Here is a 1,130,298-nt window from a genome sequence, read left to right on the forward strand (position 1 = left end):
TAATCACGATTCTTGAGTAGAAATGCTATTCTCTCTGAATAGTCGCTCGTATATATAAGCGTGTTGGAACCACAAAGTACAGCGCGTACTTTGGAACTCGTATACCTTACTGCTGACGGAAGTACCGGCTACCACTAAAGCTACGAAACGCCACGAAGGCTGCCACACAATGGATTATCGTAAAATCCCCGAAGGAACGGCCGCGTTAGTAAACCGGTGCACGATTTCTGTAAAGTCTCGGGTTGAAAACGAACGATTTGCGACCGTCACGAGAGAATCGACGTGCTACATGGAATGTTTAGGAACTATCAGACTGAAAGCTGCTTAGAAATCTTGCATGCTGTCGCTAGGTTACATGTGGTTAATTACCAGAGGTTGTTTCTTAATTGTTATTATAACTTGGAGTAAATGATGATTTTGTGAAAAATGTAGGATAATGATCTTGTCCATTTGTAAATCAATCTGGAAGAATATTTAAAGACTATCATCCATACAAATTTTTCTCTGTATAAAATCTTGCAACTATTTCAAAATAAAACATTCTGTCATGATAAAAACAAGAAATCTTCCAAAAAACGCTAAAAATTCAATCGAATTTCAACGAACAAAAAGATCTCGTTAAGGAAGGAAGGAACGATATAGTGTTCAATTGACGATCCTTCTTAAACAGCGGGAAGTGAAAGAAACGGAAAAACAGAATGCAAATCTTTCAGGTTGAACGATTACCTCCACACCGCCTTATCGTTTTTACATCATAACGAACGTCAATTTAAAATCTACACTGCTACTTCAATAAACCTTTCATTTACAAGGACCAAAGCATCTCTCTACAGAAATCCTTGAAAACCTGCAGAGAAACCGCAACATTGACTATCTTTCATTGGTCACAAACGAATCGATACTTAAGTGAATAGTCTGCATGTTGTTGCTTGTGCACCGATATCGCCGCTAAAAGGGGGTGGAGATAAATCTGAGAGGTGCCCGATCGAAATCACGTACATTGCCGAACTGGAAACTGATAATCCGCCGTGATTTACAATTGTGAGCGATCTTTTCAATGCGTTGGAACGTACGACGACAACAATCTCTTTTTTCATTGGAGAAGGATCAGGTTATTTTTAAAAGTAATCCTAATAAAAGATGGTTGCGACGTATGTCGTATTGTCAACTTAAGATTCTAATAACAGCAACTTTATGGCGATTGCCGAGCGTACAAGTGCTCGCTCGAGTGGCGAACGGAGAAACAATTCGATTTCGTTTTCTTTCCGTTTGCGATATTACGAGGATCGTGAGGCAGGCTTAAAACGCAGAAACGTGACCGAATTTACATTTCAATCTGGACAAAGCTCGTCAAAAGAAAAGGAACGTTTCCTGGTAGCTTTCTAAATGATCTCGTTTAAGCTTTTGCTTTAATAATTGTTTCGTCCCGAAACGTTTTTACTTAAATATTCAAATTGAAATGATTAAAACGTTACTCGTTTATTCCGTTTTATATTGGCTACTTATAAATTACAATATCATTAAAACTGAATGTGTAACGTTTTATGTCGATGGATATCTGCAGCGTTTGGCATTAAGAGCAAATTCGCAGGTACCCTTGAGGGTAATTCTATTCGTTTATCAGAGCTTATTTTATTTAATATCGAAATTAATTTGATATTGCACGGGCGATGCAGTCTCTCATATTCAGAACAATTTCTAGAATAAAAAACTAACAGGTTGCTTTCGTTTTGCATTTTTATTTGAAACTGGAATTTTGGAATACGTGATTGAATCATGGGTAATAGCAGTGAGTATTCGTGTTGGCAACAGAAATATTACAGGCTTAAATACTCGTACGTTTGTAATCTCGAAATTCGACCGATGCATGATTTCATGATCACGATGATAATATACATGTATATAGTCTACGGAATTAACTTTTTATCAGAATTTTAATTCATTACAATTTGCGAATCACAAACGCGCGGAATTAAGAACGAACATATCTTCCTCTGTCTCTAGTTTCGAGAACATAATCGAGCTCGTCGTCATGTTCTTTGGCTTAATGACCTATTTCGAGATTTCGATATATTTGGCGCGATAGTTGCACATCCAGGACGGGGCGAAAGTTGCAGGTCGTCCTTCGATCGCGTGTCGTCGTATCAATTTCATCGTTTTAAATAATAAAATCTTCCTCGAGTGACTCGTTCTTCTTTATCGTTCAATTTAACATGGTCCGCGGAGACAGAGCCGAAACGCGAAATTGAAACCAGTTCCATGGCATGCCACGCCACGACGACCTCGACATCTTACGTAGAGAACAACTTTCTAACAATGTAACGTACATATATAAAATATATTAATACAATTACGAACGAACTCAGTTAAATAAATAATTATTAAAAAATATATAATATAATATAATAATAATAAAAATAATAATAAAATAAAACGAACATACAAAATGATTATACGTCGAGTATTATATACAACCGATATCGGTGAGCGAAACAATTGGGATGTTATTAGAACCTATCAATGGGTTCGTTTGGATGAGTTCTTAAATAATCGTAGAATAAAGTCGCATTAAATAAACATTTCACAGAGACGAATTCCAACTGTTCACTCGATCTTCGATCTCTAAGGTTTTTTCTTAAATATCGAACAAAAAAATCGTTTCTATTCCAGACTTTAGGACCTGTGAACTTACACCCGGAAGCTTCGAACAGAAGAAGAAGCTCGATACTTCGCTGATCTAAATTCCAGAGGATCCTTATATTTGACCTGTGTAGCCCTAAAATTCTCAAATAAATCATCGTTCGATATTTAAGCCGATATTGAATGAAAGAAAAAAAAAAAAATAAACGAATAAGGATAGAGAAGACGTATAGAATGAATGCGATCAAAGCTTGATGATTGTGAGGAATTCTATTTTAAGTATTCAGAGCAGATTTAAATAAATCTTAATAAGAAGCACGGTTAATTAATGATAAGTTAGCACGACGATTAACAGAATTAAACGCTATTTAGATAAAGGTTAGAAAAAGAGGAAATGGAGGAGAGGAGATATAGATGGGAATCTCTTCGAGTAACTTAACAGACGGCTCACGTGAGCCGCCATGATATTTATACGCCTAAAGTGAAACTTACACGCTAGATCGTTCATGGAACATACAATGTTTAATATATCATAGATATATGGGACCAAAATCACCAGAACCAGCCGCGCAAACGTATCAGCTTCGAGCTATTCACGACCGCCATTTTTCTACCGTTTCTTTGTTTTTCCTTTTTTCTCAATTTATTCCTATTTCTCCTTCCGTCTTTCGAAGAAACTCTATGCTCTCTGTTCAAGATAGGAAAGACGTGATCGCGCATCCTAGGACGAATCGATCGTCCGTCGATCGTTTCACGCCGCGCGAGTAAAATTTTCCGCACCGCTCGACGCTCGATGCTGCACGTACCTCAAAAGGACGCGTGTCAGATTACCGGGACTTTCTTCCTTTCTTTATCTTTAAGAACATCGAAGAAGGCACTTTTGAATGTATAAAAGCTCGGAAAATATGTTTAGAAAAATATGTTCTTTTTGTATATGTCTATAGTATCAAAAATATCCTTCTATCTATACATATACTACAATTTTAAAAATATTTCGCATCAAAAATAATTAATTGTTTTTATACAAGCGGAAAAATTCATGTTTTATAAACTAGCATTGCCTTGTGGAATATAAATGTTGTAAAGACGTTTGATAAAAAATATTCGATTCATAGCACCAAGCATAGGTAATCTCAACACTATCAAAGGATTCAATAATTCCCTTTCTTTCTATTCACTCCGATTTCCCATGAAAAAGAAAAATTAAAATGGCGGGACGAATCCAGCATGAGCGAATAGTTCCGCGCGCTGGATCGTCCATAGATCGTGGATCCGTGGATTGGATACAGCTCGAGGCTTTGGCGACCGGCGCTGGTAAGCAATCGTGAGAACAGAGAGGAAAGAGGAGTTTCTTCCCTTTTCTCCAACGAAATCTCCACTGACTCGCTTCTTCCTTGTTGTTCTTTCATCCTCGAACAACAACAATGTCGGCATCACGACGTTGCACGTTCGAAACTCGTAGGACGTACCTCCGAACGAGAACTCGGACGCGTCGATCTTCTCGCCTTTCGATCGCCGCTTTAATAGTCGTAGAAATATCGCGGGTTAACGTAACGTCGCGTTTAAGTGCATCGATAACGTGCTAATGATAATACAACGGTATATAATACCGATTTAATACCACCATCAGTACCTTATAACATTAACATTACGGTTAGTACATCGCTCATAATATTGTAGCAGTATTACTGATATCATGGGAATATAGTAATAATACTAGCAGCATTATCGTACTATGTATATCGTTATCGTTACGTTAGTAAAACGTTAGTGTTAGTACGAGCCATAATATACCGTTGGTGGTTAAGTGGTATCGATACGTTAACACGCGATTATCGATTACGTCGATATTATTATGAAATTATACGTTATTAAAAATTTGATAACAGAAGAAAAAGAATTTAAAAGACAAGTTGAAAACGAAAGATGATATTTTTACAGAAAGCGTACCAGTCGAAAGATTTGAAAACCGACTCTGCAAACGTCCCGACGCCTCCGATAATTGGAACGGGGAAATTGTGGATCGTGAAACGAAGGAGTAACTTACTTTTTAAGGGGTAATCGTTTATATTACAACGAGAAAAGTCGGGGCAGAAATGAAAAAAGGGAGGTACAGAGTGGGGAAGAAAACCTGGGGCGAGGGAGAGGGAAGGAAACAGGATCGCCCAAAACGGGCGTACTTAGTGGTACCCATCCGTGGCACGACGTTATCCTTGGAAGGATAATACACCGAACACGGTGGATCGTATCTTTTTATCTTTGACCTCCGTACTGATTCTTCACTGTTTTACTTTATCTTCTCATTTTTTTTTTTTTTTTTCTTCAAAAGATCAACCACACCGAACAGACACGCACGCAACGAGAGAAACAGGCACGCACACCATCGTTCGTCTTCGCGACGAGTCCTGTGAGAAAAGATTGCACACAGAAAGAGTCGGAAGCCCTTCGTCGTAACTCCCTTTGAAAACGAATGTCAGCCTCAAGGTATTCAACCTAGACGACCTTGAATCTCGAATCGGCGAGAAGGTGTTAAACTCTTTGCGCTCGTTCGATAAACCATCGATAACTAGAACAATTCGATCGTCCACAATGTCGACAAATTTATCGCCGATGTATATATTCTAATCATATAATATAATATTCTAATCATAAACGAGAATCGACGAGTAATTGCGACAAAGATAGGCGACGCTATTCATCGATGTTACCCCGACACGTATCGCGTTTACAATAAATAATATTATAAATCGTGCGATCGAACGAGATCAAGACTCGACTCGTCCACTCGTCACGTATTTCGTCGGGAATAAATATGAAACATTTTTGAAAGGCGTCGAGGTAACACGTTCGATGTCCGTGAGCGCAAAGGCTTAACGGAACCGGGATTTACAGACAGTAAGGATGGCAGAACTGATAGACCAGCCTCTGGCTACGTTCCGTCTTCTTCATGATCCCTTTCTTGTAGTACTGTCTGATGCTACGGCTAAGCTTGTCGTAGTTCATGGCCGGCCGATTCTTTCGTTTGCCCCAGAGTCTGGCCACGCGGACCGAGTCCTCGATCTTAAACACGCCCTTGCCACGGTCCAGCCAACGTATACAGGAACCGTGGATACCAGGGCTTTGCAGCAGCTCCTTCAGGAACTGCCAGAGGTGAATGTGCGAGCCACCGTTACGCATTTTACCACCGCCGCCGCCACCGCCCGTTCCAGCTTGCGAACCACAGTCCTCGTCCTCGTCTGCAAAAAGAAACGGCGTCCAGCCAAAACGCCTCGGTTTTGTGAATCATCTAGGACTTTCCCGGATGTGCTTCGTGCGGTGATAGTGTCCTGGTGATTAAAAGTTTTAGGATTTTCTTTTGGCGTGCTTCTACCGTGCGGTGTGATGGTTAAGTATATGTAGCTTGATATTCTTGGTAATCGGTGCGATGGTTGGTCAGCTTTATTTTTTGTTATTTGGTTATTGGATAGGTATACGGTTATGCGTTATGGGTATGTTCTTTTGAACTCGTTTTTGCTGTTAGCTGATTGATAAGTATACCGAGTGTTCGTTATAACGGTATGCACGATATTTTAGATAATGTAGCGAAGGAGGAAACATGGTGGAAGGACAAACATTTTATTGTCTTTGGGCATGCTCATTTTTAGAGTTATTCTAGGTATTAGGTGTGCGCGTTTGTCATTATAATCATCTTTCCAAGTTCTTGTTTACGTAATTTATTCCTAGATTAAAAACTGGAATGAAAGCTTTAGCAGTATCTAATTTGCAAGGTAAATTCTTTCGTTGACTAAATAAGTAGATATATTTATTAAGTTCATGCGTTAGATATTTGGTTAGTTGGTACATATACACATATACATATAACACGAAGTTATTTCTGATTAGCATATTAATATTTACGGACAATTATAGTTCGTAACTGGATGAGGTTCAGTGATAAGATACAGTGATAAGGATGCTTGATCCATTATAATGATATGGTTAATAAGTGCGCAAAGTTCGTTGCAATAAAATATTATAGTGTTCAGTCGGTGAATAGAAACCATTTACTTTTACAATTACCATATTAATGTTTACTTCGAATTCTAACTATTTCTTCAGGTTATTATAGTTTAAGGTAATTTATTAATCACATCAATGCAAGCTATCTCTACTGTGATGGTAATTTAACGTATTGAATGTTGTGTTTGTGGTGTATAGTTAATAAATGGTTATGACGGAATACATAATTACGGAGTGTATATAATTAATCATAATCAGACATCCTGATTTCTTGTAGTAAGCTAAGATGTTTAGAATATTAAAGTTGGCTTACTGCCATAGCCATTACTTTTTTAAACGTTAGCGGAGTTAATTAATCTGGACATATATATATGGTTATAAAGATGGAAATTTTTACGTTGAAAATTGTAGAGCATATTATGTAGAGAATTGTAAAGCATCATATGTGAGTATTATAATTTTAATAAATATGTGTAAGCAGCAAAACGATTCCATCGTTTGAGAAGTTTTATAATCGTCGCGTGTTTGCAAATGAGATTTTCGTATATTATTATTAACGAATCTCACTATCTTTAACACGAATGAAAACTAAGTTCTAGAGATATCCGAACCCTTTGCCTTCCTATTTCTTTTTTGGTTGTTATATAATATCATTAACTAAATCCTATTATAAAAAAATCCTTTTTCGTTAGATTGAAATTGACACGACATTGTAAGAGAAAAGAGGTTAAAGTAATCTTGACATATTAAAAGCAGTTATTCCATAAAATACTAGACAAGGTTTAAAGATTGACATACCATCGGAGAAATCTCCGCTGCAAGTGGAGCCCTTAACACTGGCTGAAGTTGTATTCGTAATAGGGGATGAGGTGTTATTGTTACTGTTAGATATTTGCACAACAGGGGGAACCCAGGAAACTGCCAGTGTGTTACGTGGAGATTCTTCGACTGTTGCTTTCCAAATTTCCAGTTGCGCGTGAAGAATGCTTCCACACTGAAACAAAAGAAGCCAAAAGATTGTATAAAAAAGTTAAATAATTATCTAATCAAAGAAATATATTATCGATCTAATCAATCATATTTCTCAAATAGAAATTTTTACTGTTTGACAGGAGAAATTTTCTGAAACTAAACTGTAAAAACATACATATAAATTGTTTTAGTTATGTTATGTTTAAAAACATACATATAAAATGTTCGACAAAAAGATTATCCCACGTTTTCCATCATTTAAAACGAATTGTTCATCGAAATTTCATTACCCACGTTATAACTCATCCGAGAATTTTCCCGTCGAATCGCTCGTGAGAGTCGTTTTCTCTCGCATTCTGAAAAAAATCGCGTTATCTCTAATGGCTCCATATGGAGCCCATTTGCATGAATACCTGTCTCTCGGTACGGTAAGGAGTTCCAAGAATGTACTTTTAGCGGTTGCCATTTGGCAACGGCAGGAACGAACGAGAGAAAAAGAAGGAACGATGGGAAGAGGAGAAGTCAAGAAGAGCCGAGTAGATAAATTTATCATAGCCGAAGATTAATAGCGGCTCGCACAAATTCTATAGTAATGTAAAACAATTAAACTTCACGGTAACCATATGCACTTAAAGCACCTGGTGGATGAACAGAAATGCAAATTGAAGGCAGTCGACAAAAGTTGCTAAAAAGAATTGGAGTATTCCATGATAACTGTAAATTCACGAGTGAATACTTTTGAAGATGCGACAGATCGTAATTAAAAGGATTTATGAGATTACCATGTACAGTAGAACCGCTAACAGGCGTACAGGAGCAGAAGAAAGGAGTCTTTTTATCAATGAAATGTATAATATGCTGATTATGGTAATTAAAATTCGGAATAATCTTTTATTCTCTGCATTTAATTACGTTAAAGCATGTTAGAGATTTTTAAGTACAGACGGGATTCTTTTCTTTGGCGACTCTATAAAGGTTCGATATCATTCAAATAATAATCGTACTTGTAACAATAAACCGAAAGAAGAAATTGCACAAACTCGATCCCTAACACATGTACGAAGCGATCTATAAAACGAACTCGATACGCGTTTCGATACTTAATTAAACAGCAGTAACGTATCTCTTCGACCCGGTTTCAAGGTTCCACCGGAAACCTTAAACTTCACGTACGCGCTGTTGAACCCGCTACTACCTTATCAAGGTCGACCAGCAACGTTCCGTAAAGTTGCACGTCCACGCAGCAGCATTCCTTTCTTAATTAACCAACCTAACCCAAGACCATCCAAAACGAGGTAGTACGTTCGAAAGAGCGATAACCAACTAATAGTTATCTGCCAATCAACTAGCAATGAACTTTAACAACGAAGAAATCGTAAATAACAGAAGACAAGAAAGAAGAAGAAGAAGAGAAAGAAGAAGAGTTTGGAGTGGGAGGTTGGAATACGTAAGCGTTAGAATTCCTGCGACGCGACGATGTCGTTGAGCCGCAAGAGAAGAGAAAGCGGCTTCACTGAGACGCAATAGGCAGTCGAGCGAGCCAGGCAAAAGAGCCAGGCATTCAGCCAGCCGGTGACCCACTTTTCGTTCGCTTCTGCTGACCAAATAGCGCGTCCTGTACACGTACACGCGCGATCACCAGTCCTGTTGCACGACTCGCTGGAAGCTGGAACATAGGATCCCAGAAGGGGAACCACGGGGATATCCAACGCACCTGGATGCATTTATGTGCTGCGAGGACCATGCATACGGTGACTATGTGTCACGCATACTGTAGGGACTCTATGCGCGACGTCAACGGACCTCTACTACTCTAGAGATGGCGATGGCGATAGGTTGCGTGCGTCGAAGTCATTGCACTTTGGGCAATGGAATGACGCGTTGGGACGGTTGCACTTGAGGTAGTGGGATGAAATATGGAATTAGAATAAGTTTAGGGTTGGTTTTAGGGTGATTATTTGGATCTCTTAAAATTTTGTAATTTGAATCAGAATAGTATTTAGGGGTTGTGTGTTCTTATGGTACCGTATCATGTTTGGTAAGGTTTTAAATTTGCGATTTTATCATCGATTAAGTATCTTTATTTTCATACTTCTTTTAAATGTCTACTTATGAAAGCTCTATATCTGCTGGTGAAAGACATATTTCTTTCATTTGGAATTTTTGAAAAAGTACATCAGACACGAAAATAGTAAAGTAATATCACATGATCGTTTCTGATCGCTAAACTACGGATGAACTCATCCATTGGAACACCAGAGCTAGTCAGAGAAAGGCGGGAAATACTAAGAGAGAGAGGAAAAGGGGATTGGATAAATTACATATTCGTTAAATGCAAATGCTCGTTGGTAATAGAGTGGTCGCAAATTTTTAAATCGGTTAGAACTATGTTACGTGGTCTGGTCAGAGGTTCGAATGGCGCACGCGAGCTGGCTCTGTGTAATTTTCAAGCAGTGAGATCGCGACGCGAGCAATGGGAACCCGGCACGATGTTCGATCCACGAAACGTTCGAAGAATCGAATTCTCAGCGGTCGATTATACATACCAGGCCGGGCTCGCACGCCGAACGAATATCCATAACGAATGCGGAATATTACGTTAATAACTTCTTCAGGATTCGCTGCGGCGCCGTATGAATTATTTAACCCGCGGGAATCGCGTTCAATTTCAGGTCAAAGGTAAAACAGTTTGCTTGCGAACCCACCATCTTCTTACTCTAGCCGCATCGCAAACCATAATGGACGAACAATGAGCGGCCACGCTACCGCGTGAAGATCATTATCGAAGAATTCGTGCGAGCACACTTTGATCGAAGCAGGGTGTGAAATTTCTGCCTGTAACGGTGCGTGACTGGATAAGAAAGCACTTTTGTACGAAAGGAATTGAAGAGTTATACGATGAAAGAAAGATTGTAAGAGTGCACACGCTACTCGACAATATATCTACTAGTTCTATATATTAGATTATTGACTTTCGCATGTCAGATAAATATTAAAAATTTCCTGTTAGCATCTGATTAATAGCGATTTTCACATTGATACCAAAGGGTACGCGACCGACGAAAGAATTCACGAAATTGGGAATAGTACATGACCGTGAGTTCGATCATGATTCTATGTTAAGAAGTCAGCGGTGGATGCCGTACGGTACAATTATCCAATTACAAGATATAAAGCTGAATCCATTATGCATGACCACTTCTATCTCCCTCCGCTAATGCAGGTATATCCAGTCTGTCCGCTATTAATTTCCATTGCGTTCTCGAGATACGATTTTAAGAGACAGGAGGGCTGCCGACGTATCGAGATCACCGGTTTCCGTGCTACGAGTCAGAACGTTAACCTTCGTTCACTCTGCGAAATTACGCTACGTCTCATCGCGGATCGTGATCATCATCGAGTTCAGCTTCGGACACTCGTTCGAGACGTTAACCGGGAGTTATTGCCCCCTTTCGTTTACCTATGGACACCGTTAGCGAAGCGTGACATTTTTTAAAATCATCCATATTCAATAATTTACAGAATGTTCTGCGTATATGTCTAATGAATATTCTGTCTCCTCGAAATCATAAAACATGACTAGATGGTAACAAACTATCTGAAAGGACATATCACGTGAACGTGACAACTCAAGCAATAATCAGTAAATCAAGACGAAGACATTTTACATTCATGTTAACAGGAGTTAATTTGTCTTCATCGTGGTTATTTAAGTGGTGCTAGTTGAAAACTGACCAGACATAAATCCGCATCTATATACCTATAGAACCACGCTAAACAAGAAAACAAGATTACATATTATTCTTCGTCAAGATAGGAAAATAAAGCCGGAAACTTTCTCATAAAATTTCATATACGCTACGAAAATACAAATATAGTTTCTTTCTCCCTTTTTGAAAAATTTCTTTATAGTAGACACTTTTTAAATTTGTGGTCGATCTTGCTAACACTCTCCTAGACAAAAAATCGCGAAGTTCAACTATTTTAATTCGTACGTCAAGTCGGAGAATTCTCGCTTTAGGCTCGTTCGACTCTACTCAATAACGGTCTATCGAGCCGAGTACAGAAATCTGCAATCTGTGTGAGGCTAAAAGCACGTATTCCAGCGACGTACAAAAGGTGTATCTGGAGAATTCTGGTTCCGTTAAGCGGCACAAACCGTATTATTACGCCAGTTGCTTACTCATACCGTCGCGTCGCGCCGTTCCTTCCAGCCCGTCCAGCATGGATTACGAGGAAAAAACGTGGACGCACATCGATTCCCAGGAAATTCACTTTCACCGGACCTTGTCCATGAGTGTTTCTCGAGTGACTCGCGCCATTAGTTTCTTCATCGAATGTGGTCAAGTCAGACTTTTTATTTCGTTACATTTCCCTGCTTTTCGCAACGAGAACTACCAAACTACAATATTGTGCGTACAAAATGGTGTTCGATAAAACGTAGTTTTGCATATTAGCTTCCACAGGCATGTATCGGAATTTTTGGGCACTTTCTGTCGAACATTGGAAATGTTTTATTCATATAAAAGTCGTTCTTTGTAGCGATGTAGTTGAAGAATTTTTTATGTATAGATCGGAGAAACTACCTTTTGGATTTGACGACTTTTTGAAACTACTTTTGCATTTTTACCTTGATTGATTGGAATTTGTGTGATATTAAACAGCATTGTTTTGAAAGCGTACACACTCTCCGTACAATTAAGACACTTTGGTGGATTTGATTTAGTAAGTTAAGTTGCATTAGTAGCATTTAAAATAACGCAACCACGTGCATTGTCTGTTAAAAAGAAATTCCGACAGCGATAACGCCAGAAATGAAATCCGTTGTAAATTCTTGGACCGACACTAGATAACCTTTTTTTAAAAATATCGATGCAGATGACATTGTCGACAGATAACGAACGAGAATATTGCCTATACGTAGTAATCGTAATTCATTGAAGCATTTCGCTATCGACATTATGTTTTTCTCTTTAATTATAAACAAGTGTTCTTTAGTCATTCTACTAAACCGATAAAAGAATTCATAAACGATTAAAAGAACGAATGGTTTATTAATTGAAATGTTATGTCATATTTTAAACTTGTTACATTATTATTACTTTGTACGTTGTGCAACTAGGATGTAATTAAGGATAAAACGATCGCTCATTCAATTTCCAAGGAAACAAAAGATATTTTGATGCTAGATTTATCATAATTTTATTCTGTATCGAAATGAATTTTTCCTCTTAATAAATATAATTTCCTTTTGAAGAAACAACAGAAAATCTTTCAAATCAAATTTTTATCTCCAATTACATTAATCGATATCTTTGGGATAGATGAACGAACTGTTTTCAAAACGAAACTCAAACTAATACTTTCATAGGAGTCGCTAATAACCAATTCTAGTAATTGACGCAATTATATGTAACCAGTGGATAACAACGATGGAACTTCCTCATCTCGCGGTACGATTCTCTTATTCAGCTCCTGAACGTCACCAGCAGGATGACGCGCGTTTATCGTCGCCGGCAATCACCGACGATGACGTTCAACCAAACATTTTGCACCGGCAATTTATCGAAACACCACGAAATTCCATTGACTAATTGCTTCGTTAAAACGGTCCGCGAATAATCATCGTTGGTTGCTGTCTCAAGAACGGCATTGCGTAACGGTACCCGTTGAAAGTGCGACTTATGCGCTGGCCGATTTAAAAGCAGACGAGTCGGCGAACGACAGAACCAGCAGAGCCGTAATCAATCTTTCGTAAGATCATTCTCGACTTACCTGAGGAGCACGCTGACAGAATTCCTCTTCCGTCAGGGAAGCTAACGTAGCACCGTCCACGTTGAAGCTCTCCAGTGGCACCGAGGGCAATTGCAGCTGCCTTCTGGCCCATTGGATCCAGGCTGCTACGTCTGCAGCACTCCAGCGTCGTGGCTCTGCAATTATTCCAATTGTTTCCAATAATTATCGATACACATGCATTATTAGATATTATTTCGATATTAAACTTTTTACTTTGTCACACTGTTAATTTATTTGTGAAGAAGAAAATACGTTTAACGAAGCATAATAATTACGGCGCTAGGTTTGACTAATATAAATACTGCAAAATAAATAAATTTCATTTTCATTAGTTTCAAACAATACATTTTTTCATGTATTTTTATTCTTTTTAGTTTCCAATTCCATATTATAGTTTTACTACTTGGAACGTCGACATAGATTTTATTTACGTACTCGATACAATACAATTTTGTCATACTTACGACATCTATTGTCATTTCTATTTGACACTTATGCCATTGCGTACACTCATTTCTCATATAGTCGAGACGATTTTTAGCTTTGAAACACACGTATCGAAGTTTCACGACACGCGATCGGTACAGTTACTTTCGATTTCACTGCCGAACTTTCTACGTCCCATCGCGATGCTCGTTCTACCTCGCGAACTCTTGTTCGTTGGTTGTAAATGATACTACAGCCATTCGCACTAAAATCGTGTCATCCCATTGTGACGCGATCACAGGTATCGAAAATTTTTTAGTTAGTTAGACAAGTTGCGGAAGAACGGTAGATGATCTTGGGTGAAGCTCTCAAAATTTCGTAACCGTGAAAGCACGGTGTGACTCCGTAACTTATTCCGAGCATGACATCATGCGACCAACTAATAGTCGAACCGGTCGCTCCTACGTCCACGAAGATAACGTCGAACGTTTGCCCGCGGCAAGGTAGCAAGAAGGTCTAAGAGTCTAATGGACGCTCACGCATCTTCTTATTGCTTATCGAGGTTACATCTATCCGTGGTTTACTTATTCATTACGTTGCATTAGTTCGCGATGATAATTTTTCGATTCTGTTTTGTTGGAAGTATGTTCTAACGACACCATTTAATAAGGCACAGGTCTTGCGCGATTTAATAATTATACGAAAAAGAATCATGTTATAAAGAATTAAAAACAGAAGTTCAGAAGTCATAATCCGAGTCAACTATCGCCACATACTTTCTATTTTATCTTTCAATTTTAAAGAACGTGACCGGTCATTATGTAACAACGAAGTATCGTATACTGTATACAGACACGTAAATTTTTTGAATATTAATCGATTAATCAAAGAAATCACTCACCGGGATGAATACCAAGAGCCACGCAAGTATTGTCGAAGTCCTTCTGGAGTTGCTGGATGGCCAGACTGAGGACAGGTTCGATCTGTTCTCTCGTCAGATCACCGACACATTCGCCGGCTTCCATGTCTTCTACGAACCCTGTCCCGACGCTACCCAGATCCACGGGTCTCAAATTGTACTTTCTTTGAAAGCTGGTATCCCTCAGAACCTCTCTGAGCAACTGATGATCGCTCTTTTGTCCGTCCTTGAACAGCTCCTCCTCCTTTTGCAGAGGATTTCGGACCTCGTCCTGTATTCTCTCAAGTTTCAAAACATTTGTTCTCGCGGCATCCGCGAAATCCTTTCTGGTACCTTTAAACAGCAAGTTTCTCAAAGGAGAACTGTTCTCGAGTTCCACAGGATCTGGTGAGGAAGAAGTGCTCGATGAGGAGGACGACAACGGGGAGGAGGAATTGCTGGTGTTGCCACTGGTACTGCTATTGCTGCTGCTACAACTGGATCGAGGCTCCTCCTTGAACAGGATTTCCTTCAGCAACGGGTGTCCTTGCACTGCGGTATCCTCTTTCTTTGCGAAGAAGTCCGCGTCAAGGCTGTTGTAAATATCCTCCTCTGTCCTGGGTGGTGTGCACGGCACTGTACAGTCAGTAGAATCCTCCCTGTAGCCTAGACTCTCGGCTAGGAGTCTGAAATCAGGATTGTGGAGACCGTTTGTTAATATAATATACGATTCAAATTGCAACTTTAACTTGCAACTGCAACTTTAAAACAAACTAGCATTTTATCGAAAACTGTCAAAATAGAGTTTCGTAAATTCGTTTAATTTAGGAAACTAATAAAATAGGCAGAACATAATTTACCTGGACTCCTGCAAAATAGCGAGAAGATCGAGGCTCTTTTCTCTCTTAACCGGTTGCTTCGCGGAAGGTTCTGGACTGGTCGGATAGAATTGAGCACTCTGAGGACTCCTAGGCACGTAGTAGGGACTCGTCGGGTATCCTGGTGAACCTTCGTGCGAGTAGTTAGGGGATAGTTCACCACCGGCACCGGGGTAAGGTGAACTCGAGTAAGCGGTCGGCGAACCGGGGCGAGGCGATTGTGCTTCCTGTTTGATTTGCGTTGCTTTCAGTGTGCTCTGCGTGTTCGTAGCGGCATAATCGTCCGACAGAAGGGACAAATCGAACTGGAATGTGCTGTAATCGAATGACGGCGAATAGCCGGCTGCAGTAGGTACTGTCTGTGGCATCTGAAACAAACATTTTATGATCGATTTTACGAGTTTTACGTTTCTAGAAGAATTTGTTGCGAAGAATGTTCTATATTTTTTGCAAGATGACCTTCTGTATTTTCGAATTTTGTTGAATGTGGCGGTTGAAATTAGATTAATAAAATACAATACCTATGCATTCTCATATCATTATAATACGCGTATGCATAAAAACTGATGAAATGGTCAACAACTTTAATGATCTGACAAGAAGAAAACGAACTGAACAGAAACTCAACCGAGGTTATAATGTTTTTACTTTCCACCCCCGACGACTCGCGATTTATTTCGGCGCGTACAAGTGAAAAAAAGATCTAGTCGAAATGCTATACTTTCTTCGAGAGTACAACGACGGACCAAGGGTCCATTTATCTTTCCGCGTGTTTATTGCCCGTCCCGTGCTTAAACTCGTGTCAGTTTGTTACGCTTCGTAAGTCACTTATGGCTTAAGGCGATCTTCCTACTCATCTCTGAAACTTGCGAACCGGCCGAGGTCGCGATATCGTTCTGTCAACTGTCTAATTCGAACGTTAACGTCATGATCATTTCGATATGAACGTATAATTGCGCTCACAAGCACTTTATCTCTCGTCTTTCACTGGAAATTTTCATACTGTTTTGAGAAAGTTGATAAAAAGAAATTTTACACTATGTAAGTGTAATCGGAATTTTATTATATATAACAATCAATAATCGCTATATATACATAGACTGGTATCAGTATGAAGGTAGGTATAGTGACGTAATAAACTAGTACAGTGATAAGTAAGTAAAATTAGACTTGAAAGAACACCGAAGAATATACTACTGAAATATAGTAAAATGAAAACAAGTAAAACAAAATTTTAAGAAATCTAATATATGAATAGCTTCTAAATTACATGAAGTTGTATAAGATTAAATTCAATGTATCTTGCGATAACGACGAGCGTTATAGATGCAGAATGCACAATAACATTAAATTAACCTACTAGCGAATGCTGGAAAAATCATTTTCATAAATAATATGAGACTCTTGGTATAAATATTTTATAAATACTTTTTAATCATTTATAATTATGTACGCTACGCCTTAGAGCGTCATTAATTCAACGAAATATACAATAAAAATTCCTCTTCTCCATCGGTGAAAGGAAGAGCACACGGTAATTAAAACTTCATCCGGTCGGTCCACCGTGCACGAGTTCACGGGATCAAAGGATTCGATAGGATCAGTCGCGGGATATCGTGGCGTGAAAATAGCGCGGCTTTGCTATCTGGTCTCGCGATCCTCGCTGTAATAATAAATATCTGCCTCGGTTTCCTTGTAAATAATCGTTAACGACTCGCTATTATCTCGAGTCTAGGGTCGAAAAAAAGGTAAAAAATAAAGGTAAAAGTGGGCGAGTAAAGGAAGTCCTAGTGGTTTGAGCCGAAACGAAACGAAACACTTTCCCCAACGTGGTATGCCTGTGCACCTTAAGGGCCCATTTATCTTTCCGTGTGTTTATTGCCCGTCGTGTGTTTGACCTCGCATCAGTTTGTTACGCTTTGTAAGCCCATTACAACGTTCCCAGTGCATCTTCCCTACGCTCAGGCGGGGTCGCGTCTGACATTTTGACGTAGTGCCCCGCAAAGGTCGACGCGAAATAAACGATTATACCCATACACGAGGCCGCGGATTTGCACGCTTACAGTGTATATACCAACGTAGAGACACAATACCATCCCTTCTCCATCTGGAAACGTGTAACATCGCGTATACCGTCATGGCTAGAGAAACGAGGATAGAGAAGAGTAGAAGGAAGAAAGAGAGGACAGCTCTAGGAGAAGAGATACGGGAAGGCCGAGCCACAAAAGAGGACCGCGTATTTCTCGACTTCTCTCTAGCCTCCTGCGAAAGGTCCCGGCAAGAAAGAGAATGTTTATCTATGCTGATGGGATCTATGGACTATGGAATCCCCGGCCGAGCTTTCCTGAATCGCCTGCGCAAAAGAATGGGTTGCTTTAACCCCTCTGCCGCACAAGCAGAACACGGACGGATTGGTATTCCGGAAACCGATCAACTTGTTGGAATGAAATCTTAAATGTTGTCGTTGCGATGTAGATTAGAACAGGTTTGTAATTAAGAATATCCTAGACGAATGACTGATATTTGGCACTTCAACTCCTTTTTTATAACATCTTGTTTAAGAAAATCAAATCCAATGTTATTTAACAAATTTTAAATAGTTACACGATCATCGATTAATTACTGACCAATTCACGCTTATAATTAAGAAGCTTAAGTCAAACGACATAAAAACAAACGGTATCGTTTGAACTGCTTAATTAACTGACAACATGGGTTGCGGTATATACCCGTTCGAACTAAAGTCTCGTTTTTACGTGATAGTTACCACAAAATTTTCTCCGCAATGACGAGTTTTTAAGGTTTCCTCAGTTTCCTGCTATCTCCTTAGACTTTGCTAGGGACCAGTCAATGACGTCACTGGTCATCGGTGCAACTGCGATCTTTCCTTTCGTGCATTAAACGCGGAATTCCAGCCGAGTTACGGATCCGACCTCATCATTTTCGAGAAATCAACACCTCTTAGCTCGATCGCTCTGTCCAGAAAAACCAGCTTCGACGAGCCGCGATTTAAGAGCTCGATAGATCGATGTACGGTTTTCTCGTCGTAATTAATTTTGCTTAAAAGGCTACTTTTTGCGCGACAAACGAGTATCTCCGCGAAGAGCCACGATAAAATGTCATTTTAATGGCTCGTGCTTGGCCATGAATCGACTCGTAGCTGTGTTTTTTGCGGAACTCATTGGGGATATTAATTGGGATGGCTGAAGCGTTTGATATAATAGGGCAAAAAGAACAGAGAATATATTGCTTGTCATTTTTTTGCTTCTGATAATATCTGGAAAGGTAACGATTTGAAATTGATACTGTTCTTGTTAAATATGTTTATAAATCCAATTTTTATTCTTTTCATAGTAAAATATATCGATTCATAATTCTAGAGTGAAAATGTTATTTTCATAGATCACGATGCTTTTCTATTGCGTCGTGATAGAAAGGCGATTTTTCTAACTCAACTTAAAGTTACGACTTCGTTATATGTACTTCGTATCTCTGTTTCATATTACATAAGCGATACAATTTTGCGACACATTTTCGTGATTCGTTTATATTTATAACTCGTAACAACTCTGATAAGACGGTAGTGACTCATTGATTCGCGCTGAATCATTAATTTAATAAAAAGCCTGAAATTTCTGGCGTTTCGCAATCATTGCGAAATAATCAATCTTCTTATTGTCAGCTAAAAGTTCGTATTCATCTAAGTTACACAATTGAAATAACAAAACGTTGAACAAAAGACACATTATGTCGTTAATAGATAAATTTTAAAAAATGTTACATACGACGCCCTAAATTATACCCTTAAACAGCTGTTTATATGGAAACTTTTAGTCCAGCTCCAAAATAGATAAAATGCAAATATCAAAGTCCAGTGTCGAATTTGAAGAAGATCGATAAGAAATTATCGGTTTCACGGTGATATGCACCTTCGAAGAAACAGTTTCCAGAGGATACCAGTTACCAACGTTTTATGATAACTAAGGGACTATCACAGTTGGGATTTCATAACGAACAACGTCTGAGCCAAATGAAATTTGCGCGTGATCGATAATACCCTCAGTTAAAAAATCTTGACCTTCGATAGCGTTCATCGAAGAAAGTCTCTTGTCGAATTCCGTTAAACTCTCTCGGCGCGGCGTTTAATTGATTTCCGTGTGTGCATTTGGATTTGTGTTCATCATCTGGCGGCGAATTTATTTTGACCAGAAATCCATATCTCGTGATCAGTCATTCACTTTTATTGCAAGTTTTTCGTCAAGACTTGTAAATAAGATATGACATTATACAACATTTCATTTTATTTTCACCTACCAATATAATTCTTGTACTTTGAACCGAGACCGAATTATATCTAAAATTCCAAGATAGGGTTCAAGGGGGGTTCTTGACCCGGCAAGAGAACAACAGCCGGGTTCAAGGACAATAATTTTACGGTTCATAGGATCATACGCCTTGGATTATCTCTAATCCATCGTGACGTAACGAAATTAGAAAGGAGAATGACGTCAGCTTTAACAATAATTCTTTTTCAACTTCTTTTTACCGTGATTTTTCGACGGCCACGACGAAATTGTACCTTACCAAGCTCCGATAAATCTTTTTTCTACTTTTATTTGGTTGATACGGTGGCTTGATCAGTCTGACAATCAATTGTACGAATTGGATCGTTTTCTCAAATACGTTTTTTCAGAGGAATCAAAGCAATTTCTTTTGATATTATGATATCTGTTATATAATAGATAACGATCTAACGATATTTTTGATGCTTGTTATTATGCACGTGTTTTTTTCTCCAGGTATATTTGTAATCGTTTTCATTGAAAATTCTAATCGTTTTTTGCGAGACGCGCGTACATTAATCTTTCATTAATCGTTTAGTCGTTCGTAGTTGGCATTGACGTTTGTTGTCAGTCTGCGTATCCACTGTGTTATACAGTGATGGACAGAAGAAAGGAAGGATAATACTTATATCCGAGAATGGATGACTCCATAAAAGTAGATCTGTATTCATAAAGTTTTAAGGTGTGGTAAAAGTTCTTACACGAAGATGAAGAATATCTACACGCTGTTTAAAAATATTGATGGTAAAAAATCTTGTGAATGAAGAAATTTAAATATCATATATCGATATATCTTTTCGTGAAATATTTAATTGAAACAAAATATTATACGTAGTATGTAATTATCGTCGTATTATATTCCCAAGATAAGAATGTTCTGATTTATCTTACACTCGGGTTATTATAATATATATTACTTGGTATAAAGTGTCTACTGATTTTGCAACAATCTTATTTTTTATATATTGATGTAAAAGTATAAATTACTGGCAAATTGTCTTCTCGAGTATGAAGTGATGATAACATCGTTTCATAGCTAATTCAACATTTTCATTTAAGTAAAGTCTTTCTATTATAAATATCTGTTGAATATAAAAACTGTTCTATTTTTTATTTAAACCATTGCGAATAATTTCAATATCATGTGTGAAACAACGAAAAATGGACGAGGGGAACCACAAGAATTCTATCGCGAGAACTTCTCACGTTTTCATCGAGTTCATTCATTCGCTCATTCACGCGCATCAGTTGCAAAATCCCCACCGTCACTTCATCTTTAAACAACCAGTCAAGTGAAGTTATAAACAATTATACCTCTCGTCTGGCTACTAGCCTTGTGTCAAGCACAAAGGAAAACCAACTTCAGGCATCCTTTTCTTTCCTAAAGAAGCAGTCTCAATGAGGCAAGCTCGGATATAAATAAGCAAATGACCATTATTCGCACAATTTAATCCTTCAGCCATTAATAGGCTGAATTTGTTTAATCCATTCGAGCCTGATATTTTTAAGCTGTAATTATAAAACGATTCCGGGGTTTTACATTTTTAATTTTTCAACAAATCTGATTGTGAACTATTCATTTCTTAGCTTTATGTTCCATGAATGATAGGCTTATTATATTTTATCTTTGCGCGATTTTATGGCTTCGAATGTTTCTTATGGGTCAATTGGTATTAGTATCTATGCAGGATGCATATACTTTCAATTAAAAATGTTGTCAACAATTTTTTATGTCCAAAGAGTTTGGAATCCAATTTTTATGTGACGAGTATTTATAAATCTAGTTTATATTTCACTTCCAAATGTTAAATAAAGAAGTAGTATTCGATTAAAGGAACTAAAGCGTTAAAATCGTAAAAATCGTCTAGACCATTATGGTTCTCTCGATTATACTCATTCGATAGGAAGCCACTGTACAAGGTTACGAACGAGCAAAAAATCGGTGATCGTAACTTTTTGTCGTAATACAGTTGCAAAGACAGGGTCTCGATCGCGATCGTTTTATCGTTCGAGAATATTTATGCCAGGGATTTCCCTTGTGAATTATTGTTGCTGTGACAACACACGAGTCGATCGTAATCGTCTATTCTCGCCAATTCAGCCATGTATGTGTCGTTTGCCGGTATTCTGCGTAATTAATTCCAGTTACGTTACACACAGATAACCGATGTCAACTACCCTAGTGTATGCGTAAATCATACTTCGACTGCATCACATAATTAAACATAACTCCGGAAATGTCATTTTCAGATCGTTGCCTGACGCTTTGTCAATTGGAAGTATTATTTCTGTGAATATGGATCGAATCAAAGAACGACGTAACTTATTGCGAAACGGTTGATCACTAGATTCAAAAAATAAGTAAATTTGCAATGTGTATGTACATATGATGATTATGATTAATGTTTTATAATGAAAATAAATACATATATCTAAATATGTTTCCCTATCATTGTTAAAAGTACCTGTATATTTTTTAATTTTGACAGAATTTTCTTTTGAAAGAAATTAACGAACTACGGTCGAAAATGCGATAGGTACTCGGTAATGGGCGAGTCGATCGAAATTGCTTTCAACTTCCTTCGCGTGTTTTTCTTCTTTTTTTTTTTTTTTTTTAATGGTAACCGCCCTCCACGTGGAAACGGCAGAGAGACGATTTCGTATTCAGGAATCCAGTTCGATACACTTCCATGAACGAACGAAACGCGCGGCAATATTAATACGCTCGAATGTCACAAGATTATACCGTTACCTGTCATGACATTCTGCGCCGATCCGCATACTTCTCGTTCAGATAATTACCATCCGAGGCGACGTGGAACGAGCCGCGAGCATAGAACTCATCGGGGCCAACTTAACGAAGCCAATCGAATCTCATTCGACACCGTTTGGTCGATCGACAATGTAGAAAAGAAGGTCCAGTCTCAATTAACCTTTGCTTTGTTTTTGTTCCTGAAATGATAGCCCATCGGCTAACGGTAGAGAAGTAGTTTTTCATTTGGAACGTTTAATCTGCGAGTATATTGTTTGTAATTGCATGGCAACACGTTGACGACAATCACGACGACAGCACAGATAATTGTATAATACTTGATGCAAAAAGAAGAAAAAAGTAGAAGAACGATCGATTAATCTTCTTTCTTCAGAGCAATTATGCGTATTCTATTATGTAACGCGATTATCAGTAGTTTATCTACAGGGTAGTGATGAATTACGTGGAATTAGATAAATAGAAAACTGAATAGTCGGAATTAAAGGATTTAATTGACTTTTGTTCTTTGAGAAATCGATGACGGAAACCGACTTTTACATTGGTACTCTGCGGTTTCAATCAGCTGGGGAATTAAATTAAATTTAATGAAAAGAAAAAATTAATAAGTTAAATCGTAATTTTTGTACTGTTCTTTTGATTTGGGTTATCGAGACTTCTGTTTTCTGATAATCGGAAGAATTGACCATTTCTACCTAAACTTTGAAAGTAGAGGAAAAACATTGATGAAAAACAATATTAAACTAGTGAACAGAATTAACCAATTGCAATTGTTCGAGTAAACTTATTAAATTGCACGAACAACACTATCCTCACGAATCTTTAGAACATTGTCAAACAACTTGAGAAATTTTAAAAATAATTTCAGAGTATGCTTTTCACTGAAGCACCAAGTACTGACGTGTATGAAATGTGGTGTTAGTAGTCAGATAATTAATGGAAAATAAAACGAACGTCAAAGAGGCTGATGTAAATCTTGCTACGAAGAAATGATAGAAAACGATGTAAATAGGAATCGTCGATTACAAAGATATTTTTCTGAAGTCACGTAACCGATGGAATGAATTATGTCTTTGAATCAAATCGATTATCTGTAGACACGGCGAGAATCAAGAAATAATGTTCCATGCAAGATTCAATTATTTTATCCTTGACAATCGATCGTAAATTTAAATAATAATATTAAATCACGTAGTCCGTTTCTTAAAAATTCTCACAGCATCGAAAGAGATGTTATTAAATCATCGACATTGAGAATCCACTTTAAAAAACACGGATTCGTAATTTCTTATAAATAATACACACTGTCATATAAATATCTTTTAATTTTCTATCAATCAGAAGCACTCGTAGCTATAAGATAATCGAAGAACATACTTTTTTCCAATTTCACATCACTGAAATAATCGTTGAACGAAGCATATTAAGTGAATTCAATGTTCATTATACAAAAAATTTAATGAAGGTTTGCATTGTTTTAATTTGTCACGTTATAGAAATCACTGAACCACAGATCACTCTAAGACTCACTAGAATTTTAAGAATTAAATTATTATTTATCATAAAGGGTTGACCAGCATCGTAAATGCCAATGTTTTTCTAAATTGTTGAATGACGAAAACACTCCTTGAAAACTGAATATTGTCTTAGAAATCTCACGTGACTACGCGGGCGGTCGAGTACCTGAAACGGACGTGAACGACCGTCGCTCTGAAACACGTGTACCATCCATGACAGTTGCGTACTATCTAAGATCATCGTCCCTCACGATCATCCTACCTCCCATTTCTCTTAGGAGGAGGAGCACAATTTTTCGCGTCTATGAACGGTCTGGTCCCCGACTTAAGTAAGGAACTGAAAAACGATGATTCCCACATACATTCCTCTCGATTAATTTTAAAATTTCTTCATCTCTTTTACAATTAATTTATACGGTCGTACTTTTATTGCATTGAATCATTGAATTTCTACATTAAGTTTTGATAAGCATTTTGTAGTTTATGGATATTTTAAACAACAACATTTCTCGAGCCTGTTAAGTCATCGATTTACATATATACATACATAAGTACGTTTATTTTCTGTTTCCGAGAAATATTTTTTCTACTTTACTTGCATCTTTTCTTAGAAACGATACTTATTCCTAGATTCTATACTACAGACGATGTGATTGTTAATTTTTACAATGAATTCTTATCTATTTGAGTATCACCAGTAATATCTGCCTTGAACTTAAGCACATAATTTATGCACAAAACATGACTCGAAATTATGAACGATAGCGAAGAATAAATTTAAAATTCTTTGAAGTCGGATTTGCATAGATTTTTACATAAATTTTTCATTCATGTTCCTTCAAATTTGCAATAAATGACTATTGATATTCCAAGTTTATTTCAATTTTCATGTTAACTTCTACAATGCTCTTGCTCATCTTTCCAGGCTTTTCTAAAAGGACTAAAATACTTTAACACCAAAAAAAAAAAAAAAACGCATATTTGTCTTTTATTCTTCGCAGCTATCTCTTTTCTCTTCCTCGATTACAGGGACGAAAAAATTCTTTTCTCTAGCAAGAGTTTTATGAGAATCACATAAATGTTACCTTAATTATTTTCAACTGCTCCCAGCATACCGTACGAACTCAATTATGATCGAAACCCTCGATACGTCTCGATTATCGATTCACCACAATCTATAACGTATAAACCGCGGTGACCTTACTGCAAAACCTTCGACACTTTTTAATTGTGGATTCCTAAAACTGGCGTTCACGATACTTCTACCGAACTGCTAACTAGATCGCATAAATAGGATGTCTGACTTAATAAAATTAATCTAAAATAAAAAAACATCACACACGAGTGGCTTATTTATAATTCAACCATATAATCCAACTGTGCTTAACTGTTCTGATGTTATTTCCTAGAAATAAAAAATTATCTTTTTCCCAACTAAATCAGCTTCAAATTTTGTTATAATACTCATATAATACTAATATAATATTAATTCTGTTACGCTAATACAGATATGGATATCATTCACAAAACTATAAACATTCACAAAACTTTGTCTCATTTCTTCTTAAAAGTTGTTTGTAGGAACAAAAATGAGCAAAGATCGTTCCGTATGTACAACGGATACGATAAATAAGAGCAATAAAAGAGTAGACGAGAAAAATTGGGTACAAAGAAAAGACACGGCGAAACAAGCCGGTCGACACACATAAAACAGGAATAAAGAGAAACAGGTGAAAGAGGGCTAGAGGGAAGAAACAGCCAGGAAACAGAAACTGAAATCAGAGTTCCTAAGTAACTTGTACGGAGTTGGTGCGTGTATACGAACCTCTTGAGAGGTGAAATTATGCTCGAACTGGCGCATAACGATAATGTGCATAACTTATGCGCATATAATGCCAGTATGCCGCGCGAACCATCGCAGCGTAGCGTTGCACCTTCGTGGCATTGCTATATGGAATGCCGCCACGGTAAACTAACTAAAGATTCCGAATGGTAATAATGTTGACTAAACACGGTCGCGGGAACGGGTCTCCTTATTCCTGCATCTTTCTTCGCTCGAGAAGGAATCCACACCTACATATCTGGTGGCTACCAATGTTCTTTCGAGCATCGGAATATAGACGGTTTTAGTACAGGCAATTCTTAGACGGTTGACTTTATAATTTGTATAAAAGAATTCTTCTTTTGTCAAAGTAAGGCTAATTTTATGAGTTCTAAAATGAGTAAAATTGTGGAATGAGACTGTGAGAAAATTGAAAAAACTGAATAATTTAAAGTCAGTCTAGCAGACAAATGTTATTAGTTAACTTGATAAGTGCATAATTAATTTAAGATTCGATACTAAATCCATTGAAACAGGATAATGATACCGAAAATTCGAATTTAGATTTTACGTATTCGATGTAGCAGAACAAGAATCGCAAGAACCGTAAACCCTTTCAAGTTCTCTGCATTCGGATAGTTAAACGACGTAGTCGCAGACATTAAATGACCAAACGTAACTGTGAGCCTATCGCAGTTCCTTATTCTCACGCTTGTCTTTCGTCGAGTTCACCAGCCAGACTTCATTACAATGCTGCTTCGTTGCATATAACAAAATAGCAAAAAGATCATACAATTTCAAGGCAATCAAGATAGTGGGATAGAAATTCTTGCCGATATGTAAAATACATTATTGAGATATTTGTAATTTATAATATAAAAAAAAAAGCGTGGGGTAATAAAATAAACCGCTAGATAAGGCATAATAATATCTCAGAGAGTAGATATAAACGTCATTTGAAAGAAATAATTTTATATACCGGTCGTATACATTATTAAAGAAGATATTGGAGATGTTCTTCAGTTTCAGAGCTATTTCACAGATAACGTGAATTCGTTTTGTTGAACAATGTTATACCTCACGTCGTTTTACTTCTTATCTAAAGAAATAACATTTTTAATATTTAATGTTCTTCATACCATTCGATTCATAAAGTTTCACTGCTTGATTTTTTAGACCATATCATATATATTATAAACATATAGTATATAGTTTAAAGAATGTTATAAAACAACGATCGAATATTTCAAAGTATTCGAGTTGTCCGCGTTTCAGGAAGGATCTTCTTTATTTTACAAATTTGATATCGTAAGAATGGCACCTGACCCGTAATTTGTAAATACAAGTTAAGCGGCGCGGCACGTCGAAAAATGGCGGAATCGGGAAGAAGATGAAGCGGGAAAAATGGTCGGCGAGAGAAGACAAATAAATAGGGAGTTGTAATAGCGTAAATAGTAACATAATACCGCATAATGGGGGCATAACGCAGCTTCGTAATGCCGTCGGTGCATCACCATGAACAAGTTACGGCAGGTCTGGCTTTGTCCGCCATGAGCAGCCCTTAAGGCCGCGTTATTAAGCGTTTTATAGAGCTCGTCGGATCTTCGCAAGGCCCTTGTCCTAGAACGGCTGCGTGGACGTTATAAATTTGACCTGTTGCCAGTACTAACACCTGGATGTTCGTACTAACCGGCTCAACCCGATATCGCAAACGATCCTTTCATGTTTTTGCCATGGAAAAACGATAATATGCCTCGTTTGTATGATGATTTTGCGTTTCTATCGTTGTTATGCACGATTTACCACAGTGCTGTAATTAAAAAGAAGTTTTGAAGAAATAGAATAGATATTTTCATTTATGTTTGAATATTGGACAATTATAAATGATATTTTAAAAGTTTACCTACGTTAAATAAGTTGTATCATTTTAATAGAAATTATTTCGTCTGTTCAAATTTAAGCCTTAGTTGTTTGAAACGATAGTACAGTAATATTAAGATTGCCTGAGATTGTAGTGATACTTGGCTTACGGAGACTTTGATGCGTGGATAGGAAAGATCGCCGCATGTACGTCCGAAAATAACATTTCCACATGCACATATGTACTACACATCGAAACAATGAGTCATAAGACATTACAACTTTAAGAAAACTCAAACATTTACTGCACCGTATACTACCTACAAAAATAAATTATCCGAATGGAGAATACCTGGCATTAGAATTTAAGCAAACGAACTGCCTATCGCCCACCGGAATTAGGTATATATTTTCTCAAGAAACAGGATGCTGCCTAAACTTCAAAGCTCAAGAAATGATACGTTTCTTCCGTTTACATATCGAATACAATTTTAACTGTTATCTTTTACATTTAATTAATACTTTGCAAGTTAAAAATAAAAATCACTGTACATGCAAATTTTATGATTTTAACAAGAAACGTCTTACAAAGAATAATAGAAAGGCACTTAAATACTTTCAAACGAAACATGTTTCTCTTCAATATGGTTGAAGATAGTATAACGAGGAGAGTGCAACCACGCTATATGTTACAAGATTTTATAGGAACGGTTGAAACTGAAATGTATTTGAAACCATACCGTTCGAGAAACGGTATGTAAGACGCACAATAACGCACCCTCCAGCCAGATTGCATTTAAAACCAAAAGTAAAAAGGTACTTCTCTTGTGTGATCGTAAAATCTCACAAAAAACAGAGCAACATAATTTAGAAGCTACTCAAGATGATTGAGTACCTCGATCCGGATAACTCGAGCGTATTTGAGACAATAAGTGTACATTGTCATGAAGAGAAAGAGAGAAAGAGAGAAAGGAAGAGAAAAACCTAAGAAGCCAATATATTAAAATCTTATCTCGGCAAAATAGAAAACATTTTCCATTGAATTTTTCAAACGTTATATATAAGTTTCTACATTTTTGAAAAATTTGCATTACACTTTCTCTTAATAGGAAAATAAATCTTTTTTCTCTGTACTCAATCTTCTACTTTTCTGGAAAATTTAGCGCCTACCGTCAATCAATTTCACCAACTCTGTTACTTTCCTGGGAATTTTATTTCCCGCATGAGAAAATGAAATGAGAAAAGAAATGAGAAAGAACAAGATACAAGGTGGGAGATAAATCTTGGTGAAAGACGCGTGAACAGACTAAACGGCACCAGTGCCGCTATTACTTTACGCGAATCAGCTTAAAGGTAAGCTTTTTGCCGCTAAAACGCAGTTCTGCGCACGCTACCTCGACCGCATAATCGAGTCTCGTTAATAATTGCCTCATTATTGCGCACCGTTGCGCCGCATCGCTTGTAGCCGAGATATTGGCAGTGTTCGCTATTAATAACACTTAGCCGCCCACGCATCACCATTGTTGCGAGTGGGTCCCGCGCGTTACACGTGTGCAACGCCGCGATCACGGTGCATACATTACGATCCAGCGTCGAGGATGCACACAGCGGTCCAACAAAGGCGCGAAAAGCTCGCGTTCCGCATAATCCAACGATTCAATTCTACCGATGCGGTGCGGGGGCCTCCGATCCAGACCGTATTCATCTGCCGCGCTGCGGGCCTTTCTTTCCACTTCTTCGCTCGTTCAGCAATCGAACCGACCGCCAAGGAATGCCACAAATCAGAGGAAAGGGGGCCGAGGAACGTCACCACTCGAATTAACAATCGTGAGAATAATGTAACGGGTCGAAATTGCTGTGTTTTGATAATCGAATGTGCAGGATCATTTTGACGATTCAAATTTCCGCATGGATGCTATAGATTTTTGCGAGGATAATGTTATGTGTATATTGTAATGGCATCACAGTGTATCGTATTTTATTGAGAAAGTATTATTCGTAAATTTATGTTTTAAGATATTTGAAATTTAGATTTGAAGGTATCCATAACTGCGTGGGTATTCACGAAAGAGTTTTTAGCATATACTTTTTTATTGTAATTGAAAAACACTAAATCTAAAAACACGAAGATTTTATATCTTTCTTTGCAAGGTGTCAAATGAGGAAAACATTCATTTAAATTTACTTTCCCAAGTTAGCTCTTACAGATTAATGCGAGATGAGCGTACCATGTTTGAACGAATAAGATACAATTTTGCAATCAACGATAACTTACCTAAACCCAGTATCCTCTCGATCTACTATATGCAATTTCACAAGATTTTGCGATTTTCTGCGATGCAGTCTTCGTTCATTATCTATAAATTTTCTCATTTTCACCCAATTGTATGAAACAATAGCTACTTAAACATTGTCCGGCAATCTTGTTCACCGTGCGCGTATATAAATAAACGAATACGACCATTAATTTTCTTAAATGGAGTAGTAGTTTGTATCGCGTAGTTAGTCGATCGTGATCGACTGTAAATCGCGACTAAGTTTGCGATACGTATCGATCGTAACGATCGTTAAATAAGAAAATCAGTGAATAAAGATTTGTATCGGGAAAAACCGTCTCATGAAGTCATGAGTCGTATATCTATTGTTAAAGAATCACGAGCCACGACGCCGATACAATCTACGACTTTTTATGCATTCCCCAACGTGATACGCGGTTTTTCCAGGCGAACAAATATAAATATAATTCTTGAAAATTGTTCCGCCTGATCGACTTTGCTTTGTTCTCTTTTTCTTCGCTTCTTACCTTCTTTATCTATCCTTCTGTCTTCTGCCGTTCAAAGGAGATCATAACTTCAATAGAAAAAAAAAAGCAAGACTCGAGAGCGAAAGAAAAAGATGTGTATACATAATAATGTGTATACATATTAAACGAGTTGCTTCGATGCCCGTCGAGTTCCGGATATAGGAGCACAAATCGTTGTTTACGATAAGATAAAACCTTGCTCTGCTTTTAAATTAACTACACGGAAGAATGCCGATCACCCACGTCCGTGGTAGAAAAAACCCAGGGAATCGAACGTATAACAATCGATACGATCGATACACATCAAACGAGCGCGTTTACTAAACGATTATTGATTCTTGATCAGGAAAAAAGAAAGAATAGTCCATGGGTGTTCCGGTATTCGAAAAATGGCTACTGTTTCTAGTCAACGATCTTTTCTTTTTTTCTTTTTTTCAGTTCGGCGAGTAATATTTTATTCGTGACGTATTTCTACTGGAGAGCGATATTAATCTTCCGTAGTTTGATTGTACAGTGTTTCTACAAATCGAAAAATTTTAAAGTAGAGGGACTGTTTCGACTTTCGTAGTTCAAGTCAAAATTTTGTCTTGTTGCTGTTTCATCTCCCTTTCGAGTTAAAATTTCAATTCGTCCTCTAATTTTAATTCAGCAATTGAAATCATCGAGTGATCAACCTTACCCAAATCACCCCAAAGAAAAATTGAATTTCCATGAAATCGAATTGAATTTTTTACCACACGACACTCTCGTCTATCTAACCATGATACTGTGTCGAGATAAAACGCTAGCCACCCAACTCTGATCCCTTGTTAAACATTAATATTAACACCCATAAAACATGATGACTAAGTTCACATTCGTCACTCAACCCCGATACGATCAGAATCACGGAAACATTACATATTCCGTTGATTCAGAACTATCGCATTTTTCATTCAATATTTGTATCAGTGTCCGTCACAACGCGTCGTATTACCATTAAAATGCACGTTGGCGAGCGGCTTCAATTTTATGTTCCCATCAATCCACGCCAGTTGATCGTGCATCTGTCTCCATCGCACACAACTTCTCGATTCTCGCGTGCTACAAGATCACTAACTCGTGCCATCGTAACGTCACTAACTCTCATATTCATGGTAAAAAAGTGCATGCGTAAATCGCAATCACAGGTGAGCTAGTCACTCTTTCTGACTCACCCTGTACATCAAACATGCGCGTTCTTTTTTCTTTCTGTTCGATTACGTTGGCACGCACGCACTCGCTCGCTTCCTCCTTCTGTTTTTTCTTGCACCCTGTTCTCAGTATACAGAGATATTCTATCTCGTTTACGTTAGATGGTACTTTCGATGGGAGGAAGAGAGACAGAGTTAGGAAGTCGGTCTCGTCATGTGGGACCGCGATTTGGAAAACCCGAAGTGGCCGACCTTGGAGGTGCCAGGCCGTTCTCCACGCGGGAGAAGGACAATCTCCAACCTCCTTTCTCTCTTCCTCTTCTCGAGCTTGTCTCTAGCTCTTTCTTGCTGCCTTATTTTTTCCTTCCCCTTCCCTCGTTTCTTGTCTCACTATTCTACAGTATCGTTTTGGAGTCTCTCTCGATCTTTTTTATTGCACCATGATCGTCCGTCTTCGTTTTCTTCTTTCTATAATTTATTCTTCTTCCTTGCCTTTATGGTTCCTTCGATCGCTCTTTTCTCATTTTTTTTTCTTCCTATTTGTTCGTACGGTGTCTATTTTAGTTCTTCTATAGCGCTACTATTTTTATATTCTTTTTTATATCCCGCGAACTTGTGTACATTCGTGTTGCTTGTTTGTTGCTCGTTTGTTTTTCTTAGTTCTTTTCTAAACCGTACAGCGAGTAGGAGGAGGGGGTATTTTGATTCATCATATTCTTGGACTGTTCTTCCGCCTCATTCAAAACGACATTCAGAACGACGAACAACGAACTATTTCGAGCGCTACGTGGCGAAGAATGTTATGAGTTACGGTTCTTCGCGCTGTGGCTTGCGCAATATATGTACCGATTGAAACGCTGACAGGGTGAAAGTGGTGAGGAGGGGATGGAGACCTCTTATTTGCGTCGAATTTCTTTGTATTCCGCGTATAAGATACGTATAACTTCTAATATCTCAATACCTTACCGTGACGAATCAGTTACATCTTTAACTTTAAAATTTTTGCTTCGTAATATGTTTCGTCTTGAATCTTGGTTTAATAATCCATAGTTGTTTCGCAAGATTGCTATCTTCTATATTTAAAATTTCTAAAAAATATTTTTAATCGCATATTTTAATCGCGTGTTATACTAAGCAAAGAATATATTATGCCACTATTACCCATACGAAGATTCGTCACCACACAATCCATGATTAAAATTCTAATCAGAGTAAATGAGGACTAGGAGAATTTTCACACAATGAACATTTCATTATCGTTCGAATAACATCGAACATTTTAATTTCCAATTGCGAACGAGCACGACTGTCTAAAATAATTCCAAAGGCAGTTAACCGGCCGGCAGAACCTGTATAAAAGATTAGACAGAGTAGTTTCTTTTCCTTTATTCAAGGAGGCATCGTGCGGCGCCTTTCTCTTTGCGCAACCGTTCCATTTCCAGACAACAAAAGCCAGTCGATGCTTCACGTATCGCTGAGAAAAAGGTTTAATAGGATTTGCTAAGCAGGTAAATGTCGAACTACATACTTGAATAATTTATTTCGCCCCGTGAACCGTATCTGGTTGATCTCGATTGAAAAAACTTCACGTTCGATCCAGCCATCGGCAGTCCAAATAATTAACAATTTTTCCGCGAACGTTTTAAATCAATTTACAGACGATAAACAGTTAATTACTCAACATGATCGCGGTGTTTAAACCATCTGGAGTCACATAAAAAATCGCATTGCGATAAATGATCGTTAAACAACGTGGCAAAGCGTTGAATCCCGTGAATCACCGCGTAAATTGTTTCGTGCAATTTTATCGATTTCCTAATAAACGCCTGAAAGATACGCTCATTAATTATCCATAGTTCGGTCAGAACACGCGTTACATTCGCACTGCTTCGCTCCTCCGGAAAATTAAAATGCATCATTTGCGTTAATTCCAAGCGACTTGACCGATTGAAATATTTATTCAACACACGACTTTCTCTTCGAGCCTTTCGACTCGCTTTAAATGGTCAAAGTTTCGCACTTTCCAATTTAATCACTCTGTAGATTTAATGACAGCAATCCGAAAGATTTAGAAATGTGAAAGAATCGAAACGGCCAGCGCAGGCTCAAGAATACTTGTCCAAAGATTAAATGAACTGATCGTTGTTGTCGATTAGTCGGTGTGGAAGTGGTAAAACATAATCGGATGTTATCGAGTGATTGACCATCGAATATTGTTGTTACGAAGATTCAGGATAATATCATACGATATATAACGACGTGAAGCAAAGTGCAAACAGTAATACAAAGCCTTTCTTTGTTTCTCGATTTTCGATTGATCAAGATTCAATGATATGTTGTAGATTCAAAGACCATAAAATGCACCTTGTGATTTTGCCGAACATGAAAGGTTTGAAAGACATCTTTTATGAAAAAGTATATTTTAAGTATTATAAGTAAGTAAAAGTGTATTTCAAGGTAATTATTTTAGGATTAAATTGAAATAAAAATTTACACGTAAAAGTTAAGTTTCTTCGTGGCCATTTCGAAAATCTATAAGTACATCGTGCATGGACATAAATCGCATCGCTATTTTATGCTTCACTGTTATTATTGAAGCGAGAATAAACTGTCGGAGGCGCAATCACCCGAGGATACATATTTCACTTGAGAACACTATTTTACGCGATGTGTTGATCGTGCCGACTCGTTTCGCGCCAGTTTTCAGAGTGGCACGATAAATCGTAACATCGAGCAATTGCGCATGTACACCGCAAGAAAATACACGTTGCTCAATCCTTTAATAGTTTTCGCGAAGTTTAACAGCAATAAGGGATAGGTAATTTCATTTTTCGTTATTACATTTCGTTATTACATGTTAAATTTATATTCCCGTTTAATTCTCCGAAGGAACTGAATACTTTATAATGAAAACATAATATTGACGAAACATCGTATTTTAACAAGTTTATTTGTACTTTAAATAGAAACAAACGATCCTTAATTAGATTAAATTCAACCCGCGTAACACGAAAAAGCTATCATCCACTCGCAAATCAATCACTGTCACTCGCAACTATAATAACAATAATAATTAACTCGAACCAAGATCAAACTAAAACAGTAGAACTAATTAAGGTCAACGAGATTTGGTTCACGAGAAACCGAATAATTCGATATCACGGCTAACAAGTAGTTGGTATAAAGCCAGTTTTATACATACTGGATTCGGAGAATTGCTCATCAGTGCAATAGCATGTAGCGTATGTATGTATGTATATAGCGTTTATTCGATAAATGACATTCGATGAACGACAATTAGTATTTAGGTTGGTATTGTTTTCCTTCCGTAAGTAGGCTGCTAATATTCATTCGAATTCATATGTTTGTATACACAACATGAATAGAGACTTGTTTTACACTCTAAATCTCATAACGAGCAACTTACTTGGACATATTTACATACTATGTTGGTTCTCGCTCGTTTAAACTTTTCACAAATGTACGAACTTCCGAAATCTACTCGTAAGGATACAAAAATTGTAACCTAATCTTAACTCTATCATGGATTCAAGCTTACTCTTGACCCTTTTCATGTCTATATGAGCTACTGCATCAATACAGACTCGATCTAGAAGTCACATTCGACGCATATGGTCCCTCCATGAATGACGAATATTCGTTATTTATTTATTGTTGAATAGCGAATGTATAAATCCGCCTTTGCGTGTTAGAACGCATAGCTTCGTCTGCGAATCTGACATATGAATTATGACCGACTCGTTGCTCCGACATTGAGTCAGGGCCGCCTTCGATTAGTACGGCTCGTAAATGGATTTAATTAAAGGATCGCGGCCGCTCTACTCTATTAGCCGTATGAAATTCATTGCTTTTACGTTTCTTAAACTGTGCTCGTTTACGCGCATTGTGCTCAAGCAACACGATGCTGGTACAACACGATGAAACACGCGTTTCAGAGCGCATTTGTCAAATCGGGGTTCACTACTCTCGCACACGACCGGTACATCGTGCTGGAAATATGGTTAATTAAGAACGGGATCGCGCATTGCGAACAGGACGAGAGAGACTTTTCTTACGAAGCTTCGCTTCGTGCTTCGCCGCGCAGCGCCGGCCTCGAATGTAGGCAAGTAGATTTGGGTGGGTGCACATGGACACGTATGCGTGCAAGAGGGCGAGTAAGTAGCGTACGGACGCTTCTACTTAACAAGCCGCGCGAATTACGTGATTTTACGCTGGGCTGCGCGTTAAAAATGTCCGAGCACCGGCTGATATGTGAAATTTGTATCGCGATATAAAGAAGGAGTTAATTCGACGAAGGAATACATTCGAACGGAAGATTCCTCTCCCTCTCTTTCTCTTTTTCTCCCCCTCTCTCTCTCTCTCTCTCTCTCTCTCTCTCTATCTCTCTATTAACTTATTAAATAGGAAGAACGAATTGACATTAAAAAAAATCGTAGAATATCATTTAGTACTACAATACTTTCATATGACTAGAAAGCTTTGATACTATGAAAATGAAATGTAAAATCTGGTATGACTGCATTGGAAAATAAACGTATGTGTCTATACTGTTTGAAATCATTTTATATAGTAGAGAGGATCAATGAACTATTTGTTCCACTACACGTTAACACCTGTCTTTGCATAATTAAAGAGATACGATGAAAACCAATTTGTGAATATAAACTATATGATTTATTCTCTTCCGTATTTAATAACCTTTTTTCAGACAAATTAATTACAAAAACACTGAAAAGAAAACGACTAAGAACTACATATAATTGCTGGACGGATTGCCTGTCGTGTTATCGCTGCGTTTCCCGTATCTAATTAACATAACCGCACACCGTGGAGCGGCACGTAACACGCCGAGAGTGTTCACAAAGCCCCGCATCTATTACCATTTACGCAACGGGTACCGATCAGACCGTTATGACATAATTTATTCGTTAATAAGCTGGTCGCAACGGCCGACGATTCGCCATGAACGAAAGGCGAGGGAAAACTCGGGGAAAACGCCGGGGAATGTTGACGCGCGTTACACGCCGTGCATTAACAACGAGCCGCGCTGTTAAGTCGCGCTGTTAAGTCACGTTGTTAAGTCGCGTTGTTAAGTCGCGCGTTTAATTGAGGATACCGTGAACAACGGTGTAACCAACGAAAGAAACAGGCATAGTCGGCCTGATCTCGAAATGTTGCCGTTCAATGAATACCGAACTTTTTGCATACGAAGCAACACTCGGTATTCGTCGTGCATTCGGACGATCCGCTCCTTCTTCGACCGAACATACGTAATTAGGTTATACATACGTTTCGACTGACGATCGTCAGTTCGTGCTCGATCCAGTTGATTGATGATACTTCCGATTTGGATATTTTCTATGCACGTTTGAAACTATGTAGGACCTTAAGCGTCAGCCTTCTGACTACTTTAGCATTTTTCCTATCTTCCGGTTAAAATACTGCTACAAATATATTTTCAATCTTCTACTTTGAGGACCGTTTCTTCCCCTTCGGTACAAATGATCTAGATACTTTTTCTTGTTTTTGCGAGTTTATCACCACGATTCTACAGATCGAGAGTCAAAGATGTTACAACACGTGAAATTTATGAAACGAAGGATCTATGAATCAAATACAAAGGAGCAGTGCATTAAATACGACATGTGATAAAATAATTCGAGGGATTTGTATTTTGCACGTCAAAGATCGATGAAAAGTTTACTTAAATTATATATATTGCAACATTATATATCCTACAAATTAATCCGAGAGCTTCGTAAGTGTGGGATAGAATTTTAGGTTAATATTGAATTCTAAGGAAATCTAGAATTTCTTATTCGCTAACGGTGTCAACTTTAAAGTAGTTTTTATCCTTTTACATTTCATTAACTTCTACTTTGCTTCTAGGTAAAACACAAGCTTCATGTAAATGAATACTTATAAATGCACATATATTTAAAATTTCTTATTTGAATACTCGTTCTTAAAAATATTTCGACGATTAAATTTCTCGAAAATATTTGTCCGCTGAAATAATGGAATATCTTATAGGGTAACAACTAGATGATATAAATTGACGCTATCATCGTTGCGTCCACCGATAGGTCTTTTATTCATTGTTTATACAGATATGAGTTCAATTTGTGGCGAGCTTTGTGCCCGTGTATAGCGTTTAATATCATGGTAATAAAGAAGCTTGAAGCATACGTTTATGTAAACTGGCAACTGTTTTACATATTTTTATTCGCGGAACGTATTTCCATGGTTACACTCTACAAATTTAACATGTATTTTAGAATCTTTTACTACGATATCTATTACCCTTAATAACGAAAAATTGCAAACCTGTCATCGTGAATAAAATAAATTTCTTTTTTTCAATTATTTATCAGATTACTATCGGAATCCTTCGTTGGCGTTAATTTACTACATATACTTATTATCTTGACATCGTGATATTACTTACTGGAAACTCCTAAGTAATTTTTTTATAATACATGCAGAAATACTATGTTAATTGACAACAAATTACGCGTAAAGAGAGATTGCATTTGGAGTATCATAGATGCATCATAAGTATAATATACATACGTGAATGTATTATTACATTAGTGAACGTATTATGTTGAACAATCTTAAATCTCTACGCTGATAAACCATGAAATCGTGACGCTTTCGATGAGCGTTTCCTCAGATGCACGTCCACTAGTTTTTCAGTTGATAATAATCGACATATTACAGAGAGCGCACGCTAGACGGAAGATCTGGGATTTTCATCGCGACATAGTTTACAACTTTGGACAGATCGATCGATCGATTTTCGGTGGAACGTAAAGCTTTTTCCGGGCTAGGGAAGAAAAGGTGGTATCCCGCGCATTCCGGCGGTGCACGTGGCACGTACACCTACCAACGAGTCGCGTTTTATATCTGCCGGTAACGTTCGCGGCATATTTTATACTCGCTGACTTATGTTTAATTCAGCGGAACACCGCGGCTCCGTAGCTCGCATACGGACAGAGAGAGGATCGGCGAATGCGGGAAGATTGAGCGTAGATTGGCCGGGTCGAGGGAGCAAACGTCGTGAAAAAAGAACGGCCGGAACGGGTTAAAAATTGAAAACGCGGCAATAATTTATTTTCGCTAACATCCGAGCGCGCCTTCCATGTCGACCCGCTCCACGCCTCGAGCATTTCGATGCGCGATCGCCTTTGGTCTTCTCGCCCCTCTGACTTCTCTCACCTACCCCCATGCATTTCCTTCTTCTACGTTCGAATTAGGCGAAGAATCTGTAGAAAAAATGTTCGACGGAGAAAAGATTCTAGATGAATGAAAATATTAATTGTATTGTATGTGATTTGCCCTTAATTGACTTAAAGGAGACTGACTAAGATTAATCCTTTCACAAGGTATCTCTCGTGTCTTTTCACTGACAGTGAGATTCCCAAGAACTGCTTACCCTATCCGAGCGACTTCACCTAAACGATCGGTCAACAATTCGACAGGTAAAATCCACGCAATATTCGCAACTCTTGGTTTATGACGTTTTTATTGGAGAGGTTCTGGTCGAGGCTTTGCCATATTTGCGGTCGGCCAACGCTCTCGCGCGCGATAAAGAGTCAACGGTTGAAAAAGAGCGATTCGCAAGAAAAGGGGATGACAAGATACGCTCTCGGAAACGTCTGGTTGTCGCAGAAAATTGCGAGCTGGCGTAGGAGGTTCTCTGGTCACAATTTTCTTCTGTTCGTCCCACGTTTCGCCGACTGTCGTCACACCCGCGCTTCACAAAACACCGGTGGGTGGACTGTAGTATTTGGTATATCGTCCGGTGCGTGCTGCTTTAAATATAACGCACGTTACACGCTCGCGAGACACACGATGTGTTGTCGTAGCGTGAATTCATGCTCGGATGATATAGTGACGTTCGCTCGAAAAGTCCGGATGATGAATTGATGACGCCGCGCGACGGTACTTCGTGCGACTCGTCGGCACTGTTTCCTTCGGATCGAGATCCATCTTACCGCGGGACGGTATTGTCGAGCCAGAGAATAGATGTCGTGGAAATTATAATTGGTCGGATAGGTTCCACAGACGCGTGAGGCTTTTCGAGAAATTGAGGTAGATCGGTGCGCCGCGGCCTGATGATTTACGTCCCTGATATTTCGGACGACTTTGGAAAAGTTGTAATTGATCGACGTAGCAATTTATTTGATAATCTGTATTGGTTTTTCTGAAACTTATCATCAATATTTTATATATATACTCATTTTATTATATCGTACACGAGTTCTGAAAATGTAGACTGTGCTATCTCTAGAAAGACAATCAATAAGATACGGGTTGGTGTGGTCTTATATCAATAGCTAGTATTATATGTATAGGTGATTATAAAAGTAACCTAAGCCATATATTTTTCGTTTCGAGATATTTACGATTTTGCGTCTGACGCATGAACTGAATTCAAACAACTAACTGCAGCGACTCAATTTCTATTACTTTGCAAAAATAGTTCCAGATTATTACAAATAGACGCACCGCAAAGTAGCTGTTAAATCCGTCTTTTTTAGATTCTTGATAAGTCACTTTTATAATCATCGGCATATATAAAATTTATAAAACCCATGAAACCTAATCTTTGCGCCAATAATATTATCTGTGTTACGTTATTACTTCTTTCTTCGTGTTATCGTCGATTTACGCGTCGATATGGGTTCGATAATTGAGAAGTTTCGTTGGTGCAATTATGCTCGAATCTTAATTACGACATATGCATGAGTCTCAATCGGAAACAATTCCTATTTGTAATTTTATTCGCAATTATAAATTACCCAGAGAAATCATAGTTTGCAAATGCAACTACCTTATCTATACGTATCAAACTATTTTATTGTCAAACAATAAAACAGAACGATGATCCCACTTTGAATCACCCCAATCTCCCACGGAGAAAGGAAAACATCCCTAAATTTAAATATAAAATTGGAAGATCATCCAAGAGAAATATAAAAGAACGTTTTGAGCGATAAAATCACCAAGAGGGTTCTACGAGGACCGTCATTCTCGTTTAATATTTTTTCACCGGGTGCTCGTTGTACCGTCTTACGAAAGTACGCGCGTATATGCATCGAATACGGCCCGAAGAGACGTTCACCGTCGTATTTTCTATCGTAAAATCGCGGCGAACACTGTCGCAAGAACGGTCTCGTTCGAAACAGCCGCGATACTTAGAGCAGAACAAGAGCCCCGCTCTACGATTGCATCGACATTGTGGAGGCGAATGTCTCCGCGACTGGACTATCGTTCCACCGACAACGATGCAATCGAGGGCACCGATCGATGTTTCCTGCGAGGCTGCTAAAGACATAACGTTCTCATGTTTACGATACCTGGCCGCGACGATAATTCGCTGGGTAAGGGCGTACGTAGCCGCGCGAACGTATTATTCGCAGTTTGTTCGCAAGAATATGCTCGCGCGACAGGCGCGGCCTTATTCACCGCGCTGATACGGTTTTTACGAACATCGAAAAACCCATGGCATAGGTGTTACGTGTGTGTATGCGCCTTCGCAAAATTTCACACTCGTTTAAGTCTCGATTTTGTGCACGCGCGTGCGATTCCTCGGAGGTTGAGAATGACTTGATCTTTGGATTCGTGATCGAAAGGTCAAACGAGGTATCGACCGAGAATTATGAAGACAATACGTAGAAGAATCTTATATTCGGTACGAGCTAGTATTTTGACTCGGATATAGCTGGATCCCAATTGTTTTATTCCAAGACGTTTGAGAAGATTTAACCTTTGCATTACGAAAATTAGATAAAAGGCGTTATCCATGTACCACGAACATTCCATCATGGATAGATTCTAGTAGAAGAAATTATTCGTAATTAGTAATGGCGCATTATTCAGAAGAGTTAGACGGACAAAGGAAACTTGAAAGCCTATAGAATATTTGATGAAAGTGGCCAGGAAGAATGTCTTTAGAATCGGTAGCACAATGCAACATTCTCCGGAACTCTCTTGAAATATGATATTTCTAGCTCACATTGGAAAGTAATATTAATTGCTCTCGTTTTTCACGATTCAAACGAGATGTAGACTGACAACAAAGTAGCAGGAAAAGGCAAAGAAGATAAATGATACGGCAAACGCGATAAGAGTGTGAAGAAACAATAAAAGCCAGAAAAGGTGTTCCTGAAATATGATAGGCTAATAATATATCTTTGAATTGGATATTTGCGGTTTCTATTCTTTGTGTAAAGTACGAGTTAAACGAGAGAAAGGTTTCGCGAAAGGTCAATGCGAAAATTTGTGCCAGAGAATCGAAAGAAGTAAAAATAGAAAATCCTCCGGCAACTTGATATTTTTCGTATACCGTTCGAAAATAATCGAATGCCATAACATTACATACTTTGGTATTGTCGTGTGCTATAAATAGACGGGGAGTAGCAGAAAAAAGATAAATATAAAAGTTGGAGTGAAACTATTGGACTAGATGTGGCATAACCGGTAAGTGATATAAATGATTTACATTTTACTTTTTCCGCGTATGTTTGTATACATTCGTTATTTACAATTAACATTTATATTTAAATAATATTAGCATGTGATAAAGGATGTACGAAAAAAGAAGTTGTGTAAAAGCTGATGTATATGAGGTTTTTAAATAGGGAGAAAGGTTTAACGAATTAAAAACATAAAAGCATCGGTAAAATATTAATATCTGTGTATTAAAAATTACACGAATTCCTAGAAAAGATAATTTGTGTTAATTACTAATTATGTGTTAATTTACTAATTTTCCCCAAACGTTATTTCACCCATCGATTTATCCGTCTGTATCAAAACATTCTGATACTTCCTGACATTTCAGACAATGCTGAAACAAAAGTTCTAATATAATATCTAAAATATGTAATACACAGAGAATCGATATATTTCTATTGGCTATAAAGTTTAATTAATCGAGTGTCAACGCAACGAAAGCGAGCCATGCATGAAAGAAACGAAAAGGCAAACACGAGAGAATTCATGTCTAGGAAAGAGAAAGGGTTCCAGCAGGCGTTCCTGGAACGTGGTATGGATGGCATCCTCGGAAGATAATACTGTATAGCCGCATACGTAGACGAGTACACGACGCGACGATTGTGCTCGCGTAGTCCGGCATTATAATGGATTCAAACTAAGGGTTTGTATTGAGATATCAGTATGTGGCCGAGCACCGGTAATGGCCTCCTGTTCTAAGAACCCGCCTCCTGTGTATCCAGAGCAGATAGAATATGCACGGTACTCTCTCTTTCTGCATGTGCAATGTGAGGTATAACTATCTATATATGTAACCGTGTAGCTGTAATCTTAGATTTCACCCCCTCTTTTCCTTTCTAACGATGCAAAACGGATTTTAATGTCGTTTATGGGAAACGCCGCAGAACATTATAATTGAATCATTCCGAAATCACCTCGAATTTAGATGAACTTTATTCTTCCTACATTTAATAATTTATATTACTATTTCTGTAGTATTATTCGGGCAATTCGTAGTTAAATTTCCCTGTATCTTTACTCTCGGAACACAATTTTCGTTCGCAAGGTATCCAGATCGCGTCTTTGAATAATAACAAAAGATGATACTATCTTCAGCAAATTTCTATCTATTACTAAGGCGATAAACATTAATCACATTTTACAAAAATGAATAAAAATGGAAGGGAAGATCTACAGCCGACGCTACGTTCCTAAAGTCTCACATTTCATAGACGTCGCGTGGAATCCAGGATTAGACTAGATCGAAATCGCGGATCCTTATTGAGATATCAGTGGGTGACTGCGGCAACGGTGGGCCTTGATTCTCAGAAGCCGTTCATGTAGCGCGGCTCGCGTGCCCTTCTCGCTTCTGATACGCTGCATCGCTCTCTATCTCGGCATCATAACTTATAAACTTGCATTCATGAACGAAAAGGTGAGAGGGAGAGCGTGGTGCTGTAAATTCTGGCCACGACGCCGTGTATGTGAACGTGTAGAATTAAAACTCGATACTATAACTCCTCGACGGATTTTTCTTTTTCCACCGACGGATCTGACGTTTACGCGTCGGCCCGCCGTTTGACTCAACCTTGATAAATATGAGTTGGAGCCCGCGCAATGCTAGGCTACAGGTGTGAACTCTTTCAGGATGCATTAAATCTTGCCAGGCGGAAGACATCGACCAGAGGGATTCAACAGATGGACTGGCGGTGCTGCTGGATCAAGGAAATGAATTTCACCAGAATTTATTAGGGTTGCTGGAGAACGATCGCGTTAAGAGATCGTGCGAATGGTCGGGATCGGGATTATTCTGAGTCATGTGAGTCAAAATTGTTCGAGTTTGTGTGGATTTGTGGAAATTTGCGAGAAGTTTGTGAAAAGAATCATTTGTGGAACGTTACAAAAATGTGATCAAGATTAGTGGGTATGAATTTAGAAAAATGTTTGGCAGATAATACTGATATTTATTTAAAATAATAAGAGATTCACGTTTTCAGATACAACTGCTAGAAGTAGTATCAACACACCAATTTGTCTATTATAGCATTTACGTATTAATCTATTACGCCCAAGTATATTAAACTTCGTATCATCTTTGATACTTTCATATGATTATAGAAATGTAATGCTCTGAAAATATAATGCAATATTTGATTTCAAAAAATGCTTCATTGGAAAATAAGGTTGTGCCAACACTCTCTGTAACCACTGCAATTCAGAGGCAGGAAGTACATGTTGCGACGAAGCAAAATCCTCCCTTTATTGAATATCTTGAACCCCGTGAAAAATGGCGTATATCTTTAAAAATGTTATGGTCTATTAACTAATAGACTCATTCGTAAATATCTAACATTGATTTCCATGGGAGGACATGGTTTTTGTACCCAGAGCGAATGAAGAGAAATAGAGAATGAAGTGCGGGAAGATAGGAGTACACGAATTTTGTAATGTCATTAAAAACAGAGGTCGCGGCGAGAGGTGTAGCATGGAAGAAAAAAAAATAAAGAAGAAGTGGAAAACAGTCACGAGCGGACGAGCCTCAGGTATCGTAAATCACTATCGACCTATTCTATTCAAATGAAACTCGTGTTCTCCCTCTGTGCAACGTCTTTTATTCCCCCCTACCGTTATTTCTTTCTCTGTTCGTACAATGTGTCCATGGATTTTGTTTTACTTGGAATTCCTGCGTTAACGAAAGTATTAGGGACTTATCTGATATTCCGAGCTGGCCGATTACATTTGCGATTAAATTGAAGCCATTTGTTTTCATTAAAATGGAGAGGACTAAACTATGTTGGGACACTACTAATGAAATCGCATAACCCTTTCATGGTTCGCGTAACAAAATAACCTATGAACAATTTTTAATGTATCATATATAATTCATTGCAGTGTCGCCTGTTAGTTGACCTCGTTACGTCCTTTAGGATATTTTCATGTTTTTCGACGGTTAAAAAATTTCTTACGTTTAAGAAAGATCTTTGTAAAACAACACAAGCTTTTTTGTTTATTAAAATTATCTTAGGAATATTTTGTAAGATACACGTATAATTCTAGCTTTAAATATTACACGAATAATAAAAAGATATAGAAAGCACAAGACATACATATATGCAAAAGCTATTAAAAACATTCATAGGATCAAAATACTGGTTACATAGTATGAGAAGGATCGACTATAACCGATAAGAGAAAAACGAGAGCAGAAATGCAGCGGTATAATAAAGGCTGATTCTAGGACTGAGAGAAATCATCCACGGAAGACTTTCTAGCTAATCCAAAAGCGTCCGTGATTTCGATCGTCTTAAATCGAGGAAACGCGTTCCGCGCGCGTATTCAAATTACCACCACCGCCGGATCGTTGAAGCGTGAGCACGAAAAACGAAAAGAACGAGGAAAAAGCTTTGAGAATCCGTCCATTATACGTACGTAAAGGCCGGCCCGTATGTAGGCGACTCGCGGACAAGAGTATCAAGCGGCCTAACGGTAAAGCCATGTACCGAAGAAACTCGGTTGCTGCACGACTGCCTACGTACTTACCTACCAGAGACACGTACGTATTACGTATATACCTTTGCATTAATGTGCGTGCTCGGGTGCGTGAGCACGGTCACTTACGCGTAGAAAATTCAACCAAACAAGAAAAAAGCTAATTAGCACGAATGTTAAATCTTCGCGAATGACCGGCTACCGTACATATTTTACGATCTTTGTAAAATAATGTGAAAGCATAATTAGACTAACACTTATACATACAAATATATGCGCACCAGTTAACATTGCTATCATCAGCAGCTCGCTTTGATTGTTCTTGAAATTCGTAAAATTCTCGAAATGTAATTCGCGCGTTGACCTACTTTGTTTTCAGCGAAATTTGTAATATAGTGTAAAATGTAAAATATTGCAGTTTACAGAGACCATTTATATGATTATGATTTAATCACAGATGACACATTATGTCGTTAAATATTCGATTTTATCATATATAGTACATTAATTAAAGTTTATCTACTCGACGAATTTTCATTCACCAAAACTAGTCTTAAGATACATACATCTACATAATTATTAACGTTATTACCTTCGACTAAACAGTTTGGCAAAACGACGCATAAAAATAATTATCACATTTTAATAACTATACGATTTTTCAAGATCAGAAAAATAATTCTTACGAAACCTAACACTGTACCGTGTAAGTAATATCGTCATCAATCTCTATTATTACAAACACGTTAATAGTATTTATATACATATTTATATCATAGAAAATACGTAGAATTTAGTGACATGAAAAGAAGAAGCTCCATTACCAACTTCCGCGACAACAGAAGAGTTTCCTGATAATTTTCTGATTAATAATGGGATAATAATCGCAAATGTCGTAACAAGAATTTATAAAAATGTTCTTTGTCTGCGTTCGCATTCATCCATCGTAATTTCCACGATTTTTACACTGTATAAACCAGAGAGTACGCAAGAGAGGAAACGATAGGTACAATGCAATCTCGAACGTTTGAAAAAATTACCGACATTGATATCCTTGGCACGCGTTACGTGATTAACAAGCTCTTGATGTTTGCAGTTTCACGTCTAACTCGAAAACGTATGCATTCGCGGTTATAAAAGTAGAACGAGGGGAAAGCCAATTACCGCAAGCGTTTCATTCGTACAAGCGTGAACATCCTCCTCGCGTTAGTTGCACTATCATGAAAGTTAACAAACAATTTGATCGGTGAATTCGATATCCGACACTCGATATAATATGTTTAACAGGAATCAAGGTAATAAGAGTTGGAAGCAATGGTCGACGCGTATGACGTATTGATTATTTTTACGGAATAACTCTGCCGAAACATTTTGAAAAATTAGATTTTAGCAGAAATGAACAGGAAATCCCATTTTGTACAATAAAATATATGATTTAAACTAATTTTAATGTAAAATGTATACAACTGTTAATAAATGTACGTAAAAGTTATATTCTAATATATAATATTTAACTCGCGTATTAATCATAAATAAAATTTAATTTTTATAATAATACATTCTTATTAGATTATCCTAGATAAAATCAATTTTACCATGTAGTCATAGTAAACAAAACGATTGAGAGAAAATTAACGAGCGATTATCATAATCTTTATTAATTACTCTTGTCGCGCGTCCACGAAACCCGTTACGTTTAATACTAGAAGAGAAAAATTCAACGACAGAGACCCTTGTAATTACGAAACCATCGAGGACGTGACACGGCTGTAACGCTTACGACGATCGTAAACGAAGGTTATGAGTTTCCACAGACGTTAGTGAATTTTTCATCGATTATTCTTTGCCTCTCCATCGAGTTGTAGGCGAAAATAGGATTTATAGACAACTCGCGAGCGCGTCAAACGTTTCGCACTGTCGAGCGTGGAAAAAAGGCTGATTATCATTAAAGGGTTTTATAGTGTAAGAGAAAATATAATTTCTACGGTATAAGCGCAGTAGTGTTAAATGAACATCTCCAGGCCGCGATAAAATGATGATTCTTCCAAGAATTTGCAAACTCTGAAAATATTTCATCGCACCCAAGAGGACATGAGCGATAATTAATTTTTCTGAACAATCACGTTGCATGTGTTTTCTTAGATTTACATAATTTGCTTAAGACGTTGACCTTTGGATACTGCTGATTCGATGTTATTAAAGTTTGATATTTTCCAAACTGCCAGTATTTATATAATTAATTTCGTTCTTCCGCAATAAGCAATTTACCAACATGCACAGTCAAGTAGTTGTATATTTTCCTTGATAGTAATGTTATTAAACTACTCGAAGATTTCTGTTTTCTCGGTGTTTGCGACTATTACTTTATAAACAAAATCAAAATTCTTAAATGTATGCAACGAAAAAGTGATATCGACGAAATGCTGAAAACACGTTGCTGAGTAGAATGACGAAACACGGTGAAATATGTATGGCATTCGTCAACGAGTAAAGAAATTCCATCATAGCATGGAGATTTTGCTGAACTTTCTTTCATGAAAACGGTACCTACTCGCGCAAGGAAAACCGTTCTAACAAAAACAGCGCGTCGTCATAAAATGGTAAAACCACAACACACTGTGGTAACTATGACGTGGTAACTATTTTGCATTAAGGCTGTTATGAAAATAAGAGAAGCAAATACAACAATATCTATTTGCTTTTAATCATCCACTTTATCGTCCAATTTCTCTAAGAAAATTAATTCAACAAAATTTTAAGATTGAAGAAAGGAAGAATGCAACTACAATTAAAATTTACGCGTGAACTCGATCGCCGTTAAAAATGTTTTCCAAATACCTGTTCTAGTGCTTTCCCCCTATAATATCTGCGCACAAAAATACTGGATGTTTTTTCGAAATTTAGAAAGTCGACTTTCATACAATCGCTGTAGTCCACCTACCAACTAAGTGTTAATAGAAAAACCTTGTCCTTTCTACTCACGTACGCTAATTTCAAACTAAACGTTGTTCGTCGATTACGTACTGGCATTCAACTAATAATGCCGCCCATTACTATTCCGTTCAGGTCGTGGCTTGAACCTTCGTCTCTCAGTTCAAGTACGAAGACGTAAAAACAAAATCAGAGAAGCAAAGAAAACGGGGAAGGGGAGAAAAAGAAGAGAAAAAGGAGAAGAGGAAAAGGTATACGGAGGAAAGAAAAAAAAAGAAAAAAGAAAAGAATGTTAGTTTTGTAGCAGGTACGGGACAAAAGCATGAATGGACGAACGGTCCCGCGACGATTCTTAATTATGTTTGCATGACACGCGAGTAGTTACGGATAACGTTAGGGCAGACTTGGGTAATTGAAATGCATCCGCGTAACGCGGTGTAACAGCTGCTTATTGTTCCTCCTTGGTGCATGCACTTTTGCTCCTTCTATCTTCCTCATCCGGATGTGCGTGAAACGGTCGCTGCTATCGCGGAATCCGGTCGCACTTGGACGTCTTACGTTCGAACGTCACAGAACATTAACCGTAAGTATTACTCACCGACCTATTCGCACGCGCATATTTGAGGTCTGGCTATTTACCTATATGCTTTCTAAAGATGATACAGGCTGCTAGAGCCGCGCGCGCGTCTTGCATCACGAAACTATTCATTCGATCAATTAATTGATTTTCCAACGTTATTAATGGTCCTTTCCTGACGCTTGGAATGTACGAGGGCTGCTCATTAACCTCGATCGGCTGGTGTATCTCGTATATTTTGCACACGTGTTCTGCGAATATCTTTTTTCACGTGATATAATTATGTTTGATGGTCAAACGACGCATATCGATAGGCAAATTCATTTTCAGTGGCGAAGTGTAAGGTTTCTGATTAAAGCGATTGTGGTAATCGATTGCTTGAGTTTTGAAATGGAACTTGAGAATATTACACGACGATGTGATGCAATTATGTTTGGAAAAATGAATGCGGCAAACAAGCTGTGTAGAAGGTTCATTAAAATATGTTGCGACCATTGTTTCTAGTTTAATTAGCTTAGTTAAACTGTGAGAGAATTCACTCGGTTCGACGAAGCATCCTACAATTAGTAGCACAATCACACAAGCTAACAGTAATTGCAATGGATTTATGAAATTTAAGTTGTAACGATGTCTGTTGGAATTATTCTATTTGAAATACATACATATTTAGGGAAATACAATCTAAATTGGAAGAGAGAAACGTTATTTTAGAAGATCTGCTGACTGACAATGAAAGTTATACCCTATTATGTTAATTAAATATCGAATGAAAATTCTAAAGCATCTAGACACGAAATTTTCTAATATTATATTGTATTATACATATTTTTTCATATTTCTTTCCAGTCAATAAATTGTTACTAGTAGCAACGGATGCAGACATTCTTACATAGAATATCTGATAAATTAATCAAAACTATACTTAAGATAACAAGTAAATAGTCATCTCACGTAATTATATGTACTTACTAAGTAATAGCGAACTGTTCCTAGGAAAGAAATTATTCAGTTATGTATAAAATATAGTTTCTCCACCGAGAAATTCGCCGTTATAAAAGTTCGAAATTATGCGTAAAGCCACCAAACAACGTTTCTAACATAGAAACCGCTACAGAAATCAAAATATATTTTTCACGTTCTCAATGTATAATCTCTATATAATTTTCCGAATTAACAAACAACACGGAAAATTATAAAACCAAAGCTAAACGAAAGTTAAATACTAACTGTTTAGTGGCTTTCTTGTAATTCTTTCTTCTAATCTAAAAATTTCATTAAAGCAATAACGTTCACAATATATATTTATAAGATATTTTAATCAACTAGTAATTTTCTAAAATCACGACATGTATTAGACACTACATATAGTGATATTCCATCGAAAATGGAAAAATTTTCAGCTCAATAAATAACTAACCAACGAAGCATATTTTACAAACTGAAACTTGTATGAAGCATTCATTAATTCTGGTATACGAGAATCACGTGAAAGGGATAAAGCAACGATGCTAGCTTCCAAGTAACTAGGAATGGATTTGTTAACATCGAATTAACGTCTGAAATCCGTTTATGAGATGCATCCACACGTACGCGAGCGTTTTGCTGGGGTCAATTGTTGGCAAGAATTCCGTGTAATCGTATAAGATGAAAATGTGTACGTGTAATAAACGAGGTGAAAGTAAGAGACGGGTGCCAACGTAGTCTAGATCGAGACAACGAAACCTTGAGTGTATCACGATTCGACGAGCAACGACGTTTCGTAAATGATCACACGCGGTATTAGACGGTATCTTATCGTCGTTGATTCCTGCAATTCCTTAATTAATAACTCCGCTATCTCACTACATACGACGCTGACAGGCACGAATCTACTGAATGATTGAATAAACATACAAATGGAGAGTACGAATTGTCCCCTTATACTCCTTTGATAATACGAAATTATTATTAAACTTTTCATATTTTTAAACTAGTTTTCAATATTCGACATTTTGAATCGACAGATACCCAAATTACCAATATCTAGAACACTGCATTGTGTCCGCCTAAAGTCCCTAACTATCTACTTTACCACCTCCATTGATTCCAGTAGTAAGGGTCAACGAAAAATGCTCGTCCACTAGAACACAGACATTCCACGCAACTCGAAGAAACTATCGCGATTTATCGTCGCTTAGGACATAAGCATCGCAGAAAATAAAGTGGAACAACGGTCCATTCTCGCGGATCGCGTATTAAGAGCGTGTGCACACACGAAGCGAGCAAATCGTTCTACAGGACGGGAATCCCCGGGAGGTAAGAGCGTTGTTGGTGCGCTGCTCGCCGCGGCAACAAAGTATATTTTAAAGGCGGTACCACGAGCCGAGCGGAGAAGAACGGACGAGGTTGAGCGACAAGACAAAGAATATCAGCTCGTAATGGCCGCTGTAAATTTCGCGTTACCGAGGCCGAAACGATACACCGGCCGACGGACAGACGGATGGACGTTCACGTACGACACAACGCGTGAAGGGACGCGTTCAGTCCCAATACAGTGGGGAAGAGATTGTGAGAAACGGAAACTGAGGACCATCTTCTCGTAACCTCTATTTTCTGCCGAAATCCATCAACCATCAAGGATATATCTCGATTCGTTAACTCTACCATGGCCCTTGTATCATTTTTAGTCATTCCTGGTTTTCTTTTGTTAAAGGATTCTCTATTTTTCAAAGAAATAGTAAGTTATCATTAACGTAGCCTCTCCTATTAGATACTAGAAGTGTTATTTAACAAATAAAATGATAAGGAAAGTTTCGTTTTCCATAAAATTCAAAAATGCTTTTCTCGTGGAACAAGAAGGCGATTGAGTGGAAGAAATTCCAACCACCATAACAGGATTAAGTAGGAATAATTCCCCGAAGGCGTTGCACGGGCCGCGATAATTCCACGGCGAAGGACACCCTCGAGAGCTGGCTTCTTGGGCGTCTTTTTGCCAACAAGTGTCACATGGACGCAATGCGGTTTGTCTGTGACGTGTATTATCGATACATATCGATGATATTGGGTTTTGTGACAAGTTTTTCGAACGACGTTTAATGTTAGCATCAACGTATGGTAACGATATGTTTAATATAAGGAGGAAGTGATGGACGGATCAATTGAACTTTTGAATAATGGAATCTTGATTACCGTAATTATGTGTAATTACAGAAAATTAGCATTATGACGGCCCATGTTCCATATTTATTTAAGAAATTAAAATTGGTGGTATTTTGGTTAATGGTTCCTTGACTGACCGTGTTGGGAACTTGATAAATTACCCATTTAAATCATTTTATTTCTGAATAAAATATATCTTAAGATCCCAAATACCGATTAAAACATAGTATGAATATTATTTCAATAATTTTTTACTCGGTACTTAATATATTACATGCAAATATTCAATTATATGCGTTTAAACAGCCGAACTAGAATATACAAAATGAGTACATTAATGAATAAGATTGAAATGAATGAATTAAATTTTAATAAAAAAATATATAGGTACTCTGCAACAATATTACTAAATATCGAAATCGTAATTGCGTTTATCATAAATTAACGTCAAAAATAAATCAATCGTTGTTAGCACACATTCAATTCGCCAAACTATCTCATCGTATCTTTATCACGATTTCCTTGCAGCCAATATCCAGGTATATCGCTCGTATTCATGCAACTGGCGTTTCAATATCATTTCACACGCGGAGAGTCGTGAGAACTCGCGTGTTTTCAAGTTCCTTAGAAGCTGCTTGCTGCTTTCTTTCTTTTTATCATTCCCTCCTCCTCTCTCGGTCGAGCCGATCACCGCGCGTAACTTTCTCGATGCGAACCGGAGAAATATCAAGGGGCGATCGACCTTTGAAAAGTTGCCTTTCGAAAATCGGCGCTCTCTAGCCTCGGCAAAGCCTCGACCTCGCTCGATTTATCTCTCTACTCCGCGGCATATAAAACGCCTGTGTATTGATCATTACTACTATTTGCGTCAATGCTGACCACCCACGTGCACGCACCGAACGCTGATTAATGCCTCCGATTTCGGGCTCCAGATCGTTGCTAGATCGTTGTAGATCGCGGCGGGCCGACACGCGAACCGGCGTCACTTTTGCTACACGTACCGACGTACCGCTCGATCGTAACGGTTGTGCAAGGCCTCGCGCAACCACTTTTCAGGCCTCCGCGAAACGGCCTTTCTATTGGTATTTAAAGATGCCATTGATATTCGTCAGTCAGCAATAAAATCGGGCGTTAGCCGATTTGATTTATACGAATAACGACAAATTACCTTACCGCATTTCATTTGACGATGGAATACGGAATTTTAGCAGAATTTTTTTAATCGGCTCTGATAATTATGTTAGAATACGACACGACTAACATAGTAAATATAAATAATATGATAAATCCAGTTTTGTTGATTTTCTCATCTTAATGTTATTTTATAACTAAGAAATAGTCTGTCAACAGACATAATTGAAAATGAGAGAAGATATAAGCCCGTTAAAAGTAATTTTCAAATTAACAAATTTTTGTAAAAAAGAAACTTAAAATACTGCTATTAAAACGAACAATATTTTAATATCGCCCATAGTTTATCATAATCTTTCAGTAGGTATTATAGTATTATGACAAGCAATATTTTTAAAATTTGAAAAATACGCCAGTACTAAATATCACGTGATCACTTTTCAGACCTTGGTCAAATGACCTTCTTATTGGTGTCTAGAGATACCATTGATCTTCGGTGTGGTTAATACCACAAACTCAGCCAGCATTCGAGTGGATTTATTAATATCATGTAAATCGATACGACTTTTCGTTTTGTCTTGAAATCGAAGCGATGATTTGCGAATTTCGTATGGAATAATGAGTAATAAATGTTTTTCAAAAACAATTTCATTTAAGTTTAAAAAATTAATAATGTTTTACTATGAAAATTGAAAGGCGATATTTGTGTAAAACTCAAACGATAATTATATTATCTCGACTATTATACTTTCTCGGGTCAGAATGATATAATTCCAAGGTACACGCTAGATTTCGTCGGTGATAACTACTGAAATGATTCTCGCGAACATTAATTTCCCAAACATGTATTTCCAAGCAAAATTAGATACGGAAAAAAAAGTGATAGGAAGCGAACAATTCTATATTATGTTCTCGATTCGTTATGAACACATTTCTTTTACTTTCTACATAGACTCTACATGCGCTAAAAAAATCTTAAAATAGGCCTAGATTGTAAGACTGCTATTTATTGAAAACTGATCCCTCATTTTTTCGTTTACTTATAAAGTATCAAGCAAAACAGCATTGTTTCGTATCTTTTAACGATCATATTCGAAGCAAGTATAACCACTCTTGTAAATATTCTGATCAGTGATATAAGTATATCGATGTATGTACATATATCAATGAATCTAGCGTTGGTAGAACGAAAAATCGACAAATCTCACGTATGTAAATCGGCATTGTTCGCAGGACGTTGCAATGATCGCTGTATTGTGCCGTATGCGTGTAAATCCATGCAACCCAACTGAAAAGTTCGCAACGTTCGCTGGAGAACAAAGGGGGTAGACACCTGAGTAGCACGCGGGGAAACGCGGTTCCGTCGGTGCACTTAAACATTTTTTCGTTGGAATAATACCGGCGAATTCTTTGGTCCGCTTGGCCCCGAAGCAGCGTAAAGAACGGAGGGTGAAGAACGAGCAAAAGGGCGAAAGGGGACAGGCGCGATGCGGTTCCAGGAAAGTCGAGAAGGTCACTCGAACTCTTTCTCGGCTACCAGAAACCAATGAAACAATGAATCCACCGAAAGAATCCACTCGAACTTTCGTTCTTACCATTACTTTACTCGAACAGCTGGTTTAAAAATAACTAAAAACAACGATCACACAACTATGTCAATTTCTTAAAAGAAAAAAGAAAAAAAGACGATTTGATATTTTTATTTTTATATTAAGATACTGATTAGTTAAATCTATATATGTCAAGTTTTCTATTATCTGTAAGTCTTTTAATCTGATTTCATATCTGTTCTCTATAAAACTCGACTAAAAAACATTTTATTATAGGCATAATTATCTTTTGTGTATAAAGCAGCAAAGACCGGATTTAGATAAATCATTGGTATTTCGTGAGGCAAATAAAATTTTAAATGACATACATTAAACAAAACATTTAATTCGAAGAAGCATCTTCTGATTTAGAGATGAGGAACAACTAGGCTCCAGTGTCTTATTCAGAACGCCTACTTGATCTTTCCTGTTTATATAGCGCTGCGTGTCTTCAGAGTTTGACAATACCTTGTTCACGTCGCGTCCTCTGAATACCATGGAAAATCCATTACTTTTTCCATCGCTGACTTCTATCTGTTTTTCCTCATATTATCAAGCGGTGCTTTCTAACTATAAGATATAAATTATTTCTCTAAATATCAAAAAATGAATTATTACGAATATACTTGCTATTCTTATGAAAATTTCCCTAGTCCTCTTATTTCTGAAAATACAGATTTCTGTGCTAAAACATAACATTTACCATTTGTACTATTTTTCCTTAAGCTTGTGCATCGTCTACTCAGGATCCAAATCGTTCGAATCGCCGTTCGAATTCGGTCACGCTCAGCTACGTGCAACTCATTCAAGGACTCCGGTTATATCGTTTATCAATACGGTCTAAGAGAACTCTATTAATAAACACGGCGATTTTCTTTTCCCCGTGCCTCGACAACGGTACTCCTCTACACTAAGACGCGCAAGATCGTAATTACAATCTCGCGAGTCCAGTTATATAACAAACGCGTCTAACGTTTCGATGTTGCGTATCTCTTTTGTTCCTCCATTACGTACTATGCGTCTGTTTGACACTAACTAAAATGTTAGACGAAGGTCAACACGCGAAAACAAGCTACGCGGATGGTGTTCTTCACATCTCGTGGTGACGCGGTATGCACCGTGAAAGCACGATCAAAAAAAAAAAAAAAAAAGATGAATAAAAGAAAACGAAGTCGAATCCGCAAAAGTCGCGTCATGGAAACGAGTCTGGTGCAATTACTACGAGGCCTGCTATCCTCGGACCAGGAACGAACGACCAACCACGCCCTCGCTAATGCGAGACCGGGACAGGATTTCGAATTGCCTCGGCAAGGACATCAACTATATACAACACCCGACACAAAGACCGGCTAGTGAGATTTTTAATTACACCCTGTTTACGTGGTCAGCCGCGAGAGAGTATGTCTGACTGCCTGTTTGTATGTCTGGCCAGCTCTAACCATCTCTTCTCCGACCAACCGATTTATGATGCACGAACGCTATTCACCATGCTTAACTCAAGTTTTGACAATCTGCTTTTCGGATAATTATCCGGGTGTTTCGCGGTTGTTCATGAACATGGAATTCCGCCAAAAATCCGTGTTACGTAGAAAAAGTTGGGTATGGATATGGTGAATCACGGTATGATGAAATAAACTTCTTTTTGACGTATACTTTAGGTTTGAGAAAAAGTTTTGCAAATGGTTGCGATGAACCATGATCGTGTTAGATCGTTTCGTATTCTATGGACATTCGAGACGTTGCAAACATATATTATGCGTAGTTCAAAAATATTCATTTTTCAAATTCAGGACCTTATTTATAAATACGGTGTTTAAATAAAAGGTATATCAAACGAAGGTCGTATGAATCAGGAAAGTATTTACGCTCTTAAAAATCGTAGCGAACAACGTACGCACCTGTGTTGTGTCGCTGTTTTATGAGTAATTTTACGAGCACAATAAGATACAATCTTCATTATAGGCAAAAAAGATTCGCGAAAGAAACTTGTACGGATATTGTGAAAGTGTTAGAATTGTATATCTATTTAAAACTGTAGAAGGTAACACATAAAATAATAAATGATAATAAATTAAAAAATAAAATAATAAATGATATGTATCGAATTAAATGATAATAGCGGATACTGAGAAAGCTTAATAGTGCGTATTATGACGTAAACGTTTCAATGCTATCACGCAACATTGCCAAAAGTCTAAAATAGGGTTGGGAAAAGGTGAATACGTTATAGGAATCATCACCGTTAGATGTAGATGCAAAATGGATCACTGAATGTATTAACGTTAAATATTAATGTATAAACGCAAATGTAATATTGTAACTACCATGGTAAAATATCGCATAAAAGAGATCGACAAAACTCGAAACACACCAAATCGATAAATCCATTACATAAACACAAACAGAGTACTTTGTTATTCTTAAAATTTACACATTAACTTTGCCAATGATTGATCGAGTGCAAATGTCGAAATGAATACGGAATGAAGTATGGTATTCAAGAAGAGGGAATATTTTAATAGGAACAACACTCCATTCTAACAATCCGTTAAATGATTTTAAAAAGGTTGAAAACATCGATAACGTACAACTAGGCTGACTTAAAAGAAAACTTTATACGCGCAATTGAAAGACAAAGGTGGCAATGCAGAGTAGCGAAATTTTAGATACATCTAATACGTGAATATGGTAATGTAAAATTCATGTCGTCGGGCTTTACAGACTTCTTTCATGAATACATAATTCTATTACAGAATATACGCATTAACCACTCGATGAAATGATTTGAGAGGCGAGATAAAGCAAACCCACACGCGAAATAATTGTCCGCGATATAAAAGCGGAACAACGATACAAATTTCCTATGAGTGACATATAGAGAACTGTAAAACAGAAATAGGTCGAACAGTTACGCACAGCTCGAGGAAGAAACTTCAAAGAAGAACTGCAATTACGTTTTTTTCGAGCGAAGTAAAAATAAGTTGTGAAAGCGAAATTCCTGACCGCTTCTTATTTATTATTATCTGCTATATATACTATACTATTACCTGCTATTTACAAAGAAAAAAAGAAAAGCACCGACGAGCAACAAATAATTTTAGCGACTGCATTACACGTCAAGTATATCGTCAAGTTATCAAGAATGAAAGGAACCAGATAAAAAGAAATGGATTAACCGTTCTCCCCTATCAATTCTCACCTACCGCTTTACCTCGTCTTCGTGTACATAACCAGATAAAAGTTCTGTATGCTTTGAAAATAATCCGAATATCGTGTCAACCAGAATACTATAACTGAAAGAAAGTAGCAATTTTTATATCGAGTATCCCAAGGAAGTTTTAAATTAATAATTAAATTTTTTATCGAAATTAATTATCTGTTTACTCTGCTTTATCCTGATCGAATAAAATAACAAATTAACCAAATTAAATATTGCAGTTACAAAAGTATAACAGTAGGGAAAACTTGACCCTAGTTGATCGAGAGACATCTAATTATGTGATTATATTATGACCGGTAATTGGTACAGTCGTAAAACAAAAAATGCGTCTCCTAATGAAATTTCGAGACAGAGAAACAGCACATTTTGCTTCGTTTTTACTGCAAAATTTTCCATTACGCACCAGCTGAGTGAATTTCTCGTACCTGACTATCAACTGTTTAGTTGTAGTAGATTCGAAAGTTAGCCTTCCGCGCGACCGTCTCCGACTGTTTGTATCTTTCTACAACAGGGCCGTATCTAGTTAAACAAACTGGGACAATGCGTTCATAACAGCGAAACTGCATTTTCATCAATCTGCGCGAAAGATAGTTGTATTGAATAATTTCAATTATACTCAACCTCGATTAAATTGTAGGACAAACACGTCTATTTTGACTCATAGGAAATTATGAAAGAAGAACGCGACGTTCATTTGCATAAAATTCAAAATACACTGGATGTGCTTTGAGTGACATATTATTCAAAGTAATTAATATGAATTTACATGTAGCTTTTGTTAGTAAAAGACAATTTTTTACCACAATAAAATTTATGAATTATTTAATATTAAATGGAGTATAGATTTACAAATATCTTCAATTCGTAACAGCATTGATTAATGAATTATGTTAGTCGTTTAAATGAAGCTCAATTGAATCATAAAATATGTGTACAATTACTTTAGAAAGAAGTACACTAGTAGAAATACTAATAAAAAAAACACTTTAAATAGAGAAGTACGAGTATGGAAATTCGATTTGAGTAATGAAACTGTAATCGTATGAAAATGCTACATTAATCGTAAAATTTCTAACGCATATACCAAAACAAATAATGATAAAAATTACGTATTTGTATTTTATATGCTGTTATATATTATTTACAATACACATGTCTGTATGAGCACGAAAACGTTCGTCGCGGAACAAAAATATTATGCAAGGTGTTTCCTAGAATCATGCCTTTTATCCATCGGTGTAGATATTCCAGTCAGATAAATTTATCTCGCTTATTTGCAAATACATCTCGAGAAGCAGCAATTTTAGAGGCAACTAACGAAAGGACAGATGTTACGTACGGACACAACTTTAATCTTCGCGGAAAAATTATCCGGGTCCTCGTTGACAGGTCGACGACGTTTTTGCTCATTATCGTCAACCAGACGGCTTAGAATGGCATTTCACTTATAAAACACCCGTTGCCTCTAAAGTGGCTCGCTTAAATTAATTCTAATTGCCGTGCGTACGCCTTGCGTGCAAATAAGTTTTACCTCAAAGAACCTCGAGAGTTTTGTCAGAATCCACTATTAAAAATCGCGTGAGTCCGTTAACCGATTGTCTTCGGAGAATAGCTAATTTTTGAGAACAATCATTAGTCAGTAAACTATAATATATTTCGTAACGTTTTATTAATTTTGAATGATGTTTATCCTAGATGATTATCCTAGATTAATTAAAATAACAAGATAGAAAGAAAATAAATATCGCGACTTCTTTTTCTAGTAAAAAATTTTAATGTTGTGTTTATTGTTCTACTGATTTGTAGCTTATAATTATATTTTAGTTGAAATTTTATCTTTTATTCTATCTTATTATACCTTATTTTGTTTTATATAATGAAAATATATTGTTGTACATCTTGAGTATCGAGTTAATGTATCAGTTAAAGTTATAGTATGTAGTATGGTAGCGGTTACAAAATTTGCGCTTAATTATAACTGTATTCATGGCGACGGTACTGTACGTTTAAACAGTGTCAGCTTTGGCGCGAATTCTCTCCCTACTATTACGTACGTATTCAGAACACGACATCTAATTCAAAACACTACTTCGCATACAATACAATTTCTTACATCTATTTTAGGAAAGGGTTTACATTTACGATATTTCTATTTAAAATTTGATAGCATATTTGCGTTTTTTTCTGACTGAGTAACATTATAGCCTAACAAAATTTGTCTTTCTTGAAAAATCAATATGATATTTACCTTTACTAACCCAAGAAATATCTTATAAATGAAATACAATTCTACATTCCTCAAAATGTTAGATAAATAACAGTAAACAATTGTATAATTAAGATTTATTCGATTTGAAATAGCTACTCAAACGCAATATACACACGCCCAAACTGTTATTGAACGTATCTATCCACATTTTATAGCTCGCAGCAAGTAAACAAAAACAAATAGCTCACCGTCTCCACCATGTCGAAGCCACCACTGTATACCATCGTCGTATTCGTCGGTGATTCTCTTTGCGCTATTACACTTTTGACGATTTTTTCTCCGTCTGCCAATTGACGCTGCCTCGAAGGGTAGCAGTCGATCTCTCGAATCGAACAGAGAGATCGACTCACTCGCTAGAGTGGCTCCAGTCTTCACGTGAATGTAACGCGCTATGTAAGATTCGCTGTATCGTCTTCTCACGTTTTGTTTTGTTTTTTTCGAGTCACTTATTGTTTCTTCTCTTCACCTTTTTCAGTCTCTGTCTCTTTCTCTGTTATGTCTCGTTCGTTGTTTCCTCGCGCGTTTACTAACCTCCTCGACTTCTCGAGGACTTCGTTTGTCGCGTGCGACTGACTGACTGACCGAACAGCGAACGCGCGGTCGCCGCGAACGAACTTCGAATTCGAGCGTATCGAACTTAGCCGAGCCTAGCCGAGTTTCATCGAACACGACTCGACCTACTATCGTGCGCGCGCCTCTCTCGCGCGCCTTCCTCGCAAAACTTCCGACAATCCTTACGTACTGGCACCCTCTGCGGAGCCGATCTATTCCTCTGGGTCACTTGACCGATTATCTTTAGAAGTTTCTTCTTCCTTTCTTATATCCCATTCCTTCAAGGCATTCAACCGCCAATTTCAACGTGATAACCTCGAGAAAATAGCAAGTACGGTACATTCACTTGACATATTCACGTGTTTTTGAAGTTCTATCAACTCACATATCACTTGATTTTCAAATTTCTCCAAATTACACTTATGCTATACGACAATTACACGAATTCGAGGTAGGTGAAGGTACTTGTTCAGTCGATTATAGCGATTTATACGCGTGGCATATCTCGAGTCACCTTTGGTATGACTGGTCTGAACGAACGGCGCGGGACGAGTTCAAGCCGTCGACACGACCTACTAAAGATTCCTACGCATGCGCAGTATCCTCTTCGTTTTTACCGATGATTTTACAACCGTAATTTCTTAATAATTTCTTAGCAATTTATAATTGTTAACTGTAATAATTTATGAAATAAAAAAGAGACCAATCTTTTAAGATAAGCATTAAGACTTCATTACAACAAATATATAGTTTAAGTAGAGTTATACTTAGACAATTACAAGCATCGAAACAAAATGTTATGACGTATTACATATTAACGTGGACATTACGATAGGAAAACGTAGGACACACGAAGAAAAAGAGAGATATGAAGAAAGATGGTATCATAAAAGGCGAAAATAAACGATGAAAACTTTTGTTATGCCATTCTTTTCGCACGGGGCGCTAGAGTAGAATCCGCTACCAGCCTTGATCCGACAGTAAATATCCCGGTACACGCGTAGCGGGCTCCTTGGAAACGCACTCTAACGATTCGCGCGAGAGCACGCAGGTATTTGCGTGGGCGATTAGTCAGCGATTAGATCCGCGACACGCTTTATGGAGGAAAAGTGGACACAATAGCCCTTTCTGACTTATGGCGGTGCAGGACGATGGCGCCGTTTGAGGATTGTGAAACGGATTCCAGGCCAGACATTTGTAAAACTTTGCGGAGATCAAACTATCAATAAAAAGCCGGAAATTACTAATTGCTTATGCTCGATCATGTAAATGCTAAAGATAATGAGAAGATGTTTTTCAAGAAAAACGGTGATTCGAATACAGGAAACAAAAGGGATTATTTGGAAAATGGGAATATAATCTATGATGAGACAAGAAATTAATTCGAGAATCACAATAGATTTAAGGAATATGTACAATAATACACACTGGTAAAAAAGCATAGAGATAATCGGTTACACCCGTACTCTACGACGAAAACCATTCCATTCAGGGAACTTTATTCTTTATTTGCAATGCATTATTCGATGAGAATTACAATTTGCTCATTCATACCATACTTTACGAGACCTCAAAAGACCGATTTGAAACGCGTAGAATCTTGTGAAAAATAATTTTACAAGATATTTAAGTATCATGGCGTCATTTCTATTATTCTACAATACGTACGATCCTACAAAAGACGAAATGCTCAGGATTCTTCAAATGTTTCGTGGCAACACTAACAAAGACGCGTGCCAGCGCGCATTATAGATCATGCGATCGTCGACTAATCTGATCGGAAGAAAACTTTTAGCGCGAACGTAAGAATGAGATAAATCGGTTTACTAAAAAAAGTAACGGATAAATTGCAAATTACCGTTACGCTTTTATCCACGGGAAAAGAAAGAAGAAAAAAATGATTAACTTAACATTTTCCTAACTTTGAAAGTACAAATTAACTTTTAATTATATCGTTCATAATGTAATTCTGATTAGAGGAAATGATCAATCATGTGGCAACGATCACTATTGGTTTTTGTATCTACGTGCGTCATATATGTAAATTTGTTCCTAAATTCTCCTTTTAAAAAAGCATCGAATGAACTAAGCTCGCACGAGAAATCGAACGATTACGTGTGTCTTTCAAAAAAGGTAGGTAGCATTCGTTTCTCACTTTTTCTCCTCTTAATTTTCTTCTTTCGACTGTCTTACCTTTACATCAGTGACTTTCTAACGTTTTATCCAATGAATCACAATCGGTTGTGTTTAATATTATGTGAATCGTTTGCTTGGATTTATACACTATAGGTTATTAAATATTTCAACTAATTAACATTATTTGGATTAAATGTATAAAATTTCAGCTACCTAATTATGACATTACGGGAATAGATTATAAGAAGATGATTATTTTTAAACGATTACAAAAGAATGGAGTGGTAGACGTTGATTCAAATTTTTGTTTCACGAGATTCTGTTTAGAGCAGGGAAAAAATTCTTATGCAAATATAGGAGATACGTACAAAGCGAGATGATAAATTTTACCGCTCTATTGATCTATCGATTTCAATGGCTCTTACTACCTAATAAAAACACTTTGAGCGTTATTGTAAAACTGTTCACGGGCTAACGATCAGGTCTACCACTCAAGTACGTAGTTTACGTGACTGTGCTCGAATCAGTCTTTCCCCATTGCGAAAGTCTGTATCCGGCTGGGAAATTAATTCGTTTGCATTTGAAAAAATCGACTTACGTTCATTGATGCAAATTATCACTCGCAGATACGCTTTTCTCTCAGGCATTTCGTATAATTTAACGATTCCTTTTTGTTTCCACCACATTTGAATCACCCTTGCTAATGTAGATTGATTAAAAAAGTTGTAAATGAGATGTTGCGTTAACGTAAAGTATTACCGTCGATCTTTAATACGTTAAGACAGCAAGATTAAAAAGGCTAAATTACTTTAATGGGAGACCATCTTACTTATGATTGTTTTATCGTCGATTTGATTGGATAAGCAGAATTGCGTCATTGGGACGGAAATCGGGGGAACTTGCTTCAGTGAAAACAGTCTCGGTCGTCTCGCGGTCTGTTTTGTGCAGTCTGTTTCGCAGGAGAGGATCGTGTGAGAATGGCAGAAGCGAGTAGAAAATAAAAGCGGTCGACTGGTAGTGACGTCGGTGTTCGCCGCGTTAACGTCGTTCAGCTGTGAGAAAGCATGAGAAAAGAAAAAACGAAGAGGATTTATGTCGGGAAGGAAAGAACTGCAGCTCGTATGCGACTGCTCAAGTACAAGGGCACGTACGCCCTATTCGCAATCTGCGACATTTGTGGCGGATATGCGGTATAAACTGACATTCAGTACATTTCTTCTTCTCTTTTTGGAAATGAACGAATCAGGCTAGAAAGCGTACAGACTTAGAAAAGTCGAAGGAACGGAAGTGATTTCGTCGTTATATACATCTTCTTTGATCGGAGATCAAAACAAAAGTAATAAAATAAAAATATTTGAAGATAAACAACTAATCTGTATTTTTTAAATGACTCGAATAAAAAATTAAAAGAAACAAATCCTATCCCTCTCCACGCTTCATTAAACGAAAATGATAAACGCCTTAATAATCAAGAAACCGTTTAAACCAACTTACCGATACATTAACCTGTAACCATTCGATTAAAGTTCGGAGCAAGCCATAAAACAAAACGGCGAGACATTATCGTATCTCAGGCGTGGCGAGGCTCGAGAGGAAAGTGAACCAGATCACTTTTCCTTTCTTCAAAATTTATCGTGCCCCGGTCATCTGCTAGAATCTTGGTATCCAATTATCGTGATGCCATCGGTAACCGAGGACAGAAATAATTTACGGCCGCCATTATCGTGGAATTTTCACATGTTTTCGTCCGGCCGAAAGAAAATCATTATTTCATCCACGATGAAACATTATCTTCCGGCAATCGAGCAATAATTGTCCACCGTAACCGAGTCGGTCCCGAAGATATCCCATTGTTCGAGGGATCTTGGCTTGAGATACCAGAGATTTTTCATCGTCCTGCATCTTCGTAACGTTCGCGTATTGCGACCACCCTGTGGTATCTTGCATGAGGTCTCCGTAGCATCTTTAGGCCCCGTACACACCCGTATACCGATACCTTCAAAAATTGTGGCTATTGTTTAATCGTAAAGAATATTTCCGATCTATACAAAAATCTTACAATCTATTAAAATCTTTACATTATTTCTTTTGATGACATATTTCGTGTCACATGGAGAGTCGATAGTACTTACATAGTATTTAACAGAATTGAAATTTGTATTTTTCAAATATCAAGAAAAGTACTCTTACGATTTGGTAAAATAACCATCTCACAATCGACCGCGTGGGTTTTTACCAACACCTGTAATCGTCTCGCAGAAAAGACCATTCCCTTTCACCGGGACTAAGTAAGCGTTATATCTTCTTTTTCAGGCGAGTTAATAGTCGACGGCGCGCTTAACAACCATTCATCTAGATAGTATTGCAATGATCGCCACGTCTAGTTTCTCTTAAGCAGCTAATTAACAAACCAGTCGCTTGTTACGCCCAGCAGATTCGCGTTTCGCGTGGTTCATTAGACGTTTACGTGTTCCTAGCACGACTGTTCCTTAACCGAGGTGAGCAACCCGGTGTACGCTTTGAACCGAACGAAAAACCATTCCATGGAAATGTTTCATGCCATGGAATGAGGTGAAACATAGCTACGATGACGCCAAACGCCATCGAAAGTTATTAGTTTCGCACCTGCACTCGATGACGCAGATTCATGGCGAAACGAGTCGGCCAGCTTTCGCTAGATAAAATCACCAACGACAGGACGCAGATCGAAAAATCGTGTATCGAACGGGCGTGAAAGCCAGGGCGAGGTAATTACAACTCAACAGATAATACCAGCCATTATCTGGCATATTCGCAGTGTACGATGCGGTTCGCGAAAGGTTACGACACGCGGCATTGCAATTCGTATCGTAACCTTTCGAAGGTACTGTTGCAACCTTTCAGAATATGCGTTCTTTCTATCGATGCACGGTTTATCATACAAATTAATGCTCTGCGACTTTTTAGCGATCACCTTAATTTATAAGTTGGGGCGATATTAGACTACTGTGACTGTGTTCCTTTATGGATGGAAGTGGTCTACATGCACTTTAATTTTATGTTCCACCTCGCGTGATTATTTTATTAACGAAGATGCTGCTAAGAATTCTCATTAATATCAATGAATACCTTCTCATTTTAGATTTATCAATTATTTACCCCATATGCTTGCGTTATTAATGAGAGTACTTTCATTTGGAAGCTAAATTAATCGATTCCAGTTTTAAGAAATACCTCTTGATCTTAATAGATTATTATAATAGATCTTAACAGAAAGCAAACGATTATCTTCGGTAAATGGATCAATTCTGCAAGACTGGATTATCTCGTGTAATTAAACAAATTTTCTAACCAGGAAGTAAAAAAATGAAATAAACGCAATATTCGTTTTTAGCGAACGGCTTTTAGTAATTTAGTAAAGAGCTGCATCACGGTTCGTTGGCAATGTAACAACATAGGATGTTATGGCATGTCTATCCGCGCGTGAGTCACCGGTGTTCGCGCATAACTCCTCGAATCATAAGTTTCTTAATGAGCATTCGGTGTTAGAGAACGAAGCATAAGAAACAGTGCGCTTTAATCTTCGTGTTATCGCATTAACATTAAATTTATCAGTGATTTATCGTATTCATACGAAAGTTAAACGTTATGTCTCATGCAATTTTAGGCTAAAGGCTAACGTGACAGTAATAGACTTACAAACATCCCAGTCCTATTACACCCCGATCGTACTCTGTCCTCTTTTAATAATAATCTACTGTGCGTAATCTTTTACCAGAATGATGTTTCACGCGAGTAAGTTTTCGGAAGACACGATAACTCGATCAAGCCGAACGAAACGAAGCATTGAAATGATTGTTGTGAGTCGATCTTAAAGCGATCGGCGCTTATTGAAGAGCAACCTGAGTAGGGGGTGGAGAAAAAAGATAGGAGGAGTACTGCAAGAAGCAGAAGAGGAGGAGAGACTGAGGGTGGGGGGAGAGAGGGGACAAGAGAGGAAGAAGGAGAGAGAGAGGCAATAGCAACGTGAGAAAAAGAAGAACGAGAAGAAGAAGAAAACGGCGAAGAAGACGAAGGCGGAGAGGAAACGCTGAACGAAAGAGGAAGAAGATAGAGAGAGGGGCGACCACCTCCTCTTCAGGGTGCTCTTACCGTGCGTAAATATAGGGCACACCACGTAGCCGAGTGCACCGTGGAGGGTGACCTCGATAACCCTTGGTACCCGAGGCAGCCGTACGATGAAGAGGAGGCTGAAGAAGCGGGACGAGGTGGAGGACGGTCGAGAGGGTGGGCAAGACGAACGGGAGAGAAACAAGTCGCCGAGCTAGCGAACAGAGGAAAAAGGAAAGCCAAGCAGGGAAGCTCGACCCGTCGAGCCGTGCGAGAAAAGGACCGCGCGAGAACGAACGAGGATAAAAGGGAACAGAGTTCGGAGGGAGGAGGAGAGGTAGTACGCTAAAGAGACGTACGTTCCCACACGAACCCCCCAAGATGCGTCCTGGCATCGTCGGGCCTGAACCCCCGATGCCCAGAAGCTGATAAAAACAGCTACAAAACTGCCTACCGGTGTTTTCTGCCTTTTGCTCCTGCATTACTCCCACCGTGATTCCCTCCATTCCCCTCGTCGCCGCCGTCTTTCTTCGCCACCTTCTTCGCCCTTCTCTTCTTTGCTCCTCTTTCTCGCCTTTCGGTAAAACACGAACCAAGGGGAGAATGCGATGCCGCTGGCTTCGAGCTTGCGGACCCCGAGTTATGCGCGCTGCTACCTCAATTGACTCGTTTTCCAAATGCCCGCATGATGCTAATTTCCTGTTTCATCTACCGTTTGGCGGCCGTTTCTTTGGAATACCTCCCTCGAGCCAAGAGATTTCCGGTCGCTCCTATTGTGGTCCGATTCCTCGTATGCTTGAAAAGACAGAAAGATATGATTCCAATTATTATTACTTGATTTGTTAGATACGTTATAATAATTTTAAGTCAAATGCATTTTGATGGGTAATGCATTTCGAAACGACAGAGATGAAATCTCCTCTATTGTTAAATTCACGATTCCAAACTTTCTATTCGTACAGGATTATAGCGACTGCGAGAGACGATAAATATATACGAGCAAGGACGTCTTTAATTATCCGGCGATTGGACAGATCGGCGAGCCAATTTGCGGTTCGATGTGCGCACCGAATCCTTTTCGTACTGAATCATAGAAAATGTGTAGCAATACACGTGGAGAGCTGAGTCACAGCCTGTCATCTCTGGAATCGTTGGTTAAAAAGAAATAGCCGCGCTGTTCCCGCGCATTCCCACGATAGATCGATGTCGCAATCGCTACAATGCGCGGCTCGATTGCGCACACATGGAGAATCGAATCGCAATTACATGGCCTCTGTTCAATCGTCTCTCGTATACGCTACACCGATCGCGAACTTTCGTGAAAATCTCCCCACCGATCAATGAAACGATAAATCGTTCTTGTCCGTTGATGGACGATTTTGCTCTTCGCGGCTTGATTAGCAGTCGCTCCGGTTTGTTACTTTTATCCCTTGAGATCGTTGTTCAATCGATGATACGGAGGTTTGAGTAGCCGTGAAACTTCCAGCCTTGATAGGGTGTCTGTTCGTAACCGGATCATGGTGACGAAAATTAATGTTTGGAAGCTTAATTAGACTGGCGTTGTTTGTAAAAGGATGTGTGTGCTTTGTACGAAGATGATCATCTTTGCTGAGATATCGAATGTTCATGAGGGTACTTAACACATTCGCAACTGCTGACGTAAAACTATGCCTTGTTACAAGGTACGGTTGATCGCTGTCGAAGTAAAATTGCGTCACCTTACAAGAATATAGAAAGATGGTAGATGTTTATATAAATATACGTTACAAAAAGAGGAAACAGGAGGAGTTTCGAAGAGGAATTCGAAGTAAATTTTAAACCAACCAAAAGGGAGAACCTTTCATCAAATCGATAACATTCCATTATACCATTATTAAGCAACCGATTAATATTTATCTACTATTCAGCCTTTTCTCCCAACGCAAATGAATCATTCGAACCGCGATATTCCCATAAATTATCCCCCTCCCACACCCTGTTACGATCCACCCTTTAACGAAGAGAACAAATACGTAGCAAACTGTGCGGCTATCGGTTCGCGAGGAGCAACGTGTACGACACAGAACGATCGGCGTAGCAAGCACGCGCTGCAGCAACAACAAGCCGCGGCACAATCTGTAAAGAGAAGAAAAGAAATGAGAACCTGACGAAAATAAATCTTTTGCTCGAGACGTCGGAAAATCCCCGTACAGAGCCGTACCTCTTCATCTTCCGTGGATCTTCCGTACGGTGCGCTCGTCGATCGATCCTATCTCGCCCGTCGCCGATCGTGGAAGTGAGCCAGCCTCGATAATGCCGCGTCTACTTAGCAATTCAACCAATAAATTAAATATCGAAGGAGCCTGCAAGGAACTTAAAACGTTATCGTCGAGTTCTCGAGCAGCATCATCGACCAGTACACGTACGCAGATCGGTACGCATCTCGCATTCTCAATAACTGCCATTAGCTGTAATTATCCGCGAGAGAAAGAAAAAAGAATTCGCGAAGGCATCGCGACCACGCGTGGGTGTTCCACTCTTACAATCATCCGGTGCGTACGCACACGCTTCCTCCTCTTTCATCGTCAACTTCTTCTTGTTCTTCTTATATTCCTCCTCCTCCTTCGGTTTCTTCTTCTTCTGCTGTTGTTACTGCTGTTGCTTCACCTCCACCATATAGGCAAACCGGGTCTGGATACGCTTGCTCTCCGTTAATTTATTTAAATTGCCGAGTACCAAGTGGCATGTGGTACCAAACGATTCGAGCCGGTATTGTCGGTGAGCTCTCTTGTTATTTATCGGCGCGAAATTCCGTTTCAGGGATTTTCGTGGCAAGTCTGCCGGTGAAACCTGCACACAGGTTTACCACGTTTTGCCTTTTATCCTCGAGCATGGTTCGCGCTTCCACCATTAAGCCACGGTGAACGCTATTGCTCATGGACCATGGTAGTAATGGTGATGGTGAAGTATAAACAGTAGTTCGATATCGAAAGTGGTAGACGCATTCTGGTTTCGATCATTAGGAACGTTCCAAAAAGAGAAAGATATGAAAAGTAGTAAATAATGAATTTTTATTTACGTAGATTTATAGTTTCATTTAAGGCAGAGGCATCGTCGTCGTATGCATAGGATGAAAGGTTTCTTTGTTAACGAACGGATTATTCCGCTGCTCGAATATGATATTTAATTATCGTAGTTCGTTCTTCAAGTACTAACGATGTAATACATTATTGTGATAATATTTTCCTGGCTAGTATATTCCTCTGGTAATTATTCTTTATTCAACTTGGAATAGTTTATTAAGCATTTTCAGTAGCAGTTTTATCAAATGATTGCTGATTATATATTTAATAGGCACGTTAAATTAAGCTACAATGCTCTTTTGTTATCTTGAATTCTTCACATAGGTTCTATGGAAAACTAATTATACAACTTTTATGATAAAATTTTCCTTACCTTTAAGGAATAATACTGAAATCGATTTCGGTGAAATTTATGTCACTGAATATTGCAGAATGTGCCATAAAACACAGAACGATAGTGCCACAGAGAATCAGATTTTCAAATGCGATACTTTGTAAATACTAAACGTCATTGATGTAGTTAAATGTAGTATATATTATTCGATTCGCATCAAACAATCAAGCACTTACGAGCGAAACTTAACTGTATAACGATAGTAACGTTATGCGAATACCACATTTATCTTGGAATGCAACATCGTACGTTTTGAACGCCAAATGGTACAAGTAAGAAAGGATGCACTGCGTTTAAAGTCTGTTAATTATTACAGTTAAATCCCTATATCTTTAGAACTAATTACACTTTCGTTCCAGATACACATATAAAAACATTTCGCTTCTTCTGCACAACCACAGTTTATTGTACGTTTCGAATCATCATTATTATTATTGCAAGTGACTACTATATCAAGGAATTTCTTCATAAAACTGAATGATATCTCTTTGTAATCGTTATAATAGTTTAACATATTATCATCCAAAAGCGATCGATTTGTAGATGAGAATCATCGTCGAAAAGAAAAAGTAAAAAGTTTTTCGATCTGGCCCGGCAATCTAACGATTAAATCACGAGCGATTTCGATAATTGCTTTCTGAGTATGTATATATATTCATGACGATGAACGAAGAATGTCTGCACATAGTAAAATTATAACGAATGCAACATGGATCGAGCGAAACAGGTTGAACAATAAAAAAAAATGTGCGCGAAGACCCCTATGATTCATCTTTTGAAGAAAGAGAAACAACGTGCCTCGAATTAATTCATTATTTTATTTGCTTTATTCTATTTACGTGCTCTGCCCATGCAACAGAATAAAATGAACCATTTTTATAAATAGAAAGATTGATCCGTTATTCTATTTACTTTATTTTACATATTTACAGTGTATATGCAACTTCAATTCAGGCGTACATGCAACGGCATAAAACGAACTGTTCCCATAAATACTTGGTAATTATATTGTATGACCTGAAAGGATTATTTATTGTTTCTGTCAGTAGGAGAGGAAGGTTCCTGTCACTTTCTACTTCTTCATACTTTGCATCCTATCTAGTCAGCTGTCCCTAATGACTGTTAAATACGTCATAGCGTGTGATTAATATTCCGGACCGACCCTCGATGTTGTTCTTGCCGAAGAAAGGGAATACGAAGCGCAGGAAAAAAGAAAGGAAAGCTACAGTCCCTTTCGTTTTCGTCTCTTTTTCGTCTTTTCTTTACTTTCGTTTTTTTCTTTCCCTTTCTTATAAAAAAGGCATATCCTGCAAACTACTTTGATCCAATTTTAAGTTGGTTGTATCGTTGTTGACAATAGTTGAAATCATATGTCATGCTAATCATGCTAGTGAAACAAGTTTATCTTCACACTCTGATTATTATGGTACGATGACGGATGTTGTATCTAGAATTATCCTGAATAACAATTTCCGTCCTGTTCTACGGTGACACGAATAAAACGGCCATGGTAAGAAAAAATGGCGGCGAATACGCGTCATAAACTTTTATGGATGAAAGCAATAGCATATATATATTATAGTTGTTTAGTGATTAAGTTCCCAATCGTGCATTTATAAGGAACTTGTATTGTAGTTTAGTACGAAAGATACCTGAACAAACAGTTAAAAATAATATTATTTATTGACTAGGAAAACCAGAAAGTATGTTCTATTTATATCTGCCATCAGAAATACAAAAAATCTACTAAAAAAGATTATTCTTTAAATCATTCTTCCCAAATTCCTCGTTCGTTTCATTACACTGTGAATGGGTTAAATAATACATATCTCTATAATTTCTATCTACTTATAAATTTTTATATATCTTTATACACAAAGCAAAAAACGAAAGCTTATTCCCTATAAATTAAACCTTATAAATTATTCAGAAGAAAGGTACGATTCTGGACTGAAAGAAAGGATACATTCGTTTCCCGGTTCTATGTTTCCCGAAACATTTTTATTATTATATTATCCATTTACAAACAAGGCTTCGTGAGTCCTACGATTAATTAATACAGCTAAGCCGGGAAATAAAGGAGACGAATCTCAGGAAAATTGGAATTCCATCGAACTGCTACGACCGATCGACGGAATATCACGCGATAAAAATTAATATAACAACGTCGTTTGCTACGTGGAATACGCAATGCCGCTAAATGTCCAATAGGAAAATACCCGTCAACGTTTCAACCCTTAACGCGGTAGTTAAGTAACCAAGCTTATTACTAAGCGCTACCATTATCACTGAGCTACCATACGTACGAACGAAAGTCAAACAAGACCCAAGGATCGTGCACCGTGCATACGCTTCCAGCTTTATTATATAAAAAAGAGAAAAGGAACGCGACGCACCAGCGGCGAAAGGTGCTCGCGAACCTTACACACAATGCTCCCTTCACGCTTCTCTGTATACCCTTGTTTTATTCTCTTATATTTTCTTTTTCTTTCTCTCTCTAACATTTTGTTTCTTTTATATACATACTCACACGTGCACACACTCTTTCTCATGCTCGCTCTCATTCAAAGATATACGTTTAAGTTACCACCTTCTTCTTAAGCAGCATCGTCGACAAGGTCGTGGTTAAGTCGATCTTTGTGGGTGGGCCCTGCAAATCGATCCGCGTTTCACACGTAGAACGCCGCGAATCGTCACTGTCTCGCAAATCGTGACGAGGCGCGTCGCCTCCAATTAATTACCTTAATTGCGACGAACGTTACAAATGTTTCAAAGAGGTACGGCTCCGTCGAGAGAGAGAGAGAGAGAGAGAGAGAGAGAGAGAGAGAGAGAGAGGGCCCTGTCGCGTCGTTCGGCCCTACCCCGAGAAACGTTTGCAAGGCGTGGAACTGATCCATCCCATCGCGACTCACATCACTCGAGACTTTGTATTGATTTCGTCTTTGATGTCGAACCTCTCAGCAGAGAGGTACTTTTGACGCTTAAAACACGGAATAGATATCATTGTTTGTCATTAGAGGCATTCAAATTGTAGCATATAATGAAATTTCCGAGAAACTAAACGATGCAGGATAAGAGAAATTTTGACACGCGATAAAGCAAGAAATTTCGATAACGGTCGTTAAGGAACCTCCGTGTTTTAAGAATCAAGTCACAGTTAAAATGTCATGTTCGCTATTAGCTAGATCGATTAAATTAAAGTATGTAATCAACCTACAACTATTACAAATAATGCAATTACAAATAACAGAGCAGAATTTGACAAATTTCATCCCAACATCAGGTAAACATTTAATCTACCGATGATATCTTTTAAAAAGACCTGTAAATAAATTGACAGTGAATACATACTTATCGAAGGTACTGCTATCACCGCATCCCTCGAAGCAAAAGTATTTCAAAGTAGATCGTTCTAAATTATCACATTTGCGTCATTCTAAATTTTCACGTGAGCGAATTAATTTTATTTTATAGATTATATTAAATTTCTTTTCTTTTCGTAAGCTTTACCCTACCACTTCGGACACAATTCTAGTACCATTTCTGACCAGTGACTGCAACTGTTGCGCAGCTCCCTGAAACATAAAGAATCAATAGGAATATCATCGAGCTCTATAGTTGAGAAGTATTATTTAAAAAAAAAAAAAACTGACGAAAACTGTGATAGATAACAAATTCATCTTTCTAAATTATGTGCGCTGATCGACAGAATTCAACTATGTTTGGGTAAACGTAATTGGACGTAACGTGACAGGAACGTCGGGCTGGTTACCATCTGTTTCCTTCATCATCTATCACCAACGAGCGTGAAAAACGCGAGCAGCGAGGAAGTTAATGAATAACGATAATAAGAAAACAACTTACGCTTATCGCAGCACCGAGAAATTGACTGAATGCTCTGGTAGCACCAAATAATGCGCTATCTCCAGAATTATCACCGGCTGACTGCGCCGGCGCGCCGTAATTGGAGAAAGAGCTAAAGAGAGGTGGTGGATACGTAGAGCTTGGTGACCACGTTGTAGTGCGTATCCTTGGTCCTGAGGTTGGTCTCGGTGTCACCGTCTTTTTCGTGGTATCCGTTGGTCGGGTTGCAGCAGTAGATGCCGGCCTTGTCGTAATTGTCGAAGACTCGCTAGCAGGGGACGCGGTCGGAGCAGAGGTGACGCTCTGCCCGAGACTCTGTTACAAGACCAGCAATTATTTTCTTTCATCGCGCCCCGCTCTTTGTTGCCTCGCGCTTCGCCCTTGTCATTCGATTAACTATCGCCGAGCTCGCGTCTAACTGGACCAATTTGTAAGAATTATATCAAATTGTTTCGTGTCGTTAAACTTTCCGTTATTACACTCTATACATTTTTGCAATTAGAAAAGAATATCATTCCAGGATATCCCGATACCTGCTTACTTTTTATGTAAGAAACAATTTGAATAATGTAATTTAATTATAAAAATTGATATTCAAATATCCTAAAGTTTCCCAGATCAGTTTAGTTATTTCAAAAGTTCCTTATCTTCAGGTTACTTAATTGAGTGAGCTTAAGTCAGATAAAAATGGTCGTTCGAAGTAAATTGATATAAAGACTATCGTGATTAATCAAAGTAATGTTATCTGAAATCAATAACTAAATTCTACGAATCGTATATTTGCAACATGTACTAAGTACATTGCTGCCAAAATTTCAGTAGGTTACAAACTATTTAATTGATAACACTTACGGCTAACTGGAGTTGCTCTCTAATATTATTGGCCGGAGTTGGTGGTTCTATACCTTGAGCTTTCAATAATGCCGCCAACAAAGCGGCATTACTGATTTCTACCGTCGGTGATGGAGTCGTTGTTGTTAAAGCTCGACCGCTTAAAATCGCTCTTAAAAAGGATTGATCATCCTGAGTTAATCCTGATACTTTCTTCGAGGAACCAGTTTTATTATCTGTAACAAACGTAACGCCACATCTGATACCAATCGTTTCCGTGATCGTATTATTACAGAATTTCAATCAATTTTATATAACATATCCTACCGTAATTTAACCTACTGTTACAAGTATCGTTTTACGACTTACCCTGTTCAACAGCTCGCAGAAGCTCAACTATGAACTTTGCATCTTCTTCGGGAGAATAGGTCGACGTCACCACACCAGGCAACCTCGGATTTGGATTATTAATCAATGGTTGATCGGTGGTCGAGATTGTAAACGGCGTGGTCACTGACTTTTCCTGTACAATTGAATTTGGACTATTTACTTGAATTTTCGAAATGTCCACAGCTTTCAGAGTCGCACTAGAGGGAATTGTTGTCGTTTCTAACTTTTGCGTGGTTTGGATTGGTTTCGGCATAATATTAACCGACTTTTGCGTGGTTTTTGGCACCGGTTTAGCTTTTACGGGCTTCGGAGTTGTCGATGATCCGAATAAACTTCCACCGAGGAGAGCCTGCCACAGAAGACCACCAAAGCCTAATGGCGCCTGGGTGGTGGTTCTAGGTCGAGAAGTGGTTGCTAGTTTAGCTTTAACAGTTACAGAAGCTTTAGTGGTACTTATCAAAGTCGTTTTAGCCGTAGTCGAAGGAGAAGCCGTGCTCGTTTCCACGCTTCTTCTGGTGCTAGTGGTTGTAACTGGTTTCCAAGTCACTTGCACGGGTGTCAAACTACTAATTACTGGTCTTTGACTAGTTGGTTGCTGTGTTTCTACTGATTTGCGCGTGGATGTTGAAACTGTAGACGCTGGAGACAAATCGATTATTATTGGCTCAGAAAGAGATGTCGTTGCTGATTTGTAAATCGAGTTTGGCGAAGCATTTTCGATACTGATAGCTTTTGGTGATCGAGTCGGTCCCGGATTTTTCAGTGCCAGTTCCAAAATCTGAAAATAAAATATAGAAAGAAAGTTAGGAAATGACAGTTCTGTTCTACACTGCGCAGATTTAATAATGCTTCTCTTTAGGACACCGTATATACGTGTATATGCATGTATATGAGATATTTAAAACTGGATACCCGTGAAGGTATGGTATGTTTTATTTTATTCATTGATCAGAACGTAAAACACAATCGAATCAAAGCAAATTTCACGTACAAAAAAAAGTTTCACTTTCCTGTACTTCATAAATCTACAAGAATATTCGGAACTTTAATACGGTCATATTACGACTACTCTTTTTATAAGTCAAATATTTCCAGGAAAAATATTCTCTTTATTTCCCACTACTAATTTCATTATACGATAACGATGTACGTACTAATAGCGTTATCGTCCAATGGGCTATTTATTGCTATTATATTAATGCCATCTACGCACGCATTGAGTTCTGTCGACAGACAACGTTAACGAGAGATGACATATTGAACGGCTGTTGCGAGGAATAGAGAAGGCCGCTGGCAAGGACGTTCCAGTCCATTCACCGTGACTGATCGATCATATGATTGCGATCGTCGCAGATCCGTCATTATGTCTTTCCGAGAAGGGCGTGACTAAAGATAATCTGCGATCTACCGAATTTTTCGTCTTGTACGACTTACGTCGTTGCAATTTTATTTATACGTTATGCAGAAACACGAGAAAGAAGTTTAGTCTAGAAGCGAGAAAAAAGAGAATCGACGTGATGTAGCTTAGAAGCTGGAGCTCGATCTTATTAGAAACAGAATACAATTCGTCGCACAGTCATATAAAGGAGTGAAAGGATCGTTTAACGTCAGCGACGCGGCTCATTCCTTGGTTTTCCCCTCGAACGATCATTGCATTTTGTTTTCAAGGAAGATCACAAGTTTACTAAGAATTTTAATTTTTAAAATTTCTTCTATTTCATATTTTTAAAGAAACGTGATATCCTATGTAGTATAACATATGTCGGTCGCAACAATTTATTCATTTATGTGTATAAAATATAGTAGTATCACATTTGATCAAGGTCGAAATACAGTAATATTGTTTCGATTGAGATTTATTTATTATGATATACTGAATACTTCGTTTTTATATTTTATGCACTATGTAATTTATTGTACACATTACTTACCTTATTTGCCAAGAGTTGCTCCACTTGTGTCAGTGTCTTCTGATTGGTACTCCGCGAATTACTCTGTAACTGTGTAAAAAAAAATATATGTATAATATACATAATATTTTACAGAAATTCGCGAAGTTATTAGGAATACGTATAAAAATTTATCTACTTACCAACGAATTCAGGAAGGCCAAATCATCGAACGTAGTACCAAAAGCATTCTGCTGTCGCGTATTCAACAAATTTTTTGGTAAATTAGATGAATTTATTTGAGAAGAAGTTGTTGCTTCAGAAGTAGCTCCTGCCTGTGACGCAATCATCACCCTTTGAACAATTGTTGGTGGCTCCGAAGTGATGATAGGTGCTGTCATCGTGGTAGTTGTTGGCGTCATTGTAGCCACTGTTGTTGGAGTCATTGTTGTACTTGTAGTGGTAGTTGTAGTGATAGTTGGCGCCATTGTAGTTGTAGTTGTTGGTGTCATCGTAGTAGTAGTAGTTGTTGGTGTCATCGTAGTAGTAGTTGTTGTTGGTGCCATCGTAGTAGTAGTTGTTGATGCCACTGTAGTGGTAGTAGTAGTTGTCGTTGGTGCCATTGTAGTAATGGTGGTAGTAGTAGTAGTAGATGCAGGAGTTGTAGGTGTAGTTGTAAATGCAACAGGCGTTGTTGGTGGTGGTGGAGGAGGAATGGATCCTATGTTACCTCTTGGAACTCCAATCGTATTAGAAAATGGAGTAAAGACTTCGACAAATGGATTGATCGGACGAGCTAAGGCTGGGCCATTTGGTTCTGACAAATCGTCCTGAGAACGAGAATCATTTATATAATTTCAACGAAATATATCTATAATAAGTAATATGATATAATTGAAGTATAGAAAAAATAATGTTTTTTCAAGGAAGTACGTAATTGTAAGTTGATTCTGAAAAACAGTGATTCGAAGGTAAAATTTAATGAATACGAACCAGTCTGTTTGATGCCACTGAAGCTGTTATTACCGGCGAGGAGGTAGTAATACCAAAGATTTGGTCCAAAGGATCCCTCCATGGGAATCCAGGCGGAGCTGTGACTCGACCTCCTGGTTGATTGTTGAGGAGATTCTCAAACGATGGTACAGAAGGTGATGGTCCTTCGTTTGCAGCAGTCTAAAGAAAATAATATAGATAGATATGTATATAATTTAGAAATTCAAAATTATTATTTCACGAATAATAGTAAACTTTGATTTCCAAATTTTAAATATTTTACAAACAAATCAAAACCACCCAAAGAATAATATTTCGATAAAATATGCAAGATGAAGATAAGAAGCCGTTGAATTCCTCTCATTCCTTTAACTTACAGCTACTGAATTTATATTCACACTGAGAACGCGCGGGTTAGAGGTGGAAGCCCCATCGGTCCAATAATTGACGAACTTGTCCTGAAACATTCGACGTTGCTCTTTTTTTTCGCTGCAGAGATATGTTGCAGCGCTGAAAGAATCAGCCGCAGCATCGTTGTAAATCATGTTCTGTCTCTCTTGCTTTCTTACCTGTCCGATGTACACGGAGCTGCGTTGACCTCCGGCCTCCTTCGTCCTGGTGGCCTCGTCCCTCTCTCGATCCTGGACGATACGACCGCCCTGTGAATCGGTCGGCGGTCGACCGGTACTTACTATCGGCGTCACCAACGCTGTCCTCATTTGCGTATTCAGCAGGGCATTGCTCTAAACAATGCGAAACCATACACGTTCTTTAAACCTTTCAAAACAAACTTACATCTCAAAAACGATACATGAGAAACTTGTAATAGCGAAACTTCGATCGATCGTTCCGATTTCATAAATAGTAAAAATTAAATAGAAAAAATAAATAATCATAGTAGAACATCATATTCTTTTTTTTTTTTTTTTTTTTCGAAGATGGAAAAATCCGTATAATAAAAGTGCAGTGGTTCTCCTCTGCTTACCTAGTAACGTGATAATAATAAATAAAAAACGATCGATTAATATTTCGCTATATTGGACGGGCCTCGCTAAGTAATCGGTGGGAATGAACGATGAATGAAAATGAAATATTTCTCAAATCCTGTTCCGAAGAGTTTATCGAATACCATAAAATTATTAATTTCTTTCATTTTTCTCATTTTTTCTTTCCCTACTCTACCATATTTCGCAAAGAGAGTTTAAATTTCAAATATTAAAATTTTCTGAACTGAAGTAATCGACAATGTAAAATGCACCTTCAACTTTACTAAACATAAAGTGCGTTTCAAAGTGCGCGGTGCATAAAAATAACAAACATGCGGCATATATAAATAATTATTCACAAATTTACAGTGAAATTATACACAACTCCCCATTATACAAATTAAAAAGTTTTATGTGGGATAAAGTAACACGTTGAAGTAGGCATTGGATAAATTCTTTTTACGATACCGAATCGAAAGAACGAATTAAAAAAACGTGAAGTAAGAAACGTAAAGAATTTAAAAGAGAGATAATAGATATAATTAATCGACACGAAATTGGAAAATTAGTAGTACCAAAAAATCTACTTTAACAAAACCAAAGCGTTAAACAAGAAGCAAGTGTTCTGTGCCATTATTACCATAAAAATTACGACATTAACTATAAGTAACGAAAAAACTGTCATAAAAAATTTACATACACATATGCATATTAATACAAGACATAAAGAACGAAGGAAAGATGTATATAAATGAAAAATAAAATAAATCAACAAATCGAATCTCAAATATTTACAGAAAACCCGATATGTCTAAACAATTGCTAATATTTACATCCTGATCCGTACACTGAAACGTTGTCAGAATTTTCCAAAAACAAATTTCACCCTTTTACACTTTATGCAACAATGACACAATAATTTTTGAAAAAGAGGCAAAAGTAACACGCGAAATGAGAAAGAGACGACTGGTTCATTTGGAGTAAACCGTATGTTCGCACGAGTTCGAGCGATGCACGCACGGCTAACGATCGATGATGATGAACAGGTGGAATAAGAGATACCATTTCGTTGGTGCTCGGGACACTAGCAGGGGTACCAAGTGGCCCCGTATTATCGGGTCCACCTCCATTGGGGCCGACGATCGCGTTACCAGTAAGGCCAAGATCAACGATGCTGGGACTTTGGACGTTTCTCATCGGTTCAGCGACAGGTCTATCGTTACTATTGTACACCGGGCCTCGATATTGATTGTAAGTGCCTTGGTTAGCCTGGTTATAATACGGTCTGGGTGGTGGCCTGTTAGTGGTAGTGGAAGTGCTAAGTGAGAACACAACCTCGACCGGGTTCCTAGGTGGATCCGGTATTATCGTTCCATTCGGGAATTTTCGAACCAGCCTGCCGTCCGGGAAGATACCAAATATCACGTACGGGCTGTCCACGTTTCTAGCATCGATCAGGTTATCCTCTGGCCGCTTTCTCACGATCGTTTTGTTCGGGTAGATTCCGTACACTAGGTAGTCTCGTAGAGGAGCTCTGGTAGTCGAGCTTAAGCTGAAACGTGGGGCAGGTGTCAATCTGCTGCCGCCGAAGCGACCTAAATAAGGCGTTGTGGAACTCTGAGAAGCTGGCCTAGGTGGAAGGCTAGTAGCTGTTGGCACTGTCGTTCCAGGGGTGGCTTGCATGGGCACGGTCGTTGCTTCCGTAGAAGCAGAAGTTGTATTCGTGGAGTCGTTCGTAGTACCTCCTGACATTGTGGTCGTACTTTCCGACGAAGCAGTTGTCGTCGATGTTCCAACTTCGGTAGACACGAGATTCTCTTCTATATTGACCGTAGTAGTTTCCGTCACAGGGGTGACGGTGACGACGTCCATTCTCGTCGTTTGAGGTGTCGATGTCCCCCCGTCAGGAACGCGTCCTGTAGTCGTCGACGTCGCTGTCTCAGTCGTGATCGTCGTCGTCGTCGATTCGACCGAAGATGAAGTTGTTGTAATGAGGGGAACGTCGGGATACGATGAAGTGGGAAATTCTGAGGACGTTGATGAGACGATCGAAGTATCTGGGATCGTAGGAGTTGTGATCTCGGTCGTTTGGCCGATTCCCGAACCTGCCGTCGTTTGGGCGGTTGCTGATGTCGTATCCTGGAAACGGGCAACAATAGTTGGAGATTTGTTTTCAAGATTTGGGGTCGTTTGGGGGACGTTTTCGCTGGGTGCATTAGTAGTGGTTTCCATGGCGGGAATTGTAGTCGATGTTAGCGAGAACTGGTTAGTAGTGACTCCCGTATCGTCAATAGAGTTAACATCCTGCTGCGCAGTGGTTGTAATCGATGACGCGGTGGCTTCGAGGGTTTCGTTATCAGCGCTTTCGGTGATCAAAGATGTCAACTGAGTCGTAGACTCTGTTGTTTGGTTAGTTTCCACTCCTACGTCATTTACACGTTCAACCAACTCTACGGTAGGTGCCAATGTGGTCTGTTCGAAGGATATTGAGGGTGTCATAGTGATCGTATTTACAGAGGAAGCGGTAGTTTGGAGAGCTACGGTAGTTACTTCGGGTTGAGTAGTAGTGCCAATGTCTGTCATAAGCCGTGATGTTACGGTTGTGAGACTGGTTAATGGTACGGTGACTCCTGTAGGTTCAGTGATACTTTCTGTAACCTGTTCGGAAACTATTTGAGGATTGGTTGCCGTGATCAGATTAGACGAAAACAAATCGAACGTGTCAGTGGTTAGCTCGAAATTCATGGCGAATGTGGTTGTCGTTTCTGAACTTTGTGTGCTGGTGGTTGTCTGTGTCTGAGTCGTGGTATCGAGGCCAGTGTCAGCATCGAACGATCCGCTAAGCGACAGAGTGACTCGTGGCTCAGTTTCTGTCTTAAACGAGGGGGTCGTCGATTCTACGATCTCGGCAAGGGGTCCTAACGCTACTGGTGTGGTTTCGGTCTGTACGCTCTCTACTTCGTCATCGGACATGTTACTCCGAGGGGTTGTTGTCAGTGTATCTGTCAGATTTTCAGAAGATACGGTTGTAGTAAGGTCTACCTCATTCTGTGAGGGATCAACCGGAATAGTAGAAGATTCTACATTTTCTGACATGGCATTGGAGGAAAAAGACGATGTTTCTGCAACTTGGGTAGTGCTGAGTTCGTCGCTGGACAAGCTCGGTCGGTATATCTCGTTTTCCATTAAGTTATCTAATCTAGATGTGACGTTTGAATTTTGCCCGGCTATTTCTTCCTGATTATCGTTTATCTCATTCGAAAAAAGTGTTTTGGCAATGGACATTAACTCTGTTAGTAAAGTGTCGTTGGTGGAAGTGATCGTCGACACAGTTGTTACATCAACGCTTAACGGGGAAGTCGAAGAATCGTTTGAATCGCCTACAGTGGTCGAATCTGTGTTCGATATTGTCTGAAAGTCTTGTGTGATTGTTGTAGATGTTATTGTTGCTGGTGTTGTGGTTGTTATTGCACTTATTTCATCCTGCGTGGTGGTTTCCTGAGTAAATACCATTGTGGGTGACGGAGCAGCAATTGAATCTGCGCTTTGGGTAGTTACTTCTTCGATCGTTCTTAAACTCGATTGCTCCGTTGTAACCGACGATAGGGTAGTCGTTCCCGATTCTTCTTGATTGATCGTCGTTTCATCCCTCAATTGCGACAGGGACTCCAAATTACGATTGCTACTCGAGTCTGGTATCACGTTCGATGTTTCCGTCGTGGGAGACAACATCGTTGTCGAATCTTGACTCGGTACCGTGGTCGTGGACATAGTCGCTTGCAATCGAAACAGGATATCCTGTGCGAGATCTATCAGCCTGGTTCGAATAGTGGACGTGGGTATCGCCGTAGTTGTCTCTATATCGATCATATTACTCGAATCTGCTTCGGTCGTTAGAGCATCGGTCGAGCTAATATCGGCTGTCTGAGTAGCAGTAGTATCAGACAGCGGTATGGTATTAGTCTCGGGATTTTCAGACGTTGTCGCTGTGTTGGTGACAGTTGTCGAAAAGGTAGTCGTCTCTATTGTATTCTGCGAAAGATCTATACTTGACGTAATATCGATATTGCCAGTCGTGCTCTGCGTTGCAGTACTAACAGTGGTGGAACTCGTATCACCCTCAAACTCGGTACTACTACCTTCGGATGTAGAACTAATAGTCGTAGAAGCATCCGTGATAGAACTCACGAGTTCTTGATTGGTCGAATTATTATCTGACGAAATGGAAGTCTGAACATCTTCCGCACCTTCGACGTTCATCGTCGTTGCATCTGTGGATCGCAGAAACGACACTTCTGTGCTGGTTGACTCAGTGACAGAAATGGAATTGATATTGGTAGAAGTTTGTTCCGTAGTGAAGGACGAATCTCTACCGATGGAAACTCGTTCGGTATTGGAAACCGATTCTGTACTGGTGAGAAGTTGTTCGGTACTGGAGGACGATTCTGTGCTGGTGGAAGCTTGCTCGGTACTAGAGGACGATTCTGTGCTGGTGGAGGCTTGCTCGGTACTAGAGGACGATTCTGTGCTTGCGAAAACCGGTTCGGTCGTTGAAGGGGTTTCAGGGGCTCCTGTGGTAACCGCGGGGGTGGAGTTGTCCGGATCCTCGGGTAATCTCGGGGTCTGTGTGCTGTCCTGAATAGTGTTCGCGGTGGTGTCTGATGTCTGTGGGCTGATGGTTGCTACAGTGGGGCTTGTAGTGTCATTGTTAGCGTTATCGCCGATATCGTTAACGGCGGTGGCGTTAAAGTCTACCTGGGAAACACTGCCAGCTTGTTGTTTTTGCAGCTGTGCAATCGCGTTTCCCTGTAACTGTTCGTTCCTGATGCTGGCCGACTCCAATGCCTGATAAAGGGTCAAGAATCTCGGCTCGCCAGGACTTGAGACATCGATTGGTGGGGCCGAACCAGAGTTCTAGAAACAGAAATTACGTGCGTGCATGGGGTGCTATACATTAAATTCGGTGCCGAATCGGAACTGGTGACTTCCTTTTATGTACAGTTTCTACGTTGAGTCAATCGGTGTATCTACAATGGAACAAGGGATCTAATGTACGCGTTGTTCGTTCATTAAGATCGACAGTTGAAAGATAAATCGATGTAAAACGAGGGATTATGAAAGTACATCGGTCATTTCGCAGATTAATTGATCTCATAATTGAGTGAGCATACACCATCTCTTGGTAGAAATACGAACTAGCTAAGGAAGAGGAGAAACCGAGGTTGCTTTAATGCATCAAGAAAACATAGCTATTAGCAAAGGAATGGTGAGCTAGAAACTCGTTCTCCGAGCGAAGGATCGTTTATACAGGCAATAGAGACTGGTTGCCCGCTCACTTCGATTTTTTCCTTTTTATCATAGCTGTTAATCCTCTCTCACAGAGGTCTCCAGTGATATATCTTTAACAACAGTATCTTCGAACAACATTGAAACGTGATTCCATTTAACAAAAATTTTAAATATTTTTAGAAATTGCTAAGACCTGATAAAGATAACAACGATCAAACCGATTCAAAAATAACATATATCATACGGTATTTGTAGATTTTCACATATCAGTTGACAAATGCATTAAGCAATATGAAACTAATTTAAAACCTGAATTCGGACAACTTTTACAGAAAACCGAGATCGAGATCGATCGAAAACCGATTCGTGACCTTAAGTCGCTTATCCTTATTTTCGTTCATAATGATTTTAATCCACCCACATGTCCTAAATACCATCCACGTTGAGACACTTTTAATGCAAACACATGACGCAGCGTTCATTTACTTTCACTCGTTAGCGCTTCGAACTCTGTGAAACGCGGATCACGAAAATTTGCCTATGTAATCGGAATGCGCTCGTATTAGAAAGTCAAGTCCCGTTACGTCGAATTTCAACAAAATGTTGCCTCGTTGGGAGTATGGTCACGTTACGTTTATTCAATTTTCATAAGTTCGTGGATATCATCGTGAGAGTATTCATTGAAGTCAGAATCGAACAAACCGACTTACATCGTAATCAGTATAGTGATATTCTTTCATTATGATTTTCTAGATTTATAGTTTAGAGATCAATAAAAAAAGTGTACTTTTAGAATGGCTATTGCTTCTCAATTATGGCATTTCTCTATCTACCTTTAATAATTCTGATAGTAATTTTGATATGATTCGAAAGAATGATTTATGGACGCGATTAAATAAGAACGAACAACTGCATGTCGCGTGCGATCCAAAAACCAAAATATTTATTATCAAAGATATGTATATATATATGTGTGTGTGTGTGTGTGTGTATAATCTTGTATAACACAATATATGCATTATGGTGTAAGTAAAACAACGTAAGTAGCTGTACATATTAGTAAATGCAAACCCATGATAACAATTAGCATGAATCACAAAACTAAAAATAAACGTTAATCACATAAATGGTTATGTATTTTTTATTCGTTTTCTTGTGTTACTTATAATCTTTTTTTATAATTTAACCATAGAAAAGGTTGCGTCTTCTAAACGAGAATTATTCACACTATTGAAACTTATTGTGCGATACTCGTATCTATGTGGACAATACAAAATTGTACTAGCTGTATGGAATGGATAAAAAGAGATAAAAAGAAACGACTTTTAACATTATTGATAATATTTTAAAGAAAGCTCGGTAAGTATGATAAACCTTTGCGAACGATCAATCGTTATAATATTAATGGAAAAGAAGATGATTAATAATTATTAGTAGCGCGTCTGACTAAGTACAATCCGAATGATTAAATCAACGCAGTTTATTCGTATCGATGTCATTAGAATCGAGACTTCCAGACGGAGTTGTGATGACACCAATGTGATCGGTCCACGATGGTGGTGCGACTGCTCCGATCTTCTCGGCTACCTTCGTGGTGAAAACCTTTTAAGCACAGAAAAAACGACCACACTGACTCACTGTTAACCACCTATAACTTTCTTCTTCTGCCACGTAATCTTACCTCGGTAATCATCGTCACGATCCATTTCTTTCACATATATACGACCTTCTATAATTTTTTAACGCTACTTTATAGTTTTCTTTTATCGAGAACGAACATAATATTCTTAAATTTTCTCAATAATATCCATTGAACTTATTGTGAAAATTAAGAAATTTGCGGTGCAATGAGATATGATGAGACTAAAGAGTATCTTGCTCGAAAAAGTTAGAAAATGAATTTGAAGAATGTAGGAAAGTCTAACATGTTTATAACGTTTAATCTTTTGTTAATACTTCCTGAATGTTGTTGATATCTTTTTAAACATTTAATATCTTAACGATCTTACCTCTAAGGGTGTAATTGGTGTAGTCGACGAACTAGTAATCGATGGCACGGTGGGCTGATAAATATTATTTTGTTTTCTAACGAATAATTCCGCTCCTTTGTATCTCGCACTAAAGCGGGGTGGTTGTCCACTGGGGGTGACTCTGGGTGGTGAATTCTGTTCACAAATAACAGGATCGATTACTTCAATTAAATAAACATTTTACCGACCTAAATGGAAATTCTTTTTTTAAATAAAGTTTCGAATTATTAACAAAACGAAAGACGATCGACATTTTATTTTTGCCAAATAATCAAGATCAATATTTACCACGTTGTTAACGTTACTGTAAGATCCGGAAAACACAGGCGTCTTGTTACCAAGGGAATTCAGCAGCGGTGCCACCGTGCTTCTCAGTTGCTCCAGTAGTGTACTGTTTCCGCTGAGAAACGTGCTTCTGGTCGGATTGAAGACATTCGAGTTACCACTGTCGCCGTTGCTGCTGCCGGTAATTCCTGGCGTCTCCTGCGCCGTCTCGTTCGCAATCTTCAAGTTTACCTGTGGTCCCTGTGCTACCGATCGAGGAGATACCGTGGAGGTCTTTAAAGTGGCGTGGTATTTTGTCGATCTCGGTGTGATGGCGATTCCTACACCGTCGACCTTCGTACTGGATTCAGTTAAAGTCGTGGGAATTTCTGAATGTCTTCGATAGGTCGCGGTTCTAGGACGAAACTCGATCTTTCTCGTCTGTGCAGATAAACCCTCCGTTGTCGCCGATTTATCATCGATAGATTTTACCGAAGACTTCTTCTTCGAATATCTGCTGGTAGCTACGGGTAGTTTCGTGGTAAAGATAGCTTGATCGTCCGTCGTCTTCTTCTCGAAAGATTTCTCGTTGTTTCGTTTGCTGTAACGAGGTCTAAAAATGGGCTTGGTAGCACTGGTAGCAAACTTCGATTTTTTTGTAATGTTCTCTTCTTGGGACGTTTGCGATTTGCTCTGTGTGGAGGAGTAGGATTTCTTAGGTGTCGACGTCGTGAAACTTTGTTCGATCGTGGCAGACTGCTCTCGTAATTTATTACGTGATTGATAGCTATAGGATTTCTTCGGTTTGATAGTAGTAACGGGATCGGTAGTCTCGATGCGTTGAGTGGAGTAAAGCGAAACCTTCATGTTCTTGGTCGGCGTCGAATCCTCTTCCTTCGACTTCTTTCCTCCACGATCACTAGCTAAACGAACCCTCGTCGAGTCGATGGTTGTCGCCGATCCCTGTTCAGCGGAGGTGATCACAGACGGGTTCGTGGTTAGCACGTACGGTTTGGTCGTTTCCTCTGCAATGGCTCTCTCTTCGATCGAGATCGAAGTGACCATTCGCTCCGCAATGACCCGCCCCTTCTTTAAACTATACGGTCTGCCGGTGACCTTTGAAGAATCGTCGTGACCTTTCCTCGAACTAGGAAGTTTCAAGGTTTTCACGCTGACCTCTTCCTGAGTGCTTTCTACGGAAGTGGAAGGCCTGTTGCGTCCCGATGCTGCGGCAGCGGGCTTAGAGTATTTGGCGACCTTGCTCGTCTCATCGACCACCGGCACGCCGGTTGGTTTCCGTTTGCTGAAAGAGGAGGCCGTGGTTGCGTCGAGATCATTCTCCTCGATGTTCAACTCTGGCTTCACTAACCTCCTAGCCAGCTCCAGTTTCATCCTCGATCTTTCAGCGAACAGAGCGGCTGACGATTTTTTCACCTGAAAGGGTCGTTCAAACAGCTCCGTTTTAAGATAGTGGAAAACCGCTGTCGAGACTGAAGCCGGCTCCGGAAGCTCGAGCGGGAACTCTGTTAGTGTGCCACGGTCTCGACGAGCTTTCCATCGACAGGAGACGTTCTCAAGGTCGCTCGGAAAGCATACACTCACAACAGGTCGGGAAACGAAGGACGGTACCGATTCGATTATGGGAAGACGACATAGCGCGCGGCCGATATTTTCCTACATGAAGAATAGGAGCTTGAGGAAGCGTAGAAACGAGACGATCCAGGCCGCCATTTGACTCGTAACGAGCTCGAGCCACGATTTCACTGTACTGGACAACAACTGGAAAGTTTAATCAATGTTATCAGCACACGCGACTCGAGGATACATTTCATTGAGTGCGAAAGAAGGAGAGCGAAGTGTGAAAACGACCATTTTGTGAACGATCCATAGAGACGGTGACAAACGCGGTGACAAACTAATCGATGTACAAAATAACGCAAGCCTGGCTCCAATGAAGCTTTTCTTATTTCCATTAATCGTATGCTATAAAAATGAATGGTTAACTTCGTACTAATGTGAAACTATCTATCGTTCCAGTGAGGAAAAAAAAATCATGTATCATCTAAGAATTATTCGAGGATGGTTCTTAAAAGCGCCGATCAAGCGATTAGCTGCGGTGAGGAGGTGACATAATTCAGTTTCCCGTACAGTCATGAAAGTTCTTCTGTGCTCTTTTTATACTGTAGTCTGGTTCGGTGTAAATTATAGCGAGTCGATTGCAGAACAAAAGGAAATAAGTTTGTAGTTCATAGATCTTTCGTTACTTGTTTTATTAATGAATAATGGGAATTTCGGGCATCGATCTTAGAAACGTGGGTTTCTTTATTGACGACGTAGAATGAAATCATGCATGTCCGAGAAAATCAGTTAAATTAATCGATTTAATGAAATGAAATAATTTTTCGATATACTATTTATGGAATTATTCTACATTCTGACCATCTATTATTGTTAATTTTGTTTGATATCTTTAAATACAGTTTTTACTTGAAGACAAAGGATCTTTACCACAAACTCAATTTCGATGTAATTACGAGACTGAAAGTCGTTCATTTGTTCATGGTTTCGAACAGAGGTAGAATGTATGATCCTACAGAATAAAAAATTTATTGACTCTGTAACAAATTGCGTTTCTCTTCTCTTACGTTTACTTTCTACCACGTTTAATTCTTCTTCTACCTTTCGTTCTAAAAAATTTACTGCTGAACCTCCGATATCATCGGAATTAAAGATAATAAAAAATGCAGAAAAGAAATTCCTTGAAAGTAAATCCAACAACTTCTGGTTGTTTAGAAACCGATGATGCAATTAAGAAAATTATTATTTTATGTGAAAAACGTCATTCATGTAAATTTTATTCTATTATTCTAATGTGCTACCTAGGAAATTTTCCCACTTTTTAAAATTTTTAAAGCATTTATTCTTGTTTCCATTTATTATCGTATGCGGTAAATATAAGAACAAATATAAGTGACAAATGTAGCAACGATTTAAAGTGAAAGTCACGAAGTTAAGACATCGTGGGATATATAGACGCTCGGCAAATACTTAAGATCATTTTCACAAGAACAAATTTTACTCTACATTCATGATTCATTATTTTCACATAGAATAATTTGTTTTGGTTGCTTCATCCCTGTCATTAACCATTCCTCGTGTCTATAATGAACAAGAAATTTAGAAGTCTAAGCATCAATAAAATAGATATCTTACGTAGAAAACCTCTTCCAATAGAAGACATAACACCGAACTCTACCTATCAAAGTTACCTTGCTGGGAATAAATCGGGACGCGTTATGTTCAGGTAAGTCGAACAAACCTTTACTTTCTCCATCGAGAACCCAATACAAAAGCAACTGAACGAAAACCAAAAACCAGTTTATAAACTGCGTAATGCATGTGAGTCCTGAATAAGTCGGGCTCGATAAGTAAACACATTTCCGCGATAAACGAAAGTAAAAATAGAAGTCCACTTCTGAAGAACGTTTCGATCAAAGTTTTATATTCGTTTGGACCTTGAGAGAACTCCACGTCGAGGATTCGTCGTTCCTCGTGTTAAAGGATATCGTTCGATCCAGTCGCGTTTGGAGGTGAACGATATCATCGAAGCAGTTGGTTACGATGATGTATCGCAAGATCTCAAAAGCATCTGATTTTACCAAAATCGTAGGAACGATGCAAATTTTTCACCAACCACCAGAGGAAAGCTTGTCTTTCAGTTGGCATTTCTTTCCCTTTGTTAATCGCGCATCATTGTCCAGTCTCGGTTGGTCGTCAATGATGTTACAAGCGAACGATTACATAGTTCGTAGCTTTTTACCTCGCCAACAAATTAGTGTTGATTCCAAGGCGAAACTTTAGTACACATATTCGTACGTAAGTTGTTTTGAAGCTTTTTAAACATTGCGAAAATAGTGAAAGAAGAAGTATCTTAGACGATCACAGCATTTGCGAATATACAACAGAAGAATTATTTCTTAAACTATTAAAGATACAGTTAACATATACATATTTACTGTTCTTCGCAAAACACTTTCAAGCGAATAATCTTTCTTAGTTAGGTTTGTGATAGTTTGAGAAATAATTATATAAATCAATCGTACTACGTTTACACATATATGACGTTTTCCTAAACTGCAGCATTTTATATAACAAAATAGTAGCTAAATAAAATTCACAATGACCAAAGCAAAACAGAACGAAACAACGTATTTAAGAATTTTCAAATACTAATGACATCGACATAAATATAGACCAAGCACTTCTATCGACAGATAATCGATAAAACGATCATTAAAAGCCGCTAATCGTTAGAAACGAGACGCATTAGAAACGTTTGCAGTTGGTTTCTCCTAAAAATGGAAGAGAAGCTCTACGAACGCATCGAGGAGAATATGGATACATAGAACACAAGCGATCACGTAATACAATGATTTATCTGTAGTCTTACGCGTCGCAATCCTGTGCCATTTATCAACGTTAAGGGATTCACGACTAAAGTTTCAGCCGTCAAAACATTTGCTGAAGCTGCGGTTTCGAGGTCGTCAGGATCGAACGCCATCGAGTTGTTCCTCGAGCGTCGACCATAGATATTCCTCTCTTGTTCCTACACGAATTGTTTTGACTTCAAAATGCAAATTACTGATTCCTTGACTATTACGATAGAAACAGTACTAGTGTCTATTTTATTGAGCCGTTGGAAAAAAATTCGCCAAAAGATAAGAACGGTAAAGTGGTAATTGTGTGGTTTGTTACGTGCATGCTGATTAAATTGTTTAGTGTTAGAAAATGTATAATACATCGTCCGATTTCGTCGCAGTCACCTGTCGTTTTTTAATTTTTTGTTTAGTCCTTCAGTGGTTTACTGTACCATTATTTTACAACAACGCAATAATATCAGTCAGTGTCAATGATTACAACGTCTACGTATTAAGGTACTGTCGTAATGAAAGCTGTAGACTGTTGAACTAGAAGAGAAGCATAGAAATGTATGTTACACTTTATTAATTAAAACACAAGAGAGTCTTTATTTAGATGCTGTAAGCTGATATGAAGGGCACTCTGAACTCTTACCTCCAATGGCGTTCTAGAGGTCGTTTTTGAGGCTGGTATTTTCGTGTTGGTATTCTTCTGAAATCATACTTTTCGATTAGGACATACCATATTCTTTCTAGAATTCTATCAATCAGGATTGTAACGCTAATCGTTATACGCGTATTAAGTTTTTGCCATATATTGCATATATCATATGTATATTGATTCGGAAATAATTTTAAATATTTCACAAGACATAGAAGAAACTATATGTGAAACGTGTTTAAAAAGAAGTAAAGTGTTATATGTAAGTATTATATGACTAGTCGTTCGCGTGTAAGACTTATTACTTATTACACAATGAAATTAATTGAAGTAATGAGACGGTTGAGAAATCGTTCGTTCGTAATGGGAGTGACAACACTTAAACATTCTTTAAAGCTGAAAGCATACAATTTCTTGTTTTAAGTTCTCTATTCTTCGATTGATGCAGTTTTATTACAAGTACTATTCATAGTGTTACCACTCCCTTTGTAATTCAATAATTATGTTCGAGTACACATATCTCTCTCTATAAAGCTATCTATATTTCTTTTTATCCGATAAAACTACAAACCTATAGGATATTTCGCTATTGAAATATAAGCTTAATTCCAATTAAAAAATCCAATTAAGAAATAGAACTCACCAACTGAGTTAACCTCGCCTTAAACTCAGGCGGATAATTATCACTCTCTTCAAACGCCGTGGTCACCTTGCCATTTCCAAAGGTTTTGTTGCCTCTTCTGTAACTCTTGGTCGTGGTTTCGGCCACCGTGGAACTCTCGTCCGTCGTTTGCGCCTTCTTGAAGCCTCTTTTCGTGCCAAACGTGGAACTTTCGATAGTCGTTATAGCTTCGGTGCTGGTCGATTGTTCGTTGGATGGTACCACTTCGTTCGTTTGATCCCTTGGCGAAGGCACGATCGTCTTCGAAATATTTTCAGAGTTAAAATGAGCTGGTCGCCTCCTGAGCGTCCAACCTGGATTTCCATGCGACTGGGAATCGTTTTTCCACGAGACAGTTTTTCTAGACTGTGTCACGTTTGCGGATCCTTCAGGCGAGGGTTTTCGACCTCTGAACCCTAGTCCGTGATTGAAGAAATCCTCTTTCTGTTTTCTACCGTGACTTCCGCTTCTGCCTCTTCCTCTACCTCGTCCTGATGCTTCGAGGGTTGAAGCAGTAGTCGATAATGGTCTTGATGTTGCTCTTGGATTTGGAGTAGTCGCTAATCTTATGGTCGTACTTGTTATTTCAGAATCGGTGACTGTTACGTCGGTAGAAACTGTTGTATCTGGTGCAACAGTTGTGGTAACATCTGTTTAAGGAATTTTTATTTAGATAATTTCTATTATAAAATTCTATTTTATTATATTCTTCTATATATCTTCTATTATAAATTATATTTCTATAATTTTTATTTATATTAGTTATATAATTTATTATTTATATAAACAATTTAATATTTTATAATATAATTTCATTCTTTACAGCTAATTCTAATTACTTAATTAACTGTTACGTATAAAACTGGATGTTTCACCTTCAAGTAAGATAAATGAACCTTTTTATGTACCATTAAAATTATTGCATTAAAATTCAATCTACAATCAGGTTATCAAATATTCTTTTAACAGCAAGACTATATTTAAATTATTATTAATGATTAACTAACTATCTCACCCATAGTAATAGGTGTGGTAACATCCGATCTCGACTTGCCTCTCGATCTTCCACGCATATCCTGAGTATCCTGTCTACGATTGTCGATAGCTCTTGGAGTATCATCGGGAATTCTCGGTCTCCTATCCGAAGAGTTTCTCTCCCCAGCCACCTTCCGCTTCACATTCCTTTCTGAAGCACCGCCCGAAATAGGTTTCGTATTATTTTCCACGTTTCTACCTCTAGATCTGGATCTAGACTCATTCACAGAATTCTTCTTGATCTCGGAACCTCTGGAACGTTCTCTGGAAACCGTATTCCTTCTCGAACTAACAATCTGTTCGTTAGCTTCTGTCGTCGTAGAATCACTGAACTTTGAAGATCCTCTTGGAGAAGCAGATCTGGATGAACCAAAAGCCTCGGAGTCGTTCGACCGTCCACGACTTTTCGATCTTTCGAATCCTGTCCGACTGGATTTGGATGACTCTTTAGCGTCCGATCTTCTCTGAGAAGCTACATCAAACCCAGTGGTTACATCCGAAGCTGGATTTCCTGTTTCACCTACAGTGAGGGGAATATCGACTCTTACACTTTCGGATTCTGATAAAAGAGGATCTGGACCTCTTAGAGCAATAGAATTATTCTCCGCATTGTTCACCTTCGATCTACCAGATCTGGTACTCCTTTCAATCTTCTCTGTAGTCGATCTACCTCTACCTTCTCTTCTAAACGAAGCTGTAGTGGTTTCAACGTCCCTAAATTTCTTACTGTTGTACCTTCTAGACGTAGGGATTTGTGTCTTTAGATCTTTCATCGAATAAGTCGTTTGAATCTTTCTTCCGGTTCTAGACCTCGAAGACTCTGTGGTTGCCAGGAACACGGATGGACCTTTGTTGTCCAATCTCTCAGTGACAGTTGAATTATTCGCTCTTCCATTGGACGTTCTTCGAGAAATGAATTTTTGTTCATTATTTTTTAACTTTGTTCCTTCGTTGCTTTCAGAAAAATATCTTTTGCCGTCTCGTCTGTTAATCGTTGGCTCTATCCTTTTAGTTTCCTCGAATCTTTTGCCTGAAGTTCTTCTCGGCTCGCTTATGACATCTGTTGCTGTTGAAACACTTCCCCTTTCGGTCGTTCTGATCGTTCTAACGGTCGAATGTTCGCTCGTGTCGAACTTCGATTCTGAATTGATCACAGAAGCTTGGACCGTTCTTTCGAAATTCGAGAGCGTTTTCGATTGCGCTGATCTGTCCCAATTCGTTTTGGATCTCGATGGCGGCGAAGATGATACTGTGGTTGCTTCCTCCAGTGATTTGGAATTGAATCTCAAAGTGCCACGATTTGTAGCTTTATGATCATCGATCTGAACAAATTATACATTATTACTAACATTTATTATTTTATACTGTTACTAATTTTTAATACAATAGTATTTTTATAGTACTGAGATTAGTATTAAATTACTCGCAGATTCAAAAAGTTTGCTCAATTTACCTAAGACAATTTTCCCTCATCACATTCAAGTCGCTTGGATGCATTCTAACGGTATAACACCGATACATCACGGCGATTTAATTAGTTACATTATCTGTTCAAACAGTGACCATTAACGCAACGTGCCTGCATTCCTTGTTTAAGTCGGTGTTTTAAATAAATTAACTCTACACTAGGAAATTCATTCACAATCAGACCCAGACTACTTTCGATTTAGTTCAAACATTCAAATTTATTCAAATATATGCATTACACGATCTCCATCTTCATGGTTAAACTTCATAATAATCGTCGCGATGACAGAAAAGAATAGATCGTTGATTTCAGCGTTTATTAGACCGACGTTCATTAGATCCTGGTTAGTGAAAATTGTCGTTTAATCAGATATTTCGCTATTAACTACCGGTTTTGAAATTGTAGAACGATCGATTTGCGGAGCAATTTGTAATGCATCAGAATGCGACGAATCTCATTATCTATTTCCATAATGCGACGATAACGCGACGATTTCGCGTGTAAAGGATGTTGCATCAGCGATTCGACCACGATCGCGATCGATGATTCTTTTGTAAATCCTGTTATGAAGATAGTCAACATTATATACATATACAAAGTAAAGTCGATATACAGGATCGCCGAGGAAGAACTTTATCGTGTTACAGGTGAGCTCCGATGAAGAATGTTGTGCCACGTAATAGGTGACATTTGCTTTGACGATCCTAACGTCGATGAGACAAAGTTAATATCCTTAATAGGCTAACAGATAATTTTAACACGCGCGCGCTTGTTTTGTTCCGTGTAATAGAATGTATTAATTATAGAAGGTACATATGTATATACAGGGTGCCTTAAATTCTTTTTCACAAACGATACTAGAGTGGTTTGCTATACTAGGGAGTAAAAGTAAAAAGAAGATATTATAATAAACATATGTATATGCCGACACTGTCAATGAAAAGTGCGAGGCAATACTGATATTTTTAGTTGGGAAAATATGTGGCAAAGAAAAAGCGGGAAGCGAAGGGAAACAAACTGCTGATGGATTATTACTACATCAGGAAGAGAGAACAGGTTCATGAGATAAAGTTAAGGTGAAAGCATCGTGCTTGAGCAAAATGCAGGAATATTTGCAACTGCTTTGACTTGTTGGAACAGATTATTGATGTTTCTTGGGAATGTTGCAGATTAGATTGTGAAATAGTAAATGGAGTTAATGGTTCTCTATGATGCTCTACTACATGCACTGTAATTATTTATTATTTACAGTGCATGTAGTAGAACATCACAGAGAACCATTAGCCCCGTACATAGAAATGTATGTACATCTTCGAAAATGTTAAAGGTGAATTAGCCAAGCTGATAAAAAATCTACAATATTTCCGCACTATGTTAAACTATTTCTACTGAAACTATATAATTATTGAAATTACAGAGGGGTGAATCGAAATTTAGACTATATAAGCTCGCATGAATCGATATTATTCTGGTTATAGTTAATCGAATAGTAGAAATGTCAGAAATTGAATTACTCTATTAAATCGTGAAAGAATATGCATTAAATAATTATCAGATATTCGCCGAGAATAGTTAAAAAAAGTTAACAAGTTGACGTTTCATCGCTTAAACAGATAACCGGTATTCATCTTGAATTACAATTCTTCCGTGTCTAACGACAATAAACGACGTTATAACTAGATTCGTGATTTCATTTACTAATCGTTCAGTTCGGTCATTGCTAATCGTACCTTCAGTCACGAAATTAATTTACCAAAAAAAGACTCAAATTTTGATTTCCAATTCCTAGAGAACCCACAATTTTTGTGAATTTAATTACACTTTCAGTTGAGAAGATTGATACAAGAAAAGACTATCTCTTTGATCTTTCCATATTAAACTGTACAAGAAATTAATTGACAAAAAAGATATCATGAAATAGAATTCTGAATGTAGTACTCGTTGCCGGACTGTTATTTTCTTTCCGAATAGTTAAACATAACATATCAAATAGCAGCAGTTACTATAATTTTCCGTTGTGTTGGCTACGTTAGTGGAAACTTTGTCTATTAGTTACACTCTTTCAATTGCAACAACAAATCGATGCGACTTCTTGAGATTTCTCAACAATAGTACGATAGATAATTAATAAATTTGACTTTTAAACGATACAATTTTCATAATTAGAGTTTAATAGATAACTTATTCTTCTAAGAATGAATCATTCCTTGGTTCCTTATACACGTGCAACATTGTGATTACATTAGCAACGATTCAGGGTAAACATTATCATATGTTAATATTATTCTATATAGATCCATCCTAAATCATTTCCAATAGAAACTAAGCTTAAAATCTAACATTGTTGATACTCAGAGTATCATCGCATCATACTGTTCTATGGAACTAATATAATTCTTTTTCTTACAACAAAATTTGAAACAAATATCGTTGCATCACGTAATAATGACGCATTGACGATAAAAAAAAAGATAGTTCTACCGTTTCTGCAATACGAATAACCTCCACAACCACGGGTCAAGTGGCTGTATTTACCTAAGAATTTTTTAAGCATTATAATACAAAGACAGTGATACTTCGACGTGGCTTGGTGTTCCAGTTTCGTTTATCCTTATCTGCCCATAAGGTAGACGTAGCGTGGAATCGACACTGAAAGTAAAAGTCGGTGTTTCACGTCACGTTACCTAGTCAAGCATGCAGCCGAACTCGAGAACAGCCTTAAACGCGGCTGGCTGAATGCGCGACTAACTACTGTAAATAGACCTGCAAAATAACGTCTCTGCTGAGTTTCCCAAGCACGAATCACTTCTTTTACTCGACATTTTTGTCAGACCAGCTGAAATCAGCTAGATAGAACGATTCGACGACAAACTGTTTTAGATAAATAATACTTCTCCTCCTTTAAACAAAAGAGCGAAAGGACAGGTATCGACAAGGAAGACGACCGAAAGAAGGGGTAAGAGGATCTATCGATCGATCTTCTCGATTGTGAAAGGTGTGTTCTCAAGTCCTGATAAAAGGAAAGACGAATCCCGATAGAAGTGAACGCACTTTCGCTGGATGAGACTCGTGACATAAAACCTTCCCATTCTCGCTCAATTAACTTGGCTATGATTCAAGCAGGCATAGTTACTTGTTAAATCTGAGAATCAAAGAATTAGTATAGATTACTGCAAATAAAATGATAAATTGCTACACGAGTTACACTCGTTGTTCCTCATTTGGCGCACGATATTAATTTCAGGGTTGAAAAACTTTGCCATTTATATCATGTGTGGAAGAATGCATTATGGAGCTGATTATGTTTTATCTGCTCTGAAATTTAGCACGCGTTTTTATTAAATTTTAGGCATATCTAAAGTGATTTTACGCATTTCGTAATTACGACTTTGTGGACTAGTTTTAATATTAGTTTCTAGCTGGTTTGGTTCATATATTCTAGAATACTACTTTCTATATGTGTCCTACTAAAGATCTTCTTTTGCTGCAACGGCTAATAAAAATTCATCAATCAAACTTTACTTATTTAACATAAAAAGAGAAATTTTATTCTGAGATGACCTCGATTTTAATACCATATACCGAATAAGTGACGTCTGATGAGAACGATAATCATCTGTCAACGAAATTCATCAAGTTAACTTTCTTCACGAAATGCAAATCGAGTATTGAAACTGAAGATTTGCAAAAAGATCACCATTTTCCTTCAATCTCTTTTTATACAGCTGAATCAATCCATTTTCAACTTGTGGAATGTAAATCACTAAATTATACTCTATGTACTCTATGAATTCTGAGAGGCCACTAATTATATTTTCACAATCTGCCATCAATAACGGAGATCCCGACGTATCACCCTCGAGCAAAACGAGGTGCACCCTAGAATCCTCTGAAACTGAGTGAAGATACTTAAAATTGCACAATGAGCGCGCAAGTGAAGTTGAAAAATCGCAAAACGCGTAGGAAAATTAACGCTATGAATAATACCAGGACATTGCCATTCCGGCCTACGTCGCAATTATGTCCGCGCTCGCTTTCGAAACAAAGCGAAACAACAATTTTCTTTATTTGGCACAAACCAGTCAAAATAGTGTCCAGATACATAATGGTGATATGAATATTCGCATAAAACTGTATCTGGATAGCGACAATGGTGTATCTAGCTAACAGGAGAAGCATGTGAGAAATACCATGAAGGTGGTAGTGTTATTTTCTAATCTCTTTAACTCTATCAAGTATGCGATTTATCGTAATAATTTTAGGAATTATTAAGCTAAATCCTTTTACGATATTTAACTTTTTAAACAAGTTTATATCTCCGACATTTTCGTGTTTGCTCAATTTCAGTATATTGACATGTACATAATGTTAACAGATAAACATCGGACATAACATAATTTGCCTAATTTCTATTCTTAAATATTAAGTATCTCTTCGTATTTCAATCGTCATACAATCGTAGTACAATTATTATATTCTGATTTCAAAATAAAATAACGGTTGTAATTGCCGCGAAATTCATACAAGTAGGACAAAATTAGATGATTCTCTATTATTGCACACTTTCTTACGCTTTTGTAATCGCTATTAACGTTCAAAAGGATTTCCCAAGAACTTTCCTACGAACCAATAAATTGATCCTTTAAAAAGCTGAAATCAAAGTGCAGTTTCTCCCGTTTCTAACAAACGTGTAATATTCGATTATTTTTTCCGATAAGATAAAAAATCAGCAAGAGATAATCTTGAATTTTTCCATTCGAACGGCTGTACGTAACAATGAAGATCCTTGCAACACGAATACCTCCCCTATGTAATTACAAATTGCCTGTTTATTTGCGTAATTGGAAGACACGAAACGAGATTCTTGCTAGTTAAGGGAATCTTCGGTCGAACTCTCGCCATTGGTAATTTCAAATACATCTCCGGCGATTATGAACATGCAATACAATATGTAACAGTCCTGTAACGGGAAATGGCAAACATAATTGGGCTTGCACGATGTTCCAGTGATTAGAAAAAAATGTAACTATAGTTCTGATGTGAAAGATTGGTTCGATTCGTATGTGTAATCTTTACGCGATGAAGTAACATTGTTACGCGATTAATAGGCCAGATATAATTTATTCCTGATAAAAGAAAAATAATAGATTCAACAATATGTTGCATAAAACAGTTAACAGGCTTTATGCACAAGAGATAAAGTAAATATCGTATAATAAAGTAAATAAAAATGTTGCATTCTCTATAATTCAGTTTCTATCAAAGATGTTTTTATATTTTTACAAACATTGCACTGAAAAATAAAACTTTATTACACTTAATTAGTACAAACGAATTACTAAATTTTATGTTCAAACGTTTGAAATTGACTGTAACCTAATCACTTAATCATCTAACAAAACAAAAGTAAACGGTTTTAACAATCTTAATCTTTGTCGAATAAACTTGAACTTCAATCGTAGTCAAATTACTTTTACAATAATTACGTCATGATATCGGTATCATATAATTCCCACATCTTTTCTCAAAATTTTGGTAGATAGCAAGAAGAATCTGCATACTGTACCATGTCGAAGGTTACATAACTTAGATATTGAAATGCATAAATCTTATTTGTAACCATTTGTATCATCGACAATATGATCGAATGAAAATAGAAATAATCCACATGGTCTGTCATTATTTATTTGAGGCCAAACTTTCCTGTTATCATGTCCTATGTTGTTATGTACGTGTTGTCGATATAGCAGCGCAATCGTATGTAATATCGCGCGTTGCAAATTATTGGAAAAGTGTATTACGCTGACAACGGTGAGAGGCCGATTCATATCCTCGAAGGTAGACCGCTTCGCCAGTGTCGAACCAACTCGCGAAGGACACTACCCGAGTGTCCAGAATCAACCAGAATTTTGTTCTCCTTGAAAACATGTCTTCGAACATTTTAAATCTCAGACCCTTATACGTATTTTCCTTTTTTTTTTTTTTTCTTTCTATTATTTAATTTATTTTAAACAGGCGAAATTGCCAGTTAAAGAGTGCAAATTGTTATTCCATTGAAATCTACGTACATCGGTAAAATAAACATATACTTCATTCTAGGTTTAAGAGAGAGTCAAAAAATATCCACCGAACTCGAAGCGTTGGTAAATATTCTAAAATCTTAAGCGTCTTAGGATTAATTGAATAAATGACGAATATACCCATTACCCTCTTATAATAATTTTTTTCCAAAACTGATATAACTGACTAATGCCTACTTTATTTTAAATATTCAGAATTTATAAGAACAAAACCTATCGTTCTGACAACTTAACTTTCGAATTTTTGTTATCTTTCCCCATTGTGAACAGAAGGCTACATATCATTTACATTTAACCGTTGAACGATATAAAGAACAAAAGTGTTCGTCGTCAATGATCGATACTTGAGCGTATTGTCCTTGGATTTCGACAGGGCTCTGATTTGCCAGTTTGCATCTCAATTTCGATCGAAGGTGTACTTTCACCGTCTAGACTTCCGACATCGGTGAATCCGTAAAAGACAGCTGATTACCTAGCGGTTAAGACTACGAAACCGACAGGCTCCTAAAGCCAGAGGACGATTATCACCGGTTCAACCATCTCGATTTAACCAATAAGAAAGCTCTGGCAAGAACGGTGAATTATTCATGGAATTATTAAATATTTTTCACGTCGCTTGACTCCATGATCCGAGACATGGACGCGATTTCACCTAATCAGCACTTCTCACTGTAACCAGAAAATGATGGAAGAACCTTGCAAAATCTTCATAATCATTTATTCAAATTCTAGCTAGATCCCAAATAGATATTATCTTGAAGAATAGATGCTATCTTACGGATAAACATTGAAAATGAATTATTATTAATCAATCGTTTCTACAGGATTGAATCGAAGCAATCAGTATTTAAATGCTAGTACTAAAGCTATTGTTCACATTAATACTATTGATCAATCACAACCGTTACAAAAAAAACCTCACCTGAATTTAAATATCTTTCTTGTATCTGACAACACGTACATGTGACTGCAATCAAGTTGGAATAAATGGAACGACGATAGTTAACAAAGAAAAACTTGGACAAAATCCACAACAGGGTTTCGTAACGATTAAACGACAAATCAGGCAACGCATTGGCCTAATAGATTTAATGAAATACACCTAAGGAAAGGTAGGCATAATTGCGCAAGAAAATGTAAATTTCAACCTCTTCATTGAGATCATTTGTACGAGTGACAGACGTTAATATGCAGAAGCGACCTGAAAAAACTGGTTCACAAACACCAGGGTGTGGTTCCTGTTGGCCCCGTAAAACGATCCACGAGATCCTTTCAAGTACGATTTTTTCAGTATCAGACTTTTATAAGGAACTTCGACGATTTCTCACTTCATACATACGTATACTCTACATGATACAGTTTAAAAATATCTTATAAAATATTTTTACTAAAAAGGTACGAATAAAAGAATTTATAATGGTTTAATCTGTCTTAATTACTATCTATGTAAATAAAATATCGTGACACGATACTTACAAGCGTTAAAGCAGTTTCGGCTTTTTTAAAATTCTATTCTATTGTCGTAAAATGTGCTACGTTTCTTAAATTTTACTTTATCTTATATCACTCTTTAGTTTAGCTTAGTCGATAATATAGTAATATAATTTCTCTTGAGAGAAACGTAGAAATTTCAGCTGACAATCTTAAAATTTGCACATTTTTAATTAAAATTCAAATGATATTGGAACGTTCGTTTCTCTTCGTATAATGAAGATACAAAACCCGTATTCAGAAACGAAAGAGAAATTGACGGAAGCGAATTAAGCATTTCTCTGATAGTGGTATTAAAAAAGCTAGATCCGTGGACTCGAGATGCCGCAATTTTTTATAATTCGAATTCCTCTGGCGCACGATCCGAGAGCAGAGCCCCGTAATGTCACAAAATGGATTCTAGAGTCACTGCGTTCTACACGCAACGTGAAATTGACAACTTAAGCAATTCACTTGGGACATTATGTTATTCTACATTCACTCTAGTCGTTCCGAATTTAAACCGTTCCTCGATCGAAAGATGATTTCATTTCCCAGTACTTCACCGTAGTAAGTAAGATCTTTTAAAGACAGTTGTTTTAAGAATGATAAATAACAATGGAATTGGACACGGGAACAAAATGATGATTCGATTAAACGAATTTTGCATTGAGTCGCATTCTATCAAAATCACAACGACCTTTAACACAATTTCAAACCGCAAACCAGAACGGCATCAACTTTCTACGGTGCCGCAGGCAACATAGGTCCCCTTCATCATTTACCTCCACACACGATTTATGAATCGTAAACCCACTAACGCTCCTATTATAGTTTTTTCACTAAGGAATAAGTTGATCGAAACCGCCACATATTTGCGATAGCACTGTGGGAACCAAGGTGCTTAATACAAAATTTATATACAGCATTGTCAATTAACAAACTAAAATACTTCTCATGTACATGAAATATCTAAGTATTCTATCGATTTTATCTGTTGTTCAAATCTAACTGCTTTTATTATTGTAATTTACAGACACAAACTAGTTAGAACTTAATTCAAAAGCTCGTGAAAAAGAAATTGAATATGAGTTAAATAAAATATGCAACCAAGAAGTAATACACACGTCTATTATTTGGTCGTTTCTGCGCTTAGCGGAGTCGATCGATACCGCAACAAGTGCAATTGAAACATTAAGCAAGATTCACGTTGGAGGACGCGAATTTTCAACGTAAGAAATTTAGCAAGACGTGAGCAGTAGATTAATTGACGTGATTTAACAAAGCGTTTCAATCGATTTCTTTCTTCAACATTGAGATTACTACACTGAAGGTATATTATACACAAACAAACATAAATAATTATGTACTCGATACTGCGATTATACTTAACCAGATGATTGATCAAACCATTGAATAAATTTAAATCCACTTTTTGTATCTTTCAGAGAAGTCTTCTTGACATTTGTTATTATTATTATGTCATCTCACGTTTGTATCATTGCTCGTGTCCAAAATTATATGTACTGTGTAAAATAGCATCTGTAAAAATCAAGACAGAAAGCAATATTTGCATTCGTTCGAAATAAAATTTTTTTTTAGTTTCAGAAATGTCTGTATACTACACAAATGTAGGAATCGTCAAAGAGTAGTGATTCGAAAATGAATGTGGAAGAGATCGATTGTCGCGTCATATTATGTGATCACTTTCGACTTAACTATCACTTCCGACGTGCAACTTCCGCCTTTTCTCTACATTTACATATCGCAGATCTTGGCCGAAAACCAGGAATTTTATCAAACATTATTATCCTTTTTTTTTTTTTTTTTTTTTGTAAGTAATATTATCATCGAATTAAGAATTTAAGTTCTATGAACTCTTTCCATTCGGATCTTTTAAATCTTATACATTTTACAAATTCGTAACTCATGTAAAGTGTTAAGTACGTTACGTTATTTTACAAACCAGGTTTCTTGATGCATGAACATTTAACTGCTTTCAGCGTAAAATTCACGAGTAGTCTTCCGATTCACGATCTTTAACGAAGAGTACTACAAGTTGCGGTTCTAAAGCAGCGAGGTCATTATGAATTATGGAAATCACAGCGTTAGCATGAATTATGCAGAGCTCGCTATTCACACGTTAGACCTAATTTCCAATCACGCTAATTTGGACTACAGATTATCGTGATTCTATGAATTATGAAACTACAATATGCTAATACTACAATTTCTGAGCTCGCGCTATTACTTGATATTACATCCATAATCATTCTACGTTGAAATTGACAACTAATTTACTTATAAGTGTAAGAGTGTACATCATTTCAAAAAAATGAAGAAAACATGCTGATTACTGACGTTCGTCAAATTAGAATTATTTAATCTTTTGTCATAAATGAATTCACTAAAACTTGATATACGTATACATATATATGATTTAAAGCACTCGACGCATGATGTGTAATTACATAAGAACTAAAAATCAGTTACACATGAACCAATCGAACCAACTTAATTACGAACAGCATAGTTGTCGAAGAAATGATTGCAAATCCAATCGGAGAATTCATGACGCCATATTGCACGATATAGTATGAAGCAATTTTCCAAGAAATGAAATGATGCAACGAATTTCTTATCTCTCTGTTATCTAAACATTTTACATCTATCAAAAACGAAATTTTTCTATTCGTTTCGTCGAAGAATTTCTCTCTATTGTGCGCAATGCTCGAAAAAATCTACGCGATAGATCTTTGCAAAGAATAAAACAATTTTAATCGTACAAGATACCAAGCCTATCGAGAAACCGGAAACGAATTTGCACGAAGAGGTGGTGTGCAATAACAGAGCGAATCCGTGATGAGAATCACCGATTAGCTTTGTTTCTGTAAAAAAAAAAAATAAAACTGAAATTAAAGGTAAATACCGTGGTCTCAACACGCGTGTGCTCAGCACGAAAAGTGCAGAATCGCACACGAGCCTGCATACAATGCGAGAAAAGAGAGTCCGTCGACAATGGTGAAAGAAGAATACGGAAAATTAGAGACAGTGCCAGAGGATCGACGTGAATCGCTTTTACATCGGTCAACTGTGGAGAAATCAAATAGAAGTCTGTCCGACCGTATGAAACGAGAAATAATTACGTCGGTTGTTTCTTTATTTCATCTTTATGCGGTGCCCTCGATTGCATGATTTCTGTGAAGTTACAAAGGAACGCGGAAACAAGCCGGTGTGTAACTCTTCTGAAATGCAAACATTTCTTTTGGTCAAATCGTCATAACTTAACGAGACATACGACAATTTCAGCAATAATAACTTTCAGAGTTCGCTTCAGGAAAAATAAATAATACTAAATTACAGACTAACTTGTTACGTAATGTTTCATAATGAGCGCTATTTATTGTTAAATAAGTGAGAATTAAGATAATTCGCGAAATAGATATTTGGTATACGTATTGAAATACATTAAACAAACGATGCTGGTACTTATTGCTTTGCTGAATTCAAAAATGATTAGTCTTAAAAATGTGATAAATCAGAGATAAAACGAATGATATAGAATAACATGGAATATCGCAAGATAAATGAAATGGCATAAGGTGAAGAAAAACGTCCTTAATGTTCCTAGTAAAATACATATAATACCTGATACACGCAAAAAGATAATTCCACGTTAAGGGTTTTCTACACTGACCAAGCCAAAGATAGAAACAAAAAAGACTACAACGACTCGTGGAGTGTGTGTAACACTTATTGATAAGTAATTATCCCAGCGGTAGCAACAGAAAAATCATAAGACGTAACATGGATAAAAACATAAAAAATAAATAACACCGCGGATTTCAGGAAGTCAGTCGAAGTAAACGATGCAGAAGAGACGCTTTCTCCGGTGGAAAATCTGATTTAGATTAGGCTTATGTATGCTTGTGCAATACATCGTGCTGCATACATCGGCGAGCACATATACTTGTATAAGACTTTACACGGCCAATAAACTTGCACCGGTCTAGATGGGTGCACTTGCTCAAATGGAAAGGTTCGGCAAACGCATCGCACTATTACTGACAAATGAGCGTCATTTGCGTTAGGACAATTAGGTATACGATATCTGGAAGGATGGAGACGCGAGTCTGTAAATAACTGTAAATAACTTAAGTATTCTGGAAGTACTGTCAATATTTATATTATCGAAAACGAATTTGTATTTGAGATATAACACGAAGAATGATATGTACCTAGAAAAATTTGGAAAATTCAAATACTGGCTTTCGAAGAATGGAAAATAAGTATAAGAAAAAAACGACTGAGACTACTTTATGAAATTGAATTATACGTTAATATACACCATGGCCAAGCCAACTTTTATTGCAATCGTTCATAATTTCCTCCTGAGTATAATTAGAACGACAATCGCCGGCAAACCACAAAATAACTCGCCTCAACAGTGATGCAACAGAATACACGGAATGTAATAGGTTAGTGTAATGAAACATATTGAACGTAACTACACCTGCAACAGGATTAAAGGCAAGAAATATAAGTAGGCATCTGCTCTTGGTTTCCAGCATTAACCGTCCTCAATGGTGAACAAGCCACTATAAAATTTTTATTTGAAGTATCATATCATATTTGTATCGGCAATTGCGTCATTACTACTTGAAATGGTTGGTAAAAGAATTCCAAAATTCTGAATTGAGAAATCAATATCACTATCTGAATAAGAAAATAGATGATAGAATATTTATCTTTCCTCGATACTAAAGGACATGGTTAATTAAAAAATCAAAATTTGTCATTTGAATAGAATTTTCTATCCAATGTGAATCATCGCAAGAGAACAATGACACAAGTCAGATTTTCGTATCACCAGTTTATCGAATAAAGCATCATAGTTAACTCTAATAGTACATAGATAACTCAATAAAATACTTCTATCTCTAATACCTATAATACCTATAATCTTTGATTATCTGAAAGCAGTTTTTATTAATATCGAAGGCCTTTTTCCTTTCACGCGTTTCTGACTTTTTCACGCTTAATTTCTATCGTTATGCGTTCCCGCATAGAGTAATTACTTAACGCTATTTGACTATATGTATATGTTGATTAAGGTTATTGTAGGTACCGTTATACGACATCGGAATACAACATTATGAAAACCAAAGGTCGTACAATGAAATATTAATATGTAAATATTCTAAGTTATAAATAATATGATAATGCTATACAAAAAAAAACCATTATATATGTATGTGCAATATAATTATTGTAGTTCTATTGAGTTACAATTTAGTAGCTAAAAATGTAAAGTGCTAGTAAAAATTTATGAATGAAACAACTATGTCAGGAAAAATACACCAGCTGTTTTTGTGAGGTATCTAAGTAACGTGTGCAACGAGTAAAGTAGATCTATGGGAATCGTGCCTCAGATATCGCATTATGATACTACTTTACGATTTAATTCAGTATTGCTACTTTGTTATATTATTTAATAGGTTCCATGATTAATATTCTCGGGATCCCAGTCTCAAGAACAAGAACGGCGTTCAATACGATCACCCTTATTTGTAATACAAATTAGAACAAATAGTACGCAATACATTTTTACATCTATTGTGTTTTTTTTAAATATAAAACGCTCGTTTTTCTCTTGATTTCTCTTTAACTCCTTCGCCTCAGAGAATTTATTCGGAATATACTCATCGTATTGTTACAAGAAATAAAATGTCACTATAAAAACTAGCTCCTTTCCAACTCTGTCTGCCTTGAATTTAAAAACTTTATTTTTATTGCCGTGATTAACCTAAAATTTTATATAATTAATCTACTTAATTAAATTAATTCAGCAAAGATGAATTTCGTTAAACCCGTTTTCACGATCGAGCGTTATGATCGCAGTTTGCTAAAACCTGTCAACAAACTAAAATAATATTCTTCGTCCAATCTATGGCCAATAAAAAACAACATTGAGTGAATTCAGAAATAGCTGATACGCTCTAATTTTTTTCGCGTCCAGCATTAATCGATCAAGGATCCTGCTATCCTTCCGATGAGACTGATAAGGATACTAGAAATCCAGTGGTAAGAGTAGACGACCTTGTACCGTGCACCTTATTCTACAAGACGATCTATAAATCCACGGATCGATGCTCGAAATGTTAATGTTGTTCATAATTATATGCAACCAGGGAGATGGATAATAACGGGATATTGCAAAGCATCGTCAAGCCTCATAAAAACCGTTCCAGATTAATAAACGTCTCTCTTTGCGCAATTTTTCCCTTATGTCTAACGCTCTGTCGTTTCTATATCTAAGGTTTACAAAAATTTCTCTTGTGCAACGACATATCGGTGAGTATACCCGTCTTCTCGTTAGGTGGATGAGTGAGATGAGCTCTTAATGCGTTTTAGGTACGAGATATGAAGAAACGATAGTTTTAGATATACGCAATATTTGTCCGCTTGGATGATCTTAAATAATGTTTGCATGTACGAAGGAAGAAAATATTTGTCCGCAATAAAGACTAGAGATCAATTTGTACTCGTTCATCGACAGAGAAACAAACGACAACGATCGAGTTCGGACATACTTCACGTTTGACGAATGATGTCGACTATAGTCTTCTGTCGCATTCACTACTCTTTATTTACAGATTTATTTTTTCTTCTGTATTTTTCCTAGAAATCACCAGACGAAATTTGCAGAATGTTTTAATTTCCTTTGGAAAGACATATGGTAATTTATAACGGATAAACGTTATTAACTAAAATTAGACATTCATAAGTTTAGTCATAGATAATTTTTTAAATAGATGTATAAAATGCTTACATGACAATAAAATATTCGAATAAACTGCAGAACATAGATAACTTTCGTTACAAGTTATTCTACGCGCAATTTTAATTTGGCTTGCCGCGAATCATCATTATAACGCGCGTATCCACAATTGTTCGACTTTCATTATTCAAGGTTTCACGCTCGTGTTCCCCTGATTATTATAACAAAGGTCCACGTTTTCCGTATTTCTATTGCATAATTTAAACATTCAAATACAGATATTTCTCCGTCTTCTTTAATCATTATTATCTCACGATAAGGTCAATCTTGTATAACGAAGGCACGCTATATTACATTATTGAAGTAGGCAGCCCCTTCGTCGAAGAAACGAAATCCGCTGACCTCATCCTACTGCTTCTTTTTTTCGCATTGCGATTCGATTACGCAAAACCGAGCAAGGAATACGAAGTGCCGTAACACGGGAAGCAACGCCTGTAATAGATGTGTAATTTAGATTAAGGATCGTGGATGATGTGCATTAACTTTCAGTAAGATCGGCCGACCTTCTCTCCTCCGAACTTCATCAACGAACAGTCAACGGAACCATTAATATTTCTAGACGAATTGCGTATTTGTACAAAAGGCATTCAACACCGTGACTGTCCTATTTTTTTTTTCTTTTTTTTTTTTTTTTTTTTTTATTCGAGATACGCTTAAATCTCAACATATTTACGAAATGCTAAATGAGTTTCTACTTTGCGCTAATCCTTCGAGAATCAGACCATCGAACTAAACTCAAGACTGGGAACTCATTTAACGTTGCAAAATACATTTTAGGACACGTTGTTGCTTGTCGATTAATACTCTATATAGGATTAATAATAAAAATCCAATAATTTTGCGTTACCCAATATTACATTCTATAATACGAAAGAAAACATCACGGAACAAACAGTTATTTTACTTCTTCATCGATCAACTGCAAATGAAACTAATCTTGGTGCTGGACAAAACTTGTAGATTTTTAGGCTATTAATGAAACATTATTTACCTTTAGAGAGACGTAAGTATAACCACCATGAAAGTCGACCACGGATTATTTCTGGTCAATTGCATTCCCGTTCGGAACGTATTGTACGAACGTTTAAATACCACATGAAACTTCCGCAACATGTACAATACAAATTGTCAAAATAAAATTAAATGATGAAAATTTCAACGTTTAAATGCTTATGTGCAGTGTAAAGGAGCGTATCGTCGCTACAATTGCATTTCTTTTTCCAAATGTAAAAATCATTTCTCATTTCAAATCTGCCTCTGTATATCTACTATGAAATTCTTTGGAACTAGGAAAAGTATAAAAACGATCAATTTTCGAGCCGCGTGTGAACGAAAATAATTAGGATAATTACACCAGAATAATTGATCGCTCTAAACCGACTAGCTGACTGTTTTCACGATCCTGGCGTATTTAGCGAGCTCAGGTAACACCATATCGAAATCTAAAACAGATAATCCTACAAACTGCGCGCTCGCTGTAACGTATAAAATTTAATAAATAGTTGATATCTGAGTAGCTTGTATAACGGGTGGATAGAAAACAATTCTCGGTGATTTGAGGGAATTTTAAGAAAACTTATAAACTATTAGAAAAATGGTGGATCCGCTGCGATTTAATAAATAATAGGTGTAGACTGTTTCCAAATTATTCCAATTTTAGTCGATGAGTACATAAGTATCTATATCAAATTTCTGCTTATAAATAGCGGAATAGAATAGTTAAACTATAATCAAAAATCTGACTCTCAAAGAAGACCGATAGGAATGTAATCCTATAAATGACTAATATGACCTTCAGAGTGTTGAACTTAAAATAGCAGACCGCTAGTTTTAATCGCTTCGTATTAATATTCACATTTTATTCATTAAATGAACCTGACATTAAATTCTAAGATCTAAATAAGTAAAAGCTTGGAACAACTATTTTCTATCACGCTCACAACAATGTCACTGTTCAATGACACGCATAATTGCGTCCGGTTGAACCGTTCTGTCCACCGTCCACCGCTCCAACAGGCCAAGACCGTGCAAACGCCAGCTGCCACAGGGTTCGTCATGCGAAAATATCTACAGTGATTGGAAAAGCACAAAATTTACGAACACCCGTTGTATTATTTGCTACGAAAGACCGGCGCACGACTAGGCGTGGTCCACGCGAACCTGCAGTTCTCTTTCCTTCCTTTCTTTTCCTCCGCGTTCATTTCTGTCCGTATCTCTCGGCTATCCGCTATCGAGCCGCTTTTCAACGATACACTTGCGAGCTCGTTCGAGGTAAGCACGCAATGTAACCCGCCGGGGTTCGTACAATTTTCAGTTTCACCCGTAGTTAATAAGGTGAACTTCTCTTTTATAAGATATCAGATCTCAACGATTTTTATTTTTGAACTAATTTTTAAAATGCCACCAATTGTCGTGTGTATCGATAGCTATTAACGAGTGTTTGTTGGATATTTAGTTTCACTAGTTTTTAAACAAATTAGCAAGTAGACTGCTAATGTTTACGCAAATTTACATTTTTATGAATACAACTAAATAATTTAAATTCAAATGGAGATTTGTTTCCTCTTCTAAGTAATGTAAAGGTTGCTATTTTTTATACCTTTTTAATTATTATTTCTGTCGTGTTCTGTGAATCCTACCATGCGAATTAAACTTGACTGCAATTCAACTCCAATATCGTAATAAAATGAAAATGCATGCCAGTGACGATGATTCCGGTATTTACGCGAGTGAGCTGAAGCGTTTCAGCTATGATTTCGCGAGAGAGGTGAGAATAGGAAAGTAATTACGACAAAGAACGAAAGGACGAGGTATCGCTGTCGAATTCGAACTAGAACGGACCTTGATTGATGGATTCGTTTATGTTGTTAATTTCAAATACTGTTCTAACAACAGTACGTGTATGACAATGCTATGATATTGAAGCAAGAGTGCTATCAAAGTTAGAGACACTCGATGTATGCGATGATCAGTGTAATTGATATTCAATGTTTGGCATTATTGATGACCATTGAAGAAAAATCATATGACAGAATTTTGAAATTCTTGTTATTTGATCATCTCGTAAAATTCAATAGTTTGAATAAATGTAACGTAATAGGTATATTTCCCTTTCCCTTTCCTTCTTCGAGTGATTTAACGAACAACTGAAATGCGTTTGGCGCAACGTTACAACCGATACCCGTTACTTCTACTTACGATTAAAACTTTCCAATCGTGGACACGTGACTAGGGGCCATGCTTATGACTTTGTTGGACGATGAAAGGATTCGCGACGGTCATTTTTGCAGCTGGCGAACACGTTCCGATAACCTTTGCGTTAGGGGAATGTCCGAGATGATCTTCGTCGTGATTGTACAGTGCAGAGCATCGGGAAATGGATTCGACGATCCAACAACTTTGATCTCTATCTCTTCCCTATATGAGGTGTATGTTTTGGAATAACAACAATGGGTTTACACAAGAATCTCGTTACGATTATGTTGTGAATGTTTATTTCAGCTTCAAAGTAAACCGTGGTACTCGAGTTACGTGTAAATTCTAATCAAGTATCAATAATCACTTCGTAAATCAGAATACTATTACTTTCTAAGTTACCTTTATAAGCTTGAAATACGCGCTTCGAATAAAATTTCCATTAGATAGATCTGACATAACTGTTAGAATAAAATGTAAAGTTTATTAATCTCTCAAATAGTTTTACTACAAGTCACTCTAAAGAACCATTTTTAAATTATCTATTCACAGAAAAATATCAAAATCTCTTAACTTGTTTAAGAATAAAAAGATTCACGACTTAGATTAAATCATTAACTGAAAATAAGACCAATAAGACTGAAAATAAAGAAAAAGCAACTAGATTCATCTTTCGATCGAGAAAACAAAATAAAAAAAAGAAGTCGCGGCTCTATTAACGCTCATTTTATGGAAAGTGAATTCATCGATACTTTCTATCGAGAAACCAACGCCACGTTTCTATCTTCTAAGTAATGTAATTAGTTTCTTTTCCTATTGCAATTTTCTTCTCTCTGCCTCTTTTCAACCGATTTTATTTAATCATTTTTTATGTTCAAACAGTTTCAAAATAACGACTACCAATCCCATAGACGTAAGTGGTATAGCGTAAATTGCTAACTTCCAACCATGGTTTACCAACTTAGCAACTCGCGTTTCTGCGCATTCACGTGACATTAAAGATTTTTTTCGATTGATAACCTCCCTAAATCGCATCACGCGATTAAGTTAACGTTACACGCGTCAAAGACCAACGGGAAACAGTGAAACGAGCACGATGAAGATGCGACTTAACGACAGGAAGCGAAGGAACGCGTCGCATTTTCCACGATAAAAATGCCTAGGATTTCCTTCTCGAATCACCGCTGTCATACAGGCCATTCATACAAATAACTTGCTTCCTCGATTACTAATTATCCGTATGCAGGTTCAATTACGAGACGTATACAAATAACAAGGATTAATTCGTTCCACTGGCGCGGTAGCCTTCGTGGAAAAGAAAATAAGAAAAAAGTAAATTAACACCGCCACCATACTAGACACGGTATCGGCAACACAGTATCCTTGACACAAAATTGAGATAGAGGTACTCTTGGATCGCATTTTTAAGAAAAAAGATTACTGATAAGTATCGCGAGTAAATATAAGGACAACTCTGTAACTGATTAAAAATTTGTATAACTAATGTATACGTGGCTTCGGTGAAAGTTTGAAACTTAACAATCTCTAAAATGAATCGATGTTTAAAATTATAAACAAAATTGTTATGAATAAATGTTCATGCAAAGAACACATTTAAAGAAACTGAAATAAAAAAAACTTATTAATGTATAAAGAGAATATAATCATTAATTTCTTAATCGGAATAGAATACAGATATAAATCATGTCTCGAATAAAATAAAACTCTCCAGTATAATTTATAGTTTCAGTAACAGTTACGAAAAATCAAATCATTCATAAATGCATTCGATAAAAAAGATTCTGTTATAAAATCTTCCATAGCCCCCTTTATATCTATTCTAGAATGTAATATCTATTATATGATCGTTAAATGACATATGTTATCACATAATAAATCATACTCTAAAGATTTCCTACATTTTAAAAGTAACTTTAATCAGTATAAAGTTATAATACTAAATCAACCGAAATCGTTTATTATGCGTTAAGACGTAATTCAATTTTCGCTGCTATCTAAATGTAATCTTTATGCAGAATTGATTCTTCTACGGTAATCATTTACTTACCTGAGTATTATGCTCACGAAGACCATCGGTTGTGACGAAAAGCAGCACCACCAATGCCACCACCGTACACCACGAAAATCTTCGTACCATTCTGCAAAACAACATACTTGCTTTAGTTACATTTTTTCACTTATTGTTTCTTGATGGATTAACGTAGTATCTATAACAATTATCTGTTTATATATTTTTATAGATACTATACTATATGAATCTGCGATCTTCATCCCCTTTCTCGGATCACCCTATACGCAAGAACCCATAATGCAGACGCGTGAAAGTCAAGCACCACCTTCTACATTTAAGTCTACTTTTACTCGTATAATTCTTGGCCTATTAACTGGTGAGTATATTTCTCGGTAACTGTACCATGACGTTAGAAAACACGTAGAAGATCATACTAAAAACTGAGTGATTTTTGTATATCGAATCGAAAAATATTTTTCTCAAAATTACCCCTGATATTAAATTATATCATCGACGTGTCTTATCTCGGATCAGATTATTTTTACGTCGTTAAGGATGAATACACAATTATCTCTTTTTCTTCTATATCAAAAAGATCGATCGGAACCTTATTTTTATCCCGCAACGTTGTACCAGAACGCCTTCGCCTCTCTATTCGTTCCATTAAAAATAACAGCACCTGACACGCTGTCATTTAATAATATCACGATCGTTATTACGTGGTTTTCCGAGAAACGTCAATTCAACTTCTAATTTCCGTTTATGTAATTGTAAACATCGTTAGACGCGTTAGATCGTTTAATTGAATTCGTTGGTATCGCAAATAATTCCGCTGCCTGGAAAAGTAACATCTCAAAAGGAGGCCAAGGTACGTTTCGTGTCAACTGGAAAGGTTTAAAAATGCCCATAGTTCCTCCCCACCCTCTGTACTGAATGGTAACCTGAATCGGTTGCAACGATGCTTCTCATACGCGACAATCGATACCAATTTAACTTTCATAGTTATCTTAAAAAAGTGTGCAGAGGCTCGACTGTAAGAACATATTTCTCACTTTGGGAAGCTTTGGGAGACTGAAGTATACGAATGACAATATTTAAGTATGTGTCTCTAATGGTCTATGAGCATATAGAAATGTTCTCGGAGAAGAGGAAACAAGTTTGACGAAAGGAAAAATTTCCCTCGAGATCTCGATCACTCTAGTAAATTGTAAATACCATTAGAAGCTGTGTAATATCAAAGAATTTTTAAGTTCATTAACAAATATAACATAATGTTCTAATGTAACATACATTGTGAACGACAACTCCTTAAAAACTTTTTTACAGCTATCATAACGTCAGATTGCTACGTAGAAGTGCATTTTTTCCGCATTTTTTTTCTTTTTTCTTTAAAAAATCAATTCTGAATTAAAGAATTGTAAAATTATAGAATTTAATCAGAAAAGCAAGAGAGAAAAGGACCTTCCCTAATTGCAAGATTATTCTAGTTGAAGCATTAATTCTACTTTATCTAAATTAGGAGGATAAAAAGTCGGTTTCTATATGCGGAGAATTTGACAAACGGCAGATCTAACGAGGTCGTCTCAAGTACGCGGCCAGTCGTGATGATCGTGAGCTCTTTCGATCCTCTTTCCTCTGTTGGCGCGAAGATCAGTAAGGAGAGGAGGAAGATCAAGATCAGCTATGGATCGGCGACCGTACTCGAAATACCGTTAGACTCAGCTGCGTTGCATTACGATTCATTACCATCGTTCATTCAACTTCTTGTTTTCTACCAGCAAATATGTCAACGTTTGTTGCTCGATTTCCATAGCTTTTTCTCGTATATTTGGGAAACATGCACTAATAAAAATTGTCAATAAAATGGACAAAATTTTTATTGCTTTAGTGAATTGGATTGAAGATCTAAATTTGATTTAACGAATTATTTTTATCAACAATTAAGGAAATTCGTTAATTCCTTTGTAATATTATGTATTACAATCTCTGACTAAAAACGTTCTCGAGAGAACAGTACTCCAGCGTCCGATTCCTTTCCACGATCGTTCGTGCGCACGAATCTGTTACGTGCCAATCGAAAGTAAATTCTCTGCTACGGTATATGCACGTATCAAGTTTCGCTCGCGATTGTAAAGCATATTCCGTAGAGAACTGTATCTTCAATAGAGAATGAATTTTTCGTAAAAGAATCGATTGTTCCTCTTAAACAAGGATATATGTATGTATATACAAGGGTATGGCCGCCTAGTACCATTTGAATAAAATACCAAAACTCGTATAAAGAAAATAATTATAACGCGAACTCGGGCTTAATATGACCAACTATACGCTTTCTTTCAATTGCTCAATTTTGATATATATATATTTATATATATTATTATATATTTATTATTATATATTTATATTTATATTTATATATATATATAAAACAAATACATACTTTAATTTCACAAAACAAAACAATATAGAAAACTGGCAAGATAAGGAAAGAAATTTCTCCGAGGCACGTTGCTCATGCATCGCTGATCTCGAGGCCAATTTTCAGTATTACTATTCGATTTAAATTTCTTTATCGTGCTCGACGAATGGACTACCGCACCGAACCTCATCGCAGAGAAAAGATCATTTCGGCACGGCCTGCTCAAGTAACTGAGTTTTACGTAAGAAATGCCGGGAACATCTGGAAGTTTGTGCGCGTGAAAGTGGACTACCAAGTTACAGGCAACGGTCAGTTAATTCCGCGACCGTTCGGTTAATATTCTGCAACACCAGCCAGTTCCCGTAGAGATTACGGAACAGCCAAGCACACAGATCCGATAACCAACTTTTTCATTAATCGACTATCATTCGAACGGGTTTTCAGATGTATTTTTATTGCAGCTACTCTCAGGAAAATTCCTAACTGACACATCAACGAGACCTTCTTCCCTCAAACACTAAGGTGTTTCGATCGATTCAAATTATTTTAGTTTCGCGTTATCGATGTTGAATACCGAGACGAAGCCGAGGTATTTTTGCACGACCCGATCATCGATATCACCGATTAAACGCACCGAACGATTACACAACTAGTTTAAGGACGATCGTTCTATGCTCCTTATTATCGTCCATCAACCTCGAGGATCGTCTCTACTACGTAACCAACCATAAGTCGACTAACGAAACGCAGAACACCAGAAAAAAAAATGAAACACAATCTAGGAGGCACATCTTATTTCTCGCTCATTACAACAACGACCTTGCCAAGTTTCATTTCAATAGACGACTCATGATTTTCCCATACCAAAACAAAAGAGCTGAATGTTCTGGTCGCACTTGAATTCCACTCACCTTGCAACTTCTTAGACAAACCCGATCCAATGTTTCATTTCAGTCCACCTGTCTTGTCGTGGTTCCTCCTACACGCTCAAAGGTGCCCTCGCTTTCAGCGCACACAAATTATCAGAATCAATCACAAGGATCACGTTTTACTCTGTATCAAACGTATAGCAAGAGAACATTCAACTATCGAACTATCGAATCAATCCATTTGTTGATTACGTTTTGCACGTCCGCAAGTACAAAACGAAAAAGGTTCCTCGAAAATCACTGAGAAGAAATCGAAGTAAGTTTGTAACGAGTGTATTGACCGTACACGTAACTCGATCAGGTCAGATGGAAGCGATCGACGCGCATCTTCGCGAGATATTCGGCTTTGCACCGGTGGCAACGCGTGGTAGTATGTTTGGGACGTTAGTCGACAGAATGCTCAGAGACAAATGGAAGTCGATCGAACGACCGCCGTGTCAAAAAACCTGCCTCTAAATGGGGGAGAAAAAAAGTGTTCGCCCGACTATTTTCCCTTTCGCCCGACTCTACGCCACCACCACCACCACCACCACCACCACTACCATCGCCACACCACCCAGCGCGTTTCTGTTCTCTGCGTCCTATACGCTGCCCCTACCTCCAGGTGCAGGTACTTCGAAAGCATCCCCTCCCGCGACACGTCGCCTCGTTCCTCTTACTGACTGATAGCTACTTTGATATGCGTGACTTCCTGCGATCCGAGAATACGTACTTACTTACTAACACGGATACGCGTGTTCGATTATGGGCCACTTCAAGAAACAGAAGACGGATGAAATTAAAAGTTGCTTGGACCAGATAATTTTAAAGATCGAATCTTGAAGCGATACGAATTCCCTTTTGTTTGCTGATGATCGAAAATTCAAAACGAGAGAATCGTATAAAAGCAAAATTATTGTAAATAGTATATAAAATTACTATTTATTAGGATCTAAGTTTAGATCAATACATAATAAGAACTAGTTACAGAATTAGTGAAAAATTAGATACGATATAGCTCGTAACCTCAGATGTCAAACGATTTAAATACGAGTCCTTTTAATTACTTCACATAATGTTATTCCATCAAAAAGTAGAAAGTATAACGAATGGCAAATATATCAATAAAGAATGGCTAATCGAATAAGTTCTTATGTAAATGACTATTTGCATGATTATTATGTTACGAAGACTACATATTTGTAATTTAGAAGATATTTTGATTATCATCTGAAAGAATGTTATAACGCTTAGTCCTGGTATTTTACACGAATGTAAATGAACTATAACAGTCTTGACAAGTTTAATAACAACTGCTTTTTTATGAAAATCGCATCATGCAGTCATTTAAAAAATAAAATATGCAGTTCAAAACATGCTAATTTCATCAATTAAAATTTCACTCATATTAATAGAAAATTCCATTTAAAAAATTCCATAAAAAATCAAAATTTTAGTCGAATTATTCACTTTGTGAATTTATATTATCCAATGAAATCTTTTTCACATAATACCAATATAAATATAAAATGAAACACTTCTAACTTTGTAATCTATTAATACAATTACATTTAAAGAGTATGTACTTACATGAAGCACTCCCTTATATTGTTTATAAAATGGAATACGTTTATTCGACTCAATAGACAAATCATTTTATATAATTAGTAATGTAGAATCGCGCTTACAAATGCCTTGATCCACCAACATTAATAACTAGATTTACGTAATTTATATGCTACATTACATATATTTACATTACGTATAGAACACACAGGAATAAAAATACCATTCCAACACGTAGTGTTAATTATGACGCAAACAATTCTAAAGCATCTTGCTCAAACAGTTCCATCCCCTATTATTTTGAAATCTGTTATTGCACAAACTAAACTATCATAAAAAATGTTGCGTTATTTGAAGCACGGTGTTTCGTCACAAATCCTTCATTAATTATCTAAAATCGTCAAGACCAATGATTTCCTAATTGTTTACAGAAGTGTATCTAATCAATGATTTACAATGATATTCGGCCTTAAATTACCATACTACCGCAAGCAAACGTAAGAAAAGAATTTGCAATAGACTTTTCTGTATCTCGATTAATAAGGAGATACAATCATAGGAATAGATAAAAGAATGGTTAAATAATAAGCTTAAATATTTAAGAAAGGTTTTATCATAATTCGATAAAAACTACAGAGAACGTCAAGTAAGTTAATAAAAGAATACAAAGAAAATAAAAAATGTTGCTTCTCCTGAATTATTATTACATTACGCGTGCATTGCATCGCTTTCCCTTGACATTCTAATCCAGGAATAAAATCGATCGTTTGCGTTCCAATTCGAAAGTAGATCGCAAAACTGAACAATTACTTTTCCTAATAATCACACGGCTGCGCGCTTCCTGCCTATACTCCGTAATATAAGAAATATCGAGTTTTCGGATTGCAAGCGTAAAGAGTACATATTATTAACGGAAAATGAGGTTACATGGAACCGTTTCATAAAACGCTCCACTTTTCTTTGTATCCGACACATACGCTATATATACGTTAAACTCGATTGTTCGAAATAATAATAACAATGTTTGACTGGTTATTGTTGTACAGTGAGTGTTTTTGCGATTTCAATGACATCTCGAGTCGAAGTTTTGTACATAAAAGAGCGATTCGATTTTCGGCAAGGAATTGTATCTACATGGATTGTCATGATTTTTAATCAATTCATTTTATATAAACGTATCTTTATATAAATACATTTTTATCAAGGTCAAAATACAAATTAATTTAATAGTAAGAAATTCTGAAAGGAAATTTTTTCTGTAGCCTTCTATAAATTACGTTTAGATTATTTTGACACAGACTTTACACAAATATCTTTATGTCTTATCAGTGTCTCCTTTGTTGAAACGTATGTATGTGTCAATAAATATCAACAACACGAAGTTATTGTTAAGTTAATTCTTAGAAAATAGTAACTGAAGAAAACAACAAATGTACTAACAATTATTTGATAATAGTTAAAGATTTGAATTACTTTGATGATGTTTTAGAAACATATTTAAAATTTTACTATTTGATTTTGAATTAGTATTGTGTGTATCTTACGTAAATATTACTCGCAATATAATAAACATGAGTAATGGTATATTCATTAATATTGATAAACAAACGAAAGAGATAAACATATTATTAAACTATAATGTCTGTGAAAAAATAATTTATCTACAACTCCACAAAGAAAAAGTAATATAGTAATTTATTGCGTCTTTTAAGTAAATCTTCATTTAGAAGTAAATATACATATTAATGGATCACGTATGAGAGAGAACGCTACATATATGACAAACAAAATTCACGTTACGAAAAGCAACTAAAGATTTCAGAACATTATTCGTACATGAAAAGAAAAATACAAGATTTTTATTTTGTATATTTGTAAGTATATACATACATATTTTTCTATGGAATTGCTATCTTTGTTGATAAAACAGAATGATCAAACATAGATCATGTCAATGTAACAGAAAATAATCGTCGTAGATAAAGTCACGTACTCGTGAAAATTTAGTTAGTTAATTTGTGAAATCTATTGGATATTTTTACTTCCAAAATGTAAAATTTTAATAGAAAAATGTTTTAATAGAAAAAGAAAACAATTTTAAGCTAACGCTTCACACGTTTCGGTAGAAAATATCCATACCGACAGTTCTTAGAGTCCGATCTACAATAGTCAACAAATGTGTATAAGAACAGACGAGATATGTATAAGTCGCTTAATCTGTCACATAATGAACAGCGATGAAATCGCTCGTGTAATCAATCAATTATGACGATACTACCTATGATAATGGAATTATTTGAGAAGTATATATCAATCTCTTACAATATCATGTAAAATTCATTACCTTAAAACTGTTTACGGAAAGAAGCGATAATATTTATAACCTTAATAACGTGACATGTGACATTTAATAAATAAATAGGTTGTATCCTTTTATTATATCGTTCATAATTTTTATCGTAACTTTAAGTTCATATTTTTAAAGTGTACAATATGGAAAAATTTTAATCGATAGATAAATACCGATAAACATGTAATGAAACAAGTCTGGCAATTTACTTTAGTCTTGTTCATGTGAATTACATCTGACTCGAATTTATAGTCAACATTCTATTCTAGTCAACACTCTCCTGCGTGCATTAGATCATTTTCTTAATCAAGAAAATACATTAGTTCTTTGTCATCATATCTTTTTTGTTCCACCATATTACTACTTATCTATTCACCTATCTATTAATAATATACATATTCGTCAGTGTTTTATTCTTAAATAACTTGTACTGTTGTATGTACTATTTCTCATTAATAAAGATAATTTGTGTAATGTACAAAAATTATTTGATATTGCAAGAAACAGGAGTATAATGTAAAAGTTATTATAAGTTGAAGGTAATAAAAAGTATACTGTGAAACTAGTTTAACTTAATTACTTATGTTTAGTTATCTATTGATAATTTTGTAGAATACTGTTAACAATGTCTGACAGTATTTTAAACGAAAAAGCTGAGAATTGTGTTTCTCATGATCCTGAATATGATGATACACTGGGTGTACCTGATTCATTAGAAATTACTATAAATGAAAATGAAAATATTAATTCTAATAATGATACTGATAATAGTGGTGAGTTTATGACTTTGGTTTGTTATTTCTGTGTTATTTAACTGACTTCCTTTACAAATAACATTCTAACTATGTTAGTAAAATGTATTGTGCATTGTTTACTTTATTTAAACTAGAACGTCCTGGTGTGATACCTTTCTCTGCTATACACGACTTACCAAAAAATTTTAAAAGCCAGTATCGTAATGTTTTTATTCCTGGTGAAGAAGTGCATGTGGACATTATAGACAATGAACGTAGCGTAACAACACATCCATTGAATCCAAATTTGTACACTATTGAATTTAGGCATGGACCATTTATTTGGACAATTAAGAAACGGTACAAACATATCCAAAATTTGCATAACCAATTGAAAATATATCGCACCAGTTTAAATATACCTTTCCCAACTAAAAGTCACAAAGAAAGAAGAACTAGTTTGAAAAGTTTGGGGGATACGAAAGAAGGGAAAGGTCGTAAAGGTGCACTACCAAGGTATAAAGATACATTTAAAAAGAAAATACGTTTATTTATTGTAAATGACCAAAAAATGGGACAAACTATTTTTTTCAGATTTCCAAATAAGCCTGATGTTTTAGTACCATATGAACAACTAGAACATAGGAAAAAAGTATTAGAGGAGTACTTAACTAATTTATTAAAAATAAAAATTTATTTGCACCATCCAGAAACAGTGAGTTAATAATTTGCATTTATTTATGTAATGATTACTAACAAGTATAAAACATTTTCAGGTCGATTTTTTAGAAGTCTCACATTTGTCATTTATAGAAGATTTAGGAATGAAAGGCAAAGAAGGAATTGTTTTAAAACGAACTGGATCAGGTGCAAGAAGTAGATGTAACTTTTGTGGTCTTCTTGAGGGCATGTGTTGTATTAGGTGTACTCATTTCTGCACATCTCTATGTAGGAAATGGCATTCTCGACATCTTGTTGTTAAAGATACTTTTGTTGCCTATATTGAACCAAAAAATGGTAGCATAAAATCGGTGATTTTAATGGATAATGGTTTCGGAATCAGTTTTGGTCTGTATACAACAGGATTAAGAAATGGTATACAAATAGTAAATCTCAGTAGGCACATACTAATTAAGTGCTGGACAAGAAGAAAGGCCAAAGAATGGCTGGAATTTATACAAGAAGTTAGTAACAGGGAAGGTAAGTACTTTGACTAGTGTGTAACGTAAAACTTTGAAAACTTAATTAATAAGTTATGTTAGTACAGGTCGAGACTTTATACAATCGAATCCACACAACTCGTTTGCACCTTATCGTTCCCCTATTCCAGCCACATGGTTTGTAGATGGATCAAGTTATATGTCTGCTGTTGCAGATGCGTTAGAAGATGCAAAAGAAGAAATTTTTATTGCAGACTGGTGGTTATCACCTGAGATTTATATGAAAAGACCAGCTATTCATAGTGATTACTGGCGATTAGATAACATTTTAGAAAGAAAAGCTGTGAGTATATCGTTAAAAACATTGTGTTTATTAATTATTCATACTAATATTTTTAACACTCTACCCTATCAATGCTGACAAAAGTTAGGGATTCTTGGTAAGGCTAACGTAATTTTGAATATAACATATAATGCTGTCAAAAATTGAAAGAAATCACGTGTATATGTTTATAATAATCAATTCTTTATTTAGTTTGAAGGAATCAAAGTATATATAATGATCTATAAAGAAGTAGAAGTCGCACTGGGCATAAACAGTTTCTATAGCAAACAACGACTAGTTGAAAAATGCCCTGAAAATATAAAAGTATTACGTCATCCAGATCACGCGCGAGTGGGAGTGTTTCTATGGGCACACCATGAAAAAATTGTAGTTGTTGATCAAAGTATTGCTTTCCTTGGAGGAATCGATCTATGTTATGGTCGATGGGACAACAATGAACATAGATTAATAGACTTAGGTACATGATACTTGAAATTAAATACCGATCATTGTTATTAATTGCATTTAATTTTATTGTTCTGAATTACAGGCAGCACTCATCATTCCAGTATTTATATTCCATCTAAAGGTAGATTTACCAATACCAGCAGTAAAAAGGTATCAAATGGCAATGTAAATAAGCATGTTTTATTACCATTGGCTATTGCAACTAACACAGTTGTGATGGCTACTACCAAATCTATACCTGTGTTGTAAGTTTTTTTCTTATTATTCTCCATAAATTTTATATTTCAAATTTTCTTTAAGTTTGGCTCAGCTACTCATTTTATTTTACTTTTTGTTTTTTTTTTTTTCTTTAGGCCAATTATAAATAATAAGACATCGATATCGCCATTCTCGACATCACAGTTAAATGCTGGTGATTTATTACTATTACAACCAATAGAAGAATCAGATACTATGAAATGTGATACACCTAATCTGGAACGTAAAAATTTATTTGGGATGGCAAAAAACACCATGGATAGAATGAAACACAGTATTAAGTTGAAAAGACAAGAATTAATTAATATGGTGTATAATCCACACGAAGAAGATAGTGATGAGGAGAATGTTATGACTACGTAAGTTTATACTTCAGAAAGATATCTAACAAAAACTGGATATATTTTTACATCAATTAGAGAATATCACTAACATTTTCAGCTATACAACACAAACTCCAATTGAAACTAGTCAGTCACTAGCATATAGCGAAAATGAAGTTTCAGAATATCCAGGTGTGGCTAAATTATGGCTGGGCAAAGACTATGTAAATTTTATTGTTAAAGACTTTAATGATCTCGAAAAACCTTATCAAGATCTAGTAGATAGGAGCAACACTCCCAGAATGCCATGGCATGATATAGGAGTTATGGTACAAGGTGCAACAGCAAGAGATGTTGCCAGACATTTTATTCAACGTTGGAATGCAATTAAGGCAGGTACTTTCTAATTTTGTAACAATCTAATAATTAAATAACATTTATATAATTTATATTTGTAGATGGAAAAAGCAAAATTAAATTCATGTTATCCATTTTTGCTTCCAAAAACGTACAATAATTGCAGTAGCTCTGTACCATTTATTGAGACATCTACTATACACAACGTCAACTGTCAAGTATTAAGATCAGTTAGTTCTTGGTCGGCTGGTTTTCTCGACTCACAAACAATAGAGCGAAGTATTCAAGAAGCTTATATTGAGGCTATTAGTAAAGCAGAAAGGTGAAATTAATTTTTGAAAACATGAAAAATGATTAATTGCCCTACTGCTATTATAATACATATTTTTCTATTTCAGGTATATATACATAGAGAACCAATTTTTTATAACGCTTGCATCCATGCAACGATCTGCAGTAAAAAATCGTATTGGAGAAACATTATTGAAACGCATTTTAAGAGCACACCGTGAGGGTGCAGTATTTAGAGTATTTGTAATAATGCCTCTATTACCAGGTTTTGAAGGCGAAGTTGGAGGACCAACTGGTACTGCTCTACGTGCTATTACTCATTGGAATTATGCTTCTATATCAAGGTAAAAATTCTATTATAGAATTAAACTACAACTAAAGATGAAAAGTGAATGAGTTGAAAAATTTGAAGTATTTGTATTATAAATAGGGGTAAAGATGCTATCTTAAGTCGGCTAATTGAAGCAGGAATAGAGGATCCTAGAGAGTACATTACATTCCATGGTTTAAGGACGCACGCAATGTTAAATGGTACATTAGTGACAGAACTAATATATGTTCACAGCAAGCTATTAATTGTGGATGATAATACTGTCATCTGTGGTTCTGCTAATATTAATGATAGAAGCATGACAGCAACAAGGGACAGCGAAATTGCAGTAATAATTCATGTAAGTATTATTTTAACTGACTCAACTGTGTAATTTTTTATCATGTTAATATTAACTATTCTATAATTTACAGGATCAAGAATTCGAAGAAGGAAGAATGAATGATATACCGTTTCCTTGTGGTAAATTTGCAGGGTCATTGCGGAAACAATTAATTTCTGAACATTTGGGATTATTTAAAACAAATGAAGATATAGATGTAACTGATATAATTAAAAAATCATTCTACAAAGATATATGGTGTGCTAGGAGTAATCAAAACACAGAAATCTATGAAGAAGTATTTCATGTTATTCCGACAGATAAAGTTGTTAATTTTTCTATGTTAAAGCAATATCAAGATGAAGAGCCACTTTCTTCATCGAATACACTTTTGGCCCAAGAAAAGGTTGAACAGATTAAGGTATAGTTTTAAAAAATTATTATTATTATTTTTATTATTTTAACAAACTTTATCTTTTCATTTTTAATTTTATTTTAGGGTCATTTAGTAAACATGCCATTGCACTTTTTATGCAATGAGGATCTGAAACCAGCTGCTGGTACAGTAGAAGGAATGATGCCAACAGCACTGTGGACTTAAATTTTTGATATTCGAAACCAATATTAATGAAATCAGTGATTTTCATATTTTCTACAATTGTATACAAGTTAATCTATTTTTAAGTATTTTATTAACCAAAGTACAAACGATCACTCTGTGCTTATGACTAGATATTTCATTATATGTATAAACTGCTAGAACTAAGGTTGTATATCACTATTACTTAAAAGCATTTAGAATATTTGAGAGCATAAAGAATCAAGACGAATAAAATGCTAATGAAAATTCAGGTCAAGATGATACTTGTATTGTTACTTATGCATTAAATTGATCATAATTGTACTTTAACATTCCATAAAATCTAAGTCTTTCAAAAAAAAAGGGGGTTATTAATGTTGATGTGGTAATAGTTACTAATTTGAAGATAATTTTATTTCATCAACCATTTAATATGCTCAAGCGTCTTTTATTAATAACATCTTTTATAAAAATGCTCGTATGAATGTTTAAGTTTTAACAGTGTGCCTTTTTAAAAGTTGAATTTTATGTTATAACATTTATTTTATAATACTATTTATTTGTATTAAACGATACATAAAATAAATATGACATATGTCGTTCTTTACCAAGCTAATATTCTTATTTTTTTATATCTCTATTACGATTATTCCATATAAATATTTAGTGAATCATTTTTGTATTTCAACTTATCTGAATAGCCAGCAGTTTGATAAATCGAGAGTTAAAGTAATCAATCTTGTGCTGTATAATCATGTGTTCGGATTCAAAGTTCCAATTTCTAATGTCAAATCGGTAAAACACGCAGGCTTAGAAGAGTATGGCAAAGTCATAAAACACCTGAAGACAAGCGTAAGCTAAATAATGCAACAAGAAAACTAACCAAAATCTTTAAAAATTACAAAAATGACTGTTTTCAAAAATATCTTGCTAATTTGTCTCCGGAGTTTTCCTTTCAACTGCCGAAGCGTATAAACGTGTGTCTAGTGTCCAGTGAAGTTCATAATACAAGTGACAACCCTTCGTCGAAAGTGTTCTTTTTTTTTGTTTTTTTTTTTTTTAATTTACAATCAACTCTCGTAGAGAATTATAAGTAAATTTATCTGGCTTGGTACTATGACATGATTAATAAGTGTTTAAGTATGATTCTACTTGAATCTAGTGCTTAGGTCTAAGGTATAATGTCTTTTTAGCCTGCGAATCTGTTTCAATGTGTCGAGTAGTTGAGTAATTAGAGGATTTTGGTGGTTGTTAATTCTTGTGCTATGTCTATTGCTGAATTTGAATATTTCTTCTTTGACTGTGAGTATCTTGAGGTCGTGATGTATCGTTTCGTTGGTGATGTACCAAGGTGCATCTATTAGGGATCTTAAGGTTTTCGATTGGAATCGTTGGAGTATTTCTATATTGGAATTACTTGCTGTTCCCTATAGTTGGATTCTATAGGTCCAAACAGGTTTTAATATGGCTTTGTATAATGTAATTTTACTTTGCGTGTTTAAGTTGGAACGTCGGCCGATGAGCCAGTAGAATTTTTTAAATTTTGCTTTGAGTTGTTTGGATTTATTTAAGATATGTTGTTTCCTTGTCAATCTTCTGTCCAGAATCATGCCCAGATATCTGACTGACTCTTTATCTGGAATAGGTATATTGCTTATTGTCACCTGTGGGCAAGTTTGTTTTCGTAGCGTGAAAGTTATATGACTGGATTTGTTTTCATTGACTTTGAAGCGCCATTTGTGGAACCACTCTTCCATGGAGTCGAGACCTCGCTGGAGAGTAGAGGAGGCAATTATCGGGTCTGAGTGCAAGGCTAATAAGGCTGTATCATCATCAAATGTCGCTGTGATTATCTATGTCGAAGTTGGTAAATCTGCAGTGTAGATGTTGAACAACAGGGGTCCGAGGACACTGCCTTGGGGTATGCCAGCTTCTATTGGAAATGTTGAGGTTATAGCATCTAAGTGTTTTACCATGAATTGTCTGTAGGTTAGGTAGGATTTTAAGATGGAGTAGTAGGTGTGTGGTAGGATTTTCTTTAGTTTGAACAAAAGTCCTTCATGCCATACTTTGTCGAATGCCTGTTGAATGTCTAGAAATACCGCAGTGCAATATTTTTTCTTTTCTAAATCTTGGGTGATCTTATGAGTTAGACGATGAATTTGCTCTATTGTAGAATGTTGCTTCCGAAAGCCGAATTGATGATCCAGCATTGCTTTCAACTCCTCTAAGAGTGGAAGGAGTCGTTTCGTTAGCATCTTCTCAAATAGTTTGGACAAAGTGGGTAGAAGACTAATTGGACGATAAGGCTTAGTTTCCTGTATTGATTTTCCAGGTTTAGGAATAAGGGTAATTAATGATATTTTCCAGGACTTAGAATAGTATTCAAGGTGAAGAATTGCATTAAAAATAGAGGTAATGAGAGCAATCCCTTCTTTGGGAAGCTCCTTGATAGCTTTGTTACTTATCTAATCATGTCCCGATGCTTTCCTGGGGTTTAGGCAACGTATTAATTCAATAACTTCCAGAGATGAGAAAGGTTCAATAGGAGGAGACATCTGGAAAGGACAGTGCAACTATTCCGTTATTTCGGCGGCAATAGTGAAGGAATACGGTTTGAAGACATTAGTTAGGTGGTTTGCAAACAAGTTGGCTTTTTGTATAGGGCTATGCGCCCACCCACCTTGCGGACAGCGAATGGGGGGAGGATTATTTGCGGAGGACGAGTGAGTTTTCTGGATGCCTTCCATAGTGAGTAGTTGGAGTCAGCTGTGGGAGACAGATTAGCAAGGTATTTTTGGAAACAGTCATTTTTGTAATTTTTTAGTGATTTTGGTTAGTTTTCTTGTTGCGTTATTTAGCTTACGCTTGTCTTCAGGTGTTCTATGACTTTGCCATACTCTTCTAAGTCTACGTTTTTCTGTGATTTTTATTAATATATAATGGGGGTATTCATGTTTATTGACAAAACACTTAGTAGGGGTGGAAGAACGGATCGCGTTTATTATGCTGGTGTTTAAATATTCCGTGGCTGCTTCTATATCTTCGTTTGTTTTTAGGGATATTGAGGCTGATGTTGAATGATTGAATACCTCTCTAAAGAGCTGCCAGTTTGTGAATTGGTTATGAATAAAGCGATTAGGTTGTTTTTCGATAATTGTTGAGTTTATTGTTGCTATGACGGGTTAATGATCTGAAGAGAGTTCCACAGCAGAGTTGATTTGTACGTATCTTGGCGAGATGTTTTTGGTTATGAAGAAGTCTAATAGGTCTAATAGGTAGTTTGTTAATGTCAGTGGGCCAGTAAGTGGGTTCGTTTGTACTGAGGCAGTTAAGTCTGTTGGCGTTTATGGATGTTAAAAGGTTTTTGCCTCTTACTGTGATAAGTCTGCTATCCCATTGCGTATGTTTAGCGTTATAGTCTCCTCCAGCTATGAATCTATTGCCCAGGTTTTCGAGGAATTTATCGAAGTTTTCTGTGAAAATAGAATATCTAGGAGGACAATATACTGCTGATGCGCGGTGATTGGACCATGCCAATCTTCTATCGCTACGTTTGTGGCTTGGAGGTAATCCTTTTGGAATGATGGAAGCTCATAGTGTTTTATGCTGGTCTTGATGATAATTCCGGTGCCACCGTGGGCCTTTCCACTGGGATGTTGAGTATGGTAAAAGTTATAACCATTTATTTTCAGATACTTTTTATCGGTGAAGCGAGTTTCAGATATGAGCATTATGTCGATTTTTTATTGTCTTAGGAAGAACTCTAGTTCGTATTTATGCTGAGCTAGACCGTTGGCATTCCAAAGAGCTATGCGTATTGGCTTTATTTTACGTCGGAGCGTGTTAATTTGTCCACGATGATTGTAAGTAATGATAGCAAGTTATTAATTTGCTCTGTTTGCTTGACGATTAATTTTTCAAGTCTATTGAAGTTACCCGTGTCTTGTGAACTGGGAACGCTATTTTGTGGTTGAGTACTATGAATTTTCGGTCTGCTTTGATTTCCTTGAACTGCCTGTGCGTAGAAGATTGAAGGGGTAGTGAACTTTTGTGGGTTAAGTGCTTTGGGTTTGGGGTACTTATTACTATACAAGGTCTTGTAGGCTGTGTAACCTTTATAGTTCGCAGGATGCTCTCCTTGACAGAGGATGCACTTCGCATCCTGGGGTTTCTGAAGATTTAATGCACTGATCTGTAGGGTGAATACCTGCACATTTAATGCAACGGTGGTTGTGGTTGCAGTATTTTTGCGTGTGGCCGTACCTTTGGCACCTTTTGCATTGGACTATCTTTTTTTTTTTTTATAAAAGGTGGTTCAATTTTTACTACCGAGTTCATTAAACGATTGATATTATAGGCTTCCTTGTTATTTGGTTTTTGCTTAAAGTCGATAAAGAATAAGGATAACGGTTTTTTTTGTGATTCTGCATCTTATATTGCTAATGTTGGTTACTTCATGGTCATGATTTAAAAGTTCAAGTTTTATCTCATCGCCCAATTAGTCTTCTACACACTTTGTCCAAACTATTTGAGAAGATGTTAACGAAACGACTCCTTCCACTCTTAAAGGATTTGAAAACAATGCCGGATCATCAATTCGGTTTTCGGAAGCAACATTCTACGATAGAGCAAATTCATCGTCTAACTCATAAAATCTGCCAAGATTTAGGAAAGAAAAAATATTGCTCTCTCGTATTCCTGGACATTCAGCAGGCGTTCAACAAAGTGTGGCACAAAGGACTTTTGTTCAAACTAAAAAAAATCCTACCACACACCTACTACTGCATCTTAAAATCATATCTAACCAATAGACTGTTCATGATTAAATACTTAGACGGTATAACCGCAACATTCCCAATAGAAGCTGACATAACACAAGGCAGTGTCCTCGGACCTCTGCTGTTCACCATCTACACTGCCGATTTACCAACTTTAACAGAGATAACCACAGTAATATTTGCTGATGATACAGCTTTATTAGCATCCCACTCAGACCCGGTAATTGCCTCCTCAACTCTCCAGCGAGGTCTCGACTCTATGGAAAAGTGGTTTCATAAATGACGATCCAAAATAAATGAAAATAAATCCAGTCATATAACTTTCACGCTGCGAAAACAATCCTGTCCACAGGTGACCATAAATAATATTCCAATTCCAAATAAAGATACAGTCAAATATCTGGGCATGATTCTGGACAGAAGAATGACATGGAAACGGCACATCGTAGATAAATCCAAACAAATCAAAACTAAAAAAATTCTACTGGCTCATTGGCAGATGCTCCAATTTAAACATGCAGAGTACAATAATGCTATATAAAGCCATATTAAAACCTGATCGGACGTATAGAATTCAACTATGGAGAACAGCAAGTAATTCCAATATAGAAATTCTCCAACGATTCCAATCAAAAACTCTAAGATCCTTAATAGATGTACCTTGGTATGTTACCAATGAAACAATACATCGCGACCTTAAGATACCTACAGTTAAAGAAGAAATATCCAAGTTCAGAAACAGATATGATATAAGAGTTAACAACCAGCAAAACCCGTTAATTATCCAATTACTTGACACGACGGATCATATCCGCAGACTAAAAAGATAATACCCTTTAGATTGAAGCATTAGATTCAACTAGAATCAAACATACTATAAACTCTTATAATCCAAGTTACAGTACCACGCCAAAATAATTTATTTATAATTCTCTATGAGAATTGATTGTAAATAGTCCACCAATTAAAAAGAAAAATCTTCACAGTATATTCCCAGCTAGCCTAAGGACCTGCTATAAATCTTAGGATTTATTTAGCTAAGGTTCTTCAAACGGACAAACAGCCTTTCTCTTAGCAGTCCCTAAATCTATCACCTACTACGGGAAGATAGGAGAAATCTGCTTTTCTCACGTACGATGCTTCTCGCTAGCAACTCTCTCTCTCTCAAGGGCGGTATGCTCTCATCAGCAACCACCAGCATAGAAATTAACCAATTAACAGCAACGTCCATTTCCCTCACTTTCCGAACGAAGGCTTTCCTCGACGAATTCAATGATCTCGTATCCTTAGACATATCCTATTATAGTTTTCCTCTGCAGCATCATCGTGACGGAAAGTCATTCTCGTGCAATCTTATCAGCGAGTTACACACCCTCTTTACGATCAGTGAATACTCTACGTTTTAACAAAGAGTTGAGTAATACTTGTACTGTGGGCAAGTAAGTTGAGTACGACTTAGACTTGGGAGAAGCTCACGGAACACAGGTGCTTCGGAGAATATTTGCGCCGAATCGGGAAAGAGGCGACCGCGCGTTGCCACCACTGCAACGCAAGTGTGGACTCGGCGCAGCACACGCTGGAACATTGCCCGACGTGGGCAGCATCGCGACACTCTCTCACCGCGGAAATAGGATGCGACCTTTCGCCGCCAGCGATTTTTGAAGCGTTGCTGACGAGCGAGAGGAACAGGAAGGCCGTAGCCTCCTTCTGCGAGCTAGTTATGCTACGGAAGGAGGCGGCGGAGCGGGTGAGGGAGCGGGTTTCCCATCCCGAGAGGATTGGCCGACGAGGGCGCGGCGGTGCCCGTGGACGCGCCTACACGAGGCGCGCGAGGGCCGCCACGACCTCCGAAGGGGATTGAAATTAGTGTGCTGAACCCTCCAGCACCCGGGAGCCATCAAGCAGTCCGATTGAGGATCCGGACGGCCCCTGGGAGAGGACGCGACGTGACATGGCAGCACGCCGCACCATTTACGGACAGAATGTTGTGCGCGGGGGGGGGGGGCTGGTGTGTCGCTTCAGCGGTTCACGGGCACCCCTCGATCGCAAGAGGGACGGTCATCGTGGAGGTTTTAGCGGCGGGTGCCCGTGCAGATTTCCTCCACGAAAAAAAAAAAAGACTTGGGAGAAAGCGCATTTGCTATCCCGCTGACCGTGGATTCGTTATCGAACCTAAGATCATTGTTATTAGTATCTCGAGTGTCTGATCACCACGATTACTTGTCAAATTCTGTAATAACCATATTCGCACCAATAAACATTATCTCTATTGTATAACGACGATGGCTAATCCAAATGAAAATTCGTTACACACTCGTAACCTTAATGAGAACTCGACATATAGATACAAGTAGTGTTAGTGTTTAGTGTTGGTTATAATATAAAGGTTCGTATTTACTCTTGCAAGACACAAAATTATAACTAGGATGTCAGTACCTTCATTTTTTTTTTTTTTTTCTTATGCAAGTTAGACAAACCTGTCTTTGATACTTGATGTTACGTCACGTGAATCGGTACCTGCGACGTCCCTCATGGTCAGGCCGCCGAGGCCTGCACATCGTCACACTGACCCGCAATAAACCCAAGGAACCACCATAGCCCACATCTGTTAACAATAAAATTGCATCCTTTGCACATATTCGGTTTATGAGTGGTCCCTTAAATGGGTCCTTAGGTTTATTGCACGCTCGTACTCATTACGGAGAAAGCGGAGGTTTGCCCAGCGAGGTAGTAGGTTTTTCCCAAGGACAGAAACAAACGTGATTCATATTTGCCGAGGACTGTGCCCTCGTATTTAATTCATTAACATTGGGAATACCCAATGGGCATCGCGGATCGTTACCCTCACTTTTCTACCGAAAAGTGTGAACTACGAATCCGCGTTCTTAGTTCATCAAGGATACACTCACGACGAGCTTTCTTCCTAAATAGTACGAGATGGGTCAATCACTGTTCTACTAAGCCTCAGACAGTCAAGCACTGCTCTAAGATCCCGTGGACAGTCAAGTCCACCGTTCTACTAGTCTTCGGACAGTCAACTTCAAGTTCTAACATGTCAGTCAAGTTCTCGCCTCTATAACTACCACGTCTAGCAACCTTCGGGTTCATCAACACGCTTTCCAAACACGGTCTGTTCACATCTAGTAGTGTAATCCAATATAAATAAATACATATATAATATAACTGTGAAGTCCAGTTATATTCCAACTCAATTACCCCTTATTCTCCCACAAGAAATAAGGGGATCGTCTAATTCGTGGTGTCGATTCGTGCAATCGTAGCGGGAATTTACGACTCCCGTTGACGCGCTATAACGCGACTGTCTCCCCGCGACTGGACGAAAATACACTTGATGTTGCCAGTAGGGTTGTGAATTTTTATACAATGTGTGTAAATTTTGTACAGTTGTATAGATGAATGTTGTGATTGTGGGTGATAGATGTTTTGTAATGTATGCTTTTTTCTTAACTTTTTAAAGATTCTTGTAAGCATTGTATGTTGAGTATTTTCCTTTGTAGTATTTGTAGTATTGAGTATGTTTTCCTTTAAGTTGGTAAATATCCATGTGAGCTTTGCGTGGGAGATAAATATTTCGCAGTTTTGACTATGAAATACCTATCTCTGCTTACGCAGACCTACAGGCAAATAGAATCAGAACTCGACTCAGTCGAATAGTAGAGAACGGTATACCGGATATATCCTAACGGTATTTGGATACCGGATATATGCGGCGCTCGTACCCACAGGTCATCTCGCGGGTGCCACCTATAAGCGGCATTCGAAGCGAAAGGGTTAAATGGTTTTTTGCAGGTTGATTGTATCCTTTTTCCAAAATCCCCCATGCTACCTAGTAATTAGTGGCTGTATTGCCTAACGATGCTATTGCGTTAGCAGCCCCCCGTGTTAGACAAGAGCGAAAATACATTAATCGCTTGCAGTCGTCAATACGTAAAGTCTCGTACTGTGGAGGGAAATCAATTCACGAATTCTGGCCAATCTTTGCAGAACCCCAAAAAGGTAGGTAGCTGAATTTTTGGTAAAATCTTGAGCACGTCCTTTACATATATTAAATGCTATTTTTAGGTTAATGCGTTCCTACATTGTCTGATCATCGTCTATATCGTCCAACTCGCTTTGGGTTGCAACTGGCTATTATCTTAACCGAAATAGGGGGTCGATCATCGTGTCCTAACGAGAATTTACGACTCTCGTTGGTGCGTTATATTGTGAACGTTTCTCCCCGCGAAGCGGTCGAACAATTGAGTTAAGACAAATATCTATTAAAGCCTCGTATATGGAACTGTGCACAAAGTCTTTATGTTAGCCTGACCATAATAAATGAACGTGATCGCGAGCAAATCAGTATATACCAAGTATCTACGAATTATCGATCAATATCTACGAGTTATCAGCGAGAAATTATACACTGTCTTAGCGAATACGTTTTTACGAGCGTCTCTCGACAGTATTTATATTTATTAATTTATTTAATTCTTTTAAATATATTTGACGGATTGCAGCAGCAAGTATTCGTTATTCTGTATTACAATCCTCTACAAGTCCTTTACACATATATATGTAAGTACATGTGTATATATATGTATATATATGTATAGTTGGAACTAAAATGAGAGACAAAAATTTCAAATGTCCTTTTTTTTATATTAATAACAATCATAGCTCCTTACTTTTACGCCTGTTTGCTACTCAGTGGAAGTAGCCTTGATTGTCTACAATTGAGAAAAATAAGAAAATAAGAAATTAAAGAAAGATTCTCAAATATTCTTTTATGAATAAATTATACACAAATTTTCTTTTATAAAAAAAATCTATTTGATTTTGTAAAACTACTTATGAATGTATTAAAACATTACTATCATTTAGAACAAAAACAAAATTACTATAAAAATACAAAAATATGTATAACAATCACTAAAACTTTTTTTTCTCAATAAATGAGCCTCGTGTAAATTATTAAATGCATTGATTTCCTTCTAGATTGAGATACAATACAAATTATAAACATGTATTAAATACACTTTATTTCTTAAAATACATACATGCATGGTGTATCTGTTAAAGAAATTTTTAAAGATATTTTATTAGTTTTAAATTATTTAGTTTAATAATATTGTGATGCAAATCGAACCTACAAATGCCCATCAGACGTCCTCTGTCTCTGTAACCACAGACGCATGAACACATAAGTTCTGTTGGCTCTTATTAGTATTTTTTTAAAAGTACTTTATCAAATGCTCATTGTTTATAAGTAGAGGACGCTAAAAACAGTATAGAATTTCTAAAAGGAATCATGTTAAATCAAGAAAATCCATAAGGTGATCTGTCTACTCTTATATATTGTCTATGGTTCAGCAGTTCTGTTTATACGACCGTGGTTATGTCTATTGTGTACCTCGTCCGCGGCCGCAGTGCGGCGCGCCGGCAAACAAGGGTAATACACTAACTTACCTACAGGGACGAAAGGATCACGAAAACAATTTTTTCACGTTGATCATTCCAGAATTCCGCTTCCAACAAGGCAGCTGTTTATGTTTTCCTCACATTTTGCCTTCCTTAAAATCAACGTCTTTTCTGGCAATGTGTTGAATACAAATTTTTATTCCTAATAGAATTATTAACGTACTATAATTTTGTCTGTATAGTTCTTGCTTTGTTACAAATAAAGATGACATATTTAAGTTCGTGGGAAGAATTTGAAAAAGGTGCTGAGAGGTTATATCTTCAAGACCCAATGAAGGTGTGTTTTAATTAAATTAATATTCATTTATACATTTTTTATTCATAAAATACATATTGAGATATATTCTAGTTAATAACATAAAGTATAGGTTATAAAACATAGGTTATAAATGGTAACTGAGATGGGTATGACATGACATGCATATTGGAAACTAAACTCTACTTAAACAAATTTTTTAACTAAAAAATATATCATATAGAACTGTAAAATTTTTAGAACGTGAATTTTCACTGTATTAATTGGTATATGAATAATACAAATGTATTCTGTGCAAAATATTTATTTATTTTAATATTAGATTACAGGTGAAATAAATAAAGTTTATAAAGGCAGATCACATTTATAAATAGTTCAATAATCATGAAGTCTATAATTTATTACTTTGTCATTTTAGGCTCGGTATACAATGAAATATTGCCATAATAAAGGTGTTCTATGTCTAAAACTTACAGATAACAGAACGGTAAGCTTTATCCTTATACAACTTACCTTGTAAGTCTTAAAAATCTACTTCAATAATACATTTATAATTTTCTTCCATAGTGTCTACAATATAAAACAGAGATAGCACAAGATTTAAAAAAGATGGAAAAATTTATAGGAAACCTAATGAGGCACATGGCATCTAAAGAGAACTAAATAAGGACTAGAGATTAGGGACACTTTTTTAATCAAGGAATAAAAGTGCTACGCATTTAATTCATTGTTTACGTTGTTCCATTTCATAAGATTCAGTGATTGATGGGATTATAGATATTTAATTTGAATGAGGTATAAAACTTTCTTAAATATACAATATGTGCATAAATGTCTATTTTGTATTTATCTAAAGCTTCATGCTCATTTCGGGCGGTTCCGTTGCCTCCTTGTTAAAGTTCTGAAACAGTATAAAATAAAATGTACCGTGGTATAAGTTTATTTAGAAATAAACTTATTTAAAAATAATTGTTCCAAATAAAAACCATTTCAAAGTACAAAAATATGGTATACTAAAATTTATTTGAAAATACCAATACTTTTCGGAAGGTGTAACTGTGTGCATATGTGTAACAGCAGCATGTAGTGCATTAGTTATTAATAAAGCCGAACTTAATTTTAATTTTTTACTAGATATTATTGTAAAAGGGAAGCACAAAGCAATGAAAAGAAGCACTTACGATATAATGGGCTGAAGAACAGCATCCAGAGTAGTATCAACAGGAGGGTAGATTTCTTGATTTGGAGACAGTTCATAGCGTACCTCTCCCCCTAATTGCATTTGCGGCTATACCAAACAAAACTATTTTACTAATTTACTATGCAGAAGATTGTACGATACAACACACTACATTCTAGCAACAGTATTTCATTGAATCAATTTTTCTTATCGCACTATGATTCAAAAAGAAGAAAAATGATGTAACAAAATACTGTGGCTAGCAGAGAAGGAAATAGCAAGCCTTAACCACATGTATGTATAAAAAGCGTTCAGTGCATCTAAAAGATTTTCGTACAATAAGTGCACAATCTTAATAAAGACAATTTATCTATCATTTAAGATTATAGTAATCCTTCTTTCTTTCTTAAAAGCAAAAAGCTTAAACTACTTGAAGCAAAAGTGTTACCCATTATTTTCTAGTAATATTTTGCATTTCAAGCAATAACATAGTGAAGTATAATTACGTGTAGAAAGCAGAAGTAAAGAAAATAATGAGTTTCACTCGAAACCAAAATCGATAAACGAAAAATTGACGTTGTCATAAACGAACAAGCGAAAAAATACGTACTACCCGAGTAGGCTTAGCGCTGTCGGCGGAACTTGAGCAGCAACTTGAAAATTCCTGCGGTGTACTTTCCCCGAGCCCACTGTCCACATTACTTCCTATTAATATTCTGTTGTTACGAGTATAATAAAAGTCCTTCCTCATATTGCACTCGCTCCTACTACCATCGTAGTATTTTGTCTCGACTGGACTCGGCCTGGTCGGCGGCAAATTATAACTTCCGTCGCGACTATGTTGTATCATTCTTCTGTTTCTTTTGCCAACGGGTCCGATCGTTCTGAAAGTGATTTCTTGACAATCTTGCGATATCACGGCAAAATTTAAGCACAGCCCTGATCGGACACCAACGACATCGATGCATATTTTAGTTTATCAAACGTTCATAACATGGTTAATACATACTACGAGCCATATTGCATTCCCTAACGATACATATTTTTATTCACATTACAACACTAAGTTTTACTTAACAATTTCTCCATTCGTCGATCACTTACATACGTACGCCAATGTATTTAAAAGTCTATAAGTGTTTAAGGAGAGAATAACATTACTGGCTACCTAAAGAGGGGTTCAGGAAATCGAGTCGACTGGCACAATGAAAATCTCGATCTGGATCGTTGACAATGATTATCTACCAGAACTTCAACACTCCCATATACCGATCACAATTAATTAACGATTAACACGATGCATTATACCATTACATAGAAAATACACAAAACATTTCAAAAGAAAACACACACGTACAAATGCTACAATTGTTTTTAGAACGTATTTTTATGGAACAGCAATGTGCTTTCATGGTATAGCGAAAAGCATCAGTATAGGTGCCAGCCAGGAAATAAATAAACAGGTGCGACAAGCTGTTAATCTCATCGATTTATTAAGGACCTATCATGCTTTAAATAAATAATAGGGGGCATGCTTAAAGTAGATCACGTACATGCTCTTAATAAATTAAAAAAAAAAAAAAAAAAGAACACCGCATGCAATGGGAAAAATTTCAAACAATGACTACGGATCCCGTCTCATCCTCCAGTTGCGGAGGATGACTCTGGATGTTGCAGGCCATCTTGAGATCATCGTACCTAGGTAGGGACGACGAGTCTGCGTCATCCAATCGAGAATTGCTAGACTGTAGCGTACATTGTTGTACGGATGTTTGCGATTGAACCACCGTATATGGTATCTCTCGTCGTTGCTGCTCAGTCATTCCGGAAGTATCGACTAGCCCAAACTCCAAGTGTCTGCAAAATCAGCCATTGTTTCATTGTTTTACATTATGTTGTCTTACACAAGGAAATTCATTATTTTTACAGAAACTTCCTTGTATAAATCATTGTGCAAATTGTTTGGTATAAATAATTCAATTTCATTCACACCAGAAGTAATTAGATTAGTATACATATATTACATGGTAATACTAAGATTGTTCGGTTTATATGTACACGGGATACAGTTGTTTCATTTGGAGGAAGAAATATAATACAAAGTATTTGTGCAATTTTAACATTAAATATGTACATTTGAAATTAGATAAATTACATTTGTATTGGAGATGACGAGGTAGATAAAATTCACTTTGGATCATTTGGTTTTTATGCATTTAATATCTAACTTTAACTAATTTAACCATATATCGCTATAAACACAATAAAATAATATTGAAAATTTTATACAAAATAATATTACAAAAAGTTTATACTTAATATTATACTTACCCCTCCAAATCAAACAATTTTTTCACGTGTTCCCTCTTATCTTTATTTTTACCGAACAAACAGCATAAAAAGATGAGAAAGGAAACATCTATTTGATAAATAATTATTTCAGTATTGTTACAATTTCATAAAAAAAACGTACTTCCTAAGTTCGTCTGGCAATGGTTGCTTTTGAGAAGGACTCCGGTGTCTACTTCTATGCCTTCTTCTTGGTTCCGTGTGGCTCACCTATTAAAATATTCATTTTAACCAGTTTACATTTACGATAAAAGGAGAAAACGCACGGGAAACTGTACGAAATAGGGAAGACGAAAGCATCGCTGAATATCGAATAAAAGAAATAATATTCAACATCTTATTCGAACTTACAACAGCCCGTTGAACTCCTTCGCCTTTCCGCTTCTGCGCTTCTTTCCATTGCGGTTCGGAATCTACCAATTCGTGTCTAAAAAGATTTACGCACGCATATGTAGAATGTTTCAATTCCAAAATATTCGTGCATAGTATAAAGTGTTTTATGATAAACTAAGTTGGCTCGTTCCACTTGTGATTTTACATTAAAGACATACTTCCCAGGCGCGTCGTCATTAAAATAATTATCACCTTTATATGCTCTACGTACCCTACCGTGAGAATATAATGAGTACAAGGGTCTCCTTCCCGTCCTCACGGTCGATGAACTTGCACAAGATGTTCTATCAAGATCTTTCGTTTTCACATCGCTGTCTTAGGGGCCTTTATTATACCGATTAATTACCAATTAGGCTAACTAACGTATATCTTAGAATTTAGACGTCTAATTGTCTCAATGTACGATAACAAATGTAACGATGCTGATCAACGCAGTTAAGTTGTTTCTTTCGATTAATGCCTAATCGTTGACGACGGCGAGCATAAATAAATACAAGAAAATCGTACCTAGATGATCGGGAGCTTCTGTGCTTTCTACGGTGCTTGCGATGGCCCGATCTTGTATCCGAACCTCTTGATAGTTCGGATTCGCAATCAGAGTGACGACTATGTCTTCGATGACTATGACTATGACTTCTTCTACGATGACCACCGCGACTATGACTGTCTCCTGAACTTTGGCTCTCTACAGAGCTACTCCGTCGTTGGAGTCTGCTCAAGAGCTAAAAAGTGAATAACGATATAGTATTAACGTTAAGAATATTGAAATTCAACTCATTTCTGGTACACAATACGAAAAACTATAAAATGTAATCAAGTTAATAACAAATAACAGATGTGAAAAACGTACTGCTGGTGCCGTTCCCGCAGAGCGGACCGACCGAGGACTAGACGAAGTGTAAAGACCACGAGGTTGGCTCTGAGTCCACGGCGCGCTCCTGGTGCTTCTGGGACTTGAATTATTCATTTGTCTCGCATTTTGAGTATTGCACAGAACATTTCCCCCGACCGAGTTGCTGCTCGGATTCGAATTCACTGTCGCGGGTGTTTCCACGAACGGGCCGACCATTTCTTGGCCTTCGACCACGCGTCGCTGTGCCCTACGACTGGGTGTCCTCTGGAAAATCGGCGGTGGATTCCGTCTGATCACTGTGTGTTTCTCAGAGCTGGACGGAGGACTGTACGAGCGGAAACGAGAGTAAGGACTCAAAGGTGGTGGACCGGTGGCCATCAACCGGAAGAATGCTTGGTGTTCCAAACAACACTTCCATAGATGTCTACAGGCACCTTTTGACGGTGACTCGAAACCGTGCGTTCTCTCCTCAGAATTTTTTTCGCTGACTCTTAGCATGAAATATCTACCCTGAAAGAAGTAATAAGATGATCTTTATGTATTTTAATGCTAATTATAGTAGCAATTTTGATATGTAAAACACATAAGTGAATAATGTTTCGAGAAATAACGTTTACTTACCTTATAATAGATTTTATTGATTCGAGGCCAGTAGTAATTTCCCACTTTGGACTTGTTACGTAGTAGAATTATCCCGCTCGGTGTCAGACCCAAAAAATACTCCACATTATCTTCGCCCTGCGGATCGAGATTACCGGTTTTCTACACATTATTGTGTTTCGTTAAGACATCGGTAACCTTTTTTCGTTTAAACAACAAGTACCTACCAAAACGGGATGCAAATCAACCCCGTACATTTCCAGCCATTTCACCTTGTCCAAATAATTCAGCTCCGCGGCAGAGGGTAATTGTCCTCTGGAAAAGGAGGTCATTGTTACTTTAAATTACCTTCATTATTGATTGCGTGTATTGTGAAATCTATCATTTTACTTTCTATACTATATGTGAAACAAATGAAAGCGGATATCTCCTTTACAGATGCTAAGGAATTGTGCTAAGGAATGTAATGTAAATGTAAACATACACGAGAGTTTTATGAAGTTCCACTATACGATTTTCCAATTCCGTAGTTTGGTTCGCCAAGAACCGAAATTCAGTAACGTAGCCCACAGAATGTCGTCTTGGATCGTAGTCTCCGAGTTCCGCTGAAACAATTATATTAATTCAATGTTATTTTAATTCAATTAATTCAATTCTGGGAGTATATCACTTATTTCTGAAATCTTAAATTAGTTTATCCGGGGAAACAATATGTATAAACTCTTCTTCATAAAAAAACATGCAATTACACCCTAAAAATTGATGACTCCCTGGTATATGTTGTATATTGTATACGTAACAGGTCACAAATATTTAATGTTTTCTCATTACGTAATTCCATACATTTTCTTTATACGGACATACGAGTTCATCGAACATACAAGACGTACACACGTGGAACATGTTCACGATTTATTTTTAAAGCATTAAGCAAATCGTCTAGTAACACGCATTCCGTCAACCGGATGCTTGCACGCATTATCTACGCTATGAAAAAAAAGTATGATAGCACTCTCATCCTGCAATCTACGTACGCACAAGTTGCACCTAGTCCACCCTTCTTTTTCCTCTTTCTCCTTAGTTTCTTACCCTGCACGATCTAAACACATGCAAGTGGGAGAATTTATGCCTTAAAGTTGCTGTCGCATTTTTCTTAGAATATCGTGCAATGCGAGTAAAAATTAAATGAGGTACAATTTGTTGGATTTTATTGGAGATAAATATGTATTGAGATAATTTGTGCATTCTATTGGAGATAAAAAAGATGAAAATTAGAAAATTAAACATTTTGTGATTACAATATTCAAATAGTTAGACACGTGTAATTATTTTTTCGATAACATAGGAAACGAATCCTATCTAAGTGATTGTATTACTCAAGCTTGTTTGAAATTTGAAATCTATATTTCTGATTTACCATTGTCTAGCTGTTGTCCTCGTTCCTTTTATCTTTGATGCACCTAGTTTATCAAGATATACGAGGTAACCAATTCAATTGTATAAGAAATTCCGTTTTGATGCACCAGTTTAGAACTTAATATATTAAGTTGTATGTCCTAAAAGTTTCTTTTGTTTTGTAAGGAAACAATAGATAATCCATTTTGTTCGAATAGAACCTAATACATTACGGCACAACATTGCATGTAAATTGCAACAGAGAAATTATTCGAACGTAATGCCACTTATGTAGGATATTAGTTTCTATAAAATGTCACAACTATAGATATTATTGCTCATATTATAATATACATCATTAAAATTAGTCATTATTAAAATATAAAAGAAAAGTATCTTTTATTTTATCGTTATTATTTTCTAAACTTTTTACTTTTTACTACTTTTCAAACTTTCACAAACCCAGTGACACATGCTGCTGACTAAATGATCGCAGTCTGCCCCAATATGCTACTTTCCATCGTAACGTGTAAATCCAAATGCAAAAATGCTTAACAACAGAACCAATTAAATTCACTTAGTCGCGTTGTGTAAAACTAACATTTCAATGTCTACGCAACTAATCGCATAAATCTAATTTACATAAAGGAATTTTAGCTCGTCGGAATTTCGCTTCTTTCGTCCTATCCCCAAGTTCTGCTTCTTCGAAACCTGTCACCGGCAATTGCTATAGGCTGCAGCACGGAAATGCCCTCCAGAAATCATCCTAGTCGCTTAATTGAATCACTGACTTTGATGAATATCGGCTGAGACCAGCACGAGGGGCACTTTATTTTCTCGCTGGTTTGGTTTCTCTCCGGTCCTTCGCCTACCATACAGAACAGAATTCCTGCACCTTGTCGTCGTCGATTTCTTGTATGTTCATTCGGTCATGTAATTACGAGACCGCTGATCGTAGACTACGAAACGATCGGAATCAAGCCGCAAAACGCGTTATCAGGGTTCCAGAAATTTTGTCTAAATCAAGAGGAATTTGTTCGATGATGAAAATGGTATGCGGAGATGTTCGACCATGTGGACGATTATGGAAGAAGAACTGTCTCGTACGTGAGGAAAGAAGTAATGAGTGGAACCGAGGAATGCGACTCGATCGATAAAAGTCGTCGCTCGTAATTAAAACCTTTGGATTCTACCTTTACATTTAACGAGACAACGATTTGATCGTTGATCTATGGAAATTGGTAATCGAAGGGGAATGAGGTGTATTGAATGGCATGAGGAGCAATCCTTCTTGGTATTGAAAGTTGTTGAAAGTTGCGAATATTAATTGTGCAGCTTGTTAGTTCGGTTTAAAAGGCGAAGGAAAAGTTCAAGTTCGTTGAAATTAAAAAGAAAATTTAATTAGACTTCGAACGACGTAAGGGAATATACGGTAATTTATATGTCGACTTGTTGATTAGTAGCTAACTATAATTTTCCTTCTTTGAAATTATTAAATCTGTAAGTATTGTTTTTCAGTTATTTTTCATTTATTAAATGTGAAATTTTTCAATAAATGCAAAAATAAAAGATGTAAAAGCGAATATTTTGTAATTGAAAAAATAAACAAGACAAAATGTTTATCGATATGGCTAATTGATCATTCATATTATCCTGGTGGCAATACCGATCGAATGACTTCACGAATACCGTGAGTTCCATAAAATAAATTGCTTAAAACGAAAGTCGTATCATGCTGCTGAATCATAGTCGATAAAGTACGAAACAAATTTCTTTTCAACTATCCAGCTATTAAAATGTTGCTAAAAGGTTTCATGCAAGGAACAATGTATTGCCATTTTAACAAAAATATTTATAATATTTATAAACAAATATTAAAAATTTTTATTTCTGGTTATTATTTGTCAGATAACTTTTATATCAGCTTTTATTAATAACTCTAGTTATTTGAGATTTTATTCCTGGGAGGAGCACAAACTTGTTCCAAAGTAATTTGGTACATCGTAAGCAAGAAATCACCCTTTTGATCTACGAAATTGAAATTATATTTTATAAAAAGATATGGAAATCCTTTCAAGTTACATTTCACTGTCATTTGACCGTCCTTTGTACATCTTTGATTCCTATCCGCTCGACCAATAATTTCCAAGGCCCTTTATGCTATTTCTTTTCGTATTTCCAATTACAGAAGTGAAGTGAGCTAGTCGAATTTCTTCTGTCAACGCAATTACTTCAATGGTGTTTTCGTTTACTAAAAATGTTTCAATCAAAAGTTATATATTCAGTTACGTAACGATATTTTTTATACAAAGAGATATAAAAGTACAAGTCGCATATTAAAATTAGCTCTGATTGAAAACTTAGTCGATTCAATATTCACTTTGAAATAAAAATCGCTTAAAATAGTAATTTCATTGAGTGGTATTCATCTATATGAAGGTACGCATCATTAAGAGACGACGGGAAGCAACGATAACAGGTTAAACGTACGAAACAATTAAGTTTTCAAATAGGATTCCATTGTTCGTGTTTCAATGAGGCATTCTCGAGAATTTTTCTTCTTGTTCGAAGAACGGAAGGAGTCGCGGAACGACAGTGGGAGTATAAATTAATTTACGAAGCGAAACAGCGCTCTAAAAATGAATCCATCTCGTCCGAGTGAAGGAAGCTCGACAGTGCAAGAAGAAATACGCGTGACAATAATGGAATTCACCCCAGCGAGGCTTGAAAAAAAAAAAAAGAAAAGAAAAAACGAAAGAAACGCCTAAAGGTGTTTTCGTCGCCGTTGTAATGGCATTGTAAGCTCAAAGCTCCTTGGCTATCTTGTTTGAGATCTCCGTGGAGTTGGACAACGCTTTTCGCTGGCGCAAGCACTATCTCCTATTCGTAAAACGACGACCGGGTCTACTTATTTCCAGAGTAACTCCAATATTTGTGGAAGCTGAGCGTAAAAGGGTTCGTCGCTGGACGAATCAGATTCATTGCTCGAAAGAAAAACGCGTTACCAAAGAGTGGTGCATTTTCAGAGGAGACATTGGAACGAGAAAGAGATAAAAATCATGTACGAGTGACTATCCTGGTTGGCGAGTTGATTAATATTCGTCGTTAAACTGTCTTCCTCGTAAAATTACTTCCCGACGCTGAACAAGCGCGTAATTGCGTACGCTATATAACGGCCAAGTTTCGCTCTCGTCCCTTCTTTTTCTTTTGTATTCATGGGAGAAAAAGGTTTCTTTAATTGCTGCGAGCCGCATGAACCAAGGAAAATGTGGAATTTTTCAAGGAGACGGTGCAATATCAAGGGTTTGATTAAATAGATGCGATGAATAAGTCATATGAATAAATTTGAAAGATAATTTTCCACGTATAGACATGAAAATATGAATTTCACAAAACAATTCCATTCAGACGAGCTTTGATTATGAAATTCGCTAATATCGTTTTTACTGAAAGTATTTCTTTCGTGCCTTGACTGTAAGAAATTTCTCGACTTTTACATAATTTTTCAACGTTAACTTGTTGTTTGTTATATATTCTCTGCTCGTTGCTTTGTATTCTTCCTGTTTATTCTTCGTTCTCTGGCAGTTGATTCTCTGTCAATGACTAGTTAATTCAAAGATCCTCGATTGTACTGTAGTATTTAAAACTAACAAACTCAAAATCAATATGTATTCTATCACGTATCTTCCCTATATACGTACTTACTCTATCTCTTTACACCATTCCAAGTATCTAATATTTGCTTATCATCCAACACACGAGACGTTCATTTATGTTGAACGTTACAGCAGCTTATTAGTTTAACCTTTACGATTGCCGAGGCAAAGAGAAAGAACAAAGGAGGATTAAAATTAAGATACAATAAAAAGGATATTAAAATCTTGAATTTCTATTAGACAGTTAAGAAGCTACTTTGAGATAACTCTTTTACCGCGGTAAAAGAAACAGACAGTGACTAGTATTTTTAGTGTTACGCAAATCGCAATCGCAAGATCTCTGGTAGACGAATCACGTTTCGAAACGAAGACTTCTGGTTCGGTAGTATCGAAGGAAAGAGCGCGTCTCGCGTGGAGAAGCGCGGAAAGAAAGGCAAGCAGGAAAGTCGAACACGTAAAATTCTGTTGCTCAAGATGTTGCAATCCATCGTCGCGCGGTGATCTCATCCGTGGCGAACCGCAGTCGCATTCAGAGAAGTTTATCTCCATTTCGCGAAGCAAAACGCGTGCCATGTCCCTTTTTCTCTCTCTCGTCAGCTTCACGCCTTCCTCGTTCGTTCCGCGTTTCGTTGTCAACGGGCAGAGAGACTGAACAAGAAGAAAGGGCATTCATTTCGTCCCTTTTGACGGCGATGAGACGCAAACACGACCGTATCTTTTTCTCTCGTTCTCTTTTCCTCTTCCACTGTATCTACCCTTTCTCTATTTGCATGACTTTGAATCTCAGCAGCAGATAACTAACGCGTGGATCTGAAGCTTTCTTCTGGTTGGCTCTTGCCAGCGTCGTCGTCTTTCCATCGCGTGCGTTAGACGAGAACGCGTCGATGTTTCGAAATCTTCAACCGTTAACTTATTTTTTAGTTTTTAGTATTTCTTTTGAGTATTAACTTATACGATATCATTTTCTCCTAAAATTTTCGTTCTTATCGTCATTTTCCTTAATATACCTAAAGTATATCACACGCTATTGTGCAAACGAGAACTTTGACTCAAAGATACAGGAAAGGAGTAAAATCTTTCACGAAGATTGATTACTTTCTCTATTCTACCTATGTTTGAACGGAAGTATTTCGGAATAGAAACGAGCATCTGCAAAGGGTGGAAAGTTAGAAACACTTTAGGAAAGTTTAACTCGTTACATGGCCGTCTCTTTTCACCGGCGATATTGAAATCACATGCCGTTCAAACGTTCTGCGAATTTTTCACATCACTTTCGTTGAATCGTATCTTGTCCGGATACTTTATCTGTACTCTGTACTCGGAGGACAAAAGATTCCAGAACTTTTTTCGAAACGTTCCTTCCATCTGTTGCTTTTAACGAACGTCTGAATTGTTTAATTAATTACATTTACGATGAAAATTTTTGTCACGACGTATAATTTTGTATAATCAATCAGAAATTTAGTAACACCAAAGAAATGAAATATAGTTTCCATGCTAGATATTTGCCTGCAAGAGTACTGGATTAATTCAGGTTTTCGCGATTAACATGAGCGAAAACGGGCGAAAACGTGGTGATTTTTCACATCGCCATGTTTTTACCATTGGCGAAAGTGCTCTCGTGCAGTCTCTTGATTTCAGACTGTGAAGTAAAAATGAGGATACTCTTTCGTATTTTTCTATTTCATGTTGCTTTTCTTGGGATTCCATTTAAAGGTGAAAAATATATTCAAACGTGCATATTATTTTTCCTTTTAACTCCTCGATTACGATATACAGCATTCCATTTAAATTAAGAAAATACAGCTTCTTTCAAGTACGAATTTAGTGAAAATTTAAATAAAAGGTAGATGGTATTATGCAAACTAAATAAAATCTGTGAAGAGATCAATTTTGTTCATTTCGAACGAAAATTCTTTCAAAATATATTCGACGACCAGTGAATTTTAAATTCTCTCAGCACGATTCGCAATTGTCTTTCGATTCAAGACATGTAAAGCTAAGTCTACACCGACAAACGATTGTCCCCAGACACGTGTCGCAGACAATCAGCGTTTATCTTTCGTGCAAAATCCGCAGAAAGACAGATGCTGATTGGAAATGTCGACTTAACTTAAAGCTAGTCGCAATTTCCACGTTTATTGTCATGCAAGTTCATAGAAAATAGAGAAAAGTATGTTTCGTGATTCTGAGCGGGTGAATGCGGTTCTCTAAAAAGATTCGATGGAACGTTGTTGCGCATTGCCTGTTCATCGGAAAGGCGATGAAAAAGAAACGATGGTGAAGTGTAATTTCGACGTGGCGGCTTTGTGCCGCGTGGGTGCATAATGTAGCACCTACCATGCAATTTTGTTTAGACTCTCTCGGAAATAAGCGTGCCCGAGCGTTAGGCGTTGCCCCGTGAAATTTCCACTGGCGCTATCCTTGTCTTGCAATGTTGACGACTCGGAACCAAGGCGGCGTTATCGCGATAAAAATTGCACACGTTTCATCGTTCTCTTCGTGTTTTGTCTACTTCGACCATAGGGAACGCAGATTGCCGTCGCGTAAAAATCTTATCGGACACGACTCACTTTCAAGCGGTAACACGGTGAAAAAAGATGGGGATAGAGAGAATAGTGCAACGATTCTTCATTTGAAAGCGTATCAGGTTACATGATGAATGATTCGAGTTACTCAGTTTCTTCCAGGTATATCGTATTTTGATAGAAAGATCTTTGGATTGAAAGCAATAGTGAAAAATCGGTAGAAATTGAGCAGCAATTCCAGGATATTTTTACAGTGAAATTTTTTGAACCGATGCATGTTAATAAGTAAGTTATTGTTATATAAATCTATTTTAGTTATGTGTCAAATTTAAATAAAAAATCATGCGAGTGAAATTGTAAACAAATAATTTTTTATCAATGTAGTAAAATAATTTTGATAAATAAATTTTGACTGCAAAAGAATCAAACTCCTTTTTTCTTACCGTTTCCGATAGAAACATGCTACTGTACAATACTACAGATAAATTGATTACACGCGAAATTATATGCGTTAATTGAATTACTGCATCTAAATCGTATCAAGTTAATTAAACAGGGTGATTAAACGTTAGCATAAATTTGTACAAATCACAGGAAATGAAATTTAATTGAAAAAGCAAAAACGATCGTTAGAATCAAGTTCTCTCTTATCAAAAGCTGTCAATACCACTTAATACTCGAAATACTAGAAATTTATGAGGTACCAAACAGCAGTTATTAAGCTAATTATTTTGGACGTTTATTAAGTAACGATGTGCAACATTAAATCTCAAATTATTACAAAATTCTTCAAAAAATTTTCTTAATAATAGTTTTTATTAATAATTTTATATCTACTGAAATCTTTCTGTTTCCTTAACTTGCTTTATTTTCCATCTCTATATTAGAAAATAAAATCACCGTAAGCATAATACCGTAAGCATAAAGTCACGTTTAATTTAGATCTAATCATTAACTGTTACATTATAAATTTATGTGATCGTAAAATCCTCAAAACCTGTGCCTGTAGAATCTTCTCGATAATTATCGACTGTTTATCGTCGATAATTGCGTGAAACTAGCCTTCCGAGATCAAGCATAACGTTATCATGGGTTACAAAAACCCGATTCCGTCTATTTTTTGCATAATATTATTCCAGATGAGAAAACCAGAACGACCTCTTCTTTGCATGCAAGATTCAAGGACAGTGCAAATCGTACCGGAAGATGATGCCAGGAAAGTCGAGTCGTTGACAGTGAAACAAAAGGAGTTACGCCTCATTTTCAGAATTATAGTGGCATCTCTAATGAGGAACGAGCACTCGGAGGCCATTTGTGGTTCACGTTGGTAATTGTCTTGGCAAGATTACTTGCTTAAGCGATTTTCCTTTACGCCTGCTTGCAACTCGACGTTTGCGCGTTCCCGGCCAAGAGCGCTCTGTTTCTTCGAATTGTCTTCCCTTAATTGGATGTGATTCTCGGTTTCAATTAGCGCAGTTTTTTTCGCGATAATTACGAAAGTGTCTAACGTGTTTAACGAGGATCAAAACTGATTTAAAACTATTTTTCTAAAGGTTTTGTTGAAATTCTTGGAACTTCCTTATTAAATCTGTTAGAGTAATTTCCAAAGAAATACCAATCTCTAGGGAAAATGAGAAAATATATTATCGAACTAAAATTAATCGGTACATTTCACGCGAAAATAATTTATCTCTGATTGAAATATTTTATGAGAATAATTAGTTATTTGTTTCCTTATATTTCGCGTTTTTGTTAACATATACTTGCGTTACCATTAAATTCCATAAATCGTGTAATGAAATTACATCTTGTATTTGGATTATTATATTATAATTCTGAAGGAATTAATTTGTGGACTTACGAAGAAAGCTACGATATTAATTAAGCTAAATTCCCCAGTTAGTTAAGAGTAGATAGAAGGTACTAAGAATTGAATGGTATAATAAAATTTATCTTATTACTCCACTGTTTTCGTCAGGATAGTCACCGCTAAAACTTCAGATTTACAAGATCAAAGCAGAATACCTGAAAAGATGGAATGTTCTAGCAGATAAAATTTGAATGAAATTTCCAAAGGAATTTATGAGAACTTTACTGACTGGAACTGGTATTTCACGAACCATTACTTTGCGTTCTTCGTTAAGCATTCACAAAGCCCTGAACGCGTATGTTTAGATTTTTTCTATTGAGAAAGATTATCGTTAAGATTTTAAATAGAAAGATTATCCCTGGCTTAATAGAAAATAACAAATAGTTATCTTTACCACAATTTTTTTTTAATTTACTTAAAGGAAAATATGATTAAATGCATCCGTTGCGTTTATTGATACTAAAATTAAGGCTCTGTTACAAAAGTAATTATTTAACCACTTTTAAGAATACAATTGCATTTCACAATGTCAAATACCGTTGTACAATCAACATTAATTAATATTAATTAACACGCTTTTCGGTTTATTTTTGCGATCAAATAGAACTGTGCAACGTTAGCTAGTGTCCCTGAATTCTTAAACCTATTCCTTTTAAAAGAATCGCTACTTTACGCCGAAGGAACAGATTCTCTCTTGAATTATTTCGTTCAATTAGCACAGGTTCGAGTTCCTTTTCGTTGAAAAAATTGTCTCGTTACTCGGGCCGAGAAAATAGTTAATCCAGCTTTGCAACGAACATGTTTGGAACTGAATGTTAATGCCGCAACGGTATTACCAACTCCTCCCATTCTTCCGCATGTACGAGTTAACTTTCTTTGACCTTGAGAAGATTAATACGCCGGGATTTAATTAAAGCTACCAATTTTAATCATAGCGTTCATTAGAAGCGGTAATAATCTTCGTGCTCAGTCGGCTGACGGAAGCCGCGTTGTGAAAAGAAATCGAGCGAACATTAACCATCTGATTGATTGCACTTGCCGCGTTCGCTTCCGTGATACATTTGCATAATGCATTTCCCTCGGAAAATTATAGCTTTACCGGTTTGAAAAATCTGTCCTTACTGTGAAATCGCAAGATAAACAGATTTTTGATCGTTTAAGAATAAGATCCTCCATTTTTATTTCCTGTGATCGAGTGACGTAATTTGTTCACGTCGACTATTTGCATCACATTTTTGAGAAACAAACAAATAAAAATCACGCCTAATTATTTCATATTCTTCTCCGGAGAAATAACTTGCATATATATATTTTTGTTGCGCCATAAGTTTACGTGATCGGAAATTGATGGATTTTAAGATCTTCGTTCAATTATTTATAGATACCTTTTTTCTTTTTCACCGATGTCGTCTTAGCAAAATTCGTTATCAGCTGAAAAGAATGTTTGCGAACTATGTCACATGTTACGTAATACTTTCTAAGACGCAACACGCGGTTCATAAGTAACGTCTATATAAAAATTCATTTCATATACGTTGAAAATATTTATACCTATTGTCAGTTTTGGTAATAAATCATACAAAACCTGCCTCTAACGAGTAACTATAATATTTATTAAAAGTGTATATATTTTGCAAAAGTAATGTGAAAAAGGTCATATTCTTACATTGGACGACGTATGCTCCTAATTCCGCGGCCAGGTCGAACGACACAGGAAGTCGTCCTTGAAGAATATCCTGCTTCACTTGGAGGAAAAACTGGTACCTTGAATAAAAAAGAACACATATTTTTATCGTGCGAATAAAAAGGAAAAACAAGACGACGAACTTTTCCTTTGATAGTTTTCGATGAAAATTTAATTTTAACACATCTGTTTTATTTTTAATATTAAAATTGTTTTATGTAATATATAACCACACACCTCGGAAGATAATATAATATTACATATAATACAATAATAATATATAATATAGTAATATAAATTTCTATGCAATTCTTCTTGCACACAATTTATCGAGATAATATTTTATAAACTAGGTAATAGATCTTTCCTTCTCTCAAAGATATGATAAAGGAAACGTTTGGCAGCCACTGTATGTATGTCGCGTATATAATTAATGACGTATGACACGTATAAACGTCTTGCACACGAGAGAAGCAAAAGAAACGAAGCAAGAGAAGCGAAGCAGAAGTAGCGAAGCAAAAGTGGAAAAAGGAAAAAAAGACGAAGAAGAATGGGAGGGAAAAAAGGAAAAGTTACGAGATGGGGTCAACTTGCGGCTCGATTCGCCGCGAACTTCGATTTTGCCATCGTTGCCCTCGCGGTTTCTTCTCTTGTAAAGTCGTCGTTAAAGGATTTCGTAGTTTCTTTTTCTTTTCTCGCTTGTACCATCCGTTGCCACGACCTTTCTCTGCCGATATCACTTGCCGTCTTTTTCCTTTCGCGCGCGTTCTCCCTTTCGTGCTCGTATGCACATGCCTTTTCCCTCGCAAGCAGATTCCTTTTCGCTAGCACACTTTTTCCCCACTTCTTCTTCCTCGCTTTTTCTTCATTTTCTACCTGCCAATCTCTCGTGCCTTCTCGTTCTTTGCTCATCCACCAGAATCGCTTTCACCCCCCGTTCTGTCTTCGAGAATATCTCACATTCGTCCCGACTGCTTTCCCGTTGTCCTATTTGCAAACACGATTTATCAGCGGCGAGCCTGAACAATATATTTTTATTCAAGTCCTGTTGACACGGCGTGAAAAGTTCACGAAGAGTTTTGAAAAGAGTTTGAAAGCGATTAAAGTAAATATCAGTAAGTATCTTCCTGATTCTTAGAGTCTAAAATAATATTTGATTTAAAAGTCTAATAAAGTTCTTTAAGAAACATAGTAACGTTATAATCTTCCCTCATATCCTTGAGCAGTATCTCTTTTCTTTAGCTCCAGCAATAGGTGTCTTTTATAGAAAACGACATCCTCGCTTAAAGCACCGTTTGCTTGGCTCGTCGCGCGATAAACTCCCTTTCTATTTCATTTTCTTGATATACACGATCCCCGAACGCTGTTTATTAACGCATGAATAATTCCCCGACCGGTTGTGAATCCTACACATCCTTCGAAGCCAGACCGAATCCCCGACAGACTTCTTCCTCTTTCATATTCCATTTCTTTCCCATTCCCCCGCGCTTTATCTTTTTCCTCCCTTAGTCTGCTGATGCAAGGATTACCTGCGAAATTCGTTTTAGGGTAATTCCGTAGGATTTACCATCGCTCTTCCGTTTTTCCCGCCTCTCCATCCGCGAATTCTCGTCGCGCGTATCGTTCGTCTCAAACACAAATATACACGCGTATATAACTCTCGTCTCGTTTGTACTCTCTCTCAACAGACTGCAGAAGAAATTTAATATATTATCCTGAAATCATTAAGATCCCATTTATTAAGTTCCTCTTTTTCGCTAGAGGGATTCTTCGTCTCTTCTTTTTCCAGTCATCGCCTCAATCAGTCTGCTTTCTTGTCTCGTCTTCCTCGCGTCCCTCCCTCGTTTAACCTCGTCCTTCTCTCTCCTGTTTTTTTTTCTCCTGCATACTTGTTCTTTTTTCCTGCTAGGTCCACGTTTTCCTTCCTCTTCTTCTTGCTGCCGATGCAACCTCTGCTCCCTTTTATTCTCGTTTCTCTCTTTCTCTCTTTCTCGGCAACCTCCTGCCTCCATCTCTTGCTTTCTTTTCGCCACCGTTACCCGATCGTGGGGAATACCGCTTATTAACACGCCACGTCAGTGCCTGCCGACTATAAATCTGCTCGCGTTATTAAGGAATTGTCAATTCGCTTTCCGGGCCGCTTTCTCATTTTTCAAAGTCGGATAAAGACGTCTTCGCCGCGTTTCCCTCTCGTTTCTCAGGTTCTCGCGCTCTCCTTCGTCTCACCCATACCACTTGAATTCTCGAGGAATTGCCAGGCGATTCAAGTCCCGACCTCTTCGTGCACCGCCTCCATTTACATCGCGTTTCAGGCGTTCCTGGTTACGTTAACTTTTTACGTTTCCGCGTAAACTATGTGGTGTAAATGCCGTGCGCACGCGACGTCAAATGAGATTCGGTTTCGAAACATTTCGACAACAGCTAACGAACTCTTCGCCAATCGTCTATTTTCTTCTTAATCTATTTTACACGTTACAAATTTTCCTTTATTGCCGCCTTTGCATGCCTTTCTTTTTATCATTTATATCGCCTTCTATCTTCATCCATTTTGAGCCATTTTATTTTACTCCTTTCCACGTTTTTTTACTCGTTGCTCGATCTTCGATCTTCGAAAATGTCAGTTCAATGAACATACAAGTATACTTTAATCGTATCAACTTTGAAACGAATTATTCGTTGAATTTCTTGAATCAATGTAACAAAACAGCGGAAATATATTACAGTTAGAATTACCAAAAGGAGTAAGAAAGTAGCGTTAATGCCTACATATGCAAACGGGTTAATCGTTAATTAATAAAAAGTCTTTGCAAAAAATTGTAAAGAAATAATAAAAGGTTGCAGAAAGTAAATCAAATTTTATACATTTTCTGCCCTTTGAGCGAATCTCTTTTTGAGAACACCTAATCGACTCGTCTTTCTTCACGGATTCCCTCGTTTCTTACTTGTGGAACTTTAGTTCGCTCGTTCCTCTGATTCGTTCGCGCGTGCAAGAAACGCTCGCCAAAGTGAGCGATAACGACACGGAGCGGGTCGCGCGCACGCACGAACGAGCGCAGGAACGAATAATTTCGACGCACTCGGAATTCTCAAACGTTACCGGCAATTCTGGAATTCCCTGGAATTTTGAGGTTCGCGATCGACCACGGATCGCATGCAGGCGTGACGTCGAACGAAAATTGTCGGCATTATCGGTGCATGCGCTAAATTTCACGGCAAACGGTGCGTTTTCGCGCTCTCAGAAAATCGATGATCGCTCGTGACTCCAAATGAAAGCACGAGTTCACCGAATACGTGCCTTGAAAAGTGCACAGGAAGAACTGACTGCCAGCAATTTGTTACAGCATTCTTTCTCTCTTCTTTCATTTCTCTCTGACGTTACCTCTACGGTAAATTATATTCTTTTCAATAAGTATTTCATGTTGTTAATACGGTTTTCTCTTCATCGCGTGGTTTCTCGTCAAATATATTAGAATCCAGTAAACCCGGGCTGACAGAATTCATGACGTTCCAGATGAAATGGGAAGTTTATTGGTTCAGGACGTATCTAAAATCTTGAATATTTCGAAATTAAATGTCTATTTAATGAAAATGGAAACGGTACCGAAAACGGAAGCTTTTAATAAATAGCGGAACAATAAACGGCGTAGATTTACTGGACGACCTAATATATAACTGAAGATAGAACGATATAAACTGGGCAGTAACTTATGACTCACCGAAGTAAATAGCTCGTCGTTTATCCTATTTAATCGTTTCGAAAGTCCACAACTACACCGAACAACGTGTCGGAGGTGAGCACCTCGCTGAGGAGCATCTGGGTGACGCGTATCCCATATTCAACGCGCCTTTTTATATTTGCACGCGACCATACACGAACAGATAAAAGTGGAGGATCGTTGAGACGACAATGTCTTATTCTCACCGCACGAACGGATGCGCTACTTCTTGAGCTACGATTTTATGTCACGCAGTCCAGTCGCACAATCTGTATCTGTATTTTATATCCTGTTATATCATGTCGGGGTACGCAGCCAGGGATTTTTGCCGCGTGTTAAGAAGCTTTCACACCGACCGGCGACCCGAGGATTTGTGAATCAGAACATGTTACGGAGCCGTGAATTTTTCTCGAGGAGGAAAGCTTTGGGAAAACGGGGAAAGTTTCGTCCGTCTCATCGGGGATTAGTCACAGGTATGATAACATGGAAAGGTAGTATTTCGCTTGGTAGAAAGAATTTTCTACGATGGATTCATATTACCTGTGTGATTGGCAATACTATGTGTAAAGAATTTTTCATTCATAAAAACTTCTTCCTTTTTTCGTCCATTTGATTTAATATCACACAATTCATCTTAAATTACATGGATGCATTAAATATGAATATTCAATAAAAATATCGCAACAACCGCCCCATTCTAAAAAAGAATCTTTACAAGAATCCTCTATGCACTTTATCTCGTTTAGTACTTTTATTCAATGAGAAAACTCTGGTAAATTCAGTTGCATACACATTCCAAGATGCCAATCGAGAAAAATAGTTCACGAAGTTGCGCGCTATCGATTTCCATATTGCGCTTGCAATTATAAGAAATTGTACCGGCAAATATCGAAATACAGCCGTGTAAATCGATGTACAAATGGTGCCCGGACATATAAAACGGTCCTCTGTGAGCGTGAGCGAGCGAGGTGGAAGCCAGACACGGAATTGCTACGTCAATGAAACATCGTCGAGGGCCTCTGGAACTCGAAGAAAAAGGAAGTTACGATCTCCTGGAGGATCGTGGGCGGACATTAGTAACGATAGGCAGCGGTGCGAGTTGCCTTCTAACGTTTCTGCGCTACCGAGATGAAGAAAAGCCACCTAACGAGATTTTGTGAGATTAAACGATCGTAAAACAACGCGGAGATATCATCGATTATACATGTAATGGTATTCTTGAACAAATCAACGAAACATTCATTGATATAGGAACAAATTAACGAAATATTCATTGGTATAGAACTGCGAATATAAATTAGAAATGATTTTGTAGTTCGTTTAAGATTTATTGAGAAATTTCGAATAGTGTTGCATTTTCGTGTTAAACATAATTGTGATCAGATCGGGAATATGTTTATACACATTGTTTATACTCATCTTATGTGAGAAGCTATTTTGGGTATAGAATTACCCTACTCTAAATCAGCATAACGATTTGCTTTATTTTCCTAGGTATACAACAGGAAGCAAAAGTTTAGAAAAGGTAGACGCGGAGAATAAAAGTCGTGAAGAATGGCCTACCGAAACGCCTACCGTACGGATTCAACAATGTTCTTTATAATTTTCATTTTCGGTAGGTAATTATTATCTATCGGTCAACGGTTAATTGCTATGGACCAGCGAGAAATACGCTGCCTTAGGGCTAAATATGCTAATCTATAGTCAAGAACCCGAAGTTAGTTGTTAGACGGAAACGAGAGAGGTGTTTCCGTTTCGATCACCGGAGGGGTCAATACTCTCGTCTGCGGTACTGGTACAGCGAAACGGCTATCAGACGTTTCGCGAACTTCGCATAGTTTTAGCAAAACTCGAACTAACGCACCGACTGATACCTGATCGCCTATTACATATTTTACTCGTTGGGAATTTCTAGCATTTTAGAACGATCAACATGCAATTTGAATAAAATTATAAAATCTCTTTTAATGCTTTCTACTCAACGATAAAAAGCGCCTACATGTAAAAGAAAATATCAATAACATTTTAGAATTAATATTCTAAAAATGCACAATGCGTGTTATAAAACAAGGAAATAAAAGGGACTTAGACGCGCGACACTTTTATTCGAAATGCATTACTGCAGTCGGCAGATGGAATAATTTTCTTCCATCAACCACTCCCTAAACACTCTGCCATTATACACAAATCGTTTATCCAACAACAGTCGTCGTATTTCCCTCGTTATTCGTATTCCATCGTGTAGCTATAAGAAGATCGAGACAACTACGACATAGAATTGGAACGTCTACGATTCTGCCTCGTCGTACAAGCAGAACGACGATGCTAACAGTCACATAAATTTTCACAGTTCGCGTTTTAACACCTTCGAATACCACGATATTGTGAAACTAAATAGTGCTTAACGTTCGTCATCTGCTCGCGAGAACAACAAAACTAACAGTGGTAGGACCGTAAAACGCATATCGCGAACGTGTATGATCGTATCTTTCTTTTGAAAAACTCGCTCCATCTCGGTGAACGCGCCAAAAATCAAGGACATTTAACCATTTTGCATCAGTGGCCGAGTTATCTTGCGACGCAACGTCATTTGTGCGACGTTTTAGGTGAGATGTACATTCATTAAAACGCGAGATATCTGACTTGGATGAAAATTAGTTTGCGAGAAACCTTCGAAGTGCACTGGATTTAAATAATGCCGAACGTAAGATGCGTTTAGCATGCACTTTCCACCTAATACGTGTACTCTAATATTCATACAGTCTGTCTTTCTTTATTTTACAGTCTTCTGCATTTGCTTCGAGATTTACTTAAACATTCTTTCACGAGCGTTCGATCCTTTCACGTATCTGTAGAGCTACAACCTCAGTCTCTCGCAATAAGCGAATAAAAAGAAGCAATTACACAGAATTCCCGTTCCAACGTTATGGTCTCGATACTGTAACGTTCATTTGGAAATATCGAAAAACAGATACGCGGGATATAGTTGTAACCAATCTGCATCGTTCTTGTTATAATTCTCGAATAGCTTTCAATTTCTGCGAAAACAAATATGCAATGATGGCGGGAGCAAACGCGCATCTTACCGGAATTATTTATAAGCGGTTGGTAGCGCGTAGATATTGATATCCCGCAGTTCGTTCATTGTGCAATGGAGTCGAAGATGCAACCACGACGGGGCCTCGACAAGCGTCCATCGATTGCTCATACTCGGGATAAAAGATGAACGCATTTGCATATAGATTGTGTTCGTCTGTTTCCAAAGACGCCTTTTTTTCCCTTTCCCCGGTACACCGGATCGTGTAGCTATACCGAATCAACCGAATGGGCGTCTTTCCCCGAGTTTTCATTTTACCGGGAAAATCTTGAACGATGGACGACAAGCTTGATGCCGTGAAACCGCCGAATTTTTCCGCCTTGTCGCGGTAATACATGGTCTCCTAGTGTGACAAATCCTTTTTCTTTGTTAATTTGTTGGTAGCTCTTAACGAATTACGAAAGGGACGATAATACATGGCGATGTTATTGGATTTCGTCGGAACAAGTCAACATCTTAGCAGAAGAAAGGATGGATAAAGGTGCGATAAAAGAACGGATAGTGCGGTAAAAGATTGATTAAGAACAGGATGTTTGGTAATTTGATAGAGCATTATATGACGAGATAGATGTTAGTAATTTATAAGTTAATTTCAAGCAAAATGATTACGCCTTCGATTCGTTATCGTTGGGCTTCATAACGAATAGGTAGAATTTTTACAATATACTAGGGATTTTTAATTAAGCACTTCCAAAGTATACAAAGGCTAATTGTATGTATATCGGTTCGATTGTGCATCGTTCATAACTTATAACTAATACAGATTACCATGATAAATTAAGACATCATAATGGAAAAAAATAACTAGAAACTCATACAGCTTGATAAATTTTAAAAATCTGATAGAAAGACAGAATATAAGCTAATAAGAAAAGAAATTAGATCCTACAAGAAACGGCGAGAACCTGTCTATCTAAATTACTAAAGTTTGGTACCTCGCGACTAATTTGTAATTATATTTGCAGTCTATATTCATAAACTAAAAACGACGAGAAGTTAAGGATAATACGTGATTTTAACGAAAACCTGCGCTATTCTAGCTTCAAGAAGAGCTAATAAAGAAAACAGGTTTCCTCTGTAATCACGATCATCTATGCAATGCAATGTTAATGTTGCTAGTTTTCAAAATTCTTCCGTACGACAGGACGAAAAAGTTTCTATAACTATCGTACATTGAGACGCACAATTTTCAGATTTCCATGAAAGAGCGATACTTTGCATTTAGATACGTAATAACAAAATTACCCCCGTGGAAGCCCTCGTGAAAGCAATCAAACGAGTCGACGAGTTTCATAGTGTATAACTTTTCACAAAGTTATACGTAGACACGCGTAATGTATGTATATTTTACAAAAATCAATGCTACGATGATGATACAAAAAACTTACTTGGTAAAAAAATCAACATTAATATAGTCAACTACTGAAAGCAACGGCTGCAATCGTTTAAAAAGAATTCGTTGTTAAATTTATATAATACATTCTAGGAAACTCTTTGTAGCCTTTTTCCTTTCGTACTACTAAGTTTTACGTTTACTGTCTAATCGCTAATTAATAATTTGCTTCGTGCATCATTTTGTAAGAAATCGAAAAAATAAAAGAATCCCTTACCGTGCTTCCATTACGCGGAAGCGGATCCGGAATATTCGAGATCGACCAAGGTGGTAGTTCTCTCCCTGGACTTCGCACGCGGTCGACCACAAAAGGAAGAAACACCGTGGATGATCGATACCAATCGCAGCGAAGTCGGCAGTCTCAGAAAAATGATTGTTTTATCTTGGGAGGTGGAACTTAAAGAGAAGTAGCGTTCGCAAAGCGGAGGAAAAGGTAAATGCTAGAATTGTACACAGGGGTTGTGAAACTCCCTTCAGCGAGCAACGAATCAATCGAGTCGGTTTATCGGTGACAGAACCCTCAATTTTTCTCTAGATTTCCATTAAAAAGGTCCGTTACACCCTGCCGTCGACATCGGCATTCGCTTATACTCTTGTCGACGCTCGATCGGCTAAATCGATCCACTCACGGATATATATTGCGTATAGGGCTGATAAAGAAATGACGGTGATTCCTCTCAGGAAGGTAATACCGTTCGTACGAATTTTCGAGATATTTCGCGAATCCGATGGTTGCATTGAATATCTTCGCAACATAGACATAAGTTTCAATTTAATTTGAAATTACTAGAATCTACAGAAGTTATCGATCAAAGGTAATTGAACAGCTGATTCCAGAGTCAGATATTCAAAGATATATGTACTTCGTCATCGTACCGTAACTTTATTAAGATCGTTAGAACTTCAGTACAAATCTCTCTGAAGATTCATAACAGAATGCATTGTAGGCTAAGTACAATAGATTCACTCGCAATTGTTGTCTAATAAATTTTAATTATTACTACGTGTTCTCATTAAAAGCGTTCAATACTGTAAAAGTATTGCTTTCAGTTAATATCTCATACAATGGATCAATAATAACATTGAAATTTACGAAGGACTCATACAAGAGATTACTCAATCTCAAAAGTCTAGTTCCAGTTCTACTTATTATTAATTTATTTACAAAAAATCATCGTATTTCTCTATTGCCTTTAATTCCTTACTTCCATGTTGTGCACTCGATTAATTTTTAATAACTATCGTCTGTGATTCTGTCGACTGACAAATCTTATACTGCACTAAACGATACATAAAACATAAGATTAACATCGAGACAATTCGTTCTTTGTCATTCAAAGGAAGAATAAAAAAAGAAAAAGGAAAAGATAGTAAGTTATATCGAGTGGAGCTATTTGTTTATCAAAAGAAGCGCGCTTGCTTTACTAGAACGAGTGCAATGTCGGAGAAGGAGTGTTTTAAATTCTTTTAACTCCTTCGCTGGAATGACGCTGAGGTAAAAAGATTTTCAGGCGTGCTTTGAAGAATTTTAAGCCCAACTCATTAGGATAACGAGACAGGCATCCAGTGCCTGTGACACGAGACCTATACTCGTGCAAACGTGTCTGTTTCGTATTCATGATGCGACATGCGACAGAACCGAGAGTTCGTCCGTGTATACAAACACACGTGAACATAAAACGGGAGGTACTTTGCGTTACCAGTGTTGGAACTGATTGAGAGATTACAAAACTTGCTTCGTTCATTAATTCAAGAATCACGACCGGACAATGTAAAACGATGTAAATTTTCGTCAGCGTTAACTACAAAATCGAATTCTATCTCTCCGACTATAATAGCCAAGGAGAACGGCGGGTACTGTTAGGTTCTCGTAATAAACGTGATACCAATCGACGTGTCTCTCGCTTGTGTTGTTTTCTACGCGATTAATCGTTTAGCAATTCAAGCCGAGAAGAAATAACGGAGTGGAAGATTGAGATGTTCACGCTATTGTATTTTAAAACGGAAAACGTGTGAATTTAAGATTAATCGTTGTTTCATGTCCTGGATATTATGAGAAGTTTGCGTGGTTCGTGGTGATGATGATGATAATGATACAGGATGAATATGTATAATTTAATTTCTATTAGTACAGCTAACAAGCATACTGACAGCATACATATTTCAAATTGCGAGTAGTATCTACAAAATAAATATTAATAATATAAGATACGAGGCACGATAATTTAATGACACGGTAAAGGAAGTTTCTCCACGACTACGTACATTTCTACCATTGTTATAACATTTTTAATAATTTACTGTAAAGAGTGTTAATAGTTTTCATATGTTTATTAATACAAGTTCGATGAATTGTATCTATGTCTGCATCTAACAACCTCGTTCGTAATACCGTTATTGATAAATTAAAAAATTCTTGAGACGGACCTCGACAAGGTAATAATATTATGAAATGTTTTTATAATCATCGATATTTTCCACGATTATTGATTTTAGTTTGTAATGGTTCACCAATAGCCTGATATATTTCATTTTATTCAGGCCCATCTTATGACACTTTTGATCCATTACCCTCTCCAATTTGACTCTTTCTGCCATGAGATATATCATATAAATAGCATTTTCGCTCCATTGCATTAATTAAAAAAATAGAGAAACAAAAATATGAACCACCGCATATTTCGCTGAAATAATTCTATCAAATGTATTTCCCTTAAGCATAGTATTCAAATACAATTATGCCAAAGCTTGGATCGATAAAATTATTTGCGAGAGGGTGGTTTACAGCATCGAGGGTAGTTAGTGGACTATTCGCGTGACAAGATAAATTCAATCTGCTCACCTTGTGATCTCTTCAATGAGCTTGCAGGGGTCCGCCGCGTAGAATTTCACACTGAAGTAGAGAGTGTAGACATCCGAGCTCGGATCTCCTTTTTGGACTTTCAGTTGCTTTCCGATCTTCTTACTCGGGTCGAGCCATTGCTATAAAGGTGCGCGAATAACACAGTAGAGAATTACTTCTAAATAATTAATCCCCTTCCGATCGAGGCGCGTCACGCTGAAACTGTTGATCAAGCAGACCGGAAATTGCAGGCAGCTCAACATTTCCCGTGGATAATAATCCTATCCTCTTATGGCCCGGGGCCGATGCAATCGACTCCCTTCGGGCCATCCTTCCTATGAATTTTTCATCATCGAAATCTAATTAACCGTTCGATATCCAGTTATTGCATTGATCATACTGCTGTTTGTTCAGAGTCACGCCAAAGACGTAGTAAAGACACTGCTTCGCGTTAGACCGAGTCAATTTGCCTTTGATTATAATTATAGAAGGGAACTCGTCTGTCTCATACCGTAATTGACAAAGCTTTTCCAGAAAGCGAACAGAATTTCTCACGCGCGCTACCTTGATCTGAAAATTAAGGTCTACAGAGCTTTCGAAACGATCATATGATATCTAATTCAATACTCGTGGAAATAAAAAGAAACTTCTTCACATATTTTCATGAAAACAAAAATGAAATTTGAAAACAATGGCGTAGTATATTTTTCAATGAAGTTATTATATGGTGAGATACAATTGCATAATAATTTTAAAGTATGTTAAAAGGTATAGTAGGCGCGGAAAGTACTTAATAAACGTTAGATCAAAAAGATGTCAATGAAAGATTTAATATCTTAATATCGCACCTATATAATCGGTACATAAATATCGAGGTAAACACATTTTGCTAGTAAAAAATTTAACATATCCGGAGTCACCCAACTAGTACATAAACATCAAGGTGAAAATGTTTGTAAATACTTCCTGCACCTACTACACGCCGTTCGTTGTCATTTCAATCAACTCGATACGGAAGGTCAATAGAAACAATATCCTTACCGTCTGATTGGTGTGATCCAGGTAACGTAGACCGAAGTAAGCAGTCTCTAATAGATTCAGGTGCCTGAACACCCTATCTAGCAGTTCCTGACCAAGGTTCGAGCTCTGGAAAATAGAAAAAAAGAGCAATGTTTGATTTATCCAGTCAATAACAATGCCGATGTTAGCGACACGAGCGGAATTACTTCCTGAACCGACCTACATTAGTATCACCGCGACGACTTTCGATCCGCGCTCGATCGAGCGTGGTGATTTAAATCGTGATGCGCACGCGTCATTGAGCACGTCGTTCGAACTGCATTAGAACGCGTTTATATGCCTTTGTGCACGAGAACCAACTATCTATCGACGCTGATTCAAGGGGAGGTTGTACGACACGTTTCATAACGGTTCCGTCCCAGCCGCAAAATCGATTTCCGTCTGTTTCCAGCCTGAGAATCTCGCGCAATCTGTCATTACGCTTGGTAGATTTCCTAGCTGCACGCGGAATAATTAAGTTCTATCCGTAGCGCGAGCAGCCATATCACGATCGGACATGTGGTACTTCGCAATTATTACACACGACAGAGTGAAATAGAATTTCAAATCGAGTTTAAAACAAAAACGAGTTTAATACAAAACCAGCTCGATCCTCTTGATGTCGTGATAGCGCGTCACTTGTTTTACTGTGATAAATAACAGGTATGCTAGATCGAAACGCTTTCGTTGTCGATCGATCTTGGTTTCTTGTCAATGCTTTGTGTTTTCCTTACATTTCCAACATGCGTGTTTCTATATTTTCGTAATACATCGTTTGGTTTAATAAAAACAGAAATATTTATGTTATACAAAATAAATAAGTAGGATAAAGACTGGTTTCCTGTATGTAGATTCGAGAGATCCGAGCAATCGCTGTTTTTTCCAAACAGATACTCGTTCCGTTTCTGTTAAATTACATTTTAACGTTCGTATATTCTTCTATATAAGAAGTAATTTTTATACGTATAACGAAATAATAGGTAGTCGTAACTTCTCGCACAAGGTTACTAAATGTTAATTCGTTGACGCATAACTTAAATATATATGTCCGTGATATACCGTTTAGTGCCCATATATTCAATAATCTCGCATAGTCCTCCATTAAACTTTCACTTCCAATGCTATAGCAATTAGCATATCAGGCTTCCAAGAGTCAGATATTCTTTTATAGATATTAATCTACTTAAACATTTTCGACCCGATCAAGAAACAGTGCCTTACCATTCCTACCTTCAAACAATATAACTCAAGAGAAAACTAACAAGGAACTCCAGGAATCAAACCAATTAAAAGGAATCTAATATTCTTCCTTAGTATTTCTAAGAATCTAATATAAAAGTTAAAAGTATCTTGCTAAAACCACCATGAGAAGTAATGCAGTCAAGAATTTATTTCCACGATACAGACCTTACAATTTCTCCAAGTTCCTCTTTGTGTGGTTAAGCCACCTCGATCGGAAAAAAGAGGATAGAAAGAAAGAAAAAGCGAAAAATTCGAGCAGAGACGCCCGATAAAAGAATCGAAAGGTGAAGAATCGAGGATAGTTTACTGCATCGACTCGGCGTCGATTTAACCGCGGGATATACAGTCGGTGAACTGAGATTGAAATCACCGGTTTCCGGTTCCCAGTTGGCTCCGTGGCTGAGCCATGACGCTCGTTTGTTCCCCTTCGGGGGAAACTAACGGAGATTCACGACGTGTGTTTTCGTACTCGATCGTTTGTTCCTTGAAGATATGGGCTGTGTACGTCCCCGTGCACGTGAATATACGAAAAAGGAAGAATATCCCTGAGTTTGTTCGTAATTAGCGTAGCCGCGTTACCACCTCTTATTCTTTACCCCACGTCCTTTCGTTCTACCGCACCGTCTTCGTCGATCTACTTACATACTTGGTTCTTCGGCGTGTTCTCCGTTTCTCTTTCGCGAGACGTTCGTTACGTTCAGCTGTCTCCCTCGATCGTTCATTACATACAGAAAGCGCCGTTTCTTGCGCGCACACACCACTGGAATTCGAGGATGATAATTGAAGCCGAGGCTGATGTCTCTAACGATCTTGCGGTGGCTCGACTTTGACAAGTTGCGCGCGATATGTATTGATCATCGCCACGCCGTGCACGTATTCGAGACAATTGTTAGTTTGCGGCGTTACGGCTGCCACGCTTCGTCATTTGTCGAAGGAAAGTGTTCTTCGGAAACGATGAAACCCGGGATTCGAACGCAAATTAGCGGTGTCTTTCGAGTGATCCGCGTAAATTTTGTTGATTTCCTTTCGTGGGTGTTGAAAGAAAAATTAATAAAAAGTAAATTTATAATGTCACGTCGAAACATATGATGTCGTAATATTTTGTTCGCAAATATAATTAAATTTTACGAAATGTCCGATCGAAGCATGTACTACTAAACGATAAAGTCATTTGAGTATCATCGTTTCTGCCATTTCCTTCGTATCATTTTCTCTTCAAATACTCGTTACACCATGAACATTTCGCACACAGGTCACAGAATTTTACGACGATAAGTAAAGGTATTGTTGATTCCTCTAACGATCGAATAATAATATATCATTCATATGAAAGATGTAAATACGTAGAAATAATCAGTATCTCCATCTTTATTATCCGTTAGTTAATATCAATGAAATAAATTTCCTTGAATATAAAATAATAGAATTGAAATATAAAATTGAAATCGGAGCGACTTTTTCTTAAGTTGTTCTTAAAATTTTTCTGCCATAAGATATTGGAAAACCATATTTTACCTTTTCTTATCAGCAGTTTTCAAGATTTCCCTTCGTCTAATACGGAATCTTTTATTCATCAGTTGATAAAATCACCAAGGAGGTTTAATCGAAAAAAATTTTACCTTATAACACATTTTTATCCGAATAATGAACGAAACAATAATCACAAACTACTGCACACGTTTCATAAACGTTCATCAATACAAAGGGCACCCGGACAAAAGACCAAGGGCCAGCCAATATCCAACAAAGAAATTCGTTAAGTAAAATTAGGTAATGATTTTCGATAGCCGGGGTCAACGACAAAGCATCGAGGCATGCACGAACGAAGAAAAGGAAGAAAAATGAAAGAGAAAAATCGAGAGAAATATCGAACGAGGCAGCTCTGTCTCGCTCTCGTTTTTTCTTCTTTCGTTCTTTTCAACTCTGGCTGTACTTGTATCTGGATCGCGGCGTCATGAAATTTATTGTAGGTGCCGTGAACCCATCCACGGCTCTGGCATCTATTCTACCTCTGCTGCACCTGCACTTTTACCACGACGAGGTGGTTTGCACCTTCCACGGATCAGGCCAGTTCTTCTTCTACCAGGGACAGGTATAATGACATTGGAATCGGTGCAACGAACGAATGCACAGTGCGCGCCGCTGCGTAATTTGTTGCAAGAGCAAAAACATATTTCCAGCGAAAAATGTGATTACTGCTCCTCCATAGTTTACTTGGTGCATGTCGAACGAATTTATTAATGAACGAGCACAAGGGTATACGAAGATTGCCACGACAAGTTCATAAATGTTGCACTTTTATCGGAACAAACGGGGACGTGTATCGTGTGTTCGGTACACGAAGGTAGAATTTGTTATATCAAACGAGTGCTCTTGTGGATCACACCATTTAAATGATTCACTCGGTTCCATGCAAAATTTACTTTTTTGGAGCAGAGCAGTTTTCTATGGAAAGATTTTGAAGAGTAAAGCTAATAACGCGCGGTTATAGCCTAGAATCGATTAAAAAGTTAACAGTTCGCGAATTATAGATTGTATTCTATAGAACTTCTGATTTAATAAAATAAGTGCTCCTAGTGGAACAAAGGCAGAAAATAGAAAAACGCGTGAAATTAAAAACAAATATTTAATCGATTTAAAAAAAAAGATTCGAATGTTCGAAAAAAAGCTCTAATTTAAAGGGAGTCCTAATATGAGTGCGACGAGCTTTTTCCCTTTATTAAGCTCCGATCGTAGACAGGAATAGTTTTTTTTGTAACGCTACACATGCGATGAATACGGGCAATTTTATTAAAACGTGCCCTTATCTTCTAGCTCACTCGTTGAATCTCCCACAACGCATACGAACGCGCGATCCAAGTGAAATATAGGGTTCCTGGACCAACGAAGTATATCGCGATTTTATCAGTCGCTCGAAATACAAAAAATCGCCACGGTTGTGCTGCAACCGGAACAATGTTATCATAGGAACATACCGAAACAAAGACGTAATCCGCGCGAAGAAGAGGGACGGCTGAAGAGGAAAGCAATAGTTCAACGAGAGGGAAAGAGAAGAGGAAGAAGACGAAGAAGGTGGAAAGGTGCAGAAAAGAAACGTCGATAGCCCAAGGTTTACTGCTCATCTCGACCGGTTACTCTCGTAAGTCCTTTTAAATCTCAGTAATCTATGTAGTTGGCACCGCGAACATCGAAGCTTTTCGAAAACAGTGACAACCATGATGGAAACGAGGATCCCGTCGACCAACGATCAGCACAGAGACGAGCACACTTTCGTCGTCCACGAGCTACGTGATTCTCGACAGACACGCGTGGCTTCTGAATATTTTGGATTTCGTGGATCGACTGATGCCTTCGTGGAATCGCAAACGAGGGAAATGAAAGGGCTGCATTTTTTAACGAGATTTATGTTTCCGCGTGCAACGTGACTCACGAAAGAAACGGTTGATGAAGAAGCTGGGGAATCCAACTTGCGATATTATGAGCACGATTTGTTCGTAATTCGTATCGGCGTTACGAAGTACGTATTATAAAATTTCGCGTTGTTATTAAAAAAGATTCGTGGTCGAGATAGGCACAATCGTCCCCAAAAGGAGTCTTCAGAAAGATGCAGAGCACCAACTGGTTCCTGACCAAAGGTTTGGCGGATCGGAAGATGGAAGAACTTCAATGTCCACAAGAAGAATCGACTTGGATCCCACTCCCTGGCCATATCCCAGACCCGCGATGAAATTCGCCCGGCTGCTTCCAGGATGCATTGTCTTCGCCTTTTTCTTTTCTCTCTCTCTCCCTCTCTCTTTCTCTCTCTCTTTCTCTCTCTTTCCTTCTCTTCCATCCCTTCTTCCCTCAGCTTACGAGCGCCAGCGGCTTGGTTTCGGTATATATATACGACGCAGCATCGGTATCGGCGGATACGTATGTATACTACCTGTACGTATAACAGAGCGAAGGTCTATGCCCTGATGCTGCTGGCCCGATGTTCGGGCTCAGGGGTACAGGAACACGCGGCAGGCAGAAGACCAGCAGAAGAAGAAGAGGAAGGCGCTGGAAGAGAGTAGACGGAGGGACGCGACTCGATAGAATCTGGTGAGGCTTATTCCACCGGTCTTTTTTCACCTTTTGCTTACATAATGTATTCTCAAACGTACATACGGCTCTGGGTACTCTGCTACCAGTGAGCCTTTACGTATGGCATCCGCATGGGCCCTCTCGTGCCGTCTGTGTGCCCTCGTGTTAGTACGCGCGTCCACGTACGTGCTCTCTCTACACGCTCTACGCTCTACACTCTACGACGGAATGGTCGTGTGGGTGTACGTGGACGTCCGCGGCAACACTCTTATCGTTGTCCACCCATACGTCCATTGCTGGCCGTTTCGCCGTGGCCGACGCTGTCGTCGTCGTTGTACGCCCGCAAACGTGACGGAGGCGTGTCACATCGGAATACAAAAGGTATAATACCCACATACCGATGCCGCTAACTCATACCTACCGGGGAATACCAATTTTCGAGCTACGAGCTCTGTTCATCGTCGCGGCCTCGACGCACTCCCTCGATCGCCCGCGGACAATTCATTCGCGATACCAGACTACCTATTCGAGTACCTACACGTGATGCTACAGGTGAATGTCGTCGCTTCGATGAATTAACCCTGCTGCTCACGCCAATCTTCACCGGTTTATATCAGAGGTCGGTTAAGCGGTAATTCAAATTGTTTTTTCGATATAGTTAATGAGTACTTTAAAAAAATTCTTTCTCGTCTGCGCGCATGACTGTTAGTAGCAAGAGAATTAATGTTTTCTCGTTGATACTAATGTAATTCTATATTTAAGTGGATGCTAAGCTAATTAGAACTTTAGAAATCTCTCCATTAGAATAACGCCCTAAGAATCGAAATGCATGAAACTTTTCATACTCGAAACACTAAAATTCCAACGAATTGCAAATTTTAAATATACTTTTTAAAATACCTTTAAATAAGCAACAATTCGACGAAACGAACGCAATAAATAGGAAAGCTCTGAAATTCGATTAACTCCCACGATCGATCACAATTAGCACCGCTCGAGACCGCCTCGTTCTGAATGACAGACCGGCACGAGCAAGCGAACGTAATCAGCAAAACGAAATAAACCGGGAAAGGGAAGAAGGGGAATCGGCTCGTTACGCGGTGAAAATAAATTACACGTTTTCGTGTCAGGAAAGGTAATCGTTAAGCAATTAAATAAATTAGTTAATTAAACACGCACGAGAGAGATAAACGCTGGTGGCGCATACACTAATGCCCTTCTTGCCCGGGCATAGAACGGTTCATGCACGAGGACGATACCTGCCCGGGTTGTTTGTCACTTTTTCCGAGCGTTGCGACGGCGAAGGAAGCCTCGAAGCTCCGATGGTTGGTCGCCTTGCGATCGACGGACTCTCGCGTAACTTATCGCTGCTGCAATGCACTGGAACGAAGCAACGCTTCGGTAGTTGCACAGTTCACGTTCATGCACGCGGGCCAGGCTATCGCGTGTAAGCTGGCTGTGGTTCTTGCCGTACCCCGACTGGCCATTATCATTTTTCACGCACAAATCTATGGTTACATTAACTCGATATTCCGCGAAGCACGGCGATTCGTCGACCGACACGGAATTATGAAGGATTCATTCATCGTGGAACAAGCGGCGACTGATTAGCGTTGCTCGATTCCATTTAGCGCGCTCGTTATCTCGGGTATATGTACACACCGAGGGAAAAGAAGAGAGAGAGAGAGAGAGAGAGAGAGAGAGAGAGAGAGAAGAAAAGGTGCGTACGGCATTCTCTGCAAGGCATTTCTATCAGGGTCGGTCGGTCTGTCGTCTATAAATAGTTACATGGTGGACGTAGCCCAGAGAGAGAATGCGTAGTCCATACTTAATATGTATGCCCATGGTAGGAGGGAAGGTTTCGATGACCGCAAGGACAGCACTTCGTCAGTCCATTTGTCACTTTTTATAAACCACGCTGCTAAACTTGACGTGAAACGTCATGTACCATTGCTGTTTATGCTGCGCGCCATGCTTAGGATCGATGTATTATCCGAGAAGTTACTTAGATGGAAGCAACGCTTCGATAGTTCTCGATACAGCGTTGTTGTTATTACGCGGATGCGAAGGATCAGTCGTTCTTGTTTCATCTTCCGCGTGCTTCCTCCATAGCGGTTTAAAGATAGAAAAATGCGTTTCAATCGAAAATGACACAAAAGATGTGGCGAAGTTAATAACGGTTAAACTAAACCGCACGAAATTACAACATATTCCAGCTAATTAACTTTCTTGTCGCTGCTATCTTCCTCTCGATCACGGTCACGCTACATCCGTATCACCTTGCGTTCACTTACCTCAAAGTGAACCGAATGATGTTACGTTAAGCTAAGTATCTCACCATTGCAATTTCTTAGCGAATTTCAAACAACTATACGTTTAACTTACAAACTTGCACCGAAGCAAACTTTGTTCCTTAATCTACTCCTAAACTGCTCAAGCAATTGTCTAGAAATCTACCTATCGATGAATACAAATGTCGGAAAATGCCCGATGAAAGAACGAATCATTAAAACAATGAGATTTTCTCCGCGAGTGGTAATACGAAAAGATGTTTCGGCGTTCTACGTCGTAATGGCTGCTATTGTGTAACTTCGAAGGCTATACCACTTCGAAAACGAAAGCAGGCGAGAAAGAGGGAGGAGTGTTACAGGCGGGATAGCTAATGGATGGAACGAAATGAGAACAAGCGTTGAATCCAGCCAGGAAAATCGAGAAGCTCCAGCAAGAAAATTGTGCTCTTAGAGGAAGTCGCGCTGCCACTGGCGAGACAAGCCTCCGAGCAACCGAGTAAATAGACACTCCGTGCGTACAAAAGGTACACAGTGTGCAACATTTCACCTGCAATGGCCTCGCATCCATAGGCTTTCAGCGGAAAATGCATCGTTGGCTGCACGAGCAACACCACCGACCCCACGGGGGATGAGGCGAGGGATAAAGAAAACGAGCACCGCGACCGGCTGGTCGCCCGCGATTCTGCGCTAGCGACTTACCAGCCTGCCGATCCATCCTCCTCCTCTTCCTCCTGATTCTCTTCTTCTTCTCCTCCTTTTTCCGCGCGCGACAATTTCCTTTCGCGTGTACGCTGCTCTCTTCGATTTTGCTCTGTGCTTCGCGGCCATCGTGGCGCGCGTACAACGATGACTATCGTTGGTAGATGTATGCAGTTCGTTACTGTGCATCTTGAAGGGAAAAAATTGATTGTCCGATAGATTGAGAATTGACGTTGCACGTTAGTAGTGGTTTTCAATGAAATATGGTGGATGAGGGATCGAAGGTAGGATTTCAACCGGTAGAAAAGTTTTTAACAAATTTTTAAAATGCCACTAGTTTGCCTCTTGAGCTTAAAGATTGCGTAGCAGCATTAAAAGTGCTCACTGCGCTATTCCCCGTACACGATGCAGGACTTTGAAGATATGTAAATGTTATTTATACAAAAAGTTACTTCACTGATTGCAAGTTGTTGGAAATGGCAGCTGCCGTCGTCCCACCCTACACCCCGCACACGGATCGAACGAGTGCTTTGAAGATAAAGTAGAAGAAATATACGTGATGTGAAAAAAAAGGAGTTGGTACGCCGGTTACAGAATGATTGAAAGGCATGACCAAGAGAGAGTTATAACATAATAAAACAAATGGAAGATATTCTCCGAATTCTTTTGTACCCTCCGATTGTCTTTAACGAAATTTTATTTCAATAATCCGGCGAAGAAAGCCACCGTTAATCCGTACACACAATCATCCCCTTCGAAAACTCTAAAAACGCTAAAATAAAAAGAAACATTTCAGTAAGTGTACAGTGTAATTAAATCCACAGAGACGTATTCGCCTTAAAAAGCGGCAAAAAATAAAGGAAGTGGTTGAACGTTATTAAATGACAAGTTTCGTTACACCGTGTTTCGTGAACGTACCTCGCGTGGCTAGAATACTAGTTAATGAAATCTACCACCGAGGCAGTGCAAAAACGAGGATTACTCTAGTAGATCTCTTATTTTCTTTCCCGTAAGCTGTAACTACGATGAAGTCGGACAGCTTAACGCGATTAATATAATATAATACGTGCGGCCTAACATCGTCCTACTTCTGCGAGAGCACGACAAGGGAGAGTACATGGTAAGCACTTAAAAGCGTGCTGCGTCACGCGGCCTAGAAAAAGCGAAAGATCGAACGGAACGTGTAAGTGTGTGGACCGAGACGGCACGGCATGGTGTAACAAAACTAATAAAAGTACAGAACAACCAACTTGAGAGGGAACGAACAAGAAGGAAAGTAGTCGAAAAGGAAGAGGAACAACGACGCGTCGACGACGTCGAAGGAGAAGATAAAGAAGAGGTGGTTCTCTTCCCTTCTGGCCTGAGGCCGAATGGACCTGGGTATAGGTCCAGGAGGTAGGTAATCATCTTCAGGTTGCGTGCTCGCTCCTCTGTTCACCAGTCACTACAATCGTGTTTCTTTCATTTTTCACATACGTTGCAGGCAAACCGTTTATTTAGGCATACCGCCCTCTCTTTCTGTCTTCCCGTTGATCCCGTGGTGGCCGCTACTTTTCAACACCCGGGGCTAGGGTTTGTCGTGGGAATCGGAACACGTAAACGCGAATCAGGGGCCCCCGAATCAGACGTTTCGCAGGAGAATCTCGTCGTTTAGCTACGAAACCAGCCCTGTAGGCTTCAAATTCTCGATAAATACCCCTTCCATCGCGATTCTACAGACTCGCAGAAAGAAGACATTCAGCGTAACGCCAATTGGTCGGCATAATTCTACCGTGGTGGTAATTGACTTTGGCTTGTTCTCTGTTACAGTTCGTTGGGGCTCATCGGCGATGCTCCGAGAAAAAGTGCTGATCGCTGCTTCCTCGTCTGTAACCGCCCGAGAAACGACCTAGCTGGAGGAGTCTGGTGGTATATTTCTTGAAGAAAACAACGAATTACTGATGGTCAACAGGCGATTATTAAGGGATTTAATTGCGTTCGAGGATGACAATTAGACTGGTCGACGATTCTTTTTAATTGCTTCTTGTTTGACGCGAGACTTGCACACTACCATCTGAAGGAAATCTATCGCTGCTATCGAATGCATGCATATATGCGACTGCATGTTGCTAAGTAACAAATATTTTTTTAGTCGTTAAATTCAGAACTAGTAAAAATTACGTTCCTTTTAATCAAATATGTATTTTTAGAAATAAGGTACAATATAATAAATAAACTTTTAAATTGGAAATATACGTCGAAAATTGTAATATCTTTTAACTGGTGTACCAAGATGAACTGCAATGTCACGAATTTAGAATCTCGAACGAAGAAGAAAATTATTTATTTCAGAACGCAAGAGATGACCTTAAAAACCTTATGCAAAGATAGATAGAGATTAGAAAGATTAGAATAGTACGAAGCAGAAAGCTTGTCACGGTGAAAATGCTGGTCGCGACTGTCATTTGACATCTCCAGAGCGATGGCTTTAAAGGTATCAAAGAGCACAAGAAAGGTACGGTGAACAACGTTAATAATACTTTGAGGCACGATTCAATCTTTCTTCTGCTTGGATATTCACTCTCATCTTGAGGACGATCTTCCATCGGGCGCGACAAAAAGAGCCGTTTGTATAGAGCGCGTTTTTTTGACGAAGTACTCCGTACGGAAAAAGTTTTAATTTCGCTATTAATTTACAAAAACGAAAAAATGCAAAGTAAAAAAGATTTGTTTAAAAAGTTTGAAAAACGCGTACATATTCGTTGTTTAATATTTTTTCAACAAGGCGGATTCGAAGATATTTTTATTATTCGAATTGCGCGAGGTAAAAGAAAGGAATTTACGATCTTGCGAAGGAACAAAGGAATCATGATGCTCGACTGCTTCGTTACAGTTTGTTGCGCTCAAGAGAAAGAGTATTTTCGTTAACTTTAACGACCAAACTTTCCCTGCTGCTAACAGGAGATATAAAAATCCGAAACTTTTAAACCACCCGAGCAACAAGAGCCATCCCATAAACGGGGGAGTTTACTTGAAAACGTAATCTTTATTCATAACGAATCGGAATCTGAATAATCAATACGTCTACCGTGAAGAGAAAAGGGGAGAGAAACGAGGAAGGAAAGGAAAAGCTACAAATGAAACGAAGGAAGAAAGAAAAGGAGAATGAAGGGGAAGGCCTTTTTACGGCTTGTTACAAAAATTATCCGAAACAACGATGCTCCCATCGTTCGCCGGAAGGGAACGAAAGCTCCGGGCAACAAAGCAGAAAATTTCAGACCGGTTTTTCTCTCTTCCTCGTTTACGTCGTTGCTACTTTTTGCAAACGACCGCAGGAACGTCGATGAAAAGTGTTGGCGAACAATGATCCTACTCGAAAAACTATCTCCTTAAGAGATTACGCCTCTGGTAAATTACATGAATAAGCATTGCTCGTAGATAATTGGTTCGAGGTAAAAAAGAAACCAAGGAAAGGTATGAAACTTGTTCGAAAAGTGAAAATTTCAACGAACCGATAGCCAAGAAGAAATCCCCTTCAGAGATGTTTCCGGCTCGCCTTCTTTTCATTCCCGGTCGTTTCAACTACGCGAACTTCTCCGCTCCTTTTGCCGAGAATTGGCCGCGAAATGCACGTAGAACGAGCTCTTCTAATCAGGCCTCGTTGAAGGCTCGCCTTCTACGGATGCCACGGATCGTGAACGTAAATTGCAGAGAGATGTCATAGGAGGTAATTGGACGATGCCTCGAAACGCTTGCAAATTATTCTAACGAGACCTACGAAATTTCCCTTGACCGGACGTGTTTCGTAAAGGTATCCTTCTTGTCCTATTTTATCTTCCACCGTTCTATCGTTTCTTCATTATGGAATATTCGTATTTTGTTCCTTCGCATGGTCGAACCTTTTTTTATCTCATCTAAATCAGACGAGCAAGTTTTTGTTTGGAAAGAAGCATGGCACGATATGAAGGAAGATCGCGGTGAAAAATTCGTTTTGCAAACAACATATCGCGTTGAAAAATTTATAGAACTTAAAAGTTCTATCCACTAAAAGTGATACAAACCGAGATACAGCGAGGCAGGATTTGTGAACCGTTTTCCTTGCTTTTACGTAATTTCTTGTCAACCTTCTACACCCCATATAGGAATTTATATCTCAGATAAACGTATCCCGAGTCGAAAGTAAATCGAATAAGAACAATACGGGCCTGACCATTTTCACTTCAACGCGTGTACAAACTTCCCGAGCTTGTTCCTTTGATTTCATTTTTACCCTCGTTTCCTATAAAACCTTAAAAGGTTCGATTTCTAGTAGCCTTTGCTAAAAGGTATTATCATAAAATTGCACGCGCACTTTTTAATATGTTCACAGCAAATTACTCGCATTACCCCGATTCCTCCGTACAGATATCCTTCATGAATCAGAAGCAGGGGCGTAAAATGCGTGGAACGTAGCGTCTGTAGCCACTCATTAACTAGCTCTAATATCCGAACAAGCGATAAACAATATGCAAATTCGATCGGATCGAGCAGAAGAGGCGCGATGGCAACGACACGGGAGCGGTGTATCGACGATATCTGGTTCTGCCGGAAAGGGTTACATTTATCCGGTCGCATTATCTTGACGCATGACCATTCTTCCAGGCTGTTCGGTTACGCGAGACTGGTTCTATGATCGGTGATATAAAACCGGGAAGATACCGACCGTATACTGGTATATCGATGGCGAGAAATAGTGTCTATAAGTATCGTGGTTACTAACCGAACGACTCGACCGTTCCAGCTCTAATAATCCGTGATATCACGCTACCCTTTTCTCGGTCTTTTCCCTCGCAGTCTATCCTTGCTCATCCATGCCTTTCCTTTATCTCTTCCTCTCTCTCCCTCTCTCTCTCTCTCTCTTTCTCTCTCTACAGATACATTATCGTGTTCCTCCTTCCTATCCTTGGTGCTTCTCTCCAATAATAAGAAACTAAGAACCCGTGCGCGTTCCACGAGAACAGAAAACCGAACAGAACGGTGCAAGCATCGCGACGTAGCCCGATAATTGAAATTGATGTAATCGCGGTGACGTTCCGACACACCGAGACTTTTGCAACCGGCCCTCGTGGAACTCTATTAATATACGCCGCGTTTACGCCCGGGAACGATAAGCGGAATGAAGACAGAGGCAGGATACGCGCGTTGCTTTTTTCATCGAGTGGACAGTAGGTTGCTATGTTCCACCGACATACTGCGAGTTCCAGCGCGTTCGACACACGGCTAGCCGTGAGTAAGCTCGGGCATAAGCTCGTAAATTGATTGCGAAACATTCTACGACGGAATCCCGATTGGTCGGGCCATTCCTTTCTAGGGACAGATGTCACGATAGCTAACGACTTGAATGACGAGTGGTAAAACGATCGATTTCAGGAAGTGGTGTGATTCAGAGTTTTTAAATGTGGCACTACTTGCGGTGGTATTTCTCCGTGTGACTTGACAACCTCCATTCGGCGAGCTTGTCGTAGTCATTCAGCGCGGTTGGAGGAAATAATACTTTCGTCAAGTAACTTACTCGCGCAGCTTCCATTAAAATTTGCGTTGCACTTTATCAATGCTTCGACACTAACAACATGTTAAAAGATTCAACGATTTTTTAAATTATCCTCGCGTTCCGTACGAAAGTGAAATAAATTATTGACATCTATTGTCATAGCAATCGATAAATTAATCGAATCGATCGAATCCACTAGAAATTTTGACCTATGAGAAAAGATACAATCGCAACACAGGTATTACGGAATTATATTTACGCGTGCTCGCTGGAATCAAGGGAACGACGATCAAATTTTTTTACACAAGAACTTAGGATTGTTACTCAAATGCCATTGTTGCATACGGAGCATCGCTGTATTCTTTCGTTAATCCCTGAGACCTTTCATTGTTGAAAGGTCGTCACGAGGCAGCCTTTGAACACTTTGGAAAAAACGAAGAAAAAAAGAATTGGTAACTCGATTTCTTTCCGAATATCCCCCAATCAAGTCATTCAAGTTTAAAATTCGCCCGGCATGTATAATATAATAGTCGAGCGACCTGACGAACGCGTAACGAAGGAATTTTTTTTTAACGACCGTTCCTCTCTTTCAGAACAAATCCATCGACAGTGAATTTAATATATACCTGCATCTATAGTGAAAGGGAAACGAGGATAACAGAGCGTGGAGAGGTGCAGGGGATTGAGGGGGGACGAGAACGAGAACGATCTACGGGTATAATTAGACTGGTTTCAATTTCACCGTAGAGAGAAACTTTTATCAGGATCGTCGCTCCAGACGTCACCCGGAAACGGAAAAGGATGGACGAAAATCGCTTGGAAAGTTCGGCAGAGAAAGCACCGTCGCAATTGGAGGAACGAGGTTTCTATTGTCCGTAATTCGCGCTTCATGCACCCCATCCTGCCCCATTCGATGGTTCGCGAATAGTCGCCTCCAACTTCCGCTTTTTGTTGAAACACGATTCTTCGATGACTTTCGTCCGACGGATTAACGCAAAGTCAAATCGAACTAATCGGGGCTGATTAAATTATGTTCCTCGAGGAAAGTCCAACCGGTCTCCCGCACCAACCTCGCTCGAATTTTCTTTTGTTGACCGTCACTAGATAGCGAAGGGTGAACGCTCGGGGCCAGAGGGGATGGAAGGTGCCTCGAAGGATGATAATTGTCGAACGGAGTAAACAACATCGTGCTCGTTCCGCACGAATCCTCTCGTTCCGAGACTGAATCTACCGAGAACCTCATTTTCTTCGGTCGTGGGAACTGTTTGCGGAAATTCCGCGAGCTACAGCAAACAATGCCGCGAAACAACAAACGCAGTCTGCTCGTTGTACTTCCATTCGCCAGTTTCGATTTCCATAATTCGCGATTGTCATCGCGAAGGGAAAAACGTTGATGTTGGCATTTCCTTGAACCAAGTTGACGGGGTTAGTTTGCACCCGCAACAATTAAGAAGTTCTAAAGATAAATCGTATAAGTGTAAGTACAGAGAGTAGGAAGGGAGTTTTAAGACATGGGTGAAAAGAGAATTTACTCGGAACTGTACTTGGCTCAATCGGACTTTTGTTTGTATTTAACTGCAACGAACGGTTTGTTCGATTTGTTGTTGTTTGCCAACGAAAACAGAACTAACTCTGAATTTGAAATTAAGCAAGACATGATTATGGAGTGTCTGTATTCGATTAGTAATACTTTTCAATTTCCCAGAAGATTATCGGTACATGCTCCACCCCTTATCATCTTCTTCCTAAAGAAATATCGCGCACTAATTGCGTACAACGTTATTATACGTACGCGTTATTACTCTTTACACTTCATAAACAGTTAGGACGATCAGAGACGAATGTGGCAATAACATGATAAAAATCCTATAAAACGGTATAAAAAGTACAATGGATATTTACTCGTACGTATAGTTCACGCTTGGGGTAGTCGGCCAGTGCAGAGATACACACGAGTAATGAAATATTCATGAAACTCGATGTAACGCATAATATAACGTATTTATCCCATGTAACGTTTAAATTAGTCGTATTTCCCACCCGGGAGTAAAGTTGCTTCGAATCGCATAAATTATACCCGGCGAATATATAAAACGTGTTTGCCTGATATCCGACTGTTAGTATCGGGTATCATTCACGTTTTGCTACTTTAAAAATTTAAATTTTTTTATCTCAAACATGTTTTAACTTAATTATTCCGCAAGTGTAAATTTTTGAATTCAAACTTTTCATAGAAATACGAGTTACATCTTATAATCATTTTAATTCTAATATTCGACGTATTCCCTTCCAACCAAAAAGTTTCGAACGGTATTTATTAAAAAAAGAAATCAAAGCCTTGGAATATCGCAGTAGGAAACACGCACCGAAAATATCACGCTGAGCGTCACGACTAAGCCACTTCAGATATTTTTAACCGATCGAAATTCCATCGCCGAATATCCCATAATTAGGGCTGCTTCGGGGTAGGATCGCTCCACCATATGAAAAAAAAAGAAAAAGAAGAAAATGGAAGAGAACGCAAAAATAAAAAAACAAGGGAAAAGAAGGCGGTTTGGAAACATCTCCTCTTGTCGTGGAAGTTTCGTGTCGGTCGCGGACTTTATTCCCGAAAAATTCAGCGGGCAAAAGACAAGATTACCCTTTCGAATCGAGAATCATCGGTCGACCGAACGTTTCATTCTAACAGCCCGAGGGAAGGCATTCCAGGGATCTCCTTCGGCGGAGCATTCCGAAAGTTTTCACGGTCGCTGTTAATCGGTACGGGCCCCCATAGACGGCGATTCCCTCTCTAGGCAATAATTTCCTCGTTTTTAATGTTTGGCGGTGGACTGCTCGCTCGGTTGCGCGCTTACACGAACGCACACGTGTCCATGCAGAAATCCGTGGTTGGCTATTCGAGAGCAAAATGTTCGCCAGGGGAACGAGAAAGGTACGAACTGAACGAAGGAGAAAGAAACCAAAGTTAAAAGCCGCGTGAATTAGTGTGCAGGGTGGATGAGGGAGTTACGGGGTTGCCCCGTGGGGAAGTGGCCCACCAATTTTAGTATATCGCCTAATAACAGACCAGCCAGAAGAAGAAGAAGATGCCCCGGGTACCTTTATGATACGTACGTCCCTTGTTCGTGCTGCGCCACCCATAACCCACCGCTGACTTAGCCTCTGGTCACGGGAGGTGAGCTTCGTTCAACCAAACCCGCAGACAAACGAAATATTGTTGAAATTATAACGCGGCGACGATGACGGCACGACTCCTTCGTCTGTTCAACTTAATGGAGGTACTAAGTAGTGATCGGGTTATTCGATGAATGATCCTCGGGTTTGGAGAGAAAGCGGATTCTTTCTCGTACATCTTGCGAAATTATCTGAGGTTTCTTAATTAACGAAGGGCATGTCAATCCCTATCTATCGATCCCGCCTGATTTAGATTTAAACATTTCTAGTTCTGTAAAAAAAAAAAGACTATATAATCACTATCATAATAAGAAGATTCAGATTCCAATTAAATGGTACACCAATAATCCATTCGTTTCCCGATTATTTCCAGAAGCACTGCATACATTAATTCTCCCATCTTACCTGCATCCATATAATATTTCCTTTCCCCTTCGGACTAACCTTCCCACAACACAAATTTCAATCTGCCGTTCTACCATTCCCACGGTCACCAGCTCTCGTATAACCAAAATCATTATCTTCCCGTATCTTCTCATTCGTATAATCATTTACGATCGTGATTGCGATCATCGAGACACCGTTCAACAGCTTCCTTAAATAGAAATAGAACAACGCGACGAGTTGCTCTCATCCGGTCACGCCGCATTACGCAATATTTTAAATATCCACGGGAGAACGCGCTTCTTCTTTCCTGTCTCGGTTAGAATCGCGCGCGAGTTCAATGAAACCGAACGTCCGCCGATAAGTACGACATTCCTGCGTGATTATGCATGACTTTGATTTAGCCGAGCTACACGCGATCAATAGTCCTAGCCATCAACCAGTCACAATTAAACGAAGGCACGGTCAATCGAAAAATAGAGTACTGTTACCTACATTTGATTATTTTAACGATTGCAAACGTATTTGAACTAGAATTTACTGTATATATTAGAAGAGTGAGATTCAATAAAATATTGAGCTTCTCGAACATCAAACTAATAAACTCCATGTTTCTTAAAGCTCTCCATTATCAATTATCGAGAAACCGATGATTTTTTTCTATAAGTTCATTTGTCGCAATCCTATGTAGAACTTTACTAGTTCACAATAATTTCTACAACTGCGACAAAGACAGCTTCACGATCAGCTATGTTGTTTAAGTGCAATAAATAGAAGATCAGTGTTAAAGATTCGATTCGACTATATTTTCTGTATTAAGACTCTCGATTTATCAAACTTAGGGGCTTATTAAAACGTTTACGCTTTCCCTTTCATAGCAGGTATTCGAATCATTAATATCTGTCATACAATGCTTACGATTCAACCTTCTGTACGACGATGTTCTCTCCGATTTTCCAGTCAACTGGGCCCTACGAATAATCGTTGTTGCGTACGACGCTCGCGCCATGGATCGCGAAAACGCAAGCATTACATCGCAAGGAAGGATGATTATAATTATAGGTAATAGTTAATAATTCATAATAAAAGTAATATTATAAATTTAATATAAAAGTAAGAATTAATAGGTAATAGATAGACGCGCAACTCGAAGCGCATTAATTAGAATTAATTAGAGACGTTTCACGAACGGCGGTCAACAGATCCTTTATACAGGACTAATGGAACCCTCCCCCAGACAACGCGATGAATATCGATCTTCGAGCAGCCGATTTAATACTACTCGCTGTTACCTGCGCGATACCGGTCACGGTTCCTTGCCCAAGAACGGGAAACGCCGTTAGAGCAGCAATTTCGCGTCAAATTCTTTCAATTCTGACGCGCTGTGAACTTAGAACGCTTAACGGGAGTTCTGATATACCGATTCCGGAGTTTAATTATTCTGATTACTTTTTTAATAAACGATCGATATAGCGAGATGCCGAACGCACAACTTTGGTCGGAATGGTTTTGATGACAGCGGTTATTGAAGATGGGGAAAATCTAGCATAAATTGCACGTTAATTTGAGAAGGAAACACATAAAGTAGTTTTAATTCTTGAATTTTCCATTTTGTAATATGAAATAACAAGGTAAACGATGTTTCGTGCCATATAAATTTTCAGCCCCAAGATATTTGATCTCCTATTTAGGAAAACCGTATTATTGTTTACTGAATGTCATGGTTGATAGAAACAACTGGAAACATCAAATTCTTTTCCTTAAATTATTAGACGTTATCCAAAGGTCAGCTCTTTTAAAAGTTTTTACATGCGCAAGATGAACTTTCCCATATTCGGAAGAGGGATCCGTAATTATTGCGCTGGAACGCGGAGCGTAGTTGAGAGCGGAGTTAATTACTTCTAGATTTTATATACGTCGTATCTCGTTCGCGTAACCACGGATGGAAAGTCAGAAGTCAGTCTTTAGACGAGTGAATGATGAAGCGCGTAGGCAGGCGTATTTTTTTCTCTTAATTGCACCATAATACACGGCACTATAACATACTACTTCCGGCTGATAAGTAAGTAACACTTTGTTCGTGGTGGCATAGCGGTGTATTGGCAGTGGTGTAACACGTGTTTCTTGTTTGTCATTAACGTCCGCCGTCGTAAAATGCTCGATTACCGCTGATCGATTGCTAAGAGCTGGTTAATTCGTGGTATAAACTCGCCTTTGAAGAATATCGATGTGCGCACGTCTTGAATCGCTGAATATCAATTTGTGAACGCTCGCGCACACTAGCAGGCAATTAGCCCACACCAATGACGACAAATTCCTCTCCACATTTTATAAATCGAGTCACTTATTAACCACCGCTGCCCAGAGTCGGCTGAAATATTAATCAGCAGTTGATTAAATATTTAAGATCGATTAATCTCTTTAATCCATCGATTACCGCGTAAACGATTTTCGATTTTTATCGAGAGGATACAATTATTGGCATATATTCTTTGTATACGTAAAGGTGAAAAATTCTAAGAGTAATTATTATACTTTGAATATTTGGTATAAATTATGAACTACATTTATATTATACATCGTACAAAGCATGACTGTAGCTTATACGTCAATCTTTTCTAGCTGTACGATCGTTCCCATATAGATCACTACAAATCACTAGAAGGAACGATCAAAAATATCATCCTGGAATAAGTGAAAACTCTTCGATGAACCTACTTTGTACCTTCAACATTTAGAAGACACGAAACTTTGAGTTCGTGGACTTTCCTTAACGAGACACTATTCGTCCAGCGATAAATCGTGACGAATATATTGAACACTGACGGACAGCTGGAAGTAGTAGATAAATCTAACAAGATCTAAACCCGCCTATCGTTACAAATTGTTGGAACATCTTTCGGTTGTCGAGCAGTCGAACGATGTTTCCACTTTTGACGTTACGTTCGCGATATCTAATTAAAGGGAGTCGCGAATGCAGGGATAATTTACAAGCAACGAAGTTCCCTGGGCAAACTGAAACCAGCGTCTGATAGACAGCGCTGGCTAGAATGAATAATAGGGCAGTTACGTGCGCGAAGTGTCTTGGACTTAATGACCCGACCGCATGGTTGTGATGCCGTGAGCTACACGGTGTTTTACATTTCACGAACGATGCGCCCAGGAATCAGGGAATTAAGGTCGATTCACATTTAATGATGCGACAACTATCGACCAAGGAGAACAGTGTCGAACAAGAACCAGTTTCGAGACGTTGAACACAACCAATAAAAGACGAAGAAACTGAGAAGATGAAGAATTTGATCACACCTTATTACTCGTACAAGTAACATTTTTAATGCCTTTTGCGTCACCTTAAGCAGAAATAATCATCCTAGATACAGGTATAAAAATGGGACTTAAGTCATCGACATGTTTTCTGTTACACTCATAAAACGCTGAATTATGCAGTAAAGTATGGAATTCTCATTTTAGCGTTATTCGGGAACATCTATAACACAGGTTATTTCTGTGTAACGAACATCATTGGCATATTTGATATACTTAATACCCAAAGATCGAGATAGGAAGGCAACCAATATCAAAGGAAAAGATCTAAATTAGCAAAATCTGAAGCGAGAAACCAAAATGTAAACATATGTATTTGTAGGAAAACCCTTGTAATTGGTATAGTAACGTAATTGCAACGACGATTATATTTGCATATTTGAGATAAGAACAAATTGCAAGGCAAGCCTGTCGTTTTGCGTCAAATGCAGCGAAAGAAATTGCTAACACAAATCCTTTATCATCGATATCAATTGCAGAAAATATTCACAGCCGACACGAATATCATTCAAATACGTAGTTCCTCCGAAATCAATCTTCGCGTGAAAAGGAAATTACTTTCGGTCTCGGAACAGCGACCTACCTTTCTGTCAGGATTGGCAAGCAGGCTATTGTGAATCGAGCCTTATAGTAGGTGTGTCAATCAGTAGCAAAGTAATAGCTGGTTTTAAGTGTCGTTTCGCGTGCGTTTAATGACGGACGGAGATGCAAAACCGCGATTCGAGGACTATGGGATCGCCACGAAAGAGGCGCGTCCAATGCCGCGTAAGCTGGCAGGCTTACTCTAACATCGCGTGATAGCATCGTCGAAAATATGCCGGTATCGGGAACCACCGGCGATGCTTTACGAAGGAACGTGGGTGAAAGGGTGTCCTTTTGAATGTAAATCAACTTGGCGTATATCTGTTATATATTACGGGTGTATGAATGAATTTAGCAAGAGGCAATATCTCCCAGCAACGAAGAATACTGGTTATTGTTGGGTGAAACCCTTGTGCGTTACGTGATGCAATATCTACGCGGCAATATCGACTTCGAATCATTCGAAGAGCAAATAAATTGGTTTGTATGTTTATGAAAATTAGTGTCATCGATTATACAGTTTCTACATAGTAATTATTAACACGATTATTATCAAATGTTCACTCTAAAACGGCAACGTAATAACATAAAAAAGGGAACTCCTGGTATACTAATAAACTCAAACTTCATTGTAAAATATCCCTTTCGAATCCTGTACAATATGGTTGATAGAACGGCTGAAATTAAAAATTAAGATCTACTGTATTTTTTGTCCAATCTCACAATCAACATTCGGAAGCGTATGAAACCGAACAACTACCGATCGACGATTTGAATCATAAAGCCAAGAGAGTAAAAGGTAAGCCAAGAGTAAAGAGAGGCCGTTCCACAAGATTAACCATGAATAAAGTAAATGAAAAAGGTTTTAAGTTTGAGTTCGTGGCATACCGTGCTCGCGGATACAGACATCAATGAACATCGAAACCGTCAATAACCGACATCCACCGGTGCAATCTTGATGGCAATTAAGCCGCATCACAGTGCATCATTAAATCATAAACCTTCGTCGGCCAGTTTATCCGCTGGATTTCGCTCTCCCACGCGCCAAACGGCCGTTAATTTGCCACCGAATAAAACTAAAGAGAGCCTCCGGCTGTTGGGTCTTCGTTCTCCGACCGATCTGGCCCGTGCACACCAACAAACAACCATCCTTAACTGCCCACCATGGCCTTCGATTAATGATCATTGAGTTGGCCAATTACGATCGATAATTCCACATTTTCTCTACGTACAATCGATGGTGGTCGTCGTCGATCGATCGCACTGTCCACAATCCTCGCCAAAATGCACAATCACAAGAGATAATATGATTTAAAATGTATATATGTTTTAAACTACGTTGAGTAACTTTCAAGTAATCGAGGATCCGAACAGATTTATAAGATTTATAAGACAGTTTTTAAATGCAATATACGATATAAGTCCAAATTTTCAAGTTCAAATTGAAAATGACTTTTTTTACAGTTGAATGAAAAGATGCGGATGATTGGTCCAATGTTGATTTAATCGCGAAGCGGTACTGTATGGTTCGTTTGATGCTGAGCTTTTACTTTGTAAACTTGTTAAATGCGTTAAATTACTTCGACATCTTGTATTCTCGATTCATCCAAAAAATTTACAAGAAAGCGTATCAAAAGTATACAATCTCAACGCTCGTTGAAAAGGCGACATTCGCTGCTGTGTAAGTACTTGCATGTACGCCACGCAGGAAAATTGAATCGTGGCGTGTCTGAGAGGTTTTTAGCGTGACGCGCGACGACGGAGAAATGTGTGCAACACGGGTGCGTTGCTGCTCTGCGTTCTTGCCCCTGGCGTGTTATAGTAGGTCGCGGCGTTAAATTTCGGACGATGATTTGTGCGCAGAATTGGTCGCGGTGCGGGCGTGCTTCGCGCGCGCAATTGCCGCGACGATGAAATATGGAATGCGTGAGGTGACCTGTTTTATGACCGGGCATCCTGCTCGCGATCGACGATGAATCTTTGAAAGGATCGGTATTTTTGTCGTGAATCTATATAAAATATTCAATATAGAAAAAATTATTGGATGAGAGATTCAAAGTAATTTGTGGATGTTGTTATTTTGACCGATGGCGCAGTATATTGGCCAACAGTAATTTTGGTATTTTAGAAACAGAAAATACGATTAAAATAATATGCCACATAACTATCCAGAAATAGCACTGAGCAACAAACTCAAAATAATTTTCTTCACAAATACTAGAAATTTACAGAATTTAATATTATCAAAATAAATGTACAAATGAGTCTTTCATCGAAAATGGCTTAGTAATCAATATAAATTGATAATTCTTAAATGTAAGTTATGCTTTAGCGTGTATTCCTTGAAATAAATAATACGATTTATAAAATGGCTGTAGGTTGATCCTTTGCGAATTCCTATCAGAATTGAGACATTTATTAAATCGGCATGTTTCGTCGAAAGAAGCGCCAGTCATTTCGCTCCCCTTAATGAGCGTACGTGATGAGCATATCGATAATAATTATCGATATATCGCACACGACAATATTCAGATACGTTAATCGTTTTACACCTGTGTTAAATAGCGACTAAATGTACATTTTCCACATTGTTACACGTATTATAAGACTGATAAATGTTTAAGTTAAAATATTGTGCGTTTAAGACAAAAAATGTTTTTATGCCTTATTATTGAGAGAATTGGGGGAACGGTTAAATAATCAAATTTTTATTAAACGCAATACGCTGTTGAAGACCTTTCTAAACATGAAATATTGAAGATAGAAAATTGTTGCATCGAGCACCAGTAGCAAAAAATATACGACTCTCTTCTGACTACTCATGCAATTAAAGTATGTAACCTATGCAGTTAGCAAAACATCCGTTATTTAATACTCCACACGTTTTTGCAAACTAACGTTAAGACTTCAACGTATTTGCTAAAAAAATTCATCAAACGGTTCATGCGCTAATGAGAATCAAAGAAAAATTACATTCCGTTTTCTGAATTACCGCATTTTTTCTCACCGTCGTTATTTACTACACTATGTTCATTCTAAAATATTAAGTCACAGATTTAGTCAAAACATTCCAACAAACCAGAGTAACAAATTTTACCTTCTATCGCACGGGAAATTTACGAATTCTGATGTAATAACATACTACTTTTCAGATAAAAACAACAATTTTATTTAATTCTTGTGATGTGAATAAGTATCACTTTCATCGATGAAAGTGCTAGATAGTCAGGAAAATCGTATCGAAAGAGAATATCTATAGCAGATAGACAATTACGAAACAGCAACACAATATCTACGGGCAAAAGCAATTAACAGCATGTTCATTACGTGACGCGTCTGCGCGAAATTGCCCCATGAACTGATAATCATTCTAAAATAGACGAATATCGCCCACTTTTGGTGATGGAGCTCTTAAATACTGAAATAAAGCGGGGTCTCTTGAAAATTATTTACTATTTTTACGAAATGCATTTAAATCCCGGGAAACAGGAAACGTTCAGATTGTAATTGGAATACCTTTCTGCCTTTTAGAATGTTGTGTAATTTGCTTACAACATTCCGTGTTATATTAAGGAGATAACGTGAAATAACGTATTTTCATCATGTTAACATGAAATGGTTCGTCCGAAGTCCCGTTCAAGCATTAATAATATCAGGCGGAATCTATCTTGTTAATAGTAATGGATAAAATTAAACATAAGTCATATTTTATGCTTCAAATCATAATATGCTGGAAACATGTAATGTAGCGAATTATTACACGTACAACATATACATCTCCTCTGTTTCATGATTCTAAAAATAATATAATAACTACTCCACTTATAATATTATTCTTTCGTTGAGTACACTCGTACGACACTATTTCTTCGAATTTTATTAGCATATTTTGCTAATTCGCAAATTTTCTCATATGCTTCATGGCTTCAAAGAAAATTGAGAAATTTAAGATGGTAATTCTATTCAGTACCTACATTAATTTAGCTTATCCGTAGAGCAAACCACAGTGTTAAGGGATATCGTGTATCGCGATTTGATTTTAGCACGAAAAAAGACACTTTTGTCGGACATAAAATAATTGTTAAGGATATACGCGAAAAGGAACACACGTTAGCAACACAAGTTCGCCCACATCGCCTACCCACCTTTTATATACTTGATTTCTATTGCCAGAAAAGGCCTATGCGTGGGTGTACGAAATTTCTGCGCTCTGTTACTAGGTTGTGCATAAAAAGACACAATTAATTTCTCGCAAGAATAATTTAACGATGTACTTTGTGCATAAAAAGACACAATTAATTTCTCGTAAGAATAATTTAACGATGTACTCGAAACACATGTGAGATCATAATGCATGTACTTACTCGTTATCGTAAATAGATGAAGCTCGCGGAAGGGCATTAATGGGTATCCATCAAAATCCAAGTCAATGAATATTCTAATTAAAAAAGACAAAAGATCGGATAGAAACTCACCAAAACATCTTGCAGTAGTTCATGTTCGTCGAGAAGTATCACTTTGCAATGAAGAAGACGGGGCCTACGGCTTCCGGCTGGCCGAAGTCCAGGGCAGAGCCACTCCACCACCATCTCTTCCTTCGGCAGCCCTCGTTTCCCTTGTGATTCCTTCCTGGCTTTACTCGTTCATCCGCTCATCGGTTTCGGTCATCCTGAAAGATGAGGACGACGCTGTAATCCGATCAAAACTATCGCCGTTGTAGCTCGTACACACTGATGCAGACGAACACGATCTAATCTCGACGTGTTGTCGGGGAACAAAAGACCAGAGTTGCGGGACATTTAACCCTTACGCGCTTAGTAACGCGCGTTCTTTTTTAAAGGGAACGAATAAATTTTCGATCGAATACAGCCTCCGTGGCATTAATTTTTATACTTAAAATAATTAATAGATCTTTGAAATACAACGAAAAGTAAAAATTGGTTCAATCAAATATTAGAAATAATAATGGGAATTCGTTGAACTTTTAACGAATTTAAATGATCAATTAACATTTCAATTACAAAAAAAAAAAAAAAAATGACGAATGGAAGGCGTCTCTGTTGTAAATAAATTGCATCGCAATCATTCACTAAGACTACAATTTTCTATCTATATTACATTCCCCTGAAATAAGTTTTCACCGTATTAATACATAACACTCGATGACTAAATCTAACACGCTCATTAAATAATAATCATTCATTAAATACTAACTCAGTTATAATATCATTATATTTGTAGTACCAGAATACTTGTTCAATGCTCGTTTTGTTAAAATAAGAAATACAATTAATAAACGAAATAAATTAATATCCGACGAATAATTCACTGCGATTCGGAGCGATGAATGAAGCAAACCTGAAAACATTCGGAGTTGTTCAAATGCGAGTTCAATGGGCCTAGGTTCAACGAAACCAATTAAAATTGCCCCGTACAATGAATGAATAAGTGGACGAATTAACTAATGCTTTTGAACCTAAGGGAATTACGTGTCCACCGCGACAATAGAATAATGAAACACTAAAGAATCGCAAAAGCGTCAGGCTAGATGGCCTAACGATTCGTATGGCGGAGGTTGGTCGAAAAGAAAACTGACTCGTTGATCAGTCAGCAGGAGGATATAGCAGGACCTGATCGTTAATCAGATAGATATCTATCTTATGTCTTCCATGAGATCCGTGGACGGGACACGCTTGTGCGACTAATAGAGTCGACTTCGTGAGCAACAAGAAGAAAACAAGGAAAAAAGCGAAGGAAAAAGAGTAGGAATAGAGAAAGGAGGACATGAAACGAAGTTGAATTATCTACATCTCTGTTCGAAACATCGTCGAAAAAGACGCGTATAAGAGTAGAATGATTGGCTCGGTGCAATTGATTTCGTGATTTATGACATCCAGACACAACCGAAGAAGATCGAAAGTTGCTGAGAGGAAGAGTTGATTTTTCGATCGCTTCGTCTCCTGCAACGTTCGATCTTTCTTTTTCTTTAAAACGACAACCACCATCTAAAACCTAGGCGAACGTCGAGAAGTCCTTCCGCGAAAACAACACAAAAAATATGTCCGATGAAAAGTCAACGAGGTGGTTCAAAGTGAGAACTGCCTCCATACCATTAAGATACATCACGCGATCATGCTAAGCACGATAAATTATCTACAATGCAAATTTCTACGGTACACAAATCCCGAAACGGTCTACTCCATCGACGCATTCGTTTTAAGTATATCAAGCAAATTTATGCACGCCTCTTTCCCGCGCATAATTACCGCGCTATAAACATTATTTACATAACAAGTTCAAGTAACAAATATCGTGGCGACGCGGTGTAAAATCCGTACGATGCGGAGCGGCACAGCTGAAACAGTGCCAGCCGGTTTCAACTCGGTTAAACGCATCGAACGCCGAAATACAACTCTGAGATTCAAACATGCCGCCGATGTGTATCGGGAACGTCGATCCTCCGCCAAACTAAATACTCACGTGCTGTATTGAAAATCAACTTATCAATTAAATTACTTGATAAATCAACGAAATAGAATAACGTGAATATCAATTATCCGTCTTCTGGTTTATACACAAGCCAAACTAGCAGCACGTGAACCGGCCGAGAAAATGCTCTCAATTGGAAATCCTCTCGACCACGTGCCAACAGGTCTCCGATAATGATTCAGATAATTTTTTTAATCCAATGCGACAGATAGGATCCTATAACAGGGAAGAGACCCAAGATGTAACATAATTTTTTTAATGAGTTTAGTGCGATAGTGACTAACGATACTAACGCTACGCATTGTCGTTGCAGCAAAAACAGAATTTAGAAAGAATTCTTGACGCAAAAGGCAATAGCTAGAATCGGCGAATCATTTTACTGGCAAAGTTTGGACAACAATACCGAGCATAACCGATCCACTATAACTAGACGATCACAAATTTATTTTCAACGCCTCGAACCGCGAGGTGCGCTTCCTACTCTGACTCTAAAAAATCGTAAACAGCTCGCTACTCGCCGTTCGGCTACTCGTCTGTACCGTTAGTTCATAGTTCCGACGTAAGTAACATCTCGAATACGATCGCCTGACTATTCGACGCGCGCTCGTCCGTGCGGTAACCCGCGTATATGTAGTATGTACACGCGCTAATACTATACGAGTGGCTGTCACTTAAAATACCTTCGCTTTGAGACCTGTTGGCATGCATTTCCACTTTGGTTGCTAGGCTGCAAAAAATTTACTAGCAAGCAAAACCTCCTGGAGCCAACGAAATCGATATGGAGATGAGAGGCGGCATTCGCTATCGCGATGCGGGTGTTCCATATTTATCGATGGAATATATTTAACTATCGATGGAAATATTAATTCAAAGGCAGAAGCAGGGAACGAGTTGCAGAAGTTGGCGATCGTCGTAAGACGTAGCGAGTTTAATTGTAGATATTTTAAAACGTTTGAAGCATGTAATATAAAGCGTGACGATCGTTGCATTATCATCGAGTTAAAGGAGAGTAATTCTTTTTTAATAAAAACATTGATCCAATTATAGTAAATTAGGGGAAAAGTTACGGTACTTTGAATTCTTCGAAACCTACGAGGGTTGCAGTATAACTTTATACGTTTTATATTTGTTCTGTTAGAGACTATGATTGTCAACGTAATAAAAGATTATGTGCACATATCGTTGATATTATTAAATTTCCAGTCTAATACTTTCAATACTTATATATGTAAAACTACAAAATTATATAAATTATTAAAATCTAAAGGTACGTTAAAACATTTTTCCACGACTTTTTCAGTCTCGTTTAAAATCGTAACGCCTACAGCTCTCCGACACAATGCATCTCTCATGAAACCCGGTTACCAAGACACCGAAAGCACACACCATTATTGCAATTCAGCCAGAACATATTCACGATACGGTATCTCATTGTCTCAGGCTATTTATATCGCGACGCTATTCGCGTAGGTCACGGTGATGCACGGCCGAACGAACCGATTAAAAAGCGAAGGTAGCCGCTGCGCCGCGCCGTGCCGCGCCATGATGAGTGCATGTACGCCGCGAGTGCATCGTGAGTACACCGCAAAAAGGATCCAAGGGTGTATTGATAAATGCGCCGGTATATAGGCGAGGGTAAATCATCGAAGAACTTCTTTCCCGTTGGACTGGCACGTCGGTGCAATTTAAATATTTAAACTCATTAAGCCGGCGCAAAATTACGCCGCGAGACTCCGACCATTTCGCCATCCATCCAATGTATTTCAATCGCGGCGATTTACAATTGAATATTTGTCCATTCGTTTTACAATGTTCGAGTGGCTGGTCTTCGATTCGAGAAAGAACGTTCGTAAACAGTAGGAGGGCTGTTTTCCTCTCTTTTCTCTTCGGTCTGCTACCTCTCTGTCCATCCCCTTCTTCGAAACTGGACTCAACTAAAAATTGCGCGTGAACGTTGACCGGCGCAGCGCGCAATATATCAACCCTTGAGAAGAATGTCCCTACGCTCGACGAATCGCTAAGAAAATTAATGGTTCGTGCTTTGCATTCTCCAGAGAAGCTTTGAATGCCGAAGGTATCCTGTCGTTTGGAAAGTAGCCTTCTAGGTTCTGGTAACGCGTTCACGCTCCCGAGTGCTATCGCACCCTCGGTGCGTTCTCCTCCTGGCTCGCGCCATCGTCTCGCCGCGATCGTCGCGGTTTTGTGAACGTGTTCACGTATTATTCATTAGCTGACGCCGTTCACCGCTGTCACGCCGCCTGATGAATTATTTTATTCGTTCGTACACGCCGCGCGTACCAGCGTCTCGATGTCGAATTCTAATCGAACACAGCTGAAATCTAGTGTTTTTCACGTACAATCAAGATAAGTTATTGTGCGTGGATTTTTGCAAAACGACCGTTGGAGCTGATGGGGTTGGGAAAGAATATTGCGAGACTTTCGAAACTCGTTGCTTGAATTTTGATCGTGTGGTAAGAATCAGGTCACTCGAGTCGATCAGACATACGAATCGACTCTGCTACTTTAACATATTAAAATTAATCCGATATCCACGTGATCATGCTGCGAATTAAACACAACAGATCACTCTGGCGTTAATGTTACACTCTCGCTCGCTTCACGCAAAGTATTCATACGAACATAAAGTTGACAGAAGAATAATCCTCGCGTAGCAATTAAGAAATCAATATTATTTTCTTAGTCGCATCGAACTATCAAAATTCCTTCTAAAAAGTCGACCTATTAATTTGAGATGTTATCGTCGATGCCTAACCTTAATCAATCAGCCATCACCCGGTCTTAATACCTCGTTATCCAAACCGTATAGTACTTTCTCCTAACGAAATAGGCCTACGTTTCTAAACGCGACTGCCTAAGACTGATATTCTCCTATATCTTTTTTTAGTAATAGATCTACGGAAATCAAGGCCAGGTGTGGTTCTGGCCGTCTATCGTTTCTCCGTGGCGACGAATGTAATTGTTTCCCGTCACGTAGAAGCAGAAACTTTCGAGCGATAGACGCCCGTGACAAGTCGCTCCGGCAGAAGGTCAAGAGACCAAGGTACACCTCGCGTCCTCGTGTCGCGGTGAAAAATGTCTGTTCAATGTGCCGAACTGTGGCGAGTGCCGTTGAACTCTGGCAAACGCGAGCTCCAATGTCTTGCTCGATGTATCGGTGAAACAGGTTTTGTATCCAGAATCCCCGAATCTGACCCGAGATAATAGAAACCGACGAAGCTTAACAAATTGCTACACGGTTGACCCTTATTGCGGAATTAATTGCAGACGAGGCTGCCTTGTTAGATTAACGCGTCCGTTTTGCTATTTGACTGTGACACGATACCCTTCCAAAACAAGAAAGAGAAAAGAAAAAAAAAGAAAGAAAGAAGTTCGATTCGCACGTTCTCCTTCTCGATTCACGAAATTCGGGCTCGGCCAATGATGTTTCATCAATGGACACCACGGTCACGATTACTTTGTTCCGATGGTTGCGACGTCCTACATGCCGTGTAATCGTTAAACGAAACAAACTCCTTGAAACTGATGCAGTTAACCGATACGAAGCTGCAATTTCTTGTGCAAATATCGGCAACGATAGTGCGCTAGCTTTGATTTCGTTTCTCGCTCTCCTTTATCCTTTTCAATTCGCCATTTTTATTCGGGAGAAACTGTCACTTCATGTGATTGATGATCAACTAATACCAAATGGCGGTTAAGTAAAAAATAGAATTTAGACAAGTACATCGAGACAACGGCGAGAACAACAAAAACAAATGGACTTGCATTGTCTAATTAATCCAGTCAAGCCTACGGGATAGAGTCTCGCGTGGTAAAACGAACGAATGGAGTCGTCCTTTGACTCCTTTGAGCCTCGTTTCCGGTTTCGTCTAGCCTCATCTTCTACGAACATCGACGGAGGACGCGACTCTCTCGATCCCCCTTACTTTATTCGTGCACAACTATTCGGGAAAAAGAAGCGCGCTCGTACAGCCCCATAATTGGTGCTTACAGCTAATAGCCCATTGTCTACCGTAAAGAAGCGGGAAAAATGTTTCATTTATCTGAGACGTTTTCAGAAGCAGCATTGGAAGAGACACGAACGTCGACGATACGTTTCAGAATAGAATGCGAAATGCGTTCTCGTCCCACATTAAGCATTCGTCGATCGGCTTTAAGGAGGCATTAAATTACGCCGACGATCAATTTTTCCCATTGCCCGTGCCTGGCCATTCTATCGTTCGCTCATTGATAAGACAAAGGGAAGAAACACACCGTGACGAAGTATTAGGAATATTATCGCATCGAATACAAACGGACTCCAACTTTTCTCGTATCGATAAAGAAAGCCTAACTGCAAGAAGTCGCACACCAAATAGAAAGAAATCAAAATAATAAACGAAACGTCTGTTTAAAAAGGCGTTTTCACCATAGAAGATTACAAAGGATAGAACAAAAAAAAAGAAAGTAAGATTGGAGGTAAAGTTGGTAAGAACAGAGTTGAATGATACACACCTTGACCGCGAAACTTAGATCCCAGATCGAAGGTACGCTGTCGCCGCGTTGATCGATGCAGCACGTCCCGCTAGAAGGATCATCACACTTCCGGTGTGTCGAATCACCGCAGGGTCCATAAAACGTCTCCGTATTGACGAACGCGCGCACGAGTCACGAATCGCAGACGTACTATTTATAAGTATGTGCGTTGAAAACGAAAAACTGAACAAAAACCGTGCGACGAGCGAACCCAAGCCAAGGAATCGAGCGCCGTCAGTAGTTCACTGGACGCGCGTGAACCAATCGACACGGTGCTGGTGCATGCACTGTGACATATCAGGCAGTGATTTTCGTCTTTCGGGCGAACTCGGCGAGAGCGGGAGCTCGCCACGGCTTAAACTGACCGCGCAGCGAGAATCGATGCGTAGGAAGCAAGTTGGATCGGTAATCGATGACACTAGTGGATTAGACCGCGGCTCCGAGTGCACTGTGCCGTGCTGTGTGTCAAGAGCAGAAGGAAGAATAGCAATGGATACAACCGCGTACAGAGCGAGCAACGTCGTGCCAGGGCAGTGGCTTGGCTCGGATCAGACTGAGCCGAGTCAACCGTAGGATTCAGATGTGCCTTTACCTTGCGCGCCTTTCCTTTCCTCTACCTTTCCTCTACCTTTCCTTCGCCACGCGTTCCGTCTTGCTCGCGCGCTCGGACGTCTCGTGCTGTTCACTCTGTTAATCGTGATCGCGTGGACAGTGACGTAGCTCGCCACTCGGGACTCTTCCTTTGCCCGTTTCGCTCAGCCCTCTTCTTCCTCTCGTGTTCGAAACTGCGGCGCGTCACGCGACTACCAAAACCTTTTCAACGCCGATTGTTACTTGGTTAAGTTGTTGCGATTATACGACCGATTCCACTGGCAGCCAGCCTAAATCGACAGCACAAATTTTTCACCGGACCTGTTGCCAGAATCAGATAGTTTCGAAATAAATCATAATTGCCAGATAGGTGGAAGTATTGTTGCCAATGCAAATCGATATTCATATAGACACTCATTATTGTACTATACATTATTGTACTAGTTCCTTCATCATGTTGCTGTTTATGCTATTATACTATTTATTATACTATTATATTCTTATTAGTTTCTAATTTGAAAATTATGAAATCGCCTGTTTCTAAGAAATTATTCGAATGCTATATTGTCTTGTATACCGAAAATACTACTAAAATAAAATACTACTTTGAAATAGCTGTTTATTCTTTTAAACGACTACTGATTTATTTCCTATGTATGTACCACGAAAGCATGATCTGTGCGTAGTTTAGGAATTGTATCATCTTCGCACTAAGTAAACGATCTTTAAAAATGGTAATAATTAAATCATCAATCATTAATTTTCTGTTATTCTGTAGAATTTAAAATACATTAAAATTCGAATAAAATGAAAATCTACATGTGATTTGAAAGTTACATGTAATTGAAAAATAAAGACAGCGTTTGTTTCAATGGAAAAGATATCCGGTTATTAGCAGAAAAACTGTAACTAACTTTTCACGTAACTAAAAACGAGCCCGTTTACTCTCGTGTACTCGAGAAAAACGATACGGCACTGCGTGTAAGCACAGCATAGCGAAGCGTCTGTCCCTTTCTCAACCGCTACTCACCTTCCTCTGTTGAGGATCTCGGCCTCGTGCCCATCATTCTTCCTAATACTTTGGTACACGCCGCAGCGAAAGGAAGCCCCGTAAAAAGGTGCTGCTCCATAATGCCCATGCAATCGGGTTGACTTCCTAAAAATAAAAGGAAATACGCGACACGTGAATTAAAAGAACGAGAAGAAAAGGAAGAAAAAAGAGGTAAAACAGAAGAAAGGTTCATTTAGAACAATCTCTGTTGAAAACTTTACCACTTTTCAAAATGATATGCCACGACGCCGTTCCGAGAAGATTTTTTATTCTCGAATTAACATTTATCAAACTGGATAGAGTAACTGAACAATTTATTTGCAAGGGAACGATAAAATAAATTGACGCGAGAGCGTCCTATTTAAAACAGGTGTTACAGGTACATGTTTCGTGGAATAACCGTAGAGCGTTTTCAAACAATTCCGGTGCTTCTCCTCCAGATCTTATCATGAATTAATATGTATTTTGAACATTCCGAATGACGAATTAAAATATTTATGCATTCACCTACAACGAATATGCAATATCGTATTAGATAAACACCGGAATATTGTGGTTAATACTAAATATAATAAAAATATTATTACTTCACTGATTAAAACGTCGTCGTAAGTCTATATAATACTCGATAAAATCAAAACGATTTTTCACTGATTGTATCAAATAGAAAGAAGATATCAATTACCTTATCATTCTTCTAGTTAATGATATATTGCGCATAATGATTTGGAATTGCTTGCACAAGAACTGCTCTGAAATGTTTCTCGGGAAAAAAGTGTCAAATTCAGTCGTTAATACTGCACTCTTTAGGTATATTAAAGAACTAAAAAACGAGTTCGTCGATAAGAAAAGTCGCTCGATAAAAGTATGTATATGCTTTCCTGTGATAACATTGTAACATTATTGATTGAATTAGCAAACTATTTTTATTGACGTCAGAACAAAATAAAAGGAGACAATATATCGTAAATATCAATAATAATTTCAATAGATCAGATTTTATACCACCATATGGTACACTATTATTTAAACTCAAAAGGTCCCGAGGAATCTAGTAATTTTTTACGTAACGTTGCCGACAATGCTAGTAACTAAACTTGTATGTTTTGCGAAGGTTACTACGTGCGAGGTTCCTGTTAGTTCATGTTTTGATATTTTTATGCCGTTAAGTAATGTAGTTTTGTCAAAATATGCAGTGCATATAAGTTCGAAAAACAGTGTTCATATAGTCCTTAAAAAGTACACTCAAGGATAAGTGTCGACGTGTAAAATGGCGTGGTTCGGTGACGGACTGCCTAGTTTGTCGAATTTAAAGGGACAGTTAACAAGCTTTACAAAGGAAGTCTTATCGGAGGGTATAGTAGAGGAAATAGGTACGTACAATCATCTCTAAATCATGTAATCAATGTAAATCATAACCTAGTATCACGTAACATCAATTACTGACGACTGTCAATGTAAGAGTTTATTTTATCGAGTGAGTGCGTGACGTAATGGCGGGAAATTCGAATCGTAAAGATATAAAATGACGAATATAACTATTTATAATTTCATCGTTTACAAATAATATTATAAACTTTTTGCATAGACGAACGATCGAAAGCATTAAAGGAAGCGAACGAAAGATGCGTTGAATTGCAAGAAATACTCAATTCGAAAGACGCTGAAGTAAGTATAATTTTGGTTTTTCAATTGTTGATTAGTAATTCATTAATTTATTAATATGTATTTTTAACTGTCTTAGCCTTGCATAAGAATGTCATTGAAAATATCGTTATACGGAATATACATATACATATAATGTCCTGCAATATGTAATATTCAATAGGCAATGTTTTGAAAATGGTAATTCTTTAAATGTAAAAAATTGTCTTGAGTGTATTTATTTTTGTATTTTACTAAGTTTTCATATTTTCACGGCATCTCTAACATTGTACTAATTTTGATTCTACTAATCGACCGCATAACATACTTTATTGCAAATTCTTTACATATAAGCAGATGTTGACTACTTCGATAAGGACACAGTTACCTTGCAGTTGGAATTATTTTAACAGATGTTGCTTTCCATATTAAACGGGATTGAGTACTATGTAAACACGTTTACCTTATCTCATATGACACCAACCCCGAATCCTTTCAATTCTCAACAAGGAGCGATAGGAAGCTGTCCTTTATTACATAAGCTATCAATCATACTTTTCACGTAATAAAGCGATACCATTATAATATATTTTAGAGCGTAAAAAAAAAAAAAAAAAGAAACCGTTTCTTACCAATCTTTCAAAAGAAGAAAAATATCATTCGATTTCATGACATTTTACACCTTAAATTCCCGTCTTTCTCGTTAAAAATTCATCTAGGAAAGAGCTTAAATATTCCATTTTCCTGGGTATTGTAGCATTGCTTCCATAAAATATTACATGTTCGACCTTCGAACAGCAATCGTTCTATTGTGCAAAAATAGTTTCATCAGGGGAGGGATGGCGAAGGGGGGCAGTGGGGTCATTGAAGTCTACACGGTCACGTCGTTCCGGTCTGTTATCGCGGACAATTTGTGGAAGCATAAGGGACCGAAAGCGTGCATCACGTTTGTTCGTGCTTTTGTGGTAAGCTTCAGGACGGTACCCTCCGTTGTTCTAGGTACCGATAGATAGCGATATCAAAGCCTTTGGCTCTGCATTAACAATACTCGCGTCCTATGCCCTCTACCTTCTTTAGAAATACCTATATGTATAACGTTGCAATGTTAACGCACCGATTGACTTTTACGTCATACCTGGGAGATACCGTGTATTTGCCACGAAACGCAACTATTCGTAAATTGATCGCGCAGCTATATGTATATGTATGTACATATGTACATATATAGGTGGAAAGAGTTTTGAAGAGGGTGAAATTTATACGATAAAATGAATTGACTAATTAATCATGCGAAGACAGGAGGGAAAGATAAAGAATTTGGATAGCGAAGAGCAGGGTTTTATTTTTTTTTGTACAGAACGAATTACATGGAAAACAAGGCAAATTTTCAATGTAACTTTAATTAGGGATTTATAATTTACGAGAGCTTATAATAAATAATAGCAATTGTATTAATCTTTTATTAATAATCGTGTTTTGTCTTATTGAATCATTATGTGTTTTAGACAGTCGTTCTTTAATTTCGTAAATCATTACACTCCTTATCACGTATGATCATAGAAAATGAAGTTATATTTTACATCAAAATTGTACGTAACTATTATGGTAGTGCAGGCGTATAAAACTGTTGAAACTCTGAAGCATCTGTTAATCGCGTTATCAACCTGCTGGAATCGTAATATCGTTTTCCAATATTAACGTTCGATATCCGAGCCGTGTTCCTAGAATATAAACTATATGGTTTAGGGAGTGTCTTTGATCGAATACGATGATAATTATAAATCGATCGCGTATTCTTTATTGGTTTTTTCGTTCAGTGTTTTATAAAACTTCATATCAAAACGTTTTAATGATAATTTCGTTAAATTCTTCCTCGAAACTTTATATTAAAGCTATTCTATATTAACTCACTTACTAGATATGTTTACAGTAGATTATATAACTTTGATAAATTTGTTGTATCTTTCTTCTAAATTAACTCACTTACTAGATATGTTTACAGTAGATTATATAACTTCGATAAATTTGTTGTATTTTTCTTTTAAATTAACAATTCTATTGAAATTTGAATAAAAGATGTACTTGTAAATAACAAATTTGACATTAAACTCTATGTATATGAGAACTCTTAGAAAATATTAATAAATAGACATTATTATTCTGTTGTAATCACCAAAATCTCTAAATATTACAAAATTCATTTTCTTCTCTGAAGCAGGCTTATCAAATTTTCGTTATTTTTCATAAAATATTTCTTCGTCGAAACCTATGCTTACAGGTCTAGAAACTATCGATAGCTCAAAAAAGATATGTAACCATGTAAGCGCATTACTTGTCGTCGATTTAGAACGTTTCAAATCGTTTCACTTTCGTTGCTCCCAGCTTTCGTAGTAAGATTGTGAACCGTATAGGTGAAATAACGTTTGAAGAAGGGGTTTGGTGGTGGTTATCGCAGCGCAAACCTGAGATAAGGAAGGCAAACAGAAACGCGCATCGTACGGTTCGTATACCCACGGCGTACCACCGGACTTCCTTCTGATTATGGTTACCAATATTTAAGTCCGTAGCGTGATTACCACGTTTCCCATGTCAACTGTCCTTTTTTCCCTCCATTTTTTTCTTCGCTCCCCTTCAGGTTAGGAGATACCGATTTTTCGTTGCTGCTTCAATAAAATCATCGAGTTCCAGAAATAAATACTTCTGACGCCATTATAGCTATTGAACACGTCACGAATAATCTTCGAACTCGTTTATCAAAATTTCAACATTATCATTTTTTTTTTATTGTTAGATCACGATGAAAATCCGTTCTAACTTGGATAGTTTGTGGTACTTTACTAATTAAGCTTAGAAATTCATTTTCAGAGTATCGAGTATTCTTTACTCAAGAAACAATCCAGGGTATCTTGAGTTTATCGCGTTCCGATATCAATACATAATCTGCACCAGGAATGTAACTCGATATATGTATGTAATTAGGCAGCAAATAATTTCAGCGATTATGATTATGTTTAATTCTCTATGCTAGGAGTATTAAAACACTACTAAAGACTACTTATCTCATTTTGCATAGATTTCGCTACTACGACGGCAGAACTGTGAACTTCAGAAGGCTGTCGTCGAATTAAACGCAAAACCAAAGGATTCGGTGAGTTTCTGAAATCTTAATTTTTTACTAATACTGTTATACAAGGTTATACGAGAAACTCCGTTAGGAATGTGGACACGTTTTAACGGATACCTTCGAATAATATTGTCTTCTTTTATACAAACTTGCATATTCAACGCTAGGACAGTCGCAGAATTTTATATGCATTCATGGCTCAGTAATAACACGTTGTTAGTTTAGTTTAAAAAGTAGAATATAATAAGGTTGAACGCTAAGCAATAACGTTAATTAAGTATCCAGTATCCATAGGTAATTATTGTGTTCGTATAAGTTATCAGAAAAATCAATTTCGTTATTAATTAGTACAGTTGAACATACATGGCCACGAACTTTCATTTGTTGTAATTAATCGGTCTTGATCGGTTCGCTTTCGTTGCTGTTACCGTTGCCAATGCCGTTGTCACTGCCGTTGCTGTTGCCGTGCACGCTGTGTAATGCTGAGTAGCAGCTGATGAGGCAGATACAAAACTGCTAAACACTGTTTCTTCTTCGCATTTCATTTGTACGCCTCGCGCTCTTCTACTCCACTCAACGCTTCCACACGCGTCGTCGGTAATATACGACGCTTAAAACTTCGCTAAGTATGTACATACTTGTATTGGCTTACAAATTCTCTTCGCACTCTGAAATATATATTCTTCTATCTCGTGTTACTCTTCTTTCTTTGACTTCTGTGCCACTTTTACGGGATTTTAATGCGATTTATTTGAAATAAGTTATCTATTTTCTGAAATAACCTTCATCTTTAATTAATATTTATAAAAGCTACTTCCAGATAATTGCAAACTTCACTAACGTCTAAATGAATGATTCAACTTGTACGCTTATCTCTGGTCGCTAGGGAATTTGGCTCTATTCTTATTTGTCGTAAAAATCAATAACGAAATATGCATATGCTAATAACATAAAAAAGTGCAAAGAAAAGTTAAACAGCCTTTTTTTGAACTTGATACTTGTTAAGAGTAGCTGAAGTCAATACGTAATTAATTATGCGGCGAAAAGATTAACGTTAGGAATATCCAAGTTTTTGGAGAAATCTGCTATTATATACATTTTTTATGCAGAAGAAAATATATGTGTTTAATTCAGATCAAATAGTTATGTGTAATGAAAATAATTATCGCTAATTGTCGCTAATTCAGCAATGTATCATTCTGATGCAAGTGACGTTTCTAACGTTAACACTTCTGCTGCGGTATTCTTGGAACTAAAAGCGTTCTTGGTATACAAACCGAGACAGCTTTCGTTGTATATAACACGAAAGAAATATACGTATAAATAATGATACATATTTAAATATGTACTTTGTACAGTCTGATGCGATAGATGTATAAGAATAACACTGACTTCGTATTTCAAAGAACACATACGTATATTGTAGCAAATTTTCATTACAACCTAATATGTAGATAGTTAAAAGACTAATAAATAAACGAAAAATTTCTGATTCTAATATTTTGTCTTTCCCATTATATTTACATTCTTAAATAGGGAAGAATACAATCATAGGACAATTTTTAACAATTATGTTGACTTATTCTACATATACAATTAATATCAAATCAATGGCACTTGATAGCATTACCGTAGTTACAACAAACTTTCTTAATTCGCTGTCTCGTAAAATAAGCATAAAACATTGAAAGAAGCATTTCACGCGTTTGAAAATTATTCAGCGTCCCATCTATCAATGGAATAGCAGGCAGTACGCGAGTTCCGTTTACAAATGTATTCCTGAATAATATTCATTAGCTTCCTGGTGTGACGTTCTTTTACCATAACCAACGTAACAACAAAAATTGCGTCGCAATAGGTAAAGCAATTTCACGTGGTTTTCACGCAGCTGTTGGGCGCGTACCATTTCATTCTGAGCTCACGAGCAACCCGAGTTCCCTGAACCCACCGACAACCATGTATGCAGAAACGACCGTGTAAGTACAAACGCGTCTCTCTCGAGTGTTACACGCCTCGACAAAATGGAAATGAAAAAGGAGAAACATGGAAATGGAAACCATCTGGACAATGAACGTATCGTAAAGAATCAGTTGCACGATCGACGAAGCACGTACCCTGCTTCGACTCGTAACTTTTACCCTGTTAACATTCGAAAGACGATAACTCATTGTTAGGTCATCGCAATAATAATCCGCGATCGAGTGTCATTAAATTGCTTGCCACGATGCGTTATTAAGTTTCGAAAGTGACGCAAGCGTTTAGACGTGAATGTAACGCGCCGTTGTGCAACCTGAATGAAGAGCAGCACCCATTTGCTACCGCTTCTCGCCCAATTCGAGATTATTTTTTCCGTGTGCCATTTTCGCCATCGTAATTCGAACGATTGAAAAGCGAGAAGATTGCAGTTTGGCACACGAACGTGGAAGGGTTTACGAAAGCTAGCGTTTTTATTTCTTTGTCCAAGGGAGACTCAAAGTATTACTCCCATTGCTTAAGCTATTAAGGATTAAATATTTCTTAAAAGAAATAACGGTAAAGAAATAATTTTGCAATTCCTTTTCACAACCACAGTGTTAAAAGACTATATTCAACTATGCAAATTGATTGACAGAGGGTTGCAAATGAATGGCTTAATGAGTCAGTAGGGTATTTTCCGTGAATCTAATGCAATCAAGAAGCAATTTGACATTGTTTAACATATGGCTAAATTATAGTATATAAATATTTAAAAGGACTATCGAGACCCAGAATTTCCGCATTTTCAACTAATGGTCAATTTGTATGTTTTTATTAACTAATGTAGGGATAATTTAGTCTGTTTAACTGCTCTTTGATGTCGTAAAATTATTTGAAAAAGCAATCTCACGTCTGCCATCACAAAAACTGCAGTCCTTAATTACAGTATCTTAGCATAATAGATATTCCGTTCCTATGTTTAATTGGCTAAACCACTTTTTATGCTAGATTATTTTCTTATAACCAGTAGCTCGTAAAATTATATATAACTTGAAGATTTTATACAAGTGAACGAAAATACATAGTATAAAGGTAAAAAATACATGTATCTAATTTTTATCTGAAGCGTGCCACATCGTTTTATTGAAAAAAATATTTACTCTTGTCCAAGGAAACGATAAAATTACGCGTTAAGGTGTGCATATACATTTTAGGACAAAACAAATTAAACGAGTGACTCTTTAAGTTTAATTAGTTGTCGCAGTAGGTACTTTATTAAATTCGTATTAACTAGAAAGATACATTGTTCGGATTATCCGAGAGGACAAATTATTCCGTACTAAAACAGTTACGTAACTTCGCGAATCAAGAAAGCAATTTCAAAATTAAACACGAGACGATCTAATCTTCTTTCTCGCTAATAACCGATACCATTAAAAATGATAGAAAACAAAATAGAAAATGAAAGAAGGATACAAAAATTATTGAGTGTTTATCGAAGTTGGCAGTATCAAGATATAAAGAATAAAAAATATCGTAGAAGGAGATGGCTGAAAAGGCCACTTCGATATTGCACTGTTTCAGTACCACGGCAAGAACGTTCGCTAGGAATGCGAGATAAGCTCGATAACCATAGCATCGCACTTTATTTCATATCTTGGACCAACAAAGGATTGGTCTTAAACCTCTCTCTGTTCATCCTCATCATCGTTGTGAGCACCGTTCAAAAAGAAACGTTTCATTCTGTTCGACATTTTTCTTATTGTCGTACCACTTCAAATTCGTGCCTAGCGGTTATTCGAATTAAAATTAGTCGTTCTACACGACCGCGATGGGGTCGGGCACGTGTGGCTTCAACGCGACCGATCACAAGACATTGTGCCACTCACGAGCACCGGATGTAGCCGGTGACCTCCGCCACTTCGGCTTTTAATAACTAATCAGATGCTGAAGCATCGTACTGTTTCCATCAGAGCGATCGCGTAAGAACTTGCGATTAAGCAAGATAAAATTCGTCGCAATGAGTCATTCCTCGCCGACAATGGTTCGCGACACATAAGTGGTCGACGCATCATTTTTAATCGTCGCGGTTAATGCATCGTAAATTACTTAATGCTAAGTTTATTTATAGTATGATACGAATTGTGCTCGTTTTCTATGTATGCTGAAGAAATTAAAAACGTGACCCTGTATCCGTATAAGTATGTGCAGGTGAAACATGTTACGCGCAGATACGGCCTCTTGAAGATGAATAAAATGCTGCGTTGATAGTTATTAATACAACTATCAGCTTAATTTGTTAACTATGAGACACTTTATCGTAGTCGCTTTCGTACTGGCTAAATACATATTAACTTAATAAAAGCACGTTAATTGCCGTTCCATAATGCCATTTGAACTTGCATTTAGCACTTATGTGTTTTCAAACGTAGCTCAATAAATGACCGACCTCGTTCTAGAACATCTTTACGAAATAGAAATAAGCGTTATCGAAATAGTCGTTGGAAAAGGTACGGTTAGTTTTGCTGCGTAAGTGTTTTGATAAAAAACGTGTAGATTTGATGGGAGTAAATTCCTGTGATATTTAAAACATCGTAAAATGATTGATTCTGGAAAAATAATAAACTTCGATACACAAAGTTAAATAACCTTCTATAAAACTGATTGGAAACTTGAAAGAGCAAGTCGAAAAACTTTGATCTATCTCGCTTTTCTCGTAATTAATTCGAATGAGTTAAACGTTTTATCTTTTGACGAAAAAAAGGAAACGCATCGATTCGATCTAACCAGCGTGTGCCAGCGTTAATGGTTCGTTTTCGTTGATAACGCATCAGAGCATGATAGGCTGAATAACGGGGGTACTTAGTCTCCGGGGGTGATAGTGTCTATGACTACCCTCCACGAATGGCTATAAATGTAGGTCGAGCGAGCTTTCACTTCGCTTACGTGTCTATCGTTACTCTGTTCGTCTAATTAAGAATTTCGCCAAAAGGTCAGTAGAACAAACCCTTAAATGTTATTTTTATTCGTTAATATTAGAACTACCGCCCCACGCTATCTCTTTGAACGCCACTTTAGTTGATAGCTTTTAATAATACGACCGCCATGAAATTTCACTCGAGAACAAAGTACTATTTACGAAACAGTATCGCTTTTTTTTTATTCCTTTATTCGAATAGTCGGTAGTACACGATTGAAAATTTCAATGAATCAAACAAAATGGATTAAGTTCGCTTTAACAGAGCCTGCTTCGCTTGCGAGGATATCGACTATCGGCATTATGTCGATAAAATTCGAAGAAAATCTGATAAAGTATGTTGCGAAACATTCGCTGTAATTGTGCCGAGATAGTGGAAAATAAACTGTTAACTAAATCCATCTGAAATCTAATTGTAATGTCTAATAGGTCTAACAAACTAATAACTATGCTCAAGTAAAAATTTTTTCCACCATTTTTGCAACCAAATTCCAACATATTCTACAACATATATGGATTTGTATATGAAATTAATATTTCAATAGCTTCAAAGCGATCTATTCGTTAGATATAGCTTTTGTTATCACCAACCTCCTCTTCATTTCCAAATACGATGATATCAATCGATGTTCTCAAAGTTATCAAAAAATCTTAAGACGCTTTTTAATAAAAAACGTGGACAAACGTGGACAAACGTGGACGAACGTGGACAAACGTGTTTTATCACGAATGACGTACCAGGTTAGTTTCCAGTCGGCGAAACAGTACTCTTTCGGTGAAAAAGGAAATTCCTTGTAGGTGGGCTCGTACCCACAAAAAAACGACGCTGACTGTGATGCCAGTGGGGGAAGAAGCTGAAGAGGGCAATCCCGTGATTATCATAATGTCACCGGTAATGTACCTTTTCCACTCTGGTTTCCTTCAGCTGCGCCCGCAGCACCCGTTCACATGGGGGCCGATAAAAATGTCCTGTCGTTAACAGTGACGCGTTATACATTCGTACACAAACATATCCCAACGGAAAAGGTGGTAGCCTGGCCTAATTACATTATTCATGACTATGTCTGCGGTGTTCTTTCGTCTGAACGACACATTTTGCCCGACAGAGGAAACTTTTTTTTTAATGAATCTTTATGCGCTCTGGAAAGTGCGGATTCGCGACGTGAAAACATTCCGTTACTTCTAGCAACGTACGTTTACAAGATTTTTACCTTTCAACTGGTTACTTCTGTTCGCTTCTTTCATTGCAAAGGGATAATGTTAACAAATCGAAGCAATATTCATAGGCATATCATAAATCGTAGAAAATTTAAATATTTGGTTTGCAACGCGTTGTCTAAAGTGAAGGTAGTACAAGATTCGGTATGGTTTCTTTTCCACGTTATAAATTTTTTCTTGTGAGTGTAACGATTTATGGTGAATACATAGAATGCAGAAGTTTCATTCAAAATGGTAATAGTGTGTATTCATTGTGAAGTTCATCTCGTAGAAGGACATCTTCATGCAATTTGTTCGTTTAGAAGGATTGTATCCTCGTCTGAACGTTTTGTATCTTGTAATGCAGACTACATTTATCACAAGGTATGATTTGTATCATCGTAATTTTATGCAATTTCTTCGGTCTGATTACTTTAGAATTTTGTTTCTAAATATTTATATTACTCAAAAACAGATTAAAGCGGATTAATATCTTGCTGAAATTAACCCTCGTTTATTAATTTTCTTCTTACTAACTGAAGGAGCTTTTGTCTAAAAAAAATTTATCCGACAAAAAAATTAACATAGATCGAAATGAAAAAATAAACTTTCTAGAAACGTAGATAACTTAATTGGCTCTCAACATGTTCATTATCCTCGACCTCTACTTCTGGAGCTAAAGCCCCATTCGTTTTCCACGAGTACTTATACCATAAAGCTAGATATTTTTCTACTTTTTCTTCCCATTTTAACTATTTAGCAATTTCATGTAATTCTGAAGTCTCTAAAACTTTTAACCAACGCGATTCTACCTTTGTACTCAGTCATACTTTCTCTTGATGATCCAAAATATATGAAAACAGATATTGAAGTAAACTTTTGACTCAAAGTTTGAATATTCTCACACGGAAGAGATGCACGCGGTAACCGAGCAACATTAGGAAATATCGTATCGTGTCTTGTCTCCAAGGCCCAAGGATCGTCATCGTGGTATACAAAGAGACTCGTGTACGATCATTTGCGTGCATACGTGACAGTGTCTACGACACGCAGTATGCGTGCAACGATCGTCCATCGCTCGGATGCACTTGCGTTTGTCATCGGGAAGCGAACTAATGGAATTGCATCGAGTGTGGCATACACACGTGCAAGCCGAATATATTGTTGTACAGATGCACCAACCAACGCATCGTATTAGACAAAATGATAACAATTTTAAAATGACGATTATTCATAGATCAATCACTTTGGTATTTTCTTTATTTAGGTTATCGTTGATTAACGAATTCTAGGGCTCGCGTTCGAGACTACTTCTGCCCTCGTCTTCCGCTCATGGCTAATATTAGGCTGGAAACTGTTAAAATAGAGTCGATAAAGCGATATAGATTTTTCGGAAAAATGGTCTATACTGACCCATCAGACACCCGCAAGATCATCAAACTAAACATTGCATTGTCCTTGGTCGCGCTGTTAAAAGGAGGTCCAGATATCAACTGACCACAAAATGACAATTACATTTTCGTCCAATGCCCTATCTGGTAAAAGGTAGGTAAAAGTAGAGTCACTGGGACATAAGCTTACGTAGCGTCAAAGTTTGGCTAGCGGCACACGTGGCCGCCGCGCCGCGCCGGTGTAACTGCGTTTTCTACCTGCATTTCTTTCTGTTTCTGTTCTCGGAGCCCGCGGTAATGCGCTTTTCGTTTACACAGGCCCGACTGTACTTGGTTCGGGTGTTTGCTCGCACACGCACACCGGATCTACAATGTACACCTATGTATGTAGCTGTAAAAACACCGTATGTACATACGTATCTTTGATATCTGCGTTCGCGGTTGTGGCGCGAGCGTTTGTGTGTCAGTAGTAGAACGTGGCCTCTTGGTGCGTGTGCCCTCTCCATGGGGAGGGTTGCTAGGTGGTAGGAGGTGGAGTAGTCGCGAACGCACAGTCGCTTCTCGACGATCGGACCGTAAACGTGGCGTTGCTGTCCAGCACGTGACGAACGTGCTCTTCCTTGGCCGCGAGCGAACTCCTTCGTGCCGCAACCACGCATCTACAGGGGAGTAACTTTTCCCCCCCTGACCTTCCATCCCTGGGAATTCTTGTGGTGTTTCATTCGAAGGCAAACGTAAGGAGGTGACTACGTTTGGTGATTCTCATTGGCAGATGAGCACAACTCATACAAGTAAGAGGATATGTCTTCTTTATTTGATTCTTTTTAAACAGACGTTAAGTAGGGTTCGATAGCTACCATTAACTTTCAGCTTCGATGGATTTTGTTAGTTTCAAATGCTATAAATATATACTCGAATTGAAATTCTAGATAAAAGAGGTTGGAAAGATAGTGGATAGAAAAAGTTTTAAGTCGTGACGTATCTATTTGATGGAGGCCTTGTCAGTAACGCATGGATTTGGAGCATAAACATATGTTTGTATCGAGTGTACGTGCACGCTCGCTCGTAATAGAGGTATCCGATAAGCGATATTTAGCTGGAGCCGATTAAGAGAACGAATCGAAACACACCGTGACAGGATTACCGTATCGAGCAGCCACTGCTAATATTTGTCACGATTCTCGATAAGAATCGCGTTACAATGTTACATATCGTTGATTCTTCGGTACGTTTAACTAGCTGTAAAACGAATGCAAGAGACACACGAGACACAGAGACATTGCGAACTTGCAGTATATTACATTTCCTCGTACTGTGTCTCAAAGAGAGCGTTCATGCTCGATCGTAATGACGCTGTGCTTCTTAAAACCTGCACCCGAACGATATTTAGACCCAATCGAGACGTACTATATGTTAATAATCATTCTTCACGATCGAATTACCTCATAATGAAGATTAATTGCACGACAGACCTGGATGGCGCAGAGGGTGCGCAACAAGTTTCCAACCGGGCACAGTTTAACTTCGCCCGTTCTAGATTGGAAAACATCCTCCATTAGAATCGTCGAGTAATTACCAACTTTTCTGCCCCTAAAACTATTTATCGAGACATCTAATTCGTTCCAAGTCTTTCTCGACTCGTTCCGAGTTTTTAATCAAATTGTATGATTTTTCTTTGAGACTTGCGTTTAGAAGCAAAAAGATCTCTCGCAAAGAATCCTTCTCGATAATCAGATGAAAGAATAGGCAACCGATATGTTACTTACACGAATACAAATCATGTTCGTACATGGTGATATTTTCCATAGAGTTTACCGTTTCTCCGTATCTTAAAATGGCTATTGCAACCGACTCGCGGTCCATTTGTCGACGATGATATTCAGTACGGCATAACAAACCGCTCGAAACGTTGCGAACATTATGAACAGGATTAACACTCGTTATGCAAATAACCCTATGAAATGATTTTCCACAAACGTGTTTCGAAACGCGAACGCTGCTGCACCTGATAAACACAGAGATTTCCGGCGTTGAATCGCGCAACTGCGTCATTGGTTCATATTTTGAGAACGTGGATCGATTGTTAGGATATCGATGGTCATATAGTTTCGTTTTTAGGACGGGTTATCGACTGAACGGCTATGACTTAGGCGATATTTTGGGAAAGCAAGTATCGAAGAATTAATACAACGGAGTAGCAAAAATATAGTACTGAATTAAATATTATCGTTTTAAATTTTCTTCGTTTAAGCTTGTACGAAACAAACAGTTCTTCTAAATCATCATCTTCCAAAAACCATATATCAAGACGAGTAAATTTTTTATACAAACACCTTAATCACGAGATATTTCGTGTTTTTTACCAAGTCTTATTACCAAGTCTTTAAATAAACTATTATATTAACATACATCCTATAGAATAGAATTACTACCAATATTTTCAACTGTCAATATTATCTTTCTGAAGAACTTTTCATCCAATATCAACTTTTTAACTTTTAAATAAAAAAATATTAGATTTAGTTTTACCTCGAACGACTAAAAATGAAACGCGAACGGTGAAACGCGAGCACGCTATCGGTAGATAATAGACGAAGGACGAACTTACCTATGATTACTTAACGAACGGAACGATTAGCCGTATACACGTTCGTTACCGTCATCTTTGTTGTAAAAGTCAGTGTATAGGCTATCGCGTGATAAAATTCACAGTGCACACTTATTTGAGTGCCATAGTGATTATGTGCACAAATACTGCGATGTTTTCCGTTTTTAACGTACTTTTTTTTTCTAATCGTTGACGTTTCGAATGAATTGTGGTCGTTTAAAATCCATTTAAAAATACGCATCCTTCACTAACGATAATTAATAGCGAAGATGAATTACAACCTAAAATGAATTTACAAAACAAGTTTCAGTGATTCGAAACTCGTCTAGATGTATAGATTCTTGATTGACGATAATTAACACTATGGAAAGTAGAACGTGGCACGAGAATGATATACATAGTATTTTTTCTACTCTGTGCCATCACGTCGTTATGCTTCTAAAACTGTGACTAAGATTGCGTATCGTACAATCGATAGATTAACGTACAGCCTAATTTATCGAAGTTCTATACAGACGCGACGTTATTCCGATCACGTCGATACAGCTGGCTTCTTTATCGCATAGAACTTATAACGTTTTCATTATCGCACGATGCAAAACATACGGAAAATTAATACTCGCTTGTATAATATTCACGTAAGCGAAACCGATATTCAAATGTTCGCTTAACATTTCCCTATTAAAACATGAATGAAAAAAGCAATTGGAATATTCTTAAACTTCGAGTTTACCGAACAAAGTGTGTCATTTATGAAGTACGTAAGTTATATGGAACGTACGTACATTACTTGCAATTAATTAAGTCGATCCTTGTACTTTAACCTTAGAGACAGTAGTTCAGAATCCTTTGTAATGTTCAGTTGCACCTGTGTTAGTCTGTTGCTTATCTATTTTTTTGCATGTCACGTTTCCAACATGTTACATTGATAAGTGATAAGCATTCTTAAAAAATCAATTCGTTACTGAAACTAAGCGAATTTGTACCTTTTAACTATTCTCCTAAGTACATTCTTTATTTTCATTTGAGTTCTAAGTTTACCTAAGAAAGTTCACAAACGTCGCTAAAATTTCATACGATTTCTATACGAACGCAATCGAGATAGCATATTATCGCGAAGGATCTTGTCGATTGGAAATATCTTCCAAGTTAACAAGTATTTTTCTAAATAACCAGATGAACCTCGCACCTGAATGAAAAGGAAAAGTTGTTCACAGCCGCGTGCCATGAAAATAAAAATGCCGGTAAAGATGCAAGCGTCACCAAGGCCTGCGTTCACCGATTGAGTTGCGCAATACGAGTCTTCAGAATTACAGTATTCATTTTTTGTTACGTTCGAACGATAGAAAAAACGCCACGTTACATGAATTTATTTTGTCAACTAAAAGCTACCGACAGAACCAGACAAAATAAATAAATTTTCCGTGTTGGTAGATTTTCAACGGAAAACTATATCGGTAATCTCGCAGAGAGCCAAATAGAAAATTTACACAATAAAAGCACAAGAATCGAAGGTAACAACGCAAATATAAAACAAGATTAATAAAGGCGTTTAGAAATTAAAATTTCACGTCACTGTCAAACTCACTGTTTGAAATATTTTCCATCAAGAAACGAGCGGAAACAAGCAGCAAATATCGATTGTTTCCGAATAAAAAATAAGTATCGAACGATTACTTGGAAAAAAAATGAAAAGCAAAAATATCCGTGAAGGTGCAAGAGTAATCAAGGTCCCCGTCCAGCGATCCAGTTGCGCAATAAAACCGTCACGTGATTGTTGTACTGTGCTCCGCAGTTGCAAGAGTCACGTCAACGTAACAAGACGATCCGAGATTCGCAGATTTGGAGTAACGATAGATGTGCGCAAAAAATTCAGTGTAATATTTTCCGTTCATTAATTCAAGAGACCACGATGCAGCGACGTGTTTCGACTTTACGTAAGTAACCGTTGACAGTCGTGTCCAAAGTTCAGACGATAATGAAAAAGGGGAAACGCGACAGTTTGAGAAACAGTCGAGAAATTTCTGTCGCGTCAAAATGTTTTAAGCCGTTGTCGAAGATTTTTATAAGTAGGATGTTCGATCATACGAACAACGATAAGAATACTAGAATATTACCAACACCAACACGTGCATCAACGTTACATTTTAAAAATTTTACATTTTTCCGATGTGTTAAATATTTTCACACTGAAGCAACAGAAAGAAATATACACAGGAATCTACCACGAATATTTGAAATTAAATCTTGGCCTTCCATCCTAATAAATGCAAACCAGTTTGCATAATTTCTCGAATAGATATTCAACAATCTATCATATTGCTTGTGAACATTCGCGAGGTGTTTGATTTCTACCGATTAGTTGCATGCATCTTTTGAGATCCTCTAGAAAAGGATCCGGCTAGCTTGTAATTTATTGCGAAACGTATAAAAGCAATGTACATACTTGTTTTGGAAGCTTGGTTCCAGATTTAAACTTCCAAAATGTGTTCTCTAAGTTAATTAAAGGAAAAGAAAGAAAATCAATACCAATGTCTTTAATTTTAATTTCAATTTCAATTTAATTTGCAACAATACGACCGTGCATACTGCACAGAAATTTCTAACTTTCCAAATCCTTCGTGTCGAGTCATTGATCCAAGGAAAATCATCATCTTCGGCCGACTAATCTGTACGGGAGAATGTTCAAATAACAGTTTCATTCAGAACGAAGTAAAGCGCGGCGAGCTTTTAGAAAACACGTTAGATCGTGCATTCCGGCGGCAGGAAACTGTTAAGACAAATAAATTCGTTAAGTATATCCGGGTAAAAATTTTCACCGGGACATATGTGGCACATTCAGAAGGAGAGGAAACGTACACGAACACACAGGCGAAACGTATTCTAGTGGCTTCGATGCTCGTCGAACACCAGAGCCCAGAGCGTAGGGGAGAAACTTAGGCGTGAATTGAAACATACGACGCACGGAATGCTGTAAACTCGAGTAAATTAACACCGACATATTTTCACTTAACGAAAGGAAAGGAAACAAATAAAAAAAAGCAGAAGAGAAAACTTAGAAGAAGAAAAAAGGTAGACTGGCAAAATTTACGGCGTTATTTGTTTCGAGTCACTGACAACTGTTTCGTCACGCATGAACCTCGACGTCAACCAGCTAAATGAGAAGTGCCAGAAGAAATGATTTTTCAACTGTTTTTATAACTGAAGATAGCGCTAATGCGCCATTATGTACATGTAATCTCGGACTGGAATCAAAGTCGTTGTTGAATTCGGGGGAAGTAATGTAATATGCGGGGGAAGGCAAATAATTAAAAGGTAAATTCGATGATAAATGTAGTTCATCTTTTCTGGCTGTAATTTTTTGTTTGTAGAAATGAACAGGAACTATGATTATTATACAACTCACTGTCAAAGAATTTTATTACGATATCTGTACCCTTTAAATGTAAAAAGATCATGACAATCCATGGAACTCGTAAAATACCAAACAAATCTTTCGTTTCTTTTCCTCTACTACTACATCCTTTCTGTAGTTTATAAAATCTAGCTCCAAAACATTAAACATCTTATTACATGAAACTTTCATTTATCGAGCAACGCATATGCCTACTTCAAATAAAAATAACAAAGAAAATCTCGACTCTTTTGAAGAACTTTACACTTGACATTTATCACTACAATTGGCTTTGTTCTTTGTTATCGTCCAACATTAACAACGTCAACGTTATTAACAATAATCCATTCCAACCAAATTTTTCTAAGACGGTGCGGTGCGTCGATCGAGCAGCGCGTTTCACTGATCCTGAGGTGTGGGAAATTACAGTCGTTCGTTTATTAACAGCTGATTAATTGGATAGACCGATGGAAAACGGAGTTCACTGGAAATAGTGAAGGATCGCGGCACAGTGGAGCAACGAGACGTCACGGCAATTATTTGAGATTTCCCGGGCGCGTTTAAAGCTGTCCGCGCAACGAGCCTCTCTAGAACCGATTTGAATCAAGTCGAGTCGAGCCGTTCAATCGGCTTGACTACACTGGAAACTTTCGTTTTCGCGAGAAACGGACCGATGTCGATAGCGGCACGAGGAAACATCGCAGTCGGAGTCGGAGCGATCGCGAGTTAAATCGAGCCAGCCCGGGGGGGACGTTACAATTTCACGGTAGCGGAACAGAGAATGAGATTACCCACGTACCACGAACCGCAAATGCGGCTTCTCCCGATCTCTGTGCTCGCATACGCTCGCATTTTTAAACTCGACGCGACGCCACGTGTAATGCACGGCCTGATCTGCTCATGGATGACCAAAGATCGATACGTGATCGTATATAATTGATACCAGAAAACAGTAAACCCGTGTATTTGATTTTTATCCGACATCCTCTGCGAAATGCTACTCTAAACTATGATAGAATTATCTGGTATATTTTAGGCCATTAATTAATATTTAAAGAGAACAACAAAATACGCTTTCGATTAATGAAAAAGCAATTTATTAAAATTACACTATCGTAGACGAAAATGTACTCTGGAAACAAGACTTTCGCAAAACATTTGATTCGATAATTTTTAGTTATAATATTACGGTTTGAGAAGAAAATGTATAGCAACCAGTTTAACGTGTGTATTATATTAATTGATAATTTTCTATCGATTTGTTAAAACGAGTAAGTGGCTGTAAATAATAGTTTTCATGCCACTTTGTACGAACTGGCTCGTTGCAAACCGATTATACACAACAATCGTAAATATCAGTAACGTTAATAACGCTGGTCACAGTTCGCCGTTCGTTGAATCAATCTCGTGCGACCGATACAACTTTGACAATCATTTTAAACTATAACAAGTACGGGCTTTGAAGTGTCGCGAATTACCAGCATCGCATAGGGGGACACCGAGATTGAGTTGTGGGTAAGTTGGCAAAGTTGTCCCGGCAAATTTGTCGCTACACATTTGCATAGGAAGGCAGTAATTCATTATTACGTTACTGTATTGACAGGCAATTAATCACGATTAGCAATTGGTTAAAATGTAATCAGATTTGCTTTGGAATCGGATCAAACGCATTGTTTCTTTCAAAAGTGTTAGTTGCAATATCTTGTCTCGATTCGCTGCATAATCGTTCGAAATTAATACGCTAATTTTGTTTTGCAATGTATTGTAAAGAATCTGTCCTGCTTATTCGTGTTTGCACGAGTCAGGTTTTATGATTTGAGTTCTGCTTCAACCCTTTGATCATCTTCTATCGTAATCATGTTTCATTTTTATGAAAGCATTTCGTAATTCAAAAAGCATATATAAGAGGAAATTCTAGGAAAGTCTTCTTCGAAATTAGAAAATTCCTCTAAAATCTCTAGAAATTAAAAAGTACCTTTAACGTAATTATTATACATTGAAAGCACTTCGAAACCTACGGTAGACGTTGAAAATTACAAACAACTTCAAATTCTTGATAAACGATGGAAATAATAGCAAATTTTGATTTCGTTACGTTAGCTAAAGTCTCGCTTTCCTATATCGTGAATAATAAAGGATAAACATAGTTTCTTCTATTTTAAACGAGAGGAATAAAACATTCAGAGGTATGGATGGTTTCTAGCAATGAAACATGTTTGAGCTGTTCAAAGAACACAAACGTCTGACGTCTTTAAATATGTCAATTCGTTCTTTCATTCCTCTTCCTCTCTTTTTTTCATTTTTTGCATAATACCAGTACTTTTCATCATTTACTATTATCGCTACTATTCTACTATTTCATGCACTCTTGCCTTGCTGAATAAATAATGCCCCTCAAGGCCCATTCTTGAATATGTCTAAAGGTTTCCTAGATAACGATTATCGCTTGTGACTGAATTTTTATTGTCGAATGGTTTAGATAGCGATATATCGCGGATCACTAATAAATATAGATGCGAAAAATTTATTAACTGTTATTTACAACTCATGCAGTTGACCTCATTAACAGAAAATAATGTCCCAACCTGACATTTCTTCGTTAACACCGCGAACGATAGTTTGCGTCCACGAACTCGAAGGGACTTGTGTTTGCCGACGCAAATTCTTAAAAGTTTGTAAAATTTCCTAATTGCGGCTGGAAAACTTTGCGATAATGATAATCTAGTTACGAAAGAAGGAAAGCTGTCAAAGGGAACTCGGAAAAATCGTTCTCTCTTGTAAGTATTTCCAAAAGCTGCCACAATGCTTTTAGGAAAATTTTATCAAATGTTCGCTAAGAACTACTACAAGTTTCATGGTTTCCGAGTTGCGACATAAGATTGGAAGTATTTAATAAGCCATTAAACAGTCACGTAGACCTACATACATATCTATATCACTAAGAAACGTCAACAGATACGTAACAGTGAACGATCATTTTATGAAACACTGCCATTTACATTACTAACGCAGGATGTACATAACGTAAGACTGATTAAGAAATAACTAAGAAAACATAGTATACAACAACATAGTGTAATTTATTAGTGATTCTAACTATCACTGTCATTAACACTGATATTAGCACACATTTCCTAATATCACCTTGTACCATTTACTCTCCCGTTTATAGGGAGACTGCGGAAAGTTTCTTTTTCTGGAACGGTGAGGTGTACCAAAGATCATGAACAGTCGATGAAACATTTGCCTGTCATGATACGACTATTGCATCAACGATATGCATTCAAATGAATTTTTTATGTAAAATGTTAAGTCTTATCCTGTAACTTTAAAGACGTAACTAAAGACGTACATAGGAATAAAGCAGATCAATTTCCTTTTAGAACAAGGAGATTAATATTCACACGAGACCTATTTATATTTTTAGAAGAAACGCTACTACTATGGAAATGCTGCCAAGGATAGCTGAAAGGCGTAATAGCTGTATCGAAAGAGAATCGAATAGAAAGCAAATCGAATCGGACGATTCGTAGGAATCTTTTTTATCGTACGTCGATGATAAAATTGATGAAATTCACATTAATAGTACACATGAACGCTACATTACACATCCTACGTCGTTAAAGTATTTGGAACGTATCGAGTTCTTTTTCGAACAGTCGATGTTTTATCAACTTGATGGAGTGAATAAGCGCTAACACGTTTCAAGTACCAGCCTGGTTGCCCTCTTTTTCACCAAAAGCCGTCCGTTACCTCTTATCGAGTCCGACCGAACGCCGCGCCCCGCCGGTGTGAATTTCCAACGCGTCTCGTTCATTGTTTAAGGTTTTACAAATTCCATGAACTGGATGCCGAGTTTCTCTAAGGTCTTTCACACATGCCAGTGTGTATTTTCGGTGCTATTATTTGTTCAAGAATTACAAAACGGGGAGAGACACTCGCTTCCCAGGAAGGAGAGGAAGAAACCTGCTTTCCGGTGAATCTCGACGACTCTCATAGGTGAGCTCGAGAACTCGACGAACTTCCAGCTTGTGTTGACTTTATTTCGGTTACGCGAAATCGCGCGACATATGAGATTTTTCCGTTCGCATTACGTGACGTGGAACACAATGGCACGTGTCGAATGAGTAATACACTTTCTGAAACAGCATCGTACCTTTTTTCTTCTCTCTCTCCATTTCTCGATGCGTCACGCCGTGTCGGCTACATTCTGTTTGCAAACGCTCGAACCAGATACGTATTCGACGAAACGGAAGGGAGTGTTGAAATATTTGAAGATAAATGCAGGACTGTAGAGGATAATACAATGAATTGTTTCGTTGTTGGTGACACAGACATCGTTAGGAGTTTCAGGAACTCGCGGATAGTTGTAACTATCTTAATCAGGGGAGCGAAAAAGATTGAAAAAAGGAATCTTTATTCGAGAGTTAAGCTTTAATAAACTGACATAAAATGTCAGCTACAAGCGCGTCTTTCCACACGATCGAGCTGATTCGTTCCCGCTTTTTCAATATTTTGAATCGCACGCGGAGCGTAGGCAACGCATTAATTAAAAAGTGGTCTGCGATATTGCGGCTAACTGCGAACCCAATTCCCTTATCTTCGACTGGAACGCGCTGAATGCTAACTTCTCAGTATCTAACGCGAGACACGGTGTACCTTTTCCATCCTGCTCGGCAATATCGCGAGAAGGGAACGAAGACACCGGTGGACTTACTCGGAAAGAGCCGAGGAGGCAGTAGAAAACGAAGAACAGGAAAAAAACGCAGCCATGGGAACGACGAGTCTCGTCGCAAACACACTTGTCACTTTGCTGACTAATCGCCGCTCGTCTCCTAACTCTGATCCTCTATTTCGTGATCGTGTGTCCTCAATGGGGAACATTCTCGCAACCGTTCGCGAAATTTAAGAGCCAAATTTGCTAATGTCACGATAAAACCGAGCGTCGGGTCTGATAAAGAATCTCGAAAACTGTGATAATTTATGGTAACACAAGTAGAATTCATACCATCGACGGCATTTGACGGTGATTCGTTTCTTTTCCAGGATTTCAATCGGTGATTGATTTTCTAGTAAAATAAAGAATTTTGAGAATGTTCTATGAAGTTCATTTCGTATTGGTTAAGCTTGAAACAGTTTTTTGACTAATGATATTGACTTTCAACGAGTGTTTTATTTTACGCCGAAACTCGTAAACTAACTTCAAAGAAGCTTTTGCCTGCGCTTAATAATAATATTTTGCAGGTAGATGCAACGTTTCGAAAGTCGGAAGTATTTAATCGAATATAAAATCGAATACAACGATGTATAATCACGAAGCCCACTCGACAGGGAGATGAAAAGAACGAAGCAATCGTTTTGAAATAAGCGTTTAAGAAGTTCGTGTTGGTGCAGCGAAAGGATTCAGAAATGAAGAGAGCGTAAAGATTCCTTTTTATGACTGGATTTATCGGAGACGATAGAACATTACAAAGATGACGTAACTTGGTGACCAATATTTATTATAATTATTCACTGACCCTTAAACCGCCATTATGGCGCCTATGACCGCTCTGCCCTGTACACTGTGTCCAATTTTTAAGGACTCGAGAACTACGTAACGAAACATTACAAAAATATGAAACGCAGAAAATTCTTAAAAAAACAGGGCGCTTATAAAGAGTAATCTGCTTTTTTTATGAGTACAGGCCTTTTTACAGACTGTAACGAAACATCCATTTTTATGTAAAATTTGAAAACAATATTACTAAATCTCGAGTTCTTGAAACGGTACATTTATCATAATAGGATCGAAAGCATTCAACTGGTTTCTACTTAACTATCTGTTTGCAGAAAGCAGGATTAGGTAAGAATATTAATGTTGTTAATAAATTTAAGTAACAATATTAATGGTATTGATAGAATTGAATAATAGTATCGACCTTTGACTATGTATGTCAAGGTACTTAGCCTTCGATACGTAAGACTAAAGGCTATTCATCGTTCAATAGTAAAGAAAATACAGAATTCTCAAAGTAATTTCTTTAAATCTATTTTCATCCATATTTCCTACATCTAATTAAAATTCAGGCACCCTATAGAAGCATACAGCCTGTATGATGGTCACCATCGAATTACGTCATTGACCTCGCTCGACGTTATTACGTTCGTACCGGTACAGGTACAATGCACCTCGCTGAGTATTGGAGATTAGGGCAGTACATGTTAAACTGAAACACTAACGACACAAACGTATGTAATTATGCCAGGCGATATGTCTGTTTCATACCGTAACAAGACTTGATAATTCGCGAAACGGTCATACCACGGCGTCCTCTTTATTTGTGAATTGCCGAGGATTTTTCGTCATAAATGATATACATATTTTAGCAATATTTCTTTCGGTTGTATTCTTGGTTCCTTGCGTGTACGTGATAAAGCAACGCTTATAACATTTTATGGTATTAAGAAATTCGAAGGTAGTGTTGCTTCATCACTGTGAAAATTGTACAGTTCTTTTCTAGTTTTTTAAAGTTACTAACCGACACTGGTAAAATTCGATCGCTGCCACGATTTTATAAAAGTGGAGATTTTAGACTTAATACTTTTTGCACCGTCGATAGGAGGTAAATGTGGTAGCAGAATTCCTCCTAGTCACATTGTGCGCATACACATGCCCGGACAGCATTTTAATTAAAGAGCTTAATGCAACATGATCGATCGTCTAAAGCAGAGCCGTTTCAGTGATGCAGGTGTTTGCGCTATCCATTGTTTCGGTTGGTACAATACGTCTCCCCGCTATTACCTTTCAGTTTCGTAAATTATATCGCGTTATCGACGTGTGTTTTTCCATCCCTCGTTACACAATACAATTAACCTACATGCACAGCAACGAGCAGCAAATTTTATGATATTTTGAACGAACATTAGTCGAAGATAATATTCATAATAAAATGTATCGGTGCATTGCGTTTAAAGAGCAATTAGTTACCGACTACCGACTAGCTAAAGTATTGTTCTACGATAAATATTCTTCCTGTAAATTATTTTTTCGCTTTTACGTTCCAGGCTGGCGCGCGTTCATTGTGCTAATTCGTTCGGCTGTTTGCCTTTTCTCTTTCCATCATGCACACTAAGTATGAATAGTTTTTCGAGTAACAGGAAAGTAACAACCCGCATTGTGTGCCGTATAAATTCTCTTCATTTTGTAATCTGCTTTACGCTTGTCCTTTCAATTTCAGCGATTTCACGCTTTTTATCGAATCTGCTGCCAATTCTTGTATTAATCCTCGTGCTATGTCGTCTCTCTTCGAATTACTAAACATTATTCTGCATCGGCAATTTTACATCAGCCTGCATTCTTTAACAATTATAATAACAACTTCATAAATAATATAATATATACCTAAACTTTCCATTCCTTTTATTTTTATGTTTCCCCGAGGTTGGAAAAGTTATTCGGAATTTTAAGCACCTACCCGCGTATTCCCCGAATTGCAACTTTGAGGATAATCCGAGAAATTTTGGCTATCAATCTGCTTTCTTTTACCCGTTTCATTCAGGAGATCATTTGATGTTGTCGAAAAGTGAAAATTAATCGTCAAGATGAATAACGATTAATGAACCGAGTTACAAAGTTTTCAATTTAATTTACTGGATTCGCGATCGTTCGAATTCAACCCAACCCGTGTATAGGCATACTCTTTTGTAGAAGAAAACGTTGTTTTTATTGTAAATTTACGCGTAAGACCATCGGTAGATAGAAATGCGCGAGCTGCACTCGAGACTGTGGTTAATATTTGCAGCGCGAACAATGCTCCCAGTGGCTGAATACTCGAACGTTCATTATTCCTGATACCTGGACTCAGTCCACTGGACTGACATATCTAGGTGGAGGGAACGGGGGAACCTTTGGTTACGCACTTCTTATCGTGACCTCCTTGCGTTGCTTGTCCGGCTGTTCTGGTGGTAATTCCCTTTCTTTTCCATTTTCCCTTGTTTTTGTCCGATATAATTGCCAACCATGAGGTGTCTCGCTGTCTAACATTGATTTCCGGGTCTCAATTTTGACAGTGAAATTGCTCATAACTTCATACCAATCTTGGAATACTCGAGTTTATTATTTCTTTTTTATTGTTATCTTTTTATTGTTATTGTGATAATTGTTATCAATTTGTTTACTGTACTGTTTTTTATATCATTTTATATTTATTTGTGGAAATGTCGCTTTGAAAATATCTTACCAAATTATATAAGTTTTTAGAATTTTAGAATCAGTGAAACGTAATTATATCGACAAGTTGTTCATTGCACGAAGCCTATAATTTTCAGCTAACCCATTTTCGACTAAAATAATCGAATTGATATTAACGTTCATCTAACTCGAATCCCGCGCGAGCGATAATTGCCTTTCCAATGGCAATCAATGAATGCCATTTCTAACCCCGACCTGCATTTTACTCCAATCACGCTACGTAAGAAATAATCATTCGGTATTAATTGATTGCACAATTTAATTTTCAATTGGTTTCGTTTATAACTAGCAGACGCTAACGTGTAAGCGAAAAAATATTACGCAAGTGAAATGTGAAAATTTTAATATAAACGGCCAAATATTTCGATACAGCCACTGCCATGTTTACAATATCGTGTTTAATTTATTTTGCAATCGAAATGATTCGATGCAAATATGAAACTCATAAAAAGATAGAGAATTTTGATTCAAATAATGCCTACCATATTTTCGCCAATTAACTTTTATACAACCATTTAATTTATCATTTCAAATGGCATAATCGAAAAACATGAGAAGTGAAAAGGATGCATTGAATAAATTGGTAGTAGTATTTATTTTGAATTACTAAACGACGTAACAATTCGAGAACAATTCGCGAAATCAAATTGTATTCCTTGACAGTTCGTAATTTTTATTGATAAATCCGATGACGAATATTTCGTAACGTAAGAGAGCTAGTATAAACCGGAAGCAAAACAGATCATTTGCTGGATAGGCTGAAAGGAAAAGTGAGGAAGAAGAACGAGGTATACAATTAACGAAATCTCGCGTTCCAGAATTGGTATTGATTTACGCGAGATGAAACGAAAGTGTATGTAAACGGGCAATCGTTACGCCGTGCCACACAGTTACGCGTACCTTGTACATATTTTGCATAATTGCATCCATGTTACAAAATGCGTTGATTATTAGATCCTCGCACGAGAGACGCAGTTAATAATTATATCTGATTATAAATGATAGGTATTATTAAAACCATTAGTAATTAAAAGTAAAACTTTTGTTCTTCGGTACCTTGAATTTTGCGTCTTTAATTCATACAAATTTCGAGAGTAATTAGAACTTGGACAAAATGTGGCTGTAGTATTGTAGCCAAAAGACTCTGATCTTTTAAGCCTACGATCACACCCTGACACTTTTTCTTAACCATATCCTGATATTTTGCTTCATGAGTTTTCTCGAATGAATAAACGTGGCTACGTATTCTTAATTTTTTTATTTCGTTTACTTTTTCTTGTTATAACATGTAGAATGATTTTTTATGACGACAAATGGTTTTATTTTCAATTTAATTATAAGAACTTGATAATATAGAATTGAATAACATCTCATTTAAGTTTCGTTTAACTTGCTGAACGTTGTTTAAGTCGATAAATGACAATGAAGACGCTCCATTACCAAGAGAAAACATAGTAAGTTTCTAGCTCACCACACGTCCAACGACAGTTCTCATAACTGTCGATTCTTGTCTTCACGTTTAATCGTTCGCTATCGAATAGAAATTTGCGCCTCGTGCAAAGAACTGCGTGATGAAGTTCCCTGCAATTAAAACAAAGCACGTGAACACATACAGACGGTATGACGCAAGTTTTATTACAGTCTGTGTTGACATAGCACGCGTTAGAATATCGAGTAGAGCATCTGCGTGGTTTAAACGTAGCGGTTCAACCGCTTCCTGCAAGTTTTCCATTCCAAAACGTCGAAATAGAAACATCGGTTGAAGACATCTAATCGATCGTAATTAAACGTTATCTGGTCATTGTTAGTCACGATTGTTTTTTGTGTACTATAGCATCATTCGAGTCCCATGGAATTTCACAATTTTACCGTATACATGAGTAAATAAGTACAAGATTATGATTCTGGAACGACTTATTTGTTAAATGGAATATGCTTATTTCTTGTCTCGTGTAGATCCCATAAATCGAACGAATTGGTTAATTTAGGAGATTGAAATATTTTTCCTAATTAAAATTAGTATAACGTACATTTCTATGAGTAAGTAATAGAGGTGCTTCCTTTCCCACGGTTACTATCAGTATCTGTAGCGTATAGTTCGCCACGTTACTTCGATAAGATGACATGGTTACACGTGAACCATTTAGAAGTAGGATGGTTCGAAGAAATTGTGTTCAAAACAGGCAGAACTGGTGTACTTTTTTTTATGAGAATCAATTATTCTCTGTGACCTTTTTATTTTTTACTATGTAATATGTCAGATGTTAATTAGAAATTAAATTTATTTAGACTCTTGCAAAAAGAAATAAGTATTATTTGTAGAACAGATTATGTCGCACTTATCCGTGTTACACGTCATTCACTTCAATATCTATTTAACGATACTCGTACAACTCGTCACCATGTTTGAAGTCCTGTGACGTCATATATCTGTACAAGACTATAATTACTGTTTAGAAGTACTCGAAGCACATCTACAATTCGTATAAAAGAAGATTTCAATCTTCATTTTAAGTATCTTTATTCATAATCCTTCGATGGATGATTTTACCTTCTCTTCCAAGTGTGCTTATAAGTAAATGATCGTACTTATCATCACAATAAAAAAATATATATTTTTTAATGTTGTAATTAAACTTTACTCGACGCGGCCGCAGTTTAATTCTAAACAACCAAAAATAGACAAAAGTGGTTATTAATTTGTCAATCTATAGCTTTTAACCGACAAGCATTGTTTTATTACTTCTTTGCTTTATTATAGAAATCGAATTTCAGTTTGAACTAGAAAATGCTGGGACTAGAACGTGATTAGAAATGAAGTACATAATTGACATTCATTATGTGATGTAATCAATTTATTGCTTATCATCATGTCCTGAATTCTATTCTCGTATGTTTTACCATATAACGAAGCTTGTAATTCTTAAAATTAGAATGACTCATACTTTTAGCCACTTGAGAATTTATTTTACATTTGAGTGTCTAATGCCCTTTGTTAAATTTAAATTCGAGTAATCTTTTTAATTTGTCAAAATCAAGCACGAAAATATGGATTCTAAATCTCTAATTCTCGAAATTAATTTCTCCAGAGAATTCGTAATTCTAGATAGGTAGAGTGCATAATTGAATAAATATTTCTGTGTATATAAATTTTGCTGTGGCACTTCTGTGTAAATTGTAACTTTGATCCGAATAATTATATAACGTTGCACTGAATTGTACAAATTGTGAAGTGTGAATCTCGCTTAAAGTTCACGTGCAACAAGTTCTGCAAATTCTGACAACGCAATCATTTCCTGAATCGGATTATCAGCGTCTCAATATAAAAATGTATCAACGCAACTTGCAAAATGGTGTGGTTTCGTGAAACTTTGTTTCATGCCCGCTAACAAATAGTTTGAATAACGATTTAAATGTTCTTCAATTTAAAATAAAAATTTATTATTAATAATTTAAATATCTTCCAGCTTTGACGTATTTATTCTTAACAGCTGCATCCTTAGATTGGAAGTTATAACTGACATGTATTGTAATGTAACTGTAACATTAAAAATTGTAACAAGATTAGGGTATTTGTAGCGTGACAATATCTTTCAAAAACAGAACACGCTGATGCTCAAAGGTCGTATTCTTCGCGTATATTTGAGATTTTCTCTTTAGGAAGCAATATCTTGGCTGTCTGTACTTTCTATGAGCGCACAAACAATTCAGAAATGGACACAGCAACTTCACATTATAATATACCGCATTTTGGACGCCGAAATTACCGATATTACGTATTTCGCATTACGTTTATTTGAAAGCGTCGTTGAAACGACGAGGCGAAGGCTGAATTTTTGTCAAAAGAAAATTCTTCTAGTCATTTGACACACTATATTAGTCTTTTTAACGACTTAATACGAGTGGTTTTTCCGCAATTAATGGAAAAGTCATTTTTACAGCGGCTTACTACAGGGATTAAGGAGTTAAGATTTTCAAGCATTCTGATAAAGCTAGATAATATACTAAAAAACGTATTATCAAAATTTCAAAAAAATTATAAGAAAGTCTACACAGCAAATACTCTAAAAGAAAAATACATGGTTTATTTTTATCTCGATCTTAGTGCAATCATTCAAATAGTTGCTGACTGTACGCTGTACATACATACTTTATCTCATATAGCGTAAGAAAAAAGAGGAAATTTATTGAATGATAATCGCATAAAAGTGCTTAATCACAGATTCCATTTCCTTATCCATAAAGGCGTGGCAAATGCAACGTTTATTACTTGCTGATAATTTCTTCATCGTGTTTATTTCCCCAGATAAATGCATTACTTCTATTTCAATCCTCCTTTTGCTGTCTTTTTTCATCTTTTATACAAACATTATATATATATTCCACTACTCAAACATATTTTTAATTCCCCTTCGTATTTCTTATGAACGCTTGCATTATTATTGATAATGAAGCCAGAAATTGTATGCCTCTCTCTGACTCTATTATAAGAAATAACAGATTCATCGCCATCATTAGCATAGAGGTCTCTGCGTTGCAATAATTAACGCTGCTTTTATCACGAATTAGTTTTGGAAGTAACCTTTGAAATCGTACAAATAATTACAAACAGTATATAGCGTAAATCTTTTATCTCTTTTCAAATTCACTGGTTAATACATTTATGAAATTCCAACCAAATCTCAACCAAGCTAACTTATAGCTATTTCATCACTTGGCTTTATCATCCCTATCACTAATGAGCTTACAAATGTCATGCCATCAAAGGCTTGCAGGGCAGATAGCATTCATTTTTGTCGAAATGTAGAAAGTAAAGATATACCGACCATCTTAGCACGATATCGGAAAACAGAAAATTATTGTGTGTTGCTTCAAAAACGTGAACGATTCGTTAAGATCGAAAAATTATTACTTTTGTGGCTCTTTGTGTGCGTATAGTATAGTATATGCTTTTTGTATAGCAAAAGAATTCTCGTATTTGCATATTTCTAGTCACAGTTTGATTTTCTTTACTTTTGTAACAATTTGATTCATGTGCAAAATAATTGATAAAATAATAATTAATAAAAACTTGGTGTAGAACTTGAATAACAACCGCGATTCAATCAAGCTGCGATCTCAATCGACGATATCACTGATCTCTTTCCACGTACCTTATAATTTAGCGTGTAACGCGAGGCAAGTGTCATGCGATCGTATCAATATACCATGTTCATTTCCTTCGCTTTTATTTCTCAAATGATACACGCGAACGTTTTTAATGAATTACATGCAACATCTTTCCGTAAAGGCAAACCTTTTCATTTACGATCGTTACTTTATAATCTTTTATGCTTCATTAAAGTACTCCGTATCAGGATTGAACAATATATTTTCTCTGTGTAAAGTAGTTAAACACTTTATATCACAGGTCTATGATATATGTGATTGAAAGATAAAGCTTCTTGACGAAGAAAATTCTGATGTTAATTTTTACTCTTTGTGAATTTCATATGTTCTTTCTCGTTTCAATATATTTACCGCTACTACACTATTTTGATACATAAATGCATCTATCAAAAGTTTATGTAAAGTTTCATCAACGACGACTCGAATTCTTCGGCTTATCACAAACAATATTCGCGTTGTATAACTATTCGCGTTATTATAATAAATCATGAAAATAAATGAAAATTGGAATATAGAAAATATCAGTACCATCGTCACATCATTTCTACAAAAAGACGACAATTTTTAAAATTCAAACAGATGACTTTAAGCCCTCCGATAACGAGGGTGGTGTTCGGTTAAGAAGCATATATTAATAGGACATACAAAGAAGCATATGCAAATGCACAGTCAACGTCGAAGTGGTGAACGTCGTGTCTGTTTCGTTCCCCTCTAATTTTCCCTCAAGAAACGTCAAACAAACGCTGCTCCCTGTTCAAACTATCTTCATAACTTGTGTGAACACAGCCTTGGAAGCCCGATTCTTTACCATAATAAAAGAAAAATGTGTTAATCGAGGCTATTGGAGGAGGATTTGCAAGGCAAGAAGAGCTCTAAGTTCAACTTATGACGTACGACCCTGAGATCCCGAACCTTCTCCGTGTCAGTTCTAAAGTATAGATTGTTCAAGGTGAAGTAAACGTATAAGCAGGCCGTACTGGAAGAAAAAAAAGGAAACTTTGGTCGCGCGAGTCCACATACATATATGCAAGTCAAACGATGCATTATTCCTTGACCTGACCTAACGGAGACTCCTTTCATATTTATTAGGAGAGTTTGGACCGCGAAAAGCGCCCGCATACTCTCACTACTCAATCGAATTTTTTTTCTTCTTAATTACTCCTTTTTCCTTATTTACAAATCATTAAGACATACAATACCGATTTTATATTAAAGTGATAAAAAATATATCTTGTTTGTATAGTAAAATGGATAAGCGGCGCAAGGAGTGAATACTAAAATACAAACGAAGAAACGGAAGGAATTTGACATTAGAATGATTTAAAAAGTAGAATGTTCTTAAATTAAAGAATGGAAACGGAAAGTTATTTAAATTTCTTACTTCCTCCTTTTCCTCGCTGTCTAAAACCGAGGTTACCGAACACCGCATCGGGACCAAAAAACAGTTTATCGCGAGCAGAATCGACTTAAAAAAATGTCAGCGGAGGCTGGAAAGACAAATGCATAACGCGTGTGCATCGATTAGCATTTGGACAGTGTGCATCGAAAGCTTTTCGGTATCAGTCGCATATCTAAAAGGGTCCTATGAATAATATGCAACGATGCGACACCAAACTGCTTCGACACATGCATCAACGAACGAACTTTTGTTTATTCCTCTCGTTTAAGTTTCCTCATAAAAAAACGATCGTGGAAACATTTTGAATTCAAAGTCTATTCGAATCTCGTACATCGAACTTTCGATAATTTTCAGGAATACGGAATAATATTTCATCGACCACTGCATCCACGAAAGGATTGGATTTCATCTCATGATCATCTTATCGCTATCAGATACCGACTTTATACATTTTAAACGTTGGAGAATTCTTCCCCAAAATGATGGCACGATCGCGCGATGCGCCTTTGCCAGAACAGAACTGTGAACGTTGACGCGTCTTTTTGTATTATGCGGGACAAAAAGAAAACATACGATCTGTTTGGAGTAGGCAAAGAATTGACTTTTAGATGAAAGAACTTTGAACGGCATGAAGCCCGGTCGAAAGATGAATCTTTCCTTTTTCTCCTCTTCCACCTTGTCCCCTCCCTTCTTTCCCTTATATGGGGAAACTTATGGTAGGATAAAAACCTATTTGTAGTCTTTTGTCAAGACGTGGCCATAATAACAGCTCATTGAATAATTTGTATAGAAGTATGGTAATACATGACGACGGACTTTCGAATCAATTGACGGGCGAAAGCTATTTCTCTATTGACTCGGGCCGAATAAATTTTTACGTTTTCAAAACAATTCCTTTTCCAAACGTAATTTCGTTTCTTACGCAATAATCTGTTTTACAGTTGAAGTGGATAATTATTTAACGAATTAACGAATTATTCCACGAAGCATTGTAAGTTGAGACAGTCGTCTCTTTTTTAACGAGCTAATAGTTCAACTTATTATGAACTTTCGTGACAAATGTCTGAATTACTTTTATATTCACGAAGCTGCTGTTTCATTAATTCCACTTTAATCCCTGCATAATTTGTATCATTACATTTTCAGAAACTGTTCAACTTTTACAACGTTTAAACTGCTTTTGTAGTAGCAGTTATGGATAAACTTTCCTTTCCTTTAACTGTCGACTAAATTACGTCATAATGCGCAATCGAACAAATTTTAAACTATCGAATTTGGAATGGCACATGACAAAAAAAAAAAAAAGAAAACAACGCGTTTCAATACGAATTCAATTTACCCTTCTGTATCAGTACAGTGGAGTAAATTGAATTGAATTGAATTGAATTGAATTGAGATATCCCCAAGTCGGTTCGTCCCGGAGTCGGGCGGTTTTTACGTGGATAAAAACAACAAACGAAATATACACGGAACACGTGAGAGAGTTTACGAGGGTTTACATAATCTTGGCAATTTCTATGGAATGACAAGGCTTTTATAAAGTCTCAATTCACCGTAAAATCTTGACATCCTTTCTATCAGGTGTGAGCAATTTGAAAACCGAATATGCCGTTTTCTTTCTCTTCCCCCAAGAGAACCGCAACTGATCATAATTTCGATTGCATAAGTACACCATCCCCACCATAGGTCCTTTTTCCCTAGATTTTTTTTCTTCCCTCTTTCGCGCCCGCACGGTTCCACGGCCGAGCGACGCCATACTACTTGCATTGTTCACGACATACGGAATACTTATGTAAACGTGTATAACAATACTAAGTTACATACTAATGATACGCTGCTTACCAGTCGGTCGCATCCTGCTTCGAGTCGACTCAAGCTTGCGAAGGAACGTCAACGTGGCACGACTCACGTGTATTTCTTTGGTAGTAGTTATTCGATCGATCGAGCTCACCTATGAAATCATTAAAATCGATGCGTTAATTGATCGTGTATTCAAAAAGAGATTTTGGATGAGATACGATCGAATAATCGCGAGTTTTCTTCCTCACAAAGATTGCATACATCCGAATTGGTTGCTGAAATGCAACTTTGCAATTACATTTTGACATTTAATACTTTCGATTTCGATAATTAATATCTTCTTTGATCGTGTAAGACTTACTAATATCAATTAGAATCAAACATGTAATCCTCGCGAGTTCGTTCACGCGACCACGATGTACTGTACCTTTTTACGAAAGTATAATACGTATATAGTTGGAATCTGAAACATCGTTATACGATAGTTTAAAATTTGTCACATTTAATCAGCAGATTCAAAATTCCCTTGATGCAAGTTTGGAAAGCGATGTAACCTTTTTCGCGCGATATAACGGAATAATCGCGAGTTTCCTCTCGGACGAAAATTACTCGCATCCGACTCGGTCGCTGAAACGTCGCGTTGCGACGCGGTATCTACCGATACGTATCCCGGTAAATATTTTCCCATCTTAACGACGTGTACGACTCTTTTTCCCCTTGTAGACGATCGCTCGTTTCACAACAATTGTTGCAAAAGACGTCGCTTGATGAATTTTCAATCGAAAGAGGCTGCTCGCGTTTTCTGATGCACTGATGCATTAATGCACGCCATGCTTTTGAAATGATCGGGATCTGTCTACAGGGCCTTCGTGAATTTTCTTAGCTCTATCTCCAACATGATCGTGTCTCCTGTATAATGTTATCATGATGGGACTTTACGTAATAAAACATAAAATTGCGACCAACCTTCAATCGTCGATATAAAATATAATATCCGTATAAAATATTGGGTTGTTCGGAAAATGCGTAGCATTTCTGATAGTCGATATACTTTGTTGCGTAGTTGGTGAAATTAAAAGGGGATTATTTATTACGAACCTCTACCCGTTTCTGGTTGAACTAATAAGTAACAATAGGTCACTAAAAAAATTATGGATATATTATTTCATAGAACGCTAACTCTAAAGATAAAAACCTTATAATTTTAATGATCTGTTTGTTTCAGAACGATAGTAACCACGATGACGAGGGCGAGGTATTTTTCTGGGATCCGCCGTCCACGAAAAATCGAAATTCAAAAAGTCGGAATCACGTGCGACAATTGCAAGAACAACTGGCACAAGCCACCGTGAAAATACGAGATTTAGAAATCGAACTTAAACGCATTCAAAAGGTAAAATATAAAAAATTCTCTATTATGTATAAACAAATATTTTGAACTAAGTTCCTTTTCTGAAAAATGATAATTTAATAGATTCAAAACTGATCGGCACTCGTTGCATATATAATATTTAAATTGCTTTGTGTACCTAATAATCGCATTGTCTTCTTTGTCCCACTAAACATAAAAGGGATAATTACCGTCGCAATTGTTTTCAGATAATTGCGTTTAATTTTAACTCTGTAGCGACGTCCGTTTCGCGCATATATACACGTGATAACATATGTCATTACGAGTTATCTTCAATCAATATCATATCATTGTCACCTTATTAGTTAAGATATCCACGTAATATACTTAATTCACTATTACCGTTTTCTAAACTACGCAATATAAATGTTAATATGTTGTCGACAGTTCGAATACATCTATCTCTTTCTATAGCATTCTCCGTAATATTTCATTTAAATATTTCATCTTAAGAAATTTTGTTTTATGATACATGGGATACTTTAGAAAACCTATTAGTTAATATTGAATAACCTGTTACAATTGTTAACTCCAGGGTAACAATTCCTCTTTGAAAGATGAACTCACCGATGGTCATCAAAAAGCGGAATTTTTAAGAGCAAAGCAAGATATGGTGAATCGTATAATACAAATGGAAGAAAAGGTAGGTATATATATCTTAGTAATTCTTAGTAAAAGTAAAACGAAGAAATAACTTATTTCGAAAAATCTGTACCCAAGGAAGCTAGATTTTTTTACTTAGAGGATATATTTCGACCTTCGAGTTTGTTAGCATGATTAAGAAACATTCCTAATGAATCACTGTGCTTAATTGGACGAACTTAAGATTACTAACATGTTAGTGTTAACAAATATATGACTATGAAAATAAGAAGTTTCATTCTGAATAAAACGAAACGCGATGTAATTCTTCGAGTTACTTAATTTTAAACGACGCGGTGTATTTGAAGACTTCAGTCTGATCAAACGAAGCAAATGATCAAGTACAAAGATACTTATTTTTTTCAACTGTTAATACTATAGTTGATACTAAAGTTAAACGCTAAATGTATCTATTCATAGTTTGAAATAAAATCTAACACATTTTTACGCTGTGAAGATCTCCTTAATGAAAATAATACGTTTCTTTTTTTAACTAGTTAATTCAGTCTTTCGATGACTTAAATATTTGTATATTATTTTCCTAGAATAAAGAGAGGCGTTCTTGAGTTTAAAGTTTCACAAAACATTTGAAAAATTTGCTTTACAGTATTAAAACATTTTATGATAAACGATACACAGTAAAAGCAAAACTATGTTAATCAGAGTCGAGAAACCGAGAAAAACACGAGACGCATGCAATCGGATGAAATAGCGTTGATCAACGATTTCCGTACGGTGCTGTCCAAATTGAACTCCCTCGAGAAGCTGGATTTAGTTCGTGGCGCGCTAAAAGCGCTGGAAACTGAGAACGAGAAATATAGCGAGGCTAATAAACAAGAAAAGTCTGACTTCGATGAGAAGTTTAAGAGGCCCAACAGCGTCAGCCACGAGATCGCCGCGTTGAAGCCTAATTTCGACGTGAGTTCAGAGAACCACATGCGAGATGAACTTATCAAGGCGTCAAGCAACAGAGAATCGGAATTGTACAAGAAAATCGAGGAACTTCAGGAAGAAAATAAAAGATTGTTCGCCAGTGTGGAAGAATTGGATCAGCAGCATGAACAATCGATAGGTAAGCATGTCTTTAATCCTTTCCATCTGATAATGCTAGTACTTTCTTCTATTTTCTTAAAAATTTGATATAAAATAAATAATTGGTCGTTTCCATTTTCCTTTTAACTCTTAGAAAAACTATTGTCCCTGAAGGAAGAGGTCGAAAAAAAACACCAGTGCCTTCAAAACGCTTACGAACAGCTTTACGTAGACTACAACCAGGCTCAAGATAAAGTCGTCCAACTGGAAAGTAAACTCGTGGAATTCAGCACGCTGATACGAACAGAAACTGTCGACCATACCGTACAAACTAACAGTTTAGAGAGCGTAGATAAGCATATGCAAACAAATGATCTAGAAATGGAAGAAAACGAATCGACCGACGAGCAGGATGAAGGAAATATGGTCGACGAATTAACCAAGAGGGTGAAGAATATTTTGAAGAGTTCCTTTGTAGAAATAGAACCGGATGAGTCGATTTTCGAGGCTCTGGCGAAGCAGTACATTGACGTGAAATGGACGAAAGACGTGGTGGAATCAGAAACTGAATGGTTGCACGAGGAGGTAAAGCGTCTTCAAGTAGAAAATTCCGCGTTGCGCAAGAAAAACTCGTTAAGAAAGAAAAATGCGATGCTACGAAGTACTTGTCCAAACGAAACACGATTAAAGAATCAAGGCCAGTCACCACCTGCATCTCGAACGAGAAAATCAGCAAAATTAGAAAATATTCCGGAAGATATAGAGGACACGTTTAATACAATGGAGAATCTAAATCGGAGATTGCATACGACGTTGGATGAGAATGACAAGTTACGAAAGAAGATCGATTTATTGGAGAACTCGGAGAAAGAAATGCAGGAACAACTGAGAATATCATTGGAGAAATGCAAGTATTTAGATGAGAACATCGAATTCGTCGAGGAGCTAAAATTCGATCTTGAGAACGTGAGACGAGAATTGAAAACGTCCGTTTCTAATGGAAAACAATTAGAAAACAGTTTGGCGATTCTGCGAGGTATGAAAGACGAAATTCAAAAGGAAAACGAGGAACTGTCTCGGAGAAATGAACAGTTAGAAATAGAGATCTCGCAGTGGCGTGAAAGTAATTCAGAGACAGGGAATAACGATACGTTAAAAGATCTTCAGGAACAATTAGCCAAAACTAATCGTGAGAAAGATGACTTAGACTACGACATATTAAACATGAGAAAAGAATTGGACGAAGCATTCAACCAAATAGAGTTGAAAGAAAGTTACATAGCGAAACTGAGTCAAGAGAACGAAAGTTTAACGAAAGAAAAGATTTCTTGGTTGGAACAGTTAACTGCCATTCAAGTCGAGTCCAACGATAAATTAGACTTGGTAAATACGGAAAAATCTTTGTTAGAGCAAGAACAGACGGAATTGAAGGAAAAAGTAGCGAATAATAAAAAAGTGATAAATGAAATTAGGGAACGATTACGAGAGTCGGAAGAAAGGTACGTAGAACTAAAAAGTGAATTTTTGTCGATGAACAAAACGATCGAGAAGCTTCAATTAGAAAAACAAAATTTGCAAAACGAAATAAAGAAACGCGAAGAATTAAAAAGTGAATTAGAGCTTAGCGAATTAACTGAAAAATTTTGTTCCATGCAGAACGATTATACTCAAATGGAGAATAAAATAGAAACATTACGTTTGAAAGAGAGGGAATTGATAAAATTACAAGAGAGTTTCGCCACCGTTGCCGAAGAAAATAAAACTTTAAAAACCGGATACGAAGTAGCCAGGGATAGTTGTATCAAGTTGGAGCATGATATTGCATGTCTACAAGCGGAGAAAAAAGAGTTATTAAATCGTATAAATGAAAATGTCTGTGATAAGGAAAAGCAACAAATTACAGCTATTTTAGAGGAAAAGATACGAGAAAATGATACCTTGAAGAATGATAACAGTAAATTAATGGCGGAAATCATCAATTCGCAAAAGAAATTACAAAAGGCAATTGATGAAAATACAGAATCAGCTGATATGGCCAAAGAAACGATAGAAAGTCTATCTCATCTTATTAGAGAAAAAGACGAAGAGATTAATAACCTGAAAAGCGCACTCTATCTTGCAAAGACTGATACAGAAACACTCGATTTTGAGACTATAAAGAACGAAAGGGACGAACTTGTAAAACTTGTAACCATCAAACACAATGAAAATGTGCAATATCATGACGAAATTCAAAGGTTGACACATCTCTTGAACGAACAAACACCGCGAGGTCAGAACTTGCTAAGAGAGAAAGACTTAAATGTCTCTGAATTAAAGGACATAGCTACTCTGCAGCATGAACTGCGGGCAGTCGAACAACGTTTGAGAAATGCCGAAGAATCGAACAGCAAGGAAACTTGCGGGATCGTCGAACACTCAACGCAAACAACGGAAATTGCGATTCTTAATGAGAAATGTAACGCGTTGGAAGCAGCTCTAATTCAAGAGCAATCGAACAACAGAATGCTACAGAATCAACTTAATGAAAGCCAAGGCAAAGAAGCGAACGCCGCAAAGGAGTTAGAAAGGCTACGAGCACATTTGGTTGAAATGGAATCAAACTATACGGAAGACGCTTTACTTGCAGAGGAAACACGAAAAGAATTAGAAGTGAAATTACAGCAGGCTGAAGAAAAAGTGAAAAGCAGTTCAAACGCGTATACGTCCGCAAGTATAAGAGCAAATCAGCAAGTGGAAACGTTACAACAACAAATGGCGTTGATTGTTCAGCAAAGGGATGATATACAAAATAAGTTAGCTATCGCTGAAGATAAGATCTTATCACAGACTACGTCCTTAACTAATTTACAGATAGTCTTGGAACAATTCCAACGAGGTAATTTAAAATATTTCATAATCTCTGTGCACAACGTGTCTTATACGAAATTATCGATTATTGTTGCTGTTGTTGTTCTTGTTGCTGCTGCTATTATTATTATTAATGGAAACTTGATAATAATTTTCATTTATAATTTTTAGATAAGGAAAAAGATATCATAGCGGCAACTGAGAGAATTCAATCTAAACTAATCGAATCCCATAAAAAACAAGAAGAGTTGGCCAATGATGTCACAATTCTTAAGGTATACTTATATAATTGTATGTTTATACATAAATATCTAAAAAATTGCTTATCTAATAGTTAATAGGGTAATATATAATTTTTTAATAATTGTTAATAGGAACAATTAGCTGAAGCTAAAGAATGCTTACAAGCAGCATCCAGATTAAGCGAACAACTCGATAAAAAAACAGAACGAATCGAACAGCTAAACCAAGAAGGTACTCGATTCTATTATTACTACAAAATATTACCTTTGCCTGCATCTTGTTTCTTTTATATTTCGCATGATTAGAATTTTTTGCAATTAATTCTTCAATCATTATTTATCGATAGCAAATTTACACAATTTTTATACGTTCACAAAGAAAATTCATATTTTCAAATTCACAAAAAATCAATACATACATTCGACGTAATTAGTTTTGAGATACATTTGATAATATAGTTTTCAAAAATTATTGTTAAATGCGAGGAAATAATATGCACATGTGCTTCTTTGGTGTGGATTATAAATATTCGGGATTTTTTCATGTGGTTTTTAATGTAATTTACAAAATAAAGTTTCAAGTATCAAGAAACTAAAAGTATTGTAATTAAATATCTAAATTTCTTAGGTAAAATAAAGCTTGGTATTATTTAATTATTAAAATTTGCAATATATATTGCTATGTAACATCAATGCTAAATATTGAGAATAAATTGAAGTATTGAGAATAATTTCCTAATTTTCATATTAATTTTCTTATATGAAGTATTTTATTTTTATTTACACTTTAAAATATGCTTATATCTAAATTTTTTAAATGAATTATTCTCATATGATTTAGATTTTACGAACTGTATTATACCTAGATTAAATTTATAAATATTTTTTAGCATGTTCTAACTTTTTACTAATATGCAAAATAATAAATATATAATCGCACAAATTGTGTATCATTACTGACCATATGCAATGAAGAATACAAAAAGTATTAATATTGGACTAAAGTATCGGTATAATGCATTTGATCAATAATATGTATATTGACCCTTAAAATCCCGTTTCTACATAAGGTATAAAAGCACTTGCAGTTTTTTTATGCAAAAGAATCTGGTGCTATAATAGCTTGCCTATACACAAAATATCACACATGTTCTAATTATAATTTATGCACTGGTGAAATGGTTAAATCCCACTCTATTATCATCAGTTTGAGTGTGACCTGTGACTAATCTGCAAAAAGCAAACACGTAAACAATCCGGTGATGTAGTCAAATATCAGCTGGTAATTCTGGGATTTTGACAATAGCCCAGGATTCTTGCTGGTATCCGGCTACGAACTGGACGATCGCCTTAGCGCACTAAATCACATCTTCGTTGGCTCATGCATTGCCACTGGTGCTGGTACCTTCTCTTGTTTTTCTACTTATAAATTCCTATATACTAACATATAAAATATTGTTAGATAGCAAGGGCACAAAAGTAAAAAGATTTGTTGTATGGTTTCTTTTCATCTATATGTAAATTATATTTTCTAATCTAATTTATGTCATAATATTTTGTTTATATCACCGAGGACTATATTAATATTGTTAAACACTCTTTTTATATATACATTACATCTACATTTGATAGCTAATTTATTTTTTCAATTTATACAACTGGAATGTTGGTGCACACATAGTATGAGAGTTATATAATATTGTAATCTTTTAATTTTTAAGAAACAATACTAACGACCATGAATTTACAATACTACTGCAACCATCACACTAAGTAATAGTAGTAATGTATGATGATATATGTATTTTTATAACTGTTATCTGTAACTATAATCTGTAAACTATAACTATAATCTGTAAACGAAATACAAGTGAACTACGTATTTCTCTAGTTTCCTCTGTAGTTAAAGTTAAGTTTAGCACTCAAATATATCACAGATAAATTAAGACATTTAGTCACACATATACATATGTTGAAATAATACGTAATACATAAACAGATCTATATAGACATAAAATTTGGTAGCGTTAGTGTGGGTAATCTCATGCGGTAACTGTGAGCGTGTGAATTGTAAAAGCTCATATTACCTCGTGGGGTTTCCCACCCGTTACCATTATCCTACAAGGATGAAAAAATGTAGTTAAAGGTTTTCATTCCACTATCTATGACGTACATTTTTTTATTTTATCTTTAATCATTAATACTATTAGAATTGTAATTTATTTAATTTTTGTCAGAGTAAATTGCCAGAGGTAAAATTAATGTAGCCATTGCAAAATTATAGTAATTTGTAAAATAAAGTACACAATCATTTATTTATAAAGAATTATAATGAAATCATATTAGAATAGCTATTGTACTTTAATGTAATGTATTGTAACATATTGAAGTACTTATTATATTAATATAGCTTTCTTACTTCTAGTGGCATGCGTCATAGTTTGCTAGTATGGCATGATAAATGAAGAATGCAGCATGAGCAACTAAGACATGGGTGTGAGTATTACATCAGGTACTGGTGTGATATTCAGACAACCAGTACTTGTGTTATACTTACGCTCATGTCTTTTCAACCTTCAAATCCGCCAACTTTACAACGCTGGAATGCACATGTCTAGAAATGAAACATCCAACATGCTAAACTTTTCCTTAAGCAGTCAATAATTCTACTGAAATTACATTTTTTAATATATAATTGATTCAAAGTATTGCAAAAATTATTTTGTGATATTTAATGATCTCTTTTCTGTTACTCCCTTTCATGATTAACTCAGAATATTATAATAATTATTTTGTGACATTTAATGATCTTTTTTCTATTACTCCTTTTCTTACATGGTTTGTCATATATTTCTAGTGGACCGGTTAACAAATCTTGTAAATACTGCTGATCACAGGATAGAAGAGGCAAAGCAAAGTGGAGAGGGAAAAATTGATAAGTTAGTATTTATTTCATATATCTATGAATATTTTTTGTAGAGAAAATTAGAATTTCACACTTTAGTTATGTTTCTAAATTTAAATTTATCTATTGTTTTGTATAAAATTATCGTAAAAAAGATTTTCTTTAATTGTAAATAAAACATTCACTTTTTTTAGGACTCTCATTAAAAACCTCTTATTGGGTTACCTGTCCTCGTCGGCAGCAGATAAATCTTCGGTGCTTAGAGTGTTTTCCACAATTTTGGATTTCAATGAAACAGAAAAGGATAAAGCAGGGTTGAGTAATACAGTCGGACAAAATAGCTGGTTTTCTCGTTTAACTGGTGGATCTACCGTTCCTAATAAGGTAAATTAATTTTTTTTTTAAACAGTTTTTTGCACTACATAATACAAGATTACTCATTAACAAATACATCAAATAAGTTTAATATTATTCTCCATTCCACGATACATATATTCGCGGGTCTTATAAATTACCGTTGCGAGATATCGAGATACCGAATTATTTGACGCTGGTTATACATATACGGTATATGACATCGATCATACCAGAAAAAACATTTCCTCTCTGATCATATACTCACTTATAAATATACATAATTAAATAAATATTTTTATAAAAAATATGAAATATAATATAGAAATGAAATAATTATATTATTTAGGATCAAGAAGCGTCTTTGTCAGCAGCATTTATTAGATTTCTAGAAAACGAATCGAAACCTAAACCACAATTACCAGCATTACCAATTCAAACATCGGTAAGGACAGTATTTCTTTGTTTCTTGTTTATACACATATGTGATGTTTTCCAATGAACTATTTTTTTCCTAGCCATTACCACGACCTGGTCATAGTAGGCAACATTCTACGTCATCAACACAATCTACTTCGTTACTTTCCAATGTAAATTTACCAACATTCCCGGATTTTATCCCAGCCAGAAATACAGGATCTATTTTGAAAGAAGTATTGAAGGACAGCTGATATTAATAATTCCGGTATATTTTATGCTTTGTAAATTCTAAGACTGTAGCAGAAAGCAATGTTTAAAGAAGACATTTGTTTACCAAGTTCCACTTAATAAAAGTAAAGAAAAGAAATGATTATTGGTAGATTGCGGATTGTTATGTATTTATGGCAAATTTAAAGATGCAGGAATGCATAGAATGAACATATATAAGATATCCAAAATGCAGTGCTTATTATAACATTTAGATCAAACAAATCTCTACATAGATCCTAGTCTTTTAGTTATGCTCATTAAAATGTGAATTTGCATAAATATCCGCAGTCTAATTACGAGATTAATTCTATTATTCTTTTATAAAAGAAAAACGTTGTTTTTAATAAATTTATCAATTAATTGTTAGTTACGATATTGCACTATTTCTTTAAAACATCGATTTTTCTAGTGTAAAAAATAATCCAAATATTTTTAAAAGGTCTTACGTAATAAAGTCTAGTAAAAATTATATGTAGTAATTCATGGTGCTTGCAACAGAAATGTTTAATGTGAATTAAAAAATTCAATTTTTCTGTTTTTTGACAATAATTTAGAAATGTAAATTGGTAAAAATATGTCATAATTAATGTAAAGCGAAAATTTTGTCAATTCAAAATAATCCATAATTACACCGTTTCATCAAAAATATTAAGATACAAATTTTTTTATCTCAAATTGTACAACGAATGAAATAGTAAATAGAATATATTTGCATTATTGGACTTGTTCATACTTGTTTTATGTTATTTGCAAAGATTATATTAAATTTGATGTAATCTAATTTAGAACTTGATAGGCACTAACTACAAGTTTTATTTATATCTCTATAATCTTAAACATTATAATGCTCTGAGATAAAATATTTAAGCTACTTCAGTCAATTTACATTAATTGTATATAAACTATTTATATTTAAAAAAACAAAGTGGTGGGCTAGCAATAAAGCTAACAATAAAAAAAAATTTATAATAAATTATAAATTAATATTACATATAATATATATGATATTGTAATTGTATTGGCTAAAACTCTTAGTAAGAGTTACAAATATACAAACTTTGTATATTACTTACTTCTATTAGATTTTACAGTTTATTTATATTGAAATATTTTAAATATGGACACATTAACACCTAAATGTAGCATAAAAATTATTGTTACATTTTGTAATTTATTTTTCAATACTTTTTTTTATTAAATTTCATCTATATTACATACGTATACAATATGAGCTTATAAAAGTTGTATTTTGATAGTTGTTCGATAATTTTCAATTACTATACATAATTTTTACAATTTAATAGCAGCTGAAACCTTTTTACAATTATGTATGTAGAACAAATTACTTTAACAATAATGTTCTAATGTTAATGTCTATAAGCTAATAGTGTAATTTAAAGTAATCCTCTCATATTTTTGAATAACTAAAATAAATAACAATAACTTGAAAACTAATACTTTAATTTTCATATGTTTTACATAGACATTTTACAGATTAACAATCTAGAAAGCACAGATTAAATATAAAGAATATAGATAAGTTTTTATATATATACATATATAGAAAGAGATTCAAAATTATATTTTATCGAACATTTCATTTTAAAAAAATCTGAACTTAAAGTACAAAAATCAAATTACATGACAAAATGCGCTTTGGCATGTATAAAGACGGAACAGAACACAAACAGAAGAATATGTATTAATAATTTAACACATTTTTTAGGCTTTATTTTTCTTCCTTCTCATCCTCCTTTTTCTCTTCCTGCTTCTTCTCTTCCTGCTTTTTCTCCTCCTCTTTCATCTCCTTTTCTTCTGCTTCCCTTAACGCTGGTTTACCCGTCTGCTCAATAGTAACAGTTCTTTCGTTTTGAATCTTCGGTTCGTCCTTTCTAGGCGCAGTGATATTGAGTACACCATCAGACGACAGACTAGATGTTACTTTATCAACATCGCATTGCTCAGGAATCAAATATTTCCTGGTAAACTGTCTCGAGATCCAACCATGCTCGTCTTGTTTCTCTTCGTGCTTTCCCTCGACGATCACAGAATTGCCAACGATTTTGACGTTGATTTCTTCCGGTTTAAATTGCTGAACATCTAAAATTACCTGGAACTTGTCCTTATCCGCTTTTACCGTAGATGTACCTCCTCCTTCGCCTTTTCGCAGGAGTTCACCCCATGGTCTATAGTACATCAGTGGGTTTCTCAATCTTCGATCTCGAAGGGGTAAGATGTATTGATCGAGGATGCTTGGATTCAATAATTGCTCAGGATACAACCCCAAACCAAAATTCTGATCGAAGAGTCGGTGTGGACGGTCCAGTTCTTCCCACCAGTCGGAGAACAGCAACGGTATCAAAGACATTTTGACTGAATTACTTGGTAGCTATATACGTTAAATAACGTATTCAGTTACAGATTTCTTCACAGGAATTCACTCTTGACGTTCACAGTTCAAATGTTTGTAGTATACTGTTTCTATGGCTCGCGACGCGCGTATTTATAGCTGCCCTCTACCAGCTGTACATAGCGGATAGAGTATCCAGAACATTCGAGATTCAGAGTTAGGAAGTTTTGAGAAAATTCCCTATTCTACTTATCTACAAAGATACTTTTACATATAGATATTGTTCCTAGCTGTCTATAGAATAATTTTGTACATATAGTAAGTACAAATATGATAATTAAAAAGATCTTTTATCTATAGCCGTACACCTGGCGAAAGTTAGTATTTTTGTTTATACAAAAGTAACATATATGTCTGAAAGATTTTACTTCAGAAGGAAGAGCTATTCGATTATTGTATTAATATAATCATCCTAGTTACATAAGAATTTATGAATATCATAATTGGAATGCATGAATTTTATAGTATTTCAACCGTACTTCAATGAAACTTTACATTTACAAAATATTTTCTAAAAATCAATCAGTTTATCACGTTTTTAACTTTATCATCATCAGTATCAATCACAAATAATGCAAATAATAAATATATATTGTCATACTTATTGATTTTTCAATAAAGTACATGATTCTATGGAAACATCTAGATACATATTATCCAGATGCAATTAGCGGCAATTCTGCACACTAATCAGTGCAATTTTAGTCTTATGACTCATATATAAATGCAATTGTGTGCCAAAATCTACGATGTTTTAATAAGAGTTAGTCATCGCAGGCGACTATCTATTAATAGTACAATGATTTTATGAAAAGTTTTATTCTAGATTTATCTATCAATTGTATCAATCACTTAACGTGTATTTGTAAAGGTTTATAAAATTTGTAAAGGTATATATATATATATATATATATATATATATATATATATATATACTTAATATATATATATATATATATATATATATATATATATATATATATATATATATATATATATATATATATATATATACTTAAATAGAATGTTGAAAAGATGTATCATACACCTACAAGATATTAAAAGATGTAAAATGTTTTAGGAACAAAATAACCAATGTTTCAAGAACTTATCGAAATCCATTAATTACATTTTATAAATATTAAACATGGTTTTATATTTTCAATATATATGTCGGGTTATGGTTAACACTTGGGTTTGGGGCGTGTAAAGAATCTGCGCCAGGGTCGCTCAACGTCGGTGTACAATCGATATCTTTTATTGTCACAAATACAAGATGAACTACCGGTCTCGATACTCGAACGATAATGACAACGATCGTGGGGTCGGTATAGCGAATCCACGGCCCACGGGATAACTGATCTACTTTACTTCAAAGTCTAAGTCGAACTCGACTTACTCCTCGTGATACAAGGATCGCTTGATTACAAACACACTAGGTATCTAACTAATGCGACTGTAAAAAAAAGAATGACTTTCCGTCGCAACGACGCTGCAGAGGAAAACTATGGTGGGATGTGCCTAATGGCACGAGGTCATCGGATTCGTCAAAGAAAGCCTCCGCTCGGAGGGTGAGGGAAATAGACGTTGCTGTTAATTGGTTAATCTCCATGTTGGCGGTTAGAAAAGGATGCTAGCCGCTCTCGAGAGAGGATTCCTAGCGGGAAACGTCGTACGTGAGAAAAGCAGATCTCCTGTATCTTGCCGCAATAGGTGACAGATATACGGGCTGATATAATAAAGACTGTTTGCCAATCTAAAGGACTTTAGTTAACCAGATCCTAAGATTTGTAACGGTTCCTCAGGCTATCTGAACATGAACTGCGAATGATGCGTCGGCATCTGGCGACCATCTTACCCAAAGAATGGGGTCTGTGTGTGGCCGTTGGAATGTTTTATTGTCAAGTGCCGGTACGGCCAATTCTTTAAAGGAAAGCTATGTAACTTCATATCTCTGTTAGGTGGAACGTTCATCCCGTAACCGTGGCTACACCTGGCGACCGGTCGTCACCTCGAGCCCAAGCTCATTGTCTCAAGTTTCGAATGGCTGTGTTTGGGTTATTTCGTGAATGCTATTGAGGTTTTTCCAAGTAATTCCAACGGGTGGCCCCATTGTCCTTTCATCTCCGACATATATATTTATATATTGACAGAATTTTGTCATTACTATTGAACATATTATCGATCAAAATGATTCAAATTTAAATCTAATTCGTTGTAAGATTGTAAATATTGAAAATGAAAAAGAAATTCACATGATTTGGGTAAAAATATGGCCTTGATACTTTTAAATATCACCTTATCTTTTAAATATCACCTTAAAAGATTGTTAGTCGAATTATATTTTGAATGTATTCTATTATGACACAAATATTCTCGACGTGCTCTGATATGTACATATGTATGTACAATGTAATTTGTAAATATAACATTACATATATATCGTAATAAATTCAAATTAAACGTTAACTAAAGTACATAGCCTTACAACTATCTATATTGAGTTGTAAATATCTTCATAAAATATTCGAGTAATTTATTAAAAGTTATTACTATTACTCAAAATAATCCAAATTTGAAAAATTAAGATAGTACTTGAGCAATTGCGATTTTTCTTTTTTCCAGCTGTACTTTCTTACTTCAAAAACAATAAAATTGTATACAAAACACAACAAGATATCTAATATAAACGTTTTATTTACTACGTGTTTGTAGACTATTCTTGTACGGTATGAAACTGATGTTTTTCAGTGCTTAAGCTGCTAACTTTCATGTATGTGTATATGTAATGTATGTGCTGGCTGCAAGCTCATATACTACACGTAGCTTATTACAGGTTAGTGTACTCTGAAAAATTCTAGACGCTTCTAGATGCAAATTAAAGTATTTTTAAATAACAAATAATTATATTAATAAATTTATGGATTTTATATAAAAGTAAGTTTCTAATTTGATCGAAAAATAATTTTAAAATATATATGTAGTATTTTAGAAATATCGAGAGAAGTATTTTTTCTCATATCTACTTCATTAAATGTTCTTAATTGTTTCATACTATGAATTGCGTCTTTTAGGGATAATTTAGATAAATTAAATTAAAGGCTTTATATTTGAATATATTTAGCATTTTTTTTATATTTTATATTAGATAAATACTCTAATACTTTATATTAGAATATTATTGAATATATTTTATTATATAACATCGCAATATGACTAGTGGAAAATTATTTAACATAAATAAATAAGCTAAACTGCAGAAAAATTGCCTTTTCTCCGATTTGGATGATTTTGAAATATGTTATAAAATATGTTATACTTTAAACAATTTTTTCCTACACATATAACCATCGGTCAGTTCCAGCTTTTGAGATATTCGCAAAAAGCTGCTGGTATCAGTACAGTGAATTCTGTCTATAATTGTACGTCCATGACTGTGTATGCGTCAGTTTGGATGCCGGCCGCCTCACGATGTAGTGTGACGGTTGGATAAAATAATATCTAACTCAAATCTAATTCTTGTCTTTTGTTTAGAGTTTATACAGGTTTATATATATATATATATATATATATATATATATATATATATATATATATGCGACAACCAATACTAACGCATATGCTACTATAACTGCACAATTATAAGCAAAATTCACCATAATTGTACCAACAGTTTTTTGCAAATGCCTGAGAAATTAAGGTTAACCGTCGCTTATATGTATAGGATATGTAAAGTTGTTCAAAATGTTAAGCTTTAAAACATGTTTCAAAATCATCAAAATCAGAGGAAAGGTAGTTTTTCTGAATAATGACTAATTTTCTGTATGATTTATTAAATAACGTGAATAAACATTGCATATTCTTCACTAAATCTAGTATTAAATGTTTAACAAATGGGAGGGGAAAAAGTAGAAAGAAACTAATGTTGTTTAAGTCAAAAAGAATCGTTTATTTCTTAAAGATAACAATAATACAGAGTTTATATTTTTAATACTTACATTTACACACAATGTACAAGTGTTGTCTTATAACATTTAATAAAAAGAAATAAATGAAATGGATAATTAAGAAATAAATGATGAAGATGATTTATACAGTTTTAACATTGCCTTTTTTACCACGATGATGTTGCTGTTGTGATTCTTATTGTTCTCGTTATAGTGTTTATTGTTCTCTTTGTGATTCTGATGTGTCGTTCGTATTATCATCTTGATTGGTCAAAGTTGGTTCATCCACATTTAGGTTGTAAAGTCTGTTTTCTAGGTGCCAAAATAGATAAAATATCGTAAGACTACAAATGTGATTCCATTTGGTTGCTATCGCATTGCATCGCATTGCGATGGTGTGATATATTTTCTGACAAATTGCGTGGACACCCATCCGTGCTCGTTCTTTTTTTCATCGTGTTTAGCTTCGATGATGACTTTTTGATCTATCACTTTTACGGTAATTTCTTCTGGTGTAAATTGCGATATATCTAATGATACTTGAAATTTATCCTTATTAGCTTTTGATTAAACTTTTAAAGAATGGATGATGATGATGATGATGATGATGATGATGATGATGATGTCTTTTGCCGCGTCTATGCGTTCGACAGACCAAAACTTCTGCGTTTAGAGGATCAAGATCATTGAAAAGATCATCTGCATCTACCGTCGTACCAAAATGCTGATCCCAGAGGCGATGAGGTCGGTCTGGACTTCCCACCAGTTGAAAAACAACATCGGTATTAGCGGCATTGCGTGATTATTTTCAATGTAAACTCACAATGTTATGTACATTTGATTTAGGAATGTTCCCGCACTTTTCGAATATAAGTAATTTAAATACTTCATCTACTAGAATTATTAGAATGTTTATTCTATGGAATTAATATTAACATTAATTGTTAATAATCGCTAGTAGGTTAGGAAACATTAACATTGTGCAATAAATATGAATTATTGTTGATTTACTTGCAGTTGATTGTGCCGTAGTACTGTTGCATCGTTCACACGTAAATCAATCAGTGGCAGCCAAGCAGTTGTCTTTATACAAGTCTTTATACAGTCTTTATACAACTTTATTACGTATGTATTCGTTATGCAAGTAGCGAATGTGATGGGAAAACACTAGGTTAAATTAAATATTACCGTCGTCTTTTTATCAAACATCAGTTCTACATAGCACACTTGCGCAACATGATGTAAATACAGCTCATAGCTTTAACGATCGATGAACTGGTTCTTTAATGCACAAGGGTTCAGAGACATTTAACCTCGAAATCGATAGCGGATTGCCTATTCATAAAATATGTAAAATTCATACGTATTTTGTATGATTGTACATATTCGTGCAATTTCGTGCAATCGAATATATTACGCAATACACACATAAGTAACTTGTTATGAGTCATAAACTTGATATTTGTATGTATTTGATATGCTTTGTCATGAACTTAAGATTAGTCACGAACAGTTCCGAATTCTTTGAGAATTTTAGATAGTAAGAAAAGCAATATAAGTCATTTATGTTTAAGTGTACAATATACGTATGTAAAATCCATGAAAATTTATGTTTAAGTTTTAATTAGGTGTGTTATCATTTGTGACGTTCATTGGTATCAAAAGTAATAGTGTTAACGACGATGTATTTATTATTCTATTTTATATTTACAAAAAAACAAATACAAATGTTTTTAATTTAGTTTACAAAACCATTCTAATGAAATTTAACGGGATAAAAATACAAAACAACGTTTATATCTCTTGTAATTATTTAATTTAGTTCTAATATATTTCTCATTAAGGCAGGAAAGAATAAAATAAAATACTTTTTTATCTTACAATTAGGAGTGTGCGAGTACCTAAGTTTATGGGATCGGGATGGATTGGTGAAATTCCGGTGGGATAGGGCGAGATCTAGCTAGAAAGTTTTTTTTTTGGACTAAAATTTGACTCAGATACTTATGCAGGATACTGCAGGTACTTGTAAGCATGAGACGACAGTCTAACCTCAGATCGGTTTATATGTAAACCTTGGATTAGTAAATACCATACTTAATTATTTATAGTTTTTTATTTTAACTTTATACATTTTATTGGTAAATTTTAAGAACACAAAAAGCATAATTGTTCTATATTTCCTGCTAACAACATTACATCGTCAGCTAAATTTATCATTAATGTTTGAACCTAACCTTCTTTTACACCTACCACACATACATACATAGATATACACATATCATAAATGCAGTCTCTATTCATCATGAAAATATTACACTATTCGATAGGATATGATTTCCTATTCAGTAATTTCCTAATACAGATACATCTAAAATTGGTATTACTGTTAATATCCTTTAGAGATAATATTGATTGAGTAGAACAACTAATAGTCCGTTTAAAGATGATTAAAATTTTAAACGAAATTATCATTTTCAATTGCTTCCTTCAAATAATTAATATAAAAATAAAATCTGTTTTCCTTACATTTTCTACTACCCTTAGATTTAACTTAGATTTCATCGGATCGAGCTACTTACATTACCTTTAAAATAAAATGTATCTCAACATAATATCTGATCTGTTGCCTGCAAGGCACATACAGCAGTTGAGGTACTTGCTTACTTACTTTCATACATGTATTACATAGGACAACTTATTAATTCCAGTACATGTAATTTAATGAATATTCATTCGAATAATACAAATCAGGATATATGTTAACAAATATATATATCTTTTCGCCCAATTAAATCAGTACATGTATTTAAAGTAGATTTATACTCATGAAAAGTTATTTACATATCTAAATAAATTTGCTTAAAGCATTTCGCTGATGTAAACACCAAATAAATACTCGCGATAGGAGCTACAAATAGTATCGAAGAATAAGATAATAAAAGTCGGTATATCACTCGGTGCTGAGCTTCAATTTTCCTGCGCCTCCTCCTCCTTGTCCTTGTTTTCTTCGTTTTTTTCTTTCTGCATGTCGCATACAGACAGTTTACCGGTCCGCTCGATTTTAATCACCCTTCCGCTATCCGAAGTTAATTTTTGCTTGCGTGGTACAATGATCGAAAGAATGCCGTCCGATGAAAGTTTCGAGGAAACTTGATCGATATCGCACTGTTCTGGAATTATGTATTTCCTCGTAAACTGTCTGGAGATCCAACCATGTTCATCTTCCCTTTCTTCATGACTTGCTTCAACAGTGACAAAACGGTCTACGACTTTAACATTGATTTCTTCGGGTGCGAATTGCTGCACGTCTAAATCCACACGGAATTTGTCTCCGTTAGCCAACACGGTTGATACACCCCCTTCTCCTTTACGCAGGAGTTCATCCCATGGCCTGTAGTATTTCATCGGAGATTTGCATACGTACATACACATAATTTTTGGAATCGGAATTTCTGGATTAATTCCAAGGGGCAAATTTTGATCTAAATGAGCACGCTCCACATTTTCCCACCAATTGGGATAGAATAATTGTTCTAGAGACATTTAGATTCGTAGATTTTTGACTAATTCAAATAAATTAGATTAATCGAGGTTCTTCGATTTTTCGTGATTTAATATTATTATAATCTCAATATTTGGTCACTTTGTGATAGATGCACTAATGCGATCACTGTTCAGAACAGACTGCAGTATTTTCCAACATGAGCGTAGCATGTAGGAGAAGCGCTCCAATCGAACGGACAAGCGTCTAGAAACTTTGCAAGCACGCGCAAAACAAAATTTGTTGAAGCTTGAAAAAATAGGTGGATAATTATACAAATGACTCGAATCCAATATCTTTTTATCCTTAATATTCAATCTCAGATAATTCTATATAAATAGTGCCAAATCTATCAATTTATAATACTTTTTAAGTTATATTCTTTTACTATCAACAATTTCACTATCATTTCAGTAAAAGAATACCTTTGTGCAAATAAAATTGAATCATTAAAGAACATAAAAAAATTAACTGAAGAATTTACTCAAAGGCAAAATATTTTTTAAGGATGTTTTGAAATAAAAAACCAAATATAATAGATGCTATTTTGGGTGTGATCAATAGATATAATGTAGGTACATATATACAGTCAATAAAATAGGATATAGTTCAACTGAAAAATAGTGACGTTTTGATTGTAATTTAAAATTTCTGAGTTAACCAGCATGTGGTGAAATTTTGTCGAAGATCCCAGCACCAGATCGCTGAAATATCTCAATATAATAAGTATAAAACTGTGCTATTTTATCACATATGACTAACTACATAAAATAAATGCATTCTATTATTAATAATATTAACTAATTAATTTTCTGTTCATGTTAGAAAATGGTTTTAATGGTAATTGCAGTATGTATTATATGAATGAAACATAAAACGTTAATATGAGCTATAATAATATGCAACAAAAAATATAGAGATTTTTGAAAGCTTAAATGTGACCTTCATCAAACTCTCTAACGTTATTTCAAGATTAAAAATCATCGTTATATGTCTCTCTTGATACCATATAACATTTATCTGAAACACTTTTTCACATTTCTGATACTGAAATAATCATTTGTAGATATTTGATAACGGATATAATGTACATATGTAGAAACGTTGTACAACATTGTGCGTGGTCAGTGTTTCCTTTAAAAATTCTTTCAGAAAATCGATACGAGTAGCCATTAATATCACATGTACCATGAGAATGTCAAATTTAAATAAAGAATGATAGTAATTTAAAAATATAAAACAATATATCAAACATGGTATAATTCATGCAAAAAAATTTATTACAATAACATGAAATATTATCTTATAGTTTAAAAATTATGTCTATTAAATGAGAAACAAAAATTTGACAATTTACGTTACAAAATTTACGTAACTAATTTAATTTCCTTTATTCAATAATATATTCAATATTATATTATACATACCTCTCTATACATGTATATGTATTATTATAATATGTATATACAAATATACGCATGAATCATTATTCGGTTCAATAAGAATATATGTCTTTGCCATATAGAGATCATAAAGCTGATGCAACATTACCGAACTTTAACTAACTAGATGTAACGAACTAGGTTGATGCAATTTATCAGAAGTTTTGAATAGGCAGCACGAGATTATTTTAGAAATATTTACAGAAAGATGCATTACACGATATTAAATTATGTAAAATAAAATATGTACATGAAATCTACCATTTATTTCGCGCCAAAATGTTTTAAGTAAAAATACTTTACTTTTCGCTATCAACAATTCTATTTATGTTATTAATTACTATAAATTATTAAATCGATCGAAATATTGATCAACCTATATTTTGATAGAAGTTTTCAGAATTTTCGAGAAAAAAATTTGACTGCCGTTTCTATTATCCTCGCATGTGCAAAGCTCACATTGAGTATATAAAGCATTGGGTTGCCGGCATGCGCTGTCAGTATACAGAGATCAAGCAAGGAATACGCACATGTTCTTGCTTCAATTGCAAAGTTAATTCTATCTTTATAAAAATATCGATAAACAGAAGAATTAAAAAATGAGAAGGGGAATGACATTAATTCCAAGATTGTTCTCCCATTGGTGGGAAGTGTTGGAGCAACCACACCAGTTATTTGATCAGCATTTTGGCAGAGGATTACGACCGAATCAATTTTTTTCTTCGGTATTTGAAAGACCATCTTTTAAATCATTTCCATACAGTTACTATCGACTACTGATGAATTGGGAACGAGACGAAGAATGTGGACGATCCATAATGAAAAATGATAAGGACAGATTTCGGATAATTTTCGACGTACGACAATTCAAACCAGAAGAAGTCGGTGTAAAAGTCGTTGACAATTTCATTATTGTAGAAGGTAAGTGTCTTTAAGATACATTTAATTAATATCCAGAATTTAAAAATGTTAAAAAGAAAATTATATATCATTTGTCCCTTTTATGATGTAATATTAGCATCTATAGAAGTAACTGCTAACGAGTCTTACAAAAATTAGCTACAATTATTAATAATTGTTACGATATTGTCGTATATTACGAGGTTTATAGAATGTTATTTTTACAGGAAAACACGAAGACAGAGCAGACGATCACGGTCTAACCTCCAGACACTTCGTTAAAAAATATTTAGTACCAGATCAATGTGATCCTGAAAGGGTTACGAGTACTTTGTCTACAGATGGTATTTTAACAATAACAGTACCGTTAAGGCCAGAAACTGTTGAAAGAAAGCGAGAAAAAACCATTAAAATCGAACAAACGGGAAAAGCGATGGAAGACGACGAATTTCTGAAAATAAAGCAAAAGCAGTAAAAGCTTGTATATATATTTAATATTTTTACCTGTTTTTTAGTGTGCGCAGATACTTGTGAAAATATTTTTTTATGTGTATTAAGAATTTGAAGATTGTGTATGAATAAATAATATATGTACGTACACATATTATACAAATTGTTTAATGCTTGTTAGCCACCTGTATCACTTGTATTCCTTATATTCGCTTGGACAGTGTAATTAATCTTTCCAATTATTATGGAAGTTATCAAGCTTAACAATAAGAAAAAATAAATGTTTGTGTGGAATGAAATTGAATCAGATAATATTATAGACAATAGGAGTATTCTATCGCATCCGACAACGTCGTAACATAAAGGTTATGCTTCACATTTTATTGATTGTTATTCACACATTGCAGAAGTATATGTACATATAACAGTAACTTGATTATGTTTCTCCATTTTGGAAACAATAAAATCATTAAGTATCGAAATTTCTTTCAAGCAAGAAGATCGTGTCAAACATTGCTTCTTTTTGTTACTAAACATCGTGTAACTGAATTACGATATATATAGAGAGTTGAGATACAGTGTTTGTTATGTAATATAATAGAAAGTTCATTTCATAATTTTATATTTGCTAACAAAAGATATTGATATAAATTTCCAGCATTCCATAGTATAATATAGTGTTAAATGCAAGATAGATTAAATTTCTAATTTATTTGTTAAATAAGTAAAGCCAATAAAACATCCCAAAGAATGTGACGAGTTAGTTACTTATCGCTACCTATCATTTTTTACGGATAAAGATAAAAAAACTATTTTATTGTAAAATTTTCATAAAAAATAAAGAGAAGTGCACCGCTTTTAAAAATTGTATTATTTTAGGATTGTAGGTAGAATTAAGGTAATAACAATTAAAAAGTAAAACTTATGAGTACTATTTACTTACAAATTTATTAACAAAAAAAATATATAAATTTTACATACTTGCAGATAATGCGTATTACATTCACATGTTTATGAAAATAAAGCGTATCACGAAACAAAAATAAAGTACTTACTCGCTATACTTATTAACATAATTAGCTATTAATAACTTATGTTAATTAATAACATTCATATAATAATATTCATATAATAGTTAATGTAAATGCAACGACAAGAATGTAACAATGTTGTTCGTTATAGTTTATATCGAACGATAAATACACGATTGTTATATTAAATAGGAAATATAATAAATGGTAGAACTTTACCATTAGAGATGGAATATGATAATAATGGAATTTTTAATTCTCTTCTTTTTCTTCAGTTTGCTTCTGTTGTTGCCGCTTAGGTGGCTTCGTTTGCATTGCTGGCTTACCAGTCTGCTCTATTTTTATTACTCGTTCGTTTTCTACGTTTTTTTGATCCTTTCTTGGAACGTTAATACTAAGGACACCATCTGCCGACAACTGCGATGTGACTTGATCAATGTCACATTGTTCCGGAATCAGATATTTTCTAACAAATTGACGAGAAATCCAGCCATGTTCGTCGCGCTTCTCTTCATGTTTTGCGGTAACGATGACAAACTTGTCGACAACCTTAACGTCAATTTCGTTTGGTTCAAATTGTTGAACATCGAGCACGACTTGGAACTTGTCCTTATCTGCTTGAACAGTCGAGGTGCCTCTATCGTTGTTATGGAACAGTTCAGACCATGGTCTGCTAACGTAAGTATTCCTTTTTCGTGGTTGTAGATATAATCCCAATCGACTTGGCGTTATTAATTGTTCCGGGTAGAGACCCAATCCGAAATTCTGATCTGGCAGACGATGCGGGCGATCCAAAGTTTCCCACCAGTCAGAAAACAGCAATGGTACCAAAGACATTTTGCGATGATTTAGCTTGATTAGTGGTAATGTACCAAGATATGTAACAGGATACTCTTGTTCAATGAAATTTCGTTAAATTCGCTCAAACTCGCGATCTTCACTGCTTAGTTGCTAACGAAACACTGACGAAGGCGTCGTCCACTGGCTGTATTTATCTGCGAGTATGCGCAGGGCATAGGTAGTCACAACGTTTCAGGAGACTTCGAGAACTGTCCGACTGTTGAGCATTGTATGTATGTACTTACATATAACATAAGTAATACGTATTATATATTGTATGTATACAATATTGTACATACATACAATTACGCTAATAACCTATATCGACTCAAAAGTTTATATGTGTATTTATATATTAGAATGTATGTCAAGGTATAGGAAAAGAAAAATATGTTTTGATAAGAATTTTCTAGAATTTATAGACTATTCCTTCAATAGAAAATTATGATTTTTACTTTACTTTTGTAAACATTTTTCATTTTTTTGAAATTGTAAACAATTTTGAAATCAGGTATAAAAATTTTATTACAAAACACTTTTTTAAATTTGTTTCCCTACTATAAAAAACGATTAGTTTTCCTGAAAATGACATAATTCTTCATATTTTGTCTTACATGTAATTTAATATTGTAATAGTGTGTTATGGAAAATTGAGAAATTATTAAAATTTTGTATATTTTCATATAAATATGCTTGTTTTAAAAGGAACATATATTAGTAATTAATTGCTTATTTAAGATGTTCTTGTTAAACAAAAATTTTTTTAATTCATAAAACTTAATAATTGTTGAGTATTAATAAGTTTAATTTCATTAACTTGATTTATTTTGAATGTTAATTTGTTCTCATTTGATACACGTTGTAACCGTTAGCATAAAATTAAGGAACACTGGATTTGGAACATTCCTTTAAATACGTTTGTAATGGAATTTCATTCAACAGAGCTGTCAATAGAATGTAAAAAGCGGTTAATTTCCAGGTGGGACTCATAATAATAATTAAAGATATACTAGATTATTGTCCAAAAATTATATAATGCAGATAGAGAATTCGTGTCTTTATAATTACGTATTTATCGAAATAATATTTAATAGCATTTATAGTACAATAAGCTACATATAGCACAATTTTTGTGATGCGATTAACAATGACATAAATTAAAGACTTTACATACATTATATACAAGAGTATCAAATATCATATATAATATCAATGTAGAAGATACGCGAAGGTTCGAACTTGTAGCCTTTAATTTGTATTATTAATCGCGCGTTATAGAATGTTCGCGCCCTTTCAGTCATTGAAATGACAGTGACGATACTTTTAAATATTTCTTATATTATTTAAAATTATACACGTTTCAATCAGACGTCACATATACTGAGTCATCGTGTTTTTCCATATCTTAATTCTTTATTTTGTGCCTGGAAAATTCGATTTCCAGAAAATTCTATACATTTCTCGATTACTGCTACGCCTCCCCCCCCCCCAAGTTTTTGAGCCGTACAAATATGTATATATGTATTCGCGCGTAATCTCAGTGTTAGCCTTTAGCGCTTGTTGGCGTACATAGATATGTATGTATTTTATTGTGTTCAAAGAGTAAGAGTGAGTGCAATTATTAAATCTCTTACAAATCAAGAAAAGAAAGTAAAAATTTGAAGTGGCAAGATTATATTTTAAAGGTTAAAATAGAAGTGGAACAATGTTTCTACTACCGATGCTATTCTCCAGCTGGTGTGGAGATTTGGAGAGACCGCAGTGTATTTTTAATCAACATTTCGGACTTCTATTGAGTTCTGATTTGCCAATGTCTTTAGTTCTTTAGGATGCTGACCTTTTGGTGATAAGACCTCGCTGCCGAGGTTTTAAAAAATTCCAGCCATATGAGAGAGACGTAGATTGCAAATCTAGTAGAATATCTACTGTACAAGCTGATAAAAATAAATTTCATGTTACTTGGACGTTCAATAATTTGTTCCAGAAAAAGTAACTGTAAAGGTTGTGGAAGGGAATGTAGCGGTTGAAGGCAAACATGAAGAAGGACAAGATGAGCATGGATTTATCTCGAGGCAATTTGTATGAAAATACCTTTTGCCAGAATAATTCAAATCAATCAATTAAAATCAAGTTTGTCTTGTGATAGAGTTTTGATGATTACTGCACCAAGGAAGGAACTTGATCCACAATCAAAGAATGAAAGAATCATAAAAATTCAAATTACAGGGCAACCAGCTTTGAGAAAAAATTCAAATCTAGTTGAAATACTAAAGAAAAATCAAATTTAGAAGAATTCTGTACCACAGAGAGGGCAAAAACATACAGTAAAGATTGCTTAAGAAGATAGTTTAATGTAAAATTGATTGGATTATAGTGACAAATGCCTATTCTTTTATAGTATGTGATTTAATCCGCTACATAAGTTCGAAGCATCTTTATTTGTTTCGTGCTAGTCAATAGAATAGTTAGACATTCTCATTTTGTTTAGTTCCTTACCCTTTTCATATAATCATAATTTGAATCTGTATATTTTAAATAAGTGCCAAGTTAGTTATAAAAATATGTATCTATAAAATAAATTGAGAAGAGGTCCAGTGTAAAAGGTAGCTATGCCACAATTGTAGTATCGTGAAATATTGAGACTTTCATGAAAATTTGTTTCAATAGAAATTGCATAATTAAAATTACAATTTTTTAATTTAAACTTATTAATATGAAAGCAATGCATTTGGTATAATGTTGTATCTTTTATTTTATTTTCTATATGCTTAAATGTGAAAATTGGATTAAAAAAGTAACTACATAAAAGCTATTTCAGTTATATAAAAAATCACAGCGCAGGTAGGAATTTTGCTACGTAGTTATATATGAACGGATAATAAACAAATACCAAGAAATTTCAAAATTAATAAAAACTTTTTCCACCTTTTGTGGCATAGCTCCCTCTTGAACTGAACCGCTCAATTTTCCCTATTGTTACATTTCATGTACTATTTAACATTCATCTATCATAAAGCATTCTTTTAAAAATAAAGCTACTCTTTTTGTATAACTATAAATTCTTAAATTCCCCTTCCCTTCCCTTATACATAAATCATATTTAAGCTGTAATTTATACTTTGATAATTTTCATAAATAAATACAACATATTTATAAAACATCAATTTTATTAAAATTTTGATACAATTCATTATATACATCTATCATATATGTGATAAAAATATAAAAATATAAAAGTTAACACTTGCTTTGTTAAATATACATTTAAAAGGCAGTTTTTTTCAAAAATGGACGGAATCTTACATATAAAAACATCTAATTTTTCCTGATTGGCTATTTAAAAAGACAGCAATCTATATGTTTTACATATAAAAATAGTTACTCTTCATATTTAAATGATTATTTACACTATATACAGCAATTTACTACTTAGATTTGTTGCATGCAAATGCTAATCGAAGTAAATAGACTGAATTTAATTTTCCAAAAAAGAGCCAATAAATTTATGGTACAAATTTAATATTCAGAACACATTTTGTGTTGCAAATTGTTGTATTATGATACCCAAAAGTAATAATACTGTTGATACAGTAATACTATCAGCGTTGTTACATCTATGGTCAAAATAACAAAAACACCATGTTACCTCATCATAATAGTCTCTATGAATATCTAATTGCCAAATAGAATTATTTACATAATGTCCTAATTGAACATCTTTTGCAGCTGGTCGGCAACCTTCATACCGATCAGCTGGAATATCTTTTCTAAAGCTACGAACAGAACTTAAACAATCACGTGTTATCATGGTTTCAGCTGAAATATATATTAGAAATATAATTAATATATTGATAATAAATTTATTTTTAGTTGTATCTAAGAATATGATACATATATGAAAAAGAAATTACCTCCTTTCCTCTCAATAATTTTTATACATTTATCATCATATTCTGGACAAGTTTCACCCCAGTACCATAGCCAATTTAAAGGAGTGCCACACCCAGGTTGATTACTATTACATCTGTAGCAATATAAACTGTCTCCTAAAATATAATGTATATTATAAAAATAATATCAAAAACTAGATTAATCATACTCTTTACACAATGGTGAATTTAATTAATTTTATTTTACCTTTATTAACAAGTACAGTCAATAAGACAGCAATAAGAAACATTCGTTTATTCATTTTTGTAATGTAATTGATACGAAAATTTTCGATCTAGCGTTTTCTATATTAAATTGATAGCTTTATTACTTTGATGCTAATCTATGATATGTAATACAATAATATATAACAAGTATCTTAAATATTACTGGAATGACGCCAACAATAATATTTACTGATACTAACTTTACTTCCTTAACATCTTTACGTATTCTGTATGTGTATGTACATGATATATTCTGTTAACCTAGACCTAGGATATATGTTGGTGGCTCTGTTGGTGACTCAGTTGGTGACACAGTGACACTTGTAAGATTCTAGTGATTTTATGTATAGCTTACACCTGGTGCCTTTTTATTTTCAGTATATTTTCTTTAAAATTATTGCATTTAAATTATTGCATCATATATGAAACTATAATATTTTTAATAATTATTTTTTTTAAGCCAATACTATTTTATTTTGTTACAATATTTCTTCGTTAATAAATTGACAGATTTGTCATAAATGAAGTATCGGTCATGGTTACGTAAACAGGTTTGAACACTCCTAAACCGGAAACGTAGAAGAAATCGTCTAAAGGTTGAGTCGTGCAAAATCAACATGGAAGACAAGAAAGGTCTCGTTCTGCGCATGCGCAATACATGTATGTGCATATATATAGATAGCATGAGTGTTCAGACGGAGACAGAGACACTTTGCTCATCTCTGTCTATCTCGCAAGAACGAGAACCTTGTTGTCTTCCATGTTGATTTTTCATGACTCAAATTTCAGACGGTTTTCCCTAGTGAATGTCGAGATCTGTTTATATTTTCGTGCAGTGAATTACAGGTTTATACCTACGAGGTGCAGAATAGACGTGATATGCAATATGCAATGCATTTTCATATCTCACATTATAGAGGTCATTTGTTCCTTATCATTTTTCTATCACATGCGACGTTATCGATTCAGTACAATACTGGTTTGAATTGAAACTAAAGTTTTCTATATGACTTACTGTCCGTAGAATATATGTATGTAGTTCTCTCAGCGATGATAGTCTTGAACAATGGATTTTCCTTAAATTCCTTCAAATTCTATAAGAAATACCCATGAGTAGAATCAAATGCTAGGAAATAGAAAAATATTTGTGCGAAAAACATATAAAAGCGGAAGAAGTTTGTTCTCTACATTTTGAACTGATGGTAAGTGAGTAAAGAGCTGTTCGGTAAGTGGGGACCTCTGGTTTACAAATATTAATATCAAATCTTTTGTTATGTATTTCTTTCAATTCTGTTTAATTAAAATTAAAATGCCTTCGTTTTGAAATCAAAGAACAAGTATTTTGCGCAACGATTATATATATTGAATACTGTATTTTTTAAGTTTAATTCTATAATTTGTAATTAAAAATCTTGTGAAAATAACTATAGTATTTAATAATTCAGCATGTTTAGAAAAATTGCAATTTTTATTTTAATTTTACGTTATGAGACAATTATTAATTTATTAATTACCAAAAACGTAAGGGCTTGGAAATATGTTTAATGTATTCTTCGATAGGAATACTTATTTCAGCATACCTCTCAAAATAAATTAATAATAATAAAAAATTAATATATATATATATAAATTGATGATTATATATATAAATGATTATATATATAAATTGATGATTTTGTATACTCTATATACTGCATTAATAACTATTAAGGTATGAACATAACTAATGTCTTGGATTACGAGACTCGTGCAAATCTAAGAGAATAAACAGGGAGGAAACGCCGTATCTTGTTGTCATTCCTGCTGCTGGAATCGGTGGCACTATATTACGATCGTAGGATATCGTTTAGAGAAGTCCTCATTGTCGCCGAACGAGATCTCCGGATTTTGTCCTTATCCTCGGACAACCGGCGAAAACTTTCACGATAAACTTGACGGGAATGTCCTCAAATCGCTGCTTCTGTCCCTGTTACCTCTCCCCTATCACCGTTGCTCGCCGCTTCCGCCACAATCGACCACTGGTGGGGTTTTCCCTTCGAACACTGAAAACGCGATTGCGTAATCTCGAAGAAAGTATATGTATAGTTGCACCTTCTTCTTCCTTGCATCGTTTCAGATACCAAGATATAGATACGGAACAGGACCAACGGTTCGAAGCGGAGAAAATATGCGAGAGACCGAAGGGTACGAGATATCTCATGGATTCCGAGAGTAGTCGCCCGAGGCGTTCAACCAATTAGCTAACTCCACAGTACTTCACCCTCGAAACCGCTAACGAAGAACCTAAGCGAAGGAAGAAAATCGAGAGGATGGAGGGAAATCCAGATATTCCTTGCGAGGTGGATCCTGGTTACAGCGTGGATTCGCCCGCGGCTCTTCCCGCCGTTACGACTGCCCTCTCTGAGGACGTATGCCATCCCCGCATCATGTTTTGCTCGTTTTTACTTGCCCTCCTGTTTATTTTGGTAAGTGTCTCACAACCAACTGGATTTCGAATTACTTTACCGATTCTATCATCGAACTGCAAAGATTACACGTGATACAGCTGACGTATAGTTGTCAAACTAGTTTTTAGTCCAGAAGCCAGAAAACCAGTTTCTATTTCGAGAACTAAATATTACTAAATTGAAATCATTAACTAGTAGTATCAATTTTTGCTTAAAATTTTTAAAATTTCAAACTTGAAGCTTCTTATGAAAAATTTCTTTAGACAATTTTTTGTTTTGTGGCGGAATAGATGTTTTACGACTACATTTCTATTCTGCTTACACTTTTGTAGGTAAAGGTCCCATATCGCGCAATATGCTCATTTGCTTTCGCATATTTACTTTTGTTTCAAAATTAGTCGAGGGAAATGTTTAGTTTCCCTAATGAGATATTTCGCCTTTCACTTGTTTGTTGCTGATGCGAAACTTTTAGTTTGAAATACACTTATTTTCAGTGAAAATTCTGTTTCCATGTCCATGTATTTATTTGCTGCGAAGCACAAAGCAACTACTGTACAATAGACGCAGAAATTTGTCCATAAACAGATATGCCAAGACGAATAAATTCAAAGGACTTAATGAAATAATAAAGACCATATGCATATTAAATTGGATACAGAAATTATTCAATTCGTTTCATAAACACATAGTGAAAAAATATAATAATTTTGTAATTCTTTGTGAATATTTCATAATTCATATTTCTTAAATTCGTAGTATCATCATCGTTCGAGTTTATTCACTAACAAATTGTTAATTTATAAGAAATTTTCTCTTTTTCCTCTTTTACGAATCTATAATACAATCAAGGAGTAATGTTACCGTATGCATCAAACTTCGACTTCGATTGGAATCATCTCGATCTTTTTCCCTTTGTTTTTCCTCCTTATTTTCCCGGAAGTTCAGGCCGCAGAACGTAAAGGGTAGTTCAACGAGATCGCTAAGTTTCGATCTTGGTTGCCATTTAGTGCTTTGAAAAGTGCCTGAAGCAGCGAAACCGGTAGACAAGCTACTCGAATGGAAAGAAGAGGGGGACGAAAGAAAGAGTGGGAAACAAAATAAGAAAAGTTTATAATAAAGCAGAGATATAAATATAAAAGTTGATAATTAGAAATCAATTTATAACCATTACACGAAGCAAGGGTAGTGAGTATTAGTTTTGATAAATAGAATACAGATAATAACATAAGAAAATATAAATAATGCTAGGTCAGAATTAAAAAATTGCTATTAAATAAAATTGATTTTTGTTTTTGATATGTCAACTTTGATGTAACTTCAACTCGAATGCAGGTTACGTTTCGCGCGAATCCGGTCATCTTGTCACGGCGCGTTTATCAAATTCTTGTTTATCGAAGCCTTGAGTAAATTGGCTTGGAAGGTGGGCACTACTCGGTCGCGAAGAGATTTATGGTTACCACTGACTTCCATGGAGTTTTCCACGCAGAGTGGCAGACTGGTGTCGGAGACGCGATGCTCTTACGTCGTTCGCAACGTGACGGCATAACTTTGCATAGACCGATATGTATGAGCCACCTACGCGTCATCCGTATGTACAAACACTTCCAGTCGAATCTTGTGATCGAGATAAGGCGTTCGGTTTCGAGCACGAAGCACGACTCGTTGGCATCCAAATCGCAAGATAAGTTACGACGCGAATACGAAAGAGTCGCTCCTCTGCAAATTTATAGGGAATCGTCTTCTTCTTCCTCTTATCGCGACAACTTGTGTAAATGCACCAACACGTTAGAATCGACTCGATCACGCGCCAGAACGTTTGTTCACGTCGCGTCGCAACATGTGGAAATTTTTAATTCGCCTGTGTCATGCTATATTTGTTGAATGTCGACGAGCAACAAAGTCGATATAGATTCATCGATGATTATATGTTCGAAAGGAATGGGCGACCTAATTCAGCTCCGGTTTCGATGACATTTTCCTTTTTTTTAATTTCCTTCTTCCTTTATTTGGTCAGTGAGGTTTTTCTCGTTAGAAACAATGAAAAATTACTGCGTATTTGCGTGCGTAATATGTGTTGACAAATGTATACAATGTTTTCCAGCGATTCGTAACGAACGATTCGCTATTTTTTCTTTTGCACCATTTTCGACGTGACATTGGAGCGTATAAAAATTGAAATTGTATGTAACTACTCTCTTTTTGGTATTTGGTGAGATATTAAGTTTCACGAATAATTCATAGTATAAAATTGCAGACGTAGATACTGAACTGAATTAATTTACATGTAGGTTACTTTTTCCATTTTTTAATTTTCTCGGAACTCGTTAAATCCTTTTCACACGAACTCTAATATGCAGCAATTCCTCAGGCAAAGTAAATTTACGTTTCCTTATGTACTCGGCATGTAAATCTTGACCCCGAAACAATTTCGAACTTAAAGCTGGTTCGCGAATGCAAATACCTCGCAATTGGGTGAACGGTATTCCATGGTAGAAATTGACTTTTGTAATTTTTATTGAATCGAAGCATCTCTACCTATCTAGCATGAAACGTAGTACAGAAAAGTTAAACGCGGAACATTACGAGTGAATTTTTAATGTACTTCTGCGGTATATTATACTAAAATATTAAGAATCTTTGACAGTTTGCTTGGGTTACGTTGATTATTTATCTTGTACTTTGAGTTTCGTTGGATAATTTAATCGTGTGAGAAAGTGTCAGAAAGTATGTTGTACGTAATTATGCTTGAGCAAGCTCGTAAATTGTTACAAGCTGCCTTTTTGGAAAGTATAGAGATAGCAAGAGATCAAACATCTTTGTACGTAAGAATTAACAAATTTTTAAATTACCTTTGTCTGCTTTAACATGACGTATGGTTATCCATAAACGGACAGTGTTAACAATATTAATCGCTGTTAATCCATCCTACGGTTCGATTAATCTTCAAATAATTGACATTGAGTGCATGTAAATTTCCCGATCGCTTATAAATTCTATCAGTAACGATTGCCATGCTGGGAACGGGCCGGCAGAACAAAATTTCTAGGTCGCCTCAATATTATTCCCTCTCTCGCGCGTAATTTACGCATATCGATGTACCGATGCAATTTTTTCCGGTCTCTCTTTTTTTCCTCTACCTCTTTTTTCTTTTTTTAGCTCTCGTTCGTTCATGATCACGGAATTTCTCGTAGATTTAAAAAATCCACTGTTACGTTGCCGAACGTTTCATCCGGTGTACAAAACGCTCGTAGTTTCGCATCTATCGACTATCGACACGCGTACACGCCCATCTCCTCTCACCCCTTTATACACGTGCGCGCTCGCGTGTGGAAAACGGAGATGCGGCTCACACTGTCATTTATTTCGTTCTGCGTACGTACGCTAGGTTTCCAACGTATAAAAAAAGCCCTTTAACACGGGTGCAGTTGAATTTGGTTTTAGCTGGTGTACTACGTACGCGACAGAGGGCAGAGGCAAGGGAGAGAGTTGAAACGTGCGTGTGTTCAAGATACGTTGGATATCGGTATTGAATGCGATGTTCATACCTCCGTACTCCTCGATAGTACTTTTCCACGCATCGCATCGTTCGGAGATAGAATTTCGATTTGCTACACATACGTGTACTATATATATATAGCTGTGAAAAAGAATGCGCGAATTGGGCCACTGGACCAATACTGCGTGTTCTACCTATTCTATCGGTTGCTCCTTTTTCTTTGTCTCCGATCCCTTTGCTAGATGATACATTGTTTTATTCTTTGAGTTGCTTAATTTTTTTTTCCGTTTCGATCCGTTTTATAGTCAACGGATTGTTAATCTGTTAATGCATATCTATCGTTGATCACGATTTAGACGAAAATGGAAAGATTACGTTCGATGTTTGAATATTTCAGAACAGCGTATTTGGAAAAGTGTCTACATATGCGCACATATTTTTGTTCGGAGATGTATATGCTGCATAGTAGCACTTCAACAGGCGATATACTCTTCAAGATAAAATAGTAGAATGCGCAATTTTTCTCACCAGCTTTAATTTGCGAGAGATGTTGAAAACACGCAGCTAGTACATGCACTTGGTTAAAGTTCGGTTCAATGATTTTCGAACGTGTAGGCATACGTTTGTCACGTCTACATATTATTGAGATAAAATCTTAATGATGTCAGAAGTCATGGTACATCTGAAAGATACATGTAAAATGTTCTTTTAAATATCTTTAAATAAACATATCACGTCAACAATTAATTAATTTTCTTGGAAATAATCATAATTTTTTAGTATTGAAACCGGTTACCTCTGTGAACAGTTATGGAAATTGAAAGAGGAAGAAATTGTCGACAAATTCCTAACGACAAATCAATTGCCGCTGATGTAATCGTAAGCATTGAAAACAAATCTCCGTGTGTTAGTAATCGACCAAACTTTCACTTGTTTCCTGTATTAGCTAGATTAATTGTAATTCGAATTCGATGTCGGAATGCGCGTAATCCTTTTGGGACACATAATGCGCGCTGGTGTACGATTGAAAACCGTAAATTAGTGATTTGCAGACAATTGTCGTGTTCCCCACTGTTTTCCTTCTTTTCGGGAGTGGTTGAAGAAAGGAGAAAAAGCGAGAGCGATCATTGTTCGATGACGTTTTTTCTCTCGTGTTTCGCAATCGTATCGAAATATCAGTGTATAGCGTGTATTGGTGTTAATACGAATATCGCAAGAAAATTGATGCGTTTGTATTGTAATGCACTCGACAATTTGCAACGACGTTATTGAAATTTTATGCTGAACGCCTACGATTTTTTCACAATTTTTCTCCTACGCTCGAGTGTCATATTAATGGAAAGGAGCTTTGCAGTTTTTTCGACATTTAACAAACATTAATATATACATATATGTATATTTCATACATAAAACGTATAAAAAATATGTTCAAGGTATTGGTTGGTATACAATATACGTTCTTTATCATTTAATCGATTCCCGAACGTGCGATAGTTCATTTATTTAAATTTTACCATGCCCATCGAAAAAGTCCCATTTCCCTTGTTGCGTTAATCATATTATCAAGTTCATATTGAATATGGTCTGCTCGAAAAGTTCGTAACTTATAATTTCCTTTCATATGGAGTAGAAAGGTTTTCATATAATGATTACAAATTTTCGTTCTAAAGCTTTTGGAAAGCTGCTTCCAATTTATAGTATTACGTTTATACGTAGAACCGATATTTTTCATTAGTTTATTCATGTCAAATCTTACTTATCGTTCCGTTTATGGAAATCACGAACAATTGTTAATTGTAAAGCTTATTATTAGCGGTACACCGTTGAGTCAGAGCATCGGCGCTTTAAAAGGATTATCAAGCAACATCGTAGCACATACCGAAGCACCGTACAATGAATTTTATAAATAGAATTTTAATCGCGCATCGTCCGTATGTACGTTAAATTGGTGGATCGGGTCAATGTGTTGCGAGATATTAAGCGGTTTTCACGCAGAAACGAATGGTCGTTCCTATGCATGCATTGGCATTATCGCATCGTTCACGTGAATGGACACAACGCGTGCGAATTGCTCGTATTCGCGATTAATTTTGTCGGTGCACCAATCATTCATCGTTCACCGAGATTACGATTTTTCAAGATTCCCTTGTTGTTTCGTATGTGCTAGTTAACCTGTCATTTTGATGTATGTGACGTGATATTCGCGTGAACTTTTTTGTCGATAGATAGTCAATCTTGTCAAAACCCGTTATATTTTGCTAGACATTTTGTTATGAATATTAATACGATGCGCGGAAGGAATAGTTAGCATTTTAGCGTTTAATTAATCATATCATGATATCATATCAGTAGTATGGTGGCTCTGAATACAAAGTTTCACAAAACAGAAAATGGGGAACACGTTTAGATGTTAAAATATTACATTCTCTAATTCGTTTACTGAAACGACATATCAATATCTTAAACATCAACCATACATTAATGACTTAATGAGTGTAAATATTTGCAACGAGAAACTTTGCCGGATCACGTTGTGTTCGTTAATTATCGAAACACAAGAAAATCTCTTTCGTCTCTGTGATCCTAGGAAGTATTGAAAGAATGCTCAAATGTGTGTAATTTGTTAGAATTTCTTGATTTGTCTTTTTATTTTTTACATTACTCTGTCGCAATTTCTCTGCTCTGTGAATTTTTATGGTCGGCTGGTGATTATACCGACTAATGATGTGCTGAAGTGCATCTCTCGCGAGCTTTCCAACTCTCGACGTGACAGTCTGCCGTACTTCAACGGCTCTGCGAACCTGTCGTTTCTCCTTATGTTTATTAAAACATTAATGAATGAAGATTATTTCAGCGGCTGTATAATTGAGTCGGTCGAGTGGCAGAATCTGCAGGGGGATAACAAGAATTATTAAAACCCTATCCGTACACGCACGCTGCCATCACCCCTTATCGCTACATGTCTCAATCTTATTCGTTTAATTGCATTATATAATTGCGTGTCAAAATACTATGTCGAGTTTATAGTTCGTTTTTTTTTCTGTTTCTGTTGATTTCTTGTATCATCATAAATATATCGTTATAGGTTTCCGAGGAAGGCATTGACATTAGAGAAAATGGGAAGGTTTTAAGCATTCTTTAAAATGTTTTCATGGAAAATTAACTATAAGCTGTAATGTAGAATATCTAAATCACATATAAAATATGTTTTGTATCGTACTAATTAATGGAGGTATTTAGGTGAATATCGCATATATAAAATATATCAAAATCGTCATTTTCATGTAAGTCTTTCTCAATCCCAACGATGTACACTTTTATGAGAATTAAAAATTTGTTCCGACTGCGTCCGTCTGAAATTAAATTCACACAGTTCGCACACGGAATAACCTTTATAAACGACTCGTTACAAACAGCGGCGAGAAACGAGAACACAGTAAACGCGTCAATTACCATTCCGTTCGTTCGTTTAATACAATTTGTCACGTGCGAATAAAACAATTCACAACTATCAAACGCACTATGCCAACTTAAGTGCGTGTATTTGATGCGCCTCCGCCCCCCGATACTCACCCACTCCCCCTAAAACACATCGACGAGAATTTGATTTTCAAGTGATACTCGTCCTGGCGAGGATTGCACCGGTGCATCGGTCAGCATGAATTTCTCGACATGTGTATGCGTATAAAACGGATGATTGTCAGAAGTACATTCGCACGTGTAGTTGAAATGATATGGAAATTAGCTGTAGGCTGCACATTGTGAAATGCCAGCTTGTGCCATTCATTCTTTCCTTCGGGTCGAATATATCTTTTTTGCCCTCCGCCGCGTAACCGCGTTAACGTCGTTAGGATATCGATGTTGCGAACAAAAATTCCATGTCGTCCATTAGGAGGTTATTTTGATTAATAATTATCGCGATCCAATGCAGGAAAAATGATCTTCGTCGAATTATCAAACTATTGTTATCAGGGAATCGATTTCTTTATGCAGGAGAATTTTGCAGTTTTTTTTTTTACTCGAAAAATCAAGATCTTCGGATCGATATTCGGATGACTGACCGTAAATGAACTCGAGTTTGTGAGTTTTGAACGTTTCTTATTCGCGAACTGAACTCTCTCGAAAAGAATGGGCGCGGTTACGTAGCATGGCGAGTTAACCGAATTATTCGTTCGCACTTGTAACTTATTCTGACGAATTGGCTTGGAAGCGGACGAGGAGAAAAGTAAAAATGAATTGGGGGAAAAGATAGATTGATAGGCAGCGGACAAAGAGAAGGGGACAGCTGGGGTAGTGCGCAAGGAAAAGTTAAGCGAGATATATTGAAGCTGAAACTCGCGCGAAAGAAGGGCAGTTATTTCAGCAAATTTTTCTTTGTGATTAAGTTATTTTATCGAGTGATGATGGTAGGATATTAATCGCAGTTATTAGTCATGTTGATATTTCCTGCAGGAGGTGAACGGCGAAAAATCGATCGAGCTGGTAATAGTTACACCTGTATTCGCGAACCTTATTAACGACGAGTACAAAAGGAAATAGAAGAGAGACACGTTATTTGCCTGGTGAAAATTTTTAGATTGCATAATTTTATTGGGTCGAAGGAAGGATTCGAATTAAAGAATCGTCAGTGTCGAAACCGTAAGTAGATTATTACGCTTTATAATTTACTTTGAAAATATTTCTTCAACTACTACCTTCTTCTTTTTTATATTTTTCCACCGTGAAACTTTTTTCTTCGTTCTCTCTTCTCTCTCGAAATGTCGATGCATTATTTTAACCGCGAATTCCTCCATAAAATTCTCGCAGCTCCCATTTATCCTCTTCCAGCCGCGCGTATGCAAATGAATGTCGATATATGTACGATGACCTCGACGAGATTGCAGGATGAGAGAATTGCAGAGCTTCTGGATGGGACTGAACCTGTGATACGTTCAAATGGTGGCGGTGCCGGTGCAAACCGCAATTCACTAATTGTTTTTCAATTCGTAGCAATCGATGGTTCGTGGGCACAGTCGCGGTTACCAGTTTGTCGTTGCTCGTGTTGGGAATCTAATTTTTCTCTCGGTCAACAGGACACCGGCTAATACAATATTTTCGCATAAATGTCTCGATCTATCGATTTTTGTATTTTTAACCTTAACTAAAAGTAACTTTGTCTTAAATATACTTAAACGTGTCACGGAATTAAACAAGTAGAAAAAATTAATCTTAAATTAATCCCGAAAAATATTGGAATTGCAAAGATTTGAAATATTTTGAAATATTTTCAATATTGTATTCAATACAATAAGCAATACTTTTCGTGAAGTAACTTTATCTTTCGACTTATATCGCGAGTTTTATTCTCGGATAGTTGTCCTATTTTACAAACTTGTGTTGTGTAATATACTTACACATTTAGAATAACATAGCCTGTGTATACAATAATTACTGCAAGATAACGGGAGTGGTTGCATTAATTAATTAACGAAATTCATCCAATTTCAACTCCATCTATACATCGAAAGTAATCAGAGTGATTAATTATTTGCCAGTACTTTACAAACTCTTCGAGTTTTCCATCTTGTTATTCTAATTATTCAGTGATGTTTAATTTTAACGAATTTTGAAGCAGTTATTCGATAAAGATATCGTATTTCTGCGGACAGTTCCATGATATGATAGAATATTTAATTAGCATTGAAATTTCGAATTTTTTCCTCAGAATTTTGTTCGACAAAATAAAATAATTGAACGAAAATTTCGTTAGCTTCCGTATTCTGTCAAATCGCTAATAAATCGGACATAATTTCCACATGGGCCGGCGTGTTAATTAGAAAGGGCATTTCCGGACGTTCGCGGTGACCCCCATGGATACTGCTGAACGCGGCACAGTCAAATTATCCTTCGTCAGTTAGCCACATCCGGACATGACCGGGCAACAATGGCTAATTTATAACATAATGCTTCGGTATACGAATAGTTGCCGGGCCATTTATTCGCATTAACCATCATATCCGTTTCCATCTTGCGCTTTCGAAATATTTATCGCATCTCGTTATGATAAAGCGTAAATTCCTCTGGGTGGCTTTCACTTTGGAACTTTACGTGTTCCCTCCTCCCTCTGCCATCTATATCGACATTTGGAATACATTGGCGTATTTCGAATCAATCGTCCGATCAGCTTAACTTATGACGTAAAATAGTAAACTTAATTTTTAGTATCTGCTCATATTTATTTTTAATATTTCGTTTCTTATTCTTTATTATTTCGTTCAAGGAATGGTTGACGGAACCTTAATTTCGCTTATAACTCAGCTCGTTTCAATCCTGATAATTTGACCGATTTGAACGAGACAGAAAGTTTTATTAAATAACTATCATTAACGATACTTTGAAAGAATCGTATCGATCATTTTTACTGAATATCGAACCAGATGCGATATATTCGTCCGCATATATTTTCCGCTAAATTTCATTTCGTATCAGGTATTCATATGAAATTGATCGATATTTCTATCCAGCTGGAAGGTACCATTTTTATCTCAATTTGCTGTCACGTAATGAACTTACCTTTCGATTACTCGATGGAAAAACGGAACAACAAAATTCAATTGTCGCAGCATCGTAGTGGAAACCTTTTCGTCGACTTTATAATCATTCCGGAGAAACGAACGTTTATCGAAACAAAGTCACCGATGTATATATGTAGGTCGAGGGAAACGACGAAAACACGATGATGGAAGCACGCTTGCAAAATCTGTCTTGCTTTTCGGGGCGAGCTGTAATCCCATCGATTTCGTACAATTCTGTAACGTTTTTCACCAGAGTATAAATTCTGCTGCAGATATTCGAACTGGCTTTCTCATCAAAATTCCACCTTGTGTCCATCGTAATCGCGTTTTCAACGCTTCTACGAATCGACTGAACACCTAGTGTATACGATGACTTTAACTTGAATCGACCGGAAGGTATACCTTTGTCCTATCTCGGTATTTGTCATTCTGCGATCTGTTACTGATAGGACGAATCCGAAGATCGTGTCGCCGAAAGTTTAAAAGCGTCGGTGAAATACACGAATAAGCGAATATGAATTCGAATGATAGGATTTAGATTATCAGGTTGTACACTATAATTTTTACTAAAACTTAAGAAATGCAGAACAATAAAACGTAGAAGATAAAATAACGACAATTCGAAGGTAATCATGATTTGATCATTATTTATAATAATACTGAAACGTATATTATAGGATATATCTTGTTTCGTGGAATCCTACGAAAAACCTTAAGAATGAAAAAGGACGGGATACGTCAGAAGAAAGTCAGCTATAAATCGCATGATTGGAATGATGTATAGCGTTGACATGGAATAGTTGTGACTCTAAAGTACGATGCACAGCCGAATGAATTCTGTTTAGTTTGGATTTAAGCGACGGAAAGGGAATTTCCATCGATCTAATATACCGTTAATAAATAGTACGAATATTTAATTACTAATAAGGAATGTGCAACGCGTTAATGCATCCTGGAGAGCAGTGCCTTTTAATTGGAAGAGTATTCGGGCTCGTTCCCATTATTTTCCATTTAAGTTTATATTTAACGCGTTTATATTTAACACGTTTCATTTTCTTAGAAAAATTTAAATTATAATTAGTTTTCATGTGGAATAATTCCAACGTTCGATTACGTTGAAAGATTTATATGTGTAAATTGGACAGAATACATTTTACTTTTATCGAATCCATTCCAACATTGAATTATAGAAACTAGGATCGCGAAAGACGTTCGATTTCTACGTTGCAAAGATTGAGAATAACATCGACTGATCTTATTCTTTAAAATAAAAGTTATCTCATATCTTCTTGCGCGAGAATTTGAAAGGATAACGGCGTTTCTTGTTTTCGTCACGTTCGTATGCTTTCGTCTTTGCTCCCTCTTTCCTTTGATGCATTATGAATTGGAAATTACATTAGAATATCCTACACATACATATGAGTGCATTAAGGGAACAGGTGCCGATATGGATTCTCTTAGCATATTTCAATAATCGTGACCGGTTTGATTTAGTTGGTAATCGTGGCCACCATATCATTAGCTTTATAATAATTTCCAGAAGGTGGAAAACTGTACGATAACGGAAGAGAGTAATCAATTCCCATCGATCGATCGTTTCATTGTAATTAGGTACTTTCTACGCCAGAGATTGCCCGGATTTCTTCCCTTTAACGTAAACTGCGTAATTAATCTTATTTTACCTACCCGCTTATTTACAGCTTGTTTTTAGTTAAATTTTGTATTCACTTAATTCACTATATCGTATAACGTTCATTATTGACTAACGTTTAATCGATAGCTAATTATAAACGAAAGAAATTAGTGGAAAAACTTTGGCGAAGCAGAAATATTCAGAAGCTTTTATATACGAGCATAAGACATTAACATTGAAATTCACATTCACGGTATATGAAACGTTTCCCTCATCGATCATTAGTGTAATAGGACCATCTATTACATAACATGACAGAATTCACCGGAACCGGTACGCACCGACTGATTAATACGTCAAACTTTTGCTTTATCTCGATTCGATCGGCGACTTCTTCAACATTCGCCTCCTTTTCCCCTTCGGGGCGAACTCCTCCCGGCAGAACGACTCTGATTATGGGGAAGACGGGCGCTAACTCTCAATCATTTTCGAAACTCGCGTGTAATCCGAGGTCGATGCAAGAGCATGACGGAGATTGGCTATACAAGCCGTTCTAATGAGATAAGTTCGCTCATTGTGCTTTACTTTTAATATTCCTTGCCCCTTCCCGATGCCGATGAGGTCCTTAAAGAGCAAAATATTATCTGACGTCGTTTTCAGCAATTTTACTCGTCGTATTTTCCAATCGCGCCACGTTCCGTCGATGTAGAGATTGCCAAACAAAAATTGGCTTTGTTGTAATGAGCAAATCAATCTTGAAAAACCATAGTAATTACATTGTTGCAGTTGAGGAGAAACGAATGCTACTTATATCAAAATATTTTCCAGGTGCGGTGAGCAATACAGCACCATGTGTCGCGAAATATCAGCTTAAAAGCATGCTTTTATTTTTTGATATATTGCATTGTTAATCGGCTCTAGTTGAGGTTAGTTCGCAAGCCCCCGGAGGGCTGAGCGGAGCCTGAAATCTGCTTCGCAGTTTTGCCACCGTTACCGATTTTTTCCCTCCCGTTTCTGTGTATGTATTCTCGTAAATGGGAATTTCAAGCGGTTCAGGTTTTTTTCTCGCTATCGTGCCCCCGCAGTTTTTCCGATTTGCGCCGTATTAAAGGACTAACGTATCGACGATGGTCATAATCGAAGTTAAAAGTGGTTTGCATCGGGTTAATTGACACGGAAAAATTTGATACTTCTTTGTTTCTATAACTTCCGTGACGGCTGGAACAAATGGTTAGATAATCAAGATGATACATCCAATTCAGAATATTAATTTCACGACTTGTATGTTGCGGGTTTATTACACGCCGTATAATTGTCAGATCAAATCACCTTTATCGACGTTCAATATAATAACAGTGAAATTTAAAAGCCTATCCATTCAAACCGAGGTAGCCCCGGATTTTCTTTGACATCGCTGCTGATACACTAAATTCCGAGAATAATTGAATTCGAAGATAATTTGTTTGATACAGTCGGCAAAAAAAGTTGTTTTCTATTTTGTTCGAACATTTATACTATTTGTTTATACCATTTTGTTAACATATAAGTTTTATTCTTTATAATACGCTGTGCATGCAGTCAATTCGAAAGAAGGACATTATTATATTATATTCTGAACGAAGAAGAAAATAATGATTGATTTTGGTAAATAAACAGGTAAAGTTAGCAATCAAATTTCGAAATAATATCATTATAGAACTGAGTATTGAAAACGTAATTTGCAGCTTGTAAATTGAAGAGAATGACAACGTAATTAAAATCAACTCGCTGATCGAAACCTTTCTCACGTAGGATTTCGTTAATGGTTGCACGTTGGTTCTGGCTGCTCGCAGTAATACCTATTAACGCGTTGCTACGTAATTATCGTTACAACTGCGATAAATTTCGTTGATCTGATACGTATCCCTCCAGCCTGATTTTCCTATGGATCGGCAAATGCAATAAATAATCAGTCAGATGCTCTTTACTCTCGTGTAATTCGTCAAAATTAGAAAAAATAGACGTAAATAGCTAAAACGTTTACTATAGCGTTAACAATGATTAATTTGCTGTATTTAATTTCCTTTAGTGACACGGTATCGAAATATAGTTGCTTGAAAAATTGAATTTTACTCGTTTTTATATATACTGATACAGGTACATATATTAAAATAACATTTCTTACGCACACTACATTTCGATCCGTCATGGTATTATTTGTTCGACGAGATCGCACCTCTTCATATTTAATCGATTTTCAGCAGTGCTTGAAACATAGCTGAAAATGTTTGAAAATGATACTGTAGCTGGCAGCTAGTATTCAGCCTTCACTCGCATGACGATCATCAGCGTGTTTGATAGAAAATTTTCAATGAGGCGAATCATTGTTCTACCTACTTCAAATTGCTTCATAACAGCCTCTGTCCATATTCGGGATTAAAAATTGTTCGGGTATAGTATACTGAAACATTTTCAAGCGCCCTTGTTTTGTAATGATTTTTTCGGTAAGATTTCCTACGGTAGGAATGATATAATATCTAAATATTATCGATATGATACTATTAAGTTGCTTACTTGTAATAAACCTTGACAATTCTAAGAACGTAATTTGTGAACTTAACAAGTCATCAAGCTTGTTATGAAAAGAACATTTCACGTCACGAATAGAACGAGCAAAGATGGACAAACAGATTCATCATCTGTAACGTTTATGAATTTAAAGTCGCGTCTATTAAAAGAGCTGCTGTAATCAAATCACAGGATTGGACGGAGTATAACACGTTTTCGAACGCGACTATTTGGAATGAAAGCGCGAACTCCTGTTAGCTTATCTTCCGAAATCGGTATCGATAGCTCTGGTTTTAGCTTTGAAGCTTCTACTTTCACAGTGTTGGAAAAATTCTACGCGGATTACGCATTCGCACTAACCAAGCTGTGCCCGCTCAAAAGAGATGAGGATCTAAAATAAATGAGAACCCTTTTTTCTCTTTTTTCATCTCCTTCTTGTTTTTTTGTTCGTCCTTTTTTTTGGTTAATATTCGATGTACGATCGCAAACACGCACGCACGGGCATGCACGCGCTTCATTTCCTTGCTGGGAAATTACGTTTCGAAAATCCATTTTCAATCCTTCATACGTCCGCTCTTTCCAACGCGCGTGTACACGCTCGTTCTCACGCGCACGAGTTGCAGCTAGCATGGCACATGCCGCGACGAATATCTATACTCTTACACGCAGATACGTGCAGTGCCTCACGATGAATTACCTCGGTCTATTGTTTTCGTTCTTTTCTGCGATACAATAAGAGACAGGCTGCCTCTAGCGCTGGATACTGGTTAATTTTGTAACAGATTCAGTGCATCTATCACGCGTTCCGCTTTTCCTTTTACGAGGTTTAAATAAGAAACAATGATCGAGGCACTATAAATGTTACAGAAATTAGCAGTAGATAAGCATCTTGCTACTTGAATAACAGATATCAAATTTCTAACTCTCATTTTTTATCACCCACGTTTACTTGGCACAAAAATCTTCATTATTTAAGGTCCAGCCACACGGTTTCTGAAAGAACGTGAGCCACTTTCAAACTCGCAGAGACTAAGAATCGTCCGATATATCATAAGAGAAAAACCGACGAAGCCAGCCAGATTATACAGCTGTAAATCTGTCTTGCTGGCAAAGAGTACAATGTTTAGAATAAAATACACGTTGCTGTCGCGCGCGGCGAAAATCTGAGCGAAGTAGCTTCCAGCTGCACGTTTTAAAGCGGAATAAGAGAAGTATTCTCTGTATATAAATAACTGGTAAAAATGTGTTTAATCGTATACTTATGAAGGCACACGTCTCATTTCGTGTCTCGAGGTTGTGGTGAACGAACTACGGAGTAGTAGATGGTTGGTGGGAAGCGAATGGCCGAGACATTCTTGTTATTTTAGTGGCAAACCAAGTATAGGCACTACAGCACGCTTGGCCTAGGTAGAGGAGGCCCTTTCGTCCAAAGTTTGAGGCCACTTCAGCAAGCCGACTCACAAATTGGACTCGCAGTTTGGTTAAAGTATAATTGGCATTCGTTCCTGATAACGAAGCGCTGTCGTCGCCGTAGCCGATGTGTTTGCTATTCCATGCAGGTGTAGAAATTCGGCCTTTCATCTTTCCACCCAGGAACATGATTTCTATGCAGTTAGATCGCCATGAGTTTGTATTTTATACGAGCGAAAAAATGGCTGAATGATAAAATGAGTTTCCTTTCCAAGTTAAAAGTGAATTATTTATATGGATTCATATAGATCGAGGATAAATTAGGAAGCGATATCGTTAGTTTAGTAAACGAGGTATTTGCTTTCATGAACGATGAGAGCTATCCTCTAATATCGGAGCAAACATCAGTCGGAGAGCATACAGATTTATTGTTGGTACATGGAGCAAAATTATTTGATCCGAGCAAGCAAAAAGTCGAAACGTGCAAATAAATCTAGCGTTTTATCGATTAAAAGAAGAAATGAAATTAAGCGTCTGACACGTGTCAACCTATGTGAAAATTCGTCACTTGTTTCTAGATGAGAGTACGTTTGCTTGTTTAATTGAGATTTCGATTGACTAGCTACCATAGAGACATAAACATGGAATGTATGAGCGAGCCGAGAGGGCGATATAGGAATAGAAAGAGAACGCTGCACAGAGGACACTTGTGTCCTTATTCAATAATGTATGCGTAATTGTATAGTAAATATACAGGTGTAACAGCAATCAATGTGCAGCGTCAGTGTACATGTCTAATTAGATAAGCAAAGAAGGCGCCTCGATGCAACATTCTCTTTCTATTCTTATATCGCATCCATTCACACTTTGCATGATAACATATAACTCTCGTACTTTATCTTTATATCTCTACGTTGGTTACCGAGAATTTTCATATAATGTTGCTAACCTGCCAGAGCCAGAGGTATATGGACTTGGTAAAGAATCTTTTCTATTTATATGTTCGTCGAAAGGTATCGAAAACTAAGAATATGAGTATTTGTAAAGTTTTTATTAAGGAAATGAGAATGAGATTTCGCGCGATCATTTCTATAATGTACTTTGTAGTACCCTTGAAGCAGATTTTTCTATCAAACACCGGATTTTGAGGAGTAGCCGTGTCGGATATCTCGTCTCCTACCTCGCATTTGTATGTATCTCAGACGACTCGATATGTTCTCTACAAAAGCAGGCGAAAGGTAATATCCTTTTGAGAATTCACAGAGGGTATAGAAGTCAGAGATGGTACTGTAGCAGAGAGAAATAGGCGGAAACGCAATTGTGTGGCATACAGTTCTCTTCACTTCGTATTTTCTATGTACACTGCCGGCGGTCTGTCGAATAAATTGACATCTGTCAATTTCCTGTTCGCGTGTCCATAAAAGTTAAATACCTCCTTTTGTTTTATTGTGGAATATGTTTACAACGAAATTACGTTGTGTTGTGGCGTTGTTGTACCTTTTTTTGAAATATTTATATAGCTACCTGTTTCATGAAATTTTTCTATTCTATTTAGAATCGATGAGAAATAAAGAAGATATTAGTTTATTCGGCGAATTAGTTCATCAATAAGAGAGAAAATTAATCATTTGATCGCAAAGTGATTGACAGTAAACGCAGTCCTTTGATCCACGGAAGGAAAATAAAGAGCAGATTATCAAGTATCTGTTAACGTATGTATGTACGTACGAGTAAGCTAGGAAAGTTGCGGCGCATCGTTACAAAAGTTGGAGAAAACCGGCAGATTCGCAGAAGCGGAGAAGAGGAAAGGCTGAGGGTATACCGAAGCGTGTTCAAGGCATGTTGCTGTCGGGAGTCATCTCGATGGGGATCGAGGGCCCTGCACCTGACTGTTTCATATTTAAAGTATATTTTCGTCGATCGTACATTTATTGACGCGGTTGAGGATACGTCTCATAGTACGTGCTGTGACAATATATCCTCGGTACCGAGGAAGCATCATTTCCGGTGACTTCTCCGATGAAGAAACCTGCCAGTCAGAGCCAGCCCGAGCCAAGCCCCACGGTCTGCTTCAGCTTACAGCTTACTTACGGCTTGCTTCATGCCTCTCTACACCTGGTTGGATGTGTATAGGCATCGAATACCGACAGACCGCTTCCTCCCCCCTCCTTTCCCCCTTCTCAAAATCTTCTGCCTGTTTCTATGAAAGTCGCGACTTGATCGATCGTGCCACTTCTTCGTCTTCTTTTTCTTTATCATCTCCATCCTCCTGCTTCACCTTCTCGCTCACTTTCTGCTTCCCTGCTTTTCTGCTTTCCTTCATTCTCTTTCTTCGCGCCCCTCTCTTACCAATTCTCTTTCAATTGCGCTCGAACAACATCGGTAACGTTAGGCTGCCACCGGTCTGCCGATCTGCGGATTTGGGTTACGATTCAATTACAAGTCCTTCGAGAAAGTCAGCTGCATTTTCCGAACCGACAGTGTTTTAAAATGTTTCGAGGGATGAATGTTAGACCGTTTCCTCAATCTCATGGCAAACCGTCATACCGCGTTCGAAACATTTCAGGAGAACGCATAGACTCTAATCTAGCATAGACGCTATCTAAATTTTCTGTATCGTAAGATATATACTCGTTGTAACATCGTAGTCCTTCATACGATCTCGATCACCAAGCTTACGTCTGATCATAGTCCAGCATCGTTGTACCGTATTGCAGTTTCGACTCGTTACGCGGTCGTATTAAAAGCCGTGATTATCATATCTCGAACGTTCAGCCAATCACTCGTGCAGTGGTCGCAAGATTCGTGATTTCGAGCAAATATTTGCTATTGGCCGCATCGTTGAGCTATACATGAACGTACACAGGTGCATCGGCACCAGCACATCGCACACGTTCGTACACGTGTACATTACACGTAGACGCATGGCGGGTTGAGCCGGAGAGCTTTGCGCGGCAAGAGTTCGGCCGCGCAATCCGCAGCCGGAATACTAACTCACCTAATACAATCAATTATTTCCCGCGGAACATTCTCTCCTTCTGTTTTACTTCCAGGTACTGGCGTGGCGCGGCATTGCCAACCTTCCTTCGTCCCTTTTCAACCTTAGCCACGACCTCATTCCCGCCGCCTAACTCTCGGATCTCTTTTATGTACGTGGTCACCGACACATACAGACGAACGTACACGTACATCGTCTGTGAATACTACGCTTATAGATATACATATATTCGTCGCTGCAACGAGAATTATACCGAGTTCGTGAATATGGTACACGTACGTTCACGATAGGAATTATTCTCGGTGTTGGTGAATGTCCGTGCGTTCGATGGACATTGTGCTCGCTATTGCAGTGTGCATGCACATGCAAACATCTACGTTATGGTCGACACTTGTACGGACTGTTTGGGGTGGGGAATTACCGAAGTCGTGGCATTTAATGAATTTTCTTTTGAAACCGAGAGCTTCTGCGAAGGCGTCGAACAGTTTCAATGAGATCGCGCGGTTGAATCGATTACAGAATGGATGGCACGTACGAGTCGTCGTCGGAGAAGCGAGTAGAAAATATACGTCCGTAGTCAGACGTACTTCGTATGGTATGTACGTGTCGAGATCCAACGCTTTCTGCGTTGCAGAAAGTTAGTTAATAGTACTAAGAAACGAAGAACACAGCACAACATGAATTCCCTTTATGTTTCTTTACATTGATTATCGAAGTTTTGAATTCAAAAGGTCACGAAAATTTTTGTGGTGTCCATCGAATCGACGAAACGAGAGTATTTGTGATATGACTGTGACTGTAAGTTGAGAATTTGCCATAGAATTACAATTCTACGCTTATTATGGTTACTTTCTGCAAAATGCATCGTGGACATCAAGCATCTCGAACAGGCGGTCGAAACGATAAATTAAGAAGTTTCTCCGCACATTTAAGAAACTCGCGCAACCAGCAGTGAGATGTCGAGGGGTACAGCCTCGATATATCGTGCATAATTACTTTCGTCTGCTCGATCTTTTGGATACATTCCCGACTCGCTGCAGCTGTTACTTCTCGTTACGCTCGCGAAACTAGCTGCACGCTTCAAGTTCCAACCAGCCAGCTCGAGAACCTTTCCACGAAGACTGGACGAAACAGCAGAACGATTTCGAGGTGTGAGGGCGAATGGTATGAGGGAGGATGAGGTGGGAACACATACATCATTACGTTTGTATCGTCGATAAGCGGGAACTGCTTAATCCCCTTTTCAGTTTGTCATGGACGACTGTTGCGTATGTTGCGTGGCTGGTAATAAAATATATAGCACCGAGTCATAATTAATGTAGTCGGATCTGTTGCTCCTTTTGTTTGTCTCGTTCCAAGAAAAGATGCTTTTTCGGTATTCGGTAAATATTTTGTAGCGCGAGTATGATGTTCTCGTATGTTTTTTCCTTGTTATTCCTTGCTTTTTAATTAGGTTTTATGGAGAAAGAGGTATTTATTCGGGAATTACTGGCATACTCATTATCATTGATGTTCTTAAGATTAATGCCTTTAAGTTTCGTAGAAAATTCAAAATTCTATCGTTTTAGAATCTAAATTAATAATTAAATATAAAAACAATTGATATATATATAATATATATGTATATTATATATATATATAATCTCTGAAATTTCCACGTTCCTTCATTTAACACTACTGCCGGAAATTAGCAGTTTCGCGAATCAGAAACTAACGGTGATTTCTTCGGAACTTGCGAAACGGACAGTCGCGGCTCGATTGCATCGAGAAAATCGAAGACTACCGGAGACATAGAGTTCAGGGAGTGAGCGAAAAGCAGTAGGGTAGAAATCAAAGGAGGGGCAGGAATTGGAGGAAGGGAGAATACAAATAGAAAAAGTTCAAAATGTGGAACAGTCCCAAGGACCTCCAGATTGGTCTGGAATCAATTAAGCTGCTGTGGCGTAATCAGTGTATTGGTGGTTGCATTCGCGTGGCCAAAAGTAACTTGGCAGTTTAGGGTAGTACATACGTGTGTACGGTACATAGATATATATTTACTCGGAAGATTCACGCCCCAATCAACGGTAGGATGCCTAGTATTTACGAGCGGTGCCACGACTCCGCTCGTTTTTCCTCTGGAGAATGCACACATATCCACGGTCCGTTTCTTTCTCTTTCGCTCTGTCCGGTTCTTTACGATTGTCCCTTTTCCTTATTTCTCTCATAGCCGTTTTGGCCGCAATCCACGACGACCAGGTAGTTCGAAGTACTAGCTGCGAATCACCTGTCGATCGTACATTTCGAGCAAAGTATGATCACTCGTGACTTTGGGGAGGATAAAAGTCGACATGACTGGATAGTCGTCTCGCGAGTGGGAAGTACGCGAAATACGAGCGTTTGCGTTTCGTTCTCGGAAGATTAGGAAAACGAAGGTGACGAAGAAAAAATATTTTTAAAGCTCCATGTTTCTAGAATGAATGTGTGATAAATAGGAGAACCAAGAATAGAACGTCATTACTCAATAATTTTTATCTTTATTATAGAGCAATGTCGTTTGTATAACAGCTCGACGCATTTAATTTGACGATTCATCTTATCCAAATATGATGAAAGTCGTCGAAGCGGAGCTTAAACCGAAATCTCAAGTATCGAGAATATTTAACCGAGCTGTGACCCGTCATCTCGGCACGTCATTCCGGCCCGTCTCCCCGGAGACGCATTAATTTCATAACGTTAACGACGCAACGCGGCGCACAACCTTACGGGGCTCGACCTCTTATTTCTCCTTTCCTACCCTTGTACCGTTCCCTCGGCACTGAGTATACATATACATCCTTCATCCAGCGCCTGTTTTTCTCTGGCATTGGGATCTCGAGTCGTGCGTCTCCGTCGAGCGTGTAGACGTGCAGGGTCAGCCGGCGCACAACTTTCCTGCGATCTTGATTTCATCAACGTGTCTCCTTTTATTGTTGCCAGTTTACCAAGAGCTTAAATATTTTGTCGTGTTGCCGGTGGTACGATTTGCTAGTAGACGGGACAATAGCTTCGCCCACTGGTCGGGCCAATCAAGCAGCTATGAAAGATCACGTTCAACCCCCAACCCCCGTAACTATCTGTGCAACCTTCGAGTTCACCGGCAGCCATCCCTTTACTCCAATCCACGGCTTCGTACGATGGGATAGAAGGAAGCCTGTTAGTCTCGAACCTAGGGGTTCGTAACTGTTACGAGCTACCTATATCCGCAAACTAGGCTGGCTTGTATCAGACCAGTTTTCTCCAACATGGAGCTATCCTTCGACTGCATCGGTTCCATCAGCACCTCTTTCAACCAATCTATCGGTCTATCTGGTCGCGTTAAAATCATAACCGAGGCTTGTTTGAGTTACCGAATGGCGTATTCGTTCTTCGATTCGTTTTCCCGTACGATTACCTCGTCGAACTTTGTTCACGCCAACGCTTTGATTTTAAGCTCTTCCTTGGATACGCTATAGCGTTATTCTTTCCAGAGGAAAACGTTCTTTATTGTTTTGTATCGTCGGATTTATCCAAGATTCGCGTGATGGTGAAAATCAAGTGTACTTTAGATAAGATTTCTTGCAAAGATTTTAGCGTTCTAATAACAATAGATATTACTTCATGAATGACGTTATAATGAAAATATCACTATTCTATAGTAAAGGTTTAATATTTTCGATATGAATTTGGTCACGTAAACATAATTTTGGATAAAATATGATTAACTTCGTTTTAATATTTTTCATCCAACTCACAAGGAAGTAAAATCTGCACTATCAAGGCGCGTCTTTTCGTCATTTGCATAGCAGCACCTTAAATATTTCCCTGTATAAACTAACGGTAAGTGCCGAGTAACATCCGAATTTCCGTAGTTTCAAAATCTCAGTCGAATTTACAATCGATCATATTTGTTGTTGCCTTCTTTTCTAAATACCTAATATTTAAAAATAATAACGTATGAAATCGGAAGAAATAAGGTGAAGTTAGCATAGAATCCTTTACCTTGACTTAAAATCGAAGTCCATTACCAATTACTTACTCCCGATTGAGTATCGATCCGGAGGAATCGGTCTAAAAACAGCAGCGAATCTTTCAATTTATCAGCCGGAATCGCGTTTTAAAGGTTGTCCTTTAATTCCATAATTCAATCCGTCTCGCCATCTCGGACAATTAAATATTCCGGGAAATGTTTTATTTCCCTTCGCTCCGATTCCTTAAATCGATGTTAAAATCAGCTTCTCTCGGAACGAAACGAATTATCGGGGCTCCAGCTTCGCAAATTCCACGAAAAAGACCTTTTGCTTTTCAGTGGTGCGTTTACATTGCATATCGTCGGCGTTTGCATCTGCAAGTTTGTTGGATAAGATATTTTTTGCCGATAATCAGGCAACACGAAGAAAAATAGAAGAAAAACGTGGAGAACGAAGATATTTTGCGGCATTCGCGGCGTTCGATATTTCGAGTAAACACGGCCGCGTTTGCATTCATTGCGACGCGATGGCAAAGAGTAATTCCTCGATTTTGTGGCCCTCCCATTTGGCCGCGCAGATTTCGTCGACTCGGCAAACTCGTCTTTTCGTCCTTCAAAAATTCGCTGGTCTCGGAACATCCGTGACTCTACTCGATGATACTGGCCATCCAAGATTTCACGAGCTCAGCTTTCTTTCAGACGCGACGTAATTTCTTCGTGCTTTCCGTTCTCCGCTGAAGCAACACCGCTGAATCAAAAATTATCCATTTTTACAGCGATGTCTTCGCTCCTCGATTTTTCTCCGAAAAATCGCGCAAAGACGCGAATATTTCGTTTTATAATCGTAATTAATTAATTCAAGTTTACAAAAATTTACGATTATAAGACATTCATCATTTCTTTGTAATCTGTTCTACATTACGTTTCATCAGTAGCAATAGTAAAATCGATATAGCCATAGAGTATTCACTACGAGAGGCAAATTCTTCTTCCATCAATATAACAAATAGTACTTAGAAATTTGTAAAAATAAAATTTGCGTAACATCGCATATTGCATAACATGAAAAAGAAGTAAGAAAGTCAAAAGTGTCTATAACAAAAAATTGAGGGAAAAGTTGACGTAAATAATTTTTCAGCGCAATCTGTAAAGTATAAATAACGGTTGCATATTGTTAATGATTCGAATATTTATCTCAAACAACCTTCTACAATTTTTTCTAGCACGTAACCACCCTGTCACGGTACGATCAATGGTTTCTTCGCTTCTTCCTCCTTTTCACCCGATACTTAACACCATGCGCGCGACGAAGGGAGGAAAATTTGCAACCACACTGCATGCAGCCTACGGTCGCGCGAAGATACGTGGCGAGGCTATATTTTGTAGATTCAGGATGTAAACCCTACACGTGAAAATGAATTTCATCGTGTGCAACTGCGACAGAGACGGGAGAGGATGTAGACACATGGTCGGGATTCGATATGAACACGAAGAAAAAGTGCTGCGTAGACGAGGCATTCGGAGGATAAGAGAGGGTGGAGGATGCGGTGAACAGAAGTGTGGCGGGAAAAAGGTAGTGGATCGAGTAGTTTGGTATTCCAGTGACTACCTGGGCTGCATTGCATCACGTATGGCGAACCTGAGCTATAACATAGGCCGTAGTTTATGTTGGATATCTGGCGGGGATGAACGCCGGTTAGACACTTTCATTAAGATGCTTTGACGATAGCGTATTTTGCAATTTCCCTAATGTATGCGAGATTTCCAGACACGAATGATTGATCGATTCTTAGTATTTAAAGCAACTTTTCTTATATATCGTGATAGAGATAGAGATGGCGATAGAGATATAGAGAAAAATAGAGAGAGAGACAGAGAGTGAATGAGAGAGAGAGAGAGAGAGAGAGAGAGAGAGAGAGAGAGAGTGGGAATCGTTTTTTCAAAAATTCGATTTCTTTAATTATATTCATAAAGATATATAACAGTAATTACTTTAAAAGAGAAACCACAATTTTCTTCGACGTCGGATAAGGGGATTTTCCACCGTGCTCGACGATCAGTATGTTGACCGGAACGGGGACTTCTTATCTGTGTCACTCTGTTCTTATCAGGGGCGAGTTATGCCTTTTAAACGAAAGCCGTCCGATACGGAGCCGGCTGTAATCGTGAATCGGTCAATCGAACGTTTTCGAACGACCGAAGGCCTGGTTTTGGCCGGAGCAAACGAAAGAATGAATCTGGAATCTAGGAATTCATTCGTTGCCATGCCCGATCCGGTTTCCGTAACGTCTGCTGGTACGATCAGACTTTTCTATACATAAATGTGGCAAGCTTCCAATGTCGACCGTCCACCTTGCTTAGGTGCACTGTGCTACCTTTACACCGATTCCACTCTCTGTATATACGTCTGGTGTCCTGTCCAGTGAGCCGCGTGACAGCTAATATCCGACCAGGAAACTAACACCCCGCCTTGCTGAACCACCCCGTTTCGTCCCTTCTCCTGCTGCGCTAGCTACCCCTCTGTTCGCACCTCCGACGTCGTCCTGCTTCATTCTCGTCGACTAACCTGTCGCATCCCACAATATTAAAGGAGAAAACTCCATTTCAAATATTTTCAAATTTCTTGTCTTTCTTTTTTCACACTGCCTTGTGGGTCTACTCCTCGATGCTTCTTAAGTTTCCGCTATTATCATTTTTCTCTTCTAATTATGTCACGGTCGTTTTGTTAACTCGTCAGTTGCGTATCCAGCGGCACGGCAGAACGTTAACATAGCATAATAGATAATAGATGATAATATCTAATATAAAATAATACAGAGAGAAAATAAAAAAGATTATTTTGTTATCTACGGAAATTTGCATCCACTGTATATATATAAAGGAAAAGGAGAAAGACAATGGATGGATAATTATTCGTTAATAATCTCTTTTTCTATTTGAATCTTTTTATAGCATGTGTCGTCGAGCGAATTCTTTTCGCGTGACTGATCAACGAACACTTACACGTCTATCGAAAACGTCGGTGAAAGGTGCGCGCAGTTATCGGATCCGTCATTCTGTATGTCCGATCGCGTCCAACTTGTAATCCTTTCGGATTCATTTCTCTTCTCCTCGAATGTTCATTTTAATGGACGTTGGATAGTATTCTCTCGATGCAGTTATGCCAGTATTTCGACGCCGTGGCATACACGATGTTACGTATGCATGCGTATCTCTATTAGAGCGCTTCACTGTCACCGTGAATTTTCGGCCGAATCTCGGTCGAAGGGGCTAACAGACATTCAGAATGACAAGTGAAAACGAATCGTGCAAATATCTAATAATAGATCGTTACTTTTCGCGAAGAGATTCGATCTGAATGAATTTTATCGAGTCGTTTCATCGCAAAGCGAAACGGTGGGGTTTTCCTCGCTATGCGATGGAAAAGTAGCAGTTCGGCGCGAAACCACAGGCCAGACGCTTGAATTATTAGTTGCGCGTTGATGAAGTTAATCCGAAACTTGCCGAATAGCCAACTACGGGTCACCGTTAATTTTAATGCAACCCGTTTCCGGAGTTTTGTCAACCGCTTGTTCGTTAAACTATATTCGTTGATACTTCGCGTGTGACGCGATGAGTGTTTCGTCGCGCGAATAATTTGGTCGACCACGGTGCAGCCTCTATACTGATTTTAACTCGTTCTGTTTAGCGTCAAATAAATCTAGATATCGTTTGTCGAAGAACAAACGCCATTGTAATACATTATGCTAATGTCTAGTACGAGTAATTTCATAAAATATATTTTTAAATACAGGAGCACTGGCAAATATCTCGTATCTTGACCTATCGGCCTTGACAATTTTGCTCACCCATGCTAAATGTACATACAAATGTATTTTTTTTAACAATGTAGTTTTACAAATGAAGACAATACATGTAATTGAATTGTTTCACAGGTCTGGCGTAATATTAACGTCCCGATAAGCCGCCATGCGGTGGGAGTTCGGGAAACGAGATTTTTGCGAAGGTTGAAGACGTAATAATCGAATCCAATATTCGTTCTTTTCAAACGGCCGTTCGTTGACAAAAAGTGAAATTTGCTTGAGAAGACAGGACTGTCAGCGACAGCCTCCGCGCGGCGATATACTCACACGTTCTCTTTCTTCCTCTATTTCTCTATTTCTTCACGTGTGCCGTCTGTACACACGTAAGGGTGAACACGCGTACAAACTTTTCCTTCTTCCGACGTTAAGTCGGACGTACACCAGCCAGAAGTTACGCGTTCAAATTGATTTTCCATATATAAATCTCGTTTCGACGCTACCTGTCGCTTTCTCCTTTAATCTTTTAAATATTTATTCAGAGTAAATTGTTTCTTTTCTACGCGTTGAACGCGGGTGGTATGTCGTTCCAATATTTGCACGTTAAATATTTGAAATAAAGAAAGTAAATTGAGCATTTGTGAAACATATCAAATGTTTACGTGTCTTTTTTTTGGAACGGTTAATTTTATTTACTTTTACAACAAAGTTATTTCCATAATACCAAAGAAGATATATTTCTAGAAACAATTTTCAATCCTTCGATACTTGTTTGCTATTTTCGTAAAACACTTCGTACTTTCTGAGACAGAAGCAGAAGAAGAAGCTTGACGCAAAGTTCTACCATTGATTCAACACACAGTACTACCTTTCAAAGATGATCTCTCTTCATATTTTTCCTACACCTGTCGAGTAAAGAGAAAATATTTCATACGCCAATAATATAGAAACTTCGTATACTATATCGCAGTTGCTACGATTACTTCTCATTTAACCATAGTACGATATTTCTTACTCATCGAATTAACACGTTTTAGTGGCACGTATACCCTGTCAACGGGTGATTTATGGAAAAGTCAGGACGCAATGTCGACGTTTATATCGGCAGATATTTATCGGTCGTCCTTTCGTTTACACTGGTTTAATCGAACCGATCAGCGAGCTTGTTCATTAATCAATTTTGAGGGTTGCTGTACGCCCACTCACCCACCCAACACGCTGAAGTCTTCATAAATCGTTGCACTATTAGCGAGTTCGCTATCCTGCCACCAGACTTACGTGATAGAAACACTTATAGCACCACGCTTCATCCTTGCACCATATGCTAACGTTGAAGCATTTATTAGCATTCGTTTTTTGTTTCGGTAGCTTTTCCATAGATGGTCGATTGGTTAATAGAAGCACATCTGGAAAGGAAAAACGCTATCGTATTTTATCACATACTTCAATTTTTCAGTGTTTATAATATGTCTATTTCATATAACATAAATAATTTGTCTATTTCTTCTCTCTATTCATCTGCTTTCCAAACGATCGATGGCTGTGTATCCAATTTTTTATAATCGACAACATATTGAATAAAAAATCGTACGATTATAAGATCGTGCTTAGTTAGTTTTCAGCGCGTTTCGTTATACGTCGTTTTTACAAATTCGAATGTTCGAGTAGTTGAGAGCTAAGCGATAGGCAGTTTAAAAAGATTTTCGTTCCTATTAAACAAATTGTTGCCTTTCTATTCGAACCGACTCGTACGAGGGGATGGCAAGTAAGAGGACAATCCGCGACAACGTGTATGCTTGGTATTCTGTACGTGTAGCGTTTTTTGTTTTCGCGATGTGAAAGCAATTTGGGAACAATGCGTGTGCGATTCGTACCGGCACGGAATGCGTAACTGTTAATACAAGCCGATGACAGATTTTAAAAGCTACCAGCTCAAAAGCTGTGCCAAAATATCAACGCTCGTGTTCTCCCTGATCTCGTTATAACGTCCAGAAATATTTTGTTTTTTCTTCACTTTAGTATCTTCTCCATTTTTCCCAATTTTCTCTCATCTTTTCCTCTTTCTCTCGGATTCTTTCTTTTGAATTCCAACTTCAACCCTATTTCTCAGCTGATATAATGATTTTCATATTCTGCCCTTAGTCTACATTTTCTTGTTTACTGTGTCAGGAGTCGTTTCCATTGTTCGACAAGAAGCTTTTTCCAGCCTTGTTCTTTTTTGTCTCTGCACTGTCTGTTTTTTTTTCGAAAGTGTTTTCGACGATGTCGTGTCTCTTTTTTTTTATGTAGGCATGCAACCGAGCCTCTCTGCGTAGCCTGGACGCAACAACAACGGTCTCGTCGGTGAATGGTCCTTGTCGTGCTCTATCTCTCTGTTTTTGGACTTGCTTGTTCCCACGTGGCCCAACACGGACATCGTCCGATAGGTATCACTCTTGTCAACACTCTAGAAGCACGTTCGCAAATTCTGCGTTTTTTATCGGTTTATTAGCCATTTGCGAAGTGCTCGCTCTGCGGACTGATCGGACATTTCTCTTTTTCGAGACTGCACCTCTTTGAATGTTAAATCGATACACGGATAAAAGATCGACGTAACGAAAAGATAATTAAATTGCTTGAACAACGAGTTTTATCGAATAAAAAATTACCTCTTTCAAGCCACGATATTCACAAACTTAAGAATTCAAATCGTGTGCGCGAAAATATTCGAACTTGGACATTTTTCTGCCCGACGCGTACGTCGATCCATCGCCTGTTCTCCATGGGGACCACCCTACGTCTCGTAATACCCCCCACGAAAGGAACGAATCGGGTTCCCATGACGCGTATTACTGTAATTTCGATTTTATTGCAGCCAATTTGCTCGATCGTCGGGGACCGAACGAAGAACTCTCGTTAATCATAGGAGCAAAATATGTTTGAAATATAAAACTGGTAGTTATGTGACAGGCTTCGTACGACAAGAGAGTGTATTGATACGTAGAAAGCTAAAAATTATAACTTTTGGCAGGGTACGTGGACTCGGTAAAAGGATTTCGTACGGACAAAAGAAGCGAAAGATGGGTAAGGGGGTAAAAAACCGAGAGGAAGAGGGACAAAGAGACTAGGAAGAAGGAACAAGCGAGAAAGAGGGTGGTAACACATTCTTTTGAAAATGAATTGCTATTCAGAAGGATCGGGACGACGCAATTACATTTCGATTGTTTCATCGTTTGAATAGTCGCTGATCAATTGTATTGAGTCTTAATTGGCTGTAAAGTCTCGGAGACTAGGAAGTGGGATTGTCTGCCGCTTATGCCGTAGTTTTGTTTGTCCAAGTCTTTAGTCTGTTCTGCCGGAGATAATGCTTCTGAGAGCTGAGACGATACGATTGGATCGATCCAGGACTCAAACGTCGGTCTCGGGGAAACGATACGTGATATAAGCGAAATAACGTTGAATCAAATTGTCTTTGAAATAATAAGAGAAAAAGGGAAAGGAGCGGAGGTTAGTCCGTGCAATTAATGGGGTAGTTTCAGATGTTTCTCGAGAAGGTAATTCGATTCGATCCTCTTGGCTGGTTATTAACCGAAATTGGTACTTTTTTTCATTCGCGGATAGGTCCGATTTAAAGTTTTGGCGACTTGGAAATTTTACTGACAGGAAGCAGTCTCCGTCATTATCATTCGTTGAAGGTGAACCGCGGTTAACTTGCAAAGTAAATTTTAACGAAGAGAAAAGAAGCCAAGATAAAAAAAGGTTTGGCTAATCCGTTGGAACTTTCCTCATAAAAGTTCTTATTTAATTGCTTTTTCGTGGGTTTCTTTAGCATGAGCGGATTGCAAGGGCTACGGTGACGCGCCCCCAACATGTCACGCGCAGAGTTTTTCAGTTAACGGAATGAAGGAAATCATTTGAGGGAGAAAATGAAAATAAGAGACCAGATGTGTCCCGGGCAAAACCTCTTCTCTGATTGTCACATCATTTTCTTCTTTTCGTTTCCATCCCCCCTCCCCTCTTGTAACGATACGCTCGACGTCTTACTGTATCTCCTACATTTGCTACAACGATTCGTTCTACAAATTTCAACATTTCATTTTAAACGCTGTCCTACATCAACTTTTACAAATTACGTTTTTATTCAATTTTTCAAAGCATTTTATCGTTTTACGACATATTAAACGATCGATCTTCTATTGCTCGTCATCTAGAGTCGCCTCTTCTCGGGATCAGAAGAATGATCAACGTCACAGCTATTAAGCGCGAATAAATCGTGCAACGATGACATCGATAACCCAGTGTTGAAATTATTGCCGACGTGACAGCGGTTATCATTTCACAGCGTTGTAACTCTCTTAAAGATATTACTGGCATCCGCGTCCCCGTGAAACCGCAGAAGTTTCTCTTAATGACGAAAGTGGAGCGAACTCGTATCAGAAGTCGATAGGAAGGGGTTGCACAAGGAATGGTAAAGGGTGACGGCTAATCGTTTCGCAGGGGAAAATTCCTTTTGCGCGATAACCACGGGGTTGCAGCTATACCAACGAAATCATGCGATCAAACGTTGAATCAATGCGGAATCGAAGATGTCAGAATCCGCAGAAACCTGTGGACGAAGAACGGAGATTACCAATGGCAATGAAAGAAAATACTTTACCCGAGATTGAGAGGGTGGTTTACCTTTCTTTCGCTCGGAGGCTATCTGCGGACAAGCCTAAAACGCGTTGCCCGTCAGACTTACGAACCTTCAAACTTACATCAACGAAATGAAAGAGCCGTGCTCCACCCTCTAACCTACCCTTTTTGCATCCGTTCTTCTTCAGTTGCTTCCACTCTTCGATCCCTACGTCTCTGTTTCTGCCAAACGCCGACGCCGATCCGACTTTACCTCCCTTTACTGCCAAAATTGTAGACATCCCTGGATTTGTGTCTGGAGTATTAATTCTCGTGTTAAGGGAGTTTTTCGCGTACTTCTCCAACGCAATATCTTCGCATGGCAGTGTGTCCTACCGATCCTATTAAATTATCTTCAGATGAATCTATGTACGCTATTACCATGCGTTCATCCATGCGTACCATTAATTTTACCCTAGTTTAGGAAAGTTTGCGCTGTGTGATATCGCAGTGAAGGATGGTACAAGTGCGTTGAAAACGATGAAGTTGATATTTTGTGCAGTGATTTAAAAATATTTTTATCATACTTATTTAGTCGGGAAGCTAAGTGACGTTAAATGTGTTAAAAATATTCCAAACATATGAATCTTTGCTACGACTGTTTTCTAAACGTCAATGATATCGAGACAATTTTTCTACAATGATTGATAAATCATAGAAACGATCGACGATAGAAGTAAAGCAAGATAGGGAAGATCTTCATACACTAATACACGATATAAACCAATCCGTTACAAATTTTCGTTCGAACGTTTTACATATTCGTATAAACAAATTTACAGAGATCTTCGAGGCATATATTTATAACTGGTTTGGCAAATATTTAGTTTCTATCCGGAAAAAGGATAAACTTCGGCTGGTTGTGCTTTTTCAAATATTTGAAAGGTCGCGCATATTTCCCGCCTACCGATTCCGGTTAATTTCTGCGCTATATTTTCGTTGCTCCAACGCGGACATACGTTGATAAAATATTATTTTGTTGCTACGTGTGTTCACATTTTACCGTATATTCGTGCTGTACATGTCGTTCACGTACTGCGATGGAAAAACCGAATATGCTTCAGTTCCACGCGGAAACTTCGACATCGAGTTTCAATATTTGGCAAAGTTTTTCGAAATACTCGTTCTATTCGTTGGTACTTTTCTAACAGGAACGAAATATTTTGTCTGCGCCGAACCAACAAGACGCTTCGATGGCTTTCCGCGCGAACTATACATAAAAGTTTAAGCAAAAGCATTGAAATCTTTTGACACATAATTAACAGCTTCGTACCGTCTATATCTGCTTTCAAAAATACAAATGTTTGATTATATGCTACTTTTTTCATAGTTGTTAGTTTTGACTTTACGTTTTACATGATCCCATAAGTTAATCATTGGCACTTTAAGTTTATGGTTATCGTATCTGATTAGCATTATGATAGAAATTATACGGTGCTTGAGTATAGATAAAATCTTCTTTGACAAGAAAATCCAACTGAACTGTTTTACTGAATTTACTATGTCTGAAGATACTCGATCCTTCTTGGTCCACGTTTCTCTCGATCGTTCGTAAACAGAATCATAACTCCCGCCATATCTACCGATAAGCCAATCTAAATTAACTACTGGTTATCGTGCGCATCTAGTCTTTTGAGAACACCATCTTCTGTTCCGAATTGCATCGCATTGAAGTAAACTTCAACTTTATTTTCGCAGGTCAAATTGTCGTATTTAAATTCGAAAACGTAATGTCCAAATTTTTTATGAGATACTCTTGCAAGTAAGTCGTAGAATAATTAGATCAGAACATTCGAGAATAATTTTTTCTTGTACAAACCCATGACACAATCGAATATGTATAACGTTTTTGTAAAAGGAGAAAAGGATATCCAAACGGTGGGGTCTGTAAATTTTCACAGCAAAATATATGAATGATGTAAAATCACAGTTTAAAAGTATCCATGACAGAAGTTTACGGTAGTTCCACGCTCTATTTCACGCGAGAAAACTCGCCGACGATTTTTCACGAAAATGAAACGTCATACGAAATAAGCGTACAGTAGGTACATCCGCAACTTGCTTTTGATAAAGGATGAGCACTATTACTCTAATGGTACCACAGTCACATTCTAGGCGATTCCGCATCAACTGTAAATATTTATCTTCGCTTTTCTCTTGCGTTTTCTCGTATTTCTTTTAGTTGCGAACAGATCATAATATCGTGGTATGGATTGTATCTTTCTCGATTTAGGCAATGCTTGCCTAATGTACTTTCGAATATTTGATAAAAGCGAAATTTTCTTTCGGTGCATCGAACATTGTCAGGTATCGTTAAATTATCTTATCAATTTTGTTAATTTAATAAGAGAACGTTCCATTATTTGTATGGAATGCGAATCCATGGTTAGTATTGTATTCAACGCAAACGTATGTAACAACAGTCGCCTGTCAATAACGCTGTTGGCTACGAGGTATCGTGTCATTTCCTGTGAAAATTCCCGGAGTTCGCTCGGAAGAAATATCGTCTCGCCACTTATCAAAATAGCCAGTAAGCATTCACGTTTCGACTGTCCGGAGACGTCCTTTCTTTGGCTGTAGTCTCTCGGCTGGTCTGTCGTAAATAGGATGGTCTGTCAGTGTACGGCCGCAGCCGTTCTCCAGACAAGTCAAACAGGGAAAAGCACATTTTCCGCAGGAGGTTGAAATTAGCCGCGTTCTTGGCGGTTTCCTTTTCCGCCGGCTGTGCGGTGGCACGTTGCTCGCATGTTGAACCGGCGCGGTGTGTGCGCGTGTGAAACGTACCGCGAAAGTCGGGGTGGTTGGAAAAAGGGCGTAAGAGAGAGAAAGAGAAAGAGAAAGAGAGAGAGAGAGAGAGAGAGAAAGCAAGAGACGTGGAGGCGCGGGCGACGCTTTGGTCGAAACGGGTCGAGACTAAGAAAAGTCGAAAATCTTAATTCGGGGGCGGTACCGGCTCCGTGATGCGATGGGCGGTGACTTCTAGGCGGCGATTGGCTTGCTTCGGTAAAGGGTGAGAGATCTCCTACGGGGGTGGAGGAGATATGCGCCGTGATGCCAGGACGTCGGCGTGTGCACGTCTGCCCGAACCGGCGGTCCCCTCTGTACTCGAGGACGCCAGTCGACGCCGGGCGTCCCGAGCGTACAGTCGGGGAACTGTCGTTGTCCTTTGACGATCGCGGGAACGTGTTTCGATCGTTCTTACATCCTGGTTGATCGAGGATCGCCTCGGTCGATTGACCGCCGTCGCGTTCATTCTACTGGACGGAATCGTTGGTGAACATTGTAACTTTTACATTTTAGTTGTATCTGATTTCGGATGTAAAACTTGGAAGTGGTGAAGACGGAGGGTTTGATCGGAGCAAAGTTAATCGATAGCGCGCGTGTTTGTTCGTTTCGCTATCGCGTGTGACTGCTCTTAGGATGCGCTGGAGGGACGTGATTTTTTATAAAAGCTTGACCTAATCAAGAGGCGCGAGTCGACCGAAACTGTGGTTCCACCCTGGAACATCGCGAGTTCTCAACCTGTGATCCGTTTCGATGGAAGGTCGTTCGGAAGGGTCTTCTGGAGAACATTTCCGGTGGATGCTGATCGACGCTCTGACCGATAAATCGCTTTCAGATCCGAACGGGCGTGCGTGCGCGGACAAACATCGGTGTGGACCATTTCGCGAGTGGGAGGACGACCTTGAAAGTTCGTACGGGCTGTCGGAGAAAACAAGGGACTCTGTCGGTGTGTCTGTTCGTTGCGGATGCGTATCTTACGCGGATCGTGCTTGTGCTACCGGGTTCGTCAAGTTGCAGCCAAAAATACTGGTGCTTGTTAACGGAAGCAAAGGAACGTCTTTCAATATCGTACCCAGGATGGCGACTATCTTCGTCGTCTTGTGCCTCCTGCTGTTAGACACTCGACCAACGGTTGCAGCTAATAATGGCAAGTGAATTTTCCATGTCTCTCGTCTTTTCTTTTCCTCAATATGTATCCAATGTTTTATTCTTGTTCTATGATACTCGAATATTATGATACTGTAATATTAAATATTATCATATCGCTTCATAATTTCTGACTTTTCCTAAAACATGCATACGATATATTTTTCGGTATTTACTTTTAGTTTGCTTTTTTCTTTTTTAAGAAAAAACTGTATTCTGCTTTGCCTACCGCGGGCGGTCAATTTGACCGGCCGATAAAATATTTTAGCTACTGTTATAATAAATGCAATCACTACAAAGAAAAGACTATCTCAAGGTCAGATGACAAAAAGAAATCAATACTAACAAATAATAACAAATGTTATGCCCGTAACTTTGTCATAAATCATAATCCATCCCTCGATCAAGATGGCCACCAGCTGTCAAGACATATCAATTCAGGGCCATAATAATCCTAATTGCTATAAAATTTAGCATTTTTTACAGTCCATTGTTACAAACATCTTGAAAGTCTAGAAGTTTCTTGGCGTTATCGCTCATTGCGATAAAACACGAGAAAAGCGGGTTTTTCCTAACTCCACACTCGAGTAACAGTTTGTTAGACAATCAGTTGACATTTAACCTTGTTATCTCTAAAACTTAAACAGAAAGCATCTGAGAGCGTTTTGTGTGAAGTTGTTGTAAAAGGAAAGGTAAAGCATATCAAATTTGACAATAATTTTGTATTCCGTATGTGGTGTTATTCTATGACAAATATTTACCCTAAGAATGTCAAGACTACAAAAAAAAAAAAAAAAAATTACAAAAGAAAATAACGGACATAGAAGAAGATTGTTCAGTGTGCGATGAACAAGAAACTTCAGCAACTGAAAACGGCATGGAAATACATAAAAAGCTATTTACAACCGAATCAGGGTTGAATATTATTTATAAATAAGCGTTCACGTCCAGAGCAAAAAGGAGAGAAATCATCGTTGACAGCAAAGAGTGAGACTGATGTAGAGAAACAACGTATCGATACTGGGCCCGATGGGACAGTTTGGAAAGAAATAGATGCAAGTCCCAAACCTGGCAGGACATCAGTTTATAATATTTTTGGGGATATGCTAAACGGAATATAATGAAAGGACAAGTAAAGACGGCATTTTATCTTATCATTGATCATCGTATAAGGGATCATATAATAAAATGTACGGAAGAAGAAGCATTTAGAGTTTTGGTGACTAAGAGGGAGTTAGATGCAACAAAATTAAATGCATTTATTGCTCTCCTATATGCCCGCGGTGTATATCAGGCAAAGAATTTAGATGGTTCATATTTGTGGAATAAAATTTGGAGACCTGCGTTTTTTCAAAAACAATGAGCAGGTATAACTTTGAAATTATGAGGTTTATACGATTTGACAAGAAGAACGAAAGAATCCAACGTTTACGAACCAATAAATTTGCAATGGTATCTACAACATGGGGCCGATTTATAGAGAATTCATAAAATTGTTATAAACCTGGTGCATACATCACATTTATATAAAGAATCGCGGGAAAAAATCATGCAATAAAACTATCAACAGATCAACTATCAGATTCATTACTACAAAAAACTTGTAAGTAAAAAATTGTAAAGATTACAAAATTACGAAAATTTGTTTTAAATGCGGGAAATATGTATGCGGCAAATGTACATTTGATAATGAGATAATTTGTAAAAAATGCAGCGAAGTTGAATAAGATATATCTCTATATAAATAAAAGTGTAATTTTATTTAAATCTATAATTGAAATTAAGCAAAAGTAAATTTTGACGAAATTTTATGAAAGTTTATCATTTTATATACATTTAGTTATAAATTAACCATTATCTAAGTTAAATTATAAAAATTATTACTTCTTTAATCATCGGTCATTTTGACCGCACACGGTAGGAATAGGTATACACGAAGTAGGTTTAATGTTAAATATGGTTAAATTTGTGTAGAAGTTTGAAAGCGACCCATTTGACCAACACTGGTAGGTTTAGTGTTAAACGCTTTATCAAATTTTGTTCACTCAGTCATAATTTATAACTCACGATTGAGACCTCGAATTTATAAAAGCACGATACATAGTATCTAACTGTCGATGATATCAATTTTATTTCATATATTTCCATTGATTTCACATGAGCAAATAAAGTCATACTTGAAGATCGTAATGCAATCGCTTTCGTAAGTCAGGCTAAATTGTATTATGGTTCATTTCGGCTAGTGACGAGAAAATTAGCTGTTACTATTGCTTTAACAGATCGGTGGTTGATCAGTGTTCTATCGTAATCTATCTAATCTATATCGTAAACTTCATCAAAATCGATGTATGAACGGTCCACTATATATTCTGTCCCTCTTATTCTCTTCGTAGTGCTATTCGTGCCTGATCGAGCGGCGATTTAAACGCATATGGTCCGATCAACGCGTAATCTCGGATTTCATTTTGGCTACGTTAAATCAGGAAACCGACAACAGCTAAAGTGTTCTAGGAAATTTAGCATGTCCAAATAACGCGCGTCAAAGCCGTTTTATCGACGAGAAATAAATGTCGCGATATCGCGCCAAATCGATAGCGATAAAAACAAAGTAGCCGATTCAGTTAATCAACTGTTTCTTTTTTCCGTAAAAATTGAACCGGAATTCGGCGAACGCGTGAGTGAAAATTATTTAAACCGTGATTGTTTGATAAAGCTATATAGTTGCGAAAGAAAAACGGTTGTTAAATTTATTTATTTCGAATAATTCTTTCAGAATTGTTTAGGATAATAAAATGTAAAATTCAATAAAAGGAATTTGCAAAAATTTATGAATTACGAGTATCACATGGGAATATAAGTCTATTTTTCTTGATTTTTTTATTCTTACACCGTTTGGTGGTTGAAAGTGCACCGTTTAATCGTTGAATATTGAATGATTGAATCTTAAAATTGTTACTGTGTAAAAAATAGGAAATACGACTTATTGTGCTCTTTTCCCTCGTATCTTTATTAATTACCTTTGTGATTTTCATATCGCTGTTTTAAAATACAATAAGTTGGCTCTCCGTGACAAAAAGAGGGGAAAATAAAATTTGTAGTGCAATGGCATACAAACACCTCGTAAACAATAAAAAAGCTATCGCAAAAGCGGCTTTGAAAAATTAAAATCCAAAATCGTTTACACCATACAGATTCGGATTTTTACGAAAAAAAGAGAGAGTCCTTCTGCCTGTTAGGATCCATCCACGCGAGAATAAACTCATCGAGTGAATTCACGCGCGACTGCGACGTAAATCATTCATTCGAAGTTTTACGTATCTGTATCACGTATGATTTTTAGCGGGAGAACATCATGATGAATGACGCTATAAAAGTACACAGTCACGTATTAATGTCGCTGTTCTTCACGCGACCAAATATGTACTTCCACTCGTAAATATGCAATCAAACGTTAAGCACAGGAGAGTATAGCGCGAAAAAACGTGTGGAGCTAAGCTTAAATATTTGAACGACTCTTAATGACACGTGGAACACGTCCCACATGCTCGTAGAATTATTCAGACGCGTGAAATAGCACGCGTAAGATAGATTTACTCGCTGCTTTCGCCCGAGCTTGTTGAGATTAGTTTCCTTTTCGACGATCTTTAAAATTTTACGTCTTACGCGTGTAACGAAACTTCCCTTTCTAAGTTTTTGCAGGATATAGAAGTAGAAGATCCCTGGAATATTGGTTTTTCGTTCTGAATCGTTTGTCTGCCGTGTAAACATTCAAAGAGTCATATCACTGGTGATAATTCGATGCAGCCACTTTCGCACGTTAAATACGTTTTGCGAACCGCGAAACAATCTCGGCTGGAGTCCTTTGTCCTTGGACGTGTCGAGCAAAGCTCCTTTGTGTTCTCCGTCGCGTAGATAGTTCTCTTATGTTAGTGATGGTCATGGTCGCCTGTGAACGACACCTTTTCTCATAGCCGTCGTTTATGGCGAGTCTCGGCGTCGCAAGAAACTCGTTTCGGTTCTAATACGAGACCGGTGAAATTACACTTCAATGGCGAAATTGCGGCCGGGAATGAGCTACTAGGTCTCGCGCATTACTATGCATAATTCATAAGCGAGGCGTCGCGTCACGGCGGAACCACGATCGATAAATATTTTTTGAAGGCGGAACGACGTAAAAGTGCATGCAAATGAATTGGCCCTAATGTAGCTGTAGTACTAGATACTTATACGCCGTTCTAAGCACACCTCGGACACTTTCTTTGGGATGGCGCGTGCGCCATCTCTCTTCATCCTGTAGGTTCGTGGGCGGCTTTTATTGTCTTGCACGCGCGACGTACTTACGTTCAACTTCCGACAATTAACATTTTTTGCGATCATAGGAACACGAACCAGCGCACGAATAAATTCCGTGGTAATATAGCGTCAGCCACACGGTGCGGTGGTTCGTCATTTAAATCCACCTTCTGTTTTCCTCCTTTGCTATCTTTTCCCTCGCTCCCTTACTCTCTTAGTCCTGTTTCGCTTTTCGTCCTTCGCCCGTTTTGCTTTATCGTTTGTTTTCTCGTTTATCTTCTATTTCGTTTCTCGTGTGCTTTGCTTCTCGATTCGCTTTCTCGTTGCGTTTCCGTATTCGCGGAACGATGATTTATTAACCGCCAGCAAAGAGAAACGCGGAAGCTGGCGTAGCAATTTTTATGTTTGCTTGTCGTGCATGCGTTATTCATACGTTATCGAGTAATATGCGATACATTGTTTTCGCGACTATTTCATTGACGTGTGTTTCACCGAGTCGAATTTGGCCTGGAATATTTGTATAGATTGACACGAATTACCGGAAGTAACATCGTTTTCCTTCTGCGTTTTCCACCTGCGTTAACCTATGGATCAAAACGATCGATCTCGTCCGATGATCTTTCGTTCTATGCGATTACTCCTTCATAGGTACTTGTAAATTTGATTCTGCTGGAATTATTCTAATCGAAAATGAATATCTCGGGAGATCTCGTAAATATCTCGTAACTTTATTTTTATTCGTGAATATATATCAAAGCTCATTCTTCAAATATCATGATTGTTCGATGGTCGCGAATTGAAAGAACTTTAGCAAAATAATGCGCATATATCGGACCTGTTTCGTATCGTCAACATCATCTTTGGCGTCTTCCAAATGCAATCGTTTTTATGGCTGTTTCACCGACTATATTGCCGGTTTTTGAAGTCGAAATGCAGAGACGCCATTATCATCCCTGCTGACCGCCGATCGAATGCGGATTTTATGCGGTGATTATTCAATTCCCGTGCTACTATTCTCTTGTATGCTCAATTTCACTGGGACGGAGCGAGAGAATCGAGCAACCAGAATACGAGAGAATAGATAGTTTCGAGAACAGATACATAATATGGAAAACCTCTCATTGTCTTGGTATCAGATCTCACGATGGTCGACGAGTAAAATCGTTTCTAGGATCGGTTCGGCCGCTTTGCCAGCATACATTTAATACGTTTAAGTAGGTAGACTCGGTCTATACGAGTTCTCCCTATTCGTTGCATGGCATTATCTAATTTCGATGAATTATTGAAGGAGTTTGATAACAAACGTCGGCTCGCGGTTTGGACCACGAGCATACATCTCTACTTCGGAATCTATTCTTAAGTTTGCTTATCTCGCTCACTCTCTTTTCATCCTTATTCGTTAAGTCCTCGTTCACGTCCCGTTCCTTTTTGTATCTTGTGCCTATAACAATTTCTTCAAGTAGCTATCGTTTCCCACCCTCCAACGAATCTCTCCATGGAATTATCTCATCGCCCGAGGGTTGCCATCTGTTTCGCTGGGGGAGCACACCCCTAATTAGGTACAGCGACAGTTGTAAGCGCGTTAAATCTAATATCAATATCTAATGTGGCTCGCCGGCGCATGCGCTCTATGTGGCAAAAATACTAACGACTTCTATACATATGGAACACTTATTCATCTTTCACGACACGACCCGTGAGTTAGTTTAACTCATGGATAATCGCGGACATCGCATAGCCAAAGGGAAAATATTTCGATGTTACGCCGGATTTACGACGAATGGAGCTCGTACTGGGGGGTTAGGAACGTTTAGAGACGAAGGGCTATCCGATGATCTGACTGTTATGATTTTCTTTCTGGTTTGTTTCGCGTAGGGTTCCTTCGTAGCTGCTCTCGGCGTTTATGTAATACGATTTAGGTTTCGGAAATACGAACACGAGCAGAAAGATAGTTTCTATTCAATGTGAAGCGTCTTAGACGAAAGAATTATTATTTCCTTTCTGCTTCTCTTAGTTTGAATTTAGAAAGAATTTTGTTCTTGCGTTTCTACGTTAACTTAAATTAAACTATACTGACGTGTGAAATATTACGTTATCTAACTTTTCAAGGAGAAAATTGTTTATAAAATTGCGAGATGTTCGCGGAACGTTTATTGTGGTATTTGAGACGCAATATTCGAATTCGATCGCAACATTCTCATTACGTTTACGTTTCCATATGTTGGATTAATCTAATGCCGTTCTTTGTCGAGAAACGATCGGAAAGAGAAACGTAACGACGACTGGGATTTTTCGCTTGGCCTCTAAATATTGTAAAATGCTAAAAATACAGAGTTGCGGGCCAGCTGTGGTACGGATTATCGTACTTTTCTCTTTGCGCACGTACACGTTCTTGAATATTCATCTGCTCTCATCCGATTATCGTGAAATATCTCTGTTTCGGCTCGCTTTTACCTTATGTTAGAAGATAAACGGTCAGACAAAAGAGGATGAAAACTCATGACTGAATAATGTAATTCTTTTTTTCTGTTTATGCTGATTACAACGCGAATTACAAACCTAAGACAAGATGATCAAAGAATGCGTCTAATTGATTATACGCGGATTGTCTTTTTCTATTGTTGAGCGAGCAGTTGGTAAGCAAACAAAAGCTACGCAATTTTGTTCAGGTATAATAGGAATTCTTTAACTTGGGATTCGATATCGTACCTACTCTAAATATAAGGAACAGGTTTGTTCAGGCTGTTTAAAGCTGAACTTTTTGTTAGAAAATTTTAACAGCGTCGCAGGTTTGAATGGGATTTACCTTGGTTCTTCGAGGGCTAATTCCTCATCATGAAATTACTTTTTTTTATTGTATAATTGGATGTCGTCTGTATATATATAACTGTATATATATATATAATATATCTGTACGATTAATAATTCTATTCTAGCAATTAATTTCTACAATTATTGAATTTCTATAAATATTATTGGTCATGATGCTCGCTTTTTATTTTAGAACTTTGTGCATATACACTAGTTTAGCAGTTTGGTAATTGTGAGCTAAAGTTATATTGTATTGTATACGCTTTGGAGAAACGTAGTCTGTATTCATGGGTTTAATACTCGGCGTGTGTTAGGTCATGTCAGAAATTTGTCAAGTCAATCTAACTCTCGAGTTCTCTCGTAATTTATGTTGCCATGATAATTTTATTATTTCTATAACATCAAACTAATAGAAGTTATTAAGATAACAACTATTCAGTGTGTGTCAATCATGATTCGTCATATATTAATTCTCAAAAGGACAATTGTCCTATGTAATGTTGTTCCATACAATCGATGTAGCAATTATTCGATGGAACGCATTCTACGAATGTTCTAGTTATTTTTGTCGCGGATTACACGCACTTCTTCGGACAATAACGCGTTCGCACAATTTATCGGTATTAATATTACAAAAATTGCAGTTTCGCGAAGCGTTCCTACCCTCGATCAAAAATTAGGAACACAGACGCAGTCGATCAAATGAGATAAACATTGGGATCTTCAGCGACGGCCCTGCGTTATTGGCATGAAGTGTACAACAGCCGTCTCGCGTGTCCGTACATGCGTTTATAGCGAACGCAATCCCTCTTGTTGGGGGTGGAACAACCGGGGAAATTGGGAGGGAGGTTTGCAGATGGTAGAGGGTATATACGCTAGTGGGATTCTCGTAGTGAGGACCCCTCGGGGTTTCTCGCTTCATGCATTTTATATTTCGTCGGACTTTGATTCCTAGACGGACCATGTGGCCCATGGGAGTAATCCTTAATCTTTGATCGGAAATTATCTTTGATCATGGTTCAGTCATCGGACGTTCTTTCACTTTTTCTTCTTATTCCGCGTCTCTGTTCTCCCTTGGGTCTGGAATGAGTGCTCATTCCATCCGCTGCTTGTATTCCAGGACGGGGAAACGTCGGTGAACGAGGATCGGGAACGGGGACACGCAGACAATGGGGAAGGAAGCCTCTGGTTGGTGGAACCTCTTAATCTCGTATCTTATAAAGTCCCGGAGTGGATACACGCGGACTTCGTAATGCAGACAATTTTCGGAGGAGCGAGGAGGCGATACTTTCCCAGAGCGAGGCGTGTCGTTTCCGGACCGGATTTACGGAGTTTATATCGTGTCGCGCCGCGTGCAACCCGGTTAGGATACGTGATGGACCCTGATATGTTGCGGCTGCTCTTTGATAGAAACCGGGCACCAATATCGCCAACTTTATTACTCGCTTAGGCTTAATAACTTTAGAGCGGTCGTTTTATCCTCGTCGCGTTTATTGCATTCTTTCTCTCCTTGCTCTCCTATTTCATTCTCATCAAAATTTAAACATATATCTTATAATCATCCTCTTCCTTTTCCACCACCCATAAAAATAATCCATAAAATAGTTTTCACGCATCGCACAATACTTACAATTTATACTACTTCGTGAATTTCAAAGTAGAACGCTTCGACGTCTCTAAATCGATAAAATTTCATATTTTCGTTTACCAAGAATCTCATTCTCCTCGTAAACCCTGTTATCCAGTTCTACATTTAAAACTCCAAAATACTTTAGCCAAGTAAACTCATCGATCGAGTACAGAGCTAAAAGTCACAGGAAGAATCAAACGGCAATGCTTGTAAATCGTGGAAAGTGCGCGTATCCTAAGACCCGTTCGTCTTCGAGTGGCGAAATGATTTTCCATTACCATTCGACGGGACTCGAACGGAGGAAACTCAACGGCAGCCCATATCTGTTTCCCATTCGAGTTTCCCGATTCCGTAGCCGTAAACATCAGCGGATCTCGCTGTGGAAGCACGACCACCTCTCCGCATTTCGGCGAGCGTTGTTGAATCGGATTCAAAATAACGGCACACTCGAAATAACGTCGTTTTCGCCGCTATCGCCCAAGTCGATCCACTTTCCTCTCTTTCTCTCTCGTTATCTTCCGCTTCTCGTCCCTGGTTCCGTGAATCTTGAATACGTTGTTTGCAGCGACTGTCGTCGACCAGTCTCGGTGTCTTTAATCTGTTTGCGAAATACTTGCATCCATGGCGTGACAAAGCTACATGATCGAGAAAAAGGAAGAAAGAAAGAGAAGAATTGCAGAAGGGTGGAGGAGAAGTGTGTGTAGTTCTCGAAAAGAAATCCTCGCGCGGACGATCTCAACTCGGCTTACCAAGTTGGCGAAATACTTGGGGGCTTTCTCATCCTCTCGTTTCCTCTTTCCCGTTCGCTTACTTCTGCCTACAGTCTTCCACCCTTGCGCCTCTGTTGACCAGCAGTCTCTCCTTCGTTTTATCCGTTTTCCTTCCTATCGTTTTAGTCTTTCTTCTTGTGTTTTTTTTTTTTTTTTTTTGTTTGTCGTTGCTTTGCCCGCCACACCCCGATTGCGTACGTGCGGCTAGAAAGCTTCCAGTTTCTCCTTCTTTGGGGATACCCCCGGCTCAACTGACTGCCGGGTACCTCAGAATCTTTGAAGTTCTTTTAGTCTCCAGTTGCTGTCTCTACGTCCTTCTTTGTTTTTCTTCCGGAGGCTTTTCAGTTTGGGCTGGATTCGTTTCTTTGTTTCACTTTGACGTTACGCGTTCTTGTTTGACTTGGAACTAACCGTGTGTATTTGCGAGAAACTTGATCCGAACGTACCTTGCCTGCTTTCGTAGATAACTTCGAATTGTTCGATTAGCTTTTATCATGGTAGACGGACGAAAATAATAGCTGATTTAGCATTCCGTTCGAAGATTCAGGATAACGATAAAAGTTTCTGCGCGCGATTATTTATGCCTTATTTATAGAGGTATTTCAAAATTTCACAACGATTTATGGAATAATATTCTCCTTAAAATTACGTTCTGCTTGAAATAAAAATTTATTTCTGATTCTTATTCATCATCAAAGTAAAATTTCAATGATAACAGTCGGCAAATAATTAAACACTGCCATCGTGGTCCAATAACAGCGTAGAAGATTGTATCGCGAAATTGCGACGATGTAAAACACCATGACGGCAGCATTACAGTTTCTTCGTCCACAAAGTACATCCAATTTAAAATAAATTTCCAGAAACCTCAGTGAAGTCTGTTAACAAAACTGCTGAATATTTTCACAGAGGTAATCACTCGTAAAATTATAATTCCTCCAGTCTCTGCGCCCAACTTCCTCGCTTCCTTCCTTTGTATTTTCTTATATTCGTTTCTCTATTATTCATTCTATACTATGTTTACTCTGTACACTTTCGACTGTTTAGGTCATCCGAAAACTACGTGTTAACAACAGACGACGTTCATTCTTAGCAATTTCAACGAAGTAATTTATTCGCAATAAAAACTGTTCGAGAATTAAAAAGTAGGCATGCTATTATAAATTATCAATCTCTCTCGGTTTTCCTCTTATTTCTTTTTTTTAAGAGCTTTAACGATCTATGCTTAGTCGACACTTTATTCCATTTAAAAATCTGTGGTTCTAATCTCTCTCCTCGTAAGACAAAGTCTGGTCCCGTTAGTTCGCCACAAGATGAGTCGAATTGAGCAAAAGGTCTGTGGGGAATCTTCGAATCCAGTCTCCGAATGGTGCAGCAATTTATTGGCTCTGTGAAAGGACGCAAGTGTTCTCCGGTCGTCATTCACCTTCTTGAAGAGTTATGTTCAAACGAGAGAGAAAACTTGTGTCCCCGGGTGCTCGAATATTATTTACAGTTCCATCCGGACCCGGCCGATGTTTGCAGCTTGAGTCCTTTGAATCGTACCCATGTATTTAATGTCGTTACATTGAAATTTCATGAAGTCTCTTTGAGGGTTCCGATTACATGGCTCTATACAGGCTGACCAATTAAAATATGTAGATGCCTCGCAAACACGAACCGCCCGCCTATCGAGTTCGTTTTATGAATCGATGAGCTTCGAGGGTGTTGCCGAAAGCGTAAACATTAAACACGTTATTTGTTTCTCGCCCAAAATTTTGTTATTTTACAGCAAACTTTTAATATTTTAAAGATCGAGTTGGTGTGTAGAGAGAAATTAAGGGAAACAGGTTGCGTATCTTTGCTCCTAATTAAAAAACCGAGAAATATGAGCAAAATTCGACTGATTATAATTTTGAAATTTATTCGAGAAAGTCGCACCATTTATGGCGACGCGATCGAGGAACGATATTTTTTCATCCAAAAGTACCTATCGACAAAAGTGGGGATTAATTTTTTCGACCAATTGGAAACCGTCGGCGGTACGTTTTTAATTTATGAAAAGCTACTACGTAGCGGGAATTAAATTACGAGGGATCATGATGAAACAAAAAGTAGCGGTAGCAGTAACGACGGCGCGACGGAGGTAAAGTATAACGGTTGACAAACATTAGGACGGCGAAATGAAATTTATCGAGACAAAGGGCACACGGTTAAAGCAATTACAAGAACGGGGCGTGACGTTTATAATTCGCGTCTCGAAAGCCGCTTACAAGAAAACCATTGATGCCGGTGGATTTATTAATTACACGCCATCTCCAGTCCGCCTCTTTTGTCTCGAATTCCGTCGCCGTCTTCGTCGTCGTCGTCCTCGTCGTCGTTGTCGTTGTCGTTCCTCTGTGGCGACGCTGAGCCAGTCGACACAATCTAACGTTTCTTCCAATCCGTGAAAGTCGAAGTACAGATCGCGAGATATTATACCGGCCAGAGGATATAATTCTTATTACGTCGTAACAGTTGGAACGGGGTTTTCGGGCAAAGGTAGTGGAAAACTGGCGGCGTTGATGATGGAAAACAGAAGGAGAAAGACCATGGAACGAGACTTTCCTTTGAAGGTTGCCGCCTCGCTGCAATAGCCGTTTCTAAGAGGGCAAAAAAGTATATTAATTGGCGTTGCGTTGCGGTGTTATTAAATTCTTATGGAAATACGAGTACGGCACAAGGCAGGATTATAAACTTCGCTATTGCGTTATAAAATTTAAATAATTTCGAGTTCCCAAGCACGGTATACGAACCATTGAACATACCGCCTTTTCTTGTTCCACGCATTTTTCACGATAGAAAGAGTCGATCGGACGATCGAAAACAGACCAGCGAAAGATTGAACGAACGAACGAGAAAAAGCAGGGAAAAGCTTGGGATTAAGGCAAGTTACACCAAGTAGCCGCGGAATACCGTAGAGACAGATACAAGCTTTAAAGGTACATGGCTGCAATCAGATATTCAAATCGTGTTTACTAAATCAGACTTCTCGTCGTGCTTCCTCCACCTTTTTTTCTTTCTTTCTGCTCTACTCTTTTTCTTTTACTCTCCCTTATCTTTTGCTTCCGTTCCCTCGGTTCCCTTCTCCCATTGGCTTTTCTCCTTTTTCTTTCTCTCTTGCCGTCGAGTTAACCGATAAGTTTGCTTCTGTCTGTCAGTACGATGCTGCTTGCTGCCGAGTTAACAATTCGGTTAGAAAGTTAGAGACCGTTGCTCCCATCCCCCTCTTTTTACGGCGCGAGATCTTTTCGGCGACGGACAGTTCGATGGTCTTCTACTTGAAAGAGATTGCCCTCTCGTTACGAGTCTGGCGGACGTTGGACTTCGTGCCACGAGTGAAAATCACAAAATTCGACGATTCTTTGGTCTTCCAGCGGAACAGGAGAACAACGAGCTACGTGTTGAATTTCAGTCATGATTAGACGAGGGACGGAAGCTTTTGTTATGTCATGAATTTAGATAACGTGTACGTGAAATTTGGTTTTAACAGAAGTACATATGCATATAAAATAAAACAGATGTTGGATGTAGAAGAAGGAAATATAAAATCTTTCGCTATAATCGAAAAAACTCAAGTGCCTCGTTCTAGATAAAGCACAATTAATTAGCTTTGTGAATAGCCTTATGAAATTTCGGTGTCAAGGTTCATTATCGTTTTATGACATAATTTTTCTCAAACTCTAAAAAAATTAATTCTCGTCGCGGTTCAATCGTTTCAGTCATTCTTCTTTCAATTTGCAAGCGATGAAAACTTTCTTTTTTACGAGCCGTGTCGTAAAACATCCTCCGAATCGCTGCCATAACACAGTCGCGTAGCACGTTTTCTTTCCTTCGAAATTGAGCACTTTTTTTATTCGAAAATAAGCTCCGATTCATATTTCTTTTTTTTTTTTTTTTTTTTTTGGCTATGGGATTAAACAATCCAGGAACATAATTCACACGTGGTGCCAGAGTCTTCCAGTATTAACAAAAATTATCTTTTGATTAATCTTCCGCTAGGGGCGTACAGATATTCGCGTCACGAATCTTATAGATATAGTTAGAAGGGATCTATCCCTTCTCATTGAAACACTCACCCTTAACATACAAGGCCACCCTCGATGGTAGCGTGTTTATCTTGCCCCTTACCCCTCTTTTATGGCAAAAGAACTTTCCTTAATGACGATCGTTTAGAAATCTGTCGCGTGTCGTTAAATTGGAACAAAGTTAGTTTTTATTTTTAATAAAATGGTTAAGCGATAAAAAACACCACTGAATTTTTGTTTAAAGATTATTTTAACTACAATATTTAATGTCTTTATCTTTCTATTTGCTATGTTTTTACAACTTTCTCTTATATAATATCATAATTCCTTTTATAGTATTAATGAATTCGAATACTTCTGTAACTTATCAACACACATAAAATTCCTGTTTTATTTCGTAAAATCAAACAAGGTTTGTTTCGAATTTTTTCAAGGTTGTTATTAATAATTATACAAGTTGAATTTTATCTGTATGATCTGCAGTTTCAATAAAAATACAGAATCCTCTTAATGAACTCGATAAACATTAAGATGTACTTAAAATTATCTGCAAAATCAATTTAACCCACAACATTGATTGTACTAAAATATCCATATTTAAAGAAGAGATAATAGGTGTATAGCAAAATTATATCCTAAATACGCATAAAAGATCCAAACTTTTTCTCTAGAAGAATGGTACCGAAAAATAATAAGGGAATTAATACATATTTCTCCTATAAGCTAGAATCTCCAAGTGGCAATAACATAAACGCATAGATGCAAAACTACTCGATCTCACAAAGTTGGACACTTTACATAGATCCTATCCTCTCATCGGGTCCGTGACGTGTTTCCCTTTTTTTTTTTTTTCTTTTTTTCGTATTCCCGAGGAGTCAGGCTAACTTATAAATATGATAATACTCGGGGAGACCAAGCAGCAGTCACGAAATAACGCCTTTCGAGTTTGGTCCTTCACATCCTCCTCCTGGCCCGGTCTCTTCCTTCGCTGGAGGATTCACCCTTATCGAACGTCAGGCATTACCCGGTGTCGCGTCTTCCTTCACCGCTTTACGATATTGGAAATCCGAAAATGCGAATTAAAGTCCGTCCTCTTCTTTCCTCGTCCCCCTGTTTGCACCCTCGAACCACCCTATTTCTCTTCGGTTTAACGGGAGGTGGATATGTACCGATGCAGTCACCGTCTGTGCTCACCGTCCATACAGAAGGAAGAAATGCGTGTAAATTGTTGGAGGCTGAAAGCCACGCGAGACGGCGACTCCTTGGTTGTTCGCAAATCGAATTCACCTCGGTTACGCGGTAATCGAAATTCGGTAGTTTGCTGCGTCTGCTTTCCAATCGGTGCTTTGCTTCACAATGATTTCTGATATTGCTTTTAAAACGATCGTAGGCAGTGGCAGTAGACTCTTGAAAAGTCTTAACCGAGCTTGCGATTGATAATTTGTACACGCGACAGCGGAATTAAAGGGTCGCAAAAATTTTGGTCGAAAAATTGCCATTTGTGAATCAATTATTCAACTTTGGATACGACAGCGACGACTAGAATTCGTTTCACGAACGATATGTAATTAGCAGAGCTTAAATAAAAAACAAGCTTCCCATTTTACATCTTCTTTCTTCGTTTATTGTTAAGTTGGACAGCTTTGATGATTTGTCACGTACAAGGTGCAAGCTTTTGTAATATTATCGAGGTTGCATAATTAACGAAGACAAAGACCATGCTTGCTATGCGACCGTGAAACTAATTAGTCTGAGAGCATGTTAAACTCGCGTAAAGGCGTAACAGGTAACTGGAATTATTGTCGTCGATGTCGTGGTTAAGAATCTCGGTTAATTACGCCACGCACGGTAAGCATTTTCCACGGTGTATATTATTTCAAATTACGTATATTCAGATACATATACTTTTCTCACCGAGTTCGTATCCATTCATTTTCGTTGTTGTCACTTGTTAATAACATTCGAATAATTCACGCGGAGAAAATTTAATTAACTGAAGGAAATGTATTTAATGTCCATACAAGCAAAGATTAGATTTAAAATACATGTTTACATGCATTTTAACGGAAACGGAATTTTTGATATATTGTAAAAAATCTTACAGCTAACTTTATCCCGAAGTCTATTTCCTTAACTTCGAGCTAGCTGCGAAATAAACCCACCTTCTCTTCATCCTCTTGAGATTCGTTTCCTAACTAAATCAATTGAAGTTTTCCCTTTAACATTCCAACGCGAAGAAAAACTTCCATATAACAGAGATCAGCTCTCTATATAATGTCCGATAACAATACAAAAAATCTATCTTGAACCTTATTTACATTTGTAATATCATTAAATGTTGCTTTCCTACAAAATGTATTAAAAAGATCGTTATTCTGTAGTATGTCGTCAAATCAAACTAAATATTAAAAACACAGGAAATAAAATGCATATTTATGGGAACGAAGGACAGCAGAAGCACAGGATCGATTCGATCATGCTTCCTCGAGACTCTGTGGCGGAATGTAGTCGAGATGGGGATGCAGAGAAACCACGAACAAGGGTTTCCCTGACCGAAGCTAATCCTCTGTAGGTAAGCCAAATGTAGTCGGAAACAAGCCACGGACTTTGCATCATCGTTTTGTGTCCTAGTTCGAAGTCGGATATGCTGATCTTGTCGACACCGCGTGTTGCCGTTACGGTTCATTGGCTATGAATAACGAAAGATATTTCTGAAAAGAAGCGAGAAGAAGTTATTGTCTATTTCCCAGACTTTTGCACTTTTACATTTCAATTTCATTTAAACATAGTTTCTATCAGTACTAATGGTAAGCGATGAAACGTTTGTTCGAATTGCGAATATTCATAAACATCGTAATTCAATCGTTCCCCATTTCAACACATGACTTTAGTAAAACGAAAATTCATTCGCAATCTTTTCTTTAAATTATTGTAACAAACACTTCGTGAATAAAACCTGGTAACAAAAAGCAAAACGAAAATAAAAATTTCAAGAAAACCGATTTTGATATGAACAATTAAAAAAATTGTTTGAATTATTTTCCTTGATCGATACTCATTTTTTCGAACGGAATTATCGTCGATGTTTCAACAAATGTGTGTACACACATGATAGGTCGCCGCTAGGGTTGAGCGCATTTTCCAAGCATACATAGAGGCTTGTGGTTGTGGCGATCCTTTGAATGCGCCATCGACACGGTAAATACAAACAGCGGCGGGCTCATTAGAATAATTATCCATGCTTGTCCACGTTGGCGGACGGCGACGACTTCTAATTAATCCGAGTACTTCACTATGGAAATTAATTCAACAGTATATCGGCCTCCTTCCGCGGCGGCACCTTTATAAGTTCTCCCTAAGGTAGTGTAGTCCTGCACCAGCAGCTGCTCTTCGTATGGAATATTTACGGACCACGGTTGCATTCGTGCAACGTCGTTTAGCATATCACTAGTATCATCGTTTGAACGTCAGCGTTAAACCTAGCGTTTCAAAAGTGGCTCTGATTTTGTCTTTTTCTTCTTTGTTTTATGACACTGGTCTTCGCTTTATAATAAAAACGATAAGTCGTTGTCATTCGTTCTTAATCTTCAAACAAGGAAAGAGCAAACACAAACAAGGAAGGAAGAAAGAGCATACACACGAGAATAATATTTTAGCGTTTCACGATACTTTCGAATTCATTAATTTAATATATATTGAAGAAATAATTTAGAACGCGTGAAGGTACATGCTTTTACTACGTTTTAATATTTTATTAAATTTGAAATTTTATAGCTGGGATTAATCTAGATTTCCTTGCAGATCGGAACTACCCATCTGAGCTACTTCTATACAACATCCCGTGAGGAACGGTAATCAATTACCGAGGTCGATAAGAATTCACTTATTTCAGGAGAATTTAAAAATGTTGCAACAAAGATCGTACCACTAAAATCCATTCTATTCCATAACATATTTAAATGTCTCTTTTGTTCTTTACTTGCATATTTACTTTTCACATTAATTATCACAGGAAAAAAGAATATAAAAATGACAAGAATAATGAACAAGAGAAAAAGTAACTTTTTATTTTATCACGTTACAGAAAGCTATTTAATAAATTTACTAAACGTCTTGTTATATAACACTATGACATTATCTTAAATTTGGTCTTAAAATTCATATGTCTTCGGAACTCACTGGAATACATTATTAATATTAATGGAAAGGAATTATTTAAAAAAATGTTTGTTAATGTTGCATCTAAAGCAACTATATGCGCTCGAACGCGACCGTATAACCAAGTGCACAGTCACAGGTCGTTCGTCACCGCGGACGAACGTAATCCTTCCTTTACCGTTCATTTCAATTTCATTAGTCGGTCTATATGAAGTCCTGCACTCGCAGTTGTAATATTCTCCTCGGCTGAAATAGCCACGATCCCCACTCTATTTATTCACCCGCGTAATTCACAACCGGAAGGTGGCCATCGACCGGAAACGCATACACGGATGTGGCCATTGTTATCCGACCTCGCGTCAGGATGCCCCACACCATCTCTAACAGCCACCAATCACAACCTTACACGTTCTCTCGTACGTTTTGCTTATTTTTAGAAGATTCGTACGAAATATCAATTCGTCCTGGACGTTAACGATCTTTCATCTTATTGTTAGTCGAGAACGTTTCGTTCTCCCATTTCCAGATTTAAACGTAGTCTGATAGCAGAGCGTTTCGTACAATTAGAATTACTCGTGCTTAATGGCAAGGAAATAACGAATCTTATAATATACCGGATGTTTCGCCTAACTTTCTCACCAAAATTACGGAGAGAGCGAGGTATCATTCTTTACGGGCTTAAACCAGAACTTGCAATTTAAACGTACAATAGAACAATATCGCAGCCCTTTATTCGGCTAGCTTCATAACAGCTCCGCTTTCATCTAGAAGATCCGGAAACGTCCACCATGTAAGTCACGATGATTCGTTAAGATTAAGCGTTTAATACAATTACACCAGGGAAATTGATGTGTTCAACGCCTTTTCGCAAAATTGCCTTTCCTCGTTCTCTTTATTTTATCGTATTTTATCGTTTTTATTAACGCATTGTTTTATTTGTAATAGCTTTTCAGAGATTTCTTTGTATCGTCGTTTCAGCGTAATAAGATTTAAATAAATGTCGATGCGTTTAATTAATTAAATAAAACACGACGATTAAAATAATCTGCTTAAGGAGATACTAATGTTCCTGTTCTTCGAAAATTCTTAATCTCCATTCATCATTTCATCCTACTTCTTATTTCTTATTCAACCTACAAGCATGCATACTTAACATATAAAAATACGAAAGTAAGTTCTAACGATAACAAGCTTCCTCTATCCAAAAAAAAAAGATTCAAAGTTTCATGCGTAAAGTATCTTATAGCTTTGTGAGAGTACAGAAATATTTCTTGACATAACGAAAACAGAAAGGAGAAGATGATTTTACTTGTTACGATCGTCATTCAAAAAAAAAAAAAAAAAAACCATGAATGAAACATTCCATCGGCGAAGAGTTAATGAATCCGAATCGGAAGAGGATACGAAGTCCAACATTCCGGGGTGTTCTTCGTGGATTTCCAGTGGGCTGGGTCCAAATCCCAAGGGCGAAAGGTTAATTATCGGCGAGAGGTTAGCGAGATGGGGAATGGAAAGCGCGACATGAATATCGGAGTATCTGTCTGCGATTCGCGGACCTTGGCAGTTCGATTTTGTCGAACAACTGGTGTTTACTCTGGTTTGTTCAAACAATGGACGTGTCTTTTTTGCTTCGCTCTCCCTCTTTGTCTCTCATCTCCGTTTCGAGCAGCAGAGGTTACCACGTCCAGCCAACTGTGTGTGCTAGCGGTGAAAGAGCAGAGGTGAAAGGGGAACGGTGGATGGAAGGAGAGAAGAGAATGAAAGAGGGCGAAAGAGAGCGCAGAATAGAGGCTAGAGCGAGGTACAACAAATATAACGGGTGGGCGAGCAGCTGGCGAGAGTCGCCGGGTGATTTCGCAGGATTTTGTAATTGAAACGCTTTTCGAGGTAGAGCAAAGCAAGGAACACGATGGATAAACGCCGCTCTTCTCCTCCGTCGTGGCTCCCTTTATTTCGCGACTCGGTTAGCTGCAGAGAGGCAACTTAACGAAATGTCCAACGCTATTTTGGTCCCGTCCCTTCCGTCCCCTTCCTTTCCCTTTGCCGTTACGTTGCGCTATATGCGTCTTCTGTCTGTTTCTCCTGAATCTTCCACTCCTTCTCTTTTCCTTCTTACTCCGCTTTTTCTTGTATCTGTTTCATCTCCCCCATTCCTGTTCTCGGTACCATCCTTACCATCTACGCTCGTTCTTTCTTCGAGAGTGTTGACACAGAAACTCGAGGTCGTGATCGCAAACGAAGTTTTTACCGAAATTCGTTGGTCGGAATGAAAAATCTTCTTCGCGGTTAACGTTCGATTCGTAGGTTGGTTAATGACGGCGACGTTAGGTACTTCGCTTGGAATTTACATCTAAATGAGGCTTTTGTCCGTTCTTTTCGGCCAGGATTCCCGTCTAAATGACTACTTTAAAGAGCTGACGAGTTGTTTTTCTTCAATTTCATTCTGTCGAGTTCGTTTCATTTCACTTAATTATGCCTCTTTTCTGGCTATTCTGTCGATACGTATACGCAAGCTGTAATAAATAATTCAAATTCCTCTTTGACTCCGTAAAAGTGATTATACATGTTTGATTCGACTTTGCGCGTTTTCTATTTTCAGTGGATTCTCAGACAATTATTGGTCAAAAATATTAAACAGTGTCTGTTAACTAGCCGTTAAGTAAGCAATAATTATTATCGTTACCATTTATACAAGGATTAAATAATTTTTTCAACGTATTTGGTCTTGTTTCGTACCGTTCAAAATTTTCACGTGTGCAATTTCATCTCTTTTGCTTGATATAAAAAGAAGGATAGTACTTGGCCAATATTCGTCGAATACTTGAGTTAGTCTGGTATACCTCCGAGATAGCAAAATATGCTGCCAATAGTTTCACTGTCAAAAATTCACTTCCAAGCCTGATCGTACTTTCCTAGCGCATTCTAGGCGATCCTATTTCGAGATATACACCTCATAAAATCGTATTGCGTTTCATTTGTCGTGCTTTATCGAAGCGAATATCCCCGGCATTGGAGTTCGCGACAACTCGATATTGTTCGTCGCATATTTTTAGAGCGTACACAGCTGTGCTCGAGTCTCCTCTGACATCTCTTCGCTTTCGATTCCCTCTTGGAATTCTCTTGTCCTTCTTTTGCTTCTCTTGGTGACGATGATAAACCACTGGTGCGCACTAGGGAAATCCGTACACAGAACAAAGACCGACAATTCCTTGGCACGTTGTCACGACTTGTCGCTAATGAACATCCCTCGCCGATTTTAGATGCTGGTCACTGACGAGCGCGAAACAAAAAGAAAGGAACAGAGGTGCGCACAGCAGAGCTGATGTCTGTATTTTCGTCTAAAATAGAATGCGCGTTCTTAATTTCTACGAACTTCTGTTTCAGGATCTGTTCACTGAAGCTGATCAGTGTGTTGAACGCAATCGGTGGAGTATTAATCACGAAATAATTATAATAATCACGAAGTTTAAGTACGAAATTGAGATCTGATAATTGAAATCGCGGTCGATGTATCCAAACGTAGCTAGGGGATCGAAGGTCAGATTAACTTTCCAACGGTAAAAGATCGACCAAAGATAAACCGAGTATTTGCGGTCCACTTTGGTAGCGTACACGATTGCGTGGCTGCGCGATAAAAAATAACGTAATACACCAGCGGAACGGTCCTTCGAAAGCGTAGTTACAACGTCGTAGTGAGAGCATTGTTCGTATCCATAAACGATTCGCGGAACAACGTTTCACCTCTGTGAAGCATAAACACAAAAACGTCTGCTTAAGCGGTCTGGCCGCACGCTGACGCCGCGCCGGTCAAAATGAACTCTCCATAATTAAACACAGTCACGGTAAATTAAAACAATAAATACCGAGGCGGCGCGTAACGAAAAAACAGAGGGGAAGGGAACGAATTTGTCGACGAATTTTCGCCGCGCTATGTGCATGTATTCGCGCGTATATAGGTACGACGTCGTGTGCTGAACTGGTTTCGCCGCACGGCATAATGCACGATCCTCGTTTTTCCTTTTTGCGCGATTTCTCGGTTCGTAAATCACTCTATCGGCGAACGAATGGCGGCCGATATTTTACGATCAATTCGCCGACGCGCGCCGATTAATTGCGAATTATGCCGCGCCTCGCAATCCATCGATCTTTCTATTCCTGTCGGAAGATGACGATCGATGGCTTGTATAATTTATCGTAATTAGTCCACGTCAAATTATAACTTTGACAGATTTTTTCATGATATCATCTGTATATAAAGTTTGGCCTTATTTCGTTTATATCGATATGATTTGATTTTATAGTATTGTCGTTCTCTGTATGATGCATTTATTGTTAAAATTATCTCGCACAAAAATAGTTTTGAAATTTAGGTTATCATGATGATATGGTTCCTAAAAATAAGAAGAGTTTTAAAGGTTTTTAAATTTAAAAAAAAAATAAAAAAAACATTTGTATTTTTGAATTTTCTATTTTGACTCCGTCCAAGATAATTTCTTTGATAGATACAAAACATAAATATGAATAACCACGTCTATAAAGCCGGAATTCGGAAAAGCAAAATTTCGTTACTCCTTATTTCGTTAAACCTTAATCTCATTTTTCTCTCTTTAACTTGAAAATCAACAGAGTTTTTCCACAATAACGATAAACCTCTCTTGTGGTTGTTTCAATAAAATTCGCACAAAAGTTTCAACCTTCATAAAAAATCTAAACCCGTCGAACTGGTTTCACCAGAAAAGCAGTCGGATCGAGCGATAAAAATGAATTTTTTAAACAACTCGCTACTAACAGCGTTACCTACATGTACACAAAGCTCACTTCCAGACAATAGTCAATTCGCAGTGGAGGGTGCAGCGTGCATAATTTTCAGGACATTTCTACGTTGCGTGATTTCACGCGCAGCGGTTGGCAGCGTTGATACATTTAATCGTCGGGTGTTTCGAGCGGTCGCTCGTGAATCTTTCATTATTCGATCGCGTCTCCGTGCGTGCATTTCATCGTGCCCTCGAGAATATTAGTGGTCCTTTGTCCAACGTGCGCCGTTGTAGCCGGAAAATCGACGTGGACTCGATAGCACAGCGTGTTGCGCTTTTCATTCGATTATCGATTTGCATTCTTGAATTGTCCGGCCGCGAAGTGTGGCGTTTTGTTCGAATGCGGATAACGCGACCGAGAGATTCGGATTCCGCGTGGATCGTTACAAGCTTTCGAACCAGTTCCCTGTGTATCTGGCCTCCCGCTCCTATTTCACCGTGCCAACGCGGTACGGCGTTCCGCTTTCACCGAAAATTTTCCAGGATAATGCAACGTCGTTTATAGGCCTTGATGCGCGTATTCGCGCCGCGTTTGTTACAATCTGTTGGACATTCGATGCTGGTTTATCTCGTCCACACTGGTCGCGGATAGCGAACCGACAAATAATGTAAGTTCTTGCATCACGATGTCGTTTATGAGGCTGATTTGTGGCCAGTTTGATTGTAGCTCACCAATTAAATTGTCCTAACCATTGAAAATATGTGGATATGGCGTGTATAACTAATTGCGGGGCTTGCGAGCAAATCGAGTATTCGTTGTTCGTATGTTCGTTATTTCTTTTCGCACAGATTTTGTTTTATGAAGATTATACTGTATAGTATGATCAAAAGATTATATGCAGATGAAATAATTAGTTATGGAAAGTGTAATATAATTTTTATAAAACTTAACTCACAAACCTATGATCGTTTTATATTCGCAACGATAGAAAAGCTACTTGTTAAAGTAAATTCGTTTAAAACACGATTACAATAATCATACGAATATTCGTATCAACGTTTTTCCTGCCCTTTTCGTTCAGCAAACGAGTCGTCAATTGGAATATAAACCAATTATTCTTCGATTAACCGGTGTAGAATATTTTCTACCATTAACACGTTGTACCGGTTCTCACAAACAGACCACTGTTGGCGATAGTAAAGGAATGTAGTTATAAATTGCTCGCTACGGCTGTCTCCGATTAAATCTGAATCGTCCTCGATTTCGTAACATTCGAAATTGAAAATTACGCTCGGGTCATCGACAGTCATGGCGTTTTTTCGGTCGCTGTACCGTCCCGATTCAAATTGGCCGGCCAGCGCAAACATTAATTTTCGTGGCTGGACGTGGGGCTCGGAAAAAAGAGGGTAGAAGCAAGAGTATTCGCTCCAAAAGTGGAACGACCTTCCGTTCGTTGGGCATTTGTAGACCACTAACCATTGAAATAGAAAAAAAAATTACTACCACTACTGCAGCCACCACTATCCATGCAATTACATTTGCGTGACTGCAAGTTTCTTCCGTTCTTTGTAAACAAATAACATTATTCATTAGGCGGCGTTGTTCGCTTCCTTTTAGAGAGAGGGCACTGCAAATTTTAAAGCGGATCTATCCTAACTTTTCAAGGAATTTTTTGATAGAGCGATTTGTTATGGGAATCAGTTGTCTGATTATCAAAGTATTGTTATTGTTTTCATGATATGGTAAATGGGGCGATGATAAATCTTATTTTTACCACAAAAAGGTACAATTCCCACTTAATTAAATGTGACAGCCATTTTATTCGAAATTATTTTCGTTATCAACTGCAAACAACATGGTAAAATAGTTTCAAAGAAATTTCCTTGCTAATTCTCAGCTACCTCTCATCGCGCCAATAATCCTACTTCCCCTGGGCAAAGAACGGTGGAAAGCAATGGTTGCAGCACAGTGGCCGTCCCGCAGGATAATTGTACCGATAACGCGGCGATAGGACGCGTACGCGATCCTCACGGGAAGATAGGGATCGCAACACGGCTGTGTTCTGCACCATTGCGATCCGTAGATCGTGAAGCGCGGCACAGTATAACGTGTCCACAGTGTTCTCCAACACGCGATTAACATTCTCCAGCAACCGTTCGCCTAGATGCCCCCTGGCCACCAGTTCGTCCTCTACCCGTATCCACCTCCCTTTAAAATACGGCACCGTTGGGTCTACTGACAGAGGGACCGTGTAGGCTCTCTCCCGTGTTCGCTATTAACTTCTCGCATTGGCCGATCGGATCGATAACGGCGTGCCGATGTACCGGCCGTTATCTTCTCACTAGGCTGCATTAATGCACCTCCAGTTATTGGACAAAATGGTTCCGGGCCGCTCTGCGAAACGCTACTCGGCCCTACGGCTCGATACATGCCCCGGTGATCTGTGATGCATTCCGCTCACCCAGGATTGCTTTCTCGGCTTAATAGGATATGACAGAACACGCAGAGACGCGGAAAGCCTGCCTTTCCATCTATCTACCTACGAGCGCATCGAGATGTCTCGAAAGGCGATGTATGCCGACCGTTTCGGGACGAAGAGGAAAAATCGTGGACACGGTGGATGAGATTGATACAAAGGAACCTGTATTTTTACAGAAATATCTGGCCGGAATGATGGAAAGTAAGAGGTCATTGGAAGGGGTAGTACATGCAAGATACGTGTTTAAAGATAAGGAAGTTCAGACAGATTCCAAAATGATTGGAGATTATCTAGACGGGAAGATATGTAAGACAAGGGGAATACGGGAGAATGTTCTCGATATGAATTTAAGAAATAAGTATTACGAAATAACATTTTCTTTTCTAAACGCACGTGGTGTTGCAAATGGATGCCACAAATTTTCCCTTCAGCCATGTGCAAACACAAAAAGGTTGATTCTTCAAAGAATTGGACACTATTTAAATCAAATTGTATGGAGATTCAGTGACTCTCTCTCTCTCTCTCTCTTTCTCTCTCTCTCTCTCTCTCTCTCTCTTTCATTTGATGAAGCTAATGCGAACACTTCAGAGTAGAATCACACCCAGCCTGTAAATCCTTCGTCAATCCCCGATCACAAACGGGTTCGTCGAATCGGCTTGATAGCAGTGCATTAGTTGAGTTATATTAACAAATAGGTTATATCACAGGACGATAGGTGGTGAGATGCTGCAGCCCGGTTCGATCTAATCAAATACGCATATGAGAAGTCTATACAACTGTTGACGTGAGGGAAGAGCGGGCGAACAGGAGAAAGAGGAATGAAATATCATCAATGATATGGGGGTAATTATTCAGTGTAGCCTGTTCCATAGGTAATGGAACCTCGGTTCAAAGCGGATCTCTCTTTTCTTGGATTTCTCAGTTAGCTACCTGTTTATCCACCTGCATCACGCATGTACGCGCAATTGTACACGTTGCAACGGCACTCTCGTGTCGACACGTTCTCCTCTTGGCGCGCATAAACTGGCTGCGCAATTACGAAATGCGTCGTTTTCAACGGGTCACAATGGGCCGCAAGAGGGCGTGGCCGAAGAGGAAGCAGCCGGCAAACTGAGGATCCCGGATCGTATCGTATACATGCTCACACACGTGTGTTCGATCCTCACGATACGATCTCGAACGCATCCGGCGCATCTACCGGATTCATTACGCACGCGTGACACCGAACGCCGGTGCACCGTGTGTGTCACGCGTGCACGCTGCGTGCATCCGTGCCACACCACGTGCCTCTGCTCTCTACCCGCCTGCACTCGCATTCATGCTCGCTCGCATGCTTTAACCTCGCCTGTATATGTCCGTATCATGCGAACGCGCTTGGCAGAAAGGTCCACACGGACCTGCACGTGCCGACCCGCGTACCACCTGATTGCCATTTCCGAGGAGCTTCGTTAATATTTAGGCTAACCGCGCTACCGAATAGCTGCGGCTGACTCCACACCGTTTCCTACCCTGGATATCATCGTCGTTTTCTTTATCCACCACCTGATACGTTGCATACCGAATGAGATAACGTTAGTCGGGGAAAGGTTGGCCAATATGTGAACCCCTTGGCTCTGGCACGGACTGCGGAAACAGTAAAGTAAAGAAGGAATGCAGATGGGGCTGTAGGATGCCGAGATGATATAATGGAAGAATGTTTAGCTTTCATCTTAGATTTACTCTTTCTCTTTCTTTTAGGTAGCGCTATTAGTTAGAAAATTTTACATTTTTATATGGATATCCGATTTTGATATTCAAAGTGGCACGCAAAAGTATTTATAATTACGGCCATGTTATAAATCATTTTACATGTTGTGCTACATGGAAACGAATTTCGTTAATTTCTGTGGAACTGATACAGTTACGTCAATCATAAAATATACATACGTATATTTCCGTTTTTCTAAAAACAGAGATACCATCCTATTTATACCAAATAAAAGGCGTATTTAAAAATAAAACACTTTATTTAGCGATTTTGGTTTGGTTTATAATTTTGACACAGTCGACTAATGGTAGCTATTGTTACAGCCGTTAGATAAAAAATCGTATTATACATAGATAGGAACCGTAGTGACAAATATCTGATATTCGATATGTTGTCGCGTAACTGCCACAGTTTGATAGATTTTTCATACTTTTTACCCGAAGCTTATACGAGCTTTTAAGATAGAATTTAAACAAACGAGAATTAAATTAGCTTTTCCAATTTCCAACCATACGTTCGAACCTTTCTTTCTGTCGTCTTCCACCTCTTCGGAGTTATTGAATTATTTTCCACAGAAATAGCAGAGGACTTAAAGAATCAAGATAGAATCGAGAAAATTTCGAGGTACGTAACGATTAACTATTATAATTTCATAATTTTTATTACAGAGGATAAAAAAAGAACACGGAGCAATAATCTGAAACAAGTTTGTTTTTTCTAAGGATTCATTTTCGAGAAAATTAAATTCAAACATCGCGTTGAATAAACGAGCATCGCCTGGCTACGTTATGAACCTAATTTATCGCTACAAAAATTATCTCTTTAAGCGTTGCAAAAAATTTACTTAAACTTTCGATGCGTTTCTACCATCGATCAAAAATTAATCCTCGACCGGGCTCGCTAGAATAATTCCATCCAACTCTGATACAACTTTCCTTACGTTTAAACCGACGCAATGGCTTATCTAGTCTTCGTCAAAAACTTGACATCAGACCTGACTGACGCGTTTTATTTTTTTTTTTTTTTTTTGCACCTTCGCGCAAGGATGTCGGTGGATGACGATAAACGGGGTGCCGATAAAGTGTTCGCCGCGATAAAACGATGAATTTTCAATGGACGCCGACGCAGATAGCGTGGTGGACGAAAATATACGACGGACAGTCTCCTTGCGATCGTTCTTACGTGGCTCTTTACAACAGGATAACCGAGCATCTTGGAAAGCGGTCACGTACAGTTAAGAATGACCTCGCTGTCCAACCCCACTCAACGTAGACGATTTATTCGCGACATCATAAACCAACGCGTCACACGTTACGGTGCTTGTGACTAATGAATTCTGTGTTGTCCTCTATGTCAAGGGACAACGTTTGGCAACTTTATCTCCTGACATTAGCGTAGGTATTGTCAAATATATATATATATGTATAATTAAAAGGAAAATGAAAAAGAATATGAAGGGAGATTTATAATTAACCGAGTCTTAGGGATATACGCGAAAAGATAATTGGTAGATATTGCGTCGTTTGATTTATTTTGTCGGAAAATATTTGAATGCAGATTTTTTGGGATGGTTTATAAATGTATAATAGGAGTAAGGTGGGTATAAATCTACGACACAATCGAGCCGGGGATGATTCCTCGTGAAAAAATGATTTGTGATGTTTCTCTGAGTCGTGCTTTTACGAATGGCATTTTTACTAAACGATCACGCACCCAAGGTTATTTGAAAATTTTATTTTTTGCAAAACAAAGCCATTATTGAACAATATTTATCTTTGATTATTATTCTATTATAAGAAATAATTTCTTTTCGTATTATGCCTCGTTTCTAATATCTTTCCATAAGATTTTTAATCTTACAAATTGATAGTCCCAATTTTTAAAAGTATGTCATTGTTTATTTGTTATAGTTTATCCATGAAAAGATGCTTAAGCATTATAGCCATATTGTACAAATATTGTTTCGACGAGACGCGAACAGCGGGAATTAATCAAAGAGGCATGCGTCGAGTAAATTCGACTCGTATTATCGTTCCATCGACGTTTATCTCTTATTAACCAGGATCATAGAGTTAACGGTTGTGTTATTAATCGCTCTGGCCATTATTTATGCATCACGTATGAAAGCATTTAACCTGTGCCATATCCACAGTTAATATCTGCACGTTGATGAGCAGAATATGTGATTTGCGAAACGTGATATATCATAATTGAAGAAAGAACATATGCTCAAGTTGTAAATGTTTTTATTATTAAATTATCCTTATATTAATTATATTCGTATATTTCTTTCTTTGCCATTAATTAGATTTTATCAATATACTTTTATATTGTATTAAAGAAACTGTATCTCTATGTTCAAGACAGATTGAAATATAGAGATGTCTTCACTTCAGTACAAAAGCATCTTGTTTGTTTTATCACGAATTTGGTAACTTTTCGTCGAAATGATTCGTACAGATATAGTTATTAATGAAACATACATTTTATTTGATACAGTAATATAATGTAATTTTCCAATTACATTACCGATACATTAAGAGATATATTTCATACTGCTATCATTAATTTAATTAATTAGGTATATCGATATGTTATACTATTGGTTTATGCATATGATTGTATGTATATAATGCACAGATACGTATATTTATCAAAATTACGTTTTCAAGTTTATTTCATCAACTTATTTAAAATGAAAATTAGCAAATACTTTTTATACGATAGTGATTTTCCATTACACGAGCACGTAATTCTAAGAACTTTGCTTCTAATTGTCTCCGTATTAACATTAAAAATGTTAATTTGAAATATGAATGAATGAATGAAATGGAGCTGTTTCACTTCGAGGATGATAAATGGTCGATTAGAGGTGACTATCGTTTCCATTGAATCGTCGTGCCGTTTTTTAAAGTTTACGCTGGTATGATCGATGATTAGAACACGCTTAGGCAAGGAAGGAAGAAATAATGTTTGGGCTACAATCGCTACGGCAAACATAGAGATCGAGTGCAATTCTACGAAACTCGTGTGCTTGTGTGTTATCGTTTTTACATCGGGATTAAAGGGCTGGGTCGGGTCATTCATGTGAAACGAGGCTGACATCGTATTATTAAAGAAGTATTACGAAATTCGTAAGTAATTTTCGCCTAAAAACGGTCTTTAATAATCCTTTATTGCCTGATATGTCTCTCAGACTTGTCAATGATTTATTTGCGCCATCTAATTTTACATTAATTTCTATCATATACGAAACAGTAAATACATAATTCTTATTAAAACTATAAAATTCTTATTCAGAATATATCTTTGTAAAATTATACGATAGATCATTCGTACGTGACTTTACCCCTGATGTCAACGCGATTCTTACTCGCCGTATTTTCTTCTATCATAAATCTTAATGAATCAACAAACATTGTATCCCTATCATGCGTATCGAATTCCTGAATTCTCCCCAGTCAGGAGAAGAGTGGGAAGATGGAGGGTGTATTCAGCAGATTTTGGATGCCGTGTTAACTCAGCGGCGGCTGCAATTTCTGGAAAAGAAGCAGTCAGCAGAGCGGAGAGGTGAAGCTATGAAAGGGAAGGCCGTGCCGCACGGTCATTACATGGACAATACCACATTAATGGTTTAAATCGAATTTAACAGCCTACGAGGCTGTACCGCGTCAGTCCCTCCGTTTCTCCCTTCGTCTCTGGCTCTCACGAGGGTTCGCCCCCCCCCCCTACGTCCACCCTACGGTACGGCCCTGCTGGCCATCCCTTACACTGACGTCAGGACTAACACATTGACTGCGATACCGCGGAGAATTTGATTGCTTTACGGGTTAGCCGTGATTAGGTAATCTGCCTGTCTCATCCGACCCACCATCGGCCCTCTAAGGGGTGTATCGTGGTATTGGCCGCGGATTTAGCCGAACGACCCGGCCGGATTTGCCGTTGATTGTTGTCGGTCCCTATGCAAGCAGCCGTTATGATTTGCGAAATATGGCCGATAAGGACCAACGAATTCGGATGGCGCTGCTAGAGCGTTATTTGGAAGATGTATCCTCGTGGATATATGGGGATTTGTTTTTTCGCTCCTGTTTCGCGAGTGAGCTTTTGGAGGGTTGTTACAGTAAGCGAGAGACATTCCGTTATTTGCCACAATAGAATAGTGTGTGGTAAGATTTAGGGACTGATCTAGGCGTCTGTGGGACGGGGATAAATTAAGAATTATACCAACGTCTCGGTGATGTTTTCTGCGCGAAATGGAAAATGAATTTCAATCAAGAAACGTTTTCTCTAATAATCAGCAGTTAGAGGGAAAATCGCGCGGAAAAACTAAACTGGAACACTCTTTATATACTATTGGCATTTTTTGTCCCGCCAATGAGAAATATTATTTCGTGAAATCAGCAGCGCGTGGAATGTAAGGTTCCAGTTTAAATTGAGCCGCATCGCTAGCCGATAAATTGAACGCGTAATATGCAACGTTGTTAGCATATCCGCGTTTTGATTGGATCCCAATGCGATCAGTTCGTGCAATCCAATAATTCTGCCACTTTATTCGTAACTGAAAAGTTCTCTATGCACGCGATCCGTGTTTTTACAGTATGACGAGCTGAATCTCTAGCTTTGTCATTTGGTGTACCAAGCATAAACACAGATTTGGCAGTGAACATTTTCCTTTTTTTCTTTTCTGTTTAATTTCCATTTTGAACATTAACACAACCGAGAAGTAATTTCGGGACAAACATTAAGATTAAGCGGATCGTTGAGATTACATCGTCGTACGTCTTGATCCCAACATATGGGGTAAGAAACGACACACCCTCATCTCACTTATAAATCATTTTATCTTCGTAACGCAACCCCTATGAAGAAAAATGCGCCGCGTGACGGAATACAAAGCCCATCAGTTTTTCATTTAACCGCGCTCTCTTTTCTTATGAGTTTTATGGTTTCTCGTGTAATTGTTGGATACAGTAGAAAAGCATTTAGCTGTAATATTAAAAAAACAAAATTGGTGGATGCGCGGAAAAAACGTTTAAAAATACAAAGAAATTCCAAATCTATTTTTATTATATTTCATGAATTAATTTTTAGTAACGTCCTTATACCTTATCCTAGATGTAAAGTAAATCACATAGAAACAAATAGAATCGTGAAAATTGTATTCTCAAGGACAAAGGGTTAGATCTACAGACGAAGATGAAAAAATTGAGGTTATAAAAGAACATCTCTTAGGAAACGTCTCATTATAACCGTGCGCAAGCAAAGATATATGAAAATATTCCATGAGACAACAGAATTAGATCCAATGGAAATGTTAATCTTTACAAAATGTACGCAACGTAGATAAAATTCTGAGGTTCACAACGCATTATCAAAGTTGCGAGGATTCGTGAAATGCTCGCTTGGCGAATTACGAGGCAGCGCATAGGTATTACCTCGTTTCATCGATGATCTATATGTGCCACGTTTACTGCAATGTGTTTCTAGTTTCATGTACCGCATCGCGGTAGTCCGAACATTTGAAAAATGCATACCCGCGCTACGATCGATCGCGACCGCTCCTGTTCGCAGCACCGACGTCACGCGTATCGACTTTTAAATTTTATCGATTCCCCATTCGCGTATGATAATGCCGATTCCGACTGGTGAACCCGATTGCGCTCTCGTATACCAGCAAAGTTTCCACTTGCTTCAACTAGCTCGTAAGCTAGATCGTGTTAAACGCGTGATTTATAGGTGATAGGATGTTCGCGGTAAAAGAAAGTATACGAGGGAAAAGTAAATAAATTACACGAATAATGTGACTCTATGACACATTGTACGAGGTTTGTATTGGTCACGGGTTCCTACGGGTTCCAGTTTGTTATTCATTTCTGATTCATTGTATTCCATCTCTTGATTTTACTCAAGAGAATAATCAAATATATACACTGACCGATACGCGTATTCAATCTTACAACACTATAATTTATCATCTTTCTATGAGATTTCGATGTTGTGATCAACATTAAACGTTCTCTCTAGTCCATTATTTCTACTGCTGTCCTTTACTCGTATTCAACGAAAGCAATCTTGATAGCTTTGGACCCTCGACCGCCTATTCAACCGCTTCATCAGTCTGTTATCAAGCAAGAAATTAATCCATATGCACATTCATCGTCCTATCCTGGAACGTTCAAACCAAACAGCCAACCGATATCTTTCGTTTTTGTCGATGGCTAATCTGGCCAATGCTGCGAATCGCGATACATCCATAAACATCAGTTCGGACGCTAAATTACACCTGCCAATGTCTCTCTTGCATAGTTGGCTGATTGGTTGGCTGTGTAAGTTGTCGCCGGTAGACAATGCGCAAAATCGAAAGCGCCAGTTAGGTATATTGCATTCCGTATACAGGTAGCACCAGTGGTCCGACGCATAGAGGGTAAATTCTTGTGTACACGCGTATAGCGGGAGAATCAGACGAGCGTATTGGTGGGAATATGTGCATGCACCGGAAATATATACCAGGGCCTCGATATTACCCCCGTCCAGAATACCGCAATGCATACTGAGTAGCCTTTCCCGTTTTCTCTATTATACGGTCATCTAACATACATAGCATATCAGATTCGCGAGTAATAATGAATCTATCACTGGTTCTATCATAAACAAACGGGCCGCTGTCATAAGTTCGATTTCTGGTAACGCGGGGCATCGAGGAATGAGGAATCGGGAGCTGGTTTCGATTTTGCTTCCTATGGTAGTGGTGTTCATCTCGCGCCTGCTATACTTTGAATGTTAATATCGAGATGCCGGTGGTCGGGTGGCGTTTGCCCGTATCGTTGTTCCACGCTTTCTGTTGCTACGTGATCGCGCCGGCAGCAGATGCCGAGCGTCTCTGTCGGCGTTTCTCCTTCTTTGGGTAATTTTCGAACGTCTGTGACCACAGTTTCGTAATAGGAGGAAATTCAATCAGTGAAGAGATTTCAGGCTTGTATTCGAGAATTTCATGGATTTAGAAGATGGCCTGAAATGTTTGCCTTTTAGATAAGACTTGGATAATGATATTCGGTATAAATTGAATTATGTAAATCGCGATAAGAAATAAATCAGACGATTTCAACAAAAATCGTATTTTTCGAATAGTCGAATTTTGTAAACTTAGAATTCCATTGTGTAGTTCAATGCAACATTTGTTTTACCATTGGTTAATTTCTTTGCAACCGCGAGCCACGCAATTTTCCGTAAAGAAAATTGTCTGTTTATTTCATCGAAACGGCAGATGGACGCGCGAACACCTGTTGAACGTCTGTTTACACTGTAAAAAGGTATAATCTTTGTCCTGAACTATAGATGCGTCGTTTATCGTTTTGTTTCGTCGGATAGTATGCAATGGTCGGAAAATTGAATTGTTCTCCACGCTTTTGTTTAACGATTGAGAAAGTTCGCTCGATGAGATAGTTCTGCAACATTTCGCGTAGATAACGAGATAATTCGGAGCGAATACGGACGTACCATCGTTTCGCAACTTTGAATGAATCCAAATTGGAAGTTGCTGCCTTCTTCTTTTCCAATCACAGTCAGTCGGAAATTGGAAATTGGTGTTCGAATCCCCATTAACATTTCTCGCCTGGACTTTGTTAGCATTGTTTGAATTTCGAACGAGGTTTGGCGGCGCATTGCATCGACGATGAACATGGAAAATAACAGGGCATGGAAGCGGAATTTTAAATTCCATCTTATGTAATCTCTTTCCACGATTTATACATTAGTGAGGGAATTTTGCTAAGGCCTGAATTTTGAATTTTCAATTCTTATTTTAAGGACGTATAAAAGAGGTAGATAAATCCTATTATGATTATATTTAAGAACAACGATAATCACTAACGACGCATGAAAAACAATAGTTATTCAGACAATTTTCTATAGTGTTTACTTATGAACGAAACTTTTTAATCCATTGTTAAAAGCTTCAGTCGTTTCAGAGGAACAATTACATGGAACAATAGGGAATATGTTGCGTTACGATACATAAACTTTATGCATCTTCTATACTACATAGAAGATAGAGAATACTAATGATCTCATAATTCTCAGACGTTGCTTTCAGATAAACTCAAATATATTTCGCTTATAAAGAAATAAATTTCTATACTCATACTCTTCCTCTATTTGTCTCAATTTTATAAATTTCAAATAAAATTTAAAAGTTGGAAGCATCCGGTTAGAGCGATATAATCTTATCAAATTTTTCCCATTTTCTGTTCTCGATTATATAGCCTCAATACGGATTCATTTTCGCTATTTTTGTTATAGATACCAGTCTCGTTATACACGCAGAAAATCGAATTAAGTCGGCATCCAAGCTTGGTCGAATGAATCATTCGCGATGGATCATGGTTTTATCATCTCGACGCTGTTAAAAATGCCACGTAGCGTGCAGTCCTGTCGGAACAGAATTTAATAAAAAGCCGCGGATCATCTATACGACCTCGTAACTGCAGCTCGCTCGTAAACCGAACCGAATGCCAAACTCCTTTTTGCCTGTTGTGATTCTCTAGAGGCGACGGTATAAAGCGATAATTAGAACGTTAGATGTGTTTTCAACGAATTTCATTACCTCTGCTATAACAAGACATAATATAGGAATGACAAATAAATCAGCGTTATCGTTAAATTTCCCGTGAAGAACGTCGATGTGGAATCGATACGAAACGATAAATGGTAGGGAGCATTACCTTGTCGATCGTTTAGTCGTCGCGCGAACAATGTTACTCTGTTTCATAAACATACGTGCACGCCAGGGCACATGGATAGCAATTGCAAATTTGAAATTATTCGTACGAAAAGATGGCGGATCGATGCCGACATGGACGAAGCGTCAACGTAGAACGTTATATGTATTTTTCATTCGCTCGTAAATCTCAGCGTTTGAATATCAAACGTGGAACGTATATACGTATGGGTGTGCATATATCGCGAGGATTGCAAAGTATAAGCGAATATAAGGGAATGCTAACAACATTTGCATTTTATGAGGCACCCAACATGCTCGCCGAATCCCACAGGGTGTATCACCGGTGGTCTTTTCGAAATGGTCCGTCGAAACAGTATGCTCAAATCAGCTTTCCCAGATTTCATCGTTAAATCACTATTATGATCGAACGGTTTATTGATTTTTCCACAAGTGAAAATATATAGGATTATAAGTGGATTCGTATTTGGATTTTTGGATCCTTTCATGTGTTTCTAACTGTTTGGACTTTAAGTGCTTTTTAATTTAATAATCGTGCGCGAATGTATTGTTTAAGATAGAAAGTACAAGGATGAAGATTTGAAAAGATACATTAATACGTAAAATTTTGCCTGACTTTATATAAAATTTATTAATAGGGTTGATATTCATTGACAAAATTAGGGTTTTAAAGTGTATATTGGGTGGTTATGCTGTATCTCTTATACACAACTTTGCACCAGTGTGTGGTAAATGAAGTGTTAAGTACCATGTAAGGACTTCATAACTTACAGGTTGAACTTAGGGAAAACCGTTGAGAGTTAATGGAGTAACAGTTATAGAAGTTTCAAATTTAAGTACAATAATTTACAGTGCATACGCCGTAAGCGTGCGCTCGATTCTCCCTTTGCAATCATTTTGAAGTCAGTAAACAAAGCTTTAAATAAGCTCCCCAAGCACGTTGGTGCTGCGTTGCTTAGCTTGTAAAAAGCGGGTGTATTTTAACTTTAGAGTTTTAATTTTAATCCCACCATTGCATTCTACGAGTAATCTAAAGCAAATTTTTATCTCGTATCAAATTTTTCAAAAAAGTTCACTTGTTCTTTGTCTCGAATTGCTATTTTGTTCAGCGAACTTTATTAACCATGGATACGTATAAACTAACTAAAAGTCACAATTAAAACAAAATGTAACAATAAAATAAAGTTTTCTTTATATTTAAAATGATGTACTCTCGTTACAACGAAAGAAGAAAATCTCCAAAATAATCTGACAAAGTAAAGTTTAGATTACCCAGTAGCAAACCCAAACCCTAATGTTCTCAGTAATGTGGGCAAAAATAAAAAGGAAGGGCATTCAACAGAAAAGTTCAAACGCTGAGGCGTCTTCATTTAGTAGATGCTAACGGTTGTAGTAAGCACTTACTCTTGAGCGTCTTTCTCCGTTGGTTTATCGCAAAGACAGTCGCTTAAACGTTTCACCGAAAATGTCAGAGTGAACGTGTTCCCTATGATTATTTATGGTTAATACGTAAGAAGCTTTCTGCAACAATACCAGCTATCAAAGCGAATCTCGAGCGGCTAGGATTCACCTTTAATTAGTGTACAAATGAATCGACAATACATGGCAATGATTGACACGGAATGGTTAGCCACAATGGGTGTCATGCTGATGCGGTGAATGTATAATTAGCGTCAAGTGAACTGTCAGATTGCTTTGATCTCTGGAACGTAATGTATTTTTTTCTACTAGCTGACCTTTGACACGGTGGTGATACAGCAAAGCACCGCGGAGTGTCGCGGCAAATATCGAAAACTTGCTTGAGGAAGTGTTTGGCCTGGTAGTGGATATGTGAGTGAATAATCCGTTTCAATTAATAATTTATTACCGTTATACAACATAAAATGGCAAAATGTTTTTACATTTTTGCTACCCTTAGAACTTGTGAAAGGTTATTCATATCTTTAATTGGATTCGTCTGATAATCGATTTGTAACTAATAATAATTTCATTTATCAAAAAGCCATTTCATCGGTATCGTAAGTCATGACGATGCATCGTTACCCAGTTCATGGGAAATTTGATGAATAATTTCTGGAACCAATGAAATCGTAGTAGTAACAAGTGAATAATAATCAGAAAGCGTGCATAAGTCTGACATTAAGTTTTGATTTCGCGGCAATGATCGCAGAATAACATTGCTTTACGGTTGACGTAACAGCTCTCTTATATATTGATGTCGAAGCGTGACACTGATTTTTATGAGTAGCTTTATGCAGGTAAAGGAAGTAGTTGTTAAGACGACAAGGGAATCCACAATCGAGATCATGGAATCAGGCCAACGACCGTAGTAAAACATTACTTGTAGAGAAGTTGGTTTCACGCACGTAGGTACGTCGTAAAGAAGGCAAGGGAGGAATAGACGCAGAAAGAAGTGGCAGGGAATTTACGTCAATTTGTAAAAAACTGTCGCTGCGAGGAAGCTAGGCATTAGCCGACGATTCTCGCGAGGATCCTACCACACTATTCCTTGGGTTTGAAAATTCGCCTTTTTATTTCGCTCCGCGTTCGCACGAAAGAGGATTCACCGCCTGGGTCACGTTCTTTGGTTTTGTAACCGCCTGTGACAATCACGAGATTGGTTAAGGATTTAGTTTGCGTATAACAGTGGATGTATAAATGTCCAATAAGATATTCATTGAATTTCGCGTTTGACAGATTATTCCGAGTAAAAAATCATAATGCCTACATACAAAAGAAAATAGAAAGAAAGAGAATAAAAAGAAGAAAGAATGAAACAACGAGGTAATTCATCGAATGAATTTTAATCATCTTTTCGGATTTTTATTATGGCAGGTTGTTACAATACAGGTACAATACAGGTTGTACAAATAAATTCGCGAAAAGCAAAAGAAGGTGGTAATTAATTTCTATGAAAAATTATGTTTTATCATATTACCTAATTTTAATTACATATTGCACGTCCATAGGGAATAACGTAATAATTACAATTTTCATTTCGGTTTGAGAAGGACTAACTAAAGAAGACGAAATGATAAAGTATCCTCATTGTGAAAAATGCAATATGTAAGATATCCGTTAAAATTCTTTTATTACATAATTTGAGATATCTTTTATGTGTCGTCGTAACATAGGTATATGCATGTTCAATCGAACAGTGTAGGTAGAAGCTTTCATTATTTCATAATTAATGATGAGGATTTCCTTTAATGAATAGAATCTTAGAATTACGATTTTCACGTTATTTTAGCAATTGCTTAATTAAACAAAAGCCCGGAGAAAGTTGGAAGAGGTCAGAATGAAAGATCTTATGAATAAATAAGCCCCGGCTCGATTCGCTGCAGCCAAGCGCGATACGAAGGAAAAAACATGGCTTTACTGCATTAAGTTAGCTGGTTCTATGGCTCGTTTCTTCTGCTGACTTAATTCTTTTCACAAGTTCTGCTTGCCTACATGCGAAAACGTAATACAATGGAATAATGTTATCATTATAAGGTCTGCGCTAATTTACGCGAATGGCGTGTATGTTTCAAAAATAAATATGCAGCCAGAAAAGTTGGACGCTTAATTGCACGCACTACGTGAAATGACAGCTGGTTTTCTGGTTCGTCTAGAGCGCGCATGGGAACGAAATGTCGTTGATTGTTGTTGGTCCTTAGCAATAATTCACGACGATAGAACATGTGAATGTCCATTAACAGCAAATTGAAGGTTCGTTTGAATGGTTAAGAGAAGAGGATAATTTATTTGGCGTCGCGAGTGCTTTATAAAGATTAATTTAATTCGATGATACTGATTAAATTAGTTTTGAAGAAATTTTAACCGCTTCGAAATGTCGAGTTTGTTTTATGCGAGTCTAAATTTGACTCGCTGATCCTTTTTTGTTAGATCGTTCCATAAATAACGTAGTTTTCTGACGAATGAGTGTAAAACAACGAAAGTCGTCGCAACTTTTGTTGATTCTACATTTTCCATTTAGCTTTAACCTCGGTAATCACATTAATAACAAGTACAATTCGTCGCAAACACTTTTTGTCGCAAAAGTCCCATAACAAATTGACGTTAAAAAAATCGGAAAATTCGGGAGGCAGAGGGCGGAACGTGATAGCCCGGGGACGGTGAACCGAAAGGTATACAGTCGAAGAAGGAGCACAAGGGGTTTGGCGGGGTTGGTATGCCGTTTTTCATTTCGTCCATTGACGAGGTACACAATTCAGGAGCCTATTATGGCTGTTATTCTTTCACTGGCCGACAGCTTCGCCCGCGGTGTATACGCGCCACGACAGACAGTCGCAATGACGTTCGCGCACCGATACGTTATTGCGTTTCGTTTCGGTGCAACAAGCGACGCAATATACTGCTTGACAGTGTGTTCCTCCAGAGCGCTGCGCATCCTGCGCGTGTTTATTTACTGCGCTCACAAACGATCGACGACTCCTTTCCTTTCCCTGGTTCCATTCGCGAGGCAATCACGATCACGACGATAACGCGCGACAGCGTTAGCGCAACCGCTCTCGGTGCGAGCCGCGTAACTCCGATTCGGCCCTTTTGTGGCCACTTGTAAATCATCCACGCGAGATCGTTTCGGCTAGCTTTCCAGCCTTTCATTGTCCACCCGATTTTTGAGGATGATTTGTCGCCAAAGAAATACCTTTTTGGTCTGTAGTCCATCGTTTCGATCGCAAGCTGCACGTTTTATAGACCAATTGTAACTCTCCGCGATCCTTTGTCAGGGTGTAATTGTTGTTTCGATAGGAATAGCCATGTCAAGCCTTTTCACGAGACGATGATGATTCGAAGTTTTGTGTAGCCTAACCAGAGATGCGATTTTGGCAATTCATTTTGTTTAGAATATTTTGTCCCGAAGGGCGTATCATTAAGATTCTCGTTTTTAATCACCCTTTAAAAGCTTCTGATAGAATCGGCCGTAATAATTTTGCGACCATAGGTATGATTGGTTGAATTTCACAAACTATCCTTGAATATCCGTGATACACTCCTGATTCTCGTTACTTGAAGGCGATTCACCAACAACACGTGTGTCTTATAATCAGCATAACGTTGTCGACGAACGAGCCGGTTAATTGTTTCGAGAGATGTACGAGATTGACCACAAACAGCGAACGGATGACGGTATCTTTTAGAAGGGCGTCATACAAAAGAGATTACCAACGACATGTCGGGCCAATTATTGGCCTGAAGGGTAAGAATCGATGTCACCGGCGTGGACAATCGTCACGGAACAGGCTTTTAACGTGGCGAACGATCGTCATTGTTGTCGTTTGCCGCGTTTCACCCACGGCTGCGCGTCGACAATTCTATGGAGTGTCGTTGCTTTCCTCTTTCTCTCTCGTCTACGCAGACCCTCCACCATCACCAACAATTCCTTCTCTCGCTTCTCTGTCTTCTCTCTACCAACGGTTGCTCTGGCACACAGAATCGTTTCAAGTTTAGCCCCTCGTCGTACCGTGGCTTTCTCGTTTCAACACGGTCTATGGTTCTACGGGGTAGCATCGGCCACAACGAGCCCGTTGTATCGGCGTATAAGCGTCGTACACGCCACGATGTGGTGTGAGGTGAGATTTACGAGCTATGCGGATCCAACGTACACACAGACGCGACTAGCTAGTTGGTGTTACGACTAGCGAGCCGACGTCGTTGTGCTTTTTCTATAGTTCGGTGATTAAACAGTTTAATATCACAAATACCGGGCTGGACAATACGTCGGTCTCGACAGGTTGGTGTGGGTACCGCACCAGCGGCCGCATTCGCGAGCACCCACGACACCCTTTGTTCCCGCTGCGTCTGGTCCATCACCTCTCCACCCTCTCTCTTGGACCACGCGAGGATTTTTGAGATATTTCGTTTTGCTGCATCTCTTTCCTGTTCTATACGCTCGCCTTTCCTTTTTTCACCTTTTGCCTTCTGCTTAAAAAGGCACGAGACCGGGTATGGTATTCAATTCTGTTGGCGTGGCGGAATCCTTTTTGGATAGTTGTTATATCGAATGGCGATGCGTTGGTTTTTCGGGAAAATAAGACCAACAAACTCGGAAATAGAGGCGGCGAATGAAAAATGAGATACGAGGAAGTTTGAAAGGAGAATTTATAATGCGACCGGACAGAGGTTTCCGGGGAGAAAGAGTAATAATGGAGGTTGTTAGAGGTGTTGTGGTAGGTTGTCGTGGTAGGTGAAATGCAATTTTGAATGTGTATTACGGTATATGCGTGCAATGTGTGTTTGCGGTGAATAGGTGTGTATGTAGATTTTAAAGTGTTAATAGCAGTGGCAGAATTGCTTAATACGTGGAATAATGAACTAGCGATACGTTTGTGGCGTACACATATTTGAAAAATGTGAAATTTGGTTTTGGGCAATTTCATAAAGCACATTAATGTCGAAATACCGATATTATTGAAACAAAGTTGACATAGGTTATACATCATTGCGGAATAATTGGAAACCGCATAAACAGTCCACGGCAGGAGACGTTCAAATAAATAAAAGTTGCTCCCTGGCTTCATTCATCTAGATATTTTTCTTCGATAACAAGCGATATTTCAAACGAAAAAGGCTTGTCCGGTTCTTGTTTTACCTATTTCATCAGAGATAAGAGCAATTATTTTGTAGAACGGTCTTTGTTGTTCGGAGATCGCTTTTCAATCCGTTTATTACTAAGTTTTCAGGTTTGAACTTCTTCCCGGCAGTGAATAGATACAAACAAAACGGGCTTGAACGTTTCTTTGGGGAAAATGAAATCGTAAAACTCTCGTCACTGTAAAAGCTCGAATCGCTGAATGCGGAAATCAAGCATGGAGATCTCTTGTTTCGTCAGAAAATAAGAGAGACGCAACGGCGCGTGCACAGTTATGCCAGGACGAGTTTCTTAAACTTTATCTTCTTCCTCGTAACCTTGGCTAAATAAAAAGTTTCAATCCATCGTGTCTCGTGCGTTTATGCTATAAACATGAAACTGTCTTTCGCCGTTTTAGTTTATTTAATTTTCATCGTGATATCATATTTCTTTTTTTTAATCTCGAAGGTCGTATGGCACAATGGTAATCTTACACAATTGAAAATTATGATTTTATTTTCTGTATTATATATATAATTACTTTTACGTAACTTGTATATAATTTCTCATTTGTACCGAGAACAGAATTAACAGGCGAAAACCTAACCCCAATGGAGAGAGAAGAATAGAAAATTCGTGAGAGATTGGTAAAGAAGGTGAGGAGGCAGCCGGTGACCATCTCCAATCAGCCGACACTGCGGTCGAATCGATTTTCGTAATGAATTGTGGCTTGGTAACTCCTACCGTCGAACCAATATTGCTTCTTCAGGGTTACAACTTCTTTCCGTCCTTCGAGTCGACCTAAAACACGATCACTTCTAGTTTTCGATTAAAGCTCCAATACTTTGACCACAGAATCCCTTGTTTCTGAAAGGATACTCGTTGCGTTTAAAATTCGGAGGAATTTCTGCTCGTGCTTAAACACGGTAAATGTATAATTATACGTTTCAAAATTATTGATGTACGAACAGAAACCATTCGTATTGACTATCGTCGATTTAGTTAACACATGTGCTACTTGCTAATATTAATAAATTGTTGTGTTAACAAACTGACATGCAAAGTGGAAAAAGTGCGGTTGCGATGTTACTTATATGAGTAAGCCAGTCGAATAAATGCGAATCCTACGGGACGGTATTTCTGAAGTATGCGAAATATTCCCGGAATGGAACGTTTATAATGTGTTCCTTCAAGCATGATGAAATGAGGTATCGCGGCCTGATTTAAGTGCGCTATCGTCAAAGAGAAGTCGTAGACGCAGTTCAACCAACGGTTCATCGACTACTTACTCTCGTTTCGTTCGATTTTTTCACATTGTATTGTTTTCAAATAGATTGAATGATTGTAGCGATACTAAAAAGATACTACATACTAAAAATATTAAACCAACTAATATTGTTATGTAATTAATCAATTAAGAAATTACATAATTAAGATTAAATTACTAGATATATGCATTGTTAAGCGTAATAAAAATTAGATGACACGACAGTCTGAACAGAATGGACAGGAAAATACGGAGAATGAATATTAGAAGCATCGAAAGATCTTGCTTGCTCGGCGGCTAATCGACTCATTATTTCAACGAATCACAACTCGATACGGGAACGACAAAACACTCGTTCGGTCTAAACAGCTGTTAAGTAGAAACTGGCGGTACCATGCGGTAAATGACCGATGTTTACCGCAGAAATTATCGCGTAGACGGCGTTCAGTACCGTGAACGATACTCGCATTCTTGACTAGATCCTAGGTTACATCCTAGGCTAGAGGCAGTGTGGGATTTGAAAAAATATGAATAGCGCATTCGCTTTTCAATGTAAAATCCTATACACGACTTATTCCGTTCACGCAAATCCCTTTGAATCGGACAGCGCCGCAGAATTCGGTTTGAAAAACCTTGCAATTCGTCCATCAAACCGGACGCTCTGCGCGACCGCCGCTGGCTGTAATTTCATCGCGCGAACAGATAGAGAAGAGAGAATCGAGGGGGAAAATGGCACGGCGCTGTCTCGGTGAAAAAACGCTGGTTCGCGAAATACGCATATAAGCGTGTCCTGAAGGTTGCGGACGTAGATTGTTAGCGGGGCTCAATCAACGTATAGGCGTGACACGAACGGCGAGCGTAACCGATGGAATGAGATACTGTGAAAAGCAGCGGGGAGAGCAAGAGGACCGAAAAGGAGGGTCGTTGTCGCGCGCGTCACTGGAACACAGAGGGAAAGGGGGCGTTCCGTGTGACCACTAGATTAGTTTTGTTCGAGGCAATTTGAATTTAGATTAGTTGTCGCAAATTGCCGCGACCGATCACCGTGCGCGCTCGCTGATACGTGCAACCGTCTGTAGCCTCGTTTCCAGTCACGCTTATTTCTACGATGACGCCGCTCTGATGGTGTCTCTAGCACTCGATGAACGATGAAGCGATCGCTCGTTCGGTGATTGGATCGCCATTTCGTTTTTCCGTTAGAAAGGTTCATGATGCAGCTGCGTTCAATTGTTACGTCGTCTTCTTCGCCCGGGACGCACAGCTGTCTTTTTCCTGAAGAATAATGACAAATCAATTTTTAGTAATCACGCTTCTGTGTTGCAATCAAAGAATGATTTCTATAAAGTTCTGCTATTAAGTGTTAAATTTCTAAAAGCAACGATAATTAAGCAAAAGAAATGGCAAAAATGTTTCGCTGAATTCAATACTACTTTCATTAACTGATAGGTCAAACACTGCTGCTCGAATTAGAAGAAATGGTAGCGTATGTAAATAGCCGCGCGAACAGATCGACCATTGGGGCATTGAGGCGCGAAACGAGTCGTAATTAACGCGCGGCATATCACTGGACGAAATAATTACGCATATCAGTATCAAGTGTCGAATCGGTCCTCGAATTTTCACAATTGGGCCGTGGCGTCAACACGTTTGTATCAGCGACGTCGCGTGCGGTTAGCCGCGTTTGACATTTTCCGTAATTGCATGATATTGGATGGATAGGCAGTCATATCGCTGAGGTCGTAGGAAAATGAATTTAAAAAAAAGGGAGCAAAAAAGTAGACGGAAAATCGTGCAATGCGTTTACGTGGACGAGCGCAGGCTGTTGGCAATAATACTCGATCGCTGTCGTCGGAATGGTTGCTATTTTGATAATCAACGAAAAACGTCCTATTGGATCGACAATGATCGGATTATTGCTGCAATTGTTTAGAATTGATAAGAGAAGAATCGTTTTATTATATTTACGTAAATGTTTTCAGTACCTATAGAATAGATACGCTAAAAGTGGTTGGAGTCGCGTAACCAATAACTCACCCACCGAACATACTGCACGTGTATGTATAGATCCACTTTAAAGTATAACTATACTTAGCACTCTTTCGTTTTATCACGATCTATACATCCAAGCTAACTGTACAGATGACAGTAGCAAAGACATTGAGTTCGCAAAGGAAGCGCGTAGTTTCACGCCTTGCTGTCGGTCTCGGTCTCTCCATTACTTTTCCGGTCAGCGTCGACATTAAAGTAGTTTTCATGAAAGTGTCGTCAGTACGTGGAACGTGGTGAAACGCGGATGATCGCGCATACACTGAAAGTCCGAGGTGACCAAGCTAAGCTCCTAGATTCGGTCCGGTGACGAGCCTTCAAAGCGTCAGGATGTCTGCGGAAATTAAATTTCTCCGGTCAAAGTAATTCCTCACACGTATCCGCACTCTGGATGACTGTTGTCCTGCAGAGGGTGAGAAACGCCGGCCACAGCATTCGAGAAAGGCTGTCCGTCCTGTTTCTTCGTCGCTGACCGTTGAAGGCGATCGAGGAACGCTGGAAGATCCTTCCATCCTCCCTCGACCGTGTGTCTTTTGAGGTTTCCCGATTCGCTTCCTCTTTCGTTTCTCGTCTGTTCGGTGGACCGTCACGTGTGGCTGTTTCCTCCTTAATGCGACGGTCATCTCGGAGATATGTAAATGGATCGCGACTTTTCTTGCGGATTTTTCATGCCTGTATCGTTTTTAAGGGATTGATATTATCTAGATCCAGAATTTCCTCAACCTGTGGATCATTACCCTCGTTATATATAAATAAATATATATATTATTCTTTTTTGGCGATCATTACGGTTGTTACAAAAAATTAAATCTTATATTGATAAAACATTAGACTAGAGTCTTAATAAGACTAAGATAGTCAGAATAAGATAGTTTATAATTTAGTTAATACGTAACTAGTAGATAAATAGCAAGTTACTAGAACAAAATGCATTAAGTATAGTGTAAGGCTCGGTGCTATAATTACCTCTGTAACTCGACTTCGCTAGATTAATTACTCGGGACGTGAACTAGCTCTATTGCAGCGAAATCATTCCCTTTACATTCAAAATTCTTGTCAAAAGAATATCACGCAGGAAGCTCATAAATATATGGGAGACATTGGTGTCGTATTTAAGCGAGAATATTCTTTTCATCCAGTGAAAAGGAGTGCTCGAGGCTAACAGTTGAAGAGAGGCGGCCATCCCCCCGAGAGTATCTCTTAAGACCGATTCACTTCACTCAGTTCAAGTCGTTTCCCTTTCTTCCTCAGCTTCCTTTTCTTTTTTCTTTCTTTTTCCCCCTTTTTTTTAAACGTCCTCCTCCGCTCGACAGCGCGTAGAATCCTGCTGGCCGCGCGTGCTAAATTTTTTTTTCATATGCTGCGTGGTCAGAATTTATGCGACCGAGATCCCAGGGCAATAGGGGAGCGTCCGCTTGGCGGACAGGAATGAATAGAGCGGCTGGCTCCCGGGTACTTTACAAATATGTGACCAGAAAACACATCGAGAACGTGCGTCCCTTTTCCTCTTCGTTCTCTCTCTCTCTCTCTTTCTCTTTCTTGTTAGATTCGATATCATCCCACTTTCGACTGCCCGTTGTCCTGGTGCCTTCACTCGTGTGAATTTTGTTCACTTCGTCTCTCGTTGTTGAATTTCACGGACGGTGCTCGTAGCTCTCTCTCTCTCTCCCTTTCCCTTTCTTTCTTTGTATATCCGACGATTTTTCTGCTTGGTTTTTAAGTGCTCTTCCCCCCTCCCCCAGCCCTGTTCGACAGCTTTTGTATTTGCTTCAGAAGGAGAGCCTCGAGTGTAGCGTTTGACAACTTTCACGCTTACTTTTTGCCTCGTTTCTCTGTGTTTCAGACTTTCCTTACTAGTGCTTTTAATTGTACTTTTTTCTTCTGTCTGAATATTTTTAGATAGTTTCACCATTTTCGCACTTTGTATAGGAGGATCATGGAGCGTATATAACCATATGCGAATACTGTTCTCTTAATTATTTTCAATTATATTCCATTCCGTTTTTGTCATCCGGCAGCTGGAATATTAAAAGCTAGGCAAAGTTCTTATATTTCTACTTCAAATTTCACTTTATACAAATTGTTACATGTGAAAATACTTGTATATTCGATATTTTGATAGGACAGAATAACATTTCCATTACATCAAAACTAACAGAAGGTAACGGCAATAATTAGCGAATTATTTGCAAAAATTAGTTTGCCTCCTACGATAAAGAATTAAATTATCGAATCTATTATATTAAACGTTACCTAACATTAAAATATACATATATAAGAGCACCTAAGAAAAGCACCTAAATATGAACGGCATGGAATCGATTAAATAACCATTTTTAATATAGATAGTTCACGTTTCCTTTTTCTATGTCACCTTTTTCTTATTTTCATTACCTTATCTTATCAACATCGTTTTCATTTCTGACCTCGTTGTTATTACTTTAGATATCGTAAACTAATACCAGTATTTTCGTGACAAGTTCCAAAAATCGTCTTATTCCCTCAGTCCTTTCTCTATAGATCTGTTTCCCTTTAGCCACCAGCCACAAGTCTCGCACGGTTCCTTTCGCAATATCGCGTTTGCGTTTATAAACTTTCCGGTCCCCGGATCCACATAAATCACAGTCGTTCGTCGTGCGCGTTTCGCGATGCTCCTCACGCGTGTATCCATCCTTCTTCATTTCTCTTCATTCGACCTTTTCTCTTCTACCCAGTTTCGCCAATTTCTCGTTTCTCTTCCCCGCAAGTTCTACTCTTTCGTTCTACTTTCCTCTCTACCCTGGTTCTTCCACCGTCTGAATCCCCGATCCGAGTGGAAAGAGAAAGTCTCGATCCCCGCGGCTGTCCCGTCACGAATTCCCTTGGAATCAAATATCTGCTGTTGTTCCGCGACCAAATTTACGTAGTCTTCCTTGACTCTGCCAACTCGATGAGTTATGATCTTCGGGAACCAGTTATTTCTACGCGATCTTTTCCTCTTGTATCCTTCGTTTCCCTTCCTTTTGCCACTCGTTTTCCTAGTTCATATTCAGTCCATGGAATTGAAATGGCGTTAGATGGACACGAAGACAAATTTTTCCCAGTAAATAAATTGCATTATGTTAGCACGCGCGATTGTGCGAGTACAGCCTCTCGTGATTTGCATGGATTGGGGAATAAAATATAGAGGTTTCGCGACGTTCCTAGGATTTCGACGGGAGAATATCGGCCAACGAGAGGAGAAATAAACAGATGGATTTCTTGTTTACCGAAAATATGCTGCTCTAAGAGCAACGAGATGGCGTGTGATCGATAAATTGTCTATCCTGCGAAGCGATTTTCGAACGAGATTCAATGGCTGCTCCTACAGCTGCTCCATATTGATGAGAACACTGTTGGAATAAGCAAATTATATAGTTATTTTTCCGTCAAGTTTGCAGCTGTCTACTCGTTGTGCAGTTATGAACATTGAATTTTCAACATCCATTAAAGATTTTAATTGAAACTCGTTCGACGGACGCGCTTTTCACTCAAATAGTTAAGTATTGAGTATAAATTCGATTGCGTAAATCAGGTATCTCGGGGTGTCTTCGAGGTATAGCGATAACTCTAATCTCTCGTTATTTATCGATTCAATATTTGAGTTTAGCCTGTGAATCGAACGAAACAACGGGGGAATATGGAGGAAGAAGCGATCGTTCCCTGTTTTAATACCGGCGTTTCGACGGTCGAAACGAAAGCACTTCGCGGCCCGAATGATCTGAAACTTATTGAAACGTTGATTGAAATTACTGGTTCAGCACGTAATTAAAGCAAAGCTTATTCGATATCCAATAAATCGGAATTTACTTTTAAACGGACTCCGGCTGTTATTTTCCAATTAAAAGTGTGATTGCATTAGGTTCAAAATTTCGAACGATCCTCGCACTGATTACATAATGAAACAAAAGCGTGATATCGAAATGATTATTGTTTCATCGGGGACATCAGAGCCGAAAATCACTGGAGCTTTCTCTTATAAAATATCGATAACTGAATCGCTTCTTTATAATATCGCGTTCTACGTATATTATAATACAGAAACACCTTAATTATTAAAACTTATTTGTAGATTTATCCGTGATTTTCGCTAAGAAAGGAGGAAAAATACCTAGGGTAGACGAAAAAAAAAGTTCTTCAGATATTTTATTTTTGCCCCTTTAAAAACCCCAGGATCTTTAATCTCGTTTTATAAAATTTCCTCTTTACAATCCCAAATATCCTTCTATTAAATTCATAACTGAACGATCAATTTTAAAAGTGCCAAATCCATAAACCCACAAAGAGCATGGAAATTGTGACAACCGTTCGAAAATATTCTAAACAAACGCGTTTCGCCGAGAGATTGTTGGGATTAATCGGAAGCAACATACAACGGCGTTACGTTCGTATTGTCGAGAGGATTTTGTTGACAATTCGGTTTTCAGAAAATTTGTCGCGTTCGCGAAGAAGTGTCGCGTTGACGTGTTCGTGAGGAATACCAACCATTTTCGATCATAAAGGCGGACGGGAAATTAAAATCGATTAACTGCCGTTCGAGGAGCGTGTGCGTGTATTCGCTCGTCTCACGGTCTCTCGAGATTGGCACGCGTGCAACAACATCGTCCTTTAAACTCCTATCGTTCCGTGGCATTTTGCTGGAAAACTGGCGCACCGTGTGACGAGTGGGCGGTACGATCGACTACGCACCTTCACCATCGTCGAGAGGTCCAATAAACTACATTCCACGCGATGAATATAAATCTAAATTGTCCGCGTTTTCTCTATTGCTGAATGGGTTGAAGAGATTGTTGATGAGTCGAAGAGATTGATGGAGTTGATTACTCTTTATGGCATATAGAAATAAAATTCATCGAAGTTCATGGAGTTTGTAACTTTCGTCGTAGGAGAATATTCGAAAGTTTGCTCTTTAGAAAGGACATCGAAGGGGAAGGAATCTATTGCAATTTATTTCAAATACTAAAGTAAAATCATTAAACCTTCATTAATCATTTGATTTTACAAATATTGAAAATATTCGATCTCTTTTCTGTAAAGTTCGTAATATCACTAAATAAATGAGCAAATTTATTAACTCGTAGACTAAAATACGTTTACGGTAAAAAAGAAAAAGAACAGTACAGTATTAAAGTGATACTTAAAATTTAATTTTTCCTCTTGAGCTGACCTTACGTTGGGTCGCAAAAGAGGGTGAAAACGTGATAACAGACGTGAATCTTTTGGTTGGTTTCCTGAATTTTACATAAACTCTGCATAAAACTGCTACGCGAAACATGTATGTATGTACGCGAGAATGCTGCTCATACTCTTAACTAGGAAAACAGTAACAATTCCTGTAATCTTGGCTTGTAAATCAATATTATCGTACATTTTCAATATATCCGTGCCCGAACAAGTTTTGTGCAATTATACAAAAATTTATATATAAATAATTTATTATTTTAAAATTAATTACGCCGAACTATAGATGGAAATAGAACCGAAATTTTCTGTTTGTTTCAATATCAATCATTTTTCAGTGAAAAGAATATTGTAAATTGGTAAATTAGTCACTAGTTACGTCCAATAAATAAAATGTTACGACGCATTCTTTACTTAGATTTTCTCTGTATTTTTCAACGTTCGAGTTTCACTGCAGTATTTCACGTCGAACTCTTTTATCTCGATATAGAGCATAAAAGAACGAATTACAGCAAATTGTTCGACCGTAAGCAACGACTGTCTTGTTTTCTGTACGTCACGCTAAACGCATTAGCGACTGCTCATTGTATGACATAGAAACGCTCGAATACCTTCTTAAACGAAGCACGTGCTTGATTAAAAAATTGTACACTCGGACGTCTGTCGAGATATCCAATAAACGACAAACGATTCGATGAATGCGAATCTAAATATCGGCATTTTCTTGTTGCTCCGCTGTCCGAACCAACCTTATTTCCAGCTCGATGCGAGAAATCGATGCCAGTTAGCTTCTTTTTCTTCTTCTTTTCTTGTTTCTTCATGTCTGATGCACAATGGTCCCATTACGGTCTCTATTTATACCAAAGGTGCGCTTAAAAATGCATCCAATATGCTGTTGTCGTTTTGCCTTACTTCTTATTTAATAAAGAATGCTGTTAACGAACCAGTACTTCCGACTTCCTTCCTCGGGAGTTGAAGAATATCCGCTATATGTATTTAGGTCAAAAATATATATATTCTGTAACCCTTTTAGCTCTTACAATTTAATTTCTATTATTACCCCTCCAAAAGTTGATACTTTGAAAGAATTACTAAATTTCAAATGAATCATATTCTGTTCATTTCCCGTTTCATTTCTTTAATATGGGAAGACAGATCATCGGAAACGTATCAGTGAATTAACGCGCATGACAGCGTTCCAATTTTGTTAATAATCATTGATATTAATGCGATTCTTTAATTTTAATTTAATAATGAGTAATATATATCCGGTTTCAAATGATCTAACGAAACACGGATAGCCACGTGTGGCTCGTTACAACAGTGAACTTAATACCTATTTCAATTTTAATTTGAATATTGATATCAACGGAAAATTCGATGAAACCCGCCACTCGAAATTTGTAACTTTGTGCTTTTAATTCCGTTTTAATCATCGAGCGCTATAATTGCCCGCGAATCATCGATACAAATTTTATGTGCATTTTTCGAGTAGAAACAAGTTATTCGATGAATGAGATCGATTTGATAATTGAAAATGATCGCATGCATTATCCAGGTATGGTTGTCGACGATTTGCATTTCAATTTTTGATGATCATATTAGTTGTCTACGTGTGTGTGTTCTGTGCTATGTGAACCTATCGAGGAAGGCGTAAATTCAAACATGGCGATTTAAAGGGTACAGGAAATCGAATTCAGCAGGGTATTAAACTACACAAATACTCAACATACTGCGCAGTATGATATGCATACTTGTGAATCACGGACTGCTTAATTCAGAGATTTTGGTTCTGTTTAGATTCCTGCTTTATACAATTATGAAATATGCGGTAAACTTTGCTACGTTCTATCTATCATGGGAGGGATAATTAGGGAATTCAGGTTGCATTTTAAGGAGGATAAATTTGAATAATATAAAAAATTGAATTTTGCAGTTTCTATGTACTTTTAGCTTGTGATCATAAAAATTTCAAGTTAATCATTTAACTAGAAACCAAGTATAAAAAGAATATTCAACGCAACGAGGGTATGGCTGAATCATCAAAAAGAAATTAAAACCCGTTATTGTTAGCCCAATATCTTATACGAGGCAGAGCTTAAACATTTCAAAAATAGCAAGAGAAAAAGGAATGAAAGAACTTCAAACATCTTACGAAGCCGTAATTCAAGTTGAAATATTAAAAACTACTCAGCTCCGCGAAGCTATGGGAAAAAATAGAGGAGTAAGAATTAAAAATCGGTGAGTTCTCGAGCCTGAGACGAGAATAAGGGAATAATGCGCGCCGCAAGTCAGCCACGGAGAGCCAAGCCGGCTTGCGGAAATCGCATTTTAAAGCGGCGACGAAAAGAAACAGCATCTGCAGCGTAAACAGGCTGGAGGGAGGGAAACACGGGGATGGAACAAGACGGGGCAAAAGGCAAGCAGAGCAGTACGTAAATCCGATATACTCACTCGCCGTCTTACCTTGCTCTCTCCTCTACCATCGTTCGCTGGGGAATAAATCCGTCTCATGATACGTGATTCTCGGCAGGATTTACTTTACGACGGATTGATGGACGGAGAAGTATCATTTTAGTACACCGTGAAAATATGACGAACAAACTGTGTCGTAGTTGTGTTTGTCAAGGAGGGGTTGTCTTCGATGCGATGGTAGAACGATCCTGACTGAGACTCGCTCGAGACTTTGCCGAGCAGATTCTTTCTGGTTTACGTGATTAAAAGGTGTATCAAAATACGTGGAAAGGCTGTTTAAGAGAAATAAACAGCGGTCGCAGAACCAGAGTTCTATCTCTACGTCTCTCTGTGATTAAAGCGAGCGAGGAAGAGAAAATCTGTGAATTATTATCTTTAAAAATTTGTATAAATTTTACGTGATATACATGCATGTATCAAACATCGAACGTTGCAATGGTACTAAAGAAATTAAGATTTTTTTCTTTCCCTGATCTCGAAATTTGCTTTGATCGTACAACAGGGTCTAAAGGAAAAAGAATTGACACACGATGTACGGTAATGAATAAGAAATAACAGAAGAATACAAAGGCAAAAAATGTTCAAAGAATCACTTGGGAACTCTTTTGAGGGTAATATTTCAAACAGTTTCCCTCTTGGGACGATCCAGTGAAACACAAAACCTTTATGGAATCGTTTAAAGCTGTTTTGAAATCGGTATTTCGTGCTGTGTTCCACTCTTTGGTAAACATGGAGAACACGAGCGACACGCACGAGCCGCGTGCAGGACAATAGCGTGTGCTCGGTCGGTGAACAAAAGATGGTGGAAACCCCCGAAATATAAGAGATATTTCGTCGAGGGAATTTATGAAGGGAGAACCGAAGAGGAAAATTGGATAAAAGTCGTTTCCCATGAAAATTCGCTTGTCATAAAATGTTATTCGATTAGGAGGACGCGAGATGAAAAATTAGAATCAACGTTGATGACGTTGTCTAACAGTGGTATATTATTGTCTTTATCATTGATTTGGCTGATAAGTATGTGATGATAAATTTAATTTTTTGGACTCAAAGTTTTGAATCCAATATTTAATCTTTGGAATCTTTATTTTGTATTTGTGAATTTCTTTATCATTTTCAATTATCACCAGAAACATTAACATATATTATTTCTACTACTAAAACTCACAGTCATGTTAGTCACTTCAACTCCAACAACCGACAAGAGTCGTCACGAACTAGTCGATATATTTGATACTTATTAACTCGGTTCTTGTTCAAACAACGAAGAAGCGTGTTAACATGGACATCTGCCAAGATCTTGAGAATTCGCGGTGAAAAGCAGTCAGCGTAATCCAATCTTCGACTTTTAGCGTCTTGTTTAATTATATTTTTCCCTCTAGAAAGAAACGTTTGCTAGATCGTTCGGTCGTTTACTAAAAGTACACACGATGTTAGGACGCGGAAGTTCATTTAGATAAGATTGCTGAATTACGCTCCGTTCGACTACCAGTTCTATCTATACGATGGTAGTTTCCGATTTTATCGCGGTCAAAGCAAAGAATCGTATCTTTTCGCGAGTGGCGGCTTTAACTGCCTTACGCGACGAAAGCAGAGGAAAAATCGCAATTCTGGTTGTGTATAATATCACGGAGCGAGGCGTGTGTTTTCTGTCACAATTTACCATACGTTTAAAGATAAGCAAATGAATTTACCACTATGAGATGGAATTCGGTTTTCTCGAGATTCGACGTGTTGTAGTTAAATATGATTTATTACAATGTTAGAAATGTGATATAAAATTTTCAGAAGAAGACTATGGAACTGATTTTTTATTTTTTTTATTATTTGTGTATGAGTTTCTGGTATGAGATATGATAAATGGTGTTATTCATTAACAAAATTGTGAATTTTCGTTATATTAAAATATTTTTGAGCGACGCGACGTTGGAACGAATTTATGACAGATAAAAACTGATGTGTTGAAATACTCCAAGTTAAAATTATGTAGATTAAAATTAGTGCTAATATCGAATTGCACTCTCTATAGTATAGTTCAGTGCATTTATTTTCTAAGGAAACTTTAGTATGCCCATCGCGTGCGAAATAATCCTGAAGTTCCAGATAACTATTTGTACCGAATGTAACGTTATATCGTAGTATTGGATTACTGTCTGATCAATTATGGATCGTTATTATTGAACATATTCGAGTACGAATTTATTAGTACGTTAATTAAGAATTAATGGGTACTGGATTGATGAAATCAAAAAAGTTAATTTGAAACCGAGAAATGCAATTTAAAATAAAATCGGCGGTGACTGTGTGTATGTGTGCGTGCGTGCGCGTGTGTGTGTGTCGAGTGCGATTGTGCGGCCAATGAAAAACGGAAAATAGTCTTCGATTGCCGTGTGAGAAAAAGAGACCTGTGTTGAAATATTCCTTCTTATTATTATATTTATATTATTTTGAAATCATTTCTGATTATTTCTTTGTCGTGAAACACCAATCATTCCTACACATAATTAACATGCTTTGTACGAAAACATATGGTTAACAGTCATTCGTCCTGCTAACCTAGTCGTTCCGCAATACCGCGAGTGATTTCAATAGCGGCATTTACAGTGACATTTGAACTCACTATATACACACATATGCATTTGTGATGAAATTATTTTCTTGTCGATTCAACGCGTTTGCGTTTCAATTTGTCGCGTCTCAGACACATTCTGTTCGGATAAGAATCTGTAATTTAATTTGGATTTTATTATCTATTATTTCAATGAAAAGGAAATTCTCGTCTTTTTCAGTTTCATAAGAATATCAAAAATTATCATAGTATCAGGATCTAATACACGAACGTCGCAACTTTTTACAAGTTCAAATTGTGAAACATTGCTCTCCGGCTTGGTCATCTTTACAAAACTTGCACTCGGTATTATAATTGTATCGAACGAAAATTAAATCCGGTATTTTATTAAGCCGAACTAATCTTTCAGTTTGCCTGGGTTCTCCCCGTTTCTTTGTTACCATAATGTATCCCGATTTGCTCGTATCGAGGTCCCTTCTCATTATTTCTGTTGTATCTTTAAACACACCGGTTCTCATTAGAGAATGATATCGCGTTTTCACGCGCGAAATCCGAGAAAGCCAACTTTTCTCCGTAATGCCTACATTAAAGTTCACAATTTCCTTCATCGTTTCAATTACGTTACGTCCCGGACATATTAATTACGATCTATTTCGAACGTTCCCAGCGATCGTGGAGATATCACCGCGGAATAGAACCGTTTCGTTCTTCCAATATCCTTTTTGTTTTAATATCCAGTTTCATTCTTCCTTTGATACGAGATATATTTTTTCAACGAGACCTCTTTTGCTCTCCTTCTATTTCTTTCGCAAACATAAAAGTAGTCTCTCTTAAGACTTTGTCGAAATTTTATCGATATTACTAAGCTTTCTTCTCACATCTTTACTTCTGCTCTTTTTCGTTTCGGTTTCGTTGCTTCTTCCTGTCGCGTGTAAAATAATACCGCGTTTTGCCCTCGGTGTCGAGGATATTTTTCTGGAACATCTTTTTATGGACGAGTCCTTTGTTTCTCTCTTCGTCGCAATTCCCTTGTTGCGAAAATAGTACATCGTAGACGTGGCCTCTCGTCGATCTTTGTTTTCAGGGAGTTGATGGAAATTCTGTTGCACCGTGTCATCTTGGTATTCTACGATATATTGCATTTTCATTTTTATCTTCGTTACTCATCGCTAATCTCTTTTTGATAAAAAAAAACCTACTTCCATTGTTGAAAATATCGTTACTATTAAATTCAAATACCAGGCTGTATCATCGCTGCTTCGTTATTTACGTTTTTGCTAGATATTTTTGCGAGTCTTTTACGCATTCATAACATAGATATACAAGTGTCCCAGCTACTTTTCTTACTATTCGCAGCTTTCCACCTTTACGTGGCACCAGTAGTCTCCTGAGGGGAAGGATGGAGGGTGGTTATAACAAGAAGGGGAATGTAGGGGGCGATTGTAAAAAGCTATACGAGGTAGAAGGAGGGGTGGAGTCCTCTCATTTGAATACTTAGATTGGAAGGGTCGCCAAGGGGGTTGGCGGTTCGCCGGAAAAGGGGGTGGATGGTGGTAGACGGAGGTAGGTGAAGCCGGGCGCAACCTGGGGCCGCTTAATCGCGTTTTCCGTGAAATTTATGAGATCTGAACCGATAAGGTGGGAAATAAGAGCGAGCTCCGGAGAAAGAAGGGAAAAGATTGGAGAAAAAAGAGGAGGAAGGAGAGAAAAGAGGTTGGGGCAGGTGGAGGATCGTGGCAAGAGTATAACGGCCTGCTTTAATACGTGGAATGTCTGTGATTTTGAAGTAGATAAGGGGAAGCCTGGCACAAGCACGGGGATGCTTTCGACTGTTTTTCGCAGATACGTACCGCGGATACGAGATTTCGCAGATGGGTTATTGATGTAAGTGTTATTGGGCACGAAGTTACACGGAGCTTCCGGAAGCCCTCAAATGAAACCGGGAATTGCAGTTTCCCGCCGCTTTTAGTTTCTCCTTTTGCTCTTGGATCCTCGAGGTCTGATTGGATCCTGCGAGCTGGGAAGATATCGTGTGGGTAACGAAGCATCGTATTCAAGGTGGGCCGATGCAGTTGGATAGCTTCTTTATCTTTTTGCGATTATGGGTGGGTATTTCGAAAAAATGTGATTCGGGCGATGGTCTTTGTTGAATCGTTGAACATATTTTCTTAAACCTTGCATTTTGGCTCGAGATTTTGTCACGATTTCGAGAAGTTTGGATTTTTCTCTGGGAAACAGCATGGTACTTGTTTTTCTTAACTTTGAAGATTTCATCGTGGGAATATTTAATTTGATAAATACTTTTACCGTAAAAACAATCGATAAAGTTATATTGGTATGCTATTAAATTTAAAGATCTATCAACCAAATAATCACCGAAATCGTTTCTACCCGCACGAGGCTAGGGCGATTATAGTTAATCGTCATTCAGCACTGGTCGCTTTTTATTTCTTTATTACGGCCGTTTAATCTTCACGGACAATGATAACACGTGGCAAAAAGGTAACAGTTTATCTACCCTTGGTGTTGTTTTTCCATCATCAGTCTACCACCATGGCAGAGAAGTGATATCGATAGATAGACTTGACCGGTTTTTTTGCCGTTTCCACCGGAAAAATCGAGAGGCTGCGCGGAGAAGCAGCTGATAAGAACGACTCATTGGTCTCAGGATAGACAGACCGCTGTCATTTGTCAGACCATCTTTCTTTGAAAGGAGGAACGTGGTTAGATCTTGCCTTCTCGAGCTTCTGATTCGATTGAGCCGACTCAACATATCAGCATTTCTACAATTTATTTTAGCCACTCTTCCGTGCTTTTGTCTAATCCGCGACAGTTGAGCGGAAGTGGTTGATGTCGATAATGATGGAACTTGCATTTTATCGATTTTGACTCATGCGCGCTTAGTATTTTAACTTTAACATGTAATGCATGGAATATTGACACAGATATCGGCACCAAGAATTCTGATTTAAATTATTTACATCCATCGTTAACTATTTTCACGGCTTTGACATAATTATTCAATCAGCTATAACAAAATATCTATAAACCCGAGGGAAGCACATTTTCAATATATTCTCGAAAATTAAATTAAGCTGAAATAGAATTGAAATTAAATTTCAATTAAATCATCTAAAATACAGATAGAACTTCGTTTATAATTGTCATTTGTCCAATATATTAAATTCATATCACAAGATGATCTATACTATCTGGTATTTCGAGCGTGTTCGATAAAAAAGAAACATTTACAGGAGATCGAATTGACGCGACAAGAGAAACCATTCACGTGTTCGTCATACCAGCCAGCTGAGCTGTTGTTGGCATTGAAAAATTCAGCTCTCGAAAATCTTTCCTGTGCACGTGCACATTCGCACGCTCGCGCCGAATTCCCTAGAACGTAGTTTTCCGGTGGATGGGGAAAAAGCCGTCGGGAAGAACGCATCGTTGGAAAATACACAGTCGAATCAAGATAAAGTGGATGTGAAGATGGCCAGACGGCACGACGGCGTTTGGATAAAAACGATATCTGTGTTCGTACGAAGTGTAATCCGCGTACGAGAATGATGCGAACTCGTCTGTCTGTGCGTGTAAAGCTTACGATTAAAAAAAGAAACGAGGTGGTATGATGTAAACGTTACAATGATGGATTTGTTGAGATGGAATCAAACGAAACATCAGGGTTCGATGATGGAATACGTCCCTTTCATATCAAAAGACAAGTTCTTCGTACGACAATTTTTTAACGTTGAAATTCTGTTCCTTCTGGATTCGGCTATCTCTCGCAAGCCTCAAGCAGCGTTAGACGAAGCAGTGTTAAATGTAACTGTACCAAATGTAACAGTGTGAATTGTAACTTTTCAGTATTTAGACAAATTTTGTATTCTATAGTTTGAGCAAATTAAATTGCGTTGTTATATTTTTACGAAATAATTTGTCAGTAATAATAATAGTGATACATAATGCAGAATAATACAAAAGAAGTAGTATTCACCGCTATTACGTATATTTCATTTTATTTTATATATATATAACTCTATTTATTTTTATTTTTGATGCGAATCGAACACTTCCTACGTAAAGCAAAGGTAAACACAATTCATATTTATTTTCGACCTTCATATAATAATTATTTTCCGCATTCGAGTGCGAATACATTCTTCTTAAACGATAAAAAATTGAAGTCGTGTGTTTACGTTCACGTCAATAGAGCATGTTACGTGCATCAGGATTTTTCTATAAATAACTTCATGAATATTCTATACACCGTAGCATGCATAAATAACATGTTTTCATTAATGTTTGCTACGTGAACAGACAATATTAAAAATTCGACCAGTATGATTATCTTTTTTTCAGTGTTCACGTTACGAACGATAAAACGTTTTAACTAACTTTTTTGTTACTTCCAATAACGTGAGAAACAACTGAATATATTTGCTTAAATTGGGTATATCAGCTTAAGACAATAAAATACGAACAAAGTAAGGAAGGAACCGAGGCATATAGTACGATTTCCACTCTACGGTTTCAAAATCTGAGAACCCAAATAAAGAAAAAGGGAAAGAAAAAAGGGACGAAAGTTAGGAAAAGTAAAAGGGTTCTCATTCGCACAGTCACCCACATCTGCACGTCGAATCTACACTTTAAAGCTTCGCAAGTTGCCGCGTGCAAGATGTTTCTCGCGAAACCACGGTGGAAGAAAAGCGAGAAAAGAAGCAGGGTCCTTGGCCAGGACACCGTGTATATGCAAATGCTGAACACGCGCTCGCTTCCACGGTAAACTTTCGTATCTCTGAGAGAGTCACGGAGCTATGCATGTGCATGTGCGCCTTATCTCGGATTTCGTTCGGACTTCCTACCGCGACGTTGGCGGAAACGTGAATACCGGGGAAACTAACGAAACAATCGGTCCTTTTTCTTCCTTTCGATCGCAAAATCGGATGCAAAAAGGGTCATACATTTCTGACGATTGCGAGATATATGCCAGCTCTAGCATTTTAAGCCGAATCGGAATCGGCTCGCGATCTGGTCACGATGAAATTCTGAAAACGAGAATATTCGATTACTTACTCACTTTTTGTCAATTAAAGATTTCTATTTGCGTGCACCGTCAGTCTACTTGCACCAATACTTAAGAATTTAAGTAGTAATTGAACTCTTCTCAAGGGAATAGTTTCATTGCATCTATAATATCAGATATTGAACAAATATCTAGCAACAAGATTTTAAAGTCTTTCAGTTAGTCATTAATTAACTTTACAAGCTAAGTTTCCAACACCGCCTAAGCTTCATTTGGTTTTGGTAAGCAATCCGGTTTAACTTGCACCTGAAGTTCAGATTATTTTAATTAGTTTCTATTACGTGTATACCTTCTTAATTTCAAATATTCATTAATTAATTTTGTTAGTATTCCTAGTAATAGTATAAAAGTTTGTTTATATGTTGAAAGGACGATTTCTATCTTATGAAATGAATTTCAAAGAAATTATTCGTATTTATTTTTCTTTAAAAAATTTAATCCGTTTTCTATGTATGGACCTGGACACTAGTTCACTCAATGTCGTCAACTTATTCGTTGTTACAATTATGTCTTGAAGAAAGACTGTCTATATTGGATAACAAAGAATATTTATTGACAGAACTGATCAATACATCGAAGTTAGATCTGCCAAATATTTAATTTTCATTTGAAGTTAAACGGATTGAGACGCTATGCGTACGTTCGGATGTGTCTTAAAATCGAATCTAAATCTCATTAAAATATATAGAGTCGATTTTGATATTAATCTTAATTAAGCTTAGTTAATTAAATATTAAACAATTAATAAAAAATTTGATCAAAAAATTTTTCTCATATTCCAGTAATTGTTCGTATTTAGCAAAGATCGACAACTGATTCGCGCCGCTCGAGGCAAAATTGAAATACAAGTCGATTATTAATAATGCAGAAAGAGAAAGAGCGAAAAAAAGAGAGGGAGAGGAAGATAGAAAGAAAGGGAGAGGGAGGGAGTGAGAGAGATAGAGACAAAGAGAAATAGACAGGTAGATAGATAGGTAGATAGAGAAAGAGAGAGAGAGAGAGAGAGAGAGAGAGAGAGAAACGGTGCCATAGGAAGTTGAATAACTAAAGTTGAAATAACAAGGTTGCCTGTCACACGGCGGACACCTTTACACGCGAAAATATTTCACACGCCCGATTGCCCATTGCTTCCGTAACAGCGATATTTTCAGGAGAATACATGTGCGTTGGCACGCACGCTTACGAGCGAGCACGATATAGTCGGCCCGTCTCGTCGCGAACCCCGCTCTCCTTCGAGCGGAAAATTGACATAAACTGTTGCTTCTGCTACTCCTACACGCTTCTCTCTGTTCAAAGCACCGCGCCGCGTCGTGCATGTCGTCGGTACTCGGTATAGACTTTCGTTGCAGCCGTTCCATGCGTTAGAACACACCGTCAGACGTATTCACAACGTGAGAACAGCTTTTCAGATTTACTGCCTTCTTTACACGCTTGACAAACGCTTGTCAAAACGTAAGAAAGCTCTGTAACGCCATGATAATAACTCATTGACAACGACCTGTTGGGACAAGTCGGAGAAGTTGTTGCGAAGAAGTTAATTAAAACAACTACATTCCTTTGAACTGGTAGCAACGTTTCAAAGATAATACGATACAGCCTTTGTAGAAATTTACCTTTGGATCTGAATTTTGGGAAATTGGCAGGCTTTAATTGTTAAATGTGATAACTTGTTCGTCGTAACGATGCCATGACAATTCGAGCTTAATTTTATTTTGTAATATGATTTGTAAGATATATGATTACACATATTGAAATAGTAAGATTTTTATATAAGAATAATGTGAATTTAACGCATACGATTTATTAAAGAAGAATGCTTATTATTATAGCGTGAATTAAGTAGACTTTAAATAATTGTTGCTTCGTTCTATTATTACTAACTGCGTGAGGTGTAATTATTTTTAGACACACATTATTCCTCCTGTAAGCGATAAGTTTAAGTTAAGTAGAACTAGACGTGGCAAGTCAGCGATTTCTTGCAGTAATATCAAAACAAAAACTTTTGGCACATCGTGGCACTTCCACTTCTTCCTAAATAAAGCTCAAATTTAGCGAAAGCTGATAAATTCATATTACAATTGGTTAATATGATAGTGTAGTCATGGAATGCATCAACGATTGTATTAACGAAAGAGTTACATAAAAAGTATCATATTCGTTTTGTAATAAGTAATCGACTAAAAATGATCAATCACATTTGTTTGATATAATAGAACAACCGATATAAATATAGATATTAATCGTCGAAGCGTATAAAAATTATTAGAAAAACACACCGAACGTGAATGAGTATATACGAGCTGGCTTCACAGATCCTCATTCTTTCTTTCGTCAGGTCGGGAATGCAAAAATTGTTTCACACCGCGCTATTGGTTTTATATCACACTGGATACGCACGAGAATATAGCTATTTGTTACAGCATGCAATATTTGCACAATTCCTTCTATCAACAGATCCCGTTTGGAAAAGCCTCGAATGCGACGCCGCGAAAAATAAAAATCTTTCTTTCTGCTACTTGTAACGCACGGTACATTGTGCTCCTGCACACTACTTGGTAATTCGCGCCCACGTCGTTGAAGGCGTCTTATGAATTGCATAAACAATTTGAGAACGTGCGCTATGTGTGGAAAATTTCGTCCAGAATATTCTATTTAGAGTAAATACTCACCAAATATAGAGATAAAACAATGTACGTAATTCCCAACGGTGATTTTTCATCTTCTTAAAATATCTAATATTAAGAATATCCCACACGCGAAAGTTTTCGTTTTTTAAATTAAAACGTTTTTAATATGAATTTTTTGCAGCCTTGTTTTGCAGCACTTAATTGTCTACTTCAAAATCTGGAATAACGTATATATATATAACGATAGAATAAAAAATAATGCATAAATATCAGACCGATCTTATTTTCTTAATAAAGAGAATAAAGGTAGCAATGACGTAATTGCACTCTGGTCAATAAGACTATGTCAGTATACCATTGGTAGTTTTCAACATTATATTATATAACCGTATCTATCTTATATTATGGTCCTATATATTTAACCTTATACACCATTTTAATAATCAATAAGTGATTTTGAAATTTGAGCAAAGAAGTTTTATATTCCAATGAAACAATTTAATTTCGAAACAGCCAGATGTAGCGAAATTACAGATCAGTCACTCAAATTAGGAAAGCTTTTGCCACAATTCTGACATTTCCTCTTATTTATAATTTGTTATAAATTTCGAACGCAGAAGAGGTAGAGTTTAAAAGCAAACTTAATTTGTTGTAATTATATTAAAATTCAGCACATTGCACAAAATGCCAAAATTAAAGATTTTACAAGCGGTGTTCGATGTACGCTATTACTTATATTTGTATGGTGATTTAATATTCCTTTCCACTTCACCTCTAATCCAGATATGACAATTAAATTGTGTCATCGGCCTCCAGCAATAATAACTCTCTTGAAATAACATCTCAACGAAAGAAACACAGGTTGAAGACATTCCCCAATTTTGCTACTCTCGAGAAGCATTCTCCAATCACCAGTTCCATCCACGATCGACGACAGAAGTGGATTTCCGCTGCGTTACGTAATTAATAATCTTCTAAAAGTCAGATAGCTAGTTCGAGAGCGATTTTTCTCTCGTGATACGTGCGATCGCCTCGCGTATGTATTAATTAAAATTCACAAAACCACTCGAGCCATATAATGAAGGAAACTCTCAAACTTTAATCAGCTAAGCACGTTTCGTGGAAGTCGACATGCTTAAAATATCACAGACATACGTGCACATTTAGGTGTATGTAAATGTTTGTATATTGGTCGTGAAAGCTATCATGTTTCTCGATCTTGTATATTTTTCATTTTCGTCCGCTCAAGGCTGCTCCAATTAACGGAAGGCGTTGGCTATTGGCGCGAAACGCGTCACGTTTCGGATCTTCGGAGCTCTTTACGATTTCTGACGGATCGTGGTCTCGAAGAAGCCACTCCTTTCGCTGAGCACCCTTCTTTCGGTCGCTTTGACCGCTCTCTTGGCGCTCGTTAATTCGAACGACAGCCGATACTCAGGCATCGTATTTTAATTATCCCCTGATAGAAGCTACGGCTCGTGTCGGACTACTTTCACCCGTAATTAATACTTCACGACCTCCCCTAAAGCTTTCTCTGCTAAGTATGACGAGATTCTTGCTTGAATCACACTTTCCTTCTCTTTTTATTCTTTATCTTTTTTCTAAACTGTAACGATCGCGCTCGTAATCTTCTATTTGACTTCGACTTCTTCGTTTTGCTTCTTCTTCTTTTCGTTTTTTAGATATTTTCACAAATTTGCTGATTGACATCTAACTGGTAAGTCAATTATTGGTTGTTGATGGAATCGCGTGAAAAGAGATTGCTTGGTTCGCAGTCGAAGGTGTAAGTTCTTTTTCTAGTGGTTATTATCGAAATTTAATCGAATGTACTCGAAGGTAAAATTCTATGAGTTAATAATTGTTGATCGTCACGTGGTTGTCATTCTAAAGATTAAATTAATAAGTGCCATAATTTATATTTCACGTAAAAGAGCGAAGATAGAATCATAAGTTTCTTCAATAATTAGAACCGTTCGCTTTATCAATTTTCTATTGCACCATAACAAATAGTTTCACGGTAACTAATCAAAGCGAAGATTTCTCTCACTCTTTCTCTCTCTCACTCTTTCTCTCTCTCACTCTTTTCTCTCTCGTGCGCTAATTATTAGCATATAACGCGTACTGCAAGTAGATTTAATTAGAAGCGCGTAAAAAGTACTTGAAGCTTCGTAGCTATATGATCACGCTTCATTCCGTTGATAATATTTGTTTATTGATTTCTGTTTGTCATATTATTCTGCGCAAAAATTGCAAATATATAAAAATAAAACATACCAGACACATTCTGCTATTGTCAAATGAGAACAATATTTTCTTGTTAACAACGAACGAAGAATACTTACCAACGTAAAACTACGCTCGTATTCTATAAAAATTCAAGAAAATTTCTATTCTTAATGAAGCCTGTTCTGCCGGAGCAGCCATTTAACCTCCGTTCGGCATGAATCTTTGATTTCTTCGAAGTTTGCAGTCGTTATGAACTGTGAAGAGGATGCTCCTGGCCGCGAGAAGCACATGCTACGTCGAGGATAGGGAAGTTGAAAATACAGTCTTAGACGAAGGTACACGCGTGCAGAGGTGCACGAGCGATGGCTCCTTTGGCCCGGTACATAGCGAAGTCGATGGCAGTGGCCCAAAGAGAATTTCCTAGTAGCGCAGGTCCTGCACGGTTGGCAAGCGGCAGTCACTTGGAGTTACCTTTAGAACTCACCTTTTCCTCCCCTCGTGTTTCTCCATTTTCTTTCCGTTCCATTTATTTGCTCGTGTATACGCGCATGTAAATCTAGGCTACACGAGAACCCGGAACGTGGCTTCTCCGCGTGGACGACCACGCTGTTCTGCATTTATTTTTATGGACGCCGTTGTAAACAAGCATCGTAACGCTTTGTGCTCCGGACAGGGAGCGGATTCTTACAGCAGAGCGTTGGAAGAATTCTGTAAGATCGTGGTTCTTGGTTTGTCTGTGAGTTGTATGGAATGTATAATACATGATTTAATTGTGTTAGTTTCAGTATTTTCTATTTTGTAATTTGTATAATACCGTTTTATCGTTCTCCAATCTTCTTTAGCTTTTAATTTAGCGTGGATGCCAATTTATTGATACGACTACCTACAGTATACGATTAAGAACTTTATATAGTTCGAGTTAAACCTAAGTTACAAAAGTTACAATTATATAGCTATATATGTATTTCATCGTTACTCAATCTCAAACCTAACTTGAAAAATCCGTATCATTAACTCGTTTAAACATTAACGTTCGACGTATCAAGAAAGGGAACACAAAGTTAGAGAAATGAGACGTGCATAGGACACGTGGAGTGTCTTCGAAACGTAAATCTTCGTTCAATGTCTTGACACAGCAAAAGGATTTGCTTCTGAAGGTTGGGACAGAGTTTAAGATAAGCGCGAAAGGTAGAGGAATACAGACGCTACTGTACAGTTCGTTAGAGAAATCACATTCGAACTCTCGAAACTAGTGTTCTCTCACTGTAGGAAATTCTTTGGAATGGCGGGTCTCTTCAGAGGTAACGATCTTTCTCATTTTTGCTAGCTCCGTCTGCCTCTTGCCCAGCCATTCGTATCTACGTTTCCGCCATCCTTTTCGTAGATCGATATTTCATGTTCCAGCGTGTAATTCGTAATAACGTTTGAACGGCGCGCTTAGATATTAAAGAATCGGTAAGTGTATCTCGCAAATCGGCTTTCTTGTTTATCGAGTATCTTCTGCAGGAATTCACAAGAAATTCTAAGCGAATCTTGATGTTTCTTTGAGAGGATTTATTGATTTTTATTGACTTCAAACAGCATTTATTGACTAAGATATTTTGGAATTTACCACGTATTAAATTTCAATGTATGAAAATCAGGTCAGATTTCAGAATGAATTTTTAAATAAATTTTAAGTCACTGTTTCCATTGTTTTAAAATTCCCCCCACAATCATTTTATACTTTTCAGAAAGGTCCTCCGCACAGCAACTTGCCGTTAATGTTTACTCTAATCTCTTTCTTTAAAGATTTCCTTTTAACTACTCTGTCGGAAATAAATGGAGGAAACATTTCTTCTTCTCTTTTCGAATTTGAAACCATTCCATGCCTTGAATAACGTCATTATCTTTCAACATCGAAACTCGTTTCGACCATGTAGCATCAGTTCGTATTTTTGTTCATTCTTTCTTCCATAGAACGTACTCCATGAAATAATGCTATTCAACGAAGAAGACGCGATCGAGAATTTCAGGATGGATCGCTGGTCCCGGTTGGACGAGACGGGTGTAGCTGAAAATCCTGGCGAGGATTCGATCAGTTCCTCGCGAGAAGAACGGTCTGTTACTTTTCAAGACTGGTTGCGAGTAGATGTACCGCGCGGCAGACTTGAAAAATTGCATTTTGTATTCAATAACTAGGCTGTCAGTCCGAGCGGCGGCCTCCTATAACTCGAAGCGCATCTACACATCCACGTAGACATTGCCTCTCTTTTCCGATCGATCGATCTCTCCTCTTTCTGTGCAATCCAACCTTCGTAGGAAATACTTGTCACTCGCGGTACCTTCGTCGAAAAGAAAGAAGTTTCTGCGATCATAGGCCTCCATTTCTTTCTTCGAGAACTAACATATACCGCTATGAACATTGATTGTGGCGCTTTTATATACCGACGAGTTTGGAGTTGTGTTGTTAGATGTACGAATTAATAGATTCGCGGCTGGCAATTTTATCTAAAACAGAAAGCTTCTTTTAATTAAATATTCAATGCTGCATCAACATTATGTTAACAGTCGTTTTATTTTGTTTCAGTTACAGTCGTTTCAGTTACCAGCGTACCGGATCCTGAGTTCATTGATGAAATAGGAAATATCACAGTTCCAGCAGGACGTACCGTAAAATTAGCCTGCAGTGTCAAGGACTTGGGGCCATACAAGGTAAATAAACGTATTCATTTGTACAAATGCTTCATTGCTACAGCGCGCCTTAAAACTTACTTTGCGAAATTTCCTTCTACTTGGAATATTTCGTACAAAGCAGGAGCCAATAAACGTGCGACGTCTAACAAATGTGCAGGGTGAAGTTTCTGGAGAGCGGTGGCACGTTCGCAATCGTAGCAAGGAAGATCCGCGTGTTTTGAGATGAGAAACGCGTTAGCCCGTCGGACGCGACGAGCGTCGCGATGTATGCTAAGTAAGTGGCAGCAGGCGCCTCGGAAGTTCTCCGTTAGCTCGACGCTGATTACGTGGCGTCGTTAGATCACGAGATCGAGCTGAAATCGTGCGGAGCTTTGATGAACGCGATTCATCAATGAAGGAGCTCGTTAAAATCGAAGCGCGCTCTACGTGAAACGTTGGGAAGCTTCGTGAACGAGCCGAGATATACGCGCGTATCCTGGTGGTAGGAAGAAGGTGTTCTTGAATAATTTTCTCATTCGGTGCACTTATATCCTGCGCGTGAATAAATTAATTGCTTTCCCAGCGGGCGTTTTTAGTCCGAATGTTTACGAATTTTTACACGATGAAAAATGATATTTAGGCAACGAGTTTCGCTAGAGATGTCGGTTGTCGTATATATCGAGAAATGATTGATATCTTGAATTAACTGTATCAAGGACAAGGAATGTTTTAATGACGCGATGCTACGTATTGAAGATTGTTCTCCAAAAATTCAAGAGCTTATAAGAAATTTAATTTTATCTTGGCGTTAAATTAACACATTGTAAAAATTAAACTTAAAATATAAACACATATACTATTAGGTAATGCATAAATCTCAACTCGATACTCATAAAGATCTCTTACATCGTACAACTCAACAAAGATTCGACTACCCGGCAACTTTTTATACGATTCGAAGGATATAATTAACTACCAAGAGCTGAATAAATTGAAAAAGGAAGTATATAGGTCCACTCGACACCAGTGTTATTCGCGAGTATGACTGTTAAGAAATGCCAAGACAGATGCTTAGAAACGAGTTGTTGAAAAGAAGGAAGAAACATACTCAAAGAACTGCAGTGGCTAGAAGGGGGCATAGAAGAGGAAACGGACGACGAAGTTCGTCGGCCACCTGAAATTTTCCATCCGCAGTAGGGAGGAAGATTGAATTGGCATCTTCTGGACTATCGCCAACTCGTACGTCGCGTAAGGGTCGTCGTGTCGTCGTCTTCTTGCCGTTTCTCGAATCTTAAATTCGGAATCCGTTCGATAGGATCTTTCGATGCGTTTAGGACGCGGTGACTTTTCTTTAGTACTACGCGAATCTTCGAAACTTTAATTTTACGTGCACGTTCAGAGCGAAGAAGTAGGATACGTGGAAATCGATTACTGAAACGAGGCAAATCGCTAATACTTCTTCTGGCTTATGGAATTGCAATTTGGAAAATTGAAAAATTCACGAAAATTAGTATATTATAAGATGGAATTTATTTCATGGAATATTTGATTACAATACCTTATATCGAAATTAATTAGTTGAAATTAGTTCGTCAATTCAAGAACTTGTGACGTTTTTCCGTGTTCTCCGTGTATTTGTTGGTCTTGAAGATGCGGTTATGAAAATATCCTCATCTTCAGTCACTAATGAGCAAGAGAAGTCAAACTTTGTGCATTTTAATTAAAGTTTGTCAGATCGTAAACCAACAACTCTTAAGTATAGAAAACATAATATTAAAAATAGAGAGGCTTCATTCTTTCTATAATTAAACCACGTGGATAGAAAAAGCAAATGTAAATTACTCGAAGGTAACGAATTAAATCAACGAATGTACCCATATCGATAATCTTTTTCCTCCAATAGTCAACTTTAATTATATCGTCTACTCTTAAAAATATGAGAGACATTTACCTAAATTTGACTCTTTTAGACACGTAAAATTACATTAGACTCGGGAAAATAATCTAAAGAGAAATCTACGAACAATAGAGTTTATGTCCTCCTTTAAGGGTGATTACACTTAATCCTTTTGATAGGATTCCGAGAACATCTAATAGCACTATAAAGACGGTGACGGTTTGTCAACGATCAGAGGGCGTGAAGTGATTCTATACCTCGTTATACAAGTTGCTTCTAGCGGGCAACCCTTCTTACGAGTCGTATAGCGACCCCTAGCGGCCCTTAGTATCCCGTGGAAAGGTCGCCTAGGGATCGACACCGCTAAACACCCGCTTAGATCGACCAAATCGTATTCTTTAACCTGGATGAATCTTTCCACTCCAATGTTCAGTCGGTTTACTATTCATTAAGTGGCGTAACGCAATTACATCGAAGAAAAAGGAATCAAATTTTGTTACAAAACTTTTGTCGTCGTCTTAAATAAAACACTTCATTTTCCAAACCGGATAATTTGAAATATAATGGTGAGACTCTATAGTGAAGAGACACCAGAAAAAGAATCTTAGCGGTGGTTCATTCATACAATGTTATCTGATTGGCCTTCGACGTTTCATAGAAAATCACCGCGGGAAGTGACATCGCTATACACGCACTTAAACCGGTCAGCTCGCACCCTCGAAGCGAGACCAACATTATTACCTTACGATCATCCGGCTCGCCACTCGTCGCATCCGGGATCGTCTCGACATCGTTGCCGACATGATTCGATATCGTGGTCACATTTATAGGTTTATTCGTCGTTAGATCGATTTTACAACTACACCGCCGTAAATTTTCGACATGTTATATGGTGAATAGGGAACAGGCTGCTATTTTCATGATTCGCAGTCCTCTAGTCTTTTTCCTTAACCTGGATCGTTTTATAAATCCTTGAATCGTCGTTAGTGTTATAACCGAATGGTGGAATATAATTCATGTTATATATTTTTCTTATTTCTAGTATGATGTTTCACTTTTCAAAAGACGTATTGTTAAAAAAATTTAATATTTGATCATTTTGCTCTTGACGACAAATTTTATTATACGAACCAGCAACGGCGCGAATAAGTTAACGCGCCTCGAGAAATATAAGCTGGATGCAAGAACAACTCAATTTCTTTTACGGTTCGATCGGGCTAGTTTGACATCACAAATGACGTCAATAATGCTTAGGATTTGCTGTAGAAATATTCGTAATATGTGAATCTGTGGCCGTTTATTCGTTTCCGCGGATGAGTTTGTGGTGAAAATCATAACTAAAAAGACATCTGTCAGTAGAATATATCTACATCGTACAAGAAAAGTACCACGAAAAAAAAAAGAACACGAGGTATTAAAATTCCTCAATCGCTGTTCCGCTGCGCCGTCAATATAGAGACAGTGAGAAGAATCGATTGCGGAGGAATTTCCCCTTATATTTATCGGCTTCTGTGGTGTAAGACATTCTTGTGAACGTAATTTGAAAATGTTTTTCTTCTTTCCTTCTTTTTCTTCTTTTCTCTAATTGGCTATGGTTAATTATACTAATTAGTTACATTTATGCTTATTCATCGTGGAAACGACAATTAAATGAAAGCTTGTTAACGAAAATCATCACGTGTTTCGGTCCCAAGTTAGATGGAATGATGGTGAATATTTTCAAAAACAAAATTCGTTAATCTCGATTTACAAATTCCTCAGAAATGTTATAATCAAAGGTATTAAAAGATCTTTACGCAAATATTCCCCTGCGTTAATAATTCTTGCGTAAAAATTTCCAAGAAACAAGTTCCGAGTACAACAGGAATTTTATTTTCGCGTTATGGATAGATATAAAGATTTATGCAATTGGGAGAACTACATATCAACTGGAAGTCAACCAAACTAGAACTCTTTAAATATTTATCTCAGAGAAAAATCGATACATGACATTACGAAAACAAAAAATTTGGATTGCTTGTACAAGATTGTTATCGAAGTTGCTCACGACGCGTATCAAGGCTTCATCTAACCGAGGATCTCTCGATTTAATGATATTATTTTGCGATACTGGTCACGGCCTACATGCGGTGCTGGACCTCGTAACGTGGGTAGATTGGCCGGAACGATCGACCTTTCTACGGAAATAAGATGAGGAAGAGATGCCTGATAAGAAAATGTATATTTCGATCCTGGCTCAGGATGATCTTTCCATCCGCTCCTTCATTTTACGATTATGAAAGAAAATTGCCCATGACAAGCTGGAAACATAGAAATTGACGACTCGTGGATATCTCTTCTGATACAACATACATTATATTCTATAAAACATTACTCGCAGCTTTCATTGTTCGGGTGTTTCGTATCTTTTAATTTTTTCTATTTCAATAATACGTAAAACTTGATAAAAGAGCAAGGAATTTTAGGTGTTAATAACTGAAAACTAATTTCAGTGGATATATTTTGGTTAAAAAACGGATTTTATAAGGAATTTATATTAAAATGAATAATGGAACGCGTAATGATAAAAAAAGAATAACAAATAAAATTCTTGGAATATTGAAATAATTCATGTGGAATTTATTGTGCGAAATAATTTGTAAAAGTGTAAGAGAAAAGTGATTTTATTCTATTGTCGCAGTTTATATAACGATGATGAGATGTTAAAAATATATCCAAATTTTAAAGATAATAGTAACGAGCAATAGAAAAATTTTCATTTCAACGATATTGCACCCACTCAAAACCATTTTTAGTGAACGATAAAATTCTACAAGTACTATTCATAAACATGCAATAGTCTTGTAGTTTTCCCCCGCAAAAAGAGAAGAAAGTATCTTTTAACGTAATGTACCATGAGCGATACCTAGCATAAACTTCACTACCATTTTGTTATTTATTTATCCCAGCGCTTCATCTATAGTAAAACGAGCGACTCCTCAGAATTTTTCATCGCGAGACGATTCTTCTTCCGCCTGTATTAAGTTCTATTCAGATTATTCTCCAATTAACTAGCCTGAATGATTTTTCAATTGATCCTTGGCAGACAGACCGGCATCGTCGCCGTCAACTTCCAAGAGGTTCGTTATCCACGATTTCCTTCTGCCTTTCTACAGGAATGGGTAATGAACTGGAGGGGTGGCAGGTTGTATTATTAAGATGTTACCCTGCGTGAAAGTCGAACCGACTGACTGCTACAGTCAGTGATGGAAATGAGTGTTGTTCGAACTAAACTAGTGGAAAATATATTTTTCTGTTTCACGTGTTACAAATAGAAATATTTTATTTAAATTTAGTTGGATTACAAAGATTTATTACATCATAGAAATAGTTCGTTTTCGTGAAAAATTCTTTTTCGGCTCTTTTCAAATATTTCAACGAATAGTCAAAGGACATCGGATTGTTCCGCAAACAATAGAATCCAGATCTTGGGTAGTGCTCTCTCTAAAGCTTTAAATCTTATCCTATTAAACTAATTCCCCTATCAATTGCTCCTATTCGGATTACGTTACAATGAAAGAACCCAGTATTCAAGTTCTGATTCGTGTTTTCTTCGTAAAGTTGAACCAATGAGTTAGTATCAGGATATCTATTTATCGTTATATCGATCGTTCCGCGGGCTCTGCTCAAACCTGTCGCCAGGACACAGAGTACGGTCCGTGAGTGTACAGTAGTGTACACACGTATATAGCGGAGGACTACTCCGAAGCACCGACAGCAAAACCGCAAACACGCGGCTTGGCGCGACCAAACCCCAAACCAAAGCCAACACTATGGCTGTGAGGGTAAGTAGAGCTTATGTAGTTCGAATCGTGAGATTCTAGGGGCAAGGGAGAGCTAGATAGGACAACGAAGGAAACGTGGCGCAATCATGAGAGCAGACACTTTCTAATTGGATGCACATAATCATCTGAGAAAGAACACTTTCGATGTTCTCGTTAGAGAGTTTGACAAATGCTGTATTATCGAGTGACTAGACCGCGTTATTTCCTAATCATGCTTAGGACGATTTTCAAGAATTTGTGATTTGGAACTTTTCGATGATAATTTCTTAAATATTATATTATTTCATGCAAGAACGTTCGTAAATAGTTGCGTATTACAATTGGGAAAAAGTAGAAAACGCGAGGATAGTCGATCGATTGAAATTTACATTTAATTTGCATTCGCGTGGATTATGTGTCGGAGAACATGGATCGATCTCGTGCAAGAAATTGGTCGATTAAGAAGATTTCGAGTGGACTCAGGAAGATTCTTTAGACGAGATTTATAGATCTTGTATTTAGCAAGTATTTGAGCTGGTTGGTTTATTTTAGGAAGTTTAACTAGGAATAGAAATTTCGCTTTAACATTAAAGGGCTAAATAATTGATTGACTAGATCAGACTCATAAAATTAAGTTAATATTAAATATTTCTTTCATTAAGACGGATAAATTTGCAACATTAATTAATTTTCAATAATTGATACTTATCTGACACATTTTTTATCAGAGATAGACCTCTAAAGATATTTTTGGACAGCTTTTTATTGGTTTTTAAAGAAGAGTTGGCAGAAAATGTTTGATAGCGGGTTATTAAAAAGTATAATCTAGAAACGAATATGAAATGGCGCGGAATAATTTAATGATTTGAATTTTTTACTTTGACATAGGTATACGTAAGAATTTTTATGTAACTTTTCTACAACAACATTCTTCTAATACTCGACCTATTTTATTTTTATTCATGTAAATGTTCATTTTTTTTTTTTTTTTTTTTTGTGATAAAAACGAAACCCTTGCTCCCAACACGAAATATTATTGTATTACCTTTAGAACAAAAATGTAATTTCATCAATATCAAAACCAGAAAGAAAAAGAATGTTGTGATTGTCGTAAAAAAGGGTATTTAAGTATTTGTATCTGTTAGACAGTCTTTGTCTCGCGTGGCTTTGACCCATTTTATTTCCTGACATTTTCGCTTTAAACTCATAAATTGCCACAGTCAGAGTTCGTACACTCCCTTCGGTACGCTGTTATTCTGCGTGTTCCTCTTTTTGTTTCTATCCGTTGGCGTAATCATTTTAAAAGCGTCGTAAGTTGCAATATTTTCTTTCGCGTATCGCTGAACGTAAATGGTTCTGGTATAAAAGTTGACAATTTGCGCGATCAATTTAATTCCCGCTTCACCGTAATCTTTAAGTATGCTGCACAATGTCGCAAACACGAACCAAAAGCATTATCAGCGATTATTATACATTAATATATGTTATTTAAAATAGCTGTATATTCTACTAAATGTATCTCAATTTCCAAATTAGTCTGGATTTACTATACCAAAGTATCTATTCCCTTAAACCATTAAAAAAATTTATTTCAAATAGAAAAATGAAATCTGAAAGAAAGGATATGCACGTGTAACGATTGTCGATAGTCTCCAAAGTCACTTCGAAGCAAAAGACGAAACAAAAATTATTCCGATACGAACAAAACCGTGGCGTTGTATTAAAACGGGTCGGGAAACGTTATTCGTGAACGATTGGTCAGCAGCGCACAAATCGGAACGTTTCTTTACGCTCGAATTCACGTCGAATTATTATTTCTCGATTTTCGCTGGTATACATTGAATCATGTTTCGCCTCGACGAAACAGATTGTACCGACGGTATACGGGGGCGGGAGTGAACACTGGTTCCAAACTCAACCCAGTCGACGTTTTTCCGTCGAAAACGTCGAACGATAAGTGTTCGATCGGCCGGGCAAACGATTAAATAAAAATAAATTTTCGATTTTGTATATGCCGTCAAAAATGCTGGACCGGATAGATTGTAGTGAACGAAATGAAAGGGCGCGAAAGAAACGCGCTATATGTTTCTTGTTTCGGGCCAAACGTTCGATGGTAATGGAATTTGTTGTTCGACGAAACGCAGCGTCGACGTCGGATCCTTTCATCGTCGGTACAGATCGTTACGATGTAAATATGGACGATTGATCTATAATAACGATTTTTACTGAGGAATATGAAGTATTTTCGGAGCGAAAATAACACAATGGGTGAGTACGTTTCACGAAGGAATGTCGAAATTTCCACCACAGAAATACTACTATACATTATTAGAATATTGCAAATACATATTTCAGAATGCTAGCAGAATCGATTACTAAGATTATATATCGATTAGTAGAAACGATTATGGATGAAAATTCCTTTCCTTTTTACTAAAAATCTCAGACATAGATGTATTATAATTGTACATTTTACGAAATTACAAAATATTACATAACAATACAACTGGAAAACAAAGATCGACCTTTACAAATGAAAATATACAATAAAATTACCGACTTTCTTCTTTACTTTTATTTCTTTTTGGTTTCTTCTAAAAACTCAAATTACAATTATTTATGAAAGTCAAAATATGAAGACACGCTGTGATGTTTGGAGTAGCTACTCGTGTTGCAACGTTTAATAGTAGTCGCAAATGTGTCTTAAGAAAATTGTATATTAATTTCACTCTTTGAGCATTATATAGATTATATTGCCATAACACATGGTTGAGAATTCCATTTTCAAGATTACATCTGTATTTGTAGTTGTTAATAATACCGACGTGAGCGAGACAAGCGGATAGCTGACAGTGATTTGCTCTACCTCTATTTACAGTTACAATAACTTGGCGAGACAATTTCTTATGTCCATTCGATTATTGCTGAAGAAATATTGAAAGTAAAATTTACTTTTACACATCCCTTGTTTTTTGGTTATATTAGCTGTATGCAAAAAAGCTCTTTTCTTGAATAATTCTGGTAAAAGAATTCAGTAAAAAGAATTCTTGGAATGTCTATAGAGCTGGGGACGATAGCACCTTTAGTTAAACCATCAACCTGATTACCCCAGATCCCCAAGTGTGGCGGAATCCAGAAGAATTTAATGAAATAATTATTCAAATTATCATGAACAAATTTATTGTATTTCTTATTTATATTTAGAATATAGATGTTAGTTTTGATATAAAATTTGGTAGATCGTAAACTTTGTAGAGTACTAAGAGAAACCAAGAAAAGATAAGACAGTTATGATTAATGTTATTTAATGCAATACCAAGAGCATTATTTAGAGCAACACATTCAGCTGTAAACACTGAGGCTCAAACTCTTTATGGAATAAATATTTAGATCAGGGCAGGGGCAAGCAGAACCGACACGATTAGAACATGAAATTTTACTACCATCAGTGAATATAAAGTAAGCGGAGAAATTTCTCACCAATCGTTCTATACTCAGATTAGGGTCTTAAATTTTTTTAAGTTCAAGACCAAATTCATAGTCAAACAAAATTGAAGTAATTAACGTTTTGAAATCGTAACAGTAAATATCGAAGTGACTCTGCGAATCAATTTTGTTATAGAAATTCATAAAGAATGAAATACATTGATTTAGAATTCCATTGTTAAAAGCTTTATTTTCGGTTATGCTGAAGTAGTATTTAATTGCATTAAGACAAAGAAAGTTTCTATTTGATAAAATTTTTGCAAGGAAACAATTACATAAAAACTTACCACGCTCCTTTAAAAGAGGAAGTTTAAATTCTGCTAACATCCATAGAGAGTTTCTACGGTAGTGAAGAGCTACTCTAATCACTGGGTAGTGAAATCATTCAAGCTTTTCACACAGTACTGTTGGTTTGAGAAGTATACGCAGCTCTTATAATCAAAAACAAAACAAACAAAACTTTCATGAAAGGTTCATGACATGACAGAATTAAAACCTCACCAAGAATTTTTTTATATTAAGAGAGTTGGAGCATTTTTAATTACACGATAAATTTGAGCAATGAAAGAAGAATGTTTTGTAGTCAGAAATAATGCCCAAGAAACAAACAGTTTCGTTGAATTTAATAGATAGATTATCAATTTCGATTGCAGTAAAACCAGATGCAATTTCTTTTTATTGAAGTGAAGGCAAGTTGCTAGGAGCGAGGTGTAGGCTCAAATCAAAGACTTCTTTTTATTACTCTGATGGCTTCCTCAATGACTCTTATGCCTTTCTTAATAAACACAAATTTGAAGTAAAGAATAAAATCATCAGTATTTTTTTGCAAATTATCAAGCCAGTATTGAGTAGTTATTTTAATCCAACTATTTTTAAAGATCTTGTACATGTTTCAAACATACTTAGGATCCATCTAAAGATTAACGCTTTTGGCAAAAAGCTTGTTGCACTCTCTTTTTCTCTTCCTAAAAGTTTTGATAAATAGAGCACATGCTTTTTTCTAATTTATCAAATCTCATAGTTTAACATATGCTCTCATTTTTTATTTTGTCACACTTGGCGTCCCACTAGAGAACTGGGTTGCGTTTTCTAAGATAAAGAACATGTTGTTTAATAAGAATACAACATTTAATTGCTTCAACTAAAATATGCACGAAAGTATTATATTTTTGTTATAGCTGGGAGATAATTGATTGTATTCGGTAGAAGGAAGTCGCGAGTAAGAATTTTCGAGTTCTTCATCAAATTTAACCAAATCAAAATTGGAGGATCATTGGTCATAGACATATTTATCAACATTACATTACCATTTATATAAATTGGAAAGTGATTAGAACTTCAGGTCTCGTCATATACTTTAACTTCTATTTTGACCGAAGAGCAAACGGTAGAAAAAATTAGATCAAGATTAGATTTAAGAGAACGATGAATATCTATATGAGTGTTTGAATTATCGTTCTATAAGAATAAATTGTTAAATTCGGCAATGTTTTCGAGTCTAAGTCCATTTCTATCAGAATATTGACAATTCTAATTTTTATTGCATGCATTAAAATCGCTCACAAGTATACAGTTATTGTTTTTATTAACATTTTGAACAATAGTATTCCAATGATCTTGAGAAAGAGTGATTCCCGGGGTTCTGTAACAAATTATCAAATCTAAAGGAATCTTCACGTTCAAGATGAGAATACCACAAATATCGATAGATTGATCGAGTATTTTTGCATTATTTATTTCGGAGAAAGCGAAATTTTTACATACTGCTATTAAGATCCCGCCATCCTCGGAATGAGTTCTGTCTTTTCTGATTATTTGAAAACCAGGAAAATTAATCCTATCCATTTGAGAGAATCAAGATTCTACGTAGATTAGGATATCAACATCAAGAAGCCGAATCCGAATTTCAAGTGTCCTTCATTGAATACTATTTATTGTTTATTATCTATTTTATTGTTTATATGAATGAAGATATAGTTGAAGTTACTAGATTGTGTTTCTTGAACATCTATGGAACACGAATCGGTATTGGAAGAACCATCATCCAGATCGGAATTTGCCAGTTTCTTGATGATTCTGACAATGCGACTTTTTAACCTGCGCTCAATAAATAGGTTCTTTATGTCAGATAATAGCAGGGGTATCTTTAGTGAATCTTAGTGCATTATACAAAATTTTAATGTAATGTAAAAATGAATGTAAACATTCAATGATACCGTCAAAATTTAGTGGATGTGTTTGGTAAAATTGATTCTTTAGCAGGTTGCAACTGAGCAGATAATTCTTGTATTGAGGATTCGGATGTTTCAAATTTTCTGATTTTTGTGGTAAATTTTTTCATTTTGGTAGGAGCTATATATTTGTGTTTCTTTTTCGTAGATCTGTCAGCAGAATCGTTAGTGGAAGTAACACTAGACAATGGCCTTTTAGTGACTGGGGTTGGAGGTGGTGGCATAATAGGCTTATTGGTTTGTTCCAGAGATGCATCCTTATCTTCAGACATAAATAGGCACAAATTCAAAATTTTGTTTTTTCACGTGATAAGATCGTAATAGAGATAGTTTCGCTTTCATAACACTAAAATTGGCGAGTACTGAAGAGAGGGATCAGTATTCTTATAAAATTTGGTTAAATGGTCCTCCTTTTGCAGAGAAAACAAGTGAGTTTTCAGTGAATAGTTATATCCAATAATTGATGCTATCATAGTTAATTTGCTATACACGAATGAAATTTACATCAAGAAGAACAAAAAAAAATGTTAATATGTATATAATATAAATATTTAAAAGAGAAAATAAGCTTTTCTTATCTAAAAATAGTAGTATTTCGATCACGTTACATGATATAGAAGCCCAGACAGACAGAATAGCTTTAAACATAGAATAGGGCGTATAAAGCAAAATTCTATTTCGAATTTTGCATTCCTATAGCAATATTAGACATTGCAATAAACTGTTATATATAGGCTTATCGTATATTTGATAGTTTCCCTTGAATTATACTTATACCCAACTATGCAATATGCAATACCTTATTGCAACACGTGCAACAATCCAGCGAAATCTTCTATTCCGTTGGGTTTCAATGTGAAATTAAAATTGCTCTTTTGCTATTAGAAAATATTTGAATAGTATCGTTCATCGTGTGATAAATTCGATGTTTATTTAAATTATATTTGAATATATATAAAGCGTGAATACTGATTTGAATGAAAACATTTTAGATAAAAATTGAATAGTTTCAAAGGGGACATAATTTGACATGATTAGTTTTTTGCAGGATGATACATAGAAGAGATATGAAGGTCCAGTTTATTTTTTTAAATGGAACTGTATATCTTTTTTACACACATATATTCTACATCAAAAGATATTAAGGTACAATATTAAAAAATCAGCAATTCATAAGATATTTCAAATTAAAAAGTGAAGTATTTCATGTAAAAATTTGAAATATTTAACGAATTATTGATTTTCCCCTACCTTGTGTATGTATAAATATCCACAACATCAATTATAGAATCAATTGCTTTATTGCACTTTCGGAACTTTAATCTTTCTCTTTTACGTATTATTTCAATCTTGCTAATAAAGGCATTAATGGATTATTCATAATACCCTTTGGAAAAAAATAATTAATTTTAAAACGCTTTGAAACTTTTCCTCGTTAATTCTTTCCGACTTTAAAAAAGAACATAAAGAATTCTAAATAAAATAATCTCACTTCATTTACCATATATAACGTTGCTATATCCGACAATATCACCTATCGAGTCCTTCTGCAACGGAAGAAATCGTCGTGTTCAGAAGCATTCAGTCAGAATCAAGATCGATCGGAATGGAGTAAGAGGTTTAAAATAGTCGGGATTTTCATCGCAGGCGTTTCCAAACCGACAAGTTGCAAGGTGCGCAATGGCACATAGGAAAAATTCGGCCTAAGCGCGGACCGAAGGCTGCTGGCTCTATCCCATCGTTTTAGCTGGATGAAGGACTGGACGCGGAGGAGCTTTTCGAATAATAAAAAGAACGTGTGCGGAGCGCACACGCGGCGCCAAAGTGCCGAAGAGTGTTCCATCGTGTTCGAACTAATCGATGCGTTAATCTCCTGGCCTTTTATCCCTTCTTTCCCTGCTCCTCGTCCCCTTTTCCCCACGGTCCCTTGCAGCGATAGGGTTGCCGCCCTTTTTCGATCCAAGCCCCAGAATGGGCCGATGGAATATTTTCTCGCTGCTGGAAGTCGAAGAACGACGTCGAGATATATCGGCGAATTCTTCGTCGACACGTTTTCCTTTCACCCTCCGCTTTCGTATAACGTCAACCGATAATAATCGCCGTGGCTCGGCGCTCGACGACGACGCCCATTTCCGGGGGAAAACTTCAGTTTCGAATTTTCTGCTCTATCCAAATGTTCTTTTGGGAATCGGATTTTCAGACACGATCGCAACTCTTTGCCAAAGTATAGCGTGTCGCATTGGGAAATTCATTTTCATTTTCCAATGATTCGGATTTTTGTCACTAGAGAACATACACGACGATGTAGTTTAATCCTTAGTTTAAAACAAACGACTTTTTACAACCGGAAGCTTTTATTACGAATCGAAGTTATTAAGTACTACAATTACTATTTTTCTCCAAGTATGACGGCAGATAGTAGAAAGAATCTTTCATGGTTCTATATCTTATTCACCCTAATATTATTACGGACGTTTTGCTTTCTGGTGAAGGCGTAATAAGTAGGTCAGACAGCTGGTTGCTGGTGCGATTAGAATAATTGGTAAACTTTATCATACTTTGGCTAGAAAGTAGGGTGTAATATCTCGTAAAACACACTTTTACGATTAAAGAAAGTTGGGATTGTCTTTAAGGATAAAGATGCATGGTATAATTTAAACAAGCGATATAAATTTATTGGCCTTTGCAAACAAATTTTATGTACCTGCTGTATACGAAGTTTGTAGGAACTTGTTGTTACGAAAGATGGATGTTTACAAAGCGTGGAATAATTAACAAACGTTAATCGATTAACGCTTTAATTTTATTCATTACGTCTATGCTGAAAGTATTAGAAAGTATATAATTAAATTTCAGTTGTAATAAAGCATTAAAATGAAACTAAGATATTAAGCGAACCATTAAAATAATAAATGAACAAGTAAATCTGTAAATAAAATATAAACGGAACGCGATCAATCAGCAGTGCGTTAGTATTCGAATGACTACGTATTTTGATGAATGAAACTTAAGAGATCTAAAAATTGATTCGTTCAAGGGGAAGAAGATTTATTAGTAATTAAATTATGACATTGAACAGATACCAATACTGGTATCACTACGGAGGATCAATACTAACATTAAATTTACATTTAATCATCATGTGTAATCGTCGTGAGCAAGAGCTGTTTTCAGTACGACATCGCACGATATCAAAGCAGAATAAACATACTCGCGGTACAGCTATGTATAATTACTGACAAATTTAACTTTTGACTGGCTAAAACATCGGTTACATAACCGGTTCTCTACATAAATGCGAAAAGACGACTATGACCATGCTCTTCGCTCGTCTATATATCTACTGTATTTACACTGAAATTAATATCTAATTAACTTGCTGTAAAACATACAACCTGTCGACCGGTGTAAGCTGTAAACTGTAATTTGTATAAACTGTAATTATTATATTAAAGGAATACCCGTAATTCCATAAGAAAAACAATAGCTTCAGTTAACATTTACGTCACAAATTGGAGGAATATTTTTTGACAACAATAATTGAAAGCAATGTTTGGATGACAGACAAAGAAACACGACTATTTTTCTGTTCAGACAATAGTTCCAGTTGTCCATTACGCTTTTACGGCGTTTCATTTCGCACTGACAATGAGAAAAGAACAACTTGTCAATGGTGCACACGACTGACCGTAAAAACGTGGATGTAACACTGTTGTAATGGCGACCACCCCAACATCGACGATAAGGCCATGGCCAAACAAAATTTACGCCATCAAGATGATTTAAATTTCGAGTTAAAGCGAACTAACCTTTGTTGTACCGAGCCGTGCGTGCATCTGATTTTTCGAGGAACAAACGTAAATCTGAGATGTGTACAAAATGTTTCAAGTGATAAGATAGATATGCACTTATGCTTGTATTTATAGTTAAAGACTTTTTAGGCAATAGATTTTTGATGACGATTTTAACTAATCATGGCTTAAAAAATCGTAATATTTCCTTTTATTCGTTTATTATATTTTGATAGACAAAAGGTAAACGCGAAAACGTCATCCTGATGAATATGTGATTGTACGAAAGGTGAATCTCGTAGTTATGAAACTCTAATCGCAGTTCGAAACGGATTCTATTAATTAAACGAACTCGGAATCAGCTTTAGCAAATTAATCGTGTAAGTGCATTGAGTTCTGGTCGTCGTTGGCGTTCGTCAAACATGCGAGTTACTTTCAATTAATGGTTAATCACATTTACTCGTGTCAGCACACGTGCTTTACACTTGTAGAGACACGTGGACGTGCTCCTGTCAAATTTCTTTTCATCTTGCATAGTCTGAAAACGCGCACATCTTCCTAATTAATCAGCAACTATGTTACATGATCTCACGGGAACTGATTGCTGCTTCGATTGGCCGTAATTCGTTATACAGCTGGCTTTTCCTCAAACCCGATCACGTTGCTTTGGATTTAGCCGTATTTTCAAACAGGCTTTGTAGTCACGTTCAGATTCCTGTATACCGTATATGATGTAAATAGAATATTGAACGGAAAAGAAATTATTATTTAGCTTCCATCGAGATCCAGCAACTACGTTATTGTGATTTCATAATTTATATAAAAGTTTTGGACACTCAAAAAGGTTAAATTCCCAATGAGGTCATCGAATGTACACTTGGGATATAAAGGCGTAATAACGATGTTTCGTTAATAAAGACAGTTTCTTCAATATTATTTACCTAAAGTATAACGTAACTTCAAATTATGGTTTTATCGTTTAATCCGATATCGAACGTAAAATATTTTCGAATTTAAGTCGAGTATTTTCGTATTAAAGAGAAAAGGAACCACACCCGATCGTCAAACTTAAAAAATCTATAATCCACAAAATAATAGGTCACGTATTTTTCGAATCTAATACCTTCACGCGGAACCGTAGAATGCTGTTCCATTAAGAAACTCTTGGAATAAAAATTCGCTCGATCGTGTTGGCAATAAATGCCGCATCGTGGCATCTTATAGCAATTATAAGATTCAACGAAGCAATTCGAATGTTTTCCGAAAAGAAGGTACCGCAGTTTCACTCTTAGGTTGCGAGCATCTAAGTCACGGAATTTCGTCACTCAGAGTCTTGACTCCGCTGTGAATTCCTCGTCCTCACTGGGATCTTCCGGGTGCGTGTTCCGGAAGAGATGGTACTCATTTTCCCGACCGTTGATTCTCGATGGCCTCACGAAACCTCTCGCCCGCTTTAAGAAAGCCACCAGACAAAGACAAGCTGCCACCACCCCCTCGATCAGCTGAAATTGCCTCGACGTAGTCGTGAAATTTTAGTGTCGCGAATCTCCGAATTGTTCTCCACCCTTTCTCCCCGTTCCTTTCTTCTTACTCTTCGCGTTTGTTTCTTCTTTCATCCTTCGTGCTCTTCTCACCTCTTTGTTTCCCTTTTTCTTTGAAAGTGGTGATGGAAGATGTAAGCGTGAGTTCGCGTGTAATTCTGAGAGGAGAGCGAGTGTGAAATTTTAGATTCGAGTTTTCCGTTGAAGCAGTCGAGATGGAATTACGTGGCAAGGTTTTGCGTCTTGTGAATTGCGAGAGAGTTTTATGCATTTATAAAGTTTAGTTTTTAGATTAGACGATTTACTTTCTTGAGTAGTAAATATTCTGGACATAAATGTTTTCTATAGGCTATGTGTGATCTGCTGCTAAATTCTAGTTCAAATAAAGTCGTAGAAAATACAGCATAAATCCACATACTTTAAACAATCCATGAATTAAAATAGTAATTTCGTAAACTACCGCAACCTTATAATCAGTGCTACCCGTATTTATTTCCGCATTTATTCAAAAATTTTCCGGAAGTACAACAAATACAAAGATTATTAATCGCGACATGGCAAATATATCGAGCAATTTTTCAGTTTCGTTCGCATTTGCTTGACAAAAGGCGGAATATCTGGTCCCTATTCCTATGCTATGGTAAACGATGTCTACCTGTTCGTTTTGCAGAAGAGCAATAGAGCTCGTTTGCATGGCTCCATCGATCGTCGGCCGCGAGGACTCACGATAATTGAATTGTGAATCCAATCAAGCGATATAGCCTGTCGAGATTACGAAAGAGATCACGATACAAGCTGCAACTGTGGTTCTGTGAAGAACATTATGAATGTCGATTCATCCGTCAATGCCGCGTACATGCTATAGTCATCCAAATAAGGTGCGCAGGTATATCCTCGCCTAAACCGTTTAACTCTATGAACGATCGATTTATCCTATCGGAGCATCCGACCGCGATTATCGGATAATGTTAAATCGAAAAGAAACTCGACATCGATGAAATGAATTCTTAATAATTTTATTTTCATTACATCCGCGTGTTCGTGAAAATATTTGTGTTCATGTTGAAAATATTTACTCTAATATTTACATTGGGGTATATTAGTTTGATTTCTGTTTAATTAATTAGTAGAAAGTTTATTAGGTTCGAGGCAGCATTCAGTGCTTGGTTCGTTAAAATCACAATTTAATTAGGAAGTTAGGAAGCAAATTTTTCAAAAATATTAGTTTAATTTGCAGTTGTTATGCTTCCAAAGAATTATATTCTTTGATATACGTTCTTGTTTATGCCACGTGACGTGTTTACTGTATCCGCAGCATGAATAATATGTAAAGATAGACAAATATTACACGTTCGTTTTGATGCTTTAAAAACCGGCAGTAGGTTCGAAAATGTATAACAATGCGAAGCCAAAGCGCAACAAAGAAATTCGAAACGTTCCCATTTTTCCAACAAAAGAGTTGGTTTCGTTCAGACACCTGTCGTTACATTTGTTTTCGAACGCGTTACAGGAATACGAGTATCGTTGTAACAAAATTCAATATATGTTCCATTGTTCCTGCAACTTACACAAAGACGCAATATATGCGTTTCAAATCACTCAATAACGTAAAATGCAATTTCCTGTAATGAAACAATAAATAGAATACTTTTTATGCTTTAAATAATTTATTCTGGCTATATCAAATTTTCTAAACAATTACTGCATAATTATTAGGCATGTATAGGCCATATCTTATTTTATCTGAAGCGGAGTCGGGTCTATTTAGTTATCAATTGTTTAATCCATCATTTGTTATTTAGTTGATCGAAGTTTCTATTCCTTTTGACATGCAGTAACAATTACTTCCATCGAGGTTCTGAACGGTACAAGGGTATTATCGACATTAATTTTAAGAAGAAAGAGGGGGATGCACAGAGTGTAAATTCGTATCTCTATTGCAGCACGGGATTGTATCAATCATAGCTCTCAAACGGGACGCAATGCAATCATTTTGGATCGCGACACCTCAACATGATGTGTGCAGCGTTTATACAGTGGCGATGCATTGTCCGCGCATGAGCGTTCACCACGGCGATATATCATTTCCATCGATTAATCGAAACCGCTAGAAAATTCCAAAAAAAGATCGTTGCAAAATACGTGTCGTGTAAAATACACTACGTTCACTCGAAAATAGCAGAATTTTTTTTATGGGAGATGATTGTTATAAAATCAATGGGATCCCGGCAATATGTAGCGTATATAAAAAATAAAAGATTAAAAAATAACTTTCATTCATATTGTACTCTTTCTACTATGATTTAAAATTTGCTTCTCTCTTGGATCACATTCTTGTAGTTTAAAATCTTCCAAGCAGCGTAAATTACCGTTGTTTCGTTAACTCAAAACTCAGTTATCGCCAATATCTAAAAATCACACGTGGAGTTAGCCACGGTAGAAACGACAGAGGAAAGAATTGCGTTGGCCGGTCACAGTAACAATCGATCGGTTCGCACCAATTGCCAGGTAACATATTCCCTTGTTAGGCACAAAGTCAAATCGTTCTCAGACGTCCATTGTTACGTTCAACCCCGATTGCGACGCTATAACATCGTGTATGCCCGACGTGTGTACATTCCTGCCAATGTATTGTCCGGGGTCGAGTGTCGGCCACAATGGATCCCGGTTGTGGAATCGATCGATCCTGTACACGAGAGTGGAAAGCAGAGGAGGAGGTGGAGGTAGAGTGGTAACAGCAGGAGCAGGATGGGATAGAATACGTGAGTTAGATAAAGGCAGAGAGCAAACAAGAGAGAGAAAGATAGAGGAGGGTAGAGAGTGAGAAGCGAGTATTGGGAGGCAAATCAGTGGCTCCGTAGATGATCACTATAGATGGGATGAGAGCATATTAAGGAAGGAGAAGCGGCAGCCAGCTGTTGGAAGTTTTATTAAAAATCTGGCCTGCAGGATGATGGATATTTCTAGACAGGAGTCGACCTTAAGTTAAGATAGTCGAGGCAAGGAAGAATTGCGCGTAAGACGGCGAACAAGAAAGGAAGTCGAAAACGAGGAGTCGACATGAAAGTGTGGCCCCTTCTCGGATCAAAGATATCGATGAATAGCGAATTACGTGTAGCACCGAAAAGACACAATCATGATATTAAAATGTATGGAAACTAAGGAGAAGTTAGAAGATGGAAGAAGGTTGGAAGTTCTTTAGTCGGAACAGGGTCGAACGTCAAAATTGTATGAATTGTATGAACCCTGTAAAATTTCAGGAAACAACTGAAGGAAGACGAAGCGCAAAGAGTGTCGCTTTCAATTCCGGAATGGAATCAGACTGTGTCGGTTCGTCATCTGCCGAGAACAAAAATGAACTTTTAATCGGCGGGTAGAAAACGGAGACGCTAAAAGAGGAATCGAAGAAGACGAAACAAAACCGTGGAACAGATTAACATCAAACTCGAAGAAGGAGATCTTCAGCGAAGCGTCATACTTGTTTCGTCTTCCATCTCTTCTCAACGTCACGTCACGTCACGTCATATAATAGAAAAAGCCACGGATGAAACCAAACCAAAACAATATATATCCATCGATCTTCAGATGGATAAGGTGTAAGCAGGCAAGATTGATCAAAAGAAACAGAAGAAGAGAATAACCGAGAAAGCTCGAGAGATGCGCTTGGATGCTTTGGTAGGATGTCTCAAGTTCGGAGTGCAAATGATAAAGGAGAGGGAGAGAGAGAGTGAGTGAGTGAGTGAGAGAGAGAGAGAGAGAGAGAGAGAGAGAGAGAGAGAGAGAGAGAGAGGAAGAGGGAAAGAGATTGAAGGGGGTAGTGAATTAAAGCGGCTCGTCCTTCCTAACGAAGTCAACACGCCGAGCGGTCGGATGAGGCTGCCTTGTCGAGCGGAGACTGCCGTAACAAGCGTAATCTTATATAAGGCGGCAGGTTGGGGGGAGGCGAGGGTCAATTGTAGGCGGTAGGATAGCGACGAAGGTAGAAGGAATCTAAAGGGAGTAACGTTAGGAAGAAACCTCAGACCACCGGCTTGAATTATGCCTTGTTCCCTTCTCGAACGAACGCGAGATTCGTCTCTGCGTCTCCTGCGATTTGACTCCTTCTTACAGCTACTTTTACTTTCTTACATTCCCATTCTATTTTAGTTTCTTTCCCTTCTCTATCTCCATTTCGATTTTCCGTGATACGTTCGAAGACAATTTTGAGTATGGAATCACTAGTCGACCGCGTTGGATTTTCATTGTGATTCGTAGTTTGCATGGACACGTTTGCCCGTTTTGGATTCTGTTTGCTTTTGATAGGGGTTTTTAGCTGATTTAGTTGGTTCGGTTGTGTCAAAGATAGGATTTGCCTGCGGTTTGCCTTTCGTGTATGTTTTCCAACAATTTTGAATATTGATTTGTCTATCAGTGATGTTGAACTTGTGCACAATCCGCAGGTATTTCCAACACGTTTCTGCAATCTATTATAATTCTTTTTTATCTTTAATGAAATAATGTTTTCTTTCTGTTTGTGTAATTACCATTTTCATTTGTTAAATATATATTTTCATGCAAAAAACCTCGCCCAAAACCGCTTACATCGAGTCCAAAGTTTACTTTAACCCCTAAGAATACCGATGTCCTTACCTACGAGTATTATTGATTCATTTAATTTTCTAACTATAACAAACGATTTCACTTATTCTTTATGAAAGAACGAATTTCTCTTTCTGCTATCCTCCTCGTCTATCGAACTGTCTAATTTGCCTATCATTGTATCCGACGTGTTTCCGTATCCCCTCGTCTTGCATTCGTTTTGCTCACCGTAGTCTTGCAACCCCTCTTTTCTCTCTTTCTATCTCGTTTCTTTAACAGGGTCCACCAGTCAACTCGGGTTTGCTCGGTCGCGCTCGGCCCACCCACTTCGGTTGCCATTAAAATGATAAAATAATGTTTGCGATGGTAAGTGCCACTAAAGCCTGCCGCTTAACCACACCCGCTGGCTCACCCCTCGTAAAGAAGCCGACCCTCGACTTTGTACCATCTTGTCGAACCACTTCTCGCTCACGCTCGTTCGCCCCGTTGCTAATTTACGAACGCTGTACTCGAGGCGGCGACGAGTAATCGATTTACGGTCACGGGGAACGAAAGAAACGAAAGATGGATCCATCGAGGGACACGTGACACGCGAATGATACGTAATTATTGTCCGCTCGTTTGTCGAAGTTGCATAGCGTGTGAAAATAGATGAATGTTCACAGCATGTAATTTTTATTTTCACACATTCGTTATTAATATCAGGTATTATGCCCATTAACACATTTTGCTTTTTTAAGTTTCATTTTATATGCACCTCGTAATATCGTATTTTATTATTACAATTTATTGATAATACAAATAACAAAATTGTAAATTTTTGTAATAACAATTGTAAAATTGTAAACAAGGACCAATTATTTCTAACAGAAGCTGTAATCAGTTGTAACTTATCTTTTGTCACAAGCGAATAAAATTCTAGTTAAAGAGGGCTAAGCTGGCACTGATTGTACTTGGAGGAAATCCTCTCATAATACTTTCGGAAAATAATGTTCTAATCAAAACTTCATACGAAATATACAGCGACCCCATACTCGAACGAATATAAGGGCTATATTCATAAAACATAGAACCACAAAGACCCTGTAATCAAATTGCGATTCTGCAATTCCATTCTTACCTTGTTCGTAATACATTATATTCTAAAGACGCCGTTTTTCCTTCCAAAGCTATTACGTCCTAAAAAAAAAAAAAAAAAAAAAAAAAAAAATAGTTAACAACTATCAAAACTCTCATTCCCAATTTCTTCCAAATTTAATCATATCCGCGTTACACACAGTCTCCACATGAACTATTTCAAGCTGAGTGCTCGGTCGAAACTTTGTGTATCTTCAATCACCTTATCTCTGCCTGCCAAAACTCCCATGTATTCGCACGATCATCTCATAAGGCGTTACTTCTATCCTCGTCGATCCCTCGATCATCCCGAGTCAGATCGACAACGCGACGTTAGACGATTAAGCTCAGTTCTGGTGAACGGTGAATCCTGTTTTCCTCAAAGGTGGCTAGCGAGATGAAAAACGAGGAGAGTTTTAATGGGCCGATTAGCCGCAGCACATCGAAGCACTTTTCAGCACTTTAACGACACAGATTTTCATACGCTTTTTGTCCCTCCCTTTTCAACGCGAAACTTGCTATGGATTGATAATACGGACGTGTGTTTCGTAGGGTTTGCTGTCACCTGATTTATAGCGATGAGTTTATGTTGAAGTTACGTGTACCTATGTATTTTGTTGAGACCGTATTGGTCCTACAAATTGCGCGTTAGTTGATGCTTAGAAGGAAGTTTGGTTGCAAACGTTGAATTATGCGAGAGTCGAAGTATACTCGTATTTATTGGATTCTGTGAAATATTAGTTGAAAGAGCGTTATTTGATGTTATATTATACAAGAATATTATATTTGTTATTATCACGAATACATTGTTAAACGAAGTAGCCTAGGAACAATTTTTGGGGTAGATAGCGAGAAATAATTGTAGAAATTTTCAATTTGAAATAATTTTACTATTTGTCAAAGGATTCAAAGAAAGACGATTCTCAGTAGTACTAGTTAATCAAACTCTACCAGGCAAAAGTTTATTTAACCTCTCGAAGCGATTAGAAATTAGTTCGATTAAATTTAAATTTGTCTTTGAATTTTTATATTTTCTTTCTATTCGGATAAATTGTGCTACAATTAATCGATCGACTAATTGCTACGATTTAATATTGTTGAGATAATAATTTTCTACTTTGAGAGATTTATGCTCATAAGCATTTTTATTCAAGAAAAGAGGAACAAAAGTATTTTGACACAAGAAGGAGGAAGAAAGTACAAATGTAAATGAACAAGAAGGTAAAGAGAAGAGTATTCTTCTTTGCGTGATTCAGTCTACGGAGGACCTCGAGAGCGTGGAGGGAAGGTGGATACGGGGCTCATTAAACTGGGAATGCTGATTGTGTTAGCCCTGGGCAAGTCATTCCACCACCTCTGCTTGCTAAATGACCGTGCATATCGGTTGGTTTCGCACACATCGGTCCGCTGACACACAACCGTAAACACGCACGTACGAGAGCAAGTGCGGTTACGCGTGGATCGTCCTTTGCGATCGAAAAGCCTGACGATGTAACGCACATTTATTACATGCATTAATGAAAGGTGAACGTTTCGATCAGAATTCATCGGTAGCCACGGGATTTGAGACGCATCATTACGTTTCAATATTAAAACAATGAAATTACGATGATTTTGAATGTCTGAATTTAGAAAATCATCGTTTCTTTTCACTTTTGTCTTGAGATTAAACTTCAAATATTTAAAGAATTAAACTTAAAAAGGTGTATATTTCAAACATTCGACTCATTAGCAGTTAATTATTTGTACGATTTGAAACGACTAGATAGTAACGTTTCTCACTTAGCTTTGCTCCCCTTTTACTATTGCGTGCCATTTCAAGTACTCAAAGTCCACCCCTTTGTGCGATTGCGAAACATATACGCTAAGGGACCCTTGTTTCTCTCCTTTGCTCATTCAACCTGAGTATATCTCTTTATATGACATACATAACACTCTTACGAGTCTAATTGAACGCTCGATGGTATTGAAAAAATGTTCGGTCGAGATTAGTTAGCATGTCAGAAAGGTCAGCGTCAAAAGTCGGGGGTAGTTCGTCCCTCTTCCATCAAGTTTCGACCTGTCGTTTTGCTCGGTCATTAAAAAGCTTTCAACCGACGAACCGCACCTCATTCCACGCGTCGGCGCGCATCCATGTCCATGGAAAAAAATGTTTCGCCGACCGCGAGAGCTTCCGGTGGTAGCAGCGGTGGTTGGAAAAAAAACAAGAAAGGAAAAAATGACGGCGGCAGGTATGAGAAAGAGAAAGAATCACGAGGGACGATCGAAAACCACGTTGGTGCTGTGTGCTTTTTTACCGCCAATCGACGGTCGCACGGTCATTGTCAACCCCTCGACTTCCAAAGATTTTCTAGCATTTTTTCGTGCTCGATATGCCATTGGCTCGTATTGATCGGCACATAAATATTTCACTAATTTGTCCTCTTTTCACATCGAAATTTTTATCAATTATACGAACGTTCCCATTCTTTTTATTTCAAGATCGGAAGAAATCGTGGTTTGCTAGATTTTGATTTTTAACGTTGAAAAGATTTGCAGGAAAATATTTTTAAATAATTTGTCTGACAGCAGAATTACTAATATTCTAATATTTTTGTTATCAATTCCGATTCGTGCTATCGATTAATCATATTTTCAATTTATCATCCGAAATTTATTTCGTAGGAAAGTATATTACCCTTTATACGATGTATCATTACCACGATCCCAAAACATATGATGTCGTTTCTTCCGTTCATTATCGTACCCACGATGTATAAAAATACAACTGGTCTGGAAATCGATATCGGCGTTCGTTTCCCAGTTTCGATTTGAAACAAAGGTATAAATAAAAAACTTCTCGCCCACCTGAATTTCGTCATCGATTCTTCATGAATATGCATAACGTAACAAGTCGTAAGAAAATAATGGTATTCAAAAGCGCAAGAGTGTGACACACGTGGAAACGCGCGTCGCGACGCTGACAATCTGCTCAATCGTGTACGTAAAAACAATTGGTTTCATGTGGACGATGTTTACTAAAAAGTGACGATTTTTTGCTTGCAACTCCAGTTAGCCGCATTTATCCGAGATAACTCGGCCAAAAGATACACGGTCGTTTCATTTCTTTTCTCCTTTTTCTTTCTTTTTTAAATATTTTTCTTGCATCGATGACGCCCACATAATCTAACCCGATTGAAGCAACGTATATTAGTATTAGTTCGCTTTACGCAATAAAAGTTTCCATTTGGCATGTCCGATCCATTTGATGTGGCTTGCACGTTTGCGATGCTGTTCTGCATTTCGCCACGGAACAAATTTGCGGATATTGTTTTCGTCGAAGCGTGAGAAAAATCTAACAGAAGAATCAAGTAACGATATATAGCGATTTTTGTTGTAGATATTCGCAGCGTGCAAGATTTTATGTGATATGGAAATCCAATAACATCTGATCAAATTTATTTCACTAGAATTTTATACTTGTAAGATAATTGAATTGTAAACACCTGTTACGAGAATTTTGCATAAGAGATAACATTTTAAATGCTATCGAAAATATGCATGAAGGTTTTGTTAATAAAGCTCATTTTGAATTCAATGAAAAATATGAATTAAATAATGGGAGACGCTGAAACCAGAATACTCTTACAACAAAAGATTAACTTTATATTATTACGGAAAGTATTATATTTGTTACCCGGCATTGAAAAAAGATTAATGCTGTGTTTTCAGTTAACAACGATGTAAATTAGTACGATATACTCGCAAACAGACAGGTGAGTTTAACGCTCCATCGCGTTATTCCTACATAAAGATATGCTCTTGACGTAAATTGTCTAAAAAATATGCAAATAGGGTTCCTCGTCATCTTTTTTACCATTTTCACAATGAATATCGTATTACGCGAAAGAAATGTTTGAAACTAAATTTATCAAGAGTTATATGTTAAATTGGAATAATATTAGTTATCTTTTGCCCTGAATTACTGTCGAGTCAGAGAAACAAAATATTTTATATTTTAGTGAACACACAGAAAGAAGTTAAACTAGTTTAATAGCTAATTATTTAAATATCTTTCGCACATTGGAGATTAAGAATAAAAAAAGAAAAAAAATCACGCACCGAAGTGAAATTGCAAGCCTACAAAGCTAAAGTCTAATGAGTCATCTTCATAATTCGTTTAAAATCCGTTCACAATCGAGGTTTTTGGCCTTTAAAAACGTGACTAGTTACGTTCGTTCGTTAGTTTCGTAAAATCCTCGTTTCGATGCAGAAGGATCAGGTATCGAATCGTGGTCTTGATCATCCAGCTTGCACACCAATTCACAGTACCTCATCTACATACTATTCCTGCCTTTTGTTTTCGCTGCTTGCATTACAACCGTCAGCATTACCCGCCTCCCTTCGGAATATCCATAAATATCGCATTTCTGGCGGCGATAAAATTTCAGGATTCATCCGTCGCGCTAAACGTTCCCATTCAAATAATTACGATTCGTCCATACAAGCTAGACGCGACCATTTGTCGATTATCGAATCGAACCGTGCGGATTATGATCCGGCCGTGATAAATGGCGTGCTAACGATTCGCTTAAATATTCAATGCTGAAAGTAAGCTGGTGGTGGTGCTATTTTATTTTCCCTCACTTTGTCTTTTTTGTTCCATTTTTTCCTATCCTGGAGGGATTTTCGTAGTCGACCCATTTCGCGCGGCGGACTCGCGAAACGTGTCAATATATGCGCCATCGCGTTACACTATGGATAGTATCGTGCATCCGTCCATTTTTTCCTATTTCTCTACCTTCTCTACCTCTACCTGCTACTTGTCCATGTATGCTTTTTCCTGTTTTTCGTTGTTGTTTCCTTTTTTAATACGAAAAATTGTACGTTGGTCATGTATTTATCCGTAGAAATTACCGAAGCGGTATGGCAAAACATGTTTCCTATCTCGCATACCCGCCGCGTTTCGCGTGATTTCTTTCCGTTCACTCCGACACGTGTTATTGAGATTGCCAGTGTATTGCTGGGGTTTTTTTCCGGAACGTAATATCCCCGTGTCTTTTGAACGAGATACTACGTATCGATTTTTCGAAGCTCCGGGCCGTCCATTCGTATACCATAATTCGGGTGATAGACTGGTAATGAGTGTCTCAGTTTCTTTTTGTCTTTTTTTGAAACTGTGACGGATTTACGTCATTACGTTAAGTCATCATTAATATTTCATTTATGAAACGATTTTATTGCAAACAATAATGTACAATAGTGTACAATAGAGGATATTTTCAGAAAATGGGAAAACGTATATAATGTTATTATTGGGAGTATTTATATATTTGAACAACAGAGTGAATATTACTTTTCAAAATGATTTTTATATTTGTAATTTTATAACCAACATATTTTCCAAAAAATCATGCTGGTGCTTTAAGCTTCCAATAGAACTGCTGAAATATAATTCTTGTTTTTCTTTGGATTTTTCTATTCAATAAAATACGGATATCGAATGCACCCAAATTTTAACTCCAGCTTCTGTGTAATTTGAAACTCTCAATTTATTCAACGTATTTTATGCGCTTTAAAAATACCATTATTAAAAATACTTGGTTGTCGCATTGAAGAATTAGTGAATCTGTGCTGTATTCAGTGAGACTTTCTATTAAATATACCACAAACAGTCAGATATTATAAAATTTTAAGTTTTCAAGCAAAGTACCGAAGGAATGTAACTATAAATTTTTTCGGCTACCATAGTGTTTTATGCAGTCTCTACAACATTTTCCAGCAAACTTTTCCGTAAATTCCTTTAAATTTTCGAAGCTGTTCACCTGAAGGTAAAATAAAACTTCGACACGAGGCAACAAATCAGCCAGTCTAGCACGAATTAACGTCAAAGCTTCTTCGTCCAATGTGTGTTTTTCTTTTAGTCACATTACCACAGTTATAGATATACTTCTTTTACAAGGGAAAATTCAAACAATTACATTCCCATCGATGCCATCTTAATAAGGCCATAATTAATCATGGGAAGAAATTATGTTACGCTTTCCGTTACCAGTTGCATTAAAATGCCATGTTAGTTGCTTGCCAGGTACCAATTAGAGTTAATGGATTAATTAATTCAACATGATAACATAGACTACCTGTTAAAATTGCTGTCAACTACAACCATCATCAAACCATTAGAGGAACTATTGAAGGAACGGAAACCAGAATCTCTCGTGATTAATTGAAGTACCTAATTGTTGATCATTGATAATAACAAGATTTCAATGTGTTCAATGTGAAAAAGCAAGTTTTTTCTAAAAGTTAAAAAATTGCAAATAGTTATATTCCTTAATGAAATTAATAAATTGTTTGATTCGTTAAATGTTGAAATGATCTGTCTGGTGCTACAATTATGAAGATAAAATCTTACGCACAAAAGAACATATACGAGTCCAATATAAAAAAATCAGCGGCAAAGGAGAAAAATTGTATGTTACGCTAATTTTGTTACAAGTTGCATAGAATCTAAATCAGCATATTGCAAGAGACTACGTATTGCAGAAAACGATGATATGATAAACGAAACGCGATGCTAGATGCAAGAAAAAGATCGACCGAAGAAAAAAGACGTAAAAATGCTTTGGTACATAGAAGATCGAGCCAACGGAGTACTTGGATGTAATCGAAATCCGCGTAGGAAAAAGGGATAATCGATGGAGAAAAGCATCAGGCATAGGGGATGGAGAAATCGTCGTAAATTACCGCGATCGAGTCGCCATCGATCCTAAACACGTAAGCTTTTAGCTTTCACTTTGTTCCCATCCCGACGTGCTCTATCTATCGCGGTCAGATCCTCTCACGTGGCCTCTTGACGTCTCTCACCACTCTCACCTCCTATGGTCAATCCGGCTGTTCCTCTTCCTGCCTCTCTTTTTCCTCCTTACGCTCTTCGACGGCTGCTTCCTCTATCTGAATCACCAACCGATCAGAAGGAATGATAAGGTTCGACGTTTGCACTCGTGATTTCGATCACGTGTGTTACTTCGCGTAGTGATTTCTGCGTTTTATGCGATGGGAATTTCATGCCAACGCGATATATTTGCATTCGATGGGAATTTTCTAATGTTCAGAAATATATAATATTTAATTGTAAAACAACTTTTATATGCCCTTACAGATTCTCTGATTTTCATAATCTCGTTCGACGCGATACATTGCAAATTTTTAACAAGCTTGTATTATTGTTATACAAAATATGGAGATTTTACGCGCGTAAACAACTCCCACTGTTTTCCACGAACGCGTTATTTGCTCGTGTCGTCGACGCGATAAATCACAGAGCCTTAACAAGCGTGATCTTTTGACATTGCCAAGCGAGGGGGAAAGATTTACACGAATTCCTTCGCGGATGGTGCGTGGTTTTACCCTGTTGAAACGGAATCGACTGTTTCTGCTGCGACCGCGCTGCTAATTTTTCCCGTGGCGACGCTGGAAGTAAATTACGTTTTGGCACGATGCACACTGTTGAAATGTGAAACAGTCGGCCGATGCCTTCGACCAAACCACGAGAAACATATATATTCGAGAATGTCCAGGAACGCAGGATGTATGCCGATGGGATAAAGCACCGTATTCCGCACACCTAGCCTCCTCCGTTCCTCTGGTTCGATAATGCTTTCGTTTTCCATTCGTTTCTTTTCTTTTTCCCCGTTACCATTCCTCGCTCGTTTCTCCATGTTGAGAATCGCGCGCGGAGAATTTATCGAATTCCCTTCGTTTATAGAGGACCGAGAACTTAAAGTCGCCGGACTATTCGTTTCCTCTGGAAGACTTAAGGCGACTAGTATTCGGTGTGAATCTCGTGGTCGAAGAGGATTTAACGAGCTTTGCACAGGATAAGGAAGGTTGGATTTTTTGCGAACTTGTGGGTTTGGAAGGTGTTTTAGATCGTTTAACGAGTGGTTTTAATTAGATATCGTTGGAATATCGGTGAAAGAAATCGAAGAAAAGTAGATTGTTCCGATATCGTGAAATTACGCGTAGGAAATCGCAAGGAAATAAGAATATTTGGGTGTACCACGTACATTAGCGTTCCTGTAATACGAGATTAATAGATGCGATACGCGAGTTAACTTCATTCGTTAGTATCGAAACGGAATACTGAGTCCTTGCGTAATGACGCAAATTATTGAAAAAATTTAATAAATGGACTTTATATCGTTATATCTCATAATCGATAATAATTGATAAAATGTTCAAAAAATGATTTATCGTTAAGTATTATGGATGATAAACATTAATTTATGCGAGTATTGCTCTAATCTCTTGAAGATTTGCAATACTTTTTACTGGGTTATTTTCCAAATGGCTCACGTATCCTGGTTTCTTCTCCCTGTCGATACATGCCTTTTATTTCGCAATCTTTACTTAAAATTATGATGCTAGATATACTTTCATCTACAGCAAGACTTTATTCAAAAACAAAACTATCAAATCAAATTTGCGTCTATAATAAAAATACGCATCACATCAATTGGAACCATCACCGATTCACTCTTTTCATTCATTTCCAATTCCTTTCGAATTATCTGTGCAGTGTAACGAAGTATGAATTTGATTATGAGAGTAAATTGCTTCTCAATTGGACTTCAGCTTCACAGACTTGGTTCTGTAGCGTTTCCAATATTCAAATGCATGCGCCAAGCGTGCAAGAGAACCTTTTACACTCTAACACGTTCTTAAAAAGCGTTGATTCGGATCGGATCTTTATTATTGTGAAAGTTGTTTCCAATTTTGTGATTTTTTAATTTGCATTCCACATCTGATACATCGGTATCACACGAAAAATATAAAACTTGCGCAACGTCGAGTTAAATCTTTCGTTCAACTTTACCAATCGATGTAAATCTGTTACTACCTGTTCAAACAAATAGGGGAGATACGTATCGTTTCACTGTCGGTCGTAAAAGCGCTTATAAACGAATGGCTGCTTACAATTGTTAAATGCACTACGTCTAGTCATCTAGATATGTACAATTAAACGTATCATAAGTCGGTGAAAATGTTTACTATCGTGAGCTGGATTTTTATATACGACTAGTTTGGTGATAGTACCTAAAAGTTCGAGCTGTAATTACTTCCAATTTATGTGGATGGTTGTTCGCGCAACGAAATAAGCGTTGTGCCCTATAAAGGAGTTACGTGCGTGACGTAAATCTATGTTGTAATTGTGCTAGATGCAAGACTGGTTGCTTCGTTTCCTCGGAATAACGTCCGAAGTTTCGACACTGTGGAAAAGTAAACGTGTGACGTGTGCCGCAAATGCTTTGCAATGGGTTGGGTAGCAATGCATTGCGAGAATAGAATTAATTGCTTTAGATTGAACTAGTTGTTCTGTTCAAGTGAAGTGCGTTGAATTTAACGTAAAGATCGATACAATTAGTAATTAGGCAGCCGTGAATTATTATAACGTAAAGGATGTCGAAAAATATCAATCAGAATATCCGAATTGATATTAACAAATTTTAATTGATCGTATAAATATGATATATTTCGAAATAAGTTAGAAAATATTGAAGTATAGTGGTTATTGCCTGCGCTTTTTAAAATCACGAAGTTGTAGAATTTCATTGTACAATTTTATAACGTGCCACATAAAAAAAAGCGAACACTGTGAAAAGCCTGTTCAGCGTCAATCGATTCTAATTTTTTCCATTTTCAATCGCTATTAATTGTCATCAATTGTTTACATAAATGCATTGCTACGGTCAGAAAAGGCAAACAAGAAATTTGAAAAATTATTTTACCATTTAAAAGTTAACAGAAACTGAAATTGCGGATTCAATTTTATTCCTGACAAATTAAACGGTCCACGATTATTCGGATACCTATCCGAAGTTCAATGAAAAATTTATTATTTCGAAGAATCGGTGATCAAGTACAAAACGTTCTCATTAATTCGTTACCACGTTATGAATAACAGCTTTAATCAGCTTTAAAATATCTTCAGTCTAAAGTTTCTACGATATATGTTAACAGCACATATTTGGTGCACAAAATGAAAACATTTCGTTTTCGCTCCAATTACGCTGTTTGTCCTCGCTCACGTTCGTGTAAAAAATACATACAGTCCCTAAGATGGGAGTTACGACTATTCTATGGAATACGCTAGTCTATCTTTTTCTTCAGCTTCATGCTTTTGTTTTTTTGTCTCCTCGAACATCTTCCGTAAACCGTCGACCAAAGTTAAGGACGAATATAAGGAAAGGAAACAAGTATCGAAACAAAAATAAAAAAAACCTTGGAATTCCCGTAAGGCAGAAAAATTAGTTTGCAATTAATTAGCGTTTAAGATCCCTTGCACAATCGAAACAATGTTACGAGCAACAAGTTACTATCATTATCAGTACACAAATAATAGGAATTTATTTTATTATTGAGAAAAATACAATTCTTTACAAAATAACTTTGGAATCTGTATATTTAGTAATTCGTAGTCACGCGAATAAACGGTTGACAAGTTATAAATGGTGGGAACAAAATATTAGATTTTCCAATTTTCACGCAGTGTTAACCTTTTACAATATTTGTTTATTTTGTCACTATATCTAAATTACTTTGATATTGTATTAACAAAGATAAAAACTATATATCATGGCGGCTACAGTGGTATCGCGATATAAAAATATTTCAGCGTGACGAATAGATTATTCTATGGAGAATAAAGCTTGTTATTAGGTAATCCCAGCGATTTCGTTTATTGAAAATAACGATGAACAAAAGTCGTCGGGATATACGGATTTCGCAAATATGGGGATCGCGTGTATATACCGTATAATCGTAGATACAGCCTCTCTAAATATTCATATCGCGTATTCCGAGCGAGTATACGCCATTCCCAACACATGGATCGTCGAACGAATATGATCGTGAGGCATAAAAACCATTAAATGCACGATGAGCGCTATTTATTTGCCATTTAATCGTTCTTCCGCGAACGTGCTGCTAGTCCTTGAAACCTATGAATACAGCCCCAATTGCTAAGACGATCATTTTCTGAATAACTCGCGCTCCTTACATCGAATAATCCGACAATAATATCATCCAATTTCTTCTACCGCCTCGTTTGCTATTGTTCTCGAAATTTTTACGCGTATTAGATACATCACAGTACTAAATCACGCGATTATTTTATTATATGTTCACCTTTTGTTTCGTATTCTTTATAACGTGTTGCGTTAACTTCTTTTTTATTCAGAAATAAAATTATTCTTAGAAAATTTTCAGTGAAATAACGTTTTAATACACGTTTGCGCGTCTATGCATAAATATGAGTTGTTTAAGTTAGTTGCAAATTGCTTTTCAATATTATTATTAAACCGCGGATGTTTATGCATTTATGAGAAATTCAAATACGCAAAAATGCAGAGTGTACATAGTATGTCACAATATACAAAATATCATAATATTTGCCATAATATTTAGAGAATCCCATTTCATAAAAGTATATATTTATAAAAATATGAATTTGCGTAAGTATCCGCAGTGTATTTATCATTGTTCAACGTTATTTCAATTAGTGAAAATTATTAAATATTCCAGCTTCCGCTTTCCGCTCATTTACCAATAACATAGTCAACAAAGTATTATTCAGATACGAAGTAAAATTAACGAGTCTTTTGCAAATCGTTTCGGTGAATTGCGTCTACCGTTCGATAATTAACGCGATCGTCCAATTGTATCTGTATAATTAATTGTAAAACAGTGTTTACGGAAACTCTACGGTAGCCTACGGTCATATTTCTTTCAGAGTTATCCAGGCGGAAGAATAAATTGCTCCGATTCACGAGCGGGAAAGTTCGAACACGTGAATGGTCGCATCGAATCGGAAGCAATATGTTAGCGTTAATGAAGCATCCCGCAGACGTTTCATGCTTGTCTCGTCGAACAGGGTCGCAAATGTACACGCGTCGTATTTCCACTGATGGATATTGGAAAAGTTGCAGGCGACACACCAACCAAGGAATCACCTTTGTCCTGTTTACTTCGTGCTCGTCCCGCCTATCTCGCAATCCCATATCTTTTCGTTCTTCCCGTGGCTGTTTCCCTTTTCCTGTTCGGACTCCAACCGGTAATATTCCGACGAATCTCTGGCATGTTAACGCGAAACCTGCGCCTGAACATCCGGATTTTACCATTTTTCGAGACTTCTCGAGGAGAGATATTTCAGAATTGTTGTGCGTTACATTTTGCTGGCTCGAAACGCTTAATCTCCAAAGTAAACCGAGCTATCCTACCTTTGAGCATCTTTATGTTGGATTTTGTTGATTTTTTTGCTTAGTAAGGACTTTAATTGTCGGTTTTATTGAGGTTCAGTGCTTACCTTCCTTGTAGTGCGTTTCGCTTTTGCATGAGAGATTATACTCTTAAATGAGAACATTTTTGCAAGATCAATATTTCAGCTCTACCTAGGTATACACAACCTCTGAATTTCGTGTTCCAACAGATTTTTACGTTCGATGGTTCACGGATGTTTCCGGCAGATAAGAAATTTTTCTTTGACAGGAACAGCGGACGGCTAGCTATCGATATCATCGGCTTCGATGTATACTTTTTCATTTTATTGAATATCCTGTACGCAAATTCGTATCTATCTTACACGACAAATATTCGATTCTACGAAAACGTATTTCCTTCGATCGCTATCGCGGCATGAAAACCACACACACCGTTACCCGTGCTTCCGAGATATCTCGTCTGGGTTGTGTAAATTTATCGACCACTTGGACAAGAGCAAGGTACTTGATACAGAGACGGTGGACGTATGTTACCACGGGTAACTTACCTATAAAATCGCAGCGCAGAATTTCTAATCAGGGATACGATTTAATTGCATCCTTGCAGTAGTAGCAAACAGATATCGATTTACAAAAGCTCGTTTTCTTGTCATCGAAAAACAAATATTACGAGATCATACATAGATAGAGGGTTTCGTCCTTTGCATTTTTACAAGAAATTCAGGATATGTTACTTTAATAAACTATATCTTTGCTTTTCTATTATGTAGTAAGCTGAATGAATTTTAAAGAAAGGATTTCGTGTAAATTGAAATTTATTTCTGAGGTACGATGATGGAAGTTTTTACAAAATCTTATTAACATGTCCGCAATTAAGTGTGGAATGTATATACGTATATGTGCAGCACATGGTTGTCGCCATAAACTATAAACCGCTGTTATATACAAACAATTTGTGGTGGATTAAATGGCAATATTTTTTAGCATGATGCAGAGATCCGGTATTAATGTATGATTTCGTTTACATATTATTATATGTTTAAACTTAGAATCTCATGTATATTTTCGCGTCACAAAAATTGGAATGGAAATTTTCATTTAAGTGGACGCTTTTTCATATTGAATATTTTGTCACATTTTCCATTTTAATCATAAATACGCTTTTGTATTTTTTAAATTTCTCTTTACATCGAGGGAAGAAAATATGTATGGCAATCTATCAGTATGATTAATTTTTCTCCGTGTACCCAATTTACTCAATCCATTAAGGGCTTCCTTTGATCATCTAGGAGTTTCTCCCAACTATTGACACGCTTGTCCCACACATAACCCTTTTTCGCCTATTAGCTTACCGCAGTTTATCGAAGTTTTTTAAAATGTTTATAATATTAGAAACATCTGTCATACATTAATTTGTACAATCCCACACTGCGTCCATCTTCTTCTTATTAATTATTTCCTATCTTTATTAACGTTTCGTGCGATTCTTAGCGTTTCTATTCCTATGTGTATGGACATGTCTATCTCCGACAGTTCCTTGGCTTCGACACGAACGTTGTGCGCTGAATAACTGCGGTTACCAGCCACGGTGTACGAATGTATAGGGTAGAACTGAAGTGGACACACTTGTTACTTCAATAATAACAAGGAAAGCTTGAACTTTAATAGAAACGTATGAAAACGAATATACCACAATATATGTATGTATCTGTTTGAATATATGCGTTGCTCGTACTAGAGTTGAAGGATGCCTGACATGTTCGAACGTTGTCTGAATGTCACGCGAAAATGTTTGAATTAGTTGAATGTTAGAAAGTGCTTGATTCTTGAAAAATGTTAGAAGGACGTCTAGTCCGCTCGAACTGTTTGAATTCTCTCTGGTTTGTTCAGGACGCACGTTGATTGGTTGTTGTCAAAATTAATTTTCCGATGAACGGCATCCTGAATGTCACAACTACCCCTCCGTATATCCTTGACACGCCTTTTCCCAGTAATGTTGGCGCGATACCTGAACTGACGCAAGGCGTTTGGTTTTTTGGGAAGGTTAGTAACTTCGGTAACTTGTACCATTATAATATGCTTCCAAATTACCCTTCGAAAATACCGAATTTATAACACGTTGCTGCCCATTGAGTGCGGAATAAATTACAATTTTAAAGAGTATGCTGTATATTAATAATTTAATAATTTAATAATTCTAACTGAAAAATAGCCTTTACCACGAATATATTATAAGCTTCATCGACAAGGACATCGTTCTTTTGTATGTTCCAGATGGAACATTATGAACGAATGTATTACACCTCATCTTTTCGACGAAATCCTTCGACCATTCAACCTTTATCTCTCATTCGTTAAAACTTACATCATTCGAAAAAAGCAAGCCACCCGTCCGTCACAACGAGTTTAATTCACTAAAAATCCAATTCCAGTTTTATGTTATTATTAAAGTAACACATTGATCGTTCCGTCATGTAAATTCATTGACCACTCTGTCGCCTTTACATGTCACACTCTAGATATACACACCCGCACACATACGTGTCTATAGTAACGTGACATTCAGCACACACTTGCGCTCGTGGCAACGTGTTGGATATTGGTAAAGTTGCACGCGACATCCTGCTACTCGAACAACCCCCGTTCCAACCTATCTACCAGAATTCCGAACTCCAGCTGCTGTTGCCTTTTCACTCCCGCTCTCTGTTCCTACTTCCTCGACTCTTCCCCTTTCGGTAACCTCGATGCGGTCTCTTGAGTTTCGTCAAGAAGCTCGGCCAAGTCGAAATAAAAATACCAAACGAGGGTAACTGCCAAAGGGTTGAGGTTGAAAGGGTGCGACGCGGTTCGATGCATGGCGATAAAGCGATACGATCGGCCGCTCGGGCTGCCTCGAGAGGCAAAGATTCTCGTGGATCAGCATCGGTGAAGAAGCTGACATGCCTTGATGCGATTGTATTTATGACTGTTGATTTATCGGCTGCGCATTTGCTGTGAATTGTTACGCAACTCGTCATAGGAAGAAAATTCGGTATTGTGGCGTTTCGTTGGTGAAGAGATTAAACCGAATGATTTGAAGTGATAAACATTCAACTGGTATTATAAGCAGTTCTTTGGTATTGCTATATTAAAGGGGAAATCCTCGAATCAATTATTTAATTACGTTCCATGCATTAATACTGATATCACGACATTAAACATTGTAATTATTGAACGTTAAGAGCAAGCCAAAATTTCGTATAGTACATTATACGCTATCAGACTCACAATGGATACATTCGCATTAATAAACAATGTATTTCGATATCATATGTACTGAGTTATCTATCTCGTAGTTATCTTTAGTAATATACGAGTACAACTCGAACAGGTTGAAATAATGACCAGATAACAATTAATTAATTCACTCTCCTCTGGTCCAAGTCGATCGATCTATTCTACGCTTAAATTGCACGTCGACGACTCGTTCATCAATTTTAATCCCCGATTTACTTTCGTCCCTTCCCTGCCTCACGTCAGTTCGTTGTACAGTGACGTACAAAAATCGTTGATCATATTACAGATCCTTTCAACTCTACTGTACCATCCTAAGCCTCAATTGTATTCAACTATATCGTTGAATCATAAATAACTACGATTATCTGAATTAAATTACTTGATTTTTAAATATTCAACCTTCACTTGTGTTTTACACATATATATTTACTGCAATAAAGGTAATTGATGACGATATATCAGAATATAAAATAATATCAAGTAACATGATATTTAAAACAATAATTGTTACAAAATTATCGGTATTATTAAGAATAATTATTTTATTTGAAACCTTAATCTATAAAAATAAATTTATTTCTTTGGATGAATCTACCGCGTTCCTCGATTATTTTAACCAATTTGGTGTACGTTCCATGTCGCTTTCTTCGTTGATCTCACGAACTTTATAAGCTCAAATCACGAACAATCCTTGTTTCTCCCTAGCTGGTCTTTTTCCTGTTTTTCTTTTTTTCGACGTCATTTTTATTCAAGGGAATAACGAGCGTCGCATTTCGTCGTCGAGAAGGCGAAACCGATCGCCGAGACTAAGTGGACCGAATGAAGACTAATGGGAATGAAAAATGAGAAACGAGAGAGCAGGGACAGGTAGGGATGATGGGTAACCGGAGTCCTGTTAGTATTCATGGAATTCCCTGCATTCGGATTATTATTGATTCGGCGCGACGCGACGCGTCGAAGAAATTGGCCGGACTGAATTGCGGTTTCCGCGACGAGCTTTTGCGCTTTTGAATGTGCCAACATTTTTGAGTTTGCTGGATTTGATTTGATTATGCTATTAGAAGAAATGGTTACGGGAATAACCAGCCAATAAAAATAATGGTACATTTCTTTTAGGAAAGTGATTTGTTCGATAAGCGATATTTTATTTTTTTGAATGAATTCAACAGATTAGTAGATTTTAGTTTGTTTCATTCGTAGCTAAAATAGTATATCTTTTCCAGCTAAATAAATATTTTATTATCGTTAATACCCTTTCGGGAAAAGTGTATATCGAATACAAATGTTACTAATTGCGTAATAGAAGAATTTCGATTTCAACTCTACCAAAGAATTGACCTACATATTTACCTACATTTGATCGTAGCAGTTAAAACAGATAGATTTAAAACAGATCAAAAGAATCTATTGGAATGACGATTAAAAAAATGGCAGGGAAAGAGAGAAAAGGGTAAAGAAATAAACAAACCCAGACAAAATTGCTCGATGACGTGGGCGGATGAACGAGAGACAAGGCTCGCTAATACCGGCGATCCGCGGTGGGCGAAAAACAAGCGCAGCACGGCGTGCTGCCAGATATATACGCGCGCCAGTAATTTTTTAATTGCGTTTCCATCGGACATTTTTATGGTCGACTATTCCTCGCTCCGCTATAGCCGTCGGGCATCCGCTCGCAACCATCCCCCTCTGAAACCATTTCACGCAACCACCGTACCTATATACCTACGTACGTACGTACGCGCGCCTGTGCGCGCTCGTTTTAAGCGGAGCGTTCTAAAATTAAATGAATCTGGGTTGCTTCGTGAGAACGAACGAAAACACGCGGTAAATACAATTGCTATGGAGTTCCCTCGCTGTGGATAACCGTGCATAGCTCGCTTCCAGTACTCCAGTCAGGGTCAATTCGTTGAAAATATCGAAAGTTAGCCAGAAGAATCGGACAATGAAGAAGGCATTTCGATTCGACATTATCAACTAAGTAGCTTGACGTCTCAGGATGACGGTGGATGAGACTTGGATAATTGTGATATTTTTATTTGTGTTACGTTACGAACACAATTGATAAAGTTAAAGTGATGGACAGTAATGGTTAAGGGTTTTGTGGAAAGTTGTATGAAGTGAAAGACAAGATGAAATGCATGAACAGAAATAATAAATTTGATATTTCTTAAGTTAACCTCTCAATTAAATAAATGAAAATTTTGTTATGGGAGGCAGTAGTCGAAATCGAGATATCCGTAGCAATTAGATTGTTTTGTTAAATTTTACTTTTAAATTTACGCGTACCCTCGCTGATGAAAGTTGGATTTGTAAAAGCGAACGTAGAATCTAAATCTCAATTTGTCTATGGTCATGTGTATCGATCATAATTAGTCGAGATTTCCTAGCAATCTTCATTTATCACAGAAGACTTAGGCTATTCGTAACCTTTGAATTCGATGTAAAGTTTGTTCGCAGATTTATTTTCAGCCATTTAAAGGTTAATTATCATCATTGATATATTTTTATGAAAAGCTGTCGAGAACTTGTTTTATTGTACGAATGTAATTTACAGTAAGAAATTGCACAATTTTACAGCTTAAGCTACTTGTTATTTAAAAAAACATGAGCCGTTGAAAACGCACTTTGTTTAAAATCTATACCTCTATAGATTTCTGACAAATAAGATTCTCTTTCCAACGGTTTCGTCGGTACATAATATAGCATCGCTGGAAGACTGTTTAAGAAAGACCGACAAAACATAAGCGAGGCCACGACAAAGCGTAAGTACTAACAGGCCTAATGAAGCCTCGACTAATGAACACGTGCGTAGTGGTGATATCGAAAGATGACAAAAGGGATTAAGATTAAAAGAGATTAAGATTTAAAGGGAAAACAGATCAAGCGATCAGTTGTCAGTAAGCAGTCGTCAGCATGTGCTGCGAGTCGAGAGTTGTGAAGAAGCAGTTAATAAACGAACTGTTAAATAAAACGCCGAGTATTTCTCTGGCACCCCACACGTTCTACGCTTCAAATGAATTTAAATGGACACTGTTATGCTGTCACAAGCATCATATGCTTGGGATAGGTCAGTGAAATCGTACAAGCGAAATGTTTGACTGTGTGAGAAATACGGAGACAATAAAATAATCAAAATTATGCTTCGCTTCAAACGACGATATCTTGTGAACCGATCGTCTTATTAACATAAAATACAAAGCACTTTTAAAAGGAAGCTTCTAATTTATACCAACATTGAAAATATATTTTTACAACTATTTATTATAAAGTTATCGTATTTTAAATGGTTGGTTATTACAGAGGCGTTCCATGTTAAATTGATTACTTTTGATGATGTCAAGAATTTGTTTTAAGGTAAAATACAATACAGTTGAAATGTGAAAATACAGTTAATACAAAGATACCTATGTTTCGTATTTATCGAACCCTTTTTAGACATTACTTCTAAAGTAATCTCTAAGGCTTCTCGATACATGCCTCGAACATTAAATTCACAGCCAAGAAAAATAACCTTCCAATACCGAGCACTCGAACGAGCAAAGACACTCGAAAGAATCCAATTTAAACCGAGGAGACGAAGGAAGCACATTGTATCGTACATCACTGCACCTACGCTACGATTCTACAAATGCAGAGAAAGCTTACAATCAACTCTCGTTTCCCGCGCTCTTTCGATCAATTTACATGCCCTTCCGGTATCGCTTAATAGCCTGTCTTCACTTTCGTCCCACTCGACTCATCACTTCCGTTCGTTTTCGTCTCTTTGGAAGCATCCCCGGTCCGAGTTGCCCTCCCCTTTCCAGCTATCCACCACCTAGGATCAACGAAGCTTTTATTAGTTCGACGCGGGCATGTACAACGCTCGTGGAACAGGGAGGCGTCGATGCTCGCTGGAAAAGCGGTGGAGACAAAAGGACAGAGGAGGACAGGGGGTCGAATTCCCAGTAGATCACTGTCAGGCCTGGAGAAGCCAATATAAATACCTCAACGCCTCGCCAGCTTTGCTTCTCGCGTTGCTGTACAGCTGGCTCGTTGTAACCTGTCTGTCCCGTTTGTTGTCTCCTCTCTCCTAGAAAAAGACTCGAAAAAGGCTGCTGAAAACATTGGGCTTTTCGTTCTTCCATGGAATATATTATAGTTACACGTTTCTACAAAATGTTGCTGCGTAAGATATTTAGAGTAAGACGTTTAGAGTAAATTGATAGATTTTTTCTAGATTGTTAAAGGAATGATTGCCAACGGAAAAAGTATTTTAGCTTTTTTACTTTTTCAAGTTAACCTGTCACCTTATTTATAGTGCATCTTAGTTATTTATTTTCATACAGCATCAAAAAGGCCCATTATTTATAGGATGATCTGATATGATTATATACGTAACATGGGAGAGTGGGGGAGAGGTGACGAAAGACACATGTTTCAAGAAGCGAAAAGTATTATACGCGCGTATCATCCGAGAACGTATTATTCCACGTACATTCGACTTCATTTTGTTATTCTCCGGACTGGCTTCCGCCTTAGTACTCCACCCAATGAACTAGTTTCCTTCCGGGTGGTACGTGAATTCAAATTTGACGGGAACTCGGCCGGCTCTTAGAGTATCGCTACGAGTTAGTTTAGTGGGAGTGCAACGACTCTCCTCGAGACGCAAGAAAATTTGCCACGGTGCGGTTTATCCTTGGGAAACTTAATCGCGATTGTTCCGCCCCTTTTCAAGACAAGACAAGGAATATCGTTGCTTCAAGAGAATCTTCTATTTAGCGCGGGGAAGTTTCTTTACTCATTAGAAAGACTATGTGCGCCTTATGCTTGTCTGATGATATTGTTGTTCTTTTAACCTGATTTGAACGTATTGGAGTTAAATTTTCGATGTAAAAGGAGAAATTGAATCAAGAAGAGTATTTTACTATGGAAAATCATTTTGTATTGTTCGTTTTCGAACAAAGATTTCTAAGGTAACATTCTTGTACAATAAATTATTCTCTTCATACATAGAAAGAGAGAGAGAGAGAGAGAGAGAGAAAGAAAGGGAGAGGGAGACTGTCTTGTATGTATTCACTATTTTACATTCTCTTGATCATTTTTAATTATTATATTTAAATATGATTTACATTACTTTACAACAGTTTCCCATCGAACTCATCTATTGCAAAAATTTAAGAACGAAAAAGAAGGAGGATCATGATATGCACTAGCAAACCAAATAAACGATCGCGTATCGTTATTCTCCAGGACTCTCGATTTCTCGTACCTTTGGACAAGAATGTGAGTATGTAACGTTCTCTTGACGCGTACGTATGTAGATTCCGTGTCTGCGAAGAGCAACGATATGCTATAAGTTATTCCACGTATAGTCAACTATTCCATTCGCCATCCGGGGGCTTACTTGTTCGGATGGGTCAAGCACGCGACAGCCTCTCTCAGACGCTCGTTTTTCATCTGTCTCTGGGAGGACAGAGGGTTGACGGCGCGGGGAATTGCCGTCCCTTCCAGGAACACGTACTAAGAACATACTGGAATATCTCGTCACGTAGGTCCGGCAACTTGAAGCCAGAATTAAGGGAAACTTGCGCTCAAAAGTTCGCCCCCTTTCTTTTGCAATGGCTGACCAAAGTTGAGACTGATTCCCGATTTCACGGTTTTTGCCGTGTGACGCCCGAACAACCATCGAGACTACGATCTTCTTCAATATCCGCCAAGTTTCCTCTTGTTTCTTGCCCTCCGTCGAGTCACGACTTTCGTATTTTAGTTCTTCTTTTCTTTTCGTATCTTCGCATTTTGTCTTCCTTTCTTCTTTCAATTTTTTCATTCCGAAGTTGAGGAGAGGTGTATTGATTAAAAAAATAGCCGCAGGTAAGATTTCGTTCTGTCGACGATCGCCGAGAAACGAGAAGTTTCTATTTTCGTTGATGAAAGGAATAATAGTTATTGAAGAGAATTTTGTAATTATGTGATTATTATAAATGTGAATTGGGTAGAACGCTTAGGTTGTTAATTTTCCTATAACTGGCATCGATCACACGATACGAGTAATTTTTAATGACATACAAGTTCTTTGTAGAACTATTTGTTTTACGTTCTCTAAAAAGATTCGATTCTTTTTTTTTTTAAATATTCAAAGAGGCGCATAAATTGTTTTCACAACGAAACGACGAAATGGCTTCAATTAAAAATTAAATTGTGGTGATTGTGTTCCGTCTGGATATTCGTATAACGAGTTGATATTCTCAATTAGATAATTTTTTAATCGATATAAAAATGGGTATAACAAAATTTTGCATAAATCGATACGACAAATTTACGATGTTATATGTGTATTTTTTACGATTTTTAGCTAATTGCATATTATCCTATTCATTTCACAAAAAGCTATCGTTTTAATAGAACATGTATTCGGTTCATCAATATTATTTGTAATTTTAAACGACTTTATCATCAAATAAATACAAGTAAATGAAATTTTAAATGTTGCGAAATTTTCGATTTTCGAAGCACTGTCTTATGAATTATTATTCAACGAATAGTACTGCCACATTTGCAATTGGCCAAGTGTGCTATATATCTTCTCGTTTGCCTCTTTAAACAATAATTCCGCAATTTTAATTTCAAGCCTTTACGAACTTAAATCCGTTGAGGGATTAAACCCCATTCACGGACAAGTATTGCTTCTTCGCAACACGTGTACACTGCAAAAAGGAATACAATGTTCAATCGGTCAATAAAAACGAACGCTTTGATGATTACTCCCTTAAGCTTAAATTCTCTAAACGTTCATTCCTTCAAACCTTCTATTTTTTACGTAGAAATATTCATTTAACGGTATTCAGGATTCTTACCTTTTAAGGATCGAACGCGGAGAAGCTCGTTTAATTACTTGCCGTGTTTATCTTTTCACGTGATACTTCTATTACTTTGATGATCGGCACATGATTTCATTGTCGATCTCGTATGCCATGTGAGTATGCTAGAGTGGCGTAATGAGCCCTTCCTTCATCCCCCCAGTCTCGTTTAGGACAGCTTCTCTCGTCCTCTGTCGAACGACCTCGGATTTCCAACTCTCCTTCCCCACCTTTGTAAACCTTCTCGACTCTCCTTTCTTCCTTCTGTTCTCTTCTCTCTTTGACCATTTCACGGCAGCTGTGTTACCAGCCTTTCGGTCTTGCACACCCTTCACCACCCTCACAATTACGTTGCGCGTGCTCTGACTAGAGAAACATACACCACAACTAACATCCCCTCCAGCAACCCACCGGAGACGGAGACGAAAAACGACCCCCTTCTCTCTTTTCCTTGAAAAACATCGTCTCCTGCATTTATAGCCGATTCTTCTTTCCCTTCCTCGCTTTCCTCTTTGTATCCTTTTTTTAATTTCTTCTTTCACTCTCCAGCTCTGCCTGGATGTTTGCTTTTGTCGTTTTTCGAATCTCTTTTCTCTCCGTAGAGCTTGACCTTTACTCACGATTCTTCTTTTGCATTTGTTGCTTTCTGTCCTCTCTCTGCGAGAACAGTACTTCTTCCGGAATTCCGACCTCTTCCGCGCACATTGTTGTGTTACACTTTTGTGTTCCACTAGTTTATTCCAGTTATTAATTCCATACCCTTGCTGTACATCTAACTTTGTTCATTTCGCTCGTTTTTCTCCGGAATATTTTCTTTTTCATTCTCATTTTTTGACGTTCGAGGCGTAGGAGTTCCTTCTTATGTTTTCAAGACCAACTTCTTCCGTAATCCCATTTCTTCCTCGTAGATCTCTTTCGTGTAATCTTTTTCCCTTCAATATTTCGTCTACTTGCTTTTTCTTTTCTTAATTTCTTTCAGAATCTTCCTTGTCTTCTTCTGCTCTGATTCCACTCTTTCAATGAAATTGTTCTTTTTACCCTTGTCGTTACCATTTTCCTTATTGAAACTTTTTGTACTGTTATTAAATTGCATATTTCCGCCATGTTCTTTCGTTTTTATCCTTTTTCAATCTTTTACCATTGTTGCCGTTTTCAATTGCATTATTACGTGCTATGTCAAACATTGCATCTTTATCGATCGCATATTTTATCGAGTGAAACTAATTAAAATTGAGGATTTACGTCATATTTATCTTTTTCTATTTTACTATGTGTAGTAATCGCAAATAGGACAGGTCGCTCTAATGCGACCAGTTTAATAGCTACTGTTCTTAGAGTAGTAATTATTCTCGTTACGTCGTAGCTTTGAATCGTGCTGGATTTCCATTTGGTAAAAATCTTTTGAGATCGAGTAGAGAATCAATAATCTCTAAAGTAGCTAATGAGCTCGAGTTGTGAATGAGCTCAATAAGAGGTTCAGTGACAATTTGAATTGAATCTTGGAATTTTGACATAGCAACTCGAATGAAAATTTTGAATTTGACTTCCGACCGACGAAACCGAAGTTTGCTAAAGCTTAGCTTATATGCTGAAACTAGAAACTTTACCTTTGAGGAAAGCATGAATCGGTATTAATTCGAGTGCACCGTGATGTTTATCAAATATAAACCGACCAACATTATCGCATATCATAACGCTGCCGCTGCATTTACGATGTTTACGAAATATTAACATTTGGAAATTTTATTTCGATATGTACAACGATATGATACGATAGGTATAATGCTCCAATTTCTTGGTTAACGTATTGGATTACATGTATAACGTGTAATTTAATAACATAAGAGTATAATGTTAGCACATACATAGCACCTGCGAATATATTTTCTTCCTTTTCATCATTTCTATCTTCTCCGAAATAACGAAGTCAATGTGTAACGTTACAAGGTTCTTCAAGCTTATCACAATTAATTCATTTATACGCTTCTCGTTTAATAATTGCCATGGCTTGAACTCTTATCCATAAAAGCAGAGGAGAACACACTGTTCCAGACTTCACGGAACTTTTGTAATCACTTTAAGTGCAGTCGCGTACGACTTGATGAGAATTCGAGCGAATGAAATGAACACGAAAATTCGTGACAGTTAGAATGCTGATGTTTCCGCTCGAAAATCGCATCGTTTAGGAAATTGATACCGATTCGTTTCTTTGATTCGATGAAAATTAGTAAAAGATTGGAGGTCGTTGCGAATAATTGGATAAGCTAACTTTTGAATTAATTTCATAGATAATTTAAAGATTATAGGTTAATAAAAGCAGCGATTGGCCAGTTTTATCTTTAATATATATTTTTACTATTTAGATCGCCACGTTAAACTCCTCTATGCTACGAAACGGAATTTGTTTTAAATTATCTTGGCAACCGCAACTAGACGTCGAAACAATGGTAAAACTAATAACCGTGCAATTACGAGAAGTTTTAACATATTGTCAAATATTCAATGCATACGTTTTCATGAAACTTTCGAGAGAATAAAACTTTCATCTATTTGCCTATTTCAAATCATTTTCTAGTGTTCACGCAATTTTTGAATAACTTCAGAAGTGATTTTTATTTTGTCGTAGAGCTCGTACCATATCGTTGCATCCGTTTTCATATAAACTTCGTCATATGTATTTTTTAATATGCGTCAGATAATTGAACCTGGAGAATACAGTAGCAAAAAGTATTCATGAATAATTATAAACAATTAATAATAATCAAACAAAAAATAAAAATCAAAAAATAATTTAATCATATTCAACATTCCACAGGAAATCTGCAATTGCAGCTCACAAAATTTTGTCAGTTGTGTAAAAGGATATATCGATACATGTAATGAATCGAACTCTACAACAGCTTTGTCTTGTTATCCGCGTTACCGGCATATTTAGGGCCGGAATTTGATCGAAAATTTGTACAAAATGTATAACGCAGTCTATTTCCATTTGTACACTTAAGCTCTTAGGTACGGTTGAATTTTGTGCAGGGCTGTTTCTCTGTACGACAGAGCTGGACGCGAATTACGCGTAAACGATACAGCACTGCAATGTGTGACGGATAATGCTGTTCTCTACGCAAGCACATTGGAATGAAGCTTTTTATAATTAAATTACAATTTTTCTTACAGATATGATGCATATACTTTAACTTTAATAATTTACTTTAATAGTTAATAATACAATTGAGTGTGATATATTTTAAATTGATATGTTTTTCAAATTGCTCTTCGTTTTACAATTTGAAGCGACATTTTGAGGTTGAAGATTCTAAAAAATGACAAGGATACGAGTCGGCATGTTAAAAAGAGCATTTAATAATAGTATGTTTATTTTAACGAAAAACAACAATTGATATCTGACACTGGCGTATCAAAAATAAAGACTATATATTCTGCCTGTATATATTGTTAAGACTGTTATAAAACAAGGCGAGGACAAGAAAAATGTGAAACAAGCAAATGAAAAAGAACGTTTAGTTCAAACGGTGACCGAATGAATAACCGTGGTCGCTGCTGTAGCCCCGCTCAGTATATAAAAGGGGTCCGATCCCCGGCGGAGCCAGAGCATCGTCCGACCTAGACACGTAAACTAGGCAGATCAGAATAGTCAAATATTGACATTCGAAATTTTTTCCAAAACTTGTGGAAAATGGAGATCTTGCAACGTACGAACGATCGGTTCCAAGAAGGGGTTCTTGTCCAAGTGGTGCGAGTCGAATCACTTACCACCATGTGGGTTCATTTGGTTGGATGGCCGAAGATAACCCAAATACTCAATTTGGAGATGCTCGAGCATCCCATGGCGTACTTGCCGAAGGCAAACAGTTTGAGGCCAGGCATACTCGTCGTCGTGCTAGCAAATTTCGAAAGTGCTACTTTCTAGGACAGAGCCATACTTTTACAACAAACGGCAACAGGCTACACCGTCTTTTTAATCGACTGGGGGATAGAAATCCACCAAACCCTCAATTCGATTCGTTTGTTACCACGCAAATTTGCGATGATGGAACCATGGGCCAAGAAAATCCGCCTGCTAGGCGTGCGAGACCAAGCAGGTCAAGCCTTGAAACACCGTGTGGCTCAAGTTAGTATGGTGAAACGGTCGGGACGCCTGGTGAACATCAACTCTTCTCCAGGAGAAGTAATGACCGCAAGGGTGCTGTTGGACCCTTGGACTTTTTTTTTTTTTTTAACGTGGGGAAATCCTCATGGACACTCGGCGCTGCGTAGCAACGACCGTATAGTGTCGGACTCTTACCGACTAAAACCCCACGGTGGTCATCCCGACGTTCAGAGGTGCACCCGGGGTCTCTTGCGAATCACTACCGAGTGCAACCTCGTCGTCTATCTCCCTGCCGTTGTAGTTGTCTAGGGAGGCGTCCCGGCTTGAGTTGAAAAGCTAGGGGGAACCACTCCCCCTAGCGCCACGTCCCCTAGTCTGACGCACCCGGGGCAGCGACGGTGGCGCCGCGCTCCTGCGTCGTACGGAGCCCCTGCGACGTCGATGCGACGATCTACTGGGATCGGCTCTTCTCTTCCGGTCCCTCTCTGCCCGCTCCTTTCTCTGCATAACCTCCTCGCAGTAGGTGCGGACAGCGTTAAACTCCCGGGGCCCTCGGAGCATGGCCTCAACGACCGCTTCCGGAGCCAACCTCTCGCCGATGTCGAGCTGCAGGACGCGCCGCGGTTCCGCCCACGCTGGACAGAACTCCAGCGTGTGCTGCGCCGTGTCCTCCTCTCCCCCGCAGTGGTGACAGGTGGACGTCACCTCCCGCCCGATCTTCAGCAGGTACTCACCGAAGACCCCGTGTCCGGTGAGCATCTGTGTCGTCCTGAAGGTGAGCGGAACCCCGCCTTGATCTTCCAAGCCTCCCAATTGGGAAGCACGGCGCGGACGGCTCGGTGTGGCCGCCTGGCGTCCTCCTCCATCAGCTGAGAGCGCCACCGCTCCCAGATCTCCAGCTTTACCTCTTCCCGGACGTTCGAGGCCGAGAGGCCGTCCGGCGACAGCGCCGCCGTCGAAGGCGGTGCCCTCAGGTGTTCATACACCCGACAGAGCTCAAGGGCCCGCAGCTCAAACGGGGGGGACGCCGCCAGCACTGTCGCCGACTCGTAGGATATTGTTCGATATCCTCTGGCTATTCGGATAGCGGTTGTCCTTTGCAGTCTCCTCACCAGGGTAAGACTGCGACGGTTGGCCATCAGATCTTGGGCCCACACCGGTGCCCCATAGAGGACCCGGGACCGGATCACTCCCTCGTAGAGTCGGCGGACTCCCGACCCTGCTCCGCCTATATTCGGAAGAAGCCCGCACAAGACGTTGGCTGCGGCCGTCACCCTCGGGACCAGGAGCTCGAAATGTGGTCCGAACGTCCACCGACTGTCGATGGTACCTCATACGGGTACCTGGGCCTCACCATCACTCTACGAGGGAGTGATCCGGTCCCGGGTCCTCTATGGGGCACCGGTGTGGGCCCAAGATCTGATGGCCAACCGTCGCAGTCGTACCCTGGTGAGGAGACTGCAAAGGACGATCGCTATCCGAATAGCCAGAGGATATCGAACAATATCCTACGAGTCGGCGACAGTGCTGGCGGCGTCCCCCCCGTTTGAGCTGCGGGCCCTCGAACTCCGTCGGGTGTATGAACACCTGAGGGCACCGCCTTCGACGGCGGCGCTGTCGCTGGGCGGCCTCTCGGCCTCGAACGTCCGGGAAGAGGCAAAGCTGGAGATCTGGGAGCGGTGGCGCTCCCAGCTGATGGAGGAGGACGCCAGGCGGCCACACCGAGCCGTCCGCGCCGTGCTTCCCAATTGGGAGGCTTGGAAGATCAAGGCGGGGTTCCGCTCACCTTCAGGACGACACAGATGCTCACCGGACACGGGGTCTTCGGTGAGTACCTGCTGAAGATCGGGCGGGAGGTGACGTCCACCTGTCACCACTGCGGGGAAGAGGAGGACACGGCGCAGCACACGCTGGAGTTCTGTCCAGCGTGGGCGGAACCGCGGCGCGTCCTGCAGCTCGACATCGGCGAGAGGTTGGCTCCGGAAGCGGTCGTTGAGGCCATGCTCCGAGGGCCCCGGGAGTTTAACGCTGTCCGCGCCTACTGCGAAGAGGTTATGCAGAGAAAGGAGCGGGCAGAGAGGGACCGGAAGAGAAGAGCCGATCCCAGTAGATCGTCGCATCAACGTCGCAGGGGCTCCGTACGACGCAGGGGCGCGGCGCCGCCGTCGCTGCCCCGGGTGCGTCAGATTAGGGGACGTGGCGCTAGGAGGAGTGGTTCCCCCTAGCTTTCCAACCCAAGCCGGGACGCCTCCCTAGACAACTACAACGGCAGGGAGATAGACGACGAGGTTGCACTCGGTAGTGATTCGCAAGAGACCCCGGGTGCACCTCTGAACGTCGGGATGACCACCGTGGGGTTTTAGTCGGTAAGAGTCCGACACTATACGGTCGTTGCTACGCAGCGCCGAGTGTCCATGAGGATTTCCCCACGTTAAAAAAAAAAAAAAAAAAAAAAAAGGTACCTCATACGACACTTCACCGGCACCGCTTCGCCATTTATGGCCACGGACAAACCATCGGGAGGGGATCCCCTGCGGCGGCGGTCGAAGAACCATAGGGCCTCCGACTTGGCCGGCGATACGCTCAATCCCAGTCGCTGAATAGCGTGCACCGCGCATGCCACAGCGTCTTCCGTGAGAATCACGGTCTCGCTCCACCACCGTCCCCCGGCTAGCACCAAGGTATCGTCGGCGTAACAAACCAAGCCCGTGCCCGGGGGCATCGGGCATCGACGGACGGAGTCGTAGGCCGTGATCCATAAGATCGGTCCTAGCACCGAACCCTGCGGGACGCCGCGCTCCACACGTCTTCTCTCTTCCCCGTTCCTCCCAGTGAAGGTGATCCATCTATCGTTCAGGTAAGCTCCGATGACCTCAACCAGGTACGCCGGCACCTCGAAGTGTCGCAGAGCCTCCATTATCCTCGCCCAGGGGATAGAGTTGAAGGCGTTGCTGACGTCCAGGGAGACCGCTACCGCCGTTCCGTAGCGGGAAACCATGTCCTCCGCCATGCTCCTCACCCGCTTCACAGCATCCACCGTGGAGCGACCCCGGCGAAAACCGTACTGACTGTCGTGCCATCCGGGAACCCGCCCCGAGATATGGGCCTCCAGACGGGCGGCGATCACCCTCTCGAAGAGCTTCCCGATCTCGTCGGCGAGTCCGGCGGACGACCCTCCTTTCGCAGCAGGACCAATCTCGCCGTCCGCCACATCCGCGGGTAGATGCCCTCCCTCAGGCATCGGGTAAACAGATGCCGCACGCGGGGGGCCACCACCTCCATCGTCTCCGCCAAGACTCGGCCCGGAACTCCGTCCGGACCCGGTGCCACGTCACGGGACGCCATCTTCTTAGTCGCCGCGAGAAGCTCCTCCTGAGTGACCTGCAGCTCCTCGCTCCGCTCCGTCGACGTCGTCGCCGCCGTTGCTGTTGACGACGTCTCGCCCCTGCCGGAGGAGAGGGACGATCCCGACCGCCCCGCGTCACTGTCCTGACGCGGAAACAGCGTCCCGATGACCTTGGCCAGCAGTACCGGATCCATGTTAGCGGTCAGCGGGGGGGGGGCGGGTCGTAACTTCCTCGTTACCACCTTGTACGGCCGCCCCCAGGGGTCTGACTCAACCGCCTCGATCAGCTCCTTCCAAGACCGAGCCTTCGCGATCTTGATCTCCCGCTGCAGAGTCCGTCTCGCCTCTCTGTAAACTCCGTAGCAGCGGGAGATCTCTTCCTCGTCGCGCGTCCTTCTACGGCGACGGGCCCTCAGAAATCTTCTGCGTGCCCGCACGCAGCTCGCCCGCAACTCCGCGATCTCCGGCGACTACCAGTGAACGCAGCGGTTGCGTCCACCGCCCGGGACGGAGCGCGGCATCGAGGCGTCGCACGCCGCGCTCATGTATCCTTGGAGGATCTCCGCCTCCTCGTCGACGCTTTTTAAACTGGTCGTCCCTTGGGCGTCCCAGCTCCACGCCGAGACGATGGCTGCCGCCCGCAACATCTCCCTGTCCCGCTCCTTCAGGCGCCATCTGGGTCGTTGTGATGGGCCAGAGCGGCTCGCACCACCTCGGGCGACTTGGTTGTTATTTTCGTCCACGTCCTCCGAGACCACCTCCATAAATATGTAGAGGTGATCGGACAGGGTCTCGACTCCCTCGGCCACTCTCGAGTCACGGATCCTCGGGTACAGCTCCGAGGTGGCCCACGTGATGTCGACCACGGAGGACCACCTCCACGCCACGCAGGTGCTCGCCGTACCCTTGTTTACCAGCAGGAGTCCGAGTCCCGCAGCCCAGTCTGTCAGCCATCTTCCTCTGGTGTTCGTCGCGGAGTTCCCTCACTGCGTCGAGTGGGCATTGAAGTCCCCGAGGACCAGCACCTGGCGGGGAAAGCACCTTTTGACACATTCACCGACATCGTTCAGAAAGTCCCCGAACGCGGCCAGGCCGCTGTTGGGGGAGACGTAGACCGCCACCACCGCTATTCCTGCCCATTCGACCGCGACGTAGCCGCTGCCACGGTCAAGCAGGGCGCCAAAGGCGCCCAGGGTCGGCGTCCAAGTTACGGCCGTCAATCCGTCTAAATCCCCGATCCAGTTGGGAGTGTCAGGGACGCGATACGGCTCGGCCACTGAGGGCGACCTCTCTCTCCCGGATGGTCTGGAGGAGCAGGTCATGCGCCCTTCTCGATCTACCCAAGTTGCATTGGAGGAGACGGTTAAAATCACTCAATCACCTCCATGGCCTCTTCCCGGCCATCCACCGCTGGATGTTCGACGGTGCTCCTCTCTTGCATTACCTCCGCGGTCGGTTCGCGGATCGGTGGCTTCCTCTTAGCTCTCGGCGGAGCACATGCCGCCCCGCACATCCTGTGGTTGGCTGGCGCCCCCAGCGACTCGCACAACGGGCACTTGGGCGCGGAGGCGGAGGTTGCTGTTGGACTGGGAGACAGGAGAATCGCCCAGAGACATGGGAGCACATTGGTTGGAGCTGGAATACCTCGATCCCCAATAATCGCTACTCTTGCCAGACTCTTTTTTTTCTATGTATAGTCATTCTTGTATGCATAGTTTTGTATGTATGATTTTGTATGTATGGTTGTATGTACAGTTTTATATGGATATTTGTATTTTTCTATATATATTAGTACTGAATTGTATATTCTTAGAACTGTTAGTGAATAAAAACTAATGAAAGCTTAAAAACTTGTAAACTCTCTCTTATCCTTCTTTCCCATTCACACGACAAGTCCTACAATATTAAATTTAATGTTCAGCTGGACAAATTGTAAAGCACAAATTAAGTAAAAAATAAAAAAAAAGAAAAAATAGAAAAAAATTAAATAATAAATAAATACAAATTAAATAAAGAACAAGAAAAAGAGAAAAAAAAGAAAAGAATATTAAATTTAAGATCTTTTAAACTCATTTTTAAACTCAAAATCATTTTTCGAATCAAGTACTTGTATACTCCTCTATAGAGAATTAAAAACTGCATCGAATCGCGTCTAAAAAGTGTATCTTACCATTTGCAAAAACAAAGACCACCCTCGAGTCTCGGAGGTGCAAAGATCTGCAACCATGGCCAGGTGGCCCTCTCGAAATAGGACAAGTTCTATCTGAAACACTTTTCCCGAATAACATACAGCTTGTATTTTACGAGATTATTTATCCTAATTCCATGTTATTTTTATACCATATTATGTTATATTTTATGTTAGATAATTCTATAAAAAATTATATGCAATTTTTTCATTTCATATTTTATATATTATAGTGATCCGAGTCTGTTTCGGAATTGTAGCAAATTGCTCTTCGTTTTCTAATTTGAAGCGACATTTTGAGGTTGAAGATTCTAAAAAATGACAAGGATACGGGTCGGCATGTTAAAAAGAGCATTTAATAATGGTATGATTATTTTAACGATAAGCAACAATTGATATCTGACACTGGCGTATCAAAAACAGAGGCTATATATTCTGCCTGTATATATTGTTAATATTGTTATAAAACAAGGCGAGGACAAGAAAAGTGTGAAGGAAAACGAATGAAAAAGATCATTTAGTGCAAACGGCGAGGGGAATGAATCAGTAAAGTGAACCACTATAGTGGCGTGTCGAAGTATAAGATGATATCCGCGAAAGCCAATATAGTAACGCATCGTACCTAAGTGATAAATTAGAATAACTGGGTCTCTGTAGAGAATGTGAGCAGGAGCAAGGGAGGGAGAGAGAAACGTTTGTTTTGCACTCGGACATCAGGTCAATACCGTATCAGTGTCAGGATCGTTCGCTTTAACACGTTTTAACGTTTGTAGGATATAAGCTATGCAAGTACACTGTTTAATATTAACGCTGGTTACGTGTACATCATATCGCGGATATTTACGTCATACCATGCGCACACACTACGCTTTCAGCACGAAAGGGTTTAATATTTATAATGCACCGGCAACTTACCATGGCAAGAAGTGTAAATGTTTTGTCAGTGGCTTCTAAAACTAACTTTTAGCGCGATTTACGGCATCCGGATAGGTGGAAGGTATTTTTGCCAATAACTAACGAACCGAAAGGATGTAGTTATTTATTAGGTTTGGGGTGAAATCACTGTAAGTAGGAAAGATTAAAATACTGCCTACAATAGCTAAAATAACTAAAGATAAACAAAACTAAAAGGTGATGTTATTCTTGACCGGAGATTTTAATTTTATACCTGTGTCAAGAAATTTCTACTGCTCAATTACAGATTGCGGAGAAATTTTGTACATTTACGCAGATTCACGGTACAGAGCTCGCAAATTACAAACGAGCGTTTTCTTGTATCAACCGATAAGATGCGTTAAGAAAGAATTTTATTATGTTCGCTTGCGATTCATGGCTGCACCACCATGAAATGGTTCATCCCCGGTTCCCATTACCGAGAAAATTTATCCTGGGCATGTATAAAGTTAGCGGGGCCGATTTGCTATCAGTCAACGAGCGGCAAAGAGGGAGAAAAGTGTGATCTGTCAGCGGACAAATGGCGACCGTCGACCGCCCATTTCCATTGGCGTACTTTCCCATACAATTTCACTTCTTTCCACTCACCTTATTCGATTTCACTACCAAATGCGAGAAAATATACGTTTACCGCGATGGTCGTCGGGCACATATCCTCCTCCAGTCTCCGATCCATCCCCACCTTCCTATCCTATCCCATACCATTCCTCGTGGTTCGTGGTATGTTTTTCCGGGACTACGAAGAGAGAAGAGATTCGAAGAATGAAACACGAATCAAAGTTTGCCGAAGGAAGGCAGACTGAAACAGCGAAGGATAGAGTAGAAAAGAGAAGAGCGGATAGGGTGAACGACGGAGAGGGATAGAAAAGTGCGAAAGGGAAAAAAGCCGCGGGCTTTTGAGTCTCGATGGCACACCATAATGTATATATCATTCCGATGATCCGATCGGTGAGTTACGGAGTTTCGAAGTACAAGAGTGGATTTACGGTAGTGCGTGGAAGTTAGCCGCTGATCCGGCTCCAAGTAGCGGAATTCACTCTTGCACTTTCGAACACCATAATTCACAAACCGGTGGAATATTCGGGATTTCAGAGCGTTATGGAATAATTTACAGTATTCCGTTCGAACTCTATTTTCTTTCTTTTTTTTTTTTTTTTACCTCGTTTTCATTTCACCCGAACGACACGACGCGACGACGTTAAAAGCGTGGTATTTTTTCGTTGACTTTTTGCGAAACTCTTCCGTTTCGATTCGACTGGGAGATGATTCGATCAGCTTTTCGGTTTGTTTAGTGCCGTAGTATATGCTCTGCCATGCCGATGCGACGGGAAGATTGTCATGCCGTAATTTGTGAACCACGGGTAATAGATGAGAGATTGTTCCGATAGAATGGAAATGTGCGCAAAGTTTCGTTATCAGAAACAAAAAATATTTTAGAACTATCGTCGAATGTTTTATAATTGCATATTTATTTGTTACATTTTGATCAATCATTTGAGAGTATATAAAATTCGAGAATGAAAAATTTCGAAGCACCTCACACAGTTAATTAATTACCTATGAAATCTATGAAAAACGTACGATTCCAACGATCCTATCATTGTAACATATCAACTTCCTTTAGAAAAAAGGGGGAAAGATCGTACTACGTAACGCGTATCGCAATCTGCGATGAAATTTGATCCAGGAGCGAACGAGGTCTGAAAACACGCGATATCAGCAGTCGGTGATCTGATATCGGTCTTTCGAAACAAATTTAAATCAATCAATCAAGCATACCCATCACAAGAGCGAGGTTTCTCAGAATCTCGGCGTTAAATTTCAAGCGTGCAAATGGTAAACATTTTCCGGAGTTGGCGGTGCTCGTAAAACCGATCGACCTCGTTACAAATCATCCCTCTCTCCTTGCTGGGACACGAGTCTCCGAGGATCGAACGGGGATGGATAAACGCGCAAACACTCTTTTCCCGCTGTATTTGCTCCTCTACCATCACCCCTATAACTCCATCTCTCTTTGCTTTCTCATCCTTCTACTTTCTTTCCTTTTTTTCCCTCCTCTTGTTACCCGTTTTTTTGCAGCCGAGGCGTTAAACCGGCTGACTATTAAAACCGCACCGGTTGCCAGTTTCAGGCGAGCGGCCATATTTCGGTGTCGGAAAGTCGAAAAGGAATTCATGGCTACTGCTGGCCAGCCAGGACACTGTGAATTAAAGCATGCCCCGGCAAATGGACGAGTGGAAGAAGCGCGTCGTCGATGTTTTCTCGTTTCTCACAAAAAAAAAAAAGAATGTCCGTTCCAACGGGCCACGAGCACTTAGCGAATGATTTTTAAATTGAATCATGTTTTTTCGCCGGCCGGCCGTGCAGCATCCACTCTGTCTCTGTCTAGTGTTCGGGGCTGCCTCCTTTTTTCTCTGTTCGTTTCATCAGATTCGCGAAAAAGGATACTGGAAAACCCCGAAGAAAAGAGGAGGAAGAACGCGTTGACAAGTGAGAACGGAAGAGTGAAACAACTCTTCCGGCGGTTTTCTTCGACGAAACAAGAAACAGCGACCGGTTTTTCGCTAGCCAGCAATTACTCTCGATTGTTTGGCCTGGCTGTCTTTGTTTCGGTGTAAATACCGCGATGGATGTACGTTTTGGCTTTTTCCTCGAGCAGTCTTCTCTCGTTCGCGAAGCTTGTGTTTCTTTACGGCGAACGTGTACGTTTTGTCCAACACTTTTATGAAAGGGAAACTGTTTCTTTTATCGGGCTAATATCGAATTTTTCTACGAATTTTCCTGTTGTCCTAATAGCTAATGGTAATTTAGGTTATCTTTATGGATTCGCTTTATTGGTTTGTTTTAAGATTAATGGAACCAAGTTTAAATAAACTTTGAGAAATTATACTCGCAATGCTGGAACGAACTATAATAAAGACGGAGTTTCTCTTTTTTAAAACAGAGACGAAGATTTCTTCAAATGATTAGTACCCTTTTTTAAATTCTAAGACAAATACAATTTGCCAACAAAGAAGAATAATTAAAAATAATTGTGAATATATATCATGGAACAAATTTCGGAAAATTATTTTTGAAATAAACTACAAGGAAATAAAGCTTTTCTGCTTCAAATCAGAAACGAAAAGATTTAACTTTTAGAATGTAAAATTTTAATTCTTTTCTTTGAACTTTAAGGTATGTAATTTAACGATAAAGAAAAATACAAGTTGAAATAATGCACGGATATTATCACATCTATTTTGCTTAATATAACTTACAAATGTAACGATTATGTTCGTATCGTTTTTAAATGGATTAAACTCGCTGTTCGTTTTGTCAGCTCGAAGAAAACTTGATTTCTGACGCATAAGATTCTCGAGAAATTTGACGCTAGTAAGTTTCACCGGCACTTGGTTTGTCAGACCGCAATTTAGATTAAAAGGAATAATTACAACAGCTATTTTGCACGAAACTTCACGTGCTCGTAAATCTGCTCGCTCACTTCTCAACCGCGAATTTTAGCGAGAACTTCTGCATACCGATAATGAAAGCAAATTAAGACATCTCGCTTGCCATTACGCCAGCAAAAAAGGAAATAATTGTACTACAAGAATGAAAAAGCAAGTTATTCACTGAGCAAAATATAAGATTTGTGAAATAATCAAAATGCTACCAAGAGACAAATGACTCTTTTTTAACGAATAAAGGGTTAAATTAATTCCAAATTATTCCACGACTATATTATTGAAATAGTATTAAAATTACCTTAATTTAGGTCAGTATGATAACCATTCAATAGTTCAAATTACAAACATATATAGTGTACTCATTATTGAAATTTACTAATATTAATAAGTTCCACAAGTTTTATAATTATAAAAAGATCAATAGAACTACGGAAACATCAGTCTCTTTTGAACGAGATTAAACTGATTGATGTTAATGATCGATGGGTAATCGGAGAGGATTGTGTGCGCGTGAAGTTTAAGCGAGCCATAAGCGGTGGCTGGTTAAATCGAGGGCAATCTTATTTCCATCGTAGTCGAGAATAGTTCTGGTTGTACGTACGTCGATTTAGTGTCTTCGACGGGAAGTTTCCAGATGCTTTTAGTGGCCTTGGTTCGCGTGCATACCTACTTTCGGCCTGCTGGCTTACGGGTCTCTTCCTATGCCAGTTAAGCGGATGTCTTGGAGGTTGGAGGACTTGACAGCTTGCGGGCTAAGTGGTTGTAATACCTTTAACCAGAATTTGCCCGAACTTCTGCGTGAGCATACAATCAGAAATCCTGTGCCTTTCTTTATGAAGATGAAGAATGCCAAAGGATCGGTCAATAAATTTCAAAGTAACGATTATTATTATTTCTTCTACGATTTCTTCTTCTTATCCCACCTGTATATGGATCTTCAACGTATATTGCATATTGCAATTAACATGAAAACTATATTACGAATAAAATGTTAAGTTTGTTAATGAAAAGTATTTCCACGGTGCTAAATGATTGTAATAAGTACTTAAACAGAGTGTAATCCTACTTACCGCATAGCTTGGAAAACTCGTCTCGAGTTGTATAGTAGCTTACTTTGAAATACTGGTACTTTGAAATTTTCTGTCGGACCACATCGAGTTTACGAAGTAAATTGAAACTAATTATGTTTGTCTGCATGATGTTTACTTTGACTACTTGAAATCTAATGAGACTCGCGGAATGTTTATTCTGTTATCACACCGGGAGAAAGAGTACATCAATTTTGGATTTTTTTTCCGTTTGATTAATTTTATTATGGAAAGTTTGCGATTTCTCGTGAACGAAATTTGAATTATTTCATATTCAGGAAAACTTTTCACTGCAAACATGTCTATTCATAAATAAATCGTTTCAATATTCTAAAGCAATAAAAAAGCTATTTAATTGATCGGATATTTAAAATGGAAATTATATTAATTAACATTAAAATATATTAATTACATTAAAACTGCACTGAAAACAAATTTTTATAATATGGATATTTCAAACTAATTTCATTTCATTTAAATATTCCTGAAATTATTTTATTCTATAAAAAGCTAATGTTCCGTACACTCTTATCATAACCTATAATTTTATAAACCAGCACAGGAAAATAGAGAAAATATGTCAGAAGAATAAATTTAGAAAAGGAATAAACTAAAAATTTCGCATCAAATAAGCTCAAATATCGATTCTTGAAATTTAATGATTTTATTGATTTTATTCGGTTGCATAATTAAGCACGATAATTAAATTGTAGCTTAAATATGGCGATTTTTCTCTCTACGTATATCAAATAAAAGTGACATATAAATTAAATATAGAATTATTTTGCATATTTATAAGTTATTAAGAAATCGTTCATGGTGTTCGAATGAGTTATGCCCGAAGATTTTTTCGGTGCAATAAAACTTTAAAAGTTCGATAAAAACCTTAAAAGTTCAAGTGCACACAGAAACTCTATTCCCATTTTGTATTTTATATCAAATTTTTGTTAAATCTTTCGCAATTCGAGAATAATTCCTATCACGGTTTTGAGATAAAAGAATCTATTTCCTAAAAATTTTATTTTATTTTATCCTATTTTTCATCTTTTTGTTCTGCTCCACGATGTTTTAGTTGAACGTAACGCTTTATAACTTCTCGCAAATTTCTTCTGGTTCGTGTTAATATATAACTGAAATTTATGAACTGTAATACTTTTGAAAATACCTTTACGAATATCTCCATAAATTTCTGAAAAGCTTCGGCACAGGAAAATGAGAGGGACGGTGAATGTTCCAGTGGAAACCAATGATCTAACTTAAGTATCTGTTAAATCGTAAGAACAAGCGGTCATTCCATATATTTCGACGGTGTGCTCGAATATCCTCCAAGTTTGCGCACAGACGAGGATGTACAGATGAAGTTGGAGGAAGTTAACTGGTTCTCTTCTCGGCTTTTCCTCTTCCTCGTGCTTTACTGCAACTGTGCAAGTCCCAGACGTGTTTACGCAAATGCGGTGAAGTGTTGCTTCCTCGGAAACTCGATTTATTCGATGAGACAATAAAGGAACGAGCGTGGACACCATGAGAAGTAAAACGGGGAAGTTACTTTCATTAATTATTTCACAGATCGACGAAGTATTTCGCTACATTGTAAAATTTGAGACAAAAGAAATCAATGTTTTTAATATTTTAATTGAGTATATTATATATACATGTTGAAATCTGCCAAGTTTTTTTTTTCTCCAGATTTCTTTACTCCAGATATCAATGCAATTGATGCAAATCGAGACAATGCAATCAATCAGAACATACTCGAGCAAGAAACAGGATAAACGATAAGAAGGAAAAACGGCTTTTTCCAAGCTATTTAACAGTGCATATGAACGCATCGGACAAAACAGCAATGTAATAGAAACATGCATCACAAAAATGGACATCAATGACTATAATAAATCGCACTTGTGTGTTTAATAGGAAAACATATCAGCGAGAAAATGAAAATCCCGACCAAATTTTTATCATTAGGTAGCATTTTTATTCAGATCCTCTTAGCGTTATTTCGAACATAATTTCTTAAAAAATAATATTCTACTTCACAAAAGCTTTATACATCACGTTTTAAAGATATGATTAAAGTGACGAGTATTCACATTGAGTATCATCGAAAAGAAAATCGAGCAAAGCAATTCATTCGACAATTTCGGTTGTAATCGATCTAGGGTGAGCTGTATAACAATTAAACGGGCCATGGGGCACGTCATGGCAGAAGGTTATTCGCCAGAGGGTCAGACAGCTTGCGGGTTAAGTGGTCGTATTACGTTCAAGTCTGGAACATGGTGAAACTTACCACATATGGCGACGAAGAGGGACGATTTAGCTGTCTTTAAGAGAATGTTAGGATCGTGAAGCTATTCTAAAGTTTGTTGTAATGCTAGTTATAGCGCGACGTAATGCCATGTCTAATTTCTTTTTGGAAACCTTTACAAAATGAGATAGGAATTTAATTTAGTATTGTAAACGTTTGATGTTGTAAATTAAAAATGTTTGACGATAGTATGATGGTTATTATTAATTACAGTATTATGTAATTTCAGTGTATGGAATGTTAAGGAAAAGTGTTTAGTAAGTTGAAGGAAAATAACATACATTGTATGAAGACAAAATTCAAATACCACTGTTATACTTAGTCCTACTAAAAGGACAAAATTTCAATTGCCAGTTCAATTTTATACATATCCTCTGTCATGGTATTTCACGAAGCTCAAGCGGAAGAAACATGCACGAGAAGATAAAGGAGGTCGATCCTGACGCGAACTATAGGCTCAGACAGCCGGTCAAAGAAAGAAGAGAAGAAGATCGCGGAAAAAGGAAACCGAAGGAAGAGATGGAAAAGGAGGTGAACTGGCGGAGAAAGAAGAAGAGACGGTGGCAATACAGAGAACCAGAGCCAGACTGGATGGCGCTGATCTCGTCGCCCGCGTGGTAAACAAAGCTGTAACTCTCCTCTCGTGGCAAGGAATCAATGCGCGCTAGCGAGCTCTCCGAGGTACAAGTACATACTTCGTTTTGTCGTAACGTGCATGTTGATGCACTCCAGTGAAACGCTGTCACACAATAGTACTATGTAACTGTTCTTTTTCTTTTTTTCTTAATCGATTGATCAATCGCTGTATAGTCTTTTAAACAGCTTGGTATCCTTCGTGGTTTTTGGGACTTGATACGAAGCAGAATGTGCAATAGTAGAAGCAATCTATACTCGTTATTACTAACTTACGATAAGCTCTTAATGACTTTCTCTGTGGACGTCATCAGATTTCCCGGAAAGCCAAGTAACCGAAACGAAAGTAATGATTCACAGCAGGGATTTTATAGCACGATATTAATGATTCGTGGAAAGTTTGGTGAATGCTTAGCATTTCGTGGATCGTCTGCCGCGAATCTCTTCTCAGACATCTATCTTACTTGCCGCATAAAGCAACTGTTCACTCTTTTGATAGATGAAGAAAGACGAAACGAGCCATGGAAAGTCGATTGTTGGTAGTTTTTGTAGTTTTTCTTGGATTTAACGGTAGAATATGTTCACAATTTATATTTTATTGGAATGTTTAACAGAAAAGTATAACATCTTATATTCTTTTGATAAGAGGGTCCTTTCACGAATATTGCACAATTGACATTTTCCACGAACGAATGCGAATATTTCGAATTGATGGAATAACAAGAAAAGAGAAAAATAAGTGAAAGAAAAACAAAGAAACAAAAGTATCGACGAATCAATCGGCGATACGATAAAAGTCTAAGACAGTAAATATAATCCTACTGTAGTTTTCGACACCCACTTTACATTTCATTCCGAGACAGAAGAGTAACATTCAGTTTAACAAGTCGACCGAGTCCCTTCGGCATTTTGTGGCTGTTTGAACGATGATGACGAGGTGAAAACCACCAAGGGAGAACCTGTGGAACACTTGGCAGCGTACACTAAGGTCAATCGCTCGTGACGAAGGTTTTACAAGGGTGGGAACGAGGGTCGGGGGCGATACTATTTCAGCGACCATGGTTAGCAAGCCCTCAAAGGTGGTTAAGTCGAGCCGAAGGTTACGTTTAGTGGCACTTCTATGATACGTTACAGACACGGGGCTTGTTGTCTGATCTGCGTCGGATGATTCTCATTCTTTTTAAATAGATCTTTTTAAACTTCTATTTTAAAATATATTCGTTTCTCCATGTGCTTCTTATTTGTGACGGTTGAGAATTAACTATATGTGATATATTTTATTGATAACGCTTTTCCTTCAAGTTAAGTACAACACTACAACTCCTTGCAAAGCAAAATAATTAATCTCAAGTACTTTACCTCTCCAAATTTCTGACATTTGTAACTTAGTCACTGGCTATAAAAATTCACATCATTTTTTTATTCCACATACACAATAACATTCATCTTCTAATTAAAATATCACAAGCTGATCTCCCACCTATCGACGAACGCCTACTGTTATCCCCTTTCGGTATCATTCTTCACTCGAAGAATTCTCATTTCCCAGTCACGCGAGGACACTAAAACGCGGTTGCGCGCTTTCGTCCTATCTCGCGAGCGACCGAATCGAGATGCTTGGCATCGATCAGAACGCCGTTCCCACTGTTCCTCAGGAAGACTAATGTCCGTTGTTCGTCTACGTCTGGACGAAAGTGCCGGGCAGATTTTTCGGCGCACTGGAGAGTGGAATCCTTTCGACGCCGGTCGTCTCGACGCGGGTCGTTGCGGCAGAGACATAACCGCTGTTACGCTGACAGTCGGCCCGGATAAATCGAGGTGAAAATTCCACTACGGAATACGAAAAACGGGGGTGAAACGCAGAACTGTCACGAGTCAGTGCCGACGTTGTCGCTGGTTATGGTCGCCAAGACTTATGACTATGGCAATGGAGTTGCATTCTCACCAGTCGCGACAGCGAATGTTGCGTGGCTTATCGATTGTGAGGAGAAGTCGCTCAGTCGTGGTTGTTTCTTCTCAAAACGATGGGTTTCTGAGTCGTATCATCGATGGTACAAATTTGACATTTGAAGAACCTTCTAAAAGTTTCATTTAGAATCAGAGTTATTGCTAGAATCGTAGTTGTAAGCCACCAGGAGAAGTTTTTGTACCACTGAACTTGATGAGCTGTGATTTAGTAGTTTAACATCCACTATGTTGTCTATTGAAAGGCGGATTTTAAATGAAACGGATCTTTTTTCTCCTTACTTCTCATTTTCTTTCTTCCCTTTCATTACAGCGTCACGAGAGCTTGTACATTAGGCAAGAAAAGTGAAAGAGATACACTGCTATACGAAGGAAAGCAAAGAGATTTTATTGTTGAAAATATAAACCAAAAAAGGTACTTTTGTGATGTATAAAGCATAAAGAGCGTATTACTGTAAAAAGAGAGACACAGCGAAAGACCATTTCCATCTTTTCACGCTAAGATAGACAAGACGAATCGAAGAAGGATTAGATAGACAGGACGAGAATTACACGGAATTAAACGCGGATTAAACTGATGTTTCTCCCATCTATGTGTTCTTCCCGTTTTCTTTCATTCATCCTTTTATTCCTGATCGTAAACATCGGTCGCTTAAAGAGGAATCGAAACCTATCGCAAAGATGTCGCGGAGAAACAACGTACTGACCTATTTCTGCTGCAAGGTGTAACTGTATCGACTGAATACACCGGAAGTAAACAGCGTCGTATACTTACACGGGCGAAAGAGACCTTCTTATTTCTCCAGGGACGATTGTCGGACATTTCGTTGCTCCAAGAGAAGTTTCTTTTTTTCATCAGATCGTTCTCTCTCGTGTCGGTCATTACTTCCTTTTGTATCGATCAAGCCGCGAATCAATCTTCGTGATTCAATCAGTTTTTCATGATTGTTGAACTAATCTCATTGAATTCTACTGAAATTTTGAAAATGTAACAATTGCCGCGTGCTTCTTCTCTTTGTTTTTCCCTTTGTAAATTAACTTCACGACAAGTTTGCAAAGTTGAATTTATGATGTCTAATTGTAAGTAGTTTTGAGTTGAAAAGACCATGGGTTTAAGATTGAAATGTGATATCTTCCTTCTGCGGAAAATGAACTTTGCAAGTTAATTTAACTTTTTAATTTATAAATGAACTTTGAAAAATGTACATTTCACGGTATAAATATTTTCAAGTCGGAAATACGTGGAATTTTAAAAGTAATCGAAATAAAAATTTATTTGGAAGACATATAAATGGTATGTCATTTGCAAACGTAGTATTTGTAAAATACAACTTTTGCTACGTACGTTTGATTTTCGATAGAAAAGGGTTTGAGTAGATTCTAAATTGTTAGTGGAAAATAGGAATTAGTAAACGATAATTGGATTGATGCGTCTGAATAAAAGACAGCGATTGGAAAATTCCTTGTCGTTGATAAAGATTCGTCTATGTTGAATGATATATCCAATTGCACTGACTTCTTAGAACAACGCGTTAAGGAGAGAGCAAGAAGAGGATCGGGTGAATGTAGGTTTCTAGATCGCGAAACCATCGCAGGTCACCCATCTGCTTCTGAAATTCCATGTTTGCTTTTCGCTTTTCTCTTCTTCTAATTGTCTCTTATTGCGTCTTACTGTCACTACTCTTTGGTTTTCTTCAGCCTCTCTAAGATATAAGATACACATTATAATAAAATTACGATTCCCGGCATAAGTCTTCGTAATGTCACAAATGAAAATGACTGATAAATTATTTATCGGTTTTCAAATTATTAATACGATGAAGAGAGATTTTTCGAACAATTCGGTGGTGCATAAACAATACCTTGATTATCCGTGACTACGCGAACTCTGATATCTCGATAAATGAGCCCCGTGACATTAGCGACGTTCCGATAGGAAACTGCAATTTTATGATAATCGATACGAGGCCGTAAATCGTGTTTATAGCATAACGGGATTGCCGTTTCATTTCCAGGTGGCCTGGATGCTTTTCGACAAGAGCGCTATCCTGACAGTACAAAGTCACGTTATTACCAGGAACCCCAGGATATCCGTGACACATGATAAGCATAGGACCTGGTTCCTACATATCAAAGATGTACGGGAGGACGACAAGGGAAAGTACATGTGCCAGATTAATACAGCGACCGCGAAAACACAATATGGCTATCTGCACGTCGTGGGTGAGTCTCTTTCAAATATTATTATTTTACTAGTAAAATCGTTCATATTGGAAAATGTACAAATGAAAAAACGATACTTAGAGACATTTTTATTTACATATACTACTAAATGATTGCATATGTAAGTAATTATATTATAATATGATATAATTATCGTATTCGTATACACGTATATTCAATTTGTATACCAATTGTGTTTTAAAATTTTATAACAATTCATTAGTATCACCTTTCTTTTATTACACTGAATATGTTTAAATTTGTTAACATGTTCATTGCGAAGGTATTTAAATAATTTCTAATTCTTATATTCCATATTATTTTCAAAATTGTTTTCAATTTCTTTACTGATTTTTCTTAGAAAACAGCTAAAATACATGTCGAATTGTTGTTCTTCCTGTTTTTCTTTGTCTTGGAAAAAAGTGTCCTATCTAAGAAAAAAACGATATATGAATTACAATTCCAAGAAAAATGGTATCTTTTGTACATATTCAACAGAAATGAATCCGACATCCGTATTATCGTTTAAATTTCTATGTTGTCGAATCTTTTAAAATTTCACACGGGCATCGGTCGTTTGTAAGTAAATAAAACAAGATGGTTCCTTCTGTTGACGTGTTAAACAATAATGCGCTTTGCCTTTGAACAATCCAGTTCCCACGAAAATAACGAGCGCACTTCATTCGATTCGAATTCGTTTACGTTACGTTCGATACGTTTACAAATAGAAACATACGTTTCTCGGAACCTGTTCAGTAAATCACAATCTCATTTCCGATCATTTTGTACTCCAATTTTTATACGAAGCATTATAATTATTTTGCTCTTGTTTCGCAGTTTGATTAACAATTACACCTCCACTATGTATGCCTTTTTAATTATGTAAACACAGTCCCGGACAAAATAATAACACATATGTACTATCTTTAATTTTTTGCAGACCATATAGAGTTTCTGAATGTAACACATAACGTCATAACTATTACGACGCAGGAAGTGGTGGTAAAGAAGTTCCTTCTTACTAACATTCACTATGTGCAGAGGAAATGCTTAAATTCCTGACGCGAAATGATAGCACATTTACCAAATTTATACATATATTTACACAAAAAGAAAAGTTGTGTAGCAATTAACAGAAAATTAATAATTGGTTTTATTATTAGTATGTTATTTATTATAATATTAACCCTTAGTTTCTATTACATCCGATTTTGTAAAGATTTTAATAGCTTTTTTTAATTATTAAATATCATCGTATGGCCTTCCATTCTTATATATGGCTAGTTCTCCCTAAGAATTTTCGATAATATCCAAATCAGGGGAACGTGTGGGACATGGTACAATCGATGTTTTTTGTTTCAAAAAATTGTTTTTGATTCTACAATTTTAGCTCGGTGAATGGAATCATTATCATGTTCAAAAATAAATTTTCCTATTGTAATTCGTTGTACGTATTCGTTAATTTCTTCTCGCATTAAATTTATATACTTCTGACTATTCATTTTTCCTTCAAGAAATCATACGTCGGTTTTGCCTTTATATTCGATTCTGTTCCAGATCATCATACGATTCCTATTCATTTGTCATCGTTTGTTTATAATTTCTACTTCTCTTAAGTCATGATAATAAAATGAAAATCTATCTGGACCGTCCATATTAAATTTTTTTTCATCGATAAATAAAATTCGTTTCCATTTCTTGTTCAAATAAATACTCAAATAAATTTTCTTGAAATTGTTAACCGTTCCTCTTCGTCTTGCTTCGTTAGAGGAGGTTTTTGTTTCATTTTCAGTCGTTGAATAAATTTACGTTTCTCAAGAACACGGAGAAAATTTCGGACGTTTGCCGTGATGCCTGCTTTTTGAGCAATTTCTCATGATGTTAATGTTGAGTTTGAGGCAACACGAATAGTGACCCGTTTTTCGTGCTCTGATAATGCTTACAGTCTTCCATAACTTTTTCCCACCCATAATTTACAGGATCTTTTTACAATATTTGAAATTACAGAAACAGATTCTGATTTTTTAGTTCAACAATTTTTGCAATTTCGGTTTTAGTCAATTTTTTCTCGCAATCCATGTCAACGTTTAACTCTAAGACTCGATATACGCTATCGATTGCTTAGCAATTCACAAACTACTGAAGGATATCAGCATAATGCTCGAGTGCGCTATCATTTCATCTTCAGTATTTGCGTTTTTCTGCTGCTTATTCAGAAAGCCAGCGAGGGCAATCTTATTTACTAACAGATTCCTTCTATCTGCGTCGTAATAGTTATGACGTTATGTGTTATATTAAAAAGTTCTAAGTGGTCTTCGAGAAATTAGAATTAAAATTAAATTATTATTTTGCCTGGGATTGTATATATAAAATTTACACGGTTTCATGGTAACCCTACAACGCGAAAGATACGTTACACATTATACGAATTCCGTGTTATATGGTGATCTACTGTATGTTTACCTCAATCAAGATACAGTTCTGCAACAAACTAAATTATACAACACTTATATTTTAAGTTAATTTTAAGATAAGAAGGATTAATAGAATTTGGTTGATTTATTAAAAACCGTTAAGTGCTTAGAGACTATTAGAAATAGGGCTCTGAAGCTTTAAACACGTTCGGTTGAGTAAGCTAGTATATCCGTCAGCTTGTTTGCGGTGAGAACTAGGTACCCATATCGGATGCTTTTGGTAACGTAATTCTGTCAGTGATTAGCAAGTAAAAAAGCGGTTAACTTATAGTCAGTGCATGTTACGTGTCACTTTCTTTAGTAAGTTAAGCTCCAGATTTAGTTTAAAGCTAATCTAGCTTTCCAGATTAAACTGGAACTAACGTTTATGTCCTTTACCAATTTTCACACTAATAATTGCAATCGTAATAGTAACGTACAACTATCTGTACTCTCTTCCTTATTTTCCTTTCTCATGTTTTCTAAAATAATTAGAAGAAAAAAGAAGAAGAGGGAAGAGAAGGATATTTTTCTCTTTTTAAAAACACGAGCAAAACATCGCTTCGTATAACGACGTCCCTGGACGATGTTTCTATCATCGAATAAAATATTTAAAAAGCCCGCTTGCGTTTCAACGATTGGTGAGACTCTCGGAACGCAAACCATTGGACACAATAGAATTCCGGGTCAAAGGAGAAAGTATCCCGGCTTGTTGAAAGGACAGAGCAACAATAATTTAATCAGCAGAGGGCATCCGTGAGGGTGGCTGAGTGTGTCGGAGAGAGTCAGTCTTCGTTCTGCCATCCGGGAGAACATATTAATATCTCGAGTTTTGACGTCTGAAGTCGTCGGTGAAGCGGAAGCTCAGTCGTTTGCCGAAGTGGAAGGAGGGCGGTGGATGTTTCAGTAGTCGGTGGAGTAATCAGAGGGCTAGATTAATTGTTTCCACGGGACTCTTGGCCCGACGTAGCACAAATACACGGAAGACTTCGAAACGGTACTTCGTGATAATACCGACGGAACAGACACAATGCAAGCCCTGCCATAACTCAAGCCCTCCATTCTCTCTTTCTTCTCTCTCTCTCTCTCTCTCTCTCTCTCTCTCTCTCTCTCTCTCTCTCTCTCTCTCTCTCTCTCTCTCTCTCTCTCTCTCTCTCAGTTCTGGGCACGCAAGGAGAAACATGTAACGTGTGTAAATATTCCATACGGACCGAATCACTTAAAGTTACCACCTGAGGCGTTTACCTTGCTGCCTGAGCTAATAAACGCTTTTCACGAGTTTGACGATTTCGACGGGCTGCGTTAGCTCTGTCTCGCGAGCGTGTACGCGCCACACTCTCTCCGCTTGAATTCCCGTGTAAATTATCCGAGAATCGTAACCACGCTGCGTTTCGATTGTTGCCGCGCTGTTTACCCGAGCACGCTAGAGCACGTTTCTCGCACGCTATCCAGTCGAACACCGGTTTCGAGGAACGGTCCAGAACATTCGATTTCACGGAATACATTTTAACATCCACACCGGAGAATAACCCGGCTTGTTTGACTGCTGGTGCTCGATCGTTTCAGGAGGTTCATTTCTTCGCACATTTCACTTTTGTTTGTTAACTCGAGGAGAAACATGATTCGTTCGACGGATCAAGAACGTTCGTGTAATATTAAGCAAGAGATAGGAATTAGAGATGATAAATGTTATGAGAAGTACGGTTTATGCGCGGGATTTAGAAGTTCTGACATGAATTAGAAGATTGTTACGAAAGGGTTTAGAACGGCACTAAGTATATATTTTGATAGGTTCGTTCCTTCGATGGTGGACTTTCCATGTTCTTTAGCGCGAAGAAAATTTATTGGTATATAAAAATCGCACTTGTTATTCTAATAATAAAAATGAAAATTAAATCGAGTATCGATTAACAAAAAATTCTCTTAAGAGAAACTTCTTTATGAGACTTTCCTCTCCAATCTAACAATTATCGAAATAAAGCACAATCCCTACACGTATAACATTGCTTTGTACTACCTCACAAAAACCGATTGAAACGATTCCACTCGATAGATACAAACTTCATCGTGTTATCCCAGTGGTCGATACGCTGCGAATGTACCGGCCAATCAATTTTCCGTAGCAGCGACATTCCATGAAAGATTCCCCTTAGAACGTGGCACGTACGTACCTAACACGTCGATTTCAAGCTCTCCATTGAATTCCGCGATGATCCATGAATTGAGGATAACGATAACTCGATGATCGCTCCGTTTTATCTAATATCGCGTATACACGGTCCTTTACTTTCTCCGTACCTTTTGGTCTCTCGTCAAATGATTGGAGATCGTACCGTTTCGTCTCCAGCCATTCTTTTTTTTTTTTTTAATCTGTCCTCTCGTAAATAAGGCGGAAGCCGGGAACTATCTGACTTTTATTCGATTTAAAGGCGAGTCGATGAGCTTAATTAGGAAAGAAGCTCGAATGGAGCTGAAAAGCGTACACTACGGAACGTGATGTCGAGCTTCCGATTCTTGCTGCACATTTTTCGACATTCCGGGTATTCATCCTTCCCTTTCGTCCCTTGCTTGTCTCCTTCACAGAGTATGCCGTCTCTCGACTGGTCTGGGATACGCGCGTCCGTCGCGTTTCTGCCGGTTATCGAGTTGCCGAGATCGGGACGGCAGAAGACTCGAAGGGTTGTTGTCGGTTCAATTGGCGTTCCTTCGTAACGAGTAAAAGGAGCATGTTATGATACTCGCGAGCCTGTATGCAATTTCATATCTGTTTCTGCTCTCCTTTCTCCGACCGTTTCCTCGAGCTCCGTTTTATTGGAAAGTCGATAGGAGTTAGTGGAGGTTCTCTCGTCGAGGACAGAAGACGATGAAATTCAAGCGGATCCTTTGAATTACGACGAGCAGCAGGACAACGTCGAGGACACAGTGTCGAGATATTTATCTACAAAAGAAAAAGAAAGGGGTGGAAAGAAAGGGTAAAGAGAAACGTAACAAGAAAAAATAAGAGACGGAATAACCTCCGAGCAAGTTCTCTTCGACGGAAGTAGTTTTTATACGTCCATTAACGAGGGAATGCATTTCTTTCTGTCATGAAACACAAGCAGCCTTGTTCACAATTTTTGCCCCGTACAGGTCTTTTTTAACACCCTGTTCCTCTACTCTCTGCCTGCCTGTTACGGCGTTTGTCCGGTCAAAAGACACGGCACCGTTGCACAGCTTTTATCCAGCCATCGAGTTTCACGAGTCGAATTCAAGAATACTCAAAGGCCAGCCGTATAACATGACACAAAGGAAGGGTCTCGCTGTGCTCGTATACGTTACGTATTGTATCAGAGAACGCGCGTGTCGTCTCGCGGTCGTATGTCATACGGTGCGCGAGCTCGACACCGCATTCCCTAAGGGGGACCGGCGTAATTAGTAATTTGTGGTTGCTACGGAGGCTTCATTCAACGGGCCGCATAACAGTCATTTCGACACGAGCCTCTAACGGGGCTTTGTGTTTGCGGATCGTGCTCCGTTAAGTTGCAAAACGCGTTACTCCATCTCGCACCTACTACCACTTAATTTCCGAATGTCTGTCAAAGCGTCGCAGTACTTTTTTCCTCTCAGTGTAGCTTCCACTTCCTTAGAGGCGAGAACGCGCGGAATTTCATTAGGATTTCAATCACACGCTTTGACTCCAAAGTAATGAGACTCGAAACACCTTTTGACACTGCACTACGTTAAGGAAGTCCAATTGTAAAATAAACGTGGAACTATGTTATCCGATGATACGTTGTTTCGATGAAGCACTATAGTTCGCTCTATTAACAGAAACCATTAAAACCCTATAAAATAATTTAGCATCGTAACTTAACATTATACTATTTCTACAATATTATTTAAGCTAAGTAAGTATTTGACCAAATCGTAACACCTGTTTACTCTTTCATTCTACACGCATGGTATAAATTACTAACGAAACTTTTCGATTGCTGTTGTAGAAGCAAAAATTGTCTCGCAATCAGTTCTTGCCAGCAAACGGTAAAAATTCGGCGTGTAAAGTATCAATTGTTTATAGGTTCGTCGCCGAATCGTCCATGCGAATCATTCCAACTATTGATATCCGCAAACAAAATATGTCCCGTTTCACCAGTCGATCGTGTTTCCGGTTCTGACGAGGACGCTGGTATTGTTTGGTCTTTTTCTATTTGCAATCCTCCATTTTGCCGAATAAACTCAGGTCCCTTTCCTTCCAAATCTCGTGGAGCGTACGAACATTTATTTTCCAAGTGCATTCTGGACTCGTCGATTTGTCTCGTTTTGTTCCTTGTTTTGACAACTCTTTGCTTACAATAAATGTTTGCCAAAGCTGTCACACTTCTCTATATTTGTCGACGACTGTTTTTACTGGCCTCTAAGATTGATTTGGATTAGCTTTGTGATATTTATTGGGATACTAAAATTGTAAGTACTCTTGTTTAGGTAGTTTAAAAGTTAGTATTTCAATCAAATTTCAAATTTTTATCCATCGGTCAACAAATATCTTTAATTATATACGTGAAGCATAAATACAAATAACGAGTAAATCTCATCCCGCTTTAGAAATAATATTAATACTATTTTGTTAATTTTATCCTACCTCGATAAGTCCGTGTTCCTAACAACTCATGTATCGACTTTCTTGTTATTAATCCATTCAAAGGAAAACTCCGCAACAAGCCAAGTATAAACGTCTAAAGGAATAAGTTTGGTCCTCTTCAGGTCTATATTTCGCACTGAGTGTCTGGCCCGTTTGTGAACGTGATTTTTTCACCGCTATTCCCCGGGAAATTCCCTAATTGGAGACTTTCTCCGTCTGACCCCATAGAAAAGCGTCCGTGAACACAATAACACTCGCTGATCATTAGGCTCGGTGAAAAGCAGGTTCGAGAAAAATTTGTTTTCCTACTCGGCACATGAAGGAAACTACTGGAGGCACTACGAGGAAATCGAACCGTGTTCGGCAGACGGCCGAGAAATGCACAAAGTTCGCTACTTGCTTAAGTCCTTATATATTTATTCGACTCGTGAAATGGCGGCCAGTATCTGGAGAATCGGCTGGTCCTTCACAAACATGATCTCTGCCGCTTTATTCTCTATTTCTCGAGTGGCCAATTACGGACAACGAAGATTTCATGGACTGCCGCGCCGTAGAGGGTAAACGAAGACTCGGTCCGGATATCGATCGGCAGCAAGACAAGATCCCATCGTTTCGTTATGCTGATTATTTAAGCCTTCAACGGAATAAATTAAACTATCGCTGTCCACGAAAAACGAAGACTTTTGCCTGAAATTTGTTATCCCTTAAATTCCATCCATAACTAATCCATAACTCTGGACAAGATATCTGGCGATTCAATACCAATTGTTTAACGTTCATGTGGAGATATCCGGCGACCCGATACAGATGTGGTAATACCAGTTACAAGATATATCATCCAGGGTTATAAAGGTGTTAAAATAGGAATGTTCATGGTATGGCGAAGTAGAAAAATATTTAATCCAGCGCGTTCTTTTCTATGAAAGCTATCCGCATCTAAAAGAGTGAAAAGCATTTCTATCATAGAAAATTTTACTGAAAATCTTTAAAGAGTCCTGTTTCCGATTTACATTGCATACAGGGAAACTTGCAAGTTACACATATACTCGGTATCCTGGAGTAGCACAGAGGGAAAACGCTAATAATTCAAAGCGCGACGACGTTTCCGCGTACATACATGTTCTCGTGGCTCGAAGCGCGAAGCACGGGTGGACCCTTAGTGTTAGCATGCCGTCGCGTCGGTCTGTTTCTCTTTCGCTCTCTCGTTGTCTGTCCTCCGTACGAACTGATGCTGGTGGAGTTTAGGGTAAGTTAACGCGCAACAACGCCGCGGCAGCGTACACGTGGTGGCGTTTGCGCTTGAATAATGCATCAACAGTCCGTACGCGGCTGCCGTATAACGGGCCACGCTGTTCAATCTGCGCTTGTTGAACAATTCGGTAACACCCCGCATTAGCATTAATGTAGCAGATCGTCGGACACCTGCGGTAATTCATAGGATTGAGTGGAACTTCGCTGTTGCTTTTCGAGACGCGCAATTGACTCGCGCCAACCACGGTTTTACTTAAATTCGATTCCTTGCTTTCCATCGACTTTGAGCGTTTAATTTTTAATACGGAGGTCTTGTTCTACAACTATCAAATAATTACATATTTTTCTGTGGCGTGAATGATGTAATATATCTAACCATAGTTTTGTTTGATGTTTTCTACGCCTGCTCTTCCAGTCTTGTAGAGATAAAAATTCCTATATTGATGATAATCCGGGCACATTGCTGAAATCAGGAGAACTTTTACGTGTTTCGGCCGTAGACAAATATTTGCTCGCGCACAAAATACACGTCATGGTTCATTTGGGAATGTTACGGAGGTAGGATTTCAGCGGGGGGTGGCAGGTACTCGGGCCAATTTATATATGAATATGTAGAAACGACCCTCTTCACTCGGCGTTTCGGCCAGCAAACGAACCATCCGAAAGGGGGGCTTCGTTGCTATTTCAAGCGAAAGCTGTACATCTTATCGGGATAACTCCTCGAATAAATTTCTAAAGGCTCGAATAATTGTCCCGCAGATTGTCGATTTATCGATAACGAGACGCAATGATAAATTGGCTAAATTTGCGACAATTCCCGCATTCTTACCGGTAATAAGCTTGTACCGGCTGCTACCGGCAGCATTGCAACGAATGTAATTATTTAAGCGAATATTTAAATTCGTTCGAATTAGATTAAATAAAATGAATTATGCATAGATCGGGCGCGAGTTTGCTGGTGTCTTTGGCAACGCCAATTACGATAGTAATCTCACGAACAGAGAGAAATGGATATCCTATTTCACGTATTTGCTATTAATTATTATTGTTATTAATTACATATTCGTTTGAAATTGGAGTCATAATAAAAAAGTCTCATAATTATTATAACGTTAATCATAATGAAAGTGCATTTCCTGAACTAAGGTACTCAAATTTCTGTCTCTAAACCCGTGCAGAAGTCAATTCGATAAAAAATCTCACTTTACGACTGCTACAAAATTATTATTCCTGCAACGAAATCAGAACGGCGTATTCCAATCCGATATAATCAAAGTACAAACAGTTAAAGAAAACGCAATATGAAATTTCAGCGTACCACCAGCCGTGTTCTTATCGTTCGTTACAACAATGTCGGTAGAACAGCTTGTTATACTATAATATAATATTCAGAGCGCAACTCGTTCCAACTGTGTCTATGGAAGACTGTAAAACTTTGGAATTCCGGTCCTGCTTTCGGGTAGCATGTTCGTGGAGAACCCACCACGAAGTAACGTGTGTCTATTCACGTTTCGTTTGAAAATGCATTAGTCATACGGTCGAAAGTGGAATCGAAGTGTCGCCTGGGAATCGCAATAACCGTCAGCGCGAAGCGGCGCGACACCAAATGCAAATTATTCTTAATGGTGATACGAGCACGTCCCTGGTGGTATCACATCGATCCGTGATTATCGGAAAAAGTATAAATCGCTAATAAGTCGAGCGACATTTTAAATATTTTTTCCCTTCGTCTGCTTTTTCGCCTTCCTTTTCTCATATTTTATTTCCTCCTCGTTTTGTCTTTTATCGCGACAGGACGACAAACGAATTCGCCTCGTTTGAATATACGCTTGCCTGGATATATGTATTAGTGAAACGAGAATGGTTCTTTCGTTCGATTGTAAAATGCAATAATCAGATTCGAGGATGGACACGCCTGGCCGATTATAACTTTCACGCGTCTCGCGAATTCGCGAAAAAACTGTGCAATTATTTGATCGGTTACGTTGGTTGCGTCGTGCGCGCTGGAAAATCTTTTAATTGAATTTTCGTTTAATTAGTCTACTTTCGGTAAAATCTACGAACAACGATACGGTGTTTGAAATTTTTTCGCCTGGATAAATTTTTCTGATGCTCGTCTATCGATTACTTTAAACGAATGGTATCAAGTTCCTGATCTATGATTTGTTTATTTCCTAAAATGTTGTGCATCTTAGGAAGATTTTAATGCAATTCCATCATATAAAGAAACTTTAAGTGTTATTACTGATTACGATTACTGATACTGTTAGCATTCCCTTGAACAGACAGCATTTATTCTTCTTCTATGGCGAAAACGACCTCCACCGCCTCAAATATTTAGCTTCGTTACTCATAAACGCTCATCAAAAGTATATTTAATCGAACGAAGCTTCTTCCGTCTCGAGCCATTGCGTACTTCACTGCATTGCGTTACTCCGAAATCGTTCAAAGACGGCCATTAATTCGTGTCCAAGCGCAAGGAGATTAAAAGCGTGCGCGATAGCGTTAATTTTCGACATGACATTAATCAATTTTGCCGGGTCAAGCCAGTGAAACTCGGGATTTGGAAGTACGTGCCAGCCAGGAGGAATATTTTGCCCTGCGTTAAGGTCGTTATCGTGACTCTACAATCTGGTAGAAAAATAGGAAGGATCAGTCCTGAAGGGAGAGTCGAACGCGAGCGATTCCTATCGACGAATACTTTCGACGAACATTTTCGACGTTTGATATAAACGACAAACGCACGAACGCTGATAGTGTTAGCTTCCGGCTTAACGATTATCGTATATTTTAGCTCGTCCATCGCCATTCTTCTGTCTCGCGTTACATCGCGCATCCCGCGGGGACAATTTTTTCTGTGATTTCCCGCTAGAGGAAGGGGACAGTCATAGCCATCCGCCTTTCTTTCGAAGAATCATTACGACTATCCAGTCAATGAAGCATCGATTTACTACATAGAGAAAATGATATATATACATAAATATGTATGTATACCATCGTTCTACGTTCACGGTCAGTCGACGCGCATTTGGCACTATCCATTGACATTCATGTTTCGGGAGAGAAAAGAGCTAGCGATGATTATTATTTTATGCATTTGTGGACCACAGCTGAACATTACATTGCATCGGTAATTCCACTGTATATATTTACATATCCTCGGTAAGTATCCTCCACATATTTCGTGACATAGATCAGAACACTATCAGAAGTATTCAAATATATGGTAGGATAATTACAACATAATTGTAAATCATTTAAAAATTAATGAAGAACATTAGAAAATTGTAATTATGGGATAATTCTCTTTAACGGTGAGTTAAGAGGAGAGTTAAAGTGCGTTTCGTTCAAAATATCTGATACAAAGGTAGTAAAACTCCGTTGTAAGTTACTGTTCGCTTTTACTCTACGAAGTTTGTACATTTTCAAAGTAGCAGTACTACAAATTCAAAGAAAAGAGAGACTAAAGTAAGACTGATGCATTATAAACAAAGTTTCGAGTGCAATTGCAATTTACTGAATTATAAATAGATCAGCTAGAAATATATATAAATCTGCTAGTTACCGTAATAGTGAAAATAAAAAATGAAATTTCTTTCGTACGATACATACAGTGTATAGTCTCCCTTGAGCTTAGTAAAGAATTTATCGAAATGATTCGTATCGATTTGTGTGAATTCAGTTGTCACGATCTGTCTTTCATTTATGTATTTAATTTCTGTATCAATACATCAGCCATAAAGGACAAATTCTTATGTTCAAATCTGTGGTAAGAGATTTAAGTACATATATTACAAATGGAATGCGAAATTTAAATAAATCACTTTTCGGTTAGCTACAAACGTATAAAAATTTTTTTATTTCGATTTATGTTTAGATGTCGTAAATATGTCGTCAAAGAAATAAGTACTAGACAAAATATATCGCCGTTGAATGACGATATCGTGTCACCATAGACGACGTTGAAAGAAACGATAATCGCGAATCGTATAAATACATATTTTGTTTTGTTTGTCGTTTGTTATCGACACGAAATTGTTACATGAATGATACGCGATTTAGCGTCGCGATATGGGTATTTTCGCGATTAATTTCCAGTGGAATAATTCAATATTCGCGTTACCGTATCTGTCGTGTGATCTTCCGCGTTCGACCTTTTCCTCTTTTCTCTTATTGCATTTTCTTTCACTCTCTTATTTTTATTTCTCTCTGAAAATGCGAGGCACCAATTGAATTCCGTTTCACGCTTTTGCTTAGTAAGAGAGATCTGCTCAACGGACAAAATCGCGTACGATTATCGCATGTTTGACGGTGTACTTTATAAATATAATATTACATATATTATTTGAATTACGTGATAAAATCATGCAGCGTTAGGAAATTACAAGCAACATGTAATATTCAGTGTTTGTACGTGGACGGATCAGCTCGTAAATCATTGTGATGCTTTGTTTTGCGTGTTTGTTTAATTTGTTCACTTGCTCGGCACACGAGACATTGAAATGCGTGAGTCATTAGGTATGTATCAATATGTCTAATTTTGACTGTTTTTAATGTAATATCTTTATACGAATAGACGATCGATCTGCGTTTAAGTCTCAAGAGAAGACAATAATTAGTCGTGGCGTGTTATACGAAAACTAAGTATGGATGGTCCAGTGAAATATATCTCATTGGACCGGCATGTATATACCAGTCATACGAAGAACCACGGATGTTGGTTTCGATCAACCGGTTTCGGTCACACACGGTGATGCAGACGACAGATGCCAATCTACTCCTCTTGATACGATATATATATATATATATATCTTTTCCCATAATATGACAGTGATATAATTGAATGGAATTGTCTTTGTTATTTATTTCCGTGAGTCGGCCGCATTCGTGTACCGCAGAATAACGATCGGCTGAAATTTCCACACAAACAGGATACGTTCGAGAGGATCGTCAAGGCTTTAGCCGGTTTGCCCAGGAAACGCTTAGATGCTCGAATCACATTTAGACTTTTAAATTAAGCCTCTTCCCCCATCCTCCCTCTGCAGTCTGACGCTTCGCGTGTTAATGGAAGAACACTCATGAAGGGTATTCGATCGGAAAGGAAGTTTTTTCCCTCCAGTCGTAAAATGCAGTCTGTCGATGCTCCGGACAAAAGAACCTATAGTGGAAGTGTGAATGCTGAGTTACAGCTTGATTCCAAAGCATATAGTAGGAATAGAGTTTTGACTGAAATATAAAATAATTATACTTTTAATAATAATAACACACCATTAAGGATTTCATTGAATTACAATTATTCGTTGCATAACAATTTTGTGGTGGATTTATATGTAGAAATAGTCTAATAAATCACAGCAAAAAAAAAAAAAATAATTAAATGATAAAAAGGATCGAGGAACGTAGTGTCTTCGTCTTCTTAGCTGTTACAGTCTGAGCATAAAAGCATGCCCTCCGTCTAGGACAATTTTATGCTCCTCTTGCGCTGTATTAATTTTTAATACCGTGTCCTTTTCAAGCACAGTGTATGTTTTGCGCCAGTGGTTTCTGGAACTAACGAGCCACGAACCTTCCATGAAAAATCAATCTACGTTGATACGATTTTAATAATGCAGAAGTGCTTCCTTCTATGCTGGATATTATCCGTTTATCTTCTTTATTTTATGTTGTTTCAGGAAAGAGTAATACTTTGAAAAATATTAATTATCCGAATCTTCGTTGAACTGCAGGAATAAAAATGAAAGTATTGCACGTAGAATTATTTCAATTATATATTCCTAAATACATATTCATGATTATTTGTAAATATTTAGTTCCATTAATATAATAATTCATGCGATCAAATGACACTAAACTAACGCAAATCACCGATGACTGACGCCAGATTGAATACATCAAATCATTAATGGTATTAATGGTAAATTGATTGGCAATCATACCATATAATATCTACAAATGAAAAACGCTACTATAATCGTGCACTAACCTAAGGAAAACATACGTGTGCATGTGTATAAACATATAATTTTTTAATAATTGAAAAGGGTTAGAAATCTTCTTGTGCGATGTCTTTTACCACGTTCGGTTCCGCTTTCACTAGTTAATTCAGTTTCGTGTAAAAACTCTTTCAGCCTGTAACGAATCACTTAGATAATTGTTAATGTGTTTATTCATTAACACTTGTCGCGTTTGTAAAATCTTCAATGAATAAAAATATTAATACTTTGCAGGTGGAAATTATTGAATTGTAAAAATGTCCAACGTTATTAATAATTATAAAGGTATATACGTGAATTTACAAGCTACATGTTAAATCCATGCTTCGTTCTTTAATTTGCTTTTATAACTATTGATAACGATTTCTAGATTGGGGGAATTAATATTGTACGATGTAACGTTGCAATGCTGGATATAGTATAGACTGAGAGTAAAATTTAGTTATACACTTTTGTAAATTTCAATTTTGCGGTTATGTTTTCATCGATACAATAAACGAAATTTTATGGAAACAAAGATTCGAGTTTCGTGCGGAAAATTTCATTTAGAACAGAAGACATACGCTAAATATAATTCAATAATATTTCTATAGAAATTTCTTTTTTATTCACTATAGGAGATATTTAAAAATTAAATATATTTCATAATTTTTCCAACTAGACCTTTCTAGTAGTTTATTTACTCACCACAAGTGGCTCGCTTTCGTCATTTGGATAACAATCGGCGGCGATTCGCATGGAAATTGGATTTGCTTGAGGTTTCATTATGGTCATTTGCCTTATCGTCGTTTGAATTATACGTGGCGATCTCATGGCCGCAATATCGATTCCACTTTATCACGTTTACCTTCGATAAACTGTTCGCATCTTTGCCAACGAGTATTCATCAGAATGGGGGCAGGAATTTTTGGTCGGTTACTAAGTACATTAACACAGGATCGTATATGTAATCCGGCCGCTAACTAGGTTTAGTAATTATCGAAGAAGAATCATGTAATCAGGGATGACACAGAAAGTCTTTATTGTCTTTGTAAAACTATCCCTCGAGTCCTCATAAATTTCCCTCACAACAAAAGAATCGACAAAAGGTTTATAATTTCGCGTGGAAGTCTTGTATTTACTGTAAGTAAGTGTTTTGTCAGAGAAGTATTCGAATTAAAAACTTATTTTTATGAAAGTAATTAAAAGAAAAATGAAAACGGTGACTTTATGCGAAGGTAACAAAGGATAAAACGAATTCAAAGGCAAACTAAAAAACAACCATTTTCAAAGTCGTTTTATATCGAACGACTGCGAATTCGAATAAAAAATTAAAAAAAAACACCTCGAAACTGTTGGTAAACAATAGGAGATTAAAAAAGACGAAAGAACAAACCCTTTCGTTCCCATAAAAACTAGGAATATTCGGCAAAATGCCTGTTGGAAAGCGAAACTGCGACAAAACTTTTTCGTCGCATCGTACGTTTTCAAACCGTAATCGTAGTCCCCGAGGCGACGAGCCTGTTCTCCAAGACATTTTCTCCTCCGCGGAAAGGGCCTCTTATCGTCAGTGATTACGACTTTTTAACGGGGATTTCCTCCCTCTTCGTCTCATCTGGCCGCATTTTTCGTTTCCTTTGCCCTTCTGGCTGTTCGTACCGGTCTCGAGCCGCGTTATCGAACGTTTCCGCGATTGTAACTGGATTCTCCGGTATCATCATCTTCAACCCCTTTGCGACCTCATCGAACCGAACTTCTTTTACCTCCTTAGACATTTCCTTTTTCATTTTTAACTTTGAATTCGATTTGCATGTGAAAGAATGCCATTCAGAACTTCTTACTCATCCTTGAGGTTGGCCTGTTCTTTGAAGCGTTCTTGACCTGGGTCCACTCGAAGCCGGCCCTGTGTCATGCAAATTTTATTATGTGACCGCTCTTGAATCTGACCAACGTCTTCGTCTTTTCGATGTCGCTCTTTTGCACGATTGCGGCCACGTTAATCGCGATTAACGTTGATTAATCTACTGTTTGATTTATGTCAAAGATTGTGGTGCCTTGCGCAGATCCAAGTATAATTTGTTCTCATAGATTTCTCAGTATTTGTTTGATTTTTATACCAAATTGACCTATGTAAAATCAATTTCTGAACTAATATAAAGTGGACGCTCGAAGTTCGAACAATTCGAAGTTCAAATAAGAATGTCAAGAAAATTCGACTTTTAAACTCAAACGAAAACTCGAAGCTCAAACAAAGGGACAAAGAATCACTTGTCGTCATGTGACCGTCACCTGGCTGCATTATCTCTCTGTTTAGGCCCAGGTTAGGCGAAATGCCAGCTAAGAAGAAAAAAGGAAAACAAGGCTATGTTCACTGATTGTGCAGTTCTCTTGTGACTTTATGATTGGTTCAACAAGCGTTCATAATAGCACTTTCAAGCGTTTCATTTATATCATTTAGTTATTTTCATATACATTTATGTATTTCTTTTTTTATGATTTCCATTCATAACGTTATCAATGAAAGATACCTAAGGTGACAATGCTAAAAAAGAAGTCGTATATATTTTATATTTTGGATAGAATATAGAAAGGAACTCATCAATAAATATAAAAGTATGAATTTGGTAGTAGTTTATCGAAACTTGTTTTTTTTTTTTTTACTATTTATCAATATGATCTTTTGAAATAGGCAGTTAAAATGTAAAAGATTGAGTAAATTTTGAATGTCTGAAACGGATTAATTAAATTAATTAAATTAAATAGTAAAACTTAAATCGAAATTCCAACAACTGAAAAATCGAACCGTTTCCTGGAACGAGTTATGTTCGAACTTCGAAGATCAACTGTATTTCATCTAAATGTAATATTCGCGGACATGTAGAGAACACGTATTTTGGCTAAGTATGCAACTCATTATGAGTGAGTTAATCTATGTAACTGTATTAATAGACAAATATTACACAAAAACATGTTTCTGTTCACAGTACCTCCAAATATAGAGGACTACCAGTCCTCGTCAGATGTCATTGTGCGAGAAGGTGCGAACGTGAGTCTAACGTGCAAAGCGACTGGAAGTCCTAAACCAGCTATAAGCTGGAAAAGAGACGATAGTTCAAAGATTTCAATTAACAAAACGTATTCTGGTAAGTACGCGTTATTATTGTCTTGTCATGAATAAATATTATTACAATAATCTAATTCACTGTAATATCGGTAGATAATACAATCGCGATGATAAAGTTTGACTTGAAACGATAATTTAATATCGCAATTGACCGTTATAGTTATAACTCGATTTTACAGTTTGATAATATTTTTATGTCTAAAGTTGCTCTCGTTATTTTCCTGGCTTTTCCTCAATGGTTATTTTCTCCGTATGTTTTTCATGTACTCTTCTCTTCTGTTTTTCTAGTCCTGTGTTCACTTTGTTTTCCTGTCATATATGAAATATCATATAGGGTGACTTTTAGTTGCTTTGTAAATTTAAATTACAGTGAATCAATGAATATTATTTGAAATATTATTGAAATGTTATTAACTATAGCATAAACTGTGATATGTTTGTCCTTTTCGCAAGAAGCCTGAATGATTATCACCTAAATCTAAGTTATCCGTATGTTCTTTTTCAATCTGCAATCTTTAGATGTGATGTTCTTTTCAGAATACAATCAACGTCGATCCGTAACCGTGTTTCGAAAAATTCGGGGGGTAGAAGCGCGCTGCAATTAAAAATAATGACATTCGTTTGACTTCTATCCGAAGATCAAACATGTTCTACCTCAAAAACTGTGTTACCGCAATCATAGAGAAGATCGTGCGGTAGAGTTGTGGAGAGAAGAGTAAAGAAAGATTGAAAAGAAGGAGAAAAAATGTAAACGTGTCAAAAGACAGTGGATTTAATGAAAAGAGGACGAAGGGAAAGGTATTTCTCATTAACACGTCACGTAATTCCGAGGACTCGAAGAACTCGCGAATTCGATGTCGTTAAACGGCTAGGGTGAGGATCTTGTAACGCGTAATTACGTTGGCCACGGATTTTGAAGAACGTTGAAGTCTTTACACGGTTTCACGGTTCAGAAAGCGTATTAATTTATTGGAGTAAATAAGGGATGCCACGGTGTGTCGGAGGAATTTAAAACGGATATGTGGAATTTCAACTTCGAAAAAATGGACGCATCAGAACCATCGGAGATGGCGTTCCTCTTATTTAAAGAAATCAAAAATTTAATTCTGGTTACGAACATAATAGGATTTATTAAATGCGATACAGGAAGCATTATATAGATATTGAAATTGGAAAAGTGTAATTAACGTGTTCATCAGGTGGCAAAATTAATTTTATGTTTGCAAATACGGTTAAATTATATTATAAAGAGGACTGGTATACTTCGATTTAAAAGTTTTACAATCCTCTTTTCAGTAAAAGAATTTCAATATGTTAGAAAGTAATGATTTTACTAATCCGTGACTACTAAATTATATTTTAATGGAATAAAAATTACGTGCAAATCAGTTTCAGTCTTTCTTTTTAAAAATAGTACACATAATTTTATAAGCAAATTTCACCGAGTTTAAAAATAACGCGAGACATACAGAAATATAATTTCTGGAATTAATAAAGGTTCGAAAAACTTGGAATTTGCGATAATAGAACGAACTCGCATGGAGACAAATTCATTTAGCATTTTTCTGCCATTTTTCCATCTCTGTTCGTTGGTTTGTCAATTAACTAAAATTAGCTTTTAGACTCTGTCGAGTGGTTATTCCACGACGTCAGACAGGGAAAATAAAAGCGCCAAAATCGCCTGTCACGCTAAAGTGTCGCTTATCATTTTTAGTACTGGAGTGGAAAGGCGAGACGCTGGAAATCACACGGATCTCAAGACTGGACATGGGCGTTTATTTATGTATCGCAACGAATGGCGTCCCTCCGACTGTGAGCAAACAGATCAAAGTTTCCGTCGACTGTAAGTGAATCTTTTATTTCAATTCATATATTGATAAATTCGCAATGATTTTCATTCTGAGCGGTATTGACTCTTTTTTTAATTTTCGATAATCAATATTCAATGGAAGATACATGTAAAAATCTTGAAAGCTTCAAGATGTCTTAAATGGACTCAAATTTGAAAAACCAGGAACTTCAACTCAAACATTAAAAACCAAATGCGGATTAGATTATTTAGAAGGTTTAAATAACTAACAAATTGATATTTCTAATTAATCTAAATAATATCGTCATCTACTAATCTTCTTGTCTATCTCTAAAATCAAATCTGTATTCCTAAAGTCTATATAAATTGTGAAAATACAATCGCAAACATTCTCCATCTGTCCGAAACACGCAAACGCGAAACACGAGGCGCAAAGATGGCTAAAGAGTTGAAGAACATACAATTTAATAATAGAGAAAGGTGTCCGGCGACAAAGCGGCTCTTTGCCGCTTACAAAGCGGCTCGTTCCTTCTATTCTCGGCAGAGCAGAAGCGAGGGGATATGTGAGAGACAAGGGTTGTAAGTGAGAAAGAGAAACACGTTTGACTCGTGCGAAAGAGTAAACGCGAATAGTACAGAGGGTGAAGAGTGAGGGTGGTGCGATATAAAAGTAAGCTCGGGATGAACCACGACACAGTGTTACTCCATTTCTATCCTATACGCTTGCCTATTGTTACGTTATTGCTCCTTCTAAATACTGAGCGTTCCCTGCGACATGTCAACTTTCTTTTCTTCAAAGCTCGATTACTACCGGCGAAAGATCGAATTAAACGGTTTGTCGCGACGCAACGTTTTGACCATTTTTAAGCTGTCGATAAAAGATTCTATGACATATCATTCGAAATTTTTATAATATGACATTATCGAAGGATAAATATTCGATTTGACGTTAATCACAGAAAAACGGGTTAACCAACAAGTTAATTAAACGACAGTTTAATATAACTTCTCTTCTTTCACATGGAATATAAGAAATTCATTGGCAAAAAAGAGTGTACAGCATCCTAAGTTGTCCATCGTTTATCAAACAGCTATGATAAGAGATACGAAAAAAAAAAAAAAAAACGAATACAAAAAAGCTGACAAAGGTTCACGCAGAATACCAGGTTTCGTTGTTGCACGTTCGCTCGTAAGAAAACCGAGCCACGTGCATGTGCGCGCGCGCCATCCAAGAGACGAAAACCAAGGAGTTATCCCTTTAGTTAAAGCGAGACTAATTAATTTAGCGGCGCTGTAAAGAAGCGTCGAATTGCGATTCAGAGCCAGACCGGGTCTGGGTGAAAAGAGGATGTTTTTGCCCCTGATCTCTCAGCGGATGCGCGCCGAGGATTATCCTTTTAGGCGTCCTTTAATTCCATTTGTAGCCGGTGCTCCCGGGCAAAGGCTTTTGTCAACGAGTATTACCCCGAGCCCTTTGAAGTCAAATTGCAATCGAGTAATGTAATAGTTCTGTCCGCGATATGCATTACCGGCGCGGGCCCGAATTCAAGAAGAAACTTGCAATGGAAGGAAAATATAATTTTCTGCGTGAAGCGTTCCAAGGACGCTGGAAACCAGCTTTTCGTAACGAGAAGATTATTTTTATGCTTATCGAGTTGTTCGGAATTCGTCACTTGGCTATGCAGCAACGAAGGAAATCATCATAAGAAGTACGAATTAGTTACGATACTGAAAAGTATCACGATAGGATATCGTCGTTATATTTCTCTGAACGAAAGTTCCGTGGATATAGAGGATCGTGAAATATCGCAAGGTGATTTTGTTTGAAACAGAAAGAATCAAAAAAGTTAAAGTGCTCGAACGTGCGCGAATCTCTATTTTAAATATTAAATACCTACGATTAAAACTCTAGTTTAACTTAGACTGTAATAGTCCATTAAAATGATTTATCTTTGCGTGCTTGATGAATACATCGTGACGATTGCGTTCGGTTTCTGGAAGTCTTGTGCAGATGCAGTTGAATCTTCTCAAATGTCAAAGGAACGCGTTGCTTAAGTTAAATGGAAGTGGGAATGGTTAATTCGCTGCAGAATCTGCGCATGCCACGTGCCGCTGAATCAACTTCTCTCGTTTTCGTATTGTGTAGCTGATCAAGATAGATTTTTGAGAATTGACTAAATTGGAATTTGCGTGGTTAGTGATGCGAATTACAATAGCTTACATTTGCTTTAAACATAGTAAGAAATTTTCAAAAGAAAAAAGGAAATAATTTTACAAACGAATCTTTCTCTATGTTTATACATAGTATATACGCGTGTACATTTGAAGTAGATCAAAGTGAACCAAGGTGACAATAAAATTTTTCATTACGTACTGTGATAATCTATTTCAAGATTAATACAAGATTTATTGAAACAATATATATCTTTTAACATACAATATAGAATATGCAAAGATCCGAGAAAACAAATTCACACGATTGCTCCCTAAATTGCCAATTTTCTCATTAACTGCGGAGTTTAGTTTCAAATATTCCTTACTGATTACACAGCTATATCAAACAATTACGAGTATACACGTCGAGCGCAGATCAAATGCTCCTTTTATAAATTTTACTAAAAAAGTAAAGCAAAACGAGGAAGACTTATATTTCTATTCGATAAAAAATGGACAATGCATTGTTTAAAAAACTTAAGAATTGTCAAAAAATAATAAAGTTCATAAGCCAATTCAGGGAAAACCCGATATACGCAGTAAAATACACGAAACAATTTGAGGAATATCTGATGCAGGGGGGAAAATAATTGATTCAATTTACAAAAAGCAATACATTATACGGAACATAAACGGTATACTAAAGAGAATAATCAAATAATCAAACTTTTTTTCAATCTTTTTGTCTTTTTTATAAAATATATAATAGTTTTACTGGAAGAATAAAGGAAACATACCACTAAATGTCATTTATATTACTTTTTAATAAAATTTTTAGTTTTTATAGTAAATGGTAATTTTTTATTTTACATAACAAGTGTACATGTGAACCGCACCGAAGTAAAGTTTTGCATTGACGTGTATATACGTCGAACGCAGTTAACTGGTTAACTCCAATATAAAACAAGGTTTCACCTTGGCGAGTCTAACGAATCGCTCTCGATCCGCCTCTTACCACTGTTCCCAGATTCAGTCACGAGGCGTAGGTGATAACGAGATATATGCCGCGGTTTTGCTTCTGACGCTTTGCCCTTCCCTCTCGCTATATTTTTTCTTTCTCACCGCGTGCTTTGCTTTAATCAATCCTTTATAAGCATCCCTCGAAGCGCGGCCCATTTATTCTTTCGGAGTGTGTCCATTCGTTTTTAAAAACGCGTATACGTCGGGACCGTGTGCATAACGTATCAAAGTAACAGCGGCAGCATTCTGAAAAGCACCCGTTATCGATCGTACGTAATCTAAGGAGTGCAGCGAGAGCAAGCGAGGAAGATAGAATGACAGAGGGGAAAAAGGCAGGAGCACGAGCGAAAGTCCAGTAAGTCGACGTTTTTTAATTTGGACATGGCCGCCACGGTTAATGACGGTTGCGCTTGAATTCACGTAGGCGAATCTGCCGACGGGACATGGTCATTTCTCGTGGGGCAGAAAGGTCACAGGACGAAACGGGATAAATCTGTTGGGAAAATGAGCTGAGATCTCGGCTCGGCTTTCACCTGTGACCGCATCTTTGCCCAAAAACCGTTTAATCATTTATACGTGGTTCGCCAAACGTTCGTACGCTTTGTCACCGCTGTTCGGGTTTTTAATCTTTCTCGATTCAATCTTTTTCCCAACGAATCTATTGTCACGGTTAATTGACGTTGAATATGGATGTACGTAAGGTTTTGTTCAGTTGCGCGAAGGTAGTTTGCAAATGAATATGCGAATCGACCTCTGGGTAGTTTTAATCGTTGACAAACAGAATTTTATTTCATTGGAGACTTTTGCTTTTCAAGTATACGGTTCCGATGTTATATATTGTATACAATTTGAATTCCACCGTTGACCGTAAGTTTTATCGATACATGTCATGTGCGCGTATTAGTGGAACAGACACGCTATTAGTTCTATGGATATAATAATTAATTTTATATAATAATTATGTACGATATTATTAAGAAACTATAAAAAAGAAAAATATTATATATAGTTTAACACTGTGTAAATTTGTAAAAATTACCAATTACCCAGTGCCTTGTACGTACGTTATGTGATTTCAATGTTTTTAGCATGTATACAAGTGACATAAATCTACAAAACGTATTTTTTAAATTTTCGTTACAGGTTCAGATAAACGAATTATAAGATGCGATCTTTACTATTTTCTTCACGATTCCTATCAATTGAAATTTTTAAAAATTTTCTTTACTTATTATCTAGTAAACTAGTCCTTTCAACTTCTCAAAAACATTCAAGTTGTTTGGTCTAATTTTAAAAAATGGTGTCCGGATATTAAAGTCACTAATTGTAGCTAGTAATGTACCTACATCAAGTAAATATCTTGAACGGTGCACTTTGCTTCCTTGTTCTTTATGAACCACATTAAAGGGTGACAAATCCCAAATGTACTTTACAGATTAGTACCTGAAAAAGTAGTCCTTTAAGTCGTTTTTCCTCTAATATCTTTCTCTACATATAACCAAAAACGGTAGACTTGTCTAATTACGTGGATTACATATATGTATAAAAGTATTGTATAATACAAGAACAGAAAATATACTAATAATAAACACAGAATACTATATAATGGCTCAGTATTTCGTACATTCTAAAATTATTAAAATTTCAAGCAAAAAGTAGGCCTTAATTATCCTAATCAATGTATTGATAAAAGAATATTTCAAAATTTATCTCCTTTATTATTTTAAACCTATCACAAAAAGGAAAATGTAAAAGGATGCTTCCAATCGAGCTTAATCTGTTCGAAAGAACTTATCGACTTGCGAATATCGGGGTCGAAGGTAACGAAACTGCAAGACATTGAGGAGAATGTAGAGGGGTTGAACCTAGAAAAGGAGCTGGAAGCGGAGAGGGGGCGGTTGTACCGATGCGGCGACGTAGTCACGTATAAGCAGTGACTCAGCCTCCGCCCTCCTCTCGTTCTCGGCACCCTTCGCACTCGGCTCTCCATGTCCTTCTTCCTTGCTCCTTGCCGTGGTTCCAGTGGCAATCTGTTATTAAAATCAGCAACGAGAAAAATTCGTGCCGTATCTACGTAGGACGAGCCGCGTACCGACAGACGTGTTGTGGCAAAAATTAAGCCACCTACTAACTCAAAAACAAAATTACCGCGAGGTGTATGGAGTTGCGTGTCAGATGCAATCTTTTCAACAAATTTAAACGTTTTTTTACACGTAATTGATATTTGTAGTTTTTGATTTCGGCTTAATTGACGGAAATATTCAAAAAAATTTTCTGAACGATTCTTTCATTATTTTCGTCATCCTGATTTTTCAAGTAGATTTTCTATTTGATTCACAATCGATCTATAAATTTGAAAAGTCCACAAAATTGCATTTCATTTGTCAGGTAAACGTTGACTGCGCATTTCCAAGCACTCTTTAGCCGTGGAATAAGCGACATCGATAACGCAACCGGGTCAAGTATCTTTTTCATTTTGTTTTCTGTTTCCTCTCTTCCTTTTTCCTCCTCGTTCTTGGTTTACGCCACAGCGCGGATTGACATTTTGATTTAAACGATGCCTCCTTGAAATATTCATTTTACTTTGGAGCGCCGTGCTTATCATGTTTGCCGATTGTAATTTAATAGTCCGGCAGCGAGGAAATTGGAAATCTGCTCGCAACGCATATCGCGTGTTCACCGATATTACAGATCGCTGTTTGAATCTATCGATTTCAGTTTATCCGGCTAAAGCCCCGAAATCATCTGCTCCTTGAACCAACGAAAATGTGATTTCGTGGTGGTACGCTAATCTACCGGTGAATTCGCAATCAATCGTCACATCCCGGCACCCTCCGAATAGATCTGGAAAATTTGCACGAACGATCCTTTCTAGGTCCGAAGGATTTTCGCCAGCGATTTATACGCAATCGCATAAAATGCTTTGGTCGACGGCCTAGGGATTTTCATGTTGTAGGTATTGGGCGGTTAACTAGATCGCGAGGTACATGTCTATAAGCAGGTTTGAGCATCGGTATTTGTTGGAGTATGTAATAGCTTTAAGAGGGATTTTTATTTGTATCCTTCAAGAAAGAAAAAGGTTTTTAAAAACTAGATAAAAATTGGTAAAATTTTACAGAATATGATATAGTTCTAAATACTTGAATTATAGAAACCATCTAATAATTTGGACACTAAAGAACGATACTTCAAATCCAAAAACTACGACTCGTTCATTATTAAAAATATAAACTCCTAACTTTATTCCCCTGCATAATTAAACCTCCACTTATCCCTCTATCGAAGCAAAAGAGCACATACAATATCGCGAGCACGTGAAATCCGCTTTGCGCATGCAAATCATAATTCGCGGGTGGAGCTTCCTCGTCACTCAAAGGATTCCATTATTCGATCAAGCGCCACAGAAGATGAATACCAAAAAAAAAAAAAAAAAAAAAAGAAAAAGAAAAAGAACGATGAAAAAGGGGGAGGAGGAAATAGGGCTAAGGCGCAAGTGGGGAGCAAAGGGGGATGGTTCTCTAAAAAATTTCAATCAGTTCTACTGCTGCGAAAGGAGCCCCGGGAGCTGCCGCGGAAACCTTTTAGGACTGAAAAGAAGCACAATAATGATCGGATTTTCCCTCGATATCGATCTCACGGCCGTGTTTCCACGTCTGTCGCAGCACCTACCCGCCTACCTAGCTACCTACGAGCCCGTAAGAAGAAATATTGCTACTGAGACTGCAAGATACGATAGGAGAGAAGAGCACAGAGCCTTATCGGCTACGAGCTGGCGTTTATTTAAATTTAAAACTGGAAGAGATCGATCTCGAGCCGCGGTCACGGCTTCGTGTTCCTTCATCCTCTGTCTCTATTTTTTCACAGAGGCCAGACGCGCGCGACCCTTTTCCCTTTCTCGAGTCTCACCGCCTCTAATTCCCGGCTCTTGTCGATCGTCTCCGCGCCCGGCACGTCCCTCGAAAAACTCATTAACGTGTCTCGCTGATTCTCCTTCCCTTTACCTTTCCTCCGACTCAGCCAACTTCTTGTACGTACTCTGTGTGGAGCGTGGAAAGGAAACGACGCGACGACGTGGTCCAGGTCGGAGAACAGATCTACAGATTCTCTCTTCGTCCCATTGCTGTTTGCCTCTTGAGGACGTGAAGAGCCGCGAGCGCGCTTTGCTCCAGGTTTTAAGAAGTGTTTGCGGGAGACTAGGAAGAGATTATGTGTGAGCAAATGTGGGAAGGAAACGAAAGGAGCAGGCTGCTGCGTTCTACGTTCTGATGTATAGGAAAGCTACCGAGGAATTTTCTGAGGAAGTTTGTACAGGAATGGGGATTGCTTCGGATGAACGAATGGTGTGAAGGTATGTGTTTGTTAGTACATTGGATGCAATGTGTTTGTCGAAAAGGAGTAAGGATCGTACAGTATAATGAAGAAGAAGTTTACTGTTTTTGGATATGTTTTTTCACTGAAAGTTTACAAGAAACATTATTATTATTATCATTATTATTATCACAGAACATATTATTTTATCAGACTATCTCTGATAAAATAAATAAAAATATTAGGTAACCTTTGAAGTATATAAAAATAAATGAATATGCGATATTAAACTTATAATCAGATTTTTCATTAAATTCTTAAATTTTGAATACGATGAGCACTCAAATTTGAAATACAAATACTAACGTTGTTGACCGAAGCGAAACATAGCAAAAAAAGCCTTAATATTCTCTCGTCTTCGTGAATATGTATATAGTACAACGTATAGTACTAAGGTTTTGGTAAATTAACGTATGCGGGTGCAAAAGGGATGCGATGTGAAAAGCGATGTACTATCTATAGAAGATACGTGTGTTCTTCGTCGTTTGAATCACATTATTCTTTCTTTTTCTTTTTTTACGATGTTAGGACATTACACGAGTGACCTGCAATTAAACGAAAGACTTGCCTGTTTTCTTTTCGCGATGGAGATTTCCTTTCGTCAATCGTCAAAGAAACATCCTCTTTGAGGCAAGGCACTGACTTTATCGCATGATTAAGTAACACCACAAAACAGAATTCTATTACGTACTTTACGGCAAAAAAAAATATTAGTCAAAAGTGCGAATCTATTTGACAAACTTTAATGTTTGTGTACCCATAATATTGTTTTATTCATTGAATAATGTTATTATCATTAGAGATTAGCTCCATGTGGAAACGTTTACAAATCAATTTAAGTATTATACGCAATAGAATAAATAATATGCTGATTCATACGTATGGCTGTTTATAATATCGCATTAAAATACTTATCGGGCATCCACCATTTTATTGGTCAGTTTGTAAGTTGTAATTTATTTTTAAAAATCTCGGAAGGAGACGAGCGAATTTTTTCGTTACTCGTTGCTTGTCCCAATTAATTTAACGAGGCCATTACAGATAAATTAAAAGCAGAATATTTAACGAGGATTATATTTAAATGAAATTCTGATATATTTTTCTTGTTTTTATAAAAGAAACTTTTATTTTCTTTGCACATTTTCGTTCAAGTAATTAGAATATTCATTAAAAATTGCGATATATTACCCAAGTAAGATTCTTCAGTACGAGTGTAGTATCTTATATCCAGGTAGGTACCCACTGTGATATAAAATTGATTCTGATTATATCTTATATTCGATAATCGATATTCTAGTTACTTTCCACTTCGAACGGTGATATCCCCCTTTTTTAAATCTAAATAAAAATAATAGAAATAGTAGAAAATTTTATTTCTTTTCCCTCAATGCCCTTTATGTAACAAACATACCACTTCCGTGCACGAATCTTGAATTCAACTATAACCAACTGAAGAGCCGGTGCGATACGCGATTGTTACTTTGTTCGCTTGAATTTTCCTAATTAATTCGTGTTGCTCGCGTGGATGCGAGGCGGTCGTTAAGCTTAATCGTGAAAATTATTCAGTTTCAGGGACGGCGTTCATTCGCGATAAACGTAAGAGAGCAGAGTAAGACGTTCCGTCCTATAATCTACCGTATTCACGGAACAGGAATATCCTTGCAGGCAAAATTTAGTCGACGCGCGGAAGTAGGGTGGGCGATTAAATAATAGAGAAGACGAAAGAAGAGTGAAAAAAAGGGAGGAAGGAAAATGAGAAAAGAACGACTCTTACCTGGGCATCTGGTGGAATATTTTATTAACAAGGCTAAAGTAGTTGTACTATATATCCGAGGGAACTCGAGAGCAAAGTGTATTACGACTCGAAAGAAACTATGTTCGCGCAGGAAACTACCAGCTGTTATTAGTTATGTAGGTTATTCAGCTTGAGTATTTAATTGCTATCAAAACAGCCGCGTGGGCGCTCTTCAATCGGCATCGGTATCTTTTGAGTTAAAATCGAAATAGACTTTCCCGGGCGACGATTACGAGTGCCTTTTACACGTTTTAAGAGCGCTTGAATTTTCGAGAGGAAACATTTTCATGTAAAGCGTTGTTTTGTAAAATAGAAAAGGAATTAAATTACAAAAGTCTTAGTTTTTATCGATTTACGTGAAACATGCTAAATCAGAGTTCTCTACGAAAGGCTAAACTTTTCTTTAGCAATAGGGAATTCGTAATTGGCTGAAATTTCTCATCGATGTTTCGAAGTAGAAGTGCACCCTATTGGGTCGAACACCCAGACTCGAGATGTATTTACTTACTTACAATGTTATTGAAGTATTGATACGTTCATTGTTCTTTCATTTTATTCTATTAAATAATCGTATATAAAATACATGTATTATGTACAACCGTATCTCTTATAACTCAATTATTCATATAAAAATTGTGTTATAAATTGTCCTTTAAATTAAAAATCGGCCGCTGGCCTATAAGTGGATCACATATGCATTATTATATATGTGGTATCATATATTGTTATGTACACATGAGTCACATAATTAAAGCTACAATAGAATTTTAAGGCTACCCACGCATAAAGTCAATGCAATACGTATCGCAAAATCTTTTCGCTATTATGAATTTGAATGCTACCAGCAAAGATCATTTCCTTTTCAATAATAAAATTATCGAGATATAGCCGATGAAAGTAATGCAATTTGGAATTTTACCAGAAATTATTTGATATTCAAAGATTACAATATATTGGACGGGAAATTGTCTTAATTAAACATTCTAATGATTCGGATTCACGTCAGAATTGTGACGCTGCTTACGTATCGAGTAAAAGAAGGAAAAGTTCCATAAGCGAGTGTCACGCGATACAATGAAATATCGGCGCTCTTCCGGTTCTTCTTCGCCGTGAAACGCGTTTTTGCACGGTGTCTGCGCCAACCGAGAATTATTTTTATGCTGGAACACGTTGCTACGGGTTCAACCCAGAAACCCCCTTTTTTTATTTTAGGTAACTGGATGTCGTAGTTTCGCGGTGTTTAATGCAGATGAATCACCTGTTTCTGACCCAGGGATGCACTGAGTTGTATGGTTATCGTTTGGTGGTTTCGGAACATATTTTGGATGATCATGCAATGTTATAAAATTTGAAATCGACACACTATTTCTTCTTACTTTATAGACATTTTTTCGCGTGTCTGATTTGCGTAATGTGCTTCTGTAAAGTGTCTATTATTCTAAAGAATGGATTAAGCAATCACATTTTTCAGCGACTGCGTATCCGAACAAACAAACGGAAAGTTGGAGAGCGTGCGAGAACAACGAGCGAAAGAAAGCGAGCCTCGAGCGGACCATTAAATCGGCAACAGGCGACAATGAAAACCAGCTCAGACATTTAACCCTGAAAGCATAGGGACTGACGTGCCACGATTTCACGGCAACGTTTTTGATCTCGAGCCTGTTGTTTCGTTGAAAATGCGAGCGAACAGTGCATTTTGTGCTCATAGCTCGTCCCCGTTGTGCGCAAAAAGCCGCGAATATAACGGTGGAAAAGGGTAGAACGGGAACGAAAACGAGAACAAGGGAGACGGGGTGATTTGCCAGAGAAGCTTTTGTTTCCTCTTTTTGAATACGGCTCGCCCGACGACGCGTATGAATTCTGAGAGGCGTTGAATTTTTACGGCTTTGCACGCCTCAAATTAGTTCGTAGCCTGTACACACGTTTCTTCTCATTGTTGCTTCGCTATTATTGTCGTTGTTTCTTTGATATCGCTGTAGCAAAGTGTAATGTAATAATGATGCTTTGAACACGTGAAAGAGCTTTCGTCGTTTTACCTTCTCTTTGTTAAAAATGTTTCGAAAGAAAGTAAATGAAAGTCGAATGAAAAACGAAACTATTAGTTTTTATTCAATTTCTTCTAGCTTTATTTCTTCCATTTTGTTCCGAGCATATTGCTGCAGTGGGCAAGTCGAATTACATGTCGAAGTAGGAAATAATACGAATCACAAACTTAAAAATTGTATTATTTCGATCCATTATGGCGAATACAATAAGGAAGTAAATCAGTTTTTGAGTCGTAGCGAATTTCAGTTTTCTCCGTAATAAAGATAAAGTTGACACTTGTCAAAAGTAGATTTACGCAATCGAGTCATGAGAAAAGTGAGAGTTGATCCGATATCCGGTCGCAGCAGGGGAAAAGTTAGCGCGTTCGGAATTTGAATATAAATCGAAAACCCGATCGCGATCAATCTCTTTTTACGTTCCCTGCTTTTAGAGCAAATACTGCGTCGGCCATCACCTTTGACCTCCATACTAATTAACCTCTTGGTTCTGGCGGTAAGTAATGAAAAAAGAATAAATAACCGAAGTAGAATGAAGGATCAATGAAGGTCAATATGACACTGTTCCTACTTCTTTTACTTTATCGAAGGCGTATCGATTAAGATCATCTCAGCGAGAATATCTGATAAAATAAAATTTATGTTACATACACGACTAGCTTCCTGTTCGTATGATCAATAATTTCTGACCAAATTTCTCCCTTTTTATTTTAAACTTCTAGAAGAAAGGAAAAATCCCGATTCTAATTAGGACGGAAATGCCATGGAATTCCTCCTCTATCCTTAATAATTGAGATCGTGATATCACAGTAGCTGGAACGAGATTTCAGTGTATCCGATCAGAAATGGAGTTCGGACTTTATTGTTAACCAGATTTTCGATAATTCTAAGTATAACAATATTGAACGAAAAGAAATAGCCATATCGTGTCTAGGAATGCTATGTTTGCAAAAATTATTAGTACATATAAATATATACATACATACATATATATATATATTAATAATTATCATTGACTTGTTAATCACACGAGTAAAATCATGTTCAATTTACTGCATGACTACTTTAACTGACTGAGTCGTTTAGCCTACTTATAGATTCTTTTTCCTACTTCTAGTGTTCTATATAGTTTCGTCCATAACAGTTCATGCGATAAATTTATATTGGGCTAAATTTATTAGATCCCAAGAAGAGGTTTAAAATAATCGGAGGTTCGAATAAATATGTAAAAGATTTAGAATATCAAAATATCAGACTAACCATCTTGATCCAGTAACATTTCGAATAAGCGTTAGAAGCCGACTATTTTCATTTAATTATTTACTCCTACGAAAATACCCATTTTATGTCGTCAGATATATCGTTTTTCATTCAATAAATCAATGTTTATGATGAACCGCGACTTACAAATGAGAAGGTCACATTACTAAAGAACAAAGTTCTTGAGACGTGATTCGGTCACATAAAATACTCAGCTGTAATCTCGCTCTATACTTTGAGAATCAACGCTATCGTCTAAGCAATCATCCCATTTTCACGCAGACACAACGTAGCGAGAAGTATACGCGCGATATCTTCCGGTTCGTGAAACAATGGCTCCATAAAAGCGGCGGAATCCAGACAGGTTTCTGCGGACTGTGCGAGGGCACTATCTCATCGCTACAGTCGCTGCAAGACTTTACACCAGGCAATGTGTGTGTCGCGCGAAGATCCGCGTGAAATAAATAAAGAAATAAATAAAAATGAGTAGACACGTGTCTCACAAATCACGCGGTGGTGCGCTGACGAGACCCACGGGACCTCGAGGCGGAACCGCATGTGTTCCTCTTCTCCGCGACGCGGGAACCGAGGATCCTCACGAGAAGGGATGACTTTCTGGATTATTCCACGCGTGTCTCACCTTTGCATGCTTCTTTCCACATCCTCAGCACCGTCCTGCCACGCTTTTATTTTTCCAACGGAATATTCTGGCGATGTTCCTCCGTGGTGTCTTCCTGTGATTTTTTTCTCTGACCTGCTCAAAATGGAGGTCGTTCGGAATGATGGGTCTATTCGAGGGTGTTCTATGATTGATATTTGGTCCCTGATGTCGGTGGCTGAGGGTATAGTTGGCTGAGATATGGGTATTTTTTGATGTTAAAATATTAGACATTTTACGAGAAATGTTACTTATATGACTACCGATGATTCTTGTCAGATTTTTAGATGACACTGTTGTCTAAACGATATTCTACATTGCAGCTTTGCTATGAAAGTAATGCAATTCAAAAATATTAATTGTTCAAACTAGTTTAAAGAATGCGGGAATCTACACGTAATCCAACGCACGATCTATTTATCGTAAATTTCCAAATAATTTCTGGAAAAAAGGAAAAAGCGCGAAAAGAGAAAATGACACGCTATACATGCGGTATCTGACCGAAACGGAAATTGAATTCGTGCAATATTACGCAATATGTTACGAAAATGCGTCTTTGGTGCAATTCGAAAGAACACGGTTTACGAAATAATGAAAAATTGTGAACTCAGTAACAACTTTTTTACCCTTCAGTGGCGCAGACACGGTACCGCCTTTTATGTCACGTTCACGAAGGAAGTATGATTTTTGAAATTATTTCACGCATGTTCGGGCTTCGTGTATGTCCCTAGCCATCTACTTCGTGTTACCGTTACTATTTTACGTTACGAGACGGAAAAAATTTCGTGTTCCGTACAGTACACGCATAGGCTGCCTACGTTACCGCATAATTAATTGCAAGGCGTGATTATTATTAACAGTGGCGTTAATTACTCATACGCATACTGCATGGAATAAGCTAACACCGCTCTTTAATTAAAGGATGTGAAAGAATTTTTAATTCTTAGCGTATTTTATATGTACAATTAGTGGATTCAGTTTTTGCACTGTGAATATGTTGAAGTTACAAATTAACGATTAATAATTAAAATGCGAGAAACTAAAACACAAGGTATAAGTTAATATGTGACTAGATAGCCACCAAGTAATACAGGTCAGTATATGATCAGACGTCTCGTAACTGCCGCGTAATATCGCTCACTAGATCATTCCGTTAATTCGCAATTTACTGATAAGTAGAACTAAAACTCGACTAATTAATAAACTTAAATAGAAGCTACAAATATTTTCAGAAAAACCACACATTAAATTTTCCCCTCCAAAGACTGATCAAAGCGTATACTTATTTTCCGTAAGTAGCATGATTCAATAAATCCCTATCACAGAAGAAAGCGTACCCCACCGTTTACAGGTGGCTGTCTTTCCAACGGCATAAACAAATATTGGAATTTGTTCCTCTGAAAATATTTACGTACGCTCGCCGAGCAAAAAATATGCAAAAAGTTCTCCCTCAGAATGAGAAAGTCCGAGATAGATACCTATAGGTTGAGTTTCAAACCTCTCTTCGTGGCCCGTAGTGACCTACGAAGAGGAGGCCACAAAGGTTCAGGATTATTCTATGTGTATTCGATCACTGTGCTTCTTTCTATCCGCTATGTTCGGTGATCGTACGCTTTCTGCGACCTTCCTTACTATTGCTCTCTTTCCTGTTCTCCTTGAATGCTCCCCCACAAAAGGCTTGATGTTTGTACGCATGAGCAGGGTGCACGTGCGACAGACGTATGAGTTGATGTATAGCTCGTGTATAGTATAGCGTGAAAGTATCGTTACAACTGGGTTAGAAGCCGCTCACAACATTTGTAATGCAATCCGCTTGCGTACACTTGCGACCATTGCCAGCTCTGCTTTCTCATTCGTTTCTACTCTACTGATCTTTGTTCGCAATTTCGGAGAACACGTAAGGGATATTTTCTTAAGAAATAGTATATGAAATTCTAGTTAGATTGATTAATAATTGCAGTAAGATAAGTTAAAGACGAACGCATTTAGTAGTATTTTGTCAAATTGCAAATAATCGTTTTGCTAATTCAAAATTATGTATCCGTTTAATTATTTAATAGCTATATAGTTCTAATAGCTCCATCGCATAGTGCAATTTATTTTCGACACAACTTCTGTTTACGTACCATCCTTGTGTGAACTTTAGGTATGAATGAATAAATTGTAACTGAATGTAATTACACACAACGTGAAAGCATATGTAAATCGTGCAACTCGTTATTCCAAAATGAATTTTGAAAGTGACGAGAGCTACGAACATCCAAGCAAGGTGTTCGACTTTTGGAACATACGAAAATGGAAATTTGATTTATGATTACATGTGAAGTTGTTCATCAAAATTCAACAAACGTTATATTTTTAATAAAATTCGTTGCAACGACGTTATCGAAATACTTTACTCTAAGTATTTTAAAACTAATTAAAATAAAAATTAACTGTTCGATGCAAGATAATGCGCCAATCCGGAATTCTCCGAATGCTCTCTCGCTTTAAGTTGTGAAAATGGGAAAGCGCTGAGCAATGAAACGACTATGAAATTCGAAGCAAGCTCGAACCCCACAGTGAGCATCCACCGTTAGAATTCAAGCACACAAATCGTGCGACGACGTTAAAAATAAAGTGAGCAGCACTCGTGGCAGTGCTATCGTGTCGTTTGAAGCTCTTCTGAAGAAACTTCGGCTTAACAGAATAAAGAGCTATGTACGAGCAGCACGATTTCCATTTGCGTCGTCGCTTTATGCTGGACTCGTGTTTTCCTCGGAATGATAATCCACCGTAATTGGTCACTGCGTGCGTGTGTTGCACGATGTGTTATTTGGAAAAAAGCACCATCGCGGCGATTCTAATTTTGAGATTGTTTGATAGACTGTAACGCATTACCTTTTTTAATATACGGATAGGTATATCTAGTATTTGAGAGATAATGAACATTTTTACCCGTAGACTTTCATCTAATACCGTTACTTAAATACAGATACTTGAAATAAGTACTCCGTAAAGGAATAATTTTATTAAATCAGACAAATATTGATAAGACAAGATAATAAATACAATGAAGTAAAGCGCCAAGTGCAGATATAATTGTATAATTATTTAATTTGATTAAATGTATGATCTTTGAATGATTAAGTCGGACAATTTAACAACGTAAACGACAAGATATAATTATATTTTCCACAGGCAAATCCCGATGGATTAACTGATTGACTAAAACATTCTGCTGACCCGATTTCAATGCGGAAATCCACAACGTGGATTAGAAATGATATATTAAATTCTCAGACTGTCAAGTCGAAGTGATCGAAGAACAATCTTTTCATATTCTCTTACATATGTTCGTAAAAGAATCAACTTCCTTTTTATAATATATAACTTTTTCTATTATCACCTAACTAAATCTAAATATTGCATAATGTAATCTTACTCTTCGGTTTATTTTATTTCTTTCACATTTCATGAATGCCATTTAAAAATATTTTATAACATCAGAATCAAACTTATAAAACTACACGAGTTTCTTTCATGTTTACCTAAAACAAGATTGCAACTTCAACTTGTTGCTATAATCACCTTATACGATACAAATTACCGAGTAAGCTTGAATAAGCAAAAAACAGGAAGACAGGACATTTTCTGGCTATCGGACAGTCATGTTGAACGTCCTAGTGTGGCCTTTATATGCATGGACGAAGCGTAACGCGCTGTAATTGCGTATGGAGTAGACACACTGCGTGACGTATCGCTGAAAGCTATATTGTCATGATGTTACGGTGTATCGCCACCGGCCAGGCCTACAATAATCATGTCATAATGCAATCCACGCGTGCTTCCCGCGTGTGTACGCGAGGCTTGCAATTATCGCCGCGCACGAGGACTCGTTATAGCCTTTAACGTGGCGTGCATCGGCTCCCAATGCGTGCACGCATAAAGTGCTAGTACAATTGCATCAACAAGCGTGCATCCTTGCTGCGGCGACGTGTCATCGCCAGGGAACTGGCTTTCGACAGTGCGTGTTACGCGGGTTATTCTAAATTCTAAATTTCAATTGCCATTCACTAAAATTCGACGACGACGCTCTCTCGATCACGATATTAAGATCTCTCGGTGATGACTCTCTCAAAGAACGTGACGATTTTGATTAGTTTTGAGTAGCTTTGTTCGATAGAATGGCTATAAAGGAAAGTAGAAAATGTATGGAATGAGAGAAAGTCTGGTAAGCAATCGATAGAGATCGTGAAATGAAGGTTATAAGTTTAATATACACAAACGTAGTATAGCGACATAAAGCAAGTTACAAGACTCAAATTACGGAACTAGATAGTAAGCTTAAAGTGAGTGAAGAATACTCGACAAATAAAGTCTTGATATGCTTCGTCCACAAATTTTAATGTAAAAATGCGAAAAACTTCTTCTCTTCATTGAAATAGTAAGATGATATGGATAATATATTGTCCACCTTTTACAATAATACAAATTGCACATGGATTACAGTATAAAATTGGTTATAATATAAAGCGTGTCAAGTAACCGTGTCACGTATGTTTAACATTCTTCAAGAAGAAAAATGAACCGTCCGTTCCTTTTGACTAGCTTTTCCGACATGGATTTCTAAATTACATTCACGAGTACCATTATTCTCGACTTATCACGAACATCTTGAATTCCAATCTATTAAAAGTTTACATTACGGTTTTCTATTAAAATTCGAGCTTGTTAATCCTGTGTGCCGTATACTCGACTAAAATAGCGAATCTCTTACAAATAAGAAAATAATCTTATCACGTTATATTCGTACGACTATTTTCGACACTTAAAAAATTTTTATCAATTACTTTTCCATTACTTTACTATCGTTTAATAGTTATTTCACCATTTCATTACTATTTCTTCAGACATTAAAGATTTTTATTAATTCATACCAAAGACGGATACGTTCGACAGTTCTATTAATTGAATTTTTCTAGGCTGCGATTAAAGCAAACTTTCGTAACGGCAAGTTCCACGAACTCCCGTTGCGTTCAATTCCCTTGCTTGCAAGCTTTTTCTATTGCGTAATCGATTAAAGTTTAATCTGGCCTGGAGATCGACGCAGGGAAGCTGACCGTGTTCGAACAAAATATAATCGATCGGGGATCGAGGAAACGCTATAGAAGGATATAGAATTCTCCTGTCGAAGGCGTTCCAAGTTTTCTCACGTTCCACGTTTTTGTCGGAACAGTGTCTTTTGGCTATGCCTTGCTATTTGTTAAAACGAACGTTATCCTTTGATACATTTTTTCATGTAAGTTTCCTCCTACAAGTTGTCAAGTGATTACCACGCGAAGAATGTTCCCAATAAGTATTGACTATTTTTGAAATGACGAATAAAAAGGAATAAGCTATCAGTTGATTTTTCATTTATTTGGTGTAATTATTCACACATTAAAATGTTATAAATACTTTTAATTGTCTGCTTTAATACGTTCTATCGAACAGATTTGGCTCAATTTATGAACGTGTTTTATATTTATTAAATATTTATTATATATTGATCATAATGCTCACTAAGTACAGAAATGTTAGTCCTAATAATAAACAATGAAATTTTATAATATGGAAAATAATAAAATGTTCCAATGAATATAATTTGTATTCTCATATACAAGAAGTTGAAATGTAATTTTAATTAAAACACAATTTTTCATTACACGCCATATATTGCAGATATTTCGATAATTCATAGAAAAATTGAACGTCAATCATGTTCTGCGGAAAATGAAAATCCATCGGGAATTGTTCAAATTAAAAGTAATTTTAATTTCAGACGTTTACCATTGTTTCATTGGAACTGATGTCTCTGGAATGATATTTAAAATTTAAAATACATGAGTGACACAGTGGCAGCTGCTTTTATTGTTATTTCAGAGAGAAAATTTGTAATAAATTACTGTATAATTTTTAAGCTCCGTAGAGTTTAATTAAGGCCAACGTTGCTATTAAAGAATCAACAAATTTAAAAATTAAACATTTGAGAAAGAAGAAAATTACATACTAAACGTGTGAATTATAACAATACTTATAAAAGAAACCACTTGACATTTTGTAAAACGATAGAAAGAACTAAACTTAGATAAACTCCGTACCTTTCTCATACATTCTCCTTCGTTATAATAATAATATTATCCATAATAACAATAATAATATTCCCCAATATTTTCTCATCTTTCATCATACGATTGACCTCGTGTTTCTGATAAACCACCGATCGAAACTCCATACGTCAATTTCGTGATTTCGACAAACTTGGTTGAAACGGCAATCGCTGGCCACGCCAGCAATTAATTATCGTTACCAATCGCGTCGACAAACAAAATTTTTAACGGTAAAAGACGGAGGTTCTAGGAAGGTTCTAGGAAGAAGCAGTGGTATTGGGCAAATGGGAATGAAAGTTTTCTCGGCGAGATCGAGGCGGGCGCAGGTGCAGCAGTCGAAGTCGTGGCGGCGTCACCGCGTAAGAATCGTCGAACAAAAGGAAAGTTTCGTATGCCTGGCACGTATCTATTGTCTCACCGGCATGTCATCCGTCTCTGCAACGGACGTAGACGAATGAATCAAAAGGAAACACGGAGTTCGAATTATCGAGTCGGCTCGAGTTAGGAAGATCCAGAAACAGTACTATAAAACTCGATGGTTAAAAAGCTACAGCAAAGGTACAACGAACGGTTCGTTTAATCGTCACTCAGACAAAGACAGCACTCTCTGACGACTTTTCTTGCATCGTCGATTTCGTAAATTTGCATTTGAAGAAACGATTTTAAGTGGAATGGGGTAATTAAAGGGTTTCTGAGTGATTAAAAGAAACGAATGTTGAGGATTATTTTTTAATACGAATAACCGAAGAATCGACAAATTTTCTTTAATAGTATTTTCTGACGAATAGTTTGTGAAAACCGGTAATTTCTTTGAAACGTGCGACTGATAGGAGTAAAATGGAAAATTAGTTTATGTTAGGCCATCAAACCCTACCCTCAGCAATCAAATGAAACTTAATAATCGCGACAAAGTTCAGCGCGTTCGATCGAGCCATCCAGGTTCGTAGTCACGGCACGTTTTCTTCTCGTAAGAATACTCGGTAGCCAGACTTTTGTCAGCGAGCGAAAGAAGAAATAGACGAATGAATCTAGGAATACGTCGTCGGTCGGGAAAGCGGTTCGTGCTAGGCCGGCAATCGACTTTTTATCACGGCCTCGAGTGCAGTACATTCCCGGAGCTCCTGCTCCGTTGGTCATGCTGGCTCCGTAAGGCACCATAAAATTACCATATAAGGTCCTGCTTTCCATTTGCGGACGAACAGTCAAGGATCACGTGCCGGCCTTTTCTTTCTATTTCGCCATTTCCTGTCGTGCTTTTCTATTTCCTTTTTACGAATGCTTCGTCGACGCGGACCTTCTCATTCGTTTTTTCGAGCATCCAGAGCGATTCACGACACTTTGTTCCGAGGAAAAGTTAAATTTTAACAGATAAAACTTGTCTCGATGTGTCACCAGATTTTTCAAAAGTCAGACGCGATTAGGAAGAGATCTTTATGAACGTATTCCGACGGGAGACATTTTTTCCTGCTTTGCATAGAATTTATTTAAGCTTCGCATAAAGGTGGCTACCTTTTATTCTTCCATAGATTTTGATTTGTGATAATCTCTCATTGAGAAACATCTTACTATATCTTGGGTGGAGTTTTCTTATTTCTTGCTTTTCAAGGAATGGATGTTCACATCGTAATTATCGCACAGAAAAGTTGCAGAATTTTTAAAATATTTTAATCATGCATTAACAAAAGAATTATTATTCTAAAAAGTGTATAGATTAATCTTTCTTGTTAGAAAACGGAACAACTCATATGCGCCGCGGTATATAATAAGTTCACGGAAAGAATATTGTGATTGGCCAACTGGAAACGATACGACGTATGCAGAGAAAACTTCCGTGACAGGACTTTGAGACTGTCTTTTCTCTGTCTTGGTTCGCTGTCCTCCTTGATATATCCAATTTCATTCTGGATCTCAGAGAATAGCTTAGGATTTTGCTTTTCTCCGGCACGGTATGCGTTTCTCTTTGGCTTAGGTTATATTCTATGCGCTTTGCATTTCACCCCTCCTTTTCTTTTTATTCACACAGCACCATTCGTGTCGCTACCCATGTTTAAACTTATTTTAAGTATTCCTCGGTGAACACGGATTTCTCCGTGCGAATACTACCATGTATCCTTTTCTTTAATTCTGTAGTTTTTGTCGCTGTATACATGCTATTGCTCGAATATATACGACGTATGGACATAAGGATATGTAGATAATAATATATACGTTATCAAAGAGAAGAAAAAAGTGAAAGAGATGCGCTGACAAATATTACAAATAAGAACTTCCATAAAGTGTCGATGATTTCACCAAATTGGCTGCATTTAACGATGGCCACGAAGCAGTACATCGAAACATCCGAACGTGTTCTTAATTTTCTACGAAGTTTCTGAAATCGATCATGAAGGATACTGAATATAGAATATAGGACGACGCTATGAATAGTAAAGCAAACATTTGTTTAATTGTTAAGCTTCCGTAAATGTATCGGGCAATAACTTGTAAGAACTTGTAATGTAACTTGTTACATAAAAATGTAACGAACTTAATAATATTCGTTCCTATACGACGCAAGGAAAGGAGGTGAGGTGAAATTCTCGACGGAGATGAACAGTGGTTTGTCTGAACCACCTTTCTTACAACTAAAGCTCACGAATTGCGATTTAGGGGATCTAAAAGGAACAGCGACATTGGCACATATCTAAATACGCTAACAAAATTTTAATATTATGTTACAGTGGATTGTAAATAAACGATAAGAGACAGAATACCTGAATAATTATCAATTATTAATGAAAATTATAAATGAAAATTCTATAATACCAATTTTGTGATTGTGAAAGTTTAATGTGAGAATTAATTTTTATGAATTGATACCTTTCTGCATAATGCAATCTAAATAATTTTGAGTGCTTTATTACAGAATTGATATACGAGGTCGTTGATAATGATATACATTATTTAGATTAATGTTATACCTATAACGCAGATTATATCGATCCATGTTACCACATGCTAAATTAATCTTGTATGACTAGTGATATTTACGAGTGTTAAATCCGCAATTAATACTAAGTTTAACTGGTTAGATGCGTTTTAATTAGAGATGTCTGTTAATCAAGGATCTGTAGTCTAAAACTTCCATTTATATGTCGGCCGAGGAACGCAGAACATTCTCTTTAATAAAAATAACAGCCTCACTGATCAATAATATATAAAAATTTCATAGAAAACTCATTCATTAATTGGCTTATATTTTTATCCTTTCTACCATACACGGTTACAAACTTTTAAATACAACTCTAGCTATTTTAATAACATAAAATAATAAAAATGAAGCACTAAGTAATTTGCTATACATGATGATTCGATGCATACACGATTGAAAGATTCCGTCGTCCTTAAAATACATTATCATTCATATAGGAAGCCTCTTCCGCACGAACTCCATGACTCGTGTCAGACCATCAATCTTTAATCTAATTAAAACAGCTCTCCCCTTTTTCCTTGAACGTTAATTAGATTTTAATTTAATGAATCTCCAACGTGCGCGCATCTTTGTCAATTTCCCTTTATTACTTGTGATGGGTACGTCATAAGCATCCTTTTTCTCTTCCATGGCTCCGACGCCGCGCGAATATAGCAAATATTTAGGAAGCTACGACGGATATTGTTCCTCTATTTCGTTTTTTGGACGACGCTGAATCGCTTCGTTTGTTCTGTGCAGTTGATATCGTATGCTTTGTTCGTGAAACGCGAGTTATTTGACGGTGAGACGGAGGGATTTTGTTTATTTAATATTATGTTAAATATTGTAGTAGCTTACTAAACAAGATGGAGGAAATACAGTTGGTTATATAGAATATACATAGTACCTTTTATGTAACGAATTAGTTCCTTTTTCGCAAAAACAAACTCGCTTTTTCCTGGATCGGATTCAAGAACAGCTTCACAATCAGGTACGAACGTCGCGGGAAGATAGATCAATCACTTAGCATAATTTCACAAGAACGTTCATTACTACCAACGAATAATTTTCCTTGCTGCCTTCTCCACATAAATCTCACCAAGTGTCATTGCCAATTCTTTCCTAAACGTTTCACCATCTTTGCACCCCGATCAATGGTATTCCCTACTTTTTCTTCCCTCGACCTCTAAATCTCCACAGCCATTTTTGTATCAGGAAATTCATGAGAAAAGAAACAAAGTTGTCATCTGGTATTTTTACAAGGCCCTTGGAGTACCGCGAGAATGGTAAAATTTACGTAAATCGTGCGAAAGAGGCGAGTTGAACGACCATTCAGCGCGGTTTCCGCAATTTTTCATCCTGGAAACTCTCAGACCGTTTCTTTTGCCCCTTCTTCCTCCTTGGTCTTTTCCGTCTTCCTCTTCCCTTAGCTCCGTATGAATTTGACTGTGTCATTACGTAGCTCTACCTCGCTGTCTGCCGTCATCTTCCTCCCTCAACACCCTCGCATCTCTTCTTCATTCCTCCTTCGAGCAAGCTGTTCCTTTTCTGACAATCTCTAATCCGTGCAAGATGTTGCTATTCTCCAACTGCTCGTCTCCCCTCTGATGCGATTTAAAGCGTGGAAAAGCTAACCTTCGTTCGCCGAAATGAGAGGGAAGTAATTACTAACCTCTGAAATAATTATTCTGTCGCATCCCTTCCGCGGATGTGTTATTCCCCGTAGTTGGGACCTATTTTATTCATCGTTGTTATGATCTTTGGCTTTTACCATTCTACTTTTTTTCTTGATGGAACAAAGGGGTGAGTCATCCAGTAGGATATAAAAGGTTGATTGCAGATTATCACAGAACAATACGGTGGAGATGTATTATAATAGGTTAATGTTGGGTTGTAGTTGTTGTTGTTCCGCATAGATGAGGTCTGTTTTCCGACTAATTTAATTAATACGAACAATAGTCAGCCGGATGAACCAACTACCTCTATTTAATTTAACAGAAGAATAAAAATTCACTTTTATAGTAAAGATTATCTTTTAATAGATAGTAATTGTTTATTACATTCCAGCCTTCGTCAGATTATAAAAATCGCGACTTTATTCCCATTGTTAACAATCGAGCTATTAAATTATAACTTAACTTAGTAAACATTGATTTATTAAGGCAATTATTCTCAAAATGATTGGTTACCGTGCGTGATATTGTAATCAATATTTACAAAATATAATTTCTCGGATATCGATATTATAATGCTGCATAAATTCATAGAGTAAATAGGTCAGACAATCAAACAAATTAGTTGGATATACAATATATTACTTTCGCATAAATTTTCATTCTGACCGGAAAATAATTTTTACTCTCATAATTTTCGCTATATTCCGTTACATAAAATAATCGATATATAAGATTGTTCCATTTACCTATATATATATAGGTAAATGGAACAATCTTATATAGAATATTATATATATATATATAATAGTTTATATTTATATTTATATATAATAGTTATATATCAAATATATATATATAGTTGCGTTCAAGCGATCAACATTATTGTCAATATTAGTGTCAATAATTATGGTACGTAAAAAGCCCTTTAAACGATCAATATATTGTCAATACAATGTTAAGAATATTAAATATTGACAAAAATATTGATCGTTTCAATACCCCTTTATGAATAATACGGGCAAAACTACGTGAGATGAAATTTTCAATTAATTGACTTTAATACAGATTTTTAAAGGATTATAATACATTTTAATCTAAACAGTGCAATAGCCAGAAGCGATAAATTTAAGTTAAAACAATCCAATACTTCATTAGATTAATTACAATGCCAGTCGATCATATGTAAATATCTCCAAAAAATGTTCACCAAAGTGAAAAGATAACGTTATAATAACGACAAAATATTTGCGACAACAATAGGTTATTAAAACCAACGAAACGTGAGAATAACGTTGTGGTTAAAAGTCGCACTACACTGTCACTGCAAAGCCGAGCAATGATTCTTTTGTTGTTATTCTAATTTTCAGCGCATTGATTAGCATACTGTTATATTTTTTATGTGGATTTTAATAAAACGTGGCGATCGCTGCCATTGGAAATAAATTATTCATTTTTTCATGTTTTTGCGTGCTGTAACTAAATCGATCATCAGCGCACCATTATCAGCCGGAAATAGTAACGCGATTATTGGAAAATAATTACAGAACTTAATTGATTTTCATGCAAATACGTAATGAAGTTAAAAAGGAGAAAAGATAAAATAAGTTTTTTGCCACGAATGTTCTCAGAGTGAAAATCGAATTTGTTGAGAGAATAACATCAGCAATTTCCATGTTGGTTAAATTTTAGTATTATATCTTTGCATTTGAATCATTTTTTAAACAAGAGCAATGGCATAAAAGTCGAATCGCGATTGGAATTATTTTCGCACGATTACTTTTTCCTTACAATTTTCTACCTTTTCAAAGATATAGTAAGTTGCATCCGTGATATGCTGGATGAAAGGATATACGAAAAGACATACAGTCGTCAACGGGTTGTATTTCGTATTCGAGCGTCGTCTGTTCGGAGCGACTCGTGTGTCTATCAGTGACGTACGTACGTGTTTAAAAACGCTCAAGTGACTGTTCGAGCGTGACTCTTTATGTTTATTTGCTGAAATATTTGCACGAAAACGTAGATAAACGTGTAAATTTAATGTGCTTTGACAGAATAAAATTTGAGAACCTAAATGATTCAAATACTACGGTACCTTCACGATGATCCCATCAACCAACAAAAGAGCTCTTAAATCTAGAACTAATCTAGAACTCGAAAAAATTACCATCGACCATAGACTATAAGATTACAGACTTAACATTTTGAAATACGAAGATACGTCGATAGTAGAACGAGTTGAAATAAAGAAGCTGCGCATGGCCAAAAATTCCGTATTCGACGAAAGTCCTAGAATAAAGTTATAAGGGTGTTGGGACACGAATATAACTGTTTATATGCATATACCTCTGCCAAGCTTTCTCGTTACGTAAGCATACTGCGTACCAGCGCGGCCCTTTGGATAAAAAGAACCCCGAAAGAGGGATCGAAACGGCTGCTTAGGATGAAGTACTTTTCTCAGAAAAAAAGAGAAAAATATCATCTTCTTGAGAAAAAAAAGTTAAGGGACACTGTCTCTGTTCCAATCGTCTTGTGATCAATCTTTTATAACTCGGTGAAAAAATTTCTCAGATTTGGTTAACCAGAAATGTTAGATTTAAACTATAAAGCACCAACATCGCAAGTTATATACATAGGTTCATGTTTACTGATATGAATAAATAGAGTTGCAAAATAAAAGAAAATTATTTCATCGAATTTTGAGGTTAGTCCATGTTACACAATAAAAATAGACATTCTGACATTTAAAAAAACGCGTTTATCGAATATCAACAATGTTTCTATCAAACTTCGTAGCTGAAGCTTAATCGATATAAAAATACTAATAACCTTTATAGATCACCACAATTTATTCAACAGCTTGTCTATCATAAATAGATCATAATGGCATTAAAAATTCTCAGTCCAGCGAACACGTTTGTAAACGTGTAGAAAATTTCAGTAAAATTTTCCTATTAGAAAATCCCGCATAATCAATACTTTTCGTTATTTTAAACTTATGTGAAACATTATTTTTTTAGTACTTGCATCAAAACCTATGTTCGCGTCTTAAATCTGCGGATAAGAAATTCCGCGGTACTGACAAAGTAGCAAACAATGCGATATAAATATTTATGTTCCTTTTTCCGCATGACATACGTTCACCCCTTCTGCGGCATCAGTCCATGCCCGAACAGTTCGTGTCCCTCGTGAAATAATCTAATGAAACTTTTTAATGTACCTACACGGACATGCTGCGTGTGTGCGTTTTCATCCACGTGATTCATATATTGAGTTCGCGAGAGGTGAACAAAGAAGAGAGTAGCGTGAAGGTATTGAACTCTTCCATTGAACTTTTCCATTTCACGTCTATATCGGTGTTTGATTTTGTACCTTTGTCGAGGGGGCGTAAAGTCGAGCGGTCAGCACAACGGAAGTGCACTTTATAAAAGTTACATTAATTCTGCTGAATTAATTAAAAACGAAGGAGTGGCACGAACTGCGACGAAACGCGACATCTTCGTTCATACTTTATATTCCGTAATTCCTTACTGTGCTTCGTCAGCTTAAACGTTTTCAAATCTGTTCCTGGTCGAGATTTGAAGGTCATAATGAAAGTAAAAAGTTACTCTTTTGTTTGGTAAATATTTGTAGCGTCACTCGACAGTTAACTTTCCAACGGTTTCTGTCCCATAGCTCGCTACACAAAGATCCTATCCTTCGGACAAGATGATTACCAGATATCGATACATCCTCACAGAATATTTTCAGCTAGCCTAAGGACCTGCTATAAATCTTAGGATTTATTTAGCCAAGATTCTCCAAAGGGACAAACAGTCTTTCTCTTAGCAGTCCCTAAACCTATCACCTTCTACGGGAAGATACGAGAAATCTGCTTTTCTCATGTATGATGCTTCCCTCTAGCGACTTTCTTTCAAGAGCAGTTAGCATCCTTTTCCAACCACCAACACAAAATTAGCCAATTAATAACGACGTCCATTTCCCTCATTTTTCGAATCAAGGTTTTCCTTAACGAATCCGATGATCTCGCATTAGACATACCCCATCACAGTTTTCCTTCGCGGCATTATCGTGACGAAAAGTCTCAGTCGTTACATATCGGTCCGAAGCAATAGTTAGCATTTTGTAATAATTGATCAGAGTTCCCCGGCATCTTAGGCAATCATTATCCAAACTTATATCGCGCATCAAAACGCATCGACCAGAAGTCGAACTTGTAATTGCGAATCGCGTACCGCTAATAATAATAATCGCGAGTTGTACGCAAAGTGTACACATAGAATATATTATAATAAATATCTATTGTTAAATATACTCAAGTGTTTCTTCCTATCACTATCACGACCCATCACCTCATATTTTTTTTCAATGTTTAATTTCTTTAAATGTCAGCTATGCAGATGCTTAAACTTCCAAGTACTTATCCATGAAAAGCTCCTAACACTCGAATATTTAAATATGACTTTAAAATTTCGAACATTGGAACGTTGGCGCGTTTAAAATGTGAAAATTTTCACATATCCATACATTCGAGCGCTCCAAAGTTTCGGAAACATCCCAGCATCCTACTAGTCAGAAACAGTCCTTCCGCTTCTTCGGGCAACTTCTTTCCGCAGATATAATTTTGAATCACAGCGCGCGTTCAAATCGTTCGACGCATTTGTCCACATCCATTTTTGTCAGCGTTGGTATCAGGTTTTTTTTATTGACTGTTTGTTTAAATTTTTACAATTTGTCCAGAAGGACATTTGGTAAAATATTATAGCTTAAAGAATAAAAATGTTGGTATCAGGTCACCGAGAAATGTGTAGCTCGATATTGACGTGCGTCGCGCCACGGTTCTGAGCATCTTATTTTTGAGCTGATACAGGCATAATCTTTTTGGAGTTTTCGCTAGACAGACATCTCGGTATTAGAATCGATTAATCGACTAGCGATACGGGAATTATGCGATGAGTTTGATGCATTTACCAACGCATGCCTGACTTGATACGGGCTTGAATTATTGCGCACGAGCCGTCTGACACGTGTGCGTGCAGTTATCTTCACAGAGATGTGAAAACGCATACGCACGTTTAACGTTAACGGTGTCGTCGTACTTGGATCCGCGATCGGATACCAGTGGTATCACCTTAATTGAATAGGCTTGTTTGACTCGATTATGCACATCGTGTACGTGTGGGTGGATCTATGCAAGGTAATTGTTGTGAATGGCTTTGGAAAATTGATTTATTAATGTATCAATTGAATAACGTTGGCTACTACGTTGTTTGAAGTTGCTTGTATATGATTTCCTTTTTATTTTGTTTTTCTAAATGGAATATTCAATTTGTTTATCTTGTATACATAGAATACGTTTATCTTGAAAGTCGCATTTATTTGGCGACAATTTTAATAATTTAAAATACAGATTTTTGTACACACACATTAAAATAGAATATCGATATAAAAAGAAAAATGCTAGAATGTAAAAAATGAAATGGTAGATGTACGAATCATATACAACGAAGAATACATTAAACGCACAAAGTTAGGCATATCGCGAATAAATTAGTGTAAATTGAAACATTGCAGAGAATCGTTGCATGAAATAGTAATAACATACATTGTCAATATCTTTATTTTCATTGCGATACGCTTCTACCTAACATATCGACCTTATTATAAAAGCGTTCATACGAAAAACTTTTATCAAGTATTCATATACATCAAGTATTTAATGCACAAAAAATTTAATTTTACAATTAAAAGTTGTTTGAGTAAAAGTCACATGTCGTGTACGTTGTATCGGCTTGCCAGATTCGGTTCATGGTGAAAAATATTACAAGATCGTCAAAAATCAGCCATTGCAAATAAATGTTCTCCTAGAGAAAATAGATGTTGAAATTCGTTGTAACTAGGCTTCCGTACTCGAGATACCAGAGCATCATTTGAAAACAAAATCGAGCGTTATCGTTTCACCGATTCGTTGGAATCCGACTTATGCGAGGGCTACGAGGACAACGAACGAGAGAGAGGAGAGTATGGAGCAAGGGAGGGAAGAAGAGAGAGAGACAGAGAGTGATAGAGAGAGAGAGAGAGAGGAGAGAGAGAGAGAGAGAGAGAGAAACGAGCAACGGACGATTTGTCGTTTGGATCGTCCGGCCGGATACGATTCGAAATGCAACGCGGCCAGCATCGGCACGAGAGGGTATCATTCGCAATTTCCGAAATATATTACACGGCTCCGTCCCCGCGGATGATCGGCCCGATTTGTCCCGCTCTTCATCCGTTCCCAATGCCTGCCACCCTCTGGTGGAATCGTTTCTCACTCGCGGCATTTTCTCAATTCCGACCCCCGTCATTAAGACGATGAAAATCGTAATGGGAGAAATCTGCGTACAGGGGGAACCGTAATCGGTTTAATGGAAATTTTTTGCTACCCACACTAATGGGGCGGACTAAAACAAAAGCTGTGACAGGATCGATGTAGTTTCTATGTCGGACTGCACGGTTTACTTCCTTTTTTTGGTTGCAAAACGAAGTTAATCTCATTGGTACACCAATCTAATCGCGAGTATTATTCGATAATTAAGATCCCTAGTTTAATCACAGGTAACCTTTAATCTTTAGTATTGTAAATCTCGACCACTTTTGTATATTTTATACAGTAATTTCGAGTTTGTATTTTGTACTTAGAAAACAGGCGATATAGTGTGCAAATCAATCACAGAGAAAAATTCGAGAGATAGAGCGACAAGATATAAATATAATTAGTTAGTTAATTTCGCTTGATCAGCTATAGCCTACTGACAAATAGAAATGTTCTAAAATATATGTATTTACTTAAATTCTATAATACAGGTGTTGTGTATCAAGTAATAATAATGCACAAGTATACTTCAACAAAAAGAAAACGATTATAAAAACTTAGTGTATAAGAAATTCTAAAAATTAAGTAACAAAATTCTCGGGAACTTCTAAGAATTACGCAGAGTAACTGTAATATTCGCGGCTGTTCGAGGCGACTTGATCTAGAAATATTATTCGCAATATTCGATACGTGGGACGTAGCAAAACATGATCGAGATTTATTCTTGTTATTTATTAATATCAAGCGCGCAAGCCCGCTGATGTTTTCATTATAAACAAGTCACGGATCGATGTGAATTACGAGGCTAAGAGAAACACTGTCAAATTGTTTGCGTTCGGTACGAGATTTGTTTCAATGCCGGTGGGTGGAGCGAAAATTGAATTAATTAGATGCGCGCCATAACAAGGAAATTTGATACGGATCCGAATGGGGAACCATAGAAATCGAAACGTAGGTGATATCGTACATAAATTCTCCAATAAAAACAGTCGCAGATAAAATTTATTGACGACCACTTGTACATTTGGCGTTTATTCAAATTACTAAAGTGATTATTAATCGTTATATTAAGTGGTTCATATTTTTACAACACAGATGCGCCTGCTTTTATTTATTAATTGTAATTTTCTGTACATGGGTTTATTTTCAAAATTCCATTCCCGAATTTATAAAATAGACTTGGGAAATTCTATCACCCTACAAAAGTAACAATGACCACCAAAATGGTATGCGATACATTGGAAAATATTGCGAGTCACATAAACCACTATCCTCTCGAATATTCAGCTGCAAGGATAACTAGGAAAGTGTGTTAATAGCAGTGAGATACTATCAGTGAATAGAGCAATCTGAAAGCGAGACAAAAAATTGTAACACGCGAGTTGAAAACGGGGAACATGTTTAATGGTAATCCAATCGATTGGTGCGATAACCGATGTACACCGTAGCAGAGTCACGGATTTATCAGTGGTGAGCGGCGAAGGATCGGGGACACAGTTTAATTCTCGAAGCGTTTTAAGGCCGAAAATCCAATCGGCGCGTACAATGGCCACCGTCGACAGATGTCTATCTCTCAATTTCCTGGATGAAAGTTTGCGCGCGTATGTATGTAAGCGTCCGCATAAACTATCGCTGATTCAACGCGTTCGACTCGCGATTGACGCGTCGAGCTGTTACGCTTCGATGTCGCCGTGACAGCGAGTTCTGATGGACAAACCGTCTCTATGCCGGAAGAATGCTGAAATCGTTCCGTTGATGGTAAAAAGATTTTTATTATACTCGTTTTGGAAACATATGTATACGATATTGCAAGACGTGCTTCGAGATAGATCGAGATTTTGAAAAATTTGGATACCTTCATTTTGTTCATACCTTCATTGATTTACAAATTTGATTATTAGTAAGAGATATAAAAGATAAGGGCGTGTAACTATAGAGAAATTAACTCTAAATACATTATATCATAGAAAGAAAAGGCACCTCTCTCCCTCTCAAATTAACATTTTCAATATTGTTAAATGTCAGGAACATATAATAATAATAACATATTTAATACAATTATTCAACTAGATGTCGATTTTTGTTGTGATACACGTGAATCACCAATGGAATTTTTATTGCGAACATCTTCTACTTACGTTAATCATAATAAAAATAACAGAGACGCCGTCAGAGTGGATCTCAGGCAGCGTATCATGGAGTGTATTAGTATGCGCAGTAAGCAGAGATACTGAGCCTCGAAAAATGGGACATTAATCTGTTACATTACCTGCGACAGTGAGAAAGTATGCCTTTAAGTAGCCTCGAGCTCCAGGAAAACGGTGCTATTTATTACATAGTTGATGTTCCTCACCTGAAAAATACAATAATCCAGTGACACGATGGAGGCAGAGTGCATTGCTGTGCGATTTTTCCTGACCTATACTACTTTCATATTGGTTGACTTCTGGACAAATTCGGGAATTTTTACGTCTGAGTTTTAGATTTAAAATAATACGATATTGCGCGCGCGCGCACACACAAAAGTAAACAAGTGCAAACTATGATTACAAATTACTTCTAGGTAAAATTGTTCATGGTCTTATTAAAAAATGAAAATCGCTGAAGTTATGAAAAATTAATAAAAGATATAAAATTATTAGAAGTACAATTAGATCCAAATTTTTCTCAGACAGGAAAATCTCTCGTACCATCAAAATCCATCATTCCATAACCATACCATCATTCTCGACTAATATTTGCTATTTCTAACACATGTAACTAAAGCGGTGCATCATGATTTTTACGTGTCCTGTCTTACAAATCCTCGTTACAAGATGCAGTTCACCTTTTTTTTCATCCCTAGTATTTACAAGCCGAAAGAAAGATCCAGCTTAATTCTCGTATCCTGCCCCATTCCGGGTCTCTATTTCTATCTCTGCCGATCCTTTTCTCTCTTAATGGATCCCCTAATCCTAGAACTCCCAGAGGGCCACTAGTAACCCTCCATAATCAAATCCTTTCCTAACCGCTGTCTCTCTCTCACTCTCTTCCCCTCTCTCTTCTCCCTATGCATCCTCTTCACACGAAAAGAATGTTAATGCGACAATACCTCTATTCTGACTCACCTCACTTTACTACGAGCTGATTCTCCCGCTCCCTATCTTCTCCCGTTCTCTAGTTCTTCTTTTATCCGTATCCTCACTTTTCTTCTTTACTCCACCTTTTCGTCTCTTTTTATCACTCTCTCTCTCCCTTTCTTTCTCTCTCTTCCTTCTTCTCGTTTTTTCCATAGAAGCACATCTTGTATACCGAAATGAGAGTTTTTTCAACTCGAAGCCACCCCGTCCTTTGCCACTGCTTTTCTTATTTCTGTTTCTCGCAATTCCAACTGCGTAGGTACCTCTGTCCCGCTCGATGTTTCGCATCCGTCTTCTTTCAAGTCACCAAGTTCCGATTTTACTCCCTTCTCTATGGGGTTCATCCTCTTCGCGCCACTCATGCTACGTTCTCTTCACTCCGCTTCGACGCTCATTCCTCGTCTTTTGTTCCGCGAGTACTACAACCTCCTCCGAGCTTCGTTCTGATTTTCTTGCCCGTCCTGATTTTCCATTCCTTTCCCTTTCCTTCTTTTTTCTTGTCTTGACAAGATTGTACTTCAATTTTGTTCGGTTACACATTTCTTGCTCTGGTGTTCTATTTCGCGCGCGTGTTGCTTTCTCATTTTTATGCTCAATACCTTCCATGCTCTCCTCTCGTCCTTCATCCGGAAAGACTTTCCGTTCTCGGCCGATGCATCCTTCCTCTCTTAAACACACATTTTCTCACATCCTTTCCCATCCTTTCCCATTTCATTTCCTCCTTCGGTAGTCGACATCTCTCCCGGCCCTGTTTTCCAGTATCCAGGAAATCCCACGAGGATTTCCTCTTTAGGTACCTTTTCGTTAACTCCGTTAAGTATTTCTGTTTCACTCTCTCGCTACCTCCTTTCACCTTCAAATCTTTTGTCTCTCGCGCTTTATTTTTCTCCCTTTCCTATGAAAAACTTCGCCGCCAACATAATGGCCGAAAAATGGAGTAAAGGGAAGTATAATCGATTCTCGCACAAGAATCTCTTTCTCCGCCTTTGCTCCGTTTCTTCTCTTTCACCTCGTGATTCCGCGGTCGCAATATCAGCAAGCATCTCGAGGCAACGAGCCTGCCCGTTCTTTTCCTTCCATTACTCTCTTTTGCTCTACATTGCTCTCTTCAGTTTTCTTTGAACCAACAAACCGCGTGTCCTTTGATTCTTACGGACCCCTGAGGCCCCACAGCCGTCAGGTTCAAACTGAAACGACGGGATTACGTGACGGACTATCTTATCCGACCGAAGTGGTTCACGACCAAGGAAAAGAGTTGCTCACGCTGCTGCGAAGAACCGCAAACTTAGCTACGTTTCGAGGACCTTCTTCGTTCGCGAACATGAAGAGGGATAGAATAACGAGCCACGGTTCGAGTGATCTTTTGCTCTTCCGCCGAGTTGATTGATCTGCGTGGTTCTCTGGGATTCGTTTCTTTACGTTTGATTACGTTATTTCGTGTACAAGAACAACAGCTACGATGTATAGTGATCGCACACTTTAGACATAGAAATAGTTTCTGTTAATCTTTACTGATTGTTAAAGAGTGCAAATGCGGTAACTTTATAATACAGCGAAGCATCGTACATATTTTAGTTGGCTATTCAACAAGTTTCCTTAGCAGGCTAGCCTGCAGTTCACATGCGGCGCTTGGTAAAATTTCGTCTTGTTAGAGCTCGATCACTGTTCATTTCCTTGCTATAAAAGTATCAAAAAGTGAAATCTCAAACGATCTTCTAGCACCCAGATTCTTGGTACCGAGCCTATTGGCCCTCGGTACTTTGTAATATCGAGCTTCGACCTGTCTGGATCACTTTGTTGTCAAACCGCTGTCCACCCTGAGATTAACTTCTTTATCACCGCTCACAGTATGTATCGCTACAGACACACTAGAGGGGGATGACTGCAAAATTGGTTGCTTCTTAGAGATAAGTAATTAGTTGTCAATCGCCATTCTTAGTTGTTAGTTGTTCTGATTAATTGTTACTCATCGCAGAATCGATACTCGTATTCGTCACTTGTCTTACCTAATAGTTGCTTGTTGTCTCTAATTAGATCTCGTCTTCACTAGTTTTTTTGGTATTCTTCTGTCTTTAACAATCGTTACGGTAGTTATTACCCACGTTAGTGTGTGGTCCTTCGAGCCAGATAGCTAGTTTTTACTTATTCGGCATACCGCGTGCAAAATCCAACAAACCCTGTACGATCGCAATATTCGATCAACCATGGCGATTAACATTGATTCTTACTAGTGAGAATCGTTAATTTGTAATAGAAATCAGTTACTTTTACTTTCAGGATATTTGAATTATGAAAAATAACTCATTTCTAATTTAGAAATATCAGAACGGTTTAATCTACCATCTCTTTTTGCGCACTATTGTCAGCGGGAGGAAGCAATCGTTCGAAATAAATAACGTTATATTTTCTGTTTTTCTGTTGATTTTCTTCGACACGAGAATAGTTTGATCCCTCCGGTACATATCATTTTGGCTGGCTCTGTATGATTGATACGTCGAGATGTAGTACCAGTAGCAACTTGCCAGAACGATGTTGCTGCCAGCTGTCGTTACGAAGATAGTTTGTACCAGTCAAGTTTCATCGCAGCGCTAACTTAGTTCAGTCGGCGAGAATCGCAGCAGAGCTAAACGGGTGTACGTACGATGCTTCGTTTATCCGGTCGATTTTGCTACAGACTATTTTGATTGGAGTTTCTGGACTGTAAATCTTGAACATTTTGTTTCTAAATCGTGCGTGCTCAGCAAATAATGCTGTGTCTTATAAAAAGAATGTCGTTTAAAAATGAACGTTCGTCCGCGTGAATAATACGAAACAGCAAGGTACCTGTTACGTATTTTTTATGAATACTATAAGCTCGTAAGGAACCAAGATCAGTGCTAAATACGAAATCCAAATGTTTGAGGGATTACGCTTAGATTTCTAAGGATGAAGACAATAAAGAAATCCGGGCTGCCTGTAATTAATACCGTTATACCATTGTTAAGCGGACCAGTAATGCGACCAACTGATCATAAGCTAGTCCTAGCTAAAGTCCTAACTGATATCTGCTCTGCAGAGGGGGGCTCGAAACCAAGAATCTCTTTCCCTCTCCACATCTCGTACTATTCCAACGAACGGGCATGTTCAGTTAGCACGAGTGTCTCTTACTCCATTCAACGATCGTTTGACATCCGAGGAAACGCAGACGCCAGCGGCGAATACCAGTCAAATTACCGTAAATCGAACTAGCAGGTAGCTCCGAAAGGCTCCCCCGAGACGACTAAGACTCGGTCTTAGTCCGTGCATTACCGGTTATTGAATTCCGAGCTCCGAAAACGAGGATCACGCCTCGTCGCGCGGTCACTGGACGCGTACGCTTTACTACACTTCCCCGAAGCTTCGATTGCACCGAGAGTGTCTTCTAAGCCCGAATACCGGTGACGCTAAGAACGAGATCAAGAGTATCATGAACTCTGGTTGCTAGTCGCTGCGAATCGTGTATCACGATTCAAAGGAATTCTCTACTACTACGAATCTTGGTTACGACCACTGAGTTCCTGTTAACGAGGAACGAAGATAGTTTCGGTCTAAGCACGAACGTTTTGCTTAGTATGAACAGTAAGAGAGAGAGAGAGAGAGAGAGAGTGAGCGAGGGGGGAGGGAGGGAGAGGGCATAGAAATGTGTTCTTAGGCTTCTATCGGGATGTTCGGATAGCGCTTGCAGCTTATTCGAGAGAGGCTGATTAATTAACACACTGTACTATCTGTTTCTATTAGGTTTCTAGAGACGTATAGTGGATCGAAGAAGCGTTTACGTATATAGACCATAAAATAAGCATGATACAATATAAATTGTTTTGACATTCGATTTAAAAAAATATAATAAAAGTTGACCGAAGAATGTCTATGATCTCGCAAATTCAAAATACTCCTTTATCTTTCTTTAGTTTCCAGTTGAGAAACAGTTGCTAGATTGAGATCGACTTCCAAATTTGAAGAAAGTTCGACAAAAGAAAGAACAATGAATTCTGTTATTAAAATGAGAGTAGCCCCTTCTGATTGAAGCTCGGTCTATCGGAGTGCAGCAATCAACGAGCGTCGGATTTACGGGTACATAGGGTGAACTGCATTAACCGGCGCCAACCAGCCCTGCGAGAGCGGCTGCGTGGAAAGTGCTATCACCCGAAACACATTTTCCACGTGCGACTGCCCGCCATTTTTCACGGTTCGTTTGCCGCGAAATCGATTTATCACAGAGCGCGCGAGAGCGACCCGGTGCCGTCGCTTCTCCAACGTCAGTTAGTCTCGCCCCTTTTCCGCTTTATTGGCCGTTCTTTAGCTCTGCATCGTCCGAATTACCCGAGCTTGTTCCGTGATTTCAAGGCGTCTGACTCTGATTAGAAAACACCTTCAACTGTTCGATGGACAAACTAACGGAATCGATTTCCGTGTTACTCAATGGTTTACATCGATTAGCTGCTTATGGTCTGAAATGCGCAATCTAAATTCAATAACTCCTAAATCACATCTTACTTGAAAATTTGCTCCACGCAGAAGTTGTATCTTATCAAGAGGATGTAATATGTGATATAACATATGTAGAAATTTATTTATTTGACGTGGCCAGTTTGTTTCATATTCTACTGTCAATTTTCCTTTTTCTACTCGAATGTATTCTTTCATGAAATTCTAAATGAAACTATATTTCGGTGGAGGATAAGCTAAACTTGACAACATCCCAATATCGCATGTCGAAGAAACCTGTATTACTATCAGGTTTCATCGACGCTGCTTATCAAAATTTATGAGAAAGTTCAGAAGTTGAACGCAATTTCGTTGAAACTGGGACCAAAGCCGTCGTAATTCTTTCCGAGTGGACCATCGGTGGTCGACGAAGCTATTAAGAAAGGGCAAGGTCAACGGTAATACCGTTATCATGGTTGCTAAATAGCTAAACAGCTGTTTGCTTATCGTGACCCGACATCCATCTCGTTAAACGTAATAGCTGCCGCTTCTGTCCGCGCCTGGTAATCTGATCAAGCGAACACTCGCGATTTGCCATATATGCTCGTAACCATAACCCTCGGATTCACGAAATAGCCACTTTTCGTAAAGTCCGCGAATTACGATCTCCCGAGGCATGCTCGATTCCCTATGCGAATGCATCAGACCGTATCTGGCGTTAATGCACCTTCTCTTGATCCCCGCTCGCCACTGGATCAACATTCGTTTTCCGTTATTGCAGTTATTTCTTTTTCTTCTCTATCCAATATTTGCAATTACTTTCATTTCGAAAATATAAAACGCTGATATTCCAATAAACTCTAGATTATAGCCTTAAATTAAGACATCGAAATATCTTTCGATATCGATAGTCACGACTGTCGCACGATCTCTTCCAAAGTAAATAAAAGGATGAAGAACCGGACTCGAAGCGTAGACGGTGCACAATGCACGTTGGTAACGATGCAGATAATATCAAAGTTGCATATCGGCACAGGTACAGAGGAATCCCGGTGCACAGGACAGCAAATTCACTTAAGGTGGGAAACTATGTTCACGCAGAAAGTTTGCCCGGAATCTCACGAAGGGGCCTCTAAGCATTTAACTTTGCTGACCCAAACAGCTTGCCAAACTGTTCGCATCAGCCAGTTTGGATTTCGGCACGGCACAGCATGTGCGTGCGCCAAATTGAACAACGTAATTGCCGAAAATTTAATCGACATTATAGCAACAACGCATAGCTATGCATTACGCGCTCGAAATCTCATCCTCTGTTTATAGCGAATCGCATTAACGAAAGTTCCTGTTTGTACACTGCCACGGCGGATCTAGCGCGGAAATATCGGTTCATCTCCAGTCGACTAATCATGTGCAACGAATTCGAACGAATTTGTAAATTGTAGACACGTGGCAGGCTTTATTTATACCTATGACGTTAGGTAGTAAAATTGTATTCTAAGAGTGGTTTTAAAAATTTGTTTCTTCTTTTCTCCTATATAAGCAAAGTATGACTTACGGGGAATATAAGCTACAGAGGTTTATGCAGAATGTTTAAGATCATGATCTTAGTCAAAATGAAACTTATAAGTTCATCCAGCTAGTAGTCTTGCCTTCACGTGTTCTAGCTTATCAAGATAAATGAATCCATCTCTACTAACCCACATAAAAGTCTTTAAACTAACTGTAGACACGCAAACCTGTCTTGTTACAGACCTACTTGCATTCTTCATTCTTCTCTTTCAATCTCCACTTTGCGCTTTGCAAACGATCGATGCACGTATACCGTAATAAAAATATTGCCACTGTTATTCTATGTTATAATTGTAGAAGCAAACCTTTTATAACAACAATTGATTATTTACGACAATAATCTCATAACATCTTTGAAATTAAACATATTCCAGAGAATGCTACATGAACTTATTACAATCACGTGTCGAATGTATTGTACTATAAATTCGTTTCAGTTAACTAATTGTGTTTCAGCGATCAAATATGTCCCAACAAGTCCAATAAGCAGAAAAACCAATAAAACTAATAAACACGTTGTAAGGAAGACGCTGCAAAGCATTCATTTATTCAAATAATGCATCCATTTATGAGATGAGTGAGAATACTGCATGTTATGGTGTAACTATTCTTCCCGCTTAATTCCGTCGCGGCCGAAAGATTCCAATCCATACATATTAACGTCGACTCTTATTAAATTTCGCTGCTGTCTATGAGAAGATAAAAATCCCGCGAGATTCCAACGCGAGGAAGAAAACAGCAAAACTTTCGATCAAAGAAACAAATTGTGGCCTGAGAATTCTGCGGCTTTCACGTTGGTCAATTTCCTCCGTCGCGTTGGTGCAACGACACCGGTTTTCTTTAATCCTGAACCACATCAAATCGCTAACGTTTTGAATTTTAAGCAATATCATTGTTAATTATGCTGGTAAGTTCGTGTAATTCAATTGCAACTGTACTTTGTAAAAATTTGCTTCGCTGACTGGTTGTGTCATCGTAAAACCTTTAACTTTCTGGAAATTCTGCTTCGTTCAGACACGATTTTGATTCTTTGCTGCTAAAGTACAAAAATTGTGGCAAGAAAAGTGTACAATTTGTTTTATAATTTATTAAGCTTTAAATAACTTGATACATTGTTTCTACAATCTTTTGAATTATTTAATCTGTTCAGCCAATTTGAAGATATAGTTTTTTGCGATCCTTTTAGCGGTCATGGTACATTCGGTTAATCGGCACACAATGGAACTCTATCTTACCATCAAATAAGATACCACGAAGATCTATCGTCATTTACGTAAAATTTCAATAAACGTTCTTGATCGAAGAATACGGGACGATTCAGGAAGCTGGTTGGCTTCTGTGATGAATTTAAGACCACGGCTGACAAACCCGTAAGCCAAACCATGCGGTCCTAACCCATCAAACCGACGGGTGTACCTTTGACACTGTTTAACTTCCAGCTGAATTAGCTTTTATCCACCTCCAGGCTTGTTCTCTGCACATTGTTCTCTGCACATTGTTCTCCCACAATCTAACTCGACGTCGTTTACATTTCGTGGTGGCTCCGGTTAATATTTAAACTGTACGCTGCTCAAGGTGAGTCATTTCACCCTCAGAGGTTTAAGCAAGCATGCACAAGGGAGTGAGCGTTCACAACACCAAGGAAAAATGCCCCGTGTCGATACCATGAGATATTCGAACGATTTCTCTCTCATCCAACGGTATTTGAGATCGTTAGTGTTCTCCGTGAAAGAAAGTAATACCAGTCTCGCGTGTGACTCGTGGAACGCAAGTTTCAAGGGTCCTGTGGCAAGGAGGTTTAACGCGGTAACTCGACTCAACTGCCCTTTATTGCAGGCTATTCGTCAAGGAGAGCAACTTACGAACCTCCTTTCTTCTCGTCCGTGAAAAGTGAATTATCCGTCTGAAACGATTCTCCATTGTTACGTTTCGTTTTTATCTTACCCGCTAGTCTTTTCGCGTGCCTCCAAATAACCAAATTCAAACCGGTGATGGTGTTTTATATCATAGTTTAATGTTACGGGCGTGATCGTTCGATTTGTACACAATAAGGTTTGGAGAAATAGTCCCCGTGAATGAAATTCAGTTTTGTGAAAAAGCGGAAAAACAATATATGAATGAAAATTGTGAATTATTTAAGACGAGATTTCAGTTTTGAGGCTCCGACTTAATAATCGACACAACTGATAACTAGTGAAGTTTATATTATAATTATAATATATGTTTTAACTTCTAATGCTTGCGAGTTTTACACGTGTTTATAACATCCGATATTAGTTTCATTGAGTTGCCGATAATTCCAATGTCTAATTAACGCCGTGAATAAGTATTTGTTTCCAGATATTTGGTATTTTCATAAAATCCACATGAGAATTTACGGGCTTGTCGGATTGCACAGGTAGGAATTATATCGACCGCAAATTTTATGGGGGTTGCTGGCTTAGGGGTTAATTTCGTTCTATAACGACTTGGCCGGAGATGTTGCGGTTCATGTTGTTTCGAATATTCCTCTTGGTACGCAGACAGTTTGGTAATTATTCTTTTTGTCGGCTATACGATTTGTACGCTGACAACAAACTTTGCTTTATGCGTTGCATAATTGTTCGGCCTTGAATATTAATTGATATAAATACTTCCTTTCCTTATCTTAAATTCGTTATATCCTCTTATTATTTTACTCCTACAAATTAAGTGGGAAGTGGAATCTTAAAAGTCATTGAAGATCAAATCCCCAACCAAAATACAGAAAGCCAAATCAAAGGAATAAGAAAAAGGAAAATCCTTAGTTACACGTACAATGAAGTGAACAGTGACGTATCTGGGACCTTCTGGCGTCGCATACGAAAGAGAACAGGGAAGAAGAGGACTGACGAAGCGTGGGTGGACTAAAAAACGATGGAACATCGAGTCGTAACACTCGTCGAAAGGTTTCGTATAGCAGGCCTCGTGCTTGCAATAAGGGTCTAAAGCGTCACGCCTGGAGCTGGATCTCTCTCCAGGAACCTTTCTGCTCCCTTCTCACTCTGAGACGGAATGTTTTGCATTTTAAGAAGGTGTCGGATATCCTTTGCGCTATCCGAAGACAGCAGTACCTCGTCGGCCGGCATCGGAAACCTGGGAATACTGCATAAGAAGAGGGTCGAAGGGATGGTTTGCCACCCTTGAAATCCAAAGTAATTCACGAGGCTCTATTACATGCTAGGACACTCACGCCGGGATAACTGGGAAAATCGGGGAGATTTCACGACGATCTATGCGATTGTATGTCATTCGTGAACGACAATGTGATAACGCCGCGACGCACGGCAGCGCTGACCATGATTCATGAAAGTTTTAGGATTGGTCAGGGATTAGATGGTTCATATTTTTTAAACATTTTCACTTTCTTTTGTTTATGTTTTGATAATTACGTTAGTTTTAGTTCGAGTTAGTTAGAGACTTAGTTAGAGGTTAGTTGCGTCCGAATTAACTTTTGAAATTCTTCCATTATAGTTGATCAATTAAAATGTCTTTCGTATTTACTAAAATAAAGCAAATCTAAATAAAATAGTGATGATATGCAAACAAGCATTCATTTAGTTATCGATGATATTTATAAAATATTAATATCGAACATTTGAAATCATACTGATGAAACTCCAGGGATGAAACATTTATAAATATATAAATACCGATTTTGCGTGTTCGATAAAACAGATAAAACTCATAATGTATTGATCTTATTAACGTATGAAGGCTATTTATTATTATTATTAGAATAGAATTAATATCTTAGGAGAGCTAGTCCATACTACAAAAATTTGTATATTTCAATTCAAAAATTTAAGTTACATAAAATCTTATGTGACTTTATTAAAATATTAAATTAAATTTTTAAATTCAATTATGGTTCAAATTACATTTCACAAAAAAATCACTATTATTCGGATAAAATGGCACATGAACATAATACATTTTTTGTTGTCGTTCACGATTTTCTTATTGGATTCAGTCTCATATTTAGAGGTTTTTCTAGTTACAATTAAATCACGTTTATCTCTAGTGACATTTACGCGCCTTTGGTTACATTCAAGGCTGTAATTTTCTTATAGCGTTTAATTACAACGATACATTCATAACGTGTAGTACGGATAAAATCTCGAGATCTACGCTGAACTTTTATCGAACGCGAGATATTTCGTGATCCATACACGACATATTAATTACTTTCAAATTACTTTAAAAAACGATAGTCAGAACGAATGGTCTGGAAACACGGACAGATTAAATAACTAGTACCTATCTTTCTCAATTATTTTGCAAATTAATCTAATCAATAGATAGATAGATCAAGATTGCAAAGGCCACTTGATATCGTTATGATATAAGGCTGTTCCCGACTCGCTGAATTCCATTAATTTTGTTCTGTTTCAAATCAATCAAACGGCTGTGATGCAATATTTAATATGACAGGTTTCAATTTTCTTCCTAGGTATGTATGTGTTGTAGACACGAATGTAATTGGTAAATTGTATCTTTACAACGATCCTATCGAGTTAATTCAATTTGTCAATCTTGTTCTCGAATAATATCGTTGAAACTAAAGGAGCTCGACGAAGAAAAGTTTATCGTTTTAAAATATAAATATAATATAAAAAGAAATTAATTAATAAATATTAATTTTGTTCTGCATTTCTGTCTTGCAGTTTCAATTAATAAAGAGGCATATTACGTGTTCACCTTCTCCCCCCCTACTATAGATTCGTTGTTTATCTGTATATGTTATTTTTGTTGTTTTATTGAAATTAACGACTACTATTATTTATATTACTTGAGCAAGTAAAACAAATCAGTCAGTTTAAACAAAAAAAAAAACGAACTTGGGCCTGCATAAGTCATCCGACAGCCCGCACGACGTTCGGGTGTTGAAAACGAGCAAGTAAAGTGATGATGTATTTTATTAAAAGAAGAAATAATCTGAAGTCACTATACATAAAAGTTCAGATACTTACCTATTTTCACGTTTCAACCGTTCCTCTATATTAAAAATTCCTTATTGTATTTGACGTACCAAAATAACGTTTGTTTCAACTGGTCAACGTCACTTAGAACCAGCTATAAATACAGAATTCTGGTCGAAGTCTGGGGCAAAGAACCAGCTCCAAAAACAGAGGAAAAATCCTCTGAAAACAGAGGAAAGGAGAGAGGATGCCAGGATCGTCGATGTGGTCAATTCTAAGGGAATAGCCGTGAAGAGAGTAGAATTTAATCGAGTCCTTATTTACCAGGGCCCTTGCTCAAAGAAGCCACCAGATGAAACCGATGTGGAGCCATTCGTTTCAATGCTCACCGCTTGGTAAACTTCGCTTTCTCTGCCATTGAAAACCGGAACACTAGCTTCTCGGCTGCTTGAGCGTTACATCCGTTCAGTTCTCTGAATTATCCTGACCGCAGATTTTTTTTGTTCAAAGTGACTGCTCTGCAAGTAGCGATAAACCGCGATTGTGTACTTTCCATCCTTGTTTCTACCGGGGTAGAATAGTTTTTCAAAGGGATGTTTTAAGTTGTGCGTGCCAATTGAAAGAATCATGCTACACACGACTAACGGGTAACAAAATTGCTAGTAAAGTATAAATTACCATATATGAGGAATATTAATAATCATATAAAAAAGAGAATATGTTTCGCTATTCCGTGGTTTCATATTTACACACTCGTAAAGTCGATGAAATATCAGTTTAATTGGTTAATCGAAATAAATTACTCGAAATAAATCCAAAACAAAATTCTCATTACTTTACGATTAGATTATATATATTGTATATTGTATATATATATACAATTGATTGTAACTTGAGCTCAATGGAATTTGAATAAAGACAGTTATTGACAAGAGGATATTTTCAGGATTTTAATATTAACGAGTATACCTTTGCATCGTTAGAATTGTAGCGGCACATGAGTCATCGGACGATTCGAATCGGGAATGACTCATATTGTTGTGCCTTAGAGTGCTAACGCTGTTTCGATCTGATAGATTCAATAACGAACTCTAGATCAAAACATCATCATCGTTATTTGTAATCGGCAACTGGAATTACATTCGAACCTTTTATAATAACAACTATAGTTATAAATAGACGAACGTGCTCTCTAGAAATCAGTATCAGTATTCGCATCGAGTTTTATCAGTCAGTATCATTACGAGCAGTATTATCAGTCTTTATAGCGAATCATTACAAGAGTCTTCATAACGATCAGCATAGCAAATTATCACAGCGAATTCTACGATAGAATCAAGTGAGAGACGATTGCGACCGACATACACTATTTCCGTACTTGTATTCAAAGTGATTTTAAAATACATTGACCATTACACTTTACCACTCGTCTCTTTAATACACTAACACGTTTAACAGTTCAGAATTGTCCTTGATTAATTACGACACAAACTCGTAAATGTTCTAATATGGAAAATTTATATTCTGTCGTTTGTCCACATCCCCTCATGTGTGTACATGTAACATAGCGCTGAAATGCAGAGAGAATGTCCGTGTGACAAAACTAGCTCATCCGCATCGAGTCATGGAAGTCCTTCTACAAATCTCACTTTCTCAACAAAAGGACACAGAAACAGGCAACCATTAAAGAACTGTTCGCTTTAAGAAGCTGTTCCAATACGTTCGAACGATTTCGTGCACTACATTGTAACTGATTTACGATATCAAGTCACTAAGACGCTAGCAGCGTGTGGAAAATAAAACTGCTATCGTATATAAGCTATACGAAGGAGACAAAAATCTAGAAGAAGAAAATCCGAAAGAGAATCCGCATCGGGAAACTTTATCCAATTTATATCGGACCAGACGACATTTGGATATTTTCACATTTACATTGCACAAACGTCTTATTTTAAGGATATTCCCATATTTTGTTTTTATTCGACATATACATGAATGATGAAGGCATATCGAATACAATGTTAATGTCTGTAAAAGTGCAATGACAGTTTATGATGGTTCCTATCCGTAGAAACTGCAAAGAAAATGGGCGAATTACTAATATTGTCATATAGGCGCTATCATTCTTCCCTTTAATATGTTTCAAAGAAAATAAGAAGAAAATTATTATATACAATTCTCTTCACAATTTGCATAACGATTTTTAATTGTAATTTTTCAATAGATTCATTCAAATGTGCAATCTTTTTTTCACTTCGATTTATTAAGAAAAAGAGAAAGAGAGAGGGAGAGAGAGAGAGAGAGAAAGAAAATGATAAAATGTAGAAATAATATAAAAAGAAAAATAATGGATATTTGCTTCTAATATTCCAATTCGTTTTTCAGTTAAATTTCGTAATATAGGGCGAGCAACATTAGTACGTATCTAATATTTTTATTAAAGTCGACGTAATGTAACATTCGTAGACATCATGTTCGCGCGGGAAGACAGTAGAAAATGAAAGCAATTTTAACAGAGGGAGGAAAATCAATGGAAGTGGTAGGATAAAGGAAGAAGGTTCAAAGGGATGCACTTTGTTCTGCTGAAGCAATTCAAGGAGGATGTTTATTTAAATTTTCAGGTAATTTACATCCACTTGCCGCACCGTATCACTTTTCTTCTTCTTCCATTCCATTCGGATGCACTTTTATTGAATTCAGGAAATTTGTATTCACGTCCCGTCAAAAGATTTCTTAATAGAAATAAATAAATTGCACTAGCGCAACTGCTTTAAAAATAGTTACACAAGCAGAAATAAGATACAAGATTTTGTGAAAAATAATAAAATAATAATATTTAATATTTCTTTTCAAGATGAAGAAATATAATATAAGTTACACAATATCAATTCACATCTTTTGAGAATACGTAAAAAAACCCTTTTATTTGATATTTCCAGTATATAATATATACTATATACTTATATATTAAAATTCAACACAGTTCGAATTCCAATAAATAATTTCCATGCTACGACGAATAAGTTAAGCGGAAAATCAAATCGCGAGCTCTTGAATAAATTTATTTAAGGATAAAAGGAAACGAAGACGAAAGTGAGTCCGTTTCCTCCTCTTTTGGTTGGAAATGAATTGAATTAAAAAAGAACGTTTTATAAAATGAGAGACCAGTTATTAAAAGATGTTCAACTCGTTTAACAACATAAATTATTTATCATGTATCCGTCGACTTCAAAGATAAGCTTTCAGCGTTCCTTAAATAAAACATGCCCTGAAGAATCTTAAGGGATCAAGAAAATCAAGCTTGCAGCCGCTGTTAAAGCTGGCGAGATAGGGAGCCATGTAATTCCCCGTGGAATGAGAAGGGTGAAAGTTGCTTCCTGAAACCATTCGACGGAGGATCTTTATTTAAATTTTAAAGCTCTTTACTATCTGTATACTTTTGTATCAGTCTTCGTCTTCGAGGTAGAATAAAATCAGATTTTTTCTTGGTTTCTTTTCCTTTCCACCTTTTTCTCTTTTTTTTTTTTTCTTTTTTGTTGTTACGCAATATCTGATATTCGCTCCGTTCTTTCTGAATGAAAGTTAAACAACCGCCTATAGGAAACATAGCGCGTGAAACTACCAGGAGAAACATTATCATCTAGATAGGATGTCGATCGCGAACGAAATAATACAGTCAACTCATTATCGATTTCAATTTAGAATTCTATATTCGCGGAGTATTTTTTAATATTTTTGAGTGGCGCATGAATTCGCGTGGTAGTAAAAACTTGGTACAACACGCGCGAGAACAGAAAGAGTACATAAGCTAAAAGGTAACGTATTTAATGCAGACGTTTGCATGATAAATTAAAAGCCTGGGATAGTTATGACTTCTGAATAATGTAATAGAAAAATATAGTTGCGTGTGAAAAAAATAATGATGTTATAAGAAAATATACAAATTTTTATGAGATTAACTGGACCCAAATAAATGTTGGTACTAAATATTCTTCGTCTATATTCGACACTAACTACTAACTAATTAAACTAACTAACTAATCCGTTTTTTCAGTATGTATTACAAAGTGTCTCATATAATGTTAGGTTAATGTTATACCTTGTTCGTGTTCAAACGTTAATACACTCCATTCTCATACTTCCTTTCTTTTTTGTCGCGAATGTTGAATTATGCTCGGGTCGTCTCGAACTTCATGAAGAATGTGATGGCAGGAAAGTTCGAGGTCTCTGGGTGTATTGTTACGAGGTTTAAGTTAAAGTGAAGCACTCCCATCCCATCGAGGCATTATCAGAAGCGCGAGGGTTCCTATGGAAAACCATTCGTTGTGGCGGAATTACTTTTTTATTGGAGGAACTCCGCAGGTCTAAGCGTGGTAAAGCCTGCATGACTTATTTTCTGAGATTTAACATGTCCAAAAAAAATAGTCGGATTAATCATGGTGAATGTATATCCTGGAATTTAAGTAATTCGACGTTCAACTGAAAAATAACGACAATCAACATTTATAAAACTCTGTTTTGGATATTACTACATTAAATACGCTTAATTTGTTTATCGATACTTAACATGTTTGCAGTACGAACTATTTTAGTGAATTATTTGATATGATTTTAATTATTCGATACAGTTAACTGTTCTGATATATTCGATTACAATCTTGCATTATAGGCGTTACATTATTGATATTACTATTAATATACCAATATATTAGAATCTGGTAGAACATTCACATAAATCTAAAACGCGAAAATCACATTTGGAATACCACAATGAGTTGTTGATAGTTGGGAATTATTTTAAGATTTTAAAAATTTAACAAAATTATAAACATATAGCTTATATATATAATTACTTAACTGATTTATTACTAAAATAATAGAAATTTATTTTGTAAAAAATTACAATATTTATTAATATATATATTAATTGTATATATATTGTAATCTTTTATCCTTTTTTTACCATTTTTTACCAGTTTTTTGTATTAATATATATACATATATATTAATATATATAATATTTATATAATATATATTAATATATATATTTATAATATATATTTATAAATATATAATATATAAATATATACATATTGTAATTTTTACTAAATAAATTTCTATTGTTTTAGTAAAAACTCAGTTAAGCAATTAATGGAGCGAAATACAGAGAAACATTCATAATTACAAAAAGACAAAGTTCAACGGCAAATATTGCAAAACGAATCTGTATTTCATATCACTTACGTTGCTTTTCAATCAGCATCGATCCATGCTGCAAATGAATACAGAAGTTTTCTCACCTCTTTCCTAACTCGTAAATACGCTTTAAAAGACTCAATTAACCCAAATGCAACATTTCGATTTCTGTTTAGGTACCTTATCGATAATTGTAACTATCCCCACTTTTTAGAAATTATAAGGTTATTTTATGGGTATCCGTGCATTTTTTGTATGAATTTTATTTTGAAAAAGACATACAAAGGAATGAGCTGAAACATACATATACCTACTGATATATACGATATAAATTTCTGATATTGCAACTTTGTTTGTTCGAATTTCAAAAAGTTCTTTTACGTCGATATTGTACATATATGAAAATTATAAGACGAGCAAAAAATATTTTGACGATTGTTTGAAACTGATGAGATAGTACACCTGCATGACATTTTAACTAATTTTTGGCTTCGATTATAGCCCCATAACTACGCTTTAAAAATAGTACAATTCTTTTTTTAAGTTGAAAAACAAACGAAAGAACAAAATAAATAGGTAACGTGTATTATTTAAGAACGCAATCGTTTGTCGCAGCTGCAGCGTATCGATGTTTTACATTCATTCGATGAACGCTGCTTATGAAATAAATGTTCGATTTCACGTCAGTAAAGTTAATACGCTGTTACGACACGTAACAGATTCCACCATTAGAAACAACAATCCATCACGGTGTTGTAAAGCAGCAAAAAATGGCTCGCTTCCCTTTTGTTCCTTTAATTCAAAGAACTTTATCGAATTTCCATAAAATATCACCGGCATCCGTCTTCATTCTTTTTCGTGGAGAACCAGGGCCGTATTCAACACGAGAATGCGGTCGAAACGTTGACGCACATTTTCAACCGCGGCGCCGCCGTTGTTCGAGCCCGTTGTCTTTAATCGAGCATCTTGACGCTAATTTGCTCTTAATTGCTCGGCGCCCGCGGCGCGTAGATCAAAACTTAACGGGAGAGTCGAGAGAGAAAGAGAGGAAGAAAGCGAGCGCGAGCTTGATGAATGAAAAAAGAAAAGCTACAGTAAGGAGAGCAAGCCGGTGTAAGAAACAGTTTGAAAACGAAAAAGATATACTAACGGGCAAAATAAAATTCTCCCTCAGAAAAAAATTAGACAGATAATTAATTTATCGTAATGAGTTACATTATATATTTTTCGTAGAGGTTTATAACTAAAGGATATTTAAAGTAGGGTATTCTTGAAATATACTTCTACAATAGAAAGATTTAAATTATCTATCATATGATACGAAAATAGTAAATATTGTCATGAAAATGTTTGTCTTCTCGTTGATACAACGCTAAATTTATTTATTCAGAAAGTAAGTAACTTACTTAGATGATTCTAACAGAACACTTAATTATTCAACTATTCCCGATATTTAATTAGACAGATAATCCTGGTTTATTTACTGTGGATATCTGATACGTTATTTGTAGTCGTATCATAATAAACTTATTTAAAGGTATGAAATATAAAAAGCTTCCAATCGTTAAAAAAGATTTTCATTGATCCTGTAACCGCTTTGTTCCCGTCTCATAAGAGTGTGATCGAGTCGGTGAACGCTTAGACGCGTGTTCGACAAACTCAAGCCAAGATTTATAGACGTGGACTGGTTATCGATCGCGAACTCCTGCTTGTATCGCTAGTAATTGGAACATTTATGAGCCAATCAATCACTTTTCTCGTTGCAGTTCCCCCTATGCTGTGGATACCGCACCAATTGGTTGGTGCACCCTCAGACCATACGGTTACGCTGGAATGCCACACAGAGGCTCATCCGACTTCTTTGAATTACTGGACCAGGGAGGATGGCCTGATGATTCAGGGGAGCAAGAAGTACAAGACTACTTCGACTCCGGAGAAACCCTCGTACAAGACGCATATGACGCTTACGATATACGATTTGCAGGTAAGAACAGATTTCATTGTTCATCTTTTGTATCGGCATTTCGGTATCCGTGAATTGTAAAATAATTTCGAAAAATAGTTGACAAAAATTATTTGGTAAATAAATATGATAAATAGTCAAATTTTGATCAACTATACTATACCGTAAAGGAATCAAGCTTAAACTCTATGCTTTAGTACGCGAGGAACGTTCGTTAATAATTAAGTAAAGTAGTTCACGCAGCAGACAAGACTTATTAGCCATGCAAATGTTCTTACGGTAACATTTATTAATCATGATTTGTGAATAAATCATTATGACATTTCATGAATAAACTACACTTATTTACTCACATTATTTATGTGGGTTCAAGAGGTCTGTGGTAATATAATGTTAAAGGAGGAAGAGGAGAAGAAAATTGAAGAAACAAGAAAAAGAAGATATTTTACCCAAATTAGATTCGTCATTGAAGTTATCTATCAGACCCCTATTTTATAGTTAGATGCCAGGTATGGACCGAGTCAGAAAACATACTAGTATAAAAGCGATGGCCATTGAAAATTTTTGGAAAACTGCGACATTGTCGCACATTTAATAAATTGATTACCAACAGATATTCTAAAAAATATAGATAATGTATTTTTCAGTAAAATTTTACAAAAATTAATAACACGACACCAATTAATTTATTGGAAATACAATAGATATTACGAAAATTTGATGAAATAAAACCATACCATAATGACAGAAGTTTCTTTAGACACATGCGGATCATTAGCTTTGTTCGTATTCTTGGACCGACTACTATTCTGTATAATAAAATGAATGAGAGCCAGAGATGGAATACTGTTCCCCATTATTTCCATTACTTCTGTTATTATTATTTTTCTATTTTTCTAAAAAATATGGAATAATTCTTCCAATTAGTCTGGTTCTCTGATAAACAATTATACTTTTTAATTATTATAAATATACTTTTGATGAAATATCACAGCGTCAAAATTAATACAGTAACACATAAACACAGGCATTTCATAGAAAAATTCGCAATTCTATTTTCTCGGGCAATCGTTTCAATCTCCATTCACCGCGTTCCGTCAAAGAATCGAGGAAGCAAAAACGAATGCTCACCGATTGTTAAACTTCAGCCGATGTCTTTTAATTATTTTAATATCGTTTTCTCGTCGATGGATCAGAAGCGAATCGTTACTCTTCGATGAAACAAAAATCCCAATGTATCGACGCGAAAAATTACCGATTGGATTGCAACATCTGGCAAAGACAATTCGTTTGTCGTGTTCGTTGAAACATGTCTCGAAGCGACGCGTCGAAAATCGTTTTCCAAGGTTGAAATAAAATCATCTCTTGAACGATGAATTCATCGAAACAAAATTTATCCGTTTATTTTTCGAGTAAGAATAGAGATAAATTAAAGGGACTAAAAATACAAAGTAACGATTTTAAATAGAAATCGTGTATCGATTATTCCAAAATTGTGCATAAAAGTATAGGCTGAAATCGATCATCATTAATATTTTAGAGATATAACTCGACGATGAACTAATTTTCTCTGCTAATTTTGCATCTTTTTATTTTAGTGCGAGTAGGTAGGTACGTATATCTCATGGCAGGTTGGTTCTTTCTTTTTGGGTGTTTGTTCATTTGTTTGCGATGCAAATATTCTTCTATTCTCCGGCGTTCCCTGAATTAAGAATTCCTATTTTTCCGTTTTTTCTTAAATAACATGGAACAAAGATCATGTGGTCTTTTTCCCTTGTTAAATAATTTCTTGCCGTATTTTTTCTCGCGCCGTTTGGTTATTCATGTATAATAAACAGCCGAGAAATCGATATTTTTCTTGCGAAAACATCTTAATGTTCGTAGCCTATTAAATGTAATTATTGTTGTTATTAGCCATCGTTATTAATTTTTTATATTTTTTTTAGAATCGTGTTTCGAGGGGTATTTACACGAGTCCTTTGTTTAACAAAGATATGCAATTCTTTTGTGAAAATATAGTTGCACCACAAAAGTGTTCAAGTAAGAAAAAAATACATAAAAAGTTTTCCTTCGTCACATCCTCAGCCAAGCAAAAAATACTTCCCTTGTTACATATACAGGGTATTAAAAAATAAATGTCTAAAACTTCATGGACGTATAGTACTGACTGGAAGGAGTAAAAGACATTTAATCAACACAAAACTTAAAATTAATTTTTTCGAAACAATTTTTTTATAGTAATGACGAAACTTCCAGTACCGCGATGCCTCTTCGGCAAAAACGAGCAGAAATTTTCAAGATTGTCTTTTCGTAAAATACTCTGAAGATTAGCTTCGATTCCAGGGGAAAATGCTCACCTACGGAACTCTGACTTTAGTCGGCACGAGGAGCCGCGAAGCCAACAGGTGATATTTGAAAAGTTTCGTGATATCTCACGAAATTTATTCCTAGATTATTTTCGTACATGAAGAGGATATCCTTAAGACAATCGTGTAAAAGAGAAATTTCTTCATGTCATCAGAATGACAGAATATATGTTCTTCTTCCTTCTTCCTCCTATTATTTTTTATCTTCTTTGTTGCATTTTAAGAGCATCGTCAAACATTTTTATCTATTTCTATTACTTTTATGCTACTCCTATACTTACACAAAAATCTGACTCATCGAACGCCACAAAACTTCATTGTGCATAAGGTAAGCACAACATAAGGAAAATGAAAATACGAGCAAATGGAATCGGTTCGATTGATATATTCGTCTAACCTACATTTCTTACCTCTATCGTTCATTTTCACATAACACTTTTTCGGACTTTGTTAAATAACTGACTATTGTGTAAACACAACTTTGGTTAAAAGTCAACTCTGATCGACGCTTGGTTCTGACGTTATTACTATTCTGTTTTTCAGGAGGAGGATTACGGTAGCTACAAGTGCGTCGCGAAAAATCCACGTGGAGAGACCGACGGCACAATTCGTTTGTACAGTAAGTGTCGTTTGTTTACTCGCATTTTAAAATATCCCGTGGGAACGTTTGTCGAGCTAATGACGGATCGTTGCGGTGAGCATACCAGTGGTTCGCAAACAAGATACAATTTTGTCGGCTCTCTGTGTAAAGAATTTTTAGGTTGTCTCTGCTATTTCGTATACCAAATAATCCTAATTAAATATTATTTATTTTTCCTACTTCCTCGTCTAGCACATTTTAAATTTCCTTCTTTTTGTAATTAAAGCGTTTTATTCGTTGACATATAGCCAAATTTTGTTTTCTTCATTGGAACAATTACACCATATATTTGTTAATATCATTTCTTTTATCAAATTTCAAACGAGTATCTAATATTTTTGATTCAAATACATGATTGATATTTAACTTCTTATAAAAGTTTTCCATAAATTGCTGAATGTTTAAATTTTCTCTGTAAAATTTCGTGCTGTATCATATCGGAGATTGTAAAGTGCAAAGGGATAACAAAAATTGAGAAGCACTGGTGTACAGTCGTTCTGCAAGGTGTTTACGAAGTAGACGAAGACGAGCCGAGAGGAGACATACTATTTACGGAGACACGCTGAGCGATTGGTTGCAGAACGTCCCTCGATCAAAACGTTCGGTTCTAAATCGGATTTCACTAATTCGGGTTTCCTCGACAAATATATACACGCAATTAATTAACCACCCTGGAAACCTCGAGGATCGCTTTTGCGGCGACCTATTAATCCGTGATTAAATCGCTCGCGAAATCGCGCGGAAGCACCACTATCCTTGACTACGGCACAGTTACACCATTAGATTTGGGATACCGAATGATTACAACTGATTTTCGTGATCTAGAAACATTATTGAGAACCGCTTTTAATAGAAAAACCAATTTTCCCAAAAAGCACTATTTTTTAAAAATGAGAGTTCATATTTTCTTATTAGCGATAGAATACCTAAAATGTAAATTATCGTGGAACATTTGAATAAGTAGGTATATTAAATACCAAATTGAGCAAAGCAATTTGGAAAACAACGAGGAATTAGAGACAAAATACTGATACTACAAAACCTAGCAAAACTTATCACGAAATCCTTACTTTTCTATTTATTTACCTTTGCTAGCACTGGAATTAGGTAACCATCACCGGAAATTGTGGAAATAGCGTATCTTCAATTTTACCGCGCAGCTTCTTCTGAAATGACGCGTATATCTCGCCTAATGTATGCATATGACATATAGAGCTGATGGAGAAATGGGCAGTCGCTGTGCAAACGTGAACGCCACGTACGAACACGTGCGCTCGGAAGGATGATTTCGGTGTGTTCAACCGGTATCTCCAACGAGAGAGGGTGAGAAAGAGCGAAGAGGCCGCTCTCCATTAGTATGCATCGGTTTTTCGCATTAGCGACATTCAAATGAAGCGAACGTTTAGCATAAAAGGCTACCGGCAAGAAAAAGGCTGCCAGTGATCCCTGCAGGTGATTACCTCTGTCCAACCGGACGAAAGCGGTCCGGATTCGTTGAAATCCGTGGCTGCGTAACTAGTTTCCCTCGTGGACCCACGAGCTTGTCCGTCAAACATTTCCAACATGTTCACAACGATTTGAAAGGAAGGTGTAAAATTTCGACAAAGTTGAAGGGAATTTCATCTTTCGTCAGCTACTCGTTTTATAGTTATTGCTAAACCTCGTCGATTTTTCTATAAATTTTAGATTCACATATTTTCAATTTACAGATTATTTCAAGTATTGCTCATTTCCTAACATTCTAAGCATTTTCAAACAATCGAGATATCAGTTTCTCTAGTTTTCTGTTACAAAACAGACGAGTTCGTCTTTTCCGCTTGGCTGCAGGTCTAATTATGACCGCGACCTAATTATTGCAACAGCCACAAGCCTACAATATACAAAGGTCAATAGGAAACTGATCAATATATCGGTAACAACAATAATCCATCCGGTGAACTAGCTAATGTTATTTGAATATGAACAAACATTAAGTGCCATTTGATCAAGGAAGGCGTATATGCGTTCAGTCTTTGACCATAGATCTCGATGTTAGCATCACCAACTATATGTATTCCAAGTGGTCGACTTGACACAATATAGGTATAGTTGTAATTTTGAATTATTGTATTATGTGATAGAAGGGACGCTGAAATTAGCTCGCCGCTGAAAACCACGTCGAACAATCGAATGCGTTATAGGACCATGTTTGAGAATCGTCACTGATTATTAGCAGCTATTGGACGCACAAGCTTAGTTGATTAAATATCGTAGAAGGACCATTAGGGACACTCGTACGTATAATCTAATAACGTAGGGATTTCAGAACAATGATATCGATATTCTGTAACACGCGCTATTAATCACTTTAACGTCTAAATAGGATTTTTAGAACAATATCATATTCAAAATAAGTAGCAGGAGAAGATGCCGTGCTTCGAATCTTACATTTCAAGCCTTACATCAAATTTAGATATATCGTTGCCTTCTACCCTGTCTAGAGAGTCGATATTTTTAAATATATGGCATAGTTGACTCATAAAATGTATCGCTAGTTTCATTATAATAGAAATATATAAACAGAAAGTAGAGGACAACTAAAAATAGTAAAAAGAAGAATTAAATGAACCACATTCCGATCACTGAGAGAATTAAGTTAGACCATCTGACAGCACAACGCCTAACCGGTGTTAAACCAACATCGATATATTCACAAGTATCGTCCATTTAACGGTACAGTACTAATCAACAACGTTCAGCTGTCCACGCATCGGCAGCGCGTGAGTCCATATTGCCAATATTCCCCACATTAATAAAAATATCGAAATTTACAATTAAAGAATTGACTATAATAGCATTGTTACTTGATAAGCAAGAAGATGGCAGAAAACGGAAGTTAGTAGAAAAGTTTGAAATTAAGAAAAAACGAAGGTAAATTTCATATACTATATAAAAAAATTAATTGGAGATGAACAAAGGTTCCATCAGTACTTTCGAATGTCAACTACCCGATATCAGATATTTTTTAAAAGTGTAGAAAATTTTATACACGAACGAAATACAAAATTTAGAGAAGCAATAACGCCCATTGAAAAACTGACAGTGTAGTCAAGGTAAATGCAAAACTATAAAATTTTATTTATAGTATACAAATTTTATAGATTTTAAAATAGAAATATTACGTTCCTCTATCTTTTTCTATTAAAAAGTGTGATACTGTTAAAACAATTTGTTTCTTTGTTATTGCTCTAATTCGGGATGATAGCTTTTTTTTACAGTTGCTGCTATACTTAAAAAAATGTATCTATTTCATCTAAACCATTATTTCTTCTCTTCTTCCTTCTAGGAGATATTGTATTAAAATTGCTGATGTCGAATCTGAATTATTTTTTTTATGTTTTGTTTTATCAATTTTGTTTGATCCATCCTATTCGTCACCAACGCGGTACCAGCAATGAACTCTCAGTTGTCAACGTGCCAGCAGCATACAAATGGCATACGATCGTCGCATAACCAGCAAAATATCCATGTTACTATCGATAAGGAGAAGTGTCGATACTGTGCTGTTGTCGTTAAGTGAACGCACTTCTATTAAAATACCTGTAATAAATAATGTGAATATGTCGATATTGAGTTTCATGCCGTTCAGCCGTTATAACATTAGATGGGCAATGTACTTTAAAGTGAAAGTTCAAGTAAAGTTTTAATGTCGAATATTAAACATCGGATGCGCAGCTAAGTTGCACAGGTTTCTGAGAGCGTAATTTGACAGCTATATAAAGCAGAGGTAATCAAAATAAAATCTTGAAAAAAAAAGAGAATAAGAGATACGTTTGTAGCGAAACCTTAATTTCGTCCGAGTGGAGTGTGAATGCATACGCAAAAATAACTTTGCTAGATAAAAAGAAACGGAAGAAAGCAGCGAAAGGGGGAGCAAATAAAACAGGCGTAAATATAGCGTCGGTATATACCAGAGAGAAATTCTCAGCGTGTTCCTGGAAATTGCTTTCTAATTGGCGAGATTTTTAAAAGTCACACAATAGCTCAGAGAGTTTTTGCCCCCTGGATACGAATATTACTTACTAATTGGCCGCTTTCACGAAACAAAGGGGTATAAAGGTATTATTCCTTGGGGTTGGCAAACACCGCACCAACCTGTTCGTAATTATTCAGACTTAGTTGTCTAAATTCTTCCCTTGATTATTCTGTCGTGTTTTCATTTGGTTCCGTCTCACGCTTATAATTCGGAGTATCTTTTCATGCAATAAAGTTCAATTTCGCCTTTTATTGTTTTCTCTTTGCATTATCCTCTCTTTCAGTGGCGATTATATGCGAAGTATAATGCTTAGGAAACGACAACGCATAAAGAATATTAATATCCATATTACCAATTCTTCAATAGACACTATCCGCAATGCCATTCTTACGAAGAAATTGTAATTGACGTCGGATTACTATAACAAATTTCCATTCGTTAAAAATTCCAAGTTAGTGTATATAAAATATATATTTATAAAATTTATTAAATTCTTCATTGAAAATCACGAATAGAGAAAAAGGAAAAGAACGATAACAGAAACAATATCTTTTCGTACTTTACGACTCCGACAAGACCTTTCGTCTATCCTCCGCGGTCTTGTCCTTCACGAGGAGATCGATCTTCCTCCTTGAAACATCGGCCACAAAGAGATACCGAGACTCGAAAGGAATTCGAATTCATTCCGTTTGTGGTAGAAGTAAAATAACCTTGCCGGAACCCATGGGAGTCCCAAAAGGGGTGCTCGTTTCCCCGCGAACGTTGAACGAGGACAGGTCGAGGTTTCAAACGAGTAGAATGAAGACAGACGTAGGAACAACACCAACACGTACGATGGTAAATACATCTCAGGAAAAAGATTGTAAAATGGAAGGAAATGAAGGAAGGAAAAGCGATAGAAAGTAGGGGAAATCAACGAAGAGAAAGAAAGAAGAAAATGCGAAAAGGGAGGAAAGAACGAAGGGAGAAAAGGTCGGCTCGATGGACAAAGGGGACCGAAATTAAGTGGTAGAAGTCAGAGATATGTCAGACGAGTTTTATTAAGCGGCATAAAAAAGAGATTTGTAATCTAACTGAGAGGGAGAGTTTGCTACTACCGTAGCCAAGGGTGAAATTCTGGTTGCAGGATTTGCCTTTGGTGGGGATACTGTATAGGGTGAACACCAGAAGAGACGTAGTGGAGGAGAAGACGAACGAAGAGCAGGAGGTCGTAGAGATATGAATTTATTATTAAGGACCGCCTAAGGGACAAAGTACCCCTGTTTCTTGATAAGCAACCATCCTATCCGTGCCACCCCATCCCCTCCCCCGTTCCTTTCTCTTGAGTTCGCATCCCTTCCTACGAGCTGCGATCTCTCACTTTTTCTGACGCGCAACTTCTCCTTTTCCATCGTTCGCAGGAAAAGCCGGAGCTCGGCTAATTTATTCCATAGTCGAGTCAAACTACTATTTGTGAGGGTGTAGGAAGCATAGTGGAGGAAGGACGAAGGAAGGGAGGGCCGCTGCAGGCTGCTGCAACGAACAAAACTTGCGGCCGTATTGCGGATAGCAACAATATCGTATTCATTCGGCTGTCGGCTTCTTCTTCCTCTTTCTTCTTTCGTGTTTTCTCTTTCTCTTTTCCTTCGACTTCGTTCTCACCGCCGTACCACACCGTCTGCTTTCCCTTCAAACTCCAAGCTTCGTATACATAATGCAACGCTTCTTCCTCTTTGGCCTCCGACTGAGACGGGGATTTAATTGTCGGTCGTTAGACAGCCTTCCTATAGGCATTTATAGCGTTGATTCCATTCCCTGCCTTATCACCAGCCATCTCACCTCCTTATTAATTGCGTAAAGCTACGCTTCGGCCTTGAAACGTCTCTGAGATTAGTCGAGGCGTTAACTCTGAATTTTTTAATTCCTCCAACTCGCGAAACTTCCGACGCGTATATTTGTTCGAAGAAGAAGACAGAGGTTCTACTTGGTAGTTAGTTTTCGAATAGTTTCCTGACTTTAAATATGAATATTTTCATTTCTGTTAAGAACAACTTTTTAATCAATTATGCATGGCTGAGTGTCGTATTTGAGAAATCAGAGAAATTAACTTTGAGTTTTGAATCTTGCAATTCTTTCAGATTTGCGAGGAAGAAATATTTATGAATTTTTATTTGGGATAAAAAATGTTCTGTAACTTTGATTAGCAATGGCTCAAATTTGTTTTTTATATTTCACGCAGCTGCTTGCTTTAACATATATTACGTATATTTGCAGTTTTAATCTCACATGTGACATTAAATCTTCCTCTTCGACCAACGTTCCGACTATTAACATTTTTTGCACCGCACCTATTTACCCAACGTCAAATTAGCCGTTTCTTTAGTAAATTATAAAAGCAAATTACTACACTGATAAAATATTCACGAAAAATTTTTGTCCGTGCATTATCATGACGCACGACAACGAAAAATATTTTGTCGCGAAAAATGATAAAAAATCGTTATCGATGTTTGTTTTGAAAATGCAAAGCACTTGCTAAATAGTTTATATTGGTATTTGAAAATAATACAATACCTTAATATAGCAGTATTACTACTGGTACAGTACAAAACAGGTACAGGAATACGTTCTAGTTATGAGCTATTATTTCGAGTAAGGTGAATATCAATCGAAAATCGAATCGAAATCAATATTCATCGTCAAGAAGTATTTCGTTTGACGTATTTCTGCAACGAACACCATTATAGATGTATCTGATAGACATAGTAACTATTAATTACCCGTATTAATTATGCTAATCCTGACACGCTATCGTAGAACGTGTATTGCATCACCGTACGCCGTATACATCGTGTATTAATTGGTATTATGTTAGGATGAAAAATTAATGTTCTAAACTACCGTCAAATTCATTAATTTTTCCTTATTTTATCAGGCTCTAGATGCGTGTGAATAAAAAAAGTTACTTATTTATGTTTGCTTATATTCTTCAAAATACTTATATTACGGTACAAGATATTATATTATACATGCTATATAAAACATATTAGAATATCCTAAACTCATGGAAGAAATTTAATGTCACGTAGTGAAATCATAATTCTCTAATAATTATTCCAATGAATGTAAATGAACATTATTTTGTAATATAATCTGCAAGGTACAACAGTTTGGTTCCGCAAGAGACTCCATTTTGTAATATAATCTGCCGATACCTAACAGCAGGATCAGGTTCAATATTTATTCACAAATTTGAATACTGCTATGAGTTCGAACAATCATCGTCGTTTCTCCGCTCGTATAACGTGATTTATACAGGCCGTTCACCTCAACCATCGCCATAATGTTTCACATTTCAAACAAAAATTCTACGGAAATACCTTGTTCATTAATCCTCGAGCTATTAAAATGATTGAAATAGTCAAACAATTCCTACTACCAGTTTCAGCATAAAATAATCGTGAAGATCATTGTTCTTCCAACGATTTCTTAATTTGCCTAAGGGGTTGGAGAGCTAATTTCATTTCAGCTAGTAATCTGTCCATCATAATTTTCACGTTAAACTACTTTCTGTGTAAACGGAATGCTACTCAGCGCCTGTGGAATTGGTCGCTTGAGTTGTCATTCCGAGACAAACTTTGAGAAAACTTCCCGCTTCCAATCATTTAGTTGATTAACATCCAATCCTGTGACAAGAGAACGGGTAACATTAATTTTATGCGGTAATTCTGGTAAAGTATTTCCACAAATATCTGCTCAAATTATTTCTGCGTCAAAGATTTATATATATTATAAATTTGTAAAAAGAAATTACAGAAATTATAATTCAGATAGAGAATACGTTTCGATCACGAGATTTTATTAAAAACAAAAAAAAAGAAAGAACAGGACCGCTATCTACTTAATGCATCTATCCCACCTACTAAAGGCAAAGAGAAGAAAAGGAAAAGAAGAATACAGGAAAAAGGAGAGAAAACGGAAAATGAGAAAATCTGCAGGAAAAAGAAAATTCGTTTAAGAGAGGAAAATCGTTCAACGTACAGTTAATACGTCGCGATCAATTATTCGGTAAGCCTCGCGCGGTCGGTCTCGATTAATTGAAGAAAAACACGAAACGGTTACTGGGCGTTTAAAAATTTAGCGGAAATTTCTCTGAGATTTTCATTTCGGTCCGAGGGTCCCGCTAATGAATTCTTTATCGTGATACGCGGGCAAACAGCTTTCCCGAAGGCTCTTTTACGCAGCGATATCGAACGCTCCGTGCCATTCGCGGCTTTAATTACGAATTGATCACGGTCTTTCGTTAACTTGCCAGACAACGATAACCTCACTGACGAAGACGACAATATCGACACGTCATTTATGCTACCTCTGCGGACGTGTAAGAATTTGTTCTGGCTTCTCGCGTGCTCAAAATTTGTGCGACTAATTTCCAAACTTTTAACTTGATCTGTAAATTTCGATTCGATAAATTATTTAGGAAAATCATATTCGCATTTGGGCGCTGTTTCTCGTTTGTTATTTATACGAAAAATATGAATTTCGTGGTTGGAATTTACATAATGCTGAAAAAAAAGTAATCTAAATCTTATCTCCTAAAAATTGTAAATAGGCATCAATCGTCGGCCACTAAAGGCGCATACATTTAACCCATATTGTAAACAATGCGTATCGGATTTGTAATTTGAGAACCATGCAAGCTTCTTCTTTCTCTCTCGATATTTTACTCTTCGACAATTTGCAATGAGAAGACTTTATCTTCAGAGAGGGAAAAAATTTTGTGTACGTCCATTAGTATCTATTGAACTATCGACAAAAAAAAAAGATATTCTAAAGAGCTCAATGTGAAAAGAAGCATTCGCGATGATTGAAGAAACAGGACAGTCAGGGAATCAAAGTTGTGCTTTCAATAGTCTTACAAATGAAGATGATTGTGACATATACTTATCACCCGATAAAAGTACTACACCATGCTGCAGCAATGTTGAGGCTGAGTTACAAGACATAGAAAACGATGTGTTTTCTATAAAATCAACGATTTTGACGAACAAATTAAAATGATGAAAAATATGGAAATATATTGTTCCCAACAAAAATTAAATGCAAATTACATCGCGTAATGGCGATTTAACTACCAAAAGGGAAAATATTAAATCGATAGAAGAATGCTTTCATCTTTTTATCAATGATGAAATTATTGATATAATTGTCAAATACACAAATTAGAAAGCAGTAGTTTATAGTACGACATTAAATAAGAAATGGAAACCTATAGACCGCATTGAAATCAATACATTTTTTGGAGTTTTATTGACTATAGTTAGATTCAAAAAATTTGGAGAAAATTCGTATCATTTATGGAGTCATTTTTATGTCAAAGTTACACGGCTGCAATGTCACGAGATCGATTCAGAGAAATTTTTATGCATTTTAATGATATGAATATTCGAAAAGAAAGGAAATCTACGGACAATTTAGCACCGCTTAGAGCTATAACAAATGTCATTTTGTTTTGGCTAAAATGTTTTGTGGCAAATTGTCGTGACTTATGTGACGCAACAAATGTCGGCACGATTGATAAATAATTAGTAAATTTCTACGAAAGATGTCCATTCAAAGTATACATACCTGGTTGAGTTATGGATATTGTGTAATGCGAAAACATTTATGCAACTTAGATGTTTAGGAAAAAGTGATGAAAAGGAAACGAAAGTTCTGCAAAACAGGATCAAGGACAACGCATTGTAAGACAGTTGTCCAATTTCTGGAAACAATCAGCAGCCGACCAATTGCAAACAACGATTTCTTCACAGATATTACTCTAACAAAAGAATTGTTACGAAAACAAATTTTTCTTGTTGGTACGGTGCGTGAAAATGGAAAAGATTTACAAAAATAATGTATTCAACGCAGCAGTGTTCATCTAAATTTGTATTTGCACAAAATCTTACACTTGTATCACATATTCCTAAATCCAAAAAATCTATCATTCTTCTTACCACATTACATAATGATCTCAACTTTTCTGAACTAGAAAGTTAGTATAAACCAGAAATTATTTCATTTTATAACGCAACAAAAAGTGATAGATTAGACGCATTAGACAAGATAATTAACGAATAATCGTATCGAAGATGTACACGTTGACCATTGTCATTATTTATTAATTTTACCGACCTGGCGACATACAATGCATTCGTTTTATGGTTGATCATATATCCTTCATGGAAGAGTCCTATACCAATAAAAAAAACTAAGAAGAATATTTTTGGAAATATTAAGAAGTGAATTGTATGGCGATAATATAGAATGCCATGCTACAGCATTGGAAAATCGACAGTTAGTATTTCATAAACACGTTATAAATGCAATCGAAGCAACTGTAAGAGGAATCACTCTCACATGAAAATATTGCTCCATGTTGTTCCAGGAAGCGATGTAGGTGTTACATCTGTGTAAAAAACGGAAATAAATATAGTATAACATATAGCACATGTTCACGATATATATGTAAGTTACATGCAATAAACATATCAAAAATACTATGCGTAAATTACCAACCTGTTACCAAGAACTAAAAAGAACTAAGTCGAGATTTAATCGACAAAGCGCTCGATATACGCGATGATTTTGCATACACGAGAGCGTCGCAAAACTTCTTCAATCGAGTAATAGCGCGATTACCCTTCGAGCAATATCAGCGAAGGTCCCGTAGAAAGTTCTCTCTTATTGTCATTGGAGAGAAGACGCCGTAATTTAATGTCACTATTGCCTTCTTCCGGAAGACAGATACGAAGTTCTCCCATTCTCTGGTGGTCGACGAGTACGGCAATCTGAGACCGACAGCCACGACACAAAGGGGTTTGAACGCCACCAAGAAGATCACCGAAAGAAAAGTGACGGGGATAGAGGATACATAAACGGCTTTTTAATTTAGCTAAAATATTGTCGAGCGTTCTCCTATCGAATGCGTAACCTCTTGGGAACTGCGATTCGACATCGCGACGTAATTAAAGATCGGAGAAGGGAGAAGCTCGTAATAACGAGAGCTTCTTATGAACTCGACACTGTCATCATCGTTGTACCCTTTCACCGACGAACTCGTCTATACTTTTTAATTCGTTCCTCTTTCGTTAAAATCACTGCATGAGTATTTTTCATCCCCCTTGTCCACGCTTCTACTCTTTTGCTATGTAGAGCTTCGGCTTCCTCGCAAATGAATCAATTAAGAATAATAAGAGAGATTACGCGGCAAATTAATTACTCGTTTCCGTGCCCTTCCTATTCGGTCATCGAAGAGTTTCAAGGTTTTCGAGGGGAATCGTTTATAGAGACCAGTTTCCCATTAATTGGGAAAGATATTGCTTCGTTTAAGACTCGCGGCTTTGCATTTAGCCAAATATCGAGTCAATCTTTTGAGATATTCTCTAACTTTCCTCGAAAGTAATAAATTGATTCAACTATACTTTTTGTCTTTAGGAATATTGCACAATGATACATTATACAGTACATTGTCTTCGGAAATAATTTAATCTTCGTATCTGAGATTTGTACTTCAAAATTCTAAGCTCGTAGAAAACTGTAAGTATAAAAAGCTTAAATAAAACAAATAAAAAAATGTCCACAAAACTCGAAAACCAGTAACGAAATTGATATATCCAGTTAGCTTCTCAATTTTTTGACATAATGTAATCATGGAGTTTTCGGTAAACTTTCCTTTCAAACTAGTCAAAGCCTTATTTGAAAATTTTAATTCGGGCGCCTGCTTGATGAATTTTTCATCCTCCATTTACGGATTTCTTTTCTTTTTTCAATCAATCACCCGCGGGGTTGAATATGGCCGTGTGCATAACGTATAGAAAAAAAAGAACAATTTCCCGTCCTCGAACTCACGATTGAATTTTTAATTTTCCGGTTTCCTGTCGCAGGATGCATTTCCTTCTACCTTTATCTCCCTTTTTCTTTTTTCCTTTTTTAAAGCATTTTTCATATTCACCGGAACAGCGAATTATTACAGGACAGGGAACATGGACAGTTTGGAAATTTTAATTATCCTGAAATATGGGATATTCGTAGAGCATTCGGGAATATATTTTTGAAGGGAAGATTAAAGACGACGAAGGACCGGGTGCACCTGTACTTTTCTTTCGCCGATTTTTGTCTCTTTAGCGTGCAAATTAGACCGACTATTTTTTTAAATAGGTCCACGCTTCCTCGCGGTTGAATTAATTGCGGCCCACGGACGTTGCTTCGTTAGTACCGTGGAAAGTAAATTCGTTAAATATCTCGTTCTCGCGGCAGCGTTGTTGCGCCACCGCAAAATACGTGAACATCGTATTTTCTGCCGCAGCTTCGTGTAAAAATGTTGGATTAAGGCGTGCTCCACGGTAAGATACCGTAAAAACTTTACGTCGTAATTATTGATTTTTTAATTGTCTTTTTTTCTTTTTTTCGTTAAATACCTAATTATATGTATTCGAAATGTTTAATACCAACATGAAGGTGGAGATATGAATTTTGCCAAAGACGAATAAATATTTTTAATAAGTGAAGAATATAATTCATATTTCATTTGTCAATATTACGATACAAAATTTACGTTAACAAGATCCTGATTTAATATCTCCGATAGATTTATCGTATTTTTGTCGAATTCACATTGTGCTAATTTATCTGCTTGTGTAATACTATAAATTCATTAATATTCACGATTGGTAGTTTACTATTCGCGATGGAGTTTTGGTTTCATTAATATTAAACGACGCCGCAAGTACATAATTATTAAGCGATGAATTAATTAAAGGTAGATTATTATGATCGTGATTATGTTATTTATTATGCTATTCGATAATTAACCGCACATTTTCTATTAGAGCAATTTTACCCATCATTGTTAACTGATTTGCTCTATCAAGTACAGTTCGTTTAAAAAGTGAACGAAATAAAATATTTAAAGTTATATAGATTTGTTTGAGAAGTGAGACTCTGACTGATTTAATAGACCTTGTTAACCTAGACCTTGTCAAACTGTAAGAAAAAAAATTCTATCGTAAAAGTACAAGTCTGACAGGTTAGAATAAACAAGATGACAAAAGGAATACACTCGTCTGACCGGCTCGATAAAGATCAATCCAAACAAAACCCGAGGAGACTCGATGTATCGCCAGAGCAGCCGTTCCAGAAAGCGATTTCGATTTACAACCACCGAAGCCTGTACATCGGTACAGCCGATAAAGCAGCACCGAAACGTACGTAGTCCGTAAATCCACCAGACTATCGTATCGTCTCGAATTCGACCGTCAAAGAGAAAAGCGACGCGAGAACAAAAACCAAGAGACAAGAAACCAACGAAATAATGCAACATCAAAATTATGCGATAAGTCGCAAATAATCTCTGCCGCTTCACATCATGAAAAGTCACTTAATAAAGAAAACAACAAAAAACGATACAGATAAAAGGAAATAAAAGGGTACGGGATAAAACAATGGTCAAAGCGGGATGAAAAAGGAAAACGGAAGAAGGAGGATCGTTTCGGGACGCATTAATTTAAGAAACAGTTTCCGGTGTCCTATCGTAAGCTGCCCTGAGGAATTCGAACTGAAAGTCTGCGGGGGTTACTGGCCGCTTGAGGAACGACTTTTAGAATCGACTTTCCTACCGGAGAGACGAGAAGTTTGGCAATTTCCTGGGGCTAATCTGCCGGTCGGTCAGCATTGAGATGCTGCAGGGTTACAGGTCGAACTGTTGGAAACCAGCGGGGCCAGGGGGCACTGTCTGAAACGTGGTTGGACCCATGGACCAGCAACCACTCAAAGTGGACCCATGAATTATACAAGCGACTCTACGCCTTTCCGTTCTTATGTTTCCTTCTCTCTCTTCTTTCTTTGTATCTCTTTCTTCTCTTATCTTTCATACTTCTCTTTACTATCGTTCTCCTTCGATCTCACCTTCTCACGCTGCTTTTTTGTTTTGTCTACTTCTTTTCCCTTTTCATCTCTTTCTATCTTTAATCTTGGTAATCGTTGGTGTACCTTGCCCTTCATTCGCACCAGCTAGCATCGTCTCCGATTGTTAATGGTAGAAAAGACACCAGAGGGAATAGAATGAGGTCGAAGAAGTCTGCTGGGACATCGAGAAAGAGACGTGGTTGCGTGCCAGAAACGACTCGATCTCACCCGTCGTCGTTGTCGACGTCCGACGACCCCCTTCGTGATTGAGCGCTCGCACCAATAAACGTCGCGGTTGATCGGCTCCCGTGTTTGAGTGGCTTTTAATTAGACCGGATAGCTCCAGCTCTTCTGGCTTTAATGAGCTGCTCGATGCCTTGGCCGAGAGGGAGAGAAGATTTTTGTACGCCACGTGCGCACGCACCGTTCATTGCTTCCTTCCTCATCGTGCGACGTTCTTGTGTTTTGTTTTCTTGTAAATGAGACTTGCTCCTATTTGTATAGTCACGAGAGCTTATTTGTCTTTAAGGCAAAATGTTATAGTTGCATATAATTTACGTTAGTACATTAGTGTTCGTGCTTATGTACGATAAGCTGAAGAATTTTATGTAAATCAAGAAGAGAGCTTACAAATGAAATTGTCTTTGTAAGGTTATGATGAATATAAAAAAAATTTCGATCGGCGGTTATTATCTGAAGAATTATCTGAAGACGTACTGAGAACCAATTATCGCACAAAGAAATTAAAGAAATCACTTAAACTGAATTTTGATTCGAGAAAATGTGGAGATAAAAGACGATAAGAAAAAGGTTTCCGAAGCGTGAGGAAAGCGAGTTTTAATTAGAGTGGATATAGCAATAATGAGTTTTAATGAATGGAGATAAAGATTTTATCGAATGCTCTGATATTTCATTCAGACACCAATTTCAAATCCTTTCCCGTTTCCTATAAAAATCCTTGTCTTCTCGAAGGTTATAAATAATAAAATATAAGGTTATTATTCGTATATGGTCAGATTTATTCTTTCAGGTATATTAAATTTCACATGAAGAAATATAGGTGCATTGATAAATATTTCTATCGATAAAGCTATGCTATACGATTGTCAGTTAAATTAACGAAAAATTCTAATTTCGGTTCCATTTTTATTAAAAACGAAACCTGAGTCATCTTACGATTTGGGACGAGCAAATAAAAACGGATCAAATTTCGGCGGATCTATTGGATCGAAAGCTCTATTGTCGTTTCTTCGAAAGCGTCGTGCCAAGGATCTTATGGAAATATTTTCTCCTCTCTCCCCGTGAGGATCTTCCTTTTAACGGGACTGCTTCTGCACCCTCTTTAATCGTATTACCGAACGTACAGACATATTTCCATTTTTCGAGTAGCTCAGTGTCAATTGGTCCAGTCACGACCTTTCCGAACCTTCTTTTTCCTTTAACCCATCTATCTTAACCTCGCAGTTCTTTCCTTTCATTATCGAGTTTTCACATTCGTCGTATTATTGCGACTGCAACTCAAATATTTCGAGAAAAGATTATATTGGCAATCTGTCGTACAGATCTTTATATTCTTATTTAAGATTTTGGACAATGATTTTGAGTTATTTCTATGATGTATGAGGCAAACCTATTAATACAAACAGTAACTTGCAGACATGAAATTTTATTATTTTTTTAATTATCGGAAAATGGTCCTACTTTTTGATATCACGAAGTATTGAAACAAAGAATAGAATAGGAAAAGTGCTAAAAAGTCGACGCGTGAAGATTGAGCGAAACAAGTTTCTGCAGGGGCGATCGATGCAATTACGCAACTTTCTAGAACGTAATTAATTTTCGCACCTCGTTCCCCTTTCCCGTTCCATTGTCTTTAAAATCCTTGGATCCAAAGATCTACGAGTCTTTTTCGTTCCCCGGATTCAATTGCTCGTCTCTTGTTATACATGAGAAGAAAACAGTTAATGTACCTTATATATATATATATACAAACATATATATATATAAACACATATAAAATTATATTAATATATAATATATATAATTAAGGTATATATCTATATATTAATATAATTATATATAAATATATATATACATATAAAATTATATTAATATATAATATATATAATTAAGATATATATATATTAATATAATTATATATAAATATATATATATGTAACTATTTTTCAATTATTCGTTTATAGATTTGTATCGATAGCATTCAGAAAAGTTAAGATAAAAGAATTAAAAAATTTTTAATGCCATTAAACATTGAACATCATTCATATTCATAAGTGCGAAAACAACAAAGTAGGAATTGTTCTCATGTTGAGATTCATATATTATGTAAACGTTACATTAAAAAACTCGAGGATAAAAGAAAACGGTTTCTCAATAAGATTTGAAGCGTAAACCTGTTTCGTTGTTTATGGTTCTCCGTATTTGATAAAACATGGAATCACGGTTGAAAAGGATAGTATCGAAATGAAGACAGTTTGAGGACGACAGAGTGGAAGCAAACTCGATAATAAAATTACGCTTTTGGGCAACAATTCCAGCGAATTAAGGACCTCTTTTTTACTATATGAAAAAGGATTATTTTAAATTGTGTATCATCAAATGTATTTGTATAAGTTTTTTTATTTTACTTCTAAACTTCTTACCGTTATACGGCGGAGTTATAATTTATAAAATTGTACTAATAACAGTACAATAGTTCGATTACGCGAGGGAATTTAGCTGAACAAAATCAGCATTTCCAGCAAAAACAATAACTTCCCTGAGACATCGTAAATGATAAAAGGAGATGTCGAAACAAGCAACGCTTCCTCTTTAACATGCGCGCGAAGGAAGCTGGAACGAAAGAGGTACGCGAGCCATGATTCAACCCGAGGCGTATCCGAAGTTTAACAACCAGCCGCTGTTTCCTCAACATGTCGAGTCTCCTATAACGTTACAAAAATTATGAATCCAAATTCATTGCGCAAACTTATTCGAAATCAGAATAACATTTCTACGAACTGTGCGTTCGTGGTTCTGTCATTTACTACCGTCAAAGATCTCGTGTTCTCCAACTTCAATCCATGCAGGAATTCATTTTCCCAAATTAGTCTCTCATTATTCTATTCCCTAGCGTGTTCCCCCTTTCTGTCTTTTTCTGTTTGTGAGTCACACTGCATACTCGTCAAACTTATTCACCGACAACGTTGTAGAGATGCAACTCTATAAAAGGTGCATATCTATAAAATTCTTTAAAATGCCTAGCATCAAAATTCCAATTGCTGCATAATAATAGTCTTATAATAGTTGCGCTTTATTAATCTATACATAATACTAAAAACATTATCGTGCTATGGAATCATTTGCGACTTATCGGTACATCGACGTATGGCAAAATTCTACGTGAAGACGACAACTGAACGATAACGACATGTCTAGACAGCGGCGGATATTGTGCCATGGTAGCTTTCGTAATTGTTGTTTCGAATGAGTTCAAACGATCGCTCGACTCGTGTTGTTCTTCTTCGTGCGTTAACTTACGACCTTTCTCCTTTTCGCATGGTGAGACAAAGAAATTTATTCGCCTTTGCTCGTCTCGATCGCCCTTTGTAGCAGCAATTCTTAAAATTACGCCGTTGCTTGCACACGTTTCGTTGCACGCCGACCATGAAAATCGATTCCCCGGTTGTCTCCGTAATAGCTTTTAACGGCTGTTTTGTAATTTCGTAAATCGCAAACGTCTGCCTTTCGCCTTCACGCAAGTATTCGCTACGATAATTTTGGTAATTTTGTTGTATTGGGACGGTTTAATGATGAAGTGAAATTAGTTGATGGCTGTTTTATTTTAACGTAAACTTTTTGAACAAAATAGCGAAATTCAACATGTTAAAAAGTGAAGTATTTCCTACATTGTACAAAAGTTAAAGAGTAATACAAAATATACTTTGATTTTATATAATTCGAATATTATTCCCTAAGCAAAATATTCATTTTTTAAAGAGACATTACATTTTTCTTTCTGTTTTTATATCTTTCGCTAAAAAATTGTCCGATATGATATAACAGATTTCTTTCAAGCAAAGTTTCTTGTAGATCTACAGCTTTCTTGACATTCGCTGTGAGCTCGGAGTGCAGGTGCGTACATGGTGTTAAGTAACCAGAACGAGTAATTATTTCAGCATAAATTACAACTTGCTGCTACGGACGTTTGAATCTGAAACCTTGACGTCTAATTTAGTAATTAACCTGTTACGTTTCCCATACAGCCAGCATGAATTTTCTAGCAGACTTTACCGCCGGAAACAATTTCGATTAAATAAAAAATCTTATAACGCAGAGATCCATCGAATGATAATTTCGAATATGATATATTCGTACGTTATATACGGATACACGATATGAATATGATAATTACAGTTTAATGTTGCGAACGAAATACAAGAAATGTTTAATATAAAGTTTGCAACCATTCTCGATCGAATCACAGGTTTCCTTACTCTCTCATTAAAATTCTGACCTGGTTTGAAAACTCTATATACGCTCAAATGAATTAATTTCATTCTTCTATCTTGCATCTCCCCTTTCCATTTCTCTCCAGATGCTTTGTTACTTTTCTGTTCATTGCCGCTTCGAGTGATTTCAGCGTGTCTTCTACCCGGACATTTTTATATAAATTTGTTGTATACGTCAGAAATCCTACCTAATCTAAATTGTCAGCTAAAAATTTGTACTAGGTAACTTTTGTCGTGTCAATCACCTTGGTTAAGCAGGACTAATAACTCGAGGGAACCTCCGTCGTTCGTCTTCCATCCTTATACTCGATAAATTAGACGAACCCATAGCGTACGTTCTCGACATCGCCGAGACGAAGTTATCTCTTTTCCGACTTTTCCGTGAATTATCTTCGCGTGTCCCGCAATATTCAAGGCGAACTTGGCAAAGTTGAAGAGACTCTTTCCACCTTCCTTCGTCTTCGCTCCTCGCATACTTGCGAAATTGGATAGCAATTACCTGGAAGGTGGAAGGTTATTCGGAACAATTTCATAATAACCGCTTTTACCCATGTTACTAATTTGTCATTTATTAAAGAGAAAAAGACTATCGAAAAAACAACCAACAAACAGAACACATAAAGTTAATACCCATTATTTATTTATTTGTGACGAATCTATTACACGAAGAACAACAATGAGACATTTAAAAGCGGCGAAAGATCTGTTTCTGCCATAAAATGACAGTATGCCACTATGCCAATGCGAGAAATATTGAAGTTTTGTAAGAGGATAGATGGTATTGTTGGTCTGCTGATGATAAGAAATGGAAGTAGTCAGACTTTGGTCAGACCGATCAGCGTTTGAAAGGAATAAGTGCAAGAAATATTTCCCAGATTATTTTGACAGACTATTGCTTTTAGTGACAAAATATACTTTTAGTACGACAATATTGCAATGGGAAGAAATTTCGAAGCTCCTAATTATGCGGATTACCATTAACTAAATTAATTTTCGGAATTTCCATGATTTAATAAAATAAACATTTAGTTATACAAAACACACTTGTTACGCAAATGCCTGGTTTTGAGCGAACTTTATATATGTACTTTATTATTATTATATTATTATTCAGATTATATTTATTATTATTATTAGAAGGATTTATATATTATTTATTATTATTTAGAAATGAACGCAACATTACATCATGCCTATTGTGTAATTCGTAAATGAAATTTGAAAGGAAAAATCCAATACAATTGCAATTTTTATAACATATATCGCAAGATCGGTCACTGCAAAACGGAAGTAAATGTTGCGGATAAATGTTGCGGATAAATATTGTTTCGTCGACGAATGAGGCGCGTCAGATGGTAGAATTGGTAATTAAACCCGAAAGTTCTGTAACTGTACCGTGTTCAATGAAATCCATTCGAAATGGAAAGCAAACCGTGTCGTCATAAACATACAAAGGATAGTATAAACATTTCTATGCGTCCTTCAAATGTTCACCGTTGATTGTTTATTGAATGAAACGGAAATAGAATCACGTGGAGAGACATCTGAAAACAAAAAACAGTACTTAAAACTCATTACTATCGATTGTCGATGACGCATTGTACCAGAGAATGGCGAAAAAGTTGGAGCAATTTTTCGTACGACGCACAGACCTTTCATATCAATAATTGGATTTCAGCAAACGCATGCAAACAACATGACAGAATGCGTTTTACGCTTCATCCACGGCCGTGTTCCCGTTGTAACGAAAGCGGTGAACGCATGATGAAAATCCAGATTGTAGGTCATAGGTGACTTATCGAGGTAAATGTGAGACACGGAAAAGCCATGTACTGTTAGGTCATCGAACTGGGCGAGCCATCGAATCGATCGTAGATTAAGCTAAAGAATTAACGGCGCGACACAATAATTGACAAACTATTTCTAGCCACGTGAATGTATTTCTAATTATTGCTCGGCCAAGTAGATGGAAACGAGAAACCGGTAGTTTATCAAGTTTCAAGTAGAAATTCGAAAGTAACAAAATAGTGAAAAGCTTGTTCACTAATTATTACTTGATAAGAGAAAAAAAGCAAATAAACATATTCTGAATGATTCTTTAAATGTTATCCATTATGCAATTGGTTGAATCATTTTTCAATATTTATTGTCAACGACTAACAAAATTATTATGCGTGATGACGCAAACGCAAACTTCTACGCCAAATTTGACCAGTTTGCCGCTTTATCTTTTTTCCATGTCCCCGATACTGCCGATGAGTCGTAACAAACGTTCAAAGTCCGACAATAAACGACAAGCATGAAGGTGTTGGAATGGATGGTCATTCGAAATCCGTTTCCGTGGACGTGTCACTACGGACAAACGACATGTCTTCGGATATTTAGCGAATTCTCTGTGACGGTGTCAGAAATCACGGCGGAAATGAGGGGAAACGGGGTGGTGGAAGGCGATGACGTATCAAAGCCGGAGGTGAGGCGACGAGGGCATCGTCATACGGGAGAGCCGGTGACGGCCGTAAGATTGATTGGAGTCATGGGATGGAAAATTAACGGTCTAGTCTGGCTGGTCCAGGGTCGGGCGAAAGGTGTAGAAAGCCGTTGACATCGCGTCGTCGCCATCGTCGAGGGGTGTGCGACAGCCGCCGCATACTAATTCCCCACCTTCTCGAGTGCGTCTCCTTCTCCCTATTCGGGACTATTTTGGCCTCTCTTAAGCATCCATCTATGCTCTTAGTTCTTCGACCGATGTCATTCGATGGGAATGCGCACTTAATCGCCTGATGGTGATAACAACTTGCACAGATAAAATTTGTCGCCGTCTGGGATGATCATAGGATGTAAATTGCAATTAAACCTCCTAACGTGATCTCTTGATCTTATTTGTTCTTTATGTATGTCTTTTCATCGATCAACGCGTTAAAAACCATTCCCATTTAGCAAACGTCGCAATTTCAGTAGATGTTCCGTCTAATCTCCATTAGCAAAGCCATGACGCAAATTTCGTGGCGATCTAATTCGTACCACAGATCCTGTTATCCATTCTCGACATCTTCGGCGTACACACTATCTTCGTAACGACTGCTAATAATTAGTTCACGCAGGATGCAGCAGCAGCTTCCTGTCACCTTTCGGTAGACACCAGTGACAAGTTAATAGATCGATGCGGCGCGAGGAACGTGAATAGGGACGCGGGTCGGTAATTATCAAAGAGGGATGTCGCATCGCGATCAAGAGATATTCGAGTAGCCATGATAAATACGACGCGACGCAAAGATATAATATAGATATAATATGTCTCTGAAATAAAAGTAATTTCCGTTTCACATCAAGTAATTTATTTCTTAATTTTAATTATATCGAGAATTTATAAATACTTATAGCAATACTAGTAACTAGATCGCTGGTGTACGAATTCACTGGTATAGCTAGTCGATATAATTGCTTTTCATCACGTATTCGCTGTCATTTAATTGAATGAAACAGCTATCTTCCGTCGATACGTCAACAGGGAATTCCGTTACGAGTAATTACAGACGTGAACAGAAGGCATCTCCATAAGGCAGCGACAATCCACTATTGTTCCGAGATATTCGATTACATATTTCGCGAGTAACGAAGCTGGCAATTTCCTGGTTGTCCTATCACGGCCGCTGATTCGATGACGACGACGTTCGGCCAAATTATTTCCTGGCGATCTCGTTCACCCTGTGCACGCTCGGGTTAACGATCGTGGCCTGCCGCTATTGCGGCATCATCGGACCTGGGAATTATGTTTCCCAATTGGGATGAGGAAGAAAATCAGCTGGTCCAATAGTTTGTACGTACCTTCATCAGAATGAAGGTTCGTTGATGATTTTGTGGAAACGTTACTGATGATTGATCGAAGGCAAAATTTGAGATAGACCCGTGCAAAGTTTAATAGTTCAGACTGATGATTGAAAGGGTCGAGTTTGTGGAAACTGATTCGAGGATATCTGTTATTGGATAAATAATGATATTTCATAATAGAAACGAATAGACGTGGATGAATAGATGAATAGATCACAAGTGTAGACAAAGTGGGAGAAAATGAATAACCGTCCAATCAATTAAGCGTCAACGTTGCAATTTTTTTCAGTTATTTTACATTATCAAATTCCATTGCTTAACATCGGTACTCCAGTAGCAAGTGTAAAAGACTCGTTCAACATTATAGTCAACATTAGTGCAAAATTCGTCTGTATGTTAGGGTTAACTGAACGTTTTGAAACGAAATTATAACTTTGGGTGGTAATAGATAGAATCAACATGAAAATTAAATTGATGGAAAGTAAAACAATCAGTTGGTAGATGACAAACTTTCCAAACCACTAAAGTAATTACGCATCACCGTATTCAATTTTCGTTTCGAAATCTAAATTCACTTACAACTTAACTATGCTTATTAAACAGAGCTTATGGTCACCTTTCCTGCAAACCTTCTAATTTCCAATTTATCTACTATATATCGTTATATTAGATGTATTATGCACGATAGTAATAAAATATATCTAGAGTGTAATATAGTTCATTTAGATTAAAAATGTCTAAAGCAATAGATGACTGAAGATGTACTTATTGGGATTACAACGAAACGAATGCAATTGATAATTTTTCGACTAACGCCTCTATAAATAGACCACTTTAAACTGAATTTTTTCTCGCCATTGCATTAAATGGTCGAAAATTTGGTCTCCGAAACGTATAATTTAGAATTGGTTTCAACAGGGCATCGTCAACATTTTCCGATTGATACATTTATTTAGATTGATATATCATTTAACTACGCAAATAGAACATCTGGATAAAATACCGATATGGATGAAATTCAACATAAAATCTATTCCCGAATCGCTTTTAACGTAACAGCTTATTAGAGAGTAATTCTGTACTAATTAAATTTCATATATAAATTTTATATTATATTTATGAATATATTGAAATACCATAATACACAAGGAATAGATTTAAGTAAACACTTTCAAATAAGGAATTTCCTACGAGAATATTAGCATATTGTTGACCTACAAGATATTTCATCAAGTTATAGTAAATCAAATATTAGTATTGCGTTATGAGATATTTCGAGTTTCGGAATTTTCCTCTAATTTCACACTGAAAGCATAATAAATTGCACGAAATGAGAGCTAACACTGTCAGATCTAATTATTAAATCATTAGAAAATCGCCAATGAACGCAATAGGAAAATTACCTACATATTGTAAATATGAACAAAGTTAATTATGGAAACTTTCCTTGATGATAGAAGCTTGTATAGTTTGTAGGTAGGAAACTAGGTAAATTTTTCAGAGAACCACTTATTATACGGTTCCTTTGGGAAGAATGGAAATAGGCTATTTACTCGATATTCGATCTTTCGACTTCCTCTGCTATCAAAAAACATAAAACTTGTTATATGTAATGCTTGACTACAATCTACACATTTCATCATTCCTCGTCGAAAATAGTTTGATCGATATTACTCAATCGTTGAAATAAAATGTGGAGATGATGACGAATGAAGTTTCAGATAGAAAAGTTTATTGCTTTCCTTTAGAAAAAAAAGACAACCGAACTTATCAAACAGTTAAAATTTCCCCATAATTTGAACTGTTGTTTCATGAAACCTCCGCATAATTTGATTCGTATGAACGAGGAAATTTGTTGGCAAGTAATGGTAAACAATGCAGAGCGAAAAAAGGGACAGACTAGTGATAAGGGGAACAGAGAGAATGGGATGAATTTCATCGGCCTGGCCGATAAAAACCGAGTTCCTGCACACGTACAAGGATAATGCAGTTTTATGAGTTCATGGCGGTACGTATGATAAAGCGCGGATAAAAGTGATAAATGTATGGCTTTTTATTAGAGGACCCGGCCGCCAGTTGCCAGGATGATACAGTTCCCCGTCCTGGACCGGATATTTATTGTACTTATTGAAATATTAGGAAGTCCTTTAACTGGTTACTTTTTTATCAATTGAATAGCCATTTTTTCGGTCGCGTTAAGTTCTTACTTTTAACAATAATTTACGTGAATTTAATCTGATAAAGATGTAAGACGATACTTGATTTTAGAATCGAATGTTGAAAATATATCTTTAGATATCTCGTTTATGTGTTTCTGTGAATAGTGTACACTTTTTAATTTCTATAATAGTTAACTACTTTTTCTTATTACCTTTATTTACTTGCAAACACCTCAAAAGAAAGAAATGCAAAAAGCAAAGAGAAAAGGGTCCATATCTTTCAGCCTTAGAGGTCCTTTTTTCTTCATCTTTCTCAAGCACGTCATACATTTCTCGACGTTCAACTGATTATGGCGCGATTTAATTCCCAATTTATATTCACTTAGCACACATAAAGTAACATTCGACTCTACCACATGCGCCGTTACTCTCCGTGTCCATGAAAACATTCTTGTCACTTTTCCTTCCTCTTTCCACAAAAGGAACGCGAGACAAGGGGTTCTGTTACAGACAAAATACACTAATTGGAATTAGTACACTGGGCAATATTTGAACAGATTCCAGATCCGTTGCGAGAAACGCGAAGAAGAAATTGAATGGAACGATGGTTGGAAAGTTGCTGATGGACCGACGAAAAAGGATGGTGCTATTAGACTAATTAAGGCGCCTTAAGATTTTAACGAGTTCGCTTACCTTACCTCGCCAGAACTTCGAAATAGTCGCGTGTGGCGTGTAAACTTCACGAATTGTCCTCTTCATTTTTCCTTCTTTCCTCAACTTTCTCGAATCTTATTCTTCACTTTATCTTACTTTTATCCCCGTGAAATTTGACCAAATACTAATATCCTAAAAATGTTTGAAAGGATTTTTCGATATCAATTCTTTCTGTGTTTGCAGATTATCAAATTAAAAGCTAGATCGTAACTGAATTCACATCGACATCGTGATAACATATTTTACAATCGAATAGAATAAAGCGAAACAAGCAACTGACAACTGCGCAAATTGCGCAGGGATGTAAAAAGAGAAGTATCAAATAATCTCAAATAGGTAGTTTTGTTTATTTGAAAGAAGGCGATTTATTAATTGCATCTAATGAGCAATTCAGTGCAACGAAAGAAGAGGACGTGTTGGCTGGTTCAATCATCAATCAGGTGGGCAAAGTTAAATTGCCGGGACAACGGGTTTTAATATCTCCCGGGAGAAATAGAAGTTGGCGCGATAAATCAAAAGTGAAAAGTCTCTGCTCGACTGTATATATTTCTCTGTCTGTCTTCTCTCCTTTCCATCTCCTTTTCTTCCGTATCTTTTTTCTGCTCCTTCCTTCCGTCTGCCACTCAGCCACGTACAAAATGAGAAGTCTTCACTCTATTTCTCTCGGCTTCTACCGTTGCTCGTTCCTCCAATGTCTTTCCGCGCCTGCCGTTTCCCTTTTCCTCGTCCTCGTCTTTCTCTCGCAGTCTAATGCCTCTTCTTCCCGTCGACGACTCGCAAAAATGATAAATGAATTTTTCCCCTTGCCTATTTATATCCATGCGTCGAAACGAGCCTGTGCTACCCTTCAAATTGGATAATCTGCCCATAATCATGGAAAACACAATCTTTACCCGAAGCATATATATATGCATGTATAACATTTCGTGCGTTGATTTTAATAATTTTGCATATTGAAATATTTCTTGTATTAATATTACCATTAGAAAAGACGAAAAGAATAAAAATAAAGACAAATTTCTTGCGGTTATAAATGAAATTATATCCACCCGCTGTTATCTTTGCGCGATTATAATTTCTTTTATTCTTATTACTAAATTAAACAGAAAACAGATTGCATTTAGATAGAATTCGCGTGACTCGTGTTGCTATTTCGATTCGTATTATACCCATAAAAATAGTACATTCAAAACTATACGTTAATTACTATTTATTTAGAAAATTTCCTATTAACAAAATAGTCAAGTAAAATATTACTATTTGGTCTTTTAAAATATCACAAATGATAATAATACCATATTTTTATAAACATATATTTGGTATTACACTAATATTGTAGTAGCACGAATATAAAGATATTTTCTATATAGAATTTTATATCGTTTGTGTAAAAATATTTTATCTTCGCTATGAGAATTCGAATTCGCTTCGTTTCTCGATAAAAAAACCTCCATTATTATTGGAAGCTTTATGATCCAAATATTCTGGTACTCGAACATATTGCGATTCGATATTTTAGTTCGCATAAAAATCAATATAACTTCTCAAGAATACATTATTGAATATGTTATTTATGTTAAAGGATATATCGAAAAATTAATAACTTATAAAAATTTGATATGAAGAAGAAAATTCTGTTATGAGATGAATTTCAGACAAAGAAAATTAAAGGTTTCCAGGTCTTCCTGTTAACAAAATTATGGGTTTGCCATTTTCAAACATTTGTAGGAAAGTTTAATACTGAAAAAAAATACCGATCTATATCTCTCCAACCTTTTCTTTATTCATTTGCGACAGACTAAAAAGTTTGGTAATGAGAAATCTATATACAATATAATGCAAACGAAAGAGTTGTGTTAAAGCTTTTCACACTCTGATACCCTTTTTTTTTTTTTTTTTTTTTTTGGAGTTGTGATATTATCCTGCACCGTTGTTTGAAAGCGCTTTTTGTGAAAATATATTATGGAATCAGGCCTTTAAAGTCATTAAAAACTTTCAGAATTTACTCTTTAAAAATGAGTAGCGTAGATTTGAAATTTTACAATACAAAGATTGCAAAAAAAAGTTATGACTGTACGTATTCGTATTATAGTTGAGTTTGAATAAGAAAAGATTTATCGTTACTGAAATTAACCTTCAAAATCACCATGAGACAATATAAATAAAACTGATTATTTCATCTCATAGATCTACTCTCCTTTTCCCTCGAACGATTACAAATCTTCATAAATCAATAATCCAGCCTATCCTTCTTATGATCAAGTCTTCTCTAAAAACAGTTTGTAATTACGATAGCCTTAGCGGATAAGAATTATCGAACAGCGTGCAATTAAAATTAAATAATTATTAACAATTAAAATAGAATAAAATAGAGTAAAAAGAAAACGGGATTACTATCTCTCAGTTCGAAGATATCATATTTTACAATTAAAGAACAGGTCGAGGAGGTACGATTAATGTTGTTAATGTTGTTAATGTTGTACGGTTAATCGCAAAGCTCGCTTTCCTGTTGCGTTGCTTAGGCTTATCATCGAGTGGCACGCGTCTATGCGATTATAAGTGTTACGAAAGAATCAACTCAGAGTGGTCAGTGCAACTGTTGCCATCAGTTACAAAGTAGGTCGCGTTCAACCAACTAATTACTAAGTAACTAAACGATCGATTTTTTCGCGATAAAAGGTTGACCATTGATCAAGCGGAACTGTTTCACCAACGACATCGACAGAAATCTGCGAGAGACACGATAATGCGCGAAAAAAGATAATTCATCGCGATGAATTCGTGCTTTGAACGTTCTAACATTATGGATAATAAGTATATGCATATTTCATGTTAATGATGTTAGTCGACATGTCGTACGAAAATATTCTAGTGGCCACGGCCATTCAAACTCGTTAATTTGTCTGTGAAACGCTGTCTGAATGATAAAACCATGCCTTTTAAAACGGAGAGGTCGATAATCGTGATGTGTCGCGATGAAAACTAATTGAAAGTGGCGAAGGGGATTTAAATAATTTTCTACATCGTATGTCTCCTCCATCTGTTCGTTTTGTTGCTTTTGCGATTTCGTTCCAGAATTAATCGAGAATTTCGTTTGTTCTTTTACTTGTATAGGTTTAATTCTTTTGGCCATATGCACGTCCGTATTCGTGAAGCAAAATCCATTCTACTCTAGACAGACATGTATGAGTGATATCATTTCTATAACTATATTATAGTTATTTAGATTAATCATGATTAAAATAGGGAAAATGACCATATTTTGTGTTAAGTATAGAAAATATCACTAAATTCGTGAAACAGAAAATTGAAGAAGTTATGGAAGAAGATAGTAAAAATGCCTGTAAACAAAATAAATACGTATTGATGTACGTACTTCTCCTTTCAAATAAAAATATAACCTTGAAATTCACTGATGAAGTATTTACCTATATATTCTAGAGTCCTAGAGAAACACTCAAAGTTACTCACTGCGTATGTATTGTACTAAAGCTTCAAAGTTTAAGCCTTAGATAGTTTTCAGATGATTTAACATCAATATTAATTCGATAAGTTTAATATAGCTCGACGCTAAATATGAAACTTGATGTACGTGTCATCAAAGTTCAAGTATAAAAACACACGAAATTAATTAATGTTATTAATTTTCTCATCACAGTTCTTTCAAATATTGAATTTACAATATCTAACAATAAGTAGGTAGTGTTATTACAGTTTAATAATTCTTGTAACTGTACGCCGTCGACCTACTGCTAGCTCGATGGAAATAAATTACCAAATAAAAATTCTAATCTATTTTACATCAAAGCTGAAAAATCAAATATTGATCGCTCTTCATCACAGGAAGAACAAGAGGATAAAGGAGGAAGACAAGGCACAAATAGAAAATGCTAAGAAAATATCATATTTTATTTACATTGTTACGAAAAATGAGAACAGGGCAATGAATAAACTATGGTCAGGAAATTGAACTGCTACTTCAAAAATCCGAGAAAATAATTTAATTTCAATTAAGCTAGAAAATAATTTGGGAATGATTTCGTGAGGAAAATAGCAACCACGAAGTTGCATTATGTATATTCAGGCGCGTAAATACGTTTCGCAAGAGGCATACTTCGTCATTCTATCCTATTTACCTTCTGTAGCATGCAAGTATCTCAGTGGCATGCACCTTCCACACACGGGCAATCGCTCAACGTTCCGTGACAAATAACGATGACTTTTCTGCGGTGAACGCGTCACTGTGACGACGCGGTAAGTTAGTTTGTTTGCGCCTAGCGCAGAATTCCGCACGAGTAATTCTGACGATTTCCTTCCACGATGTTTGATCGGTCTTGTTCAAGTTTCGACAACATTCGATAAAGAGCTTGACTCGAAAACAGTTTGCATTTATACTGCTGCACAAATATCGCAAAAGTAATACACAGTCTCCAGTTGCCAATTAGTTTTTGGTTAAACAGACAAAAAATGTTTTCATATTTGAAGCTCGCGAGCTAGATGATCGAATATTTAATTAGGGAATCGTTTCAAAAGTTGAAACATTTCTAAGTTTAAGCAAACGAGAAAGGAGAAAAGCTGAAAAGGATTTTAATATATTATACTAGTTAGAGATGTAAGAGACGTATCCGTGTTTAAAGTTTTATAAGCTATTTTTTATGCAGATGATAAAAGTAGAAAAAGTTTTCCTATACGTAAAAGACATTCTGAATAACTCGTAAAATACTTGCTCCAACATTTAATCCGTAATGATAAAATGGAAGATACTTTTATTCTGTACTATTCTTTAGTATTAAGAAATTCTCATTTTTACTATTAAGCAAATCATTCTATTATTATACTACTATTATATTCGATTTTGAAAAAATCCTTGTTTCGTTCCTACCATCCTCTGGTATATCTACATCTTGCAGATATACTATATTCCAAACTGTAGGAAATAAACAGTTCACAAACAAAATGAAACAAACATCACTGATATACAAATCTAATATATATAAATATATATAAATATATATTAGGTATATATTTAATAAATATATTTTCTCCAAAGGAGAGATACGTTTTTAGCTTTAATTCGAAATGAGTTATTTAGAGAATGTAATGACAACTCTTCCAACTCTGATATAATAAAATGCTATAATGAGATATTATAAATAAAATGGTATTCTTATTGCTACAATTACCAGATCACTGATGCGGAAGATAGCATAATCTACAACCAGATGCAATTCCTACTTAGATCGCGCGACTATTCTCCTACGATGACGCAACGTTACAACGACGAAAAACACACAGAACGTATGACGATATTAGGAATAATTATTCAACTATATTCGATACGGGCGACAAAGTTAGAGAAGCGCGGCAAGGGGATCTCAAGAGAGTAGGGTGGGTAGGTAGCGTGTAAGATATGATGTGGAGGTTGGGCGGCCTGGCCGACGGCACGGTGGCTAATACGTTCGAGGGTGAAGTTAGTAACAGGTGGCGCAATCCATAACGGTCCGTACAGGTTTCGAGTCAACCCTCATGCCATTCCACTGTCTTCTCTGCTTGCATCGCTGGTTGCCGACCAACTATCCTCCTCTTAACAGTGTTGCTTCAAACGGGCTACGCGCCTACTACCAAGGAAGAAACTTTAATTAAAAATAAAAACTTATTTCTTTCGTTGCAGTGTCTTCACCGCCGAGTACCAGCCCAAGCCCATCTACCACGGAGATGCCGAAGAAAGGTAAGCTCGTAAACCTCCCTTAATCGCGGAGAAAATAATATTTTATCCTGCGGACGAGGTCAGCCCCGCATGTTTTCGTTTTTCTTCGATACCGCTTCAAGGACCTTCTCCTTCGAGACATTGGATGTTTCTTCCCCATTTTTCGTTTCTATTTTTATCCTTACCCTCCTTTTCTATATGCAATCTACGTTTGCATTCCATGTCTTAGTGTAGGAATAAATGAATTGTAACGATTGAAGTAGATTTAAGTAGAATCAAAACTCAACCGATTAAGGATTAATCAATGCAACGTTTGCAACTTTTTTCGCTCGATTTAACTTAAACTTAATTTTTATGGAAACCATGCAGATCATATTCCTAAGCCTTACATTTAAAATTCCCTCTGGCATTAATAAACTTTTTAATTTCTACTCCTTCTGCACAGAAGCAGCTAACAGTCAAGACTGAATAAATTCCGCGTGACTAAATAGATTTCGCAAGAGAAATGTTGAAAGCATGGTCAATTGATGCGTTTGCCTGCACCTTTGCACACGGATCTCATAAGCGGCTTAACTTCTGTCAGTTTCTTTAGGAAAACTAATTTAGTTGCCAACCGCCATTCGAATGGTAGCGATCTATTATTTATACAACGAATGTCGCAAAGCTTCAACAACCACGTATATTTCGTTTAAAAGGCAACAAAGTTAGCGACCAAACGTTTCAGATATTTATTTCGCACAAAATCCCTGGAGGAACTGCTATAAAATGCCATTTTCTGTACAGATTGGGAGCTGATGGCTGAAATGAATAACTCTATTTACGGAAATCCAAGCTCGCTGACGATTCACAACGAGAAAAATATGAAATCAGGTAAACCCATTTACGAATTGTTCAAATATATTCGGATGTCAAATGCGCAATTGAAATATTATATAGAACTCGGAACAATGTTATATTTTATGTATCTTTTTCTTTATTTTTAAAATTAGGATACGATCAGAATCCTACTAACGATTGAAAACGTAAGAGACGCAATGTTGGATTAACAGATCAGACACATGCAAATTTCATACTATTTGGAGAAAAGTAAATGCAAATGACAAAAAAGTTCCTCCTCTGAAAGTCTACTGGCGAAACGTATTCTCTTCAATCTTGATCTTTTTTCGAAGAACACATCGATCACTCAGACACTTCCCGTGGGAAAGTCGAGGAAAAGAGGAAACGGGTGTAGCGAGGCGGAAATGCAACAAAAATGTAATAACGTGATACAGTTAGCAACGAAATGAGGAGAAATCTACCGGATAACATATTCGATAGATGGAATTAGATTATTTTTGCAAATGTTGTTTCAACATACTTCGACTTCCCTGTTTATGATATTGTAACACTTTTAATATCGAACAAATAATCAAAACGGATATGCAATCAAAATTGCAGATTAAACGACTTCGTTGAAGCGTAAGGAATTCCCTCGCGACGAGTTCTAAATTTCCAGTAATTAACTCGGCTGTTAACCAACGCAACCTGCACCGAAAATCCTTGAAATCGATCGCGGCTTTAATGGTGGCTTTAAGGAGTTAGGATGTTTCGAGACTTGCCGTATTAAGATAAATCTAACGAACGGAACAACACGCCTTAAGCGCCTCAAAGAAGCTCGAAAACTCAATTAACTCCGTAACCAATGGGGTAGTTTACCCGTGATTTCACTTTCCCGCTTTCTCTTCTATTCTGCAACTTCCTGTTTATTTTCATTATAATCACATTACAACGTCTCTGACCATGCTCTGCGATTTAAATCACCGTACCGACATAAATATCAAGAACTCTCTTTATGAAGTTGACAGTTTTATTTTATTTCCCCCCCATATAACTGATTAAAAGGATTAATTAGCTAGAAGTTTTAATGAATTTTAAATAAAGTAAAAGTAAGAGAGATTTATTTAATGCGTTCGACATCGAACATTTGGTATTCTTTCATATTTTATAGTCAGTTCCGCATCGAAATCGCTTAATGTAAATTAATTAAACGATTCTTAAATCAAATTAATATAAAAGGTCCTGATACAGATATAAATACAAGTAGAAGGTAAACCAACAACCTTGCGCGTGTCAAAGCCAAGAAATTCAATCCCTTCGACCGTGGAGTTCCAAAAACGGTGGTAAAACGACCAAGAAGCGGATTACGACAGCGAAGGGGCTTAAAAGCCGTAAAAATCGTCGACAAAGAGTCGACGAGAAAAGAAACGAGAAGTATGCGCGGACAACGAGTAAAAGAGAAGTCGCGAAAGTACAAGCGGATGCTCGTATACGTGTAAAATCTAAGGAGACGTGGGACCAAGGAGCATAGGAGATCGGAGTTGGGACAGCACGAAGGGTGGGCTCTCTGTAACATCAATATTTCATGTATGCTAACACGCCAGAACTAATAATGCTCCAGCGAGGAAGACCCAAGAATAATATCAGCCACCGGCGTACTCGGTGTTCTCCCTCTCTTCCGCCCGTTTTTCCCCTGGTACCTGGCATCCTTGTTCCGTCTCGACCGTTTCTCTTTCTCCTTCGAAGGATCATGGGCGACCCGCCGAACCGTCTAGCCTAGCCCCTTCCTCTTTCCGTTGTAACACCGTCGTCAACGACAAAGAAAGAGAGAACGACCGAGAGATCGTCCTTTTGCGCCTTGTGCTAAATTTAATCTAACAAAGTGCGAGAGCCTTTTCGAAAATTCGTGTCTCGTTGGCGGGCCGTGCTATCCCCACGCCTCCGGCGCTACATGTAAGCTGCACATACACAGAGAACTAAGTCGTCGTCGATGAGTGGATGGAACACGGGAGGAAAAGACAAAGAGCTGGAGGCAGGAAGATATGCGACATCGGGCTCGTAAGTCGGAATACGGCGTATTCCTCCGACTGTCGCGGCTTTAAGGAGCGAGTGAGACACTCAAGCGCAAGGGTGAGGTTTGTAATTGGCGCAACATCTGCGGTCTACGGGGTCGCATTAATGTTTGCTTCCCTCAACGCTTCTCCGCTAGAGCTTTCTCTGTTCTGCCGCGTCTCTTTGTTTGGCCTTGTCGTTGTCGTCGTCGTCGTCGTCTTTCTCTCCGTTTCACCGTGCTCTTCTTCGTTTAGCGAGCGTAGTCCTTTTAATTTGTTTCCTCTCCTTTTCTTTTGCTTTTTTCGTTGCTGAATTTTCTTTCTTCCGGTTTTGTTTTCATTCTTGGGCAGATGAATTGAGTCGTAAGCAATTTTTGCCAAGGAAAGATTGCATTCGGGATATTTAAGAGGCACACGCGTCGCGTTTTTAATTAAGACACAATTAGAATTTTCCAGGAGTTATGTTGTTGAATAGGAATTATCGGTTAGTTTCGTAAATGGGAAGAGAGGAAAGAAAAAGCACCTGAAATCTAGGTAAAAGATTCTGCGTTTGAAAAGTTAAACGAATACTGGTTTATAAAGGTAAAGCCACGGACACTTACTCGTGACTCACTTACCCGTGAAGTAACAAACGACACCAAATTTACATTAATCATGGCCTTAAACATAAAGTGATTGATATATTTAATGCATAAATGTCATAGTGCCGTAATTCTATCAAGTTTTATTACAATACATTTAAAATCTTTCTGTCTTCTAGATCTGTTATAGTTTTGCCATTTCTTTAATCTTTTTTTGTACCTTCAACGATAATTTCAACTCCATCCCGTATAAAATATTTTAAGTGCATTTTCTCGCGTTTATTATCTTTTTTCTTTGTATCGTGAAAATCGCAAAATCATACGAAGCATTTTCAGATGAGTAAACAGTAATTTCTTATTTACCCTTTAACTTTCGTTTCGTTTTCCTCTTTCTTATTTCATTTCCTTTCTTTTCCATTTTAATCCCAACATTTTTTTACCTTTCGATTTTTTATTCTGTTGTTTTACCGTATACGTCTTACACGGTCACCTCTTCCAATTTTTTTTTTAGCTTTTTTCTCACTACATGCATACTTTACCTTTCTCGTTTTCTATTACCTATAATTATTGATTTTCTATTTTCTTATTTTTCTTTTAACCGAGGACGCAATTTTTTCACATTTCCGTACAAAATATCTTTTTTCGTAAGAACTTTTTTCCACGTTCACTAACTAAAGTAAGAGATAAATCACACACTTTTAACATTACTATGTCGAATTTGTTATGTTAAATCATTAAACCGACATATTCTTGATTAAACAAAATATAGATAATAAAGACGAAGTAAATGATCTTTCAATTTCTATTCAAAAAGAGCAATCCTGTTTCAATCAAGCGGATAACGAATCATCGAAATCGCTAAATTGAATTGAAGTTTAACAACACAAATAAATGAATCACCTACAATACATCAAAATCATAATGCTTTAGAATTTTTGTTTTCGTTTCTCCTATTTGAGTAAGAACCATAAATTTGTCATCGAACAAATGCGGATTACGAATTCCATTCCTCGAAAATATTTATAACGAATTGCTTCTCGTTATGATCAACACAAAAAATAAGGGAACAATTAACAATTATTGTTGGATAGAAATCAAATACGTTTCATCTATTACATTCGACACGTATTAACCAACAGATCGTTGGATAATAACGAAATTATGTACCGCCGCATTAATTACACACCCATAACTGTTTGTCAGCGTGGCGATTGTTTAATCGAATAATTCAACAAATAAAAACTTAATTATCTACAGTTTCTCTATTTCACTTGAAAGCAGTTATACGAACTGGCTGATTGCTTCTTTCGCCTAAATAAGAAATGTAACATTTACACCTAATTTTACACGAAATTGAAAGTGTTCCGAACGGAAATTTACGATTTAGAAATTAAAATAGAAATTCTTGTAAGTTTCCTATTGTTCTAAACCGTCTTCTTTAACGTTATTTGTGATACGAACGTTTATTTATTTAGAAAAGTAGTGTATTCATTTCTGCTTCTTTTTTCTTTCTTTTCTCTAATGAGTTTTGGTTCTTTAGCGAGAGCTATATTGTTTTGTTTCAATTACATAGATCTACGCGTATAGTTCACGTTGATATTGTACCCCTTTAAAATAACAGTAAAGAGAATAATATTGTTTTAATTAAAGACGAATCATATTTCTAATTGGAATAGTAATAAAAAATGCTAACCTGTTGGACGTATTTACTTTTAACAAGCCACATTTTTCATCGTAACTTTTCATTGCAAGCGCTAAATAAAAACGAAAAATAGAAAATAAATGAGATCTAGTATCAGGTCTTCTGTTCTATTCTTCGTTTATCGTTTGTCGGAATTGTGATTTGACACGGTGTTCGACGCGGCGGAGCGACAGGAAACATGTATCAAACGCTAATTCGTCAGGGTAAAGTTACAATAGCAGATGTAGTCTGCCGTGGTTTCAGTATCGTGACATCTTTCAAACCACATACACCTCTAAGGTGTCCTTTAATTCCCTGGGGAACCGTTGTTCGCCTGTAATTCTGCGGGAGAACATAGAGAGATTGGCTTAGTCGCATGCTTGCATATAGATAAAGCGACTACTATCCTATCGTAAGCTTGCACATACGACGGGGTTGCTGGCAAGCCAAGAGAGAACGTGGCTGAAATGCCTCGAATGCATCAACGACATCAACACCGAGCTGATTAAATCTCTGGTAGGAAATGATCGTTGCGGAGGCACTTAGCACCTTTCTGCCGAATCATAATAAGCGACAACATTCCGCTGATCAGCCTGATTTTAATTCCAGCACGTGTTACGCGAACTGGGACTAACATAGAAGAAATTGTATTTCTCAGATGAAAAAGAATTATTATAATCGATTATTAATAATATATCGATTATTATAGTTCTCTTAGCCCTATCTTGATCTTTTCTACAAAATTGGTATTAAATCCAAGTATTTTTTTTTATGTAGCATCGTACAACTGATATTCGATAGATATTTACAGATAGGCAAGGCACCGACAAACAAGGGAAATCTTGAGGACCATCAATTAAATGACTTGAAATATCGTAAATTATGCACGATCGATAAGGAGCGTGAAATTTTAGTTCAGAAACTACCATGGTCCGTTGACAACCTAATTCCATCGATGCTCTCTGTTATCTTTGATTGCCTGGATTTCGAGAATGGTAGATATCTAGATTGACTTAACCGCGCGTGTACGCACTGTCAACATGTTCTACATACTATTGTGCGTGTATATGCGTACAGATCGGCTTAATATTCGCTAAATGGGGTTGGAGGGACGAGTTCAACTGGGTCAATTCTGCCACGAAGTCGATCATGGCGAACGTTGCAAAATTACATGTCCGAAATACGACGTGGAAATTACTCCTGTAGGCATTACGATGTTTGCATCCACAAATGTGTACCAACATTTCATGTTCCATCAGTAAATTTACCCTGACGTTTTATGCTCGAATAGCGGTTATAATAATAAACCTGTTGAAAAAGATAATCTCTAACGAATTATATAAATACCTAATAGTATACATACGCGATTTTGTAATAGAATTTGTATTTCATGGATATCGAAATTTTAGATACAAACGACATAGCCGATATTATTTTCAGGCGAAGAAGTATCTACTAAAATGTGAAATCTCTGGTTACATAGTAAATGATAATTTGTAGCAAAATTTTCATATACATCTGTGTCAAGAATTAGTAGAAAATAAAAACATTACAGAACTGATCTAAAAACAAAATTTCTGTTACGACCGTTCGCGGAGAGACGCGATCGCGAGGAAAACGCGTCAGCGAGGGGCGTAAATTCTCGACTCTGATAATCGACGCAGCGAATTAGTCGTTCCCCTGTTTCGATTAGGATAACAGAGGTAGTTCAAATGATTTTAATGCTGAATTAACAGGGTTAATATAAACTTGTATATTTAACAATATTTAAAATTATAATGAACACGTCACAAATGATTTAACGATAATACAATTAGTTTGTTACAGTAATTCGACCCGACTTTATGATATTTCTCGATGTATTCGTTAGACTAAGCGACCTGGATTTTATTCGTCTAAACCTCTCGATACATTTCGTTTGAATCCTCAAATGATTGCCCTTCGATTTTTTTCCTTTGCCTTCTCTGGGAGACAACCCCCACGACGCTCGAGTCACGCCACCATTCGCGCCTATGATCACCTTCTTTGTGTAGATAAGATAACGGACCGAATGCGAATCGGCGTTTCTAAAACTCGCTCCTTGATGACAATTATGCGCTTTTTTCGCTACATTGTATATATTTCATCGGTCATATAAGACGATCTATCTGGGACACTGTAGTACCACGAGCGACGGTTAACAACACGGCCTATAATAAGCCTCGGGGCGTAACAATTTCATTTGGTTGGTCATTTAAACATTTGCGAATATGTAGCATTGTTATAACGTGAATACAATTTTCGTGTTTAAAATTTTAAAATAACACAATTAATGCCACTGTTTGCTCTTGTTTGCGTATTTTTTAAATTATTACAATCCATTGATCAAATTGTTACATCTTTATGCCGTTACTTACTTCATTTCAATGTAATATCACAAGCTGAAAGCTGACAAACAATATGAACGTGTAGCCGATAAAACGTGGAAAACCTCTTTTGAAGACCTGTGTCAGTTATCTGCGTTCGCGCCGGACTTAACGCCGATAATCTAAACATACCCCGACATCCAACGGTTGATGATCGGTTTTAATCAGCCGCCAAGCAAACGTCAAGAGGTCCAGGTTCGAAACTTCGATCATCTTCGCCACATTAAATAGCAAAATAAAGGAACGTAATTCTTTTTTTTTAACTATTAAGCCCTCTCTCTACAAACGGTTTTTGTCAATCGTTTTACTATAAAATGACACATTGTGTATTAAAGCGAAACATGGATAAATGGAAAAATCGAAAAAAAGAATGCTTTTACTATACTAATTTAATCTTGGGTATAACGCCGTAAACACTGCTGATGACTCTAATATAACTTTCAGGGAAGCTACATTAAAAGAACAAATAATCTGCCGTTAATGTGAAAATTTTCATTTGGAAAATATAAATGAGTAATCAAAACAAAGGTGGTAGACCAGGAGATGTTACGAATAACGCTCGACTATAGATTCTAATTAATATAATAGTTATAGCTTTATTTCGTGGTGATTGAAGTATATCAAATTTCAAATGTTCAATGCGATTGACAACAATTTTCGATAAAATTCACAGTTATGAGTTACGAAAAATTTTTTCGAAACGATAGAACGTGTAGGTATAAAAGGCAAACGTAAATGTCGGAAATGGTAGCAAATAAACAGCAGCAGAGACAAAACATATATTACGGAGCTTTTCAATTCCCCTATGGTGTATTCTATATTCGAGAAGCTTCACAATTGAAATTGACTGAATCGCAAAATCTACCGATTATCAACACGCACTGCATGTTATTGAGTAGAACGCACTCGCAGAGTGGTTTAATATTCGTTGAATGGAGAGGTAGAGGCGGTTGAAATACGAGCTTCATGACATGCCTAAATTCGACAACGATTCGCGATATGAAACGTGCACGCCAGACATACGACGTATGAATTCGAGCTAAATACTTCGAAAATTCTTCCGTATGATTTTGAGTTTCACACAATTCCCCGAGTAGTTAGGGGAACTGTACGCTTATATAAATTTATTCGCTTGATGAATCAAATTTGACAATTTAAATCGAAGTGTTTTTCCTACGAGATACTCGACTGTATCTCCAAATTTCCATACGAGTTTTATTTTCTCATTTTCTTGAAGTAGTTTTATATTAAATATTATCGAAAGTGAAAATAATTGTTCGCTTTCTCTATTTACTTTCTGCAGTTATTTTCGTGCAATCTATTTAACTAAACGCCTAACAATTGGGAATCTATCTTCTTCCCGACACAATAGACGTTTGCAAGTAAATGTCCCTATTTGTCGATCATAGGGTATTAAGCATCGACTTAGCCAGCTGCCTATATAGGCTCAATGTGTACGCAATCACATGCGCATCGATGCTAACATAATACTCAGAGTACGAGGGAGGTGGCGGTTCTGTTGAAGCCTAATGATATGTTTATGTCCCACTTAGCTCCCTCTGCTCGAGGAGTACGCGTTCAAACGCACACTCGCGCCATAAATATTAGCAGCTATGCCATTCTAATTTGCAGTCTTGGAAATTCGTTGCATTTCAAATTTCACGTGTACCGCTGCTTTGCAAGGCAGAATGGATGGAAATGAAAGTGTAAAGCTGTCCGCTAATGATCCTGCAAAATGTGCACGGCCGAAACGCTCGTTCCGTTGAATTCCGAATCACTTCGTTGACTTTTTAAATTTCTTCTTTCGTATCGCCTTGCAAATCGAGGTTTCATCAGAAAACTTCGAACCTCGAAGGGAATTTTGTTTGGAAGGTAGCTACGCTCCTGGGAAAATGAGCCATAGGTTATCCTTTTTGGTATAAGAGAAAGTTTATACCAAACACCGGTTTGTGGTTTGTAGTCGAAGCAAGAATGGAAAGTTTAATTGCTCTAAACGGTGTAGGGAAGATCGACGGTGGACCTTTAAAATTTCGTTAACAAGACAATTCCTGTTTGATTCAAAATAATAGTTTGTGAGTATGAGCAAATATCGAAATGTCGGAGGAATTTTTCTTGATTTTTGAAGTTTAATACAAAAGAACCCAAGTAGAATTCGGAAACTGTATTCCTGTTTGGTCTTCCAAGCTGTTTTGATTAAAGATGTTTCGATTATACAATTCTTAGTGGATTACACTTTCATCATAGTAGCTACCTTGATAGAAGGAAAGCAATAAAATTTGTATAAAATTGTTAAAGAAAGCGTCGTGTAAATTTAAATCTATCGGGTGTTAGAAACGCGTGTTCGATAATAAAATTTAGGTACTACAATAACAAAATATAATTGTCAACAATCTTATTAGAACGTTTAATGAGGTTTCAACAGTCTACTGCGATTTTTGTCTCTCCTAATAACTACGAAATGTTAATCACCTTAACACGTTTTCATTGTTGACGTATTACACGGTTCCGTGCCACCTTACAGGCCATTTATACTGCTTAACAATCCTTGAATATAGAACAAGTTATAATGCCGCTTGCCCCTTACTTTCCACATTCGGCTTTGCTATACAGATTGTTTCCTGTTCCGAAATTTAACACAGTACGATGAGAGAGCTTATTGAAATTCTAGCCAGAACGTTCTCCGCGTTCATTGATAAACTTCACACGGCGCTACATTTTGCATCGTTGAACAGTGAATGCAGCTTAAATAACAAATTTATGTAAAAAGAAATACTTTTTATGAACTATGATTTGAACCCTTTCAAGGCGTAAGTCATGAACAAGAACATTAATCGTGTCTTTCGTTGGTTATGAAGACTTCCCAATTTTCAAAATTTTAATTAAATATTTTTTGTTATAATTTTATACTAAAGAATAGTATCCCTCGGGACTAGAAAGTAATTTTTAATTAAACGAAAGCATTGGAGCGAAAAAATTCCGTATACGTAACAGAGTTAATCCAAACTAGATAATCGCCTGAAAGAGTAAAAAAATGTAGAATCGTCAAATGTAAGCACAAGAGGGAGATCGCGAAAACTGAATATGAACTACTTCAAACGTGAAAAAACATGATCACGATATTTACTCGCCTAACTTTAATAAAGAAAGTAAAACTAAGTAAAATTCTTCTACCAAAAATATGCGAATTACAAAACCGATTATTGCAAATATTCAAAGTAATTACGAATACGTAATTCCAAGAAGCATCGACAAGCATTCTCCTTGAGCGTTCCATGTATACGATACACCACACGATATACTGTCGCCGCTAATGTTTGGTTGAGATTTGCATATGTCTGTCTGGCCTATCCATTCCTCGGTACGCCAGTGTGTCTCACCTTGTTGTCCCTCGACGTGTATACGACCGGTTAGATCCGACTCCCGTACTTCTGTATCGGGAGTAGACGCTATTATACACACAGCCGGCGAACAAGTGACTCACAGCGCACGCGTGTGTATCAGGATGATCGCCCATTATCTCGTCCGAAATAGGGTATTGTGTCAAGAGCCTGTTCCTCTGCAAGCTTTCCTCCACTTGCCAACCAGTACAGACATCGCGCGTTCCTTTAGCCGACCAACTTACAAAATCTAATCACCAGGTTACCAAGTAAAGCGGCGGGTTCGATCAGGCTATACCGGAGGCTTAAGTAGCGACTCTCCTCTCTCTCTCTCTCTCTCTCTCTCTCTCTCTCTCTCTCTCTCTCTCTCTCTCTCTCTCTCTCTCTCTCTCTCTCTCTCTCTCTCTCTCTCTCTCTCTCTCTCTCTCTCGGTGCTGACAGGGTTTATCGATATTGTTTCGACGAGGACGATTCTCGGGGCCGTAAGTTTCCCCACTATGCTTCCGGCTTTTATGGAATTGAAATACGACGAGCAGAGACGGCGATCCGGCTCGTCACATTCGAGTCCGAGCTTCTTTTCGAGATGGTTCGAGGATAGCTTGAGGGTTAGAGCTCGTTTGTATGGGGATCGAAAGCGGTAAGGAGCGCAGGATGGTTAGTTGCGATTGTTGGTACGGCTTCGTGATGCGAGAATTTTGAATGTTTGAAATCGTTGCGGAAGAGTTTCGACTAGTCAGCGTATTGTCTGACACATTTGTTACCGAAAGGAAGAAAGTAGAGAAGAAGAATCGACGTTGATGAAGAATTTGGACATGTGTCTATTATACTTCACGCCTCATTGTCGTAAAGATGATACGTACGATCGTAGAAAATTAGGTTCCGAAACGTGAAGGGTGGTAGCTTAAAAAGAAGCTTTATTTAATGGGAGAAATTGGAAAAAAATGAGATTTACTCGCAATGAAGATAAAAAATTCGCAGAAAATACATTGGAATGCAGGCTTCGTTTACATTCACGTCAAATCTGCATTCTATCAAGTTCCGAGCTGAAACTAATCAAACCAGTTCCAAAATTCCGACCCTAAACGCGAGATTGCGAGTCAGACGAAGAATGTGATCAAGCACGGACACGTTTTTTCCACGCAGGCGAACCCGGTGGAACCAGTCGAAACCAAAATCGGTAACGAGAAATGCAGAGATCCGTGAACGGATTCTGTTGACATCAGTGGGGCTAGGAAGCACGCGATGCCCGTCAATGAGATCCTTCCTGCGGGAAATTCGGTTCTCCCGGTCCGTTGGTTGATGTATGCAAATGGAACCCGCGTTGTAACTACAAAATTTCTAGTCGTCGCTGACTCCACCTGGTCGCGAGGTGCACGCGGCCACGAGGATTATACCAACGAAAAAGCTGTTCCCTGAGCGACTTCTCTCTGACAGAGAGAGATAGACAGTGTCATTCCATCACTCCCGCCTTTCTCTCTCTCTTTCTCTCTCTCTCTCTCTCTCTCTCTCTCTCTCTCTCTCCCCCTATCTTTCTCTGTTAGTTCCTCTCGGTACGTAGTCAACGTGTGCTAGTTTCATTACTTGATTTGATCCGGTGGACTGGCCCGTGACAAGCGCGCCAGCGTGAAACGGCTCCAGGACGATACAGTGGATAAGGGAATTGTGTTTACTCGTAGTTTGCATACTAGTTACCGCGTTTGCCACCCACTTTACGCATAACAGGCCCGTAAACATCTTCAACCGAGGGGCCACAAAGTACTAGTCCCTTTGTCCCCGTTTACTTTGCACCTCCGGCCACTTCCTTCTATTCTTTAACTCGCCGCGTTCTAACTCTGTCTCCTGCGCTTTCTCTCTATTCTGTTCGCGTTAACTATTGTTTCAAGTCATCCTTTGTCGCTGTTCGCAATCGCTCGCTATGCATTCCACCAGGACAGGATACTGGCTGGATTTAGATCGCAACTATGGGAAATTATATTTAACCATGCTTGACAAGAGCGAACGTCTCGTTATCGACTTTTCGCGATCGCGAAACTTTTTCTTTGGATTTCTAAAAACAGGCTATTAAACAATATATTTTCACATTTACTACGTATATTATTACATTCCATAATTTAAATAATGCCTGCTATTAGAATCATTTTTAAGTAACTGAAACGTGGAGATGAAATACGAAATGTAAATGTAGAAAAACAAATGTTTAGTCAAGAATCCTAAAGAATAGGCAAAAATATATTTTTGCTATAATCACTTTCTCAAAAAGAAATGTTTCGAAACGATTTTTCGATAATACTCTTGGATTTGAAATTGCACTGCCAACACAAATGAGAAATAATACAGATAAAAAAAGAAAATGTAAAATGTATCCAGACTTTCCAGTTCACGGCATACCCACGCGTAATCCGATTCCAACGGATAACAATTTAACGTTTCACGTTTCATCCATTTTCGACTCCGTTTTCAACGATCTCGAGCATATGGTAAACAACCGCCTCTGTCTTTCCTCTGTATCTCTGTTTCGTCAAATATTATTTCCAACGAAATTTCGATGAAACACCATGGAGTGGATAAAACACGAAACGAAACGGGATGGAACGAGACGAAACGAAACGGAACGCAGTAGCCAGGGTTCGTTCGGGTGCTAACGTTAAAACTTTTGATATTTGCATTTAATTTGGTGACCGCCATATTTTCATTTAAAACGGGTTCCCGGCTACGATACGTGGTTACAGCCCAGTGTAATTTCATTGTATGTCAAGCCCATTTAGAGCGGCCGGTTATTTTTGCTTGCAGGTAATAAATTCCAGTCGAACCTCAGCGAGATCGGCAAGTCTGAGCAAAAATCGAGCGACCTAGATAGGAAAAGAAACTACAATTGGACCCCAGACAGCGGTAAGCTCTGTTGTTACGTGCAACAATTGCGAAGTAATTTAAAACGAGACAGCCTGACAAACACGACTACCATTCTCTCCACTTTCTTGTTTCCCGGTTTCTTTTCTTCAAGCATCGACGATAGCAGTGCTTGACATTGACTTTCTCGACTATGTACGCCATCGTATTTGTAACGCATCGTATAGCGCATGATTTCTTATTATTTGGTTTAAACGAGGAAATGGACTTGCATGTAAATGGTATTTTCATTGACCGGGATTTATACGATTAATATCGTCGAAACTATTAAACCTGAATTTCGTGCTAAAGGGTTATCGCTTCTCGAAGCTTTTGTCGGGAATTCGCTCGAGATTAAGTTCCTGTTGAAGTTATCGTTCTTGTTGGATTAAGTTCTTACAAAGCAAAACGGGAATGAAATTTTGTGTCATACAACTTTAGGTGGTTTTATTTTTTACGAGGAAGTTACTCACCTCTTTAAAGTTTAATTCTAATCAAAGTTTTCAAAGAATATATAGAAGCCCTATTTATAAGCGTAAAAAGTTATAATTATCTAGGAATTAGAAATATCTACGAGTAATCCTGTATCATTCACTATAAACATTCGAAGAAAATTTCCATTCGCACGATAATTACAACGTGGCAAGTTAGTCCAGGCCACTGGCAATTTTTCACCACGATAAAGAATCATTCCATTCAAAAGTATTCAATGCCCAATCAACATTTACCCAAGCAGACATTGCCAATATTATTGAAAGAAATCGTCGACTTTCTCGATACAACCAAGAATACCCGAACGACAATAAGAACGACGATGGCATCAGTGAACGAACGACAAACAGCGTCTCGCCGATCGGGAATTCTTCCTTGGCTGCTCATTAATGGACAAAGTCGTTCGATGTCTCCGTTTCCAAGTCAGAAAAATTAATAATAACCTCGAACACCGATATCGGACGAGTTCGCTGGATGAACCGAACCGAGAGGAGCCGGTTCATGTCAAAATCGAAGTCTAATATCAGCCATAGTTGAACCTATTGAAATCTAACTTGAATAGTGGTCGACGTGGCAAATGAGTAGGCCGAAGGAAACAAAACCTCCGCAGCTCTTTTGCGAAGTTGCGGTTTATCCGGCATTTCGTGGCGCTACAGTGGCATTTAAATGACAGAGGCTGGAACGTCGGCTGCGGGTCAAGCTTAGCACCAACTAGAATTCCTCGAGGCCTGCGGCATTATTGAAATATTTCTTTCCGAACCGGTACTTGCAATTCCTCGGTCCAGGCTATCTTTCCATCTCGATCCAACCTGCTCTCTTCTAGAATGGACAGAGAGAAGTCGCCCTCCCCTTCCACTATCGATACAGCCGGTCTCTGCTCGCTCTCTGCAGCGGTGGTTTCTTTTTAAAAGGAATTTGCATAATGGGAAAGTGTGAAAATCCGTTTTCTCCGCGGGCTCGATCTCGATAGTCCTGTGGAAGTAGGTAATTTCGTTGGAGGAAAGCTAGAGGACGAAAAAGAGGAAAGAAAAGAGTGGAAAAAGAAGAAAGAGAGTAGAGAACGACGGGAACGCGGCTGTGGAACCGCGTCGCACAAGCTTCCACAACTTGATAAGTACTTCTAGTTCCTTGGTAGCTCGGGAACCTCGTTGTATCGAAGGTCGAACGCGACACCCTCCTCTCCCAGACTACCTTTACGTTAAATTCGTTTTCGAACTGCGAGTCAGAGCCAAACGATATCGAGCTGTTCCGAACTGTCTCGCGCAGCAATCGTCCAACCATAATACCTTGCTAGTTTCTAAAGACGAAGGTTCCATCCAGCCGGTTCTCAGCGCTTTATTAGATTTCGTTATGCATTCGATTTCGTTAAACAAGTCTTTTAATAGATTCCTTGTCGTGAATTTGAATGAACGGTTTACTTTTTCGTTTCTTCTATACCATATATAATAACTTACGTAATGGAAAAATCATACATAACCATTGCCACGACGAAGATAAGAAGACAAGTATTATTATCATAGCATGTGTATATAGCTGCGCAGATATATAAATTTGATTAAAAAACGGAGCAAGACTTTTCGATAAAATTCTACTCTTGTAGCCAGAGTATACGAAATAAAATTGTTACGGATAGGATATTCTGTGCACAGCTATTTTCATGATCAAGAGGATAACGTTGTAGCAAAAGCGTTAAAAAAGAAAATCTCAGTGGAAACAAAAGAGTACTTAGTATGAAAAATTGAAGAGCATCTAAGAAGAAATGCGATGTTAATAGATTTTTTAAATATTATTTTTTCTATAAATATATTTCTCAAGTCTGTTGAAATATATAGAAGCATTTGAAAATCAGTGGAGTAATTGTCATAGATAACTTATTAATTCACGCGTTGTAAAATTAATAATAAAATCGGAAAAATATTTTAAATAATTAAACAAAAATGTTCGTCATTTAAATTCCAATGTAAAAAAACAACAAATTTAAACGATCAAAAGTACGAGAAACGCTACTCATGAATTATCTATCTGATCGCAGGAAACTCGTGTTTCAAATGAAATGGTTGGCGGCATAAAAAAATACACCGAACAGACAAAACGAAAATGTAGAATGGATACGTTAGATTGGAACGAAATGTACAAAATCAACATCGTTTCGTTTATTGACAGTAGTCGTCGAGCTCATTGTTGCTCCAGCCTTTTCCTGCTTGCTAGTGTTCAAAACATTGTTTTTACCATTTTAGCCCAAATTATCGTGGTTCTGTCGTAAATTCAATTGAACCGACACGAGTAAACATAGCTTGCAATTTCAACATTTTTTAAACAGAATATTAACATTTCTCGATATAATACATTGCCAGCATGACTGCATTAGTTTTGAGTAATAAAACATTGTGATTATATTTACCGCATATAATGCTCAGCATGTTCCTGTCTATTTATGAATAAATACAATTTAATATCTTTTTCAGTCTTTTTTAAATCCCACTGATTTTTATTCACATAAAATGCTATCATTTCAATAATTTTCTAATTGTAGAGTGCTCAAATAAAACAGGAATTTTAGACTAATGATGTTTGAATAATGCTATACAACTTTACAGTATTAAAAAATAGATTACTTATTAATCACAAACGACTGACACGAACCTGTCTCAATCCGTTCGTATCAACTGCTTTTTCAACCGTTACTTTCGAAACGATCAGGCTTACATTCTCAAAGACCCTAATTCTTCAGCAAACATACACCACTGAAAATCGCGCATATTACCATTAAAAAAAAAAAAAGGCGTGGCTCGATTGGCGGCGCGGGAAAAGAAGGAGACCGCCGCGCTGCGGCAAAAACCGCAAAACCACGTTGTAAAAAGTCGACGAAGAAAAACAGAGAGGCGAGGCTTGGCAGAGAAAACGCCGGTGCAAAACCGATGAAATGAGGAACCGTCCCAAGAGGGATTCGTAAGGAAAAGGAGATAGGAGAGACGAAGAAACGTCAACGTGATGACTGCCGAGTAGTCCGAGAAACAAACGGAAAATGAACAGAAGAGAGCCTGGTCGGGGGATGATTGGGGCGAGGGCCCAGCGAGTTGTTTCTGATTTGTAATTAGAGATGAGTGGGACCAGAGGAATACATCTCCCTCGAAGCGAGTAATGGCTGAGAGTATGGGCCAGGCCAGCCGGAAGAATAACCAACTTCCCCTCCCTTGTTTGCCTCTCTTCGTCCACTTGGACTCGTCTGCTTTTTCCTGCCCGTTTGCCAGTACTCGTCCTTCATCGTCGGCGTCTCGTTTCGCCAGAAAAGATGATTCTTCGCAGCCCGTCTTTCCGCCGGAACAACGGCCGGATATTTTCAACGAGAATTTCTCGATTGTCGAGCAACCCTTTTGGGGCAACTGACGCGATTTTTACGGTCTCGATCCACGCCCGCCTACCCGATTTCCTGCGGTTCCTATCTCTTCCTCGGTCGTTTTAATACATCGAGAACTTCTTTTTTATTTCATTTTTTTTTTTTTTTTCACTTTCTTATTTCTTATGGGTAGTTAGAGAAAGAACAGAAAGATTCTATTTTAATAATTGTCAGATTTACGTGAGAAGATAGCATGATATTTGATTATTCGTAAAGCCTTTATTTTCGCCTCCGTAAGAAATCTAGAAACATATCAGACTAAATATATATCAGAAAGCAATGAAAACAACAAATTTTCATCTGGCCACATCTTATAATCTTGATTTTAAACGAGAAGGATTGCAAAGGATTTCTAAAAATGAATATCTTACTTTATTTTATTTTCCATTTATTCCTGTAGAAGTTTCTAATGATATCTACATTCTATTTTCAGACTCAGCCGTCAACATGACAACGACTGGACTGCTTCTGATGATCGCTCTGATCGCGGTGTCGATCATTCGATAAGCAAATTGAAATAGACGCGTCGGACGTCGATCATCTGGATTTCATTCGCGAAATATAAAAGAATAAGAAGTCAGAAACCAATACGACTGTAAGAAAGACACAGATGGCACACGACAACACCAGCACACATATATACACGTACATGAGAAAGAAGGAAGAATGACTGAGTAGTTAGTGTCATATTAAAACACGAATAAGGAAAAAGATTAATAATAAGAATAATAATTACGCGTGCCAAGTCAGTGTAGCGCAGTGTCCAAGAAGACAAATGAGATGGGAAATCGTGCAATAGGAAATGAATATCTATCGATTAATCGATATGTACGAAACATGAAAGGTAAAGAAGGGTGGGTAAATCACAAAGTGCAACGACTATCGCTTTCAGTGTAACATATTGTATAACGCCAAATGTCGCCACGAAGAACGCGCCAACGATCTCGAGCTCCGCTGAAAGTCTTCAACCTGTTCGGGTTCAAAACTAATCTCACGGAATTCTATTTTAGAATTTCTTTACTTGGACCTGACATTTTTTTTATTCCATACCAGAATAAAACTGATTTTCTTAAAGTTAATATTTCGTCTTCCGAACCAGCAACTTCAAAATTATTTTCATAATCGATGTTTCCTTCTGCACTGATAACAAAAGAACAAAGACAAGTGATGCAAGCGTAAACTGTCCCCGCCATCGATTTCGTTCTTCTATTTTTCCTCCTTGAATGATTCTCTCCCCCTCTTTATTCTGCCTGCGAAGTGTTCCTTCTCCACCATCCCTTACCTCAGTTTTTCTCTTTTCTTTCTACCAGCCGTTCCTTACACCGAATCGCGGATCCCATCTGGATAGTTGAGATTAAAACGTCAGATTCGGCATAGAGGACGTTCTTCCATGAAAAAACAAAGAAAGAAAAAAAAAAAGAAATGGAGAGTACAAACGTCAAACGAACATCAAAGGTAAAGGAATATTAAAGACGGAATATTATTAATTAAAAATATCTTTAAGTTCGAAGGATAGAATACTGACCGATAATATTTTTGGTACATTCTGGTCATATATTCTTATCTTCTTATCGAGTATTTTTTTATTAAGTTTTGAATATATTTTATTGATTATCATTTAATTTATTTTTCATAAATACAATTAGTAAACAATTAAGGTTTTGCACTCGCACAGGTTCGACGATGTAATTTTAGAATAAATTAAACCAGGGATCTGCGATTACCAAGGAATTAATTAAATGAAGGAAAAGAAAAACAGAGAAAAGCGACGCACCGAGGCATTTTTTCGTCATGATTAAATTTCGTTGAGGTGTCCACGTTGACCAGACAGCTGCTCAAATTCTACGTATAGTATCGAGATGAAAGGAATATCGAAACGCTTAAAACGGAAAAAAAGAAAAACAGAGTATATATAAATAACGTGTAGGTATCGATTAAGTGACGATGAAAACGTTTAGACATAAAGAAATTTTATTCTTACTGCCGGAGCTTCATTAGTTTTGCATTAGGACGTAAAGCGTTTTTATCGAATCCTAAAAACACCAAAATCCTTTCACGAATAATTTTGCAGGTTTATCGACGACGAGAAATACCACTCACAAAATTTCGATTTCAAACCAGCTTTAACCGTTGATTGTAATCACGAACGTTAATTTTGACGATTTACGATTGAAAAAGAAATGAAAATAAAATATAAAATAATGTTGCTGCCTGCTGGAGCAATTTTTAAAATGGAAATTAATAACGTGAAATAAAAGGTATCGCGTGGAACCTTTTAATCGATTTTAATCCATCAAGGGCGCTACAACCTCGAATATCCGGAAACGCAAATTAACTGTAATTCCGCACGCATTAAAATGCCCCTGAATAAGACCTTATCGAGGAATAGGTATGTATCGGTATTTCAATTAAAAGAAAAATAGCTAAATAATAACTATGAGTAGGAATGAAAATTCAGTTTCAATTACATAGAGAAATTACATATTTTGAAATTCAAATAGTTTTTAATTCTTTCTAATCGTAAAGATAATCAAAAACATACACGATGTACATCTAGAATGCTGCAAAAATTTCTTCAATACGAATTCCTAATATTAGGTTGTCCGAAAAGTTTCTTTCGTTTTATGAGGAAATAATAGACGCACAACGTTTTTTGGTTTTTATTATTTTGTTAAATTAATTACGTTAAATTAAATTACGTACGATCCATTTTGTTCCGTTGAGATAAACACCGCGATATTTCACAAACTTGGTTTCACGTTTGCATGACGGTGCATTGTTATAAAAAACACGTTTGCGAAAGAAAGACATTTTCCGGACAACCCAATAGTATAGTTGAGTTTCTTTTAAAGAATTTAACTACATAAATAAATAACCTTAACTTACAAGATAACGTAAATTAGAGCAGAAAATCGATTGAAAAATTAAACGAGATTCTATGATAGTTCCATCGAACAAACGATCTTTCACAAATCCTCGTATATTACGAATCAAGAACAACATTGACAAAGTCGCACCATACAGACATAACCTTCCGTTAATTCATCACGCGATTAATTTATTCACCTGTTAATTAACGAGGTTCGGAATTTCTCTGTAAACGCGCAACACCGCTGCGGAACTGCGCTAGTTTAAAGCGGACTTCGAACTACTTAGGAATATCCATTATTCAGCGTACATCTTGTTTAAAGCAACAGGTTCGAGAGTCCCGTAGCTCGACGCGAACGGGTTAAAGCCCATGATGGATTAAAGAAGGGTAGCTCAAGGATTATGCTGACTTACTATCGGCAGATCTTTAAATTTCATCAACTCAATGTATCGAGCTGCTTTCCAAACAATGAAACTCAATTTTGAACATTCGTGCTTCTATCTTCTCTTCTAACTAAACAATTTCATAATTTTTGTGTAGAAATTGTACACGCGTGGAAAATATACAATGCAATAGTAGAGCTGATAGACGAAACTCTTTGTATATAATACTTTTCAGCGATTAAAAGTACAGCTAAATTATTATCTTTGTTGATATAAAAAACAGGGCGAAAGGGAGAAAATATTTTTGAGAAAAATTTGAAGAAATTGTTCCGAAGATAAATAATACTTTTCTTTTGTAACGAATAAACGAATGTAGATAGCACGCGTTGAAGTTCACTTTTTCTTTCTAGAGGTCTCTATCGAACTGCGACAGGTTTGCTTTTCTCGCAAGAATATTTTGATCGAAACAGAGCGTTGTAATCTCTTGAATAGTTTGTATTGCTATTACAAGCCTCCGTGTGTCGATAAAAATTGAGAAAACTACCGACATTCCAATTGCAGATTATGAAATCCCACCCAAAGTATCACACGAAATAAGCATTATAGAATTCAAGTAGAATATATGCAATAAATACTGAACTGTGCTGATATCGCAGTTTTATTCTTATAATAATATTTATAGACGATTATCAATTATCATTTCAACCATTTTATTTTTAAACAACTCACCTCTTTTTGTCGAATTCAATTGCTTCGAAGAATTCGAAAGGAACGCGAAGTTTCAGTTAATTCGAATTATCTTCCGTTCATCCTGTTTCGATTTTTAGTGTAATTTCGCATATTGAACGAGCACTTCATAATTAACGCAGTTCAGCTTGCGGCGAGAAAGAAGAAGCGTGATTTCGCGCCCTGTATTCCTCTTGAACTAATTTCTACAGATACAGAGAACGATGGCGCATACTATACATTATACGAATATCGGCCTGAGTATAATAACGTTCGACTCGTCATGCTGGCGGATCCTGTAAATACGAGTACATAGACTAAATAAGTAAATAGACACGGGAAGAGAGAAACGAAACGAAGAGTTCTCGCGATGCTGTTGAATTCGTGACCATTTTATTCGTGCCTCGAGAGCTTACTTCGAGAAACACGGAAAACTGTTGAGAATTTTCTTGTATCGCGACAACTTTTTGTTCTGGTTTGCATTGAATTTAGAGTAAATATACCGAGGCGTTCGGTTAGGAATTGAGTTATGGTCGCCCTCGTACAAGAGAAACGATGCAAGTGACTTGAATTCGATTGTTCTTCGCTTAAAGTACATTGTTAAATGTGAAAATCTAAGTGGTATGTAGTTTTCTATAACTGAACAAGAAATAAAATATGGAAGCATCTCTAAAATATCGATAATTATAATTGTGTAATTATGAATCTGTCTAGAGAAAACAATAATCGGCTATCAACACGAATAAATATTGCGATTGTCATTTCATGTGGAGTAAAAAACTACTCCTTTACAATTATTTCTCAAAGAAAAGATGTTTCATCAAAACAAAAGTCAAAAGTTTCATGGCGATGAACGTATCATAAATCAACCAAAGTATTTGGAACTAATTAATATTTCGAATAGTGCTGTAAATTTTGAAATGAGATGCATTCGTAACTTTTATGAGTACATACAGTTTACAAATTCATAAGTAACTTTCATAACAGACTTTTGAAAAATAGTTAAATAATGTAAAAAGAACATTTACCAATCTTATCAAGCTTATCTACATTCCCGTTGTCCCAAAAACATGCTGAAAGAGGAACTTGCATTGCAGCATTTACATAAACCCTGAACTCTGTAACTTTCAAACTTGAGAACTGACGAACTTCAAATTCAGAAATTCTTCAAGTTAATGAACCCAATACAGCTTAAAAAGTTCGAAAGTTTGCATTCCTACCTTCCACATTGATGCACATGTCGATGAAAGTGAATCCAAGGAAAGAATTACGAAAAATATAATAAAACATAATGCGTCGTAAAGAAAAGCGAAATGTCGTGCGACTTCACAAAAATAGAAAAGAACATTATACGGAATTATTTTATTAAGTGGAACAAAATAGAAGCGTACACACACATGTAGATAGTAAAATTTAAAAATGTCATCAAAGCTGAATTTATTTTTAGACATGTGACTAAAAAAGTATCCGATACTGAAACGTAGCTACTAAAAGTAGCTTACAGCCCAAAAATTAATACACGATTTCCACTCGAATGTAAATACATGTTTTTTAGATTTTCACGATTGAAGAAAATACTTCGATGAGAAACAATCCGATTCCAGACTCTTGAATCGCATCCTTTGCAAGATGCTTTTGTTCGGTCGTTCAATTTTGCCGAATTTTATACGGCTATTGTAAACAAGCGTGTGTGTCAGGGAGGAAATAATACCATAGGGGAATATTTTGACCTTAGCATGTAACGTGTAACGAAATCGACGCGAAGAACGGTCGTCTTAGCGGTTAAGTTATTTTAAGTGGTCGGTCGCATCGTTTTCGCTCGAAGCTCGATAAGAAGCTCTAAATCTAAGTTAATCTAAAATTAAACGAAAACTCAACACGGTATTTTGTCAGGGTAACGTCGGAAACGGAAATTTGTACATCGAACTTCTCCCCTTTCGCTTGAACTCATTATGCTAGATGTATTAATTAGTCCGCTCCTCTATATATATGTTTCTAAAACGGTTAGTGGAATTGAAAGAAATTGTACCTACTAACGATTGTTGTTTAGTTAAACATTTTACGACCTAGTATTAGTATTCTCCGAAAAATAACTTTATCAAAATACGTGGATTATATTTATTTATTATATTTTATAGAAAATCAATAATAAATATTTGTATTTGTTTAATTGTAACTATTAGCAATTTATACATAACTATTTTCTAGGAAACGTAAAGACTGTGATTGTTTCGCAATTTAAGAGGTCAAGCGTGTAGTTAGTTGACTGAATAAATTTTTAAGCGGAAGGATAAAAGCCATGTACAATTTTTCCAGACCTGATACTCGAGACGTGCTTCTTTCGAATTTCGAGACAAAAAGATACTGTCGAAACTTGCGAATGCATAAAACGAATTAAACGCGAAGATATATATGTATACATAACACAGAATATAAATATATAAATATATAAATATAAATATACGAATTAAGAGGGACTATTGAGTAATGATATATCATATATATATGTATATATATGTGTATATATATGAATATATATATGTATATATATAAATATATACATACATATATGTATATATATATTGTATGTTACATGATATATTATTATAATATTATTATGCTTTGCGCCGTTGAGTTGAATGTTGTTATTTACATGAGAAATGAAGTGAGAGAAGTTCTTATGGATACACTCGACATATGTAATAAAATGTGGGCGAAGTAATTGCCTAGAAAAAGAGAGTGTGTTATTTTTTCATCATTAATACTATTCTTAACCCTCGGATATTTTCAAGACACCTTCGAGAAAAGCTTTTACAAATCCCCTTTTTTTTATATGTTGACTCTTCAATGTTTTGTAAGTATATCTTGATCAGAGAGAACACAATCAACTTCCGTAATTATCGGGGCTAAAGTTTTATTTATCGCAAAGAGAAAGTTCGGCTGAAGTTTTAAGTTCCATTTGAAAATTCTATTTGCATTCGAAGCATCACCGACAGCGAAAGCAGCGGATGCTGAGAAAATGAAATAATTAATTTCGTGATATTGCAGCAGCAGTGCCTACGTTGATTTGTATTTAACTGCTTTGCCACGTCAGCGAACATAAATCCTTAATTACTCCGTGCTTACGATCGTTGCTTCGCTTTCATGACATGCCGCTGATGTAGCGATACAAAAAATTTCAAACATGGAGAAATATTCTACATAGACATCAATTTCATCCTCTTAAAACGAAAATTTTTCATGTTACATTTATTTCGGAGATTCAGTTCGATACCATTATAACGAACATATCAACAAATAATTTTGCACGTAAAAATAATTTTACGTTTATTAAATAAATTATTAATTTGTTAATAAATTATAAATTATTAATTAAATAATTTAATTAAATAAATTATTAATTAAATAAATTATAAATTTGTATTATTATCCCTAAAAAATTTTTTAATATTAGAATTGCATAAAACGGAAAGAAACTTCAAACTTCAAATATGTAATATGTTCTGTTGAAAACAATGTTTCGCTTACCGGTTTTAAATAACAGCGAAAGTTAGAACATCGCACAAATATGACTGTATCGATGAATGGTACGATTATGTACCGAAACGGTACATTAAATTTACGAAATATTAACTGGATTTTATTTTTGTTGGCTCCGTTATTCCAGTAGTGATAGTAATGTTCCTTGAATATGTATAGATATGATGTACATATCTTGATAGCGCAATAACGTCACCGTGCAAATACGTTTAGAATCGTGCAATATTGATTAATTAAGGATATAATTTTCAAAAAATAGTATTGCTAATATTTCATATATTTTAATACTATTTAAATGCAATTTCAATAATAAAAACTTAATTTTTGCTAAATGTAGAAGGAAGTTGAAAATATGTTTCATCGAATTCAAACAGAAACTGAAATGAATGTTCAAATATACAAATATATAATTTTTTATTGTTGTACATATATTACATTTACAATTGGCTCTGTTGCATTTACAATAGTGTTTCCACTGTATTTCCTTATTTTTCATTTCAGTAACTTGTATGGTTTCGTTCTCTTCAATTGTCTGACTCTTAAAATTTGTGTCAGGTGTTTAGCCAATTCGTTAGGATGTATCCCTAGTTTGTTACTATATGCTGCTGCAAATGTTTGAATCTGTTTGTTTTTACGTATTTTATTCCTAGATATTTATGGAGAACTCCCCGCTGAGATACCGTGGGACACCTGTTATTGTTCTTAAGTATTTGTTTTGAAATCTCTGTATAATATTCGTATTACAGATTTATGTTTTGATTTTATAAAATTCTACCAAATATAACGAATAACATTTTAATATACCTACATAAAGAAAGTTTAATATCATAAAATAGCACCTCAACTCACAACTTGTTTCATAATATTGCATATTAAAGAAAATTACGCTAATTAAATTTTTAATATTTTAATGTAACAACATTGGGTATTATAATCAATTCCATGATATTTTGTTTCATTAATTTACTAATTAACGAAGATAAAAGAAGAATATTTTTCGCATAAAAAGATCTAACAGTGCTAAATACAAAACAGCAAGATCTCCATTAACCTAATTAATAGATTGGAAGACAAACAAATTAAATGGAGGCCCATCGAATGATGGAGATTTGGGGAAAATTGTACTACAAAGTCTCTTTACAGACACTCGTTTAATTAATTTTCAGTATTAATTTTGCACGACGTCATTCCGCAAATTATATATACTACTCGTATTGATCCCGTCATATATTAAATTCTTAATGCTGTTTTTATTCTGCACATTGGTTTTAACAATTTCCTCTATTTCATTTTGTACATTCTTCATACATATTTTTATCCTATTACTGATCCCTCAAAAATACCTTGACGAAAGGTTTAGGGCAATCATTCATAGCCGTAACCGAGGTATACATCGCTTCGTTTTGCGTTATGACGCAAGGTTGAATGACAGTGGACAAAATTTGTTGGATGAGACTTAAGGGGACTTTTGAATCACAAATTCCATCGTGTTGATGACGCGACTTTGTTAAAAACTCTTCTCTCCGAAAAGGGAGTCTTTCTACATTCTCGTTTTTTACACCTAGCCAATCAACCTCGGTGAGCGATAAAATTCAACGACAGGCGACAACCCTACGTGCACGGTCCTGAGTAGACTAACAGAGAATCGAGATAAGTGTCGTCGGGGAAAATCCACGGACGAGTCGAGTCTCTATCTAAGATCGGCAGATTAAACGACGAGGGTGGCGTGTGTTTGCCATGGCTAGAGATAGGTGCGTGAAAGTTAAGCAACGAGCACATGTCTGGCCAAGTAGCGGGTGTTGGCGCCGCCGGAAGGTATATCGCCCTTTACACAATATTTCGCAGGGTTATTGCCAGCGATGTTGTAACAGCCGGTTCACCACCCGCATACTAACCGAAGGATTAATTCACACCAGATCCAAAGTCGGCTTACTGACAACCGTCTGACTTTTCTCGGACAGCCGCTGGCTTTTCGACTTCGCCCTGCAGGGTTACCTCGCCGATACCTCACCGCGATTATGAGTCAGGCCTCGATAAACCAGGGGATCCCGAAGTTTCAACGTGCTTGGCTGTCTTGGTTCTGACAGAATTTCTTGTGTTCACCAGTAAGGTTATAAGAAGTATATCGAAGTTTTTTTTCTGAAGTTTCACCAAGTACTGGTCTTAATACTTTGAAATCATTAGGATTCCTTAAATCTTCGAATTTCCATGTTATACACCTTTTTTTACAAATAAAAGTTTAGTTAAAGGAAATGATATTTTTTAAAATTGAATACTATAAATCTTGATCCTATTACAATTAATATTATTAAAGTTATTATCGAAAACAATTTTATAGATAGAAAATATTTCACTCCAGGGATACTATCAACATTATCCAAACAACATATTTATTCGATTTATTCGAGTATAAAACCGTACAACTGAAAAGCATCGTATTCGTTCCAGCTGTCGTTCCAATATTTCTATATTCGTTAAATCCCTACACGGTATCGCGTAATTATTGCAGAATCAAGGATGAAGCTTCAATCAGCCCCGGCTGAAGTAATATGGAACTCAAAAGAAAAGCAAATATTCAGACACATTAGGACACGTGACATTGAGATTGGCGGAAGGTGCAGAAATCGGGGTTACATAGAGAAATGAAAGTTTCGCGCTACCCGTGCACGTCACGATCGGCCAAGTAACAACGCGTTTACGTGAAAACTGGTCGCGACACACGACATTAAGTGGCCATGGTAAAATTAAAAAATGATAACCGCCCGTTGCACTCTGACCCGCACAATCGCGCGTGCGCAGTTCGCTACAGTTTTACGATAAAATAACTCACGATTAACTATTACATTGAAATTTAAACTAACAGCGCGATGAACGTGAGCTGAAAATATAAACGTTCCGAGAATCGACACAATATTTCCGCCGCGGCACGTTTATCAGTACACTCAATATTTACGAGGAAACAAAGTCGCGTTGCAACGTAACGCCTACCCATGTGTTCTAATTAGATTTACACAACGTAAGAAGGACCATTTGCTCTGATTTTTTCATAAGCCTGTGTACAATGGTATTATTTATATAACCATGTATGGAATACCTGCCTTGTCTATGTATATACATATGCAATACCTATGTCTTTAACCTTTGATTACGCTTTCCGCTCGGGCAAAACGAAAGAACCGATTGCAAAGCTCGTGTATATTATTTACATTTATTTGAAAATTTATCATTGTACGAAATATCGAGTCGCCAAGTAAATAAAAATGGATTACTTACGGAAACAATTCATTCCAAGAAAGGTAAAGAAACTGATCGCTTATTAAATTGTACGCAAAGGCAATTAACAATATCGTAGCAAAATCGCACTCCGTGTTTTTCCAAACATTTACAGCTTCACCGTCGATCGCTCAAAACTCAGCAATTCCAACGAGAAAGCTTCCTCTGAAAACCTATAAATGTTCCAAATCGTGTATCGAATAACGTCCAACGAAAACGCAGCAATAAACACTGTATAATACATATGGTACATGTATGTATAAAAAAGAAAAAAAAGAGCAAGCGATTAAAATCGCTCTTTTCATTCGAGCAGAGTGAATTCGGAACGAAATGTCGGGCACAAATTTTGATCGACGTGAACAGACAAACGAACGAGAGATCGGTCGATTCCAGGCCAAAATTGCTTTATTTTCCGAGTGCAATCCATTCGAGTGGTTCTGGTTCGAATAGCTCGAACGAACAAGACAATGCGAATCGAGAAAAGATGATTCCACGTAACCATTGTGCCTGAAGCTCCAACGATTATCTGCTGTTTCACATTGTGCGAAATCGTCGAACACTCGACTGGCTCCATTCGATGAAAACTCGGCTAGCCACGCGACCGACCTTGATTACGGCTGTCATCTAAGCCATTCTAAGCGACAATTCGTTCGAGATGAAAGGGCGAATTTATTTTATTATATACATAAATATATTAGGCCAATCACGCGATTGCGTTCGAATTCGCTCGTTTGCTTCTTTTACCGAAACATAGTTAAAAAGTGCGGACTCGAAGAAAATTGTTCGCAAATGGCGCGCGCTAACTTTGCGATTAACGTTTCTGCTGTTTTCCTATGTAAAAAAATAAAGGACAATCTCTCACGATACTATAAAAAATAAACGTTTTAGAATAAGTATATTTTTTGACGTACGTTCCAAAAATATCCCATCCAAACCTTTAATTCCAAGAAAGAGAAATTCAACGTATTTGTATTCTCTATTTACGCTCATTTTGAGTTTCTGAACACTCCCATTGCGAAGTCTAATAAAGGGACATCGCAATTGTACGTACGCTTTTCTCTGTAGTCTAATCGCGTGGTAATTCCTCCCCCGATAGAATCGGAAAGTTTACCGAGAAACGTCTCCGGAAACTTTAGCTTTCGCTGTAGCAAAGTAATAAAACAGCCAGCTTGGGACGCTACGCTAAAAACAGCTACGGATAAGAAAATGCGTTGAAAAAATTGGCTTTGTTTCGGGGAAGAGATGTATGCTAGCGATTTCACTCGGACGTTACACGCATCCTGTATCGTATGTAACTACGAAAATGGTTGTTTCTGTGAATTCGAAGAGTCGTATAGACGCATTTAATCTACAGCCTCGTTAGATATTCTACGTTCCAATGTTCTAACGATATAAAGCAGCAGTTTATAAGGATTATGTGAGTACCATAAAAAAGCGTGTTCTTTTTTTCTACTCGTTAATAATTAGCGACCAGTTTTTACAGAATAATATAACTTCGAATCTCGCTTTACTAATTATGTACTTTCATCAAGCTATTAGTATGCATTAAAACGTAAAACGTGTAATGAAAATCTCATCTTTCTCTGAAGTCATATAACAATAAACCGTATACTTCGTCCAACAATATGCAGAATATTGAAGGTAAAAGGCACTATTAGCGATTCACCGGCGCGACGGCGATGCAAACAAATAAATCCAAAAAGCCGCTTAAAAAAAAAAAAAAAGAAAAAGAAAAAGAAAAACATAAGCCATTCATGCACGGAAGTATAAAAAGCAGCAACGCAAAGAAATTTTAATAGCATACAAAGAATTGCAATCGAAATCATTAGAAATAGTAGCCCGTAAACCTCGGGAGAAAACCATCGCGAGATGCGTCATAGGCGTCAAACACTCTGGTCTCTGGACTTTACGGTGCACCGCTTTCAACGCTACTTCTATTCTTTCCTTTTTTTTACTCCCATTCTTCCTTTTTCTTTCTTCTTTTTTTTTCAGTGAAAAGAATGACGCAATAGCTTCCGCGCTATCGATCTCCCTTTGTTCCTGGCGGCCCTCGGTTTTTACGTTTCCTTCTTGACGGTGCTAAAACGGGTTAACGAAAGAGAGAATAAGGAGTCGGCGGGTAACACAGAGTGCACTCGAAGCACCCTGTTACAATCCATAAAATCGAACCCCGGCCGCTCAGTGAACGACTTCGTTTACGAGCTATACGCAAATTTAAGATCCCCATCAAACGATCGAACACAGTAACCGCGGGACCACCTCGTGCCAAACCCTAAATCGTCCTAATAAATCGACCGTAAAAAAATAGTTACGCCGTCGTGGAAAATATTCATAGGTCCGATTTCATTTCGTGCGCCAACAAGCTTCAATTGCCATGCCATAGTTTTACGACTGCGAATTGGAGAAGAATGCACCGCATGCTTATAAGGGAATTGCTCGAATTAAGCCGACATGGAATCGCGTTGAAATGGGCTGCGAAACTAATTTTAAAATAAGGCTTCCCGTCGAAACGAGGAGATTATAGAAATCTCTGCGTATCTGTGATGTGATCCGCTTTATATAAAATATTCATTTTCTATTCTATCGTTCACAGAAGCTTGGAAACAGCGACAAAATCAATGTCACCAAACCGATTACTACATAAATACAACTACAACGACATGTGATCAGACTTTTCAAAGAGCCTAGATCCACGCATAACCCATATATGAAAAAAAAATCATACAACAAATAAATGCACCTTCAACAGGTATTCGAAAACGAGTTTGAAACGCCGATGATTAATGGTTTCGAATAAAGGAAACGAAACCGTGTAACGATATTATCTAGTGAAATAGCATATTAAATTGATTACTTATTAATGAATGGTGGGTCGATCATTCTATACAACAATAAAAAATCTCCAACCTCTCTCATCCCATAATCGAAACGTGTTTACATAACAAACCGTCATCTTCCCTGCTGTATTTTGGCCTGTACTAAAGCCGCGGCGTCGCGAAATCGCGGTCTTGTTTCATAGAACTCTCTCTTTCTTTCTGAAGGGAGAAAGCCGAGTTCACGGTCGGCAATGGCCGAAGAAAAAGGCCTCGTGAAACCTTGATGAGCCGTGCTGCCGGCAAGTAGGCATTGTGGCGGATTATGAATTAAATTCACCCTCGACTAGCTCCGTGCCAGCACTTGCTTCTCTTTACTTTACTCCATAATACGGTCCGTAGCTCGCGGCTGCCCCTTCGGCTCTTTTCCTCGACCATTCAGTCCCCACCCTATTTCTGTCTCGCTCTGTAACATTGCTTTCTCTACTCACCAGGTTCCTCGAGCTCTCTTCTATCTTGATTCTCTTCAGTTTCTTCTTCACTCTCGAGAGACTTCACCGAAAGTGGCCGCTACGAGCGGCATTAACCAGTGTCTGTGTACGCTAGTCCCTGTTATTAGCTCCTTTTTCCAGTTAAGCTCGAATCTTCCTTTTTTCGTTTCCTCCCGTTCTCTCCTTTTATTCGAAAGCAAGCTTGGCGATAACGCGTGCCGGTTAATAGAGCCGTCTACATTTTACAAAATTACTATTTTTTCCTCCCCTCTGTTGCCCATCCTTTACGTCCTATTCCTTTTGTGCGCTTAATATCACCGTGAGTTGTCCAAAGATTACGTTAACCGTGTTTGTATTCGAATGAAGTTCGCATTTACGCGCTGGTGGATTTCCCCTGGTTTTCCCTTAGGTTTTGGATTTTATAGGCAACGTTTCTAGGGAAAAATTTCACATTTGCTATTCGCTGCGAAATAAATATTTAGAAAGTCTGATGGTTTCGAGAAAACGCGTGCTTTTTATCATAAAATTTTTAGGATGGAAGCAAGAACGAATCTACGTTCAAATTGCTCGTGGAATTAAAAAAGTCTCTGTCTTTAAGGGAGTAACAGGTATGAAAAAAGTATACAAGAGAAAATTAAATGATGCTACGAGGTTTAGCCTCTTATGCCACCATAACATTATGCATTTACACGCACATATGTAGCTCTAAGGTGTGATTGTATTCTTTTCTTCAAAATTTGAATGTTTCAGATACCATCGAAGTATCAGATCTTATTTACAAAAGTCTCTAATTTAATTGTTTTATCCGATTAAGTCTACGTCTGACAGCATGACTTTGTTATAAAAAGAAACCATGAACAAGTAAGTAATAGATTAGTTCGTTCCTAAATAATAGCCACGAATGCCTGCCTGTGATTTTCCGTCATAATGCGTAACGTCGCCATTTAGATTTCCTTATAATTCTATGAAACGAACATGAGGCTACGTATTCACTTTCATATTCCAAATTGAAAAACAAATTGGTTTTAAAGCAAAGCCTTGCAACCGTCATGATCGACATTAAGCGCGTATCATACATTTCACGTCCAACCCTTTCGCAATGGAACACATGGGTGAGTTTACACGGCAACGCACGGCGAATAAACTTCTTCGAGTAACTAACTATGACGTTCTAACATTGAGAGTGCTAACTTCTTCCTTCATCAAATCCTAAACTCATCATCCCGTCGAAGTTCTGTCCATCTCTGGAAAAGAGATTTTAGTCGCCCCTTTACCACAATCGAGATAACGAATCCTCGCTGGGGAAGCGCAATTATATCGATCGTTTCAACGGCACGTACGTGACGTCCAGTAACTTCATATCCTCCTCTTCCACTTCGAGTTTCGCATCGAATCCGTGGTGTACTTTTTATTGGAAAAACTTTGACTTGTCTTTGTCTTCTTTTCTTATCCAGTGGGCGCGTGCTACAAAAACATCGTTTCTGCCTGGCAGCACGGCTTCGTGATTGAGAACGTGTGTAGAACCTATCCGCACTCATTTTTATGTTCTATTCAGCGAAAAGTTCCAATACGCTTCGCGCGAAGCATGCATTACGCGTATTGGATTTTTAAGCTTGAGAAAATAGTAACGTCTAATAAATTACGTTTTCTGAACATAATACTTTATTTATGACTTTTTGAGAAAAATTTGAAAATATAAGTTCTCGTACCAAATTCCTCCCACTTCCTCCGTAACGAAAATCGAAAATCCACCGTGCAATCATCGATATTCGCAAAACATCTGGCAGAAGCGGAAAGCACGAAAGCTCCTTTAACAAACGCCATCAGGACGCAACGCTAATTATCCTGAAACACTTGCAGCATGGATGATCCACTGTTCAACGGAATCATTAGTCCGTGCGCGCTGGGGAATTCCCGCGGCCCTCTTCCGCCGCAGTATTTGTTCGTTGAGACGTCTGGAGTCTTCATTATGACACATATCGAGCATACTTATCCCAGGAGAACATGGTCCGCGCGTCGAAGATCGTGGAAGCGCACAGGAATCCACAATCCGTTTACGAAATTTGAACGGCAAGGCAATCGTCCGCACGGAGACGCGCGGTTAGAAATTACAATTCGAATTCCAAAGCCGTGGCTCGGCGTGAGAGACACGGTCTCACCATTGGGGAAAGCTCGCCGGGGGTTGGTGGGTGATATACCTAGAGAATAGTAACCCAGGGTCGGACTGGCAGTTGACCCCCACACGGATATCACAGGCTTTCAACCCGATCGGCATTCTCGAATTCTAATCGCAGTTCCATTGGAACCCGGACACACGACTCTTCCCTCCCTCTCTCTCATTCTCTCTCTCTTTCTTTCTCCGCTTCTGTGCTGAACGCGTTCAACGAACAACGAACGCGTGCTCTTTCCACTTCCATCCCTCTCTGTACACACGTAGACCATTATGAACGGAGAATTCTCTTTTAATTAATTTCCTCAAACTATGTTCTTGAGAATACTTGATCGAAAGTGAAAGCAATGACCAGGTTCTTATCGTCACGATCCTATTTCATCATCACTTTTTAGGTTTTGTGTAAGTATTTAAAAAGCTGAATTTTTTATAAGATAAAAATTGTACTAAAACAAGTTATTCAATTATATCGTGTCTCGAGCTTTCGAAATCTACTGGTATTCATCGACCACGCTAATATGATTAATTGTCATTGTTAATTTCAAGTTTATAGGAAATTACCAATCTCGGCTCCTTTCCTACGAATTTAATATTTACTTCTCGCAATAAAACGCAATGAGACTGAAGTTCCATTTCAGACCTTTAGTACCTTTACAGCGAAGGAAAACAAATCTCCTAAGAACTTCTTTACGACTCGATCGTTCTGAAAACTCTTCGGCGTTTATTTTTCGATTTCCCAAATAAATACATACTTGTGATCTATAGCTTTATATTTATCAACTAATTGAACAAATTTCATTTCAATGAAAAAATCCGACCAACGGCACGTGTATTCATTCCTAGCCAGTAAAACCGAAAAATAGAGTTCTTGTGGGATGAACACATTCTCAACCGGAAGAGACCCGTCGATCCGCAAAACGGTTTACTTGATTTCCCTCGCAGTTGAGTGCAAATGTTTCCAGAAGTCGGCGTGAAAGTCCTACGGAGTTGTTGCGTTGAAATTGCTGCTATTTGTATACCAAACCCTGAATTCCGTTCGCGAATCAGGAGAACGAGAGAATGCTCGCATTAACGTGTGCACATATACGACTAAATGTGCAATAATCACAATGCAGAAAGCGGTAAACCATTCATGCGCGTAAATGATTGTGCTTGAACGGTGCTGCGAGCTTCCTCGTAAAGTGTGTACTTTTGATTTTCTGTATCAAAGGTTGACACGAAATGTGGAATGCGTGTAATAATTTACGACATTGATCATTTCTGTCTATTGGTAATATTAAAATAGAGTGATAGAAACATGCGAGTAATTACTAATACGAATCGCACAACGATCCACGAAATAAAAACGTACGACAACTAGGAGATAAATCGTCGTCAATGCAAAAGAAAGACGTTTGTCCATTAGTCGTTCTAACTCAATTCTATCCTCTTTTTTTCCTACCCACCGGAAAAATTTCAATTCACTCGGCACAGCCGCTTCTCATTCCTTTTAATCCTGTATCCTGATTACTGTTATTGCTGGCTGGCAGAAAGATAGAGAGCGAAGAAGATAGACTGGGAAAGGAGAGTGAAATAGTTGGTCGGTTTTAAACTCCGGGAATTGCATCTTCCGAAGGAAAGCCCGTAGGCTGTGGACGTTGGGCAATTACCCATGACCGAGGAAAGTAAACTAACGGACGCAGAAATAGATTTGCATTTTTACTAGAGACCCTCCGAGAAGTTACGCCTTACGTGTACCTCGAGGTTTCGTACTTCTCGCTTCGTTAGGCAAAGTCTTAATGACGGAAGGTCCTGAAACTTGATAGCGAAGCTCTTGAATATTTCAGTGGCAGCGTTTAACGCATACAATGCTTTTCAGCGAGTTTTTCGATGAAAACGTACTCTCGATGATTTTAAAAACGATTGATAAGTTTCTGTGACAGGGAGAACACCTGAATATCTGGAAATTAAAAAAAAATTATAATTCGCGATAAAAATATTTAATCTATGGTAAAAACAGCATTTTGCGAACAATGAACATAATCCTCGCTATAATTCCATCATCGAAACAGACTTAATACAGAGGAATAGCAAAATAAAGTTTTACGATTTAAGAGAGAAAGAGAGCAGCATTATAAGATAAAACAAAAATACAAAGTATACACGTATATTACGATACGCGTAAGTGGTTGATATACGCGGAACACGCAAACCTATATAACTTTTGCTTCGATGAAAATAAAGCGTTATTTTTACATGGAACAATACAATTGATATGCGCTCACACTACGATATAAATTTAATGGGAAGAAAGAAAAATCGAACAAAAAAAATGCATACACGAGAAAGAAAATATTCACACCGACGTATCTGCACTGGATATCGCTTGCCATAATATCAGTAACTACGTGGGAGCATCGCAATATGGAAAATTCATGAAAATCGCGGCGGACATTCCCAGTGTATGACATTCGCAAAAATTTCGTCGGATACTTTTAACGGCCCGTACCGCGTATTTTATACGTGAAACCATTTTGCCGGCTGCGTACGAGCGATTTCAATTAAATTAAATTCCAATTAAATTAAATTCCAATTAAATTATAGGCCAGCTCCGTTCCCTCCCGGCCGAGAGAACACATGTATTCGGCCTTGTGTTTCAAATGCTCCTTCTATATATAGGACAGAGTTTAAAGCGAATATAAATAATCCCAATTGCAACTGAGTTCATAAATTGCGAAATATTTCTTTCTCATCTTTTGTCGTTACCTATTTTCTTTTATTATATAATTTTCAATAACTTTGAATAGCGGTACGGAATTACAAGTTAAGAAAATTATCTCGCTTTATTTTAGTATTTCCTTCTTTCATTTCCAATCTGTATATCCGTATAAAGTCAACGACTTTTATCGATTGTTCGAAAACAAAAATGGGTAGCGAGAAGATGCGTAAAAATTTTCCCTTGAAGAAAAATACGATTATTTTATGTTGTTTTTGGTACTTTTCAGCCGACAAGCAATTGGTTGCCATTGAGACCGGGCAAATCTGCAAGTCGAAATAGACTTGCGTGTTTATCTGAGACTTGGTAAGCTACAAATAGTAAATACAACTTGTGTACCCAGTGTTTTCGGCAAGGCAGTACCTGTTTCAATTTGCCAAGAAACTATTTTGCTTTGGCAATAGCTGCTACTACCTGGTCTGAGTACAGAAAACAGGAAATGAAGCGCAAATTACTCGCGAACATTTGATTCGCTCGAAACAGCTTTTCCAGGAAGAAAAATTCCAGTGCTTGTCACCGCAATAACCCAAATTACTCTGTAATTTTTTGCTATTTCGTAAAATAATTTAGAAGTGTCAAGAAAAAATAATTCTCTGAAATGGTGTTAAAAATTTTTTGAATATACGTTCAACAAACCACAGCATGTAGTAAAAATATTCTATATCCTGCATATACATCTTATCCACTGTTCACACTTCACTGATAACGCCTAAATACCAAAAATAACTATCTTAGGAAGATTGATGTCGTGGATGCTCGTACACATTTTGAACGCCTATACATGCGCAGTATTCACAATTTCGCACTCTTCATCGGTAAAATCTACATAGAGAAAATGATTTCCCGAGTAAGATTGATGTCAATGTTCTACGCAAGTAATATGTACAAATATAAATTAAAGGTATTATTTAAATCCTTGACATACGATTATGTTAAAAAAATGCTCATATAATTTCATTTGAAATAAAATAATAATAATTCCGACATACATATATGATTGAAACACATATTAATAGCATAAAAAACAACAACAAAAAGAAGCATGAATAATCATAACAGCATACCTGTACAGTATAAGAGTATGTGGGGTTTTGCTTTTAAAAATGCTAAACCACCTTTCTACATACAAAACACAAAAAAGTAAAATAGAAGTGAGGTACAGATAAAAAGAACTAGATGCACTATATCTTTCATTATATTTCATAGAACATCTCAACATGGTTTTATCATGTCACCGACTACAACACCGACTACAACAATATAAATTGTGGTAATATAAGCAAGATAATACGATTCTCAAAAGAATTATCTTATCGATGAATCCCTCGCAACTCATAAGTCTAAATGTACTTCTAATCTTTTCAAGTTACAATTAAGATTTAAGGAACAGATTGTATATTGTAATAAAAATTTATACAAAGTATTTTCTTACAATACCACGAAAGTAAAGAACTCTGGAGCAAGTATAATAAGAATTTGCTATTATTCTGCAAGCAGTTTTATCAGGATTCTGATTAAGCTCGTACTTTTATTAAAGAAGAACTACGACGAATCTGTCAACTGTCTTTGAATCCGTAGATAATCCCTCCAAAGGAAAAAAATTTCTTAATTTCCAACTCTAAAAGCTTGTTAGAACTTGTTCCATGATTAATACTCCAAATAATCTTCGCCAACAATTAGTAATCTTTACTTACTTCACAAATATAAATCTAATTAGTTCGGGAACATTACGAAACATAATATCAAAATGTCAAAAGTTTTGTATATCTTATTGATTTTGATTAAACAATTCAATTATTTTAAATTATACAGTATCATATCCCAGAAATTTCTTTTACAATCCACATATTTAACAATTTAAAAAAAATCGGAAAAACAAGAGAACAAATCAAAACGCAATGTTCGAACAACCTTATCCGTAGATCGTGCCATCTGGAAAAGATTTTGTCGCGGTACGGCACAGACGCGCCGCGAACCTGCTTGTCGAGGTCCATTTGTTTATTAAAGATTATCTCTTGAAACGACATCTTTCGTTCAGGATGAAAGCACGGTAAAACGGTGGGGGCCGTACTTCCGAAAAGCAGATGCCCATACGGTCCGGAAAGTTAAGTTCGTTAAGTATCCTCGGAGGTCGTGTCTTATCGGGTAGACCTGGCTCTGATCCTCCACTTACCGTGCCGTAGCATAACAATTACCCTATTATTTCGCACACAACCTGTGCCAGTTCGCCACCCTGTATGCCGCGCGTTTCCGTTTCACGATACACGCTACTCTTTTACCTTTCGTGATCCTCGGCCCGAACATTTTTACCCTCGCGTGTCCCTATCTGGCGGTCTACAAGCATCGATGTTGCGTCTAATTAGCGGACAAATGGTTAACTACGTCTTTTAGCGCGCTATCTTCTAATTGACCCCGCCATTTAGATTAATTGCATGGCCGCTAAGGAGCATCTTTTATTGTCTTAGAGCTCAACTTTTCATGAATGGAGTTCCTATGCGATTTCGTCCTCTTACATTCAACATAGCTGAATACACTGGTTTATCGGCTTAAGAACAACCAATAATATTTTAAAGCATCTAAAATTTCACGTGAATCATATTTTCAAGTTGTAAGATAATTGAAACAATGCAGTCTTAACAAAATTTAAAATAGCAAAATTGTCCCTTTATTCGCCACGATATTTTCAGTAGTCTTAAAAAAACGTGGAGAGGATGTAATTTAAGTAATTTACGGAACGAAATCATGCAATTGGTAGTCCAAACAGTAACGTTGATTCCATTGAGGCTTTCGCATTTACCATCGTCCCTCAGCTGTTTACGAGCTCTACAAGGTTTTTATTGTTACCATTATCCTTATCTCACTTTGTAAAGCAATCAGCGACTTTACGTTTGCGTTCGTACTATAATTTCCATAGCCGTTTATATCAATTTATGAAGTATGTATATCAAAAAATGTTTTTAAATCGTTTGTGAATATAATTACATACAGTCATGTATCTGCCTCATTAGTAAAAGACTCTGCAATTACCAAGGATTATCTTACAATTTTTCAGTTTCTCCTTTTCTTCACAGACAGTTACATCATAAAAAATTCTATATTAGACGTCGATCATACGTCCGACTTTGTTAAAGCAGTATACGTCAGAGTTCGTTTTGGCACTATTCGCAGCGAACCGCAGTTGCAATTAGAACGAATTCGACTTCCAAAGGCGAGTTTAATTCGGCAGAATTAGAAGTGCGGAACCGACTCTTCCTCGTACGGAAAACTCCGGAAATTTCGAGAGTTCATCTGGACATCTTGAAGGGGAGCACTGAAAAAAGATACGGATAGAGAGTCGAAAGAAAAAGGAACGGAATCGAGACAAACGTCGAACTTTTAAAGAATGGCGGAAAGAACGAGTCGTTCGAAGAATAGCTAAAGTCGACCTCTCCGCGTTTGGGAATTCCAAGATCGGAGAAATTCGCATAATCCCTTTGTAGAACAACCGAGGAATGATTGTATAATGTTCGGAAAACAACCGATATCGCAAAACAAGAAGTCCTCTTCCTTAATTAAAGCAAGAATGTAGTGAATGTGAAAATGAGATATTATAACGACTTTTACGTGTAATGACATTTCCAAAATTTTATAGAAGTTGAGAAGCGTGAACCATATGCAAATGATTGATTAAATACCTTCAAAGAAACATAAATATCCGAATCAACTAAATTAACTTGAAAAAATATGCTTCCTTTCTGTATACATATAAAATATCTAATCGCATCCAAACCGTATCTCTTAAATGTCTATATAAAACTACAAATATTAATTTCGAAATAATGTTTTTTCTACATAAATTACCGGATACATTTTTACAATGAATGGCCGAGCGTGTTGTTTCAAGGAAAGTAATTTTTCTCGTTTAAAAGGTAGTAAAAGTTAACGCCGTTTCTTTCAACCTGAATACCGTTTATGTTTCTTCCTACGGTAAGTTTGTTTCAATCTTACGATATTCTGAAGTTTTCTGATCGTAGAAGATTGAGAGTTTTGAAGAAAAGTGAGCAAGGAAAAAGCAGAAAGGCAAGGTTGCGCCGTGTCGGTCATCGTTAACAATTTCAACGTACTACTTATCGGAACTGATAAAAATACTCCACGAAACTTAAATTTCTTTATTATTCAGTACTATTCCTTTGAGAATCGTTTTATATGCTTTATATTATTGCATTCTTACTTCAATATATATTAAATTCAGCTCAGTAATATTCTGTGAAAAGTTGTCTTAACAATTTCAGAAAGAATCTTGTTCTTGCTTAAAGAATATAGAATAAAGATCTAACATTTATAAAATGTTGTACTCATAAAAGGAAGCAAATAACGCAACCAGAATATTTTAATAACGCAAGGAATAAAGGATATTACCTGACAAAATTATCCTCGTGTAATATCCCACGTAATAATCAACTTTTACGATAGCGAGAAAAGAGAAATACAGTACCCGGAAAACCAAAAACGTAGTAAACCAAATAAGCAATCGAGCAACTAACAGAAGTGTCGTTTCCTCCATTACCAGCTGCTAAATTTTCTTCTTTCGCCTTTTTCTTTTCGCGTATGAACTCGATTAATGTGGTAGAACATCGCGGCTAACGTCACTGCAGGAACATCGTAAATACGTGAACCAGATGGCTAGCAGTAATTTCGGAAATGAACAGCGTAAAACGTCACGGATAATCTTGTTAGAAGGCAGACTGGTCGTCAATTAGCGAAGTCCTTTATATTTAGGAGTTATGTGCAGTGTTAAGCAACCAGAATCTAAATTTTATGAGTGTATAGTATTCGCGAAATACAAATACCCTTCTATTCGCTTAGTTTGTCGAAACAATTTGCGATTTTCTAGTCCGACAGCGTAGATGACTTAATATCTTTTAATTTTCAATCACTGAAGGAAATATTACAATATTATTACTAAAATATTTTTAGTAATTTGTTATATTAAAGTGAACATCGAAAAAACCAATATTTTAAAAATATTTCGAAAATTCTTTTTAGATAATTCGAAAATACGAAAATACGAAAATTAAATTTAATAGACGCATACGAATGTATCTTAATCCTCCTTCGTTCAATTACTTCTAAAATAAAAGATTTCCAAATTCCATTTAGAACTCGAAAAATATGTAGTTTTCCTCTATTGTACAATAGCAATCGACGTATCGTAAAACCACAGGAACATCAGATTTCAAGGAGGTGCTATGGTGTTGCAGATCAGTGTTTCAAGTCAAGAACGTGAACAACATCCCTAGAGTATCTACCTACCTACTCGGCACACTATGTATAAGGTGCATACAATTCGCCAACGATCACATAAAAAAATCCTCATTGACATTCTCACCTTCCAGGATGTATCTCAAAAAACGAGGGTTAAAATATATCGTGAATTGGATCACAGTGGAGAAAAAGATGTATCCTTGAAGTTATACCTTGCTCGATAACATACTAATTAATTTAAACAAGTTCTTTGACATTTCTCGAGGCACCACAGCATTACGATTAGGTGGAGCTTTTCAGACCGAGTACAAGAGAATGTAAATGATGGGAACTGGCAAGTTCATTATAACGCTGTAGTAGGACTGCACAAATGCTCGCAGAACTTTTGTGAATGGCAGTTAATTATAATTAATTCCACATTGTCTGGTCGACAGCTCGTACTGATTTTTCGCTCGACAAGGATCATTCAGAATTGCCGCGAACTTTTAGTTATTATCGGGATTAATATGAATACCAAATTGGTACATCATACCGGTAAGACAACTCCCCACGGTTATTTTTTTTCACCCTTCATTAAACATTATTTTATAGAGCATGAACTTCTCCCAATGCCATCAATTTACCGTTCCTTACAATTTACAAGTTCTTATACTTAGATACTTTAATTTTATAAATTAAATAGACAGCTTTGTATATGTATATCATGTCATAACATGGCTAGCGCATCTCTTAATATATGTGGAAGAATTACCTAAAAAGTAAAATTGCTTAAAGATACACATTAAACTTATAAAAATGTATATTTAAAAAAAATTCTATTATTTATATAAACCAATATCTGTATCTCTAACATAGAAGCTCTAAATATAGGGTCTAAATACAGAATTCTATAAACACAGATATAAAAGAAAATCCAACAATTTACAATCGAGGCACGCCGTTTAGCCACCACTAAAACAAAGCGCAACTCGATTCAGGAGAACATCGCGCGAGGCAATAAAATTTGACCCGTGTTGGCATCGGATGAATTTAGGTTCGCACATATTCGAACACGGATTTTAACTCGAAAATGTCGGAGAATGCAAGACGAACTAGCCGACACCGCTCAGAAGCATATTATCAGTTCGTTCTGCGCTCATAGGAAACCGCAATTTCCACGGATTATACGGACGAAAACTGACTCGCCTGACTGTATAGCGTCGGCCAGGCTAGTGGAATTCATGGGTCGCGGGTTATGCCGCATTCGGTGGTATGTAGTAATTAGCAACATTGCTTCCAGAACCCAAAGGTGGAAGGAGGACAACCGAAGTAGGATCGGGATATCGCCAACACGGATTTCATTCGAAGGAATACAACGCGGCAAATTACTGTTACTATGCGGCCTATCGATTGTTTCGGTACGAACCCGACTATCATGATCGACTGGATTTTTCTTCCGAGATTTCGTAACGTTTATTGGATAATATTATATTTTTTATGATAGAAATTTTTAAAAAAGTTTTATAAAAAAATATTTTAGTCTAAAAAAATTTTTTAATTTCGAATTTTTATAATTTTATAGATTATGTGATTTTTTTATAAAAATAACAAATTCTATAAAATAAAGTTTTTCGTTTTGAATCTGATGAATCATCAACAGTTTAAAAACGGCAATAGTGCTTCCCGTGATATTATAAAACCACTGGAGACAACGCCAGCTCAATTGTTTGAGCTCAGCTTAATATTAAATTTCATAAAGTCTCAAACATCTGTAGCTGAATTATCGTCCTAGTTTGTTGTTTCCTAGGAGAAAGCAAAAACCGAGTTGGATGCAAGAAGACGAAATAATTTCGAACTTCTTCGTCTGATGTCTTTTTTGCTATCAATTTCTACCTGCCAACTGAACTTCAACAAAACTGCAGGAACAACTGACGCTAATGCAACCTCGTAGATCGTTACAGAACAGCTTAAAATGCAGATTCGCGTGTTACCATTATAATATGGCATGTCGAAGAGCAGCGAGGGCAAAGATTAACCTTAGAATTGGATCCATGAATTTCACATACTAATGCTTAATAACCAGAATCAAGAAACTATTGCAGGAAGCAGAGGAAGTTAGCTGCAAGTGATTTTTACAAGAAAGAAATTTCATTTCTTAACGGAACCTCTTGACAAATATACAACGCGGGCATGTTTAACTACATAATAAACTTCTAGTACTTCAACGTAATATCTTCCGCATTAAACGCTTAATTTAAATTACATTCTGTTTTATTTGACGATACGTTATGTTTAAACAAATTAAACTAACAATCACGTACTTTTTATGACAATATGAGAATTAACAGAGACACGCAATCTAGCGTAAGTCTGTACAATTAATCAGAAGATAGACAATCGGTAACAGACGCAATAGATCTCCAAGTGAAATATTGTATGAATAAAATCATCTTGGGACCCCATCAAAAATGAGATTCAATATACAACAAACTCCGAAGCTACTTTTAGAAATCTGGATAAGATTGTTTATTTATATGAGCATCATACGATACATTATCTTATTACTCTCTATTTTTACATTTTGTCCTGATAAACTTGCACACTACGAGGAATACATTTATTCATGGATTCCAAAGGTGTAATTTATATTCCGTCGCTTTCTGCTTCTTATGCGAGGTTACATAGCTCAGTGGATACTTAAACTTTTGCTGATACTAGATAAATCAAATTTAAATTTGCCATTAAATTGCGTAACAACTTGACTATTTGTTATTGAAATTAATTAATCAATAGCCAAATAATGATCTGTATGTGAATCTCCTTTTCATATTATATGTAATTACTATATATTCTAATATATAATTAGTTCTTCATATGTATACCAAATATATGTATATATATACATATATATTCATAAATATTAAGAATGCGTAGGTATATCTTAGTTTTATGACATAAAAATGCAATTTAGTATTTTGGGAACAATACCTATTGTATCGTATCAGAATAAAAAGAATTACCAAAATATACTAGAATAAAAAAGAAATAATTGATCATTAATTCTACGAAATATCAATAATGTTAAGAATTAAATATTTTAATTCAAATTAAATATCGGTATTTCTATTGTTTGAGATATACATATGAACTGTTATGAATTATGATCAGTTTACGATTCACGTTATAAATTATGCTGCTTGCGTGTTATCAAATACGGAACAATTTACGCGCTCGTTGCTCGTTTTCGAGGTACGTGCATATGTATGCATGTGTATATGAATGATGATGAAACAGTATTCCGCAACACATACGCACGCGCACTGCACGTGCTTATAATTATATAGTAACACTTCGTTCGTTCTCTGCTGATCATAGTCTAGTTTCTGTAGAATATATCAAAAAAAGAAACGATAGCCGTACCAAAGATTGAAAGAAATAAAAGCACGAGGTATACAACAATCTTTATTTATTCAGTTACGTAATAAAAATTGTGAAGAAATATGAGATATCGTTGGTATTCGTTCGTATCTATTCATTTCAGGGTTCACTCTGTAGCCACAGCTGATTGTGATCTATTGCAGTCTAATAGTAATAGCAAATTTGAATAGTGATATCATGACCCAAAGATCAAATTCCGTAGACATTCGAGACCTACAAGATATACAGACACCCTTTGGAGTATGTTTATCAGGAATTTATAAAAGGTAGAACAAATTTTTTACTTCTATTTAACCTTTAAAGGAATAAAAATATTCTGAAATTTATGTACCCATTGTTTATTAATATCTTCTTATGTTTCTTACAGGAGCTTTGCTTATATAACAATTAAAGATAGATTACCAGTAATTTTAACAAAAATAATTGATACTCTCAGTCGTAACAAAGAAAATATTGCTGAAATATATGGAGAGGTAAAATACACATTTGAAGATTCATTTGATAGAGTCTAGTGACTTATGTATAACATCTATAACTTTTAAACTGTTTAGAACGCCACAGAAGAAATTAAACAAATAACAGGATTTATCAGTAAATTAAAAAATGAAATAGCAACAAATAAAACTTTAAAACCTCTGCAATTGCTACCTGATATTAAAGACAATGATGCTGAAGAATGGAATAAATATCTAATAAAAAGAACTGAAATAGAGGAGGGAACACCAACATGGTTCAATACTTCTTGGCTATATTGCGAATGCTATATGTATCGAGCACTTGCTCAAGAATTTGCTCTCCTGTAAGTTCTATGAAAAATTAATAATCGATAGTATGTAATATAAATATGTGAACTTTTTTATTTTCAGGAAATCTATGAAAAACTATGATCCTTTCGAACAACAGAAACAGAGTGCATTTACAAATTCACTGGCTAGCATAGAAGCACTTTCTACTTATACTGTGAACCTCATACATAAAGTAGAAAATCTATCGATAGTCGAAACCAAAGACGAACTTTTTAAACTTCTTAAATCAAATCTTTGGGGTAACAAGTATGCTTTATTTCTTTCACTACATTTGCTATCTTAATTTTATGCATGTAATTCTGTCATCAAATTTACCATAATATGTTCTTTGTAGATGTGATTTATCTTTAAGCGCAGGAGCAGAAGTTAGTCAAAGTACTAATCCTATAGAAATATTAAAGACATTAGATAAAGACATTCTTGTAAACAATTTAGAATTCGTTTGGAATTTATTAAGGAACAAAGACAGTGATGATACAAATATTGTAGATATAATACTTGATAATGCTGGTTATGAATTTTTTACTGATTTATGCTTAGCAGCATTCTTAATTGCAAGTAAACTTGCTGGAAAAATCAGGTTTTATGTAAAACGTTATCCATGGTATGTCAGTGACACAACAGCAAATGATTTTCAGTGGACTCTAACATACATGGAAAATTCACCAAATGAAAGTATACAAGAATTAGCTAACTATCTGAAGAATAATGTATGGTCTATTGAGGTAATCTGTTTCTTTTCTTTCCGTTAATTTAAAAAAATAATTATTACAAAATATTAATATCTTCCATATCTTATTTAGGTAGAACTATATTGGACAAGTCCTTATGATTTTGCAGAGATGAAAAAACGTGACCCAAAATTATATGCTAAATTATCGGAAGCTAAATTAGCAATATTCAAAGGTGACCTAAATTATAGGAAATTACTAGGTGATATAAATTGGGAATATACAACAGAATTTAGACAATCATTAAGAGGGTTTCATCCAACAAATATCTTAAGTTTGAGAACTGTAAAATCTGATGTATGTGTTGGTTTAGTGCCAGGTGTAGCAGAAGAATTATTTAAGGAAGATGAAAGTTGGATGTTTACAGGGCAATATGGACTTATCCAAACTACAATAGCTGGAACTTGTCAATGTTCTAACAAAACATGTTAAAATTTTATGAATCATGAGATATCAGAAACATTGAACTATGAACAAATTTCTATGTGCTGCTGCATATATTTTGTATTAAATGTGTACTATTCACAATTCTGATGCATTTCATCCATTGTATATTCAGTGTACAGAATTAATTGTATATATTATGTATAGTTTATCAATTTCCAACTACAAAAATTACATATATAATCCAATTATTATAGCAGTTAATGAACACATATATGATTAATGATTATTTAAATTGTATAATAAGTATGTGATGCAAGCTATGAAAATAATTATCAAAAGCTACTCTATAATTATATTTCAGTAATTATATCTTTAGTAATTGTCTTTTTGAATTTTTCATACAAATTTCTAAATATGTATTATATTTTGTATTATAATATTAGTTTTGTAATTGAAATTTTCATACTACAAACTATTTTTCCAAAATAAATGATTTAATTATAGATAAAATACTGTACACACATAAATATAGAACATAAAATAAAATTTTGCGAATTCTATTTCAAAACCTTATTCATGTTTTTTTATCTTCAGTTAAAATTTTTCAAAATCCATGTAAATAATAAACATTGATTTTTATGTTTCTTATATGTTATGTTATTTTATCCTATACTTGTATATATATCTCATTTCTATAAATACTTAAATAATAAATAATTACTTTATTATCATTATATATATTAATGATATACTAATAATAGTATACAATTAATCTGTATCATTTAATACAATTCCAAATGCATGTTTTAATATACCAATCCATATTATAAATTTATATTGAAAAATATACGCTTTCGTACTATCATTTATTAAAACCAAATTATACAAAATATTGGTTATGATAAAATAGTATTAGAATAAGGAATGTATTCTTTATCAAATACAATTCACTCTAAAACATTTTTTTTAATAAAATATACATAACACAATGAGTGACACGTTTCAACCGTAAAAGTATATAATTTTTACAGTCATGTGATATATAAATGTATTTGGAAAGGTATATTAATATAAGTATATTTATATACAACAAAAGAAAATGATGAATCAAAAATATCAAATATCATTCCTACAAAAATAATTTTCACAAAATATTAATACATCCATAATGTTATATTATAATAGCTAATATAAAATACTAGCTTTTGGTAGTTAAAATAAACATATATTAGATTGTTGTAATTATATCTAATTTGATATGATGAAAGTACTAATTGTAACATGTGTCCTTGGAATTAAAAGAATATCTCTATTCTATTCCTCTTATCTTAAATTTAAAAAAAAGGATAATAACAATATAAAGTATTAGACTTGAAATTTTTAGTGAATATATACTCCAAATATTTATATGTAGCACCATACTCTAGAATTAAAAGAACTTGCAAACATCTCACCAAGTGGCAGTAGAACTCGTAATAATTAAAAAATAAGTATTTTAATTTGCATGTACCCATCAATATGTAATATTCATGAATAACATAAATTTGAATTTATAGAAATTAATTACTTTACTATCAGTAACATTGTAATAATAACTGCTAAAAATGCTTAATATTTATGAAATGCGTTTGTCCAGCAAGCTCTTTTTTAAGACAATTTAAATTATCTTTTGAAACAAATTCTTTAATAATATACAGGTATAAAATTATGATATTTATTGACTATTTTGCTGTATTACAAGAAATTTAACAATAGCTCATACTTCTTAAATCTCTTTCAATAAATATTTATGTTATTTGAGATGCAGTATAATAGTATTCCAATATTGCAATAACATAAAGAAATCTATATATGTTTATAATTTTATAGTACTAAGGCAGCAATATTAAAAGATTTTAGAATATCTATTTCTTTTGCTCTTATTTATTATTTCCAAAATGTATGTCAATATATGTATGTATAAACAAAAATAAGTTTATTGTTCTATAATACATATTATCTAAACACATAAAATAATTTTGTTATATAAATTTATGTAGGGAACCCCTCAAAATTATAAACAAATTCAGTTGAATACATACAGGATGTTCCAAGAAATATTAATCAAACAAAGATAACATAACATGCTGCTTTAAACTAAAAACATCTATTATTAAATTAGTTAAATTAATGGTAAAGTTCTAATCCTACTAGTACGAAATTTTCAACTACTATTATAACCATAAAAGGTACAAATACATTTGAAACTGTTTAATCTGTTCTAATGCAGATACTGAAACTCTTATGTGTATTTAAAATATATGAACCTAAAATTTTTATAGTTTTTAAATAAAAGGTAATAATATAAAACTTATATATTCAAATCAATATGATCATCTTAAATATTGTCAAAAATAACAATATACCTTCCATTTAAAAGATCAATATATTTCCACAAATATAATTTGTGAACTAAATACTCAGAAATGCCATTGTTAAATACATACTAAACTTATTATAAATATTCAATTTTCGTAATGAACGAAGATTTGAGACCGAATATTAAGCAATTGCACAAGTTTACGATTTTATTAATCTAAGGCATATTTACGATGTATGAAAAAATAGATGAAAAAGTGAAATAATTGAATTGTTTTTCATACATTGATCATTCAAAAGTTGCTAGAAAATATTTAAATGTCCGATAAATAAATTGTTTCGATTGTACAAACATTTCAAAGAAAGATTAAATATTTCTTGATCACCCTATACACATTTAAAGATTTGTAAAAGACAATAGTATATGATACTAAAATTGGTAACAATTATGATTCTTGAAAATCCCTTATTCGTCTTTAACTTTGTTTGCCTTGATATAATAATTATAACAAACAGTCCCCATTTTATATTTTTTCTACTTACATAGTATCATATCACATCGTATAATGTTAACAATAGTAACATATATACGATAAATTAATAACAAAATTTATCGCGAACATACGAGCGTATCGCATATTAATTAAGAACATAACAGCTTTGACATATTCGTTTGCTACCTTCAACTATTCCCGCGTTACATTTCATCATAGATCATAGCGATGCATCGAGAAAGATTTAAGTTGGATAGAAATGACTTTCATAAACTATTTTTGACATCTGAGTACTTTACTGCCACCTAGTGAAACTATAAATATACACTAGTTTAAAAAAAATAAAAACAGATTTTGGAAGTATAAACCTACTATAATCCAGTTTTCTATAAAGAAGACGTAAAGAAACGATAAAAATTTGTCACCACTGTGCAAAGAATTACTTTCATTGCTTTCACATTTAGACAACTATCAGAAATGTGACATTTGATCCAACATTAAATGTCTGCCATATAATTGTCGCGTCTGTAAACATATGTATTTGCAGTTCATGTTCAGATAATAGACACAGAGAAGATATGGGACAAAATTCAGCACAGTGCAATCTTTTGTTCCTGAGCTGACATGGCACTACCCCACACGCAAAGTACTCATTCACACTTTAAATTTTGTTATTCTTTTTTTTCTCTTTATAATATTTAAATATGAATATTCATAATTCAGCTATCAAATGTATTAAATAACAGTAATGGAAATGACTGATATTCTAAGTCTGCTTTACACAGTTGGGTTCAAGGTATTTGGTCTGAATTATATGATCATTAATAACACTTGCAGCTACTCCATTTCAGATTGCAACAAAAATTTCTGTAAATTTGATAGTCCCAAGTATTCATACTAGTATCCAATATTTGCTTTATACACTTGTAATTTGTGAAAGAATTGTTACTTAGTGAATGCAGCAAATACTGCCCAAAGGACTGGATTAGCATTAGGTTTAGCAGCTTCTGCTTCAAAGTCAAGGTCCAATAGTGTTCGCACTCGTCGCATCGCTAGTTCATAGTCGTCATCTGAGAGAGGTGCAAACGCATTTTCTAATACATCAGCTGCATGAGCTAAAATAACTAAAGCTAATGTTCGCCTATCCATACGGCCAGCATCATTGACCCAGCGGCTTAACACGGCTTCTTGAATCTGAGAGATATAAAAAATACATTTTTTATATATAATTTCCCTGTCATTATAATTTTTTAATTTCAACAATCTTTTAAACAAGATTCATACAATCTAATCATGTTTACACTTTTATGTGTATATAAATTTATATATAGGTAATAAGATATTACTTTCACTTAAATATAATGAACGCACCAAAGATATGATGAGTAACTAAAACTGAAACTTAAATTAAAGATATAATGAGTAAACAAAAATAATACAAAAAGAACATAGAATTTACCTTTTTTACAAGTCGACTTTTGGCAAGATTATCAGTAAGAGGATGAGTTGTCATATCGAAGAGTAAGAAATTCTGTTTTTCAGTTGTCAAAACTCCTTTCTCAACAAGATTTTTAGCTAATCTTTCTCTAACATTTTTCAACTGATATCTTAATTTGAGTGGATTCCATGTTTCTCCTAAATAAGGAAAGATATATAAAATATTATAGGAGTGTATTATAAAAAATTTGTTATCAAATAAATATATTTTCATGCTTAACTAACCACTGAGATATTCAATCCAACTAGGAACAGTTTCAGGTGGATCAGTTTCTTTTAGGTGTTTTAGAGCTTCGTCTAACAGAACATCTCCTGTAGGAGCATCATTTTTCAATAGAAGTTTTCTCACCAATAGTCCCTTTTTGCGCATACCAGCTTTTTCTAATTCTACTCGACCACGAAATCCAAGTTCTGCCAAAATACAACCACGTAACCCGGAACTTATGCAATCATTCCAAAATGATGTGTAACCCTGTGAGAAAATATATGTTTTAAAACTCAGGTATTGATTCATAATACATTTTACTATGCATGACAGCAAAGAAATCAACTACAGCTGAAAATAATGTCAACAAACCTCCTTGTCTTTCAGGCCAAGTAATAAAACTTCCTCCATGAGTGTCAATCTGGTTTCCTTATCAGAATCTTGGGATTCGTCGATCTTGGGATTTGAATTAAGATCTTTTTGCATGGTACAGTCTGTATCCGTGCCATGGCCAGATAATTTATCATTATTGCTAATATCATTAGATCCATCCTGGCCTAGACCACTACCACTACTGCTGTTAACAACACGTCGTCGTTGTACCAATCCGTCAGTGCGATTCATTATTTGACGAAGCTGTGCTTCTTTTACGATTACGTCCGCGTGTCAAATACGCCACCGTGTCGCCTTTACTTCCGATGATTAGGTGTGTAGTCAACCGTAGTTAAAGCAATCTGGCGGCATGTATTGAACAATACACACTATATTGTTGACGTTTTAACAAATATGACATATCTTTTCAAGATGGCCAATCTTTACGAACGTCGTTATTTTGTTCCACTAGTATTATCTGTTTTTATTACACTTGTATTAAACACAGTTAAAAACAAGCCTCTATACGTTATGCGTAACACTATCGTACTCAACGTAGTTCGTTGTTTCTGCGATACATTTACTTCGGCGCTAATGTTTTCGGAAAGAAACCTATCACAGCTCGATCAAGGCCCTCTCAACTCTCAACACTCATCGAGCCTAGGATACGAATCGCGCACCGCGTATTACAATTGTTTAGAATGCTCACTCGACTCAGACAGAGAGATCCTGTCGCTCGGTCGGTAATATCGGTAGTTTTGTTTACCATCGTCACGTCAAGTTTTCTGTAAAACTTGCTGCAATAATTCAAAAACCCATCCACGTACATATGTATATATAGATATGTAATATCTTGTCATGTGCCTTGCATGCCCGCGCGCAGAAGTTCGTTATATCCTCCGATTCTTCAAATAAATTTTGATGAACAATTAAAACTGAATACGTTTTCTTAAATTATATCTGTTTATAAGTAGTTTGAAACAAATTTTACTATTTTCAGCTATTAATGATTGTATATATATATGAGCAATTATATATGTATATTTTCAGAAAAGCGTAAAATTGAAAAATCCCTGTTCATTCGACTTTGTTTAATTCAAAGTACTGAAAATATTAAATACTACTATCCCTTTTTTCCTTTAAGTTCGTGTCATTTCCTTTGCAATACCGAAATAGACTAACGTTATTATATTTCGATTGGAAGGAGATCCGTAACATTTACGAATACACAAAGCATTTTATTTTCAATCCTACAATATACTTTATGATAGTTAGAAATGCGATTATGTGATGCAAAGCATTCAAAGACCGCTCCATTTCTGATAATAACCTCACCAACAATAAATCCTCCGGTAAAATCAACTTCTTTCATGCACTGTAAACACGTAACGAAACGAATTTCGAATATTTATCAAACAACAAAATAGCATAACTCGGATAAAGTGCACATCTTTTTGTATTGTAATTAATGTAGCAACCGTGGTACTATTTTATCAGATCGTAATATTTGCGTATATGGCACTTAATTACTCTCGTGAAGAATTCACATAATGCAAAATCTTAATATATGAATGAGGGCTTTATCTACATTATAAAATTATTACCTAATAGCAACATAAAATAACATTCATGGCAGATGTAACTGAACTACCGCGCTCTGGTATATCTCTATTTTATCAGACGTGTTTTTTCTAACTATGAAACGTGGTAAAAACGATGTCATAGTAATAACTAATATCTATCTATTAATGTTAAGACACCAGAGATTTTCATATGTATCATATAGATACATACATACGATTTTAGCAAGCAATATCTGCTGGCTCTCTTCGATAAAGGAAAAGACGCTAATATATAACCAGAACAATGAAAGAAAAATGCTCGTCACCCTCTGCTCTTGTAAAGGTGCATATAGAACCAGTAACACGGTAACGATTATTTTTTATTGCTCGTGAACAATGGAGCGAAACGAAAATTACAGCCTGTGAGGCTTGCGTTGTCGTTTCACAGTGAAACATTAACTTTTACAGTTAAACTATACGTGTCCTCGAAAGTACTAATAAAATGATACGTGTTCTCGCGTATACCGTATACTATGTATCCGCATCACTCCATGATGCGTAAAGCTTTGTACGAACAGTTATCTTGGTAAATTCAGAAATATCAATACATTGTGATCGGTGCAGAAAAAACTAGTAAAGTATCTAAACTGCCATGACTGTAAATTATAGTATAGGAAATACGCAAGCTAGAAAAAGTTATATTAGTTGTGATAACGATTATTTTTATAATTTTCTTTATGACATTACTTTGTGTTTACTTTGTGTTTTATTATTGTCATTTACATTCAATCTAAACCTAACTCAAACCTAACTCAAACCTAACTCAAATCAAACGCATAATTTCAACATATCTACATGCTCAACTATCTATCGTGTTAGAAAATACATACGTAAAATGTTTTGTATTCAAGCGAGATATAATCACTGTATTATCGAGGTTAGTGACACTCTACAGCCGATCGTGGTGTACGCTGATATTGAGCTTAATGATCGTTTCCGGTGCTCAATGTCAACCGTTCAATGTCGGTGTCGGTGCCCACATTTGCATGAAGCGGATACGAACAAGTACAAATGTAACAAAAATATATTTACAAAAGGAATAAACTATTTTTTCTGTTTATGTGTGTCTAAGGTATAGAAAATAAAACTCCTTAATATTCACGTTTTTAAGGATTAAAATCTATATATTTATACAGTGTCATTAATTTCCATTAATATACTCCAGAGAGAAATACTCCAGTACCTATTTTAAGAAAAACAATTTTAATTTGTGATAATAATTAAAAAAGGTAACAACCGCTGATCAAATTTCAATAATTATAATCTATAGATATCTTTTTATCAGTATATTAATGATCTTCGATATGAATTCAAATGTCGCGTACTTATTAAATATTTATCAAGTAAAATATTTAAATGTCACAAATCTTTTCTCACATGCCTTTCCCCATACAACTTGGATAAGAAGGATAACTATTCCCTTTTCCTGCTCAATGTCAATTCCACGCCTATAAGGCATCGCTGCATAGCTTTACTCTGTACAATAACTTATAAATAGAGGAAAGAATAACGGAAATGAAGATAGTTATGTTTTACATCATGTCGAAGATTGTAACTTTTGAACAAAATATATTTATTATAAATAATTGAGTCAAATATCCATTATCTAATTATGATAAAGACTATTTGACGAAAATTTTTTATTACACTTGAGAAATCTTAAAATTTGAAAATTCAATAATTAAGACGAATATTTATTAAAGAAAAGCGATTCAAATAGAAAGTCCTTTAAGTTAAATAAAATTTATTACACGACAAACGAATAAACTACACTGACATAATAGCAAATCTATATTCATAGATTCGAAGATGTAATCGACATTATCTATCTGATTAAACAATATAATGATCTAACCAAGAGTGTCCATATGTTCAAATATTTGTTGAAAACAAAAATTACATATATTTAGACAATCCAATGAGATTATAATATTTAAATGATTCTTTGGTATTCATGTATCATACCAATTTATCAAGAAAGATCGTAACGTAAAATTGTAAACGCATAAACACATGTAGAGTAATATCAAAAGTCATTTATTATGTATAAATTGATTTAAAATCGATCATCGTTAGAACAAATTGTCACTGTACAATTTCTGTTTATATAGAGGGAAAGGGAGATACACTCTACAATGGAGAGAGAGAAAAAGAGAAAGAGAAGGTAGGAATCGAGGCTGTCGGTGAAGGCGCAACGAGAGGCACGTTCAGTCGTCCGGACCCGCTCGGTCGGTCTAAACAGATGGTACCTGATCGTATTCCCTGCTATCGCAGTGGCTCTGTCAGGTCTTCACTCGTGTATAGTGAAATTTTGCTCTTAATTGTGCATTTTTAGAAAAAACGCAAGCATATACCATAGAAAGGATACACTATTACAAACAAAACCGACGATGATTCAGTGGGACCTCTGTTGAACGCATCGATTTTTTACGAGGACAGGTATCAGGTAAGTTAAAGGAATTTATTAACTTGAATTCTGTAACGACCTTTAATAGAATACTGTGGGAACAATGTTAAGGATTGTTTCTTTCGTTACGTATTTTGATCGATTCGTCAAAATATTGCTTGCTCTTCTTTCATGGTGTATTTTATAATTTTATTAGCGGTAACAGGATAGTGAGTGTTTGGCTTGAGACAGCTGTTAAAATATTTTACGAATCACACATTGGTCTGTTGCACAACTTGATATAAATTAAACAAAAGATGTTTTGAAGGTTCCTTTGACTACAAAAAATGTATCGGAATCTAATTTTATTATCTTATCACTTGAATATTCATGTTGTTTATATATTTTAAGCGAGCTGTTATTAGTCATTCATCGTTATTAGTAAAACATCTTTTGCAGTACGTTTTAAATAACTCTCACTATATGGAAATATTCGATTAGCGCATAAATTACATTGTTGTTTTGCATACATGTTGAATTTTCAATTATCGGAATTTCGTTCGTGCGCTTCTTCTGCTCTCTGTGAATCATTGCCGAGTTCCCGGTTGTCTATGTATTGAAGCCGGGTCTCACAAAAGGGAAACCATGGGAAGAATTGCGTAATCATATTATTCATAATTAACGAGAACACTTTACAACGCTTCGAAGACGCCACTTTAACGATGTGAACGACGTATTACCATGGATACCATTTCGAAGATGCTAGGTTAATGGCTAAAATCTGCTTACAGCTGATTTTCAGGAAGCTTTTTAGCCTCATATTTCTCATTCTTGTTCCTTTCTTTTTAGACGTCATGTTTCTTTTGTCTACAGATAAATTTTGAGATTTCTGTTGCGTTCGAGACGTTTTCATGATAAACAATTATTCATTATAGCAAACAATTACTTGCACCTTGCATTATGTTTACACTAAATGATTCGCTAGGATTACATAACTAACTGTTAACGGTGAATGGTAGAGTTACGATATATTAAGTAACTATGTTAGCTAGCGTACATTAAATTTGTTCTGAACTGCTTTTAAGCGCGATTTTAATTTTAATTTTTGCTTAGAGATTAATATTGATCGATTGAAAGAATTATAACTCCTTCGTTTTGGCAAATTTGTTTAAATTTATTTGCGTATTTACAATCTACTCTTCGACACCAGTGTGAGTAATAAGTAAATTAAGTTTGTAAATTAAGGCTAGAATACAATAGCTGGTAATCGTATAGAAGCAATTTTACGATTATTTTTAGTAAGTGAAAATAAAGAGAATGTCAATTAGTTAATAAAAGAAACAGGAGATAAAAGAAAACATAGAAAAATACTTGATTTGTCATGTTTTTTAAGATATCGATAAGATTTTTTCCTAAGAATGCACACTGATCTCATCGTTATGTGACTAATCCTACATTTTAACAAATACACAGATTATACTTATGTATGTGTTAGCTTCAAGAAGGATAAATTTAGTTTTGTGCCACTGAACATTAATTGGAATGATTAGAATATCGTTTCTAAATACATTTGCATATTTCATAACGTTTTCTGTGCTCTAATAAAAATTTTAATTTTTGTACAAGAACAACTATGTAATTAAATTAGATGATAATCAGCTGGCAATGAGATGAAAAATGAACTGGTGCGTTAAGTATGTTTCGTATTTATCAAAACCATTTAGAGCAAAAAATATAAATATCAGTGTGAACATATTTATAGAATCACGTTTATTTATTCTACTAACGATGAGTCACCTTAATCGGGTTAGCGATAGCTAAGCTCCTTATCGTTAACGTTATGTATTTCAGAAACCTCTTTCGATAAACGTTGTATATATTTCACACATATGCATTTTATATGCAAAGGTTATTAATGCAAACTTTTTATGTAATTAATTATAATGTTACACATATTCTGAACTTCGTTACGGCCTGAATGGAAACTTGATTACCAAAGATTTATTCACTGATCCCTAAAAGAAATGTTATTTTTTAATTGCAGGATATGGTACAGTGAAACTCTTTGGTTTTCATTAGTTTCGCAAGTAAAAATTATTTAAGGATTCGAAATTTTTAATTAAATCAAATAGCAGTAATAGTAATAGCAAATAGACTTATCAATTAATGTGGCAATTAAGAAACTTTGTTTAAAAGCAGTATGAGAACACCGTTGTATTATAATCATATGGTATCAACTTTTAGTCTCTCAATAAATTACCGACGGACGTTAATACTGCAATTTTGAGTAGAACGAATGAAAAACACGTAATAGTAAAATGTGATTCGCATGGAAACGGAGTACTACATGCCTCATCGATGATACAGTCTACTCGTAATTTATACTTCACGCGTAATTCATCAACCGTATATTAACATTCGTTAGATTATCAAAAAACTCTCGAGATTACTGCAAACGAATGGCGTATAATTATAAAGAATTTAATCAACTAAGCAGTCCAGGATTGATTAGCGTGGCCCAAGTAATCTGTCTTAGTCAAGGAACCATGGAGCTTCATAAATTGATTCGTCTACGTGAAATTATTCGGAGAATTGTATGGTTATTGTCAAAGCAATCCTCTCTTTTCCTCACGATTTGATCACCAACTGGTTTCTTTGATGGAAACACCGTACATCGTACATACACCAAATATTCGTGTACCTAAGCAAAAGTGTAAAGATAACTGGTTCATCGAAATGTGCTTACAGTGTGCTTATAAACTACGGAATGAACTCGGTGATATTAAAGTAGAATTTCGTACGCGTCGTTATTTTTCTCTTATTGATCGTAGTCTATGATAGCCACTATTCACCATGCTATTCATCCATTTTCAACACGCTTCCGTTTCCTAGTTACAATAGTCGTTCGTGGAAAATTATGGTAATTGAATACAGGAGACAAATTGTCGAATCACCCTAGGAAAAACAGATCTACGAAATAAAACCAATTTAAAAAGTATTATAATATACATTACTCACCGTGAGAACAAACAAATATATAAGGAAAAGCTGAGTTATTAAATATACGATATTTGATGCTAAAAAATGGAATTATATCACTACTTCCGTAATAGAAATACATTGCATCAATATATTCAGTTCGTTCATAGGATAAGGGACAATTTGATTTTTTATATAATAATCGGGTCATTTAAATGTTACACTTCGACGGATACTATCAAAATGATTTCACGCGGAAAAATTACAAGCGCTGAAAATGATTCGCGATTAACTGTATTCGTTGAACCGCATTGGTGTGGCTCATCTAGAAATGAAAGCTTTCGAGTGAAAGTACCGTGTTTTTTCTGCCGTAAATCTTTTATAACACAATGCAATTCGACATTGTGATCTTGAACAAGCGAACGGACGAACGACCAGTGTATCACAACGTGTTTCAGCCTCCATAGGACGAGATGTAAAACGAGTAACTTGTCTTCGCTTTGTTCATGGTTACTTATGCGCGTTTAACAGAGGCCAGCAACGAAATAGACAAAGAGAGAATATCATTTAAGTGGCGCATGGAGTGAAAGTCCGAATATAACGAGTGCACGGGGTCTGCCAATAGCTGTTTCACGTGCTGCATAATTAATGTCGTTTCACAAATAGGAACGTACGCGATATCGTCGGATATTAGTTTTTGTTCCTTCGATTTTCTTTTTTATTTCAAATGTACGCGATGGCTGTGCATGGGAAAAGTTGTGAGTAGTAGATACACCGAAATTTTGAAGGAACGTGATCGATCGTCATCAACCTTAATTTACCAGACTATGTTAAAATATAATGTTAATTTTGCGAATAATTCTTGTTGTTCAATTTTCCAGTAAATGGGTAGAGAGTCATTTAGTGGACCGTGAATTTATCATGCAGAATCGATTTAACACGCGTCAACCACTTTGAAAAAACGATACTGTCTTTTAAACCGCTTCGAAACTCACTGTCTCACGATGAAAGCTACAAAATACAGTAAAGGTGGACGAGGGTTAAAACTGATCGATTTATATATAAAGTCTCCGCACCTTTCACTAAACCTCCTGTAGTTTGTAACTTTGCGAAAATCTTCTTGGTACATGCGTCGATGTAGGTACATATCTCTGTCGTTGATCAGAATTCGAAGCACGCTGTTGCGGTGGATGAACGTCCTTAAAAAGAGAAATATCCAGGAAAATTTAAAAGATAACCTGGAAAGGAACGCGATTGCACAAACGCACGACTCATAACTCAGGGCTATACTCGCCCCTATTTTTCTACAGCTTGCAGTAAAATTGCGGCTGTCCAAGAGCTGGCGGGTATGGCTCGCGTTCCACGGTTTCGCGTATTACCATTTAAGTTATCACGTTCGCAGGGACACGGACCAGTTCCATATCTTGAACTTTAATCGGCCAGCGTCACGGTAGAACGAACCCATACGCGCGTATCACACGTGTCACGGCACCTCCCCGTTCTCTTCCAAACGTACCCCTTCCGCTCTTATGCTCTGATAATAATTCGCCCGACAGATATCAAAACAGCCTCGAGCCGACAGCCGGGAAGGCCGTCTATGTCCGACCATATCGTTGGATTATTATTATTATGCATGGATTTCATGAACCGGTCGTCCGTATTTGCTGACATCCTGGCGGTTAAGTAACCAGCTAAGATGGTCCGAAAGCAGCACACGCTTTGCGCGTGCCAACCCCAAAATCGGATATACAGAGTGATCGTCCTACTGATCATCGAAGCGTTTCGATTACTTCCGCTAATTTGTCACAAAAAAATATTTGAAGAACAGATCGTTAGTTTTTAATGGGGTAAGACATTTTCGGCAGTTATAGCTTCACAACCAAACTGGTAAATGCAAAAATGGCTAGAGTTAACGGTTAATACGATATGTCTTCACGTTTTTATTGTATTAAGAAAAGCATGACTCATAAGTGAAATTTTATAATTTCCTAATATCATAATTAATAATTTACTTAATAATTACTGGTAATTCACTAAGTTATGTGCTGTTAAGGTGTAATTTTAAGAGTAATGGCTTTGATCTATTTTGATTGTGTAATACAACCGTTTTATTAACATTAAATTAGATGATAATCGGTAATGTGTTAAGAGGTTTTCTATACCGTTAATTATATGTAAGTCTGAGATTTATTTTGCTAAAATTTGCGCTTCTTCTTTGAAAATAGAAAAATAGGCTATGGATTACATGAAAGTGAAAGAGAAACATTATCGAGCTAACCGTCGATAAACTGGAATTTATAAAATGCAACGTCATTCTGCCCAGTTGGCTAGAAATTACTCTCTTGCTTCTTCTTCTTTTTTCGTCGAAATTACCACTGCTATTTACACAAATACGAGCCGTTAAATTACGTAGTTTACTTGCAACTTTTTATATAAATTCTCCTTACGGTTAAATCGAAAAATCTTATAAACAGCAATTTATACTAACATTAAAAAAAATTTAACACAATCTACAACATATTAGCAACTGGCGTACAATTTAAAGAAAACGTATATATACGATAATAATTTATGTCACTTAAATTTAATCCAGATTAAGGCCAAAATAATACTTGGAAAATATATTAGAACATAATTTTCGTGAAATAGCATCAGATATGATTCTTCGTTCTCTGGACTTACTTAAAGAAATATGTACTTTCCATGCTATTCGTAAATATGGTTCTCGAGAGAGGTTGTCCTTGTCCTTGAACAGGTGGTAACACATGACGGCTTTGAGTTCAAGAAACGATGGCACACGTGTTTTTAGATAACCCCATGTAAAGTGTTAATTATGTTTTGTATTACTACGTTCGATGTGAATGGCGAACGTATGTACAAAAATTAAATTGTCTCATGCATTCATAATCACAGCACAGCAAAGCACAGCAAAATCATTCAGAACATAGACAGTTATCTTTATCATATGACATTTTGTACTACTTTATGTAATGTTACCTTTTCATATACCGTCAAACGCTAATTTACATTCCTATCGTTCGCACTATTCTATTCAAGCAATCCATTTAACTGTGCATCTTACGCGGTCGCCCGCAGCTAGGTTTTAACCCGGTAACCAGCGAGTTTTCACGATCTCCTTCATGATCCTCGTATGCGACCTCAATCACTATCAACCATTGCCTGCATGGTCATTTCTACGACCGACATTCGACGCATTTAAATTCTACACCGTTGTCACAGGCTGGAAAATCTTGTTTCGTATTCACCGTGATCGAGTCTAGCCACAGTTTGGAATACGCGTCGCGTCGTGTCGTAGCACCTGAACAAAGAACATGCCGGCGCACAACGTTCAATACATCGACAACTTTGCATTTCATCCTCGATGGGACAATTTAGCGCGTGAGTCTGTGCTTTAATTGAAGCGACGAAGAGAATGTAACTTGTATTCTTCATAGTCGGGAAACATTTCTAGGATGAACGTTCAACATGCTTGTAAGTTGCGACAGCCGAATACATAAATACTTGTACTCAAAATGGATTCCTTTTTACTTCACCGTTTATCGATTCGTGTTATTTATGTGTATTATATTATCTTAACAAAATATTACTTTTCGTATATTATAATTTGGAGTTTACTTTCTGTGTTAAAACAATCAATATTTGCATAAGTTGGGGGAAATTAAAGGTTATTTTGATGTGTTTAATGAACGCGAAACGAAAGTTTCTCGACTCAATAGAATTCACAGTAAGTTCGCATATGACGGTTTTCCATTGTAATAGATTTCCTCGGATTGTATACATACGTTCCCAAGATTGAGTCATCGTAGCTGCGTTATGTAAGGATGAGATTACTGCGTTCGAGAATGAAAAATATATTAGAGACATCGACCGTATGTACAGCCTCAGAACCAGAAGACTGAAATTTCATATGAGATAACGCCAATCTCCTTGCTAATGAGGATAGTTAACGTGGAGAAACGACAAACAGCTTCTAATTTCATCTGTTAAATCGTAATTATGTAATTGTCACCTTGAAAATGCTAAATTTTTCCAATCTTTTAGTAAACCGACTTATTCAATTTCGACTTATTTAATAAAATAGAATTTAATTCACATAAATTCATAGCATCTTCTAAGATTTTTCAAGTAGAAGTTTTTAAAACATAAAAAATCGTTTTTACGAAGCTCAAACTATCTGAAAGTAAAAAATAAAAGTATCGAATGTGTGAAATACAACTTAGTACTCTGACTTCTGAGTCAGAGCCAGAACCAAGCGGGAGATTTATTTTTGTGAAAGTTTGGCATTAACGATCTACGTGATCGAGTTGACGGCCCTTTTCACGGTATTGGACCATGGCTGGGGATAGTGACTCAGGTAAGAGGATTCCTTTGGTCATTCATAAAAATTCCTGTCTGCGATCCGGGGGCGAGTGTTCTGATTCTCAGAGTTGGATGAATGAAACTAGACACCGTTCAATATCGACACCTCTGACATTCAAGGATTCTCTTTCGTGCTGTCGCTATCTCATTTCTAGTTCCCCGATAGTTCATTTGATATATCAGATGACCACGAGAAAAATCGGCGCTTCTTTGCTACTTCATCCGTTACGCATCGTATTTGTGCTGTAACACGTGGGAAAACAAAAACAGAGCAATTGCGGAGCTAGTGAACCGTTTGGATGACGTTTTCAATATATGTGGAAATTTTATATAAAGCATTAAACGTTGTGGAGAACGATTTCGATTTTATAAAAAAGCTTGTTTCTTTCTCATGTATTAATTTTAAGCCTGTGATTTGAACTTCTGAAAAATTATTTCTCCTTTGGTTGCACAATGTTCCCTGTTTTAATTTATACGACACCTTAACACAATTATTGGACTGGTTTAAAGGGAAGATTTGTAAAATACACGAGCAACGTAAAGTTTCACCATATTGGGGAGCGGCGAAGCCAAGAATCGACTGCATAGAACTTTCCAACTAGCCGAAGTGCGTGGAAAAGACCAAGGACGGGAAGATCGTTCGGCAGGAAGAGAAGCGATTAGAAGAAGGAGCGGTTAAACCGGAAAGTCGAGCGTGGCCGAAGATACCTCGGAGCAAAACGATCTTCGAACAAGCTAGTTCTCCGAGCAACCACGATTACCCTCGTAATTGCTCGCGTCGTACGTATCGGACTTCCGGTCGTGAGCTCTTAAGAGGGATACGTGGCCCAGGGTTGGCGCGTGTCCTTGCGCGTACCACAAAACGCGACCAACGGCGCACTAGAATTCTTCGTATCAATGTTAGAAAAAGGATATAGAGTTAGATACCTGTCTATTACGAATCTGTTTCTGTTACAGTACGAGGTTGTTGGATCGTCTGATTTTTATATTCCACTGATGTGTTAGCGTTCGTTGAGATTCTTAAGTAGTTTCGGTCAACACGAGTCAGACATTTACAGAATCGTATTTAAGCGACATTACAGGGCGATATTACATACTATAGTTCTTAATTTAGAAGCTTATCTTAGATTACGAAAATTAGCTTTAAATAGATAGTTTGTAAAATGTTTTGGTCATTGGTGGTTATAAATGATTAATATGTAATATTATCCTACAAGGCTGTTAATATTAACTATGTTTCCTCTATAGGTAATAAAAATGTGGCTTCTAACTACGTATACAAGACAACTTTCAGATACCTATACATATCTCTTATAACCAGTTTTCTGAGAAGATGCGATCGTTACATGTTGGATGTCCGGTTGTTCTTTATGAACTCTTAGGAAACTCAGGATATATCCTTGCGAGCCTTCGACACGTAATATTGAATCCTTTTTCTATAATCCAGCTACCGCGGCTGTAACCGTATAACGAGTAGAAAAAACAATAATTACATTGTGTAGTGGATGTGGAAGCAAATGAGTTGTTACAGTCGCTGTCAATTTTATAGTCTGATCTCCTTCTTCACTTCTTCAAATACGATAGCGAGAACTTGTTTCCCAGTTAAGATTAGTTGGTTGTTAATTTCACTAGAAATATATTATTTATGGTTACGTTGATAGTATTCCCATTGAAAAACTTCACTAGAAGTTATGTCTGCAATTTGCCACTTTCGTACAACTTTCACTCGATATATCATTTCAATTTTATTGTGCATATTATTTGTTAATTATAACTCAGTAAAAATATTTAGTGTTCTCTTTCAAAGAACCGAAGTATTTGATATATTTTGACAAAAACATGCATAAATTTTACGCTGCGAATATATATATATTTTTTTTTTTTTTTTTTGGAAGATCGATTTCACAGTTACACCGTTATTATACATTTCCTGTTGCTTCGTAGAATTGGCTACAGTTTCCTAGGAAACATAATAAATCGTTATAATTACGGAACCAATCGATTACACGATACAAAAGTCTACAAAACAGAGAAGCGCGTAATAGACGAGCGACGAAACTATCGTTCACCGGCGGTTTTTTGTAGTTAATTCATTTTGAAAGCCTATCAATATTCTTGTAGCACTTGCACAACGTGTACATACGAAGAGAAACGAGTATTGGTTGTCGAAGCATAGAAAGCATTAAAACGAAAAGTCACGTACTACGTAAACACGTTGGACGATCGAGAAGTACGTTTTTGGTTCGTCAATGTAATGGTAATCCCGCCACGATCTTCAAGTTTCTTGACACCCAAACGCTGGTCGACCAAATGGAATCACTTCTGCACACAATTACTACGATATGAAAGGATCGAGATGAAAGGACCGTTTGTTGCCTCATTTTCCTGATCGATGCGTTCGAAAGTGCCTCTTCAATGAAAAGTGAAACGCCAGAAAATTCTTTTTGATCGGAATGAATTAGCTGTTAAAGGAAGAACGATCACGGAGATAGCAGCTGTTCTAGGAGCGAGATTGAAATCTCCTGACAGGAAGTCTTAATGCATGAAAGTGGCCATTAACCGAGTCGATTAGTCTTTTTCTTGTGCTGTTAAGAAATTCCAGAGAAAACATTTGTAATTCTATGTATGTATATTTTTTTTCGATCTTTTCGTCAGAAACAGGTAGAATTTTCCAGAAATGGACTCTTTCTATCCTTTTTCAGTATCTACGTACCTCTCAATAAATGAACAATTTGCGAGACATGTCAAAACGAGAACAAGATTTCACACAATGCTAAGATAACATTTCGTTGAAACTCGCTTATCTAATACCAAGCGATATTTGTTAATGTCTCCAATAAAGCATTATGTACGTGTCACCGAGGGAATTCACTTATTTAAACAATTATATGTTATCCCGTGAACGACGTCATTGTTCGGTTCTGTTTCAATGCAATAGTGTTTGATAAAGATATACTGCATTCGCGGCAACTTCACGGCTCCGAATTGTCTTTCTTGTATGTTCAAGATGGAGAAAGAAGGATTGCCCGACGATCGGCCTTGAGTCCCCGTCCTTTACGCACACGCATACCTTTCGTATTGTATCCAATGCATGTATACTACACGCGTGTAACCAGATGCATAAATGTCAACTACAGGCTCCATTTAAATATCACATCCTCACTTGTCTGCCGTTGAACACAATAACGTTTCAGAGAAAAGAATTAATAGTGATTCGTAAGTTGATCGATCGATCACTTCGCAAATTATTAGTACTTTTTGAAATAATTAATAAACGAACCACTTCTTTGGTTAATCATCGGAACGGCAGAATCTTGAAAAATGATTTTCTTTTACACTTCGTTGATTAACGTAAAAAGTTTGAAAGTAATATATTCCTAGAAGAACATAAATGAATTTATACAGAAAGTAGATTAGGCACGAGGAAGCGAATGGAATGATTCTTTGCCAAAATAGTCCAGATACTTACACGTCCGACGTTCAACGTGCTAATTAGCATAATGACTGAATGTATGTAGACTGAACCGCAAATGGTTAGTTTAACAGCACTAGGTCTTTGTTATGAATAGTCATGTACCATTATTCGCCTATATATCCATATGGAAGTAAAAAGTATATATTTCGTTAAGATTAAATTTCTCAATTTCAATAATAATTACATCGACAAAAATAATAATACGAAACTTTAATATGAAACTTAATAGGCATTTTATCGCGAATGGTATTTACTAAAAATATTTCAGAGCTTCACAACGCTTGAAATTGAAATAAACTTCGAGTGTGTTACAAAATGTGTCAATATGTTTTCTCCGTGCTTAATTCCAGTTGCATATTTTGGAAAAAATCCTGAAGAAAAAACGGTAAAAATTTCGCTGAAATGATCGACGAGAAGCAGGATGTAACGTGAAACTTCACGTTCCCATAAGTCGCAGCATCTCATAGGCGAACGTGAAATTTCCATTAAGCGGTTTCACGCGCCAGAAAATCGGAATGTTCGCTTTCTGTGGCGCACCCTGTATAAAGTACGTACACAGATGAGCGCGGAAACGCGCGCACACGCGTACACGGTTGAACACGCACGTAGGCCATGCCGAGGGCATAGTTACACGGCTATTCCAGCGTGGAATGTCTGGCATGTCGCTCTCGTCAAATGGCCAGAAAATAAAAGGACTAGCTCGGCTGTGGCCTTGATAGGTTTCCACCGGGTACCGGGCACCGGATTCCCTACGGTCAGCTACCACGATCTTAAGGGGTCAGCTTCCTCGAAGATGACAAGATATGAAATACGCTGGTTGCCGTGTTTCATAGTCGCTCGAATATTTCTTCATTGCTTGAACTAGAAGCGAAACAAGGCCTTCCAAGTGCCGAATCGATCGATTATGACCTTCATAGAGATAGATAGATCCTCTGATGGGAATTTCGTTTGATCGATGAAAATCATTTTTTGTGCAAGCCGCACGGAAATTAGACTTGATCATGATGGAGATGAAGAATTAAACTTCCGAAGTAACGATTATCTACAATTAAGAGGAGGAGTCGTTGATGTATCATTACGATGATGCACTCTCGATGATTTCTGCGAGTAATCGATGTTACTTTAAATGAAATTTGACATGTTTTCTTAAATGTCGTTCTTTTTTTGTCGTTGGCATCTTTATTTTTGAATTTTACATTGTATGAATTTTTTACGCATACGAATTTTCTCCATGCCGTCATTAATTAAGCAAAGAAACTCTCTGTGTAATATATGCGCATACACCTTTCTAATTTTCACTATACCCACAGGAAAAACAGCATGCGAGGCAATGTACGTATATTTAACGTCTATATCTCGTTTGTTCTCTTGATCAAATTTTCTTTGAGGCTGCATTCGCACCCGCTAATTGCACGAAAGGGGACTCGATCGTTGGAGGAGTGTCTGGTTCACCTTGCGACGTGATACCAGTGACTACGACCCTGGCCTTGATAGTGCTTCCGACGGAACGTAGAATTCCGATCGAGCGGCTTGGCGAGAAGCGTCGAAGGGTCAACTCTCTCGTGACACGAGAATCGTGTGGCCGCGCTCTGGAAAGTCTGGTGGAGAAAAACCACGGTTCGATTCACACACGGTCGGCTCGACGATGGCGACACGACGGTTCGTTCTTCTATATACACCTTTTGCATCTGCGTTCACCTTATCTGGTATCGGCGCGGCGCCTTAAGGTCTCTCGCGATCAGAAACGAATCCGGAGAATCGATACGAGATCTCTCGCGAGGAGAAGAGTCAGTGTACTCTTCGGACAACACTGCCTAGAACTGGTACGTGACGGAGGGTAGTACCGATAGAAATCGTTTGATACACAACGATCGTGCTCGTGCCAGCTTCCTTGTTTGGATAACGAAAAAAGCACAACAGTTGAATGGTGCATCGCTGGCTAACTCTAACTTCTGAAGTATCGGTTAATCGCGCATTGTTTGTACACTGACTGGGCTACCTCGAGCGAAAGGATTCTGTCAACGACCAATTTCTTTTTTTTTTCTCTCTCTCTCTTAACGTTTGCAACGATGCACTGATAGTTAATCCGTTACGTACTCGATATTTGTTTGTTATTCGAGAATGTTATTTATATGAAAGAAACTATGCCGCGTGTTTGATACACGGTGCAATATATGTATGTACTACTTGCTAGGTAATGTGTCAGTGATTTTATCGATTATTAGTATAGTATGCTTTGTGCTCGAGAAAGGACAATTTCTTTGACGAAGTATACTTTGCATCGATTTACGTTTATGGAAAATATGTGTATCTTAATCGTTGTACGTTAAGTATATTTTATGGAGGAAATATTTGTTTAGGGAAATATAAATATAATATTTGCTTCCGATTTTAGTGATTAGCACAATGAAAATGCAATGTAAACGCTAGACAATGATTCCATATTTGTATCCTATACATATTTGTTAACTAAGACATGGTTAGACTTCTAGAGAGCTCGTGGCAAGTACGCTCTATGGTATACCAAGATCGATTATATCCATCTAACTTTGAATTCCACGAATTAACTGTGTTCAGGTGAACTCACGAGCGAAAACACTCAGGCTAGATCAAAGAACCCCGAGGAATGCTGTTAGGTCTATGGCCAGGTTCATTCGTTACATGTAATTACTGATATCATTGAACCAAGTCACAGTCAAATGGTATCGGACTTGTTCGCGAGCGTGCCATATAAATTAGGTATTCAGTTGTTCCGTGCACACATAATCGTGTGTGTTACATAACAATTGACTTAAAGCACGATCTAATCGTTGCGTTTCAGTAGGTTTTATTATATTTTAATTGGAGAAAGTCTTATCTATATTTTTATCACTATGAGACGAAAGATTCCAAGTATACATTTTTGATATTCCTTTATACTTACGCGTGTGTCTAACGCGAATTTGCGTAATTATTAATGTGTTAGTCATCGAAGCGAATTGTGTGGAATATTTCTAAAACGATAGAAAATGTAATATATAATATTTTCATTTGTAAACGATATTTGAATTAAATTTATGCAATTGCATATTTTGATTCAGATTTTAGTAAAACGAAGAAGAAACATTATATAGCATAGAAAGCGTAATTGTAGGTATCGTAAGTGCAGCGTTACAATGTTTGCTTTATTAAATACGTATCAGGTTTCACTTGTGCATATATAGATACGCATGTGAAAGTGATTAATCTCTTGGTGCACATGGCATCGTAAAGAGATATTGCATTCCACATTTAATCATTTGTAAGTCATAACTTATGTAATGGGTCATTAGCTAACAAAATATCTTACGTATCAATTTTTTAAATCTTACAATATTAATTTGAACTAAAAGAAGATATCTACATAAATGATTCAAGCTGTTATAAGCATTTAACTTGTAAATCTTCTAGTAAAATAATATTTAAATGAAAATAACTTGGATAACTGCGTAGAGATGTATCTGCAAGTATCATCGTTGAAATCACCGTGGATACGATTGCTTTTATGATATCGAAGAATGCTTGCGGCTCACACCCACTATACATACGGACTACTGTAAATTTAATTTTCTTCCTTCCGCTTACTTGCTTTTAATCGTTCCTTGTGATTTTTGGACTTGAAGAGGCAGCAAAAGCGAACGTGCAATGCGTGCAGCTTCAGTTCGTAAGATCGTTCCTCTTAAAAGAACATCCTTAAAACGCGTGGTGCTAAAAGGAGATAAAATCGTAAGTATGAGTTTTCGTGGAGCTATATCTTCGTGCTTCAAGTTACTTCGTGGAAAACATTCTGGCTTTTTGTGTAACGATGCAATGAAACAAAATGCGCGTAATTATGAAGCGTTCAATTCCCCATCGGAATTTCTGCTAGAAAGTAAAAACGAGTTTAACCCTTGACACATCGGGATAGATCCTTTATTTTAATCAAATGTGTCATATGAGTTTTAATTACAAGTATGTACATGGATTCGTATTTAGGTGTTTTCGTTTATAGTAGTTTCATTTATTATTTCTTCAAGTTTAGGCGATCCTTCAAAGATCGGATGAAGTCTTTTCACTTATTCTACTCCAAGGATTCGACTCAAGTTTTTCGAAGATTTGACTTCTTAGTACGTGTGAAAAATATTTTACTTGTCGGGCAACTGTGATGTCATTATCATTATCCTTACTTACCAATTTTAGGAAACGATTCGGATACTTTTATTCAACGACTAATAAAGATATCAAAGCTTGGATATAATCCCCGTATTCGCTTCTCCACGCTTCCTGATCAAAGAGTATTGCATAGAGAATATTTTGATGATATACTAGTGACTAAAACTGATCATTTACTTCACCAATGTCTGTCTTGTTTTAAAGTACCATTAAGAAATTCTCGTAAACTTTTCGATGCCGTTGGTTGTACAAAATTATCGAGGTAACGTTATTCCGAAACAGCGAACCGATGGATTTTTTTATTGCAAACCAATTTTCTTAAATACCCTGTGTAAAATTATTCATTTGTTAACGAGCTATCTTTCATTGGGCGTGTTATAACATAACGTTGTAACATGATTCGATACGATACAGTATTGTTGTTAGATTTAATAACGGTAGACGAGTATGAATAGCCGTAAACGATATTAATAATGTGCGCTGTGCATTTTAATTTCCTTGTTTCGTAATGAGCTCCTAATTTCACATTGTACGTGGAAACGGAAACTGTTTGACTTGCAACAAGGATTTATAAAGAAGATCTATGTAACAATGCGTAAAAGCGGTAGAGCATTATGAATTATGTAAAAGTGGCCTCGATGTTAACATTACAGACTTTTAACTTAAATGTTTTACTCTATTTGTTTTTACGAGAACGAAGAAGTCAATAAAACTGATTGAAATATTTAGCCGAAAATAATTATTTGACGATACATCATCAGAAACACCGTCAAGTTCAGAAGAATTTGTCGGATTTTGAGTCGTAATATTATCCATATACGACAGTGCGCATCGTCGAGCGCAGCAAATTGCATCGGTTGCATTTTCCAAGCGAAAAACATCCTGTACTGATGCACACACACACACAGTCGAGTCCGGTAATCGACGTGACGGTCCCCTGACAAGCCGATCGTGAAAGGTGCTACGTACGCGCGACGTTAATTGCTGACAGTATGTATTTCCGAGTTTTAATAAAGTGACGGTCGTTAAGATCGCACGGCCATCGCGACCAGTTAACTTCTTGCCCCCGTCAACCGGTCTCGTTACGTCGCAATGCTTCTTGAATTCTGGAATACCACGACTGGAAACGAGATCAGCTAATCCACTTCAGAAACTGACACCGTTCAGCTACCTACTTTTTCCCCGCTTGTTCCGGAATCTCCGCGGCTGAATAGTTCCGTGGTGAAATATGTCAATAGCCTGTGTTATACCGTGAGTTCAACTTTATTCTTTACAATGAATTTGCGATACTTTGCTATTCATACATATAAGTTTTCCTAGCAAATGGAAGTCATTCTTTTTCTAGTATTTCATCGAATATTAAAACCTTTTCAATCCTCTTGATAACCGTTAAACGCCAAAGATGTGTTTAATCCAACGTAAGTTTCATTTTACAGTGCTTAGACATTGATAAAAAATGTTTTCTTTGATTAGAGACCAATTCATAAAGTGATAATCAGTTAGTGCTTTGATTTCTGCTTAGAATATTAAACATCTGTCGGATGGTAAAACATGAATTCAGTATGCTTCTGAGAAATTTGTATTTTGGACTTCTGTTGATTTATATAATATATAAAATATACATAGAATACAACAATATAATACATAGAATATATATAGGAATGATGTTTGCGGTGTACCATTTTATTAATTATTTAATGTTATATAGTTATATAGCTTTTATTTTTTTGGGGAATTGACGGAACATCTGATGTATGAATTTATATATTTTTGTATGGATAGAAATCGTATGTGATTTTAATAAGTATTAACGTTATTCGTCGTTAATAATGTGTCTTTTTAATTTCTCACCACGATGCACTCTTGAAAACTAACATAAAGAATATAAATGTGATTTTGGACTAAAGGCGATGTTTGTTCAGAATCGAATGCGGAATCATATCACTATTAGAACGTTGGAAACGTTTTCTTTATAAATATTTATTCCGACGTCCTGTGTGCTGATTCCGTGCATTTCTGAAATCCGTAAATGTTACTTCAGCTTTAATTAATTCGGGAATTTCTTCGAGAAACTGTCCACAATGATTTAAAGGTCTTATTAGCAGTTCCAACGTGCAACGGTTCGAAACGCGGAATAATCTTCGTTTATGGTTGACGAGCCAAAGTATTTTTATGCGTTAATATATCACGTCTTTCCAGTCGAATGCTTTTATAACGTTTAACGTCACTGTTTGTTGTCCCGCTTGCACATTTGAGACGTTTCCCGGTATATTTAGAACCGTTTTAAATTTCAGTTGGATTTTAATTGCGTCAAATAAATTACCGAGATTTTATGAGCTGTTTTGAAGTTACAGTTAATTTGACATAGATCCGGAAGCGAGTATCGAACGATTTTACGCAATTTGCTCCTGTGTTTTATTCTTTTGCCTTACGTTTGATAAATAGAGAAGAATTTCTATGTACTACTGTCATCTGGTACATTAACAAATCTAATACTGTCAATAATAAATCTTCGTGCAGTGGAATATTTGTTAACAATGATTAATCTTTAGTAAATTTAACAAAAGAATTAATATATTTAATTTACTATGTTATGTGCTTGTTATTACATTATTTCTGTATACCTAGATTCAAATAGATCAAATTTTAAGTCTTTTCAATCTTGAATTAAATAGGATACCTACGTCATTAAATAATTCGATATTTAAACAAGAACACAAAACAAACAGTAGGATAGGGTAATACTCTCTTCTTATGTAAAGAACTATCTCATACCGAATTCTTTTAAAAAATAAACGTCGCGCCTTAAACGATGATGGAAAGGTTCTGGTACATCTTAAAATTAGCTAGATTATGCTACATCGCTGCTACTAACAAATCTTTATAAAACGGACATAACGTAGAAGCCGTATATGTAATCCTCTCACCTGTTCTTGCTGAAATACCTTCGATTTGTACTTCCACTTGCCTCCAGCAAACGTGTTTTAGATGCGCCTGCCTTTCCGTTATCTCTAATAGGTACGACACTTCTCTGTTCTAGTTAATTGTGAGTTGATGTTTCCGTATTATAATTATTAACTCTGTCTTGCTTTAATTTATATTATTTGTTCTATTAACAGTACTTTAAATACGTAAAAGAGGCACGCAAGGAAACATCTGGGCAAGGAATTTGCATACATTTAATTAATTTTGAAATAATAAAATAAAATGAAATAAAAAGTTGTTCGACTTCCCGAGGCGTTTTGCATGGTTACGGAACGGTGGTCTTGACCGTCTAACACAAACTTGTTGTTCGTCTGTAGCAGAAGTGGTGCGCAAGAAGTTGCTTGGAACGTTTCTTCCGTACTTGCTTTGTACACGAGTTGAGATTCAAGAATCTTTCGGTAAGGCAACAATACCTAGGAAGCGGAGCGAGTTACGACGCAGTAGCTATACGATGGAGAATGCTTTATGAGCACTCGAAGAATGTCATGCACACAAGTCACGTTTCGTCTTACATTTCGGTCGTACATGCATCTATCATACGAGTACTCCCGGTAAACTTCTCCCGAACTTTTAGTGGATTATTTTCACGGCTTCGTCGAAACAGAGTCATTTGCCTTTAATTTTAATTAGGATGATTTTTAGTTTTATTTTCGTAACGCCTAATCGCAATCAATTCGTATGCAATGTCATTCCATTTTTCTACGACATAGTACGCTTCCATTATTTTAATTTAAATTCTATTTCTGTGATTGGGATCTACCGTGCTCGTGCAATTTTTTCTTTTTTCTCTCTCTCTCTCTCTTTTCTTTTCAGCAAATTCTTTTGAGTCGAAGAGATAAATGGTATCCGGTAAAGACTGTGCAAGTAGAATGATGAATATCTTACAGAGACATGAACTCGTGGTATACAGTATTCACTACGCTTCCGCTCCTGGCAAGATCGGGATACATTGGAATGAAAATAAAGCATCGAACGATGAACGATAATAAATGCGATATTTTATTACTTCTATATGATTTATCTACCAACATTTTCAATACCTACGATAGGATATACTGTTGCAGAATGCACGCAAACCGCCAAAATTGTTTTTTTTTTTTCACTTTTCACAGTTAAAAATATTATATCGAATAATATGTTCACATTTCAGCAAAGTAATGCTTAGTATGCACACAGTTGTTTCGTATGTCATGGTAATAGATCATCTCGTTGCAAAACTGTTCGATGAAATACACTTTGATCAGAGAAGCAACAAACATTTAATCAATTTCATCATTAAAAATCAGTATTTTAACAGTGTAAAGAATGATTTGAAACATGTACCAAATAATTTAATGGAACATAGTACGTATCAAGAGAATCAAAATAACGTAGGCAACATATGTAGATTCACAAACTGATTCTAAAGCAGCAATTTATTGTATTTGTCGAAATTAATTGTGCATTATCTATGGTACGTTGTAACACTGTCTAACCAACTATATTTACTTGTCACTACGACATTGCTACGTGTTTAACGTTATCAGTCCTGCGTGAATCATTCCTGTGAGCCTAACGCTTGTTACATCCTATGCCAGTTTCCTACTTTAATGCGAAAACAGTAAATACTTAACAGTGGAACTAATCTGCCTGTATATTTTCCAAGATTAAGTCGAAAATCTATGTCGACTTACTAAATATTCATTTCTTTGGTCTAATTTGTATATTATTCTCTATATAACAGTCTGTTAGAGAACTGTCATAATAACATTGTGCCGCAACACAAGCCACTGTACCATTACACCGAAACAATTCTTCAGAAATTCTAATGTTGTCATATCGTACTAGTATGTAAAGTAATCCAGGAAAGGAACGTAAGAAAACTGTGCATTACTTCGTAACGGTGCATAATTACGTATAATTAGCGACACAATTGACGATTGCCAAGTAACGCAAATGCACATGGAAATGCATTAAAACCGAGTGCATTTCTTGATATTATAAACAATAACAATATCTAAGAATTACATCCATTAATTTATACAGGTAAATCTCGTGGTATTAGTTGGAAGCGAGTCAGTAAAATATGGTATTCTACTAGCTATTATTTCTCCTTTTCATTTTTCATGCATCGAATCGTGGGCGTCTAGTTTTCCATGAGTTTACATTATACGATGCCGCGAGCTATTTGTAGCTGTTCGCAGTTATACGTGGGTAAGATATACTCGAGAAACTTAGAATGTAACCATTTCGAGGCAAGATGCATCGACCGCGTTCAACAAAGTCGCAACATTGGCTATTTCTAATTTAAACAAATTAATCAGTTGTATTTTTTGTATTTTCTTTAAATGTTTTAAAAATAATATAAATTTTACCATTTACCTACCATTGCCTGTTATAATTCTAGGAGTTGAACACGAATAAAGTAGCTCGATGAAAAGAATATTCGAATATTACATTTCTTTATCTGGTATAATTAAATACGAGTACTACCGTTTTTGAGAGTAGTAGAAAAATGTTCACGTGGAAAATTTATATATATCATAACATCTAGCTGAAACGTATATCGAGACGTCAACTGTTCGTTTCCTATGATTTCTTATTGTAAAACGTTGTTGCCATTTGTGAGATCGTGCGGTAAAATCTATTCAAGTGAGATGTATCCCAGAAATGTGAAATTTGAAACTCGAATATCTTACAGCGTAGCTTGTTTCTACGCTAACTAAACCCTCTGCTTGTCCTATCAGAATTACATTCTATTTTCTGCCAGAGAAATACTTGACTGAATTAATGGAAAGCTGTTTCAATCTTCCAACTAAGAGATGTATTCTGTGCGCGTATAACTCTTTACCATGTTATCTTTTAACGTTCAATGTAAGTATTTTTACATTGCAATTATTTTTCTTTGTTTGTAAACATATTCATACGGGAATGTATGTATGCATGTTTCATTAATTTTCTAAATTTGCTAAGGAATAGTCTCTTGAATTGCTTAACGGTTAATATAATTTCCATTTCAACAAACACTAATAGACACAAAAACAAAGTAACAATTTTTCTGCAAACCCAAACTATTAGCCCACACGCTTTCTGTCTTAGCGCTTCACCCAAAGACGTTCACACATCACTTTTCAAACATATCCTCCAGCCCTGAAGAGTAATCTCGATTAACGGACTACCCGTAATATAAATATATTGCCACGTAGCTACGCATCTGCTTCTTCGTTATTCGCACAAATCGTGGCCGTAGAAGATGTTACACAAGTATAGCGATCGATTAAAAACATTTTCAACCGCGATATGAGACGTCGCGATATAAAGGGGACCCGAGCGAAACCCTGCTCGCGCGACTATTCACGCGACACGTCTCGTTACCTCGGGCCGCCACCACGGTCTCGTAAATAGTTCGAGGGTCGTAAGCGAGCCAGCGACTCGTAATTTCCGCAGTCAGAAAATCGCGGTGATATTAAAGCGAACGAACGAACGAATCGTCCATTGGATAGCAAAGCCACCCCGCTGAACACGAATACAGAATGCAGCACGCGGAGTTATTTGTAACGAGATCCGGATAAGCCTTCACCTACCCGTGGCGCTCGCACCACGAGAGAAGAGCACGATCCACGCTCTCCTTAAATGCGAATTTCGCATGTCGCGAGAGGCCCATAGGGCGGCGAATGACAAATCGCCACGACCAGTCTGTTGGAACAAGCTTTAATCGTCCATATCGCATACCGAAGTCAGCGTGATGTTGCCTCGTGTTACAGAATCGCGCCGCGAGTTCAGATTTGCATCGCGGTTCGCGAAGGTATCCGACCTCCACAATCAGCTCGCGGAACACCGTTTTTCCGGTTGCTTCCATAGCGAACAATATGTCGTGAACAATAATTCAACATAATCATACGGAGCCATTTTAATGATTTCGCTGCTCTCTTTTGTGGTTCTGATGGATCGTTTTTGAAGCGTCGCTCGTGGTATCGTGAACGTAATGTTATCTTGATGATTGTCCGTCTGAGAAAAAGACAATTTTATCATTAGAATCAATATTTGTTTCAGGATGCATACTGTGCAATAAATCGTAAGATATTATGCGAGTTCTTTGTTCGTAAACATTTACCTAATTTAGTTGCATACAAACAACCAGATATGTTTTTTAACAAATTTCCAACGTTACATAACTAACCTGATATAATTAAATTAAGCTTGTACAAACAGATAGTAAACCAAGGACGATTATACAATCGTTACGTGGCCAATTAATTTTTTAATCTCTCCTCGTTCGCAATCGTTGGTGAATAGGTAATTAATTAGGATCTCCTAACTACCTTATACGTTAGTTAGCCATCTCGTCTAGAACCAATTTACCGAGCGGTGCGGTTCGTTAAATCACGCGACTCCCGCGGTTGCTCTGCGTTCCTTCAATAAAGATACGATCTTCCGAGTAATTAGACCCGTGGAAATGCTAAAAATTTCGAGAGCTTGGTAAAAAGCGTGACGGCGAGAAATGTCATTGCCAAGTCGAGGACATGATCAGACGTGAGCAAAATGGTATGTTATTCACGTGAGAATTATGAAGGTTTAATTACAAAGAACAACTAGGAATAAAAGTACTTGCTTGTTCTAATACAAGAACGGTAACGTATCTTCTTTATATATATGCAGATAAAAAATTTGCGAAGAATATATTATTGTCGTATTAAAGATTAGACTCGTAAAGTGTCGTAGTATCATACGGAAAGATATTCGACTTTAAGAAAGGACGTAGCTCTACGTCATCAGACATAAAAGTGTTAAATCTCTAACAACGCGACGAGGTTTTGAAGCCTCCAAGATAATTATCCATACAGCGATCTTCAAACGACGCGGCATCAATACCGTATTGCCATTAGCGATTGAAACGCTATGAATAATTAATAATTACTCCTATCGCTCTCCATAAAATCAAGAACTTGCATATTACCACAGTCCGGTATTATCTGACCCACTTTCTCATGCTGCGCGTCTGACTAATCGCTTAATACTTCGCTATTAAAGTTGTCTTTATTTAAAATCCCCTGTCAACAATTGCCCATTGTCTTTTTCCTTATGTCCTTAAAGATAATCCTCCTTAATGGTTCCGATAGGAGTAACGCAAAATATCCGTTTCTTTCTCCTCCGCTATTTATATACCGCTATTTCAACCATCTACACCGACAAAATAAAGTACACTATGAATATCGTGCGATAATGTCCTGCGGTTTCTAAAATGGAGAGAAAGAAAAGAAAAAGATATCCTAGTGAGCCGTCGACTTTCCATTCGATGTTCAGCTACGGACGCCAGGAGAACGTCAGTAGACAGCGGCATCGTGGCGAATTTATGGGTCACGGTCGAACGAAAGAGAAGTTCGAGTCGTATTTTGCATCGTCCTCGTAATTTCCACGATTCGTGCACCCGCGAACTCATCCGACGCGTATAATTCCACTCGCTGAGAATTTGTCCCGCGATCGTTCGGAACGATGCACGTGCAATCGTAGTCGTAATAAGATAGGCTCTGTACAAGATCCTCTTGTCGCATCGCACGGCAAGCTGTGCCATGCCGCAAGCTCAGAAAAATCGCGTGCAATTTAAGCGTAGAGCGATAATTCGCACCTCGTGCCAGCCTTGAGGTGAACCCGGGGTTTATGACCACCGTTTCTTCATGGAAATGCACTTACGCGACCGAGATGCATGCCACGTACTTATGCGATTTCCATGAATGGAAAATGCGATAAGCCGCGCGTAGCGACGTTGCAAATACGACTTTTCTCTCGGTGCCGCATCGCGTCTTCCTATTTTTAAACGGGTATACGGAAAAGTTTAAGATTCTCGCGAAGCGAATGTGTGAGTGGTTATTTCTAAGGAGAGTCGTTTGTTTATTCGTTGCTTCGGTTGAAGATCTCGTTCGTGCATAAAATCGAAAAAGATTTTAGTTTACGAGGTTAGAAATCGAGAGAAATAGTATCCGGCAGTGAGAAGTCAATCGAATTTATGGTCATTGAAAAAGTTTCGCGGTTCAACTGGGAATCGATCAGTGATTTAACTTTCGTTAAAGACTTCCTGGTTGATGTGTATCAATACTTCTTGCACGCACACCGAAGTTCGTTTGCCTTTAATTGTCAGTGAAATATGATTAGATTTATTGCTCTTTTTATTACTCGCGGTAATTTCCGAATAAAACTTGCTAATGTAAAGCTGTAGAAATATTGTACTAAGTTATTTTAATTCAGATGTTTTGAAGGAGATTCCAATGAGTACAGAATAATTCGTGTATCGCTTTTTGACTAATATACGAGGCTTTTTGCCAATGGTTTTTCTAATTCCTTAAAACCAAAGAGATATATCATCGATCTTTTCCAATACCGATTTGCACGATCTACTCTTTACGGTTTTTAACGACAAATATTTATACAACTTCGTGAATCAGCATGTACAAAACGTTTTGTACTTCCAGAAAAATTCCATACGCTGTATGCGTGGTTCGTGCAATCGATACTTATGTTCTCGAACTTTCTGTTGCCGCCGATCACGAACGTTCATGAATTTTAATCGAAACTCGAATCGGAAAATACGGAGATATCGTGCGAACACAATCGGAATGCCAGGCGAATTCGATTCCGTATTGCACGTGAACGCGGCAACGGCTATCTTCGACGCGAACACGCATATAAGTTCCGTTGCCATTTTTTGACTCTTTTACGTTGGTCCAAAGGATCGTTGATACGCCTCTTAACGACGAAGGCCTCGATGATATACGTCGCAGATCTATCAAACGAACGCCTCGTGTGACCATTTTTCGAGAAACGCGTTCGGATAATTCTGATGATTCGTCGAAGATTTGCTCGAAGCGTACAAATGACCACGCGAAAACGCTTGCTCGCCAGCACAATTGCATAATTATATCTCGAATACGGTGCCATTCGAGTGGCACGTACGCTCCGCTCCCATTTTTATCCTCCTTTCAAAACGGTGTCAAACAGAGGGAGTCAATCGCACGTAAAAACAAAATACGTTTCAAAAATTTCTGAATTAGTTGTATGTTTATGGTTGGCGGTAAGTGAATGCGGATAGCTTTAACAACATTTTTGTTTTTTTTTTTGCGATAGAATACGTTAAAATCGCGTTGAGTTTGGAATTTGGTAAATGATACTTCAAATAATTTGAAATAGCTCAAATAGTTAAACAGCTAGCAACTGCAGTTGCACCGAGTTCGTGTACGATACTGGGTAGAATAAATGGAAAATATTTTAATGGTAGCGAAAGGCATTTATTGAAAGAATGTAGGAATGAGGCATGTAAAAATATATAAGAAGATTTAACAAATTTGGAATAGAATACTTGAATAAAAATAAAATCGATCTGTGAAATTTTAGAAATTTGCGTAGTACAAAAGCGTGAGCAGAGGAAGAACTCCGACATGCGCTACTTAATGTTCAAATTACAACTTATCTTGTTTCCGAGAATTCCCATGCTTATACTCTCAATACACTATGTTTTGTTTATACTCTTGGAGAAAGGAAGCTTCCATCCGACGAGATGATTCAGTTCCTCGCCACGACTGATGCAACGTGTACGGACGGTTCTGTAGCCTCGAGAAAATTAAATGGCACAGCATCTACCTCTATCAGAAACGCTTGTTATATTTCACAAAAAAATACTTTTGTAATATACCATCGTAGATCCATCGAGTCGAGTAATCGATCGCGTCTTCCAGTGCGAATTTTCGGCTGCAACCACCGTTGGATGAATTCCTCTCGGCGTGAAAGTAGTTTGCAATCAGCATTCCCGAGACGAGCATCCCAAAAGAATCGAGTTATACGCAACACGCGCGACGCACGGGAGCGTACCTCGAGGTACCTCGCGCCAACGATCGCGCGTGTGTCCGTGCAACGAATGCTGTCGCAAGTAAGTGGGTCACGTTGTGTGACCAGGCCGAAGGATATCGTGGGTACCTGCGTTAGACATCGCCGTCGGCTAATGAAACAGCGACAGGTAAGGAACATTCATTTCTACAACATTCGCTTATTGGGTATGCAATATTTAACATAGGTACACATTCCTAACTAATACTTTTCAATAGCATTAAAACCCGTTTTCTAGAACACAGCCAAGTACTTAGTTTCGAAAGAATTCGTTTAACAGCCATTCACTAAAACTTCGTATATTTGTGTCTTAAGGAACAGGAAAACGTAGCACCTTACGTTACGAGTTTATAAGCCTAAGTATGATGAAACAGTTTCTAATAAGGATACAATCGTAGTTACGGTTGTTTCAGCCGCGTAAGATCGATAGATCGAGGCCAATTACCCGGTAGTACGATTCACTTTGCCAAACGAAAGTCTCTCGGAATGATACTTGGTACTACCAAGCCCAGGTCCCTTCAAACACTTTCTACTTTCATCGACTACGTTATCGATGACTCACAGAAACCGTTTGACTTCGATCTTGTCGCGACTGCCGCTACCAACAGAGAACCGTGGAAAAACGATTCGATTTGGATATGAAGCCATTCATCGATGAACGCTTTTCATTTGCTTGCTTTTTAAAGCCGATTCCTTTTATAAAACCTTTTACGGAACATGGGCTTGATCAAATCGAGATTAAACAATTAACAGTGCAATTAACATGCAATTTGAATAATAAACAAGAAATATAGTCATGGACAAATAAAGAACAGCAAGAAATGTGATTGTGTTTGTTTGTGTGGACAGTTTGATGTGTCTGGGAACATTGAGTTTCTCTGCTTCTGAGAAAGTGATTCCATTTTTTGCGTAATCATACTTTATCTTGGTTTCCGTTCAACCTTATCACGTCATTGCGTTTCACTTAATTGACTGGGAGATCAGTGAAAGCGCGATGAGTAAATTACTTAATGGCTTAATGGATTCAAGTGTTCGCTATGCATATACTCCACTCCGATTGCGAGTACATTCTAAGTTAAAGTTAACTGCCGTAAAATCGATTTCACGATTTATTTATTTGCGTTCTTGCATTTAAAAAATTTAGGAATACGATAATATACGGTATTCTTATATAATCTAATAAATATGTTATTCGTTTAAATCATCATATAATCACTTTTTCAAACTGTGTATCATATTTTCTAAACAATTCCTTCTATTATTTCATTCTTTATTATAGCTAGTAGCTATTAGCGCTCTGCTAGAGACTGCCATGCTTCTTATTGTGATGTTGAAAGTGAGAATTTCATAAAACGCTGTTACAACGAGTGTTTCACTTTATGAACGTGTTGTATTAAATGTTTATCTCTGAGGTAACTATGACGCACTCGTAATATTTAGATGCGGTCTGACATTTTGAAGATTGCGGAGAATTTTCACTTGCATAATCTTACTACTATTTCTTAAAATTAAAAACTGTCACTTGAATTAAACTTACTTACTGATACCGCTTACATATCTCTGAAACTAAAACTTTCAAACTCCTATAAATTTAGGAAAAGATTAAATAAAACGATTAAGATACTTTATTAAATAAAATAATAAGAGTACTTCACCGGTTGTCCTTGTATGCTTTCAATCTGAAGAATCATTCCCGTCTTATGTCTCGTATCCACAAAAATTGTACAAAATTAGTCTCTGTGAAACGAAGGTCGTAATTAATTGTCTAATGATCATTTGGCCGCATTTAATCACGGTCGGGAACATATCGCGAAGTCTGCAACTAAGTGATGCTGGTATTATCGATTCAAGATAACGGCTACGACGGGTGCAACGAAGATTTACAATCGAGAACATCGAAGAGACTTTAACACTGAGTACCGGAGGGTGGAACGAATTAGCAGCCACGAAGGAGGAACGATAAATCTGTGCATGGATAACTGGACGTTTAGCTTCCAGATTCTTCAAAGCAATAACGACTCGAGCACGACATGAAATTCAGCGAAGGACACTCGTACATAAGTGCACGTGATTCATTTAGATATTTATTCGTTTGTAAGATTAGAGGTCGAAGATTCAACTAACTGATAAGAAATAAAAATAAGTGTCCAGTTATAAATCACTTTGTGCACAAGTCTAGGAAATGTAACAGAGCTTTCCAAAGAATAATCGTTAAAAGAATTTTCAAGAACCTGCGACTTTCCAATCTTTCCCACCTATGATCACCCACCCATGACTACGCTCGACTATCGATAATAACCATTAAAAGAAAGAGATATACCGTGATTCCTTAACCAGATACAAAACATACCCACTTAAGTTTCACCGGAATAACAATCGAAATCTCCGCGAATTGGAGCGTGAACTTGGTTCGTGTTCCATATAATTTTCGAAAAAATTCTTCGCCTGAGCATCCAGCTCGCTAAAAACGCGGTGTAATTTTCTACGGAGGTGGTAGTTGCGATCAATCGACTGTCACGGGCCGCGTATTCTAGGGCCGCGAGTTTACGGCCATGAACTTCCTCCTGACGACGGGCATCCTTGATCGTGGTCCCCGATTCATCTTTTATGGTCGCCGGTCGTCTGAATGAAAAGTGAAAAGCGGACGTCGTGGGAGCAGCGGAAAGGTACCGTTGGCATACATATTTGTATCGGAGAAAGTCGCCGCTCTCTCTCCCTCTCTTTTTCTCATGGTTTTCTCGTAGTTGCATCTACATAATATCGATGCATTAACACCTTGCATAACTCAGGCTCGCAGTATTAATCATTCCATTATGCGACCGTCTCGTAGAAACGGAGTTCTGTACGTTGCGTCGCAGCCGACGCTTTTCACGCTCAGCGTGTAACGCCAACTCCGTATTCGCGGAAAATCATGCGATGAAAATCGATACTGTCGGTGGAATGTGAGAATAGGAGTCGTAATGAAATATTTCGGATGTAAAAATTTTAACATCGCATCGTGGCTCTCTGATGCTTACATACTTCGTTATTAAAACGAAATGGTTCTGATTGACCCAATAAACCTGTTTTATTATTCATAGCAGTATAGATTAAGCGATAGGATTAGCTAGCTGCGTATTTTTCCAAATTCCATACGAGCAACGAATCGTTTCACTTTATTCACGATTCCGCACGCTTTTACATTTTCTTTTGACTCCTTTGTAATACGAATAATGGTATGCGATTCTCATAACGGAATAAAATTATTTCACCGTAAACTTTCAAATCAATCGAATCTTTATAGAATAGATTTTGCATCTCTAAGCGACAAGCGCTTATGTAACGCGTCTATGTAGGTCCAATTAACGAAACCAATTATGTATATACCCTCGTCAGCGTTTTATAGATGAAAATTGCATTAGAAGAAAGATAAGAACAGGACGTAAGAAACACGTTATTTATATTTCCAAGCACAAACGATATGTACGATTCAATGAGTAATAAATAATGACACTTCCAATAACCGCTTTTTCCGTGACAAGATAATCGTCCTCAAAATCCGTCGGTCCGTTGAGCGCAGGCTATCACACGGAAAAGGCATGATTTGTCATGAGAGACTATGCGGACCGTTAAAGCAGAAGTTGTTAAGTTCGCGGCTTCGTTTCGGCGAGTATGAGGTGGCTAAATTACGGTTTCTACGAGAAGCAGATGAACGGTAACGCCTCCGTGAGGATTCCGTCTGACAGAGAATCAGGAAAGATCAAGCGGTGCTTCTTCTGGCGGAAACAGGACAGCATTATCGTCGACAGTTGCTCGCAACGGTACCTGCTACACAGGCAACGGAAAATTTCTTCGAGATGACCCAACCATTTTTTCCGTCTTTTGAGCGATCTCTGTATTAACATCGCTGATGCTACGATACTGGAAGTGCAGAATTCAACGTCTGCAATATGTATATACATGGTATACTAACTCGCAGGTATGATTTTTGGATCATGCGGTTAATTAGATAATGTTTGTTAGCTTGTACAAACTACAGATGAGGATTAATTGGAATTTGAAAATTGCATCAAGAACGAGAAGAATTAGGATTATTAATACGATACTCATCAACGTATGATTGATAAGTCACGAATAATTTAACGAAGTGTTTGTGCAAGTTTTAAAGAAAATCGATATTAACTTGAATTTATGATACAACGATGCTGTGAAATTTTACGTAATCCTTGCGCTGCCACGTGTAATTGTCGCAGCGTGAACGGTTTTGACGAGAGTCAAGGTCTCTTGATGAGCAAACATAAATTCCGGTCGAACGGATCAGAATTACTACCATTCGCTAATTAATTTGTACCAGGTCCGTTAGCATAATGGCTTCGATTCGTTTAGGAATCTCTAGGTCTGATTTAACCGGCTTTATCGCTTTTGAAAATAAAGTTGGTAATTCCGTAAGGTGGAAAGTAATATTTTATGCTCAGGATCAATGATAATTATATAGATACTATTAAGTATCTAAGCAATATATCGAACTACAACATATAACAATTAATGGTATTGGTATTTAAAACTACACGTAATACTTTCATTGTGTATTAATACAATATTTAGGGACACTTGTTTTGTATTCATATTCACATTGGTGAATAAAAAGCACTTTACAGTTCTCTGAAATTCATAAACCGTCGTATATGCGTATCAAAATCGACCATTCGATCGTCCTTCGAATCAGCGAACTGTGTTTTAAACAGAAAGTTTATAATTTATAACATCCTTCATACTTTTCCAAGGTTGTCTGTCCATTAAGTCTTTTTACGCCATATGTATTCGGTATCGGTAACAAGTGCACCCGCGAGGTGGAAAGAAGGGCCTCGGTTCAGCGATCACAGCGGAAACTGTCGCCGTTCGTTCACGCGAGATCCATTCACCGCAAGTGTAACCGTTTCACTTTTATAAATTATCACTATTGCGATCAACCGAAACCTGACGTTGCTCCGCATTTTTTTTACCCCGATCTGATTTTTAATCTTTCGCTAGAATTTGCGTGAGATTGCAAGAAAAAAAATATGTGTGTCGAGTAAATCGAATTTTGTAACAGAGAAATTAGGAATTTTTTCAGGATTTTCTGTTATAGCGCGAGCGTTACTATTATTTGTTCTTATTTGAACTGTTTCTGCAATTTTATACAATAGTGCCATCAGTTCTGCACACCTCGAAACGATAATTGTACCTTACATGAAATTTCAACAGGAGTCGAAATTAAAACTCGTGTTTCAATTATAATTTCTTATTTCAGAAATGCGTTGGTTTCGTGGCCACGCCGAGGCGCCAAGACTTTTAAGCTTAAGTCCTCTTCAAGCTGATGAAGACCTTGACGGAGCATCTTACCACTTTCATGCCACGTCTCAGTACAGAGGTAAGAATCGTGAGAACCATCGATACAATTACCACATTGCTAAGAACAACATGTGTCGTGAATTTTCATAATGCGAGTTACAATCATATTCTGATGTTAATTAGCGACTGATCGCGTCTCGAAATCAAACGTAACTTTCAATCAATACTTACCTACATATACCATGTGTTTTTCGAATAAAACACTTCAATGTAGATATTTAAATATATAAATTGCCAATTAATAAATTATTAAAATAGTAATTAAAATATATAGAACAATATAAATTCCAGTTACATTCGCATGATTTACCTTTAATTATATTCGTATACTGCATACTAATATATCAAGTATGTCTCTTGACATATGCGATTTTGTCCCAACAGCTTGGTTTATTACGCATCGAAATTGCTCATTTGGAATTTGAACTTAAGTCGCCTGTCGATATTGCCTACGATTGTTCACTCTAATGCCGCGTTATTAGCTAAGATCATTGGGAAATTGCACGCAAATTGAGTCCATACCATTAGGATTTCATTTCAGGAATAGTTATTACTACTCAAAGTTGCGACACACGGACACTCGTGTAATAACACGTAAAAAAGTCTCATTGTTTCACGTATTTTTCTATGAACGTTAATTCGTGCGATAATAAGGAATGACATTTTGTTGGTATAGTAACAAGTGTGTTTTATGACGATTCCGTTTGAAATGCAGAAATTTCTCTGTCGATGATGTTTCGTATGTCGCGTCATCAAAGTCGCTTTCGAAAGCAAGGAAACTTTGCATAGCCTCGTTGCCTATGTGAGAGTCTCGTTTTATGAACCTAGTCTGTATTCGGTTACGAAAAAGGAGAGATTTACCTCGTTCGCCACGATGAACTCAGCAACGCACATTGCATGCGCTGGAAAATGCGTTAATAAGTTTAATAATCCGACACTTTATGATAATATTCATTGCATAGAAGTTACAAATTGCAATTGTGACTGTTATATTGTATTTCTTCTGGATGTCGGCTTGAAGTTATTTGTCGCTCGAAGGGTTTTGAAATTATTCAGTACGGTACTTTTAATGATAGAAAATTTGTAACGTGTCAACATGGCAGATAAGGTTTTCTTTATTCAGTCTGCATGAAATAGAAGAACAGTCGCTTCTGCAACTGTTTTGAGTCCTGAATGACTTTAATTGCTTAAGTAACTTTATTGTATATATATAAGATATTAAGATATATATATTGCGATAGTCACCTTCTGGAATTTTTTGGACAACATTAGATTACGATTATTTGAAGAATCCCATACTTAACAGACTTATCTACAAGGTTAGAGAAACCTTACGTCGTTGGCAAATTAATGCAATTAATCGTGACGATAAAACAAGATAATGATGGGATTAGTAGGCGCGTTTCTTTGTGTAAAAGCGATGAGGTTGTTAATTTACATATGTATATTTGCGGAGCCGACGAACGCACACCTTTACCGAAAAACCACAGTGTTAGTTAGCGCGCTTCTATGAACAACTGTGTTAATATCATTGTGGTTTTTGACGATAATGTACGATCAACTTATTACTATTTTTGCGACAGTCTCGTTAATTTTTGTAACCAGAATGCTTGGTTCGCGTTAGTTGGTGCCACAACACTTTCTAAAGACTAACAACATTCTCTCGTCGATTATAAGAAAGGAAACGGCTGCATTTTGCGAAGTCAGCTCGCATACTAGACAAAAACCTCGTGGCATTACTGGCCGACATCAACTCTGCGGTGTTACGTAGACGTTAACGGGTTTCTTCGTGGCAAAAACGACTGGTGGTTAAAGATTTCGTAATTGTGTGTTGTTTGCAGGGAAACTGCAAATTATTTAAATCACCGTTGAGAAAATGCTGGAAAAATTTTGTGGCGTCGAGTCACGCGTTACGAACGTTACGTCATAAGAGTACATAGTCTAAAGAATTGCAGCATCATTTACTACGTTACCTTAATATAGTTTCTTATAGATACTAATGTCTTTTTACGGGAAAAGAAAGATCGAGTACTACTATCTAATAGTAATACTATCTAAATCAAGTATCTGTCAATAATGTTTTGTAGTTTATCCTGTGTAATTTATACTGTTTCCTGAAATACAGGTTATCACATTACAAACAATTATATAATTTGTACATATCAGTACTCAGAATTTCAATTTTGCACGACAGGAAGTAAGCTTTTAATAGTTTCGTGTTAATCGAGTTGCCGCTTGCATCGAGTGAAATCGCATTTGTTTTCTTTTCTAGTAGTTCGTCGTATTATATTTGCCACAAAATTGATCCTTTCTTTCTTTTGTTGTGAAACGCTTTCTTCAATCCCATCGAACAACTGAAAGGTCTATTTACCGTGCAACTCTTAACTTCGCTCTCTATCATTATCATCGATACTCGAGAAGTATACTAGATATCGAGTGAAGCATACTTCCTGCAATTCGCTAAACCTACTCCAGCATTTCATCCCAACGGGAAAATTTACCGCTTCAAGCATTTATGTAATTTAATTTATATCCCGAAATTGTTCCCTTTATATTCGTTACGTGTAATATTAATCTTCGCAGTCAAAGTTCTTCGTAACATATTTTGGATTCGTACTTTTATATCGTTACAAAATATATCAATTCATAATTTTACGATATTCGTCGACGAAATACTACTGTAAAAAGAAATATCGATACATACTAAAACATACTACTAAAAATTCTGTTTCAAGTATTTTATGTTTGAAGAGGTTATTATTCAATTCCCATAGAGATTGTAAAGAGAAAGGAATTAATTTATCGCTTATATGTACAAAGTATTTAACGGTATCAATAGCAACCAAAAAACGCCATTTTCAAGACATTTAATTTATGAAAATATTTTATTGATTCATTGATGCAAAATTCATTACATACTTCCGATCCCTCATCCGTTACTTCTTCAACTGGCTAGTTTCCTCGGTTCGTGCGACTATTTTTATTTCTATCACTCGAGCGGAGTACTCACGTGAATTGCTCATACGGGATGTCCTGCCTTCCACACATCCTGCACGACGCCGTCTTAGGCCTGCGTTCAAACTCATATAACGTCATGCTTCGCAGAAGCATCATTTTCGTCGCGACTGTCGCTGTTAAACGAAGTTTCAAGTTGTAACGCGTCGCATGCGTTTTATGCTCGTTGAGTAAAGATCTATCGTTTCTTTAAAAGGATGACTAACGTTTGGTGCGACAGACTGTTATACGCGGACCATTCGAAGAGGATTGTAGACATGCAGCAGTTTTTAAAATGTAATTCGCATTGTCGTGTAATTTGTTAAACAGATTTTAAATTTTCCAAAATGAATTTTGAAGCTGTTTGTTTCGACGTTGATTGTTTCTGAAGTGATTCATTGAACGTGACTGAGAGTGATTTTATCGTTGATGACAACAGTTAATTGTAATTCTTGACAGTGTCAAATATAGTTTTACATTTTGAACAATTACGTTGTGAGCTTTTTAAAAAAAGATCATTTTTGTAACGAAATAAATTAGCATTTGTAGAGAATAATTTTGCATTAATTCAATGTTGAGTTTTAGTTGTGCTGTGATTCTTCAAAGTAATTTGCCTTGTTTTCTGATAAAAACTTGTAATTCAATACTTTCATGGACTTTTATTGTTAATGTGTATGATAAATAAATAAATGTGTCATGATAGTTTATCAGTTTGATTAATAAACAAGTACAACAATTATAGATATTCTACACATCTTGTACATTTGTCGTTCAAAATCTTAAGATCAGAACTTTTAAAGCAAAGTCAGCTTGATAATTACATCGAGGTGCAAATAGTACTGATAAACGTTTCATGAACGTTATGAATATGAAGAATTCTAAATAACTTCACCCGAGAAAGCTTCTGAAATGAAGAGTTTCCAATATTCGATTTTAATCATTTTTATTTAATTGAATAATTTTCATCGTCCCTTCGTAGATTTGTCTCCGGTGCGATGGGTTCGCCGAAAATCGTCGAGCTCGGAATCGGAACGAAATTGCTACAACGTGCAAACATCGAAAGTGACCACCGAGCGGAGTCCCACCAAGAAGAATAAGAAAAGGATTCAGCAGGAGAGGCGGAGAGTTTGCGAGAAACGGAATCCTCTTTTGGATCGTGTAAAGAACGCCAGACTAAGCTTCTTCAAGGATCGAGATTCCGATGACGAAGACCAGGAAGAAGCCGAAGATCCGGAGAAGTCGCAGCTTCGTTCTATGTGCGAATTGGACCAACGTGGCCTAACTAGAAACGAATTTCGTAGATCTGTCTGCGAGTGTGATTTGAAAGAAATTATCGAAGAAGAGAAGACTCAGACGAAGAGGAAAAGACGTTCGAAATCACAAACCAGATTGCCTTATCGAAAGCAGCAAGAAGAACGCTTCTCTTTCGTAGGTTTTCGACAGTCTGCTGGCCAAAAGGTAGGAAACTTACCTAAGGATGTCAATCAGGAAAGCGCTGCCCAACAGAATCGCAAATGGCGGAAGAGCAAAGAGTTCTTTCAGGATCATCAGACACCTAAACGATCGATGGATCATGTTTTGGAAGGTTCTACCAGCCGTCTAGAAGACCCATCTTTCAAAGATGGTTCTCAATTCGATAGCATAACACCATCGAGCTGTTTAGCCGCTAAATTTCGAGCAATGCAGGACAGGTACCTAAAAAGTTCCACTAGTAAGATAATAGCGAAGATCTATAAGAAGGAAGGTAAAGACAAAGAAAGACGAAGACTGAGAAGCTTCTCGTACGGTACTCTGCCAGGCCTCGAGGAACTCAGAACGAATCCACTTTACGAAGAACAAGATCAGGATGATAACGATTCTGGGATTCTGGATAACGACTCTGCTACCAGCTCTTTGCTCGATGACAGGTGCAGCAGCAGCGCTTCCGGCTTGTTAACTGCTCTCAATGATTCGTCCCTAAATTCTCCGCCTCAGCTACCACCGAGAAAACCTTCTTCCTCTATCGTAGATGTAGAGAGAACTTCGAGGCTGTTTTCCACTTTGGATATCTACTGTAGCAGAAATGAGGGCAGGCGTTGCGGGAGGAATGCGTGCGAAATGAATACTCTAGAGAACTCTCCCGGGCAGATTTGTCAAGCTGCGAACAACGAACTGATAGATCGACAGGGTCGTGATGGTTCTAAGTCGCCTGAGGAAAAAGATGTCATCGAGAGGCTCGACGGTAAAGTTTCGTTAGGATCGGAGAACTATCAGACTGGCAGACTTTCAGTTATCAGAAACAGACCTTACACTACTGAAAACATCGTCGTGAAGCTCCCTAGGGAAAGTTCCGACCAATGTTTGGGTATCTTCATCGCGAAGACGGCGGAGTCCAGTCCAGGTTACTTGGTGGCACACGTAGTACCCAATGGTCTGGCTGATAAAGAGGGTACTTTGAGGATAGGCGACGAAATCTTGATAGTTAATGGAAAAAGACTGCGAGGATTAAGTATGGTCGAGGCTAGAAAGATTCTTGGAAGCGGGAATGGTCCTGGCGACGTGGACATCGTCGTCTCAAGGTATTCCGCCGTAGACCAATCCCCGAAAAAACTGACAGAGAGCAGCGTGGATTACGAGAACGTTCACATGGAAAATGGTCACGGAGTTATAGTCGAGAATTCACCTAGTACGCACTTTAGAAAGCATCAAACGAAGTATCATCGGGATAGGAAGAATGAATGCAACAGATCCACTTCTTCAGATAAGACCATCGTGAGTGTGGACAATGGCGGATCGCAGAGCGTTTCAAATTTTTGTACACTGCCGAGGAGACCTAGGAACACTGTTTCGACGTTCCTGACAGTCGTGTTTCAGAAAGGTCCTGGAAAGAAATCGCTGGGATTTACTATCGTGGGTGGAAGCGACAGTCCTAAAGGAAGCATCGGTGAGTGATTTACTTGTAATTTATACCACTGTCGATACTATTGACTCTTATCAATCCTTTGCAATTTCTTGCAACGTGTCAGTGATACAAGGTTTATCTAACAAAAGGTGGGGGGAGGGGGTATATATGAGATGAAAATGTGTGTTCAGATTTCTACTAGTTAAACGATATCCATAATTATAATTGTATCTTTTGTAATGTCTCCATTTGTACGTTTCACAGATCCGTGTGTCATCTATAAAATGCATTTACATTATTTTCTAGTTTAAATAGATTAATCTGTAATCTATGGTAATTTTTATTATAAAATTGACAGTAACAGAGTTTGCCTGGAGATAAATTATTAATACTTGTATTTTGATATACTAATAAACTAATATATAGCAATTAGGTATTAGTGTAGAAGTATGCTTGTTAAAGACTGCTATAACATTAACTTTAAAGCTATTATAATTAACGTACTTTAGCATTCAGATGCAGTAAAAATAGGTTAACAATTATTATCTAATATATAAGGTAACATCGTTACTATTCGTTGTGGAGTACTTATATATCATAACATATCATATCACCAGTAGATTAATTAATATTTAATTGGTTTGAAGATAGTATATGGAACATTATCTATTCTAATATTTTAGCACAATTTGCGATCACTACATTAAGGAAAGATAAATAATTCGTTTTACAATTGTCTCATTAAAATATTCTTAAATATTAACACTACAAACGGCATCCAATTACAAAACGATATAAGATCTGCTTTAAGTTAGTACGATTTAATTGAAAAAATCTCGATGTTTTACTTAACAAAAACGCTTTAAACTTTTAACAAGACTAACCCCATGTTAAAATCCTATACAATGTCTTTATAAATATATTTATATTTAGAATTGAAAACGCGTCTCAAAACTTTAAATGCGATTATATGTAACAGAAATTTCTGAACATCAACGTTTTCATCATTTCTTAAAATTATTTGTATTTAAAGAAAAACTTTTAATCGTTAATCAGAATAATTAATATCAATTTAATCAATCTAAAGATAAGCAGAAAGATTTCAAACTTAGCGATTAGAAATTTTAAATATTTTTAAAATTCAACATTCTCTACGTTCTTTAACAACTTTAATATTCAGAAACAAAATCTTTCAATATTAACGTTATCATATCGTTTAACACGACTCCTTAAAATCTTTACAATGTACTTCGAACTTTTAACACGATAAAACATCTTAATAATTTTCAATATCGAAATCTTTTCAACATTAAAATAGTACTTAAAACATTCAACAAAATCCGTTCGTCTTTACTTTTTCACTAGTACAAATTAATTCTGTATAGGTTTTAAATGAAAAAACCATATATTAAATATTTTTTTAATTATTATTCAAGAAATTAATTACGTCAAATTTTATTTAAAAAATTATAAAAATTTTAATTTTGTCATACAACGCTGAGATAACATTTTACTTGCGACATGCATTAGAAATAAAAAATTAAATAGTGCAACATGATTTCTACCATACATAACATTTCGAATTGAGAGAGCTAAAATCTCCACACTTATGATCCATCAACACTTCGCCGTGATCTAATCTCGATACGGAAAGAACTCAATGCTCGAGAAAACATTTTCAAACCTTGTAATAAGGATATTCCGACGAAGATTGCTTCTTATCAAAGTTTGTAGAAGGCTGCTTCGGGTTTTATCGCGAAGCGTTGCTTGTACTCAGGGCCGCGTATTTGGGGAGGGTCGATTCGCAAACAAGCAGAAATAGCGATGGATCAAGACTTTTGCTTAAGAACTAGAAACACAGGCGGTTTTCTTCCATAACGTTTACGCACTCGCTCGACCGCCGTATGGCGCTGCTTGTCGATAAACTACCTCCGCGTGTATACAAGCAGTCTCGAATTTTACGCGCTCGTTACATTACAAGGCGAATGCGTTTCAATCCGCGTTTCGTACGCATCGAGAATACCGGCCTTCCAGTTGTTTTACATTCGTGTAAGATCAGCCGCGTACATGGATGCAATGCAGTTCGCTTCTTGAACGATGAAAAGAACATCGTTGAGAAACGTCTCGGGCTAGTTCGAGTCAAAGAACTATTGTATCGAGTGTTTATCGGCTAGAAGGGCAAGGGGAGATGTTCTGTAATACATCTCTGCAATAAGAATAAGAATTAAGAAATTGATCGCTTCAGTTTTGCATACGGTTGACCATAAAAGACAAACCTCTAAAATCTCTTTTTTCTTTTTTTTTTTTTTTTTTTTTGGAAAATATAGATGGATGAACATGTGAAAATTGATTGCTCTTGTAAAATACATGATCTTTCAAAATCTTTGACGGAAGAAATATTTAATTTTACTTAATAGGATTTATGTAGTGAGAAAGGATGAGACGTCGAAAATTATCATAAAAAGGAAAAGTGCACGAAGACTAAATTAAACCAGATCAAATCTTTCCGATGACGTTGTATTTGTAATTTTTAGCAAGTTTAAGTCCTTATAATGATACATAAGCGAAATATTAATTTTCGTGTTCTAGATTACTTGTCTAGATGTTCTCTACGGATTATAAAATGTTATTACGTTGTTTGAATTTGTTTATAAATCTTACTTATTAACATTATCGAGTTTTATCAAATCGTCCATGTTCGTTCATAAGCTATCTATTGTCTGCGAATAAATAATTCGAAGTTATAGTAATAGAAATTTCCTTTGCAAATCTATTTGTCATATCGATCGCTGCTTAATTTTTCTTCGCATAATTCGTAATAATTATCGTATATATTTATTACAGGTATCTTTATAAAATCGGTATTGCCAGGAGGGCAAGCCGCGGAAGATGGCCGTTTGCGTGCGGGTGACGAGATCTTGGCAGTGAATGGCCACGTTTGCCATGACTTGACCCATAAAAAAGCCGTTCAACTATTCCGTAACATCAAAACTGGACCGATTGCCTTGCATCTTTGTAGACGCGTTAAAAATAAAGAACTACAGTAAGTATGGCAGTACTGTACTCTTAGGCACAGCTTTCTACGATTTTTATCAGTGTCCTCTAGTATTAACGTTAGCTGATCGTATAGGAAAGAAATTCATCAAGTTAACATAAGACTGTTATAAAATTTTAACTTTAGTACAGTCATGCTGATTATGTAAAAAGGGAATGAGTCACATTTTTCCTCAATATATTTCATTCGTAAGAATGGATCTACAAAAATGAAATTGAAATCTTTTAGCAGCATGTGCGTAAAATTTGGAATTACAACTAAAGAGTGCAAAAAAGAAATACATAGTGCCTAAATTATACTTGGGAAGCACAGCCCTTTCATATTATTTTGCCTCCTGTATTTCCAAAATATTTATAATTTTCTCTTCCTTAAATTTATGTACATTTTCTCCATAAACATTGTAGGAATGTGAATATTTTCGCTATACAGCGATCTTAGTGATTATTTAGCATCAATAACCGAACCTAAATTCTTACGTAACCAGCACGATATATACTAATTCCTTAATTGTATAAAATATATTACAGTTTGAGATTAAGAATGGTATCTTAAATAATTTACGACATTATCTTTCAGGACAACGAAGGCTAAGTCGTGCGCAGATCTTTTGCTCGTCGACACGTGAAAAGAAGCTGTACAAGAAGATTGTAAAAACGAAGAAAATACTTTGTGACCTCTGTAAAAATGAATTGGGAACCTGTACATATTGTAAATTTGTAAAGTTCCTTGAAAATAAAATTATTATTTAATAACTGTTCAAAAGTTGTTTCGTTGATCGTTGCACATCATTGTTACGCATAACAGATCCTTAAGCACCTTTAAATTACAGCCCCTTTATTGTCCTCTATAATCCTAATAATCCTAATAATAATAATAATAATAATAATAATAACAACAATAATGATAATAATAATGATAATAATAATAATAATAGTAATAATAATAATAATAATAATGTCAGAAATCGTATACAATGAATTCACGCTGCTGTAACGTATCTCTATAAAATCTTACAGTCATAATAATAATAACATAAGAATAAAAATAATATATAATAATGGTCAATAATAACTAATAATAATAATAATTTGATAATAGACTTAATTCCTACGCAACTGCAGCATCGCAGTAAATAAATTAATTGAAACAAACATCAAAGATCAAAGATTCGTTCTGATAGACTAGAATCCTAAAACTTCGTATGCAGCGAACACTAGATCTCTTAGAGTTAAACCGAAAGAGCACTTCCTGTGGGCAGCTTCGTCCACGTTGCTTCCTTCTCAGCACGGCGCGGATTTTTGCGTACTTTTTGGATACCTGCAAACAGTTATGTTCTCTATAGATTCATTCATTTTACACACACTTAGCTTTTAAATCTAAAAATATGGATAAGAGTTTTATAAATACCTGTGTCTCCTTGTGATTTCCAATTCAACTGGACCTTCTCTTACTGCTTTGAACAATTCGATAACTTCTTGATGTGTGTAGCCACGCAGCACCTTTCCATTTAAACTTAGGATTTCGTCACCTACGGAAAATGTTTAAGCGCTGCGTCAATTAAATGCTTATATTCATCTCATTCTCTAAGTATTCAAACCATCGTTTGATCCAAAAGAAAGAATTTCGAAATTTGAAGCAGCTCAAAGGAGTTTATTGGCAACAGCTAAAGATGTATCGATCCTGTACTTATGCAACCGAAAGATACCGGCGCGGCAGTCCGTTAGCATGCGGCAGGTTGCAGTAACACGAGGAAACCGCGAACGTTCGCGTGCTCGAAAAAAGTGTGGAGATCGGTTGAAACTCGAAACGCATTGCATGAAACTTGCCTACAGAACGTGCTGCCGCCTACCGCGACGAGAAATTTGTAAAAATCACGAAAGAGACGTGTGCGCGAAATTCGATTCGACGTTGACACCGTGTCTCTTCTTCCTGGTGGAAACTCCATATTTCGTTTCGATCAGATCTTTACTATTCCTGTTTCTGGTATTTGATAGCATTTCACAGCAAGTATTTGAATTTTACAGTATTATAGTACTATAATACTTAAAGATGTATTTTATTTTGATAAGGTAAGACCGACCATTGTATTTTTGTATCTTTTGACATCGTATTTCGATCAAAGAACACATATTTTCCAGCATTGGCAGGCTAGGCAAGTTAATCAAATTATTGAATCTACGAAACGAAATTTCAAATGAAAATCGCCAGCAAATAAACAGGCTGTCCGTGTCTGCGTCCACTCAATATTCATTAAAATCTCTGACTGCGTCAGACCTACCAATCGATCCAATTCACAGGTCCATTCTTCCTGCGTTCTATAAACGTAACCAAAAAGGTCCAATAACGTAACCGTGAGTCCCATTTAACTTGCTCGCCTTTGGCAACGAAGAAAGCGACAGAAAAGATCCCGTTGACAAAGCTGGCGACGAGGTCGCCAAGCCAAGTCCAGTGGCACGCCGCTTCAATAGGCGGGAAAAGAAAGAGTTGGCAAAAATGAAAAGGAAAAAAAAACAAAGGGACCGGGGAACGGGAGAGGAAACGAGAAAGGGCACGAAGAGTGCCGGACTGTTTAGAAATGCACGCGACGTCAGGCGTCGGATTAAAGATTCGAGGTGTGTCCGACGCGTCCATGGCGTGAATGCACGAGGAACGACGAACGCGTACGTGACGCATCGACACGCTCGATCCACACCGTGATCCTGAAATAGCGAACTATGTCGATGGAACGAAATCCTTGCGCGATCCACGCCAGAGAAATCTGCGATCGATTGCGTCACGGTCACAAAGGAATGGTAACGTGAGAGATTACACGCCGCAACACTAAGCCCGTAAAAGGAATTGAGAAGCTCGCGATAGATCTTCGAGGAGATCGTTTCCAACTGCACCGATCGATACGTTTAGATTACCGATCCGGAGGTATTTTTTTTGCAAGATTTAAAGCCGGTATCGAATGTCATACTCTTTGAATGTCACGGTCTACGACTCTCGAGCAAACTATCGACAAGTACCAATTTAATTACCAATTCCAAGCTCGTTAAACTAGTTTACGTTACCTTGGAACAGCGACTTGGAGACGTCAGCTTGACCACCGGGGAAAATCCTCCTTACGAAGATGCCCATTTCACCGCGAGGGCTGTCTCTGCCACCCACCACACTGAAACCGAGACTAGGCTTGCCGTAGCCCTTCTCGAATTTAGCAATGTGTCTCGATAAGTAATGTTGCGGCTCCATCGTCGATTCCAAATTACTTTCCACGCCCTTCCGTTCTTTGGACATGCAAGAAAGCGGCAGAAAGTCCGGCCTTTTCGTCGACTGAATGCCTTCATCCGCGGCAGGTGTGCTCGATTGATTCGATTGTACAGTTTGCCTCGTTTCACTGTCGATCAACGACAGATTCGAAAGATTCTTTGCATTTTCCAGGTACTCGTACTCGCCAGGTAAAGTCGGAGGGCTGACATACACTTGCGGCACTGTCTCCTCGAACGCGGTCATCAGACGTATTTTGTTACCGGTGAAAGATCTTAGAAACTCTTGTACCTCCTCCAGGCTTTCCAGCGTCCTCAGCTCCTTCCCTTCAACCTCGACGATCTCATCACCGAGCCTTAGTCTTCCGTCTCTGTTAAAATTGAACTTTATTATATGACTGCGTGGAAGTAAAACCAAGAGCAGTTGATTTAGGCAGATGATTATTTATCGAGAAACTCTGGTGGAACTCGATAAATTACTATCTATTCCTATACGCTCTAAACTATCTCTAAACAACACTTAAATATTCTCTGATAAGATTTTACCTCTGACATTTACCTATTACTTATGATATGATACTCTGATAAACTATGTCATGTCGATAGACCCTTTGATCTACTATATATACAACTCCTTCGAACTCCTTTGTACAACGCCTAAACTTACCTATGCGCTATTCCATCGCTTTCCAACTGAACAACGATATACCGCAACTCGCCTAAACGTTGCTGCGCCAAGCGGATGCCCAAATTTTCTTTTGGATCTCTCTTATTCAGTTGTACCAATCGACATCGTCTAACCCTCTTCGGTGGTTGAATTATGTCACTGAGAAACCTACTCTTGTCTTGTTGTAATCTCATTCGATGCGGTGAGATATCCAGCGATTTTGGTGAACTTTGCAACGTGGTCAGCCCGTTCCCGCAAATTGGAAACTGAGAATTCATCGTGACATCGTCGTACGTCTGATGAATGCTCGGCAGCAATCTCCCCGAATTACTCTGATGCCACCTAAGCCCGTCTATACCGTCGTTCAACTCAGACGTACCAGCCCGAACGACGTCTGCCTCGGAAAGCTTTCTCATCCTGGTATCGCTACTGTTCTCCTGTTCTTGGCACTCGCTGGGAGTAGAGCTCCTGATAGGCTTCTCCAGTTCCGAATCGACCACGCTGCTAGTATCCGAACTATCCGTACACTTCAAACTTAAACCTTCATTTTCCGAAGCTGCCGCTGACTCTCCTCTAGGCCCGTCACTATCGTACCCAGACTCGTTCGAGCTAACGTAATGAGAGGAAAGCCTCTGCTCACCACTGGGCGCGGAGTTCCGTCTGTGGCTCCTCAACGCTGCCACCATGTCCAGGTCTACGTTTAACGAGGACGTCTCGGAAAATCGAGATTCGTTGATCCTTCCGGCAAAGTCGACTCTATCTTGGCCAGTTTCTGGATGTTGAACAGTCGCGTTACCTCGAAGGGACATCGGACTGCTATCGTACGAATTGTAGCAGCCCGTGTCTTCCTGCTGGAAATTGTCGTCAATCCTCTCCAAATGACCAGGGTTTAGACTGTACCTATCCTCGCATCTGCTCGAACTCTTCCGAAACTCAGTGTACGAGTTCCGTCCGCTTTTCGAGGTAGGCTGTTCCTGAGACTTGTTCGGATTTCCCCTGGCCAAGTTACCGTTCCTGGTGCGACGACGTCCAAGCGTGGTCGTTCCGGTATACGTATCCTCGATCTTCAACGCGGGAAAATGTTCCTCAGAGGCAGTCTTGAACAGTCGTTCGTCTTTAGAGGCGAACGTACTGTGACGTTCCTCGGGTAGGACGGATAGTTTCGATCGTAGGAAAGCGTACGGAAAGCTAGACTTCTTGGCTTCCTTGAAGTCACAGCTACTGCTCTTCCGCATCGGCGATTCGTTTCGGGACTGGCCAAAGTCACAGGGACTGAAGCTCGTTATCGATGGATTTCCCAGGGGATATAAGCTCGCGGTAGCGTCTTCGATATGCTCGTCGAACGCGTCGTCATTTTGACGATCCGCTAGATTGTCGCAAGATACGGTTTTATCCTTGCGGTTCGAGATCTGTAAATCGATCCCTTCCGACGGATCGTCTCCCTTTACGTAAGTCGGGCTGGTGTTCAGCTGACTAGTGCTACAACTTCTAAACAAATTTTCCTTCTCGGTGGTCTTTAGTCTCTCGTCCATGTTTTGCGAACGTCTGTTACTTCTCGCCGAGTTGAGCATTCCCGTGGAACCCATGCGGATGAAGAACGATTTAAAGGGAGAAGGTGATCTATGGAAAGTTCCCGGTATTCTCTTTTCTAGCTTGCTATCTTGCTTCGGATCTGGCACTGACTTGTCCGTTTTCGGGCTAATATTGTTATTGCTAGCTGCCGTGCAACTGTTATTGTTATTAGCGCTACCGTTTCCGGCGTCGGACCTTTCGGAAATGGAGCAAATCGTTTCGCGGGAACCAGCCCGCCGGAACGAATCTATCTTCTTGCTCATTCTACGACCCCAGACTCCAAAACTCGAGCCTGAAAAAAGCGGAATGTCATGTCACGACCATTTGCGCGGAGTCTATAAAATACACATACTCTATTATTCCAAAACAATTAAATGTCTAATATTTAGAAACAGTACCATAACGAGTACACGTTGTAATTTAAGAGAAGTAACGACTCATCTTCGCTATGCAGAAGTGAAAAATTTCGGAGAATCGAGCGGAGCAAACATTCAGCTGCACGAGTCGCAGCAGTCGGGCAAAAGAAGAGATACCGGGCCATCCCGCGAGACGAAAAACCACCAGTCGGCATCCTCATTCGCGGTCGACATATGGTCGTCCGCAGGAACGGGCAAGAGGAAGTCGGGTATGCGCGACTGAGGCAAGCAGGTCGACCGATGGTTCCGCGTATTTTGGGACTACTTTTTCGAGGTGTGAGCCCGGTTAACGGGGCCGGGCCATTCGCTCCTATACCATGGGAAACAATTGTCAGGCTGCTCAGGTATCGGGTACACGTGTTTTGCGATAACGCTCGCACAACAGACGGACTGCCGACTCGTGATACGACCTCGTTAACCCGTCGCCTCGCGATTTCTTTAATGGTTGCTCGTGTGCGCGCCACGCTTCGTTATTTAACCGATCCAGCAACGTGATAGATATATGTTTCGTCTGAGAAATCATCGAATGCGTAAGTACTAACTATTGAAAGTTGGCTTTTAGAGCTGTAGGTCAGGGATTAATTGGTCAATGGCTTGCAGAAAGGAATGAATAAGCTTTAATAAATTGGTAAATTGGTAAATTGCAAGCGATCCTAATTTTATAAGCATTTCGTTCCTATTTTATTCGAAGGAATAGCTTTCGTAGATATTGTTTGAAAAAAAAGTATCGTTACCTGTCGAATATAAGCTGGTGTATAGTAGCATGCAGAAATGCGACTTTTTTAATTATGAGGAAAAATTGTAGACGAATTTGAAGAGTTCAGACCTCATTAACAAGACGCCTTTTGCATTTCTAATATGACGAGATGCCTTTATAGGTTATAACGACGAATATTCATGAACTGAAGAAAGAAATGAGTTTAAGTAACGCCACACTGTGTCTATCTGGAACGTAACATATTTGGGATGAATACGATATCGTTACGTAATTGATCAATTCTGCCAAAATTAATTTTCATACAGTCTATCTTCGTCTAACAAAGATTTTACCCAGTAGACTTCCGAATATTCGAAAATTTGAGGAACTAAGAAACTTATTGTATCTGTTTCGTCTGCTTTATTTCACAGTTCTGAAAAAACGAGAAGCAAAACGAGGCCAAAACCTGCTTCGCGCAATATTTATTTGATCAGATTCGTACGATGCAATAACGTACCCATCTTTATTTAACTCGCGGCTGTATTAATATTAGAGTTTCGTTCCGGCTCCTCGGACGCATACTACGCCATTATGTTCTAATGCAAATTGAAAGACAAAAAAATAAGAATAAATGGCACAATGGGGATGCGACTCGTAATTCTTCGAATTAATCTCACAGGGATAAAACGAGAGAATTCATGATAAATCGAACACGGCGTGACAAGTGCGATGACTTACACTCTCATTAAGGTAACAAGTTGCATCCGTGCACCACAGTGCACAATTAAAGCGTGCATGTATTTCCATATGAACGCTATCAGCGTCATATACAGTACGGCCGCGATGACGGTGAAGCGTCATCGCTTTATCCTTGATTAATTAGTTCCTTAATTAATCAAGCACGGAACACCGCTCGACGTAACGATAATTATATTGAGCGATGCAATAAAAATGATTACGGTTACTTTTGTTCATGCTATAGCGAAAGATATTGAGAAAGTGACATTGATTTTCAAATAAAAATTAACGTAAGTGAAATATACCATGGTCTTGGTAAAAGGTCGCGACTACCGGGATGTAGTTTGAATCGATTGAAATAGATTTTTAAACGTGAGATTCTTTATGGAAATTATAATATTTGTAGTTTTGCGTAAAATGTAATTTTGTAAGCGATGTTCTTGCAACTGATAACGACGCATGAAACGTGAAAATAAATGAAAGTTATTCTATATCTTTTTCCATTACGTAACAAAATGTCATCTCTTTGGAAAACTACTCATATTTCTGTAAATCGTTCCCACTGTTTGTCACGACGAGTGATTAATCTTCGTATTTCACTTAATGTTTCTTATTTCAACACCAAAGTCACGACAGCATATTTCATTTCGCGTGGAAGTTCAGTTTTTATGACACGTGCATCGCGCGTGCAAATAAATGTATAAGCTAATATTCGTTATTACTTTAATTTAATTAGTAACTATGTTGAGTTACTATATAATTTTCCAGGTCATTCTATGCTGTAAAATATTATACATAAAACATTAAAGTTTGTGAGATCGAAATTATACGCTACTTATATAATTTATATTCATTTATATTAATATCATTAAGAAAACCTTGCTGTTTACTTTAAACAGCCAATAATATAAAAAAGCAAACCGTAGCTATGTTTTAGATAACCTTTTCAATCTTCCATTACAAAGTATCAGCACAGGGTAATCATATTCCGTTATAACAAGCTTTTTCTTGATAATAATTTGTCGAGACTAAATATATTCGCTTTACATCTGTAGAATAGCTTAAAATCTTTGTATCGCAACATGTAACCTCAAGAACGTCTCGCAAGACAAATATTAAGTCTTTCGCGTGTTATCGTAAAACGAAAATAATACAACTATCTTATCTATTATCATTACCATAAGTTACATCTTAATAAAAACCTATCCTCTTTAATTCTGCAGATTGCAACTCTAATTTGAACAACCTATGTAACCTCGATTTTCACATTTCCTAAAACAATTCCTCCCGTAAGAACAAAAACACCTTCGAGTTATCTTCTTTAACCGCGAACTTCTATATGGCAGCTAAAATCCAAGGTAAACAATATCTAACGAAAACGAGCCAGAGGAATGTTGCAGTAATTAAAATTAACGTTATTAACGATCTCCCATGAGATCCTATTTAATCTAATTACTTGAATCTCAGTTATGAAAATGAAGCATAATTTTTACGAGTGGAGACACATTATGGACATCGTAACCTTGTTACAAAAGCGACTGGTGAATAGGGCACTCGTACGGTACACACGTTATCCTCAAAACTCGCGTTCCTATCCATTAATCCACTGGACACATAATGATAACGCGGTTTAATAAATTAGTCGTATCATGTGTATTCTATCTATCATGTGTATCGCGATAATGATACGGCGAACAGATCCGTTAAATCAACAGCTATTTAACGAACATTTTCGCGAATAACAAACGAACGATAACGCAAACGCTTGAGTTATACTCTCCGACGCTGAGCAACGTTGTTAAGCGTAATTTTTAAAATGACACACGCACATGTATGTCGGTGGTCGTTTAGCAGCCTTTTTAAGGATTACCTAGGAACGTATGGTCCTGCCAGAGTCGAAATGGTTAAGACAGTCACGAGCCCTACGTTGAAACATTGAAACTTCTCCACTTGGCGACTTCGATATTCCGACACAGTTTATTGTCCTCCAAAAAGTCTCAGCCGTGGTTCAAATTTGTCAGGATCGTCGACTCGCTCTGCACGCTTCGAACGTATCGTCAAACAAAATCTCAAATCCGTTGACTGTTAAGCGGAATCGTGCTTCGTCAGTGGCATAATTCGCAGTCAGTATCAGTGAATCGTTCATCATCCACGGATATAAAATCTCCTTCAAACAGTCAATTCAATTACAACGTCTAGAGCAACCTTCTCTCTCTCTCCCCCAGCTGGCTGGTATTTAGCTTTTCAAGACGAGTCGAACGAGTGGAAGTTCGCGAGGAAAAAGCTGAACGAAACGCGTCACCGCTAGTCACCGAGGGTACACTGTTTCCAGGGAGGAACAAGAACGGCACTAAGAGCCGACAACGCGTTATAATCCGCACTTTAATTCTAGAAGAAGGCACCGTAACGCGGGCAGACGCGTGGCCTGTTATAAACCGAGGCTCCGACCCGACAAGTAGTTTCACGATGCTTTTTGAAAGCGAGACGCTTGTAAGTGCTTCACTTTTGCTAATTTTCGAAATATTCGCGAATGCTAAATATGTACCGCTAATGCTTCGCGCAAATTGCTGTCGCGTTAAGCGTCGTTCACATTGTCGTACGTTTGAATTTGTACTGCCCGATCAATCGTAAGAATCGAAGACACTAATTTATGGTACAAAAAATGTGACTGCGCGATGAACCGATAAGATGTAACTTCGTTGAATATCGTAATCCACGCGGTTGCCTACAACAATCTTTTACTATTCCTCTATTTTTCAGGCGTTAATTATTCAGACATTTTTTCACCAGAGAATCTGAACGATACTTTATTTTATGTTTCATTACTGTGCATTTTTGCAAATATATATGTATTATCAATTTATCACTTTTTTCGCTTCAACCGCTTTATCAATTTATTGCTTTTAACGAAAATTTAATTATTTACATTAAACATTAAATTATTAAGAGATCATTTCTTAAGAATATCAAATATTCACGTATATATATACATATTCTTCAACGCATTTTACGTTAACGATATACAAATAGATCCATTTAACATTGGCAAACATTTCGAAAGTCCAAAAGACACATACAGTGTGAAGAGATCCTTAACCTAACAAGCGTTAACGAGAGCAGGGACCATGTATATTTTAAGCTGGTAAGTGAAAAACACGAATGGAAAATTTATTTTCAATCTTGTTAAGTAGTTACGTTGTATTCGCGTTCTTTAACCATTTTTAAAAGAACTAGCGGTTAATAATGAAAAAATAGAACAAAATTTATCGAGCTTAGAATAGATTTTCCAATAGAAAAGAGTTTGAAAAGGATCGCATTCCAGAGCAAAGAATGTTGCACCTGCAAAGACATCCAGCTGCGCTTAGCTCGTTCTAACGAAGCGAGTGACTCGCGCCGCGATTAGTAAAAGGATGCGAAGTTGAAGCGTTAGCGGCTCATCGCCGGCTTTAGAAAGAAGTCAAACCACAGTATCGAACTTCTATACTGCTAGAGCAACAGTACCTTGGGACCCGTTGCCACGAAGCAAAGGACACCGAAGCCATCAGAGCATGCAATTCTGTTCGAGAGCACTTAGATTCGCCACATCAGGAAACGGTGTCCTCTGTATGTATTGGTCAACAAAGAAACGGGCACGTGACGGTGATACTATCTCTTCCTTGAGGAAATTCTTTTTCCACATTCTCGTTCCAAAAGCTCTTTACAGATAAACGATTTTGAGAAATCATCTTTTTTGTCTTATTTCTTTGATTTCGTTTCTTTGATATTTATATTATTGTTATTGTTAATCGTAAGATATTGAGCAGAATAATCTTCCTTCAAAGAGGTAGTAATATCGACAAAGATTTAGCTGAATAATCCATAAACGTGATCCATAAACTTTTTTTATATGAATAAACCAAATTGCCTAATTCCCATTTCTCCTAAAATCCCAATTCTTAACTCCGTTATCTTTAACGAACTGTAAACGATCTAGGTATCTTCATATATAGAAGCAACGAAGAAATGTCCAGTTAAGATGTATTCGCCTGACAGCAAGCCGACCACTCGGCAAAGTGTTAATTTGTTAATTTCGCGTGACGCGTGCGCCGCAGTGAGATGCTTTAAAGCGGTTGACCCTCGAACTTTCGTACACACATACCATCTCGAACTGTCTTCGTACAATTTGAATGTGAAAATCGTGGCTCGCTCGTACCTACTCCACGAACACGAATAGAAACACGAACTCGTCTCTTTTTCCCGATGATCGCCACGTCCTGCCACGCCGTTCTAGAGCTGGTTAAGGCTCGTTCTGGTTTGAACGTGCGTCGCATGCGACGCTTACCGATTTTGTAAATGAATCGCTTTTGTTGCCGATCGAACCACAGTCTGTACCGTAACGACCAAAAGGGTAACCCACGGTTAACTGTACTTTTTTTTAGCCCGTTATCATAGCGCCCGCGATCGATTACTCGCGTGAAACACGATAACGATCACGATTATCCACGCCGTTTAGCGACTCTGTCACATCCCTTCGAGTAGTAGAAACTACCGGGCCAATTAAATTGATTTAGATCCTCCGATAAAAGTGGAAAAGTCAGGCAACGATACGTGCGCCCAATATTATTGCTTTTGTGAAACTTTCGCACGTCATTCCGCCGCTTAATAAATTAACACGACGCTTATTTATCAAAGCTAGCTTTTTAATTTCTTGATCGACCGTCTAGAATTCTTATAAATGAAACATCTTAATGCTATTAAGTATAGAAGCAAAAAGATACCTAGAATAATACATTCCACTATAATTCTGTACGCTAAACCAACTTATATCTTCCATAACCACCGACTGCACATGAATAATTATTTGTAAACATCGAATTATCCAAACTTCTAACGTTCATTGTAACGGTCAAGTTTGACAGCATATTCTTGCTGCGTGAGACTATTTTAAACTCGAATTTTTTAAATTAGTCAAAATTATAATACGCGATATGGAAAGCTAACAGTTTCTAATAACATCGATAAGAAAGATATCAAAAATAGGCACAAATTGAGGAAAATGTAAACCTAAGTAATAGATAGTTCGCTGCGGTCTATGATTACTGCAGCAGAAAGCAGTAATCTAACTATGATATTAATGTAAAGGAGCTAGAACTAAGATTGCTAACCAAAGTTACTTTGCACAAGGAAAACGATTGATCCGGATAATTGCACAACATGTGTTTTAACAACAAGAAAATTTTGTGCGCTGAAACCATTAACCTTGCTAGTCTGTTCGAATGCATCACAATAGATGTAATTTCCGTTCATCTACAAGCATAGTCATGAAAACATCGCTGTAGAATATGTCCACATTGGATTTGTGTTGTTCTTAGTATTATGATAGTACGTATTATGCTTATTAATCGTACCTGAATGAACTTTGAGTATTCCGCGCATCCTGTGGTCGCGCTATAATAATTCATAAATTGCGCAACCGTTGTCCATCGTGATGCAACCTAACCCGCATTCCTCTATGTAACGAACATTTCGCTCCTTCGACAGGTGGAGGTCGTGAGATAAGTCGAAAAAATTAAAGATGCCCGTCTAGGCGAAATCGCTCGATCGATGCGGATCGAGGATCGCGAGTCGAGTTCGCGGATTCGTGCCTCTCGGGAAGAACAATCCTACGAGTAACTCTACATTTTTCGAAGAAAAATAGCCGAAACGTTTCTTCCATTCGTCCCGAGTTTAGAAAGTCGATGAGTGATGACGACATTATGCGTTCCAGACACGTTTCGATGGTTTAAAACGGTGTCATTGCCTGCGACGGTGATAATGAATGAAGATTTTATGTAGTATTCGCTGTGATAAGGTAGGAGAAGATGGAGAGCCAATTGAGAAATTCTGTAATCTTTTAATACGTCGATGTAACTTTTGTCAGGAAACTAGATGTACGACACTCTTTAAAAACTTACGTCAAAAACGTAAAGCATGATTTATTATAAAATTTACTAAAACATTAATAAAAGCTATAAAAGAATGCCTCTCCGGTGTCCCATTTATTTCTTTTTTATTCGTAATATTTTCGAACTATGAGGAAACGTAACAGTCATTAAACGCGTCCTCGATAGCTAAACGCTTGTCAACACGAGAAAACCGATGGCGTTTATTTGTCCCTATGGATAATTATAAACTTCTGACTTCGTTAAATGCATTGTGAATCGCGTCATTGGCTACTTGTACCCAGTCGTTAACACGAACCATAATTTGTTCGATTGCTGACAAAATTACAGCGTCGATTTCGCTACGATGTTCATGCCTGAGATTGTTCGCAATTACAACACCGAAAAAAAAGAGTGAAATAAGTCGAAACCTACAGCGATAGATACGCTGCCTGCCGCGAGATACTCAATAAATACAAAATGACAAGGAATATTGTTCAAAATGATCGATCTTGCTTCTCATGTAACCTATGTAGCCTTTGAAATTTTTTACGCCACCTCATTTCACATATCGTTATGCATTTTATAAGGAAAAGCGAATACTTTTTACTGTAATCTATCTCTGTCAATAGTAAATTTTTCTATTTCATCCTAACTTTGTTCGTTTTATTATCGTACGGAAATATTTACCACGCTGTTTCTCGGGCTCGTGTTCGACGATGAACGCAGGAACGGCCGTGACCATTTGATAATCGGCCTCGGCGACGTCTTGCTCCTGTTCCTGTTTAGTGGCGAGCAACGCTTGCATGGCGCTCGCGTCCCCGCAGCTTCTCCTGGTGTACTTCGTCCTCGAAACCCTCAGCAGGGCGGCTGGGCTGATGCTCTGACAGTTGTCCCGCGGCGTCGACGTCCCCGGTGGCTCGTCCAGGGTCGTCGGGCTCGACAACGAAAGGGCCACGTCGTCGGCACTATGGCGCCTTGATTTCGACAACCGCTTAAACATTCTGCCACCTGGAATCCAATCCACATGTTCCTGGGGATTAGTTTCGGTATGGAATCGATATAGAATTGTACAATTAGGTATATCAAGTATATCTCAATTAATTTCTTCGAAAATTGACACTCTAATTTGAAACGTTGAATATATTAGGGAACTAATCAGTTCATCTAGTTTTTTTCGTAAAACGATAAACGTAGCTCAATCTTTATAGCATTCGATTTGAAGTAACGGTCACGTGTAACGCTTGGCATCGATCGCAGGTCAAATTCCTGTTCATGAACGCGAGCTACCTTGAAATTTAGCTTCCCCCTAAAAACCAACAGTCACGTAAAAACAGCAACAAAGAGGTCGTATTCGTTACAATATACTAGTGAATGCGCTTCGATCCGTAACTTTCCAAGTACGATTTACCGTTCAATCCTCTTGGACGCAGCCAATACATCGTGGCTTTTTGCGATTCGATGGGAGGCAACGATGAACTCGATATAAATCACCGACCGATTCGAATCATAGCGATCAAATTCGTTCGAAAGAATAACGCGCGCGTTATATACGTTCTCGTGTTTCGGAGCGTAGTTCACCGAATACTTGAAACGAAAAAAAGAGGAACCTACGTGGAAAATAGAAAAACCATAGCCGGAAGAGATAACCGTTGTCTCCCGTAGATGCGTCATGCTTTGCTTTTTTTTTTTTTATCGATGTTTGTTCAATCTCTATAACAGGATTTTCCTTTTCTGATCAGAATAAATATTATGGTTGACTGCAATCCGATTAGAGAGATAGCAAGAAAATAACTGAAAAATGCAGAAAAATAAAATCTAACTCCCGACGTAAATATCGTAAACTATTTGTAAAAATATTACGCGTCGCCAACAATTTGCCATGATTTTCCATGGATATGCGTTTCCGCGGAAATTGAAACCGTAGGAAAAGCGAGATCTAGAAAAGTCCGCTCAACGGGATGATGACACGGAATATGCTGAAACTTTTTCCTCGACTTTTTCCTTCGTTTACTTGTTCCATGCCGGCTGTTTCTCTTGTTGGAGCGTGCACCCGTGTAAGCTTCGTCATACAGCTAAGAGAGCAAGAACCTATTCAATGCACTTCGAAGGTCGTGCCGAATGCAATGATACGAGCACGAGACCGACACGAAGCCACCAGTAATCTCGGGATTATTAATATTTCGTCGATGTACACTGCTCTAATTGGAGTATCGTAAATGAGGGAATTAAAAGAGAATCTCTTGAATTCTGTACAAGGTTTTCGCACACTTGTATCTGTAAAATTAACCCTTTTGCGTTTTTTATATGTATACGACTTCTTTTATTGGAAAAGATTAAGTTTATAATAACATTTTAAGCATCTTTTACAAAACTTTAAACAAGAAGTTTCAACAATTCGAATAATTTGAAAGCGATACTATCGTACTATCTAAACGTCGCTTTTTATTAAATGGAAACGAATGTTTGCAACTCCAGCGTTTTTCGATATTGAGGTTTAGCTTAGAAGACTCTATTGAAAGTCTTCCACTTTGACGCAAGAACGAATTCGAAGTTCGCCATAACTTGCAATTGCAACAAACAAGCGAAAAACTCACTGCATTCTTCCGTTATTCTCTCCGAATTCTCTATGTACATATATTCAATCTTTGTCATACGACCGAAGAATCTATAAAATTGTTCAACCATAACTAAAAAATTTTAGCGAATAAGCGGTTATGAAACGCATATCATCATTGTGACAAGATCGAGTTGGTACTATAACGCGGCTACGAAATTACGTTATTAACGTTCGAGTATATTGTCCGGGTGTCTTTGTTTTACATTAACTCAGTAGTATAGCTTAACCAAGTAAAGTATTTGACAATCGTATCGATGTGGACGATAATAGTCGCACTAGCTATCGAACTTGGCGAAAACGAAGGAAAAGCGACGGTCAAAAATAGGAGATCGCAGCCGTGTAAACGTCCCGTGTAATAGGGGCATTACGGCGATCGCAAGATATTATTTTCGAACGGCGCGGCGCGGCGGTAGCGCGGCTGCATGGAGAGCAATTAACTTCTCTCCTCGCGGTCGGGTACGAAGGCCGCTCGCTATTATTTATTTTCCTTCACCAAGGTCCTCTGGTTGTACGGTCAGGAGTCTAATGCACAGCCGAGAGACACAAGGCAACGGTCAACGGAACTCCCGGCAGAAAGAGACGAGGCAGAACGTCTTTCTCGGTGTGAACGTCCCGTTCCTGCAACCCTCCCACGCAACCCGCCCCACTCTGCTCTTTTCTCGTTTCCGTTCCCCAGCGTACTGCGGTGTATAATAAACGTTCTTCGATTATTAATCGAGATTTCTCACCTCGCGAACGAGATACCTCACGAACTGGTTTACATTTATTCTTGACGATTCTTCGAACCAGGCATCTCGTGAGTCGAAGTTCCATCTTTGAAATATACTAAGAAACTTTCTTATACGGTATAGCCAAATAAAGCGACTAAATCTCTAATGAAATCAGCACGTAACGATAGTTTAAAGTGTCGAAAGGCGGTAGAGAAATTGGCAATTAAATGATTAAGCTCGTCTCCCTGTTACCGCGTAAAGAAGAATTCACGTTTATCGTAGTACGGTTTCCCGTATCCTCCCTCGACTTACGAACTTCCATTTAACCCGGAGCGTACTTTGTGGCCTCTTTCTTACAATTACAGAAGGCACGCATAAAGGGGGCGTTTTCTGTCGCCAACTCTCGTAACGTTGGTATTTCTACGCGGTCAATTAGCTCGATGAGCGAGAAGGAAGGCCGCACCACGCCGTGGCGTATCGCGTCGACCTCCTTATTCTTCTCCCGGTCTTGTCTTGCTCCGGCTCTTCCTTTCCCGACGTTGGCTGCCGTTCTCTCGTCTCTAGCGTAAATTAAACCGTTTTGCAGTGAAAGTGGCCTGATTTCATCAACAAAACCAACGTTCAGGAAGAGGTTCCTTCAATGTTAACAAGATGCACATCGAGGGGAGATCGTCTACGATCATCGGACATCCGTCACCAGCCACGTTTCTTACGTTGTCGATGCTAAATTACATATATCGTTCCATCGATTCTTAGCAAAATAATCTAGGCTTCTTGCTCAACCGTAACGAATGCGATATTGCGCGCGACGCTCATTGACAGTAGTAGGTGCCGAGAGAAGATGCGGATTTGCTGGTTGGATAATAGCTCGATTCATTGGATCGGTCCTTTTGGTAAATGGACGGTCATTGGTCTGGAAAAGTAATCGTTTTGCCTTGTTTCTTCTTCGTTTATATCGTTTGAAAGAAACAATCAATTTATATTACACGGTGTGTTGTACCATAAGAAATTCTTGATTCAAAGCGGTGATACATAAAAGATGTTAAAAAAAAAAATTAAATTTAAACGCCGTACATTTCGCAAAGCACATAAAGCACGAGAGAGTTTCCTGTGGCATTGTTAAAATATGGCTGCAAGGCCCGTCAAAGAGCTATCTGATTCATCCCGACGTTTCATTAAGGAGTACATTATCGATCACAATGTAGATTGCATTTTACGTGATCGCGGGGTGAACCGCTGCCAAGAGTAAAGAGAAAACTCCGAACAACCGCCGTTCCCTCGGTTGCCGTAATGGCCCGGCACTTTCAATTTTCATTTTTCTGCTTTTCAATTATGAACACGCTCGCGTGGTACCGTCGACGAACTGTCGGTTTCAATCCCCTTTCGTTGCCATGTTCGTCGCGGCGATTTCGCGGAGCAACGGCGCGTGCATTCAAAACGTCAGATTCTTCGCTCGCAAACTCCAGGCACGAAATTAATTCATGCGCGGTTTTTTCGTTCCTGTCGACGTGTGTATCGTGTCTGCGACGCGTGAACATCCACGCACTGTAACTTGCGTCGCACAACCGACAGATTGCGTCGCTTCTTTAAGAGGGCCTCCGCGTTTTCAAAAACATCTGAATCGCGACAAACATACAGTCTGCGGGAAATCAGATGAAACGTAGGTGAAAAAATTTATGAAAATCGAAGCTGTTGCCGTTTTTTCGATTCAACCGGTTTTAATAATCGGTAACTAAATATGTGAGTAAATAAATTGATAGCTAACAGCGGTATATAGCTATTCCTGCATCTGCGATTTTCATCGACGAAACAATAAAATCGAATCGAGTGAAACGGAATGTCGATGGCTCGAATTGTAATGCAAATAGTCGAAGACCATCTAAAATAGGTGAAGCCGCGGCATTCGGGTTGCACTCGGTCGAACGTCTTACACGCAGCTTGATGGAAAACGATTAATTCTGCGGAATAAGCTGCTACACTGCTTAACGATCGTTGATTATCCATTTAAAGGACGGTTAATCAACGCGTGAAATCTTTATCAAAATCAGTGTATCTTCAATTTAATTAGCCAATTTCAACGGTGATAATAGTTTCCGATGAATGAATTCGATTTAACTCTGTATACTTAGAATGTAAGTGAAATATCCTTTTATCGGTAGCGTTAAATCGTAGAACTATACAAGTGCGTTAGAAATAATTGATACGAATTAAGAAAAAATTAATTATTTATTCTCCATGTAGTTATATATAGTACCTAATTTATACTGTTTATACTTCATAATTCCAAATAGTAACGGATACTTTCTTAGTCCACGAAGATTTTTGATTAGATCGCGATAACCCGACTCGTATCGATTAAAAGGCTTCCCCTGTCTCGTAAGAAAGCTCTCTTGAGACTAGTTCTTGTTACGAGCGCGAAGAATCTCTCATTGTTTCGCTTTATATCAGACAGTTCAACGATATTGTCGTGACTAAGGACGTGGATAGTGACATGATTATAAATTTCACTTGAACTGGAGAACCTGATATTTCGAGTAAACACCAATTATTTTCAGAAAGAGCTCACAGATTGTAAATGACAATTACGTATTGTTTTCAATCGCTACACTATTATGCCTTCTAAATTTAAGTTACTTTTGATAAGGTAGACAATTAAATACCGTTTGCACTTGCTATATTCGGATTTTAGTGCAAATTAGGAAATGCATTTCCATGGAAGGAATACATGTTATTGACGATGATACTACCACATATACAAATATGGTGCCGTCTATGTTTGAGAATGCAAAGGAACATTAATCGAGTAAAGAAATTCAGCTGACATCGAGCAAACGCCATGTAAACACGCATTGCCTATGCTCCAAACCAATCAAATCTCGACACAGTCTTATCAACATCATACCTCATTCCAGGGTTTAGGGCATCTAAAGGAACATCTGAATCAGTATTCTTTATTCCAAAAGTTCTCGACTTTGCGGACTTCCTCGAGGCAACAATCGTCGATCATCGTTCGACGATGAAGACAGACCGGCGCATCAAGATCGATTCTTGTATCCCTCGACAGGCTGCACGTTTGTTTTTTATGGATGCGTCGACGAGTTAAACTCTCGTTCCAACGGGAAAGAAGACGCGTGTCGGACGCCCCGGTCCCCTAATTAACGCGCGCACCAGATAACCGCAAAGAGTCGTTAATTCGCGCGGAAACCACCTGTCAGACACTCAAAGACGCGTTGCTCGTGTCTATTGGTCGACGTGTGACCGGTCTCATCGCGAGATCGCAAGCCACGGAACCGGCAGCGGCCGCGAAATCGACATGCCAGATCTTTGAACAGGGCCGAAACCCTTTTTCGACAGGAATACGTCGCGCCAATTATAATTGCGTACGACGGTAGGCTTTCAACCGATCGACGCTGTTGCCGGTTTACAGCTGCGATTCTGTCGCTTTAGGTTATGATTTTGTGACAATATTTGACAGGGTAGATAGCCGATGTTGAAAGTAACTACTTTTGAATTACGTGCTAGCCCAAGCGTTAATTCGTATTTCAATAAAGAAACGGAAAGCTAGAATAAAAGATTCGAATTCCTTTTACTTTTCAAAAAGAGCGGAAGGATATCTATCACGCGAGTACATCTTTTATTCATCGTACAAGATTTAGAAATCATAGTTACGTGCAGGAGAAAGCATGTAACAATTGACTGGCTGTTGACAGAAACCATGCTGGAGAAAGAAGGAAGCTGCATCTTCGCTGAAATATACCGTAGATAACCTACGATTCTTCGTGACTGAAATTACAATTACACCTACAATGTCTACTTTAAGCGAAAGTCGGTAGTAACTATTAAAAGCCAATTTACAACGAACGTTCTTAAAACATTTATGGAACATTTCATGGTAAAAAATGAGCGAAACGATGTACGCGCGAGCTCTCTTGAACATCTTCGCTACTCGTACATCTGTCGTGGCAAACAAAATGGTACCGAGGCCAGAAGCTTTATGTTGTACTAATCCGCGGTATTGATCGTATGTATTGATATTGATATGTATTGATCGTCGCAAATGCGTTTTACGTGCACGAAAGCAATATACGCGACAGAGAACCCGGTTGGATTGAAATTTTTTATTTGTATCGAAGAAAGCGTATCCGTTTTCATCGTTATTAAAAGGGAGCTTTCCTTTTTGGAATTCTGCCGAATGCCGAAGTACCTTAGAAACGCGGCAAGCGTCCGGCCACGATGAAAGGATAAGCCGAATCGGCCGGTTTCGAGCCTCGAGAACGCTTTCGTTAAATATTCATATACGCGGTGCGAATGGACGGAACTAATGGTTAAGAATGATGAATGACGAGGCGAGTTGTGAAATGGAAAATGAAAATTTCTCGGCTATCCTCCTCTTTCCCTCTCTCACTAGAGATGTTCAACAATCGCCGGCTCACGAGAAATTAGATCGTTCTCACTCGAAAGAGAACGGTAGGGGAGTAATTAAGTATTTAAAAGCATTTGTAGCCTTTTTGGATGTGTCACACATTGCGTTCGGAAATTTCTAGGCCTACCATAAAAAATTATAAGCTCGCAACATGTTGGAAAGTAATTGAAAATAACGGACTCTGCATTTGCTAATTAGGTATAATAACTCGAACCTGCGAATATGATGGATTAGAAATCTATTTATTGGAATGCATGGAATTTTTCAAAAATTTGGAGAAAAGGCATTTTTCATGATATTTTTTCTTCAAAACACTGCTTCCAAATTTTACGTAGATTCGGATCGCTACGTCACACCACTGTTCGCTTTCCATTAGACGAGAAACGATAGTTAAGAGAAGGAAGATGGAACGATAAAATACGAAGTTAATAAAATGTAGGAATTGTGACAGTTAATCAGCAATAAAATTTCTTTCCTAAATGAGATATCGATCATTACTTTTATACTCGGCAGATTCGATTTCACGTGTTGCTAATTGACGTTTTATTCTCGAGTGTTTTACGATTTCCTCGTTGTACAAAAAAATCACATTAATCAAAACTTTCAAAAGTCACCAAAAGTATCGTTTTATTTGGCTAATTAACCGAGAGTGACCACTTTCGAGTTTTGGATTTATCTCTTGCTTTCGGTCCTACTTCTTCCTCATTTTCAATAACTTTGGACATAATTTTTCGACAAGAGTGAAAATCAACCCATTGTTGCACTGCATCGGTTAGTTTCTGAAACAATGCGTGTAATTAAACCACTTTTTCGACTCGAGAGTAAACTTTCGCGCGACTTAAATCGGAACAAGTAAGTTTAATTCGTGTTATGTATTAAATAATTGGTTTAATCAAGATAAAATATTTAATCTCTCTATTGGGCGTAAGAATATCTTTTGTTAAGAATTCTTGCAAATAATGTTCTGAGAACCTTGTATATCTAAATTAAACGAGACGTTTCTTCTTTCCTGCTACCTGAAATGCAATTCTAAACATTCTCGTCGTTAATTTATAATGATAAATTGTCCCGTTTCATCAAGAAAGATAGGTACACCAAGGTATGAATCTCGAAAACCGCCAATCGATTGATGGAATGAAAAATGACTTTTTTCTGTCTGGACTCATCGCCATTAAGAACGCCATCAATCAATATACGAAGGGAAAAAAATTTTCTCCGACTAGTTACGTAAACCAGAAATTTTCTTCTCGGTTTCTGCTGATTTCTTCATACGCTATTGATACCTGTACTACTGCATCTCCCAGTCTTGATAATCATGTCACGATATCTTCGTTACACGGCGTATTGAATACAACTCGCAAAGAAATAGTAAAATCACTCATTAATTATACGCGTAAGAAATGCTTTGTACTGCCAAATCTGAACCAGCCTATTAAACGAACAATATCGGGATCGGCGTATAAGCAAACGGTACCTGCACATCTATATCTCATACAGACATATCGCGTAGAGGTTAACAGTGATTTCAAAACGCTCGCTTCCGACGATCAAGGTCCCCTCTCGATTGACCGAGAAACGCGCATAAAATCTTTCAACAAGCAACACCTAACCATCATCCTCGATCAGGTTACGCCGGACCGCAGACCAAACTCGAATTCAGCTTTACAGAGGCGCACCGATAAAACCACGAAGTCCGAGTACATCAGCGACAACAATTAAAATTAAGATTAAAAGAAAGGAAGACATAAATGGGTTGGGTCTCGAGTTTGAGGGCGAACTACCAAATTTACGAAGTAACTTACAAGACGCACTACACTTCAGACTGGAGAAAGTCCTTGCGGTCGCTCCCACTACTGTGCGACTGCAATGCACCATCGTGCCATCGAGGGAATATTATTACACGATTTCACGTAACGCACGTGCCGAGTCAACTGACGCAAGAACACGTATGTACCCGCGCGAGCTGACAACCAGCCTTTGGAGAAGAGAGATCATCGTCAGAGAAGTGAGTGCCGTACGCGCCTCGTAAGGGATCAATCACATTCAGACGCGTCCCAGGCCAGATGAGATCGGAAGAGAACGGATCGCTTCCAAGTTCGAACGCTTGATTTACCACTCTGACTTCGTGATCGAGGAGCATCGCTTCCGGGATCATCGCGGAAGAGATCTAAGGTGGACTACAAATACGACTAATCTTTGTCTTTAGAAACGATGACAGAATTAAATTCTATTTAAATACATCTATGAAGCGAGTTTGTATGTACAACACGCTTATTTCAAAATTCCTTTCGTTTCACGCAATAACAATAAAGAAATCCTAATAGCGTAACGTGTTTAACTTGAACCAGGTTTCCAATGGGGAGAAATCTCGCGTCACGGAAATTCTTTCGATTTTTCCAGTTCTTCGCGTAATACTTGACGAAAAATACGCCAAAAATTTTACTCGCTTTTAAAATCGCCAGCATAATAACTAGGTTCATAGAACGGCATAGATGCTGCTCCGTAGTTGACCCCAACGAGAAATTTCTAAACATAGGAGAAACCTAACGAGATTTTATCACGGAAGTTAAATCCTTTATTCCAAGTGGATGTTAAGTAGAACGTCATCGAATTTCTATCCTGCTCGGGTGCTCGTATAATCGTCTATGTAATCATCTTTCTCCAAGGAGATGCTTTTACGCGGGAAAATTGCAGCCTGCATTGTAAAAGTGTATACAGGGTAGCTTCGAAGTTTGTGCGCAAGATTAACATTCTAATATACATATTACTTATCGTTAAACGCATTTTGAAACGCGTGTCTAATTGATTGGCAAAAATAAAATAGAAATAAAATAGTAGATATACTTTTAAATGAAAAACAATTCGCATTTTCAATAGCTAAAAAAATAATATGTATAATAATATGAAACGTCCTATATGTCTTTAAATACTGCATGTCAAGATAGTTTAACGCGGAATTCACTTATATCATATTTATCCTCTTCATCTCAATTTACGCAACATATTTAGAAATTCTTCCACATGCCGCAGATTTATCTTAACACCTTAGGACTGACTACATATTTGCAATAACTTTTTGTAGAATGCGGTCTAAACAGGGCTGTCAGTTTTCCATGTGCCGCTTTTAAAATATCATTAGCAGATAAGGATTTTTCTCTTAAGCGGAGTGTAGAAATTTGTATCGGGTCGAACGCGGAACTAATCGAACTTTCCATTTGTCCGATCGATAAGAATGGCATAGAAGGAGCGAATAATATCTATTTCGTCGCTAACCTATCGGCAATTTCTCTTATCTGCGTTTCTCGCGTGATATATCACTCCTATTCGAAAAACTCTTTCTAACCGAAACGTATATCTATACCGGTTAATTACGTTTAATTGATCGATCTGTTTTCCTTTATCTACGAGGAAGTTTCACGGATGTTGAAATACCCGTGATACTTAAGCGGAACGCTCGCCAAACACGGCGAACAACGCATTTCTATTTTCACTCTTTCGCTCTTTCGAACAGAGCTACTCCACTTCTGCGAACAACGATTATGAAGTAACGTTAAACATAATTTTTCAAATCTATTCTCAGTCGGACCGTTTTAGTTTTACTAATTCTATACAAGTAAATAAGGAAAACGTTAGTCCTCTTGCTATATTAATGCGGCAATTATCGCAATCGCTCTATCATTAATAACTGGATGCAGGTAAGTAATACGAAATTCCATTCCTATCTATAAATTGTGAATAAATTTTTTCTTCAAAGCGTAATGGTTTTTGTCATAATTCAGAAATACGTATACTTAACAATTTGAATCTCTAATCTTTTCAACGACAACTACATATTATTATTTTTATCTCGGTATTTATCTCGTATCGAGTAATAATCACGCACGAAACGCGGCATACGTTTATTTACAGTCATCATTTTTCCGTACCAATGACGCGTGGCAGACACGTTCTTCATCCTTTCACTCGTGTAAATCGATCGGCTCTGCATTCTCGCTAAATCTTTCAGAATCCACGTTCGAAGCATACATCGTGTACAATCGCATGCATCTAGGAAATATTCGACCTTGCATTTTTCTACCACTCGTCCTTCTGGTAATCTTCGAAAGAATCTTGGTTAACGTACGTTTCTTGAATGATGTATTATCTTATTTTTTGCAATTTTTTAACACAATTTTTAGTACGAGAGAATCTGCGAGAATTTTACTGCTTCGATTTAAAATATCTCTAGGTACTCTTATATTCCGGTTGATGATTAAAGACACGGAACGTTAAGATCTGCGATACAGAAAATCGAAAAATGGTCGAAGAAGTTAAACTTTAGAGCCCATACTCGAGATGATAGTCCGCGATGCGAAAAAGAGAGCAACCTCGGATCTTGATAGTCACAAGCACTAAATCGAAACGAATATTCGCAACAGAATCCAGGATAATGATTTCGATGGCTATCAAGGCACAATGAGTCTGTGCAATTTTACGCAGATGCGGGATAAGTAAGCATCAATTATCATTAACGTTAATTCGAAATTAACGTTGACCATAGCGAGAAATGATCGTTCTTGGCCGTTTGAGACCACACGAAAAAACTCTGTCATTTCGCATAAATACAAATCTGCCCATTAATTGTCGTTGCCATAAATTATAGTATTATAAATTCGGCCTTTTGATCGTCAATTTGAACGCTATTCTCGCAGGCACTGAAGATATTTCTTCTTTGATGCTTCAAGCGTGGCGCGACAGTCTGCGTGAACGCCCCTTTACATTCAATTACTCGTTAACACGAATTCCACACAGCTGAGAAATGAAATGGCGTTGGTCACGGTGTTTCTAATCGTTCTTCGCTCGGGAAGCTTGCTCGAATGTTTGCTCGTCTAGCTTTGTAGGTGTTTCATCGGTTACCGGTATATTCACCCATTGCTTCCGTCGATTTTGTACACGTACTTCTTCATTTCCTTTCTAAGGGCTATATTAATTACAGTGATAGCACTTCAATGTTGAACGCGTGTTATAACATGGAGGAATAAGAATATTTGTTTCTGTTTTTCATTAATGCCTGTCCTTTATTCTGGATACTACAATAGATACGCAGTTACAAGCGTAGCAAGTAAAATATTCTTAATGGAAGCTATTTTCATATCATAAATTAAACACAGATTTATCATACACACTTTTTACCGTATTATCTTATTCACAAACAACCGCATATTTCCTTACGATTGCCAAACAATTTACAACCACATTTTTTTACGCTAGATATTTATTCATCCCTATCATGCAATAAGATAGAACGCTGTTATTTCTCTGGGCGTCAAGTTCCTCCGATCTCGATTCTTAGAACACATCCATCGACTACTTGGGAAAATAACGCGGGCGATCCAATCGCGTAGCAATTTGCACGTGAGCGTTCAATAGACACGTCGATGTTGGTATGCGCTTTGTGGGCCGAGATTCAGACGCATTCCTTGCACAACCAGTAATTTAAGCAGCAGCCGATTGATATAATGCGACAGACGTAATGTACCAGAAATCAATCGTGAGTGTCAACGAGTAACCACGCTCTCTTCGAATGTCACGTTCGACTAAAAAAAAAAAAATCCTATCGTCAAAGGATGCAAGTAATTTTGATTCGCACGAGCGCTGATGTTCCACACGTTACTTCCGATACCTGTGCATCTTTTGCAATACTTACGTTTTTGGATATTTATTTGGGAAATGTTTTTGCACGGTCTCGTTTGTCGTTACATTCTGTAGGATATGGCGAAAGTGGGTAGAATTAAAAATAAAAATTGGCAATAGAAATAAATCTACAAGATATAATTCCCTATAACTGAAATTCTGTAACCTAATTCATCTACTACGATAACTTTTTCCTTATCAGCGATTTACGTATTTTTAATTCAGTTTACGTATTTCGGTATTTCTTATCGTAATCTTAATTCAATTATTTGCACTCCATAGATCTTAATGCGGCATCCATCAAATATGTTCCCGTCTCAAGTTTGACTCGATACACAATATCTGTGCCATATCTCCTCACAAACCTAATTGAATTCACCCAATACAAATACTTTCTTTTTAACCAAGAACTGCTTCTATAATCCAATCCATGAGTCATAATGTTTCTTGGTCTCGAATCAATTCTCTGGACTATATATGCCTTGGTACAGCTTTAATCGAATTCACGATACTCAAATCTTTTAACCCACTTCGGACTATGCCTCTCAAAGTCAGAACAACACCCTTTCTATCCACTATTTTTCTTTTCATCTATTTCAATATTTCTTGTCCCAATTGTCCGAACCGATAGACCGTATTACGCTCGCGATACTTCGGCATAGGGTTCGATCAACTTCTCGTTTCTATCTCGACTCGAATCGCGCGACCTACCGTCTCTTTCGATTCGATGCTACTCTATTCTGCTTTACTCTACTTTACTATAACAAGTAATTCGAGAGCTTCGCGTTCGCGACATTTTTACACGCGTCACAACATCGTAGCTGGTACGTAAGTGTGAACGAGCAGCGGCCACGTTATTACACAGGTAATACACCTGTTACCATACGCGTTGCGTAAGCCTCTTCAGAGGCGAACCCTCGGCTCAAACTGGCCACAAGAATTCCGAGTACTTTCACTCGACTTGCTTGTCGGTGAAGAGGTGTCGCGCACCATACATACGCACAACTGCCGTCGTTCGACAGCGTACGGAGAAGGTGAAACATTTGTTGCATACTTTCCAGCCGACCGGTAAAATTCGAGCGAAATTAATTCTGAAAAATTGATGGTTCGTTGCACGATCAATGAGAGTCCAACTCGGAGCGTTATATCCATTATACGCCACGCTCATTCGCCAGCCCGTTCGTTAGGTAATTTAGAAATTAACGTTGTTTCCCTCGACCGTCCGACGCGTGCTATGGATTCGCTGGAATGTAAACGGAGTTTGCGCGACCGACTAATTTTCGATAAAAACGATAACTCATTTTGTACTGAAAAAAATAATATTTTGTTCTAATGGTTCTTTTTTCTTTTTTGTACCAAGAAAAAGGAATCTTTTATTTTTTTACTATATCACTTTATGATCTACTTTATTGCTCTATGATATTCCTAGTCTATCAACAGAATTCTATTCTAGATTAAAGTTATGCCAAACCAATAATAAATCGTTTGTACATTAAATTGTACATTAAATGACTCATGTAGCCGAGTCAAACAAGAGTAAAACAACTGACACGGTTTCAGACTGAAGCCCGAAGGAACGATAAAAAGGATATATACGATGTTTATTGACACAAGCTAAGGAATATCTCGAAGCGTAAATCGGTGGATAATGCAACGATTTAAAAAAAGGAAGAAATTTTATACGTGACAGGATACGGAACCATATGAGCAATCTAAGTCTATCATATTCAGCTACAAATTATCAAACAATTCGTCTGTATACACAATATATTAAATCACGATCAGGAAATTGCATGATCGATCGCAAACAGAAATCCGCAAAACAAATATAATTTATTTCAAGCGTTCACGATATTGTTAACCATGCCACGATGATTACTAGTATCATGTTTACGTATTTGTTACAACTTCGTCTTCTATTTTATTTTATCATCCGTTAGTTATCGAAATGTATCGAATTAACGAAATAGTCATCCGATATTCTTAGAAAGTTCATTTTCATAAATAAATTCAGTAAGAATTTCCTTAACTGTAATAAAATCTCTAATTTAGCATCGAATGCTACTCCTTCGAAACCTATCGACTGAGGGAATTTCCTCGAAGACACCGTAAGTGGTAATTTACTTACAGTAACGATTTCCAATTAACTCACTACTTTCCGTCGCATTGCTATGCTCTCCAGTTACGCCTTTATTATTTCGAACAAAAAAAGAACGTTCAACTCCGCATTCTAGTACATTGGGGCCGCTTCGACTCTTTACGTTTCCCCTATTGAACATGACATAACGTACTACGAAGTTTCTTCAGCTTTCCCCGACCCTCGTCAAAAGGCTGCGCCACGTCTGTAATTTTCGATATTATACGCTACGGAGTTCGAGGCACAGATGTTCCACCGAACGTCCAACCACTATTTACATAATACGTTTTCTGTATTAAAACAGTCGCCTGTTCAGTTGTACCCGAACGAAAAATTTTTTATGATCGACATTGCAAATTTGGTTTAAAAAGAGACAAAAATGTTCCGGAGAAGCTGTTCGACTTAGATGATCTTTTACTTTTCGCTGACTCTTCAAAAATAACGCGTGGCTACTGTATAAAATGATTCGCCAAGTTTGCAGCTCCCTATTTTATATTTTTCTCTCTATCCCACAGCAATATCTTTCTGAAACATCGTTCCATTGTAAGATTCCAAGATAATTCCAAGAATTAATTGCAACCAGTAAGAAAATCTCATAGCGATAGGAAGTACATAAAACTGCATAAAATATTTGTGAATGAAGAAAAAGTTCCTTATCAATATTTCGTTTGCACGATTGAAGTTCTCCACTCACCAGGTTTTTCCGCTGACCTATTTTTCAATATGACACCAATTGTTTAACTTCTTCCAAATTCTACACATCTGGCTGCTGCACTGATTACGTAAAATTCTTTTCGAAAGGAAAATTAATGAAACATTTACTGCACATCATATAAGTGCAAATTCGATCGAAAGTTCATGTGTAATACTATATAATAAATCTAACTCGATCAGAAATACAAGAAAGTTCCAAAAGCTTCGTTAGCTTTGAGTTGCATATTCGTTGATCTTTGCCAATCTACTCACTTAAGCCAACTACCCTCGAACTTCTATCTCAGCCAGCAGAAAAAACTCGTATCAATCTCTCCTTGAAACTAAAAATCCGCCACAAATTTCATCATATTTACCAGCAGTAGCCAGTTCGACCGTGAATCGAATTCGTATTACGACACAACATGATTTTCCTTTCGCCTGGAATTACGCACGATCTGTGAAGCTACTACGAATTGAGAGAACTCGCACGCGACGAGATCGTCCAAGTATACGAAGTGGAAAAAAAAATATTCAACAAGGTTTTCAGCTGTAAAGCTACCTCTTTGAATTTATAGAAACTTGTTCTCTCTTTATTAACTTATGACGCAACGATACCGTTTAGGAGTAGAAATAGCTTGCCAGGAAATTATCTTGAGTTTCGAAAATCTGTGTTAATTTTCTTTTGATTTTTACGTACATTATCTTACGAAAGAATTTGAAAGGAGACACGTGTCGAAAATGCACCATTTACTTGCAATAAAATGCTTTCCCCTGAAAACTACGTCCATTGCCTTTTTTACAATCTCCACTCGCAACTTAGAGAATCTTTCTTAGACAGATCGAGGCAATAAAATCTTGAATCATACATGAAGGCACGTGCATTTACTTTCGCGTGTTAAAACCCTCGATTGTACGTTTATAGCTTTAATCATCGGCTAATTATTTCACATTTCGTAATGACTGAATTTGTAATCGAGATTGTTGCGCGACGTTCATTTTAGCCTGTGTATTCCAGCCTATGTAATATCTAGAAGAAAAAGTGGTTTCAAGGGTCGCTACATTTTCGAAGAAATTTCGAAAGAATATTTAAATTATAGATGGGTTAAGATAAATAAATATCATTAAAAACTTAGTAGCAAAATCTTTTGGAAATGCGTGAGATGAAGTATTTAAAGTTTAATAGAATGTTTTTTTTTAATGATGTATAATTAAATTTAGCATTGGATGACTTTCTTTTCTATTTAATTTGTACGAATAGATTCTATTGTCTTCAGAACGTAGGAACAGAAATTACCAGTGATTTTGCAATACGATTCCTGCAATTACCAATGATTTCTTTTTATTGAATGTACGATGCTGCTGCAATGTTGCAATCTCTACAACATTCATCTGTTTTTTTTTCGCAAACAGGCAATGAGATATTTCAACACAACTACTGGAACGATATAAGGTTGATATTCCTTACAATCAAACTGATAAATTAGAGAAATTAAAATGATTTCTTTCGATAATACTTGAAACGAAGATTTTCTTTCAAAATTTGAAGGAAACGGAATAAAGTAATTTAAGATATTAATTAAAGCAATTAAGATAACTCTGGAAGATACCAAACAATTAAAAGAGAAGCAGGAAAAACATTTGTTCCTGAGATGCACCGGATGTACACGCGATCCCTGCTTGATCGGGCACGAACTCGGTTTTTCAGAAACGCCACGAGTCTAGCGGGGCTAATTCAGTCGCTCGGCTCTAATCACGTTTGGCCGGTTAATCGCTCGAAAATCACAGTGCGCTCCGACGTGAGAGAAACGGGCCGACCTAACGCGGCCTGTAAACTTTAAACGCCAACTTAATTCCTAGAGAACCGGCTGTAATTAGACGGCTGAGTTGACTTTTTGCCCCGGGAACACGTGAAACGCCGCTCCAAAGCGATGAGGTCTCTTTGCTTTATGAAGAAGCTTCGTTAAAAGTTTAACTCGAGCTTAGCCTTTTGTTCGTTTCACTTTAACGCAGTTTCGCGGAATAATGTATCTTTCAAAGTAATTCACAGGTTGCTGGTGTTATTTTAATAATGTTTGAGGTAGTTTGGTTAATTTCATGACTTTGCCTTTAACGTATTTAAGATAAAAAAAGAGCGCGTGCGTTCAGATGTGGAATTCAAATTAGAAAATAGAAGGGAATAGAAATAAAAAAACATATTTATATGAGAAAAATGCAATATACGTGTCATTTTCAAATATTAAATTTCTCAGTCTTTGAAGTCTCTCCTCCTGTTTCGTCTTGAATTCATAATTATAGGAGTCACCGTTAGTGATTCCGAAAATTATGTTACGTGGAATGTTGTCTGGAATTTTCTTTTATTGCCATCAAACATTTTAGTCATCGATGTAATTCCACGATCGACGAAACGGTGAATAAACATAAAACAACCCCACGCTACTGTACACGTCGAGAACCAATGCGTAAAATTTAAACGAACATTATCGTTACAAGTCTGGTTTCTTGTAACACACAGAAAACAGGAAGCCAATACCACTTGCATGGTAGAAAATTCTAAACTACTGATACAACCCGTTTTAATTCACTTTATAGAGGCATAACTGAGAGGACTATTCAGATTGTTATGAAATGAAAAATTCCAATGGAATCCTATACTCAACTTGTACAATTATAATAACGAATACAGATCTTCTAAAAAATTTAAGTTAGTTACAAATTACAAAAATATCAATCTTGAAAAATACGATATAATGCAACTATCGTTATGATAATTTGATCCTGTCACTGTCATTTCTTACAACAATATCACATATCATACATCATTACCATTCTGCTATTATTTCACTCTGTATATCACTAAATGGAATTGAAATATACAATTAAATGAAATATGCGATAAAAAAGATGTTGCGCGATACTACTAAATCCTCCTAGAAATTTTCACCTCAAAGGACTTCAAATGGAAAAGCACGTCGCAACATTTTTAACTGCTCTCGAAGTTCATTACTCCAAAAATCGACGATAACATTTTCCGGGAAGAATCTCTATGATAACCTCCTGAATCTCTAATCCCATTTCCAAAGGTTTCTATCTTCCTCTGCCCGTTCACCTGTTAGCGACACTACGCACGCGATAGCATGAGAGAGTCTCTTTGAAGCCATGAAAGCCTCGGCTCTTTCCGCTCTCTCAAGTTCGATGGAGGAGCAGCACAGCCGTAAATAAATAATAGAATTTAGCCAATGAAAGCGGCTCAACGTCGTTGAAATAGGTCCGAGCACTGACCTCACGAGTTTCGATCCGTCGCAAGTCCACGCTTAATTGAACTTCCTTGTGTGCATATACGTACATCAGCACTAGTATCTACATATATAAATGTGTATGCATTCGCACCAACGTGCAATTTTAATCTATGCACGTGCCTGTATTCAACGCCGTACGCATGTCGCTAACGCGAAAACATCGAGATACGATTCCGCTTCTCTCTCGCCACGAGGAAGAAGAAGCCATTCCGAATTAAAATTCGAGTCGCGTCTTTCGATATACGCAAGTATATAACGAGATAACAATTTGTTAGTACTCGTCTCAGCGGTCTGCGAGGCTTGTTGCTTCCGGAAACATAAGCTCGATCGGGCTTTTTCATTCATCCGTTTATCATAGACGCTCTTTTACGTTTGATATAGTATGCACGACTCATGGAATATCTAAACAAGCCGGAAATTCAGACTGAATCACGAGATATCTTGGGCCTGTATGTTGTTAGTAGGTGTATAAGCTTCGCCCGAGGAATATCCGACTATTGTATTCAATACTAAAATAAAAGACGACATACACAGGGCAACATCCTCTTAAACCTTTTGAACGTATCTCGGGATCTTTAATCTCGTTTTAATTAAGATTAAATGTGAAAAAATATAATTTGTCGAGATATGTTAACACATTTGTAGTTGTTTGATAACTTCTAATTGGCGTACTCTCGGTTTTCATAGATGCTTTCTCGCGGTAAACGATAGTTCTACAATGCTTAATAAGGCGCAAACAAAATGTTTCACACTATATTACTGTAAACGCACGACACTCGTTCAGAAAGCATCGACACAAAAAAATATTTCTAATTAATGTAAATGAAGTAATCTGCTCGAATATTTCCAGACTTCGACGCGTGTTCGACAACTTTTAATTAGTCGAGTTTTCTATGGGATCAGCGCTCTCGTATCATGACGACGTAGGAAACTAAATTTACGTTGATTTCTCAAACGATGCTTTTTCTGAAAATAAATTACAAATATTTATATTTTTACGGACTTCATACCAGCATCGATAAAGGGCCGAGAGTTGGTAACTAATTTGGGAGTGATTAGGTTAATTTCTCTACAGCGTCTACGAGTCACGGTAATTAACGTCTTCGATCTAAATTCAGTATTATTCTGCAATAACCAACACGCTATTTCCATCCTAAATGTCGCATCACATCAATTAGCTCGCTAATACGGACATCAGCGGACGTGGTGTCGTTGACACGAAAGTTAATCCGATTTGCCATCACAAATGTCTTTTGATTATTAACGAATTGAACCGTATAATTAGCGTAGGAATCGGATATTAAAACGGAACATGCCGAACACGCCGAACCCGTCGGTGTTTCCAATATTAATTTATCAAATTGTATTCAAGAAGCGACATTTATTTTTACTGGCGGCACTGAAATCGGCTATGTACGAAAGAGGAAATTTATAGATCCTTGCGATCGATAAATAATCGGGCTTTTACGTAATTGTGCATAATTCAATGAACGCGAACGTCGAATCATGACTGCGGGAGTTCTTGTACATAAAAATTAACCGCTAGTTTATACGTTTGTCGGTTCATATCTTTCACGTATGTGAACATAATTGCTCACTTACTAAATAAATTAGTGCTTTACGAAGGCATTCGACTACACGCTTGAGAACGAATATTTAAGGAATTTCCAGACCGTCCAAGATATATATTACTATTCATGTCTCGTTTCTAGCCCTTTCTCAAACGATTTCGAATCCGAATTTGAAGAACAAAACAATGATCGTACAAATCGAACTTTTCATCGCATCGAGTTTCTATGCGTGCGTGGCAAGTAGTGCTGATTAATTTACGATCGTTCCAATTGCGATCGTGAAAAAAAGAACGAAATCGATTTCTGTAAAACTGCAATGCAAACGGCCGTTATTGCCACCACTGACGAAGGTGATTGGATATGAGTATGTTAATAAAATGCGTCTTGAGAAAGAAGAGTTGACGTCACATGGTGGATTGATTTTAATGGCTGTTGCTTTCTTTGGATCTTCGATAACGATGTGTCGAGCGTCTCGTAAAGTAATATTTGCTTAAACGGTCGTTAACAAATTGCCGTGCGAACGAATCACGGAAACGGTGTCTTGCGAAATAGGTCTTCGTAGTAATCAACCTACAGTTTGTATAAAATACTGTTCCGAACAAACATTTCCAACGAACATTTCATGATTTTAATGATTGAATGCATTCTCTATAGGGGCATAAAAATTTGTAGTAGTTTCTAGAATAATCCTAGTATTACTCTGAAAAATTATAAATCACTTACGATTTTACTGCTACTTTAAATAAAAACTGGCGGTCAAAGTTTTACAGCATTATTGATCGATATTCTCTACTGGTATGGTTGTATCTGAAACAAAATTTTAAAATGTTACAAATGTTACATTATGTAATATATATGAAATGTGTACAATTGTTACAAAATCAGACTAACTGTATAATTTTATATGTTGACTTTAACGATGAAAGAAAAGCATTAAGAACGCGACGTTCGCGCGGTCGCAGGGGCGATCGAAAGGGTGACGAGAAAGAGGAAGAACGATGCGAACAGATCAAGGGGGGTTTGGCAGTGCGACAAGCGCAACGCTGGAAATAGCGACCGGGGGTAGGGAGTCCGGTTTATAGTTAGCTCCTCTTATAGTTAGCCGCTGACTAGCTCTCTGCAGAATGCGAAATCGGTCTTCAAAGCTTCCTCCCTTTCGCCTCTTTCTTCGATGCCCTTTCGTCGAACGCTTTTTTATCTGTCGCCAATTTGCAGACATATTCGTTTCTGTCCGATACTTTCTTCTTTCCTGCATCTTACTCCTTCCTCTTTTTCCTCCCACTTAGGTCTTAATCGTTCACTCTTACCAAACTATTCTAACTCATCCGTAGTTTGAACTTTCTCGGGTCCGTTTCTGTTTTAGCTGGGTTTATTTCTGCGCGACGGTTTATCGCATTAGGATCGTGAACGCTTCTCTTTGAAAGCGTCTCTTGGCCCAGACTCCGAGCACGCTGAGCAACGGAATCTTTGTGAAAAAAAAAAAAAAGAAAAGCACTGCAGTTTGCTCGAATTGGGAATGAATTCCGGCGACATATTACGAGTGTTAGAGGATCTAGGTCCGAGAAACATTGTCACGATCGCGACTGGATGTCTGGGTACACCACTTGTGCAAAAATAATATAACGACACGAGTTTATTTCTATATTCTATATCAGATTAAATTCTATTATGTTAGATTCTATAATAGAATACTCGCGTGAAGATTTAAGACGAATAGTGCCTTTAGCGAAATGCTGATCCAAGTGATACGATATATTTACATAGAGTGACAATTGGTAATTATGCAAGGTGTGAAAGATATTCCATTTTGTTCGCATTATTAATAAATACTTATAGCAGTCTGCTTAATTATTTTCGGTTATTACGTGATTATCATTCTCCCTTTAAAAAGGCTTTGATAAGTAAGTAGGTTAATATATTACTTTCTCTATGAATTCACATTTTGAAATAAAAACTAAACTCATAGATGAATAATACTCTTGAAAAATATCTAGTAGGGCGATGTCAATTGCGCAAATTTGATAATTTATGACGAAATGGTAGCCAGTTATCAAATACATGTAGCTACTTATACTTGAAAATCTAGTTTCTGTTAGGTATAAGAATGAATGACGATTCATCCAATTTAATGTGAGAAAGCCAGGGATCGAGGATAGAGCAATTTATCGTAATATTCTACGAACGCGAAGGTGTATCAAGCTATACTTATCCGATAAATTCATCAACGAATATCGAATAAAAATCCTAATACCCGACATTAAAATGAGAATTACATTTAAAAACATAATCACGATACCAAATACCAGATATTAAAATTTATACTTACCTACCTATACGTTGCCTACGAATCGATCATTTATTATATTTGTAAACTCTGACACTATTAAATCTAACTACAATTCATAAATTTTAGCTTCAGTTGATAAACGCGCACTGATAACGCGGTATCATGGTTAGTAACGTAACTCTGTACTTTAAATGTATCACACTTAGCACCAAGATCAGCAAAACACGCGTTACGAAGTTGATAGAAACTCGAGATCGAAGGCAAACACTTAAACTCAAAACAGAGGAGGAATATCATAAGAAAGCTTTACAGAAAATCTGCAAGACAGTATGATTTAGCAAATTTCGATCGTTCGCCTCTGTGAGAAAGGTTTCGTGATATAAAAAGCATGCAAGAACAGAAGAAAAAATTGAAGGAGACGGAAGAAGCGTAGCGTGGAAACGAATACATCGGTATTAAAACGCGACTCTAGGCCTTGCTGCTTTAATTTGCCATCAAGGGAAAAAACGATTTCAGCAGTCTGCACAACCCGTGTGACTTTTTATAATTTACGTCCCAGTGAAACACCTTGTTGGTTACGTTCGCACGTCGGATTTGATTAAACGGACCTTCGATTCTTCATTCCAATTGGCTGATCAAAAATGATATTCATCGTCCAATGAAAGCTGTTTTCCTGTGCATGGATTCCGCCGGATTCGCGTCGACAGTGCTTGCAGTGATAAGTATGCAGTCGCCCGAGCGTGCGTATACTTTACATGAGTCAATTATTAAGCGATAACTTCAGTACATGCCTTTGATAACAATTGTCCAGTGCAGGAAAGATACCTTACAATTTTAAATTTATCGCATGAATGGGAGATACGTCGTTCTTTAATTACGTCTAAACACGCACTAATTCACGAGAGGTCTTCGAGATATATAAATTGTATCCTTTCTAAATAGCGCAGTTTCAGCAACTGGAGCACAACAATTTTTTGTCGACATTTTATGAATGAACCAAGTAACTTTCAACTTATTATCAACGCACATTTTAATATTACTAGAAGAAACGAGGTGCATTCATACATCATAATCGTTACGCGGAATGAATGAACTATAATGTAGCACGATTTAATAAATGTATAATGGAGATTCTCATTATTCAAACTGTAAGAACAGGGAAGCGTGAATGGATAAATAATAAATTTCACAGATAGGATAACGCTGATATTTAAAAGTAACATTAAGTATTTAAGAAACAATAGTATTTTTCTTCAGGAGACTTATTATTAAGACTTATTAACCCGATATTTTGTTTGAAGAGAGATCGAAACCACGGCCGAAACTAGACCGTGATTCTCTACCTGAGCTATTCAAGCTCATCCAGACTCATTCTCAATAACGCCTTGATTCTCTCTAGTTGATACCCTGTACGACGCTTTCACTCGGCTCCAAAGTCCCGATAACAATCCTAACGCCGCTCGACAGGATCCATAATGCAACCAAATACGTATACAGGCGATGAAGCGTTATACTCGCTGCGGGCCGTTATCGTTAAACCAACTGATCCTCGTCCTCTAATTACGCAGCCCTTCCGTCCAGACTTTTACGAGATGGATCGGTATCCGATACGATATACGAGCAACGTCTGCTCAGAAAATAATTAACTCGAAAAAATTCAATCCTCCCCTCCCTTATGTCCACTATGTAAACCTCTGTTTTCACGTTAATTCCATAAATCCTAGTGCAAAGACACGAAATACGTGGCTCAACGGTCCGAAACGTACGCGCTGCTCGTGGCTAACATCAAATTATAAATAGACTGAATTATCCCATTTATCAGCGTCAATAGAGCCGTAAATTTCGCGGCTAACTGTTCTCACTTTACCATCTGGACAGGACCGAGGGAAGTGTCCGCTGGCGCGACATAGCGAGTTAGTGCGAGTGAGCACCAGCAAGGATACGCTGCAATCATCCGCGATTTCAGGGTCTTCGCTGACTGCGCTGCGTCAACTCTCTTAGATTCACACCGGATAGTTAAGTCGTGTTAAATGACCAACGCAACTATCTAGATCCAAAGTACCTATTTCTGGTAAAGGTCAAGAGAAAAAATGGTCGACGACGCGATTCCAATGGCGATTCTCGCGCGGTTCGAGACGAAAAGCGAATTCCTATTACACACGGGTAATGTATGTTGTATTATATTTCAGGTGTTATTTATTGGGCTAACATCATCGGTGCCAGACCGTTGTCGAGCTTCTCCGTGTCCTCGCGACATCGTGCGTATTAATATTCAATTTGCATAGGTTTCTCACCGATGTGCCGCCAGATAGACCATAGTGATTGCTCGCACGCTCTTACGTGATTATTCACGGCGGTTGTTAGACCGCATTTTAATTTTGGTTGCCAACGGGTGTCGAATTTTCTCGATAAATGTGCGAACCCTCCTATCTTAAATTACACGCATAGTTTAATCATGAATCTAATTGAATATACATCGATTTTAAGAAATTCGCTATACTATGAAACGGGAACAATAAATCCAGGCGCCAAACCATAAACAAATCCAATAAAAATATGTCTGCTTCGCTAAATACGCCCAATGACGACACAACGGAAACTTTTTTCTATTATTAAGAAAGCAACAGAAGCACATGGTTCGCCATTAAGCAAACCGATCTCGTCCGCTCACGGGTTACATAATCGTAAAACAAAAGAGAGCTGGCCGAGTCAGAAAATTACAAGTTGGCCACTTTCCATAAAGATGAACGCGTTGGGATTGGAGCAACGTGACAGAGAAGATAAATTTGACCGGTTTTTTGACAGCGTAGCGTTGCGCTTTAACATTAGTCCATCACTTTTCGCGGGTTCTATAATCACTTGAACGTATCCATTCACGTGACCAAATAAGTATTTCCCGCAATTCCCGGCTATCCCTCGAGATTTCGCGGCGTCCACCTATTATCAGCATATTTCAGAAGCTCCTCCTTAAGGACCTTGGAGGCCCGTGCCCGGTAATAACGCGAAACCGGCTGTATCCGACAGTTTGGTCGCTTGCTCGCTCGCTCGCACCTACACCTATCTTCCTCGACTCACACCAGGCTAAATGAATGCAGTCGCTTACAGCTACTGGATACGAAGATTACCCCAAAGGTAATCCTGATCGTACGCAGCTCTCGAAAGGATCCCCCCTCAGGCTAGATTTCTCCTCGAGCAGTTGCTTCTTCTTTTTTTCCCCATACCTCCTGCGCTGACGCGCGCAGTGGTATAGGCTCCATTTTTACGGCATCGAAATCGTGTCGAACCCATCCACGAGCTGCAGATTACACGCCTCGAAAGATGTATTTTCGATCGGCCATTTGGATATTGGTCGATGAAAAACTGGTTCTGTCGATTTCATTCGTTTTGGTAAATGTATATTATTAAACCGATCCTTTAAAAATGAATTTTTCTTTAAATTTCTTAGATTCTAACGTAATATCCATCTTCCAATTATAGTACAATACAAGGAAACAGTATAAGTTTTCTCAATTCTTAAACAAACTATATATTTACCACCATTTTATTTGATCTATCATTTGCAGGAACGAATATCTTCGAATCGTAAGCCGTGTCGTCATTCGACCGCAAAAACCTTCTAACACTCGAGAATCCAGGGGATCAATGACTGACACTATCTTTTACAACACCAAACAAGCAGATCCGTATCCCTTGGACGATCTCGAGTTCGCCCGAAGAAATATATCTGGATCGACTAAAAGTTAATTCCACACCAGTGTGCGTGTCACTCTGTCCCTCTCGGTCTTCACGATCGCGGCTGGCTCTTCGTCGTTGGTTCAGCCTCCAGTGGAGGCCGTTCTATTCGCAGAGGAGAGCAGAGGAAGCAACCGATTAAGTTTTTGTTCCCTCGAGTCGAGAATTAGAGGTTGAGAGAAGCTAGCTCTCTCTCGTTGCAAAGAATCGGGGGACGTTGAGAAGAACGCGCTAAAGGAAGAAAGGTCTAGAAGAAGAAGAAGAAGAGTAGAGGAAAAGAGCGGGACCGTCCATCGAATGGACCAATTCGTGCACCTGTTCGACTCTCTCGACCTGCTCGATTCCATAAAACATTAACTAGCGTGGTCGTCACGGAACCCAGACAAGGGTCCAACCTCGACCGACTCTCTGGCCTTTGTTCTTCTTTTCCTGCCGGCTAGCTGGTCTCGTTCTTCCTCCTTTCCCCATCCCTCGATCGATTGTACGCCGTTCATTATGGGACGAGGTGGGGAGAGAGAAAGAGAGGCAGAATTATGTTAATCGCTACGAGTTAAGTTAATCGGACGAGAAACCCACGATGAATGGCGAAAATCGCGGAACACTTTACCGCATCTTCATCAATGAACGCGACTTTCAGGAGATCAAGGGATCGACTAAAACGGCTAACTAATCGCGTAGAGTCTCGTTGTTTTACAGTCATCATAAATTACGAAAGAATTTGAAAAATCGTCGAGCCTGTTCCGTAAGAGTTTCGTTGAATGTCGATGAACGGAGTAACGTTCATTGAAATTTAGTTAGAAAGAACAAGAGAGCATGATTTTGTTTTGAAATATTTTCGATGCAACTATTTCTTACTTGAAATGAAAAAGAAGTTATCTGTTATAATAGGAATGTTTTCGACAAAACGTCGAAAAGCTACGCATCAGTGAAATTATTCGATACGTACCGTACATCATTCCATGTTTTCCCCATCTACGTACACGAGGAACGTCTCACTTTCATGAAATATGATTCTCCATGTGCCGGGGCTTAACTTACCTACATAGAATTACATTCAAATATTTGCTCGTGCCGCCAGTAATTAATCAAGGTAGAAGAAGTAGGAGGAGGAGTGTTCAGGACAGTAATCGATTTACCTTTTTAAATTGTTTTGACGTATACATACAGTTAACTACGAGGCCACGAAGCCGTATTTCCACTGAATGAACATTTCTATGCGGCCTTTTATCAGGCATTAGACATATTACGTGTTTCGATAAATCATTCCTTTCCGCTTGAAACGCACCCCGATAGGACAGTCTCTTCTTATGTGTGTGGGACTGCCGTGCATGTCAGCATAATACCAAAGTCGCGGTGTATCTTTTCTATCTTCTCGCTGCCACGCACTACGATGTCGTAGGAACGATAGCGGTTTTGTCGTTATTATTACACGGATGTTGCTTTGCTTATTTCTCGGAATCATATACGCTTCTACTTTATCGGTACTAGAAATCCAAACAAGATACGTTTGGCAACTTAGAAACGAAGTTGATAGAATAGTTCTTTAATAAAGTTCGATAAAAGCAGAAATGCAGAAAAGAAGAAAAGAGATTTTCTGCGATAAATTCCTCAAATTCTTCGGAGGTATTTACATCACCGATGCCTTTATAGCGTCGATATACGCGATAGCCGATATACACGAAACAGATCGATATACAACTTGTACAAAATGAGACACTGTCAGAAATAATGGATGGAATTCCTATCTTACATTCAGTGGCAGACAATTCCTATAGCAACCTAGTACGAAGTAAAAGCAAGTGTCGAACCGGTTTGTATCGATGATTAATAGCAGTTCATAACAGGTGATCTGTTTCTGTATTTTTTATCTTTTTAATTTGCATGAAAATCCATGCACTAGGGCTGCGATAGAGTTAACGCGTATAAGCATAGGTCGCACAGCACCCTACAACTACAGTGCTATAAACAAAATTTACTAAAATCACCACCTTGAATCGTACTGTAATACAATGAGCATATAAGATTTAGTAACCGTAACTGGAGTATCACGATCAAATCCATTAACATTAACGCTTTGAATTATAAGAAATTTCGATTAATTTGATTCCAATGACGACGTTAACGCTAAAAGCAAGACCGTTTCGCATCACGCTCGCGTAACGCGAACAAAGAATTTCTCTGCAACGCTTTCGAAGACTCAGCGATTGTTTGTTCCTCGGCTGAAAGCAACTCGACGTCAGGAAAATCAGGCAGCAGCAACTCTCGCGTGTATACGATGCCTTAATTACACGCGGGGTCGACGCATTTAATTGCGATACTTTCGTGACCCAGTGTCAGGCGTAGTGCGGACTTTATCTAACCGTTTCTATCTGAAGAACGACGGGCCGTGATGCCGTAACATGAGTTGAAACGTTAATGCGTTCCGACCATGCGATAAATCACCAAGTGTATCTACAACAAGCTTGAACGGTGAGCGGACCGCGACCGAGGAAGACGAGGAGAGCCGAGGAAGAGGCATTCTAGCCGCGTGTAATTCCGTAGAGAACGTGAAACGACGCGACGCGGCGCGGCGCGGCGGAAGATCGAAAGTCAAGGGACCATGACGAGCTCGACCAGCGGAGGAAAGCATCGACTTTCATCGGCTCAGGAAGCCATCCATTCACGGATCATGAACGGTTCTCGCCCTTGCTTGCTTCATTTTCCAAGATCAAGGCTGTAACCAGATTTTGCGTTTTAACACTTTGAGACCTAACTAGAGAAGGAAAGACATTAACGCAAAATGTTTTGTAACGAGGTTTCCCGCAATGGTACAGGTTGAAATATCGAAGCTTCGTATTTCAGAAATGTAACCTTGAAATTTATGAAAAATCCAAGATGTCCATATCATCGGTTTAGCTGTCAGACGTAAGATGATTTTAAGAATTTGTAAAGAAGATGGATGAAATAGTGATAAATGCGAAGCAACAATGAGATATAACAGATTATTTTCTATTATTTTCTGTATACTCGAGATTTAGGACAACGATAATGATAGAAGCGCTGAGTCAAGTTAAACGAGGACCGAAATGAGGGTGGCTGACGAACGATAATCAAGCACGATAAAGATGTGCAAGCTCGATATATCTAAATGCTGAACGCTATTCCGTGTAAAAATTGTGGAGAAATTGGCGATAAATGGATAAATCGTTCCAAAAGAAGCTTCCAAGGTTTTTATATTCAGCCAGAATTTAAATTTATAGATAACAATTTATGCGTAAATATCTTTCGTGTATTATAACAAATATACAATATATTTTATTATATAAGAGAATGACACACTCGATAAAGTAAAAAGTGCATATCGATCATTGATCACGAGTAACATAGTTTGCTTAAGCTAAGAATATACAATGGAAATAAATGCCTACGCAAATGCGTATGATGCCAGACACCTCACATTTTGCATACGATTAAAACAGATATAATCAAGAAAAGGTATAACATGTTGCTCGTATCTTTTTTTTTTTTTTTTCAAAACCTTATAGATTCTACGAACTGATTATTACGACAGAAAGGGAGAGAGAAGAACGTCCCTTGCAAGGGACCATATCCTTCAACGGATATGTAATTACGTTAACTTTTTGTTTTAACATTTTTTTTATTTTTCCTGTAATATATCATCATCTATCGTATCGGCATTATACAATAAAAAATTCGACTTATATCTGGTTATATACGAAATTAATTCCACAAGAAACTGGCATCGGATATCCTGTTATTAGAAGTTTAATAGAATACTGTTATAATGTTTCATTAGTAGTGTTTCTTTAATTATCAAAGCGAATAGCTAGTCAAATACAGAATTCTTAGAACAAAGATATCCGTTGACAAGACTGAATGGTTCAATCGGTTATAACAATTACTCAGCAAGATAGACGCGAGCTGGAGTTCTTTTTTAATACACGGTTAAATCTCTTCGAAATAACTCAATGCGATTTTACCTCCTCGATGGCTGAAGGATTAGGATTAATCCTTGTAGATCGTAAAGCAGCGGATCGAGCTTGAGGGACGAAAAATTGTCGTAGAAACGACGACGGACCTTTAGGCTCGTCGAATCGTCTGAGCTTGGCCTATCCTAAGACCATAAATGTACATGCGTATGTGCATCATGGAAGATTGGAAAATTATAATGTCTTAGCTAGCAGGAAGAGCCAAAGCATCGGGGGATAGGCACCGGATACTTAAGAAGGTAACAACGTAATCCGGCGAGAATAAAAACGTCGACTTCCTCCGGGTATCGAGTCGTCTTTCTACATTTTATCACTTTGCTCAATGGGAGAATGTAACGCGTTACATTCGTTTTGCTCCGATCGCGATCGCTCAGAAGCTGGGGTTTTGATCTCGCCATCAACTGGAACTGGAGTTTCTCGAAAGATAAACGAAGGTTGAGTCTTTTGCATTTTCCAACGACCATAACGTAAGCGATCATAGCGTGCATTGTCTTTGAGGTTTTACGAGTTCTTTCCTTCGGCAAAAGGAATTTTAACGGGAGATTTTTAGTGCCAGGATTAAGACTTTACAAATCATTATACTTTACGTGTATATCTTATACGCATCATCTCCGCTGTCTCCTATTTAACTATGTCATAAATTATAGAAAATGAATGAAAATATATGTATATGTATAGTATATTATAAACATTGTTAAATATGATCGATATATGTGATAAAACACGGTATTTTGAGATAACGGTGCAGAGACATTACGACTAGAAAGAAGTTCTTGGAATCCAAAGTATAGAGACGATATCTTGTAAATTCTAGAAAGTACCTACCATTTTTCAAGAATGGATATTTAATGGATATATATAACATTAATTTTATATCGTAAACGAATCGATTGCTGCTTTGGATTATCAAATGATTATTCACTCATATGCAGGTAATCTGAAAGACTCTAGACAGAACGATGCCAAGGACATGTTTAGACATAGCGCGAGCGCTCGCGTATTATTCAATCTGAGCAAATTTTTAGTTGTTTCGCTAAAAAAGTGATTTACATTAAAATTGGAACATATTTGCATGCAATTACAGACGGCGAAAGATCGAAGACCGTACACCTGCCTGTACTATTTAACCACGAACACTGTTATCTATCCCGGACAGTTGGAAAAAATATATCACTGACATACCGGTGAGTCAATCGCCTATCTCGCGTAAAACGCATTCCGTTTCGCTGCTACACCTTGCATTGCGTTATCTCTGATTCATGCTACTTATAGGGCTGCGATTCGATAGAAATTAAAATAGTTTTCTTCGGTTTATCCATTATCTGTGAACGACATAAATTTTCAAACGCATTCCCGATATCGCTTTTTACGATTCTTTCCGAATTCGAAGACCAATTCGAGTTAGATCAATTAAGGATTAATTACGTCGTTAGCACGAATAAATCGACTGTGCGAACAATCGATAGACAGCCTGTCGTATTTGTAGATAAATTACCTAACGCAGCTTACAATCTCTGTTCATACACGGTAACTATTCATCACCATTCGAGAATATTTATTAAAGTAAGGAGAGCCACGATGTAGTTACGCGATATCTGATGTACCCAATGGCTACTCGACTAGTTTCCTTAATCCAACTAAGTGGGTAGTCCCAGGAAAGTGATTTTATATGAAAGGCAAAACGGAAATGAGAATAGCTGTAGGGGAAACGCGGCAATCGGAATACGATAAAACGAGAAATTATTAAAAGTACGTTTAGAATCGAACCAATCGTAGACTTACTTGAAAACTTAGGCGATATGAAGTATCAGAAAAAGTCGCATAATTTAATATCCGTAATAATTACGAAGGATAAAAATACAGGCCTGTTAAGTCATTTTTAGCGAAGGATAGTTATAAACCCGAGTCGGAATAAAATAGCATGAGATTTTATGATTGCTTCCTAAAGGGATTTACGTAATTTTACTCTTGAGAACCTGTTCAAATGCGGACCGATGCGATACATGAGTGATAGGTAGACGATATTGACGCGATAACGGTAAAAACTATTATCTAAGAATACAAATAAGAAAAATTGAACAAGCGCTTCTTTCCTGTTGCCGATTTCATCGCAGGATAAAATCGTGAACGGTGGAATCACATCCGTCAAATTATAAATCGTGAAACGTGAGATCGTCAATCGTTCGTCGAATGTTCAACTACTACACCTGTTGACCAAGATAACCTGTGGGGTCGTATGGCACGTGCCGACATTTTCACTTTTTTAACCATGGACGCACGCATCTGATTTACCTGCCGTCAGATAAGACAGTCCAGTTTTCCCTGGTAGCTGCTGGCAGCGGTTCGGTCGCAAGCCAGCGCGCGCCACGCGTGTCCAATAGAATTCAAATGCGCCGCTAGAGACATTCCTCCGAAGGATCGTGATCCAGACGGCTGAACCTGTGTGCGTGCAGAAGAAGCTTCGACGTGTGGAACGACGTAGGAACGCGAATTTCATGAGACGTGGCAGACTACCGTCCTCAGAGCGCGAAGCTTCTTGTAATGAAAATTCGCCGAGTTCTAATAGATCCTCGAGTTATTCTCACTCTCTTCGTGTGGTATGCTTTGCGATTTCTCAAAGTTTGATTAAAGTTTCTCAAAGTCGAGGAATATATAATATTTTCCAAAAGATTGTTATCATATTCCTGAAGCAGGCTTTTAAAGTATCGGATAACTTGCAATATCGTGACAATCTTCTTAGTGGATGATCTTTGTGACAATAAATGCCGTAAGTCTGTTCGAGATTATAGTTCTGGAGACGTATTTTGCGAAGAACTGTTTGATTATGCATGAAGAAATACGAAAGAACTTATCGCTGTTCAAAAGTAATTTCACGCAAGATAAAGTGCAGCTCACAAATACGTTGCGTGACATGAAAAATCCAGTTTCGAGACGCAAATAACTGTACCACCGGCTGAAATAGTACGTACGTGTCTCGAAAAACCATTTGAGAGCCGAAAGTCCGAACCAGCTAAAGAAATACAGTTTATCAAAGTTTAGAGGAGAGCCACGTCGCGTCGTTATCGTTCGCGTAAAGCTCTCATGGAAGAAAGAACGGGGATCGCTCGGGGTACCAATTTTAACGTGCCTCGGATACGAACTTTGGTTGAAAGAACGCGAGCAAATTAACCGTGAAAATCGAGTAATTGAAAACGATTAATGTTATGCGTGAAGCCACATCATTCGGGATAGAAAACGACGCAATAACGTATGTTGAAGTATTTCATAAATTTCCGTGTACTCTTGTTCTTCGAAGAATAATGATCGTAATCAAACTTCAACGAAATATACATTTAGACTTCAACGATGTTTCTATATTTTCGAATACCATGTAACTCCCGATTTAATACTATAACATTCCTCTTCCTTTTTTATTTTAATCCATATCCAATCTTTATCGAGGATTAATCTGCCTTTTCCTACAAGAAAGATAATACACGATATTATCGTAAAACTTGGACAAACTTGTGCAATGATACACGCTAACATCTTACATCGAATCAACGCTTGAAAAATCTTCTCTTGCAACCACAAACTCGAAACAGCCAAAGTCGCATATTGTAACGAAGCGAAAGACAGGATTCTCCTCTGGCTGTACGCGTGGCTTGTTGCAAGGATCAAGCAGCAGAAATCGCCAATAAACAAGCAGAAATTGTCAGAAAATCCCTCTCCCGTATCGCGTGGAACTCGAACGCTGATGACGAGACTTCAAACTCTATCCTCGATCCGCCCGCATGTTCAATACAGCGCAACTTCAGAGTCGAATAAACATCATAAACGTCGTTCGTCTCGGACACGCTGCTGAATAAATTCAGACGGTATTCGACGGGACGAAGAATCAGCGAGGACGGGTTCGTGGAAACGCGAGAACACGCGCGAAACCAAATGGAACTTACTAAAGATAGGAGAGAAGAGATTGGAAGAGGAAGACGCCCACGTGGTGCGATAGTAACGCAGCATCGACTAGTGAGAGGGATTTTCATTCACCGTCATCTGTATCCTCTGCTTCGTCGTATTCGCGATGGATCCATGACATTCGCAATCCGTACGAGCAAACCGCAACTTTGATTAGTGCGGTTTTTGATAGTGTGCGATTTTACAGCGCGTAGAGTGGATTCCAAGTGTTCTCAAGTACATATTTGCAGTATTGAAAAATTCTACTTAAAGTGTGCTGTTTTATTTCCAAATCGGTGCTTTGTGTTGTAAATAATATGACTTACCCTCACGCTCCTCAAAAGGTATCTGCTTTACTTAACTCGACTGTGTTAAATTGTCGTTAATATCATCACGATTAATTATTCAGAAATGTCAAAACGAGGAAAAGACATCTTTGCAATCTTCAAAATTCACGTTGTACTAAGTGAAAACATGAGAAGATTACACATTATCTATGGTATAATCATGAAGCTAATTAAAATATAATCTGCCATAAATTATTGCGGAAACTATTTTATCAAACGTATTCGTATACATGCGTAAGATTAGCAACCGAAAAAAAATAATTACAAGTGACAAACGATGGCCAAATAATATTTACAGTTTTTAAGTATATTTCATACGCAGTCTATATAGTTTTACAACAACAATTACTTGTCTAGATGAAGCTGTACTCCAAAAGATTTATTATCGAAGTGTGTACTAAAAATACGTTTGACTTGGAGTAAATTGTACCCTTCGTAAACTACGATGAAGAACGCAACTTCTATCTTCCTCGTACGATTATAATCCACATATTATCTTTTGCGAACGAATGAAATGACAAATGAAGAATAATCATAAAGCCATCAAAGTTTCGGACGATTTATAAAAATATCGATTGGTCGTTACAAGAATTCAACCTCGCGTAAGACTAGAAGCACGCAGAAAAATCCATTCGAGCATCAAACCGTGTGAAACGGCGAATCATTTTAAGTGCGCTCACGCGTGACAGAACGAAATTCCTCTAAAACGCAAAGACAGGTCCTTTTCGAAACTAGACGCTCAGACTTCCTAGCAAACGGGACAAAGAAGGGAAAAAAGTGATAGAATGATTGTTCGTCCTGTGAAGCGCGGTTCTTTTAAGATCAACAAGAACTAAGTGAAATTCGTTCGGATGCGTGGCAAATGCACAGGAAAGAGGAACGTTGCGTTCCATTATGGTGAGGCTGGCAATAAAAGTCCATCTACGCATCTGTCTTTCCTAGTTTTTCTCAGTAAACAGTCTCGTACCATCCAAATGGATGACGCAGCACCTTTCGCATGGCACTGAAACTGTCTCTCTCTCTCTCTCTCTCTCTCTCTCTCTCTCTCTCTCTCTCTCTCTCTATTTATCTATCTATCTATCTCTATCTCTTCCTCTCTTTCTATCTTCCTCCCTGTAACAAAAATATTCCGCAAAGTTGGGATAAAATGGTACGTACGTTCGACGTGTAACACGAATATTGCCATGAAATCAGCCATGTCACATAGAACAACGCGCATTCTGTTAGATGACAAAAATCTTGATTCTGTTCGCTTTTCTATAAACAACTGCAAAACGAATGCGTCGTTCGTGCAAAAACGTGATGCGGCGTTTTCGAAATAACCAAGAAAAAGGGTCGCAGTTGACTTGTCCAAAGTTCGTGTTTTTATTACATCATTTTGAGGAGGTTGGATTTGCTTTTCGATTGTGACGCGATGAATCAACTATTCAAACTTTTAAGCGTTAATCATATGCGACGATTTGTGGACTATCGCGTGATAGGGCGTGTGATCTGGTATTTATGTATTAATTTTAGAACCTGTAATGTCAAGATTACGTAAGATTGGCAAAACTACAAAAACCTGAAAATATACCACTTACAGATCAAGGAAATCCAGGATCGATCGCTAGACTACCGCATAATTCCCGGAATGATAAACTGGCTAACCATCCTACGGCTATCATCCAGAGTGGAAATCACTCGGGCGATTTTTCGATCGAGGACGCTCATCCAAGCGATCCAGGAACGTGTATTTTAAAATCACTTGAATTTTAATCGAACCGCGCGCGGTTGTCATCAATTAACGTGCATTAAAGCTACGACGAGCAAGAGTGTTCATCCGGAGGGAAGGAGTTCATTCCACTTTGGCGGGATCGTGAGAGACAGAGAGGGTAACGGAGACTAGATGCGTGCATCCAGCTTAGCAAGGGAAAGATGGCAGCTCTCATAGGTTTCAGAAGCCCTCGGGGTCCAGAGACCGCCACAGCCTGAAGGCTTAGAATTCGCATCGTGAGGCACATCACGTCTCCGTGGGGTCTTCGTTTCTCTTCCTCCTCCCCGCTGCTTCTTTCTTCAGCTTCTTTAGCTTCTCCACCTTTCCTCTGCTTCTCATCTCCTTTTTTCCACCGGTCATCCTATCGCGTTAGGTCACGCAGACAAAACGTGCACCAAGGGTCGGGACACGACGCGCTACCGTGCACGCCACGCTTTAGAATGAATTTCGTTTGCATCCTTCCAATTGCATTCCTTTCGAGCCCTGAGCCGTTTCCTGCCCGCGTGTCCTCCAAGCAGCCTTGCCGCGTACTTTTCCTTTTTCTCCCTTTCTCTTTCCCTTTCCCTTTGTTCAACGATCGAGCGGCAGATACCGCATTGATGAGAAGGCCAGTCCTGCCCGCTGGTTTATCATTCAATTTATCAATCATATCGTTAGTTTGTATTATTGGATTCGCCGTTTCAGCAGTAACCTGAACGAGTTTAAAAACCATTGTTGTTTGTTATACACACTATATATATATATATATGTACATGATAAAAAAGATATATATATTTTTTATATATATATTTCCTAATTTAAAAACAAAAATACTCGCTTTTTATGATCCTCGAATAAGGTCTAATGAATTAATCATCCACTAATATCGAATAACCGTTTCCATTAATTTATAGTTTTCGGTTCAACGATGTTTCCAACGATATATCAGAAACACGTTCCGATTCGATGATCTTCGACCGAAAGCTCGTCCAAGAGGATATCACGTGAAAATCGTGGTAGTCGAAGCACGAAGGGCCGCGCGACGTGCGTATACAATCTATTAGAATGCATTTCTTTCGTTTCGTATTTCGCGGCTGTTCACAATGTTCGACTGCATTCCGAAGGGTGTGCCACTTCCTGCACGTGTGTCCTCCAGGCAGCCTTGCCCTCCCCCACAACATTTCATGTTCATAGAAACGGCTGATGAATCATGTTCGTTTATCTATCGTCGTTTAGAAATTTTTATCCAACAGAGAGTGCAATAAAATAATTCTACTACAACGAGAAGAACGTTGGTACTTAAGAATTATCAGTTCATCTTTAATTTATACTATCGATTTTATTTTATTACTATTAGAGAAACATTTAACAATTCCGAAAATAACATTTTTCAATTTCATTCTACTGTATCAAATTTAATTTCGTGACCAAGAAGGATAAGAAAACCGTCTATTTTTAACTGATATAGCAATGAAAATAATGATGTATTAAGAACTATAAAATGATTTCTAGAAATGTAGGCAAATATTCCATATATATAGGTATATTATTAAGTACAAATTCAGTGAACAGTAATTATTAGGGCATTTACTAAGAATTGCGAATAAAAGAATAAACAGAAAGAACGTATAATTAACCATTAGTTATTATTACAACGCATGGTTATATAAGTAATTAATTCACTTTAAGCAAAATTTACCGCTGCACACATTAAGAAAATTATTTTCTCTTTATACGATCGAATTTTTATGAGCTTAAAATATCATTGTTTAATGACAAAATAAACATACGCTGCGATTGTAATAGACACAAAAACGTTCTCGATAACTACAGTTCCTATGTAACTTCTCGATAACTCCAGTTAGTTCCATAAGTAACATGTAACTACATGATAGCCATTCATTTCCTTGGATAATTTTAATAACTCATTTTAATACATTTCGTGGCAAAAACTAATTCAACGGTATATCATGTTGATATTATCTGCATTTACCAAACAATTTTACTCATCAAAGACACGCGTCATTCTTAACCCTTTGCGCTCAAGGCCTTTTTCGCTGAGGCCTACCAACAACTGGAGATGATTTGCCGCATATTTGGTGTATATTTAAATGATTTCACATACAGATTAACACACAAAACTACTATATTTTAATATTTTACGTATGTTTACATTTCAAACTTGTTTCATATTCATCACTGCTTTCTTTCTCTCTATCGTCAAGTACTCTATGTATAAATGTAATTTCGTCGTTTAAAAACGAAAAATCAAACTCATCTTTACTTGAGCTGATTTCATTACTACATCCCAAGCTTATAGAGTTCAACAAATTTGAAAATAATATTCCTATTGCTACGACTGCCAAGCTCAAACTGACGCCGAAGACACAGCCCGATTCATGATCACGAACTAATTTGACATAAGAAAATCTTATAGCCATTTGAAGTGTATTATTCTACATTTCGTAAGATTATATGTAAAAAGCTTAGAATCCCATTCATGAAGCTGTATTAACATCAACGCTTCGAGTTCCAAAGAAATCAAACCTAAATAAACATCGTCGCCGTTCGAATCACTGTATCAAACCAAGCGATGGCCGAGAATCACCTCTCGAGTGCAAAGGGTTCATATTCAATTATTCGCAGTGAAAAAAAAATTCAATCTGCGGCTGTTTTAAAAGCTATAAGATTTCTTCAACATTAACAAGCGAATTCCATATTCCGTTCCTATTAACACTCAGAATCGTCGATTTTCTCTTTACTTTAATGTTCGCAAATTACATAACGATACACGAAATGGCGCAAAAATATCTGATGGTATTAGCTGAATTCGCAGAAATGAAAATTTGTCGTTTGTCAGAAATTTCAGTCGTTGGCACACTTACCATTCGACGAAACACCAAAAAAGCAGTCTAATGACCAGAACGATGGCCGCCGTGAAAAAAGTTTCCGTTATTACGAAAATAACGAGCATGGAGAGCCGGCAAGGGTCATTTTCGGGCAACCAGGAACACGATAACTCAATGAAGAACCAACGTAGCGAGCGTCCCCGTGATCAATCGACGATCGTGTTACGGAACACAAAGTCTAGGCCCACCAGAAATCCGCTCGGGTTTCTCAACTGGATTCGTCCGGGGATTTGGGACATTCGAGTAACGAGAACACTGGCGAAAAACGAAGACACAAGATACGAACAAAAAGTTTAACCAGTGGTCCAGTGACACCCTAAGACTGGGTTGTTGGTAACGGATTCTCTTTTTCTGACGTTCGGAGGCAGATAGTGTATCGAGATACTTCAAAAAGTACCGAGGTCTTTGGAAGATGTTCTTCATACGGAACTTTCCACAAATACATATTACCAGAAATTTGGAGGTAATAGATTGAAATATCCTAAAGACGTTGGCAGCGTGAAAGAGTTCCTTCTAGAATTTTACACGGCAACGTCTGGCCAACGTACAACTGAATTATCTTCAGTTACTAGACTAGCAGACAGTCGATCGATTATGAGATCTCATTCGACAGAACGTGTCGATGGAAATAACGTTTACAATCAGAATTATGCAACATACAAGAAAAAATATACGGAAAAACAAAATGTTGACAAATTTTGAATAATTACTAAATATCGTACACTCGATATAAGATCTCATCCGTGTGAAACCTAATCTAAAATAATGCGCGCTTTATTCGTTGACACGGCTATGGCAAGTGTAAACCGTTAGCAGCAATCGCGCGTGCATTCCGGTTAGCGTCAGAATAATTACTCGTTCGCATAGCGCGGACCAAGCTAATGATGGTGGTAATAGAAAAAAAAGGGGATAAACACCAGATAATTGCTATGCGACCTGATTTATGTCTCTCCCTTCTACCAATTGCTGGATTTGCAATTGCGAACAAATAAAGTGTGATCTTTAATAGGCACGTTGCGCTAATAACACCAACGTTTTCTTTCGTTTCTGTTCTTTTTCCTCTGTCCACTATAGATGTGATAAATCAGAGTGTCTACACATAATTTTATCGCTGTGCAACGGCACTGTTACATTTTATATCGATTTTTTCGTATCTTTTTTGTATATACGATCGCTTCACATTTCTTCGAAATGATGCAAAACATTTTCTTTTAGAAAAACTTAAGGTCGATCGTTTAGTCCTATCGACGAACAAGCTGCACGAAATATTCGGAGGTACGTCGAGTGGGCCAGTTACATGAATGCACAATGATGAATCATATCTCAGGCAAAGAAGTTGAATCTTTAAGCGGCATGACCTTGGATTGGCGATACAGAAGCAGCAACTCGCGAATTAACGTTCCTGCCGATTCTTTTCTTTCTTTTTGCCCGGCTAATTACGCGTATCGAGTAGTATAATTAACGAGACATACACCGTTTTCAAGATTACAGAGAAACAGGATCGTCGATGGCTCGTTGGAACAATTTAATAGAGCATCGCACCAAATAACGCTCTCCTCTTCGCGATTCAGTTTCGATCGAACGGAAGCTAGTAGACGAAAGATAAACGCTATCAGCTTTAGTGTACAACGAATGAGAAACTTCTCCTACCGGCAGAGATCGATAAAACGGATATACGAACTGGAAACTATCGATCTTTTTGCCAAGAAACGCTAACTTATCTTGATTTCAAATACTGCAACAGCATTTTTTCCTACGTCCAATACGAACTCGGTCGATTCTTTCCATTTTCTGCAAGTAGTATCTACTACCAAACCGATATCCAGGAAATTGAACACGTCCAAATCTACTATGAGATTCTTTCCAGAAGTTCTGGAAGTCGAATGCGACGCGAGTTAGCGCGGAAGGAGCCAAATGAGTGGATGCATAATGGTGAATCATATCAGTGCCGAAGAAACTAGATCATTAAGCCATATAACCTTGGATTTCTTGCCAAGTTCAGTGCACTGTCCGGTCGGCTAGGCTGAATATATCTACTCCAGCGCTACCTACCGCCTCTGTCTCTCCTTTCGTTTCCTTCCTCTTCTTCGTCTTCTCCTCTCTCCATCCCACCCAGATCACGCAACCTTCTCTTTTCCCCTCCTGTCCCTATACTCAATCCACAGCGCCTCTCTTCCCTTCTTCGTACTTCGTACGCACTTGCACGCGTGTACAGAGGTATCTCGCGCATATCCTCGCTCCTCTCTCGCTCCTTGGTCGTAGTATTTTTCTCCTTCTAGCCTCCCCCTGTCTCCCGGGGAACTCAGCCATCTAGGCCTATCCTAGTTTTTGCCTATCCAGAGAGGCTGACCGAAGGAAGGAACCCGGACCCGGTCTGCATAGCCTGCCACCGGTCTTTGAAACCATCTAAGGCCGGTTTCTTTGCCTTATACGATCATTTCTTCGCGGCGAATAACGCGCGCCACGCGAATCCGAATGCGTCCGGGAGACAGAGACCAAATAGAGCTAACCGAGTGCGTATGTCGAATCGAGAGAGCAAGAGGAAGAGAGTTCAAGGTGAGAAAAACCAAAGATCGAGCAGAAGCGGGAGGAAGACCGAGAACAGAAAGAAATATGTTACTCGGCGGTGCCGCGCCGCCGAGGAAATGCAGAGGATCAGAAACAAGGCGAAAAGGATCGGTCCAAGAGAAAGGGAGGAAGATATACGGCGAGACACATCGACGGCGATGGGAGAAGAGGAGGAGGGCAAACGTATAGTGAGAAAAGAAATGGGAAGAGAGAAGAGAGAAGAGAGAAGAGAGAAGAGAAAAGAGAAAGGTTCTTGGCTCTTGGCAGACAGCGATAACGACGAAGTGTAATGTGTAATGTGTAATGCCTTCACTTTCCATCGTAAACATTTCGAGGCTGTTTCTCTCATGCGACGATAGGACGTCGCGCGTCGTCTGGATTTTCTAAGCGGCACACCAGCCATTCGCCCCGCGAATCTTAGATGCATACTCCTTGCCAGCCTCTACGAGGAATTTCGTAGGCTTAATATAATGCTCGGAGCGAAATAATGCGATGTGACCGTGCAGCGTTCGGCAAGATAATGCTGTTTCGCTGGCTGGCGCTCAACGTGAGGCGTATATACCATGCGCCCGCGTCCGTGCTCAGCTTCTACGATCCTTGCACGCCACAGAGGTTTATATCAAAACCATGAGCACCAAGTAAGACATTACTCCGAGCATCGGTATAACGTTTAAGTGCTAGTAATTCGCGGTTAGCGATTGGAATTAAAGGAGGTCGTGCCGTTCTCATGCTTTGTTTGCAAGCTTTAGACACACGTCTTGTACGTTCATGGATCTCCTCCCGTTTGTATTGTGTCCTGCGTGTTTCTTCTTTCACGACGACCACGTATACGTATATTTCTTCAATGACACAGCACGTAGTGGCTTTCATTCTTGGCACGAATGATATCATGAACGATGGATTATTTCAAATGCGATGGGATGATTGCTAAGACATCAGATTAATATTTTATTCCTATATCGTGGTTCGTAACGATCGCAGAGAAAGGAACACGAATAAAACAATATTGTTTCGTTCGGAAGGATGATCGTTTAAAATCTCTATTATATGGAGTTTAAATAATTAGTCGCATCAAGAGGATTCGTTCTTTCGCAATTTAATTCGCAATAAAGTTTATTTTGCTTTACAAATTTAGATTTGTATTAAATTTTTAGATTTGTATTTTTTAAATTCCGCTTATATATCAGAAAATATCCAAAAATCAAGCTCTCATTCGCAACGATAACTGGTTCGAAAATTTCGCTGTTCTCGCGACATGATTCCTCGCTCCTCGAATCTTATCAGTCAAGACAGCAACAGTAGTCTGCTGCTATCCTATCTTCACTCGATGATAGGTGACCTGAATTTGTCGAAGTACGCCAGAAAATTTATCGCCGTTCGATCGTAAAAACTATCTAACGCCCATGCTTTTTCCTCGCCTTATTTAGAGCCGTGCAAGTACCACTATAAGGTATCGCACATGATGCAAGGAAAGGAAGCTTTAATCGTTCCGAAAATTACAGCACATGCGAATCTGCGATGCTGCGTTAATCTTGTGACTGTTACACGCGCTACTACTACTCTCTTCTGCCAGAACAACGTAAAGAGGAAGAGAATCACGGTCTCGCTCGTAACAGGAAAGTAACAACGCTTTTTCTGCTGGTATCCTGCCGCGTAACTGTTCCGCTTAATATCTATTATAAACTTACGCGCCCCTTTCACCCGCGAGAGAAATAAGAAGAAAGAAAGAGATAGGACAGCAGGAATATGCATGAGAGTACTCGCAAAGAGATCTGTGTTTATCGTTATAACGTTGAACACATTGTATTTAACGGTATCCACCGATTCTAAATAGCCATTCGCGCTCGATTGTACGTGGTATAGCCATTGTAGCGTACGTACGAGCGAACTTTGACTATCGTTAATAAACTTTTACGTGGTCGGCTGAAGTTTACGAATGAAAATTGACGATAATTCTACTAATTAACACCTTATTGACTGCTGACGCGATAATAAAACATTTCTGTCAGTTGTATCCTAATAGCCGATAGTTCGAATAGTATCGTTACATACAACAATATCCGGGATAACGTGATATTGACTCACCTTGCAAAAGCGATTTCGTCATTTATGCAAAATTATAAGATAATGAGGTGTATCTAGTACATGCATATTAATGCGCCTCCAAATGATAGGTTCGTGTTATTAACGTTGTTAATGCGAAAGGAAATGTTAACACGGCAGGCTGTAACACGCTATAATATGGCAATAGTCTTACGAATCCGAAAATAAATGAAACCGATAATCGAGGAACATCCGTAGGGTCTAACATTTTAAACGACATTTAATTCTCAAAGACAAAATTATGATTTCGAGGCTCGAGTATCTAAATTTCCTTTAATCACTAATCAACGTTAGCAACGTAAGCAATACTTGAGACAATTTCTCCATCGGCCCCTCGTCTTTCAATGGCAATTTAATCGCGCCGAAAATTAACCGGCTCCTGAACATACGGCGTCCGTCGAAAACCCGGAACCATCTAAACGGCATTCTTCGTGACAGAACAACTAAGAAAAAAGGAAGAGGCTAAAGAACTAAAAAGGGCAACACGAGTATAACAGAGGCAAAAGAAGCAATATCTCCTCCCAAGTAATTCGGTCCTAACGTTGCCCTTATGCCGTATAACATCCGATACCTTCACCTTCCTCCAACCGCTAATGCGAACAATGTAAAATAACACCTCTGATATAACCGACGCAAATAAAACGGTCCGATGACCGAATACTCACGCGTGCATATAGTTGCACGTACAGTGGCGATCAACCGATCGTCAGGAAATCGCGTTTCAAACTTGCTACATCGCCGAGCTTCTTGGAAAACCTCGAGTTGTTATCATTATCGCGTGGGTGGCCTGTAAGTGTTCATGCCGAGATGCACGGTAAAGTACGAGGTATAAGTTCGGTAGATCTTCCTCGCAGGAAAAATTTTTCTCGCAGGATACGATGTAAGATGAAGAAAATTGAAATACGTCGAGAAGAATGATTGAGGAGAATGAAGTTTACGGTGTTTTAGCAAGCGAGTTAGTAGATACATGGTTTTTGAGAATTATCAAATAGAAATGCATAGAGTCGTATTACTTAGGTTTGACCAAATCGTGTTTCGTAAAATGAAACCAGTTAACTATGGAATTTAGTTTTAGAAATCTCTCATGGGGTTAAGTCATGGAGTGTGTAAATAAATACAAGCGACGACGAGTATACACGGCAAACACACAAAAATAAAGTTTTTGTTTGACGCGTATACTTGTCAAACGCAGCTAGTTGGTTAAGAATCACAATAAACACAAAACCGCAACGATCGATTCTCTAATTCTATGATCTTGCAACGCAAAGAGTGGTCTACTTTTTTGCTCGCTTAAAGTTCAAGCCCGGACAAGCCAGGAGGCGCGAGCACCGCGTATTAACTTCCGTTCGCCATACGACCGCGAGAGTCAATGAGTATACATACGTATACGTATATATGTACATCCACCAGTGTATGCCTATATAGTTTACACAGGTCGCGACGTCGATGAACCTCACGTCACCACGGTTATTATAGTTTTTCCCCATAAATTGCCACATGTCATCCCGAGTACGGCTTACGTGTTATACTCTTCTTAGTTAATTCTTCCAGATATCTCGGACGGTGTCACATGAAACACGCGACGAAACACATCGGTGGACCATTGCTATATCCATACTAGTTACGCACTGTGCGATATATATGCGACGTGTGTGTGTGTGTATTAACACATAATGTAGAGTAGACCATGGAAGATCAATTTCCCCTGAATAAAACATCCTGTCGGTCGGATTGGCGTTATCGATGGAAGAGCCTCTAGGCTGAACGACCAAACGGATGCGATACAAGAATGAGAACATGCTTGTTTCACGGCCTACGCACCGCTAGATATACACCGTGGACGAGACGATAGCGAATATTTGGTATCGATGTCCGGTGTCAATAACGTGCGATCATCGAGTCGGTGGAGCTATGTAAAGCGGATGTAGCGAAGGTTTTCCAAAGTAATTTGTGTCGCTGCAAATACACGTACTGGCTTTTAACATTTAAATAACACGCCCTTTGATAAGTTGCTTGTCTTTCGGGATAATATACTTAATCAATCGAATCGGTACGTTTCAGCTATCGACGCATCGCAGATTGTTACAATTGGCGATGCTCGCTAACAATGCTAAAAACGCTAACAACGCTAATAACACTAAGAACGATTAAGCTTCTTCTGACGTTATAAGAAATAATACATAATTCTAAGAAAATAATTTTCCCTCTTACGTAGGAAGCGAATTTTTCAGAAAAATGTATCGATCAAAACATCTGAAAGGGTGGGTCTCCTATAATCCAGAAAATGAGAAATCGAGTTTCATTGTTGAATTTCAGAGGCCAAACCTGCCATACGATTCTCTTCCTTTTCGCAGTCAATCTTCACTGCAAGAGTTCTATTTCTTCCATTTCGTTTCATCAGGTACGTTTCATGCTTGAACATTCCCCGCCCGATATCGGGCGTATCGTATCATCGACTTTTTGCTCACTTTGTAACCCTTCAACGTGCACTTCGATTCAGACATCGTCTATAGATGCGCACCGTTTATAAAAAACGTTGAAACGTTAATTTGCCGGTTCATGTTGTCGTCTATCTATTAATATTCTCGGGCATGTCGATTGCGATGAGAAATCAATTCATATAATTTCTCTGAAAAAGAACAAACGCAAAAGATCGCGATCGAGAATATGCCAGAAGCAGTGACGCGCATCCTGTGGTCCATACTGCAGAACCACCTTCTTCTCTCCGAGTATCCGCTCCTTTCCGCTTGGACGAGAAAGGATGATTCGAATACCCTCTGGCACCGACTGTCCGCCCGCTTGAAAAACCTTCGATGTGCATACTACGTACACACGCAGACCGGAAATACCCATGAGGCACCTTTGCACAGCCCGCCACGATATTCTTGCGGAAGTGCACCACACGGAATGCAAATTTGTTTCGATCCAATCACTTTACGAGAAATAAAGTTGATACATCCTTTCCTTCCGAGCTGACATTGTTATCCAAATTCGTACCTCTTCGATCGAGGCAATTGCTCTCAAAACTTGTTTGAATGCTGTCCAATAAACAGACTTTATTCGCAAATATACATACCACAAAAGTCCTAGTATCGAAAGCATTATATACATCGAGCTTATCTTCTGACCATCGACATCGAAATAAAGACAGAGTTCATAAATGAGATCAAAGGTAATTAATCACCCGAATGGAGGTATCAAGGCGGCCTAAATCGAGGCACACAGGTTTCGACGCTCCTACCAAGCGTGTCTGGCTGTCTAATTAAATCCATAATTACGATCGATACACATAATTGGATCGAGTTAGAAACAACTTTAGCTGCGAAGATCAAAGGTCCACGACCGATTTCTCGTGATGCACAGGACACGAACGAACAACGACCAACGGAGATTGAAAGGGACCATAACCATGGATCGAAATACACTGGCAACGTTGCACCTGCGCCAAACGTTATTGTTTTAGGACCAGGTAGATAAACTTTAATAGGCTTCGGACACGCTTCGATCGGATCTCCATTCAACCGAATCGTCTCCGTTCAAGTTCGTAGCCAGGATTTTCGCTTCTTTATTTCTCATTCTTGTCCGTAGTCACTCTTTGTAGTCTATTTTTGACGTTTTGTAGTGTAAAAACTTCGAATTCCAACTTGATTTGTTACCCTATTCTTCAGAAGCAATTGTCTTATTATCTTATTGTCTTATTATATTCGTTTCTACTCGTTTTTTTCAATTTATACTGCTGTTTTTTCCTCTCTCTTTCCTTTTGTCGCGTGGTTCAAATATCTTTAACTTGAAAACGTTCTTCGAAACCTTTACTTGTGAAAATAAAGGAAACTTCTACTTTACGTTCTTAATGTGGTATGAAATCTTCTCATTGTCAGAAAAGTTGAAATATCTATCTCGATAATAATTGCCTCGATTGAAAGAGTGCTATAATATACATATTTCTTTTAAGATATAAGTGACCGTAATACGCGGAAGTAACTTCGTAATATAGATTTTCTAAAGAAAACCTTAAGTAAAATTTCTCGAGCATATCGCATATGAAGAGATCAGACTTGACTAAATCAGCCACAAAGTTTTTACCTCTAAAACTATCAAAAGCCAGTTAAACCGAAACGAAGAAAAAATCCAGGAAAATTGCCAGTACTCCGTGGAGAATTTTAAACGTGTCGGAGCACATAGACCAGTGCTACTTGCCACTGCCAGCATTCGATAAAATAGAAGAGAGAAAGAAAACTAAAAACCACTCAAACCTGTCAGATTACACCTGTCGCCTCGTTTCATCAATAGCGACTAATTCTCCTGCTGTTCGTATTTCCTCTCAACGATGTTTATCTCTTTCCAGTCTTGATCTGCATTCGCGCGCCCGCTGTCACGGTTAATTCTTTTAATTTCCAGGATTCCTCCGTTGAAATATTCTGTGACTTTATGTTATCGCACGGCGACATTTCTGTGTCTTTATCGACCAGTTGCCGGCATTATCAGTCCGGTCAATCGGTCTCGATCGACAACTTCCCTCACTATGCACTCGCTGTTTCTCTCTTCCTCTTTCTTCATCTTGCCTCTTTCTGTATCTGGCCAGTCCACCAACGATTATCAAAGTCGTTCTATGCGCCTTAATAGTGTGTTAATGTTCAACTCGGCGAGATATCGAATCGAATCGCCTCGCCACCGTTCGATTACCTATAACTCGCTGTGTATTCCGTTCGAATGTCGACGACCGATCTGTTGCTCGCAACGAGGCAAGAAAAAAAGAAACCAAGTAGGAAAAAACGCAATGGAGTCTGTACACATGTCATAAAATTATAATGCGAAGTAAAATCGACCCTACTCCAGATTTCATAGCATTGCTGGTTGGCTTTTTTTTTATTGCTTTGCTGCGAGTGACCGCGATTCATCGATAGCAATTAAATGTGGGCGGTGCTTGGATGCGATGGATTTTTTGATTTCTCGCGCTCACCGTCTTGGTAAAACATGTTTGCCAACCTCCGACACGCCTATGGAGAGCTTTTCTATCTTTACGGGCGAAAATAACGCCAGTCTCAGTCTTCATTATCGAGACTCACGCACATTGTTGGAGGTTAACGCGTTTTCATCTTCGATAACATTCGATGAGACTGGTCGATTCCTTAGAACAAGGTCTGCATACGTTTAGGTTGATATGTAATTGATGACATGAATGATGATTAACGCCCGAGAATAGTGTTTCGTCTGTTCGAGGAGTAAGTAATTCTAATGAATTCGATAACAATATTCTCGTTATTTGTCTAACTTTTTCACAATATGTTGTAATTACTTCTTACTTTATCTATGCTTTGCTCTATTTCTATCTTATCTAAAAATAGTCCGCCTATTCCTGTTTCATAAATATACATATAACGATTAGAAGTATCAAAGAAAAGGTAAAAATTAATTCTCGATAACGATTCACCTAACTGGTGTATCAAGAAGTATCACTTTTAAACGATAAACATAAAACGGTCACGAGAAATACTATAAGTGCATTCGAACAAGTTGCTCTTCAACTAACCGGACTACTCGTAAAGCAAATGTCACGCGACCAGAAATTAACCAATATATACACTGAGACGGGTGCCAACCAGAGATTCAGAAGATAGACATCCGGTAGCTTAACGCTCGAATCAAATATCATAACAGCTCACCAACGGGCTGAGTTGAACACCAGAAAGGGTTGTGTTTTACGCGACTTGTTTCGTAGACGATCCAAGCGGTCCGAGTGATATCATATTATTCGGTGAATACAATGTCAAGTTTAACTGATAAATATTACAAGCTTTTATCTCATTTTCTATTCATTGACAGAGATACTTTAAAAAAATGTCGTAAGCTTTACCAAGACTTACCCAACAACCTACGCACCGATCGATGTGACCGTGAAGCACTTTAAAAACTCGGGCATCTCGATGGAAGAAACAAAAACCACGAACAACATCCCGGTTCTTTCCTCGACCGATCAAACTGTTCGTTCGCAAACTGTTGCGCCGCTAAACTACGGTTTCGGAAATTCTACAATCGAGTTATTTGCTCGACGATCGATACAGACGATTCTCCCAGTTCCAATTACATGCAATCGCGTAAAATCCGTAGCATTGCTTTGTAAATTCATGACGTGTCATCGTCAAGCCCTATCACAGAGAAACCAAGAAAAACCGAGTAGAAAGCGGCACAGTTGAAACGTGTTTCCGGTGTTCGAAACTTGCTACGAATCGAATGTGTCGAGCGTAACGCATCCAAGCGACATCGCGCATCGATGCTCTTTCCAGCGGACGAAAATTATTGTGGGGACAACAACGTGAATGTTGACGGGGACTTTAATATCACGACCATGGAATGCCGTAGAGTCTAGAGCGTACATCGTTGGAACAGCCAAGTAGTTTACCTCTGTCAGTGGCCGGCCGCGCGTCTATTGCACACACGTCAGAGCGAGTGCACTCTCGCAAAAAATTTAGCGCACGTTCCACGATGGAAGCGATGGCAGCGACGGTTATCATCAGCAGACCAGCAACTACTCCAAGTGACACGAGAAACTCCGTTAGATTCGCGACCAAATGAAAGTTTAGTCGAACTGCGCTCGCGTTCGCGTACTTCTTGCAACTTGCTGCCACAAGGCTCGCGCTCTAGCAAGAAAATCGGTGGACATGGCATTCGATGTCAGGGTTAGAATTTAACGTCGGAAAGGATGTAGCACATTGAAACGTCGGAAAATATCTAGTACATTGGAATGTAGGAAATTTAATGGCAGATACTGTTATGAAGAATGCTCTGGATGAGATTACGGATTGTCTTATGGCGAATGTTGTCCGACTATATGTTTTTATAGAATCTCTGATGTAGGTTTAATCGATATAAGTGATTTCATCATTATGGGAGATTAGCTTATTAGTATCACATATCTAGAAAGGAAGGGCGAAGGAGCCCTTAAAACGCTTACCTACTTCAATATAAAGTTACACTCGGACATAATATAGTAGAAATAATTTCATAAAGTACAACAAGGTTGCTAGCTGTGTTTACCTTAAACAATCAATGGCCCTATTATCTTGCATCACGCAGTCAAAATTGATACTTGAAATGAAACTTCGTAATTAAAATTTACTGTTATTGCTTGATTTTAAACACGCTATACGAGAGTGCTTAAGTATATTTACTCCATCTTAGTTGCGATAAAAGCACTTTACGAAGCTTCGGTGGAAACTAGCGGCGCGATATAACTCATAAAGAGCAAAGGACTAAAAGTTTGAAAAGCCTCGTTGAATTTTCAACCGAAAATGAGTATGTAAATTAACTGAATTTCTCACAGTACGAAAACTAATTTTTTTCTATCAATTTCATTCAGCTCTTATTTGAAATAACAATATTTCACACTAAAAAGGGCAGGGAGAAATTTCCAAGATAACAAACATATGCAAAACGAAAAGCTCTCCCTAACCGAGAAACATCTTTAACGAACCAAAAATCACTTCTCCGTCCTAACTCAAGTAAGAATCTGCACGTAAGCTCGTAAAACTACTTATACGTATGCCCTAACTCGTTACGGACTCGGCTTAAATATAGCGACCGCCTTCGGAGCAAGATCCCACGGTCGATAAACATTCTTACTAATAACACATTATGTAAATCCATTAAGGATGTCCGATTGGTAGTTGCCTTTGATTCGCCAATATACCCGTTGTAAGATATAAATGAGACCGAACAGCTCTTGTTAAACGTCTACATTTTTCGAAAAAAATTCGAGCAGCAAAAAACTGTTAAAAATTTTAGAAACAGAAGTATGATAGGAAAATCGCGAGAATGCTAGGAAAGAAGAAATATGGAGGAAGCCAGTTACAAGGAAACATCGAACTACGAACGGGAGCAACGAACGATAAACTCTTCCGGGAGCATAGATGGATTTGCTGCGTTGCGTTAAAGGAATCGAGCGTGGATCGATCCATCGATCCTTTTCTTCTCTGTCACAAATTCAATGTAGTTGCATAGCAAACGACGAATGATTCATTCGCAATGTCTGGTGAACGTGAAATCTCACCGTGAACCACGTACTCGGGCCATATAATTACGCCGAGTAGTTAGCCTTCAGTGTCCACGCGCTTGCGTTTAGGACATCCTATGTGTTTGACGTAGTGACGAAACAAGCGTGATTTTTATTTATGCACGACGCAAATAGCGTATGTTAGTGTGAATATCTCTTTCTTCTTCGTTCCTTTAACATTTCCTAATGAAAATGGCAAATCGTATCATATGCTTGGTACTGGATAGTCCGTATAATAAAGTTTACTTTCCAAACTACTCGCGAGTAAGATTTGAAAGTATGATCGTAAAACTTGTAATTAATTAAAAACAATTGCACAGATTTCCTGAATTTTCTGCAAGTTCGTAAAATCTTCTCGGTAATTAAAAATATCTTCGGACTTTCACTTTTCTAACCAACACTTGGATGGTGTATAATGTATCGCACGGTTTTATCGATCAATAACGTTCGTCGTTTTTGCGAGGGGCACGCGTCTCTGTAAACGTACGAAGCTTTGAAATGATATACAAAATCAACCTGCGTGTACCGTTGAAAGTAAACATTCTTGGTTATAAATTTTACATAGCCGTAATAGTTTCATTAATAGCTATTTATCTATCGTATTTAGATATACACCAACTTTTTCTCCACTTGTTTGACTTCTTCGTGCTTTCCAACTTGTTATTTCTAATTACCAGCAGCCACTGCTACCTTCTGAAGAATTTACTATTACAGACTAAAATATTATGTTTCAATTCCGATTATTGATTATTAGGCTTGAATCTAAACTCTACTTATAAAGTATTACATATTCCTAAATTACATTTATAGTTCGTGAAATTGTACGATATACAGATACATATCCAGAAAAAACGATTCGTCACATAAAAAATCTAGTTTTCTATGGAATTCATTCAATAGAGCGAAATAAGAAATCACTGTGGCGTAAAATTATATGCAAATTGAAGCGTGAAAGACAACACGTTTTCAAGTTGAACGTTCGACGCTTTACAAACGATCAGTCTAGATCGAACCAGCAGACGTTGCATAGGTACCTATATCTAGGATTCGCGAAGACGTGAACGAGGTACCGCGGAGCGGAAACGTCGGCGGATGCATCAACGGAAACATGCGTCGACTTTCTAACTACATATGCACCGTAGGAAACGCAGTAAATCTTACATGAATACCAAAGATTAAAAAGAAATTATTCCAGCGCACGTTTCCATGCAACATGTTGAAACAGCTTCCGAAAGGGCTTTTTGACTCTACGTAAGATTTAGTAACTTGGCTGCAGACTTCTGATCTCTGCGATAACTGGAAAACGCTTTTGGAATAAATAATGTAACGCTATGGAAGCTACCTTTTAGTTTCATTGTTCCCGGATACGAAACCTAGGTGTTGCTTTCCTTATTTATTTACATTATTTCGTCTTATCGAAAATATTAAAAATCCGTTCGTCAAACTTTTGCGCTTTCCAAACCAAAATGAGATAAAATCATCGAAAGACATCAATTTATTTACGCGCAACGCATCGCCATAAACCGTCCTTAGAGCCAGATTACTAGCTAATCTTCCCCATTTATGGTGGAGCTTCGCGCATAAAGAGTTAAATACTCCCACGCGTCGTTACCATGTTCTCGCTCGCTCACCGAGCATCAATGCTACTGAAATACGGCGTATCTGAGATGCTGGACGTGCACGGCACGACAGAATATCGATCGTACGCGAACCAGCTAAGTAGAGAGAACGAGAAAGCGAAATGAAAAGAGGGATGAAACGACAGGCACACGCGGCTAAACGGAATAGAGATATTTATTGGCATAGCCGGCGTCGCCTGTATAAGGCCAACTTACAACTCAAGTCACACGCATGAAGATAAGTTGTCACAGAAGAAATACACGCGGGACTGATAGATCTCGCAGGGGGCTCCGTTAGAAGCGAGAGCCCATTAGTAGATTCTCCTACAGTCTACGTCGACAACAGAAACGGGCGTTGATTTGTGTTTTGACACAAACTATCAGACTGCAAATTTCACACAGATTTAACGAAACGTATCTATTGATTCCGGCAATTCTCATGGCCAGATACTGCCACGGAACTGTTATTTAAGCAAGAGTTATGCGCACGCTATTGACTCTACCCGATGCTCCGATCATTTGCGACAAACTAATTACTCTCCCGCTATCGCCGCGCTTTTGGTACTTACTTTATCAATTTTTTATATGATGTGAGTCGTGTCCCAATCAGTCAGAATTGGACCACGCTTCCCAGCAAATATGTTACGCGTCTTGTATTGTGAAGTAAAAGTAGTTTAGAATATCGTGTCTTTTCGGAGTATAGCGCTAATAAATTTTTCTCTTACAAATACTCGTTTCCAAGGAATAATCGTAATCCAATACATGTTATAAAACAAACTTCAGACAAAAAATACAGTAGTTACTACATTTATAATCTTTTCGTTCAACATTTTATCGCTATGATTCAGCGAACAGGTACTATTGTACGTTATAGTATCTTCTTGCATTAAAATGCGAGATTTTATTACTATTCAGGTTTGCAGAAATCAAGTTCAACCTCAACCCTCTTCAGCCTCAACGGTCAGTTAACTACTATGTGTCTCAATATCCACTTTATCTTTTTAAAGTACACTTAGCTCCTCTCATCGTTAATCGATCGATGATTAAAGAACTAAGAATATGCCTAATTATTATTTCCGTTCTTAAAAATTTCAACATCATCGTAAATTTTGTCGACGTACATTACTGAACGATCTAAACATCAGTAAATTCAGTATCATTAAAAATCTGCACCCGACCCGACGACAATCTCAATCCAATCCGTCCAATATACTCACGGTGAAAGCGATCCATGGAGCGTTTCTCGCAAACAAAGCAAAGCGTCGTTCTACAGGCTCCATCGAGCGTCAACATTAATAACTTCATCAGTAGAGTAAAAAAGAATAAAAAGAGCGGAGAAGGCTCGCGGGGCTCGGTGAACGGAATTCATTCTGGAGCGTCGTAAAAGTGGACAAAAAGGATCGGGCTGGTCGTGATCGTCCATTTTCGGTCACGTCGATCGGGACAATGGTAGGAGAGAGAAAGGGGACCACGGTTGAACACGGGACAGAAGGAGCACATTATGGTATGCAGCTATGCAGTCAGGCACGTTATATGATTATTTTGCGCGGCCACGGCAAGGCCACCCTATGGCGAGGTGACAGGATCTCTCCCGCGCGCGCTCTCGTCTAACCCGTCGTCGTCTCCTGGATCAGGAACCTTGAGGAATTCCCAAACCGGGATCCGTTTAAAGAACCAAACCGAACCAGTGCCCCCGTCAAAAAGGTATAAAACGACGAAAATGTGTCGCACAAAAGATCCCCAAACGGGTCAACCTGGGTCAACCGATGCGATTTGGTTTATGGCACGAGCGAGAACCTCTTCTCTTGCATTATTGTATTTTCGTCGGTGATCTTTTTACGATGGGAATGACTGCGTTCCTGTTTCCCCTTTTTCATTTCGTTTTCTTACCTTCCTACCACTGAATGTCCTTCACCCTTTAATCCTTCCTCTCGCAAAAGTCAACTTCGAAATATCGTACTTTTTTCGCTTGTAACGAGAAACCTCTTCGTGTATCGTTCGCTTAAGTTTACTGTCTTCTCTAAAAGATCATCGAAGGAAGCTTTGATTTCATGAACCGTATGTAGTTGATATATAGTACTATTGATCGAAGGAGAATAATACTGGAAGGATTTGACGAGTGCGAGAAAAACGCACTTGTGAACGCTTCGACCGAGCTCGAAAGAGTTGGATAATTCAGTGGAATGGTATGTTTTTCGATAAATATTCTGAATTGCTGAATGAGTTTACGCTGCAATTGACCCGCGATATTCCTCGAGTGCTCTCGATATTTAGTTGGAAGTTTGAATAGACCCACGTCAGCGGGATTACTGGCGGGTACTCTGTCGGCAAATCTTTCGATATCCGTTCTAGTAAACGTTTGTACATTTGCGTATTTCTAGCCTTGCGATCGTTGCGGTAACCTTTGTTCGAAACGAAAAGAACAGTGAAATCCAGTGAATTCGCGTGCCGAGACATGTGTGAACAGAATGACGTTGCACATATTCCAATTATCGTGCGAATTTTCGATGTATTGGTTACTCTAAGCTTTCATCGTTTAACTTTATTCCTTTCACCACGTCTATTGTGTTAACGTCGGTATGTTTACACGAAATATAACCATAGATAAATAAGTAAACGACTAACAACATATGTAAATCTCCGGATAATTATAGGCATCTGTAACGGTCAAAGGATCGAACACCAAAATCGCGCTTCACAGACCGAGAAGAAGTGTTTTACGCAGCTGGGTAAAAAGGTACCACGAACAACACTAGTTTTCGTTCTCCTATCTAGAAACCAGTGTCGAACGGGGATTTCTCAAACCGTCGATTGCAGCGATTCACCAGGCGTGGCGTTAAGTATCTGTTTACAGGTGTGCTTAGACGAATTATACATCGAACGTTTCGTTCAGAGAATTGGACGAAACACCGTGATTAGTATTCGATCGTCGGTATCGGCGTGTTCGCGTTACGTAAAACCGATCACGGAGCGCATACCAAAGCATAATTATTAACACAATGGCTGCATTATTGACGATGGGGTCATAGTTTAATTGCGATATAATTGCAACCAACGCAGGATATAATGACGCGCATGAAATTCATTAACGTTTGTTCCGCAGACGCCGCTCTGTTCTTCTCTCTTCCCAATGCCCTCTGATTTCTTGCTCCGTCTCTCCTCCTTCTGCTTTTACCCTGTTTCTCTAATGTTTGCGCGTTATTATTAGTTTCGTGTAATTCTCGATGCGGCGAAGGGTGATCGCGGTTCATCGACCACCGGGCAAAAACTGGCCACGCTCCGTAAATGGGAACATACGTACTTACTCCTGCGCGTACGTCACTCAATTATTATCATTGATCAGCTACGCAAGATCTAAACTTGACGCGTAACTCGCCGTGAGCGCGAGTAAATAAAGCTACGAACGCAACGACGCGTCTGCACGGGTCTTGCAATTTGAAATATAAAGCTACCAAATCGCATAGCCTCGTATCACAGTTATGAAATTGAGATCGAATCTACTACGTTGTATCGCAAACGTAACGTGAACGAGCAAGCGAGTGCGTAGAGGAGCACGCATTTCACAAAGGCTCGTTCGAACAAAAGGTCGTAATTTTACGAGAAACGAAAGCGCGCGATTAATGTCGCAGAGAGATCGATTATCGACATAAGTGACATACCTAAGTACTTCGAAGTTAATTAATTAATCGACATTTCTCTGCGTCTATATGTCGATTAATTTACAAATCGAATACATGAAAAACTATGTTCTTTAACTAAGTGCGTTTAACATCGCCGACAAGAGGAGCAGTTTAACCCAGAGAAAGATTGAAAAACTGGTCACACATGACGAAATTCTTCGAAAGCGAACGGAGAATTAAGATTTCACGCTCGTTCGGATCTAATTAGCGTTATTCGCACGATACAAGAGGCTGTTTTTTGTCGCGTAGCCTGTGCGGATACGAGGACGTTCACGAGAGCGAGAAGAACACGATATTAAGAGCAAAAATAATCGGAACAAAAAATAATCGCAACATAGCAAAACCTTGAAAAATTAAAAACCCTTAAACAACCAATTTACGTTTTTATTAACGATTTAAATCGTACATTTAGTGGTATTTTTAAAGAAAATACAGAAATAACTATGAAGATACGATTTTTAGGCCTTGGGATTATTCATGTATGCATAAATAACAAAAAATAGATGGTGAGTCACGGAATGTTTAAATTCTGTTCATTCAAAAATAGTACGTCGTACAAAAAAAATTTTCCTTGGGCTTTCTTTAATTTTCACTTTTGCTTTTTCTTGAGAAATCGTCACATTCCTGTTATATTTACGCAAATTATTCGACAAATTACACAGACAAAAGTACTTACCGTGACTATTTAACACGAGTGCGAAATTTAAGTATGGCTAAGTGACGCATGTACGCGTGCATACGAGGGTGAGCGTCCTCAAGAACGTACAGTGAATGATGAAAGAAATAATACTAGATAACTACGGCACTTTCAGAGAATTCAACGAGAAAAGGAACATCTCGAAAATTCGTAGCAAAGTAGCATTCGATCATAGAAGGTGGGTGGTATAAAAAGATTAAGAAAACAATTAAGTAAATAATTGTCAATTAAAACGCGTGTCCTCCGTATTGCTTGGAGAAGGTAAAAAGTTATTAAACAAATTGAAAATTTTTACGTGATAAAGGAAATGAAACTGTATAACTTCGATTCCAAATTTATCTCATCGAAAAGCAAAAATTTCCCTGATCGTTCACGCGCAATAGGATATCGGTACAGGCGTAGACAATCTGATTTCATCGAAGTGCGATAGCATTTAGATGTTGTGACAGACCTTAGACGATAGAAGACAGTGTCATCCATGGATTAAACGATAAGCGTGGTCTTGCTCATCGACAGCTTGCTATAAACGCTGTCAATATATTTCGAGACGCGGGAGCGTGTTGAGCAGGTTTCCGTGGCCCATTGTGAATCGGTAAGAAACTCATCGGACCGTATGAAGTCCGGGCTCGCATGATAGATGCCCACCAGCGATTTCCTTGTGAGCCACGATCAAAGAAATTTATGTGTTTCGCAAGCTTCTTTACTTTCTCTCCGCTCTCGACAAACAGTTCTTAGCAAGTTAGACGCGCGGCATCGCTAATTGCCTTCGGACCGGAGCCCCGATCTCCAGCTAACTGGCGAATTAATTACTGACGATAAACGCTGGTTCATCGGCAGGTTCGCGCGTACGAGCACTCTGAATCGAGATCGTAATCGAAATCTATGGGACAGAGTTTCTATTGCGATGCGGGTTCGTACGATGGATTTCCTACCAACCTTGCTACTATGCAGATAGAATATATCGTTACTGTGGTTAGGCGAAGAGTATGATCACGTTAAACGAGACAGAAATTCTTGACTCAAGTTCGATTATTAAGGAAATGTGACTGCGCAATTGTGCAGGGAAACGGAAGTCATGAAACTTGAACTCGTATGCTTTCAGTAGGATTGCGAATCTTTTCCTTTCTTGAAAGAGAGATTGTTATTATTGGGTGGATACGATAATGTTGCTTTCGTTAATAAGCATAGGGTTTGCATTGATAAAATAATAGAAATAATTATGAAGGTGAAGGTATAAAAAATTCTATTTCGAGTTCGTTTATGTATTCAAAGCCCAATTAGTTATAACAATGTCTTGTATTTCCATTAAGATCTAATTTTATAGAAATTTTAAAAAGTGCTAATACCATCTGCTCTAATAAAATACAAAATGAAGAAAACAATGAGATTCACCAATCGAACGTGAGAATCGAAATCCATGTAAGAACTACACATATTGCATCTTTTCACAAATGCCAAATATATATTAATAATCTCTTCTTACGTAATTATTAAAAATAAGCACGGAAGTTATACATTCCCTTCGTAATTAGTCCTTTTTAATAATTTTTTACTCGAAAGAAATTCTCTAAATAGGAATTGCACGAGGCAATTAGAACGTTTTCATTAGTTTCATTGACAACATTCATTTGTTACCACGCATGGTAGGTATGCTGACTAAATTTCATCGATGCTGAGAGATTTCGTAAACCACGAGAGTCTTTCCTTGGGAACTCTGTTTACGAGTATTTCTGACGGAACGAATAGTGAAACATTGGCTTCCGTATTTTTAATACGGACTCGCAAAAGCACGTGGAAAGCTATTTGTCGAAATTTATACAAATGAAAATTTCTGTTTAGCGAACTGGAAGGAAAGTATGCCAATGCGAGAGACACGGACTCGTAACACATACCGTGTGTATGTTCAATTAATTTTCTAGTTAAATCCGTGTCATCCGAGTGTGTAAATAAAACGTTGCTTCGAGAAGATAACTTTCATTCCGCCTCGTTACTCTTGATGTTGTCTATTATTACATCCGATGAGATTCTACTTTCCTCGTGTTAATATTTGGCCTTTTATTGATTACGATTTCTATACTCGTAATATTTTTGTGACAGAGTCGTGTTTCACTCCATTTTTATCATGCAAAATTATAGGTTCCACACCTCGCTTTATCCGTGCTACTTTCTCGTTTACTTCAATTTGGACCTGTTTATCTTTTTATTCGATTTTCGATATATGTAATTAGCATAAACGTTTCCCCTCATATAGAATGAAACGCTTCTCGGTAAAAGGAAGCTCACTTTGTTTATGACCAGGAAAAAGACTTGTCAAAGATGTTTGTAATGGAAAGAAAAATGTCAAGTCTTGCAATTTTAAACTTCCGTTCTATCATAAATCAGAGTGTTTATACGTATTAAAATCGTAAATTTAAGTAACCTGGATATAATTTTTTTTTCAATAGCAGGTTCATATGACGCAAGTTAATAAATTTATGTCAGATTTCTAATCTTACGTGCATGGGAACGTGTGTAAGTGATACTATTTGAAATTGTGTTAACGACCTCATTATTCCAAGAAAAGCTAATAATCAAAAGAAATTATCTGTTTGCTTTACTCGTCTAATGAAACCATACATACCATTCTTGGCCTGAAATACCTTAAAACTAAGACGACTGTAATGTAATGATCTCTGGTCTAATGTTTGATTTGGTTGTTTGTTATAGAGAGAATAGAACAATTACTTTATCAAACAGTACAATTGTAATTAAGTTTTTTTAATCAACTAAAAGTATTCTTTTTTAATCGTTCGATAAATTAATTTGATAAAATGGACTTTACATTTCATGATAAATAATATGTCGTTCAAAAAGTACTATTCATTATGCCTTAACTCCAAATTGTATACCTTGTCAGACTTTATTCCAAGCTAACGTTATCCTTGCACTCAGAAACACTCCGTATACGCACATCAAGACTTACTCGATTACGCAACGAGGCAGCAAATGAAAGTAATCTCCTTACAACCACGATACACAAACCAAACGAGATTCGGGTCTCCGTTTGAACAAAGACAAATATCGTGAGGCGTAAATCACTGAAATGATATCGCACCACCTTAATCGCCACTCCGTAAACATTTCGGCATGTTTCGTGTGATTTTAGAGCTCTATGGAATGAAGATGAAAAGGCAATAAAAGGTGACGACAACCTACCCAGATACGGAAACACGGCAATTCCGCGCACCGGCCGTGGAAATATTTGGAAAGCGAACGAAACCGTTTAACTCTCTTTGAAATATGGCGCCAAACGATTATAAACGGTTGCGATTACGTATAGCGTGTGAACGTGTCACCACAAGAGAGGTACTGAAATTATCCTGTCGCGACGTACCCATAGTAATTCTGATACTACGAAGCACGGTAACAATGACTATCTTGTCCAATCAACAACTCCTAGAAATTGCTTCAAATATGTAGCTGAACTCAATCACGTATCCATCTACCACGTGTTCAAGGAACTTGTGGACTCACGTTTTATAAGTCTGCTTAGATTTTCTTTTCTCTGCACGGACTTTGGTTTACTTACATATATCTGGTTTACTGTTATGACGGTTTTCGTTTTTGTGATTGAATTTTTATGTGACAAAAACCATCTTTTGGATATGGTCGTGACTTAACATCCAATGTACTATAATACAGTATAAATTGATCGACTTCGTTTCCGAATTTGTCCAGTATCTGTCTTATAATATTATAATGCCTTAAAATAAAATCTCATCAGCTATACACACTGCAAGGTGCGACTTAGCATATAATCAAGAGTTCCTCGATCTTCGTTCATCGGTGAAAAAGTAAAGTTGTTTAATTTAAGAAAAGAATTCGTTCGACGTATGGTCGAAGTAATTCTTAAGAAACGACCGCTTTTATACTTTAATTGGACCGGAGAAAGGACGGCGAATATGGAAATACGTGAAGACTGTCGTTTTCAAATGTGCTTCGAGATCTTAATGTGGAGCAACTGTCAAGATAAGGAAAAGTGAATCGACCGCTTTCATGGTTGTTTATATTCTGCTTGGGGTTGTGAATTAAGCTGACGACCCAATTAGTTCGATTCAGCCACACGTTCGGTATTTGTACAAAATTTCCATTGAGAAAATATTCGTAACGATCGACCATCTGAATGTTTCTACGTTAATGCCGTTAAAGGTCACGTTACAGGTCGGGATAGCAAACAAAATTTCACTTTCTGATCAACGGATATAATTGAATTCAAGTTCAAAATTGGGATATATTGAATATTTATTACGTAAAAAAAATTGTTCCATTATTGTTTCATAAAAAGTAATAATTTTTCTAAAGCAGTATGCTAAGATTTAAGAAATAAGTAGTGCTAACACTCAAATTAAACTTTAGATCCTCAAAGGAACCTTAGGGTCTTGGAAATCGAAAATATTGCAAGCATCTTGAAACATAAATCATGCATACCGATGTTCGAGACAAATAAAGTAGCCAAATCTCGATGATACTGACGTTTAAAATTCAAACTAAATAAAAATTTGTCACTGCATGGTAATTCATTAATTCCTGCTTAAATGAATATACGTGGAGCAGTCAGATTTTACAAAGAAACTTGCATAAATATACATTCCTTTTCGAAAAAAATACGAATTCATATTTATATGGACGATATCTCAACTTGCAAAACATAAATCCTTGATATATTGATTTCAAAACTACACATACAAGCGCAAAAACAGATTCCAATGAATATTTAATACAAAGAAGATTCTCCTTCTCCAAACTTCCCTAAATTTAAAATAACAAAAGATATACATCTATCACCGACAATAATCATTGAGACACCAACGTATATGAGACGAGAAACCATAGGATTTTCGATTCGAAGGCCGCCAGCGTCTAAATACAAGACCTATCTTCCGTACAAACCTAAATCTTTGTAAATCAGAACCATCAGAGGAGGTGGTTTTCAGGTGTACTCGCGATCTTGCCACTTCTCGCGGTTCATTCGTTCCATTAACGGAGAGCGCGCTTTTGATTTCTCAGGCTCTCCGGATTTCTTAGCCCTTCATCCTACTACCTCGTGTACACACGCACCCAGCATGCTTATCCACGGGCATACGGGACAATAGCGGTACCGAAGTCGTTTTATTGTCGCGCATTTATTGTCCATCGCGTATCGCGGCTCGTAAACATTGTCCCGCCGCTGAAAGCATGCTCCGTGGGCAGATTTCGTAATCGTTTTAGAGGTTACACCGGAGGGTTAGTCTTTCAGTCGCAAACACCGTTGCTTTCCTCCTCGTCATCGTCGTCGATGCGACGCATTGCGGACATTGCAGACCAAGGAACGCTTCAACGCAACGATGAACAGAGTACCTGATCAATGTGAATGATGTATATACGCCCAATATTTCTCCCGGTTGTTAGATATTAGCCATACGATGGGAATTTGATTCGATAGACCATATTCTTCAAGGGAGAAATTCATCATCGTAACCCCGAAGTGTTACGATAAAATGGATAAACACTGAATTTACAGGACATAATTATAAGGTTCAATCTAATCAAAGATTACAGTTAACATGAAACTTGGTGTCATGTGTTTATCAAGAGTGAAATTGCGACAATGTCCATAACGTCTGAAGTTCTCGAGAATCATATAATATAGTAGCAGTTAAGGGTTAAAATGTCGCTTTTGCCGCGTCTTTGTAACCGTAGCTACCAAAACTGAGAAACTAGTTATTTATAGCGCAACGTGTTTTTGAACACAGGCTGTAATATCAAGACAGAAATGAAACGAATCGCAAGGACAATTATTGAGGTACGTTAAACCGCGCCGAGCGGTGTAATCGCGACATAGCTACCACTTAACCTTAATCAACAAATTCTCATGAGGAATTCGTTACTCACCGATGGAGTACAAACACGAATAGAGGTTAGTTGCGGACCATGCTACTGCTCGATCGACGCGTATACGTGTGACGATTCACAGGGTGTAGAAGAGGTGTCGGCAGGGTTGTAGAATCGGTCTCCCAGGACGACGATGATTTTCAGTCTTTTTTTTTCCGAAAGGCACAAGTGTCACTACACCGAGGCACGACTCACAGGAGCGGAGAGCAGACGTGTGATAAATCGCGTGGCAATGGTTCGCGTCCCGACCTTGCTTGTTCACGATGTGTCAACGAATCGAAAAGAAAACACCGGGAATTTCGAGGAGTGGATGTGAACGTGAGCTTCGATCGATGTCCGTGCGCAGACTGCCCGCACCTCGGTGCTGCCGGGCGTTCGTCATGTCGCGGTCTCTGTCGCGGTCTCTGTCGGGCTCTGTTACTCTCGCCTGGCCTCTCGCTCGGTTCGATCTCCCTCCCCACTAACGTCAGTTGTATCGTCTCGTTCACCGAACGCGGGACGCGCGCGCTTCCCCTTCGAAATAACGCTCAGACAGTTTCACCGTTCCTTCCTTCGTTCGTTCATTCGTTCGTTCGATGCCGCGTCCGAACATCGAACATTTTCCTCCATTTTCCATAAATTCACACCGTACACCGTGATTCGCGCGAGCTTTTCCATTTATAGTGGCTGGTAGGACGGTGCGTGCGCACCTGATTCGATGTACCGCTCGACGCGCCGCGATTCCAACGGCGAGTTTCAAGAGGCGGGCTTTCCGGTCAAGACCATTCAATAATTGGAGAAATGCGCTCGTTTTAAAATTAATAACTTGATTTCGGCTTCGATTTAACGATTCGCCCAAATAATGAAAAAGATGGTTCTTTAGAAACCTTTCATTGTTTATGTACTTATATTTATGCATATTATATAATGCTTATATTTATTGGCAGTTTCGAAGAACGGCTGCTGTCTCATACGAGGTTCAAAAAAGCAACAACGGAATCGATTATTTTACAGGCAAATATTCAATTTCAATTATTTGTAATATACTCCTATACTAGTATGTAATTTCCAGTTTTTATCGAAATATTTTTAACTATCCTATTTTAGTCCATCTGCCACGTATTATCCGCATTCCTTTATTAGTATGCATTCACGATGCAATCTATGATAACTCATATTCGGTTTCCTCTCGACAACTAAATCTTGCTGTATACAAATCATATACATTATGTCAGCTACATTTGGCCATAATTTATGCTGCCGTGCGTAACAAATAAGTTACCTATATTTTACATATTCGTTCCTAGTACGTTAATAAGAATACACAGACGCGAATGCTTCTTTTTCCTTCATCATCTATTTATTCAGCTTTTCATATTGCTTCTTCATAAGAACTCTCTACAAGTTCTACGTTTGAAAAAATGATATCTTTGCATAATTATATTAAAAATGTTACGTTTGTTATCAACCATAGTGGGTATTGTTTCTTCGTAAATAATTATGTTCCATTGAAAATAATTTGTACATGTTTATAATTTTAGAACTACGAGCAATTTTCTACTAATAGATTGACCTTGCTTCATTTCTTATGTCGTGGCCTTATCGACTTGTTAAAGGCCGATAAACCTATTGGCCATGTGTTCTAACCTTATATTCGACCTATAAACTTTCTGTAACTTTCCTCAAATCTACTAAATGTTAAACACACGTCTTATATCGATAAATACACACTATACGTATTGATTCGATATTTTAAATTATTGCACGCAAGAATCAGTTCTCTTAAGTAATTAATAATTCCACTTATCCAGCATAATTTTTGCGATTAAATATGCAAATGTTCATATCTAAGAATATTAGTATATATTTAAACAGTCAATTCGAACTCTCGTAATGTTAAACCCACTTTACCTGTTCATTTTTGCTCGTATCGATGAGATCAAGAAGAAAGAAAAGATGGAGCATACATACATAAATAACTACAACACTTGTTGGTTAATAATGATTTCAACTATTCAAACAATCTCGTCACGATTATCCAATAAACGACCGAAACCGTGAGTAAGTGTTGCCTAATTTCTGCCATCCCCTCTTCTTGCGGTTCCGAAAAAGACAAAAAAACATTAGCAAAGCTATACGTTACCACACGTCCACAACCAACGTCATTTACCGCTTCCAAGCTAATATTCCAAGCAATTGTTTAACGCATATCCTGAGCTGTCTCCAACATGGCATTGGGCATCAACGCCAACTTAATGTCACGTGTTTACCCATTCCAGAGTGCACTTACGATCTCGTTAATTGGCCCGCGGTGCGCATTCATTAATTAACGACGACGCCTCCCACCCAGTTTTCATAATCACCAGGCTGTTGTCCCAATTCGACCCCCTCGACCCTCATTCGCCGGCAATCAACGAATAAAAGCTTTCCTCGCCGCGAATCCGCGTGTTATCGCAATCCCCTTATCTGGCACGTATCGTCGCGTTGTCTGACGCGTATAAAAGACCGGATGAATCAGAAATCGGCGGAAGCATTGTGCCAAAGGTAAATCGTCGATCCAGGAAGCACCGGGTAATAGGATATTTCCAGGAATCGATGCGACCCCATTTCGCCTTTTTATGGATTCGAATACGTCCTATAACCCAGATCGAGCTGCGATTTCCGTCACTGTCTAGCGATCGAAATCGCAACTTTGAATACTTATTCCTGGAACTTTCCGTTCTTTGTCGCGAGTTTATTTTTGTAGAAAATTGGGAAAATAACGTTCACTGTGAGAGAAAATAAAGTATGTTATTTTATGAATATAACACATAAAATATAAATAGAAAATACGATGACGAAAAATAATTAAAGAAAACTTCTTGAAATCTTACTTGTTATCCCAATTTCATCAAACAAAATTTCCGTAATTACTCCGGACAGGAATGATAATTACACACGCCGATGTCTCCATCCCGATGCAGTAATAAAAAAAAAAGAACCTCGAACAGAGCTGCTTACCACGAGCGTGCACTTGTCATAATGCTCGGTACGATCAATTACACGCTCGTTAAAAAGGAAAAGAGAACAATCGGGGAGGACAAGAAGATGGAGCAAGATGAAATATAACTGACAGAACTGCAAATAAATGTGAGAAAGTTCATGTTGTAATAAAAATGTGTGTTTCGATGGACCCACATCATTCGTATAACCAGGCGTCTATGGTGCTTTCGCTAGACGAAATTGTCACCGATCTTCCGGACAAGATTACCATCTTATCGTTTTGGAAGATCCACTCTTCTATCATAAGTCACCAAAGCTTCGTAACAAAACTGTATTTTAGAAAGAGAGACACGTAGAGGGCTAGTTTGCTTTTATTTTATGTTAATCTTATGTGTCTGCATTTTGTGACTTCACAGATTGTAGCCACATGTATGCTCTGCAGAAGAGAGGAATTATCAGGGAAACAGAGCAATTATCTTTGCAATTAAGTTGTTTCTAAGGTTTCCTGTGCGAAAAATTATATAGCGTACTAACGAGTAAAAGACTTTAAAAGTAAGAGCGAAAGTGGTGTGCTTATAAATCGTAGACACTGAGCAATAAAATTTTGCTCCCCTGCTGCGCACATTTTGCATACACGGTACTTAAAGTTTATCAGAGATCTACATCGCGTTATATCGAACATGAGTTACTGGCCACTTCATTTCTGCGATTTGAAATTGATTCTTTGATTTATTGGCGTAATTATAATTATCAGCTATTAGTTGTAAATCATTTCTCTGGCTAACTACTCGAACGCTAAAGATCGCTATGTGTGCATTAGTTCGCACGCTAGTTCATAGAGTTCTCCACAAATCGCTCAACCTCGTTATTTCAAAGAATTTGCAATTATTTGCCACCGAAGTACACGAAGAATCTTCCTGTATTTGACATGACTATGCATCATGTTCAATTTCAACGATGCTTTTGTCTTCGAAATTTCGTTTCAAAGTGTGGTAAATCATAAAAGTGGTATAATTGATCGTAAACACGCGAGTGCGGTCGTAATTCTTTTCTAGTGGTACGCGACCACGTAGCTCCGCGACCGACCGTTTTTTAGTTTTCACTAGATGGAAGGTCATTGAACGTGTCGCGGTGTACTTATACAAACCGAGTGGAACGAACGACGCTGACATGTCCATTGTTAAAGAGCAAGACGTTCCGCGGTCTCTTAATATCGTTTTCCGCGTCCGCAATTGAGTTTTCACCTCGACAATCCTCATTTTCATCATAAACGCGCGTTAATGCTGCAAAAGCTTACATTTGTGGCTAGAGTTTTCTAACATTTTAAGCCTAAAAAATAAAGATGCGTAGAAAGTCATAAATTTTACAAGTGGTTGTATTTTAGAGTTAAAACTTTGATATGTACTTTTTTATATGATAATAGGTATGAATATCAATGCCTCGAGCTTGATCGTACTTAGATCAAACATCAGTGTAAAGTCGTCAACAGTTGTTATAGATTGGCCAATCTGTAGCTTCCTTTCTGTTGATACAACAAAGTCAATACAATGCTAAATCGGGTTTTTAAAGTGCCAAAGCTGGAGAAGTTCAAACACACTCAATAAAGAATTATATTGAGTGTTATGAGGTTCAACGGCAATTGGCACCGTTTTCTTTGGTAATGCAATGGGGGTCTCTGTTAACTATCTAATAGGTACTATTCCATTTAATTAAAAGTGTTACAACACATTAAGCCTAATACAATTCAACGTTAAATTTCGATATTTCTTTATATTTATACGTTATTTTTTACAAAAAGACAATCCCTAGGAAAACACGAGTTTACAAAACTAAATTCCATGAAGAGATTCTTCTAATTCTATTGATTATACTCTCTATTGCTAAAGTCAAAACAAACCACGAAGTCGAATCGATTTATGAACCATGACACAAGTTTGATGTCAGCGTATCCGTCAGCAGACCACACTCGAAGCTTCATAGAAAAAGAAAGAAGAAAAGGAATGGCGTAACCCGTAGACCTGCATAACAGTACCTCTCGAAAAGACAGGGCAACGCTTCTAACTGTACTGTTAACATCGACGCTCGTCTTCCTTTTTCTCCCTTTTCCCTTTTCGAGCCACTTTGGACACATATTACTCCCGCCCAGGAGTCGTTACAGCTGTTTTTCGAGTGCGGTAAAGGCCAACCCATTCTTCGATTGCAAACGGAACGAACAGAACATTCGAGCTGTCCGCGACGCGACGCGTCGACCTCGGCCCCGCGCCCTTTCTTCTTTTTCCCGCTTCGCAGGACAAATGCGCGTCGCTTTTTGGATCGATGCACGGAATCTTAATGACATCCTCGTCACGTATTCACTCGCCAACGACACCGTGCACCATACGTCCCGTGGAACGACAAAGAAAACGTGCCACGAACGGTATCACGTGCACGATACCTCGAACCGCGCCAGCTTTGTTAAAACCGTTTTATGCTCGTTGTGTGGGCGAACCAATGAACCATTTTCCGAGAAAATACATCTTCAATCATCGTTCGATGAAATGTTAATCGCTTGTTGTTATTTGCTTGAAAATGTAAAAAGAAGTAAAGCAATTTTGTTACACTCAGGGTCAGATACACCGGATTTTTTATATGATATAATAATTTGTAAAACGAAATAGTTTCCTTTATGAAATTAAAAAAAATACAGTTATTGAAATTGTATTGAAACAAGAGTTAGAAGAGTTTCCACTTAAAATGAGACTGCACAGTTGTTTACTGGGTTACCAAAATGTGCTTTTGGTTAGATCTTTAAACATCTGGCGTATATCCAGAAATATATTGCACTTAGAGACCTGCATCTCAACAACATTTTGGGACGTGACATTTCACGAGCACTCGAAGACAAATTCTGGAGTTAAACATTTCTTAAACTTCTCAACAAGATAGAATAAAATGAAACACGTTTGAGTCGAAGCAATCTATTTATAGGATTCTTATGCATTAAAATTATAGCAAAATTAGTGTTATCTTATACACGACGATTTGAATATTTTTAAAAATAAACCAACCCATTCTCATGTTGCTTATTTGAGAACAAGTTTCGACAATAAAAAATCCCTCATTAACGTTCAAAGTATGCACTATAGAACGAGTACGCGTGAAATTAATCAAAGGCTATAAATCACAACGATTGAAATTATGAAGTTCACTGTAACATGTCGAGTATCGAAGACATAAATCTTCGAAGATCCGATCTATTTTTACACATCGCGGACAGTTCTGATCGTCATTAATATTCATCAAAATGCAACGAACTCCTGATACCTCGCAGAAAGCAATAAACCACGTGTGTCGATCAGAATGTCTATTAAATTTGCTTTGTCTCATCCTGACTCATTTAATGTATGTCAACCATTTGTCACTTACCACCGTGTTACTCGATCTTTTCACGCGAGAAGTAAGACATCTTCGCGATATCATTTTTGACAGACGCATTTGGCATCGATTCTATTGTTAACGCAAGCCTGAGAAAAAAGAATATTATAATAAATCGGAGTATATGAAACGTTTAGTGGAAAATCTTTTTCATTTAATAGCCCTATGCCACCTATTAAATTTTATTCTATTTTAACAAGCTATTTTTATTTTTTAAAGGTATTACAAACGAAACGCATTTAATTAAAGTTCCAAAGGTGTACACAAGTGATGAGTGGCGAATTTTTTAGAACTCCGCGTCTTTGGAGAGGCATTGATTTATTACATCGTCCAGGAAGACCGATAAAAGCATCCTTTATGTCTATGTAAAAAATACAGGATGCAACGGGTACATATTACGGGCACACGACCCACGCGTCCCTCTTTCAATGATCATCGTACTCGAATCCTTGTTCATAAAGTTTAACCGATAATTTACAGCTTAATATATAAACAAGATGCGAATAGTTCACATTTTTTTACTTTTTGCCTGACCGCAACAACCTATTCATCTATTCGAACGTTTTCCAGTTTTGCCAACAGCACCGCATTACCATCGAATTTCAGTTGCAGTTTGTATTGGTTTTAATAACTAATAGGTTCATGTTGATTTCCTAATCGAATATTCCATCGGTAATATATATTTATATTAGGTTTTATTTACTCTCCTTAAAATAGTTTCGTAACGATCAAACTCGACTCGGAAAGATTATCCTCAAAATTACGTAATTACGTCCTTCTCTTCTTTATTTTCTAGCTTCTAATTCCTTTATTTTTTCTACGTGTATAGAATAAATTCTCTCCATGATTTCTTTTAATAGTAAACCGATCCTCTGACAGAGGTGTTTGTAAAAGGAATCATTATGGGTAGGTATACTATAATTTATACTTTAAAAAATACTCGGAAGAAAACACATAATCGAAACGCATCGTGTTCCATTTTATCTATTCAACATCTATGCCATTTATCACGAACGTAATTTTTTCTTCTATATTTTTCAGATTTTTTTATACTCTTCCATTTAACATTCGACGAAAATCGTGATTTTTTTTAATTATAAACGAAACGTATAAGAGGGTTATGGAAATTAATCGATTCAGCATTGAAAAACGCGTTATTTCCTGTAAATATTTTTCTTAACGAACAAAGATACTACACGCTAATTGTTGCGTTACATCAATTTTTTATGAAATGAGAGTTTTTTCCGAGAAAAGAGGTTAGAAGGATCATACGTGTGTGTATAAGAAAATATAATGATCATTATTGATTTATTAAAACATCGTAAGTGGTCAAAAATCAAAGTAATAAATAAACGCAACTACCGCATCGTTATTCACAATGTAATTATTTACTTAATCTCTCTTTGAAATTATTTCACTACATACCAACTGCAGATTCAAATATTCCAATGCAACATTGAACCAGTTATCAAGGTCCAAAAATCAAGGGAAAAAAAAGTAACTCCACCATTAAAATAATTCCACCAGATTGTAACAAAATCAAGCCTTAATTACTTTGAGTTTTATTAATTAATGTCTTTCCGATTTGCAATCGAGTTAGCAATAAGTAAGTTCGGCAGATTCGGTAAATAGGGTCGAATCGAGCACCGGGAGGGATCGAGGCAGAAGGAAGACATATTGAATCCAGGTAGTGCAACGTTATAATAAAGAGAAAATGTAGGTAAAATCATCAACGTGTCAAATAATCAATAATCGGTTCAAATTGCGCACGTGGAACCAATCCGCCGATAATTCTCAAGCAAAATTAATATTCCATCATGGGGTGGTCGTTAACTAACCTAAATTATTCGAATCATCCTGCAGCACTGTGCGTGAATCGTGATGATACAATTTTTCCACGATAAACTCCTGAAATTATGCCACCTACGTGGCTATCTTTCCGTAACATCGAACAAATTTAGCAAATTCTAATTAATCGAGTATGAATACATCGACGTGTTTTTAGATGTGAACGCACGATCCAAAGACGCGTAACTTGTAACGATACTTTCTTTATACATAATTCATCCGACGTGGTATCGTCCGTTTGAATTGCTAACGAACGGAACATTTGTTAGCGCGTTAATAACCGTGAAACTGTTGATTAATTGCACCGCGGTGATAAAAGCAAGAAGAGTTACTGACAAGTGTGTATTCCTTGGTACAGCGGAGGTAGGTTTTGGAGAACGACTTTACTTGCGGAGCGCGATACAAGGTCTGACGTATGAAATTAGGGTGACAAATGACCTTGCAATTATTTTAACAGCTGTCGTATCTTTCATGTGCGTTTAGTTAACTTAAGTTATACATTCAATGTATATAAAAAGGAAGAAAGGCAAAAAGGGAAGTAGTACAGAGAGAGAAAATTCTGTGTGGAAGGAAAAACAACAAAATTCGTTTGAAAAGGTACAGAAGATTGCATGGATTGTTTACAAAAGTTAGGAAATTGAATTGGTAATAATTAAGTGCTGCCCGTTTTACGTAAATAGACTGGCGTTAAAGTAAAAAAAAAGTGAAATATAACTTTCATTTAAATGATATGTGGTATCAACCAAGTAAAAAGAATGGATGTTGAATCTATTTAAACGAAATTAATGAATAATTAACAAAGCTGTTTTCTTGAACGTGCAGCAAACTAAAACTTTCAAACAAACTTTCACCACTCGAACGAAAATATGTATACTCTGCCTAATAAAAGATAGTTCGAAGGAAATAGCAGAACGTAACAGAACAGACGTCGCATAATTACGATCATCGGAGAAATCGTTATTGTGGCTGTCGAATTAATCAGTCGCAGTCGGTGAGCCGGCAGCATAAATTAAGGAATCGTAAGTACGAAATTAAGAGGCGGTGATACGACAGCTAAATTGTTCATTGACGCACTAGCGAACAAAATAAATTGCCACCGAAGTCGCGATCATTATAGGCTCGAACGTTCGCAAAGAGTAGGTATGATTATACGCGTTCATCCCACCCTGTTCCGTTCTTGTTTTCCTCCTTTTCTCCCTCGATGGGGGCTGCTTGGATCGGTAGAAGAAGAGTTGGTTCGCGTTACTCGAGCTGTACCAGAACCTTGCCTGCTAGGTAAGGTAGCTAACATCTTGACAAAAACTGGACGTTCCTCCGCTGCTTCGACTTTTTTCCTATCCTCGTTCCCCTATCCCTCTTCCTAGCCGAACAGAAACCTGAGTTTTCCCGAGAGGATCGCAGTGACACATCGACCTGTCCGACGCGCAAACGTATAATCACGGGGAATCAGCTTAATCGCGGTCCAGGGGAACAAGCAACCGCTCTCAGAGTCATTACAGCCAGGTTCTAATGAAAAGCTGATACGCCGGAGGACTCGTTTGACCACGCTTCTTCCATCGTGTTCCTTTGTTCACGTCTAACCTAGAAAGTCGAAGATATGCCAGTAACTCGATGAGATAGGACAAGTTCGACTTGATTCATGCTGGTTGATCGTTTTTCACAATCTCGAGAGACGATAGCTCGGTGGAGGAAGTTCGTCTGAAGATTGAAAATTCTTAATTAATCCCTTGTTGACTGAAGGAAGATCGTTTTCGAGGTTCGAGGTTTATTTGCATTTTGTTGCTTTTTTCGAAAATCGTAAGTGCTTGTGTATGATCTTTACGGATTGATAATGTAAAATGACGTCATTGAATGTTCAACCGACAGTTATGTTAATAATTTAATTAATAATTAAAAGAATGGTAACAAGATTCAACCTATTAAAGCTGTTAATAAAAACCGTTATAATACTACTGACAAAACGGATTTTAATTATTTCCCTCGTTTCGACTGCTAAAGGTATTCGCAAGCGTTCTCAATTTATCCAAAGTGTTGGAAAGTCGAACATCGACAAATTCGTTAAAACCAACGCGGATTAAAATGCTAGACATTTTTGCCATATCAGCACCAAGTGAAAAGTGCATGCTCCTTGCTACATGGTCGAAGGAAAAATTAACGTTTTCGTATCTTTCAATTTACTGCGACCATAACCCTTCAGCGCGACGTATTAAACTGCACGTCCGTCCATTTAAAGTGTTCAGAAGATTCTTGGCAAAATTGTGTTGGCCATCTGGCATGCAACCGGTTGCCAGCAAGTGCCACGCATTATCGTCCACGCGATAGTAATTGTTGCAGAACTTCTCGTTCCCACTTCTTCGTTCGCGGAATCTCCACGGCCGGTCTTTTCGAAGAGAGTTCCTTCGCCTCCAGGCGCACTTCCGCCGTTTAGAATACTAATGTTCCATTGTTCTAAACGAAACACACGAAATAGATATAGCAGCTCTATCAATTTTTCGATTACAGCCATATTTTTGTTCGTTTATGTTTGTCTATCTCATATAGAACTGCTTAATCGAAAGTGCCAAGACGGGTCTTGTAATATCAAAAAATTTCAACTTCCTCGAAACTTGCACTGAACGAAATAAAATTTCATTACGCGCGAATTCAAGACTAAAGAAAAAAGCAAGAACATTATTGCAACCATTGATTCCGGACAACACGATTCTTGCCAAAATGTTATCGGAGGTGGAAAGAAAAAGGAACTGGAAGAAAAAACGTAAAAAGATAAAGAATGGAACGAATCGTCCACTGGCGGAATATCGAGTTAATATTCAGCCGAGTTTATCCATAAACATCGTTTAACTGCGCGTAACTTCACGAGTCACCACGCTAGGGTCTCGGGCTCGGAAACCCGCAATTTCTACTGGACAAGCGCATTTCAGATGGGAATATTCGAGTTCGCAACACGTCGTACCGAAATATCGTCTCTTGGTATCTTTGATCATAATGAAACTTTATGAGGTTCATGGACCTGAAACAAGGATTGTGGTCTCTTTTACGCGGAGCATATTTAAGGAGAACTGATCAACGACGAGTGCAACTATGATTCTACAACGAAGACAATGTCACTGTATTCCGGAAAAAGATCTTGTCACTTCCGTAACTGATAATTTCTTTGTTTCTTGATGACAAAAAGTCGCTTTAAAAGCGATATTCCGGTATTGTCGATTAGCCCATCGAATTACAAAAAATATGGCACTTGGCGCGTACAATATGTATAATAATTCAATTACTATTTTCGATCAAAAGCCTCGTATAACTCCCTCCAATTTTACATCATCAACTCCGCACCCAATCCACCATTATAATTTCTTGTCGCTTTCACTTCACCACTCAATCTCAAAAAAGTCGAACTAATGAGAAACCAAAATCACATTCCTGATTATACAGTTTACTACACTGTTACTGAAAGTAAGACACCACCATCGCTCACGCAATGTGATTAGTTATAAACACTTTGATACGTAACATTTAGCGAGCTGAGAATTATGGTGTAAGTCAAAATGCATCGATATCGGCAAAGCATTAGGACGGATTCTGGATGAATAACCAACAAAAATAATCATAAAAATCAAGGTTCTAATATAATGAGTAAACGTATATGAAATCGTATTATCTCGCAAGTATAGTTGTCATTGTTTCATTTAAAGCCATACAAACATAACAAACCTTATTAGACACATTCGAAGCGTTCTCAGTTCTCCTCGTTTTCTCGATGGCATCGTTTTCGAAGGAAATAAAAGAAAAAGATGGTTGTCTTCCTGGCCATCTGGCGCATGGAAACCTCGGTATTAGGCATCTTAGGTTCTCTCGTGGCAATGATCGCAGAGCAGTCGCTTGTGCCGTGAAGCAAATTATCCAAGTATACGGTATTTGAAATGAAAGTAGCTCGGTCATCTGTTTCACACTCGCTCTTTTCCATCTTCGATCCGTTTGGTGTTTACTTTTTAACTAGCTTTCGAGAACCGACGTCCCTTTCTTTCATCAGTCAGCCTGTCCGTCTTGGGTGGTTCATGGACCAAGCTACAATTCAGAGAATACTGTAAACAACTTCGTGTTGATTAATTCCTTCGTTGTGGACGAGGGTCGGTAGAGAGAAAGTTATTTGGGAAACTCTTTCCGCTGAGACAAAGGTGAAGAAGACACTTAAGAGTGTAGAAACGAAAATGAAAAGGATCGCGAAGATGCACGACTATTAAAAAGAAGAGGAAACGGAGTTATAAAAATATTTACTTAGAAAAATATTACGTTACGACAGTACGTTAAGAACGATCAAAACAAATATTTTTCTTATATCAGAACAGAATAATTTTCTTTTTTATAATAATTTTACTTTTCACAAGATTTCGCAACTTTTATAAAAAGAAATTAATTAAAGCGTGACTAAACAAAATATACAGCCGTTAAAGGTATATATATATATATAATACATTTATTATACAGGAAGAACACTTTTTGACACAAATTAATTTTTTTTAATTTACACCTACACACGGTCCGTGCAGGCTTTCATTTTAAGTGTAATAGTTTCTATGAATATCCGGCTGCGATTCCGCCGAATTAGAATACACATACATGTATCTATTTAGGTTCATATTAGGTTTTTTTTTTTTTTTTGACAGACGCGACACATTTAAAATTACTATGCTTTCAGCGATGTCTGAATCCTTGTGGTTAATATACCTCGATATTCTGTCATTATCAGTGTTACATTTTTTACTTAAATTCTACCTTACTAATCTCCATCTCAAATCAAAACTACGTATTTATTAAAATTTCTATTCAATTGAAATATCTTACGTTTGACCGATCATTAGCTACTAATTAACTTATTGAAACGTACCTCGAGGCAGTTGAAGAAATTAAACTCAGAGATCGTCCTTTAAAATCATGAGTGATATTAGATACAAATGTAATTATCGCAAGTTCCAAAGGACGTGGAAAAAAAGCGACCCAAAACGAAGAGGGAAAGAGACAAGAAAAAGTTATAATTACCAGGCTCACATTCGCGATTAATCATACGAATAACAGGTTCGAGAATAAAAATCACATTAACCTACCTGTCGGCCGATAAGTTTGCGCAAGAAGATTAACGACGCCTCGTCGTCGGTGTTCAGCGAAAGTGCACAAGCATTTCAATTTGTCGCGATGTTTCGGATCAACGTGCGCTGTTACATTAGCAAACTTTTACGCGTGCATCGCGTCAAGAGCACGCAAAGCACGATAGAAGTGCAAACGAAGAAAAGGTCGTACATCGATTTGTTTGCATGTGGTTCGTTGTCATTGCATGTACAACGAAACAACGTATTTCGAGAATCGCGGACGTACGATTAACTTTCTCGTTTATTTCATTTACGTTTACATTTAATAAAATACCTTTTATATTTCATCGCTAGAAAACTTCGCTATATGAATTGGAAAATCTCTTATCCAAAAAATAATTTCTAGAAAAAATCGTACTTTTTGCATCGATCTACGAATTGTTCAGTCTGCTTACGCAGCTGCTGTCTTATCGATTCTTTCGCGAAGATTTCGCTACGTTTTTAATGCTATGTCGACGTTGTACGCGATTTCGATAAATGCACCAGCTGTATTCGCGTTTACTGAATGAACCGTGACAGAATCGTAGGATTTAGTTGGTTCGAGTAATCAAGCGACTGCGTACTTTGAGCGCAGGAGACGTTCATACAGGTTCTAGGGTGAAGCGTGTTTTCTTACGACTCGCATGACGAAGTGATTGATGAAGTGGCGTGAACTTGCGTTAGATTGAGAATGTTGCCACGGTTCATAAGATCTAACAATATGTATGCTGTAAACAGCAATTATTTTCTACGAAAAGCAATTTTTGTAACGTATAATTATAATCGTTCATTGAAAAATCGATAAACTATTAGGCTGTCCGAAAAGTTTCTTTCGTTCTATGAAAAAATAATGGATCCACAACATTTTCCGTCTTATATTATTTTATCGAATTACGTATGATCAATTTTACTTTATCAAGATAAATATCACAACGTTCGACAGAGTAGGTTTCATGTTTGTATAAAGATGCGTTGTAAAAGACGTGCCTGTAAAAGAAAGACACTTTTCGGACAGCTTAATACATTTACTTGAAAATTGTAATTGATAGAGAAAGATATCCATAGAAGGCAACCTAACCTAGGAAAACAAACCATAAAAGCGCACCCCTTAAATTTTAATATACGATACTAACATAGAAAATGATTTAAACGTTTTTTTGAAATGCCGGGCGTACTTTTAGCCTTGATAGTTTTATATAAAATTCTTTCACAATCACGTGACTATGACGACACTGTGACGAATTAGACAAACAAGTATCTTTAGGTATTGCTACTAAATTATGCGCTTCAAACTGCAACAATATAGCGTTCCTTCTCTCATTGTTCTTACACAACGAGAACATTGAGTATGAAAAGAGGAACAGCATGTTACAAAAACACCCTACTCGAGGGGTATAATTATCTTGCATGTAATAGTCCTCGGTGCAATTAGGACACGAATAATTTAATGGTTAGCTCGCGAGTATATTTTATGAAATCTTATGAAATAACGCGGTTTCGCTAAACAACAATGGGAGATGTACGTATAAAAGGCGTTGGCACTTTTGTATTCCTGCTATACGCGAGTTGATTATGCGGGCATTAAAATGGGTACGTAGTTTCTTGAAAACAACTCAATAAATATCACTCCGTGTTTAAATATTCGCTAATTGTCCACATACGCAGTTGAGGATAGTGCTGTCAATCAACTACGCCGCCGGAGAGGGTCTACGAACGGCTCGGCAAGCCGGATATACTTACAACATTCCCACGGTACCATTTACATTGCCTGCACCTAATTACGGTCCACCGGCATCACCTCCTTCACCGCAAAGTTATCCCTATTCGACCCCATTGCCATCATCTTCTAGGCCGGATTATTCTTATCCCGTGCCAGCCCCTGCACAGCCGCGTTACTCATATCCTCCAACACCAGCACCTCCTCCGTCTCCTCCACCTCCCCCTCGTCCTTCTTCAACACCTATTTATTTACCACCACCGCCGCATCCGCCGCCGCCTTCGCCGCCGCCTCCGCCACCACGACCACCACCACCCCCGCCACCGCCGCCTCCACCACCACCACCAACGCCACCACTACCACCACCACCTACTTATTTACCACCATCGCCGCCGCCTGCACCACCTTCGCCACCTCCTCCTCCAACACCTACTTATTTACTACCATCGCCGCCGCCTCCACCACCACCACTGCCTCCAACACCTACTTACTTACCGCCATCGCCAACGTCACGGCCACCGCCACCGACATCATCATCACCTCCGCCGCCTCTGCCTCCACCAATATCGCCAACCTACTTGCCTGTCACAACATCGCCTCCGTCGATACGAGTTTCTACACCAGCGCCAACTTATCTACCACCATATGGTCAGGAAATCCAACAACTTTCTCAAGCACCCGTCACTTACGCATCAAGCACCGCATCTGCAATGTCGTCCAATGCGATTAAAATAATTGGACCAGTCGGATCAACGGTGAATAATTACGGAGCATCTAGCGCAGCATCGTTTGCAAGTTCTTCGACTTCTAGTCCGACATATGACTACTCCACAGCGCGTCCCACGACTATTGGATACAATTATCCTACGCCAGCTCCTCCCGCTGGCTATCCTACCCCAGCACCTCCACCTAGCTATCCTGCTTCTGCTCCTCCGCCCAATTATCCTGTGCCAGCTCCTCCACCCAGTTATCCTACGCCAGCTCCTCCACCCAGTTATCCTACGCCAGCTCCTCCACCTAACTATCCTGCTCCTGCTCCTCCACCCAGTTATCCTGTGCCAGCTCCTCCACCCAGTTATCCTACGCCAGCTCCTCCACCTAACTATCCTGCTCCTATTTCTCCACCCAGTTATCCTCCTCCAGCTCCTCCACCCAGTTATCCTGCACCAGCTTCTACTCCGACTTCAAAGTATAGCTATTCTCCCATCTCTAGACCCAGTTATCCTGCATCCGCTCCTCCACGTAGTTATCACGTAGCACCACGTCCTGGCCCACGTTATCTACCTCCAGTCTCCTAGACTAGTTATCCTACACCAAAATCTCGACTTAGCTATCCTGGTTCAACTAATCTGGTTGAGATCCTCGACCTAGTTATCTTTTTCCATCAAATGATTATACCGTTACCTTGCTGTTATTTAGCATCATATCACCAGTATTCAGTTACCAAGTTATCCTGTATTATCGTAAAAATAATTGCAGATTCTTTCTCTTCCTATTCTCTTTCTATCCTAAGGCTACTTCCAGTTAGAATTATTCTTTATATATCAGCGTATTTGTAATGCAATTATAGATGATATAAAATATAAAATATGTATTATTATTGTTGAAATTAGAACGTTGGTTCCGATATAACAGTAAATCCTACCAGATACATATGAAAGATTCTAGTAATTTACTATATAAGGTTTTTACGTTTGTAACTGTAAAAGCGTTTATTCTTTCTGTGCTCGTAATATGTAGGTGGTTTGTGCAAAAATTTAGTCGGATGTGATGTTATACGTATCTATGTAGTCTTTCTTACAATATATGCGAACTTTATAAATTTCTCAGTCATTGTAAGATAGAACTTTTGTATTCAATTAATACAAAAATGAAGACAATTGTACGGCACTTTTACATTAATTATTCATTTTACGTCCTTAATAAAGAAATCACTTAAAGGTAGATATTAGTCAAAAGGTGGAACAGAGAATTAACGGCGAATTAACTATGTACATTCATTTATCAACAAAACCAGATTTATTTTAAATACAGTTTGTACGATAGCAGCTAATACGACTACAATGAATATCACAGCTTTTTTCTCAGGTAGACATTCTAGATGTCAGTCAGTAGCTTAACATTATTAACTAACTAAATACTACGCTTACAACATAATTGAATAGTAAGTAAATGATGAGTACTCATCCCAGTTAATAAATGTGTATAGCTCGTATTAAACAAACATGTGTTTTTTAAACAAAACATAGGTGAAATCCGCGCTACACTGACAAATAAATTGAACAGCCATGATCCGAAGTGTTAGCGTACTACATCTAACAGGATATGACTATGTACAGTGATCTGTTACAATTATAGTTATAATCATCATTGATCTTTATGGTTGTGATATCATGAACAAAGGCGCATTTGAATGGACCAGTCTTTTTTTTATAAAAGTCGAGTATAATTTCGAACTATAATTTTGACACGAACCGATAACAAAGATCAACGCGTACGTTTCTTACTCTTAACTTTACTACTTAACTTACTGTATATTGCAACGAATTTGATTGTTTAAATAATTAATGTAAGCTTATCATAGTAGAAACACAACGTTTACAAATCGATCGTTTATCGAATAAAAAAAATTAATGAATCTCGTTAGTCTAAAACAAAAATTAGTAATAGTCAACCAATATCACAATAATCATCTTAAAAAAAATGTGTTCATTTGCATAAGAATAACGAATATATGAGAAGAGAATTGCCATGTTGATTACAAATCGATTACTGGTATGTAAATATTCGTTAAAAGAAAATACATCGATTGTTTATATCAAACTTGTCGAAAACAAAATGTGGTAATTACTAATCTATATTACAATGGCGAGGAATCGTAAGAACGTACTTTATCGTACATGAAATATATACATCGTCCTTTTACTTGCAAAAACGAGAAGAGATAATACTTCAATCTTCAATGGATTTCATTTAAAAAAATGAGATATAATGTGATTTTGATGATTGTCGGTGATTGATTTTTCTTATTCGTCTCCAGTTTCCGTTAGTCTATCCAGGCAATCGTACGACTTCGACTGAATGATATATCTGTAATATAAGTAGTTTTTGGTTAATATATCGAAATATAAAATAGAAGTTCAGAGAAGTTAATTTTAAATTCGGTACTAAATTTAAAGGTGAATTATATTTGTTATTAGTTAAAAATGCCAAAAGGCAAAGTTTGTTAGGTAAGTGGAAAGCAGTGGCGGTAGTTAGTCAATTAAAGAAGCAAAGCACCGAAACTAACTCAGAGTTATATACACTCATATCTCTCTATCGTTTGTAATCCGACCGTTTGTGCGTGGGGTCTCTACGACCCACGTGAAGAATCATTTTCCCAGCTTTGGCAGCCTTGAAGCTTTGCAACGCTTTCGCGTGCGTCAATCCGTCCATCGATATTCCATTGATCGCTAGAATCTCGTCTCCGATTTTCAGAGTTCCTTCTTCGGCCGCCTGACCACCAGCCATGATATCCTTCACGAAAATACCCATGGATCCTTTGTTGCTATCAGATCCACCTACTATAGAAAAGCCTAATTTCTTCGGAGCACCCTTTTCCAAGGTGATGGTCAACAAATTCATGGACAAACTAGTCGCCCTACGCGAATAGGAAACCGGGATGACAGCTCGCTTTCGCACTACCTGAAATTTTCTCATGCCAGTCATCTTTTCGCTAGGTTCTTTTCTCACAATTGCTTCACTTTCGCTTTTCGTTCGTTCTATAGAATTCGCGGATAAGTTCGTACCATCCTTCATCAGGGCACCAATTACTTTACACTGAGAAGGGGTTTCTTGTCGTACATTTATGGAATCAGAAACATCAGTTTCTATTTTTTCATTCATTTTTTCTTGTTTCAGCGTCCATACTTCGGAGTCGCTTCGAGTGCGCACAAGAATGTCGCCCCACGTGTCACCTAGCTCTTCACCGAAAGCGAAAGCCGGTTCTCTGGCTATCTGTAATTCCACGGATCCCGAACATGTTTTTAACGCGCTTCTAGCTTCGAGGATCGACATCCCACGCAGTCTACGTCCACAAACCCGAACGATCTCGTCGCCGATTCGAAATTGCTTCGACTTAGCTGCTACTCCATTTACGTCCATCTTTGAAATCACATAGAAAGGTCTAACAGCTTCCTTCCTTTCTACGGAAATGCCAAGGTTCCCAGATTTCTCCACGAACAATTTCATAGTCTTTAGCTCTCGACGGACCAAGGTCTTCGCTGGTGTTGGTGGAATTGACGTTGCATGATCGACTTTAGTTATCTGTTCGGATTTTTTAATTTTGTTTCTACAATGGACAACCTCGGGATCATCCGGCCCCATGTTCGACCGTGATCTCTTTGGACTATAGTACTGCAGAGGGCTATTGACAAGTGTCGCGCAAATTTTCGTCGCTGGTGGACTATCCTTGCACGGAGATGCAGCGTTATCCAACAAACTCAACACGCTGGCGTCGATGTGCTTCCGAGACTTTAACGGTATCTGGGACTTTTGTAAATTCTGCAACTTCGCCGCTTGCGACAGTTGCAGTGTTTGTTCCGGCTTCGCGAACAACTTTCTCTCCGGTATCTTCGACAGTTCGTTGCTCACAGGTATGGTCGAGGATGTTCTTTTATCTTCGAAATTTCCACTCAAAAATACTTTCGACGTTCCACCGTCGCATCTTTCTGACGTAGATGCTACGATGCTAGATTTTCTTTGTCCGACCGTACAGTTCATAGAATATTCCGTAAATCCTACGAAAGTATCCTCATCGCAACTGTCCGTGCTGTCTCCATCTGAAGCTACTGCGGTTATGTTCGTGGTTACCGATTCGTTTAATAAACTTTTGTTTATAATGACGGTGTTCTCGAGGCAAGAAGGACTCGATTCATTTTCTTCCGTTCCCGGTGTCACGTCTTTTTTTATCGGTGTACTGACTGGTAACGATAGATCGATGCCCTGGTAATCGTCCGACGTTATGGAGAAACTACGGGGTTTTAACATCGGTGGAACGGAGTTCTCAATGTCTGGAGAATCGGCGCCAGCTCGCGTGCTGTCGGAATCGTAACCACTTTCGTCACATCCTAGTCGCAGATTGCTCATCAGCTCCTCCAGGCCGGTCGCCGAGTAAGGTCTGTGATTGTCGGCTCTGTAACTGAAAGAAGAAACTTAGAAGAAGTGGTCTCGGGAAATGTAAGACTGCATAGTTAAGCGCACCAAGTACCAAAGTAAAAGTAGCTTTTTAGTATGATTAAATAAGTATGTTTAAATATAATCAATGTCTGCAGAATCAACCAACAAACATGAACAACATTTGAAAGAATCCACTCACCTGTCACAATCACTGCCACTTGCGCGAACGTTGAACAGATTCCTCTTAATATTGCTAAGATGGTTATTGAAAAAGTCTCTGGTTTGCGTGGAAACACTGCTCTTGCTATCATCCGTCGTAGTCTGAATCGTTTTTCGTTTAGGACTCGTACTTCTGACTTTTTCCAACGTTTCTCTCGCGAAAGCCGTTCCCTCTTGAGTCTTAAGCATATCCTGGTTCTTCAAAATATAATCTAAAACTCGGTGTTGCTCCTGGAGGTTCTGGATGCTGCGACTGAGCTGCTTCTTTTTCTCGTGAAGTATCGTTCCGCGATCTAGTCGACTATCGTCCAAGCTCCTACGAAAGGGGACATTCTTTATGGCACCCTCGCTCAAAGCCTTCTCCATCGGATAATGACTGATGCAGGTAACATCCTCCTCTTGTATCGTCACATTTCTAGCTGACACGTCGCTGTTCAAGAAGCCGCTACCTCGCTCGCTGCTTTTGAACAAATTTCGTAACGATTCCACTCTGGAAATTCTCTTTGGCTTTGGTAATTCAGGCGAACTACTGATACCCTGAAAATCACGATTTCCATCAAATCAGATATTTAGCATTAGATCGAAAGAAGATACGAATAAACACATAACTCTGTACATAATTTTTATCCATAACATATTTTCTTCAACTACTTAAAAAATTTTAATGTAAAAGGTACAATAATACAACTATGTGATAAAAATTTGTCCAAGTATAATACAATACATGGTTAAAAAAAAGATACTCAAAAGGTTCAGACATGGCCAGTCAAGTGGTAAGTAACAAGTAAGCAACTTACTTTTTTTTTTGTACGTGGAGAAATCCTCATGGACACTCCACCGCTGCGGCAGCAGCAGAAAGTAAGCAACTTATTACTAAACGTTTAAGGCACGTCCAGTAATGTAATAAAAGGGTTTAGTTGAGTAGACCCAAATTTTTAGATTTTCTAGTCAAGTAAGGGAAAAGAAGAGAATATGGGCGAAAATATGGTTATAATGATTTTATTAATCTAACTATAGGAACATTATTAAAAACATATTGATTAAACTTTTTAAACTCTAACAGTTAAACAATACACAACTATTATCAAATAATTAATACTATAATGATGGAAGAATATTCTGCCACAATATTGCACATATATTTGCTTCTTAATATTTGATAGAAACCCAAAATTTAATGATTTTACTTAATTTCTTCAATCCTTCCAAAAAATGTTCTCTACTTAGCTGATTTAAAAAAATATCCGAGAGATTGATTGAAAAACAGTTTGTGCCTATAAACTAGTATAATCACCAAACTCCCTAGCATTAAAAAATATAAATTTGGACTGCGACCAATTGCGGCTTACTTGACCAAAAAATCTAAATATTTGGATCGGCTTAACTGATCGTTTCACTAAGCTACTTGATTAAATTTCAGTGTTCAAAAACTGCAATATATTAAATTCCTTGTTACTTACCTGCCGTAGTGGCAATGTCCGAATCAGTCTTAATTTTCGAATTAGTTATTGAGTTAAATGAAATGGACAAAGGTAGCATATTTACGTTTTCTTTCTCGTCTGTTACACCGCCTTTTCGATTCGGGCTCCATCGTCTCCGTCGGCCTGAAACCGAAAGCAATTCGGAGCTGTCCGATCTCTTTAACTGATCCCACCTTCGACCTACTTTTCTGCCCCATGTCGAAATTCCTGTGACATAAACCAGATTCGATACGTTAATTCTTATTCTACGTCGTATCCTACAATTTTACTACGGTATTTAGTCGTTACCTTTTCGATTCGAAACGCAAGATACCGACGATGACGGTTTCAAGAACGGTGATTCGCTATCGTCTTCTTTCATGGACATCCGACCTAATCCATCGTTTTCCTTGTGCAATTTTTTACTACTTCGACCGAAATTTTCTTCTGCCACTGTCAAAGGCGCTGTTCCATCCTGAGATAATGGAGTAGCCGAAACTAGCTGTGGGCTGGTATCAGCACACTGTCGTTTGAACAGACGCATCGCGATAGCCTGAAAAGAGTGGTGATATCGAGATTACATAAGCGAATAGATACGACTGACTGCAACCGAATAAGTTTCCTCTTGTAAGATATTCATGACTCGCAACTACTGCGCTTTCATCGATAAACGATATATAGTTATTAACAACTAAACGTAATTTTCGTGTGCCTTTATAAATAATGAATATTATATATAAAAAGTATTAATTAATAAGTATTAATATAAATACATTTGTATTAATACTCTAGAATTCATATGAAAGCTTAAAAAGAAATATAGAAGAAGGAACAGAAGAAGACATTGTACCAACACTCGAATCACAATGAACACAGAGACGCGTAAAGTTTAATAAAAGTTCGGATCATCGAACGATCATTTTCCCAGCATTCCAGGAACGTTTAACAACGTTTCTTCTAAGTATCGGTTTGCGGACGAAAGACAAGTCTCTCTCCTACTCACGCCAACTTTATCACTACCACGCTTTTACACCTTAACGGCTGCGGTCGAAAGTGCGTTACCCGTTCCCAGCTTCGAGTTACATCCACCCATATCGAGCGTCTCGAAAACGAGCGATCGCTTTGCCCACGGCCCTCTCTCAGGTTCCAGCAACGATCACGTTCATGCACCACTTCCTCCTCGATGTCTCTCTTGCGAACAACGATTAATAATAACCGACGCCCTTCGTCATTTCATGCCGCGATCTCTCCTCGTATCTCGAACCGTTTCCTTCGATATTCCACCACGCGTCCAATGATCGCGACCGCGTTTCTCTTTTTTACGATTAATTACCTCAACTGGCTCCGGTTAAACCTATATTACTGAGATAAATAACTTCCTCGCTTTTATCCAATCATCATACAGGCCAAAGAGTGAAAATATAAAATTAGTCAAAAACAAACATGTAAAAGCCGGCACGACGCGAATCATCGTGGAAAAATAAAAAGGATATAGAATCAAACTTTTTCATTCTCGGCTTAGTTTTCCAGGAAATCGAGTTTGAAGATTTATCAAGTATACTTGAACATGGTTAATTCTAAACTGGACGGGATTACTTACACATCGACTAGTCGATTACCTAAATCGTCAAGAGATCATTATATGTATGAAAGTAAGTCGAACGTAGAATGCAATTTTTTCATAAAACGCTTTGCTTCCGAAAAAAAATTAGATAATTAAAAATTTATCATACACGTGTACTATCCCGATTCTTAACTAAACACGTTCAAACTTTATTTTCTTGAAAATAAAATTTCTATTTCTTTGGAAATGAATTTTCTTAAACGGAAAGATGTTATTCTACATTTTCTTATTTTATTTATTTTCATACTGCCACCTTGTCCAGAATTAGCCACGTTCAAGCATAGTTGATAAATTTTCAATTTCGGTTTTCTGGAAAACTCTGCCGAGAAAAGAAAAAGTTTGATTCTGTATTCTTTTTTTATTTTTCCACAAGGAATCGCGTCGTGCCGGCTTTTACATGTTATTCGATCGGAACTTGTATATCTGGATACGAAATGGAGTATTCAACAAAATATCAGGCTCGATAGAAATATTCTATACGCAATTAATCAAGAACCCACGCTTAGTCCGTAGTGAAAGGTCAGTATTGAATATTAAGGATATTACCAATATACATTTAAACCACGTACCACGATATACTCAGAAGATACTTTACCATGATTATTTCTATTAATCATAACCGACGAGAATTAATACGACCACTGAAAACCGCGACGTTAATGTATATTAGTAACATTGAGATTAAAGAGGTTCTTGTAGTTTATGAGGCTGCTAGAGGTATTAAGCATAAAGTATTAAACATAAATTTTCACTGATTCGTGAATTGACAAAAATAAAACAGGAAAAAGCGTATTATTTATGTCACCGTGCAAAGCAACGCAATTTACGAATTTATGGGTCATTAAAGCGATCGGTGAACTGTTTCGATTTATTTTGCACATCGTCTAAAAATATTGCCCATATGAATTGCGTTCGATGTTAGTATTTGTCGGCGTTCATTGTTAAATACATATATCCTTGTAACGCTCCGAATCAAAATTATCCTTTACGATCAAATCTCAAGGAAAAAATTTTCAAAGCGCTGCTCAATTTCTTTCGCCAATTTATTCTGATTTGATAAGTATCACCCGTTATGTAGGCAGCACCGGCACAATGTTCTAGGATTGGAGAAGAGGGAACAGGGTGTGGAGACAGGGAAAAAAGCGCATGTAGCGTTGCCCACGTGTCCCGGCCGGCCGTATAAGTGTATATCACATAGAGCACATGTCGCGACGAAGTGGCGCGCATTTTTCCTAGACGAAGCGCACACGTACGCGCTGCGTTCGAGACGTTCCACGCATCCGGTCGCAATTACGACGCCCTTCGAAAGATCGCCGTTCACGGATCGCGTCTGTTAACGAAGTCGTCCAACGATTCGCCTCAAATAGAGTCGACCAACTATAGTTGCAAACCAAATCAGATCTGTACTTGCTCGAATATTACGCGTTACCTTTTCTTAAAGTGAGAATTTATCATTTTCATATCAACCACTGCTATATCAACTGCTGGTGAAAACGTAATAAAATCTTTTTACGCTATCATTACCGGTTATTTACAGTCAGTCTGATTCAGTTCATGTCCCAACTGTTGATAATTCCAACGAATACCGTGCATTTCTACCTGACGTTACGCTTAGTTAATTTATATCTCAGAGTGTTCTGTAACTTTCCATACCTATTTTACAAAATTAAAAATTAACTCGAGCTTTCTCCGCGAGTACGAGCGCTCGGAGCCACGATACGGACGAGATTAGCGCATTTTTTAATCGAACGATAAACAATATCAACGAGTATTAATAAAATTTCTCTTGACTTTCGCCAGACTATATTTGAGTTATATATCGCTTTTCAAACATATCATTACCTTACGGTCGAGACAGACATTTCAGATTGCAAAGGTAATTACCATTTTTTGCCCACGAGTTATAAATCTTCTTGCGCTTCCTCGAGTCGAATTAAGGCGTCTAATAGCCTTTTTTGAAACGAACATTATACTTATAATATAAAACATAGAATGCGGAGGCCGTTGATTGCGGCAAATCTACCAGTCCATTCGATACGGGCGTTTCAACACGAATCTTGATTTTCACAAAAAATTCAGATAATGCTTGTAGTTATATGTATATAGCTCATATATTTAGCGCAACTTTTAATGATCACACTATAAATGCTATGATATAAACGTAAACGTAAACGTCTATATGAAACAACAATTCCTAGTAGTTTGAGTCCTCCCTAGGTGTAACATGTCAAAAGCATCACAAACGTCTTTCTAATTCACACCATTTCAACTAGACAAATCAAGAGATATCACCTTCGTTTCAATCCGTCCCTTTGGCCAAATCCCACGAGCGACGTCAAAGCTGTTTCCACGTCTCTCCGTCCTTCTCCCTCCTCTCCAGCCTTCTCTCGCGCTACAGCGTCCGAAATCAAAATACCGACCCATTCTCTGTGCAACTTCTCGCGGAAAATCACAACAGCGCGTATCAAACTAACGACGAACAACGCGATCGTTCTCATAAACCCGTTCGATCGTCACGATTTCATGGAAACACAGCAGCAACACGTAACGCGACTAGCCAGAGCCACCGATTAAATCTCGTCGAGTTACGAAGAAAGAAAAGCGGCACCCACGCGCAGTTTTGAGAAAAGCCAGCGAGGCAGAACGAAGCCAGACACGATGCACCAGCTTGATTGGCTTCTTCCTCGACTCGACTTTTCATTCATACGATCGTGCACCGAAAACTCGATTCCACACCCCCACCAGTCAGTCACGAGTCTCGCCCCCGCCTGTTTCTCCTTCGGAAATAGATTCATCATCAGGATGTCGTCCCGAACACCGGAAACGGCCGCTTCCTGTCGAGCCAGCTTCCCGTCGCGCGTTCGTCTCTCTTCCACGCTCTCGTTTTTTCCGCCTGTTCTAGCTTTTTTCCGCTTCCCACGGAACGTATATGTGAGCATTCAAGAACGAATATCTGTCGTTTATCAAACAGTGAGCGAAGTTTGCGGTTCGAATTTGCAGATCGGGTTTACGGGCCAAGCCACAGCCACCAACTGGCTACTCACCTATTTCAAGGTAACATAACGGTGCGAGATCATAGGTGACGCGAGATGCATTACAGTTACGGCCGGGTGCATACCGGACCTTATTCCAGTCGACGTTTAGACGTGCTTTGGACATGCCTTCGAAGCAGCCGCGTGCGTACGTACACGCTGGCAGCCCGTGCGAAAAATCTGCCTGGAGTAGAACGCTATGGCTGCGTGTCTACACAGGCTAGCTATACGCTGTAAAATATGAAATACGGCGTATGGCACGATTGCACAAGTCCCGTGTTCCAGCCCGAGTCTCCAGATAGTTATTAACTAACGAGACGTTGAGACGATCCGGTAAAATTAACGATTACGATTTAATTTGCTACTTTATAGCGAATTACTCAAATGTCGGTTTTAATCGAATTGCGTGTTTGAAACGAGAACGAGTAACATCGTAAGCATATCTTTGGGAAATTTCATGAAACATCGTAATTTTATAAGGAATTTTTGTAACTAAAAACGTAATAGTGATACATCGATGTTATAAAATTAAAGATGTACGCGCAAACAAATAGAATTATTCTCAAGTTCGTCTATAAATTTGTGTTCGTCGACGAAAGTCATTGGTGTATTATGGATGGAGCAGGGGTCAAACGCGAAAACTCATCGAACGGTGTGTTAGCGGCAATATTTTTACGCGTTACACCCATTTGGATACGTGGTTAGCCTTGCATCCTTTGGCTACAAACAGAGGTGCAAGAGGTTAAAAGCAGCGTGCGTATGGCTGCATGCATGCATTTGCATGCTGCTGTGGAGCTGCGCTATTAAAACCAGCGAAAGTAAGTTGACCGTAAAATGTGGGTGATTGGGTCTCTGATCTTCGACAGGCGCCCAGAGAAAAAATCGCGCGAGAAGATCGCGATAGTCGTTTATTCGCGAAACGTACAGTCCAGTCCTAAGATGTCCCATTACTAGCCGCCAGCCACTGATTCGTTTCTTACCGTTGACGACTATTCTATTTTGCAGACTACGTATTATCGTACTTTCCACGTAATAAGTGAAACTTTGGAAATATCGAATAACTTCAATAATGTCTTCTTTTTTATCAAAGAGAGGCAAGAGCAAAGTTAATAAGGTTTGGTCTTTTGGTTAAGGTTATTTGAATTCAAGATTTCAAAAATTTCTTATTGTCAAGTATTACAGTATGGAAGAAATTGAAAGTATGTAAACCATTATTTGCCGAAGGTAAGACGAAAATAGCTCCGTCATCTGATTGACTTTCACAGCTTGGAATACGTGAGAACATGAATGGTCGCTGCAATTGATGATGAACAAGCATAACTTGGTTTAAAATACGGCTGCCGTCCTTCGTTAGAGCCCATTGTCTATTTTGTTTTAAAATATAATCATCGTTTGCAATAGGACTCGAGGAAATTATTCCAAGTCAAAGTACTAAGCTTTCAAGTAAACTTTAGCCAAGTAAAAGTTTCCAAAAATTATGTTTCGCATCATTAGGGAGCAACGTTTCAACATTTTTACGGCAACTTTCACTCGATACTCCTTTTCCCCATCACTTTCCCCATACAGCTTCAATTCGTTAACAACTCTCGTAAACTTCAATATCATTTACCAAAATTCATTTTTTCGACACGATACCTAAACGTTTCTCGCTGTGCGATACATAATTCATAATTCATAACATAATCCTAGTTTAATTTCTAATTCTTTGTAATTCTGACATAACCATAATTCAGCGGTTCTCTCTTCTATATTTGCCGCAAAAACGAGCGTCTTTGCGAGGACGATGACGAGTCCAGAAAACGCATCTTTCCTTTTGCGAATTCGAAGAACCGGTTCCATTTTATTGCTCGATATACCATCCGATGTTAACACACGGTTACTATATCCACCATATATAAACTAAAGGATAAATCGATATTCGATTCGATGATTCGTCGTTATCCATGAGACAACCAGCCGAACGAAATCGGTGCCACGATATTTCGGTCGTCGTCGTCTTTCTTTCTTAATTTTAATCTTTTATCTGTTCACTATTTTTTCGTTTACTTGGACCGTAGAAAGTAAAACTATGGGATTTCGAGCGTCCTCGAACACGCTCGTCGTCTGACACAGATTCATGATTTCGAACATCGACCGCTTGTCCTCGACTGGTCTTTTTTTCGAAAGAACTGCCATAGCCCACAGCGAATCGACTCGCGTAGAAAGCGGATTTGCCGATCCAAGGATCGTACCAAATTGGAAACTACGTTCTTCGTTTTTAATTTAATCGACGGACGAAAATGTTTTCGAATGTCGGATTGGAATGTTCACGAGGATCTAACGCTCAATAAATATGGGTTATCGTGGGATGTTTTTAGATCGATACAATCGATATAGCTAACCGAATATGAAATATGATAAAATTGAAATAATGAGGTTTAACAAACACCTTCTGTGTTTAACAATAAGATATTTTTATTTCGGATCGCTTTGACATTATAGTTTCTTCGATCGCTTCCATACAGAGAATCTCGCTTAGAAATTCCTAGATATCGGAAATATTCCAAGATATTCAACCTCACTTTCCATATACAGTGCATATTTTTGCATACCAATTAATCCAAGCAACGCTACCTTCGATAAATTTTAAGCAATGGTAGAAATACAAGACTTCAAACTACTACATATTCCACTTCTCCTGTATTCAATCGCAGTAGTTGCTGAAGAAGAACTCGTATAAGTACGCGTTTCTTATATTCCTCTTATTTAAGAGGCATGCCAAGTTTCACAGAAATCGAACACCCGGTGGACGTACCTCGTTAGTAGCCAGCACGATGGCAACAGAATGTTTGTGCAATCGTTCAGAGTAGTCAGTGATAATTACAACTTTTTACTTTAGTCCATTCCATGCGAAGTACGAGGCGTTGAATGAACGCTGGCAAACGTGTTCCAGGAACGCGACGCGACGTGGTGTCTTTTTTTTAAAGCAACGTAAATGTGTACCAAACAAGTCAACATTCTCGATCGCTGGGAATTTTCATCAACAGGCCTACATTCCGTCTTAAACGAACCAAATCTAATGCGATCATTCGCCCCGATGAGAATCGTGTCATAATCTACAAGACACAGGCTGTCCTTGCGTTTAACTTTTAACTTACTGCGACGGTTATCTCGTCGAGATATTTACAGAGAATACGAGGAAAAAGATCGAGTATTTCCATGAGACGGTAGTATTAATCGAGAAGGTACATTTGATGGAAAATAGAAGTAGTTGAAATATTTTTTCTAAATGTTTATAGCTTGACGACTTATCTATTAATAAACAATCTCTAATAAAAGCAATCTTATCTGCAAATTATTTCATATACAAAATTCGACTCCATAAAGTTAATAAATTTCCATTCCTGACCATACAAAAAACATACGAAAAGCCATGTACATATATCACATTCGTATCAGAACACATTTTACTTGATTGTTAGATTTCTTATACAACTCCTGTCATACATCTAATACAAATCTTGAACATGAAATCATGTTTTCACTGGTTGCTATACGAAAGAACAAGGCAAAGATTCAGACACCGAGTGGACGGTACACCACTTCTATATAGAATAATGTTTATTTGCAAAATCCATACAAATTTTAAACGAAGAAGAGGTATTGGGCAGGGATGGAGGAACATGACAGTAGCAAGACGGACAGAGCGCTACACCATTGACCATTGGAACAAATCAAGATAGATAGCGGCGCGTTTACCGCAATGAAAATTTGTCTCCTTGTCCTCTACTCGAATTCTCTGATAACGGGATGGATGTTTTTATGTGGAAGAACCGGCTGGTACTTTCTTTCGTTGTGTACGAACACGTCCAAGAGGAGAGCGGGTTGGACGGAGATATCGAATACAAAGTCTAGAGAAGAAGACCGAGAGAGAAACTGCAAAAGCGAAAAAGAGAAGAGAGATCAAAGAGATCTAAGAGTTTTCAGGATAAGCGAAACGCGATGGATTTATGTAAACTCACGAACCAGGATGTGGTTGTTTCGCGTTCGCCTTGTCCCGAGAACTCGAAAAACGAACAATGTTCGTTCCAACGTGGGAGAATCGCGGAAATTGTAGATGAGACGTGCTCGGCTTACGAGAATTAACACGGCTGGTGTGAACTTGTAGGTATGCATGTAAAATATTACGTAGCGGCAAGATCGTTACCTGGCGATTCATTGTTGAGTATGTTGGTGGTGCCGGGTTGCACGAGCTCGTCTTGAGCCCCCACGAAACCGGAAGTCCTCGCCAGGAACTGATCGGAGCTGCGAATTATGTAGTTCTTCGAATTAATCGATGATTGAATTTGCGAGAAACATATCGTAGAAGCGTTAAGTGATAGAACGAAGAGAGAAAGACGGAAAAACAATAAAAACTCCATGATTTAAACTACGAATAAAGTAAATTCAATCTCGTAAAATAAAAAATGTCAATTTTATCGAGACAGGGATTAGAAATCGTGCATGGCGGTACCATTACACGTGACAATTAAACGTCACTTATTGGTACACGAATTTACAGACAACAATTCTCAATCATCGCACAGACCATTCTGAATGCAGTTCGTTGAAAATCAAATCTAACGGCAGCATGTACGCTGAATGGATTCGATGCAAACGCTCGATGGAGAAAGAACATAATGAAAAGAAGAAAGAAAAAGAAGAAAGGGAAAACGGATGGGACAATACGTTCAGCGTGGGAGAATCGTAGGCAACGTACACGAGGTGTGCACAAGAACGACAAAGAGAGAGGATAATCGACATCTGTTCCATAACACACTTGAAACCCTAACCATGGGCTCCAAGGGACAGGTTCCCATAGGGGCAGGTATATACGAGGTCAGGTAGCCCTTGGCTGAAGATCTTTTTCAAGAGCTTCCAGCGTTTTTGCAATTATGTCGATTGTCTATGGAAATAACTTCTATTATTCGGTCAGGCACGTTGCACTCGTGTTTCCATAAAACTTTGGTGACTCATCGTCAGAATTTGCCTCGTAGTTACCGTTTTTACACTTAAACCATTACTGCTACGATAGACTCCCCTCTGTCCCCACCCCCTACCTCTTTCTCTCTCTTGTCTGGTCACGTTTTCGTCGAGATCTTATTCCGATAAGAAATATCAAACGGCAAGATAATGCAGCCGCCAGTGATATATGCATTTACAAACAAAATGGTTGCCTCTGACATTTAATTCTATCCATTGATCACGATTAGAATTTTTAATAAACGACGGAAGCCACCTTACATTTACGCATCGTCACTATAGTACCACGCACTAATTACATCCTACGTGAAATCATTAACCTAGCTTCCATTGTCCCATTGTGCTCAGCTTTTAACGAAGCGAGTTCTCAACTGCTAACCATGCACTGTACATTTCCCTAAAGGAATAACATATTTACGCAATTAACCAAACGAGCTATTACGTATTAGCGTAACAAGTGCAAATACTGTGAACGCGTTTGTACCGGTATAACGTACGTTAATATCGTCATTATATCGTTACACTATCATTAAACAACAAATTCAATTATTATGTAACAATGCTACGTACGTTCTACGATTTTAATTCACTTAATTCTCGCGCAATGTATCTTCTCGTAACGTTTATTCAGACCGTGGCAAGTGGCTGCGAAAGGAAAGTTACAATACGCGTACGGATAATTTTATTTGCAGAGAAACAACTCATAAGCATGACACGTGCTATAGACGCAATTACCTATCTTTACGGAATAAAGTTTAGCCTAGGGTCGTCCCATAATTATACCGTTTCGCGCTAATGATCGCTTTGTGTATGTGTAATTAAGAAAACGCATTAAATATGCTGGCGGAGAGAAACGATCAGCGTGCCGTTCAGGTACGTTGCTTTCATGTAAAATGGCACGGTGGTACTTCTTTAATAGATCGATCCATTAGATCGAATGGATATCGTAATTCCGCTCTCGTCGTGGAATTTACGACGAATCGTACGATATGCGCCACTAATTTCGCTAGATGAATAGTGATACCTCAAATTTGAACAGCGATTATTACCTATTATTAGCATAACTGGATGTAGGGCGTTTAGAACGCTGTATGACTAGAAATTTGTCAATCAAGAATTCTCAAGTATAATGAAAAATTTGGTATGATAAGAATATAATTTATATTCTGCCAGTCAGTCGATAAAATAATATAACACTTGGTTCACATGGTTTTTGTATTACAATGTTTCGCTAGTATTACCGGAAAATCTGCTTAAACTCGTAAAGAATAGTAAAAAATCGCGCGTTCCAGGAAGCCCCTTTTAACGAATTTAGCGTTTATTCTGGTTTTCGTTTGCCGTTGCCACGACATACACGTTATAGACTTCAATAACTGATTCAATTAGAGATTAGTTTTTTTTTTTTTTTTTTGACAATTTGACAAGCTTTTTTTAAACCGAGCATTTAAATTTCCGTCTCGCGGGACTTAGGAACGGCAATGAAAATACAAATACTGGAAGAAATATGAAAAAATAATTAAAGTAGTACTACAAGGACAAACACGCAGCGGACAATGAAAATGCATCACTCTCTAATTTTTCCAAATATTCATGTAAAATAACGTCTGAGACTAATAACGGCAGTATAGCGAATCGCATGGAAAAAATAGTAACGACGTAACAACGATAATGCCCACGTTGGAGAAACAAAATCACCAGTGTTTACTTGCAAAAGCCGCATAATTAGAATGTTGGCCCGCATTATAACGTTCATAGAACTGCACAATCAGTTTAGTCGTTAATTATACAAGAAAGACGACCGAGATTCAACGGATAAAGAACATGTATTACAGCATCTGAAGAAACTTAAAGGAGGTTCTGGTTTCTCAAATATTTTTGAAATGCATCTCCCATGATGCTTCGCATAATTATAAGTCTCTTTATTCCGCTTAATTCCGTCCGATATTGTCTAACTGCTAACGTTATTCATAATTTCTGCGACTTTCTAACGCATCTTTCAGTTTTTGATGAACTTAATGTATCATAACATTAATCCTTTCGTCAGAGATGTTCATACTTAACACGTGGAAATAACAATTGTACGATTATTAAAATTGGATTAGCACGTTCGTACAAGAGAAATATTCTGATTGGCAGTTTACGGTACATCTTATTGGTTACGGGTTGCATCCGTTTTGGATAAATCTATAAATGTAGAAAATTTAATCGAGAATTTCACGTATAACGATCTAATAATTTCTATATCATTTGAATCAACGAACAGGCCCCACTTCAATCGATATCACTATACAGTACCTATCTATTTCCAACACCGTCTGGAAAACCGTAAAGTATCTCCGATGAACACTTCACGAGTGTCGTGCAATTAGAAACCCCCCCCCCCTCCCCCGTTTTAATCTGGATAAATCCATCCTGATCCATTACCAAACGTGACCACACCTAGACCAGCTGTGTGGCAGCCCTACCCTTTTATTAACGCTAGGAGCACCTGCGATAACTTCTCATTTGCTCCCTGTTATCTAGGGCCCGGATGACACACGTTCATGGTTCCGCCAGAGGAAGGTCAGATGGAGATCACGAGATTAGATCGGGACAAAGAAGGTCGAACAAGGGAGTCGAGACGAAATGGAAAGAGAGGAAGAACGAGTGAAGCGAACAGTCGCAGAATCGAGAAGGAGTCACGACGAAGCGAAAGCAGGACAAAGAGAAAGAGACAAGGCTGTAGAGAGAACAAGAGTGAGAGAGGATGAAGAGAAAGAGGTGTATCAGCTAGCAGAGAGTTCGTTGCCCGATTGGCTAGCTTCGCCGTGCCTCTTCTTTGCCGTCCGCTTCATCCTTTTTTATTCACAAGCATTGAACACGCGTACACGGCCGCAGGTAGGTACATACAGGAGTGGCTGTTTCGTCGAGTCGTCGAGGATGACGTCATCGATCGACAAATCTACCCAGGTGAGTTCAGGTTGCCTGGCGAAATCACCGTTCGTTCTTTCTCCCCTTTGACGCCGATATAGAATAACCTGCATCAATATGGCCGACATTGATGCTCGCTTTATTTCAAAGGACACCCAAATCGTCTTTGTTATATGCATAGCGAGCCAGCGTCAGTAATTATCTCTTCGAAGTCTTTCGGGCCTCCATAGACCCGAAATTACTTAGGTCTTTTTACACGGTCTTACAGAAAAAATCAAATTACTCGTGTTGAAGGGTACAAGTCGAACAAGAGTTTAATCAAGACATATTTATATTTAGAAACATTCCGAAAGAAATACTATTTCTTTACATGAAAGGAAAGAATATACTATTCTTTACATTCGAGACATGCTATTTAGGAAATAGTTTAGGAATGTTACTGGATCGTCATAAATTATGATTCAACCAACTATAAGATCCCAACCTTTAACATCGGGAAAGCTATTCCTCGATCCAGTCGAAGCTCGTTAACGCAGAGCACACTAAACAGAATAAATATGACAAGCAGCTGAAAGAGCAATAAAAATCAGATATGGAAAGGAGAACGCGATTGCTACTCGCTGAGCTGGGTCTAATTGTAAGAAGACGATGAAACAAGGGGTCGCGACCGTCATTAACGCCCATACAAAGGGAACGTATATCGTTTGATATCCGAGTTGGCAACCTAACAATAAGGATCAGCAGTCGTACAATACAATTTTCTCCAACGTAGTGTCGTCTTGCGCTTCCAACATAAGAAACAATCTCCCTGTCCCTACGTCTAACTGTAAGACCGTCCATTATACGTTCATTCGTCATTTTTCTATATACAAATTGCCGTTCATTGTTCATCGTATAAGCTGCAAGCGACTTACCGGCTTAACGTTTGAATCCAATCGATTTAGACGATAATCTATCGTTCCAAAAAATCAAGAACGTTACTGTCAACCGGTATACAAAAATCCCTGTTTTTCATTGTGTAAGACGACAATGGTATTACATAATACCATAATCGCGATATACTTTATACCGCCTGTTTTTATCATACCTGTTAGAAAGAAATATTTTTTTCTTCGGAAAATCTGTTTAGACTATATAAATATCGAAGTAAAATATTTTTTGCGAAATACGCGACCACAAGGTAAACGGATTCGTAACTGATTCTATCGATTCAAGTAGCATCGTGCTTTGGAACACAATGTGATTCAACGGTTGCTCGGTGCAACGTTGAAAAATATTTACCAAAGCATGTATAACCAATGTATATGGTGTCAACAGTATTATGGTTTACTACAATTCTACTGTTTTGTTCTATTGTTTTGGCAAAATAGTTTTGTATATGTATATACAATAGCCGCTATACCTCTTTTAAGATAGTAGAATCATGTAAAAATTCTCTAATCTTTCTTTCGTCGTAATAATAATCCATGTATGTTGAAATGTTTCTGCTTTCGAAGGTTAATTTTCATTGCTTGGAATTAGCTACATGTAATATTAAGAAAAAAAATAAAACAGAAAAATGTTAACGTTAAATTTTTCAATCGCTTTAGTTACTAAAATATTTAAATTAACTATTCGAAAATTTATCCTTCCGAAATTAGATTACATTTCAATTCTCTAGTGAAAAGATTTGCAAATGATTAAATAGTGGCTACTAGCATTATCGGCGAGATAATTTATAAGAATACCTTTCATAACGAGTGACAAATAATTTAAGTTCGTTTCCAATTTCGCGAATCCATGAATTCATTTCACGGAAAAGAATTCGCCTATGATTTATCGTCGGTTACTATGGTTATAATTAATGCGGATGTATTAAATGCATCTTCTATAGTTTGTACCATATATTAGGATGTACATAGATAATTGCCAAATTAACGATGCCCTTAAACACCTACCAATGAAACGCAGAAACGCAGAAAAGCATTTGTACTTTTTTCCAGAAGAAGAGTTAGAGATCATCGTTGCTACACTTTCATAGAATGTAGACTCAACTCACTTGCCTACTTCTCTATTCGATTTATAGGGACCTAACATGCTAATTATACGCGGTAAATCAGCTAATAAACTCGAAATTTTATTTTGTAGTCTTCAAGGCCAACCGTCTCTCGACATTCAGTTTCATGTAAACAATTCGCAAAGCGGAGAATTTCCATTTCTGGTCGAAACTGAAATTCCAATAAAAGGAAATCGTTCTTGGATTAAAATGACGCGTTTTTATACAGCGATATATCTATTATATGTTCGAAGGACAAAAAATTCGGTACGTCGGAATTATAAAAAATAAAGAGAATCGCGAGACATTTCGCGAGTGATTTGTTAATTGGCCGTGAATTAACAAAGAAACTTCGGTTACTAGGCGAAGCTCTTAGAAACGAAACACAGAACAAAACTAGGAATATTACTTCTTGAAAATCTGCTACATAAATCTTTAAACAAGAATCCATATTTAGAACGCGTCTCTGTGAAAGCTCTCTCTTCGCACACAGAAACAAGAACCTTATGATGCTATTAACCACAAAGATAAAAGTTTCTTAATTTAACGTGAGATATTCGAACAAGACGAGAGGACTAAAATTCCAGCCAGGCATTAATTAATGTCGAACTTTAGAACTGTTCGTGTAAACATCGATACAAACTGCTCTGAACGCGAGCCAAGTCGTTTGTAAATGGCCCAAAACATGGCGTTGCGGCAACAAAGTAGCACTTCGAACAAATTCCAAGTCAAAAGTCCCGACAAGCACATAAGAAAAATAAGAAAGAAACGTTTCTCTAATTATATCTTACAACAGATCAACACATCGGCGCTGTATCCTATAATAACGCACGAATGAGAAAATAAATAACCCATCGACAAATGTCAATCTTCGTTCAACATCAAACGTTTTTGAAATGAAACTTAGTTATCAGAATTAAACGATTTACGAAACATCCTAGGAAAGGTATGAGAAAATATAAGAGAAACTCACCTCTGACTAGAAGACGCTCCTCAAATGAAATGCATAATAAGAAGACACGAAACCAAGAATCACGAGTATATCGTGAAGCACTGATTAAATAAACTTTGTTAACTTCACAAAAAAGCAAGGAAACTTTCGAGATCCGAACTCGATCGAAGATTGGTATTTCGACGCCGATTTACGCGATATCGAACTACGTATTCCTGATGTATCCAATTGACGAATCAATCGGTAGAAGCGATCACCGGCACGACTCTGTCGAAACTGGCGAGTGGAGCGACAGCACCGAGAAACGCCAGGGTTGCCTACGCACCGATGCACGTGGGCTCTGGAGTGGGGAGTGTAAAGACATGGAATTGAGAGGGTCCGTAGTCCGTAGTAGGCATTTGCGAATAGCATTTTACTCGATGGAAACAGGGGTGGTGTAAAGTGTATGTAAACCATTCGCACTATCCGTTTTTCTTTTTCTTTTTCCTTTTTCGCGCTAGAATCGTTTCGATCTTATCAAACACTGCTATCTTCTTTCACTCTCGGGTGGACTTTTTAGTGGCTCAGCTTTTATTACGATGTCGCAGTTATTGCAGAGATTTTGCTTATAATTAGAGTATGACAAAGGTTTAATTTCAGTTGTAATTATTTCTACTTTAAATATCTTTTGCTATAAACAGCACAATGGAACAAATAGGTTGTCGCTTTCGGTACGAATGATAACAGCCATATCACTATAATTACTTGGGGAAAGTATTGAAAGCAGTTTGGAATCTGTTATTATTATGATTTCTCCTTCGTGTGGAGAGTTTCTTGGACAATGCACGAGCTATAGTTTCGCAACATATAAACAAAATTTTACGCCCATTTTCAACCCAAGAGTCCACAAGATACTCGAGGGATCGTCGAGTAACACGAATCATCGATTCGGTCAACATTTCACGAGTAGGTAGTATCGAAAGGAAGCTTCGACAGAAGAAAAAGGATTACACGGTGGACAATACACGCGAAGTAGATTATATTTCAGTCCGTGTAACAAACTCGATTCAACCCGGTTCTAAGGCAGCTTTCAACGAGCTTATTGCCTGTGCCTGACTTCTCTAAAAGAAGGTGGAATACACGTAAGAAGAAGCAGAGGGGAACAGGTTTTAGATTCATTCACATCTCGCCGAGGCCTTGAGCTCGACAAAAAGCATTCTATGCAGTTCCTACCATAGGCTCATCCTGTATTCTTGCGTAGGTAAGAAAATTGTAGAGTTGGATTATACATAACACTTCGTTAACTACATACGTGTCTTATGTTTTATACAATATACACTACGATGAGTCTCGTACAGCTACCAGCTCGGAAATATCAAAAAAAGCGACAAACGAGCGATTCTCGTCTTCGATCGTCAATTGTCTCGAATAACAGTAACGCTCGAAAACTCGAAACTTCAGTTTGCCACACTCTTTAACATCCTAACATTTATTCTGCCGATACTCTCAAGTTACAAACTCATGTGTCATATAAACCATCTGCGGATCGATTTGTTATCGTTGTTTTTTTTCACGATCGAGTTACGTTTCTTTGAAATTATGTAAATGCGATGTTTAAGCTTTTCGAATACAGATTCGCACAAAGAAGCATAGTTGTTAACAGAAAAAATATACATAGCATAGTAAATATACATACAAAAATGTGTCTCGTTAGAAATAAACCATCTATTTTTTAAAATAATTTAAATTCCTTTTTAATAAAATAAATTTTTCATAAATATATAGAATATTCTTACTATTCTTACTTTTATTAGGAAGAAAAACTGTAATATATATCAGTTTCGTATGCAATATACCAACGATTTGTACATCACTGTGTTATACAGTATTATTCTCCCATTCGTATTGGACTTTATTTAGAACCAAAAAACGCGATCGAACAAGATAATCTATTGCTGTGATCCAAATATCAAACATCCTATTATCGCAATGAAATAATTTAACAAATAGCTCAGCCCACGTTACGGAACGTCCATGCATCAAGATCGTCGCGAATCAAGCGAAAGAAATGTTGATCGGATATTCGTATCATCTATCGTCACTAAATAATTGATTTACATATAAATTGTGATTGTTGCAAAATTTTCGACATTTGTGATACACAAACGCTTGTTCACTTTTCGGATATCGAGGATCGAATGAAAGAGAGTCCAAATTTGGATCAAAGGTAGTTCAATTTCTCTTTCATAACACACGGCCCTGAGTACATGCGCGCGTTATCTGGGAGCACTAATCTAAAATGTTCTAACGTGAGTTGCGTGGGTATAGAGTATGGACGAACATCGTCGCTTAAGAAACTCGAATGCCTACGCCTTTCTCACATATAGTCAGCCATGATGAATCGGAGGATCCAAGCGATTTCGACGCTTTTTACGCGTATAGTTTGCGTAACTTGTATGTAACACGAGATTGCCATGGCCTGTTTAGGTCATCAACATAGAACTCCGCTATCTTCGAACGTATTTATTTCGTTCAAATGTTATTATTGTTATTAACAATAGGTAGAGACATTGTACACATTTTCTTATGTATGTACGTATACATCTCAGAAAATCTTAATTTTGAGATAACTTTACCTAAAATATATCGGATAAGATAGGGAATAATTTATTCTCTGATGATAAAAGACAAATGCTTTAATGAGTCATGCTCTGTTTATTCGCGGTTTATATATGATCAAAACGTACACTGACACCTTTAGCTAATTAAAAATAAGATCACCCAATTAGGCAGGAAATCCCCTGCTACAATGCTAATTAGGAGAAAACACTTCTGATAAGAGTCGCGGGTTCTATGTAAAATGACTTTGAATAAGATTATAACGAGAATAGAATAAATTATTCTGTATATACACAGTAGTTCAATTTATGCGTATGAATGTAAAAGTTTGTTTCGAAGAACATATTATTAAAATATCAACGTAGATAGGACAATATTAAAAATCATATTCAATTCGTTTTTCGCTTAACTAAGAGTAGGACTTCGTTTTATAATACTCGTGACATGATAGTTTCCTTCTTTTCTTAATTACATTTAGGATGATAAATGAATCCGATCATTCAATTTACGAGAACAATGACAGAATTTATTGTTAGCCGGAATGCTTCCTTTGTTTGTCATTAGCATAAACCGACAACTGAGTAAATGTTCACAATGACATTACCGGCTGTAAAATTTATTTTAATTTATTCAATCAGATTCCCAATCATAATTTTGATACGCGACAGATCTTCTGTCATACGTAAGGACTGATGAGATTTTCAAAAATCGAAGGTCGTAGATAGTTTCTACTTTTCCTGACGTTAACACCTAAATAAATAAACGGATTCATAAGTAATAGAAATAACTGTAAGGAAGATTAGTGAATACCTCGATACCTAGTTCGAAATGGAGCGAGCCATTCATAAATCGTCGTATAAAAGACTCTACCTAGATTATATCGTTCTGAACCTTTTGGAAATCCTACATGCTAGGTATATTTAAGTTGGGACGATCATAAACGAAATGGCATGTATTTAGGATCAACTTAAGCATCCAGCTAATTACGGTACACTACTAATTACGAATCAGTCGAGTTTACAAGCTACTTATTTAGATATGAATTTTTGCAGAAATAGTTGATGGTATATTACAGTATTGTACTCGGTGCAATTTTGTGTCCCATAAAAATAATATAGATAAATTTTCAATTCAGTAATTGGAAAAGATTTAGAGAAAGATCTTGGTGAAAGAAAACTGTACATTTAATATTTTTTGTATGGGTATCGCAGGTAACAAACAGCTTAAATTACGCATCAATAACGTATACCGTTATCGGCAAAGTTCGATACAATACGGTATACGATAAAGTTTGATTATTCTGCTGTAAGCTAAAACTAAGAATTTATACATGTACACTACGATCCTAGTTCCAAATAATCCTTTTGGTTACATGGTGAGGTTACTTATCGCGGCGCTTCCACCAAATATCAAATCAACTCTAATTTACAGTTGTTCATACTCTCCTCTACTTTATTTATATCAATTCAATCATTCTTCTAATTCCTCAAAATCGATGTACGTAATTTATATATATTATAAATTTATAAATTTTCATCGAACGCGTAAGGTGGTAAAGCACGTAGCGTCCGTTGGATGATTCATTTTTGGGCTTATAAACAATAATTAGCAGGTTAAAAGTGAAAGGTGTCTAGGAAGGGGAGCAACGATAGACAGGTGAAGAGTCTCATAAACTACACACGTCCAACTGCTACGCCGGATCTTACGCACCTTTAACTCGCTACATGCGCTTGCGTTTCAGCTGCGTGAAAAACTAAAATTAATCGTGGCAATGGGTGTCCTCAACGGAAATAGTTTCGCAGCAAGCTGCAGTAGCGTGTGAACGAGCAGGTTGTTTAAAATAATTACTGTCCAATAGATCAGAATAACGTTAACCTCTATTTTCAGAATGTCTCGAAGATAAATATTTTAAAAGCACCGAATATCCTATTTGCCAATAACAAACTACCTCTTCTGAAGTATGCAATTATCGTAGATGCAATATCTTTGTAAATAGCTGCACAAATGATAAAAGTTTGAACTGTGGTCTATTTCACTCAATGATAAATTGAGAGATTTTGTACTTGAAAAACGAAACTTGGATTGCAAAAGTTATAACGCGTTGACCGTAATCAGTGGGAGCAGACTGTCCTTAATTTCGACTTTGATAAATTCGACAAATCTGTTTCCACGCATCGAAAGAACAAAATGCGAATAAAGTATCGCAATTGGACGACTGCTTTTAAATTACGTAACTTGGCGAATACGTATCCTTCGTTCGCCTCAGATATAAATGCTCGGCGATATTCGTTACGTCAATAACGGGAAAGTTTTAATTAAAAACAGGGAAATATCAGTGTAAACATGTCGTAACGATCGAAAAATCCCTCGACGAGAATTTAACATCGACGACGCAATACTCGTATTGTTGAATTTTCTGTCGTAGTCCTAAATTACCCCCATTTAATTAACATCAGGCTAATTTGATGAATCATTTCGTAATGCAATATGTCATAAAAGATTGAGACTGAGAGAGAAAGAGGGAGAGAGACTCCTTACCAAAATTGGTGTCAGACACTGTTGACCTGTCCGCATACATATTATTTAAATAAATTCATTAGTTAATAAATAGTTAATTTATGTAAAATAATTAAAAAATTAGTTACATTTAATTTAAATTAATTAACTAAATAATTAGTTAATTAAATTTTTATATATTTAAATATTATTCTTTTTTATAAATTTATTAATTGATTAATTAAATTAATATTTATATAAAAATTTTTTTTAATAAAAAGTAGTGATAATTACTAAAAAAATGGATTTTTTTGAAAAAAATGTAAAAATAATTTGAAATAATTGAAAAAAGAATGAATTTAAAAAAAAATAGAAAAAATTGATTTTGTAATATAATAAGCATATATTAATATAAAATTATTAATTTTAAATATATATATATATTGAAATCTAATATATAACATCAATTTATATAAAAATTAATAATTTAATATATATATTTAAAATTTAAATTGAAAAAAATACTTTATATATAATTAAATAATTAATAATAATAATTTATTTTAAATAAAATTATTTTATAATCTTGATATATATATATATATATATATATATATATATATATTTAGATTTAAAGATTTAAGATAGATAGATCAGATATAAAGATTTTTCGTGCGGTCCTTTCTGCGCCATTAGTGTTCTTTGTAACACCGAATTATCGATACACGTCTGAAAAAAGCAGGAAAGATACATAATATTATTAATGCGATAAATAAATTTATGGGCGATCGAACTTTATTATTTATTATTAATTAAAACTTTATTAATTGATTGCACGATTATTTACGTGTCGATAACTCGCATTTATTAGGAACAATCATTTGGAATTTTCTATCATCAAAAGGGACAATTAATATTAATGAAAATTGCATAAACTGAATAATATTATAAAATAAAAATAATTTCAAAAATTCGGAGGAAGGCAATCATGTTAATAAATCAGTTTCTTACACTAAATATTCTTACACCTACGATACTATCATGATGCTCATTTATTCCAAATAATAACTGCTAACGTTTAACGGTTTAGCCTCTAGCGAGAAACGAGATTATAAGTTCATTAAATCTAAGACGAACATAATCGCAAATTATTACGGTGTATCGTGTAATTTAATAGGGTGTTATAACCTCGACATAGCTGAATATCTTCATAAATGGTGAAGGAGGCACGTTAAATACTCTCATGTTCATTGTTCTAGGACGCTATATAATGTTTATTATGCACATTTTGATATTTATTGTTTTGGATTCGTGTAATAGAAGATTATTCTGAACAGCCATTGCTTGCAAGAAAAGTCACTGTGTCGACATTATTGCAACTGTAATTGTTTGCAAAGATAGACACAATATGTGAAATTCGTCGATACCATAATATCTAATTACTGTATATGTTGTAATTGACAGAACTACATAATAGACCAGTAGTAAATAAAACTAATAATTCGATTATGGTAAATAATATAAAATTGAAAATTGTAACAAAAGGCAATACGACACGGATTAAAAGATGTATGTAAGAAAGATCATGAAAATGACGGAAAAGTATGTTTTTATGCAGTTTCTTCTTAATAGTTCATCACTAATACTAATATCTTGAAGAATAGCCAGTCGCAATTCTGAGGTACCAAAGCGAATTTGCATTTTATCTGTATTGCGGCGGTTTACGGCCGCAAATACAGTCTTTCTGGCTGGCCACACCTAGCACATCTCTTTCGCCATCGATATTGTATCGAACTGTACACTCGCCATAATCCACAAACCAATCAGTCAAGACTGTTTGGATCATGTTATAAATCATCCACAAATTCAAACTAGCAAACAGATACACTAGGGTTTAACCTTGACTTAAGCGTTTATCTGGGAGTTTGAAAAAGCTATTAGAAATTAGGAACTTGTGTTAGGAACTTAGGAGTAGTGTTTCAAACGGAGGCTATTACGTGGGTTCCACGTTATTAATTAGAAGTGTGATATATACTTCCCTGAGCGATAATGAGATGCACATTTCTAGCACTAGCTGATCGTATCTAATAAGCTTCGACTCAACATTCACCTATCCGTTTGCTATTGTATGCATCTACTGCACCTACATAACTGTGCATGTAAAATTTTCTAAGATGCGCCAATGCACCATGGAGAACTGCTGTTCTCGGGGCTTTATGTACATATTATTCGATCGTCTCGTTAAACGTTATAGAACCATTATTTCGACGCTTCGAAAAATTCTCCATCTTCAAGAGGAATATTCCCCCTTTTTTCGTTTGCATTGTGAATTTGAGAAATTTTTATATGCCTCCGCATTTGATCCGATTCGTGTTCAATGCGTTTAGTTAAGAACCGAGCGCAGCCGTTCAATCTTGCACATCAAATTTCAATCCGCATAATAATACTTCGTTAATTCATTGTGTTCGACATCAGATAAGATGTCGTCTATTTCAAACAGTTTGCGTTGATGAACTCGGCAGGTGACATAGGTAAAACGCGAGAAAGATTATATCACCGATCACATTTTTACTAGGGAGACCTACCAAACGCCTTTCATGTAATCCTGCAAATCTAGCATGCTGAGTTTCTATAATATCGTCTTCGAAAAATTATCCTAATAAAAATAATCGAATATACCGTTTATTGATCTTATGCGTACTATGCAGAGATTTCAGTTAATGTGAAATGTTCGTGTTTTTTAAAAATATTTTTAACGAATCTCTTCTCTCCAAATTTTATGGTTGTTGACGAGTGTCTTATTTATTTTTGGCACACGACGGATTTGGATTTTGAGTTAGGTTTTGGAGGTCCGCAACAATAAAAGATTATTTATAAGGAGTCCGTGGTAAACAAAAGTAAAGAACCGTTGATCTATACGAACCATTAAATTTTCCACTCTCGAATATGCAATCGCTATAACAGTTTACTCCTTTATAAAATTATCTACGGTAATTGGTCCTATTACCACTATCTGATATATTTGTTATTTGTTCTTATTCCAGAGGTTCGGTTGTCGTTATAACGTTCGATTCTCTCGTTTTATATCTCATTAAATTATTATCGTATAGCAGTAATTGTTGTATCGCGCATACCTCCCGACCGTATGCATATTTGAAAATATTGTTTTATATAACGATATCTAATCGATACCCATATTATTATATATATTATTATATGTATTATAAACGATATCGATATCTAATTTTGTTTAAAAACAGATTAACAAATTTTATGAGGTGTTACCATTAACTAGCACCAAGAATAAACCATTGTGAAAAAGTTCGGATGAATTTTAAGCGTAACCGTTAACGGTGATTTGTATGCATAGTTTGTAGATGTTTGTAGGAAGAATATTGGCAATAAAATTTAATTATGGAACTTTTACAACTAGGTAATTTCCGTATAATGAACCTAATCAAACAAATTTCTCCCGTTTTCAAGTAACGTTTTATTACACATGTCCGAGAATATCAACACTAAAATTTATATCTTAATGATCATAATATCTTAATTATATAAATTATAAACTAATTGAATTTTTGTATTTCATATATAATAATTTTCATTTTCAAAGGGAAGGATTTCACAGGGAAGTAGCGCATCTTTGTAGAGCATATCAGTGCAACCCTTTGAGAAACGAATTTCAACGAACTTCCATTCATTCTTAACAATGCTAAATATAACCAATCGTTTCACGGTCGAGTGGATCCTTACATTCTCTACCGAACAACATCCCGGAGAAGCGATGCCTGAAGCGCTTTTTCGAAATCATCAGGGTCTAACAACCTTATCTTCCTCTATACCTTGATGGCTCTCTATTCCGTTATACTTTTGGTATTAATCATTTTTCTCTTGCAAATTGAAATTTGGACATGCTAAAATTTCTCATTCTCGTCTGTAGGAGTAGCTTAATTAGTTCATGTATGACATCCAATTTTAAATTTAACATGGTTGAAACTTCTCGCTACGATGAAAGCATATTTCTATAATGTAGAATAAACCCTTTGTATCTATCATAGAAATATTTTGTAACAAACTAATTCTTTATCTAACAAACAAACAAGATAATTAATGTAATAATTTTAAAAAGTTAATGTTATAAAATTTAAATAAACTTTAAAAGCTTATTAGATAGCCTCGGATCGTCCCGGTCTTATAAAACATGTCAACGATTAACTTTGACTTAAAAATATCTTTGTATTACCCTCTAGTCCTATTTATTCACGTTTAAGTAGACAAATTTTGCAGGAAGGAAAACGTACGATAAATGGTAGGTATTTAGATTAAAACGAAGCCATTATATATTACTTAATATATAACTTTCAACTGCTAAATATGAAAATGTGAGATTAAAGTAGGTTTGTGAAACTAAATCGTCTACTAAACTATCTAAACAATCTAAACCGTCTAATAATTGTCGATAACATAAAGAACGTTAAAATATATCATCTCAAACGCAATCATCTGCTGAAACCTTAAATTTCCAACTCATGCATTCCATTTGCAAAGTTTGCGAGCATTACTTCCATTCAGCGAACGCGAACATCGCATAAAGGAACGTTATTAAACTCCTTCAGAAACTATTGTGGACTCCCATGAAGCTTCGAGGCAGAACCCCCCGAAACGGAAGACGCTATTGTGCAAGGGCGCGTTACATTTTTCGACCAATAGTTGTGAGAGCGGTGACCGGAAAAGAAGACAGGCTAAAGGTGTGGCATACACGTGTACATACCTGTGTATTAGGATACGAGTAGGTTGTTTAATTGGCAGCTCCTCGAGCCGTTTGCGCGTGCCATATGCGGCGCGGCCTCTTTGAGGGCCCCCGCGGCCTCCCCTGGGGACGTTCCCGTCGCGTCGTCAGCGTGGATCTAGTTCTCCAGAAAAATTCGCGTTCAATGGCACTGAACCATGAAAATTTAATGTCCAGTTTCTTCATGGGGGCAAAGAGGAGTATACTGTTACTGCACAATATGACGGAAGTAGGATATCCAGGATCTGTGCAGACGTTCGTTGAATTTTGAACTCGAGTGACTGGAAAAAAGCTAACTGCGCGAATTCTTGGATGACCTATCGATGTTTGTTCCATAAACTCGACAAAGTTAGGTCATACTTTAAGTATGGATAGAATGCTTTCAAGTTGATCGATGAAAATTATGTATACTATCTTAACGTTTCCTTGTGTATTGCAATAGAAAATATTTGTAGAAACATTTTTTCTAGCTTTGCTCGTAAGATATACATTTATATAATCGCAATCGATATTCTAACATAAACGTTAAACATTTGATCTTTACCATTCGACACTCGGACACTCGATATTCACAGATTACTCACTCCATCATATCGCATACCATAAATGTAATCAAATGAAGACAATAAATACACCAATCTAATCGCTCGCAGATAACACTAGATTGAAACTCAAATCGTTTAATTATTTAATTACTACATAGAAGATAAATACAATGTTAACATAATTCAATGTTTCATATACACTTTGAGGAAAACGAACATCAAAGTGTTTAGAAGTTTATGGAAATAAACTATTTAAAATTATACTGACTATGGTTAATCGATGAATAATGCCATGCTCGTGTACTTACACGATACTACATATGTATTTAGATAACGTTCCGTAATTTATAACGACGATGAAGAAAATAGTGTAGAAAGATTGAAAGAGATTGTTCAACGAGAGATATTATTGGCTTACTTAGTCCGCTATTCGATGTATATTTTTTACAACATTACATACATAAGCATCTGTATGATACACCATGTAATCTAAAAGATAGGCACTTCCTCTTTCAAATCATTCACATTACTTCCAAAGGTGTTGCAATCGCCTCTAATCGAAAATTCCAATTCCATATTTTCTATAGGATTAAGTGCCCTGACATTACTATATCGTGCTATGTTCGCGCTTGAAATCATCCATGATAAAAAGATTCTCTACCTTGTATGCCGTATGGAATTAAATATCATAACATTACCGAGGAGGATGCTGCGATCATTCCCAGTGAAAAAGATTCGATTCTGCACTTTCTAACGGGATTAAACGTCGTAAGACTATATGCAAGAGTACTTCTAACGAAAAAGATCTAGTTCTGTGTTTCCTATGAGATGAAAGCAAAATTACTTCCCATCGAACATTTTTGCTATGTATAGAATTTCTTTTGTATTTGTAACAATATCTTTTTAATATGTTTAATATTTATACAATACATTTTTAGCTTATGTTACTAGCTCAATTAAGGAAACAAAGACCATTTTCCATCTTCTTTATTTTCAGTCCCATTATTCTTCATTTTTGAGGAACTTAATCTTTGGAATATATTTTCGAGAGTCAACGAGTGACTGTTTGGGGAGGACATATTTGGGAAGGATGCGCAATATGTCACGTAAAATACAAAGGCATGAGATAAAAGACAAGGAACGGTGGATGTTTATCTGATCGGGTGGCAACGAGGCCCTTGCCCTTGCCTTCGCAGGAGGGCCATTCCTTTCCGTGACCGCGCAGTGCGGCGAGCGAACGATATTATATCGAGTCGGATATCAGCTGAGCATATTTGAAATAGCAACAGTGAAGCGCAGTTTAAATTGTATAGTTACAAAATATAGAATATTGTAAAATGCATATTCCTTACAATCTTTTTAATCTTATTTCAATATCGCATGCATGACATTTTATAAGAAAAGACTAGAATTATTTAGAAAGTTACCGTCATCTTGGATTTCGATCCGGCTGTAACATGCAAAAGAAAATATTTAAAAAGTTATTCAAATCCAAGATGGCGGTAGCTTTCTAAATAATTACCGAAAAAAGTAATATTATCTCTAGAAAGAAACAAAGAGAGAATGTTCAGTCGATTTACTAACATTATTTTAAGAAATGTAGATCTCGAAAACTTCAAAAATTATTCCTCCGTCTCCAGACTTACTGACCTCAGGAAGATAACGATACTTATCCTGGCATCAAGCGTACACTGCGTGAAACGATTCCTTGACAGGAAGAAAGGATCTCTCGTTCCTGGAGCAGCATGGACGGTACTCCGTAGTAAATTTGATTGTTCCGAGAGAAGGCGTTCGATTCATTCTGTGTAACATCGCAAGGAACGAATAAAATAACTTATTGTCTGGAGACTTTGCACGGCGAATGCTCGCTGATGACACCTCTCGAGCAGAAACCAGTTGTCTTCTGTAACAATACAATTATGACATTAGTATCTACTCGCGAAAGTATCCTACAACCGATACATATCACTTCACAAATAAATACCTAAGCCCACTTTCGATTATACTTTCTATTGTATTTTTAGATAACATTGTTTAGACGTGAAGCAGTTTATGAATAAAATACTTGAGTTTAAGTTTTCCATTATCTTATTGTTATCTCGTTAAAAGATTTATGATCGCGTTATCGCAAACATACGATTACGAAATATAGATTACATTTCTTACAAACTTGAGTACTAAATCTTACATAACTCTATAATAAATAATTAGATGTGCGTGTAACGTACATGTGATTTATACAGAAACAACGATTAAGCAAAAGTGATACCACAAGTTTTCATGACACATGCAAAGAAGAGAAAATTATTTCCAATAACTTTCTATAGATTCATACACGATCGGTTGTGTAATTCCAAAGAAAATACATATACGATCTAATGTTAAGAACAATACACAATATCATGTTAAAGCTTACTAGACATGGTAGCCTCGTTATAAATGTATTATTGAAAATTTCTATCGTTTTGCAACAAGGTAAACATTTCCTATGATAAGGATAAAAAAGCAGAATAGCGCAAAGCTGACGCAGCGTCAGATACTTAACACTGCAATAATAATGTATACACATCATATGTAAGTAAAAAACCTTACCGTATCGCCAAAATTATAGCTATAATTATGATGTTTTACTAGCATTATACTTCATCCTTATAAATAAGGAGATTAGAATAATAATAGTCCAAAGAGGTACACTTACGTTTCATATTTGCAGTTTATATTTTAAATACATTTACGGAAATAATTATTTCGTATAACAAAGAAAATGCTTAGGACTTAGGAAAGAGAAACACATATCTGTACATGATAAAAAAATCTCCTGAATACAATGGGCTTCTTGGAAGATCAATAAAATATTGCGGTCGCGAATCTTCTCTGAGAGACGACGTTGGAACACTTGTCGTAATACTAGCTTCTGCCTAGAAAAGAATACGTCTACAGCTCGAATGGATGTGCGAGTAGGAGAAATAAGCTGCCATTCCCACGGCTGAATGCTGCGACCACTTTCGCTATTATCCAACATTATCCATCGTATTACGAAACATGTAATAGGTATGTGTTTGTAAGATATTTTCAATCGGATGGTTCATTTGACTTACAATCTTCTTAAGTCATTAAACTATATATACACATGTTCCTTCGCCACTTGCAAATTTCATTAACCGCCAATCGATCGAGGTAAGGTACATAAATGTGAAGAACGCTTTGTTTCGTAAACGCTAAATTATTGAACGATGATAATAAAAAAATTCTCTTTTATTCTATTCATATCTATAAAATGCGTGCCACGTTTAATTCATCTACAAAGCTATCCAACAGCCTTTAAATTAGATCGCAAACAAGATCGAAACGTCGATAAAATGCAATTTGCTTTGACAATTCACTTAATCTAGTCTCTAAGGGGATGAAATAAATGGTATGAAATATATACATACGCGCAACATTTCCATTCTTCCAAGCCATAAGACATCGGTGATTATTGTTGAAATCGACAGATAATGTTCCGATCTCGTAGTGGTCGTCAGAGCAATAGAACGACGATAGTTTACCCCGAAGTTCATTGACTGTTATAACGTCGACTGGAATAAAATAGAATCCATTACTGTTAGCAGTTTTATACCAGAGTAAACTTCAGGCACAATATATACGTGCAATATAGGTATATTGGCCTTTGGCGTAGTCGTACGCGTTTCGTTTCACCTGCGCTCTTAAACGCAAGAAACAATTCCGTCAGTTTTCTTAGCCCTCATCGTAAACTGTAATAGCAGTATGTTTCAGCACGGTGCACCTGAACAGAACGGAAGACCGCGCCGTGCTCCGATCATCGTGAATCCAGCACCTGTTTCCGACACCTGACGCATCAAGTCTCGCTCCTCCGCAGGAGATCACTAGTCCAACAAAGGAGATCATCATCAATTACCGTCCTCGCGGAAACATTGCCACGAAAACACCTTGCCATTTTACTATTTCACTCCTGGTTAAGACCTAAACCAATATCGTATCAGTGTTAAACAAAACGCTAGTGCAAACCTGATGTTGACATTTGTATCGGCTCTCGGTTTTTAAACGGAACATGTCTCAGCTAAAAACCGATCGATACCTACACCAGACACGTGATCAAAATGTCCAAGGCAAATAGATTTCTCCAAGTAAAGGTTCTGCTCAATCAACAGGTGTCCCATTCTGATTGTGAAAAGGGCGTTGAAGAAGTTCGAAAAACAGATAAAATACGATGGTTTTATTGAGTCTTTGTTACACGAATGGTATTTGAGATTACAATTACCTAGGTTGATCATAAGTTCGTGCAACAATGACTTTTGAGTTCCTTAATTTTTCACTCAATAGATCTGCCTCTTTTACATTGTATATACAGATATCAAAGAAGCTAATATGAGAAGTTAAATTTGTTATTAGAAAAGTTAACCGTACAAACGTTAAAATATTTAAAAAGTATAATCGTCTAAGTCAGCGGTGTCCAACCTTTATGCTACAACGCCTCCCCGAAAAAAAAAACTTAGGAAGGCGTGGAAATAAGTTTTACTTTTTTTTATAAAATATTTAAAAAATAACCTTTTATTTTTAAATAATAAAAACTTTATTACAAAAAAAGCTGTGTTATGATATGAAGTTTTATTTATTATAGTAGATATTATGGTATGAAAATTAATATGTTATTAAAAAATGTTGATGCTTCCCTTAGGAGGCGCACCTCTCAGGTTGAAAACCGCTGGCCTATGTACATATTCAGGACTTACGATTAGAGTATTCTACACATCCTTTATGGTATGCAATCATTTACATTCATGTTAAACAGGTTGCATCTATGGGCGCAGAATGTCTTGAAGCGATGACGATGAAGTGATGTGCGTGTGGGTAGGACTTTTTAAACTCCTAACATCAACTATTTTCTGAACACAATTTTATAGAAATATTAATAAATTCTTATAAAGAATTAAGACTCTTCTCTATAGTGTAATTTAACACATAATTTTATTATGTATACCACATATCCGAAGATATTCTCCTTTCATAGGTTCAATTAAATCAGACAGTTTTAACAAAGAAATTCTTTATTTATTATAATATCTAAATTAAAGTACAGAAACCATAAATTAATGTAATTATATTTTATTTATATTTATTATATATTTATAAGTATTATATTTTGGTTTCTATGTTTCTACTTTTATAGCTGTTATACCTCCGTAATAACATACTATTGAACTTTTTATGCTTATTATCCGAGGGTACCTGAAAATAAAAATATTTATTATAACCACTATACGTGTTCTCCAAAAGTTAATTCATAAACTTTCTAGTTTTAATATTATACAATATCTAAAAAGTTAATTTTTTTTTAACAATGCGATCTTCCTGTCCATTTCGTATCTATCGTTTTCTCACAATTGTAATATTTAAATGCTACAAAAACGTTTACCATTTTTCTCCGAGCAGTGAAAGTTAGAGAAAAACACCATACATTAACTTAAAATCTATTTAGAATGATATTTTTGTAAATTAATAGTTTGATATCCTATCAGGAATGATAATATTACACATTGCGTTATCTATCGAACTCACCACTTATGCCACCACCACCATACTGCTTCTGTATCGCTATATTATAACAAGACACGTCGCACCTAACCTGCATCTGTGGATATAAACAACCCCAACAATCAATTGGCCCTATTGGATTTCTTATATACTGTAAAAAAAAAAAAAATAAAAGTAACATTAAACTAAATTTTTGACACATTTTCTTTGATGGAATATACGTCATGGATATAAAATTATGATATTTAAACCAGGCTTACTTGATCGGAGCAAGGCCATTGATTAGTATATTGACATCCAAACATTAATAGAAAGACTAGTCCTATAGAAGGCTGTGCTGTAATCTGCGGATAAGGTCGAGGAGGATTCCAATACGGAGGACATATGTGTGGAGGACAGGGGGGCTCATAACCACACGGAACTGGTGGTTGACAAGTAGCTAATTAAACGAAGTACTCATAGTAATAACATAAGAATTTCATCTTTGAACTTAGACGTTTAACAAAACGATCGTTTACTTACGACAACACGTTCCACTTCCATTGCCAATAACGTTATGGATTTCGATATTTGTGGTGAAATTAGTATTTCCTGAATGATCGTTGTTTTTACTAGTTCCAGTGCAATTTCCAGAAATGCAGTCGTTTTCGTATTCTGTGATTATCTGAAGCTTATGCTTTGTTTTCTTCAAACAATGACCACATTTCTTTTCACATGAATCTGTCACGTATTCTGTCTGGCATTTCTTCACGCACGACTCCAAACAACTATGATCTTGATAAAATTCATAATAATATTTATTGATTTGAAATAATTTGGCAAAAATTCTGAATAAGAAAAGTAGGAAAGAAAAATATAGACAGAATATCTTATTGTTAGTACTTATATGACGAAGGAAAAATACTTCAGTCTACACTGTACACAGCACAAGAGTTGAAAATTTAGATTTGACAAAGCTAACTTCCCCTCGCTCAATCTCTTTCATTTAAATTTCAAATTAGGAAGGTTTGTTTTATTTCACAAAGCACACATTAAAACGTTACTACCTTTCTTTAGAATAAAGATTATTTTTTGCACTTGCATTTTTACATGTTTAAAGAACATATTTTCAAGCAAATAAGAATCAGGACTTGACACAAAATTAATATTTGTAATCAATAAAAGTCACTATTTTTGCTACTGAAGCTTTTAAGCTCTCCTTTTATTAACAAAGATACCTAATAAAGAAGAAGATGAAACGTAAAAAAGAAATAAACAGATATCGGTATCGCTGTTTTATAATCAACTATCGATACAACTAAATTCTAGTTTCATCAACCATCAACCAATTTGATCACTTTTATCGCTCCATAGAAAAGTCGTCTGATCTAACCGAAATCCCCATGTATGGGGTGATGTCTCTTTTGCCTCCGCAGGCATTTTATGTAGGTTCTGTAATCCGAGTGCTGACAATCGAGGAGAATCTTTTGTTCTTCCGACGTGGCTGCCTCTGTGACCGCGACCGGTGTACCGAGGGCGGAGTACACAAACACGGTGTAACCAACGAAAACGGCAATAAAGCAGAATGTTCGCGGCTGCATCCTGAGGTATTTTAACGAAATAGTCGCCTGCCACGACTCCACCGTCCTTTTATACCCATATTACTTGCTGTTAGGTAAACGACCTGCAACACCGTACCTAACCCCTCCATTAGAGACATAGATTTTTGCGCCGAAAAAAGGACGGCGTCGTGCTCTTAGCCCTAAGCTAATATTTTAACGTGTAAATTTTTCACCACGGTTCTACCGTCATGACAAATTTGCACTGCTTATCGTGCATCGCCCCGCTGAAATCACTTCTCCGCTTCACTGGAAACGCGCACGAATCAAACACAAAGCTTGGTCACTTCAGAAATAGTTTTATCTTCGTATTCTCGTTAATCTTTAATAAAAAGTTATAAATATATAATATTTTCAGATTTATTACATTATTTTTTTATATTTACATATTTATTAATTTTTTTTATTATAATAACTGCATTTCCAAATTTTTTCAACAACGCAAAATAATGAAGGAAATTTCTCTTGCAAGATTAAACTTTAAAAACCCTTTACGGAATAGATTTTAGCTGAAAGAAAGTTGAAAATGCTTGGCATCACTTTTTAAACTGAAATTTAACGAACTATAATGTTTTATCCCACCGTTCTACATTACCGGCTTATGGTTCATAATCAATTCGAAATCAGATGTGATTATTTCCTGGAATGCGAATTAGAAAGTAATGTCATAGGCGCCAATCTTTCATTCTTGCTAGGGAGGTGCACGATATGTGATTGTACTTTATACGCATAATTGCATAAATATGGTGGAAACGGCAAACATTTGATAACAGCCTCCTATTTACTCCTGATATGATTTTCGAGCGAGCAACGAAAGGAATTTCTTTGTCACAGATACCTAACGGTGCAAGATGTGATAATAACACGTTTTGCATAACGTTCGTAGGTAGTAAATATTTGTGTGATAACGTGCAGAAATTGTAAGTAAGAGGGTTAACTATGCATATATTACGGAATAAGTACGCTTTGTAGAATGTTATAAACAGTGTTAGTACATGGATCGGGTGATATTTAACTTATTCTTTTTTTTCTCAAATTCTGATAAAAGAGCAGGATCGATAGTTTTACTCCTTTTCAATTTCCACTGAGACCTACTACATTATTAAGTGTCGTTTTTAACTAAATTCAAATTAATAATTATATGCACACAATAGAAGTGTAAGTTATATATATATATTTTTTTTTTTTGTTAAAATTGGAAAGATACTTACTTCCGTTTTCCATCACTTTTATAAAAATCGCGTTGTATGTTACATTTCTACCAATGCGCATGAAATTTACAGACCGTAAGTCACAGACTGGTATGTGGTACTTGTGTTTCTTTTTTACAGTGCCTTCCTAGGTTCGTAGTACATATTGTGGTAGTACATATTGTGGTAACATTGACACATTTGTCAGATCTTGTAACGCTTTTATATATGTTTTATATCGTTTCTTTTACTCATGTGAATTATCGGTACCTATAAAGCATTCTACCAGATATCTTGAAGAAAGCGTTGCTTTTTTTGCGAATCTATGCTAGATAATAAGGTGAAAAAATTTTCAGTTTACACTGCATTCAGTTAATAGGTTAATTATTTATCAAAACCATTCACGTTTCTATAGATGTGATTAAAACGATTATTAGACTACAAAGGGTGATCTCTAATCTAACGAATGCACCGTGAAGATTTCTGTAGCGAGTGGTATCCACAAATGTCGCGAGAATCGTTTAATTGAAAAGAAGTAGAATGAATTTTGCAATTATTATAATCTAATACAAAAAATATGTATTAGCGTTTGCAATAATTTAGGTTACGGTCCCGTACTGCAGTCACTGAAAATAATTTTAATCGTCGATCATACGGTACAAAGATGGCGATGAGAATAATAATGTACGCTTTTCCTAATCGAACATACGATTTTATCGTAAATGCGGGAATTATTGACATTTTGTCATAAGTCAATGTGCGATTAAGAAGAATGAAGAAAGTACAAAAACAAAATATAGAAACAACTAGAAACTAACGAACCGATAGTACATCTGTTCGATTTAATTTCTAACATGAGCACACAATCTCTATGGTACTACATATTTTGAAAATAAAATTTTCACAATTAGTATCTTTTTTAATCTATGTAAAAATGTAGTTACTGATTTCATGGAATATCTACCGAAATATGATATCAGTATAATGTGGAACTAATATATACCTATAACATATATGGACCGTTTATTGTGACCTGAAAAGTTTAACATTACCAATAATGTTTAACCTCATTTTCTTAGTACCGTTCGATCACCGGAAGCACATCGTTATACGTGCCGATATTCTATATTCAACTTTGAGTAGCCTTACTCTGAACATTGGATTTTTGTTTTTAATGTGAAAGATTTCAGCGCATGTTTCAGGAACATTTCACGAATTTTTTAAAACGAAGAAACCCAATGAAACTTAACACGATCAATGACTTCATCCCTATTGCTGCGCAATTTTTATAGCTATAAACGCTTAATTATAAGAGAGCAATTTGAGCAACGTTTAGTTTCACCCAATAACACTCTTATATATTCGACTACGCGTTTGTTGAAAAAATACCGATTATATGCTCAATTTGAATTTACTCATTTATTCAATTTCACGATAAATTGAATAGAAATTGACTGAGACTTTCTTAAAAGCAACGCAGAAGAAGAGAATTCTACGAACACATGAAATTATTTTATATTATTATCATATTTTCTACTGGAACTAAGTTTTTACTGCTTTCGATGTGTGCATTGCGTATTCTCATTTTACAATTACTGTGTAGCATAAATTTTATTTCCACGAAAAATCAGAGCGTCATGGCTATATCGAGTAAAACCTTTTTTTCGAATACTATATGCGCAATACTACATGGAGCGCAATATATGCTTTAAAAATTGTTAAGATAAAACTCAAATGATCTGCCAAAGAGTTCATATTTAGTAATAAATTTCTTAGTTTCTTCATTTCCATTCGGATTTTAGTAAAAAGATGATGGATATGTGTATTGATAACTGATGGAACTATGGCTCCAAAACTGATGGTGAAAAGTGGAAGGGGATCGAGCCTCAGTTCCTATGACGTGAGCACAGCAGAAAAGTAACGGGCACCGTGGTAGCGAACAACACGCTGCGCTTTCAACGCAATGGATTCTTACCGGACCAGCTAAATATATTGGGTGTCTTAGAATTACGATTACTTGTCTTATGTACATTACTATGTTAACGAAGAAAATTGCAAAACGAAATTTTTACACTATGCGAAGCCAGTAGCATTTATGCATATAAAAATGGTTTCGGAAAATCTTGAGAAAACTCCATGCAACTTTTTGAAAATATTATTCACGCTATGTATCTAATCGCAATTAATATTATAATCCTTTGCTATTGATAATTATAAGTATCAACTATGTAAATATACATATAAGTACTAAATACGTACATATTACCTTTATCCCGCCATTTCTCTTAACCTAGCATCTCAATTGCGAACGGTAAATCGGACGCTTTATCGAATTTGTTATGGAAAATAAAGAAAATAGTCTATGAATTTTTGTAAAACGTTACTTTTATTATTAGTGAAATAAAGGAGGAATGCTTACGTAAAGTAGGTGAAACGCATACTTTTGAAAAGCATGGAGGAAACTGGTGGGACACCGTGTAGAGAAGCGTGCGAAGTGGGGTGGCGCTGTCTCGTGTGAGCGGCGGCGTGCGTATGCCTCGGGACGCGCAATGGCCGCCGTGACCCGATGTGCGGCGGTTCAGTGTCAATCGTCCTTAATTTTCCCGTTTTAATTCACCGCTCCACGCCCACGAAAATGCGCGCTACCTCGGCGTGCGTACAGTTAACGCGGCTCTGCGACACGGTGTACTTGGACGATCGCCATCATTCTGCTCTCGGTCGTGGTGACGCGATCTTCTCGCGAATGTTCCGATCATCACCAAGAACCATCGTGGATACTGACACGCGACCGTGCGTGTCGAAAAACTCTTTTCTTGTGGATAATCGGCCGTAAAAACCGAGCCAGTGAACATGAATTCTCAATGTGTACCCCCGTCGGGCGGCTCTCGTGTCTCGTGAAAGTGGCCCCTCGCGGATCGCCTTCTTCATGCTCGATTTTTTCTTGCAAGAACAGTCTGCGCGCCGAGAAGTGTCAATTGACGTTTAATGCGTGCGTTTAGAGATTGGATGAAGAGGAGCAGTGTGTACCGATTGTCGCGCGTATTTCGTGTTAAAGACGATTTCCGGACTTGTCAACGATAACTCGTGACTTCGCAAGTGAGAATCACTGGCGAAACCGAGCAACAAGTGGTCTTTCAGTATCGAGGGATGGGAAGAGCTTGCAGTCAATTTTAAACCACACTTCGCCAACGTGTGCTACCTATCGTGCGTATCCACCGCGGGGAAATGAACCGGTCGGCAGCCAAAGTTCAAAGGGCAAGTATAATAATGAACGTTCGCCACAACTCCAGCGTTAAACGAGTATCGTACGCTGTGTTAAACGAATGCAAACAAACGATTTAACAGCGTACACGTTTCAAAGTCTCAATGTGTGCAACATTTTTTCTGCCCACTGGAACAATCCACATAAGCAGAATATTATTGTCAAGCTAACGCGAAACTAGAAACTGAGTTTTATTTGTTACGATTAACATTGTACAGTTGTCAGAGATGTGTAATATTCGTAACTATTATTTCGTGATGTCACTTCTATTCTACTCCTTCTATTTAAGTTGAAATTCATCTTATTTAGATGCGCGTACGTATGTTCGGTTACATTCGGGAATATCGTTCTGGACGCTGAACAATCTAACAGCCATAGTTCGATGAGTAACACTGTATATACTGAGAGCTGATCTATTCGAATAACCTGTATAATGGATGTGGAACGTAGACGTAATTATATCAAGGATAATGGGCATAAAGCATCGAAGTATACTCTCACTCCTGATATAGGAATAATTAGGAAGCACACGTGTAGTACTTTCTATCATCTAATTTGTATAGATTCTGATAAAAAGGAGTATCTGATGTTTCATTGTGACACAATACATTGCACGGTATCATAAATATATCAAACCTGCGGTTTTAAACTGGAATTATACGTTCATTTTCTCTTTCTTAAGCTTGCAGGGAATAAAAATCGAATATTCTAGAAAACGATAGACCTTTTAAAAAATCTCAAGCTTCAAAATTATTTTTATCACATCCTTCTCTTCAAATTTTTAACTATAAAGCGATATAAAGCAATTATTTCGTTTCAAATCGATTACTCTGTATATATCACTATACCACCACATAGTTTTCTAGTTTTCACGCCTTACTTCACACTATACATCATATTATCATACCTCGCACGCCGCGTAAAAACTTTAGAGAACGAGCCCAACTATTCTCTCGTTATCCGTTATTTGGATATCGGTATATTGAAACTACGCGATATATATTATGCACGACTCCTGTATGGCATGTAATGAGAATTATCTTTCGGGGTATACATTCTGTTATTTTGCTATTACTTCATGTACGCATTCGTCATTCGTGCATCTATTATGCGAAATGACATTAAAATGCGATATAAGAATTGGCTCATCGTTTGCAGATCGGGGTAATGAGCTCTGTAATTGTTCTGCTCGAGAGAAGAATCGTCCATAATAATCGCCCATAGAATAAGAAAAACGGAAAACGGTATTAGAAAAACGTGTTATTGAAAACTGTCAATCGATGTAGCAGTTATTAACAAGTTTGCAAATAATCAACGTAAGCAGTTTAAATAAGCGTTTGACGTTGTTTATTTTTTGGAGTATGAATATTTATATCTCATAGTCAGACTGAATATATAAAAAAGTGCATTATGTAAAAATTGCGGACGAAGTTAGAAATATTTGTTAAACGTTTTATAACACAAACTAAATGTAACGAATGAAATAATAAAAGCGTTTATTCGATTTTCCAAAAAATAGCATAGAACAATTATTGAAGAATGTTTGCTGTAGCTTACTTTCTGTTCTTAGTTCCTATCTTGCAATATTACAAGATTTTTAGTCAAGAAAGTTAGAAGATAGCAGATTTATCATTAATACTTATGAGAGTTATTTTATAAAAATTTTAGTCTTATCGCTTTACCAGATTCGTTTTTGGAATGCACACAGTCAGATCAGTGGTCTAAGAACACGTAACTGTATCAAATCAAATTGCGATCTTTACGATTAATGATCTGAATCCAATATTTTCCCTTCCAAATCCTTCTCTTATATATTTAGTAGTCTAAAAATCAATCGGAGATGCATACCGTTGCTTTTTATTATATTATTTATGTAGTTAGCGTCACAATTGCCTTCCAAGGAAATATATAAAATAAAATAAAAGAGAAATCCTCTATAAATATTTTTATATCAGGATGCAGATCTCCTCACATCGAAACACTCAACACTTTCCTTAATTGCAAATTACATTTACCTATCGATCGGTGTTTTAATCGTTCATTAAAATTCTGATATCGCTATTAGATCGTATGATATGCAATATGCATTAGTAATAGCAATATGGTACTTGGTCATTGGTCATCTAATTAAACTTGTTATTCACAGGTCGAAACACTAGATATAGCAATTAGCTGTTTCCACGTTGGAACGATCATCGGCAAATCAGCGAGCCGTAAACTGTTTAACACAAGAAGCCGCGAGAAATGTTACTTTCGTTTTTCGTGGGGAAATCGTGTTTGATCGAGCAACGGTTGCAAAAATTGCAGGAAAAGTGTTGCAAGGCTACGGGCACGCAACTCGATGGAACGATCGAGCTAGGAGGAAAAATCGAAGAGATTCGTTAGAAGTGACGAACAAGTCACGAGAGGAATATTTAAAAGGATAAAAAAACGACGGAACTGGATATCGGAGACAGGCGAGGAAAGACGCAGAACTTACAGCCGATTTAGAAAGCCTGTGGACTGCATAAGTAAGAATTCAGTTTCCAACGAGTACACGCTGATGCATAGGCATAAATTGCATCGAGGAAAGGTAGTATACGGATATTTATAAATATTAGATACTTATAAATACCCATATCAAATACGCAACCATCCCACATTTTTGGCGATTTACCGTTACATGAAAACTAACATTGTGTAAAAAGACAGAGCCTTATTGGTTTAATGAAAATCTCATTTTATAAAGAAGAAAAAACGGAAATATCATCTCTAAATTATATCGTGATGTTGGAAATATCCACCGAATCATACGAAAATTTATAAACGAGAAAAATTTTAAAGAATTTTTGGAGAAATTATGAGTTACAGAATTTGATTATATTATTTTTAGAAAATTCATAAATAGAGTAAATTGCTATTTTGGGTCATGGAAAGTAAGAATACTTAACATCGTAGCGAATTGCGACTTCGTTATCGTGATATTCAACGATTAGAGCTCGCCTCCATTCACAAAGAAGAAAAACAGCACTGTGAGGCGGCAAATTTGTACTGCGAACAGCAAAGCAAGGAGTTTACAACGCGTTAACCAGAAGGCTAACATCGGAACTCGATTCCGGGAACAAGAAGATCCTTAGTAAATTTCTCGACTATTAACGAACATTAGTCAATTTATAACGTTATAACAGTTCCTAAACATTGCGTGACAAAGAATTTTATAACATCTCATTGTTGAAAAATACTCAAGCAATCTTTATGATCGCAAAAAGTAGTGAATTTTCGTTTAAAACATGGCTACAGAGGGAGAAGATACAGTATCGGTAACTCCTTGGTACACAAAGTTCTTCGAATATTGGAGAAACAGAAATCGAGTGGGTCCAGGTAAAGTGGAACTTCCCGACTGCGACTTCTTTATCGTCGAATCACGACGAACCTTAAGGATTCTGAAACCAACCTTGAAAAGTGGCTGGTATTACGACAACACGAACGAGAGGCCTGAATCCATCGCTGACAATTTCTTCACCCGTTGGTCCAGAAGACCTCACTCACCCAGTAACTGCAGATGCTCTTTTCGGCAATCGAAACGAGTAAGTACTGCCGAAGAACAAATCATCTCCGCCGAATTGAACAGGATTAGGACGAGCCTCTACGAAGCGGAGGAAAACGAACGCGCAATCGAGGAACTCGAACATAGGGTGTCGGTAAATTTGCAGAAATTTCAAGTTTCTGAAGCCGAAAACGAACCAGCTAAAATAGAGGATAAGAGTATCAGCAGGATGAAGGTAATCGACCAAGTTACCTCTGATACAACCGATCAACAGGTGGACGAGCAAACGATCAAAAGTAGAATCGTGAAGGATCTAGAGAAGTACATCAACGTGCTCCTCGAAGAGATATTGGACGACACGGTGAAGTACGTCGCAGGCACGAAGGACACTCTTATCAAGGATGTAAGAAGCTCTAAAAAGAGAAACGATTGTTCGACGTCACAACGATCGAGTCACGATAAAGAGAAGTTGAACAAAAGGAAAGCAGCAAACGAGGAATCCTACGATACCGAGGAATCGTTCAACGACATCAGCTTCTCGTTTCATCCGGAAAGGATCGAAAAGAACGAAAAAGAATTGGAGCGACGTGAAAGCGACAGCAACGAGGGCTATGTAAACCGCGGCTTCATCGGCTCGACGAACGATCCCGACTCGTTGGATTTCTACCTAGGACGATCGATCGACACGGAAGTTACTCTGGAGCAACTGGATTGTATTGATTCCGGGATAAACAGCGTTGAAACTATCGAGTTCCAACCGGATCAGGAGCCGAGCTTGGAGCAATCCTTGTTGAAGATCATCGACGAGAAGCTCGGTAGAACGGCTTTGAGAAACAGTTGGGAAGACTTGAGCACAGGTGGCCAGGAGAACGATGCTCAGGGCCAGCCGACAAAGAGAATAGACGAGGAGATGGTGTTTCCGAGAAGTGGCGAGCAGCCGAGCAACGATCGAAGCACCGAGAGATCGGAGGTCACCGGGAAGAATGATGCGGAAAGGAGCGAGCCGCAGGATTCGAGCGTTCAAACCGCTCGAGGAATCGATATCTCGACGGATAATCTCGAGAGTGGCGTACCCGCGGTGGATCTGAAGGAGCTAGAGGAAACTGTTAACGAGCCCAGTTTCGAGAAACTGCGGCTGGAATTCAAGGACAATGGCAACGAGTCGTCCTTCAGGGCCAAAAAGGGTAACGCGATTGCTAATCTGCGAGAAAAGTTCACCACGAACCCGCACGACTACGATTCTGATCGGTGTTCTTTGGGAAAGAGCAGTTGGAACGAAAAAATGGGCACGTTCGAGATGAAGAAGGAAGCCGCCGCTGCGTCCATCGAACTCGAGGATTACAGAAAGACGTGGCCCAACATCGAGGAAAATGCCATCTCGATCGATTATAAGGAAAATCCTCGAGATTTAGTTACGTTTCGAAAAAATCGGAAGCCAATGATCGTGTTTCTTCATGGTTTCGGATCGTCAGCGGAGATCTTCGAACACCAGCTTCGATATTTCTCTGCTTTGGGTTATCCTTGTATCGCGCCGGATATGCTAGGACACGGAATGAGCTCGGCACCTGGACGGTCCAGAGATTACCATTTTAGCAAGCTACTCAAGGATTTAGATACTATACTGTGTCACTACGCTTTCAAGCCTGGTCAGAAATGCGTCCTGGTAGCGCATAATTATGGGTAATTATCTCTCTTTTATTTCCTTTTTTTTTCGGATTTTATCGTTCAACTTTACTCAAAATTCACAAAGATTTACAAGATACCAGCCCATCAAAGGTTCGTTTTAAATTTCATTAAATTGAAACTATCAGTCAAATAATGTTCTCAGTCGGTATACAATGAAATTTCACACACATCCTTGAATAGCAGACAATTGTCGCGTGCATTCGCGTGTTACGAATGAGATCATTTCACGGTCGAAATCATCGATAGTGCCTTTAATACATCTTTAAATAGCAGTCGCTTTACAATTATCACTTTGATAACAAAAATTTATAGTGCCTAACTAAAATGTTGCCGATTAATTTTTCATTTAGCGTTACTTGATCTTATTACAATAGTTAGAAGATTTTATATTCACGTTATCACTCGGTAGATTATCTGATGCTTTGTTACAATCTTCTCCCAATTTTACATTCCTCAATTTCACAACAGGTTCAGGAAATTTCAATTAGTCACAAAAAACAAACCGTAGGGTCTGTGGTGATGGACGTTCTACTCTATGGTAGCGTGTTAGGTTCGATCCCCTTAGTTTTATTTATAAAAATCTGAATTTGCATAAACATTCGTACTCTATTCATTACTATTAAATAATTTTATAATAGTAACTAATAAAAACTTGGTTGTAATCGCGTAACTTGTCTTTAACTATGTAAAAGCATCTGGTGTATCGTAATCGCTGGGTACACTCGAGACAGTGTCTTATCGGATATCTGATGATTACAAATTCCTTGACGTTTGTATCGTTGCGCGTCCAAGCAATCTAGTCAGCTGTACGCGTTTAACCGTCGAAGTGGCTAATGGGCGAACCTGAACGGCACATTTAATCCGCGTGTCTCGAGTTTTTCAAATTCGTCGAGATGATCGATTCATTTTTATGCCCGTTGTGAATGCACGTTCTAGCTAGTTCTTGTCCTGTTCCTCCATATCGTAATGTTTAAACGCTTTTTCTAACTGTTCGACCTTCTTCCGGGAAAATTGTATCGGAATGTATATACAATATGCATAACTAAGTTAATGAGAGAGATAGAAATACGAAGCGAAAAGTGAAATTCTATTAGGTGTAAAATGCGCATGTTTTTGCTTTGGATTAAATAACTCGCTAAGGATGTCGAAGGATTAGGATTGTATTTTTCGATTACTAACTTTCTCTCTGTTTTTCATTATTAATCGACGATACGTTTAATGTATTTATGAATAGAAAATAATAAAATAAAATTATTAGGTTCATAGAACTATTTTCCACTTGTTCAGGAGATCCGACCTTTTCCCTTTATGAGGAAATCAATATATAGCATCGATAAATATATCTTTTAATTTCATGTGCTCGTTAAAAGGAGCGTATATAGTATATAGATTAAATTATTACTAAAGATTAACACGACCGTTTCTATGCAAATTTTATTGCTATCTATTCGTGAAATTGTATCAAACGCTTGCGTTTGCATCGATTAGGCGGATATACATTGGGACGTAATTAGACCAAGGATGGTATAAAGCAAGCTCTTCGCCTTACTACTAATCTTGTATTTTTGTAATGCACAAGTGCATTTTTCAGTGATGGAAAGTTACTGGAAATACATAGTAACTACATACAATGTTTCGTGCGTGGATTAATTTATGATACACGTGCCATGAAACGTGGACCGTACTACTTATAATATTATGTATCATTATACGTGTTTAATCTGCATACGTAACAGGTGTAAACCCTTTATCTTGTTTGCAAACATAAATCAATTCCTGTACCTTTCTACTAAAGTAGAACATATACAAAGACTCGTTATTTTCGTCTTGTGCGGAATGTGTTGATCCATGTTAGCATGCATCAAATTAGAAATTCAGTTAAGCTTTATCTGTGTATCGCGAAGATAATTTTTAACGCTATAGTACGCTAACTAATTTCAATCTTATCCAACAAGCTTTCGTTTAGCGATAACTCTCGAATTAACACTAACGTGTGTCAAAGTATTTGATTAGTCAAAGTGGTACAATATCATTCGGATTGCAAAGACCGATTGCAAAGTCATTGTTGCACACATCATCGATTCGTTTTTGAAGCTAGAGGATTGTCATCCACGCTTCGACCCCGACTAAGGAGAAAGAAAGGAAGAGAGAGAGAGAAAAAGAGTAAAAGAAGGGGAGAAGGGTTGTAATATATACAAGAGTGGGTATATCGTGTAAATTGTATCTGCGCGTTATTCGTACATCTACAAAATGGTTCATGGATTCACGCAAAACGCATCGTGCATGTCGACTTGTATTAGGAGAGCGTGTAAACGATTTTGTTCATCACGTTTTTTTTAATGATATTCCCCTAATACGTGGATAAGTGGAAAGCATCGCTTTAATCGGGGTATTTATCATTACTATGTGTGTTATAGTTATACGTTGTTTCATGAGTGCGGTTATTAAAGTATATAAGAAAAAAAAGACATGGCTTCCTAATCGGTTCGACGATATCCTACGAGAATTTCTCAATTTTTTTATTATGTAAATTGCTAATGAATACGATCATTCGACTGGCAATCACGACCTACACGAAACGATGCCGTAATAAAGAGGCAAGTTGTATTAATCCTTCACACGACATTGCAACATGACATGTAGGCCGCTGGCTATATCTACGAACCAAGTACGGTCCAATACCCGTTCGCCGATTTAGTTAGAAAAATTAACATTTGTATCCTACATAGATTACGGCAATGAGTTAAGACAGCAATAAACGCGTTGCGTCCACGCGGTATGAATTATGTTAGGAGGGAACATTACGTTAATGAGACTTTCGAAAAGGTATTAACTACACAAAGACATTCGGCGGAATTCAAGTCCTGTCCCATCTGGATGAAACAAGCAACTAATATATCATGTTGGTTTTCTTTTTTATTTTTTTTTATTTTCATTTTATGAGACTTTATCGATCTTGATACATATATTGTCATCATCGCCAGTAACTTCATTTTAAATATCTATAGAAGATTCGACTTCAAACCAAAGAAAATATTGCACACGTGCAATGATAAAACGATTGTGTCATTTTCTATTGATTGCAGATGCAGTTTTGCAGCTGCCTTGGCTTGCAAGTACGACAGTAGTATCCATCAGCTAGTCCTGATATCCGGAGGTGGTCCGACAGCTTTAGCAGCACCCAGTACCGAAAGCGCCGGCCACTGCTGCCTCAGAGCAATCCTGACACCGTTTTTAATGTGCGGCCTTCATAGAGATATATTATATTCCGCGAGGGGCCGTCAACACCCTTACTGTGGCCCTGAGCCACCAGAACAATGGCCTTCGCACATGAAATACGTTTTGGACGGCATGGTCTGGCCGGAAGGAGACTACGTGTTCCATAGAAGGATATGCACGCCGACGCTTCTCATACATGGTTTAAGGGACAACAAAGTGTCACTCGTGCAGGAATGCCAAATGGAGAGGGTACGTTGCTCTTTCTCAAGCTTCTTCTCAGATAGATTCTAAGAATCATGTAAATATATTACGCGTAAATTCTTATGAAATTTTATACTTAATTTTATACTTTTATATTTAAATGGCTTGTATCAAATATTGGAAGATCCTTTTAATGAATTTATAAGTTTAAAATAGTTAAAAAAATTCTTACTTATGCATATATTCATATTACTTTAGATAATACGTAATACTTTATGTGATTCTTTTATGATTATGGAGCATGGTGAAAATATTTGCTATTATCATTCACACTAAACATTTTTTCCTTCAGTAGTTTTATTAACGTTAAAATATAATTCTAATTTATTTTCAACTGCAGATATTTCAAATTCTTAATTTTCTCAGAAGATATCTAGTTAATTTGAAAATAATTTTCATTTCATTTTCAGTATCAACTGTATTCTTATGTTTCATGTTTTAGACCATGATGAAAGCCTTTCTCGAAGCGATTCCAACTGCTGGTCATACTCCCATGACTGATTGCCCAAAGCAAGTTAATCACATGATACATTGTTTCATAGATTTGTGGAAAAACAGGAAACGGTAGCAGTAAAATAGGCAAAAATATGTCTTTGTAAAAAGGACTATTTGTGGACCCAGTAATTATATAATAATATTATATTTAAATATCAAGTTCTTTGTACGGGTATTTCACTCATTGTACATGAAACAGAGAGAACAACAAGAAATTCTAGTGCCTTATGCTTAATTTGCCGCGGCGAAAACACCGAAACAAAGATTAAGATCTATTGTACATAATTTAGATTACGCTGGTAAAAATTCGTTTGTATAGAATGCTATTTTATACGATTGAAATGAAGTAACCAATTTTCTGTATAATTATTTTTTTATAAACTTTCGTTTAGTGCCGTATAGCCGAAAGAGAAACCAATAGGATACCCATGTTTGTAAAGTTGTGTAAGTCTACAGAGTAACTGTGCCAAAATATGTACACGATTGTTAAGTTGTTCTCTTTGAATTTATCAATTTAATGGTCTATTTGTAAATGAAATTATAAAATGCAATGTGGAGGCTATATAATAGCGTATAAGTTATACCAAAGATGATTTATACAGCGTTATTTTATGTATTCTACCGGAGTATAACTTATTCGTTTACAATAAAATTGTGTACAGATATTTGATTCCGTTCATGATTACATTTATGAGTCTTATTCCACGTGTTCCTCTGAATCATCTAATCAGTCATATGCATGTTTACATTCCGTTTGATTATCAACGGTTTAAGAGTAATTTTTGATTGAGTGGGTTTTCTGAAGATTTCATCCATTCCTTTTTTAATATTTGTTTTAATTGACTTAACCTCAGAGTAGGGTTTTGCTCTTTAACAATAGGCATCCTTCTTTCTTCAAAACTAGCATACGCGGCTTTTACGCGTTTTTCTGGATGGCGATCAACCTCAGCTTCTTTTGTACTGTGTAACAAATAATAACAATGTACTTTCAATATATATAACATGAAATAATTGCTTTCATATAAAATGTCAATATAATAATTGGTCTTACCTTAAAACAGATAACGCCTCATCTATACTATGAGCAGTTTCACCTTCTATCGTCAACCTATTCAAATTTTCTTCGATTGGTTTTTCTTCTTCCCTTTTTTTAATTGCTGCTTGATTTCGCTTTTCCGTTACAGCTATTATTTCTGCTCTAGTTACTTTAGACGCAGGCTGTTTGCCACCCACTTTTATATTTGCCATTTCCTTTTCTAGTAGAGCTTTCACTTCTGCTTTCTTTTCTAATTGCTGTTGACGTTTCCTTTCAGATTCTTCCTATGAAATAATTTACAATATATTAAAGAGATAAATTATAGGAAGCAAAGTTATTAAGTACATAAATGTTGTATAACTAATAAAATTTAATAAGTATTATTTAGATACCTGTTTTTGTCTCTTTTTCAATAACTGTTTATCATCATCTTGCCAAGCCTTTTCTTCCGCTTCAAGAGCTTTCTTTGTATTTTCAGCCTCTTTTGCCGCTGCCTTTCTGGCACGGGCAGCGACGGCTTTGCTATTTTCACCGATAAATTTTTTGGGCATATTGACCTGTAAATTTTATCGTAATTACAACATGAATTGAAAATCCGCTGATAATAAACTTTCGTATTATTTATTTCACTGCGAAATTATTATGTAATTCATAATATTTGTGAATATTATCACAAACAAAAAAGCGACAAAATTAAATCGGTTTAATAATTCGCGGTAATAACATAGTGTATCTCACTATGGTTTAGTTGGCAATACCGCTACACGTGCGTAGATGTATCGCTCAGCTAAAGATATAAAGAGGTTAAAGAATCATCGGTATCATCTTTAACTATAGCCACCTAAATCTAAAATATGGTTTGAGTGATTTTCAAATCATAAATGACGTGTTATTCTGGAAGTGCGTGTCTACGAAGGAAACTTTTGCAATATTATACGAATACTCGCGAAATGTCGAAACAGGGATCAAAGAAAGTTGGAAAAAGTAAAAAAGCTACAGTTAACGAGGTCAGTGAATAATAAAAATCGTAACTTACCAACTCCGGCTACAAGAATTAAAATGTAGTGTGTGATCGAGAGTTGATCACCTATTAAGAAAATAACATGACATTTTCTATGATACACCTCCAACTTATATTTAATACTACTAGGTGTCGCTTGCGAATTCATGAATGGCAACATTACATTCGCAATTCACTAGATATTCTCTAAAAAAAAAATACCAATTTTTTCGAATATTTTATTTAAATAAAAAAGAAAATAAGATACGTGTGTATATAGAGACGCTATATATACTAATTCAGTACCATTATATGTAACATACAATATGTGATTAAAATCGCAATCATATTTTACGTAGCATTTTAGGTAATCATCTACTTCAAACTTAAAATTATATTATAAATTTTGCTAGGAATCTAAGGGACCCATAAGTTTAGATAAAAATGGAAATGTTACTATAAAAATACAAGCAAAACCTGGCGCAAAACATAATAATATAACAGGTGATAATATGTTGCAATATTTAAAGCAAAATTCAAAATAGGATATCAGATACATGTGAAGGTGTAAATTGCTTTGTAGATATTTCTGAGGATGCAGTGGGCGTCGCAATATCCGCACCTCCGGTTGAAGGTGAAGCAAATACAGAACTAGTGAAATACCTAGCCTCCATATTGGGAATGAGAAAATCTGACGTATCGTTAGATAGAGTTAGTTTAATATCTATTAATTAAGCCTCTCTATTTTTCTCTTTTTTTTTTTAATTTATATTCTCATCTTTTATAGGGTTCAAAAAGTCGACACAAGGTGATAATAGTATCTGGAACCACAGTGGAAAAGGTCTTAGAAAAATTAAAGGGAGAAATAGGAACTTGAAAATAGTAACAATTAATTATTACCGCATTTCTATCTTTTGTTAGAATAACTACTTTTTTAATGTATACATATAATGTTACACTCCTTTCATTTTGATAAGTCATATTTACTATACATAAATATGGCAATCACGTCAATATAATATGTTCAATTAATCTATACAATAAAAAAGTAACTTTATACAATTATTACGTCATAGAAGTAGTTCATTAATAACTTTCAGAAATTAAATATATAATCACGAAATTCAAGTTTTGCTTTGCTGACGCATTTAAGCTTTCAGTATATATATATATTGTACATATATATTATACATTATATATTATACATATATATATGTATATGTATATGTATATGTATATATGTATATACGTACCAATATAAACATCGATTTTTAACGTACATTTACTTTTTTGTTAAAAATATTATTTACAATATTTTTTTAAATATCTAAAATATTATTAATATATTCCAACATATTTAAAATATTGTAAACAATATTTTGTATGTAACTCATTATAGACATTTACAAGATATCAACAAAAATGATATAAATCACATTTTTAAATCTAAAATTTTTTAATTGTAAAAGAAGTTCTGTTCTTTATATACTTCCTAAATTTAATTAAACGAATATTTCAAGATGAAATGTAAAAATAACGTATTTATTTGCCATTCGTAAGCACTTTTAGTTAAGTTTAATTTGAAATAAGTATTGCTATAAGCGTATTAACTTTTTTCAATATTCAAAGAATTTTTTTTCAATTTTTAGTATCACTATCGCGAATATGTTCCATATAAATTCTTTCAAGATTTTTTTATATATTATGATCACCGATGAATATGAATTAAACCTTCACTCTTGTATCTCAAAAGCTTTATCGTCCAACCATGGCCGAAATATCGGCAACGTTGATGGATAATGTGCCCCTCTTTTCGACGGTGCAGTTCCTGCTGGAGCACCTTCCTGTCTCAAAGGATAAGTGGCTAAAACGATTGGTATTTGTAGTTTTATTTCTTTGTCCAAGCTTTTTGGACTTATTACAAACTGTAACAAAGTGAAACATTCTTTTGTGCATGTTATAAGACATTATAATAAAAACATAAATAACTTTATCCGATGAAATAATAGTATAAAAATGGAATCTCAATCATATATTCTGTACCATCTAAGATGTTTATCTTTGTTTAAAGATTTCTCTTACAATATATAGTTTTTCAAAGGTTGTCGATTATTCCCGGAAGAATGCATATACGGCTATGCATGTTTGTAGAAGAATATTTTATTAATGTTTCAGATGGTATGTATTTGGGATAAAAAACCGATAGACAAAGAATCGAGTAACACAAATCTCGAGAAAGTTGATTAACTCCACAAAATTAGAAATTTTAAAAGATTGATAGTACGATGTTCTTACAATATTCTTGCAATATTTTATCATGAAAATTATTGCTTTGTTCTTAAAATTTTATTAACGTTGCAAATTAATTCCAATAAAAATTGTGATTGTGATAAAAGATAAGTGATTCATAAAAAGAAGTGGCATTTTCATAACAGAAGAAAAAAAAAAGAGAAAGAAGAACCGTACAGAAGAAAGTCGCTGCTTTCCGTAAATGGTCACAGACACGTTAGCTTTGTGGAAAAAACACGTTAGAGTAAAGAGAGAGTATGATACTTCAATCATGCTGCATGTAGTTGTAATTATCGTAATAGTAGTTGAAATGGCATTTATACTCACGTAGACGTGATAAAGGACGTTGATAAGGTGACAACCTCGCAGATTGGTGGGTGGTAACGGGGGAACGTACATTTGTTCGTTCAACCACTCCTCGCCTTCTCCAGGACGGATTTTACCCCTGGAAACACTAGCTAATTCTCGCGTCTCACTCGCGAGTACTTTACCACGACAAAGGTATTGGATTGTTTCGGTCAAGGATGCTTTAGTCGATTTCATCGTCACCTGTTGAATCATTTCAATTCTGTGTGTACACTTAAATGTGGGTCTTGCATTATTTGCATCGATTTCGTTGTTATAATAATATTGTGAAATTTTATGCAAAAGTCTTGTAATTAGAGTTAGATGTTTACTTTTTTTTTTTCAATTAAAATACTTGCTTCACGTTAACTGTAAATCAAGGAAACGTTTATAGATTGGAATAGTATGTGATAGCATCATATTGTGCTGACCTTATTCCCACGATAGAAATTCCTTTGGATAGTCATTGAATCGAAATACGATACATACTTTGCTTCGATTGCTGACAGTCGCTGAGATGCCGATAGTTTCACCGGGTACATATCCACCTCTGTCGAGGCTTACCCTGCAAAATACAGGGCCTCCAGAGACACAGGAAACTCCGACTCGCTGCTCGATTTCTTGCCTTGCTGGTTGCTGTTGACAAGTATACATTTTGGCAAATCATATAAATTATTTGATTCTTTATTATTATTTAACTCTAAGTTCTTATGGGATTTTGTTTCATGATATAATTTCTATATTTGGATATCTAAAGATCCTATATATTACGAAAGTATACTACTACCATTATCTCCGACATTTTCTAACGAAGTAATATGTATCGCGTTCTTTTATAATACTTGGACCTTCAAATTTCATCAATTTCTTCATCAAATACGAGATCAATACTTTCAGTTATCACTTGGGGAGTTCTCGATTATGCAATGCAAGGCGTGTGCAATGAATGTGTCTATACAGTTGAATCGACAATGCGGTCGTGTTCGAAGCTGAATGCCACATGCCTACATAAGAATTATCTTACGTTACATGTTAATCTGGTATGATGTGAATGTGTTTCTTTGGCTTCATACACAATCAACTTTCCACAAAACACACGGAGGAATGTGTGTCTGACGGAGTAAATGTAAATGCTGATTCTTTGACATATTGCGGAAACGATTCCAAAAAAACTATGTTGTAATTTGCAAACAAATTCAAGGCAATCATCAGTATAAACTTGAACCGTTTGGGAAAATTATGAAACGAAATGAAATAAAAAAACGAGGAATGCTAGATAAAAATGTGATGGGATAAAAACAAAATGTAAAAATTAGAAGACTAGAAAATAAATCAAGTAAAGTAATAAAACAAAGAATGAAGATATAATAAAAAAAATATTGATGTAAAATAAGACAAGAAATATTATTCATGAAATTAATTTTCTTTCACGAAGCAGAAATAACTGCAACGATTGAAAATTTGGTATTGGAAGTAAAAAAATGCAGCATAATGACAAAAATCGCGATCGCTTTCTACGCAGGCTGGTGATCATTATTCCAAACTCGGTTACGTTAAAATTCTCGAAGAATTCTCTCAATAACATGCATGACAAGGAAAGCATGCGTGAAAAATTTTTTCGTTTTAACTAGAACCAACGATTCTGTGCTGGATTTTGTCGTTAAACGATTAGTGAAACGTACGAAGTCGTTTGAAATCTTAGAGCACTATTTCAATCTAACCGTGACTAATTTTTGTGTTATTGCATTAATACCCGCATAATTTCGACGATGATTCGAGCGATAAGGACGATACGGTTTTATATCATTTTATTGCTTGTTAAATGCCCGAACGATACTTGACTCGCTGTGATCATATGAATACTACGGATAATCATATGGCATACATACAATCTATTACTAATTACATATAATTACAATCTAGTAGGGTATTAATTTTTGTTGTTTAAAGGGAAACTAATGAAACATAAAATATTTTACAGAATTACTTGAAATTTACACGCGTAAAGTTTTACTAGAATGGACCAAGATTTTGCAACATTCATATTCTAATTTTTATTACATTTTTTCAAAAAATGTTTTTCTTTAAACTTTTTAAAAAATTGGTTGTGGGATATATGATAACTCATCGCAGGATATATGATAACTCATCGCACAGGTCATATTACATCTTCTTACTACACAATTATCCTAAACTTTAAACAAGCTTGTCCTGCGAAACATTATTCTTTTTATATGTAATACGTTAAGGCCATTGTTTTAAATGGTAATTAGAAATCAGACGGGTGTGTTGCGTGCAACAAAATTGCAAATTAAATCGTTAGATGTGCAATACGACGTTCAATGTGATCGCAATCGCAATAAAATTAACCGACCAGAGATGTTTCACGATTTAGGATGCGCGTATCGGGGTTCGTCTAATCGCACGCTTCGGGTAGAAAGCGTAAGCTGAAAAATGATGTTCAAAACAAGCACGATCGTCCTGGCTATAAAGTAATGGAACATATGAATCATGGTTCATTTACGTGCAAACATAGCCAGCATAAATTTGAATATAGGACTATCTTATAAGGATTATCACTATCTCGATGTTCGTATTTTATTATAATATATTTTAATATTTCCAATAAAACAATATTCGTTTTATCGTACATATTTCAATCTAGAGACACGATAGCAAAATGATAACTTTTGTATTTTATGGATTAGCAGCAACAATAAAGGACAAACATCCATTATAGTATAAAATTTATGCTTTTTATATAGAACATTGTTTCGTCCGAAACGCAAATATGATCATCGTTAACGACGAGAAAATCGTGGATCGGTGTAGACGTTACCCTAGTCATCCCTGGCCATCTTTTTAGCCAAATTCTATCGCCTTCTAACAAAGGAAATATCCATGCGATACTAAATCATTGGCATATATAATGCAAAGATAAAAAACAGAAACAAATAGGTAAAATAGATAGATATGTACAGAGACTTACTGCTAGAATCGGCGGTTCTAAATTTAAATCGATTGGGTTCATTACGATGAAGACTTGCTGATTCTTGTGCGTCAGACCTCCGGGCTCCCGAAGTGCAGCTTTGCAATAATATTGTACCCAGCCATGTTTCCCCAAGAAAGTAGACGGCAGGCCCAGGGGCAGACCTAATTTGAATGGAAAGCTGTGAATCCCGGGCGATAGCAGCGATGGTCCCTCTCCTGGATTCCAGTGTCGTACGCATGAGCAACAGAGAACGAAAAGGAACAGTTTTTACATCATTATGCACCGCATGGCTTGCAGGTGTGCCGCTTGTAAAGAGAAGAATTTGACGGCTTTCGAAGATACATCATTAACGCTACACCTAGCAAATCCATTAAAATGTTAAGTTCCACATACCATGTTTTTACAATTACTTAGTGAAAACATGCAAGTGCTTCTAACAAATCCTTTATCATCATATGGGATCTTTTTAAATTCGATAATCAGAAAAGTCAAAAGTCACAAAAAATTCCATTTTAAATCTTCCATCTTTAAGTAGAAGACGAATGTCATTAAAGATCTGGCTATTATTGCAAACATTTATGCAAACTCGAGTAAAGCTAATTTATCAATTAAGATGTTCCAGGTCACAGGCCTATCATCTAAGGCTCATTATCCGAACACATTGTGCCCGTTTCATTTTAACGGCTACATTAAATGTACCGTAATGTAATTTCTTTTCATTACCTGGCTCGCCCAGCAATCTCATACGAAAATCTATATAGTTTTCTTTGTCGTAAACCCTCTCAGCACGTTGACTGCGAACACGCACCACTCCTTCGCCAATCACATGAAAATGTAACCCTGAAACGCTACGATACATCGAAAGTGTCATTAATCTTATTACATCAATGAAATAAATTTAATAAATCCAATAAATTACTTTCAAGTCTTACAACACTTAATATCGAAACTGAAAACGAACAAATTCAATTTGATTATAATAGTACTATTATAAAATATTTGGGTTAATAAATCCTTCAAGAAAGACAGAATTCTAGACATAGAGTATAATAAATAATGGATAAAAAAGATATAGATTAAATGCAAATAAAATTTGTTTTGTATATGTATATATATAACTATTCTATGCATTACGCTTTCTAAAAAGTAGTTTGATACTATTGACGATATTATGTTGAATTAACATTCTAAGGAGCGTTGCATGAAATTGTGTAAAAGGACAATACTCATATTCATGTATTTTAATGCAAAAATATTGTTTTATACAACAATTGTTTCTAACAAAGTGAAAAGTTTATATCGCGAAACATATTTTATTTATATTGCAAATAAATTAATGATCATTAATTGAAATGAACATGTAATATTCAATGGTTCGTTTAGTCGATCATATGAATTATCGTAACTATTGGATATATCGTAATTTATACTGTGAAAGTTTTCAGTGGCTACAATAGAAGATGTTACGCGAGTAAGTAAATCTGACGAAACAATATTTAAAGTAATATACCTACATGTTTCCATGCGCTCCCTGATATCTCATAAAGGTCAAAAATATTAAGACATAAAACTCTTAATTTCAAAATAATTTATTTCAAATTAATCTTCAAAGTTAGTCAGTTTGATCAATATCTCGTTGACAATTATATTTTAAGAATTTAAATTGTCTCCGAATTCTTTTTTATAAACAGTGTCATAAAAATATAAATAAGTAACACGTAAATGGATTGTATGTGAAATTCCATGCGATTATATATATATACATATATGTGGTATGTAAGTAAATACATACTTACTAGGCCTCATCATCCAACTCGATAAGTACCCGACCGGACAAAAAGTGACCGGGAAAATATAAAAGATTCGTATTGTCGAAAAGTATTAAAAACTTGCTGAGTTTTCGAGTCATGGTCTTATGCAGCACGTTGTTCAAGGATCGACAAGGATGACGGATGACGCTCGCGTCAGAACGGCTTCGCGGTAACTGATTATGCACAAAGTTGTCACGAGCACAAAATTTTTTCCAACGGAGGCCGAAGTAGGCATGTCAGTGAGAATCACTGGCATACACTGGATCACACCAGCAATAGCAGCACGCCCATAACCTTGCACACACTACGTTTCTCTCTTTGGAACGTCACTGGAATCGGCGGAATCTCACTCAGCCAGTCAGTCTTTTCTTGATCGAGCAATCGCGTTCGTCCATACTTTCATTTTTCGCGTACTTTGTTGTCGTGATTTTCCAATGGCTAACTTAGCTGCAGATCATCATGGAGATCCATACACTTCCCATTTGACTCAATAAAAACATTAATAACGATGCTCCTACGCTATTATCCGCCAAACTTTCTGCCGCAGGCTCAAGGAGCCCGTCTCTTCCTGCCCATTCTTGGAGCTGTGTTCACTTTCGCTCCCCTACCTCTTTCGTTGTTTCCACCTCCAACCAACGTAATTACCTGCCTTCTTCCACCAACCAATGAAGAACTCCAATTTCTCGTACACAGAGCCTCTGAAGTAGAGCGTCTTGATTTACCATGGTATTGTACATATCATCTTGCTAGGCAGACTGTGCGCGGTCGATGAATAAAATCGATAAGGTTCGTCTCGTCTAGCACGATCCTGTCTTATAACCCGTGTTCAGATGCGCTCCGCCGATAAGGTCAGTATGACGCACGAATTCACCAGGAAACCAATCGGCCAATGAAAACTACATATGTACATATATTTCTATATATGATCACTATCAACCACTATTTTCCGTATGTATAATGCGTGTGCATTCGAGCGAATATAATATTCGTAAGATATTAGGTTGCCCCAAAAGTTTCTTTCATTTTACAAGGAAATAGTTTTCGTTTTATATTATTTTATTGAATTATGTTTCCTATAGAACAAAATGGATCATGCAAAATTCAATAAAATAATGTAAAACAAAAAATGTATCTATTATTTCCTTATAAAACGAAAGAAACTTTTGGGACAACCTAATATCTGGCGTCGTATACAATAATTTTAGAGGATATCAGATAGCGAAATACTTGTTTTAGTGTGCCTGGATTTCTCTTGATAACTTATGTATTGTTTGGCACTTTCTGTTATGCTGAAGAATTAGAATTGTTATTTTGGCGATTGTTTTTAAAATATTTATGTGTGAAGGTAAGGCAACCGTGCAGTACCTTCTTCTTTAAATATTGTACTTAATACTTTATTTTATACATTAAATAAGCGTAATCTATGTTGCAAACAAAACAAATATTTTTATGTAACTTCCAAATATGTACTTCATACAATTTATGCATTGACTTTTAATGGTTGACTTAGACGAAAAGCGTATTATAGCTAAGAAACGTTAAATTCTAATGCTTCAAATCATACATAAATTAAGTTTAAAACTGTAATTGTTTTCAAAATTTGATTATTCGTTGGAAAGAAATTATGACATGTAATTTTTTAAATTATCATTTTTGTGACATTTAAATAACGAATGTAGTGCCCTCGCGTGTATGCGGCACGAAATAGTGATGAAGACAGCATGGTATAGCACATACCTAAGGTACATACATAGTTGCGTGTTGCGCACTGCATTTGGGACATAAGACTCAAAATGGAAGAAAAGGTTATAGATCAAAAGGAATATTTAAAAAAATACTTGTCTTCAAAAAATGAAAAGAAGAAAAAGAAAAAGATTAAACTGGGATTAAAAACGTAAGTTTCCATTTGTAAATATTGTGGCTTTGACAGTTTCAACAGGAAGTTCTTGTGTTTTTTAACCTTTAATGTATAAACAGAATGTATTTTATTTATTGTCATTTTCTTCATTTAATATTATATTAATATCGGAGATTGTTTAAATATGAACAGAAATAATAAACTATCTTGGAAGATTATTCACTCCTTAGCATAAATTTTGATATGTATTTTTCAGAGTAAAAATCATTGATGATGACATAGAGCTGAAGAATTTAAGACCAATGGAAAAGAATGAATTTGATATTTTCACCAATGCAGAAGATGCACCTCAAATTGCTGGTGTTGTAGATGAACGTGGTCCGGTTGATTTTTCTGATAAAAGAAGATGGAAAATAATAGCTAATGACAAAGGTGACGATGTAACTATTCCTAACATTGATAGAGAAAATAAGCAACTCAAAGAAGTTAAGAACATTTCTGATGACGACTTAAGTCCACCAAGGCAAGAAAAGAAATATTTGGATGATGATTTGTCTCCTCCAAGAATATCTAAAAAAAGAAAAAAAAAAAGTGACAAATTAAGAAGCAAAAAAGAACGATGGTAATGATATAATAAGGGAACCTTACTTGCTACAACATCCATGGCCTCGAAGAATCTTTTTCTCAACAAATATAAAGTGAATGTTTCCAAAATTTTAAGAGTGCTTTATTTTATATTCAAGTACTAAACAAAATTTTTTTATTAAAAAAATAATACATTTTTTAATTGGATATTTAGATATATTTGTAACATCGAGCTACCAGGGTGCAGGAATTGTAAACTTGTGTACATCTTAACACTTTGACTGCCACCCCGAAATCAGATGTTTCACTCAGGACGCCACGGGAGTATTTTTATTATTTAAAGCATATAATGGCAAAATAATAATAAATTGATGATTTAAGACAACATTCTTCCTCTATGGACCGTTTATCTTATTGGTGGTCATGGGTGACCACTGTAGTGCCTTGGTAACAGTTGATAGCAACATATTATAACAAGGCTTCGTTTATTTCAACAAACCATTCGCATTCGTTATTTCGTCGTAAGCAAAACGTCCAAAATATATTTTTGAAACGTGTAGAAGATATTAATAAATAGTATTTACTCATTCTATATATAATAGGAAAGTATCTTCACACTTTTAACTTCAATTATATGATTACAAAGCAGCATTTACGATTATTTTCTAAGGTGTATTTATAATAATATTCGTAGATTACCCCTCAAAGATATGGATGCAAACACAGTGCACCGTTAGATGCAAGATTTCTCTTGTTTTTTTTTATTGTTGTTCTAATAAAAATGTTTAATTGTTCAGCGAGGCACTTTTTATTTCAAAGTATCTTCTATTTATCGGTTATATTCAAAATACCCCAACTGTCAATTCTCATTCAATTTTTACAATTGTAAGTTCAAGCACTCCGGTCACCAATGACCACTGTGGCGTCACAGTTGGTCATATATGACCAACGTGGCAGTCAAAGTATTAACCTAACGGATCCAATTCTTGCCTGCAATAAAAACAAAACTTTTTCTTAATTTCCGTGTAATTACATCAACAAATACAAAATTGAACAAATTGTGGAATTTTAAAAGAAAATTACGGGAAAATTTCGATTTATTTTTGCAAGAAAAATCGTTTTAATTAAATTCTTTTTATAAATGTTTCTATTTCATTGAGAATTGTTAGTCATCATCTAACTATAAAATCACGGGTTAAACTTCGCCTTAACTGTTCTTATATATCTTAAATTGTTGTTTTCTTTTTTATCACTATCTGGCAGTTTTCAATATGTAGTTTCAATGTGTAGAATCTGAAAATGCAAGTCTTAATTTTAAGAATTCAGCATTTCAAAAATTATGTATGTATAAAGTTAAGCGTTTTTGACATATTTGACAACTTGCTTTGTCGTCATATTGCTTCTATCTATCACCGATTGGGCCGCACAAAAATGAACACTCATTCACACACATTTAGTTTTTTATTTTTTGAGCTTTTATTTTATGATTGTGGATACCGTTGCTGGCTGTAATTAACATGTAATATAGATGAACTTTGCCGAAAATTAACATATGAATATAGCTGGCCGCCTTGTGACCACTGCAATTTTATAGCTATCCCCAACATAATTCAGTACCTATCTACAAATTCCATGTTTTAATTTACTGTTTTATGGGCATATTCCTCTGGGAAGATATTCGTCTTATCCCGCTTAAGTGGCTACCGCCCAGGTGCATTTGTTACAGCCAGTGACTCCACTCATTGGACGAATCGTGAATAAAAGCCAATATGAGGTCAAAGTAAGCTGTCAAATACGAAAAAAATGCTCAACTTTATATGGTTATAACTTTTATGCCGTTGAATTTCTAAAGCTAAGAGTTACATTTTCGGATTCTACGCATCGAAAACTATCAAAAAGCAATAACAAAAGGCAATAATTTTATTTCTATTAAGTCGCATTCACAAATTTTAAAAAAACATGATTTTGAGAAAAACGCATCCAAAGTTTTCGATAAAATGGTTTCTTACTAAATAACAAAGAGTGAAGAGTGCCAACGTATATCGAGAATGTTGCATAAAATGTTGTCAGATGGAGCGATTGCCGCGCGGCGCTCCGTGTAGTAGTGTGGCCACAATCATATAAAACTTGTAGTTGTAGTTTATGGCGATGCAGTGAGATCGTTCACAATATGTATGCATGTTTTCAGTTATGAAACTTACGAAAGTAACGAATCGGCTGTTATTCAGCATGCATATCTTTACAACGTTCATTTTTGCGATTAAGATTTCGAGTTATTTTTGTTTAATAAAGTTTATGTATCAAATACCAGTTTAATTTATGTGTAGTGTCAAGCACATACATTGTTTGGAAATATCACTATATATATGTAGCAGACAGCAGAATTTGCTTTGCGAGGACGACTGCAAAACACACGCGGATAATAGCTGAAATAGCGCAGACGTTACAAGTAAAATGTACAAACATTATAAAAAGAATCCAGACAAGAGACATGATTCAGATATGAGTCCACCTCGTAAAAGGAACAGAGATGACCACGCAAGTTCAAACAGATTTAAGGAAGGTGACAGAGATTACTATAAGTCTAAATCAAGCAAATTTCGTGACAGATATGACCACGATTTTAGTCATCGTTCACACAGAGAAGATTATTATATCAAGGAAAAGAAACACAGGCATAGAAATATCGATAAAGAATGTAGTGAAAAACGCATGAGGAAAACATTAGACGGAAAAAAGGCGGGATTACAAGATGCTAAAGCACTACGAGAAGAAACAGAGGCATATAGAAAACGAGAAGCTGATCATTTTCGCAAGGTATTTCAAGAAATTTCATCTTTCCGTTTTCTAATTTATGTCTTATATAAAAAAAAAAAAAAAAAAAAAAAAAATGGTTAAATTTTACTTCAGTGAATCAGAAATTATTGACTTTTTTTCAGTCTTGTAGTTTTCGATACGTACACTGTACTCATTGGACAAATCATAGATAGAAGCCAATGTGGCACCAAATAATGTGCAAAATATCCTAAAAATGCTCAATTTTACATAGCCATAACTTTTAAATCAGTGATTTCCTTACTTTAAAACTTGTTTTTTCGGATATTACACGTTGAAAATTACAAAATTAAAAAAAGAAGTTAATTTTTCATCTCCTAGAGTAAAGTTTACCCAAAAAAGGTTACAATTTTGCTTTTTTCAGCTTAGTAAAGAAGTTACAGGAGTTGGACAAGCGGCGATTGTGCGTGATAAAACAGGTAAAAAGCGTAACCTAGAGGCAGAGGCAATAGAAGAACGAGAGAGGCAAAAACGACAAGCAGAATTAGATGAAAAATATGCTAAATGGGGAAAAGGGTAAGTAATACAGAATCCAGTTCATAAGATATTGTATTTGTGGCAACATTTGTAAAACACATATTTGTTATATCAGTTTAAAACAAGTTGAGGATCGTGAAGAAAAGCTAAAAGATGATCTTTATGAAATGAGTAAGCCTCTAGCGAGATATGCAGATGACACTGATTTGGACAAAATGCTTAGGGAACAAGAAAGAGAAGGTGATCCTATGTTAGAATATATTAAGCAAAAACAGATTAAAGAAGGGAAAAGAAAACCAGGTATAGAATTATACATTTTCTAAGTTCAGTTCTAAAAAAATATTTATATTTGTCATAATGATTTCATTGGTATACAACTATGTATGTTCTCAGATCGACCAAAGTACGAAGGATCATTCATGCCAAATCGTTTTGGTATCAAACCTGGTCATAGGTGGGACGGGGTTGACAGAAGTAATGGATATGAAAAACGATGGTTTGAAGCACAAAATGCAAAGGTAGCACGTCAAGAGGAGGCTTATAAATGGAGTACTTCTGATATGTAAAATGCACGCGTTTCTTCATTTTTTGTATATATCATACAAGTTACATGTTATGAACATTATGGTTTAATTATCAAGCGAGAGATCGGAAATATACAGGATGTCGAATTTAATAAATATTACAAGTATTTTGTCATATATATTCCTAATAATTAGTACATCCTGTATATTCAAAATGTAAAATGCAGTTTCTATCATCTATATTCAATAAACATCGTCTCAAATTCGTTATCAATCATTATTATTATTTATCCTTAATACTTTCTGTATCGAGAGAATAGTGCATGCCGGGAAGGCATTAAAAATATCGAAGTTATTTGTTAGTACTGTTCTCAGTATAAGTCACGCGACTATGAAACGCAAACAAATGTATGTCTCGTCTATGAAATATGAATCATCAACGGTGGTAAATCGCGGAGGATTATCAAAACTAGAAAATCGATATTCGTTCCAGAAAACAGGAAGACTGCGAGAATTGTTGGCGCCTGTCTGCCACCAGTCTTGTCGATTCAGTACATTCAAACGAGGTATCCGTTTATGAAATCGATTGAACCTTGCAAAAGTCCTCTCTCCTTGGATGGTACACGAGAAATGGGAGTGACGCGTAATTAACCAACGATAACTAATACGAAACCAATATGTCTCTCATAGAAATGTTACAATGCAAAATCGTGAAACATTGTAGCGTCTTTAAGCATGTAAGTCGTGTGTAGCGAAGGGTCCACCGTAGACGTGCAATCGTTATTGGTTTCGCGCGCATGCAATCGTGTATGTATACGCACACGAAGATCACGAAGGAATATATATCGACTCGCGTAGTCGCGACGCAAGGGCAGGGTCGTCGGCGTCGGCACTCGGCACTCAGCAGTGTCAGTACGCCTCGCGACGCCGATGGGACTTGTGTTCGTGATACACTCTTAGGTTAGCGTTTAGTGTTCGCCAGCAGTAGCTTTTGTACAGTGTTTTAATCTATATACATACATATATATATACACACATACACGGGCGGTACACACATACATATACACACATATATATTTTTCTTAACCGATTGTTAAATTCGTGAACGGAAGAGACTGCGTAACCGATCGAATTTACAATACGTCCAGTTTGACCAACCACAAAGATTCATTGTATTTTCGTCTCAACGAATTGCTGCGAATAAGCCGGGTCCACGGCGTGTCGTTCACCTTCTCTGGGCAACGAGAAGAAAAACGAAATTTTTGGAAACTCCAAAAATAAACTGTGATCTTTCCTACTAACCAATTTGTCCTTGTCAACGTGTCGGTAGCTTTTTCTAACTCGTATGAGTAGTCTCCTGGTGTAATCTCTATTCCTTATTTTACGACTCGATGTTAACCAGAAAAGCTCTTACAATCAGTCGATCGTAATCGCGAATTACATAGTAAGTGTCGCGAGTAACGGTTGGCGTTTGCGACTGGAGGATAGAGAAAAGATATAGGAAAAGAAGAGAACAAGGAAGAGCCGAGTGAAAATGGGGTGCAATACGAGCAAGGAGAGCGTCCAGCCGGTAGGGGATGAAGCGAAGGAGGACGGGAAGAACGGCGGTGAGTAATCTACTTTTAATATTTATTTTTATATTTTCTAAAACATGATATTTGACAAATATGTTCAAATTGGTCACAATGTGTACTTATGAGAAAATACATAATTACGTGACATGCTAGTTTTTAATTAAACTGACAACGAAATGTGCTATGCAGCGTATACTATATAGAAATAAAAATACAGTATGTAATTTAATCAAAGATAATTCTAATGTGAGCACCGTAGTTCTGTGCGAAAAACATACGTTTCAATAAATGTAAGTGAAGTACTAAGAGAATCGTAATAAATGAATTTCGTGGACTTTTTCGGTTTACGTTGATAATAATTTACTGTAGAAGCTTTAAATCGTTTTCTACTTTTGGAAATTCGATGTTTCTAATTTGTTTCCGAGCTAATGAATTCAGGGAGTAATATGATATTTTTGAATTAATTTGATGAAAGCAATACATTTTCGAAGAAATAATGTTCATGTAACATATCATTAAAATGAAATACGTATTAGCGGATATAAAATTACTTACAACTAGTCGCGTTGGAGGTTAAGAACGTTTTATTTAAACTCATTCAGAAGGACAAGCTTCCCAGTTCGTAAGAATGCGTGGAGTCGCATTTGATATCTTTCTCTTCGAAAGACGACTCGAAGAATTATTGGGTTTTCTCGCCTAGGTTCTTGGTCGTCATTCGAAGTTGTTTAATCTTCGACTGATCATGGTTGTGGCAATTTTTATCGCGAAACACGAGGAATACGGTAAGTAACGAAATCGTAATAAAATCGATCTGTGAACGCCGAGGCATTCGTATTCCGAACGATTCAAAATTCTCCGGAGGACAATTCAAGCATTCGAGCGAAGTTCGCAATTAAGAACTATTTTAATCTCACAGTCAGATGAACCATGTTTTAATGGTATTCTTATTTTTATTATTCGGTCTAAGAATTTGCAATATCAGTAGAACGTAAGTAAGTATTTTATTCATTTTGTTTACTGTGGAACAAGAAATTTTTATAATTCAGAAATGATACCCTCCCTGTACTGGAATGCTTGCTGCCACATCCGCAAATTTTTCTTACGACTTTTGCATACTGAATGTGTTTTATAATTTTTTATTTGAAGCACCTAACTTGTTTTCGATGTTTGTCGCATTAGAGCAAAGAGAATTCCACTTTTCATGTTGCACGTAATTTGTTTGTAAGAGAGTTTTAATCGTTGAACCATCTCTTTGTTTTTTTTTTTAATTGTTTCAATGTACCGTGTTTTGTAACGTTGACATGATACGTCAATATTATTGACGTTGATGTAGTGACTCAGAAGAACTTTAAATGTCTCAAGCACCGCTCATTTAACCTTTTAATTGGTTAATCAACTCGTGTTTTGTGATAAATAGTTGCATCATAAACATAGAGCTTATAAAAGAATTTTTTTCTTAGAGCGCTTAAATCACAATCAGGTATTGTCGCTATTGAACATTTGCTTATTAATTACAACTCACCAGAGAGTAATTAGATCAAATTGATATTCAATTGTTTGTTCATACGCACATGAAACATATATTAACATATAATCAATTACTAATTGATTGTTAGTTTAGTGTACGTATTGTCTTCGATATACTTTTTCATTAAATACAAATCTACATGCGTATGAAACTGAGAAATTCAATGTATTAGTTCATCGGACAAATAATGCGGTTTTTCTGGGAATTGAGTTTAAATTGGAATTCGCCACGATAAATGTTTTATAAAAGGAAAGTAGCAGACTTACTAGAAAGATAAGTAACAATCGTAGAAAATATGGAAAGATACATATGACTGGCTAATTATTGATAGATACATAATTGTTTATATTTATTCAATGTACGTAGCGAAAAGTTATTTATTAAAAATACTTTCCACCAAAAAGTTTCAATATTTTAACCTATATCTCTTATCGATGAAATAAAACCTACTCTACTCGATTCTCATAAAGAAGAATTCTTTTCGATCCTTTGTCGTTGGTGGAATAAAGATTCTCACGTGATATAACCAGTTGTCCAAGGAGGAAGTTAAAACCTCCAGTTACGTTGTGAAACGAAGGTTAGTATGTATGTGCATTTGTATATACTTAGATCTCTCAAATTACAAGCGGAGTTCTCGACCTTCTGCTTTTTCTTCACACTTGGTTCGTGCATCGCATTAAGGCTGACTTGCGATTTCTACATACATGCTGTCACACCGTTGATACTGATAAAGTCAGAGTTTCGAGGCTTATGAGCTTTACTTCAGAAAGCTCGATGTTGCATGTCACGGAAAAGGAAGAGGCCGACAACAAGCCGAAAAGGGGATATTCCCGGTTGAATGAAATGAAAATTCTCGGCATGGCACGGACAGTAATATAATATCACACCATACATTTCGTTTGGCTACTAGAGCACGAAATCTGTTCATACGCTGAAGTACGATATTTATGAGATCAGCGTCATTCATGTTTCTTGCCTTCTTTCTTGAGTAACAGAAAAATATCGTTTAGCTTAACCGTATCTTGTTTTTATTACGAAGCAATAAAACGCGTAACAAGTGCACAAAATTATATCGGTAGTGTCGTTAAAAATATGTAAAAGGAAACGCTATAACAAATAATTATCAGTAAAACATTAAATGAATTATCGATCGAAATTGGAATTTTACTTTGACATATGTGCAGAATTTCATGCCTTCTGACTTTTTATCTGGAGCGAATCGGATAGGGAATTTTTTTTATCACAAGCTCCTATCAAAATTGTTCCATTGTACAAAATATGTCCGATACATATCAGTATCCTCTACACTTGCTGTACAGTCTTTCCCTATATGTTCCTTTTTCTTCGTGTATATAGTACAAAAATATAAATCTACAAATACAGGAGAAACAAATACGTAATAGAGAAAACAAAATTATAAAATAAAATTTTTCATCGTACAGAATTTGACAGTTCAAAACTGGTCTACGAAGGACGAGATATAATATTCATGTATGTATATATTTTTAAACCAACTGCAAAATTGTCATTTGTAAGATTCTATCAGAGAGAGAAATAAATGTGCAGCTTAGATATTTTTTAACCGATAAATGTGCTTCTCGTTGCATCTTATGGAAACAAGCAAGTATTACAGTTAGACGTATCTACGTTACGATCGAATTATATGTTTGTAAAACCCTCTTCCTCTTTGCAAAGGTAAGGCAATATTGGACATATATATATGAAAACTTTATTCTAGATGAGTAATTCTCGTTTTCCAACATTTTTAAATAGATGCTATGGTATATGAAAGATTTCCTGTAATACGATACCATCTATTGATTTATACTTGCGTATGATCACTTTTTATCGAGTAATATTAATAAATTCTGCAAAAGAAGAAATTGTTGTTTTTATAGGATTCGAAGGATAAAAGACGGAGAATTATTTTATAGATATTTCCTTATTGGTAATGATACAGTATAGAATTTTGTATCGAAGATAAATCTTATTTTTTTTTAGGTGCATTTTACAGAATTAAAACTATAGAAAATTAAATCGTTAATTAAAGACATTTGAAATAAGATATTTGATATATATATACACACATCTGAATAAGAGAATATAGTTTGATATAAAAAGTGAATCCACAGTTACACTTGTACGAAGTATCGAATATTAGATGAGATATATTTTTGTGAAATTTTAAAAGTTACTCGAGCAGAAAGTGCTTCACTATACATAGAAAAATACATGCTGTGCTCACTTTTCTTTTTACGTCAGCAATAATGTGCACATTTTAGTAATATCAAGGCAATCGACAGAAAGCAGAGGATGGATGACCAAGTTGTTTTGTTCAGCATGCGTACACTGTATGCATTATGTACTTATCTTTTATTTCTTCGTACTTTTTGTTTGCAACGAGATCCGTGTTTTGTGTCACGAACAGAAACTTCTTATGAATAATTCGACTCACTAGACGTAACTATTTTTCTTCCATTACGCTGTTTCTCTTTAGATTATAGATACCTATCTTGTTTGTGTTTCCGATTTCTGTAATATTATATTTATTTGATACGTGTCACTTTATTGCTTGATTACCCTCGTTAAAACAGCTAACCAATCAAATACTAAATTTTATAATCATTCGATAATAAGATAATTTAATAATTTTCGTCAATATATAGCGACCAAACTATGTTAAGATAAAAGTAATGAATTATTCGAGTCACATTAAACGCATTTCCTCCTAATATAATTTACAAATAATCTAACATTGATAGAATTCATTCACATTTAAATATGAAGTAGACATAGAAACTGAAACATACACACCTTAACGCAATTTGATTATCCTTCAGGAACCTAGTTACGTTTTTATTCGGTAGTCTAAGTTCCTATTTATCTAGTAACATATTACGATACTCAAGGTTTCTTAAATAAATAACAGATTCTTTCATGATCCCAAATATTTGGAATTAGAAAGGTTCAACTTTATCACGTGAGTAAATTCGGGGTTCGACGAACTGGAGAATCGCGAAATTGGCAATAAATATTACTCGGTTCGGAAAATCGTGTTACCTTGTTATTCGCGTCGATTTTGTTTAACAACCATGTTCTAGTGCTATTCTATCAAGATTTTGTCGCTATCGGGAGTTAAGGAACGACCAATTCATTTGAGCAGTGCTTAGTCTCAACGATATAATTTCTGTCTAAACAATAAAACCGATGAAACAACAATGCATTATTCGAGATGCTCTACATTTTTCAGCGCAAAATTTGTCACCCGATTTTTCGTCCGTTTTCTTGACAATCTTTTTTCATTACTTAAATTTGTTCGTGACATTAAACATCGTTGAATTAGGAGATTATAAAAATCTTTAAAAATTATTACGCTGGTTTAGACCGAAGAATTTTCTTTAGGGATTGTCTTCGATTGTTTATTCGAAAATTATTATCAGCATTTTGGTCATGCGATATCCGTTGTCAAGGGGTTAACAAAACTTTTAATCCTTAGACTATAGGCCGTTTAAAAACAAGCTGTTTTGTATAGTTAACCTGACATGTATGAGCTGAAGATGATGACAGAATCGCATATACGGATTATATAACACTAGGTATTACAAAAGAAAAGTACATATATATAATACTGGAGAAGTCAAATATAAGCTCTATGAAAATTAAAAAATTTCAATTTATTTATCTTAACTACATGGGTTGATATTCTCCACTATATTGTATTAGGTTATTATAATAGTTCAGTAACAGTACCATTAAGGTTTAAATATAACGATGTGATTAAAATTTCATTTTATACGACATTGCATATGCACCGACTTAAAACAATACATATTAAATAGTAGGAATGTGGAAAATAGATTTGTATTCAGTTCTTTTGGTGTTTGTTCGGGTTTGTTGGCTCCATTTGCGTAAAATCTTTGTTTCACGCTTCTTCATTTGTAAGAAGATCTTAAGAAGAGAATCGAGGAAATGCAAACACCAAGGAACGATTATTTATTTTCTTCGCCGTGATCGCTTATTGTTGAACGCGAGAACCAAGCTTTGAAAAACCCGATGAATCTTCCCCAACGATGTTCAGGTTCCGGTGGGAGACCGCTGAAATATGGCAAATGTAAATAATAAAGTGAATAACATACGATACGACAGTATGGAACAATGTACTCTTCGCTTAGTTACAACCCTACTTTTCGCAGCACTTAAAGCAGAAGAAAATTCCTTAAAATCAAACAGATTCTGTTCACGGTGTGCACCACCGGGTGCATCCTTCGTTATTCAATAAATTCAAAGGTTATTTCGGCAAGTACTGCCGTGCATTTCTTTATTGTGCAATCATATCGGTGCAGTAATCTGTGCAGAATTTATCTAGTAATATATTAGCTTGAAATTCTTTTGACCACATTTACGCCGGTTATGTGGTAACGTGTTTTTGATAACGACGAATCGTGTCGTAATATACTTGGGAAAAAGTATTGTTTCTTTTTATTATACAGAATGCATCACAAGACAAGAGAGTGACCTACAAAAGGACTTTTGATATCAAAGGTACATATATGTACATATTCGTATGATATGAAGAGGGACATATGGTGTTAAAAATGTTTTTAAAGAATAATCCATTGTTTTACTACAGGGTCAATGTAACTCATTATATTATTCTTAATTAATATCTAGATCGCGTGGTTATGGCACTTGAAATACACAATCTAAATATTCAGAAGTCTTGTCGATAATACACAGTTACCTACGTTTTTATGTCTTATCAGAACGACGTTAGAATCGTGGGATTAAATTCGGTGATAAAGACATATACATACGCACATATGTATTTGATACAAATATAATAGATGTTATACGAAAGATAAAGCTCGTGCAATCAATTATTTTGCGTGTTTGTCGAGAACAGAGTTCCTTTTCGACTTTCTTTCGGCTTGCCAAAGCCGACACGTAGCAGCGAATAATATATTTATTCTACTGATTGTGAGTAGTAGTGGAGCGACGCGGCGGTTAAGTGGAAAAGTGCCAAATTGTATCAGCCAGCCGTAGAGTTTATTGCAGCGACACTTACAAATTGATTATTCCGCGTACAAAGCGATTTTAGGCGTAAAATGGCAATGTCCAATTTCCTCTACGTACGTGAAAATTGTTTCTATATTTTTTGAACATGACAGTTTGGACATTTTTTATTTGGAAAAACTCGAGAATAAATTCATTCGATACGTTTCACGCTCTCTCCAGTTAGAACGCAAAAGTTTTTTATTTATATTTAGCCGAAACGAATGAAAGTGATATAAAATATTTATTGTTATTATTTATCGAAGAAATTAATAGGTGTTTTTGTCGGTTTCCGTAAAAGTTCATCGATCTGTTCGCGTGATAACTTTGGTTCTTTCTAAGTCTTTCTAAAATTACGTCGTATAAAAATTAACGAGGGTTACAATCGATCGTATAATCACAATCATGTAAATTATATTCGCATATTAAATTCCTATTAAGCACATGCGGTCACCGAGCATGCGTTCTTTCGGCTCGATTGAATGAATCAGCGCAGAAAATAGTTTGGAAACGAACACGAACTACGAAATTACATGGTGCTCTGATTGTAGAATGTAGTATCGACTTCAGGATTACATGTAAGTTGGAAAAGGCTTTCGGGCTAGACCATATACGTATGTATGTATATACATATAATTTGTGAAATAAAGGGAACAATTCCATTAAGTTTCTCTAATCTGTGGCGTGGATTTGAAGAGACTCAAGTGTGTACTTCACACTAATCCCTCTAAATTTTTAATTTTAACATATGCTTATTTTCGGAGTATCTACATATATGTATAATATTTACACGGGATAAATAATAGCGTACATTTGAAATGATTGACTTATGAATGCAGATATACATAAACTTACAAATAAATCGGTAAGATGTCTTGTAGTGTCGAGAAAAATCGCTATTTGTTCTACCGATTTCCTCCGTTACACGATGCATCGGTCGTGTGCTTTTTTGTGATAACCGTCATGTATTCTCTATGTAAGATTATACAAATAAGTTTCGTATTACGGAGTTCTTCGAAATCAATCGATCGTGATACACCCACGAGTTCAATTAACTCAAGGCTGCATTGATTCGAGCGCGAACACGCGGAGCATCGATTAACCGGCTCTCCATTCGATCGATGAGCTAGTCGAGTGCTCGCAGCCACGGACATTCAACCTTTTTGAATAATTACCTTAATCGACCTAATGACAAGCAACAGCGTTTGCTTCGACTTCCATTTCGACAATGTGGTAGACAAGAACGCAGCTTGCTTTCATACTTACTTAGCTTTGCCATTTTGCTGATGTCGTAGTACACCAGGATCTTAATACTTCCAATCCTGATATTCGTAAGTGAATATCATTTGTCGCATTCAATTTACGTTTGACGTAGTTAATTTTTTATGAATTCGCATAACCCCCGTATTCAAGAACCTAAACTCGTTTATCTTAGGTAGAGATACATATAGTTGAAAACTTACTTTATGGCAAAAGGTTATATATTTGCGAGTGATTCATATGGAACTACATATCTCGCGCAGTTCGCGTGCGAAGCTTGACCTCCTTCACGACATCCCTAAGATACGCTGCTATGTTTATGAATCCGACAATAACGCCGTTTAACTGGATTCATGCGAACGGGCATGGTAACAACGTCAGCAACCAGAAAAAAGTTGTAACTAACTTTGTTCGGTTATTTCAGGTAAATGTGTAATACTCGAGGCATTGTGGTGCATATGATATTCGCGAATAATTTACATGGTATCGTTGAAGTTGCGTAGTAGCAATGTAACAATATTCTTTGTATGTATTAGTTACATCTTCAGGTAGAAGTAAACTAATAACGTTAGAGACACGCTTATCTAATAAGATAAAAGAATAGATGAACCTTGCAGGCACGAAGGGGTTAGATTGAGCAATTACTTGTACCAGAAAATACACACGTATGTGTACAACTATCCGTATTATGAGTGTAGTCTGTTATTTAATAGTACTATCGAGATAAAGATAAGTCTTATTGAAAAATTAAGTTGAAAATATGGAATAAAATTCTGTTTTCGAGGAAACGGAATAAAACAAATATAGATACTAGAATATTATATTTTTCATAGTACATATGTATTTGAAAGAAACTTCTTTTCAAGCACGTTAGTTGATACCTCTTGAAGGAGGTCAGAATTTAAAGTAGGCTAAAATGTATGGCTAATCCTATAATAGCCAACTGTATAAAATCTAGAGGATCGCTATTTTATCTATCTGTATGCTTGTCAAATTAACATCTCGTGTAATAATATTGTTTGGAAATTGCGTTAATTCGTTTAGAGTAAAAGAGCTTTATTCTCGTCATTAATTCTAAGCTGGTTGACAGTTAGGATGGAATTCGATCGCGAAGCAAACGTTCGTGTGCCCTCGTGTTTTGAAACCATTTTGAGTTTATAGCTCGAAATTAGTGGTCTATATGGATAGGCTCGGGCGTTTGAGATTTCCTACAGGATCGTGGTTTTTGATATTTAGCAACTTCTCTTTAATTTTTTGATAAAAACAGAAAAGTTGAAAAAAACAAAGATTAGTTGTGAAATTGAAATAGGAGAAGTTTGAGTTTCGTTAGAGGGAAATTCGGTTTCTTATTTCAACTCGAGTACAAAGTTGCTTTTTATACGTTCAAGCACGTAATCGTGCTACAGATAACTGATTCAAATTTCACAGGATGTTTTAATGAAGACGAAGTATACTGGGATGTCAAGTAAATTAGTCGTGTATTTCATAACATTCTAATTTATCGTAATTATGAATCAGTTTGTGCAAGTTTAAATGAAATTCGTGGGAAATATCATTTAAGATTAGTTCCTCTCGTTATGCTATATTTAGTAGCTGTATTTTAATTTGAACTTTTTGAAACGAGTTACGCGTTAGTTGCAATGTAAATTAATATGACTGGGTGAAATGATTTTGAAATTCTCGCTTAAATCGTGATTGGATGAAATTTAAAATTTTCTATTAACATGTAGGATGGATAAACATGTTGATAACGAGAGAGATTTATATTTCACGACGAGTTTTTTTTTTTCGTGATATAGTAAATATAAGAAAGGGGTGTGAAATACTACATCAAAATCTTTCTTGACCCTCGAATGTAAAATTTATGTTTATGTTAGAAAGCACTATAAGTCGAATATAGGTATGCATTCCATTGAAAGTGGATTCTAGTGGAAGGAAAGTAGATAAAAAGACAAAGTACCATATTCGTCTAGATAAACTAAAAGATAAACTTCCATATTCTCTTCATAACGGAAATACACGTTTCAAAAAAATATTTTATATTGTATTTTGGAAATCTAAACTGAAAAAGTCATATTCGACGTTTACGTATATGGTATTGAAATTTGAATAATTTTGCGAACATAAATAACAGACGAGTGGTTCTTTAAGCTCATAAAGAGTTCAAGAGAGTTCATAAAGAGTCGGTCGTAAGGAAACACGCTTATTGGTGTGAATGTCACCGTTGCAAAACCATTAACATTTCTAACGATACAGTAGTTTCCAGTTAGCTTTAAAGAATTTCATAATTGGCGGTAACTTGTGTCTTTATGCCGCCTAACGCTACGTCTAGTGTACTGCGTGGTGCTTAAACAGAAGATGTAGAAAACGAGGATTGGTTGGAGAGAAGTAGAAGCGTGTATAAGTGGAGCACGAGCCATGAACCGAGTATTAACACAATGAATTGTCGTCAGGTGGTTATAACTATGTACACGTGTATATACTAGGATGCACAGGTCGATGAAATTAATAGCGGTGCAACAGCGGCAGTGACAAAAGAGAGGCTTTTATTCCTTCTTCTTTTTTGGTTATACCTTACAACTCACTTTTCCGGAACATATCTTTGAGTTGAAAAAATTAGATACTTTCGTCGACTCTATTTTAGGAAGCCTTTTACATCATCGAATCTTATGTTTTTTGACAGTATTATACTATAGTTAGTATTGCAATTTAATTTGTATTTTTAAATAATTACAACAATGCGAAATTATTTTTATCTTTAAATCGCAGTCTTTTTTGGTACAGCCTGTTAGCGTAGATCAAAATGCAATGGATTGAAATATTGTAAGTTGACGAGAAACTATTACGAGTCTCGTTTATTTTGTGAACAGAATTTCTACACTTAGCTAATATATCGTATATTTAGGATATATTTACAGAAGTATCCTTTGGTGCTATCAAATGGATTTTCGAGGTCTATAACCGCAGGTCGATTGTCTAGTGCTTCTCTCTTAACTATTTGGTTCGTGTCGTTGATCCATGAAGCGATTCGCTTAATTCCCTATCCGGTTTTCGATTGTTTTCAAAAGTTTACGATTTACGCAGATCAGACAAGTTGATACAAAACACGTAAAGCTAAAAAAGAAATAACAATGGTTGTCTTCGTGCGATGAATAGAGTTCCTGCTAAATTTCACCCGAGAGCACATCCCTGCAGAGAGAGTGAGAGAGCGAAAGAAAGAGAAAGAGAGAGAGAGAGAGATTTGCGAATTCACAAATTTATTGTTATTTTGTGGCATCCAATAATGTGATTCTCTTGGGATTGAAATATCTAAGAGCCTGAAGGTTCCCGCTTTTATCGTGAAATTTGATAAACCAGATAGAGGTCTGCCATTAAAAATTTTGAAATTATTTTCGGATAAATTTTACTAAAATGTTCTGTAAATAATTTTCATATTTAAATATATTGATTCAGCTATTTTATTGCTTTTACGATATAAAAATGTTTATTATGTAATGTAAATTCAATTTTAAGAGATTAAAAGTTGCGAAAGAAAAATTCATATCCTGAATGAGAAAGGCTGCAGGCTCTGAGATAGTGGCTGAGTGTATAATAGTTAGAAGTGGAGGAACACTTTGTTTTAAATTCCTCTTATCGTTCTTTCTGGTGAGTTTCATTCTTTAATTACATCACGTTTAATTCGGTCGGCTCCTTCCTAGAGTCGATAACGGTCTTTAAAATAGTCAATCTCTTTAAGGCGATAATAATATTTTCCTTTCGACGAGTCAATCTAACAGCTTTGTAATTGCCGCGAATAAAATCGTTAAACGGTGGAACATTCACAAAATAAGTAACGTCGTCGTTCAATTATAGAAGAAAATGAACATCTGTAATAGAACATGTATTATAAACACAACATTTTATCATGAAAATATGTATTCCTTCCTTTTCTATCTGGATTCTTTTATAATTTAATTGTTTGACTCATAAAAGATATCCTTTTTAATACCTAATTATTTACTAATTACTAAGAGATCGTTATGGCAATTAGGTGCTGTAGTAGCGTTCACAATGAGAAGATCGTAGTAACATGGTTTTTACATGGTATATTACAAGAAATTTCCAAGATGAGGATTAAGGCACATTACGTTTCGTAGATAATATACGGCGAAAGTTCTGCGAAGGACTAAAATTAACCTCTTCGGTAAGATGCTTGTCCATCGCGTAGTGCCACTTGACGGCCGTGAGCAAAAGCGATTGCATAGCGTTACTTTACACTTTAGTCGATACTCTGTCGATTATAGTCGACGCTCGTACCGAAAATATTAAAGCGATGATTTTGTATAAGTAAGAAAATCAATAAATTTAAACTAACGGAATAGTAAAATCATCATAGAGATACAAAGATAGAGTGCGAGAGCGAGAAGAAAAAGCGATGTAGGAATAAAAAGAGAAATAGAAAGTGTCCTTGTCTAATAATGCACGCACATTTGTACAGTAAATATGTAAGTGTAACACCGATCAATCAACAACGTCAGTGTGCATGTTAGATAAGACATGGACAAAAGAGACCTCTATACAGCGTTCCCTTTCTATTCCCATATCGCATACACACTTACACTTTGTACGGTAACATAGAGATTCGCGTACTCTATCGTTATATCTCTATGTAAATTGCAAATATAACAAAATAACTATAAAACTAACGAAATATCGCGATAAATCGCTTCGAAACAATTACCAAACGAAGAACTAACGCGATAAAAAGTGATAGGAACGAAATAATATTACAGTAATTCTAAAACAACGACACAATGGAATAACGTCAAAACAGTTATAAAATGACCAAATAATAGAACGACATATCTAGTCTACGATTTCACAAAACTTCGGTCCAACGAAACAGTCACAACCTTGGATGGAACATAAAATCACGTCTCTTAATTGGTTGAAACTTTCCGAACGTGCGTTCTCCCACCAGTCGCAATCGGAGGGCTAAAATAGCAGCAAAATATAACATTCTGAGTGGCATCCGGGCACGTTCCTTGGATGGACGAGTAAACCTTGACACGCATCACGTGTTCGGTATTCGGGGCAAAACAATTCGCGATATTTCCACTGAATTTCAAGCCCGATCTCCGTTCCAGTTTTGGTCGGTTGAAATAACCGCGAGAATAGTCGTTGGCTATTGCGTGACTAACCAGACGAGCCGGAAATTTCGATCATATGACAGTGCAAGTGAAGGTACTTGGATTACCTTGTACTAAGCTTGTTACAAAGCCGTTCTTCTACGTCTTTCTCTTCTTGTCATTGGGAAGAAAGCGCCGGTAACTCCCGTTAGGTTCGCGTTAGGTGTTTGAAAAACACGTTCGTGCGCGAACCAAATGAATTATTTATACGATCGTTACCGGCCGCAATAAGTTACCTTAATAGACACGCCACATTTCCATCGACAATTCGTACGTGAGATCGAGAGAAAAGATCGTTGTTGGAGCGAACTCGTTACTACGAAAATGTAATTAGGCGGTAGAAGGAAACACAGGGATAGTTGGTGTTCTTCGAGAGAATCCACGGTATGGATAACCCCGCATCATCGATATTTTATACTTAATATACTAATTTTTCCGATATATCTGTTTGAGTTCCAAACAGCGTGATCGCGCTGTTTCGATTTTGTGTGGAAAAGTCCCAGTACATTTGAACGCTACGGATGACTGATAGTATTTTGTATTTTATTGTTATCTTCTCAATAATTATTATTGAACAAAACTTGAAATATTTATAAACTAATAGTACGCATATATAATAATACATATGTATTTCATAAAGTAACAAATATGACGAACGCTATTGCGCCGTTTGATTCTCTCCGCAATCGATTAAGACAAGCGCTATCGCGCTGTTCGGGATTTTTCGACCCTGATTTTTCAATGACCCCTGAGACTCAAACGGATATACAGCTACGTATTTGTTGCGTGCACGGAATTAAATACTGATTGAATAAGAACGACTAAATTTTTCAATGTGAAATATTTGTTTATCTGTCTTACGTATAAAAAAGTTGTATTTAATTATTGGAAAGAAATTAACGTATCGGATTCTTTTTTACATGTTTTCCGTTATTTACATTGCTTTCTCGACAAATTATTCAACGAGCTCCTCGTTCACTCTGGAATAAATTATGCCGGTCATATCGCTCATTTTAGATGGCCTATCGAGAGATTTATGTTCGATTCTGTGTTTGATTGTTGGCAAATGATTTGTAAACGGTTAATTGATTCGACAGTTTGGTATATTCGAGTCAGAGCGATTTCAATTTCCTGCGGTTTCGAGTAAATATTAGCTTAATCGGATTTTGCATTAAATTCTTGGAGAAGAATATGTAAATCATTTTTATGTGGGTGTACCTTTTCCTGGGAACCCTGTAAAATGTAAATTATTGCTTTAATGGTAACAAATAGTTGATGACACATTCGTGTGGATATAACGTTCGTCTGAGATGATATTTCATGTAGAAAATTACCCATATGTGTTTATAAGAACTTTTCGTAGAAATTATACTTATCGCTATTATCTTAAACTATATTAAGTCGAAGATGTCGCGGTTAAACCAAAGGACGACTGTATGTTGATTGACGCGGCATTTTTCCATTTTTATATTCATGTATATAGGGTATCTGAAAAAATGAGATGTTAGGAAAAATATTCTGTAGTAGAAATTAATTCATAAATAATGAAATATATATTGCAACTTTTGATCAAAGTAAACACATTGTTTAAATCAATAAAATTGGGAGGTCATTGAGGAGAGAATGTAATAGAGTTCGTGAAATTCGTACAATTTCAGGATGTAATGTTTGATAAAATTGATGCAAGAAGATAATGAAATGATTAATTATAAATTATTTATCAGTAGCCAAACGTCTATTGGAAAAACCAAGCCGGATTGGAAAAATAACAAGCATATTAAGACAATATAGACATACCTAATTCGGCCGGGAGTGTAACAACAAATAATATTTTCTATTACGTGAAACAAAATAGTGGCTGCGGTACCTCTATAATTTGATTTGTTCATACTTGTATTATACTTATATCAGCACGGTCTCTGGTGGTTTGGAACCTATCTAAAATTTAAAACTGTAGTTCCCACGTGTCTCTAACTGTACCAAAAACCATTGTCGTTCATTTTGCGAGTATACACTAAACTGAGACAAAACATTCGGGTAGTACAGTTTTGCTAGCGAAAATAGAGATCCATGTGCCTTAGACTACTAAAGATCTTATACAAGAGTACATACCACAATGATACACGCGTAATCTTCAATCCAAATTAGTCACTAATAACTTGTAGTTGATGCGATTATAAATAAACAAATAGGAAAAAGAAAATAGAGATAGCATGTAACCAAAGAATTATTAGGTACGACTTAAAGGCAGAGGTTGCGGGTGAAAATTGACGCGTATGCAAAAACATGAATAGCGTCGACATACAAAAACGAGCGCTAGTAACAGTTTTTGTTACTCCTGAGCGAAACAATTGAAAACTTTCGTACATATACAAAAATATAGAACGTTGAATTGTTAACGTGAAATTATTACTAAATACTCTGAGGAAGGAAAATACTAGCTTAGATAATAACGAATTATATATATAGATTATAAATAATATCGTAATTGGAATACGAACATGATGGATAGAACAAAAATCTCTTTTTAGACTTTTAAAGAAGACTTTTACGACGTTCGCTGTTGTAATATAAAATAAAACTCCTTCCTGCAAATTGTATATAAAAAAAGTCTATTCGCACATCAGATTCGCAAATCTATTCTGTGAACTATTTGTGGGAACTTTAGATTTAGTAGAAAAGTTGTAAATACGCAATTGGATAGGCAATTGGCGAGCATTACGTTTCGATAGCGTTGTCTGTTCCGATTACGTACATAGCAAAACAACAGTGGTATAATTTCGCTGTTACCCTTTGATCGATGACAATGTTCCGTTTATCGAAGAGTCGACATCACGAAACGGCACACCATTAATCCAGTTGGATTAATATTTTTTTGAAAACAAATTGATAGTAGAAATGTTTTTGCATGATATAATTGTGAATGATATTTAGAGCGAAATAAGCTACTTTGAAATAATCTTCCTCCGATGCTTCATAAACAAAATATGAAGTAAATGAAAAAGAGCGACATTTTTTTACATTTCATTTTATACCTTAAGAACTATTTTTCGTACATGCAAAAGTTTCAGTAGGATGTTGTAGTTAATGAAGTTATTTGTAAAACGAGACAAAGTTGTCCCATTTTCACAGCAGGCAGTCAGAGGACATCGGCGCAGCCCTCGCACCACTTTTTAATCATATGTGCGAAAACTGTAATTCATGGAAAAAATCGCAAACTTTGTAAACGTATTTCTGTCCCTTATGGGCGTTCAATTGATATAAAAAAATAAACATATAATACAAGTGATAAACTGTGAAACAACGCTTGTCTCATTTCTTAATGTTTAATAGTTCAGCGTTCGCGACTTTTTGAAAATAATCTATCTTTGAATCAATCGGTTCTATTGTTGCTGAAAACATGTTTTATTCTTAAATTACGTGGAATGATTAAAAAAATCGATAAAGACAGGTTCCACAACGGTAGGAAGTAAAGTGGGAAAATAATAGCATTTTACAACTAAGCAAAAGTAACCATCACCGTGTTTTAGCATCACAAGCGTTTGAACGAAAAGATATTTTCACACTTGCATATCAAAATCCAGATCTTCCAGATAGCGTACGAGCTCAAGGGATAAAGTAAGATAAGCTCATACACTTTTATTGTAAATTTTAAATTTTCCGTTTTGTAAGTTGACAAATTGATTGTGCGAAAACTAATAGACGGATCGATTCGAAATTTGGTACCAATTTTAAAATGACTAGAACTTGCTTACCTTAGAACCTCGATATTGGATGATAATTTTAACGTACGGTATAAACGACTTAAGAAAAGAGTATTTTCTTCTACTTCTTACTAATTTCTAATCTCTCAATTTTATTCACTTTTCAGATAATTTCATTAGCTGCAACTTTCCATTGAAACTTTTTCACGTACAATAAATAGTTTTTAAGTTTTATAAAGCGAAATATAAAAGAGGGTAGTGTTTTTTTTCGTTTAATCGATATTTTGCTTATAAAGCACCGGCGGAAAATTGTTTCACAATCGCTTATTTTGTTCTAAATATCGTTCAGAATCATACCAGGCAAAAACATTTATACTATCAATTTCTTTCTGAAATCATCTATTTTAGGCTTAATTCGGCTGAACAACATGGGAAGATCGTTAAAACAGGTAAGAAGAGGTAGATGCATGAATCGTGATTGCGCACAAATAAATGTGACCAAATTTCTTTTCTTTTCTTCTGGTAAGTCGGCTAACATCGATTTCATTCTGCTGCAATTACAGCTGGCAATAACTCGAAATATAGGACGACAGCCTTGTGGAGTTTGTTCATGGGTGCCCGACTGTCTCGCGTGGTCTACGCTCCACCGACGACCACACCCGTCTTTAAGCACGTAACTGGATGAAACCTAATTTCTACGAATTCAGAATGGAATTCCATAATTTAGTAAAATCGATAGGAATTCGATGAAGTTAAATTCTTTCCGCATCACCATATTGACTCGTTGCTTTCCTTCCGAATTTTCAGTAAAACTTGGTCCTTCATCCTATACCGTTATTTGAGAGTATCGAATATATTTGATATTACATTTCTCTCAATTTCGAATATGTTTTAGCATTTACTTAATCCTATATTGGTGTTATAGGATCATAGGAGATACAGTAATTTCAGTCGAATATTTTAATAGGAGAAGCGTTATTCGCTTGCACTTGATTGTTTGCGTTTTCCTTTAACGTCTTATACTTATTTTGATGCAACCTATAATTAAAGAAGGTGTTGATATAGTTAATTCAAGATCTATAAAAATGAAATATTAAAGCGGATTATAAATGACTTAATTACAATCTCCATCTCCGTTTTCAAATGAAGGTTAATAAAATGAAAAATACCGAAATTTTGATTTTCATATTGTACTTTTTTTTATAAGTCTCTAGAAAATTGAATTTTAAATTATCTATTAATTGTTTAACTTATTTATTCGAGTACACGATCGTTAAATATTTGAGTGGATTTTATTGCTTGACCGAAATTAATTTCGATTAGCAGAGTTGTAATTGTCCCTGATACTATTTCGTTGCATTGATGTCGCGAATTCTTAAGAAATGTGGTAGTTAATTGACTGTTAGTTGTTAGTTATTGTTATTGGTATTATTTTTCATATCTAGTGAATATTTGAAAACGAGATGTAACATATGTATATGGGGTTATATATCGATCATTTGAGAATTTGATGTGATCAATTTATAGGTAGGCCGAATATGATGAATTCAATGGGGTATATGGTTAGAATTATTGATATTCTCTCAAGCGAACTCAGATTAGCCGCGAATCGTAAAATCTTGATGTAAAGGATTAAGTTTATATGTATATTGCATATTACCCTAAATCGAAATTCTTAGTTTATATATCTTGCATATCCACAAATTTTAACCATGAATATATTTACTTTTTTAGAAATATTTGTACGCAAAATAATTAGAAAATTATTTTAGCCCTGATAATGTAAAAGATGTAAATAGAGTTTTCAATTGTATCGTTTTAATTACATTACTTCGCCACTTTGTTAATTTATCATTAAACAAGTACTTCCAGGAGTGTTATAATAATTAGAAATATTGGATTACACGTTTAGTTTTTGTATTCCATGCTGTTGAAACGTTTTCATTATTTTCCCGATTGTGCAAATAAACTTTATAAGAAGGCATGAATAATGAAATTATAACACCTTTAATAATTATTCGTCGGTTATATGTGTTTATCTGAGTACATAAGCTGTTGTGCCACTTCGAATGTTAACGTCTTTTTCTCGTGTCGGTCTGTCTATTGATTCGCCAGCATCAGCACTCTAGAATAACATTTCTTTTCTTGTGGACACTGAGGTGAACGTTCTTTAACCTTTGACTTTTCGCTTTAAGCTTCTCAAAGAAGTCGTTAGCCATCCGACACTTGGCACCTCGACAAGACTCGTCAATCTCGAACACTGAATACCTAGTTATATGAAGAAGTCGCGATTATCTCTCGTTTCAAAGGGAAGTAGCCAGATAAGAACGGGTTCATTGGAATTCGATATTATTTAATTCGTGGATATCGTTTATGAGCTTGATACATGATAATCAGCTACGTATGTATTTAGCGATAAAGAATCTTTGCCTTGCGCTTCGTGTATCTCCGTGTGATGTTTTATTTTAAAAATTATTATAGCAGAATAGATAGGTAAAAGGCAAATACGTAATATTTCGCAAACGCTTTCAATCAATATTCGTTAATATTGAAAAAAACGCGACTAATATTTTATTGTATGAAAGGTTCATGAAATTCAATCTAGTACTGGTAGTATTGATATTGATCATCAAACAAATGCAAAAAGATGCATTTCGTTAAGCACCACTTATTCTCGACAAATTGAATATTGTTTGCAAGTGCGATTAATCGCAATATAATTAATTCATAAATAACAAGTTGAACAATGTAAAGTCGTGTCGCGATATATTGTTTGGCGATTATCTTTTTCCTTAGAAAAGAAGAATTTATCATCGTTCATTATTTTACCTTTGCTGAAGTAAGATAGATTCTACATATAATCTTCGTACAGCCACAGAATTCAAAACTTTTAGTCTTTATGTGCTCATGTTTATAATTCTATGTCTATGTCTATATATATAATATATGTATACTCCGATGATCTCTACACGCGTTTGTCATGTCTCGATAACGATGACGGAAGTAGGAACTTAGGCTTCCTGAAGTGAAAACGCATCGCTTCAACGACTACGATCAAATCTCCAAATTGAACTCATCTGTAGAAAATTAAGTAAATAATTTATAGGAAACGGTCGCTCTGTTTGATAAAATGAATGCAAACTGTTTATAATCGAATCTTCGACTTTTGTTTCTGCCTACGTTTTAAACAGCTTTATTTTTACGTTCACCCCTACTGTCGATCTATTTATTCACGCATCGCAGCAACGTCCTAATTACATTTACTTTCGTTGCTTGCAGTTTCTTGCTCGAACGACTGAACGATCAATTATTTCTAAGATGGAGACGTTTCTTCGTTAAATTTCAGTGAAGTTTACATGGATTGACTGGGATAAAATACATGGATTGTCGACTAATATCGATCTGGATATGAGAGATAAACTAAAAATCACGAAATTTAAACATAAAAATTTTAGTATTAATTCATATGAAGCATACAGTGTGCAAAGTACATACTGTAAAGTCAATATATAATATACCATACATAACGAATATCCGATTAGCATCGAACATATTGAGCATTGAAATTATTGTATCACGGTGCCGTGACGTTTTCTGTTCCCTGAATATCTATGGTCGTTTTTTATAGGTCAATTCTTAATTTCTCATTGTCAGTCATACGATTTATATCTAGTGACCTCTTTCCTCAAATACATCTTGTCATCAATCTCTTATGCAGACGCTTACGTATGTTAGCGAATTACTAAACAGATTTCCATGGAACTAATTCTGTAGACCCTTAACTCCTATTAGGAGCGCTCATATTTCGTATACAATTGTTTTTTCAGTCAATTTATATTATGAAATGATATTTCGATATATGTATATTTCTTTCTTCATTTACGTTTCATGATCTTGTACCTTCACGACTTGTATTATATTTTAAGATCATCTTTTAGAAGTCCCTTTTCTCATGCATCTCTCGTGTTGTTGAAACAAACATATATATATATATATATATATATATATATATATATGTATATATATAGTCGTGAATAATTAGTGAGACAAGATCGCTAGTTTTAAGGTATAGTTAGTAGAACATAATGGTCGATTTATTCTATTTTCCTGTTATAAAAATTCACATTGATTAGTTTAAAATATTTCGAGATTATAAGTCTTCGACTTCTTTATAACCATCAAGTTTTTTCATTACTTCAAGAAAATTTTTTCACACGATAAGAAAGAATGATAGTGTATAATGAAGTCGCGAGAATGTGATGGATGACTAATTACTTGTCAGCTCGAGTCATGCAATTCTTTTTTCATGGAATTTCTTTCCCTGAATCAGATGTAGACGAGCTTTATAGTACTTAGAGATGAAAGACCATTTTTCTTTTGTTAATAAGTGCGCGCTCCTTTTCTTTAACGACAATAGTTCATTCATCTAAATGGTAACAATCTTTTTCAGTTTCAATGAGTTCGGTTTTTTTTCTAACATACATAATGTACCGAGCTTCGTCCTTCCGTGTCACAACTTAACATTTTCTTTAAACGCAAGTTTCGCAGACTTTTCCCAGTAATGGGAAATATTCTTTTTGCTGATATTCTTGCGCAACCTTCATTTATTATCCGATGTAATTAATCTGTCTAGAACTGGATTGGTTTCGAGAAGATGGACTGGAGCGAATTCTTATTCGATCGACTTAATTCTTTTGTGACAATTTCTGCGACCAGGAAAATAGCATAAATCATTTTATGAGGTTAATCTAATCGGGAGGCTGAAGATCTATAATTCGAGATAATTATAGATAAAGGCCAGACAATCGTAACAAAGTTTTACAAAAATATCGATAAATTTTTTTAAACTAATAGTTTCGTACAAAGGCTTTATCGTAACAGACCGTAGTAGTTAGGGTAGGTTAAGAATTGAAACAGCATCTTGTGTCATAAGATGTGTAATATAAATATTGAGGCATACAGATTATTTTTAAACGAACTGTATAATTTTTTCACGATTTTGTGGTAATGTTAATCGTGCATGCGTAACGAATATGGAGAGAAGAGTTGCACGTTCTTTTAACTCTACCAAGGCATTAAATTGCCTTAGCATTTAAATGAAAATACCGAGGCCTGTATGAAAATCAGCATTTCTTCCTCGCTTAGATATTCATAAACGGGCCTATTCGAGACAGTTTGTTTTAATATTTGTTCATTATCTTCCTTTGGAAGCATGCATCAACGTTTCCTAATTGCGTTTATTCCTAGCTCGAAGCAACCGCACGATAGGTCTTGAAAACGAATGCGTAGGCTGCGATTATTTTACATTCAAAAAGTATTTATTATTATTTCTTCTTTATTGGAAGCATTTAAGAGGAGCTTTCTTTTAAAAACGAAATGATGAAATAAAATGATGAAATGATATTTGATTTAAATATTACAAATGGTTTTCAAATGACAAATTTTATGACTGACTGACTAGTTTCATCTTCCAGTTGTCGTAAGTTGACGTAATTGTAGAGTGATATTTCCGGGTATGATTAAATCCAGTTAGAATTGATATACACATACATAGAAATGATATTGTGAAATAAAAAGATGACGCATGATTAATCATCTATCAATGTTTTATATAACGACCAAATCTGTTGCAGTTGGGAAAATAAACGTTTGACATGTTGTTTATTAGTTATTTCGTTGTTTATAAATATAAAAAAAGAGGTATAAAGAGAAATGGCGAATATTACGTTATTTATATTTTGCAGTTTAATTGAAACATCAGATAAACATTTCATTATTTTTAGCCATATTTACTGCTAATACCCATACCATGGATTTGTGTAATATCTCGGTAATGAACTAATGCGAAATTTTTAAAGTTGCGACAAAATTATACAGATGGCTGCTGATAAGTAGTAGAACCCATGCGTGGTCGGACTTTGCAAATTTCTGTCTAACTTTTGTGAACAGTTCCAAATTGTTTCATTGTGATTGGTGGGTATCAGTGAAGTAAAATATCTCTCTCTTTCTCTCCCTCCCTACCTCCAACACACACACACACGCGCGCGCGCGCGCGCGCGCCAAAAGAAAATAACAAAAGACGGAGGCAATTAAAAAAATTTCACTTCGCGAGAGGAATGCGAAGGTTAAGTCTCGCCAAACGTCACGGAATTTAAAAAAAGGTGCATATTACCGAGACGTTTATTAAATTTTTGAAATAATTTTTTCGTGTTGTTTATTAAGAATTTTAACAAGGAGAATACTTCATTGTTGAAGAGTTACACGTAATACTCATACGACAATTGCCATTCTTGATTTTTTTCTATCTTGTGTAAGAAGAGTATAGAACTTTATTATTATATTTGCTATAATATTTACCATTATTACGATTAGTAAGTTAATAAAAATATTTAAATAGTACATGTAAATTAAATATATATAAAAATCAAAAAAATACGTGGTTAAACGAACGCTGTATCACTCGAAGTAGTACACACACCACAAAAGTATTCAAGGCTAAAGGATTAACAAATCGATTTTTTGTTTCTTTTACGCCCACTAAAAAGCAAAAATACCGATCTTGATATCACTAGCAGATAACCAATGTACGAACACCATGTCGATTAAAAAATAGCGAAGAGGATAGAATATGAAATGAAAAAGGAATTGACACTTTTTCAACTCTGTATCGGATAACTAAAAATGTGAATACCACAAAACGGGTCAATCACAGATCTTCTTACTCAATACGTGAAAATAACCTCACAAGTAGAATAGGTACGTGATATTGTCACTGCTCTAATATAAAGGCGCAAACGGTATGTTTCTGAGACTTGGCTTTGTGAAGTACAAGAACCGACGAGTGCTGCTTGTTGGTAAGGTCGTGCAAGCTCTGTGCCACGTGCCATTATCGAAAGCTCACCCCTCTTCTCTGTTTTATCGGCTGCAGCTACAAGTTCGCCACACATGCGATAATTTTATAGAGCGTTCGTGAATTTTGGACAGGTGGCGACAAAAATCTGTCGACTTGTATAGAGCTTTCGGAAAACAGCGAGTGCTGGAAAAATCGCAGCTTAAAATAATTATACACTTTATCGACGAGATTCTTGTTGGTCCTCGAACACGTATCCGCTGCTATTCCATCTTTAATTGGACTCTCTGGGCTCGTTTGTCTGTTCTTCTTGACGGAAATCCAGCCGACTCGTAGAATTTAATTTCAACAAATTTATTCAGTTACGTGACTCAATTTTTAACATTGCCTTTAATAGCTCCTTTTTTTACTCTTTCTAAGAGGGGACCTGATAAGACCAACTTTTCTATCAAATGGATCGACCTATTGACCTATATTTCGAATAATTTTTGGTTCTTATAGATACCGATCCTCTCGTTTGTATTTATTTGTATTTAATTCTATCATTTTGACAAACCAGTTAGAATGTTTTCTTGGTACTCGTTATTATTCGCATTACTCGTATTACTTGTCGATACAAATTTCACGAGCTCGAATTCACCAAGATTCTAAGAAAACTTGTTGAAGAAATATAATAAATTTATTTAAAAAATTTACAGGAATATTTACGAAAATTTATTATATATAGAGTAGAGAAAAAGTAAGATAAATTTAACAATAAATGAATTAATAGCAAAGTAAATATCTCAATACATTTAACATTTTCTTTTCAACCATTTTTCTTTTCAAACTTTGCTCTTAACAATTATTCAATATCTTCCAAAGCCTTCTTCGAGTATAAATAGTTGCAAATTCAGCATTTCATTAAAACAGTTCGCATGGACGTATAATGATTAATCGATTTCTCTTGCAAGTCGACTACCTGAAATTCCATGTAGTGGGCATATAGCAACTAAACGCGACCACATCGTCGCCAGCAACATTTCGGCTAATAGCTTTCAGCTGTATAAGTTGTAAGCTACGTGATATTTCTAGTTAGGAGGTTCTATGGATTCTGAATTTGATCGATGATTAATTTAACCAAGTCATGTTATCGTTTGCTATTGTTTATGATCTAGTCCTAAAAAATCTAGTTTTAAAGCCCATTGGTTTCGTTCAATGTTAATTCCAGGAAAAGTAAGTTCTCTTATTCATTTAAGAATTATGTTTATTTTATAACGTAGAACTTGTGTGAAATATAGAATTGTCTGTCATTTGTAGAATTCTTTCATATATTTGCAATAGTATTAAAATAAGATTTTCTCAGATGAATGATTTGGTTACTCGTATCATTTATCACAACTATTTTATGAGAGATAACTATTAAAATATGGTTTTTTTTTGTTACATGAAGAATTATTTTAGTATTCGGTTAATCACTGCAGAAAGTTTATTTGCAATTTTCTTTTGCGAGCTTTTAATTCGACGTGCAATTTCCTTGTGCACTTCCATGAACTGCGAATGTGTAGAATAGGTGTGATTAGGTACTGCCTCCATAAAAAGTAGGTCACATAGAACTTGTAAGATCTGGTTTCAAACAATTTAGCATTATTTTGACTTATAATGCAGTGTCTATTACATACTGTTGTAAAATAATTACATTTTCAATTATTCGAATAGTATTAATGAGGTTCGATTTTATTTGTCAAGAATAATTATCTTTAAAAGATATCTTCTATTGTTCGTGTTATTTGGACGCCTTTCCATATCATATATACACAATATCTTTTCACCCCTCAAACTGTAAAAAAGAACATTTTTGAAATGATATTTCAAACTACCTCGTAATCTGACAAACGTAAAGTAAATAAGAAATGTGAACAGGAATAAAAAAAGTTCTACACAGAGTAATATAAAAATCCCTTTAAAACTAACTGGTCTGGAATACAGTTAAGAAACACGATTTATTACACATGGAATATAAGTTGATAGAATCCGTTAAAAAACGATAGACTAACGATAAAGTAATGTACCTCATAGAATACGTGATATTTAAACAAAAGTGATCTTACCATGCGTTTAATAATATTTTTTTTGGTGTAAATATGCGGGGCTGCATCCACGCAGACACGTTCCTGTAGTCGGCTCACAGAGACTGCGTGGCGTTCCGCGCAGGGTCCCGCTGTTATAAAAGGAACCGCCGGCACCTCGAATACGCCAGTTGTACGTTGAATCAGGTAACTCACGTTCGCGAAGGTGAGGGTGATCGCGTTTTCCCGTCAGGTGAGTCCTGCACACTGTACAACGAGTTTAAATCTTTAGAGGAGGGCGGCAGCGAACGTTCTTTTCTCACGAACCCCGTACGCGGCGTATAGTCCAAAGGAGAAAATAGTTACGACATCGTGACACGCGAGGCGGGCTTAATTTCTACGCAGTGAACCGTTCTTTCGAAAATTAGGTGAAAATCAAAGGGAGAAATACTTGTTTCTAAAACAGATTTCAGATATTATTGGTATGGTTTGTAGAATGGAAATTTGTTTACTAGAAAGGATTTTAAACATTTTTGGGCAGTTGTTCGCTCTTCTATTTAAGAGTTTTAATTGAAGCGTTTTTTTCTTTCACACAAAATTTGATATCATTAGAATAGTTTTCAATTTTAATAGAATGGGATCGATTAATTTATTTCATGACAAATGATATTGGGAATAAAGGAATAGCTCTTTTGCTATGAAAATAAAGTGTAGTAGCGAGAAGAAATCTTCTAAAAAGGTTGAAAAAATCATAAGCCATTTTTTTAGCTTTAGCTCGGAGCGAAGAACACAATTTCACGCGCTTGAAAAGTTTTGTGAAACTACTAGTGGAGGTATTCTTCTCTATAAAATTTGGCAAAATCAGGAGAAAAATTTAAAGGATATTAGTACTATCCTTGAGCGAGATATTATACTTTTTTAAAGGACGAAAATACGAATTTTACAGATCCCTGTCTCGAAACCATAATACCTTTTAAAAAAGAATTGTTTTTGACATAAAATGCAATATTTGAGTAATAAATTTCCTATAACCTTGTATTATTTTTTACGTTGTTTTTCTAACTTATTTTTATTCGACACATATTTTTTCGAGATGTAGAAACAATTGTTCCTGTCGTATCTTTTAATTCAGATTATTGTCCAGAATTTTTAATTCGGATTTTTATTACATTTTTTAAATTAAAAATTATGCAACTTTATATTCATTTATCAGTCGAAAAAATAAAAATTTAGTTGTAAGAAATCTCCCGAACAACATGCTGTACGGTATATTTGATGAAAAATGTCACCAAAAATCGATCATAGTAACCATCTATAAATAGAAGCATAAAATATGAATAAAACATTCTTTCCACTAAAAAGCTTTTAAAACATCCTTTGTAAGAAAATATCTTCAAACACGTTTCTCGGATCCGCATTTCCTCCAAATTGATACCTGAAAACGAAACTCTCTTCTTTCTTCGATTCGAACGATGATCTTCATTTGTTTTTTCCATTGAGCTCTATGGACTATTGAGAAACGCGCGTTTACAGTTGCGGAGAAAAGAATCGATAATGATCGCGCCTAATTCAATAAGCAAACGGTCGATTGCTGCGATCACAACCGATAATTAATGCAATCGGAAGCAATTTTGCGCGCAATTCCGTTCCCGCTCCCGCGATTTTGTCTTCGGTGGAAGGGCGGAATTGAGGACAAACGAGACAAGGGAACAAACCGAGTTCAAGGGGAAGGGACGAAACTCGGATTCCGGGGGAAAAACAGACACAGAAGCCGGTGTAAGTTGCTAGTCCTTCCGTATAGGGGTTAATAAACAACGTAGAATAGTGGAAGAGTTCGATTTTGTGGAGTGAACGTGGCTACCCCTGTACACCTTCTAACAAAAATTCCGATAAAATCTCTATTTAGGTTCCCGTCGTAAAGTGATCCGAGTGTTTTGTGGTGGTCGATGATGGAACATTCGTTAAACCGCATGTCAAATACTCGTTTCTGTTCATCGCGATAAATTTTATTTTATTTCTACCTTGTATTCGACAAGATCGGACATATTTTATTTTTTCGTATAATTTATATTTTACTATCAAACTTACGATAAAATAGATAGAAGTGTTATTTAGAAAAAAGCAAGAATATAAAACTGTGTATACCGATAAGACGACATTGCGAGTGGAAAGTAAATATACAGTCTAATCGAATAACATGTAAAAGCGGGCATGACGTGATTCCTTGTTTAGAAATAAGGAAAAGATATAGAATCAAATTTTTTCATTTTTGGCATAGTTTGAAAATTTATCAAATATATTTGAATATAATTAATTCTGGAATGGACAGGACCAAATAATCGACAAGAGGTGATTGTACGTGTGAAAGTATAGATGTAGAATAACATATTTTCATAAAAAACATTTTATTTCCGAGAAAAATAGATTTGAAAATTTATCATACGCGTGTACTAAGCCAATTCTTAATTAAACGTGTTCAAACTCTATTTTCTTGAAAATGGAGCCTTAAACGGAAAAATGTTATTTTACATTTTCCATTTATTTTCACACGTACAATTAACCTCCTGTCTATTATTTAATTCTGCTCAGTCCGCCATTAGCCACGTGCAAGTATAGTGATAAATTTTCAAACTAGATATTCTCGAAAACTAACCCAAGAATGAAAAAACTTTATTCTATGTTTTTTCTTATTTTTTTCACAAGGAATTACGTCGTGCTGGCTTTTACGCGTTATTCGGTTAGACCTCGTATAAGATTTTTTTAACTCTATATAAGCGGTTATTTTAAAAAGGTGCAGGTCGCTCTCAAGCAATATGTAGTTTGCTGCGCTAACACGGATAAAAGTCATACTTCCGGACTAAAAATATGAGATCTTGGCTGACCTTGTTTTCGCTTTTTAGAGTGGAGTGGTGTCACAGGATTAAATCTCTGACGATCGATCTGTACCTAATGAAATTTACTACCTCGTATTTCCTTAATGACAACTTACTATCGCGCTATTGTCCGTAAATAATGAATTCCTCGTGCGAAAGAACACAATATTTCAATTTTTAATACAGTTGTAATTATTTCAAGGTACGTAATTACGAAGAATTCGTAAAATAGTTCTACTACAAACACACTTTACAAAATTTTAACGATATATCACTGATACCTTTCTATCTTTTTGCATACAGTCTCTTAAAAACGTCACGAGATTCGATGCAGCAAAGATCTTCCCCTGTAATATAACTTCTGCTGAGACAAACAGGTCTAGTTACCATTATATCTCTTTCTGAAAGCACATCTCCGCTTATCAAACGTTTTTCTCGGTGCATCTAATTCTTTTTAAGCATCCATCAGTTTTACAGTTTTCGTTTTTAATCCTTATACCACACTCTGATACGTAACGCACAAATGTTTTCAGTAAATATTTATCGAGAGCAAACTTACATTCACCGCATCTACGCCAACTCGGTGCAGAAGAAATGTCCTAAATCCCTACGTGTAACATAAAGAGAAACGATACCATGGAAGGTGGAATGTAGAGCAATCTTCGTGGCTCGTGTTGTGGAGGAAAACGATACTTCTAGTTACATCTGGAAATGCGTTGTACGGCTTCGCGTTTCGAACAGATTCTGTCTTTCGATTCTCTCACTCTACCTCACTATAGAGCTTCATCTCTACAATTCGAATTTAGAGCTTTTTGACTCAGTGGAATCGAAGTGAGATTGTGTTAGTTCGTTAGATATTCGAATTGTACGATGTGAATGAATATAATCTACGTATGTATATTGCACGCGAACTATTTCAAATAGAAATGATCATTGTAAATTAAGGTAGTACAAAGCGAGATACAGGGAAAATATGGAACCATGCATCGCCGATTTAACGACTAAGATTATGTGACACTTGTTACTTAGTAGTTAATAAGTGGCAGGTCTTTAAAACGGGAATGGCACAGTTGGTCAAATGATGAAGGTTTTGATTTAAAATATATCTAACTGTTGCTGGGTGATATTATCTACGCTCAGACATTATGATTGGTTATCAATTTTGAATTATGTCAGGATGCAGGTTCTCTCGTTGTTGGGCTAGCCTCAGAGAGCTGATTTTCCGATGGAATTTTGAGGAATGAAATCTAATTTAATGATGGAAATTTTTAATTAGTGGAAGAGGTGATGTGCAAGTTAAGAGTATGGAGAAACAATGGTACACACCAGTACTTATACTTGAAAAACGACAATTTCCAATTGACCTATATTGTTCGTCGTGGTGTCAAACAGTACGTAAGTCAGAATTTTATTTCGCGTCGTCGTCAACTTTAAGGAAACATCGCGTGAGCTATAACTGTGGCACGCGGTGACACGAGCACGCTTATAGCGAATAACACCGACCAAAATATCTGTGTTTGACATGAAATTATTACCGGTAATATTTCCTTCGAAACTTGCCGCTTGATGCATACATCGCTTTGTAAATCAATGTATCTAATAATCAGAACCGTTCGAGAAAAGTCAACGCTCGATGAATAGAAACGTAATCATCCCTACAAGCAAGGAATAATTATCTCCATCGCGTGTGTTCGGCCACATAGATTTTATCGTCGCGAGGAATCTAGCCGACCGAATCTCGTTTCGATGAGCTGACGCGAAATCTGCCAAGATTTCTGTGCGTTTACGTGTTCGTCAGGCCATGAAACGTACCAGCCCGTGTGTAACGCGGAGAACGAGTATGGTGTACGACGTTTTATGTACTTAGTGAAACAGGAGCACGATTATAGGGGTGACTTGAGCGTGAAAAAATAATTAGGAAAGTTCGTAAAAGTATACTTGTGTGACTTTGGCTACGAGCTACGGCTGTTTCCCGTATATCGATGTCTTTCGGTCGAAAACGAGATAGCATGATTAATCGGCGACCGAACGATTGACTTTAGATGTAGATTTAGGTACGAAAATTGGGATTAATCGATTGGAGCAGATGGATCTTGAATTTTGCTAAATCAGCTAGGTCGATTGATCTTCTTAGTCTTTGTTAATGTGCAGAGGATATTGTTTTCGTACTTTTAGCGTGCATTTATATTTAGTTTTCATACTATTTTAGCATGGAAATTTCGTTCGTGTTCAAAAATGGCTATATTTATTATTAGATAGTTGAGCTTACAGATGTATTTTGGAGGTTCAGTTGAGAAAGAAAATTGAACGATAATTTTAACGTAAATAGTTAATTAGATAGTTTGAAAAATAAGATAGTTTGACAAATCGTAGTTTGATCTTTGCTATTAATATAATAAAATTGACTCACACAACGTATTTATTTAGCCTTGATCGTCTTGTCTTGGAATATATATTCAGCAGCGAAAGAGTTAAAAAAAGCGACAATTATCACATACAAATACGACCATCTCAAAGGTAACACAATGTTTCGTTTCTTCCTGGACAATGTCTGAAGGCAACGTCTAAGATAATAGGCATAATATATAGAATAGAATCGCGTGGTTCATGCGAAATAACAACAAGCAAATATACCTAGAACCATGTTGTTTTATAAAATGGGTGATTATACTAACAATAAGTTGCATTATTTTACGAAAATGGCACTTGGAAATGATTTTTAAAATCAGAAAAATTCTGTGCCGAATATTTACTAGACGAATTGTCGTCAACGATCAATATTTTTGATAAAATGAGTGTTTTCTTTTGTAGTTCAATGGATTATATATACATTTGAAATGGATCTTGTTAGATATTGCAAATTTGAAAATACTTTTTGTCGGTTTGGTGTGGTGCATCTTCTAATTGGATTTCGTGTTGAATGCATTTACATTAAATTGGATTTCGCGCAATCGCAACGATGAACACCGAGATAATCTCTAATCTAATTGAACTCGCTAGGTGATTAGTTTATTAACTTACTATAGTAGGTCCAATGAGATCACTTATTTTTCACCTTTCATTTTGTTCGCCTTTAGTCTTTCCTGTTCCTCCCGCTTCTCTCTTTCAATTAAATTCGTCTAAGATGGTTACAAGATGAATTTATATATATTTTACGATTGTTGGTAGTATTATTCAAACTGCCCAATATCATTCTGGAAAGATAACAATTTTATTTAACATTAGCTAATAATGATATAAAAATTAACTTCGTTCGATTTGGCTTTTCCTTTCCTTACTTTTTTCAATTAAAAATTCTACCGCATAATAATTCCTCTGCAATGTCCGTGTCACATTTTATCGCGTTTTTCTATCGGATCACGAAGCTGATAGCGATAATACCGTCGCACTCAATTCCAAGTCCGCGTAAGAAGTTTGATACATCGTGTTTCATTAAGAGCGGACAGGTTGGATCGATTTTCGATCCTCGACTGCGTACACATACAGCTAGGCGTGTTTTCCCTACCCCCAATACTAGTCCCGGTAAAAGATAGGAGAGACCTGACCTGATCGATACACGTGGCTTTGTATAACCGTCCCGGAAATGACGAAGATGTTCCCCGGCATAGCACACCACTTTTGTCCTTGCAGAAAATTACTCTGGGGAATATCGACGAAACTTGGTTGGAATGTTATGCTTCGAGCGTTTGTTAACTTGGTGTCATAGTAACCTAGTAAATCTTATCAGTTTCAGGTTACGAAAATGATGAAAATGACAAAGATCGATCGTTAAATTTTGTTTTATCCATGTGTCGGATACATGCTTCGAAACCTACGAACTCGTCGGAACAAATACACAATTTCCGCCTATCCATTCATAGACTGACAGAAAACTGTTGACACGTTACGAAATGGTTGCGCAAGGCGTGCCGTATGAAGCAGCGAAAATTTCTAAAAGAATATATAGAACGCAGTTGCGCGATTCGTGTCTGGCGACGTTAGATGCGCAGTTGTTCGTCGTGTGCAAAGCTCGTATATCAATAGTGATTACGATCCAAGCCAGCGGAAATATCATTGATTTGTTTTATTTATTCTCGCTGCCGTTTTATCAGATGGACGTACAGACTGTTTAACTCAAGCTCAAAGCGATCAAGCACAGAAATTTGCGAGTTGGGCAGAATGCTTGGAAAGTTTAACACTATTACATATGTAGAGACTCTCTTTTATTCGGATATCTCTTCATTTTCTAAACTGTTAATTAGTTTCACCTCGTTAATTGATTCCTCACACATATTACAAAATACTTCCTCGATTGAATTTTGAACGCGATATATTTCGTTCTAATATCTTTGGTACGTTTCAAATTCTTCGATGTTTCTTTATTGAAAAATTTGTCACAATATATTAAGCATTCTGAGTAATATTACTTCTAGGTTGTATCTGTTACGGTTATATATGTTAATTATAAGTTAGTCTCATCTGGAAATTCCAGGTAAGAAAGCACGAACGGTTACACAGTTCACCGAATTATGTTCAAAGGGTGTATTTATACCGATAAAGACAGCGTCCTAGATTTATGAACGTGTGCTACGTTATTGAGAATATGTCGCTATTATTGATCATTCCTCATTAAAGTAGCTTTGTTGAGACATTCTCCATTTTTAAAAAATTCTTTCCAGCTTCTTATTTTTTAGCGTTTTTCTATATTTAGACAGCGAGAAATACAATCGAACCAAAATATTTCTCATGATATACACGATAGAATTTCTATCTATATTTATTATATATTTATAATATATACATATATTTACTCTTTTACCGAATTTACAGTGTGCACATATGCCTTAATGAAGCGCAATTACATTTTATTCGGATCCTTTTAAAAAAAATTTTTACGATTTTAATAAAGCAAGATGCCATCATAAAATGCCCAATAACCAATATATCTTTATAATCTTTCTTGTACCATATGTCGAACTGTCGAATTTTTACGAACCCACTGATACGTTCCTATGATAACGTAGATCCTGATACCGTCGCGGAAACGATAAAATTATATTCCATAGTTGTAAATTTTTCATTTATTGAAACACAAGTGACAATCCTTCGTTATAGATCTTTATATTTGGACACCTCTTTCAAAAGTGATAAAAATATGCCAATGAAGGGAATCAATTTTAATGAAACTGTTTTATAAGTCGTTTTATGGCAATTATGCCCAGGGTGATGACCAGGCTGCGGATGTGTTTATGTATTTATGAGAAATTTGAAAATCCAAAAAAATCTCTATAGATTTCGTTATTTTACGTTTGTTTATAAAAATACGAATTTACATAAATATAGTTTAGTGTAGTAATAGTATAGTAAATATCCATAGTGTCTAATGGCGTCTCAAATATTTTATCTTACTATCCTCATATGGCATAATGTGATGCGTTTGTCAGCCCGGTTGATATATTGCCATCACCGAATACAAAATTTACCATAAATTTATAATTCATAGGATTTCATACGTAATGTAACTGAATTTCTTAAAATATCAACACTATCACTTAGGATTGGTTAGTCGGTTAAAATAAACTTTTCTTTGTGAATGATTACGTGACGCAATTAAGAACGAAACATGAAATAGCCGCGCAGTTTCTGTTCATGCGATCCGCTTCTATTAAACGTTTCTATTAAAAGTTTTCATTTCTTTCCTATTAAAAAAACTTTTGCTTCTTTTTATTAAATTATTATAATGGTAATTAGTCTAACATTATTGAACGTGGTTGCGATATAGCTTATGGTTAGTTTAAGAATTATAGTAACTGAATTGCGGAGTTTTTTGTAATTTAAAGTATGATATAAGAACCTGTGTAGATATACAGGATATTTTCATAGACATATCTTTAAAATGGTTAACGGCAAATGAAAATGGAAAAAGAAATATTATAAAATAAAGTAAAATATTCATTTTATTGATTTTATTGAAATTACTTAATAATATTGCGTATCATGCTCGCATATGCTTTTAAAAAATATGGAAAATATGCAAACCGAATATTTCGTTGCTTAACATCTAAAAGTAAGATAAACTTATATCTAGGCCCTATTTTATTATCAATTTTTCACAAAAATATATATTTGCATAAAAGTCTGCAGTCTAGTTATGACATTACAATAATTACATATACAAAACGTGTCGTTGAGCCGTTTAGTAAACGGTACTGCGGAATTGGTTCTCTTGCACGAAAATTTATAGTATAACCAGGTAGATGTTTAGATTTCGCATTGTCATGAACGTTTCGTAAGTACTAAGAGTATTTGGTAAGTACTTTTAATGCCGTGATCGTTAGTACTATTTTAAAATCATGTTAAACATTGTTTGTATATGGCTTCACACCTACGTTCCTTTTACAACGAATTATTACTTAAACACGAATATTTGCAATTTCTTTATGGAGATGTTTCGTTTCTTAAACGAGACGTTTCGTGCAATAACAATTGAAATAAATTATACGACGTTGACAATTTTTGAGCTATGCATTGCTACCTATCTTAAGGAAGATGGTTGAGAAATTTTGTCTAGCAGTATTTTAAAGAATATTTTAAAGCTACTTATTAGTATCACTAACATGACCATAACTCGATAAAAATTGTATTTATTTGAGAATTTATTCAGTCAATTTTCCACGTCAGCCGCGCTATAAACTTTATCGAAGTCGTTTCTGTATTGAGAATGTGGTTGCACGTGTTTACGATTGGCAGTAAAATCTGAAAATGCAATAAAATCACTGTCGTTTTAACTTCCAAAGATTCATGCGTAACGCTATGCCACTGCATCTCGTTATAGAAGAAGAAAAAAAAAAGAAATCCAACAAACACATAACTTACATAACATTCATTACTGAAACAAACATATTTTTATTCCTATGGTTTTCGCATCGCCACCAAGTTACCTTTTGATTGTAAACTACTTTCGCGATCAACCTAGTGCGACTCTATATAAACTCTTAAATATTACCTATGCGTACATGCAATATATACATACAACACATACATACGTTTCATTAGCTAAAGCTTAACGAAAAAGAATGCCAGATCTTTTTTGTTCCACAAAGTTTCGCTTGCGACGAGCGCGAGCATAAAATTAACGATTCTCTATCTTCACCCTATCTTTTTTCCCGTTTCTTATCTGGAATTGACTTGTCAGCTGCGGTTACTGCTAAATAATAACTCGAATATCGTAGTTGATTTCGATTTGAAACGTATACATACATATCGATGTTGATTCGATCGCTAACGATCGACGAGGTATGACAGGAAAATGAGATTATTGCTAGTCTTATAAATACTTTTTAAAGGAGCGACGATTGATCGGTAAAGGTACCGTTAAAAGTTACGCTACATTTCTCTCGTACGTGGTACGCGTATTTTTACTTTTACACATTGCACGCTGAATTCCGGATCATCGATGTTGAAAATCTCGCCGACCAAGCGAGAATATTTCGTTAGGCAGCTTTGTTGAAACGAAAGTGGCTTTGGTATAATGGCCTACGTTTATAGCACCGCGTGCAACATCCTAACAGCTACCAGCTAGCTAGATTAACGAGCGCCAGAATGAATTATAAAGATTGTCGCGATGACGTCTTTTCCTTCTTTTCCGTTCATCATAGTCACAAAGTATTGTGCAGAGGCAAAGAGAAATGAAAAGAAAATGCTACACGTCGACTACATCGGGAAATTTCTCACCGCCTGGTATACAAGGAGGGAAACGCTTGAAAAATTAAAACTCGTTTAAATACGCGAGGATGGACTGTCGCCCTGGCAAAAGGTAGAATGCTGCTAAAAAGCTACACGGTTGTTCGCTGGTTTCCAGCATGGCTTGTGCTTAATCCTTTTTATTTATTGTTTGACATTATTCGATTCGTGATGTTTACGGATAAAGTGTTTCGCTTCTTGGGTTAACGTAAATTGGAAAATTGTAACTACGTCTAAATAAATTTAAGCATATAAAAATGTTTTTTGTATCATAAAATATTAAGTAGTACTTATGTCATACATCATTTCTCATTTCTACATTTTGCTTTTCAAAAGTTTCCTATTTTCTATTACATATAATATAATTTGAAATGGTTAAACGCGATCAATAAAAAGTAAAAGAAAATCCCACTTTTCTCGACAGTTTTTCTATCTGTATATTCCAATTACATGGCCATAAACTTTTAATAGGTATTATATTATACCTTAGTCGAAACAGATTAAGGAACAAATTTTATTTCGTTTCCTTGTTCTTCGCCGTCTCGTTTCGTCTTAATCAGTTATCCCTAGAACGTATTTACGCATTTGGAGAAATTTGTTGCGTTTAAGAATTTCACTGAACACGGAGACTCGTGTTCCAACCAATCTGTATAACTTTGCACCTGATGTAACTCGAATTTGCATAGCTCTGCTTTAAAACTTCAATTTTCACAAATATCTGAAGAAATACATGTTCGTAAATCGCAGATTTGCTTTTTAAATCGAAGATTTCCGGGAAAAAACTAACTCTTTACAAAATAAATGATCATTAGATTTTTCTAATATTAATTGCTAAATATATAAATAATCCACAAAGTGACGATACATTTCTTAGGAAAAATTATAATATTCAAATTCCTAATTAATCTGGATTTTAATTAGTCAAAGCTGCGTGCATTTTGATCTCGAACGCTTACGTACAAACACACAGCCGTGTCACCACGTCGCGCCGAGTCGATAGTGCCTGTTTGTTAATTAATGTCGAACCGAACTCTAGCTTCATTAACTTCTTTCAGTTCAACGGAGTTCACCAACTATCAAACCTGATATGTAATCGATATTTCTGTTGTATTGAAACGGAGCTAGTAAATTTCGTAAACGACTTTTAGAATAATATCTCTATTGAGAATTTTAATATTAAACGCGCGAAATTAAATCGTCATATGACATATGAATTGCAGTAATCTATGGAACAAATTTATTGAACTATGAATCATTCCCCATGGACACGAAGCGGATCGTATAATCGAAACGTTACCAATATTCGATATATACTGTCTAAGAAAGTACACGTGCCTTTCTTTCCTTAGCTTGTCTTTGGAAATACATGCAATAAACACAATTACCTTATTTTGCTCCAACAAAGGACAGAAAGATAAAATGATTTATGTGACTGAAAGCTCACGTTCGACGGATGAAATCAAATTTCCTACAAATAATACAATTTACGCGACATATTGATATCGTATAGTAACGATTCAAGTAGTCTTGTGGTATAGTGTTATCGTGTCGTTATACGTTCGTAAAACTCGTTAGAGGATGGCATAGTAGGGTATTTGATGCGCAGTAAGTGGCACACTGTTTCGTATTCCATAGGGATCGATCGAAGCAGTTCGCCAACATGACGCGACGTTCGAAACGTTAATTCGTTAGCTGGTAGTATGTAGAATATAGAGGCTTCCTCGTAATTTAGCAAGCAATTTACCCAAATGTATTAGCCTGAGGCATCTGAAAGTAAAATTCAACGTTGCCGTTTTTGGTCGAGATCGACCGCTTTCTATGCATTCCGAAGAAAATTTTCTTAAGAATCGACTTGCAAATTGGAAGGTTTAGGCGGTTGTTATGCCTGCGATGGAGCGAGTCGGATTCTTCTTGAGTCTATACGTTGTATCAACGTTACTTTTACACGAACGTTTCTTAAAATCTGTTGTTGAATATTTTGGAAAAATTTGGAAGAATTGGATTTCAATAAATATTTTTATTTAGTAGAGTAGCGATCAAATGTTTCGCGTTACGATGTTCTCTCTTGATGTGCAATACTTAAACAATTCGAGTAAAAGATTGAATACTTTTGTCACAAAAGAACTGGAAATACTTGATTAAAAGCATGACCAGTAATTTTATTCTTTAAACAGTGTTTTGTTTTTGTATTTAGCTTTATATTTTAAACCATTTTATTTAAAAAGCCGTCGAGAATCAATCGTACTTAATAGGTACGCAGCTGATTTCGATATTCAGTACCCAGCATCTATCCCTTATAAATTCTCAATTGGAATAATTCATCAATGTCGAACTGTTCTTTTAACAGTTCCTTTTATAGACCTACTCTCCGTTATTACCTATTCACAAACGAATGTTGTAAATAGTATTTCATTTATTTTTATATATACTTATATATTCATAACAATTCGCAAAGTGCTATAATAGATTATTAAGTAACAATTTGATGCTGTACATAATAATATTATTTACTAGCTGATGTTACATCGTAGATTAATTTAAAAAGGGAAGACCAACTAAATTAGGAGGATCAGATTAATCTTAAAGCGTTTATTCCATGAGGGAATCACCGCAATGTTAATTTCTTTAATTTGCAAATACCATTAGTTTACGAGAAACGGTTTGTAATTACAGAGAATTTTATCATCAAATCGTGACTAGGTCATTATGGATGGTAAATATACTCGCAGATCGGACGAAGGTAGATGTTTATGTTAGATGTATTTTACTTTATCTTTCGAAAAATTCCAGTAAACTAGACTGCGTTTATCTTTGTTAAAAGTTATGGGATTTCTGGTTCCCGAGGCATTCGACGATCTCGGGTACAACTACCGCTAAGAAAAATCATGTAGGACATGATCGCGTGCAACGAAATGCAAAAAATAAAGGAGAAACATTCGCGACCGAGATATCAAGGAAATCATGTTGCCATTCAATGCTCGCAATTTTTTATGCCGATTTTTCCATCGCAGAGAGCGCTTTCGAATTTGTCATTGAAGACATCTACGAAGCGTTCGTCTCGTTTTGTTTGTACCTTTGCTTTCAGATGCAACTAAAAATCATTGCTCGAACTCTAGCTCGTCAAATATTTTCTGAAACTTTACGTACCAGTAAATATTATACTATCAGTTATATTATATTTCGAACTTTCTACTTAGAACTGAAACAATTTTCAAGCCTAAAGCAAACATTTGCCAATTATCGAAGTTGATTAGCGAGTAGAAATCGAAACACGAAGCCAGTTAGTTTGCCAACAAAACCAATTATTTACAATTGTTGAAATAATTTTCTCAATTGCATGTGGCGACGCGACTTTCCGAATTCCACTTTCTATCTTTAATTGTCTCTATCCTTGTTAGTCGACGAAGGACGAAAGTAAACCTAAGCTCAAAACAATAATTTCTAATATCGTGCGTTCATCTCGCGAAAACCACGAATTACTCGAAGGTGAAGATGAGACGTGTAAGACAATTAATTATCCCAGTTGGTCCTAATCCAGAGGCTGCTGTATATCCACCGTATTGTATTAAATCTTGTTTCAATCGTGACCTTTATTTTAGTTAATGACGATTCTTCGTCCTCTATGCCAAGTATTACATAGAAGAAAATTGGTTGGATTAGATATCAGGTACAGCGAATAGTTACATGAAAATGTATAGACAGATATATTGTGTTAACGCAGCATTAGCGATTAAGGGATTAAACAATTAGCGAAACCAAACGAAATACGTTTAATCGATGTTTAATAAACAGAATTTATTTTGATAGGTTTCCGATAAATTGACCAATTTTGTTTTTTGAACCTACTAAGGTTTTACATTCGGTGGATTACCTTTGCGACGTTGTAAATTTATAAATAATGTTTGATAATAACGATACATTATATCCTTAAATTTATTTTATTTAATTTATTCCATCTAGCTTATCTCTTTAGTCTCTGTTGAAGAACTCATACTCTTGTCGCTCTGCCTATATTTCACAGTTTGTAGCAGAAAATTTCAGGAAATTCAGCTGGAGGCATCGCGATTATCTGTTTTAAATTTCCTGATTCTGAATTTTTAATTCGCTCGTTCTTTTCTCTGGTTAATATTGGACGTTTCTCCTCCGAGGTAAAAGAGATTCTTTGAGGCATACGCCAGCCTGCGAAAAAGCGAACTGCTGTCTCGAAATAGGTCCTGCACGAAACACGACCAACCTAGTAATTAGAGGCGCGTAGTTAAAAAGAAGGTGTACGTATATGCAGAGTCTGTACGTGTCACTAACTGTGCGCTAGCAATGATTCAAAGCTTTCTTTCTTTCTCTGCCTCTCACGCGACTAGGTACAATGTTCCTTTTCTCTTTTTCATTTCTTTCTCCCCTTCTTTTTTCTTTTTCTTTTTCTTTTTTGCGTTCATAATACTGGGTAATCTATATCTCTTCCTATATACACACATATTGTATATACGTATTCTTTATTTCAGATAAATCTTAGGACTTTTATTCTACAAGTTCCTTTTTTCCGTTTCACTTTATTAAGTTTTGAATATTTTGGAATAGAAGGAAATTGATTGAAAAAATGTGCTTCCTAATTTTATATGATGAAATTTATTTAATAAGGTATTCAGAGAATTTTGTGTATGTACATTTCATGATCGATAATGAAAGTTACTAGATGATAGTTCGTACGAAACTAAAGTGGAAAAACTGAGAATTCGAGTATCTATCGATTCTCGGAGTTTAATCAAGTGTAATCAAGACAGCTATATGAAACACGAGTACAAAGGGAATTGCGTATGCGTACGTGCAGTTTGGAGCGTATAATTAAATCCCTTGATTGACAGTGCGCGTTCATGCAGTTACACATACGTTAGAAACACACGTCGCGAATAAAATAATATACGTATATCGGAAGAATTTTTATATAATCGAAAGAATTTTGTATTCAATTGAAAAATATGTATGAGCAACGCATTAGAGCAAAAATGTGGAAGTTATTCCTCTGAAACTGTTAAGCGAAATAATATTCATTAATAATATTCGCAACCTTTTGTCACGAAATTCTCTTGGAACTGTATATATACTAATTATTATATCCATAACAGAGAAAAATACGATAAAAATACTCTTTTAAAATATTGTCTCTCAGAGTCTTTAAAAATAAATGTAAGCTACGAAAACACTAACAACAACGGTTAGTAATTATTGATGAATTTTCAGATATCTCAAACGCAGAAAGCAGCTCAACGAAAGTAGAGTCGCAGGAAGCTTCACAAAAAAAGTCGCAAGAGGGAAAGAAGGAGGCGGATTCGAAAAATTCGAACGAGAGCAAAGAAGGAGGAAAGAAGGAAGAGAAGGGTACGGACAAAGAAAGGGAAGCGGCTGCAACCAGGATACAAGCAGCTTTCCGTGGCCATCACGCCAGGAAGAGTATGAAAGAGACTGAATCCTCGATAAAGCAGACGGGGACCAAATCAAACTCAGAGCCAACCAAAGAACAACTTCAACAGGAGTTCCGTGCCGACGACAAGGGTGAGTGTCACGCGCGAACCCTCGAAATCGTTCCCAAAGGGGATGTCTTTAATTTTAGAACTCTCCTTTTCCTGCCAATCTCGTTCAGTCACCTTGAAAACATCCTTCGTTTCTCCTCGAGAGCTAAAGAGTTTTACCTCTTTGCCAACATCCTTTCTACTATGTACATATATCTCGTATAATTTTATGTTATATGTATTCTATATAACGATGTGCCACTGAGATTGGTAATTTTGATGCATTACCGTAGGTTTTAAAGTAAAGAGACTAAAGTAGCATCTTCGCTCGTTCATGTTCTATCAAAATATAGATAAATATAGATCGAATATAAATCGATATAAATATAGTATAAATGTAAAAGCAATATAAATCGAAATAAATCGAAACTCTGAAGTATTATGTACGTATATATGTATTTGATTAGTAGTGGTTCAGAATTGAAAATAACTAGCTACACTTACATAATACACTATATTTTTAAAAACATATTTACGTTTAAAATTGTAAACGATTTTAATATGCAGCAACATTAAACGTTTATATAACTTTCTAAAATTCCATTGATATTGTAATATTAATACGAACCGTTTTACTGAATTCTGAACGTCGAATGTGTGGTATGTTCATCGTTATCGAAATAATTCATCCTTTCTCTAAAATTCAGCTTTCGATCGCACAATGTTATTACATTGTAAAAGTATTTACCATAACAAGCAGATGTGATTTATACTGTATGCGTCTAAACACCCTGCATATATATTTATATTTTTTTCCACATACAATTATCTCGTCAGTTTCGAGTTTATGCGAGCCACGATTTCATAATTTTACGTGCATCTTATCAGGTCAGTCGCGATAGAATTCCGACATACATATATCGTATTTTAGATAGAAAAATGGAATTGCCAATATTTTCTTTCGTTTTCACCATTGCATCATTATTAGAAATTATTGTTATATGTATGAAACTAATCATTTTCGAACTTTTTCCCGTAATAAATACAAAATAATTTCTATTACTCACACCCTTCTCACCATTAAGAACATCATGAAAGTTTATTTTTCAATGGGACGTTATTTGTTTGATGGAATCACCATCGACTCTTTATTTCTTGTAACGAGTATAAAAATAATAATTTAGCCAATTGCAACTATGGTGTCCCTACGTTTCCATTCGGTAATGAGGAATCTTCTCGAAAACTTATTTGTTCATTTCACTGCCTTCCAACTATGTTTCGACAAATTTAATGATTATAATTTAGTAGACTGTACTTTTTCTCTCTGTGTCGTATTAATTTAAACGAATACCTTTTTTCAATAAATTTTATGCAAGATACGATCTTATTTTTTTAAATATGTTGTTAAATTAAATTCGGTAATTGGTACTTATCATATTTTTAAATAGAAACTATGCTATATCATGTACTCGCCAGATCATACAGCCATGTTGTAGTGTTGTTAGCAGTGAAAAAAGGTCGCGAAGAGGATTTGAGAGAAAGCTTTAGAAGAACCATATGCTTACATTTCACTTGTTCTTTCTTCTGTAACGATGTCATCACGCTCGATAGCCGTGTTATATACGAGATCAAATTTTGTAGTTCGTAAAGTGAATAGAGAAGACAGTCCGCAAACGAGAGTCGTCATAAAGTTGGCTGGCATTCTCCTCCTCGCGTGGCAGTTTTCTCGGCAGCGGTTCCCCGAGGGTCATGAAAATCTTCCTAAAGGTTGTTACCGTCACTGAATTTTGACTTGGGATCTTGGAAATTCCACGAAAATTGCTTGTGATTTTCAAGACCGTTTCATGACCCAGATCTTCACGGCTAGCTCGCTTTGCGACGTTCCCGGAAATTTACATATTTGATAGGATCCTACCTACGTTTCTGAGACAGGAAACGGACGTAAATATTCGGTTAGGTAATCATGTAATGGTAACGCAGGATAGATTTCTTACTATCACAATTATTATGACAGTGTGTAAAGATTCGTGGCCGATGGATATCCTCGATGGAACCGTTTAATGTCAAAGGTATATCGCAATTTTGAGATATATAAAGCGAATAACTTTGGAGAAGTTTGACACTGACGGTTTGCAAAATCAGTTGTGCTTTGTGTAACTTTATTTCGCGATGATTAATTATCTGGCGCTCGTCCGGCAATTGTTTTTCGTCCTATAGAAAATTTATACTGTCATGCCCCGTTTGATTAATTTATCCATGACTTAATCTTATTCTACAATTTCAATAATCTTTTAGTCTGATATAACGGAATTTTGTGTATGCCATCTAATTAATATTAAGAAATGTTTTGTAAAAAAATTATACAAAGAAAATTCTCTCCTGACAAAGATTGGCCAAATCTTTTAAGCATGCATTGCATTAGATTTTTAGATTTTGAATTTGGAATAAACTCGTGCTATTCTTGGGTGCTTTTATCCTTGAGAAAATACCCTCGTACTTTTATCATTTTTAAACCCTCTCAATCTCTTTCCAAACAATTCTATATGACACAAGATTGTCCATCGTACGCAGATAAAGTATTTGTTACAAATGCTATCAAAGTAAAGTAACGTCTCTTTGATGCACCTTAAAAGTACATCATCGTTGACACGCGAATATCCTCTAACAATTTAAATAATTTTCGTTTAATTTATCTAGTAGATATAACATTATTAAATGTGGAAGAATTTATGTTTTTAAAGTTGAACATTTCGTACTTTGATTTCGTAGCTTCGTTTTATATATCTAGCTTAATCGCGATATTATGGTTTAAAACAATGATTTATGGCAACTTATTGTTGGACGATTTATTATATTGTCATCCAGCACCTCGCTTTTTCGTGTAAAAATTGATTGTACTCTATATTGTTTGTTTTGCTCGTCGGTTAACGTGAATTAATTTACCGCCGGTAAAAGCAAACTTTTATCGGCGATGTAACACGATCCACCTGTGTCACTGCCTGCAAATTTAATTTACACATATGCTATCCTCCTCCAGGGAAATTATAGAAGAAATTTATTTACGCGTTAAAGCGATCGCGATTTCGATTGTTTTTAATTAAAAATAAAGATTGACTTTCTAGAAATTTTAAAATGATTTTAATCGAGGTTAGAAAAATTGTAATAATAAAGTTAAGGATACAGGTAAGCTCAAATTGTGAAATTTATATCTGACAACGAGTCGAAAAATGTTTTCATAAACGTTCAATACTTATTTGATGACGATACATCATCACGTTTGGAAGATTGCTTTCACAAACTATCATTTATTCCACTGCCTGCTTATAGCAGTGGTTATACCACTAGTTAAAATAGTTCTATTTCCATGGATCACTATCGTTTGCGAATAATTATTTGCCCATAGAAGACATATTTTACTTAATCGTGGTAAAATCTGGCGACGTTAATGTCGACGATATTATTTTTTCTAGGGGCATTAAATTACTAATAGTAATAATAGCAGAAATATCGTCTATGTAAATGTACACATATATGTGCAGGGGGTATAAAAAGTAAGTGTAAAAGCCACCGTAGCGTGATTCTACGATTCTAGATCGATGGAGATTTGTAGAAAAAAGTTCGTGTAAAACTAACGTTGAGTATTATTATCAAGGAGAAGATCTTTTTTCATTGCTACTTCGTTATATTTTATACATCACGATGAACAAAAGTCTCAAAGGAATCATGGGTCGCAAATGATCCTTTCTCCCGGAAAAGAATGTTAAAGTTTTAATAATTCTTAAACTAGCTTTATTCACAATATGTTTACATTTATATTCACATTTAATGAGAAAGTAGCGTGCTATATACGAAAAAACAGGAAATTACAAATTAGCTCGTGAAATATATGTGAGAATATAGGAATAATGGCAGATCTCTGTTTGTGAAAGACATTCCTTCTTTTTGAGTAAAATACGTTACAATAATTCTGACCTCGAAGATCATGTTCAATCAAGGTCAATGTGCACGAATTTCTTTTACGAGTGTCCATTGACCCAGAGGCGTAAAATTACACTAGGGTGGTCGTTACACTTACTGTTTATACACCCTGTACATCGTAATGAACCTTCGGTAAAATTTTCTTGACACTGTTTTGATATGCCACTTTATTTATTAATAAATTCATACCCTTGGTTTCACAACATTGGAAAGTAAAACAAAGCTTCATCATATCCTATTTGTACGCAGAGTGTTTACTGATCTCGTAGAACGCCTCGATATTATGGAGAGATTCAAAATTAGTATTCCAATGAGAATTCTGCAGTACCATGAAATTTTCTATTTATGTTCAATCGCGTAACACTGACTTTGCTTATCGCATCGACATAAATCACATGACCATTAATATTTATAATGTATTTTCTGTAATTGATATATTTTTTGAATCTTCTTCTTACATATCAGAAAGTCATTATGCCGTACATCATTGTATTATAGTTTTAGTTTTGGTTGTAAATAGTTGTAATGTTTATTTCTATATATAAATATATATATTAACTTTGTATATTCCAATAGATTATTCCCGTATGCAATAAAAAATAAATAATGATGATTTTGATCGCGATACTAATTAGTCACTCGTCGTTTCGCAAAAGATAAAATTAATAGGAAATTTTCAGCAAAAGCCTCTTTAACTTTGCGGTTCAAGAAACGCGAAATAATCCTAACCGACAGGCTGAGCACCGTGAAATAATGTAGAGTAACAGCGTCCATTAGCGATAATGAAATACTAGTGATGACGAAATCGGAATTAGACAATTTGACCGTTCTCGATGAAACATGAATGGTTTTGACCGAAATATGAATCTCACTTAATATTTATTTACAGATACGGTACGGAATGAGACCAGTGAGAATCGTTTTAATAACGATACAGTTACTCAGAAATTTTTAGCCACGAATGCTATTTGTAATTTCGTGGTTTGTAATTTCCCATTAGAATGTCAACCATATTTTATCGCCTAAAATTGATCAATTGTATATTGCGTACTATGTCATTTCGTGATGTAAGGATAAAGAATAAGAAAACACAAAGTTTATACTTTGGCTGATAATATCGAGTTATATTCGTAGCATGGATCGAGGAAATAGAACAAAGACAGACCGTATTTGTATGAAAATTTAATTTCATCTCCGACTGTAATTTTATGTTATAAGCTTGTGGAATATAAGACGCACGATATTTCAACGTTTTGCTTCAGACATAATATACAAATAGAATGTGTAAAATGGAGGATATTACATAACTTGCCAAAAATGGAAGACAAGTTTATTCGTCGTTTAAAACGTAAAAAGAAAAATACGCTAGGAATGTTTATTCTTGTAAAGAGGAAGAAATTGAGTGGATCTTGGCTAATAGGTACAGACTGACAGAGATTAAAATCACAGAAATTCATAGACGTCCGTTGACATAGAGTAAATCCAGGAAAGTTGATTGACAAAGATTGACTAACAGAGATCGACTAATATTGATTAACTGATGCAAAATTAATTCCAAGACATAAGAATATTGCTCTTTATGCGATTAGAATATTTTTCTCGATGCAATTATAATTTTAAACTTGGAATTTTAGTTGATAAAAAGCTAAATTTCATATTTAATATAGTTATTAACGAAACATCTATCTTCGATAAGGTGAGAAAATGAGAAAAGATCAATGATTAAAAGGAAGAGTAAAACATACGTAACAAAAGAAAAATAAATGTAAACGATGTGCATAAAATTGTCCTGCTAGGTCGAAGATGAATTACGAACATTGAATAATATGAAAAAAGGAAAAAAACAGAAATGGACTATTTAACAGTGCGATAGCCGATAATTAAATATCGATTTTAATTCTTGTTGACCAACCATCCGTCAATCTATTTCTTGTTTTGTCTTCGTTTCCAGCTTTTCGATATTTCGATCGCAAAGAAAACTAATTTTTCCGGTAGAAACTTCCAAATATAGTCGCGGAAATATTTTTATAAAAACTAAATATAGAAGCAAGAAACAGTAAGTGATATCTTTTATCATTGTAAGATGTATTATACTGATATGAGAGTTTAGTCGAGGATACTTTATTGAATAGTTGTATAATTAACGATTTTGCTCACGGTGCAAATTCGGAGCAACTGTATTTCGCGAACGGATCAACTGCAAGTCAGTTGAATTTGCACAATACCGAATTCGAAATTGATTCTCGATTCAGAACTGGGTCAGCCATTGCTTTTTCAAAGCGGTCGACTCGATTCAACGAAATGAACAGTGGTTAAGCTTGATTCCGAATGACAGCTTTCGCTGAGACTGATATGCTTGTGTGAGTGTGAGAACCATTTTCCCGTTTCTTGCCTCGAATCTGTAAGAGATTTATAGATTTTCTTAAAAAATACAAAATAAAATAACAGAATCTATTTTTAAAAAACATTACATACTAAATACTAGATGTTTCTAAAATTTTAGACAAATTTCTGTAAACTACCTGTACATTAGATAATGAACAGGCACATACGTAATATCACTACTAACCATAACCGCTGTACCACAATATCGTATTACCACATTTCTTCTTTTTCGACGATATTTCTGAATAAAATATATACTGAAATAAATAAAATTCTGAGAATCACGTTTCGCTTTAAAAATAAATTTCCTCAATGCCAAAGCAGTTTTTCGTGGGAAGACACTTTCATACTGTCAGTGCAAAAAGCTTAAAACTTGGAATCCCGTTTCCTCGTCTTGACAAGATCAGAACGTATCGATCCTATGCTCGTCTATCGACATTAACTTAAGAGCACTTTTCTCTTTGGTTGACAGAGCTTTGCGACGCAGCGACCAAAATCCAGGCATCTTTCCGTGGCCACATGTCGAGAAAGGAGCAAGCTACAGCCCTTGCGAAATCGGCGGAGAATGCCGTCGATAATGTCGTCTCCAAGATGGAGGAGAAGGTGAGTTCTCAATTTTATTTCTTTTATTCGTTTAGAAAATATGAAACTCGCTAACACGGATATCGAAAATATGATAAAAGAAAACGTGGAATAATTTTATGAATGGAAATATCAAACAGAAAAAGCATTCCGAATGTTTAGCCCTTCTTTTACCATTTAAAAAGTATTTCGATACGAACAAGAACTATACAGGAACGTTGAATTGGTACTTGAAATTCGATATTTCTATGTCATTTTATTCGTTTAATGCGTTCTGTATGCGATAAAACTTATTGTATTAAAAACAGAATGAATTTTATACATTTATACATCGCTCGAACAAGCAAAATTTACGGGAATTTAGTTAATAAATTCGGAAACGTTCAAGTAAAGAGGAAAGGAACGATCAAAGAGACGTAATACGATTTTATAACATAACTTCATTAGAAAGTTAGACAATGTTTTTAAAACGTGAAATTTTTCTGACGAAATGTATTATGCCAACTAATTAATTAATATCATTATCACTAGTCGAACTTTCATTTGTGCGGTAAATGTGTTTTAATACATTATATTTTAATAAAACCAATATCCTACGTTATTAGTAGAACATTGTAATCGACCTATACAACCTGCAACAATCTGCTATAGTCAAACATCGTTATATGTGTTTCTATTCGCTGTGGAATTCAATTATAATCCACGTGGCGATAGAATTCATTCTCCTTTGCTGCGAGGATCAACAATGATATATGTATACGCATGTAACGGAAAGAAATACTCTTAAAGTAATAATATATAACGTTTTACTAAATGCAAAATTTATATACAACAGAATAACTATTTTATATGTAACAGAATAACTTGAAGTATTAACGTACACGGCTCTATTCTTTTATACATCTCAAACAGGAATGAATCTGTTTTATTGCACATTCATTCATTCAATACATACGCGATGCGCTCGTCTCATGGTGTCTTCCTCTCTGTCATTCCTCGCTCGTACAATACGGATGTACACACACCTATTTTCTAACAAATACAAAAGAAAATAAAGATCAACGAATTTTTTTTATTTGTAATAGTAAATAATAAATATATTCGTATTACAAATTCCGGTTTTGATACCATACATGTAATGTCGACTGACACCGAATAGCAGCATAGAATATCATTTTAAAAACATAATACAAATGTGGAAACATAGGGAAATTTTTCGGGATTGAAATTTTCAAATCTCAAGACGAAAAAAGTTGGAAACTGTAGCAGTTTGTTTGAAAACTGTGGCATTAAAGTTTCCTCCGGCTTTCCTCGTCTAAGTTTCCATTCCATTGAGGATTTCTGCTTTCGTAACTAGGTTGCAACCCATATACGTACATGGTGTACGTATTATAATGGGCGTTGAAGTGCGGCTGGTTTAAAATTCAATGGTTCGTCCTCTCGAGATTAATTGGAAATCGATATTCTATTATCGAAAGTAATATCGTACTATACCGTGACCAATTCTTAATCAGATATCAGGTAGATACACTTCTAACATCTTCATCGTCGTGTTGTCTTTTCCCTCGTTTCTCCTCTCTTTTTTTTTTAATCTCGATAATGGATCTTTGATCTTCTTTCAATTGGGGAACGTTTCTGCGTGGTTTATTAAGTTTCTCAAAATCCGTTCGCTTGAAATTTATAAGCACTTGAATTCTATTAACGACATAATGCAGATGGAAAGAGGAATCCTGCCGTTTTTAGTGGATATGTACAATATATCCTGATTAAAAGAATAAAGAGATATTGCCTCAAAAGTAATACTATTTCTTATCGAAGATTTCTTTTCACGTAGTAGCAAGCGTTCTAGCTTCTTTGAATTCTTATTGAAATGCAGTCTATTTCGAAACGAAATATTACTGGCAGAGATAATATAAAAAAAATTATTAAAACTGTATCTATAGGTAGGGCTTATTATAAAAAATATACCAGTGAAGTATAATATATAAAACGTAGATATAGATTATAATAATTTAATTATACGTAACAATTATTATGCTCAATCAAGTCTTCATTCTTTGATCATTTGCCCTTTGGACATAGCAAATATTTTTTTTTTTAAGGCTTTCCACGCTCATACACACACACCTACATACGTTCACACGCTAGAATTCTTTATCAAACATATTTTCTCATGACACATGCACTTTTATTTACAAAAATATCAGGTCACAGCGGGCTTTCTTTTACCATACGCGTCATACGCGTTTGCAATACTTAAAATCTCCAGGTCAGAAAAGAAAAACTCTACCTTTCAAAGTAATTTTTCTTTTACACTGATGCCAGTTTTTGCCGTCGACCGTAATTTCGCATGCGTAATGACGCATTTTCCACGACCCATTGCATCGCAAGCTTCGAGTTCGCGGCCTGGTCTGCGACAGACGCTGACTTAGCATCTTTTTTACTACTACCACCGTATATCTAGGAAAAGATACGGGTCAGTTCGTTTCCTGAATTTCGACCGCCATTCGGTTTTTAGCGCTACGCTTTTAAGTGTTGTATCTTGAGAACCATTTAAGTCGTTCGCTTGAAGCAAAAATGCTTTGTCAAGGATGTACTTTGCTTTATCATGGACGAGGTACAGAGAGACCTGGTACCTTATAGGATTAGGATTTTATGTTATGAAATACCGATCGCTCAGAAAAATGACTCTGCTAAAGTACGTATCTAAGATGTAGAGCAGCAAACGTAGCAGTTACATATATTCAATTCATATCGAAGATTATCTGTATAATAAATAAAATAGTTCTCAATTAAACAGATAAAGTACATATCTGCGATAATGGCGAAAATACGGATATCTATACTTAATTAACAATTAAAACATGAGAAGATTTTCAAATCTTTATAAAACATTCTATCAATAGCTAATGCTTACTATACAATACGTACATGTGTACGAGTATCCATCAATATATCGTATCAGATTTTATCTGCTTCTCGACAAACGAGCTACTTGAATAAGGGAAGATCGACTCCATAGTATCTTTGATCATAATCCTATCGACCATGTAATGATCCTCATGATGAGTAGAATACGATGCAACGAAAAAGATTTCACCTTGAATTTCAATGTTAAGGTGAATTTTGCGGCTACATTTGTTCGCAGGTTTTCACCGATCCAGAAGTGTAGAATAACGCTACCGGCCGATTCGATTATATGAGTCGCGTGAATTCACGTATATGTAATACAGCGGCAGGCTCGATGAAAAATCACTTTTCGATATGAAAAATGTAATATTAATGTGGATTGTAGAAATTCTTCCGCACTGAAACATTTCATAGCGATTCCTAAAGATTGATCTTTTCTATAGTATCCTATCACCGTGCTTTGCTTTTGTTCCCGACTAGTGAATATGGGTCATGCGTATAATGTATACACTTGCAGCAATCATAAGCTGAATGAATTTTTACAAGAGAAAATGTTGTTGATAACAGCGATATACTAATTTTGATTCGAAAAGCGTATAAAAGTAGAAAAATGTATGTTTAAGTATGTGATATTTATACCTAAAAAAATTATTCAAATGGGAAGCGGGCGAATGTTTTCATTTATCTTTATGATACGTTAGTTTTCAATAGCCGTGAAATAGAGTCTGTTGTTTTCTTCATACTTTTGAGGAGTGAGCGAAGTACAGAAAAAAATAACACAGTCAACAAGTTTTCTTCCGAAGCAATCGAGACACCAGAAAACACGAGAAAGACAATGTTAACTTTTGTTCTTCGAAATAATCCGACGAAATATTTCTCCAACAAAAACAATATCTTCATCAAGTTCCAATTTTTTCATTACTATAATTAGATTTACGTCCGTAATTATGCCACAACTGCTGTTTATAATAATGCTATAAACTTCCAGGAAATTTTTATTCTAGAATTACATAGTTGTTATAGATATAGTACATACTTGCAAAAACGTGTAATCGTAATTGTTTCATACGAGATTTGTCCAGCGATTTAAAGAATGTAAGAAGACAATTTTGTATTTACGGAGTACGCAGATTATTCAGGAGAAAAAATTCATCAAAGTGCATTTAGGGGATCAAGAGATTCAATGAAATTTTTGTCTCCTAAAATTTGTAATGCATATTACTGGTACGACCTAAAATTAAAATTTTTTTGGGCGCAACGACGAGAGAGAGGATTCATCGACATTCGTGTGGACGTCGCTCTATGACGTTCATTCGCTAAAGAATTCATGGAATATCGCATGAAGCTCGCTAGTATTAATTCCAAACGGGCAATCGCGTATTCTTGGTCAAAAGCATGGCACGAGCTAAATAATTGATCGCTAGCTTTTAAAAAAAGAGAGATATAAAGAAACGCTAAAAAAGAAGGAAGAAGAAACTCACTTTCGTATCGTTCGACTCGTGTGATCGGAAGATGATTTCGTGTGCTGTGATGTAAGTTGAAGGGTCGGCCGAAAGAGGAAGAGGGAGCACGTGTAAAAAAGGAAAGGGTAATCCACTCTGTCCGTCAGCGAGCTAATTGCAAGGTAGAGTCACGCTTCGTTACTTTCGTGATATTATCTCGCGCTGTCCAAACTTTGTTCGGACAACTTTTCGTAGAGTGTATCGCGTGGGATGCGGTTGACTCAAAAAGTTATGTGATCATTGCTATCAGGCTTGTATTTTATTCAGCCACGTGAGTAACGATAAATACTAGTTGATCTAAATCTCTTGTGGAGATACGCGGCATGTACGTTTGTTACGCACGTGTTTCGAAGTTGTATCGACCCTAAAATTAAAATTACGGAGTGCACAATCAAAATTCCCGGTTCCTCCTTCTTTTATTTCCGACTCCGGGCAATATTTATGACAAATTATTGACATACTAATTATACATACGTATGTAAACAATTAAATTATTAATACTTAGTAAACAGTACATTTACATATATATTGTATAGAGTATGAAAAACTAAAACTATGCTAACAGTGAAAGCAAATAAAGGAAAAAGATGATGAAGATAAAGGCGCCAGTAAAGAAGAAAGATATTTATTATATACGGTAAAATATATTATATAAATTCTCTTTCTAGTGTGAAAAACAGTAAGCTCGATATTTATAATTCAATATTTACAGTTTTGTACAACACGATATCTCGCAGAAATGTAACAGCCATTCTATATTACTTATTATTACTATATTAGAGGATTATCTATATCTTATACTTTTATAAATACAGAGATACAAAGTATTTTTGATTAATATATAAATAATTTTATTACAAGTTTTAATAATTTCGTGCATATTTTTAATTTTTGTAAAATTTACTAACACGAAGCCGGAGTCGATATATTGTCTACCATCTTCGCCTCCGGCTCCAGTGATTAGAAATTCCTTCTGAACTCCGATTCCGACTTCAATTTCTAACTGTTTAAAACATGGTGCGTAACATCAAAAAGCTTCGAAATCAATTTCGGAATCTTAAAATTTGTTCGATAAACTTGTTAGTTTCAAAGAAGGAGAAGCGAGGGCAATTGTTTCTCGATCAGAGTTGCAACCATCCAATTTAGAAATAAATATTTCGAGAAACATATCGAGGCGATTTCGTTCGCTCCACTTATTTCGCGGGTTCATGATCTCTATGGTGAATTGCAATGCTACTAATTAAAACGTCAAAATTCGAAACGCATGACACGAATGAGCGTAAAATACAAGGTGTCTGAAAGTGCAGTTGGCGATGTTAAACTTGATAGACGTTCGTTGATACGCACAAACATTTGCACACGCGGTTTGCAGAATAGAGTGAAAATAACGAGCAAAAGCAATTGTGGGCTATGTGTGTCATTGTTTGTCTCGCTTATTCCTAAATCATGTATCTACATCGTTGGTTAATTATCGACGCCGCAAAATTATTTTGCCTACCGTAATGCGCGTTCAATTTTGTGTGGAAGTGAAATGAAAAAAATAATTACAAATAATGAAAGATCTCGAATTAGTGCTCTTTTTTTTTAATGTTCAATGCAGGAGTATTATCTACAGCAGAATTGTTTTCCTTTAATATGGTTAATAACGATCGACGACAAGACAGTATTTTATGGATATATAATATTGGTTCGCCCAATTTAAACTCTCGAGAAATGGCATTTGTTATGCACCAGCTTAATGAGTGAAATAATGCCCAGATGAATATCTAACACAGCGTACGATACAAGCGCTACGTACAAAGAAACGAAGTATCTTGCATCACGTGCTATTCGTATGAATAGCTAATGGTTATTGTAGAAGCGACTTGTGTAAGTCCATAGCGCAATATGTTAGACACGCGCTTGGAATGGTTTTATGTAATAACCTATTATCTGATAATACACGTTTTCTAGCCGAGAACCTTCTGCTAAATCGACCATTACAAGATCGCATTTATTGAAGAAACGTTACGACTAGATTACCGGGCGACCAAAAACCATGACTAAAGTCGACGACTAGCCGCGTACCAGCTGATTACTTCAATGAGTCCATCATAGTCGCCGGCGATTGGCCGACAGTGCGTAACAGCCCTAAGATCCGATCCATTACTAGGACCTAGCCTAGCCTACGACAATGGTGCAGCGGCATCGCAGTGCCCGCGACGCTGTGTATTGGGTCTAATGGAATTAACTACCGTATTTCTTCGTTTAGATTCCACAGCTGCAGTGCATTAATCGATAATTAGGATACACTTATCACATATACATAGATGTCAACATCGATCTTGATGTCGTCAGTCGTGATGAAAATTCATTACTAGCAGAGATTAGCGTGAAATTCAGTGATCGATAAATTTCTGACGAAGTTACATTTCACTGTAAATCAAGCTTATGATTGACAAACAATTTGATTTCTTGTTTAATGATTCTATGCGAAGATTCGTATTTTTTATTTTGAATTATTAAAACGAAATATTTTCTAAAAGAAGGTTAACATTATGAATAACGTTATTTCACGTAAAAGAAACCAGGCTTAACATTCTTCTTCGTTCATGAAGTTCTTAAATCGACTTCGTATCGGACTTATCAACAAACATTCTCTGCAACGCGATCTCCCGCGATCTTTCCTTTTTTAATTTCCTTAAAAGACCAACGTCCATACCTTAAACGATAGTACGAGCAATCAAGGGAAAGCGTCGAGTAACCAGGCTTCCCTGTGTGCTTTTAGAAAATGACGTTGAAGTTGAAGGGGTAAGTTGCAAATCCTACACGGATTGGAGGGTGTCACGCGAGAAAATACTTTTAAGTCGCCGCGTTTCTTCCAACAACGATCGACGTATTACAGAGCACGCTAATCCAATTATTCGTGGGCTAATAAAATACATTTTAACCGCTCGAAATCGTGTCGTGTAAATAAATCTAGGCTCAGGGAAAGTTTATTCGTTTTAATTCCGATTTATATGCTATGTTTTATTGTTTCGTTCAGTATAGAAATCGATGAGAAGCGTAAAAATCCAATTGGCTCTGGTATCGATTCCCGATGCATCTGCAGAAAATTCCTGCTGTAAATACATTACACGAGTCGGCGGGGAAAACAGACACGAGAATGAGATAAATGTTGAAATTAAAATATGTGCGAAGAATTCACAACGATACGCGATTTTTAAATGTTCCTTGTGTTTCGTTTTCCACGACCGTCGGTTCTTTTTATAAATTCTTACACTGCGTTATATATATATTTTATATTTGATTAACTCCGCGTTGGATCTCTGCGAGAAAATAATTTCGCTACAAAAGTAGATCTGATTGCAGAATGAGCGAACGCAGTTGGGATATTTCAGAATTTTATACGACCCGCTATTTCTTTTTGAATTCAGATTAAAGTGGAGAAAATCGAATCCTGGAAAATATAAAAGTACAGAGAGTAAAATTGAAAGTTGCCTCGCACTCTAATTATACACATAAATATATAGGTATGCTATTACACTTACTTACATTTATGTAGTTATACTATGACTCGCGTGCTACGATATTATAAAACAGAACTACAGGCACAACGCTATTTTATTTTTGATTTGTTTATTTATTCTCGTGTTTGCATTATTTTCTTCTCTTTGAGTAACCAGTTTATTGTAGTCATTATTCACTCCAATATTTAGACCGTGACTTTTGTTACATATTGTGATGTCTTTTATGATCTGTTATTTAGAACGAGTGGATTTGTTTGCGAGTCTGTTAATAAAACCTTTATGATGTTATAAAACGGAGATTAAGCCGTTATTTTACATTCGAGTACATAACAAATATACCAATATATAAATATATATTAAATTAAATAAAAAAGAAAACCGATTTAACTTCTGGACTCTTTATTCTAGAGCTTTCATAGTTAAAATATTAGATATGCAATTAAAACGAGATTTCTAAAAAGAGTTAGAAGTTTATTAGACGAATAAAAAATTCATAAACTATTCCAAATTAGACGGTACACTGTCCCACTTACTGAAATTTTTCTAAAAATACAGTACAAGGTAAGGAGTATTTTTATGGACTTAGCACACGCAAGGACACCGGTGACTCCGATAAAAACCAAAGGTAAAATTTACTACGGCGATTAATCCAATCAATCCACGGAAACGCATTGATTTTAGTCCAAGTTTTTGCACCTTTATTGCGGACGTAAAGTCAAACAACAGAAGCTAAAAAATACAGAAAAGAGGATGACGCTATAAACGAAACGGACTCTTTCTCGACAACGGGTAACAAAAGATCGCATATTGAATACTATCAAAAGTATGTACGTACACATATCCGTTGGCCGGTAGTTCTCTGTGTAGGTCGCGCCGCAGCCGCAGCTGCAAATGTTTGTATCCTTTATTACAAGCACCGTTTGTTCCTACGCTACGTTTGCATTGCCGCGAGAAAGTTTCTTTTGGTTGTGCCCGCGCTCTAGCTAGCAGCCATTGATACACGTGCATAGAAGAAAACGCGTCACTGTACGAGAGACAGATACATAAAATAGGAGGGACTGCAATCAGTGAAACGGAGATGGAGAACATCAAAAGAGAAAAAAGAAAGGAGGAAAAGGAGAAATGCAAAAATAGCGAAGAATAGTGAAAGGAAAAGAAGGTTGAAAACAGAGAAAGCGGGGCGAGTATTGGAAAGGAGCAAAGAGCGCAATCTCCGTTTAGAGAACCGGAAAAATTGAGCAGACAAATGAGACGGATAAGGTTACAGAAGTGACACTAATTTCGAGACGCACGAAACAAAGTACCGTATAGGGTATAGCAACGGATGTTAGAAAAGTTTTTATTAGGTTTGTTCGTTATAAGTTATTGGTATGCTGTCTTCCAGCTACGGATTTCGTAAAAAGGGAGGGAAATGGAAATTTCGTATCGTTAAATCGATGTAGAGGTGAGTTTTTAAGACCGTTCGGGAAACGCAGAATTGATATTTACTGGTAGAAAACAACCGAAACTCAAACGCCGTTCCAGAAGAAGCAGATGGAATCAAAATTCAAGAAAGAATCGGAGTTTACACATCAAAACGGAAAAGAGAAAGCAAAATAGTCAGTTAAATAAAATCATTGATAAGAACGAAAGAAACGGAAATAAAGGACGAGGAGGGGAAAAAAGCACGAGGGAATGTTCCTTTCCTATTATCGGGTCGCCATTTTTCTTCATCAACTCCGTCCAACTATGGGATCTGAATTCTTCTCCTTCGTTCTTTTTTGCCTCTTCGACTTACAATTGATGTCAGGAATGATTCATCCGTTCTGCTCTTTCTATCTACCGTTGAATGAATTTCTGCTCGACATAAACGTTTTGAAGATCTATACGCGTTTCAGAAAACGAAACGATGCCGCAAAGCGACGAGAGTTAACATCTCGAATGTGGTTCGAACGACTGTTTTATCGATATTTCTCGTTAATAATGCGGTAAAGCGTACCATACAAGTTTACAGCTGCGTGCTTATACGCTACGCAATATAACGCGTTACAGATAACAAGTTATAAAAGTATGCATATAAAAGAATCATAAAATAATTTGTTGTGTAATATTATTTTAAACTATTTTTATATGTAGTGTAGCTTAACGACGTACCTCGTACACGTAGAAGCTTCGAGAATCTATTACGCGACGTATAATAATACGAGATTATATGGCGTCTGACCATAACTAAATTGTAACTATTGAATCCACGAGCGGTCCAAAGGAAATGCATAATTCATCGAGTAATCGCTCTCGCGAAACGCTTACGATTTTGTTAAGCAGCAATTCCAACGTATCTTCAGGGTTTACCACTGCTAATGTTGACCTCGTTGCTGTAATCACTCGAGCATTTCATGTGTATTCGTGATGCCCACACATCGATCGCAATGGCAATGTTCTCGATACGTTGCACATCAAATTAACGAAAGCAATTTACTCTTCTAGTAGTAATGCAGTTATTAACCCATCTGCATTGGCGAAGTATATACTATATATTTAATTTTGTTCTTGAATCATGATCGCGATGCCAATGAATAGTATGGGTATGTGTGAGTTAATGTTATTCGTTCCGTGTTAGGTAAAAGTATCATGCAGAAGAGTTTAACGAATAAAATTAGTAATTTTGAATCATAGTGAGGGTCGTCGATCAAACCATAACTCGATCTACGTTTCTCGTTTGTCATTAAATTCTCTATAGACAAAGTAGAATTTTCCAGGCACGCAGGAACTTTTATCGAACATTGGAATTTGTCAATGTAATCAGAAACGAGTTTCTGCGTTCCAACACCAAATTATCGAAACTTTAACCAAGCGATTGCTCTTAAGTGCATAATGCAATTCTTGAGTATTCGAAGATACGTCAGTTTCCGACCGAGCAACGACGCATCACCTCCAAGATCACAGTAATACGTTTTATTATCATTTCTTCCGTTATCATCACAGTTCGAACTTCACGCTTATTTGCCTGAGACCTTCCGGTTAATCCGTATCTCAAAGGACAAGTTGCTCGTTTGCCTAACGCACATGATAGTCAAAGACAAAATGATAGACAAAATATGTCGGACTAACGCGAAGAATCCTCTATCGCCTTTGACACAAATTTCTATAGAAACGAGAAAATGTTCTTCTATTCGCGACGATAAGAAGTATGCATATAAAGCGAAATGAATTTTTATTAAGAAGATAATATTTGATGTATGCAAGAAGTTATGTAAAACGGAACATCCGTAACCTTTTCACATAAGAAATACATATGTGCACATACCGTTCTCTTTAAAGTTGAGTTATCATATTTCTGTTCCAGCCAAGAAATCAACTTGGCACGGTTTCTTTCCCTTAAACATCTATCTATTATCGAGTACATTACGTGGATTTGGATACTAACGACGTTATCCTTCATCGGATGGCATCACTATATAACGCTATGAAAATTCGAAAAATTTTTATGTCAAATTTTTAAGTCCCAATGTCCAAACGTTAATTCGTAATGCTTTATAGTTAGTAACCTTTTGTATAAATGAAGCGAACTAAACGACGATAATTTTTCGATGCCAAATAAATAAATAGCTAGATTGAAATCTCTCACGACTCCTCCAAATAAATACAATGCAGACGATAAATTCATATTTATGTGTATCGACATTCGTGTTGCTTTACCATTTTAACGTAAAACAATGATTTATCATGTCTGGAACTTTCACCAGAAATCAGCTTCATCTAAATAAAATCAATATTGAAATGCACTTGTCACAACTTATAATGGAATATAAAATCGCACTCTCGTATTACCGAAACGGTTTTGGCAAGCGTTTCGTTATCGATTCTAATCTCACCAAGCTGGGTATCCACTTAACCGACAGCTCTCTCCACTCGGAAACACATCAGATTTGGCTAACCTAGTTCTACAAGGTATGAATTTGCTGAGAGATGTGAATAGTCACTTTTCCATGTTTAGGTGTCAAACCACTAATTCAGTGGATGCCTTGAATTTAATGGAAATTCCTGTCTGTGCTGAAAACGCTGAAATACTTGATGCAATTTATCGCAAGGACTTAGAAACTTGAGAAAACGTCGATAATAAAATGCTTACTGTTTAAGTTTTGCACCAAGAATTTTCATTTTTTACGCGTTTCACACAGCGGCGAAAACGATGTACAGATTTCCTAAGTTTCGTAAATGTTGGAAGTTTTATTATTAGGAAGTAGCTGTGGCTATTAGTTCCGAGTGGACAGTTCTTACTGTTAAACTTCTTCTTATATCTTATCGTGATATAATTTTAAAACTGTAAATTTATGACTTCTTATGATTTATGCTATGTTATGGATTTCCTCGATGTCATATGGACATCGTGTGTGCCATAAATCCGTGTCTCTAAAATGGTAACACATTTTTCCGAATTCCTGTAGTAAGCAGGAATATTAGATATATACATATATTTCATTTCGACCAAGACATTTCAGACTTAATATTCTCGTTAGGAGACAGTCATAATGTAAATAAATCGCTCATATAGATCATTATCTTCTTGTGTAAAATTTTATTTTTGTATGTAAAAAGGTAAAACAGGGAACGATATCGTCGGGATGAAACAACGCACGTCTGTGCACTTTGTAAAAAGCAGATCATTAAATTGGCAGTACTGAAGCATTGTTCTTTCCTCCCTCTATCGTATATTATTATTAAATCGATTCGACGTAATAGAAAGAGTTTTTAACGTGGCATGCTTTTGATTGCGATGGTAACATGATTAGATGAATGGATCGTTGTTAGAAGCTCTAAGATCCAAATTCAATACAAGTCGCGTTTACTCGCGGAGACATAATTTTTGTTTTTGTCGTTCCGTGTTTTTTTTTCGTAGGATGGCTTCTCGAAAATTGGAACGTTACAAACATATTTTGTATATCTTTTGTAGTTATCGTCGGTTAATTAGTAATTATTTCACCGACATATAAGCGTAAGAAACAGCGAAGCAGTTTAATTAAATCAATACGGCATATTCACACGATAAAATAATGAAATTACTCGCTGATGAATGTAGGAACGGTAATGAATTTTCAGCTGCGATGAACTATAATCGAAAAGGAGAAATATTTTATAGAGTATCCTATAGTTGGTTTATACAGCAATCAATTGTTTTCAACGCTGCTTAAAACTTATATTTAAATATAGATCTCTACGAATAGCTTCGCTATTTTAATTATTTAATTTAATAAATTGAAATTAATTTTCACTCGATTAATAATAATTTCACCCAACGATGATCTGAATCTCGGTTAAAACGCGAAACCTTACGTTTGGTTACATAAAAACTGCGATTTTTACGCTTTAAGCGTAAAATAAGCGTTAATGTAGTGGAACTAACAAGTTGATCGAGAGCGAAACTTACAAAAGCAAAATAGAAAGTTTCAATTATTCAGAACAGTTTTAAAGTCGCTTGCGTGAAACAAATCGATGTTTATAAAATATAATTATCCGAGAGAAACATGGTGTAACATCGGTAAGAAATGCTTACGTAGTTATTTGTATACATACGTACCGTTACAAAATTAGCAAAGTGCATATGTGAGTACCTGTCGTTTCGCTTAGATCTTTCACGTATTCCTTGATCCCGTTCAACCTGCCTTTTTCATATCGAACCTTGTTCGAGGTGTCGCAAGTAATATTGTCGTTTGACACTGATCAAGTAGATTTCTTAGTTCCCTTTTGATAACGATATCTGCGAAGTATCTTCGAATTCCGTAGAAATTCTCTCAAAGAATATCTAAGTATTCTTTAAAATAATTCGCAAGTTCTATAGTTACGAACATTCGCCCGTGTAGCAACTTTAAAATACGAAGAATTTTTTGAGCTTTTGTTACAATATTTCATAGTCTATTATTTTTAATAGTCTATTATATCTAATTATCTAATTATATCTAATTATTATATATCTATTATATCTAAGTTTAAGAAAAATTCTTGAGAAACAAAACATGCGACTCTCGAATAAAGCGACGCTAAGCTTCTAATTGGATATATACCATGCCAACGTGTTTAGAAAATAGATCGCGAGATATTACATAAGACCGGTGCGATTCTCAGCAAGGAGGAGCAATCGAGCTTGATCGCGTGCAATAAAGAATTTTGACTGAAATGAGTCGTGAAAGATATACTGAAGCAGCTTTAATCGGTTATAGTTTGTTCTTATGAGTAATGTTTGAAAAGGATTTTATTTTCGAGCTCTGAAATTAATTAATTTTTTTATAAGTAGAAATATTATTTCTTTGTAAGCATTTTTACTCCTGTATTGCAGGATGAAGTGTCGACGGCTACATATTTACTAATAAAAGCCTCGAATTCATTTCTAGTACACTATGGGCTCTTTTTCACGTGCGACTAGTCACACGCGACGCTGAACGAAGGTCAGCTTCATTCTTTTTAATAGAACCATACATTTTTTAACACATTAATCAATCTCTCATGGCATTCCTTATAAAAAGTTGTATTGTATTAATACTAAACGAAAAAATTGTTGGTAAAGGAATATGAATAAAGTAATTAAATTTTTGGTTTCTGTCAAATATTAACAACCAAACATATGTGTAGTATCACGATAGAAAACTTCTCATCGTTATAATATTAATTATTTATATTAAAGGTATTGAAACTTAATATTATCATATATTAAAACCCCAGTGAGGAGTTCTTACACTTCTAGCAGCAAAATGATGTTCGACCGTGCGCGATTGTTCTGAATGTGGGTATAGTAAGTATGTATTCCATATACTTTGGAATCGCACGCGACTGATCCGTCGCAGTGAGTCACGCCTTGACCCTTGGTCGCAGCAACACAAATGGAAATTGTGGCAAATTCGACAATGAATGGTAAAGTCGTGCACGACTAGTCGCAATTGCAAAAGAGGCCTATACCATAACCTCGAGAACATTATGGACAATACAACATGAACGTAATCAATTCATGGATGTATCGAGCGAGATTCGCAGCAGTAATAAATATCTCGCGGCGGCGTGCATCGAGAAAGGTCGATAATGTCATCGCGTTCTGAGAATCTAAAATCGAGCCAGATATCGGTTCGGTGATGTCAGCTGGTGTAACAGATTAAATCCTGTTGTTGATATTCGTGATCGGCTACAGTACGAATTATCGAGACGCGTCCTGAACATCTGAGTTTGACAGGTTCGAGAGCATCCAAATTTCGATATGGATATCGGCGTATCAGGAACTGTATGGATGCCTCCGCACGTCGAAGACGCATTACTTCCTTCGGTTGGATGATAAACCAGTAAGACCTATAGTTCGCTTCCAGCGATCTTAGTCGCACCTTCCTATTATCAAAATTCCAGAAATGAGAGGGTAAAAATAGAGAATGTTACAGAGAATAGAGGAAACAAGAAAATTTCGATAATAATTCTAAGTATTTCCAGCAATAATTTTTCAATAATAGTGTTAACAATATTTTTAATTAACAAATAACTCTAGTGACAAATTTTCAAAACTATCGAGCACGGCCAATTGCTTCAAACTTTGCTCTTTCTTGATGTTGTAGGAGTAGAAAACTCAATTTATTTTCCATCGTTGTATCGAAGGAAAAGATCCCTTTTGTCTTCGTCTCCCTGTTTAAGTTTCTTGCCATGAGGAGGCATGATAGTGATGAAAAATTTCATTGACGCCGTAACACCTATTCGCTTGATATCTCGCTCATTCGTTTATTCTAAACGTAAAAAAGTTTATTGCAGACAAATTTTTGACGATCGATTTTTGCAATGTTGAATAATACCTAAGTAGGACAACAATTTAAGTTACTTTATTATTTACAATTTCTAATAGAATTCTGTTTATGTGTTAATTTAGTATCGATTAACTTGTTAACTGAAGAAAGTACGAATCGCGTCATCAGTATTCACAGTCCTATCATACACCTACACTTACACCTGTACCTATTTCAACACATTGTACCGCTTCAACCTAATCCATCAAGTTTGTTCGTTTACACCAGTTACCTGGATTCTACAGAAAAAGGAAAAAAGAAACAATTACATTATTTCGCTTCATCCGACCGGTCACTCACAACTCGCCGATCGATCGACCGTATTTCCATGCGAAATAAAACGGTAACCAACAGTCGCTCGATGGGTTGTGGATTTTTTCCCCTCTGCTATATCCGGCTGGGAGGATCGTTGAAACACTTTCGTGTTAACCTGACCTTAAACTTCGCCGAGCAGTACGAGTGTACGCAAAGGTCGGAGCACGCAACGAATCCGTTCGCTTTTTCTCTGTTTTTTCATGTGAGTTGATAGTACTCTCGAAGAAAGAGCGTGTGCGAGAGAGAGAGAGAGAAAGAGAGAGAGAGAGAGAGAAGAAAAGGAGAATGTTAGATCTATTCAAAAGTTCTGCAATATAAAAGTTTTCAGTTGAAAAGTTGCGTCCTAGCGGAGGCGTTTTGAGACTCGAACGCGCATAAGAGAGCAAGGAAACAGAAAATCATGAAAAAAGTTGCTCACAGAAAGTGGGTCGCGATTGTAATGCGTGTTACGGCGTTCTAGCGAGCTACGATCGATAAACAGCTCAAAATTTTTAGCGACGTTCGTTCTGCGACCCTTTTGATCCGAGCCTCGAACATGGTCGACCAAAGCTCAAGGACTCCTTCTAACAAGTACCTTTACGTTTCTGGGCCTTTTTAGGATTTATCAAGAATTGCTTCTTGTTTTGATCGAGACTGAAGTCTCGATCGAATGATTTTGATCGAGCGCCAACGAACGTTCATCGCATACTACTGCCTACCTTTCTATGTTTTGCCGATAAATTAATTGAGGATTCTTACATTCGATATGTATCAAAGTGTAAGCTGGACAAACTTATTACTACATCCTACCGCATGCTGTTTCTTGCTAGTGTTCCTTCAAAGGAATTCAAATACAACGAGGAAAAACCGCCGACTGTAATCGAAGTGGAAGAATGTACACAGAGAAATTTGTTTTATGTTTTTGGAAAGTACGCCAAGAAATTGCTATGATTTTGAAATTTATGAGTACATGCATAGCAAAAATGTGAAAATGGAAAATACAGCTATTTTTATTTGCCGTTTTCAATGTTTGCCATTATCACGTGACTCTCTAAAATCATAAATTATTGCCAACATTTTACATTTCGTACTCGCATGGCAACTTTCGCTTCTTATCTTTTTCCCGCGCGTTAAACATTTTTAAATCGTAATATTCGTTAGTTTTTCAGAGCTATTTATTTTTACTTATAGCATACAAAATGAAGCTCCTTTATATTTCACATGTATTTCGAAAAAATTCCACGTTGTATTGATCTTAACAAGAATTACGAACAACCTCGTGCGAGAAAAAAGACTTAAAAATCCTTACAGCAACGAGCGTCTATAAATACGGAGAAAACAAAGCAGCGCGAACGTCGTACAAATTTTTCAAAAAAATCATCGATCCATATATCACTGTGGCTCACTATAGCGATGGCTTTCCCGAAAAGAACACGAAACACAATAATGGAGAAGCAATCCTATTCGAAGATTTATGTATTGGCGTTTCACGCTGATACCAGCGTGCTTCAGCTTTGCATATCGATTCTATCTAACTTCCAACCAGTACGGTGTAAACCGAAAGATCGAATAGAAGGAGAAAAGATCCTGACGCGACGACAAAGGATTCGTTGTTTTTAAATAGCGTTCCAGAGACAATATAGTGGAATGAAATTTTCCGATCGTCGAGACTTATATCGTACAGAGGAAAAATCAAAAAAAGAAAAAGAAATAAAATTTGTTTCCATGGAACAAAAGGAACGAGCACGCTCTCATGGAGATATGATATAGGTTAAGTTAAGAGCAAAAAAGGGGAAAAGCTCACAGGTGCATATTCACTTAGCAAAAACGGTTAGGAGGAGATCCGATAAGAAGAAGTTTCTCCTCCGATGAGCAACCAGAAGAATCCGTGTCAACGTGTGTAGAAAATAGACCACGAGAAACAATATTGACACAATTCTTCCAATGAAGAAGGCACAATCATAACTGCCCCAGCGTGTAATGAGAAATCTTGACTAGAACGAATTGCGGAGAATGTACTATGGTAGATCTAGCCGGTAGTAATTTGCTGTTAGGATTAATTCTCGGCGAAAATAGTGATTTAAATATTGCATATAGATTTTCATTGTTCTAAAGATGTATCCTTGAAAACATAGAGATGTAAGAGATACGTTATATCAGTTTAAATAATTTAAATAAATTTTAACTTACTAAATCTTTTAATGATTTCGTAAGAAATATCATACTTTTGTTCCGCTTTTCAACATATTCGTATCGATCACGTTTTGAAAAATATTACTCGAATTGTTAACAGACATCGAATTGTCTTATTTCGTCTTACTTTTATCGTCACTTGGTATCAAATCACGTTCCATTTTGAAAAAAAGAGCTTTACGGATCTATTTCTCGTGCGTCATTCTTTTGATATATCTGTGGCATAATGTGGATCAATTCGAAAACTATGCAAGCGTATCAAGCACCTACTTGATATCCGTTCATCGTAAGAGTTCGTGGGGGAGGGGGGAGATGTGTAAACTAGCTTAATTCTTGATCGAACGCTGCGAACAGAGTAATGCAATGCATACAGAATACAGACAAATGATTCTTTGCTCGTACTCGTTTAGACACGGAGTGGAAAGCAGTAAACGTTTATTTATTCGTAAAGAAGTTTATCGATCGAAACGTTAATTTTCGAAAAATACGAATAAGAAAAACCAAGGACACAGTAGCGGGATGATATAATCTCAAACATAGAACTTTCATGAAAACCCGTTAATCAACTAGTTGCGAAAACTTTCTGCTTATTTTCTATAAGTTTCGAAATATAGAGAACAGGTTTGATCGTTTAAAGTATAAGAACTTCGTCGAAATAGTATGCAAGCGTAGAATTTATAAAAAAAAATGAAGATCCATTTTCTGAAATTTTTAAACGAATTAACACGTTCGTCACCACGTCCCACATATCTATGTGACGGGGATACTTCCGTGGGGGCCTCGTCACCAAAGTATGGTGACGCCCTTCTTGTTCGAGTTAATTAAATATACGATATTATATATAGGATATACAGCATAAAAATATTAAAAACACATTATACCATACTTTTTATTAATTTATATTCTGGATAATATATTACATTATTTTATATGGCACGGTATTCGTTAAAACATTCCAAACATATTTGGGGTGATTTTGGGCACTTCGAACAATAGTTATAGACTCCGTCATCACTACTTTCCTCAGTCTCGCTCGGGCAACCGAGGCGAACAGATGTGCGTAGGCAAACGTGTGCTCCAGTCAAGTGATTCAGAGAAGTGCTACGAATAGTGTTAGCGACAAACAATGCAACAACAGATCTCAACGATCAAGATTGCAACCAATGGAGAAAAATATTACATAAAAGGGTCATCAGATTTACCAGGCTTACAGCAACAACAGCAAAATCATAACAACCAAAATGATATGGAAATAGAAGAAATGGAAGAGCAGCGGAGACAGGAGGAGTGCAGACAAGATAACAAAATAAGTTACCAGGACGAAAACTGGAAGCTAGCAAAGACTAGCAAAAAACGTAAAATAATTCCAGACACAAATGCTGCAGGAAACCCAGATACAGGAAAGCAGCGATGGCTGCAAGAATTACCTTTAAGAAACTCCTTCAGCTCACTAACGGAAGAAATAGACAATGACCCGACAAGCAAAACCACAACTAAAACTCCTTACATACCAAAACCACCACCAATATTTGTTGAGGCCCAAATAATAGACCCGCTTATTGATCGACTAAACAATGTAGTCGGGAAGGATAACTACACAATAAAACAAACAAAATTAGAACAAGTAAAAATTCAAACAAACACCCCAGAAGTTTATAGGAAAGTGATAAATGAACTAAAGGAAAAAAATGCTATATACCACACGTACCAACTCAAAACAGAAAGGAGCTATAAAATAGTTATAAGAGGTTTACATCCAAAAACTAACACAAAAAAATTAAGTGAAGAATTAGGAAAAATTGGCCATGAAACAAGAGCAATAAACAATATGACAAGATACGATACGAAGCAACCACTGCCACTATTCTTAATAGAACTGGAACCCAGAACCAATAACAAGGAAATCTATGAAATCAAAAAAATACTAAATACAATTGTAACAGTGGAACCACCACGCTACAAAAAAGATATACCACAATGCATGCGGTGTCAACAATACGGACACACAAAAAATTATTGCAACAGAAGCCCGGCATGTGTTAAATGTGCAAAAAATCACCTAACAATACACTGCCCATACACAGGAAAAATAGAACAAGTTAAATGCTATAATTGTAACGGAAACCACCCAGCCAGCTACAAAGGATGTGAAATAAGGAAACAAATACAACGTAAACTGTTTCCTCCACTTCGCAACAGATCACACAATGACCATCAACCACAACAAAGTATAACGGATAACGAAACAACATTGAAAGCACAAGAGGAACTAAACGCAATAAGCAGAAACATAGATCCCCAAGGTAAACGAAGCTACGCACAAGTAACTAAAAACATTAGCAAACCAACGCTTGCAATCAATCAGAATGAAAACAATAACATCGAAGACGTTACAGACATCAAAGAAATGCTCAAACAATCCATTAAAGGTATGGAAATGTTAGGAAAAATGGTAAGTGATCTAAACACAATACTAAGACAACAAGCACAACAAACAACAATCATGTTACAACTACTTACTAACTTGCTAAGTAAAAAATAGAGATGGACATTTTGAAAATAGCAGTCTGGAACTCCAATGGCTTGCAACAGCGAGCCCACGAAACTAAAATATTTTTGTATAAAAATAATATTGATATACTACTTGTCTCAGAAACACATTTCACCCTAAAAAACTACATGAAAATACCGTACTACACCATATACGATACCAAACATCCCTCAGGTAAAGCACATGGAGGAACTGCAGTAATAATAAAAAATGACATCAAGCATCACTTACATAGTCAAACAAATCAAGAACACCTACAAGCAACCACTGTCACAATACAAACCAATGACAATTACTTCCAGATGTCAGCAGTATATGCACCTCCGAGACACAAAATGACACTTAAAAAATGGGAAGAGTACTTCCAATCCTTAGGCGACAAATATATAGCGGCAGGAGACTTTAATGCAAAGCACACATTATGGGGTTCGAGAATTAGCACACCGAGAGGTAGAACATTGGAAAAATACATTAGAAGCAGCAACCTCAATGTACTATCTACAGGAAAACCAACGTACTGGCCGACAGACCCCAATAAAATACCTGACCTGTTGGATTTTGCAGTAACAAAAGGGCTAAATGTAAGCAAATTAAAAATAACAACCAGCCTCGAGCTTAACTCCGACCATACACCAATTATAATAGAATATACAAGCAAACCTCTACTTTATAACAAGTCAGAGTCGCTTTGCAATAAAACCACCAACTGGCAAACTTTCAAAGAACTGATCGAAAACAAAATCAACTGCAATATCCCGTTGAAAACACCTGAACACATTGAGCAGGCAGTAGCAACTTTGACAGAAATAATACAGGAAGCAGCGTGGGCAACCACCACCTATGAAACAAATAGCAGGCAATCAAAAATTATTCCGCAGGACATCCTAGACAAAATCAGGGAAAAAAGAAAAGCGAAAGCAAAATGGCAAAAACAGAGAACACGAGAAAACAAGAAAAACCTAAATAAACTTGCAAAGGAACTAAAGAATAAAATAAGGGAACATCATAATAACGAATTCTCAAAATTCATCGAATCACTATCCGCGCATGAGAATACCGACTACTCCCTATGGAAAGTCACTAACAAAATTAAGAAAACAGTAAAAACAATCCCAGCAATCAGAAAAATGGACAACACATGGGCTAGAACCAACGAAGAACAGGCAGAAGAATTCTCAAAGCACCTACAAAATATATTTTCGCCGTATGAAATTGATAACAACATCCCTGGATGGCAAACAAATGAAGAAGTGGAAAATGCCAGCAACACAACTGATAAACGCTGCACCATACTCAGCACAACAGCGCAAGAAGTTACAAACTTAATTGAGGCAACAAAGACAAGTAAAGCACCAGGATTTGACTTGATCAATGGGAAAATCTTAAAAAACCTTCCCCCAAAGGCAATAAGACTAACAACGATAATATTTAACGCAATTCTAAGAATACAGTACTTTCCTACACTATGGAAAATAGCACAGATAGTGATGTTACCCAAACCAAACAAAAACCCACATTTAACTGCATCCTACAGGCCGATATCATTACTACCTGCGTTTTCCAAATTACTAGAGAAAATAATATATAACCGCTTAAAACCAACAATAGAAAAAGAAAAACTAATACCGAACCATCAATTTGGATTCAGGAATAAACACTCCACAATAGAACAAATGCATAGACTCGTCAATGAAATCTTACAGTCGCTTGAAACAAAACAATACTGCACAGCACTCTTTATGGATATCGAAAAAGCATTCGACAAAGTTAACCATGAAAAACTTCTTCAAACAATCAAAAAGCAATTTCCAGAACAAATCTACAAACTACTCAAATCCTACTTAAACAACAGAACCTTTGTAGTAAAAATAAATGATGCATACTCTGAAATTAAGGACATCAAGGCAGGAGTACCGCAAGGAAGTGTCTTAGGACCAATATTATACACACTATACACGGCAGATATACCAACAACTGTCAACAGTAAAACACTGACGTTTGCGGACGATACGGCCATACTAGTGAGGCATGCAAATCTAGAAACGGCCGCCGCACTACTACAAGAACACACTACAAAAATAGAAAAATGGCTGCAAAACAAACAAATAAAAGTGAACACCAGCAAGTGCAACCACATAACATTTACACTTAGAAAAGGAAAAACACCAGATATTCAACTGAACGGCGCCCACATAGCACAATCAAAGCAAGTCAAATATCTGGGAATAAATTTAGACACACGCCTTACATGGAAGCACCATATAAAATCAATAATAAACAGAATAAGTGCAAAAAGGAAGCAGATGTACTGGTTAATCAATAGAAAATCTAAATTAAGCACAATGAATAAACTAAATATATACAAAACAATAATCAAACCAATCTGGACATACGGAGTCCCATTATGGGGGACGGCAGCAATGAGTCACATAAGCAAAATAGAAATAGAGCAAGCAAAAATCTTAAGGACAATAGTTAACGCACCATGGTACGTCAGAAATGAAGACCTACGAAAAGATCTAAAAATTCCAACAGTCAAAGAGGAAATCGCTAGATACGCAAAAAAGTACAAAGAAAGACTTGCAGCACACCCAAACCAGCTGGCTGCTGAAACAAATAAAACCAAAATAGAAAGAAGACTGAAGAGGAAGCATCCCGCAGACCTCGAAATAGAGATGCAATAGGAAACCTAGAAGATGGAACCCCGCTGGGGGTAACCATCCACATGCTATATTTTATTTATTTCTATTTATTTTTATTTTTTATTTTTTATTCTTTTATTCTCTAAGCTATAACATTTTACCAAATGTCCTTCTGGACAAATTGTAAAAATTTAATAAAACAAATAAAAAAAAAAAAAAAAAAAAAAATCACTACTTTCCTCACTTTCAAATATATTTTCACGCTGTTTACTAAACATTTTGAGGATGAAAATATCACTGATGTACATCTGACAAGTATGCTTCTCCACTAAATGAAAGATCTGAGATATCTGCCATGAAATCTCTCGGAATACTCTAGCTGAAAAACTTATCGCTTCCTCCATTTCAGAAATAAATAATCTTTTCTTTACAATGAATCGAAGGCGATAAACGATGCATTCCTGCTTGTCGCTCTATTTACGTTCTACGTATCGGCGGTCACATTTGGGCTTCGCAGGAAACTTAGCCGAATCACGCTGGGCGATAAACGTGTTAATGCGATTGGAGCTTAACAAACATCCAATAAATAATAAAAACTGGCTAAAGTTTAAAAAATACTTGCGCACAAGATAGAAGTTTTATGTACTGCTTCCATCGATATCTTGTACAAGTAAAACAAATTTTCCAGAAATTCCAAAGTTTGACAGATCAACCAGTTCCCTTTTAGACGTAGATATCTCCGTTGCCTCTCTTTGCTTCTTTAGAATCCGAGCCATCCTAAACTGCATCCTGCCTATACGGGGGCTCGTGAAAAAACATTCGATCCGTCGTGTTTTATTCGCGTCTCCGTATCTCTTATCGCTTGGTAAACAGAATTCCGTTTCTGTACAAAGCTGGTTGGCTATGCGGCGTCGGTTATGTGCTTTTCCTTTCATTTCTCTGATGAAAAGCAACAGCATGAAAACAACGAATCAATGGAACAGCAAATGAAAAAAAGAAAACACGCGAAACGTAGAAAAGTCAAAGACGGAGACGCGGTTAGAAAAGGTCGTACGAGCAAAGGGGCAAGTGTCTCGAAGGTTTATTCGCTAGAAGAATCGGACGGGAAATCTACTTATTCTTTTCTCCTTTCTTCTCTGCTCGACCTTATCCCCATCTTCTTATCGATATCGTGTGGAACAGAAAACGAGTGAAGGTTCGTGGGTTTCTTTGTCAGCATACGTGACAGAAAACTGAATATACGCTTGCCATCTGCCGGGCGACCCGTGGGCGACAGCGAGAGGAAAAATTGACGTGTACGGAAAATGAAAGCAATCATAAGATATCACAAATTTCCTTTTCTTTTATTGATTATACATATAGATTAGAACTCGGTATACAGGATGACAAAGAAGTAGCTGGCCAAACATTAGTACCGTATTCCACTATCCTTAATGATTAGAAAAGGTCATATATACACAGGTCCGAAATATGTTCTTTCGGAGATATAGGCACTTTACGAGTATAATATTATAATTTTTGTAAGAATGTTTGAAACTTACTTAAAAGAAATTGCTGAAAATAATCTCCTTTAAGAATACATGCTACAGATCGACGTAACGTCGTCGTTTCAAAGATTGTCGAAGACGTTCAAAAATTCCTGGTGTATTTCGAATTACTTTACATACAGCGATAATCTAATTTTTTAGTATTTTCAGGTTATCAATAGCGCTATTATCATAAACCGAACTTTTAAGACGTCCGGATTTAAGTCGAGATAGCATGCAGACCAGGCAATTAGTCCTTCACTGCCAATCTATCAGCTAGTGTAATTCCTATATCCTATTAAAACAGTTCCACTAAAATGTGTTGGAGCACCGTCATGCACAGACCACGTTCCAACCACATGTCATCTAACAGTATAGAAAGATCATTTTCCAAAAATCGTGCTTAATTTCTACAGTTAAGTATGGACGGAAGAAAAGATGGTAAAATAAAAAAGTCTCCAATAATTCCAGCTCATATGTTACATGAAAACTGATATTGCCCTCGAAATTGATTAACGGTATATGAATTTTCATTTATCCATAGTGTAATTCATAGATAGCTATCGGTTATGAAAATTGACATTAATCTCTCGTGTAAATTTTATTTCATCTGTGAAAAGTACAGATACTTGAAAATATGGTGTGTTAACGCACTGTCATAGCTACAATGCACCGAAGTAAAAGTTCTTTTAGCAGGACATCGTTTCTGAGTCTGCTGATGGAGACGCTGAACTTTTCTGACGTTTCCTTTAGCTAACATACATAAAGGGAATATCTGTCCACTCGTTATTAAAACAAATCATTCAGATAGCACTATCTTGTGAAATGTTTAGATACATACCAGTTTACTATGAAACACAGTGTCTTCGATGTAAACACAACGTGCTCTAACATATTATTTATTTTTAACAAAAGAAATGATGACAGTGTTTGAAATTCGACGAAAATGTCTCTATATCTTAGGCTTTGTGTCTATATCTTGTTTTTAGAACCTACATTTACCGTTTATATAACGTTTTTTCATCCTTAAGAGCAGTGGAACGTAGTAAAATAACGAACGACCCAATAAGTCTAGAGTATTTTCGTTTCATTTTGATGTCCCATAATCGCAGCGAGTCGCCTTTTGTCCTACTCACGATAACGCAATTATTCCCGATTACGCGCAATCCTCGTCAACGCTCTCCGCGAAAGCATCTCTGACTCGTTGCTTTAATTAACATTTTTGTTCGATCCAACATGTAAAAACGTTCCGAGAAAAAAAAAAAATGAAAAAAGAAATAGTAGAGAAAGGAACTAAAAAATTATTCAACACGGTGCAAATTTCGTCTAATTCCAGCACCTCCTAACCCAATATTTGCCCTCAATTAAAGCGGTTGGCGGCTTTGTCAAAGATAGACGAGCGAAACGGTGAGTTCGTTTGCATGTTCATTTACATCTGACACCCTGTGAACACGTTTGATCACGAAAATTTGTAAGAGAAAGAGAGAACAGACGACAAAGTGATGCATCCTCGACGCGATATAAAACCAACGATCGTCAACATTCAAACAACAATTTTCACTAAAGCGAAAACTGTTTGCGTCGCCTTGCATCCTATACTAAAAAATTACTTCTAATATATTTAATTACGGTTTTATTTTAGTATCGAAACTCTCAACCTCTTCTTTTTCTCGAAGATAGTGTAATAAATTTCGTATAAAAGCCATTGAAAATTCCACGATTTGACTGTTCTCTTTAAACGACGACGATGAGCGTTTACCTGTGTTGGTCGCGTGAACTCAGAATTAAACTGGGTCAATTCAGTGGTTTTGCCATGAATACGTGGATGCACTTCGTTACGCGCAAATGTGCTTTCGTTATGAAAAAGAAGCTTCTTTTTCTGTTAAATACCGGTCTGTTAGAAACATCGTCATTATCTCGATTGTAAGAACAGAGTTTTAATGGGGCCTCCGAGTGCCGGTTGCCGTGGCGAATTATCGATTGTCGGACGCTGTAAACTTAACCTTCTGGGGAAAGAAAGTCTGAGTTTTGTTTGCTATTTCGAGAAATTTTTAATGGTTTGCTTCATATTATCGATGAAAAAAGAATAGCTCTGCCTGGTCTATATACTTGCCGATCTATCAAAATCAGCTACGTGACTTTCTACAAATGAAAACACGCATCACAGGATTGTGGGCAAAAATTTATTGCGGTTGATTTGCATAAATGTGGTTGCATAATTTAATAGGGATCTTTGTATTCACGTATCAAGGAACGCGGCAAGTAGGGAATAATGGAGATGTACCAGATATTCGTCACGAACGCGGTTCATCAGTTTCTCCAGTTTCGAGGGAATAAATTTCTTGCTCAACGAGCTCGCAGATTCTCGACATAAATCGCGCATTCAGCAAATACAATCAGTGACGAGGAATACAGACAAAAAGAATAAGGAAGGAAAGGATCCCAGGAAAGAAGATGGAACGATACGTAGCGTGAACCAAAGATCGACCATGAATCGATAGGATAGGTAGTTGCCCAAAAAACGTAGTTTTACTTGTGACGATTATATCACTCTACATCAACATATGAGACGATTACACACTAATTATGACACTTCTGTAATGAAACAGTTACCGTGTCCGTGGTAGAATTAGTAGTGGCATTTGACAGAGATAAAATCGCATACCTCGCCTCTGGATTGCAATTTCCACGTGTCATAAGATGTAAGCGGCGGCAGATACAGTAAGAAACACGAAGAAACCCATAGAAGAAAGCATCGCCGAATAATTTTATCGCTATCGAAATTGGAACACCGATTTGAAATTATTTCCAGGAACAATCTACTAACCATTCAGGAAATTAGCCTTCTCGATGAACAATTTGTATTCAGCTTTCAACGAAACACGTATAACTTGAAAATGCGCTTACTATATCTGAAGCAAACACCCAAACAATTCGAACGACTAGGCTTACGAACGACAACCCTTTATTGGCGAATAAAATTACGTTCGTATCAAAGGATTTGAGAGAAGATGCGAAGGAAAAATCACGACAATCCTTGCTATACGATACAGCTAGCTCCATAATTAATATGGCAAAGTCGACGAATTTCGATGTTGTGTTAAACACCGTGATCGATAAGTTCATCGACGACACGAGTGAACTATCGTTAACCACTTAAAATTACGTTGATGTACCGATACAGAGCCCTAACCAACAGTAACCAACTGCATCAACGGGTTCTTTGAATCTTGTTCGCCGATTGTCAAAATCCTCCACAAAAGTTCCTTCAAATTGTCGCGTATCGTCACGGCGAACAACCCAGAAATAGGATGCACACGCCATTATCGAACCGTTCTATTCGAGATTCGAGAGGGCTGTTATGAATCCATTGTGGATATACACATGTAAGTACCTACATAGGAATGCCGTGTTTGTTCATTTCCGGTCGATTCGACACATTCGACTGTTTTTAACGCTTTCAGGAATTCTATTCTATCTAGAACGCAGTATAAAATTTTATTTTCTCAAAAATTAGCTAGTAAAGATTTCAGTTAAATTCTATCAATAAAGAAAAAAATAGACAGTCGCTTTTTTAACTTTTATAAATAAAAATTTTAAGTTGCTTTAAACAGCTTGTGTGGAAAAGTCTAAGTTTAAAGTGAACGTAGATAGGTGTAAATTCGATGGCTTGTTGTTTGAATACCGTAGGATATATTACATCAATCGATGAATTTGGTATATTTATACGAGAGAATGTTTATAAGTCTTTTTAAATAGAAAACGTAAATGTGAACTCAACTTTAATGTCGCTAAGTAATGGTAGATTTCATCGATCGATCTCTGATGAATTTGTACGTCTTGATAAATTACAAAAAAGGAAAAAATTTTAAAAGATAAAATAATATTTATGTAGATAGAGTATATATTTTACAACGTTTGTGCACGATCTATAGCTTTCGCCGAATTATAAACTAGACTATCCACTTACAGAAGCAAATTTCCCTTTTATTGTAAAAGGTATACATAATAATCTAAACGTCCGTACATTGCTTCAATTCGGTACATACCTTTCTGTAATATCTATAATTATTCAACATAATCTCACGATTCTATTAATACCATTTCTATTTGTCAATGACATTACTAACCTTGATATTTGATCACAAATGTTCGTGTCCTATTACAATGCTGCAACGAACATTCAAAAATATTTGTATAAAAATATAAATACATCATGCTATTACACGAACACTGTATTATATTGTTACGTATGTGTTATTTGTTTCATTTTTAGGAAGAATATTTTCCAAATAACTTTTTCGATCAATTTAAAAAGTATCAAAGCTGTAAATAATTTAAAAGGAAATGGACAATGAATGGATAGAATGAAATTTTGTATTACTTTAATATTCAAAGTGTGTGCATCTTTCAATAAAGAATGAAATTTTTAAGCTTCGTCCTCCTTTATAGAAAAATTTGCTAGCAAATAATGTTCGTACTAGTACTATATCAAGTTTATTATCTATCTTTACAAAGAAAAGAAACGAACAGGGAAAAAGACCTGTCCATTATTATACCACTTTTATATCTTCGCGTATAATTTCTCTTGGAAGAGAAAATGTAAAAAGGACGACACTATGTTTCTTTCAAGAAAGCTTTTCATTTTCCTCCGCAAATTTCTCCACTAGGAACAATTTCTAAATTAATTAAAAAACGTAGTGTCTCGTCTAATTTTTATTTGTTGTCAGATATTTATAGGAAGACGATAAAAAAGTTGATATATGCTATTGTATTTCATAAATGTCATAAGGTGGCATATATGTTATGTATTAAGAAACATTTAATTAACGATCATTTATACAACAAGATTTATATACTTAATAAAGTACTTATCACCACCGAACGATCGATGAAGCTTTCACTTCGTAAATAAAGCAAAACAGTTTTTTATAAGAATAAGACAGTTATTGCTCTATTGAAGATTATGCCAAAGAATAAGCTAAGAAATAACTTCATATAATGAATATACCTTGTTATAGAACAAGATTTCTTCGCTATGAAAGCTAAAATATGTTAAGAGAAAGGTAATTTCTAGCAAGTACTTTAGAAATTAGCCCTTTACCAGTGAACGTCTTATGGATACAATAATATTTCAAACAACTATAATTGATTCTTTTAAAAGATAATAAACATATATATATAAAGAAACGGTATGTGAGAAAGATTGTTTGCATTCATGTGGAAATTCAAAACGCAAATACACCGAATATATGAAGGGAACAATAATTATTCAGTGATGCATAGTTCTGTAGGAGTGATAGTAATTTCAAACTGATGACCGGGTTGCAGAGATCGCGATCCGCCATTATGACCCGTCAAGTCTGTAGCGGAGGAACTCGTGGTATTATGCGTTCGATAGCGACCGACTGTTATCTATCGGGAACGCTGCGCCGAGTGCCTTTTTCCAATCCAATTGACTAGTTATGGTTGCGTCATTGAAAGAATGAAATACCGAGCTCTATGTTTTCCTTCGTGATATCATGAAAGATGATAATACCTCCGTTGAAAATTGATTAACTTCCTATATCTAAGTATTATGAATCCTGGTTCTCTTTAGAGACTACTCAAAGGGTAGATCTGCATTTTATATTGATATAACTCTTTCTTTTAGCGTTTATTTCATTGATGGATATGCCGATGATTATATAAAGAAACGTTTTGACAGTAATTAGAATCACATATGAAGATCTCGTTAAAAGTGAAAAATAAGATTAATCGTTTAAAAAATTACCCACGCCTTAACACAATGAAATGTTAAAAGAAACTGAATATCAAACGTTTAGAAAATCATGAACATCAAAAAACGAATGAATATCTGAATTGAATACAGAGACATCACTCTCATTTCCACTTCTCGACAAAAACGGAAAAAATAAATTAATGATCGTTAATGGAAAAAATGCCATTTACTTTCTTTATTGGAAAAAAAGTTAAATGGAAAAGCTTTTTACATAATTCGGCGGATGTACACTTACTATCCGGCGTTCGAGTGTGATTCAAAGAGATGAGACAACTGACGAGAGAGGAGATGAAAGAAAATTGTGCCAAGCGTTTTTGTGCTTTGTTCTGGTTGCTCTGTGATAACACTGGATCATCCAAAGAATTTTGAAATTCTATAAAGCTAATGTCGCGTCAATTTGCGAACGTTTGAAGCAAAATAAATGATTTGCGACGTAAGAAAGTTTGCGAAAGAAATTGAAATTAAAACCACCGATTCAGCCTGTTTCACAAATCTTTCTATGGTGAAGATAATGGTGTAGCATTGTTGTAAAATGTAAACGAACACGAATGCACGCTATAAAAATGTGACGATATTAATTTAAATCTCTGCAAAAATTTTTAACTTTTACATAGAAAATGTTACTATTGTTAAGAAAGATAGAATTACTTTCTATTAAAAGAATTATAAAATATTATAAAAATGATAATATAGGAAAAGAATACTCTTTTTCATCCTTTTCTTTATCTTCCGTTTAATCATTTACTTAACTGATACAACACTGCAGGAATACCATAAAAATAAATCTTCCATGGTGCTTGAAACATTTAACCGGGATTAGATAAGACGGTTTATAGCCATTGAAAAAGTCGTTTCAACAAACTCTGTTTCAAAGTATTATAGCATGTAAATCTATGAATATGTATTTTCTCACGAACGTCTCGCGGGCGTACACAAAACAATTTATGGGTGCGTTTTTTTAAAAGTTATACAATGCCCGATTTTTAATTTTTGTTCGAAGTAAATTTAATATAGTAATAAAAATCATTCGATTAAGAAACCGCGCTAATAACGATAATAGAAACTGAGCAGAATCAATTATGATAAAATGCAAGGCAAAGAATAGGAAATTCTGAAAGCAGATTATTTTTAAAAATGGATAGACTAACTGAATGATCCTACTGGAATATTCAAGTGTCGAGATACTCTGATAAACGTACTTACATTAGGTATAATAAGGGATCCAGGTAAAAATGCAATTCATAAATACATTCTTTTCTCGAACATGAGTGAAAGTTTTATGAAATACTACTATCGATAAAACAGTGTCCGTATTAATCTGCCAGTAATGATACTAATAAATTTATTCTCACATCGCTTCACAAATTTTGAATTGTAAAATTCTATCGGTCAAAGAACAAAAGTTTCCTTCCTCGGCTATCATCTTGATCAGAATGAATCTCTAAGGTTCGTTTATAGCGGACATCGAAAGTTAATTCGTTATAATTTTCTCGGAAGTCGACAAATCCGGATTTTAGCAAGTCCAACCAAAACATATTTCTATAGATCGCAAGTTTACAGAGGCGGGCGACTTATTAGCTTGGAAGAGTTCAACTCTCATCTAATTGCTATTCAAAGGATTGTACGAAGGAAGACAGCCGAGAACAAAGTTTCACGTTGGGCCACAGGCGATTCCCGAACCGATGGAAAATTATTAAGCCCTAACCGACATTGTTCTTGACGGGTGCGTGCCTGCACCAAGTCCAATAATTAGACTCAACTTCATAGAAAATTCCTCCCTATAAATTGCTTTTGATTTTCGACAAGTTTCCACGCATCCGCTAAATGGAACAACTCTATAGGAACTTTAATAGTAGTTCGAAGACAACGAAATCTGCTTAATCGAAGCAACTATTTCGCAAAATCGGTTATATCGATTTTGTAACTGTGTCTGATGATAAAAGAAAACGTTCGATTGACCGTAATCGATACAGATCGAAAGATTGAAACAAGGAAAAATATTTCTCGTGATGGGTTTGACACGACAACTCGGACGATCGTACACGTTCACGTAATTAATTAAACAGAACTAATTGGAAGCTGTACTTTACTTACACGAACATCCTCGAATAGCCATGGAATTGTTTAACTATTAAACGAGGTTCCCGAGTATTCGAGATCTACAGACGTAGAATGTGATTTTAAGTAATGGCTCTTCCTGGCTAAAAGCTCGAAACCTCCGAAAGGCCTTTAAACATTAAAGCCAACTTTCGGAATATGCAACGAGATCATCATTCTTTCTGTTTTGATTACAACATGTAAGTTGCGTTATGTAGTCAGAAAGTCATGAAGTAGTATTAAATTTAATATAAACTTATATGCCACATAATGACGAAAAGTAGAGGAAACAAACTTTTATTTCTTTTTTCATATCTTATCGCACACATCTTTAATAAACTCGCACCTATACATATACGTATATATATACTATATACCTAGGGATCATATTTTCAATCGCAAAATGGGCTGCCATAAATCTTTTCCCCTCATAACCTTCCATTTACAACCATTCCGAAAATTCATGCTTCATCTCTTTTGATGAGTTTGAAGCCATGTGATATTAGCAATTTCGCAATAAACCGCGAAAATTACTTCGTAGAAGTCGGAAACGAATTAAATACAAAAATGATCGAGGAAGTGAAAGAAGAAAAACCAAAGACACAGTGCATTATTCGTAATTAGATCCATTATCAATTACAATTTCAACCGACACCCTAACCCTTGCCCTCTTTATATCACCCAACACCAATCTGTCAAATTATCTTACGATCCTACCAGTTGACGAATAATGCTCGAATACGAAAGTTCCTCACAATTTTTTTTTTCTCTGCGCAAACAAAATCATTGGTCATAGCGAAAAGTACGGATGATACGAAAAACCTTTTCACACGAACGTAGCTGGTATGTCTATGAACACGAACGAGAGAAAGAGTAGAGAGATGATAGAGAAGGATGGCTTAATAAGAAGTCGAATGCAAATACGTTCGCGCGTAATTACGATCTACATGTTTATAAACCTCCTTCGTATGTGATGTGGCTTCTTTTTACCCTCTCCCTGGCTGTTTCGAGACCCGCTCGAGCCCTTGTTATCCAGGTCTCGCGCTGTGACGTCAGACCCACTTGGGTTCGTTATAATTAAGCCTAAATTTAGTCAGTGCGACGATAATTGAGCATACAGTTGCGAAGAACATGCCGTGATGAAGAGAAAATGCACGAAATTCTGCGAACGTCTCGTTTTACTGACTCGAATTCATCATAGTGATTTTGTTTGCGTAGCACGATCAAGTCGTGGATGAATAATTCTAGTGCAGGAAGGATTGCTATGAGTATCTTGAATAATCGAGGTTTCGTTGAGGAAATATCGTAAATGGGAAGAATTTGAAAAATTGGTATTCGTAAGAATATTGGAAAGGAAAAATTGAAGCGAATGCCATAGGGAAAATTAGAAACGCGATACAGAAAGATAGAGCATTTAAGTTGATAGTTATATAATAGAAATAAAATTGATCTTTATTTCCATGTTTAATGATTCGTCATAAAACTAGATCTTGTATTCATCAACTAAATATATTAAAATTGCTTTTTTTAAGATTACGTAAATTGCAATTTTCTAACTTAAAAGGGACTTAAATTTTATCTTTCCTTATGTAAATTCGGCCAGTCGCGGGGAGACGCGTTCGCGAGGAGGCGCGTCAACGGGAGTCGTAAATTCCCGTTACGATTGTATCAATCGACACCACGAGCAGGTCGATCCCCGTATTTCTTTTAGAATAATAGGGGTAGTTCAGTTGGAATAAAACTGTAGTCTACAGTTTTATTAATATATATATTTATTTCTATTTTGCCCGGATACACACTCTCATACACAAGCGAAGTCGGTGAATTTGATTACTTAGACGGAACGTGGAGTTAGGATGAACGCCCTATTGTCGTACGAACAGTTGACTTGACTGTCGCGAGGGCTTGAAGAGCCAAAGGAACCCGGGAGATGTGTGGCACAGACTGGCCTAGACTCGACTCACAGTTCGTTCTTTCGCCATTTCAGGAGTGGGAGACTTTCTACCGTCTTAGGTGATTGACGATATTGTTTTTTGGGATGATGTCCCTTTTTCCTTTGTATACACATCCGCTCTTTCCGTATGGCAGATACCCGCTTTCTCCGTGATTGTTACCAGCACGTAATAAATTCCAGGCCGTTGTGAACTTAAAGTACCTTTTAGGACTCTACGTCCTGTAATTTTAGTGCAGACTGATTGACCCATCTATATACGTTAGCCATTAAACTATCGTTAGAGTATCGTCAGGTAATAAGGGCTGACTTGTTGGCCGCTTCATACAGCGTAAGACCTTATATTAAGTTATATTGATATATTGAAATACTTATTTAAAAATTTTCCTCTTCGAAGATCTACTTGTTTAACAATTTTGTTTAAAAGGTGAATTTTAAAAGCAGACTTTGTCATAAAAAATTTTGTGTGCTTTGGCGGTAAAAGAGATGCTCGGTATGCCATGAAACGTATTTGCTAACTATAACTGTATATGATTTCCGTAATATTTTATACCACGATGAAAGTAACGCAAAAATTTGGTAATACGACAAATAGTATTTCCGACATCGAATTTCACCGAAATTCATATTGCTTTATACATTTAACAGTTTACTTTTAAGTAAATTAATAAAAAGATGAACTCAAGGTATTATTTTCATTTGAAGGAGGTAATTTTACAAACAAATTAAAGTTGAAAGAAACGTGATGTATATTCTCTCTTTCCCTCTAATGAAACGCACCATAAACATGCTGAAACGAATTGGCTCGCGATTTTTAACGAGCAGCAACATCGTATTATATTACGAACATACGTTCTACGCTTATTTGCAATTACAAATTTACATACCGAAGTTGGATCTTCTTGTTTTAAACAAAATAAGTATTTCGTATATCTTCTACTTTCTGAAACTTTACTGTCTGAAATTTGTCTATGTCCTCAATCATTTTAAAGGTATTGCTTCGCCTATATTGAAACACAAACAAATGTCACGATTTCATTCGGTATAGTTTTTTCAAACGAATTTAGTAGTAGTTAGTATTTAGAAAACAATCTAGTAAGCTATAACGCAAATACGAGATCATGCAATCGAACTTTTGACATATGGTCGTTAACAAACATTAACTAACAACACAACGCGTAATCTCAACAAACATGCTTCTATTTACAAAAGCAAATCTATACGTCAACGTTGTAATCTATTGTTTCAGGCGAAGGACGCCGTGAACGAGCTTGAAGGTATCGATCTCACGGATCCTGATCTACACAAGGCAGCGACGAAGATCCAAGCAAGCTTCCGAGGTCACAAGGTCCGCCAAGAAGTGTTATCGAATCCTGCGCACGATGCGCCCAAAAATTAAGGATGAGATTGAAGTGTTGATTTTTAAAAATCAGATCGCCGATAGTATGCCCGATATAAAACTAAGAACGAAGACGGAAAAAAGAGACAAAAAATACAAACATAAAAGAAAAATAAGTCGAACAATCAAAACATAAACAGTAAATCGGGCTTCGTCTTTGCTTTTTCGTTTGTCGCTGAGTCGAATCCGCTTCATTCTGCGGCACGATTACTCCGAATTGTACTTTCCGCTGTGATTTGTTTAAAACTGAGCTTGTAAGTTCGTATAAATCTTCAAACACGGATAATCCCCGTCAAACAATTTTCCACCCGAATTCGTACTAACGTATTTTTCGCCATTTTGGAAATATGGTATTCCAAATATATGAATATTATTTATTCTGGTTATACATGATTTTCAATTTCTATATTGAAGATTCATACTTAGATTCGCATTAAGCACACCCGCCTATTTCAGGCTAGTATGCTTATTGCTTAATATTTTCAAATACATGCTATAATATAACACATATATATATATCTATATATGTATGTGTGTGTGTGTGTGTATTACATGCTATCAACATCCTTGTTATTCACATTTCGTCGAGATACGAATCTTAATAGTTGAAGGAACAAATTGAAAGAAACGAACAAGTCGATAAAAAGACCACGCTACTTATAATACCGAGCATAGCATATAATAACACGTTGAATTGAATCGCGGTCAAGCATGAATGAAATACACTTATTTTAATAGAAGAAGACTGAGCTTCACCCACTGGTTGGCCAAAAGAATAAACGAAAAGGAGCTAGACAAGACTAAAGAAACGCAGTGGGAAATTAATTGGCTGGATAGCCGAGCGAAGCCAGCAGCCTTTTCATAAATTCGAAGCGCGAATAAAGGAGCGCGGCGGATAAGTGCGTTTCTTCGAGCAGATCCAATTACGTGGATCGATTTAATCGCTCGGCCGCGTATTCAACATTTCAGTGCGGAAGTTTTCGTTTAATCAACCGATACGTGAGACTCGTGCGTTCAAGATGAACACGGTGAACGCTCGATAAATTTGCCAGTCCGTTGTTGATGCGAAATTTATTAGCAGCCGAAAAAGCTTGGAAAGGATTATTTGCGATAGCGAGCGCCAATATATGTACGTATGGAAGCTGATTCAAAATTTCGACAATAGATTCCACGGAGCGCGATGCACGCGCTACCGTCACATTCTGTTCCTCCCTTATATAATTTTACCGTACGAGAACCACCGTCGAGACTCGACGTCTCGGCCATTCGTATCAGACGTTCCTTTTTTATGTTGTACACTGTACACCATGAAGATTCGCAAATGAAAACAGTGAAAGATTACAAACACCGAATAATTAAAATGTCATCCGACCGCATACTCGATACGTGAAATCACGAGTCTGCTCGCCATTGGAGGGTGGAGTCGTGTTGTTCCTTGCAAAAGTGAATTAATTCGAAAAGATGCGGCACGAACATAATAGTAACTGCAATCTTTGATAATCAATCGAAAGTCAACCGTTTCCTTCCCTTTTCGAATGTATACTCGTAATATCGTTCACATCGATAAATTTAATTTCGCGCTATAGCAAGTCGATTGAATTCGTTGATCATATTGTAACGCTTAATGTAAATCCAACCAGATATAAAGAAATATATGTACATAATGATGTTACGAATATGAAAACAATAGAGAATTATTGGTCGGAAATTATCCCCTGGTAAGGCGCATGCCTGAGTAAACAACATGTTTAATCGATAAACGTGTCGTCCAAATTACATTGCTCTAACTTTAAGGATGTCCATACCGTTATGTTTAACTGCAAGTTATTTTTCAAACACCAAATGCAAATATTTTTACGTGTTTAGATCGTATATTACGACACACAATTATGGATATATGTACACATACAGACATGCAGATGCTTTCGCAACCCCGTAGACGCAATAATTCGACGACAAAAAGGTTACAACACTCCAGTCGAACTGCCATGTAACGGGAGCGCGTTTCATATCATTCTATTTTCATCTAGTCCGTGGTTTTAATTTTTTTGGATTTTTTTCAATTCGAGCCAATCGGTAGAAGAGTAATACGTTGTTTTTAGCAGGCCTAAAAACATTACGAAGCTTTTTACAATCGTTACCAGCACACGTGCAAACTTTCTTCAAATTTCCGATGATTGTCGATTTTCAACCTATTTGGTTATTAACGAAAGACATAAAAATCGATATTAAGAAATACAGGGTGATTTGTTCGACAAAGAATCTTTCTTGCTTTTAAAAATAAAAAAATGATGACGCACCGTTCAAAATGATTAAACAATTTGCAGGTGTAGTTGATCATAATATAACGAAATACTTAATGTTTTACAAATCCTCTTTAAATACAGAAAAAAATATTATATCAAGCACGCTGTGCGTTTACTTACATTTGATGTTATCTTTGATTTGTACTGGGTAATTGGTTAGATCAAGGACTTTTTGAACAGAACAGCTTTTGCCTGAATTATATATATATATATAATTATATATGTTGCCCAAAAAATATGCGTGCAGCGTTGAAATACTACTATTATTATTAGTATGAAGTACAACGTTTATTGTGATAAAAATTTTACAAAATATTCTTTTAAAAATTTAAGCATTTTTCTTTAACTTTTTTATGCTTTATCTAAGGATAATTCAAATATTTTATATTGTTTCAATTATTATTGTGATTGTTTCACGTTATTAACCACGGGTGAAGTAAAGAAAAACCTTTCGTACAACTATCGAGCGGCTTCATTATGCATATACTCACGTTCCTGGAATTATTGCATAATTTATGACGCACTGAGTTGACCGTGATAACATTAAATGTTCAGTAGGAACTGTTATCGTTTTATCAGTTTCGTTAACGACCTAACTGTTGACTTTGGTTGTCGTTTATTTCTCCTGTAAATATTTTCGATATGCGTCACCGATTCTTGTCATGCATTGTCACGTATCACGACGTTTCTAACAGATATTGCGCAAAACACGATTGTATTTTCGGAAAATAACTCAATTATGTACGTGTACATGCACAATTAATATTATTAATACTTGGAAACACACGTTACACAAATTTTTGCACTTGTCTCTGATAATCGTAAAATGTTATTGAGAAATTGTTATATATATAGTAGTAAGCAAATTTTAGATGCTACGCCGAAATAAAAAAAATTAAGTACGGTTTAAGAAACGTAGAATTCCGCAAAGAGCTCGATTCTATACAGTATTCTCATACTGAAATGCACACTGTGAACAAAATGTGAATACTATACGGTTATCATATATGTAAAGTTATTGTATTATTAGAAATCTTTTATGTTGAAGGAACGAATCTCTAAAGTTTCTCTTCGTAGATATCAAAGAACTCTTACACTTGTCATTGTATATGTGAAAAATATTTATCAATTTCTTACAACTTCTACTTCATAATTATATTATTTTCATTTATCTGTTAACCTAATAATCGACAAAAAAGGATTGCAAATTTTAAATCACGTTTTCCAACTTTCTCGCGTGTAATTCAACATTTTCAAATATCGTTCATGCTTTATCGATTCCAATTCTCTTGCATTTTCACGTTACCTCATAGGATACAACTGATCGCTTCTAGAAAACTGGTGAAAATATTGTTATCGTTGAAAATGTCTATGAAAGTCAGCATATGGTCGATGATTAACCAATCGAACATTCAAATCATCATCCACATACTTGCTTAATTTAGTTCTGTTCGCGAATAAACAAACAGGAAATTTGACATTTAAAATTTGAAAGCCGATTCACACTGTGTCCTATCGAGTCTGGCAACGACGCTAGAAATCTATATAGAGAACGATCTAATATATTAAATCTATTTATAATATTATATTCCTGTTATAATAATATTTGTATGCTACACCAACTAAGAAGCTCCTGTACGAATATTATTATAATCCACACTGACATTCTATACATATACATATATTAATACTATTAATATATTGTGTTTATATTATATGTTATATGTGTATAATAATATTAATATTGTCGAATATATAAATATTTATGATGTTCGTCAATGACGTGATACGGCAATTGCATTTTTATTATTGCCGTCTAGTGGGGATCGGCTTTATATTTTCACAAAGAATTATCATTTGTTTACAGAAAAATTCATTTTTTGATATTTCAACTAATGAAATAAATATATTATAAATGCTTTTTTAAACCGAGAATGAATAGTGCAAAGTTGAAATTGGGCATTCTACAACGTTGCGTATTCAAATATAAAAATTATATATTTCCAGGACAGAATTTCTCTTAGAAGCAAATACACGGACAAATGATGGATAACTTTATTTGCCCTAAGCAAAATTCTGGTGTTAGAAAATTCATATTATCGAGGAATAATTAAAAGTTTTTTAATATTTTGAAGCTTCTGTAGTTGCAAAGGTATTTCTCGCTGCGTATGGTGCGCGATTATGAGGTCAAGAATTAACGGAGAAGGTTATTGTAATAAATTATAGGCATTTTCTTCGGTATATGACGTTACCACACAGATATAGATTAGTAACGCACAAGATGTTGGGAGAAATTGTATTGTAAGGATGTAACAAACAATTGTAATGTTTAAACGAGCAGTATCATACATGTAATCTGTTTGTTTAAAATAAATACCCATTAAGTGTACAAACAATTCCGACCTGAAGAATTAATAGAAATACACCTTTAAATAAATGAATCATTTTGGATAGTTTAGTAACTCTTTTCTGTTCTCAGTTGATTATTCATATACTGATAATTTATACATGGAAAATGTGCACGATCGAGAATACAAAATAAATCATTTCTTAAATAAAAACTAAAATTGAGCGAAGTTGATTGTCATGGTACACATTCCTTGAATTATATACTTTTATAGCGAACGTCAGATGGCACTGTAGTTGCTATAAAGTTTGTTTACTTCGTTCTCGTAGTACTTAGTTCGTAGCAGCTCGTAGTGGTAAGTACAAATTATTCTATTGATATTATTAATATCATACAACGTAGTACTTAAAGTTTTATACTATAATAAATAAAATATTTCTTATTTAGTTTCAGTAAAGTTTAACCACCAATGGGTAGAAGATATTATTGCGAGTATTGTGACAGATCCTTTAAGGATGACCCAGAAGCCAGAAAAAAACATCTTTCGAGTTTACAACATACAAAAAATCGCGCAGATCATTATAATATATTCAAAGATAAATATCTAATAATACTTTATCGATAAAATATTTGAAACATATGAAATTAAGTACAACTTGCTAATCATAACCTTAAAGTTGTTACACATTCGTTACGATTATAAAAATATTTTTATTTATTATTCTCTATAGATCCAGAAGCTATATTAAAAGAAGAAAGCGCAAAGATACCATGTAAATGGTATTTAAGTGGTGGTGATTGCGCATTTGGCCTTGGTTGCAGATATTCTCACTATACTCCTCCAATGATATGGGAACTTCAACGACTGGGTAATGATCATAATAATTCAAAGCAAATTTAAAAAGAATACTATATCACATACTATATAACCATTATTTATTATTTATAGTTGCTATGAAACATCAATCAAAACTGAATGTGATGCTTGAAAATGGTTGGCCAAGTACTGATGATATAATCAAAGAATATTTTGAGAATGCTACAAGTACAAGCGATGCAGATGATTTTATTTATCCTGTTTGGTCTAGACCATTGGAATTACAGAATTGTTCCATGTTGCCACCATCATTATGGCCTATCACACCAGAAAGCTTAGCAAATACTAAAACTTTCAAGGAATGGAGTTAAAACCATAAGAAGTATAGGATTCTTTCTTAAATTGAATTAAATTAATTCGTAGTAATTTGACTGCAATCTGAACTTGATACATGTAAATAATTCAAAATGTACTTTCCTTTTCAAAGGATCGAATATACCGTAAATAAATTGATATAAATACAAAATACCGGAAATTTCTGAAAGGTCCTTAATTCAGAACTAGTAAAATAATACTTAAAAAATGGAAAAGTTAAATAGTATATAGTAATTTTTCGACATTTTCCGATTAAACAGATGCACCATCTTACGAGGCAAGGATGAATCAGACTCGGTGCTGCTTGATGTTTGCCGGTAACCTCCGTGACTACCATCTGTCCTCCATCATCCCCTCCGCCAATCACCAAGCAGAAAGGCGAGCACACAATGAACCTTGGTACACCGTCACGCAGTAACGAAGCAACCGTTGTTACGATAGTTTGGCATTGAAGTGTCGTGTTCGGCGCGCCGTCGTGTCGTTTCGATTTAAAAACGAATTCAGTGTATGTTCGTAGCCGAGGACTGTGTTGCGATTATGAGATTGACTCGATCACGTAACTCGTGTGAATTTACGCTGGTGTACCAATCAGAAAGTGTTTGAAACTTCTCAGTGCATCGGCACGGCGGGACGCCGGCCCTCGATTAACCGACTGGATTTTCGATCGTCGCTTCGGATCAACTCGATCGCACCGGTGAGTCTTCACCAATATCTCCTCTGCTCATTATACATGTTTTATCTGTAATCAAATGACATGATTCTTATTCCATAAAAGATACATATGTATAATAGGATTAAACTTGAACGAAACACGTGATTTGGTTAACAGAGAAAACATTCATAGCTATAAGAGATCGTAACTTTTTACGACCATAAATAGAGGTAGATATAGTTCGAAGAAAGTGTTTAGGTATACGGAAAATATTACAGAGTGATAATTTTCAAACACCAATGATATGTAAGAAAAATGCTTGTTGTTAGATTTGCCAACGCATAAAATTATAAACAGACCTATACATCATATGGTTTTTAACAACGCGTGACTTTAATTTGACAAGTATGAAACGTCATTTGAATTCATGCGATCTCTTTCTTCACGTACCTTCCCTCAGTTACCGAATTTAAATACAATAGATTGTCTTCGATTAGTTTGCGCAACCGGAACAATGTTATTGCTTCCAACAATATACTATCATTTTGCTAGTTTTTCTTTATTTTCTATAGCGTGAAACTTTATAAGCTTTAAATGATATTATTTAATTAAAGAATCGTTTCGCTTTGCATAAAAGGAGGCACTGAATTAGTGCTCCAACATGAATCGTGTAAATTTATGTATGCAATATATACGTTTTATATTACGCGTTGATAACTAAGGAAGTCATTTAACCAGTAAATTACATTTTATAATCTTAGTTATAATTATAAATTACTATACTATTACGGTTATAAAAAATTAGCTGAATTGAAAAAGTGTCGCCATTATAGTAATTGGTTAAGAGATAATATTTATTTCACGATCACCACAATGCTATATTTTCTGGTTCGAGATTCGATACTCGTGCGCTGTTATAGCAACGGAAATCGGTTCGTACTTACGTATGATGATACCCTTTGATAATGTATGCATTATCATGGATACGATAACATACTGATTGTGAGTATCAAATTGATTTTACCCAAGCGTTATTCCTGTTAATATAGTCATAAAATGACTCTTACAATTTCTACACCATATTATTACATTTTTCAAGCATTACATGCAAATTTTGCTTCTCGTAAACATATGAAAGAATAGATATATTCCAATGAATTTTCAGAATTTTAATTTACAAATAAGAAAGAAATTACAGCACCTAATAATAACTAATAATCTGTATAGCGTGTAATAGCAATAATTAAACATTAATGATAAATAACACGATTACAAAATCTGAATGAACTTGAATGATATAGAGAAAGTGATTGGAAGATGGTCGGCACGGATTCACAGATATTACATCACTGATATCGTTTCCGCCATAACGTCCATGGAGTCTGGTAGTGTGACGATCGAGTGGCAACGACCTGCTCCTGCCCGCCATAGACAAGAAAGAGTTGAGCTACGTGTAGTCGCATCACGATTCTTGCCGGAGGTCATGACCTTGTCGATATGGGAATAATTGTGCGTTTGGGATCGTCCCCGTGCCCGTGCCCGTGAGTCAGTTTCCCGATCGATTTCAGGCATGCATCAGCGTCCATTGTCGCGTTCCGCGCACACCACAATGGACTTGTCTATTTTCGAGCAGCTGCGCGGCCCTCTTTCGAACAATGCAGCCCAGAGTAAGCAACATGCATGCGTGGATCCGATCACTTTTCGATCATACTTTTCGTAAAATGGTGACCTACCGCTGGACATCCTACACTACGCTCACTATCCTGATCAATATTTTTAGTTTACATAATCTGTTTTTAAACATATTATATATTATTATATGTATTATATTATATTACATATATATATTATTGTATTTAATGCGGAGGTTTTATCAAACTACGTCTCGAATCGTCGAATCAGTGTGTTCATAATGTATATATCTACATATATGTAGTATGTCTTCATGAAGGATTTTGAGAGAACTAAAGATCTTATGTAGGTTAAATTCCTACTTCATGATACTGATATGAAACGAAGAAGGCATTATGTCCCAAGTCATTAAATTGTATTATGTTAAATAAAAATTAGGATAAGGCTATATTTGTTGTAAATCCTTATTACATTGAATAGTAAAAACGAATTAACTACACTGAATGTGAATTAATTAGTCCAGAGCACGTGTGATTTTTTAATGAAATTTTTAAATCAGAAGGAATAAAATTAAGTATCAAATGCTTTATGTAGGAAAACCCTTTACCTTTTAAAATTACTTTCTTCTATGATATTAATTATTGGATTACCTCATGTACCAGTAATATTCAGAAATTGTGCAATATTCAAATGACAATTCTATCAAAATCAATCAGATCGTACAAGACTAATCGTATCTATTAGACGTAAAAAACTATCTTAGATCAAAGCTGATTTCTCGCATGACATCCACGTTAAAACTAATTCCCCTTCGACACGCATTGGAATACACGTATCTAATCGACGATTAATCTTCGCAAGGACAATACGTACAACCAATCTTTACAATCTGCCGATAACGCGATCAAACGATCATTTTCATTTTCATTCTCCTTCTCCGGCAGTAGCGAGGAGTTTCGAAGTTCGCAGATTTAATTCGACGCGAAGCATTTCGTTCGGCCACGTCTAGGAGCACATGAGCTGCTAAAAACGAGCCACTCGGCAATTTAACGTCATTTATTTCTATTGCCTTTATGCGGGCCTATTACGTCATACGATTTCTCTCTGTCCTTTACCGCGTGGCAAGTTGTACCCGGTCGCATGTATCACGATCGTTTCGCAATTCTTCCACGAGAGTCAATCATCGAATAATTTTCCAAATTGCCAAACATTGTTATCGATGAACACCATGGTTGATCGTTTTGCACTCGTGTTGAACCAAGCAACACGTCATTGTTTTGTCCGATCCGATATAAGTCGACGTAAATTTATCGCAGTTGATAAACACCGATATTCATAGAAATATTTTTTCTTGGTAACTCATTGTGTTTCTTCGAGCAGAATTCATAATTACACATACATCTGCAGTATAAAACAAGATAAAACAAAATACGGGGAAGGATATTGGAGTATTATAAATTGCACAGATAGAAGACCTATGCCACACCGATAGGATTTAAATTGTTCCCATTTTGTACTTACTACCGTTATATAATGCATTACCATACAAATTATCATAGCATGTCATGTCATATATACATTTATCATAGCTAACTACTTAATATAATTTACTACATGTTACAGATTTGAATGTCTTTTAACATATAAAAAATTAATACAGAATTAAGACCTAGACTTTAGGAAAGCATCTTAGAAATAAATTTTTATAAATGATGTGAAACTTGCGACAGTGAATAAAGATTCAGTAATAGATTTTTCAAGTTCTGTAACAAAGTTTTCATTAAAACGATTTTAGCAAACGTATATTTTCAATTGTCACTTGTTCATTTTAAGCACGCACAGACACGTGTTCTTACATGACAAACGGTTGACTGTAAAATTAACTAACAATAACATAGATACTATGTTCTGTGAAATTTTTTGGAAAATTTCAGACTCTCACAGAGGTCATTTTCTCGTTTAAAAATTGTTCTGTCATGTTATTCGTATGTCTTTCTTTTTTCAAATTCAAATAACATAAGATACTAGCTACTATTTTTAAAGATAAGAGTGCTACTTCCACAGATTTATATTGGTCAAAAGAATAAAAAAGCGAAAGTCTAGTAAAAGGAAAACAATAATAGATGGTACTAGTAAAAAGTGAAATTATATTTGTCCGCGCAGACATTTCAAAAATTCTAACCGGTTCTTTGGTAGAAGTGATCTGAGAAAGATACATATGTATGTACTATGCGTGCTCTGAAAGAGCTAATAAAATTCCCACACAGTTCTCCAGTTCTTTCTTTCGTGTTTAAATGGACAATCGTGGAGTTTCGCAGCTTCCGTCATTTACAAATAATAGCATTAAATAGTAGCAATCTCGAAGGTTTCGTAAGTTTCAATATTTTTACTTTTATATTTCTTAAATGTGTTTTTTAAACAGTTCTAAAAGATTCATTTTTCACTGAATAAGTTTCTTGGTATAAATTTATTCGCATAAAGAAATAAAATAAAAATACTTAATACCAGTTATTAGAATCACTTATCGTTTCAATTAATCAAATAGCCCCCATATATCGTAACTTATCCGAGTTGAAAGTAACGTCCAATGATTGATACGGTCACTGAGGATTCAATATGATTCTGCATTCTGAACACGTGTTTGCCTCTTTAAATAGCGTTTTGTGCAAGGGTCAGTCTGTTCAATTCAAGATTCGTTCTTTATGTGCTGCTAAAAAACGATTACTTTGTCTGCAGAGTTTTTTAAATTCTTTAATAATTCCGAGACGGAGGTTTCGGCGCGCGTTGTGCGAATTAAAATCGATAAGGTCAGGCACAAAGCGCTCGTCATGATATCGAGAAGCGTATGAATGGTCTGACAACTTGCATTTTGTGTTACTATGTTGTACTTACTCGATTACATTATTTGCTCTTTCTTTCTTTCTTTCCGTGTCTTTTGTAAAATTTTTGAGAAAAAGATCTTTTTTCATTCTAAAACAATAGAGATTTCAAATTTTCAAAAGAGTTGAGAGACAAACCAGTATCCAGTCAGTTGGAAAATCTTCTTCTTTCATAATTTTTGTCATAATTTTTGGTTTGTAGCAAGCTTGGGTCAATGTGACGCACCCGCGTTTTTTCTCCTCGCACACGAGATCTTCTGGCTGTGGTAAAATCTGTCAATAACCGTTAGCGTGCGGTTTCAGCTATTTACCAAACAGGTTTGAATACGAGACGCACACCCTCGTTCCTGGAGTCGAATATGCGCATACGTATACATATTTATGCAGAAGGACCAACAATGTGGTCGATTCGCGTGATCTATAGGTATGGAGAAACATTCGTACGCGATTTAATGAGTTTTACTATACTGTGATAATGGCGATAATAGTTGCGTGAAAACTACGCAAAGCCAATAATTGCAAGGTGCAAACGACATGGATGAGCTGGTTACCCATGACATGCATGTACAATAAAAGGTCGACATGGTACCTATATAACAATATGGCTAATTATATATTTTTTCTGCAATTTCCTTTGATGTTTTGTAAAATATTCTGTTCCCTGTATTGTTTTTGATATTATATTTTGATCAAAATAGAAGATATGTTTTGTTATTAATACATATTGCATATAGCCTGTTTATGTTGCATTTGGACAGATATGACTCGATATTATGAAGCAAAAGCTTGGACAAGACTTCATGATACAGAAACATTTCACGTTTCTTTATTACCACGATTCAATGGAGATTCTCTTTGGTAAACTAATCCTTTCGGTCGGTAGTGATTTACAGTTTCCTTATTTCCGTTCAAGATCCGAGTGTTTTGTGAAATGTACTTATTATTCACAATACTATAATATAAATAATATGTTCCTGATAAGATCTACAATAATTTTATCGATGCTGAAAGCGAACGACGTTTGAAGGTGGAAAATTAGAAGGAGATGTAAACTAGATGGGTTCGATCGTTTTATTATTATTCCATTCTATATTCGATATTACCTTGAAAACAAAATAGTTGTCATAAACAATTGCTCCTATTCTATGCATAAAATCGATTACTCGCCATTGGACTCGTATAACGTCTAGCTGACCGAAATTGAAAACCACACGTTCATGGAAATCGCGCAACATTCGCCGAAGACAACAAACAACATACACTTTTGTACCGCTATACTTATGACGTAAGCGTAAACGTACACCTTCGGTATGCCATGAATTTCCGAGGAAAATCTTACCCGCGAGACCGTTACTTTAAAACGGTAACGTAGGATGTATCGTGTATCTGAAAGCGGATATAAATGGATTAACTGACTCATACTGAGTCATCGCACTGATTTTCGGGGAATTTACGAGCCACTGTATGCCGGAGAAAATAGGTCTAATGGGGATTCGTTCACGACACACTTCCGGTACACCAAGAAACGAATACGTATATTTCATAGCTTCGTATCGGCATCGAAGCTGTACCTGCTCTTAATGATCGTGACTAGCTATGCAGGGTTTTCTTCTAGGTCGTGATCATGTTTTAGGAAATGATTTTTATTAAGATATGCATCCAAGATCTTTCATTTCTGTGTAAAGGATTACGCATTCGGTAACAAATTTTAATTAACGCTATAACGACGGATACACTACGTATCATTTTAATTTTACAAAAAGAACACGTTAGATTCATTCGATATGTTTGTTTAAAGTTAATTTTCGGACCCTTTATAACGAATTCTTTCAATTCTTTATAAACAAAAAACGATTTTGCCGAATGAGAAAATATCGGTAGAGAATTTCATACTCCACATTTTATTTGACTAGCAGGTCACAACTTGGACAAGACAGCTTGTATAACCTTTGATCAACACTACGTAATAAAACAAGTTTCACACACATGTTACGAATAGCTAAGTAATCTAAATTAAATAATCAATTTCCAGACTTCATAAACATCACCTAGTTCTTTACTTACCTAATATTTACTTTCCTTTCGCGCAAAACTGCTCAAAATAGAATTTTCTCTATGCTAACTCAATGTTCATTTTGCCATGTTTTACCTATCAATATTCGTTGTCAATCTTCCCGACCTTCAAAGATCAATATCCAAGCAGAAAGTTTGCGACAGATATTACAATTCGAACTTCGATCGATCGCCAGTCGCTACGATTCCTTTAATTTACTCAGATACGTTTTTATTTTATATCAGATTATTCGTTCCCACCACTTTTTCTTTCATTTTCATTCTGTTTCGATTAAACTTAACATTTTTATATGCAATATCATGTTTGCGTGTTATCAATTATTTTATTATAAAATGGAATCAATGTGAACCACAAAATCAACGTCGAATTCAAGTGACGCTTTCTTCTCGACTCGAAAAAGAATGCAACTAATACGCTTGCTTGGTCACCTTTGTTCCTTGATATGGAATATCATGCAAAATCTCGATAGTCTGGGCAAACGCATCGCGTATGAAATCTATATGGGCAAAGAGAGAGAATATAAATCGTAACGAGTACCTTTCATGCCTGAACGACCATAATGTACTAAATGATACGCTCGGGAGGTCTTTATGCTCAAGGTCGCTTTTACCGGCATTATTCGCCTTTTATGAAACGACATGAAAAAGAACTAGCTGCGGTGTGTGTAACAGGTTCCCTGTAATACACTGGCGCTCCTCGCGATGCGATGCATCGTATTGTAAGACTGCTCTCCGTTGCAGTCTTTTATACCTCGATTCAACGGGGTATCCAAAGGCGTACCACGTTGCTTTATGGTAGAAACGAAAATTAAGTGGTTGAAACGCGGCTGCGATCTTTGATGCTAATTACTTTGTGCGCTGAGCAAAGATCCCTTGGGATTGAAGTTTCTTGTCCTGCTGAGAATGCGTAATATGTGCTTTTATTTCCTTTGTGGAAGATAACTTGGGTGGTTCAAAACTAATTATACGTTCCAGAGAATCAAGATTTTTGTTTATTCGCACAAAGCTTTACGAATACGTATTTTGACCACAATAAAAAGTGATATAACCATTTCGGCCTTTTTAAATATTCAGATTAATTACATTTACAAGGATTAACGCTGGTTTCTGAATTCATTCTTCAATGCATCAATTACGCTATTCTAATCATTTTCTTTTAAAATATATTTCTAGTCACGTAAAACGATTTTTCCCAAGATCTTAATCGTTCACCGGCGGACTGTGGTTTTCGAAAGTGGCAGCAATTCACTAAAGGGTCCTGTGACACCTGGTCCCTACCTGACTGCATTCCCAGAAGACCTCCAAACGTTTTCTCAAGGCTATTCGACTTCCTACTTCCAGAATGTTACACAACTTTGAATTATTCATTTCAGAGCCTCTGGTAAACGATAACACTTTCATTGTCCGTCCTGTCACCTGGACATAGAATAATTTGGCTTCGATTAGCATAAATCGGCCATAATATACTTATTACACTGTACAAGTAGCTCTTTACCACGTTTTATCTGACGTGTTTGCATTATACTTCGGGAGGCGTCGAACGATTCTAACGTTATCAACGCATAAAATGAATATCTTACAAAGCTTTTCCTTTTTTAGCTTTACAATGGAAAAATTATAACACGTTATTGTAGAGTGTTTAAAACCTGTCGTCAAAGATACAAAAGTCGAAAAGTCGAAGTTTATCGATTTATCAGGTTGTAACATCTGAAGCGTCTTTTTAAAAGCCTCACGTTCACATATATATATATAGGATATATTTATAGGATAAATATATATAGGATATATATTGGATACCATATAATATATATATATATATGTAAACTCCCTAGAGTTCACGTGAGATAGGGACTCTTTTTGTTCTACAGGTAGCACGACTTTCTTTGTTTCACGGACAGAGCAACCCTCTTAGGGTTTTACGGACAACCATTTTTGAGAGACACTCGTTTTCCAAACGGACGGACAGAGAGCAACATCAGAGACAAACAAGAGCACAGAATAACTATTTAAAATTTTGAAGACTGACGGAAAAAGATCGGTAGCTCAGGACGTTGAAAATCGATTCTCGATTTTCAGGTAAACATTGTACAGAACTTGTTATTTCTATTGCTATATATATGCTATTTGTTATATTTATCGTTATAGACGGATGTCAATTGTTGTTTATTTTTGTATTTTATGTAATTACTTTCACAATAAAACTCGATTTTCAAATTTCAGAATCGATCACCTGAATTATCCCAAGATTTACGATCTTACATATATATATATATAGTATCAAGAAGCATATCAGTTGCCTGTAGCGTAGCATTAAAATAGTATTGAAAGTTTTCCGGTATTCTCTTTCTCTTTCTCCTTCTCCTTAATTGTAATTTAGACATTCCAAACTGTTTAAGCACATTAGAAAGTGTCTGATTCACGCAGAGATAATTCTTATTACCTGTACTTCCATCAATCAATGATTCTGCTTCCGGCTCTATGAGTAGTTATCGAAACTTTTACTTATTTCAAGGACGCTCATACTTGCCAGGTAACAGTCCTTCCTTAGGTTCTGCTCTTTTTATCCATCGACTATGCTCACCTAAACTGGTTTGTTTTTATCATCAAATGCCTGTTTCGTTTCGTTCCGTTCTTTTTCTTGAATTTTCAACAAAAATAGCCGTTCTCCACGCAGAAGAATTCCAAGTTGCATCCGTTGTCGTTGCTTTATGCGTTACATACACAATTTTCAATTACAATCTTATGTCTCGTTAGAGATTATTATTGTATCGCCTACATGGGAGAAGTGTTATTAATACTAAAAAGTCTATAGAAACTCCATCATTGTCTAAAGGTATCATGAAATTAAAAAATTAGAATTTTCATTAAATTCAATTCAATTTTACAACTCTCCCCTTACAGAACTACATACAGTAAATTAATTTTTTAAGTACAGAACGAGATAATCTAGTTTAATCGTCGTTCACGATCTTTGGCGCAGTTTTTCCATGGTAAAAAGAGACGTAAAGCATAGATTCAATTTTATTACTTCAATTCGGGATACCGCTCGAATTCCGAGTAAGTTAAGGTAGGCCATGATTCGCATTGAATCGTAAGGACAAGATTCCCCGGCACTACTTTCTTCTTCTTATTCCAGAACTCGCAGTGCCGGATCTCTTCCTACCTCTTTTTTTGCAATACCGCGACGACGATGACGACGACCTATCACTCTCACCGTCTCAATACGAGATCCAGTTTCGCTGCTCGATCTCGTCTCGAGGAATATCAAGACGCCATTTACGGAAGGCGATACGCGTGCATTCAAATCTCTGGGATGGTGACGAATTCTCCATGCGTGTTATTTTATTCGAGCAAAAATCCCAAGCGACCCCGCAACTTGGATTTCCATTTATCTATCATTTTGATCGTTTTTACATATAGTTTTGTTTTTCTTTTTTCAAATTTTGCTTTCGAGCGAACAGATTTTAAATGCAACAATATGTTTGGATATTACCGTGAACAAGAGGCTACATTGTGTATATGTACTTTGTCCTCATTGTGAACAAAAATAGGTGGTTTTGTATAACAAAGAGAGGAAAATTAGGATGATAACGGCTATTACTGAAATAATAAGGATGAATGGTCGTTACGCTCTACGAAGTAACTTAAATGAGATTAATTATCGTTAAAATTCATTGGTATCATCATGTACAATATTGAATATTGAACCATAAACTCGATTGAATTTGTTATCACAATATTAGCTTTATTTCATGTTTAAGTCACGAAGCTAGAGTTCACAAGAAAGTTTAACAGAAAATTAATATTAGATATTTAAAATAAACAGTTAAACCGAACCGTCAAACGAAATTTACGAAATTTTGCTAGATATAAATCGCGATATATTTCGTGAATAAAAGATACTAAGATAGTAGAACCTAGAACTTGTTTTGAAAGCGACAACTTTATCACGACACGAAGTTGAAAGCGCATTGTGTGATTCACCACACATGGCGTATTGTTCTAGTCGCGTGGTTTTCAGTTTTAGTAGCACTGTGATAGATAAAGTAGAAATATTCAAATCAATCGTGCTAGTTTCAACAGAGAGTCAGTGATAAACGTCGGTTATTAATCGCTATTCCCAAGAAAATTGCGTTTTGTATAAATGGATAATATTAAACCATTATTACGTAGAATTTTGATACAAAAATGCCGTAATTTTAAATAATTTAAATTTTCTGATAATACAATATACTTTGTCAAATATTTGTTTAGATGAATTTTCTAATTAATTACTTTGTAATAACCTTCATTTAAATTATATTAATCGCCATAATTATGTAGGAAATAATCTTCATAAAACGAATTATTATGTAGTTGTAACAAATACATTATTCGCTGAGTAATGTTTACATAACCAGAAATTATGATTTAAATTTCTACAAATATTCAATAGGAAATTATCTCAGGCTATTTAATAGGAACAAAAGAACGGTCAAAGCAATGGTATGCACATACGTCTCATATCGAGTATTATTTCTAGCGACTCATAAAGCTCACAATGAAAGTATCAGACTTATTGAAGCAAATATTTAATATTAGAGAGCATACAATAATTGGAGCACTATTATTGTTCATCTCATAGCAGTCTTCGTTGTGAGTGTTCATAGATAAATTTCATAAGCTTCGGGATAGTATTTAAAGATATAGTTGTGCTCTTCGATACGTATCGCTATTCGCACATTATAATTGAATTTAAGCGATTGATCAGATTATATTAAGGATAGATGTTGTCAGAAATTTTTAAATGAAAAATTTATGAATGGATAAAAATCGTGATAGTGTATTTACGGCGCTAATATAAACCGAAAATAATCATCGATCTTTATCGTCAAAATTTTTACCTTTTATTATCGCGTATATATTCCTATTAATGGAATTATCAGAGTTAAATATACATTCTTCCAAAGAATTTACATAACCCTATTACGTATATATATTGTTAGGTACTTAAGCTTGATTACAACAATAAAGAAGGAAACATTTATGAAGTACTTGAAACTTTAAATAGATTCTATTAGCTGTTATTTTATAATTATTTAACACAAGTAAATGTAGTCGTAAATATAGTCGTAAATGTAGTCATAAATGTAGTTTCTTTCTAATGTAATTGTGACATATTATTTTTAGGAGATTATAGAGAGAGTAATGCATACACGGTTGAATAATTCAAAAAGGCATGTTTATGCAATGTATTTTTCTTGAATTTTTACAAACTTGAGATACCTTTTCGTTCTAAAATACTTTCCTTAGATTTTCATTTTACGGTTACGACGCGTTTAAGAACACGAGAAATAAGATGAAATCGCCAAAGACAAAACACGTAGATACGTGCTAACTTTGCTCCCTGCACATTTAATTCCTATCATCGGCTTGGTTGGCAACGTCAATTTGCAGAACGCTCGTCGACGTGCAAACAGAGAGAGACCTACTCGCTTTTATCATATCTTGTTTCCACGCGACAATAAATTTGCACCTCGTGCTAAAATCACGCAGCTATCTCCGCTTTTCGTCCTCAAAGAGAATATTAAACGCGTTCAGCCTGAGGTTCTTATTGTAACGTCAACGCACGCTTTCAAATATTTTCTCATGTTCGGGAAAACGCGAGAGAGATGACGCGTCAAGTTGTTCGATATTTTTCTAACCAACAATGTGTCTACGTTAACGTATTTCTATTAAATTAAATTTGAACGCATACAAATATATTTTATATATTAACATTGAAAAGAATCGTACCCCAAATAAAAATGTCGAGTCCAATTTAACATACAACTGCAAAGAATTAATATATTGCATACATAACGCGTAAATAATGATCTAACTTAACATAGCTGTATTTCTCTTAAATATATATGCTTCACGTTCATATATATTTAGTAGAGCGAGAATGAGTATAATATAAACTTTAATTTACAGTACATTTCATTTAAAATGCGAGTAACAGACAATATGATTAGAAAGTAACGAGGAGAAATTACTATAGCAAGAATAAACTCTAATTTGTTGCTTTCTATCTCATTGAAGAACAATTCGCGTTCTTTCGACACCATTAGATGCGTAATAAACCACCCCGATTACTAAGCAAATATGTCAACTTATTAGCTGTCCAAGGAATGATATTATTGGTTATGTTCAAAAAAGATCTGGGCAGTAACCATTCATCGTTCTATTACACGAAATTCGTACGACTGAGGAATTGAGGTATCCCAAGGAACTCAGTCATAACGAACGTCGACTGTGAATTATTCATGCGACAGGACAGCAGTCGACAGGCTTTCCAAGTGAAAATCCGAAGGTGTGAGTCATCGATGCATTCCGAATTTCCCAGTCGTGTTTTAAAGGAATTCCAAAGCCGTGTCATGTAAAGGTGAGGGTGCGGATATATGACAGTGCGTTTATTTAGATACATAGAACAATTCCAGAACATCTTAGAAGAGAAAGTGCAATGACCTAAACTGAGAGATGATCTCACATGCTGCAGGGATGACCACCGCGAGAGCAAGTGTATATAGTTTCATTGGTGAACCACGTAACAATTCGCGGAAATGAAGCCGCTAAAGTTTGGTGGTAATATATTACGGCAGTTATTACGTTGGCGAACTCTTGTTGTTTCTGTTGTACTCCGTGTGGTTAGGTAAAAGATTACATTTACCGTAGATTAATAGGAATTTCAAAGTAATACTCACAGTGGACAGCGAGCTTCTTTTAGCGATGCGTCATTGATGATACAATCAGAAAAGGAATAACAAATTACTGAAAACATTTCTACTATATCTCGCAATTTTTTTTTTTTTTTTTTTTTTTTTATTAAACAACATATTTTGAGTAAAATTGGGATGTTATTGGCATACGGATTTATGGTAGTACACTCTTATGCCAGTTTTACGTAAAACGGCAATGTCAGATAAAGTCGAAAAGCAAGTTTGAGCAAGTAGTTTCTACTAGAAAGTTAAGATGCTCGTTTGGTACGTTTACGAGCTCGTTAGGTGGATTCATCTGTTGATAAGACTTGTCCAAATACAGTTGGCTCGAACGACCTTCAAGGTCGCATTCCTCGGTGTCTTAACGTTTTTGATATTCCTTTCAGACATGGTCTATAGCGTGTTGTAAAAACCACATTATTTGTTGTTGCATCCGTTTGGTTTGCCAAAAAAATGTATAAAGTCTAATTAATATCTTTTGAAATTATTACACAGACATACGTTTATGAATTTTATCGGAAGATGAGCGAAAAATATTTTATTTTGCGCTTGAATTGGAACATAATTTCTATGCTCCCATTTTCCATAATACATGCGTGAGATTATACCAGTTATGAGAAGACCCGTGGTACGCAAAGGTACGCAAATATTTGCTTGCACGAGCACGATATCAGCCCCTTCCAAACAAGCCGTAGAAACAATTCGCACGATTTGCACACTAACGCGTGTCTCGGTTTTATCGCTGTGAGTGTCATATTATCCTATGGAATATTTCTCAAATACCGTTTTGAGTTTAAAAGATGGCTCTGGAAGAATAGATAGTGTCACTTGTAATTCTTCGATTACGAAACTGAACAGTATGTAAATTGTTATGTAAAATTTGTACGCGTAGAGTTGTTTCGTGTATTCGTCGAATGTTCGTAGAATGTAAATACTACAAGATGGTTTTCAATTGAACACTTTTCTTTTCACGCGAATCACGACGAATTAATTTGCGACATCGGACAGATTGGTAAACAATCTATGACGACGAAGAGAACAGAGGACAGTCGCCAAAACTTTCGCCCACGTCTTTTCGTCACAAGCCGCTTATTAAATACCTACGCTGATTGTTCTATCGGTTTCTCGAAGAGCGATCGCATGCGTATTCCAAGTCTTTCATCAACGTTCGTCGAAATCAAACGAACTTTGACTTTTTTGTAATGAAAAAACGATTTTTAGAAAATTCGCTCCAAAACATCTATAGACATATGATTCAAGAATGTATATAATCCAGCGCTTTCATTCATCTTCGTGCATAAGTAAGTCCGTAAAGATCTGTCATCTTCAACTCCGTATTAGCCATTTGTTGTTGCGAATCGTTGCGCGACTTTCATCTTCAATAATCGTGATCGATTCATCCGTGATCGGTGAAGGATTAATCGAACGGTAATTTCTTCGATTCCGATCACGGATTAAAAGTCACGACAATCGAGGGAACGTAGCAAGACGATCACGTATAGATTAATAGATCGCTCGCGTAGGTATATACCGTCACACCAGGTTACCACGTAACACCGAGTCATTGGATATTCATTGAGTATCACGAAGGCCGATAATGATAATCCGTTGGAAGAATGTTGTGGTCGTGGACACCACAGTTATGCAAGACAACTAACCACATGACAATTTGTTCTCTGTTGGTCACCCGTTACTGTCAGTATCGGTGATATGTTCTTGGCATAAGATGATCACGGAAGCGACGGAGCTTCGTAAAAGTATGTCTACTGTTAGATTCAATGCTAGAAAAATAACAGCCTATGTCTTTATGCTGTAAACTCAGGATGTCTGAAGCTGATTCGTGCATTTATCATCTCCGTATTCGATAATTTTGATCTGGTGTCTTTCGCACGACGCAGAGTGAACTTTACGGTCCGCTATATGAATTATTCGTTTTATATCCGCGTAAAAAATGACGCATGAGACCCAATACACACACAGAGTAATATACAAATATACAATGCGCAGAAGTCGTGAGATCACGCACTCTGCGCAAGAATTTTATTTGAACTTCGAGAAGAGGAAAGTGGAAGACATTAAAATAGGAATGTATATGTGGTAAAGTTTTAAAAAAGCTTGAAAGGGATGTACTTCTTCCGATAACAGTAAAAAATATGTGGTAACTATATTTTTGAAACTAATTCGATTTTTACAACAGAAATATTACGAATCTTCTACTTCAAAACTATATGCGGAGATTTTGAGGCCTTGCTTATACAAAGTGCGGGCATACAAGTGACGACAAGGCGAAAGAAAACAAGTCAAGCTCATAAACTTATATGAAATAAGCCATACAGCAACTGGGCGGCGACGCTGAGGAGCAGAGCGATAGCCGATTTTTATCGCACTGCTTTCGTTATTATATTTGTTATTTTAAAAGATATCCAAGCAGCAAATACATAGATAGTAACGATGAATACGAAGAATTATTTTGATATCGAGTCTTTAATAACTGTGGTGCAATGTAGATCGATTTTATGGCAAGATAAACATAAAGATTATAGAATTATGTCTATGACAGGGAAAATATGAGAAAAAGGAAGTAGCGCCGACATGATTTTGTCGCCCGTCTGTATGTTCATATGTCACTCAATGTTGCTGCCGCAGATGCCAATTTTACCGCTTTCCGTATAATCATGGTCTAATACAAGCGCCGCTCCACGGCGAGATTCTCCATTCCGGCATCGTAAAATTCGAAACTCCCACTTTCCTTCTTCTTGTCCAGACAGCTTATTTCATCACGAAGTAAAAGCTACAGCGTAGTGTCACAGGCACAGTTATGAGAGCAGACAGTAAAAGCTAGTTCAATCTACCGAAAGATCGTTAACATAGCTAGCCGACAGAGCAAGAAGTATTTCTGAGGAAGTTTTCTTGTCACCAAACATTTTCTAACCCCTGCTCGTATTAATTTTGTTTGCTGAAATCTTTTAGTCTTACACAGAAAATAACCACCAAAAATAATGTACTTTCTCAAAATTATCCCTCTTATAGAAAATTAACGAACGATTCGAAGTAATTATTACAAAAAATTTCAACCAAGCAAAAGTCGATACTTTCTTCACCTATTATACACACAAGTATTTGCTTGTATCGTTCCCCTTGAATTCACTTCTCGAACGACCAAATAAACTACTCTTAAATTGACCGAAATCGTCGATCAAGTTGTTACTAGCGACACGTTGTTTTCCATTATTAAATTTTCCAAGAAAATATAGTCACAAGCTGATGTAACGTGTCTAATTGGCACAGTTTTTGATACGACTGATACACACCAGTCACTGGGTCAACGTTCGTTTCTTATTAGCGACAATTAACACTCGTACATAAAAACATTTATCTGTGACGTCACTATCATTATACGCGGAACAATCGTACGTACATCAATTTCTTCGACGAGACTGCGCCAAAGATCGTCGAGTCGGAATTCGAGAAAATTAGTAATATCCACATTTCGTAATTATTCATAATAACATTGGATAATCCATTTCGTAAGTAAATGTTACTTATGAAACGACCAATAATAGTCGAACATCATAGCTTGTTAGCCTATATAGTCATAATTTATACTTTATTCGTGTTTCTAATCTAGTATTCACATTTTCACCGAGTTTTCCTTCAATTTTTTGCAATTACTATATCCCGTAATTAGCAGCCGTGTTATCGATGTAACAAGGATACGAAGGAGCTGAATTTCCGCAACGCGTTCTTCGCAGAAATTGACAGTGGAAAGGAAAGTAAATTTTTCGTTGAAAGATATCGCTGACCCAACGTGAAAGTCTCTAATAAGAGATATTCGAACTATAGTCAAATGATATTAGATGATTTACCAACGTGGAATAATAATCATAGTATGTTTTATAAGCGATTGATCCTGTAGGATATTGTGGCGAATTTTATCGATTAAAAGTTGAAAATTATCTGATTGCTCTTTGATATTTCCCAAGCAAATTCCAAGATTTTTCTAGGAATTCCTCATACTTTAACAAAATTTCTTAAAATGTCAGGTTCTTCTATTTAATCAAAAATGACGATCTCGCTGCAAGACGAACGAAGACCTACGAATCAAGTTGCAACACAGTTTCTGGAAGTTTACAGCTAAACTATTTAATTGTAATGCAAAGAGATGAAATGATGAAATGCTAGGCAGAAGATACGATCCGAATGACATTTCCTTCCGCGTGCGATCAAAATGCGAGCTCATGCGGGCTTTCGTATGGATAAATCAGCGTTACAATGAAGCCGAGACATTTAATTATTATCTATTGAATATACCGTTCTGCCTCAAATATCGTTAAATTTGTTAAATTCAGCCTGATGGCCATTGATACAACACCGTAATTATTTGTACTTGGATTAAAGATCAAAATACTTTGTCAGTTATATTGTTTCTTTCTACGCAAATCGATCAATACAGAATGCGCTTAAACGTTTTACCTAAAATTCAGCAACATCCACTGAAACGAATCAACAATCTATTAACGCTCTTATTTCACAAGGAAAGTCTACCTCCTACATCACACCGTGACAATCAGTCACAGCCCTTTTCTTTCACCGCATTCCTCGCATGTAGCTCCAAATTTAACTCCTCTGAAACACGTTTTCGTTCGACTCACCACCAGTCTCGGTAACGTCGAACACGTGAAATCATCGATCCCGAAGAAGAAATCCGTTGGCGATTCGAGTCGCGCGATTTACGCGAAATTACAGCAAACCGCGTCGTTAAGGCTCATTAGGTGGTAAAAAGTAAAAAGTGTCGGGCAGTGTGCGAATGCGTGAGACGCGTCGCAAGCGGAATATCTACACAGCGCAAAAACTGCAGGAACGCGGCCGTCCTTAAACCAAGCACGTTCGTGTCGCGATCCATCCGGTATTTCTGGTAATTTCCCCAGAACAATATAAAGGGCAGGCAAAAAGGCTCGGCGGCCACTTGCACCGTACACGGTTCTGCCTCTCTGACAGATACGAGTTTATTTACAGAAACGATTTTACTGCGACGCACGGCGACGAGACCACGTCAGGTATAGGTCGCATGGCCGCCCGCGTCCGGTTCTCCGCATATAGAACATCCGCTCCGCGACGCAGCGCGCACACACGCGCTCCCACACAACAAGATGCGCTTTCATGCGCTCGTTGCTCACGCGCACACGTTCTACCGACTTTCAATACGCTTGCCATATCGCAGCTACGACTTTTGCTCGGCGTGCTGCTAATACTGCTAGTATCGCCGCTCGTGATTGAATTGCGGATGCTTAGGCCTTTAATATATATCAACTTATACAAATAAGATATGAAATATGTTTGCGAATATATGTGTAATAAACGAATATCAATAAAGAGAGAGATAAGCTACAATTAACTTGCTAATTGCGAAGTTTAGTTTCAAAAATCCCTTATGGGTGCGCAGATAAAATCAAGCAATGAGAAGTATACACATTGAATGTAGGGCAAATGCTCCTATTATAAATTTTACAAAAAAAGCAAAGCAAAACGTGGAAGGGTTACATTTTTATTCTATAAAAAATTAACAATTCATTGTTGAAAATCTTAATAATTTCCCAAAGATAATAAAATTCGTAAACAAGAAAAAGTAAAGAAAAAAATTTAAGAAATTCAGTTGATTTCAGTGTGGTATTTTTCAAAGCAAGGTACCACACCAAGTGGCATTTCAGAGGTCGAGCACCAGTAACAGGATCCCTTACAGATTCCATTTTTTGAGCAGACGGCACATGTTCGAAATGAATTTACTTTTGATGGCATAGCTGGTATAAAGTTATATAAGCTGGTATAAAACGCAAAACAATTCGTGGGACAATCGATATGCGCATCAAAAAGAATAATCAAATAATCAAACCTTTTTTTATAAAATACGTAGTAGATTTACTGAAAGTATAAAGGAAACATACCACTAAATGTCATTTATATTACTCTGTATTAAAATTTTGAAATTTTATAGTAAATTGTCATTTTTTATTTCATCACGGGTATACACATCAACCCTGCCGAAATAAAGTTTTGGTTTGACATGTATATTCGTTGAACGCAATTAACTGGTTAAGGCCGTTTAAACTATCTTCAAATTGCCATCCTGTTTTGTATTTCTTGAAAACCAAAATAACTTCAAACTATTGATTTAGATTCAGCGAAGGATGTGCTTACTCGTGGAAAGGTGTGTCGAGTACAGAATTAAACGTGATTGTGATCTGGATTTTGAGAGTGTAGATTCTGGATGTGCACGAAGTCTATGTATATTTGGGAAATATTCGCATCATTTGACTCTACAATCTCAGGACAAAGTACGATATTTTTTTAAAAGTAATTTGAAATGCGGATAAAGTAAACAATTTACACGTATATCAATTATTTTATTAATTATATTCACGCTTTAATCTTGCTTTTTAAATACTGACACCATGTTATACGTACAACATGTTTTATATATTCTATAAATCTAATGTACATGTCTTTGTCGTAAAATTTTCGCTTATTACCACGTACATACATTTAAACGCAGACTGCATCATGGCAATCAAGCATGTAGCGTATGGAAGATTCGTCAGATGTAATCGATTCTGCTGAATATGGCAACCACCTAATAAGGAATTCATTGGACGTTGTCATTGACGAAGACCAAGCAACACACGTTGCTATATCGAGATATTCCTCCTTGATAGTACTCTCGATTACCTTTTCAGCAATTCGCGTGATAGAATATACAAAGACAGTCAAATGATGACTTTTATGAGAATTATTTTTAACATTCGTGACAGCGTTGACTTTTTATACTCAATTTTCCTTATTTAAGAACGATTCTTTGCATCGTATACCACAGGTGAAATTACCTACTCTATAATTTAAGTTCCGTTTTCACTTTATATGCCCTTTAATTCTAATATTATTTAAAATTAGTATAATTGTTGTTACAAGTCGTTCTTAATGAAATTCGTTTTGATATAGATCTGTTTTTCAGATTATTTTTTATCTTATTGTTAAATATTCCTCTTTGTTTCATAATTCGATTAATTTACATAATACTTAACTAATCTTGTTGCTTTCATGTTAATTCTCCGTGGTTAATATTTATTTCGCCTGTAACTCATCTTCTATCGATAAAGAGATTTTTTTTATTAACGATGATATCAAGTTCAAGTCCGAACTTCAACTTGAAAACATCAATCAATTCGATACGCAGGCATTGTTCGGGTTAAAAACTACGGAAATAAATATATATTTCGTTTGACATGTTTGCTGAGTACATAATACTGTCAACCTGTTCTTGATACCACGAAAAATTTCAAACGCAATTCAAAAATATATTTATACAACGAGTGATAGAAATTTAATAATCATCGAAACTCTTAAAAATAATATTTCAATCTCGTCGAGTGAAGATATACAGTGATTTCAATACTTCTTTTGTATTCGAAGGGTTTTAACGTACGATAAATAATTATGTATTACTAAATATCATCGCGCCACCTTTACACACCATAAATCATCCTCGAAAAAGAAACACCAATTAACTTTTAAATCTCTTGCAATTGACTAAACAAAATATCAACGTTATCTTCAAGCTTATCGTTACTGTGGAAACTCCACCGCTACATAAAATCAATCGATCTCACAAAATCTCCGCAAGGTCGATAAAAATGCTAACAACATCGAGCTTTATTGTGTTGGAATTTAATGGTCGATTTCCGGCCCGCAGTACTCGAGAACTGAGAGCTTGACGACGATAACGAAAGCAAGAACTCTGTTATATCAAGACCAAGAGTGGTATTATTTCATCGCGTAACACTTGTTTCGTGCGAACATTTCATGAGAGCAAGCAAAGCTACGGTGCAAACGGCGTCTGCTGGGTTTCTTCTTCTTCGACTAGCGGTTGGTTACCGAAGTCTCCTTTCGCTGGACCAGCTCGCTGCTCGCTTTTTGCTGCAGCCGTCTCCTTTTGCAGCTGAACGTGGAAGGCGACTGAAAGTGTCGCGCCTACGCGTTGTTGCCCCTCGATTAAATGTAAAACGTGAATCCGTATCAGCCTCACCACGATGAATCGCTTTTTTTCAGCTTTCCAGCCTTCGTTCTAAGAAAGACACGAAGGTCGAATTATGGCTAATTAGCATGCCACGTGTTGAATATGTGGTATTTATGGTGACGTGAAGTATTTTATGTTTAGATGTGGTGTCGATATGCGTATCTTTCGAAGTTAAAAAGGCGAGTTCATCCATAATTAATATATCCATAATATAAATGCTCATCCAAAGTGCAAGAACGAAGATAACAATGTTAAACTGACTATTGCTTCGTAAGGAGAATATTCTCCAAACATTTGCCAAGATTGCTTTTAGAATTATCTGTTTGGCAAACTACTTTCTCTCGTAAACGACATTATTAAGCGTGTTAACACCAGACTATGCTCATAGAGGCAACCTAGATTTAAGCGTATAACTACATCATTATCTGCGAAAACTTAATTCATTTAAACTTAAGGTGCAATTCAAGAAAGTGGCCGATGGAATTACTTAATTACTTGGTATTACACTACTGTCATAATGTTTGCTTCTAGATTAATTTATAATTCATTTATCAATTCACAAAATGTTTTCAACTATCCTTTTATAAAATTCGATACGAAATAGTATAAATTATATAGAGTATAACATCTCCTTGGTATCGTTCAATCTATATTACAATCAGTTTATTATTCTTCCTGTTTCTGTGCAATAAAATTTTCTTTGGCCTTTATTTAGTAGGTTGTAAGAATTTTCGAATACCATTGAAAGCTTTTACTATTACGATACAAGAGATAAGATGAAATAAAAAGAAATATAAAAAAAAAAATTGAAATATTCGTGAACAAATACATTACTTTATAATACATAGAATTACGCAAGTCTACGACTTTATTTCATACAAATGAACAGGTGTTTTATGCAAGAAGAAACAGGTATTATTTAATTATCAACCTTCAAGCTTTGAAAATGTTGAAATATAACCGTCTTCGAAGAAGGGTCGCACTCGCACGGAAGAAGGCCAGATTCGCATGACGGGATAATTTTGTCCTCGACTAAAGTCACCTGCAAACGAGCAGGTGTATCCTTCGCGTATAGGAATTTGAAGAGTTTAACATTGAACCGAAATTATACGGTATCTGTTCTGTACTACATCCTGATAATAATTAAGACAGGAAATTGCGGCTCGTAAAGTAAGTGCTTTACGATTATGATAGTTGGTATGTATGCCTCTGTTTCTCGAACTCTCGCTGTTTAAGAATTAAGAAAAACTAACTCTTCGACTATCAAAAGACAAAAACCATATGTTTAACATATAAAGATCATAAAAAAATTTTGGATGACAATTTCTAGCGTAGGACCGACAAAGACACGATTGTTTATTATTACATCAGAAGAATTACGCGTTTCATGTGCTACTAATTATACATTCCTTCGCGATGAATGTGCCTCGAAGCTCAGAACAATTTTGTTTTTCTTTGACAATTTATGAGCGTATTTTTTTAGCGCAACAGCACATGCAATAAGCTGGTGTTTTTTGACGCAGTCAAATTTTTCTGGCTCCCCTTCTCCTCTCGTTACTCGTAATCGGAAAAGAACGCGCATACCCGATTTCGTGGAAGACTTTTTTGATACGGATAACTATTCCTAGCGGTCTTGTTCTGTGTCACGTTTCAGTTGCTGTTATTTACAGATAGAACTCCCTCGAGCTCGTATTTCTAATGTCGAAAGCGTTTGTTAAATCGCGTGAAACGCGATAGTTAAGCTTTAGAATCAATCGCGTGTCTCTTGATTAATTCGATGAATTATTTTCCAAGATCTATTCCCTTTTCTGCGAAGAAATGAGGAGCTTCTTGGTTTGGATTCGTATTAAAGTAAATTCGGAGGTAGCTCTTAACTCTTTTGATTCGTTCGTTTACATGAAAAAAGAGGTCAGCCAAGTTTAAAAGAGTTCTTTTCCGAATTCCGTCTATTCGGAAATAGTAAGGAATTAACTCGGACGATTAAAAATAGTACACTGCTGACTCTACGCAGAAAAACGTTTTAATGGAATGCACAGCTGTGTTTTTGTCTTCCCTCTGAATTTCCCGATGCTTACCCGTTTATACATGAAAAGGCGAATTGTATAAATGTTAGAGGAAATTTACTCTATCTACTATTATGGTTTTTCTTGAATTTGATTGGGTTACTTGTTACTTGAACGCATAAAAGACTACTTCTTCGTACGGTATAAAAATATAAAACAGTATATTTATCAAATATAATATATTAATATATAGATCGAATAAAGACATAGAAAATCCGATATCGATACACATATAAATATTTAATTTGCAAGAAGATCAGTACTACGTAGATTAAATTATTATAGATAGAAAATAAGAGTGAGGACTTTATGACATTGGAAACGTATAACAGCTCGGTAAATCAGTTTCTGAGAATTGTCAAAAAAAATAGTACGAAGCGTAGTTCTCATTGAACGTTGTAAATTGCGAATGGAATATAACGACCAACGACGACGTGAATTCTCATCGTGAGGTAGACTCGATGGAAACTGTCGTTCCAGTTGTCGACAAACTGCTACCGTTTATAGGGTTGTTCATCCCGTGCGAACGATCTTAACGAGTTGAAACAACTTTAATTAAGCGCATTACGCTAGGCCGTCCCATTGAACTTTGCCTGTCGTTGTCGTGCTCTGACACGAGGAAATAATGCCTTACAGCTCGAATTACTACCGACTTACTGTTGAAGCACGTGTCCTATATACATATATCTATAAAAGAAATTTGTCACTTTTGACAAATCTGGAGAAAAATTCATTTAATTTTTTATTTGTATTCTATATTGAAATATTTCGTGTACTTCTCTTCGCCTTTTTGAACGTATGTATTATACCAAGAAATCGACGACGATTTGTTATATGATGATGCAACTATAGATTTAAGCTGGTTGAATTACGATCCTTGAATTTTATTGAGCGGTAATTTAAATTCCGATTAATTCGGTTAGCTTCGTGAATATAAAACTTGGCAGCTTTGCGTTGAGACAAATTTCGCTAATCATAATCGCCAGCAAGTAAGACGGGAAGTCGTTTTATTCATGGTTTGTTTCCCTTAATCTCGGCTGAAGATCCTTATAAATTTGAACATTACTCTACGATGATAAAGCAATATAATGTAACGTTTTATCAAACAGATACGTCATATATATTTCTCTTATTTATTAAAAAATTAATATACTTATATGTATAGTATGTACTATACCGTGTTGTCAGCAGATTAATCTAAATATGACTGAAATATTAAAATAAGCGAATCTGTTATCCAGAAATGTAGAATTTTGAATATGTACATAAATTAATAGTATGGCAAATTAATTCTTAAAATTTTAATGTTTCAAGCATTTCGCCGATCTAGCTTTCAAGTATATATCAGGAAAGCCTACAAGATAAAAACCCCTCTTGAAAAATTTCAAGTACCCCGTGCTTCTAAACGAACATGTTAATCCTATTTAGATGCATTTATGGGGCGTTGTACATTATTATTTACAGAAACTACATATATATCCTTACATTACGCACGAATTATTACTTAACGTAGTACACAATTGCAATTTTTCTCTTTCCATCTCAAATCTCTCCCCTCTTCATTTTCTAACACATGTTCAGCCTGTAACTATTAACCACATGATCCAACACATTCATTTAAAAAGTTTCTATCCACTTCTAACTAACGTAATTACTTAATTCCTAATTCTTCTATAGTGTATACCTTCCCATATAAAATAAAAGATAGAAAAAAACTTTAGTCGTAAAGCAGAAAATGACTATACCGTGAAATATCAACGTCAGATTACACAGGATCGTCTGTTGTCAGGACGTGGAAATTATGCAGACATCAGGATCACATTAAAAAGAAAAAGATCCTTTTTTCACGTTCGTAGCACACGTTGCACCTCCTCCGCGAGGTGTATACCCACTAATTTTTCATGACCCGTGACTCCGGGACGAGGAGAATGGGAAGAAAAAAGAAAAAGAAGAAGGAGAAGAAGGAGGGAACGTACAGAAAAAGAATTTCGACCATCCCGCGGCGACCGGTTTCCTCTCGTTCTTGCGTCCCTTCTTCATTTATTTTTCTCATCTCGCACCGGTAAATCGATCTCATGCCTGTGTCTTCGATGAAATCGAATTCGTCGTACCGATTGTCACTGCACTTTCTAGTCTCGAGCGACCCTTATAGAACATTTAGATCAATAAAACATTTAGTACGAAGAATTTGGAAATTTTATAATTTTTGTTACATGCCACGAGAATGATCTTTTTCTAATACAATTGATAGCTTCAATTTAATTTGTTAATCTAATTATCCTTATTTTCTATACAATTTTAATTATTGTACGCATATCTCGCGTAATAAACCCATTGTCATCTCCACTATTTATACAAAAAAAGAGAGAAACAATTCTTTGATTTATAATTTTTTCTTATTCATCTTTGAACACCAATAAAATCGTTTTTAATCTTTTAATGTCCTCTGGAAAAGATGTGTTTAAAAAGAATGTGTCGAAGCACCTGCTGAATGAAATTAATTTACTCGACGTTGCATTTCTACAAAGTGAATTATAACATCACGAAAAGCCTAACGCAACAGAAATAATTAATTTTAACGGAGATTTTTCTGTATTTTTTCGATGCAGGCATGGCAACCGCCGGTCTTGAGGTGCGCGAGGCTGGACGAGCGTTGCGAGTGCAAACGGAAGCGCCACATCTCGTTTCCATGGGAAGCGGACGTTTGTCAACGGCGGTGACCCTACATCCTTTACCCGAAGGTAAGACTATATACGCTTGCCGGATGTAATGGCGAATTAAAGATGCTAACGGTGGTGTACCCGACTGCGGTAAATAGCGTCTATCCCTGTTCAAACTCGTAAAGGTGGCTTAAAGGTGACTCAAACTAATTTCGACGTGATCTAATGGATGGTTGAGTGTAGGCGGGATTTTGAATCTGACTTTCTGGGGGAAAATAATACTGTAAGAAGTTTTCAGGGTAACACGGTTAAGGGCTGATGTTATAAAATTCTTGAGAAAGTTATTGTTACTGCGGGACTCTGTATGGAAAAGAATGAATATATCTTATTGAATTTTTGGAAATTTGAAATTAAAAATGTGCTTCCTAACTATATGAAATTTGACCGCATTCAAACCGATATTGACTTATTCTATAGCTCTTTCCGAATCAATTTTCTCTTTCGGAATAAATTTTCATTATTCTAAGGAGAGAAACGGACAACTATCCACATCGATAAAATATAATATAACGAAACACATTCATTTATCGAGCATGAGAAAGAAAAGATGGGTTTCTTTAGAACATCAGTTAAACGTATAATTTTTTACTTCGCTTGTATCTCGAAGGCAATTAAGACAATAAGCGTTTGCTAGATAACGTTGTATCCATAACAGGCAATGATTCATCAATTTTAATCCGTGATTCGAACATGGTAGTAATTCTGTCTGATAAAGCTTAATAATGCTATATAACTACGATCCAACGCGCTAAAAGTTCCACTTTGTGTGTTACGCAAATGACGGTGGGGAGAATATCTCTGAGAAATCAAGTCTAGTCAATTTCTTCGAAGCGATTTTCTTGGAATTTTGTCGTCTCTACGTTTCCTCGTTGTCTATAATGGACTACATTAAGAAGTCGAGAGTATTCTGAACGTACATACTCTTGGTAATTAGGAAATTCGAGGAAGAATTGTTACGATATGTACACATTCCGTATCTTTATTTATAAATTATTCGTATAATTCATAAAGCCATTTAAAAAGTTTTTTAAACATTAAGGACCATTAACGGTTATTCGTTCTATGGTGCTGCATACATTAATTTTCACTTATTTAACACATCATCACGAGTTTTATTAAAATGATTGATAAGCCTAATTCTTTCTTGTTTCTGTTCAAACATTCTATCTTCCGATGCAGCGCGATTCCAGTAAATCGTATATCAATTATAAAAACGCCTTTCAGACAGAATTTATAACATTTAGATAATCTGTCAAACAAGGGAAAACCGAGATTCATCGATAACGGGGCCACGAGCGGCGGTACGATCCGCAATTAGATGGTAGTCGAGCAATTAACTTGATAAAATTCATCTATCCGTAACATCATCCAGCTGATGGATCTATTTAGTATTGGAATAACCGAGTCATACCGGGATTTCTCGCGTGCTAAAGAGCGACGGAGAATTTTTAGAAATACATCGAAGACGCGTCAGGAAGCCGAGAGGTCCTCGATGCACGTGCATCGGTGTCGAAACCGGAAAAAGAGCCGACCGTACACAAATATTTGCATTCACCGCACCGAACAGATCGAACGGGCCGAACCATTTGGCCAATAATAATAAAGAATCGCGATTAGTAAAAGCTTAGTAAAACCTTTTAGTAATTAGTAAAACCTTCCTCGCGGAGGAAGCTAAAATTTCGTAATCGGTTTTTGTAATTTCTCGAGCAGTCCCGATACGATCGGTTTTCCGCGGAAAGAATTCGAAGAAGAATAGAGTGATGTGTAACGATCATAACGTCGATGGAACGAGATAACAATGACGCTGCGTCTGTAGTATTCGTGTTTTCCGCGGAGCGTGAGACTCTTCCTGTGCGATGGATGCACATGCATAATTCCATAGTTTGGATTTCTGAAGAATTGGTTTGCTTGGATGGTAACAGAATATACAAAGCGACGAATTTGTTGTATATGCATGTATTATAAACATATCGCAAATTGAATTGACAAACTGATTTCTACGTATCTTAATTCTACGTACCTCGAAACAAAAGTTCAACTATCTATAAATACAATCGTGTTGCATTTCCAATTCGACCTACTATCTAAATTCTGTTCCATTGAAAAAATCGCCGATCAAATATTTAACCGGTTCCTTCGAAGCTTCGCCAGTCGGACTCGACGACGGTCGATATATCGATGTGGACACTACAATCCAAGATACTCTTGGATGGATACTCTTTCTTTCTTTATTCGTCTCTCGTGAAGCTCTTCGTCATTTCTATGCGTGCATTTTATGTCCGTGTACGTGCGTCCAATAAAATGACACTGTGTAAAAACAGTTGATAACCGCGCCGGAAAAAGTGTAACGCGGTGAGAAGTGTTTCTCTGTATGGCAATTCGCCAACCGGAAACTTCTCTAGATCGATAAGAAAGCAATCTCGAGATAACAATAAATTAGTAGGAAGAAACAAAGGAATATATCGATGAATTTACTTGACTTGTATTATTTTTCCTGTTTCTCCTTTGACGTAGAAAACGTGGAATTCATGGTATTGGCGCAATTTGAAATTCTTCGACTCGTGTGCGGTCCGCGTTCCTTGCATATATCTGTTGCTCGTTGTGTTTATTCGTTTTATCGCTACTGCGAGATTCTTGTAGAGCGGTAAGTTGTATCGTATTTGACGTTCAAATACCAATGTATACTTTTGAGAGTTGTAGGTTGGAATTTGATGTTTCCTTTCAACGAGGATTCGATTGCTTCTGGAATTTTCTTTTTTGGGGTTTTGTTTAACGCTGATTTCTTTGCAATCTTTTTCTAGAACTAGTAAAAGTTCTATTTCTTTCGACTGCCGTAATTAAATTGTTAAAATGGTTGCAATTAAACATAAACAACTTAACTACATTGTGTTCAGAAATCATCAACGTAAATCACGTAAGTATTTACACGTCACGTTTTGTACGCGGTTTCTTCGCGCAGCGAAGATTTCAGCAAACGTGTCAGAAATAAACCTTGCGCGAAGGAACGTGTACCTAGAATCGAGGAAATTTTACTTTGCGTTTGCCAACACATTCGAACCTTTACGAAAGCACACGAGTCCAAACAGCGCACTAATTCTACGACATCTACGGCATTTATAGACCTTACCAACTAGAACTTCCTCTATCACTTAATTACGCAATCCTTAATGTTTCTTTCTTAAAACCTCCTTATTCCATTCAAAAACTGCGAATTCGCCTGATATCAAAAGAACTTCCGTTCTCTTAGAAATGGCCTCGAACGATCCAATTAACATAAAGATTCCACATTCGTTCCACTGCTATTCCTTCTCCACTACTATTCGATCTCCAATCAGAAAACATAGAGTTGGTCTAACGCCTATCGCCTATCGCGCAATTAGTATCTAATTACATGGCAGTCGTGTAACAATGCATGAACTTGATATTCCGGCCGTTTTGTGACAATAAAACAAAGTAGGAAAAAGTGAATAGCACGCGGAAGAAATAAACGTAGACGAAGAAAAGGAAGAAGATAATAACGATGACGAAGAATGTGAAGTAACAGAACTAGAAAAAGAAGAAAAAGTCGAAGAGAGAAAAAATCGTAAGATAACACGATGTTCGTGTACATTGACGCATATAAAATAGGTAAAGAAATATGAGAACGAAGTAAAAGTAGAAAAAAATGGAGAAAAAGATGAAAGACGATAATGGTGGTGAAGAAAAAGAAAAGGGCGAAAGAGAAGGGTAGAAAAAATCATAAGGCAACGTGGTGCCCATGCACATTCACGCGTAGAAAGTGCGCGTGCGTAGCTGCGCATATGACGCCTCTGTACGCGGTATATAAATGGCGTAAAGGCGTTTACGCGGTCGAAGGGGAGTTGGAGAAGAGGACAGTAACCCACAAGGAACGTTCTGTCTCATAAGCGTGGTGCGTTGCACTTAAATATAGTCGGTGCATAGAGAGGAAGATAGAGAAAAGTTCACGCATACGTATATGCGTACGTACCGTTGCGGTGGAAGAAAGATAGAAAAAAAAGTGTAAGAGAGAAGTCGAGAACGCAATATAAATTATTGCATGAGTCAATCCTCAAAGTGCCGTATATTTTCAGGCGACGCGACGTTCGTTCCTCTCATCGTCCTATTATTCTCTTTTAGCACAACGGGCTCCCTGCTTGTTTGGAAGTAGTACACTCACGGATTCGAACGGTCGACAGTATAATAGTATATTCCTTTCGTGGGCTGTTTCCTACGTCGGAGACGTTTCTTGGATCTTTCGCTTAAAATTCGATAATAGGAAATCCCGTAAGATATTTTTGCTTCGTGTTATATCAAGCGAAGTTTTGTACGATGCAGAATGTAAAATGCAGAATAAGGTAGAAATCGAGATTTCGATATTGCCCGAAAGAATTAAAGCGTACAGGTTTGGTTGATCAAGTCGATCGAACCTACGAATTACCACGGCCGTCAATTATCAGAAACCGACATAATCACGCTAAATATCGTATTAATCGTTCCAAAGACGGAAACTTTATCGTAGATCGATGCATTTCGCAATCGCATTAACCTGATCCGCCGGATAGATATCAACAAAGACCGATCTACCTGTGGTACGCGCGACCTCGCGCGTAGAACAAAACGATTGTCAGGAATTAATCTCCCTGTTTCTCGTTTTCAGTCCGTAACTGTCCGACGTCATTGTTTGACCAGCTTTTAACACGTTCAACTAGGCTTGAGCCGCTGATGGTTTAAAGTGTTAGTCGGCGCAAGACACCGTCGTGCCTCGAAACAGAGTTGTACGTTTTTAACGCTTTGGACCGTGTGTCCTGTAACTGTGCTGCGTTAGTGTTGGTTTTGTACTACAGTTGGAAGAACACTTAACAACTCTGTTGACAGATGGAAACAAATTTCTTTTTTAAAACAGAAATACTCAAATTAGCGATAAAATTAACTTTCGTGCGATGGAATCCGAATAATGGTTTCGTAAAATGTATATGAATTCCGGAGAATGTAGTATATAAAGTTTTGTAGAAAGTACGGCATAAAAAATGTGAAGCATCGAAATTCTTCGCTTGGAAAAGTGAATATGAATACATATGGACTATGAAACACTATGAAACACTATGAAATACTACGAAACATTATGAAAATATGTATATGTAGTTGTTATGAATAATTTAAAAACACGTAGTTATTTATACAAATAAAGAGATTTTAACGCATAAATTTCCTCTATCAGATGGTTTTATAACGTTTATACGTATGGATAACGATATCATTTTCTTACCATTAAAAGACAATTTGTCTTTCGTTATCTAAGAAGCAGCTTTATTTCTTCCAAGATAAAATGGATATAGCGTTCAGATAACGTGCAAGATAAACAAATTGTAGCTGGATTATTTATGAATATATAAAAAGAAAGAAAAATACACTTTTGTAATTTAAGATAAAAGTTTTAAATCTTTTGCTTTAATTTACTTTTACATGAAAGTGTTGAGAAAATCCAAAGGTACCGAGTACTTTTTTCTTTTCTTTCTTCCTTTTCTTTTCCTTTTTTCTTTCTTCTTTTTGAGTAGAAGGGTATATTTTTGAACATGCACAAAGTAAGTAGTAATCTACACTCTAACGAACTCGATAACCATCGCTTAATGTCGACCAAGGACGCAGCTAAAGAAAAAGCAACAAAAAAAGTTTTAGAAGTTACTCATTTTTACATCGTTAAGAATGTTAGGTGCAGAAATTGATCACTTTCACTTACCAAAGCGCTTTCGACCAACCCCTTCCCCGATAAATTTTCAATTCCGATCATTACATTCCATCGAGTTTGGAACCAATTTTAAACCTATTACACTTACCTACATATTTCCCATCTCTCTAAGAAGCCAAGCAATCAATACGTATCCCGATACGTGAACAACATAGGAATGCAACAGTTTCGCTAAGATATCGTAATGCCAGAATGCAAAAAGATCACAGTAAAGTTAAGCATGAGCTAACTCGTGATCAAAATCGTGCTAAGCACAACACGTTCTCGCATCTGTTTTTTCTTTTTAGTCGAAATAGTACTGGCTTCGTTGAAATTTATAGTCGAACTATATCGTGCTATAGACGAATCACAAAGAACTTTCTCCAACCCGGACAAAATTTCTGTCTAATTGTACGTAATGAAACTTTGAAATATCTAAATTCACCGATCGTCTTAACTACTCCATTTTTCCTGTTTAATTTCTTGCGTCGGATCGGATCCTTTGATCTCATTTCGATAGAATTTTTTCTATTGTTTAAGTTTGAATGTTACCACAGGATAGATGTCTCCTACAAAAAATGTAGGAATTGTCTGAGAGACGATGTATATGTAGACGATATGTCGTCTATGTATACGTGAAACGTATATGTATACTTTAACGCTATGATAATCAATTAATATTAACAAAGTTGCTAGTCGATCGTATCAACAAATTTTCAGAGCGAAAATAGTTAAAAATTTCATCGATTCGTAGTCGTATTAAGAATCGTTTAGTGTACAGATTATATATATGGAATGGTGCTCTGTAAAAATTAGTGGAATTACAGTTTGTAGTGTTTGTAGATTATTATCGATACGATCCGCTGGCTACGTTGTAATTGCGTAGGGCTCTCGAAATCGCAGCGACGGATCGCGCGGATTTATCGGGTGTTACGCAATGCCATCAATTTTGTTAATGTATTGCTCGCAAAGCTAACACTGGAATGTAGATAGAGGTGTTTGTGATTGAGGTACTCGGATAGATTGAAATTCGTTTTGTTGGAAAGGTGCCAGTTTTCGAATATTCCAGATATGTAGGATCTACATTTTGAAGAGCAGGGAACTCAGAAAAGAAGGAATGAAACGAAATGAAAAAGAATAAAAAGGAAAAAAAAAGGATTCAAAGGTGATAAAAAGCAGTAAAAAGGAATAAAAAAATAGAAGGAAATGGAAGGAAAGAAAGGGGAACAGATTGGAGCGCGTCGCGTTCTGCCGACTGCAAAATAGATGAGACTGACTCCTCTGCGCGAGATATATTTTGAACGTTGCGTGGCGGAAACTTTTCCAAAAAGACCGAAAATGTACGAGAGTGCACGACCGCGCCAAAACTAAATATAACAGCCAGTCCTTTGTAGAATGCGCCACGATTTACTCGCTGCTCTCGCAGATTGGCGCGCGCGTACACCCAGAGTTATTTCGCGCTAATGATCGAGCCGACCCTTTCACGGAGAATATCCTGCGAAAAGGAGCATGCGCTTTTTCTTTTTCTTTTTCTTTTTCGTGTCAGGTCGCAATGCCGGCGTTTCTACGCCCTTTTACCCTCGAATACGATCGATCGACTAAACGGAAAGAGTATTTCATATCATGTGGAGGTAACTAAGTTCCCCTATCTTTATCCCCGATTTTGCATAATTCGCTTCTCCAACTATAAACAATCCAGTTGGCTCGTTTGATCGAATTGCACAAGAAGATAGAAGTTATCCGGCAGATGTATTATTAGAGTGACTTGACGAATTTCTAACTAAGGATCTGCATAATAAACTATTATATTGAAAGTTATTTACAGTCTCTCTGATTAAAGGTTATTTCACGCACCGATTGCTTCGTTAGAATACACGACATGGTTATTTTCTTCTAACTAGAAATAACGAACGTTTGTCCCTTATGTTTCTACTGTATACGTTTTTAGTGATGTATTGAGAAATTGAAATAAATTTAGACAAGACTATATTAAAACGTTAAATTCTGATTTCCTATTTTCATTTCGTAAGTATACGCGTTTTGTTATTTTTGATGCAATTAAATATAATGCTTTAAAGAACATTATCTATTTTGATATTAATACTTCAAATATTTTTCTGTTATCTCGTAATCAAATGCTTCAAAAAGCAAAAAAGCTATAAATATAAAATTAAGTAGAAAGTTAAACAAATCCGTAACACCTCGATTTCAACATTTGCCTAATTCATTATGTCTTCTTCGACTTTTCTCTCGCCTTAAAAATTTTTCTTAAGAAAAAACCAATTAACCATGACTTAACACGTACATAATTCATTGCATTCCTGCGCGGCAGTTAATTGTCTAATCAAGGACATGCTACAATGAATTTCTTCAAGTTCCTTAATTTAAGCGCATTGTTAATATGCGCAGATGCATAGCACACCGGAGGGAAAATGAATCGTAATGCATGTTCAGGATGTACGTCCAAGCATTCGCTAATACGTTGAAAAAAAGGAATTCCACATATCAATGGAATATTACAAAGACCAGAGGGACTGGGCTTGCTACCATAATCCATGTTAAATGGCGACTGCAAATAGTATGGATGGCATATAGATTGAAGGTTTTAGGATCTTGATCGCGTTAAAAATGATGCGGAATACGCGAAAGCTGCTCGAATAAATGCAACTCTCACGATAGCGTTTCTGAAAAGCTGAATAGAGTTTAGAGTCGTGCATAGAGAATTGGAACAACATGATTTCATGATTTACTGAATTACAGCGAAAAGAATAATAATGAAACATCAATATGTATAAGAAATACTCAAAAGTAATAGCAAGTATCTTTCTTATTCATATTATCTGTTACCACGAATCTACAACTCAGTATTCAGCATTCCGTACATATGTGAGTATATGTAGAATGCCTGTGACGCTTTTCATGCAACTTCGAAAGCCAAGATAGTTAATTGTGAAGATGGAAGCAAGTTTAGTTAGTTTTGGCAGTGATTTCCTTATCATTTAGAATAATAGTTGAAATTGTTGAATAGCTTCGCATTTCTCGAAAACCGAGTTACCGCAAATGTAGCGCACACTCTGTACTCCAGCTTATTTTCGTCGCATTCTCTCCAGATCTCAACTCTTTCGATGTTTGTGCCCGAGTATCTTTCGAATCCTTCTGCTTAGAATGCCAATTGTTCATGGATTCGTTATAAAACACTTTAAACAATTGTTATGTCCTTAATATAAAATAAAAGTTCTAAGTTTCTTAATAATTAGTTACATTTCGTACAAATTTCTTAAAACGTTCTTAAAATGTACAATTTTTTTGTTTAGGTAAATTAACCCTTGGATCGAGTCGAGATGCGGATATTTCTGTTGTTGGTACCGGCGTCGAGTCCATTCATTGCACGATTGAAAATAATAACGGCGTGGTCACTCTTCATCCCATAAATGGAACTACGGCAGTCGATGGTGTATCGATAAATTCACCAGTGAGACTCGCTCAAGGTAAGACCTTGACTCAGATACGAATGACCAAGTATAAACTTTTTGTAAACCTGCTACTTGGTCAATTTACATCATCGAAGTTAGACCTCATGTTTTGTAATTTATATTTGTATTTGATATTTAGTATTATATACTTCACGTACTTGGGATATTTCGTAAAATTTCGTCTCCTTGTAGGAAAAGTGTAATTTCTAAGTGTGTAAGATATAATTTGAAATATAAAAATCTACATACCTAAAAATATATTAAGAATATTTTCAGATGACTATAAATGGGAATTTAACATTTCAGGTTGCATGCTGTCGATCGGTAGATCGAATTACATGCGCTTTAATCACCCAGCCGAAGCGAAACAATTACGATCGGTACTGCCACATTCGAGAATCTCCATGGCGCCTATAAGCTTCTCCCTACCGGACAACCAGCTGCAGGAGAACTATCATTTGGAAAGAAAACCACCGGTGGCACCACGAAAATCACCAAGAAATTCCTGCTCGGACGAAGAAATAGGTTTCCTTGGAAAACTAACGAAATTCGAAATGTTATCGAAACAAAATAGAAACAATTGCGTGTCTCCAAAAGTGTTTCCAGCGGGTGCTATTACCACGAACGTGCCTGCCGATCAAATTCTCGGTCACTCGAGATCCTCCAGTTTAATCTCCCTAAAAAATGCCAATAATAATTCACCGTTACAAAACTTAACAAACTTGGAAAGAAGTCGTTCGAACACGCCATCCTTTAATTCATCCTCACCCGCTCATTTTCTCAATACATCTTCCCCAGGTAGCTGTTTCGCCTCTTCCTCTCCTAACTATTATAGCGATGAGAATCGTCAAAGATTGGATATCAGAACACCCAGCAGATCCAATACGCCTAATCATCAGCATCAAAACATTTCGTCGCCGAATCATAATCAGATTCAGATGTATTCAACCGCGGAATCCTACCTAAAAACCTACAAACCGTACTACCGAGATAACAATAACGAGAACAACCAAAATCCTCATATCCTTCAAACGATATCGAAGAACAATGTGAATCAGGGAGGTCTTATGTCACGAAGCTTCACCTGCCAAAGGTCGAACGATCTCGACGACTTGACGACAAGGGATTTCGACATGAGTCAAAGTTTAATTGTTACCAAGACCACGACAACCGAGTATCTTCAGTTGGAAAAATTTGATTCGAATCCTAATATTTGTAACAGTCCCAGTAACGGGAATTTTTGTGGTGGAAATCTGAGGAGCGTGGCTGGAGCGCAGGGTTTTGGTTCGAATCCGAACATCAAGAGGATACAGCCACCGAGTCCTGCGTTTAATCGTAATCCCAAGTACAACGAGCCGAAGAGAAGCTTTGGACGGGTGAAGAGCCCGACTCCTAGCACCGGAAGTGGTTGCTCGCTGGAGGAGCTGCGAGAGAGACAGATTGACGCAGAGAATAAACGGAGAGAGGCGGAGAACAAGAGGAAACAGGCGCAAGAGGAGAGGCTACGAGAGCAGGAGGTCGAGAGGCAAGAGAAAATGAGACTCGAGGAAATCCTTGCCATGTGCGCGGAGTACGAGAGGCAGAGCACCGTTGAAAAACCGAGACAACCTAATAGGTGAATGGGTTATTTGCATTTCTTGCGAGAAGATTCGAACTTATCGCGAATCACTTGCAATTCTGTTTTGATACGTCATCCAAGACCGTAGTACGTTATGTTGCACATATTACAAGCAACTTTAGGTTTAATCCCGCTACCCTTTTTTGGCGAGGAGTAGCTTGCCTATCTTGGTTGAAAGAAAATAGATAAGACAGAGACTGTTCTCATGCTATAGCGATATTATTTTCTTAAGGGTGAATTCTACCATAAAGTGAGCTTTTTAACCCTTTTAGTGGCGATCAAAAGAATTGTATCTAAGCGAAGAATACCGAACCAATTTGATGTAATTTGGTAAAGTTTGAGAAAGAAATCATAAAAAAAAAGTTAGAATGATATTTACAAAATTCAAAAAGGAAAATAGAAACGAAATAAAGAGAAAATAAAATAATGACAATTGTATTTCAATATTTGTTGAAAATCGTACTAATAATACTTATTCAAAATCAGTAGAAAAAATGGAGAAATCAGTTTTCTTTTATAAACAGTATTTGCAAATAAGAAGAATCATCGTTTGGTCATAGTTTGATATAGAAAATGTAAAGTATAAATACTGCATTCTCAATTATTTGTAACAAAATTTCTAATATTAAAACACAAAACTAAATGATAATACCATGATGCACAGCAAGCGTCAGAAGGATTACTTGCTCCAAAACAAGTGATTCGTGTATAACATCACTGAAATAACATTCTAATATTATTATAAACATTTAAGATTATCCGGCTGTTGAAAACGTATAATACTTACTTACTATTTCCAACACAAATAATTTACTTAGCTTTGATGATTACTAATGTGTACACCGTGTAATCCTTTATTGTACAGATTACAGGCCCAGCAAAAATTTTACTCTCGTCCTATCGATGCAAGATTATTTTGTGAAACATAAGGAGATATTCTGTTCTAAACAGTGTTATATAAACCTGTGATTACGGTCTCAAGCAAATCTCATGTCGAATTGTCTTATGACACAGGCGTATATATAGCCTCATCACGGGATATAACAAGAAGTTAAACCCATAAACGATTTTTTCAATTTATGGAACATCACATAGGGCTTCTGCAGAGAAATCCAACCATTTACAACGTTTTATAAATTTATTTTAAAATATAGTTCGATGTATCGTTGTACGACACTAAAGGGGTTAAGAGCTTTCGCTGATGTTTTTGACAATTTTTTACAAAAGTCTTGTACAACTTTTTCTGTCAGCATTTTGTACATATAGTCATCCGTATTTGAGTAACAGTCACAAGTTTAGTCTTCCTTATTTATATATTATATAAATCAATAATGATGATAATCCAATAACTAGCTTCTAATTTCAATACATATACGTACATCACTAAATATAGAACTAAATATAGAGGTTGTATAGTTTGAAGTCTACAACATCTTCATTTTCTTTTACAGAATCAAAACGAATGGCTCTCTACCACGAGACAAGCGACTCGGTTATAATTCACCTTTCGACAGTCCGAAGAGTCCATCTAAAAATCAACCACACTTCTCCTTCGACACTGCGAAACAATCAAATTCAGCCTCATACGAGAACGTATGTGTGCAAAATTCAAAAATCATATTCCAAAATGGTAACTCGCCGAAAAATCGTCGAAACCAGACGTTAGGTCATACAGACAGTCAAACAGACAACATACAGAATCATCCACAAGCGATCACGCCGAACAACAATAACAACAGCCAGTCCATGATGTGGCCAAACATTCATGACAACGGGGACCATAGTTTTTGCGGTTCGATCTCACAAGTTCGTAACTCGGGTTACGAGAATACGGCAATCGATGGGTCGATGTTTAACAATAACGGTGGGAATTACACGCAAATCCTCGACCTAACGAAAGACACTTATGGAACCATCCAATTGAATGGGGCGAAGATTAACGGACAACCAAATAAGCATTCACGAAACTACGACAATTCGATAAACGGGAACATGAGCCTGTACGAGAACGTGTTGATTAATTCTGTACAGAACAGCAATCAAAACAATCATTCCATGCCAAAGAAGAATGGCCAGTTATCGAAATCGTGCGAGATGATCGAGAACAAGCTGGCAATATCTAACGACGACCTTCTAGAGGCTATCGAGCAGCTTTCCATGCTTTCCAAATCCAAAGAAATTTGCACGATTCCCAAAAAAAACAATTCGGAGAAGGACAACGCGAAATCGAACGAGGCAAAGGCTGATAAAGAAAGGAAGGAACTCGAAGAGGAGGACAGAAAGAAGTACATAGAGTTTCTTCAGAATGAGAAATTGCATATCCTTGGTAATATGGATGTATTAAAAAGGAGCGTCGCAGATATTGAGATCCAGGAAGAGGAAATTAGTAGGGAGGTCCGTTATTTAATTCCTTTTTCTCTCAACTGAAAGATTTAACAAATTTTAACTATGCATTCTACCAACTTTTTAAAATCGAAGTTTTTCTTTCGAAAGGAAAAATGTTGTTACCATCGTTAGTATGCAGTAGTTTTCGTCTCTTTCCCATTTATCATCTATGAAAATAATACAAGAACTTATTTGGTTATGCACGCACTAGCGACAATTTGTCGCTCTCGATCACATCAATAGAAAGTTCAATTTCCTCTTCTTCTAATAACAAAAATATCAGCTTGCAGTCGCATCATCAGATGCGCACACACACACATCTAACTAAACGAATGCCATTTTCGTAAGTGACAGAACCATCGCGAGACAAATCACCCCCAGTGTTATAAAGGTATACCCTTTAGCATTAAATAGTACCGACAAATGAATAATTTCGAGTTTAAAGATATGAGTGTATTCGATGGTAAGGATAATCGAGAACTCGAACCTTATCCTCTTATCTACGTTTACCTTCGAGTTAAAATATATTTACTTTTTCTTATTTCGCAATGAGATAAGGTATTACCCTTTGCTCTTCTTAGTCTTGCTCCAGCTTACTCAGTAACGTTCAAACATTCGTGCATCAAGCATTTCTAAAATAACAAATTTTAGAAGGAAGAAACGAACAATTATGAAAAAGCTCGTTCTCTTGTTTTCCAGGATCAAAATCCTAAAACAAAGTTTAGAACAGGTTGTTAAGAGAAACAATGGTATAGTTTCTCCTATAACATTCTTTAAGCATTAATTATGTGCATTTTGTGTGTGACAGCTCGAATTAGAAAAAGCACTGCTGTCTGCAGAATACGAGTCGGAATCGTTGAAACTCAGTCAAGACGAGGGTGAGAAGATAAAAGTACAGATGCGGATAAACGAACTGGAGAGACAGATGGCCGAGGATAACACGAGTCAAGCAAATTTGCAAGCGGAAGCAAAACAGAGAGTACAAAGGGCTCAACAGACTTGTAACAATTTGGAAGAGGAATTGGCGAATTGCGTGGATGAAACCACGCAACAGAATATCAGCAAGAGACTTATGGCTCAGCAAGACGTCCTGGAGTCAGAAAGGAAGGCCTTTGAGGATTTGGAGTTTCATCATTTGGAAGAAGAAGCGAGCAAACTTGCAACCAGGGAAGAGTTACAGAGGTAAAGTATTTCATGCACGATTGTGCGATTAAATTTCTTTAAATTCTTGTTGATTTTTCATCCTTGTTTTACCTTCTTTGTGATATATCTTTCATTCTCAAAAATAATTATATTTTTATATTACATTTTATTATATAATTATATGATAATTATATTATATTTTTATTGTCAATAAAGCTGTCTCGTATCAACTGTGTATGATCGATAGAGCCGATCAGTAACATAGAATCGATTTTATAGAAATTTTAATTGTTAAACTAATCCACGAAAGGGTTCTTCTTTCACAAATTAATATATACTTTAGTATGCTAATTATATGGTGATTGACAATTGAATCTAACATAGATTTGGCGATGTAAATGTCTGTTTTAGATACTTGAGCGAATTGACAACCAAGATAGAGACCAGAAAGGTTCGATTGAGCCACTTGGAAGCACAGAGATCTGAAGCAAAAAGCACAGCGACTAAAGATGCAAGAAGCCTTGAAAGGCAGAAGCTAACGCATTTGAAACGGTTGGAAGAAGTTAGTGAATTTGTAGATTATTCACAAAACAAGCAGAATATTTCAGTTGTTAATGCCTGATGTTCGTGATTTTTGTTTGATCTTGTCTCTTATCGCCATAGGGTCGAAACCGAGTTAGAGCGATTAACGATGAACTGATAAAATTGGCGCAGAATGCTTGCGAAAACAGAGACGAGAAACGATCTCCGAGCAGGGAAGACTTCGACAGGATCTCCAGGGTCACTACTGACTCTCCCATTGTAAACAATCAGGGCAGCTTGGGAAGGAAGACTATCGAATCCCTCAAAGAAATTGAGAGAAATCGACAGCTTCATTTAGCCAAACAAGGTAAATGGCTTTACAAATTGTATAGCTAAATGTGTTAAATAACAGAAAATTTATTTCTATAGACGCATTGTAATAAATAACAAAATGAATTTTATAGTACACAATTACGAAGAGAATTATCTAACAAAATATTTAAATAGACAATGAAACTTTTGATGCTATTAAATTATTTTCTACTTTACTCGTGTTACAGGCAGCCAAGTAATTTCGGAAGAAAGACGAAGAGTGGAGGAATTGAAACGAAGAGTTCAAGACGAGGTTCGGTCGCAGTGGGAAGAAAGAAAAATGAACTGTACCTCTTTCAACAGTGTTGAGTCAGGAGAAGAATCCTCTAGTTATTCAACGGGACCAGCAGAAAGGTAAGTCACATGTTCAATTACGCCGCCTTCATAGCCCAAATCACCTTCATACCCCAATTCTTTGCTTGTTCTCGTAATGATGCGTTTACAGCTGAACCAATTTACAAATGAACGAATGCTAGTTCGCTCCCCACTTTAATAAAATTAAAAAATGATAGTGAAAACGTGAATCCGTTCATTTTATTAAAGTGGAGAGGGAACGAGCATTCATTCGCCTGGTTTAAACGCATCATAAGAAAGTGAGAAGAAATGAAAATTGCATGGTTTGTGTTTGATAATCGCACGACAAAATCCTGAAAGTCTGAGAGAAACAACGGTGAGACAAGTACGTTCTGAATTTTGTGAAGCGATATTTTCCATTGTTATCTTTCTGCAAATTCTAAATATTGAAAAATGTATGGAATCTAAAATGATTTCACAAACATTTGCAAAGTTTACAATTCTTCGAACGATATATAACGAAAATATAGATAGGTAACTGATAAAACATTTTTGAACATAGATAACATGATTGCGTAACATTCAAGAAATATAAAAAATTTAAAAGTGCTCACAGTATTGCTTAGTAAGTGTACAGTATAGATATATTCTTTGTACGTGTGTGTACAGTATACACGAATGACGAAATCGCCTCGTTCCGAGTGATCGTACACAATGTCACTTTAGCAATAGTGGCAGAACGTGTCTTATCTGTAGATTTAGTGATAAAAAGAAAGCCCTCAATGCAGTTAACAGAAATAGAAAGCGCGTGCGTTTTTCAATTAAAAATGATCGTTCGTAACTGTTCGACGGTTTTGCGGGGAGATGCATTCGCAGTATAACACGTCAACGAGAGTCGTAAATTTTCGTCTCGATACGATAATCGACGCCACCAACCAGCCGATCCCCTATTTCGGTGAAGATAATAGGGGTGGTTTGAATGATTGTAACATTGAGTTAACAGTTTAAATGTAACTCTTTATTTCCAACAACTTTTGAAGAATATAAGTGTCCGCGAGTGATGTGCGTGCGGGAGATGTAGAAGTGTCTTGAGCGAAGAGTTGTTAGCAAGTGATTTTCTGTGACGGTAAGGTTTGCAGGAAAAACTAGTGATGGGTGCTGGCCGTTTCTCACCAATGGTCGCTTGCGGGTGGAAGTGACCCTTGAACGTCGCACATGGGATTCCCATGTTTTACCTGAATGATCAATAACCCTAAGAAACGTCTCGACTTGAAAGATGTTTGTAGTAATTAAGGACCTTGACAGTAAAGTAAGAAATGCTAAATCTTATGACGGTTCCTTAGGATTATTGCGGATCCGAGTATGTTTATAGAGCTGGTGGCCATCTTGACCGAAGATGGATTATAGTATGTGGTAGGGTCACGGGACTTAACAGTAACCATTGGTATAATTTAATTTATCGATTTAACTGAAAGGTATAATTTGAGCTGTATACAACCGCCACGATTTTAAGTTAAGAACAAAAGATTTCACTTGTTATGCGTTAAAATATCGTGTAAATATTTCTGTAAATATTGTCAGACACGTTTATATGTTTTCAGCATATTGTAGTATCCCGATCAACTAAATTCCGATGAACTACAGGTAAAAAACATTAAAAGTGCTAACGGGGCGAGAAAGATGGGAAATCTCGATGGGCCATATACCCGTGGCCCTTTACGGCATTGGGTAATTAAAAAAGGTGTACTTGATCATGGGTCATCCACATCTGTGGAACACATGTGCGTGCTAGGAATACCAAAACCGTGGTGTGAAAGGTAGCGGTTAGTCTAGTTGCGACTAGAATTGCGAGGGAGTTACGACAGAGTTGCGAGAGAATTGCGAGGAAGCTACGAGTAGTTGCGGATTAATTGTTACTCATGAATTGTCGAGTCGTAAATTGTGAATTGTGAGTCGTCAGTTGAGTCAAGTCGAGTTGAGAGCGAGTTGCGAGTTGGTTAATCATTAGTTGCCGAGTTGTTATGAACTGTTAATTGTAAGTTGCGAGTCGTGAATTATCAATTTAGTTGCCTTAGTTATATCATATTAGTGCATTAAGTTCACATTAAATAACCATCGTTTCCTGTTTAAATCACAATAAATAAATCTATAAAGATCACTGATCAGTGATTTCTACAATATTAGTATCGCTTATGACGAATATCATGTTTGTTAACATCGATCATCAATGAGTTAGACTCTGATTCTGACTAGTTTATGTTAAACATTGGCATTTTCTTTTTTAAAGAAAAATGTGAGAACACGATTTTCACAAAATTAAGAGGTACTCAAGACACGGCTATCCGTAACATTTAATAGACCTTCACGTAACAAATAGTCGCGAGTTTTTCCTTTGTTTGTAAATGGAACGGGTTGTGCAAGAATTACATGGCGCACGTGATCTACTCGCGTCGCGTCACTTTTAATCGGGCAGTTTCGTGAAACTGGAATCCCATCGAGAGTAAAAGGTGTCGCAGCAGCCTTGATAGGTAAGGAGGAGCGACGCGAGAAAGCATCGGAATCGGCGTCGACGATCGTAGATTGTCCGGTTGATTACGCTGCCGGCAATAAAACGCTTTATCGGCTCTGCTGCTTGTCCCGCGCGTTACTTGGATACGCTTGGGTGGGGTGTTATCAAACGATACGGTATCTGTTGCAACAAGCTGCCTTTCCGCGGTTAGCTGACGCTGTTGACACGTCGTTTCCTCGTCATCTTACTCGTTGTGGTTAATGAAAGTGTACATTGAGTAGGAACTCTAGTAGTTCGGATAGACTCGATAAGATAGACGTTGTTTATTGCTAGAAGGCAGGATTTTGGTGCTCTAGAGACAGATAGAACAAATATATATTGTAAGAATCTCGCGTGAATCAGTGAAAAACATAGAGTTCTAAGTGACAAGTTTTGTGAGTTAAACGAAAATTGTAAATGAATGGATATTAAGGCTTCGAGACCGATGTAACACGTATATAGAGGATGGTTCTTGAGAGGAATATATATGTTATACGGAAGCAGAACCGTTAGGAAAAGTTGAGCTCTAATCATATCGAGCTTTGATTCTACAGTCGAGAAATTTGTAAAAAGTGAAATTTATCGATTTAACTTCTGGATAGCTCATATGAGCGACGGATCCCGTAGTAACTGTCTTCGATAATGAAGAAATCGTGGGACTTTAATCACGATTGTAACAGAAAAATTTGAAATTTTATTTCAGTGATAAGATAAACGCAACTCGAACGAAACATATACGAATCTTATCAAATTTTACGGCTATATCGATGGTGAAATACGTTTCGTGTTTCGAGTATTTTCTCTTCTTAATTTGAAAATAAAGCAACGAACGATTCACGAGGAATAGAATTTCGTGGTAATGAATGGAATCAGAATCGTAAATGCAATTCGAATAACGTATGTTGCAGAAGGACGCATCGTTGCATTGTAAGATCATAACAAAGAAAGGAACATTGCAATAATGCGAACACGATGGACCCAGCGGTATAAAGATTGATTTATTTGATAGGTAGTACTCGTAAAAGTGTATTGCGCGGCTTTAAGATTTATCGTGGGACGGAATCGAGTAGAAAGTCCAAAAGATCGATCGATGACCTAAAGAAATCGTCGGTGATAAATGAAGAGACTATAGAAAACGAACATTGTGAAAAGAAGAAATATAAGCAAAATTAATTAATAAATAATTAAAGATTCTTTGTCAGAAAGTCTTGTTTCAACTGCTTATTGGTATCGTATTTTATTAATTATATCATTATATTGACACCAAACTGTTTATGTATACCTATATACGTTACAGAACGATTATTGTTTTCTAAACATCAGATTACATTGGCAGACTATAACTCTTGTTTCTCATAAGCAAACGGAGCCTTGATAACAAAGTACATATATGTTATAGAAATTACAACAAATGTGAAAGTGCCAGAATATACTTTGACAGAATCATCTCCGTTTATAACCATGAGATTTATCAAAATATTTTTATCGACTCGAGTAAAAGTTAAAAACTAAATCTTATTCGGTGAGAAAAATTTTACAAAGTTACAAAGAAAATTTTAAAAATTTACGACATACGTGTAGTCGCAATCTCGCAAGGTTATTCCACATGCTGATGCATGCATTTTTCGAAGGTGAAAACGCAGTCAAGGAATCCATTAAGACGAAAAGCAAGGAAAAAGAAAGGAAATATTTATCGTTGAAGAACGTCGTGGTATCGTCTATTCTAGAGAAAAAGAAGAAATTGATAGTAAAATGATGCAATTGAAAATTTATCAGAAGTCGTGTTGAAATTGTGTTAAAGGATTTTCCTGGAGAAGGCACAGTGGTCGCGTGAGTGATCGGGAGGGTGCGAATTAAAGGGAGGAGAATGCACGAGAATGAACGCAAGGGAAGTGGGTGCGTCCGTTATTAACGAAGCTAGGTTCAGAGGATGCAGCTTGATTACTTTCCTAACCAGCAATCGCTTTTACATTGTCAGCAAGGATTGGCTTTACAAAAATTTCTATCGACCCTTGGAAACGCACTCACGCGAATTTCGTCATCGGTACTTGTGAGTTTAGAAAAATTTTGTTTTTACATTTTTTTTTTTTTTTTTTTTTTTGTAATTTTCATTGATTAAATATTTGGTTGGTCGAGAAGATGTAGGAAATTTTAAGAAAAAGTGTTTCAAGTTAGAGGTCAACTGATCTTTGTAACACGTATAAAATTAACACAATTGTGTGTTAGTTCCTTAGATAATTATACAATACTTATTGTATAACTAATGACGAAGCATTGTATGGCTTCTGAGAGTAATAACAAGAGAAACGCCCTGTTTCAATCGAGGCATATATTTCAAAATAAATTCAATAAGATACGCGGCAACTTGCTTATAATTTCTTACGAATTGTCCGCTGTTAATTCCTATAAATTAATCCATAAATTACAAAATTGATGTCACTCTTGTTTGCAGCACGTGCTGAATGTACGATCCTACCAAATAGAGAAGCTTAACAATTAAGATAAATTTGATCTCTTCGTTCTGTTCAAATGTCATCTCTCTCTCTCTCTCTCTCTCTCTCTCTCTCTCTCTCTCTCTCTCTCTCTCCCTCTCTTTCTCTCTTTCTCTATCTCTCGCATCTTATATTCGTTTATCAAAAAACTTCTATTTCAAATAGTTTACTCAAATTTCGGCAAAATATCCATGAGAATGCTTCCATTTAAACGACCACTTTATAGTATATTTGATCACACCTTTTAGTCAAAATTACAATTTAACAAATACGAAGATAATAGCCAATAATAGCCTAACCAATATACCAGAAATATATTTTGAAACTTCCTCGTATGTATTATAACCTTTACTCCCGTACATTTTTACAAGAAAACGATAAAACAGTCATTTTAACGAATTCTCCTCTTCAATAAGGTAACAGAAGAGACGATTGCACCTAACAGGATCACCCTGTATATACTTCTCTCTCTCTCTCTCTCTCTCTCTCTCTCTCTCTCTCTCTCTCTCTCTCTCTCTCTTCTTTTTGTCTGCTACGGCTCCACCTCTCGACAATGACCACATCCATGGACACTGAGAGCTCGGCAAAAGGAGCAAACGAAATGAAAAAGATGACCCTGTTCCTGGGGGGCCAAGGACAACGTCTCCATAGCAACGGGATTGAAAAGAGTGTCGTCGAGTTCGGTTGAACATTGTAGAAGAATTAAATGCTATGCTGGTGGCACCGTCGAACCGGTCGACCGAGTCACTTTGTACTTGTTAGGTTTTAATAATACCTGCTGCGGCTATGGCCTCGCTGGTAGTGGCGATCCTCGCCAGCTAGAAGAGCCTGCTGCCTTCTCCGGCTTTTTTCGCGATCTCGCGTGGCTCAAGTTTACGGGACGGTGTTCGATACGCGAAACGAGAATCACTCGAAGATCACATCGGTGATTACGTAAGATAAAAACCGGTGATATTCGATGCGGTTGACGTAAATCAGTTGGAAGATGCATTACTCGTGTGGTCCGGTTACCACGGTGCTTATGGCTGCTTCGAATTCGTTGCCAACCAACAATCCAATCGTTTATCTCGTTCCATTTATTTTCTGACTTTCTTTGTAACTGTCGAAATACTGTAGAAATCGTTGGTTGAAAATTTCCTATTGTTCCCTAGTTAACGATGCATCGAATCGTTCCTGGTTCCGAATTAGTGCTGTAAATTATTAGTGCCTAATCCATCGCTTAATTTTCGTATCGATGTGATTTCGAATTGTTTTGCGAAAATTTTCACCGCAGATATTATTGTCAATGCCAGCTTAGATTCTTTTGACGTGTTCCAAGATGTGGAAAAAAAGTAGACATACAGTTTGAATATGAGTGAAAAGGATATATAGGAATATACTTTATCTATTATTATTAAAAAAATGTTGCGGTTCATCAGAGTTTATTTGTTTTTGGTGCAATTATACGATGTTACAACGGCAGAATAGAATAGTACAGAAACAATACGAACAAACAAAAAGATAAAATAGATACATGATTACGTAACTCCAATGTTATATATGCTATTATAGAGGATTAATTGTAATTTTAATTCGACTATAAAATAAATAATCTCAAGGCAACTAAGTATATTTCAAAGTCAATTTTAAAATCGATATGAATAGGAAAGTAACTAACTGTAGAGTGCAAATACCGCAGGTACAATTTAATTTAAAAAATTGACGTACAAATTTTCGTTTATCCTTGTCATTACGAATAAATTGAATATCTTTTATCAATGCGATTTCGATGACCATTTGAAGATAAAAATCAATTAACGACATTAAATTTATAGTGGTAGCGGAAGCAGCGACAGTGCAGAGGGTGGAACCAACGAGAAATTGTCTGCTAGCAAACTTTCGGAGCTCACGTCATCCAGTCCAGGACCTTCGAATAATTCCTACAGTCTGCTCCAAAATGATAACGTGAGTACATAAAAAGGTCTTTCTGCAAAATTTGCTTCTTAATTAGCTTTTCTATAATTAGCAGCTGTTAAGGTGATATATTCTTAGAATACTAATTCTTCAAAAACATAGATATATGTATGTTCAGTTACGATGAAAAATATCGATTGGCGATTAAAGAACTTTTGCAAAGATTTATTCTATTGAAAATGGAATGAAAAATGGTCTTATACAGAAAAATTTGGTCAGTGCAGATGGAAGGGAAATGCACATTTCCGATTAAGAAGTACTTATTAACAGTTTCGTGGCATTCACAATCATTAAAGCTTGACGAGACGGTTAACTCGAGACTGAACTCGTGACCGTGACATAGCAATTTCTCATGAATGTTTAAAGCTGGTTCGGGGTAAATTAGAGGAGACGCATATTTCGTCTAGATGCCAAGACTTTCATGCTTTAAGAAAAATGTGACTCATCTTCGCTAACAAAATGTCGAAGACTTTTGACGGGTCGAGCCGCGTTCTGCTTTGTATAAAGGGAGCAAAAAACATAGTGAAAAGAAATTTTGTTACGAATTTGTCTGAACATCGAAATTAAGTCAGGGTCATTTGACAAAATTTCAAATGAGTCGTAGTTCTCTTTGCTCCACGATTTCGGTTTTCTAATCGTTGATAGCTTTGCCAAAATATCTACCACTACAATATGTTAGATAGATCATATTTTCAAATATTTTGGAGCATTTCAAGTGGAAAACACTGAGATTGTCTCACATTTGATCTTTTATATTAAACTTGAATGATAGAATTCTAACCACGTCGATTAGGACAAAAATGAAACAGAAAATTAAACAGATAATATTGGTGGTATATATATGTATATAACAAAAAGAAAAATCGATAATTATAGGAAATTCTGTTTCTTATCGCTACTGACGAGTTTCAGCTTAAAAGTTCTATCGTCAAAAAGCAAACAAAAGGTCCTGTCGCTATATTTATCTACTGTTCACCGTGATGCCGATAAAAGTTGAGTGGTTAGTCATCCGATGAGATGTCTATTCACTTTAAAATTCGAATCAATTTCTGGTTTGGTTTGTGTAAAATACGTTGAAAACAGACTGATGGACAAATAAGTGCAGTGGAGTGAGAAATTTGGAAAATTTATAAAAGCTATAGCAATTACTTATTGCAAATAATTATATATATAGTCTTTCTATTTCAAAATTACACGAATTTAAATCATTAATTATATTTAGTCTATATTCCATCAGTCAATAAATTTATAAGTATTACTTTTTCATAACCTGTTCTTTAATTCATACTTTTTATCAACAGCATATGTTTTATAATTTTTGCAGAAACTAGTTTCCAAAATCGCTAATTCATTACTTATTCCGTTTTTTACGATCGTAGCTTGTTTGGAGTTTAATATCTATTTTATTACTTAATATTAATATATTAATACATTAATTCAATATTATTTAATATACAAGAGAAAATGGAGAAAAGCACAGAATTAACAGCAAACAAGTTTGTTATTCGAAAAATTTTAAAAATGAGAAAATTGATCGTGTATGTCAAACTTACTCGATCATTTCAATCATCCAGAACGTTCACTTAGACAGCCTAATTTTAGTAATTACGACCGGCGACCACTGTACTTAACGGATTCAATAAAATCATCCGGGGTCGAGGAGTAGCTTTATGTCATGTCTTTTAATGAAACGAAGACAGATCTTAAATTACTCGCACACTAAGAAAAGTTTTAATACGGGAAACTTGTTTCATATAAGGAATTTATAATATGCTATTAAAAAAGAAAGATTCATGGAATGTTCAACTTAATTTCTTACATTTATAACCATCGTTGGAATATTTCAACTTTACGAAAGTATGACTGCAATGAGGCAAGTGTGACCACGATGTGAAATTTTTCATCGAAGTAAAAGCTCATAAGATAAATATATTTATTTGGTAATCGTTTAAAGAAACGTTATTGATTGTATTATTTATTTTTCTTTTCGTAGTATGTGCATTCTTTTATATTATTTATAGATTAAATTAATTTCCAGACTATTTTCCACATTCATTCATAAGAATATTTTCACACGCGATACATTATATAATCTGTTCTTCTGACATTTATACGAATCACGATATGCACGAATCACCGTAAATATTAGTGTAAAATTTTTCTGTTACGCGTTTTTAATATTTATCATCTCCTATCAGCAATTCACGCGTAGTACGCGATGCAGTTCGCGTTGCTCGCATACGAGCAGTGCTCATTAACGCATAAATATACACGCGAGACTTGTATCGTGAGAGCTGCATGTACACGTAAAATTACTGTATAATCATGACATGTTTATTGAGATTTTCAGACGAAACTTCCGGAATAGTGTAGTATGTCACGTTGTTTCAAAAATGTCGCTTTAGTACTATCAAAAACAGGTTTCGAGTATTAATAAGACGAAGATTCTTGCCTTTCCCATGTCGATTATTTCTGCCGATAACGTGGAAGACGTCGGACAATTCCTTTCGGAAGTTACCGTAAATGTATACCGCGCAGTGAATCTGGTCTGGACTAGGTGTTTAACTTGCCAATTTCTGGATAGCTGTAAATGCTTTCTGAATGTTATAGTCGTGCTAACATCCTGTTACAATGCAGATTTCATCTTTTAGGATATCTGTTGATTTCATTTTATGATTTCATTGCACGAACTGTTTCTAAAATAGGTATGTGTAAAGTAACGACCAGAAATCTTATTTTTATTTCTATTGGATAATAAGAAGGGTAATGCCAAAATGACGAGAATCTCTTTTGCGTAAATTTATCTCTACTGGTAATATAATTAGTAGTCTGTATTTTTATTTGGAAAAGAAATAATCGGGTCCTTCGTGTCTCTTTTCCTTTAGTCCAGAGTTAGACATTTTTCATTCTCAACTTTTATGTTCCAAAAATGACTTTGTGATTCCTTTAGGGTCACAACTTATAAGAATTTTAGATCATCGATACAAATTTATCGATCATCACCTCAGCAACTTTCAGGAAATATTGATACTCGTCAAACATCAAACGATTCTTTCTACAAACTTACTGTCAAACTGTTCAAACATGTCGTATCTCTAAATTTAAAATCATATCTTCAAAACGATCGACAAACATTTGTATACTCGCAATGAGGCCTGATTCGAGGAAGATGTAATTCCTCCTAGCAGGATATTCAAAAAGCGTCACAATCGCAAGGGACCAGGCGACGTCGAGTTCTTTTCTTTTTTTTTTTTTTTTTTTTTTTTTTTTATTTGTTTCGACCGAACCCTGAAGAATTCGCTTCGTCTACTTGTTCGCGCGGACGAAGAAGTTTTACGGTCGACCGTAAGGAATAACACGAATCGCTTCCTCGTATGTGTTCCACGAACTCGTCGATTTTCGCGTGCTTCCTTTGTCGACTCGCCGTTTCAAATAGCGGAAGGTCTCGAGTGTGACGACTCCTTTTTTTCCGCTGATGGAAACACGCTTCTTATTATCAACAGTATACACTTGGAGTTCAACTTCTTGCCGAATGGTAGAATTTCTGCAAATTTTGAAAGGACGATGTGTAGTTTCATACGAGTTGAAAGTTTCATGTAAAGATTGTTTGCTCTAATAATCTTCAAGATCTGTTAGCTGTAGTATGTATGATAAAACGACGAAGAAGAATTGTATAATTCGTATACGCTGAATAAAAAATATCAATGCACAATGTCATGCGCACGAGACGATTTTATAAATAAACGAGTCTCATTTTCGTAATGGAATCGTGTCTTTCACGATACGTAGTTTACAGTGCTGAAGAGAAACACGAACTTCCGAACGCGTATTTCACAAATATCCGCTACATTCTGGAGCGAACGTTTTCGTCGCCGGCTGTGTATTTTTGCGATGATACTCGCGTATCTAGGACTCGAATGACTCGATGCGTCAATGTTGCAAAATCGACCAACGTCTATGTGCGAATAGAATTTGCGAATTGACCATCGCTATCAACTTCAATTGCAAGATGTAATTTTCCTCACAAATTCCATTTTCCTTTAGCCAACATTTAATATGATTAGAAAAAACTTAATTTATTTTTTACCTACGTTCAAAACATGATAATATCGATATATCCATACCTTCTAGAAAAAAGCTTTTCGATTTAACAGTAACTCGTGATGAATTGTTACGAAACAACAAAAGGAGTTACTTTTCAATTTGTAATGAATTTCCTGTCGATCTTCCTTTTATTTTTGTCGCGTTATTGATTTAGCCAGCTCAGCGTTTCAATCTGTACGAAATTTTTTCAGTCTTACTTTCGTTCCACCTTTTTCAATGATTCATTGTCACGATTATAGCTATGCGAAAAGAAAAATGTAACAAATGTAATTCAATCGTACGCATAATATACGAAACAATGGCCATATCGTTTTTACGCGATTCAAAGGCGAGAAAAAAAAATGATAGAAGTAATAACTCTCTACAACTTTGCTAACAACTTGTAAAGTATGAAATTAAAATGAAAGTACAAGTATTCTATAAATGTCGATCTAGCATTTTTACAGTACAAAAAAAAATAAAGAAATATACTATTCAAAATCTTAAAAGTCCCAGAAATATGTATGTCGTATCTTTTCGCTATGAAAGTGCAGCTATGAAATTGTCTAGCTAACTAACCGTCATTTCACCATTACGTGATATTTTCATACATTACTAACAAAGTCTAGAAGGTTCTAGATATGTATTCATAAATTGTATATAAAGATACGACTATTGTCCACTGATATCTTTTTTCGGATGATCACTGTTTTCCGAATGACATTTCAGTTTTACTCGAAACCTTTTAATGATCCTTCATTGAGCATTCCAAGACAATAAAATCAACAATTTATGCAATTTCCACCCACATTAATGCGACTCATATTTCAAATCTCTTCATCTTCGCTAAGGAAAAGGAAAAACGAGAGAAAAAACGAACAGTGACATCGATTCGATCAAAGAATGATAAACGAAAATTGTTTTCGCCGGCTTACGACTTACGCAACTCCGCAATAGTACGTGAACTTTTTCACGGCAACGCTCGATGTCAAATAAAATTCACATAAAACCCAGTGACGCAGATTCCTCAAATGCTACGTAGAATACAGAAACAACACTGTATCCCCTCTGTATCATTGTTAAACAAATGGATGGTCATCGGCACCTTCGGTGCCAACAATGATGACTTTGCTCGTGAATGAGCCACCGATTTCCAGAGCGTACAACAAGATTTCGAGAAGAGGGAGGGAGACGCATTTTAACCTGCGACCAGCCTGTTGAACGACGAACGTTCGTTCGTGGACATCAGTTCTTCACTGTCGTTCATCCGTTTCGAACTGGAGGATTCAACCGCTCGGTGTGCCTGACCACGTTTCACCGAAGCTTCTATATTTTGTTTGTTCATAATCGAAGGAATTAATTAAAAAATCGAGTATTAAAATTCATTAAAAGTAACGACCATTGGATAATCCTCATCGATGCTGGGTACTGGAAGATATTTTGTTTTGTAATTGTATGATAGTATTGTTGCCCCGTTTATCTCTTTGTTTGGAAGTAGTAGTAGTACAGTAGAGGATTTCAAAATGTCTCTGATGTGGATGAGTTACATGAAGAACAGGACTAAAAAGAAGCACGTTCGTCGGCGACGAGTAAGTGATAAATAGATGAAGTGTGTGAAATGGTCTTAAATGGACTGACATACATATATCTTTTATAACTAGTTTAACGTTGCATTTTGTTTTCTGCTTCGTTATTTATTTTTTATTAACAACAACGAATTAGTTCGTAAACATTTTGCATGACAATTGAATAACGTTTCGTTGGTATTGTATATTTTAACATAAGAGCATAGCATAAGAGAGTAAAAAATTATACCGTTTAGAAAATTTATGAGGCTCGAACAGCAAAGCTGTATGTGTTACTTGGTGATAAAAATAGTGACAGACGCAAAGAACAATCTTAGAGACAGGCATTACAATGAAGAAACTTGTATTTTTAGATTAAGAATAATAGTGACATGTTCCAGTGTCCTTGGATTTTTTAAATATTTTATATACTTACTTACTAAATAGATAAAAAATAGTAAATAATTAATTATAATCTTAGCAGATTTATAAAAATCACGAGTTCTAGAATTCAATTTTCAATATGATAAATAAAAAAAAAGTCTCGATGAACATATATGCGAAGTAAAACATGACCGAAAACAGAATGCTATTACGTGAAATTTCGATTTCAGTGAAAGTTCGTTTAAAATCCGTTCTCCCCGATTGTTCGAGCCAACGCATGACGCATTATTATCGAAGAGGGTTGCCCGTTTCAGCGAAACAAAACGGTACACGAGCCCTTTGACTAATGGACGAAGGAAGACAAAAGGCAACGGGAATTATCGTTCTCACCCGTACGCCATTCTTTTGGCTCGCCTCATTGCGCAAATTTTTCTCGTTAAATATCTTTAACAGCCTGCCGTGACCTAACGAGCGTTGGTTTGAATTATTTCCAGCAATCCATTAATTCCTATCGTTCCTTGCCGCGAAATGAAAAATTACCAGATTACGAACGAAACTTTAAGACATTGTCACAGTGCGACGCGACATTGTCTCGTCAAGTTCGGATACAAAAAGAAATATGGGAAGAGTTTCATCTTCAATTAGTTGCATTCTCTTTTGAATCGATTCTTATAAGATTATCTTTGAAAGTCTTCTTTTCTCGAAGAAAAAAAGAAAAGGGAAAAAAATGTTTACAAGGAACAGCATAAACAGGTGTGATTCTCACGTATAATCTCCTTCGATTTGAGATTTATAAATAACGTAGGTTAGAGAGCAAATATATGTATAATACGTAGTATGTATGTACATATACATCTCTGGACAAATCGCTCAAATGTAGATTAGAGACGATGCATAGCTTTTTCGTTCTTCTCTTTTCTGTTTGGCATTTTCTTTTTTTCTTTTTTTTTTTTTTTTTTTTATTTCCTTGTCAGTAGAATAATCGTTTAGATTATTTTATATATTGGAAAGATCTTACTCGATTATTTGTAGAAGACTCAGTATATTGAAGTGATTCAGATCCTACAAATGGTAGATGAGTTAAGTTGATTTTAATGGAAATATCTGCCTAAGTAATGTGATTCGAGTAGCACTTACTTTTTTCATTTAACACGCGATATTCGTTTGTATTACAGATGAGAGACGATCAAAGGACATCGATGGAAGGCGAGAGACTTAGCAATAACAGCGGTGGAATAATCGACGGAAACGGAAGTCGTCCTCTTTCACAAACTTCCAGCGAAATGGATACCCTTGGACCACTGCAACCGGTCAAACATCGTGAAAAGGCAAAACTGCAGGTATACTGATCTTTTTCCAATTATACGTTACGAATTAGTCGAATCACTGTCATTTTTTTAGTGCTTTGAAACCTAAATGTTCACGATAATAAACTATCATGGAAAATTATATTTCCATCGTCTTTTTAAGAAAATGAAATTCTAATATGTATTAGAACGTTCGTGTCCACAAATTCTAGATTCTATTTTCACGCAATTCGATGCGTAACAGTATGGTAATACTGTTTAAGCGGTAATTTAACTTGACAGTTCAGTTTCACGGTTTGTAAATTCGATGATTTATGGACGCAGAGGCCGCTTACGAGATACCTCCCCATCAAGTCGGAGTCCCTGGACCTGAGGCATCACATTGAGACCGCCGGACACCAGTTACCCCTAATACACGATGTCACGGTCGATACGACCAGTTGCAGTGGTTACCTGTCAAAAATGAGCAAAAAGTTTCATCACTGGAACAAACGGTGGTTCGTCTTCGACCGGAAGAGGAAGACGTTGTCGTATTATAGCGACAGTTCGTCCAGGAAGGCGCGCGGAATGATCTACTTCCAGGTATATTACATATGTACAGGGTTATCACATTTTTTATATAGATATTATATTGCAAATCATTATTTAGAGATTTCCAAAAATCTACCATAACTTTACATGGTAAATATACAAGTAAAATATCAAACAATAGTATATAGTAGATAATACATTTTTTATATTATTTATATCTATACGTAATTATATTCTATTTATACGTATTGAAATACTTTTGAATAGATCCAAGAAAACAACAGAATTTTTTGCGAAAGCTGATATTGCTACTAACTGTGATATTTGACACGAAGGGTTAAGTAGGTCAAAATGCGAGTTGTACTCATAAAACTGAAATGAAATAAACGATGAATTGCCTACTTACATATATGGATAGTGCAACCTATCACGCAGAAATAAGTGATAGTACTTGTAAAACTGGTCGAATATTAAGTTGATTTTTCAATAATAGAACAACAATTTCAATAATAATAGAACAACGCAAAATGTTTTCTTATGTTTAGTCGATTGAAGAAGTCTATGTGGACCACATGAATACTGTACGATCGCCACAGCCGTCACTGACTTTCATCGTCAAAACATCATCTAGACTGTATCATTTAATGGCACCGAGTCCAGAGGCTATGAGAGTTTGGGTGGATGTTGTATTCACTGGCGCCGAAGGATATCATGAATTCGATCACGGTATCTGATAAATCGATCGTTTCCACGTTTCTAATCGAGATTCGTTTTATTCTCGAGGATCCTGCGATAACACGATTCCTCGGCTATAGCCTGTAGGTTTAGCCGAGTTGTTAGTTAAACGAGCTTCGTGATCGTTTGAAGATACGTTTTGTCACGAGCGAAACTACAACCGCCTATACTTTGAAGCTGGATTTGACTTGCATATCTAAGACACAAGGGTCTCTTAAGTTTTACAGTGAAAACTGATAGTTACATTGATGCTAGCTCACTCGTTCAGCCAGCTATATACAAAAGTAAATCCGAAGTAATAGCATTAATCGTGAAAATTATTAGGGGCAAAAACAAATATAATGTAGACAATGATCATAGTGTTTTAGGCAAATACACTTAATGAATCGAATGACGATTAAGGTGGATGAATCGATGAACGATTTATTTATATAATTTATATGATTTAACGGTGAAATTCTGGATCGATGATGGAAGTGATTATATTTGTGTCAACATGTTAAAAGACGAGGGCATTGATGGTACGTTATATTGAAATATTACTTATTGAAGTGTAGGCTGCTCATGACTTGATTCTATTTAAACGATATGGATAAATTTTATAGAATTTATTGTTAAATTTTGTAGACATTATTAATCTAGTCTTCCAGCATAGCTATTTTCAAGAATAATGAGTTAATATCCCAACATTTGATAAAGAAAGTCTTAGACAATACTTCAATGTGTATTCTGGTGTGAACCAGAAATAGTCCCTAAGAAATTGTAAATATGTCCTATTTTACATTTTACAGTTATACGTACTTTGACAATTTGAGTAAGGATCTTGATATTGTTTGATACCGAAGATAGTATGGAATAAAATCTTCCATATCTCTTTATATACCCAAAGGAATTTATAGAATACATACATACATGACTCTGAAATTTATATATTGAACTTTCAATTCTAGAAATGATTGTAGGCCTTTCGTATGTCTCTTATTAAATAAGAAAGTTTCTCTTACATGCTAATTTTCACTAGCACGATAATAAACGCTATTGTAGGTATTCATACCAATTCGTAATACGCAAATTATGAATATTCCCTGACATATATAATTGCCCTGAAAGTAATTTTTAATGAACGAATAAGTCTGAATATAGTATATCGTATGAATCAAGATATCTCAAATAATATTTAAAAGTTGAAAGAGCTTATAAATATAACAAAATTTATCTGAGTTCTATGTATCTACGATTTAAATATGTGTTCACAATATTTTAATTGCTGATCAACTGCCTTACATATCAAATCGAGGAATACTTGTAGGTAGTATACAGATTGTTGAATATCCCATACAATTTTATAACATAATTACATATATGTAAATGATTATTTGAACACAAGGAATGATTGATTGAAACACATCGATCGAAATATTTTATGTTTATGATCTTTCTACTTTATACGTCATTGGCTGTTAGAATTATTATATATACAATTCACTTATCATTACATGTATCATGTAACTGAATTTTTGTTAAAAATTATCCCATTAGGTTAAAATAAATTATAAATTATATTATATACTGTGCATATGGTATTTTTGGATATATTTAGAAAAGATATTAAAATTCTCCTTATTAATAAGCTATTCATCTTGTAACGAATGTATAAATGCCTGAATATTTTAAGAATAATTGTCTTGTTAATTTCTGGTGATTAAACATCTTAATTACTGTTAATTTTTTAAAAAATTTCCTATTCCAACAAAAGACATATTTTTACTTAGGTCTTATATCTATTACTTAAATGAAATTTAATGAAACGTGAATTTACCCAAGAGAATCATTAGCGTTTTCTGGAAGCAAATAGAGTAACATGGAAACTAAGAAATCGAATTAACAGTAGTGTCATTTATCTTATTTCTAACCTGGCTTTTGAGACGATCAATTCTACTAAATCATTAGTGATTACGTATTTTAAGAAGGAAAATTCAAAATTTTTGTTTAAAAATATAACTTTATTCAATTAGGTGTTGTCCGTTTTTGTTGATGGCCTTTTGCCATCTTTCAGGCAGTATCATAATTCCATGTTCATAAAACTTCTGATTTTTGCCAACAAAAACTGAATTAAATGTGATTTTACATCATCAGCGTCATTAAAAATTTTACTATTTAAGGAGTTCTGCATGGAACGAAATAAATGATAATCTGAAGGCGCAAGGTCAGGGCTATATGGTGGATATGACAACACATCCCAACCTAGTTCCAATAATTTTTAGCGAATGACTAAAGATGTGTGGGGCTTTGCATTATCATGCTGGAAAACAACATCCTTACAATTTGCCAATTCTGGCTGCTTTTCTTGAACTGCATCGCTCAGTTTGGCGAGTTGTTGAACGTACATGCTTGAATTAATCGTTTGGTTTCCTGGTAAAAGTTCGAAGTACAGAATTCCTTTATAATCCCACCAAGCTGACAGCATGATCTTTTTTTGGTGCATCTCAGCTTTTAGTGTCATCTGGATTTTATAAACTATCCACTTTTGATCGCCAGTAATCAGTCGTTTCAGAAATGAATCAATTTCGTTGCGTTTCAGAAGCGAATCGCAGATGCTAATACGTTGCGTCAAATGAATTTCCTTAAGCTGATGAGGGACCCATGTATCGAATTTCTTGACATAGCCAAGCTATTATAATTTTTTTTGAATACATTGAGCTTGAAGAGAGAGACAGACAGACAGACAGACAGACAAAGAAAGAGTGAGGGAGAGAAAACCTTCTGAATAGATCCGAAACTGTCAAGTTATTTGAAAATGATCGGACTATCCATAAGCCCGGGGCCACGCGAAATGCCTTGTAGAAATACATTGTCGTATGTGGAAGTTGACATATGAACGGTGTGCGTCACCGTCAACACTGCTTGCAACCTGTATTACTTTTTTCCCGACATATCTAACTTCATATAGCTAAATTAAGCCATACGCGAATTATGCTACATACTTTTCATAGGGAATCATTCATCAAGAGAAGACATATGATATGATCGCAACAAGATCGTAACGAAAAATGTTGCACCTCAGTACAGGGCTTCAAATGTGTTAACTTTTGCCGTAAAATGTCAAATAAAATATGTATAATAAAAAAATGTAGAATAAAATGCAAAAATAAGTTGTCTTTTAATACATGCAATTGTTACATACCTTTCCCTCCCCTTAGTTCCACTACTCCTTTTGTAATCAAATTTTTAAATTTTTGAAAATTTGGATAGTAAAGTAATAGTATTAATAGGGATGGACCACGTGCAGATATGAAAGAAGGTTTTTATCATCCCAGAGTATGTTTAATATTCATAATCATTCATAAACACTTGACGAGAAAAAGAGAAAAAGTTAAAGACTGTCACATGTATGGTACCGTTAAAAAAAATGTGTATGTTTTACAGGAAAATGAAATATTACACATGCTTGAAATTATATAAGTGGTGGAACGTAAGCGAAAAAGCAACGTAATGCATATATACATATATACACATGCTGAAAAATAGAACTAAACAAATGCAAACAAAGAAGGAGAATGTTATAAAGCTCACAAACACGTAGGTTATTGTTAAAAAAATAAAAAATAAAAAAGTTTTTAATTGTTAAAGATTCTTCAAATGCAATAATTTTGAACGCGTCTTCATAGTGGAGCCTACGAATCCGAACTGTTGTCCGAATTAATGTCAAATAACTTCAACATGCATATCAATACTGTCATCATCAGTATGTTCTTCAATAAAAGATGAAATATCAGAGGACGACGTGACTGCTTCACATTGTGATATAATATCCTCCGGTACTAATGACGTATTATCATCAAGCATGCAATTTCTACTATTAGAACTACTTTGTAAATGTAATAAGATATTTTTTTCGAATCGTAAGAGGCACTGTTTTTATCAAAAGATTCAGATTATAAGTGGCATCGTGCATTCGCAAAACGGAAAAGAAGTTTTCCAAACAATCAGTCTTGAGCCACGAAGTCATTAAAAACGTAATTCCTTCTTCTTCTAAATCGTTCCACAGTTGCAAAGTAACACTTACAAATTGTCGTAATCCCAAAAAACAAGGAGGTGCTTTGAAACCTTTTGGTGAAACAACAAACCAATTTCCCGTATTATATAATTGTTTTCCTAAATTACTTGCTACGTTAGAGCAAAATCGCCAAAACGCACACTTGTTTGGATTAGGATCACGAGGCATTTACTATTTAAATTATCGAACAAATCATTCAACGTCTCAGAGAAAGTAGCCGTGTATTGAATCGTTCTTGTTTGTATGTGACCCGTTAATGAAGCAATAAAAAATGCAGATGACAGCTTCTGACTCAAGACTTAGAGAGCAAACTCACATTTCATTTTATCGAAAGAATTTAGTAGCATGTCTGATAATTTTTTTTCTTTTTTTTTTTTATAATTTATAGTGTAGTTTTATTTTTTTCGAAATTCCACAAGGAAACTACATCAGACCTAAGAAACTAAAGAAGCCTAAGATCCACTAATTAAAAAATTATTTTTTTAACCAATTTTTCTGACCATTCCTTATAAAAAAAGGCTTTATAATAGAAAATCGATCATCTGCTATGTCTTCGGAAAATGCCAGATCAAATATCTATTTTCCCGAACCACCGAATAATTGTTGATGGATCCGGTAAATGGAAACGAAAGGCAGCATTGTATTGTACAAAGCTGGCGAGCTAATACATTGTCATATACATTTTTGTTCATTCCGCGTGAAAGTTCTTTAAGAAGATTTAAACAGTAACATCATTATGAAAGTTAAAAAAAAACTGAATACTTTTCTTGCGATTGCTTTCTTCAAGCATGCTAGCGGCCCATATTCGGACCATATAGCGGACCATAAAGAAAGTTCCAGGATTTAACACGTTGACGCCGATATTCAGGGTTTTCTCTGTAAGGCGGCGCCCAAATGCACGACTTGCTTCGTGGGGTGGCGCAGCATCAGATTAAACTGTTTAACACGATTTTTGCGCAGCAATATCAGTTATTGAGAAAATCGATTTTGGAAAAAATCGCAATTTTTCAACTTTATCCTCGATTTATAGCAAAATTACAAAAGCTATACGATTCCAGTTGGGTTCAATGAATTCTGTGGAGTTCAACTAATACATTGATACACAATACATAATACATTGATATACAATAGTTTGGTAATATCAATTTCCATATATTTGTAAATGTTAAGTAAAGCTGACGGGACCAGCTTTGGCCCTAATTTTAGAGTACTCCTTTCGATTTTTCTCAAAAAATAGAGGTCCCACGCGAAATCTGACGCAATTCTGTGAACATTTTTTTGTGAGAAACGTTCATAGCGCGAATCAAAAAATTTGTCAATTCCGTACAGGAAAAAAAAATAGTCATGCATGTACGTCGGAGAATAGTGAAAACACATGCGCATGATGTAGTAATGACATTGATAGGTGAATTATTATTTGAAGGCCGTATACTATTTACCGATAGCTTTTATACTAGTGTCCCTTTGGCCGAGGAACTTCTGCAAAAAGGAACATTTATTTGTGGCACTATAAATATAAATAAAAAATTTCCACCGCCGCAGACAAAACAGAAACAGAAACAGCGGCGGGGTGGCTTTATGAGCTTACAAAATCGGAGCGAGGTTAAATTTTTAAAATGGACTGATAAAGGGCCAGTACGTATACTAGCTACTTCCAAAAATTACAGGTGTGTTATTGTTTAGGAGAAAACTAGTAAATTAAAGCCAGACGCTGTTTTTTTTTTTTTTTTTATAATGATGCAAATAGAGGGTTGATTTAACCGATCAGATGTCATCCTATTATAGTTGTTTGCGCAGAACCGTAAATGGTATATTCTATATCGAAAATGGTATAGAAAAATTGTAATAGAATTAATATGTGGGACTTGCCTCGTAAATGCGTGGTATGTACATAGAAAATGGGGTACTAAAAGTATTAAAATTTTAAAATTTCGCAAAAAAATTATTGATTTAAGTACAGTGAATCCCCATAGAGAAGAAATGCCAAGTGAAAATGAAGTACTGCCCAAAAAACATTCACATTTTCTGCAGTTGTACCAAGGGCCCGCGAGAAGAACGAGACGGCAGTGTAAACAATGTTTATAAACATATATGCATATAAACGCATTTCTAGAATAAAAGGTAGAGAGTATGCCGCGAATAAAGCCAAAAAAGTAACAACATATTGTGATCGTGGTAAGGGCCAGCCGGCACTCTGTCTAACATTGTTTTAAAAAATTGCATTAAAAAAGTAATTAATTATGTTAAGTTTATAATATTGAATTGTTATGTTTTTACTATTGAATGTCTGTTGTAAGGTTGAGATAAAATAACCTATTTTGTACTACCTATTTTGTGAAATACAGGTGTGACTACCGCGATGCACGCCGCCTCACGGAACAGATACGTGTGACCCATCGGTGATGCAACGTGTTAATGAAAATATCTTTTTTCATTGTTATCGACTAGTTAATTGTTTGTGACAAGCAAATTTAAACAGATTCATGAAACTCTTCCAACGACGATTCACATAATTTATTGCTTGCTGATTAATATGTTAATTTTTATCATTTGAACAGATATGGAGCCACTGTCGTGGAACCAATGTTTGTTCGGAAAGGTTCTTGGGTAAATTAATTTATTACCTGTGTTAATCGGATCTAACGGAGACGTCTAATCGAACTTGTTGCAGGTAGAACATGAAGTAAGGTAATGGAAGGTCATTAGAAATGCGAAGTATGCGTTTGAAACTCGTGAGAAATTGAGCGTCATTGTTCAAAGAAATAAAGATGCGAAAAATAGGTTGTAGAAAGAAATATAATGAGTTTACAGAAAAAAATTTCGATTGATTATGCTTTAATAAAAATTATAAAATTTTGGTATAAGAAGGACGTAGGTACAACTGCGGAGTGGCGGTATTGACCGCATGCGGTGACGCCTGCGAACAGGTCTAAAATTGAAATTGCGCCTTAAATCTGCTAGCACCTACATTATCGAAACAGTAGTTTTTAAATTAACGCAGAACGATGATTTTTTGTTAAATCTAAAGTAGCTTGATGAGATATTAACAAATATCATAATCAATTCTATAAAAAATTATATTCAAGCCCAAAATTTTCAATTTTTTGATTTCATACTTTGTATATTATAGTGATCCGAGTCTGTTTCTGAATTGTAGCAAATTGCTCTCCGTTTTCTATTTTGTAGCGACATTTTCAGGTTGAGGATTCTAAAAAATTATAAAGATATGGATCGGCATGTTAACACTTTACCGACTAATAGCCAATTAATCGGTTTTTGTCGCCGACGCTTACTGACCGATAGCCTATTAATCGGCTTTTTGTCACCGACAATTTTTCTCATTATTTGAGCAGTAATTTGTTATTTAGTACTAAGGTACTTTGCTCAGTTGCGTCAGTTGCGTTGCTTTGTAAGCTCCCACAGTTTTATACCAATTTGAAAAACTTACCGTTCACGATGATCGAAAAGAATGGTATTGAAGAGTCTAAAATGAAACAGAGCCAGCGCCAGGGAGAATCTGCGCCTGAGCTGCCGGTCGGACGTGCATATGCTGTCGAACCGCTAGCGGTCAGTAAAGTATTAAAAAGAGTATCTAATAATGGCATATTTATTTTAACGGAAAGCAGCATATCTGACACTGATGTATCAGAAACAAAGACTATATATTCTGCCTGTATATTGTTAATACTGTTACAAAACGTTGCGAGGACAAAAGAAGTGTGAAGACAAATGAAATAAATCATTTAGTTCAAACGGTGAGCGAATGAGTCAATAGAGTGAGCCACTATAGAGGCTCGTCGTAATATAAGATGACATCCACGAAAGCCAGTATAGTGGTGCGTCATAACTAAGAGGTTAATAAACTTATTGTTAAATGAATCCGCGGAGTATTTTTTTGGCACCCTACACGTCCTATCACCTTACATGTATCACCAATGGAGCCTAAAGAAACCTGAATTTTTCAATCGATTCATTGTTTTACATTTCGCTCGTAATTGCAAGTGAAGAATATTATATTTATTCTTCTCTTGCTTTAATTGTTCTTCAATTTCCATTAACCGGCTATCCTGCACATTGGGGTTTTTCGTTAGTGAACTGCTTTGAATATTACAATTTTCGTCACTCGTATCTATATCTTCGCATAAAAACATTTTAGGTACGACATCTTTTCGCAATAAACCCGATGCGTGAAAAATACTTTTTACAAAATTCCGACTACATATATATCTTTCTACAATTCTGTAGTATTCATTTCCACCCAATTATCTGAATCACAATCAACCAACCACGTTATGTATCTATCACTATCATTCACTAGGAAACAATAAAACTGGTGGTGTTCGTTGTATTATGGTTTGTTAATTCGCAATTGGAATACATGTATTTCTTATAATGTGTTTCATAATGTTACTCTGAACTAAATAAGCGAGCAAAATTATATAAAATTATGCACTATACGTTCTGCACTACATATTATAACAAAATTTTAAGTGCACAATAAACATTTAATATATACACATAATGTATAAAAAGCAAGCGATAAATAGCAATTAATTTTTAATAAATAGCAATTCCGCGAAGACTGCCAACCACTATTCTCATTAACTAAATCTGAATGTTTGTTCTCAATTGTAATTATGTTGACCATTGATTTAATTATAATTCCTACCGCTCCAGTAGCGCTGGTATCTTATTTTATATTAAACCGATAACGTTGTATGTGACACGGAAATGATATGGGGGTTAGGTGACCCCAAAACGTAGGATACGAAAAGTTATTAAATGTCATGTCTATTCCTTTAATACCTTGTCAGTACTTGTATATAGCTATCTGTCTTGATAAAAGATTCGAAGAGTGAAAGAAAGAGAGAGAGAGAGAGAGAGAGAGAGAGAGAGAGATAACTGACGATGATTGACGATTGTTTTATTTTTTAAATGTAAAGCAAGTATAGTGATCAAGAGTATCACGATACTCAATAATATTTAACTTTATGATCGAACTTAAAAGTAGTTTGTTTTACTTTATGCTGATGGTAATTATTAGAATGATTCATTATAAATGCAGACAAGGTTTCTATCCATCTAGTAATGTAAAACGTTTCGAAGTACCTGAAAATAAAGTGGCATGGAACATTAAATATTCAGAATATAAGCCAATTGAATATACCGCTCCGAGCCTCAAGGGAAAACCATGGGCAGATTTGGAAATTGATGATATTTCATTTCAACCAAAATGGAATGCTGTTGATGGTAAACAATTCATAAAAGCTTTACATTAAAAATATTTAAGTTTATTGAAGCTACATATTTGATCAATGACTATAAAAATTTTACTCTGTGCATTATAATATTTTTAAATATGTATTAATTTATTGTCAACAGGAAATGTGAATCGTAAGAGTTTTACAAATGACTATGATATAAATGAAGATGGTTATCCTTTAAATCCCATTGGTCGTACTGGTATCATAGGACGTGGTCTCTTAGGACGATGGGGACCAAATCATGCAGCAGATCCAATTGTGACCCGTTGGAAACAGGATATTACAGGTGTAACAGAAATAAACAAAGATACAAATAAACCAATTTTGGAATTCGTTGCTATACAAAGACAAGATTCTGGAGAATGGGCTATTCCTGGTGGAATGGTTGATCCAGGTGAAACAGTCTCAAGAACTTTAAAAAGAGAATTCATGGAAGAAGCCATGAATTCTCTAAAAAGGGATAGAGCAGAAAATGAAGAATTAGAAAAATCTATGAGAAAATTTTTTGAACAGGGAGAAGAAATTTATAAAGGATATGTAGATGATCCTAGAAATACGGATAATGCTTGGATGGAAACTGTAGCTTTAAATTTTCATGATCATGATAATAATGTTCTTGGAAATATAAAGCTAGTGGCTGGTGATGATGCACTTAATGTACAATGGATGGATATTGATAGAAATTTGAACTTATATGCTAATCATAGTGAGTTTATCAGAAAAACAGCAGAAAAACGTAACGCACATTGGTAAAAATATTAAAATTTTTAGTAAATAGAACGTGCATGATTATTTTCATGTTTTATTATATTGAAGATTACAAAAATTGATCGAGAACGCTTATATACATACAGGAAAATGTGACAATTTGTATGTATCAATTTGTAGAAAAAGAATAAAATCACATATTATAAAATGAAAACAATATAATAAAATATTATAAAATGAAAACAATAATATATAATAATATATAATATATGATAATTATTATAAACTCATTTCATTTGCTGTGCCAACCATGCACATGTGTTCCATAAAACAGAATTAGTTGATAACATGTTATATTCTAAATATACATGTACAATGTATATATTCATCATAGATAATAACGTATATTTTAAAAGCCTGTAAATTGAAGTATCGTTAAAAACTTTATATCTCCACATTAAACTAAGTATCTTACCAAAAATAAGTCATAAAAAGGAGATATTTGTTTATAAATATGAGTTTATATAATATAAATGGAAAAAGATATAAATATAATATAAATGGTATACATACAAATACTTTTATATGTACGATACTTCCAGATCACAAATTTTATTTCATGAATGTCTTAAAACAACTCTTGGCAGGATGTTTTACTAAATAAATATTTTTTTAAAAATACTGTATATCCTGAATAGATCTTGTTATACAATTAGTCAATTAATATTTTTATCTTTAATCTTGATAATTCATAATATAATTGACGTAAACGTTATAAAAAAAAATGTATATAGCATATCTCAAATACGCGAAGCATTTCATTATTACTTTTAATAATTTTGCTACATTCTAACATGTCACATTACAATTATTTGACTCCACAGAAACAGGTAATATATTTCGTTTACTTAACCCAAAAATATTGAAAACTAATTCTATACAATTCGTACATTCTACCATGGTTTGCTTATAATCAGAATCTTCCAAAAATTCTGCTTCTGATTGTGTATATAATACATTATTATAATTAATTAGCTTTCTAAGAATATGATTCATATCCTCATTATTTCGCATATACTGTAAGATATTTGTACACTCATTCGGAAGAATTGCATCAATTTCTTTTCGTTTAACTTGGTAATGATGTTTCTCTAAATCTAGCGCATGTTGCGCTTGTCTTTGTCCTAACTTTGCTGCTTTAATAAAATAACTTCGAGCTCTATCAATATCTACTGTAAAACCACCTCTGCCTTGAGCATGAAAAACTCCTAAATTATATATAGCATCTGCATGACCTCGTTCTGCTGCATCGTTATAATGTTTGGCAGCCTAAAAAAAGAAAAAAATATAAAATTTAATAAGATGTAGAATTTTGTATTCTTTATGTAACAACTTATAATTTCCATACTAAAATATGTATTACTTTTAACATATTATACCTGTGTGTGATCAACCAATGTTCCAAGTCCTAATTCGTGACACAGTCCTAAATTGAACATACTAGCAGCAGATGATAAACTTGCACCGGCAGTAAAATGTTTTATAGCATCTTTATAACGTCTCTCTTCTAAAGCTTTCAAGCCATATTGAAGTTCAAATTCAGCCACTGTTAATTTATGAGTATTGGCAAATTCTTTGGTAGCTTCTTTTAAAGCCTGAGAATGTATAAAGAATAAAAAACCTTCTCAAAAAGATTTTTTTAAATTTTAGATAGGTTTCTAATCAAGATTGAAAAAGCTGAAAACAATTAATTTTGAAATAACCAAAATTATAGTCATGGCAAATAAAATTTATGAAAGTTTGTTACTTTTAGAATAAAATTTCAATATTAAGTCAATAAAAATATGTTTTGGAAAGGAGATATACCAAAAAATTTATCAAAGTCTTATATCCGTTATGTTTTGCTTTTTTATAATTTTACATATTATATTATTAAACAATGATTTACAATTAAATATTAAAAAAATTATTTATTAAACCACTGATTATAAATATTCAAAGGAACCTTAGTAAAGTACTGAAATCATAATGAAATCTCATATATATATTTAATATTAAGCAAATTAAAGTTTTATTATAAATTTGTATGAAATAAATATAGAGACCATTAAGAATTACAATATATGATATAATGTCTAAATGTAAATATTATTTTAATTGAAGAATGTTATCTGCTCTCTATTATACATTTTTTTGTCATTAATTAGAATGCCTGCAGAATAACATTGTCACCTCTTCAATGGTGATAGGCCCATATGGCTTTTCTGGTTTCCATTCTGCTTCATTGTTTTCTTGAGCATGTATTTTATTATTGATGATACAATTAATAATAGGTAAAATGTGTTTTGGTTTTAAATTTAATACTTGATCAAGTAAATAAGAAGTATGTACTTCTGGAACTTGTAATAGTTTGTTTTTTAAGGAATCAACTTTTTCTTTTTCAAAGAACCTTCTGCGAAGACATAATGTTTGGCATACCACCCATCCAACAGCTAATACACTTGTCTATTAAAAAAATTACCATATTATTTATTTAGAAAATAAAAGTAATTTAATTATTGCTATTAACATAATAAAATTAAATGTTATAAGAAAAGCATATTTACTAAAATATAATTTGAAATTTTGAATGCGATTTCTATAAAAGTTTAGACTTAATTGTAATTTAATATAAAGAACATCGATAAAGAAAGGGAGAAATGAAAACAAAGCTAAATATATATTCGGCAAAAATCTAAATATAAAATATATCACAAAGTGGAATTTTACATATATAATTTTAAAAAGAGTTTTAAGTTTTTCTAAAAGAATATATTAGATAAGAGGATTATAGATAAGAAAAACAAACAGAAGGGTGCAATTTACCCATCCTATAGCTTCTGACCAAGTGTATTTTGTATTCCATTTGGAATCATGATCTTTGTTTTTTGTACCACTAGCTTTCGTTGATCCACAAAATTCTTTGTTAAAAACAGGAAAAGATGGTAGTAACAATTTATGATTACACGTCAAATTGACTTTTGCCTCATTTTTTGTATTCGATTCTTGAGGCGTTTGACAATAAACGTTTGTACGACATGCACGTCGTTCCAGAGTTTCACGAATACCACGAGCTACAAATTTCCACATCGTGCCAGTTGATTATGATACAGAAAGTATTAAAATTTTTAAAAGTTGTAATGTTTAAAAGCTTCTATCTACATACATCTGCATCGCATGAGAAAAAGCGATACACTAATGTAAAAGTAATTTGTAAAACTGACAGTCGAATCACTAATACTATACTATGAATATGATCGCGGCCTTATTGTGTCTTCAATATGTAGCGCCACTATCGTTCGACTGATCTACTTCACCCTCCTGTACTCCCTTTTACTTTTGCACGTTTTGTCATTGTGTCCACTAGTGCAAAGTGTTGAGTGTTGCGAGTGCTAAAACTAATATGGTCACAATGAAGTCGTTTCACGTAACACCGCAGGATCTCGTGTCCTTAGTATCCTTAGTATGTACGTGGTTATTCACTTATCTTGAAACTGGCGCTCGTGAGAACATATGAGAGTAGCAATAGTGTAACATGTACGCTTACTACTATAATCAAACGTCGCTCGCCATCTATGAGCTGTTACTAGAGGCATCATTAGGCTAGAACACATAACGGTTTGATCGCCGACAAAGGACTTTAAATTTGACGTCACAATAAGGAGAAAACGATAGCTGAGAAAGCGAGCCTTGCGTTTTCGCTTGACGATTTTATGTTTCTGCGCTCTCCCGAAGCTTCCAAGCAAACAAGCGCACCTAATTCTTTTCCTACACTTAATTTGTTTTCTTTTAATAACTGATACCTTGAATTATGCTTACCTGAAATGTAATTAGAACGTAATTTTTTTTTATTTAAAATTGTGTTCAAGTGCCAAAATTATTAGCGAATTACAATGAAAATTTTCACATTCTTATAAACATTGAAGTCTTCTTTTTATCATTGGGTAATTTTCATTTTTAACGTATTAAACATTTTCTTCTATGTCGTATTTCAAAATTTCTTAACGATCATTTTCTACAAATTGGCCACTATCATATGTTCTTATGAGCGTGGATTCCGAGTTAAACGAGTAACCCTGTACTATATATAAGAAGGTCGAATTCTAGAATCTTTTCTATAAATTGCACGCGCAATCGCTCTAAGTGCATTTTAAGAGTAATATGTTTGGGAATATTACTACGTCATGCATTATATTCTTAAATATAAATTTTTAAATAAACAACTGCTTTCTTCCACCTTTGTCGAAATTAAATATTAATAAATTATTAGTCTAAAAATGTCAAGTTACATTTATTGCAATATTAAATCATTTACATGGAAGTCTTCATTTTTGCTGTGTTTAAAAAGATAGTATAAAAAGAAAATGATATAAGAAAAAAGTATCTGTGAGAAAGTGAAACATATTTCTTAAGAACATTATGTATTGTAATGAAATAGTTCAGAATATCTTTACAATTCTATTTTTGTAGTGTATATGTGTAATAATAAGAATCTCATGATACATTTTAAATATATAGTTGAACACTAACGTGCTGAGATCCTTTTACAACCTTTTACTATTCATTCCATAATTTTGTTTGAAATAAAAATTATTTGTGTTTAAAGAAGTATTTATAGCTACTTTTATCAAATGCAATTAATCATACTATATTTTCATATATCATACATATAGTGCTCTGTGTACAGTATGAATATCTTAGTGGTTGATTTTAAAAACTAAATGCCTCATAAATATTTGCTCCAAGTGTCTTAAGTTCGTTATTTGTTATAAGACGTTGTAACAAATCGCTTTGAAAATCTTTTAATGTTGGTTTATCTGGTACTTGTCCATTTATAATTGGTATTATTTTAGCCATTGGCATGGATACCTTATTAATATTTATAAACGCATTTGAATCATACTTTGTGTTTATGCTAGTTTGACTCGATGTTCCTGGTACTGAAACACCATTCTGAATAGTTTTACCATTTTCTACTATAGGAGAAGCAATAAAGAATGCAGAAATGTGGTCCACTAGCAAACTAAATCCGCTTCTAATACTACTTTGTGTTAAATTTTGTACTTCTTCACTTTCTAGAAGATCCAATGTTTCATTGAATAATTTTAATAATATAGGTGTTTGTTCTGTCTCACAATTTGATAATAGCATATATTCAGCAAGATTTTTTACAGGGTCTTTTGAACTGTCTGCAGAAAGAGAAGATGTTAAAGCCCAGTATATTTCTTCTATGTCTCTTAAAGTCAATTCTTCTTTCAAACAAATTGATGCTGTTATTTCTGCCACCTTGTCTTTTATGAGTAAACCCAATTTTTTAATTCCTTTGTATATAAAGTGACTTGAAAGTGACATATATTTTGTTTGTACAACATTTTCTGTTGTTGTACCATTAGAATTCTGAATATCCTTGTATACATGACCGCCCATTACATTAAATTGAATTCTTATTAAAGTTGCTAACATAGCATATGAATAAACTACTAAGGCAGATCTAGCAATTGCTAAAACTTTTAATTCATTCCAACATGTTACTTTATCAGGACAACCATTTCTAAGTTTATTTACAACAGCATTAGTATCCAAAACTTTTATTATAGAATCTTTTAAAGTTAATGTAAGAGACATTATCATCTGACTGCAAGTTCTTTCATTACATTCAAAATATTGACGTCGCTTTGATCTGTCCAGCATATCTTTTATCTCTTTCTCTTGCCATTCTCGAAGTCTACGTGCTGTATATCTGACAAAAATAACACCACCAACTACGATACCTCCCAATATAAACTTTCGTCTATGCCGATTCACAAATCCACGAAGACTTGAAAACATTTTTTTTACATAAATTGTATAAAATGTTGCTTATAAAATGTTATATATCATAAATAGTAACAATATTTTTGCTCAATTAACTATGAAAATGTCTTAATCATGAAATAATTTATTGCACATCCACTTCTGCAGGATTAGTTAAAACTGTATTTCTCGATCTATATGCAATAAAGTTACTTGTATCGATAAACCTCTCTACACAATTCACAATACAACTTCGATTAGTTGAACTCAAGGAACTACCAGGTGTTCCAATACAGAGTTGCCAGCAAATATCAGTTAAGTTAAATGTCAGTCTCTGAAAATAAAAAGATTGTCTTTACATATATTTGCAATAATATATTGCAATTTCTTTTTCAAAATATTTTTGTATTTATAAATCAACTAACTAATCTCCATACTTAACACATAAAATTAACATACTGTTAAAAGACATTATTTTGGATATAATTTTATATTCAGTGCAAAAGAAAACAACTATTGTTACATACGATATAAAAGTCAATGAGTAGTCTGCTTATTCTTTACATTGTAATGTTTGATGATAGATATTACTCTCAATATTCCTAATTCCGGAATTATATTAATTAAAAATTATTGTACGGAACATTAAAATGACTTAAAAGAGAAATATTCATTTGTAAACTAACCTGAAATTGTTGATTTTTACTTTCTCGCTCAATGAAGGTTTGTAGTTGCTCGTCGACCGTACCTTTCGATCTTTGATCCTTCATAAACGTCATTCTTTAATTCTCACCGTACTTTTTTTTAAAGCTGAAATGATCGTATATGACCATTATACTATTATTATAATACCGAAACTTATTTTAATTTTCACTTACTAAAAAAATGAACTTAGTCAGGACAAATTAATAATAATAAATTAACAATAATGATAAAATTCAAGGTTAGTATTAAGCTTTGTATTTATGAATTTAAATTATTTGATAGAATCAGATAGAATCAAGAAAATGCAATTTATAATGTGACGGACTTCAGATGTGTGCCGTGCCAACTTCAGTCAGTTACCTTTAAAATCCGCTCATAGTCCACCGATTAAACGATTTTTAAAACTTACTTATAATTTAGAAGCCAGGAAGAATATTTAAATAAAACTAGTCTCAATTAATTCTTTAGGTTCCAAATTTTTATTTGAACCTTCAAAAGTTCAAGAATTCTGCTAGAAGTCAACAAATTTATTTTTTTTAATTGTCACGTATCAATTAGTTCTATCTTTTCACCACTAGATGATGATAAGATACAACTGATTAAATCTTATACATATTTTTTAAATAGTATATTAGGTAATCTATTTATACATCCAATCAGTACTAAACCCTTACAGATTATACAATGTATTATTTATATATACGGTAAATTATAAATCTGATCTAACACCAAATCCAGGTCCTGGTGGTGGTGATGTCAATGATGTTAAACCAGATGCCGGATCTGCTGCAAATCTAGGAGAATTTTGTGGTCCTGGTGGCGGTCTTTCACCTTTTTTAAATGCATTTATTATAGCAGTAGCACTTTCAGGTGTTAAATCTTCCTGTAAGAGATACTGATATTACTTATATTTATTTTATGGATATTCAATTTATTTTAAGGCGTATCCTGGATTTAAAATCAAATTAGGATTATCTAGTTGGAGCTATGAAATATTTTTTAAAATTATACTTACATAGTAATCATCATTAACTTGAAACATTGGTGCATTAGCACAAGCACCAAGACATTCTACTTCAGAAATAGTAAATAGTTTATCTGCAGACATTTCTCCAACTTTACAATTTGTAGCTTTAATTACAGCTTCCACAATAGAATCGGAATCTCGTAACCAACATGGAGTACAGGTACAAATTTGTACATGATATTTTCCCATTGGTCTTCTATTGAACATTGTATAAAATGTTGCAACTTCATAGACTCGCATGTGAGGGACATCTAATATTTCTGCCACTTTGTGCATAGCAGAAATAGGTAACCATCCATGTTGACGTTGAGCCAGATCTAACAGAGGTATCATCGCACCACGTTTATGACCTTCAGGATAAATTTTTAAAAGAGCTGCGATGCGTTTCTTGTTTGCTTCATTGAATTCAAATGGTATATTTGGATTATCAACTTCACTATCTCTATGCTATTCAATATAAAATCAATTAGCATCGGTGCAAAACATTCATTAATTTCATATTTATATAATAATACATACAATAAATAACTGATCTGAGATGCGAATGGTTGAAGTATATAATCCTCTAGCGTTCTTGCAATTCTGTTTGGTCAAAAAAAGTAAATTAATACAAATTATTTAAAAGAATTTATTAGATGTCAGATAACTATACTTTGTGATCTGTGAAGTATTTAAAATACAATATGTTTAAAACAATGAAAAAAATTACATTACCTACTTACATTACATACTTGTTTCACAGAATGTTTTTATTTTCAGAAGAAAAAGGAAAACATTTTATCAAAGTTAATTTAATTAAATTAGGATTCCGAAATATAACTTAAAATATTTATTAAATAATAATGAAGCATTTGAAAAAATTTGGACCATATAAATAGATATGTGCATATGGATAGTAATATATTTTTCATAATAAGAATAGTATTAATAGCATAAATAAAACTTAAAATTATTTGACATTGGTTATTAAAATTCTTTAATATTTTTAAGTAGTTACTTTAAACGAGTAAAGATAAGGAAAACTAATTTCATGATATCGTTTTAAATGTATTTTATTACTGTAAAATATGCGGTAAATTTATATAAATAAACAAAATTATATAAGATTATGAAAGAGGTTATGACACTAGGAATTAGGCTATACAGTATTAGGCTATACAAAACTTACGGCAAGAGCATGAATTATACGCAAAGGTAAAAACATGGTTTTAAGATTATTGTATATTTATTGTTAACAGTTGTTCGCTTCACTTTTTTGTTTCTACGAAATAAATATTTAAATCGCAATTTAAGATAAATCACATTTCTTCGTTTAGAGCGTCACCTATTGGGGCGATTTAAAATTAAAAATTGCCATTTTCAAATTAGCGCTAATTTTAAATCATCACATGTGCATATACGTATATAATAAGTGAGAATAACAATTGTATCGTAATTTGTATTGGAATTAGTATCAAACGTAAGAAAAATTGAGAATAATATCTGAACATGACAAAAAATAGAAAATAAAAAATACATATAAAATAATTCCAATGAAATTACGAGAATTACTTATTACAATATTATGCAATTACTAATTAAGTTGTATTTATGTTCCTAAATTAGACCAAAGGCTGACTTATAATTCGAATCAGAAGTATAAACACAAAATAAAAATTACCACCTAATGACAAAATCCGCAATCACTTAGTTGCCAACTCAATAGAAATATTTATCTTTCTACGATTTCACTTTTCTCCTAAGTACAAACGCGCTTTTCTTTGTTGACGTTAGGTACATGTTATGTATCATTTCGCTTAGCAATTGCAAAAGTGCTTGTAATAAATTTAAACGAATAGCTACATACTGTTCTTTCATCAATATATTGTTATGTATTTTTATTTAAAATTTTTGATAAATCCTATGTTTTGTTGATGTACAAATATACTCCTGGGCAAAGAGATAGCCCAGGTGTGCTATCTTTAATTTCTCAATGACGCGTGCAAAATTTTTCGTTTGTAACGTATAATATCAAAACATTATGAGCTAGGAATATGCGGTTCGTTGAAAATAATTAAAAATATTATGAGGTTTAGTGTGTAACAAAAAAAAATTGTTTTATTTTAAGAACGAAATGATAGCACATGTACAATAAGAAAATAATAATCAACATAAATTGTAACTAACAATAATTACTTATCAAACATATATACTTATTTAATAATAGGCACATCCCCCTTTATTTTCTGTTACTTCTATTGTACGATTTGCTATCGATTTATATAGTTTCTGGATATAATTTTGACTTAACGTATGCCATTCGCATACAATTGCATTTTTTAATTCTTGTACGTGTTGATACTGCTTTTCATTCGCGTATACGCCGTGAAAAAGTTCTGCCTAGCAATTTTCAATAATATTAAGGTCCGGGGAGCGTGCAGGCTACGATAAAATAGATATATTATTTTTATTAAAATAATATTGGACTAATCTTGAAGTGTGTATAGATGCATTATCTTCTTAAAAGATGTAATCAGGTCCAGAAATGCGTTCTGCATGGTTATTTATTTGTTCTTTGATTAAATTTATGTATCGGACACTATTCATTCTCCTATTGATGAACTTGATACTTGTCTTGCCTAAATAACTGATGCCGGCATAAACCATCAAGCTGCCTCCTCCCATTTGTCGTCGAATTGCTTCTTTTCTTATGTCATGAAAATAATATTGAGAATCACCAAGACCATCCAAATTGAATCTTTTTCATCTGAAAATAGTACCTTTTTCCATTTCTTTTTCCAACGCATTCTTTCTTTTGCAAAGCGTAAAGGTTTCGAAGGTTAACGAAGATTTCTTTTTCAATTTTAGCCTTTTAATATCTTTGCAGGCTAGTGGAACTCGACGAACACTTGAAACACTGGTACTAACACTAGACTTTTCCAGTATTCGCTTTGTTGTTAACTGCGAGTTGGAAGCTACACGCAAAATTGCTCGCTTATCATGATCGGATAACGATGACGGTCGACCATTACTTTTCTCTTTGCCATAGTCTTCAACATTTTTTAAGAAATTGTGTATTACCTTATGACTTCTTCTTATTACTTTCGATGTTTTTGGTACTGATAACTGTTGCTGTTTTAGTTCAAGAATTTGCTTTTTTTCAGACTCGTTTAATTTTTTTACGCATCCCACATACTTACAAATTTATATAATATTCTACTGTAATCTTTACTCGTTGATAGATCATGAACTACTTACATATGAACTATTGAACACATTAACAGAGTGTGTTATCATTTCGTTCTTAAAATAAAACAATTTTTTTTTGTTACACACTAAACCTCATAATATTTTTAATTATTTTCAACGAACCGCATATTCCTAGCTCATAATGTTTTGATATTATACGTTACAGACGAAAAGCTTTGCACGCGTCATTGAGAAATTAGAGATAGCACACCTGGGCTATCTCTTTGACGAGGAGTGTATATGTACAAGTGATGTACACAGCCTCCTTTGCAACTGGGCAAGTTACAGCCCTGATACGGTAGAAGATGGTACAAAATTTCAATAGGTAAAATTAAACGATTTCGGATGATGTACAATCTTAGATTTAGTGTAACTGTTCACTCTGAAAGTGGATAGCATTTTGAATATTTAAAAATTAATTGTATTCTTACAAATGGAATTATACATTTTTTTATACATACATTATATCAGTTAATCTATCGTTGCATTCACCATAAAAAAGTATTAACGCATTTAGATTGAATATTGATTATTTTAAAGGATATTGTAACATTAATTGATTGATTTATTCTATCTAAATGTGTACATAAAAAATAACGAAAAATTATTTTGTTACATTAATTATATTATTATATTAAACCATTAATTAAATTAAATTACGATGTTTAATTTATTATACATATATAATGATAACATACTATAACATAATATAAATTATATATGTATACATATATAAATACTATAAATATATAAATCATTATTAAGTTATTATCCTCAGATAGGTTATCGTTAGTTATTTAGGTTATTTTTTCTAAAGTTTTTAAGGCCACTCTTAGTTGTTTTAATTTGATAGAAACTTACAATCTTTTTTCTTATCTTCTTCGCTGATTTTTCAGTAGAATGGAAAGACAAATCTAATAAGATTTATCGGAAAGGTCTTATTATCATTAAAACAGAAGAAATGGTGAAAAAATATATTTTAAAGAAAAATTTGTAGAAGCTTATCTAAAGTGTGTTCAATTATTATACTTCCGGATATGTAATCTTAGTGAATGTTTGTTGCTTCAAATCGATTTTCATCGTATTCATAGATAAGTATACATATGTATGTATATATATTGAACAATAATCAGTTATCTAGTGTCGTTAATAGATTTCCACAAACTTTGTCAGCATGTTTCATAAGAGCTAGCCAATTTAATCTGTGATTAATTCAAGTATGCGTTCGAATTCCTAACAGTATTTCTTTTCCAATGCTGTAGAAATTTAGTTTACTTTGCTTTGATTAGGATTTTTCAACAAAATAAGGATCAATAATTTTATTCTCGATTCATCAGCGATTAAATTGCACGTTGACGCTTCGCGAATACTGATAGAAATAATAATAGTATACCATCAGAGTATTATGTTTGTTCTCTATGATTCATGATTATAAAATATGACTACTTTTTCGAAAGATCCCAAACGTACTGATTCACATCCTCTTGATTCGAGAACTATTATAATGTATAATATATAGGAATAGCGGTAGATATGAAACATTTCAATGTATACAAACGTTATGTGAGAGGTCAAACCAATTTGCTTTCAATAAAGATGTGTCTGTTTATGGCCAGTACCTATGTATAGGACTGGTTTATCGATATGGCATTTTCTTTTATTTATAGGGGAAACGAAATCTATGTATGGAGTTTATAGATTTATTTTGCGAAATTTGTGGGCATTATTACATAAATATATGTATGAATAGGAAAGGTAGAAATAAATCAATACAACAGGTCTATATCTTCCTTATGCATTGTATTTATTATTCATACAACTAATCACATTTATTACACCACAATACACAACGATACACTTAATAATTTAATCGAATCTAAATCGTAATCGTGGTACAACAGTAATCGATTAATAATGTAGAGGTATAAATAGCACACTTACTGTGATATCGTGTATATTCTACGATATACATACAACTGGTCAAGAATTTCGTAAAATCTCGGACCTGTAATCGGTATTCTTCCATCTACAATACTATCGCGCGAACTATTCTTAACTAAACGGTGCAGTTTTTGCTTTTAACACGCTCGAAGGAAATTGAACAACGGAACTAACAATAAGATCCTCTTACTTCTACATATGCTGTAATTACTTTGCGTAATGACACCGAATGATCGTTAGTTCTCAACTGTTAATTTTTTGCAATCTGCCTTACAAATATATCTATATATGTATGTATATAAAGAACAAATTTTTGTTATCAATCGATGTTGCATCTTTATAAAAACGTTTTAATAAACCTAATTATTTGTTGCTACGAAATAGTTACGCGAAGTATTAAATCATCTTAACGTGTAAGAATAGTTTTCAGAATGCAAAAAATCAAGCTGTTACATCATTCTAATTTCTAAGTCTCTTATAAAAGGATTGGAAGATGTGTTTAAATCATTTCGAAGTGATAGAACAGAATTAAATATGCGTTTATACTATGCCTGATAATATTACAAAATTCGATCGGCCGTGACATCTTTAGCAATTTGATCGAGATATTATAATAAGCCATATCGATCGATGTGATCGGTCTTCCTTGTAATGTAATACATCATCCTGTACGTATATTCTTTCTTTCTAACACTCAAATATATGTACTAATTTTGTGAATAGCTGATATATTCTTTACTTATACTAAAGCTATTTTACGTTGGTACATTTTATACACGTAATTATAGCATAGGCGACGGAAACAGTGAATCTTCGAAGTAACGTCTCGCGAACAATGAGATTACAATAATTAAAGTATGATTCTCTTACAAAAATTCTCTTGCCGTTGATGTCGAATAATGTTATTTCATTATTAATCGTGTTCATTACCTTAATTTTTATTTACGTGACTCTTTTTTAGTTTTTTTTTTTGTAATAGAAATCATAAATTTAGGAGAATAATCCAGTTTTTTTCAGATAGACCTATAATATTTATTAAGGAAAACAAATAGAAAACATTTTTTTTCGTTTGTGATACTTTCTATCAGAATGAAAATATATTTTAAGTGATTAAGTAATTAAGAAACAAGTGATTAGAAAAATATTTCTCTACGTATCAAGCCTCGTAAAAAGGGTCACATAAACGAAGATTTAGAGTAGGTATATCATCTTACGTCGGTTTTATATAAGTTCGCTATTACGATCACATGAACACATGCAGCGTTCGTTATTCATTAATATCGTAAGTACATTAATGCATCGTTGATTTTGATATATAAAACGATGCTTAATCATTCTCCAATCGAGGAGGCAAGATATTGTTATTACAAATCAGAATTATTTTCACAAACTTTTTAAATTGATATTTTATTTTAACTTATGCTACGGATGTTTTGCTTCGGTTGGTTTTAATAATAACTAATGAAGAATTTTTCTCTAATATTTTGGAAGTAAATTTTCTTTTTACATTTTTTACGTTTTCATGTTTAAAAATGATGAATCATGTGTTCTGTTTTACGAGACGGAATTTTTATAACCGTGAATATTATAAACTAATCAAAGTTGATTGATCGATAGAGATCTTTTGTAAAGAGAATTTTGTCGACTTGAAATAGAAAACGTTAACAAGAATAAATATTGAAATAAACAAGTACATACAGAATGTCTTAAAAGTAATACATATATTGTATTCACTATCAACATTTCAATTTTGATATGCATGATAATAAAAATGCATAGAAATGCTTGGTAAAATAAATTTTGCTAAACATTAAGCTTGCAATTAATTGACAAGTTGTCAATTAGGTAAAACTTTTAGTTTCGAATTTAAGACAGGATGAATATCAAGCACCCTATATACATGTAGCTAATATAAATGAAATCATAGTTTAGGAAACGATTGAAAATATTTGTTATTTATTTAAAAGATGTTTAGAAGAAGATTAATTGTCGATTATTACAAATAAATTTGTTCGATATAGCTGAATTAAAAAACTTTTAAGGGAAAATTATAAGATGTACGTGGCTGTCACTGTTAGGAACTTATTTGTTAAGCAGGACAATTATCATAAATCATTCTATTTAATGTACCTGTATATGTGAATGTTGTTATAATTAATTCCACTTAACGATAAAGTTTCCCATTTCATATGTAAAGTTTCCACAGTTGGGTTATTTTTTATTGTCGAAGTATACACGAATAACATACAGGGAAAACAAGTTTTAAAATTCGGAAGAACAATTGATTATGTTCATGTTATGTAAAATTGTAAAAGGAAATTTCTCATTACTAATATACACATACCCTTTTGTACGAAATTTCATATTAAAGCGCATTAAATATACGTTAATTAAGTAAATACCGTTTCCCTTTATGTCTTGTCAAATTTTATGACGACAACAAGGTTAATTTTAATCATCGTAACATTTGAAGCTACGACAATTCTTTTTGCAGTAAGTAGTAACAGATCATTCGATGAATAGTTATTTCCACACATTTCGAGCTTAGCCTCTATATTTCTTCGATAATCGTTACTACTATTATTATCACTACTGCTACCAATAATAATACTAATAATAATATCAACTAGAAAAGAATCTTAATAATTTATATAGAAAATGTACAAGAAAATCTACATTCAACGTATGCGTATATCTTTATAAATGTGATCGATTTGTGATAACCGAATGAGAGAAGAATAAATAAATTAAAAAAGAAGGTTATACTATATGAGAAAAATGGGAAGTCTGAGAGCGGGGAAAAGACCATGTACAATGTACAACGTTGTAAAATCTTATTGTTAGTTTAATTGGTGGTATAACTGCAATAAGAGAGATGAAATATCGCTTTTCAGGAACGATTCGTAAACCCAAAGAGTTTGATGTACATGACATAAAGAACTTTTTGGGTAAAACACCATGTGTCCACATTTTTGTCAATAATAAAACTCAACAGAATTTATAATATGTATACATACATGTCATCAAATAAAAGGAAAATAAGGTAGTAAAAACTTGTTTATCTGAATTCTCGTATATAAATATCGGCAAATCGCAGGCAGTGTTTGTGCACAAATATTATGTATATTTTCAATTGTTATGTAAATTATACATATAATAATATTGTGTATTGTTTTTTAATTGAATATATCGTGTTTGTAATTGTAATAATTTACTTTATGTAATTTGCGTATCATAGAAATACAAGGTGCAATAAAATGTACTATAGCACATATCTGTTATATAGCTATACGTAGTCGTATATGAGTGTTTTATAAGCTAAGAAAGAATGATAGAAATTTTGATTTTAGTTAGATTATACATATCCGAAGAATTAGAGAAACAAGTTTTTGTTACTTATGTGTATATATATAGTTTATTAATTGATAAACAGATTTCCCAATTGCATGAAATGAATGCGTTCTTTTTATTTTTTGACACATCTTTAATTAAAGTAAAAGAAAAATGAAAGTATTACGAATTTACTAATAAAATCATTATACCGCATTATTATTCTTTTGATTACGCGTGTCAATATTGCATATTCTTCGAATTCGTAGTGTATCTGTATTATATATAACAAAATATAAAAATGACATATTTGTACGAAATGGTGGTTATGACTGATATGCATATAATTCTAATTTACTACCCAATACTGCACATTTGATTCATTTTATTAATACATTTAACGGCATACAACATTCTTATCGATTTGTTTCGCACATTTTGAGCAAAATGTTAAATTTGAGACTAAAAACGTTAGGCTTTAAGAAAGATAAAGTATATACGTTGTTAGATATTCAAATTGCAACGTAGCGTAGTAAAAATCAATTTATGAATTATAATTTGTAAAACGTAACTTCCTTTATTGTAAGTAATAGTGCGATTTCAATTTCTTCTGGTTTATGACATAAATTGAATAGAAAAAAAATATAAACTATAAATTTATAGAAAATGTATACATATATCGATATAAATGTCTAACTAAGTCTAATTTAATACAAAATATTGCATTTTTGGTTGGATGAAATGCATGTGAGAAATGTTGTTGTTGCAATATATGTATACACAATTTTTCCAAATTTCTAGAAAATTGTTGCATATTCTACAATACATTGTAAAATAATAGAAATCTCTAATTAGATATACATACTCCATATGTTTTATTACCCAAATTATTTAAAAAGTTATAAAAAATACATACAGAGATGTGTATATATATTTACCTACTATCTCTCAAAGATGTGAGAAACATGTACATATTTCTATATAGACCAGATATAGCAAATTTTAGAACATGCCAAGTAAAATCCTAAGCACGAAAAATATGTCACCGAGACTGTCACATTTATCAAATTTACAGCTTTATTTATAAAAATTGTATAACATAATATACAAAAGTTGTAAGCTCTTAGAAATAAGTTAACGTGTATTTGGAACTATTTGTCAGAAAAGTCAACAAAAATAACCAAAACATTAACGAATAAAATTAAGTTATCAAATAAACCGTTCGTCATTTTATTCTATATAGATGTTTCTTTCTATATTGATGATCCTTGACGTAAACAATTTATTAGCTTTGATAAATTAAAAGTCTTTGTATGCAACATAAAACCAACTTACGCCCTGTTCACGTGTATTTGGGTTCTCACTTGCACTTCATTTCGTTTGAGTTTCTTTGTTACTTATCATTAATCTTAGGACGTCGTCGAGTATTTTTATTTCGTTCGAGAAGTAAGTATGCGAGAGTACATACAGCTATTGGCAGTTTTGAAAATGAATGTGCATCCTTTTCTACGTACATATACGAGTAAAGTTTTAACTTCTGTTTCTCAATCTCTCTGGTTCGTTCATTTTCTTTTATTCCATCTTTTTCTTCTCCGCTGCTTGCTCTATCTTCCCAATCTTTCTCCGTCTAATTTTCCTTGGTGTGATGCAAATTAGTTCAATGGCACGATTTTGCCCTCCGCTGGAAGCGTCGCATTCGACGATGCCACTCGTCGCGCCATTCGATCACAATCGACCTTTGCGTCACTGTCAGTCCACCTTGACCTCCGCCATCGCTTTCTTGGCCAAGAATCAAGTACGATCTGGAAATTTCAATGGTCTAACTAAAAAATCGATTCGTTATTGTTTGTTTATCATCCCCTAACTCTTTATAACTAAAATTTCATTTGCTTAGTAGGTATAAGAGAGAAAAAATACAAATTAATGCAATTCATTAGGTTATACTTTCTTGGTTTAATCGTCATAAATAGATCATTTGATATTCAGGACAGCGAGATAGTGTAAATATTAATACGATGCAACAGTACATAGTCATAAAACGAAATAAAATTAAAAGATTAAACATATGGATGCACATAGCTTTACAAAAGGTTAACTTGCCTCGGTATATGATATTATCTAAATGTTTTTGTAAATTCCTGATCCATCGATATTTTATTCTATCCCAGCCCTTTTTAAATTAAGATATTTATATTGTAATAATTTTATCAAGTATGTGAAATTGCTTCTATTTTTAGCAAGAACCTTCATCATTACCGTTTTAAATAATAATCTGATTAATTCGTATAATTCGATGTAAAAAGTATGAGTAAAGAAAGTATAAAATCCAACCTTCGAAAGTTAATTATTAATTTTGTTTACATCACATATATACTTACTTGTTCCTTATCACAATATTTTATGCTTTTTTCGTGGTAATTATTTTAAGATATTTTTTTTAGAAAATACGTTTATTAAGATGTTATTGAAGGATTTCTTTTAAATAAAAGTTTTGGTTCATTGCAAACTTTAGATATGTATCAAATAATTTACCTGTTTGGTTTGATTTTCGGGCATCTACAGGCTAAGTCGGCCGAGTGTACGTAAAGAAACACGTCACCACGACGAATCCTCGAGTTTGAAGATTTTTTATAAATAAAGTCAACATTTAAGGTGAAACGTATCCAAACTGAACCAGACACGCTCGTTCCTGCTGGGGAGCCATCGTTCTTTTTGTGTCTATCTGTTATCCTACCCAGAATAGCTGAAAGGAAAAATATGGGGTAATCTCTTAGTTCTACCTCTTTTTTGTGATTTACCGTATTTATATATTTTACAAGTTTAAAAAGGTATAACGTTTTCTAATTTATACATTTCGTTAATTACGGTCTCTTGCTTAACACCATACATAAGGAATTAAGAAGATTTGCTCCATTTACGGTTACATCATTGACGTACACGAGTAAATCAATATCGTTCATGGTGCAATGAATTTAAGTTATATTACGCTATATGCAGTAATACTACTTGTCATTTCATTTGTGACCGGAAATCAAGAAATATCGTCACTTTACTGCTGGTTGCATAGCAAATGAATCACGAAGGAGTATGATAACAGTAAATTCTGTTAATTTTACCGGCGAACTTAAATAATTATGTTTGCTAAATGCTACATTACGCCTAAAGGAGAGAAAATAGATGATACAAAGAATGTATAAACAATATGAGAATTCGTCTATATTCTGATAAGAATTTTTTATTGAAACTGAAAAAATTGCTTATTTTTTTAATAAGCACGTGAAACGAGGATATTTATATTATGAGAAAGAAATAATGGTAATATTTATGTATCATTTTTTACTTTAAACAGAATTTTAAAAATTCTTCGAATTATTTTTCATAGTGACATATAATTTATTCTAATTGCATGCTTACCATAATCTCTTTTGCAATACTTGTTCAGGTTCAATCTTTTAGTGCTGGCTCGACATTTTCCACATTGATCTATAACAAACAACATGGGAAATTGCTTATAGACAATATACAAAAATTTATATACGAGAATATACAAAATATTTTTAGCTAATGTATTGTTTTTTCTATATACATAATTATAAAACGTTTCATATATAGACAGATTTCTGCCACATTTCACATGTTTATTTCTGTTTGCATTTTCATTAGATTTTCAATTGCATCTTGATTGATAACATATCCCCTTGTTAAATGGCAAGAAGCAACAGTTGTCCCTCTTGAGAATCGGGAAAGGACCCAATCGATCTTGCTAATCATCGACTAATAGCTTTAACGAATACAAACTTATGGACACATATACACAATATAAACTTATAGAGGATATTAACTAGGGTCTGATGTTTTCTGTGATCTCAGCATATTATATCTAAATTTTAAGGTAAATTTTCATAATCTCAACCTACAAAGCAATATAAAGTCATTTCAATTGCTTACTATACATTCGGATTATAAATGTGTAGTAGGTGAATTTGATACTTCAATTATATCGTTGGTACATATATGTTCTGTATTCAACAAAGAACCCTTTTTGAATTTTTATGTGTTAGTCTATGGTTTCTTATTTGTTAAACTGATTTATGGGACGTAATCAGAATAGTTAATAATATTTTATTAATACGGTCTATTATCATTATTGGGAACAGTTGTGGGTACAGCTATTCATTTATTATCTAATCATTCTATCCAACGAAACGATATCCATCTCGATTATCTCAAACGGCATGGCCACCGTACAGCGTGTCCGCATCCCGAAGTCCCGCAATTAATTTTCTTCGCAATATGTTCCAGTGTAACAGCTCTTAGCCTGATCATAACTAATCATCTTTGCGTAATATGCTTTATAGAATAATAATGCATCGATCGAAGAAACATTAGGTTTAATTTATGTAGCAAAATGCTATAATTTTACACGTTTCTTTAATTCATTATACCTCAGGTATTATATTTCCTTCATGTTCATCGATTATTATTTCTAAAAGCACTGACTAATGTTAGTTGTAGAATATTAACAGCATCGTTATTTGAGTTTAATAAATTGTTTTCCTTAGTATACAAAAAAATTAAAAAATTGTCATCTCTTGTAAGTAACACATAACCTATATACACATACTATATACGATTATTTGAATGTATTCAAAAATATTTTTTTCTCTTGTTTAATAGACTTTTTTTTGTACGATCATCTATCTAGTGATTTGCATAAGACAACGGAAGCTTTATTTTCCAGTAAATCATTGATATCATTTGGTGAGTTATAACACCAAGTACTTGCTTATTTCAAGTACATACAAACCGACATAGAAGCGTACTATATTAAAATGAAGTACATACATTATCGAAAATAAGACTAAAGCAATAGATAGACGATTTAAGATACATCACATCACAAAATATAGAAGTAAAGACAGAGAGTTTTTAAAAAGGATTGAAATAAATACAGAAACTTCTGTTTGTAAATTTCATGCCGTTTTAATGAACCGTAGGCTCTCTGCAGGTCGATAATAGAATCCGTACAACGTACCGAATCCCCCGAACTACGAATCCAAACTACACGCAACCAGTACACACGCGCTTCGCTCCACTTCGCTTTTGCTCGTTCGTTGGCTAACCAAATTAAACGTAATTTGAATTTCGTTTGAAATTCAATCGATGTTCCGTTGGTAGACGGGTTCGCGTTATCTAGTAAAAAATAATGAAAATTCTACGCCCGTACCAAGCTACGGTCACGTTCGTCCATCCTCGAACCTGTCTGTCGATATTTCAAAAATTTTAATTCTGTCAAACAAAATACCAAAAAGAACAAATCGCTCCGAGAAACTTTTCGAACGTTAATATTTTGTGCAAACGTGACTTTTCATTCTGTTTTCAATTTTCCGTGCATGTAGCATTTCTATGAGATAATTCTCCTAGCTTGTAACGATGGATCTATAGAACGAAAATTCATTAAATAAATTAATAGTGAAATTGGCAGATAGTTTGATCTTAATTCCTTCCATTATCGTCTGTACAATATTTCTCGAAGAAGAGGCTTGCAATCAACTACATAGCAATATTGAAATATTGATGGAAATTTTGGAGGCCTGGTCAATCTGATAACTTATAATACTTATAGAATTCATATATGGCAATGATAGATGTACAGTTATATTTCCTAAATAAGTATGCGCAAGCAAAAGTTAGTCATTCCAGGCAAGTTCAAGTTCTATCAAATTTTATAGATCTTTAAATTGTAATACTTAAATTTACGAACAAAAGGTGTTATTAGATTAGTCTTTGTTATAATTTATTTCTATTGTAATGTTGTTTCTATAAGGAGCATAATTTATGGCATTACCATGTACATAAATTTTCTTATCGCGTGTAATTTCTGTTACGAAAGAACACGAAAGTAAGCAATGTTTCTTAGTAATAATTCGCTAGTAATAGACAAATTTCGTTGGTAGCTCGTTAAGTATACCATCGAATCAATTAACCGAATTATGAAATGGAGAATATGAGTCGAAAGCGAACCAGATATGCCGGTTAGCTGCTATGCCACGAATCGATCGTGATGGCAGAGACCTCAGACCATAATCCGTTTAATTCCTGACTAACGAGACATCCTTTGTGTCGATTAACCCGTGCCAATCGGCATCAACCAAACGAGCAATAGCTTCGCCATCAAATGTATCCCAAACCGTAAGGTCCGTTTTCCGATCGAGCGATTCGATCGATCGAATAGATGCACCTCGAAACTGATTTCAGTTGCTTTCCTCGCCGCAATGAGTCCGATGGTATATTGCAATCACCGAACAAACCACCTAAATCCAATGTTCCAGACCAAAAGTCAGATGCAACCGCAGTTCTCTACGACTTTATGTCGATTTCTATGTAAGGCGTTACGCGAATTTTGTCGTGATTTAACAGTTTTTTGTTCTCTTTCTTCTCATATGTTAAACGATGTATGGAGAAAAGAATAGAAAAGTATGCAGAATACAATGGAAGATCATTCGAATATGTGATATTGTGTGAAATCGAAATAATTTATTTATTATTTATTATTAATTGACTTTTCATATGTATCAATATACATATAAAAATGCATACATATAAATGTTATTCCAAAATATATTTCATTTCATACTATTTCATTCTGTCTTGTGACATTCATATCAATTTTTAACCATTTTAAAGAAGGTATATATATCTTTAATATAGCCTTAATTGGTATATACAGAATTCCATCCTGTGCAAGTACTTGAATTTTTTTTTCTCTTTCTTTATTTTTCTTATTTATTCCATCTTCACGATTCGTGTATCAGAATGAAGGGAAAATCTCAATTTTCTATTAAGAAATCAGAGACCTGTCTCTGTAAGAAATGTTAACGTTTATTTGATATTCAAATCACGATAGATTGGGTAATGCTGGACTTCTATTCCATTTGTGTTTTACGCGCAGAAATTACTATGGGTTATTTCGTAAAAAAGAAATCTTTTAACATAGACCAGTTTTACATTTTTTCTAAATATTCCCGCTTCTTTTAGCGTTCGAATATAGGATGCACGCGAGGTATACTCGCAGTCGTAAAGTAACGTCTTAATTATAAAAGGGTCTTGTGGTACGATGCATGCCTTACGAGGCACCCTAAGTATCTTACCGCGCAACGGCCGAGTGGGACTTTAATGGACGCGTGGGTGCTTGCCTGCCAGTCGTAACAGTGTAGAGTGCAGAGAATCTACGGTTTTTCGTGCGACTACCTTTTGAAACGCCCCCACCCTGCAAGGGTAAGCGTAAACGGTGCTTTTAATGCGATGTACTTTCACGACGAAATTAAATGACTGGAATCATAGTCTACCGTTTAAACGAAATTTACATAGGCATTTACTTGTCATCATACCCTCTAGTAAGTAGCGCCAACGCAACGAGTCAAGCATTTGACACTAATACCTCTAACTTCTTTTCGGTAGGTAGTGTATGCGTTTCAAATCTCTTATCGTTTGCTTCGAAAATTCATATCATCAGAGTTTCTAGCGAATTTTCTAATTTATATTTTACCTGAGATAAGTACAAGCATGCCTATTTGTCATTTTTATTACGTATGAACTTTGTTGTATAGTTAGATATTAGTTCCATTTTATTATATACAATACAGTTTTATATTACGTATGGCTATATTAAAAAGGAGGAAACCTTCTCCTTAAAAACGAGAAAGTAGTATCTAATTGTAAAGTAAATAAAAGTAACAAATAATAATTTTGGAAAAATGATTCTTTTTCATCTTCGCGACTACAATCTTTTTTCCTTGGGTTTATATAATCAATATGTTTCTATTGTTTAAAAATTATGGAATTACCTATTTTATTGTCGTTGAAGACGTTCGTAACTTCTTACTCGTAACATAACTGAAGAATTTTTAAGTTGTATACGATTGGTTATATGTACATATTTACATTTACACGTAAAACAATTATTTTTAGCAATACATGCACATTTATTTACACATTTGCTATAACATTATTTTAATCTAAATTTAATAAGACTTTTTAGAATTTACTTATGGGTACAGTGTAAGATACTTATTTTTGATTCTATCATTTACTATATATTAATCATCCTTATTATGATTCATCTAGGGATTTTGTGCGACGCGTAGATGAAACGAGACAAGTTTAGGGAAAGTTTCATGATATTAGAAGCTGAGGCGCGACCTGGAGTAATGGAAGTTGAATCGCAGGGGTGAAGGGAGGAGTCAATTAGTCTTGATTTAAATTAGCTACGGCGGCTGGTAATTAACTTTGGTTTAGGATCCAACCGGCAAGCCTGTACTGTAATAATGAAGATAATTATTACGATAGAAGTTATCATATACCGAGTGATACAATATTTTAAGAATATTCCAAATACATACGTCACGCTATTATAAATATAATATTAACTTTAATATTATATCTATAATGCTAATAATATTATACATATATTGTTAATATTAATATATTAATAATTAATTGTGATACAAAAAGTTCTTTTACATTAAGGAATAACTTATATCACTAATGTTCAAATACTTTGTAAATAGGGTAGTTTTATTCTACCTAATCTATTGTATAATCATTAATTAAATAAATTTTCAAAATCTAAAAATTACTTTCAAGATTTATCAGCTATTAGAAAGCAATCACGGTATTGTCGAGAATATATATTATCGAACTAAATTATAAAAGGGTGACACGATGAGTTTATCATGCTGTCAAACATCCCCTTTGGCGAAATGCGTGTTCAGCTTTAATAGTCCACGAAAAACAGATCGATTGCTCATCGTGAGTACGTAGCATTGACAAAGCGAAAGGTCATTTCCTTCGAAACATTCTTTTCGTTATACGGATGTACACCATGCATCGTAAAATTTTTCCCACAAATGGGCTTGTAATATAATGAACGTAACATCAAGTAGAATTGAATCGATTAGCGAATTCCAATTCAATCCAGATATTAATAGAAAGTAGACGGTTTAGTAAGATTAAATTTGTAAGATGTCTGAAAAATTGTACACAGAATAAATTGAATTAAAATACTTGCAGACATTTTAACAAAGTGAATTTCGATTTGTTTTGATTTTTATTTTGTTGTTTATTGTGGCATGTAACGAAAGGATACGGCCAGAGCTACTTTAAAATGCATCCATGATTGCGGAAAAGGAAGAAAACGGGAAAGAGAACGAATCGATGTGATGTACAAACAGTACCAGGGCTATGTTTCCTGAAATGGAAGGACCCTTAGTGGGCGTTTATTCGAGCGCATACGCAATACGCACAAGCAATAGGTTCACGCGTCGGTACAGTAAGCGAACTGTAAATTAACTCGCCTTGTAAACCAGACAACAAGTTTATCTCTGCTTTTTTCATACTGATGCTTCTTTGACACGTTACACGTCTATTGTTTTTATCCCTTAAACCAATTAATTTCGGTTATTTTAATAAAATCAGGTAAAGTATTCTAATCGGTGTCGATCATGTTATTGATCTCCTGCCGTTTGATTTCATTAACTGCTATTTCTAATCGTATCCTGTTCCGTACATCATTTAGTTAGAATGTTAAAAGAATGCTACAAATTACAATGTACAACTGGATTAACTAAAACTGAATTATTATTGGGAACTTAAAATATAAAATATTAATTACACTTTAGATTTATCATAAAATATATGTTATATATTTGAAGGTAGTACCTATTAAGATGATACATATTTTGTAAATGTACTAAAATTTTATACATTTGTCTGTAGCCTATGTAACCTATCTATAATATACATATAATATTAGAAGTTAAAATTTTTATACATTTATTTTATTAATAAAATTTGCACATATTCATATACATTTACAATTTATCATACATAGAGCTTTGAGCAAGGAAGGAATAAAAACTATTAAAGATAACATTGTGAGAAAGTTGTAACGCTAAAAATTATGTATATAGCACCTTACAAAATTACTCTAAATAATATAACTAATAAAGATTATAATAAGAAAAATATTTACAATATGCCGAGATACGATGCAATGAACTTTTAAACAGAAGACGGCAGTTCACTCGATACTTAGTTATTTAATGTTAATTCCATTTATCTGAACGTTAATTCTGATTCGTTGTAAATAACGTAGAAGCGTTAAAAGTCGACACGATGATAGTTCTACTTCCTTTCAGCATCAATTTTAGGTTTTCTATCGAATTTTTAACGAATTTACGAGGTGAAATCGTAACTCACCGGCAAGCTGGCTCGATACAACGTAAGTACTAACATGTTATTACGTTCAGGTGTATGCCAGGGCAGAAAGCATCGATAGCCGTGGGCATTCCGTTTTTAGCATCGCGGGCTCATTGTTCATAAGCGTTGCAAACTAGTAGCTGGAGGATACTCGTCGCTCCTTCTCGAATGCTATTCTTGCAAGGAATAAGAGCATCTTGTATCGCGTATGCAGGCGTGCATACATCGCATCGGGAGTATGCATCTTGCGTCACGAATCGCATCTATATGTTAATGTTGCACGCAACCGCGCGCGTAATTCTCGTTGCACGCACCCACGCACTGGTTCCGTGCTTCGCTGCCGATGCATATGAACGCGATTGCGGAAATCCTGCGATCCGTCCCGCGTCCATTCCAGTTCTTTCGATCATGACAAATTGATATTAACACCCTTTATCTATACTAATTGATGTACATAAAATATTGCACCTGAACGATCTTTATTATAACTTCTTCTAGCCTGCGATATCGTTTAATTGTAATCTCATGTACTTACAATTAGAAAAGTTCTGCTTTTCAATATTCGGCGATTAAATGGTTTCCAATTCTTAATAAATTACGATATAAATTTCTCAACTTTTTTTCGTTATATTTTATATGTTTTGGTAATACATTTGATATCGTGTAAATGAATATACAATAGAATAGACTACTTCTATTCTAATATTCCTAATATTACAATTTCTTTATAGTAATAACTTTAAATAATAATGCTTAAATTAAACAAAAAATTTAATAATATAGTCGTAATAAAAAATACATTCAGGGACTTTTTTGGATCTAATAACACAGAGCTTTTTATTGAAAGTACATGCATGTTTTACATGGTCAAAGTGTAGCGAGTCAGTTGGAGTGTAAGTACTTTGATTAATACATATTACTCTCCACACATATTACTTTCGGTAGTCAATGGAAATTGCAAGTATAAATTCAGTCATTGTATTTGCAACAACCAAATAGTATCACACCATAAATTTAAATGTTATGTTTCAATTACTCGGCGGTATATAGCAATATCGAATGAAAATTAAAGAATTGTTTTCGATAATTTGGAAATGTTTTATTTTGTGTATTTAATATTTAATCGTACTAAATCGCCAACCTCTTGTAAGCGCAATCCCTTGCTTTTCTTCTTGAATGCATATGCAGGCAGTCGATTAATTCTTTTGAAAACACTCGAACGTTATTAATTATCGAGCGAGCTGACGCTTGAATGTAAGTTCACAGACAAAAATCCCACATTACGGTCAACGTATAAAACATGTAGTGCACAGTATTATACAACAAGTATATCCCTTGTTATCCCTAAGGGTGCAATTCTACTTAACTATAAAACCAACGGGTTCGATAACGGTTTTGGGTATGTAAGTACTTGTAAGGCATTCAATCGCTCCAACGGGAGTAGTTTTCCTTTACTCATTTCTCGAGCTAGCAGAACCAAATAATTCCCGAATGGACCCGCGTCTACATATGCACATGGAAACAGTGCAGCGAAGACGCGTGGAAATAAACGTCGGACCATTAAAGGGTCTCCGTACAAATGTATATCTGAGACTAAATAATAACTTGGGAACCAACCCTCCTGTATCATTGCGTTCAGCGACCACTCACGGGAGGCGTAGGAGGGGGAGAAAGCTTACCAAAAAGAGAAAGGGAGTTAGCAAACGGAAAGGGAAACGGAGGTAAAGGGAAACACCAAACATGGAGCGAGAAAGACAAAGACAGAAAAGATGACAAAAATAAAAAAAAATTGCATGGAACATAAGGCAAAGGCGGACAGATGGAATATTAATTTTGAATATAAGGAAAGCAAAACATTAACTTGTACTTGAAAGAAGATTGCTGGAACGAAAATACAATTCAATTTAATATGCCAGATATTGCGTTCATTTCTTAACAGGTATAAATTGAAGAATCATTTACTAAAAAAATATAGCGATCGTCTTTGTAATATATGTAATAGATAAAATTCACAGAACGGAGTAAATTGTTTGTAGATTTGAAAAGGGTGCTTATTCTATATTATTTTTAAAATTATCGTTACCGTTGAAAAAAGTTATTATCGCTCGACATTACGTACGAAAAGCTAAAAATCATCTAAGGAGGTGTTTCTCCGAGGACGTATTTACACTTCTGCTTTACATATTACACTTCTGTATCTTTCAGAATAACAATGCTGTTCGTAAATAGGACTATTGGTTTTATTCGAAGGAAATACATCATTCATCAGCGACAATAACTATATCTACTCTCATAAAGTTGAGCTCCTCTTATCTGCAAATTATTGCGTCGAGATGGTAATATGTAATAGTGGGAGTAACTGGAACCTCGGGGCAATGATATGATACTTGATCCTACTATTGAACATGTCTACGGGACAGGATAATGCGTCGTTATTTATTGTTGTTATACTCAACATATTTCTTTTGATAACGATACTCATAGCTGAAATTTGTTAGTATTATCTATAGTAATAGAGCTGACAGAACGAAGGAAAACGAATAAGATACGTTTAAGATTTATATTAATAGTACGAGGAATGCATATATATGTATATCTTATAATTAGGTTTAATAAATTGTATCATAGTATTTGACGATTTATCGTATTGTACTAATAATAGCAAATAATTCTGCAATTAAGCAATATAATATGATTACTCTCACCTTTTCCTTTTAATCCCAGCATTTCTCGAGATAGAAATTTGAACGTGTTATTGTATCTCCTTTCAGAATTATTCGTAATTTCATTAACTAAATTAAACAATATGAATATGGTATAGGTATTTTCGAAAAAATACATTTGCTTTAATAATAATTAAACATGTGTATTATTACGTTACTAAATTGTAAAAATTAAAAACTAAAGATTTTAGAACGAATAAATAGCCGATATAACCGTAAATGATTACATAGACAATTTGATTTGATGTTACGTTTTATTCCTGTGTACACACTACACACGTGTGAATAAAAACGGTAAATTTTATGCTCGTACAACTGTACAAGTAGGCCGTTGGAAACTTAGAGCAAATGGGCAAGCCGCAAGTGAGGGTAGCTTTAATTAAGCCATTAGGGTGGCTGAGAGGCTGCGACCAAGCGGCTAGACATTCCAACCCTCTATTCCCTCTCTCTTTCTCTCTCTTTACGTCGCGTCTGCCAAATTAATATTATGCTTACATTCCATACTGCCACGTGGCAAGCGAGTTTGTATCAGTATAAACATTCTAGTCTTCCTTTTCTGCATTTTCCTATATGTATCTACTATGAGTATTTCTGTTTATGGGAATATTATAGCGGAAATTACAAATAAGTCAGATTCTTTTCCCGCTACAGAAAAATGTTATTATTTTCTATGTACTTTCGTATATGCGTATTTCTTATCGATCGCTTTTCATATCGTTTATATTTAGTTATCATTAATTCGTTAATAAATCAATACATCAATTATGATTAATAATAACGATTAATAATCTGCGTTATTTGTATTTATATCGGTTAGTATGGTTTGTTGAGAAACGTGACAAACAGCCTGCATATATTTACACGAAACAGTTATAGCTTATTGTTAGTACTAAAGTGTTGTTTGAAACATACATTATGTATAATTCGTTTAGAAACAATGAAACAGTTGTTTCTATTCATTTTCTTCCCTCAAAGTCTCGAGTCTCGAGTCTCGAGCCTCAAGATATCATTCGTAAAGATTACTAATACGCGATTAATAAATGGCACTTTTCACAGTCATGGTGTCTTTTCCCACGGGCAGAAAGTGTTAAGTATCAAGAATTAAAGCAATTTCATAAAATACGTCACGTTTGTTGATTTGATATTACTTACCAGCTCGTCCATCGTAACCGCGCTCGTCGTCGTCGTCTTCGTGTTCTCCGCTCTCCTCACCAGCTGTCCCTTGAGTCTGCACAACCCTCGGTATTTCTGCGAGAAGGAAAATAAATGTGAAATCGTTGACGAAAAGTTACACTAAATACAGCTCGTATCTCTTCTAAAAGGCTACACGGTTTCCTCTTTCGTATTCGCAAATTCTGCCTAATTGGACGCGCGATCGTGCGATAACACGTTCGAACGGTCGCGTGTTCCTTCTCGTTGATCGATCGATCGCTTCTAAAAACAGGACGGCTACGGTCGAAAATTTCATGCCATTTTTTCTTGCGTCTCGAGTGATCCTTTGCTGTCTGAACTGTTAATGGAATGTTGGAGTTTTCGTGTGTTTCGTTAGATACCGAGTATCCTAATAACGAAAATTTCCAATTGGGTCATTGTTTTACTATCCTGCATTGCTGACTTTACATTGATTGCGTTGTTAACATTTATTGGAAAATTCTTACATTTTAGTTAAAAATGAAGTAGAGTCAAGATTATAAAAATACTTATGTACATAATTATACTTTGTATATTTTGAAATCGTATTATGCATATTTCGTTATATTTTATCAAAATTACTACATCATTCTACGTAGTAGAATTCTCTTTTTTTGTTTGTTATAAGAAATATGTGAATAGTTCGTATCCAACATTTTTTTAAAAATTACGTGTTTTACTGTTCATAGATTACATGCTTGTTAGTCATAATAAATCAATGACAGATGTACAATACTATTACAGCAAATTCTTTTTGATATAAGAATAAATTTTCAGATAAAATATATTCTAACATTTTTAGAAATTATTTATATCGACTGTCATACATATTTCTGTGACATACATATTTATGAATTTCATTATAGAAGGGCTATATTTTTATGGGCATTTAATTAATAAGAAGGTAATGAATACTTCTTGATCGCCCAGTGTATCGAAGAATGCTTCAGCTTTAATGCAAGGGTCCCTATGTGTATAACAAGTTAGGATAAACTCTATAGGGAATGGTGCACTGCGATATACTGGACATAATTAATTCTGCTACATACATACTTATATATATACGCAGTCAATTTATTAGATTATCAATGGTGTAGAAAAAGTTGATAATCGGTTATAAGAAATATAAACTGCTGTCTGGAGTAACAATTTAAAGAATGTTATTAAATATTAAATTACTATTATTATTATTATTATCAATTTCCAATATATGTGACTAATTAATTTCGACTGCGTATTTATCTCGTAATACATCAAACATTTGGTGATATCATATAAGGTACGTAGATCTTCTACTTAAATGAATAAGAACACATGAAATATGAAGATCTTAATGCCTTAAGGCTTTAGGGAATTTGTATACTTACTGATACAAGGTGCAATGTGCGATCTACTCTGTTGGTAACCTCTGGCACATCTGTTACAAGTGGTACCAGTTACTCCGTCTTTACACGGACACTGGCCAGTACTTTGGTTACAAGTTTTTCCGGAAGCTCCGATCGGATGACAGTCACACGCTGTAACACGCAACATGCAAAATAAGGGATGGTTAATTATAGTTATATTATTAGTTGTAGTAAATAATTAGATATATCCAGAAAATAATTGGTGTTATAAGCTTTTATATAATGCTAAACATTCCACGCGCTTAACTCGTGCTACTTTTGATATACATATAGATACATAATACTAATAACATAATACCATAACATTTAACTTTCAAGAAATTTAAGTACAGTAATTATTTTCCTTTATGAGGTTTGTGATTTTATTAATAAGATATTATAAAACAATTAATATATATGTCTTGCTTTCTGACTAAATGTACGATATAACTAGATAAAGAACAGAGATACAGATTATGCAAGTTTGCGCTTGTAATAAGAGAATCTGTAAGAATCTTTGCAATCCATAAAAATCACCAATTACAGATGCTACAAAGAGTTAATACAGTACGAATAACACGTACCTTTTATCGTTTGGAAAATCTAACGAAAGTCAAATTAATATTACTTTATAATGATCTATTACCTAAACAATTAATTATATATAATAATAATAATAAGATCGATCAATTTCATCAATTTATTCCTCATTTCCATTCTTTAATCACCTTTTCTTTCAATAATCGGGCGCTAGTCACGTGAAAGTTATAATTCCCGATGTCACTCGTTTATTCATTGATCAGTGTTTTCGCATTCAGCGCATCCGGGATTAAGAGAGGTGGAAAGAGGCTAAAAGCAAAATCGAGGGAGAAATGTTCGCTCGAAAAGCCAGCTTGACACGTTCCTTTTGCCCACTTACTTATGCAAGCTCGTATTTTTCATGCGAGAGAGACACTGAAAAGCGGTTAATTACGATTGCACTTCGAGCCGAGTGCATCACCGCGAAAATTTAGGAGGAGACTCTCGAAAGCTCTGTCGGTCGTTGCTCGTCTGCATTTCCATTTTCCCTTCCCTCTTGGCTCACTTCTTTTCTATTCTATTTCCACTTACAATTGGCTATGGTATTTTACAGTAAAACTGTTATTGCATTTGTATGCAGTATTACAATGAGCTTGTTGTTCATCTGTGAATAACTACTGATCGTTTCATCTTCCTTTTCTCCTCCCTTTTTAAAGTTTTACATGCAAATATTACAAATATATGCGATATATATACAAATATTGCAAATATTACAAATTTTAATATTTTTCCTTGACTATTTACAACTAGAGATGTTCGACTAACGTGTGCCGAGTATTGGGCCTAATGACATTATTTTAATATTTCTACATCGGTCAAGATTGATACATTAAACGAAGAATGACTAGGACAAGTACAATAGATAGTAATATAATATATTACAGTATATCTACTAAATTGTACAATAAAAGACCTGTTGCTTTCACGATTAAATTCTACTCTTCGGTATCTTTTTAGACATTCGTAAAGTATCGTTTTGCAAACTATTCTTAGTAATTCGTCGTTCGAAAGTTTAAATATTTTACTGCCAGTATGATTTTACCATTTGCTACTTAAAATTACTATGTCATCAAAGACTATATCGATCATCAAAAGTTGAGAATAAAAAGGAAGCAAATGTAAAAGTGGGTGCTCGAAGTATTTTCAATTTTCATTTTATTAATTTTAAAATTACATGCGGTTGCGAAAAAAATAAATATAAAATAATTCGGGAAAAGATATTAAAGCGACAATGAACGGCGATGGTCAGTCCAGATAGGAATACAATCTCTACAACATGAATACGAAATGACCATTTGCACTTCCGCGAAACGGATTAATCTTGAGGAGACTGCCGAAGGGACGAACAACCGGTTCACGCTTCTTCCACATTCATACCATGAGCACAGAAGAGAATTTTAACCGTGGCCAAATGGAAAAGTGCTCGAGAAGTTAGCAGTAGTATTCTCAAATTAATTTAACAAAAGCAGATAACAGTTTCGCTTATGTCTTTAAATCGTTATTTATTTTTACCTTTTTTCATTTCGATTATTTTTTATTATAGATATTATCATTTAACGAGCAGTGATTTATTTTATTAACTATTAGGAATTTATACTTATCGTACAATAAACTAAACGTGTCCGTGTATAGTGGTAAATTATAATTTCTATTCTGTTTACTTCTGTTGTTGCTTTGAATTCATTTTTTCCTATATAACTCGTTACGAAACGTCAGCCGCGAAACTTACCACCACTGACGCGAGAGAGTCGATCTCCAGGAAATCAAACCGTCATGTCGAATGTTTTTTTCGTGGCGATCCTCTCAATTATCACGCGGCCATTTAAACGCGCGTGTTCTATGCATCGACTGTAACAAGGCGTAACGCGAGTAAAATGTAAAATGCTCATGATTTACGAGCGGTGCATGTACTTTCTTTATTCTCGTAGGTGTCTCGGAGTCATGTTTATATTAGCTAGCAATAAGTGACACGCCGGTATGCCTGCTCATTTTACAGGCGTAAACGTGAGTTACGGTGCTCCGTTGTGCTTCCTGAGCACGCTATTCGACCGATCGTTCCCCGTGACCCTTGCGAAACGCGTTCCGACAGTTTGTATCGTTGCATGCATCGAACATCGATCCGTGAGAAATCTGCGCACGACGTTTTTCGATCAAGTTATCCTATTAAAATGGTCCGTGTAATCAGGAATTCGAACGTTTCTAGTCAATCTCTAGCCAGTTTTTAAAAATTTGCACATTGCACCTACACACGCGTTTTTTGTTTCTTTTCCTTACATATGAAAATGGGAAAATTTATTTTCTTCACGAATGCGCTATTTTAGTGTAACGTTTGATTAAAGTCGTTTGTTAGGTCAGCCGTGTACACCCTTCGAGACTTTGATCTCTCTATGGCTTTTAATCGAAAAGAAAATCAGATGCCTGTTCCTGTACTCTGAGCCGAATCACAGGAATTTCTCCATCATCGGAGCTCAAAGCGTTTTCATTCTTTTACGAGTTTAATGAGAATTCACGTTAAATAAAATGGAACTATCGTCCTTCTGGAGCCTTTAACAAGAGAGTCTTTCACTATTCGACCTTGAAGTGCAAGTCGAGGAAACATTTCCTCCAGTTTTCTATCTCCGTTTGTTATCTTATGGAAGTGAATGAAACGCTGTGTTTTCATCTTCGATGCGTTTTTGTAACAATAATGTAGGTATTTTCGTTCTTAAAGAGTTGGAATATTATATGAATATTAACGATATTCTTTTCATTTTTTGGTTGTTTTGATGGAGGGAGAATCTTAGAAGAAAAGAGGGCTACCATATATGTACGTGTATATGATATTATTTATATGATTGAATATTTCGGCGTAATATTGAAATTTGAAGTAACAAAACAGAGTAAGTATTATGAATTCTACATTCTCACTGAATATTTGAAATAAATTGCACGTATGTATATATATACATACGATGTATACACGGGAAGAAAGTTTTGATCAATTTTAAAATAAATGTTAAGCTGATTCAAGGAAATATAAAATATTATACGATCCGACCCTCGTATTACGAAGCGGCAAAAAATATAATTGCAATGGTGGAAAACGCAAATGCTGCATTCGTCGCGATTACGGTTTAACGCGCTGGAAAAGCAAAAGAGGGAAAGACGTTCATAAATTCAACTTACCAGGCCACTTTTACAACAGTAGACCTATACGTATTTATATCCGGATATCTACATGAAATTGTTAAGGCGCTTTAAGCCGATTACCGCGGAGGGTCAAGTTGGCCTTGCTAGGTTTCTTCCTCGTCGTACTCTCACTTTCCCTCGTTTTTTAGACGTTGAAAAAGTTATGGTACATTAACGAGTTGAGTGCATCAACAAACTTACAAAAGGGTTTTAAAGGATTAACCAGAGTTATTAAGAACGCCTCTGTCGAAGGGGAAAATGCAATAAAGAGCGTTCACTGCTTCTAGTTTCTGATTCGCGCTTGCTTCTTGATTTATCCCGACGGATTTGTTCTGTTTTGCATCTAAAAAGAAAGCTATGAACTATGTAAGTTCGATCCTTGTCATGAAAAAATGTTTGTGACATGTTCGCCAAGCAAATACAAGAAATTACCTTTTACGCCTTTATCTTTCTTCAAGTGGCGATAACAAGATAGAGTATTTAATATAAATTATAGATCTCATTTTATCATAATACGCGCGCGCGCACACACACACATGTTCTATACATATACTATACTTTTATACATACAAATATATATTAGTACACATATATTATTATTATTGCAATGTAAAACACGAAAAGCAGTGGATAAATATTAAAACAAATACTAGAAACGTGCAAATATCGTGCGAAACTGCTACAATCAGTAACAATTGCAGATCTTTTTGTTCACCTATTTCTTTCAAGTAAAAATTATATAGATAGTAATATGAAATTTCTGATAAAATACAACAATTGACACCTACTCGTATTTAATAGTAGTAATAGTTATAAGAGTAACTATATTACCTGTTCGTTTACACTCATTTTCGACATGAAAAATCATAATGATTAATTTCCCAATTAATAATTGATTAAATAGGTGATATGAAATCCCTAGCACGTGTTTTGCATCAATATTCATTATTATTTGTAGGATAAATCTTTACGTGTCTACTCAATTCGTTTAAGGAAGAAGATGGGATAAATCTGGCAACGAATTTGCATACTGAAATCACCCACTTGTTTTTGCTCGCAGCAGGTAGCACGTGGGTCGTTTGATGGTTACTCTCTACCTACGTTCTTCTTCAGTCTCGTAAGATCACAGCACCCTTCGTTTCGACTAACTGCTGTGTATCAACAACATCCGGTCCCAGATTTGGTTGTAAGAAACCTTGCAGCCTTCGGTAGATGAAAGTCAATGAAAATACTTTTCAGCAAGGGAATTCGTCAAAATAATATTGTTTGCCGTCGCTTGGGAAATAAGAAAAATTCATCTGCGTAAGCTACTACTTTAAACTCGTTGTTATAAATTATATTTTTTATTTTATTTATACGAGATATTAATGTTTATCTTTAAAAAATGAAAAATAACGTGAGAATAACTTGTGTAACAGAACGAATTAAGTAGGTACAGTGGTATATAAAATATGGAGTTTTATACATACATCTCGGATTATAAGAAATTTTTCGCTACTATTCGACTTCATGCGCGTAGGACTCGTTAAAATCAACTTACGTTTGTTGAAATTACGTCACGCTATAAGTGAAGTCGTAACGTAAACACTAATGCAATGGATCGTTTCATATGGATGTATAGGATATCGAATGGAAAATTAACGGCTTTCGTTATATCGTTGAAAATTGATAAAGCAGAAAGACTTGTTTTGAGAAATAGACACATCGATACATGGATAGCAGTGTTTTTAAAAATATCAGATTACTTCCGATAAATTAGATATTACTCAGATATTACATTAATTTTTAAAAGACCAACTATCGTTATTATTACCTATATTAAAGATTCTAGAAATGGAAATAAAAAACACTGTTCTTTCAGAAGTATAGATGATTCTTGAGAACCGAATAGGAAAGGACTGGTTCTATCTACTGTTCCCTGGAAGAGAAAACAAGACGATATATTTTTATTTTTGAATAAAATCCGTTACGAATATGTGACACGATATTGTGACGATAAAAAAAGGAAAGCCCGTAAATTCCCTGCGCCTACGAGATTAAAGCACTTGAACGGACGAAACACGTGATACTGAGAGTAATAAATGGATCGTACAGAAAGATAGTCAATTAAATCGAGAACAACGATCGGTACATGCGGCGCGTGGATGCCAGCCAATTTATTAATCGGATTATCAGGCTGATTTCCCTCGAGTAAACCTGGGTGCGGGTTGCTCGATAATGTCGATCCATCGAAGCCTGAACAGTTCCCCCTCTGTTGATCTCGTCCCTTTACACTCTATACTCTACTCCATCTTTCCAAGGAAATTCCCGTCGTCTCTTACGTCGAGGATGTTTTTCTTTTCCCACTTAGTAAAACAAATGGGAAATGGCATATGAAAATCCAGTTGTATTATCCGCTCTGTGATAGAAGAACAACGTTTCTTAGATTGTCAGCTATCTGACTGTTGCTCAAAGACGCTTTCTTTAGATTCAAGATTCTTGTTAAAATCGGGGTTGCTTCTATTATAATTGGAACATGAATTTTCGCTTGAAGAATAAAACTGATGTGAAAATTCTTCTGTATATCAAAGATGTGTCCTTTGGAAAGCTTAATAGAAGTAGAATATGATTTATCTTGGAAAGTATCATTATTAATCATTGATACAGATATTTAAATGTAAAAGTCGTAGATATCTTTTTAAAAAGAGGGTTAGTTTTTATATAATTTTATATTTAAACAATTTTTATATCTCGATTCTAAAATTCACATTCATAATTCGATAACCATTCTTTTTCCAAAGCATATTTTCTTAATTTTATAATAATAAAATAATTTCAAATAAAATTCTCTATCTTAACGTATTTGATAAAAACTCGAATTATTTGTTATTATCATGGTAAATCGTCCACTCTTTTCCAATCGATAAAGTCTAGTCCTCCCCGGGACTTACGGCTCATTTAACAGCCGAATTTTCCGAAAATTCCACGCAATCCGAGAAGCCTCGATATCATTCGGTCGTTGATATATCGAATATTGAATAAAGCAATCACCATAACATCGCGCGAAATTGCTTCGTTATCTTCGAAACCTGTCATCGAAGAGTGATTGAACGATGTCATTGCTAGCCCCCAGTGCCTCGTCAAGATGATGGAAAAATAATTTCCTATTGGCTGATGTGTTTTCTTTATATCTAGACAGAGAGTAATTGTAGGGGATGGAATTAAATGCATATTAAGAATGCATATCAATAATATATTTTCTTTCATTTTCTACACTTGTCTGTCGTCATTTTATCCTGCTTCCATAAAAGAATCCTATCTTCACGAAATCCATCGTTTTAATCTTTAATATTCATCATTTTTAATATTGAAGATTAAAAATAAAAAGTGTAGAATACATCTTTTTTTGTTTAAGGCTTCGTCTTCAAGAAAATTGAATGTAGACAGTAGTCGAATATTGGACTAATTCTCGATTGCTGTTAAATATGCGAACGAATAGCGTAAAAGTAACATGCTTCGAATGTGTTGTTCCTAACGGGACAAGGTTATTCCTTTTCTTTCGATCTTAAGTCGTGCTTTCGTATGGCATAAACGAGAAAAACCTTCAAATCCGATTCGAGACACGCTCGTATACTGGTTGATATATTCGCGTCACGACACTCACGACGAGAGAGCGGCCTTCTATTTTGGATTCGGTTCGCCTTGCGTTTCCAACCCCCGTAATCAGACTCTGTGTCGAAGAAATTCGGATTCATAATTCAGGGCAGTTTTTCTTCCTCGTTCCTACCTCCGTTTTTCGTTCTTTTTTCTTCAATCAAATACGTGAAACTCAGCACATTGTTATCCCTTCGTGTACATAGGGTGGATAGAACGTCAACGTCATGAAAGCATATTCTCATTGAAATTCCTTGCACGAAATTCGTATTTCGTCATATCTGCATGCTTCTTGCCACATCAGAAAGATCAATATACGATGACTGTAGTATTTCCTTGAACGTGGCCAGGGAAAACTATCGTCGGAGAACAATTGTCAAAATCCTTTTCTATGCGGCTAATATTAGTTACGTAGAAATTGACATTTTCTCTTAGAGAACTTGAAATTTAAATGCAGATTTGTGAAAATTGGTCACGACATCATATATATATATATATATTTTTTTTTTTCCTACAGTTTAGTTCGTATATAAATAAATTGCAGGTAAACTGTCTGCTATAATTTCAAATTATATTTACTTGAATGATATACATAAAATGATTCTCTCTCGTATAATGAAAAGAAAGTCAACTATTCTAATTGGAATGGTATCATAATAGTCTGATAATATATATGAAAATTATTTAAAGAGTTTTCATATATATTATTTCATATATATAGTTAAAAGGACTTTTAAAATTTTTCAGTGAAATTATTCCGAATTATTGTCCAGGTGCTTGATTAAAATTCCTGAACTCTCATAGGTAGTACGTTTATGTTGCGTCCCGTAGTTAATCGTTCAGTACATAAAGCCCAGCGGAAAATTTGCATCGAAAAGTGTCCCGAAATGGGGATGCTACTCACATCCATCGCTACTTAGCTCCCATTCTCCATGTAGTAGCGTAGTTGTGTGATTAGTACGTGCACACTGCACACTGTACACGCTGGCACGTGTATAAGTAAGGATACCCACCTGTGGCGGGAGTATGCAATAACGATGGGCCTGGCCCATCTTATGTAAACACGTTCGCGTGAGGAGAGCCTCTTAGCTGCTGCAGAGACCTATGTAGACTGTAGACTGTAGACCGTAGAATGTAGACCCACGGCATGGCACCGACGCATTATGCACTCGATTCACTTCGCAAACTTACATCTTCGTGTACGGGTCGTTATATCGTCAGAATGTTCGCGTCTTTCCTTTTCTTAGATCGTCTGGCCACGATTTTTCCCGGAATGCGAAAACAATGCTTGCAGCATGGAACATCCCTACTTTAGTACCTATTATATTATGTATTTTCACTGAATAGCATCTCTCCGTTTCTTTTTCTTATTCGTTGTACACGCTTATTTATAATATTTAAAAATAAACGAGATCGGATCTAACTGATACGTTTTTCATTTTTCGATCTTTGTAATTCTTGTTTGGTTTAACAAGTTGAACTTCCATCAAAGATAGATCCGTGGTACGTTAATCAATATATAAATTTTGCTAGTTCTACATAAACTAGAACGATACAGATTTTAGTTATCTATTTAAACTAGATCGATTTGGATTTCTTTGGCGCTCTGTCATTTAATATTATCAGCTTGAAATTATCGCATGACACGCATCGACGATTACTGTCAGTGTTTGACAAAACCGGCTACTACTTAAAGCGACATAATAACGTCTCTCCTCGATATCCTGCATGAAAAATTCCGTTACTATTTCAAGGTATCGTGTATAACGTTTCGAAGCATTCCAATCAATGTCAATTCTCTTTTGTACAGATAAATTACTGAAACGGGAATGGAAACACCAAGGATTTAATTAATATTGTTCTTATCACATAATCTTAAGAAGAAAACGACTGTGCGATTATTATGACAATTTGAACAACTGTGATCGTTCGCACAAAATCCGAGAGAAATAAAATATTATTTTGGTGTATATAAGATGCTACAACCCTTTCGAGTTAATTCAGTTCAGGGTTTAATCTACTTTTGCATAAGGAATTACTATCTGGCCTCTTATACAACATTTTCAGCCGCACCCTATGCATGTATATGATGTTTGCAGCAAACTATAAACGATTAAAATTTTATTTGAGAAAACGGCATTTCACATATGCTAACCTAATACATACAGGCACGCTAATAATCCGTGACAAATCACGTTATTTAGATTAAAGTTAGAAACCCGTCGCCTAATGTCATCGGGGACTTGTTAATTTTAACGTTGTTTAATATACGACACTTGAGAGAGATAAGATACGAAAAATATGCGACCGCTAAATTTTATCCTAATTCCATTAACCATTCTAGTTTCGAAAACACTTTAGTTTCCTTGGTTTAAAAATTTAGTAAAATTTATAGATGGATATGAAATAATAAATATTAATATGAAATATTATACGCGTTGCATCATACTCGTTAAAAAAGAATATCCTTTCCATTAAATTAATGTCGAATTTAGTACCTATTTTGTCGCATAATTTCTAATTCTTTTATAACGCAAAAGAAGTTAAACATTGAATATTACATTAAATATCAAATACATATATTTATATAGTAGATATTCTGAGAAGATAATTTCTATCGAAAATAAAGATGCTAGATCTTGTTAACCAAAAATATTAATTATTTATTAATTATATATTATACATTATATATAGATATATTATTATTGATATATCTATATACAATTTATAAAGAATGTTGCGTTTCTGTTCTACAAATTTACTACAAGCAATTAAATGTACGGTATTAAGTTCAACGAGTTCAAACAGGCCGGATGGGTGAAGCAATATTATGTTACACTAAATGCTAAACTAACGAAACATTTCGTGCTGAAAAAATAAATGGAGGAACTTGAAAGAAATGCCATTACAATTTTTAAACCTACATACGTCGTTTGATGTATAATTATAGATATCTTATAGAAGATATCTCTTTGACAAAACTTGTTCCCCGATCGGCCGTTACAATATGAACAGGCAGTCGATCATTTTTTTATCGACCGGCTTCTTTGGACCGCGGACGTGCGACGCAGAGAATGGAATGATTGCCCAAGGCTGCATTTATGTTTGACATTTATCGGAAACGACATTTGCGTTTCATATTCTTTCACACCGGGGCCGTTGAGATTCCTGTTACCTAACGAATAAACGAAATTGAAAATTCGAAGGTAATAGAATGGATCGTCATCTGGAAAACGATCGAAGATGTCAGTGCTGAGGGTGAAAGTATAATATATATATTCATATAGTGTATATATGTCATATTAGTATATAATAGTATAAGTGATATAATAATTAAAATAACTGGTAAACAACTTCTTAAAATAAAATATTTATTTTCTGCAGATCAATATACTATGATTAAGTACTATGATTATACTAAGATTATTAATATGCTTCGGATAAGCAAATGGAAGCTTCTCAGATTATAAAAATCGGATACGTTTTCAATCAAAATAAGGCGTAGTCAACCATGATTGCAGATCAATACCGAATACAAAGTATGAAACAGGTTTGGAATTCATCGATCTTTGTCAAGGACTGTCGTTTGTATGCACACAGGGTCAATCGCGATTGTCAATCATATTTACGGATAATTTTGAGTAACGATATACGATCAGTTCCGATTGACTGACGTAGAAATATGAGATGTCATGGACTTGCCGAATTATTAAACGTAGTAAGAAGATCCTACAATTTTTGTACGCAATCGAGCGACCTGATTCGTAGCTATGTATGTATCTATATAGAATATAGTATATATAGATACTCGATGCGTACATGAATATATGCATAAATGTTTATGTACATATATCTATATGATAGGATTTAATGAAATGATATAATTTTTGTTGAAATTTAGTTGAAATTTATCCTACTCGTAATAACAAGGCAGAGTAGATCACCACCCTTTTATTTCTTTACTCTCACAGAACTTTATGAAACTATTGCCTTATGATAAGTACATAGCTACATGTACAATGTACATCACCTAGAAGAAATAATTTACTATAGATATAAATATTTTTAAAATGTTCAAATATTTTTACTATTAAATAGTCAGTACTCTTTTTTTTCACCCTGTAAGTAGGTGTTATACGTGTTCGTATATGTACGTGAAATTTCGATCAAAGTTGTACTTGAGTGCGCAAAAGAGTAGAAATTAATCGGCAAGCTTGCGTAACATGGAGTAGTACCTTGAATATGTGTACGTAAATTGTAACGCAATATAATCGAATTCAATCGGGTTAAGTTAAAGAATCAACAAGCAATTATTTGTAACGCTCCTTTCATTTTCTATCGAAAGATCGATTTGGATTTTAGATCATCCTCCGCTAGACTTTTTGAAATATCGTTTGTTCATAGAAAATTTTTCCGGAAGAAATTAGCACGCAAGGGTGCGCAAAGGTTATGGTTATGGCTAGCTATTAGCGTAATAATATTCGTCCGTCTCGCGGACACAAATGCCGTACGAGAAAGTGAGTCACCGTCACCATAAACGACCGTCGAATTAAGGCCAGTGTACGCATAAGCACGCGTCAGGACAATCGAACAATTGCAAGCACGACATTATGTACTCCGCGACTGGTCAATGCCCTTAAAAGACCAATCCAGTCGTGTACAATGACCTTTTTTTTTTATTATGTACTTCTAGGTTTCGTTTTTATTTTTTAAATTTGTGCAATTTCTATAGGCTGTAATTCTATAAAAAATCTTCTTATGAGATTATAGATGTTTTAAACACGTGGTTAAACGGCTGTTGTTTAGAACTATAACTATAGAACTATAAAACTATTAATTTTTGCAATGCAATGCTTTTTAATTAGAGAAATATAGAGTCTATTGACAATTTCCTTAGATGACATTGAAATTTATTATTTGTGCGTCTACTATTGTGCATGTAAAGTTCTTTAACGTTTAAGCACTTTTTACACTTTTTAATATTTTGATATTGCTAAAATTTAGGAGAATATTTTTAATCTTCATTTTATTTCTGTCAACAAATTTATATACTTCTGTAATTAAAAAATTCGAAGATAATTTATTTACAATTACAATTAATTAATTCGAAGAATTTTATAAAATATTTTTGCTGCTTATAAACAAATTCGGTAACGTGATCTTCGATTGAGTTTTGATAATATTTCAATGTAAAGAAAGGTAAATGTTTATAAAGTTCCCATTATTCTCTTATGCATATAATACGTATTCATGAGGTAAACTGATTGTGAGGTATGAAAAGAACAATAATTGCAACAAAGTCACTCACCAAGTTCAGAAAAAGCGTTTATTGTTGCAGAAATAAAATTAGAAAACCCTTGAGAGCTTGTCCCTACATACCTGAAACAATGGAATTAGATAAGAATTATTCGATGCAATGATCGGCGTGGAAAGTGAGATCCTCTGCCAATGGTTTTCCATCTTATTTGCCGTTCATTCAATAATTAATCATATAATTATGTCGTTAAAGTAATACATTTACATCGCAATAAAAATAACTGTTAAAAGAAGTACTATCATAGCTTAACTTGACGTGTCTAATTGTAAGTAGGTATTATTTTAATAATTTCACTTAATAAGGAAATAGATATACAATATTCATAGCAAGTAAGAAAAGTGTACCTATATTAAAGGCTTTAGATTTCAAGTTTGATTCGACATTGTACAAACAATTATGTATCTTCAAAGCTCTCAAGTAAGTGAATCACATACCTATGTACATCCCTATGTGTATCCCTGAAATTATCTTTTGAAATAATATAACTACTATATCGCACAATTTTTAACTAAAATTTCCATCAAAGTTCAGTTGCCACTTATTTGTCACGTAAAGCAAATTTTTCTGATAAAAAGATTGGTGATACGTCGAAAAGTAAAAGAATATGCAAAGTTTATAAATTCAATTTATAAAAGTTATTACCTGTACATAATTATCGTGTTGTAGTGGAAATTTGAATTTTAAGAGAAGTGTAGAGAAATCACGTAGGGAGAGAGAACGGTAAGAATCAAAGATGATTGGAAATTCTCAGCTGCTCAGACAGTCCGTTGAGGTAACTGTTGGTCGGAAATGCTCGTTATGTATTTCCTTCGGAAAAGTTACCTTTAAGCTATTAGTCTTGCTCGTTTTGCAGGAACCTTACGGGTTTGTTTATCGACTTCATAGTCGTAATTACGAAGCAGGAACAAAGATTTGGTCTTTAATCGTACCGAACGAAATCAGTTTATCCTCCTTTATAGATGTTTGCATAATAAAGTTCAATGTTAGAACGAGCGAAAATTTTGCCCGATTAGATCCTTACTTTCATTTCGATAGCTAAACGAGTAATAACAAATATTATATATATTTTATTATACATAAATCGTATCAATCGTATATGTCTGTATTATTAAATTTGCTACGTCGTTGATTGATTATTTTATTTAAAAAAACTAACGTATCTTAGCAGTTATTTTCACAAAAGAGTAAAAAAGAAAATTCTCAAATGTAAATGAATTTCATTAATTGGTTTACATATAATTTAGTTGCACGAAATGTGGTGTATCTCTTATACAAACTGAAGCACATACGCGATATTATTTTAATAAGTCTATAAATATGAAATAGGTTTATCAAAAATTGGTCGTGACAAATGTCATATTCAATGTTTTTAAAAGTCATTTAATCACCAGTACAATACACGTTATTATCCGCTTTAATACACAACAAGATCCAATTTAATATATAATAACTTACGAAAACAAATTATACAATTTATATTTGAATAACTGCATAAATTGATGCATATGCAAACAGGGATATATAATATATGTACATATTTGTACATCAAAACGTGAATATACTTATGATCGACTAACAATGTATTAAAAGTTGTGAAATAATTTAGTTAGATGGAAAATTTCAAATCATCAATCATGTTAAAAAAATTTACAAGTTATATTGAAATTTTAATAGTAATGACAATACAAATTTATTAACTTATTGGTTGAGCCTTCGTTCAATTTCAGAACATTTTATAATATCAGTGTTTTACGAATTTAAAAATATTTAGTGAAAAAGGTATTATGAGAGTCAAAACACGTTCATATCTTATTAATATTAATTTTTATGTATGCAAACGTGTAACGAATATATGACATAAAATATCGAAGCAAACAGGAACAGTGGAATTTGTTTCAATGTGCATTAATTTAAAGTACGCGTGTGCGAATCATAGTGTGTAAAAAAAAAATAGTTATTTATGAATGAACAGTCTTATACTATTTTCCGATGTTGTGTTATCGTTTACATATTTCTTAATCCCTGTAATATGCATTAAGGCGTGTTATGTATAATAACTATTTCACGTTACATATGTTTATTCACTTGTTTAGTTTTACTTCTTGTCCGTTTCAGTATTTGGGTATATCAAATCAAATAACGAATACATTTCACTTATTATGCCGTGTACGTGAGTACTATGTGCTCACGTATGTTTACTTAATTAAATAGTAATATTAAAAACAATACATGTATCTGTATTTACCTTTTGACTATTACACGTGTAAAAGAATTACACATGTTCTTCATACACATAATAAATTAATTAATAATATTAATTTTAAATTATTATAAATTCGATAAAAAGTAGCAGAAACGATAAATTTATAGTATCGAATCCCTTTTTACATCAGTTCATATTCTTGCATTAGAGAATAAGTACATTAGATGGAATAAATACTTGTTTCAATTTTTACATAATATCATAACATAATAGGAAAAAAGCGATTTCGTTATACTATCTAATAACATATTCGCTTTAAAAATTTGACTCCAATATATTTATGGCATCGATCATTAACAGATAGCCTTTGGAGAAATTATACTTCATTTATAATCAGGTAGACGATTAATCTCTGGTTTTCGAAAAGATTTTTGCTCTCGTGAGTACGTGTAAACATTAAATGGGCTAGGTTATTTCTTCGATCGCTATCTTGAGATATGAAGATATCTTGGTTTATTAAACAGTTTAATTTGACACGATATTCGATCAATGGCCAGTATTAAATCCGCCTAGAAAAAGACGCGAAACTTTCTCCTGGGATGCTAATTAACTCATTTCTCATCACTCGCAGCACGTTAACTTTGGCTCTCATTAAGCGATGATCGATCGACTGCCGAGTGTCTACGGGAATTGAACGACATAAATATCGTACGGAGCAGTTCCACTCTTGTGTAAATTGTCTTGTTCACAGTTAAGCATCAGAGATAGAAACAATCTTAACGATCCTTTCCTCCGTTCGTTATTAATGCACCGAGTAATTACGCGCAAGAGAATTCTTGTGTTTTGCAATTATGTATTTAAATTGATTAGAAACTTGTAATACTGGTCGCGTGAGTGTGTTGCTGTAACGCCGGACACTTGATTATCAGAGTTAATTAAAAAATAGGTACAAAACGAATAATGAAGTATGTTTTGTTCACTGCTGCATATTCGGTATATATGTTTATATTCTTTTTTATTAATTCTGCATTATAATAAACTAACAACGATACCCGATTATTATTCGATTGTCCTCAATTATTAAATTTCGCACCTATCTATTGGCAAGATATCTCGCGACACGACACGTTCACACGATGCTACGGACAAGATATCTCATGCATTTTGTTTATTAACACATTTAATACAAAATTGTCAACGAAATTGTATTGCAAAAGATCTTGTTCCTGACAAGTTAAATCACCGTAATCGTTGGCGTTATTACTCTACTGAATTCGGATCGATCGTAGTTTATCCATAGAGAACCGTTTAATACGTTCAAATATGTGTAAGAGATCAAAGTTGTAATTTCACGGCGGACTGCACGAAACATTCAATTAATAGACCAACTTACTTATTGGATAACGCCAATTAATCTGCGATATTAGTCTGTCGCTTGTTTGCGTTTACGAGTAACTTGGCTCGCATACCATTGGGTTTATGAATCGTCGCTCAGCAGGTGGGGCTCTGGAACGATGATAACTATAGTTAGGTTCGCAGTAGATATACATATACTATATAGGTACCACATTACACATACGTGGATCTTTTATAACACCAACTACGCTGTCGATAAATCGTCGATTATATCTTTTCAAGAACAACGCTGTGAATGCAGATGCAGTTATAAAATATCAAGCTTCTTCCTCTCGCAAGTCTTCACGAAAATAACGATCTGGAATGAGTCTGGACATCGTCACGAGTTCCCTTTTTGAACAAGTCCGTAAACAGTACGCTGGTGAAACATACCGACCGATTCGAAAATACATGCATCAACGAAAGAATCTTGTCCGGAGGTAGACAAAGCGCAGAATACGTTTAACTTAAGAGGAACGTGTCAGTTATCACTTTACACCCAACCTTTTACCCTTAGGCAACTGGCCAGCCTTACAACAGAGTCAAGTTACGTTTTCCAAACGTTCGGCACCTTCTGTCTCTCTTTCTTCTTTTTTTTTTTTTTTTTTTTTCAGTAAGAGTAGTTTTTATTACCTTCCATACTTCCATGCTTCCTGCGTCGCAAATTGTAAAAAATCGAAACTAACATACCAGCTCGCCGCTAACTAAAAAGTAGTTTTATATCTATATACAAATATCTATATACGTAAATAGTAGCTTTTAGGAGCCTTTTGAATATTTCAAAGGTTTTATAATAAATAAACATTTATTAAAAAACAAACAAACAAATAAACATTTATTCTTTGCGCTTTTCACTTGATTCTGCGAATTTATCTACATATACATATGTATGTATAATATACGTACCTATATTTCACTTCGAAAATGAACATTCTACTATATTTTTTTGGCAATCCCTAAAATAGGGATATTAATAGTTTAGTTGTTTAATGTTATAATATTTTTAATTTTTAAAACAAACCTGTGAATTTATCAAATCTTAAAATTTTTTCTGGTGGAAATTGAATTTTGGACGAAGAGTAAATAGTTCTATAAAGGATGGAAAGAATAATTATTACATACGCTTGATTTTATTGCATCAGCCACAAGAAGCGATAATAAAAAAAAATTAGATGATTTCACACCTTCGTTCGCCAGTTGTATCCATTTCGTGTATCAAACAGGATTCCGTTTTTCAACGGTAAATACCATTACTTCGGGTTTCACGCGATCGTTTCGTCGCTGTAAAATGCGCAAGAATTCGGAAAGAATGTAGTGTCTTAGCACTTAGGGTTTAGAGACTTTGTTGATAACGGCGTAATCTCGGAATTGTGCACAGTCTAGAGTATACGTAGCTGTGCGAAAGACAAAAAGTCCGAGAAACCGATAAAACATGCGAGCTCGTGCATGTAGCATGTACTGCGCGCGTACCTATGTGTAACGAAACACGGATCGAACTTCGCTGATCGTAAATCACTGTTCAACCTAAACACAATGCCGCGCCGCGCCGCAACGATTCCCGAGGATCGTTTCAAATCTCCTTAGCGCAGACTGGCGTGCGTTACACGCGTTCAGGGAGACACGGGAGACACGGGAGACCGAGTGCAAGTCTGTGTTCTCTTCCCGTAGATACGTCCACAGGGAATAGTGCACGCGGCTACGTACAAACAAATAACGGTTCAACTAGACTGCGAGTTTGCGAAAATATTTATAGTAGGCGCCTGCTTTTATCTGTTCGTTCTAGCAACGTTATGGGCGCACGTTGATTTCGTCAGTAACTCCTCGCGAAATTCCTAGGGAATCTAGTACAGGCCATGTGTGCGTTGTTTCGTCGCGCATCGAAACGATTTCTTCATCGATCATATTTAATTGAAACCCAACACCCGGTCGGTTATCCCTCTATAAATCTGGTATCACTCTCAAGTATTTTCACGGTCGCAATGCGTACCTACTACCGTGCAAATCTGCGCAGCGATGTAAAGGGACATTAGGAAACGTGATGCTATTTGGAGAGCCTGCGAGAATTTTCAATTCATTTTCAATGGACGATAGTTGGGCGTGGTTAGATACGATGAGGTTTTATTTTTCGATGCACGTTGCGCAAGTGGAGGGTAGATGAGCTTCTTCAAATATTTTATATAGAAGTGGTTTATTCACATTTGAAAGATACTTATCGAATAGAAATGACTGAACTTATTGAATAGATCATAATAAAATTTCACAGAATAAATAATAACGTTGCACTATGATCGTCGCTTTTAATAACAATAATAATGTTATACAATTATTTCATACAATTAATGTATACCTATAGAGAACTGATTCCGATTGATATTCGCAAGAATTGATCAACGATGCTGCTCTTATATTTGCGCGATCTTTTAATAAGTGAAGTGTCTCTATCTCCATTAGTAGTACCCTACTCTCGAACTTTACTTACTTTTACAAACAAAAATAAGAATTTGATGTAAGTAGACAGCGGTGTAATATTGGACCAGAGAGTGCGAGAAAATTTTATCACCCCTATGGTCACCTTTTTCGACCAGGATGACAATTTGCCACGCGATGCCATAGATACCATAGCAGGTTCCTTGGCTATCGAGTTTCGCCCTATTACACCTTCAATACATTTATTACAGGTTCCCTCCATCTTTCACCTGCGTAGCGAACCGGTGATATGACTGACGACAGGAGACGGGCGAGACCTTCCCGAACCCTTCTCACACATCAAAGTCTCGTATTCCAGTCATTCTATACGCGTCCAATCAAAACTATGCGGCCGATGACGTCTTCATTCGTACGAGCCAGGATCCGAATCCTTCTTTTTACCTTCCTTTTTGTTGCGCGCTAATTGATCCAAAGTGGCTTCCTGAACCTCCACCTATATGATTCCGACACTCTCACGATTGAAATAAAAGTTCAACGGCACCGACGTGACATCTAGGACTGGGACAGAAGACTCATGATTAGTCACGATATTGAAAATAAAGAATTATTCACTACGGAAAGAAATTCTTTTCTCTGAAGATAAAAATAAAAGAGTAAGATATGATGTGAGGTAGATAAGTGATGTGACGTAAGTAGTAGATTGTTCATCATTTTCGATAGTTCATAGCTTTTTTTCTTGTAACTTTTTCTCTATAATTTTGCCATTGACCAAGGATATTAAAATATTGTTAGAGTACAAAAGCTACTTTTCTTCACATTATTAAATGTTTCATTCGATCGAATACTAGCTTCGTTTGGCAGAGAAATAGTTTAAAAATCACTTAGACCCGTTAATTAATCATAATAACAATTGAATCTCAATATTTTTAAACAAACGATTTGTCGACCGAATCAGAAAATAAATAAAGTTTCAATTGTACGATCTTGACACGCGTAAGTTATTGAAACGTTCTATATCTGTAACTCCCATGAAGAGTTAAATTTGTTGGTTTCGCGCTTAAAGGGTAACACGCTTTCGCATAGTACATACATCAAGTCCTTAAAGTTTAAATGCGTTTAAACTGGGAGTAACGTAAGCTATTAAGAGGTTAACCCCAGCTGCTACATATTTGCATGCAGTATCGTTCCCTTAATTATTCTTAAGTTACGACTTCGTGTCACGTACAATAGTTCTGTAACAAGAACATTTAATCGGTAACATGTTACGATTATAACATCTGAAACCATAACGAATTGAAATTGCATGTGTAGCGTGGTTTATATCGAGAAACAAACATGACGTTTTGATGTTTCGAATAAAAGGATATGAAGCGAATCAATGATTGCATATAAAAGAATTATATAGCAAAAAAGTTCATTCCACTCAATCTCGTTTTGTATCATCATTCGTTAAATACAGTAATAGGATTCGCACTTAATTTTTTTATCATGTTGTTATGTTGAAATGTGTTTACCCTTGGCTACTGGAAAATTACGTGCCTCCTTCTATCGTCACTCTCTAATATTATGCGAAAGTAAAGCATAGTCTGCAACTACAAGCAGACTTTATTTCCTTCGCACGAAAGCAGTGAAAACAGAAAAGTATTGAGTATATACATACATATAGATGCGTTGTTTCTCGTCGTCGCCGGCTGAGACCGACGCAACGATACGATCAGATAAGTTGCTGTTTGAAAAAAAAAAAAAAAAATTGTCGGGGCAGTGGTGGTTGTCATTAACATTTCAGAGGAAGAATTTTTTCAGGCAAGGGAAAGAACAGCTCCGAAGAAGAAACATGCGGCCCGGCGCGGCACAGCACGCAGCGGAACAGAGCAGCGTCAGTTGCTCGCGTGGTGGCGAGCTATCAATTTAATCGTTTCTCGATGAATGGACGGATCGGTTTTCTTAAAGTGCCGGTTTCACCCGGAGAACCGCATTTCTTGACCCCCCTTTAGCCGGACGTACGGTGCAGTGTATTCTCGATTTGTGCTGCGTTCACCGTGGGTCATATATTCGTGCCGTGGCGCGCCCTTAAATTATGCGCGCAATTACGCGTACCTGCATCGCGTAAGTGCATGTCCGTACGGGTGTTGCGCGTACTCGCGCAATCGCCTAGAGAGCGGACAAAAAAACCGAAAGCGAAAGACAGAGACAGAGAGGAAAGATTGCCGAGGGAAAAGGTTGAAGAAAAGAGACTGATAGTGAACGATAGAGAGAGAAAAAGGATACATAAACGTGCGCGAAATTGCAACTTCTCTCCGTACTGTTCCCGGCAATCCTGCTTTTTTTGCGAGGTGTTAATGACGAGTAGAGTAGAAGTGGCTGTATCGGTCGGCCAAGTGCTCTCGAGTTAGCGAGATATGCTTGTGGCATGGATGAACGCGTCGCGCCGCGTCGGTTGAATACATCAAGAGACAAATATCCTATACGGAAGATGTGTCGCTAAGCCATAATGCGTTTCGAAATGTCAACACCGATAGGTCGACATCGAGCTTCATAGAAGTGGAGTTGATGTCACTTCGTTAGTAAGAGGAAAGCGGGAACTGAGATAACTTATTTCTTTGTATTAGAATTATTTTCCTCGCTTATTACTATTCGAGGATTTCTTTGCATCGCAATACGTGTATATGTTCATCGCGTTTCTACGTGAACTTTACATGAACATAATTGATTGAGTGACGAGTTAAGTTTATTTGGCCGTTCCTTTAATTCGTATGATATGAGTATGATAAAAAGTCCGTTATTCGAATAATGTTGTCGGCAACGGGACTACTAATATAAATTAAATTCGGCAACAATTTCGTTGTGTGACCCAGTTCGGTGATGTTAATTTTCATGCGATTTGAAAAAACAGAAACAGTTATCCAATGACAACACGTGAGATATTGATGACAGACGTTCCCAAAATTGACTATACTGTTCTTTTTTAAATAAATAAAGTTCTTCATGCTTTTAATAGTAAAGTAACAATGTAAAACACCAAATTCACAATTTTGTTTTCTAATATAAATTGTTATATATAACAGAAAATTTGTAATTTTAATTAAAACTCTACTTAGAGGAAAATCAAAGAAAGCAATGTGGGGGATGTAGAAATAATTTCGCAAAGTATAGTTTCAAGTTCTATGTTGTTTATTAAATATCATCGCAACCTCTTTGGTATAATCTCGCATACTATTGCTTCGAAATGCGAAAGAACAATTTCATCTTTCTCTTTATACCATTTATATCATTTTATTACATCATTTAGTGTATCATTTTATTTTACAAGGTATGCGTAACATTTTACGCATCATCTTCGTTTAGTCGCCTTTATATCATTAGGTTCTTGTTTTGTTAGTAAGTATATTGGCAGAATTAGCACTTTGCGGACTGAAGACGCGAATGCGTTAAATAACATAAAAAAATAAGTAAAAAAAAGCAATAGATGCTGTAAACGAAATGTTATGAAGGTGTTTTTACGTTACATGCTTGAATAATACGGAACGGTATCAATATATTAGATATAATATTGGTTGCTCGGAAAGTTCGTTCCAATTTGAAGGAATTTAGTAAAATAATAAATTTTGCTTAGTACCTTTCCTTCGGGGAAATTGTTTTCAAGCATATCATATTAAAAAACTTTACTAGAAGTATCTTTAAATGTGTTCATTGATTTTTAATAAAATATTACACTTGTTAAATGCTACTCGAAAAGTTCGTTCCGATTTTTAACTCTGTGGTCGAAATAAAAAACCATATCGAAAAATTTTTCGCTGAAAAACCTGGAAGGTTCTGGAAGGATGAAATATTCAAGTTGCGAGAAAGATGGGGAAAGGTTGTGGAATAAACTGGCACTTATATAATTCAATAAATGCATATCAAATCGAAATGTAAATCAGAACAAACTTTCCGAGCGACCGTGAAAATCAATCTTTTCAATCATTCCAAACATACGCGGGAATTCAGGCTATATGCTTGTCAGAGAATATGATCCTCGAAGTGTTAAATAAGACAAAAGAGTTAAGTATGTATACGATACACTTGAAGCAAAGAGAAAAATTTTAGTAAGAACTCTTCTATAATTTTTTAGCTTGTTTCCGAGAAAAATAGTTTCCATCGGGTACCAACACCTTTGTTTTATATCTCTTTTGAATGCAACGTCATTCCATGGTAGTATACATTTAAAAAGTCCGTTTCATTCTTCGATGAATAGACGATATGGAAATGAACCTCGAAAGCAAAACTCGCAATCAAATTTTCGAATGCGCGCGCATTTATCGGGTGTGAATATCTTGAAGCTCTTAAATTGAATTCAAAGTGTACAGGTAAGGTCGGTGTAACGTCGGAGCGTTAAAAAAAAGAAAGAACATCAAAAGTCGACGATCGATGACCGCGGTCGTCAGTAGCCGCTGGTCGAGCCAGTGGTTGGCTGTCTTAGTCTTTAAGATTTTCTTTTGGAGAACGAAAATAGCTGACGTGGCGATACTTAGTCGGCGGCGCAGCAGGTCGGGAGACGCTTTTCAGATAGAGAAGTATCTCTGACACCGAGTGTATACCACGCGTATAAATTTCAACGTGCATACAGACGCACACATAAATCGCGCGTAACCCTCGGGGTACGCGCGTAAACTCGCGCGCGCACTGGCCGCGGCCTCGCGAGAACATAGAAGCATGCAGCCAGTTAGGGAGGAATGGAGCAGCTCGAAAGGTACCCAGAGAAGAAGAGAAAGGGAGAAAGAGCGAGAGAAAAGAAGAAAGAAGAGAAGAGGAAAGAAGAAGAGGGAAGAGAAGAAACAAGAGTCCTGCGTGTTCAAACAAAGGTGAGTCTGCAAGTTGCACCTCGGCTGCAGGTACTCTGTACTCCGTACTCCCCTTGTATCTCGCTACCTTTCTCTTCTTTTTCTCGACCCTTTGCGCGTCCTCTCTATGATTTTATCTTCCTTTTGCCAATGTTACACACCGCGAAGGTTACATCCGGCCGAATGTCTTGTTGCCAGGTGTATAAAGCGAACATTCTCCCGATTCTTCTCTTTCTCTTCTCCGTGTATCTTCCCCCTCCTCTATCTTTTTCTTCTTCCCTTTTTACGTTAACCTCGTCCTCGCGTTGCGCAATCGGCCGATCGTTGCGTTAGGAAAGGAACCAAGGTGAAAGGTGTACTTACGTTCAAATTTATAAGGAACGATCGGGCTTGCCTCAAGTGATAGATAGGATTACATTACGGTGATTAAAGAGAATGTTATCGCGCGTTAGCTAGCTTTCTATTAATCCTTGGATCGTGTACCGAGCCATGGTTCATTCCAGTTAATCCATTCTCTAACTTTTCACTGTCAATCTTATCTACGATCCGCATAAACGTTCCATTGTTTATAATTAATACCGCTTGTCGAAAAAATGATAACATAGAAGCTGGAAAGCTGTTGTCAACCGAAATATCTCTCGTACATTGGTTCAGGCTGAAATTGCTAAACGTTTTTCTTTCTATTTGACGCGTCACGATGGTCGTGAGAAGGATAGGTAAATCGTCCAAAAGAGAAATTGAGTGGAACCATACGTCAAGTGAAATTTTTCCATCAATATTGTCATTATTGAGAAAGATGCTGTGAAATTCTGTAATCCTGCATAAAGTATACGAATTTACACATCCTTTAATCAAAGAACGGATATCGTGTTGTGTTGCAAGAAATGTAAAAAAAATATAAAAAGAAATAGTATGTTATATATATATCGTTAATTTTTAATATCGTTGATTCGTAGGTGATTCACAAGAGTTTTAGAATATTTGAATTTAATTTAAATTAGTGTGTCTTTTTTGCGTAAGATACAGGATAAAGCTAACAGACTAATAGTAGTAATAATATAAATTAACAATATATATCCTAAATTCACCTATAATCCAACGATTAATGAGGGTTAAGACCAGAAAACGTCCAAGTATTTAATGCTATTATTAGCCAAAGTATTTCTTTAATTTTATTAAAAAGATATCTTCCTTCAAAATTGATATTGGGCTTAGGATTTTGATCTTATTCAAATACTAATTCGTTCGATAGTTTTTCCTGAAGTCTACGATTATGCGAAATCTTGTATTGCGTCGGTGTATTTCGTTTTAGTCCCCTGTCAAGATTGGATAATTGGTTCAATCTGATTAGGGAGATCATTTATGACGCAATGTGGCGCGATGTGGCACGGGGCTGCAGCCTCCTAAACCTCTGAAAATCCTATCCCAGCATAATTTGTACAAATATTTACCAGTGCCGACTTTAGTTAATAGCTTATCCATTTACCTTGAAGTCAAGTTGTTGTCATTGATCAAAAGCTGATAGAAACTCGATATTATCAAATAATAAATAGTAGTTAAATAATTTTATTGCAAACAGTGCGATCAAAGAAAGTATTAAAAAGTACAAACAATATAAAAGCAATATTTATATTGTTTGACACAAGCACAACTCTTCGAATATTCTTTTTATAATTATTTCGTTGAGTACAATAAATACAAGAACCTTAGCCAGCGTTAAAAGTAAGTTTTAAGAAAAATACTTGAACGCACTACGAAGGTAAATATTAAGAATCGTGTTGTTGCGTGCTGAAATTTGGCAAAAGTAATATAATAGCAGTAAAGTAATAAAATTGCTTTCTATGTTAATATTACAGTTATCGAACATAAAATCGGATATAATATTACCAAAGCGGTAGGTAGATAGGTAATATGTATACTGAAAATAATGATCAAATGCTTTTTGATTCTAAAATAGCGAAAAGCTAATATATAATATCTACATACCTACATTAATTCGGATAATTAATATTCAATTTGCAAATAAAGAGCCTACCCATCTATATTATATCTTATTATTGATTTATTTATTAAACAAACACGTCGATATAAAGAGTAGGGCTTAATTTTGTATCAGTGATCAATCGAGTATTTTAGGGAAGAACGAAATTCTTTTATGATTAATGTGTTGAATAAACACGATTCATTTTAATTTCATTTCCGTTCGGAAAAACGCTGAAATATTCTATAGCAAAGGAAACAGAATCGTTTTTATGGGTCGTAAACGAAATTCGATGCTTGCGCGTAATTACATGCGTATCGTGTATTTATCTGAACAAAGGGTAACGAGGGCTGCCCGATTCGAGTGCACTTGATTTCTTTGTCTCGTTTTATCCCGTCTAGACGATCGATCATACCTACTGTACGTTTTGCTACTCTCCACAGGAAGAAACAAGTTAACCGATGCAAGAAAGAAAACTGCAAGAAATACATGTCCGTTATTACAAAAATATGTCATACCATACATAATACGTCAACAAGACTTTCAACACGTGGATCGCGTCAATGATCGTCCGTTGATAATCAAGACTTGTTTTTAAATATATTCAATAAATTATCAGATATTTATGAACTGTGCTAGATGTTGTTTTACGTAGAGTTTGGAAAACATTAACATTAGTATATGCACAAATATTTGGACTTGTGCATTATTGTTAATTGATTATGTTTATAGCTATAGCGTATAATGTTATATTTATAGTTATGTACACAGCTATCCATTAATATTAAAATGCGTAAAATTATTAGGGAATTGTCAAAACTTTTAAGTTCATAATTTCGTTTGGAATTTTAGACTGTAAAGAATTCCATATGCTCGATATCATGGTAAAAACCTGGCTTATAATGTTTAATAAGGTTAAGTGTTCCTTCCTATGTCGTACCTCTCGATCAATATGTGAATTATTAGATTTTGTTGTATTTATCGTTATTTGATTTCAATATGTACATATACTGTAAATGTTTCCACAAGTTAAATTGAAGTTTCACAAATTCTCGAAGAGATTTACGAAATCTCGAAACATTTTATTTAATATATGGAGAATTTATCAACATATACTTATCAATTAATTATTTGCATTTGCAAATTATCTCATTTTTGTAAAATAATAGATCGACGCATACATGCGTAAATATTGCCAGGCAAAGGTACACAAACCCTGGTATAAATGGAAGATAATATAGATATTAGAAAGAACGGATAAGAAGAAAGAACAATAAAGAAGGAAAATATGGGAACCGAAGTACAAAGCAAGTGAACAAAGTATCGGTTGGAAAGAAAAGAAAGGGGGTAGTACCTATGCCTGAAGAGTGGGAGGAAAAGGAGGTAGAATACTGGAAGAAAGAAATGATAGCAAAAGGCATTGAAAGATAGAGGTAAAAAAGATGTAAGGGGAGTCAATAGGGAAGAGGAAGAGGGGGCGTGAGAGACTAATAGTGCTGATCCCACTGCAAGCACCGCTGGTTTAAGACCTGACTAAGTGGTGGATAATGAATATGCTTACGTGTATTGAGTATGCGAGGAAAGCTTTGCACTTGATATCGGGTTCAAGCACCTTCCGACTACTGTATACGTGTACGATACTATACCGTTTTCGTCTGTATACTGTGGTTTTCACAAGCTTCGAGCTAAGACCATCGCCAGTAGCTGATGACAAGTCTGATGAGCTAGGAAAGTATGATATTAGCACCGTTGCAATTTCGCTTTGACATTTAATTAAAATAAAATAGCAAGGTCAGAGTTTCGGTGTAAAATAATATGCATATTTTTTCCTTTGATCGACGTACGTATATGTGAATGTGACATAAAGATCAACGACATTTGAATTTTATGTACACAGTGTGTTGAATCGTATCATGAAATCGTAAGTAGAAACTGATAAAAAATAAAACATCGGTAGTTGATAGAAAATGTGAATCCCACAGAGATAGTAATAAAATGAAACTTTAATAAATAAACAGAAAATATTACATCATAAAATTCTGTATTTATATTACGTATTGATTACAAATATTTATTACGTTTTGCGAATATTTTTAATTTGTAATTTGACAATTTGTCGCGTGAAAAAAATAATTCCAAACGGTGTTTTATTATCAACGTATTTTAATTAAAAAGATAGAAAGATCATATGTATATTTATTTCTTTGTACAAACGAAAAATTTTTCGAGGAACTATCAATACATGTGACTAAATTCGTTACCTTTTTACCTATAAAATCGAAACGATTTTGTGATAAAAAAAATTGATAATTTAGAAAATTTTGGTGCGAATGACTACTTGGAGACTTGACAAAGGGCCAGTAAGGTTGCCTGAAGGGAGACCACGAATGTCTCGGTGACCGATTCTGTTTGAGAGGCAACCCTTGCTGGAGGGTGTAAAATAAACACAGGCTGAAGCTTTTGGGGTAGGATACAGTTGGAACGTATCGTTCCGGTATGGCCACGCGTATTATACAAACAGGGGAAGCCTCCAATATTACCAGCCAATGTGTGCAGTGTGCACATACAGGCTGTTTCACGAGGAGCATGACAATTCGGTACTGAGCCATATCAAAACTAAAAAAAAAGAAAAAAGAAAAAAAGCGAGAGAGAGAGAGAGAGAGAGAGAGAAAGAAAGAAAAATGGAAAGAACGAAAGAATGAAAAAAGATCGTCTACGACTATTTTTCATCTTATTGTAGTACACGTATTAATGAAATACAGTTTCTTCGTTAGGATATTTCGTAAACAATTTTATTGTTACTAGTTTTATATTAACAACTAAAGAATATATTTCATTCTTAGGAAAATTCGTTTGTATACTGTTATATGAAAATGAAAATCTCTAGGTATTCTTTTCACGATGTTAATTGTTTATAGTTATTCTCCTTTCCTAGTTTTCGAAAGTATTGCGATAAAATAAATAGGAGATTATTTGGAGAAAGTCAGAAAAAAGAGACTAGAAATCTGAAATCAGCTTTTTAAAATAATAGAAAAAGAATGGCAGGAAACATAAAATTATTTTGTTAAAAAATTAGACGATAACATTCTTAAGAACTGCTGCTGTCGAGAAGGTAAAATAAGATATTACAAAATGTTAACTGTTTTAAATTAAATAACATATATTGTGGTAGCCATAAATCGAAGAAAAGATTGAATTTGATGCAAAAGCGGACATTATTACATACCAACTTAGAAATTTACAAAAATAGACATAAAAATATATAAGCACAACAATGCCATGTTATTCTAATTAATCTTTATCACTCGGACGCCTTAGCGTTTAGTAGCATTGCTGTCAAAAACAAGTGGTTTACCTAAATCATTCGAACACTTCATTGAGATAAACCGCACATAATTCCTGTTCGCGAAATCGTGAACCGACCTGGAAGCTTTAGCCAGGTGGTAAACGGAACGCTAAAAGTTCCTTCGGCTGCAATACGTTTTGGTGGGCTGACAATTTTAAAAGATTCCGTGCGTTCGCACGAGGTGGGCAAGCATCCACGGGTCACCTCACAACGACATTAGATACGGCTGTTAGTTCGTTGACGAGGCAACAAATTTCCCGAGCAATTCAGTGTGTGCCTGTTAGAACGAAGGGAAGGGGGAGACGGAAAAGGTGATGGGAGAGGAGGGCAGGACAGAGCAAAAAGAGGTGAACAAAACGCAATATGGAAGGGAGAGAAGGTCGGAGAGCGAGAGAGAGAAAGCGAGCGCGAGGCTCGTCGTCGTCGCCGTCATCGTTCGTCGCGGTGGAAATCTCTAAACGAGCAGCGGTTGCCTGACCTGACACAGTACGTAGCAGTCGACAGGGCCGTATTTTCCATGTGCTGGAAACTACCAGCGCAAAATTGAGAGGGCTCGCTGTGGGAGCCATTTGGAGTTCACTAACCGTGGAAATGGCACGAATACTCGATGCAACGTTGCGACGACGTGACGCCACGGAGCACGTGGAAAAAGGGGCGAATGCCTTTCGGAGATGCATCCCCTCTTGACTGCACTTCATTTTTCCCTCTTTTAAAATATATTCTTTCCGAGGGAAGTCGTGGCAGCCCGTTTGCGTCTCTAAGTGCCACCGATCTTACTCCTTGCTCCTACCTTTATTTATTTGTCCTTTTCCCGGGAAGATTTTTCTTACCTCCGTATTTTTACCAAATTCGCGTTCGAGAACGCTTTCCTAAAAGTGTACAGCTGAAATTATTGTATAGCTTAGACAGTTGTTATTTTCTAAAAACTAGTGAACGAAAAGACACACGGCTGAGGAAAGAGGCTAAATGTAATTAAACGCGTTTTGAACTAACAACTCATGGTTTTAGATATGGCGCAATCGTGGCTTCCTTGTGCACACAATCAGTTGGCAGTGTCTCTGGCTCGCATATAAAACACAAGTGTCGGGCCAAGGGCTTGCGCGTGCTCTTGCCGCGAAGATAACGAACAGTCTGTATTCTCGTTAGCAGCCATGGCAGCCGTTAAGATAACAACGAGACACGACATTCACCGCGAGCCCTCGGCACGAAAAGGAGATTTAAACTCGTCTTAGGATGGTAGAACTTTCATAAATTAGTCCCCAGAGCGAAGAAGCCACCATCGACGCGGATTGCGTGGGACGCACCACGGCCGTCATTTCATTTCTCTCCTGTGAAACGTAACCTCGGGCTTTCGGTGCGAATTAAATTTACCGTGAAACAACGAGAACCAACCCCTTTCAGGAGCTAATTAACGTGCCGGTAACTGGTTTAAGGTTCGTTAAATTTTATAATGTTAATGGAATGCAGTGTCGAACATGACAACGTGAAACGCTGTATGCTGAATCGACCGCTCGTAACCATAATACCGGTACATTATCATTGAAAAAATTTCATCGCATTCGTATTACATGCGTTGCAAAGCTCTGATTCCAGGAAACTTCCTCCCTATGGATTCTACGATTCTACGCATGCTGCGCTTAAGTATTCTAATAGGTTGCAACTTCTTTCTAACTGAGAAATTGATCTATGAATACGTATACGTATGTAAATATGTATTATACGAAGAGTACAATCGAGATACTCGTAACAAAAACGACGTATGTTACATTTTTTTCACTGTTTTACTTCAAGCCGATAACTTGAATAGATATTATAAAAAATGATCTCTGTATGTTGACTATCGTCGAATGAAAATTGATCGGTTTTATAAAAATTTTTGTCATCAGATAGCACAATTATAAACATCTCTTGCGTACAGATGTAATGAAATTCTTTGATATCGTATAAATAAATTACCGTTCGGACAAGTACGTTCCACGAAATGATAAAAGTATGAAAACAAAGCAACGTAACCTAGAGTGCTGAGAATGAGAGTTCTGCCATTCTCTAAAACATTGATCTTGTGACGAGCCCTGTATTAGGATCTGCGGGTTGAAATGACCATGACTATACTGCTGATCATGGTCGGTTGTTAATTTAGTAAGTGCGGGGGAAGGTTCATAGTCGCGGAGGACTAGACAACAAATCCAGCGTGTTCCAATCACACGAATGGAATGTAGTACGTGAACGTGTACATATTGGATGCACGATGGTGCACCATGCACCATGCACCATGCACCATGTACCACCGTGCGAGCATGAATACGTTCCGATGTGCTTTCTCGCGTTCAGAGATCGTTATCCCCGCAATGGATTCTGGCCCTAGACAAACCGACATAGATTGAATGTCTCGAGATTGGAGCAGAGGAGCAGTGCTCGGTTGGTTGCCACTTTGTAACAGTACCGGAAAACAGATGAAATTAATAGTAATAACGGATTAATAATTGGATTCCGCTTGTGACACGAACGCACACTTCAGTGCCGATTGACAGTTTAGCTGAATGGAATCGTATCTGATCCATGTAGAGAATATTTGTGCCGTGACGAAGGTAAAGTAGAAGAGATTTGGACGTTATTGGCTATCTGAATGTAGATTTTTTCTATAGATAATTATTAATTACAACTAAAATTATTGTAAGATACTGTATTTAAACTGTAGTAAAATACTCTACTGTGATTACATTTTTTCGTAGATATAAGCATATCTATTTCGCTGTCATTCGGATTCTCATTTTTACATTTATGTGTTAAATTAGTTTCTATTAATACCGAGAACTATCTTGTACCTTTTTAAAAATTAGTGTGTAACCTGCTACGATGATCTATCAATGTGTATGTTGCATTGATACATCAGTATACATGTTATTGATATACAGTATACAGTATTGATACATGTAAGAATATCAATTCTTACATGTCTGGTCATAGAACGTAAAATTTGTAGGAGGTGAACGAACGTGCCAGGAATATGTAAACGATTGCAACAAATAATCCCCGATTAATAGATCAGTGGGAACAAGCTATTTTAAATTAGCAGTGATCCATGGCTGTCGGAGGGTACTTACGTTTGCAGGCTTTACGATGTTGGATCGGTCTCGCCGGATCCCTGTAGTAACCTTCCCGACAATAGTGACAGTGTCTTCCTGCTGTAAAATGCCGGCACTGCAGACAAACGCCTCCGCTGACACGACCCGACAGCTTGTATAGTTCCATGTTGAATCTGCACTTTCTTGCGTGGAGATTGCAGTTGCACTCTGAAACAGATACACGTCCGATTAGATGACTAACCGGTCCTTCCATTTTGCTGAAGCAATTTTGCTTTCCGAAACAGTTTAACCTCGTATTACAATTAAGTGGACATTGGAACAACGCAATCGCGTTCATTTTGCAATCTCCCTAAGAGTAAATAAATGCCGACCATATTTCTGTAATATCAAATATCTTGGTAAAGGAATTAAACACGGTAAGTCAACGGCAGACTGACAAAAATGGTGCAATTGTTGATCTATTTTGTCGGAATAAATGTCTTCAAGTGCCCTATTTATTCCACTAGGATTCCATTATTTCACGATCAATTAGTTGAAAACATAATTTATGCGTTACAAAACAACAATTTATTATTTAGAATATAGCTTGGAATTAGAATAAATGAAGTTATAAAAAAAAAAAAGAAGGAAAGCATGTGTATGAATTTTTTCGGACATTCTACCTGCATCATGTATTAACAGTATTTTATATGTTATCTAGGTTAGGGTACGAGGTATAACCTCTAGGTATAACACACTTTAAATGAAATCGATATATGTAGAAACACTTCGCTTTGCGAAATGTGAACGTTTTCTACTTGTAGATAAACGTACGATACAATCAGGGGAAAAAATGGCAGGATAAACCGATTATTATATCAGCGAAGAATGGATAGCACATTCAAATTTGTGTCTTTAACCCTCAGTAACCAAAGTTTCCCTTAATCACGAGAGAAAGGATTATGGTTAACGACTATTTCTGATAGGACAAAGTAAAAACTACATAATAATAAGTAGATTGCAAATATTTATGCATCTATTATGAAAACCTTAGATGTGTAAAAATATGTAGAGTAAATAGAAACAAACGTTTAACCACATACATAAAATACATAGAGTACATAAAATCAGTCTAATCTTTAAAAATATACATATGCAGTTACAATTTCTACAAAAAATTACGAATTAATCGTAGTTCCATTTAATTTAAGCATGTATACAGTTTTAATATTAATATACCGAGAACGCAATGTCACAATAATGTCACCACGTTTCTTGAGAAGTTAACGAATCGGAGAAGAAATATTCTTGTGTTTATCGTAATAGTGAATTTCAAGCGTATTCATTGGAAGCAGAGAAAGAGTCGTGAACGAGATGGAGAGTGTCTTGTCTCGTATGCGTTGACAATTTTCCTTCGCTTTCTTCTTTTCCCCGATTCGCCGGAAATGTCCCGCGCGTCGCGGCGCGGTGTCGTCATATCGAGAGCGACCCGTCCATTGAATTCTCGAGAACCGAACAAGAAATATCTCCAAAAGACTCGTGCTTCCTCTACTCGAGCACGTCGTTCCGCAGTTGTTCTTCGTGACTTCTTGAAAATAACAGAATAATTGAGAGGTACCAAGCAAATAGGAAGAATAGGAGGAGAGGACGAACGGGGAAAAGTCGGTAGGGAAGTTGCAATTTTAACGATTCTTCTTGCACTATTCGTATACAACCACTCGACCCAATAATCCGTGTATCGAACCAAACTGAGCGTGCCTTATTTTCCGTTTTCACGCGAGACGCCATCGTTACGCGCTTCTTTCCGCTGAGCCAGCTCTTCACATCCACGTTAATGTTTCTTCACATCCGCGTTAACGCTTCTTCACGCCGAAATAGATTTTTATGGTCCTGAAATTTCGCCTCATGGTCTGGATTGTCAGCCTCATTCCAGTTACAAACTACAAGCTACGAGCTACGAGCTGTGAGTCGAGAAAAGATTCGGCATGTTTTATGACCGAGTTAAGTAACCAACTCAGTTTTTTACACGTTACCGTATGTTAACGTACGATTCGTAATTCTTATCTTCATTCAAAAATAGATAAATATACGATAAAAAAAATGTTAAAACTATGTGATTATCGAATAAATATTTTGTTAAATTTAATTCAATCTCTTTTAACGAAGAAATGTGTTATTTGCTTAACAATTAAGCATTTACTGCACAATTAGCTCGGGAAGGTAGGAAAAATATTATCGTTAAGGATGCGTGAAAAAACCGAAATCCGATGCTTTACACAGCAATATATCCCATTATCTACGAGATACGAGATACGGGATTCGATGTAGAGGATAAAGATAAAGGTGTAAGTGTAGGTATAAGTATAGGTATAGATATTGGTATAGTCGTTAAACGCACGTGGAATGTAGCGTGGCGGATCGATCGAATAACCTCTCGATAGTTAATAACCTTGTTCAGCCACCGTCTGAAATTTCTTGATCGATTCCTGTTATTAAGCTGTGGCTGGCCACGCTAAGGCCCCGGGTTGTTTTCGTAGAGGCAATCGCTGTAATTAGCGATTAACCGTCGTATAATCGATGTTCTACGTCTTCTGGATTTTCCTCTGCTCTTCGAAACCAACGGGGTTATGCTTTTAGCCTCGTTAAGATTTATCGACTACCCCGAAGAAAAAGATTTACAAGCTTGAATCTCAGACCATGCGAATCGAAACGCCTCGATTCTCTATTCTTTATAGCGAACTTTCCTTTTTCTCCTGCTTTTCATATTATTGCGTGCAAACGTGGCTTCAGACACATTACTTATTACCATTAGCAAGTGTCTCCTTGTCAGCGGATATCACTTAGAATTTATCTGCTTTAGAATGTAGGTACATACATATATCATGGTTACGTTTCAGTTAGGTATTTTATTGTTCGCAACAGAATCTTTTCTGTTCTAGGCTTTATTCGATTAAAGTACGTAAGAGACAGTATTTAATTTTTTGCACGTGTTGTCAACGTGTAACGGTGCGTTTAGAAATCGAAAATATCAGATTTGTGGAACTCTTTAAGACAAATAGCTGCGGTGAAGTTGCGAGGTAATTTACTTATATGCGGATGTAAGCATGTATCTTCTCTAATCGTTGTTCAACGAATTTCCGGCATAGAAGGATGTAAAAATCTTTGAAGATTCTTTGAATCTTGACTGGAATACTCAAATTATTTTAGACGTATGATTGTACATTGTAAGGCAACGTTGTATAGTTTAAGAATAGTTTGGTACAACAAAAGCAACCTATTAACTAAAATAAACAACTGGATTTTATACGAAATAATGTAAATTTAAAAACCTCTATAACAAAATCCTATATAACAAGAGCAAATGGTGTTTCGAGAAAAACAGAATTATACATATTTAATAAAGCATTATATTATTACTACTTATTTATTTAATTTGATTACAAGCATATCCTTCGTATATGAATTTGAAATTGACAACCCGATGGTTAATCAGAAATTAAAATCGTTCTTCGACAGCTGCGGGTCCATTATGGATACGTAATAAAGATTTTCAAAGCAAAAGGTATTGTTCCTTGCAGACGTGGCACTCTCGTGATAAATTAGGTCAAACGGTGCATTGTTTCGCACTTAGATCGAGCGAATACCGCTTGGTGATTGCTTTTAGATGATAGAGCAGTAATTACAGCCATTCCCGGCATATCGCTTCTAAGGGAGGTCTATTGTCGTAAGAGACATCGAGGACCATGGTTCCATCAAATTTCAATACGAGTCAGTCGCCTCTGCAATTAGTGATCTTAAACGCATTACGACACCTTCACACACCGCTTTTGTTGGAACAAAGAAGAGGTCGTGCGTACATTATTAGGTTGCTAATTAGTTTCAAAAATTGATATTATTTAAAAAATATAAATTAATTATATGTAATATAGTACGTAAATATATATACAAACCAAAGAAAAGTACCTTATATTTAAATGTTATATTTACTCTGTTAATATATGTATGTATTGTCATCCTGATCTATCATAACATATTTTTACCTTTCTAAAGTACCTATTTCAAAATATGCATAACATTCCTTTCCGAAATTAATTGATACAAGCTACTCCATTTTAAGACTTTTCCTTTCACAAAGATTCCCAAAGAATCTTTTCACTGTTCGTTATCTCTCCATCAAACATCTTGGGTTGGGACATCTTAAAAATTATCCGGTTCTTTCCGGATCCCATTGCCTTCTTCCTCGTATGTATATGTGTCTGTGCTTATGCAAATGTGCACATATACGCGTAAAAGTTAATTAATCGAATTACACTGTCTTGTTTAAAGCAATAACGATTCTCTAATGAACGAGGAAAGGACATTCGTCCTGATAAGAGAAGATGTACGCCTTGACTTTATTCGCTCCAAACTTTTTCAAACTATGGAAGAAAACGCTATAGTCGCTGACCGAAAACGGTTGTATCTCAGACTATGGTGAAACTATACGTCCCTAATCGATGCAGGAGCAAGTATTTCGAGATAACGTTTTACTTTTTCTTTAAGTTACTATATCGCCTATTATCTTTTGGTAATTTCAGAACACATGCTTTCCCACTACGGACGATTCACTGGACTCAACAGTATCTTGGAAGAAACAATCTCAAATAAAGAGTGTTTAATGCAAGTCCTACATAATGTTATTACGATCGTGACACACACATATGTAACGTACATATATTATATAAAATAATATCAAGAAATGAACTATGTATAACTGCATGTGTATGTGTATATATGTATGTATAATATATATATATATATATATATATATGCTAATAGGCTAATTCATGTATAACAGAGGTAAAATCGAATCACCGCAGCACGTTCGAAATAAAGAAAATTTCTTTATTTTTATCTACGAACGTAGGAAAGCATCGTGATGCATTTTCTGGTCGTTAAGTCAGCTTGAACGTGGCTCGTGATATATAATACGTATTCTCCTCTCGGTATGGAGAACCGATGTTCTTTAAGAAATGGGGTTATTTGGTTAAAATAAAACAGCCTAACGGTTCGGTTACGAAAGTTAGCATGAAACGGATTCGCGGAACCCTGGCTACTGACCGCGAATGGATCGCGTAAAGTATCACGATGCACACGGCCGACACGGCCGAGAAGGGTTCGTGACCTTTCGCAGCCTTTGAAAACTCGAGTGTCTGTATCAGATCTTATCGATACAGCTGGCAATCAACGTTGAACTTCTCTGAAGCTGATGATACCTGGTTAGGTTCGGCGGACTGTCTTTGAATGCCAGGAGGATAGATCTCCTAACGTTTCGGTGTCTAGTAGCCGCTCTGTGAACTACATGATGCGTCATGTTGTCCTGGGTCCCCGCTCTCCGCTAACGAGCTTAAATTTAATGGGAATCGTTTCGGTTGCCGACTAAACGAAATTCCATTCGAAACCTCTTACGATCGAACGATTCCAGGCAATTCAAATAGACGATCCAGATATTGAATTAAATTTTCATTAGACTATCTTTTCAAACTTCTGTGAAACCTCCCGTTAAATATTAAATTTGTCTTTTTCGGTAAAGTGACAATTTTTTCTTTGCCTTTAGTTCTGCGGACCTAATGCATCGCGTTGAAAACGTTACTCGATTATATGTATTTTTTATATAAATCTAAACTTAAAAAGAATCGAGGATGAACTTTTAGAATTCAAAAAATGTTTCACAATACTATAAAACTCGCTTTGTATTACATTCACCTGACATTTTAAGTAATAATATATTATAATATATATAAATATAATATATATAATATATATAAATGGAATATATGTAATATTAATCCGTGACAAAATACAATGTTGTACTTACGATAACAATAAGAATAATAATAAAAATACGAATTACGAAGATACCAAGGTAAATCTTTTTTAATTTCTGCAGAGGTGTGATAAGACAAATATCAAAGAATATTCAGCTAGACATTTGTTGAAGTTGAACAAACATGTTGGTCTTCGCTACAGGCAACAGCGGCAGTGGTCCGATTTTAATTCCCGTAATCCTATAAGCCTTCTAACGTGATTTCACGCTTGCAGATCTCACGTAAGTTTTGTTACGGTGTAGTTTTAACAGACAAGTCAAGCGGACAAGTTTTATTGTTTACTAAATAATCTATTCTTTAAAAAAAATCATTTTTCAATTATCTACACTCGTATCTTTTTATCATACATAGTAAAAATGTATACCGTATACTCCTGAAAAAATATTCATCGTACTTTTTGGATTGTGGTGAAAAAATCTAGTTGATAAAATTTGAAATTTTTTCTTTGTTAGCGTCTGAAATCTTGTAAAAAGTATATACGTATGCGACTTGTTAATGAAAAACAGATAAAAATCGGATATTTCTATATTTTTCGGATATAGGTATATACGTAACCCCACGCTCTTTTCTTCGTGAAGTGCAAATGCATTCTTCAGAATGTTTCATAAATATTTTGTAATATTTTACGATATTTTTAAAATATGCCGATATTTAGGTATTATCAATTTATTTTAACATTTCTCAATATATTTTATAATAATTCCGAGAAAACTCAACCCAATTCTGTAGCATACAAATTCTGTAGCACGAAATAATAATTTATATTACAATTTCCAAAAAATTGTTGAAATGATTCGATGTACATATATCTATAAACGGTACAAAATAAGAAAGTAAAATTTACTTCCTTATGTAATAAATGCTGGAAAGTCTGAAATATCTTCGATAAAATTGTTATTTAATTTCGGAACTCTCAGTCAGTCTCAACAAATCAATTGCGTAAATCCCGGTCAATAATTACATTTCAAAAGGCAGTTTCCACACGCACTTATTATAATACATACATGCATAAGTTATACGATATTCTGAAATTGGTTCGCACACATTCATCACCTGTCATTATATATTTCCTCTTCACTAAGAGGAAATAATCTCGTTTGATTGAATCTCTTATTTAACGTTACATATTTTTTCCTTGTCCTTTTTTTTCGTGAAATATAACTTAAAATTAAAAATAATGGATCTTGGATCTTGCTTAAGATAACGAACCACATTTGAAACTTTCGTAACTCCTTATTCATGCTCATCATGCTAACCAGGCTAAAATAGTAATCACGATATCCTTCAAATCTTTTTAAAATTTCGGTAACAGACCAATAAATAGTACTTCTAAAATGACCACTGACTCAAGCGGAACGATATTATGGTGACAATAAAAATAAATCTTTCTTTACTCGTTACTAGATGTAACCAAACTATCTCATATGTACAGTCAGTTACAAAAAATTCATTGCAAAATTACAAAAATACATTACAGTAACAAAAACGGTAGGTTCGATTATCTTTTTGATATAAAATGTTATTTTATACCAAGTGAATAACTAAAGTTGCTAAAGACACGTTTCTAGAAATTGTTAAACTTGTAAACTTAAATTTGTAAAACAAAATTAATGAACGTTATTAAACTTGTTAAGAAGAAAGGTAATAAATACAAAATATAATGTTACAAATGTAACGTAAAAGTAAATACATCTATTTATATTTACATAAAAATATAGCAAAGAATGGAGATACGTAACATACTAAGACCTTATAAACCTTCCTATTGGTACTTTCTATATTTAACAGTTAACAACCATCTCGGAATTGATGAAATTAGAGATTTTGGGAATTGTTTGACATATCGTGGTGGACAAACCATATCTTGTAGATTTATGAATAATAATAAAGCATGTAATTTTTAAGATCTGCAAAAAATGTTGAAAATGCTGGCGACCGAACTGCATACACAGGAGTATCTCCGAATTAAATTTTCGTGCACGCTTTCCAACATACTTTCCGTTTTTAGTTCTTCGAACGCCGAAATGATCCTCACTTTTGTTTGTGGAAGACTTGTGTTATATTCGGAATAAATTTTTGATTTAATATGTATATTTCTACATAAATGGATAAAGTAAATAATGTTTTGTATCGAAAGCCGTTTAACAAGTCATAGTAAAGTGCATGCGTACTTGAAGAAAATTCAAAGTCGATTTTTTCGAAAACGAAACCTCAAATAAAAGAAATTTATTCCGTATATTCGATTTATTTTCTCATGTACAATCACATCCTCCAGATTGCACCATCAATATTGGGATACCCTGTATTATAATAATTGGTACAGCTCACTGTATAATAATAACTTTTTAACAATTCATACGGTCTGTTTATACTTTTTTGGAACGTCGATTGACATATCCAACAATCTGATTCGAAACTTAAGCTTTTTCAAATACCAAGAGCTTGTCAATCGTGTTTACATTTATAGAAACTAGAATTTCAATTACATCGAGTGAATCGTGTATTAGTGGCGAATCGCGTATTCAGCAGTGAATTCCTTCCGACAAATTCCGTCGACATAATGTCTCCATATAACACTCATCCGACAAATCGGTCGCGGAAGCTGCATCGCTGTCTATCATCGGAAAGATCAGCCATGGACAGATATAGCACGTCGACGTCGAGTAAACACGTGCCTGTATCCTGTATATTCGGGAAAGCGTAAATTTACGAGCCAATAAATTATCACGGCACGCCTATCGTGACATCGCTTGCAAAACGCTAACAAGCCGTTAACGCCGTTGCGCGGCTCTCGACGTTAATGAGCAACGGCACGCGTGAAAACGGATCTACTGAAATTTTCACGTGCCGGTCTGTTTGAGAGGAAAAGAGTGCAAAATGAAAATTTCGAGCTAACATTTTCTAATCGCATCATAATAATCTATAAAACTAAACTAAAACGAGAATCGATTATATACATAATTTCGACAGCTTGTTACATTTTTATTTACCGTGAAAAAATTGTCAATTGTTTGTCATTTTTATCGATTTACTTATATGCCAATATATTATGTTAAAATTAAAAATTATATAATTACATAAACTTGCACGATTATAATCGTACATCTACTATTTGCAAATTGAGACAGTTTCGAAAGAAATTTTTCGTGCAAGCTTTATCGCGTGGAAACGTATTCTTCATTTTTTAATTAGTTTTAGATTCACCGATATTATTAATATTAGAGAAACAGCTAAACCGTACAAATACGTACAATTTTTCACTCTCTTTAAATGCAATGTCACACAGTTAATCGTAATAAGTTTCGCTGTTAATAGAACGAATTTTTGGCAAGTTTTTTAAAACGTATTTTTGGCAACTCCAAAGTTTCTCATGCCGCCGAATATCTATTTATTAACGTATTGCGATTTGAATCTTAGATTTCAGATTCTAAATTTAGTCATCGAAAAAACGTCCTTTTTCGTTTTCAATTATTATTAACAGTGGAATGCATAGGAAATCGCGATCAACTCGTCAAGGCGAACAAGGAGTTTCAACGAGAGACTGCTCATTAAATAAAGCACGAAACGAAAGATATGATAAAGATAGAATGGAAAATATACGATTGCGGGGCATCGGGGAACGAAGTGTAGCCTGGAAGGCAGATGGAAGAAAAGGGTGTGAATTACAACGACTTCTTTCGTAGCTGATTCGATAATGGGTGCTAGAACTGCTAGAAGTAACGCTATAAACGACGCTATGCACAGACCAGCGTCGGTTGTTCGCCATTCTTATTACAAATGGTCTCATCTTGAGACACGTGTTTGTTTATGTCGTCATCAGTCGCGTACCGTCGTTGCTACTAGCTCCAAGCACTTACTGCAAATGTATTCCACGCGAGAGGTATGCGAAGTGGAACGACTTTGCTATCCGCCGCCATTACGGCTCTTCTCCCTGGACTTATATTACGTCAAGAAGTTGTTTATTCGACAGGGACAAACACTTCGTACCTTGCAAAATATATCGGCCGTCTCTCTCTCTCTCTCTCTCTCTCTCTCTCTCTCTCTCTCTCTCTCTCTGTCTCTGTCTCTCTCTCTCCCCCTCTTTCACTCTCTCTCTCTAGTAACGTCTGCTCACTAAACGTCTGAAACACTAAAACGGTTTTCGAACCTGTTCGATCTGATACGCGTTCAAACAATTTTTTATATTGTGATAAATAAAAAAAATAAAAAATTCGTTGATAATATTGCAAAGGTAGATTCTATTATTCAGCTATATTCGCTTCGAGTTACCGTAAATAAATAGTTATGTTCTAAACTTTTTAACTTGGAGTAACTTTGTATCTACAAGAAAGTAAAATTACCAATTTTATTTTTGATGCAACACAAAATTCTGAAAGTCTAGCTTGGTTTACAGAACATGCATGGGAACAAAATTTATTAATAACGTGATTTATATTATGGCTATTGTTTCTTTCAAGTTAAAGATCAAACGATAGAACCTTCACCTTTCCATTATAATTCATCTCATTTTACGTTCAAAATATATTTAACGTGATGTTTGCACCTCAAATGTCTATCGGTTACTACTGAATCGAGAAGCGTGTTAATTTAAACGTTCCTATTGCCTAGCGCAGATTCGTAAGTTTTTAATTCAAGATCGGGAAACCTTCTTACGATCAAATCGTCGCCGGATTATCTGCTTCGAAATCGTAAATCCGTTATTTTATTTCTTTCCTTATCTCCGAGGATGGTGCAAAACTGGCGGACCAGTAGTAAACCCCAAGGTACGTAGTAAAAAATAACAAGGCCATTCCACGGAACATTGACACAAAGCGAGGGTGAATCGACGTACACTTTATTCTGCCATTCTATGGGCCAACCTTCATCGTATGATCCCAAAAAATCAGTCGATTAAATGGTCTGGAATCTACAATTCCTCGCGGAACAACCATAGCCCGCTTCGATTCAATTCCAAAGATCTTCACTCCACATACGCAAATCTTTTTCTCACAATCAGTAGATGAACCGTTACCAGACTACGTGACCAAGTTGGCAACAAAAAGTGCCATTTTCATCTTGAAACACTATTATTCTATCAAACAAATGACCTTTTACATACTAAATTCATCGATCCACATCTTGCAAATTCAATTTCATCCTGCGAAAACCCATTTAACAAATCGACTATATTATTTCCAAAAATACGTTTACAGTGTAAAGATAGCATAAATGAGCATAAATATTAAGTTAAATTTTAAAGAATAATACTTAATGGATAACATTTTCACTTTTCTTATTTCTTAATCTAAATACGTAGTTAACGACTGTGATTTTTGAACGACTCGAAGATATGCATACTTTCCTGTAATAAGGCATTCTCGATGAAGTTTTCAAGTTGGTGAAAAAGTTTCCTGATTGGTTAAATTTTCTATTTCAAAATAAAGTACTAGTTATCAATTTTACATGTTCATAACTATGGAACTAATTTTAAATAAAACATCCTTAATGTCCATTAACCTAACTCTCGGTAACCTTTTAACAACCGTGTATGATAATATGTACTATGACAGCGTACGACTGCAATTTGAGTTTAACATAACTGGCGTCCGCTATTTTCTGCAGCTATTCCCTTAAGTTCAGATGCGTGTAACGCGGAAGAGAATTTTCCTGTAATTTCGATAAAATATTCCACCTTTAACAAATTTAAATACCAGCCTATATTACCCATTCCAAGGTGTGTGGGACGCGGAGTGGAAGCACACGTAATTTTAATATTAACATGTAAATGGTCAGAATTACAATATTATGTAAAATGTCGCTTACTTAGCTAGCGTTATAATGTAATTGCGCCTAAACAGGAACGAACGTTACACTTGGATTGGTTGTCCCTAAATATACATACCTATAGGGCTTTTTCGTATAATATAATACGGGAGATCTATATGAAAGTGTATATGAACAGATGTAAAAAGACATTTTATTTGGCTTGACGCTGGCAGATCGAACGATGATGAGGAAAAGCCACGTCACAGCCATGCGATCGGCTCGGCGTTACTTAACTCCTTCGTCTTTTACTTATTCCTACAATGTCCTCCTTTTCTCATCTCGAGGAGCCACAAACACTGTCACAGCCGCAATCACAGTCACACCAACAAATCGACACGTGGCAGGAGCGCGTTAAAAGTCGGCACGAGGCAGGGATCGTGTAAACACCATTTTGGCAACTATTCTATATATATATATATATCTTTTTTTTTCTTGTTTCCAACGAAGATAACTTATAAATACAGTTTTGTTTTTTACAGCAACTACGAAGGCATTTAAAAAACAACGTTTTACACAATAAGTATATTTATAAAGTTTAGAATCATAACTGGATAATTTTATATAGATTTCCTACACGTTCTACATATACCAAATAAATATTATATTATTATAAACTACGCATGTGCTTTAATAATCACAATTCGAACGACGTTATCCTTCTAACTCAACAAAATAAATATTTTGGTTGCCTTAAAATTACGATCGACGATCTCAATGTCGAGGATCGTACGATTCCGTGGTTTAAGAAGTTTTGTTTTGTTTGGCATTGAGAATCAAAGTCCAGTGTACGCGCTCGCCCACGTAAGTATCTCTCCTCCGTACCTTTGTTTTCTCTGTCAGCTCTCTAGAAATAGTCAAACACGCTTCTCTACTTCACGTAACCTAAGCACACATCGTCGAGTGACGTTTTACAATGCGACGTACCGCACCGCGTCGTTTATACGCCATCTAAGATTGTAAGTCCTGCGAAGCTATCGCAGTGTAACACAATCCGCGTGTTATAATTCGAGGGCAGGAATGCTTGTGTAAGAATCCATGATCGTAGAAGTGCTTTGCCTGCGCACGTATACACTCGTTCGCTTGTGTAGTTTGTTACAGGTAGGTACATGTAATCGTGAACAAGAGCTTTCGAAGACAGCCAATGTTCACCTGATTGGAAAATCTGAAGTACCACGTTTCTAACGCAATTACCGTTATATGACGCGTCTATGTTGGATATTTTTTCAGAGAAACATCGTCATGTTTATAAAAAAAACACGTGAAAAAACACGAACGTGTTGAACGCAATAGCTTTAAAAATACGAATAGGTACAGATACGCAGGCAAAAGTTGAGAGAATCGTAGTATATTCGGTAGGTATATAGATATAATACGATACCTACATGGTGGCTATTCGTCGATACGGATAAACTGGAAATCGAAACGATCAATCGAGAATTCTTGGCATTCGTCCATTTATCCTCCGAGATTGAATCAAGCAATGGACAAAAAATAGGGGGAGCAAGGAATCGATAGCAGTGATGTCGATGCCAGAGAGGGAAGGGGCTTGCTCTGGGTACGCTTACAAGCTTCTCCGTTGGAAAGTAGTCTCCAGGGAGCTTTAATTAAGCAACTAATTTCGAGACACACTTTACTCTCGCAGCCTGCCTGCTGGCAGACATACGAGCCTAATGCGAACGCGCTGGAAATTTATTGGGGGGTGGGAGGGTTAAATCGAGCAGTCAACTCGTCGTAGCTACGCCCTTCGCGTTTCACCAGAGGCAAATAATGGCAAATAAAATCCCCCTGAAATTTCGTTACCGTTTGATTTCTGTTTCTAGTTAATTTCTCTCAACCTATTGGAATAATAATTAAAACGAGGTCATTTAAGTCATGTCAGTGAATACAATTTAAAATATGGAAATGGAGGAATACGTCGGTCGTCAATTATTTCAACGTCGATGTGAAATATGCGATCTTTTTTCTTTTTTTTTTTTTTTTGCTCCCGATATAACGGGAATATTGCTTCCATATTGATACCCGCTATTGCATGAAAAATAAATCGTGACGCTGCTGCTCTCACTAGGGGATACAATATTCGTTATTGAAATATGTATATGTTGCTGCAGTAATTGATCCATATCTTACCCTGACAAAATACCGTAGCATCGATGTAAGAATTCATTCAGCGTTTCTTCGACTTCGAATATCGAATAATGTTTATATCTAATCACGTAAATTCTTGTGAATTCGATATGAAAATCTTATGTTATAAAATGTGCGTACACTAAAATCAAAAGGAATACCAGTAAATGTGTTTGACTTTCCATTTTTTTTCATACCTAGTAAACACATTTGATTATATGTATATATTACGTTATTGTATACCAAGCAATTTTCGAGACGCATTAATACTTTATAATAATAACTATAATTGTTATATTTGTAATAATATAATATAATATACTGATAATAATAATTATAAAAATATAATAATAATAATTTATGATAATAATATTCATAATAATAATAATCTTACGACATCGTAACGATAAACGTTCGATTAATCGGCCGATTGAAAATACAAATAAAAATGGCCACGCGCATAAAGCAACATTCTTATTCGAGACATAATTACTATGAATAATTTTTTATCAATTTCCTTCTATGAAGAAAATGTGTATCAAAGTGAGCGTGAGTTTTCGTCCGCGAAATAAGGATATATGACCAAGTGTACATGAACAAGGATCGCTTTAAGCTGATCTCCACCGGGCGACGCGACGCGCAACGAGGTAAAAAGCAAAAATTTCGCGCGTCTCCTGATGGTAGCTGTTCCCAACCCCCGAGGGAGTCCTTCCAAACCTGAAGGGAAAAACGAATAAGGAGCAGAGGACACAAAAAGAAAGAAAGAAGAAGAAAAAAAGAAGAGAAAGGAAAGGAGCGAACCGGCTAGGCTGTCGGTTATTTTAATGAGAGTTAAAGACCTTGAGTAAACGTCGAATAAATCATTTTGCCGGGGCGCTAAGTGCACGACGGAGGGGAAGTGCATCATTGGACACCTCTCTTTATCCGCGCGGATCACAGACAGGCGCAGTTGCGATGGCATACGTTGCCGTACACCGCCTACGTGTACCGTTCACGTCCGCGTTTTCATGCCGAAATGCATACCGAGACGACGAAGCGACGCGACGCGACGAGCGCGTACGCGCGCGCACGTCCGCCTACTACACGCGTTCGTTCTCGCAATAAAATGTCGAACAACAGCCTACGAATATAAACGAACCTATGCCCACCCGCGATACGGCCTACGAATGTGCCGAAACGACCGTTTTACGCGCATACGTGCGCCTATCAGTTTTATCGGCTTCCTAATTAATATGCATCCCTGCAACTGTCATTCATAATGTTTCCGTCGTGTCCGTGACGAGAGAAAAAAGAGTACCGCGCCGACTTCTCGTAGGATGTATTATATTTGAAACACGCTACGGTGAACATTGTTTACGATGAAAACAACCATCCCGTTGACGCGACGTCGTTTTATCGTCGCGTCGTAGCCACGCGATTTTACGCGTTCTTCGCATTTGTCGCCACGGATTTGCACGGCTTAATTTAAACTTAAACTACTTCTGTATAGAGGTTTCGCTTGAATTACACGTGAACAAACAATACCTTTTCTTCAATTTTTCTGCTACGTACATATGCTCTTCGTCTATTTTTCAGAAGTACCGATCTTAAAAGAAGAAATTCTTTGACCAAGTTCCGTCCTGCAAATCAACACCTTTTCCATATTTTTTATGTTTCATATGCGTATGTATAAGAAATATTGCTTATTAATAATTGCTCTACCGATATGGGATATAAGAACGATAACCCGTTTCTTATTTTTCATACGAACGTAGAACATTTATCAAATAATAATATATATTTTTCGCGCCAACATCTCATACGGATGTTCTAATCGATTGAAAAAAATTAGAAAGAGTTAGCTATCTTGCAGAGGATAGCACAGTACATACAAGTGGTGCTGGGCAAGAAGGATTTCGATGAGAAGCGAGTTCAAACCGTGAGATCTATTAGGTACGTTTCATACATTGCTCGCATGTGTGGTGTGCACACAAGACGGCCACCCTAGTACCATGTCTTTAGATATACTTGCAGGTATACGCATGGTTATACGTTATATGTATACGCGGTACAGCATATATTCAGGGTAATAAATATTCTTCATCCGAGTCAGCATCGGCTCGCTTGATCTTTCATAGCCGCTCGTAAAGTTCGTTGGGGTGGGCCGTAAAATTTGTCGACTATCTGAAATATTTGAGACCCTCTTTCGAATAATCTTCGCGAAAACTTTGCCTTATTTCCCGCACAAAAATATAGCGGCCGATATTTTACCAAGCTTTTACCGAGTAACAAACGTACTAACTACATCTTGATGAAAGAGAAAGAAAATCAAAATATGTAGGACTAAAATGGAAAATTGAAAATCAACGATACGAGAGAGATATCATCCCGCCCAAGCAGCAATTGCCTGGGGCCTGGGGAATAAAATCGGTAAAATTCTCCCATCGCCGAGAGAACTCTAACAAATGGAATATACACTGCGACTTCTGGAGGCCAGCAGATACCGGCTGACGAGCTTAGTTACCCAATATCAGCTTGCAAACCTTGAAAAGGTCCTTCGGGGTAACGAGACGAAAGTTTTTCCAGTAACGAGGGAAAACTTTGTCCGAACGATATCACCTCGAGGATCAGACGACTCTTTCTTCGAGTTCGTCTAACGAAATGTAGCCGCAGGGTTAAGTGGGTGACACTGGCTGCCTAGGGTTCGATTGCTTGGGAAATTAGCGAGAACGCGTTTCCGCTATTTCCGAAGGGAAGAAGATCTTCTAGAGAACGCGAATTCGCCTCAGGGTCTACTTTCGGCGCATAGGTACTACCGTGAGAAATCGAGAAAGATCTGTGAAATTTAGACTTCAATCTTCAGCCAGAAGAATTTCATTTAGAGAACATCAAAAGTTGTAAAAAGATTTAACTAATATTTAAATTTTTATACTTTTCTCGACACGTTAAAAATAACGAACGATCGCTTTCGCTCTGCTTAATCATGTAGTTAGTATCTACAGATATGAGAACTTTTTTCTCGCATTCCTGTAAAATCTGTTTGGAAAAAGATTCACGTTCCAAGATAAGTAGAACGAACGATTTATTTTAGCTCGCGCAATAGAGTTCAAGCTGTTAAAAACAGTCAAATTTTAGTTACTAGCTGCCTTCCTCATACCGTACGAGTTTCAGATTTCTCTTCACGTTTTCATGAACCCAAATTCCTGATGGTATCGTGATCTGTAGTTACCTACAGTTTTCTTATCCTTAGCGCCTAATGTTTCGTTGTGCTACGTAAGCTAGTACGATGCAACTCCGTTAGAAGGTGCTTAGAAATTTTAATAGTTGCATATTTAACGAATGTATTTTAACAATTTTATTTTGCACCATGTTTTCACCTTCCCCTATAAGAACCATAATGGGAATAATTCTCGACAAAAATGAATAAGTATGCAAATTAATAAATGTGTTATATTAATAAATGTAATAAATGTAATAAATGCGAATACTATAGCCAAGAAATTATCTAAGATTTCAACGTGTTATATTTTAACGATAGAAAAGAATGTCATTGTACCGGTTATAAAGAGTTTATATTCACAAAACTTTTATCAGGATACGTTTTAATTCATTCCGTTTCTGAAAAATCGGTCCATTTCTGTAAATGCAATTTTGCCAGACAGTTGTTGCGACGACTAAAAGAAAAAACTATGACCCAAGTGATATTAAAGAATTTAGTTAGAAATGCTTGTGTACTGTGAAGCTAATAAATGATATGAAACTTTTGACGAGTTTCATTTATATGCCTAAAGTTTCATAGAAAACGGGAAATATTTTATAAATAGCAGATCTCTCGTTTTTCATCAGAAATATTTCGTTGAAAATATTTTCAACGATACGAGTTGAGTACACTTGTTGAAGTATTTTATCGCGACACGTTAAAAATATTATTTCAAAGAAACATAAACAATGTTTCAATGAAAGGGTTTGAAATTTTGTTTCTTGCTTACAATGCTCACGCTATTAGATGTCAGAACCTTTTTCCAAATAGCAGATTTATCAGAAAATGGACATGGACAACTATTTTTTACATACAAGCAGATGGATAAGTCTAGATAGAATGTTTATATATCTATATCATGGTTTTTGTACAGTGTCAGGCAATATGTGTTTATAGATTAATAGTCATAACTTTTTTCGCATTGTATGAAGATATTGTGCACAATAGAAAAATATTCAGTGTCATTGAAATATTAAAATTGAAGGAATGTGCCCAATTTCTAGTGTTCAAAACAATAAAGCTTCTTTTAACTGTACACAATAAACGTAGCGTTATAAAATGTTCAAAATATGTATACTTAATTTTTGAGTTTCAGTGATCCCGAACTTTGGACAATCGATTTCGTATTACAGATAGAAAGTGCTATGATAAAATCCCATCCTTGTCCATTTTTTACAATTCTATCACTTACGAAATATCAGTTAAAAACTGATAATAATAACGAACAATCTGTACATTAGCCCTATTTATCGTTTTGTCTTATTACTATGAAACAGGGACAAACCATAAATAAAGAAAAGCACGTTATCTCGAAAGGAGATCGTTTCGGTGGTCGGTATGCCTAATTGCGACAAATCTGTCGTCTGTTAAGATTTTTCTTCAGCTAGCGGCGGCTTATTATCTGATTTCGCCAGTTCTGGTACCTTATTATAGCCGGAAATAAATCAGTAACCCTCGCTTCGGTCGAATCGTTTCTCTGTAAAGTTCAGTGTCGCCGAACGTTTACCTGGTTTTTCCAATTTCACAGATCGCCGAAGATTTCCGTTGTTATTTCGTCCTATTCTGCTTCTATCCTAATATCCTAAAGAAACGAACACTTTCTACGATCGAAGACAAACTACCAACCTGGGATTTATGGGACTACGTGTACCATCGTTTCAACCGACTTCAGAAAAATACGGTCAAGGAAACAAAAGTGAACAAAGTTCTAGAAAAGTTTTGAAACATCATTTTATTTTGCTCTTATTACAAAAACTACTTGCTTCCGAAAATAATAGTGAATAATAGCACAAAAATAAATCCTGATAATAAATAACGAATTTGTAAAATCTTTTTTTTTCGTTCAAATAATTATTGAAACGTTTCAGACAACGAACGGTCTGATTCGTTCAATCAGGTAACGATTGAAAATAATTGCTGTAATACAGGTTGCAGATAGCCTTACATTAATTTGTATCTGTTATATTTTACGATGTATCGCGACAAGTACGAATTAAAATCAGTATCTGGTAGTGATCTGGTAGTGATGTTGTAGGTAAGTCACTATTGTGGAACAAAATTGGAGTAAATGCCATATATATGTGCGTCAGCGTGGTGGTAGATCAACGTACCTAGTAGATATTTTACGTAGTACCAAGAAAATGAATATTCAGGCTATAAAACGAAAATATGATTAAAAACATGATTTTAATTTTGAAATACTTTATACGTAGTATTAATTTCGTGACGTTTTGAATATTGCCAAAAGCAAAATTAATAATTACATTTAAAAATTGCATTTAAAAATCACTTGTTATGAACTCTGCTCAATTACACTTATGTAACGTACATTAACGTAAACTAAAGCGTAAAAATAAAACATTAACGTACTGTTCGAATTGTTAAAAATGGCATACTCATTGATGTATACAAATCGTAGCTCTATGAATTAGAATATCTTAGACTGACGTCGTAGCGTCTTAATTAGGTAATTGTTCGAAAGTCCGCATAACTTTTCATTTCAGTTATAGAAAATTTAATCTACTTTTTGCATAAACACGGTCTTTCTTTCATTACCTTCTCTCAACTTTACCTGTTCCGATCCAAAATTTCATTTATTTATTTCCAAACCGTTTATAAAGGTATTGTGTCAAGACAATTACATAGAAAACAGCAAATATCGTGCTATTTTATTGTAGGAATACCATCTAGGTCTAGCGGATACAATTTCGCTTATAAAAGTAACAAGCAATTGCGTACACTATTCTAAATACCGTGTTCTCTTCTTTAAATGGCATTGAACGACCATCATAAATCGAGCTGACATGACGTATCGCTATTCTTGTACGTACTACACTATAAATTTCGAACCAACTACCCTAATAGCTCTGAAAATATTTTTTACAGGACTTACATGACACACATTCCTCCGACGCGACGGACACATGGTCTACATTTGATAGGGTGGTCGATAGGGTGGTATCGTCTATTTGTAAACACAAGAAAGAGGAGCGTAGGAGTCTCGTAAATTCATCGGCGCGTTTGCGATGTAAATTTACACAGTGAACGCCCCTTCCCTAAGGAAAAAATAAATCCACTCGTCTAATCACTTCACCATATCCTTTATCCTTCAAATTTCCACATTTCATAAACGGAAGTATCTTTGATTTTTCATCTAACAAATTAAGTAAGCAAAGTGGTACGTCGAAAATTATATACATCGACAGAATCGACAATTTTCCCTTCTTTTCATCGGCCGATACTTTTTAATCAAAAAAAACTTTCAACCGTCGCATCGCGCCGCACTGTTCGAAAACGAACAAACGTAAAGCTCGTTGCTCACGAGATAGAAAGGCAAAAGATGGATTAAGCGCAAAAATAATTCACCCAGTGCTGTTCGCAGAAATTGTGTGTCGACGAGATTCACAGACCCCTCCGGCGGATTAATTCCAGCTATTTCCAACATTGAAAATATTAATTAAAAAAGCAGCGAAATTTGCTCGCCTCAAATATTGGCATTTTCCAGATATCCAAACGGGAATGCTCCAACGATGCGTTATCGCTTCAATTAAACGAGAATTCTTGCATGTTTAAGCACGATTCCTTTATCAATGTATCAATTTTTACAGAGATAATCCATTTTGCTTGAAACGAATAGAAATTTGTTATGTTAGAGAGTAAGGATGCTGTCATTTCGTTACACGTACCACTGAATTCATCCTTCTAAATATATACATTTATGTAAGTACCTATTTATAATAGGAACATATTAAATACGTTTAAACAAATTCCATAAGAAAGTTTAATGTCTACACGTAGGACAATGTCTATATATAGTACACACGTATAGTACAATTAACTGTTTATATCGTATAAATTTTTATATTTTCCATTCCTGTATGAAAATCCATAATTCACTTTGATATGTTCTTCAGAAGACGTGAGTCAAACGTACTATGCCGTCATCGTTTCGGTACAGTTAAAAACAATCAGGAAAGGCGAAGAATTATTCGAATCGAGCGGTTACGAAGGTTAAAACAGGTCATTACAAACGCGTTGCGGCTGTACGCGGCAGTACGTTGGCCGCGTTTACACAGTAAATATATCAATGAATTTATGATCCTGGCTGATCCCTAATGGGCTCACAAACAGATCTTCGTCGGGCTATGCGCGGTTCGTGCTTTCGCTCCAGTCGAAAGATGCATTAAAGCCGGAGTGTCGAGAAAATGGAGGGCTGCGATGTAAATATAATGTACCTTTGCTAACAAGGCTCGTGTCCTTTTAATTTTCACCCAGCTTCTAAACCCTTTTTTCTACTAATACGCCGTGCTACGAGCATTGCAATTACACAACTTGACGGGATGAAAGCTAATCGCACGAATCTATAGGTATATTGTAATTACATAAACACTGCTTGAAGAATATTCGTTAAAAATACATCCTTCATAATCTTTCAACGATGTAACATATCCCGGTTTCGATGTTGGGAACACTTTACGAAACTAATATTGCAAGGACGTTGAAATATCATCTTCGTCGGAAATTCCTTATCACCGTGTCAAAAAAATCAATTCTTTCCTTTTTTATCTACTGACTTTGAAATCATTTTAAACCAGTTCCGTGACGTTTCAGTGCGTATACTTTTCTCTTCAGAACTTGATCGTTTCCGAGAATATTCTTGCGATAATAGATACTGGTAACAATAACAATTTTCAAGTCATAACACTTTAATAAAGAAACAAAATAATGCAATGACTCGATAGAATCATCGTACACATAATGCATAAAAATGTCGATATATTTACTGAAAACGAATCGTTGTTTGGCGGAGGCAATCAGAAATTACGTGAAATTATTTCCGACGGAGATCGAGGATCACGAAAAGGTATTTTATTTCTCAAAGTTTGTTCAGATGAGAACCCTGTTTGCGGATGAGCTACGCACAGAGGAAGCGAAAATGGGTGAAAAAGGGAAAAGAAGCGAGCGCAAAGCCGACGTTAGCGACCATTAGCTTTTAGCATGGTACCACGAGAATGAAAAAAAAAAAAAAAACGAAAAACGTGCAAAGAAGGTGAAAAATCATTTGAAAATTACCATTTTTAACGCATTAACCAACCTGTGTTCTGAATTCTTTTATTACCATTCTCACGACTACAACAGCAGTTTGCTTTGCTCTTTTCGAGAAATAGAAAAATTATATTTTTTGCTTGTTTTGCAGTCACTCTGTACGATCAATATTTTTATTTCGACCATCATCGATTATTCAAATTTACCATCGCAAATAATATTCAGGCATTATTCATCGCAACATGAATTCGATCTTCGATGTGCATCAAATACTCGTAAAATGGTATTAACAAACAGTTTTAGCAACGAAAGTTTGTTGTTAAACACGTTTTCGGATGTCTTGTTGATCCAATATATTTAAGAAATCAACACTCTTATTCTATTAAAGGATATAGGATTGATTCTGCATAAGAAATTCAAGAAAATATTTAAATACTTTATAAAGTATTATAAAATAAAGTATCTAAATCTTTTTAAATATAACTATGAGAAATAATTAAAACAAATAATATTTACCCGAAAAAGTTAAAATTTCTTTAGCCACGATTTATTAGTCATATAAATATTTTCCGCTCCTTAAGCTATTGATATTACATGACTCCCTTCTCAAAATCAAACAGTTTCTTTCTCACGAATCTTTTCACCCGTGGAAAACGATATTTGCAACTTTATACGGATGTACCGATAAAAACTCTTAACCATAAACATACAAGCAGAAGTTATACGTTCCGTACGCGTGGTGTTTCAACGGTGTAATTAAATAGAAAATACTATCCAATATTTTATATGAAAAATGTTGTAGCAAACAACAAGAAGACTACCAATACGCAACGCGCGCATTAAATTATTTTTCATATTTATTCACGTTTCATATATTTCCGTGTTTTATCTTTCCCATAAAAATTTTATCATTTATTTTTATTATTTATTTACTCATTTTTTTCGTTCTGTTGCACGTGAAAAAGTGTAAAACTGATACAATAAAAATATTTTCAATTCCAATTGAAGTAGTCGTAAAACGTGAAGATAAGAAGAACGATAACTGCAATTAGTATCGTTGCTAACAAGGATGATAATGTATTCAATATTGCGGAAATGTCATTAAACACGATTACAGTTATGGCAGGTCAAAGATAGCACGTGTCCCCTTTCACGTCCACGCTAGGCAGTCGCGCTAACAGCTCGTAACAAACCCTCTACCCTCGCATACGGAGAACTGATTTTTACATAACCCTGATTCAACTATGCTGGCATACCTGGCCCGCGCTTCAAATTATCGATCCTTTACACGTTTTGACAAAGAATCGGAAGTATCAATTCGTATTGACGTATATGTGTAAGTAAGCAGCATGTATATACATTTTGTACATTACTGTACATATATAGGGACCAGCGCAGCTGGCACGAGCTATATACGTATATACAATAGTGTACATATACCTTTAAAATGGATACATATGAAAAAAGATTTCATAAAATAAACGGAAATTGCGTCGGATAAAACATATTGAAATCACAAAAAATTTTTTCAGTATCGCTATAAGCTAGAAGATAGACTGGAGAATGAGAATTTATCTCATTAACAGTAAAAGGAAAAAAAAACAAAAAGAGACAATGAAACGAATGTAACCTCTTGTCAAACGAAGATAGAGAAGCGAAAATAAAATATAAGATAATAGAGAACGAAAATAGAATAATAGCTATGATACTTGTGAAACGATGAAAACTTAAAAACGCTTTACGTCCTAATCACGATCGTAAATATGTAACACTGATATAAAACACTTATGTTTTTAAGTGCCTTTTTTTCTAGCAATAGGATTGAGAAATTTCGCCCTACAGAAGGATTCTTATCAATCAACAATGTCTTTGGGCTTTTTTCACAACGTTCGCCCGCACGAGATCTCAGGATTACAGGGCCCGATACTCGAGTCTCGTGAAAAATGACTCTCCTTTTCGAGTCATTGGATTTTTATGGCATGTTTCTGGGAAAACTGTTTGGTCAATGATTTCTCGTTAAAAATGATTTCTTCTGCTCTTCCGCCTTATACATCATACATACCACGGTTCAACTTATCAGTGCAAGAACTATTCTAAGGTGTCGCCGTTAAACAAACGGAATTTGATATATCGACACAACGTGTTCACGTTTACAAAATAATATTCTACGCTTTACTTTTCACTTAGCTTCATTTAACTGTGATTGTTACCTAACGTTGGTCATAAAATAAGTGCATTTTCTTAAAATTTTTTTTTTAGATTTACGCGAATCATTGACTGAAATTATTAAACAGCAAATATTGGAAGCTTTTAAATTTGTACAATTTTTAGTACTTTCTAGATGATAATTCAAAATGATAAATCTGGAATTATGAAACTACATATGCATAGTTGTTGGAAAACTGTATGTACATTGTATCAAGTGGAAATTACTTTAATTAAATACATATTTTAAAGAAAAACTACGTGCAATTACAGTTGCATTCTTTCGAATCGACATGTCATACGCACCAGTCGAACAGAGTAATATTTGAAGGATAAAAATACCTATTTACCTACATGAGTATGTAAGTTTCGAGATTCATACATATAATGAGTTTTAAACACTAAAATTTCATGAGTTAAAGAAAAATGAAATAACATGAAAGGGAAGGCATTCTCCACCGTTGGTAGTCGGAAATCTCAATATTACCTAACATCCATCTGCAAACTTTGTTTCGCCCTCTTTCGATCGCGTTTCGAGCCATTGTTGTCCGGGAATAACAGGCTTAATCTCCCCACACAATTTGCTGGATCGTCTCTTTGGCCTCTCGACCCCCATCCCCCGTACTCCCTCTATCCCTGCCGTTTTTTTTTTCTTTCTTCTTCTTTCTCGATACTTCCCATTCCCTTCATCTTTTTCGGCTGGCGTACACACGCGAGTGTCAGAAATTACGAGAGCAGACGCAAGTGCGCTCGTCTAGAAAATTGCAGCTTATTTTCGGCCAATCGCTGAGCCTGGAGAGTGTGTTCTTTCATTAGTACGCTTCGAGTTTCGAGTTTCGACACAGCGTTGCAGCCCTGACGAATCACTAAACTCTCTCCTCGCAAAACGAACCCAGAAGAATACCTTTCTCTTTCTCCGCCTAAAACAGTGGTTCTTAACGTCATTGACACAGTTACCTGTTAATTCCAATTAGCGGGCCAAAAATAATCTTCTTCCTTCTGTCCCATTAGAATTCCGTAATAACTTTATGGTACATAACTGTATACATAGTATAACAATACACGACACTCGCCGATAGTAATACGAAATAGTCATTGACTAGAGCGAATGTAATAAAAATTTAAACGAAGAACCACTGAACACTGACGCGTATCCCTGTCTTCGTTATTCTTCGTGTCGCGATTATTATTGATTTTGTGTGTCATTTGTACCATTCTATTTCCTTTCTTTATTTTCTACTCTCTATTATTAAAGCGAAGGAACTTAAATATACTTATTTGGACTTATAAATACTTACGAATGAATTAATCCGGATACGTAGCCATGGTTAACTTATGGATATATTATTTATACAATTTATTTGTTGCATGTTTACAGTCTATACTGCGTTTTGTTATTCTCCGTTTGCTTGTATTTTACGAAGAAGATAGGACCTTAAGGCTTTTTTTACATGTAACATTTCACACGTAATAGGATGTAATTAATCATTATTTTTTATATTCGATTGACAAAACGATGATATAAACGATGGTAAACAACATTCTTTCACATTCCCGTGTTTTTCTTACGCACGATTCGTAATACAAGTGCGGAAAATTGTACAGCTTATAAAAGCAAATAGAAATGGTAGTTTCTTAAGAGATAAACTATTGTCTACACGACGGTGATTAGAATTATTATATCTTACGCTCCGAGTGTCTGCCGACGACGAATTGTTATCGAAATTATAAAATATATATGTACATACATATATCGTGCACAATCAACTATCAAAGTTAATGAATCGTGCGTTCCGGTACTTAGATACGGCAGCGTGCACAATGATTGCCACAACAGAAATAGAGGTGCGGCATCGTCCAAGACGATACTAATTTGTCGTTTCTCTAGTCCTGTTTCTCCGATGTTTCCTCGTCACGCACCATAGAAATCGTGCAAAAATTCGCATGCCGTAGGCAGTCGCCTGAAATAATTCTATATTTTTTCATTCACAAAGAAGGCTTCTCGAAATAACCGAAGAAGAATAATGTTTATCCTCAACAGCGGCTTCATGAAATTCCTAACAAGATTTCCCAACGAAAATATAATTAGTGCAAATTCCTATCGGAAATAACGAATAAGTGACGTTAAATGAACTCGGTATAGGTTACAAGAAATTCATAGATGTCCTTCAAACTAAACTAAACTAATATAATCTAAACTATATTAAACTGTAAGTTTAAGAGAAATTTACTCTATATTCTAGATTAACGGACATTTCGAACGAATCACTATTCCATAAAAAAATCTAACTCTCTATAGTTTTATCCAATATCATCGCTAATAAGAATAATACATTCGTGATGTTTGTACGATATTTAGTACGATACCGTTTATTGGAAAATAAAATACCAAAGCGCGTGCATCAAGAGCCAGAAAAAATACATACCGCGGCACGATAAAGTGGCAAATATCTTGTGAATTTTACGACACGATATAAACGAAATTTGCGAGTTAGTCGACTGCGCCCCTTTTTCAGTTATTATTATCTACTTGTGCATTACGCGTGGAAACGCGAGCCGGATGTGCGTAGTGTGTAGTCGTGTGCCCGAATATCTAAGTACATGTGGACCATCTCGAGGAAGAAGGATCGTAATTCCTTCCACGACAATTCGACGCCTCTGTGCCTCCTAACACCCACGCGGTAGTCGCACGTCGCGTCGCACCATGCAAGCACTTTCATACACCGTGGTTATACAGGCTGTTTCATCAGCTGCGCACTATCGAAATGACATCGATCCTTTCGTGAAACAAACGTTTTACGATCTAAGCGAAAACTCAGCTTTCACGATAAATAACAGCGCTTAAATCACACGAACGACTCGTAGAAGCCGGTTCAGAGCTGATCAGGCAGACACGCGTTGATCGTGACATCTTGCCCGATAGGCGAGCACCGTGACTGTAGCATACATCGCATTCGTGCTAGCTCGGCGCGGCGTCGCAATCGTCAGCAGTTCCCTTCAAGAAATTTTCATTTGCATGAATAGAACTCTCGAATTTGTACATAATATACATTTACATAGAAAAAAAACAGTAATTCCGTGCATGATTGGAATGCGAATATATCACAGAACCGTTAGGTGGATATTCTAGCTAGGTGTACTATGACACGCTGTCGACGAAAATTTCAACAGCTGAGATAGTCATACGCATCGAGATTGTTTTACGATAGTCGATATTTTTGTAACGTCCAGAGTGTGATGAAAATATATATATAATTATTAACGATGGTATTCCTAGTCTCCACGTAGAATTTATCCTATAGAATCAAATTGTTGGTCCTTCGTAGAATTTATCCTATAGGATCAAATTATTGGTCCTTCGTTCGGGCGCAAAGAACTCGTCTTTATTCGCAGAGAATGAGGATAAGGAGGCAGATACGTTGTTTTCGATTTAATTATAGCCATAAGGAAAAGATATGAAAATTATATATATATATAACCAACGTATCTACCTTCTTATCCTCAATCCCTGCGAATAGAGACGAGTTCTTTGCGCTCGAACGAAGGACCAACAATTTGATCTTATAGGATAAATTCTACGTGGAGACTAGGAATACCATCGTTTACCGAAATACTACATAGTGTAAACAGTGCATTACCAGGAGCGGAAACAAGGTTAACGAAAGATGAGAGGATACGGAAAGAAGGGGGCAGCAAGCGCAGCGCGGAACAGACAGCAGAATGCGTACACGTGTCGAATACAAAGAGCACTTTGGAAGAGGAGTAAGAATCGCCCCTGCCGTGCCAAAGCAACGGTAATCTAGTTTCAGCCCCGAGGGGAAAATGTGCCAGTGACGTACACATTGGGTCATCACTGGTAGACGAGCCTCCTGTATCATCCCGTATCCTTGCCTTGTTCGTCAACGGTGTTGCTCGTGCACGATTACTGTTCCGGCTTCGAGAAGCTAGAACCATCCCCAAAACGTTCGTAGCCAACGTCAATTCCACCTAATCTCTTTCTAACTGTTACATTATTATCCGCAGAAACTCCGTTCATCGTAATTCCGAACCACCTTTTCTCTTCGCTTTATTCGATGAAACGAAACTGAACGCAGTATTCACTTTTGTCGAAGCTAAATACCGTACCACTTTTTATATTTCAGACATTTTCGTTCGTTAATAGCGCATTGTTAAATACATGCGTAAATAATAGGTGTGTCTTCACGCTCAACCTGAACTGATATGAAAATAAGAGGTTAATGCGGCGGTGATAATGATGATACAACCGTGAAGTTTTTTTTTGTAAATAAGAAGAGGAATAAAAGAAACGTGTCGATCGTCGAATGAATTGGAAAGACCATTGATTTGCGATCGGTCTGGCGTAAGAGAATCATAAGTCATCTTCCTACCAAGATGAAAAGCAAAAACACGATCTTGCCAATGTACCGTTTTACGATCCAACGTTCCAACTGCCAACTTTCGAGTTTCTTTAAATTCGAGATAAATCCCGCTGCCTTGTCAGGTAAACGAAATTTGCCGTTTCGGAGAAATCTGGTCATAAGAAAGCAAACAAAAGAAGATTTAAAGAAATATGGTCTGTTCGGTTTCACAAGTCTCGTTTACTTTTCTCTGGCTTCTTCGTGAATACGTAAGTTTACCAAGTTCTTGGATCCGTAATTAAATTTCGTACGCGACCTTTTTTCCTGACAGATCGCTGTCCTCAACCCCCATGTTAATAAATTTTACTATAAATACAAATTATTCTTTGAAAAAACGTAAGAAAGAAAGAAAGAAAACGTAAGAACGAATAAAGAAAAACTGTTAACAATATTATTTCTTAGTAAGTTATTCAAACAATAACCAGAAACCGCTTTTTCCTATATTATAGTAGTCATTGCACTGGGAATATTTAAATGACATACATGATACAACTATCAAAACATGCCCAGAGAGCGTAGGAGGCACCCTCATTTTTTACTCAGGCATTTACATTCCTCAATTTGGAGTAGAATAAAATTTGATACATCGAAAGCAAAATTTGCCTGTAATACGGAATATGCTATAAAACGAAATATTAGTCAACTTCCCTTTCTTTCGTTACATTTAATCTCCTGCATATATATATATATCTTAAACAACTAATATTCTAGAATATCAAATGAAACATTGATTGTATATCTACTTACAGTAACAGTCGCGAAAACGAAGAATTTGCGGTGCTGATTTCGTAAGCCGCATTCGATCAATTGAGAAAGTATCGCGTCAAATTCGCCACGTCTAAAATATTTTCTCGCTTGTTCGTTCGTCCATCTGCATCCTTTTTCGAGTTTTCGTTTTTCTAAAGAGAGTAGCTCGATACTCATTCATCGATACAATCTGGATTCGTTCGACCAAGTTGTTGATTTTCATCTTGTCGATTTTCGTCCGACATCTTTACAAGCGTGCTGTTTTGAATTACAGAGAGGACCGGATAGTAATTTCAGGCTCAATTACCTCCTGTGCATCGATACGCGTTATTTAAGATCCTGCACGCCTCCCTTCTCGGAACTGGGTCTGTGTAAATTCAAACTGTTTGCACGTGTCAAATTAAAAACTTGTACAGATACACACGCGTGCGCCCATTCACGATATTCGTGTTTCGCGAACTCGATAATCTCGCAAATTTTCTTCTCACGATTTCAACGATCGGTGCAAGAGAATAAAAACAATTACAAAAAAACTAAAAAACGAATTATTGGGAAGTGCTTTGGGATCGCTCGAAAAATATTCAGACAGCACACCGCTATTAAACAAACGTTAGCGGAGTGTTGCGTAAACACCGATCAAATATTGACACTTGGTATTCGAATAATAGCAAAGCGAAATGTCGATTCTTGTTGGAACGTACTTGACATTGTGTGTATCTACAGATACAGTACGATAAAACGATAAAACGTAGTCCTGCATTGAAATATATAAGGTGTCCGAAATATATGGTCGAATTTTGAAACTTTAAAAACAATTTTACATAACGCAAGGACCAAAAAGAGTTACGTACTTAAATGCAAATGCAACGATGCTTTCGTTCTGCCTAGTTCTTAGATATATGTACGTTTCAACATTACCATATTAATTATTTTCCAACAAAAGCAACACAGTTTTTCCTATAACAAAGTTTCAAGACTTTGAAGATGCCTTCGACTACAAGTACTACAGGAAGAAATCGTTTTACTCGACAGAAGTCAAACTGTTTCTAACTTGAAAAGAAAACATTTTTCAAAGCCATCTTTACGTAATTCTTTTTTACCTTTATTAGAATGTTTTCTCAAAGTTATCTATCTCTAAAACGTCCAGTACAGGTGTATGTATGTAAAAAAAATTATTTGTACACTCCCTAAATTAATTACAATTTCAGCTATTCCAACATTCCATCGTTAACGTGACAGTTTAAGGTGTATTTCTCTAAATTTCATACAACTGTAACATTCAACATGACAAATATCGGGAAGATGGTATAATATTTATCATAGCGTTATTTACATTTTCCACCAACAGATTTTTATACGGACGCTGTTATATTTCTGGTCGTTATCGTGTAACAAAACTTGGATTAAATTTACGCTTCTATCAGGTTGTTGCGTTTTTCAGATTTATCGCAATGTCAAATATAGCAGCAGTTGGTTTAAGTACTTCCTGTCAATTAGGTTATGCGAGTACCTACATTAATCGACGAGTTGTTACGGTCAACGTTTTATGATAAGGAAAACACCTCTTAATGAAGTCGTAACTAATGCCAACGGAAATAAAACTGTTTAAAGAACATTCCTGTCAACATTTATCCATAGATGTATTGGAACAGGAACCGAGTTAGGAATTGCTGATGACTAAATTATTTCAATAGGTCGTAATTTTTATAAAATTGGTTCCCAATTTAGCGCAAGGTTAAAAGACGTTTATTAACAAGTTGACCACTGGCGATAGATGGATAGGTCTTAGATAACACGTAACATTTATAATCGTTATTTACTATTCACATACAATTGTTCAACTTTCACCTTCGACCATATTCATCATGTAACGTACAGGTACCAACAACGGAACCGTTTGTAACTTATGCTAATTCAACGAAACATCGAGAAACAGGAGAAAAACGCAATTAATTTGTAAATAAGATTGGCCGTCTTTCGTCTCGTCTCGTCTCGTCTCGTCTCGTCTCGTCGCGTCGCATCGAGTCGATTCGAATTAAGCAAAAGAAGTTTCGCCAGTCGTAAACGAGGCGACGCAGACGGTTCCTTAAGCTCGAACCATCTTGCACACTATCGTCCATTAGTATTCACGAACGCATTTATTTCGCGCGCACGAGTATCAATGGATCTTTTATTTTCGCTAATTAATTCCAATTTATCGGCGCCGATATAGCAATACGAGAAGCATCAACAACATGCCGTTCGTACCGAAATCCCTGGGGATTTTCTACCGATTACCACCTCGTCCGTCCTAAATTTCTTTCCCACGATACCCTTAGCTTTTCCCTCTATTTATTCCCCCAACCCGCCTGTTCCTTCTCTTCGGCTCACCGAAATCTCTCACTCTTTTTCTACGTCTTGTTTGTATTCGTAAATATTATACACAGATAGATAGAGAAAGAGAGAGAGAGAGAGAGAGAGAGAGAGAGAGAGAAAGAAAGAGGGAGACAGACAGACAGACAGAATATTCGAATTAAAAACTGTATTTCTATTTCCATGGAGGGCAAAGAGAGGACGAAAATATTCGAAAATATCACGAAAGGAGCATCAGTGGGACACGAAGGAGGCTGCTTCTCTAAACATTAAATACCCTTAGACTTTAAACCGTTGCGTTCCTTGGATGCTTGTTTAAGTTTAAGAAGTGACAGTTGTCAGTCGAGCATTACTTTTGTCTTCTTTTCAGGCCTTTTTTACTTTTTTGTTCATTAGTAACAACAATATGTAACTGAGGCTTCGTAAATTATATACATACGATATATGCCGATATTTTTTAATCGTACATAGTAAACACTTTTTAACGAGGATACAAACAGATTTTATAAAGTTAAACGAAAGTAAAGGTAAAAGCAAATATTTGAAAGCTAATATATATATATATATATAACATATAACAGAAATAATATAACATATGGAACAGTTTCATAACTCTTATCGTAGGTTTTTCATTTTCCAAGAAAACTTTAATTGACTACTTTTGGTCTACTTTGTCGAACAAACCAAATTTCATCGTAGTAACAGCTCTGTGCGCGTATACGTACCTATTGATCGCTTAACGATTCTGGTGTTAATATATTGTGTTCTGTTCACAAGAATACTTAAAATTAAATATTCATGAAACTCTTGGTATACGTAGCGTTCGATTTACTGAACAGCACAGCACAACACAAACAAATAATTTATCGACTTGTGCTTAAGACTCATCGAACAAGTATATCAACTAGTTAGAACACCCTATTGTTCTGAATAACAAACAGAAGCTGATAGTTTAAGTTTGAACAAACGAAACCATTCTTTAGATACTTGTTACTACTACTAAATTGAATTTGGTATTGCTTTCTCAAATAAAACTTAAACTGTACATATGTATACCATACATGTGTACTATATATATATGCAAGATATTACTTATATAATGGAAATAATTTTCACACGATTCTCGACAATTAACTACCTATTAAAATTAACAGTTGAAAAATTCAAACATAAAATAACTAAAAGAAGCTCAATCGATATCGCGATGTGAGAAGATGTATATCACAGTTTTATTCGCCTTGTCCATTATCGATTTCCAAAAAAATGGTTGCAGTAAAAGTATTTTTCTACGATGATTTTATACGATCGATATCATTCTGATTGCAGGCGACGAGAATGACTCTCTATCTGCACCTGTTTATCTCCAGAAAGCGAATTTCTACCGGCGCAGTAGCGCGAGGCGGCGAGGGAGTAGACCTGTTTAAACACCGTGACAGATTTTGAACGTGCAGGCTCGATGGTTCGGTTGTGGCTCTCCCACGCGTGCACTGTGCACGTGTATACGTCGGCATGGGTGGCGGCCACGGCGTTTTTCAAGGGTGGACAACGGGACAATAGATTAGTAGGGTGCCTTCGCACCTCGAGGCCGGCTTCTACTCGATACCACGATTATTATTCTCTCGCTGGAATTCCTTTAAATGTCCCTTTGCGTCCAAAGGCACCACCCTCGGCTATTTCCAGCGAAGACCGGCGATCCCTATGAATTTTAAGTACAACTGCACCGAGCATTCGTAGCCACGAACCAGCACGGATTTTCCGCCTTGAATTTTTGACACGTGCAGATGCAAGAATATCCCGTAAGCACAAAGCGGAAACACACCTGCGTATCGAACCGGCTCGACAAAATTTCTCTTCTCTTATTCTATCCCGTATCCGTCCTTTTTCACTGATTTATTTCGACTATCAATTTATTTCAATGCAATGGTTACACCTTCAGCGCGACTTAACACTCGAGACAGATCATACCATTGTACCGTATCCCTGTACTTTACACTTTTACAGACAAATAGACTCGTTTATGTTTAAACCTGATATCTCATTGCTCTAGTTTTTAGAAATATCTAATGATCTAATGTACCTATTACGTACAGGTCCGTAAATTTGTCCGTTAAGTTAATATAAATTTGCATTTTCTTAGAATAATGCAAGTTAATTTATGCGATAGCAGCATCTTCTACGATTAACGCGATAAGAACGAAAAAGAAAGCCACTCGTACTTCGATAAATTTTTCCCCACTTCGCGATAAGGGATATTCACTTTTATTGCTTTCGGGTTATCAACTTACGAACGTTATAGCGTCGTATTTTATGCAGATAGATTCATGCACATTCATATATCAAAAATGCTCATACAAGATATCGACGATGGAAGAAAATTGATTGCGTTTATTTTTGAATTCTTTTGAGCACTCTAAGCGCGACGCAATGTAAAGTTTTCGTACGATATGCTCTTAAACAAATAGACATACATTTTTTAAGCGAATATGGTAACACTTTTATAGTTGATATACTTTCGCTGGTAAAATGGACGGATGGATGTTCTCGAGATAATCAAGAAGCAACGAAGGAAGAAGCATTCGCTGTCGAAAATTCGATCACCAAGACCACCAGGATCGTACTATCGTACGACGCGTCGCGAGGGACAGTTAGCAGGACAGGCATTTGTCATGGAGATCTTACTTTCCAGTGGCGAAGCAGAAAAAAAGAGAAACAGAAAAACTGGTGAAAAAGAAACCTTCTGATAGAGACCATGAGCATTGAGCATAAGCCTGTTCCAATGGAGATGACTAGATTATTCTTTAGACGTTCGTAACACGTCGAGCGTACCTCGCAGTCAATAAATCATATTCGATAGTTGGAACAGGATATGATACGGTGCCGATGTTTCGAGGTCATGCAATTTTATACAACGCTCTCAAAAACGCTACTTGTCCATAGTTTAGCAACATTTCGTTTCCTAAGTTGATATACCATATATTATACGTGTTATACTCTATGTGATACGTAACAAGTATCTAATTAAAATCTACGATAAACTTTCAATTTGCGCTAAAACGTTATTTCAAATAGAGTGCTTATCAAAATGAGAGAAAGACTTCAACTATAATTGGTACATTAAAGTTTCGGTTGATAATTTCAGTTAACTAAATCTATCATGTATATTCAGATATACGATAACATTACATATATTATATAAATACATATTATTACGGTTATATCGTAAATACTTAAAATAATGGAAATTTAACAGCTTACCACAACAGGATTTGATAATATGAAAATATAAAAGTATGAAAGTATGAACAAAGTTCTGGTGACTTTATTAGTCTCCTTGCTACTTGGTACAGTAATTGTAAGAACATAGTATGATAACAGTATTCGTCGGTCTTACAGTATAGTAGTAATAATAGAACCCAACAGTAAGTATATTCTTTGTGTAGAACTGGCTCTGTTGTTATACGATACCACTGATGTAATAAATGAAATCGTTATAGGAATTTGCAGAGAGTAGCTTTTCAATATGTTGTGATGCAAACTTGCTATACATATACATATCTATCTTAAAATTTTAGTAAGCAAGAGTAAGAATGGAGATATCAATTTTTTAACTCGTAAATAAATATATGAAATCTGATTAGAGTGAAATCGAAGACGGTACTTCAAATTTTAAATTTACAGTATTATCGCGGTATTTGAGAATCGAACGAGACGATTCTCTGTTCAATTGTTCGATGCGAATGCGGGTGGTCCGAGCGTAGAAATCGCGAAGACGCCTACGCGAGGATCATCTTGAATGTTTACATACCTTCACACGTACCTTTAAACTTAAACCTCGAATTATTTGTAATTTTTCTATGTTTATTTACTGTTTGTTGATTTTGTATATACGCGCTCCTCGGAACGCAAATGATAAGTTGTTAAGTTAAGAGCGAACGTCCAAAACACTTAACGCTCTGACTCTGAACGCCACTTCATTTTGTGTGAATAACATACACTCGACGCAACTACTTTACAAGTTGTAACGATCACGCTCTCAAAGGATCTCCGTGTTATCGTTATAAATATAAATTATATCCGTTTCACTGTGGAATCGTAGAGATGAGATCGACTTTTCTCAGCTTTTGCACATAATTGTTCTTCTCTTTTTTAAGCGTTATTTCAGGATATTGGAAAATTTACATCGTAAAGAGTTTAAAGCAGTACAATGACGAGAATGTTCAACTTAGTAATTATCATAATAACTGGTACTTGCTTTATTTAGTTTATTTACAACTCCTAGAAGGAACGTGGAATATTCCAAGCGAAGAATCTAACAGGCAGCCTGTTACGTAGCTTTTTTTAGCAATTTAATCACGAAATTAATGCGCATTTCTAGCAGATCGGCACGGCTCGCAAATCTTGCAGGATTGGAATGCACTGAGCCAAAACTGTCTTTGCCCACAAATGATAAAAATAGTACCTATACGCGCCGATGTTGCGTGCTTCAGCATCGCAGGAAGATGTGTGTTATCCCCCGTAGGGAAAGTCATTATCTTTGTCTATTTTATACACGACATATTTAACCCACGAAGCCTCTCCTCCATCGAAAATTTTTTAAAGTACGATATCGCACTTTCATTCATCGGGAACATATATTTTGAATACATGCAATAAGAACCACTCATGTTGAAATTCAATGTGTATAGATTTACAATGACGTTTTTAAACCTACATTACGTTTGAGTTTTTCGCAGCAGAGTTACGATCATTGCTGCTACGAGTATAATATTAATACACGTTCGGTCGCGCCTTTATTAGTTCGTTATCATTCCGTATACTCAGGTTTGTAACGCTGTCGTATCATATTTGGTCAATTAAAAGCGTACGATAACCCAAGCATAACAGCCAAATGGCCCATAAGAATGGTAGCGGAGTTCTGCATTTTGGCAAAATAGGACGTCGACGAAGCCTGATAGATGAAGAAAAACCACTGATACGAGCTGTATTCGCTTCCATGAGGGTGGTCTTTATCGTTATTATTTATTATTGTTTTGTAAACCGTAGTTTTTCTTTCTTCTGTGTGCCAAAGACTTCAGTCTGTTTAAGAGTCCAAAATATACAGAAATATGTATCAACCCTAGTCGTCGCAACAATTTACGATTCTCAAGATTATTTACTTTAGTACGAAGACGTCAAAAAGAGATTTCAACATACTACTTCGAAGCAAGTCCAGGTTGCGTGGTTCACATAACGTTGGCATAACAAATGGTTGACGGCTTATACAGAATATAATAAATGTAAAATTTCAAGCATAAGATCAATATTTACTATATCCATTATCGCGTGTAATAGAAAATTTGCGATCCATTAGGTAATAGAAATGTGAGAACATAGTACATTTCCTAAATTTAGAGCAATGTTATAAAAGTGTAAAACATGTAAGATAAATATTTATAATTAAAATATTGTAAATAGCGTAATAATTATGGTCAAAGAAAATTTATCTTTAGAAAATATTTAATATCCTATACCGGTATGTATATCATTATTAATTCGTATCAAACCAAATATAATTTTGCCATTTATATTCGATTACTCGATATACGTACATATGTACATCCGGGCCCCCTATAACGCGGTACCTCCTATAACGCGGTCTAAAAATTGCGCCACTGCCCCCGTATAACGCGATTAAGAAATTTCTGGAAAATGACTCATTTCTTATATGCAAATATATATGCGTCTTTGAATTGACTCAAAGCACAGTTTTACATTAACTGTTGTGCGATACGGAAGGGTTGTTTACAGTGTGTATTGTGGAACACGTATTATTTTGTCGTATTAAAAAGAGACTAGGTATTTATTTAGCTACAGTTTTTTTGGCGCTCTTGGATTTGTATAACGCGAAATCTGTATAATACGGAACGTATATTTCGCGATACTTTAAGTTTCTTTCATCAAATAAAATTAACTCGTACAATTAGCTACGTAATTTAATATCAAACATCTTCCATATTTGTAAATTTGCAAATTCAATTTGAATAGAACGATCCTTTATCGTAGCGTTCATCGCACGTACCTAACTGTAAAGATTGAAAACGGTGGTCATTTAACGTTCTATCTAGTCAAGATACGAGAGCATCGAGTACTTATTAAAATTTTAGCCAACCGATTAACGCGTTAAATGATTGGCAAGTAATTCAATTATTTATTAGCGACTGATAGTCAGTGGAATTCCGTAGCTCGATAATATCGTGCTCCACCTAACGTAACCTGCCACCTACACCATACGAGTTCATCTTATCGTGCTGTGTCACTGTCTACCTTCGGGTACGAGCAGACACTTTTGTACCTGCATCTTGGCAATCAGATAACAGAATCGACAGCTACGCGACATATCGAGTCAGTGCTTATTTTATATTTTTCCATTACGTTCAACTGAGCTACGTTCAATCTTCATCTTAAGATAGCGCAGTGTTTCACCCGAGATATGGTATTTTCCTATGTCTTACTAGTGAAAATAGTGTACTTCTTTTTAAAAAATAAATAAAGCTCGTTAAATAATTAAATATCATCCATTCTCACTGATCTAATTAATTAAATTACTAGCATTAATATTAACTGACAGTACGAAACTTTAATATTTAATGCTTTCTTCAAATATATACCGATGAATGTTATAATTCTAGTGGAATTAGCAAGATAATTGATTATCGACTGTTCGTTCCAACTGATTAATGAATATCTAAAATAAATTCAATTGTTTTACAAAAATAATATAACGAAGAATAATGTTTAAAAAATTATTTAATGTATATATCATTACGAAACATTTTTCAAAAAAATACAATAACGTTGATGAGGTCGTCCGCATTTAAACACTCACAATCAGGGGTGAGAAAATAAACAACAAACACAACCGTTTTCGTGGGCTTCCGAAACTCTGTTTATTTTCTTCCCTTCTGGTTCTCTCGATATCCTAAAGTCTAGAAGAAGTAAGAAAAGCAGAGGACCGTTTACTCATTCGGCTACTACAACACAGATATCGGTTTAATCGTTAATCCAAATTCTTTGTACCCTCCTTTGTACGTCGTGTCGCCACTACTTCTTGCTGTTATCGCGAAGACGAATTGTAAGAATATAACTCAGATGAATGTGATTTTCTTTTCAAACTTCTAATTCCAAGTATTTCACTTGTTTAAATTATTTATTCCTTATTAAATCATTTATTAAACTATAATTTCGCACATGCTTTAACATTAACAGATTTAATCGAGCTGATGAACAAGCTTTTGGCAAAGCAGTAAAGTTACAAGTATTACCAAGGCTAACGCTTATCAGAAAGGACTATTTAACTTGTTCTGTCCGGTTGAAAGGTTAAAATGATGCTTTATATACGGGTTAGTTAACTGGCCGTACGAGAATTATATTTCAGCGATCATTTGTACACGTGGGAGATCAACGATCAACAAGAATATATAATACGCGATGGAACATTGGTTATTCCTCCGACCATTATTTCTCTCAGCTCCTCAATGGATCGCTTTTAAGAGGATAAATCCTCTTCAAGAATGAATCTTTTTCAACTACGAAAGACACGAATGCCTTTGATCCCAGTTGGAAGAAAGTTCAGAGACTGTTCAACCGCGTCCAACGATTAATTTAATTCTTGATTTTACCATTGAATCCTTTCTTTTTGTTTCTACATTATATTTATCTGTTAGGAAGCATGGGATGAAAATAATGACGTAATTTATATTGTTGGAGCAAAGAATAATGCAATATGACAAATATAAAAGGGAACATTCAACGGTTTTATTAACTTATATATTTATTTTCTAAAAGGTTAACATTTCTAAAAATTAATCCTTTACATTCCCAGGATTTTTATATTCTTATTTTTTTGGCGTTAAAAATTCTTTAATTGTATTCAATGAAAATTGAGAATAAGGTAAAAATGATTGATGCAATGTCACATATCGCCATATACGATGAAACAGAAAAGAAAATTTTATTTCAACATTAAGAATATCGTTGCATAGACGAATAGAATTTCGCGTTACCTGAGAATTGTACAGGCTTCATAAAACAAACTTTTTTAAGCATGTATCATCTTGTATCATCTTCAATCTCATGCTTTGTTTCATTATACATATTCCATGATAATTTTAACTAAAACTAGAAAATAATTTTGAAATTACTTAAATTTATTACTTTCGATTATCACGTTCCCTATATAAAAACCAAAAGCGAAGAAAGAAAAAAGAACCTGGATAATGCATCTGAATATAAACTAATCATTATATTATATCGATAACAACTTTGATTTAATCCAATCGTGACAATATCTCTAGTTCTTTCGATCATCGATAACCGAAATTATGGCACCGATAAAAAGTAACAATTGCTTGAATGTACATTACTGTATACTGTTAACGTACACACCGTAACATACACACTACTCACACATATGAACCATTTCGGGTTTATTCTGTTGTTTCATCTTCGAATGGACTAGTCAGTTGTAAGTTTACGCAGTTACTATCATTGTCGATTCTCTTCTTCTACAATCGTGGTTATGTGATTAAGCGCTCAATCTACGCGAAACAATGCGACGTCCTACCTGGTCAATTTATCGAACACCCACGAGAATCAAGGATACTTCCACATGAATGTGGTTCTCGTAAAGATAAGAAATAACCGAAGGTCGCCCAGGTCGCTAAAGAGAACCTCTGGCTCATTCCCTCCCTTCACCTTTCCACGTCACCTTTTTGAATGATCAACCTTCAAGGATCGAAGTAAGTATATACCGAGTTCATACTAAAATTCTACTTTTTTACCTTATTTCTTCTTAATGTTACCAGCATTCACAAAATTCTCAAGTAGAAAATTTCATTTTCTTCAGTACAGATGTTAATATAGATTTCGATGAAAAATATAAATTAGACATGTATATGGGTTAAATATTAGACATATGTCATAACGCTTTGTAATAAAATTAAAAAAAATTGTTATCTCTCTTTTTATTTGTTATCGAATCGAATATATGTGAATATTTTCATTCCATTTTTGTTATCTATTATATTAGTGAATGAATTTAATTGCACAATTTGCTTCATATGTAAATTAATAAATTGTACTTCTCGAACCTAAACCAGACGATTTTGTACAATAGAAAATTCTTCTTTGTACAATAGAAGTTTCTAAACCGAAGACTTCCATGGTTTAACTCCTAAAGAGTAGTTTAAGGGTACCGCAAGGACTCGAGTTGGTACAGTTTCTTTCGATGTAGTGTATCTTTCTCCGGAACGTTGTCACGTGTTAGGAGTTATCTTTCGATGGTCAGGGAACGTCTACGTCTCCGGACGTAGGTAAAATCCTGCGAACCGTGCAATCCCAAAAGTTTCGCAGTTCTCTACCAGTCTCTTTTTTCTTTCCTTCTACGCTTTATTCTTATTTCACTGCCACCCTCTCCCTTGCCGATTTCTCGCTTCGTTCTCCTTCACAGAATAATATAACCTTTCGTTTTCTGTCTATATTTTTATTTAACTTATATCATCGAGTAAGGTTTCAACGTTTCGAAAATGTTTTAGACATTGTTGTTTAAAAAAAAGTTTAGTTCGTAAGTCACAGTTTATGGAATAAATTGAAACTATTCTACGTTACCTCTCTCTTGAGAATCTTTAAACAGGAATTGTCTGTTGAAACGTATCCCAGTAAAGACGGCTATTAATTTCCAAGAATGGTAATCAAATCCTCTGATTTCGTGTGTTTCAAATATCTACTTAAATGTTAACCTCCGACAACAATATACCTTTAAACGAAAATTCACAATGTTCACAATGTAGCCGTAAGAATGGAAAGTGTATATAGGAATAAATTGCTGTATTTCGAATATAAATAATATTATTACTAAACCACGTTATTTCATTGTTACGATTAAGTACAGTGATGAAACACGACAGAACGAAGAATAATAGCAGTTATCGTAGTTTATTAAAATTTGACGACGGCTATTTCAAGAAGTATTTTCCTGGTCTTTCGAGAAAACTGTAAGCCGTGCCCGCGAAACAAATCTTGTTGGAAAAATCACAAAGAACACGAGGCGAGAGGTAGTTTTGTTCAATCAACTCGCGCGAGCGAATAATAGAGTTAGCGAGCGGCAGCCAGAAGTTTTTGCACCTTTTTAGCTTGCACGTCGACCACTTGATTAAAAGTTGGTGCTCGCGGTTCGTCTCTCGGCAGAAGTCTCTGACTAATTGTAAGAGTTACTCAAACGGCAACTCGACCTATTCAGACGGCTAACAGCTCAAACTAAATCTAGCAGAGAACGCAACGTGTTCTATGTTCTCCGACAGAATGAACGAACAAACGAACGAAAGTCGAACCGCGTCACGTATACACGATCGCGAATCGGCCTCACGTACCAACTTACCAACGTACCAACGTGCTACGGGCAGAGTTCTCTCTGATTGTGAGAAGAAGTAACTAGAAAGACTGAAATTCTGTTGGCATACGCGAAAGATCGCGGCTGATCCCCTGACACCGGTAATCGAGGACTAAACTTCCACAGCAGCGAATCAAACGAACGAGCGCTTCGCACTGAATAGCGATTATCGGGCACCGGTTTAGATCGAAGAACCAAAAAATTCTGCTTCCTCTCTCGCCGCCTGCATCTATTGCTTCTCTGCCGCTCCTTCCTTCGCATCATCTTTCCTCCCTCGTTTTCTATCGATTGAACGACATTACCGTTCGCTCTCTTCAATTATTCGAATCAGCTGAAACTACTTGATTCCCGTCCATTTTGTTCGTGGTAATGATTTCAGCTAGCGGGATTTTCGAAATTCTGTTAACTCATACCGAGTCGATTTGAAATCATGCTGTTAACAGAAAGAAGAGAGGCGGAAACGCGATGCAGGAAAATATATGTATGTGGTTATGTGGAATATGTATTTTCTGCATAAAGTATCTAGTGATAAATCTACTATACGTTACATTTATTTTAACGACCAATAAGAGAACAAGTATCATATTGTATAAATGCTAATTATAAAGCGAAATAAATATTTCTGCTATATGTATATGCGTACTATAAAATTTGATCATTGCGTAAAATTTAAAGTAGCCGTGATTGACAAGCACGATAATGTATGAACAAAATAAAATCTACTAATATTAATTCATACAATGACAAAACATGGTTAGGGATTAGCTATGTTTTACGTAAAATATCTATATATGATGTATGTAATATGTAGTACTTGAAACGGTGTTCTTCTATTTCCTCGTAAACGACTCTTTAAAAAAGAACATACGAATGACAATCTCTGTCTTTCTTGAATTTTCTACTTCTTATAGGATCAATAGCTTAACATATTACGTACGTACGTTTATCAGAAAATGAAACTTAAATAAGAAATCGTTAAAAGCTTAATAAATCGTAACTTTAAAAACGATAATTTAACCGCAAATTTAAGAGGAGCTGTTAAATGTATCGTGTTTCTAGAAAGTATGTAGGTAATGGTCCACATGAACCACAATGTCGGTTATTCCAAGAAACTTTACCGACATTCCACCAACAACTCGCGCAAAAAAAAGAAACTCGCAGCATACTTCGTACTTTCACAGACTAATAAAACGTGTAACTATGTAGACTTAATAAAATTATAAAGCAACAAATTAACAAAATATTAATATTTCGAATAATCGTTAGTATATATTCGTATAATCGATTATAGTACGACTCGTATTTATATATATATATATATATGTATGTATGTATAACGTATACATTAGTACAGTTAGTAAGGTTGTTAGATTGTCAACAGCGAGGTTAGGCGTGCAATCTGAACTCACAGATCGCAAATAGCGATTTATTCATGCGAGAGGAACAAACAAATTCGATGACACTCCTACGGGCATGAGATCGTGCCGCTTTCTAAACCACGGAGCTTTATCTAAATCGACAGGGCGATATCGGGTCGTCCGTTGTCTCTCGATCGACTCACCTCGAACGCAGCTAGCGATTCCGATACTTTCTACCAGTCAGATGTACTATCTTCTCGACGTGTAATCTCGACACGGTTCGCTATAACAATCCCCTACTGCTTTGATGATAACAATATGATAAGACGGCTTTTTTATTGAATAATAAAACGCCCGAGGAATTTTTCAGATCAACGCCCGATACCGGCTCGAATACCGTTTGAGCATCGCGCGAAAACTTTTAAAATTCCTTCTATCTTCTGTGAAAGTGATTGAAAGATAGGACTGACGCGCCAACGCTATTCCTTCTATTACGAAATTAAATATTAGATAGAGAATGATAAGCGAATTTACATACATATTTCACCCTTAGTCTTACCATATCGTAGTAAAACAATTTAACAAATGACAAAGTAAGTAAATGACACAGTAATAGTAATATCGCAAAAACAGAGACTCATTGTAAGATATACATATTCGAACCTAGCTATCTATCTAATAATTATCAGGTACTTTAAATGTTTCTTGTAACCTGAACTTAACGATTAGCTAAACAATCAAAATATTAGAACCAGCTCTTTAATCCCAAGGTCAAAACAGAGCTTTCGTCGATTTAAGAAATCATTAACGTTACAGACATTCACCCAATTTAGCCAATAATAGAATCATTTGAGCTTCGATCGATCGTTCTAATAGATCCAGAATTCCAAAAGCGTTTTGTGGCAATATTTGCCGTACCGGCCGTTAAATCAATCTATTTCACGAGGTCCATAAAACCAATGAAATCATTGATCTCATTTCGTTCGGAGATCAAACGAAACGCAATATTTATCTTGCTAAGAACTTGCGTTCTCGTGCGTTCCCCCTGATGAAATGAAAATATGTATTATATAATCTATATATGTACGATATATATATATCGTAATTTTATTCACTACTCCAATTACGAATGGACGTTTGTAATATTCAATCACATTCAATTACAAAATCAAAATTTAATATTAATATAATGTACACGCGTGTGTTACATACCGAAACAGGAAGTAGTACTTTTACAAAATTACGTATCATCGAATAAATTTTATGAAATATGTACATTTTATGGAAAAACTAAGGAACATCAGGCAAAGGCCAATACAATTAGTGAAAGATACGTAGATAGAGAATAATAAAGTTAATAATATAACAATCATCGTTGTTACTAAAAATTTTCTCTGATTATGTGAGCATTTTTGTACTCTTACGGTATATCATTACGAGTGTAGGGAAATAATTGCGAAAGAAAGAACGAAGATGGAAGATTGATTTATATGCCTGTTATATATCCGTAATAACAATAACCATGGCGAAAGCAATTCTCTGGTATACAGCACGGATTAACCTTTCCTAGAGCGTGCCTATCTTTGTCGTCAGACGATGAACATCTCTGATAATAATGTGCCAACATTAGGGTTTCTCCGCAATTTCATCGGCCTATTACCTATACACCTGTTCTAGTAGTTAATTTTGGTATTCTGATGTTATCCAACTGGGTGGTATTTCGAAATTGCGAATTTTTACGTTTCTACTAGCGACTATTAACATCAGAATTACCCCCTGTAGATACAAATACAAGAAACGAAGAGCGCAATATGGACATAAATAACAATTTTACCAGAAATATCGAAACAATAGCATACATCTTTAAAACAGTTGCGATATGAAACGTAGCAATTTGATAACTTTTAATCTTTTAAACAATGTCGTCTTACAAACGTAAATAAATTTCGATTTTATAGCGTATACGCGATAGCAATGGACAGCAAATGTAACTCACTCAAAGTGGATATACGTGTACATAGGTATGTAAGTAGGTGATTCTAAAACAAGCAGATGAATTTTGTTTAACAAGTATAGATGTTCGTACGATGGAAAAGGTTAAATATAAACTTACAGTATCTTTGGAAAGAATGCAATGTTAGAAAAAGGAAAAGGAAAAAGGAAAAGGAAAGAAAAAGAAAAAAGAGTAAGATAGTCTGCATTAATGGGATATCTGTATTGTAACGTAAACAGAAAATGCCGTTAAACCACGGATAGTAAGAGAGTTAAAAGCGACATGCAATTTCAAGATTGTGAAACTTGTCACGCCTCGGTAAGAGTTACACTACACGACGGGTAATGAAATTCTCGTGGAAACAAAGGTGGTTAAATGGGAAAGAGGAGAGATGGAGAAAGGCCAACGATGGGAAAGAAAAATGCGGGGAAAGAAAGGCGAAGCAATGCCAAACGAAGCAAAGCGAGGTAAAGCAAAACAAAAGGAGGGAATGGAAAGCGAAGTAAACCGACAGAAAAGTCGAGGCGCGGTGACGAGACAAGTTCCATCGAACGGTTTCTAAAAGGCGATGCCAACGAGAGGCCATTTAAGGGAATCCTGGGCAAAGGTGTCGGTGACCTCGTTGATCCTTCAACTGGTTTCAAACGTATCCGCGGAGGATCTTTTGTCGATTTTCGCTTTGCAAATCGCGACGAATGGTAACGAAGGAAAAAACGAGATCAGGGGCTCGTCTTCGTCGATAAGAGAAACTGGAAAGACAGTTTAAAGTTTAAGGTGTGCAAAAATAAAAAGGAAGGAACGAAGCACGAAGACACACGGCGCGGCGCGGCGCGGCACGGCGAGACAAGGAGAAAAGAGAAAGGGTAAATCGGTGGATGTCGAGCGTGCACACCGCGCATGCGTGCGCACGGGTATGCGGTCGCCGTTTATTTCGGGATGAGCGCGAACTCCCTATCCTTCCCAAACGACTGCAACACCGCCTCGTTATTGTTGTTACTGTCGTTGACTCGGTACCGTTGCCTTGCCAACTTCCACCCGGTTAACGACATTCAGATTGCGTCCCTCTACCACTCTGTGTTTCACCGTTCCGTATAACCTTCTTCCCTTTTCCTACTATGCCTTTCGTAAGAGAGATCGGTTCGAAAGAAAAAAGTATCTCGTAAGTCGCAAGTAAGTCGTAAGCTATAGCAGTGAGAGATAAATGCACCACCACCCTCCGAAAGTACTTACCTCGAGCAACTCTCTTCTTCAGTCTCTTATCCTCGGCGGCATCACTAATTCGATTCCAATTTTCTTACAATCACTAATCTTTACGATGGTAAACGCAAATAATTTACAATTCAGTTGGTAAACGATTAAACAGACGCTAACTTGATTAAAGTCGCATTAAACGTAAAAACTATAAATCTCATTTCACCTTAAACAAAAGTGTACACGAGTGGGAAAAAGCGCTCGATGAGAAATATATCTTTTTATCGATACACTAGCTACTCGTTATCAAACGAACGAACTAAAATTCATCACGTACATAGTTATGTATATGTATATGTACATGTGTATACCTATACATAAATAATTTTATTCGAGCACGCGTAATCGTCTAGTATTATTGAAAAAACTGGTTACGTTGAAGACGTTTATGGAACGTGTTTCTCTTGACCACGACGACATTGGCAGCCTATCTCGTTTTATCGAATTTAGGTCATTTTTAAAGGAAACGCGAGTATTTCTATTCGGGTAGGAAAAACGGGTAGAACAACGATATTGCACAATTTACCTACTATACAGCATCGGCAGTTACGACTAATATTTTAATATTTGGTTACAAGTATACGTGCGTGTGCGTCTTTAAAGGGGTAAAATGGCGCGAAAACAGGAGTAAAAGAGAATTTGGCAAGGCATAAAAATCATTGCGCCCTTTTCATGCAGGCATGATAGGTTTGGCAAGGAGGAACTAGACACTACAGAACGAACTAGACACCGTGCCACACCGTACCGCATCAGTCGCAGCAGCGATAATAAGCGCACGTAAATCGAGCTTAATTCGCGGAAGAAGTTGCAAAGTGGAGAGAAACAGCAGCTAAAAGCGATGCGAATCTTCGAGCGAGAATATCCGCAAATCGCGGAAGCACCTGTGCACCAAAGAAAACGTGTCCACCGAGTCGCAGAACAAGATCGTGAACGCGTCCGTATTCGCGTGTATAAGAGTGCGTACGCAGTGTGTAGTGTGCAGTGTGCAGTGTGCAGTGTGCAGCGTGCAGTGTGCAGTGTGCAGTGTGCAGTATGCATGCACACGCGTGTATACGTGCGTGTGGTAATGGTAATGCGTACGCGTAGACGGGAGGGAGAACGCGTGGTGCACTCTCGAGACACCGTGTTTCACGGCAGACCGCGTGGCAGCTCCTGGATTTATTTATACGTCTCGCGTACCTAGCTACATACATACATACATACATACGAACGAGCCTGTGCACCGCTGGTTCGCGCCGCGTTCGGATAAACACCCTGCGCGCTGCGCCAACTATCGCCTGTATTTATGGACGTCCCAGCAACCTTTCGATTCGGGACGCAACTAACGCGAATTCAAATTTATGCTCACCTGGCTCACGCTCCAAGTCTCTCGGATTACCACCGGAGTTTCATCAACCCTTCGTTCGATCGTTCCATCATCTTTGACAAGCTGCACCAACCGTAAAGCAAATGATAGCGGTGTAGGATTACAAGCTGATGCTAACTTTAGACGAGTTTACATTCGTATTCGCTTCGATTTGTGAGTTATTATTCTTCCGGTGACAAGTAGAGCGGGCAAGATAGAGAGAAACCTCAAATCTAACCCAAACTGTGGCGATTATTTATGAGAAAAAGATACCTCGATCGAAAGTCGAGGGCAAAAGAGACACTCAAACTCAAATAACATTTCGTACTTACTATCGGTCAAAATCAGTTCGTTATTTGTTCAACGCGATACTTTTAATGTCTTACGAAAGGAACGCACGCACTTCCTGATAGCTATTCGCTTTCACACACGGGTGCTACCTACAGCTTCTTAAATCGTTTCACCTATGTAACAGGAAATAAACGGGACAACAGTTTCTCGTATCGATCTTGCTCTGCGATATTTTCACGACGAATTCTCAGAATCTTTGAAAGTTCTAGCATAATCGCAATCTCTTACATAATAGTTACGTAACAACACTCGTGTAATACTTAAAGAATTTCGTAATTACATACCGTCGTAATTTCGAGACTGTCTGCATCTTCTCACGAACAGCAGACTGCATGGCAGTATGTATCTGAATCTCTATCTTCTGCCAGAGAACATCCTTTTCTTTCTACATCGTATTGCACTGCGTTCAGAAATATCTTCCAAACGAAAATGTCGAAGATTTTTCTGACATGATCCTCGAGGACAAATCGCGAATCGAGAACATTTTACACGCATTTGCAATTTACGATAGAAGCTTGAAATCGAAGAGCAACAGGACGTAGAATTCGATTTAAGTTTATTGTTTCAACAATAATACCATTCATCGTAATACTAACACTTGCTTTTCTCTGGCATTACCTTTAATAACGCAACTTGATGTATTTTAATAAATGAAATTATATCCAAGAATTTTACTATTTCCTCCGATATCTTCCTCTTTTTTCAAGTATGGACACTACATAGCCCAAAAATTGTCAGGAGAATTCTGTGATGGTTAACCTCGGTGTAAGTAATTTTGAATTTCTTCGAGAACGTTTAGAATCGAGCATCGTTTGTTCTTGTATCCAACATATGTTACTCTACTACAACTCATATGTTATTCGCGTCCCGTAGTATTCGACAGAACCTTCGCGACGGTCGTTTGCGTGGTCGACGACGTTTCTGAAATTGAAACCGTGTAAAAATTCAGCACCCGAATAGAAAGACTCGTGGAATTTGCAAAAGAGGAAATCGGAAGGGCGCGATTCGGTCTGGCGAGAAGAAGAAAAAGGCGAGGCAAACGCGTGGTACGCGCGCAAAATTCACTACGGGGGTCGAGCATATTCTCCGTGAAGCTGATTTTCTCGTCTTGCGGTGTAAATCTCGAGCGCATATGCAATGTATGCGTAGGTATGCGCAACTCGATTGTACGTACAGTCTACGGTGTATAGTATACAGTGTATAGTGTGCAGACACAAACGCGAAAATCGAGGCGGTGAAAAGGCCTCTCATGCGACCGATATATGTGCATATTTCCTTTTCTCTTGGCCGCGACTGTAACCACGACTGCAGCCACGACTGCAGCCTCCACCAAACACGAATGCATCGTATACTCCGACAACCAGACCGGACCAAATTCAAATCGTTGAAAGTACACTTTGTGGTTCTACAACGAATAGCAACGATCCTGTTACGGTGAACTTGAATCGGACCCTTTGAAACGCTTAGCCAGACCAACGACTCGGTATCGGTTTGATAAAAATAATGTATCGAACATGCTTTCGGTCATAAGGATCATGCATATCCAGCCATTGACTTTCCGCTAGGTACAAAATTACAGAACCGTATCATGTTTGTTTCAACTTTTATTCGTTCTATTCGTATTATTCATTTTACAAACTCTGAAATTACACGCTCTGAAATTTATTATATCTCATGCATTTATTTAAGATCACGATAGCGAATTTTCAATCAACCATCTTCTCTATGAAAAAAACCTGTTTTAATCCTTCGTATACGTAACTGTTTAACATGTATTTATCTTGCCTGTCATCCCAAAGGCAATCATCGTCACAGTTGTCTCATCAGTCTCGTCGTCGAAACATTTATATCTTAAAAAGGAAGTAAATATCTTCGAAACGAACTTATACACTCGCGTATACTACTGAAGCAACAGAAAAAATGAAAGAGAGATCGAGGGTGGAAAAGAAAAAGAAAGAAAGCAAGGGTGGGTGAAAGTGAGAGGGAAAGAAAGAACCATTCATCTGAAAGGTCGCGACGACTCCCATTCATGCAAAGCCCGTCGGCCTCGCGTCGCGAGGAAGAATAATCGTTGTACGTTGTACGTTGTACGAGCGTCGCGTCGGCGTAAGACCACGGGGACCGGGCAAAGAATAACATTCGTGCGGTCCCGAAACGTGTCAGGAAAAAAGGAGCACTTACAAGTGAAAACAATCCGTTATACGACTACCATTTTGATCTTGTCGAAAGTTATCTTTTATTTCTGCATACTCTTCGAATTATCTGTATCAACTTTGTTCGCTTAAACTTTTCAGCTGGCCAATTTACAAGCAACGTTGTTTCATCCAGTTAATAAACTTTGTTAACTGGTTGTTACAAATTTTATACTCTGAATCGTGTTACGTATTACGATACGCGATCGAATTACTCACAACGATAATATAATATATTAAAAACGTCTTTTACGCATGCGTGTATGTACGTAGCTACTCATTATCACACAATTGAATCTTTTTTCTCATTTATAGTTTGCTTTAGTTGCAAACATCGTTTTCTCTAATAAAACATCCGATAAAAGTAAACTTGACTTTTACGGGTTATTTCGTTGCTTGGTCTAAGGACTAATGGACTAATGATGGAGTGATCTATACGTACATAAAAATAATGAAATAATAAACAATATTCACGACATCTACTGATGCCATAAAACTCAAACTCGAACAATCGAGAAAAATGGAATTTTATTAGCTTGCCCCAAAAGTTTCTCTCGTTTTATAAGGAAATAATAGATGCACAACATTTTTTGTTCTATATTATTTTATTAAATTATGTATGATCCATTTTGTTCTATCGGAACAAACGGAACGGAAGAAACTTTTGGAACAATCATTAATATATGCATAAACCTGATACCCACCTTCATATCCGTTTCTCACAAGTAAACCGTCCTAACTACTTTCAACGCTCAAAAAAAAAAGAAAAAAAGTGAAACAAGGGATTGGCGACGAGACACAATGATGAATCTGCGTAGCAGTGAGAACGAGGACGAAATTCAAGAGGTGCTCGTAATTAAGTGGTCGGTCAAAGTGAAACGTAGCACAGGAAATTTGAGACAATTTTCTCGCGGGAATTGAAAAAGTAGAATACTTGAATATAGGAATGCTGCGATGGCGAAGAAATACTCGGCTGGTTTTTACAAGGAATCAGCGCGCACCGGGTGCGTTCAAGTTTTCGAAAATCTCCATCAGAGAGGGGTAAACGTGCATGCTTTTTATGGAAACGACAACAACCTGGCCAGACGATGCCAACTACCGACGAAACTCACGAAACCCTCGAATCGCGGCAAGAAGTGTCCAATTTAAAATGTAAATTGCACCGGATATTTGGCATATCGCGGTGTGCGCTGCGAAATGGCTGCGAAATTAAAATGTAATTTAATTCGAACTCCCTTCCTTCGTTTCGTCACCCTGTTTTCTTCCTTGCCTCTCTTCCCTCTCGTTCCACTCCTTTTTCTTTTTTTTTTTTTTCTTCTCTCGTCTCTGTCACGTATACATGTACTCTGTAAAGCTGAACGAAAGCCATTTACGTTTACCTACACAGCGTACCACCTTCTTTATCGATTCCCCGTCTCTCGAACGGTATTTCGTCTCTTCTTTACAAGTGCATTTCACAACGACTACATATTACCCGTTCCACTACCACGAAACTACCTCGTTGTGTCCGCAGCGAAGGACTATGATTTCTGATTTCTCTATTCGTCACGCGACACAGAAACGATGCAACTTTTACCAAAGCTTCTTATTAGAAAGCTTATCATTCTTGCCAGTATTATAGTTAACCCCTGTCAGTCTTTACGTACAAACGCCAAATTTTTCTACTTTAAGCATACTTAATGTATATATTTGCAACAAATTACGTATGCAGATATAGTCTAATCGAATCTCAAAATATCTTTATATTTACCTACATAAATATTTTGAAAAATCCGTATCCTTTACAAAGATATATATCTACATTTAAAAGACCAACTACATACGTACGTAGATATACCTGTTTCTATAAATATAAATACGTCTCCGAAATTTCACTTTATTTATTTTTATTATTATTACCTATTATAGAAATAGTTTCTCAATCAGTACGTACAATCATAATAACGTTAGTTACAAGTTCTTCGATTATTCAACGTGCAGAAGGATGCGATGAATTTTCGGCAAAATTGTATACCTATCGACTTGAAAAATTAAAATTCTATCAAGAAACTTAACATTCTGGACATATACTTCTCCATTGCGTGTGCTCTGCTACGAATATGGAGATAGATTAAATATTCGTAAATAGTTGTTAATAAAAAATTGACCAACGTGATGCGACGAAAAAGGCGATGCGATCCAAGCTGTATTCCTACGGATGCCATAGGCAAGCACTCATAACCATCACCATAGCAACCGTTTAATTGGAAAAAGATCCCCGTAATAAAATCGTCGAGTGTTTCTGTCATTCACGTAATTGTTCACAGAAGGGCGCGACGAATTTCAAGCTAAGCCTCTTCATCGTTTTCTTCTTTGACTGAAATTTCTGTTGGCAGGTCGGTACATTTCTAGCTGAAACTGATCGCAATCTACTCTGTTTCTTTCACGTAATTCCATTCTTTTTCAATTGTCGAAGTTTAGTTTTCGGTCATCTAGGAATCGATGTACGTTAAAACAAGATCAGATAGGTAATTGCACTCAAAAAAAGAATGTACCGATTTACACTCTGCAAGCACATATATACATACGCTTAATAAGAAACATACCCAGAAACATACATGAATGCCTATACGGGACATACGCTATTTAAGTATGCTCGTGTCGTTTGATACCTTTTTCAATCTCTATCATCATTTCAGTGATATAGCTCCGTCCAGTTATACGAAACACTCTGTATTCGCTACCAAAACGTTCCTATTTTCTTTATAAATTACTAGTTACTACCTATCATTTCCAATTTAATTATTTTACATTATATTATATCTTTTTACGTTGCAACATTTTGCATATAGTGTACCGTTTGCTACAAAATCTTGACAAATCCTCTATCGAATTGTTACACGTTAATGATTAACATCAGAATACGATAGTCCACTAACTACAACGAAAATACCCTGGGAGCGCAAAACGTTTTTAAAAGTATTACACGAGAGAACTATTAACAGAAAAAAATTGGATATACTTAGCTATGTTACGAGTAAACGAGAAACGACACAGGGAGAAGAGCAGGAAAAAAGGCAAAGAAAAGCAAAAAGAAAGAAAGGTATAAAAGAGAAAGAAAGGAAAAGGAAAGAATGAAAGAATAAAAAAAGAAGAAAAGCACGGAGCAAGAATTACGGTACATATGCGTGTATATACAGATACGCGTATAACTACGCGTCGTATGAACATGAACGAACCCTTGAGAACATAATTCATTGCCGTAAATAGCAGTTACAGTTTACAGCGTTCCGCGTCACATTAACGGCAACACACCTAGGCCCCTCGAGATCTGTCTTTGTCCACCTTTATCCAATCGAAACCTTAAAAATCAATTTACAGGAAGATATCAGAAGCGTGCATTGACATGAAATAAATCGAACGAAGAAAAGTGAAACCATGTTCCAAGTTAAACACTCCTATTAACCGAGGTCGTATTCGAAACGCGGAATTCCCTGTAGAAAATGCGAACGAAATCGTCACGCGAACTGAATAATTCACGACTGGTAAAAGATCGATTCCGAATCAAACGTTAAATGTACTAAGTCTATGAATGCTTAAACCAATCAATGTCAGATTATCTAGAATCTACGTATTCGAACAGTGTCCAGATTTTAGCTGTCTGGTACAATCGAGCCAATACTACCTATTAGTGAAAAATCTTACAAGTCACCATAAACATAGTTAACGGTCACCGTTATACCTACTAATCAATTTTCTTGCATAGATATAACGGTAAATTTAGCAATAAACTTTCACGAGTAAATATTACAAATTGATCGATGAAAATTCGTAAATCATTAAGTGATCAATTTGGAAGAAAAATTTCGTTTTCCAAGACTCTGCAAAAATTTTACGATATAAAGTTTGACAATTCATAAAATTGCGATCATTATGCAATGAACGCTTACAAAGCGTATTACTAATAATATCGATCATCTAACTCGAAATTTGTAATCTGTTAATCTCTACTATATGCGTAATAGTGTTAGTATCGATAAGGTATTATGTGAAAAGACCTTGTTAGTAGAAATGAAACAAAGCAGAAACGTAAAGAACGATTATTGTACAGTTGGCACAGTTTCGCAATAATAAGAAACCATTAATTTAAAAAATTAGAGAATCACTAAATTAACAGGCCTGCCTGAACAGCGAATACCGAACAGAAAAGGACCTGGAAATCTCATATTTCCACGAGACACATACAAACATACATACGTACATCGTAAAACACATACTGCCACTTGTACTACTCAAACTGTAAACTCTAGCATATGTTACTTAAGCGCTTAAACGGTGTTAGCTTATGTTGCAAGAACAAAAAGGCGTGCAGCTAGGAAAAGAACTGGAATTACTTTATATTGCGTGTCCATTTGCCAGAAAGGGCACAGACGCTGCACGTACAGGAGTAAAATTTACGGGCCTTATCCGTTTCCCGTTTCTTTTCTTTTTCTTTTCCTTTTTCTTTTTTTTTTTTTTTTTTTTTTGCACCGATTCGTGTATACTATATTACCAAAGCGCTGCTTGCCATAAGAATGACATTTATGAGTTCTGTCCTCAGTGTATCTCATACCTCATAATATATTGTTCATATTTTATACATTTGTACATTCTTGTATACATATAGGCATACCTATACATATAGTACATACCTATACAGAGAATGCACAATGTAATTCGCTATATTGTATTAAAGCTATCAAATTACAGATATTTTTTTTAGCATAGCGTTTATTTGTTGTACTATTTTCTTTTATATGCCGTATCTCTATATCTAATATTAATCAAGAGTCTAGCGAAAACTTTTAGAGCACGTCTCTATAGTAACATACATTTTGAATTGTACATCCACTGCACCGGTTTTCTCTTTTTAAAATGTTACGAATGATACTGAGTGGAAATAACCACGATCGTTTAAATAAGTTTTAAGAAGTTTCAAAACGTGAAATAGCTGAAATACCTGTCAAATTTTTTCATATCTTTTTAATTAAGAACGACGTGCAATAATTTCCCAAAATTATCGTTTTTCGCGACATGAAATCCTGTACGATAAAAATTTTACTTCATTTCCTCTACGAGTGTCCAATATCTATAGGTGTATCTATGTGTAATCACAGAATTTGTTATAACAAATGTACTTGATCGAATAACGATAATTAGTTTTAGCACAAACCAAACGGTTTCATTGGTTCTTAAGAGTGTTTCAATTATTACAGTAATAAGGTGCGACCAGGGATTCCGTTTCGTTCTCATTTATACCTTTTCATTGGAATCAACAAATGGGAAATTTCATTTGGAGATATTTCACTGAGAATTGCCAATTACATGGTATTACGTGCTTACTAACATAAATTGGTCAGATCGAATCAGTCTTCTGCCATGTAATAATTGGTATTAACAAATCAAATTTATTTTCATCAAGCTATTAGAAACTATCAATCTGCCTATTTTATTAGTAAGCAGATACATATCTACTACAAAGCAACATATGGATAACGTTAAGGTTTTTAATATTTTTAATATTTCTCTACGAAATACATATAAAATTGATTTTAAAAAAGACAAAGAAACTAAGTAAGAGCCCTTTGCATTTTTTTACTAAATAGATATTCAAACTATAAAAGGTAAGAACTTTTAATGTTCTACGCTTTATCCTATAAATATATCCTGTGAAAATAATGACCAATTAATCTGTTACCTGGAATCGAAAAGTTTCGAAAGTCGTCGTTCCCGTTTCGCAACACTTGCGCATCTATCGATTGTATATATTAATACTTTTTCGAAATAGAAAGTAACATAGTATAAGATGAAAAGATATTTTTAGAATTGAAAAATCGTGACTCTAAACATATTTTTTCAACAGTTGCATAAAATTTCAAGGCATTTCAAGGCATTGTACATATTTCCAACGAGAAGTTCACTGGTTTACAAACAGGCACATAGTTGATACATTTATCGACATCTAATCGTAAAAAAAAGAATGCTACAACACTAATGTCGCGATATTCCGTAGTCGGCACGGATCGCGGTTGTCGCGCGAAGAGGGCGTCCTTTATCGATTCGAAACGATTTTAGAGGGTGGTTTGCCCCTGACGTTTTTGATTTGAGCATACATCCTCGATCCGAGTCTCGAGGCAACGCTTCGCCGCTTCGAATTAAGGGGTGAACCGAAAGGAGTGCCCCCACGCCCTACCCCTAGGGTCGACTCACGGACAAAACAGAGAAAGGGAGTAAGAGATGAAATCACGAAGAGTGAAACGGAGAACGAAGAATCGAGATACGAGTACGAGAATCGAGAATGGAAGATGCGGAACGAAGGATAGAGGAACCAGTCACCGAAACGAAACGAGAAACGAACTCTTCGTCGTGTTCATTTTCTATCGTTTTAAGCGGTGCATGACCAAATAATCATCCCGAGTAGTCAATATATACAATTAAAATTTTCTATCGTTCGATATACGTACGTGTATATATACGTACCTATATAAAGTATTAAAGATAGAAAAGACTCTTATACCGATTTTTTATTTTGCACATATACACACGGTAACACATACGAGGCGTAAAAAAGATTTCTACTTTCGGAATCAACCGTGTATCAGCTGCTGTAACAGTTGAAAATCTGAGATCAGCGATAATTACTCATCTTAATATGCTTGAAAAGCTTAAGAAAGTTTATACCTATACACCTATTCGTAAATCAACGAAGAATAGATTGATAAATGGCGCAAATTACTTCGACCTTTCAGAAATATGGATACGTTCTATTTCTAAAGACACAGATGTCTTTTCGATGCTTTGTCGTGTCTCTTCTCTCATTTTAAATAGAAATCGGATCTCTTATAGGTCATAGGTGTGTGCACGACTTTGCGACGTAGGAATTTGTTCGCCAGGAAAATATTTTGAATGAAATATAACCGAGATTGAAGGTATTCGTAATCCCATAGGTACAAATGAAAATGTTCATTTTGTCGGAATATGGGCACCCCTTACATTTGAAACTACGTCCTTTTGATTGTGGGTTATGGGTAATACGAGACGACTTACAGCCAGAGCTTCGAGAGAATGGGCAACTCGTTAAAATATCTATACGTTACTCGCAATCAGAAATATTTATAAGTAATGTACACCGTAAATACCGTAACAAGATGTAGGATACTACGTGTACCACGGAGTACAACACACAGACGAAACGAGATATCGCAACCATGCATACGCGTTGTATAAATAAAATAAATTGAAAGTTAGTTAAACGATCATACAAACACAACTTGATCGTAAATTGTGAAAAATCGCTATGAACACCGGAAGCACCTTACGTGCGTGTAAATCTAAACTATTTGGAACTATTTCGAGAAAAACTGCGGTAATCGTTAAGCATGGCTCGTGCACGGGCACGGGAATACTATGTGTTAAGCACACACGTGTTACGTGGAAACGGCGGAGGATCGACGGAAAAGGTACCGGTACAACACGGCGCGTCGCGGCGCGTCGCACATTGGAACCGTTCTAGAAAACACTCGGTTCCAACTAATCGAAGAAGCTTGAAATTCGATTCCATTCGAATCGAGAGACTCGAATTAGAGATTGGAGATAGTCGAGAGAAGCTTGTAACAAACAGAGAGACTAACCTTTGCATTCGTTGGCATCTCTGGCAGTGGCTCGTGCCCATGGTCGATCGAAGTGGAACGGGCGACACCTCTCGCAGTCTCTGCCGGCGGTGTTATGCCTACACTCGCAGGCGACCTCGCCGTCCTTGCCTTGGATGCACCTTGCCGCGTGGCCGTTGCACTTACACCTGCCGCCGACGGCGAAATCCGAGACCGCGTAATGATGAGCCAACGTGCTGGTCCCATGATTGCTGGCGAGGGTGCTGCTCGTACTGGTCGAGACGGTGACCGCCGCCGCCGCCGCCGCTGCAAACTCGCTCTCATCGTCATCAACCGCGTCGTTCGATTGCATCTCTTGCGGCGCGATAACCTGGTGTACCGAGGGCAAAGCGGTCGCCAATGAATCGAGCAAACCTGCACGAGCGGGGCTCTTCTGTTGATTTTTCAACCTCTCTTCTCTCTCCCTCTCGCGTTTCGCCAACTCCTCGAGGCCGAGGCCATGATCGCGGTCGTGATCGTCGCCAGTTCCACCTAGTTGCAAGACTTGTTCCTGCGACGGCTGCTGGGGCATGTGAAGCCGATTGAAGACGACACGAACGTCGGTCGCGGTAACCCAATCCTGGAGAACCGGCGAGTTATCAAAGTCGGAAGCCGACGGGCGGCCCTCCAGGGTGCTGAACGCGATTCGGCCGACGGGCGCGAGGCCGTTACCACCGGTATATCGATGACTGTCGGTGCATCTGGCCTCTTGCTCGTTCGCCTTTGTGATCGTGGCGCGATTCGGTCTGCCGTATACTCGCCGACACTGAGACGAATAGAACTGGAACGGTTGCCACGTTTTCCCGTAGTCCATCGATTTGTAAATCGCAATCGAGTCCGGCTTGGCCGCTTTTGGACAGAATTGCAGGCTGACGTACGTCAGTTCGTATTTCTTTCCTAGAGAGAGGGTCAAGGTCACATTGTCTGGCGGTGCGGAGAAACTCTGGGAGGTGACAAGAGGCTCGCTTCGCCAGCAGGTCACGTTGTTGGGGTTGCTCACATCCGTGAGGTAGCTCGCGGGAAATCGACGTCGCGGCGTGCTGTCGTCGCAGATGTGGCACTGACCTATACCCGTGCTACCACCCGGCTGTTCGATCACGTCGCAGTACCTCGTGGGCCCGCCGCTTCCACAGGTCGACGAAGCCTCCACCGCCGCTCCAAAAGCCGCGTTCACAAAATTCGGGATGCATCGACGCGGTCTGTCCTCGTCGTAGCACGGGTCCGACGGATGTTGTTGGCTCGGGAACGTCTTCGCGTAGATCTCGCTACCGGCCAATGCGTTCCCGCAATCGAACAGAATCACTCCGCAGACAATTCCCAACAATCGTGCCTTTGCTCCACTTTTCATCTTCGTCGAGTTTGTTCGCGCGCGATATGATTTCTCTCTCTCTCTCTCTCTCTCTCTCTCTCTCTCTCTCTCTTACTGTCTCTCTTACACGCCTTCTTCCCTTCTCTTCCCTTCCCTTCCCCGCCCCTCACCCTCCCCCACAGCCCCTTGCTGTGTCACCTACGCACAAACCGTCCTTCTCTCGTTCGGCGATTATTTCCTCGCTCTGTTCTTCTCTCGGGTAAAGCGACACCGTTCGAGTTTTCGATCCTACCGAGTTTCGAATCGTCGATCCTACGCTTCTCTCCTGCTCGTCATATCGACCGATCGATTAAACTTTCACGATCAGAGTGTCGATGCCCACCACGAAGCCGCTCGCTTCGATTTTTCTTCCTGTTCGCATTATACCGGAGGGCTGGCGAAAACAAGAGCGGTCCCGTTTGCGAACCACACGCGTTCCCTCCTTCAACACTAGACTAGAAGATCTTCGATTCGAATTTCGTCGCGATAGCGATCGCGATTTCGAAACGAATTTTTCCAATGTTCGTTCAACAAGGACGATTCGACACAGGCTAACCAGCTTCGATATATTTCATCGAGCGTCTCTCGTAATCAGGTGTATTCGATTTTCAAGCGGAACGCGCGTGTCAATTTCATTCCTAAGCGAGCCGTGCAATTGTAACGAGTCGGGGGCGCGTGCGCGTGTACACGCGACGGCTGCGTTTCAACATGAAACGAATCGTATCTCGGAAAGACGGAACACGGAACACGGTACACGACGTGCGGCTCGCCACACGATCCGAACCAGCGTGATGCGATGCAATGCTATACGATGCGATGCGATGCAATGCGATGCGATGCGACCCGAAGAAAAACGAAAAACCGACGATCAACGATCCTTCACCGACGGCGGCTCGCCGCTAACTGAATCACCGTCCTTGCACGGTGTGCATCCGAACTGTTCCGATTCCCAGTCCCTCTCTGACTCGCGCTTCTCCCCACCTTCGCTCTTCTCTCGCTCACGGCTCACGGCTCTCCGAGCCTCAGTCTCCCTCTCTTTTCCCTTTGACCGTCGGCTCGCATCCTCTCATCCAAGACCAATTCCTCTTCGGCCAATCCGGCGACGCCACTACTCGCAACCACCCCACTATTCTACTACGCGTTCCGCCACACTGGAACGAGCTTCGAGGATCCAGCAGCCACGCCGCGCCGCGCCGCGCTACCGGAAACCAACCGACCACTGGACCAACGAACGATATTCTCTTCGCTCCTCTTTTCGCCCCTTCACCTCCTCCTATGCTTCCTCGCCGCTTCGACTCCTTGCGTTTACTTCAAGGAACATCGGTCCGATGAAATTTTTGGAGGGCTGCAACAACTTTCAACCAGGATCATCGTTAACCTTGATCGAGTCTCCATTTTGCTCGATTTTCGCTTAGACCGTGCCTTACCTGCGAATCCATCTACTCTCTATGTATCTTCATCGTTAACTCTCCGTCACAAGATTTTCCTTTGTTCGCGAAGACAATTTGATTAATTAAGATTATATGCGATCGTAATTTTGATTCACCATAGAGAAATTAGGAGTTGATAGTTGCTACAACACATTGATCGAATACTTTTAATCTATTAGTTTCACATCATGGATAAAACTAATTCATTAACGATCATCTAATTGGAGATATTATCAAGGTACTAGCACTGCTAACCTGTTAGTTAGTGTTAGATCACTAATAAATTCGCCAATTTTCAGCTGAAAACGAACATTACCGTACACAATAAGGTAATATTACCTTGGCCTTCCTGTAATTTGTTCTCTATAATTTTCTCCCTTAACTACGAAAGAATGAGATAACTCGTGTTACCCAGAAAATTGACCATAGGTATATGTAACTCGTTTACGGAAAAGCAATTTATCGCTTTGCAACAAATAAGGTGTGAAGACACGACAAGTGCAAATATACTTTTCAAAGGAATGATCTGCCGTCCTTTAACAGAGATATGCCTACCGAAAAGATAAGCATCGTGACGAAGTGGGGAATAAAATTATAGTTTAGAATAGGTTGAGGTCGAGAAAAGCATTTCGTAGGGTAGGATTTGTTTTGCAATGGTCGTGTCAGAAAGAAGACGAAGGTTCCTTTTCCTTTCCATCGATTCGATAGGAAGACAGGTCCTGGTGCTTGCATGGATTATGGAGCGGGTTCTCCGAGGGTCTATTGGCCGAATTGGCGACTGGAAAAAAAGCAGAACGGGAATGCAGCAGATACGGCGCGACGTTGGAAAGCAACAAAGACAAGATAAGAAGAGAGAACGGCCGAAACTTCCGTAGATCGTCACGCGATGCCTACCTCGATGAAAGTCTCTCGTTGGTTTCTACGTCCACCGCCAATTAAACACAGCCCCAAACTTTTTCAAACGAACAAAATCGGTAGTTCCTACAAAATCTCCGATCAACCGATACTCAGCATATGTCACCTTGCTTAAAATATTTTCATTTTCCTACGCTTCTTCCCCTCATTCTTCTCGAATACAATTTATATCGTTAAATCAGTTACCCTATACTGCGGTTTATTATTATGCTATTATTCTCCTTAAAATAAGTTAATTACCTTGCGACTGCGTATATCTATATGTTATTTACTAACATGATTGAATATAAGTAACTTGTACGATATTCTGTTAGTAGGATTTCCATATAAATTTTGTAAGAAAATTCATTTGGTAACGCTGAACGATATGAATACGAACAACAACAACATAATACACGTTTTACCAATTTATTTTTTGGAATTTTTATTATTTCAAAATGGAATATTTTACTTTCCAAGTGCTTTTAATTTTTCTTGCAATTTCTACAAACTTTATTATACATATACTTATCATCTATAACCATGTACACATAGGTATACATATGTATATAAGATTTACAATTACTCTTTGTATTATTTGTTTGTTCCTTATCCTTGTTGCTATTTTTCTTTTTCCAAAATTTTAAAACGTAAAAATTAGACGATAGTGTCTCCGATGGTGTTACTCTGTCGAGATATTAAGTATAAAATATACATGTTAGAAATAGGAGTACTTTCAAGAAAATATTAGAAAAAAATGTACTTACATATTTATTACGTTATTTTCATTTTTTGAGCGTCTTACCTCTTAACGTACATTTATTCACGTATATTTTAAGGTTAATCTATTTATGGAAGCGATACAAAAAAGATACTAAAGTATTCGAAAGGTGGTCTCGAACGTCATTTCAAATATCGTTTAGAGTTTTAGATGTATCCGGTCGAGATATTTAACATTTGCCTGTAAACCTTTGCCAAATGTAGAAAACAGCTACTTCTCGACGAGTGAAATTCTTTGCAAAAGGTGTCAAAAGCATTATCGCGATATTACAACTCATCCCTCGACTCAACAATTCAATTCATTCAATGGCAGTCTTCTTCTCTATAGATTCTACGCTGTAACAACCTGCGTTCATTTTAAGAAACCGATTTCATTTTGAAATAGTTCCATGTATTAGGTCGTCCGAAAAGTTTCTTTCGTTTTATAAGGAAATAATGGATGCACAACATTTTCCGTTTTATATTACTTTATCGAATTACGTATGATACATTTTGTTCTATCAAAATAAAGATCACAATGTTCGACAGATTAGGTTTCATGTTTGTATAAAGATGCATCGTTATAAAAGACAGGTCTGTAAAAGAAAGACATTTTTCGGACAACCTAATACATACCTATTATACATATATGTATTATTTACGTAAAAACTCCGCTATGCGTCTCCTGCGAAAATAAAAATAGGACATTTATTTAAGATAAATATATAGTTACATATACCTGTATTATTACATTATAAAGTGTAGAGTATAGCCTGAAAGTTACTATGAAACATCCTTTATTATATAGCGCCAATTGAAATAAAATTTATTACGTTGTAAGATTGTTAATTTCCATTCTTTTTCTTTTTTCTTTTTTATAAAATTGTTCGGTAAACCTATACGAAAACTATTATCCTGATTATTAGACACAGAAAAACATTTTTCTTCTTTAATAATCATCTTCCATATGATAAAATAACAGATATCTCTCATGTATAAATACTTTCATACAAATAATTGATAAATAAGATCACTTATCTAGCTATACGTATATAAACAAATACCTAATTTCTACCAATAATAGATAACGTGTACGTAATTATTGTTTTTATGACATTTGCATAAATGTTACAAGATATTGCCGACAAGAACAAAGAATTGCCAGAGATAAAGATGGATGAAAAATGAAATTTATGTATCTAAGGAAATATAAAAAAAGATATTGAAATTTCAAACGTTCTCAGTCGGAGAATTATATCGCTTGGCCAGGCTCCAGGTTGATCGTTAAGATGGCAATCAGGAAAAAAAGAATGTTCTCGTAGGATCGTGACGTGGGGCGTGGACCGTAAACGGCATTCGTTAATCGAATTAATGTAATCTGAAGGAATGGCTAGGCGAGCACGAGCGGGCGTGATGACATTCTCGGTTTTAGGCTTTTCGGCTTAGGCATCTTGGTCCGGATTAAAACTTTAGACTTTAGACCGATCGACAAATGACCAATCCCATACCTCTCGGAATATCTTTCGTTTAGCCTTTTTTTCCCTCTTTCCGGAGGTCTTTCAGCGAACTTCCGGTGCTTAACTTAAATTTAATACTAACGCGTTCTCTTCTTTTCTCTGTTCTTCCACGAACTGCTTAACTTTTAACGATAGATCAAACTTGTAAAAAAAAAGAAAAATAAAAACTTGAGTAAACGATATTTGAATCTAAAAAAGGAAAAACAATTCTGGGTTTTCGAAATTTATACATGCCTATATAGGCATATGCGTAAATACGAAAAATAACAAAAAATAAATGAAACTGTACATCACGTAAAAGTGCATATCAATTAAAGTACATAAAATATTACGAACGTTTTTAATTGAAAAAGCTCAAAGCTTCAATTTAATTTTACATATTTTTTTTTTATATCGTTTACATTGCTGTAAAAACATCGACATTCCAATAGTTAGTTCTGTTTAATACATTTTGTATCGAATAACTTTGTGTAATATCACTTATACAAAACTATATCAATTGCGATTTAAAACTGCCTCGTTTACCGCATAGTCCACGCATTATATTTTACGTAGGTACCTGTAGGTGGTAAATGTATATATAGGTATGTAGTACTTACCTTGCACTGCAATTTACAGAAATTAACTGTAGAAACATTTCTAATGTGATTAAATATATTAAAACTCATAATAGGTATGTACCACACTTTTCCTGCTTTTCCTTTCTCTATACATATTTAACTCTCTTTATCGTATTTAACAAGCCACGCGTTATAATTATTAAGAAATGTCTGGAAAGTCAAATCACGTATCTATGCGTTCCTTTTCTCTTGCTTACTGAACAAATAAAACAGAGAAACGCCCGCCATTATTTGTCTGTTCAATATTTACTAGTAAATCTGTATTTACGATTTTAAATTGTTGCTACGACAATGTTTTCGGTGACAGTAATAAAAATAGTATCGATGATCGCTTCGTACAATGTTTCTCTTTTTACCTCTGGCCCCAGCCGATAACTTTTATGGACAACAAAGAACAGAAACGTCAAAACATACAGAGTGTTTCATAACTTATAAATTGCATTATCGCTATAAATTTGCAACACATGGGTACATATGTATTTGAAAGATAATTCCGAACCGTTTCTTTGATCCTCGAGTAAACGTATAGTACAATGTGTTACTCTTATTGTAACAATATCAAGTATTTTTATCTTGAAATATTATCATTTTTCACGATTGCGTACACGCTGTCAGCGTGTTTCTATGAATTTCTACAATTTTCTATGCTAACAATGATAATAGTATTAACAAATTAAACATAAGCATATATATATATAAAGAATTGAATAAAATAAAAAATAGATGATAATACAATTTAGAGCGACACATTTTTCTTTTATTTTTCTAAATAACTTATGCTTTAAACTATTCATATTCATATATTCAATACACGTACGAAACATGGAAAAGAAGAACGCTACAGAATATCTATTTATGACAAACTTTTAATAGCTGTATAGATTAAATTATTGTACCAAACTAGAGGGCGATTTCGTTAGATTAGATTAGAATACGTTTAAAATAAAAGAAGATATGTTTGCAAAGTACAAAAAGCACAGTGTACTAAAATTCCCCATTATTTTAGAGATTAATTTACAATCCATGAAACACCCTGTATACACATGAATATCAATTGTACTTCAACCAATCGATTACCAGCATTTTTCTATAATGTCGAATATAATTCAAATTTAATGGGAAATAATCAGAACAACAATTTCTTAAATATATCCTCTTTTATACGTTAAAATTTATTTGAAATTGTTGCCCGGACTGTTTTAAACGCCATTAAACGATATTCAATTTCAGTATCATCAATAAAATTATCATTAAAATGCACAAAGTGATAGTAATAAAAGTTGTTATTCTCGTCGCGTATGCCACAATTATATGTTCAAACTGTAATGATCGATACATAGAAAAATATTATGTATACATAATACTGCAATGAACCGTAAAAGGAGAATCGATATCGACATCGATCGATATTAAACTTGTCATCGATATTAATCATGGTATCTTACATAAAAATATGTTAAAAACGAGCGAAGAGATATCGCCAAGCGTTTAGTTTGTCAGATACGTGCGTATTATGTGTATTGACTGAACGGGAGAAAAAAGAAAAAAAGGAAGTACACGACTTTCACCATACTGAAAATATAAAAGGCATACACGTTTACGGGATACATCAATTGGCAAAAAGCTGAGATTAACGAAGAAAAATCGAATGAAGAAATCAACAAACTCCACCGTAATTAACGGAGAATCCACTGATTAATCATTCGTTAACGGTAAATTCTACATATTTTCATTAAAGATTAAAGCGAATGCCGGGTGTTCAAGTTGAAGAGCTTCGCACACACGAATCATATGCCTCTACAGGCTTAAACGATTAAATTTTTCGATATACTCGATGAAAATTTGTCGGCTACGTTAAATGAACAGACGATATGCAACATTTTTGTTTCATGTTTTTTTCTGCAATGTTCCCACATTAACCATCGTTGAAGTATATCTATATATTTGTTTCGTTTGCGCAGTGAAGAAAAGCTGCTGGTTCGCCTTTCTTTCTGTCAGAAACGCGTAGCAGTGCAATCGCGCTTATTGTTAGATCTACACAAATATGCGAGTTACACAATGTCTACATGTTGTGGCTCGACCTTTGAACAATTTCGATTATCCTGACAAAATGCATCGGCGCATCATAGTCGCATACGTGATGCGATCTCACTTATGCGATAAAAACGAATATAAAACTATTTGTAAAAGATCGCAAGAACGGTATATGATGCATCTACATGCGCCGCATTTCGTTCACACCGCTATCATTTTATTTAGGCTCGATCGTCACCGATTAAAACGGGATACAAAGGTAAAGCGTGTTCTTATTCCACCGTTTCTCTTCCATCATACGGCGCACGATGATACTCTCACATAATTCTTCATCTACGTATGTACACACGTAGATAATGCTAACATGCTTTCTTACCAATATATTTATTGATCATATCTAATTGATCGGTATAGGTAAAATAATAAATATAAAATATATTAAATTGTCATAAAAGGATTTCGAAAAATGAAAAAATGATTTGATATATTATATAAATCTTTATCTTTAAACATGTTCCTTATCATATTGCATTTCTTAATTATTTTTTTCTGTTTGTTTCTTTCTTTTTGTTTTTTTTTTTTTTTTTTCAACGTTTTGCCATTATTATTTCCGCATCGCACACACGCATACACAGACAGGAACAATCACGGGCGCTCTGCCCTTCCCCTATCTATTATACTACATATAATATTTCGTTCTATCGGAAATAACTTAGTATCTATATCCAATATATTAGGTATTAAATAATAATCGTATCATCAATATATTAATTTTAAATAATATAATTTCTAACAAAACACCCGCCACTCAACAAATAATCAAAAATATATGATATTTGACGATATTCTTATTTGGAATTTCAGTAAAAATAATTGAGTTCCTAAGGTTTCTACTACTCATTATTATAAACTCTTGTGTAATATAATTATATTATTGGCTAACGTAAGGTTCCTTGTAATTCACAAATACATTTTTGGCATACTACGATGCGATACATTGACTATATATGACGCTAACGAATAACATATGACTCGAAATAATAAGGATACAGGAGATTATTATAGGTACGACCACACTTTCCCCAGCAGAATAGAGATTGTGATTCTAAAGAAATTAAATAAACGTTAATGCTTATCATAGGAAATGTACAAGTACGTGACGGGTTAGAGTACAAATACCGTTAAAAAGGACAATATTTTTCGATTAAAAAGTTGCAATAAGAAAAATATAATTTCATTAAAACAAAGGAGAAGTTTACAAAATACCGTTTTATTCCATGCAGTGATCGAATGTGAATTATCATTTTAAATCACTCGAATCACCTATCTTTTTTAAATAATAGTTCTACGTACTCGGTAAGATTTTGTTTCATTTAAAAGCGTAAAAAGCAATAAATAGATATTTATAAATTTACAACGGAAAGAATTATGAAATATTTACTGTGATATGGCAGTTTGATAAATTTAAATTAGAACTTTATAATTTCCAAGAAAGTTTTGTAATTGCTCGAGTACGCGAGTACTAGAAACTTAGTTAACTCCGTTAAATTTTAATCAGATCAATTCCATTTCTCAACACTTCGTTATAAATGACCGTTATTAAAAATGAAACTTACATTATTTCTGTGTATTAAAATAATGCATATGCATGGATCTCATGAACCATCGTAAGACAATGGAAGTGTGTTCTTTTTCCTGCTTGGTGTCCACTTTCATCTCACCCATAGAACACAATGCATAGTGCATACATTACTATTTTCACTAGATGGTCAAATACTCCAGGCGTTTGATTTCTACCTTGAAACTGTTCGAAGGTCCCCTCCAAGAAGGGCGCCATAATGATACATAGCATATACGTATTTGTATCCCCAATGTGAAAAATACTCATTTAAATATCGTAAATACTATTTCACAAAAAATAGGACTCTCTATATAAAATTGTCAAATTCTATCATCTCCCTAAAAACGTGTTCCATTTGCGGTAAAACAACCCGTATTGATGAAACAATGATCGCACCGATTACTTTGACACGTAACATCCGATTCACGTCAAATGGTATTTTCATTGTCAAGCAATATTGAATATTGCAATAGCTTGATTATTCATTTTGATACTCGTGGTGCGGTATAACGAATTCTATACACTTTTATGCTATCTTTGTCATAGATTTAGATATGAGTTTCAGAATGTTTATTGCCAGAATTAATAAAAGATTGAAGACTTTTATCGTATCGCAAGTAAGAAAATAAATAAAGCAACGATATCTATCTTATAAGTATATATAATAATTACCCAGTTTAAGGTAATATTAATTATATATATTTTTTATATTGATGACTTTAAGAATTCGACTATTTTGCGTCATTATATGTCAAGAATCTATTTCTTCTCATTTCCCTTAAAAATGTAAGACTTTCTTAAGCAGTGAAATTTACCTTCCAAATAAACATTGTATAAAATAGGTAACATACAAATAGAAAATTCTATTCGTGATCCGTAACCGTTAATTACAAAAAAAAAAGATGCATTTATACCTGTATAAACATTTTTCTATATACATAAAGCTTCAAAAACAATTATCCAAAACATCGATGAAAATTCATTGATCTTTAAAATCAAAATAATTTCATCAATATGCCTATTACGCTTGAAGGGAGACCTACGTTCAGTTTCAATTTATGCAGCAAATTTTGTGCATTCCATTGGTTCCAGCACGAAACAGTTTATAAAAAATCGAGTCATCCAGGATTCTTAACAAGTTTTTTACCGCGATAATCGTAAACGCGTCGACAAAAGAGAACCATATCCGAGGGTACTGGTATCGGAGGCTGCCGATTTTCTCTTGGATATAGTTGATCACCCGGCGGAACTATTAAACCGGGGCTTTCTAATCCTTCTTCGATTCTTCGTAAATTTTTACGATACCTATAAATAATATTAAAATTGTGATTGATGTTTATCTTTTTAAGATGTTATATCTTCTTAAATCTGGTACTCCTTTTTATGTAAAATATTTAAATGCTGCACTAAATAAATTGCGTTGCAAGTTATATTCATTAAAAAGTAGGTTACATTTTTATAGTTTTATATTGTCATTATTGTTCAATTCCATTTGAACAATAATTATCATGAGATATTAAGCTTTAAACCTTTATATTTTTGTTGAAATATACACAGTGTTTGCAACAATGAATTAACTAGAATTTATCCGCGTTAGGTGTCAATAATGATAATAAACGATAAAAAAAAATTTTTTTTTTCCTTATAAACTCAAAATATCTTTGAGCCTTTAAAATGAAATAACATAACATTCTCTCATCACACTGTAAAAAAGCTTTATGATGGCAAATTCAACGACTTATATTGCTTATATACTAAGTGTACATAATAATTAATACATTGCAAATATTATCAACTCACCGACAATATTCATTGAATGTCAAAATATAACATTTATCTTCTATACAAGCAACACTATTTGCATCTCGATGCCGTGAAGCGAAAACTTCGTCTTCGGTATCATAGTGAGTTCTACCTTGCTCGGTATGTTCAGGTCTGTAGTACCATAACAAAGAAAACATCATTTCACCTACAACAAAACTTATTTGTTTTATTTAGTTTAAATTTACTTTATTATCTCTAAGAACTACCATTAAGAAACAAACCATCGTCTGGATTTTCCCATAGTGCAGCAATTTTTGCTACGAATGGTAAATCCGCTTTTCGTGGGCCACTTTTTAGTAAAACGCAATCACGAGGTCTTAGAACATCACCACTTTCATGTTTCATGCTCGCATAACATCGACGTATAGCCGATTCTTCGTTCTAAGGCAGGTAATAAAATAAATAGAGCTGTTCAACATATTTCTATATCATGAATAAATCTGTTAGTTGTATGTTTACCGTTAAATAAACTTTGGCTTCAAACGGATCACCTTCCCAACTCCAACCATTACTCCATTTGGGTTTTAAAAACGTTTTTCTGGTTAATAGTAGGCTTTCACTTCCTACTAAGCAATCTTCGATTTTGGAGCTAGATTTTTTCACAGACAGTTTCTTCGTATTTTTTCGCTTCTTTTTTATCAATGCTGGTTTCTTACAAGACTCCTGAATGTCATATGTTTTAGATTTTGTTGTACTGTCAGGCTTTTTACCATTATCCTTTGTTTTCGCTTCATACACTTTGGATTTTCCCTTTCCTTTATATTTATTCTTCTCGTGTCTTCTTGATTTTGTTCGTGCTTCCGTTTTACTTTTGGATTGGTAACTCTTGGTAATTACCTTTGACAATTTTTCTGATGTCAATTCTTTTACTAAATCAACTTTTTTAACAACCTTCTTCACTGCTGACAATAAGTTTACCTCTTTCTTTTTCTCTAATTTTTCAACATTTTTACTCTTACGATCTCTTTTCTGTGTCATCTGTAAACTTTGTTGAATAACATTATTAATAGTTTCCATAATAGAATTATCACTGGCAGCATGCTTCAAATAATTTGGAATATTGTTACTTGTACTTTGTTTGGAAGTTTTTGACTTCTTTGTTACATTTTCAGAACAATTTGGATACTCTACTTTACGTTTGTGATTTTGATTATCTTTTTTAGGTTGTTTTTTCTTTGAAACACTTTCATCGCTGTTGTTATCAACCTTTTTTATAAGGTTTGGTAAAATTGGTATAGAAATTTTGGTTGGAAAATCACTATTATTCAAATCTTGCGAAGAACCAACAGAAAGAGTCCTTTTGCTTACTTTCCTTTTTTTCCTACTATCGGATAAGCTATCCAAAGATAATTTTCTTTTCGATACTTTTTGACATTTTGGATGTTCTTCTTCTATTTCTGGTTTTTCTATACTTTCTTTATCTACAGTTTCCTCGATAGTTTCTTGTACAGTTGGCTCATAATCCGGTTTTTTCCAGCTTTCACTATCGATCGTAACAGGATCACTCAATTCCTCCTTAACATCTGGATCTGCATCCAATTTATCATCAAGTAATATTCCAGAATCTTTATCAATTTCGAGAATGGCCATTTGACCTTCCTTCATACATTGTTCACATTTCATAATATCGCACTTGTAATCTGATTCACATTTAACGTTACAATTTGCAACGCAGGACACATTGTCGCCCATTTCCACACTACAGGATTCACATTTCACATTATTATTTTCCAACTTAAAATTATGAAATTTGTTACTTGAACATATTGTTACTGCTAGCTTTTCAGATGGTGAAAGAGTTTCCAATTTGACTTCACAAGTTGATGTACATGCATGTTTATGACATCTGCACTTTTGTAACTTATCCTCTGAACAATCTTTCTCATCCTAAAACAATTGTAATTACGAGTTATAAATACAAAATGTGTCAATACATCTCTTATAAACTTGTAAAACTATTACATTAGTTAATATAGTTATTATAATTTTATATTCATTGAATATTAATCCATAGCATGAGTATATCATGGAAGTTTAATAATTCATTTATAAATCTACATTAATCTGTAATATTATAACATTGTAAACTTCAAATCAAAAATCGACTATAGCAAACAATTCTGAAATATTTATTACTTTCATAAACCTATCGGTGACAAGCAACGTATATAATACGTGTTTAATTTGTTCAGATATTATCGTCTGAAGTACGATAACACGCATTGTGCCATAATCGCATTTAAAATCACTTTTGTAAATAATGCTTGAAAAATCATCAGATATTTTTATACGATTTTAAAGTACAGAAAGCATACTTTCTACATGTTCACTTCTCATGATGTAGGCATTGAAACTTTTATTCACTTTCGAAAATCCTCCATCCGCGGAGTACGTTTGTTAATGAAATTGCTTCGTCGTTGAAGAGTTAATAATACAAGAAATGTACTAATTCAAACAACAGTAAATGAGCGATTAACGAATTACAAGAATAATATAACACACGATAAAATTGATAAGATAGCATGGTTCAGGTTATAAAGTACTCTAAATGTAACACAAACCTTATTCTTACAATCCGAATTTTGCGGGCGATTATGTCCACCGACTAGATTGTGAGACGGAGGGACCGACGGTTGGTTCTGATTCAGGTTGCGATGAGTGTTAAGTTGGACGCGATCCGTATCCCAGGCATTGGCACCGTGAGGCGGCGCTAGCCCGGCTAGCCCCCTCGCCGGCGAGGGCGGACCTACCAAAGCACTGGGCGGCAATGACAGACCGGGCCCCGATACCACTGGCGCTCCCTTACCATTACCAATAAGGGGCCCAGTATCCACGTTTTTTGGACAAGACTGCATCGGGCATGGGCAACCCTGGAAGGCTGCGTCTAAAACGAATTATTTTCTAATATCATTTTTATTTCACCAATTTCATTTCGTATAATGTAATTAATAAAACAACTATAACATACTTTATGCTATCATTTCTTTTTTCTCAATAAGATTACCATTTTCAAATTCATAGTATTTCATAATAACTAACAATTTAATACTAGAACAACCATGAGTCTTAACAGCATAATTTATAATGATTTTCTAGGAAGGAATAATCGTCCTGTACTTAGACTTTTTTATACAAACAATAATGAAAATATATTTGGTAACTATTTAAGATACTCACGATCTACAAAAGGTCTTCCCTGAGAATGCAAGTATGCCGGATTGGGTGGTGGAGGAGGTGGTGGTGGAGGTGGAGGATATCCTCCATAATATGGTGGCAGTGGGTATTCACCAGGTGGCGGAGGAGGTGGCTGATAATCAACAACTGCTGGACCTCCTGCAGTACCGCCGCTACCAGGGCCGCCGCCTCCACCAGATTCCTGATATCCATAATACTGCCTGAAAAGGTACCTTTTTTTACAGTACATTAAAAATCAAAATTGAATATAATCATAATTTTGCTAAAGTAACGAAAAATAACACGGTTAGCATATTTTACCTTCTATAAGTGGGTGCATATTTATAATAAGGCGGTGGATGAGCATGCGGATGTGAATATGTTGGTGGATAACACAAATCTGCATATTGTGGTGGTGTACCATAGTATTGAGGGCAGTATGCCCTATAAAATCCACCTCCTAAAAAAAAAAAAAAAGAAATAGAGATAAGTTAAACTGATAAGCAATTCAAAATCTTTAAAAATACCTTACAGAAAGTTCATAAGGTGAATTTTTTATTGTATGCATTGTTTAGATATATCTGTTTAATAGATATTGAATAAATTAAGAATTTTGGACTAAGAAAGTTTTTTAAATAAATAAAGATTGTAATGTAAAATAGTTATTAGTATATAAATATACCTGTACTGCTTGTTCCTCCAGAAGTTGTAGAAGTTGCAACTAAATCATCTGAGCCTTCAGAATTCTGTGGAGGTGTAGGTGTTGGTTCTGGCGGAGGTCCCTTAATAGGTGGTAAAGTTGGTGGGTGCTGTATCAGTGGTCCAGCCGGCTGATAATATCCTAATGTTATATTTCGTATATATTATACTTCTATGTATTTTTGTTCTTTCAAACATCAACTTGATTTTCAATATATTTCACACTTATTTAATAAATAATTATAATAAATAAGACAGATAGTTTACCATGTTGATGTGGTGCTGAAAATGCAGAATGTCTTCTAGGTGACATATTTGGATGATTACTCTGACTCCCTGGTGGCTGCATAGAAGATAGCGCCCCCAATGGTGTATATGATTTACAAGGTTGCTCCAATTTTTGCTGATGCAAAAGATATAAATGCATTTAATAATTTTTAAATTAATATATGCCTTTTTTAAATTATATTTAAAGATAAAGAAATTCTTAAAACACATAACAATACCAACCTGATCATGGAGCTCAGTAGCAACTGCAGTAGCTGCAGTTTGAGTATGGCTTGTTGAACTTATTCTATATTGCATGCCAGCAATACTGCAATAACCTTCATGATGCGTAGATCGAGTTTGATTAACATAGACACCTTAAAATAAAAATTTTGTTCTAATGTAAATAGCAAATAAATATGAAAAGTAAACTTAATGAAATATAATCACGTACCAGTAATAGTAACATCTGTATCTTGATTCACAATAACAAGTTTATTAGATGGTTTTAGAACTTCATCTTGTTCTGGATTTTGCCTTGACTTTCGTTTCTCAATGTCAGAATCATTTTGTTTACGCTTTTTAATAATTTCCACTTCTGATTCACTGGAAGAATCAGAACTGCTACCACAACGATTTTTCTCATCTGAGTAGGAAGCAGCTAGAATAGCTGTAGCATTGAGGCTTGCCATTCTTTTACAAACAACCATATCCTTTAGATCCATTACTTCTTCATTTTTCTTTCTTCGTTTGATTATCTTTTTCTTGTTATGTTCCATATTTTTATCACGTTCACACTCATCATCAGAAGAAGATGAAGATGACGAACTTTCTAACATATCCCAATGCTTTCCACGTAATCCTGGTACATTCCTAAGTTTCCTTTTTGGGATATTTTCTTCTACTTTAGTTTCTACCTTCTTTTCTTTTTCTTTACGAATTTGCTCTTCTTTCTCCTCTTTATTTTTCTTTTGTTTTTCCTTTTCAGGCTTTGGTTTGCAGAAACCACCAAGATAAACCCCTCCAGTTTCATTTTCATATAAACAATGTACTTTGGCCAATGCATTCAGGGAAGCAACTCTATATCGTTTTGGTCCACTCCAAAATCCAAACAATCTCATTCTTCTAACACGTTCATCAGATGGTGAACCGGATCTTTCTTTTTTCTTAATTTCCTTCTGCTTATTTTTTTTTGCTTCATCATCACTTTCATCTTCTGATTCTGATAATAATGCATTGCCACTTATATTGTCTCCATTAATTGGCTCATCTTTCAAGTTTGTGTCAAGTATATTTTCACTATCAACTTGCTCTAGTTTAGAAGAAGCATTATCATTTGAGCTATCTTCACAAACTTTTATTTGTTTACCAGATTCCTCGGATGATGTTTCCTCAGAAGAAGAAGTTTGGCTAGTGTTCTCTATTTGTACTTTCACAATTTTCTTTTTCATTATCTTTTTCCCTATTTTTGGAGCACATTTAACAATCTTTTTAGTATCTTGTGATTTTGACTGGGATTGTTCTTCTTTACTACTTTTATCAATGTCTTTATCATCTTCCAATTCGCTTTTTATATTAGTTGTATTTACTTCTTCGTTTAATTCATCTTTACTTATAATCTTCTTATGTTCATTTGTTAATTTTTCTATTTCTTTTGCATCCAATTTTTTCTTAGATATAACTTTTTCTACAAGTGTTTTTAGCTTATCATCTTTTTTTAGTGCAGTATTTATTTTATTACTTTTTGAAGGCAACTTAGCTTTCATATGTTTCCCTAATTTTGGTTTTTTCTCTTGCATAATTTTGTTTTTAGAAATATTAACATTTTTTCTTTTTGTTCTTTTCATTGTTTCATCCTCTTCACTTACAGATGTTTCTTCATCTTTTACCAACTTGCTTAACTTAATTTTTTTATCCACCAGGTTTTGAACTACCGATAAATGTGATTTTTTAGCTAAAACAGTCTTTCTAGAAATACCTTTTTTTTGCATTGATTTTGCCTTAGAATCTTTTTTAGTTCGTCCTAAAGTAGATTTAGTATTTATCATACCTTTCTCAAGGAGCTTTTTACGATCTGATTTCTTATCTTTTATCACAGATATTTTCATATTTTCCTTGATGTCAGGCTTCATCAATTTTGAATCTTTCTTTTTCTCATCTTTACATTTTTTCTTCGCAATGGTACATAGGTGATCTAACTTTTCCTCATGCAAATCATTCTCTTCTGTAACATTTGAAAGTTTCGCTTGTTCATCTATATTTTCATCATCAAATTTACCACATTTCTTTTTGTCTTCTAGTTTTTCAGGTTTTTTCTTATTTTCCATTAATTGTTTATCTACTTTTGGCTTCTCTTCCATTTTTTGTAATTTCTTTTTTTCTGTACTGTCACAAGTACATTCATCTGTGTTCTTCTCATCTGTTTTATCTGATTTCTTTTCCTCAGTTTTTTCCCACTTCTTTTCATGATCTTTTATACACTTCTTTTTTTCATCCGCTCTTTCAGATTTTTCTTTTCGCTTTTCTTCAATCTTTTTCTTATCTTCTATCTTCTTTCTCTCCTCAGTTTTTTCTGATTTTTTCTTATCACTTTCTATCTTTCTTCTTGCATCTTCCCCCTTCTCAAGCTTCTTAGGCTTTTTCTCTTTTCTTATATCAGATATAGATTTTTCTAAAAATGATCGACGTTTTTTAGCAATTGTTGGTATCTTTGTTGCCTTCCGGGCAACTGCTGCCTTTTTCTGTGGCTTCATTATGATTGTTTCCTTTACATTTTCAATTTGATGGAAATGTGCTCAATATTTAAAAAAGCGCTGAGCAAACCATTAAAACTACCTAACTGCCATTGTAAAATATTATAACTCTTGTAACTTTTTTTGAAACTATCTCTGAAAATAAAACAAATATATGAAAATTTATTAGCATTTCTTTATCATAGAAAAATAACACAAAATATATAATAGCAAAGTAAACTACTTTTGAAATGTACTTCTTGGAAGATATATTATTAGCAATAAGAGAACTTGTCTTATATGCATTAAAAACTTGTATAATGCAAAGATAATTCGATTCTCTCTCTTTTTTTCTATGAGAATCTCAAGATGACGACGAACTGACACACACACATACTAGTATTTATATTGTTATTCGAAATAAAACATGTTTAAAGGCAATTAAAATACAAGTAAAACGAAGTGAAACCAGTTCCATATTTCCTAACAGTCAACAAAGTATCCAAATTCTATGGTAAAACGAAGAAGAATTACGATCGAGATTGTCGAATGCGCGAACTTTCATCGACTTGTTGACAAATCGATCCCTTTGAATTTCATTACTTCCATCATATAACATACATCAGATAAATTCGTTGTTCAAAATTTTTCACTAGAATCCGTTCATATTTCATAGAAAAAATACAGAGAACTCACAAAAAATGTAGAGCCCACGTTGAAGATAGAAAAATTAAAAGGACAAGGACAACAGGATACTTTTTAAATGTATCCGTAGATGGCCACAAGTGGCTAACATAAACCTACTCTACTGATCGATGAATTTGTCACGTACGAAATTTTGCCAAGCTCATATACTATTATAAAAGTTTCTAGTAATATATTTTCAACAAAATTACTTACATGTTTAGAATATAAATATAATTGAGCGACCAAAAATATACATAAACTAACGCATAATTTATGTTTACGTCTATCAAGCCCTTTTATTCTTACACACGGCCCGCGAACGCTTTTTTAAACAATAAATTAATACACCAATACAATAGACTAGTCCGACAATATTTTATTTGAACACACCACTAAAAGAAGCAATAACACGATCGTTTTACTAATACTTCCCGTCTGGTTTCATGAGATCTAACACGGATTTCGCATTTCTTTCTCCCGAAACACGTATCTCACTCGACGTCCCTGCCCTTTTACCGTTGCCTTGTCGGCCATTTTCTTCCTCGCGCCGCTCCCCCACTCCTTCTTTATACCATGCCAAATAACAGATTCTATCTCTGTGGTTTTCTTTACATCTCCACCAGATGGAATCACTTCTTCGTTTGAACTCAGTAGCAGACAGCAGTAAAGATTTTTCTCATCTCTTCTTCACGTAAAATGATATAGACATACATATAGAGAGAATAAGGAATAGAACAAAATATATAAACGTAACTCGCAATCTTATAATGTATCATAATGTATTATGATTTATATAAATTTATTTATAAAATATTCTGTCGTTTAAAAAATATTTTATTGCAGAATTACAATGAACATTACACGAATATATATATATACAAATATAAACTTTCAAAACTACACCTTGTTTTTAACAAACAATATTTTATATGTGTAAACAATGTACATATATTATATTACATTTTAATTCTATTAACCAAATATAGAATAATAAAGTGTTTATAACAATTTCATTTTTACCCTCCTATTTGTCTTTGTTCAATTATGACCATTGCGTAAATCCCAACAACATTGCTTGTACCACCTCCCCTTGTTGTAATACAGTTTTTTCTGCTTTACATCCTGGTAATATTAATAATGCATTTGCATTTTTACAGCTAAGTAATTTACTACTAATTTGATTTCCAGTACTGTAAGCTAATGGCAAAGTATCTACATTATTCCATTTTAAAATTGCTCTTGCATACTCCGGACGTGGATCCAACTTATAGGATGACATTAACTATCATTAAAATACAATTAAATACTATACAAACTAACAATTTGAAATACATAAATACATTACATACTTTTGCTGACACAATCGTTGGCGTGGAAAAGTCTTTGCATAATTGCTTTAGTAAAGGCAATGCAAATAAATTCATAGTAACAGTCGCAGAAGCTGGATTACCCGGCAAACACAATAAATATTTTTTCTTATTTTGAAAAAAGCATGTTGCAAAAGTAGTTGGTTTCCCAGGTTTCATGTTTACTCGTCCTAAAATTTAAATGTTCAAATGTTTACTATAATATTCAAAATTATTGTATACATATTGTATGTGTATAACCATAATTATACTATGAAATAATGATATTACCGAAATGTATAGTAGCATTAAAATAATATTGTAAAATAGGCTTCAGCATATCTCTATCGCCCATTGATACAGAACCCGATGTTATGAGTACGTCGACTTGTTTTAAAGCATGTTTAATCTTATGTACCATAATGCTCTCACTACATAACATATAACAATTAAACTAAAATAACGTTTTTTAAATATGTGAAATAAAATATAAATAAGGAAAAACTTACTCGTCCAATGCAATGCCCATGTCCAAAGGATCAAAACCATTTTCCTTTAACATTGTTAATAATGTAATTTTATTACTATCATATATGTGTCCTGGCATTAAAGTAGTTCCAGGGCATTGTAATTCATCTCCTGTAGATAATATACCAATTTTTGGAAGATTAGTGACTAACATCTTTCTGTAACCACATGCAGCAGCAAGCCCTAATTCTATTGCTCCAAGTTTTGTCCCTGACTTTAAAATTAATTCTCCTTTTTTTATATCACAACCAATTGGCCTTAAAGTAAATAAAGGAAAGAATAACTATTATATTACTGTTTAATGAACATCATATAAATAAAAACAAAATACCTAATGTCCTGGTACGGTTGAACTTCTGTCATAATTTCGATTTCCTTCTCCTCCATACTATCTGAAGTTCCCTTTAAAAGTTTAGTATCTTCAACTTGCACAACTGCTGTTGCATCTTTAAATAAAAAATAATAAGAAAATGGCAAAAAATATTATTCCAATTGAGCATATTAAACATACCATCTGGAATTGGAGCACCTGTATTTACTCTTACACATGTGCCATGTTCAAGTTTAATCGCAGTGGCCTATAAATTCATAATATTGAAATCTTATATTAGTTATATCAAAATACGTTGAAGATATTGCTTACAGTGTCTCCTGCTTTTATTCCACTTAGTACTTTCCTTTTGCCTTTTCCATCGCTTGCTAAGACTGCATAACCATCTTTAATAGAGGCTCTAAATGGCGGTAAATCATACTTAGAATATAGATCACCACCCAATATCCTGCCATGACATTTTTCTAGATCCTCCTCTGATGTACCATTCAAATTTAATAGTTCTGCATGTTCATGTATTAACTGTAGAGCTTCTTCCACAGAAATCATTGGATATGGAGATTCTCTACTGCGTTCAACTATACTAGCTAAACATGACTGTAGAAAAAGAATATACATATACATTCCTTTTTACATATATTTATGTTTACGTCTATAGCATGTTTCAGTTATTGCCAAAATATCAAATGTCTTATAAAAGGTATTTTTCATCCAAAATTTTATCTATCGCTCCATCTATAAAAAAACCTATGAGTAATATCTCCCCAAAAATCTTCCACAAAATCAATTTTTTTACATTCTGTATATTCCTTTTTTCTATGCATGAAAAGTTATTCATTTAATTAGAAGAAATTTTATTTAATAAAGTCTTACCATAATTTTATCTTGCCCTTGTGACAAGGGAATGTCTGCAACAATATTATTTTGCACATTCGCATGCGTATCTTTTATTCTTTCCTTATTATCTCTAATTAAGTCAACAGCATGTGGTATAGCAGATGCGATTACGCTTAAGCATTCCTTTGCAGCTTTTGGTGATCCCGGTAAATTTATAATCAATGTTTTATCTCGTATTCCACATACACCTCTTAATAACATATATTTAAAATATACATTTAAAGACTTCCGGAAAACGTGTATTAATGGAAAAAAAATTATGGAGTGTGCATATAACATACATTTTGAAAATGCTTATCAACAAAACAAACTGTGTAAATAAATAAATGTTAGAAAAAGAAATAAGTTGCTGTTTTAAAAATATCTATTATATTAGTTAGACTAAGAAGCAAGACAACCAACATGTTAATATTACCACAAAAGTGTTAATATTATCGTACCCTATAAATAATTACCCAAAAATAATAATAACAATATTTGTTATCAATAAAAATAATAATAACAAAAAAGATTTGTTATTTAACAAATTTTCTAATTTTTTAATGAAGTACTGTAATATATGCTAACGTTAATATAATATATTAAAATACGACAAGTTAAGATAATGATATCAATGAATAATTTTCAAATATCTAATTTTATAAAAAACATTGTACCTAGATAACATAGCCAATGGAGTGATTTTTAGACTGGATATTAGCATAGCTGCAATTATTCCAGGAGCTTCCTTTTGAATAATTTGTTTTGTTGCTTCAGGAGTTACATCTCTTTTAGAAAATCCTGTTCCACCAATTGTAAGAATAACATCTACTTGCCTATTATCGCTCCATGAAATTAATTGTTCCTATGCATATAAAAATATACATATACATATACATAGTTATGAAATTCTATACTAAAAAATTACCTTTATTGTAAATTCTTCATCAGGAACGATATTTTTATGATATATTTGACCTTTTAAAATCTTTCCAATATCAGACTTTTCATCTTTAATACATTGTTCTATTTCATATCCACTTTTATCTTCATTTTTATATTTATAGCAGCTATCACTAACTAATGATAAAATTTGTAAATTACTACATATTACGGTATTATTAAAGTAAATTAACAAATAAAATTTGTAAACAAATAAAATTTTGGACAATTGTAAAATAACAATGTAATAACAATGTAATAACCTACCTGTTAATAATCCGAATCTTATTGAATCCATACTTTATACGTAATTATTTTCACACGGATAAGTAAGTAGTAAATACTTAAATACTTGTCCGTTTGATAACACTAAAATTATGATAACATGAAATTAATAAAATTGGTATATAATATAATGTAATGATTATAATCTCAATAAGTAAATTATTATAGTAAACATACAGCATAACAATTTGAAAACACCAGATTTAATTAAAATAATATTAACATATGCATATATGAGTATATCTTTAAACGTATATGTTTTTAGATAACTTGTTTTTAAAGAGAAATTATAAGCTTATTAACTTTCAGTATTGCCAATCTTAGTTTTTGTTATCGTTAACGCATACTCTATATACGAAAACAACATCGCTGAGAATTATTATTTATCTAAGCAAAAGATAAAATGTAAAAATATTAAACAGATAAAAATTAAGATAATATTTAGCTAAAGATATACATAAATAAAAGTATATACATGTGTGTATGTGTGTGCGTATGAACGCGCGTGCGAATGCATATGTATAACGCGACACTAATGTTATTGTTATTTGAATAAAAGTGATATTGTTTGTGTTAATAAATACATAATTTATTAAATTTTTAAATTATTGTTACTCGACTAAATAATAATTGTTAATCGAGTAAATCATCATTATGAAAAAGGAATTCTTTCGTATATTATAGGTAATATTTTCGTTATTATCGTCGTCGCATTGTATATATGTAGATATATACAAGTACAGATATTAACGTGTAAGTGATTCTTCGTTCTATAGTTTAGTTTAGCCAACAAGTTGGCAACTTGATTATTTTATACAGTTGTGAATATAGGGAGGGGATTAAAAGGCTGAGTGAATAGTACATTATATACGAAGTCGTAGTGGAGGCAGTGGAACGAGAGGTGTGTAAGGATTAAGAGATATTCAAAGATTTACAATCCTATTACTTTGTGAAATTTCTACCATAAAATTTACTCCTGTATGCGCCACGAGAATTCCTGTTAACCGAGGTAATGTTTTGATAATTAATTTCTATTTATTTATAAATATAAACAACATATGGGGAAATGGAAGTTTATTAATAGCGACTAAGTAAATTATTTTGGCCTACTTACGCGACAAAAATCCAAGATGGGAGGCACGACCACGCACTGACGCACACCCTTCACTTTAACCAATCAGAATGCAAGTTACAGTTCTTAAGGCTAATAACCTTTGGCTTCCATTTTATATATACAAAAGAAACAATATATGTATACAGTAGGAATATACCTTTTTCTAAAAACAAGAACACAGTTATTATGTTTTATAAAATTTATATAATTTAAAGAATATATATTTCATATACTGAATTCGATTTCATAATATGCTAAATAATTTCATAATATGCTAAATAATTTCATAATATGCTATCTGCGTAATAACATATGAATGTATTAACATGATACGTTAAATAACTTTCTAATTAAATTTCTTTTTCATTATTATTATGGTTTAAGAATAATAATAACAACAACAATAATATTAATAATAATATATTGAAATTACATATAACAAATTCGATAATTCCCAGTATGTAGATTCAAAATATTTTTGGAAGATCACTTGTATTCTCAATATTCCATATGGATATTCCAACTTATATTCATATGCATTACAGGATTATCAGTATAAATATTATATATATAATATATATTGTAAATATTTATAAAAAATATTTATTTTCTAATAACAAACAATTTTCGTAAAAATAGATTTTCTAATATAATTTTTGTTGCAATCTCATTTTTATAACGAATATATGTAATATTGTTAATAATGACTGCCTGTATCTATACATTATATTTGCACAACTCAAGGAAAATTAAGAAATCTAGACGATAGTTGAAGTGTGCTATCACTTCACAGGCTCTATTTCACATGTTTTATTTAATAAACATAGAAGTCAAGTTATAATACAGTTCCATGCTAGCAATTAAATATTATATTACTAAAAGGTACTATTTATGTATCGTTCGATACATACACGTATTTGCTGTTCGGTAGTGAATTTATTATATAAAATAGATATTCTAAAGCTGATTAATTAGTTTAATTTGTAAACGAGATTTTTTTTCACTTATGCTATAATATTTTTATTTGGTGATTTGAGGAATAAATTGTATAAAGCAACCTATGTAAATTCTTCATCACAGAAAGTATATTTTTTAAAACATAGTAGATTAAATCCATTATCTATTATACTCGTTGTGCGTGCAACGTTTGTAAACAGTAAACAGTTCTGAAGTTACTGCAACCTGTATAAATATCAGCTATACATATATAATTCTTTTACTTTGGAATGTGAAAAGTAGTGTTATGGATATATTGCTTAATGCATTATACACGCGCGCGCGCATGCATACACACATACATACACACATTCATGCATGCATACATACATGTATCTGTATGCTTTGGCCTTTGATTATACATACAAAATAACCTTCAATTTATATTTTAATTAATGGTGACCTAGAAATTTTGTAAACTATAAAGGAAGCAAGAATGGTAATTAAATATAATGTAGTGTCATTTAAATAATGAAATTCTTGACTTAATACATCTTTTTTCATACCATTTATTTATTTTCCTTCCAATAGTAAGTACGATATTGTAGATTAGGAGGAAATAGACTAGTAGATCTTATTAAAGAAGTCACAATTGCAGCACATACATACACATATACATATACATAAATACTCGATACATAAATGCTTGCACTTATAAAATATGTTGTAAATGAAAATTGTAATTAGTAATAATAATAAACATTCTAACTTTTTCTGATTTATATACAAATTATCTGGTTGTTTCAATATCATTACATAAAAATATGATTTACTTGATATAATTATTGACCAAAAACAATATTTTCATACAATGAGTTATAGCAATAACAAATTAAAAAATTGGTAATGATGGTTTGTTCTTTGGAAAAAATCTTATCTAATTTCACAGACTTCAGTATCCCTATTTTGGAATAATAAATATCCAATTTTGTATATAACTAGATGCACAAGATAATCACTATAAATGAAACTAGTACGATATCTAGGAAACTAACCTAAAACTAACCTAATTTTGTTGGTCTCAAAGTTTATACACAGGTCTTTAAATATTTTAACAATTATACGTGACAATTAATTCCTATTTGTCTTCTCTTAACTGAAATAATAATTGAATTATAAATTTCAAATATTTTATATTAGAGTCTAATGGAATTTGGAATTGGCATTGGAAAATAAGCAACATATCCTTCCATTATAACATATTCTTTATAGTATCTTTTTTAAAAAGTTACAAATGTACAAGATTCAAGATATATTACCACTCATACATACATACATAAATAAGTATATATCTGAATATTTAAGTTTTATGGCGATAATGCGTAAATTTTATCAGATGTATAAATTAATGGCAAATATGATCTTTAATATCTTTGCTTGAAATAATGGTAATAGCTTTCCTATCAATTAAAAAAAAAATTTTGTTTTCAATATAAATTTTGTTTTCAATAAGAGTGCGTGCGTGCGCATAATTAATTTATAAATTAAGTAACTAATCTAACTTGAAAATTATTTTAATTAAATAACTTTGATAATGAATTAACTTTAGTTATCTGTTTTTAAAGAAATAACTTTGCGAAGAAACAGCTTCAAAATTCTTGATTTGTTTTATTTATATCTTTATTTAAATTATTTGTCATTTCAATATTCTATACGTAAAGTACTTACGAACGTCTGCATATACAAATTAAAGAAAGTTGAACGTTAAGTTTGAGATGTTTTCGTTTGGAAATATATTATTATATTTATATAGCAAAAAATAATTCATAGAATAGCACTTGGAAGAGAACATTGCTAAGTTAAATTAAGTAAAGAGGTCTATATTATATAAATTTACAAAAAATTTAGCAGACACTATTATTTAATATGATCAAGATATCCTATATTATAGAATTCATAATAAGTACTATTTTAGAATATGTGCAGACTATGTATGCAAGTGGATTTAGAATGTATAGTGAGATCAAGTAATTGTTTGCTAAAATTACGACCACTTTTCCAACCAGACGAGCATCGTTCAAAGTCCAAGGTTATATAACCGAAGCGTAAAAGTGAACCGTTTCTATTTGAAAGTATACGTGCATGTTATTTTCAACTGTTTTAAACTTTTATTGTAAGCTAAAGTGTATTTTTTATATATAGTTAGAAATAATTATTTAAAAATGATATAATTATGGTTGAACCTTTACATAGTTTGTATATCATACTTGATTTTAACAATTTTGGTAGTTCTTACTGAAGTTAATAATCTTTCTTTGTTATGCGCAACAAGTTCACAAATACAGACTTATAGAATGAAATATATGATATATTCATGTTATAAGTGTGCACTTAATGTTTTCTAAAATATGATAGCTTATACATATGCACAGTAATACAATAATAAGACGTTTTTTTATACTTAAGGAATTAATAACTGGATAAAGTTTTATACGTATATGTATAAAATCTATATATTAAAATATTTGAAAATTGCATTATTTTTTTTTATAACTATTATTGAACTTTACATCAGAAATATCACTATATTTTATTAAATTATGTAAAAAATGACACTAAAATTTGCACAAATATATTTGTATATTTAATTTGAATTTATAGTACCGAAAAATAAATTTTTACTGAAATATCAGAGTAATTATACAAATTATAGGCAAATACATATATGTATATCTTAAATGTGGAAAGTATATATGTATAAAGATTAGATTAAAGGTAGCAAAAAAATGTATTTTTTTTAAATACTAATTGTTACTATCATGGTTATAAATTTGATTTATACTTATTTCAGTTTTATAGCATATAACTGGTAATATGGCGGAAGCACATTCAGCTGTAGCATTTAGTTTTTCTATTACTCATGAGGGATGGGATGTTAATTTTGATAGAGAAGTCTTACATTTGGTATGGCAATCAGGTATCCGTTCTTGGAAGAAAAGATTTTTTAGATTTGTTGTAAGTAAATAAACATTAATTTAAAGTACAAGAAGCATTTTGAGGAAGCATTTAAGAAAATAATTAAATGAATTTCAGAATAACTTGAGAAGTGGTGTATACCCTGCCTCCTTAGAAAGTTTATGGTTCACTATAGCTTTGGTAACTGCAATACATTTTGCTGGTTACAAAGTACCTTATGATCTTGTTGGAAAAGCTGCACCATATCTTTCAGGGTAAGTTTAATTATCTTTTTTTAATATAATTTTGTGTAATTGTTAATGGAATTAATAAAAGCTTACACTGTTGGTGTTTACATTGCATAGATCTTCAATATTAGCACACTTAGCAGGATCATTTATAGTTGGGTTGTTTTTGTGGTTGATAGTAATATATATTATGCGATACATCTTGAAGTTATTACTTATGTACAAAGGATGGATGTATGAGTCAAGAGAAAAAAGGTCTAATGCTTCAAGAGTTACTAAGTTGTGGTCCACATTAGTGAAGTTGTTCTTTGGATGGCACAAACCAATGCTGTATAGTTTTCAAGGATCATTGCCACGACTACCATTACCCTTAGTGGAAAATACAATGAAACGGGTTAGATTATAGAATATTTCGTAATCCTATATAAGCTGTGAGTAAGTACTCACCGTTTTAGAAAAAAAGATGGTCTCATATTTTTCACCTTTTTCTCTAAGATATGTTCATTTAGTTATTTATTATTATGATATAATTAAACGTAATATTAATAAAAATATATATACATTTAATTAGTACCTACGCAGTGTTCGACCATTGCTTGACGATAAAAATTATTCTCGAATGGAGACATTGGCAAATGAGTTTCAAAGAGGCATTGGTGTGAAGCTTCAACGTTATTTGATTTTAAAATCTTGGTGGGCCACTAATTATGTTTCTGATTGGTGGGAAGAATATGTTTATTTACGTGGGCGATCTCCTATCATGGTGAATTCAAACTTTTATGGTATTGATGCGATTCTTATGTATCCTACTCATGTACAAGTTGCCCGTGCTGCAAGTGTTATTTATTCGTGTCTGCAGTATCGACGACTCATTGAACGCCAAGAATTAGAACCGGTCAGTATATAAATAAGTTTTTATAAATAAAATATTTTCTTCTATTTCTGATTAATTAAATATTTTTGTATTGATTATATATTAAATCATATTTTTAAGAAATAATTATTTGAATTTATATTTATTATGATCTATTCTTTATTGATATTACATGATTTCAATACTTTCGCTATGCTTTATCAAAATAATCCAATATTTAAATTTAATTTGATAATAGATGGAAATTATTAAAATTTTGTTATATTTTAAAGCAGTGCAATATATAAATTCTTAGGTAATACTTATTTTTTCTTGTAGATATTAATTCAAGGTTTGGTACCTCTCTGTTCATGGCAATATGAAAGACTATTCAATACAACAAGAGTACCAGGACTTGAAACAGATAAAATTGTACATTATCAGGATTCTAAACATATTGTTGTATATCACAAGGGAAAATACTTCAAGGTCCTTATTTATCACCAAAACAGAATCCTTCAAGCTTGTGAAATTGAAATGTAAGTGAAATATTGTAACATATCTAAAAGTATTTTAATCCTACTGTAATGATTAAAAATCCATTTTGTACATTATACATCATACAATTTATACATGTACAATACAACATGTACAATATTTACAACATGTACAATACATTGTACATTATACAATTAAATATATGATAAAATTAGTTTTATTATCCAAAATGAAAAATAAAAATGTAAAACATTATACCTTCGAAGATTCATTTATTAAAAATTGTTTAAAACTTTGTGTGTGTGTGTATACACACACATATTTTGAACTTTTATTCTATTAGGATATTTTATTTGTGATTTTGTTTTATTTTATAATCTTGAACTTCTAATTATAGAAATCACAGGTCTCCTTGCTTTATAGTAGAATAAAAAAAATCGTAATTTAAGAAAAATTAAAGTACTTATATTTGAAAGATGAAATACGGATTAACAAGATACACTTATAATATATGCATTTACTCCATAAGTATCAATTTCATTTCATGTAAAAATAATTTATAATAACATTGTCTCTTTCCATACCAAATACTTTTTTAAGAATATTTTTTTTATATAACATTATTTAGAAAATATTTCACCATATTCACTTAAAGCAGACATTCTGTATTCTTATGTACATATATTGTATTTTTCATTATTTCAGACAAATGCAACAAATTTTAGATGATAAATCAGAACCATCAGAAGGTGAAGAGAAATTGGCTGCTTTAACAGCTGGTGAAAGAACTGCATGGGCAGTAGCCAGAGAAGAATTTTTCTCGAAAGGAGTAAATAAAGCATCTTTAGATCTTATTGAAAAAGCAGCATTTGTAGTTGCATTAGATGATGTACCATATGTATATGATCCAGTAAGTGATACTAGAATTATCTTATTTGTAAATTTGTATCACATTCATAATTTTTATACATAATTTTTATCATTAGGAAAATCCAGATAAATTAGATCAATATGGTAGAATTTTATTGCATGGTAAAGGATATGATAGATGGTTCGATAAATCATTTACCTTATGTATAGGAAATAATGGCAGAGTAAGTGATGTTACATGAAAACATTATTCGAAAGCAGTAATTAATAAAAAAACAATTTATAAATAATCACTGTATATTGCTATGTTTTACAGACTGGCTTTAATGCAGAACATTCATGGTGAGTCTTTTTATATTGAGATATGTAGAAAATAAAAATATAATTAAACTATATAAACTATACAAGAAAGCAATATATAAAATAAGCAAATAATTGAAAGAAAGACGTTTTATGATGAAATGAGTACATATATTATTATATATTAATTATACTTTTTCTGGCATAAACTAAATACTTTTTGTTAATATCAACTAAACTTTTACGATAAATGTAGAAGCAGTTTGAAGCAATTATGACCTTATCTTATAATTCTTTGTATATAAATGATATATGGTCATCCACAAAAGTCTTCATACATATAGTAAGAAACTCATTTTTATGAAATAAAGCATATACATATATGTAACGACGTATATAATAACATATTTATTTCTTAACATACAAAGCAATAATAAAGCAGCTCTTCATCATCTTGGCAAAGAATGTTCCAACTATGCAGCAAAATTTTATAGCATTTAATTTTAATAAAAATGTGCTTTTTATAGGCTGTATAAAGATCTTTGTGGGTGTTTGTATATTTAAGAGAAAAAGAAATTTCATTATTATTATTTTAGTTAAATTATTTTAGTTATTAAATTTAGTTATTTTAGTCAAAAATATTGCAATTTAACCTCCTCATTTCCTTAATACTTACTTTACCAGAGCCGGTCAAACTACTAATTTCAAAATTTAATTTAGAATTGTACTTTTATTGTTATTTCTTTTGTTTATCTGACTTTATGTAAATTTTTATATTATCTGATTAATAAATTTTCCAATTTTTGTTAATATAAGAATTAAGAATAAAGTTGGATGAACAAAAGAAATAACAATGAATTGAAATTAATTTTAAATTAAATTTTGAAACCGTTCATTTATTTGAGCGTGGTAAGGTTAGTGTTAATCCTTGTATGACAAGTCAAATTGTCGTTTATGATCCATATAAAGTGTTAACACAAAGCAGTTCAAAAAATTATTAGCAATCATATCATATGATAGTATCATTTTGTTTGTTTTTTATTTTCTTGTAGGTCATTCAGCTTTGACCACTCATTTTTTTTTATTTTGTTTATATATAAACGATGCAATTAGAACAAAGCCCATGAAAATTCGTAACGAGCCTCCTTTATTCCAAATTTGCCATGAATCCTTATAAATGAATAATATTTCAATATTGCTTTTGTGCTCTTTGTTCTTTACAAATTTAATACAACATGTAATGCAACAACAATGTTGTATTATATGTTATCATCTGATACATAGAATTTTACATACCAAAGATTTTATGTAAGTAAGTTTTGAGTAGGATTTTAAATTGTATATGTATGTAATGCTTTGCATAGATCACAAGTGATATTGTGATATATTTTTATAATCTGTTATTTGAAAGTTAAATTAATTGACTATCAACATTTTACTTTGAATATTAAAAAATCATAATACATTGAAATTGATACATAATGATAAGTAATGAGCAGGGCAGATGCTGCAGTGATGTCACATATGTGGGAGTACGTGATATCTCAGGAGATCACCAATAGAGAGTAAGAAATTAAGTTCATAGCTTTTAGGGTGTTCTTCATGTCTCTTGCTTTTCTTGCCTACTCTATCTACCCTTCGTAAGCTAATTACAATACATTATTTGTAGATAATTGGAAGGTTCATGAAATTTATTCAACTTTTACATAACATGTTCTTATTTTCAGGAATATCTATTTAACACAAGTACATAAAATATGCTTAAAATTGATCAAAAATAAAATAAAGATATGATTATATTTTTATACATACAATTGTTTAGTACATTTTTATAATTTATTTCTATGTATGAGTTACTCTTGGTATTACACATTTTGTGTAATTCTCAGATATAAAGATATGGATCTCTGTAAATCTGTAAATATTCTTACATTCTTTTCATCTGTTTTATGTATACATCTTTATCATTACTGATTCTATTAATTGGTGGAATTTTAATATCTTCTTTATGTACAATAATTAAAATAATTTTGTTTACAATATGCTTGTTAGGGCTGACGCACCTATTATGGGATCTCTATGGGAATATGTTATCGCTAATGATGTGGAAATGGGGTAATTCTTTTTCTTATATTTCTCTGCTTTTAATTATCAAATGCTACATAAGTATTCAAATAATTATTATTCTTAATATATGTACATAATCTAATAACTATTTTTTACACTTCATGCATTAACAACTCTTAAAAAACTGTTGGTGTTTTATTATGTAATTATATTATATTGTTTGTGCAAATATGATTTACTAATATGTGTTCATATATTTAATATAAAATTTTATAACTTTTTCATATTACATATTTTGAAAGATTGCTCAAATGTATTGTAGGTATAAGGAAGATGGATATAATAAGGGAGTACCAGAGTTCACACCTCCACCTCCTGTTCGACTTCAGTGGGATTTGAATCCAAAGTGCATAGCCGCAATTGAAGAATCAAACCAAGTAATAGACATGCAATTGAAAAACTTCTTTTTATATGCAAATTTATAGTTATTTTCTATCAAAATTCAAAATTATTAATAAATCCATGACTAAAATACTAACTTACATTTGATATTTCTGATTTATTTTGTGCAATAAAAAATTGATTATATTAAGAATATTTTTAATTATCAGGTTGCACAGAACTTATTAAATGATGTCGAATTACGCATTTATGTACATGATGCATACGGTAAAGGGTTTATGAAAGTTAATTCAATGTCACCAGATGCATACATACAAATGGCCTTACAGTTAGCGTATTTCCGTGATTCTGGTAAATTTAATTTAACTTATGAAGCTTCTATGACTAGACTGTTCCGGGAAGGAAGAACAGAAACTGTGAGGCCGTGTACAATTGAATCTACGAATTGGGTAAAAGCAATGGAGAATAAAAATACATCTGTAAGTAATACTATAAAATTTATTTGGACCAAAAGTTTTATATAGATCAGTGTAAACGTTTTTATATTACAATTTTTCAAATTGTCAGAAACAAGTTATTGCGCTATTAGGCTACTTAGCTATTTAAATTTTTAATATTGGTCAAAATCTCGATTTCTCGAATTTTTTATTATAAAAAATTCATTCTGGTTTCAAAAATATTTCGTTAAAAAATGTTTTATGATATTGATATTCAATTCAATAATCAGAATGTAACAGTTAATTATCAGGACATAATTTGGTATGAAATTAATGTTTTCTATAAACAGGTTTATTGTAAAAAAAGCTTTAATGTGCTACATTTAATATGTTATAATAAGATAGTTCTATCATATTAGAAAGTTTGATAATTATTTACAAAGCAGATAGCTTTACCGATTTTGAATGATGTTAAAATGTTCGTATATTTACATGACCCTAACTTACTTTCGGTAATCATTTTCAATTCGTGTAAGAAAGAAAAATCAATCGATTTGGCATAGATAATTATGGGATGATAATGCTACTGTGAAATAATTTAGGGTATTAAATAATAAGACAAATACAATTCATAGTAAGTTTTATATTATATTATTGATATTCGGAATTGGAAAAAGCGATTATTCGATTATCAAAATCGTATTATTATTGAAATAGAAAGTTTTACAAATATCTTGGAAACTAAAATTGAGTAACGGTAACATGTATAGAGGGAAAAGTAGGTAAAAATGTTGATCTTGACAACATATCTCAAGATTATTGAAATCGGCGAAGTCGTTCGGTTTGTAAATAATTACCGAGTTTTATTATTATTATAATTAATTATGTCAGAAAGTTCTTGTATCATAATTTAATAATAGAAATTTATTGCTTCTGGTTTCATATGAACTTTTAATATTTTAAATATACAAGTATACAATTAATTAAAACAGAGTCATGTATTAATAACTAATTAACTATATAAATATTTATAGTAACATAATTTGTTTTTCTTGTCTTTTAAACGATTTGAAAATGTTATAGTTGTAATTAACTTAATTTATTTATTTTAGTATTATGTAATTTATTTTGTATTCTTCTTACAGGTTGAAACTAGGTATGATTTATTGATGGCAGCAGCAAAACAGCATCAAAAAGGTTATCAAGATGCTATGTGTGGTAAAGGAATAGATAGACATTTATTTTGTCTATATGTAGTATCTAAATATTTAGAAGTAGACTCTCCTTTCTTAAAGGTAATGTTTGCAAGAAAGAAAAATATAATTATATAATTTTTCTCAGAGATGTTTCAAAGAAATTTTCCTTTAGGAAGTTTTAAGTGAACCATGGAAGTTATCTACTTCACAAACGCCACATGGACAAACATCATTAATAAACTTGAAAAAACATCCAAATTGTATCTCTGCAGGGGGTGGCTTTGGCCCTGTAGCTGATGATGGTTATGGCGTTTCTTATATTATTGCTGGAGAAAATCTTATATTTTTTCATATTTCATGCAAACATAATTCTCCAGAAACAGTAAGCAGTCATATAAATTATTATTATTATGTAATTACTTCGTTCATAGCTAAAATATTTATATAATTATTTTTAGAATGCAGCTAGATTTGCAAAACAAATAGAAAAAGCATTAGCTGATATGAAGAATCTGTTTCTTGAAAGAAAAAAGCTGCAAGCTCAAAAGAATGGTTCTACATAATTATTCTGCAGCAAAAAGAGATGCAGTTACAGTATACTAGCGGAAAATTTCAATTTTAATCCTTTTTTTCCAAATGTTTTAAGATGATCCCTTTACATACTCAAAATGTATCTTTTGTAACATTGTCTGCAGAAAGAACACTAAATGGAAATAATTCAGAAGTACAAAGGAGAAAAATTAAGCATGCACAACGAGAAATGCAAAGTATTCTGATTAATTCACTTATGATATATATTCAAACAACTTCATAAACTAAACATTAATATTTCATGCTCTTTAACAGCGTACATTAAATTTAAAAACGTACAAAGTTTAATTATATTTATTTTTATAATAAGCATTTTATGAAAAAAGTTTTTGAATGGAAAACATTTCTAAATTATAATAATAATTAAAAAATATTGTCATTAAACTTTTATAAAAACTATCTTAGAAAAAAGAGATATATACCTGCTATTTTTATATTTTATATTACTCTCAGGAAAATTGTTATAAATGAGGTTATTGTAAAACTTATTGAAGATTGAGCGTTTAATAGTAAAGTTTAGTAAACAACATAGAGAAAAACTAAGAAACGTAGTATGAAATTTTCAGACTGCTGTTTAAATAGTAAAATTGTGTATTCATTATTCAATGAGAATAGTATTAAATTTTGTAAGCAGTTTCATCTCTTCTATATAGTAGAAGATCGAAAGTTTAATTCTTTTAATTCATTGTATAATTAAATTTTCTATGATATAAATAATAAATAAATAAATATATATATATTAAATTACTTTATATATATATATATATATATATAAAGTAATTTAAAATTTTTAACTTTGTACCAATTTTATCAATTATACGAGCTCCAATCATATTCAATATATCTACAGAATGATTATTATTAGTGAAATTATCAGAAATTGCGAATATATTATGTATCTTAAATCATTATTAATATTCAAATACTGTTAGTATTGCAGTAGAATCAATTAATAACTACTATTTTTATATTTTAGATGTGAAGAAAAATTATTGTAATTGATTAACAATAAGTTTTATATTAACTGCGTATTAACTATAACGCATGTTATTTGTAATACAAAATGTGATCATACATATATATATATATATATATATATATATATATATATGTATATTTAGTTTTAAAATGTATTAAATAATATGCCATAGATCTATATCTGCAACCTATCAATGCAAAATTTTAATGTTATAAGTAGTTTATATATTATTCATTTTACGATATCTTTATTAAAACTGTATTTCAAGGTACTGGTGCTTTTATAATTTTATTACTCGAATTTACAATTTTAAGGTAAATATGTTATTTTATTTGATGTAAACAGAAAAAATGAAATATATGATAATAAGATGCAACTATTTGGATTTATAAATATTCGACATACTTTGAACGTGGAATAATTAAATGATCGTAATGAACAAAGGAAAAGAAATGTATTAATGATACATAAAATTAAATCTTTTGAAATACCTGAAATTTAAAAGTAATCAGTTACTATATTACATACAAAACATATTCACAGAAGCAATATGAAAAGATCATTCAACTTTTTCGTTTAAATATTTCTAATGATTATTTTTAAAACGTGAGTACCAAATACTAACTATTGAAAAGATGTATTACAGACTTGAATATCTGGGAATTTTCAGAACTCAATGGTGGAAATAGTTTTTTCTCATGATAATTTTTTGATGGGATTTCAAGGCTATTAGTATTTTTTTAAGCAGAACCTGATAGAAATCTAAATTTATTATTTAGTGTTCTTGTAGAACAGGAGAAAACAAATACACCGACTTTAAAAACCACTCAACATTTAATCTTGAGATATTTACGTTTGAAATGTATGTATGATGTATAGATTATGCATATATATGATATTTAATTATGTCTCGACCGATAAATTTTTCGGTTCCTAGACAAAATTTTTTAACTTTTCAAGTGCTCAAATAAAAGTCTAAAACCTAAAGAATTAAAAAATTTAACAATTCATTAATTTATAAATATTTTTAAATTATTATTTTAGGTTTCGGTTTATCAATACAATAATCTATACAATAAGGTGAATATAAATATTGTCTTATATTGAAAAGTTGTCTTTTATATCGAATATTTATTGTAAGTCATACTTTTGTATATATAATTGATATAAGCTATAAAGCGTATACATATCGTTACATTATTTTATTCCTTGAATATTTTTCAAAATATACGTTTATGTAAGGGAAAGTAGAATTTATATGTTATACATAACATACGAAATGCGACGTGATAAAAATATTTCGTCGGAACGAAATATTACAATTTCTAAGTTTCACAATGGTTTCAGATAACGTAGTAAGACTTTCGTTTTTCGAGTAACATAGTTTCGCGTCTAGATGAGGTATCAAACTTATGGTTGTAGTTTAGCTTGCTTACGCGCCGCGAATTCGTGACACGAGCACGAGCGTGACGAACGCGGAGTGAGTGCGTACTGAAAATAAACAGAGAGTAGTGGTGTGGTGACAAGAGCGCGGGTCGAACGATGGCTTCGCCGAACAAGAAAGCCAAGGAATTAGAGGATCCAGGTTCGGGCGAGGGTGTTGAATCACGCGATTACGACATTGAAATACAAAAGACACTCGAAGAGATTGACGGGTGTCAGAATCAAATCGATGGCCTCAATGAGAAGGCCAGCGATGAAATCCTCGAAGTCGAGAAGAAGTATAATAAGTTGCGTAAGCCCTATTTCCAGAAACGGAATGACATTATTAAGAGGATACCCAATTTTTGGGTCACTGCTGTATCCTTTCATATGATGACATTACGGTTTCGCTAATAATAGTTACTAATATATCTTTGACGTTTCTCGGCAATGCCGGCGTCCACCGGCGCTAGTCGCCATCTTGCTTCCTTGTATACCTATAGAACTATGTATAACTACATGCGGTCACGCGGAATGCAATATATATTTATTTTTTTAAAAAATGCCTTATATGATCGTTGTTCTAGTAATACGGTTCATTACCTTAAATATGTAATAGTTTTTCTTTTATAGTATATTTTTGTTGTATATTCTAATTAACAGTACATATTACTCAAATGTAAATATTTTCTTCTTTCATGATCTTTTCTTCTATGTTTACAATGTTAGATCTATTGAACAATTATTTTTTTCTATCTCTTTTTATTTTTTTTTAGTTTATATGTAGTTCTATTTGATTTACATTCAAAATTAGTTTAAAGTACCAGAATATAAAATTTCATACTTCTACTATTGAGAAATAAGTCGTCCATAATATTAACATAATAATATGTATGTTAATGTATTGTACATTATAAAGATTAAATATGATAAATCGTAATATTAAAGATATGATATGACAGGTTAATGTAAATTTCCTTAGTGAATCTGTAGTTTGTAAACAATAAGGAAATAGCAGAAATATTGGAAGAAGATGAAGAAGATGCACTTCGATTTTTAAATAAATTAGAAGTTGAAGAATTTGAAGATATTAAATCAGGTTATAGAATTAATTTTCATTTTGATGAAAACCCATATTTTGAAAATGACGTCCTTACAAAGGAGTTTCATCTAGGTTCTTCTGGTGAGCACATTTCTAAATCTAAATTCTATTTTATAAATTGTCTCTTAACATTACTTCAATTGTATCAATTTTGATTAGTTATTTATTTTATATTAAAAACTATGATTTTTTACTATATATTTGATAAAATTTTAATTTATAATATAATTTTCAAAAGTTATTGATTTATAGAATAATATTAAATTATTTATACAGATTTAATTAAGTTCAATATTAAATTATATGTTCAAACAATATAGGTGATATAATTAATAAGTAATATAAATTATAAGTTATTAAATAAAGTAAAATTACAGGCTCTGTTTGTACAGAATGACAAAGTTTGTAGTATACATTCTCAAATACATATAAGCCTTTTTAATAAGGTTTATATTTAACATGATAGAAAAAATTAAAAAATAATTTTATTGTATTGTCTTATTTATAATTATAACACAAACAATTTTTGAAGAAGTTGTAAGTGGATGTTAAACTCCTTGTTGAATAATCATAGTTTTGATGTATCTCCTGCATTTTTGCAGGAGATCCAGCATCTCAAAGTACACCTATACGTTGGAAAGAAGGTGCAGATTTAACAAAAAGAGCAAAAACCAAAGCCCCATTAAAAGGTCGTAAAAGGCCATTAAAACACAGGTCATTTTTTGATTGGTTTACGGATCATGGAGATCCAAGTTCAGATGAAATAGCAGAGTTAATTAAAGATGATATGTGGCCTAATCCATTACAGGTAAAATTATTCATATTATAATTAAAAGAAAAGATCTATTGTTATTGAATATTTGGACTTCATCACATAGAAAATTTGGTTTTCATATACAAAATTATTTGGTTTTAGTATTATTTGGCGCCAGATATGGATGTTGAAAATGGCATTGAAGGTGATGGTGAAGATTGCGATACGGAAGAGGAGGAAGAAGAAGAAGATGGTGGTGCGGATGAAGGTGATGAAGCAGGTGAAGGTGAGGAAGGAGATGATAGCATAGTTGTTGTCGAAGATGATGTAGATGAAGATGATGAGGAAGAAGAGGCTGTGAATGATGAAGATGATGGAGTAAACGAAGAGGATGATTTATTGGTAGATGACGAAGTGGATCGTGAAGGTATAGACAATTTCTTTCTTTTTTAATATTTCTATTACATTATAGTAGATTTATTATACGTAAGTTTCTAATGTATCTAATATATTTCTAATTACTGTTTATGTTACAGATGGCGAAGGAGAGGAACCAGAATAGAATATAAAGTTGGTTTTCCACAATATTGGTTACAGTCATAGACACTAAAAAAAGGATCGCTGAAAATACACATCAGGTTGATTGAAAATAAATAAAAAGTTTGCAGGACTGAAAATATTGAGCCATATGAATAAACCTCGGGACAATTTTGGGAAAATAAAGTAGAAAACAATTCAGTAGACCTAATCTTTATCGGCGCGAAGGAAATTGTATGTACAAAAGTACAATATTTGTTTGATTGTGCCGAAACAAAGAAAAAATGGTCTGAGATAAATTAGATAGGTTTCACATTGCACTTTGTTCTAAAACTGTATCGCAATACAGTACGAATTCCTTAGTTATATTCATATGGCCTAGTCATTCTCTATAGAGTAGGTATACAATGAAGAACACCTGCTCATCTTCATCGTGATACAATTACATTAAGGAAAGAATAAATTATAAGATATAAACGAGATAGTGGACAGGTGTTCTTTTCGTCTTGTTTTGTCACAAAAATCTATTCCATCGCACTACTTCCGGAACGAGGTGTTTTAAATATTTTTGAGAGTGACAGTATGATAGATATATGTTCAAATATACAGTATTTGATTTTTATCGCGAAGAGATTTAATTTTTTAAAATAGTAAAATGTGTGTGATACATTTATTAAGAATTGTAATTTATTATTACAATACATTTATGAATTATAATCGTAATTTACAGTTACAGTTTGTTTATTAATTTAGAAATGTAAAGAAAGTGAAGGTAAATTTAGTATATTCTCAGTAATTGAATTTATTTTGAATGTCAATTGGAAACATATCGCAAGACATAGTAATGTGTATAAAGATGTATAGAATGTAAAGAATTCATGCTTTTTTAGAACTTTATTATAATTCTGTCATATCCGCGGTGTAACATTACAAATTTATACTATTTGAGAGCGTCGAAAGTTTTTATACAGTTATTTTTCATTATGTAACATTTTGTGACTTTCATGTTGATGATAATACACTAATGTTTTACACACACACACACACACACACACACACACACACACACACACACACACACGACGGACGCATGCACGCACGCACATTCATATATGTATGTATATGTATTAAGTTTACTATCGATCAAATTGGTTTATTATTTCAAACTCAATTAAATCTCTACCTATTTTGAATGCAAATAAAATGTAGCTATTACATTGTTTTAGCGTATTCTTTTGTCACTTTTTGAAAATGTATCATACTACAATTTAGTGATGTTGAATGATATAATAAAATCAATTCTATTATGTTAAGTACATAAATCTCTTGAAATACGATTTAAATAAATGCAATGCAATACAATTGGTAGATATAGTAAAACTCATTATTTTAGTGGATATTTATTACTGTTCTATTTATTCAAATATACAGATATACAAATATTTGCTTTATAATTTGTCATATATTCCACTTAATCAAGAATTGATACTTGTCACACTCAAAATGAAAATCAATTCACGAAGGTCACCTCGTTCTTCTTCCAGATTTTACATTATAAATTTTCCACTTTTGCGAAGAGAAAATATATCGCAAGCGTTTTTCATGCGTAATTTTGACACGTACTTTTAATTCTAACGGCACCTTTATACATTATTGTTACGCGCCAAAGGTGAAGTTAGAATGAGGAGTAATCATAACTCTGTTATATCTCCCGCGATGTGCCAACCAAGAACACATTGCGATCGATTTTAGATTTCGGTGCAAATAAGGGTTCTATTGAAAGGTTTGATTAAGCGTTTCCTTTGGAATCTAGGAAAAATCAAATAATTACATCGTCCAAAATAGTTAACATGCAGTTACATCTGATTTAATTACTTAAAGTTATCCAAGAAACATGTTTTAGGATAAAACCTGTTTATTAGCTCTTGGATAAAACAGTTTCGAATTAAGAAAAATCTTTCGATTAACATGAAATTATTATAGTATTGAAAATCTCTTAGAGTAAGATTCCTATTTTTCTACCAAATATTTAAAGGTTAGCAAAGTAAGCAATTATTTGATTCCTCCTAGAAAACGATAAGGTACGCTTGTCTACGACATATTCTGTCATAATTATCAGCCAATGTCCTGAAGTGAAATATTCAATGTTAATGAAAATGCGCGTTAACGTGACGTATTAGACCTGCGTAGAGATTTGGCATATGGCCGCACAAAGGGCACCTATGTCCGAGATAAGTGAGTCAGAATCAGACGGACGTACGACAACTGGGTGTAAGAATTTTCTGAATCAATCGACGTACTCGTGTCACGCAATCATACAGTAAATGAACGAAATAAAGTTGTCAGTTTGAGATAGGAATGAGTTTTTTATATTTGAAACTACTTAGAAATACGCAAATGTAAGACGTTTTAATACGAAAAATGATTCAACATTTTATCCCAAATTTTTACTTTTACAACATTATCCGAGCAAAACACATTCAATATTGTTATATCAATTTTCAAGTACCGTTTTTGCACGATTTATTTTTCAGCTTATTTTTCGTTGCATGAATTTTCGTTTCTTTAGAAACACTATTTTCTAGAAATATTATTCTTATTTTAAATTACCATCTTAGGGTACATCCCTGATTTTCTTCCTTTCTAAGGATATAAAACGAAGCTTATGAAATTTTGTCAAAATTTATATAATTATTTAAAGCAAAAAATGTAACAGCTTACGTTTCATACTTACCTCTGTTTTACCTCACTCTTGTAAAAACTTGCAAAGAAATTGATATGACAAAGGAATAAGATGGGAAAGATATAAATATAATAGGTAATAGATACACATAAGCATTACATTTAAATATATACTATTCTGTGTGAATTTTATAAGAGGTAAAAAATTCATTGAGAAAATGCTTTAATCGTTATAGAGTTTCGTTGATATAAAGGGAATCAGGGATGTGATACTAAACGACGATTATCCGAACTAATTTCGGAAATTAATTATCCTCGATAATTAATGTTTTAAATACTCAATATAAAGCAGTGAACAAAGTGTTTTTTAAAATACGGTACTTTTGAAAAGTAGACAATTTCCAAGCTAAAAATTATCCGTTTTGTAGCGTTTCAATATAAATATAACTTATAGTTTTACATACGTAACAATTATTTTATACAGTAAAATAAAGAGATTTAGTCAATGAATGCATTTTTATTAGGTGGGTATATTTGCATACAAATAACAGGTATTTATCACAAAAAATAAATCTGTTGTAGCGAGTAAAACAAAAGAACTCTTTCTTTTCTTTTTTCTTCTGTTTGGAAAATTTTGTGTATTTATTAATTTTACACCTATTCTTATTAATTCCAATTCTACGTTGATATTTAAATTTTAACAACACTTGTGTTAGAAAATGGTCAATTTTCTATTATAATAATACCTTTTTCCTTCCGCACATATCCATTTTCGTTCTTGTTATATTTTTTCGAGGATAACTGACAAAGAAAATGTCAACTTCGTACCATCTATAGAAAATATTACGTATTTACAAAATTCAGTAGAAAAAGACGGTTTTTATAATTCAAGTCGTGTTTAAATGCTATACATACATATAATGGATACTGTGGAGTTATCGTATTTTGATAATTGAATTCCTTGTTTGGATAATCGACGTTTCTTTTATCGCCTGAAAATGTCCTAATTTTCAATAAAGTTTATCATTATTTAGATAAGCTAGAATAAACCACTTTTCTAAATTAATAAATTATTATTGTACGTCTATAAGAGTGAAAAATAATTTGTAAAAATGACATGTATTTTCTATAAGGGCAGCAAGCTTCATCTTATTTTTTTTGTTTATCACATTGTAAAAAATAATATTTGTGGAAATTACTTTACAGTAAGTTATAATTTATTACGATATTAAACTTTATCATAATTTTTGTCATATTTTTCTTTGTATAGTATTCTACATATTAACCTTTCTGTCTCTATATATATATGTATGAAGCAGCATTTTACTTTTTGAATTATCAATTTAAAATAAGATGTAAAATGAGAATTAAATTTATCGTTGTTTTTACGAATTCAACAATCAAATAATTATAATTATTTGTTTCAACTTTCAGATGATTGAAACTCATGTATCGGAATTTTGAACTAATATTTTAAAATAATAATCATATAGTTTTAATTAATGTATAATTATGCATATTGTTATATTATTATAATATTATATTATTTTAATTAAAAATAGGCAATGGCGAGTATTGGTTTTGAGGAAACGAATGTAACTAACGGCAAGTCCTTTCTAAATATTATATTTTCACTTTTCAAAGTTACCAGTGATCGCTTTTTCCGGAAAAATATCGTCATTGTAAAGAATATACAAAATCGGGTATACGAAAAATCAAAGGTTAATCAAATATTACTATACTAAAAAATATTATTATATGGAATGAGAAAAAATGTTGTTTACGAATGATCGAAAGAAATTCTTTACCTTCCTCGTATTATATCATCGTTATGCGTTGTTTATTTCAGCTTCTCTTGATTCCCTTTCAAGGTATATGTATACCATACATATATATATATACATATATAAGTAGATTATCCAGATGGTGCCATTGAAAAGGACGTAAAAAAGGCACTTCAGGTTTGACGACGATGCGTAAGTATGCAGACGACGGACATAGATGGCGAAATATTTGATTTTTTTACAACACAAGACAGTGTAATCTGGGTATTAGACTGTTAGACCATTGGTATGGAGTTGCGCGTGTCATGGTCATCGCAACCTCGCTAGCTTGATGACTGTTCTCGGCCTACTGACTGTTACTCTTGCTCCTGTTGCACGTTTTTACTTCCGTCTGCTACCGAGATTAACCGACATTCGTATACAGAAAAACGCAATAATCTCTTTTTCTTATTGTTTTCCTCTTTTTTTATGTAATTATTTTACGTTGCATCAACCACAAAGTTGTATTATGCTTTTATCATTGTTATTTATTTATTATTTATATTACTATATCGTTATATACTTATCATGTTTTTATTATTTACGTTTGTTCTATGAGAAAATGAATTTTATGTGTATCTGATCTCTCTATTTTCTGATCTCTCTATATATGAATTAATAGGAAAATCAGTTCCAATAAAACATATTCTTACAATAATAGTTTCCTTCAATACATACGTATTTGAAAATTTAATTACATAAGTGTAATAAAGTAAATTTAGAAAACTTTCACGTGCACACTGCGCGTGTTACATTCTATATTTAACTTATACTTAATCATCACGAATAGTCTTCTTGTACTTTTACCTAATATATTTAAGCTCATTGAAAGTTATGTGATGATATAATGCTAACGCGCCACACAACGCGTTACATATTCATATATACGAATTGACTTGGATTTGAATGCTTAGCAGGCATCCGAACAGTAAAATATATAAGCAACAGAGTTTTTATAACTATATATTGTTTAAATACTTAAACATTTTAACTACTTATACTACAAAAAAAATTAAGAAAAGAATTAATTTATATAAGAATTAATAGATTCTTTTATAACAGATCATTTTAAATAATTAGTAGATTAGTGGGACATTGGTTAATAAATTTTGAATAAAGAAAATAAAATGATTTCGTAAGACTGACTTCCGATGGAAATTGGTATTAATATTGGCTATCTGATTTTGATTTTCAATCGATACACAGAAATATATAGAGATAAAACATTTGAAGATATGTATTCCAAAGAGAACGAAGGACGACACGGATGGCCGGCATGAGAGTGGTACGGAAATTTGCGAGATCAACAAAGCGTCTACTGTTCACGGAACACCGACAAAAAAAGGATCTCTGATGCTGACATCGAACCGGGAACACATGCCGCGAAGAAGTCACTAGTACTATGATGATGATCAACACACTCTTGAAACTTACGGAGGGGGATTTTCTTTTGAAAAAGAGGCACCCATATATATTACGTTGTAGTAATGGAACTAAAGTTCTTGTACATATATTATTAATATGTATACAGGCGCATATTATGCATATTTAAATGCAAAGTAACAATTCAGTTAAAGTTAATAAAATCCAAGAATTTCGGTTTTCATACTGTTAGAACTATATAACGAGAATTTTGTTTATTAATGACCTAGTTCCCTTGTCATTTTCAGATCCAGAAAAACTAACTTTATTAAAAACTAGTAATTGTCAACAAATTTTTCAAGTTTAAATACACTGTAACAGTGTATTAAAAAGTACATATACATGTACACATATTTATATAACGATAAA

General features: G+C 36.3%; 37 protein-coding genes and 5 long non-coding RNA genes across 79 annotated transcripts; 19 read left to right on the plus strand and 23 right to left on the minus strand.

Moving 5' to 3' along the window:
• Positions 1-1,719: 1,719 nt before the first annotated feature.
• On the minus strand, positions 1,720-61,861 carry Ets98b (DNA-binding protein Ets98B). Of its 3 annotated transcripts, none has more exons than XM_072008002.1 (6): positions 60,953-61,860; positions 15,592-15,977; positions 14,735-15,417; positions 13,387-13,541; positions 7,438-7,633; positions 1,720-5,876 (listed from the first exon to the last, which is right to left on the minus strand). In XM_072008002.1, exons 1-6 carry the CDS (start codon positions 60,986-60,988, stop codon positions 5,527-5,529), a joined length of 1,806 nt encoding a protein of 601 aa, XP_071864103.1. In that variant the 5' UTR covers positions 60,989-61,860; the 3' UTR covers positions 1,720-5,526. The 3 variants fall into 3 exon arrangements, with proteins under 3 accessions (XP_071864103.1, XP_071864104.1, XP_071864105.1); XM_072008003.1 differs by lacking the exon at positions 60,953-61,860 and adding an exon at positions 22,705-22,724; XM_072008004.1 differs by having other exon boundaries at positions 5,841-5,966; positions 60,953-61,861.
• An 11,122-nt stretch (positions 61,862-72,983) lies between these two features.
• LOC139989371 (uncharacterized) lies at positions 72,984-119,230 on the minus strand. 7 transcript variants are annotated; one of them, XM_072007662.1, is made up of 18 exons: positions 118,725-119,230; positions 115,431-115,521; positions 94,289-95,630; positions 93,256-93,923; positions 92,607-92,663; positions 91,984-92,139; positions 87,558-88,967; positions 87,249-87,404; positions 81,013-84,864; positions 79,534-79,707; positions 79,342-79,422; positions 78,965-79,144; positions 78,175-78,801; positions 78,014-78,082; positions 76,062-76,860; positions 75,714-75,928; positions 74,862-75,176; positions 72,984-74,572 (listed from the first exon to the last, which is right to left on the minus strand). In XM_072007662.1, the coding sequence occupies exons 2-18, from the start codon at positions 115,518-115,520 to the stop codon at positions 74,504-74,506; spliced, it is 10,260 nt and encodes a 3,419-aa protein (XP_071863763.1). In that variant the 5' UTR covers position 115,521; positions 118,725-119,230; the 3' UTR covers positions 72,984-74,503. The 7 variants fall into 7 exon arrangements, with proteins under 7 accessions (XP_071863763.1, XP_071863768.1, XP_071863767.1 ...); XM_072007667.1 differs by lacking the exon at positions 118,725-119,230 and having other exon boundaries at positions 81,013-82,089; positions 84,706-84,864; positions 115,431-115,540; XM_072007666.1 differs by lacking the exon at positions 118,725-119,230 and having other exon boundaries at positions 81,013-82,089; positions 83,509-84,864; positions 115,431-115,540.
• A 3,200-nt stretch (positions 119,231-122,430) lies between these two features.
• On the plus strand, positions 122,431-128,398 carry Pld (Phospholipase D). The gene is made up of 15 exons (XM_072007668.1): positions 122,431-122,712; positions 123,228-123,410; positions 123,527-123,887; positions 123,966-124,086; positions 124,148-124,571; positions 124,639-124,874; positions 125,067-125,334; positions 125,407-125,569; positions 125,678-125,941; positions 126,024-126,297; positions 126,364-126,584; positions 126,661-126,897; positions 126,984-127,224; positions 127,298-127,627; positions 127,706-128,398. Exons 2-15 carry the CDS (start codon positions 123,263-123,265, stop codon positions 127,805-127,807), a joined length of 3,390 nt encoding a protein of 1,129 aa, XP_071863769.1. The 5' UTR covers positions 122,431-122,712; positions 123,228-123,262; the 3' UTR covers positions 127,808-128,398.
• Positions 128,399-129,630: 1,232 nt separating this feature from the next.
• On the plus strand, positions 129,631-137,120 carry LOC139989373 (uncharacterized). The gene is made up of 3 exons (XR_011800325.1): positions 129,631-131,652; positions 136,378-136,584; positions 136,651-137,120. It is a non-coding gene; the product is annotated as an uncharacterized lncRNA (long non-coding RNA).
• Positions 137,121-138,048: 928 nt separating this feature from the next.
• Srp9 (signal recognition particle 9) lies at positions 138,049-141,074 on the plus strand. 2 transcript variants are annotated; one of them, XR_011800238.1, is made up of 4 exons: positions 138,049-138,325; positions 138,723-138,791; positions 138,872-139,099; positions 139,439-141,074. XR_011800238.1 is itself a non-coding variant. In XM_072006811.1 (3 exons), exons 1-3 carry the CDS (start codon positions 138,254-138,256, stop codon positions 138,965-138,967), a joined length of 237 nt encoding a protein of 78 aa, XP_071862912.1. In that variant the 5' UTR covers positions 138,049-138,253; the 3' UTR covers positions 138,968-139,243. The 2 variants fall into 2 exon arrangements, 1 of the variants encoding a protein (XP_071862912.1); XM_072006811.1 differs by lacking the exon at positions 139,439-141,074 and having other exon boundaries at positions 138,872-139,243.
• LOC139988967 (band 4.1-like protein 4A) lies at positions 139,067-199,786 on the minus strand. 4 transcript variants are annotated; one of them, XM_072006794.1, is made up of 16 exons: positions 199,194-199,785; positions 192,668-192,861; positions 166,902-167,006; positions 165,861-166,000; positions 154,795-154,892; positions 144,164-144,284; positions 143,907-143,994; positions 143,701-143,841; positions 143,077-143,589; positions 142,734-142,948; positions 142,185-142,260; positions 141,958-142,043; positions 141,183-141,341; positions 140,095-140,368; positions 139,486-139,592; positions 139,067-139,205 (listed from the first exon to the last, which is right to left on the minus strand). In XM_072006794.1, exons 2-16 carry the CDS (start codon positions 192,779-192,781, stop codon positions 139,169-139,171), a joined length of 2,274 nt encoding a protein of 757 aa, XP_071862895.1. In that variant the 5' UTR covers positions 192,782-192,861; positions 199,194-199,785; the 3' UTR covers positions 139,067-139,168. The 4 variants fall into 4 exon arrangements, with proteins under 4 accessions (XP_071862895.1, XP_071862899.1, XP_071862900.1 ...); XM_072006798.1 differs by having other exon boundaries at positions 143,701-143,817; positions 199,194-199,784; XM_072006799.1 differs by lacking the exon at positions 139,486-139,592 and having other exon boundaries at positions 199,194-199,786.
• Positions 199,787-201,948: 2,162 nt separating this feature from the next.
• LOC139988962 (uncharacterized) lies at positions 201,949-245,971 on the plus strand. 3 transcript variants are annotated; one of them, XM_072006779.1, is made up of 13 exons: positions 201,949-202,229; positions 202,445-202,524; positions 205,574-205,648; positions 236,974-237,141; positions 237,695-237,802; positions 238,465-238,873; positions 238,988-241,711; positions 241,855-241,958; positions 242,058-242,157; positions 244,783-244,864; positions 245,025-245,214; positions 245,534-245,629; positions 245,703-245,971. In XM_072006779.1, the coding sequence occupies exons 1-13, from the start codon at positions 202,127-202,129 to the stop codon at positions 245,853-245,855; spliced, it is 4,392 nt and encodes a 1,463-aa protein (XP_071862880.1). In that variant the 5' UTR covers positions 201,949-202,126; the 3' UTR covers positions 245,856-245,971. The 3 variants fall into 3 exon arrangements, with proteins under 3 accessions (XP_071862880.1, XP_071862881.1, XP_071862883.1); XM_072006780.1 differs by lacking the exons at positions 201,949-202,229; positions 202,445-202,524; positions 205,574-205,648 and adding an exon at positions 213,692-213,936; XM_072006782.1 differs by lacking the exons at positions 201,949-202,229; positions 202,445-202,524; positions 205,574-205,648 and adding an exon at positions 217,523-217,690.
• A 1,481-nt stretch (positions 245,972-247,452) lies between these two features.
• LOC139988971 (protein lethal(2)essential for life-like) lies at positions 247,453-248,364 on the minus strand. Its single transcript, XM_072006807.1, has one exon. The coding sequence runs from the start codon at positions 248,240-248,242 to the stop codon at positions 247,604-247,606; it is 639 nt and encodes a 212-aa protein (XP_071862908.1). The 5' UTR covers positions 248,243-248,364; the 3' UTR covers positions 247,453-247,603.
• A 3,929-nt stretch (positions 248,365-252,293) lies between these two features.
• On the minus strand, positions 252,294-253,325 carry LOC139989080 (protein lethal(2)essential for life). Its single transcript, XM_072006997.1, is given in 5 exon segments — positions 252,294-252,521; positions 252,523-252,599; positions 252,601-252,793; positions 252,795-252,987; positions 252,990-253,325. Coding segments are annotated over 5 exon segments (573 nt in total). The 5' UTR covers positions 253,027-253,325; the 3' UTR covers positions 252,294-252,448.
• Positions 253,326-254,043: 718 nt separating this feature from the next.
• Positions 254,044-256,095, minus strand: LOC139988900 (protein lethal(2)essential for life). Its single transcript, XM_072006685.1, has one exon. The coding sequence runs from the start codon at positions 255,772-255,774 to the stop codon at positions 255,199-255,201; it is 576 nt and encodes a 191-aa protein (XP_071862786.1). The 5' UTR covers positions 255,775-256,095; the 3' UTR covers positions 254,044-255,198.
• Positions 256,096-257,716: 1,621 nt separating this feature from the next.
• Positions 257,717-258,730, plus strand: LOC139988973 (protein lethal(2)essential for life-like). Its single transcript, XM_072006809.1, has 2 exons — positions 257,717-258,135; positions 258,342-258,730. The coding sequence occupies exons 1-2, from the start codon at positions 257,814-257,816 to the stop codon at positions 258,587-258,589; spliced, it is 570 nt and encodes a 189-aa protein (XP_071862910.1). The 5' UTR covers positions 257,717-257,813; the 3' UTR covers positions 258,590-258,730.
• Positions 258,731-259,835: 1,105 nt separating this feature from the next.
• Positions 259,836-260,629, minus strand: LOC139988972 (protein lethal(2)essential for life-like). Its single transcript, XM_072006808.1, has one exon. The coding sequence runs from the start codon at positions 260,430-260,432 to the stop codon at positions 259,848-259,850; it is 585 nt and encodes a 194-aa protein (XP_071862909.1). The 5' UTR covers positions 260,433-260,629; the 3' UTR covers positions 259,836-259,847.
• Positions 260,630-263,584: 2,955 nt separating this feature from the next.
• Crim (QVR superfamily protein crim) lies at positions 263,585-264,862 on the minus strand. Its single transcript, XM_072006810.1, has 3 exons — positions 264,573-264,862; positions 264,347-264,481; positions 263,585-264,251 (listed from the first exon to the last, which is right to left on the minus strand). Exons 1-3 carry the CDS (start codon positions 264,625-264,627, stop codon positions 263,959-263,961), a joined length of 483 nt encoding a protein of 160 aa, XP_071862911.1. The 5' UTR covers positions 264,628-264,862; the 3' UTR covers positions 263,585-263,958.
• A 24,673-nt stretch (positions 264,863-289,535) lies between these two features.
• Positions 289,536-589,837, plus strand: LOC139988969 (damage-control phosphatase ARMT1). Its single transcript, XM_072006804.1, has 8 exons — positions 289,536-289,545; positions 587,292-587,350; positions 587,444-587,606; positions 587,708-587,813; positions 587,892-588,139; positions 588,207-588,392; positions 588,481-588,871; positions 588,950-589,837. The coding sequence occupies exons 3-8, from the start codon at positions 587,518-587,520 to the stop codon at positions 589,307-589,309; spliced, it is 1,380 nt and encodes a 459-aa protein (XP_071862905.1). The 5' UTR covers positions 289,536-289,545; positions 587,292-587,350; positions 587,444-587,517; the 3' UTR covers positions 589,310-589,837.
• On the plus strand, positions 301,210-561,415 carry LOC139988968 (lachesin). 3 transcript variants are annotated; one of them, XM_072006801.1, is made up of 11 exons: positions 301,211-302,028; positions 370,089-370,213; positions 437,038-437,245; positions 454,524-454,682; positions 456,378-456,506; positions 507,910-508,127; positions 511,016-511,091; positions 541,938-541,994; positions 542,757-542,843; positions 555,675-555,773; positions 560,093-561,415. In XM_072006801.1, the coding sequence occupies exons 1-11, from the start codon at positions 301,635-301,637 to the stop codon at positions 560,164-560,166; spliced, it is 1,626 nt and encodes a 541-aa protein (XP_071862902.1). In that variant the 5' UTR covers positions 301,211-301,634; the 3' UTR covers positions 560,167-561,415. The 3 variants fall into 3 exon arrangements, with proteins under 3 accessions (XP_071862903.1, XP_071862904.1, XP_071862902.1); XM_072006802.1 differs by lacking the exon at positions 555,675-555,773 and having other exon boundaries at positions 301,210-302,028; XM_072006803.1 differs by lacking the exons at positions 555,675-555,773; positions 560,093-561,415 and adding an exon at positions 542,963-543,800 and having other exon boundaries at positions 301,210-302,028.
• Positions 589,838-590,964: 1,127 nt separating the features above from the next.
• On the minus strand, positions 590,965-594,856 carry Sau (Golgi phosphoprotein 3 homolog sauron). Its single transcript, XM_072006806.1, has 4 exons — positions 594,191-594,856; positions 593,839-594,085; positions 593,576-593,751; positions 590,965-593,310 (listed from the first exon to the last, which is right to left on the minus strand). Exons 1-4 carry the CDS (start codon positions 594,440-594,442, stop codon positions 593,062-593,064), a joined length of 924 nt encoding a protein of 307 aa, XP_071862907.1. The 5' UTR covers positions 594,443-594,856; the 3' UTR covers positions 590,965-593,061.
• Positions 594,857-598,009: 3,153 nt separating this feature from the next.
• Positions 598,010-639,103, plus strand: LOC139988965 (uncharacterized). 5 transcript variants are annotated; one of them, XM_072006791.1, is made up of 6 exons: positions 598,010-598,258; positions 623,859-624,171; positions 629,311-629,430; positions 633,385-635,328; positions 638,131-638,329; positions 638,918-639,103. In XM_072006791.1, the coding sequence occupies exons 3-6, from the start codon at positions 629,313-629,315 to the stop codon at positions 638,964-638,966; spliced, it is 2,310 nt and encodes a 769-aa protein (XP_071862892.1). In that variant the 5' UTR covers positions 598,010-598,258; positions 623,859-624,171; positions 629,311-629,312; the 3' UTR covers positions 638,967-639,103. The 5 variants fall into 5 exon arrangements, with proteins under 5 accessions (XP_071862892.1, XP_071862890.1, XP_071862891.1 ...); XM_072006789.1 differs by having other exon boundaries at positions 623,894-624,171; XM_072006792.1 differs by lacking the exon at positions 598,010-598,258 and adding an exon at positions 614,288-614,453 and having other exon boundaries at positions 623,894-624,171.
• LOC139988964 (uncharacterized) lies at positions 637,783-716,619 on the minus strand. Of its 3 annotated transcripts, none has more exons than XM_072006786.1 (7): positions 716,256-716,619; positions 673,423-673,506; positions 652,267-652,587; positions 642,254-644,117; positions 641,395-641,957; positions 639,749-639,869; positions 637,783-639,658 (listed from the first exon to the last, which is right to left on the minus strand). In XM_072006786.1, exons 3-7 carry the CDS (start codon positions 652,577-652,579, stop codon positions 639,622-639,624), a joined length of 2,898 nt encoding a protein of 965 aa, XP_071862887.1. In that variant the 5' UTR covers positions 652,580-652,587; positions 673,423-673,506; positions 716,256-716,619; the 3' UTR covers positions 637,783-639,621. The 3 variants fall into 3 exon arrangements, with proteins under 3 accessions (XP_071862887.1, XP_071862888.1, XP_071862889.1); XM_072006787.1 differs by lacking the exon at positions 716,256-716,619 and adding an exon at positions 673,591-673,707; XM_072006788.1 differs by lacking the exon at positions 673,423-673,506.
• LOC139988976 (uncharacterized) lies at positions 686,201-693,101 on the plus strand. The gene is made up of 3 exons (XR_011800239.1): positions 686,201-687,589; positions 689,634-689,763; positions 691,589-693,101. It is a non-coding gene; the product is annotated as an uncharacterized lncRNA (long non-coding RNA).
• A 16,696-nt stretch (positions 716,620-733,315) lies between the features above and the next one.
• LOC139988963 (uncharacterized) lies at positions 733,316-753,994 on the minus strand. Of its 3 annotated transcripts, none has more exons than XM_072006785.1 (6): positions 753,727-753,994; positions 738,461-738,704; positions 738,237-738,379; positions 736,672-737,228; positions 734,650-736,494; positions 733,316-734,405 (listed from the first exon to the last, which is right to left on the minus strand). In XM_072006785.1, exons 2-6 carry the CDS (start codon positions 738,693-738,695, stop codon positions 734,342-734,344), a joined length of 2,844 nt encoding a protein of 947 aa, XP_071862886.1. In that variant the 5' UTR covers positions 738,696-738,704; positions 753,727-753,994; the 3' UTR covers positions 733,316-734,341. The 3 variants fall into 3 exon arrangements, with proteins under 3 accessions (XP_071862886.1, XP_071862885.1, XP_071862884.1); XM_072006784.1 differs by lacking the exon at positions 753,727-753,994 and adding an exon at positions 742,068-742,704 and having other exon boundaries at positions 734,650-736,488; XM_072006783.1 differs by lacking the exon at positions 753,727-753,994 and adding an exon at positions 742,068-742,703.
• A 15,235-nt stretch (positions 753,995-769,229) lies between these two features.
• Positions 769,230-773,984, minus strand: LOC139988663 (uncharacterized). Its single transcript, XM_072006332.1, has 5 exons — positions 771,065-773,984; positions 770,215-770,466; positions 769,953-770,131; positions 769,717-769,843; positions 769,230-769,386 (listed from the first exon to the last, which is right to left on the minus strand). The coding sequence occupies exons 1-5, from the start codon at positions 771,270-771,272 to the stop codon at positions 769,373-769,375; spliced, it is 780 nt and encodes a 259-aa protein (XP_071862433.1). The 5' UTR covers positions 771,273-773,984; the 3' UTR covers positions 769,230-769,372.
• Positions 773,985-775,007: 1,023 nt separating this feature from the next.
• LOC139988648 (uncharacterized) lies at positions 775,008-785,616 on the plus strand. The gene is made up of 4 exons (XM_072006304.1): positions 775,008-775,735; positions 777,889-780,948; positions 784,041-784,422; positions 784,877-785,616. The coding sequence occupies exons 2-4, from the start codon at positions 779,012-779,014 to the stop codon at positions 785,000-785,002; spliced, it is 2,445 nt and encodes an 814-aa protein (XP_071862405.1). The 5' UTR covers positions 775,008-775,735; positions 777,889-779,011; the 3' UTR covers positions 785,003-785,616.
• On the minus strand, positions 785,056-787,152 carry LOC139988660 (coiled-coil domain-containing protein 124). Its single transcript, XM_072006329.1, has 4 exons — positions 787,002-787,152; positions 786,358-786,522; positions 785,981-786,249; positions 785,056-785,889 (listed from the first exon to the last, which is right to left on the minus strand). Exons 2-4 carry the CDS (start codon positions 786,514-786,516, stop codon positions 785,691-785,693), a joined length of 627 nt encoding a protein of 208 aa, XP_071862430.1. The 5' UTR covers positions 786,517-786,522; positions 787,002-787,152; the 3' UTR covers positions 785,056-785,690.
• On the plus strand, positions 786,697-788,030 carry LOC139988661 (UPF0235 protein C15orf40 homolog). The gene is made up of 4 exons (XM_072006330.1): positions 786,697-786,972; positions 787,379-787,469; positions 787,549-787,676; positions 787,753-788,030. Exons 1-4 carry the CDS (start codon positions 786,847-786,849, stop codon positions 787,840-787,842), a joined length of 435 nt encoding a protein of 144 aa, XP_071862431.1. The 5' UTR covers positions 786,697-786,846; the 3' UTR covers positions 787,843-788,030.
• Positions 787,710-795,943, minus strand: Vdup1 (arrestin family protein Vdup1). Of its 2 annotated transcripts, none has more exons than XM_072006320.1 (7): positions 795,573-795,943; positions 794,388-795,534; positions 793,315-793,439; positions 792,589-792,806; positions 790,089-790,235; positions 789,582-789,803; positions 787,710-788,890 (listed from the first exon to the last, which is right to left on the minus strand). In XM_072006320.1, the coding sequence occupies exons 2-7, from the start codon at positions 794,498-794,500 to the stop codon at positions 788,699-788,701; spliced, it is 1,017 nt and encodes a 338-aa protein (XP_071862421.1). In that variant the 5' UTR covers positions 794,501-795,534; positions 795,573-795,943; the 3' UTR covers positions 787,710-788,698. The 2 variants fall into 2 exon arrangements, with proteins under 2 accessions (XP_071862421.1, XP_071862422.1); XM_072006321.1 differs by having other exon boundaries at positions 794,384-795,534.
• Positions 795,944-796,065: 122 nt separating this feature from the next.
• Positions 796,066-800,951, plus strand: LOC139988858 (uncharacterized). Its single transcript, XM_072006642.1, has 6 exons — positions 796,066-796,296; positions 796,517-796,883; positions 799,276-799,662; positions 800,045-800,196; positions 800,273-800,457; positions 800,551-800,951. Exons 1-6 carry the CDS (start codon positions 796,196-796,198, stop codon positions 800,721-800,723), a joined length of 1,365 nt encoding a protein of 454 aa, XP_071862743.1. The 5' UTR covers positions 796,066-796,195; the 3' UTR covers positions 800,724-800,951.
• Positions 800,952-801,576: 625 nt separating this feature from the next.
• Positions 801,577-891,819, plus strand: Igl (IQ calmodulin-binding domain containing protein igloo). The gene is made up of 4 exons (XM_072006328.1): positions 801,577-802,288; positions 843,696-844,007; positions 850,800-850,930; positions 886,906-891,819. Exons 1-4 carry the CDS (start codon positions 802,216-802,218, stop codon positions 887,053-887,055), a joined length of 666 nt encoding a protein of 221 aa, XP_071862429.1. The 5' UTR covers positions 801,577-802,215; the 3' UTR covers positions 887,056-891,819.
• On the minus strand, positions 825,125-834,644 carry LOC139988664 (uncharacterized). Its single transcript, XR_011800180.1, has 4 exons — positions 834,017-834,644; positions 833,760-833,932; positions 827,908-828,132; positions 825,125-827,636 (listed from the first exon to the last, which is right to left on the minus strand). It is a non-coding gene; the product is annotated as an uncharacterized lncRNA (long non-coding RNA).
• A 166-nt stretch (positions 891,820-891,985) lies between the features above and the next one.
• LOC139988662 (zinc finger matrin-type protein 5) lies at positions 891,986-893,053 on the plus strand. Its single transcript, XM_072006331.1, has 4 exons — positions 891,986-892,063; positions 892,156-892,302; positions 892,438-892,577; positions 892,658-893,053. Exons 2-4 carry the CDS (start codon positions 892,178-892,180, stop codon positions 892,894-892,896), a joined length of 504 nt encoding a protein of 167 aa, XP_071862432.1. The 5' UTR covers positions 891,986-892,063; positions 892,156-892,177; the 3' UTR covers positions 892,897-893,053.
• A 117-nt stretch (positions 893,054-893,170) lies between these two features.
• Positions 893,171-952,582, plus strand: LOC139988646 (uncharacterized). 4 transcript variants are annotated; one of them, XM_072006298.1, is made up of 13 exons: positions 893,171-893,594; positions 919,617-919,748; positions 928,767-928,940; positions 929,232-930,540; positions 931,995-932,937; positions 933,737-934,110; positions 934,483-934,633; positions 934,735-934,960; positions 935,154-935,319; positions 942,114-942,243; positions 949,460-949,624; positions 949,916-950,173; positions 950,668-952,582. In XM_072006298.1, exons 2-13 carry the CDS (start codon positions 919,619-919,621, stop codon positions 950,854-950,856), a joined length of 4,215 nt encoding a protein of 1,404 aa, XP_071862399.1. In that variant the 5' UTR covers positions 893,171-893,594; positions 919,617-919,618; the 3' UTR covers positions 950,857-952,582. The 4 variants fall into 4 exon arrangements, with proteins under 4 accessions (XP_071862399.1, XP_071862402.1, XP_071862400.1 ...); XM_072006301.1 differs by lacking the exons at positions 893,171-893,594; positions 919,617-919,748 and adding exons at positions 923,485-923,637; positions 924,385-924,502; XM_072006299.1 differs by lacking the exons at positions 893,171-893,594; positions 919,617-919,748 and adding exons at positions 923,819-924,082; positions 924,385-924,502.
• On the plus strand, positions 908,885-911,295 carry LOC139989049 (uncharacterized). Its single transcript, XR_011800254.1, has 2 exons — positions 908,885-909,034; positions 910,920-911,295. It is a non-coding gene; the product is annotated as an uncharacterized lncRNA (long non-coding RNA).
• A 7,050-nt stretch (positions 952,583-959,632) lies between the features above and the next one.
• Positions 959,633-961,004, plus strand: LOC139988657 (ADP-ribose pyrophosphatase, mitochondrial). Its single transcript, XM_072006324.1, has 2 exons — positions 959,633-960,164; positions 960,297-961,004. Exons 1-2 carry the CDS (start codon positions 959,906-959,908, stop codon positions 960,929-960,931), a joined length of 894 nt encoding a protein of 297 aa, XP_071862425.1. The 5' UTR covers positions 959,633-959,905; the 3' UTR covers positions 960,932-961,004.
• Positions 961,005-961,700: 696 nt separating this feature from the next.
• LOC139988653 (uncharacterized) lies at positions 961,701-964,603 on the minus strand. The gene is made up of 4 exons (XM_072006318.1): positions 963,752-964,603; positions 963,119-963,391; positions 962,326-962,541; positions 961,701-962,215 (listed from the first exon to the last, which is right to left on the minus strand). Exons 1-4 carry the CDS (start codon positions 964,013-964,015, stop codon positions 961,736-961,738), a joined length of 1,233 nt encoding a protein of 410 aa, XP_071862419.1. The 5' UTR covers positions 964,016-964,603; the 3' UTR covers positions 961,701-961,735.
• A 726-nt stretch (positions 964,604-965,329) lies between these two features.
• On the minus strand, positions 965,330-966,754 carry Pex3 (peroxisomal biogenesis factor 3). The gene has a single exon (XM_072006319.2). The coding sequence runs from the start codon at positions 966,752-966,754 to the stop codon at positions 965,636-965,638; it is 1,119 nt and encodes a 372-aa protein (XP_071862420.1). The 3' UTR covers positions 965,330-965,635.
• Positions 966,755-966,847: 93 nt separating this feature from the next.
• Positions 966,848-967,750, minus strand: LOC141445789 (mitochondrial import inner membrane translocase subunit Tim8 A-like). The gene is made up of 3 exons (XM_074111817.1): positions 967,597-967,750; positions 967,405-967,528; positions 966,848-967,052 (listed from the first exon to the last, which is right to left on the minus strand). The coding sequence occupies exons 2-3, from the start codon at positions 967,495-967,497 to the stop codon at positions 966,864-966,866; spliced, it is 282 nt and encodes a 93-aa protein (XP_073967918.1). The 5' UTR covers positions 967,498-967,528; positions 967,597-967,750; the 3' UTR covers positions 966,848-966,863.
• A 129-nt stretch (positions 967,751-967,879) lies between these two features.
• Nd-24 (NADH dehydrogenase ubiquinone) lies at positions 967,880-969,787 on the minus strand. Its single transcript, XM_072006327.1, has 4 exons — positions 969,619-969,787; positions 968,970-969,032; positions 968,439-968,897; positions 967,880-968,306 (listed from the first exon to the last, which is right to left on the minus strand). Exons 1-4 carry the CDS (start codon positions 969,652-969,654, stop codon positions 968,133-968,135), a joined length of 732 nt encoding a protein of 243 aa, XP_071862428.1. The 5' UTR covers positions 969,655-969,787; the 3' UTR covers positions 967,880-968,132.
• A 3,678-nt stretch (positions 969,788-973,465) lies between these two features.
• On the minus strand, positions 973,466-1,085,144 carry LOC139988722 (netrin-1). Its single transcript, XM_072006416.1, has 7 exons — positions 1,082,810-1,085,144; positions 1,024,482-1,024,670; positions 992,491-992,640; positions 991,085-991,180; positions 980,364-980,432; positions 979,482-979,692; positions 973,466-978,751 (listed from the first exon to the last, which is right to left on the minus strand). The coding sequence occupies exons 1-7, from the start codon at positions 1,084,173-1,084,175 to the stop codon at positions 978,607-978,609; spliced, it is 2,226 nt and encodes a 741-aa protein (XP_071862517.1). The 5' UTR covers positions 1,084,176-1,085,144; the 3' UTR covers positions 973,466-978,606.
• On the minus strand, positions 1,006,748-1,009,476 carry LOC139988723 (uncharacterized). Its single transcript, XR_011800193.1, has 3 exons — positions 1,008,988-1,009,476; positions 1,008,802-1,008,914; positions 1,006,748-1,008,089 (listed from the first exon to the last, which is right to left on the minus strand). It is a non-coding gene; the product is annotated as an uncharacterized lncRNA (long non-coding RNA).
• A 3,957-nt stretch (positions 1,085,145-1,089,101) lies between the features above and the next one.
• Positions 1,089,102-1,103,019, minus strand: LOC139989374 (uncharacterized). Of its 4 annotated transcripts, none has more exons than XM_072007672.1 (12): positions 1,102,647-1,103,019; positions 1,099,469-1,101,902; positions 1,099,258-1,099,391; positions 1,099,015-1,099,150; positions 1,098,731-1,098,889; positions 1,098,370-1,098,508; positions 1,098,052-1,098,269; positions 1,097,436-1,097,758; positions 1,095,334-1,096,761; positions 1,095,096-1,095,255; positions 1,094,851-1,095,019; positions 1,089,102-1,094,355 (listed from the first exon to the last, which is right to left on the minus strand). In XM_072007672.1, the coding sequence occupies exons 2-12, from the start codon at positions 1,101,765-1,101,767 to the stop codon at positions 1,094,169-1,094,171; spliced, it is 5,352 nt and encodes a 1,783-aa protein (XP_071863773.1). In that variant the 5' UTR covers positions 1,101,768-1,101,902; positions 1,102,647-1,103,019; the 3' UTR covers positions 1,089,102-1,094,168. The 4 variants fall into 4 exon arrangements, with proteins under 4 accessions (XP_071863773.1, XP_071863770.1, XP_071863771.1 ...); XM_072007669.1 differs by having other exon boundaries at positions 1,098,052-1,098,281; XM_072007670.1 differs by lacking the exon at positions 1,102,647-1,103,019 and adding an exon at positions 1,102,443-1,102,640 and having other exon boundaries at positions 1,098,052-1,098,281.
• A 441-nt stretch (positions 1,103,020-1,103,460) lies between these two features.
• Positions 1,103,461-1,107,924, minus strand: Cin (Molybdenum cofactor synthesis protein cinnamon). Of its 2 annotated transcripts, none has more exons than XM_072006317.1 (12): positions 1,107,856-1,107,924; positions 1,106,724-1,106,825; positions 1,106,443-1,106,594; positions 1,106,192-1,106,379; positions 1,105,512-1,105,725; positions 1,104,951-1,105,235; positions 1,104,819-1,104,885; positions 1,104,639-1,104,753; positions 1,104,289-1,104,564; positions 1,104,071-1,104,210; positions 1,103,783-1,103,970; positions 1,103,461-1,103,715 (listed from the first exon to the last, which is right to left on the minus strand). In XM_072006317.1, exons 2-12 carry the CDS (start codon positions 1,106,752-1,106,754, stop codon positions 1,103,476-1,103,478), a joined length of 1,896 nt encoding a protein of 631 aa, XP_071862418.1. In that variant the 5' UTR covers positions 1,106,755-1,106,825; positions 1,107,856-1,107,924; the 3' UTR covers positions 1,103,461-1,103,475. The 2 variants fall into 2 exon arrangements, with proteins under 2 accessions (XP_071862418.1, XP_071862416.1); XM_072006315.1 differs by lacking the exon at positions 1,107,856-1,107,924 and adding an exon at positions 1,106,919-1,107,067.
• Whd (carnitine O-palmitoyltransferase whd) lies at positions 1,107,592-1,119,183 on the plus strand. Of its 5 annotated transcripts, none has more exons than XM_072006305.1 (16): positions 1,107,592-1,107,750; positions 1,111,643-1,111,806; positions 1,111,885-1,112,021; positions 1,112,112-1,112,388; positions 1,112,566-1,112,889; positions 1,113,187-1,113,386; positions 1,114,051-1,114,255; positions 1,114,332-1,114,439; positions 1,114,532-1,114,557; positions 1,116,015-1,116,080; positions 1,116,568-1,116,630; positions 1,116,905-1,117,019; positions 1,117,194-1,117,463; positions 1,118,567-1,118,716; positions 1,118,790-1,118,999; positions 1,119,076-1,119,183. In XM_072006305.1, the coding sequence occupies exons 2-16, from the start codon at positions 1,111,666-1,111,668 to the stop codon at positions 1,119,178-1,119,180; spliced, it is 2,397 nt and encodes a 798-aa protein (XP_071862406.1). In that variant the 5' UTR covers positions 1,107,592-1,107,750; positions 1,111,643-1,111,665; the 3' UTR covers positions 1,119,181-1,119,183. The 5 variants fall into 5 exon arrangements, with proteins under 5 accessions (XP_071862406.1, XP_071862410.1, XP_071862411.1 ...); XM_072006306.1 differs by lacking the exon at positions 1,107,592-1,107,750 and adding an exon at positions 1,110,825-1,110,964; XM_072006308.1 differs by lacking the exon at positions 1,107,592-1,107,750 and adding an exon at positions 1,110,905-1,110,929.
• Positions 1,119,184-1,121,613: 2,430 nt separating this feature from the next.
• Set (NAP domain-containing protein SET) lies at positions 1,121,614-1,126,361 on the plus strand. Of its 2 annotated transcripts, none has more exons than XM_072006322.1 (5): positions 1,121,614-1,121,987; positions 1,122,603-1,122,792; positions 1,123,314-1,123,519; positions 1,123,628-1,123,892; positions 1,124,002-1,126,361. In XM_072006322.1, exons 1-5 carry the CDS (start codon positions 1,121,730-1,121,732, stop codon positions 1,124,025-1,124,027), a joined length of 945 nt encoding a protein of 314 aa, XP_071862423.1. In that variant the 5' UTR covers positions 1,121,614-1,121,729; the 3' UTR covers positions 1,124,028-1,126,361. The 2 variants fall into 2 exon arrangements, with proteins under 2 accessions (XP_071862423.1, XP_071862424.1); XM_072006323.1 differs by having other exon boundaries at positions 1,121,616-1,121,987; positions 1,123,323-1,123,519.
• The last annotated feature ends 3,937 nt before the right edge of the window (positions 1,126,362-1,130,298 follow it).

Source organism: Bombus fervidus, chromosome 7, assembly GCF_041682495.2.
Source record: "Bombus fervidus isolate BK054 chromosome 7, iyBomFerv1, whole genome shotgun sequence".
In the NCBI taxonomy this organism is placed as follows: domain Eukaryota; kingdom Metazoa; phylum Arthropoda; class Insecta; order Hymenoptera; family Apidae; genus Bombus; species Bombus fervidus.

Coding starts and splice junctions, on each gene's coding strand:
- LOC139988653 (XM_072006318.1), bottom strand. CDS start 964,015: ATGTGGAAATTTGTAGCTCGTGGTATTCGTGAAACTCTGGAACGACGT. Junction 963,392..963,751: donor GGTCAGAAGCTATAGGATGG/GTAAATTGCACC, acceptor TTTTTTTAATAG/ACAAGTGTATTAGCTGTTGG. Junction 962,542..963,118: donor GGCCTATCACCATTGAAGAG/GTGACAATGTTA, acceptor ATACATTCTCAG/GCTTTAAAAGAAGCTACCAA.
- LOC139988663 (XM_072006332.1), bottom strand. CDS start 771,272: ATGCAGCCGCGAACATTCTGCTTTATTGCCGTTTTCGTTGGTTACACC. Junction 770,467..771,064: donor CCCCATACATGGGGATTTCG/GTTAGATCAGAC, acceptor AATTTTATCAAG/ATCATAGTTGTTTGGAGTCG. Junction 769,844..769,952: donor AATGGCCTTGCTCCGATCAA/GTAAGCCTGGTT, acceptor TTTTTTTTACAG/TATATAAGAAATCCAATAGG.
- LOC139989371 (XM_072007660.1), bottom strand. CDS start 115,535: ATGTTGTTTTGCAGAATGGTACGAAGATTTTCGTGGTGTACGGTGGTG. Junction 88,968..91,983: donor ATGGCACAGGATTGCGACGC/GTAAGACTACAG, acceptor CGACCCTTTCAG/GTGAAAAAATCGTCAGCCGC. Junction 84,865..87,248: donor CACCAATTACACCCTTAGAG/GTAAGATCGTTA, acceptor TTCTGTTTCTAG/AACTCTGGTTCGGCCCCACC.
- Sau (XM_072006806.1), bottom strand. CDS start 594,442: ATGAATCGCACTGACGGATTGGTACAACGACGACGTGTTGTTAACAGC. Junction 593,752..593,838: donor TTGGATTGAATATCTCAGTG/GTTAGTTAAGCA, acceptor TTCCTTATTTAG/GAGAAACATGGAATCCACTC. Junction 593,311..593,575: donor AAAGTCGACTTGTAAAAAAG/GTAAATTCTATG, acceptor TATATCTCTCAG/ATTCAAGAAGCCGTGTTAAG.
- Set (XM_072006322.1), top strand. CDS start 1,121,730: ATGGCTTCGCCGAACAAGAAAGCCAAGGAATTAGAGGATCCAGGTTCG. Junction 1,121,988..1,122,602: donor CCAATTTTTGGGTCACTGCT/GTATCCTTTCAT, acceptor GTGAATCTGTAG/TTTGTAAACAATAAGGAAAT. Junction 1,122,793..1,123,313: donor GTTTCATCTAGGTTCTTCTG/GTGAGCACATTT, acceptor GCATTTTTGCAG/GAGATCCAGCATCTCAAAGT.
- LOC139988900 (XM_072006685.1), bottom strand. CDS start 255,774: ATGTCTCTAGAACAATTATTCTATCCCAATTGGTGGGAAAATGTGGAG.
- LOC139988972 (XM_072006808.1), bottom strand. CDS start 260,432: ATGTCTTTGGTACCATTGCTGTTTTCTGACTGGTGGGAAACTTTGGAT.
- LOC139988662 (XM_072006331.1), top strand. CDS start 892,178: ATGGGTAGAAGATATTATTGCGAGTATTGTGACAGATCCTTTAAGGAT. Junction 892,303..892,437: donor GATCATTATAATATATTCAA/AGATAAATATCT, acceptor ATTATTCTCTAT/AGATCCAGAAGCTATATTAA. Junction 892,578..892,657: donor ATGGGAACTTCAACGACTGG/GTAATGATCATA, acceptor TATTATTTATAG/TTGCTATGAAACATCAATCA.
- LOC141445789 (XM_074111817.1), bottom strand. CDS start 967,497: ATGACGTTTATGAAGGATCAAAGATCGAAAGGTACGGTCGACGAGCAA. Junction 967,053..967,404: donor GTAAAAATCAACAATTTCAG/GTTAGTTTACAA, acceptor TTTTATTTTCAG/AGACTGACATTTAACTTAAC.
- Whd (XM_072006305.1), top strand. CDS start 1,111,666: ATGGCGGAAGCACATTCAGCTGTAGCATTTAGTTTTTCTATTACTCAT. Junction 1,111,807..1,111,884: donor AAAGATTTTTTAGATTTGTT/GTAAGTAAATAA, acceptor AATGAATTTCAG/AATAACTTGAGAAGTGGTGT. Junction 1,114,558..1,116,014: donor TTTAATGCAGAACATTCATG/GTGAGTCTTTTT, acceptor AGTAATGAGCAG/GGCAGATGCTGCAGTGATGT.
- Crim (XM_072006810.1), bottom strand. CDS start 264,627: ATGAATAAACGAATGTTTCTTATTGCTGTCTTATTGACTGTACTTGTT. Junction 264,482..264,572: donor GACTGTACTTGTTAATAAAG/GTAAAATAAAAT, acceptor ATTATATTTTAG/GAGACAGTTTATATTGCTAC. Junction 264,252..264,346: donor AATTATTGAGAGGAAAGGAG/GTAATTTCTTTT, acceptor TATATATTTCAG/CTGAAACCATGATAACACGT.
- LOC139988971 (XM_072006807.1), bottom strand. CDS start 248,242: ATGTCTTTGATACCGTTGCTGTTCTCCGACTGGTGGGAAGAACTGGAC.
- LOC139988657 (XM_072006324.1), top strand. CDS start 959,906: ATGATCGAACTTAAAAGTAGTTTGTTTTACTTTATGCTGATGGTAATT. Junction 960,165..960,296: donor AAAATGGAATGCTGTTGATG/GTAAACAATTCA, acceptor TATTGTCAACAG/GAAATGTGAATCGTAAGAGT.
- LOC139988968 (XM_072006801.1), top strand. CDS start 301,635: ATGGAAGGTCGTTCGGAAGGGTCTTCTGGAGAACATTTCCGGTGGATG. Junction 302,029..370,088: donor AACGGTTGCAGCTAATAATG/GCAAGTGAATTT, acceptor ATTTTGTTTCAG/TTACAGTCGTTTCAGTTACC. Junction 542,844..555,674: donor CGAGAAAAATATGAAATCAG/GTAAACCCATTT, acceptor TTTTGCTTGCAG/GTAATAAATTCCAGTCGAAC.
- LOC139988963 (XM_072006783.1), bottom strand. CDS start 742,199: ATGGGTCGGTATTTTGATTTCGGACGCTGTAGCGCGAGAGAAGGCTGG. Junction 738,705..742,067: donor AGGGACGGATTGAAACGAAG/GTGATATCTCTT, acceptor CACTCTTTTCAG/GCTATCGCGATGCGTCTGTT. Junction 734,406..734,649: donor AGAGACCCCACGCACAAACG/GTCGGATTACAA, acceptor CTTATATTACAG/ATATATCATTCAGTCGAAGT.
- Pld (XM_072007668.1), top strand. CDS start 123,263: ATGTCTGACAGTATTTTAAACGAAAAAGCTGAGAATTGTGTTTCTCAT. Junction 123,888..123,965: donor CGTAAAGGTGCACTACCAAG/GTATAAAGATAC, acceptor TATTTTTTTCAG/ATTTCCAAATAAGCCTGATG. Junction 126,585..126,660: donor GCTATTAGTAAAGCAGAAAG/GTGAAATTAATT, acceptor TTTCTATTTCAG/GTATATATACATAGAGAACC.
- Vdup1 (XM_072006320.1), bottom strand. CDS start 794,500: ATGACTCGAAAACTCAGCAAGTTTTTAATACTTTTCGACAATACGAAT. Junction 792,807..793,314: donor GAGATTGCTGGGCGAGCCAG/GTAATGAAAAGA, acceptor ACTGGAATCCAG/GAGAGGGACCATCGCTGCTA. Junction 790,236..792,588: donor TAGAACCGCCGATTCTAGCA/GTAAGTCTCTGT, acceptor ACTTGTCAACAG/CAACCAGCAAGGCAAGAAAT.
- Pex3 (XM_072006319.2), bottom strand. CDS start 966,754: ATGTTTTCAAGTCTTCGTGGATTTGTGAATCGGCATAGACGAAAGTTT.
- LOC139988661 (XM_072006330.1), top strand. CDS start 786,847: ATGACGTGTTATTCTGGAAGTGCGTGTCTACGAAGGAAACTTTTGCAA. Junction 786,973..787,378: donor AAAAAGCTACAGTTAACGAG/GTCAGTGAATAA, acceptor AAATTTTGCTAG/GAATCTAAGGGACCCATAAG. Junction 787,677..787,752: donor CTGACGTATCGTTAGATAGA/GTTAGTTTAATA, acceptor CATCTTTTATAG/GGTTCAAAAAGTCGACACAA.
- Igl (XM_072006328.1), top strand. CDS start 802,216: ATGGGGTGCAATACGAGCAAGGAGAGCGTCCAGCCGGTAGGGGATGAA. Junction 802,289..843,695: donor GGAGGACGGGAAGAACGGCG/GTGAGTAATCTA, acceptor ATGAATTTTCAG/ATATCTCAAACGCAGAAAGC. Junction 850,931..886,905: donor TCTCCAAGATGGAGGAGAAG/GTGAGTTCTCAA, acceptor CTATTGTTTCAG/GCGAAGGACGCCGTGAACGA.
- LOC139988858 (XM_072006642.1), top strand. CDS start 796,196: ATGGAAGAAAAGGTTATAGATCAAAAGGAATATTTAAAAAAATACTTG. Junction 799,663..800,044: donor AAGCTGATCATTTTCGCAAG/GTATTTCAAGAA, acceptor TGCTTTTTTCAG/CTTAGTAAAGAAGTTACAGG. Junction 800,458..800,550: donor AGAAGGGAAAAGAAAACCAG/GTATAGAATTAT, acceptor GTATGTTCTCAG/ATCGACCAAAGTACGAAGGA.
- LOC139988965 (XM_072006791.1), top strand. CDS start 629,313: ATGCGTTGGTTTCGTGGCCACGCCGAGGCGCCAAGACTTTTAAGCTTA. Junction 629,431..633,384: donor TGCCACGTCTCAGTACAGAG/GTAAGAATCGTG, acceptor GTCCCTTCGTAG/ATTTGTCTCCGGTGCGATGG. Junction 638,330..638,917: donor GTTAAAAATAAAGAACTACA/GTAAGTATGGCA, acceptor ATTATCTTTCAG/GACAACGAAGGCTAAGTCGT.
- LOC139988967 (XM_072006794.1), bottom strand. CDS start 192,781: ATGGTGGTGGAGTGGCTCTGCCCTGGACTTCGGCCAGCCGGAAGCCGT. Junction 143,995..144,163: donor GAACTTCATAAAACTCTCGT/GTATGTTTACAT, acceptor CTCCTTTTCCAG/AGGACAATTACCCTCTGCCG. Junction 142,949..143,076: donor CTGCGGGAACGGCACCAGCA/GTACGTTTTTCA, acceptor TTCACTTTTTAG/CTCTTGAGCAGACTCCAACG.
- Ets98b (XM_072008002.1), bottom strand. CDS start 60,988: ATGGTATACAGTGGTGGCTTCGACATGGTGGAGACG. Junction 13,542..14,734: donor GGCTCTTGGTATTCATCCCG/GTGAGTGATTTC, acceptor GAATAATTGCAG/AGCCACGACGCTGGAGTGCT. Junction 5,877..7,437: donor CAGCGGAGATTTCTCCGATG/GTATGTCAATCT, acceptor TTCTTTTTGCAG/ACGAGGACGAGGACTGTGGT.
- LOC139988646 (XM_072006298.1), top strand. CDS start 919,619: ATGGCAACCGCCGGTCTTGAGGTGCGCGAGGCTGGACGAGCGTTGCGA. Junction 934,111..934,482: donor ACCAGGGAAGAGTTACAGAG/GTAAAGTATTTC, acceptor TGTCTGTTTTAG/ATACTTGAGCGAATTGACAA. Junction 950,174..950,667: donor GCGGAATGATCTACTTCCAG/GTATATTACATA, acceptor TCTTATGTTTAG/TCGATTGAAGAAGTCTATGT.
- LOC139988722 (XM_072006416.1), bottom strand. CDS start 1,084,175: ATGAAAAGTGGAGCAAAGGCACGATTGTTGGGAATTGTCTGCGGAGTG. Junction 992,641..1,024,481: donor ACATCGTAAAGCCTGCAAAC/GTAAGTACCCTC, acceptor TGCGTGTTACAG/CGTGTGACTGTCATCCGATC. Junction 991,181..992,490: donor GCACATTGCACCTTGTATCA/GTAAGTATACAA, acceptor TCCTTCTCGCAG/AAATACCGAGGGTTGTGCAG.
- LOC139989374 (XM_072007669.1), bottom strand. CDS start 1,101,767: ATGAAGCCACAGAAAAAGGCAGCAGTTGCCCGGAAGGCAACAAAGATA. Junction 1,096,762..1,097,435: donor ATTCGGATTGTAAGAATAAG/GTTTGTGTTACA, acceptor CAATTGTTTTAG/GATGAGAAAGATTGTTCAGA. Junction 1,095,256..1,095,333: donor AAGCCAAAGTTTATTTAACG/GTAAACATACAA, acceptor TACCTGCCTTAG/AACGAAGAATCGGCTATACG.
- LOC139988660 (XM_072006329.1), bottom strand. CDS start 786,516: ATGCCCAAAAAATTTATCGGTGAAAATAGCAAAGCCGTCGCTGCCCGT. Junction 786,250..786,357: donor TGAAAAAGAGACAAAAACAG/GTATCTAAATAA, acceptor ATTATTTCATAG/GAAGAATCTGAAAGGAAACG. Junction 785,890..785,980: donor GAGGCGTTATCTGTTTTAAG/GTAAGACCAATT, acceptor TTTGTTACACAG/TACAAAAGAAGCTGAGGTTG.
- Nd-24 (XM_072006327.1), bottom strand. CDS start 969,654: ATGTTTTTACCTTTGCGTATAATTCATGCTCTTGCC. Junction 969,033..969,618: donor GTATAATTCATGCTCTTGCC/GTAAGTTTTGTA, acceptor TTGACCAAACAG/AATTGCAAGAACGCTAGAGG. Junction 968,307..968,438: donor AAGTTAATGATGATTACTAT/GTAAGTATAATT, acceptor TATCTCTTACAG/GAAGATTTAACACCTGAAAG.
- LOC139988973 (XM_072006809.1), top strand. CDS start 257,814: ATGAGAAGGGGAATGACATTAATTCCAAGATTGTTCTCCCATTGGTGG. Junction 258,136..258,341: donor CAATTTCATTATTGTAGAAG/GTAAGTGTCTTT, acceptor TTATTTTTACAG/GAAAACACGAAGACAGAGCA.
- Srp9 (XM_072006811.1), top strand. CDS start 138,254: ATGACATATTTAAGTTCGTGGGAAGAATTTGAAAAAGGTGCTGAGAGG. Junction 138,326..138,722: donor ATCTTCAAGACCCAATGAAG/GTGTGTTTTAAT, acceptor TTGTCATTTTAG/GCTCGGTATACAATGAAATA. Junction 138,792..138,871: donor AACTTACAGATAACAGAACG/GTAAGCTTTATC, acceptor TTTCTTCCATAG/TGTCTACAATATAAAACAGA.
- LOC139988648 (XM_072006304.1), top strand. CDS start 779,012: ATGGCTACAGAGGGAGAAGATACAGTATCGGTAACTCCTTGGTACACA. Junction 780,949..784,040: donor CTGGTAGCGCATAATTATGG/GTAATTATCTCT, acceptor TATTGATTGCAG/ATGCAGTTTTGCAGCTGCCT. Junction 784,423..784,876: donor AGGAATGCCAAATGGAGAGG/GTACGTTGCTCT, acceptor TTCATGTTTTAG/ACCATGATGAAAGCCTTTCT.
- LOC139988969 (XM_072006804.1), top strand. CDS start 587,518: ATGACCCAAAGATCAAATTCCGTAGACATTCGAGACCTACAAGATATA. Junction 587,814..587,891: donor TTGCTGAAATATATGGAGAG/GTAAAATACACA, acceptor TAAACTGTTTAG/AACGCCACAGAAGAAATTAA. Junction 588,140..588,206: donor GCTCAAGAATTTGCTCTCCT/GTAAGTTCTATG, acceptor TTTTATTTTCAG/GAAATCTATGAAAAACTATG.
- Cin (XM_072006317.1), bottom strand. CDS start 1,106,754: ATGGATTCAATAAGATTCGGATTATTAACAG. Junction 1,104,886..1,104,950: donor GAATAAAAGCAGGAGACACT/GTAAGCAATATC, acceptor ATGAATTTATAG/GCCACTGCGATTAAACTTGA. Junction 1,103,716..1,103,782: donor CAACGATTGTGTCAGCAAAA/GTATGTAATGTA, acceptor TTTTAATGATAG/TTAATGTCATCCTATAAGTT.
- LOC139988964 (XM_072006788.1), bottom strand. CDS start 652,579: ATGTTTAAGCGGTTGTCGAAATCAAGGCGCCATAGTGCCGACGACGTG. Junction 639,870..641,394: donor CTCCAAGTCGCTGTTCCAAG/GTAACGTAAACT, acceptor CATTTTCCGTAG/GTGACGAAATCCTAAGTTTA. Junction 639,659..639,748: donor GAAATCACAAGGAGACACAG/GTATTTATAAAA, acceptor AACTGTTTGCAG/GTATCCAAAAAGTACGCAAA.
- LOC139988962 (XM_072006779.1), top strand. CDS start 202,127: ATGGCGTGGTTCGGTGACGGACTGCCTAGTTTGTCGAATTTAAAGGGA. Junction 238,874..238,987: donor GCAGCATGAACAATCGATAG/GTAAGCATGTCT, acceptor TTTAACTCTTAG/AAAAACTATTGTCCCTGAAG. Junction 245,215..245,533: donor GATCTACCGTTCCTAATAAG/GTAAATTAATTT, acceptor TATATTATTTAG/GATCAAGAAGCGTCTTTGTC.